General features: G+C 38.8%; 43 protein-coding genes, 7 long non-coding RNA genes, 1 other non-coding gene and 1 pseudogene across 140 annotated transcripts; 26 read left to right on the top strand and 26 right to left on the bottom strand.

The window, feature by feature from the left end:
- The first annotated feature begins 431 nt into the window (after positions 1-431).
- LOC113561472 lies at positions 432-5915 on the top strand. Its single transcript, XR_003406211.1, has 2 exons — positions 432-1654; positions 2615-5915. It is a non-coding gene; the product is annotated as an uncharacterized LOC113561472 (long non-coding RNA).
- LOC105279415 lies at positions 4414-119870 on the bottom strand. Of its 15 annotated transcripts, XR_003406194.1 has the most exons (12): positions 119784-119870; positions 113255-113368; positions 112931-113001; positions 111777-111883; positions 111288-111649; positions 100164-100336; positions 98716-99176; positions 15095-15191; positions 14193-14327; positions 12644-12755; positions 7867-8035; positions 4417-6532 (listed from the first exon to the last, which is right to left on the bottom strand). It is a non-coding gene; the product is annotated as an uncharacterized LOC105279415 (long non-coding RNA). The 15 variants fall into 15 exon arrangements; XR_003406198.1 differs by lacking the exon at positions 7867-8035; XR_003406191.1 differs by lacking the exons at positions 7867-8035; positions 12644-12755.
- LOC109610891 lies at positions 24783-33146 on the top strand. The gene is made up of 9 exons (XM_026967892.1): positions 24783-25091; positions 27173-27292; positions 27434-27551; positions 27820-28084; positions 28205-28321; positions 28438-28528; positions 32362-32507; positions 32722-32854; positions 32954-33146. Exons 1-9 carry the CDS (start codon positions 24957-24959, stop codon positions 33005-33007), a joined length of 1179 nt encoding a protein of 392 aa, XP_026823693.1. The 5' UTR covers positions 24783-24956; the 3' UTR covers positions 33008-33146.
- Positions 34192-40034, top strand: LOC105278164 (odorant receptor 13a). Its single transcript, XM_011337022.3, has 9 exons — positions 34192-34370; positions 34974-35093; positions 35235-35352; positions 35629-35893; positions 36011-36127; positions 36242-36332; positions 39249-39394; positions 39609-39741; positions 39839-40034. The coding sequence occupies exons 1-9, from the start codon at positions 34236-34238 to the stop codon at positions 39890-39892; spliced, it is 1179 nt and encodes a 392-aa protein (XP_011335324.2). The 5' UTR covers positions 34192-34235; the 3' UTR covers positions 39893-40034.
- On the top strand, positions 42997-67667 carry LOC109611447. Of its 7 annotated transcripts, XM_026967880.1 has the most exons (9): positions 42997-43145; positions 43862-43981; positions 44123-44240; positions 44517-44781; positions 44907-45029; positions 48878-48968; positions 51371-51516; positions 51763-51895; positions 51987-52280. In XM_026967880.1, the coding sequence occupies exons 1-9, from the start codon at positions 43011-43013 to the stop codon at positions 52038-52040; spliced, it is 1185 nt and encodes a 394-aa protein (XP_026823681.1). In that variant the 5' UTR covers positions 42997-43010; the 3' UTR covers positions 52041-52280. The 7 variants fall into 7 exon arrangements, 5 of the variants coding, with proteins under 5 accessions (XP_026823681.1, XP_026823684.1, XP_026823683.1 ...); XR_003406188.1 differs by lacking the exons at positions 51763-51895; positions 51987-52280 and adding an exon at positions 50746-51057 and having other exon boundaries at positions 51371-51443; XR_003406189.1 differs by lacking the exons at positions 51763-51895; positions 51987-52280 and adding an exon at positions 50746-51057 and having other exon boundaries at positions 51400-51419.
- LOC109610890 (odorant receptor 24a-like) lies at positions 52380-109986 on the top strand. Of its 6 annotated transcripts, none has more exons than XM_026967885.1 (9): positions 52380-53465; positions 82428-82547; positions 82689-82806; positions 102035-102299; positions 102821-102934; positions 103046-103136; positions 109117-109262; positions 109477-109609; positions 109701-109986. In XM_026967885.1, exons 1-9 carry the CDS (start codon positions 53265-53267, stop codon positions 109752-109754), a joined length of 1242 nt encoding a protein of 413 aa, XP_026823686.1. In that variant the 5' UTR covers positions 52380-53264; the 3' UTR covers positions 109755-109986. The 6 variants fall into 6 exon arrangements, with proteins under 6 accessions (XP_026823686.1, XP_026823687.1, XP_026823689.1 ...); XM_026967886.1 differs by lacking the exons at positions 102035-102299; positions 102821-102934; positions 103046-103136; ... (1 more) ...; positions 109477-109609; positions 109701-109986 and adding exons at positions 83081-83345; positions 83486-83599; positions 83710-83800; ... (1 more) ...; positions 87007-87139; positions 90666-90859; XM_026967888.1 differs by lacking the exons at positions 102035-102299; positions 102821-102934; positions 103046-103136; ... (1 more) ...; positions 109477-109609; positions 109701-109986 and adding exons at positions 83081-83345; positions 83486-83599; positions 83710-83800; ... (1 more) ...; positions 87007-87139; positions 87508-87827.
- LOC105286200 (odorant receptor 13a) lies at positions 72463-80397 on the top strand. Of its 3 annotated transcripts, none has more exons than XM_026967891.1 (9): positions 72463-72672; positions 73276-73395; positions 73518-73635; positions 73904-74168; positions 74288-74404; positions 75787-75877; positions 79586-79731; positions 79946-79960; positions 80205-80397. In XM_026967891.1, the coding sequence occupies exons 1-9, from the start codon at positions 72538-72540 to the stop codon at positions 80287-80289; spliced, it is 1092 nt and encodes a 363-aa protein (XP_026823692.1). In that variant the 5' UTR covers positions 72463-72537; the 3' UTR covers positions 80290-80397. The 3 variants fall into 3 exon arrangements, with proteins under 3 accessions (XP_026823692.1, XP_011349269.2, XP_011349268.2); XM_011350967.3 differs by having other exon boundaries at positions 72465-72672; positions 79946-80078; XM_011350966.3 differs by having other exon boundaries at positions 72465-72672; positions 79946-80074.
- On the top strand, positions 111671-120144 carry LOC105279414 (odorant receptor 13a-like). Of its 3 annotated transcripts, none has more exons than XR_003406190.1 (9): positions 111671-111899; positions 113222-113341; positions 113483-113600; positions 113877-114141; positions 114266-114379; positions 114491-114581; positions 118401-118546; positions 118761-119229; positions 119325-120144. XR_003406190.1 is itself a non-coding variant. In XM_026967890.1 (9 exons), the coding sequence occupies exons 1-9, from the start codon at positions 111732-111734 to the stop codon at positions 119036-119038; spliced, it is 1209 nt and encodes a 402-aa protein (XP_026823691.1). In that variant the 5' UTR covers positions 111671-111731; the 3' UTR covers positions 119039-119242. The 3 variants fall into 3 exon arrangements, 2 of the variants coding, with proteins under 2 accessions (XP_026823691.1, XP_026823690.1); XM_026967890.1 differs by lacking the exon at positions 119325-120144 and having other exon boundaries at positions 118761-118893; positions 118985-119242; XM_026967889.1 differs by lacking the exon at positions 119325-120144 and having other exon boundaries at positions 118761-119242.
- Positions 120036-130069, top strand: LOC105279416. The gene is made up of 9 exons (XM_011339179.3): positions 120036-120393; positions 122718-122837; positions 124642-124759; positions 125029-125293; positions 125415-125531; positions 125634-125724; positions 125949-126094; positions 129651-129780; positions 129869-130069. Exons 1-9 carry the CDS (start codon positions 120259-120261, stop codon positions 129920-129922), a joined length of 1176 nt encoding a protein of 391 aa, XP_011337481.2. The 5' UTR covers positions 120036-120258; the 3' UTR covers positions 129923-130069.
- A 4541-nt stretch (positions 130070-134610) lies between these two features.
- Positions 134611-152567, bottom strand: LOC105279409 (SEC23-interacting protein). 4 transcript variants are annotated; one of them, XM_026975296.1, is made up of 9 exons: positions 152168-152567; positions 141204-141656; positions 139088-140820; positions 138323-138808; positions 137486-137663; positions 136957-137387; positions 136432-136792; positions 135964-136291; positions 134611-135882 (listed from the first exon to the last, which is right to left on the bottom strand). In XM_026975296.1, exons 1-9 carry the CDS (start codon positions 152298-152300, stop codon positions 135621-135623), a joined length of 4365 nt encoding a protein of 1454 aa, XP_026831097.1. In that variant the 5' UTR covers positions 152301-152567; the 3' UTR covers positions 134611-135620. The 4 variants fall into 4 exon arrangements, with proteins under 4 accessions (XP_026831097.1, XP_026831098.1, XP_011337475.2 ...); XM_026975297.1 differs by having other exon boundaries at positions 151656-152303; XM_011339173.3 differs by lacking the exon at positions 152168-152567 and adding an exon at positions 146524-148471 and having other exon boundaries at positions 137486-137636.
- LOC105279408 lies at positions 142770-145649 on the top strand. The gene is made up of 5 exons (XM_026975298.1): positions 142770-143416; positions 143620-143720; positions 144478-144569; positions 144630-144782; positions 144857-145649. Exons 1-5 carry the CDS (start codon positions 143112-143114, stop codon positions 145196-145198), a joined length of 993 nt encoding a protein of 330 aa, XP_026831099.1. The 5' UTR covers positions 142770-143111; the 3' UTR covers positions 145199-145649.
- Positions 148968-151320, top strand: LOC105279412. The gene is made up of 5 exons (XM_026975299.1): positions 148968-149472; positions 149758-149914; positions 150160-150283; positions 150362-150535; positions 150686-151320. Exons 1-5 carry the CDS (start codon positions 149159-149161, stop codon positions 150871-150873), a joined length of 957 nt encoding a protein of 318 aa, XP_026831100.1. The 5' UTR covers positions 148968-149158; the 3' UTR covers positions 150874-151320.
- Positions 149572-150249, bottom strand: LOC113563577. Its single transcript, XR_003407509.1, has 2 exons — positions 150131-150249; positions 149572-149999 (listed from the first exon to the last, which is right to left on the bottom strand). It is a non-coding gene; the product is annotated as an uncharacterized LOC113563577 (long non-coding RNA).
- On the top strand, positions 152385-153089 carry LOC113563578. The gene is made up of 2 exons (XR_003407510.1): positions 152385-152476; positions 152561-153089. It is a non-coding gene; the product is annotated as an uncharacterized LOC113563578 (long non-coding RNA).
- Positions 153090-161398: 8309 nt separating this feature from the next.
- On the bottom strand, positions 161399-165871 carry LOC105279406. 2 transcript variants are annotated; one of them, XM_011339167.3, is made up of 5 exons: positions 165014-165871; positions 164345-164661; positions 163722-163971; positions 162861-163234; positions 161399-162564 (listed from the first exon to the last, which is right to left on the bottom strand). In XM_011339167.3, exons 1-5 carry the CDS (start codon positions 165163-165165, stop codon positions 162248-162250), a joined length of 1410 nt encoding a protein of 469 aa, XP_011337469.2. In that variant the 5' UTR covers positions 165166-165871; the 3' UTR covers positions 161399-162247. The 2 variants fall into 2 exon arrangements, with proteins under 2 accessions (XP_011337469.2, XP_011337470.2); XM_011339168.3 differs by having other exon boundaries at positions 162885-163234; positions 165014-165869.
- A 14-nt stretch (positions 165872-165885) lies between these two features.
- Positions 165886-168858, bottom strand: LOC105279407. 2 transcript variants are annotated; one of them, XM_011339170.3, is made up of 3 exons: positions 168457-168858; positions 167134-168077; positions 165886-166241 (listed from the first exon to the last, which is right to left on the bottom strand). In XM_011339170.3, the coding sequence occupies exons 2-3, from the start codon at positions 168068-168070 to the stop codon at positions 165910-165912; spliced, it is 1269 nt and encodes a 422-aa protein (XP_011337472.1). In that variant the 5' UTR covers positions 168071-168077; positions 168457-168858; the 3' UTR covers positions 165886-165909. The 2 variants fall into 2 exon arrangements, with proteins under 2 accessions (XP_011337472.1, XP_019887246.1); XM_020031687.2 differs by having other exon boundaries at positions 167134-168858.
- Positions 168859-178126: 9268 nt separating this feature from the next.
- LOC109610970 (trypsin 3A1-like) lies at positions 178127-180229 on the bottom strand. The gene is made up of 5 exons (XM_026967996.1): positions 180146-180229; positions 179810-179920; positions 179627-179709; positions 179178-179446; positions 178127-178912 (listed from the first exon to the last, which is right to left on the bottom strand). The coding sequence occupies exons 1-5, from the start codon at positions 180227-180229 to the stop codon at positions 178632-178634; spliced, it is 828 nt and encodes a 275-aa protein (XP_026823797.1). The 3' UTR covers positions 178127-178631.
- An 802-nt stretch (positions 180230-181031) lies between these two features.
- LOC105279404 lies at positions 181032-184297 on the bottom strand. 2 transcript variants are annotated; one of them, XM_026975391.1, is made up of 5 exons: positions 183343-184297; positions 182394-183136; positions 181717-182075; positions 181489-181544; positions 181235-181418 (listed from the first exon to the last, which is right to left on the bottom strand). In XM_026975391.1, exons 1-5 carry the CDS (start codon positions 183829-183831, stop codon positions 181335-181337), a joined length of 1731 nt encoding a protein of 576 aa, XP_026831192.1. In that variant the 5' UTR covers positions 183832-184297; the 3' UTR covers positions 181235-181334. The 2 variants fall into 2 exon arrangements, with proteins under 2 accessions (XP_026831191.1, XP_026831192.1); XM_026975390.1 differs by having other exon boundaries at positions 181032-181544; positions 183343-183852.
- A 1546-nt stretch (positions 184298-185843) lies between these two features.
- Positions 185844-205057, top strand: LOC105279405 (protein unc-13 homolog 4B). Of its 10 annotated transcripts, XM_020031685.2 has the most exons (20): positions 190322-190471; positions 190598-190728; positions 191108-191266; positions 192121-192364; positions 198559-198723; positions 198811-198989; positions 199074-199118; positions 199199-199358; positions 199617-200140; positions 200321-200470; positions 200568-200705; positions 200777-200968; positions 201052-201346; positions 201553-201911; positions 202058-202247; positions 202331-202637; positions 203059-203139; positions 203691-203814; positions 203922-204115; positions 204298-205057. In XM_020031685.2, exons 3-20 carry the CDS (start codon positions 191124-191126, stop codon positions 204390-204392), a joined length of 3585 nt encoding a protein of 1194 aa, XP_019887244.1. In that variant the 5' UTR covers positions 190322-190471; positions 190598-190728; positions 191108-191123; the 3' UTR covers positions 204393-205057. The 10 variants fall into 10 exon arrangements, with proteins under 10 accessions (XP_026831190.1, XP_011337461.1, XP_011337459.1 ...); XM_026975389.1 differs by lacking the exons at positions 190322-190471; positions 190598-190728 and adding an exon at positions 185844-185960; XM_011339157.3 differs by lacking the exons at positions 190322-190471; positions 190598-190728 and adding an exon at positions 190182-190302.
- An 8147-nt stretch (positions 205058-213204) lies between these two features.
- On the top strand, positions 213205-213977 carry LOC109610971. The gene is made up of 2 exons (XR_002193274.2): positions 213205-213475; positions 213563-213977. It is a non-coding gene; the product is annotated as an uncharacterized LOC109610971 (long non-coding RNA).
- Positions 213978-244893: 30916 nt separating this feature from the next.
- Positions 244894-636910, top strand: LOC105279403 (protein slit). Of its 2 annotated transcripts, none has more exons than XM_011339144.3 (30): positions 244894-246251; positions 601175-601246; positions 601845-601988; positions 611514-611585; positions 611997-612068; positions 612169-612382; positions 613133-613296; positions 613831-613902; positions 614004-614075; positions 614181-614252; positions 614542-614685; positions 614859-615022; positions 618637-618787; positions 620975-621121; positions 621992-622063; positions 622155-622226; positions 622573-622736; positions 623210-623411; positions 623489-623560; positions 623668-623739; positions 624239-624310; positions 624385-624548; positions 625149-625368; positions 626836-627145; positions 629959-630172; positions 630506-630967; positions 631726-631926; positions 632534-632683; positions 632897-633036; positions 633557-636910. In XM_011339144.3, the coding sequence occupies exons 1-30, from the start codon at positions 245962-245964 to the stop codon at positions 633641-633643; spliced, it is 4524 nt and encodes a 1507-aa protein (XP_011337446.1). In that variant the 5' UTR covers positions 244894-245961; the 3' UTR covers positions 633644-636910. The 2 variants fall into 2 exon arrangements, with proteins under 2 accessions (XP_011337446.1, XP_011337447.1); XM_011339145.3 differs by having other exon boundaries at positions 614859-615016.
- LOC113561468 lies at positions 517397-518905 on the top strand. The gene is made up of 2 exons (XR_003406187.1): positions 517397-518403; positions 518491-518905. It is a non-coding gene; the product is annotated as an uncharacterized LOC113561468 (long non-coding RNA).
- A 3508-nt stretch (positions 636911-640418) lies between the features above and the next one.
- Positions 640419-643430, top strand: LOC105279401 (pheromone-binding protein Gp-9). Its single transcript, XM_011339142.3, has 5 exons — positions 640419-640832; positions 641725-641827; positions 642134-642249; positions 642619-642733; positions 643012-643430. The coding sequence occupies exons 1-5, from the start codon at positions 640791-640793 to the stop codon at positions 643149-643151; spliced, it is 516 nt and encodes a 171-aa protein (XP_011337444.2). The 5' UTR covers positions 640419-640790; the 3' UTR covers positions 643152-643430.
- A 100-nt stretch (positions 643431-643530) lies between these two features.
- Positions 643531-652091, top strand: LOC105285365 (putative odorant receptor 92a). Of its 3 annotated transcripts, none has more exons than XM_026975543.1 (10): positions 643531-644995; positions 645819-645938; positions 646063-646180; positions 647173-647437; positions 647549-647665; positions 647984-648074; positions 648591-648736; positions 651065-651197; positions 651282-651538; positions 651664-652091. In XM_026975543.1, exons 1-9 carry the CDS (start codon positions 644855-644857, stop codon positions 651333-651335), a joined length of 1185 nt encoding a protein of 394 aa, XP_026831344.1. In that variant the 5' UTR covers positions 643531-644854; the 3' UTR covers positions 651336-651538; positions 651664-652091. The 3 variants fall into 3 exon arrangements, with proteins under 3 accessions (XP_026831344.1, XP_026831343.1, XP_026831345.1); XM_026975542.1 differs by having other exon boundaries at positions 651282-651390; positions 651662-652091; XM_026975544.1 differs by lacking the exons at positions 651282-651538; positions 651664-652091 and having other exon boundaries at positions 648591-648629; positions 651065-651171.
- A 3583-nt stretch (positions 652092-655674) lies between these two features.
- Positions 655675-657485, top strand: LOC113563629 (pheromone-binding protein Gp-9-like). Its single transcript, XM_026975470.1, has 5 exons — positions 655675-655782; positions 655987-656088; positions 656381-656496; positions 656875-656989; positions 657265-657485. Exons 3-5 carry the CDS (start codon positions 656434-656436, stop codon positions 657399-657401), a joined length of 315 nt encoding a protein of 104 aa, XP_026831271.1. The 5' UTR covers positions 655675-655782; positions 655987-656088; positions 656381-656433; the 3' UTR covers positions 657402-657485.
- A 2754-nt stretch (positions 657486-660239) lies between these two features.
- Positions 660240-667383, top strand: LOC105279397. The gene is made up of 10 exons (XM_026967997.1): positions 660240-660296; positions 660999-661095; positions 661408-661523; positions 661697-661811; positions 662131-662240; positions 665173-665226; positions 665928-666024; positions 666332-666447; positions 666621-666735; positions 667055-667383. The coding sequence occupies exons 1-10, from the start codon at positions 660255-660257 to the stop codon at positions 667171-667173; spliced, it is 981 nt and encodes a 326-aa protein (XP_026823798.1). The 5' UTR covers positions 660240-660254; the 3' UTR covers positions 667174-667383.
- Positions 667384-667486: 103 nt separating this feature from the next.
- LOC113563628 (pheromone-binding protein Gp-9-like) lies at positions 667487-669710 on the top strand. Its single transcript, XM_026975469.1, has 5 exons — positions 667487-668148; positions 668461-668560; positions 668655-668770; positions 669134-669245; positions 669518-669710. Exons 3-5 carry the CDS (start codon positions 668660-668662, stop codon positions 669664-669666), a joined length of 372 nt encoding a protein of 123 aa, XP_026831270.1. The 5' UTR covers positions 667487-668148; positions 668461-668560; positions 668655-668659; the 3' UTR covers positions 669667-669710.
- A 995-nt stretch (positions 669711-670705) lies between these two features.
- Positions 670706-699072, bottom strand: LOC105279394 (putative odorant receptor 92a). 4 transcript variants are annotated; one of them, XM_026975288.1, is made up of 10 exons: positions 699028-699072; positions 677599-678319; positions 676808-676927; positions 675776-675893; positions 673769-674033; positions 673539-673655; positions 673132-673222; positions 672454-672599; positions 672102-672234; positions 670706-672011 (listed from the first exon to the last, which is right to left on the bottom strand). In XM_026975288.1, exons 2-10 carry the CDS (start codon positions 677737-677739, stop codon positions 671958-671960), a joined length of 1185 nt encoding a protein of 394 aa, XP_026831089.1. In that variant the 5' UTR covers positions 677740-678319; positions 699028-699072; the 3' UTR covers positions 670706-671957. The 4 variants fall into 4 exon arrangements, 3 of the variants coding, with proteins under 3 accessions (XP_026831089.1, XP_026831091.1, XP_026831090.1); XR_003407506.1 differs by lacking the exon at positions 699028-699072 and having other exon boundaries at positions 672561-672599; positions 677599-678578; XM_026975290.1 differs by lacking the exons at positions 676808-676927; positions 677599-678319; positions 699028-699072 and having other exon boundaries at positions 673769-673847; positions 675776-675903.
- Positions 681426-732804, bottom strand: LOC105287173 (octopamine receptor). 5 transcript variants are annotated; one of them, XM_026975286.1, is made up of 8 exons: positions 732269-732804; positions 731471-731501; positions 692582-692766; positions 691267-691404; positions 690786-690898; positions 686545-686878; positions 684187-684490; positions 683233-683408 (listed from the first exon to the last, which is right to left on the bottom strand). In XM_026975286.1, the coding sequence occupies exons 3-8, from the start codon at positions 692735-692737 to the stop codon at positions 683233-683235; spliced, it is 1221 nt and encodes a 406-aa protein (XP_026831087.1). In that variant the 5' UTR covers positions 692738-692766; positions 731471-731501; positions 732269-732804. The 5 variants fall into 5 exon arrangements, with proteins under 5 accessions (XP_026831088.1, XP_026831087.1, XP_026831086.1 ...); XM_026975285.1 differs by lacking the exon at positions 731471-731501; XM_026975284.1 differs by lacking the exon at positions 731471-731501 and having other exon boundaries at positions 692582-692804.
- Positions 732805-738195: 5391 nt separating this feature from the next.
- LOC105281577 (flap endonuclease GEN) lies at positions 738196-741538 on the bottom strand. Of its 2 annotated transcripts, none has more exons than XM_020032366.2 (6): positions 740920-741052; positions 740795-740842; positions 740440-740717; positions 740200-740361; positions 739964-740129; positions 738196-739886 (listed from the first exon to the last, which is right to left on the bottom strand). In XM_020032366.2, the coding sequence occupies exons 1-6, from the start codon at positions 740959-740961 to the stop codon at positions 738696-738698; spliced, it is 1887 nt and encodes a 628-aa protein (XP_019887925.1). In that variant the 5' UTR covers positions 740962-741052; the 3' UTR covers positions 738196-738695. The 2 variants fall into 2 exon arrangements, with proteins under 2 accessions (XP_019887925.1, XP_011341187.2); XM_011342885.2 differs by adding an exon at positions 741262-741538 and having other exon boundaries at positions 738197-739886; positions 740795-741071.
- Positions 741539-741614: 76 nt separating this feature from the next.
- LOC105281578 (charged multivesicular body protein 7) lies at positions 741615-744478 on the top strand. The gene is made up of 5 exons (XM_011342886.3): positions 741615-741742; positions 742160-742643; positions 742727-743504; positions 743586-743796; positions 744033-744478. Exons 2-5 carry the CDS (start codon positions 742360-742362, stop codon positions 744110-744112), a joined length of 1353 nt encoding a protein of 450 aa, XP_011341188.1. The 5' UTR covers positions 741615-741742; positions 742160-742359; the 3' UTR covers positions 744113-744478.
- Positions 744323-755644, bottom strand: LOC105281574 (modular serine protease). The gene is made up of 8 exons (XM_011342880.2): positions 755249-755644; positions 749069-749111; positions 748578-748967; positions 747906-748339; positions 746530-746751; positions 745569-745864; positions 745159-745489; positions 744323-744896 (listed from the first exon to the last, which is right to left on the bottom strand). The coding sequence occupies exons 1-8, from the start codon at positions 755292-755294 to the stop codon at positions 744655-744657; spliced, it is 2004 nt and encodes a 667-aa protein (XP_011341182.1). The 5' UTR covers positions 755295-755644; the 3' UTR covers positions 744323-744654.
- Positions 755645-755758: 114 nt separating this feature from the next.
- On the bottom strand, positions 755759-758019 carry LOC105281575 (tRNA pseudouridine synthase A). Of its 2 annotated transcripts, none has more exons than XM_011342882.3 (6): positions 757780-758019; positions 757174-757532; positions 756660-756996; positions 756336-756591; positions 756028-756173; positions 755759-755957 (listed from the first exon to the last, which is right to left on the bottom strand). In XM_011342882.3, the coding sequence occupies exons 2-6, from the start codon at positions 757526-757528 to the stop codon at positions 755855-755857; spliced, it is 1197 nt and encodes a 398-aa protein (XP_011341184.1). In that variant the 5' UTR covers positions 757529-757532; positions 757780-758019; the 3' UTR covers positions 755759-755854. The 2 variants fall into 2 exon arrangements, with proteins under 2 accessions (XP_011341184.1, XP_011341183.1); XM_011342881.3 differs by having other exon boundaries at positions 757174-757548.
- A 160-nt stretch (positions 758020-758179) lies between these two features.
- LOC105281576 (probable 39S ribosomal protein L45, mitochondrial) lies at positions 758180-760158 on the top strand. The gene is made up of 6 exons (XM_011342883.3): positions 758180-758377; positions 758682-759005; positions 759129-759280; positions 759431-759479; positions 759564-759713; positions 759794-760158. The coding sequence occupies exons 1-6, from the start codon at positions 758327-758329 to the stop codon at positions 760073-760075; spliced, it is 1008 nt and encodes a 335-aa protein (XP_011341185.1). The 5' UTR covers positions 758180-758326; the 3' UTR covers positions 760076-760158.
- A 53-nt stretch (positions 760159-760211) lies between these two features.
- On the bottom strand, positions 760212-763899 carry LOC105281572 (probable glutamate receptor). The gene is made up of 7 exons (XM_011342878.3): positions 763360-763899; positions 762670-762764; positions 762386-762571; positions 761745-761965; positions 761455-761672; positions 760694-760947; positions 760212-760607 (listed from the first exon to the last, which is right to left on the bottom strand). Exons 1-7 carry the CDS (start codon positions 763516-763518, stop codon positions 760379-760381), a joined length of 1362 nt encoding a protein of 453 aa, XP_011341180.1. The 5' UTR covers positions 763519-763899; the 3' UTR covers positions 760212-760378.
- Positions 763900-764332: 433 nt separating this feature from the next.
- On the bottom strand, positions 764333-768825 carry LOC105281571. 2 transcript variants are annotated; one of them, XM_011342874.3, is made up of 7 exons: positions 768512-768825; positions 768076-768170; positions 767754-767927; positions 767336-767568; positions 767030-767247; positions 765329-765567; positions 764333-765193 (listed from the first exon to the last, which is right to left on the bottom strand). In XM_011342874.3, the coding sequence occupies exons 1-7, from the start codon at positions 768725-768727 to the stop codon at positions 764962-764964; spliced, it is 1407 nt and encodes a 468-aa protein (XP_011341176.1). In that variant the 5' UTR covers positions 768728-768825; the 3' UTR covers positions 764333-764961. The 2 variants fall into 2 exon arrangements, with proteins under 2 accessions (XP_011341176.1, XP_011341178.1); XM_011342876.3 differs by having other exon boundaries at positions 765084-765193; positions 765388-765567.
- A 561-nt stretch (positions 768826-769386) lies between these two features.
- LOC105281570 lies at positions 769387-775046 on the bottom strand (annotated as a pseudogene).
- Positions 775047-775346: 300 nt separating this feature from the next.
- On the bottom strand, positions 775347-778291 carry LOC105281579. Its single transcript, XM_026975301.1, has 7 exons — positions 778046-778291; positions 777647-777741; positions 777339-777539; positions 776920-777137; positions 776268-776488; positions 775810-776066; positions 775347-775619 (listed from the first exon to the last, which is right to left on the bottom strand). The coding sequence occupies exons 1-7, from the start codon at positions 778199-778201 to the stop codon at positions 775400-775402; spliced, it is 1368 nt and encodes a 455-aa protein (XP_026831102.1). The 5' UTR covers positions 778202-778291; the 3' UTR covers positions 775347-775399.
- Positions 778292-787435: 9144 nt separating this feature from the next.
- Positions 787436-790666, top strand: LOC105284024. Of its 4 annotated transcripts, XM_026967740.1 has the most exons (4): positions 787436-787897; positions 788023-788152; positions 788214-788476; positions 788584-790666. In XM_026967740.1, the coding sequence occupies exons 3-4, from the start codon at positions 788216-788218 to the stop codon at positions 788779-788781; spliced, it is 459 nt and encodes a 152-aa protein (XP_026823541.1). In that variant the 5' UTR covers positions 787436-787897; positions 788023-788152; positions 788214-788215; the 3' UTR covers positions 788782-790666. The 4 variants fall into 4 exon arrangements, with proteins under 4 accessions (XP_026823541.1, XP_026823540.1, XP_026823539.1 ...); XM_026967739.1 differs by lacking the exon at positions 787436-787897 and having other exon boundaries at positions 787908-788152; XM_026967738.1 differs by lacking the exon at positions 787436-787897 and having other exon boundaries at positions 787908-788152; positions 788243-788476.
- A 6485-nt stretch (positions 790667-797151) lies between these two features.
- Positions 797152-923087, bottom strand: LOC105281866 (tyrosine-protein kinase transmembrane receptor Ror). 4 transcript variants are annotated; one of them, XM_026967893.1, is made up of 12 exons: positions 922947-923087; positions 922537-922696; positions 805112-805196; positions 802674-802929; positions 802402-802526; positions 801722-802272; positions 801362-801598; positions 801119-801252; positions 800822-801038; positions 800396-800737; positions 800058-800326; positions 797152-799977 (listed from the first exon to the last, which is right to left on the bottom strand). In XM_026967893.1, exons 1-12 carry the CDS (start codon positions 923058-923060, stop codon positions 799297-799299), a joined length of 3171 nt encoding a protein of 1056 aa, XP_026823694.1. In that variant the 5' UTR covers positions 923061-923087; the 3' UTR covers positions 797152-799296. The 4 variants fall into 4 exon arrangements, with proteins under 4 accessions (XP_026823694.1, XP_026823697.1, XP_026823696.1 ...); XM_026967896.1 differs by lacking the exons at positions 805112-805196; positions 922537-922696; positions 922947-923087 and adding an exon at positions 803609-803733; XM_026967895.1 differs by lacking the exons at positions 805112-805196; positions 922537-922696; positions 922947-923087 and adding an exon at positions 803431-803668.
- LOC113561473 (odorant receptor 24a-like) lies at positions 811668-820779 on the bottom strand. Its single transcript, XM_026967919.1, has 9 exons — positions 818185-820779; positions 816365-816484; positions 816117-816234; positions 814989-815253; positions 814743-814862; positions 814556-814646; positions 812307-812452; positions 811953-812085; positions 811668-811861 (listed from the first exon to the last, which is right to left on the bottom strand). The coding sequence occupies exons 1-9, from the start codon at positions 818317-818319 to the stop codon at positions 811808-811810; spliced, it is 1182 nt and encodes a 393-aa protein (XP_026823720.1). The 5' UTR covers positions 818320-820779; the 3' UTR covers positions 811668-811807.
- Positions 823456-830168, bottom strand: LOC105281870 (odorant receptor 13a). 4 transcript variants are annotated; one of them, XM_011343406.3, is made up of 9 exons: positions 829184-830168; positions 828430-828549; positions 828183-828300; positions 827657-827921; positions 827414-827533; positions 825926-826016; positions 824505-824650; positions 824156-824288; positions 823456-823674 (listed from the first exon to the last, which is right to left on the bottom strand). In XM_011343406.3, the coding sequence occupies exons 1-9, from the start codon at positions 829316-829318 to the stop codon at positions 823621-823623; spliced, it is 1182 nt and encodes a 393-aa protein (XP_011341708.1). In that variant the 5' UTR covers positions 829319-830168; the 3' UTR covers positions 823456-823620. The 4 variants fall into 4 exon arrangements, with proteins under 4 accessions (XP_011341708.1, XP_011341710.1, XP_011341707.1 ...); XM_011343408.3 differs by having other exon boundaries at positions 823456-824288; positions 827657-827747; XM_011343405.3 differs by having other exon boundaries at positions 823456-824288.
- On the bottom strand, positions 830227-853962 carry LOC105281869 (odorant receptor 24a). Of its 10 annotated transcripts, none has more exons than XM_026967913.1 (10): positions 849225-850285; positions 848933-849052; positions 848687-848804; positions 848193-848457; positions 846663-846782; positions 846476-846566; positions 844907-845052; positions 844545-844677; positions 843408-844452; positions 842759-843005 (listed from the first exon to the last, which is right to left on the bottom strand). In XM_026967913.1, the coding sequence occupies exons 1-9, from the start codon at positions 849390-849392 to the stop codon at positions 844399-844401; spliced, it is 1215 nt and encodes a 404-aa protein (XP_026823714.1). In that variant the 5' UTR covers positions 849393-850285; the 3' UTR covers positions 842759-843005; positions 843408-844398. The 10 variants fall into 10 exon arrangements, with proteins under 10 accessions (XP_026823712.1, XP_026823716.1, XP_026823718.1 ...); XM_026967912.1 differs by having other exon boundaries at positions 842759-843253; XM_026967914.1 differs by lacking the exons at positions 842759-843005; positions 843408-844452; positions 844545-844677; ... (2 more) ...; positions 846663-846782; positions 848193-848457 and adding exons at positions 850356-850488; positions 850721-850866; positions 851110-851200; ... (3 more) ...; positions 852321-852440; positions 852649-853962 and having other exon boundaries at positions 848687-849052; positions 849225-850264.
- Positions 833921-836807, bottom strand: LOC113561474. Its single transcript, XM_026967926.1, has one exon. It carries the CDS (start codon positions 835819-835821, stop codon positions 834922-834924), a length of 900 nt encoding a protein of 299 aa, XP_026823727.1. The 5' UTR covers positions 835822-836807; the 3' UTR covers positions 833921-834921.
- Positions 858088-862997, bottom strand: LOC105286542 (odorant receptor 13a). 4 transcript variants are annotated; one of them, XM_026967923.1, is made up of 10 exons: positions 862315-862997; positions 861470-861589; positions 861279-861375; positions 860935-861008; positions 860744-860834; positions 860499-860615; positions 860278-860368; positions 858943-859088; positions 858588-858720; positions 858088-858274 (listed from the first exon to the last, which is right to left on the bottom strand). In XM_026967923.1, the coding sequence occupies exons 3-10, from the start codon at positions 861299-861301 to the stop codon at positions 858221-858223; spliced, it is 729 nt and encodes a 242-aa protein (XP_026823724.1). In that variant the 5' UTR covers positions 861302-861375; positions 861470-861589; positions 862315-862997; the 3' UTR covers positions 858088-858220. The 4 variants fall into 4 exon arrangements, with proteins under 4 accessions (XP_026823724.1, XP_026823722.1, XP_026823721.1 ...); XM_026967921.1 differs by lacking the exon at positions 860935-861008 and having other exon boundaries at positions 861279-861396; XM_026967920.1 differs by having other exon boundaries at positions 860744-861008; positions 861279-861396.
- Positions 865003-873299, bottom strand: LOC105286540 (odorant receptor 13a). The gene is made up of 9 exons (XM_026967924.1): positions 871611-873299; positions 870290-870409; positions 870034-870151; positions 869494-869758; positions 868663-868779; positions 868442-868532; positions 865845-865987; positions 865489-865621; positions 865003-865181 (listed from the first exon to the last, which is right to left on the bottom strand). Exons 1-9 carry the CDS (start codon positions 871743-871745, stop codon positions 865128-865130), a joined length of 1176 nt encoding a protein of 391 aa, XP_026823725.1. The 5' UTR covers positions 871746-873299; the 3' UTR covers positions 865003-865127.
- Positions 873508-882233, bottom strand: LOC105281911. 3 transcript variants are annotated; one of them, XM_026967907.1, is made up of 9 exons: positions 882059-882227; positions 879891-880010; positions 879650-879767; positions 879109-879373; positions 878870-878986; positions 878662-878752; positions 876839-876981; positions 876483-876615; positions 873508-873692 (listed from the first exon to the last, which is right to left on the bottom strand). In XM_026967907.1, the coding sequence occupies exons 1-9, from the start codon at positions 882191-882193 to the stop codon at positions 873639-873641; spliced, it is 1176 nt and encodes a 391-aa protein (XP_026823708.1). In that variant the 5' UTR covers positions 882194-882227; the 3' UTR covers positions 873508-873638. The 3 variants fall into 3 exon arrangements, with proteins under 3 accessions (XP_026823708.1, XP_026823707.1, XP_026823709.1); XM_026967906.1 differs by lacking the exon at positions 873508-873692 and having other exon boundaries at positions 876213-876615; positions 882059-882233; XM_026967908.1 differs by lacking the exon at positions 873508-873692 and having other exon boundaries at positions 876213-876615; positions 879650-879801; positions 882059-882226.
- On the bottom strand, positions 882882-890606 carry LOC105281919 (odorant receptor 13a). Of its 2 annotated transcripts, XR_003406212.1 has the most exons (10): positions 890451-890606; positions 889400-889519; positions 889158-889275; positions 888623-888887; positions 888378-888494; positions 888157-888247; positions 886349-886491; positions 885993-886125; positions 885562-885670; positions 882882-885274 (listed from the first exon to the last, which is right to left on the bottom strand). XR_003406212.1 is itself a non-coding variant. In XM_026967925.1 (9 exons), the coding sequence occupies exons 1-9, from the start codon at positions 890583-890585 to the stop codon at positions 885617-885619; spliced, it is 1176 nt and encodes a 391-aa protein (XP_026823726.1). In that variant the 5' UTR covers positions 890586-890606; the 3' UTR covers positions 885483-885616. The 2 variants fall into 2 exon arrangements, 1 of the variants encoding a protein (XP_026823726.1); XM_026967925.1 differs by lacking the exon at positions 882882-885274 and having other exon boundaries at positions 885483-885670.
- LOC105281913 lies at positions 890981-958857 on the top strand. Of its 9 annotated transcripts, none has more exons than XM_026967902.1 (9): positions 890981-891065; positions 954414-955024; positions 955115-955348; positions 955474-955634; positions 955728-955887; positions 956113-956328; positions 956628-956711; positions 957164-957407; positions 958422-958857. In XM_026967902.1, exons 2-9 carry the CDS (start codon positions 954836-954838, stop codon positions 958571-958573), a joined length of 1440 nt encoding a protein of 479 aa, XP_026823703.1. In that variant the 5' UTR covers positions 890981-891065; positions 954414-954835; the 3' UTR covers positions 958574-958857. The 9 variants fall into 9 exon arrangements, with proteins under 9 accessions (XP_026823703.1, XP_026823701.1, XP_026823700.1 ...); XM_026967900.1 differs by having other exon boundaries at positions 954414-954769; positions 954895-955348; XM_026967899.1 differs by having other exon boundaries at positions 954414-954499; positions 954576-955348.
- Positions 958858-1030303: 71446 nt separating this feature from the next.
- Positions 1030304-1086171, bottom strand: LOC113563620. The gene is made up of 3 exons (XR_003407546.1): positions 1085819-1086171; positions 1081958-1082025; positions 1030304-1033408 (listed from the first exon to the last, which is right to left on the bottom strand). It is a non-coding gene; the product is annotated as an uncharacterized LOC113563620 (long non-coding RNA).
- LOC105281914 (aminopeptidase N) lies at positions 1056873-1060433 on the top strand. Its single transcript, XM_026975457.1, has 2 exons — positions 1056873-1059810; positions 1060013-1060433. Exons 1-2 carry the CDS (start codon positions 1059467-1059469, stop codon positions 1060212-1060214), a joined length of 546 nt encoding a protein of 181 aa, XP_026831258.1. The 5' UTR covers positions 1056873-1059466; the 3' UTR covers positions 1060215-1060433.
- Positions 1086172-1088167: 1996 nt separating the features above from the next.
- Positions 1088168-1108927, top strand: LOC105281917. The gene is made up of 2 exons (XR_003407563.1): positions 1088168-1088445; positions 1102183-1108927. It is a non-coding gene; the product is annotated as an uncharacterized LOC105281917 (transcript).
- Positions 1108928-1132213: the final 23286 nt, after the last annotated feature.

The raw sequence follows: 1132213 nt of genomic DNA on the forward strand, positions 1-1132213 counted from the left end.
AACTTCGTGAATCGTGAGATAGGATACCTGTTACTCTAGTCACGCGCAATCGGCACGCTACGCGCCGAAAATACGTCCGTGGAAAATTTCGAGGCGATCATTAAGGTGAACCAATGGCCTGAAATAGGAGAAACGAGAAATCTGTGCCAATTACGGCCTTTAAAAAAGATACAGCGGTGACGTTGTAGCATAAGTTGCGTGTGACGGTTTACTAGTTGAAATACTGATATGTTTATGTTGTTTTAAAAATAAAATTTGTAATATTATATTATATTATATTATATCATATATATTACAAATTATGTATAAAAATATTATTACTATACTATAATATAAAATAATACAATTTAATATTATATATTTAAGTAAATAGTAAAAGAATTTAAAAGATAGTATGATTATTTTATGGGCTTTGCGATTAAATTAATTTCTAAACAAAAACAAAAGTTAATAAAAAAGAAAAGATTAATAGTATAACGAAATTACATTTTAAGCACAATACATAATCTTCAAAATGGTGTTAAATAATGGAGAGAAGTTGTAGGCTGCGCTAAATGAATACCTTATGTTAAATGAAGCGTTTTTATGAAGCCTCACGAATATTATTATCACATACAAGAATCTCATAATAATTAAACAATTTCTCTAGTAATAAAAAAGTTTTCTCATGATAAATTATAATACGCTTTATTATACAGATTATTCGTGACTCGCACAACTTATACCTTGCTTTAAATACAAACTTATCTGCTTACGTATCTTACCATGCGAGAAATAATTAATAATTTAGAATAAATACAATTGTTCAAGTTAATTATGCGCTTACATATATCTCACTCTCAGCTACTGCTCGTCATCACTTTTACCTAATTATAAGTTCGATACGTGTTGTACTCGCAAATATCTCTATAGCAAAATTTCATAAAATGATGGTTCCAACAAAAAAGGATTACTTTATGCTATCTGATAACAAAGGAAATACCTATTTCGCAACTTGGCACATTACTGATCAGAAGTGAAATAGAAAATGAAATTAATTTGCCGGACGCAACTTGACTTTCTAATACATACATCGAATGTATCCAGCCTGCATTATCAAACGTTATATCTGAATGACTTGCCTTGCCTATCACTCGTAACTACTGTGTTAATGTAATCTAGATGAAAGTGAATGCTGCGATTCGATAAGCGTGTAATGGCTTAAACAGTAGCTTGACATACATGTTAGAAATATTTTTTATTACAATTAATTATATAATATAATACAAATTTTTTACAATTTTGCAAAAAGTGCAATGTAACTGTTACCTGCTATCTATAGCAGACTGTAATACATATATAATTTGACAATTGTTTCATATTAATTTTGATATGTAAAAAGTACATTAATTAATATAAAAATGTTTGTCAGAGCAAATGTAGCCGTATATTTATAATATTTGCAGCGTAAGTAAAGACAACCAAATTCAGTATTTATAAATTGATAATTTTTCTCTGTAACTGACTGTACTCAATTCTTTTTTTGTCCCCTTTCAGGTATCGAGGTCACATGTGACCTTGTTTTAAGAGAGCAGTAGTACGCAAATTTCTCGACTTTGCTTGTACGCGGAGATGACGCATGCTGCATATATCTTAAAGGATACAAAATAAAATGGTACAAAACTTGTCAAATTATTATATAAGAAGAATTTTTACATCCTACATTTGTGCGCATTAGGCATAAAGAAGCGATTCATGTAGTGCCATTTACTTTTCCGCGCCTTCGTGTACATGAGTATACAACTTTATCGCAAAGTACATGCGCAAATCTTGGAATCTCCAACATCACACAAACTAACATTGTAAAAGCAAGTTTTTATAAACAGCCTAGCGCAATAAAAACTTTTTTCGGCTTGCTGACATTTAAAGATTGTCGGCGATGCATGATGTGAAGCAACAGAAATACACGTGGAAGACTCAAACGAATGCATTTAACTATGAAAAAAACAAAAGATACCTGAAGATGAAAAAAGATATTAAAAAGATATTAAAATATTAAAATGTCGAAAGATTTTATAATAGATTTTTAATTATGTAATATTATGGCCATTAAAATTTAAGGACAAATTTATTTATTCCTCATTTATTAAGATTTATTATCATCATATTAGCATCAACAAATTAGAATCACGAAACACTAAAAGCAAAATTGATAGTAAACTTAATAATAAAAAACACAAAAGTGTGATAATAGATTATTACTAAATCAGTTATCGAATTTTGACAGATTAGTAAATTAAACGACTGCAATTAAGCATTCTTTAAAGTCGAAAGTTGCTCTAAGTGTTGGTTACTATTGTGAAAGCTAAGTTGTTTCCAGTTAGTTAAATGTCTCATTATACCAGAAGATAAGCCAATATTAATCCATGATCACTATGAGTTGCACTTTTACATGCGCCTGGGTCTCACCATAATCATCAATATTATTATCAGAAACCTAAACCTGAAGAGAGTCGTGCATCGAGAAGACGAGGAAACGTTTCTCTCTTAACAAAGAGAGATTTTCTCCGTTGCGTATTTCGCATAATTAACCTTAATTGAGACTTGTGCTAATAATTCTTTCATTCTTTTCCAGGAGGAGTATCCAGGTTCAAGGCTTTGCTTTGCAATTAGACCGAATAAATTATGCGTGTCATCAAATTTATTGTGACGTGTCACATGACGTATCTTTCTCGGCAATATTACAATGAACGGTACGGCTACATCTTTAAATTACACGCCACACTTTGTACATTACAGAGATTAAATCGCAAGCATCCTGCATAAAAGCAAATCAGTAACATAAAAATGTTAATTAATTCGGATGGTATTTTATTATCAGTTATGAAGTCAACAATAACTTAAAAAATTTCAAAATCTCTTCGTTCAAGCTGAACGTGATACGAAAATTTGATAAAAATTCGTATTCCGCCGTTTCACTATCTCGTACCTCTACTCGTAAACTTTTTCATATTTCCGCATAGCTCTTGCCCGACATCCGTCAGGTATGATCGTCATGTTACGTTGACCATCGAAGGTACCCGCAGCACATCGACGTCTTGCTCGGAATGATGAAAAAGCATGGTCGACGAGTCGATGCTCGGCGGAGCCCCGAACGCAGCAACGAGAATGAGTTCTCATTCGGGCTGCACATATTTCCCGGACCGTTTTCTCGTCGTAAAATGAAACTATTACTTTATCAGTTTCTCCTCTCGCATCCCCGACTGGCTGAGGATCGACGAAGTTCCACGTTTCCTCATTTGTCTTTTCGTTTTCTTACCCCTCTGTCCATCCCGCGCGCACCCCGGCGGCCCTTCTCTCGCGCGTCTTAGCCCCGGAGTTCACGAGACTGCCACGGGGATGCCGGAGCAGGAACAAGGCTGTATACAGAAGGGCTGTACAGCCGTTGGCTGCTGGGATACCAAAGATTCCTTCAGAGATTGCGGACGGAATTTCGCTGCAGTGACGGACGAACTCCTCTCCGCGTCTTGTCTTATCTTACCCCTGCCGGTATTATAGCCCCCGTCCCCTTATACCCCACCTAAGACGGAGGTATCCTACGCCAGACAGATAAAATTCCAGGAAAGGCGAAAAGAGAGCCTCCTCCGACTCCCTTTTCCTCTGGAAACAGGAACCTCCACGGGAACGAAACTGCGCTGCCGTATCCCATATCCTGCGACGTCGGAAGGAGACTTTAAATCGAAAGATCCCCGTTTAGATGAATCCCCTGATGCTCGAGGTGCTGGATCTCCCGTCATTCGAAATCGATTCGGCATGTCGGCAAACACTTTCCGCCGTCGAATCGCGCTCTCCACATCAGCAAAATCACTTTTTATGTGCGCCGGAATCACGTCACGGACTAAAATAATAATCGATAGGGCCGCACGTGCTGCCTTATCTCTTCAATACGCTCTTTTCATCTATAGATTTTGTAATTAAGCTGATATTTTTAAAAATAAATATTGAAAAGTATTACCAATGTTTTAATTTCCTACTAAATCTAGAGAATCTTAGATTTTAGACTCTGAGTGAGATATAGAAATAGAACATTGCGGATTTGTATTATATTGATGTCATATATCCATCTGTCAGAGCCATAGGCATTCCAGTTTACTGCCGAAAAGTAAACTAATTATTTAACTAATTACAAAACAGCGAAACAGTGGATTCTTTATGTAGAAAGTTCGCTAAATGGGTTTGCAAACTTGAAAATTTATGCGTGACTAGGATGTCAAAAGTAAGTAGAACGAGCAGTGAAAGTTCTAAGGGGGGTAAGGGATTATATTTTAGTGAGGCAAAATTCGCGAACTTGCATAAAATCGCGAATATGAGATGCGCGCTCAAGCTATTAGGGAAATATGTAGAGTAAGAGACTATACCACAACTTACAACAAGTACTTGTAATAGTATTTCATTATATTGGCCTTATCCTACTACTCCATTAACATGATTTTCTTTCTCGTGTAATTAACTCTTATAATTATATTACAAAAGTATGTGCAACATTTAAAATCGTAATCCTTTTTATTATTGTCTTTATTACTATCCAATACGCTGCAATTGTTTTTATGATTAATAAAACGTCAAGATCAAAAACGATCCATTAGTAAGGAAAGTAATTGGAACTGAGAATTACGTCGATTCGAACGGACGAGGAAGTCGCATTAATTTCTGGATCACGGTCAGAGTTCTCAAGGTCAAATACCCCTCTCATCGATGAAACCTGTTTGCAGAGAAGAAAGTCGATGATCCAAACCTGACTCTCGATCGTCGGTTCCTGAACTTTCGTGACGACCTCATTTTCGGATATTTCCAATTGCTCACTTCTACCTCGCTACGTCCTATGTTTGTCTTTCTTTGGAAATGTTTCGAAGTATTTGATGATTTATCATCATACCCACTCTCACCATCTTACCTAAAATTCAAGCAATTGATAATTCGGCATGTACGTTGACCTAATCTTGTGGTAACACGTGTTATTATGAAAAGAAATTATGAAAAGAACGAAAACAGATTAAAAATTGCAATTAAAATAAATACTATGTAATAAAAATATTATATAAATGCTATTGTGTAGATGAACCAAACAAGAATAACAAATAATTAGTAACAATGAAAATATATTAATAACAAAATCATAATATAAAATCTTATAAGTTTATTATAATAAACTTTAAATTTTATTAAATATTAGTATTTTAAAAATATTGTAATAAATTTTAAACAGTACGATCAGTGTATTCACTTAATAAATTATACTAATAAATTTCTGCATAGATTGGAAGAAATTAATGGTAGGTACACAACAATAGTATATTTAGAAATATAACAGTCTCTCTGTTTTCCTCTCTTTACAGGATTTAGTCAACAAACTATCCCTGAGGGATGGAAATTGTAAAAAATCGAGGGCGCGTAATTAATTAATTCTAATCGCGTCAGCATGCACAGCTTGCAAACGGCAACGACAAACCAAGTTATTGCGCCGTGATACGTGCTGGTGGAATCTGGCAATAAAATTTGCATTAATCGTTCTCGACCAACAGAAAGCATAGAAAACGAAAATGTAGAGAAGTAGGATACTCATAGTGTGACACACTAAAGAAAAAGAAAGGAGAGATATGGAGAGGTGCCATAAAATTGATATCAGATAGCCAAAAGTTGTTTTGTCACTCGTTTTCGACACAGATTGCGCCGCAAGATACCAAACAAATCGTGGAATGTATCCACTGTGAGTGAAAACGAAACCCTGTAAACTTTCTTCATTAGTAATAATTAGTCACCAGTGACGAAATTTTGAGAGGAACGTTGACTTTCGACAAACTTTAAAATTTCCTCCGATAAAATTAAACGTTCAAACATCCGAAACAGAAACGTAGCCGGGTAAAAGGAACTAAGAATTTACTAAAAGAGAAAAAAAGGGATACCTTCTCTCGAACCAAGAGCGAACGTGAAAGGAGAAAGTGAAAGAAGGCATTCAAACGGAGGGCCACTTAAATTAAAATCCCGCGAAGGCGATGGCTATTATTTATAACTACATATAAGTCACTGTGCGATTTACAGAGTGCAAATGACGATTTGCTGACTACAATATGTACGTAGGTCTCTTGTATTTAGCAGCGGCTAAATACAAGAGAACCTAAGACAACAGGAAAGAAAGGATTGATGAGGAAAGCTGTACGAAACACGAAGCGTGGAAACACATTGTGAAAAGACAGCAGAAGAAGGAAACGAAATAAAACAGAGAAGATGGAAGCAACCGAAGAGGCCACCACGAAGGCCGCAAACACCATGGAGTCAACCGGTGACTGCTCGTTACTCTGGCATGTTTCCAAATCTACTCTACGAGCTTTTTCTATTTGACTCCTTAGCTTTCCATTCGCCTGATTTATCGTTGTATTGCGCCTCGCTTTAACCACTCAACAACCGCCACATTCGTGACAGCGCGACAACGCAGCGATTCCCTTTACACCCTTTGAATGGAACAGAGACTTCAGGCTCGCTCGATTTGTAAATCCTGTTGAACATATAATTTTGTTATTATTGTAATAGATATAATTTTATTGATCAACGAAATGAACAAATGTTCCACCAAGTTGTAAAATTTTAATAACATACATTCAGAAATAAGATGTTTGATGCAATTATATGAGAAAAACAATTGTTTTATAATTTGTAATATATATATGTGCACGTATAATTGCAAATAAAATATTAAAGAAAATAAATATTTTATGATCTGTGAAAAATAAAAGCTAATTAAATTCTCGTTTGAGACTAACGTGAAATAAACTGCAAAATATTGTAATTAAAAGTATCCGTTTGCATCGAAAATGTTTTGTGCATAAAACATGCACGCGTTGTGCATATTTTGCAGGAGCTTTAGCAATTATCCAATAAGTTAATGTGGTGCAAGCCCGACACGGAGTTTGCACGTGCAATAGATTATGCGTAACGCACTTGTTATTAAGTCGCATGTTTGTCGGTAACGCGGTATCTCGCAAACGCACTGGGACAGTTGCAGGGACGTGCATCATCCGCGGAAATAGTTGAAATTCTCCGGGTAGCAGTCGGAAGCGCGAAAGTATATATCGCGCACGTACAAAACGCGAACGAGTGTGAGAGCCTCCGACTGCCGTATATCTTTGTAATAAACTCAGGCGACCCCAACCCTTTCGGCCGCGCGCTACCCTTATGACCCGTCGACGTTAATTACCAGAATAATTGCTCAGGATGGAAATCCAAGCCTTACGTAAATGTGCTTTGTGGTGCTGTATGGATGAATCAGGCGGCACGCGTGATCTTTTTAAGCATGACGATTTACATGTGTATAATAAATAATAAATCTTCTTTTTAAGGTCAACTATATAAAATTTAAGTATAATTATCATTTTGAAGAAATGTTTAATTAAACATTATATAAATTAATAACTTTATTTAAGGGAAATGGAAAAAATAATAGTTTCATTAATAATAAAACTAAAACTAAAATTTGAATTTTTCTAATATATATATTTCTATATATATATATATTAATATATATATTTCTATATACATGGATCACACATTCTGGTAAATTAAGTTTTACTAAGAAAATTAATCTTCCATGATTTTAAACAGTGAAAAATCAAGACATTTAGAAAAATCACCATTATTTCTACTTTCTGATAGTACTGTTCATTTGCGATCGATCCTTTTACACTGTCACCCAAAGAGGATCTAGACGATCGTCATTCACGAAACGAAGCCGACAAGAAAGAGACTCGCTTCTCTGGAAATTCGCCAAGATCGTGGCACTGGCTCTCAACTTACTAGCCAGTTTGACTTTCTACATATCCGAGGTACACATACCTTCCTTTCAACCGAAAGAAACGAATATACATGCCATAGGACGTGTCTGTTCTATGGATTCGCACGTACGAGTAGCAGTGGAAGTTTGTGAGATTCGAGTTTTCTTGACTCAATAACAGAAAAACTCTCTCCAAATCTCTTCAACTTAAATTATCAATTATCAAAAAACCTAGAAAAGATTTTTAATCAAGACCACGTTCTTTTATACTTATTAAATATAATTTTAATAAACTGTAATGTTTAAATAATATTTAAAAATTTGAAAGTTTTTAATATCCATACCTTAGAGTTTTAAAAAATATTTGATCTATGATATTGATTGTAGAAAGGTGTCAAATTAATTCTTACGTTAAAAGCTCAAATTGCAATCTCAGCCTTTAATTGAACTTTTATCAATGTTTTTCCCATAAAAAAATATATAGCTCCAAAAAATATATAGCTTACTTGATCAATGTTATCTATCATTCAGTAGCGTGGCAGTAAATCAAAACTCAGAATCTGCAAAATCGCGTTTATTGCCCATTGCTACTTGCAGAATAATGGAGCGCACTGTTCCCGCACGGTGGCTCGGTTGGCAGATATTCGCGGGAATATCGGATAGATTCTCTTAAATCAGAACCAACAATAAAGCGCAGACTGCTTCCTCCTATTCTGCATTCCGCAGCCACAGGCTGTGCGTGTGCTCTCACGAAGAGCGGGCACACGTGTGCGCACATGTGCACACGCGAGCAGGGTGCACCGTGCAGCCGCAACCCTTCCGTCTCTCTCCGTCCTCACGAGAGCCATGCCTGCACGCGGAAGTACATCGGGCTCAGCGGTGCCCAGGACAGAAGTTACTTAGAAAATTGGAGACATACTCTCTTCCCGCGTCCCTCTCCCATCCGACGACCCGCAACGTATATCCCGTATTGCGATTCTTCCTTGCAAGAAGCGAAAGATGACCGAGAAGAGGGATGTATGCGGATAGAAAAAAGGAGAAAGGTAGAGTAAGAAAGAAATAAAACTCCGTATACTGAGGGAGAGAAGGAAAAAGGATGAGCCAAGAGAGAGAGAGAGGGCGAGGAGAGGGAGGGAAGGGGATGTACTCTCGCATAAAATTCTCGTTACCTCGCGTACTATGTATCGAGCAGCTCTCGAAGCGGCACACCGATCCTCACCCCTTCTCATCTCCTTCTTAAACCCCTTCCGGCTCCCCGGTGCTCTTCCCCTTCAACTTCCCCACCGCATACCGCCGCTCGTCCTCGAAATTGCATTTCGCTCGACTGTCGCGGCTCGTTTGCTCGAATGCGCCAGAGCTTCCCGGGAATAGGCTGCCTTTAACTCCGAGGCGGTGGCGGCGGCGCACAGTTCTATTAATTCGAATTACGGATGGAGACGGACTTTACGCCACACGCCGCGACCGAATACGTGCGACGTCTGTTTAACTGCGATCTCGACTAGTTAGTATGTAAGGGGTGGACAGGCGCGAGCCCTTCCGCGGATGTACGTATTCAGTGGTGATGGGAATATCGATATATCGCACGCTGGCGACAATGATCGGCGTACGTCTCGAATGGCACGGGTAAACGTCGCTCGAAAGGCGATAAAACTTTTAGATCGAAGACCTTCGCTCACTCGCTAAAAGTGATATGACTTCCGTTGATTTTACAACGCGCCGGGATCCTACATGCGTTTGCAAGCGTGTGCAGTCGTGTTTCCCATAAGACTTGTATTTTATAGAACATGTTTTTCTGTGTGGCAAAAGGCGAATCGTTTTATTATTGTACGTGCATATAATTTTTAACATAATGAAAAGAATTCATTACATGCTTGTACGCATGAATTATGAGTAACCAATTTGCATATGTTCTTGTTTCTTAGTTGGCGCGGTTTTTTATTATACAAATAGAATAAAGTATCTAAATCTATTAACGATTCCAGCGCAATTGAGAAACGAATTTCTATTCTTTTTATCAATTTTTACAGCCTTTACGGCCATCAAGATCGAGTGATCTCTTCAGATCCCGTTACGTGTATGCACGATTCTGCAAAATAAAGTTTCTCAAAATAAAATTTACTGCAAACTTAGCGACTGTCGCAAAACTTTGATAAATGGAATTCTTAAAAGTTTTCCTGTAGCATTAAGTAAAATTTCCATATCGCTATCATATTTATGCGTACAAGGGAACTCACGTTGCACAACGATCAATTGTGCCGAAAGCAGCCGCACTTTGCGTTTTTCCTAGCGTCGCAAAGAAAATAGTTTGAAAGTATTCTCAGAATCCACTTCCTGTGACGTTTTCCATATTCTCTGGATCCGACTGCACGCTGTGCGGAATGATGAACGATCCTTTATGCATCCTGTATGAACGCTCAGCGCATATAATGTCAATTTTGACCGCATGTATCAAATTTGGTGAAGACGTCGTTGCCGTCGTTTTAAGCAAACTGATATTATTCATGCGTATTCGTAATCTTAAATTATTTTACTTCCAACTAACCAACATTTTATCCATCACATGTAACACATACATTATACACATATCACATTATATTATATGAATTTTACTATAATATTGTGCATCATCTTTACAATAAAAGTATTTAATTTTTCTAAGGAAACTCAAACATCAAAAATTTAAATTATGTTTATTTGCTAGTTAACATAATCTTTTAGCATGATAAGTATACAATATCGTATAATCGCCGGAAATATCGACGTTGTTTCTTCGTATGTGCATTATCATGAGTAACATTGTACACCCCATTGTTACCGATTGTACATATTAACTCAGTATGACTATCGCACGCCCGAATACACCTTTCATTTAGCTGCGTGTAAATTAACGGGATAGTAGAATACAGCGTCAGAAATAACGAGGCGGAGTAGCGTTAGTTGCATCACCTGCTTCGCCGTACAATGAAAAGACCCACCTGAGCATTCCGTCTAGTTAAATTCAATTAAGGAGACTGCTCGAACGAAGCCGCTCCAAATATCTCGCTAGAGCGTTCAGGGAATATTTCTCGCGCGCTTCTCTCAGCTGAATGGCATGATTAAAAAAAAAACTGAAGCGCCTAAAGAGGAGTCTTGCTAATGAAAGCAATAATGGCGGAAATCTGGAGGTGCAAGTTAAATAAAATCAAGTTCGAAATCTTATGTGCGATCCGAAGAACTAGCTAGTTTTTCCGATCTTGCGTAGGTAAATTGATTAGCTAATTCATTCATACTATCTCGGTGCAAAACAAATTTTGCATTGATTTTCTAATTAATTAAGATGACATGTATGGCGACGCAAGATAACGATAATTTTTTCGGTATTTTTTAGACAGTTTTATTTCGCTAAGCATCATTCGCGAATAACGCACGCAGCCGGAATCCGTGTAAGCGGATGTAAGCGCATGTTCAGCACTTTTCCGCGACAACGCATAATGCACAAAACCTTTCGTCTCTGAACCGCCATTTTCGCGGGAAGTGCACGGCCCATAAATCCGTCTTGCAACGGTGAGCCCCACCTGCAAGGGGTTTATAGCTAATAAACGCAAATATCTGCCGCGCTGCTTATATGCGGAATACGTAAAATATTGATACACATTAACTATCCAAACGATGCCGGCGACGATGGCGTCGGCATGGAGGATAATAACCGATTCAATGTCGCAAGTATCTGACGGAATAATAATTTTGATAACTCAAACGAAAAATACGCTCGTGTATCTGACTCACATTGCTACAATCTTCATTCTAATGTATGTTAGTTGTGATAAAATATAATTTTTGGCGTATCTTAGAGTTATCACTATTTTACAATTAACACATTGTATCTTTCATCTCTTTTTGTTTAATATAAAAATGATATAATTAAAAAGGATTGTATATCTTATCTTCAAATGATTCGTATTGATGTTTTGTTTGTAGCAGCTTACAAATATACAAATAACGTGTTCTACTTTATAGAGTACTTGTCAGCAAATATTTTAGACAGGCCTTATACGTTCAAAGCGCATTTCCGCGTAGCGTTCGGCATCGGTGATATCGGCAAGATACGGCTTTTACTTGACAGATCGTGACAGGCGCGCGCGACACCATTCAGCATTGGACCAAATTGAAGAGCAAAATGAGGAAAATGCAAAGAACGTTTTATACATGTTAAATGTCACATTACGACATCGGATAGGTACGTTGAAGCTCAACCTGCTAAAACGGAAGTGAATAATCCGTTACCATCATTGACAGTAGCAATTACCATTGTGTTACGTATGTACGACGACCACACGAGAAAAAGTGAAAGCCCGTGTTCTTCTTACTTTTAGTCATGTAAATCAGGAAGAAAAATTATCTTGTATGTACTAATAATAGAAAGCTTCCTAGGAATTTGCTCGTTACATTTTGTACAGAGGTCGTTAAGATTTAATCAATAATTATGCTAAATGATATTATGTAACTACATGATATATTAAATTGAATCTGTTATGTGTAATATGAAAATAAAAATGCTGTATCATATGCTCGTCTATGATTTGTTTTTAAATATGACAAAAATAATCAATAAGTATATCCACTGAATTAAACAATAGATCTTAAAACATTAATCTGCACAGTAATTTATAATGTAATGTTGTATCAGTTATTTCAAATAATTGCAGAATCATGCAGAATAAAATAACGCTATTTTTCAGACAAAAGTAATTAAATGAACAGGGTGAGATTGCAATTAAATTACGATGCCGCTCCGTTTATTACGAAAATTGTAATTAAGTGTAATTGCATTGATTACGAGTTAAATAAAATTTATTTTACATCATCTTCTGTTATCACTTTATTCTGGCCCAAAATACGATTGTTTGAACACTAATCTCCTTGATACTGGTATAATTTTACGTTTTATAGTGTAGTAATAATAAATTTCATCCTAGTAAGCAAATTATATATCAATTAGTATATATTAGCAAAGCTAAAATAAAATATTATAAAATGAGTTTTATTAATATTATAAAATGAGTTTTACTAATTATTATTCATGAATTTTAATCATTATTATTATTCATTAGGAAAGCAAAATTTATTTTTGATTTCTTTAATAAGTTTCATTGACAAGAGGTACATATATAGGCATGTATAGAAAAAATAACTCATTTAATTTTTGTATCGAATGTTTGATTTGTTTTAATTTGTTGTAATCGACGAATATTCTTTTGTGGTCAGGAAAAATCAACAATTTGGTTCTACTGGCAATATTTATTTATCCAATTGTGAAGGGAGACAGTGAGTGAGAAAGAGGTGGGTTGTTCGTGAAATTCATTTACACTTTAATTGAATTTTTTTATTACATCAATATTGATATATATACGTGTATGCAGAAAACCGTATTTTTCAATAATACAGGTGTATACCACAGATATTGCAAAATCTCTAAGTTTTCTCTAACTTTAATATAAGTAGGAAACAACATGTACAATATATCAATCATTTTAATTTATTTTAATACTGATGAATTGCTTATGTTAAAATATAAACTTATTATATAATAAAAAATAGAAAATATAATCAAAATGCACAAAGTATAATAAAATAGTTTAACAAAACAAGCAGTTTAATCAAAAAGTTTTTTAAAATATTTCACTATGACATGCTTTAAAAACGTGATGCTATATAACAACACAGATTACAATTTAATTTTTACATTACATTTACGAGTTCAAACTATGTTTATATGAAATAAAATTATCAAATGTATATTATGAGGCGGGCAAATAATAAATGCGACAAATCTTCCTAAAATTGAAAATTGAAATTAGGTATTTATTCCGCAAAAATAAATATTTTTATCTCCGTAATGTATTGATTAAACTTTCTTAAAAATTTTAAGAATTTTTCAAGGAAGACATGTGTTAACATAAATATTAAATATAGAAAACTTTGATTTCTTAATTTTTTGTTATGCATTCGAAATTGCACAATTTCAGCGTCGCAAGTATATACCAAAAACTGGAATTGACATATTGTGCTAATATTATTTCTCGAGCCACGTAATATCTTCCGTGATAGGTAGCATGTCGCTTATACACTTGCTGCTTAATGAAGGGAGGAGGAAAAGAAGGACGGTAGGAAACAAGGGAAAAACAGTGACGATGAGGAAAAAACTTTGTATGACGTATACACGAAGGATGATGAACAAGTGTTACGTCGCACGAAACTGCACCGTAGAACCAACATGTATCTCGTGGTGCATGCAATCCAGTATAGAAGAAAAATAATATATAACGAGCCGCGAGAAAAAGAGGCGGAGAGAGAGAAATAAGTGAGAGGCTAAAATCTTGGAGAGAATCAAGGAGAAAAGTATACGAACCTCGGTTTTTGGTGGCCTCACGCGTTTGCCATGTCCACACGTTTCGCAATTATATACGCTCGTGGGCGTTTGTGTTTCAATTCGACCGTTGTTTTTCACGTGCATTCACGTAAGTTCGTACGTGGGTACACGCTTCTGCAAAACATTATCGTTCTTGTGAAAAAAGTAAGTGAGAAAACCCCTGTTTATACATATGTGCCATATTATTGGTAAATTAGAATTTTATTCTTTTATTTAACAATTATTAATCTCTTATTTGTGATATTAATATTTTTTTTATTATTCATAATAACAAAAATTTATTAAACCTTGATATAAATCGTAGTAACAATATTTGTAAATATAAAATTAATTTTTGTAGAAATATATAGACACATTAATAATTTTATGATGAAAAAGTTATATTACATTCAGGAAGCTAGTGGCTATTCCAATTTCACTGAATAAATTTATATGTTATTCACGGCTATTAATATCCCAATAAAAACATATTTTTTAATGTAGAATTATAGAAACAGTACGATTTTTGAAATCTCTAGACAAGACAAAACTGGTTTGTCTTGATTGGCACATGTATTCGCATAGCATATATTAATGTTGGTAACATGTATAAATAGTTATGACCATCTAGGTAAAACTTTAGAAAAATGTTTTCATGGATAAAAATGTAGACGTAGTGCCAATATAGACAGAACATAATGTTCATAATATATTGCAAACGATTTATAGCGTTGCATTGAGCTACTTGATTTTTTTCCTAACTTCTTATAATATTCTTACAATATAATGACGTTTTACGATTTTGTATTTCAGTATGCGTGCATATGATGATTATAAATAATATATTTTATAAATACCATATAAAACATTGTTGTATAGCGAAAGGTACGATAATTTCTTACCTCTCTGATGATTTTGCGACTTATGACGGTGCCAATATGTGAGAATAACGTACACAATAAATCTTCAGACACTGCGTGATCCAAGTTGCCAACGTATCTAAACAAAAATATTAATGTCAACCAAAGGAATAAGCAACTTATTAGTACAACTGTAGACAAAATAAGAAATCTTACACAACACATAAATAAGAAGTATTATACAATAAACATCACTTTATATTTCTAGAACCTTCTAGGAAAGATAAATGTACGTGTAATATACACACATAAACGTTATCATATTTTTACTTAAAATTAATTTTGTTTTCTTATAGATGTTAGATGCATATTTAAACTTGGTGCTAAGAAAATATGCAGCAAAGATACGAATCATAATATTCGTTATATTCATATCATCTCTTTTCAAACATTTTTAAAATATTCTATATTCAAGTAAAATATAATCGATAATTAATATAATATACAGAGTGTTAATTTTCCACCGCCCACTAAGTACATAGTGTTATTCCTTATGAAAAGTTGAATCGAAAAGTCCTGAACTATTTTTGTCTACGATGCTTAATGAAAGAGTTATTGTTAAATAAATTCCAGCGAATTAGCACGGTCCTTTAGAAGTATACATGCTGTGAGTCACACAGACTGTCTTATTGTTAGCAGCATGAACGCAGCGGCGCGGGACGGCAGCGGAATATTCATGCACACTATCAGGCGTATGATTCATAAACGTGTACACTTCTAAAGGACGGCGCTGATTCGCTGGAATTTACTTAACACCAACTCTTTCATTAATCATATTCATGATATATTAAGCTCATTCATGATATATCATATGTTATATAATTACTATCATATAAAAAGTGACGTGTAATAATATATGTTACAACACATATTATAATTAACTATTACAAACATTAAACATTAAAAACCGAGATGACTATGTATATTGTACTTTAATAACTACGTGTTTTCCAAACCATTTGAGGATGCAATTTAACATTTGTTTCATATGTAATAACTTGTAGATAATGATATATGATATGTTATAAAACTACCATCATATCAAAACTGACGTGTACATACGAGCAGCCAGGTAACGATTCTTTTAAGAAACATGTGTACGCTACGAATGCGCGGACTATAATGAAGAACGCGAAGACACGTACTGCTTGGAAAAATCAATTGCGCTTGCGCGAACTTCGGTCAAGACATCATGCAATGACTATTTTTCTGTGAGAAATAAGTATTGTACTTTCGTTGTGGCGCCAAATCGATCGATTAATCGCCCACTTTTCTCTCCCTCGCAAATTGCGAGCAAAATATTTCTATAGCACCTTACATTACATCATGATATTTCATGTTACTTTCTTCGGTATATTTTTGTTAAATTAGGGAATTTTACATTGAAACATATAAGAAAAATATTATATTATATTCTTTATTCGAAGAAAGAAATAGTTAAAATCATTTTATCGCAGTATATCACTCCCAAATGTTGTGGAAGCTCGACCAAGAGTGACCTGTATGGATACTCACTTTCTTTATATTCATCGACTTTCTATGGTCGCACTTGGGTTATGGCCTTACCATCGAACAATGCTTGTTCAACTTCAGTGTTTTGTGTTTTCTCTTACTTTGATTAGCTTTATTATATTTCAGGTATGTAAATATATAATAGGCGTATTGTTTTAATACATTATATACGTATAATTGTTTATATCTTATATATAAAATATAGTTGATCATATTTTTATAATTATTCTTTTTTTCCTACTTTTATTACATATATTATTATTTTAGATGCTAAACATATTTTCAGTTTCATGCAAGATTTAAAATTATTTGATAACACTACTATGAACAGAAAAAATTTATCATGCCTTTGTATTAACTTATGATTGCTATAATTAGTACTTTTTTATTTGTAATTAGTAATAATAGTAATGTAATTATTTAACAATATCAAGAATAAGCTTTTTTACAAAAAGATTAAATTATCGGCAAAATTCGCAATGATGCTTCATACTTAGCATCATCTTGCTTCTTTCTCTTAGGTCCATATTCTCAGCTCACTTTTATGATAAATGCGTGCATTTAGTGTATAGTTCACGTTACATATATTATAGAATATCAGAAATAAATGCGCGCATTTATTGATAAAAGTGAGCTGAGAATATGGACCTATGTCTTTAGAAACTGTTTTTGTTGAAGTCTGATAAAATTTATTACGGCGCTATAAATATCTTTGCTTAAAACTATTAGTATTCGCAATAACCAAAAAAATTAAATTATCAATAACAATTAAATCAATGGATACATTAAGGTTTACTTAATGATATCCAAGCAAGATTGGCATTTTATGCTAATTAAATAAAAGTGCAATTTCCTAATTTTTTAAACTTATATTAATTGCAGTTTACAACATTTCTAACTACAGGATGGACTATTGAGTTTATCGTTGAAATTCTTTCTACATCACTTTTTGTTCTTTTGTGCGCAACAGTTTACAATACTTTTTGGAGTAACACGCATGTAAGTTGAGTTTTTTACAGTGTGCTTCTACACATGAACGTGTTATATAAATCAAACTTCATACACTATACTTTTTATAAATTAATCTTTATAATTTAAAATTTATAAGAGAAATAGAGAATTATATTATTGATATGATAGGTTAAGCGTGTATTGCAAAATCTTCAGTATATCTGCAGTGACTTAAAGGACGAAAACGAAATTGCCATACTAAAAAGATACGGATACATTGCAAAATGTGCTACAATTGGAATGACATGTAAGAATATATCAATTATTATTTATTATTATGTTTTAGCGCACGCTTTTTAATATAAAATATTATATCACAAGTGTGCGAACATGAAAGTAAGTAAGGAAGAAGAGTGGGTATTATTAGCAACCTACCAAATTATTACAGGAAAATGAAAAAGTCGAACAAAAATAAGAAGATAATAGACATAAAAAATTTGAAACATATATTTATGATGTATTTCGACAGAGAGGAACCTGAGAGCGGCCAGGCCGCCGTTTACGCCCATATTTTTGCATTAAGACATTTGAGAAATACAACACCGAATGTGAACTTACATTCCATTTAACATGCACATGATCTTTTTTCATACTGAATAAAAATCATGTGCATGTTAAATGGAATGTAAGTTCACATTCGGTGTTGTATTTCTCAAATTTCTCAATGCAAAAATATGGGCGTAAAACGGCAGCCTGGCCGCTCTCAAGTTCCTCTCTGATTTCGATATATAAAGGAGGATAGATTTACTTGATCCCTACATATGTTTTTAAACCATCTTCAGTGTTCGTAATGTGCTTTTTCTTCATCGTAACTCTTTTGCCAATTCTGCCGCGGATTTTCGGCATCTTTTTCCTCGTAAATGAATCCGAGCCATATCGCATCACATATATCAGGACTGAATATTTTGTCGATGAAGAAAAATATTTTTATTTTATTTTGCTGCATCTGTACGCAGTCCAGTACATAGCTGGAGGTACAACATTAGTGGCAGGAACAATTGTGGCAGGTTATTTTACATATTGTTGTGGATTATTTAACATTGCCAGGTAAGAGTGAGAAAATAATTTAAAACAGTAAAAGTGAACAGAATGGAGCAATACATATAAAATCTTCTTTATTTTCGAGAACAATTTTAGGAAAAAAATATTTGTAATTTATTTGTAGTTACCGTATCGAACAGGCAATGCGAATAAAGAGTGACGATGTAACTAATCCGACGAACAAGAGGCAGGTTGACAAGAAGATAAGTCATGCAGTGGAAATTCATCGCACAACTCTTAAGTATGGTCTATTCCATAGCACGAACGCATGCATAGCATGCACTTACGCACGAACGCACACAAAATTGTAGGATATGTATATTACACATAAAATAAAACATTTATATGGTTTTCATAGGATTATTGAATTCTATCTATATAATATCGAGGAAACATGCTTTATTCTAATAGTGCTTATTGTAATTTGTTTGAGCCTTCATCTGTTTGGAGTAAGTATTTAATTAAGCAAAACACTAACTCTCACAATTATTAAGTTATGTCATTCACCAGTACAACATGTCGTTTAAATTGATAGGATTTGGAACTCTAGAAAAGTATACGTAAGCAATCCAAAAAGTAATGAGACTGGTCCTGCTAGATAAAGTGACACCTGCATATCTACATGTACTAGTACCTGAACATCTCCTCTAACAACTTTGAAACTTCCTTTCCGATCGGTTCAGTTTGTAACCATTAGTGCGTAAATCGATCGCATAAATAGCGTTCGCAGTTTACCTCCGAAAAATACAGTGGAGAAAAATATCGACCAACGATATGTGATTCAATTTTGTGTTTGCAATTTGGTCGGTTAAAAAAATCGGCTTCGGATACTTATGCTACGTTACAGGAAGCTTTTAAAGAATAATGCGTATCACGAGCAACATGCTTTCATTGGCATGCCGCGTCTCTGGCCGGTCGTGAGAGCGCAGAAAACAAGGAGCGTCCATGTACCATCATTAATGATGTGGTAATGAATATAGCCAGCGCAATTATACGAAAAGACTGACGCACGTATCGATGTATTAAAGTAAATGTTGTACCACTTCAGAAAAAACGTACGAATAAAAAACTTGGAGAAATTCTATTGCACTACGACAATGCGCGGTCCCATGTCGCGCAATCTGTGTGACACTTTTTTAAGGGTAAGGAGATTAATATAATTTCTCCTTCCGCACGGCCCCTAGGTTTGGGTGTAACTTCTAGTTGTTCTCAAAAGTCAAGAAGAAGTTCAAAGGACAAAAATTTGGCGAGGATGAAGAAGTTGCAAAAATAATGAAGACACAGTGCTAACAGCTTTTCAAGCATGGCCTAGATGTCGTCTTCTAAAAGATAACGCACTGAACACAGTTGTTTTCACTGGGGACTATTGTGAAAAGGACCATGTGAATTTAGATTAAAAATATAGTTTTGTATTTTTTATAGCGTTTGTCTCATTACTTTTTGGACTACCCTCGAAGTAGAATGACATAAAAATAATTGTGTATATGTTGAAATCATATTATTAGTAGAATTATTAACAATATAAGATATTTCATATGAGAAACATTTTGCACATTTTGCTAATTGACAATTAATTTAAGAGATATGCGTATTTGCATATATACGTACGCATATCTCTTAAATTACTTGTCAATTAACAAATATATATACATACATATAAGGTGCAGTGGGGTAAGTGTGTAACCGGAGCAAGTGCATTTACTGGTTATATTTATTATTATATGAGTTAAATTAGAGTATCTGATATGTAGAGATCTACTAGAAGTTAGTGTTAGCTTTTCAACATAGATGTCGCAGTAAAATATGCAATTCTCGTTTATTTTATCAACCGTTAAAAACAGTCATCAGTTTGTGGTAACCTCTAAAGTTGTGTGTGCTATTTAGATAATTTTATTAATTAAGCAATATTATGTTTTGGGTTGTAATTTTTTAGTAAGTGTAAAGAATATTATTTAAAATATTTCTTAAAAACATAAATATTTAGTTCAATAAATTTAATCGACTTTTTCGGCATATCCTGATCTTAAGATAAATTAAAAAAAAATTATCTTAAGATCAGGATATGCCAAAAAAGTCGATTAAATTTATTGAAGTATATTATTTGTTCGGCGATTAGAATATTATTTCAGTTATAAATATTTAGTTTTTATTGTAAGTTTACATAAAAATCATTACTTTGCTCTTGCCCCGTTCATATTACGTATTGGGGCATGTGCAGACCAAAGTGGTGAGGTAAGTGCACATTGGTCTGCTCTTGCCCCAGACTTCATTTATCGTTTAATGCTTTCTGGTTTTGGTTACCAGATTCACCGGTACCAGTTGACTGGGAGCTTTTCCGTCGACAGAAGCATCGTTGCTTTCTTTAGCCAGGATATTTGTAAATTTCTTAATGACTTTATTCTTGAAGTATCTTCTTAAAAAATTTGCTATTTTGATTTGTTTATTACTGGTTTTTATATAGGGTTGCCATGGTTCGAGTGCGAACGATGTGAAGATTCTGATTAATATCTATCTGCAACTTTGTTTTTGTTAAAAGTAACTGAATTATTAATTTTTTGTTTATCTTATCTTATATTCTACAGTTTTTAAACCACCTTTTTATTTACCGAATTAATGTTCTTTTATGTAAAATATCTTATTCATTTTAATATTTTATGTTATTACACCTTTTATGTGGTCGTTTTATTCTACCAAACCCACTTTCAAATTTCACCAAAGGGTTCTTGTATTTTTAAAAGACAGTAACTCTGAAACTAACCTATATAATGCGGTAAAAAGCATTTCAAAGCAGATATGTTAACAATTACTCTCTTGCTCCGTGGTGTATAAAATAAGGCTGCAATACATTTTTAACTCGCACCTACGCTCTTGCCCCGTTTTGAGGGAAAGTGCAGAGCAATTGACACGTCGTACAATTTTCTATCATTATGTAAATTTGAAAAGAAAAATGACGCCAAAGTCACTATAAGTTGAACAATAATACTTGCACAATGCTTGGAATACCGATAATATTAACTATTTCTGTTAGAGATTGATAATATATGCGTTTAATGTCGAACTTTATAAAAACCAGTCTGCACTTACCCCACTGCACCATAGACAAATATATATGCATATATATATATATATATATATATATATGCATATATGCTAAGTAAGTCCAAACTATACGCCATTAACTGACATATATATACACACACACACATATATATATATATATATATATATATATATATATACACACAGGATGTCTCAGAACTTCCTTACTATCAGTTAATGGCGTATAGTTTGGGCTTACTTAGCTCAGTCGAAAAGTCCTGTACCATTTTGCGATTTTCGCAATAATAACCGAGTTATTAATGATAATGATGTTAACGTATGAGAGTGCGGCTCGTCCAGCAAGGCCGCTGGTAGGAGGACAGTGAGGCTCGATGAAGGCAGTGATGCCAGAAAGCGGGCGACGATTCGCGAGACCATTCCCACTCCATCCCCACCGCATGCTACAAAGCACGAAAATTTGCGAAAATCGCAAAATAGTACAGGACTTTTTGACACAGCTAAGTTCAAACCATTTGCCATTAATCGGCGGTAATAGAGTTATGAGACACCCTGTATACGTGTATCTCTAAAATTTTACATATAAATTGTATATGTACATTCTGACTTCGAGGCTTTCACGGCTCTTACTTTCATCAGTAGTGATGGCGTCCACTAGTAAAATTAGGATGTCGTCATTCATTTTTAAGCTTTTAATTGCTTCCTCCCTGCTGATGTTTTTACCTTACCCAACCCTAAGGATTGGAGATCTCCCTTGGCAATCCTAGGTGTATACAATATCCCATGCTCTTGTGGAAAAGTATACATTGAAGAAACCGGGAAGAAGATCAGTACATGGATCAAAGAACATCAGGAATGTGCCAAATACGGTTACTTCTCAGTCAGCCGTAGTCGAACACTGGTTGGAGACTGGACATTTTGTTCAGTACGACAAGACTACGATCTTGGTTCCTACACAAGGCTACTTTGCAGAAAACATCGTGAAGGTTTTAGAGATTTTCAAGCATCCTGACAACCTAATTGACGAACCGTGGTAAAGATTATCAGGTAAATCCCACTTGGCACGCTGCCCTCCCTGCTTTTAAATTGATCAGATAATTAATCGAAAACTACATAATTGGCCCTCCACCCCTCCGCAAACTGAAGAAATAGGTGGAATATGTGGGTATATAAGAACTATCGCAAACCAAGGGAGCTCAGTATCGGAGCTCAGCCTTGATGATGCGTACTGCATGTCTGCAAAACGTTGGCACAAAGCTGTCAAGGAATGCGATATCTATCCGGAAGCCATCACTACTTATATATAAATTCTTTAATAATATCTATTACAAAAAAGTGTAATGTGTAACATATTATTTCAGATCTTTCAAGCTATTTCTTTTGTATTTAGGATGGAAGACTTTGTATTACACTGTGGTTTTACGCTTGGCATTTTAGGATGTTCATTTGGAGGCAAGTACATGGGTCAAGCAATTACAGATCACTATAATTACATATTTTCATCCGCGTAAGATATTTTGGTATAATAGACAAAAGTTGTAAGATATTTTGTTATAATAGACAAAAGTTGTAAATATTAATTTTATACGAACATACGCGTGAATAACAATCAACGTAATGTTGTAAATATAATATTTGCAAACATCGTATGCAAAACATGTATTTCTATCTTAAGTTTTTTATCATCAACATTTTTGATCTTTCAAATTATCATTTCCAAATATTCATTGTATTATTTACCTATTACTTCGCAGATATAATGTTCGATGGTACGTTGCATCTGTACGCGTGCAAAGATTAATATTGTTTCTTTTGCAAAGAAGTACTAAACCTTATTGCATGAAGTTCGGAAGTCTTTATACACTATCGTTAGAAAACTTTGCTTCGGTAAAAAAAAATATACATATAGTATACATGGTATATGTATATACTAAAAACTAAAATTACATTTTTATTGCAGCTTTCAACTGCATCAATATCGTATTTTACTGTTATATATTCTATGCAAAAGTGATATCACGAAAAATCAGCAACTATTATGTTAAAACCAACTATTAACCTCGAAGACGGGTTTCCGTTTTTAAAAGTTCCAGTCTGAAATAACTAGTGCTTGAAATTGTCAGAAAATGAGTAAAGAGAATGAAATACCTCTATTATTTTTAATTTTCATTCCGTTGCATGCACTTTAAGATGAACTCAAAAATTAAAAGAGATTGAATGTATATCTAGTTTCTTTCTATTCATTTCTATTCTATTCTATTATGTCCAAACGTTTTCGGTTGGATTAGCATCAAGGGATCATGATAGCCATGGAACACAGTTTCGAATCGCAATGCGTATGCGGCATTCATGGCAACATTTGTCTTTCATAAAGCTCGAACAATAATTGAAGTTTTTTCTACAAAATATCTTATTGTTAGAGAAGGGATTCCGTAGAACTTTACCGGCTCCTATTGGCATTTACCAAAAAAAAGGTCGGGAAGGTTTCCATATAAAAGCTTCGCCAGACACTCTCTTATCAAACAGATTGTATATTTCTCCTGCTTTTTTAGTGTTTCTAATAACGAATATATGTTATACAACCACATATTATCATTAAATATCAAAAATATTAAACACTAAAAACCGACTATACATGTTGTACTTCAATAAATACGTGTTTTCCAAAAACTTTGAGGATGCAATTCAACATTCGTTAACGTAATAAGTTGTAGATAATGATATATGTTATGTTATATAAGTACCATCATATCAAAACTGACGTGTACATACGAGCAGCCAGGTAACGATTCTTTTAAGAAACATGTGTACGCTACGAATGCGCGGACTATAATGAAGAACGCGAAGACACGTACTGCTTGGAAAAATCAATTGCGCTTGCGCGAACTTCGGTCAAGACATCATGCAATGACTATTTTTCTGTGAGAAATAAGTATTGTACTTTCGTTACGGCACCAAATCGACGATTAATCGCCCACTTTTCTCTCCCTCGCAAATTGCGAGCAAATTATTTCTATAGCACCTTACATTACATCATGATATTTTATGTTACTTTCTTCGGTATATTTCTGTTAACTTAGGGAATTTTGCATTGGAAAATACGCTAGAAGAAAAATGTCATATAATATTTTTTATTCAAAGAAGAAAATAGATAAAAACGCTTTATCGCAGTATATCTCTCTCAACTGCGTATTAAAGCTCGAACAAGAGTGATATATGTGATATGGATACTCAATTTCTTTATATTCATCGACTTTCTATGGTCGCAATTGGGTTATGGCCTTACCATCGAATAATGCTTGTTCAACTTCAGTGTTCTGTGTTTTCTCTTACTTTGATTAGCTTTATTATATTTCAGGTATGTAAATATATAATAGGCGTATTGTTTTAATACATTATATACGTATAATTGTCTATATCTTATATATAAAATATAGTTGATCATATTTTTATAATTATTCTTCTTTTCCTACTTTTATTACATATATTATTATTTTAGATGCTAAACATATCTTCAGTTTCATGCAAGATTTAAAATTATTTGATAACACTACTTTGAACTGAAAAAATTTATCATGCCTTTGCATTAACTTATGATTGCCATAATTAGTAATTTTTTATTTGTAATTAGTAATAATAGTAATGTAATTATTCAACAATATCAAGAATAAGCTTTTTTACGAAAAGATTAAATAATCGGCAAAATCCGCATTACCTTCATAATTAGCGTCATCTTGCTTCTTTCTCTTAGTCTTTAGAAACTGTTTTTGTTGAAGTCTGATCAAATTTATCCCTCTAAAAAACCCTTACAAAGGTAAAAACATACGCCAAGTACATAAAACAGCAAAACTAATATGATGAAATCCATATGATGATATCCAATTGTTAACTAGCCAAGTAACTAGAAGCAATTCAGTGTGAGGATTTGTAATTTGAAATAATACTGTAGAATGGCAAGAAGATTGTTTTAGTTTTGGAAACGCGACGTTGTAATTTTAGTTTTGTTTTAATAGCGCGGTGATCGCGTTCAGTTTGATATGCGGTTGACGACTTATGTTACTTTGTTTCCGCGGGCGACCACGCAGCGGCGTGAGCAGCGCGAAGGGAGTCGAGATCTGGCAACGAGCGAGTCAAGACGTGTTACGCGCAAGCCAGTTGTTACATTACGTTCTTCTATTTTATTGTACCGTATCTCAGTAAATTCTTGTGTGGATCATCAAGGATTCTTGTCATCTTTATCCCACTTTCGATAACATCCCACAATACTTGGCGTGCCCGGGTCGCAATGGACATGCATTCTTCTAAATTTGTACTGCCTTGAGTATTTTCACTAATGACTCGTAAATCTTTGTATTTGGTAATATTAAAACAAATACATTTACAGTTTTGCACATTAGCGAAGTGATTATGAATATCCCTTTTCATTACTCACTCAATACGACTAATTGACACATACAGTTTACACAAAGTATAGGTAAGACGTACGTTTTAATGCGACCCGGGCAAAGACAAATCTTCTTAATTCTTCTAATTGTCAAATATAAATTGTGACAATTTAAAATTTTCTCTCTCTCTCCCTCTCTCTTTTTTTCTCGGTTTTGTTCTATGAGTATAAAATGTTCCAAAGTATATCTTAAATTGTCAAAATTCATAGTTCAAAATTAGAAGAATTATTTACTTATCATTGCGACATTATCACAATGATTTCATTTAAAACAAATAATTTTAAATTTTTTATAGTTTTTGCGATTTATATCTTTATCATTAGATAAAACATTTTCCATGTATTTTTAATTCAGAATAAATTAAATCGTGCATGTATGAACGCATGTGTGAACGCATGCTTGAGGAACAAAATCGCTTTGCATGTGTATGTGCAAACATATGTACGTGAGTCTGAACCTGAAAATGGAAAACGTCACAGTTATAATATACGATTACAATAGCCTCAGAATTGACTGCATCAATCTTGATCAAATTGGTCGCAATCGAAAGCTTGCACCCATATTATATAATAAAAGTGCCGGTAGATTTTTGATAACGGCTTTAGTTTCTGAAATATTTTAATCATAAGTTTATGTGACCTGTCAAATGACATGAAGTCCTGATAAGCTATATGATACGGTAGCGCTCGACGTATATGCACTGAACTTGGTAACGCTCGATGTTTATGCAGTGACTCTCATTGTTCGGAACCTTATTTGTGATTTTTATGTACTTGGCGTCGCGACGCTATCGCGTCGCTTGATTACGGCGCTATAAATATCTTTGCTTAAAACTATTAGTATTCGCAATAACAAAAAAAGTTAAATTATCAATAACAAATTAAATCAATGGATATATTAAGGTTTATTTAATGATATCCAAGCAACATTTGCATTTTATGCTAATTATATGAGAGTATAATTTCCTAATTTTTTAAACTTATATTAATTGTAGCTTACAACATTTCTAACTACAGAATGGACTATTGAGTTTATCGTTGAAATTCTTTCTACATCATTTTTTATTCTTTTGAGCGCAACAGTTTATAATTCTTTTTGGCGTAACACGCATGTTGTAAGTTGAGTTTTTTACAGTGTGCTTCTAAACATAAACGTGTTATATAAATCAGACTTCATACACTATACTTTTTATAATTTAATATTTATAATTTAAAATTTATCAGAGAAATAGAGAATGATATTATTGATATGATAGGTTAAGCGTGCATTGCAAAATCTTCAGTATATCTGCAGTGACTTAAAGGACGACAACGAAATTGCCATAATAAAAAGATACGGATACATTGCAAAATGTGCTACAATTGGAATGACATGTAAGAATATATCAATTATTATTTATTATGTTTTAGCGCGCTTTTTAATATAAAATATTATACCACAAGTGTGCGAACATGAAAGTAAATTAGAAAGAAGAGTGGGTATTATTAGCAACCTACCAAATTATTACAGAAAAATGAAAAAGTCAGACAAAAATAAGAAGATAATAAACGTCAAAAATTTGAGAGATATACTTATGCTATATTTCGATATACAGGAGGATAGATTTATGTGATCACTACATATGTTTTAAACCATCTTCAGTGTTCATGATGTGCCTCTTCTTTATCCTAACTCTTTTGCCAATTCTGCCGCGGATTTGCGGCATCTTTTTCCTCGTAAATGAATCCGAGCCATATCGCAATATATATATTAGAACTGAATATTTTGTCGATGAAGAAAAATATTTTTATTTTATTTTGCTGCATCTGTACGCAGTCCAGTACATAGCTGGAGGTACAACATTAGTGGCAGGTACATTTCTGACAGGTTATTTCACATATTGTTGTGGATTATGTAACATTGCCAGGTAAGAGTGAGAAAATAATAAAAGCAATAAAAGTAAACAGAATGGAGTATTATGATCACATATAAAATCTTTATTTTCGAGAACAAATTTAGGAAAAAAATATTTGTAATTTATTTGTAGTTACCGTATCGAACAGGCAATGCGGATAAAGAGTGACGATGTAACTAATCCGACTAACAAGAGACAGGTTGACAAGAAGATAAGTCATGCAGTGGAAATTCATCGCACAACTCTTAAGTATGTTCTATTTCATAGTACGCATGCACGCACGCACACACGCGCGCTCACACACACACAAAAGTGTAGGATATGTATGTTACATATAAAATAAAGCATTTATATGTTTTTCATAGGATTCTTGAATTCTGTTTATATAACTTCGAGGAAACATGCTTTCTTATAATAGTGCTTATTGTAATTTGCTTGAGTCTTCATCTGCTTGGAGTAAGAATTTCAGCATAAAACTAACTCTCACCTTTATTAAATGTTTTATTCATCACTGTAACAAGACGTTAAAGGACAAGATTTGGAGCTGCAGAAAATTATATGTAGGCGATCCAAAAAGTAATGAGACTGGTCCTGCCAGAGGACTTAAAACAATGCAAAGTGACACCTGTATAATTACATGTACCTGAACATCTCTTGTGTCAACTTTGAAAATTCCGTTCCGATCGGTTCAGTTTGTAACCATTAGTGCGTTAATCGATCGTATAAATAGTGTTTGCAGTTTTCCTCGGACAAACAATGTAAAGAAATATATTGACCAACGATATGTGATTGAATTTTGTGTTTGCAATTTTGTTCGATTAAAAAACTCGGCTTCGGATACTTATGCAACGTTACAAGAAGCTTTTAAAGAATAATGTGTATCACGAGCAACATGTTTTCGTTGGCATGCCGCGTCTCTGGACGGTCGTGAGAGCGCAGAAGACAAGGAGAGTCCAAGTACTATCATTAATGATGTGATAATGAATATAACCAGCGCAATCATACGAGAAAACTGACGCATGTATCGATGTATTAAAGTAAATGTTGTACCACTTAAGAAAAAATGTCCGAATAAAAAAATTGAAGACATTCTATTGCTCTACGACAATGCGCAGTCCCATGTCGCGCAATCTATGTGACAATTTGGAAGGATAAGAAGATTAACATAACTTCTCTCCTTCCGTACAGCTCCTAGGTTTGGGTGTGACTTCTGGTTGTTCTCAAAAGTCAAGAAGGAGTCCAGAGGACGAAAATGTGGCGAGGATGAAGAGGTTGCAAAAGCAATGAAGGCACAGAGCTAACAGCTCTTTACAAATGGCCTAGATTTCGTCTTCGAAAAGTAGATAACGCACTGAACACAGTTGTTTTCACTGGGGACTATTGTGAAACGGACCACGTGAATTTAGATTAAAAATACAGTTTTGTATTTTATAAAGCATTTGTCTCATTACTTTTTGGACTATCTTCGAAGTAGAATGACATAAAAATAATTGTGTGTATGTTGAAATCGTATTATTAGTAGAATTATTAACAATATGTAAGATCTTTCATATGAGAAACATTTTGCACATTTTGCTAATTAAAAATTAATGTAAGAGATATGCGTGTATACACACACACACACACACACACACACACACACACACACACACAGAGGATGTCTCAGAACTCCCTTACTGCCGGTTAATGGTATAGTTTGGACTTAGCTCAGTCGAAAAGTCCTGTACCATTTTGCGATTTTTGCAATAATAACCGAGTTATTAACGATAATGATGTTAACGTACGGGAGCGCGGCTCGTCCAGCGAGGCCATCGGTAAAAGTACAGTGAGGCGCGGTGAAGACAGTGATGCCAGAAAGCGTGCCACGATTCGCGAGAGCATTCCCACTCCATCCCCTCCGCATGCTACAAAACACGACAATTTGCGAAAATCGCAAAATGGTACAGGACTTTTTGACACAGCTAAGTACAATCCATACGCCATTAACCGGAGGTAACAGAGTTATGAGACACCACATATACGTGCATATCTCTAGAATTTTATATATAAATTGTATATATAAATTCTGACTTTGAGGCTTTCATGGCTCTTATTTTCGTCACTAGTGATGGCTTCCCGATAGATACCGCGTTCCTTGACAGCTCCGTGCCAACGTTTCGTAAACATTGCAGTTCGCATCATCTGGGCTCCAAGTACTGAGCTCCCTTGGTTTGCGATAGTCCTTATATACTCACATTTCCTCTCTATTTCTTCAGTTGGTGAGGAGAGGTGGAGGGTTTCAGCCGATCATGGTGTTTTTGATTAATGAGCTGATTAATTACAAAACAGGAAGGGCAGCGTGCCAACTAGGATTTACCTGATACCCATTATCACAATTCGACAATTAGTATGGCAGGATGCTTGAAAATTTTTAAACCTTCACGATGTTTTCTGCAAAGTAGCCTTGTCAAGGAGCTAAGATTGTAGTCTTGACGTACTGAACGGAACCTCCAGCCTCCATCCAGTGTTCGGCTACGGCTGACTGAATGAAGTGAGAGTATTAGGCACATCGCTGGTGTTTTTTGATCCGTGTACTGATCTTCCTCCCGGCTTCTCCAATGTACACTTTTCCGCAATAGCATGGGATATTGTATATACCTGGGATTGCCAAGGGAGATCTCCAATCCTTAGGGGTGGGTAAGGTAAAAACACCAGAAGGGAGGAAGCACTTAAAAGCTTAAAAATGAATGACGACATACTAATTCTACCAGCGGACAAAGATAATATTACGGTAATAATAGACAAAGGAGATAATACAATCAAGGCATACTCTCGGATTCCAACATAAACAAAGATCTCAAACGCGATCCGACGTCCAGCGTAAAGAAGAAAACTTCCTCTGTTATAAAGAAGGCAGATCTATCTCCTCAAACTACAACAAAACCTTTTCCCCAAAGAATCCTCAACTCCCAGACTTTATGGTCTTCCCAAGATTCACAAAGAATCCCTTGCGACCGATTGTTAGTAATAGTGGCAGTAATAATAGCAGTCCCACTTATCAAGTAGTCCATTTTTTTCACTAAATCTCTCTAAGGACTTACCGGCCTCAACAATTACCACATCAAGAATTGAATGGACTTTGTGAACAGAATCACCAAGAGAAAAACCAGACTAAACGACATTTTAGTTAGCTTCGATGCATTTTTAACACTCTAACATCCAGTTTACGATGGATGAACAAAATAACAAATCACTTTTCTGGATGTACTGGTTAGTAGACATGAAGATAACACCTTGCGTCATCGAGTTTATCGAAAACCAACACTCAGTGACCGATACTTTCATGCAAATTCCCATCATCTTGCCCAAAAGAACTCTATCAGTAGTTTACTGGTTTACACAGCACTCATCATCTCCGAACCAACTTCTCTGAACGAAGAGCTGAGACAGCTCAATCAGAGCTTAACAAAGAATGGATACAACAGAGATATTGACCGCACAATACAGAGGTTGAGAAACAAAATTTCAGATGTTACCAGCACTAAGACGCCGGATGCAGACAAGGAAAAAAACATATAGCTGTCCTTCTGTATATTCGAGGCGCGATAGATTGCATTAGTAGGGTTCTGAGTAAACACAACATCAGAGTGATCTTCAAACCTCAAAACAAGATCTCTCAATTGCTACTCAATCTTAAGGATCAGAGACCTCCCTTGGCAATCCCAAAGGTGTATACAAGATTTCATGCTCTTGCGGAAAGGTGTACATTGAAGAAGATTAGTACACGGATCAAAGAACACCAGGGATGTGCCAAATACGGTCACTTCACTCAGTCAGCCATAACCAAATACTGGATGGAGACTGGACATTTCATTCAGTACGACAAGACTACGATCTTGGTTCCTACACAAGGCTACTTTGCAAAAAACATCGTGAAGGTTTAGAACTTTTCAAGCACCCTGACAACTTAATTGACGAACCGTGATAAAGGTTATCATGTAAATCCCATTTGGCACGCTGCCCTCCCTGTTTTGTAATTGATCAACTGATTTATCAAAACCACCATGATCGGCCTCCACCCCTCCACCAACTGAAGAAATAGGGGAGAAATGTGGGCATATAAGGACTATCGGAAACCAAGGGAAATCAGTATCGGAGCTCAGCCCTGATGATGCGGACTGCATGTCTGCGAAACATTGGCACAAACTGTCAAGAAATGCGATATCTATCCAGAAGCCATTACTACTTATATATAAATTCTTTACTAATATCTATTACAAAAAAGTGTAATGTGTAACATATTATTTCAGATTCTTCATGCTGTTTGTTTTGCGTTTAGGATGGAAGAATTTCTATCACACTTTGGTTTTACGATTGGCTTTTTAGGATTTTCCTTTGCAGGCAACTATGTGGGTGAAGCAATTACAGATCACTATAATTACATATTTTCAACCGCGTAAGATATTTTGTTATAATAGATTAAAGTTGTAAATATTAAGGTTATACGAACATATGCGTGAATAACAATCAACGTAATGTTGTAAATATAATATTTGCAAATCGTCTATAAAATATGTATTTCTATCTTAAGTTTTTTATCATCAATATTTCTGATAGTTTAAATTATCATTTTCATATATTCATTTTATTATTTACCTATTACTTCGCAGATATACTATTCGATGGTACGTTGCACCTGTACGCGTACAGAGATTAATATTGTTTCTTTTGCAAAGAGGTACTAAGTCTTATGGCCTGATCTTCGGTTGTCTTTATACACTATCTTTAGAAAACTTTGCTTCGGTAAAACTATATACGTATACTATATACATTATATGTGTCAAGACGTATGTATAGTATACATAGTATATGTATAAAACTAAAATGACATTTTCATTGCAGCTTTCAACTACATCAATATCATATGTTACTATTATATATTCTATACAAAAGTGATATTTGTATAAACCAACAAATGTTATGTTAAAAACAACTATTAAATTCGAAGATGGGTTTCCGTTCTTAAAAGTTCCGTTCTGAAAGAACAAGTTTTTGAAATTGTAAGAAACTGAATAAAGAGAATGAAATATTTCCATTATATGTTTAAATTTCATTACGTTGCATGCACATTAAGATGAACTCAAAAATTAAAAGTGATCTAATGTATATCTAGTTTCCGTCTATTCACTTCTATTCCATTCACATATTTCTTCTATTCTATTTTATTATGTCCAAACGTTTTCGGTTGGATTAGCCTCAAGGGATCATGATGGCCACGGAACACAGTTTCGAAACGCAATGCGTATGCGGCATTCATGACAAAATTTGTCCTTCATTAAGCTCGAACGATAATTAAACGATAATTGAAGCTTTCTCTAAAAAATATCTTAGAGAAGGGGTTCCGTAGAACTTTATTGGCCCCAATTGGAATTTCCTAATAAACGGTCTAGAAGGTTTCCATATAAAAGTTTCGCCAGACTCTCTTATCAAACAGATTGTATATTCCTCCTGCTTTTGTAGTGTTTCTAATAACGAATATATGTTATACAATCACATATTATAATTAAATATCAAAAATATTAAACACTAAAAACCAACTATATATATTGTACTTCAATAAATACGTGTTTTCCAAAAACTTTGAGGATGCAAGTCAACATTCGTTTCAAACGGAATAAGATATAATGATATATGATAATATTATATAATTACCATCATATCAAAACTGTACGTACGATGAGCCAGGCGCTCCTTTTAAGAAACATGTGTACGCTATGAATACGCTGACTATAATGAAGAACGCGAAGACACGTACTTCTTGGAAAAATCAATTGCGCTTGCGCGAACTTTGCTCAAGATATCATGTCATGACTATTTTTCTGTGAGAAATAAGTATTGTACTTTCGTTGTGGCGCCAAATCGATCGATTAAGCGCCCACTTTTCTCTCCCTCGTAAATTGCGAACAAATTATTTCTATAGCACCTTACATTACATCTTGATATTTCATGTTACTTTCTTCGGTATATTTCTGTTAAAGTAGGGAATTTTACATTAGAAAATATACAAGAAGAAAAATATCATGTAATATTCTTTATTCAAAGAAGAAAATAGATAAAAACGCTTTATCGCAGTATATCACTCCCAAATACGTGTGGAAGCTCGAACAAGACTGATCTATGTGATATGGATACTCAATTTCTTTATATTCATCGACTTTCTATGGTCGCAATTGGGTTATGGCCTTACCATCGAACAATGCTTGTTCAACTTCAGTGTTCTGTGTTTTCTCTTACTGTGATTAGCTTTATTATATTTCAGGTATGTAAATATATATTAATGGACGTATATTTTTCTATATAGTCTCTAAAAAATATAGGTGTTCATCTTTATAATTATTATTCTTTTCCTACTTTTGTTATATATATTATTATTTTAGATGCTAAACATATCTTCAGTTTCATGCAAGATTTAAAATTATTTGATAACACTACTATGAACAGAAAACATTGGTTATGCCTTTGTATTAACTTATGATTGCCATAATTAGTAATTTTTTATTTGTAATTAGTAATAATAGTAATGTAATTATTCAACAATATCAAGAATAAGCTTTTTTATAAAAAGATTAAATAATCGGCAAAATCCGCATCACCTTCATAATTAGCGTCATCTTGCTTCTTTCTCTTAGTCTTTAGAAACTGTTTTTGTTGAAGTCTGATAAAATTTATTACGGCGTTATAAATATCTTTACTTAAAATTATTAGTATTCGCAATAACCAAAAAGAGTTAAATTATCAATAACACATTACAGCAATGGATACATTACGGTATATTTAATGATATCCAAGCAACATTTGCATTTTATGCTAATTATATGAGAGTATAATTTCCTAATTTTTTAAATACTTAACTTAATTATAGCTTACAACATTTCTAACTACAGAATGGACTATTGAGTTTATCGTTGAAATTCTTTCTACATCACTTATTTTTCTTTTGTGCGCAACAGTTTATAATTCTTTTTGGAGTAACACGCATGTTGTAAGTTGAGTTTTTTACAATGTGCTTCTAACTATAAACATGTGATATAAATCAGACTTCATACACTACACTTTTTATAATTTAATATTTATAATTTAAAATTTATCAGAGAAATAGAGAATTATATTATTGATATGATAGGTTAAGCGTGTATTGAAAAATCTTCAGTATATCTGCAGTGACTTAAAGGACGAAAACGAAATTGCCATACTAAAAAGATACGGATACATTGCAAAATGTGCTACAATTGGAATGACATGTAAGAATATATTAATTATTATTTATTATTATGGTTTAGCGCACGCTTTATGATATAAAATATTATACCCCAAGTGTGCGAACATGAAAGTAAGTAAGGAAGAAGAGTGGGTATTATTAGCAACCTACCAAATTATTACAGAAAAATGAAAAAGTCGAACAAAAATAAGAAAATAATAGACATCAAAAATTTGAAACATATATTTATCATGTATTTCGATATATAAAATAGGATAGATTTATTTGATCACTACATATGTTTTTAAACCATCTTCAGTGTTCGTAATGTGCATTTCCTTCATCGGAATTCTTTTGCCAATTCTGCCGCGGATTTTCGGCATCTTTTTCCTCGTAAATGAATCCGAGCCATATCGCATCACATATATCAAGACTGAATATTTTGTCGATGAAGCAACATATTTTTATTTTATTTTGCTGCATCTGTACGCAGTCTACTACATAGCTGGAGGTACAACATTAGTGGCAGGAATAATTGTGGCAGGTTATTTTACATATTGTTGTGGATTATTTAACATTGCCAGGTAAGAGTGAGAAAATAATTTAAAAAAGTAAAAGTGAACAGAATGGAGCAATACATATAAAATCTTCTTTATTTCGAGAACAATTTTAGGAAAAAAATTGTTGTAATTTATTTGTAGTTACCGTATCGAACAGGCAATGCGGATAAAGAGTGACGATGTAACTAATCCGACGAACAAGAGGCAGGTTGACAAGAAGATAAGTCATGCAGTGGACATTCATCGCACAACTCTTAAGTATGTTCTATTCCATAGCGCGCGCGCGGACACACACACGCGCGCTCACACACACACAAAAGTGTAGGATATGTATGTTACATAGAAAATAAAACATTTATACTTTTTTCATAGGATTCTTGAATTCTATCTATATAACTTCGAGGAAACATCCTTTCTTATAATAGTGCTTATTGTAATTTGCTTGAGCCTTCATCTGTTTGGAGTAAGAATTTCAGCAAAAAACTAAATCTCACCTTTATTAAATGTTTTATTCATCACTGTAACAAGACGTTAAAGGACAAGATTTGGAGCTGCAGAAAATTATATGTAGGCGATCCAAAAAGTAATGAGACTGGTCCTGCTAGAGGACTTAAAACAATGCAAAGTGACACCTGCATAACTACATGTACCTAAACATCTATTGTGTCAACTTTGAAAATTCCGTTCCGATCGGTTCAGTTTATAACCATTAGTGCGTAAATCGATCGCATAAATAGTGTTTGCAGTTTTCCTCCGAAAAACAATGTGGAGAAAAATATTGACCAACGATATGTGATTGAATTTTGTGTTTGCAATTTTGTTTGATTAAAAAACTCGGCTTCGGATACTTATACAACGTAAAATTAACAAATAGTACGTTAAATAGATACCACGTTCCTTGACAGCTCCGTACCGACGTTTCGTAAACATTGCAGTTCGCATCATCTGGGCTCCGGGTGCTGAGTTCCCTTAGTTTGCGGTAGTCCTTATATACACACATTTCCTCTTTCTTTCTTCAGTTGGTGAGGAGAGGTGGAGGGTTTCAGCCGAACATGGTGTTTTTGATTGATTAGCTGATCAATAAAAAAACAGGAAGAACAGCGTACCAAATGGGATTTACCTGATACCCTTTATAACGGTTCAGATTATCAGGATGTTTCACAATTTCTAAATCTTCACGATGTTTTCGAGTAAAGTAGCCTTGTAAAGGAGCTAAGATTGTAGTCTTGACTGAACGGAATCTCCAGTTTCAATCCAGTGTTCGGCTACGGCTGACTGAAAGAAGTGAGCGTATTAGGCACATCGCTGGTGTTTTTTGATCCGTGTACTGATCTTCTTCCCTGTTTCTTCAATGTACACTTTTCCGCAAGAGCATGGGATATTGTATACACCTGGGATTGCCAAGGGAGATCTCCAATCCTTAGGGTTGGGTAAGGTAAAAACATCAGCAGGGAGGAAGCACTTAAAAGCTTAAAAATGAATGACGACATACTATTTCTACCAGCGGACAAAGATAATATTACGGTAATAATAGACAAAAGAGATAATACAATCAAGGCATACTCTCGGATTCCAACGTACACCACGATCTCAAACGCGATCCGACGTCCAGCGTAGAGAAGAAAACTTCCTCTCTTATAAAAAAGGCAGATCTATCTCCTCAAACTACAACAAAACCTTTTCCCCAAAGAATCCTCAGCTCCCAGACTTTATGGTCTTCCCAAGATTCACAAAGAATCCCTTGCGACCGATTGTTAGTAATAGTGGCAGTAATAGTAGCAGTCCCACTTATCAAGTAGTCCATTTTTTTCACTCAATCTCTCTAAGGACTTACCGGCCTCAACAATTACCACATCAAGAATTAAATGGACTTTGTGAACAGAATCACTAAGAGAAAAACCAGACCAAACGACATTTTAGTTAGCTTCGATGTATTATCCTTGTTTACAAATGTTCCGGTACAAGATACTTTGAATATTATCGAGGAATGCGGAAGAATCCCTCCTAACCTTCTCCCAGTAATAGAACATTGCCTCACTTCAATCTACTTCCAGTTCAAAGGAGAATTTTTGAACAAATCTCTGGGGCAGCAATGGGATCATCCATCATTGCAAACATCTTCATGGAACATTTCGAAAATGAAATCCTGATCATCTTACCACTAAAACCCGCCACATGGTTTCGATATGTAGACGACACTTTCGTCGTCTGGAGCCATGGCAGGGAAACCCTACCTCACTTCCCCATATTTATTAATTTTCAATACTCTAACATCCAGTTTACGATGGATGAACAAAATAACAAATCCCTTTTCTGGATGTACTGGTTAGTAGACATGAAGATAACACTTTGCGTCATCGAGTTTATCGAAAACCAACACTCAGTGACCGATACTTTCATGCAAATTCCCATCATCTTGCCCAAAAGAACTCTATCGATAGTTTACTGGTTTACACAGCACTCATCATCTCCGAACCAACTTCTCTGAACGAAGAGCTGAGATATCTCAATCAGAACTTAACAAAGAATGGATACAACACCAGAGATATTAACCGCACAATAACAGAGGTTGAGAAACAAAATTTCAGATGTTACCAGCACTAAGACGCCGGATGCAGACAAGGAGAAAAAACATATAGCTGTCCTTCTGTATATTCAAGGCACGATAGATTGCATTAGTAGGGTTCTGAGTAACACATCAGGGTGATCTTCAAACCTCAAAACAAGATCTCTCAATTGCTACTCAATCTTAAGGATCAGAGACCTCCCTTGGCAATCCCAATGGTGTATACAAGATTCCATGCTCTTGCGGAAAAGTGTTAATTGAAGAAACCGGAAAGAAGATCAGTACACGGATCAAAGAACACTAGGGATGTGTCTAATACAGTCTGGTCTTTCAGTCAGCCATAGCCGAACACTGGTTGGAGACTGGTCATTTCGTTCAGTCCGACAAAACTACAATCTTGGTTCCTACACACAAGGCTACTTTGCAAAGAACAACGTGAAGGTTTAGAAATTTTCAAGCATCCTGCCATACTAATTGTCGAACTGTGATAAAGGTTATCAGGTAAATCCTAGTTGGCACGCTGCCCTTCATGTTTTGTAATTGATCAGCTCATTAATCACAATCACCATGATCGGCCTCCACCCCTCCACCATTTGAAGAAATAGATGGAAAATGTGGGTGTATAAGGACTATCGCAAACCAAGGGAGCTCAGTATCGGAGCTTAGCCCTGATCATGCGGACTGCATGCCTGCGAAATGTTGGCACAAACTGTCAAGGAATGCGATATCTATCCGGAAGCCATTACTACTTATATATAACTTCTTTAATAATATCTATTACAAAAAAGTGTAATGTGTAACATATTATTTCAGATCCTTCATACTGTTTGTTTTGCGTTTAGGATAGAAGAATTTCTATTACACTTTGGTTGTGCGATTGGCTTTTTAGGATTTTCCTTTGCAGGCAACTACGTGGGTGAAGCAATTACAGATCACTATAATTACATATTTTCAACCGCGTAAGATATTTTGTTATAATAGATTAAAGTTGTAAATATTAAGGTTATACGAACATATGCGTGAATAACAATCAACGTAATGTTGTAAATATAATATTTGCAAATCGTCTGTAAAATATGTATTTCTATCTTAAGTTTTTTATCATCAATATTTTTGATAGTTTAAATTATCATTTTCATATATTCATTTTATTATTTACCTATTACTTCGCAGGTATAATGGTCAATGGTACGTTGCACCTGTACGCGTACAGAGATTAATATTGTTTCTTTTGCAAAGAGGTACTAAGTCTTATGGCCTGACCTTCGGTTGTCTTTATACACTATCTTTAGAAAGCTTTGCCTCGGTAAAACTATATACATATACTATATACATTATATGTCAAGACGTATGTATAGTATACATAGTATATGTATAAAACTAAAATGACATTTTCATTGCAGCTTTCAACTACATCAATATCGTATGTTACTGTTATATATTCTATACAAAAGTGATATTTGTATAAATCAGCAAATATTATGTTAAAAACAACTATTAAATTCGAAGATGGGTTTCCGTTCTTAAAAGTTCCGTTCTGAAATAACTAGTGCTTGAAATTGTTAGAAAATGAATAAAGAGAATGAAATATTTCCATTATACGTTTAAATTTCATTACGCTGCATGCATATTAAGATGAACTCAAAAATTAAAAGTGATTGAATGTATATCTAGTTTCCTTCTATTCTATTGACATATTTCTTCTATTCTATTCTATTATGTCCAAACGTTTTCGGTTGGAATAGCATCAAGCGACTATGATGAGCACAGTTTCGAATCGCAATGTGTATGCAGCATTTAGCTAAATTTGTCTTTCGATCATGATCGAATAACTCAAGCTTTTTCTAGAAATCATCTTAGAGAAACGGTTTTCCTCCTGACTTCTATCTGGAAATCCTCGTCTAACGGTTTCCAAGTAAAAGTTTGTCGGACACTCTCTTATCAAAGAGACTGTATATTCGTCTCGCTTTTTTAATATTCTTAATATGAAATATATGTTACGTAGCAGTTTATGAGGTTTTCCGACACCTACCATGCATACGATATATACATACAAGCTACTACCACGGAGTTTTGTCTAACAATCAAGTTGCCGCCGCGGCATACACATCGCGGCTTATACAAAACCTTTGGTGGCATTCTTTAATTTTCCGTCACTTCCGTCCTTAAGGCAACCACTCGATTATATTGGGTTGAGTTAACATAAATAATTAAAAACTTCCTTCCTCGCCAGTAGTTATTTAAACGAATAAAAACTTTGAGGTTGACCAAACTGGCAACTTTATTATATATTCATCCACGACGTTATGCTATCTTACACTTGATAAGAACCCAAAGCTGGGGTCGAAACGTTGTGGATGAATATATAATAAAGTTGCCAGTTTGGTCAACCTCAAAGCTTTTATTCGTTTTAATATAAATAAGTTCGGTTACAAGAATAAAAAAGCATGTTTTAAATCTAAGAATTATGACTCATTGCAAATGCACATAATTGTAATTAACAAGAAAGCACTTGTAATCAATTGAAACCCAGTACTGTTCAAAATACCTTATATGAAGTTTACTATTTAACCCTTAAAATGGAAAATAAAAGCGTGCATATTCGGCGTAATGCTATGAGAATTTAATCAAGGCAATTCTGCTAATGAAGACATGGCGTGAAAAATTTGTAGTGTATAAGTACGGTAAGTACGGTGTAAGGCAGTAATAATAGAAAGAGCAGTGCAAAAGTGTGAAATTTTGTTCTAGGGACCAGAGCTTGAAGGATGAACTACGGTCTGGACGTCATTCTCGTGATTTTAATGAGAAAGCAAATTACAAATATTAATGGATGAAAACCAGCGCTTAATAACACAAGAGTTAGCAAGTAGACTAGAAACATCACATATGGCCATATGCAGGCACGTAGAAAAACCTGGAAAGGTTAGCAAGGTAGAGAATTAGGTGCCTCACGTATTTACTGAAGCAAACAAAGCAGAACTTGGCTATAGCTACAAGTTTCCTCACTTGGCAGGAGTCATTTCTGACACATATCGTTACTGCAGATGAAAAATAGATTCAATATGATATTTTGTCCGTAAAAGGTAATAAATGGACAGAAATCAACAACCTCAATTAGATCCAAACTGTAATCATATTGCTGCACGACCACATACCATAAAAGTCAACCAGGAAACAATTTTACAGTTGGTATGATTAGTTCTTTTTCATCCACCGTACTCTCCGGATCCTGCACCATCTAATTACATATACCTATTTCGTTCATAGCAAAACACATTACTAAATGGAAAAAATTTAATAATGATGAAGAAGTCAAAACCTTTATACAAAACTTTTTTCAATCAAAGGATGAAAACTTCTATTTTAGTATTAACCAATTGTCTTTAAAATGGAAAAGTGTCATAAATAATAATAGAGATTATATAATTGATTGAATGTAATTCTAATTGATTGAATGTATTTTGTTAATAAATAAAAGAACTATTGAATATAACCGAACTTGTGTACAACTGAATAAAAGGCGAGGATGCGTATTTATCGGGCAGTGTCCTGACCATTCTCAAACAAGTCATAAGACTATTATTACTGATGTATCCCGAACACCAAGTTATTAAGTATCCGTTCATTGCTGATACCCTGTACTAATTCATTTTGGAAATATATCACAACACTGTTACACTGTAATCGCTTGCTCCTATTTTTGTATTTCAGCCACCTCTCTTACAGTTATAACTCATATTATCAAAACCCAGGACGACTATATGCTAACTCAATAAATACGTGTTTCCCAAAAAAATGAAAGTTGAGGATGCACTTCAACATTCGTTACAAACAGAATAAGTTGCAGATATAATCATATGATATATCATATGTTATATAATTACTATCATATAAAAACGTGTAATAATATACGTTACAACACATATTATTATTAAAAACATTAAACACATATTGTTAAAAACATATTATTATTAAAAACATTAAACATTAAAAAACGAGATGCTGATGAGCGTTTTGCAAACCATTTGAGGATGCAATTCAACATTCGTTTCAAACGTAATAAGTTGTAGATAATGATATATGATATGCTATATAATTACTATCATATCAAAACTGACTGTGTACGTACGAGCAGCCAGGTAACGCTCCTTTTGAAAAACATGTGTACGCTACGAATGCATGGACTGTAATGAAGAACGCGAAGACACGTACTGCTTGGAAAAATCAATTGCGCTTCCGCGAACGGTCAAGACATCATACAATGACTATTTTTCTGTGAGAAAGAAATATTCGTTGTACTTTCGTTACGGCACCAAATCGATCGATTAAACGCCCACTTTTATCTCCCTCGCAAATTGCGAGCACATTATTTCTATAGCACCTTACATTACATCACGATATTTTATGTTACTTTCGTCGTTATGTTATTATATTAATCATATTATATTTTTGTTAAATTAGCGAATTTTACCTAATAAATAATATTCTTTATTCGAAGAAAGAAATAGATGAAATTCTTTTATCTCAATATATCTCTCCCAAATGCGTGAGGAAGCTTGAACAAGAGTGACGTGTATGGATACTCAGTTTCTTTACCTTCATCGAGTTATTTTGGTCGCAGTTGGCTTATGGCCTTACCATCGAACAATGCTTGTTCAACTTCAATGTTTTGTGTTTTCTCTTACTTTGAGTAGTTCTATTATATTTCAGGTATGTAAATATATGTATATTAATAGGCGTATTTTTTATATATTCTATATAATATAGTTATTTATATTTTATATATAAAATATAGTTGTTTATAGTTTGTAATATAGTAATTAGTAGTATAGTAGTATTGTAATATAGAGTTGTTTATATTTTATATATAAAATATTGTTGTTCATATTTTTATACTTCTTATTCTTTTCTTACTTTTGTTACATATATTATTATTTTAGATGCTAAACATATCTTCAGTTTCATGCAAGATTTAAAATTATTTGATAATACTACTATGAACAGAAAACATTGGTTATGCCTTTGTATTAACTTATGATTGCCATAATTAGTAATTTTTTATTTGTAATTAGTAATAATAGTAATGTAATTATTCAACAATATCAAGAATAAGCGTTTTTAACAAAAGATTATATAATCGGCAAAATCCGCATCATAATTACCGTCATCTTGCTTCCTTCTCTTAGGCTTCCTTCTCTTAGGCTTTAGAAATTGTTTTTGTTGAAGTCTGTTAAAATTTAGTACCGCGCTATAAATATCTTTACTTAAAAATATTAGTATTCGCAATAACCACAAAAAGTTAAATTATCAATAAGAAATTAAATCAAACATTAAGGGTTATTTAATGATATGCAAGCAACATTTGCATTTATGCTAAGTAAATAAAAGTGCAATTTCCTAATTTTTTAAACTTATATTAATTGCAGCTTACAACATTTCTAACTGCAGAATGGACTATTGAGTTTATCGTTGAAATTCTTTCTACATCACTTTTTGTTCTTTTGTGCGCAACAGCTTATAATTCTTTTTGGAGTAACACGCATGTTGTAAGTTGAATTTTTTATAGTGTGCTTCTAAACATAAACGTGTTATATAAATCAGACTTCATACACTATACTTTTTATAATTTAATATTTATAATTTAAAATTTATCAGAGAAATAGAGAATTATATTATTGATATGATAGGTTAAGCGTGTATTGCAAAATCTTCAGTATATCTGCAGTAACTTAAAGGACGAAAACGAAATTGCCATAATAAAAAGATACGGATACATTGCAAAATGTGTTATAATTGGAATGACATGTAAGAATATATTAATTATTATTTATTATTATGTCTTAGCGCACGCTTTTTAATATAAAATATTATACCCCAAGTGTGCGAACATGAAAGTAAGTAACGAAGAAGAGTGGGTATTATTAGCAACCTACCAAATTATTACAGAAAAATGAAAAAGTCAAACAAAAATAAGAAGATAATAGACATCAAATATTTGAAACATATATTTATGATGTATTTCGATCTATAAAGCAGGATAGATTTATTGGATCACTACATATGTTTTTAAACCAATTTCAGTGTTCGTAATGTGCTTTTTCTTCATCGTAACTCTTTTGCCAATTCTGCCGCGGATTTTCGGTATCTTTTTCCTCGTAAATGAATCCGAGCCATATCGCAACATATATATCAGGACTGAATATTTTGTCGATGAAGAAAAGTATTTTTATTTTATTTTGCTGCATCTGTACGCAGTCCAGTACATAGCTGGAGGTACATTATTAGTGGCAGGAACACTTGTGGTAGGTTACTTTACATATTGTTGTGGATTATTTAACATTGCCAGGTAAGAGTAAGAAAATAATGTAAAACAGTAAAAGTAAACAGAATGGAGTATTATGATTACATATAAAATCTTCTTTATTTTCGAGAACAAATTTAGGAAAAAAAATATGTGTAATTTATTTGTAGTTACCGTATCGAACAGACAAAGTGGATAAATAGTGACGAATTACCTACTCGGATGAACAAGAGGCAGGTTAACAAGAAGAAGAAGTTAATTCATGCAGTGGACATTCATCGTACATCTCTTAAGTATGTTCTATTGTCTATTCCATAGCACGAACGCATGCATAGCATGCACGTACGCACGTACGTATACGCGCACACTCACACGCACGCACACACACAAAATTGTAGGATATGTATATTACATACTAGCATCCCCCATCCCGGCTTCACCCGCGATATTTATGTGTAAAATTAAATAAAAACACATTTTACACCTTCTCACCCGTTAGGGGTGGAATTTTGGAAAACCCTCCCTTAGTGAGAACCTACGTGATAGTAGGAATATACCCTTAACATTTCAAGTCGATAGGTGCAGTGGTTCGGGCTGCACGTTGATGAGTGAGTCAGTGAGTGAGTGAGTGGTATTTGGCTTATACATATATACAGGTGTTAAAAAAAATCATTCAATATTTATATGGTAGATAGGACACACTATACTGACAATGGAACATCGCGAAGTGGAAAATTCTGAGTTTGATGAAACTTTATACACTTGTAGGGGGGGTTAATAGATGAATTTAGAAATTATTCGTAGCGGCCCAAAAACGGTTTTAAGTGGTGAACCACCCTTCAAACGTAAGACGGCTTTTTGCTTTTCTCGATATATCTCTGAAATTATTCAAAATATCGAAAAACGTTTTATACAAAAGTTTCATGGTAAAAACGCCTCTATTTAATCACCTTAACAAAATGTTTTAAAAATAATTTTTGGAAAAGTTTTTTCAAAACTTTTTGAAAAAAGGTATTTTTGAAAAATTCTATTGATACGGTTAAATAGAGGCGTTTTTACCATGAAACTTTTGTATAAAACATTTTTCGATATTGTGAATAATTTCCGAGATATATCGAGAAAAGCAAAAGCCGTCTACGTGGTTTCACCTTAAAACTGCTTCAAAAACGAAACATTTTTAAACTCATCTACTAACCCTCCTTACATGTGTATAAAGTTTCATCAAACCTAGAATTTTCGGATGGGTAATGTTCCCTTGAGTCAACAATGAAATGCCAGAACATTTTTTTAATAAAAACTTTACATTATAGTTTAATCAAAATCAAGATTTTGGCAAAGTTTTTCAATTAATATGCACAATGTTGAGGTCGTTTTATTTTAAATTGCTGAATTTACTCCGATCAATTATTAATTTTACATTGAAATATTACATTTATGTTATTCATTTCTTTGATTATATTTCTATATTCGTAATAGAAATTATAATGCTTATTATCATAACTGCTTATTTCGCTTCAACGTGTTTGATTGAAAGTGTTTTTCTACTCTTTAACTTACAAAAGAGTGCAGTACGTGACTTCTCATCATTTTGTTTTCTGAATATAAGAACGCAAGGAAAACTACTTCAACTTATTTTTACTCTACAGAAAAGACTAGAGGTCGTCGAATATATACAGGTCCTAAAACTATGGACTTTCTTCTTAATGGCAGATTCCTTAGAACATTTCAAGACGAAAATCCTAATAGCAAATTGTCGAGGCTACAATAATTTTTAATACGTTAGAGGATATTATTAATCGATCGTTCTGGCTATATGGTAGATGGACAGCACTGAATAACTATAATCTCTGTTTTCTTTTTTAACGCGATATACTGCACGCTGACGGGATTTGTCAGTCATAAATGCAGCAACCGTTTTTCTCTTTTCCACGAGAGAAAAATCACCGAAGTTAGAGAGTAACGTTTCGTCTCAGGATATATTATTAAGATTTTCGTCTTGAAATGTTCTAAGGAATCTGCCATTAAGAAGAAAGTCCATAGTTTTAGGACCTGTATATATTCGACGACCTCTAGTCTTTTCTGTAGAGTAAAAATAAGTTGAAGTAGTTTTCCTTGCGTTCTTATATTCAGAAAACAAAATGATGAGAAGTCACGTACTGCACTCTTTTGTAAGTTAAAGAGTAGAAAAACACTTTCAATCAAACACGTTGAAGCGAAATAAGCAGTTATGATAATAAGCATTATAATTTCTATTACGAATATAGAAATATAATCAAAGAAATGAATAACATAAATGTAATATTTCAATGTAAAATTAATAATTGATCGGAGTAAATTCAGCAATTTAAAATAAAACGACCTCAACATTGTGCATATTAATTGAAAAACTTTGCCAAAATCTTGATTTTGATTAAACTATAATGTAAAGTTTTTATTAAAAAAATGTTCTGGCATTTCATTGTTGACTCAAGGGAACATTACCCATCCGAAAATTCTAGGTTTGATGAAACTTTATACACATGTAAGGAGGGTTAGTAGATGAGTTTAAAAATGTTTCGTTTTTGAAGCAGTTTTAAGGTGAAACCACGTAGACGGCTGTTGCTTTTCTCGATATATCTCGGAAATTATTCACAATATCGAAAAATGTTTTATACAAACGTTTCATGGTAAAAACGCCTCTATTTAACCGTATCAATAGAATTTTTCAAAACTACCTTTTTTCAAAAATTTTTGAAAAACCTTTTCCAAAAATTATTTTTAAAACATTTTGTTAAGGTGATTAAATAGAGGCGTTTTTACCATGAAACTTTTGTATAAAACGTTTTTCGATATTTTGAATAATTTCAGAGATATATCGAGAAAAGCAAAAAGCCGTCTGTTCGGAGAAATATTAGATGTATTATTCTCATACGCTTTACAGCCTTCCCGCACGCTTCGCTCTTCGCCTCGCTTATAGCGACTCATGTTTTTCACGTGGCTATCGAGTGATTTCGACTATTATACCGAGACAGGGTCGGTCGCCAAATCGCGATCCAGGCAGTAGTTCGACAGTCCCCTCACGAGTAGGGTCGCACATTATTGTATTACGCTCCAACAATAAAGTTAAGTTCAATTAGTTTGCAACTGTTAGTTACCTAATTTTAACCCGCCAGTCCACCTACCTAACAAGAACATTTTTGTGAGAACACCGTCTTACGTTTGAAGGGTGGTTCGCCCCTTAAAACCGTTTTTGGGCCGCTACGAATAATTTCTAAATTCATCTATCAACCCCCCCCCCCTACATGTGTATAAAGTTTCATCAAAATCAGAATTTTCCTTTTCGCGATGTTCCCTTGTGAGTAAAAAAAACCTAAGTAAACATAGGTCGAAAGCTCAACCGTTTCTGAGATATAAACATTTTTATATGTTAGCATCATGATTAACTTACTGGCTTTTACGTATCGCATGCGACGTGAGTCGATATTTACAGAAGGTGTTCCACATGTCCTCCTTCCATTTCCATACACGCTTGGCATCTTCTTACAGATTCGCGAACTCTCTCGAAAATTCCAGGTCTCTATTGGATGATTTCAGAAGCATTGTGGATTCGGTTTCGTAATTCTTCTAAGTCATTTATCGGCGAAGAATACACGTTGCTTTTCAAATATCCCCATAAAAAGAAATCCAAAGGGTTGAAATCGGGAGATTGAGGGGGCCACGCATCTGATCCACCACGTCCAATCTACCTTTGACCGAACACCGTGTTTAAGTGATCTCTCACATTACGCACAAAATGTGGTGGAGCCCCATCATGCATCTACCACATCGATAATCTTTCTGCCAAAGGCATATCGTCCAAGTACTGAAGTAATGTATTAACTAAGAAATTGAAATAAGCAGCACCTGAAAGCCGATATTTAGAACGCGGTTTATAAACATTAAGGTAAATATCGCATGCGATACGTAGAAGCCAGCAAGTCAATCATGATGCTAACATACAAAAATGTTTATATCTCAGAAACGGTTGAACTTTCGACCTATGTTTACTTAGGTTTTTTTACTCAGTATAGTGTGTCCTATCTACCATATAAATATTGAATGGTTTTTTTTGAACACCCTGTATATAGATAGATAAAATAATACATTTATATGTTTTTCATAGGACTATTGAATTCTGTCTATATAACTTCGAGAAAACATGCTTTCTTATAATAGTGCTTATTATAATTTGCTTGAGCCTTCATCTGTTTGGAGTAAGTATTTAAGCTAACACTAACTCTCACACTTATTAAGTTTTGTTATTCACCAGTACAACATGTCGTTTGAATTAATAGGATTTGGAACTCTAGAAAAGTATACGTAAGCAATCCAAAAAGTAATGAGACTGGTCCTGCTAGAGGACTTAAAAGAATGTAAAGTGACACCTGCACATCTACATGTGCCAGTACCTGAACATCTCCTCTAACAATTTTGAAACTTCCGTTCCAATCGGTTCAGTTTGTAACCATTAGTGCGTAAATCGATCGCATAAATAGCGTTCGCAGTTTACCTCCGAAAAACACTGTGAAGAAAAATATCAACCAACGATATGTGATTCAATTTTGTGTTTGCAATTTGGTCGGTTAAAAAAATCGGCTTCGGATACTTATGCTACGTTACAAGAAGCTTTTAAAGAATAATGCGTATCACGAGCAACATGCTTTCATTGGCATGCCGCGTCTCTGGCCGGTCGTGAGAGCGCAGAAAACAAGGAGCGTCCATGTACCATCATTAATGATGTGGTAATGAATATAGCCAGCGCAATTATACGAAAAGACTGACGCACATATCGATGTATTAAAGTAAATGTTGTACCACTTCAGAAAAAACTTACGAATAAAAAAATTGGAGAAATTCTATTGCACTACGACAATGCGCGGTCCCATGTCGCGCAATCTGTGTGACAATTTTTTAAGGGTAAGAAGATTAATATAATTTCTCCTTCCGCACGGCCCCTAGGTTTGGGTGTAACTTCTAGTTGTTCTCAAAAGTCAAGAAGAAGTTCAAAGGACGAAAATTTGGCGAGGATGAAGAAGTTGCAAAAATAATGAAGACACAGTGCTAACAGCTTTTCAAAAATGGCCTAGATTTCGTCTTCTAAAAGATAACGCACTGAATAAAGTTGATTTCACTGGGGATTATTTTGAAAAGGACCATGTGAATTTAGATTAAAAATATAGTTTTGTATTTTTTATAGCATTTGTCTCATTACTTTTTGGACTACCCTCGAAGTAGAATGACATAAAAATAATTGTGTATATGTTGAAATCATATTATTAGTAGAATTATTAACAATATAAGATATTTCATATGAGAAACATTTTGCACATTTTGCCAATTGACAATTAATTTAAGAGATATGCGTATTTGCATATATACGTACACATATCTCTTAAATTACTTGTCAATTAGCAAATATATATACATACATATAGACAACTGTCTATATGTATATGATAACTATCAGTTAATAGCGTATAGTTTGGACTTAGCTCAGTCGAAAAGTCCTGTACCATTTTGCGATTTTCGCAATAAGCACCGAGTTATTAATGATAATGATGTTAACGTATGAGAGCGCGGCTTGTCCAGCGAAGCCGTTGGTAGGAGGACAGTGAGGCGCGATGAAGGCAGTGCTGCCAGAAAGCGTGAGACGATTCGCGAGACCATTCCCTCTCCATCCCCACCGCATGCTACAAAGCACGAAAATTTGCGAAAATCGCAAAATAGTACAGGACTTTTTGACACAGCTAAGTTCAAACCATTTGCCATTAACCGGCAGTAATAGAGTTATGAAACACCCTGTATATGTGCATATCTTTAAAATTTTATATATAAATTGTATATGTACATTCTGACTTTGAGGCTTTCACGGCTCTTACTTTCGTCAGTAGTGATGGCATCCACTGGTAAAATTAGGATGTCGTCATTCAGTTTTAAGCTTTTAAGTGTTACGCGTTCCTCCCTGCTGTTTTGACTTTAACCAATCCTAAGGACAGTAGACCTGCCTTGGCAATCCCAATGGTGTGTACAAGATTCCATGCTATTGCGGAAAAGTGTACATTGAAGAAACCGGGAAGAAGATCAGTACACGGATCAAAGAACACCAGGAATGTGCCAAATACGGTCACTTCTCTCAGTCAGCCGTAGTCGAACACTGGTTGGAGACTGGACATATCGTTTAGTACGACAAGACTACGATATTGAGTCCTACGCAAGGCTACTTTGCAGAAAACATCGTGAAGGTTTTAGAGATTTTCAAGCATCCTGACAACCTAATTGACGAACCGTGGTAAAGAGTATCAGGTAAATCCCATTTGACACGCTGTCCTCCCTGCTTTTAAATTGATCAGATAATTAATCAAAAACTACATAATTGGCCCTCCACCCTTCCGCAAACTGAAGAAATAGGGGGAATATGTGGGTATATAAGAACTATCGCAAACCAAGGGAGCTCAGTATCGGAGCTCAGCCTTGATGATGCGTACTGCATGCTGCGAAACGTTGGCACAAAGCTGTCAAGGAATGCGATATCTATCCGGAAGTCATCACTACTTACATATAAATTCTTTAATAATATCTATTACAAAAAAGTGTAATGTGTAAAATATTATTTCAGATCTTTCAAGCTATTTCTTTTGTATTTAGGATGGAAGACTTTGTATTACACTGTGGTTTTATGCTTGGCATTTTAGGATGTTCATTTGGAGGCAATTACATGGGTCAAGCAATTACAGATCACTATAATTACATATTTTCATCCGCGTAAGATATTTTGTTATAATAGACGAAAGTTGTAAGATATTTTGTTATAATAGACAAAAGTTGTAAATATTAATTTTATACGAACATACGCGTGAATAACAATCAACGTAATGTTGTAAATATAATATTTGCAAACATCGTATGCAAAACATGTATTTCTATCTTAAGTTTTTATCATCAACATTTTGTATATTTCAAATTATCATTTTCAAATATTTATTTTATTATTTACCTATTACTTCGCAGATATAATGTTCGATGGTACGTTGAACCTGTACGCGTGCAAAGATTAATATTATTCCTTTTGCAAAGAGGTACTAAGCCTTATTGCATGAAGGTCGGAGGTCTTTATATACCATCGTTAGAAACCTTTGCTTCGGTAAAAATATATATATATATATATATATATATATATATAGTATACATAGTATATGTATATACTGAAAACTAAAATTACATTTTTATTGCAGCTTTCAACTGCATCAATATCGTATTTTACTGTTATATATTCTATGCAAAAGTGATATTACTAAAAGTGATATTACTAAAAATCAGCTACTATTATGTTAAAACCAACTATTAACCTCGAAGATGGGTTTCCGTTTTTAAAAGTTCCAGTCTGAAATAACTAGTACTTGAAATTGTCAGAAAATGAGTAAAGAGAATGAAATACTTCTATTATTTTTAATTTTCATTCCGCTGCATGCACATTAAGCTGAACTCAATGCATTAAGATAAACTCAAAAATTAAAAGTGATTGAATGTATATCTAGTTTCCTTCTATTCACTTCTATTCTATTCACATATTTCTTCTATGGTATTCTATTATGTCCAAACGTTTTCGGTTGGATTAGCCTCAAGGGAACATGATGGCCACGGGACACAGTTTCGAATCGCAATGCGTATGCGGCATTCATGGCAAAATTTGTCTTTCATAAAGCTCGAACGATAATTGAAGCTTTCTCTACAAAATATCTTATTATTAGACAAGGGGTTCCGTAGAACTTTACCGACTCCCATTGGAATTTCCTAATAAAAGATCTAGAAGGTTTCCATATAAAAGTTTCGCCAGACACTCTCTTATCAAACAGAGTGTATATTCCTCCTGCTATTTTAGTGTTTCTAATAACGAATATATGTTATACAACCACATATTATCATTAAATATCAAAAATAGTAAGCATTAAAAAACCGACTATATGTTGCAATTCAATAAATACGTGTTTTCCAAAAACTTTGAGAATGCAATTCAACATTCGTTTCAAACGTAATAAGATATAGTGATATATGATATGTTATATACTTATCATCACAGCAAAACTGACGTGTACGTACGAACAGCCAGGTAACGCTCCTTTTAAGAAACATGTTCCTTTTAAGAAACATGTTTCATGTGTACGCTACGAATGCGCGGACCATAATGAAGAACGCGAAGACGTACTGCTTGGAAAAATCAATTGCGCTTGCGCGAACTTCGGTCAAGACATCATGCAATGACTATTTTCCTGTGAGAAATAAAATTCCTTTGTACTCTCGTTACGGCGCCAAATTAATCGATTAATCGCCCACTTTTCTCTCCTTTGCAAATTGCGAGCAAATTATTTCTATAGCACCTTACATTACATCTTGATATTTTATGTTACTTTCTTCGGTATATTTCTGTTAAATTAGAGAATTTTGCATTGGAAAATACACAAGAAGAAAAATATCATATAATATTCTTTATTCAAAGAAGAAAATAGATAAAAATGCTTTATCGCAGTATATCACTCCCAAATGCGTGTGGAAGCTCGAACAAGACTGATCTATGTGATATGGATACTCAATTTCTTTATATTCATCGACTTTCTATGGTCGCAATTGGGTTATGGCCTTACCATCGAACAATGCTTGTTCAACTTCAGTGTTCTGTGTTTTCTCTTACTTTGATTAGCTTTATTATATTTCAGGTATGTAAATATATATTAATGGATGTATATTTTGGTATATATTGCTAAAAAAATATAGTTGTTCATATGTATAATTATTATTCTTTTTCTGCTTTTGTTACATATATTATTATTTTTAATGCTAAACATATTTTCAGTTTCATACAAGATTTAAAATCTTTCGATAACACTATTATGAACAGAAAAAGTATTTTTATGCGTTCGTATTAATAACTTATGATTGATATAATTAGTAACTTTTAGTTTGTAAGTAGTAAAATTACAACAAAATTACCTTTTTAAAAAAAGGTACAAAAAAGCGCCAAGTATACGCGCCCGAAGAACGCGTTCAAAGATGACCTCTATAAACCTAATGATATCAACAAATTTCGCCAATTATAAAAATGAGTATTTATGCAAGCCAAAAAATCTATTACATTTATTTTATTTATTACATCTATTATATTTTTATACAACTAAATATTTTAATACATATAAATCTCTCTGAAAAACCTTACAAAGGTAAAAAAATACGCCAAGTACATAAAAAAGCAAAACTAAATATAATGAAATCTATAGTTAACTAGCCAAGTACTTAGAAGCAATTCAGTTTGAGGATTTGTAATTTGAAATAATACTTGGCGTGCCCGGGTCGCATTAAAACGTACGTCTTACCTATAATTTGTGTAAATTGTATGTGTAAATTATTTGTATTGAGTGAGTAATGAAAAGCGGTATTTATAATCACTCGATTAATGTGCAAAACTGTAAACGTATTTGTTTTAATATTACCAAATACAAAGATTTACGAGTCATTAGTGAAAATACTCAAGACAGTACAAATTTAGAAGAATGCATGTCCAATGCAAAACTCGGGCACGCCAAGTATTATTTCAAATTACAAATCCTCAAACTGAATTGCTTCTAACAAGGGAACCTTCACAATTGTCCCTCACCGATTTTTATGGGCTTTGGATATGTTGTAGAGCATCGAAAAATATTAGACCCCTATTTTTTTTTAGCGGCGTATCTCAATGTTTAGGGGTTGAACAGCCCCTCGAAGATAATGAATTTTTTCATTGTTAGCGAATATCTTTGAAAATATAAGATATATGAAAAACTGTTTTATACAAAAGTTTTATAGTATTTTATACTCTTTACAACGGTGTATTGACATTTTTTGAAAATGTCACAGTTTTTAATTTACCCCCACCCCCACCCCTTATTGTTGCCCCTAAAAGTTGAGATACGCCGCTAAAAAAAAATAGGGGTCTAATATTTTTCGATGCTCTACAACATATCCAAAGCCCATCAAAATCGGTGAGGGACAGTTGTGAAGGTTCCCTTGTAAGTACTTGGCTAGTTAACTATGGATTTCATCATATTTGAGCCATCTAGCGTCGAAATTAGCGAACTTCACATTTTTTCATTCGTTTCTCCGCGAGCCCCTCTTGCCTTCACTTGACAGATAAGGAGAAAACGGAGTATCTTAATTGTAAAATCGTGACATTTCGAACTTTGCATCGCAATATCTCCGCTCGTAGGACACGTAGGAGAAAAATAAAAACACTTTTCTTATGCCAATCAAACCCAAGCTATCCATTGAGCCTACTTAGAAGTTGATCGGATCAGCCGTTATTGAGATCTGATAATCGAAGGCTCTCTCGAAACGTCGTCTCGCGTAAAGAGGCACTCTGCTTCTCGCGCTGCGCGTATACTTGGCGCGAGACACTACCGTGACTCTTGATAATAATAATAGTAATGTAAATTGTAATTAAATCCACAATATCAAGAATAAGCTTTTTTAAGAAAAGATTAAATAATCGGCAAATACCGCATCACTTCATAATTAGCGTTATCTTTCTTCTTTCTATCCTTCTTTAGTTAGTCTTTAGTTGTTTTGTTGAAATTTGTTAGGAATTACAACTCTATAAATATCGTTGCTCAAAACAATTAGCATTCGCAATAACCAGAAAAGGTAAATTATCAATTACAAATTACATTACTGGACACATTAAGATTTATTTAACGATATCCAAGCAACATTTGCATATTATGCTAATCAAATAAGAGTGCAATTTTCTAATTTTTTAAATAAATATATTAATTTCAGCTTACAACATTTCTAACTACAGAATGGACTCTTGACTTTTTCGTTGAAATTCTTTCTACATCACTTTATCTTCTTTTGTGGGTAATTCAATATAATTCTTTTTGGATTAACATGCATGTTGTAAGTTGAGTTTTTACATTGTGCTTTTAAACATAAACGTGTTATATAAATCAAACTATAATTTTTTGTAATCTTTATCAGAGAAATAGAGAATTGTCTGATATATTATTGATGTGATAGGTGAAGCGTCTATTGGAAAATCTTCAGTACATCTGCAGTGAGTTAAAGGATGAAAACGAAATTGCTATAATAAAAAGATATGAACACATTGCAAAACATATTGCAATTGGATTAATATGTAAGAATATATCAATTAGTATTTATTATGCCTTAGCGCACGCTTTTCATTATAAAATAGTATACCAAAAGTTTGCAAACATGAAAATAAATAAGAAAAAAAGTGGATAGTGTTAGGAACATATCAAATTATTACAGAAAAATAAAAAATTGAAAAAATATTGAGTTAATAAAATAATCAAATATTTGAAACATATGCTGTACTTAGATATATCAAAAAGGATATGTTTATATGATCACTGTTTTTGTTTTTAAACCGTCTTCAGTGTTGCTGATGTGCGTTTTGTTCATCTTCACTCTTTTGCCATTTGTGCCGCGGATTTTCGGCATCTTTTTCCTCGTAAATAAATCTGAGCCACATCGCAATATGTATATGAGAACTGAATATTTTGTCGATCAAGAAAAATATTTTTATTCTATTTTGCTGCATCTATACGCAGCCCTGTACATAGTAGGAGGTATATTAATAGGAACAGGAATATTGATGACTGGATACTCTTCATATTTTTGTGGATTATTTAACATTGCCAGGTGAGAAAGTAATTTAATAACAGTAAAAGTAAAACTGAATGGAATATTGTGATGTCATATAAAATTTTCTTTATTTTCAAGAAACAATTTAGGAAAAACAATATTTGTAATTTAATTGTAGTTACCGTATCGAACAGGCAATGCGGATAAATAGTGACGACATAATTAATCGGATGAACAAGAGAGAGATCGATAAGAAGATAAGTCACGCAGTGGACATTCATCGCATAGCTTATGAGTATGTCCTATTCCATGCATGCAGGGATGCACGCACACCCACAGCAATTGTAGAATATTTATATTACATATAAAATGAAATATTTATGTTTTTTTATAGGTGTAATGAAGCCTTTCTACATAACTTCGAGGGAACATATTTTCTTATAATAATGATTCTTGTAATTTGTTTGAGCCTTAATCTGTATGGAGTAAGAATTTAAGCAAAAACCTAACCCACTCACAATTATTAAATTCTTTATTTATCACTGTAACAATATACAGGGTGTCTGACAAGTAAGGGACCACCTTAAAGGTGGAAGTAGATAGGGTCAAACTGAAGAGAAAAGTCCTATATCATTTTACAAATTTCGTAATAGTTATTGAGTAATTAATTAAAATGTCTAAACAAATGAGCGCATGAATAGCGACAGGCCGGACTCAGCCGGCATGTAAAATGGCTGGATCTCTTAGCAACGATGAGAGCGGGAGGTGGAGCGTCGCGGCGAACGACGCGTGACATATACCGCGCCAGACAATACTTGTCCGGCCTGTCGCTATTCACGCGCTCATTCGTTTAGACATTTTAATTAATTACTCAATAGCTATTGCGAATTTATCTGATTAATGATGGAGAGGGTGAGGCCAGAAAGTGTGCGACGATTCGCGAGACCATTCCCACTCCATCCCCACCGCATGCTACAAAGTACTCTTTCTGGCACCGCTGTCTGACTACCGTACCGTAACCAATAACGAGCGCGCGGCCTACCTACAGCTTCGCTGCACGACCGCGCTCTCATACGTTAATATCAATACGTTAATAACTCGGTTATTATTACGCAAATCGCAAAATGATACAGGACATTTTAATTCAATTTGACGTGATCTACCTGTGGGTGAAAGGTATTTTACCCTTATATGAAACACCCTGTATTTATAAATATGGGTATATTTCTTAAATTTTATATATATGTATATACAGGGTGAAAGTGAATAATAATTTCGAGTTAACACTCGAACACATTAACATGTTTCTATCGAGTTGAGTGAAGTAATATGGAAGGGTCCTTTTGATATGAGATGTCCCTGAACGCGCGAAATTTTGACAGGCTTATTGGTAAACTTTAAATCTTTCCCGTTTAAAAACTATAGCACCCTCGACATTTTGGCATTAGAATTTTCGTCTCCAAATAAACTCAGGATCTATCATTCACGGCTTATACGGTAGGTCTGGAACACCCTGTATATATATAAATTTTATACAGGGTGTCCCAGACCTACCGTACCACCGGTTAATGGTAGATTCCCGAGGTGATTCTGAGACGAATGTTCCTCTTGCAAAATGTCGAGGGTGGCGTAGTTTCGGCGCTATAATGGATTGAAGATGTTGTATCCATAGAGAATTTTCCCGCGTTCAGTGACGGTGGGTCGAAGGGGTCCCTCGCATCGCGCACACTTCAATTTGAACAGCCGCGAAAAATTAAGATCAAATTGAAGTGTGCGCGATGCGAGGGACCCCTTCGACCCACCGTCACTGAACGCGGGAAAATTCTCTACATGGATACAACATCTTCATTCCATTATAGCGCCGAAACTACGCCACCCTCGACATTTTGCAAGAGGAACATTCGTCTCAGAATCACTTCAGGAATCTACCATTAACCGGTGGTACGATAGGTCTGGGACACCCTGTATATAAATTCTTTAATAATATCTATTACAAAAAAGTATATGTGTAATATATTATTTCAGATCTTTCGAACCGTTTGTTTTGTATATAGGATGGAAGATTTTGTAAAATACTTTGGTTTTGCGGGTGGCATTTTAGGATGTTCATTAGCAGGCAACTACATGGGTCAAGCAATTACGGACCACTATTATTACATATTTTCATCCGCGTAAGATACTTTGTTATAATTAACTAAAGTCGTCAAATTAATTTTGGCTGAACTTTCGAAAATCACTTACAATCGATTTATGTATTCTTTGGTGATAATGTTCGAAATACCTCAAAATGAATATCCTGAAATGGATTTTTTCCGATGAGAAAGATAAAAAGTTCAAATAAAGTAATATGTAGTGATTGAATAGTTTCAGCTGGATTTATGTATACAGGGTGTCCCACGTAAAGTGTCCAATCACTCTCCTGCAGACAGATCTCATTCAGCTGAATTAAAAAGTCCTATCATTTTGCAATTAACTACGTAAAATTTTGAGATATTAATAAAAGAAGATTAGCGAGTCAGTAGGAATGAGAGCGCGGCTCATGCAGCGAGGCCGTGAGTAGGAGAGCCGCGTGCTCGTTGTTGGTTACGGCGCAGTAAGGCAATGGTGTCAGAAAGCGTACTTTGTAGCATGCGGTGGGGTTGGAGTGGTCTTACGAATCGTCGCACGCTTTATGGCCTCACCCACTCCACTCACATCAGTGAAGCCAGAAAGCGTGTGCAAAGGCGAAGCTTCTCCACCTCCGTCGAAAAAAAACTATAAACAAACTCTGGAGACTACCCCGCCCGCTTAAAGAAGTGCCGCCGGATTTTTCATATTGGAGGTTGCTTAGGAAGTTGTGTTGGACAATAAATATCAAAGTTAAATGTCATGATCAAGCCCAATTCGCGTGGACAGATGAAATTTCGTGCAAAATCATTAAACTTCTTTTGTTAATACCTTTTTAATAAACAATGACAGCCAGCTAAGATCTTCAGAATGATACTCAGGGACATGACCATGACTACATATGTCAAGATCAAAGTGATTCGAGCTGCTTCCCCAAAACTGCATAATTACCAAATCCATTTCAGGATATTCGTTTAGAGTCATTTAGAAAATTTTCACCAAAGAACACGTAAATAGGGCGTGAGTGGTTTTCGGAAGTTTATCTTTAATTTTATACAAATATATTATTAACATACGCGTGAATAACAATCAACGTGATATTATAAAAATATAAATATAATATATTTGCGACCATCGTCTGCAAAACATGTATTTCTATCTTAAGCTTTTACCATCAACATTTTTGATATTTCAAATTATCATTTTCAAATATTCATTTTATTATTTACATATTACTTCGCAGATATAACGTCCGATGGTACGTTGCACCTGTACGCGTGCAAAGATTAATATTGTTTCTTTTGCAAAAAGGCACTAAGCCTTATAACATGAAATACGGTCTTTATGCAGCATCTTTAGAAACCTTTGCCACGGTAAGACTACTATACATTATGTGTTAATACGTATATATTGTATACATAATATATGTTTACACTGAAAACTAAAATAGCATTTTCCTTGCAGTTATTAAGTGCATCATTATCGTATTTTACTCTTTTATGTTCTATACAGAAGTGATATTAATATTAATCAGCTAATACTATATTAAAAGCAAATGGTAAATTTAAAGATGAGTAAAAAACTTTCCGTTCTTAAATACCTGGTGCCTCAAATTGTCAGAAAATGAATAAAGAGAATGAAATATATCTATTATTTTTATATTTCATTACGCTTCATGCACATTAAGATGAATTCAAAAATTAAAAGTGATTGAATGTATATCTAGTTACCTGCTATTCATTTCTATGCTATTCACATATTTCTTCTATGCTATTCTATTATGTCCAAACGTTTTCGGTTGGATTAGCATCAAGGGATCATGATGGCCACGTGACACAGTTTCGAATCGCAATGCGTATGCAACATTCATGGCAAAATTTGTTTTTCATGCTTAAAGCTCGAACGATAATTGAAGCTGTCTCTACAAAATGTCTTAGAGAAGGGGTTCGGTAGAACTTTATCGGCTCCCATTGGAATTTCCCAATATAAGGTCTAGAAGGTTTCCATATAAAAGTTTCGCCAGACACTCTCTTATCAAACAGAGTGTATATTCCTCCTGCTATTTTAGTGTTTCTAATAACGAATATATGTTATACAACCACATATTATCATTAAATATCAAAAATATTAAACATTAAAAAACCAACTATATGTTGAAATTAAATAAATACGGTTCTCCAAAAACTTTGAGGATGTAATTCAACATTCGTTCAAATGGAATAAGTTGTAGATAATGATATATGATATGTTATATAATTAATATCATATCGAACCTGACGTGTAATAATATATGTTACAACACATATTATTATTAACTATTAAGAACATTCAACATTAAACAACGAGATGATGACTAGTGTTTTCCAAATCATTTGAGGATGAAATTCAACATTCGTTTCAAACGTAATAAGTTATTAATAAGTAATAAGTTAGTAAGTAGATATGATATATAATATGTTATATAATTACTATATATATACCATTTTATCAAAATTGACGTATCCGTACGATCACCCAGGGAGCGCTCCTTTTAAGAAACATGTGTACGCTATGAATGCACAGATTATAATGAAGAACGCGAAGACGTACTGCTTGGAAAAATCAATTGCGCTTGCGCGAACTTCGGTCAAGACATCATGCAATGACTATTTTTCTGTGAGAAATAAAATTCCTTTGTACTTTCGTTACGGCGCCAAATCGATCGGTTAATCGCCCACTTTTCTCTCCCTCGCAAATTGCGAGCAAATTATTTCTATAGCACCTTACATTACATCTTGATATTTTATGTTACTTTCATCGGTATATTTATGTTATTATGGTAATCATATTATAATTTTATTAAATTAGGGAATTGCACATAATAAATAATATTCTTTATTCGCAGAAAGAAATAATAGATGAAATTCCTTTATTTCAATATATCTCTCCCAAATGCGTGTGGAAGCTTGAACAAGAGTGACGTGTATGGATACTCAGTTTCTTTACATTCATCGAATTATTTTGGTCGCAGTTGGCTTATGGCCTTACCATCGAACAATGCTTGTCCAACTTCAGTGTTCTGTGTTTTCTATTACTTTGATTAGCTTTATTATATTTCAGGTATGCAAATATATATAGGCGTATTTTTTATACATAAAATATACAATATAGTTGTTCATGTTTTTATAATTATTATTCTTTTCCTACTTTTATTACATATAGTATTATGCTACTTATATGAGAGTATTATGTTAGATACTAAATATCTCTTCAGTTTCATGCAAGATTTAAAATTATTTGATAACACTACTATGAACAGAAAAAATTTGTCATGCCTTTGTATTCACTTATGATTGCCATAATTAGTAATTTTTTATTTGTAATTAGTAATAATAGTAACGTAATTAAATTCACAATATCAAGAATAAGCTTTTTTAAGAACAGAGTAAATAATTGGCAAAATCCTCCTCACCTTCATAATTAGCATCATCTTGCTTCTTTCTCTTAGAAACTTAGCTTCTTTAGAAACTGTTATTGTTGAAGTCTGTCAAAATTTATTACGGCGGTATAAAGATGTTTGATTAAAATTATTAGTATTCGCAATAACCAAAAAGAGTTAAATTATCAATAAAAAATTACATCAATGGATACATTACGGTATATTTAATGATATCCAAGCAACATTTGCATTTTATGCTACTTATATGAGAGTATACTTTCTTAATTTTTTAAATCCTTAACTTCATTATAGCTTACAACATTTCTAACTATAGAATGGACTATTGACTTTATTGTTGAAATTCTCTCTATATCAATTGTAATTCTTATGTTCGCAATACTTTATAATTCTTTTTGGATCAACACACATGGTGTAAGTTGCGTTTTTTACAGTGTGCTTCTAAACATAAACGTGTTATATAAATCAGATTTCATATAATATACTTTTTATAATTTAATATTTATAATTTAAAATTTATCAAAGAAATAGAGAATGATATTATTGATATGATAGGTGAAGCGCATATTGAACAATCTTCAGTACATCTGCAGTAACTTAAAGGACGAAAACGAAATTGCCATAATAAAAAGATACGGATACATTGCAAAATGTGTTATAATTGGAATGATATGTAAGAATATATCAATTATTATTTATTATTATGGTTTAGCGCACGCTTTATAGTATAAAATATTATACTCCAAGTGTGCTAACATGAAAGTAAGTAAGGAAGAAGAGTGGGTATTATTAGCAACGTACGAAATTATTACAGAAAAATGAAAAAGTCAGACAAAAATAAGAAGATAATAAACATCAAAAATTCGAAACATATTTATGATATATTTCGATATACTATAAAGGAGGATAGATTTATTTGGTCACTACATATGTTTTTAAACCATCTTCAGTGTTCGTAATGTGCTCTTTCTTCATCGTAACTCTTTTGCCAATTCTGCCGCGGATTTTCGGCATCTTTTTCCTCGTAAATGAATCCGAGCCATATCGCAATGTGTATATCAGGACTGAATATTTTGTCGATGAAGAAAAATATTTTTATTTTATTTTGCTGCATCTGTACGTAGTCCAGTACATAGTTGGAGGTACACTATTAGCGATACAAACAGTTTTGCTGGGTTACTTTATATATTTTTGTGGATTATTTAACATTGCCAGGTTAGAGAGAGAAAGTAATTTAACAATAGTAATAGTAAAAGAGAATGGAGCATTGTGATTTTATATAAAACCTTTTTTTCGAGGACAAATTGTGGAAAAAAATTTTTTAATTTATTTGTAGTTACCGTATCGAACAAGCAATGCGGATTAGTGACGAAGTAACTAATCGGACGAACAAGAGGCAGGTTGACAAGAATATAAGTCATGCAGTGGACATTCATCGCACAACTCTTAAGTATGTTCTATTGCACGCAAGGCGCGCATACGCACACACGCGCGCGCGCACACACACAAAAGTGTAGGATATGTATATTACAATAAAATAAACTATTATATGTTTTTCATAGGATTATTAAATTCTATCTATATAACTTCGAGAACACATGCTTTCTTCTAATACTGCTAGTTGTAATTTGCTTGAGCCTTCATCTGTTTGGAGTAAGAATTTCAGCAAAAACCTAAATCTCACAATTATTGAATTGTTTTATTCATCATTGCAACAAGACGTTTAAAAGACAGGATTTGAATCTGCAGACAATTATACGTAGGCGATCCGAAAAGTAATAAGACTGGTCCTGCTAGAGGACTTAAAAGAATGTAAAGTGACATCTGCATACCTACATGTACCTGAACATCTCCTCTAACAACTCTGAAACTTCCGTTCCAATCGGATCAGTTTCTAACCATTAGTGCGTAAATCGATCGCATAAATAGCGTTCGCAGTTTATCTCCAAAAAACACTCTGGAGAAAAATATCGACCAACGATATGTGATTCAATTTTGTGTTTGCAATTTGGTCGGTTAAAAAAATCGGCTTCGGATACTTATGCTACGTTACAGGAAGCTTTTAAAGAATAATGCGTATCACGAGCAACATGCTTTCATTGATATGCCGCATCTCTGGCCGGTCGTGAGAGCGCAGAAGACAAGGGGCGTCTAAGCACCATCATTAAAGATGTGATAATGAATATAGCCAGCGCAATCATACGAGAAGACTGACGCATGTATCGATGTATTAAGGTGCTTTTTCATGCTGACGCTCGACGCTCAGGTTTAGCGTCAAAACAGGTCACGTGATCAAAATGAACGCGGGCTAATGGTCAATTTTGATCACGTGATCTGTTTTAACGCTAAAAATGAGCGTCGAGCGTCAGCATGAAAAAGCACCTTTAAGTAAACGTTGTAAACCAATTCAGAAAACCCGTCCGAATAAAACAATTGAAGAAATTATATTGCACTACGACAATGCGCGGTCCCATATCGCGCAATCTGTGTGACAATTTTTTAACGATAAGAAGAGTAATATACTTTCTCTCCTTCCGTACAGCCCCTAAGTTTGGGTGTGACTTCTGGTTGTTCTCAAAAATCCAGAAGGAATTCAGAAGACGAAAATTTGGCGAGGATGAAGAAGTTTCAAAAGCAATGAATGCACAGTGCTAACAGCATTTCAAAAATGGCCTAGATTGTGTCTTCTAAAAGTAGATAACGCACTGAATAAAGTTGTTTTCACTGGGGACTATTTGGAAAAGGCCCATGTGAATTTAGATTTAAAATACAGTTTCGTATTTTTTATAGCATTTGTCTCATTACTTTTTGGACCACCCTCGTAAGTAGAATGACATAAAAATAATTGTGTATATGTTGAAACCATATTATTAGTAGAATTAGTAACAATATAAAATACTCCATATGAGTAATATTTTGCACATTTTGCTAATTGACAATTAATTTAAGAGATATGCGTATATATATATATATAAACACACAGGATGTCTCAGAATTCCCTTACTGCCGGTTAATGGCGTATAGTTTGGACTTAGCTCAGTCGAAACGTCCTGTATCATTTTGCGATTTTCGCAAGAATAACCGAGTTATTAACGATAATGATGTTAATGTATGAGGGCTCGGCTCCAGCGAGGCTGTCGGTAGGAGGACAGTGAGGCGCGATGAAGGCAGTAATGTCAGAAAGTGCGACGATTTGAGAGACCATTCCCACTCCATTCCCATCGCATGCTACAAGGCACGAGAATTTGCGAAAATCACAACATGGTACAGGACTTTTTGACACATCTAAGTTCAAATCATTTGCCATTAACCGGCGGTAATAGAGTTATGAGTCACCTTGTATACGTGCATATCTCTAACATTTTATATATAAATTGTACATGCATTCTGACTTTGAGACTTTCACGGCTCTTACATTCGTCAGTAGTGATGACTTCCTGATTGATACCGCCTTGCTTGACAGTTCTGTGCCAACGTTTCGTAAACATTACAGTTCGCATCATCTGGGCTCCCTTGGTTTGCGATAGTCCTTATATACTCACATTTCCTCTCTATTTCTTCAGTTGGTGAGGAGGGGTAGAAGGTTTCAGCCGATCACAGTGTTTTTAATTGATTAGCTGATCAATTAAAAAACAGGAAGGGCAGTGTGCCAAATGGGATTTACCTTGATATCCTTTATCACGGTTCAGATTATCAGTATGTTTCACAATTTTTAAATCTTCACGATGTTTGCTAGCGAAGTAGCCTTGTGAAGGAGCTAAGATTGTATGTTATGCGTTGGAATCCAAGAATATGCCTTACTTTTATTATCTCCTTTGTCCATTACTATCGTAATATTATCTTTGTCCGCTGGTAGAATTAGGATGTCTTCATACATTTTTAAGCTTTTAGGTGCTATGGGTATCTCCCTGCTGATGTTTTGACTTTACCCAACCCTAAGGATTGGAGATCTCCCGTGGCAATCCCAGGTGTATACAATATCCCATGCACTTGCGGAAAAGTGTACATTGGAGAAACAGAGAAGATCAGTACACGGATCAAAAAACCCCAGCGATGTGCCAACTGCGGTCACTGCTTTCAGTCAGCCGTAGCCGAACACTGGATGGAGACTGGAGATTCCGTTCAGTACGACAACACTACGATATTGAGTCCTACGCAAGGCTACTTTGCAGAAAACATCGTGAAGGTTTAGAGATTTTCAAGCATCCTGACAATCTAATTGACGAACCGTGATAAAGGTTATCAGGCAAATCCCATTTGGTACGCTGTCCTCTCTGTTTTTAAATTGATCAGTTGATTAATAAAAACACCATGATCGGCCCTCCACTCCTCCACCAACTGAAGAAATAGAGAGGAAATGTGGGTATAAAAGGACTATCGCAAACCAAGGGAGCTCAGGATCGGAGCTCAGCCCTGATGATGCGGACTGCATGTCTGCGAAACGTTGGCACAAACTGTCAAGGAATGCGATATTTATCCGGAAGCCATAACTACTTATATATAACTTCTTTAATAATATCTATTACAAAACTGTAATGTGTAACATATTATTTCAGATCTTTCAAGCTGTTTGTTTTGTATTTAGGATGGAAGAATTTATATTACACTGTGGTTTTACGATTGGCATTTTACTATGCTCATTTGCAGGCAACTACATGGGTCAAGAAATTACTGATCACTATAATTACATATTTTCAACCGCGTAAGATATTTTGTTATAATATATTAAAGTTGTAAATATTAATTTTATACGAACCTACGCGTGAATAACATTCAACGTAATGTTGTAAATATAATATTTGCAAATCGTCTATAAAATATGTATTTCTATCTTAAGTTTTTTATCATCTACTGTTTTGATATTTCAAATTATCATTTTCAAATATTCATTTTATTATTTATCTATTACTTCGCAGATATAACGTTCGATGGTACGTTGAACCTGTACGCGTGCAAAGATTAATATTTTTTCTTGTGCAAAGAGGAACTAAGCCTTATGGCATGAAATTCGGTGGTCTTTATACACTATCTTTAGAAACCTTTGCGTCGGTAAACCTATATACATATATATACTATATACGTATTAACACATTAAGAGACACGGTAGTGCTCGCGCCAAGTTCGCGCGCAGCGCAATGGCAGCGAGAGACGGACCGTGTATCTTTACGCAAGCCGACTAGTTGAGACTAGCCGAGATTTGCTGATCTTAATAACGCGTGGATCGATCGAGTTAAGAATAGGCTCAATCGATTCTGCGTACTCGAATTATATAATGAAAGTGTTTTTATTTTTCTCCTACATGCCCGGTGAAGGGAGATATTACGATGCAAAGTCCACATCGTGAAATATTTTATTAAGAAACTCTCTTATCGTCATCTTGGTCACGGAAAATGTACAGTTCACCTTTTCACCACTAGACGGCGTTTACGGCAGTGTCGGCATAGAGACCCTAGAAGTAAGAGACTGGCCAAGGTTTTCAATTTCTGATTGGCTGGATACATAATGGCGGAATAATAATGGCGGAACCAATCAATGACGAGCAAATGTAAGCTTACTACAGAAGTATCGCTCGTGTAAACGTAATGATAGTTGTAAATACTATTGAAAAATAGAAATATGAAAAATAAGAGTTAAAATACATTCAATTGTTAGGAAATAATTATAAAAATGCTTGCGAGGTATGTATAAACATGCAATGTTCACTCCATTATGTGAATAAATAAATTACGAAATGTAAGTTTAAAGTCTCTTTATTTAACAATAATATGCATGGCCATAGTTTTACTAGCAAAAACAGGTTTATTTGATCGTACTGATTGACATTTGCGCAACTTAAATTTAATAAAACGCAATTTGATTTTCGTGGATAAGTTGTGACAATTTGTTAAAGTCTCACATTCAATATCTTCCATTTTGTTCATGAAAAAATTAACAATATCACAACTTACGTTTTTAACATAAGGCAAATATTTTGTAAAAAGAATATTCATTTTAATAAAAAAAAGGAAGGTACTTTTGTTTACAAAAAATAAAGTATTTTTGCGATAACTGACAGTAGCGTGTAGCTATATATAATACCATTTTCTGCCATTTTCTATCCAACTAGAACCTTGGCCAGTTTCTTACTTCTAGGGTCTCTAGTGTCGGCACGGCAGTGCGCATTCTAGTATTTGTGATTCTAAAAACCTTTGACATGACAAATTAAACTTTATTTATTCCGATGATTAATCAAGAGACACGGTAGTGTCTCGCGCCAAGTATACGCGCAGCGAGACCGCAACGTGACTCTTTTACGCGAAGCGATGCTTTCGCAGACACTCAGATTATTAGATCTCAATAACCGCTGAACGGATGAACTTCTAAGTAAGCTCAATGGATAGCTTGGGGTCGAATTACATAATAAAAGTGTTTTTATTTTTCTTGTACGTGCCCTACGAGCGGAGATATGGCGATGCAAAGTCTGAAATTGGAAAATTTCGTTTAAGAAATGTTGTCATCGTCATCAACTGTACAGTCCGTTCTTTTTCGTCGAGATGGCAGCAGCTCCGTTTATACCGACCAGCGGAGATGCTGTTGGTATATCCGTGTGACTCACCATGACGATCATATATAGACGCTCTACATTAGAATTGAGATATCGCGAATCTAATTGCGCTGACTTTTTGACAATCGTTTGTAGTTTCGTTTTGTTTATAGTTGAACTGTTCAAAAGGTATTAATTAACATTTGTTTAAATGAAAAATAGCTACCTTTGCTATTTGTTAAGATATCGCGAATCCGCTTGCGCTGTCTTTTTCAGAATCGTTTCTAGTTGTTTGGTTTATAGTTGAACTTTTAAAGTTATTAACATTTGGTTAAATAAAAAATAGCTAACTTTGCCATTTGTTAAGATATCGATATAATTAAAAAATTAAAATAGTAAAATATTTAGAATATTTATTATAAAGCTTATAATTGAGAATATTCACTCTTAATTCACTCTTCGTCTCTTTTTTTATGTGCCCTTTATAAAAACACAAAGGTGCAATCGAGCCTAAATTTTAAGTTTTATGCCTTAAAATCTCATTGTAAATTATTGTTACAAAAGAACGCTATCGCAAAGTGAAAGATGTTCCATGGGCATTGTCAAAAGTAGTTGCTTCAAGAGAATTATCAAAATCAAATATCACGGCAAAATATTGCTTGGGGTTTACATGGTTTACAAAATACAGATAATGTTTCGTGTTATGCAAATCCTCATATAGTATAAAAAAGAATACTTCACACTACAAAATGTATGAAATCATAACAAAATTACCTTTTTAAAAAAAGGTACAAAGAAGCTCCAAGTTCTTTCAAAAAAGAATTCTACACACCCGAAGTTCTTTCAAAAAAGAATTCTACGCGCCCGAAGTTCTTTCAAAAAAGAACTCTACAAAACTAATGATATCAACAAATTGCGCCAACTACAATGGGTATTTATGCAAACCAGAAACTCTATTACTTTTTATTATTACTCTTTGGCCGATATTCATTGTTGATTCTTATTTAAGACCATCTTAAGTATATTCATAAGATATTTGAATTGATACGAATAAATATTTTAATACATATACATATATAAATATGTCAATACAAATGTGTTTTTTGAAAATACTTGGCGCTGCTAAACCAAATAAAAAATTCTCTTAATATTTCAATAATCTAAACATTACAATAATTTGGTTAGACTATAATTTACACAACAACTTGCCGAAATGTACAAATGTAGTTAATTACATTTATTCTATACTTAACTCTAATGTCTCACACGCACGCGCGCGCGCGCGCGCACGAGAGAGGGGCACACACACACATACACCTAATTTACATAACACAATCGCCGAAATACACACACACACACACACACATTCACAAGAGAGGAAGAAAGAGAATAAGGCAATTAACATATTGGTTCGATTTTTTGAGAATTTTTTATTCGGTTTAGCAGCGCCAAGTATTTTCAAAAAACACATTTGTATTGACGTATTTATATATGTATATGTATTAAAATATTTATTCGTATTAATTCAAATATCTTATGAATGTACTTAAGATGGTCTTAAATAAGAATCAACAATGAATATCGGCCAAAGAGTAATAATAAAAAGTAATAGATTTTCTGTTTTGCATAAATACCCATTGTAGTTGGTGCAATTTGCTGATATCATTAGTTTTGTAGAGTTCTTTTTTGAAAGAACTTCGGGCACGTGTACTTGGCGCTTTTTTGTATTATTATATACTGAGTGTCGACTTTCGATTATAATATAAAGGGTGTCCAATTTTAATTGACCCGAAAAACCCGAAAAACTTGTATTTGTGATTCCAGAAAAATTTGACATGATAAATTAAACTTTTTGTATTCCGATACTTAATTACAATATACTGGGTGTTGACATTCGATTATAATAAAAAAATAAATGATATCTCCAAAAATTACCTTTTTTGAAAAAAGGGGAAAAAGGCGCCAAGTACACGCGCCAGTCGCAACCAACCAAATAAAAATTAATCTATTAAACAAATGTATATATATATATATAAAATTACCCAAGTAAAAATTAACTTATTAAACAAATGTCGTACATAAACCTATAAAAAATATGATATCGGAAAATGACGCCAAGTAAAACTTTACCAGTCACAACTAACCAAATAAAAATTAATCTCTTACAAAAATGTCATATATATATATATATATATAAATAAAAAATAGTAATGCTAAAGAACTTGGCGCTGCTACATTATTAAGTAATACGTTAACTGACAATGCTAATTCATGTTTAAATACGTTAATTGACAGTGTTCACTAATGTAATATTGTTATTTACTTAGTGAATATTGTTTTATGTAGCAGCGCCAAGTTCTTTAGCATTACTATTTTTTATTTATATATATATGACATTTTTTTAAGAGATTAATTTTTATTTAGTTAGTTGTGACTGGTAAAGTTTTACTGGGCGTCATTTTCCGATATCATATTTTTTATAGGTTTATATACGACATTTTTTAATAAGTTAATTTTTATTTGGTTGTATAACATACATTATATGTGTCAATATGTATATATAGTATACATAGTATATGTATATACTGAAAACTAAAATTACATTTTTATTGCAGCTTTCAACTGCATCAATATCGTATTTTACTGTTATATATTCTATGCAAAAGTGATATTACTATAAATCAGCTACTGTTATGTTAAAACCAACTATTAACCTCGAAGATGGGTTTCCGTTCTTAAAAGTTCCCTTCTGAAATAACTAGTGCTTGAAATTGTTAGAAAATGAATAAAGAGAATGAAATATTTCCATTATATGTTTAAATTTCATTACGCTGCATGCACATTAAGATGAACTCAAAAATTAAAAGTGATTGAATGTGTATCTAGTTTCCTTCTATTCATTTCTATTCTATTCTATTATGTCCAAACGTTTACGGTTGGATTAAGGAATCATGATGGCCACAAAACACAGTTTAGAATCGCAATGCGTATGTGGTATTCATGGCAAAATTTGTCTTTCATAAAGCTCGAATGATAATTGAAGCTTTTTCTACAAAATATCTTATTGTGAGAGAAGGGATTCCGTAGAACTTTACCGGCTTCCATTGGAATTTACCACAAAAAGGTCGAGAGGGTTTCCACATAAAAGCTTCGCCAGACACTCTCTTATTAAACAGATTGTATATTTCTCCTGCTTTTTTAGTGTTTTAATAACGAATATATGTTATACCACATATTACCACATATTAAATATCAAAAACAGTAAACATTAAAAAACCGACTATATGTTGCAATACAATAAATACTTGTTTTCTAAAAACTTTGAGGATGCAATTCAACATTCGTTCAAATGGAATAAGTTGTAGATAATGATATATGATGTGTTATATAATTAACATCATATCGAAACTGACGTGTAATAATATATGTTACAACACATATTATTATTAACTATTAAGAACATTAAACATTAAAAAACGAGATGCTGACTAGTGTTTTCCAAATCATTTGAGGATGAAATTCAACATTCGTTTCAAACGTAATAAGTTATTAATAAGTAATAAGTTAGTAAGTAGATATGATATATGATATGTTATATAATTACCATTTTATCAAACTTGACGTATACGTACGATCACCCAGGAAGCGCTCCTTTGAAGAAACATGTGTACGCTACGAATGCACAGACTATAATGAAGAACGCGAAGACGTACTGCTTGGAAAAATCAATTGCGCTTGCGCGAACTTCGGTCAAGACATCATGCAATGATTATTTTTCTGTGAGAAATAAAATTCCTTTGTACTTCCGTTACGGCGCCAAATCGATCGGTTAATCGCCCACTTTTCTCTCCCTCGCAAATTGCGAGCAAATTATTTCTATAGCACCTTACATTACATCTTGATATTTTATATTACTTTCTTCGGTATGTTATGTTAAATTTAGAATTTTACATTGGAAAATACGGTAGAAGAAAAATATTACAAAATATTCTTTATTCAAAGAAGGAAATAGATAAAAACGCTTTATCGCAATATATCACTCCCAAAAGCATGTGGAAGCTCGAACAAGACTGATCTATATGATATGGATACTCAGTTTCTTTACATTCATCGAATTACTCTGGTCGCAGTTGGCTTATGGCCTTACCATCGAACAATGCTTGTCCATCTTCAGTGTTCTGTGTTTTCTATTACTTTGATTAGCTTTATTATATTTCAGGTATGTAAATATATATAAGCGTATTGTTTTATACATAAAATATAAAATATAGTTGTTCATATTTTTATAATTATTATTCTTTTCCTACTTTTATTACATATATTATTATGTTAGATGCTAAACATCTCTTCAGTTTCATGCAAGATTTAAAATTATTTGATAACACTACTATAAACAGAATAAATTTGTTATGCTTTTGTATTAACTTGTGATTGCCATACGTAGTAATTTTTTATATGTAATTAGTGATAATAGTAATGCAATTATTATAGACAATATTAAGAATAAGCTTTTTTAAGAAAAGATTAAATAATCGGCAAAATTTGCAATGATGCTTCATGCTTAGCATCATTTTCTTTCTTTTTCTTAGTCTTTAGAAACTGTTTTTGGTGAAGTCTGTTAAAATTTATTACGGCGCTATAAATATCTTTGCTTAAAAATATTAGCAGTCGCAATTACCAAAAAAAGTTAAATTATCAATAACAAATTAAATCAATGGATACATTAAGATTTATTTAATGATATCCAAGCAAGATTGGCATTTTATGCTAATTATATGAGAGTATAATTTCCTAATTTTTTAAATCCTTAACTTAATTATAGCTTACAACATTTCTAACTACAGAATGGACTGTTGACTTTATTGTTGAAATTCTCTCTATATCACTTTTTAATGTTTTGTGCGCAATACTTTATAATTCTTTTTGGATCAACACGCATGTTGTAAGTTGAGTTTTTTACAGTGTGCCGCTAAATATAAATGTGTTATATAAATCAGACTTCATATACTTTTTATAATTTAAAATTTATCAAAGAAATAGAGAATAATATTATTGATACGATAGGTGAAGCGTGTATTGAAAAATCTGCAGTACATCTGCAGTGACTTAAAGGACGAAAACGAAATTGCCATATTAAAAAGATACGGATACATTGCAAAATGTATTACAATTGGAATAACATGTAAGAATATATTAATTATTATTTATTATTATGTCTTAGCGCACTCTTTTTAATATAAAATATTATACCACAAGTGTGCGAACATGAAAGTAAGTAACAAAGAAGAGTGGGTATTATTAGCAACATCTTACAGCAAAATGAAAAAGTCGAACAAAAATAAGAAGATAATAAATATCAAACATTTGAAAGATATACTTATGCTATATTTCGATATATAAAGCAGGATAGATTTATTTGATCACTGCATATGTTTTTAAACCATCTTCAGTGTTCATGATGTGCTTTTTCTTCATCTTAACTCTTTTGCCAATTCTGCCGCGGATTTTCGGCATCTTTTTCCTCGTAAATGAATCCGAGCCATATCGCAACATATATATCAGGACTGAATATTTTGTCGATGAAGAAAAATATTTTTATTTTATTTTGCTGCATCTGTACGCAGTCCTCTACATTGCTGCAGGTACAATATTAGTCGCAGGAACAGTTGTGACAGGTTACTTTACATATTGTTGTGGATTATTTAACATTGCCAGGTAAGAGTGAGAAAATAATTTAAAACAGTAAAAGTGAACAGAATGGAGCATTACATATAAAATCTTCTTTATTTTCGAGAACAATTTTAGGAAAAAAAATATATGTAATTTATTTGTAGTTACCGTATCGAACAGGCAATGCGGATAAATAGTGACGAAGTAACTAATCGGACGAACAAGAGGCAGGTTGACAAGAAGATAAGTCATGCAGTGGACATTCATCGCATAACTCTTAAGTATGTTCTATTCCATAGCGCGCGCGCGGACACACACACAATTGTAGGATATGTATTAGGTTGTTCATTAAGTTCTGCGGTTTTTTTGCCCTAAATTAAAACATAAATCTATTGTACTTACACATTTATTCAATCTAGAATGTATTGTCCATCTTGATCGACTACCTTCTGCCAACGTTCTGGAAGGGACATAATGCCGCGTTTGTAGAAGTCGCGCGACTTCTGCGCGAAAAAGTCCTTCAAGTACGTTTGAATATCGTCCACTGAATTAAAGCGCTGCCCGTCGAGATTGTTTTGGAGTGACCGGAACAGATGGTAATCCGACGGCGCAAGGTCTGGGGAGTACGGTGGGTGCTGCATGACTTCCCAGCCAAAGCACTTCAACTTCTTCTTGGTCACCAAAGCAGTGTGTGGTTTGGCGTTGTCGTGGTGGAAGACAACGCCCTTCCTGTTCGCCAATTCCGGCCGCTTCTCCGCCACTGCCTGCTTCAATTTTTCTAACTGAGCGCAATGCTTCTCGGCGTCGATGGTCTGACCGCGCGGAAGCAGCTCGAAGTACAGGACGCCTCGCCAATCCCACCACACACTCAGCATCACTTTCTTCGGATGCAAATCCGCTTTGGCAACCGATTGTGACGACTCACCCGGACCGCACCATGACCGCTTGTGTCGAATGTTGTTATATACCACCCATTTTTCATCTCCCGTGACCACCCGTTTGAGAAAGGCCTCCAGCGAGTTCCATTTCAGCAGGGATTCACAGATCATGACGCGGTCCAAAATGTTCTTTTCGGTGAGCTCGTGAGGGACCCAAACATCTGCTTTTTTCGACATCCCAAGCCGTTTTAATCGCTGCGCAACCGTTGTATGGGCGATGTCGAAGCGCTCCGCGATCTCTCGCGTCGTCAGGTGTCGGTCTGCTTTGATTGCGGCCACGATTTGGTCGTCGTCAGTGGTGGATGGACGACCGGAGCGAGCAGCATCGGAGACGTTCACATCTCCGGAACGAAAGCGCGCAAACCAACGCTGACAAGTGTCAGCGCTTATGGCCGAGTCCCCGTACACGCCACATATCTCACGTTGTGCGTCCGTCGCTTTTACTCCTTTGCGGAAGAAAAATAGCAAAATGTGCCGAAAATGCACCTTTTGATCCTCCATTTTCAATGAATAGCGCGTACACACAACACGTCAAAACACAACAAAGACTCTGGCGAAATGGCAAGCGTTGTCTAACCTGTCACGGAGTATTCGGCAATCCGCGGTTCAGGCGATGTATGCTATCCTTTTCAATGGACAAACGCTATCTTTCAAGAAAACCGCAGAACTTAATGAACAACCTAATATATTACATATAAAATAAAACATTTATATGTTTTCCATAGCATTCTTGAATTCTATCTATATAACTTCGAGGAAACATGCTTTCTTCTAATAGTGCTTATTGTAATTTGCTTGAGCCTTCATCTGTTTGGAGTAAGAATTTCGTCAAAAAACTAAATCTCACATTTATTAAATTTTTTATTTATCACTGTATCAAGAGGTTAGAGGACAAGATTTGGAGCTGCAGAAAATTATACGTAGGCGATCCAAAAAGTAATGAGACTGGTCCTGCTCGAGGACTTAAAAGAATGCAAAGTGATACCTGCATACCTACATGTACCTGAACATCTCTTCTATCGACTTTGAAAATTCGGGTCCGATCGGTTCAGTTTGTAACCATTAGTGCGTAAAGCGATCACATAAATAGGGTTTGCTGTTTGCTTCCGAAAAACAATGATGGAGAAAACTATTGGCCAACGATATGTGATTCAATTTTGTTAAAAAATTCGGCTTCGGATACTTATGCAACGTTACATGAAGCTTTTAACGAATAATGTGTATCACGAGCAACATGTTTTCGTTGACATGCCGCGTCTCTGGCCGGTCGTGAGAGCGCAGAAGACAAGGGTTGTCCAAGCACCATCATTAATGATATAATAATGAATATAGCCAGCGCAATCACACGAGAAGACTGACGCACGTATCGATGTATTAAAGTAAACGTTGTAAACCAATTCAGAAAAACCGTCCGAATAAAACAAGTGAAGAAATTCTATTGCACTACGACAATGCGCAATCCCATGTCGCGCAATCTGTGTGACAATTTTTTAAGAATAAGAAGATTAATATAATTTCTCTCCTTCCGTACAGCCCCTAGGTTTGGGTGTGGCTTCTGGTTGTTCCCAAAAGTCAAGAAGAAGTTCAAAGGACGAAAATTTGGCGAGGATGAAGAAGTTGCAAAAATAATGAAGACACAGTGCTAACAGCTTTTTACAAATGGCCTAAATTTTGTCTTCTAAAAGTAGATAACGCACTGAATAAAGTTGTTTTCACTGGGAACTATTTGGAAAAGGCCCATGTGAATTTAGATTTAAAAAACAGTTTTGTACTTTTTATAGCATTTGTCTCATTACTTTTTGGACCATCCTCGTAAGTAGTATGACATAAAATTAATTGTGTATATGTTGGAACCATATTATTAGTAGAATTAGTAACAATATAAGATATTCCATATGAGTAATATTTTGCACATTTTGCTAATTGACATTTAATTTAAGAGATATGCGTATATACAGGGTGTCTCAGAATTCGCGGATACGGAATGCACAGTATGATTGTCTGTACCAATAGAAACAAGTTTTTCCTCTGGCAAAATTACGTCTGAACACTACTTTTTAAACAATAGCAATTTTAAGCTAAGCAATGAGCGCTCTGGGTTACGCGTGAATCAGGAGCGGCACGCGCACGGTGTTCATGGCGCATGAGAGCGTCTACGCTATTTTACTATTTCACGAAAGATTTTGTAAGAACAATGTATGAAATCTAAATATCGCTATTTTGATTATAACTTACGTAATAAGAGAACATTTTTTAATCAATATCATTGAAGTAAGGACTGAAAGTAAAATAAATAAATTAGATAACATTTTAGTGAATAATTTTGTGAATAATTGTTCTAACGTTTTAAAACTGTTTGTGGCCCTGAAAAGGGCCGATTACATATTTTAGAGCATATGCTCGAAATGCAGGCCTTCCATTTGTATACACAAAATCTTATCCGCAGAGCAAATATGTGTATACAAATGGAAGGCCTGCATTTCGAGCATAAGCTCTAAAATATGTAATCGGCCCTTTTCAGGGCCACAAACATTTTTAAAACGTTAAAACAATTATTCACAAAATTATTCACTAAAATGTTATCTAATTTATTTATTTTACTTTCAGTCTTTACTTCAATGATATTGATTAAAAAATGTTCTCTTATTACGTAAGTTATAATCAAAATAGCGATATTTAGATTTCATACATTGTTCTTACAAAATCTTTCGTGAAATAGTAAAATAGCGTAGACGCTCTCATGCGCCATGAACACCGTGCGCGTGCCACTCCTGATTCACGCGTAACCCAGAGCGCTCATTGCTTAGCTTAAAATTGCTATTGTTTAAAAAGTAGTGTTCAGACGTAATTTTACCAGAGGAAAAACTTGTTTCTATTGGTACAGACAATCATACTGTGCATTCCGTATCCGCGAATTCTGGGACATCCTGTATATACACACAGGATGTCTCAGAATTCCCTTACTGCCGGTTAATGGCGTATAGTTTGGACTTAGCTCAGTCGAAACGTCCTGTATCATTTTGCGATTTTCGCAAGAATAACCGAGTTATTAACGATAATGATGTTAACGTATGAGGGCTCGGCTCCAGCGAGGCTGTCGGTAAGAGGACAGTGAGGCGCGATGAAGGCAGTATTGTCAGACAGTGCGACGATTTGCGAGACCATTCCCACTCCATTCTCATCGCATGCTACAAGGCACGAGAATTTGCGAAAATCGCAACATGGTACAGGACTGTTTGACACAGATAAGTTCAAATCATTTGCCATTAACCGGCGGTAATAGAGTTATGAGACACCTTGTATACGTGCATATCTCTTACATTTTATATATAAATTGTATATGCATTCTGACTTTGAGACTTTCACGGCTCTTACATTCGTCAGTAGTGATGACTTCCTGATTGATACCGCCTTGCTTGACAGTTCTGTGCCGACGTGTCGTAATCATTACAGTTCGCATCATCTGGGCTCCCTTGGTTTGTGATAGTCCTTATATACTCACATTTCCTCTCTATTTCTTCAGTTGGTGAGGAGGAGTAGAAGGTTTCAGCCGATCATGGTGTTTTTGATTGATTAGCTGATCACTTAAAAAACAGGAAGGGCAGCGTGCCAAATGGGATTTACCTTGATATCCTTTATCACAGTTCAGATTATCAGTATGTTTCACAATTTTTAAATCTTCACGATGTTAGCTAGCGAAGTAGCCTTGTGAAGGAGCTAAGATTGTACGTTGGAATTCAAGATATGCCTTACTTTTATTATCTCCTTTGTCCATTACTATCGTAATATTATCTTTGTCCGCTGGTAGAATTAGGATGTCTTCATACATTTTTAAGCTTTTAGGTGCTATGGATATCTCCCTGCTGATGTTTTGACTTTACCCAACCCTAAGGATTGGAGATCTCCCGTGGCAATCCCAGGTGTATACAATATCTCATGCACTTGCGGAAAAGTGTACATTGGAGAAACAGAGAAGAAGATCAGTACACGAATCAAAAACCACCAGCGATGTGCCAACTGCGGTCACTGCTTTCAGTCAGCCGTAGCCGAACACTGGATGGAGACTGGAGATTCCGTTCAGTACGACAACACTACGATATTGAGTCCTACGCAAGGCTACTTTGCAGAAAACATCGTGAAGGTTTAGAAATTTTCAAGCATCCTGACAATCTAATTGACGAACCGTGATAAAGGTTATCAGGCAAATCCCATTTGGTACGCTGTCCTCTCTGTTTTTTAATTGATCAGTTGATTAATAAAAACACCATGATTGGCCCTCCACTCCTCCACCGACTGAAGAAATAGGGAGGAATATAAGGTATATAAGGTGGATATATAAGGACTATCGCAAACCAAGGAAGCTCAGGATCGGAACTCAGCGCTGATGATGCGGACTGCATGTCTGCGAAACGTTGGCACAAACTGTCAAGGAATGAGATATTTATCCGGAAGCCATAACTACTTATATAACTTCTTTAATAATATCTATTACAAAAAAGTGTAATGTGTAACATGTTATTTCAGATCTTTCAAGCTGTTTGTTTTGTATTTAGGATGGAAGAATTTGTATTACACTTTGGTTTTACGATTGGCATTTTAATATGTTCATTTGCAGGCAACTACATGGGTCAAGCAATTACAGATCATTATAATTACATATTTTCAACCGCGTAAGATATTTTGTTATAATATACTAAAGTTGTAAATATTAATTTTATACGAACATACACGTGAATAACAATCAACGTAATGTTGTAAATATAATATTTGCAAATCGTATGTAAAATATGTATTTCTATCTTAAGTTGTTTATCATCAACATGTTTGATCTTTCAAATTATCATATCCAAATATTCATTTTATTATTTACCTATTACTTCGCAGATATAACGTTCGATGGTACGTCGAACCTGTACGCGTGCAAAGATTAATAGTTTTTCTTTTGCAAAGAGGAACTAAGCCTTATGGCATGAAATTCGGTGGTCTTTACACCCTATCTTTAGAAAACTTTGCGTCGGTAAAACTATATATATATACTATATACGTAGTGACACATATAATATACATTATATGTGTCAATATGTATATACAGTATACACAGCATATGTATATACTGAAAACTAAAATTACATTTTTATTGCAGCTTTCAACTGCATCAATATCGTATTTTACTGTTATATATTCTATGCAAAAGTGATATTACTATAAATCAGCTACTGTTATGTTAAAACCAACTATTAACCTCGAAGATGGGTTTCCGTTTTTAAAAGATCCACTCTGAAATAACTAGTGCTTGAAATTGTCAGAAAATGAATAAAGAGAATGAAATATCTCTATTATTTTTAAATTTCATTACGCTGCATGCACATAAAGATGAACTCAAAAATTAAAAGTGATTGAATGTATATCTAGTTTCCTTCCATTCACTTTTATGCTATTCACATATTTCTTCTATTCTATTCTATTATGTCCAAACGTTTACGGTTGGATTAAGGAATCATGAGGGCCACGAAACACAGTTTCGAATCGCAATGCGTATGCGGCAAAATTTGTCTTTCATAAAGCTTAAACGCTAATTGAAGCTTTCTCTACAAAATGTCTTAGAGAAGGGGTTGCGTAGGACTTTATCGGCTCCCATTGGAATTTCTCAATAAAAGATCTAGAAGGTTTCCATATAAAAGTTTCGCCAGACACACTCTTATCAAACCGATGTATATTCCTCCTGCTTTTTTAGTGTTTTAATAACGATTATATGTTAAACAACCACATATTATCACATATTACATATCAAAAACAGTAAACATTAAAAAACCGACTGTATGTTGCAATTCAATAAATACGGTTCTCCAAAAACTTTGAGGATGCAATTCAACATTCGTTCAAATGGAATAAGTTGTAGATAATGATATATGATATGTTATATAATTAATATCATATCGAACCTGACGTGTAATAATATATGTTACAACACATATTATTATTAACTATTAAGAACATTAAACATTAAAAAACGAGATGCTGACTAGTGTTTTCCAAATCATTTGAGGATGAAATTCAACATTCGTTTCAAACGTAATAAGTTATTAATAAGTAATAAGTTAGTAAGTAGATATGATATATGATATGTTATATAATTACCATTTTATCAAACTTGACGTATACGTACGATCACCCAGGAAGCGCTCCTTTGAAGAAACATGTGTACGCTACGAATGCACAGACTATAATGAAGAACGCGAAGACGTACTGCTTGGAAAAATCAATTGCGCTTGCGCGAACTTCGGTCAAGACATCATGCAATGATTATTTTTCTGTGAGAAATAAAATTCCTTTGTACTTCCGTTACGGCGCCAAATCGATCGGTTAATCGCCCACTTTTCTCTCCCTCGCAAATTGCGAGCAAATTATTTCTATAGCACCTTACATTACATCTTGATACTTTATGTTACTTTCGTCGCTATATTAATGTTATTATGGTAATCATATTATAATTTTATTAAATTAGGGAATTGCACATAATAAATAATATTCTTTATTCGCAGAAAGAAATAATAGATGAAATTCCTTTATCTCAATATATTTCTCCCAAATGCGTGTGGAAGCTTGAACAAGAGTGACGTGTATGGATACTCAGTTTCTTTACATTCATCGAATTATTTTGGTCGCAGTTGGCTTATGGCCTTACCATCGAACAATGCTTGTCCAACTTCAGTGTTCTGTGTTTTCTATTACTTTGATTAGCTTTATTATATTTCAGGTATGCAAATATATATAGGCGTATTTTTTATACATAAAATATACAATATAGTTGTTCATATTTTTATAATTATTATTCTTTTCCTACTTTTATTACATATAGTATTATGTTAGATACTAAATATCTCTTCAGTTTCATGCAAGATTTAAAATTATTTGATAACACTACTATGAACAGAAAAAATTTTTCATGCCTTTGTATTAACTTATGATTGCCATAATTAGTAATTTTTTATTTGTAATTACTAATAATAGTAATGTACTTAAATTCACAATATTAAGAATAAGCTTTTTTAAGAAAAGAGTAAATAATTGGCAAAATCCGCCTCACCTTCATAATTAGCATCATCTTGCTTCTTTCTCTTAGAAACTTAGCTTCTTTAGAAACTGTTTCTGTTGAAGTCTGTCAAAATTTATTACGGCGGTATAAAGATGTTTGATTAAAATTATTAGTATTCGCAATAACCAAAAAGAGTTAAATTATCAATAACACATTACAGCAATGGATACATTACGGTATATTTAATGATATCCAAGCAACATTTGCATTTTATGCTAATTATATAAGAGTATAATTTCCTAATTTTTTAAATACCTAACTTAATTATAGCTTACAACATTTCTAACTACAGAATGGACTATTGACTTTATTGTTGAAATTCTCTCTATATCAATTGTAATTCTTATATGCACAATACTTTATAATTCTGTTTGGATCAACACGCATGGTGTAAGTTGAGTTTTGTACAGTGTGCTTCTAAACATAAACGTGTTATATAAATCAGATTTCATACACTACACTTTTTATAATTTAAAATTAATAATTAAAAATTTATCAGAGAAATAAAGAATGATATTATTGGTATGATAGGTGAAGCGCATATTGAACAATCTTCAGTACATCTGCAGTAACTTAAAGGACGAAAAAGAAATTGCCATAATAAACAGATACGGATACATTGCAAAATGTGCTACAATTGGAATGACATGTAAGAATATATCAATTATTATTTATTATGTTTTAGCGCGCTTTTTAATATAAAATATTATACAACAAGTGTGCGAACATGAAAGTAAGTTAGACAGAAGGGTGGGTATTATTAGCAACGTACGAAATTATTACAGAAAAATGAAAAAGTCAGACAAAAATAAGAAGATAATAAACATCAAAAATTTGAAACATATATTTATGATATATTTCGATATACTATAAAGGAGGATAGATTTATTTGATCACTACATATGTTTTTAAACCATCTTCAGTGTTCGTAATGTGCTTTTTCTTCATCGTAACTCTTTTGCCAATTTTGCCGCGAATTTTCGGCATCTTTTTCCTCGTAAATGAATCCGAGCCATATCGCAACATATATATCAGGACTGAATATTTTGTCGATGAAGAAAAATATTTTTATTTTATTTTGCTGCATCTGTACGCAGTCCAGTACATAGCTGGAGGTACAATATTAGCAACACAAACAGTTATGCTGGGTTATTTTATATTTTTTTGTGGATTATTTAACATTGCCAGGTAAGAGAGAGAAAGTAATTTAATATAACTGTAATAGTAATTTAATAACAATAGTAAAACAGAATGGAGCATTGTGATTACATATAAAATCTTCCTTTTTTCGATAAATTGATAAAAACAATTTTTTAATTTATTTGTAGTTACCGTATCGAACAGGCAATGCGGATTAGTGACGAAGTAACTAATCGGATGAACACGAGGCAGGTTAACAAGAAGATAAGTCATGCAGTGGACATTCATCGCACAACTCTTAAGTATGCTCTATTGCACGCAAGGCGCGCATACGCACACACGCACGCGCGCACACATAAAAGTGTAGGATATGTATATTACAATAAAATATACCATTATATGTTTTTCATAGGGTTATTAAATTCTATCTATATAACTTCGAGGACACATGGTTTCTTCTAATAGTGCTAGCTGTAATTTGCTTGAGCCTTCATCTGTTTGGAGTAAGAATGTCAGCAAAAACCTAAATCTCACAATTATTAAATTGTTTATTCATCATTGCAACAAGACGTTTAAAGGACAGGATTTGGAGCTGCAGACAATTATACGTAGGCGATCCAAAAAGTAATGAGACTGGTCCTGCTCGAGGACTTAAAAGAATGCAAAGTGATACCTGCATACCTACATGTACCTGAACATCTCTTCTATCGACTTTGAAAATTCGGGTCCGATCGGTTCAGTTTGTAACCATTAGTGCGTAAAGCGATCACATAAATAGGGTTTGCTGTTTGCTTCCGAAAAACAATGATGGAGAAAACTATTGGCCAACGATATGTGATTCAATTTTGTTAAAAAATTCGGCTTCGGATACTTATGCAACGTTACATGAAGCTTTTAACGAATAATGTGTATCACGAGCAACATGTTTTCGTTGACATGCCGCGTCTCTGGCCGGTCGTGAGAGCGCAGAAGACAAGGGTTGTCCAAGCACCATCATTAATGATGTGATAATGAATATAGCCAGCGCAATCATACGAGAAGACTGACGCATGTATCGATGTTTTAAGTTGCTGACGCTCGACGCTCAGTTTTAGCATCAAAACAGATAACGTAAACAAAATTAACGCTGGCTAATGGTCCATTTTGATCACGTGATCTGTTTTGACGCTAGAAATGAGCGTTGAGCGTCAGCATGAAAAAGCACCTTTAAAGTAAAAGTTGGAAACCAATTCAGAAAAACCGTCCGAATAATACAATTGAAGAAATTATATTGCACTACGACAATGCGCGGTCCCATGTCGCGCAATCTGTGTGACAATTTTTTAACGATAAGAAGATTAATATAATTTCCGTACAGCTTCTAGGTTTGGGTGTGGCTTCTGATTGTTCTCAAAAGTCAAGAAGGAGTTCAGAGGATGCAAATTTGGCGAGGTAAAGAGGTTGCAAGAGCAATGAAGGCAATGCTAACAGCTTTTTGAAAATGGCCTAGATTTTGCCTTCTAAAAGTAGATAACGCACTGAATAAATTTGTTTTCACTGGGGACTATTTGGAAAGGCGCATGTGAATTTAGATTAAAAATACAGTTTTGTATTTTTAATAGCATTTGTCTCATTACTTTTTGGACCACCCTCGTAAGTAGAATGACATAAAAATAATTGTGTTTATGTTGAAACCATATTATTAGGGGAATTAGTAACAATATTTTGCACATTTTGCTAATTGACAATTAATTTAAGAGATATGCGTATATATATATATAAACACACAGGATTTCTCAGAATTCCCTTACTGCCGGTTAATGGCGTATAGTTTGGACTTAGCTCAGTCGAAACGTCCTGTATCATTTTGCGATTTTCGCAAGAATAACCGAGTTATTAACGATAATGATGTTAACGTATGAGGACGCGGCTCCAGCGAGGCTGTCGGTAAGAGGACAGTGAGGCGCGATGAAGGCAGTATTGTCAGACAGTGCGACGATTTGCGAGACCATTCCCACTCCATTCCCATCGCATGCTACAAGGCACGAGAATTTGCGAAAATCGCAACATGGTACAGGACTGTTTGACACAGATAAGTTCAAATCATTTGCCATTAACCGGCGGTAATAGAGTTATGAGACACCTTGTATACGTGCATATCTCTTACATTTTATATATAAATTGTATATGCATTCTGACTTTGAGACTTTCACGGCTCTTACATTCGTCAGTAGTGATGACTTCCTGATTGATACCGCCTTGCTTGACAGTTCTGTGCCGACGTTTCGTAAACATTGCAGTTCTCATCATCTGGGCTCCCTTGGTTTGCGATAGTCCTTATATACTCACATTTCCTCTCTATTTCTTCAGTTGGTGAGGAGGAGTAGAAGGTTTCAGCCGATCACGGTGTTTTTAATTGATTAGCTGATCACTTAAAAAACAGGAAGGGCAGCGTGCCAAATGGGATTTACCTTGATATCCTTTATCACGGTTCAGATTATCAGTATGTTTCACAATTTTTAAATCTTCACGATGTTTGCTAGCGAAGTAGCCTTGTGAAGGAGCTAAGATTGTACGTTGGAATTCAAGATATGCCTTACTTTTATTATCTCCTTTGTCCATTACTATCGTAATATTATCTTTGTCCGCTGGTAGAATTAGGATGTCTTCATACATTTTTAAGCTTTTAGGTGCTATGGGTATCTCCCTGCTGATGTTTTGACTTTACCCAACCCTAAGGATTGGAGATCTCCCGTGGCAATCCCAGGTGTATACAATATCCCATGCACTTGCGGAAAAGTGTACATTGGAGAAACAGAGAAGATCAGTACACGGATCAAAAACCACCAGCGATGTGCCAACTGCGGTCACTGCTTTCAGTCAGCCGTAGCCGAACACTGGATGGAGACTGGAGATTCCGTTCAGTACGACAACACTACGATATTGAGTCCTACGCAAGGCTACTTTGCAGAAAACATCGTGAAGGTTTAGAAATTTTCAAGCATCCTGACAATCTAATTGACGAACCGTGATAAAGGTTATCAGGCAAATCCCATTTGGTACGCTGTCCTCTCTGTTTTTTAATTGATCAGTTGATTAATAAAAACACCATGATTGGCCCTCCACTCCTCCACCAACTGAAGAAATAGGGAGGAATATAAGGTATATAAGGTGGATATATAAGGACTATCGCAAACCAAGGAAGCTCAGGATCGGAACTCAGCGCTGATGATGCGGACTGCATGTCTGCGAAACGTTGGCACAAACTGTCAAGGAATGCGATATCTATCCGGAAGCCATAACTACTTATATATAATTTCTTGAATAATATCTATTACAAAAAAGTGTAATGTGTAACATATTATTTCAGATCTTTCAAGCTGTTTGTTTTGTATTTAGGATGGAAGAATTAATATTACACTGTGGTTTTACGATTGGCATTTTACTATGTTCATTTGCAAGCAACTACATGGGTCAAGCAATTACAGATCACTATAATTACATATTTTCAACCGCGTAAGATATTTTGTTATAATATACTAAAGTTGTAAATATTAAGTTTATACGAACATACACGCGAATAACAATCAACGTAATGTTGTAAATATAATATTTGCAAATCGTCTATAAAATATGTATTTCTATCTTAAGTTTTTTATCATCTACATTTTTGATATTTCAAATTATCATTTTCAAATATTCATTTTATTATTTTTCTATTACTTCGCAGATATAACATTCGATGGTACGTTGAACCTGTACGCGTGCAAAGATTAATATTTTTTCTTGTGCAAAGAGGAACTAAGCCTTATGGCATGAAATTCGGTGGTCTTTATACACTATCTTTAGAAACCTTTGCGTCGGTAAACCTATATACATATATATACTATATACGTATTAACACATTAAGAGACACGGTAGTGCTCGCGCCAAGTTCGCGCGCAGCGCAATGGCAGCGAGAGACGGACCGTGTATCTTTACGCAAGCCGACTAGTTGAGACTAGCCGAGATTTGCTGATCTTAATAACGCGTGGATCGATCGAGTTAAGAATAGGCTCAATCGATTCTGCGTACTCGAATTATATAATGAAAGTGTTTTTATTTTTCTCCTACATGCCCGGTGAAGGGAGATATTACGATGCAAAGTCCACATCGTGAAATATTTTATTAAGAAACTCTCTTATCGTCATCTTGGTCACGGAAAATGTACAGTTCACCTTTTCACCACTAGACGGCGTTTACGGCAGTGTCGGCATAGAGACCCTAGAAGTAAGAGACTGGCCAAGGTTTTCAATTTCTGATTGGCTGGATACATAATGGCGGAATAATAATGGCGGAACCAATCAATGACGAGCAAATGTAAGCTTACTACAGAAGTATCGCTCGTGTAAACGTAATGATAGTTGTAAATACTATTGAAAAATAGAAATATGAAAAATAAGAGTTAAAATACATTCAATTGTTAGGAAATAATTATAAAAATGCTTGCGAGGTATGTATAAACATGCAATGTTCACTCCATTATGTGAATAAATAAATTACGAAATGTAAGTTTAAAGTCTCTTTATTTAACAATAATATGCATGGCCATAGTTTTACTAGCAAAAACAGGTTTATTTGATCGTACTGATTGACATTTGCGCAACTTAAATTTAATAAAACGCAATTTGATTTTCGTGGATAAGTTGTGACAATTTGTTAAAGTCTCACATTCAATATCTTCCATTTTGTTCATGAAAAAATTAACAATATCACAACTTACGTTTTTAACATAAGGCAAATATTTTGTAAAAAGAATATTCATTTTAATAAAAAAAAGGAAGGTACTTTTGTTTACAAAAAATAAAGTATTTTTGCGATAACTGACAGTAGCGTGTAGCTATATATAATACCATTTTCTGCCATTTTCTATCCAACTAGAACCTTGGCCAGTTTCTTACTTCTAGGGTCTCTAGTGTCGGCACGGCAGTGCGCATTCTAGTATTTGTGATTCTAAAAACCTTTGACATGACAAATTAAACTTTATTTATTCCGATGATTAATCAAGAGACACGGTAGTGTCTCGCGCCAAGTATACGCGCAGCGAGACCGCAACGTGACTCTTTTACGCGAAGCGATGCTTTCGCAGACACTCAGATTATTAGATCTCAATAACCGCTGAACGGATGAACTTCTAAGTAAGCTCAATGGATAGCTTGGGGTCGAATTACATAATAAAAGTGTTTTTATTTTTCTTGTACGTGCCCTACGAGCGGAGATATGGCGATGCAAAGTCTGAAATTGGAAAATTTCATTTAAGAAATGTTGTCATCGTCATCAAATGTACAGTCCTTTCTTTTTCGTCGAGATGGCAGCAGCTCCGTTTATACCGACCGGCGGATATGCTGTTGGTATATCCGTGTGACTCACACATAACGATCATATGTAGACGCTCTACATTAGAATTGAGATATCGCGAATCTAATTGCGCTGACTTTTTGACAATCGTTTGTAGTTTCGTTTTGTTTATAGTTGAACTGTTCAAAAGGTATTAATTAACATTTGTTTAAATAAAAAATAGCTACCTTTGCTATTTGTTAAGATATCGCGAATCCGCTTGCGCTGTCTTTTTCAGAATCGTTTCTAGTTGTTTGGTTTATAGTTGAACTTTTAAAGTTATTAACATTTGGTTAAATAAAAAATAGCTAACTTTGCCATTTGTTAAGATATCGATATAATTAAAAAATTAAAATAGTAAAATATTTAGAATATTTATTATAAAGCTTATAATTGAGAATATTCACTCTTAATTCACTCTTCGTCTCTTTTTTATGTGCCCTTTATAAAAACACAAAGGTGCAATCGAGCCTAAATTTTAAGGTTTATGCCTTAAAATCTCATTGTAAATTATTGTTACAAAAGAACGCTATCGCAAAGTGAAAGATGTTCCATGGGCATTGTCAAAAGTAGTTGCTTCAAGAGAATTATCAAAATCAAATATCACGGCAAAATATTGCTTGGGGTTTACATGGTTTACAAAATACAGATAATGTTTCGTGTTATGCAAATCCTCATATAGTATAAAAAAGAATACTTCACACTACAAAATGTGTGAAATCATAACAAAATTACCTTTTTAATAAAAGGTACAAAGAAGCTCCAAGTTCTTTCAAAAAAGAATTCTACGCGCCCGAAGTTCTTTCAAAAAAGAACTCTACAAAACTAATGATATCAACAAATTGCGCCAATTACAATGGGTAGTTATGCAAACCAGAAACTATTACTTTTTATTATTACTCTTTGGCCGATATTCATTGTTGATTCTTATTTAAGCCCATCTTAAGTACATTCATAAGATATTTGAATTGATACGAATAAATATTTTAATACATATACATATATAAATATGTCAATACAAATGTGTTTTTTGAAAATACTTGGCGCTGCTAAACCGAATAAAAAATTCTTTTTTGAAAGAACTTCGGGCACGTGTACTTGGCGCTTTTTTGTATTATTATATACTGAGTGTCGACTTTCGATTATAATATAAAGGGTGTCCAATTTTAATTGACCCGAAAAACCCGAAAAACTTGTATTTGTGATTCCAGAAAAATTTGACATGATAAATTAAACTTTTTGTATTCCGATACTTAATTACAATATACTGGGTGTTGACATTCGATTATAATAAAAAAATTAATGATATCTCCAAAAATGACCTTTTTTGCAAAAAGGGGAAAAAGGCGCCAAGTACACGCACCAGTCGCAACCAACCAAATAAAAATTAATCTCTTAAAAAAATATCATATATATATATATATAAAATTACCCAAGTAAAAATTAACTTATTAAACAAATGTCGTACATAAACCTATAAAAATTATGATATCGGAAAATGACGCCAAGTAAAACTTTACCAGTCACAACTAACCAAATACAAATTAATCTCTTACAAAAATGTCATATATATATATATATATATATATATATAAATAAAAAATAGTAATGCTAAAGAACTTGGCGCTGCTACATTATTAAGTAATACGTTAACTGACAATGCTAATTCATGTTTAAATACGTTAATTGACAGTGTTCACTAATGTAATATTGTTATTTACTTAGTGAATATTGTTTTATGTAGCAGCGCCAAGTTCTTTAGCATTACTATTTTTTATTTATATATATATGACATTTTTTTAAGAGATTAATTTTTATTTAGTTAGTTGTGACTGGTAAAGTTTTACTTGGCGCCATTTTCCGATATCATATTTTTTATAGGTTTATATACGACATTTTTTAATAAGTTAATTTTTATTTGGTTGTATAATATACATTATATGTGTCAATATGTATATATAGTATACATAGTATATGTATATACTAAAAACTAAAATTACATTTTTATTGCAGCTTTCAACTACATCAATATCGTATTTTACTGTTATATATTCTATGCAAAAGTGATATTACTATAAATCAGCTACTGTTATGTTAAAACCAACTATTAACCTCGAAGATGGGTTTCCGTTCTTAAAAGTTCCCTTCTGAAATAACTAGTGTTTGAAATTGTTAGAAAATGAATAAAGAGAATGAAATATTTCCATTATATGTTTAAATTTCATTACGCTGCATGCACATTAAGATGAACTCAAAAATTAAAAGTGATTGAATGTGTATCTAGTTTCCTTCTATTCATTTCTATTCTATTCTATTATGTCCAAACGTTTACGGTTGGATTAAGGAATCATGATGGCCACAAAACACAGTTTAGAATCGCAATGCGTATGTGGTATTCATGGCAAAATTTGTCTTTCATAAAGCTCGAACGATAATTGAAGCTTTTTCTACAAAATATCTTATTGTTAGAGAAGGGATTCCGTAGAACTTTACCGGCTTCCATTGGAATTTACCAAAAAAAGGTCGAGAGGGTTTCCATATAAAAGCTTCGCCAGACACTCTCTTATTAAACAGATTGTATATTTCTCCTGCTTTTTTAGTGTTTTAATAACGAATATATGTTATACCACATATTACCACATATTAAATATCAAAAACAGTAAACATTAAAAAACCGACTATATGTTGCAATACAATAAATACTTGTTTTCTAAAAACTTTGAGGATGCAATTCAACATTCGTTCAAATGGAATAAGTTGTAGATAATGATATATGATGTGTTATATAATTAACATCATATCGAAACTGACGTGTAATAATATATGTTACAACACATATTATTATTAACTATTAAGAACATTAAACATTAAAAAACGAGATGCTGACTAGTGTTTTCCAAATCATTTGAGGATGAAATTCAACATTCGTTTCAAACGTAATAAGTTATTAATAAGTAATAAGTTAGTAAGTAGATATGATATATGATATGTTATATATTAGGAGTGTGATTTAGTTTTGAGGGTTTTGCAACAGATGGCTGTAGTGTCAGTTTGTTCCAATAGCTGTTTCCGATAACTGTTCTTTCTTACAGTCTTGACATTATCCATGACATTTAGTAGCATTATAGCAATAGATGCAATAACAGTCGTGTTTATATCATCGTAAAAATGCAACTTCCAAAACAGCATTTTCGACATGCGTTGCTTTTGTTTTTTAATCAAAAGAAAACTGCCGCTGACGGTTATAGAATTCTTGTGGAAACTTATGGTGATTCTGCCCCATCAATTAAGACGTGTGAATACTGGTTTAGACGCTTTAAAAGTGGTGATACTGATGTGAAGGACAAAGAACGCTCGGGACAACCAAGAAAGCTTGAAAATGCAGATTTGCAAGCATTATTGCACGAAAATCCAACACGATCCACTTCAGAACTTGCCAGAGCATTAAATGTTGATCGTACAACAGTTACCAAACATTTACATAAAATGGGAAAAATTCAGAAAGAAGGGAAATGGGTTCGACATGAATTATCGGAAAGTGCCATTGCGAACCGGTTGAACATTTGCATTTCGTTGATCGCCAGGCAAAAAAAGAAGAGTCTTTTGTCTCGGATTGTTACTGGGGATGAAAAGTGCATCTATTTTGATAATCCGAAACGCAGAAAATCCTGGGTGGATCCAGGCGAACCATCAACATCTACTCCGAGACGCAATTTTCACGGTGCAAAAGTAATGCTCTGTATTTGGTGGGATAGTGTACTATGAGCTGTTAAATCCGCATGAGACTGTCACGGCTGATCGTTATCGACACCAATTGTACAAGTTGAAGCAAGCATTGGACCAAAAACGACCACTAATTGCGAGTAAACGACGGAAAGTGATTCTTCTTCGTGACAACGCTCGACCTGACGTTGCGTTATCAGTGAAAGAAACACTATTAGAGCTCGAATGGGAAGTCTTACCGCACCCCGCGTATTCTCCGGACATTGCTCCATGCGATTATTATTTGTCCCGGTCGATGCAACACACTTTAGAGGATACACACTTTCATAATTTGGAAGAAGTGCGAAAATTCGTCGACGAATGGATCAACTGAAAAGAAGAGTTATTTTATCGTGGTGGAATCGATCTCTTGCCAGAAAGATGGGAAAAAGTTATAGAAAACGAAGGGAAATATTTTGATTAAGGTATTCATTCATTATCATATTTAAATACATGCGTTTTTGAGCAAAAAACCCTCAAAACTAAATCACACCCCTAATAATTACCATTTTATCAAACTTGACGTATACGTACGATCACCCAGGGAGCGCTCCTTTTAAGAAACATGTGTATGCTACGAATGCGCGGACCATAATGAAGAACGCGAAGACGTACTGCTTGGAAAAATCAATTGCGCTTGCGCGAACTTCGGTCAAGACATCATGCAATGACTATTTTTCTGTGAGAAATACAATTCCTTTGTACTTTCGTTATGGCGCCAAATCGATCGGTTAATCGCCCACTTTTCTCTCCCGCGCAAATTGCGAGCAAATCGTTTCTATAGCACCTTACATTACATCTTGATATTTTATGTTACTTTCGTCAGTATATTTATATTCAGGTAAGGAATTTTGCCTTGGAAAGTACGCTAGGAGAAAAATATTACATATTTTTTATTCGAAGAAGGAAATAGATGAAATTGTTTTATCGTGATATATCCCAAATGCGCGTGGAAACGCGAACTACAGTGACCTGTATTGATACTCATTTTCTTTACATTCATCGAATTTCTCTGGTCGCAATTGGGTTATGGCCTTACCATCGAACAATACTTGTTCAACTACATTCTTGTATGTTTTCTTTTACTATAATTAGTTTTATTATATTCCAGGTATGTAAATATTTAGTAATAGGCGTACATTTTTTTATATTGTATAGGTGTTTATTATTATTATTTTCTTTTATTACATATATTTTTTATATGATAAATATCGTTTCAATTTTATGTAAGATTTAAAATCATCTGACAACACTTTTATAAACAAAAAATAGTTTGTCATGAGTTATTAACTTATGATTGATATTAGTAATTTTTAATTTATATTTAGTAATAGTATTATAACAATGTACATTGTAATTATTCCATAATATGAAGGAATGATATTCCATAATAAGCCTTCTTAGGGAAAGATTAAATACTCGGCAAAAATCGCATGCTTAATTTCATAATAAGCGTTATATTTCTCCTTTCTTTTAATCTTTAGTAATTGTTTTTGTTGAAATCTGTTAGGATTTATTACGACGCTATAAATAATAATATCTTTGCCTAAAAATATTAATATTATTATAAAATAGAATAAGATAAAATATAAAATAAATAATTTATTATTTATATTATTATTTACTATTTGCAAAAACCAAATAAGAGTTAAATTATCAATTACAAATTGTATTAAGGTTTATTTAACGATATCTAACCAACTTTTGCACGCTAACCAAATGAGACTGCAATCTCCTAATTTTTTGAATAAATATATTAATTGCAGCTTACAACAGTTCTAACTACAGCATGGACTATCGACTTTATCGTTGAAATTCTTTCTATATCACTTTTTGTTCTTTTATCTTTTATACAATATAATTCTTTATGGATTAACATGGATGTTGTGAGGTTTTACAGGGTACTCCAAAACATAAACGTGTTATATAAATCAGACTACGTTATATAACTTTTTGTAAAATTTATCAGAGAAATAGAGAATTGTCTGATATATTGTTGATACGATAGGTGAAGCGTCTATTGGAAAATCTTCAGTACATCTGCAGTGAGTTAAAGGATGAAAATGAAATTGCTATATTAAAAAGTTATGGACACATAGCACAATGTATTGCAATTGGAGTAACTTGTAAGAATATATCAATTATTTTTTATTATTTCTTAGCGCACGCATTTCAATATAAAATTATTATATCAAAGTTTGCAAATATGAAAATAAATGAAAAAGAAGATCGGTAGCAAGCTATCAGATTATTACAGAAAAATGAGAAAGTTGGAAAAATAAGAAGATAATAAAATAGTCAAAACTTTGACACACATATTTATGCTATATTTCGATATACCAAAGAGGAGGTGTGTGTGATTATTTCGCTAATTATTATTTTAAAATATCTTCAGTGTCGGCAATGTGTGTTTTAATCATCTTCACTCTTCTGCCAATTCTGCCGCGGATTTTCGACATCTTTTTCCTTGTAAATAAATCTGAGCCATATCGCAATATATATATATATATGATATATATATATATATATATGATATATATGATATATATGATATATATATATGATATATATATATATATTGCGATATATATATATATATATATATATCAGAACTGAATATTTTGTCGATGAAGAAAAATATTTTTTTTTTTTTATTTTGCTGCATCTGTACGCAGTCCAGTATATAATAGGAGGTACATTAGTAGCAGCAGGAATATTGACATCAGGATACATTACATATTTTTGTGGATTATTTAACATTGCCAGGTAAGAGAGAGAAAGTAATTTAACAATAGTAAAAGTAAAACAGAATGGAGCATTGTGATTATATATAAAATTTTCTTTATTTTCGTGAACAAAGTTTGAAAAAAATTTGTATTTTATTTGTAGCTACCGTATCGAACAGGCAATGCGGATAAATAGTGACGAAGTAACTAATCGGAAAAGGGAGATCAGCAAGAAACTTAATCATGCAGTGGGCATTCATCGCACAGCTTTTGAGTATGTTCCATGTATACAGGCAGACACGCACGCACACATAGCATAATTTTAGGATATTTATATTACATATAAAATGAAACATTTTTATGTTTTTCATAGGTTTTCTGAATTTTTTCTACATAACTTCCAAGGAACATACATTCTTCTAATAGCGATTATTGTAATTTGTTTGAGCCTTCATATGTTTGGAGTAAGAATTTAAGCAAAACATTAAATCTCACAATTATTAAATTTTGGGTAAATATTTACCTTTACACAGCCCGCACCAAATGACCTTCGATTGACCTTGACATTGACCTTGACCCCTAACAAGGTCAAGGTCATTGACCTTTTCCAATGCTCATTGTTCATTAAAAAGTTATTAACAATATAAATTTAATACTGATTCTATTACTTCTTGGACACATAATACTTCCATATTACACAAATAATCAATAAGATTATTATAATTGTAGGTAAGATGAAGAAAATCGTTTTTAAAGCAGTAAATCGTTGTTTAAATTTATTTAATAGATTCTATTACTTCTTGGACACGGGTTGGATTAGACTTGTATCTTTGGGATAAATTTGAAGGACGGGCTTCGCCTGTATTTATGGCTATGTTTATATACAAATTTTCACAGTCATATTCTTATATTGTCAGAAATCAAACGTAACCAGTGTGTCGTATAGTCAGTGCGTTAAGTGTTCGATTAATTTTCCATTAATTTTCCATTAATTATATAAATAATGGTATATTCAGTTGAACAAATAAATAATAATCCTTAATAAGTCTTTAATTTCGATTAAAGCAAAAAATTATTTGTATTTATCTGTTTTGTGCTTTTGGTTAAAATAAAGAATACTTTATATTTATAAACAAACTATTCTATATATTAATGATTCACTGCTTGAAATAAATTTTGTTCGTTCATATTCAAAATAACTACTATATTTTCGAAACTTATGTTTCCTTATGTGCATAATTATTCCAACTTGTTTTGTTACTAATTTACAAATTCTTATACTTCATTCTCTTACTGCTTTTGTTAATAATTTTCTAATGAACAATGAGCATTGGAAAAGGTCAATGACCTTGACCGTGTTAGGGGTCAAGGTCAATGTCAAGGTCAATCGGAGGTCATTTGGTGCGGGCTGTGTAAAGGTAAATATTTACCCCTGAACATCTCGTCTATCAACTTTGAAAATTCCGTTCCAATCGGTTCAGGTAGTAGTAGATTTAGTGATCGATAGAGTACTTTGTTTGAAGTTTGACTCCGGAAAAGAGTATGGAAAAAATTATTGACCAAAAATATACGATTCATCACCGGTAATATGAAAATAGTATTGCACATGCGCAGTCATTCCGTATGACCATATTAGCAAGTTTCATATAGTCATTTTACGGCTATTGAATGATTGTTAACAGAAAAGCTTAGTTATCGGAGCATTTTACAAGTATGCTGAAGCGATCTGTAGTGTTTTTTTTTTATCAAAATATCTTTTTATTAGAAAATGGCACACAAGAATTCTCAGCGTGTCATTTTTTGCTTCTAATGTCACAATTCAACATGGCCGCGGTGACAACCCTTAAATTTTATATACAATCAATTTTTTAATAATATCGTATAAAAACGTGAAATGTGTAACATATTATTTCAGATCTGTCAAGCTGTTCGTTTACATAGGATGCAAACTTTTCTATTACATTGTGCTTTTACAGTTAGCATTTTAATATGTTCATTAGGAGGCAACTACATGGGTAAGCAATTACAGATCACTATAATTACATATTTTCAACCGCGTAAAATATTTTAAGATATGTTAAGATTATTATAATACTCTAAAATCGTCAATATTAATTTTACACAAATATATTAACATTCGCGTGAATAACAATCAACGTGATATTGTAAATATAATATTTGCAAACATCGTCTGTAAAACATATATTTCTACTCTAAGTTTTTTACCATCAACATTTTTGATATTTCAAATTATCATTTTCAAATATTCATTTTATTATTTACCTATTACTTCGCAGATATAATGTTCGATGGTACGTTGCACCTGTACGCGTGCAAAGATTAATGTTGTTTCTGTTGCAAAAAGGCACTAAGCCTTATCATGAAATACAGTCTTTATTCAACATCTTTAGAAAACTTTGCTTCGGTAAAACTGTTATACATTATGTGTCAATACGTATACATATAAGATAATTATGCCGTTTAGGGAAGGCAGCTGGAATTGCTTTGACCTTGATATATGTCAAGGACATCCTCCTGAGTGACCTTCAGAAGGTCACTCAGCCGACGGTCATTCTTCATTGAAAAGTTATTAACAAAAGAAGCTTTCACCATAAGTTTACGGAGGAATGTGAGAATAATTTTTTCAATATTATTGCTGAAGATGGCTACGAATTTGAGCCGAAACGTACTAATGTATTTCTAATTGGAATTATATATTGTCTTACGACAACACATGCACTAATATCAGCGTTCACTCTAATTGCTCTTTCTTCATATTTCTGAAAAAAAGTTTAATAGTTTTGCATACGTTTGCAACTGTTGCGAGTCCACTTGAAGTGGGAACTTGATATATATATATATATATATATATATATATATTATAGAGGTCATCTTCCCGAGTAATCTACAAAAGGTTTGAGCCAGCGGTCATTGTGTATTAAAAAGTTATTAATAAAAACAATGTTTAATGATTAGTAAATGATTCCGTATGAGGTCGACGAAGTCCGTGTGTGTATAGAGGAAGCACAATGTTAAAGATAGATTTCGTTATTTAAATTTAATTGATAACTATATCAAATAAATATTATTGTTTTTTATGTTTTGTAGGAATTTGGACAACTTCAACGCAGCCGTGTATATAGTTACAGCGTTTATTTTAAAGAAATGTTGGATCTAAATTTTAATCCAATTAAAAGTTCTTAAAACTAAATGTATTCTTTCGAAGTTGCTTTTGATTAAAGAGAATTATTTGTATTTAACTATTTGTGTTTTTTTTGGTTAAAGCAGAGAATTTTATATTTAACTGTTTGTGCTTTGGTTAAAGTAAAGAATACTTTGTATTTATATTAAAAGAAACTATTCTATATATTTACGATTCACTGCTTTAAATAACTTTCTTTCCTTCGTTCATATACATATTAGTCGTTTATACCTTTCAATATTCAAAATAATTACGATATTTTCGAAACTTCTTTTGTTAATAACTTTTTAATAAACAACGAGCGACAACTAAAACCTAGGGCGGATTACTCGGAACGAAGACCTCTATACTATACAGGGTGTCCCAGACTTACCGTATCGCCGGTTAATGGTAGATTCCTGAAGTCATTCTGAGACGATAGTTTCTCTTGCAAAATGTCGAGGGTGGCGTAGTATCGGCGCTACGAAGGGTTGTAGTTATCCTATCCTCGTGCAGAATTTTCCCGCGTTCAATGACGGTGGGTCGAAGGGGCCCCACGCATTGCGCACACTTCAATTTGATCTTAATTTTTCGCGGCTGTTCACTGCGTGTTTCTATTCACTGTTCTATTCACTGCACAATGTCCTGCAAGCACTGCAACCTGTTCCTGTAATAACTGTTCACTGTTCAGGGTCAAATCCGAAGACCTCGTTGGCCAAATCACTCGCTTCTCCGCGTTCGATCCATTTATCCGCGTATATCTCGTTAAACGCCCTTCTGCGTACATGTGCGCCGGGATTTTCATACCTTACCGTTCGACTTTGTCAATATCATGTTCTTGCTTTGCATGGACAACTGAAAATTCGTGCAAAATCATTAAATTTTTGCTGTTAATAACTCTTCAATGAAGAATGACCGCCAACGAAAACATTCTGAAGGTCACTCAGGAGGACAACATATGTCAAGGTCAAAGTGATTCCAGCTGCCTCCCCCAAACTGTATAATTATTATTATATATTATGTATACTATATATAATAATAATTATGCAGTTTACTATTATATGTTCTATACAAAAATGATATTAATATAAATCAGCTAATATTGTGTTAAAATAACCAACTCGAAGAATAAACTCGTAGATGGGTTTCCGTTCTTAACAGTTCCGTTTTGAAATAGTGCTTGAAATAGTTAGAAAATGAATAAACAGAATGAATCTGCATTATTTTTACATTTCACTGCATGTAACATCAAAATGAACCCAAAGATGGAAACTAATTGAATGTATATCTAGTAACCACCGATAATAAGTTTCTTTCTATTCACTTCTATTCTATTCAGATATTACTTCTATTCTATTCTATTATGTCCAAATGTTTTGGGTTGGATTAACATCAAGGGATTATGATGGCCACGTGACACAGTTTCGAATCGCAATGTGTAGGCGGCATTTATGGCAAAATTTGTCTTTCATAAAGCTCGAATGATAATTGAAGCTTTCTCTACAAAATATCTTAGAGAAAGGGTTCCGTAGAACTTTACCGGCCCCCACTGAAATTTGCAGTCTAAAAAGTTTTTATATAAAAGTATCACCAGGCACTCTCTTATTAAACAGATTGTATATTCCTCCTGCTTTTTAATGTTTTCAATAACGAATATGTTACACAACCTATATTGTCATTAAATATTAAACATATTAAACATTACAACACCGACTATATGTTGCAATTTAATAAATAAAGTGTTCTCCAAAGTGTTTTCCAAAAACTTTGAGAATGCAATTCAACATTCGTTTCAAACGTGATAAGTTGTAGATACTGATGTATGATATGTTATATACTTACCATCATATCAAAACTGACGTGTACGTACGATCAGCCAGGTAGTGCTCCTTTTAAGAAACATGTGTACTCTACGAATGCGCGGACTACAATGAAGAACGCGAAGACGTAATGCTTGGAAACATCAATTGCGCTTGCGCGAACTTCGGTCAAGACATCATGCAATGACTATTTTTCTGTGAGAAATAAATATTGTACTTTCGTTGTGGCGCCAAATCGATCGATTAATCGCCCACTTTTCTCTCCCTCGTAAATTGCGAGCAAATTATTTCTATAGCAGCTTACATTACATCTTGATATTTTATGTTACTTTTTTCGGTAAATTTCTGTTAAATTAGAGAATTTTGCATTGCAAACTACGCTAGAAGAAAAATATCATATAATATTCTTTATTCAAAGAAGGAAATAGATGAAATTCTTTTATCTCAATATATCTCTCCCAAATGCGTGTGGAAGCTCGAACAAGAGTGACCTATATGGATACTCACTTTCTTTATATTCATCGACTTTCTATGGTCGCAATTGGGTTATGGCCCTACCATCGAACAATGCTTGTTCAACTTCAGTGTTCTGTGTTTTCTCTTACTTTGATTAGCTTTATTATATTTCAGGTATGTAAATATATATTAATGGACGTATATTTTTGTACACAGTATATTAAAAATATAGTTGTTCATATTTATAATTATTATTTTTGTCCTACTTTTGTTACATATATTATTATTTTAGATGCTAAACATATCTTCAGTTTCATGCAAGATTTAAAATTATTTGATAACACTACTTTGAACAGAAAAAATTTGTCATGTCTTTGTATTAACTTATGATTGCCATAATTAGTAATTTTTTATTTGTAATTAGTGATAATAGTAATGCAATTATTATAGACAATATTAAGAATAAGCTTTTTTAAGAAAAGATTAAATAATCGGCAAAATTCGCAATGATGCTTCATGCTTAGCATCATCTTCTTTCTTTTTCTTAGTCTTTAGAAACTGTTTTTGTTGAAGTCTGTCAAAATTTATTACGGCGGTATAAAGATGTTTGATTAAAATTATTAGTATTCGCAATAACCAAAAAGAGTTAAATTATCAATAACACATTACAGCAATGGATACATTAAGGTTTATTTAATGATATCCAAGCAAGATTTGCATTTTATGCTAAATATGAGAGTATAATTTCCTAATTTTTTAAATCCTTAACTTAATTTTAGCTTACAACATTTCTAACTACAGAATGGACTATTGACTTTATTGTTGAAATTCTCTCTCTATCAATTGTAATTCTTATATGCGCAATACTTTATAATTCTGTTTGGATCAACACGCATGGTGTAAGTTGAGTTTTTTACAGTGTGCTTCTAAACATAAACGTGTTATATAAATCAGACTTCATACACTACACTTTTTATAATTTAAAATTAATAATTAAAAATTTATCAGAGAAATAAAGAATGATATTATTGATATGATAGGTGAAGTGCATATTGAACAATCTTCAGTACATCTGCAGTGACTTAAGGGACGAAAAAGAAATTGCCATAATAAAAAGATACGGATACATTGCAAAATGTGCTACAATTGGAATGACATGTAAGAATATATAAATTATTATTTATTATTATGGTTTAGCGCACGCTTTATAATATAAAATATTATACTCCAAGTGTGCGAACATGAAAGTAAGTAACAAAGAAGAGTGGGTATTATTAGCAACCTACCAAATTATTAGAGAAAAATGAAAAAGTCGAACAAAAATAAGAAGATAATAAACATCAAAAATTTGAAACATATATTTATGATATATTTCGATATACTATAAAGGAGGATAGATTTATTTGATCACTACATATGTTTTTAAACCATCTTCAGTGTTCGTAATGTGCTTTTTCTTCATCATAACTCTTTTGCCAATTCTGCCGCGAATTTTCGGCATCTTTTTCCTCGTAAATAAATCCGAGCCATATCGCAACATATATATCAGGACTGAATATTTTGTCGATGAAGAAAAATATTTTTATTTTATTTTGCTGCATCTGTACGCAGTCCAGTACATAGCTGGAGGTACATTATTAGTGGCAGGAACACTTGTGGCAGGTTACTTTACATATTGTTGTGGATTATTTAACATTGCCAGGTAAGAGTGAGAAAATAATGTAAAACAGTAAAAGTAAACAGAATGGAACATTATGATTCCTATTCTAAAAAAGGCGTATTAACTGCGTGAAGTTCTTTTTTATCGAATATTGAGGCTCCTTTTCCGCGACACTGATTGGTTCTCTCGCTTGGCTCGAACTTTGTGTGACTTGAACTTCGTGTTGCGAATGTCAGAATGTCATTAATGGTTGTCAGTGCGGTTATATTGACAATTTTATTTATTATTTCTTAGGAACGTGAAAACGGCAGCTGTCAATTCTGTCAAATTTGTATTGATGAAACACGATGAAATAAATAACACCTTTAACACCTTTTTTAGAATAGGATTTGTGCTATTTATTATATAATAAATAATAGATGAATATTATTATTCTATAACATTATTAATATTGAAAAATAAAATAGCGCGCGTAGCGCGCGCCTGTGTTGCTAGTACATATAAAATCTTCTTTATTTTCGAGAACAAATTTAGGAAAAACAATATTTGTAATTTATTTGTAGTTACCGTATCGAACAGGCAATGCGGATTAGTGACGAAGTAACTAATCGGACGAACAAGAGGCAGGTTGACAAGAAGATAAGTCATGCAGTGGACATTCATCGCACAACTCTTAAGTATGTTCTATTGCACGCAAGGCGCGCATACGCAACACGCGCGCGCGCACACACACAAAAGTGTAGGATATGTATATTACAATAAAATAAACCATTATATGTTTTTCATAGGGTTATTAAATTCTATCTATATAACTTCGAGGACACATGGTTTCTTCTAATAGTGCTAGTTGTAATTTGCTTGAGCCTTCATCTGTTTGGAGTAAGAATTTCAGCAAAAACCTAAATCTCACAATTATTAAATTGTTTTATTCATCATTGCAACAAGACGTTTAAAGAACAGGATTTGGAGCTGCAGACAATTATACGTAGGCGATCCAAAAAGTAATGAGACTCGTCTTGCTAGACGACTTAAAAGAATGCAAAGTGATACCTGCATACCTACATGTACCTGAACATCTCTTCTATCAACTTTGAAAATTCCGTCCCGATAGGTTCAGTTTGTAACCATTAGTGCGTAAATCGATCATTAGTGCGTTAATCTCATAAATAGTGTTTGCAGTTGGCCTCCGAAAAACAATGTGGAGAAAAATATTGATCAACGATATGTGATTCAATTTTGTGTTTGCAATTTTGTTCGATTAACAAAATCGGCTTCGGATACTTATGCAACGTTACAGGAAGCTTTTAAAGAATAATGTGTATCACGAGCAACATGTTTTCGTTGGCATGCCGCGTCTCTGGCCGGTTGTGAGAGCGCAGAAGACAAGGGGCGTCCAAGCACCATCATTAATGATGTGATAATAAATATAGCCAGCGCAATCATACGAGAAGACTGACGCACGTATCGATGTATTAAAGTAAACGTTGTAAACCAATTCAGAAAAACCGTCCGAATAAAACAATTGAAGAAATTATATTGCACTACGACAATGCGCGGTCCCATGTCGCGCAATCTGTGTGACAATTTTTTAAGAATAAGAAGATTAATATAATTTCTCTCCTTCCGTACAGCCCCTAGGTTTGGGTGTGGCTTCTGGTTGTTCTCAAAAGTCAAGAAGGAGTTCAGAGGACGAAAATTTGGCGAGGATGAAGAGGTTGCAAAAGCAATGAAGGCACAGTGCTAACAGCTTTTTACAAATGGCCTAAATTTTGTCTTCTAAAAGTAGATAACGCACTGAGGAAAGTTGTTTTCACTGGGGACAATTTTTTTAAAGGACAATGCGAATTTAGATTAAAAATACAGTTTTGTATTTTTAATAGCATTTGTCTCATTACTTTTTGGACTACCCTCGTAAGTAGAATGACATAAAAATAATTGTGTATATGTTGAAATCATAGTATTAGTAGAATTATTAACAATATAAGATATTTCATATGAGAAACATTTTGCACATTTTAATTAACAATTAATTTAAGAGATATGCGTGTACATACAGATATACAGGGTGTCTCAGAAAGAATGGGACAATGCTCGTGTGCAGATATAGCGGACTGAACTGAGTCGAAAAATCCTGTTGAAAAATACTATTTTGCAATTTTCGCAATAGTTAACGAGTTATTAATTATTAAAAATCTCTGTATTAGTTCGGCCTACCGCCGAATACAAGCGCGCGACGAGCGACCGCCTTGCGATCGGGGTTGCTAGACGCGCGGGGAGTTGTTTATCACAAATGGAAATGGTTAGACAGGAGCGGCGCGCCTACCATTAACCGGCGGTAACAGAGTGAAACACTCTGTATACGTGTATATCTCTAAAATTTTATATGTAAATTGTATAGGGTAAGATGTACAGTTATTGACACATTAACTCTTTTAACTTAAATTTCTCGTCACATGCACGATGCTCGTATGCAAAGTTTATATGCTCGTACAAAGTACCTTTTCGCCAACAGATTTACTGAATTATCTTAGATTTCTGTCATTGCGTTTCGAAGCGGGCAGCAAAAACATGCACTGATCTATTCGGAGCATCGCCAAGAGTGGGTCAGTGATTGTGTTTGCTACCGCTTCGAAACGCAATGACAGAAATCTAAGCCAACTCAGTAAACTTATTGATGAAGGAGTACTTTGTACGAGCATATGAATGTTTCACACAAGAGCCATGCATGTGTCGAGAAATTTCAATTAAAAAAATTAATGTGTCAATAACTATATCCGTGTCAATGATTGTATCTCTTACCCTATATTGTTACGTCCAGACGTACAACCCATTCTCACGTGTGAACGTGAGTTAAGCCGACTAACTTACCGGAAAGAAAGTCAACGGCGAAAGACCGCTCTTACGCTTCTTCAAGATTAAAGTTTGCTCGTCGGTCCTTTTTTATGTAAGGAAATTTAATCCCTAGTACAAAGGACAGGACCTCGTGCGATCAAATGAGAAAGGAAAGAGGTGAATAAATTAAGTAAAAATTAATGTCAACAAATAAAAATCACTTTATTATAATAAACGGATTCAGTGATATTCAATTTTACAAAAAGTATAACCATTTGATAAAAATAATGTAAGTCGGTTCAAAAATGGATGGTACAATTGAAATAATTAAAAGTTACAATGTTACAAATAAAAGGATTACCTATTGATAAAAATAATAAAATCTGACGCGAATAATGAATGAATCTGATTGATAAAAATAACACAAATTAATATGAATAATAAATTATTACAAAATGATACAGTCTAAAACGTACAATGAGCAATTATAATTTAAAGTAAATAATATGATTTGATAAACTTAATATTGATGATGAATATCGTGTGTTTGTGGTTGAGTTGCGCGTTGGGTTTCCTCGTGCTCCGCCGTTTGGGTTGAAGATAAAAAGGGAAAAGAAACAAGAGGCAGGGTTGACAAACCAGTCGCAAAGAACAAAAAGGAAAAAAGAATAAGAGAAAACTAGAGAGAGAGCTCACTTGGGTGCTGATTAGTTGGTGTCGAAATGAAGAACACTCGGGCGACAGAATATGAGACCTTTGGATGGCTGGCAGGATGAAAACAATCGTGCAAGGCGGTTTTCGTCTGAATGGCACTGACACTATTAGCAATGCACTGACTGACTAGGTGATTACCGCTCCAGTGAAATGAAATTATTAAAATGGAACGAAAGTCTCTGGGTGGAAAAGAATGTGGCGGAACACCCGAGCTGGTCTATGATGAGAATAACAGTGATCCTTTAGGGCGTTTTCGCTGCCCTTCTTATAATATGTGGAAAAATGTATTAGGAGAGGATTGCTAGGAGCAGTGGGAAATGAAAATGCCCTTATTAGGTAATGAGAAGACGCGTGTAGTTAGGTAACGGGAGCACCTTTGGACTTTGATCGACAAGCGAGAGCATGAGATGAGAACGTGATCGTGATTTATGATCGGTGATCGTTGTTCGGTGATGGTGATGAAACGTGTTTTTGGGTAAGGTGAGGCAACGGTCGCTGTGATAACACGGACGATGCGTTAAAATTCAGGGTTGCTGCAAGAGCATTGTTTGCCCAAGGATCTGCGGTAGGTACGTGTACTGCTGCATGTCTTACGGCAACCGTGATCTTGGTACCGTGTGACAAGTAAATAATAAGTAAAAATTGATCGATGGCTTACAGCAACCGTGAGGGTTTTAGCTCGGTGTCGTGTGAAAAATAAATACCACGTGTTAAAATATTGAGATGTACGTAATTCTAATATCTGCCTCTTACGAAAGCAAGGGACCGTGGAATCTGGACGTAACAACATAAATTCTGATTGTGAGGCTTTCACGGCTCTTACTTTCGTCAGTGGTGATGGCTTCCGGATAGATACCGCATTCCTTGACAACTCTGTGCCGACGTTTCATAAACATTGCAGTTCGCATCATCTGGGCTCCGAGTAGTAAGTTCCCTTGGTTTGCGATAGTCCTTATATACCCACATCCCCCCCCCCTCTATTTATTCAGTTGGTGGAAGGGTGAAGGGCCGATCATGGTGTTTTTGATTAATCAGCTGATCAATTAAAAAACAGGGAAGCCAGAGTGCTAAATGGGATTTACCTGATACCCTTTATCAGGTTATCAGGATGTTTCACAATATCTAAATCTTCACGATGTTTTCTAGCAGTAAGCCTTGTGAAGGTACTAAGATTGTAGTCTTGACGTACTGAATGGAATCTCCAGTCTCCATCCAGTGTTCGGCTACAGCTGAATGAAAGAAGTGACCGTATTTGGCACATCGCTGGTGTGTTTTTGATCCGTGTACTGATCTTGCTCCCGGTTTCTCCAAAGTACACTTTTCCGCAAGAAGGATATTGTATACACCTGGGATTGCCAAGGGAAATCTCCAATCCTTCGGGTTGGGTAAAGTCAAAACATCAGCAGAGTGGAACGTGTAGCACTTAAAGTTTACAAATGAATGACGACATCCTAATTCTACCAGCGGAAAAAGATAATATTAAGGTAATAATGGACAAAGGAGATAATACAATTAAGGTATACTCTCGGATTCCAACGTACAAAGATCTCAAACGCGATTCGACGTCCAGCGTAGAGAAGAAAACTTCCTCTCTTAGAAAGAAGGCAGATCTATCTCCTAAAACTACAAAAACCTCATCCCCAGAGGAATCCTCAGCTCCCAGACTTTATGATCTTCCCAAGATTAACAAAGAATCCATTACGACCGATTGATAGTAATAGTGACAGTCCCACTTATCAATTAGCCCGTTTTCACACTAAACATCTCTAAGGACTTACCGGTCTCAACAATTTCCACATCACGAATTGAATGGACTTTGTGAACAGAATCACCAAGATAAAACTCGGACCAAGCGACATCTTAGTGAGCTGCGATGTATCATCCTTGTTTACAAATGTTCCAGTACAAGATACTTTGAATATTATCAAGGCATTCGGAATAATCCCTCCTAACCTTCTTCCATTAATAGAGTGTTCCCTCACTTCAATCTACTTCCAGTTCAAAGGAGAATTCTTGAACAAATCTCTGGAGCAGCAATGGGATCATCTATCATTGCAAACATCTTCATAGAACATTTCGAAAATGAAATACTGAAGATCTTACCACTAAAACCCTCCACATAGTTTCGATATGTAGACGACGCTTTCGTCGTATGGAGCCATGGTAGGGAAACCCTACCTCACTTCCCCACATTTATTAAATTTCAACACCCCAACATCCAGTTCACGATGGATGAAAAAATAACAAATCCCCTTTCTGGATGTACTGATTAGTAGGCATGAATCAACACCTTGCGTCATCGAGTTTATCGAAAACCAACACTCAGATCGATATTTTCATGCAACGTCCCATCATCTTGCCCAAAAGAACTCTGTCATTAGTTCACTGGTTTACAGAGCACTCATCATCTCCGAACCAACTTCTCTGAACGAAGAGCTGACATCTCAATCAGAGCTTATCAAAGAATGGATACACCACCAAAGATAATAACCGCACAACTCAGAGGTTGAGAAACAAAATTTCAGATGTTAACAACACTAAGACGCCGGATGCAGACAAGAAGAAAAAATATATAGTTGTTCTTCTGTATTCAAGACACGATAGATTGCATTAGTAGGGTTCTGAGTAAACACAACATCAGAGTGATCTTTAAACCTCAAAAAAGGTCTCCCAATTGCTACTCAATCCTAAGGATCAGAGACTTCCCTTGGCAATCCCAATGGTGTATACAAGATTCCATGCTCTTGCGGAAAAGTGTACATTGAAGAAACCGGGAAGAAGATCAGTACACGGATCATAAAACATCAGCGATGTGTCAAATACGGTCACTTCTTTCAGTCAGCCGTAGCCGAACACTGGATGGAGACTAGAGATTCCGTCCAGTACGACAAGACTATTATCTTGGTTCCTACACAAAGCTACTTTGCAGAAAATCGTGAAGGTTTAGAAATTTTCAAGCATCCTGACAACCTAATTGACGAACCGTGATAAAAGTTATCAGGTAAATCCCATTTGGCACGCTGCCCTCCCTGTTTTCTAATTGATCAGTTGATTACTCAAAAACACAATGATCGGCCCTCCACCCTTCCACCAACTGAAGAAATAGGGAGGAAATGTGGTATATAAGGACTATCGTACACCAAGCGAGCTCAGTATCGGAGCTCAGCCCTGATGATGCGGACTGCATATCTGTGAAACATTGGCACAAAGCTGTCAAGGAATGCGATATCTATCCGGAAGCCATTACTACTTATACATATATAAATTCTTTAATAACATCTATTACAAAAAAGTGTGTAACATATTATTTCAGATCTTTCAAGCCATTAGCATTGTATTTAAGATGGAAAATTTTGTATTGCACTTTGGTTTTACGCTTGGCATTTTACTATCTTCATTTGCAAGCAACTACGTTGGTGAAGCAATTACAGAACACTATAATTACATATTTTCAACCGCGTAAGATATTTTGTTATAATATATTAAAGTTGTAACTATTAATTTTATACGAACATACGCGTGAATAACAATCAACGTAATGTTGTAACTATAATATTTGCAAATCGTCCGTAAACTATGTATTTCTATCTTAAGGTTTTAACCATCAACATTTTTGATATTTTAAATTATCATTTTCAAATATTCATTTTATTATTTACATATTACTTTGCAGATATAACGTTCGATGGTACGATGCACCTATACGCGTGCAAAGATTAATATTTTTTCTTTTGCAAAGAGGTACTATGTCTTATGCCATGAAATTTGGTGGTGTTTATACACTATCTTTAGAAAACTTTGCCACGGTAAAACTATTATATATTATGTGTCAATACGTATATATAATATACATAGTATATGTTTATACTGAAAACTAAAATGTCATTTTCATTGCAGCTTTCAACTACATCAATATCGTATTTTACTGTTATATATTCTATACAAAAGTGATATTAGTATAAATCAGCTAATGTTATGTTAAAACCAACTGTTAAACTCGAAGATGGGTTTCCGTTTTTTAAAGTTCCATTCTGAAATAACTAGTGCTTAAAATTGTTAGAAAATGAATAAAGAGAATGAAATATTTCCATTACATGTTTAAATTTCATTACGCTGCATGCACATTAAGCTGAACTCAATGCATTAAGATAAACTCAAAAATTAAAAGTGATTGAATGTATATCTAGTTTCCTTCTATTCACTTCTATTCTATTCACATATTTCTTCTATGGTATTCTATTATGTCCAAACGTTTTCGGTTGGATTAGCCTCAAGGGAACATGATGGCCACGGGACACAGTTTCGAATCGCAATGCGTATGCGGCATTCATGGCAAAATTTGTCTTTCATAAAGCTCGAACGATAATTGAAGCTTTCTCTACAAAATATCTTATTGTTAGACAAGGGGTTCCGTAGAACTTTACCGACTCCCATTGGAATTTCCTAATAAAAGATCTAGAAGGTTTCCATATAAAAATTTCGCCAGACATTCTCTTATCAAACAGATTGTATATTCCTCCTGCTTTTTTAGTGTTTCTAATAACGAATATTTGGTTATACAATCACATATTATCATTAAATATCAAAAATAGTAAACATTAAAAAACCGACTATATGTTGCAATTCAATAAATTAGGCTTGTTATTTTTGATCGAAGTTCGATAACTTCGAAGCTTCGAAGCAACGAAGGAATCTTCGAAGGTACGAAGTTTCGAAGGATCAAAGGATCGTAGCTTCGAAGATGTGAAGTAGTCTTCGAAAGCCAATAACTTGAAATTATACGGTAATCGATTACATGCAACCAATTTCAGCTTGTGTTATCCTCTCAACACGTCTTTTCTATTTCTTTGCTATTTGCGATAGGAATTTTTTTAAATTAAAAATATGACTGTGATACGACATTTCATACAATTCTTGCCCTCCCGCTCTCTCGCTCTCTCACTCTCTATCGTCATCGACGTGGTGCAACGTCGTCGTCGTCGTCAACGTGGTACAACGACGTCGTTATCGTCGTCGTCGTCGTCGACGTGGTGTAACGTCGTCGTCGTCCTCGTCGTCCTCGTCGTCTTCGTCGTCGACGTGGTGCAACGTCGTCGCCGTCGTTGTCGACGTGGTGTAACGTCATCGGCGACGTGATGCAACGACGTCGTCTTCGTCGTCGACGTGGTGCAACGTCGTCGTCATCGTCGTCGTCGTCGTCGCAAGCTCTTAGCTCGCACGGAAAAGTCATAATAAAATCGATTTACTGTGCAATCGTACCTTCGATAATTCCTTCGTTCCTTCGAAGCTTCGAAGCTTCGATCCTTCGAAACTTCGTACCTTCGAAGATTCCTTCGTTACTTTGAAGTCTTTCGAAGCTTCGAAGCTTCGAAAAAGTAACAGTCCTACAATAAATACGTGTTTTCCAAAAACTTTGAGAATGCAATTCAACATTCGTTTCAAACGTAATAAGATATAATGATATATGATATGTTATATACTTACCATCATATCAAAACTGACGTGTACGTACGATCAGCCAGGTAGTGCTCCTTTTAAGAAACATGTGTACGCTACGAATGCGCGGATCATAATGAAGAACACGAAGACGTACTACTTGGAAAAATCAATTGCGCTTGCGCGAACTTCGATCAAGACATCATGCAATGACTATTTTTCTGTGAGAAATAAAATTCCTTTGTACTTTCGTTACGGCGCCAAATCGATCGGTTAATCGCCCACTTTTCTCTCCCTCGCAAATTGCCAGCAAATTATTTCTATAGCACCTTACATTACATCTTGATATTTTATGTTACTTTCGACGGTATATTTCTGTTAACTTAGGAAATTTTGCATTGAAAAATACTCTGGAAGAAAAATGTTATATAATATTCTTTATTCAAAGAAAGAAAGAAGTAAAATAGCTTTATCTCAATATATCTCTCCCAAATGCGTGTGGAAGCTCGAACAAGAGTGACCTATATGGATACTCACTTTCTTTATATTCATCGATTTTCTATGGTCGCAATTGGGTTATGGCCTTACCATCGAACAATGCTTGTTCAACTTCAGTGTTCTGTGTTTTCTCTTACTTTGATTAGCTTTATTATATTTCAGGTATGTAAATATATATTAATGGACGTATATTTTTGTATATAGTATATTAAAAATATAGTTGTTCATATTTATAATTATTATTTTTTTCCTACTTTTGTTACATATATTATTATTTTAGATGCTAAACATATCTTCAGTTTCATGCAAGATTTAAAATTATTTGATAACATTACTTCCCATACAGCACAGAAATATTGCAGCAACATTGCAATATTGCAGTAATATTTTCCTGCAATATTGCAACATTGCAGAAACATTGCGAAATATTGCTGCAAGGTTGCTATGACATTGCAGCAACATTGCAACATAATATATATGCAATTATTGCAACGCTTGCCGCCCTTGATCGACGCGGTAACCAATAAATTTAATTCTAGCCAATTCTAGCTCAGCGCAGCGATAACGTATTTTGTTCTTTACGATGGAAACGTTACAAGTGAAAAGTTCCATATAGATATATGTGATATTTTAAAATATAAAACTTCACTTTTCTTCCGCCTTAGAGAAAAAGTTAGGTGATTGCTGCTCTGTTCCGAATTGCATAAGACAAAAAATATTTAAATAACTGTTTAAGTTAAATGTACGTAATATATATATATATATATATTACGTACATTTAACGTACATATATAAATATGTGAACTATAAATTTTCAGTACTAACAGCAACAGTCGGAACGTAGCTCCGTAATATACGCGTTGAACGCAAAATATATGTAATGCTATTTTAACAATGTTTTGAAATATTGTGCGACATTACTGAATTAACATTGCACCAAATTGTGTTTGCAATGTTTTTGCAATATTGCATTGCAATATGCAAAGCTGTAACGTTGCAGCACTATTGCTGCAGCTTCTGTGCTGTATGGGTTTGAACAGAAAAAATTTGTCATGCCTTTGTATTAACTTATGATTGCCATAATTAGTAATTTTTTATTTGTAATTAGTAATAATAGTAATGTAATTAAATTCACAATATCAAGAATAAGCTTTTTTAAGAAAAGAGTAAATAATTGGCAAAATCCGCATTACCTTCATACTTAGCATCATCTTGCTTCTTTTCTTAGAAATTTAGCTTCTTTAGAAACTGTTATTGTTGAAATCTGTCAAAATTTATTACGGCAGTATAAAGACCTTTGCTTAAAATTATTAGTATTCGCAATAACCAAAAAGAGTTAAATTATAATAAATTATCAATAACAAATTAAATCAATGGATACATTAAGGTTTATTTTTTAATGATATCCAAGAAAGATCGGCATCTTATACTAATTATATGAGAGTACAATTTCCAAATTTTTTAAGTACTTACCTTACTTATAGCTTACAACATTTCTAACTACAGAATGGACTTACGACATTATTGTTGAAATTCTCTCTATAGTACTTTTAAGTCTTGTGTGCGCAATACTTTATAATTCTTTTTGGATCAACACGCATGTTGTAAGTTGAGTTTTTTACAGTGTGCCGCTAAAAATAAATGTGTTATATAAGTCAGATTTCATACACTATACTTTTTATAATTTAATATTTATAATTTAAAATTTATCAAAGAAATAGGGAATGATATTATTGATACGATAGGTGAAGCGTGTATTGAAAACTCTTCAGTACATCTGCAGTGACTTAAAGGACGAAAACGAAATTGCCATAATAAATAGATACGGATACATTGCAAAATGTGCTACAATTGGAATGACATGTAAGAATATATCAATTATTATTTATTATTATGTTTTAGCGCACGCTTTATAATATAAAATATTATACTCCAAGTGTGCGAACATGAAAGTAAGTAACAAAGAAGAGTGGGTATTATTAGCAACCTACCAAATTATTACAGAAAAATGAAATAGTCGAATAAAACTAAGAAGATAATAAACATCAAACATTTGAAAGATATACTTATGCTATATTTCGATATATAAAGGAGGATAGATTTATTTGATCACTGCATATGTTTTTAAACCATCTTCAGTGTTCATGATGTGCTTTTTCTTCATCGTAACTCTATTACCAATTCTGCCGCGGATTTTCGGCATCTTTTTCCTCGCAAATAAATCTGAGCCATATCGCAATATATATATCAGGACTGAATATTTTGTCGATGAAGAAAAATATTTTTATTTTATTTTGCTGCATCTGTACGCAGTCCTCTACATAGCTGCAGGTACAATATTAGCAACACAAACAGCTATGCTGGGTTACTTTATATATTGTTGTGGATTATTTAACATTGCCAGGTAAGAGAGAGAAAGTAATTTAACAACAGTAAAAGTAAAACAGAATGGAACATTGTGATTACATATAAAATATTCTTTTTTTCGAGGACACATTGTGGAAAAAAATTTTTTAATTTATTTGTAGTTACCGTATCGAACAGGCAATGCGGATTATTGACGAAATAACTAATCGGACGAACAAGAGGCAGGTTGACAAAAAGATAAGTCATGCAGTGGACATTCATCGCACAACTCTTAAGTATGTTCTATTGCACGCAAGGCGTGCATACGCACACACGCGCGCGCGCACACACACAAAAGTGTAGGATATGTATATTACAATAAAATAAACCATTATATGTTTTCATAGGGTTATTGAATTCTATCTATATAACTTCGAGGACACATGGTTTCTTCTAATAGTGCTAGTTGTAATTTGCTTGAGCCTTCATCTGTTTGGAGTAAGAATTTCAGCAAAATCCTAAATCTCACAATTATTAAATTGTTTTATTCATCATTGCAACAAGACGTTTAAAGGACAGGATTTGGAGCTGCAGACAATTATACGTAGGCGATCCAAAAAGTAATGAGACTCGTCTTGCTAGAGGACTTAAAAGAATGCAAAGTGATACCTGCATACCTACATGTACCTTGAACATCTCTTCCATCAACTTTGAAAATTCCGTTCCGATCGGTTCAGTTTGTAACCATTAGTGCGTAAATCGATCGCATAAATAGTGTTTGCAGTTTGCCTCCGAAAAACAATGTGGAGAAAAATATTGACCAACGATATGTGATTCAATTTTGTGTTTGCAATTTTGTTCGATTAAAAAAATCGGCTTCGGATACTTATGCAACGTACAGGAAGCTTTTAAAGAATAATGTGTATCACGAGCAACATGTTTTCGTTGGCATACCGCGTCTCTGGCCGGTCGTGAGAGCGCGGAAGACAAGGGGCGTCAAAGCACCATCATTAATGATGTGATAATGAATATAGCCAGCGCAATCATATGAAAAGACTGACGCATGTATCGATGTATTAAACTATTAAAGTAAACGTTGTAAACCAATTCAGAAAAACCGTCCGAATAAAACAATTGAAGAAATTATATTGCACTACGACAATGTGCATGATAGCGCACTGAGGAAAGTTGTTTTCACTGGGGACAATTGTTTTAACGGACCATGTGAATTTAGATTAAAAATACAGTTTTGTATTTTTAATAGCATTTGTCTCATTACTTTTTGGACCACCCTCGTAAGTAGAATGACATAAAACTAATTGTGTATATGTTGAAATCATAGTATTAGTAGAATTATTAACAATATAAGATATTTCATATGAGAAACATTTTAATTAACAATTAATTTAAGAGATATGCGTGTACATACAGATATATAGGGTGTCTCAGAATGAATGGGACAATGCTCGTGTGCAGATATAGCGGACTGAGCTGAGTCGAAAAATCCTGTACCATTTTGCAATTTTCGCAATAGTTAACGAGTTATTAATTATTAAATATCTCTGTATAGTCCGGCCTACCGGCGAATACAAGCGCGCGGCGAGCGACCGCCTTGCGATCGGGGTTGCTAGGCGCGCGGGGAGTTGTTTATCACAAGTAGAAATGGTTAGGCAGAAGTGGCTTACCATTAACCGGTGGTAACAGAATGAAACACCCTGTATACGTGCATATCTCTAAACGTTTATATGTAAATTGTATATATAAATTCTGATTTTGAGGCTTTTACGGCACTTGCTTTCGTTAGTGGTGATGGCTTCCGGATAGATACTGCGTTCCTTGACAACTCCGTGCCGACGTTTCATAAACATTGCAGTTCGCATCATCTGGACTCCGAGTAGTGAGTTCCCTTGGTTTGCGATAGTCCTTATATACCCACATTCTCCCCCCCCCCCTATTTCTTCAGTTTGTGGAAGGGTGGAGGGCCGATCATGGTGTTTTTGATTAATCAGCTGATCAATTAAAAAACAGGGAAGCCAGAGTGCTAAATGGGATTTACCTGATACCCTTTATCAGGTTATCAGGATGTTTCACAATATCTAAATCTTCACGATGTTTTCTAGCAGTAAGCCTTGTGAAGGAATTAAGATTGTAGTCTTGACGTACTAAATGGAATCTCTAGTCTCCATCCGGTGTTCGGCTACAGCTGAATGAAAGAAGTGACCGTATTTGGCACATCGCTGGTGTGTTTTTGATCCGTGTACTGATCTTGCTCCCGGTTTCTCCAAAGTACACTTTTCCGCAAGAAGGATATTGTATACACCTGGGATTGCCAAGGGAAATCTCCAATCCTTCGGGTTGAGTAAAGTCAAAACATCAGCAGAGTGGAACGTGTAGCACTTAAAAGTTTACAAATGAATGACGACATCCTAATTCTACCAGCGGAAAAAGATAATATTAAGGTAATAATGGACAAAGGAGATAATACAATCAAGGTATACTCTCGGATTCCAACGTACAAAGATCTCAAACGCGATCCGACGTCCAGCGTAGAGAAGAAAACTTCCTCTCTTAGAAAGAAGGCAGATCTATCTCCTAAAACTACAAAAACCTCATCCCCAGAGGAATCCTCAGCTCCCAGACTTTATGATCTTCCTAAGATTCACAAAGAATCCCTTACGACCGATTGATAGTAATAGTGACAGTCCCACTTATCAATTAGCCCGTTTTCACACTAAACATCTCTAAGGACTTACCGGTCTCAACAATTTCCACATCAAGAATTGAATGGACTTTGTGAACAGAATCACCAAGATAAAACTCGGACCAAGCGACATCTTAGTGAGCTGCGATGTATCATCCTTGTTTACAAATGTTCCAGTACAAGATATCTTGAATATTATCAAGGCATTCGGAATAATCCCTCCTAACCTTCTTCCATTAATAGAGTGTTCCCTCACTTCAATCTACTTCCAGTTCAAAGGAGAATTCTTGAACAAATCTCTGGAGCAGCAATGGGATCATCTATCATTGCAAACATCTTCATAGAACATTTCGAAAATGAAATACTGAAGATCTTACCACTAAAACCCTCCACATAGTTTCGATATGTAGACGACGCTTTCGTCGTATGGAGCCATGGTAGGGAAACCCTACCTCACTTCCCCACATTTATTAAATTTCAACACCCCAACATCCAGTTCACGATGGATGAAAAAATAACAAATCCCCTTTCTGGATGTACTGATTAGTAGGCATGAATCAACACCTTGCGTCATCGAGTTTATCGAAAACCAACACTCAGATCGATATTTTCATGCAACGTCCCATCATCTTGCCCAAAAGAACTCTGTCATTAGTTCACTGGTTTACAGAGCACTCATCATCTCCGAACCAACTTCTCTGAACGAAGAGCTGACATCTCAATCAGAGCTTATCAAAGAATGGATACACCACCAAAGATATTAACCGCACAACTCAGAGGTTGAGAAACAAAATTTCAGATGTTAACAACACTAAGACGCCGGATGCAGACAAGAAGAAAAAATATATAGTTATCTTTCTGTATATTCAAGACAGATAGATTGCATTAGTAGGGTTCTGAGTAAACACAACATCAGAGTGATCTTTAAACCTCAAAAAAGGTCTCCCAATTGCTACTCAATCCTAAGGATCAGAGACTTCCCTTGGCAATCCCAATGGTGTATACAAGATTCCATGCTCTTGCAGAAAAGTGTACACTGAAGAAACCGGGAAGAAGATCAGTACACGGATCAAAAAACACCAGCGATGTGCCAAGTACGGTCACATCTTTCAGTCAGCCGTAGCCGAAAACTGGATGGAGACTGGAGATTCCGTCTAGTACGACAAGACTACGATCTTGGTTCCTACACAAGGCTAGTTTGCAGAAAATCGTGAAGGTTAAGAAATTTTCAAGCATCCTGAAAATCTAATTGATGAACCGTGATAAAAGTTATCAGGTAAATCCTATTTGGCACGCTGCCCTCCCTGTTTTTTAATTGATCAGCTCATTAATCAAAAACACAATGATCGGCCCTCCACCCCTTCACCAGTTGAAGAAATAGGGGGGAAATGTGGGTATATAAGATATAAGATATAAGATATAAGAAGAAGGACTATCGCAAACCAAGCGAGCTCAGTATCGGAGCTCAGCCCTGATGATGCGGACTGCATGCCTGCGAAACGTTAGCACAAAGCTGTCAAGGAATGCAATATCTATCCGGAAGCCACTACTACTTATACATATATAAATTCTTTAATAACATCTATTACAAAAAAGTGTGTAACATATTATTTCAGATCTTTCAAGCCATTAGCATTGTATTTAAGATGGAAAATTTTGTATTACACTTTAGTTTTACGCTTGGCATTTTACTATGTACATTTGCAGGCAACTACATTGGTGAAGCAATTACAGAACACTATAATTACATATTTTCAACCGCGTAAGATATTTTGTTATAATATATTAAAGTTGTAACTATTAATTTTATACGAACATACGCGTGAATAACAATCAACGTAATGTTGTAACTATAATATTTGCAAATCGTCCGTAAACTATGTATTTCTATCTTAAGGTTTTAACCATCAACATTTTTGATATTTTAAATTATCATTTTCAAATATTCATTTTATTATTTACATATTACTTTGCAGATATAACGTTCGATGGTACGATGCACCTATACGCGTGCAAAGATTAATATTTTTTCTTTTGCAAAGAGGTACTATGTCTTATGCCATGAAATTTGGTGGTGTTTATACACTATCTTTAGAAAACTTTGCCACGGTAAAACTATTATATATTATGTGTCAATACGTATATATAATATACATAGTATATGTTTATACTGAAAACTAAAATGTCATTTTCATTGCAGCTTTCAACTACATCAATATCGTATTTTACTATTATATATTCTATACAAAAGTGATATTAGTATAAATCAGCTAATGTTATGTTAAAACCACCTGTTAAACTCGAAGATGGGTTTTTTAAAGTTCCATTTTGAAATAACTAGTGCTTGAAATTGTTAGAAAATGGATAAAGAGAATGAAATATTTCCATTATATGTTTTAATTTCATTACTCCGCATGCACATTAAGATGAACTCAAAAATTAAAAGTAATTGAATGTATATCTAGTTTCCTTCTATTCACTTCTATTCTATTCACATATTTCTTCTATGGTATTCTATTATGTCCAACCGTTTTCGGTAGGATTAACCTCAAGGATCATGATGGCCACGGGACACAGTTTCGAATTGCAATACGTATGCGGCATTCAGGGCAAAAGTTGTCTTTCATAAAGCTGGAATAATAATTGAAGCTTTCTCTACAAAATATCTTATTGTTAGACAAGGGGTTCCGTAGAACTTTACCGACTCCCATTGGAATTTCCCAATAAAAGGTCTAGAAGGTTTCCATATAAAAGTTTCGCCAGACATTCTCTTATCAAACAGATTGTATATTCCTTCTGCTTTTTTAGTGTTTCTAATAACGAATATATGGTTATACAACCACATATTATCATTAAATATCAAAAATAGTAAACATTAAAAAACCGATTGTATGTTGCAATTCAATAAATACGTGTTTTCCAAAAACTTTGAGAATGCAATTCAACATTTGGTTCAAACGTAATAAGATATAGTGATATATGATATGTTATATAATTACCATCATATCAAAACTGACGTGTACGTACGATCAGCTAGGTAGCACTCCTTTTAAGCAACATGTGTACTCTACGAATGCGCGGATTACAATGAAGAACGCGAAGACGTACTGCTTGGAAAAATCAATTGCGCTTGCGCGAACTTCGGTCAAAACATCATGCAATGACTATTTTTCTGTGAGAAATAAATATTGTACTTTCGTTGTGGCGCCAAATCGATCGATTAATCGCCCACTTTTCTCTTCCTCGTAAATTGCGAGCAAATTATTTCTATAGCAGCTTACATTACATCTTGATATTTTATGTTACTTTCGTCGGTATATTTCTGTTAACTTAGGGAATTTTACATTGGAAAATACGCAAGAAGAAAAATGTCATGTAATATTCTTTATTTAAAGAAAAGAGACAAAAACGGTTTATCGCAGTATATCACTCCCAAATGAGTGTGGAAGCTCGAACAAGACTGATCTATGTGATATGGATACTCAATTTCTTTATATTCATCGACTTTCTATGGTCGCAATTGGGTTATGGCCTTACCATCGAACAATGCTTGTTCAACTTCAGTGTTCTGTGTTTTCTCTTAGTTTGATTAGTTTTATTATATTTCAGGTATGTAAATATATATTAATGGACGTATATTTTTGTATATATAAAATATTATATAAAAAATATAGTTGTTCATATTTAATTATTATATTTTTTTTCTACTTTGGTACATATATTATTATTTTAGATGCTAAACATATCTTCAGTTTCATGCAAGATTTAAAATCTTTCGATAACACTATTATGAACAGAAAAACTATTTTTTATGCGTTCGTATTAATTACTTATGATTGACATAATTAGTAACTTTTAGTTTGTAATAAGTAATAATAATAGTACTGTAAATAATAATTATAGTACTGTAAATCGTAATTAAATCTACAATATCAAGAATAAGCTTTTTTAAAAAAAGATTAAGCGACGCGGTAGCGTCGAGACGTCAAGTACATAAAAATAAAAAATAAGGTTCCGAACAATGAGAATCACTGTATAAACATCGAGCGTTACCAAGTTCAGTGCATAGGGATTAATACATAGACGTCAAGCGCTACCGTTTAGCTTATCTGGAATTCATATCATTTGACATGTCACATAAAGTTTTGATTAAAATATTTTAGGAACTAAAGCCGTAATCAAAACTCTAACGGCACTTTTATAAAATAATATGGGTGCAAGCTTTCGGTTACGACCACTCCAAATAAAATTGGTTCAGTCAATCCTGAAATATTGTAATTGAATGTTAGAATTGTGACGTTTCGTTCTTCTCCTTTTCCGAAATCAGGTTTAGACTCATGTACAGTCATAGGCACAGAGGTTGCGACACTTTTTTTTACCTGAGTTTATGAACATGCAATCCAATTCAGGATACGAATCACTGTGATGCGCACATGTAACTGTGTTACACATGTATACGCAAATTTGACAACTTCATGATCATTCATCGAGTAGGCGCGCGTCACAGTGATTCGCATCCTGAATTTGATTGCATGTTCATAAACTCAGTTAAAAAAAGTGTCGCAACCTCTGTGCCTATGACTGTACATATGTTCGCACATACACATTCAAAGCGATTTTGTCATTCAAGCTGCGTTCACAGATGCACGATTTAATTTATTATGAATTAAATCTGATTTTAATACGTGGAAAATGTTTTATTTTACGATAAAGATATAAATCGCAAAAACTATTATATAAAAAATAAAAATTTACTTGTTTTAAATGAAATCATCATGATGGCGACGCAATGATAAGGAAATAATTCTTCTAATTTTGAAATATAAATTATGACAATGTAAAATATAAATTGGAACATTTTATACTCATAGAATGAAACCGAGAAAGAAAGAGAGAGGGAGAGAAAGAAAATTTGAAATTGTCACAATTTATATTTGACAATTAGAAGTATTAAGAAGATTTGCACGATTAGATAATAAATCTTTATTATCCAACACTTTTATGTTTGATGAGATCTCACAGCAGAAATAAAATGGCATATTATTGTGGCAATACAAAAATACATAAAAACATTTAAAATTAATGAAATATAAAAAATTTGTACAAAAAGTAATGAGATCCCTCTAAAAAACCTTACAAAGGTAAGACAATACGCCAAGTACATAAAAGAGTAAAACTAAATATGATGAAATCCATAGTTAACTAGCCAAGTACTTAGAAGCAATTTAGTTTGAGGATTTGTAATTTGAAATAATACTTGGCCTGCCCGGGTCGCCTTAAAACGTACGTCCTACCTATAATTTGTGTAAACTGTATGTGTAAATTATTTGTATTGAGTGAGTAATGAAAAGGGGTATTTATAATCACTCCTCTAACGTGTAAAACTGTAAACGCATTTGTTTTAATATTATCAAATTCAAAGATTTACGAGTCATTAGTGAAAATACTCAAGGCAGTACAAATTTAGAAGAATGCATGTCCAATGCGACCCGGGCACGCCAAGTATTATTTTAAATTAGAAATCCTTAAACTGAATTGCTTCGAAGAACTTGGCTAGTTAACTATGGATTTCATCATATTTAGTTTTGCTTTTTTATGTACTTGACGTATTTTTTTACCTTTGTAAGCTTATTTAGAGGGATTAAATAATCTGCAAATATCGCATCACTTCATAATTAGATTTATCTTTTTTCTTTCTGTTAGTATTTAGTTGTTTTGTTGAAATTTGTTAGGATTTGCGACAATGTAAATATCGTTGCTCAAAAATATTAGCATTCGCAATAACCAAAAGAGTTAAATTATCAATTACAAATTACATTACTGGACACATTACATTAAGGTTTATTTAACGATCTCCAAGCAACATTTGCATATTATGCTAATCAAATGAGAATGCAATTTTCTAATTTTTTAAATAAATATATTAATTGCAGCTTACAACATTTCTAACTACAGAATGGACTCTTGACTTTTTCGTTGAAATTCTTTCTGCATCACTTTATCTTCTTGTGTGGGTAATTCTATATAATTCTTTTTGGATTAAGACGTATGCTGTAAGTTGAGTTTTTACATTGTGCTTTTAAACATAAACATGTTGTATAAATCAGACTATAATGTTTTGTATACGTTATCACAATAAAATTACCTTTTTAAAAAAGGTACAAAAAAGCGCCAAGCATACGCTCCCGAAGAACGCGTTCAAAGATGACTTCTATAAAACTAATGATATCAACAAATTTTGCCAATTATAAAAATGAGTATTTATGCAAACCAAAAAATCTATTACATTTATTCTATTTATTACATCTAGTATATTTTTATACAACTAAATATTTTAATACATATAAATCCCTCTAAACAACCTTACAAAGTTAAAAAAAAATACGCCAAGTACATAAAAAAGCAAAACTAAATATGATGAAATCCATAGTTAACTAGCCAAGTACTTAGAAGCAATTTAGTTTGAGGATTTCTAATTTGAAATAATACTTGGCGTGCCCGGGTCGCCTTAAAACGTACGTCCTACCTATAATTGGTGTAAACTGTATGTGTAAATTATTTGTATTGAGTGAGTAATGAAAAGGGGTATTTATAATCACCCTCTAACGTGCAAAACTGTAAACGTATTTGTTTTAATATTACCAAATACAAAGATTTACGAGTCATTAGTGAAAATACTCAAGGCAGTGCAAATTTAGAAGAATGCATGTCCAATGCAAAACCCGGGCACGCCAAGTATTATTTCAAATTACAAATCCTCAAACTGAATTGCTTCTAAGTACTTGGCTAGTTAACTATGGATTTCATCATATTTAGTTTTGCCTTTTTATGTACTTGGCGTATTTTTTTTACCTTTGTAAGGTTTTTTAGAGGGATTTATATGTATTAAAATATTTAGTTGTATAAAAATATAATAGATGTAATAAATAAAATAAATGTAATAGATTGTTTGGTTTGCATAAATACTCATTTTTATAATTGGCAAAATTTGTTAATATCATTAGTTTTATAGAGGTCATCTTTGAACGCGTTCTTCGGGAGCGTATGCTTGGCGCTTTTTTGTACCTTTTTTTAAAAACGTAATTTTGTTGTGATTTCACACATTTTGTAGTGTCTTTGTAGGCACACAGCGATCTGTCTTTGTAGGCACACAGCGACCTGTCTTTGTGGGTGCGCAGCTACCCGACTTTGTAGCAGCGTGGCTAGACGTGCGTGCGTGCGCGTGTGGCGTGTGTGTGTGTGTCTCAAAATCGTCATATTTCGAATTTTCCATAACTTTATAAACGTTTCTTTGATTTTAATCAACTCTTAACTACCGTGCCATATAAAATGTATTAAGAGATGATTAAAATTAAAGAATATTTAAAAAGTTATGCAAAATTCGAAATGACGATATTGATTAATACTGCATTTAACATTATCGACTCTACATTTACGTTTCATTTCGAGCCATCTAGCGTCGAAATTAGCGAACTTCACATTTTTTCATTCGTCTCTCCGCGAGCCCCCCTTGCCCTCACTTGAGAAAGGAGGAGAAAACAGAGTATCTTACATAATTAATCGTAAAATCGTCAGATTTCTCACTTTGCATCGCAATATCTCCGCTCGTAGGACACGTAGGAGAAAAATGAAAACACTTTTCTTATGCAAATCGAACCCAAGCTATCGATTGAGCCTACTTAGAAGTTGATTGGATCAGCCGTTATTGAGATCTAATAATCGAAGGCTCTCTCGAAACGTCGTCTCGCGTAAAGAGGCACTCTGCTTCTCGCGTTGCGCGTATACTTGGCGCGAGACACTACCGTGCCTCTTGATCAGAGAAATAGAGAATTGTCTGATATATTAATGATATGATAGGTGAAGCGTCTATTGGAAAATCTTCAGTACATCTGCAGTGAGTTAAAGGATGAAAACGAAATTGCTATAATAAAAAGATATGGACACATTGCAAAACATATTGCAATTGGATTAATATGTAAGAATATATCAATTAGTATTTATTATGCCTTAGCGCACGCTTTTCATTATAAAATAATATACCAAAAGTTTGCAAACATAAAAATAAATCAGAAAAAAAGTGGATAGTGTTAGGAACATATCAAATTATTACAGAAAAATAAAAAATTAAAAAATATTGAGTTGATAAAATAATCAAATATTTGAAACATATATTTATGCTGTATTTCGATATATCAAAGAGGATGGATTTATATGAACACTATTTTTGGTTTACAACATCTTCAGCGTTGACGATGTTCAGTTTCTTCATTTTCCTTCTTTTGCCATTTCTGCCACGGATTTTCGACATCTTTTTCCTTGTAAATAAATCTGAGCCATATCGCAATATATATATCAGAACTGAATATTTTGTCGATCAAGAAAAATATTTTTATTGTATTTTGCTGCATCTATACGCAAACGTGTACATAGTAGGAGGTACAGTAATAGGAACAGCAATATTGATGACTGGATACTCTTCATATTTTTGTGGATTATTTAACATTGCCAGGTGAGAAAGTAATTTAATAACAGTAAAAGTAAAACTGAATGGAATATTGTGATTTCATATAAAATTTTCTTTATTTTCAAGAAACAATTTAGGAAAAACAATATTTGTAATTTAATTGTAGTTACCGTATCGAACAAGTAATGCGGATAAATAGTGACGAAATAACTAATCGGATGAACAAGAGAGAGATCGACAAGACGATAAGTCATGCAATAGACATTCATCGCATAGCTTTTAAGTATGTCCTATTCCATGCATGCAGGGACGCACGCACACACCCACAGGAATTTTAGGATATTTATATTACATATAAAATAAAATATTTATATGTTTTTCATAGGTTTACTGAAGTCTTTTTATATAATTTCAAGGGAACATTTTTTCTTTTAATAACGCTTATCGTAATTTGTTTGAGCCTTCATTTGTATGGAGTAAGAATTTAAGCAAAAACCTAACCCACTGTCACAATTATTACATTCTTTATTTATCACTGTCTTTATTTATCACTGTAACAATATATACAATCTATATATTATAAATACACGCATATTTCTTAAATTTTATATATAGTATGTATATACATATATAAATTTTATATATAAATTCTTTAATAATATCTATTACAAAAAAGTATATGTGTAATATATTATTGCAGATCTTTCGAACCGTTTGTTTTGTACATAGCATGGAAGATTTTGTAAAATACTGTAGTTTTGCGGTTGGCGCGTTAGCATTTTCATTAGTAAACAACTGCATAGGTCAAGCAATTACAGACCACCATTATTACATATTTTCATCCGCGTAAGATACTTTGTTATAATTAACTAAAGTCGTCAATATTAAGTTTGGCTGAACTTCTGAAAATCACCTACACTCGATTTATTCTTTGGTGACAACGTTCGAAATAACTCAAAATGAATATCCTGAAATGGATTTTTTCCGACGAGAAAGATAAAGGTTTAAAAAGTTCAAATAAAGTAATATGTAGTGATTGAATAGTTTCAGCTGGATTTATGTATATCAAGAGACACGGTAGTGTCTCGTGTCAAGTATAAAGCGCAGCGCGCCTAAAGGCAAAGTGGAGCGAGACACTGCCGCGTATCATTAACGCGGTCGACGAGTTGCTATTAAACCGATATATAGAATAACAGAATAATCGCGCTCGAAATACACCAAAAAGTTCCTGAGACTATACAAAATAATTTTTTCCGAATGATAGTTTTTAAATGAGAGTTATTTCAAGTTATTAGTTGTATGTTATAGGTCGCGTGCCAGCTAGGAGCGGCACGTGGCGCGCGTCCCTTGCCACACCATACATATATATATATATATATATATATATATATATATATATATATATAAATATTACATTGAGCGTGTATTGCTGGGATATATATATATATATACAGGGTGTCCCGGATTTTAACCGACAAACTGCGGGAGCATATTCTACTAGTGAAAATAAGAAAAAATTCTTATATCGAATTTGCTTAGAAATGCTTTATTACAAAGTTATAAACCAATATTGAAAAGAAATATGAGATAAGTAACAACGGATTTTTTCACAAAAATAAAAATTATCTACGCAATGATTTAGTGACGCATTTCAAAATGTTGTCCTTGCACATCGATACGAGCTAGACATCGACGTAGTACAGAATTTGTTACAGTACGACATTCCTGAAAATGTTGTTGCATCTCAGTAACTGAATTAGTAATTCGTTGCTTTAAATCTTCAAGCGAGATTACTTCTGTACTGTAAACTTTATTTTTTAAAGTTTCCCATAAATAAAAATCAAGAGGCGTTAAATCGGGCGATCTTGGAGGCCAGAAAACCGGTTCTCCTCGACCAATCCACCTATGAACATAATGTTCATCTAACCAGTTTCTAACTTGTCTAGCATAGTACGATGGACAACCGTCTAACTGTATCCAGCTGTTTTGGCGAAACTGCAGTGGCACATTTTCGGTCGTCGGTGTCTTAGAGCTGAACGAACATCATCATATTCATTCATAGGTCGAAATGAACCCAAATTACGTAATTGCAAATGGGTATTACTAAACACAGAACTATCTGGTACTCTCCTGTTAGGAAATCTACGTTGATATTCTCGTACGGCAGCTCGTGCATTTCCGTCACAGAATCCGTACACGAAATGAATATCAGTGTATTCCTCATTTGAAAACACTTTTGGCATTCTGATAGTAATTGCTAGTTCACACGACGATTGAAATCTAACAGCTACTGTTGTGAAAGTAACAATCATACTGAATCGTTTCAACATAGTGAACATGAATACATGTGAATACACATAACATAAACATCTTCGACCTTCCAAATTCGACACTATGTTCCGTTGTTACTTATCTCATATTTCTTTTCAATATTGGTTTATAACTTTGTAATAAAGCATTTCTAAGCAAACTCGATATAAGAATTTTTTTTTATTTCCTCTAGTAGAATATGCTCCTGCAGTTTGTCGGTTAAAACCCGGGACACTCTGTATATATATATATATATATATATATATATATATCCCGACCGAAAATTCGCTACCCTCGACATTTTGCCAGAGGAACTTTTGTCTCAGAATGACGTCAGGAGTTTACCCTGAAGCGGTGATTCGGTAGGTCTGGGACACCCCGTATATACATATATAATTTGGATCAAATTAGGGTAGGTTAGGTTAAGTTAGTTTAGGTTTTATACATGTTTAAATATATAATATTCAATCATTAGATATTATTTTATTTGAACATTTTATGCCTTTATCTTTCTAGTCGGTAAAAATCCATGGTAATTATGCAGTTTAGGGGAAGCAGCTCGAATCACTTTGACCGTGACGTATGTTGTCAATTATGTCCCTGAATAACAGTCTGAAGATCTTAGCTCACGGTCATTGTTTATTAAAAAGTTATTAACAAAAGAAGGTTAATAGTTTTGCATACATTTTCGACTGTTTACGCTAAGTGGAAACTTGACATATCTTCACATATATTATAGAGGTGATCTTCCCGTTTAATCTGCAAACGATTTTAGCGGGCGGTCATTGTTTATTTAAAAGTTATTAACAAAAAATGTTTAATGATTAGTAAATGATTCCGCATAGGTTCGACGATGTTCGTGTCTTGGACATTCCACGCCAATCAGGGTCCACCGCGGGCGGGGTAGTCCCCCTTTGGTTATATTTTTGTCGTCTTCGCGAAGCTTCTCCACCTGCATTACCCGCCCTACGCAAACACTGTCGAGTTATCGGTACGAATGACATTGGTTCAACGATATCTATGTTTTTACGCCAAGTGAAGTCTACACCCTCCTCCTCCCTCTTCTCGTGCTTACGGAATGTCCAATACACGGACCTCGTCGAACTCATACAGAATCGTATATCCGATAACTCGACAGTGGTTGCGTAGGGCGGGTAACGCAGGTGGAGGGGCTTCGCGAAGCCTGCACCCTTACCGACAAAAAAATATAAATAAACTCCAGAGGGACTACCCCGCTCGCGGTGGACCCCTATTGGCGTGGAATGTCCAAGACTGACCTCGTCGAACCCATGCGGAACCATTTACTAATCATAAAACAGTTTTTGTTAATAACTTTTATGTAAGTATATCAATAATAAGAGCGAAGCAGGATGTACGTGTTTATAATTAATTAATCAAAGAATACAACTCTCACAAACGTTTCGGTCTCATTATTAGACCATTTTCAGTGTGTGTAAACAATCCTAGTTAGATATGATTAGAACGCAGTCGAAAACGCACGCAAGAACTTGATCTTAAGACGCGTCTTAATAACTTTTGTTTATAGAAGTGCTACTGCCTTTCTCATATTGATGGTTGCTTAGGAAGTTGTGTTAGACAATAAATATCATAATCAAGCCCTCACTTCGCGTGGACAGCTGAAAATGCGTGCAAAATCATTCAACTTCTTTTGTTAATAACTTTTTAATAAACAACCGCCAGCTAAGACCTTCAACATGGTACCCAGGGACATGACTTCGGCAACATACGTCAAGGTCAAAGTGATTCGAGCTGCTTCCCCTAAACTGCATAATTACTAAATCCATTTCTGGATCATCAATAATCATATTCACTTTGAGTCATTTCAAACATTTTCATCAAAGAACACGTAAATCGGGCGTGGGTGATTTTTGGAAGTTTATTCTTAATTTTATACAAATATATTATTAACATATGCGTGAATAACAATCAACGTGATATTGTAAATGTAATATTTGCAAACATCTTCTGTAAAACATGTATTTCTATCTTAAATATTTTACCATCAACATTTTTGATATTTTAAATTATCATTTTCAAATATTAATTTTAGTATTTGCATATTACTTTGCAGATGTAACGTTCGATGGTACGATGCACCTGTACGCTCGCAAAGATTAATATTGTTTCTTTTGCAAAAAGGCACTAAGCCTTATGCCCTCAAATACGGTTTTTATACAATATCTTTAGAAAACTTTGCTTCGGTAAAACTGTTATACATTATGTGTCAATACGTATAGGATACATAACATATGTTTATACTGAAAACTAAAATAATTTTTTTCTTTGCAGTTATTAAGCGCATCATTATCGTATTTTACTATTTTATGTTCTATACAGAAGTGATATTAATATTAATCAACTAATAGTATATTAAAATCAAGTAGTAAGCTCGAAGATGAATAAAGTACTTTCTGTTCTTAAAAGTTCCGTTCTTAAATAACTGGTGCCTGAAATTGTCAAAAAATGAATAAAGAGAATGAAGCATTTTCATTATTTTTAAATTTTATTGCGCTGCATGTAACATCAAGACCCAAAAATTAAAAGTAGTTGAATTTCTATATAGCAGCCGCCGATAATTTTCATCTGTTTAGACTAATTTACTAATATTAATTTTGGTATGTGTGTGGTACTGTACTTAAATTTTTATAAAATTGCAGTCATACGGTACGTATTACATGCAGTAATACTACAGAAAACGTTCAGAATGTTGCTGTAAATTATTAGATATCGTGCACAAATATTATGGAATATACATATATATTATAGTTACTCTTCCATTCATTTGTAACATTATGTTTTTTCACTCTTGGTCAATATCTTATAAACTGATGTCATTTTGAGTTTTCCAAGGAATTATATCACTGACAAAATAAGTGACACAAATCGCGAAGGGCTTAGACGGAAATCACACGTCCACATCATTTTATCTGTTTAGCATTCACATTAGAATTCGTCCCGACATCATTCAATAAAAAAGTTCAATAAAAAAGTTATGATAAAATTACCCAATAGGGGACCGCCCTCCTCTGATATTGACCTTGACATATATTATAGAGGATACCTCCCTGAATAACCCGCAGAAGGTTTTAACCATCCAAGTTATTAATAAAAAACGTTTAATGATTTTGTATGAATCATATTCGTAAAAGTAAGATATATTCGATATATAATGCTGTGGGAATTCAAATAATACAATTCTGTTGCAGACACATCTCGAAAAATTTGTAATTTCTAATGTATATGGTAAGGATGTAATAACAGAAAGAACCAAAGTAGTTCGTTCTGTGAATTAGAGCTTGAAAGATGAAATACGTATGTCTGAACATCATTCTGATTTTAATGAGAAAGTTTTACAAATACTGATGAAAACCCGCGCTTAACAACACGGAAGTTAGCAAATAGAGTAGAAGGATCAAATATAGCTGTGTACAGGCACTCAAAAACAATTAAAGGAAGGGCAAGTTGGAGATTTGGGTGTCTCACGCACTTACTGAACAAACAAAGCAGAACAATATACATATAAGTTACATATGATGAAGAGATAAGTATTAGTTGCGATTAATTTGAAATTCGGATTCGATCGCCAGATCTTGATAGTAGCACAGTTACGAAGCGGCGAGTGCTTCCAGAATACATAGCGAGGGATGGATACGTGCCAGAAACCCATATGTCCAACAGCCGAATTAGAGCGGAAATAGGCAAAAATCCAAATTTCCGAAACGTATACCATATATGGTGTACGGCGGTACGTACCGCACGATAAATTCTAAACTCGTAGCCGGAGCTCGATTTCCGTAATGGAAGAACAATAAAGAGTGCTTCAGGAAACAATGCGATAATACGGGTGACTGTTACGCGAACGAAGCAGGGATAGAGCAGCAGTAAATGTCATCGGAGTCGTGCATAAAGTCGCCATTAACTCGTTATACGTATCGTGGAATAAAATGCACCGCAATACGGACATACATAAACTAAGCCTCGCTGATTATAATACTTCTTCATTTAATCACTGTTACAGAAGCTTGATTTAATATTAAAGTATTAATTAAAATTATTTGGCTGTATAATATTCTGGATTAAAATTCAATAATTTTGAGATTAATTTAAAATTTATTAATTTCGCGTATCAGCTGTTTTTAAATATAAAAAGATAATTATAAAAAAAATGTAAATCACGCATCAAGAACGAGCAGAAAAAGATCATAGAATGTTTTAATTACGAAATTAGAATTTAATTTCCATTTTCATAAAGAAAGAAAACAAAACTGTATTATTTTTATATAAAATTCTGTAACACATGTACGATATTTCTAAATTTAAAATTAAATTTAAATTAAATTTAAATTAAACAGTATAAAAATGTCTACCATCAATTTCAAAGGTCTACTTAAAAAATAATTCTAATAAATTTTTCTAGAATAATGTATTTACTTGTATACATGCATATGCATATATATATCAATGAATTTATGTAATTTATGCTGCAATCAACGCGCAAAATATTCTTATGAGTATGTAATTAAACAAATAATGTGATTGGAACTCACAAAGTTTTTGGCATTGCATCGTCTGACATAGTGACACCCGGATTAACTTCACACCGCGACGAGCTGCCAAGCGCAGCAGCTACTCGCACACTTGCATGTTAAGATCGAGTAATTTTATTTAAATACACCTTGTGCACGCCAACTAGAGCATAGAAGGTCTAAAATCTCCTAATAATGAAACAGCGAGCTCTCAGCGCGTGCGTGGATCTTGTAGATTGCCAAATAGCCTGTCAAAGTGAAGAATAGGCGGCAAAGTTTAATTCTGAACTGTCTATTGAAGAAATTGAGGAGATATAGTTATAATAAAGATATATATATATATATATACCTATATTTCAGTCAGCAAAAATCGACTTTCCTCTCGATTCTGTTCTTCGAGATTTTATTGCATTATTTAAATAAAAATAGTTTTATTAAAATGCATGAGCTGGATGTATTATTTATGTCTTGTTTTCTTCGATTTTATTGTAGCTTTTATGGTAACTTTTTTATTACACATATAAGTTTAGATTTTAGAGTTTTTTAAGATTTCATACATAAAATGCAATATATATAGGTACATATATGTATATGTATATTAATCTGGAAGAAAATGTTAATAATCTTAATAGTTTTACTCTAATTTCATTTATTACTTTGGAGAAAATTTGAAAATGTTATCCTTTTCACTCTCATTAAAAGATCTTTATTTATATAAATAAGTTTTATAATATTCTCAATGCACTGTCGTAAATTAAAGAAACATCAATTTTTTAAGCATTAGCGTTCACCATTATTATCCATTCCTATTCCCAGGTATTTAATCTGATAAATATAATTCAGTGTTTCATTGAAAACACATGCCTATTTCGTCACGATGTCGGCGATCTTTTCAGGAAAACGAAGGAAAATATATCTCGTGAAATTCACCCTGCCATGGCCAGACGCTATAAATAATTCGTGAGTAGCTATCGTAAACGTCGTGGAGTTTTTCCGAGGTGTAAATCACTCTTACTAGGGCTCGTTGTAAAATCTTACCCTTACTCCACTTTATGTTGCCGCTGTTGAGCATAAACGTCTGTCCCGCGATGTACAAGTATTTGCATGTTGAAAAGGGAAACGCAGCCGCGCATCATACAGAAACGGAACAACCAAAGCATATCGAATCGTCGGACAGCCGGACTTGAATGGCATTGTATACAAAAGTAATATATTGAATAGCCCGTTCTGCAAGCTAAGGCATTCTTAATATACACTAGATTGCACATAAATTTCAAGAAACGTTCTCTGTACAAAAGTAGCAAACAGATACATCTTGTACGTATGTTAATTCCTTGCGATCGAAAGTCGAGACGAATCCGACAAATTATCTGGCACATTTCCAACTGTTATCACAAGGAGTTAGTATCATTTGTAAAATAAAAATAAATCCAAAAAGAAAGAAGTGTACATATTCATAAGATTTCCAATCGTTTTAAGTGCACATAAATTTACGTATGTTTACGGGTGCAATTATTAGATATTACAAGATTAGATATCTATCTTTGGATTTACGAGCGCTTTAGATTTGAATTTACACTGAAACGTGGCAGCGCACGGACCACCTTACCACCTTACTCGATGTCTACATAGCTTCTCGATTCTTGTTATAATTTGACGAAATTACGAAAAGATTGATGTACAACGTGACTTTTCGTGTGCATGATTATTCGCGTGACAATACCGGTCCGGCCATACGGCGTATTAAACGCCGTCACGTAAAAGCCGGCACTTAATTTCCCCGCAATTATTGCATATGCGGGTCACCGTGGAACGTGCCCGACCGAAAATCCCATGTCGAAAGATTCGAGGGAAACATATTTCAAAGTCAGCTAGCCCGACTAGATGGTGAGGATATAAAACAGCGGTCGATCAGCGACGTCAACTTTACGGATCGTGCCCACGGCGGCCGCAGTTGCATGTCGAAAGCGTCGGTCTGTGCCTCTTGGAGCCACCGAGGAGCCACGAAGTACCGCGAAAAACTTAGTTTCGCGAGGATGATAAATCATCGTGAAATTCGCCGGGGCTGACAGGCATGTAGTTTTACGAGGGCCTGCACGCAAAATGCAAAGCAGCCGCGAACCTGGTGGGCTTGCACCGCAATTAATTAGCGTTTCGTGATAGCCGTGCATGTGCCGAAGCGTTCTCCCCTTTTTTCTCTTTTTATTTTCTAGCCCCGAGCTAAAGCCACTCGCGCGATAAGGTGACGCCATTCGCTCTGATCCGATTGGACATGTAACACCATTTTAAGGAACATATCGGCATCGCGCGGTCGGCCGATGCCGAGATTACCGTTGAAGTTTTCCACAATTCCGTCACGTGCCTGCCGCAGCCGCGTATACACGGCATGCGCTCGGAATTAATACAACTAATATCTATTAAATAACGATCCCGCGATAGCGCGTATGCGTGAACTTATAATTTGCTTAATTAAGAGGGAGTAAAAGCAATTCACGCTGCGAAACGTAAAAGAATACAGTGATTTATTAAAATACGTACATACATAAGGAGGAAGTATTCTTATAGTTTTATTGTTAGGGCGAATTATAAAAGTTTATATAATCTGCTATTCCTTTATCCGACTATAAATCGTGTATTATTTACACGTTCTTTTGTTTGCACGTCTCTTCGTTCCAACATTTGTCTTCCCTATCTATTTAACATTCCACACGTTTTTCCAGTCATACAATTGCACACAGCCTAAGTGTCAATAATATGCAAATAAACAAATAAACAAGTTTTAGTGAAAAATTACTGGTCGCTTAAACGCATCAGAAAATTGAATTACAATTCGTGTTTTCGTTTTGTCATTTACATCTAGTAACTAATTTGCTACAAACTAAAGCTTGTCAGGAAAATTGACCAAGTAGGCCGATTTTGTAATATTCCAATTAACTCTTTCGCTGCTCTAAGTTCGTAACAAAAGGCACTCACGAACAAGATGTGGCACGACGCGATGCGATACATGTAACAATTTTATGCATTTTATAGAAAAACATGTCATATTAAACGTATTAAACGTTTTGCCATATTTAATTCAGTGTTGCGCATTGTACATACTCTTAGCATGATATTTTATTAATTAAATGAAAAAATAATCATGGCGAAACATAATTTTTGTATTTATACAATTTTTATAAATAACTATTGTTTTTGCGAAACAGAAATTTCTTCGAATAATCTTTTATTAAGAGTGCAACTATAACGCAAAAGTATTAATATTTTATACATGTATGTCCTTACATAGCATTTTGTGATAAAATTTGTTAATTAAGTTTATAAATTTACAAATAATAAAAGAGAAAACTACAAAGATGATTTGATTTTTCTGAATACCATGTTTTCTCCGCAACATTAACAGATGCAATATCAACCTTAACTGTTCAAAAACAACTAAGCGATAAAGTGATTCCTCTGCCAACGCAATTGTCAATTCAATCTCGCGGCGCATAATTATACGAAATATATCCCATCGATCACGATTTCGGTACGAAACCAGCCTTAGGTGGTGGACCAACGGGTTTGCCGGATATAGGCACTGTAGGATCTACTCCCACAACAGGTGATGGTGTCCCAACGTTGCTGCTACTTGGCGACAAGGCGCTTGATACGTTCAGAGACGGCGACGGGGACACTCTCTCAATTGACAAAGTTTGTTGAGGAAGTTGCGCGTCAGCTTGAATACCCATAGCCCCGTACATTTCCTTCAGTATCAAGAGCATGGTGTCCTCGGATTTCCTAAAATGAATCAAACAATGAAGTTGTCAGTGAATATGCAGCATGTTTTTCTTGTTCTTCAGGAGCAACTGATGCGCTTACCAGTAGCAGATATGACTCGTGATTGCGAAGATGTAATCATTTAAATATTCAACCGGTGCTTCTTGAAGAACGTAATCTATCCTTCGACCACCATTAAGGTTCCCTATCTTCAGATCGACACCGTCGTCGTCGTTGTTCTGTTGCTCCGGGACACTCGGCGGATTCTGCAACTGCTCCTCAACAACTTTGTCGATCTCGCGTTCCAGGGCTTGGTTGTCCGGCTTATGGAACAGGGCCAGTTGATAGAACGAATTCCACGTATGTCTCACGGAATCTATTAACTTCTGTTTCAAATCTGCTCCGACACGTGCCATGGTTTCCTTCAGTTCTGTAAATGACAATCATCAATTAATCAACACGAAATTTCTTCGCAAACGTTCATCGTGATAAATCTTGGTGCACTTATGAGAATTAATAATTAATTAATTAATTTAAATTATTAATTAATAATTAATAATTCTTACTCACCCAAATGCATTCTCTTCCTGCCTTTATGATGTGGTATCAACATGGGCCGGAACTTATGAGCCTCAGGGTTAATCAAGGATTCCACTCTGTAAGCTACCGGATCAAACGGATGAAAGATATTGAAGAAAGCCGGACAAGTCGGCAGAGTAAAATTTTCTCCGAGAGTGTCGATGCCGCGGACAGTCACGAACATGCCGATCGGACTGCCAAGAGCGAAGAAGGCACGTGGATGAAAATTGAGTTGCGCATAATGTATGAAAGGTTGACCGGTTCCTGCCGTGCCCATTACGTAGCTAATTCTTTTGCTAAGGCGTCTTTTTAGAACGGGTGCAGGCATTGGTTTAATGGGTTCGAAAGTATCCTACAACAGTAAATATTTTGTTTAAATATTTCGAATTAAAATATTTAAAAAACTTTGTTTTTAATTTTTAAAAATAGTAAAAAGTCATATTTTAACAAATTAGTAAAATGCATTCAAATTAAACATAAATGTGAATAAAAACCAGTAATTCTTCTTCTACTTACGTCTTCATCGTTCTCGTTTTCTGGCTCTTCTTCCACAGAAGGTTTCTGATGGCACAGTAAATCAAACATGATTAGACTGCCCAACGAATGACCACCCAAGTATACCCCTCCATTAAAGCTAGGATTTCTTTCTTTGAATAACGCGTGCAATCTGTTCATCTCATTCCCGACGGTCTGCATAATAGTTTGGCAATACATGGGACTAGTGTAGAACAGTATGTCGAGTAAGGTGTCGTTGGTGAAATGTCGTAACTTTGGAATACTCTCCAACGTGATAGCTTGCAGCTTCTTGTCGATGCCGGTGTCATCGGAATGAAGCGTGGTGTGCCAGGAGATCGGTAAAACTTCTATTCTGTTTACAACTCCATGTTCACTCGCGGTGCGGTAGTGAGATTGCACCAGTTGATATGATATACTTCGAAACTCGTCAACTGCCACAAACAGATTTATAAGTACATGCATCGATGAGATCTTTTCACAAAGCAATCACAACAGCTAATTTATACACAATTAATTTTTGATAACTTACCAACTTCTTCAACGGTGCGGAACTTTAAATCGCAAACGCTACCTATACCATGAACAAGGAACAGAAGATGATCCACTTTTTCGGACTCGCCCTCGTCTATGTTAAATTCATCGACTCCTCTTTTAACAATTCTCGGTCTATTGGCACCACCCTGTAAATATGTACTGTCCTCTGAACCCTGTAGAAATTAGGACCAACCATTTCAAACAGAACCATGCGTGCAATATTAAGGAATGCGTTTTAAAAGAATTATTTAAAAAAATTTCAAAGCAAACAATTTAGTGAAACAACAAGTTCTCAAATAATAGTAAATAATGTTCTGCAACACACAACGCGTGTTGAAAAATATATAATTTGCATATGCTTACTGTGCTTTAAATTGCAACTTATCAGAAATAACGATAAAAAGCAAAATAACTTTAACAACACCGAAAATATAGTGTTGTTAGAAATTAAAAATTTAACTATAAATTATGAAGCGAAGCATTTCTAATGAGATTAAGTACACGTTAAATTGCCTAACAAAAACTACTAATTTTTAGCGAACTATTATCTATTCTATTCTAAAGAAATATAATAAGGCTGAACTTAATTATTATAATACAATATAGTAAATAAATATTAATAATAAAACAATCATATAAAAAATTCTATAATAATAAAAAAGATCGTATAAAAATTAAGACTGGAGTATATTAAAAATTATGGAGTATTAAAAATTGTTATAATCGAATTCCAATTAAATATTTTTATTTCACAAAGAGTGTAAGCTCCTTCAATCATAAAATTTTACTTACTTCAAAATGTTTATTCATTATATAAGGTTTCTTAACTTACTGCATTATTTCCCCATGATCCTGCCAATTCGGGAGAATTCGGTTGTAGATAATGAACTTGTACTGTTGCGCTATGGAAGACAATGTACTCTCCGTTATTTAATTCGACTCTTCGACTCCAATTATTCGTGAAGCATGCCTGCTTGTATTCCTCCTCAAGTTTTACAGCAGTACTTTCGTTGTAAGGAACGTATCTAGATTCAGTAGCTCCCTTGTAAAACCAAGAGCATCGTCTAACTTCGGTAGAGGAACCGGTCCAATAGACGGGTGCTCTTTGACGGCGCAAGATATCAACGTCATAACGACCGCCATCAGTAGCGACTGTAGTTTCAGGCGTGATATCACTGGAATTGTGAACTTCTTCCAACTGCAAGCTATCCCGCATGGAAAATGGAAGCCATAGTGTCTTGCTCTCCACCTCCTTGCGGTAGAACCAATGATGATATACTGCTCTGTATTGCATACGTTTATCGGAAGACCCAGAGGCCTGAAAATCATTCGTCTTTTAGATAATTATGTAATTTATATCTACGTTACGTTTTGAACAACATTTAACAAAAGTTGCTAACAATTTCGTCGTTGTATAAATACTTTTTGTGTAAAACTTTCATTGTAGGAAATATGACAAATATAAAGTTATAGTCTCTTACACCTAATCACAAAGAACTATATCAATTAATTGCGTCATTTTGCGTTTATCTAAAAACTTTTACGAAATGTTGTATGAATAAATCAGGAACGTAGAATATGCGAAAATGAGTCTTACCCAATTTTGAAAACTTGGTGGGACGGTATCCGGCGTGGTGCGGTTGGTCGGTGAATTAACCGACATTTGAACAGGGCTGAGTGTAGCTGATCCTGTGGGCTCGGGAACTGTCGTTACCATAGAGACAACAGGCGAGGCATACGCGGTATTATTTTCAGGGGTAACGTAGGGCTGTTGCAGTTCACTGGTATTCCCATAAAAGGGAGAACTTTGATATGATTGCTGTTGGAGAGAATGTTGGTCGTACGTATGCGGGAAAATCGATTGTTTAGGCGGCTCATTCGCAAATTGGGTGGGATTATAAAATACCGGCGCTGTTGATCGACTGCTCGCGGTGTACACTGGTTGATTGGGGGGTGCGGTGTTTAATATTTGTGACTGAGAAGATTGATCGGCGCTCCAAAGCGCCACGTGAGCCGTGGGATTGATCCCTGCAGAACTGAACGCAGGATTTTCTCGATGCTGCGGATTTGTCACCTCAGTCGTCGGTCGGCCAAACAGTGCATTACTCTCCTGAGACTGAAAATTTGGGAATGGATCCGGTTTCGTTGATTCAAGAAATGCAGATTGCTCCGCCGGCTTCGATGGATTGTAAGAGCTAGTCTGTTGCAAGAACGGCGATACGCTATTCAAACTTGACTTTTGGTCGGCAGGCTTGTTTGTGCAAAAAGTGGAGCTTGGTATAGATATCGGTTGCACTTGATAAAGCTGAGCCGGATGCGCGTTCGATTTAACCGCTTGCTGGATATCCGTTACGACCGGATTGTTATCGGCTGTGTGTACTTCCGGTATCACCGATTGCGTCGTTGGCTCTTGCCCAAGAAACACGTCACTCCAGGTGTTACTCTTAGGTTCAGCGGTTTTTCCTTGAGCGTCGTTTGACTTTACCGCGCATGACTTATCGACGGACTCATTTGCAGCCTGCAGCGTTTGCGGCTCGAAGGATTTCGTTAGCTCGGTAGCGATGCTAGACGTGATTTCGTCGACCTCCGTGGACGCTTCGAGGACAGCTGCTTCACAGAGGGAATCTTCCTGCTGCTCTGCGAGCAAGTGCTCTAACTTCTCTGTCACCTTGGCTGCTGATATCGGCGTAAATGTCGCGTCGGCCTCCCCTGATATTAATGATGGTTTATTCGCAGGCTCTGCTGTCGGTTCGACGACACCGCCCCTCGAAAATTCTGGCGGTGACTTCGGCTGATTAGAACTCTTAAATGCAGCTATCTCCTTGTCCAAATTGGATGCTGGTAGATCCCGATTCACGTAAGGAACGAAGCCAGGAAACGACACGTTGGCCGGAGTGTTCTGCGGCGTAGCTGGTTCCAACACCCGCCCTGGTATCGGTCTAGATGACGAAACGAACTGTGATGGTGCAGATGTCTCGGGAAATGGGCTCTGATTTGCAGGCGTTACGCTCGAGCTGTACGCTGTTCCTGTTGGGACTGGACTAGATCGGAATGAGCTATGGAGAGAGCTATTCCGCGACAACTGCTCGAACGTTGGAAGTTGCTCAGTTGAGGAGCTAAGCTGCTGTACGCCGAGATTGCTCCTTTGCACCGATCCTTGCACCGATCCGTCCGACACGAACGGATTCAAGATAGTCGATGGCGCGGATGCATTTTGGGTTGGGAAAAACGTCGATGGACTTGAGTACGGCTTCGCGTTGTTCGACGTCAGATCAGGCGGCGGTGCATACTTCAAGCGCCGTTGGTTACCAAGCCGATAGGAAACAGGAGCTGCAAGAAGAAAAATCGATTATAAGGAAAACTGCGATATTGAAATAAATAAAAATGAGAGATAGAGTATAAAACACCATTACCATATTGCTACGTAGTAAAAAGAAAAAATTATGATTTATATAAAAATTATGTTATTTAGTAAATAACAAAAGTACGCAATAACTCAATTCTAGATGGAGTTTTTGTGCGCAAGTACGCAATACTCGAATAAATAAATAAATAAATTTACAACTTTGTCCACATACCACGGGTTAATTATTTGCATATGGTTAAACTTTACGTTGTGAAAAATACGATTAAAACTCGTTAAAAGAAATTCCTTATCAATACTCGTTGAGAAATAATTTTATTATTTATGAAGTCATTTTAAAGATGCTCACCATAGCCAGGTTGAGGTAAATTTGGTGGAGCTGCGGGTTGCGGAGGGTTTGGTGCAATACCGGGTGGTCCAAAAGCAGCAAATCCTGACAAGTCTGTACTCCGAGAATCCTGTGGATTAACTGCTAAGAATCCTGGTACTTCTGGCTGAGAACCATGGCGCCCTTGCGAGGATACGTAAGGATTAAGTTCGTGTGCCGGTCCGCCGATGTTCTCCGGTGCCTGGCTTATTTGCGATCCCGACAATTCGGTTTTATTAGTCGATGACAGCGACAAGTTCGGTAAGGAAGAAAGGATCGATGTAAAATATCCCGGTTTCGCCGACTGGTTCGCCGTGTCCTTACTTTCTTTTGGCTGAGAAGATACATTCGTGGGAGAATTCTCGTGCGTGCCTATTGGGATTTGCGATTGAATATTGACTGGTTCCTGTCCTATGAAGTTGTCGAGTTCAGCATCTAAAAACGAAAGAAGAAAATTAATTCGCATACCCCTATATTCTTAACAATTCTATTTTTAATATAATGATTTAATTTTATAGATAACGCAATTTTATAGACAATATAACATCGATCAATATTCTATATTCATTCATTAACAATTAAAATAGCACAGTTATTTAAAAATGTTGTTTATAATAATAAAGATGTAATTTGCAATTTAATAAATTCGAAATTTTTTTATCCTGTATACATAATATATGTAAAAATGTATCAATTTATTTCCATCGTGCAGCAATTTTTACTAACATTAAAAAATGATATTCAGAATGAAATAATTACAAAAGAAAAAATATTCTTCATATAATTGAATTTAGCATTGATTTTAATGGATTCAATGAATTACTTTCAATATTAGATAAAAGTTTCAAGAATAGGACACATCTATTTGATGATTTTTCACAATCGGATATAATAACGTGTAAAATGAAATATAAGTTTCATGACGACGCGACGGTTATATTCTTGAGAAGATTATTCACGAACTGTCAATATTGAACAGGATGAACGTAAAAACCAATGACGAAGATAATCCTAGCCGATGCCACTCTTTCCCTTCTACGTAATTCATTGGAGTATTCTGATGAATTCTGAATTGTATTTTTGGATTGACGCATCTGTTCACAGACGTATTTTGTCAAAGCATGATTAATTAAGTGTGATACATAATAGTTAAGAACTTACAAACACTTAAGAATGACATTCACTGCACATAAAATAAAAACTTCATAACAATATTTTACAAACATTTGCTTTATCAGATATTAAAAGAAAGTCCGACAACCTCATAATAATTATAAAAATTGTGAATTAAACAGACAATTTCATAAGAATATTTTTATATTTGTATCTCTTAAATAAATTCATCATCGTTATGCATATATAATTAAAAAACACGCAGTAATATAGAATTTCATGCGAAATTAAAAATCTGAATCAATTCAACATAAATTAATTAAAGAAAAGGATTAAAATATGTCAAATTTTATGTAAAAAAGGAAACCTATTTTTTAATTTTTTAATAGAGAACAATATTCTTTTAATAATAAAACTATTGTGATATACCACTCTTCCTCATAAAATTAAATTCCACATAAAATAAAGAAAAAAAATGGGACATATATATTACTTTATAAATATTAGATCTACAACTTCAATCAACACGAAATATTTACTGTAAGATGGAACTGGCATATTAAATATTGTAATTACAACATTTACAAGTTTATACATCTATTGTGTACATCACGCTTCACTGATAAAGAGACACCTTGAATTGTGCAACGGCACACATAGACGCCCAGATTTACTTTTGTACGTATTATCGACAATGTAACTGAAGACACGTTACTCCTCTGTAAACTTACAGAACTTTATAAATACGACACACATTTTTACGTCAAGTCTTTCGCGATGAGATTTTCCCGCGACCACGTTATGGCATCGCATGTGTTCTGGCGTTTTGTGGCGTGCTACCTGGTTTGCATTCTATGCAGGAATGCATTCAGTGAATCAACATTCGCGAAAGTTTTTGCATCAATTAATGACACTTCTGAGGCGGATACAAAATCGATGTTCAAGATTGAGAATGTACTTAAAACACGAACAACCCTGGATGGGATTACTCAATCATTCAAGGATAACTGGTCTAAATCTGAAATTCAGCGAGATTCTCTACTTGTGAAAGACGCATCAGAAACAAAACCAAGATGTTCTAGGTACGTTAATTACTTGCATAATAATACAGATTAGTCTATAAGATCAAATTTAAACGAAACTTTTATTATTTTTATCATGTTTTAATGGTTTGTCATAATAAATAAATCATTAGTGTGGATGTAGATATCAAACTGTAATGAATGTTTTTAAAAGACTACTATTTTTTTGGAATAAAACAGTACAAAAATATTTCTGTCGAAAGGTATTGCATACAAAACCTAAAAACAAGAGAAGAGAAGGATAATTCTTTTAAAAATAACAATATATGTATATCTTGGTTTGCCGGAAATCAAAGTGAAGAAGGTAATGCGTGATTTCCATATATCTTAATATAATATTAATGTTTTTACATTAAAATTTTTACATAAGTAAATTTAACATAAGTAATAAGTAATAAGTAATTTTTACGTAAGTAAATTTAACATAAGTAATAAGTAATAAGTAATTTTAACATAAGTACATTTTTTCTAAGTTATCAATGATATTGACATAATTTGTCGTATATGAATATTGACGTAAGCATTTTATAATTATGCTGTTGCTATTAGTTGTTAGTTTCTGCTTGCATATCTACATGATAAGTAATGACGTATGGTTAAATATTATCTAAAATTTGCTAAAACTGTGATAACAATAATAACCTTATCGTAAAGAGTGAGTACACGCGTTGAATGAGTATATACATGTTCTTTATTTTTAATTGTTTCCTCTTTTAAATATTTGTAGAATCTTCAGATATTATAATAATATAATAATAATAAAGACAATAATAAACAAAATTTTATATATTTTATATATTTTATATATTTTAATCATAAAGATATAAACTTTCATGAAAGATAGAAAATTTAAACTTATAAAATATTATATAATTTCTTATATGCACATAAATTTTTCTACTTCACATTTTTATAAAAAAGTAGAAAAAAGTGGCAATGACAGCAAACATTATTTTATATAATACACACGAAGACATGAAAATGATTATCATCTAAGCGATTATAACACCTGGAAGAAGTTGCATAAGCAATATTTATATAATTACTTTTTACTGTTTTAGTTGATTTTTCACTAGAACATAATGCAGAATTCAATATGTCAAGACGAATATCTATGGATAATAAAAATGCAGCACTCTTAAACAATTGTGAAGTAAGTTATTATTAAGATTATCACTTTTGATAAATATACATATAAATATATTATTTATAGGTTTATCTCGATTCGAATTGTGTGTGTAATATTATAAATATAGGAGAAAAGTCGATTAACGAACATAATAAAGTTTACTCAAATTCATATTTTAATCGGCAAAATGTTGAAACCTTCCGAAATCCTTTTTCGAATGGTATTTCAAAATTTTCGGTAAGTTACATAAATTAATGTGTCTATATTAGAAACGAATTTGTGTATAAAAAAATATATATGTTTTATTGCAGAAAAAATTACTACACCGGACTAATTTGAGAGGATATACTGAAAGTAATTTTCACGTTGATTCTAATACAACTGGAATTGTAATCAACATTTCGGGTAATATTACGCGCGTAGTTCTGGCTATACCTATAAGTAAGTTACATATTTTTTCTGTTAAGAAAGAGAGATTTTTTAATTTATGTTTTCTGTCTAAAAAAATGTTGTATGTAAGAAACTACTTTATGATTAACTTTGTTATGACACTCACAAATATATCGATTTTGTCTGTTGCACGTAAAGTTGGAAGATTTAGAGAGAATAACAAGAAGAAAATCAAAGAGAAAGAATCAACTAAAGAGACATAGATACCTAAGCAAAATGACAAATCAATAGTATCACTTTTATATCACGTGCTTTCCCTACACAATATATCTATATGTATTATACAGTACGTATAGCATACTCTTGTGACATAAGAAAAATACACCATATTCACTTCATGGAACGTTATAATCTTTACGTTCATTTTCTCTATCCAAGCATTGCTTCGTGTATATATTTTAGAAAAAAAGTTTATTTATTTTTATAGAAAGTAGAAATATTTATAACCTATTGAAAAGAAAGAATAATAACAAATTCAATTTGTCGCCCAATACTGGCAGTTTATTGATGTTAAAGACAACGTTTCGACCACTAATCGGGTCCTTTTCAAGCGTTAAACAATCTCTTTCTAAAATGAACAGAAAATACCACATTATACAAATTATTAAAATACAAATGATAACCAACTATTTCAAACACTTACTGGCTGAAAAAGATTAAAAGAAATCTGTATATGACAGAGATCGACTTGCGGCGAAACACGTCTGTAATTGTGGCAGTCAACAAGTGAATTCAAGGAGAAGATGTTATGATGTTTGTCAAAATAGGGTCGTATATACCGGATAAGCTTTCCGTGTATTTTCTGTTCATTTTAGAAAAAGATTGTTTAACACTTAAAAAGGACCCGATTAGTGGTCGAAACGTTGTGTTCTTTAACATCAATAAACTGGCAGTATTGGTCGACAAATTGAATTTGTGCGTTGTGATCCCTCCTGGCTGAGTAAATTCTCTTCATCCTTTAGAAAGAATAATATTTCACTAGATTTGCAATTAAAATAGCAGTATCGGTGCAAAAGTGATTAATATGACGTATAAAATTCTATTTGTGCCGAAAGCCAATTTTTTAATAAACACTGTAATATAACTATTCTATTCTATTTGCAGAAACATGTTTCGTGCAACAAAAATGTCACAATTGTTTAGATAATTCTTTAATAGAGATTCGTATTAGATACGTTTCATCATATCGAACCACTACCGTTAGACTCGTTTTGTCGAACCTCACGACACTAAGGGTAGTATCGATCGGGTAGTTGTCTGCTTTGTTGTACTTATTACGTTGCACTAAGTATCCATGTCGCAGAATTTCCTTTTTTTGCACTTTTATCAGCTCGTGTGACGTTTTATTTTTATTCGATATTCAATACGTTGTGAAGCTTTTATATAATCGATAGATAAATATTCAACTTAAAGCACTTCAAGCACCTTCTGCATGAGTAACGTGTCACTCCTTGACACTTGTTGTCGCATTATTATTGCGTTTTATTACTGCTGAACTTACACTCGGACCACGCAACGAGATACTTAACTACAAAACGGCTTTCACTTCTGATATCAACAGACAGGACGATGCAGAGACTAGGAATAATAATGTCGTTGGCACAAAACGGGGGACACAGCACGAAAGGGGTGGTTATCGGCGCGCGCAGCCTTCCTTCAGGGGAATGGTACGTGAAGCTAACAGGAGTGGAAAATTCAAGATATGATTTCGATGTGATTGCTTCTTTTGAAACAAACGAAGAAAATAACCGGAAGAACGAAATTACTGACATCAAATCGAGCGGTAAGCGAAATTATAATTTTATGCAATTGTGATTATGTGTATGTGTATGTGTAAATGAATGCTTATTCTCTCTAATACATACGTATACATTTAAGATAGTAATGTTTAAAGAATTTTAAATCGTACGTGCAACTTGATGTCAGCAAATAGTCAACAACAAAAAGTGTGCAACAACATATTGCGCATTAAGCATGTACATTTGCAGTCCTTCATAAAAATTTATACGTATGTATATATATTCTAACATAATCTAGTTTTTTAAGACATTCTTGGTATGAAATAATTAATCGTTTGATGTCAATATCAACATTTATCATTTTAATTTTTACCCCTATTCAGACAGCTAAAGAGATTGCTCCGTAAAGATATCTAAAAATATCGATTAAATTATACATTTTAGATAGCATAGACCTACTAGTGTGTTAACATACACAGAATTTCATTATAAGTGAGTTTTAACATAATTTGAGATATTATTTCAATAATATCCATCAAAGAACCAACCAAAAGAAATCAATGATGAATAATACTGTATCATCAGTAAAATAGAATCAATTTTCCGAGGGCGGAAAATAATTGTACTACAAAAAGAGCCGGAAAAAAACAAAAAGTTACATATCAACGTCATTGTATTATATTAAGTCGAAAATCATACAGAACTACATATCACAAATGATATTGGTCCTCCAACTTTATCACAGTTATACATGAGAATCAAGAAAAATCACATGTTATGACGATGACGTTATGATGATGACGAAGTCAAAATAGAGAAATCACTCACTTTTATCTTCGCACTAATAAGTCACGACTTAGTTAATGGTAAAAAACGCGAATTACGTTCGCGCTATTACGCACACTCTCGCGCGATTCCCAACTTCCTCGTCGGCAACCGTCCGACAACTGCCAACCCGTCCTCGGTTTCTGGCCCGCGGATACACAAGATTGTGCAATTTACTCGTTGCCCTTTGGCCACTGTTCGCGCTGTCTTTCTCTTTTATCCTCACTCGATCCGCTCTGACGCACGCTAATCCATAAAAAAAGTAATGAGATTTAAGACTGATTGCCTATTCAATTTTTTGTCATCGTTCAAAACGCAGCCAATCAGAAGAAGCAGACCTCTCAGCAGACCTTTGTAATATAAAAAAGAATTACATTTATGGATGATTTTTGTAAAGCTTCTGTTTGCACATTATGCGACTATTTTCGATCCTTGAGTGACTCGAAACGCTGCCAAGGCTATTATTATCTACAATTCTATTTTTAACTAACTAAACTATTAAGTAAACGTCTGCTTTTGTGGCGCATTTAATAAAATGAGTTGCAGTTTCGAAATAACTGTTATGATTATAATAATCGCTCTCTCCTCATTCTCTCAATTGCGACTCTGTAGAAACCTAGTGATTACTTGTTGCAGCTTAGTGTTATGCTTTTTAATTATTTCCTGCTTTCCATTGTTGCAGTAGACTTTCGCCTTCAAGTAAAAGTGTACTGCTTTTACTTTTGCTGATATGGAAAGTTAAATAAAGCCTTCGCAAACAAATATTTTGCTTACTTGGCGTAATATTCAAATGGAGTAATTGAATAACGTTCTGAAAAATATTGCACGGTATTTGTGGTGAACTTTACATGTATAGAAAATAATCATATGTTATTAAAAAATATATTATTGCAGATTTTCTTCAAATTTAGTTTTGTTTCTATTTTCTAGAATTCAGTGTGTATAATAAAAAGAAAGATCTTGGGAGAGATGGAACATTAGATGTAAAACGCACCACTGATAGAAAAATAATTGTAAGTAATAAAACTGAGCAATTCAATAAATTAGAAAAAAATTAATAGAATAAAATTACAGCATTTTATATACTGTATAGTTATATATAATCTTGTTTGTATATTTTTATTTAATTACTGATACTCACTGCGTATTTTACAGGAAAACATATCAAATGATCAAAGTAGTTCAATATTTCTAACAGATTCTGGAATAAAGAATAATCCGAAGTCCATTTTCGAAAGATCAATTACGGACCCAAAAAGCAATGACGAAGAAACAACGATACATGGCCTTCCTGCTTCCTCTTCAGCCGAGTTTGCAGTGGATAATTATTCTACTCTAGATAACAATTCTCTGATAAGCTATGGTGATTCTAGAAATTCACAGAATGCATCAAATAAAGAGGTATTCAACGAAAAAGTATTTGCTACAGTAAGGCACATAAATTTCAATAAAATTAAAACATTAGAGCATTTCATTTTAATTACATTATCATAAATTGCACAACAATGTTGGAGAACAAAAACATAAAGTCGAATTAATAAGTTTTTTACACTATTATATCATACTCTACAGAATCAACAACAGAAAATTCAAGCGCGAATGTCAGAAGTCGCATCATTAAATGAAGATGTTGATATGGACACGAAAGTACTCGCTATTGAAAATGTGTCGAAGCAAATGGCCGATAGCGATCATAATCAAGAACTTTCGGACTTTGCTAGAAGTAGCAACGAAGACGTTCTGGGAAGAAGAAAGACGTTATTAGAAGTAAATGCAAACAGTAACTTGAATGCTGTGGCAGGAACGAGACACAGGGTGGTCTTCGATGTGTCGAATGATTGCTTCCTTCCAGTCAGATATGCAATTAGCACAAGAAGTTCGCCATTTAGAACTGCCAATATTCTGCCAATATAGTGAGTGAAACAATTCCTCGAAATTAATGTATTAAATATTAATTTGAATTTGTAGATAGCAATTAAACGTAAATTATGTATTATACATTTTATAAATTAAATTTAAATGAATGTTATATTTTATTACATCATAAAATTAACATATGTTTAAAATATAGTATTGACTCAAAGAAACACTGTACTAAAGAATTATGTTAGCATAAGTCACAAAACATGAGCACTTATGAATACATCACTAGCTTCCTTTCACATTTACGTTTTCTAATTTCTATTTCTATGCAACAGCATATGGTTATCTCCAGGACAAACAAGTCGTGTACCCATCGACATTTATATACCACAGAGAAGCCAAGAGACAGTCAACACGCTTACATTGCGCATCGATGGCACGCAAATAGAGGAGAAAACTGTATACATTTACGTTCAGAATGCATTGTCCAGGGTAAATACAATGTGACACTACAACGAATTATATAGGTTCCATAATTCCAGAATTCTAAAGCTTTCTTTCACGGATTTCTTTCGTTCTGTAACAAAAAATTTGGAAATTAGAAAATTTTTTCGGAAAGTAATATAAGTCACGTCCTGCACTATTTGATTTTGGTTTTACATTTATTTGAAGTAATGTACATATATTATTTGTTGACAATATACTTACTTTGTTGGCTTCTCTGTTTATGCATTTAGACTGATGACGCAAGACCTACTATCGAGCACTCATTTAATAGCAACTGCGCTGGTAAAACGGATAGGAATCGCTGCGACAAGACATTTTGGAGCGCAGATATCACCGTTCAAGATTCTGATTCAGGTGATACAATTTGTTGTGAAACAAGCAAGGTAAGAAGTTCTTTGTAACGTCACCTCTAATTGTTCTGTTCATATGCAGGTTTAAAACGGGTTGTGTCAACTCCAAATGTAATTTATCCACGCACGTCATTTATAAGCGGTACGAAAGAGCCTGTAAGATTTTATTATTCGTCGACGTGCTGCTCCACGACAGCTAGAATCACCGCGATAGATGTAACAAATAATCAGCATCTTCGCACTCTCGATGTTAACGGTACAGACCTTCTTTATTGCCAACTCATCATAATCACTTCACAAACATTTATAATAATAAATATATGAGTGTCACAATTGCATAATAATATTATTATTGTTAGCAAATTATTATAGGAGAGACGTTTTAACGGTCAATTATTTCTTGCAGCATGGGACAACTTAGAGCAAGGAGAGATAGCAGCTATCACGCTTGGTGCATTACTTCTCCTTCTTCTTCTGATCCTCCTCATAATTGCAATAGTATTCTGCGTTCGCAAGAGGAGCAGTCACGATTTACCTTACACTCAACGTTATGGTTCTAGACCGCCTGCGAGATCCGAAAGAACAAGCTTCTAACTGCATGCTTGTATTAGTATTGGTAACTGTACATTGAACCTTCACAGACATTATGCATAACTGCCTTCTTTAGTATCAATTACGTGTTTTTAAGCCTACATTGCTGTCGTGTTTCTTAAAAATGATTAAGTAGTTCATCGCAAATACTAACTTATTGAAATTCTCTCGAAGTTTTTGACACATAAATTCAACTTATCGTTACCACGTTAGTTTGAATGGTGTCCATGTAAAATGAATAAAAATAAATAAAAAAATACACTGCACTTGATAAAGACCAGAATCATGATCGAAACGTTGTGTTATCAATAAAACAAAAGTATTGCCAGACCGTCGAGGAAATCATTGCTGATTATTTCAAACTTGTTACTGGCGAAACAATACTAAGATTATGCACATCAGTTTGTACCGTTCGAATAAAGTGTTTAATAAATTTTTATGTAAAAACTATATCGATTGGTTAGTTGATAAAGCAACACAAATGACTGCCCTGCTAATGAATGCCACGTTAGAAAACTCGGTCTCCCTCAGCCCACCTTACAACATATCAGAACACAGAAATAGCAGAGTTAAATCTTCAGAGTTTGTCTCTTTGCCCTAATTGCTGACACAACAAATTGTCCCGCAAGTGAAATGTTTGCTCTACACGTGCCTGTCATTCATCAGCACAAAGAGAAAGCGATCTAAACTGGTCTACGAAGCTATGCCATGGCTGGATCACGGTCTTACATGCAGGCTAGCAACGACGGTAGTGGGGGAGGCCCCCTTAATGCGTATGTTTTTACTTCGATTTTCGGACGCAAGGCGTACGATGACCGAGGGATAGAAGTAGCAGTTCTCTGTCTGCTTCATTGCATGCCTCAACAGCAGCGTCGCATAGTGACAATGGCACGAGCGAAAAACTGCTTCACCGAAGGTGCCTTCCTCCACCACTGAGATTCGGCCTCGTTGCTAGACCTGTGTGCAAGATCGTGGGCTGGATGCACGTGTGTGACGGCCTGTGGCAGACCTGGGTAGACGCGAACACCCTAGACAGCACGCAGGAACTTTCATCATACGTGACACTTCATTTCTGTAGTACCGACTGCACAAACGATGATGGTGTAACAGATGTTTGTTCATCGTAGGCAGAAGCACGGGGTGGACCAGGTCAAGCGCAGTCTAGAAGGCAGAGCGAGCCGCCTCTCCCTCGCGAACGTCATTTCGCAATCGAGTCACGTCGTCGTGAAAATTGTCTGCATCGCCAGATCGGCCAGTTGGCCGGAACCCCGCCCAGAGCTTTCCTCGTCTGACTCACCGTCTCGGAGCACGGCTGGTGTCGCGGGTGTGACTGGCATCAGCATCGCGTTCTCCGTGTAGCTCTCGAAGGGGAAACCCGGGCCAGCAGCGGACAGCAGCGGGTTTTTCGTTTTGCGCGACGCGCCGCTCATGTTTGCAGTGATGTCAGACCCCGCACTGACCGCGGCACTGACATTAGAGAACGAACGAACGCGTGCACTTGTGCCTTCAAACCTCACTACGAGACACAAACTCGCGCAACTTTCCACGTAAGCACGTGTGACTGTCGCAGCAGTTTGGTGGCGGACACCTTGCGTTCCCTGTCAGTGTGCGTATGGAACTTGTCCTGGTAATTGTCAATTCAGGAAGTTTCACGCATCCCTATTTCTACATTGGTATTATGTATATCTAGGGTATGAAGTATGAAGTAATACGGCTGTGGAAAACAAGATGGCTCTGAAATCTGCCATTTTGTTTGTATCAACTGAGAAATAGTAAACATCACTGAAGAAGCAGAGAATGAATGTATTCAAATCAATGCTGTGTTCTGTGTTGAAGATGATAATCTTGTCTATTTTTTTCACGCAGGGCATGTGTTATTATTTGTTGGATAAATACTCTTTTCTTTATTTTAAATGATTTTCTTCATGAAAATTATCCAAGGATTACATGAATAATGTATTCGTGCTCTCTTTTTATACTGTATTATTATTATTTAACTAACAAATACATTGTAGCTATACATATAAAATTATTTAAAAAATAAAAATATCTGGCTACTATAACTAAAACTATAAATTGATTTATTAGAAGTATGTTATATAATAACATTGACATCATTTTCAAAAATAATATGTAATATTTTACGAACTATGCATTGTTGAAATTATTCACAACGTTATTTATGATTAATTAAATAAAAAATACAAATCCAAATAAAACCTTAGCAATAATTGATAATAACGATTTCTATTTTGTCGATCGTCAGTTTTGAAGAAATTTGAATATATATTTAAAATATAGCTTTATGTAATACTTTTGTAATGTAATAATTTTGCTTTCAGTTTACGATAATGTTGAGAACTCGATTTTCCTTTAATTGAAAAATAAAATAAAACATTTACATTTACATTTAACATTTCGGCCATCAAAATGAAAGACAGCTGACTAAGATATGCTTGCAATCTAATATAAAAAGTCTAATATTCGAAATCAGCACTGTCTGTGTGTGTCTTCATTTTTACTATTCTAGTAAATTTCATATTTATTGTTAATCCAATTATTATTTGAAAATATATTCACACACACACACACACACACACACACACACATTAATTATGTAATTATTATGAAAATAAGAATGCTTTAAATCTTCTAAATAATTTAAAATATTATTTTCAATTAGAAACTGATACTTTAAAACCAATGCTTTAAAAAATTAAAACTAGAAGACTCTCATTATTATCACACACACATGAAGATGTTCTATTTTATAGAAAAATAATAATAAAATAATAGATGTGTACAACTAAATTGCAGAAACGCTTACGTATTGGTTGCTACATATTGGTAGGCCTCCCATTAATTGAGAACTTTAATCAACGTTACTTTGACTTTTGCAGGTTCATATAGTGAAAGATTAAAGACCGGAATCCGATTACCGATTTAATCCCTTTTTGGCAGAAGCTTACCTAAAGATGGAAGCATTAAGACTTCAAAGCGTCGTATAATTAGCAACATATGATACAAGTATTAAAGATTTGCGTGTCCCTTAAATCTAGCCCTTTAACCCTTTATGTACTCACACGTGCCCCATTCAACGATGCTAATTTATCTCAACAGGTTAATTCTTTATCTTAAAGATGATTCATGAGATATGTAAAAATTATAATCTCGTTTATCAGAACAATAAATATTTGTTATTGTCTCCTAGCAATTCTCATATTTTATTTTTACTTTATAAGAATCATTTTACAGTAGTATACCCAAAATTTTACGAAAATTAATTCAGCATAACAATTTATATACATTTTATGAGAACTTGCAATTTCAAAGATTAATTATTGTTTTGCACAAAATAAATATTTCAAGTAATACTTTACCGTTGTGAATTATGTTTTTATAAAATTTTTATTTTTATAATTATTATGTATATATACATATATAATTTTTATACATATTAAATATTGTTATCATTAACTGAAAATATATGAATTATTAATTATTTATATAAACATCATATATAAAACATCATATATAAAAAGTGATTCATTAAATAATGCTACTCTGCAAAATTTATGTACGTTAGCGTAATTTCTGTAACATAATAACTCACGCGCCAATCATGATCATTACGACACGCATAGGGTCAAAAAATAATATTCTTTGACCCTATGGCATTGCGTCGCAGATGACATCGCTAAATATCATTGGGTCGTGCATCCTTGTCCGCTAATCTGTCTAATCTGTCCCAAAATGAAATAGTTGCAATTCTTTCGGTGGCACCCTTCGAGTGCACGGAACGATGCACGTCAGTGGGAGAAAACACTTGACCCAACTAGGAAGGGTGGCCCCTAGAGCGGTTTACAACAGGGGGATTACATTTGGGGCAAAGTGACTGTCGGGGACACGATCATCGTCTCTCTAACTGGTCCAGCTAGTGTGTCCTTCGACCCTTTGAAGATTAACTCTTTTAAACGCTTTATTTTTAGTTTTTTTAAGAATTAACTTTCAAGAGAAAGGTAGAATACTTGTTAATACTTGTTAATAGTACTTATAATAATAATTGTTTGTTTAATTGTGGTACTAAAAACAAGATATAAAATTATGCAAAAATGTTATATGACTATGTTAGGTAATATATCATTAAATAGGAATTTAAGGTATGAGTATGAAATATTTCAGATGGTTAAGGTAATCACTTTTTTTAAGACGAAATCCACAAACTCATCATTATTCGACAAGATTATTCATAAAAGTACTGGCTGCATATTTCAAGAGAATTCTTCATAAAAGTTTCATGGAGAAAATATCTCTTTGTATGTGCACTATTGTGATGCAAATTAAAAAATACTAGTTCAAAAATCAAGATTATCTCATAGCAAATATTTTTATATTTTATACGTAATATATAATTATAAAATAAATTCCATTAAATTTTCTGCGTGAATCAGAGAGAGAGAAAGAGGAAAAGAAGAGCGGGGAGAGAGAGAAACATAAATCTAAGCATATCAGAAATCGCACATATATATGTATAGACATATGTATGCAACGATGTTTCACGAATATACTACATGCTGCGCGAACAATACGAGTCGCAGCATTTCTCCCTCTTTTCGCTTTTTTGACTCACCTACGCATCTCCACGCCCCCACGTTCTTCTGGGTATCCAGGCAGAAGAAGGGCGGCGGAGGCAGGGTGCTGACTTTTATTACCCCGTCTGATGTTATGAATGCGACCTGTACGCAACCCCTCGAGCGTGTGTTCCCCTTCCGTCCTGCATAGCGGTTATGCTTTTTACGGCATGTATATTCGTGGTCATGATTAGTGACGGCTACAAACGCGCGTGTACGTCGCAACCCCCATTTAGCCAAATACCAAGCATCCCCCCAAATCTCGATTATTTGCCGTTCAGATGTATGATTTATAAATATTTCTGAATAATATTATTTATGTATTTTTAATATTATATTTTTATACTTATCTATTTACGCACGATATTACAGCTAAAATGATGTCGTCTTTACAATTTTGTTCAAAATAAATATATGAGTTTCTGATCAAATAATCTCTATAAAAATTTAGTAATAGAATTATCAGAATTGTCATTTTCTTCTATTACAAATGATTTATACTCTCTTCGATATTAAGTATCGTATATTTACATAAGTTTATTATAACAAAATAAATAAATTTTATTATAACAAAATAAAACTGAAAAAATTGATAATAGTAAAGCCAATTTAATCTTACAGCAATATGTTTCTTAGTATTTAAAATGCAATGCAATGCACAAAAAAGACCGTGGACCAATCATCCATTTGTAGCCAATTAGTCGCAAATGGCCAGATATTTGTACAATTTATATCATTTTTATATCACTTTTTGAAGGATTCTGATGCAACGTTTTAATTTCCATAAAAGCTACACAAAATTTGATACAAGCACCACTTTAGCTACGTGTATAAAAGCATTTATTTTTATTGTACTTCAATATTTAAATTAATGAATTATACACTCAAACAAAAAAATTGATATTTTTATATGTAAAATTATGTAATCACTTAATTTTTTACAATAATTATGGTATTATTCTGCACGATATTAGAATATATTACAACGTATTATTTACTAAAATCATTTTGTTACTGAACAATTTTATAATTAAATTATATTACATGCATTATACAATATATTATCTATCAAATATATTACCTAAGAGTAAATTCACAAAATTTGTAATATTGTAATGCAGTATTCAGGCATTTGATGGTGTGTATTGTTAATATATCAACAAAATGATACAAGATACAATATTTTTAAAATAATTGTTTAAGTGCATTATTCAAAACTCTGAAAATGATGATTATCAAAAGTTATGATGTAATAGTACTGCAATGTACAGAACTGCAATGACGGGGCGCCGTAGCTAATCGTTACGAAAACATTTGTACGCTTTTCGCCCCCTTAATAACGCGAGCGTCGCTCATACCACTGGCCGATGAGGGACACCCGCATCTGGGAAGAATATTGCAATCAGTTGCGACCAGTCGTTTCACCACGTAATAAATTATATTCAACCGCTCGTCGTCCTGTCCGCAACACTAATTGGATGCTGAAGCATGCAACAAACGTTCAAGATTTCCGTAATCTCCCAACTATTTTGCATTATAAAATACTTTAGTCTTTTCTGTACATTATATTGTGATACGTTTTGAGAGAATTGATATTAATTAATGGTTTATAATTGCAAACTTGATTTCTAATTTTCTTAAAGTTCTGATTTTGCTTTTTCTTTTTATATAAGCAACGAAGTGTAATTAATTTTAACTTACTCTTGTGAGAAAATATGCAGGATGTTGAAAAATTGTATGATTGAATGATAATTGTTTCTTGTTAGATCGATTAAGTATAGTTATAGTAATCTTAGAAATAGGGAGAATACATCATTATTCATCATTGTTTACTTGCTAATGTCAGTGCATTGATCAGCACTTACACATGCAAATTGCACATTCCAGAGATTGCGCGTTTGATATCAATCTCACAGTGGGATAAAGTGAAGATTGCATGTTCCGTGCAGAGGAATGCTCTTTGATCTTGCTCGAAAACTCGCATTATGCACGATTGCTGTCCTCGCATTACTGAAATTTTTTCAACGTATTAAGTATGCGATATTGTCAGTTATTAATACTATTTCAAACAGTACATTTTTATCCAAAAAGCTTTGTTACTCAGAAATTTTACTCTACATTCAATGAATATAAATTAAAACATTCATTACACATATCTATGTTATCAAGATATTTATGTTAGCAAGATAAAAATTATTTTCCCCGACTACATCATTTTATTGACTCTTATAAGAGATTCAAAGATCTAGATTAAAAAATGGAACAGTACTTTTCATATTTCTAGCTTTCTGTGGAAGAAATATTTGAGGAAAGAATGAAACGTGAAAATATGATAATTCAAAGAGTCAGCGGTACATGTGTAAATAGCGGTGCCGGATGTATATCCACGTATATATCACAATTTTAATATCCGCGAATGATAAACAAAGTGGTATCTAACGAAGTGGATAGAGGCGCGCCGTAATAAAATTTGCGTTGCGCTCCGTCGTGGCCGAGTCGGGGGAAACACCACGAGCGGTTTCCTCCGATTTCAATTACCCCGAGCGACTGGTGTATATGGATGCCCGTTTGAGTAAAAACGCGGAAGGTCGAGAGAAACGTCGAGAGTCGCTTTGCAATACCAATTTGTCATTCAGCCGGCCGCGATATTGAAATCTGCTTCGCCATATTTTTGAATGTCTTGAAATATACTCCAGCAATATTGCGTTTTTGGAATCTTCAGGGGATATATGTAACTATCTAACCCGGCGTAAGTTTTTCTCGTTAAACATTTATCTTACAATTAGTGCGTGTATGTATTATATCGAAAAAATATGATGCTTACAAAATTTGTGACACTTATTATCTGAAGAAATAGTACGTATTTCATTCATTGTTAGTATATTGAGCTCCGGTTATTATTTCCGTTTTTATTATTTTGATTATTATTGTAATCAAGATTTTTATGCATGTATAAATTTAATTGCATAACGGATTTGTAAATGTTTACGTTTCATGCATATTTCCAAAAAATAATTAATTATTAACGTGTTTGTAGAATTTATTCCAGTTAAATGTATTCCATCTATACAAGAATTTGCATACCACTTAGAAACGAGTAGCGTAATTCGGTCGTTTCACCAAAGTGCTCATGCGTTTATATGAATCTCGTCCGTCAAAGAAGAGGGTTCACGATTAAAACTGCGGTTAATCCCATCCACCCTCCTCCGTCCTCTTGTAACGGTCGCTCTTTACCGTTGCTTGCTTTTATTCCACTAAAAAGCCCGCTGGTGAAGGATACGCGGAGTATAACGCAGAAAAGGAGAAAAAGATTCAGGAATGAAGAACAATCGTAAAAAGAGCAACAAATAAGCAAAGAGATAGTAACATAGAAAAAGAGGGAGAAAAAAGAGACTAGATACAGAATGAAAGCAAAAAGGACGGTATAAAAGAAACTTCTTTTATTATTTATCCAAACTTAACTGCAGAGGATGAAAATAATGATTTGTTAATGCACGAAAATAAATAGTTTAGATAAATGTTTAATACTTACTTACAAATCATTATCCGTACAGATATTTGTTTCACATGAGAAAGCTGCAGCATCTGTTAGATTCACACATATTTCAACTTCAATATTGTACTGCGCAATTTTTTCCCAGAGTAAATGCAACTGCTTGTCATCAGCATCAGGTAGCCTGAATGCGCAATGAGAACGCGCGGTGTTCAGGATAATATGCCCGATTAGTGCTGAAGCGCAGGATATGAGTATAAACAATAGGTAGAGTGGTGTAGTTTTATATTCGGAGAAGATACATTACGCGCACATGTGCGCGAACAATAAAACACGCGCATCACGTGTAAAGCACCGTACGTATGTGAACGTAGTGATTTAGACAGAAAGATAAATATATGGAAAGTGCGATAAAGCAGATAGCAAGGCGGATAGATAGACGGACAGAGAGAGGGTGGTTAACGAGATAGGAAGATAGAGAGAGAACGAGCGAGTTTACTGGAGGTAGGGTGAGACCCCACAAAGGCAGTGGGGCTCTTTTGATTCGCGAGCTAATTGGAATGCCGCGGATGCCAACGACGATGGAGCAGGGGTTCGGGATATCCTCCACCGAAAGGTGGGGGTTGCAGGGCTCTTGCAAGTCCCGCTGTAATCGAGGGATAGGCGGAGCTTACATCTCGCACAGGGTTGTAGCGAGATATCGAAACTCATCTTGCCTTCGTTCTTCCCTTGCGCCTCGTGACGATTTCGATCTCATCGTGTAGCTTTACTTACGCGTAAGCTTCTTTGTACGATGATTCCTGATTTCTCGGGATTTTGTTAAAATTATTAAGCTGCGAAGGGGACAATAATTGTGTAATTATATTTTTTCAGATTATACTTTTATATAATTTTTATGTATCTTTCTTTTCAACAATGCAAGAGATCCCAAAATTTGGAATTTTGTTATTAATAGATTGAGTAAGTAAGAAATATAACTGTGTCGTGTCACTTTTCTTAACTATGATAAAATACATCATGATGGAGAAATTGTTAGACAATATTATAGTTCACGTGTCTCACAGTAGCCTGTTATACTTTGCTATTTTGTTTAAATTAAATGATATTATAAAAAAAATTTAAGTAAGATTATGTAATATAATTTATTATTTTGTAAATTTTCGTGGATTTACCGATGATAATGACCTTTAGAGTATATATAATGATGTTAATTATAATCTCATAATGATAATAATAATTGTACTAATTGATTTTGGATAAATGAAATTTGTGATGAAATGGTATATTACGAATTGATTGATATCTTTCTCCATGACAGCGAAGTCTACATGATTGTGCATCAAGGGCTTTTTGTGATGCTTTGACATGGGTCGTATGCTAATTTATCACAGCGACAATGAGGCTACCGCGTAACGAGCGAATATTAGTTACTAACCATCACCCATGTCACATTTTTATGTGGAAGAATAATATGTGCGATGCAATTCAGATGTACATTAATAGTCTTTTGCAAATATTATTGTCTTTTAATTTTTAAAATCATTTATAACATCTTTTAAAAGATTACTGGAAAAAATTTATCTTTTATTAATTATGTAAATTACTAAGTTTGTATTTATTAGAGATGTTGCTTTTATCAGTTTTCTTATTCCTTTTAAAACACAACATAATCTATTTATATAAGTTTTACATATTTTTAATTATAACATTTTACGCGTATTTATATTATAAAACGTACTGTCCGAACTCTAAATTTGACTATATCTTTCTATAAGTGTAGGATGCATTTATTGCATAAAATAGAAAAATATATAAATTTTCAATCATAATATTTCTTTAATAATAAATTCGCTTTCAGTTGATATAATGATATGAAGCTCATTTGAACGAAACGTACTCTTTTGCTATATGAGTACGACAAAATTCTTATATATGTATTTACATAAGCTCCATATTAATATTTATTAATAAAAGTCTTTGGTCAAAAGCTCGGTTAGTAACTCTATAAAAATCTATATTTCTCTGGTTTTGATTATGAGTAAAATAAAAGTCGTTTGAAAACTTGTAAAATAGTGATTCTTTTTCCCATAACATTTTCTGAGAAATTTGATGTACCATGCTTTTTCTATAATCACAAAATACTTATTTATATATTATTAAAACAAATATACCGTTGTCTGTTTTTAAATATCTTAACAATTACACGTTTGAGCGTCAGTAGAATATTAGTATATTAGTATATATTTTTATGCTAGAAGGCATCGTAATTTAAAATAAAATATATACGTATAGAAAGAAAGAGAGAGAAAATAATATAACGCTATCACAATCAAACGACGATGATGAATTAACATGGATATTAATTTAGGTATGGATATTAATTTGGGGTCAATTAAACAGACCATTTATATTCAATGTACAGATTGAGAGTTTATTCTCCGTTTAACATGTACGCGTACGTCTATCGTATAATTCATTATATAATAGTATCACGTATTTACAATTGATTTTGTGCGCCAGTGCCAAAAGACATAAAGTGAAGTTTACCTCTCTGAAGTTACTACAGGAAAGAAGATGTTAATTCGCTTCGACATCATACAGTTCTATTGGCTTTGCTCAGTTTGTATGTATGTACATTGTGCAACTAAGTTTCTTCTTTGTGACATAATTTTCTTATCATACTACACAGAGTATACACCTACACGATTCGAAAGACAGTTACAAAAATATATGTTGGATAACCGGTAGAAGAGATATTATCGTGAATAGAAGTATTATTGTAGCGTCTGTGATTGTTACAAGGTGCAGTAGCATCTCTCTCGTTGCGTTTATTACATTATATTCTCAATAACTTCTATGGGAATCTTTCAGGTTTCTCGTCATATTTAAAGTGTTGACACTACGACTCAATGACAGATATTCTCGAAATAGCAACGTGCACATTTAGAAAACCACTTTGCTTGTAAGTATCTTACTCTCTTATAAAGCAATAAGATGTTATAACATTTTCATTAATATGCAGCGATTTTTATTGTAATGTAGTGAGTTACTTTTAAAAATTATTTAAAAGTATTTTATTGCAAAAATTATTATATTTCTGTAAACATGAAGCAGATGTCAATGACAGATTTCTCAAGATTGTTAGAAGACAAATATCTAAGAATAAAAATTTACAGATTTCGTTTGTAAAATATCAAAATGCTTATTTTTTTACTTAGACGTATAAAAATAACAAAATTTGGAAAAAAGCTATTTAAGGATCATAACGAATGGGCATCTTGGTTACACCTTGCGTTGTCTGCACAGAGCGTTTTATCTTATCCCGTGAAATATTTGGCATATCTTTGGTATATCTAGGTGGAATCCGTGCATATTCGTGCGATAACTCGTTAATCATGTGTTTTCCTTCTAATGTTTCGTGCATTGGTATGTTAATGTCTCTGGAGCGTCGCGGTTTCATCGAGTATAATTGCGGTGATGGACTCTCGTAAGTTCCTGTGGTTTCATCAAGATGGTGTTTTGGTTTACAATTACCACACCACGATTGATCGAGGATTTCAATACCATCGTCTGAAAAAAGACAATATTGGAAATTATCACAATTGTAATATTTCTTTCAAAATACGATGCGCGCGTATGTGTGTGTATGTGTGTAATAAATCAAGTGAATCAAGTGAATAAAACAAATTGAAAGATATAGAATATTTTATTATATTTAATAAATTTAATAAATTAAATTTAAAAAATTAATATCTCAATCGTAGTAAAAAATGTAGCTGTTTTCTTATAATTTTATATATAATACTGTGTAACTATTTTTAATAATATCAATTATTTATTATGTTCTTTTGATATCAAAATATTACCTAATAGCTTTGTAATTCGCTTACTAAAATGTTCTTTAGTCGAGAAATTAGGGTTATTCTGGAATCTGCCATTGTCCCTTCTCGAAGTTGACAGTTTCCTGACCGAGACGTTACCGCAGCGGCTACACTTTCTCCTATCGACAAATTCTGCTTCTGCAAAAGACTTCAGCTCCGGTCTCGTCCGCACTCGGTGACTCGGTTGCGTTGTCGAAGTCATTGTATCATATCGATCAGCTGAATTCCTTTGCGTAATCCAATTTTGATAATAGCCCGCTGATGATCGCCGAGGAGGATTTTTCAAAATTTGAGTCGCGTACAGGTCTTCCTCCGACAACGCTTCGTGAATGTCATGATCGGGTATGCGATGATAATACCTAATCACACATGCATTTCGCATTTGACATATCGATGATAGAATGTAAACGATTAAAGAGGATACCGAACCAAAAGCATTACACAGATAATTTATCATGAAGCCATTTAATTACTACATATCTCGTTACTGTTTGTGACTCCAATTTCTGATTCATGCTACTTTGTCATGTATGATCCATTTAGTTCCTCATTAGCTTTGAATGGACTGTCCACGATTAAACTAGCATAAATTGAGGAATAATTGGAACTAATCGAATTATATGTAGCAAAGAAGTTAAATTATTCAAATTAGTCAAATAATAGAAAATACATTCATAAGAATTTATAATTTCTTGACAAATATGTATAAAGAATATAAGAACTAAAAAAATGAGATATACTCATAAGAAGTATCCAATTTTTTCTGTGCAGGACAATCGAAGACGAAATTTACCAAACTAAAGATATCGTAAATCAACGTTTTATGCGTTTAAAGAAATTGCAAACCTTGTTGCTAAAGGATGAGCTTGATACGACTTTGATGAATGCTGATAACGAATTCTATGCGGATCTTGTTGCTGATTAATTATTTGCAATCGTTGCTGTGCTCGTCGCAATGCATCTTTCTTAGCTGCGTCTCGTTGCGCTTCGTGTGACTCGGCAGGTGCATCAGATTCTTCATCTACCTCATCATCTGCTTCTTGCTCATCGTATTCCTTGTTAAACAGTTCACCGATTGTCTCTTGATCGTTTTCGGCTATATTAATATTTGATTTTCATGAACTAGATGTGTACGTGCAGCCACACAATAGCTAAGTAGTTTTGATCAAATTTTGAAAATCTACACTTACTTTAAAATTAATGCACTTTGTTATATATTAAATAAGAAGATTTGCATTTTTTAATATTAAGAAGTAATCGTTTTCGTAATTTCTCATTTTTTGCTATTTTTATACACGAGACAATAGTCAGAATAACTAATTTTTATTCTTCATACTTTTCTCGAAATATGTTTGCATAAAGTATCAATTATTATAATTTCTTCAAGTTTCTTTAATATAACTTTTTCTTGAAATATATGTGTGATAAATTTTTGTATTAAAAAGTTCAGTGACATTAACATTCCATACCTTCCTCTTCAGGATCATCCTCTAGGTTGTCTTCTGTAAAGTTTCCTGGTTCTTCATCGATGTATCTTGCATCGTTCTCGTTTTCTTGCTGGTCCTTATGTCGATCTTTATTTAAGACAGCGATGTTACTGATATAATCTTTGTTTCTATTAGATTTCATAGTAGTTTGTTGATATCGCTGTGGTGCTTCCATATGAAGAGCAGATGTTTGTTTCGGATGTGTCGAACGCGGATAGCTATGATGTTTAGAAGTCTTGTAGGAATTTGCGGAAGAATAATAGCTCACCGTTGACTCTGGCATAGGACTCTGGTGGCGTCTATAAATCACAAAATCACTGCTGAATTATCTGCTATATTCATCCAAAATTATTGTCTATCCGCGATTGAATTTATTCTCTGACTTAAATATCAAATAAAGTTATGTTCTTTGGAATCAATTTTCTTTCATATTTTAGTTATTAAATCTGCGATACAAGGTAGAAACACATATTTTATTTAATTTTAGATATGTATATCAAAATGTGTAGAGTGGGCATTTCTGATCGGAAAGTTTTTATATATCAATCTAGGATTTTAACAGATTTGTTTCGTAACAAATAATGTTTTTAATTATCAGAGTTATTTCATTTATGTATAAATATTGCTATTTATTGATTGTACGAGAGTTACCTGGTACTTTTATCAGTAGCGTCTTGATTACTTCTTTGAGTATATTTCCAATATGCATCAGGCGGAACTCTAGCATCAGTGGTTTGCTTAGTGGACCACGTAGATGTATGCGGTGAAGTATACTTCGTTTTATTTCTTCCAGTCTGCTCCATTCTTGTGAGAAAGTTCACATGGATGTTTAAACGTTGTCAAAAATAGTCGTGAACCTTTTGGAAAGCTTGATTCTCATGCTTCGCATTTCATCTTCATCAAAGTTTGTTCCTCATCATTTATCACATTTCTATTTACACTATTTGTCTTTGGCACAAACTTTTTTTATTCTCGTATAATACGTTCTTCGAAATGTTTAAATTTGTCACTCAAGTGTAACTGGCGCTTCTTACGATAGCAATTTGGTGATCACATGTATCCTTATAATTTTATGGAAACACGATAAATTCCATCAAACGCGTCGGTTTGTCTTCAAACTTTAAACTATATGAGAGAAATCATTTAAGGAAATTCACTTTGGCACAATCAAGACCTTTTTTGCGGTGCACAAGTTTGTTGTTACGATCCGCAGTCCATGTACGATTTCTTCGAAGAATGCTCGAAGTCTCGCAACACGATATCAAGAGTTGACACGACAGCTAGCGGAAGGATGAGAATGGAGAAAGATGCGACGCGCACACGTCACTTGAGAGTCACTTTGCGAAGAGTTATCGGAAACGACAGTTCTTCAGCAGATCGACGAGGGCACATTTGAAATTTTATTCACAATTACGTTCACGTGAAGTGGCTTCTTGGCTTTCTAACACGGCGAAATAAAAGGGATAGAGCGGCTTGCGTAGTTAAAGAAGAAGAAACAAACTGATGACAGTCACGATCGAAGAACGCGTAGATCATAGATTCCCGTTTCACCATTTGTCGGCCTCGTTGCTGTCTTCGTGTTCCAAGGAGGAGTTCAACGTGCGTTGGAACTCGTGCACTCTCTGACTCTGTTGCTCGTGATGCAGCTTCCGCCACTTGATACGGCGATTCTGGAACCAGACTTTCACTTGGGCCTCTGTTAACCGGAGTGCATGAGCCAGGTATAGCCTTTCGGGGCCCACCATGTATTGCTGACGTGCAAACTCGCCCTCCAGACGTTCCAATTGCTCTGCCGTGAAGATCGTTCGTACCCTTTTCACTTTGCCACCCCCGCCAGAAGCAGAACTCGAATTGCCGTTCTTTGTCGTGCTTTCCTGACCTGCGAGATGATACACAGGCGTGAAGGATAACGGTACAAAAGAAAGAAACTTAATAATCGCTGAAACGAAAATTAGGTACTAATGAAATCGAAAAATATATGTATAAAAAGCATGACATAATAAAACAATGTAAAAAATATGATAAAATTGACTTGTCGTAAGATTACGTTTCCTATATGCGATAATGCATCTTCCGATATGTTAAAGAGAAATTTTAAGAATAATTTTAAAATGAAAGATACAGTAACAATACCTTAAATGTAAAAAGAATGGAAACGTTCAGAATACCACTGCCACGTAAAAAATTTAGATGTTTGACACTTGCATTTCAAAGAAAATTGAGACTTATTTGAAGTCAGTTACAGCTTTCCATTGAATCATAGAATTCACGATATATTCACGTAGCATTTCGATTGTTCTTTTAGTTAAATAATATTCTGTATACATACAGTGATCATTATAAATCAAATGTTATTTTCTTTATACCGCATTTTTGTTTTCAGAATAAAATAGTTGTGCAATGAAAGAAGTATATTTTATATCTATAGTTTAATTATTATATATTACAGATAAGTATAGTAACTTCTTTATTATTTAATGAATTGTGATAGAATCGAGAGTTTAATTTGGAAAGTTCAATGAAGTTTATTTAAAATATAATGGTAAGATATGACATTTAGACAAACTCAATGATATCGGCGATATATTAACGTCTAACTTTAACTGACGTCTTAACACGGCAGACGTACAATTTGTCAGATCGTTTAACTGGTGTTTAAGAAAATCAACTTTAACTATCCTAGAATTGTAAACAATTTGTGCTCCTACATAAGGAACGTGCAGTCAAAGTTAAACAAGATTAATTCAGTGATGCAGATATCACATAAATACCTTGTTTTCTGTATTGTTGCTGTTGGCTTCGCTTTTCTCGCTGATTATTTCTCAGGCCCAAGATCGCATCGATGGTGAAGGACTTTACTTGCTGCTGCTGCTGCTGCTGAGAGTGCTGCATGTGCGTGATTGGATGTGAGTGCGGCACTTGTGTCGACAGGTTTTGCGCGGACAACTCCGTGCCCAGCAGATGCGAGCGTCGCATGCGTTCCAAAGCTATGGCTTCGAGGTCGGGATTCCTTGGCTGCACTTGCAGATTTCTAAACTCCTTGTGCTCCAGTATGCTTTGATTCTCCAACAGGCCGGCGCCACCGCGCAATCTCTCGAGAGCCAAACTGCTGATGTGGCCGTCTCTCATTCTGTCGAGAGAAAAATTGAACTCCTTCATGCGATCGAGATTGTAATTCTTGAGCAAGCCGAAATCCTTCATCTCCTTTTCCACCACGAAGTTCAGGTCTTTGCTGTACCTATCTAGGGAGGATAACGACCCGTGAGGGCTTCTCTGTTTGGTCTCACGTAGATTAAACAGTACGGTTTTGCCGGTGGGATTTTTCGATCTGCATAGCGCGCTCGCGGCGTCCGCAGATTCTTCGTTTTCGTTAGGTCTGTCCAACGGATAATTCATTTCGCTCAAGTTGTTAGCGGAGTAACTGAAATCCTTGGTCTTGTTCAGAGCCATGGTTAAGTTTCTTGTCGGATTCTCGCACGGAAACTCGTCGAATCGAAGGGACGTTCTGTTACCGCTTTCGAGATTAAGATGAAAGTCCTTCGGTTCTGTTGACCCATCCTCTTTGGTCTTGTCGATAGAGAGATTTAGTTCTTTGATGCGTTCGTAACTTTGAAATGCTCTCAGCTGAGATTCCGAGTGGCTGCTGTCGCTTATGCAATCCGATAGGTCCTCCGTCGTTAGCCTACCCGACGGATCGCTCGTCTCCATCGTAATTCTTGAAAGTATTATATTATTTTTCTTCAACGCTCGATACGCGCGCACTAATAATAAAATAACACTACAAATAATTCATTCAAACAGTATTAATCTTCCACCAAATATTCTTTCCTCTTTTATGAAGGACTTATTTTTGAGAAGAGTAATCTGATTTTAATGAATAGTCATAGCAAAGGTTTAAATTGCTGCAATAAAATTTGCGATATAATAACACTTGTCACGCAAGTTCTTTCCGCGGAAACAGCAATTGGCTAAGTGCCTCAGTTTTTCTTTTTCACCATAATCAGCGATGCTATTCGACACTATTAGAGTCAGGAGAGTGATCACGCGTTTCTTATCAAACAAATTAAACTATTCCTTTCGTCATATCGACTTACCATCCATCGATCTTTCCAACATCAGGGTCAAAAGTTATTATATCACCATCACAATCGCGTCCATTTTTGCTTGAATATTATTCCATCAAATGACAAGTCTTCACACTGTCACAATTGTCACTAAACAGCGTATTAACTGTACCGACTCGCTTAAGATAAATTTGCATAAGACAAAGACGAAGAGACGAAGAAGTAGCGTGAGCTCGAGAAGAAAACGTAGCAGTGCCGAAAGACCGAACTACAAAGGCGCCTGCGACGAGATATGGTCGGACCGCGTTGGCGCTCCGGAGCATCCAAGGATAATGATGTCAAGCACGAGGATCACCGCTATCGGATAGGGTTGGCCAGCGGGACCAAGGATATCCAGCTAATGATCCCGTACGTGACGAGGAGGGTATTCACCCGCCGCCTCGTAATCCTCCTTGCCCGCCCGCCCCCTAACAATCAGTCGACCGTTGTGTTTCACCTCCGCAACCCCCAAATGGACCGCAGGATGCCCCCTCGTACGGTCAATATTTTTTCATTCGACGAGAGAAGGCCGGGGCACGCGTCGTCGACGGATCCTGGTTGGCCGGATCCTGCCATCACCCCATCTCCGGGACACGCCTACCACCGAGCACCGTGGGGGTTATTTGCGGGGAGTCTGTTACTTTTTTCTACCCTCTACCTCGAGCCATCCAGCATCCACCACCGCCGGCTCGCAACCCGTTCCTCCTCGTCGTCATCCCGCGAGCTCTTCCCCCTCGTCTCGCCACGCGAGCATCCATTAATAAGCTTTCGCCTAGACCGACGTAGCTCACTTCAAGATCCTCCGACACCACCAAGACTACCCGGAAGGCGTACCTGTGAGAACACGAAGATGAGCGCGTGCGTGAGTGTAGTTGGCGCCTTGCTTCGGCCGCTCGTCAGCGATGTCATCCGCGTCTAAGACCTTTCGGTAATTAGGTCCTAATGATGATGAGGTAGTTTAATTTTGCTCGGATGATCTTTCTTATCTCGCCTTGGATTGAGATAGTCTTCAGCATCGAAGAGTTCACTCGCTATGGATTATTGGGTGGAATTTCCTACAATTTATCTTGCGAAATTTCACATTGACTCGGGGAATTCTTGAGCTAATTATCTGAAGATCGTAACACTGCAATGAGCATAAATTAGTTACAGGACATTTTTATGATAGCGGGACTGTTGGAACATTTATTGTCTGAAATCTTGTGAGCAGTCATCTATCTTATATAGGCAAAACTATTTCTCTCTTTGTAGCAAGTTGTAATACGTTCTAAAATGTCACTTAAACAAAAAATGCAAATTTTCAATATCGAAAGAAATATTTATAAATATAATTTGTATACGTCCATCAGTTACATTAGTAAGCGAAAAATTGTATGATTGTAAAACAGCTGCCGTCGTTATTAACATATTCTAAAGATGTCGACGTAAATAGGTTCTTAATTGCCTCGTGCCAATCTGAAACTTCATCCACAATCCCCTCATTAGACGTTGACGGGTATGCGGGAATTTCAGTACCTTGGAAAACCTCTAAGGAGGTTATACTAAAGGGCAAGAGCTTAATTACGTCGGGGTTTTATGTCATATTAACTTTCTGTACACATGAGTTTATCTTTTTACTGATTCGATGTAGTCTGCTTAATAATGCTGTATTTGTAGCCAAGGACAAATTATTTTTTGTTGATATAGAAAGCTTAATTTGATTAAGTAAACATTTAATAAAAAATTGAATCATATTTTATAACTTAAAGCTATGCGATGCATAGCGTAACAGATATTAAAAGTGACAAACGCTCATAAAACACTCGAGTATTTTATGATTTTTACGTGATATTTTATTACATTTTAAAAACATGGAAATTACATTGTTGCATATTAAAAACATGTGTGAACGACTTTGCTTGCAATTAGTAAATTCATAATGTCATAAATGTCATTAATAAATTCACATGCTCTGCCTGCAGCGTACGACAATGTACGCCTGAATAAGAGCCCTGATAAAAGTTTCACGCTCAGAGAGCCATTATGGAGTTAAGATTGAGCTATAAATTCTAAATTTACTGAAGCTATTCTCTATTTTACAAACTGCACAATGGTTTGTAATTACATCGTATATTTCTCACTACACAAACTTGCTGTGAACTTTTCATGAATAATTCTAGTGTCGATTATCTTTCTTGATAATTTATATACAATATATACAATACAATATATGTATATATAAAACAAACAATACGTTATATTAAATAACAAATTTAAATTTTAATGAATTATTTTAATATCACATGTGTTTTATTTAAAGTAAAATAAGATTATCGAAAGCTTATTATTGTATTTAAATATAAATTATTTATTTTAGTATTAAATATATAATTTAAATTCTTACTCTAAATGTAAAAATTAAATATAATTCAGACATATTTAATATAACTATATAATAATATAGCTGTTGCAAGAGAGACGAAAATTGTGTATCTCTTCGGATCTTCGAAAAAAAAGGAACATTTTCTAATTTAATAGATATAATTTCTCCGTTGTTTTATTTTCGTGTCGCTCCCTAGTCTGGTAATTATCCGCTTTTGGATAAGGAAGTTCACGAGGGGAGGAAAAAGCAGGGTCAAATGAAATTGGCGACAAATATATAAATTAAATGGTATCCCGCGCCATGGTGGGGGCCTGAAAGAATTTCTATTGAAGCCCGATACCCCACCCTCTTGATCGCTGCCCAAATGACTTGCGACTCACCCTTATTACGGCCTGAAATTTATCACAGAAATTTCGTGGAGTATTTTACCCGGATAATTGCTCCGCTTTATAAGAGCCACCCTTACGAGCCAATATATAAGACAAAGACGATTCGGCGAGATCCTTCTATTCGCTTCAGCGAGTTTGGTTCGATGTGCAGACAATCTGAATGCTTGAATAGCCAAATCCGATCAATGCGAATTTTCTTGACTTGTATTTTGCATCCCGCGGTTTCTTACAGAAACAAAAATTCTCACTCTATAAAAATACAACAAGTATATATTTCTATAACATGATGGAAATTTCAAAACCAAGTTGATCTCAGAATTTATAAGTGAAAAAAATAGCAGACCATGCACAATTTAATTATATTCTGCGCGTATATGAGATAATCAATTTTACAATTATCAGCATATCAAAATAAAAACTGTAAATTCAGTTGTAAACACAATTAATACTGAATTAATACGATGTGTAAACACTATTTGTATTGCTTATTAGTATATTCCATTATTACATCCCATTATTTAATCCGACAATCAGACATACATCTGGAAATACCATCGTACTAGCCACGACCCTCTCGTCCATAAAGTTCTCATGTCGCTTGTGTCAATCATATTGATCGATCCGGTAAATCTATCTATCCCATGCAAACTCGATAGTAGCATTCACGTTACCATTCCGGTGGTCGTGGCGCATCATTAACTATCAATTTCGACGGTAAATAGTAACCGTGCTATCTATTGTTTCCAAATTGAATCCGTATCGCAGATGATCTACAGCTTAGCTGTGGCACTCATTGCTGCACGCGCGCCCGCCTGTAAAATTTGCGAACGCATAGTCCTATACGCGATCCCTCTCTCTCTCTCTATCTCTATCTCTCTCTCATCTTTCTCTTTCTCTGTCTCTCCCTCGATCCTGAACAGCTCAGGAACGTCGGTATTGCGATCGACACATACAAAGCAGTCTCTCCCTTCCTGGACTCTGCAGCACATTCTGCTACCTTACAACTAGCGTTACCCCGGTCCCTTCTCACTACCTTGATACCCCTCGCCGCTTCCTCCGCCTCTACCTCTTCCTGCACCTCCTTCTCCTCCTCCTCTTCCTCCTCTGGCTTTCATTCCACATGCGATATTAAAGCCAAGGCAATTAGCGGTGGGGGTTGTTACGAGGGATGGCGAGGGAGTGCGACAGTTTCAGCCGGGTTTCGCAGTCATCCGCCTGGTGGGGCTGTCTCGGATATGATTGGCTGTCAGGGGGGGTTAATCCCTGGGACCGGCCACACCCCGACATGTCTCAATCCACCCCCGTGAATCCGGTCGGTCGAGCTTTCCGCCCGGAATCCGCTGAAAACGAGGGTGAAAGCGCGAGCGGCAAGGATATACCGGATGTTTCCAATTCGCCGGGATGGGTTGAGCTCCTTAAGCGCAAAGGAGATAATCTCGGGCAGATGATAGCGTCATCGCGCAAGAGAGGCGGTAAGCGTGTACTTGTTTTTAATGATGTAGTAGTTAACACGTTTTATTACGCTGATGAAAATTATGCGCCATTCTACGAACTGAGGGAATGATAATGTGAGAAGGAATTTTCTTCTCATATTAGGAAATATGCAAAATTCTAAATAAAATGAGTCAGAGTAATTGGCCTCAAGGAGTAATTGAACTTCAGGAGTATTTACATAAATATTTTTTGTCATGCTGATAATTTTTAAAAAATGTGGATGTAAATATAATAAATGTAAGTAAAATATAAATTTACACACGAAATGTTAAAAATGAATTTTTATTAAACTGAGCATTGATGTATAATTATTAATCACTTCTACAAGTATAGTACCTGATTATTGTAAGATAACAAGAGAAGGAAATTTTACTATTATCTGGAAACAGGAAAGATGTATAAATGTGAAAATTGTAATTGGAAATTTCAACATCTAAATAGAATATTAAATATTAAATATAATCTTCCATGCATATGGAAAAACATATTCAACAATCATATAATCTATGTAAAATTTAAAAAATCCATATTATTGATATTTACAAATTGTTAGCACCTTTGTTACTTACATAATAAAGAAAATTTAAGTACATTGCTCTAGCAACTATTTAAATATAAAAACGAGATTACTTTGACGCAACTGTTTTCATAAAAGATTCGAAACTCAATAACGAGCATCTAGAACGTAATTTAGGCGGGAATCAAACAAAGTTCGGAAGTTTTATCAGGTAAGAGGATGGTAATAAAAATTTTGTGTCAGGTAAAATAAGAAAAGAAAATCTTGATGAGGAGGCAGTTAAAAGAAGCACTAACGTAACAATGCGCCAGAATAAAGGTTAAAAGAAAATTGTTTCTTTCGGTATAAAATAGATTCACTAATTAATTAATATATACATATATAACAAAGCTTAATGTGCATTACATATCAAAATGTCTTTTGTTACACAATGTTTAAATAATAATACATGTAATATAATGTAGATGTTTCTTACTGTAGATTTCCCTTTATCTCTTTCACTCATATTTTGCGAGGATTTGCAGTGATTCAAGATATTGTGCAGATACGTTATGGTCTAAGAACTGATACATTACTCAATATTTATTAAACTATCCTGCAAAATAGAAATCCCATGTTCATTAATCACTATATGATTTTTCAGAAGCTATTTATATACCCACGTGATTCATATCGTGATATGATCGCGTTTCTTTTCACATCTGCAATTAATTACCTACGTTCTGACATGCATTGTATAAGCAATTACAGGCCTAGATGTATACAGATGGATTTTATTTCCTCGTATAACAGCGCGATGTGACCGTCATGTCAGTAACCATATGTTAGCGTGACGCGCAAGATCGATTTGCCAGTTTTGTATGATTTAACATGCTTCTCTGTTGAGAGTGCTCGCGCGAAAGTTGCAGTCAAATCTTCCGTTACTCCTTCATTCAGTGTCAGATATTATCCAACCGGATGTCTTCTTGGATTTTTTGGAGACGCGTCAAGAATAGTGAAAAACAAAACCGTGGGGAACTCCAGGATACGTCACAGGAATCGATTCGAAGATTGCTACGTCTATCTACCATCGAGTAAGTGATAACTTAAGATTTCTTAACTATTATTATAGTTTTTACTTTAAAAAGAAAATTTAAAAAGTATTGTTGGCTTACAATTCTTTCGAATGTTATTAAAATCAAATCTATCAAGTCAATGAGCAAGGTTTGTCTAAAATATATTATCTACTAAAAAGTATGACATGCTTTATAAAGCGTAGACGTATCATATTATTGGGTACCTAAATTTCTATATTACGCGTATTACATGCGTGGGTCCACTTTTATAGGTTCAATTAGGGTTAATTAAATTTCTTCGTAACAACGATATGCAAGAGTAACCCGTAGTGTACGGTTACATCAATATAGTTAATACTCACTTTCCGTGAAATATGGTTCTTAGTATATTCTAGAAATTACTTTAATATTCTTACAGGCGTTATCATCGTATTTCTAATTCTTAGAATAAAATATTAATTTAATAATATCATTTTATTTGATAATTTCATTAATTACGTGTCTTACATTAACTCACTCTCTTAACTAATAATTTAAAAAATTTTGATATTTTAACAATGAGAAATTATAATATTTAAAAGAGAAATGTATCACTATTCAACAACCATCGTATTCTATAATGAAAGTGTTCATGATGTAAGCAGAGTAAAACGTAAAACAATATATGCTAATTAAAGAGTCATACGTGTAGCAAACAGTTCTTTGCGATGACAGATGTTCCAATTAGTAATTTCTTGTATAATAATCTCATTTGATATTTAAATCATCTTTAGTAATTGTTACATTTGCTAAAAATAGCATCATGACATGTTGAATCTGTTATTTGCGAATATAGCACACATAAAATAAAGTAGTAACATTAAATAAATACAATGATATGACAAATCAGAGTTTATTATAGTTTAAACCTGAACTCATATATATGTGTACATAAATTACAAAGGTTGCGTAAAAGAAAATATTTTATAATAATATTTATATATGATTAAGATATATCATATATTTTTAGTCTTATAATCAAATAGAAAAGTTTAGTCTTATAATCAGATAGAAAAATCAAAAGATAAATATTGAATAAATAAAAGTATTGACATTTATGTTACGCAATTTTAATGTCTGAGTTTGCTCTGTGATGCATAAGTAATACGTAACGGTATGAGTATCGCGCTACACAGGAAACCACAATATCATCTCAGCCTTAGGAACTCCCTTTATCTGTTATCGTATTTTGCAGGGATTTACAATGATTTATTTTCAACATATGAATCGTTTACATACAATCTAATTATAGAAAAATAACATTTAAGGAAACATAAGCTAAAAAATGAATTTTTTATTATTTTTTGTTAATATTCTAAAAAGGAAATTAAAAAGTATTAAGCATAACGTTCTAATAAAATAATAATTTATATAAAGTTACTAAGATATATTTTTGTCAAATATATAATGAGAAAATATTGTAAAACTTGGATTTACATAATGATTTTATTGCATAGTATTGCAATCTGTATTATCATTATTGAATTATTTCTTAAATAAATATTTGTGTCTAATATTAAAATAATAAAAAAGAATATAATGTTAAATAATTCGGCGATATTAATTAATAAATGTTCAAATGTAGGAAAGTTTATGATTTACAACGTTCTTCTTTTAAACTAATTCGTAAAGACCTAAGAGGCCAATAGATTCATACACCCCTCCTCTTAGTACACGCGTGCATATGAAATCGGGAGTTCCCGGTTGGTGAACGCGGACCTCATGGCATGGAGAGATTGTCAGTGCCACTTTTTCCTTCGTAGGGGTCGCGCACTAAATAAGCAACGCTAACTAAGTGATCTCCTAGCATCATTAACGCGTTATTAGATTGCATATTGCAATTGTATATTATAGCTTAATATCAAAATACGTTGAAATCTATTTAATAGATAAAGAATACTTTGTTTACTTATAGTGTGTATACGTGCGAATGTGCAGATTAATAGAAATTTGTGACAGAAAAAGTTCGTGATTAAACATTCGTGAATTTGCATAATGTATTCCAGCAAGATAAGGTTGTAACGTGATCGTAGTCATGTTGAACAATCTCGCAAAGTTGAGATTTCATCGTAGGAGGTGTCGTTCACGAAACCGGATAGACAATAAAACAGATGTTGAGCCACCAGAAACCTCGTCCATCATAAAAAAAGAATATTTAACCAATAGAAATCTATCGATCATGACTGACACTCAACTGGAATCGGATGTCGTGGACAACGTTCGTCTGCGAAAAGAGGAAAAGAACATTAATCGCAAAACAACAAACTCATCTTCCAGTACAAGCTCGCAAGATTCATATATTTTGATATCGACTGAAGAAAAGCCTGTTCAATCGAAGGATACCACTTGGGAGTACGTGGGGTATCATGATATTATCGAAATTCTGCAGAGTCAACGTGTAAAAATGAAAAAATACTGCAGCCCTAGATGTAGTACCGCTTGGTTTTTAAAAATCCGCCGCGACATTTTGAAGAATTGTAGAAACAAAGTTTATCCTGTAGCAACTAAAGGGTGAGTATAATATATATGTATAATGTTATATCTTATTATTTTATACATTTATATAAATTATGCATTTACTTTTTTTTTAATACCAAGCTATCGACAATCTTTAATAATAAAAAATTATCTTGTTTAATAAGCGCAACTGCATCGTAACATGAAATTAGATATTTCAATATATAAAATATTTGTAGCAATTATTGTCATTTCTTCTCTTAGAAAGAAAATATTACGTTACATTATATTATATCATATTGCGATAATCACCATTGTTATATAATAACATCGCAAGATTTTATGCTGGAGATATTATTAATATTGAAGGTAATACAGGATATGCCATATCAGAGTCCGCTGCCGCATATAGTGTTTCTCATTAGGTATAGATCAGCATTACGATTCAAGATAATATAGTACGTGTCAGAAATACTTAGTAAATTTCTATTTGTCCAATCGCTGTCTCTAATAAATATATTTATAATATAATATACACATTGCTTTAAAATGTTGTTGCATCTACATTATTATCCTAATGATTCATTATTGTTATCAGTTAATTGAGAATGCATCTCGTTTCTATTTTATTAGATACTATATTGCTGTTATCGTGTCTCTCGAGTATAATTGATAAGATAATGTATGCATGCGAAAATAACGAACCAATCGGAAAGTCAGTGCGGATGTTTTTAGCGAAATTCAAACGCAAAACTTTATATTAATTCTTCTTTACGTCTGGCTTTTGCTAAAACCATTTGCGCAGATTTTTTAGTCAACGTAATATAATAGTTCATCCGCTCGTAAGTGCGATAAAATGTAACGGATGTTCCATCGCGATAACGCAATTCTCACGGTCTTTCACGAAGACACTTGATAGACTACACATGATGAGGGAGTTTAAAGACCCTTGGAAGCGCGAACGGAGAGCCGGGTAGAGGCTTGTTTCATGCAGGGAAACACACGTGGGTGACTCACGCCAGTAAATGATAGTTTGAAGTAACAGGCGCACGTGCACGGTCGAGCAAACAGAAAAACCGGAATGACTACGTAGTTACGCTATGATTCCACCTGTCTCATGAATTTTACCATTTTTATTGTAAATGCGTGCGTGTTATATGAGCGAGCAATTAAACGTTTTAAGTAATTTAAATCGCCGTCCGATTTAAGCGCGAAAGTAATTCATATTTCCAAATATTGTCCTCCAACATTAAAAATCTAGAGAAAAATAGAAAACGCTACGTTCTGTATTTTTTTAATTTTAACGCAGCAAGCAGTATCATAAAGAAATATCAATATCACGTAAAATGACATATTTATTATGCACATTACGTAGTCACGTAGGCATACCTTTTATTCAGCTCTGCACGAGCAAGTACGCTACGTGCGCCGCGTGCATGCGTGCGCGACACTCTTGCGCAGCACGTGTATGTGGTGAATTTCCTGCACGCACCCGACCTGAACGCAGGAGGGTTCACGACTCCGTGATTCGATATGCCTTTTGTGCCTATTCTCTCGAAAACAATACTTTCAACCAGCCGGATAAGAACACGAGAGGCTTTCAGTTCGACGCGTTGCGTTGAACGATTTTTTTGTTTTCTTCCTACACTCACTGACAAAAAATTGTCTGCAAGATGTATGTAATTTTAATTTTGACAAGCGCACATACACGAAAAATAACAAAATATTTTACATTTCTAACATTTACGACTTTATGTACTACAGAAATTAGCGTGCATAAACGTTAATACGATTTGTATCTCTCTTATCGGTATTGATCATTATTAATAATTGATTAATTAATGCGTGGAAGATTAGGCAAAACGTAATTTCATAACATCTTCAATCCATTTTTGATAATACGATATTTTAACGTAGACACCAGGCACTTGTCCACAACCATGACCAAAAGACACGATGCCATAAATTGTTTTCTTGCTGGCCAGTGCTCCTCCAGAGTCTCCGTAACAGGCATCCCTGCCTTGACTTCCATAGCACAAATGATAATCATCTTTGACGAGTATTGCGTAGTCTAGAGCCATAACGCAAGTTTCGAATGGAACGTATTGAACGTAAACACCCATAAGAGTTTTGGCTAAATTTTCCTGAGAATTACATCAAAATAAATAAGAAATAAAAATAATATCTGTAAATAATGGCTTACATATTAAATATATATATCTCTCTCTTTTTCTCTTCAAGATATAAGATTGTATAATTATATTGTTTTGGTTATTATTTTATGCAAAAAGATAGAAGTGAAGAAACAATATATCTATGAGTAAAGCATTCCAAAGTACTAACTACATAAATTCTTTAAATATAAAATAATAAAGATTCTTATTACAAATTGAGCTCACTCACTTTTTCGGTCTCTCCCCAACCACAGACCAACAGTTCACGCTGTATTCCGTTGGTTGATTTTGGCAGACGAATTGGTCGAACGGTTCTCGAAAACTGAAATGGTGGTCTCACTTCAAAAAGTGCGATATCGTACTCCTCTCCTGTTCCCGGCACCCAAGAGGCATATGTGCCATTATATACGTGAATATCAGTTATCCTATGCACAGCTCCGTCTCTGTTCGTTTTATTGGATCCAGCTCGTACATAAAACTGCGAACGCGATTTGCTAAAATATACAAAGCGTTAAAACTATAATTTTGCAGATAATTTTGCAGATACTCGATCTGTCAATTTTAATTAAAACCTGATAATGTGGTGACGAAATTAAAAGGAAAATTTAATAAGATATCACGCAATCAATTAATAATAAATTAATAATATATAATATATGTTAAAAGTTTATTACAAACAATGAAGAGCAGTGATACCCCATGTTCTCGATAATATGCTGGCGCCACACAGGAATCCAGATGAATTATGCAATGAAAGCTGCAAATATCATTTTTAGAAAATATTGGCAAATATAAAAATTATATTTATATATTTTACATTTGCGTATTATTAAATAAGATTTAAGAATAATATTAACCATGAAAGCACGACGTTTTATGTCAATTGGTTTTCCTCCGATAATTTTCGGTTGCGCTTTGTATGTTGCATTTCCGCTCGTTCTTTCAATCAGAAAACCTGGAATAAGCGACTAATTAAATAATTTGTGGTTAATAAAGTTCCGTAAACCGCGGAAATAGCAGAAATTGTTATCATTTAATTGTTACTTTAATGTTATTACACGACAATGTTATGCAATGAAAATTCATGGCGAAAGTATTTCATTAATGTTTCTCTACTCTGTCATTAACAATAATGTGAAGTGTTCATACCAACGAAACAGAGAATGACAACAGTTCCACGCATTTTTACTGACTATGTCATAGTACGATGTGAACGGGCATATGTAAAGTGTGGCGATCCATTTCAACGTGACTGTAAATGTCACAGAACAAGACATATTTTGTAAATTTTTAACGAAGACGAGTACTGATACTATTGTTGATTACGAATTTACAATATACAACAGTGTCAAGATGGAATGTGATTTATGTAAGTGCTGTGAACAGAGTACTAATTTGAAATTTATTGTTCCGTGTTGCGACGAGTTGGATAATAGCGGAATTATTGTAAAGCTTTATGAAGTTGTTACTTCAAAAATTATGAAATTGCAGTTTTATATTAATAATGTAGGAATACGTGTATTATATTATTTACTCGCATCTATATTTTTTACATAACATAAAACAACATTTTTACTAGAAACAATCTTTTCATTTGTTTGTATAATTTGTATAGAATAATATTAACCCTAGCTTCCCACATTTTCAATTTTCACAGGCTTCCCACACTCGGGTACAGGCTATCCCACGTCGAACATTTAAAAATATAAGAAAGAATCAACTGATTTTAAGTCACTTTTTTCCATCGATACGCCACACATCAAGGAATATGCTTATGCATAGGAAAAAGAAAATTTGTAAAATATTCGCTTGTAAAAAAAGGTTACATTCAAAACTCGTGAATTACTTTATTTTACTTGGGGTTTCAAGCACCCCTGTGTGGGACACTAAGATTAAAAGAAGAATAAGTCATAAATATATTTTATTATTGCGTTTTATTTTTTTATTACAAGATACAAGAAAAGAAAAGGGATTTAAAAAATATTTTAATTATGTAAAATGACTTTTATTAAAAAAATTTTTTTTTAATTTTATTTTGCATATTTCTATTAAGCATACACATGATTATTACAATAAAACTACTACAACAAAATTGTTTAATTGTATATAACTGAACAATTTAATTACTTTGACAACATTACTTTCATGTTTTCTTACAAATATGCTTTACATTTTTTGAAGTAGTCTCGATTAAATCATAAATAGTACTTGTTCTATTCATAGATACATTTTGCGTAGAATTTACAGATCCTTTGTTATAGATGTTGATATCCTCGGAAGCTTTAAATATCATTGGAAAATCTTTATTGATTTTATTAATTCTTGTAAAATCTGTTAAAAACAATGCTTTACGATTACGTTTAGGTGGAACCCAATCTTCCTTTATCTCTTCAAAGCTGGATTCAGGTTTTTGATCTCCCAAGCAAAAAAGCGTAGAAACGAAACCAATTGTCTCCATGAACATGGCTATCAATAACAAATTATTTGTAAGACATGAAATAATGCTTCCACCATTTCTGTTTCGCATACTGCTTACGTGATTCATCGACTGCAACAATCTTTCAAAGGCTTTATCAGTTTCTTTCCTCATCTCTGTAATAATATTTCATTAATTAATTAATAAATTCATTTATTAATTAATAAAAAACAATTCTTTTATTATATAAACTATTAATTGTATTTTTTATAATTTGGAATCAGAGACTTAAAGTTAATATCTTTTTTTTCTCTCAATATATATAACAATTAAGAAAAGTATACTAACGATCTTTTTTGCGATGTATTACAAGATGTTTTATTTCATTACTGCTGTCATAAAAAGTATCGCTTATTGTTGTTTCATCGACTGAATCTGTCGTAATTGACGGAATAGTAGGAATCGGCATATTAACATCTGTATCATCCAATTGTGTACATCCAAATAATTCCAAAAGTTTAGTCATCCATTCTGAGAAGCAGGCAAAGAGTTTGATGTGCCATGATCCCTTGGTCGAACTTCGGATACCATGAATGAAAAACTTTTGTGTCTCTAATGCAGAACGATGAAAGTTACCAATAGCGAGCATCGTTTTTCTTAGTATTCCATCTTTGTATAAATTCAATGATTTGGATATCTTCTTGTGCCTAAACAAAAATTGTAAAAATTAATATTTATATAATTATCAATTTATCTATTACAACTTTAAAATTGTTTTAATTATATATCTGAGAAAAATGATACTATACTCAAAACTTCCGATAAATAGAGGAACTAAATAGTTTAATTTCATCTATTTAAATAGTTTCGTAATATGGATTATATATTAAGGTGCAACGACAGCTTCTGATAGTAAAGTGCACTGAACAATGCACAACTGCTCAAGCTCTTCTGACCTACATTCATTTAATGCTCTGCGCCTCTGAGTTATATTGTTATATAATTTATTGTAAAACATCGTTAACCTTGCAGCGGCTCTCTGGTCTTTAGCTGCAATTTTCGAAAGCGCGCGCAACTTCCTGCGACCTTCCTGATAAATCGCGAAATACTGACACACATCGTAGACCAATTGTTTTCCCCATTTGCTCCTCGTAAGAACACTTCCAAGTTCATTTGCGATATGATAAAGGGTCGATCGTTCAGGTATTCGGCGGTCCAAAATTTTCTCGTAAATATACTTCACTTGCCGCGATACGGTTCGCGGTAATCTTCGCTCGAAATTGCAGCGAACGTTTGCGCTATCATCTGCATTCACATAAATCTTGCAGTCGCTTAGGTCTTCAATAGCGGTCAGCCATGGTTTGACAGGAAATGTACGATGGGCGATCACCGCACTCGTGTCTTGCTTCGATGAAGACAACACGCAAGTCACGAGACATCGCAATTCCTTGATACAATCGCCGTAGTGACTGGTCCTTTCGACAAGTGAATGACAAAGCAGCGCGTACAATTGTTCACTGGATGTGCCGTTACTTGGTGTTGAACGGGAGAGAGCTCGATCTAATCTCGACTTAAACGACTTCACAGTGTTGTCCGGCGAACCTCTTGCTAAATTCATAATAGCCTGATTAAGATTAAAAGATGATGATCGCTTCTTTCTGTACCTATTCGATCGTAAACATTTGAATAATATTTCGTTGAATCTAGTGGCGTCATTTATAGCGCCCAAGAACTTAAAGCTTTTTGCTGTCTTGCGTGTTGATAATTTCTGAAATAAAAATGTAATTAAATTGCAAGACTCATACATACATATAATTATATAAAATTATTTTAATCTATATATGCAACGTTTTCACGGAATAAAACATGTCTTTTTTCTCGATGGTAAATACTGGAAAAATATAGAATATTTTATGCAAATCTATTTTAAATTTCTGAGACAGGTTTTATATTTTTCCACCCTTTCAAACTTACATTACTCTCGTGTAGAGATATGTTATACGCATCGGAATAACGATCGATCGTGAGCCAAAGTTCCTCTCCCATTCTGGCGAGATCACACAGCAAAAGTGATGCCTGGACCAGACCTTCCGTAAACCAATCCTCAGACATCGTGGAGTTCCATGGTATTTGCTCATACGAACGAACTGATGTGATCAACCCGCAAGCTCGCGCAAACTCCATAACTTTCTCTCGTATAATCTTGCATACTTCGCTTATTGTCTTTTGTAAATTATCTCCATCAGGAGACGACAATCTCATTATCGGTTGAGCGATCGGCCCGGTTAATTTCGCCAAGAAGTTCCTTACTGTTATCCCCGCACGTTGAATCTGTTTTGGATTTATCAGAACAAAAGCCGCAGTATCCGATTGATTTTTTTCGAATGCCGTTTGCGCGGAAAGCGTCTCATTGTGATAAATATGCTTTGCCGTTGCAGGATATGCGACTCCTAAGATGGACATTTACAGAAAGAGTACAAATGATTATAATAAGTGACGGTTAATTAATTTAATCGTCGTCAAGATAGATCAAATGATAGATTCTCTCTCACTTACCGAAAAATAGAAATAACGTAATCAATCTGCAACGTATGTTTGACGGCTAACTACGTTTACAGAGATAACTAGACTGCTCTTATATCGATTTTTTCAGACGGTGTGCTCTTTATGTAAAACAACATTTCTCGCAAGCAATTTCATTCAGACTTATCTCTCAGTAAACTGTGCGTTGACGTTCATCGCAAAAGTGTGAAATTTATGCGTTCGTTCGTCGCTTAACGCCATTTAACGTAAATATGATAGTGATAATGTGAAGTTCATGTTGGAAATCGCAAGCTGATAATTATTCGTAATTTATGAAAAAGAAGCATCAGTGTTTGACGTGGAGCTTAAAGCTAACGCTCCAGTTTTATATTCCTACAAAAACGTTATTGATGTTTCGCTATAACAGGGCCGAAATGCATGTGTAGTATCAAGCGAAATGGCGTCGCGGCGCCTGCGTCCAGCCATTGCAAACTGCGACGCCAGTCTGGATAGCACCCTGCCAAGAATCAATTCCATGCTCGTCTAAAATTAGTACGAAGGTGCGTTTGCGTTAGCGTCGTCTTCCTGGTGACTCTCTCTTCTACTGTAAAATAAAGTTGCAAAAATTTTCGACAGAATTAGAATTTCTATCGGTCATTGTGTTATTAACGACCGCAGTGTAACACTCGAAATTTTATTTACGTTCTCTACACGATTAATGCTGTCACGTCAGTATACTTAACAGTAACTGTTTATTTTTACAAACAGAAATGTTTTCTATGTTAATATTATTTGTGTGTATTATGTTTCCAGACATAATATATTTGCTTCAATAAATCTTCATTCGTAATAAGTAGAATCAGTAATTTTAATGCAGCGCGCGTTTAATTTGCATTTTTCGGTGCAAAAAATGGATTGGTGCGTGTGATTCTTTGATACTACTTTTATACATGTTTAATAAAGGTATCAGATGATAAATGATGTCATCGGAATAATAGCATAAAACTCTGCGAATGTTGAGTCACTTACACAACTGTGCGCCTAATGACATGAAAGACTATTTAATTAGCCTGACATCACAACACATACGGTGCAAGAGATAAGTCACGGATGGAAAAAGCTGAGGAAGATTTGCGCAAATATGATCTATCTCTTTGTTAAATTTCTATCTAAAATGTTGCCCAAGAAAAATAAGCTCTTGCAAGAAATTCGAATTTACAGATATTAATTTCGTGGAACTGTTAATTTAATTCTGATTTTAATTTAATGATTTATCGTGCTTCTTTAGTATACAAACAAGAAAACCAAATAATCAATTTAATTATCGCTAAAGATTATATATTTATGTATAACTTTTTCCAGAATTTATTCTCAAACAGCAAAAAGCAGTAAGAAAAGTTAAAACAAAATTATATTATTAATATAATTATATTATATCAACTTTTATAAAGTATTATATCACTTTTATAATTATATTGTACTAACATTAAGAAAATTAAAGCTATTTAAATATGTCGAAATATCGTGAGATAAGCAGAAAACGAGTAAACGTGAAGTGAGAAATATTTTATTGTTTAAATAATATAAAAATCTGAAGCTATACACATCCGGCAAGTGAGAGATCCCGGTGGCTTGGTAGTAGGTGCCATCTACCGAGCGATCAAAAAGTATGAGTGAATGGTGAACGTTTCATTCACGAGTATGTGGAACTAGTCGGACCTATTCCGGTCTTAACGCCAGCCGGCATATTTCCCTTGCGAAATTCCCTGAAATTCCTTCAGCACGAGCAATCGACAACTGACAAGAAATAATGTTGCTTCGAGTGCGCGAGCAGATTTTTGCGCAAGTGCCACGTCGTTAAACGTGAAATAATCGTTGAAATAACGATTAAGTACGCGTCTTGGAGGATGCTGGATAGCATATAAGTGTATTCTGATTCATTGCCGAGTGAGAAATCAAGCCGCGAAGATGGACGAGGAGACTATGTGGAAAGGCTTCTATCACAAAATCGTAGAAGAGAAACTGGCGAAGGAGAATGCTCAGCAAGAAAAATCGGAGCATGAGATAAGGTAAAGGAATGTTAACGGTCCATCATCTTTCACGTCGACTTTTAATCATTGTGTATCTTTTCGGCATCTATGAAGATATCGTATTTCATATTTTTTTGATTAAACGTCATATTTTATTTATTAAACGAGAGAGCGTACGCTCGAATTATCAAAATGTTAATTATAATAAAATAGCAAAAGAAATATTCTATAATAATTCTATCATGACTGGAAATTATATTTCAGCGAAATGATCTCATCAGAATATCTGTATTCATAGCAGCATCCAACTTTAAATGGCGCCTATGCATAAGAATAAAATAGCATTGCTTAATATGTAAAACACGTTATTTCAAATTCATCAATACTTACGTACATCAATCTTGAGGTATCTTAAACGTTGCAACATCTCGAGAGGACTGCGAAATTCCTCAAACAAGGTCACGTCGGAACTGCTAACAATACACCTGGAATTTAACAATAATTTGATGAGGAAACAAAATATTCGATTATTCCTGCAATTACCAAAATATACATAATTTGGAAACAATACTTTTTGCATCGATAATAATACAATAATAACAGAAAAAATAAGAAGTCACGATACTCATATTTTTCGCACGCAAGTGGAAGGTCGATAACGATGAACTCTGCATGTTCATAATTTTGTTGATTAGCTGTAGCGCTTTACGATAAATGATGCGAGCTCCTAAATACCCGGACTGGTGAAACGTTCAATCAAATTCTCTCTGCTAGACATATGCATGTAGGATCTATTAATAGACTGAGACTAACACGAAGAGAGCAACCAACATGGAAAAGAAACCGTACGACGTGCTCTCTACCTGTTACAAAACGTATAGGTGTGTCTGCACATATATATGTACGTGTTGTTCCACGCAGATCTAATGTCCAAGGTCGGTACGATGCTATATGATTCACAAGTAGTTCCCAACATGTCTTCGTAAGAGATAATTAGCTGCAGACATTGCGTGGAGGACGCAAAGTCGACCATCCGCAAAGAAATTTAGTCAGGTGTAATCCGAATATATCCGTCCAAACGGCTTATTGACTCATGCATTGTTGATTGCTTCCGCTATTGTATTATTGTACTTGTATATTTAAGAATTTAGATTGTATTAAAGTTGATGATTATTATATATTGTACTGCTCATTGTTATATATTATATACTAAATAATACTTTCCATACAGTATTTTACGTACGAGGCCTCTTCTTTCTCTCAGAAATCATTTTAATATAAAAAAATTCTTTTAATTGCAGATTATAATAAATATGGAATTGAAATTATGCACGAATTGACAGAAGAAGATGATAAAATATATCTAAATCACGTCAAAAAGCGTGTGCTTATTTAGCAATTAAGTCCATCATATCTATTTAATGTCATAATCATTTTTATCGTATTACTTCATCGAGTCAAGATAATGTAAAATTGTGTTGACACTTTAATTGCTGTGGAGTGATTTTTCTTTTTCAACAGTGACAATTACGATAAAGGATCATACATGTTAATTATACTCCAAAACGATGACTCGGTGACATGGCAGTTATTTTTACTTTTGCCGCGTTTTCCCCACGATGCAGCGATATGCCGCCGCGAAAATACCGCGCACGTCACATTGCAATGATCGAGGGAATTTCCTGATTTCCTTCTCGGTGGGTATAACAGCAAAGCGATGAGGAAGAAGGGAAAAGATTTAGATCATTTCTTTAGGTGAACGGCCCGCGAGAATCATCTTGAAATCGCAACATGAATTGGTTCTTCCATATCATTAGTGAGATTTTTAAACTTGATTACATTATACGTCTAATTATAATTTTTATTATAATTCGACTTTTTCTTGCAAAAATCAAACTTTATTTATGGAGAAAATAATGTAATTAATTATAAAAATAGAAATATTTTATCCACAAAATACATTGTAAATAGGCTCGTGGGCGTTTGCGTCTGTATTCGACCGTTGTTTCCACGTGTATTCATGTAAGTGCGTGAGTGAATGCATGCTTCTGCAAATCATTATTATTCTGGCGAGGAAAGGAATTGATTAAGAAAAGCTCTATTATATATTTCTATGATCTTATTGTTTTACGTCATATTTGCGTCACATATTTGCAGTATATTACGCTGATAAACTAGAGATTAAACGCCCAAACGCTCCGATATTGGCAATATTGTGTTGAAATCATTCATCCTATTAAAGACTGCCTACGTCTTACATCACAATAGACCTTGTGTTTATTATTTGTCAAATGAGGCTCTAGCCTCATATATTATATAAGTACATTTAAGTTAACGCGGCGGTGTTAAGCCTAAAACATAATATAACAAAATTAACCAAGCTATTTATAGTAAATAATAAAATGCCATTTTTCACATACAATTAATCTAATATTATAGAATTATAAATTCATTTCATTTATTTCATATATGTGTATTACGAACCGTAAGTTCGTACCAACCGTGGAGTACGATTTGCGAGTTCACGTGAGATCGATTCCAGTGTCAATATTGATGAGAGACAATTCACCTGACCATTTAGCATCACCAAGACATGTCGTAAGACGTTAAAAGTAGATGGCAAAAAAACAAAATAAGATCAAATAAGCGTACGTTTCCTGAGCGACGATCGACCGCAGAGTGCTCGAATAGCATGCGATACCATGAATCACTTCGTTCTTGAGTTAAGAATAAAAGAGACTCGAGAAGACGTACCGCATTGCCTCGAAAAAAGGAACTGGCAATGACGCAAGTCGACGAACATTTCTTTCTTGTACTTTTTGCTTCGTAATTCGAGAATGTACTTCCCGTTTTACCCTTCGTGGATTATTTCGAGTATAAAACGTTTAGGCGACAAGTAGCACTTTGTTATTGCGATCGTTGATTAGAAATCAATGAATTTCATTGATTTTTTTGTTCTGTTCTTTTATGTTGAAGAAATATGTATTCAATCAGGTTTCTTGATTACTGATCAATATTCAGCGAATAATGATCCAAGTATTATCTAGAGTCAGCCAGCTCTGATATGCTGTTGAGTTATGTACATGGTTCTCAGTCCGTAAACAAAGCCAACGCAGGAATTAAAAGAATTTAATTTCCTGCAATTTGGCATTTAAGGCTTCCATTAAATTGCCATAGATCATAGTATGCTAATCGAAGTGAACAATAATTAAAGAAGAGATTAAATGTTTACGGTACTAAAGAAGTCTTGGTGGATTTTGTCTCGTGACAGAATGTTGTTACTTTATTATAAACGTTTCTAATATGTTCTGACCACGATAAAAAAGAAAGATCATCGTAAGGCTCAGTCAATTGCACAAAAAAAAGAATATTGTATAAAGTTTAATACATCAGTTGGGATGAATCGGGTTTTCCTCTTTTTTTTGTTGCTTTCTTGTGCGTAAGCTGTTTTCTGAAATTAATCGACAAACAGGGGAATACAAATCCCATACGCCGAGTTTGTTCATCATACTTTAAGGCACGTTGTAAATTAATTCGTGCTTATCTCTCGATCGTAAAATTCGCGAATCTGATACGGTGCGTAATTAACCCATGAGATCATCATGAATAAAACGTGTCCCATACGTTCCTTTCGTCAAAAAAAACATTGTGAAAGTAAAAAATTCAAGAAACAATAATCCATTAAAAATTGATAATTTTGATAAGCAATTCCAATAAATTATGCATATTCTGTTGCTTAATAATTTCATGCAATTAATTGTTGCGTCATAATTTTCTATCCTATTTTTGCAAAATTTGTCTTGTTATTGCAATTACAAATTCATTTAAATCATTTTATTCCGAATTTGTTATCAATACTTAATTATATACGATATATACTGCATGAATCCTTGCTTACTAAATAACTAACATAATTTTGCATTGCAGTAAGTACAGTAAACATATTGAGATTAGAACATGGAAGAGAAAGAACAATAATTCAGAAATCTCAATTTTAGAAAATAAAATCGCAATTTTATTTTTAGATTAAATATAATTATTTACTCTAATTAGCTTAATTAATGAAAACTTGATGTTTCAAGTAAACTTGATTTATATAAAGAAAGAGCATACAACGCGTCATAGCGGACAATAATTCTAGTTACACCTCTGCGAATTATTAGCGTAACCACACAGGCTCCGGACATATCCTGGTACCTCCTACCTGCTGATCACCTACTTGTTTTCTACTCACATCCTTATTCACTTTGCAAGCAGACGGAGACCGGCTCTGTATTTTACCGGCACCGGAACTGTTCGTCTGAATCGGACACGAGTCTATTTAATTTCGCGGAATCTGCAGACTGTAATTCTCGATCGCGACGATCTCGGACAATCCACGGTGAGTGTGGGATTCCGCATCTACCAGGAAACTAATTAAGTTCCGGTTTATATCGCCGGCACACAATGTTATAACCGTCAGTGCAAACGCAGCTACGGAACAAAAACGTGGAATAGCTTGTCGAATGACAACCTGGTGATCTGACAAAAATAATCCAGTCTATAAAAATGTGAGCATAATTCCGTTATCGTGTCTCGTGGTTATCGCGGTTGAGTCTTGCGCGTTAAATTGCATGAGAATATCCCTTGGGGGAGTGATATTTGCATTATCTTAATAATGTGTTCTCTTTTATCAGAAGAGACATTGTGACACAGAGGTTTATTATTCGAGTGAAGTTGGATAGTGCAGATACGTGTGCAAAGACGTCGGAGTTTCTTGTGGAATTTGTTCTTATTTAACTTTTCCTGAAAAAGTTTATTTCTTATAGTAAGCTTTATTTTACAATTAAAAAAATCAGTGATTTATTGGCAATTAAATCGTTATATTTTTACAATAACTTAATTAATCGTCCATGTAACATTTCGAATTCTTTTGTTACACGAATGATATTTAGTGTTGACAATTATATAATTGTAGCAAATTTAATTCTTTGGTGTATCTAGTATGTGAAATTAAAGTAGAAAAGTTTGCAGTTATGTGTCATGCAATATTTTCCAAAAACTAAAACTCAAATTATCACAAAAATCGTACAAAATTAAAGTCATGAAAGTAATATTAAAAATTTTGTTTATTTGATAACGTGACGTAGTTTCTTTTACATAAAATTTTATTGGAAGAGATTGGAAATATTGTGTTTTTGCTAAAGGACTAAGAAAAGGAAAATGGCACACTTCGAAAAGCTGGACGAGAAACATCCTTACTATGCGATCGCCGCTGTTCGAATGTCGCAAAAGCCGGAAGAAAAAGAAGTGACCGTCGCGAGAGTGTATTGGAAATTTGTGGCGTTCAACTTTATTAACAAAAGGTGAAATGAGATTTTTATGCGTGCGCGATCTGCACTGATAGACGGCTTTGCGTGTAGTAGCACAGTTTAAGCACAGTAGTATTACAGCGTTTCGTGTAAATCGTGCTTTTTTGAAATCACACGTCATAGCAATTTATATGCAATAAATTTGCTCGTATTTCATACTTTTCCTTTATCCCAGTTTCCTTGCTTCCAGTTTCCCTATATTTTTTTCTCTTCCAAGACGTAGTCTATACATTTGTTTTCTTTTGAAAGTTTTATTAACAAGTGTTCTATCTTTGAAGTGTAATCTCAATAATATAACAGCAGTGAAGTGTTTATTAGTTTAAGCGCACTACAACGTACATATATTAATGTTCAATCATCTACTAGCGAGTGGTAGGTCTATGTGAGCTTTGTCATAATGCTTAGCAGTTGCTATAGCAGCATAGAAATATTAGGCATTGGAGATTTATTCTCTAAACATACTTGTTTATTAATTGTAAGATATAATCGCACTACATATTCTGTATAATGTGCACTACGCTATGCAGAATATTGCCTTCTCATCATGTTTATATGCTCTTTATAAATATTTAATTATTATCTATATTATCTTTTATTTTAAAAAAGGAATACATAAATAATAATTTAATAATAACTCAATATAAATATTATTATTCAATAAAATTTTAGGTTTAATTATGTTATAGTAATAGAAAGCTATTTTTATTTTTTAATATAAGAATTGCAAATATGTGTATAATAATTATTTTTGCGTATTGGGTCAGTCAAAAAGTTCGGTTCAATTTTTGTGTCAAAGTTTACAATACTTTATTACTATATATATAATCTGAAATAATATATGTTTTTAGGATACAAGAATCAGATGGCGGTTTCTTCGAAAATCTCGGCACGCTGCTCGCAGAGAAAGTTCGCGCCCAAGAACAAGTGGAAGGCCCGCTTCCAAAAAAGAAAGATGAAGTGCAGGAAGAGGATGATACCTTAAGCGAAGAAGGAAGTATTGATGAACCAACTGATGCTCTGCTGGAAACCGACAGCGATAGAGACGAGAATGAGCACGCTCGGAATTTCCTGGCTGAATCAATGGGATTAAACGTGAGTATGCTAAACTTCTTTTAAATCTTTATAACAACGTGATACGAATTACGAAAAAAAATATGTTACAAGGCAACTTAATATGGTACAAGTTAATGTTTCGATATATTAATTTTTCTCATTTTTGCTTAAACCATGGTATAACATCACGCGGCAATTATATTTTATTCTACAACATTTCCATTTTTATAATTGTTACATTCGTGTAATAATTGTTTTTACAACAGGTAAAGGTAAAACCGCGTCTTATTTAGGTGGAAACATAGTTGTATAATACATACAGTTCTTAGAGCTGTATATGTACACGTAGTACAGCTGTATATGTTCCGCTTATTATTTTTATATTGATCTTACATAAGCTATAATATACCATTTTTTTCTAAAAACGAAGAAAAATACGTAAGTCTAAAATCCAGCAATTAACTATTATTATTTTTATATTGATCTTACATAAGCTATAATATAATCTTCGGTTTGTTATTCATGGGATCGACATCTTAAATTCGATAAACTTTCTTTTCGAAATGATGTTCTATTCTATCATCCTATATCAAAATTCTAATTCAAAGCAATACGTTTAATCGCTTAGCTCAAGATAAATATTAATGACTACTTTCGGTAAGAGAACGCGAATTTTCACACGTTAACAGCACGTAGAGTGTTGCCTGAAAATACTTTGAGTGGCTCCATGCAGCATCGCCTGCGTCAATAGATAAGAGGTGGTCTGTTCAAGATCGAAATAGCTGTGTACAATTCGGAGGAACTTTTATATAACACTTGCGCCGCGTATGATTCGAAACAGATCCGTCGACATGGGAGAGTAACTTCGGGTGATAATTGCATTAGCTGTCTTGAAGTGAAACTATTCTGAAGAAATACATCCCACTGACATGCGTAATGCATGTTACTAAAGCTTTGAAAAAAGGTCTTTTTACTACAAACTATCTTTTGCGAATGAAAGAAATTTATGATTGAATGTGACAATAAATAGAAATATTTTTCAAAAATTAAATTTTGAAAAAGTTACGATTATTATAATTTAATAGACAATTATCGCTCAATCTCTTTTAACTTTATAAATATTTTGTTGTTTTATAAATCTGTTATGCGCCTTATGTTCTTCGCGACAGTTATTGCTTCAATCCTTAAGTATGTAATTAATTTTCTATATTTGTAATAGAGATTTATGATTCATGTTCCTGCCTTGTTGGATCGAAACTTCATGTGTCCTACATGTTGCCGCGTGTCCTGCCACGTTTGTAACGATTGGTAGCAATATTGATTTTTCCAGTGGTCTCAGTCCAGCACGAAGGGTAGCCCAAGTCAGACGTTCTCTTGCATTGCCATTTGATACACTGTTACGGTTTTCTTCGGCGGTTTAAATCTTATTTTTTAATTTACTGCAACATGGAATAATGTACTTAACTGAATTTGATGAACCATTTTTTTCTAAAAACGACGAAAAATACGTAAGTCTAAAATCGAGCAATTAATTATTATTATTTAGTACTGACACACTGTATCTGTTGCACAATTATTAGTATATTGGATTTAGCATGCTTTTATTTGTAGTCTGCAATCGTGAATATTTTAACGATGAGAACTTTTTCTCACAATGAATATAGTCTTTCATCTGTTTTTATAATTTATTTCGTCCTATGTCATGTGTGCGATAAGTTGTTCTCATAAAGTTTTATTAGTTCAAGAATAAAGCGTTCGTTCTGGAAGTTTAAAAGTTGAACTTTGACACAAAATAATTATCACGTCAATTAAAACGCTACATCACGCACTATACATTCTTAGAGAAATATTTCAGCATATTGCAGAAAGAAAAAGAAATAATTATAAAATTTCTTATATAAATTAAAAATATATAAATTATTATTAACTAGCACTAATAAATTGCTAACAAAGCAAACAAAAATAAATGCAAATTTATTTGGATTTACTTATGAAACAATGTCGAATGTCTTTGTACTACAAATAATTTACGTATAATTCAGTTATACATATACGATTGATTAGATCTACTCAGTATGATACAATTATAATTATACGAACACCCTCCGTACGTCAGGGTGTTGTGCTCTACGCTCAATCGCGTAGTTAAGATCAATCTGAAATGAGATCCACGTGTTCGTGCGTTAGCAAATGTATAACGTTTTACCACCACAAAGTCGTCTAGTCGACGTACGACGACTCTGTCGGACCATCTATTCCTGGCAGTGTGGTGCTCGCCACCGTGAAGCTCCTGTCTCGTTTTCTCACGCCGATTATCCTGACCACCTTCTTGAGCTTAATCATTAATTGCTCTCACTCAAGCTTAGACATTATCACAAAATACATCTACATTAAAAAAATCTAAGACAAGATGGCAATCTTATTCGCGTGTTCCTACGTTTAATGAGTGGTTTTGATAACTGGTGAATTCTTTTTATTAATTTGTTTCAAATCACTAATTTAATCATCTATGATATTCGGGGTGAGTCGTGTAAGAAACGTGTACTCGAAAACATATATTGGTGAAACGGATTTGAGATTACTACGTGCTGTGAATGTGTGATCTTTGTGTGAGTGAATATATATTATCAGTTCAGTGAAGATTTGTAAAATAATTTATTTAACGAAATATGTAGTATTTTTTGTTATATCTTACGCTATATTCGGAATATAAAAGGAAATAACATTCAAATTTAAATAGCAAGCAATGTAACGTCAGAATGACGTATAACATTAGAAAATTACAATTCAAGTATAGCAGAAAATGAAAGTTTTTCCAGAAAAAGCAAGTTATTTAATATGTTTAAAAATGAACGAAATAATTATTAAATATTATCTGATATGATAAGTAATTCGGTGAAACTAATTATATTTATAATATGGAACAAGAACAAAATATACAATTACTTTTTCGACTTAATATTACATCATTTCATCATTAGTATTTGCTAAGTTACAAAATTGCATTACTTCTTAGAAAAATTAATTACACTGCTCTCTTCTTCTCTTCTTCTCGAATGGCCTCTCGAAAAATTGGCAAATTGTCAGAGGCACAGCTCAAAACCGAATCGAATCGTCACATGGTACTGTCATGTGCACTCCAACATCCATAGTCATTTTCTTGTCCTAACTATCGACAAATGTTCTCATACATAAATCAAAACTTTTCCCATTATTATATAACTGTCAAACATTTCTGCATCTTATAAAATATTCGAAATTTCAAGCACCGATATTAACATCATTTGTCGCCTAAGACATCATAACGTATACATACATCTCTTTATTGTACATGAAAACAATGTATATGTTATAAGTCATTTAATATGAACGTTGCTAGGAAGAGTAATCGTGTAATTGTAACGTCGCATACAAAATAGCCGACGAATTTCTTAAACGACTCATCCTCGTCGAAAAATAGAATCGGTATTAGAGTGGGCGTTGAGTTGGACCAGCCTGAAATTGCATAATTCAACGGGAAAATTAGACGGGGACGGAATATGAAGGACGAAAGCGTATCTGTACATTCATAACGTACATTCCACTTATCATACAACGGGTGTCTCGGTGCGCCTTGATGGCCAATGAACTAATTGTCGGTATATCAACTTTCATTGGACGCAATTGTGCGAACGTATGAACGCATTGTGGTTGCACTTGTGTCGGTGGGTCTCTCTAAACGGGATACGACACAATTCTTTTGTGCTCAGATTCGCTGCTCGATTTCCACTCTTTTTTAAACGCATACGCAATTAGGACACTCTCTCTTGAGAATTTCTTTTTTTTCTTGCAGTCAAAGACGCCAGAAAACGGGTGTTTTTTACAGTAAGAGATGAACTGAGAGTTATTTAGTATATATTAATTACTTGCAACTTTGTTTACTTGAAAAACAATGCGCGCTTTATTAGCATCTAGAACGGTGAAATATAATACAAGCTGAATCTCACTGTCAGAGTCAATTGCGCTTGGCAACTATATTTGCCAGTGGACATTCATTCTGAAGGCTATGTCCCAATTCTGATCTTGTGATACGGAATTGTTGACTTCATGATTTTCATTAAAAATTAAAAGTTGCCGTGCAAGCAGCAGAATATACGAAAGAGCTCGTGGTGTTTACTGACTTGATGAAAATTATCTGTTTTCTTGAAATATGCAACACTAACAATATTTTTATGTTGACAAGTTAGTCATTAAATTCTTAATTATTATTATAAATACCGAGGAAGGAAGACAGAGCGAGATACAGAAAGAAAGAGGAAATTGTTCTTAAGAAAACTTCATTCTTGTAATATTTTGTAATAGCACGTACTAAAAATTGATCAAATAATTTATATATTTCAAAACGTAACTATCTGTGTGTGTGTCACACACATGCACAGATAAGATCATAAGATGCAATAAATAAGGAAGACTTTATATTAACGGCAATGATCTTACGTTAAATCGTCGGTTGACGTAATCGTGCAGACTTACATCAAACAGTCCACTGATATCAAGTAATTCCATAACATTTATTTATGCATGCTACGATCGATAACAATTGCCGATTATGCATACACGATCGAATATGCGGCGACTCGTCATATTGCCGATAAGAAAGGTCGTGGCCACCGTGAACGTTCATCTTCGGTCAAAGTGCGTTTAATACCGCAAAGAAATTCGTCGATCGCGATTGTGCGATAAGTCGACCCCTTCCTCTCTGCGATGCCGTTAGTGGCACACGAAAGGTCGCTTTCGGAAAAGCATCTTCGGCAGCAGCAATAATCCTTTCTCTGTATCGTTCTTCACCGGAAGTGAACCCGTAGTGATCGAATTCTTGGTCCTCGCGCGAAGTGTCCAGACAGATGTCGCGAGGAAGTTCGACGTCTGATTGAGGCCAGAACCGCTGGTGCACAAACGTCATTGTTCTTAGTTAACAACACCATCTTCTGTCCCGCGTCTCCGTGGGTCACTGTCACGCTGCTCTAGATTCCTCTTCTCTCTCTAGATCTGCAATCCGTTATCGTCATCGGAAGTGTTCGAGACCGATCGTCTAAGAAAACTGCTCGAGCATCGCTTATCGGGAAACTGCTCGGCTGTATATTTAACGATGACTCTGTTGGATGCAGACGATGTGTCCTGCGACAGAATTGTAATTCAGTGAAAAAATTTGAAATGTCTGAATTGGCGTGACAGTTGCATAAAACTTTGGAATGTACGAATTGGTGTGACAGTTGTGTAACAGTGCGTTCTCGTCAATTGGTGGATCGGGTAGCTACATGAGGTTCAATATGGTGAGCAAAAATCCGCCCTTAGGGGTGGCCACACTCAATCGTATGAGAAACACTTTTCGCGGAGTGCCGAAAGCTGAGATTGAACGTAGAACCAATGCGCTCCTGCAATCTATGACGGTGAGTGTGATCATCGCCTCTTCTGGGTGATTGATTATTGACTAAGAATGAAGAAAATACGTGAACTTATTTACAGAATCGAATTTACAGAATTTTGCAGAAAGTCTTACGAATGTTTAATCGTCTTTTGCATCCCTTTCTTTTCTTGTACAGTGTGCATTTATTTCGTATATAGGCTTCGGTCATTTTTTATTTTATTAATCCATTAATTAATGACAAACATATTATATAATATCTTAAAACTTTGTAATATATAACGATACTGTTTTATTTCAAAACGATATCAATTTAGAATTTCAACACATTTTAATGCTTTGCATAATATGTTCCCATCCTTTATAACAATTTTCTAATTTTATATTGTTTTCTAATGTTATTAATGTATTATATATTATAACAAGTTCTAATCCATTTTTCTATTGTCCAACTATTATACTGCAACACCTTCAAAATAAAAGAATGTAAGGAGAGAAGAGTATTTTATTTTTATAGAATTTTGATGTGAGACATACGTGAATATCCTGATTGAAGACTTTGTACTTTGACCCGCAGATGTTTTTTAAAAACAATGCGCTTTGTTTTATCATCAACTGATTGTATTGTATTGTCATAGCACATAATTAATAAATGCTGCAATTAAAAGCGTGATTATTATGTATAGCAAAGTCAAAGTAATTAAAATAAATTGCACAAAATACAAATCGACTATCAATATTAATTTATAAGAAATCTTGTAACATATTTTTACCTAAAAAACTTTCATGAATTTTTGCATAATTAATTTTGTATATGTATTGTTTATAGATCGAAGAACTTTATGCTGCTTTAGTGTATATGACACAGCATCAAATTGGCTTCGACGTTTCTAAGGAATGTAACCAAGAAACACTTCTAAATCATTTACAAAGTGCTTTTAAAATTGATAACGAGACACATGAGAGAGTATTGGAGAAAACGCGAAATTTAGAGGTGATTATTTAAAAAATTTTTTTGGCGTGGATAGACATATAACTTCATTATTTAAATATATCACAAATTTGCTGTTCGCATATTTAGCCACCAGAATTACGTCTCAACGTTGAAGTGATCGAAGCTAAAGAATTAGTTTCCAAAGATTCTAATGGCAAAAGTGATCCTTTCTGCGCACTTTATCTCGAATCAGCGCCTACTAGAAGATACAATACTGCCGTGAAAACCTGCACGCTTAGTCCAATTTGGGAAGAACATTTTGAATTGTGAGTAAAATATTCACTTTCCTTTTTATAGCAGCCTTTGTTAAATTATGTCATCGCAAATTATATTTTATTTATTACTTACAGGCCATTGGAAGATCCTGAAAATGACGTCTTGTGTCTCGAAGTGTGGTAAGTATATAATAATATGTACATCATCGTGCATATAATGTATTATTAATGATTATAATTCCAATTTAATATATTTTTAGGGATTTTGATGCTGCCGAAACTGTACCTGAGAAAATGAGCAAAGTAAAAGACGTCAAAGGTGTTCGTGGCTTGGTCAAATTAGCCAAGGAAATCGCTGTAACAGCTACAACTGGTAGTCACGATAATGAATTCATTGGTCGATGTCGAATACCGTTGAAGGTAATATATAATTTAATTAAAATAATTTTAGACCTGTTTTCATATTTTCATTTTTTTAGGAAATATATAGTTCAGTTTCGTAAGAGTGCTTATAAAAATAGATTACTATTTACTTATTATATTTATATATTTAATAAAAATCATATTTTTCATTTCATATTTTATATTCTAAAAAGAAATATATAATTAGTTGATTACTTGTATTTTCTATAAAAATTAATTATCATTTTGGTATTAATTATCTAATTTTTATTTTAGGATATACCGACAACAGGGCATACCATGTGGTATGGTTTAGAAAAGAAGAATAAATCAAAACGCCGAGGCGTTGTAAAGCTCCGATTGGCCTTCAGCGCGGAACATAATGCGCAAGTGGCCGCACAGGAACATCGACACCTGCTAAGAGTGTTGTTGCTTCACGAGCTCGAATCAGAAAAAATCGAAAAGTATTGTTGGTGTGGTCGTTGGTCGGGACCAGCTGAAGCTCTTATTCTTCAGCACAGCGCGCAACGTGGTTTATTAGCTCGAAATGTTGCTCTGGCGCAGTGGGTCGAGTATGCAAGAATCCACCAGGAGCATCAGCTAAGTTTCACAGTTTTCAACAAGCTCGCGATGGATTTGCTCAGGCCAATGGACAGCGGCCTATTCTCTGCTGACGAAACCAGACTCTTCTGGGATGCCACCAAAAAAATTATGTATTCATGCTTAAATAGCATACGAAAAATTCGAAGACTGATTTTAGGTGACAAAAATGCCATGGTTCAACTGTCTGCTATTTTAGGGTAATAATCTGATACTTTATTGATTTTACACACGCACAGTACCAAGCTCGACTGACATAAATATTATCTCTGTTTTCTATATTAAATATTATAATATTAACTTTCTATATAATATTACATTATAATATGTAATAAATAAATTTTTTTAAACTAACATGTTATATGAACAATATGTTTCAGGATATTATCATCCATATCCACTCTAAAAGTTCCTGAAGACATTGATTTATTTCCGGCCAAAATGTACTCTTGGTTTCCTGAACCCGATAACTTAAATATAGATGTACTTGAAGCACTAGAAAACACTATTACACAAGGCTGCGCCGAATGGTAAGCAAACCATAAATTTAATTATAAATTATAAATTCAACATACTTCTTTAATCTTTGCTAGCTTTATTATAATCGTGCATTTCGAAATATTCTAGGTTTGAACATATAATGAGCAATAACTCACCCGAGACAGAATCAGACGAGGATGCGCTCAGGTTTCATATAAAGGTAATTCAACTGATTCGAGCGGACTTGCAGAAAGCTATTGATTATTACGACAAACTGTTCATAAAGTAAGTCATTCTATCTTGAGAGAAATATCACACGTGTAAAATATATTAGTTATGATCAATGTTACTTTTAGGAGAGTCAACATTCCGTACGCAAGAATACTCTACATCGCATACGAGAAGAGAATCAGCGACATGTGCATGGTTATTATAGAGGACGTGTGCGCCAGATTGAAGCGAATTGAAGTCGACAGCACGGATAATGAGGAATTAAGCTTAGGCACGACTCTGTTCGAGCTTTACCTTACACTCCAAAGATACGCCACGTGAGTTTCTACAGCTGTTGCTACGATTGTACGAAATTTATTTAACAATTTTGATCATCTAATCGTTGATATATGATTCACAGTGTTGGTCAAATACTTTGCGCTGAAGGGCAGCTAGAAGATATGAAAATACAAATGTATCACGAATGGTTTCGGGGTGGCGTTGCGCATTGGCTGGACATTGCAGTGTACAAAGCGCTCAAACGCATCGACAGAGCAGTGGAAATCGATTCTTTACAAGCGGTCGACAACAGCGTTCAGTACAGCTCAAGCGCTGTTGATACGTTAACGACATTCTATCAGATCAAAGTTTTCTGGACGCAGTTAGCGTGGCCTGACGTTGAAGGTTCCTACACGTTCATAGCAAAAATTATTGATGTAAGTTTGAATATTTAATATGTTTAATGAAATTATAACTGACGTATAATGCATGCTCGCTATTATAATAAAAATTATATATGAGAAAAGAAAAGAGAAAAGAATATAGATGATATTTAAATTTAAGTACTTTAAATCATTTAAAGAATATTTAAAAAGTAATTTAAATTATTTAAGTAAGATTAAGTAAAATGATTATTTCACAGGACATTTGTAAATGTTCCATCGCATATGCCGATAAAATGGCGACAAAAGCGGAGTTGACGACGGAATTAGAGCAGCTTTCGCAGAGTAGTGTTTATGAAAAAAAGTTTACAATATCAACGGCCTGGTGCTTTGCGATTAACAATATCGATTACATCAGAACGTCAATTGCACCATTGGCTAAAGATTTGGGACTGCAAGATATCATGGATGCTTTAGCGGAACATAATACTCAAGAAGAGGCTGAGCGTTGCCGACAGACTCTTCAGCTTATCATTGACAATGCTACAGATACTGTGAAGAACAAGATCATAGAGTTGTTGGAAGTCGTAGCCAACAAAATGGCTCCTGCGATGAGCAGGTACGTCAAATAGGAATAAAAATTATTTTATTAAGTAATTTTCGTTAATTTATAACGATAATTATTGACAAGCGTCAATAATTATTTCTAATTTAATTGCATCTTCAAGAACTTTAATTTTATGGGAGTTTACTTACGTTTTTCAGATATCTCATGGAAGGTGCCGAATTAATTGATACGACCAGCAACGCGATGGATCGTCTGCTGCAGTATTTAGATAGTAATTTGACAACTTTGCATGATAATCTCAACGAGGACAACTTTAACCGAGTTCTCCTGGTGATTTGGGAAATCATGTCGCAGACGCTGTTTGAGCTAGTCAATACCAATTTGGAGGTATTTATCAGGAAGAAGCATTCCAATTTTATTATAAGAAACTTCAATTCTTTAAGAAAAATTTAAATGATTGTTATTTATAGAAACGTCGACCACCGGCATTTTATTCGAATTTGCACCGAACCCTGCACACCCTCGTCCGATTCTTCAATCTCGGAGCTGACGAAACAACGAACGTTCAAATCTTAGAGAAGATTGAACGTCTGTTAAAGTTACATGGACTTGAAACAGCGGATCTTATACATCGTTATCATCAGGAACGAATAGAGGAACAAAAGCAGATGGATGAACCTATTTACGGCCTTGTCACCGTCAAAGCACATTTCGTCGATAATTCGCTGAATATACAGATTCTGAATGCCAGGAACCTTCACTGTATGGATAGCAATGGTGAGTAATTTCTATTAATTTCTATGGATGTTAAAAAGTTCGAGAATTTTTAATTAATTTTAGCATTTCAAGGATGTTAAAAAATAATCATGTCGCAATTGTACAAAATTAACATCTACGAGAGAGTGACAAAAATGTTTAACAAGGTCCACAAAGACAATTTTTCTGGTTGAACACGTACATGATGAATATTGTAATTACAAAAAATTAATTCGATAAATGGAATATCCAGTGATACAAACTATAGTTAAATTATTAATAACTCTGTTACGTTCTTTTCTTTTTTGCGGAGTTTATTGGTTTATTAATTTCTTTTTATAGCGAAAGAAGTGACCATTTTAATTACAATGTATTTCTCCGAGCGCTGGTGGAAATAATCGCGGAATTTGAAAAGAGAAATGATTTTTTTTCGATTTTGTAGGCGATTTTATAAGCAAGCTGTCTACTCTCGAGCGTAAACTGCACTCAAAATCTAAACAAAGACTGAAAGAAGGGAAGAAAAGTATGTAAAAACGAATGTGAAACAAAGTTCTTCCTCATCATTATTACGGTTCTTGATTCCAATTGCTTGCTCTCGCGAAAATAGCATCTGGGAATGCATGGCACGGACAAATTTGGATTGAGATTCTTAGTACAAATAGCAGAATAGTCTCTAAAACATACATACGATGGTCTTCCTGACTTGAATAGATCGAACATTGTGGCACGGAGTATTGTTTACCTCGATTACTCGTAAATTTATCTCTGAGGTTCTCGAAGAATATTATTTTCTAAAAGAAAATGTCTACATACATCTAGATAAAAAAAGATTTTAAAAGAATTTTAAAAGGATTTTTTTATCTAGAAAAAAAGGAAAATGTTTTCATGTGAAGTATCAAAGCCAGTTAATATCGAATGATCAAGCTGAAGTTAAAGAACCTCGTTGATAAGAACAATTTATGTCACAGTGATATTCACCTTCACCGTGCATGGATATTTTCACACTGGGTTTCTCTCCTCTGGAATATATTTAATTCTATTATATAAGGTACTAATTTACAATATTTATTACAGGCAAATGTGATTCCTACGTCAAGATTAGATTACTGCCTGAAGAGAAATTTGCTGATATCAAAGCACCGAAAACGCACGTGCAGAAAGAAACACTCTTCCCTCTTTATGACGAAACATTTAACATGTGAGTAGCTAAGATTATTATTTTAAAATTGTTATTGCTAGTATATAGAACACACGTGTGTAAAGTATAGAATAGAGTATTTATAAAAAATGATTCAAAATTTTTAGTCCTCTTACTCCGGAACAAAGAGCCATCGAGGACGCTATAGTGGCATTTGAGTTGAAAGACAAGGACTTCCTCAGAGCAAGATTTATGGCTGAAGCTTTCTTGCCATTTAGCGAGATTCCCGACACAGAACCGGAAAGTAACTTCGCAACTTCGGAACAAGTCCACTTGAAACTTTCCCGTCCAACCAAAAAAAGTATGTATTGCAGCATCAAGTAATAAAGTTGTTTTGACCCTGCTAATAATAACTCCTGTTTAAGTACTGACAATAATAATGTCATATTTGAAGACTCAATGTTTATAGTAGAAAATGTTAGGTACGCGTCCAGTAAATACAAAATTTAATTATATATTGTTATATTCTAAATTAATTTGTAGGTACGGACGTTATCCGCGCATTGGAGCATCGGAAAGGAGACAATCAAGCGATGGACTTCATTTCGAAGCTTAATACTAAAGCAAACGCTAAATGATCCTCGCGCTGCTTCGAGATGGCTCTACGTTTGGACAATTTTCGGAAGAACGCGATGCAAAATATATTCAAGCAACTTAATTTATATAAGATGTATCGACGTTAACCTGCCACCATTGTCTAACAAAACGTCACTGTAAATATCTTTTTGACGAATGTGCTTTAGTGATCGCGTTAATATATAAATTTTGTAACGCGATGCTCACTAGTGTCTTATAAGGCTGTGCGTAGTTTCAGTTGTTTTTATACTTCCAACAGAATTACTGAGTATCGCATTTCGAAACTTTAAAGAACAATCTGTAAGGCTGAACAAGTGCTACTTAGAAGATAGCAATACGTGTATTTATATGAAGAAGTAATTATAGTGCTCCGAATGAATACTTGGAAATAGTTTGTAATGGTACTTCTGCTGCGATGTACTCCAAGTTTGAGATATTTTATAATTTATACGGATAAAATAATATTGTCATGAAGTCATCAGTGAAGGGAGCATGTACATAAATCCTAACAATATTGAATAATTAGATATAGTGAACGTTTCAATAGTTCTAACTAATCAGTATTGTTATACGATTTCTATTATGACCAAAACAAACATAAATTTCTAAAAATTATTGTTGTATCTTTTAATAATTATTTTGTAAAATAAATGCTTAATTATTCGTATTTATTATAATACAAATACATAATCGCACACATATTATATATGAAATTATATTAAGTATAACATATATATTATATATATTATAGTTTATCAAATAAGAATATATATTTTATACAGATCTCTTTTACGTTATTTTATGCTACAATGCAATTTCCTTTCTCAATTGCATTTATGACAAAACTTTATTAAGTTGTTGCATAATTTCTGTCGTATTTCGTGCGCTCATCTTCGATGCGCAATAAATTATTATTAGATTTGCTTTTGAACTGCGCTGCTAGATAGTATATGCAAAGATGTGCAATCAACCTAGACAGAAAGCTCCAAGATCCCTTAAAAATGTATTAAACTAATAAAATATCATATTTGTTTGCTATATTATTGCTATTAAAGAAATCTATATTTTTGGTATTTCAATGAAGTACCATCTGTCGAGCATGACATGGTTCACTTCAAAATCGATCGCATTATTATATTCATCAAATTTATAACCTCATGTAAATTTAAAAATAGTATTTTATGGAGATAATAATCGTAATAATCGTTAAAACAAATGTATTATAATAATGCGGAAATCATACGATGATCTGATAACGATACATACTGAAGTAAAAGGAAATAGTACGTCGTTCGATGGAAAGATGGCGGGAGCATGCTTACCAAAGTGTTTCGTTTTGATTTTAATAAAATCATTCATATAAATCCAAATTTTATTTCATATGCAGTGTATATATTGATAAAATTTATTTATATTAAACCTTATGTATATCTAATACACACCTAACAAAAGTTGAATATTTATTTCATAAATTTCAAATTATTGTTTAACGTTTTATGTGATTTATAGCTTCTAACGCAATAAAAAGAGAACGATTATTCATAATAATGTTAGATTGAATTACTATTAATTTTCAATAAATATCTTCTAAGAGTTTTGGAATGCGTAATTTCATAAAATTAATTTTCTCTTTACTATCTCCTTTATAATATATATACGCGATTACAATAACGGCTTGGAAATTTGCAATAAAACATGCTAGCAGACTGCTCTTTAGTGCGGTAAGTTAAATTACACATTCTGCTTCTATTATAAAGTTTACAATGTTGGAATCTCTTTGTGGCTCCTGTGCGTTTATGGCGTTAGAAGAAACTGTATCGTCTTTACTCCACAAATTGGCGTGCCGCTTACGATTGACCGCAAATCTGCTCTTAAGGAAACAACCACGATTTGCAATTGTGTAACACTTTGTGCAACAGCACATAAATTCACAAAAAGAAAAGAAGAAGCGAAAGAGCGATACCGTGTTGCGCGCTTATGCTGAATGCAGCGTAATATTAGAAAACAAGCTGTTTAATTAAACCGTGCAACAATATTGTTTAACTGCCCGCATATACCCGTCTTAATTCACAGTTATTTCTTCTTCAAATCGTTGAAACGGAATATTACAATTTTGCCGTTTTACTTTCGCTAAAATTGAGACATTGTGCATTAAGAGCGAAAAAGAGAGTTGCGCTCCGATGTTTTTAATAAATACCGCGCTATTATTATAAAAAGAGTTGCATTTTCATGATGGTTTAACACTGTTGTTTAGTATTCATGAACACGATAATGACGCTGTTTATAACGCTCAGCCGCGTCCTACTAATATAAATTGCAATCTTCGTGACTTGACGCAATCATTATTTTATAAATAACTGACAGTGTTCCGTTTTGATAGGACTTTGATATGCAATTCGCGATTATCTCTGCCGCGCCACTTTAACAATTTCCGGCGATAATAAAAGCGAGGCTTAAAAGGCGCGCTGTTTTTCGTTTAATCGATGAAAAAACGTAAATGAATGCATCTTCTTTTCATGCGCGGCATATTTCGCTCGCATATCTGGCGTGTTTTGCACGGAGTTTACACGGTGGACGATCGGTGGACCGAAATGCGCGTGCAAACTGTGCAACGATGATGTACATAGAGAATCCATAATTACTGAGAATGCCGATCGATATATGACAGCGCATGCAAGCCGGCTGATGATGACTATTGACCAATAACAATCACACGCAGCCGAGTGTGTGCGCAATTAAAACGATTTCAAAACGATGTGCGCGCCGCTATTTACGGCTTGAATATCGTCAAATGCGAATGCGCTTAAGCCTGCAAACAACAAGGAAAGTTTGGTCGTTACCGTAAACTGCGAGGAGTTTATTTAAAATCCACGACACACATTTTTTTGTTTTATTTAACGAAACGCAATATTGTCCAGTATTATCGAAATTACGCTGTTCATGCTACGTATCGGCAAATGATTCTCTACAACAGTCACGTGTTATTTCTGGAACATAAACAAGAGCATTGCGCGTTGATATATTAATATCCCCGTAATTAATATAAATAAACTCTATATCATTTGCCAACAATCAGTATTATAATAATCAGTATTACATTATACTTTATTCATTATCGTGCGCGCCGGGAGTAATTACACGTGCACGTTGTACAACTGCGCGTTACTTTGTCAACGTTAATCGGTAATCAAGTCGTGTTAGCATTCCGAAAGCGGAATGCATTAACGGGCACAAATTAAATATGCATTACGTAATTACGTGTACATTTTAAATAACAGTTCTCAAGCGCAGGCACTTATGCGCCGCCGCTAATATTTGAAACGTTAATACGCGTTTATCACGCGAAACTGCGAGGCGTGCCGGCGAAGTGGACGGTAATGTGCTTTCAGTTCGAGCGAAGAAGCATCACTTCTCCATCCCGGAGGGCTCAAACGCGAGGCTAATTTTCGCCTCGTGTCGGAAATTGCAATTAAATCGACGGCGATGCAGCGAGCGCCGTGTGTTCGTTTACCACGGCAAACTTTTGGCGACATAAAGCGACACAAACCCGCCGAGCGCAACGCGCGCGCGCGCCCAGCGTTATTATTTTCATTGACAGGGCGCAGCGTGAATCGAAAACCGGATTTTAATCCGTAGTGACAGTGACGAGACGCTGACACGAAGATCCGCAGGAACAATTCGTACCCTGCGGAACCCCTCGCTGGGGTTCAAAAGGTTTCGAAATTAGCATAAGTGACACTGTACACGACGTGCGCGTGACGAAAGCATGCGGAGAATGTTTCTTAAATAATATCTAAAAAGATTATCCCGGAACCATTTGGCCAGTACAACATCGCTTTCTTCGAGATAATCTTCTTATGCGTCGATCATCAATGAATGAAAGTTTGGAGAACACATGGAGGATGTTGAAAACTTTGAAAGCAATCTCGGATAAATATTAAAAATGATTTAGATACATAATTACGTTTTGAAATATGCTGTTATCATTAAGCGATGTAGCTGAGTTATGCATACTTGTCCAATCAAGACTTAATGTATTAATGTATTCTGTAGATAATTTATAGAATAACTGTGACGAAATGATCGGGCGAGAAAGGTTCGAACGTTATCTCGCGAGTTTATAAAGTCACAGAGACAGTTATTAGCGTGAAATCTAACGGTACGCAGTCATGTTTATTAATTAGGCTATAAGTTTGACGAGTATATGATATTTATATACCAGACGTTACTTGATTTATATTGCGTAAGCTAATTTTGTGGAGTTATTGGCGTGTAAGTAATTATTCCACTGAAATGAATTATACGACGGAGAGTTTACGAGGGAATTTTATCATATTTTCTCTTTCACGTATAATTGTTACTAAAAATTCACGATTTCATTAATATCTTGAGGGAATTTTATCATATTTTCTCTTCCACATATAATTTTTACTAAATATTGACGATTTGATTAATTACATTTCACCTAACAAAGCAGTCATTATAACATTTTTACAGAAACAGAAAATAGTAAGTAATATATTTAATAAATAATTACGTAAAATGATAATTACATAAAATAAAATAAATTATGTAATAATGCCCCAGAAATCTTAAATAATTGTAATATTAAATGCAACAACACGTCGTCAATGCTACCATCGCGACTTTTATTCGATTTTCATAACAAAGAAGCATTGCAGTTTCCAAATCTAATCTTGCAAGTAACAGTAAAAAAATATCAAATGCAAAACGCCGAGTAAAGACGTACAGAGCCTCATGAAAAATATCGCAAATAACCGAAGATTCGGGGGGGAGGGCGTTTTCTTGTTGAAGAAAATTCTGTTCCAAACACATTTTTACAAAGCGATCGATTAAAACGGTGTCAAGTGCAATATATAAAAGTCGATAATAAATCTTTCACGACAAGGATGACTGATCTCGCAATCGCTGCAGAATATTCAAAGCACAATATCTTTTCCAAGACATCCGCATCCAGAACATCTCGTTTCCAGAAAGTACCGTCGTTTAGCAGGCTGTTCGGAATAATCATCGCGAGCGGGGCTCGGCGCTCACGCGCGATCTCGACACGGGACGGCCGTGTCACGCGAAATAAAACGGCGTACGACGTACGCATCCGCCGCGTCCGAGGGGCAGCGAGTGGCGCGTGAAAAGAAAAAGCGGGCGGATGGTCGTCTCGCTCTCGGCTCGCAATTATCATCGATACAAGGGCGTGCGTGTAGCTACATGACGCGCGATCGTCCGCCACGATTCCAGATGGTGCCCCGTGCGGGACTTATAAGCCGCGCGCGGTTTGCTCGGGCACGCACCATCGCTACCGAGCGGCCGATACGATCGTAATTTCGACTTAACGTCGATTTATCGCGAACGGACGCGTGGGACGGCACTCGCGCCTTTCTCGAGGTGCGAATAATAGCGTCGGAGGCGCGCCGGTCACGTTCGTTATATCAATGGCCGAGCGTTTCCAGTCCCCTTCTCGGTGAGGTCGCCTCCTCGCTCTCGTAGCTTTTTTCTCCGCCCGATCGTCAAAGGGCCTTGGCGGGATCGTGACGATCGGCGAGGTGACGGGATCGTCGGTTTCAACGACTCTCCCGGTCGCTTCTGTCGTGTCACGGCTCGGCGAAGGGCGCGCGGAGTCTCTCCGTCCTCCTCGTCGGCGTTGGTCTCCCGCTTCTTCCTCTCCTTTCTCCTCCCTTCTGCTCCTCCGCTTCCTGCCGTCTCGTCTCTGCGAAATAAGGTCACGGCAGAGAGATCGGCAACGCTTAAGCCGCGCGCAGGAAATGGATCGCGACGTCCCGAGGCGAAATACGCTCGGGCCTTATCCGATCGAGACGGCGGCGGGGCAGTTGCTCTGTTTTTGTCCGCGTATACGGTTTACCGGTCGCTCGTATCCGCGCAGGTTTGACAAAGAAGAATCCGCAATCGGTTCCGGCCATGGACAAAAATCGGTTGCAGTAGTGGGAAGAGAAGAAACAAAGAATCATCCTTTTATGGATAATTTCATGTAATTTTTGTATTATTTGATGTCTCTCATTACTTTCCCTGTAAAAGAAACACCGGAAAAATGTGCAGAATAAAACATTTACAAAACGATATATTGTATTGTAACATTTTATCTGATAAAATTACATATTATACTTTTATATGATTGTGACTCGAAAGCGTTCATCCTGTTCCGCTATGTTGTGATCATATCCTCTCGATGAAAATTGGCGTTTCACAGAATCCAATACCAATTTTAATTTTAACGGACGGTGCGATTAATAATCGTGCAGAGCAAACACGGTGGCGAAAAGAAATATCGCGAGCGAGAATCAAAACGAATATGCGGCACGTTTGACAAACGTTTCACATGAATCGCTGTACGATCCGTTATCAGAGGACGTTTTGTAGCGCCAAAAACGAGCGCTCTCTCTCCCCTTAATGCGTACATATTTGTTACGCCGCGATACAGAATAACCGTCAGCTATATTTTACATTCTTCAAATGCAAAATGTCGGGACGGCCAATCATGTCGCGTTTACAGGACACGCTCGAGCTCTTTACTCGCAAACGGATCGGAAACGGTGGGAAATTCTTCTCCGCGACGCAAACTCATTTTTAACGCGAAATATGAATCGTCGGCGTTCCGACTTTTCCTTACAGAAATGCATTTCGACGAAGCGAAGCGTCGCCCCGCAGGAATGCAAATCGATTGCAGTTGCTATAATCGATATATACACACTCAGCGAGAAACCGGTTTTACGTATGACAAATTTGAAATTGTGCTCATATTATGGGTAATTATGGATAATTATGTAACAAATTGAAACGTCCTTCTTTCATTCAAGAACGCTACTTTTGAAATTGTTGCACTATAAAAATACTAATAACTAATAATTATAAAATTAATAACTATAATAATAATTATAAAACTAATAACTATAAAACTATAAAAATACTAATTATTCAACTTGGAGCAAACCTAATTATTGAAATATTCGTAATATTCATAGTAAATGTATATACACAGTTGGAAAATTTGTGTTTTCTTGTTAAAAAATATTCTGGTTAACATTTTTGTGTTAAATATTTAACACATTCATGTGTTAATTTAACATGTTGCTGTTGTGTTAATTCAACTTAAGTGTTAAATTTTTAAAACAACTAAAAAAAAGTGTAAAAATTACACATTGTGCACCTATTTTTAATTTTACACAATAGATATGTTCCGTATTATTAGTGACAAGTTTTATCTGTTAAACTTTACAGAAAACTATGTTGAGAGTAAAGATGTATGTAAAACTAACTTTTTTTTCGAGTTAATTTTATCATTAAAAATATGTTGATTTTACATAAAATTTATTTCAAATTACTTCGCAGTTTGCATTCATTTTGGGTTAAAATATTAACATAATATTAGTGTCACCATTTAACATATCCATATTATGTTAAATTAACAAAAACGTTTATGTGGACCGTTTGGGACATGTGATATCTGTTAAATTTAACACAAATTTTTCACCTGTATACATACTTATTACACAAATTTCCATTAAATTCTCTTCTCACGTGGATTTCGCAAGACTCTGAAAATATTACTCCATATTATTCGCATTACTATTCCTTTCTATATGATATTCATTTTTAGCATAACTTATGCAAACATTTAGGAATATGTAAACAAAATTATGCGAGTGCAACATTTCCATAATGTGATACTTTCTATCTCATCTCACCACGCGGCGAGTCGATCCCGAAATTTCATTGTAACACTATTGACTCGTGTCGTGAGCTTTTTTCCCTTCAACGGTTTATCGGAGATAAACTCGCGGTCCCTTTAACGAGCGGACGCAGCATCCCGCGCCGAAAGGCTTTAAGAGCGCCCCGAGTCGGCGACAACGGCCGGTTGATTCGCGATGGCTTCCGGTGCCTCTTTTTACGGGGGAGCGGCCAAGAGAGGTAACACGTGGAGAGAAAGAGAACAGGAAGCGCGAGATGGGCCGATAAGGGGAAAGAAGCGGTCCAAAAGAGACCGTCCGCGGGTGTGCGCGCGCGCGAGGGAGAGGGAGCAACTTCGCCGTAACTCGTTTAGGGAGTTTGAATCGAGTTCTTAACGGCGAATACATTAAAAAGTCCTTATGCACGGGCCGGCCCCGGCGTCCGCGCGAACCGGTCTCTGTGAATCTAATCTAAAACTCTATTTCGGCGATCTGATAAGCCACGCCGACTGCAGGCCATGCGGGGCGGTCTATCGGGCACGAGAAATGGACGCACGCGGCCGTATTAGCACCATTCCGGCCCGGCCAGATAACGGCGACCACACTCCCGCTCGTTAAGAACTTACTCAAATCCTCTTGGCGCAGGTAAAAGCTCGGGGATGCGTCGGGGAATCTTTGTCGGAAACGAGGGCGCGACGACGCCGGGCTGCTTGCACCAGCGCGAGGGTGGCGCGCTGCATTCCGGGGTGTCTGCGCCCGGTGTCTTACTTTTTGCTATGCGCGGAATGTGTTTCAGCGTGCGAGCGGAAGTTATCGAGCACCGCGCGTGAGTTCGCTCGATACCTATAACGCTTCGTAGTCGCGCGGACTCCACCGCGGAACTTCGCGCGAGTTTAACTGTCGTCGTTGTCTCATCTCCGCGCTTTGTTATACCCGATAACGGGTTCGCGCGCGGTACGTTAAGTCGTCGGGAGCAAGTGTTTCAAAGAGCACGCTGTTGAACGTTTTCTCCTAAGTTTTTCTTTGTGTTGCGGATTAGCGGTCTTTTCGAAATGACCGGCCGCAGCGGTACTGCGCGACCGTCGGCGGACCGTCGGCGGAGTAATACAAGAGCGAGCGGAGAGCGGCGGTGGCGCGGCAGTCTTCTTCTTACCTCGCAATCTCTGCGATCTCTGCGCAGCAAATCGCTTGCGAAAAGCTTTGTGTGGTTCTTTGTGAGACAAGGCGAGTTCGAGTGGACGACCAACGAGAGACGGGTTCATCTGAAACGCCCAGCGGTGACGAAAGAGAGATAAGGGCTTCTGCCACTGAGCGGACACTCGAATAACCTAGACAGCCTTCGGGTGGACAAGCGCTTGTCGAGTTTTCTAGTCACTAGCCTTCGGGTGAGAGAGTCGTTACGTCTCTGTATCTAGCCCGATTTATCTCGGGTGTTGTAGTCTTAGCCGACTATTTTAACCTCACTATTTTAGGTGAAAGAATCAAAGCCGACTCGTTACTAACAGAGGTTGCCTTCGGGTGACAGAGTTCTTGTGGACTCTTGCAGCTTCATCCATTACATGGACGTGTGCTCTCTGGAGCAGCTCACTCGCTGATTTCTTAGTCAGCCGCTTTACGGTGCCTCTAATAACTGAGGTGGTAACGTTCTTCGAGCGTTCTCTTAACCACTTCTTTCAGGAATTATCCCAACAGTTTCTTTACAGGCGTTGAACGAACAAGATCTTCGAAGAGCGACCTCCCTCAGCGTCATTCAAGGGGCCGGGGCACGAAAATCTCGCCCGTACACGACACATCACATGATATTTGTCAAGCCTGCTGCCTCGATTAATTTACTACGGAATTACTTGTTTCTTTTCTTAATTTTAGTAAAGTGTGCAATCAAATCAACTAGCCAATTTTCTTCACGCCTACCTTCGACTATCCGGATTGCGTCAACACTTTGTTTCAGGTTTGTATCGCTGTGAGCCATTTAAAATTTCGCGGCGGGTTGCGTACCACCAAGCGTGCTCGGAATGGAAGCTGGCTCGAATGAAATTACATCAGCGGAAGCAGATGATGGGCAAGAAAGAGCGTGTCGCAACGATGAGGCGCTATTACCGGGCGGGAATGCATCGAAGAAACGTATAGCCGGGGCTTTTACCGCGTTTTCTTAACATTATGCAATACGATTCCCAACGGGATTACCCGGGGTACTCGGATATAATTCGCGGGCGGGCGCCTTGGGGGATATCTCGTGGATTCGTGCGGCCGAATGGAAAGTCGTTTCCAGGAAAAATTCGCATCACTCGGGGCGGGAGGGTTGCGTACAGATATTAGAGCCTGTCGCGGCGCGCCGAAGGCGGGGTGAAAAAAGCATTATGTTCAACCCTCGGTGGAATTATCAGGGAAGGTAACAAGAGAGAGAAAGAGAGAGAGGGGTGCAAGAGAACAACCACCGACGGGACGAACGGGAGCGAGGGGAGACGATAAGTATGTATGCGGTCGTGGCGCGCGATAAATACCACTACACGCGAATGAAATATATTCTATATTTTTTACATCCTCGTGTTTACCGGCGCGCAAATTCCGCGACGTCGTAGAGTACGCTCTTTATGCGCCCGGAATCCTAGCCACATAAAGTGACTCGCGAAGATTGCGCGGGACTGCGAGTTTATTATTTCGTAAGGGGAAAACGTAAGGGGGTGATCTTAAACTACAATTTGTAATACCGGCTGACTCGCCACCGCTAAATATATAGTATTTCTTTTTTGAATACGACGCTGTCGTGGTCGCGGACCCACGAAATACACCAAGTTATACTACCACGGACAAATAAAAAATGTAGGCAACGTCTCGCACGAAGAATACTCGAGCCGTGGCCATGGCAACGCATTTCTGCAAGGAAACAACGGTTTACAGCCTGCGCTCTTAAACTCGACTCGAGCCTTACATGGAAACGGCCTTAAACCTGTAGATCAACGTCAAGGGAACAAGCTGAATTTAATCCATTCTGTTTCATGCGAGCATCGCATCCTTCCTCCGATCTTTCACCCTTTCTGACGGGCGCGCGTATCGTCTTGCAACCCCTCCCTCCCCCGGCGCCCCGTTTCCGGCGCGATCGCACGCGCGCTAATCTCGGGGGTTAAACAAACGTCGAGCTTACACGGTGACGCGCGGATGCGCGAATTAACCGCGCGAGAAGCCGAATTCAAATTCGTCTTGAGATTCGCACCTGAGGAGGTGACGCGCGACGCGCGCCCTCCCTCCCGCCCCGCGCCGTGCCAACGACCCCCGCTCGCTCGCACAAGTACGTGCGAGCGCGAGAGAGAGAGAGGGGAGCGAACGACGGTCCCCCTCCGACCGAGGGGTTAAACCTAAGGCGCGGTGTACAACACGCGGCGCGGCGCGCCGCGCAGTCTCGACGCCGATTGGCCGGCGAGAAATCCGCGCCAACGAGCGGAGACCAGTTGAGCGCGAGACACCGAGCTGTACGGTCGTACGCACGAGCGCGGCAGGTTCTTCTCCCCTTATCAGGCTCGAGCGACGAGGCGCGGTGGGTTCGCTGGTTTTTCACTCGCTCGACGGGGCCGCTCGCGAAATGACGAGGTGGTGATCGGAGCTTCCTCCGTCTCCCTCTCGGTCCGTCATTCGTTCTCACTCGTTCCGTCTGGATTTCTCTGTCCATCGATCCGATCCGATCCGGCTGTCGGGCTGCAGGAGCGTTCGAACTCGCGCGGCGGGAAAAGTGACATCGCCGGCTCGATCGGTGAGTAGCCCCTATGGTGATCCTATGGAGGAATCCGCGTCACGGAGTGAGTCGTTCGCGAACAGACTGAAAAGTATCCCGGCGACGCGCGGAATTGCTGTCGATCGGTGCGCGAGCGAGTTTTTGAGGTTGAGCGGCGCGCGCTCGCGCTTCACGCCGGAATTTGATGGCGCAGGTAGCTGCGTGTCAACTGCGTGTCTTGTCACGCAGTCCCACGCAGATTTTTTCCCGCGGCGTCCATCTTAATCGAGAGGTTAATTACATATTTGCGAGACTCGGGGAGACTCCGGACAACCGCACGTGGTTTCGGAGTCGCGTTTCGGAGCGCAGCTGCGACGTGTCGTGTGACTCCTGCATCCGCAAGCTCCTCGAGCACGGTGAGCTTCCGTGATATGCGCAAACACATCGACCTCTCTACAACAGTTCGATAAAGTTATTTAATACTGCTGTTCTAAATTGAGTTGATTTTTGTTTTGTGAACAGTGAGACGGACATTTAAGTTCATTGCGATATGACAATAAATGGATGTGACGACTTTATGGGTAAACTAGATTTTCATAAGTATTTATCGGTAGACAGCAGAGTGAAAAATTCTTGACACGGTTTTCCGATAATCGAGATTTATTTTATCGAGGTTTCTTTACTTAACTCTGCGTTAAGATTTAAAAGCGCATGATCTATGATTGTTTCTTAATCAATTGTAAGATACATTATGAACACGTCTGGATTATATCATACATGAAAAATTACTTATTACATTTTGCTAATTTAATTTAGCATTTACTTGCGCAATATATCTCTGCATTACTTGAGGATCATTTCCACGTCGTATTCTTCTCCGAATTACATTCTCGTACGTCTCAATTTCAATAAACAAATGCGCAACGTTTCTCATAACAGTTTAATTAACTCCAATCATCGAGAGCAACATAAATGATATTTTGTTGTCGCACATTCCCTGAGACTCGAATAAACGTTATTCCGATCTCGCATATAATGGTTTCCCATTTAAACTTCCTCTCATTCTCTCGTTCGTTCGCCCTCCCTCAAAACGCGTACACGCAATCTCGAAAGACCATGTTGTCCATTTAATCTTCATTGATCTGAAACTGATACATGCCAGCCGTGTACCAGTAACGCGCCGCTAAAGTAGGCGGAGTAGAAGCGCGCACAGAAAGCGCGCTCGGATTTGAGCCGCTGTCGATTTGGCGCGTTTCAAGTGCGTCCACGGCACACGCATGCCAGACGCGTCTACTCGAGTTTATCGGCACGATTTTGACGCGGGGCCTCCGTCCGTGCAGACGGCGGGCATTGCCGTCGGGCTTCGGCCGCGGTTCTCCGAAGCTGAAAAGAGCGGAGATAGAGTGGCGCGCTTCCGTCGGCCAGCGCTAATGCAGTCGCAGCGAGTCGAGCGGGGTTTACATTGGCCGCAGTTTCGCGGCGAAATTTCGCTCCGCCGCGACGCGGGGCGACGCAAATTCGCCGCGTCCCGCCGCGCGAGCTGTTAAGCACGACGCACACGTACGCGATACGCGACGTCTGCAATTGCGACGGGTGGCTGTGTAATTCACCTAGCACGGAAACGCCATTAACATCTGATTTCGTGCGCGTAGAGCCTTGCTCGCTCGCTCGTCGTTATAACGCATTAGCTTTCTACCCGGGAGGAGAAGTTTATTCCGTCCGCGGGACTTCGAGATCAATTACGACGCGGCGGGAAACGCGAATCAACGCGCGGCGTCGCGCCGCGACTACGAGCCCAAGCGCAATTTTCGAATCTGAAATAATAGCCGATCCGTCGATCCGTCGATCGGTCGGTCGGTCGGTTGGACGGTTGGTTGATCGATCGGTTGATTGGTCGGTCAACGGCCTATCAAGCACACACAGATTTAAACGCTGAAAAAAGATAATTTTCTAGAAATATCGTGTGCGATCATTATCGCACATGACATCGTTGAGGTAGCTTGATATCGAAACTGGATTAAAAAATTATTCTGTCAGAGAAAGTTTCCTGTTTCTGCTGTTACGTTAAGAATAATACTGTCTATTTGATAGAAAAATTGTTTAATTGATTAATAAATTGTTTAATAGGTATCATGATTATTTTGAATATTCTCGTCGCGATAAGAATATTGTCATAAGGATCTTAGCACAACTACCGCATTTCTACGTTACTGTTCCCACTTCTGTTCCGTCCCCCTTCTAAGAATACGATTCTGAAACGACATCGACGCGATATCGTAACGATACCCCGTACAAAAACACGTTCCTTTTAAATAGGCCTTAAGCCCCTTGGCGGTTTGCAATATGATTCTTTTGAGGCGAGAACGTGGCCGGGACTCGTTAGAATGGCGTGCAAATACGCGTCTGAGAAAGAAGACGTAATGAGCGCTTTTCAAGGTAATGCCTGGTTGCACGCAGAAATTACGTGCAAGTACAATCAAACAACACGCTATATGTGGGAATCGCGCAGGTACTTATCCGGTGCGAAATTTGGAAAGCGTGCCGAAAAGTGCATCCTCGCGGACGGCGGGGGAGAGGATTTTCGGCAAAATATCGGGTGTAGTACGAGATTGCCATGCGCGTTATCGTTGAAAATGACGTATACCGAAAGATCGAAATTATCGGTTATTAAGCGCAAAAGCGCGATAAGAGCAAAATATTTTGAGCGAATTTGCGACCGAGAAGAATTTCTGGTACCATTTCCAGAATAAACGTACGATATTGCATATTCGGAGAGCATCTACTTTCGTGTACAGGTATTTGCACTTTTATCTGCGTAGCCCATACCTTTCGAATACTCGATAAACTCTTACCGCTCCGAATGTAATGCTCCTCTCGACTTTCCACACCATAGGCGACCATTAGCTGTACACCATAACCGCAGTATTATGCGAGACATTAAAACGAGTCTCGCGTTATAATTTCGCAAAGTATGCAAATGCGCAGCACTGTCATGAGACGCGTCCCTCGAATATAGTTGTAAAAATCCTATTATCGGGTTTCATTTCGCGCGCAGCGGAATTTTCAGACAATTTTTCGAAAGATATTTGGGCGTCGGTACGCGCCGGTTGCCCAATGCAAAACAGAGGGACTTTTGAGAAATAATAACTAGTCGCTGCGACAACGTATTTATTTTAATATATTTTCAAATTCAAATTAGAGACAAGAGAGCCGCGGATCTTACAAGACTATCCTTCTCCTTTGATCCGATTATTCCCGAAAATTTAATTCATCAAGAAGCTGCTCTTCCCTTGATCTCGATATAACGCGATAATCAGACTGTACCGGAATATACCGTTAATATCCGGCTGGATTAGGGTAAGCAGGGGAAAGAAAAACAAAACTTGGTACGATGCGAAACCGTGAGTGAAAAGTTTTGGAGGATTGAGCGTCAGAATCTGGGCCTTCGCGCGCGATATCCAGTGGCAGGACGAGCGAGCAGACACTGACGAGATCGATCCACTTTGTCACCATAAAAGACCGACGGAACTTGAAGAGGGTTCCTCGAGACCCTTTTTAAAGCGAACGAGAGCAGCAGAGGCGCGCTTTTGAGGCAGTAGAAATCTCCCGGCCGTTCGCCCCCGCTTCATACAGTTTCGGGTACGTTTGTAGAGTGCTTAGATGTTTACTTTCGATCGTAAGAACTCCGTGGCCTAAAAGAATAGAGCCGCCCTCCGATAGCATTTACCGTGGGGTGTGGCGCTTTCAAATGGTTTCGGTGCTCTTTGTACGCGAACGATGGAAAAACCGCGGACAAATTTCACAGTGGGAGATTTCACCGAATGTAAATAATAATAATTTTTTTCGTCGTTTAATACTAAATGACTACTTACAAAATGTATTTGCCAACGTAAATGTAGTTTTTAAATTTTAAAAGAGAACCAGTAATTTATAGAGAGATTTAAAATGATTTAAGAGGCAATTACAATTTTGCCAATGTTGACAAGAGAAATAAAATAAATAGTAAAAAGTATATAAAATATTATATCAAAATTTATATAACTTTTGAGTGGAAATTAGGAGCATTACGCTCGCGTGAATGTACTCGTAAATCGAACTTGATTAAGTATCGAAATTAGTTTGCGGGCCTGTACATAATAAACGTGTAATTAAGATACGTCAGTTTTAATGCATGAATGCGTCGTTCAACTATAATATTATCTCGATTTTGCCCGACGTAGAACGACGTATCGCAAATGGACCATCGATCACATTTGTTTCAAGCAGGGTTTGCTGCAATCCACTCGGCAACGAACTTCACTCGCTGCGTCATTTTTCGCCCGCCCGTGAAATATATCGCGCACCTAAATCTAATGGCCGTCCCGTAAAACCTCTACAAAATTATATAGCAAATGTGTAATGGCGCCCAATGAATCGTCGCGAGTAGTCGGTACCAATATAACCCGTCAGAATAAAATAATGAGTCACGAATCTGGATTCTGTCCTCATCACTAATACAATGGAATGTATACATAAACGAGCACGGGAAAAGAGACATTTCCTTGCTGTTTATAAACGCATTACGCCCGCGCCGCTTGCATTATACAATTTACTTTGTACTTTTAGAAATTAATCACATTTTATTTGTAATGTGAGATAATATGTTTTACAACACACACACACACACACACACACACGTTTTAATTTTTTAATTACTCATTTCATAGAAAAATTTAATTTAAAGAAATAATTGCGTAATTGAGAAATCTTTCTTTAAACGTTTATTAACGTTCTATTTCATGTAAGCTTCCGCGAAAGCACATGGTTTTGAGAATAATTGAGACGTATCTATCCCAATCTACAAACGCGAAAGAGGGAAAACGACTCTACCGTTAATTTAAATATGCTACGAGCATACCCGTTATTACTGCACGAGACCTATCACGTTCTACGATCCGCACGCCTGTCCCGTGAAACGTCCGCGAAAATATACAGGAAATACGGTATGGCGTTCAACGAACCCCGTGGTGGAAGAACCGTTCGCATGCCGGATGTCGAGGATGTACGGTCCTCGGACACCCGGGCGAAATGAACGCGCGCAAAACGAAATAACAAAGTGTGAGCTCTCCGTTCCCGAGGAGAAGAGCTTATCCGACTTCGCGCTTCTCTCCTTTTTTCATTGCACCGTTTGCTTCCTCGCGCAGGATGCACTACCAGTCAGGATCGACGAACAAAGGCGCGGACTCTCAGAAAAAAGCGTATAAATTGAATTGCGCAAGAAAGACGTAGAACGCGTCAGACGAAAAAGGGATTCTAGGGTGTTTAAAAGGTTTTTCCGTGAAAGTTACTTTTTGTTATTTTTCGGAAGAAGTTCCGCATTGATAAAAATGTTCGGATGTTGTAACGAGATGCTTAAAATACGCTCCTTTTGAATTATAAGAACACTTATAATTATTTTAAGCACTTGGATGCTATTTTTCTCAAAATGTAGCACATTTGTTATATGTTGTCATGCATTTTGATCAGAGGAAATATCTGTCACGAGTATAATACGTTTTACTGCAAAAAAATGTTACATAACGCGAGATTTACAAAATACAGTGGATCAATTCCAGTGTAACCGGAAACGTTACTGGACGGATACATAAATTGTTTTATGTGCTATTAATCAAAATATATATTCGCGACCACTCTGCATATATTGTCCAGCTCCTGTCTTACGGTTTCACGCTCCAAATAATCGACATGTTGTCACGCAATGGACACCACACGTCGAGCCTATGAATTACCACAACGATATCCGCGCCCGACTCGGTCCATAATGCGGTTACGTAACAGAGAAAAAACATATTGGATTTATAGGTGCTTGTTACCATCTTATGCCAATTGCTCGTTAATACGATTATATCGGCGACTTTCATGGACTCCTTGTGAGTTCTATTGAACTGATTAACTATTACGCTACTATCTCCCACATCTCGTTATTTAAGTTATTTATGACATTTATAGCATTGCACCGTGCCGCCGCCGTTCCTCTCGAGCGCATTGACGCCTTTAATCCGAAATTTATGCGGTATGGATTTCACTTTCAGATAATATCAGCTCTCCTAGCGATAGAGTTGCTCGCGCATCGTGCGCTTCGATACAAAAGCTACCCTTAAAATACGATACGATCGTGTTCTCCACCGCTGATTATGCTTTTTGCGTGGCTATCAACCGCATCAAATTAATACCTTATTCCGATACGTGCCTCGTGCAAAACGAGGAGCTGCTGGTAACTCGTGCCAACCGCAAACAGGCACGCGAGCTTCCAAGAAGAACGACCCGATAGTATCATCTTCGTGATGTTTCCACTTTTATATCTCTCTTGTGAAAATTCAGGCAGGCTTACGCGGTACGTAGGCAACGCCATAACGGAGCAAGGTACACCCGCGATTGTGAGAACGCGTTGCTTCAGAACGGGATTCGTTAATATGCAAGAATGCCGGAATTTGTAAAACTACCGCAGGGTATACTGCAGTAGATTGCGCTTCTAAAGTCGCGTCCTAAAGAAGGGACGCTTCTCACCAATAGGGCAGCGCATCAGCGATCGATTCACTTCACGGAAGAACATTTTAAACTCGAAGCTTTGAAAATCGCGAGCCTCTCATGCGTGCGCAACACAACGCCGCCACATCGTATTGCCGACTCTTGATAGCGTACCCTCGAGATAAAACCAGATTTTCGTCCTTCGATGTCAAAGGAATCTTGAGCTGGCTGGCTGGCTGTACACACGAGACTCGTACTACTGGATAGTCGCTTTCAAAGAAGTCCCGGAGTGTACACTTATCCGCGAGATCGATTTCAGGTGCCCGGCGGTACAGGCGTGTCCGTCTTTATCTTGAACAATGCAAACATCCTCGGACAGCCAGCGGATATTAAATGTGGAACGGGGTTTTGTCTAAACGTAAGAATACGCAACGCCTGAATGCGGCACGCAAGAGCACATTCATTGTTGCGAGGGGGGTCCTCGGGTGACGGAGCGAAATCCATTTGTCTCGCATCGCCCGGGCACCGGCTTAAAAGGCCTTTCCATCTCCTCTCTTTACCGTCTCGGGCCCGCCGACCGGACGAAAATTACTCGTAACAAGATTTATTTCATTTAAATGAGGATGTGCGCTAGGCGCCCGGTTAGAAAGACGTACCATCTCGTTTTCTCACTCTTTGTCACTCGCTCTCCCTCTCTCTCTCTCTCCCTTTTTCTCTTTCTATGCTTCTTTCTCGCTGTCTCGTCTTTTTTTTTCACGAAACTCTCCGTCAAGTAACGCGTATTGACCCTGAGGCGACACCCCGTGATCCTCGCCGCGTATGCATTCCCTCCGATTAGAAGAACGAATTCTGAGACTGTCGGGCTGGGTCTGCGCGCGGTTAACAGATTTATTGACCTCCGTTAAAATCGCATTAAAATCTGTGTGTCAAAAAGGCTTCCCGATTGCCCGTAAGCAGATGGCGACAATAAAACGGGAGGTTGCGCGGATGCCTTCATTTGATGAGCATTTTGATGCTTTTTAAACGCGGATGCGCGGGAAGTTATGTTCGATAATATTTCATAAAAGTATGTTGTTATTCGAACGCGTCCCCGGAGATACGTCACGCGAATGCCGTGCCACTTTTTCAAATTTCACGAGAATTAATATAAACATTTATTGGATAAAATGTTTCGTGAAATACACGTCTCCCTCTCCACTGGTAATATAACATAATCTATTCTGTCATGGATCGAAAAGAAAGAAGAGAGCAATATAGAGTATATTAAACTTGTTACGAATTAATGGAATTTTTTGCGATTGCTCATTCAATAATCGTCAAAATGCATGCAGTAATTATGCAGTATCTCGCACGTAACTAAAAAGGCTGGCTGAATTGATTACTAACGACCGAGCGCGGAAGACGCTGCTTTAAAAACGCGTCTCGACTGCGCGATCGCCCGTTCTCCAGCAGTCGCAAAACTTACGCCATATAAGCGAACCGGGGTAACCATATAAAACCGTAGCCGCGGATATTATACGGCTATCTTTAGCATTGACGTTGAATATTTTACGGCGTCGACGCGCGTCTCGTCGAGGTGGCAATTTACGCGTCGGCTCGAATTCGCGGCTTCGGATCCGCATCCATAATCTGCATAAATTGGGTTGTTACTCTCGAGGAAAGCTAGAGTTAAAAAGTAAGTTTAAGGAGTTATCCCGTGAGAAAGTTCGGGCTTCTGATTTATAAGGCGCCGTAACGCCGAACTTTTACTTAACTCGAGCTCTAGGACGAAGTATAGCGCCGAAGTATCTTCGGTCGAGAATTACTTCTCGTAGCGTATTGAAATTACGAGACTGCGAAGAAATTTTATTGGCGCGCGAATTAATACGGTTTGGCCCTCCGGACGCGGTAGTATCACGCTCCGAACTTATTTCAGTCTTCATCGCGCTCTTCCGTCAAAGCGATTGTCAATGGCTAGAGGAGAAACGTTTTGCTCGTAACTCGCTCGTGTTGAAGTGACTTTATAACTGTACGTAGCTCTTTCAATCCTTTGCACGCCGAAAGGACGTGTCTCGCTTCTCGCTGCGTAATTGCCTGTTCTTCCGATAAAGTTCCATGGACTGTTGTTGATAGCGATTGCGATATAACGGCCGTAATCCAATTTTGATGAAGAGCCGCTGTTTCCTCCAGTATACAGACTGATACAGGGAACGAGAATTACATTAGCAGCTATTTTGGTGCAGCTGATTGCTACAAGAAGTTCCGATGATTCCTTCGCTCGCTAGCTTCCCTTCCGATATAAATGTATGTCATGTTTTTCTTTGGTCTTCACTTTGATAAGTCACTGACTCTTGGTTGTTTTCTTCGTCTCCTATCTCCTATCAATATTTTCTTATCTACGTGTTACTTCCGTAATGTACGTGCGTGTGCGTTTGTTACTTGTATTTGTAATAATTTCATCATCTCATGAATATAAAGGTAACTTGAAGCGGTATCAGTTTCGATTATTACGGTCGCTTGGGTTCTGTGTATTTGTGCAACGTATTTTCAAACGCTCGAAAGGCGTTACTTCCGAGAGTAGACAGCATGTCACGACCCTCCATCGAAGAGCGATCTTTTTTTTCGTACGTACACGACGACACGTGTTACGGACATCTGTCATCCGTCATCAAGGAGGACACGTGTCAAAGCTGTAGACTTGTAGTCGTAAATGCATGAGGAGTAAATCTGATTTTTTTAACCGGAGCGCGTCAGTGCATTTAACATAAGCTCCTTGCGTTTTCTGCATGTGAATATGCCGATATCGTTTCGATTATCCGATTATTATTTTCGACTGCTAGAAAATATTAATGTGTGTTATAAGTATGATAAAACGGGTCAGCAAGCTAATATAATGACTGTATATTTTAAGTGTGCATTTGAGGACGCATTAATATGTAATTATAAAATGAACAATATTGCATATTTTTTTTACGTTATATGTTTACATCTTATTTTTAATATTTCAATAATAGTGTTATATAAATTCCTTTTTAGAATAATATTGGTATTGTTCTAAAAAGGAATTTATATAACACTATTATTGAAATATTAAAAATAAGATGTAGACATATAACATAAAAAAAATATGCAGTATTCGCTTGAAACGACTACATTAAAATCAATATATAATATAAAAATTCCAAAGCGTCTGTCCAAATTTGCCAATTTAGGTAAATCTATAAATATCTTAAATCCACAAGCAAAGTAGTTTCGTACATCATAAAGTCGAACTAGTTCTCATACATCTCACATAGCTCTTATATAATATATTGGCAGATGCACAGCAATCTGGATTCGTTTTCGTATATAAAAATTCTTTGCTGTGAATTCTTTTGATGCAGCCGCGTATCAATAAATTATCCAGGCCAATATATATTTTTGTCACACGCTACGTCGATTTTTATCAGAGGCATCCTTAGACAAGTCTGGAAGGGGGGGAGAAATATCGTCAGACTTCAAACGCGCGCATCGTCGTATCTCTCGCGTTTCTTGCACCATAAAATCTCCGAAGAGTAGCGCGAAGCAGGAAGCGCGGAAGGCTCTGACGTGTTTTATGGACGTCGATTTGAATTTTAAATCTTCCGTGTGGTTTATACTTGACTAATTTTCAATGACGCCACGATCTGAAGGGTGGGGGGGAGGGTACCCTCGACCGTCCGAAAACAAATTGGTTCGATGCATTTTATGAAACAATTAAACTCGCATCGCGACAGATTAATAGTTGTGACGCTGGGGTTGCGGTTTAATCTGTTCGCATGCGAATAATACCTAGACACCGATAAGCTGACTCTTAAATTAGTGTTGGTGGTATCAACATTGACAAATGTTGGCCCATCATTTAGGAACGAATAATACAAGCGGACGATGTCTCACGTGATGCAATGATCGTATCGTGCATTGACGCGATCAATATCCGGGCTTTTACCCAAAAGTCAGTTTCGATATCCAGAGAATAGTTTGTAACGTTAAATGATGGGTCTCGTGCTTGTTGAAATTTGGTTTCACTTGATACTACTATCGGATTACACGAAAAAGAAGTAATTGAGGAGAAAGTTCAGCAGATATGCCGGTCACGTAACAAGGTATTGAAGAATTCGCGCAGTTTTATGCAGATCCCTTTAGAAAAAAAATTATTATACAGCCGCAATAGCTATACACGCGCGCTCGCGGATGAAAAAGTATTAAAGTATTAAGAGGACATTGTGACTCGCGTATTTCCCGCGGACAGTTACAAATGCGCAGCGATTAACGGGAGCCCAATGTTTCTATTTGAATTGCATACGAAATGGCTTGTTGCGAAAAGCGGTTCGTTAGCGCCGATAGTCAATATTGATTACCCGGAAATTTTGCAGCGTCCCGTTTAGCTCTTAAGCCGTGGTGCAACGACACGGTGGCGATTTCTCTGGCCATCATCGTTGGTTGGCAGAGGGGCCAAGTGCTTTTCCTCAAAATGAACGGCGACGCATGCGTTAATTTCGCTCGGTCACCATTAAACCGTGCGTTCAGAGTATCGATACGGAGGGTCGACGGCGATGCACAGTCGCTTCATTCAATGCGATTCATAAAGATAATAACGAGCAACGGCCGATATCACTTTTATTTCATTCCCACACGCTGCGCGTGTCACGTTCAATTTTTTACACGCGGAATACATTGTACGTTGCGGATTGCGTATCGCGCGTACGATACGAGTTGTATTCAAAGTCATAACGACACGCTTTACCATCACGCATTCTTCGTTTGATTTAAATTGTTAAAAGAATTAAATCTGTAGCTTAATCGAATCCTTTGATGCACTTCCCTTTGAATGCGCTCGATGACGGCAACTCGATAAGGCATTGTGCATTGTTCACGCGCGACATAGACAGGTCTATTTGTTTGATGTGAAAAGAATATAATTTGCGTTTATCAGTGTATGAATAGATAGAATAGATTAAATTATAAATCCTGTCATACCTTGTAATAAGAAGTGAATAAAATAAAGCAGATGATGACGTTAAAACATTCTGTAAACATATCTCACATTGTAGTTACAAAGATACAAGTGTAAACCACATTTCCCATTGATGTTTTATTCATACGAGAATGCAATTATTACTATAAATATAAAATAATTCTCGCAAATGCGACAAGTTGTATATATATTTATATATTTTATTATATGTTGTATCATATAACAATAATTTCATTTTATGCGTAGCTTGTATAAGAAAGCGTCACATACGTGAAAATTTCTTACTATCGTATCTCTCTCTGTGCGAGTCTCATTTTTAATTCTCTTTGGTTAAGACGCATTTGTTCGTTAACGTAATGGCAGCTTGGAGGAAACGAGCGGCGTGATTCGCATTCAAAACTGCAAAGTAGGAAATCTCTCAACCAATCCGGTCTCATCGTATTTCTCGATACTCGGTATTGCACAGGGTACGGTCCCATCGCGTCGACTTTCTCATACTTTCTCCCGTGCAGGACAACGATACCGAAGGAAAGCGCAACGATAAAGGAGTATTGAAAGAATTCATTGACTTGCTTGGCAATCGGTCTCCTGCCTCCTCTCCATAACCTGTTCTTGCTTGCTCTTTTTTTCTATTGGCGACGAGTTTGTATTATATATTTTTTTCGCGCAAGCCCTAATTAGTCTACTTGACTTCATGGTATTGCAGTCTTTCGTGGGGAAATACAGTTAATTGCCGGACGATTTACGACACGCACTGCTTTCGACGGCAATTACGTGGGATAAAACGGTTGGCGGGAGCACAGCGCCAATGCGAATGATAAAAATCGTGAATGACAAGTACCTCGTGGCATTCATGAATGCCAAAACGACTAGAAAAAAATGCAGTCCAAATTAAAAGAAAAACGTTTTGCTATTGATAATCTAACACCCTCAGAAAGGATTTCTGATAACAAGACGAAAAATATTCTTGACTAATTTAATCGTATTACAAGTATAAAAAATATATAAATAAAACAATTTTTAATTTAAATCAGTAATTTCTATTCTTCTCTCTCGAATTAAATAAGATTGTCTTACTGTCTTGAGACAAGAGTAACATATACAAATTTATGCTTATATATTCTTGTATGTAGAATAATTTGATATTAGCGCCACTTTATAGTAGGCTTTGTCGATGTCGACGCGTCATTTTCTCACAGTCGCTCGTCGACTCGGCCCTTCTGCGTTCTTTATTCGGATAAAACGGCCAATATTTATGTGTTGCAATCGAAAATCGAGGAAGTATTTCTGTTATTTACAATGAATAAGTGCAATACTCTACAAGAAATATTAAAAGATATGGAAAGGTAAGTAAGTATATACAATATACTACTTGAGAAATAAGATTCGAGATAAGACATTTCCATATCTTTTAATATTTCTTGTAGAGTATTGCACTTATTCATTGCAAATAATAGAAACACTTTCCCGATTTTCGATTGCAACACATAAATATTGGCCGTTTTGTGCAGATTCTACAAATTCTCTTAGAAGAATAGAATAAGATGTCTTTTAGATCTCACAATATTCTTAAATCAAGAATATTTTGAACTTGCTACAAATTTTTATCTAAATCCTTCTGAGAAAATTAATGAGACAGCACCAAGATTATTTGAATCTAGATTTTCGAATTTTCTATTCAAGATTAAAATATGCTTCTTTTCAATAATAAATATGATTGTCGCTATAGCGATCTTATTTTATGATAGATTAAAAAGTAATAGCATTAAGTCCAGAAATCTTTTCTGTGGGTGAATGAGCTAACTGTAAGATAATCTTGTGAGCTAATTTATGCGTTTGAATAATGATAACAATATGGCCCTATATTATATTTGAGATAAAATGTACGCATATATAATAGTAACTTTATTCATCATGGAAAATAGTACAGTGTGTATATCTAAAATCGATACGAAATCTGACATCTGAGATAAAATATTGAAACATTATTTGGCGGAAATTAATCCGAAACTTTCGCCGGCTTCTTTTCAACGTTACACGTTGCTGTATGCGTGCAAAAGTTCTAATCTGATTGGCACCGAGTAAGCGGCCACATAATTCGTGCATTAGGTGCATTTGCATTAAGCGTCCGTAAGCGATTTCTAATGCTGCCGCGCGTACACGCGCATTACGCGTATTACGATATTGATGGAGCATTTCTATTTCACCGGATGGAATTAAGCAAAATGTAAAGCAGTACAAATACACGAGGGCTAAGTAAGTTGCGGCGATATAGATAACCGACGGCGATGAATAAATCAACTCCGGCCTCCACCCACATGGCAGTTACGAAATTCAGTGCAGTTCACCGATAAATCTTTCTCCCTCTCTCTTTCTCCTCTGTTCCTCTCTCTCTCTCTCTCTCTCTCTCTCTCGCCTCTGTTTCGCGTTGCTCCTCTCCTCCGACGTGCCCCGATTCGCACTAGCCCCGTAATTTGTCCCGTTTCAATCACTCCTTCCTCTCCTCGAGTCTCTCACTTATCACTTCTTGCGCGATATGTGGGCCACCCTTATCGATGGTTGCACTCCGTGTCTCTGGCTGACAATAAGAACAAATCGCGTATTAAAAGATAATCCCGAACAACACAATTCCCGAACGACGCAATCGAGGAAGAATTAAAAGGTCAGGGCGTGATAAAGATCGGGAACACATTCGGATATTCGGGCTGGCCGACCAATTGCCTGAGGCGCTATTCGGTTAAGAATACCGATACCGAACGGAGGAACGATACGCTTCCCTCATTTCGTTCATCGTTGTACGATACTTATGGAACACGATTAACGCAGCAACCACAACCGTATCTCTTATTTTATTCTTTCCATTTCTGCCCTTCCGTGAACGCTTAAAGCTATACAGATTCCGCCGAAACCGGCAAAATACTTCGCAAGATACGGTGCTCGCCAAGTCGAGAATTAATATAAGATTGAGATGCAAATCTCGAGAGGGAAGAATGCTGATTCCAGTAATGGCCCGCAATCACGCGATTCGCCGAATAAATCTGCGATGTTTTACGAATTAGCGTTTCGGCGCTCGGCACGCGTCGAGAACTCTCCATAAAGGAATCTTGCGCTAAGCTGGCTCGCATGACAAGCACTCCAGAACGTGTGATGAGGCGAAATAAAAAAAGCGGAACTCGCGGTGCGGATCGCTAATGGCTTTGACTAGTATCGTTACGCCGGTGCACCGCCTCTGGGTTCAATTTACAGAAAGAGGATGAAAAAAAAACGCGAGAAGAGGAGGAAAAGAGCAACGAGCGAGGCCCACTGTAGGGAGCTGAATTATTCATGTTACCAACGCTCCGAATCGATGATAAGGAACAGGCACAGAGAGAGAGAGGGAGGGAGAGGGAGAGGAAAGGGAGACAACCGTAAATTCCAATTTATAAAACTGTTAAGCATCCGGACGTCCAGTTACCTGCGTCCTTCGTACCTACTTTTCAGCCATCCCCATATATTTTTACCATCGCGTGTATCGATCTCCCACTTTTTCTCTCTCTCCCTCTCTCGCGTCCCGACCGTGCAGTCGCGTGTGCGTGCACGAACACACTCGCCATCACCTGTCCGTTTCATCGTGTTTCCGTCGTGCTGTACCCATAAAGCGAGAACCCTACCTCGGTCTCATGGGGACGCGGTAATGCTCGTCGAGAGGATGAGGAATGCCCCGGTGTATATAGGAGGCACACACGAACACGCGAGTGACGCGTGGATACGCGCGCACGTCCGTGCGCATACGTGTGTGCGTGTGCATGTACGCCCGCTCTATAGGGGGTAGTTCGCATACCTCAAGCGGTGGCTCTCCTTCCCACGTTTTGAGGGGTGAAAATGTGCCCCCGGCGTGCAGGAAGGGTAGGTAATTGTTTTGCCCCGGGTATGCCACCCCTCTCTCTCTCTCTCTCTCCCTGTCTCTCCCTCCCTCCTCCGTTTCCCTCACAGTGTTCCCTTCCCCCTCCTTGTCCCTCCGATTTGTATCACGCCCTTTATCCCTTTCCATCCTTCCTTCTCCTAGCTATCGCCCTTCTTTCCTTTTGTCAGCCCTCTTGCCCTTAACAGCTCCCTTTGAGGTGAAGAAACGATTCTGACGATAAGTCGACTCGCACACTAATTACACGCGGCGAGTGTCTCGTCGCGATACGAGCTACAATCACCTGCAAGCGATGCTCGCGATAAAAAACGAAAAAAAAAAACGGGGAAAGCGCATCCGTTGGTCGACCACGCATCGGTAGTTCACTCTTTCTGCCTCCGATCAGTCAACGAGTTTCCGCGGGAACGGTTGCCCAGTGCGAACCAATACTTTGTACTTGCGCGTCCCATTTGCCGAGCGACTCTCCCGTTCAAGCGGTCACGAACGATCGAATTACCGGACTATCGTCAATTCTATCGCTCGACGTACACCTCCAATGCCTTCCTCTCCCCTCTGCTTCTTTATCCTCACCCGTATCATCCTTTCGAAAACGCGTGAACGGTATCCGCATTCACCGACAAATCGCCCGCGCCCCGACTAGAAATTTATCCAGTGGTCCTGATCAGGTTGACCTTATTTTATTATCAGGTCCTGATACGGTAAATTCATCAGGACCTGATCAGTCATGTAACGCAGCACAATAGTTAGGTCCTTATCTGGATATCCTCATCAGGTTTATATCGGGTTGAAGTATTAAATCCTTACTACCCAGACAGCACCAAGTCGTCTAAAGGATTACTAAAACTTGATATTTTCGGTGATCGTAAGAGTCCTTAGAACATGTACTACTAGTATATGTTCTAAGTAAGAGTCCAAAAGAAGAGAAGAAAAGAGTATTGAATCGGTTTTCCAGATGGTTATTTGTAAGGTGCTAACCAAATGTTTCTTGCGAGAACGTCACGCCTGACCTGGCCATCTATCGGTCGCTTGGTGAATCAGAGGCGGAAAACACACACTTGTGTTGATTTTTGTCTCTTATTGTTCCATAATCGAATACATTGAAATGTATATGATATAAAAATAATTACTACTCGAAAATTAAGTAGAAATTACTATTCTTTCTACATTAAGTATATAACGTACATTATAACATGATAAACTACGTATGGTCCGATGTAGGACCAGATGTGGGAAACCTTTACCTCTAAATTTTTAAAAATATCAGGATGAAGGAACAAGATCCTTGGTAGGTACTAATAATGTAAACCTCAACAAAATTTGTACTTTGAAATATCAGGCATAACGTAAGAAGGTCCTAATATGTTCCTTATTATTTTAACCCTAAAAAGGTCATACATATTTGAACCTGATGAGGATATTCTTAGGTATACCTTATTCAGGATTACCTTACGCCAACCACGTCAGGTCCTTATAACATATTAGGTAAACCTGACAACATTTCTAGTCGGGGCGTTCAAGATAGATTCCCGAGCCGGCGGACTTTTGTATGTATGGCGTGTGTCTCATGGGAGATCTGGGAAAGCGAACGGGGTTAAAGACGGTCCTCCGCTCCAGCTCGATGGATATGGCGTCGGCGGTATCACCGAAATCGCAGCGTCACAGTCACGACATTTATCATAATTCACGGCGGTCGACATACTTTTCTCTCGGTGCTCGCGGGACAGGTACCTTTTCGCCGTCTCTCTTCGCTCGTCTTTCCTTTTCCCCTTTGTCTTCCTTCCGTCGTCCGTGCTCATCTTACCCGTTGAATCCCACTGATCCAACCTCTCGCGAATCCTCCACGCGGAATAAAGAATAAAGCTCCGGGACTCGCGCGCGATCGCTATCTATTGTGAGAGCCGTATGTTTCGCCGGTCCTGCTCCTCCGCGATGCCAACCACCAACGTGCGTGCATACGCCTCGCGAATGCGTGCGAGCGCGAAACAACCCTCCCTCATTTTCTCCGTCGTGGTACTGAGGGATTTCCGCACGGTGATGTCGGTGCGCGGATGGCTTCGGGGTAGGATGCGTACATTCTTTATGCCGCGCCTAACGTCATGCATTATTTTCATGCCGAATCGCGGGGAGATGGTTTTTTTTCAGCCACGTAAACGTGACTCTCAGGGAGCGGGAAATTTATTGCTTAGGGAGGCACGAGACATCTATATTATTTTACTTCAATTCGTCTTGACAGTTTACAAGTGTGTTTTTAGAAATCATTGTGTCCACAAAGAGGGAAAATGGTTTCTTCTTGAGTCCGCATCTGTGTGTGCATTAATACTTTATTAGAAATTATTATACTGTAACTGTACCAATTAGCTATTTTAACTCTGTGAAATTTCATGTCGCTGTTCTATGAGAATTTATTGACTCTGTCAGTTTTTTACTCTCTTCATCGGAGACGCTGGATATAAAAATAAAGATTTTAAAAATAAACAAGTACGTTAAAAACATGTTTTTAAACATACTCCTGTTTTATTTATGGAAACATATATTTAACGTATATTATATACGTCTAGAATCTTTTCATAGCATTTTGCATGCAATTATACACGCGTTATTTACTCGTCGCCGGTCATATCATATATGAGACACTTTTGACTTTTCGCATTTTCCGACCGTGTGCAATTTAAATGCTGCCATAGACGATATTAATCCGGCGAGCGTATTAGTGCACCATTAAGCGGCGGAATATATTTTCATAAGGTCGCGTTTTACGTGCGGACGATTATATGTCGTAAATAATGCATCTGCAGCCCGTAGGTGCACCGTTTGAAGTATTTCGCTCGATATCCCGCGCTGGGCACTGGAACGAGACCGTGCAAAGCGCACGTATACTTAAGTACACGTGGCGTGTAGTTACACGGCCCGGGACAGAGTATGCACATCGGTGGAGGCAATTTCGAGAACTGTTATTCATAAAACGATAACGACCTGCGTGGCAATCTCGACCGCGGTGTGCAAGATAGGACTCCATTGCGAAGATAAAGCCGTAGAGAACGGCGAGGCAGGTCCGGCGAGCTGGCGTAATACAAGCCATGTCGAAACACTCGGCCAATTCGGCGAAACGGCTCATTCCGGTTCCTCGTCGAATTAATCGCTCCTCCAAGTTTTACGCATTTGTCTGTTATTAGGGGTGTGATTTAGTTTTGAGGGTTTTTTTGCTCAAAAACGCATGTATTTAAATATGATAATGAATGAATACCTTAATCAAAATATTTTCCTTCGTTTTCTATCACTTTTTCCCATCTTTCTGGCAAGAGATCGATTCCACCACGATAAAATCACTCTTTTCAGTTGATCCATTCGTCAACGAATTTTCGCACTTCTTCCAAATTATGAAAGTGTGTATCCTCTAAAGCGTGTTGCATCGACCGGAACAAATAATAATCGCATGGAGCAATGTCCGGAGAATACGCGGGGTGCGGTAAGACTTCCCATTCGAGCTCTAATAGTGTTTGTTTCACTGATAACGCAACGTGAGGTCGAGCGTTGTCACGAAGAAGATTCACTTTCCGTCGTTTACTCGCAATTGGTGGTCGTTTTTGGTCCAACGCTTGCTTCAACTTGTACAATTGGTGTCGATAACGATCAGCCGTGACAGTCTCATGCGGATTTAACAGCTCATAGTACACTATCCCACCAAATACAGAGCATTACTTTTGAACCGTCAATATTGCGTCTCGGAGTGGATGTTGATGGTTCGCCTGGATCCACCCATGATTTTCTGCGTTTCGGATTATCAAAATAGATGCACTTTTCATCCCCAGTAACAATCCGAGACAAAAGACTCTTCTTTTTTTGCCTGGCGATCAACGAAATGCAAATGTTCAAATGGCACTTTCCGATAATTGATGTCGAACCCATTTCCCTTCTTTCTGAATTTTTCCCATTTCATGTAAATGTTTCGTAACTGTTGTACGATCAACATTTAATGCTCTGGCAAGTTCTGAAGTGGATCGTGTTGGATTTTCGTGCAATAATGCTTACAAATCTGCATTTTCAAGCTTTCTTGGTTGTCCCGAGCGTTCTTTGTCCTTCACATCAGTATCACCACTTTTAAAGCGTCTAAACCAGTATTCACACGTCTTAATTGATGGGGCAGAATCACCATAAGTTTCCACAAGAATTCTATAACCGTCAGCGGCAGTTTTGTTTTGATTAAAAAACAAAAGCAACGCATGTGGAAAATGCTAAAGAGCTTTCGGAAGTTGCATTTTTACGATGATATAAACACGACTGTTATTGCATCTATTGCTATAATGCTGCTAAATGTTATGAATAATGTCAACATTGTAAGAAACAACAGTTATCGGAAACAGCTATTGGAACAAACTGACACTTCAGCCATCTGTTGCAAAACCCTCAAAACTAAATCACACTCCTAATACTATCGTAAGCGTCTTCGTCGGCGTCGTAAATGTCGTGAGTATTCGTTCCGGCAGCGCCGTTGCGCTGGTTAGCGCGTTGGCTCAAGCATAAGCATACTCGGATTCTTCCCTACTATTCAATGGTCAGACAATTATTAGCGCGCGATGAACATCGCTCGTTAACAGGCACCAATTACCCAATTTGATATGTACATTTTACATTTTGTGTGTCGAAGCGTTTATTAGCACGTCATGGTAGTTTATGTTTCATTTAAGTTTACTGCTGCCGCGTTTACTGCTACGCTGGATAACGAAAATTTCAATAATGATCGCTGATGCGCGAAACGATATAAATCGGTGCTGCAATATTATTTACGGTATTTTGCTTTATATATGCAGATATGTCATTGTGTAGCTTTAATAATTTGCACCAGCGTGTATCGTCAATTATCAAAAAAAGTATTTTATATTACAATTAAATCCGTAACTGCACCGAGCACTGTGTCCGCGATAAATTTGCTTTCAGAATTCGGCGCGACCTAAATACGTCATTTCTGCAGGATTAATATAAAATGACACATTTTTTGAAGCAATATGTTCTTCAGGTGCTAGGTTTATTTCGATACATATTATAGGTATATACATTTAGCTAACAGCTCGACACGAACCGTACGAAAATCATGCCAACTGATTGAATAACGCGCTCCCCAGATGAGAAACTCGTTCTCGGCGGCCCAGAAAATCAATCAGCGCAGGAAACACCGACGATCTTAAGCACGACGCGCGAATACGCCGAAGCGCACGATCCGTTCCCCGTACACACGGTTTATCACACGATGTGTATTATATACCCTCATCGCACTCAAACACGCCGCATCCGCCGCGTCGAGATTAGATACGCGAGCGCATACTCCGTGCGGGATTATCGCGTTGCATCCGACGATCGATCGATCCTCGGCGTCGCCGTTTCCGTCGCGCCACTCGACGCGTTTCTCGAGAGACAGCGAGCGGGAGAACCGGTGAACTGGCGAACAAGAAACGAAGGGCCCCGCGGTCGTCATGGGGGAGAGGGGGGGGGGAGGCTGAAACGAAACGCCGACCGTGAGCGGTGAGCGCGCAAAAACAAAGAACGATAGGAGCAGGACGTTGCACCGAGGGGGGAAAGGTGCACGGGGGCCATTATAGATTTGCCATTAGAGCGTGCCCGCTCTGGATGACTTTATTTAAAAGTCACGGGCGAAAAAAGCGCTCCTCAGCCTCTCGCGGCCTTCCTCCGGCACGTTTTTCTGCACCCCGTTTCTGCCTTGCCGCCCGCCGTCGCACCGTATTATCGGCTACGTACACCCGCGTGGCGAGAGCGAGACGGGTTGAAGAGCGCGCTTTCTTGCGGGTGACGCGTTCAGAACGCTATCGTGATTAATGTTGCGTACGAGTGATAAGCCGGCACCGTGTCAATATTGAATCTATCGAACGCCGCTCCATCACGGATATATCTGTGAGACAATAGCATCGGCGGAAGAAGTTTTAACGAACTTGGAACTGCTTGACGGAGATGCGCCGACATTCCGGAAAATGTAACAATTACGCATGCACGTGTAATTAAAACGAGAAACTAATTGATCTCGATGCGGAAGGGAAACGTTAGAGACGTAGTCGTTTGATCCATATATAAATAATATAATACACTTGCTCATTAAATATTTAACATTGCGGTTGTTAGGAATGCATCATGAATTAATGTTACAATGTTGCATTAATGTTTGCTCTCTACCTATACTAGCTCGTTGCCGATTTTAATGCGGTTTCAAGTTTCTAAATTCATGCAATATTATATATGCGCGCGTATATCTCGCTTATATTGTACGATGAAATTTAAGTATATTATTAATTCATAGATGCATAACAGAGGAGTCTATTATGTTAATTGAACCTCATAATGCAACAATTACGATATAATACACAATTCTCAACAATGAAACGCATAGTTACCTAGCAGCAAAATTGCTGCAAACTTACAAAATACAATTTAATGTAATGTGCTGCAGTTGTATTTCAACATTAAGAATTACTGTAAACATGCGGCCGTTTTCCAGTCAACTCTAGATTTAGATTATTATTTTAATACTTACAAATTAAAGATAATTCTCGGGGAATTTCAAAAGCGCTGCAGATTCGAATCCTTCAACATATAGATGAAATAAAAAGAAATACGGACAAATTATAAATTAATTATGTTCGAAATTTATTTTTTTGTACTTTTTCAAAGTGATTAAGTGGCACGCAAACGACATACCATCATTACAATACCTATAGACACAACACGTCTCTCATAAGGAACCGATTGAGAGTTCTCCATTTATCCTGTCAACCAACTGCTGACGCGTCACATGGAGAAACGAAGTACTCGAGGAGCGAGGAGACCGTTCTATGTGCTCATGGCTTCGTTTCGCCATGTCCTGACGAAGGAGCTCAAGGAAGGAGAATGAGGATTCTGTGAGACAGGAATGGGGGGACAAGCAGAAAACGGAGTCTAGACCGATTAGCGTTTGGTCGCCGGAACTTCGAGATGGGCCTGGAAAACCGACGGAAGTGGCTGGACTTCTTCCACGGTCGGCGGATAAGAGGACGGGTGGAAAGACAAATAGAATTCGGAAGGAGTTTTTGCCGCCCGGCAAGATTTAATAGCCGACAGAGTCCTAAATGGGGATGAGGGGACGAGGGCGAACGCGAAATTTCCGTAGACAGACATGAGAAATTAGGGACATGCTTCCTGCGTCCCCGTCGGTTTCGAGGGATGTTGTTTAATGATCGCTCCGCCGAAAGACAACTCGTCTTGGCTATCAGCAATAAAAGTGAGCGAGTAATGCTAATGTCTCATTCGAGTCAATAAACACGTTGAAGTCGAAACGACGATTATCGCATGAAGACACGTTTAAAACGATGTTAAACTTAATACTGTAATTATACTGTTTATTCTTTCGCAATATGTTTTTACTGATTACTACAAGCGTAACGAGTTTTACTGCACAAATATTAACTGCATAAATTATGAAATTTTATTCTGTTATTCAGCAAATTAGTGACACATCGAGATGGTTAATCATCACGGTGAATTAAAGCCGTGAGGGACACATATACGTTAGAGTAAATAGTTATACAAATAGTTATACAAGTATTACGATTTGTGGGATGGAAGAAATTTATTACCAAACACGAAGGAACGTTATATAGCAACTTATCACAACAGCATTTGCTTGCAGTAATTACCGCTTCGCGAGTTGTATTATCGCAGATACGATTAATTATCCGTAAGGTTTTAGCGCGTTTCTCAGATCCGCGCATTAATGCTTGTACGAACACGAAACGAGTTGTTCAATAATTAATATTTAGAAAGTGAACTCTATAAATTGTACATAATTTAAATCGTTTTTGCGATAACCGAACGAATGCCTGCCGCAAACGATTAATAGTGGTTACTTAAAATCCGGTAATACAAGTAATTCGAGTAGTTTGCTCTTTATTACGTTGTATTTCGTTGATTATAACATGTAGGATGACGGCAAACTGCTTTTTATTCGTCAAAGTTTTTCTTCAAGTTATTTTCTTAAGCAGAGAACTAAACGGAAAACGAGTTTAATACATTTTATTAGTTGGATCTTCTGGGAAGAAATAAACGAATCTTTCTCAGCTTCTTTGAATGTTACTAACGAGAAAAGTGTTGAGCAAGACACATTTATAAATTATAAATGCTTTTAATTTCTTCGTTTCATCCGTTATTTACTTCTTTGAAATGGTAAATATAATTTTGGAAATTATAAAAGTTTCATGGAAAAAAAGTGCATTTCCACGACAAAGTAAATTAAATTGCATTTGCATTTTATTTATTTATACATTTAATGAGAAACATCATGGGAGTTTACAACTACTTTTGCATAGAAAAGCAATTTCACATCCAGTTTGTGTTTCATTGCCGAAGGTAATTGCTGAAATCCTCTTTATTGTCTCTACTTTGATCGAACTCATTACACTCCCGATTTTACACAGTCCACAAAGAGCGCGCAATTTTCGGCGGGACAAAAATTCGATATTGATTTCCGCCAATCACCGAAGTGTCGATACAGCAGAGAGAAATACTACTTCCGCGGTAATCCTTTCTCATCTCTTCCAGTCCTGAGGGACATGAGTGGATGCCACGAGGAATGAAAGAAGATCCTTCCCCGATTAATACACAGCACCGTCTCCATGTCGCCAAGGGCCGTGTATTGCACCGCACTCTTGGACCTCCTCTTAAGCACGTCGGAAGGTGAAAGGAAGAGGTGGGCAAGAGGAGGGGTTGGCTTCCAATTCGTATCTAGTGTGATTTCCCCGGGGTAAAGTCGACCGATCAACCGATCGAGTGGGTGGTTGAAAACCGCACTGGGAAACCTAATATATCCGAGGGTCCTCCCTTCTCACTCTCTTACTGTGATCTGTAAAAGCTTTAAGAGAGCATACAAGCGTTATCTCGCGCGCGTTCTTCTCGGGCGTTTACATTTCTCGAGTGTATGGCGTGCGTTATCCTCGTGAGCGTTTCCTGATACATGTATGCAGCAGGAATTGCTTCAGAGAAAGGACGTCACTGTTTGACGGTTGCGCTATATATTCCTGGAACACTTTTATAAATTACTTACTCCATGGATTTCTCGTAATCTCGCGTTACTTCATGCCACCGAGGATCACTCACCAGATGTTTTCAAGCACGTAATAGATCGATATTGCAGATACAGTGCAGATACATCATTGCCATCAATGTCGTCTTCGGATTATTTTTCGATGTCGTCGGCGTGATATCGCGATGGTAAGCGTCGATTTTTGATCGATCGATACGATATCCCGCGACATTGCCACACACACGATGGATACTCGGGCGTGCATCTTAAAAGAAAGACCTTAAAAATCCATTTTGCACGGACCATTAGGCACACATGTTAGCCAAACATCTCCTGTTCCAAAGCAAACTACGCTTCAGAGGTTTTTCACGAAAAGTCGTCGAATTTCTCCGGCTCGTAGGGCACAAATCCACCTACTGGAGAAACCCGCGGGAGATAGAACGCGGAGATATTGAGGAAAGTGAAGATGTGTATACGCGCCGTTCACGATAATGTCTGCATGACGTAATCGAATAGCGACGAAAATGACAGGATCTGAATTGTCATGAACTTGTTGGAAACAGGAAATGCTACAAGACACGTAGAAGAGTTTCAAATGTTTGTTTAGGAAGTGTTGAAAATTAGTGATGGCACGTTGGCCTGCGTGAGATATTGATTCTTGCTTGCTATAGGTAACGTTGTGTTTGAAGACGAACGTCAAATATTGGTTCTTTCTGAAATAAATACGGAAAAATAGGAAGGGGTAGGATAGCACGTAACTTTTGCTGCAGCGAACACGAAAATAAAACTATATGAGTGATGAAACTATCAACGGCGGCATACGATTACGTGCGATTGTACGGTTAAAATTGAGACGTGTAATCTCGCGATATGTGAAGTTTTGATTAGAGTCTTACGTAGAATATCAGTGGAAAAAGCAATTCTAGCCGTGAGCAGGTACAGCTAGAATAAACGAGCTCTCTCCCCTCCTTCTTTTATGTAGCTACCGGTACCATAGACGCTTCTCTCTGCGCACCGTAACGATCTGCCCTGCAGGAATATCTCTATCCACCTGTCTACATCCATATCCTTCAGACGAAATTGTCTTCCGAAGTGGCTTACAAATATATTTCAATAGAAACGTAATATTCCGTAGTCGGTTGTATTGGCTGTTCCTGAATCGTTTCTGATTTGCTCGCCCCCTTTTTCTTCTCAAAGGGATTTGCTGCTACTTCGCCGCGGACGGGTACGTATCATACATCCGTCATGTCTAAGCGACAAAGTAATATCATCCCTACTTCTGCACGCGATCTCGTAAAGCAGACGATACAAAGTATCGCGTACGTCGCCTTAAAAAATGTGTGCATTTCTCGCTAGGACGGGAAATACTCGCCGAACAAACGCGAGTCTTCGATGCAATCGTGCTGCAGGATATTTCGATTTCAATGGAAATTGGGTGCACTTTTGCCTATAGACTTCATAAGTTCTGGAAATAAGGGCAAGTCTACGTTGCCTCGAACGGTAAATAACGTGCAATCTCATGTTAGGTGAAAAGAACCTTCCTACGTAAAAATTTCGAAATTCAGAGAAAGATCTGTTTTAAGTTTTCGATGCGCGATGTGAAAGAACGATCATCGAATATTTACTTTAATGTAATTTAATGTAATTTACATTATTTCAGTGTAACTTAATAAGTTGGTTTTAATATTCATTTTGCTAAATTTTATTAAATAGCATTTTATATATTATCAGTATTAATTGTTAGCATATAAAGAGAAAAGAAAATAATATATGCAACAAATATAATTATCTCGAATATTAAAATCGTACATTTTGTACATTTAAAATAAATGTAGATTCAGTTCAGTATAAATTTTATTAAGACTTGTTGCGATCGTTGTTTTGTGACATTGTTTGCAAAGATAATATTTTATGTACTATCCGTGGGATTATTATGTTTGTCCGTTGAATTTCTTTGGAGGCTGCAGCATATGCTGCGTACTTTATTTTCTCGTTTTCCACCGCGACATATCCCAAGAGCAGACGCTTCGGAGGGTTGCGACACAGCCCCGAACTTTTGTCAATATTGATCCCCCTCCCTCTGCACTCGGGGGACGTACGCGTTCGACTAACGTATGTCTTCGATTTTTAGAAGCTTTAATGCGTTTCGCAAACAGACGGCCGTTCGGAAACTACACTTTAGTCGCATCGCACTCGATGCCTCCCATATGACTAATCATGTTTTAAATCACGTTACATGCAAGAACATCACACGAGCAACTCAATTTACACACGTCGATTCGAACTCCGAGCATGTCGGGCACTCGAATTCGCTGACAGGCGCCTAATCATACGTTTACTCTAGAAAGTAAAACAGAATTAGTCAGTCTGGCGTGTCTTTTGTAACTCGCCATGCAGCTGCACGTTCACGAGCGTAATGCAATTAGTTATATCGATCGTCATACATCGCGAATAAATGAAATTTCCGTAAAGTATAGGACAAATTGATTTTTCGCCGTCTCGCTCGTTCGCGTTGCCTTCGACCCTTTGCGACATCCCGGCTATCGGCGGGCTGTCGGCTACGACACGGTGCGCAAGAAAAAGATTTCAACCTACCGGCTCTCATTTATCGGCGCGCTACTTTGCTTCAATTAATATGCGCTAACAACGTTAATTAATGCGGCACAGCCGCGACGGGCACGTCGACGAGGACGTGCCGGCAGGGACAAGGAATTCTCTGCTCTTCCGTGTCTGTATATCCATCAAGAGCGACCACGCCGCTTGTGTCGCATTCAAACCGGGTTGGCGCCACCCTTGCCACCCCCGCCACCTTAACTTCGACATCAGAGGCTTCTGGAGCGATATTATCTGTAGGAAAGTGCTCGAGAATATTATACGTGCGTAGTGTACACACCCTATCGGGGCCAGCTACTTTAGCCGTACTCGACGTTCAGTGATGGAGAGGAGAGGAGTGAAACGGGGTGAACAGAGGAGGCAGAAGCATCCACCGTAGATGGTAGCGACTACTGCTAATCGAATTATCGATCCCTGTCCGCGTTCTCGGAGCGAATATTAGATTTCCCGCGGATTTTAATGTACGGCGAGGACCGGTAGGCAGGCTTCTTCTCCACCTCTGGCTGGAGAATGTCGGTGTATTAGCAGACGGAAAATGTACCGAAATAAATTTACTGGCGATAATCATACGTTTTGAATCTTCCGTATACGTTTTTATCGCAAAGAAAAAGAATCGTTTTTAAATTAAACTACAATTTACAAAGGTACATAATATATCCACAATCATCTGAGGCATCATTATCCTCTCGAGAATCTTCTTAAAGCATTTATCGCGGATGATTACTCGGGTGGAATTTTATTCTGCATTTGCTCGATTTTAAAGTCTCGATTTCGCGCTTTATTGTAGCCACTTCCTATCGTAATTTCCCTCTTTATCATATCGCTCAGCAGACATTTATTACAAGCGAGTGATTTCTTTCGTTCGCGTATCTCGGACCTAATTTTAAAAGCTCCATAAAAGCGGCGCCATCGCAACTCGTTTCTCTCTCGCGCGCGGCGCGGCGGCAGAATTCCGGCCGGCATTTCTATTTTCAGGTGTTCGCAGGTAGAGATAAATCGCAGAAACGCACCGGGGAGGCACTTACGCGGTGGAAACATGTACATGAGACATCACATAAGCGTGTTCGAGGCACGTTTCTTCGCGCAGAAACCGCGTGCGGTCGGGCGGGCAGGGGGATGAGGGTCGGAGGGACGGGGAGGAGTTAGAGAGGAAAAGCAAGAACCTCGGGAAATGTCAGAGAAAAATTCCAATATGCCTTGAAATTCTGGCGGCCGTGCATGGAATGCATCTGAGCCCCTTGATTGTGCTTCGGTAGCATATTTTTCTCGTACTTCCGATATTGCACCGGCGAGTTCCCTCGCTTTATAACTGCGTGCACCATTGAATCTCCGCTTTCTTCGGTCCGTGCAAGGTGCACCATGTGCGCCCACAAAGGACATCGGCAATTTTTTTTTCTCATTTGTACTTATGGCAGAAGTAGCTTCTGCAATTCCATATTTATTTATTGTAGATGCAGGTCTTGGCTTAATTTATTTCCTTTACTCCATCTCGCGTGCTTACACAATACCTGCATCGTGTAACGAATTTATTTATTTATTTATACAAAGTTTAACGGTACTGCAGTTGGTTATTTACTCAAGTCATTGTACATTTTTAAACGGCAATTCAAAACTTATATCTATCGCAAAAAGCTTCTGTTAATGTCATGTAATATATATTGATGTATATTGATATGGTTAAGGCTATATATATAAAATTTATCCTTCTTGTCAAAACATCCTTTAACCGTGACACGTACGCGCTTTGTTGCAGGTGATGCCTCTTCCCCGTATCGATCTCTCGGCTATTTTGTCGCATCTGAGCGAATCGTCGATGCCAATAATGTCCGCGTAAAAAATCGCTAGAAACATACCGAGTATCAGTAATCGCCGAGCTGACGGTCCGCACTTGTCTCGTTCCCCGCACAACTCCGACGTGCATTTATCAGCCAGCTGGTCGTTGGAGAAAACTCGCCGCGAACTGGAATCGATCGAACGCGTAACACCACCAGCACTAAATCCGCAGCGGTAAATGATTGTCGACACATCGCGAGGTGTCTGTAGAAAACCGTTTCGCGGCACGAGTCACGTACCCATTTGGGTACGGTAGATCCTTGGCCGAAGACCAGCATCAAGATAAAGTCAGTGGGAGCTGTGCCCCAGGATGCGCGGGAACGGGTGGTGCCGTTAGTGGTGGACAACAACTCGTTGGAGGGACCAGCGAGCGGCGAGGAAGGGGGCCACGAAAACGGCCCCCGAAAGGGCCCGCTGGATGGTCTAGCCCGCGAGCAGCCATCAACGAGATCTAGCTGGCAAGAGAGCGAGGACCGATTGGCCGACACGCAGGATTCCGAGACCGTCTTTGGCCCGGAACTGGTCACGGTGGACATCGGACTGGGATCCACCGGCGAACGTATCGAGCTCGATGAACGAATCGGCAACGTTCAGATCAAGCGGCCAGGAAGCCCGATAGTATTGACGATCCAGGACGACGACGTTCCGATCTCGGTGCAGCGCAAACGGCAATCCGAGGGACCCAACGGCGCAGCGTTGGAGCTACAATCGGCCGACGGGGACTCCGACGCGCGCTCGAAGCGTTCGGGGAAGACGTTGGACGACGACAACGACAACGAGGACGACGAGCTACCGGCTGCGAGGAGAATCTGCGCGGCGCATCGGCACAGAGTGTCCTGTCACGCAGCGCGGGCCCACGCGGAACCGCCCTGCCGAAGAGGCGCAAACCGAGGCCGGCCCTGCCGCGTTCATGATCACCATCGGTACTGCTCGCGAGGGAAGTCGACGGAGAGACCGGAACATCGGCATCTGAGGTTCCACGATCCGGAGAACGCCATCGTTCGGTTGGAGCAGGACCCGATACTTCATCCGGTGCGCATCCTCGGCTGTCCACCCGCGGAGGGCCAGGAGATATCCTCCTTCCTGGAACCGGCTGGGCCCAGCTACGTCTACACGTCGGGCCACATCGGCGTGGGCCAGTTCGCCGGCGGTGAACCGTACTGCTTCGCTCTGCACAACCCGGACAATATTCTGCCCAAGAGCCGCGCCGGCAGTATCGCCCGATTCCTCGACGGACCGAATCGCGCCGTGAGGGAGATCAATCGCAAGGTCCTGGCGATGGCGCGCGCTATGACGCCCGTTTGGTCCCTACGTCTGCTCGGCGTCAGCTGCGGCTCCGTGGTCTGCGCCTGGGGACTTTTGCTAATACTGTCCGTGCTCGGTGGCACCTCGCATGGCACGGGTATCGGTAACTTCGGCCCCGATAACATGTCGGGCAAGATGGAAGACTTGAACGGCGTCAGGTGCCCTTGGGCGTGTACGTGCGGCGGACAGGAGGTCGACTGCTCTCATCGCGGACTCACGCAGATTCCTGGTGACCTGGCGAGCTTGCTCATCGCCGAAAAACTGTAAGTAGCTTTTCTTTTTTTAAATGCATGCCATGGTTCTGTAGAGCGGCGCAGCGTCTGTGCGGCGAGAAAAGCGTCACTGTGACGATTGCATTTGAACAAACACTGCGCAAACGGAAAACGCAAAGAAAAGCATTTCGAGGTATTATTTTACGACGCGAAAGCAGTATCTAAACTGTATCTTAGTCGCCTCGTTGCAATTACAAAATTATACAGTTGAAGTGCTGTAGGTACTGTAATTGCGTAGCAAAGTTAACCGACCGACTTGCGTAACTACAGTTATTTAGTTCCCGCGGAACTCGTTAACGATTTCAGCCGTCAGTCGGACGCGCTCATCGTCGAAAAATTCCGAGCGAGAAAAGTAGATTTCTGTTTGACTTTTCGAGGATTAATTCGAGACGCGCGAAAAAAGTGGGATCAGTGCGCAAATTGCGAAATATTTTTCAATAATCCCAAAAACGCGCGCCCGTACAATGCCCGCGCATGTCGCAGTTACGTAATTGACGCTTTTCGATGGTTCGCGTATTCCGCGCTCGATACATGACGAACCGTTGCCGTTGCAGCGGCTACAAATATTTTCGGTTATCTATAAATCAACGAGAAATCTAGATTCATGTTTACTCGAGAGGGAGAGAGAGAGAAAACGACTATCTCGCGAAATATCACTGATCAAACAATTGATGTGACGTTGAAAATCGGCTCGCCCGCGTAGGTCGCAAACGTACGCTTCGTTATTCGCGAGCTGTTCCTTCGGGAAACAATCCACGTCGTCGTTTTTTGCGAAGTAACCACTGCATAATGAATGCCGGCTGCTGCCGCAGCTCGATAAGCTTCTCGCTCTCGTGTTCGTATGCGTGTTTAAGCGAGCCAGATTCAGATTCGCGCAGGAACGGCGAACGCCTTTCACGAAAGATGCAACGGCGGAGCCGTTTCGGATGTCGCGATATTTGCATATTTTTATCGAATCGAGATGCCGAAGGTAACGACCGTTTAACAACTGTGCGCTCTCGCTGCCAGCGCGGCAGAAGATGGTAACGCAATAAAAACGGAGACGGCGCAATAATGTACATTATAACCGGCAATGGAAGGCATAAAGAATGTCTTGCGTTCTCCGCGAGAATTCTCAGAGATATTGCACGGTGCTCGCTTTTTACCAATAATACTGTCTCCGAATATTACAGTATCGCGCACGCATCCGCATATTGCACGCAACGGTGTGCAACGGTATATTGATTCGCAGCGAAATATCTCGATTTTCGGGCAAACGATATATTGTCAAGAGTCGCAAAATGGACGCGCTTTGTTTCTGCTTTACGCAATCTACGCAATTCAAATAAAAGCGCCGACATTTATTGAAATGATGTATTAACTCTTTATCGTATCTTTATTTACCGACGCAATATATTCCACAATTTGCGAGAAGCGCTATTTACTCTTTTCGTATTGTATACTTTCATTCTAGTATTAAAATTGTCACGATCAATATTAAACGTTAATAATGAAACCTGAGCAAATATTTAACGAACGTGCAGTATAAATTTCGGCGTATAACGGCGTCGCCGTCGCCGGTTGAAAACTAATTGCGGCCAATCAAGTTGTTATTGCGCGAGGGATATTTCTCGCCCGATTTCCCTTACTTCATCTTCCTTCGGCTGGTCAATCTCTAAATCACATTTCGATGAATCCGTGCCGACGTTCAACGTGGACACATTAACGATCTTCGATTAGCATATGATTAATATGCCGTCGGCGGACGAGGGAGATACCGGGAATAATTAAATCCTCGAAATACATCGACGGTAACTCATCGCGGATGCGGTTGCACGGAGGGTCCTCCTATCATGAAAATACCATTGACTCGAAACACGGGGCGCTGCCGGGCCGACCGACCGACATCTTTTTACGCGAGATTATGGACGCTTAATGTTGGTGCGGGCCACGAAATTCATTATGTCTTGTAAGCACGAACCGCTCGTACCTCAAAGAATACGCGCGCACGTGTCCTGCCTGTAAATTGAATTTACAACTTCAAATCGAGCGTCACTGCGCCGCGCATCACGTTAAACTGTGCGTATGATATTAATATTTTAATATTAGTACGTTTTATTTGATCCTCTCTCTCTTTCTCTCTTATGCATGCGTACATACATACGTATGCCGTGTCACATAGGTGCACGTGCGTGCTTCGAAATCTGCTGAAACCGCCGGATCGATGCCGATATAATTTTCACAAAATATACTATATTATATTTGGCGCAGATGCGCCATGCAGATATGCCGCGTTTTATATTTTTCGTAAAAAGCTTTTATGATTTGCAATATTCAAAATGTCACTGCTCTGCCGTTTAAACAGTGATACCTTATGTCGTTATCTTATTATCTGAAAAATTAGGAAATAAAAATACAATATTACATAATTTGCAATATTCGAAATGTCACTGCTCTGCCGTTTAAACAGTGATACCTTGTGTCGTTATCTTATTGTCTGAAAACTTAGGAAATAAAAATACAACATAATTTAATGTTACGAGGAAATATTCAATACTTCGTATAGCATTGCGTTTTAGCGTCGAGGAAAGTTACGTAGTATTGCTGCAGCTTAGATTTTCACGTTTAAACCGCTATCGAGAATGCATGATATCGGTACTTACGATCGATACCAGCGAGCGCTTGAAATGAGATTAATGACTGCAGTAAATATGCTTGCATGAAAGTGACGTGATTGATTGTAAGCATGTATAAAGCAAAGCTACGAATACGGCAAGTAAAAAGGAAAACAGGCGGTAAACGGAAGTACCGTAATGGAGTGCTATTCTGAAAATTCTTAAAGTGAAGTCAACATTATTGAACAACTTCTTAATCTCAAATGTCTTAATAAAAATATACACACAGAAATATCTATTATACGATTATGGCGCGTAATTAAAAATATTCCATCCGAAAAGGAGATTTAGAAACCGAGAAATCGTATAGCCAGCATTTAAGAAATTTTATCCGCGCCTGTCACGTTAAGTTATGTCACTCTCGATTCGCCAATTACAGTTATGATACATAAATGACAGCAGAAAATCCTTCATCACGGTAGACACGTTTCATCTCGGGCGATGCAGATGAGCCACTTTGATCACTGTCCAACTGAAAGTCACTGTTTATACCTGTTCACCCGCAGCGAGTCGATCTTGGGATAATTAGGGACCCAAGCAACTAGATTTCCCTCTTCATAGCTAACCCTATCTAAATCCGTAGCCTGCGGATGGTTAAACGTTCTTGTGTTATACATGAGTGTACATTGATTGGTGTCACTAGCAGCCGTACCTCGCTATCAGTAGTTCGAATGAATCTCCGGGGACTGTTCTAAGCTACGATGTATACGATGTAACACACCTGCAGAAGACTCTGACGGGGTATGCGTCGATGTCGCGCACAAATATATTCAATATTGCATGTCGAATTAAATTATCTCGATATCGCATCAAGTTCGCAATCATCCCGACCTGCGTTAACGGGATTTTCTATAATAACGTTTCATGCGATACGTTATTACGAGTAACGTTTACTGATCGCGTCATGCAAAATTTATCACCAATTAGGATCAATCGGATATCACACTGTTTCGATGGCGGAAAATATTTTAGCGATAAATTATAGAGTGAAAAATTTTGAAAGAAATATTATACGCTTAAGTGTGATATTAATATTTTTCAGTCTTGCTCATTTGTCGTTGTAAAAATCTTTTATATTGTACGTAAAGCAACTATTTTATGTAACAAAATTATTTGGAAATATCTCCAATCTATATAAATTAGGTTTAAATAGGAAATTTATAATACAAAATTAATTTACTACGATTTAACTATCATTTAACTATTATTATTATCCACAATCATTGCAGAGAGATATAAAAATCTCTCCTTACCGTGTTTGCATCGTCCATAATTTCTCCTATCATCCAATTTTTCGGTGCAATGATATGTAGATGAGAAACGCAATATATTCTTTCTCACGTCGAAAGGCCCATTAAGAAATTCGCAGATAAATGGGAGAGAGAGAGAGAGATCGGCGTCGTTCTTTTCGCTTCCGGCAACGTTCTACGAGCTTCCACGAGAGGAGGAGCAGTTGTGTAATAGTCGTACATCTACCCGATATTGTGCCAGCACTTATGATTTTTCGATTAAATTACGTAAACAGAGTATTCGCTAAGCTAAACATCTCTGCCGAGGCTGAGTGTTTAGGCAAGACCTCGATACGATGCTCCACCAACTAACATCTAACATCCAACATTTGTAAAGCGGCGTCCTACATTCAGTTACGTTACCGAACCGCGACTCGTGGTTACCGTACCACACGCGGTAAATATTAGTCTATTGATCCACTTCCGCTCCCTCGAAATTTACGTTTTTCAACCGCACCGAAAATCAGATTTCATCGATCGTCTTCATGCTCGCTCGCGGAACGCATATTCGTCCTGCGAATGGCGTTTCATTGTTTACGCGATTGCGGAAAATATTTTCGTCGAGCATCCCTCAATTGGCTATTACGATTTTGCAATGTAGCTGCTGATTACTCGTTCGGACGAATACCTCGCGTTTCCATTATTTCCAAAGCGATTCAAAAGTCCGTCACGCAATTTATTTTTTATCATATCGTAATATTTGTACATAATGTGCGTGTTATTGGAGTGTGGCTTTAAAAACTATGAAAAGGCTTGCGTGTGCGTGCAAAAATTGGTATAATATGTTATATATAACACCTGTATACATAATAGCAACTGGATATGGAAAAACGATTTTCCACGAGTCTGAAAATTCTGCTGTTACTCTTAATTAAAAAAACAAATCATCATGAATCGTTTTAAATATGATATAACGTATATAATAGAGTTTGTGTTTATACTGCAATTATAGAGATATTGCTACAATATAACGAATACACTGTTAATTCAGTAAAACCATTTTTATGCAGTTCCATGTTCCGCAAAATTAGGAATCTCCGTTTCCATCAACATTTCTAGATTGAAACGGTAAAATCGCACGCAAAATCTTGTGCAATTTCAGCCGGCGAGATTTTCAACGTAAGGAAACGAGGAGAATTCGCGAAGTGGAAGTGGCACGCACTTTGCCTTAATTACGAAATTCCAACCGTGTATTTTTGCGAGTCCGGTCGCGTACCACTGCCAGACGTTGAAGTCGGCGACCCTCGTGACGATCGATGGCTTTAATTAGAATTTTTTTACGCGCAATCCCATGTTTCGCGACGTGTGAAATCGCATAAGATGTGTAGTCTGTTCCGTTTAGATTCCTCGAGTGCAATGCAGTGATCCGCATAGTTGCTCGCACGGCGTGAAACTACCGCATTTGCCTCACGCGCTACGCAGAATAGGAAATGTGGAAAAGTGATATACAGGACGTTTCGATAGCAGCGCGCCGCGATAAGATCCCATTTTGTCGCGAAATTAAAAGGAGTTTTCAATTTACTGCTCGCAACTCTTCCATTCGTGGGTTAAAGAACTCTGAAGATTCCGTCAGTGCTCACAAGCAGAAAATTCTACTCCTTTAGATATGAAAAATCGTAATATATTAGGAGTGTGATTTAGTTTTGAGGGTTTTGCAACAGATGGCTGTAGTGTCAGTTTGTTCCAATAGCTGTTTCCGATAACTGTTGTTACTTACAGTCTTGACATTATCCATGACATTTAGTAGCATTATAACAATAGATGCGATAACAGTCGTGTTTATATCATCGTAAAAATGCAACTTCCGAAAGCTCTTTAGCATTTTCCACATGCGTTGCTTTTGTTTTTTAATCAAAACAAAACTGCCGCTGACGGTTATAGAATTCTTGTGGAAACTTATGGTGATTCTGCCCCATCAATTAAGACGTGTGAATACTGGTTTGGACGCTTTAAAAGTGGTCATACTGATGTGAAGGACAAAGAACGCTCGGGACAACCAAGAAAGCTTGAAAATGCAGATTTGCAAGCATTATTGCACGAAAATCCAACACGATCCACTTCAGAACTTGCCAGAGCATTAAATGTTGATCGTACGACAGTTACGAAACATTTACATGAAATGGGAAAAATTCAGAAAGAAGGAAAATGGGTTCGACATGAATTATCGGAAAGTGCCATTTGAACATTTGCATTTCGTTGATCGCCAGGCAAAAAAAGAAGAGTCTTTTGTCTCGGATTGTTACTGGGGATGAAAAGTGGATCTATTTTGATAATCCGAAATGCAGAAAATCATGGGTGGATCCAGGCGAACCATCAACATCCACTCCGAGACGCAATATTGACGGTTCAAAAGTAATGCTCTGTATTTGGTGGGATAGTGTACTATGAGCTGTTAAATCCGCATGAGACTGTCACGGCTGATCGTTATCGACACCAATTGTGCAAGTTGAAGCAAGCATTGGACCAAAAACGACCACCAATTGCGAGTAAACGACGGAAAGTGATTCTTCTTCATGACAACGCTCGACCTGACGTTGCGTTATCAGTGAAACAAACACTATTAGAGCTCGAATGGGAAGTCTTACCGCATCCCGCGTATTCTCCGGACATTGCTCCATGCGATTATTATTTGTTCCGGTCGATGCAACACGCTTTAGAGGATACACACTTTCATAATTTGGAAGAAGTGCGAAAATTCGTCGACGAATGGATCAACTGAAAAGAAGAGTGATTTTATCGTGGTGGAATCGATCTCTTGCCAGAAAGATGGGAAAAAGTGATAGAAAACGAAGGAAAATATTTTGATTAAGGTGTTCATTCATTATCATATTTAAATACATGCGTTTTTGAGCAAAAAAACCCTCAAAACTAAATCACACCTCTAATACAATATTTTTGCGCAAATATCATTATACGGTTGTATTGTACTTGCTGAAAATTAAAGATTTGATAATGTTAATGTGATTAATGCGATTAATCTGAAATCATCCGTGTTTAAGAGTATTATTTGTTACTAACGTGACTTCTCATAGCGAGATCGATCTTAACGGAAAACTTACAACTTTCTCTCTCTCTCTCTATCTTGATTTCGGAATTTTCAACGGATGCGAAATAACATTCTCGAGACGGGTCGCAGAAATACAGCAGAGTCGTTGGATACGTAACCCTGTACTTTACAACGCCTCTCTACCGGGGAAGTTACGCCGATGAGATCACGTCGCGCCGAGGGTTACACAAATATTTTCGTTTTGATGTTAGCGTGTTGCGCTTTAGAACCCTTCGCATTACTAGGGGAGGAGACAGGGACAGAGAAAGAGATAGAGATCGTCCGCAAAATCGTTTATAAGTGCTCAGCAATTTCGAAGCAGTGCGACGAAGCACCGTCTACGGAAAACGCACTCGGTGGTTTCCATCACGCAGTTATTTGGGTTACCTCACCGGCACGTCGCGCATAATACCGGTAGCACGGTAAGGGTATGTAGCGAGAAAGGGGGAGGTTTAGTAGGGGCTGCGGCGTTTTCCTGCCGCAGTACGGAGGTGGGTAGAACGCGCGCGCGCGCGCGCGCGCACGCACACGGGGGAGGAAGTTACCGCGAATATTTTACGGCACCTTCAGGCGAATCCCTCACGTACCTTAATTTAGACCCACACGCGAAAAAGAGCTGGAGCTGGGCGTGCATTCTTAGACCCGCGAAATATAAAATGCAATAACGTTCCGCCAAGTTCGTCCGGGCAGGATCCGGACCAACTTGGCACGCATGTCGTGTATTAACAGTATTAACAGTACGCTGTACACTGAGAAGCCGGCTGAATATTTATGTGAATGCAGACGACAGATTTTCCGTTCAGAGTGTGAAATCTCTCTTTAATTTCATAGACTCTGAAGGTGTATTATACAATTGGGTAATTATGTACTTTAACGGACCCAGCCCCGATGACCTTGACCTTGACATATGTTGTCAAGGTCACCCTCCTGAGTGACCTTGAAGAGGTTTTAGCCGTCGCTCGTTGTTTATTAAAAAGTTATTAACAAAAGAAGTTTAATAATTTTGCACGAATTTTTAGCTGTCCACGCGAAGCAAGGACTTGAGTTTGACATATGTTACAAAGGTCACCTTCCTGAATAACCCGCACTAGGTTTCACCCTTCGCTCGTTGTCTGTTAAAAAGTTATTAACAAAAATGTTTAATGAATAAAGCATAATTTTACGATACCATATACGTTTACGAAAGAGTATACTTGATGGAATTTTAGCTTAGGTTAGGTTAGGTTAAGTTAAAGCAGAGAATACTTTGTATTTAACTGTTTGTGCTTTTGGTTACAGTGAAGAATACTTTGTACTTATGTATATTAAAAGAAACTATTCTATATATTAACAATTCACTGCTTTAAATGACTTTCCTTTCTTCGTTCATATACATATTCGTCGTTTATATCTTTCAATATTCAATATTCTTTCAAAATAACTACTATATTTTCGAAATTTCTTTTGTTAATAACTTTTTCATAAACAACGATCGACGGCTAAAACTTCTTCAAGGTCACTTAGGAGGGTGACCTTGACAACATATGTCAAGGTCATGGTCATCGGGGCTGGGTCCGTTAAAGTACATAATTACCTACAATTGTTGATACGGTTGATTTATTTCGAACAATACCAACCTGACATAATGAGATCGACATAGAAAAATGGGAAAGAAAATGTTGCAACTTTAACGATATTTGATAACAGTAATGGAATAGTAAAATCATTGCAGATGTCTTATTGTATTGAGATTATATACATCGACTACAATATGTTTTTGTAACAACAGTCTTCATCTTTTTATAGAGAATTACTGTTATATACATTAACTTTTCATGAATCAAATCGGATTGTTGCAGGTAGAATGCCAGTTATTGCAGATATTAATTTTCCAAGTTATCGCGTAGAGTACGCTTGAGCAAATAGTAGTGTCTCTGCTGGAATATTGGCCGTTCATTCTTTTCACGACGTTAACTGCCTTTCAAGTTTGTCGAGACTTTCAAAGAGCTGGAAACTCTGAAGGATTTTCAAAACTTGAGGAACTTTAAAACTTCCAAACTATCGAGACGTTTCAAGACCTTGAAATTTTTGAAAAATGCTCCTGCCCTTACGTATCGTGTCGCAATCCGGGCGCGATCGATATCCCGGCGTGGCGTTCCGCTTAATTAACTAACGATAGACGGTTTTCCGAAACGTACCAAGTGCATGATCGTTTGCTAGTGAAACTTCTGTCTAGCTGTCAGAGTCCGTCAACATTATACTTAATCCGATCATCGATAATTAACTCAGTGATAAACGAGGTGTCAGTGAAATGATTTGTATGATTATTTATAATGACACACCAACCTGTCGTGCGTAACGCGCACGCGAGTATACGCATCGGCTCGCAACAATTAATCATCACTCTAACAACAATTACGGCCGATTACAGTGTGGATCGATCGAGATATATTGTAATTAGTATACCAGCGGCGCCTTGCTGCGGGTACAGTATCTACAAAAAGTACGTGCCGTAATACATTTATAATTAGTTTGAAGACTATAAATAACGAATTTTAATAAATGGTTACGTAATTAAATATTTTCGCAGATTTGTTACGTATTCTTTTACAGTAACTAAAAGTATTACGATTTATAATTATCATTTATATAATTATTTATTAGATTTATTTAATCTTTCTGTTTTATTTACGGTTCCTTGCTAAGTTAAATAATTTTTTTACAAAATATTTTGCAGAAAGAAAAGAAATTATGTCCATGTGAACATTTTCCTTGCATAATGCATTAAAAAATCAATATAAGTTCATGCACGTTCATGTGCGACTTCTCACATTCCTGGTGCTCTCTTTTTTATTATTGTCTGCATTGAACGTATATAGGTAGCGCACTTTCCATCGAAACCCGCGAAACTTCCATTAGACGTTGTGCAGCTTCTATCGGAATTCAGGAAGGGTGTCGATATGTCTGGGCGTAACGATTTTCTACCTGGTTCTGCTCGATCCATTCTGACAGCGGAATTAATGGCTTTCCCGGACGTGAAAGTGCGCAGGTCAAACAAAGAATTATTTGGGAAAGGGTTGGCTGCATTTTTTCACGTTGTCGGATCTTACACTCCTTCGACTTTCCATCAGATATCGTCCCGTTGACCACCCTCGCGGTGAAAAATTGCGGCTATCTATTTTCGGATCAAGTGGAAAGGCTTCGCGGGGAAATTACACTTTTACCGCATTTTATTGCGTTACACAGGAACATGTAACACTTTTAGTGGTATATTCAATGTATGCCAAGTGCAATTCTGCTCTCACAGGTTCGAAATAATTCAAGTGCCCGTTACGTCTTCTCCCCGTAATTCCAGCATTTACCTTCCATTTTTTATATCTTCTAAATTAAATGTACTTTGCGTTACTTATTAACAGAACGCAAAGATTATAAATACAAATAATTACTCTATGAGAAAGACGTTTGGAATAGTTTATTACACATCTTTTTTTAGAATTAATTTACTTTCGCACTGTTTTATATGTTTCTCCGATGCGTTAATCACTTGATAAGCAACAGAGGAACATTCAGAAACATCACATTCTTTTGTTAGATATCTCTGACCGCTTACTTTACGCGCGTGCATTAAATGTTTGAAGCGAAATTGCATGATACGCTTTTACGGCGGCATTCGACAAAGAGACGGGCAATCCATATTAACGTAAAAATTAATGGTTTTCTCTAACGAGAAGGCAAGTGGGTCAAACATGAATTACTTATGAAAGGAGTTGCCGCATTTTTTTGCGTTTCGCGACCTCCTTCTCCATTTCCGACATAATGGGATCCCCGCTGGGCGATTTTTGGATGTGGATATTTCTCAGGCCCGTTAGGTGCGGGTTTCATTCTAGCATCCACGGGTGCGCAAGTTTCGGAGCGGCTTTTTGAATTAATTATCACATGCAGGTGGATCCAGACGCGTGGCACGTGACTACGCATTGACGGTCGACATTCTCGAATTTGTAGAATATTGTATTCGCCCCGCGTCCATTGGTGCCTGTATGCACGGGCACGTTTCCAAAATTCGGCGGGTGTTGCGGTAGAGACTCTACATCTGTCTTCCATTCTCCGAAATGCTTTACAAGTTCACGACCTGCGTACCTAGACGTCCCGCGAAACTTTGCGAGTAACTGTATTCTCGCAGCGAATTCATATAATACGATGAGAAGCCCTAGAGGAAAAGGGAATGAAACCTTTAAAAAAATATAACTCTGAAACGTGGTTTTGAAAAAAGTTTATTTCTGGTACAGAGAATATTTGTAATATATATTTCATACGTTATCACATTAATTACACATGCCATAGTAAATGCACGTTAGGAAAGATAGATAGAAAGATAGACTGTAATACATTCTGATCTTTATAGAATTATAACGGATGTCTTATAAAAGCTGCAATCTTTAATTTAATCAGATCTTGATATGATATCTCGTTCTTTATACTCATCATGGCTATAAACGGCGCAATAACGAGTTTTATGCGCACGGGGAATCTCGTCAATCCAATTAAACGTGTTCCGACGGCAGATTCGACTATCAAGCGCTCGCGAACGATCGTCATCACGAGAGGAATGATATTCTATAAGTAATAGGCCAATAAAGAATCGGTGCGGTCGCGGCTGATTTACGCCAATGATGAAGACTTTCGCCACAGGCTGCGCCAGATTGTCAATAAATCAGAATTAAGGCTTAGACGCCTTATACGGTCGATTTAGCCAAACGACGTTGATCTGAGCATAGGGTCCCCGTTGTCAATAGATAAATCTCCGTTTAGATGCCGCCCATTGTCGGCGGATTATGTGCCCATAGAGATTCCGGCCGGCTTCCACCAAGCGGACCCGAGCGGAGACCTCGCCGAGATCGGTAGATTTCGGATTTTCAATCGGAGGACCTGTTGAAGGGTAACGACGGCTCTGAAGTGGACGGTTTTGTGGGATTATCGGACAGACTAATCGAAGCTAACTCTAACGACGGCTGGAATATTCTCTCTCCTTGGAGAGATTATTTCTTTATGTGCCCACACGCTCGTGCCTTTGTCGTTTGTATTGATTTTTAGGATTGGACGGTTCCGCAGATGTTGATACATATGCACATACAGAGTTCTATGATACAAAGAAAGATGCACGAAGAAAGTGCATGAATGAGGAAAGAGTAAATTCACACCCTCAGAAAGGATTTCTGATAACAAGACGAAACATATTCTTGACTAATTTAATCGTATTACAAGTATAAAAAATATATAAATAAAACAATTTTTAATTTAAATCAGTAATTTCTATTCTTCTCTCTCGAATTAAATAAGATTGTCTTACTGTCTTGACACAAGAGTAACATATACAAATTTATGCTTATATATTCTTGTATGTAGAATAATTTGATATTAGCGCCACTTTATAGTAGGCTTTGTCGATGTCGACGCGTCATTTTCTCACAGTCGCTCGTCGACTCGGCGCTTCTGCGTTCTTTATTCGGATAAAACGGCCAATATTTGTGTTGCAATCGAAAATCGGGAAAGTGTTTCTGTTATTTACAATGAATAAGTGCAATACTCTACAAGAAATATTAAAAGATATGGAAATGTAAGTAAGTATATACAATATACTTACTTGAGAAATAAGATTCGAGATAAGACATTTCCATATCTTTTAATATTTCTTGTAGAGTATTGCACTTATTCATTGCAAATAACAGAAACACTTTCCCGATTTTCGATTGTAACACATAAATATTGGCCGTTTTGTGCAGATTCTACAAATTCTCTTAGAAGAATAGAATAAGATGTCTTTTAGATCTCACAATATTCTTAAATCAAGAATATTTTGAACTTGCTACAAATTTTTATCTAAATCCTTCTGAGAAAATGAATGAGATAGCACCAAGATTATTTTAATCTAGATTTTCGAATTTTCTATTCAAGATTAAAATATGCTTCTTTTCAATAATAAATATGATTGTCGCTATAGCGATCTTATTTTATGATAGATTAAAGAGTAATAGCATTAAGTCCAGAAATCTTTTCTGTGGGTGCAGCCATTGCCAATTATACTCGAGTTCAATGAAACAAAAATAGCGTCTTTAAAAATAAACATCAAGAGCAGGAATATTCGATAATACTATTGAATCACCAATAATTATCAATATAAACCATGACAAAAGTGAATGCAAATTTATCATCGGCGTTTTGACGAGAAATTAATTACAATCTGTATCGAGTTCGATACACGTAGCAAATATTATGGGACGTGCAACGATTCTGATTCCCCCGTAATTCCCATGGCGATATCTTATTCTCGCGCGAGCGTACCGCGCGCATCCGTTTAATACAACAATTCGGGACAACCAAGAAAGAATGCACCCCTTCAGACGCGCACTCGCGTATCCTTGCCCTCTTAATTCTCGTGCCCACCACGCGGAATCCTTGACGTTCCCCGCGGTACTCGATGTACGAATTTTTCGTGGAATGCCTGTAATCTCGACGATACGGCGACGGATATCGCGAACATAAATAAAGGAAAGGAAGCAAGAGACTGCGAAAGCGGGACGACCGCATAGCACGCCGCGTTTTCGCCGCGAAACACGCCCCTGGACTTTCGGATCATGTCCTCCACCCCGGGAGGCGAAACTCTGTCACGTCCACCTCGAGGAACATGAATCACATGGCATATGCAAATGGAAAGGTGCGCGCGGGGGTGGACGCTACCTTCAAAAGGTCGTAAGTGCCGCGGCCGTGAGTGAAAGAGCGACCGGGCGTGTGAGGGGCAGAGGCGAAAGAGGGTACATGGCACGCTGGGGATTCTTTTTTCCGCGGTACGGCGACGCAAGTGCGCGGCGAAAACGTTGTTGCGGCTGGGCTCGGTCGTCGAAATTTATTGCGGCGTCACGTTACAAGCCCACTCGTGAAGATGGAGGGCGAAAAACGCCAGCTTACAGAAGAGGAGGACAGCCGCGGGCGCTTTTTGCGGGCGCATTCCGCTACGCGTGACAGCGTGTTCCAAGCGCGGCTCCGCACTCGCTCTTCAACCTGAAATCCCAAAATTTTACGCTGATGGGAGGATAAGAGGAAGGGGGAGGAGCGGATACCGCGGAATCCTGGAGGGAAATAAAACGTTAAGAATGTTAAAGAAATAAAATGTCGCTACGTCGGATATCCGCATGTACATTCGCCTCGCGGTTTTCCCGATGGGCGGGAAAACCCGGCGTGCCGGAGCGGGCCGCGCGAGTCGTAACGTCTTCGCTTCCACCGACGTGCCCTTTTAAAACTCCCTCCTCAGACCGCGGGTCCGCATCCTTGCCTTTTCAAGTCCGGTAGCATTAACATTTATATTGCGCCGCTTCCCGCTTTCTCTGATCCCGATCCACATTTTTCGGACAATGCCGACCGCCCGCCGGGAGCTCGGAGCGATTCCACGCTCCACGGTCCTGAGAACCTTTTATTATTCTCGTGGATCGTGCCGAGAGTCACGACGAGCACACCTGGGGGTATCATCGTGCGAATTTCGTCAGGTTGACAATCGCGCGCCCCGGGATTCGATACCGTGAAACTCGTGTAACCGCGCCACGGGGACTAAGAGGAGTAGAGTACACCATCCTGGCGTGATTTTTATTCCCTGTCAATTACATCGATCGCACCTTTATGGACGTAGCCAAGCCGAACGTACGTGCACTCGCCGAGGAAACGTTGATTATGGATGCAGCGCTTTCCACGCCAGCTGCATAACAAGGTCTCAAACAGCGATATCGCACTCGTGGGATATATCACCACCTGGGTAGCATATGCATGTTGATTCTCGGTAAATAATAGCGGTATCATAGCCAGCAACAATTGCGCGCGTAATCGCGCGGATGGACCACTAGACGTGTCGCGAACTGCAGGGGAGGCAACGCGCGAGAATTTTTTACGTCATCACCTCGTTCCTCGGTGGAGCAACATCCGCCACCGGGTGTGAGCGCGATTAAACCCGACGACGACGGAACGGTGCGATGACACGACCGCGTTTCCGCCAGATTCAAAGGCGATTTCAATCAGCGACGTATCAGTGCACGCGCCAAACGCGTTGAAAGCGAGTTAAAACGCGAGTACCGAAACTCCGAGGAAGATTTATGCCAGGCAATGTGCGAGAAAAAAGTGTATGCACGCGAGGGATGAGCCGGACGGTCGAAAAGGGCCCAGAAAAGAAAAGGGAGACCAAGAGAAGGCGGGATGGGGAAGAGCACGAAGAGGATCGAAGGGGGGCAAGGACGTGAAGAGGGAAGGGGGACACGATGATGGAGGACCGAAGGGAAGTGGGTCGGCCCAGAAAAGACGAGCAAACAAAATGCATTCGTATATCTCTGGCGTCTGTCAAAACAAGTGACGGTGCTTCGTTGGAGATCTTTTTGGTCGCCACCTCACCGCCTCCGGTCGTCGCCGGCGCGACTCATCGCGCGGTCGATACGTCACAATTAACTGAATCATCGAGGGTGATTGATCGGAGGGTCGGTCAAGCGCGAGGAGGAACGCTCTAAAGCGCGCGCGATATTAAATTTACCTGCAGGAAAGAGCGTGTGCTAATAACGGGAAAGAAAGGAAATCCGACGCGTGTGATTGATACGCACCCCCGCTGACAATAAGCTGTCCGCTCCGCCGACTTCTTCAGATCGACTTAATGATTATTAATGGATTTCTTATGAGGTGTACAGTTCAACCGGCGGCGTTATTATGTCGTTACTTGACGGGCGGGCATGCTGCGAACGCTGTGCCGCATTCAATTGCACGTCGTTACGATACGCGTGCGTTCGCGTCGCTATCTTCGTGTTGCTATCACGTGTGTGAAGTTAGCCCCGCACTTTTTGAATTTCACCTTTTTCTTGATTGTGCTGAATTGTGCTACGTTTGTGCCATATTGTGCCGAAAACCGCAGTTCAATATCTCAAACCGTTTTCGAAAAAAAAATAAAAAACGGAAAATTTGGTAGCCCCGCACTTTTCGAATTTTGCTGACTTTTTTTATCAATCTCTTTCCATTTTACCTATTACTTTCGATAGTCGTTCATTTTTCTTGACTAGCATAATTCAGCACAATTTACTAAATTCGATTATGTACCATGGTTTGGACGGTATGGAGTTTTGCATTTTTCTATTCCTAAACCCTAAGTTCCTATCAGCGACTGTTTTGCAAAATCCAGTAATCTGACGAAATTGTGTCATTAGAAAAAGTTGTGCTCGTCGATCGCAATCTGGTACAACCGAAAAAAATTCGAAAATGTCAAATTTTTATTTCGCCCTCACCATTTTTTGGATAACTTTGACTAATCTTCACGATAATCCACGCTTCTTATGCATGTGTTTCGTAGATTTTGAGTAGCACAATCCAGCACAACTCGCAGAATTCGATTATCGTTCTCCGTTCGTAAGTTATAAGAGTTTGAAATTTTCTATTCCTAAAAAACCGTTACACTTCAGTCCTAACTTTCTCTGTACTGCGATATCTAGCGGTCTGAGGAAATTTTGTCACTTGAAAAAGTTGTTGTGCTACTCTAGCACAATCCGGCACAAGTGGAAAAAATTCGAAAATGTCAAATTTTTGATTCACCCCCACCCCTTTTTCATTAATAATTATTGACTCAAATTAATTTCCGATTTTTATGCATGTCTCTCGTAGAGAATGAGTAGTACAACTCAGCACAACTCGCAGAAATTATATATTTGCCTTGCAATGTGATTTTATGTTTTTTTAATCTATCTTTATGAATTTTTTTTATCGAAACGGAATGAAATATTCAAATTTTTCCAACGGCACAACACGGCACAAGTCAACGCCAATTTGGAAAAAAAATTTGAGCTTAATCGCGAAAAAGTGCGGGGCTACCAAATTTTTCATTTTATTTTTTTTCGAAAACGGTTTGAGATATTGACCTGCGGTTTGCGGCACAATACAGCACAAACGGAGCACAATGCAGCACAATTAATGAAAATTCAAAATTCGAAAAGTGCGGGGCTACCAAATTTTTCGTTTTTTCTTTTTTTTTCGAAAACAGTTTGAGATATTGAACTGCGGTTTGCGGCACAATATGGCACAAACGTAGCACAATTCAGCACAATCAAGAAAAAGATGAAATTCAAAAAGTGCGGGGCTAACTTCACACACGTGTTGCTATCTTCGCGCGGCCAGCCGAAGTTATCTCTCATCGACGTACGGCGAACTTTTAATCGACGTGTCATGTAGAATGCGAACGGCGGACGCGATAACGCGTTTTTGATCTCACCGCGTGAGAGCCCGACGTTAATCGGCCGTGTCGAACGTCTCCTTTCCGACCGTAACGAATACCGGCTTACAGCCGTCGCGAAATTGATTCATTTTTAAAGAGCATCGAACACGAGTCTCAATCATGCTCTTAAAGTCGAGGATTAAAGAGATTTCGCGACGCCTGCACTCGCCTGCTGCGCAGAGCAGATCCGACGGGTACACGGGGGCCATCGTAGCGCCAAGCAATCCTTGAAGAATTTCGTCATAAGCCCGGATTAAGTTATGATGGCCGAGAAACTTCTTCCGTCCATTCACCCCATCCTCTCCGTCCATTCCCTCCAACGTCGCAGTGACGCGTCGCGAGCAAGCGGCTGCCATCGGACCTCGCCTCGCCCCCGGACCCAGGAAGAATCGAAACCAGTTTCTCTCCTCGCGCAGCTCGCTGTTATTGTTTCTTTTACGAATCTAAGCGACGGAGATACACACACCCTCGTGGCGACGGAGGAGAGAACGGCGGCGGGGAAACACGCTGGTGAAACATACGGGGCGAAAAGCCGAACGAAAAAGCCGAACGGAGGCCAACGGAGTCGAGAAATAATGGAACAAGGCAGAGCAACGCGAGCCGGCGCGAAGATACCGCCGAAGAGAAAAAAGACACGAGACGGGGTAGAAATAAAACGCATCCGTGGTCTATTAAGGTTGGTCTGGACCGTGCTGTCTGTCTATTACGTCTCGCCAGCGAGATACACGCCTCGACGGTAGATCTGCTTCTCTCCGCTTCGCTCTCCGAGAAAGAGAGAGAGAGAGAAAGCGCGGCGTTGAAGACATGGTATTTACGTCTTATCGGTAACGGCACTTCCCTCATTCGGGATATCATTTCCTCGGGAAAATTACCATCTCCCTTGTAGCGGGACGACCTTTCGGGGGTGAGGGAACGCAGGGGGGGAAAAACGTCTACCGCGTCGCGTCGGGGCGCCAGATAAAACGTCAGGTATCCTGACGTCGACAGGCGTTTTCGTCGCTCCCTGATATCACCCCCTCCCCCGCCCCCAAAATGACGCGGCGTCTCCTGCAGCGTCAAAACGGCGACAAGGCGTCCCGCCGATCGGCGATAGGCACGATAATCGATGGCGTATCGGCGGTCGTCGTTATTAGTGTCGGCAATAGACTAATCCTGCACTCTAAGATGAACGGCATGTAATCGGCGGTGCAATTACTGTCGCGTTTTCGGCGGATCGATGCTAGGAGCTGCTCGCGATCGCAATCTGCACCGATAATGGACGCTGTGTCAGTTTGTCTGGAAAATCAACGCCGCTCGGGAAGCAACCGCCGGCAATCCTTGTTTGCAAACGGTCGACGTTTGCATTATCGATGTAATTTCCGCTGGAATCTGCGAAAATATCTTAGCCAGAGAGTGTTTTTAATTTGATCTTCGCAGGATTGAGATAATACGATTTTTTCGTGACCGTGTTAGAAAGAAAGTATTTTCGGATCTTAAATTATTTAAAACTTCGAACGAATTTTCGACAGATTTTTCGTGGCTAAAATAAAAAAGCGGTAATTGAGAATAATTTTTAACATTTTTCAATATTATATGTAATCTGGTGATTAAACCGCGAAGTTAAATTTTCCTAGAAGGCGATTTGCGGTTTACTGAAAAATCAGACTCTAGCTGTGTACACTCTTGAGGTTTCATTTAGGGGAAATCTCTTGAATCATCAACGTAAAATAACCGCGTTAGTAAACGTCCTATCCAAATCAGAATAAATTAATTTTTTTCTTCAATATTTAATCATTTGAGATTACGTAGAAAGCTGGTAGAATGCTGGCGCATGTGTTTTTACTTAAGAGTATTAAAGCCCTCTTATATTTCCGTACGCATAAGAACATGCAGTTAATCTTCAACTAATCCGTATCATCTGAATGTATCGAATGTAACTTAAATCGTAACGATCACGCGGCAGTAACGTGCACTGATTTCGCCGAGTAAAATGCGCGCGTACACGGGAGGGGGGCGTCAGGAGGAAATTGCAAATAACACAGCACGGAATAGGGGCGCATCAAAGAAGATGATGCACTGCGGGAATTTCATATGCAACACTTCTGTGCCATTTAATCCGAACAACGCCGCGGGATGATTTAGCGTCGTCGAAGATATTGTGTCCGCCGCTTTTGAATACGTAAGCGAAACGTGTGCGAGTTCGTGCGTTTTCGTGGAAAACACGGGAAATAGCGGCGAGTCTGCGTTGTCGATATTCGACACTCGTGGCTACGGGATTTATAGACCGTCGTGCTGGCCGCGTCGGGGATTTTTCCGGAAACCGGGCCGATTATCTGGAGAAAAACTCTGCGGTAGGCCGACGACTGGCCGGGGGAAGAAATGAAGGCAAACAATTACCCCGGCCGGCACTTACGTAAATGGCGGAGAACTAATTAACTTAGAATTCAGTTTTGTTCTCGGCAACGGACTCGGCTGAAAAACTTTTGCGTGCTTACCAGTTAATTACAGAGCTTGATGAAATATCGGCAAAACTTTAAAGCTTCGTGTAATGTGCACGACATTGCCCGTAATGATACGGATTACTTGAATTTAATCTCCCGATTGTGCCTATTTTTAAATCAGATGTCTGCTGAAATCGTCACGGTAGAGAGCCTCTACTTTAATTACTACAAAAAGCTTTCCTCTTTCTCTCTTGGCGCTTTTCTTCGAGCTTGCACAGCAAAAAAATTTGTGTTAAATTCAACACATTTTACTTGTCCCAAATATGTTAAACAATTACATTAATATTAATATGTAGGTAATTTAAGAATATTTAATAAATCATTAGTAGGAGAATTGCAATGTTTTGAAGCAAGTTTCATGTAAAATGGATATATTTATGTTAAATTTTGTGCTTAAGGAAAATGTTATTTATACGACTCGCTCAATGTCGTACTGCACGTTATCGTCGCGTTACTTTGAAAAAGGTTGATTTAATATATGTATGGTGACTATTGTATGCAAAATTTTTGATATTGCATATACAATATGTTTTAACATTTGGATTAATTGATTATTAATGTAACGTATTAACGTATGAAATTTAACATATAAAGTTCAATTTATACATGAATACGTTGTTTTTTTAATATAAAAATTTTAACGATGAAAATATTTAACAGAAATACAAAATGTTTGTTGTTGTGTATTTTATCTCTATATTTGATGCAACATTTCTAATAATTAAATGAGATATTGCGGATAATAAAATATTTCAAAATTATTACTGCAAAATTACAGCTTTTTGTGTAATAGTTTATTTAACCGTGTAATATATGCATTTTGTATTGTAATACGTGTAATATAAAATGTTTGTCACACGTCGAAAATTCAAATGATTAATTTCATGCTATTGCGAAAGGAATAAAAAACAGACATTATTTATTTATTCATTCATTCACTCACTCATTCATTCATGCTGCCATACGTGTATTAATGCAAACGACGTGTCGCACTCCCGGGAGACGCAGAACTCTCGCAGACAATACCGCTCAGTATTTTCCCCGAGATGACCACTCGTAAGAGGTCGTGACGACGATCCGCCACGCTCTCGTCCGTAGCCGGACGGTATCGGATGCGCAGCCACCCCTTTTCTTCGACTTGATAGCATTTATCCAGCGCATTCATCGAGAGGGTCGTCGTGATTCCCCGACACGACCCATACCTCGCGGCACGAAGCCGGTTTAAGGAGGCTGCGGCTGTATCAGGACATGGGTTGTGTATCGGGGAAGTCTCCGGTCACGACGGAGACTCTTCCGACCTCCGTTCCCTCTCGGACCCTCGCGCTCCCGTATCGCGGTCGGAATTGCCCCGCGCACAATGCGGCCGCGATTAAGTTTATTACTTGAGACCGGAGACCGTTAAAAGGCTCAAGTTCATCTCGCCGCGATCGGCGGCGTGCCACCTGTACGCCGATTTACCGGATACGAAAGGAGGCGGCGGGTAATTGCTTTCGGCTTGATCCGTTCTCCTCCCGAAACGGAGGCGAGATTTATCGCCGGGCGTTCTCGCTCGCTCGTCGATACCGACCCCCAAAGCACCCCGAAGGCGATCCGTACACGCCGTCAGCAGCGTCGTAACGTCGGGTTATCGAGCTCGCACCGGCGGACACGTCCGCCGTTTAACAACAGAATCGGCGAGACGCGTCGAAATAATTGAAACGGCTGCCTGGCGGGATAGGGTCGGCGTGGCGGAGGTTGCGATGCGCGCGGGCATGAATGAGAAGGATTCGAAAGCGCGAATGGATTCTGCTGAATCGGCGTTTTTACCGTCGGTGGTGGAGAGGGTGGACGCGGAACGCGCGAAAAAGTTTGCACGGTGAAATATTTCGAAGTGTGATCTGAAATAGCTATCATTCGAGGGATCGAGCGTTCAAATGTCCGTTTTTCATCTGGTTTCATCGGCATCTCGCGTTAAACATGCGATCAAAAATTTTAGATCGATTTTCGTGTTTATCCGCGATCATACGAATTCAACAATTGACGTGAACATTTTTTCGTATCTTTGGCATCGAAAGTTAAATTTCTTGGGATAATATCGCAATTAATATCACGATTTGTGGATTTGTCACGAACGATATTACGCGTATTACGCACCTTCATAATACAAATACAATATAATCATAATATATAATACAATGGTATTAATGGATAATTATTGTAGAGTTGTGTCGCGACGTGGGCCGTGAACGCGTAGCATCGGAACGACTGATCAGTGTAAGACGAGACTGTGAGTGAAGGAGTAAGAGAGAAAGAATGGAATCCCGAAACGTTTTATCTAATCATGCGATGCGGTAGGCATAAGACAAAGGCGTATAAAAGCGATCGGCGGAGTCTAACGAGAGACTCCGCGAGAGTCAGTCAAGAGTACTGCGAGCAGAGTATATCAGTGTGTATCCTGGAGAGTCAGGGCGATAGTGTTACGTGAGAGAGTCTTTATCCCATCAAAATATACTGGCAATATATTCCTATATTATACAAATTACATATATTATACAATCCACATTTAATATATTGGGTCGTCCGGAAAGTTCGTGCCGATTTTGAAGGAAAATTCAAAGGCAACATTTTTTTATGTCGATAAATATTTATTGACTTACGTATGCACCGTTTTGCTTCACAACCTTTGTCCATCTTTCACGCAACTGGAAGATTCCATTCTCCCAGAACTTCTTAGGTTTCTCGGCGAAAAACTCCTCAAGGTGGTTTTTTATGTCGATCAAAGAGTTGAAGTTCTTGCCGCTAAGAGAATTTTGCAAAGACCTAAATAAGTGAAAGTCTGAAGGTGCAATGTCTGGTGAATACGGTGGGTGAGGTAGCACATCCCAGCCAAACTCCAACAATTTTTGTCGGGTAGTCAAAGAAACATGAGGTCTGGCATTGTCCTGATGGAACACGACGCCCTTCCTATTAGCTAATTCTGGACGTTTTTCCTGAATCGCTGTCTTTAATTCGTCCAGTTGCGAGCAGTACTTATCTGCATTTATCGTTTGGTTGTGTGGTAGGAGCTCATAATATAGGATTCCTTTCCAATCCCACCAGACACAGAGCATGACTTTTTTTGGATGAAGGCCGGCTTTCGGAGTGGTTAATGCTGGTTCATTTCGCTTACCCCAGGATCTTTTTCGTTCTACATTGTTGTAAATGATCCATTTTTCGTCACCCGTCACTAATTGCTTCAAAAATGGTACGTTTTCGTTGCGCTTGTACAGCGAGTCGCAGATTGAAATGCGATCCATTAAATTTTTTCGGCCAAATTATGCGGAACCCATACATCATAGCGACTTACGTAACCAAGCTTCACTACATGATCGTGGACAGTGGTTTTCGATATTTTCAGTATCTCTGCTAATTCACGTGTCGTGTAGCGCGGGTTATTCTCGATCAGTGTCTTGATTTGGTCATCATCAGTAGTAGAGGATCTGCCCGAGCGTTCTTGGTCTTTAAGGTTAAAATCACCAGCTCTAAACTTAGCGAACCACTTACGTACGGTTCTTTCAGCTAAAGCGCCTTCTCCGTAAACAGAACATATCGAATTTGTTGCTTGTGAGGCATTTTTGCACTTCCGGTAATAGAAAAGCATCAAGTGTCTAAAATGTTCTTTGTTTTCTTCCATCTTCAAAAGAGTACAAAACTGACACGAATAACTTTATCTGAAACAACTTTTTTCCTAAAGATGCGTTGAAATGTCACCTTTAAGCATATGTATATAAATCGTATGTTTTCAATAACATTGATATATTCAGACATGTTCCAACGCCATCTATTAAAAATCGGCACGAACTTTCCGGACGACCCAATACATTTTATCTATACAAAATACATATAATATCATCTATACATTATTTTACGTTAACACTCTGCAGTTAACAAAAGTGAGATACGAAATAATGATGCTCGTTTGCGTCAATCACACGCTGACGATTGGCATTTCTGCAACGGCAAAAATATCCGCGCGAGCGTGGAGCATGAGCGACACGCATTAGCATAAATCGAGGTTTACTCTGGGACAGTCGGCATCATTTTCGGATGCTGCTCGTCGTGTCGGCCTGATTCTCACTCCCTGTCGGCGGCGAAACTCAAACGTCAAGTTACGGCTTGACGGCTAAATTCGTTAAGAGGAGTCGTAATAAGGTTGGGACAAAGTTTTGCACGGCTGCAGCTGCTCCCGGTCCTCGCTCAATTTCTACATTTGCCTATGGTGTAAGTGGGCGTTTCCTCGAACTCGGCAACGCGATTAACCGCCATGTAATCTAATGTGCTCGTTGACAAAAAAATTACAGTTTGCGTGAGCAAGCGCGTTTCGGATTTTCACGCGGTTTTAAAAAGTTTCGACGTTACGTTTTTGTGACAGTCGTTCGTTTTATAACGACGAATCTCGTAGTCGATTACGGACCTCCCGTGTTACGCGTGAGTTTGAAAAACTTGTGAATTGCGACTTTTGTTTGGATGCCTTTTTTGTTGGGTACAAGATGAGTCTGGTGCAAGTTCAAATTGCGCGCCGAGAATTTATATATTTTTTTCATATAATTAAACAATACAATTACTCGCATGTTAGTGCAAACATGCTGTGTTTTTTAGCTATTTCATTCCAAAAAAAAGCTAAATTTTTACTCTTATTTTTATTTCATAAAGCAACACAATTATTAATTTTTATCAATTTTATTGAAAATAAGAAAAATGTGATTTGGCTTTGGGAATTATGACGTGATATAACCAGCTGATATAAATAATATCCACAAAGAAATATGAAATACGCGTTGAAATTATAACAGCTTGTCCATTAACTAATTTCTTATTACGCTACGACAAAACTATTTTGCGTTATTAAATTGGACATGCAGGAAAAATGAGAATATTTTCATACATTATGATACACTATTTTGACTGCATCGTGTATCTCTCGCAGGAGATATGTCTGCTCCGTGCATGTTACCTATGTAATTTTCGGCGAGATGTTATTAGCTCTATACTAGCCATGCTACTGTCAAAATGTTACTAGCGTTAATTAATATAACGATCCATTTCATTAGATGAAGAGATGCACGTGAGGAACAATTAAACAATTAAAATTATTCAAGAAGGAATTCATGGATATCTCTTTACGCGCGCAAGATTACCAAGAAAAATGTATGCAATGTCATATCCGATGTTTATGTTGGATTACGCGGTAATTTTATTTGACTATTTTTCTTTTTCCCACATGGATATTTATTTACGATATATATGCATGATACGTAAATCATATTAAGCCCGAAATGTATATTTAGTGCATAATGCCTGAGAGATGTAGCCTAGCATTTCATGTGGCTATGCGACGTACCTGTTTGCTTGCGAACTAATTTCTATCTAAATATTTACGCGCCCGATATTTCAAGAGAAATGCAACAATGGTACAAATTAGGTTACCCGTATACGAGGTTAATGGCATTAATTTAGCTCCATAGTTCTTGTTGCAACTCAAAGGATATCTCGACGATGATATAACTGCAGGCGCGCACGTTTTGCCATCTCGACTACTATTCCGAGGGAGACCTATTAGCAAGTTCGCCGTAAAGCTAGTCTGTAAATATGTACGATGAAGTACGACGGAGGATTCTAAATTTGGACAGGAATACTCGCGACTTTCTTGGATCTCTTTAGCGAATTACATGATTTGAATTTAGGGTACGAAAGCGTGGAAAGGGAATTTGGCAGCAACGCGCCACATTAAATCGAATATTATCAGCTAACGCGGAAATCGAATTTACGCATTACCGAATTACGTGACGAATCGAGTTTTCTACAATTTGCCATTAAGGTCATGCATCCCAAGAATATACATGCATCTCTAAAGTAAAGCAAAGTTTGAGGAAGCGTACAATTGTGTGCCTCAAATATCCGCATGTCGAATACTCTCGCCTCTGTCCTTTCCCATTTGCGCATCAATAAAAACGCGCATTCGGAAGCACCCACGTAGAAATTGCCGAGGTTGTTTAACTGGCCCAACATTGGCCTAGTATTGGTAGCCCAGAGTACGGCAGCGGCGTTACACTCCAGTGTCGGATCTGTACTGGCACAATACTGGCGGCCAGTACTGCAAAGAGTTGGCAGACAGTCTTGTCCCAGTACTTATTAAAAACCGGGCCACGTGACGGGCCATTATAAAATACAGACATGGACCAGTACTGGTTGCGAGACAGGCCATGCTTCGGCAACCGACACAGACCCAGCATTGGACTACATACATTGCCGATAATATATAACTAGCAACACAGGCGCGCTATAAATAAAATAAGAAATAAAAAAAAATAAAATAAAAATAATATAATAAATACAATTGTCAATATAACCGCACTGACAGCCAATATGACATTCTGACATTCGCAACACGAAGTTCAAGTCACACGAAATTCGTCGCGGAAAAGAGGCCTCAATATTCGATAAAAAAGAACTTAACGAAGTTAACACGCCTTTTTTAGAATAGGATTATAACGATATATTGATTCACCAGCGACCGATAGATGGCCAGATCAGGCGTGACGTTCTCGCTAGAAACATTTGCGTTATCACGTATAAATAACCATCCGGAAAACCGATTTAACATCTTTTTCTTTTAAACGCGATATTAATTCACGCGACATTTACTAAATGATTTTACTAATGTTGTTTGCATTAGTCTTTGTTTATAATATTTAAGTCACAAATACAAATAGTACAAAATACATATATATAAAATACATTAATACATTAATTGGTCCACTTTTATGCCCAATGCTGGTGCAGTTATTTACCGAATACTGGTCCATATATTATTGCCAGTGTCGGATCAGTACTGGCAATTAAGTACGGCATGGCGTTACACTCCCGTGTCGAATCTGTACTGGCACAATACTGGCGGCCAGTACTGCCACGATGGCAAACGGTACAGTCCCAGTATTGGACCGTTTTGAAATTTCTACGTGGGCAGGTACATCCTATAGAAACGTTGCGGCAATGACTTTGTACGAGCGGGATTCGCACGATCGATAGACCACCCGCGATATATACGCATTATCATTCTCGCTGGCAACGCAAGAAACCCAATTAAACTCGGCCAAGAATTCCGCGACAAATTGCATTCCGTTCTTAAAACCCTTAATGACTTTCGCTTTCGCTGTATTCGTAGCCGTTGCGGCTTATTTTAAGGCGAGAATGTCACGGCGAGAGAACTCCCCAGCGCGGGGGTGTAAGCGTGCGAGAGCGAAGTGCGGACCGACGCCCTTTCGTCGGGCGTCGCGGCGTCTTTCTGCAAAAGGGCGTAGCGTCGAATGATTAACCGTGCGTACATCTATTTCTCGCCGGGTAATTTGTCGCGTTAATTAGCCGTGTAACGAGGTCAGAGTGGCTCGCAGCGGCGTGCCTTTCGGCACGCTTCCACGATGGCGATCCTCACGGGTGCATTGTGTTGACGCATATAAGCGTTTATTAGGTCATTACCGATGCTCATTCTTACGCATGATCGCCGAGAAAGAGGCAGTAGACCAGGCGCGATGAAAGGCAGCACGGAGTGCTCGTAAATCACGCCGCGGTTCGAATGAGCTTCGGATTCCACTCCGTGTATTAAAACGAGGATTGATTGCCGCACGTGTCACGCGAATTTGTCCGTCTCCGGAGTATCGCTGCAAATGATCTCCAAGTGTATTTTTTTCTCGTTCCTCTCTTTCATTCCCTCGGGGAGATTCACGTGCAGATGTAGCGTCTGTCTTATGTAACGTGTCATTGTCGATTTGTATATACGGCTGGATCTGGAAATTTACGTTACGAAAAATTTGCGAATGATATTTCGCGTTTGCGCGTGCACGGAGATGCAAATGTTTAATTTATTATTATTTAAACGAGTTTCTCCACGAGTATGGAACAAGGATTTCTCAGCAACAGCATCACGTCATCGTGTAACAGCGTGCTGCATCCCGCCGGGACAAATAAGCGGAGGTGTTCGGTTTCAAATGGGGTTTAAGATTATGCGACGTCTCCGCCGCTGAAAATTTAAAGGCCATCCCGCATTTAGAGGCCCGTCGTGCGTGCGGTGCCACGTCAATCCTCGGGTTAGCACACGGCTAATGATATCACGAGCTGTCCAAACCTTTTAAATTGCGGCCGCATCGGTCGATCGCAATATCGTTTATTCGTTTGACACCAGAGCGTCGTCGAATTATCATTTCAAGCGACAATTACGCTGTTCGTGATCATAACGGGACGGATAACGATGGAGGCCGCGCGTTCGTATTTATCTCAGCGTCCGATTTCCTGACGGGATAACTGCGTGTTATCACATTTTGACAGCCGAGGGAACGAAAATCACAATTTGACCCCGAAAACGGATCGCCGGCCATTCCTTCCGCACCGGTTCTCGAATGCCGACATAAAACCGTGTGCGTATGTACACATCACTTATTCGCGGTGCACGCACGCGATAATGCGTTCTTTTGTGGATATAAATTACGCACACGGTACCCTATAACTTAAGCCATGCGATACGAGAAAATGAACCCATAACCCATCCTCGTTTATCCTCGTGTAATATAGGTATACTATATTGCCCGTCACCCATGGCGAGCATAAATCTCATTGCGCCGAATACCGTTTTATAATTAATGGCGCTGGCCCTCTCAGGCGTACGTCGCGGAAAAAAAGATATTGCTCTCATCCATTTTACAGAATCACCTAAGTTATCATCTAAACGTTGATTATTTCAGCGGGCATTTTCGACTGCACCATCATTAATTTCTCACGACTCGGATTCAGACGGCTCGAGTCGTTTTTTTCCGACAGCCAATATCTTTGTTTGCTGACATGTGCGTATGAAATGCGCGTGTGCAATACACACGGATGATGAGTTATCAAATTATAATAAATAACTAGCATGGTTACATAAGAAGACATTAAATAACTAAAGAAAAACGTTGGTAAATATTCACTTATGGTCAGCACCCGCAAATGTCAATGACCTTGACATATGTTATAGAGGTCATCATTCTAAGTAACCTTCTACAAGTTTTAGCCGTCGCTCGTTGTTTATTAAAAAGTTATTAACAAAAAAAGTTTAATGATTTCGCACGACTTTTCAGCTATCCACGCGAAGCAAGAACATGATATTGACATATATTACAAAGGTCACTTTCTCGAATAACCCGCACTAGGTTTTAGTCGTCGATCGTTGTTTATTAAAAAGTTATTAACAAAAGAAGTTTCGAAAATGTAGTAGTTATTTTGAATATTCAAAGACATAAACGACGAATATGTATATGAACGAAGGAAGGAAAGTCATTTAAAGCAGTGAATCGTTAATATTTAGAATAGTTTGTTTTAATATAAGTACAAAGTATTCTCTGCTTTAACCTAACCTAACCTAACCTAACCTAAGTTTTTAAGTAAGGTCCTTTAGAGAAAATCTTTGAACTACGATAAATAAAAACTTGGAATGTCGAATAGATTACTACGTCATAGATAAACACGACTGTTCTTCATTTACAACTCTCCTATACAAACTATTCTCTGCTTTAATAAAAAAATATATTAATGATTCACTGCTTTAAATGATTTTCCTTTGTTCATGCATGCACTATTTTACATACACATTAGTAGTTTATGCCCGATACCGTGTGTTCCGCCAATAATTGTAGTCAAAGGGTATGTCCTTGACAATATAAATTTAATGAAAATCCTTACCATGTACATGGTGTCCAATAATTACGTATAATTTGTAAGATTTATTTTGTTAATAACTTTTTAATGAACAGTGAGCGACGGCTAAAACTTGTTGCCTGTTACTCAGAAAGGTTACCTCTATAACATATGTCAAGGTCATTGACATTTGCGGGTGCTGACCATAAGTGAATATTTACCAAAACGTTCATTAGCGAGTAGTGAAAATCGTAGCAGTCATTAGCATTCAAGGTATAATGTTTTTTGACATTGTTAATGGTACCAGACATCATAATCTGTTTTCGGACGTACGTTGAAGTACAATATTTCCTGTGGTACCTAATAATTTCTCGCAGCGTATCCGAGCTCATCAGTCTGTTTGACTTAAACAGGTATTATTAGGCGCGTCCTTAATTAGCCCGGAAAGACAGGCAGAGAGGGACGAAGAAATATTACGACGCCGTCGGCTTTAAACGAGTTCGTCGACGGAGTTGAATACACCGCGCAAAAATGATTTACATGCGAAAGAGTGCGGGGAGCGATATTCTTTCGACCGGGCGCGCTCGTCTTCCCGTTCTCGCCGAAAACACACTTAACGCCGGGAGCTGTTTATTTCACGGGGGCTATTCCCCGTATACGGAGCCAACATTTTTGTAATTAGTTTGCTCGCGACTCCATAAGAGAATGGAACAAAGGAGAGTCGGAACGCCGGTCGTCGAGACGACGGGAACGGCGCGACGGTTTGCAGAAGAGCGCGCGCGGAACGGGAAAACGACGAGAGGGTGAAAGAGGGGTAGTAAGAAGAAAGCTGATGAGTTTACGCGTGTGCGCGGGGCGGTAAGAGAGAGAGAGGGGGGGAGAAAATACGGGAGTTCGAGAACGCGTCGTTGAATCCGCGGGGTGGCGGAGAAGAAATTCTACGGGGCTCTAAATTGCTGTCGGTGCGTTACGGGTGATTATTTTTTAATTGCTGCGATTACCAGAGCAGGATCGTCACGCGTCGGCGCGTGTTTGATGCGCGTAGCGACGCTTGGGCGGGCGAGATGCAGCCCAACGGAAGGGATCGTGGCGTGAAATGGTCGATATAAAGAGGGAAGATCACGCGCGTGTGTCCGGGCGTTTGTAATGACGATGGCTGCTCGAGTCTCATTCCCGCCGTGCAAATCGCCGGGGACGTGGGTGCGACCCCGCGATGCATGCTGGACGAGCGACATTGTTCACGCGAGTGAACCGAGAAGTGGATATTCTTTTGAGACGAGCAAAGGATACCAAAGTGACAATCTCTGTTGCTAATGCGACCGTCTAAGCGCGCTTGCTGCCAAAGACAGTCGGCGTGTTTCTCGGGGATAAGCGCGCTCGAATAAAATTATGTCGACACTTGGATCGTCGACCGGGGAGAGTGCGAAATTGCGTGGCGGGATCGCTTTGAGGGGCAGCCTTCTCGTTGCTTCTTGTTCCGTAAAAACACGCGATTTTGTTGGTTCCTAAATCAACAGCGTCGCCTTAAAGGAAGAAGGGGCTCCCCTCGCGCCGCTCGCGCCGGCTCCGCCTGTACATCGTCGAGTTTATGTTACGAGTTATTTCTATACTTTACGTAGATCCGCTGATGCCGCCTCCGCACGCGTCACCGCGGCCACTAATTTATTTCCCAATCCTTCACGACCGACTTTATCGCATCTTAACTGCCGGACATTAAATCGACCGATGTAATTAACGTCTCGCTGCTCACGTGGGACGCGCGAAACGGAGGGAACTTCCTGGCGAACGCGCGCGGGATGTAAATTTTTTGCGTAATCCCGTAATAATTTTATAATTCCTATAATAATAATACATCAGATGGCTGACAATAAGTTAGCGAAATTTTAATGAAGCATAACCGTCCCACGGGAAGTAGAAACTATAAAATAGTCAAACGTATGCGCATCGCTGTTTCTTAATGATATCCGCTAAACGAGAGTTACGATCATCTTTCTGTCTTGATCAACATTTTTTTATATTTTTATTACGTGTTAATGTTCATTTGTTTTCATTCGGTGGGTGATAAATTTCTTCTATCTCTCTCTCTCTCTCTCAGCTGTTTCTCATTAATTAAAAAAGTATTGTGCGACGGGCAACATCGGAATCATCAGTTTTTAAACAGATTTTACTGTTCGAGTTCTTCGTCGATTCGCGTTTTTGCGAAACGTTCGAAAGTATAATCGCCTGAATATACGTGCGCGTCACCTGGAACGACGCCTAGATTTTTCCATATAATACGAATGCGTTTGAGGGTATTAAACGTCGACGGTGGAGGATCGCCGGCGCCATCGTCGCATTAGTCGAGACATTAGTGACGATATCGAGTTACTGTCGCTCTGGCGAAGCGATTGCGACGAAACAGCGTGTAATCTGGCGGAAACTACATGAGCAAAATCGCATACGTACACGTAGCTCTGTTCGTTAGCTAACCGCATCGTTGCAGTGGGAAAGTATTGAGGATACAAAATACGATGCTACGCAACAGGTTCGTTAAACACGGTGCGTCGAATATCTTCTTCGTGGCTGCGGTATTCGCGGCGAGACAACGCTTAGAATCCTCTCTATTGTTCATTCCGAAATGCTTGTACAACAAACGGGTTTCGATAAATTTCAACGCTAACGTAAAATTATTTATTTATTAATAAAGCTAATAGCAACGTGTGTGTGTGTGTGTGTGTGTGTGTAAAATGTATTCATATATCACACGCCCGTACAAGATTTGATACAAATTTCATTGAATTCGTAATCAATTTTCATTTAATTACGGCACTTTTATCGCTTCCTATGGAAATCTCGCAAACGCTATGTTATTTATTGCAATACCGTATCGCGATTTTACGTCAGCTTGGCATGGAAGCGAATCGGAGAAATGGCACGAAACTAGGGTCTTTGCTCGCGATCTCGCTCGATCATCGTGACGCAAGAGAGGAACGCAAAGCGCGAGGGATCTTCAGGTGGCAGAGAACGCGCGGAGAACGGCGCCCGTCAGCTAATGAGTCGGTCGCTTTGGAACGAGACGCTTCTCCACGCGCGCGATCTCCTTCTGCAAGATCGTCCGTGAAACGTGCGGGTATGCGAAGTTGCAGCAATAATTAATTTCAGTCACTTTGTGTGCGAAGCGCTAGCTGCGACGTACACGAATGCGAGCATAATGTAGACGCGACGGACGAATATCCGCGCGCGCGCGCCCGGCTATGCGGCTCCAGAGTCGCAGCATCCCGCATCTGGGTGTCGTCATCAACGCCCAGTTTTGGTTAACCTGTGCTTCGCACAATGCGTGTGCTGGTGTAAACGGTTCGGCGATTTGATGGGAATTTGAGTCAATTAACGTTTCCACGCGCGCCGACGTGAATTATAAACAAAGCGTTTATACAGCGGAGCACTTGCAAAAGGGGCCGCCACGTTAACGAGCGAATCGTGTAGAAAGCGGATTTAAATGTTTTTGAGGCGAGTAATTATGGCAAGCGCGCGAGAGCCATTGGATGGCATGTTTGCCGGCAAAGGTAATGCAATTCTTTTCCTGCCTGAATCTGTCACGGTCCACGTGAGAAAGAGACTGCTTGCCTCGAAGATTTTTTTTCTGAAATTTATTATACCATACATGGAAATGATATTAATAGTAATCTTTTATTATTCTGTAAGATATTTCTGTTTGAAACATTTCCGGTTCAAGCTAATCGAATTTTGAATAATTAACGTGCATCTAGGTCTCTGATCGTGTGTATCTGAAAATCGTATTAAATCTTGAATTGATCCTTCCTGGTTGATGGATGCGTGTGCATGTGATCAAGTCGGTTCCCCGTATTCTGCAGCTTTAATTAATCTTGTCTTGCAGAAGGAAGTTCGATATTAATACTGATTCAGGTCGACTTAGACATCGGACCAGTTCCTATCGATTGGGCCAATTAAATACGGTCTAGCTGGCAAACAGCGCCGCCGGTTTAATTCCGGAGACGTTGGTACGCCGTGTGACAAACACGCGGTTATAAGCCTCTCGTTAATAGTTACAAACGTTGCATGTAACTGCGAATACACCGAACCATCTCAAAATGTGACTGTTTATGGTACACCTAGCGAGAACAACTGCTAGGCAAATGAACTGCCGCTTTACACATGAAACTTCAATGGCAAGTAAAATTAATTGGATTCCGTAGTGATGTAACGTGTATATATATTCCTGGTTTAATTATACCGAATTAACTTCACCGCGGCAAGCTATTGCAGCAGATCTCATTGAGGAAGAAATTAAATATCGACCTCTTAAATGTCGATGAGAAACGGTCGCATTGAGAAACGGCTCTTCCTCAAATTAGTCCTGTGAAATGTACGAGAGAGCGCGAAATTTATATCAGGAGAGAAATTTATATCGGCCTTTTCTCCCGCGGGAAGATATGTATATAAGTTCAATTTCTGGCGTTAATACCTGCCGTTAAGTTTTCTTGTTAATGATTTCATGCAAGTTAAATGCGTGCAAGTTTCCCGGTAAACTAATCGGCATCCTTTTAGTCTTTCCCGTGCCACTTCCAACATTTTCTGTCTAGATTCAATGCAAATTGAATGCTAATCAATAGCAAACTATGAACTTTGTCATCAAAACTTGCTAAGGCCTATATCTCTGTCAAGCATCCACGTCAGGCACTCCCGGCTGCCAATACGTTCGGTTATTCCCGTCGAAGTTGAGTCTCCGTTATATTTATAGAACAATATGCAAATTAGAACACGCCAAGAAACGCTATATCATTAATTTATCTAATTTAATTAAATTTCCGATCTACGGAAATTGATTATTTAATTTCTGTAGAGCGGAAATACCTAATTTTTCGAAGCCAGTGTGTTACTCCAGAAGCAGTACGCGCGAAATTAGTTCCCGTTTAGGCATTTAGGCATTTTGAGCGGTCGCGTACGCAATGGAGCAGTTATAAACGTTGCAGACTGCTGCTGGCTGAAAGTTGGAGCAGCTCGAGCAGCCTTTTTCAATAAATCGCGGCCTGACATACGAGTTCGTATTTTCCGGCCGAGTACGATGCAATCTTCGAGTCCCGTCGTAGTTATTGCCGCGACGAAGCAGCGCGTTAAGAAGCGCTCGTCTTCGTGGCTCGCTGCCGTTAACGACGTCGTTACGACGTACAGCAGCCACGATCCCACCTTCGGCATCTGCATCTGTAAGAGACGAACAGACGCGTTAGATGTACGTTACGCGCACGTGCTCTGCGGTGGAGGATGCGTAAATGCGCGGCGGAACGAGCTTTTCACCGTTTGCCCGAGACATCTGGTGACCACTGAAATTACGGCCTCCGCTCGATCGGCGTTTCCGCCTCATCAACGATCGTAAATCAGGATTAAAAGATCGTCTCGAGTCAAAGTAAATCATGACGCCCCGGAATCTTCGAAGGATTACTGGTCGGTTGCCGAAGAACGCTTCTCTCGCCTCTTTTGACGCGTCAGTACCACTCTCGGGTCTTCTTCATTTTGTGACCGACCGCGTCTCTGGAGAACACTTTGAGAGGATAGAAGAAATGATCTAATTTGTAAATATGACGCAGCATGAAGATCATCATTTTATTATTATCCGGCTTACTAGTTACAGTAATAAGGAATATAAATACTTTTCGGGAAGAGCATTTTACGTTTCTTTTTTCTTTCGAAAAATTGTGAAATTTGATCGCGCTGTAAGTTACGCGGTTTATCTTTCACACATAGCCGCCGCATTAAAACGGGCCGTGCTTAATCAATCCCGAAATTAAGCGGCGCGTCCGCAAAATATCGCGCGCATTAAACTCGCGTTAAGTAAAGACCCAGTGACAAGGCCGGGTTTTTATGGGGAAGGGACTAACCGCGGCTCTTAAAAGGTTATTAAGTAACGAAATACTGCTGGTGGGGCTCTAAAGAGGCGTGACGGACAGCTAATGTCCCCAGCGGAATAAAAGACACGTTCGCGAGGACTGGCAGATCAAACAAAACCCGTTCCCTCCCTCCTCGCGACAAGAGAACGGCTTGTCGCCGAACAGCGAGCACGCGGGGTCGCGTTGTTTGTTTCTGCAAAACGATCCACTCCTCGTGTGAGTTACGATCGTCTGGGCCCTGCGCGATCCTCCTCGGACCTCGGCAACGCGGCGTGTGAGGTCCCGCGAGCTCACGCTCGAGCTTTTCTGTGCCGACGCGCGTGCATATACATGTATATAACTCGTCGCATTATTCCCCTTGAACATAGTCCACGCTTCCATGCGCTCACCTCCTTCACCTTCAACACCTTCCTCCTCGCAACGTCAAGGTTAAACGTCGTCGTTTTTCTGGGGCCACAGAGTTATCGCTCTAGTTGGTCATGCTGCTACCACTTCCTCCGCACTGTTAGACGCGAGTACGCGTCGTAAAAACGAACGAGTCGAGTTCCCTGGTACCTTATGGTTAGATTTTGTCGGCGAATAACGTCGGGAGATACTTCCGAAGACTTCTTCCCTCCTCATGCGCACGGTCGTTCGTTAGTTTAGGTCTTTTGTTAGCAGCAAGGTTTGAATTATGGAATTTTCATTAACTTTATACGCCACCTTGTCCGCGCGATTAATCTGGCATCAGCTTTCCATCGTTTTCTCTTTTAAAATGACAATTTGATCATCTCATTATTTAGATGTTTTAAAAATAAGAAAGATAGATCTTGATTATTAAACGAGTTATTAAAAACGAATCGGTCGTATTGCCGAGTCAATTTGAACAAGTGCAAGGTTCCAAGTTAAGGGTAGCAGGATTGTCCATCAGTCTGGAAAACGCCATATTAAGAAGGAACCGTAGTGCTTCGTCATTGTACATTATACATGGATAAGACTAGGGCTTCTACTCCTGTGCATAAAATTTTCAGTCCAGAACTTCAGACAGACATTCTCAACGGCAGGCGACATTCAGAGGACCGTATGCACGCGTGCGTCTCGAAGACGGAGCCCATTATGTTAGCTTGCACGCGTAGTCTCGGGTGCTCTTTGCTCCTTACTCACTTTTCTTGTTTGCAAGGCGAGCCTGCCGCCATCGCGCAACGACACCAACGCATCAACGCACCTTTTCTTTGACTAATGCCTCCGAACGATCGTCGCTACCTCGTCTTTCGCGCGTCTCGTTAGCGCGAGCGGAAACGAATGGCGCGAACCCATCCGCTCGCTGCGCGAAGATTTGCCGTCCAACGATCATTACCGGTGATCGTTCTTTGTCAGAGCGTTGAGCGTTTGGACTATTCGCGACGTGCAAAAGGAACTCATTAAAGTATGTTTCAAATATCAAATGTTTTGCCTCTACAAAGGTTTCTTCATCGCCGCCAAATGATTTTTCTTCGTCGTGCATGTGTAATTCTCATCGCTATAATTGCAATAGACTCGTATTTATCTCTCTTAGTTTCAAGTCAGAGTATTTCTTCGAATGCTAAATTGTCGCTGTTTCGTAAGAAATGAGTCAACGGTCCTTCCGTGAGAACAGCAAACGTATCAAGGTAAAGATTGCGCGTCCGCGCGAGCTTACCCCGCTCGACTCGAGTTCAGCAAAGTTTCCAGCAGCGAAATCCTCGAATCGACATCCCCCGTAATTAGTTGGTGAAACGTGCCGCGCCAGGCGGCAGTCCATGCACAACAGGACACGGACTCGGGTATCAGCTCAATCTCGCAAACTGCAGTTGCCCCGAAATCCACGAGCAACTTCCGAGCGTGCACTTATGCACGACGGAATCTCCGTCATTGCGCTCCCTCGTGAAAGGCGCGTTAACCTTCCGGACGACAATGGTCATCCGTTCGCCGGGGACGCTTCTCTGCTACGGTCCGAGAGAACTGTGCGCTTCCTCCCTGTTCTATCTCTTCTCACGCTGGCTTCATCCTCGTCCGCCCTCGGCACTCAGACGAACCAAGAGTGCTTCGGGATCCCTCGTTTTCCTCCCCAGGCCGTCCTTCCTCCTCCGTCAGCAGCGTGGTTCCTCCCCCGGGCCATTCGTCGGGTACCGTGTATCCCCCCCGTGCAGTGCTCCAATTACGAGGAGGAATGCTCATTTGGTACACGGCGGAGGACCCATAACGGTCAGCAACCACTCGAAACTATTATCGACCCACGGATTGTCCTCTGGGCGACGCCGCCCCCTTCTCACCCTCTCCCCCTCTGCTATACACCCCGAATTTTTAATCCGACTTCGCCCACCGACTACCAATCTCTCGGAAAGCACTTTCGACCAACGACTGCCGTCTTGCACGTCGGTGTAGACGGCTTGCATTTCTTATCACGGTGATGGTGCACCGCCACTCGAGTGGAAACACCAATCGTGCGATGGAGATTGCGACGCTAACCTCCGGGAAAAGCCTTTCTACCGCGTTCCCTTCCGCTTTCGATGTTTCTGTCTGCCCCCCCCCTTCTCTCTCCCTGCCGCTCTCTTTCCTCTCACATCATCCCTTTCTCTTGGTTCAGTCTGGATGCTCAGATTCGCCCCGTCTTGCATACTCGATCCGTCGATTGCGTGATGTTGGATCCGCCACAGTTTTGCATGATTAGATGGATATACCTTACCGCGATTATCATTATTTTGACGTCGCGCGAATTATCCGTGAGAATTGGAGCGTTGTTGTTATGGATTCTTTTCGCCGTCATAATTGCAGTTTCACCGCTGTCGTTAATATTATTATAAAAGCAGAATATCCCGTGATATTATTATGAAAACAGAATATCGAGCGATACCGTGAAAATGTAATTTATATTATATGCAAATATTGCAGAGAGATCACTTTGACTGATTTTCTACCTACGAATTATTAAACGTATTAATTATGCATGCGTACACGAAATAACAACGTGTTATCTGAAAAAAAGGCACTGGGAGATTTTTAGATGGTGGATGATGCGCGCATCGCTCTCGCCGCAAGCGCACGATCCGGTCGTTACTTAGAATTCCGCTTGACACTTACTTAAAAATCTTAACGATCATGCGCGAATGGAAACCTGAGAGACAGAGTACAAACATCGGCCACTCGAGAGAGGAATTCCTCTTTCACAGCGCGACGTGGAGGACATACTTGTCGCTTTGGAAGCGCGTAACGAACAATGGCCCATTTCGACAACAGGATGGAACAAATTGGTAATGAACGACGCTGTGGATACCACTCTCCCTGCTCCGTCTTCTTCGTCTTCCTCTTCTTCCCCCAACTGTGAAGCAATTCCGACGCCTCCATACTCGGAGACGTGTGCATGAATGATTGAGATGTCTGCGAACGAGTCTCGCGCGTCCAGCTTATATTGGCTCGAATAATAAGAATCTTTCGTGTGCTCATTTGCGCGCGTGCGAGCGCGAGCGTGCACATGAAACGTATCGATAATGCGCGTGTGCGTGTCAAGCGTGCGTGAAAATTGACGTAGCGCGAGAAGCAAGAGAGTCATGTGAATCCAAAGCTGCAGGTGTCGTAAATGACGGTTTAATTCATTCTCAGAAATTGAGACAAGTAGTTTCACGCTGGTCGCATCGGGATCACGGCGTGCAACGTTATCTCATCTCCCGCCGAGATTTTTATCAAACCCAAAGTGTGCGATATTTCATACATTCAACCCAGCGACACTACACCCACAGAAAAGATTTCTGGACTTAATGCTATTACTCTTTAATCTATCATAAAATAAGATCGCTATAGCGACAATCATATTTATTATTGAAAAGAAGCATATTTTAATCTTGAATAGAAAATTCGAAAATCTAGATTCAAATAATCTTGGTGCTGTCTCATTAATTTTCTCAGAAGGATTTAGATAAAAATTTCTAGCAAGTTCAAAATATTCTTGATTTAAGAATATTGTGAGATCTAAAAGACATCTTATTCCATTCTTCTAAGAGAATTTGTAGAATCTGCACAAAACGGCCAATATTTATGTGTTGCAATCGAAAATCGGGAAAGTGTTTCTGTTATTTGCAATGAATAAGTGCAATACTTTACAAGAAATATTAAAAGATATGGAAATGTCTTATCTCGAATCTTATTTCTCAAGTAAGTATATTGTATATACTTACTTACATTTCCATATCTTTTAATATTTCTTGTAGAGTATTGCACTTATTCATTGTAAATAACAGAAACACTTTCCCGATTTTCGATTGCAACACATAAATATTGGCCGTTTTATCGGAATAAAGGACGCAGAAGCGCCGAGTCGACGAGCGACTGTGAGAAAATGACGCGTCGACATCGACAAAGCCTACTATAAAGTGGCGCTAATATCAAATTATTCTACATACAAGAATATATAAGCATAAATTTGTATATGTTACTCTTGTCTCAAGACAGTAAGACAATCTTATTTAATTCGAGAGAGAAGAATAGAAATGACTGATTTAAATTAAAAATTGTTTTATTTTCATATTTTTTATACTTGTAATACGATTAAATTAGTTAAGAATATTTTTCGTCTTGTTATCAGAAATCCTTTCTGAGGGTGTAATGTTTCCCATTAGGTGCAGTTTAACATCGCTTTATAACATCGATTTGAAATATGAAAAGTTTCTATTCTAAACGGAATGAGTAAACATTTTTAGTTAACATTAAATTAGAAATATATATTACTTGTTTATGCAACATACAACAATAACTTTTCGTCATAATAATGACCAGAAATAAACATGTTTTAATCATTTTGCAATTTGTTAATGTAACAATACTTTAATTTTACAAAGTAAGCGCGTATCGACAATTTGCCAAATTGGCAATTAACGTATCAGGTATCGTATGCTTTGCTGCCTACATTGTCTCACGTTTTTTGGAACAAAAGTCTTACCTTAACGATGCGCCAACATGCAGGCTCTCTTACGTATCAGATACACGCTTGTTCACGAACGCACTCTAGCTATGAAGTGGTGTATACGTATATTGTTGATACGTACAACAGAGAGTGAGCAAACAGTTTTCTCGTGTTGCCCTAAAGTTGCTGCTTGGCGACGAGAGGCCCTTTCCAAAGCGAGCAATTCAATTACCCGCAACTCCAACTTCCGTCCTTGTTTCCAGCTCAACTGCGTGCGAGTACCGATATTCATGAGGGGGGGAACGCGATCTAAATTGTGTCTTGTACCTCCGCAGACCGTAGGATGATTAGCAAAATTGCAATGAACAAAATGAAAACTCGACCGACCGGAGAAAGTGCGCTCCGTAATGAAACGGCGGAGATTGTCGCTTGCGGTCCATCGAACAAGAATATTGTTTCGTAAAGCGAGAATATCCTCTTGATTCTATTCTTATACTAATTGTAGCATAAAGTGTCAAATTCATCGACTAACAACGTTTTCATAGTCGTTTGTAGGAAACATTTGAAATATATTTCGACTATACAGATTATAAAGTAAACTATATAACGAAAGATATATTAATAGTAGAAACATTTCATTAATTTCACACATAATTGCGTTACTTCCTAGTTACAGTTTATATATAATATTAAAAATTTACTTTTATGACACTCTAAAGCACCTTGACAAGCGGATAAATTGAAACGTGCACCGCAAAAGGAAGAGTTGCGATCGCTACGACACATAATATCGCTTGTTCCAAGTTCTTTTCACCTTCTCGTTTCGACTCGCCCTCTCTCTCTCCTTCCTTCCTCGCATTCTTTTTCATTCTGTCGACGTCTCGAGACAATTTCGGCCCTCTTTAAATGCTCTCATTCATTGCACGCATACACCGACACATCTAAGCACGCGTCCACTTTTACAGGCACAAAGGGGGACGTGACGCGGCTGGATACGCACAATCAGCCCGCAGTGATTGAGGCATTCAAGGCGTGGGCACGCACTCTTACGCGCTCTTACGCACAATTCGCTGTGGGATTCTCACGCTTCTCACGAGCTTGGTTACATCGTGACACTGAAGAACGTTATTACATGTTGCAATCATTTCAAGTAATTATTATTGATGTTTTTTAAGTCTTCGAGTGCTCCCTTTAATCTGGCGATTTAAACTATCCAACGAAGGATGACGTTTATTAGGAAAATTCTCGAATTTTACATGAAATTACCCGCAGTCATTAATATTATAGCGCTTTCAATATGCTTTTATCTTCCTGTTCCAAGTTTTCGCGGAACTCCGGCCTTAGTGTACGTAATTTGTGTGAATGCGCAGCGTCTGACGATAAATTACTTGGGACAGCTTTCAGTCTCGAGACGCAAAGTTCAGTTCGCGGGATTTACCTTGCGAGTGACAGTTCCATTAACAAATTTGCACCGGCGCCTCGATTTTGTCGGTGCGCTTCTGTTTCCTTTTTTTCGCCCCCTTTTTTTCGCGTCGTGGCCCATCGTGCGGCGTTTCGGCAATGGCGATAGTGGTGGTGATGGTGGTCGCTCGCCTCGTGAGAGAGTCGCCATTGAGCGCACGCGGGAGGTAATCTCTCGGAGCGGCGTTCCTCCCCTTACCTCCAACTTTAATTACTTCGTTTCATTTTAAAAGGGCGGGTAATTAGGAGGTAGCGACTAACCCCCTCTCGGCATATCTTCCCGAGCCGAGCGGAACATTCGCGGGAGAGCACCCGTGTCAAATCCGACCTCACCCTCAGCGACAGTCTCTCTCGTCTGGGAGCCGCGTAGCTCATCTCCCTAAAGAGCGCCGATCTATTTATTGATAGCGCCGCGCCGTACCGCGTCGCGATGGCCGCCAAGATTAATCGCACGGTCATCTATAGCGGTCCTCCGCTCTCTCTCCGCTTTTATTAACTCCGCTCGTTCTGCCCTTCCAATATCACATTATTGCACTCCGCCGCCCGCAGCGTCACCGTAACGCTCGAGCGTAGCTCATCTAGTCTCTCCTTTTTCGATTTACCTCCTCGCTTTCCGCCTCCTCCTCGACCGGTCGTCTCTCTCTCCGTGACGAGCTCTCCGGCTCTCCGGCCGACGCTTTATTTCCACCTGCTAGGATTGTCCACAATGCGCAGCAATAACCGAGAAATCGACGTTTACGTTGATACCCCGATGCCACCCGCCCATTCCGAGTCACGAGAAAGCACCGTCTCCACGGAGTTTCTCCACGATATCGTTCCGATGTTGTCCTCTTAAGATTCGATACGTTACGATATTTCGCCGCGACAACGACATATCCGAATTGAACTGTGTCCCGCGTGCAGCCGCTGTATCATCGACGCGACAGAAATAATGTTTCGCGCGGAGTCTACCTGCCAGCGCACACGGATGTGAGCGACGTCGGTATCGACGACGACACGTAACGCGATCTGTAACGCCGAACATCGTTAAGATGCCGGATCAGGAGAAGTGGGCAGTAGGAATTCATGGCGACACGCAGCCGGGAAAAAAACGCCGGGGTCGAACGAGTCCGCCGTAATATTTTCGAGCACGACCGTTTATTAGAGCGTATTAAAGAGCGGATATTACGTGGTCCATTGGACCATGATTAATAAGCATTGTCGCGTAAACCGACGTACTTCGGATGGAAAGGAGTGCGCGCTGCTTCCACGATAACGGTGATTGCGAACACCAGAGTCACTTAAATACGCGAGTTGTAACGAAATTCAGCAGGCAACGTCGTAATTTGTTTCATGAATTACAACGCGGTTTGCAATGTTTTTTTTATTAAGAAGAACCGGCACTTCCTTTTCTCTCGTGATCTCCCGGTGACACCGGAAATGGCTGTGCATTTCGTGCGAGCACGCTCGCGGCGGAATAGTGTGACGTTAACTGTTAAAAGGAAGCCGGAGAGATAGGGAGAAACTCCCTATTCCCCAGCTAATTTAGCAGAAATCTGATGGCCGCGACCGATGCTCGTTGGTCGTCACGATCTGTGCATTTAGAAAACTCATCTTCCTCCTCGCCGTGTAATTTTGCAATTTCACGAGATCCGCGCGACGTCCTGAATATCAAAGTAGTAGAATTGCGCGGTGCGCACTGAAGTATGAACCTAATAGCCACGGCCGATGTAGTTCTTCGGCAGTCGCTGCACGCATCTCCATCTATTTCTATTAACGTCGGCCACACCTTGCCCGATCTAGATTACCCTACGAGATGTCTTCCTTGTCAACATTCGTTATTGCTTTATGCGTGCGAGCTCTACTCGCGCGGAGAGCTTCCCCAGCGGACGTTACGTCGTTACGCTCCGCCGCCGTGTCGTGCACGGCCGCGGTTTTTTTTCCCGTTCGATTAATTGTGATATAATGCCGGGAGGTGGAATCGCGATACGTTACTATCCGTAAACGCGACGATCCATTGCCGGAGCTTATTATGCCCGCAGGTGGAGATCTTTGACGCGTTCCAGACCGGGCTGCTGCTGCCTCTAACGCGCTGTTTAATTTCCTCGACCCTATTAGTAAATCATATCCGCCTGAGTAATGGCCGGGAGGATCTCCAAGCCGAAGAGGAATTCCTTCGCGCGCGGTTATAGACTTTTCCCGGAGAGAGAATATATAATCTTTCTACGAGAAGCCCGGGATAGTTACCGTCTCGAATTACATTATGGATGAAGAAGAACCGTAGGAGGATTCACCGAATTTGTCACAAGGGATCCCGTGGATCTCGACGGCGTGGATAAGATTACCACATGACGCTCGCGTTATGACTGACGCGTGCATTGTCTGAACGCGTGCGCGTCTCACTGATTTTTGCGATCGAGATGCCAGATGATATCAAGCTGCGGATCATGTATCTGCATTGAAAGTGGAAGCAGCGGCGCGTCCATCAAATCGCGAAAATATTTTCAGCTTGTATAGTAAAGTGCGAGTCATTCTTAATTATTGATTGTGATTATTCGTACACCTATATTTGCTAGCAAATTATTTAATCGCGAGGAAAAGAAAAGTCGATACTTTTATTCGAAATTGCACCCTCCACCAGTAGGACCTTTAGGTTCATCGGATTTGTTGTAGAAATTGTCGCATGTCCGACGATCAGTGTTCGACTGTGCAGCGACGAATATTTTGCCAAAGATAATTCGCAATAATTGACCCGAAGTTCCCGCGACAGAGGCGGGGTTCGTGCAGGATTTTCCCTGTCACTGGTCCCCAACACAATTTATTCCGCACACTTGGCGAATCCGGCGTATCTTCGAATTAAGTTAAGAGGCCCTGCGTCGGCCGGCGACAAAAGGAGAGAAAGGACCAGATGCTACCCAGGCAGGAGAGGTCTGTCGCGTTCCTCCTGTTTTTATAGTCGTCGCCGGCCCACACGCCCGCGAATCCGGAAATTCTCCTGGCATCCTAAACGAATTAAACCTGCTCGCCTATCTGCAACGAAGTGTTTCCGGGCTTCCGAGGCGCGAAAGATAGGAAATTGTTGGGAAGGGAAAAGGAACGAAGGGGATGAAACTGCGAGGAGCAGTCGTGTGCGGACTGCGAGCAATGGCGATGTGAGAGACCGCCGAGTTTCCATCGAGGATTAACAAAACTACTACGCAGGTCGAGGTCCATTGTCTCACCTCATCCTCCTCCTTCGATCCTCGCCGCGGAGTTTCTTAGCTAATTTCTTCGCGCGTGCTGCCGTCTGCCAACGGCAACGAGGCCAATTGTGATTGTGCGAGAGAGATGCGTGCAGAGAGGGAGAGAGAGAGAGAGAGAGAACAAGAATAGGGGAAGATGAGGGCTGAAAGCTGCACGAGGTTGAGACACCACCTCGCGGATAAGGTCGAAAAGGTAATCAAACTCTACCCCTACCTATTAATTACCGCCCACCGCTCATGCGACCCGAATTCCAAAACCCGTCGTTCTCGTCGTAGACGCGACCACCGCACCGTTGCCTGAAATTCGAAGCTGCAGAGTGCAAATATCGCGACAACTGCGCTCCTGCGAGAACGTTTGAGTTTCCAATCTGTGATCTTGACATTTCCTTCTTGAAATTTGGCCACTCGGGATCCGCGACCTCTGATGTTGGAACAATATTTCATATTCTGATGCGATGACGATGATTTTGGAATACATTTATGCACGTTTGTATAATTAGTTATTAATATATCATTACACGAATAAAACATTTAACAGATGTATTACAATCTCTGGATTGTCCGGGATTACCTCCTCAAAAATTATTTACAACTCGGAGTCTCGTGGAAACTTAATTATTAATAATTTATAATTAATAAAAATAATAATTTTTCCCCTTAAACGATTTCAATACCGTAAATCATTTGTGAAGCATTTGAAATCACCTTGTCTCTTTATCCTCTATTGTTTTACATTTCCATTATTCATGCTCCTTGTCCAGTATATCATTATTCAAATGTGTCCTGCGTTATCTGCGGAGTCTGTCTCTATACAATTTGTTATTCCTACATTCTCGCATTCGCCTTTGCGCGCATCTTTATTGCTCCGACCGTTTAAACGCCGCTTCTCGCGTTTTGCTTCAATACAATTTCTTCTTCAGATTTCTTTTATTCTCTCGTATTTTCTTTCTCCCTAATAGAGATTTCTCGCATGGCGGCAGCGCGACGACAGGCACGCTCGTAGCTTTTTCGTCATTTCAATTTCATATCATCGCTCGACGCAAATTCATGCGCCGCGTCGGCTGATCCCGTTTACCCCTAATATACGATCAGCATGGTTCAACGGATTCATATATCACATTGCGGCGTCGGGAGCCGGGATCAAGTTAACCGTCCGGGTCGTTGTAACAATCGTAGAGTGCATCGCATAAGCGCCTTACGGTGTGTATGGCATTGACACACAGGGTGCAAGTAACCGCGCGCGCTATTGTTTTCGGCTTATAACCGCCCCTGCGCGCACCGAGTTCTCTCTCTTCCCCTTTCCCTGTCACCGTCTCTCGTTCTCTCTCTTTCTCTGTCACGCGTAACCCCCGTCTTTTGGGGTTCCGATTTCAGCACAATGAGAGACATTCAACGGCCCCAGCGCCGTCTGGCCCCGTCAGAAGGAGAACGACGAAGTTGATCCTTTCAACGAAGTCGGGCCAGATAGAAGGATATCCCGCGCCTCAAAATACTTTCTGACTCGACGAGAGCAATCGCGCTGCTAAGGATTCTCTGCGCTCGGAACCTACTGGCTTGGCGCTCGTTATAACGGTCCAGTTGGTCGTTCGATTAACTGGAAAGCAATAAGGACCGCAGAGCGACAAGGAGCTGGAAAACGCCTCCAACAATAAAAGTCGTTTCGGGATCGTTAGTGAGAGACCAAAGGGAGTTCACTCTGCGGTCAACGGGGTATCGTAATTTCTTTTTAAGTAGAGCCCGCGTTGTATTTCGAGTGTAGTACACTTTTTATGACGATGACCGATCTCGAATGTTTGCCGATGTAAGCGTTTTTACGTCGCGCACATGACGTTTGCAAAAAGATGAAGTTTATAAAAACGCGCGCGGCGATCACGGTGATCAATACAGTGCTGCCCGCTGTGTCGATTTATGTTTCGAATGTTTCTTTTCCCCCCGCAATAACTTGTAGAATATAATAGCTACATGGCAATCTAATAAAATACTAAACAAACGTGTTACAACTCAATGTAATTATAAAAATCACTCATGTATGGTAATAATTATATCACCACACGTATCGCGATTGTTTCTAAAAGACAGAAGCATGCGATTTAAGCGACACATGATTAATCGCTGGCTCGGAAATAAAATTCACAGCTGCGGACATGTTTCGGCGCAAATATGCAAATACTTGTACCACTAATAATCAGTTTCGCCGCTGCATCTCGGGGAAAGGAATGCCGAAATAACGGGTCATTTTCGGGACACATTTAAGCGCGCGTGTAATTGAATTTCGTGGCCGAGGATGGCGAGGCCACCGCATGGCTCTGTAATATGCTCCGGTATATACGTGCGGGCTTTTTAGACTTATTATCGAGAAAACAAGAAGGCGACGATACGGCGGTGGTGCGCGCTACAGCTGCTTGCCTACAATCGGTGCTCCATATTTAGCGACGAGCTTCAACCTCTCGTGAACACCATCAAAGGAACGCCTTAATCATTCCCCCCAAGTTCTCGTGCGTATAAAATTACGGTAATGACGACCAGGCTGTAATGATACGACATCAAACGTCGTAGTGTTCCTGGTGATTAGTATCATTAACTCTTTTTCAGCTACCGTTGTTAACCAAAGTTTGACTCGGCAGAGCAATGGAGAAGCTAAAATCGACTTTCCTCGCCCAAAAAAGACCGAACTACACGTGCGTTTTGACGTCGTGTGAGGAGACAGTGTAACAACAGTCTCAGTGCTTCTAACGATGTAATAAATTACTGCTACGTTGCTAAGCGTAAATTGCGTTAATAACTATGATGTAAATAGGGGTTAATGGGTCAGTTAACCACGCCGAGCGTTAATGTATATTTTATGCAAATAATTTATTAAAGCTGTAATAAATTAAATTTTTATACAGTGATTATATCATTATAATAATTACGATAATAAAATAACTTCTGCGTATGAGCTTTGAGATAATATATTATAGATTCAGAGCATGTTTATGCAAAATTACATAAATAGACACTTAATTATCGACAGAATTTAAAAAATCCTTTTAGACGGTGCATTTGTTCATCTTTGTAACACTGTTTCTCATTGTTCTTCGTAGTTTAGTATTTAGTATTTAAATGTAAATCTGCGTTAATTTATTATTTATTATTATAGATTGTATATATTGTTATCGGGAAAGTCCTGTGAAACGGCAGTATTGTAGGTTGCGTCGATTGAAATCTCAATGAGCTAGGTGCCATTTGCAAGTTTGCCGGACCGGTGGAAAATCGTTTCCAACGCGCTAATACGCCAAGCTACACAATAGGTAACTAATCGCTGATGGTGCTCCATGCCATTCGACCACAAATAATTCTCCGCGTTCAGCTCGTGAGCGGAAGCACGGATCGCTGTTATCCGATGTCCCAGGCTATGCCCGATTTTAATTTCGCAAGTGAATTTTTGATTCATTATTAAGCGAAAGGATAACTGAAAAATTCATTCCTTTCATTATTATCTCGCTAAATTATTTGTAATACTCCGAATGAAACACTGTCGGATGCTTCTCGCATATCCATTAATTCACAATGCGTGCACAATGCAATTTCCGCAATTACTTCTTATTTATGGAAAATTATTCCTTCGCTGTTAAATTCCTGTACAATGTTAAATGTCATGTTTCATTTTATTCAGGACGCGTTTACACGAGTAATGGTCGCGTAAGTGATGTAGTGGTAACTAAAGACAATGCATCTCTTCTCGACGTGAATCTTCCCTTTATCTCCGTAGTGAATTAACGCATTATATGCGGCACTTACTTGTTATTATACATTCTGTATCGCATGTTTCTCTACGTTTAATCTCTTGAATAGACATGACAAATATGCGGCGCGGCGCGGTGTTAAATATTATAACTATTCATAATAGCTCACGAGTGAGAGGATTTTTAGCGAATTAACATGCTTCTACTCGCCATCCACACATTGCTCTCAAAATATTACAATCATTCTACTACTTAGTGAATTTAGTAAGGTCCTTAACATTCCTTCCAATAACTCGCATATGCAAACAAGATCTCATTGACTGTCTGAAAATTTCGTACCGTAGTAATTCTAGACGTTTCTTCCGCAAATTCAAATGCGAGGATATTGCATATTGTAATGATGAATCAGATCTCAACGCTGCTCAAACTTCGTGCAAATTACTCGCCGATCGCTTCCGGCAGTGATGAATAATTTACGTCGAATGCGAAGAAGCTGAACGTAATATCTACATTAATTTCTAATAGAGATTTGTCTTCCCAGTTAGACCAAAATTTTGAACCCACCATTGCATTATGTACTCGTGAGATACGCTAATTAAAAATTTATATTATATTACACTGATACTCGAATTTAAGAATGTTTCGTATAAAAGTACTTTAATAAATATTATATCTTTAATTTTAAAAGGCAAGTCATTGTTTGTCTCTCAAATAACATACGTTTCCAGATTTACCTATCATTTAATTCCGCAATTCTCTTTTGAATTGCAAATCGAATACACGATATCGTCCTATATCTTCCACCCGGATTTCGCGAATTTATCGTGAGGAGATATATCTAAACTCTATTCTAAATTGCTTCAAATTTTCGTGTCTTTAGCACATGGCATTACTGAGGCATTGTTGTGGCGCATTTGCACGCGAGTGCGGGACCCGGTGACGTTACGCGTCCAGTCGGTCGCGCGTCGCACGCGCGTGCGGCGACGTGCGTCGCATGTGGCTGCCAGGATGCGGACGTCAGGAGGTATCGCCGCGTGTGCGCGGCACCGCTCGGCAATTCCGCGGCGAATTAAGCGTATAGTGGCGTGCTACGACGACCGGCATTATGCAGATTCGTCCTGCCGTATAACGTCGGGTTTAGCGCCGCGCCGTCAGCGCGTCGCAGCCGCGGCATAAACTCCGCGGAGTTATGCGCCGTGGCAGGCGATGGTAGCGGTGTTGGCGACGACGACACCAGCACGCAGGCAGCGGACCCGTGTCACCGTCGTCCTCGTTGTCGACGTCCTCAATGCGAAACGGCCGCAAGCATCGCGCGGCACTTTGGCAATGTATCGGCGATACCTTCGGGGCACGGTCCTTCCTCTTCGCCGTTCCTCGGATTCCTCCGCTTTTACGAGGCGAAAGTCATTTACACCGGCGCGATTTACGGCTGCGTTTCTCGCACCTTCCTCTCTTTTCATCCCGTTATCGCCCTCTGCCTCGCGCTCGCGGCCCGCCGACCGAGTATCGATGCCGCGACGAAGGATCTTACTCTCCGAACTCGACCTTTCCTCCCGATCCTTGTTGTACCCTGTGCGATGCACCATTCTGCTCGCGCGACTGTATCGGCCTTCAATGAGCATCGCGCGAAACGATCTCGCGAAATACCTCGAAAAATACGAAATATGAGAAGGAGGAAGGGGTGAGGCTCTTATTAAAGATCGCGAACGATAGGGTGCGATTCCAGGTGAATCGAAGTGTGATGCTGGCGATTGAAAGAGGCAACTTAGCGACCTGTTATGTGCGAAGTGGCATTTTATCGTTTTTCTAAAGCGTTCGTAAACATTTAATTTTCACAGAGATTGGTTTCCATATTTGGTTCCATTAGCGTAGTTTGGAGTATAGCAAAGAAATATTAAAAACCACAAAAAATACATGATAACAAACAATAACATATCTGTGTCTATTTCGATGATATCGATATAACTTGCGATAACATTGTTGTTGAACAATTGATTCAGCCTTAATAGTAGATATGTTGGGACTGTCAGTTTACCTAAAAAATATGTATAGTCAGTTCATTCTGTGTCAGTTTAAAAAATAACATCTACCTTCAACGTTTCAATCGCACATCATTCAAATGTTCTATTTTTAATGTCATGCTTTCATATGTTCTGCTTTTCCAACTAGAATTTCCGGTTAGTCTTTTCATGAGAATTGCAAAATATATCGATTGCGGAATAAACGACGAAAGTGATGTAGATTTAACATGAATACTCAGTGATCGTACTCCAAAAGGGGAAAATCTAGTAGATTTTCAGTCTGAAAAAGGTCCTTGTAAAAAGTTAAAATATCTTTGACACGTTCATCAGTTATCTCTCGTGTGACTATATCTTGCGCAAATTTAGTTTTTGTGACGCAGCTCTACAAAAAACAGAGTACTTTATGCAGAATCTTTTTATATTAATTAATTTTAAGAAATTTTTGGAAGAACAGTGATTGCCGTAGTTATTTATTCATCTATATGCTTACGTAAGATTAGTTGATTATCAACGGATGATTATCATGGTGTGACGGTCCTTTATTTAACCCTTCCTTTAAAAAGGAATCTCTAAATCCCTTAAGAACAACTTGTTCACTTCGCTCCCTCTTTGAGTAAAAAATCGAGCTCATTATCTTCTCGCATCTCGCGAAAACCTACCATGTTAAATTGCACGCGATCACCGATAAAATAAAACTTTCATCAGGATAACGTTAAAACCGCAAACAAATTTCATCGCGGGCCTCGTCGGATCAAAACGTAATCCGGTGCTTTTTTTAATACGGTAGAATTCGAGTTTGACATGGAACGCATCGTATGCGGGTAGGTACGTTTCGTTCTGTATCTACGGCTGACCACCACCCGCTAATCCGCTAATCGTTCGCGGATCTCAAGCCTACGCCGCGCTAAGTTCTCGTGACATTCGTTCATTCGTATAATGGCGGTATAAATTTTACTTTGGATGTGTTATATTGCGCGGACGATCGTGGGCCGGATCGGTTAAGCCGGTGGGTGGAACAAATGGGATAGCGGCGTGAAACAGCGTAGAGGAGGGACCGCACGTCATAAGATTTCCGTCATGAAACAAACAACCTCCGTGCGCCGAGGCACGAAGCAACTTAAGCGAGTGTCTAATCATCGATCGCAACCGAATGTAAATCCTCCGCTTCGTTTGTCTTCCGAACTATACACGGCAATCTGCTCGCAGGGCTCGCCCCTTAACCCACGATCGTTAATGAAATTTGAATCTTTAATCACGTCACGCGCTTGTCTTCGGTCTTGGGCTCGCGGCCACGCCGTTTTGTTCCGCGCGAACCCTCCGGCAGAATTTCGCCGCGCAAAAGTTATATCCGTTTGCCACGCACTTTTCCAGACGAACGAAGCATCGGAAACGTGCTAACATTGCTAGCTGTTATCGTTCGTTGAATGCGTGGCGGAATCATTGCGCTTTCCGCGTTGCACTACAGTGCAGTTCGCGAAAATCGCCGTTTACTGTTATTGCTCTTGAAATCAAGAAACAGACGACTTTTGTCTCGAATTACTCGATGCGAATTATATCGCGACATAATTCCCGTATCATGGCGTCGTTTCTCGGTATTGTATTGGATTGTAACATATATCCGTTATTAAAAATATTGGGTTGTTCGGAAAGTAATTTCGTTTTTCACAAAGAGATGTCGTTAGTCGCGTTCCTCGATACTTAACCTTACTCTAAGCGGCAAATTCGTTTTATATTTTGACAACTGACATTTCAGACGTTATTTAGTATCTTATTGTGTTGCGATCTGTCAAGTAATTTTTTTTTGGCATCACATCAAACATGGAAAATCAAAGTGAGCATTTTCGTAATATTTTGCTCTTTTACTACCGAAAGGGTAAAAATGCAGTGCAAGCGAGAAAAAAAATTGTGTGCCGTGTACGGAGAAGATGTATTGAGTGAACGTCAGTGTCAGAATTGGTTTTCGAAATTTCGTACTGGAAATTTCGATTTGAAAGATGCACCACGTTCAGGTCGGCCAATTAAAGCTGATGACGAGAAAATAAAGGCTCTGGTGGATGCAAACCGTCGCATAACAACACGCGAAATTGCTGAAAAGTTAAATTTATCGAATTCGACTGTTTACGATCATTTGAAACGCCTTGGATTCGTTTCAAAGCTCGATATTTGGGTTCCACACAATTTAAAGGAAATTGACTTGATTCGACGCATTACCATCTGCGATTCATTGTTGAAACGTGAAGAAAATGAACCATTTTTGAAGCGAATCATAACTGGAGATGAAAAATGGATTGTTTACAACAATGTTAAGCGAAAACGATCATGGTCCAGGCAAGATGAACCTGCTCAATCGACATCCAAGGCAGATATTCATCAAAAGAAGATCATGCTTTCTGTATGGTGGGATTGGAAGGGAATTGTATTTTTCGAGCTACTACCAAGCAACCAGACGATTGATTCGAAAGTGTATTGTCGTCAGCTGGATGAATTGGATGCTGCCATCAAGCAGAAGCGACCAGAATTGGCGAATAGGAAAGGTGTCGTATTCCATCACGACAATGCCAGACCACACACAAGTTTGGTCACTCGCCAGAAGCTTTTACAGCTTGGATGGGATGTGCTACCACACCCACCATACTCTCCTGATCTGGCACCATCCGATTACCATTTGTTCCGGTCTCTACAAAATTCTTTGAACAACGTAAACTTCGATTCAAATGAAGGCGTCAAAAATCACTTGCTTCAATTTTTTGTCAATTAGGAGAAGGACTTCTATGAGCGTGGAATCTTAAAGTTGCCAGAAAGATGACGAAAGGTAGTGGAACAAAATGGCCAATACATCACTGAATAAAATTTATTCTAAATATGAAAAAACCGCCTTTCATTTTTCCTTGAAAAAACGAAATAACTTTCCGAACAACCCAATACTAAAGAAACGAATTTAGGTATGTTACACCCCCATTACGTTTCCGAATCAACCGACATAGGCGGTCAAAGCGAGAGGAAGCTGAGAGACGTGCGGAGAGTGTACCCCGCAGTCCGCGCGGGACAACTTTCCGCTATCTATCTTCCGAACAATTAAATTAGTTTACAAACGGCGCCCGCCACTCCCACGCACGGTTTGTTTTTAGATTTTCCACCATGGACTCCTCCTTTTCCCCCGGCGAAAGTTTCTTCAATTTCGCTTAACCGCGAGCGCCGTGTTCGGGCTGATTGCCGGGGCGAAACACAAACTCCACCACGGATCCTGACACAAACGCTCCGCGGCTCCGTCGCGGCCGTAATCTCCAACGCAAACATCGTGTCGAGTTTTATCTGCGCTCGCGTAGCCCGCAATAAGGATTTAAGGTGCGAGCCGGGGACGCTCTTAAGCGAGGTCTTTCTCTTATCGCGACGCTTTTAGGTGTCCCGCGATAAGGTGGCAGCCCCACCGTTGAATTTTTCAAGCGCTTGTACGCGTTATCGACATACACGCGGTAATCGGATCAGGACTCCTCCCCCCGTTTAATCCCCGTGCGTCTTGGGTGACGCAAGGACGCGACAATCCGGCGTCCCTCTCCCCCTCTCCCCCTCTTCCCCCTAAGAAAGAGGAAATGGAATGAACGGGAAAGGGTCGCAGGTCTTTTACAAGTTTTCGTCGGCGGCCACGCATCCGTCGCACCTTCGATATTAATTATGGGATAATCCCTTTGATGTCGGACCCTCGGGTTACGCGACAACGCGGAGGACGCGCCGCGCTCTGTCCTTTCCGCTACCTGCACTTGACGGAGCACAAAACGATGTTACGCGGCTTTGTACGAGTTTGGTAGCCCAAAATCGGAAGTCGCCCTTCCAGTGCATTCCGAGCGTGTTGACATTCCACAATTAAACCGAGTGTTCTTAATCTCGGTTGAAGAGTCGGGCGCGTTGCGGGACAATCCGACGACAGGGAACTTGCGCGTACAAACGTGAGCATTTTGATCGCGCTGAATAAAATTCTGTTACACTTGTCAGAACATACACAAAAACTTCTTTTGCACCCGCAGGGGACACACAATCTGAAATCAGAGAAAGAGAATTTGATGTTAAAAAATGTCGATAATTAAAACATGATGTACATACGTACGAAAGAGATACGTCGACAGCTATACGCGAGTGCTGCGGAACGGACGGCCGGAAAAATTTACCTTCCGCCGGAATAATTTCGTTAACTAGCGCGCCAGCGATTCTCCAAATATAACTGCATGCCCGCTTCTAATTACCCGCCGGCCGGGTCAACGAGCTCATTCTCCAATACGTTAATCAGCAGATACTGCCGCGGAAGAGTTTCGAAGTGGGAACTCGCCACGGCGAGCACAAGTAAATACGTATTCCGCCGGTACGTATATTTCAGGCGTCTGGCGGAAATTTGCGAGTAAATATAGGAGTTCTGCGGTCTGTATGCGACACTAACGAGCCGCCAAACTTTGCAGTTTCTACTTCTCGAAATCGCGCCGTTGATCGCGGCGCGGCAGCACGAATGGCGAGCGATCGGCCAGAGGGAGCGTTATACCGCCGCGTCCTTTTTCCGTCTGGAACTTTCCGCGGAGAACGAGTCACGGGGATGCCGGCCGGCAATTCGCTCACGTTCCGGCGAACGGAAACGACCTGGGGGTCTCCGCGAGAGTTGCTGATCGCGTTTCGACGAAACCGCGAGCGACTTATCGCGGCAATTAGGGATCAATTAGCGGTGCACCTGCACCGACTTACCAATCGCCGTCTAATTGTCGGTTACGTTGGTCCGCGGTGGAATTGTTCGGTCGCCACGCGGCATCGGTGCCGTAAGCCGGAAGCCACGTCGGCCGGCTACGTGAGGTCTGTGAATAAGCGTGACTTCGCTCGTTACTCGCTCACGTGTCGCGCGAGCGCGGCGAGAGACGTGTCGCGCTAATCTAGACGCGAATAAATAACGTCATTCGCCGTCACGACACCGAGGAGCTCGTGCACGATGCAAAGGCGATCGTGAGACTCGCGCTGCCGAAGGTGCCCGCGCGATAAAGGAGTACGGTGGCGAGTTTTTCCCCGTTTAATCGGAACTCTCGGAACGACTTAATGCCCCGCGCCGCGCACGTGAACGCGCGCTGTGGCCTCATATCGAGGGCCGGCACTTTTGCACTCTCGCCATGATGCAACGATGGAAAACGAAACGGGAAACCGGTAACCCGGCAAACGAACGGGCCAATCGACGAAAAATCGACGGTTAAGCGCAGAGCGAAGTAACCGGAAAAGCCCAATGGCCAATCAACCGAGCGAAGTCGGCGAAGTGGCGCGTCGCGGTTTTCATTGCAGCCCGATTCTCCGGTTCCCGTCGACAACGCGGTTCTTTCTCATCCGCGGTAAGCGAGAGCCCGCATCCGGAGACTCGTCTGCGCCGCGGAATTATTTAATTTTCAGCCGACTCCTCGTCTCCGCTCCGCTCCACGCCGCGTCGCGCGGCGCCGGAACTTTTCACCGAGATCGTTAGCGCGACTCGTAGAGACGGGACTCTCGCTCTCTCTCTCTCTCTTTCTTCCTCTGCTTTTCTCTGTTTCTCTCTCTCTCCCGTCGGATTTCAGGAAACTGAATAAAACTCGCGTCGTTTCGCGTTGCCGAGGGGCGAACCCGGGCGCTGCAGCGCGCTCGGACGGAACGTAGAACGATGCGACGACGGGGAAAGGGGAGAACACCTTTATAACACGTCCCCGGATAGGAAAAATGTGCTCCTAGGGGATTGCCGAGATGCTCTCTCGGGAGAGAGGGATAGAGAAACAGAGAGAGAGGAAGAAAGAGAGAAGAGCGCGAGTCACCGCACCACGACGCCTTGATAATTGGACGCCTCGTTACTTTACTCTCTCTCTCTTTCCCGCTTTAACTCCACGAGGTCGACCTGCCGTGTGTAGGAGAGGTCTCGAAGCGTATCGTGCTTTGCTTTCGCTCTTTTAAGCTATGTAGCCAGCACCACTTTCCGCTACACCTTCTCGCCCTGCCAACCTTCGACCGGCCACTCGAGCCACACCGCAGACGAGGAAGGTACTTCGTTAACGAAGGAAAAAGCCGGGATTCTCCTCGATTCTTGTTAACGCTTGATGCAGGTGCGCAGCCCGCGAAATTGCATCGTAGTTATTTATCGCGCCTTTCGTTAAGGCGCTGCGCGACCGGCAGCTTCTCCATGCGCGCCCTGTCTTCGCGAGTTTGCTAAATTATTCGTAGATAAGAAAGATAAGATAATGGAACGGTGTCTGCCCAGCGCTCGTATCTCTCGCAGATCTCGGGGCGACTTCAGACTCTTTTCTTCCCGGGTTCCTTCGTGCGTCTTAACAAAAATTTCTCGTCGAACATTCAGTGAGTCGTCGCGCGTAATGCGCTCGATCGTTCGCGATCCTTCGGTTCTTATTTCCCCGCGAGTCGGATACGTGAACGATAAGCGACGAGAACGTAGTAAGAGAGAAACACCATAGGGCTTGGTACAGCACTCATCGCGAAAACGTGCGACGTGTCGCACGGTAAAAACATTTGGTAATTATTTAGATTAACGGAGCAACCTCGAATGACCTTGGCCTTGACATATGTTGTCACGGTCACCCTCCTAAGTGACCTTCAAAAGGTTTTAGCCGTCGCTCATTGTTTATTAAAAAGTTATTAACAAAAGAAGTTTCGAAAATATAGTAGTTATTTTGAATATTGAAAGACATAAACGACGAATATGAACGAAGGAAAGTGATTTAACCTAACCTAATCTAATCTAACCTGGTTAGGTTAGGTTATATTTTCCGAAACTGGAGCCCGGACACATATACGCTCGTTTTTCAGCCCGCTTCGCGGGAGGGCGGGGGGAAGGGGCTTCGCCCCTCCTCCCGCCAGAATCCGTGCCGTGTACCAGGTGATCAAAATCTGTACGGTGAAATCTGTAGCACCGGCTGCGGCGGGGGGAGAGGCAAAGCCCCTCCCCCCGCCCTCCCGCGAAGCGGGCTGAAAACGAGCGTATGTGTCCGGGGCTGCGGTTTCGGAAAATATAACCTAACCCAAACCTATTTCTGATTTAAAGGTAAAATTCCATCAAATATACTCTTTCGTAAACGTATATGATATCGTAAAATTATGCTCTATTCATTAAACTCTTTTGTTAATAACTTTCTAACAAACAACGAGCGACGGGCGAAACCTAGTGCGGGTTATTCGGGAAGGTGACTTTTGTAATATATGTCAAACTCAAGTCCTTACTTCGCGTGGACAGGAAAATTCGTGCAAAATCATTAAACTTCTTTTGTTAATAACTTTTTAATAAACAATGAGCGACGGCTAAAATCTTTTGAAGGTCACTCAGGAGGGTGACCTCTATAATATACGTCAAGGTCAAGGTCATCCGAGGTTGCTCCGTTAAACTAAATAATTACCAAACATTTTTACGCGGTACGCTCTCACTTCCATACGGATGGAGTGCTATGCAGTCGCATTCCGCGTATAATATCGCGCTTATATTTTATAAGGGTCTTCATAATGCGCGCGCGCGGCACTTAACCGTCTCGGCCTAACGCGCGAATTTTACGCTTCTGCGAAAGGGCCCGATATACGCGCGTCCCTTGCGGGTTCGCAGCGGCGTGGCGCGGGCTCGGTAGTGCGCATTGCCGTAAAATTTGCTCGTTAAAACGACACGTTCCTTTCGACGCGCTATATATCATCCGTAAAGTCGTAGCTGTTACGGCACGTTGCCCTGCCCTGTCGAAGAAAACGCTGACCGCGTTCGATTTCTCAGCCGAACTCTGACAATCTGCCGGACATCGGCGATCGCTGATATCTATTACGCTCGCGCGCGCTCATCGATTATCCTCGCCGGCGGCATCGATCAGCACTTTCGTGGCGCCCATCCCCGCGCACCCACCCTCGCAGGGATGAAACTTTTGTCCGCGGCACTTGGACACTTTGTCAGTGTCCTTCCTCGCTTATTACACTTCACGGTGGACGCGCCGAACGCGCGGATGTACAGGACGTCGTGGCGCGCGACATGTAGACGCCTTGTTAGCGTAAACTACTCCCCGGCGAAGTTGGACAGGACTTTCGGCTAACGGCGCGCGTTTCGACGCTCGCGGACGTTCCGTCGAAAACTCGTCGACGTTCCCCTCGCGAAGCGCGATCACGACGCTGGATTAACCCCGTATCCAACGTATCGCTCCTCCGATTCACCGGGCAACGTCGTTTCCGTGGATACGCGAGGATACAACGCGCGCGATCCTCGCGCTCATCGCGCTCTCGATGATGAATCCCTCGGATTAGCGGTGGCTCGTCAGATTTCGAGCTCATTAGGGCGAGAATCTTTATTGAGCTACGATTAACCACCGGCGTCGTGTATACGCTCCTAAATTGGACATTTGCGCGGGTAGATTAAACGAACTAATATCTAGGAGGGAGAATATGATAAGCCGGAGGGGAATAAAGCGAGGATCGAGTTCGCATCGTCGTCGGCCCTGTCGCTAAATTTCACTGGCCTTTCCGTCCACCACGTGTGACACGTCCCCGTTCGGTACGACACACGGACAGCCGGCGGTGAAGCGGACAGCGACGAGCGAATTGCGGTGTCTGTGGGCAGCACACGTGCACGGCAGGCCCTCGGTATCGTCGTCGTCGTCGTGGTGGCCGCTGCCGTCGTCTGGGTTATGAAATATCACAGGGTCAGGTCGGCTACGTGTCACTGCAAGGGACTTGGACGCGTCTTAACAAGGCGAACTCGAGCCACCATTCGCCCTCGTCTCCTCTGCTGAATTCAACGGCCTGTGCTCCACACCCACCTCTTCTCCCCAAGATCTATGCGGTCGTCCGCCTTCCTTTCCTCCTCGATGGACGGTGACACGTGATAGTAGACCTGCCCGGAAACGAAGATTCGGCGGAGTACGAGGGAGAACAAAGAGCGCGCGCAGTTAGCTCGGAGCCACTTCCGATCCCCTAATTGAGAGGCTCGTCCGGATATCTGCCCTCGTGGAGATCCTTCCCTCTTCCATCGTTCTCCTAGTAACAATCTATCGATCTATACAGACGCACATGAATGTAGCTACCTATCTGGTTGGCTGTCTATCGGTCTTTTACTGCCTCTCCGTCGTCTCCGCCGTCTACCTTCCTCCTTAATTTCACGGTGGCCCAACCGTATCCTCTCGCCGACACCTCCGCTCCACCCCCGTCGACACATGTATCGTCTAGACGATTTGCTTCATGGCCCTTTGTACAAAGTTCAAACGGCGCCTCGATGAGTTTCTCGCGCCTTCTCGCAGCCAAGAATCCGTGCCCTGCAAGGGAGCGCGTCGCGTTGAAACTTTCGGTAATTACACGGCGAGGGTTCTCGCTCGCGTTCTCGAGGCGAAAAATGTCGCTACCTCGTTAATATTTAACGAGTCGTTAATCACGTCCGGGAAGAACGACGTCCGTGACGAGTGGTCGCGTATGCGCGTATACATTTGTTAACACTTGCTTTCTCGAGCATTTCCTCTGTAATGTGTTTTACACGGGGTAATAAATTGCTGTGCCCGATAGCTTTAAGTGCAGCGTGCGGATAGGATTAACGTTACATATTACGCCGCTGAGCAGAATAAAAACATGGTAGGTTATAGTAAAATATTTTTATGCAGAGTAATTAGAAAGCTGTTATAAATCATTAATAATAGAAAATAAAGAAGTAACGGAAAATTAATATAGGAGACAGTTCTATTTAACTTTTGCAAAGTGTCATGAAAAGAAAATGTTATGAAAAAATGTCTGCATAGAAATATCTTAAAATTTAACTTGATCGATATTACACATGATTCCTCTCGCTTCTTACTGTGCATAAATGAAGCTTTTAGAAGATTCGATCTCGAAGCCCGTTGAGCTTGATTCAAAGCACGATTATCTCTGCGATCTAAATTGTCAAGGTTCGTGATGTGGAGAAAGTGCATTTTTCTAGTCACACGACTTTCCTTTGTTATCAAACTAGGATATTTCAATTGGCACTATTAAAGTCGATCGATATCTATTAAAAGATTCAACTCCATCTAAATGATTCCGCGACAGGCGAAGAATTTCCGAAATTAGGACACGCTATCTATTCTACGGCATTACTTGAAGTTTGAATATTTTTGAAATCTATTTCATTAAAAGAAACGTTCGGAACAATGATAACATAATTATTACACACGTAATTATTACATACAATTCAGTTCTCTCAATTAAACATTTTTATTATCGCATTTTGACTTTATATATAACTTTAATTAATTTTCTGTTTTTTATTCTCCAATTAATTGCTTACTTGGATTGCTATTTAAAATATAATATAACTGTCAAGAGAGAATTCAATTAATACAATCGTTTTTTTAATAAAAAACATTTTTAATTTATTTTGTGTTACACGAATAACACGGAGAAGAACAAAATTACGTAAACGAGGTCGACAGCTACTCCGAATTCATTTCGTTTGCTGCTGCATTATGTGTAACAATCTTTATTGTGTCAAGAAATTTATAATGGAGATTAAGCCACTTTTCATAAACAGGGTCGACGAAAAGTCACGATTCACCGAGCTAACGACGCGATGATAATACAGTTGTCGTAAGCAATAAAATAAAAAGAAGACACGCCGAAGAAGAAGAACGAGATGGCTTCGATTCCTTTCTCTCCTCATTCCGTTTCTTTTTTAATGTCGTTGAAAATAATGGAGCTCACGATAGACTCCCATTCGAGCGAACGAATATAATGGTGGATTTTCATAAAAATTTCACGGTTCGGGCTCTACGGAGTAACGAGGACCACGCCTAGTTCCTCACGCAACGGTGCATCGACGATTGATCATTGTCTCGTAAAAATCGAAAGCAATGACCTGCAATTGCCTCGCAGATCCTCGCGGAGCGACTCGAGGATGTCGCGGATTACGCATGAATGTTACGCACTGGCTCGCCGCGCGAATGATACATTGAAATTATCGCGCGATTGCTGTGCGGATGATAGAAATGCCACAGCGAATGGTATCAATGCGCACCTGTGCGTAGCGACCGGAATCTTATTTGCCTTTAAGAGAGGAAGCATATAATTTTCGAGCGCAGTCGCTCGTCTGGAGGTGGATATATTATTATCATTATTATTATTATTATTATGCCGAGTAATTGCAACGTATATATCGATAATTGGATACAAGGCAAAGGCGTGTAGATCGAGTCCTTTCGATATGCGGGTCGGAATGTGCGGTAGGATAAGAGAAATGCGCGCAATTAAACGCACGTACGTGCGTAGCTATCCGAGTCGAATGTCGTTGCACAAGCGTGTGCTTATATACATACGTGTTATATGCGTGCTATGTAGTATACCGCAAGCTCAATTATTTGTTACGTTAGAGATACAGAAAGACGATATTTATTGTTCACTCGATGAATCCACCGCGTCGTCGTAATTGAAATAATGATTTACAGTTGCAGTTGCGGGTGTAACGGGAAAGAGAGGCTTTCTTTATTTCCGCGACGTGATAAATAATCGGACGATGCCGATCTCCTGGATTATAGAGCGGATTATCGCCGAATCGTCGGCCATTATCACCGGCTCGCCATCAAACATCGGCGTGTGGACATTTATCGGCGTAGTTAGGATTTATTATCGCGGCCGACGCCGGGCATTTTTCTTCCACGCTCGGCGGCGCCGTATCTCCGATTCTCGATCGATCCCTCGATCCCTCGATCCCGCAGGATCTTCGCTGTTGGTTAAGAGCACTCGCACCGTGCCGGATCGTCGCGTCGGATCCGCGCTGTCGCCGTTAATCCTCGTCGCAGATATTTATTCCGAGTGTAATCGGAACGAGAGGCAGAGCCACGACTCGCTAACTAAGCGTCCCAAGACGTTAAATCGTACCGTCGATTCGCCACGGTGGGCCCTCCATTACCAGCGCGCGCGAGTTTCGAGCGGATTCGCCACGACGAAACGCCTCGTCGAACTTTGGGGGCAACATTTTAACGGTCTCGAAATCTCCACAACGTCAAACTTTATTATTGCAAGTTAAAAGTATGTTTGATTATTAGCTGCGATTTATATAAATAATAGTGTTATTATGTATAGCTGAAATTAGGTAGATTAGACTATTTTTAACGATTTTTAAAGATTTATTGGTTAATATATTATCTAAATAAACGGAAATGGGAGTAAACTTATATGAAAAATCTGTCAAGAATACTTTGAAATCCATTAGAGCGCTTTTTCATCTTGCGATACATAATGATATCAATAATGAAACAGTTAATGCACTTAACAAATTACGGCATAAATCAGATGTTGACTTACCCATCATTTGTTGTCGTTAAACATGTGTTCTGTTGTATGTGTACGTCACTAACACTTCCTGTGGGTATAGCATTTGAAGCGAAAGCCACAGCGATTAATTATTACAATCATTACGATAATTGAGTTAACCAATAACCGATATGAAATACACAGATGCGAATAGTGTCTCTGTGCGCACTGATAGCATTATCGCAAATTTGTTTATCCTCTTTGAGGATAATGCCGTTCTGCGTTTATCTGCTTTTTTCCCGTAATGCTCGCGAAATAAACCAAGTATTTAAATCTTAAGTTAATCTTTGTTATGAAAAACAGCTGTGCGCTCGCGATTCAGAAGCTCGCCAGTGTAGAAATTCGTCAGCATAGCTTGAGAAAATGAGATTGCAGGAATTTCTTCGAGAAGTTACGCCATTTTGCCCGTCATCTTTGCGTTATTTAAGTTTACTGTTCATTAATAAATTCTCGTCGTTTTTCTATGAAGTAATTCACTGGCGTGAGCCGATGGTGCAGGTTGCCATTGCCGTGCTCGGATTTGCGCTCACGAAAGGAACAGCGCACATTTATGTAAATATACATAGCGTTGTTCGAGCTTTTATATTCTACCTATTACCCAAACTATTCAGTAAATAAACTTAAAATAATTCATTAAGCAAATACTTAATCACGTTTCGGCACGTTTATTAAGTTTAAATTCTAAAAGTTTCTAAGTTAAATCTAAAACTTTTCAAGATGCTGCGCACAATTATTGAGAAATGATACGTTAGTAGATAAAATCAATATATATTATCCTTATAACCTTTATAGTTTTATAAAAACATTGGATATTTTATGATAAATTAAGAAAGCAGCTTATTTAAAGAACCTACAATTTAATTTATTGTTGCATTTCTCACAAAACTGATAATACCTTTAGGTTGAATTTGGTACTTTATACGAGTGAAAAGTTGAATAGCAGATTATTTGTGTTAAAACTGTATATAATTGGATTATGGTTTATTTTCAATTCTCTCTAATATCTCGGATTCCCTTTGATATTCGATTTATTCGGAATATTGATAAACTTTATCTTGATGATTAATTTAGGTCAATAATGGGTTATCAATAATGATAGATTATTTAGGTTAACAATAATGATTTATCGATATGAAATAGTAACAACTACACATTACGCGACATATAATATGTCGAAAGTACAATAAATTTGAAATACGATTAAATCAGAAAATTAATGAAATATATTGTTCAATTTAGCTGACGACCGTTTATTTGCTTAATTCTGTTTGTGACATATTTTCAAAAATTGCACGGTTTTTAAATTATATATTAATAAATAATGCATAGTTTTTTGTATCGATATAACGCAATATGTATACTTATATAAATAGTGTTTGGAAATTTCAAGCTCAGTCAGACATGCGATGCTACAGAAATGTTTATCATCTAATGCATTCAAGAGAGCCAAGTTTTCCATGAATGTGCTTATCTGTCAATCGCTGTGAAAGCATTCACATTGAATTTATTTCAATCTCTTCGTGCTTCCCCGAAACTGTCGCTCGATTTAACTTCGCAAAGCTGTTCATACGTCGGATATTCCATTTTTATTTAATAGAATTCAATATTAAATGGTTGCAAATTTTTTTCTCTTTTCCCTTTTTGACTGAAGATGTAATATTTTGTATGTTTATTTTATTTTGTAGAGGAGAATCCCCTATTATGAGATATGCTCCTAATATGAGATAATGGGGTTTCTGCTAAACTAGTGAGCACCATTTGTTAGTTCCACCATGAACTTATTACTCTTGGTGTAAAATGTATTTAGTGAAAAATTCATTGTTCGTTATTGCGTTTAGCCTTTGCAAGAAAAGATTGTGAAATTGTGAACATGTCAAAGGAACTTGAGGTAAGTCTTTAAACCTTGTTTATTATATAATAAGGAAATGGTTGGCAATAAATTCGGTATGCAATGATAGAGTAGAATCATAGTAACAGGAAAATACGCAATTTGTTGAATTGCTTAATTGTAGAGGTTAGATTTCATGATCGCGGAACCGCTAGGCGTGTGGCTCGTATAATGAGATATTCAGGGTACTCTTAATATGAGATAATTATTGCTCGAATATGAAGATTATGTAGTGTAATAAAATGAAAGAAAATACTACTTAAGGTTAGAGAAAAATTAATACGAATTTATATTACGAATTTTTGTGTATTTAATTTTTATAGAATCTGACTATGGAGGTTAGAGATATGAGGAAGCGTCGACAGTGGAATCGTGAAGATTTGGCGAAGGCTGTGGCAGCAGTATTTTTATAAAACTATCTAATAAAGATTTTAATTGCAATACTGATGTATTTTGCACTTTTAACACCGATTTCTCGAAGTATCTTATATTAGGAGCACACTTTCTCGATCCTGCGTAAAGCTCTTTTTTCAAAATTTTTTTAATTTTTGGAAAAAATAATATTTAAATTAGATTTTTCATTTTGCCAACCTAAAGCTTATTAAATTCTCTTCAAGAGAACGTATTACATTTTTAAATTCTGCCTATAGATTTCCTTACATTCGGCAAAATCGATATGGTATCTCATAATCGGGGACTTTCCTCTATATTTGAAAGATCATGTTTTATTACTTCCGAGTCTTATATGGTTGCCGTCAATTTTTAAAAGCAATCTGTTTTCTGAAGTATGTATGATCGAATAAAAATAGAACTCTTGTACGTACGTGTCTAACGTCACATGATATTTCAAGAACGGATCAAGATGGTAGTCGACCGTAGACTCGATTGTGGACTCACGTCATAACAGTCGTGCCGCTATCGCTCGACAGCAAAAGAGTTAATCCTTTCCCCCGTACAGACGCGATACGTTCTACTCCGCGCGGCAGTAGCCGCGAGGAGTCGACGTAGGAAAAGGGGGTGAAAAAGCCGCGGCGGTGCGAAGGGCGCGAAGAAAAAATGGTCGAGTAGTATAGGCGCGGGGAGAGGTAGGGGAAGCCCAGCAAGGAGACGCTGAGGGAGTCGAAGAGAAGCGAAAAGCACGAAACTCGCATTTCCCTAAGTATAACGTATGCCCTTAATCCCGGAATTTATGCGAGCGGAATTAACGCTCGCGCTCGACTACTCCGCTCAACTCGCCAGCAACGAGCTCTCGCCTTAAGCACGTACATGCGGAGCTCGCTTGTGCACATATCCGCGAAGAGCTCTAACACCCGTCGTGAAACATCGGTAGTGATGGCCCGAAACCGATATCCAGTCGCGGTTTTCGAGCGACGCGGTGTATTCCTTTGATAAGCGGGAATAGAAGGGCAAACATCGGGAGTATGGGGAAGTGTATGGAGGCCGGTTATAGGCTCTTATCGGGATTTACGACGCCTTCGAGGCACACTTCAGCTATGAGCGAGAATGTGAAGAAGGATAATATTTTTGTTTGCGAGCTCTCGTGAGAATTATACACTTTGGCCCGCTATCGAAGGAGACCTTAAATCGCGCAGAGGCTCTCAGCCTCCAGACATCCACGAATTATCGGCCGATGATCCTGGCAGATGGAATTAAAATGTATGATTGGAACATGCTGGTGGAGAAAATGCGCGGATAAGAGAAGGGGATGTATAAATTACATGTACATATTTTTCTTTCTTTTATATTTCCTTTTTATAGACATGCCTGGCGCCGCAAGCATACGAGCACTTTTATTGCTTCATCGCATGCAACTTAACGTGCTCAGATTGTGCTACAACTTGACGATAAATGCTAGATACGTATTTACGATATTACCGACATTACTGCCAACTAATGCGCACAGAATCATATTACTGACACTTCTTACCACGATTATTCCACCAGATCCCATAAGAGTCTATATATGATCCCACGAGACCTTTGTATCCCGTAAGATTAATGAGATTAAGCTATAATATTTTCGGGCACGGTGAAGTATCGAGCCGCAAGCGTAACCCATTTTCGCGGTGAGGAGCCGTATATCCATTATCAGCGAGCGTACTTGCGCCCTTGCGCGACTGACGTACAATTAATCTTCGCGAGCATCGGAACGCATCGGCGGTGCTGTTTGACGTATCACGAATTTCTGGCATATTGGCAGCCGAAGAGTCGATATCCCCGCGTAAGGGTATCGGCTCCATCACTAACCATGCAGCCCTGACGTATATGTCCCCGCGGCCCTTCGTCCCTCAGCTTTGCTGTACTCCTTCCGCCACACACTTGAGCGCATAAAGCGGAAAACGCATGGGCGCACTCGGGCGCGGGAATCGTCTTGGCGCGTTAGGCTTCGCCGAAGGGACGAGAAGGCCGTGTCGAAGGGCGCGCGTACGTTGTGTACGTCGCCGGATCTCATAAAGGGACTTTCCGCGACAGACGGCTGGTTATTCGCCGGAGATTTCGTAAAGGACTTTTCTGTAGTCGATGGCCCCTGCGCGCGCTCCCATCGTCAACGTCGTTTACTCGTTTTTCTCAGCCTCTCCCCCTCGGGCACCCCGGCCGATTTACTTCCGATTGTGCTCCCTATTGATCGGCCGAAATTTCATTTCGATTATGAGTTATTTCGACCGGCGCACAAGCAGCGCTCGTTTGGTTCAAGTCCTCCGTGAGTTCTCCGTGCGATCGAACTGAAACCAACATTTCTCGATTTCACTTTTCTCCACATTCGTACGTGCGCATAGGAAATCTTTAAACAGGATGGATGCATCCTTTCATTCTTTTATCTTTTTATCCTTTCATCAGTTAAAAAGTTTGTCCTAGTTGTGGAAAACATTTTTTGTCATTAAAATTCTGAAAGGGTCTTTTTTGTTGCGTACGAGTATACGGGCTATTCAATGCCTGGTGCGACTGAGCTTTTAAAAGCTTTTTCTGCATCTTTTATATATTTTGATGAATGGTTGCATTATGAAGCTTGACAAATCCATTTATGACAATTTTTTAAGGCGATAGCACGTCTGCGTCATTAAGTTTGACGTTACGTGTATGTTACCGCAAGAATTCTAAATGGTTTCCACTCGGAACTTACAAAGATTTTTTAATAATGATCTAGAAATTTTTATAATGTTGATATATAATGCCAACTTGTCGGCAATATCCAAATTTATCCGCGAGCTGGTCGGTATAAATAATTTTTGCATGTGCTACGAGATTGTGAAGGTGGTATAAAAATTTCAAACCACGTGCCCGTGAGGTGGTTAAACAATCACGTCGCCTTGAAGCGGCTGCGCGCACGTACGACATCGCTGGCAACGAAAAAAGGATGTGTACTCGACGTAAAAAGTGTATTACCGCGCTTAGATTGCTCCCAGCGGTGTACCCGGGTACGCGTCTTATGGGCTGCATGATTGGTTAACTTTAATCGCTTCCTGTTTAAGAACCTAGCTTCTCTGGGTTATATGAAGATTTCCATCTCTCTACCTCTCCGGAGGAGTCTGTTACCAAGTGGCTCCCCGGTGATTGTACCAATGTTCAGTTAAGCACCGAAACTTAATATTCCTCTATCCAATTTAATTCTTAGACATATTGAATCATGAAAATTAAACCCAACTCAACAACTAGCACACGCAATTTCTGCGCTAACGATCTGTGTTGTTAATAATTAATCAGGTGCATAAACGTGTACTTGGCGTTAAATTATAGGATCCTTTGATACATTTAATATAAACTTTTTTTAAGGGAAAGAGAAATGTCAGTTCAATATTAAATCTTTACGCATTCGGAGCACGTTATTGCAGCTTACGCCGCTTCTAGAATTAGGAATAATGTAATTAGAGCGTTCGCAGCATCCGTATGACGTGGTAGAATATCCGGCATGCTAATATCGCGAGCGGGATAAATGTATTGGCAGTGACGTTGCAGTGTGAAGAGTAAAAGTGGTTTACGACGGATTGTGGCGTAATCACGCGGAGCATACCTCTTAATGATCGTGCAGATTTATATGAAATGTGCCTGGCTACCGCGTGATCGGACGTGCATGTGCGACGGACGATGTACAAACAACTTGGGATCTCGTTATCGGGAATCTCTAAATCGCATTCGAGCGAGGATAAGAGGACGGTTAGAGTGACGTGACGTGACAGGAAATTCCGGCGCGGCTATGTCGGGGTATCGAATTAGTGTTGGAAATTGATGAAGCTGCGACTCTCAAAGCGTAAGACTAGCCGGCCACCATGAATCCGATACCGGCGATCCTATTCGATCTCATTCGATCCGATTAATACTCGATCGCATGAGCGATCCCGCTTCTTGCATGTTCGAGGTGACAGCGGGCGGATGCGGGGAATGGATCAAAAGACATTTGCGGCGGATGCAGCTTTGATCCGCGGCGTAATTAATAGACGGTTTCACACGCGGCTAAAAAGATAGACCGCGGATAAATAAATTCTGTCTCGCAACAGTACGTTGGCGTGTCGTGGCGAGTAAGGGCTGCTGTACACGTGCTAAATAATGCAGGCGGCGTTACAAAGTGACTTAGCCAATTTTATGAAATTCGAGTTCAGCAACATGATCTAAACTGAGTTTGCCTGCCACGTAGCGTTTAAGCGCTGCTGCAACGTATTACTTACTGGCATATTTATCCTCCGATTGAAAAATGACGAAATTACAAGAAAACATTGAATCACATTGACAATTTCGTGACACAGGTTTCGTTAGCTTCATCTTATGATGCGAGAAAGGGAGGAAAATACAATACAATTAAAAAGAGTTTCGAAAAATGCTTTTATTTATTGCAATTTGTGTGTGTGTGTGTGTGTGTGTGTGTCCTCATGTTGTACTCATCTTAATCCCGCATGCCTGAACTATTTTAATCGTTTTTCATGCGATTTCAACAAGTATGGATATACGAATAGCGGAATAAAGACTGCTAGTTTCCCGTTTAATATTTCAAGTATTGAAAATCTACTTATCTCGGTTTCTTAAGTGACATTCTCCGCGACGATAACAAATCCCGAAGCGATCTAGCGCTTACGGTAATCTCAGCCCCAGGTAATAAGAGACGGCACGAAAAGAAATCTTTTCACAGTCGGGTCGCGTCCGCGTCGACGCGAGGGTGGAGGTTTCGATTGAGGCGATTATAATAAAAATCGCAAATCGGCAGGAAGGCTATCGACGGTGAGAGATGAGGGGGAGGTTGGATAGGGATGAAGGAGGGATGGGGGTGGTTGGCGGGCGAGTGACAGCACGGGGGGACCGCTGCGACGTCCCGCCATGACGGCTCTGTGGTTTCCAATCACGCAGATTTACATTTTTAATTTCCGCCCCGCGCCGTCTCGAGTTCCGTCCCTTCGCTGCCGGTTTAATTAACTCCGTTTTCTCGCTTCTTATATCGCTTGTCGTATCCGCCCCCTCATCCTCTTCCCGTTGCTCTCGCTTCCTCTTTCCTCTCATCGGCTTCCTCCATCCACCTTGACGGCCCTCGGGCGAGCGTATCGGTCCCGACTTTCTTCGGGCTATCGACAATTTTTCAATTACCCGAGCGTAAGCGAGGTAAATTAATTGTTACGGCGGGTTTATATTCTCTCACTTTCTCTCCACGGCTTTCCCTCGCACGCTCCGCAGTTCCGCTACTCCCGCGTCCGTACTCGTTTCGCCTGTGTATCCGGAAGACTGTTCAAAGAAACGACTTCACGGTTTACAGATCGCTCGCTGCTTTTGCCGGGATGCTTCATTAAAACTCCCAAAGCTGTTCCCGGAGGTAGCTAACGTGCAGAAAGCAGATTTTGGATCTGCAGACAGAGCGCCGGCGATCGCTGACCGTCGTACCGGTCTCGAACTCCCTTAGTTAAAACGCTGTCGGTGCTGTGAGCACAGAGAGACAACAAACTTTTAATTAACGATCTCTTGTGTAGTCACGGGTTATTTGCCTCCTTCGATAAATCCAGATCCATTCGAGATATTAATGAGTTCTCGTACACGCTATGTTGCACCATAAATTCATTTTATCATTTTAGGTCCCGCGTATACGGCGAACAATACTTTACGGTTTGCGTGATTCGGGCGGCACAGTAGGATTAAGGTTAACGTCAATCATACTTGGAATATATTATTGATATAGAAGTTAGAATGAATTTATAATTGCACTCTTTTCTGTTTTTTGTATTTGAGCTCGGACGTTTATGAATAACAATATTTTGCATTGTGTTTCACAGAGATAAAAGAACATTATCAGAAGGAATCATTTGTAAAACAGTATATAAGTTATTACTTATTTGAAGAAATAATAATTCTCTGAACGGTCATATATGTAGAATATAAATTTCGTTGAATCGCGTAGGACGATTTAAGCGAGCAAGATCCATTCTATCACGGCAATATTTACTTTCCCGACTCGAAAGTTTTCCGGAGCAGAGGGTCGTATTAACAAGCCGGGCACGTCACCGGCTCATTTTTTCGTCTGGGGGGAATATGACAGTCGATCGGTTTTGCTAAAGATTTCGGCGGTGCCACGCCGAAAAAAATTGATAGAGTGCCACGCGCGCGAAAAGGGTGGGCGTGGGGATTTGATATTTTTTTTCCCTCCCCTCGTACGTACGCAGCGGAACGAGAAAGAGCTAATGGCACCAGGTGCGAGCACTCGATGGAATATAAATAAATACGGAGCGATAGGCCGATCGATCAAACCATCGAACGCGCGTATATGTTCCGGCGACACGCATCGCTGGCCACGCGCATAGTGTAGGTTCCCGAAGTGTGGGCCCATGGTATCTCCTAGGCCCCCGACTCTATACTCCCATAACCCGGCGAGTGATAGAAACCGTCGCGTATCGCGATTCGTTAATAATCCTATGGGGAGAGTAGCGCTCGATCAAGCGTGGATGGTTTGGATGGGCGCTCTCTCAAAGTTCGCCCGACTGAAGTAAACTTGCTGCCGAATTACGGTGTCGCGAATATCCTTTGAAATTGCACTTTGAAGCTCTTTTTGAATGTACACGCATACATACGATTGGTTTCAATGCCTGGATACACACTTTCGAGATGACATGGAATTTCGTTTGTGGTTGCTACTTGTTGAGCAGAATTTTAAAAAACGGATTTGCGGAATTATATTGTATAATACAATTTTCCATTCTCCTAAATGCGATTCACTGTAATTCATATTGTAAGCTTTTGTGTATCGTATATCGAGAAGAGTCTGTGGCTGTGTACGCAGTACATTCCATGCACTCTATTGACTTGTATTTTATTCTGATTTCTATTGTTTGTATTTTATTTTGATATTGCGTATTGATATTTTTGCACATTGCGATCGCATGAAAATAAAGTTAACAACGTGGTGCGCGTCGAGTCGCGGTTCTATCATTTATATTCGCTGAAATCACAGATGAGCTAAGGGAATGGATGTTATTCTGTCTAGAATGACCTCAATATAAGAGAATTATTACTTGTTATGAGTATCATTATATATTTAAAAGGAATATTGCAAGATCGCGACTCTCTTCGTGTTTCGAGCCGGCATTACGCATCGTAGACGGATTTAATCAGACGTGAAACGATTACAGCGAAAATGTAGTAGGTATCTTTCCCGTCCACGTGATTACGTAAATCCGATAGCCTGGAAACATTCTGACAAGGCTGTAATATGATACACCCTGTATAACCCGATTCACGTCAATTCCCATGGCCGTCTACACCTTCCTCGATCATCGAACTCGTTGGACACGCACGACGCGCATGCCAAGCACACGCACGCTCTAATCAGTAACATACGCATCCTGCCAACGCAGCCTGATGATGGATCACCACGGGCGCAGGCAGGTATACAGGAACTCCAACATGCACAGAAGAAACAGCACGTCGAGTCTGAAGTGCACGTCATATTTGTAATAATTTAGCATTCGCCTCATTTAATCTCGCCGTCGACAGCTCCGCTTAACGCGTCACTGTAAATAATCTTCAAACAATCTCCGAGCATGTCCACGTCGAAGGGGACGTTCGTCGAACGTGGGATTTCCGGTCGACGAGTTTCTTCCGCCGAGCACTCTATGCTGTTTATCTCCCTCGGCCGTGAGTTTGAAAAATCAATGATTTACGTAATCCACGTCGGTGGCCGGCGAAAATTCTCCGCCGGCGCTTGTTTACGAGACCGGCTGCGGCTTCAAAATGGACGAGGAAATAAGAAGGTTGCGGTGCGTAAATACGAACGATTAGCGTGTCATCCATCATTCGGAGTGACGTTCGGTTACCAAACACTGGTACGGACAACACGTGGTGGTGGTGGTGGTCGTCGTCGCTCTCGCGTTGATGCCCGGACACTGACACACGTTCCACCATACGGCTGGTGCACCGACATCAGCCGGCTTCTCCCACGTTGTCACTCGAGCCGGGCCATCCCCTCGAGCGGGAGAGACTCAAAATTAGGTTTTTATCGCTAATCGGATTCCTCGAATCCTGCGACGAGGATAAACCGATTCTTCGTACCCGACCCGAGGAAGAAGACGATCTCTCCCGCTCTCCTGTTCCCCGTTAAGCGAATCTCTCGCCGGATCACGCGACGTGTAACGATGACCCAATGAGATACTTTAGGCGGATGAGGTAGAACGGAACGTTCTTGATATCTTGAGTAGTTAACTACGACGTTGCTTAGTATCTTTCTACGTCATCAGTTAAATTACCTAAGAGCAAATCAATTATCTCTTAATTTTCTTTTCTCCTTATTTTTTATGTAAATGTTGCCGAAAAATATCAGCATTATTGGATTAAAAGTATTTACGCTCACTGAGCCTCGTGTTAAAAATATTGTAGAAATTGTGCCGAACGAGCATCGAATCAGTTACATGATGACCAGTTAGATGATCGCGTTAGGGAATTATGTCGCAATAATGCTTGACCATAATCTTTAAACGAGCGTTGCAGCAATGCCAACGAAACTGATTAACGATTTAGGAAATTGATCGCAATTTCGCCCGTCCATTTGCTCTCGCCAACTTCACTCGTGCAACTTCGCCGCGCAACCCCGGTCCGCAAATTTGCGGATACCCCATAGTGCGATGCAGGTCACCTCGTAGCGCGATGCGGATGACTCGATTTCGCGTAAACCGTGTTTGCCATAATCGCCGAGGCGTAACCAAAAACTCGTTCGACGATAGAGTAACCGTCGATTTGGCGGCGGTGCATTACCTCCGTACTTATCTTGCGCCAGATCAACCGTGAGACCGCCTTCCGATGGTGCTTAATGCCACGAAGCAGCTTAATGCCACATATTCTCAATACTCGCCGGAGTCCGAGAGCCGGCCGGAGGTAATGGCCCCGGCCATTTCGTCTCGTTACTTCGAAACGCAATGTCATGACCAGACTCGAGCTTTGAAAAAGGACGCAGGCAACGCGAAGATGGCGTTCCACCACGAAACGAAGTGGAACCAATGGCGCGACGTTAAAGTCGCCTTTATGCAGGTCGCGCTTCGCTCTCCCCATGGCGTGTTAATGTGGCCAAGCCACATTTTGCGAAAGTGTTTGTTCTTCACGGTCATCACGTTAGGATTTGTATCAATGTCTCCTACTGGCTTTCGCAGTAAGAATTTTTGTAAAAGCGACTTGTGTATAAGAGCGCAAAGAAATTAGCATATCAGTTCTACATCTTTTAAATTATGCCACGTGTAACGTGAGACGTTCAAATAAAAAATGTTGCGAATATTTAAGAAATCGCGCGTTTTATCAAATAGGATCACATGCCCCTAAGGCTTAATTCTTTCCGACGTATCTTCGTGACGCCAGTCAGTGAATCACAATTAGCCGCTTGCGGGGAGCATAAATATTCGGGGCGAATTATAAACGCGTACTAGGTGATTATCACGAAGGCGTACGTTTGATAAAGTACACGATCAAATCTCGGTGGAAGAACACGAGATTCACGAGATCGATAGACGACAATCGTCGATCTCGTCGTCGTCATCTTCTCGTCACGAAATTGCACACGTATTTCGTGTCAGCGGGTCGTAAGGCCGATGTCACACGTTGCGAAATGAACAGCGTGCACGAATGTACATATGTATGGTGTACGAGTTGACACCATAAGAGCGATGTATTACGCGTCGCGTCGCAGGTCAAAAGTTTCGCGGCACACGGCGCTTTGTTTTCGCCTTGGAAGATCCGCAGGAATGCATAACTGAAAAATACCCCATGAAGAGATAGAAAATTTTATGTCCCAGAAGACGGCGATACGTAAATATCGGTGAGAGATAGTACATCTCAAGTTATGCGCTTTATTCCGTAGGAACGTAAAATCGGTCTCTCGAGACGTAGCACTGGAGCACATAAAAACCGACGATATATACTTCTTCTCCACTTTCCAGGCGACATGGCACACATGAATTATTCGAATGTGCGATAAAGACCACGGCTGTTGTAATTCAATAAATATGATGCAATAAAGCAGGACAATATAACTCCTAATAAGAATTCGAATGTAGTGACGTGATAAATATGCATTTGATTCGAATATTTCAGAAGATTGATTTCAACGTTTACGCAGTGCATATTAATTAAACGATGTAATTGATGTGCAGTACATCATTCCCGTGAACTGTTGCAATAATACGAATTTTATTGTTATTATATCTTAACGCGAACGCTGCTTTATTTTTTTTTTAAAACGCTCTCCCGATAAATCACGCTTCCCCTCATCGGCTTCGTTTCATTAACTTCCTCGGATTAGGCGAATGAATGAAATTTAAACACACGTCGCGAAAATCCTGTCTCACGCTGAGCCTCGCGAGGGTGGCTGTATTATTACGCGCACGGGTCGATATTATCATTTCTGCCCCCTTTTCTGCGCGAGGACGCAAAGGCGAGAACAGGCGATCGAACTTTACGAGGTAACCCTCCAAGAGTTCGGATACATGTAGCTGCCTTGGCAGAAAGCGCTCGTTCCGAGAGCATATATACACGGGATCGATTTTTTCACTCGACCATGCGAAAACCACACCTCGCGCCGGTGGCCAACATCTCTCTCTTTCTCTTTCCCTTTCCTTCTCCCGTCTCTTTTCCTCGTGAAAGTCATAAAAGTCTCTCCGCGTATCATGCGACACGCCAGCCGGCGAGCAGCAGCACACGCTGCGAGATTTCCCGTTCCGTTTTCCCGCTCGTACGTTTTCCAGGTGGGGCAGCCGCGCCAATTAGCACCTGCCTCGCGACATTGTGCAATTATGTGAGCGCCGCTCCGGCGAACTGATCTTTTTACGATAGAGACGATATTACCTATGGTAACATCCACTTCCGTACACAACGCGTGCGGACATTTGAGTTTGCCAAGTAACAACGTACTACTCGATAATTAGCATGAGCACGAGTGTACTCTACATATATATATATATATATATATATATATATATATATACACAGGGTGTCCCATGGGAAGTTGCTGAAAGTAAACGATTGGTTCTCCCCTCCATGACTTCAGAAAGGGTTTTACAGTTAACGGTCGTTCATCTGAGTGTCCGCAGTTTTATTCTGGTTGTGGTAGATGCAAGTCAGTGCGCGTCAAAATGAGTAATCTGACGACGGAAGAAAAGATTTATCTTGTCGAGTGCTTCTTTTCCAGAGGAAAAGTTTATAGCAATGCTTACAGGGGGTTTCGTACTAAATACGGAACACATAAAGTTAAGAGCGAAAACACGCTGAAAGGTTAGAATTTATTATTTCTTTAAACGTATGCGTTACGTTACTCCATTTTTTGGCAATAAATCTGCATTAAAATAAAAAAAAAAAGACCGTAGACATGATCTGCCAGGTCCTTCTGTGTCTGTAGCTGCAGAAGAAAACATTGAAGATATTAAGAAGTATTTTGAAGAGAATCCAAATTCTTCCATTCGGAAAGCTGCCCAAGCTCTTGAAATATCCAAAACAACGTTACACAGGATTTTAAAACATTTCCTGAAAATGCATCCCTATAAAATAACATCGCATCAATTGCTAACCAAACGCGCTATGACGAAACGTGTGGAATTCTGCAAGACGATACATGGAATGTTTGAAGATGGAGAACTTGATGCAAAATTGATAATTTACACGGACGAAGCACATTTCTGGCTAAATGGTTATGTTAATAAACAAAATTATAGATTTTGGGGGTCGGAAAATCCCAACGTTTCCTTGGCTAAACCTTTACATCCACAAAAAATAACAGCATGGGCTGCGATCTCGGTAAAAGGAATTTATCTGCAATTCTTCGAATCAGCAGTCACTGGTGAAAGTTACAAGCAGCTTCTCGAAACACAATTCTTCCCTCATGCAAAAAAAGAGGCCTGGTCAGAGGATTTCATTTCATGCAGGATGGAGCGACACCACATCGAACCCAGGAGGTCTTCGAAACAATCCATAAAGTTTATGGCAATCGAGTCATCGGTCTGAGATACCCCAAATTTGCCCAGGGGGGGGGGGCTAGAATGGTCACCGTACTCGCCGGATTTAAATCCATGTGACTTCTTTCTTTGGGGATACATTAAGGACCATTGTTATGCCGGAAATCCAGAAACAGTGTCAGATTTAGTAGTAGCTATTAAAAAGGTCGTCAGCAACATTAAAGACGACATGTTAGAAAAAGTTTTCACAAGTTTTCGTAAAAGAATTGATTTTTGTACAAATTCAGATGGTGCATATTTTGATAATATTTATTATTAGCTTACTTAATTATTAGCATATTTTTCATTAATAAAATAAACTGATGTACAAACATTTTGCTAAATTTTATTTATACCCATTAAAAACTGCAGACTTTCCTCCTTCCAACGCAATTTTTGTTTTTTCTATAACTGCATACGTTTAAAAATGACAGCTGATTAGTTTCAGCAACTTCCCATGGGACACCCTGTATATATATTAGGAGTGTGATTTAGTTTTGAGGGTTTTGCAACAGATCGCTGTAGTGTCAGTTTGTTCCAATAGCTGTTTCCGATAACTGTTGTTTCTTACAGTGTTGACATTATCCATGACATTTAGTAGCATTATAGCAATAGATGCGATAACAGTCGTGTTTATATCATCGTAAAAATGCAACTTCCGAAAGCTCTTTAGCATTTTCCACATGCGTTGCTTTTGTTTTTTAATCAAAACAAAACTGCCGCTGACGGTTATAGAATTCTTGTGGAAACTTATGGTGATTCTGCCCCATCAATTAAGACGTGTGAATACTGGTTTAGACGCTTTAAAAGTGGTGATACTGATGTGAAGGACAAAGAACGCTCGGGACAACCAAGAAAGCTTGAAAATGCAGATTTGCAAGCATTATTGCACGAAAATCCAACACAATCCACTTCAGAACTTGCCAGAGCATTAAATGTTGATCGTACAACAGTTACGAAACATTTACATGAAATGGGAAAAATTCAGAAAGAAGGGAAATGGGTTCGACATGAATTATCGGAAAGTGCCATTGCGAACCGGTTGAACATTTGCATTTCGTTGATCGCCAGGCAAAATAAGAAGAGTCTTTTGTCTTGGATTGTTACTGGGGATGAAAAGTGGATCTATTTTGATAATCCGAAACGCAGAAAATCATGGGTGGATCCAGGCGAACCATCAACATCCACTCCGAGACGCAATATTCACGGTTCAAAAGTAATGCTCCGTATTTGGTGGGATAGTGTACTAGGAGCTGTTAAATCCGCATGAGACTGTCACGGCTGATCGTTATCGACACCAATTGTGCAAGTTGAAGCAAGCATTGGACCAAAAACGACCACCAATTGCGAGTAAACGACGGAAAGTGATTCTTCTTCGTGACAACGCTCGACCTGACGTTGCGTTATGAGTGAAACAAACACTATTAGAGCTTGAATGGAAAGTCTTACCGCACCCCGCGTATTCTCCGGACATTGCTCCATGCGATTATTATTTGTTCCGGTGGATGCAACACGCTTTAGAGGATACACACTTTGATAATTTGGAAGAAGTGCGAAAATTCGTCGACGAATGGATCAACTGAAAAGAAGAGTGATTTTATCGTGGTGGAATCGATCTCTTGCCAGAAAGATGGGAAAAAGTGATAGAAAACGAAGGAAAATATTTGGATTAAGGTATTCATTCATTATCATATTTAAATACATGCGTTTTTGAGCAAAAAAACCCTCAAAACTAAATCACACCCCTAATATATATACCTAAATAGAAGCATTGAAGTGAGACAAAAGGGGATCTTATTTTTCAGATCACGTCATACCAGATTTTAATTAAAATCGAACATTTTTTGTTGCATTTTGTACATTGTGAAACAAGCTATATCGATACATGATATATAGAGATACATATATCGCGTTTACTAAACAGTAAACATCACAGTGGCTGAATCTGGAGAGAATGCAATTAACAGATCGTAATCGCAGTAATCCATCAAATGTTTGCTGCGCAGCGGTTGATAACGCGACACTATCGATGCATCAGAGGAAATAACATTCACCGTTCGCGTACACGGTGCACGAAATTCTAAAGCGCCCAATTCGGATACAAATTGCCGAGCAATGAAGCGGAGGGTTAGTCCCTCCATTGCGAATTCCGGCTCGACGACGGTAAAAACGTAACGACTGATCGGCCGGGTCAATCTAGCCGGCCGATTTAAAGGAGAGCACACGCGGGGACACTACGTAAGGCCCCGTAGGTTCGATTCGAACGTATGTTTGCACAGCGGCTCGATAGTTTGCCTCATCGAAAGTCGGACGGAAGGCGCGGAATCCAGGCGTACGTTTCTTTCGGGCGCAGCTGCCCTCGGCTAAATTCACTACCCCTCCTTCTGCACCGGCGGAATATTAAGCAATTCGCGGAGGGTAGCCCGGTATTAAAATGGGAGGTTCGGCAGTGGCGCAAAGTGGCCGTTATCAGTCAGAACCGTCAGCAGCAAGGCGCCCCTGGGTGGCTTCCAAATCGAGCAAATAAATTCACGTCACGGCTAGTAGCTTACACGGAGCGCTTCAAATAATCGGTTATTTCGCTACTGATATATTAGCGGGTGGTATCCGCGCTGGGCACGCTACAAAATGCCTCGTAGATACCACCGTGGAATCTTCATCTCGGGCTTTTTATCGCACATTTTTCGCACGGGCAATTCAGTCATCATGCATTCACCGCTATGTTTGAAAAATCATTGTGGAGTATATCGCGTTATTGCAATAGGATGATAATAGGATATCGGACTAACGCACGTTCATGGCAATGTGACATATTAATGCCATGCATTTTTCTACCTTTCACACATTCGTCTATTTGTATGAAAAAAAATAGTTGGAACTTTTGAAATAATCCCTTTGGTACATGCGAAAACTTCATGAGCGATAACGATTAAAATTGCACGTCATTTCGTTCTCGTTAAAACTTCCGTCGTAACTGAAGCGCGAAGTGTATCGCGTCTACGTGGTATTCTTGAAAACTTTTAGTGGTTTTGAAATTTCAACCATGTTTTTTTGCCTTGTACTTCCCATTTCTCTTCGAAATGTATAAATATTACTCTTTAATTGTATCGTACAGCTCTCATGTCTTTAATATTTCATGGTTCGTTAGTAAAGAGTACGACATACTGACGTATATTTTTATCTCTCAAACTGACATGACATACCTACTTTTGCGTTAAATAAATGAAGACTGTAACGTGAAATTTATATTTGGCAATACGATGCTAGCAAGCTCGTCTAACCGAGCTTCGTTCTTGACACGATCCGGCCATTTCAGCTCTGGTAGCCCTCGAGAAGAGTCAGCCACGAAAGAGGTATACGGGGAGAACGCGAGCAATAAAGAACGGCCTGTAAAACAGAGCGATACTTGCCCTTTTGTCCCGCGCGCCTCCAGGCCGTGCGGTCATAATTGAATCCCGTTTTCAAACGGATAAGCGAAGCCGCAAACGCGATCGAGCCGGCGCGCCGTTATTAACGCGGCGGGAACGAGAGGGAAACATCGCGCGCGTGTACAGAGGACACTAATTATACGCGGATAGAAAGGGCACAACGTCGACAGAGCGCGACGAGCCGCTCGACGAAAGCTGTGAGCGACGGGGCGGAGGAGGGTGGTGACGGTGACGAGGGCGAGAGGGCCAATGAAAGTCCAGGGGTTGGTAGCGGGTGCAGATCGAGCGGGATCGATGACGTTAATTACGATTGCGCTCGTCGTTCCCGTTGTCTACGTGGATTTCAAAAAGTAAAGCGCGTGCCCACCCATACCACGCACCGCCACCTCGGCGCCGCAACCCCATCCCCCTTGTGCTCGTTCAGTCGAGAATGTACGGGTGAAATTCTGTTCGCGGGGCGGCGCGTATGGCGTCGCGCGCTCTCTCCGATCTGCGTTAAAACCGAATGCGATTACACATTTTGTGAATCGATTAGCTACATGTCGACGAGCATCGGCGCGATTTATAAATATCGGCATGATCTCGGGGAACGGCGACAACCCCTCGTACATTTTCGGAATCCCGCGCGCTAATAGGAACGAAACAATAACGTTTAGAGATTGGAGCGTATTCGGGAGCGATGCACCGACGATATTGATCTTTCAGAAAATATGTCGAGCTTTTTGTCCCGGTGGTAATATATTATTTAATGTAATTCAAGTATGTATGTGTCTTTATAACATATCTATAACAAATGAAGGATATTTTAGTATTCGTCGTAAAAGAAACAAATTTTGCTTGCAGTGAATCAAACAAACATTCGCGCGCTCCAATTTATTATATTTATACTTTATGGTTTAATAATCTGAAAACATAATTATTATCTCGATTTACATATGCAATTATATAATATTTATCATTCTTGACAATAATTCGAAATAAATATGCCATATGGGATATATGTAGTTACAGTATTTACAAATAAGACATGAAAATAATTTTATATATTTGTTCTTTTTATATAAAATTAATTTCTTACATTACATTACTTGTAAAATTTAACATAATAATTGAAGAGACTTAAAGATGCATACTCACCTTTTCATGAAAAACAAGCGTGTAATTACATGCTTGTAATTCGTAATTATGTCAAATCATTGGACAGCGATGGCCATGAAATCCGCGCTTTGGCAGGCAAGATATAATGGTTTGATCAATTCGATGGAGATGTGGACAACGGTGAACGCGAGTTGTCGGCAGAAGCCCGTGCGCGCGATTTCAACCGATTGTAACGTCTGTCAAAACCTGCAATGACAGACTTTACCAGATGCTGCTATCAGTTAAAGCCGGCAGTGACAAACGATAGCATCGGAAGAGAAACATATGCCCGTGTCTGAAACGTCCATCACTCTAGCTTGCTTTGCGATTAAAACGGTAGCTGGACGAAACACTATCTCGTCCATTCAAAAGATTCACATGGAATTGTGTCCTTCTGCGATACGTTGCTTGTTAATTCTTCATGAAAAACTGTCAGGAAATCTTACTTTATGCCGCGTATTTATGTAAAATGTATATACATTTCGTAACTTAAAAGGCAAGAGATGAGCAACTTAGAAATATTTCAGAATATCCACCGTATCATTCTCACTATATATTTTATGCAACGAATCGCAATGTCGTATTTTTTATTTAAACCTATGTCAGTGAGAAGGAGAAAACGCATTTAGATCGCATCGAGAGGTGACTTTTAGAAAATTACGACCGAACAATTTGTCAGACAGAATTAATTTCGGGTTCCAATTACAGACCGAACGAGTGTAATAAATGATGATGTTGATGAATCAGCGGAAATTACGAAAAGCGAGCGTCTGTGTGTTGTCCAACCTAATAGCGGTTTCCTAATCACGTGGCTTATTTAATCCGATGGGATACCATCGGTTTCTATCCTCTCCGGCTTCTATCGATGTTATACAAAAAAAAACATAGACTTGATTGCTTTCTTATGTTCCGTCTTTAACACGTCACGTTCGTTGTTCGCTCTTTAGCTTTCATGTATCAAATTTCATATAATCTTATGGATCAGTGATTAGCACGTGTCAATTATAATTCCATTAAGCTACCAGCAGAGAGGCTGCCATTAAGCTACCTTTTTTTATTATTTCCTTGTGTTACTTTCTCTACATATTTTTTTTGTAAGCTTCGATTGGTGGGTTGATCTATCTCCGCACTTGAAAACGTAGAGATTCATATCGTCATTTAATTTCTTTTAAGCGCTAGAAGCATATGTGAGACATTTATTAACATTTTATAAAGAAAGAATATACATATATAGTGAAACAATCGCCAAAACGCGAAACATAATTTAACCCAAATCATTTTTCCACGTAATTTGATGTGATGACTGGGTGTACAGTATTGAACAATTTTTGTTACAAATGTTCTCCGATATCCATCTTTCAGAAATCATGCTCGAATAAAACGATCAATAATATTAGGATATACACAGGAAGACTCGATTACTATCCAATTACAATATCACACGGCTCTCGCATACAGAAGCGGTAGCCCCGGTCGGAAATGCCGCAGCGAGATAGAGCGTGACTGCCAACGCCGGAGCGTAATACCTCAGGATCGAACGTATTCTCGCAACGTCGAGATTCTATTAATTCCGTCCGCGTGGCGAGCCATCGGATTTGTCAGATCCGATACAGCGAGCGATGCCGGAAGCGGGGCCGCCACCGAAGTAAGCCAAAGTCACTCGCCGGAAGTTCCGGCCGGGAAAAATCCCGGCGGTGGAATTTCCGCGCGTCATCGCATTACGTGCTCGCCGCGAGCTTGCCGGGTGATCGCGCGGAAAGCGATCCCGCAGCTTCTTACTGAAGGGCGGTTGCGCGTGCCCTTAATTCCTTATTAGCCCCCTTCGACTTCGTGGAAAGGAAGGAGAGACGGCCCCGGCCGTCGTCGGGTTTCTTTCACGTTTCCGCGACGGCGGGCGATCGTATCGGCGCTCACGATTTCTCTGCGCCGCCCGATCGTGTCGGGAGCGCCGAGAGCGTCCTATCGTTCGAACGACATAAATTATTAATGCGCCTCCGTCGCGATCGTGAACCACCACCGGTACGCCGGCAGTACGGTCGGAATGCCGCGGATCCACCGAGAACGCTCATCGTTAAAATCATACCGAGCTGCGGAGAGACGGGGAAAGAGCGGCAGCAGCATACCACGGCCGGAGATGTATCGTTTCGGCCGTGATTGCCGCGCGAGGCACAAACTCGCGAATCACGAATCAACGGCGCGACCTGCATCGGGGTGGCGGGGTCCTGGCTTCGAGGAAGGGATAAAAACGTGGGAAACTGTCTTCGTTAGAGTCAGGGTCGGTTTCCAAGGCTGCCACAATGGGCTGGCTGGTTCGCTGGCTGGGACTGCCCCAGGGGCAGTAGTCTTTTCGTGGCTCTCAAATCTCAAACGGTAGAGCTGTCGTCCGTCGTGGAATGAGATGTATAAAAGCGGCTTATTCCTTCAGATTTAATATACACTTTTTTTGATGGAATTTTTTATGTCTTCTTTTTCTTCGTTTTTATGTCTGTCTATCCTTTCTCATGTTTTTATATTTCTTTTTTATTTATATTTTCACATAATTAGATCGCAAGTTATATTTTAATTCAGTTTTATTACACATTCAGGTTTAGAATATATGTAAATTCGATGAAAGAAACTTTCTATTCCCTTCTTCTCTCTAACTGTCACGAGAGATAATTCAATTATATTTCATAAGAAATATAAATGAAATGTAGTTGCTAGAGATATTTCTTTTTCTCCTGAAGCATTTCATCTGACAGTTTTTTTCAAAAAATTAAAAATTTTGTTTTTGTTATAACCGCTGCATTCGATCTTCTCTTAAAGATGTGCTTTATGCTGCTGCAGACTCGATTCTACGAAGCCAAACTAAAGCGGTTTACCTCATGCCGTAAACGGCGCAATTGAATCTTGACTTTCTCGATATAAACTTCCTTTTCCTGTCGCCTCTATCGTTACTTTTCTTCTCCACTATCACTTGAAACGGCTATATTACACGACTCTGGGACTTGGACTTTTATATTATATTTACTTGCTTTGTGCGATATTACATTTTAGTATATTACATGTGTCGATACAAATACTGGGATATCAGTCTCATATTGAGTTTAAAGTTGTGTGATTAAATATTAAATAGAATACGTTTACAAGAATATACAAAAGACTTTAAGTTAGAAACGATTTTTCAAAAAATCGAAAAAATGAAAGTATATCAAATTAAGGTATAAGTATATTAAATTAAATTAATTATCAATAAAGAAACTATTATATACTATATAATTATAGACTATGAGATATGTAATTTTTAACATAACGCGTACATCAGTGAGCATGTCCCAAACATATTTTTTAATAAAGCAATATATATAGAACAAGCTTTATAATATTTATATATTTTATATTGACAAGAAGGGTAATTGAGAAATATAATCGCAGGAATATAATATTGGAGAAGAGCAAAGCTGCGAGACTGTTAAAAATTCTTATCCTCTATCTCCCATAGTCTATAAAACACTTCTTTACTTGCGTCACGTTTCTCAGATTTTACTGCGGCGCAAAAATAGCTCATAACGCGTCACCCAGTGAATCTCGATTCTCCTCTCTTACCTTACCCGTTTTTTATTCAGCTTCTTACGTCTTCTTCTCGGGGGTTACATAAATTTGGATCCTTTGCCTTTTATATTATGTCTACTCTCTTTTTCAAGTACCGCTTTACTGCCTGATAGCACGGTATCGCGGTCGAAGAGAATGCATCGAGAACTCTCTCAGTCGAGTTTATATTCTACCTTTGAATATTTAAAGGACCTCCGTGCAAAGGTACATACCGTCGTCGAATTTCACTCGAAATAATCCACGTGCCTCCTTTCGTCAAGGAAGAAGATCGGGTTCCTTTCAGTTTTAAGCAGCGAATACACCCTAGTCCCCGGGAAAAATCCGTCTAAAAGCGTGGACTGCACCGGAGTTTGCCCTCGCCTAGCGAACTAAGATCGATCCCTGATCCTTCCTTTCTCGGTCACGGTAGAGCTGTTCGGGATTAGCTCTTGGGAACTTTGATTGAAACATGTTTTGCCGCCGTTTACCGTCCCGTTCAACGTCGCAGTTATAGCCTGGCGACCGTTATTACGATACTTTGCTCGTAATACCTCAAAGGGATGGGAGGGAGGAGGGAGTGGAGCATTCACCGAATTATCAAAGTATGTGACCAACAGCGCTATTGATGACGGTTCAATTTTAGATACGCGAGGATAGGAAATGTTTGCACTGACGAAGTATTATTGCAATTTCATATCAGGAATTTCATCGGGAAATTGTCACGATATCTGTCCACACATCGTATAATGTATGTCTATAATATGTAAATTTAGACATACATATCATATCTAAAACAATTTTTTAATATTAAAAATCAATACTAAAAGCGCAACTTCCGCTTATAATCCTAACTTGTTACATTCTTTTCTACGTAAATAGAGTTTGCGGGACAAACGTAATATTAGCATCGATGCAATATATACATCATGCACGGTCGAGTCAAATTATAATATCTTGCTCACTGTAACTACGTAAAACATATTTTCGTAGAAGTTTCTATTTTTAGTTCTGCTCTGTATAACGTACGAGTGCGAGAATTTAACCGTTAAGAATTTTACGAGCGTGATATTTCATCCTGAAAGCTCGAGCTCACACTTCCGCCTTCCTCGGCTCCACTTCGGCCTATCTGCGTCATTGTAAAAAGTATCATGTGCCCCATCAGGAGAAACGTACATGCACTCGATTGTCGGTGTTCTGAAAAAAATAAATCTTTCGCGGCACGCGCAGCGGGGTTGAAGTATAGCCGTTTCCTACGCAGCACGCATCTCTATTAGAAAACGACTACGGTCGACTGCCTATATAGCCGCACCACCATTTACGCGGTGCGGAAAACGGAAGACATAAATGTGACGGGCGCTATCGCGACTGTCGCTTCGCGCATCCAAAAGTCCGTGAACGTCTTCTTCGCGGTGACTGTCTTCGTGATAAAAGGGGCGCTGCACGGCTCCCGCTTTAAAAGGAACTCCTCGCACGCGGTATGTGTCAGGATTCGGCCCGTCAAATCGCGCGGGTTTGACGGTATCGAAAATCCATAAACGACAAGTTCCTTCGGCACGGCGTTGCCGACGCCGCCGCCGTCGTCGAAGTCGAAAGTCATTCCCGCGGAATCGTCGATACTTTTAGCCGGGCGGATCGACGTCGTCTGCCTCCGTTGGACACTGCGAAATATTGTTTTGAGGAATATCCTCGGACTCGCAGTGCACCCTTATTGCTTCTCGCTCCGTTGGCGCGGAATACGATTGTTTTATTATACGATCTTCGTCGCGAACTTGGAAAAGTTCTGCCCCCTTTTTCCTCCCCTTCCGCGGAGCTTCTTCATCCCCCGTTCCGTCTTCGCTCCTGCTTTGCCTGGTTTTTGCGACTTCGATTCCATTTCGTACATCATCACCTTACTCATCCCGGTAGTTCCGAAGTTCGACGATCTCGCAGTTACGACTCTCATCCGGTAAACAACGTTGATTTTAGCATGATGTCGTCCCCGGTTGACTCCGCAACTTACCTATATTGACAGAGAAACTCGTAGAATATGGCTGTCATATCCAAGAAATATAACGTTCGCGAGTTTTATACTCTTCTGCATACTATCCCGCTTCTTCATGTATTTCCGGTTCCGTTCCACAAGAAATCAGGAAGTCAGCTGTATTGTAGCCCCTAAGGTTTATCAATGGAAACAGTTTCAAGAGAAAAAATTACATATTCGATTATTTCATACGAGAATTCTCAACGCTGAATATTGAAGTTTCAGTCGATGGAAAATACGAAACATACATCGAATTGGAACTGTCGGGTATATTCTTCCGTAATAACAAGGAGCTGAGGGATAACGGAAGCCGCCGCTATGCACGTTGTGTGTCAGTGCTCGGCGCGATACGTTCACTTATGTGTATATCGGGCAAACACGTGCCCAGAAAGTCTTGGGAGAATTGCCCGCAGGCACGTCTGCCAGGAAGCTGCTAAATCGCTTCTCTACGATCCATTTGGAGTCGAACAGTCGCATTATCGTTTTTGCCCGTAGGCTGTTTGCGGATCCAAAAAGGCTATTAAAATCTCCAGCTTGAGCCTCGCGCACGAAATTCAACGAGGGCTCGCTGAAAGGCGATAATTACATCGACATTCTGATCACGGTGAATAATCGCGAGGGCTTTTTCCCTTTTTGTGCATCCATCTTTCGCACACCGCTAAAATATCTTCCAGCGGAGATTCTTCACGGTTTTTGCCGTCTCGTTAAGACACGCAAGGAGAAGAGGAAAAACAAAGAGCAAGAGAACCGTCCGAAACAAATCCGTAACTCGATAATGCCGCATGAAAATGTTTTTTACGCCGGTGGGGCGATTTAGAGGGGGAAGTCTGCGCGATGTGCTGGAGAAGCTGAGGCCGTGCGTCGTAACGAGCGACTGAGTGCCCCGGTGAAAAATTGGATTCTCGGAAGTCGCGTTTTCGCATGGATGAAACACCACCGGTGGAACCGCATCGTCACGGGCCCGATCGTCAACGTCATCATCCTTTCGGCGTGCGGCAGTCAGCCATGACGAGCGGCAGTCTCCGGTTTTTGCGGGCGCGCGCCGTGCGCGGCGAAACAAATTGTCCGCCTTCGGCCCCCGTCGGTGGAAGATGAAAAACGAGATTCCCCGATCGGGGGCGCGAGATGGTGCGGGCCCGCGCCATTTTTCTGCGCGCCGTAGCGCCTTCGTGCGCCCGAGCAAAAACCGAAATAATCGCCCCGTGAGCCTCGCGCGCGAGTGCGAGGATCTCGATGGACTCTCTCTTCATCTTTCGTACGAGCACTCGCTAGGGGGCCGATGGAAATAACCACCCCCGGTGCCACCGGATAGCCACTTTTTGCCGGACGCTCCTCGTTCCTTTTTCCTTCCCTCCTTCCTTCTCTCCTGCTGGTCCGTCTTGCCAAATCATCAAATTATTCCGCTGCCGATTAACCACCCGCGTGAATTAATCGCCAGCTTCTTCGTGCGAGCACCGTGACCCTCGTGAATCTTGGCATAAACGAGGAGTTATTCCTGTGCGCGTTCCACATTGGTGAATGATCTTTACGACTTTCTCGATTGTAAAGTAAGTCTCTTGAATGAAATATCTTTTGGAATTCAATGGTTCTCTCTTGGAATAATCATTGAAGTACTACATGTGATATTTATGTGCCGTTTCTCCTTCTCTGGGGATAAATAAGGGTAATTATGTACTTTAACGGACCCAGCCCCGATGACCGTGACCTTGACATATGTTGTCAAGGTCACCCTCCTGAGTGACCTTGAAGAGGTTTTAGCCGTCGCTCGTTGTTTATTAAAAAGTTATTAACAAAAGAAGTTTAATAATTTTGCACGAATTTTCAGCTGTCCACGCGAAGCAAGGACTTGAGTTTGACATATAGTACAAAGGTCACCTTCCTGAATAACCCGCACTAGGTTTCACCCTTCGCTCGTTGTTTGTTAAAAAGTTATTAACAAAAATGTTTAATGAATAAAGCATAATTTTACGATACCATATACGTTTACGAAAGAGTATATTTGATGGAATTTTAGCTTAGGTTAGGTTAGGTTAAGTTAAAGCAGAGAATACTTTGTATTTAACTGTTTGTGCTTTTGGTTACAGTGAAGAATACTTTGTACTTATGTATATTAAAAGAAACTATTCTATATATTAACAATTCACTGCTTTAAATGACTTTCCTTTCTTCGTTCATATACATATTCGTCGTTTATATCTTTCAATATTCAATATTTTTTCAAAATAACTACTATATTTTCGAAATTTCTTTTGTTAATAACTTTTTCATAAACAACGATCGACGACTAAAACCTAGTGCGGGTTATTCGGGAAGGTAACCTTTGTAATATATGTCAGTATCATGTTCTTGCTTCACGTGGACAGCTAAAAATTCGTGCGAAATCATTAAACTTTCTTTGTTTATAACTTTTTAACAAACAACGAGCGACGGCTAAAACTTCTTCACGGTCACTCAGGAGGGTGACCTTGACAACATATGTCAAGGTCACGGTCATCGGGGCTGGGTCCGTTAAAGTACATAATTACCTCTGTTATTATTTCTTTGCTTATCTGCGCTAACGAGATATGAATGTGTGCCGACCCTAAAGAGAAGCACTTCGTAATCCTCGTGACAGCGTTGTTTAACCGAGTTTAGTGATTAAAGACTCACTGCCGGCATTAAACAGACGGCAGTCCTCCCCAGCAGTCCCGCCCGGATGCGTGTTAAGCGTTTCTAGCAAACATGCTTGATAGGCACGCGCGCCCGCTAATTATAATAGATAGTGCCTGGCAAAAAACAATTTGCACGTTTATCGGGCACGCGTAGGCGGCGAATGAGCTTCGCCCACCCGCTGAACATCGACGCCGACTTCCGCGAGTCACTCCGGCATAGGCATACCCGTCGTCCTGACGATTCCGTCGACGTGGCGTATCTGCTTATTCACCGGGCGCGTAATGGGGCGGATCTCTGCCTCTACCCACCCCCTCTCCGTTTCCTCCACTTCGCCCCTTCCGCGTGACGAACAAAGCAAGGAGCCAAGAAACGAATTGGCAGCCCACCTCCCGGGAGGACGACAGGCGGGTTAGGGGTTCCGGTAACTAAGAAGATGGAGGACTCGCGGAGAGGGTGCGCTCGAAGCCGGGAGAACCGGGGAGAGAAGGAAGAAGGGGTCGCGCTCCTGGAAAGGGAGAGATCGAAGTCACTGCTGGCGGTTACGGCGGTGGCACGACGATCCTCGTACTATCTCCGGTGAACAAAGGGTGGGTTACCCCCGGCATACCGGAAGCAAAGCGCAGGGAGGAACGGAAGGCACCCTGAGACCCCGACTTCCGGTTACTGCCTTTCATATCCAGTCGCTCCTTCATCGCGCGGCCTATGCGGCGCGGAGAAATCCGCGCGCGTGTGGAGCACGAAATCCGCGGCGCGTGTGCGTGCGGATACGTGCACGTGTAGCGAGACGCTCACTGCCACTATCCAGAGCTAATAACTCGGCCTTGGGAATTGGCTTCGCGTTGCTCCGAAATATCTCCTCATTTGCCCCCCGCTGCCTCCTCTTCTGCCCTCGTATATTCCTCCCCCGATTACGCGTCTTAGATAGCGTGTTTGCAGTGGCTCTGAATGGAGGAGAAAATCGCTCGAATGTAAACGCGAGGGGGACTCTCGCGATTCTGATGGAAACCCTATTCTCAGATGTCGCAATATATAATATACGTGTATATATTATATAATACATCACAACGTCTGAAGTACAGTAGCAGTTATTTACCTATTTAACTGAACTTTATTCGAAGCATGTATTTGTCATCGTCGTCACAAATATCAAATATTTCACATGCACATGATTAATTCACCATGCTCAGATCACTTTCATAAATTCAGATAAATCCATGGCCGGTACCTGAGATCGATACTCTTTTTCAGTCAGTGACAACGCCAGGTAGAACCTAACGGCACATCGTTTGCGGCAATCGCTGCTCGAGTAATATCTGGCAACCCGTGATCGATCGCAATAGCCGTAAGCTATACCGGTCAAATCCATCGGTCCGCGAAAACTCGCCTCATTGGCTGATCCATTCGCCTGAGGCTGCGTTGTATCGTCACTCTCTGTCGCTATCCCCGTAAAAGCAGCTCTTACAGGCATGAGGGACTTATTCGCGGAACGTCCGCGCTCAAGCGACTATAAATACGCCGGGCTTTCGATAAACAATTAGTTCCGGATATTATATGCGATTTCACGCTGCGTCTCGGATAATTTGCACGGCGACCATCGTGACGCGGCGCTTAAGATGTGGGTGTATCGTTCCGGAAAGAGAAACGCACCACGTTAGACCTTAGCGAAACGTAGAGGAAGCTATCAGAGAGGCTTCAGTCGTTTCATCAACTATTCTTAGCCAGCTATTAGTCCCGGTTCTGTTGACAAAGCTTGTAATCAATTTTCCTCCCGCAATTATTCACTATTATTACGTGTATATAAACTAAATGCTAACAAAATGCATCCCTCTCCTGCGTGTTACAACAGAAATATTTGCATTCACATCTATCATATATTAATATAAATGCAATTTATTATTATATACAGATATATCGTGTTACATGATTATAACACAATATAGAGTGTAAATTGATAATATGATATCACAAATATCGAATAGTGAGGATTAAATAATATACCAGAATAAAATTAATAATTTTTAAATTTTGCAAAAAAGCGTCGGCACTTAATATTGTGTAATAAATGCACAGAGTTGCTGACTCCACAAAATCCTCACCCAAACATTCGGCTTGAACCACTTGCGCGGGGTGTCCGCATTGTTGCTCGAAGGCGCCACTATAACGAAGCCCGTTCTAATTTCACAGATATTCACAATTTCCTCAGGATAATGGAAGGGTGGGGGACTCACTTTCATCCGCGGCGGGAACGAGGATGACGAATGAGCAGCGAGTAAGATGACTCATGGTAGCGAGATTCGGCGAGGAAAATTCTCTTCATTGGATGCCGCGCCCGCGCGGTTGGGGCGCGTTATATCGGTACTTTGTCGCTGTCCTCGTAAAACTAGCTCTCAGACAACGCGGAGTTAACTTATTTACAAGACGGCCGCAGTTATGGTCGTGTAAACACGTCCGGCGTATTTACAGGTCCATAACGCGATCCGGAGACTCGTGTCACGACGAGTTCATATCTTACGGATGTGAGCGTCCGTGTGCATCGTAATGGCGACACAATGCGGGAAGACAGCCGTAAAGCATGGTTTTTCAAACGATCGCTCATAGCCGGCCGACGACGGTTTACTGGCTATCGACACTTCAACGTATCTTGGCGCTCGCAGCCAACCGTTTGCTGGATTAGATATCGCCGCGATACGTACATTACGATAACGCATTGGCTGTCGACGTTATATCTCCTTTTAATACTCCTAATTTTTCCGTTGTTAATCTCCCTCGCACGGCAATCGTGAAACGATCTCTTTCGTATATCTACACGGCGTCCAGTAGAGTCATAAGTTACACCTACGTCGGGTAAGCGTAACGCATTTCGACCAATGAATATTCAATGATCGAATCACTTATCAGATAAGCAGGAAACTTTCAGATATAACACACACACACACTCGAATGACAAATAATTGGAGAGGAGACGTCTCTATAAGCTGCACGGTAGATTGTCAAATTCTAACAAGTATGAGATCGTTATATTTTTTACAGAAAAAAACTACTCGAGCCAATTATCCTCCAGACGATTGTAACAATGTTGTCACTGCACTACTCGAAAATCCGGATTGTGATGTTACCGAGATGTTACGAGGCAATCCAGCACATGCATTTGTCAAACAATTCTACGATCCTAATAAATTAACGTCACTGTCGCTGCAGTTGCAATAGCATTTCTATTTTCTCGGACGAGCGTGATAAAACCTGGACGAGGAGGAAATCCTTCTTGCCTTTACTCGCAGCAGTATTTCCTGCCAGAGCTCGTATGTAACTATGTACCATAATGGCGATGTATAGGATGTCCCGTAAAAGACACGACAGAACGTCGGTAGGTGCCCATTAAGGGTGGTCGTTTCTGCCTCGAAGGACGGCGGTCGCAAAATCAATTACGTCAGAAGCTCATGGACCCCGGAGGTGGCCTGTGCTGTAACGTGCTGGAAAGATCAGAAGTCGACGACAGGGTCGAAAGTGCAGGCAGAGTCCTCCTCACGGAGGAGGCATAGACCAAAGTCAATAACTCACTCGGCTTCATCGAGATACAAAGTAAGCACGGGCTAACTTCTCGCGCGTATCGCAGAGAAGGACTTTTCGTCTTAGCGAACAACTTGAAACACGTTATAAACTTATGTTTTTACGTTAAACATTTATATGAATTTTTTGTCCTAATTATTATACAAAAGCTTATACAATCTTCAAAACTGTTATCTCCTAAATGCAGAATTTAACGTCTTATCTGCGAGAATGAATAATGTTTAATTCTATAGTTTTAAGCGCGCTTGCATTTCACTTAATTTTACCGAGCTAGAAAAGATCGCTGTCTGTTCGTCTCAGATGCGTCTGCAACGGAAGAAGGATTAATGCAAGCAAGAAGATACATTGCGAGCAAAGATACGTCTGAGAGCTCAGTTTCATAAAAGGAAACTCTGATTATCCGCAAGAACTATAACGAAGAGAGACGTGGTATTGATCCTCGGTACGGTTTCACGGGAATGAAATACACAAATTTAACGAAGCACGAACGAGAAGAGAAGGTGCAATACAGGGGAGCAGGAGCACGCCGAACTATGCAGCAAGTAGCTGCCCGGTGATGCGTGATTCATAGTCCTAGTCAAGTAGTTCAACCTTAGCCTCGAATGCGATTATCTGCAGCAAAGGCAGATGGTGGCGGGTTGATCGATAGTCTAGAGCGCACTGTAATTTCGAGATTACGTCAGAAATAAAAAAAAAGCACGATGATAACAATAACTGAAAGTGCTTCCCAGCATGCAAAACTGTATAATACATGTGCACGAAATATAACTCGTTTTATTTGATTGAAACGAACAATAAACTCAGCAAATATCTGAATTATACAAATTGTTAGTTATGTATGTATGTACAACAAAAACGACGAAAAATAACAATGTAGCATGCAAATGCGTTACAGTTTCCAAATAAAAGCTTTCTCTCGTGCGCGCGATCCTGCCAGAAAATAAACTTTCGTTAATATTTTCTAATAATCATTCCATTTATTTATTTAAAGTACACATTTTTCAATCTTTAATTATCTCGAAAGCTAGAGACGGCAATTTCGTTTCGCCGATACGAGTCATCGAGCAACAGACGTGAATGTTACGATTTCCGGTAAGTTAACGCAAGCAAATGCGCGTACCAGAGGGCGAGACTGCGAGAGAAAAAGAGAGAGAGAGAGAAAGTGAAAGAGAAAGAGAGCGGGATCGTTAATGCAGTTGCCAAGCGAGCTCCTCGGACATTTTCAAGCCATCTTTGAGTCGTCTTTGAAACCTCACCTTTGATGAGCCGCCACCGACGTCGGACTTGCAGAGCAAGGCTGCTGGCTTTAATAAGAGACTGGCAAGCGCCGCCACAAAGGGATGCCACAGGAAATTTCTATGTCTCGAAGATAGAGTGGTCGAGAAAGGGAGGGTGGTCGCTAGGAGCGCTAGTTTTCGTACGTATCTCTCTCGGTTGCTTTCCCTTTCTTTTATTCCCTCTCTGTCCATCTCTCCCCTCGTCTGCCCTTTTTCTAACTGTTTTAAATGCAAATAACGCAATTACCAAGGGAGCGTGTGCGACAGGTGCGCTTCTTCGACAGGGCGCATAATTCACGTCCAACCGCATAGGGGATACAACGCAGGATTACGGAATTAACTCTGGATTCATCTGATTCGATGTCGGATGAGCTATTAATCGGAAGGATTTGCCGCGATCGATTTGTCACGCGACGGGTGAAATGAAGGGAAGAGACAATTAAAACTTGTCGATAAAAACAAGACGTAAAATCGATCAACTGTTTCGTCGCAATGCGTGGAAATGTTATATTGCTGTTAGCAAACGTTTATCGTGCCACTCGTTTATCAGTCTATTTCAAGATGAAGAAAATCCGACAATACTGCCTTCTGCCAAGGCGAGCTGATTCAAAAAAACATAAAAAATGATCACGTTTCCAACGTCTTCGAAGGCGCGTCTTAACAATTATCTCGTCCTGAGTGAAGCCGCCTCGTGATGCATTCCATCCCCGACTTTCTCTCAGCCCCCGGAGGCAGGGACGGTGCCTGGAAATTCCTCGCGAGCTTCCTCGCGACGCCAACCTTTGTACACTATATCTACCCGCTCTTTTCCCGTCACGCGCCCTCCGCCGTAGCTCGCCCTCCCTTATTTTCCTATCGTCCTCGCCATTCTTGTTCCCTCTTTGTCGCCTACCATAGCCGTTTCCTGCGGATCACCCCTCATTCGCGCGCGCGGTACTCACCACCCTCGCCGCAGAGGGCATCGTAGAATGGTACGAGCGGCGGCCAGCAAATTGATATTAAATGCCGAGGTTGGTCACCTTGTATATTTCTTTATTAACTTCGCGGAATGGGCCATCCGAGAGGGACGACTTTCCCTCACCATAACCGCGCGTTCCTTATAAAGGGACGCACCCATCTTCCTTTATTCCATCTTGACGTCGACCCTTTTTTACCTCGTATCCGTGCACCTCGCACTGTGCAGCGCGTTGTGAGGGCCGATCCTTAGTCGTCACATTTGAACGCTCGAGAAGGAAATGACAGAGGTCTTCTACCTTCTGCTGGCGATGCGACGGACGCTGAAAACGGATGATCGTACTTATTCGAAGATTGATGAAGAGCACGCGTGTTGTGAAAGGACCTGTAATTGAAAAAAATTGCTGGGTGGGACGATTCCCGCGTTATCGAGGCCCGGTTTCCAGGCATGAACGAGCAAAAACGGGGAGCTAATTCTTATGGGAGATTCCCAGAGCCGCCGCTCTTCGCGAGATACGCGCAGAGGACGGGATGATGAAAGACAGAGAGAACGAGCGCGGGAGATGTCTTGGTTAATTAACGGCCACGTGCGTCTCATTAACGGACTTTCAACCACAAATCACGGCATGGCATCGCGCGGCTACGAGCATAAATACCAATTATGCGTAACTCGTACGGCTCACCGGCCCGGAGGGTCGGAGGGTGTGCGAAGGGTTCCCCCCAAACCGAGGCTCAACAGAGCATAATTGTAATGCATATAGACCACCGAGGGGTGACTCGAGATTAAAACTCCTTTCCCGAAATTAGTCCGGGGTTCCTCTTAGACGGAACGTCGTCGTTGTCATGATCGTTGTCGTCGACACCATCATCTTCCGCGCAATAAAAATCAGAGCTTGGCTTTATTAATTTTATTTGGCGCGATTTATGGATCGTCGGGACGTGAAAGATCGCTCGGGCGATAAAATACGCTTGCGTATAAATCGATGTTCCATTTTTTGCGAAATATCGACGTGAAGGGGTTCGTACTCGCTCTCTGTACGCGCCTCTATACCCAAAGTGATCGTTCGGCGGCACTTAAAAGCGTCCGATAGACGCGCGAGCACAACGCGAAAGTACCGTACTTAAGCGGAATCGATCTCGGGGGCCGGTCCAACGATAATTTCTAGCTTGTATAAATTAATTACCGTCGCCATCGACCGCCAAGCACTACCTCTATTCTCGCCCTCTCTTTCTCTGCCTCCCTCTCCCTTTGCGGGCCACCCCGTAAATTACCCAGTGCATTATGGGACGCGATTTATTAATACAATTTGCCTGTACGTAAAAGGCGCCGGGCGCCAATTACCGTGCCACGTTCTTGACGCTACTGGGGCTACTGCGACGTGGTTCTGCAACACGTTACGTTGTAAACCGCGCACGTACCATACCACGCTGCAGGGGCGGGAACGGCGCTACGTACACGTGCGCGACGCTTAGCTGTTGAAGTTTCGCGGACTATATGCGGTTTCCGCGGTTTCGTTTTAATGCGTAAGTATTCCTCTCGTTCCGCGCGTGGTAACGTGGACAGGGAAATCTCGACAGAAAATAATTTAGGGCGGATAAAATTACGTATCCGCCGAAGCGCGTTTACGCGCCGCGACAGCTCTTTACCTACCGGTTGGGGGTCAGGTGCTCCGCCGGAACTTTTTTAATCCCACTTACGTCGGTGGAATATCGCGAAGGAAATTACGATAAATCCGAAGGTACGCGGGCCGTTTTATCTTCATTCCCAAGTGCCGGATGGCAGGGTGACCCGTTTTAGAATTAAAACTTCTGAACGGCGAGCCCGTTTTATCAGTTCCCGCGAACATTAATTAATCCTTAACTGCTCCGGCCAAGTAATATTACGCATAAAAGACCGCGCTGAAGACAAATCGAATAATACAAAGCATATTAAGGCAAACTAACGGCGGCCCTTCCCACCGCTTCTGTGTAGCGACAACGTTTGCGTTTCTCTTCTTGTTCCTCGAGCCATTTCAGTATCCACTCGCATTACGTTATACAGGAGCTTGACGAGCCCCAGGCATATTTACAGTTGTCTACGCACGCATTTGTTCAAGTTTTAATGCGGCAGAGTAATAGACTCGAAATACAAGGTAAGGCATTAGCCTCCTTTGCGAGCACTTTGCAGCTCCTATTACCGAAGTTTCTCCTAGTGATTAAACCTCAAGCAAGTCACTCAGAAGCTTTTTGACGTTAACTCAGCTTCCCGTTGGTGTTCAGGATTTCAAGCAATTTCGCTCGGCTGCATTGTCGCCGTCATCGCCACCTTGTCACCGTCCCGCTCGTCGTCTCGCCTTTTGCACTCTCGGTGCTACGAATTGTTCCGCTCTGCTTAGGAAAGAGTACGCGCACACCCTCCCCCCCCCCCCCGCCCCTCGGTATAGACGTTAAAGCACAGCAGCCAGGGCTCCGGTAAAATTTTCGTTGCTGCCGACCCGACAGGAAACAATTTCGTCGTCTTGATTTTCTATCGTCCCCTTTGCGACGCGCTGATTCGCGAAAACACACACACACATATGCACACACACTGGGCCGTGCAAGCAAACGATTGGCGCTCGATTTCACGCTCGATTCACGAAACTTGGGTAGGGGTTACTCAAATTGTAATCGCGCTGTTCCACCGATTTCAATGTAACTGATGTTGTAATTACTCGCTAAATTGGATTTTGATATTTGCCATTGCGCTAGGCCCGTCAAAGTGAACAATTTAATCAGTTTCGGACGGGTTGATCAAATGTTTAGTATTTATGTAATTCTTGCGTTTTCAACATTTACTTATAAATAATTACCGTGCTGTATAATATTTATTAAGTTCGCAGTATATTCTGTGAGGTAAAATGTTAGCGTAATGTTAGATATTTCTCAGAAGAAAAGCTGTTACGAGCGTTACAAAGTTCTTTTTTAATCTCGACACAGTCCTGCTGGAAGTCACTAATAATTCTTTCAGGTTATCAAGCATTCGTTTTAATTCGATCCCCCGCGACGACGGGGCACGTTTAAGCTTTTCAGCGAACCGTGCGCGAGGGTCTTTGCCGAAGGCGGCCGGAAACTCAAACATAATTAATATCGCAATACTCGCCGTCCCGTAGGAACAGCCAATATTATGTACTGGGAACGGTTCGCGGAGGAAAAGAATGAGAACGAAGGGTGCAGCGTAGGATAATACCGGGGTTGCCTAATAAACCACTAGATATTCGGTAACTTGGCATGAATGGAGTCATAATACAAGTAGGTACGAAAGGCGCGTTCCTTCGAAGGAACGTATCCTTCGAGGGACGATCGGCATTGGGGGAAACCGCTGCCTCGGGGTTTCCCCGGAGACTTACAGGGGACTCTTTATTTAATATCCCCAGGCTGGTGTCAAGGAATATGTATTACCGGACCGTCGTCGCTTCGGCACTTATTCGCCTTCTTCGCCTCGTTACTCCCGCCAGATTCAACGACGCGCTCCGCTTTCGCCGTATCTAAGATTGTCAATTATCGTAATCGAGATTTCGAGTCGACCGAGAGGCGTGTTTCCCGTGAAACCGCGCGAAATTTGTGATTTCCGTGAGAGAAAACGCCTTGCGGACGCCATCGGAGTTGCATCAAGCACGTTTTCTTTAGTTTTATTACGGGAGAAGTTTAATTCGCGGTTTAACTCGGCTGCAGCCGAAGCGCGGCCATCACGCGTTTCCTGTAATAAAATAACATTTTCTATGATCTTGTAACGGAGGGTGCGCGATGCGACGCATCTAGTGAAAAAGTTCAATGTATTTCTAGCACGTCCTTGGGAAACTCTCATATGATGAACTTACTTCGACTTGCGAACTTCCCGTGAAAAACTAGCATGCGGCGGCGCACTCTTTCTCCTCCTTGACACTCGCTACGTGGGGAAACTCTCTTGGCCCGCGGAAACTTCTCGAAGAGGTTGCTGTCTACAGTTTTTCAATGTCTCTTCAGCTGCAAGTTGGGATTGGAGCTGCAGCGCCGGCGAATCATGATGCGATGAACATGAAAAATCGCAGTTCGCGGGCTGGCCACGCGGGATGCAACTTGATGCGACGCGACGTCTCCGCGATCGCTGCGCGTAATCGCTTTCGGAAACGTGGACAGAGTCGCGTCGCCCGTGGACGTCTTCGTGAGCAACGCACGGCCTTCGTTCGGGAATCGAACGCGATACGTTTCCAAGCGTACCGTCATATTTCGCCATCAACCGCACGGATGCTCTCTTTCATCCCTCCCTTCGCGGAAGCGTTTTACGCTCGTTTGATCTTGCCAGTTATGTAACGCGCGCGCATGCTGCGTTACATATGGAGATAGTCGATATCATGTACGTACGTATTACGTATCCTTCGAGATTACACGAGCTTTTACATCGAAACACCGCAGACTTAATTAACCCCGCGCGCCGATACGCTTTGTGTGCCTTTAAGTTCCGCCTTTGATTTCCCTTTCCCATAGACCTGCATCGATAACATCGGTCGTCACGCTCATATGCTCGGCTTGATATTAATTATGCAAATTACTTGCGTACGCGCCTCGCGGGCGTCTCTCCTTCAAATTAGTGATCGTCCGCACTTAAAAGAGTTAACTCATCTCATGAAAATGTCACGCAGTTGAAGCGTATATATAGCAACTCGTGATATTTCTGGCTCGTGGCGCATTTCTCATATCGCGTTTTATATTGCGGGAAACTCCGGCGCGTGCCCGTGCTTTTACAATGAATTCTTGTGTAATACTTAATATTGCGCGCTCAACAGTATATAAAAATAGGACGTGCACGCGCTCTGTTACACGCGTCATGGAGATTTCGGAAAATGCAAAAATACGGGCAAATATCCGGCGCAACAGCATATATGGTATTTGCCGGATCCGGGCGATATTTGCTGGTGGCAGAGACACACGAAATTGAAGGGGACACCCTCTATGTATCGCACAGGAGTGCAATATCCACTCTCAGTTTCTCTCATATACTTACGCTCGTTTATATACGCGTAGCTTACATACAAGACGGAAACCCGGGTAAAATCACCTGACGCGTGTAATGCGTTTTTTATTAAAGTCTCAACTCACGCCCGGGGCGCCGTAGACGTGCCCTATGTTAAGTACTTGCGGCACGAATATGCACAATAAAATAAAATAAAATAATATAACCGACTCTTTTTTGACAATTTTTGACAAATATGCGTTTCGACAAATTTATTTACTGGTCTAGAATCGACAATCGTTATTAATTATCACGTTTTATTTGTTTCAGGTAAGTTGGAACGATTTTCTGCGTTAAGCGAGATCAGCAAGAGCAAGGTAAACGGTATCACATATTTACGCGGCCACAGGGGAATCTCTGCGTTTGCAACCCGCGTTATGAGCGATTTTTGACGAGAGCGAGTCCATATCGCGTTTCACTCTGCAATATTCGCCGCGCCATTCTCTTCGATCGCTTTCATACGTATCGCTGAAAAATAAAAGACAAATACTAGATTTTTTGCGTTACCCACGCCGTGTGTAACGCGCGCGTCACGATTTGCGCGCGATGTACAGAGCGATCCTTTTAACTGTATCAAGTCAATAACAATACCAATCGCGCTTGCATTACGTCCGCACTTACGAGCCGCCGGCCGCTTACCCAATTTTTGCGTGCGCAAACCGTTCTCGTGGACGAGAGGAACGGTTAAAAAAACCGAGGGAAAAAGAGGAGAAAAAAAAGCGACAAACAAAACCGACGCGGATTTCGACGCTATTTTCGACTGACGCGCGCGAGCTCGGGTCCACTGACGGTAATTACCCCTTCGGCCGTGCACGATTTTCAGCCGCAGTAGGCTCAGCACGACCCGCATATGATGACCCCGCGCTCATTAGAGGCGTGGAACGATCGCGCCCGCAGAAGCGCGCGATGCGCTCGCTCGCGCCACTGACAGGCGGATCGGTGCGAGCGGGTACTCGCTCGCTCTCTCGCTCGGAGGGTGTCAAGCAAGGGCTCGTGTCGTCACGGCAAATCGAGAGACGCGACTTTGCCATTAGCCGACATCGCGCCGCACCGCGCCACGCCGCGCCGGATCGCGCGGAACGGCGCGGCGACGCGCGGCCTCGCCTCTTCTTCAGCTGCGCCACGCTAATTGGCAAACATCGGTTCGCGGTCGGCTCATCGCGATCGGCCGGCGATTTTTGCAAATTACGGCTCGCTCGTCGCTCGACGCGAGCCCTGTCCCTCTTTCTCTCTGTTTCTCTCTCGCTCTCGCTCTCTGGCTCCCTGGTTCTCTCGACGCTGATACTGTCACAGTTCACAGTTCAGCGATAGCGCGGCCATCAATATCAAACACAGCGGTCGACCTTTTGAAACACACGCTGGTCCCCCTCCCCCTCTCCCACCCTTCTCTCACGCTCCCACTCTGTCTCTCTTTCTCTCTTTCCCTGTGCTCTGTTTTCCCATGAATTAAACGCGTTTCTCTCGCGTTTCAGCCGGCTCATCTATTGGCGCAAGCTATGGTGATTATATTTATGCACGTTTATTGGATGAACGAGTGATAGCCCGCGACATTGCGGTAAATGAAATATCTGATTATGCGACGGATCAGCGGGTTATTTGTCGCTGCACTGTTGTCTCGTATCGCGCGTGTAACTCCACAGGTTATTTATGAATCGTACGTTGAACGGAATTTTGCCGTTATGCAATATGGGCGGCGTTAGGATTTTCATATCTGTCGAAATAAAAACGCATGGGATAAGCGCGATTGCCAAGTTTTAATTTGCAAAAATGCGGTGGCACGTATTCCTCCGTGCTCGTAACACGTATCATTTTTCTGGTTTTATTTTTACGGATTTACACGCAGATATACAGAGCGAGAGACTGAATTGCACACGAAACAAAATTTATAAGTAAGCTACAACAGCTTTACCGACAAGTATTTTTCATCTCATCCTAAACTAGCTATTTGAATATAATAGCATCATACAGAACTGTGCATTGCAAAAAAGCGGTTATATCAAGTATCATTTATATATAAAAAATGCAGAATTTTCTAAATCCTTCTCCCTTTTTCGCTTTCTGAAACATGTGTTTGCCTTAGACCCGTATGTTAGCGGTTTCACGTTGACGTTTCATAACTGTTACAACTTTAAATAACGTTAACTCGTGAATAGTCGTGTCTGAGCGAAACATCATAATACGTGTATCCCGAGACACGGTCTTGCTGAAAGTTCTATGGCAAACGGAAAACACACAGGTAAATCTTGCAACACAGGAAGGAAAGAATGCATTACCCCGCTTGTCGTCCTGGAAATATCGCACTCGGTTTTCGTGTCACCCGTTGTTTTAATAATAAAATTGTAAATACGTAATAAGCATCTGCGTGCTATTCAGTCCACAATTTTCAATTTCCAAAATTATGAAAGTATTATTATTGCAATAGCGTGCACGTAATCAGACGATGTGTCATAGTAACATAATTCTTACACAAAGAGCGAATATTGAACACCGTCCTCATAACGTCATCCGCGCATTGACTAAGATAGCGAACCAAGTGCGCGAAAGAACTTTTTTGCGTTCCGCACAAAGAATCGGGAGCGCTCGATATTTCTGATCGATAAACCTCAGCGCACATCTCTTGAAAAAGGCGGCCGCACGTGATCGTGCGCGAATGGTAATCCGCGAGTGCGACGAGAGAGAGGAGATCTTTGTCACGAGCGCGCGCTCGCACCGAAATCGAACGTGTATGTGTGTTTTTTTTACCGCCGCCAGTTCCCGGCGCATTTTTCGACCGAGCGGCCAAGTTTGCGGGTTTGCGCTTTTGTCCGCGGTAGCGCGCCAACTGTAGTTCAATCCCCAAACGCCCACCCACCCCCGGGGGGGAAAAAAGCCAGAAAGTTCACCGGCAGGTGGCACGAAAAAATGGGCCGAAAAGGTTTGAATTGCGATGCGGCGAACGCTACGCTACGCGAGCAACCGGACTGGAAGCGTATCCACCCCTGCCACCCAGCCAGTCCCGGCCAGTATCCCGGTCTATCCCGGGGTGGCCACCCCGGCCCTCTGTCACCCTCCCTGACACTCTGCCCTTTTTTCGCGTTCTCTTTCTTCCCTCGTCGGCGAAATTAATTTTACCGGCCCCGCCGCGATAACTCACGGTTGCATGTCAACGCTTTGACGCACATAAAAATCTCGTTGCGGTCGACTCCGCCGGCGTGCATGCGACTTGCATGCGGCCGCGGCGCTCGCGACATTACGAGGCCGCGCCGTCGTTGCATTAGCCCGGGGGTTGCGGAAAAAAAAAGGAAAGCTATACGTTTATACCGTGGCAGCATCGTCGTGCGTTCCGTTTCGCGGGAACAGAGGAGAAAATACGTGCCGCGCGGTATAATACGGAATTACAACCGCGCCCGTCTTGCCGCCGCTCCGGTGGTGGAGGAGAATGCGGCGCGGCGGAATGCGGCCTCGGCGACATAAAGTGTCCCTAATATCCCTGAAAAAGATTATTTATCTGCGGCATGCCGCGGCTCACTTATCCGGATGATCCAATTTCGCGCGATCGCCGGGTCGAGCCGGCAATGCTCGCGCTGGAAATCTCGGCCGTGAGAATATTCTTTCCGGTTCTTGCATTATCTGTGTTACCGCGCGGAATGTTTCACTCTTTCTGCGGAGCACAGATAATAATAGCGGTTTAAACATCGCCGGTAATCGAGCATACACACATGGTAAGCGACGAAGGTTTTCGCGCGACTTTGCATCGCGAGGAATAAGAGTTGACTCGGGCAATACCGATGATGCGAGAGCATAATTAAGACGACCGTCCGAAGCAAATGGAATCTGTCATAATGCTAAATTGATTCTCAGCCGGCTCGTCCTGAGGTCAAAAAGCCGCTTGTAAATCCTATTAACTACGTCTGCCACGGGGACAATGCAGCGATGAATCGTGCAATTAGTTCATTGCTTCAATTATCTTCCTTATTATGTGCTGTCTCTTTCACACGTCCCGTGTGCTTCTGTATCCATTTAACAGTACGTGTGTAGTCACGTACACCGATACATGTACCGATGCGATGCAATGCGCAATAGACATTTACAGGATTTAATTGATAATTATCGGAAATATACATTAGCAAGCAGAACACCAAAACGCCGTTGATACGTTTTTTTTGCCGAATAATATAAATTAATTAATGCAAAATGCTTAACGTTGTTTTTACGTTTCGTCACGCACGTTAAAATGCCACTCGCGCGTTAGTACGCCGGCGAAATGTATTTATTAATGCGAATTTGCAATTTTTAGTAATGATATGAATTTTGCGTTTGATCGCGAAATTAATTGCATTCCCCGTGATTATACGTCACGTAATCCGGCGTGCTCTTGCAACCTGCTGAAAAGCTTTCTCGCTTTGACCAGCGCGGCGAAACAACTCTACCCAATTATCTAATTCGATAATGCGACACAGGATCGTTATAACGTAACGTTAAAACATAGTGCCGCGTTGGGCTTTTTCCGTGCGTCCCCCTCACGTCCCCGCGCCACGGCGGGAAATTCAAAATCCGTGTTCGCGGCGATAAATCCTCTTGCTCGTGAATCAACGCTTCCCTCTGGCTCGTTCCAGTTCGTTCATCCGGTGGTGCCGGTGTGGTCCCGTGCTGTTTGCACATAAAGAGGGCAAAGGGCGAGAGAGAATGGGGAGGACCGGGAGAACGGAAGAACGCACAGGAATGTAACGTATCCAAAGAGACGCAGAAATGTGGAAATATGGTGCCTCCTTGAACGCGGGGTGGAATTAGATGCGAAAACAATCCGGGGAGCCGCGTCTTAATTTCATGCAATAATTCGTCACGCGAGAGAGCATTTTGGCGAAATTCGCCGGGCAACGTTAAGCGGCATCCACTGATCTATCCATTTCGCAATGGCGGGGAAAATTGCATGCGTTGACGTGGAGGATAGCCGTGCCTAATTTACTGATCAAACATTCTCCACGTCGGTTAATCAAACGCCCGTAGGCTCGGCTCCGGCTCTTTCACGCTGTCCGTTACTCCCGATACGCGCTCATCGATCGTGCGGCACGTATCGCGCTGTACCGTAAGAGCTTTCACTCGCCAATCGGAATCAGAAAGAGGAGAGATCGGCCGGGGGGACGTGCATCGTCGAGCTTTTGTTTTTCGCGTGGGTGGACGTATGCATACATCCAACGACCCAGAACCTCTTCCCCACTTTCCCGTGACCAGGCAAATCTCTCTCGTCGTATCCGGTTCCGGGCCGTTCCTCGTCGCAACGCGGACACTCGTAGGTGCTCCCTCTCGGATTCTCGGATGCAAGGGTCCGGCTACACGCGCCGCATTTACCGTACCTACTTATCTCGTTAGTCGGCGCCCTCCTCCCGCGCCGACCACGGTGTCGCGAATCCCGGACCTGGCGGTCTTTCCTGGATGCATGCACACCGTTCCCCGTTCGCTCCTCTTCGCAAGAAGATTCCTAACGGTGAGACGCGAGGGACTCGGCGGGGAAAAATATGCGCGGTCCAAGTCGCGCGACAATGAAACGCGACCGCGCGCGCTCGGCTGGTTAATAATAAGCACCCGCCGTAATTGGACTCTTTGGGATTTAAGTCGAGGGCTTAAGAGCGCTTTAACGGCGACGCCCGTAATTATTTCGGCGCGACAAATTGTGCTCTCTTGCTGTTTTTATAGTGCACCGCCGGAATAGACCCCGCTCTGGTGTTCTCTCTTCCTGCAGTGTTGATAAAACATGGCGGGTATACGAGGAATTATCGTCCAATGTATTTATGTATTAGTTTAAGCCACTGGCTCTTAACCGAGATTGTGCACATTTTCCTCCTCGAGGTGTACTTTTTCGAAGGACTGATATAATTCAAGAGTTTAAGCTTGTTGCCTTGTCTCAATTAATATATAGATTACAGAGAGTCACGTTTGTGTGAGTGTGTTTAGCAATATAATACGACGATCGCTTAAACATAAGTAGATGATCTTTGAGATCTGAATATGAATTTTATATTGAAATTGTAGTAAATGTGCGTTACTTTCTGATATAAGAGATATATTCTTCTTTATGCAGAACCAAGTTGGGTCCACATTCTTCGCAAGCTATCTCTTCCAGTGTAGTAAAAAATTAAATTAAATTTTATTTTATTCCTCGAGATCGCTCGAAAAGGAAAAAACACTGATTTAAATTATTATCTGCCTGCTTAAGAACATCATCCGCGATTGTATAACGGCTGCGGCAAGAATCGACGGCGACATCGGCAGATCTTCAGAGGATGTTACGACGTGCGTGCCTCAGCGTTCGCCGCGGAGGGTGCATAGATATTAGGAATTAAAAGCGACATTTGCATGCAGACGGTTTCGAATATCATCTTGACACACTGTTCCCGCAGCTAATTCCTGCTCCGTCTGCCGGCGAACATTTTGTAAGTTCGACACTTCCGAACTTCGAGATTGCTGGGGGCAGACTATACATTCCTGCGAGCATCCATCTCTCGCGATCGCGCAAATCTTGAAACTCTATTTTGGCATAAAACACGCGCGGCAGTTAACGTGCGTCGGGATTCTGCATTACCCGGGGGCGTTCCGGTATTGTATAACTTGGCTGAAACTTGGTGCCCGAGACAGGAAGAGGACTCGGGGCAAAGTGCGGTGCGCAATACGCGGCGAGGATTTAAGAGACAACGGAAAGTTCGGTCGCTTTATTCCGAAGTGCGAAAGTGGCGTTTTTAAGATGCTTGCTTCTCTCCGCGGCGGTGGTTTCCCTCTCGCAGCGCGAGGAGAGCGTTCCGGGTCCCACTTTTCGGAACGCCACGCTGCATTATTCGCGAAATCGAGTTCCCACAGCCATACCCGTCGAGAAACTACGTCATTAAGGATAACGAGATCTGACAGCGTGATCTCCCGTCTCCACTGCGCCTTGCTCCTGCTGCTGTAACGAGAGATTAGCGGCGTATGGCGCGTCAATTATTACCAATTTTATCGGCGCCACAAAGCGCGTAATTACTCGTATTTCCCTGCTTCCGCGGGGCCTGGGTAAACCAGAGTGTATTGAATGTCTGCGCAGATATCCAACTCCGATAATGAGGAATAGTTAGCGTCGTAACGGTGAAACGGCGCGGGCTATCGATCACGGCGGATGCGGGTGCACGATGTAAACGGAGTACTGTTTCGGCAGCAATATGAGCATGTGGCGGTATTAAGTCGGCGCAATTATTTGATTCATTTTACAATAGCCGGCAAGTAAGTCGCGAGAGTAGCTCAAACGGTCCATCCTCTTCCCGAAGTTGCTTACGTCGTCATTTGTCTCGGCTTTCGACAGCTTTACTGCTTTTGTGGCGCGCACTCGGCGGCCATTCTTTAAGAAGGTGGTACCAGCTTAAGCATCTATCGAACGGACGGCCGTACTGCCGCGCATATTGCGTATAAAGCAGCACTCGCGACAGCACATTCCCGATCCCGCGCGTGCTCTCTCCCTCCCGTGAGAGAGATACGTGCCTGCAGTTTACACCTACGTGGCCTCCACACACTCGGTGCTCTCGCGAAGCTGCTCGTGAAAATCCAATCTAACGAAGTCGCCATTGAAATTGATAAGTATCCGCATTTCAGGTCACCGCCGTGAAACTCGTGCCGGATATCGTATCGCTTTTTCTACTTTTTCTGTCGCCGCGCAGCGTCCCGAGTCGCAACACGATCTCGCAGTTCTCTCCATTATGCGATTGTATTACTCCGCTACACAGCGTCGAATTCTACGTATTTGTATTTATCTTTTACCTTTTGAATTATAAATTTTGAACTGTCGCCTGCTTGGGACATAAAAGCGAGATTTTAAGTATATTCTTTTTTTGGAATAATCTACATAAGTTTTTTAATAATTTAATTTCGTATTATATTTAAATATACTAATTCCATTAATTTTATTAAAGCTTTTCGGGCAGGAAGCTGAGATTTAGTAATGGATTAAAGCGCAACAAACACAGTTCCATCGATCTTTCACGGAATCACAAAGAAATATCTTTATCAAAGCAAAGTCTTTCTTACTCGCGTATATCTACTGCGTATGTATCAAGAGTATGGCTCTTATGATCTCAAGATTTATTCTAACTGCAGGCCTCTCAAACACATAAATCTCAATTTCTTAATAGATGTTATGAGACAGAACTCATCACATCTTAACGCATATTCCTCCAGCTAAATTAGAAGAGAACTACAAAGAATTTAAATGGTATGTGCTTGCGAGTGCACAAACTGCATGACTCATACCACCGGATGTATTCCGCAAATTAAATACGAGCGTATACTAATTAGGCCTCGTTCGTCGTAAATTTGAAAGAGGAATTGTTAATTAACATAGATCGGCGGCGCTAGTGCCGCCTGCTGGCATTCCTAAACCGTGCGAGAGTCATTCTATAATTAGTCACTCGCTTTACTCAATTTACCCCAACTTTCGCGATCGCATTCCTCATCCACCTACATCGGCCGTATAAATAACTCTCGCGTTATCCTCGCATTTGTCTCGAAGTTTCAACTTTCAATTTATCACGCATCATCTCGGTTATGGACGAGCCGGAATGAATTGTCGGCAAGGGATTTTATATAAATCGTCCACATTGTAGAAATTAAATCGCCGGACGAATCGCGCGTTCCGACACGTCGAAATTAACGACGCCGTTGTTTCGTTACGTGACACCTGGTATAAGGGAACGAGCCGCGGGAGTAAAGAGTTCGATCGTAGTCCCGGCCAGGTGTGTTTCTTTTTGCAGCGAGGCTCGCCGTGGCAAGTCGAAGAGGCAAAGAGCGGGAACACGTAGATGACCTTTGAACCTGGTGGACTCCCTGCTATTTCTCCGTTCCTCTCCTCGGATTCACCGTGTACACGTTTCGTGTTGGCCAACCCTCTCGTACCATCCGTCTTCCTACCGAAGTCACCACCATGCCTGGATACCTACATGCCATCGCATCTCCGCAACATCCTCGATTGATTTTCTTTTATGGGAGATTCGTGATTGCATGGAGGAGAGCACATACATACCTACATACATACGGCGCAACGGGAATAATAAAAATGCGGTTAATCATGCCAGTATCTTGGGGGGACTATAAATCTCCCGCTTCATTAAAACTCGCGTTGTACTTGTTGCCTCCGTTTTCGGTAGATTGATATCGACGACGCGCTCATTAATAATTAAGCCGATCGACGCGCGGTATACGACGTAATACGTCCCGAGATTCAGAGCATTCCCAGGACGAAAATATTGGGTTGGCCAAAAAGTAATTGCGTTTTTTTTTATATAAATAAAAGGCGAATTTTTCATGGGAAACAAAAACTTTATTAAACAATATATTGTCCATTTTGTTTGATTATCTTTTGCCATTTTTCAGGCAACTTCATGATTCCGCGCTCAAAAAAGTTCTTATCTTTTTCAGCAAAAAACAATTCCAACAACGATTTCATATCCTCATCAGCAGTCAAGGTTTTACCATTCAAGGCGTTTTGCAAAGAACGAAACAAATGGTAATCTGATGGTGCCAGGTCTGGCGAATATGGTGGATGTGGTAACATCATGGTAACACATCCCATCCAAGCTGCAACAATTTTTCACGAGTGACCAAACTTGTACGTGGTCTAGCGTTATCATGGTGAAACGCAACACCTTTGCGATTCACCAATTCTCGACGTTTCTGTTTGATGACATCATTTAATTTATCCAGTTGACGACTGTATACGTCTGAATTAATGGTTTGATTCCTTGCAAGCAGCTCAAAATACACAGTCCCACCAGACTGACAGCATAATCTTTCTTTGGTGAATATCTGCTTTTCAAGTGCTTTCAGCAGGTTCATCACGCTTGCTCCACCATCTTTTTCGTTTGACGTTGTTGTAGACGATCCATTTTTCGTCGCCTGTTATCATACGTTTCACAAATGCATCATTTTCCTCACGTTTCAAAAGAGAATCGCAGATATCAATACGCTTAGTGAGATGAATTTCTTTCAGCTCATGCGGTACCCAAATATCGAGCTTACTAATGTATCCAAGTCGTTTTAACTGATTTTCAACACTCGATTTCGATATGTTAAGATTCTCAGCAATCTCTCGTGTCGTTAAACGCCGATTCGAATCGATCAGTGCCTTTATTTTGTCATCATCAATTTCGATTGGCCTTCCTGAGCGTGGTGCATCTTTCACATTAAAATCTGCAGATCGAAATTTAGTAAACGAATTTTGACACTGCCGCAGTTTTAAAGCATCTTCGCCATATACATGACATAACTTTGTATGAGCTTGCACAGCGTTTTTCCCTTTTCGGAAGTAATAAAACAAAATATGAGGAAAATGTTCTTTTTGATTTTCCATTTTGAAATCGACGGCAAAGAAACAATTGTTAACGAAATCGTGTACTTTCTTTTTGTAAAACAAGCTTGAACTGTGAGTTGTTAACCTACATAATGAATTTGCGGTTTAGAATGAAGTTAGTTACATTTCAAGACATGTATGTCCATCTATTGGAAAAAAACGCAATTACTTTTTGGCCAACCCAATAATTGCTCGATACTTTTCTGCCGAATAATCTTCAATGCTGATTTTTTAATTCTCTCACTAATTGACGATTAATGCATCGCACTGCTCGAAGCAACGATTGATGGCCGTATCATGCCCCTTCGTGGCCGACCGACTCATTTCTCTCCTTGGTACATTACGACCTTAAAAACGAGCCGATACGCGGCTCGTGGAACACAATGGTCGGCTCAATGGCTATATTTATAGCCGTTCTCATTTGTTCCCTCTTTCCTCTCTTTCTCCGCTGCGTACGTAAATCTGCGCGAGAGTATTGCACGGGGCAGGCGCGTTTAATCGTGTTAGTAAGATATGGTCTTAAACGCATTTGTACGCGCGTCCGCGTGCACAAACAGCGAGAGAAACGCATACACACGTGCACACGCACGTATATACATCAGGGTCAAGACACTCTTGGGGTTCCTCCGCGAGAAACGGCGTTCGGTTACTGAACGTGGGGTACTGTTAATGCAACCTCACGATCGCGAGATCGCGATGAGGTGCGAGGAGACTGGATCCGAAGAGGATCCAGCTCCTCGACGTGGTGCGCCGTCACGAGTTTCTCCTTGAACCGAGTACTCCTCAAGTTGCTTATATTCAGCTGATTGTTGAACAATCGGTTCTCGTGCGGTCTGATCGATAGCTCGGCCGAGATGGTCGGCTTCGCAGCCGTACAAGCGTTGCGTTGCGTCGGACTGTGAAATAAAACGCGCGAACGGAACAATATTAACAGTGCGTTAGTAAAGTACACTGTCGAACAACGCACTCGGGCAACATTTGCATCGCGGAAACATTTCTACTCCAAAAATATTTAGGTATATCTTTTTACGAAGTTGACGCAGGCGACCCACGTAACTCGTATAAATACATTTTGGAAATAAAATTTTTCCGCGAATCGAATTTTCGCGCATTTTTAAACGGCGAGTTTTCTCTCCTTTAATTCCCTCTTCTTTAAACATCCCTCCTCTCTTTAAGCGTGGGCGATCGATTGGACTCGCGCAAGCAATGCGGAAACGTGCCTCGACGGAGGCAGCTTCTTTTACACTCGCGAATGAGAAACGTGGTAACGCTGATAAACAAATAAAGTTCTCCGCTTCGCCATCTAGAGCGGCCATCGGTATTCTTCTACTCCGCGCAAATGAGAAAACCGAGTCAGTCCGTGAGCAAACGAACGGCAATTTACATCGCCGTTACCTAATGACCCGTAACTTCGTCCCGCATTTCCATTAGGGCACACTTCTGTCAAAGCGCATCTCGCTTTACGCCGTGATTGTGTTTTACAGTGTGTAATTTGATACCAGACCCGGACCCGGGGATCGATTCGACCTCGCGCATTCATGATTATCCGTGGAAAACCGTGCGAGCGAAGACGTGACGTGTAAAACTCGGCTCGGATACCTCACCATCGATCTGTCCGAGCTGTACATTTACAGGGAGGCGTAGATATGTTCCCCGACACGGATTAGCTCCCTATGTTTTACGGCTCTCTACCAGGTATCAGCGAATTGGGTCACGTATACATGAACAATCGACTGGTCGAAAGTCGCTCTCCGACTTGCCGTCGCGGAGATGGTGCGAGGATAAGATCGGAATGTGTCCCGGGACACAATGTGGAAAGCTGATTTTATTTTTCCACTTCCACGTGTAGGAGCCACCGACGAGATTCCGATGTATTAAGTTACCTGTGATACACACTCTCTCTCTCTCTCCCGCGCGTCGCTGTTTTCAATTAAAGAGGGAATCTTCGAGGAGGACTGCCGTTCGGTCCTAGAAACAGATTAGAGGCGAATGTAACTTCGGGTTGTAGGATCGAGAGACCTCTCTTCCTTTTGAACCTCGCTTGTCTTCTTCGTAGAACAGAGAGAACCAGTCTTTGGTCTTTGGCTCGGGTTGCCTGGTCTCTTCCCCCCAGCGAATTACCGCTAATCTCTCCTGCGTCTCCTTTTCCCTCCCTTCCTCCTGCACTCCTTCCCTTCTACCATCCCCACGGTTCTTTCGCCGTTACGTCTCTCACTCTATTTTCTCTCACGAATCTTCCTCCAGCTCTCCTATACCTGCCTCGACATCCTACTCACCCGCGTCCTCTCACCCTCCGCTTGGCTCAAGTGGCGTCTAAGCGCACTAGAAGCAGTCGAAGAGGCTCGTCCCTCTCGTTTCGTCTCTCTCCTCGCACACCTATTCCTCCCTGGTGTCTTCCTCTCTATTCTCCTCCCCATGTCGTATTCTCTCTCTCTCTCTGCTCTGTCTCTTCCCGCGTCTCTTCCCTCGATCTTCTCCCTTAGCCCAGAAGCGGACTGACGTTTAGCCTCGAGCACTCGCCACTTTAAAATTCCTCCTAATCTCAGTAACCGACCTCGTGTTCCACGTAAGCCACCTCTTTGCTCCTCCCGTCCCCGTTCCCCCCGGGTACTCTTCTCCGCCGACGAGAGCCGTGCACTCCTCTCCGCCTTCTACCTTCCTTCGTTGAGCGTTAATGACGACGATAAAAAGATTAACGGGGATTGCCCGCAGTGGATTTGAGCCTATGGGCGCCCACGGGGGCATTCCGACCCGACGAGAATTAGGCGGGCGGAAGAGAATGGCGCCGCGATGTAGAGAAGCGCCCGCCGGCACCGTCGAGAGAAAGAGAGAGAGAAGGTGAGGCACGTACACGTCGCGTACTCTTGCGTGTTTACGCCGTTTGGCACGAAAGGCACGGGCTGGAGAAATGATCGTGATACGGATTTTTCAGCGAGTGCGGGGGGAAACTATTTCCCGGCAGTGAGAAATTAGCAACTCGCGGGGGCGTCGTGCGAGAGAGCATCTCGTGTCTGTGATATCGCTCGATGCACGTACATGCATCGATGCTGGTGACTCTAGACCGCATTTTCGGGGAACGGATCACGTTAGTTGCCATCCCCCTTTGTTGCACATCGTGCGGTAGTAGGACGTACACGCACAGCGCGAAATTCAGCGAGCAACGTCGGCGAAAGCGTAAATACTGCAATCATCTCGTTCCCCGTATTAAACGCTCTCGCATGCTGCGAGCGGCAAAACCAACGTCGCCGTGATGGTAACGCAATTACCCTCCCCCGTGCGATTCGCTCGATCGATCGCGGGAAAAAGTTATCGTCGCAGTCGCCAAAACGCGGGAAACGCGGCTTCCAACTTACGTAAAGCAATCCGGCGGCAAAAAGCGCTGGTCCGCTCTTTCTCGCTCGTTTCAGGCAGCAGCTGCCGTTGCGTGGTCTGTTTATCGGCGAACGGCGGGGACGCTAACGCGTACGACGCGTGCCGTCAAAAAATAATCGATCGCGGACGTTAATTGCAACGCTGGCCAGTCCGGTCGAATAACAACACGTAGATACCGGGCACGAATTATATGTAAATAACAAATGACCCGGCATTTCGGCGAGCGAATGATAAGCGCGCTGCCCGACGAGCATTTTCCAATTAATGGATTTCCGGCTTTATCTGGCTAGTGGCTAGTAGGTGCGAGCGAGCAGCGAAGCGGGAATTTATTCACAAGTAAGTGCATCGTTGCGCAGGTGCGCGTCAACGGTGCGAGGGATAAATCTCGTTTTCGACAGTGAAGCACACTATGACACCACGATGACGCGTTGAGCCGCGAGCGCGCGGTTCCGATGATTTTTATTCGTCCCGGCCTCCCCCGCCGGATCATACGCATCCCTCTCTGCAAATCTCGCCCGGATCCCGCGGAATTGGCGTCCGTACGTTTAAACGTGCGCGTGAATGAATTATGAAAATAAACGTTAGCAACTTACGGTTGAATTATTCGAGCGTTTTAAATAATTTCTACAAATTGTGCGTGCATGTGCGCGCGCACTGCGGAACGCGACGGTATTAAATGCGCGGATAATAAAGCGCAAAAACATAATATTTTCCTCCGGCAACCATTTGAATCTCCAATGCAAACTAGATTGAAAGGTAAACGTATACATCCCGGAATTAATATTCACAGCAAATGAATATTCCAGTTGCAACAGTACCTTTTGTGCAATTGGATTTACTCTTTTTAATTGATTCGTTATGTCTTTCTGTATTTATTGAACAGCGCGATGGAGTTTACGAGCACGATCGGTTACCATTATTGACGAACGGACTGGTCCGTCGCTAACGGTGTAGTTCGACCGGTCTGCTGGGAAATCTCTCGCGTTCTCGGCAGCAAGATACAGCTCGGACGGTCTGCAACTGCACGTCGATTCAATTGGGCCGCTTACGACCGACCGTTACATAGAGACGCACGTACATAATTACTGAATTATATAACATTACGCATCGGGGACCGGCGATACCCCGACGACGCTTTCAATTTTCTGCCGCCTCCCCGAGACATTCGCCCGCAACCGTAATTTATGCCCGCGCGTGTAACATTTGCTCTTATTTTTTTCGTTGCACCTATTACATCGTTTGCGCCGCTGTAATGCTCGGTTTTACATCATGCGCGACAATCCATTTGGGAAAGTCTTGTGATGGAATGAAATAGGGTGAAAGCGGCTTGCACATTGGTCTCATTGGTGTTTATACTTTCGGCCTTTTCTGCGGAATCAAATATGCCAAAGCCGATGCAATCATATCCCGAGTTTGAATGTATGCGCGAAATATAATTACAAAGATTAAAAATAAATGTTAATACTCTGCTATCACAGCATATTTATTGACATGTAGCGTAACGTGTGAGATCAAAGAAAACTCGCGATACAATATATTGACGAAAACGGTATAACATCATACGCGCGACGCTGTTCCAGGAGCATTGCGGAACATTCCGATATTCGCGGCGTCTCCACAATGGCATCCACGTTGTACAATGGTACCTACACGTCAACGTCTGCTAATGTCAGTTGCCGCCACCGCAATGTGCGGTATTGCGTTGAGGCTTCCCAGCTTAGAATACAAACAAACGCGATTACGCTACTCCCTTACATGACGTAGGGCGCAGGGACCGATGAGATACTAGAAGCGTAATGGTAATCCGCTGAATCAATCGATCAATAGGACAATGTATTTGCACAGATTCCCCGATTGCGAAAACTAACGCAACGGATAGTAGAGAGAAAGAGGCTTTCATTTTAATTTTTCAAAGTGATTTCTGAAATACATGAACAATGTGAAAATAATCTGATTATAGCACCGGTCAAGGGAAAAGAACGAAACAGGAATAAACAAAAAAAGAGTTATCGATAATATTTTGCAGTTAAACGAAATTTAAAATGAAACTATGTAACAAGCCAAGTTAGCAGGCCATATCCAACAAGCCAATCCAGTAGCATTTTTTTGAAAGCAATAATAGAATAAATATGCGTTATAACAAGTGGAATATTTCCAAATATTCCAGCAAAAATAAATAAAGCTTCACGTTCAAAAATAGCCAAAAAGTGTCATGAATAGTTTTCATTTGTGCGTATACAGTCTTTCAGAGTTCGCGCTTTACAAATAACTTCGTCGAAATGAAAGTTTTACAACCACGCTCATTATATGCCTTCGCAAGTTCATCATGCTTCTTCACGGTTAATGGTATCTCTCGATCGAGCCGCCTAATCATCATCAGCGATAGAATTCGCAATCTGCGCGTTCCGGCGAGCGTCTCGAATTAATCGACAAATTATCGTAGCCGATAGCTTCATGGACCGGCATGGACGGGGATAACACTTAAGTGTCGCAATTACAGAGGATCTACTTTGGGACATAACCATCGCGGCGCGATACGGCCGTCTCCGGGACGTTCATCCATTTAATTAAGGCCCGTCAATGAGTTTACAATTTCGCCGTTATCATTATTCCGCAAGAGACCGCGGGTGCTTTTACGGCCGGCAATTTGCAAGCTTCGTTCCCCACCGATACCTGCACATGCACATGCACATGCGCATCGTTCGCGCATTACGTCCCTTCGTAAAGTTCGCGTCACGCCCGTCGTATCTTCGGCGTTTCGCCGCTCATTCGCCGCAATCTTTTCCTCCCCCGTACCCTTCCCGTTCAATCACGATTGCCATGCCGCTCATCGTTCGGTTGGTTCGTACTCGTCTGGTGCATCCGCCGGCTGCATCCATTGCGCGAGCAACCTCGTATCGTTAAAGACAATGTTCGTAGGTACGAGCAGAAGTAACGGCTACGGATGGAAACTGCCGCGCAACAGGCTCTATTAGTACTCGTTTTATTGACCGCATTCGCCGGCGTATTTCCGTTTCGATTATAATGAAGAACGGGAGATTTCATACACGCGCAGAATCGCGCGTTTCTCGCAAAGTGCCAGCTGCATGAATTTTCCGTCTCATAAAATGGGATAATGAGGCATAAAATTTCTAAGTATGATCACCAAAGAACTCTTTATCGCGGAATTTGCTCGGAAATATATAACAACCGCGCGTTGTGATCAATCATTCCTTACACTAAACTCGCGTGCGGTGAAACCAGAAGGAAAACTATGGAACAGCAAGTGTGCAAGCGTTTCATCCGTGATAACATCTTTTATACATATACTTCTTGCGCCTTTTATTTCGCGCCGTTGCATTGATTTGCTCTTCTGCTGCGCTAAAATAGGACGCGCGGCAATGCGCCGACGAACGCGGGATGGAAGCGCAAATGCTTGCAAGCGTTTGAATCACAGATACGCGCGCGACGGCCGCGTGAAGCCAAAATAATATTGCTCACCCCGGCGCGATATATCTCGAATCTCACGTACACGACATACGCTCGCGCTGTTGCGTATACCTGACACATGCGAGTTCTGCGAGTGCGTTGCGCGGGTGTTACGCCCGGCGGTGTTTTGACGGGCCATATATTTTTCCGGGGCTTTCGCGGGAGCAGGGCCAAGTGTTTAGAGCGGAACGTCTAAGTATAGAGCCACCCCTTTGGCTCCCCCGGCGGGATCGCGCGGCCCGTCTCTCCCTCGCGGCCAAGATGAAGCACTCCAGGCAACGAGAATGTCGTGCGGGACTGGTAATTTAACCGTGGCCTCCGAGTCCCAGGCAAGACGCGCGTTCGTATCGCCTCGCGGATGATGAACCGATGCGAGATAATTTCGGAATAAATTAGCGAGAGGACGTGAGCATGCAAGATGCAGATGCCGAGGCGCGCGACGACGCGACGCACGAGCATCCCCCTGGCACTGCCTTCGAGAGAGAAGGCGAGCAGACAAGCTGGCTTGTCGCGTTTCTTAAATAGCTCCGTGTGAGTTGCGACTGACTGGGAAATAGGCTCAGGCCTTATCGATCCTGGTGGCAGGAAATGGCGTGGCTCCGCGAATACATAATGTACGTAAAGCGTTCTCCACGTTATGCTTATGTTTTGGTACTCTCTGCTGATTCCTCTGAGATGCGAGATATACGTGATTGAAACCGATACCGGAATGAAATGTAAGCATGAATCGAGTTGCGCGGCGAGTCCGTGAGGCAAACGTAACAAAATAGTTGCAGGCACTTTTTCCGTAAAACCGATTTTTCACATAAAACGCGCTTTACTCGCCGTTTTTATTTAAAAAATGTACGATTTTTCCACGATCGTGTTACTTCCGTGCGCATTGATCATTTTTCATTAATCCGTGCGTAATGATTTAATCGCGTAATGCGATGCGTATTAATTCCAGAGTGCAACTTAATCACAAAGATGGATCCGATTTCCCTGGAAAATGTAGTTTACCGTGATGCACGTAATTCATCCTGTGACATGTACGACTCTACGGGAGATCCAGGTTCCGGTCTCACGCTTCCAAAGCGATATGTTCGCTAAATGTGTTTACGGCATGAAGGACAGCGATTCGGTTACCTATGAAGTGCAGTTCGACGGACAATTATCCGCGCTTGTCTCTCCCGTCTGCCTCATCATCCACTCGTACCGGTCCGATCTGTCCACGCTTTGATTTCGCGAGACAGAAAATCCAGCCGCGTCGATTATTAACGCGAGTTTCTGTCCTACGTTTAGCGGGCCGCATATTTCGACCGGAGGGCTGCTTTTCATCGACAGTTAAAATACCGATGATTAATTGCCGCTTGTTATTGCGATTTATACCGAATCGCTGGATGTTTGGAATCACGCGAGTCCCCTGAAAGCGGTTTATAATGGGCGCCGCCGGTTGATAAATTATTTCCCGCCGCGTAAGCGTTGCAGATCCGTCGCCGTCGTCGTAATCGTTTCGCCGTTAATCGAAAATCTTGCTGCATTCCGCCGATCGCTGAAACGCGAAATGTGCGGCGCGCATCAAGAAGCTTTCAGCTGTACGCGCGGCATAAAAATTTTCCTCCTCAAAGTTCGATAGTGATTCGCTGCCTTTGCAACGTTGAAGGCGGCCAATCAGTGTCGATATTCGACGAAGTGTGCGAGCGATTGCCGAGTTCTCACGGCGTCAGCATTTTTCCAGCGTGGATGCAAGTGATGTTTGTAGGATCGATGATCCATCTTAAGGTGGATACGCTGCACGTTTCACCTTCCTTGTGCCGGATTTATGATCGCATACACGCGATGCATCAACTTTTTAAAGATGCATGGCGAATATTATTCCGTGGTATCGTGGTATCAAAATTCACAATAATGTACTGCAGTCACTTGTGTCAAGTTAATAATTACATCGCTCGACGCAGTAAATTAACGACATCCAATTTTTATTAATTATCTTTTGATTATTTAATTAATAATCAAAATGAATTAATGAAGTTAATTAAAAAAGCAGTTAACAAATTTCTTTTTTAAATGGCGCGTCAATAAAGTTGACCGAGCAATATCAAGATCAAGAAAAAGATGTTATTTCACCTGAGAGCGCGGTGCGTTTCACAATCGCTCACGATAAATCGCGTATCAGCTGCGGTACCTTACATCTCGATTACACGCGCGAGTAATCGTCTGCGCGCTCTCGCTCGAGCGCGTTTCGCCCCGACGAAACGTAGCTGCCGGCCCGAGCTGGCGTGTGCGTTTTCGTTCCTCCGTTCCGGGAGGGAGAAAAAAATAAAGCGATGCGTTTCATTCGCATTCGCTTTGCAGTGAAACCACGGCGGCCTTAATTAAGCGCCCAGAGTCCGTCCGACCGGAGTGCCGACCGGGCGATGAAGACGCGCTTATACATCCGTTATCTTTTCGAGAGCCTCCACCCACGCGGAGCGATGGCGCATAACTCGTCTATTGTTCCCGCGAGGATAAACGGGCCATTATCATTATTCATAAACGACGTGAGCTTGTTCGGTTAACGCGAGGCGGCGGCGCGGGACGGGGCCAGCGGGGGAGGGTTGAAAACAGGAGGAAACGGACGGCGGGGCGGTGGGGTGTGCACCGTGTACGAGCGCTGGTAAACCGTACAGCCGCGTTGTTTTCGCAGCACGGAAGCGCCCGCGATTCAACCCGTGATCCTCACGAAGCCCCGCGTTCACGCCGTTCCGCTTTTACGCCTCTCTCTCTCTCTCTCGGGCTTTTGATATGTTGCGGGTGCCACGCGAGAAATCCGGCCGAGCACGCGACGTGCCTTGGCAAATCGAGAAATGACTTCGTCTTCGTCATATACGTGGCGGTTCACGCGCGAGGGCAGCCGTTCCGCGCGGATTTGCGGAGCGCGGAGCAAACCGCGCGCTGCATGTTACCCATCCTGGATTTCAGCCTGCGACCGTGATACGTATAAATAATCAAGATTTATCACGAGTTGAAACGTCCATCCTCCTGATTCCGTGCGCACCACGCGGCCGGGTTTAAACCTTAAGGTCGGCAATCCTTCCTTTGCGACTCGAGGACGGCGCAAACGCGGCTCGCGTTTTAGTTTCAATCGTTTCGTTGGGACCCGAGCACGCTGGAAACGCTCGCGGTTTAGGTTCAATCGTTTTTTGATACGAAGGATCTTTTCCGTATTCAGTGATTCTGCTCGAGCGGGTTACCGCGTTCGAGATCCGAAAATGGAGCCTGCATCGTACGAGCGAAACGTCCGGGCGAAAACATTCCAAAATTCATGCGTTTCCCCGGGATTACCGGTGTGTTATACTGGCTCTGTCTCGCAACCGAAAAGTTTTGTGCGCGATCGTTGAAATTTGTATTCTCAGAAATACGGAAGAGAGCAGAAAGACCCGGCGAAACTTGCTCGCTGCTTGTTTCTCGCGCTACTTAGAAAGCTCCGCGGATGATACGGTTGCACGTATGTGGGTTAAAGAGAGTTTGGCCGGAACTTTCGCGATATAAGCCGGGTTGGGTGAAAAGCGCTTTACGAGGGCTGCGGAGTTTCTCCTTGAGCCGGTTGATTTGACGAAACTCATTGCGGCGGTTCGAAATGAAACGTCGATTTTCGTAAGCAAAGCGAGAAAAGTTTAACGGGAACATTGTTCTCCGTGTCTTGCTTGAGGTAACAATTAAACTATCGTTTCACGAGATAGACGGAATTATCTGAAATTGTGCTTTCACGAATTAAACGCGTAATCTTATACCGCAATTGATATCGAGTGCATCTTAATCGCCAATCTCAATGGTTTAAAAAATTCTCGAGATATTTAATGCAGAAAGTTCCGGACTGCGGATATATCTGATGAAATATTTGATCGAATCTTTATTAAGGTCGATTTCTAAAAATCCAATTTTGTCAAGGAATTTTAAGTGGCGGACGGAATACGCTTTTTAATATTATTGGGTTGGCCAAAAAGTAATTGCGTTTTTTTCCAATAGATGGACATACATGTCTTGAAATGTAACTAACTTCATTCTAAACCGCAAATTCATTATGTAGGTTAACAACTCACAGTTCAAGCTTGTTTTAGAAAAAGAAAGTACACGATTTCGTTAACAATTGTTTCTTTGCCGTCGATTTCAAAATGGAAAATCAAAAAGAACATTTTCCTCATATTTTGTTTTATTACTTCCGAAAAGGGAAAAACGCTGTGCAAGCTCATAAAAAGTTATCTGATGTATATGGCGAAGATGCTTTAAAGCTGCGGCAGTGTCAAAATTGGTTTACTAAATTTCGATCTAGAGATTTTAATGTGAAAGATGCACCACGCTCAGGAAGGCCAATCGAAATTGATGATGACAAAATAAAGGCACTGATCGATTCGAATCGGCGTTTAACGACACGAGAGATTGCTGAGAATCTTAACATATCGAAATCGAGTGTTGAAAACCAGTTAAAACGACTTGGATACATTAGTAAGCTCGATATTTGGGTACCGCATGAGCTGAAAGAAATTCATCTCACTAAGCGTATTGATATCTGCGATTCTCTTTTGAAACGTGAGGAAAATGATCGATTTTTGAAACGTATGATAACAGGCGACGAAAAATGGATCGTCTACAACAACGTCAAACGAAAAAGATGGTGGAGCAAGCGTGATGAACCTGCTGAAAGCACTTGAAAAGCAGATATTCACCAAAGAAAGATTATGCTGTCAGTCTGGTGGGACTGTGTATTTTGAGCTGCTTGCAAGGAATCAAACCATTAATTCAGACGTATACAGTCGTCAACTGGATAAATTAAATGATGCCATCAAACAGAAACGTCGAGAATTGGTGAATCGCAAAGGTGTTGCGTTTCACCATGATAACGCTAGACCACGTACAAGTTTGGTCACTCGTGAAAAATTGTTGCAGCTTGGATGGGATGTGTTACCATGATGTTACCACATCCACCATATTCGCCAGACCTGGCACCATCAGATTACCATTTGTTTCGTTCTTTGCAAAACGCCTTGAATGGTAAAACCTTGACTGCTGATGAGGATATGAAATCGTTGTTGGAATTGTTTTTTGCTGAAAAAGATAAGAACTTTTTTGAGCGCGGAATCATGAAGTTGCCTGAAAAATGGCAAAAGATAATCAAACAAAATGGACAATATATTGTTTAATAAAGTTTTTGTTTCCCATGAAAAATTCGCCTTTTATTTATATAAAAAAAAACGCAATTACTTTTTGGCCAACCCAATATATAATACAAGCTGCATGCATGTATGTCGCCTTTATATAAATAAATCTCTCTTTCGCGACACAATAATTCACTCGTGGATATCGCAGGAAGTGCTTTCTTTTACATCTCGCACACCGGTACGACGCAATAGTACATTAATTAAATGGTGACGGCCACTCGTAAGATAGCATGACGAATGGCGTTCCCCTTTCTTTCCTCGAGCCCATGGCGTATCAATCCGGAATAGAGGCACTTTATATCGCCGCGCTCGTGCTTTAAAATATGCCTTTATTCCCGTTTCTCGACCGTGAAACGTCCAGAAGGAAGATCCACGCCCGAGATCGCGGTACGAACGATTTGCCGTAGCCGTCCCGTGTAACCGCAACATAAATGAGCGTGGTTGCTCGAGTGCGGTTAACGTGCGGCCGCTTTAAACACACGCGGCTACGAGTCGGGAAAAAGTCGTCGGATTTACTGCGACCCCGGCAAAATCCACGGCAGTGCGATGCAACCTTATGACGACGCCGCGCCGCTTTTCCTTCCCGCCGTGCTCGCCTCGCAATTCGTTTCCGCTTTTTCTCCCCTTCTTTTTCCGTCATTTTATGTGACTTTAGCGCGTCGTAACGCAAGAGTTGTATCGCGATAACAAACGTTACGTCGGAATGCAACAAAGTTCTTGCAGCTGGATAGCGTAACGAGAGAAATAATGGATGGATTCGCTTGATGCTATCGTTAATGCCACTATCAAGATAGCCCGATTAGGAGTAATGGTAATCTAGCAATGCGATGCGTTAGATTGCTTATGTATAGGTACGTATGAACTTTACAAGTTAACTCTGTGCCTCTCGCATACGTTATACTGCAGATGAGCAGACCTTCCTGATCTAGAACTTTGAAACTCGATTTTCGAAAATTATTGGCATTTTCGTTACATGAAAGGCTCTTGAATCGTAACATATATTCGTCCCGTTTTAGTGTTTTAAATAATGAATAGGTATATGTTACAACCCACATTATTAAAAACAATAGAAAAATTAGAGGAATGTATGTTACAATCCAACGTATAAATTTTGTGCGAATAAAGATATCCGGTGTTTAAACCGTACGCGATTTTATCAAATAATATTATATTATACATGTTCAAATGACGGATTAGCGCGTTTCGTGCCTAATTGAACGTCGCGGCAGCGATAATTCGCGACATTAACGCGTTTTATGCCGTTTTCGGTCGTTCGGCCGCCTGAAAGTCGAATAACAGTAATACGCGCCGGCCAATATCAGATAAATTTAATGCGGTGTTTTATGGCCGATCCGGCTGCGCGATGTTCTCGCGGAAACGCTGTTAAGTGCAGCCGCGTCTCCCGACGTGGACGTAATTTAAACGCGGGCGATTCCATCGCGGCAATCCCTGGCAAAACGCGTATTACCGAAACACACGCGGTATCCCGACTAGAAATGTTGTCAGGTTTACCTAATATGTTATAAGGACCTGACGTGGTTGGCGTAAGGTAATCCTGAATAAGGTATACCTAAGAATATCCTCATCAGGTTCAAATATGTATGACCTTTTTAGGGTTGAAATAATAAGGAACATATTAGGACCTTCTTACGTTATGCCTGATATTTCAAAGTACAAATTTGGTTGAGGTTTACATTATTAGTACCTACTAAGGATCTTGTTCCTTCATCCTGATATTTTTTAAAATTTAGAGGTAAAGGTTTCCCACATCTGGTCCTACATCGGACCATACGTAGTTTATCATATTATAATGTACGTTATATACTTAATGTAGAAAGAATAGTAATTTCTACTTAATTTGCGAGTAGTAATTATTTTTATATCATATACATTTCAATGTACTCGATTATGGAACAATAAGAGACAAAAATCAACACAAGTGTGTGTTTTCCGCCTCTGATTCACCAAGCGACCGATAGATGGCCAGGTCAGGCGTGACGTTCTCGCAAGAAACATTTGGTTAGCACCTTACAAATAACCATCTGGAAAACCGATCCAATACTCTTTTCTTCTCTTCTTTTGGACTCTTACTTAGAACATATACTAGTAGTACATGTTCTAAGGACTCTTCACTCACCGAAAATATCAAGTTTAGTAATCCTTTAGACGACTTGGTGCTGTCTGGGTAGTAAGGATTTAATAATTCAACCCGATATAAACCTGATGAGGATATCCAGATAAGGACCTAACTATTGTGCTGCGTTACATGACTGATCAGGTCCTGATGAATTTACCGTATCAGGACCTGATAATAAAATAAGGTCAACCTGATCAGGACCACTGGATAAATTTCTAGTCAGGATTGCGATCGCGATGTGCAATTAAAGATGTCGCGTATACCCGGGATAAGATCGGATGCTCCTAGAAACATCCGGCTCGGTCAAGCCACTATCTTTATTTGCAGTTTGAGCGCACCTCCGCGTTATCCGAGAGGCGCTCCTCTCTCAAGGCAGCGAGATTGAATCACGAAGTCGGACACGTACAACGACACCGTGTTTCCTCTGCGCCTCGCACATCGTCCACGAGTTCCTTGCAGAGACGCGCGGTACGATAACAGATAACGGAATTGACATAAGCGTACTATATACGTTCGCAGTCCATTTGCCGAGCGATAGATAGATATCTTCGGACCGGATCGTCGGAATCCGCGCGTTGGTGCGCCCGCGACTGTCCACCTAGACTTTATTTAATCTTTTCGTTTTAATCCGCCTGTAATGTACTGCTGCGCTGCGCTGCGAGAGCGATCGTTTTATTTTTATGCGTTGGCATGCTGCGTTACGGAAACGTTTCTCCTACTTTATAATTCCCCGGCGCTGCATTACTGTTACCGCGCTCAGGTGTCGCGCGATTAAGATCTATGTGAATATACCATTAAGAGAGAGACAGTTGCTGTAATCCTGAACTCAATGATACAACTTGTAAGATATATTCTGATTTCTCGTAACCTGCACTTTCTTATCTTGGGTCACGCGAAAAAAAAGGCATTTTTGTATTCCTGAGATTTATTGCATTTAAATTGCACTTGCATGTTTAACATATTTCGGCACTTTTGCTTCGCTCAGATCGGTTGATTTAAATTAACGCTCGCGCGAGGTATTGACTATTTTAATTGGAAGTTTGTTGACGCATTGATTAATGATTAATATCATTCGGAGTAACAAGTGGCTTTGACGACTGCTGCATTTATCGAAAATTTATTTTGCGGGCGTGAACAAGAGAAAGTTGTCACAATGGAAGGCAGAAAAGTTAATAATTGAAGTTCATAAAATAAAAAAATAATAAAATAAAAACTAATAGCAGCTCGATTATTTTATAAGTTCGAATGAAATCGATGTGTATTTGACGGCGATGCGACGCTACCTATAGCTGATTGAAAATCGAAGCAACCGCGCGAGTGGTTTAATGGAAGCCGCATGACAAATGAGACAACTTCTGCAGCCTCATGCGATCTTATCTCACAATATCGCATAATTTAGTCGCGCGAATGAGTTGTCAATGGGAAATAAACGGAATCGACGAGGCGATACGGACACGCGTTGTTTAAATCACCGGCCATTCATACGAATGTGAATCCCCATTCTCTCGAAGCCCGGATTACTCGAGCCACGAGTAACTTTTAAGCTGGACGTAATCTCTCGGTTGCATCACCGCCACCATTTCCGGTGCTTAACGATGCGTCGATCGTGCGTCTCAGGTTGTAACGAGTTCCGATCCGTTCGTTCGCAGCGATCCGACGTTCAAGCGGCCGAGGAGCTTAACTCGTTCATCTTATCTGCTGTCCCTTTCCTCGTTTCGCGGTCGATCGGCCGAACCCATTCACGATCGTCGATCGCGCTTCGTTATCAATCCCCCCTGCTCGCCGTGGCGAACGCGCGCGCGGATCGGCCCGGCATCGCGTTTCATCGCGCATTTCATTATCTAAAGCGCTTGCATATCGCGCAATTACAAGAATAAACGATCGGCGACTCGTCATACGCGCCGATGGAATTCTCGCGATAACGAGTCGGCCGATGTCGCGCTACGATCCATCGGATATCGGAATCACGAGCATCGGCCGATTGGAAAGCACGCCCGTCGTTTAACCGGATTATTCACGCTCCGCCAATGAAAAGGGTCCAATGAAATTGCGATAAAGCCGAAATTGTGAGCCTCGCGAGGTCGGCAGGTCGAGGGGCGTTTCAGCAGCGAGGGGCGGGAGGGAGGGAGGGAGGGCGACAGGGTCGCAGCGGGATCGTGCCACCGTTCTACAACGGCGCGCAGGGGATTGTCGGTGTGCACGGGCTCGCGGCGAGAGGGATTGATCAAGCCCGCTGGCAAATATCGCCGGACGACTTTCATTTTCAGCGTACTAATTATTCAGCTAGACTCGGCGCGCGCTCGTTTATTTCTGCCGCTTTCGCAAATAGAGGCGCGAGTCGAAATGCGCGCGTCCGCCCGCGCGCCCATCCACCCCGCCGGCAGGAAATCGCGGGAGCGTCTGAGCGGCGGTGCACCGACAGAAAACGGTGGTCGCGATTAATGAGCGTTACGCTCGGGAACGTCGGCGGTCGTCGCAAGCGTATGATTAAGCGTCGCTATTATTTCGAGCGATGTCGTTGGGGCCCGCGCGAGTTCTCGCGAGGAGGGCGACGCGCGCGTGGACCGCTTAATCCTCTCGCTCGGGACCACAGTCAAGGGCGTACTTTTCCTTCATTTGCAACACGCCCACGCGTGTAGCTGCAGCAGCTGATGCCCGAGCTCCTCGCATCCTCGTTCGTGGACGCGTTTCCGAGCTGCGACTCGAGTTTATTCACTCTTGCCAAGAGAAAAAAAATAGTGCTTCGTAAAACTCGGAAATTGAACGTTTCATGATACGATCGTGCAATATTTAAGCGTCGTTATTTGGTCGGTAATAGTCAGATTTCAACTGATACAGGACATTAAACGTTCATCTACCGATTTCCAATGTCGTTTCAGTGACATCAATTAGCGTGCGCACATTAATTGCTAATCGATCCGTAACGATCGAAATATATCTAATTAGCGGCCGTTAAATCGCTCGCCGGTCCCGGAATACCCGGCCGAATATGCGCCCCGGCAAAAAGCTGTCGCGATGTTAAAAGTGCCCCTTTCGAAAAACCAAACGAGATTTGCTTAATTAAATCGACGGAGATGAAAATCCGCGCGCCCCGTTCTGTCGCGCAAGGCCGTCGTACGAAATTGCAGTCGAGGGCGAGGAAAGGGGTCGGATTAATGGCCTTGACGATGCGGTTCCACCATGATGTGAGTACCGGTTAAAAGCGATCATTTCACCGTAATGCCGTAACGTCCTCTCGTTATTATTAATTGGCGGCCGGCAACCCTGCATCGCGCATCAGTGAACCGTACTCTGGATTGTAGCTGGCGTTTCGCTAGATCAAAGTCAGATATTTGTTTAAGATCGTATGGTGGATCGTATCTTGAGGATGTACGAAGCACCCCAAAACCATTGCCTAGAACCTTAACGCATCAGCGCTGCGTCGCTGAATCTGCGAGAATCACGGTAGAGCACGGACAGCGCGAAATGTTAAAACCTTGTACGAACAACCATTAATTAATGTCACATTATTACGCTACCGCTGTTTTCGCTAACAAGCACAGCAAACAATAATATTATTTAATCAGAAATGACGGAACAAAATAGTATGTATTAACGAACGTAATTAAGAGAGGGAACAGACATACGGCATACTCACGTTATTAACGACGTTGGAACAATCGCAATAATTTCACTAAAGCCCTCAGACTGGCGTCTACCATTTTATCATCCTTTCTGCCGCCGCGAGATCGTACATAAGCTCCTGAAGATACGAGTCTTAACATCCATTTCGCGCGGGAACACACACTCAAAGGCGAAAATAAAAATCGGATTACACGGCGCGCTGTCGGCGCCACGTTGGCTCATTAAATTCATATAATTCATTAGGCTCCCCATCGGCGTGTAACGCCGCGCTGCGAAATGGAAGCTCCGCGAGCGCGTACGCATATTTTAGCACCTCTTGGGAGTCGAGTTAGAACGATTCGAGACACTGAACACGGCCGTGAGCGGAGCTGCCGCTTGCTCTCGCAGCTGCGATCTCTCTAATTACCAGGCATAATCAGTCGCCATCTCGGTTTTTCCGAGTGGGCGAGAGATCTTTAAGAGAGGAAGCGTGCACTTAAATGAAAGATCCATAACTCGGAAAATTTATTCTCTTCTTCTTTGTCCTTCCGGCTAAGCTAATCTTTTAAAGCTGCGGCCCCCGCTCATTGCAAGAAAAAACCGAGCGCATGCGAGTGCATACGCGGGAGGGAAACATTGCAAACCAATACCGGCCCACGTAAAAATTTCAAAACGGTCCAATACTGGGACTGTACCGTTTGCCATCGTGGCAGTACTGGCCGCCAGTATTGTGCCAGTACAGATTCGACACGGGAGTGTAACGCCATGCCGTACTTAATTGCCAATACTGATCCGACACTGGCAATAATATATGGACCAGTATTCGGTAAATAACTGCACCAGCATTGGGCATAAAAGTGGACCAATTAATGTATTAATGTATTTTATATATATGTATTTTGTACTATTTGTATTTGTGACTTAAATATTATAAACAAAGACTAATGCAAACAACATTAGTAAAATCATTTAGTAAATGTCGCGTGAATTAATATCGCGTTTAAAAGAAAAAGATGTTAAATCGGTTTTCCGGATGGTTATTTATACGTGATAACGCAAATGTTTCTAGCGAGAACGTCACGCCTGATCTGGCCATCTATCGGTCGCTGGTGAATCAATCAATATATTGTTATAATCTTATTCTAAAAAAGGCGTGTTAACTTCGTGAAGTTCTTTTTTATCGAATATTGAGGCCTCTTTTCCGCGACGAATTTCGTGTGACTTGAACTTCGTGTTGCGAATGTCAGAATGTCATAGTGGCTGTCAGTGCGGTTATATTGACAATTGTATTTATTATATTATTTTTATTTTATTTTTTTTTATTTCTTATTTTATTTATAGCGCGCCTGTGTTGCTAGTTATATATTATCGGCAATGTATGTAGTCCAATGCTGGATCTGTGTCGGTTGCCGAAGCATGGCCTGTCTCGCAACCAGTACTGGTCCATGTCTGTATTTTATAATGGCCCGTCACGTGGCCCGGTTTTTAATAAGTACTGGGACAAGACTGTCTGCCAACTCTTTGCAGTACTGGCCGCCAGTATCGTGCCAGTACAGATCCGACACTGGAGCGTAACGCCGCTGCCGTACTCTGGGCCACCAATACTAGGCCAATGTTGGGCCAGTTAAACAACCTCGGCAATTTCTACGTGGGAGGAATGGCAGGTTCATTAAATAGTCGTTGAACGGCGAATCAAAAAATTACAGCTTTAATCGTAGCAGACCGCAAAACGGATCTGATCGCATCGATAAATCGTACGTAGTTCGAGCTTCGCTGCACGCAGCCAGCGTCGCAACTTTGTGGTCGCCAGTGGCACGAAATTCCGGTCTGATCGTCGTAGTCGCGTCCAGCACGAAGTGGCGAGACGCGATAATTGCTAGGCGCGTTGCCAATTCGCTGCGACGCTGTTAATTGATTCCCCGGGAAATGGCCGCGAGTGGGACGACTTGCCGACGACGATTTTGCACACCCGCCCCCGGCGCGGCGGCGGGTTATCATCGGCGGGCTTCGTGCGGGAGGATAGCGCACAATCTAACGCTGCCGATTTCGCTTAACTCCTCCTGGCCCAATCTCGCGTGCCGTTAATGCTCACGAATGGGCGATTCATGCACGCCGCGTGTCGTATCGATTAAGGGATACATATGGAATCGATACTGCACCGAGTACACGTCAGCAGAGAATCGCCGCGAAGGGAAAATACTGAATGTTTTGTGTCGCACGGTATTATTCATATAACTGTAAATTGTGAAATCCGAATCATTTTGTGATCAAAACACCTGCTTTGCTTCCGCAGGTGCTTAGCAAGATGATTTATACGCTCATCACAATTGCAACAAGATATTATCCGTAATAATAATGTTAATTATACCCTCGGCGTATTACAGATTTAATATCCGTGTACTTAGCATGACACCCTTTACGAGCTGTAAATGTTTGAGGGTGTACGTTAACGCGCTGTCTATATTCGCCCCGTTATTGCGTATTACTCACCGAGCGTGACGTGGAGTGGTGCAAATGTCTTGATTTCAAATCGATTTTCTTTCATGGAACTTTCTTACTCGGATGAGGGGATGAGCCGGATCTTATGTAGTGTCCCGGGGGAGACTGTCAAGATAAGGGGAAGGATATATAGCGTCGAGTTTTCCTCGCCGAGTAGACGGAATGTCATCGATTGGCCGCTTGCGCGGTCTATGGTGGGAAAGTAACGACTTGTGTATTATTTATTTAGCGAGGTACGCCAACAAGCAGCTAATAATTTTTGTTGCGTTCACGGGACAGCAGGAGAAAGGGCAGAACCTGAAATCTTGAAACGTATCTCCAATGAAATAGCAGCACGTGCGGCACTTCCGTATCGGTTTTTAGAAGAAAATGGAATTTTAGCAAAATAGATTTAATCGAAAGATATTTAGTATTATTTTTCCTTTTATAGTTACGAGAACAATAGTTTCTGATATTACAGAATTACAGATATTACATTCCTGATCTTGTTTGGTTGGTCATTTTTCCTTTTTTTGTAAATGGCGCGCTAAAATATGATAAAGAGAGAGAGACCTCTTTATAACATGAGAAAGATACTTGGAAGGATAAAACTGTCGCATTTTCGTAGATTTATTGAAATATTGCAGCGTTGTAATTTTTTAACGTTGCTTAATGAGGGATTACGCAGGACATGGGAGACATAATACAATGATGTAACACGTTTTTGATGGCTTATGTGCCGAGTTTGCCACAAAACCTCATTTGAAAGTTTGATTAAAATTTCAACGGGTCGACCGTGGTAACAGACAAACTCATCGAACTCGGCAAAGTTTTATGGGCTGAGTACGACAATTTTTATAAAATCTGATAAGCATCCTATTTTCTGCAACGCATAAATTTCCTGCTCTGCATAACTAAAATATAAAGTTTTTTTATTGAAGAGTTGGTATTTGCTGCAGACTTAATGAGTGCTCTCCAAACTAAGAATATATTAATATTTATTACGTAAGTTGATATTAAATCCTCATACTCTGTTTGTATAAAACATAAGATGTACATAAGTTTAATTATTAAAAAGTTATTTACTGTCTTGCGATACGTAGTGTGCGATAAAATACGCCCGAAAGATCATATTTTATTAATTCATAAATTGCTTCAAAAAAATATTGCTTAGCTTTAATAAAGTTTAATAAATGCCGCTCTACTTCATCGAGCTTCACATCGTTCAAATATTTCCAAGTATTCTGAAAAATGATTCTTTTTTTAGAAACATTATATTGCCTCTCATTATCCCATATTTAATATGACTAGTACACTAAGGTGCATTAATTCGCGTGGTAGCGAATATATATATTTATTAATATTAATATATATATTATATATATGTGTATATTATAATATTATATACATGTAATATATATGTATATATATATAATAATATATATATATATTATTATATATAGTAATATTAATAAATATTAATATAAATTTTTGCTACCACGCGAATCAATGCACCTTAGTGTACATAACAGGCGCGCGCTATTTTATTTTTCAATGTTAATAATGTTTTCGAATAACTTATTTGGCATATTGCAAAGAGGTCTCGACGATTGAAAATCCTTTAGATTTAGAAATGAAAAAGTTCTAGTCATTACAATTTTTTTCTTTTTCCGCGGAGTTCTGGGACATCTATATTGTTATTTGGCATATTGCCTAGAGTTCTCGGCTATTAAAAATCAATCAGACCCATAAATGAAAACGTTCTAACCCTGAAAATTTTTTCTCTTTCCGGGGAGTCCTGATTGTTGATATCCTTATTTTTTATATTGCCTAGAGTTCTCTGCTATTGAAAATACGGTATATTCAGAAGTGAAAAAGTTCTAGCCATTAAAAATTTTTTCTTTTCCCAAGGAGTTCTGTGCTATTTATACTGTTAGTTGGCATATTGCGAAGAGGTCTCGACGATTGAAAATCCTTTAGATTTAGAAGTGAGAAAGTTCTAGCCATTAAAAATTTTTTCTTTTTCCAAGGAGTTCTGTGCTATTTACATATATTGTCACTAGTACAACACAGACGCGCGCTATTTTATTTTTCAATATTAATAATGTTTTCGAATAATAATATCTTATATCTATTATTTATTATATGCACAATTATCACACTCTACCAAATTGTTAACCTTCACGCGAAGACAGCCGCGCGATGGTAATCTAAACTGAACATAACGCACAACGCGAATCGAGATAACCAATCAGCGTCTCGGAAAAGAGGCAACAATGATTTCGATTTGATTTAACGCGGTTTTTTTAAGAGTGGAATATCGATTATATTTTTTTAATAATTGTACGTCTTCTAAATTTCCATCGTAGATCAATCAAAAACTTGATTATACCTGATGCACGAGTGTACGCGCGAATCGACTTTTTCAGATCAAAGATACAGATTTTTGTAGAGAAAAACGCATGAGTGTGTCAGGTCAAGCCCCCTGCGGTGCATTTAAAGGGGATAAACGCACAAAGTTCTTTACTTCCGTTTTTTCATAGGAGGCGCTTAAAGCACGCCTATAAATTTTGGTACGCAGACAGAGTCTATAAATATTTGGACCCTTTCTTGGCGCTACATCTACTCTCTCAATCTCTCTCTTTCCCTCTTTCGCTTTCTCGCTTCCCCTCTCTTTCTCTCTGATTTTCCCGAGTGTTAAACGGAGGCGAGAGAGTATAGAGAAAGCAGAGGCGCCAGAGAGAGGAACCATGCAGCGTCCCTAGAATGAGTTTCCTCTCTGTCCCCGGCATGTGCTTCTCACTCTGACTTAATTAAGCCGTCAGTACAAACGCGCAGCATCCAAACACATGGCTATGTCAGATTTCGGCGTGGCGTCCTTTGCACCACAACGAAATCACGATGGCGCGTGGAACCCAAGGGGGACGGGCGGGGACGCTTAATTCTTGTTTTCAGGATGAGTCGTTAAACCGGAAACGCCTGTCCCGGATTTCGTCGCAACCTGGTTTCCAAAACGACTCCCCTGTTATGATAGAGATTAACACTCGTTATACGGCTGTCCTCCTCGTTACTGCCGAGTGCGCGCTGGGTGACGTACAAATCGTACCTATGTTATTACACCAGTCTCTAGGAAATCCTGTAATGATTACACACTGGCTTATGCAAATTAATTAGTCACACGCTGTTATGCGTCGTCATTTATCGTTCGATTCGATAGACATACGTCTGATTTTAAAAATAAATTTCTCAACCGATCTGGTTCACTGACCGTGTGATCCGTCAGCACACACAGACGCCTCGTTATCACACACCAATTACCTTCCTCGTTAATGCCACGCGTATCCATTACGCGCGCCGCTAATTCGTAATTAGGTTTCACGATAAGTCCCCAAGATTTCGCCCAGAAGCGTGCCATTGTGTCCGTCTGAGTTACTGGAATTACGGTCCAGTCCCGTCTTACCTTTCACGCAAACGCAATTTGTTAGCGCGCGTCTGAGCTAGGTCCAAACTGTATCTGGGTTACGCCAAAGTTTCGTCTCTATCTGGCGCACGTGTTTCTCGCTCTGAATTAATTAAGCCGTCAGTACCAGCGGGCCAGCGTCCAACCGCGTGGTTAAGTCAAGCTTCGGTGTAGCAGTTCGGTAGACCCGGTAGAGACCGAAATCACAGCGGCAGGTAAACGTTCGGTAAACAACACGCACGCAATAACGACCACGGGAAGCGGGTCTGCGCCCCGCCTTATAAACCATGGATCCCATGGTTTTCGGACCTGTCGCACGGTCGGACCCTAATGACGGCTCATTAAAGGCGCGGTCAACATCAGCGTTAAGCGTCAATCCGGATCTTTTTATTTTCCCGGGGCTCGTTACAAACGATCACACGATGTTCCCGCGTGTCGTCGCTGGAACGGCGCGTAAACTGCAGGTACGTAGGTGGGAGATGAAGAATAGACGACATTCGGAACCCGCTCGGAGCAAAAACGATATGGCCATTATGGCGGGCCGGATGAAACAGCGGCGCGAATCAGGCGGCGATTATTTATCGCCTGTCCGAAGATAATTGGTCGATCGGGACGAGGCAATCAGCAAATTCCCTCCTTCCATTTCCATAACCGAAATTTACGTGGCCGAAAAGTTTCGCGAGATCATCAAAGAAGCGCGATGATAATCACGAATGCGTGATCATTATTTTCCGGACATAAAGGCCGTTTTGGAAAGAGCCGGATAAATCTGGTAATTATTATTACCGCAACGTGAATTGTAATGCTGGCAAGCGATATATTTTGCGCAAACGACAAACTCGGCAATATTCTTCGGCTTGTAATTAGGAGATTAAATGCACAAACGTTTAGCATATATGATAATGCACAACACTGAACTGTTTATTATATCAATTTATTAAAACGTCGGATGCGCGAAACTAAAATTGAGAAGCAGTCGGCTGCGCAGCTGATGTATATTTCATTGCGTTATCTCTCGCTGCGTGTGTTGCATCATTTTTCCACATTTTACTTGCAAGTGTATAATTTTATGCACTTTTTCGACAAAAGCTTTAACTGCTTTATAATCGTGCGCGTTTTAACATTTACAAGAAATCGTGATGATGAAGCGAAATTTTTCTAAAAAATCCAACGTCGGCACGTGGACCTGCGTTACGTTCAACATTAATTCATTAATCGGATGAGCTTTCATTTTTCCCGTCACATCTCGCTCAATGGGGCAATACATATTTTATAGAATTTTATGTAAAATATCACTGGTTTCTCTCACGCATTAGCAGCGCCAACTCGCGCTTGCGTTGTTTTTTTTCTATTATTTCAAAATATTTCGTCCATTAATTAACCGATCATACCTTTCTATTCGACTGTTCTTTTCTTCTTTGCGCTTGCTTTATCAAATGCCATACGAATCTCTCTATGAATTCTTTTACATTCATCAGAATGGAAGACAGATGTCCGCCAGGACAAAAAAATAGATAATTCTGAGGAAAATCGGTTAAATGGAACTTTACGAAAGCACTTGAAAACAACCGCTTTCTCGATTACACACACGTCCGTTCCGTAGCGCCGGCGGTCTCGTGCACGATATCGATTAGTCGTACTTGAGTCGATCAGCTTCGACTCGGCCCTCATGTTAGCACAAGAACCAGCCGTGGTTTCTTGCACGAACCGAGCGTTCCACGAGGAAACAAAGAGCCAGATTTTCCACGGTGCAGTCGAGTATAGCTTTCAGTCTGGGCCCTTCCGCCTCGTGTTTCACTGCTCCAACGGGGTGTTAATGGTGCCGGAGGCCACAAGGCCATCCATCACCGCACTCGGCCTCTATATGCTTCGCGCTGTCTACTCATGGTGTCTCCGGGCTCTTCCGTGTGAACCGCAACAATGCTTCTTCAGTTCACCGATACACTTACGTTAACGTGAACGTTACCGACGAGCTGTGGCATCCGCTTTCGAACTGCAATTACCAGGAACGGCGATATCGATGGAACAGCTATTACCGGTATAGGTACTATATGCGTCAGATACAAACGCGCTCCGACTGTTATTAGTGATTGCATTTGTTTGGACTGTGTGTAGCTTAGCTGGGCACAGTGCGCGCATAACTGCGTGCGTGGCAATTATTGGAAGACGTATTCCGTAAGGCGCGCGTCGATGCAGCTGTAGCATGTGAAACGTATAGATTATATAATTTAATATTAAAAATATTTAATTATTCAAGTATATCTTTATTTATCGATTTTCTGATACCTTCTGTTCTTGTATAATTCATAATCAAGAGAATATTTTACGGCACACATAAGGATGCATATAATATTAATTAGATTTATGTGGTACGTAATGATATTCCTTAGCAGATCCAAACATGAACGCTTGCGCAAACTCGCGCATCGGAGGGACCATGACGAATTTATTTTGAAGGACCACATTAATTTCGAGAGGTACAGATGGATCGCTTTCGAGAGGTATTGTTGGGCGAGGGAATATACGCTTTATTTACGATCTGAAAAATGCAGGCGCGCGGTATGGCCATCGAGAGCGCCTCTCCCTCTCCCCCTTTCCACAGATCGCCTATCCCATTTCTCTTTTGCCGCGAGCCTCCCTTTCGGTATCGTTCCCTCGGCCTTCATTTGCCTAAAAGATCCCTTTGTCCACTCGTCTTCATCCTGCTTCACTTGCAAAATCCTCTACGCATTTCCTACCCCTATCCCTCCCCCCCCTCTTATTTTCGGGCGCCCCGATTCGGGGCTCGATGCACGATGATGCCAGTCGTTTCCTCGATGAAACGACGATAACGAGATATACGATTTCGACGATACGGAAGTGAATTTTTCCCGAACGGAATTCGATACGCCGTACATTGAGGGCGATTCGGCTCATTGAATTGACGTATCTAATATTGACTGCCTTCAATGTTCGATATTTGATCAAGTACCGTAAGACGTATGGGAGAAGTCTGGTTAATCATACATTTGATAGCCTCGGCTCTTTTTGTCAGGAATGTCCCCGAGGCAGTAAATCTCTATTATGAGTCGCATAATCTCCAAAGAATTTTCAGGATAAAATGCATACTATAAACTTTCACGTATAACATGCACACACTCTTAGCACGAATGAAGAAATACTCACGAAAGTACCTTCAAACGTCAAAGTAGTCGTAAATATAAGTGCAGTTAGTTTAAACCATAAAACAGTTTTCAGATTGCGAGTTTATGCATATAGGAGTAATTTATATGATTATTGACGCTCACGATGAATAGCAATGTGAGGTTCTTTCGTTCGCGAGCGTTTATTCAAGACGCTCATGTTTAATGCTCACTTAGACCGCGCGCATTATGTGCTTTGACGCATTAATGCCACCGATTCAGCCTCACGTCTGCAATACGGCATACGAACCGATACGCTGCGAGCATCGCTGAAATGCGACTATTTGCGTAATGAATATAAAATATTCAATGTGCAGCCGAACGTTCTTCATCCTGTGAATTCAGATAAACAATTGCACCGCGCTTATCCACGCTGAATTACGTTCAGCGCGCATATGCAGCATTATCATTTCAGAGATTATCTGATTTATTTGCATCACGTGTAAAAATGGCGGAATAAAATTAATTGTCGTTTAGTACGTGTGTTTGCGCACATATACATAATATGTATACCATTGGGTAAATAGATAATGAGAGAATATCTCTTGTTCAATATTTGTTATTCAAGAATGTTTTCTTCTCTTTTCGCTAATAATGTTAGCTTTCTTCAATATAATATTGCATGTAAAATCTATTTTTATCATGAAGAATATTGTGATTCGAAGATTCACTCTAAAGTTTATTTGTAAAGTTAACATTTTAAGAATATCTCTTGTTCAATATTTCTTATTCAAGAATGTTTTCTTCTCTTTTCGCTAATAATGTTAGCTTTCTTCAATATAATATTGCATGTAAAATCAATTTTTATCATGAAGACTATTGCGATTCGAAGATTCACTCTAAAGTTTATTTGTGAAGTTAACATTTTAAGAATATCTCTTGTTCAATATTTCTTATTCAAGAATGTTTTCTTCTCTTTTCGCTAATAATGTTAGCTTTCTTCAATATAATATTGCATGTAAAATCAATTTTTATCATGAAGACTATTGCGATTCGAAGATTCACTCTAAAGTTTATTTGTAAAGTTAACATTTTAAGAATATCTCTTGTTCAATATTTCTTATTCAAGAATGTTTTCTTCTCTTTTCGCTAATAATGTTAGCTTTCTTCAATATAATATTGCATGTAAAATCAATTTTTATCATGAAGACTATTGCGATTCGAAGATTCACTCTAAAGTTTATTTGTGAAGTTAACATTTTAAGAATATCTCTTGTTCAATATTTCTTATTCAAGAATGTTTTCTTCTCTTTTCGCTAATAATGTTAGCTTTCTTCAATATAATATTGCATGTAAAATCAATTTTTATCATGAAGACTATTGCGATTCGAAGATTCACTCTAAAGTTTATTTGTAAAGTTAACATTTTAAGAATATCTCTTGTTCAATATTTCTTATTCAAGAATGTTTTCTTCTCTTTTCGCTAATAATGTTAGCTTTCTTCAATATAATATTGCATGTAAAATCAATTTTTATCATGAAGAATATTGCGATTCGAAGATTCACTCTAAAGTTTATTTGTAAAGTTAACATTTTAAGAATATCTCTTGTTCAATATTTCTTATTCAAGAATGTTTTCTTCTCTTTTCGCTAATAATGTTAGCTTTCTTCAATATAATATTGCATGTAAAATCAATTTTTATCATGAAGACTATTGCGATTCGAAGATTCACTCTAAAGTTTATTTGTAAAGTTAACATTTTAAGAATATCTCTTGTTCAATATTTCTTATTCAAGAATGTTTTCTTCTCTTTTCGCTAATAATGTTAACTTTCTTCAATATAATATTGCATGTAAAATCAATTTTTATCATGAAGAATATTGCGATTCGAAGATTCACTCTAAAGTTTATTTGTAAAGTTAACATTTTAAGAATATCTCTTGTTCAATATTTCTTATTCAAGAATGTTTTCTTCTCTTTTCGCTAATAATGTTAGCTTTCTTCAATATAATATTGCATGTAAAATCAATTTTTATCATGAAGACTATTGCGATTCGAAGATTCACTCTAAAGTTTATTTGTAAAGTTAACATTTTAAGAATATCTCTTGTTCAATATTTCTTATTCAAGAATGTTTTCTTCTCTTTTCGCTAATAATGTTAACTTTCTTCAATATAATATTGCATGTAAAATCAATTTTTATCATGAAGAATATTGCGATTCGAAGATTCACTCTAAAGTTTATTTGTAAAGTTAACATTTTAAGATCTATTTCAAGATTTCGCAGGTTTTGTCGAAAGCAGGCAATTTTCATCGCTGTCAAAACAGACTGCCGAATTATTAATAATTCTCGATTCAACCTTCATTATATTAAAGCCTGTAGCAATCTCTTAACTCTCATGAAATTCCAGCCAGACTATCGGGTGTTATCTTTAGAACAGTGAATTCCCATTCTATACTTACTGAGAATATCGCGCACGGTATCATTGTAACCGCGGCATCCCCTCAAACGCGTCCTTAACGACGAGCTCACCCTTAGCTCGGATACTGAAGCGCGCCGTCGACGAAGTTCAAAGGGTCGTTTTCGCGAGCGATCGAAGTGCTCGGAGGGGTGGGCTCTCGTCGTCGGGATAGCGGGAACGGCTCATTTTTGCGATTGCGACGAGCGTAACTGCTCCTATTCACCCCCCAGTGCAAAAGCTCACCGGGCATGAGGCGTTCGGCGAATTGCGTAGGCGCGCGTGCTCGCGTGACTCCGCCGCATTTACGCATCGGCCGCGCAACCCTGTCATTTTTTTCCTTCCACGGATTCCGTGGCGCCGCGTTGGAGCCGGGCTTCTCTCCTTCCGAAGCTCGTGCGACGTTGTAGCTGCAGTAGCATGTGGTGAGGTCTAACTACCACCGCATTATGATTTCCCATAAACGTCGCTCTGCTCGCCGCACCCCGCGTGCCGTCGATTCTTCCGGTGTTCTCGTTCGCTCGTTCATTCGCCTCCCTCGCATGTCCCCTCGCGACATTGGTTCTCTGGTTTTCTTTTTATCCACGCACCACTTTCGCAGATAAAATCGCGTGAGGTGGTTTTTTTTTCCTGTAGCCACGCCACGGATAATTACGCCGCTAAATACGGGGTTCATCGTTGATTCCGAGCTGGTGGAGCTTCGGTCGCGCCCGAACGCACGAGCGTGAGCGCGCGAAAAGTGTATGTGCGGATCGCCGCGGGAACCGGCTGGCGCGACGGGACATCGCGGCGCCGAATATATAAAATCCCGCGTATTTCGCGACGTGGCGACTACCGGCGCGGTAAACTCGACATGTTACACCTTTATCTGAGGGCTCGATGCGAAGAAGGCGGCATACGGGACGATTCAGATTCGGAAAGTTATTCTTCCGCCGGAAAAGCCTGTGTGCGCGTGCGCGTGTGTGCTTTTATATCACGGCTGACTATAATGAAAAGATATAAAATATTTTCAATGTCTAATGTGAACTAAAACTAGTTATTATATGCGATAATGTTTGAAAATTCTAATTAGATAATTATGTGTGGATCGACTTACGGCATTTCCTATATTTAGGCGAATATTCTTGCATCTAACTTGAAGAGGCAATTAATTGCGATAATAAATAATTTTTTCGTGACAACTCTTGGCAGACAAAAATTGAAATATTTAAGATGGGCAATAAAAAAGGACAGATACACAGGAAAAATGTTACCCAACATCAATTCTTCTTAAATGTGACGTCTCGCCGTACAGGATGTACGAATAAGACGGAAAAATGTTTTAACTCGTAAGATTTACTGTACTTGCTTGATTTACTGTAGGATCTCGTGCTTTCGCGAGCACTGCGAGTACCGCCGATTATAGGAATGTTTGAATGCTGAATATATACGTCGACCCCTCGATACGTCTTCATTTATTTTTACATCTTAACCAGTCGAGTGTCGGCCATATTTCATACCTGCATAAAAAGCGCCATCCTGAAACTCGAATGGTTAATTACCACGTTTGGATGCCTCAACGGAGCATTAAAGCGTCACGTAAAAAGCTCTTCTCAGCCCAGTAATTAAGTTAACTGTGCAGCGCGCCATGTGCAGTCATGCATGCAGTGGACAAATATACCCGCAACATGAATAATATTGGCTGAATAATATTTTCCGTTTATAGGATCGCACACAAGCATCAGCTTGAAGACTTTATCTCGGCGAGTAGCGTGATACGATTTCAAACTTATACTGAACACGCGATTTCCGTGGTAAATTGCTCAATACAAGTAGATCGGATTTTTTAGATTCGTTACGCGCGGAATAAACGGAATTTTTACAAAATTCGACTTTTCGCGTCTTCCAACGTGAACCCGCCGACTTTTCCTTTCTACCTTCGATTCCAAATTCGCGCTACGTGAATGCGACGCGATCCCGTTCCTTTGACATGTTATACGGTTGAAAGGATGCGCGCTATCAGTGTCGCAAATGTACGCCGGCAGCGTCAAAAGGACTTTGTGAAACAAATCTGATGCAATTGAACTTTGAACTGTGCCTAGCCTAGGGAGCATTCTACGCGTGAAAAAATCTGAAAATCGATCGCACGGCGCATCTGGGAGCTGGACAGGATTCGTACAAATACGTCCGTCAGCAGGGAAGCAATCTGAAAATTACACGATCGCAAATGCGCGATAACAGAGCCGGATGTGTGTCAGATCTATCTCTGCTCTCTCTGTTGTACCAAAAAATAATCTTCGAAGTGCTCGAATTTTATTGCGCAGCGTATCGAACCATCCAGCGTGGCGCACATCGATGTTCGAATCGAGCATCGATATATTGCATGGATCTCGAAAAGTTTCACGAGTCGCAAGTATCTAATTTTTGTCCGTCAATACACTTGTTTAACTCTCATTCATATTGGACTCGAGCGAGCGCGTTTTTCATTTGAGGTTTCAAACGAAATCTTTCATACTAAACAAATAAAATAAGATCCAACGGTTTTTTTTACGCTAAGTATGCAACACGAATATGTACCCATGGGCGAAATAGTGACCGCTGCAGCACTTTATCGAACTGTTGCACCGCAGTTGGCTGAAGCCAACTACCGAAAAACGTAAACGCCTCTGGCGACCAATCAGGAAATGTTATCTTGAGATAAACAGCAGCTCTCCAAATACTACAGTAAAACCTCTACGATTAACGCGAAAGTTGATATCATACAATACATGTTTTACGAATGTAGTACAACTTTAATCATAAATCGAAGATGCGATTTCGATATCGATATATCTTAATTCCTTCCTAAGTGATAACGAATGTTCTTCGAATAGATCTGATCGATTAACAGTAGACACAACGATAATAAAATATTGGGTTGTTCGGAAAGTTATTTCGTTTTTTCAAGGAAAAATGAAAGGCGGTTTTTTCGTATTTAGAATAAATTTTATTCAGTGATGTATTGGCCATTTTGTTCCACTACCTTTCGCCATCTTTCTGGCAACTTTAAGATTCCACGCTCATAGAAGTCCTTCTCCTTATTGACAAAAAATTTAAGCAAGTGATTTTTGACGCCTTCATTTGAATCGAAGTTTACGTTGTTCAAAGAATTTTGTAGAGACCGGAACAAATGGTAATCGGATGGTGCCAGATCAGGAGTATGGTGGGTGTGGTAGCACATCCCATCCAAGCTGTAAAAGCTTCTGGCGAGTGACCAAACTTGTGTGTGGTCTGGCATTGTCGTGATGGAATACGACACCTTTCCTATTCGCCAATTCTGGTCGCTTCTGCTTGATGGCAGCATCCAATTCATCCAGCTGACGACAATACACTTTCGAATCAATCGTCTGGTTGCTTGGTAGTAACTCGAAAAATACGATTCCCTTCCAATCCCACCATACAGAAAGCATGATCTTCTTTTGATGAATATCTGCCTTGGATGTCGATTGAGCAGGTTCATCTTGCCTGGACCATGATCGTTTTCGCTTAACATTGTTGTAAACAATCCATTTTTCATCTCCAGTTATGATTCGCTTCAAAAATGGTTCATTTTCTTCACGTTTCAACAATGAATCGCAGATGGTAATGCGTCGAATCAAGTCAATTTCCTTTAAATTGTGTGGAACCCAAATATCGAGCTTTGAAACGAATCCAAGGCGTTTCAAATGATCGTAAACAGTCGAATTCGATAAATTTAACTTTTCAGCAATTTCGCGTGTTGTTATGCGACGGTTTGCATCCACCAGAGCCTTTATTTTCTCGTCATCAGCTTTAATTGGCCGACCTGAACGTGGTGCATCTTTCAAATCGAAATTTCCAGTACGAAATTTCGAAAACCAATTCTGACACTGACGTTCACTCAATACATCTTCTCCGTACACGGCACACAATTTTTTTCTCGCTTGCACTGCATTTTTACCCTTTCGGTAGTAAAAAAGCAAAATATTACGAAAATGCTCACTTTGATTTTCCATGTTTGATGTGATACCAAAAAAAAATTACTTGACAGATCGCAACACAATAAGATACTAAATAACGTCTGAAATGTCAGTTGTCAAAATATAAAACGAATTTGCCGCTTAGAGTAAGGTTAAGTATCGAGGAACGCGACTAACGACATCTCTTTGTGAAAAACGAAATTACTTTCCGAACAACCCAATATATATATATACCTAAAGTTAATATATTTTTTTATTACGGTGCCATGATAGAAAAGTGCACGGGAGAGGAAAAACACGTTTTAACACGCGGTACACCATTATGATATTATCGAGAAGACTGCTGTGTCAAATATGGCAAAGGCAGCACCGAGTAATGGCGCTTAATACGGCGCCACGGGAAGGAAGGCTCTAAAAAAGGATTTCACAGGCAGTTAAAGGGCTAATATCGCGCACATGTAGCCGGTTTTACTTAAGGGCCCGCGCGGCCGTAAAAATACCTACCGAAATTCGTTTCCACGGTATGAAACGATGGCGGACACGCACCGGCTATTCTTTTGAATTCAGGCGATCCGCCGTTCAGCGTTTACATCGTATATGTCTCTTCCCCCCCCCCTCCCCCCTCTCGCCCTCCGCAGGGGGATACGTTGCATGCAACGCTCGTAAAAACTGTCTGGAAGAGGTCTGCGCGCTCGTGAATCGTGCAAAAAAAAAGGAAACAAAAGAAACGAGGCAGTACGCTTGCTAACGTCCAAACAAGTCGGCCTCGCCGGCCCTTTTCGTGCCCTCCGCGAGCCTCGCCCGCCACGTCGCTGCCATCTTTGACAATCACGGCCAGCCCTGTGTGCATGTGCAGCGTCGCAAATTTGCTCTAGCAAGTACCTCGGCCGTTCCGCGCGCTGGAAGTCGCTCGCAAACAGACGAACAAACAACGAAGACGTGTGCCCTCCGTAAGGGAAAGAAAATGGAAACGCTATTTCAAAGCAGGCGCATGTAGGAGGTGCCTACGTCCTCCGTGTGTTCTTCTGACGTTTATTCCGCTCGTTGCGTCTCCTAATTGCCCGTAACCGTTATAGAAATCCAACCATCGCGTCGCCCACCGGATTGTTCAAGCGGACGTAGCGTGATATTAAGGTAATTGCAAAATTATTGTTATTACATTTTTAATGACGCGTGCTTAGGGAGCAAGCCATAACGTTCCGCGAATAGGACTCCAAATGAGCTCCTTGCGCGACGATATTAATAAGGGATGAATTAAAGTGAGTATATATTTGCGACGATGTATTAATGATACTTTAGTATCTACACCGCTCGAACAGAATATCAAATTATTATAATTTATTGCAAATGGATATAAATGTGCGGATCCATGCGTTTGTAATGTGTATACATGCTTATACACGTATGTTGTGTATACAAAAGTGGACTTTAATGGAAAATGTTGCACGGAATAATAAAGTGATAAACAAAACACGCACGTGCATGCAGTATAAATAATATACAACCGCAATTCTCTCAAATTTTTAACACAGCAGAGTCTAATTACGTGTTTATTGTTATCATCCGTTTCGTTCGTATGGAACAAACTTCTGATTTATAGTTACAGTGTTTGTCATTTGTTTCCGCTTATTACATATTCCCATATCTCGGCCATAAAACGACTGTAATTATATATTTGCATGACGGTCCTAGTTTGGCGCTGGACGCATAGTACCACGTTTTTCGACGCGGCCAAGAATCGTCCCGGGGGAGAAATTATGCGCTATCTGGAAACGCGCGACATAATCGGAAGGACAAAAAATTCGGGTAGACGTCCCGCAAGAGATACGGGGAGCATGCGACGCGCAGGGAGACGGCAACCCGTCGCGGTATTTTACCAAGCGGAAAAAAACGGAAGTTGCGTTCGGTTCCTGACGCGGACGTCATCTCTTTTTGCCCTTATCGGCGGTAACAATCCGCGAAGAGTACCGAGAAGCTGCGGCAATCGGAGTATTCGGGGGTTGAAGGTATCCGTAACCCATAACCACCCTTATCCGCGGGCTCTGCGGTGGCGTCGGCGACGGTCGACGGAAGGAAAGGGGGTGCGGCGCGGTTCGCCGTGAGAAAAAAGGTGAAAGAAGGGGAAACGAGTTTTCCTCCCCTTTTCCAGCGCATACCACCGGGCATTACCGCGACACGAACCGGCACAAAGTATTTCCATTACGCGGCGATGTATTTCACCGGCGCATACTTCGTACGACGATTTTGCTCCATTTGAATTGTAAACCACGATTTTCTTGGCCCCCCCCCCCCTCTCCCTCTCCCGCCGTGAGTTATGTCGGCCGTTCTTCATTTTCGCGAAACGGAACACCGCATGAAATATCTCGCGTTTCTCGGGTCGGTGAATATTAGTTGAACGTCGTTATTGCATCCGGCACTCGGTCGCAATGCATCCACGTTGCGCGTTTCGACAGGCTTGCTTGGAATAACGGCGCTAGTTCGCGCTGGATCGTCGGCGTCACGTAAAAAATATTCGCCCCGTTATCGGTGCGGGAGAGTGAGAGGGGGGGGGAGGGGTGCGCGGAGAGGGTGCGTACTTTATATCCGTCGAAGAAATTGATCGTCTTGAGCCCGCACGTGTAACGCTCTTCCAGCCGCTAAACGCGTTTCCGATGGGCCGTCATGCGGCGAAACTTTGTTAAACTAAGGCGGTGAATGGCTAATCATGATTTAATTACTTACTTACTTACATAATTGCATCGCGCGTAATAACGTTTACCTATAATGGGATAATGTCCTTGCTCACGCAGCCGCAAATTTCGTTCACAATACTTGCCTCCATCAAACGCGAAGTTTCCGTGCAGCATTGTTGCAAGTTTCCTATTAAGCGATGAACAATTCCGCCATTTATAATTATCAACAGTTAACTCGACAGTCACCAAATTAACGATTGTTATTAAAATGCGTTTACAGCGGAGCGCTTATGCTGCACTTTGAGGGCGAATTACTTTGAAGACAGCAATTCCTATCTAAATTACGATACCTATATAATTCATTAAAATATGCCTAAAGCAATATGAACATCGATTGCTTTACGAAACAACACAGCAAGACAATGTAAACTTGAAAAATAGGATTTTAAATACTCCCAGCAATTTGCCCCGCAATTTACCCCGATGGGAGATTTTATTTCGTAATGTTAAATAATTTCCGGCTTAATATTCCAAAGTAAACGTTGCTGCATAATACTTTTTAAACGATGATCGATGGCACCATAAGCGCATACCGTTTTGAAAAACGACGGCTTAATTACCTAAGGTACCATTAGCTCGACATTAGATTCATTTTCATTAATGTCTCGCGCCATGAAGATAACGTTTCAGAATAGAGAGAAGTCGTTAAGCGCTTCTTCTAGAAATTCATAAAGTTCTCTCGCGCGCAGCGCGCGTCGCATACTCGGCGCATAAGCCGCTCGCAGGTATACAAGGCATGCATTTTCCATTATTATCTCGACGTTTTATGACGTTCCTTACGTGGCTGATTAGCTGTCACGCTCATGCATTATAAATATACCGATCTACATCTGATCTATGAATAATGCCGGCGTTTTAAGCCGATACCGCGCGAGTCGCGCAATGCACAACCGGAAAGGTAAAAAAATATTCTCGCGTCAGACGGCTAAACCGACTGCCGGAAATCCCATTTCTTCGCAGATTTATCGCGGGTTTGAGGTAACGCTAGAAACGATGTACAGTTATTAATAGAAGTTAGGAAAGGTATTTTTGAACGATGCGAGCTGTGGGAGTTTGTACGAGCAACGGGGATAATATTTTCAAAATTTATATACGAAAAATGTCAAAGGATATTATTTAAAGTGTTTTTGTACGTGTAAATTTTCTCCCATCAATAGTTGTCTTTTTATCACATCGCCCGGCGGATATCGAGAATGCTGATAATCTCGTGTCATAAGCATAATGTAATACGTAAGAACTGTCTTCCTAATTTGCACTTTATATCCGTCGAAGAAATTGATCGACGTGGAAGTTGAAAAATATTTTTTTGAGATTACACGAGTCAATCCATTTTCTCGTTATTAAGTTTAGAATAAAATAAGAATTTTATCCATGGTGCATATCAATTATACTTTCGTTCCTTTACTAAACATGGTGATCGCTCGCAACACGATAGGCGAAACATACCAAAACAGTAACAGTGCACAATTTTATGTTACAGTTACAAGTATTTATGATGTAAGCGCACACGTGCTCCCTCTTTCTTTTTTTCTCTCTCTCTTTATGCAAAATAGCAACATTTTATACGTCGTTATCAACGAGATCGCTTGTACGCAATAAAACAGACCATTAAACCAATGGTCGGGCATTAAGAAAAATACAAAACACGTCGCTCATATTTCAGCCGGGGCATTAATGCATCATTAGTGCACTTTCGCGGACGGAAATAAACATTATCACGACTCACAGTACTGCCAAGTAGTTGCATGTGTCGCGCGGGGGAGCGTGGCGCGCCTTATCCGGCTTTCCTCGGACGCACGCGAGCTTCCGTTTCCTTCGTTACCGTGTAATAATTATTATCTATTGCCCGAACGTTTTTATCCGTCACATACAACCCGACTGCATTAGCATTATCGGTTTGAGCGCCGTCGTCGGTGCCCTATGCTGGCATTTCGCGAAACGCGACCACTTCCGGGAGGTGCAATGCGGCGCGCGAGCCGGCAGAAATGGCCGCGTAACGAGGAGCCCGAGAGAGGGTGACCCGGGGATGAAATTTACAAAAAAGATTACGTTGCTCCAGCTCCGAGCCACGCGCATCCTCGCCCGTGACTCTTACTTTAATTTCTCGCGGAAAGAAGACAAATTGCAGCCGGTCTTAATGCACACACAACGACCGTAATTTAGCGACGCACAAACGTTTCCACCGCACTTTTCCACGCCCGGCTCGCGGCAAAGTGCATTTTCCTCCACGTCTGATATTAGTCTTTATGAGCCGCGTGCAGCGCGAACCTCGCGCGCACGCGGAAGCTAACCAGGTTTCCTCCGAATTTCGCGGATGTTAAATTAACGCGACGGGCAGATTAACTGCAAATATAATTTGCGAGGGTCTTCCCGTCGAATGCTCTTGTAAATATTCACGTACGAAATGCGGAACTCGGCGTATTCCTTATATAAATAGCTAGACTGCAGATTTGTTCATTTTAGTATCGAGCATTCACTTTGTGCTTGGTTCCATTATTCCGACAGTAAATTGAAACACAAATTTGCAATCTTTCTTGATGCGACCATGTTCCAAGTGTCTCTTTTCGGAATTAAGAATCGGCACAGGAAGTCGTTAGTTGATCTTTCATCAGTCAAGGATAAAATCTTGGGATAGCTGTATGGAGCGAACAGTTGAATAGGTTTTCAATATTTTGTCGTATCGTCCGATTCTCGATGCTTATCCAGCCCCGATAATTTTTCATATTTATTCATTGTAACGTCGATTGGCACCAAACGCGCGTTTCATTCATCGCTCTCGATGCTACCGGCGCCAATATCAGTCAGTTGAGAAGAGAATGCAGGGCTAAGAATAGAAGTAGACCCGCTCGCACTCAGCCAGCAGCCGTCTATTGTGGCCGCGACAGCAGCAGCGTCACAGCGCGCAGCTCGCGCATTGATTTCTTTTGCCCCGCTGCTCGATACAATTACCGAAGCTATTAATCGGGCTGCGTGCGGCGTCATTTGGCACTCGACAGGTCAAAAACCGCGAGACGAGTGCCACCGAGCAGATGCCCCGCAGGGAGGCCATTAGTTATACACGAGCGAGCACCGGCTATGCACCGGCCAGAGAGTCGGCACGGGAGAACCCTCGAGCTCCGGCTGGCGGCGCGGAGGGTGTCCCCGGAAGGGTGTTCGCACCTCCCGGCTCAAGGACATGTTTCTGTGAGGGTTGGCCATGGTTGGCCGCATGCCCGGAAAGTTGAAAACGGAACGAAGGACTCGACGTAAACGAGGCCGGTGTCTCCGACCGTATCAACGATCGCGCGTTCGCTCTTTTCAAACAGCGGCAAGCTCACCCCTTATCCCCTCTGCACTTTTTCTCCCATCAGCCCGTTTACGGATTGCGCGCTCGTGGGTGAATTTTCACGCGCTAGACTTACGGAACCGAAAGTCAAATATTAATTCGCGTCGTCAAAATAGCTCCGGATGAGCGAAAATCTTAATGGCATAATGAAGTCAGACGGGAAACAGGGTCAGATTAAATTGGCAGGGAGATTCAGAATGTATTCACTTAAGATATCGTTCCATTGACAATTCCCGCTTGACGGTTTAACGGCACTGCGGATATTCCCGAAGCTATTCCCAGTTTCTCGAAATTGGCACTCGCGTCGTGAGTGGGACTCCTTTTTGCTCATCTTTCCGGCACTTAAAATAAACGATTTTTTGCTTAACCGCAGGACATTGCCCCGCTCGCTCCAACTGTTTTTCATTCGTCTGCCGTCGCTCTACTGCCGCTCGTACATCCACTGGACAAATTTTCCATAGCTCGTTTCAGGAGCGCAATGAAAATTTCATTCGTTTGTCGGCAATTTTCATTAAATCCGCAGACACCTCTCGAACCGCGTCCAGTAACCATCCGCGCTCTTTGAAGATCAGCTAAATATTTTCGTCGAGCGTCGGACTGCGGATGTTCCATCTGCTTTTCTGGAAACAATCTAGAGCGTGTGGGAAAGATTTGCAATTTCTGCTTATGAAAGCAATTACTGCGATGTGGATAAAGCAATGCGACTAGATTTAGAATTAATCGCACGGGTAATAAATAATCATTACCTATACACGATATTATTAATTCTGTAATCTATGCAATTATTTCTTATCTAACGTATCTATCTTCTCACGCAGTCTATATATCTTAGTATTATTATTTTTGCGTATGCAAATGTATGCAATAATTGTTGTTAGGCGTAACAACAGCAACTTTATAATTTACTAATATTTTTATCAGTAAATTATAAGTAGCTTAAGAATCGATGGATTTGTGAAAATATATAAAACAATAGGTTTGTGTTAATTATTAATCCCTCCAGCATTGTCTAAGCATTAATCTTCTTTCGCGGTTAAGCATATCGTCGATGCAATCTCGTAAAATCTTCGTTGATAGCCGTTCGTTTAGAAAATTTCATCGAATCTCACGATAATTCGATTTGACCATAACTTTTTCTCGGCACCCAAATACAAGCAGCTGCGCACAAAAAGAAAGAGTCCAGAGTAGACTGTCAGAAAAGGTTCAGGGAAAGAGCTGGAACTCTCTTTTGCCGCGAATGAAATCTGACATTTTACGGAGCGCCGGGGCAAACGAACATTTATAAAATTTTAAGTAGCTGTTACTGCAACACGGAACAGCTTGGATAAGACGAGTAGCTCCCGACGTTGCGTTATCCAATCATGAACGACTATAGTTTGCTCGTACGAGTCGCCGCTGCGTTCGCAGTCGATATCAGACTTGCATTGCGTTGCTCGAACCGCACAACGTACAATCCATAGTTGTCAGCATAGATTTCCGTTTCTTTGTATCACAGTGCGAGAAAAACTGTGTCATCGACGCAGCTAACTGCAAAATACATTTGGTGCTTTGATAAATGTGCTTTTTATTTGCAATCGCGCTGCTAATTATTCAGTTTGTTTGTTACGTACTAATTGATATGTCATAAATTCGTTATTGATGTTAACTTGATTAATTTTGTAATCAGGATAAATTAATTGTAACTTTAGTTTGGCATTTTACGCAGGAAAATCAAAAATGTTTCGCTGAAATCTTTAACTCTTAAACGGGAATAATGTCCCTTATTTAAAGTGGAATTTTAATTGGGATTAAATAATAAACTTGATTTAATTCATAATTAAATACAATTTCCTTGACCAGAGATCACATGAACATAATCAGATTTAATATCAGTACAGATTCAAAATTCAACACTTCCTGGAAGTGTTTCCATTTCGTGCTTTAAGTTGAAAAACATACGTTACATTATCGATTAACGAATCGGAACGCTGTTCACGCTTACCATAGAATGGGAACGAAACTATAACTTCTAGCAGGGTCGGATCGAGGTAACAAAAGAATTAAGTTTACCTTTTTCCAAGTATCTTTCCAATTATCATTTTAATTGGTTTTTAAATGAGAGAATAAAAGCGAGAAGAGTAATTATTGAAAGAACAAATAGATTTATTAATTTGTGAAATTTATGACAGAATGTAGACAATCTGCATATCTTATACGCACTTGATAAAAGAAATGTTATTATTGAAGTAACTAAGAAAATATTTACGCTGTTTCTTTTTCACGTTACTTTGATGCAGCGGATTTAATGACAGTGAGTTTAGTCTATCCCTTAATCCGACTCTGGTTTCTAGTCGTACACGTAAATGCCTTTGACCGGCTGGCAGACGTTTACACATCCCATGCTCTTTCACCTTCCGTTGCGAGTTCTACTTTCATTATTCCAGATCGTGAAGCTTTCGGCAAAGAGTATACGTCAAATATAGAGAATCTGAGAATTTCCGAGTAATTATATTAAAATCTTATAAATCCAAAAAGATAAAAAGGAATGTAATTTAATATTCATTACATTTCTACAGTTGTAATTAATAAGTCTGAAGAAGATCTCGGGATACTGTTAAAAAGCAAGCAGTAATAAATTAATGGTAAAAAGTAATATCTATTTTTACGAGTAAGCAGTTTTGACGGGAAATGTTTGTAGACTATTGGCTAAATTTTAATGTGTTCGCTAGTGGATGTTTGCCGTTACCAGCGGCGCTGCAGAAAGAACCGGTTCACTTCTGGCCCTCTTCGATCTAACGAATCTCATATTTCACTGTTAAGCACGGCACTTCGTGGCCAATTAACTTCGATACTGCAAGCAAAAAAATCAGATCACGTCGCTACGGCTCAAGTGAAGGATATCGACTGCAACATGCGATTGCGTATCTCGCCAGATAAATGCGTTTCAAATATATCTCACGGAATAAAGCAATATCTCGCATTAAATTAAGACGTAATTCATCGATCGCGTTTCTTTTTGATCGTTGAGTGATAGACTCTATCAATTAGGTAATTAAATGTTTCACGATTAAGATCATCGAATTAATTTACGGATCGTGAGATTAAAGACTCAATTTGTTTTAACATTCCGTACGTTGTTCCACGTTCCTTTTATATTGCAAGTAAAAATTCTGCTGACGGTATCGATTTCAGGTGAAGCTAAATGTAGTCCGGTGTGCGGTGCGGGTATTACTTACATTTACCGTAATTTTGTGTTATCCGTGAGACGGACACCTTTCACTGATATTGATCGGCGCGGCTTTAATAGATGATTAAGCGTTCTTGATATTCTAGACGCGTGGAAGTTCAGCGCCAAATGCACACGAAATAGTTCAAAGGTCGTGAGAACGTCGACCTTTAGCATTCCTGGCTGGCTACACTATCAGCGGAATCGAACGGTGGCTACCTCGAGTGAGGGTCAAAAGCGAAGACGATGGAACGGAGAGAGCTAAGGAAATGTAATTAAATGTATACCTACGGGGTAACCCGACTTTGATAAAATGTATATCTTTTCCGTAAAGTGAACATTAATTTGATCCTGGTAATTTACCTATTTTCGACGGTTCTCCGTGCGGCAATCCTGCGCCTTGGATAAAATGTTACATAAATATCAATAAATACTGTTTACTTACGACTCTTCATTAGCATGAAGAAATAAGGAAAGGAATTTCAATAAAACCATGATTCTCTTAAGGTTCGTCTTAATTAAAGTGCTCGTTTAATATCTCCGCTTTTTGCGAATATTCTTAACTCGGGATCGTTTTAATTTCCCTCTTTACAAACGTCACATACGTCTCTTCTAATTATGCTCGCAGTAATATTATGAGATATTTCAAGCCACAAATACATTTACGGTTATTTCGTTTGGCGTGCTGTCACGTCGCAGGCAATATTTCATGTGTCACTGATCAAAGTCTGATCGGTTAGTCTCGTAGATTTTGAATACATTTATGATGATGACGATATAAGCCAATCCTATATACTGGAAATCCTTTGCAACATGGCGTAGTCAACAGTCCTTTGGGAACGAGCAATGCTAGATTGATCCACTTTACACGTATCAATATTGTCAATGTATCAATATCGATAATTGGCATTGTATGAGCGTAACTTTGTCGTTGACGTGCTGTGATAAACTGAGCGTCGAGATTTGATTATATGGATATTGATACTGTAGAACGCAGATCCACGTATACGATTTGCGAGGCAGATGTGGCACGTATTCGATTACGATATCATTCGAAATAATTTTGTAAGTTATACTCTTGTTGTTAATACGAATCATTTCAAACCATTTTAAATGCTCCATTTCTTACAAAATTTTATTAAATATCAAATAGTGCTTGTAATGTATTTTTGACATCGATTATATAAAATATGAATAATATTACAAATAAATGTTCATAAATATTCAATGTTACAAATCCTGATCATTTTACATGTTATGTTATATTTGTTTTAAATACGATTTTCACATCCCAGAATTTATATCAATATTATTAACAAAAATGTAAAACTTTTATAATAATCGAATTAAAGTATGATATTTCGTAACACTGCAGTTTAAATAAATAAAAAATATGAATATAAAAATATCTAAAATGTGAAAATATTTAAAATTCTTTAAATAATAGTCGCGCAATGCATAAATATCCTAGAAATTATTATACATATAAGTACATACATTTGACTGGCATATTTTCGCGCGCAAGGGAGAGAAAGAGAGAGGAATCGGCTATTTATATTATCCGTCAAATAGCGTCTGTTTGCAGTCTTCTTCCATGAATACCGAATGCAAATTGCATTTGGTCTCACGTCACAGCCAAACACATCCGAATTACTCTGCAAATCTTTGCACGTGCTCGGCAACGGAACTTCGGGCGACAACGACATTCCGCCGGGGCGTGCATCGGAAGCCATAATCTCGCTGCCGGTCGAAAGGATTGCTCTTTGTGCTCGGAAGTAAGACAATTCTATCCGCGTAATACATCCGTGCCTGCAAAGCGAATAAACGCGAGGGCGTACCGCCAGGTTTTTTAACGGCAAGTAACTCCTCGATATTTTCACGAAAATATCCAACGAAATTGTTCGTAAATTAATTATCTTTTTCTTTTGCCGAGTTTCCTCAAACTTTTCAGACACTCGGGATAAGCGCTCGCTGAACAGCGGAGCGCAACGTGAAAAGTAGTTGAAAACCGCTAGTTTACCGCTGTTCTATAACTTGAAACTTCGGTTTCCAGTTACCATCGTCGTCGTCGTCGTCGTCGTCGTCGTCATTCCGCCAGACGAGTCCGTGTGGCGTGTCCGCATCCACGTGCGACTTGTGAATATTTTATACTCGTAATATCTCCGCGAGACAGGCGAATGAAGATCCTCTTCGATGGCAATATCGGTTGTACGAACGGAGAACGCCCCGCGAGAACGAGGGGTGGTCTGTGTGCGGTGGATAGAAAAGATGGAGGGTAGCGGGAATAGGGAGAGAGAGAGAGAGAGAGTGAGAGAGAGCCAGAGTGCTTCTCGCAATAAGGGTGAGAACGAGCATGTGCCGTCGCCATAAGTACCTGGAATATATATTGTCGCGATGCTACACTGCGAAACACCGGTAGCTTGCGCGGCAAACCGAGACGGACGAACGAGGGAACAGAGGTTGCAGCGGCAGGAGGGGTGGTTGGGAGGGAGGGTGGCAGAGGGACGGAGACAAAGAGAGACGGAGGGAGAGAGATGCGCTTGCTCTCCAAGCAATTGCGCTCTACGTGCCGTCGCTGGAAATGAAAGAGGTGCAACGGGAGGTGGAGTGCATTCGATATTGTTTGTGCTGCTTTTGCCCCTCTTTTTGTTCTCTCTTTTTCTTTCTTTTTTGTTTCTCCATCTCGCGTTCGTTTCCTTGGGCCTCTTTACTGCTTCGCCACTTCCGTCTTTCTTACTCTCTCTTCCTTTCTCTTTCTCTCTTTTCTCTCTCTCTTTCCTCCGGCTCTCCCCGTCGCGTTCGTTCTGCCTACGTTATCTAGCGCACGGTCCTCCCGTCAGTCGCTTATAAGATGGCCCGCCGCTTTATTGCATCTGTGATCTTTTCCTTTATTACGTCCCGCACGCAGCGGAGAGACAGAACAGCAACTCCGGTCTTTATGGACGCAATTACGGAGCATCCGGAGAGCGTGCGAGCGCCCGAACACAATCGACGTGCCGGACGTGAAGCGTTCTTCTGAATGGTGGCCGCATAATTCAAAAGCGTCGACGGTAAGTCCGGGCCGATCGCCCGGAAATCCCGCGGGCGATCGCGGCTCGCAAGAAGCAGAGAGAGGAACGGAGAAAGCGGAGTTTTTATGCGGGAACCGCAAAAGGTTTAAAATTGATTTATACCGTCAATCGCGCGAGTCCGATCCACATTCTTTTGTAGGATATGCGGTAGCGCGAACGGACGCCGAACACGCGTTTAGGACATTAATACATCGCTTCGAGGTGAGTGCTTCGTTCTACGGGAAAAAAAGAGAGTTATCGAAACAGCGCACGACTGCCTCGGGTTCAACCGTGTGGCTAAAAGCCGCCGTCAATATTTTTGTTGAACTTGAAAATCGGTTCCGACAGCAACCGCAAAAATGAAACCGCTATGCGCTCGCAATTCTCTCAAATCAGGTTTTCCAAGGCAGCATACATTTTTTTTAAATATAATATTAGAAACTGAAATTGTACGTGAACACAATTTTAGTTAGTTAAAATTATACGTTTCTAAATCTCTACATACAGTTAAATTTTCGGTAATTATGTACTTTAACGGACCCAGCCTCGATGACCTTGACCTTGACATATGTTGTCAAGGTCACCCTCCTGAGTGACCTTGAAGAAGTTTCAGCCGTCGCTCGTTGTTTGTTAAAAAGTTATAAACAAAGAAAGTTTAATGATTTCGCACGAATTTTTAGCTGTCCACGTGAAGCAAGAACATGATACTGACATATATTACAAAGGTTACCTTCCCGAATAACCCGCACTAGGTTTTAGTCGTCGATCGTTGTTTATGAAAAAGTTATTAACAAAAGAAATTTCGAAAATATAGTAGTTATTTTGAAAGAATATTGAATATTGAAAGATATAAACGACGAATATGTATATGAACGAAGAAAGGAAAGTCATTTAAAGCAGTGAATCGTTAATATATAGAATAGTTTCTTTTAATATAAGTACAAAGTATTCTTCACTGTAACCAAAAGCACAAACAGTTAAATACAAAGTATTCTCTGCTTTAACTTAACCTAACCTAACCTAAGCTAAAATTCCATCAAGTATACTCTTTCGTAAACGTATATGGTATCGTAAAATTATGCTTTATTCATTAAACATTTTTGTTAATAACTTTTTAACAAACAACGAGCGAAGGGTGAAACCTAGTGCGGGTTATTCAGGAAGGTGACCTTTGTAATACATGTCAAACTCAAGTCCTTGCTTCGCGTGGACAGCTGAAAATTCGTGCAAAATTATTAAACTTCTTTTGTTAATAACTTTTTAACAAACAACGAGCGACGGCTAAAACCTCTTCAAGGTCACTCAGGAGGGTGACCTTGACAACATATGTCAAGGTCAAGGTCATCGGGGCTGGGTCCGTTAAAGTACATAATTACCAAATTTTCTAATGACAGCAAGTATTACAGTAACATACCACTTTTTCAAGTAAGACACGAATCATCAAAAACTTTGCGCGCTTCTAGCGGGAACGAGAGCGGCAACGGTGCGACAGGTCGACGTGAAAGATCAGAGAAAAGTTCAGCATAAATAAATTAGCCGGAAGAATATGGAGAGATGGTCCAAGGATCGAGCGCGCACGCGCAATCAAGTTAGTCGACTTTCGCGTTTGTCTTAACGTTAATTAGACGCAGCTTTCTTTCATTATAACTTCGGGGCGACTCGGCGACGTCAGAGAGAGAGAAGCACGCCGAATTCCTCGAATCACCCTTTAATAACATTCCACCCCTTTCTTACGACAATCATCCCCGGGAATCCGGGAACCATTCTTCAAAGTTGCCTTTGAAGTTAACGTCCGCCGGAGTGCGGGGACGCGGGGGACGTTGGATGGTGGGCCCCTGGCCTGGTAGGGGCATCAAAGAGATCGCGATCGCTGACAGGTGCACGATAAATTGGCCCGCCACGATAATAAGAGGTGCCTGGTCCTGTGTGCCTAGGAGGCAAGTCGATACCGAGGATACCAGATACTTGTACGACGCCGATACCATAAATTTCGCAAGAAACAACGTGCAATTTCGACACCTCGTAAATCGCGATCGGAACATCTCGCGTCGCTCGTCCTCTCGCCGGGAGAGCACCATGAGATCGCAATGGGATACGCGCACTCGATGCGGCAACGCATGCGGCTGAATTTCGGTCGATGGTCCTCGCAATGCAGCTCCACGCGATCTGGTATTTTGTTCAAACACGATGTCCGATGTGTGCCGACGAGAGTTCGCGTGTATTTACAGGACAAAGATTCGTTGCGCACCGAGGAACTACAAATGGGCGGCCCGGAAAATTGCTCCCCTCGGTTACTTTCGCGGAGAGCTTTCGAAATTTCGTTCTCTCGCTGCGGTGCGCTGCAACCGTATCAATTTGTACACGTTGCTGCTCGTTTTCCGAAAATATTTCTTAGCTCAGGTTAGCTACGAGGAAATGCTCGGTCAGCTAATCCGAGCGTGATGGCGATGGAAGCGAACAGCGAGACCCTATCAGCGGAAAACAGGCAAATGAAAATTGCTTACAATTTTCTACCGACGCCTGTTTCGATACCCAACATAACATTACATAATCAGGGAATTAAATAATGCGCAGCTCGGCTAGTATCACTTGGCAACAGTTTGTTATTAAATTGATTGCGATCTCTGCTCTCACGTTACATGCAAGTCAGATTTTAATTATTGAAACGCTATTATCAATTTAGCTTACGTATCAAAAGCGATCACTGTATGTAACGCAAATGGAGATCAACCTCAAGTTGTATCTGCGAAAGCAGGATTAATTAATTAATTTCGCTTATAGTATTGAAAGTATAAATTACATCGTAATCGAGGCTGTAACTATTTAAATTCAATAAACTGTATAATAAACTGGCGATAACCCCATTCCCATTACTAATTTATGACGAAGTCTTCTTAGCACGCTCTACCTTCGTGCGATTACGCGAAACCGTCAAACACCCCCCGTGACAGGTAATTTCTGACACGTAATGATGAATGGAGGATGGCGCGCGTCACATGACGCTCTTTCGACCGATTAAACATAGCGGACATAACTACTCGACGCGCTGATATTTATACCGGGGCGTCGCGCGTTCCGCGACAAAATCGAAATGCGTTTCGCATAACGAACAGTACGTCGCGTCGGCGCGTGTTTGAGAGCGGCTGTCACACGAGGTGACGATCCTTTCACCACCAATGCCAACGTCGGGCGGGTGGCAGATTTTTAATTAAAAAACAAACTTTATCATTGGTACACGCGACGGCAGTCGCCCCGGCCCGGGCATAATTTACACGGCGAAATAGGCGGACCCGCCGTGTTAACGGTGCGCAACGACGGCGGCACAATGATGAATCCTCCATCCCCTCGAAATTTTAATTAAAACTAATATTCACTAACGAAGTTATCGTGCGCTGTATCGAGTACTTTCACGGATGATCGAGCTCCATTTCCCGAATTGCGTGGAGCGCTACGCGCTTTGTAGCGTGTGCGTGGCGACAAGCGATATCCACGCCAGCGAATTACAAATGATTGTGTAACGCGCTAAATTGTGTACAATCAGTTAAACACTAATAATGAATGCATCCCGTTTCGTTTCTTCGAAACTGCAAAATGCAGCATCGGGTACGATATAATGGCGAATGAATGAAATCCGAGTCCAAATGTATTATTATTATTATGTACAACTTCTAACTTATTATTACAATCATTTCCCCCTTACATATTGGGTCGTCCGGAAAGTTCGTGCCGAGTTTTAATACATGGCGTTGGAACATGTCTGAATATATCAATGTTATTGAAAACATACGATTTATATACATATGCTTAAAGGTGACATTTCAACGCATCTTTAGGAAAAAAGTTGTTTCAGATAAATTGATTCGTGTCAGTTTTGTACTCTTTTGAAGATGGAAGAAAACAAAGAACATTTTAGACACTTGATGCTTTTCTATTACCGGAAAGGCAAAAATGCCTCACGAGCAACAAATTCGATATGTTCTGTTTACGGAGAAGGCGCTTTAGCTGAAAGAACCGTACGTAAGTGGTTCGCTAAGTTTAGAGCTGGTGATTTTAACCTTAAAGACCAAGAACGCTCGGGCAGACCTCTACTACTGATGATGACCAAATCAAGACACTGATCGAGAATAACCCGCGCTACACGACACGTGAATTAGCAGAGATACTGAAAATATCGAAAACCACTGTCCACGATCATGTAGTGAAGCTTGGTTACGTAAGTCGCTATGATGTATGGGTTCCGCATAATTTGGCCGAAAAAATTTAATGGATCGCATTTCAATCTGCGACTCGCTGTACAAGCGCAACGAAAACGTACCATTTTTGAAGCAATTAGTGACGGGTGACGAAAAATGGATCATTTACAACAACGTAGAACGAAAAAGATCCTGGGGTAAGCGAAGTGAACCAGCATTAACCACTCCGAAAGCCGGCCTTCATCCAAAAAAAGTCATGCTCTGTGTCTGGTGGGATTGGAAAGGAATCCTATATTATGAGCTCCTACCACACAACCAAACGATAAATGCAGATAAGTACTGCTCGCAACTGGACGAATTAAAGACAGCGATTCAGGAAAAACGTCCAGAATTAGCTAATAGGAAGGGCGTCGTGTTCCATCAGGACAATGCCAGACCTCATGTTTCTTTGACTACCCGACAAAAATTGTTGGAGTTTGGCTGGGATGTGCTACCTCACCCACCGTATTCACCAGACATTGCACCTTCAGACTTTCACTTATTTAGGTCTGTGCAAAATTCTCTTAGCGGCAAGAACTTCAACTCTTTGATCGACATAAAAAACCACCTGGAGGAGTTTTTCGCCGAGAAACCTAAGAAGTTCTGGGAGAATGGAATCTTCCAGTTGCGTGAAAGATGGACAAAGGTTGTGAAACAAAACGGTGCATACATAAGTCAATAAATATTTATCGACATAAAAAAATGTTGCCTTTGAATTTTCCTTCAAAATCGGCACGAACTTTCCGGACGACCCAATACATATGTATGTATATTCGACACAAAAAGTTCACAGAGAGAGAAAGTAAATTCTTCATATTGATTACTTCTCTTATAATCTCGGCCTCTCCCTCCCGTTCAGATTCTCCCGTTCCGCGTTCTAAATCAATCTCAAGTTCGCTCTCGCTTGCTTTCGCCAAGTTCAGGGTTAATTCATTTACTTCCTGCAAGAAGAGTACAATGGCAATTAATTCGACGGCCGTGTCCCCGCGCGCCGACCTCGGAATTCTTCGCGACGGGCATTGTGCGTAATGGGACCGCAGTCGAGGGGTAGCAGGGAGTTCGATATTCCGCGGCGAGACGAAACCTGTCCACCCCCGCGGCGTCCAACGCACGCACGCGCGCCCTTATTGTGAGAAAAACAATGCGATTGTTTCGGGCTAATGTGGACAGCGACTGTGACGACGACGACGACGGCGGCGGTGGCTCGTCCATTAGAACGAGCTGCGGTGGGACCTACGCGACCATGCCACCCGCGTACGCAACCCTCTTCCCTGCACTTCGCACCGCCGTTAATCCATTCCCGATCCATTATACCAAAGGCCGAGATACATCGTGTGTACCTTAGAGACGCGCTAATTTAGCTGGCCGACGGTACCTCCCTGTCCCGGCTTTTGTATCGCACTTTCATCTTTCGCCAGCCAGAGGCCGGGCAGTCGCGGCATTAATTATTTCTGTAATTAGTACCGCGTCCGTTCGCCACCGGGGAGCAGGAGAAGTTGGCGCGGCTGACCGACGCGACGCGGCGGTCCACCGACGATCGCGGAATAAATATCGCGCCCGGCATGATCGTGACGCTGATGAGTTCAGAGAGTCGCGCGCCATCAGGATGCAAATGCGATCGCCTTATTTACAATTCATGCTGAAGGGCCGCGTTATTAAAAAATTGCGACATCACCGTGCACCGCGCGAGATGCGATTCGGAGCGACAGGATTCATCGAACTGAATCTGGCTTCACCCGATCGCACTCAATCGCGATTCCTATACGAAAGACACTTCTGTTTACGCTTTTTGAATTTTTAACGAATAATTCTTGTTTTTAGCTAACACTTTTTATACGTATTTGAGAGGGTGTGAACAATTACGTTTAACCTCTCTTCAATTTTCTGTCACAATTTTTTCCCGTTTTAAGAGAAATCTTTTTTACAGAAATTACGCAAATTGCAAAGAGAAAATTTCGCAGTGTCAAATTTGCTGTTACATTAGTTGCCATGAATATAATTTTCGAAGGTTATTTTCTTGATTTCGCGAGGTTTAGGATTAATTGCCGCTTTGTTGATGGCCCACCCGGCAATAATTTACGTCGCGGTGCGGCTTTACGCCTCTGTCTGGCATCAACATACATGTACAAACCGCTTTCCCGCTAGTTCGTAATCTTGGTGGCTTTAACCCGCGAAATAATGTATCGCGGAGCGCTTTGAACGCGCGCCCGATCGATTGTAACTGCAATAAATGATTAAAAACGGACTCGCGCGTATAAGCACGCAGAGCACATATACACACATCCGCGCCCTTTCCGCTTTGTTCGCGCTTTTCACGCTACGCTGAAAGCCTCTTGAATGTGGCATGATCTTTTTATACTTTTCATAAAAAATAAAAGTGTTAACAAAGGAATTTTTCTCTCTACATCATTATTTCATAATATTATAAAATAATAAGCACAAGCTGAATGCGTATAAAATACATTATCGTTTTACTTATCATAAAAAGTCTGTCTTTGCCGTAAAAATTATATTTTTATAAAATTATATATTTTACAATCACTACGTAACTCTAGAAATTCTTTAAATTTAAAAAGCAATAGAATAAATTATAAGAAACGAGCATTATATGTAAATAAATAAATAAAATAAATCTTTCTGAATAAATAAATCTGTTTGAATGTGATCGATTTTCTTTTTGTACCACACACTGTGTGCTACGTACATGCTAACAATAAATTCGAAAGATCCGATAGTTTGACGAATGATCGCCGTTGTCTTCCATCGTCATGGTTTATCAACGAACCGAGACTTTGGTTGAATGTTTCGATCGGCACTGGCGCTCGTGAGATATCGCAATGAGATACGTGTGCGTATAAACTTATACGCACCCATACGCGTATCCGAGAGAGTTAAACTGGAAGGACGGGATTGGTACTTGCGACCTTAGCACGACCGAAACTCATTTCATTCACCGATTCGCTCGGGTACGTTCCTCTCGGTCGTGCTCGACCAGACGCATGAGAAATGGACCGCAGCAACCTGCAATTTTATACGTGGCATTTAATAGAAAGCAAGAGAAAGAGCGAAAATGTGGACAAGAAACATACGAGAGTTGTAACGGCCGACCATTGGTCGAACGCCTTGCTTCGTACTGTCCAGAGATAATTCGAGATAATTCTTGAGTAACTTACTTCGACCATGAAATACGCGGCAGTCGTGGACGTAATAATTAAGAAATGGTGTTGGATCGTTTCAGTTCAGGATGGATGCAATACCATTTAATTGTTTTTAAACGGTGTTAACACTAAATTTAAACCAAGATGGTCAAAATGACTTGTTTGACATTTTGTTATAATGATTAGTCATTTTTATTACATTTTATTTTCCACTTTTGTTAAGTGCAACAAAAAATATATACAAACACACGTTTTTGTTTTTTAACTAACTTGTTCTTTTCAAAACCAAGCCATTTTAGTTCCTCTGATAGACATAGATGTATGTAAATCGTTAGTAGTTCTGGTGTTAAATTATAACTAGAAATTATAATTATAATTGTAATAAGAAAATTATAACTAGAAATGCGCAGACAGGCGTACGCGCGGTGGTAGATGCGTGCAATTAATAACACGTTTATCTTTCCAGCACGAATCTTTCCAACATTTCAAGTAATGCTACTGTAATCTAATTACATACGAATAAGGCGTTGCATTCAGAAGGACGAAGCAAGCATGTTATTCATCATCTGTGCAAATCTACCCATCGTGATGCAGACGATGTCTCTGGTTAACATTGTCGCGGTAATCGGATGCGGTCCCTACGCGATGCTTTTCACAAATGCGTGTAGATGTTCAATACCGCGGGTACACTTGTAATTCGCGTAACGTAGAACCGTGCTATTCACCTGTTGCATCGAACTAGCGAGACATGCCGTGCGATAAGAAAAAATGCGAAATCAATATAGGTTTCGATATATCTGAATTGCCATGTATATTTTTTTTTCGTGTATTCCATGTGTATAATTCCGATATGCATATGTCCAAGGATTATATTAGGGGTGTGATTTAGTTTTGAGGGTTTTTTTGCTCAAAAACGCATGTATTTAAATATGATAATGAATGAATACCTTAATCAAAATATTTTCCTTCGTTTTCTATCACTTTTTCCCATCTTTCTGGCAAGAGATCGATTCCACCACGATAAAATCACTCTTCTTTTCAGTTCATCCATTCGTCGACGAATTTTCGCACTTCTTCCAAATTATGAAAGTGTGTATCCTCTAAAGCGTGTTGCATCGACCGGGACAAATAATAATCTCATGGAGCAATGTCCGGAGAATACGCGGGGTGCGGTAAGATTTCCCATTCGAGCTCTAATAGTGTTTCTTTCACTGATAACGCAACGTGAGGTCGAGCGTTGTCACGAAGAAGAATCACTTTCCGTCGTTTACTCGCAATTGGTGGTCGTTTTTGGTCCAATGCTTGCTTCAACTTGTACAATTGGTGTCGATAACGATCAGCCGTGACAGTCTCATGCGGATTTAACAGCTCCTAGTACACTATCCCACCAAATACAGAGCATTACTTTTCAACCGTGAATATTGCGTCTCGGAGTGGATGTTGATGGTTCGCCTGGATCCACCCATGATTTTCTGCGTTTCGGATTATCAAAATAGATGCACTTTTCATCCCCAGTAACAATCCGAGACAAAAGACTCTTCTTTTTTTGCCTGGCGATCAACGAAATGCAAATGTTCAAATGGCACTTTCCGATAATTGATGTGGACCCATTTCCCTTCTTTCTGAATTTTGCCCATTTCATGTAAATGTTTGGTAACTGTTGTACGATCAACATTTAATGCTCTGGCAAGTTCTAAAGTGGATCGTGTTGGATTTTCGTGCAATAATGCTTGCAAATCTGCATTTTCAAGCTTTCTTGGTTGTCCCGAGCGTTCTTTGTCCTTCACATCAGTATCACTTTTAAAGCGTCTAAACCAGTATTCACACGTCTTAATTGATGGGGCAGAATCACCATAAGTTTCCACAAGAATTCTACAACCGTCAGCCGCAGTTTTGTTTTGATTAAAAAACAAAAGCAACGCATGTCGAAAATGCTAAAGAGCTTTTGGAAGTTGCATTTTTACGATGATATAAACACGACTGTTATCGCATCTATTGCTATAATGCTACTAAATGTCATGGATAATGTCAAGACTGTAAGAAACAACAGTTATCGGAAACAGCTATTGGAACAAACTGACACTACAGCCATCTGTTGCAAAACCCTCAAAACTAAATCACACTCCTAATATCTTCCTTTTGAATAAACTTTGGTTTTCGTATATTTCTACGTTCATTAAGACATTAAAATAGTATCGATTTCTCGAAAACGGATTACCGTTTCAAAAAACGCTGGAAAAAGTTATTTATTATGTATTACGATTGCAATAAATTATAATCGGAATATAGATTTCGCAATAAAAGGGATTTTATATCAATGTGCATACATATATGCAATAAATTCAAATCTCTGCATTAGAACACGTGTTATGCAGCTTAATCGTGAAATTTTTCATCGAATAACGAATAATATTTATTCACATGACAAATACACTTATGCCAGATTGAAAATATGTAAATACAATATTAACTTATTCAAAAATCCTAACAGTTTTTCCCTTGTAGTTCTACATTTGTTTTGTACATCATCCATAAACGTTATGGACTTGACAATGTAGCTGAACGCTGTAAACGACGTTTTAACCAAAAATGTTTTTTTTTATACGATTTGTTGCAATTCGGTCAGATTTTATCGAAAGCAGAAACGGCAGAGCTGAAAATAAAAAATCTGGTATTACGATTTCCTCTTTTATAAAAATTTGTCTCGCAAATGCAGAAAAAAAAGGGATATTGTTGTCAGTTTTATACAATTGTTATCTTGTTGATTATATGACTCGTGACTTTTTCCTTTAGATAACACTGTAATAGTGAATTACACGCAGAATATGATTACATACATAGATTAAATTTGTCTAACTCTGAAAATAATTACATCAGAATAATCGTACGCATAAAAACAGCTAGTTAGCTAGTTAGTAGTAGTTACACAACAATTGTATTCCTACTTGTAGCACATACTTCGATTTAATATAATATTATTTCGAATACAATTCCGATAAATTATAATAACAATTATTTCAGAAACATACATTTCATTTTAAACAAGAAAATTTCATATATAATTCTCAGAAAGTCAACTTTGTACCAGCAAACCTCAAATCCAAAGATTCTCTCCTACGTCAAATTAGCCTGCATACATAAATGTTGTTGCGGGCGCATACAAAACCACGTATAGATAATTCGGAAAGTGGCAAACCGCGTACATCGGTGTTTGTCAATATGTAGCTTCGCCAATATGTGGCTTCGCGCCGGAATTCGGCGTTCCAGGCGTCAAGGGTGCATCGTAAAAACGTAGTCGGGGGTGCGAGCTGAAAATATTACGGCCGCGTTGCATGCGGACTGCAAGCCCTCTCATAACGTATGCAGGGCAGGGCTTTATGCGCCAGGTGCCGGTAGTTATGTCGTACGTGTCCCGTCGCACTTCTCGTCCGTGTCTGTCGCGGGCCGCTTGTGTGTATGAACGACAAACAGTCCTCAGCTGTGCGGAGGATGGCACCCGCGTTTTCTTTTCGCAAAACACCTAACGACTCGACCCCCCTCCCCCGCCCTTAAAAAATAAACGTACGAGAGCAGGGAACAGGTGCGAAATCCACGCTCCGGGAGCCACTCCAGTAGGCCGCGCGCGGAATCTTTAACGAGGTTGCGCGATGCATCGTTACATTACAGCGGGACATTTAGGCAGCAGAATTCGGCCGACCCATATCAAAGTTCTCCTTTATTACGTTAAATTACGTTCACGTCGACGGAATATTCAGATCCCTGAAAACTCGGAAATTTATCTTTCGCGGAATGAGATAAAATTTCAGGAATAATTTTTTAGCCTTATTAGCATTTGCGGAATTTTTATTGCAGGTGTATTTCTTTGTAATCTTGGGTAACGAGTGGATAAAGTACCTTATCATTAAATGATTAATTAAACTTTAATTACCTATATATACACATATATATAATTATATAATAATATTTAAATAAATATAATGATATAAGATTATATAAAATCTGATACTATAATATTTAATTAATTATTATGTACGTTATTTGTGATAATTAAGATTTTATACATTAATATAATCAAATTCATAATATTTTATTTAACATAATGTTATATTTTCTTTCATTATTTTTCAACTTAATATTTAGTAATAACATTAAATATTAATTAATATTAATAACATATTTAAATATAAGTTTTTAAACATTAATATATCAATTAATATTAAATAAAATCTTAATTATTATTTATTTGATTATTTAAGTTTTATATTTATATAAATAATTATAGATCATTATTATTAATTTAGCATTGAAATAAATTCTTCAAATTTGCTGTTTTTCTTTAAAACATCTCAATTTTAATTTTTCCAAATTTATTAATAATTCTAATAACACCCTAAATAACTTTTTAAATACATAAAGAATTACAAAGCAAAACATCATATACTATCATATAGGCATCCTCCCGCCTATCTTTTTAATCCTTCAGAAAGAAGTTACGGTAAATCTTCGAGCTCGAGTATAGAGAAAATGTTGTGACTCTCACTTGGGAAGCAGGCATGAGTGGCAATTTTCTGAATTTCAGCCACTACCTTTTCACGCCTGATGTATATATCTAATGCCTGTAGCAGTGAATAAACACTGACGATGTGTGCGTAAGCACAGATCTTCGTTAGTGCGGAAACGGTTAGTTAGACGGGAAATCTGTAATAAGCCGGTATATATAGACCTGATCTTCAGCGGCATGTCACTGAATTGGAAATTCGCTACTCGATACGGACCGAAAGCACGTTGAGCAGTACGCGAGACTGCGCCTCAGAGAGTGATGGTGCGTGCGGTGCGGTGCGGTCTTTGAACCAAATCCTATTCAACTGTACAGACTCTCTTTGCTATCCTCCTTCCGTATGCCCAGATCGCTGCACAGTACATCGCATAAAATATCTCGACGAGTATTAAAAATTCTTTGGTAAATATTCACTTATGGTCAGCACCCGCAAATGTCAATGACCTTGACATATGTTACAGAGGTAACCTTTCTGAGTAACAGGCAACAAGTTTTAGCCGTCGCTCACTGTTCATTAAAACGTTATTAACAAAATAAATCTTACAAATTATACGTAATTATTGGACACCATGTACATGGTAAGGATTTTCATTAAATTTATATTGTCAAGGACATACCCTTTGACTACAATTATTGGCGGAACACACGGTATCGGGCATAAACTACTAATGTGTATGTAAAATAGTACATGTATGAACAAAGGAAAATCATTTAAAGCAGTGAATCATTAATATTATAAGACACAAATTGGTTTATAATCGTTGTTCTTTATTATGAAGAATACAGTGTCGAGGATTGGAGTCAGAACGGTCACTCGCTTTATTATCACTTTCCGGGCTTCTCGTTACGGTTGCTCTTCGCCGATGTTACCAAATTACTAAACGTCGAATGTCTGTATGTCTCCGCAAGCAAGCGAATTTATACTTTCCTCTGTGGCCTTGTTAGATGTCAACAGAAGACGGCAAACAGGTGATCGATAGACACAAACGTGATAAATAGAATTTCAAATTCGAGCAACGCAACGTCGAATGCCTACAATATATTTTTTTATTAAAGCAGAGAATAGTTTGTATAGGAGAGTTGTAAATGAGGAACAGTCGTGTTTATCTATGACGTAGTAATCTATTCGACATTCCAAGTTTTTATTTATCGTAGTTCAAAGATTTTCTCTAAAGGACCTTACTTAAAAACTTAGGTTAGGTTAGGTTAGGTTAGGTTAGGTTAAAGCAGAGAATACTTTGTACTTATATTAAAACAAACTATTCTAAATATTAACGATTCACTGCTTTAAATGACTTTCCTTCCTTCGTTCATATACATATTCGTCGTTTATGACTTTGAATATTCAAAATAACTACTACATTTTCGAAACTTCTTTTGTTAATAACTTTTTAATAAACAACGATCGACGACTAAAACCTAGTGCGGGTTATTCGAGAAAGCGACCTTTGTAATATATGTCAATATCATGTTCTTGCTTCGCGTGGATAGCTGAAAAGTCGTGCGAAATCATTAAACTTTTTTTGTTAATAACCTTTTAATAAACAACGAGCGACGGCTAAAACTTTTGTAGAAGGTTACTTAGAATGATGACCTCTATAACATATGTCAAGGTCATTGACATTTGCGGGTGCTGACTATAAGTGAATATTTACCAATTCTTTTTTCACCTGACCTGTGGGAGCGAGAGTCCATTATCGCTTCGTGTAATAACATATTACGTCTCGCCGATCGTTAAGTTCTGAATAGTCCGTGAAAGTATCGTTCCTGCTGATGGCCGGCGCATGCATTTTGCGGGCTGCATGTGCATTCGCAAGCAAGCGAGGGGCACCACCGTTAGCCGTTCAAGCGGACGAGAACGGTGCGAACTATTTGAGGCTATCATGAAATCGGATGTGCCCGTTTTCGAAGCGTTCGAACGAAGCGGATCGTTCGTGCAAAGCTGAGCGAACGGGCTGCAATGATGGAGAAGGCGGAAGAGACGGAAAGAGGGTGGAAGGGGCGGGGGGCGGAGAGGTGGCGGCGAAGGAGGAAGGGGAGAGACCGCACGCTGAAGACTCGATGCTCGATCGGCGCGGAAGGCCAGGCTGGTATCGCGCACGGTATGAACCGAACGTGTGTGCGTGCGTGCGTGCGCGCGGAAGACAATCACAGCGAAACCCTTTGGGCCAATATTGACGCAGGCTGCTATCGCAATAATGGACAGACGTGTAGGGATAACGCGCGCGGCTGCTCGCCGCGCACGTTTGTGTTTATACAGTCGCTCTCGTGTGGATTCCCGCGTGGATGCATGCCGGTGTGCACGGCACATAATCACGCCCCCGTACGAACGCACGCACAATGCGTCGCCTCGCCGCTGCGTGTGTGCGTACGCTCTCGATACTCTGCGCCGCTCGCACGAGTACGCTCGCGTCTTACTGCGATGTTTTCGGAGCGGACGCGTGCACACTCGAGCTGTCAATCTCGGCGCGCTTAGACAGCACGCTGTTGACGCTGCCGACGACGACGACGGCGGCGACGGCCGTGCCTACTCCGTGTTCGAGAATGAAGAAAGACCGTCCCCGATGTTTTCCCTGCGAATCCGAGGGTAGGAGGATACGGCGCGAAAGGGGTTGAAATTTATTTAACGCGGATATCTCGAGAACTCGCGCGCGCGTCAGCGTGATTGCCTGCGAGCCCGGCTTACGAGCCGGCGCGAGAGACATAAATGGGATTTTTGTGTTGACGTTGCCGGCTCGTTCTTTTGTTCGCGAAGCCGTTTGCTCAGAACGATAGGATTGCGCCAATGAGCCCCGCGGTATGTTTATCCGTCTCGTACTCATCTCGGATTTCCGTCCGCAAGGAAATCTGCGGAGGGTGCGTTCTCAGCCCGCCCCTGGTGTCGTTAACGCGGAGAGAGAGGGAGAAGGCCAGCCCGAATCAGGAGGTCGCGCTCGTTCATTGCGAGACGCATAAAAATGCGCGCGTGAGTGCTCGAGTACTCTCCGCCCCTTCCACCCTACAAGTAACGAGCGGAATAGGCGAAGCGTGGATCTACGAACGGATGAACTTACGCTCGGCTGATTACGCAATAGCCGAGAACGCGGGCTTTAGACGCGTTAAGGGGGGAGCCTGCTTTAGAACGTTGAAAATAAGGTATAATTTTACGAATTGTTTTGGAGAAACTATACAGCGGATCGTTATAAAACTTTGATGCATTTATTAGTACATGTTTAAAGATAAAAAAAATTATTTTTTGATTTGAATATATCGCCTGTAGAGGTCGTCCTGGAGGCATTGTAAATTGGTGAGCATTCTCCTGCCTCCAAATTTCATCCAAACTGAAAAATTGAAATATTTTCTCGTTATTTATGAATTCCCATCGTCGATGAACCTTTAATATTCATAAAAACATTAAGTTAAACAATTACTTTTGCATGAAAAAGTTCAACAACTTTGCCTAAAAATCGTACTTTTGTGTTCTAAGCTCCACCATTTTGGCACTTTTCAACTTTTTTCTTCTCTCTTTGGTTCATCGACGATGGGAATTCATAAATAACGAGAACATATTTCAATTTTTCAGTTTAGACGAAATTTGGAGGCAGGAGAATGCTCACCAATTTGCAATGCCGACGACGCGGCCGCACTAAGATTTCTCCAGGACGACCTCTACGAGCGATATATTCAAATCAAAAAATAATTTTTTTATCTTTAAACATGTACTAATAAATGCATCAAAGTTTTGTAATGATCCGCTGTATAGTTTCTCCAAAAACAATTCGTAAAATATACCTTATTTTCAGCGTTCTAAAGCAGGCTCCCCCCTTAACGCCGGAATCTTCGACAGACCCGGGCATTGTCGGTCGTCACTGGAACGTTTCCAGCGGAGTCTCGAGGATCGCAGCTCGCGCTCTCGGAATCACTGACACTTCCTACGCGTATTTCCCCGGCGACCACGCCGGCATTTTCGCGCGGATATACGCGATAATTCCCCGCGGAGGATAATGCTCATTTAATAATTAACGCCGACGGATGAGACGGCGTGGAACGTAATCTTTTCGCCGGTCGGACGTATGGATGGCCCGCGTAATGGAGGATGACGCTGTGAAATGCACCGGAGAACATCGCCCGGGAGATAAATCCGCGCGGAGGGAAAATAAATCATGGGGGGCATACAAATTGAATTTCGACCGGCGGCCGCGTATCCGTTTCCCGCGTGTTGCGCGCGGCAGGCCCACTTTCTCTGGATCATGAATCAACGATGACGTTCGTTAGGTCTCCCGTTTTTTTTTTCAGCGCGCGAGAAATTCGCCCTGACAACGAAGACGACGACGACGACGACGGCGATCTTCCTGATTAAATTGCTTTTCGACCGGCAACGATTTATCCCTCCCCCGCGCGGGGGAGAGTGGATTCAAATGAGATAAGCGATTGTCAAGCTCAATCTATTATGATGATATGAGACAAAGGGCGACGCTCGAATGACGAATGACCGCGACCCCTTGCCTCTGGCTTTGTATCCGCGTTCCTCCTCCTCCGGCGCTGCCTTCAATAGCGAACCCGCGTATTTCACTTTTATCTCCGTGCTCGCGTCTCTTTTCGTAGACGAATACACCGCGGAGGGTTCCGCCTTGAAATATGAATTTGTTTTCGAAGGGGTCCGCGGGGAGGGGGAGAGAGTTTCTTGCGAGCACCGCGCTGCACCTCGAAGGATCGTCCTCCTCCTCTCCTTCGGTCGCACGAGGATTCTTTGTAAATCTCTGCAAGGAACGACATTTATTGCCGTTATTCATGGCGAGTCGGTTTCGCCGTGATTGCACATTCAATTTATGTCTTTCTCTTCTCTCTCTCTCTCTTTCTCCTCCTTCTGCTTATCGATAGTTATGTCGAGCTCTTTCCGAACAGGAGTCTATAATGTCTGAAAGACATAAATAATTTGAGAGCTAAGTCGTTTCAGTATCTGTTTGGTTTAGAAATTATTAACTGACGAGAACATTCTGGGAATACTTCGTTTCAAGCGTATAACGGAATCAAATTGTACCGTTGTAGAAGAAAGATTTAATATAATCTTCACTGTTTCTACATAATTTCACTCTCTAATAACATTTATTCTTCCGAACGGTATAGCAACTGCTTTCATACTTTAGCTGCTGCGAAGTTTACACTTATTTTCGTTCGCAACTTTGCAGTTGCTGCATCCTTGCATCTGCACATCTCAAAAGAATTTCATTGCTACTAAACGGATAAATTGTGAGTATTGCGATATGAAATAATTTGGAATATTTCAAATTATTCCCGGCGCTCGCTACATGGACGTTCGGCGTTTCGACATTTCGCTACGTGCAATCTTTTTGCAGACTTGAAACTTGATGAATGTTTAAAATTATTTTATCTTTGCGAATGCATACATACTCGGACACTGTATCAGCATCATAAAAATGTTCCCATTGTTTCGTGCAGCTGCGCGCGCGTGTGCATTCGCATTGAATCGATTAATGTTTCGAATTCATTTGGTTCCGTTCGATTGCAAACGGTCCAAGGGAACCAATAACCGGAAGCTTTGAATACCCAACAGGTTCCTCGTGGGAAGCAATCATTTTTCTTGCGGATATCGAGAATCAATCAATTACCGTAGCCATTCCGCGGAATTCTATTGATAAATCGTCTACTCCAATACTCTCGGTGTATCTTTTCTATGCCATGCGCATAGCTATCAACAAAACGAGTATAATTAAATGTATACTATTATAGCATCAGCTTCGCAGCTCTTTTTCTCCGTCATTGATTTATCGAGTAATACACGTTCAGCAGTGCACTTCTGGCAGTATCTCCATCTCCTGAAAATATAAAGAGGGAGCTCTCATTGCACGTAATTTGCCCTTAAAAATACTACATTTGTATTATCGAAACTTCTGTTGGCACAGTTAATGAAAAATGTGCCATGATTCATTGCACAAGTGCATGCAATATATATATATATATATATACATAGATGTGATCTTTTAGTCGCCTTTCTGTGCACACGAAGCACACGTGTGCTCGCACTTTGCAGAGAGAAACAAAAACGGCAAAGACGAGCGTAAAACGCGCTAAAAGCGCTAAAAAGGGAGCTGATGCCGAAATGCTAGAAAGACCAATATGCTGACTGTCACTATTCTCTCGTGCCCTTATTACCAACAATGGTCGACTCACCTCGCGTTCCACGGGGCTCGTCGGTGGAGAACAATTAAAGAGATCGCCCGCTCGCCCATTCCCGATATTAAAACCGCCATCGGCAAGGCGGCGTGTCAATGGAGAATTATTTCATCGCAAGGCGCGATCATTCCTCAATAACCACGGGCCACAATTTAGTCTGGCGGTAGCAAGCTACAGCGCACCGCGTCCAGGATGTTTTGCTCCTTTTTCCGTTTCCTCCTCATCGTGCTCTCTCTCTCTCTCTTTCTCGTTCTTTCTCTCCCTTTCTCTTTTCCGGTTTCATCCGGCTACCTGCGGTAATGTTCTCTCACACCGGCCGTTGCCTTCAACCACCGCACAAATTGCAAGCTCGAGTCGCGGCAAAGCCACGCGAGCCAACGTCGCGCGCGCGCACACACGTGCACACGCGCGCACCCACGCGTGTCCGTGAGGCAGACACTACGGTTAAAAAGTTTGCAACCACGCGTGCTACTTCCGCAGAAATTTGCCCCCGCATCATTACGGGAGTCTGGGGCCGGACCGTGGTCACTGCCCCCTGTAATTTGTCGCAGCGCGTGTAACTAATAAATGTATGTATCGCGCATTTCTCCTTGGAAAATTGCCCGCTCGTCTCCCTCGGCGTAAACGAGAGGTTCGAAGGAAAGGTAACGTACATAGGTCGAGTACCGTAACACGTGGCGCGTACAGCCCCGTGCACGCGTCGATAGCGCGAACTTTAGCGAAACGCAACGAATATTACGGATTCTATTGGGTTGGCAAATAAGTTGGTTCGGTTTTTTAAGGTGGAATAAAATACAATTTTTTTGATACACAAAATAAATTTTAATCAATTATATATTGACCATTTTTATTGATGACTTCTTGCCATCTTTCCACCAACTTCATTATGCCGCGTTCGTAAAACATCTGAGGCTTATCGGCGAAAAACCAATCCAGGTGTCTTTTGACGTTCTCTTCATCCTTGAAGATTTTTCCGTTCAAAGAGTTCTGCAACGACCGGAATAAATGATAATCGGAAGGGGCCAGGTCCGGTGAATACGCAGGATGAGGCAAAACATCCCAGCCAAGACTGAGTAATTTGTTCCGAGTTGTCAATGATGTGTGAGGTCTGGCGTTATTGTGGTGGAAAACAACACCTTTTCGATTTATCAATTCTGGACGTTTTTTGCGGAGTGCTTGGTCCAATTTTGTTAACTGCGAGCAGTATGTAGTTGAATCAATCGTTTTGCTTGACGGTAACAGCTCGTAGTAAATGACACCTTTGAAATCCCACCATACGGAGAGCATGATCTTCTTCGGATGCAATCCTGCCTTCGAGGTTGTTTGTGGTGGCTCGCTGCTGTGTCCCCATGATCCTTTCCGCGTTACATTCTCATAGACGACCCATTTTTCATCTCCTGTCACTAACCGCTTCAAAAATGGATCGTTTTCTTGACGTTTCCGCAGCAAATCGCAGATGGATATGCGAGTGGCCAAGTTGGCCTCGGTTAATTCATGCGGCACCCATACATTGAGCCGAGAACGTATCCCAGTTGGCGCAAATTGTTTTCTACGCTTGTATGAGATATATTAAGTGCTGTAGCAATCTCTCGCACCGATTGGGATGGATTTTTATCGATGATAGCTTTGACATTACTTGAATCAATCTCGATCGGGCGACCGGAGCGAGGCGCATCATTGACGTCGAAATCTCCAGAACGGAATTTGGCGAACCACTTTTGACATACGCGTTCTGTTAAGGCATCATCTCCATAAACACGGCATATCTTTTTATGAGCCTTTGCAGCTCGTTTGCTCTTCTTGAAATAATAGAGCAAAATATGACGATAATGCACGTTATTTACTTCCATTTTTACAGCTACGCAGCACACACAATATTGATGTTAGTCAAACCAAAATTTACAGAAAGGTTATGTGAAACATGTACTTTCAAATGCACTCTGAAGTTGCGCGATAGTGTCGAGAAAAACAAGAGTGAATTGGAAAGAAGTTGCACCGAAGCAAAAACCGAACGAACTTATTTGCCAACCTAATATTTCTAGCCTGTAAAGTGGCGGTCGTAGCCCGGACTAGGGGACACGCACGCCCCAATATATTAACAGATGCTTACCCCCCGTAATGAAGAACAATTTTTACAACACAATTTTTTACGACACAATATTGTTTTTGACAACAGAACAATTTTTACCGCATGAAAGATGTAAATATAGACACTGTTTATTTTTAGATACATATTTCTAAAAGTAAAATATTTTATTTGATGCAGATGTGAACATTTATCACAGTTATCAAAGACGTCTCTTACACACATCTCGCTGCAGGAGGTAATAACACGTGTTTTTGCGTGCAAAGCAGTATTCTGTAAGCGCACATATGGTACGAAGCGAAAGTAATATTCGTTATACAAAACCGCAGGATGTCAATCAGAGCAGCGCGCATCAGAAACGTGTGGCTCGAATAACGGCGATGGACTCGAGTACGATGGACTCGCGCGTATCGACAGAGAAGAGGGATCGTTTTATAATTTGTTAACAGGCGTTGCTACACGGGCGGCACTATCGATCTTCAAGTTCGTACAGCCGTCGATAAATCCTTTGCCGGCGAGTCGACGGTGCGTTCCGCGCCCGGGAAAAGTTCGACGATATATCTCGGCGCGAGGAAAAGTACCGGAGAAATCTCCGTTACGAAGTTCGACCACGCTAATAGACCGCGCGTAACAACGATAGACGACCGAAAGTCCCATTAAACGTATACGCACCCCCTCGGCTATCCCACCCCCTCATCTTGTACTTGAGCCAGATAAGCGCGGCCGAAGGTACGGCTTAAGGGCGTCCGGAGGGTGGCTGCGGAGAGTGCTAACGAACTTTTGGCGGATATTGTATGCGCACGCTGGCACCGTGCCCAATTTCAATTGTTCCGTTTCATATTCTTTCCCCCTCGCGCGCAAGCCGCGCCGCGCGGCGCGCTGCTGCCCTTTTCCCGGGTCGGCGATTCGCCGACTCGTTTTTTGCGCCGCAAATAGCTCGCGCCGTGTACGTGGCTGGACCGCCGGCGCCCCGTCGCGCCATTCAACCCTTGTTTTGCCTCGCGGTGGTGGCACCGTCGGCGTGTCCCGTCTCGTCCCGTTTAGCGCAATCCGCCCGAATGGTGATTAAAAGTGCGCCCAGCGGAGTGCGGCGCATAATAACAATGCGTGGCGAACGTATCTGCGCGCGTGTATGTAAATCTCCTCCTGCAACCAACAATTCTGAGCTTTTTACTCGGCATGCCGATCGATCGGCGATCGATCGGCATGAAAGGCCGGAACGAGCTCTCACTCACCCGCTAATCGGCCGTCCTGGCTAATTCCAGTTATCTGCCCGTCGCGGATAGTCCGGATAATTGGGTCAGACGAGAGCCACGCACGAGATCCGACAGACTGACCTCGCTGTAACTTCGAAGGAACTTTGATAGTCAAACACCGGCTTTCTATGGGACGCGGTTGGTTTTCGCTCTCTGCACGTTCACCTCCAGATCGAGGGGGGCGCAAAACTTGTGTGTTTAGCACGAGATATCGGGCAGAGGGATGAAAGGGGATGGCACGATTTAGTGATTGGTGGGAATGTAAGATCGCGAGGGAGGAGGGAGCCTTCAAGAAACGCAAATTTGATGGCGTCATATAGACTTTTAGCGATAATGTGGGTATCAACGTCGTGGAGCACCGTCGCGTAGAGTTAACGAATGTTTACGTAGTAGAATTGCAAACAGGGATATGCCGCACTGCTCTCGTCGTTCGTTTCACGCGCATGGCGTTTCACCGTGATTACCATATATAGTAGATAAGGCTTTTATGTATTTCAGCCCGAAGCAGGGAGATACGGTTAGGCTGAGATTGCTTAACTGCCAATTGCTTTGAACTCGCCTTCTCTTCGCCGTCCTCTTTGCGATTCACTCCTACTAGCTGTAGCGGACTGCGCGGTTTAATTGGCCTTTACCTACTTCTGAAAATTCTAACCCCGAGATAGATAATAATACCTGTTTTTTTCTGACAAAAGTAAAAAACAAATGCCAGATACTCGCGCAGCGTTGGTTGACTTTCTATTTATTTTATACATTCTTATTATATAATAGAGGAAAGTCCCCGATTATGAGATACCATATCGATTTTACCGAATGTAAGGAAATCTATACGCAGAATTTTAAAATGTAATACGTTATCTTGAAGAGAATTTAATAAGCTTTAGGTTGGTGAAATGAAAAATCTAATTTAAATATTATTTTTTCTGAAAATTAAAAAAATTTGAAAAAAGAGCTTTACGCAGGATCGAGAAAGTGTGCTCCTAATATAAGATACCTCGAGAAATCGGTGTTAAAAGTGCAAAATACATCAGTATTGCAATTAAAAAACTTTATTAGATAGTTTTATAAAAATACTGCTGCTACAGCCTTCGCCAAATCTTCACGATTCCACTGTCGACGCTTCCTCGTATCTTTAACCTCCATAATCAGATTCTATAAAAATTAAATACACAAAACTGCGTAATATAAATTCGTCTTAACTTTTCTTTAACCTTAAGTAGTATTTTCTTTCTTTTTATTACACTACATAATCTTCATATTCGAGCAATAATTATCTCATATTAAGAGTACCCTGAATATCTCATTATACGAGCCGCACGCCTAGCGGTTCCGCGATCATGAAATCTAACCTCTACAATTAAGCAATTCAACAAATTGCGTATTTTCCTGTTACTACGATTCTACTCTATCATTGCATACCGAATTTATTGCCAACCATTTCCTTATTATATAATAAACAAGGTTTAAAGACTTACCTCAAGTTCCTTTGACATGTTCACAATTTCACAAACTTTTTCTTGCAAAGGCTAAACGCAATAACGAACAATGAATTTTTCACTAAATACATTTTACACCAAGAGTAATAAGTTCATGGTGGAACTAACAGATGGTGCTCACTAGTTTAGCAGAAACCCCATTATCTCATATTAGGAGCATATCTCATAATAGGGGATTCTCCTCTATAATGTTATTATATAATGTTTTATAATCTTATTATAATATTATTCACGTACTAATGTGTTCACGTTTTTCTGTTTCAGGTGAGTACACTGTTCATTCCGCCAACAATCACAGCAGTTGCACGTAAGATTAAATTGTTGATATATTCGTGGATAATTCGAAACTTGAGAATTTATAATTTGGAGCTGGATAAACTATGAATACTTAGATATTATATATCTGTCTGTGAGATTAAAGTAGACATTTTCTCTGCCCGTCATATAATTCTGCGATCTTCTCCAACGGTACCATTATCAAATTCAGGATCGAAGCTTGTAGGGTCAGAGGCAACAGATAGCACATTTCTGCCCGAAGGTTCACATAATTGAGTTGTCATCGCTTCCACCAGTCTCGCATCTCATAAAGAAACAGCTCGACGACGGTCTCGGTATATCATTCATGGAATCGGTAACGTCGGGAGAAAGACACGTTTTCCCAAGTCTCCATTCTGTCTCATACAATGGACTGTCCGCGACGAGAGGAAGCTGTCACGTCCTCATGATGTAGGAAACGAGAAGTGTCGTCGTCGTCGTCGTCGTCGGCGCCGGAATTATTCACGAAAGCGCGCAGAACGGGCGTGTGGGTGGCAGTCTCACGATCCTTATCCGCCGATAACCATCGGCATACAACATCGATGTTTCGTCCTCCCGCGGGGACAAACATCGGCGCACGACGGGTGCACACCGCGACAGATATTAGCATAATATTGGTTCCGAAATATGAGTGAACGAGAACAACGTCGCCGGACTCGACCGAGGGGCGGAGACCGCCGATAATGCATAAAAGATAAGAGGAGGCTCGCTTCTGGCACGGTCACGAGGACAACGGGGATCCGAAACTTATCTCCCGCGGCGGTACCCCGACGAAGGACCAAATCGGGAAAGACGAAAGGGGAAGGGGAAGGAGAGGAACGAAAGATAGCGAGAAAGGGTGAAGCAGGAAAGAGCGGAAGTTTGCTGAAACTCTCTCTTGCTAAGGTCCGTCTCCGGGCGCGCGCGCGGTTCAAAGTTATTCCGAAGAATTATTGAAAGTCTTCGGCGTTCTTGCGCGCGTCCTTCCCTCATCCGCCTCTCACTGCCTCTCTCGTTCGAGATCCTCCGCACAGGTTCTTAGCCACCTGCTTCCCTTCTGTAACCAAAGTGGAAGCCAGGAGAAAAGAGACCGACAGGACGGACGGACTGACGGACTGACGGGCGGAAGGGTGGCGGGCTTTACTCGCGTCTACTTCCGGTGTAATGAATGGAATCTTAATGGACGCAGCCTTGTTTACGATCCGAGTTTCTCCGATTAATTACCCGGGTAGAGAGGAGGGAGCCGGTTAACGCGGCGGTAATAAACGGCAAACTTTCCGCGGGCGGGGCAGTCACCCTGCCCGTCCTCCAGCGGCAAGATGCCGGCTATCTTCGGGAGCAGCGCTCGCAGCGTCCGGAGCACGAGTTCTCTCGAAACTTGTCGGCTGAAAATCCCTCGGAATTTCTAACAAATTTTTTCACTGCCCGCCCCGGCGTTACTTGCAAACTCGCCGGAGCAGCCCCCGGGGCGGATATCCAGATGCTGCTGGAAGTGGAAGAGCGAGCACAGTAATTCCGACTTTGGCGCGCGAGAAGTTTCGCGGGAGAGGATATAGGCTTGCACTTCGTTTCCTCGATTCTTCATGCTCGTCGTGCCGCGCATCGGGATGCATCGGGAATACCGCCTCGCGAGAAAATACACTTCCGTCTGCCGCAAATTTCGAGATGCATAACTCGTTCGGCAGGGGAAACACATATTCGCGATCGTCGCCGCGCGATACGAATGACAAGTACGGTACACTGGCAGCTGCAGCTTCAAGCCGAGGGTGGTTATTAAGCGAGCGATCTGCGATGATTATTTAGAAGCGTCCAAAATTTGCGACCCGACACTATCGTTGGCCCAACATATATTTTTAGAATTTTCGCCGAAGAAAGTTCGGTTGCACGTTGCGCAAGCGGGCATGCCATTTGCATATCGATTGTTAAAATTTCAAGAAGTCGGTATTCCTTAATATTGGATGTAATGGAACTTTCGATAACCGGAACTTTAAAAAATTCGATATAACTAAAAGGCACTGCACTTGATACCAATAAAATATTATCGTCGCTCACTTTCCAGTATCGCCGATGTGCATATGCAGGAACTTTTCGGGGGCACGTAAATCGATAATTCTACTTTCGACTCTCGCGCGTTTCTCCTCAATAGAAATTCTTTTATGAAATTTTCGTACACCATCTTAGCATCGCATTGAGTATACGGTAAGAGCTTCGCTATCTGCAGGCGTCTTTTTTTAGGAGCTACATATGCCAGTAGCAAACTTCCGTATTACGGCCGACGGAATTTACCTGAAAGCAAGAAAACACTCTTTTTTATTGACGAGAATCTAAAACATGATTACGATCGTACATCTATATCGCTATAAACGCCTGCGCGTTCCGGGAATACGGGAATTTTACAAATCAAAGAGCAAGTACACCAAATATTATATTTATTGGTGTATAATAGTAACTTAAAAGCTATCAAATCTTGGACGTCTCATTTAATACCGGATATGGATGCGTTAAAAATGCATAAATAATGCAAAATACTGAATCGACAATAAAGCGAGCCGGCGATAGTTTGATTAAATCGAACAACGCGACGCGATATTGGGGCGGACTGCGGCAGCGTATATAAAAACCGGATTGCGCAATTTTACTTTTATGATCTATTAAAATATCCGCACGCTGCTGCATACGGGATCGCGGGAAAAGCACGCCGCGGCTGTTATTCCTCGACCGCGAATTTTTGCACATTAATTCGTCTCCAACGTCGCGTGACGCAATATAAACCTCACGTCGCGCCCGGGCGTTCGGTACTCGACGTCTATCGAGCGGTAACTCGATCCGGCGCGACTTTCATATTTATAAGAGCACTAGAGAGCAGAGCGCGCGCGGCTGCAGCGGCGGTTCGAGCGGGGTGCGGGAACGATTTTTCCACGGCCGTGCACGTGAGCGTGAGACGTCGACAAACAACGCGGCGGGGTTCAGCGTGGCCGCGCCGCACGCACCCCCGTGGCACCCCGTCCGTCCGTCCGTGCGTCCATGGCCCACCCTCGCGGCGCGACCCGCTCTCTCTCTCCCCCCTGGATCGCGAAAACGTTACCAGGTACGAAATTATTGTACGACATACAAAGGATAACGGGTCGGGTCGATGATAGGCCCTTCGCCGCGCGTCGAAAGGGTTAGCAGAGCATACTGAAGTGGTTTCCTATTGGTCCAGGGGAACACGGTTGCACCGTGTTTGCAGTGTTCAGAATGGACGGAGGACCCTATTGTCCCGACGAGCTTGTTTCTATGCAGATGAGATATGCGCGCGCCCGCGGACCGACCAACCAACCGACCGACCGACCGACAGACAGACGGACGGACGGATGGACAGACGGACGGACAGAGTCCCTCTTCCCCGTTTGCTTCAACTCCCTCGTCGCTATCTTCCCGCTGGTCCCTTCTCTCTTTCCGCTCTCCTCGCTCCATCTCGCTTTGTCCGAGCGCGCGGCTGTCTTTGTTGCCTTCAGGGGCTTCGGATCCGACCTCTCTCTTGATCTCGCTTTTGTCTTTGCGTTCCCTCCGGTTCTCTCTTCCCCCCCCCCCCAGTCCTCCCCCGCTCGTCTAAAATGAGAGGTAGAGTATCGGCGTCGATAACTCTACCTCCCGTTTGGTGTTTCTCCGGTACTCCGCACATCTACCGTGTTTTTTGTTGCCTCCAGTATTCCGCTTTCCTGTTTTTGTCCTCGTTCCTCGGTGCTACTGTCTCCGCCCCTGTCTCGACCTGTCGCTCCTTTTCGTTCCGCTCGCCCGGCGTGCTATCCTTCCTCCTTCCTACTCCTTTGTCGTCCTCTCTCTCTCTCTGTCGCCCGATCGTTTGTGGCGCGCTGCTACCAGCTTCCTCCTACGCTCGTTCTCCCTTTAACGTTCCAGCGTTGTTCCAGAAGACTGCTCCTGTTTCTGCCTTCTGCAGTCGAGTGTCGTGAAAGTGCAAGAAGGAACGGCGACGCGGGCAAGAATAACATGGGACAGAGACGGGACGAAGCGAAGGGAGCTCAACTTTCGACCCGTACTCTTTCCCCTCCGTTGAATTGAAGAAGAGTGGAAATGCGAGAAAGCATAAGTTCTCGCGACAGTCGCTAATAAGGAAGCGGGATTGCTTGTCATCGATCTCATCGAAATCACTGCGGGAAATCCATGTTCCTTTTTCTTCAAACATCGATCTTAGTAATATTACACATCTCGCGAGACTAAAAAATAGAATTATCATTGGAAGACTTATTTCTGTGTGGCTATTTAAGTTGGACAAAATCCGACGTTCTAATATTTATGCTTTTCCGTTTCAAATTTAATGGCACTCGACCGTAAAATGTATAGTGGTAGCTAAAAATCGTTCGTTCTTGATTGATCTGAATTTCAATCTCAATCCGATATTGAACGAAATAGAAATAGAAATTACTGCCGTTGGCTATGGTAAAGAGGCAGACCGCTGGACCGCCCCTTGCTAGCCATCGCTGATAGGCTTAATCGTCATTGACGTAGAAAATGATTACAGATAACTAACGTTATTGACTTTATAATCATAAAAGTAAAGCGAAATATTTTACATAAAACGTAATGATGTGTTAGCAAACAGATGGGTTGGTCTATATTTTTTGTAATTAAAACTCTTTTTTCAAAAACCTTTTTAATTGAACTATTTATTGAGCTAAATTAAATTGATTGGCAACATTCACAGAAATAAATATTGGATATGTATTTTTTTAATTAATTTCTATTTATTTGAGAATTATTTAGGATTTTACAATATTAAATAATGCGAGTATAATATTAGGAAACACACGATATATAATTTCTTTAAAGTTATTCTTTGGTTTAACAGGACGGGATAAATTTCATGTTATCTACACATATATTTCGTCACAGACGTAACAGCATGGTCAAATGTCGCGTGAAATCACGTGTTGCAGACTGTGATTCCAAAATAGATTACCTTCTGGATATTCGAATATTTTAAATCCCGTTTTCTTTCATACGAAAATATACATCGCCTCGTAAATATTAAATAATAAAAATTGAAGAGGAAATTACAAGTTGTAACTATAAAATCCAGATGTCCGCAACTGCCAGTACACACAACTCTCAAACATTTGATGCTGCCCACTATTCATAAGTTCGAGCTGATGGCTGTATTTCTCTCTACCTTTCACTCCTGCGCGTAAAACTACACTCGCGTAGGCGATGCGTATACGCGGAACGATGACAACGATGACAATGGCGGCGACGATGAGTATGATGGACGGCGAGGAGGGACCGTACAATAGTGAAGTCGTCGCAGGAACGTAGCCGCTTTCCATCGAAATAATCCATCGCTTCAGACGCGAATCTCTACACAGATGCGTAGATGATTTCGCGACTGTTTGCATAAAGAAGGGATCGGCTCAGGGAAATCGTTGTTAATCAGGTATTCACCTACAAACTCTATCTCATGCGTACTTCAGCTTAATATCAGTAAAATGTCCTATTCGTTAACGCGCAATAGCCATCCATAATCGTTAATAATATAACCGTGAATGTCGGCAGAGAAGAGAAAAAAATAAATTACAAATAGATCCTCGATAGAAATTTAAAATAAAGAGTCCGAAAGCCTGATGTATACAGATTGGATATCTCAACGAGCATCTCGCAGTGACGTTTATCGTTTATTGCTGCATTAATATTAGAGTCTCTCCGAGAGAATTAATCTTCGCGCCTGTGTTAATGTCTTTCATTACATTGGCACGTCGCTCGGGGCATTAAATGTATATGGCACATAAAGTTTCATGATGCATAAAAATCGGCTGATGACTGAAATCGATAGGAACGTTAAGCCGGCTCGCTCAGAAACGGAGCCACTCGTCAGAATGCAATAAAAATGCAACTCGCCGCTCCAGATACTCTGCAATCCACTTGTTATATTTCCCGATAATTTGACGTGCACTACTGCTCAGTCAATAATATCGGTCAATAACGTCGTATTATTCGGTCAACGAACGGCAAATACGGCAGTTACCGCTTTCCTGCCGAAAGCTGCAGCGAATAGAAGCTGCGTATAATTTATACGTAATAACAGGCGGCGGAATAAAATCCCTTCATAAAATACGCAGGAATACTCTCATTGAAAGAAAAACAAATATCACAATGAAGGCGAGAGCGTAGTCGGTGAAATATCGCATTGTGTGCGCGGACTGACAGCGAAACTCTGCCGCGTTTACTATTGCGAGTAGAACGCGCACGCTATCAGGAGTACATGAGAGCGCCACCCGATTAAACAAGAAGCTGCGCCGGTACGCACATGACCAAGATGGAAAATTTTCCAGTTGTAAATTACAGCTGCATGAAAAAATTCATTGCTGCGGCTTTGGCGGCGATTGACACGGTCCGGATATTCGACAAACAAAGTGGATTTCTAACACTCTGGTCTTTTGATAGCGCATATTAATGGAGCTCGAACACGAATAAAACGTTGAAACATGCAATTGTATCATTAATCTGTTTAGCACGCGGACGACAAGTGTGCAGTGCGATTGAAAAGCTCCGCTTTGGATCTCACTGTTAATATATTATTTTGGTGGGCTGTAATTATTTATCCATTTTATGACAGTTTTGAGTATCCTTGAAATTATAATAAGTAATTATCTTCTTTTCTGTCAAATAGAAACTATAAATCGCCAATAACAATTATCGAAAAAGTGAATTAAGAATTACGGTAACAAAAAGCTTTAATAGTCGCGTACTTAAGAAGAATTTTATTTCCAAATGAATGGAGAATGTTAAAAATATATGCTTATTTGAGATTGAAGAATAAAATTGCATTCCGATAAATCGCGGTGCTTGGTTTCCTTAGATATCAATATAAATAGAATAAACTGATTGTTTAGAAAAAAAGAAGCTAATATTCGTCTCTAAAATATTGTCCATCTTACACGAGCCATCACATTCCAACATTCCAACAAACATTGAAATGAGACAGCTACACAGAAAAAAAGTAAGTGTCACATCAAAACTTATATACTTGTATATACGCAACAATTTATGATCTTCGTAAAAGAATTTAATAATCTTGAATTTCAACTAAAATGAAATAATTAAATTATATCACGTTAAACGAAGAAAACAATTTTTGTATAAAGCAATTTTGTATAGTTCAATCAAGAAAAATATATTTTTATTATTTAAGAATAATTTTTTTGAATAGAAAGGAAACAATGTTAAATAGAAAATAACATATTTTCAAACTGTTTTCGCGTTGTGCGTTGTTCAGTTTAGATTACCATCGCGCGGCTGTCTTCGCGTGGAGGTTAACAATTTGGGAGAGTGTGATAATTGTGCATATAATAAATAATAGATATAAGATATAATCCCGTCAACGTGAAAATACGTCTCTTACCTCCACGCCCACGATCTTATTCCGTTATTATTTGACGCATTTTCTAGTCGAGAAAATAATTATATTGTATTCTTCAGGTGACAACTATAATATTGAGATAAGATTATAATATAGTTGAAATTCAAGATTATTAAATTCTTTTACGAAGATTATAAATATTGTTGCGTATATACAAGTATATAAGTTTTGATGTGACGCTTACTTTTTTTCTGTGTACAAACACTTGGACAGCTGTATCCATTAAATTGCTTGTTAAGAGAACAAACGCGCGACTATTGCGATGATCTTTTACGCTCAGGCTGATCCATTTAACGAGGTAGACAAACTTTATTCTAAGCGTGCAGACACAGCGGTCCTTCGACACAAAGATACATAGGTGTATTCGGTTCCCGGCGCTTTTCCGCGAGAGCACACCGTGAATGAGGGTGGACGGCAGGTTTCAAATGCAAACTAAGCATTTCGCCGCGGGTCTAATAAATGTAAACCGCCATCCCATTGTGATGGAAGTCCATTGAAAAGTTTTGCATGAACCAACCATCCCGTCCTGCTCGTGAAAAGCCTCCGGGGACCTGACCGTGGGCGGCCGTTGTCCACCAACCCCGACGGACGAGCAGATTTACGCGGTGTACGGGTACAGATATCCCATGTAACTTCGCAATTTTCTCGCTTCCATCCGCGATTGTCTTTATGTTTGCACACCCCACTCGCTACTCGCTACATCACTTACGCGTCAATTAATTTTGCACAGCTATCGATTAACGCTCGCGAGCAGGCGGTGGAAGCGTCAATGATTAGGAAATCATTTTCAAGAAAGGACTTTCAGTGACTCGCGAAAAAAAATATTGACATCACGCGTGTCCAGCCAATGCGCGATGAGGATGTGAGATCACCTCCTCCACAGGAGGGCGTCTCTTCGTCACGTGGACAACTTGTTACGCTGAATTATCGTCAGGCGTGCTCGCTTAGACGAGGACGCTAATCGGTTTCGACATCACCTACCGCAGAGGGACGGTTAACGTTCCGAGTCACCTTCGAAAATGTACCGGCGATCGAAATCGAGCCGTTCCGAGCCATTCCGAGTGAGAGCGAATTTCTGTTCCGACCTCCTATCGCGCGGCCGATCGATGTTCATGAAGGAGACGGTGTTAATGTAAATTCGTATGCATAGCTCGTTTGATCATGCACAACGCGCGCTGACCCAACTAGTCGGTACCTCGTTTGCCTTTGGGTGCTGACGCACGTGGTCGGCCACGTTGACCGGCGCACGCATTCGTGTCGTTCCTGCGTGTCGCCGGGGTGTTCGCACCTGTACGACCTGCAAACAGATTCCGCCGATGAGGCGTACTTAGCGTATTCCAGTTACCGTTTGACGTGATTAGCCGAGTTCTCGCGCGGTGGATCGCGCGGCGCGTGCTGGGAGGGTCCGCGCATTTCCAGCTGCAGCAGCGTCCACGTAGAAATTTCAGAACGGTCCAATACTGGGACTGCACCGTTTGCCATCGTGGCAGTACTGGCCGCCAGTATTGTGCCAGTACAGATTCGACACGGGAGTGTAACGCCATGCCGTACTTAATTGCCAGTACTGATCCGACACTGGCAATAATATATGGACCAGTATTCGGTAAATAACTGCACCAGCATTGGGCATAGAAGTGGACCAATTAATGTATTAATGTATTTTATATATATGTATTTTGTACTATTTGTATTTGTGACTTAAATATTATAAACAAAGACTAATGCAAACAACATTAGTAAAATCATTTAGTAAATGTCGCGTGAATTAATATCGCGTTTAAAAGAAAAAGATGTTAAATCGGTTTTCCGGATGGTTATTTATACGTGATAACGCAAATGTTTCTAGCGAGAACGTCACGCCTGATCTGGCCATCTATCGGTCGCTGGTGAATCAATATATCGTTATAATCCTATTCTAAAAAAGGCGTGTTAACTTCGTGAAGTTCTTTTTTATCGAATATTGAGGCCTCTTTTCCACGACGAATTTCGTGTGACTTGAACTTCGTGTTGCGAATGTCAGAATGTCATAGTGGCTGTCAGTGCGGTTATATTGACAATTGTATTTATTATATTATTTTTATTTTATTTTTTTTTATTTCTTATTTTATTTATAGCGCGCCTGTGTTGCTAGTTATATATTATCGGCAATGTATGTAGTCCAATGCTGGGTCTGTGTCGGTTGCCGAAGCATGGCTTGTCTCGCAACCAGTACTGGTCCATGTCTGTATTTTATAATGGCCCGTCACGTGGCCCGGTTTTTAATAAGTACTGGGACAAGACTGTCTGCCAACTCTTTGCAGTACTGGCCGCCAGTATCGTGCCAGTACAGATCCGACACTGGAGCGTAACGCCGCTGCCGTACTCTGGGCTACCAATACTAGGCCAATGTTGGGCCAGTTAAACAACCTCGGCAATTTCTACGTGGGGTCATCGTCACCCGGGAACATCCCGGGAGCTGGGATGTTCCTCGCGCAAAAATTCCTTTCGCATCGTGTTACGCGCGATCAACTTCGCGACAGCATTTACGTCCGGCGACATCGATGCGCGTCCCATATGTAACGTGCTATGCGACGATGATGCATGGCGTACTGCCGAACCAGGCCATTGGCTTGAATTACGGCCATCAGAGATAATTTATTTGAGCCTTGGACACGCGATTTATCATCATCTGAAAGACGGAAATTTTCAAGAACAGCTTTCACGGTGAGTCTACGATCCGGGCGGTCTGAAAGACGCAAAAAGCGAGGGAAAAATTATGCGGACAACATTTGCGATTATTTTTAAGTTACAGGAATAGTTTTATTATTAGAATCGCGAATTAATATTTAAAATGTGTTTGTTTATAACTTTTACTTACTGAGCGGAGTAACAGGAAACGTAATATCCCAAGAGATTCGTTACACTTTCGACGCGTATCGTATCGCCTCGCGAGCAAGCTCTCTCGCGTGTAAACTTAATTATATCATTAGAGATTCCGTGCGTAAATCGCTATCATCTTCCTACGCGGCGCGTACGCTCCTTGAAAACCTGTTCGAGCTGTTAAAGTGTATCGAGCGCGATTATCTTCGCGGATAAGGAGCGCGCTACAAAACGAAGCGTATGATCTCCCGTAAAAGCCCCGGCGAAACTTTCGAACTTCTATCGAGCGTGGAATCTATGAATTGCTGGACCTCACAGATTACATTATGCGATAGCGCCGGCGGAAAATGCTGCGGGGCGAAAGAGGTACGAGAAAAAGACGCGGTCGTATTAGCGAGTGGATATAACGAACGAGATTAAAGGGATAAGAGTTTCAGGCATTTTACGACGGCGAACGTGAAAGTCCGTTGTAGCGCGCTCGTAAAATTTTCGACAAAGGTCGAGAGGACAACGGCGCAGCGTCGTCGTCGACGATATACCGAAAAGCCCGTGGACAATTCCCGGGACGGATATACATTCTGCATCGTCGCCTAGCGTCGCGCGGATCCTTAATTATCTGAACGAATTAATCGCAGGGCGCGGTAATCTGCGCGGAGGGACGCGGTACCGCGACTCGAATCTCGCGGTGTTACGCGTACGCGGGATCCGCGGCGACATAAAAAATAATTGAATTTCATGGGTGCTTAATGCGCGGGAAAAAAATGCGAAACGAAGCCGGGGAGGCGCCATAATTTCGACTTTAGACTTTGCTTTACGAGCGAACGTCAAAGAGGCAAGGTCTTAAACGATCGTAAACACAATTAGTGTCTTGTAAAAGGCCCGCGGCCTAACGTATACCCGTTTTCTCGTATTTACAGAAATTTAAAGCCCATAACGACACGCTTAATTCCTTTAATTAAAATTCTGAATGACCCGCCGTCGCACGCACGCTCGGTATGTGTGTGTGTGTATGTGGGCGGCTTTAAAAACAAAATGTACACGCGCGCTAACTTCGACGACGCGAAGTAGCAGAGAGAGCTTGTCCCTCGGGACGAAGAAATATCTCCCGTGAATGCGCAGTGCCTCCGTATCATTTCTTATGCATGTGAAAATTCCACGAATATTTATTTACCACTTCGTAAAAACAACGTTGTCTTTACCGTTAACCATCTGCTTTAGAGAAAACTGGTTGATTGCTCGTCATATATGATTCAAGAGTCACGTAAACAGGAATTTTCGACATTTGCGAGACTTGGAAACATATTTCCGCGTACACACATGTATACCGTAGAAAGTTATTGATATTTATGTCATACATTAACCAGGAAAATTGCTAACATCAAATAAAATATTTATGTATACATCTGTCTTCCTTTATAACAAGTCGGAACATTTTCATGATTGCTAAATGCGACAGAAATATTTTAAACGCGCGTAATGTCTCATGCATTTCGTACTATTTCAATGCGAGAGTACTTTAATGTGATTTTGATTACAATTCCACATTGCCTGTTCATACTAAATAACTGATAAGTTGGCTGACTAACGCGAAATAATCATTGTTCGCAACAAGCAACGGAGAAAATTGCAATCGATCTATCTCGGGTTGCGATAAGTAACGTGTTGAGGCGGATATTGCAAGTAATGGCCATATCTAATAACCAAGCAAATTTCGCTTTCCAGCCTGACTGGGTAGAGTTTACTTTATCCATCGTCCGACCGTAGTTCCGGCCGTGAAGCATTACTCTTAGTGATATCGCTCGTAAAACGGAGCGCTGTTCTGCTCCCTAAAACATACAGCTTATTCTGAAACACGGTACCGGTAAGGCATTTCCCCGCTAACATTCCGCGATAAGAATTTACCGCCGCGTTACCCCGGGTATCCTGGAAAGGATGAGTTCCGCGTACAAGATGTATCCGTCAACCCATACGAATTATATCTACAGCCAACCGACTTTCTCTGACTGTCTGCCGGGATTCCTTCGGTATGAATGCCCGTGGAAGGCAGACGCGCACCGCCTTCCTGTGTGTTCTTCCACGTCGAAAGTGAAATCAACGACGGGCTGGTGAAGGGCCTGATGGTCGATCCTCGAAGCGTCGTGCCCCTTCGAATGTGACATGCGTAGGTAGCATCCTGTTACGGCGACCTGACATTCTAATGGAGACGGGGAATGAATCCTCTCTATCCGCGCCTTCCACTTGATTATTCGGAAAGATGGGGAACGCTCGGGGATATAAATCTGATAGATCGAATCGCGTATCTCACGCGCAACGTAATGGTAATTCCCATGGAGCGTGCAAACGTGGAGCGCCACGTGGAGTTCACGCGTGGAAAGTGAAATTATCTTCGGACGTTCCAGGGAAAAAGAATCCTCGGCGCGCCTCCGGAGGCGCGCGTGAATCTTTTAGCGACGCGAAATTTATCTGGTAATTGCGTGCGTCGAGCGTGCGCCTTCCGGAAGTGCAAGCGGAAATTGCACGTTTCGTCGAGTAATGGTCCAAATGAAATAAAAATGTTGCGCAATTAAATCTTAACGGTAATTAAATTTTTGTTATGCGCATGGATGCGGCTTCGCATAACGTGATACTAAAAATACAAACTGAGGAGGAAATACCAGATTTAAAAAAAAGTATTTTTAAAATAAAACGTGTACGACGCACCACGTGATTTATCGCGAAATATTTTAAGATATCTGTGACGCATGTTTGGTAACCAGTATTGAACTAAGCGTTCACTGAACGAAATTATTTTTGGCCAGAGGCGAAGAGGAGGCACGGGACACCAACGAACCCCAGTAGAAGCTATGAATCTTTTAGCACCATGCCTTCTCACGGTAATTGCGCGATGTCGTGGATAGTTACTCTTGCGACGATAGCCGCTTCTCACTTAATTGGCTAATTAGACTTCGCCGTAGACTTTGATATAAACATTAAGTCGTATAACAGTCAGAGTTTGCAAAGTAAATAATCAACGTTAGCTCTTTAGTTTTTTATACAATAAGTAATTGCTCATTGAGTGGAATGCCAATATTGTAGGAGAAATGAGATGGCAAGAAAATTCTTTATCGAGAAGATATCTTCATTTGCTCGATGAATTTATTAATATTATTAATTAACGCGCTTAAATCTATTATTTACGCGGTATATGCAAACATTTATTGGGTACCGTTGGTTTCACATGAGGTATGAATAAATCTACTTGATAGTCTGCGTTTATTGCGGTCATAGAATATATTAGATTTATCAGTAATTTTATGTGTACCCGGGGTGCAAAGACTTCCACAAATTTCTGTATGCAATCAGCCTAAAATTTCAACAAGGGAACTATTATAATAAGAAATATCTCATCAGGGGAAGATAAATATAAAGGAGCAAAAATAAAAATAGCGACTATTTTTACTACTGGAACATGTCGCCGCCAAGCAATGTATAATTTAAAAAATACATATCAGTTCTTGTAGAAAAATATCTGCATAAGCGATCTTATCTACGATCAGACGTACTGACAAGAACATCGACTTACCTGGCGAGAGGTTTATGAATTTGAGTCCACTCTTTATTGACTCGGCGAAGCAGTTTTAGATTGTGATATATCATGCAGCTGTCTCTCTCCGGGCCTTGATACTTGGTAACGATTATTAATGATGCCCGTGTGATCCTTAAGATATCGCTGCATCACTTAGTGACATTCAATGTTTGTTATTTCTTTACACATTTCCATTACGAGCGATTCTCAATCAATATCATGTTAATGGATTTTACAAAGTGTCATATGCAAGATTAATGCGTACGAGTATTAACTTTTAGTAGCATTCCTCTGTAAAATTAATGGTGTTTAAAGATTTCAATTCTAATTAAAATATTGCAAAGATAAGTGCGTAATAAAGATCGCATTTTTTTAAAATACTGAATGCTCTCTCTTTTTATTACTTTGCGGAATGTGTATCCTTTTTTAGGATTCATTTCCAGAGGCGATTAAAAATGAGAGCGGTAGTCGCTCGACAATGAATAAATATTAACGCAGTGCATAAATAAGCATTACAGTAAATTGCACGATGCAAATTGCAATATTTTAACTCATGAATGTAAATAGATGTGCGTGCCCTCGGTGAGGCATTAAACGTAATTGTTTCTCAGAAACCGCGGGTCAATTTACCTTACTTTAAGATACGTCGAGTGCGTCGCGCAGCTCTTTTCGAGAAACCAATCGCCAGGCGGTCTTCATTTGATTTCGGGCGTCTTATGTTACCCCGTGTAAACAGCGGATGCAATCGTGTGGCGCCGGAGACGACTTTTCCTCATGTACAAAATTGAAAGATCTCCTCACCCCCTGGTGCGGAGAGTGGATACAGCATCAGTGAGAGGGAACGGAGAAAAACGATCGGGGAGGGCCCTGCTATTACCGCGTTTCTACGAAGGGATCCTGAGCCACGGGAGGACGAGACCTTTTCTCTCTTTCTCTTTATCTCGCCCGTTCTATCTCGCTTTATCGCCCTGCACGATGCATCGCGCTCACCCTCTTTCTTCCACGCCCGCGTTAAAAAGAGGACATCTCTCTGGCAGCGGGCCCTGTTTTCTCAAGGGGGGAGCAATTTGAAAGGCAATTTGTGCGTTCGTAAGAACGATCGCGATTACCGGTAGAGCGGGACTAATGATGATGGCGAGGACTCCTTTTCGTCCCTCTGCGAGTTGTCCCGGCCCGTCGAACGGACGACAGACAGAAGGAAAATTCCGCGTGTTGCTCCATTTGCTTTTTTGCGTTCCACTCCCTTGCTAATGATCGCCCAAATCGTGTCCGCGGTCGAGAGTCCACCGCGGGTCCTGTGCACAAGCGAGGCCGGCGTAAATTTCCGAGGCAGAAATATCGGTTGCATAAGTTGCAAAATCGTGATCGCGCAAAAATGCGCTCGCGTTAAAAGCCAGACGGCGCGGAGAGAGGGAAAAGGAGATAATTATAAGCTCTCGCGCGTTGAACATGTTTCGTGCCTTCGTCTTTGATTAATCTCGACTTCGCCGCTATCCACGGGGGAATTAGTCGATTGACAGATTAACTTATGGACACACCTGTTTAAGTGGCAAATCGAGACGGGGATATTCGCCGTCGCTGCGCGCGGAAAAACTGGCTCGATCGGTCTTAAGCAAGTTGTAACGCACGTGTGTACGCACCTGTCCGACGAGCAATAAATTTCTACGTTTATACACCTACTAAAATCCTGTTGCGAATTACGCATAATTGCCGCGCACTTGTTATTAATCGCGTATAAAACCAAGAGTGGCCTGATAGGAACTCAGCCACGAACGGATAAATTAGAGATCGACCGACCTGATCCAGCTACTAACGTACGTATTTCACGCGGTGACGAAATAATGGGGCAGAAGTTTCGCGTTAATAACGGCACTGGGGAACACTTGGACAAGCGCGGGACACGTTAAAAATATTGGGTCGTCCGGAAAGTTCGTGCCGATTTTTAATAGATGGCGTTGGAACATGTCTGAATATATCAATGTTATTGAAAACATACGATTTATATACATATGCTTAAAGGTGACATTTCAACGCATCTTTAGGAAAAAAGTTGTTTCAGATAAATTGATTCGTGTCAGTTTTGTACTCTTTTGAAGATGGAAGGAAACAAAGAACATTTTAGACACTTGATGCTTTTCTATTACCGGAAGTGCAAAAATGCCTCACGAGCAACAAATTCGATATGTTCTGTTTACGGAGAAGGCGCTTTAGCTGAAAGAACCGTACGTAAGTGGTTCGCTAAGTTTAGAGCTGGTGATTTTAACCTTAAAGACCAAGAACGCTCGGGCAGACCCTCTACTATTGATGATGACCAAATCAAGACACTGATCGAGAATAACCCGCGCTACACGACACGTGAATTAGCAGAGATACTGAAAATATCGAAAACCACTGTCCACGATTATGTAGTGAAGCTTGGTTACGTAAGTCGCCATGATGTATGGGTTCCGCACAATTTGGCCGAAAAAATTTAATGGATCGAATTTCCATCTGCGACTCGCTGTACAAGCGCAACGAAAACGTACCATTTTTGAAGCAATTAGTGACGGGTGACGAAAAATGGATCATTTACAACAATGTAAAACGAAAAAGATCCTGGGGTAAGCGAAATGAACCAGCATTAACCACTCCGAAAGCCGGCCTTCATCCAAAAAAAGTCATGCTCTGTGTCTGGTGGGATTGGAAAGGAATCCTATATTATGAGCTCCTACCACACAACCAAACGATAAATGCAGATAAGTACTGCTCGCAACTGGACGAATTAAAGACAGTGATGAAATTCAGGAAAAACGTCCAGAATTAGCTAATAGGAAGGGCGTCGTGTTCCATCAGGACAATGCCAGACCTCATGTTTCTTTGACTACCCGACAAAAATTGTTGGAGTTTGGCTGGGATGTGCTACCTCACCCACCGTATTCACCAGACATTGCACCTTCAGACTTTCACTTATTTAGGTCTGTGCAAAATTCTCTTAGCGGCAAGAACTTCAACTCTTTGATCGACATAAAAAACCACCTTGAGGAGTTTTTCGCCGAGAAACCTAAGAAGTTCTGGGAGAATGGAACCTTCCAATTGCGTGAAAGATGGACAAAGGTTGTGAAACAAAACGGTGCATACATAAGTCAATAAATATTTATCGACATAAAAAAATGTTGCCTTTGAATTTTCCTTCAAAATCGGCACGAACTTTCCGGACGACCCAATACATCCGGGACCATCGGTAACGTCCAAGGAAATTTCAACTCTGTCGGATTCCGCCGGACCGCAAGCTGCTATTTTCTCAGTGCGCGATTAACATATCGACTCCGTCACTGTGCGGGAGGTAGCTTAAGAATCGCTGCCATTAGTCGTTGAAAAGGAAGAGAAAGGACCGCGCTAGGCAAGATAGGCAAGATAGCGAGTGGTACAAAAGAGAACGAACGATGTCGATAGCACCCGGAGAGCACGACCCACTTTCTTTCATCGCGGCCCGTACGTTTTTCAATTTTCGATTTAGCCTGGTCGCCGATAAAGTAATACCGGCCATTCATCGTGACTCGCCGTGCCGCCACGTGATGCTCCATTCAGGGGGAGGTGCGAGGGGGTCTTCCATTACGCATTGATCCCCCTTTGCTCTCCTCACCCCCCCCCCAAGCCTGATTCATGATTTTTTCGTTCCTCATATATACGTATATATCCGACATGCGAATCGGCGCGTACAAAGCGCGCCGATTGGACCGATTGGCCCGCCGGGGATAAAAAGGGAACGCAGGAAAAACACGGAAGATGGAGGCGGCGGAGAGGCGTCTCGATTCATTTCGCGCAAGCGATTCCTTTGTCTCTCGCGCTTGCAAATAATCTCTCCTCCTCGCCAGTGCCAGCTAGTACGAAACGAAACGAGAAGGAACGGAACGACGACGTGGAAACCTCTGGCGAGTGCAGCGACTCGAGTGTGCGCCGACGTGATACTTACACACCCCGGCGATGTACGCTCACTCTACGACTGTTTGAATCGTTTCCGATATTTTGGTACTCGATACTCGGGCACGACATCCATCTCACTTGCGCATGTTCCATCTCTAATGGCGAAACAGTCACAACTCGTTTTCAAGTTACAGCTGTTACGAGCGTTCGTAGTAATCGATCTTCCCATCGGAAAAATGTTACGCACGATATATGTATAGCGATATATGCTGCTGGGTGCCTGAAAACAATGCGGAAGCGATTGCACCGGGATAATTCGTTTGCGATTCTCTTCTTAATTGCGATTTCTCATCCACGGGGCCTTTTGTTTGAAAAGACCACAATAAAAACTTCAAACACAATACGCGCACCACAAATCTCTCTCGCAGCGCTCTCGTGTAACGTTGATTTGTGCTCGCGTCGCCGGGCCCAACACTCTTATCTAATTAAACCGTCTAATAATTCACCGAGGGAAAGTGAGAGCAAAACGCTCACAAATCACAACGGCGATGGCGTGAAACCTCCTGTCCGTAAGTGTTTCGCAAGCGAGAGAGACATACACCGTGGACAGAAAGAACGAAAGAGAGAGAGAGAGAGAGAGAGAGAGAGAGAAAGCTATAGATAAAGAAGAAACGAGAGCCACCCCGTTGTTTAAGAACAAAAATGCAGTCAATAGGAGAAAGGAGGGGATCTAACAAGGGAACACGCGAGGATAAAGAGTGAAACAGGATACTCGATGGTCTGACAGGTCCCTTTAAAGTATTTTCCTCTCGCGGAAAGCAATGGCGGTGTGCTTGTGTGCGGTGCACATTATGTGGTCTAGATACACACAGTGTGTATGGCGGCACGAACGGCCATCGACAGGCATACACGTGTTATGGACAGTAGACACTGGCGCTGAATTTCAAATCAGGGAACAAGTTACGCTCGTTGAGCGTAAGTCGGGTCAAAGTTACTTCTTTTTTTTCAGCTGGTACTGACTTCCGCCCCTCGCGTCGAGCGTTTATTTCGGCGTGGGAAGCCAGTCGCAATTTGCTCTGGAAGCTAGTATATATTTTCGGCGCATTAAATCAGCTAATGATCGTGACGCGAATACGAAATTGTCGCTCGTGGGAATGCGAAACGTGTATGAACAGCTCGAGATAATTGTCGTCTCCCCGATGAATAAACGTCACTATGATTAATGATTAATTGATGAGGAAGAGTGTCGCTTTCGTCGTTCTTATAGTTTTCATAAATTACGCGAGATGAATCGCGCGTGTCCCGCGCGCGATAAAAGCGCTCGCAATGAGCGTGTGAATTAAACAACGCATAAATCGTAAGACGCCATAAATACACGCGTTATCGCGTTCAACTTGCTACGCCATGGCACCACCGCCACTCGTCATAATTGTTCGCGCCATAATCAACAGCAGTTACGATAGTCAAACGTAATTGGGCCGCACAGTGCGCACGGCGCGCATCGCGATAAAGGACTAATTACGATTGCCGCGCCTTATAATTAACGGGCATCGCGAGCACGTTGGACAGCTCTGTACACTCTGTCGAGTATCGAGGCCAATTTCGCTGATTTTAGGGATTTCAGGATATCTCGTTGTGCGTCATCGCTTTTATTCAGCCACGCAGGCGGACACCGGAGAGCGGAGAGACGCCGCTCGAACGGCTCGACCCGGCCGATCGCGGTCCGGTACCGTAGATCTCAGCGTCTCGATCGTTTTGTTCGGGCGAGGGTGGTCGTCGAAGCATCGCCTAGAACAATGGTCCATTTGAGCGGGCACACGCGTCCTCCTCCTCTTCCCCCTCCTTGCCGTCGCGGCGCTACGTCGTGTACTCCGCGGGCACACGCATGGATTCCGCCCCGTGTCTCTCTTGCGGCCCGGACAGAGAAAACGGAGCTTTCGCAAATTATGTTCGCGTGGGCTCGTCGTTCCGTAGATATCGATCGCAGGGGTCGAGGCGGGCAGGGGATCGCGATATTTCAGCTCGCGGTTTCCAGCGTAGCTAAATAATATATACCGGCGGAACGCGGCGAGTGGGTGCTCGCTGCAATTTCCGGTATCCACGACACGGCGCGGTGTTCTTACGCACGCTCCCCCGCAGCAGGTATCGTCCCGCCGGCGCAATTTAAATTCGGAATAAATTCGGTGAGAGGCGATTCACGGCGATCCGTCCGTGATACGTCCGTGAACGAGGCCGCTCGATTTAAATTTGATGTTAGGATAACTGGGACGGGGGAGAGGGGGCGAGATCCTTAAATTACGTTCTATTCAAAGGGATCTCTGCATCCGGACGAAGATAAAGGCGAACGAAAGACGAAAGACGCGGAAATGGAGTCTCCGTCGTGGCCCACGCTTCAGAATTGTTATATATCGTGTTTCACTTAACGGTATGCTTTGTATCTATTTTCATGGTACAAGAGTCCCTTGTTGTTGCGCTTCTTCATCGTTGACTGACTGACTGACATTATAGAGGTACGTGTAGTTGCTCGCAGCGCGAACAATATTGAACGATGACTTTCTAAAATATTAAGTTGCGCATCGACGTAAGCTCACGTAGACGTTGTATAATAGGACAAAAAAGAATTAATTATAACGTTTAAGATCGTCCTGCGACGTAATAAGGTCCGCGTTCAATAAGATAAAGCGGGACTTGTTTTTACTCCACTTTACGCGAGGAGTGCGTAATGCTCTAAAACTTTAATATAACATCTTCAAATAATAAAATCTTTTATATTCTGTTTCTCTTTACTCTCTCTCGGCGCTCTTATTAAAAAATCTCCAGGCACACAGGCAAGAGACTTATAAGATCTGCTCATTTAAATTTCACTTCTAAGCTAGAATGATAATGGCGATATTTACTCGTTACATATTCTTAATAAATATCATTAACTTAATTTCAAGTACGCACAATCGCTAGAACGTGCGGATGCGGATGACAAACAATGGAATGCTACCAGGAATTAAAATTGCGTTATACAATTTAATTATTAAAATAGCGATTCATAATCGATTATCGACTAACTAATTTATTTGGCTGCCAATAATGCGCGATACAATCGTACATAATTCGAGTCATTATAAATTTTGTATCCCACGTCCTGTGACAGTGGATACATCAGTGGCCCGCTGCGCAATCGACTATGGTTAACCAGCGACAGGTCGACGATCCTGCAGTTGGCAGGAAATAATTAAAAATAAATTGTAGGACGGAGGACGCGGCGGATAATCAGCGTAAAACGTTTTCGCCTTACCAATTACATGTCGGGAAGCGATTCCGGTCTGTAACGATATTACTTCGTAACGCCGTTACATCGCTATAACGCCACATAAAAAGTACCCTCCCCTTCCTCCCTTCTTTTCCTGCTGCTTGTCTTGCACTTTAATATCGTGCGTCTCTTCATCATGGCAGGCTGAAAAAGCGCCGGGACACTTTGCAAACTGCCAGACGTTAATCGTGCGTATTAAATCGAGCCTCTGTCGATATGGAACGCCTGACGCTAATAACGCGCGAAGATAGCGCGCGATATTGTCGCTTTTACTTTCCTGACGTCGTTAATATTATACCGTGACTCACGGAGTGAGCGAGAGACAACGCTCTCTCACGTACATCGGAATATTAACGACGCTGAATTATCACTCACAAGGAAAGGTTTTTAGGTGTTACACTCGGATTTCAAAAATTTTTTGCATGCAGGTAGGGAGGTCCCCAAATAGAAGAAAAATTATAAAAGTAGCGGTCCAAATACATATTTGCGCGCTACGTGCGCAATTTTCGATGTTAGGTTAATTACTCAAAAATGCTATTTCCAATCGAATTCTTTACATTTTTTATTTCACCTAATGCACAACGCTTTAAAAAGAAATCAAAACCAAAATTAAAACTGAAAGAATTAAAAACCTCCCTTGACCAGATCTTTTATGTCCTCGTTATGGATTCTGATCAAATCTATTTAAAGTCGCATACAATAAATCACGCAGAAAGAGCAAACTACCATTTGCGCAATGTACAATTATTCCAAATTGTGTGCATTGGCAGTTGCAGTAAAAAATTAAAAAAGTTACGATACAAATACCATTTTTGAGCAATGGGCCTTTTATACGCACTGTGCTCGCGCGGCACGAGATTACATTAGACGCTCGTATTTTCTAAACACACACAAGTACACACACGCACACAGAAGCACATACGCGCACGCACACACATATACACACACACACACACACACACACAAAATTATTCAAAGCAATATAAATGTGCATTAGGTGAAATAAAAAATGTAAAGAATTCGATTGGAAATAGCATTTTTGAATAATTAACCTAACATCGAAAATTGCGCACGTAGCGCGCAAATATGCATTTGGACCGCTACTTTTATTTTTTTTCTATTTGGGGACCTCCCTACCTGCATGCAAAAAATTTTTGAAATCCGAGTGTAACACCTAAAAACCTTCTCTTGTCAGTTACTTGTCAGCGAGTCATCGATTGTCCTTTTTATTCAAACATCCTGTTGAATTCCGTCCTCGTCGACGATCGACATCGTGAATTTTATCCACGAACGTCCCGCGGAATCGCAGGGGGAGGGTCTCGCGCGCTGTTCATTACTCGCGGAATCTCGGGGCCCATTATTCATTTCTAACGAGATCTTTGATCCGAGCGATACAGGGAGCGTCGGACAGTCTATTCTTTTCGAAGGAAACGTCCTGACGAACAAAAGGGGCAATCTTCCTCCACCCTCCTCCCCCTCCTCCTCTTCCTCTTCCTCCTTCTCGCCCTTCCGAGCCGTAGATCGCGAGCGGTGGAAGCTCAATCGAATCGCGCGAACTTGGTCACGACTCGTCGGGGGGTCGGCTGTATCCCCGGCTCATCCACGAACCTTTTTCACGAGAAGGAAGACGTCCGACAAAACAATGGCTGCTCCTCCCCGGTGCCAGGAAGTCACTTAACCCCGACGTGCATTGGCTCGAACCTATCTCGGATAATTAATAGCCCGGTCTCGATCGATCAGGGTCAACGCCGCACCACCGCGGTCCCGGGCTGGACGAGCATAATGCCAAGGTAATTGCTTCATACTTGTTACTCGGCCGAACCGTTTTGCCGGCCGGTTCGGTGTATTACTTTCGAAGCAGATCATGCTCCGTAAGCCGCGGTGGAGAAACGCGCGCCCACGGTGCGCACGGTGTCCCGCAAATAGCGGACACCTTTTATCATAATCGAAGGAGCAGCTCGAGGTAGATGGAGTTTTTCCGGTGAAATCGCAACCTGCCGCCTAACCGGTATTTCCTTACTCGTTTATCCTTATAATCCATGCTCGCGATCGCTTTTCTAAACAAGCTTTCCTCACGGCGCGAGGGGAAACGCTGAACGCCACCATCGATTTTCCGAAGCGTTCTCTCTCTCTTTCCCGAAGACAAACTAGTTCGGGAAATGGACGCGGAGAGATAAAGGCCACGTATATAAGATCCGAGCGTCGTTGAAAATGGTGCCACGCCGACGCGATGCGCGCTCCCTTGCCGTGCCGGCGAGATTTTCTGAATTCCGAGTGCGGGATCGAGATGGGGGTTCCGCCGGAGGAAAGCCCGGCTGAGTGGTCGAGCGAATTTCCAAAATCCCGGCCGAGTGAGCTTACTGTGTCAGAGCCGGCGTATTCGTTTGAAATTTCAAAGTGCGTTACCTTGTTAACGGGCCGCTTAATGCTCTCAAGTCCATCTCGAGATCCCCCCGCCGGGAGCTTTGGGTGCTGGATGCAATCTCGCCGCGCGGAGCACGTGCACTTTCGAAACACTCTGTACGAGCGTTACAGGTACGCGACCCATGGAAAAAGATCGTTACCGTGACGTTCTACCTCTGTCCTCCGTTTCTCCCTGAAACCCTCCCTCTTTTTTTCGTTCATCCGCACCGACGATATCTCCCTTTCTCGTTCGCTTACGCGATCGTGGCAGTGATTGATACGCGACTTATCGCGCTCGCGCGAAAGTCACTTCATATCTCATAATGCCTGACGCCCGCAACGAAGTGCTGCACGTTGCTGCACGTTGCTGCGGGATGCACGCACGTACACACGTATACGTGCACGCACGCTTTTAAATAATGATGATAGTGCCCGCGCGTGTACGTGTGTGCTTGGGGATGGTGGATTTATGAGCATGATTCGCTCGTTTTACGGCCGAAGAAACGCGACCTACCAGACTAAATTTATGTCTATATAACCGCAAAATACCTTTCGGTGCTTTGATGGAATTTTGATAAAACTTTATAGGCCGCATTACCACTGCGACGAATTATGCGCACCTTTCTATGCTTCATTTCGACGGATGTGATTTATGGATGACTGTTTACAGTTTGCGCGATAAAGTGCCATCACGCGTTGTATGTGTTTCAAATTTATTATTTATTATCATCTGAAAAGTAATGAAAACCGAATTATATTCTAGTGCTACGCGAAAGATCGGATTTGATTTTTGTGAACTTTGTAAATCAGATTTTGTAAAATTTACTTATATTCTTTTTATAAATCTTGATTTTGTAACTAAAAAGCTGCTTACACATGCACGGGGGTATATCTATTTCTTAAACAATTTATTCAAATTTGAATTCTGAATATAATGTGAAATCTTGACCCAAGCATCGCGGCCCAAGGGTGCACAGACATCCGGGAAAGCTTTAAGTACCTCTAGCCAGACCTTTTAGTCTATATCAGAGCTCGTAAACTGTTCGCCAGAGGATAGGTATCCTCGTTCAAGGTCTGGTGCCCACCGAACAGAGGACACCTGGTACAAGCCTTATCGAAATCGTAACGCATCCTATTTAAACAAAATAGCCGGCTGTGCCGTAACACGAGGAACCCCTCATAAAATGGTCCGTCGTACGAGGTACGACATGACCCACCCATGCTACATCCTATAAATGACAATTACTTATGCACCCTATTCTGAGACATCTTCTCTCAAATTTTTACCACTAAACCGAAGCTGTTGAAGAAGCTAGAAAAATCGACACTTTATTAGTTAATGAATTTTGAATTTGTATAATATTAATTGAAATTAGTAAATTGAATTATATTAAAAATAAAAATTATATCGGTATAATAAAATATAATAAAATATATATACACATTTTATGATAATTCGAACATAACATGACGTTAATTAAATAATTCACATATCATAAAAGAATCGTATTACAAAATTAATAACTAGTCATATATTTAATACTCGTTTGATTCCTCCAACAACGTCTGGATGTGGTAGAAAGGATAGAAATAAAGTCGTCAAATATAGCGCGTGACGAGAAGCAGCATACAAGCGGACATATCAGCATTCGAGGCGAAAGGCAATACGAAGGTAAGAAAAATGTGTGTTCCTACGGCGCAGTTGCTCGTTGCAAGGTTACATTCCGTTCACGATCTTCCAAGTTATATTTCCAAGTTCGAGATATGGCGGATACGGTCTACCGTTATGGAGAATCACGAGGACGCGATCGCGAAGGCCGGATATAAGTATCACGTCGCGATACCGTCGTCTCGATAACGTAACGAGCGACATACCATCGCGATGATCCGAGAAGGGCACCTCAATTACCGTGCCTGGTCAGCCGGTAGTAGGTATGCGAGCAGATTGCGTTACCGTAATTGATTAGGCAACGGTAATTGCCGGTAATTAGAGCATTGGTAGTAACGCGCCACGTGCTGCGCATCTCCATCTCCACGAGGTCCGCGCTGCGAGGGCACTCTCAGTCCTCCAAGTCCGGCCAAAGAGTACATAATTAACTCTGATTACTCGATTCCGGGTATTGTGATCTACTCCAACGCGAAATTGGAATCTACCGCTGCCGCGTGCGCTGGACGCTGGGCATTAAACAACCTCGATTACCGTTCGCTATCGGAAAACGTTTCTTTATCCGGCCGCCTGCGCCTTCGCTTCTGCAGTTACTGTGTCAATTTCGCGAATTGCCAGGCACGGCGTGCAATCTGCCATCGGCTATAATCCTCTCGCGCTATATTTGTCAAAAATATTTAGGACAGCCGATTCATCTTCCCGGCGATATAGATTTACCCGGCAGTTTCGATACGTTTTAACGCTCTTCGTACCTCTGCCTGTCTCTTTCTATCTATTTCTCTCTCTCTCTTTCTCTCACCGAAGGTATTCCTATGCCGAAAAATTTATTACGAGCCTCGAGCGACGTCCTCGCTCTCGTATCGCGCTTTTAATTCAATCGCAGATCGTTTTCACGTACACGTATCTCGCATGCATCCCGGGATATTCTAAAAAAGCACGCAATTGACGATTAACGTAGCGCTAGCTAGAAAGCGATACCTATATAACATAAGCGTCCGATAAATGCTGAATGAGAACGCGCCGGTTTGTACTTTTCTCGACGCTGCATTTTATCGAAACACCTGGCTGTTCTGTCATTCCATGCGCGTCCTACCTTTCCATTCTCTCAGATGGCCGAGATGGAGATTCACTGTGATTTCGGGAACGATTCTGTCCAACGTCGCGCCAATGTCTTGGCCATTCGATAAATCGAGGTCGTATACGTACACCGACAGTCGACACACAGGTAGGATGCGCGTGTACATGTACGAAGAAAACGTGTGTCATCCACGCGTTCGCCGTGTCTCGATAATATCGAGCGTGGCCGCCGCTTATCGATAACGGCTCGTTCCACGCGTCGTCCTCCGTTCTGTCTACTCCATTGCCTCGTGTAAACGTACGCAGATCGGCTTTAGCGATCGCTGCCCGGTAATCTGGACCAAGTAGGTACCGTGCCAGAATCAGGATTCTCGATGGAAGCGGGAAGTGTATCGGAGAGCACTCCCGTGCCCGATCGAGTACTGTCAACGAATCGATGGAGTGCTCGCAGCGAAGAGCACGCGGGAAGGAAGAATAATGGGATACGAGCGCAGGGTGCAATATAATTTGCATCGTGCGCCGAAATTCAAACGTTAGCCTCTTTGCTCGCAGTGAATGCCAAATACTGCGTATTAATCAGAGACTCTGAATTCTCTTGCGAATTTCGTGCCGCTTTTTCTGGAGCGCCTGCACACTCTATAATCGTGCGCCGCCGTACGCAATTACGGATTATATAAAATTATAACAAGCTGATATTTTATTATTATATTATTCCGAAAGAGGCATGCACCCGTAATTACGCTCGATATTTAATGCGCGTGTGCGAATGCATTTTTAAATATTTTTATAACCGAGATATTAACGAATGATTTATACGGTTATAAATAAATTTGATTGCATTTAATGAGAAATCGAAAGATATTCAGCATGTATGAAATTATTAAAATACGAACAGCGGCGCGTTCGATAATAATGAATGTCGGAAAATTAACAGAGACGTTATCTTGTTCGCTGATGCATTCGAGACATTATATATTTATCATGTGATATTTCAACAGAATGCAATCCGCTAAAAATTACACGCACCAGGTGCGTATCATATTATTGATCTTTATCTACAGAGAGATCGTACATGACTCTTCCAATATGACCGCGCTGGTTGTGTAATTGTGCGAAATGCACGAGCGATAAAACCGAGCAGAAGGGAAATACAAATAAGAGCTGATTAGAACGTGGAAACTCTATCGACCAGACTAGAGTGCGCAAACACGTCCTGCCTACCTTTGTATGCACTCGATTTTAAAGCGACGTGCCTTTCGACGGCCACGAGCAGTTTCCCGTCATGTTCCCGTTCATTTAGATTCACTTCCCTCTAATTATTGTTGATTTGGATCTATGGTGATAGGATGATTGTTTCGCGTTTCCGGCACCGTAATCGTGTGAGTGTCATCGTCATTATTATACCATCATCGTCCGCGATAGTGTCCGTGAAGCCTGGCTTCTATCTTATTACCGATCGGCCGGACGTATCCGCCTGTGATTTCCCACTATTGGCACTATTCATTTTCGACATTGGAAATTCCATTTGATTGTTGACATTCGAGTGATCGACAGTACACAATTTAATTTTTTTAATGTTTGAACAATTATCGACATTTTGATAAGGTTGTCTATCTATTAGGAGTGTGATTTAGTTTTGAGGGTTTTGCAACATATGGCTGTAGTGTCAGTTTGTTCCAATAGCTGTTTCCGATAACTGTTCTTTCTTACAGTCTTGACATTATCCATGACATTTAGTAGTATTATAGCAATAGATGCAATAACAGTCGTGTTTACATCATCGTAAAAATGCAACTTCCGAAAGCTCTTTAGCATTTTCGACATGCGTTGCTTTTGTTTTTTAATCAAAACAAAACTGCTGCTGACGGTTATAGAATTCTTGTGAAAACTTATGGTGATTCTGCCCCATCAATTAAGACGTGTGAATACTGGTTTAGACGCTTTAAAAGTGGTAATACTGATGTGAAGGACAAAGAACGCTCGGGACAACCAAGAAAGCTTGGAAATGCAGATTTGCAAGCATTATTGGACGAAAATCCAACAGAATCCACTTCAGAACTTGCCAGAGCATTAAATGTTGATCGTACAACAGTTACCAAACATTTACATGAAATGGGAAAAATTCAGAAAGAAGGGAAATGGGTCCACATCAATTATCGGAAAGTGCCATTGCGAACCGGTTGAACATTTGCATTTCGTTGATCGTCAGGCAAAATAAGAAGAGTCTTTTGTCTCGGATTGTTACTGGGGATGAAAAGTGCATCTATTTTGATAATCCGAAACGCAGAAAATCATGGGTGGATCCAGGCGAACCATCAACATCCACTCCGAGACGCAATATTCACGGTTCAAAAGTAATGCTCCGTATTTGGTGGGATAGTGTACTATGAGCTGTTAAATCCGCATGAGACTGTCACGGCTGATCGTTATCGACACCAATTGTACAAGTTGAAGCAAGCATTGGACCAAAAACGACCACCAATTGCGAGTAAAGGACGGAAAGTGATTCTTCTTCGCGACAATGTTCGACCTCACGTTGCGTTATCAGTGAAACAAACACTATTAGAGCTTGAATGGGAAGTCTTACCGCACCCCGCGTATTCTCCGGACATTGCTCCATGCGATTATTATTTGTTCCGGTCGATGCAACACGCTTTAGAGGATACACACTTTGATAATTTGGAAGAAGTGCGAAAATTCGTCGACGAATGGATGAACTGAAAAGAAGAGTGATTTTATCGTGGTGGAATCCATCTCTTGCCAGAAAGATGGGAAAAAGTGATAGAAAACGAAGGAAAATATTTTGATTAAGGTATTCATTCATTATCATATTTAAATACATGCGTTTTTGAGCAAAAAACCCTCAAAACTAAATCACACCCCTATTATTTTATCCATGTGCATTATATACAGGGTGTCCCGGGTTTTAACCGACAAACTGCGGGAGCATATTCTACTAGTGGAAATAAGAAAAAATTCTTATATCGAGTTTGCTTAGAAATGCTTTATTACAAAGTTATAAACCAATATTGAAAAGAAATATCAGATAAGTAACAACGGATTTTTTCACAAAAATAAAAATTATCTACGCAATGATTTAGTGACGCATTTCAAAATGTTGTCCTTGCACATCGATACGAGCTAGACATCGACGTAGTATAGAATTTGTTACAGTACGACATTCCTGAAAATTTTGTTGCATCTCAGTAACTGAATTAGTAATTCGTTGCTTTAAATCTTCAAGCGAGATTACTACTGTACTGTAAACTTTATTTTTTAAAGTTGCCCATAAATAAAAATCAAGAGGCGTTAAATCGGGCGATCTTGGAGGCCAGAAAACCGGTCCTCCTCGACCAATCCACCTATGAGCGTAATGTTCATCTAACCAGTTTCTAACTTGTCTAGCATAGTGCGATGGACAACCGTCTAACTGTATCCAGCTGTTTTGGCGAAACTGCAGTGGCACATTTTCCATCAAAATTGGTAAATCGTTTGATAGGAATCTTCGAAAAGATTCTCCGTTCAATCGGTCAGGTAAAAAGAACGGACCAATAAGCCGGTCATGAAGCATACCCATCCAAACATTACATCGAAATTCGTGTTGAAAGTTTCTTTGTCTGGTAGTATGTGGATTATTATGAGCCCATACATGGCTATTATGAGAATTGAATATGCCTCGTCTTGTAAAGGTCGCTTCATCTGTCCATAATATCATTGATGAGAAAAGATTGTCCCTTTCTACTGCATTCACATACCAGTTACAAAATTCGACTCGTTTCTGATAATCGATTGGAAGTACTTCTTGTACAGGTGTGTAATGATATGCGAATCTGTCATCAGCACGCAATGTTCTCCAAATAGTGTTTCGTGATATCTGCAGTTGAGCTGAAGCACGTCGAACACTTTGTGTAGGAGTATTATCAAAAAGATTTAAGATTCTTTCCGAGCGTCGTCGGTGTCTTAGAGCTGAACGAACATCATCATATTCATTCATAGGTCGAAATGAACCCAAATTACGTAATTGCAAATGTGCACATAACATAAACATCTTCGACCTTCCAAATTCTACACTATGTTCCGTTGTTACTTATCTCATATTTCTTTTCAATATTGGTTTATAACTTTGTAATAAAGCATTTCTAAACAAACTCGATATAAGAATTTTTTCTTATTTCCACTAGTAGAATATGCTCCCGCAGTTTGTCGGTTAAAACCCGGGACACCCTGTATAATACATACCTTTCAAATGTCCGTCTTGATTGCATCAATAAAAAGAAATTATAATCTAAAATCATATATTTATAATGTAAACTCGATGCAGGCAAAACTATGAAAATTATAGTATCATTAAGGGATATTAATGCAAATGCCAAGTAAAATGGTAAACTCTATCCTTCCCGAGACTCGCTTTAAATTATCTTTCGCGAGTTATCTCGCTGAAAGTAATTTCATACAAGAAGCCCGTCGTCAGCTCCTATTCCAAGTTTCCGCGACAAAAGTTCGCAGTATGGCAACGGCGGTAGCGATTTTCTCTCTCGACGGCGCGCTAAATATTTCAGCCCGGCATCGGTAATCCGTTTCCACCTGAAACCGTTGACGGCGCTTCAGTTAAGGAGACGTGGTGCTCCATCCTTTTAAAGCCGGTAGAAAGGATCAACGACCGAGATGAGACAATCCGTGGACGGATTCGCCACGCCACCGCCTATAAGTGGTAAGGGCGCGCGAAAGGAACAAAAAGACGCGGGATCACACATGCACCCGCGCGCGCGAGCGCGAGCGCGTTTTCCCTGTTACGTTACGGGATGAAACCCAAAAGTATGTTTCGCGAGATACCTTTGAAGCGACTTCTCCTTGCGCAAAAGGGGGGTAAGACCGTGTTTCGCTGTCCGCACAAGCTTCCTCCCGCTGGTTTCTCGCCTGTTTTCCTGGCCTCTCCTCCCTGCCCTCCCGTTAGTAGTCGCCCTCTCACCTCTCCCCTCTAATCTCTCCTTGCACAATTCTCGGCACGGTGTGACACGCGGATCCCGAGCTCAGCCTTTAAACTGGAGAAGCAGCTTTCAGTCTAGAATCTCGCAGCCGGAGATCCCGTCAACCAGGATCAAGCTTTCCGCTTCTATTCTCGACTGTTCTCCGACACGCGTTCTCTCGCGCAGTGAAAAGTCGAAATCTTATGTAGACTATGCGATGCTGAAGCGGGGTCAAAGGTAGCCGACACGGCTTTGCCCGGTTGATCCCTTGACGATTAATGAGGGACGCGTTGATCTTACACCTTTGTTAGAGCTCATTATTCCCGTACGCCCGCTTTTGCAAAGGCCCTCGTTATTTTTCTCTCAATTTCCACCGCGCCGCTTGAGAGCTGTCTGCATGTACCAACGGTACCGCGTATGTTTCGCGCTGCTCGTTGATGTACGATGCGAATTGAGCGAATCCGCTTTTTCTGCGTGATGGAGTATGTACGGAGATTTTCACTCGCGGACACACGGGTGATGAGGAACCTGTTTCTACGGTGAAAAGTTCGTAATATCGCATTGAAGAGATCCGCGCGAAGCGAGTGCCGAGTGAAGCGCGTGCGGCTTCGTCATCGTGCCGCGAATAGTACGCTGGCAATGAGTATAAATAACATCCGTGGTCTACCGTCAATTATTTTGCATCGCACTGCCATAATGTTCGGTACCACGATGATATCTCGCCCGACCTTCCCGACCTCGATCTTAACCGGCGCGGCGTCGAAAACGCCGAAGAAGTAAGTGTACAAGCGAGTAAATGTACGTTTCGTACGGATTTTCGTGTCATGTAATTTCGAGTGATTCGGGCCTTTTAAATGGAACGGACGGAGTGCGCACCGATGTCCGTGATCACGATAATTCATGAGAGTTACTCAGGACACCGCACATTTTAATGTGCACGCACATTTATTATCGGAGTCGCACAATGAAACTCGCTTTATAAAAAGGAAGATATATATTTTTAAGTACGGTAAGAAAGATACAAGCGCGCGCGCTGTCTGTCCCTTACGCACTCCGCCGAGCGTAATTTAAGTTTCTTGTTGCATCTTACGCATACACACGTGTGGCGTCGGTGAGAAAAACGCAACCCTCCCTCGGAACGGCGTCTGCCTTGACCCTTCCTGAAAAGAACCGTATAGACGAGTATATAGTTAACTGTAAATAGCTGCTCACAGCGGGCGGTAATAAGCGCTTATCTTTAACGCGATAGTAGAGAGAGCCGCCGTTAAGGCCGCGGACAATCGCACATGTGCGGTTCGTGAGAACGGAAAAAGTCACTCAAGATGCGATGCGCCATGCTCGGCGGAGCGAGCTTTGAAATGTTAATGAGGGTTGCAGCTACCCTTAAATGCCCCATTTTTTTCGTACCTTCTTTGCCCCGACACCCGGACCATTCTGCGCTGTTCCTTTCGCAGCGTTTCGACGCGCACCGACGCGCCGATCGAAATTATATACATCGCGTAAATTGTGGCTGAAACGTGACAGAGATACTGCGATACTGTAATTCACGAGGTAACAAATGCGTCCGCTGAACATTGTCTGAATTTTGTATAGTAGAAACCCCACTTTCTTTTTCCCGCATTTTCATTGGAATTGCAATATTGAATATTACTGCATCAATATTCCGCGAGTCATCAGTGCTGTTTGCGCAAACTAGCCTAGTGACCGATCACGTTTGCAATCGCGCGATATTAAATATAATACACAGTGCACAGCACGATGTACAGCACTTCGCTTTTGAAAATGCCAATTATTAAAATTACGCGTCACTCTCTATTACTCTCTCTGTGAGGAAAGCTTCCACGGGATGTCGGAGGATCGTGATCACCGAGAGATCGTAGCCCAGATCGTGATTTGCAGTCGCCCAACGCTGCAACGAGGCGAGTCTTTTTTCTCGCGAACGTGCGGGAAGACCGGGAAGGGAGTGGAAATCCAAAGCGACCGACCGATACGAGAGCAGCAGGAACGCGAGGAGAGATGGGCGAGCTTCATCGGGGTAGAAAGCAAGGAATGAACGACCGAATACATTAGGAGAGATCCTATCAGCGAGTACAGCCCGTTACCTGTGTTCGCCTTGGACCAAATTGGAGGCTGGTTCGTCGTGGACTCCGTGGAATACATTCCCCGATCCCTCTCGACCCCTTTGCGCGAGAGACGCTCGCGGAGTGACAAATGGTTCGGCCCTGAAAACGCCGCAGCCGTTATTTCGTGTTTCTTCTTCGTGGTTTCTTCGACTCTGTTTTTTGCGCCGCGAGACACGCTGTAACGAACGTTTCGCGACGATGTTCGCGTATAAAGAACTCACGGTGTAGCTGTGACAATGTGCCGTGGACGTATCGTGGACAGATCTTGCGAGGACACATCTCGGTGCCGAAACCAGGAAGTTGATATTTTCGTACAATTCAACGATTGCAATTTGAACGAAGTGGCTATTTATGCTGAAGAAAGATTATCGTGTTTCATAAAGTCTCTTTCAATTTTATCAAATTATGACACACGGTGAGAAATATAGATATTTGTCGATAAAGATGTACGCGAATAAAAACACAGTCTATATATTGCAGCAAGATCATTTAATGCTCAAGGCAAAATTTGATTCGCAAATTAATTGTTTTTTACAACGTCCAATCCAGTTTAAAAAAATTTATATGATCCAGGGCCTCTCGCGAGATATTATCGACGTCCGAATGACTACGTCGAAACAGGTATTTTGCGCAAGCTATACTTAAAACACTCACACAAAATAATCGCTGTCAGGGAAGGACACGTGCGAGGTATCGCTAATTGCGAGCCGAAGTTTTATCCATTAATAAACAATTTATATCGTACTAATTTGGGTATTGCCCCCCCAAAAAAACACTATATAATTAGAATCGCTGGGCCGGTTACATGTAGCGCATAATATTAAACTCAAGGCAAAATACAAAGTTAATTGCGCAGAAGTGCAGCTGACCCGGATGGTGATGACGCAGTTTGCACCAGTAACAACCATAGACAGAGGCTATTGGCAAAAAAGCTGACTGCAGGTGCCACGCACACACAAAGAGACCACCAAGTATCCAATAGTTTTTGTACAACTATAACTCACGCTTGACGCGCGATGAGGGTCTTTGTGAATATATATCGGACTGTAATTACTAAAGTTATTAACGTAATGTCATTATTCGCAACCTGCGAGAAGGGCGTGCAACCCGCCGTTGTGCGTTATGCAATTTTACCAAGCGTTAATTGCATTTTACGGTTAAAATGGAGCTTACGCACATTTTTAAGCTGCATTTAAGTCGTCAAGTTATAAAGCTAAACGAAGACACCGTGCTTCGCCTCGCGAGTCAAATATCACGATATCGAAACGAAGAAACAAAAACGCAAAAAGTGCTTACTGTGCATATCGCGATCGACACGTCGCGTCGTTGGCGTTAATGAAACTTTCAATTTTCATTTGAAGCCAGAAAAAGATTTTTGCACTGCAACGCAACGGAAGGATGGCATTAAGATTTTACTATCGCTCTTACACCCACAGAAAAGATTTCTGGACTTAATGCTATTACTCTTTAATCTATCATAAAATAAATAAGATCGCTATAGCGACAATCATATTTATTATTGAAAAGAAGCATATTTTAATCTTGAACAGAAAATTCGAAAATCTAGATTTAAATAATCTTGGTGCTATCTCATTCATTTTCTCAGAAGGATTTAGATACAAATTTGTAGCAAGTTCAAAATATTCTTGATTTCAGAATATTGTGAGATCTAAAAGACATCTTATTCTATTCTTCTAAGAGAATTTGTAGAATCTGCACAAAACGGCCAATATTTATGTGTTGCAATCGAAAATCGGGAAAGTGTTTCTGTTATTTGCAATGAATAAGTGCAATACTCTACAAGAAATATTAAAAGGTATGGAAATGTCTTATTTCGAATCTTATTTCTCAAGTAAGTATATTGTATATACTTACTTACATTTCCATATCTTTTAATATTTCTTGTAGAGTATTGCACTTATTCATTGTAAATAACAGAAACACTTTCCCGATTTTCGATTGCAACACATAAGTATTGGCCGTTTTATCGGAATAAAGGACGCAGAAGCGCCGAGTCGACGAGCGACTGTGAGAAAATGATGCGTCGACATCGACAAAGCCTACTATAAAGTGGCGCTAATATCAAATTATTCTACATACAAGAATATATAAGCATAAATTTGTATATGTTACTCTTGTCTCAAGACAGTAAGACAATCTTATTTAATTCGAGAGAGAAGAATAGAAATTACTGATTTAAATTAAAAATTGTTTTATTTTCATATTTTTTATACTTGTAATACGATTAAATTAGTCAAGAATATTTTTCGTCTTGTTATCAGAAATCCTTTCTGAGGGTGTATGGCCGCATGTAGTCACCGTATTTTTATCGTCCGGGTATTTAGCTTTTATACTGTCATCCAGTATCGCGCGGCGGGCTTGCAATTTTCACGGTGATGTGACGGAGAAGGATCCGCGTAGAAACAATTTTCAGATGTCGTAGCGCGCGGGTGATCGTATCTCCCGAATGCGCATGTGTCACCGGGCATACTGTTAGATTAATGATCCCGTCTCGTAAAATGAGCGAGTTAATAAAATGTCACGTAAAACTCCTTCATAGCAGGGGCTTTAAAAGAAACTTCGCATCCCGGCTCGTTCCTAAATCAGTAAACTTAGAGTGAGGGAGGAAAAGAGAGAGAGAGGGAGAGGGTGAATGACATAAAAAACGACAAATTGACAGAGTCGTGAGTGGGCGTTTGCATACGCTTGCTTCACGAACAGTTTTACAGGCACGTCACGGTCCACAGGAAGCACGAGAAAAGAGGGTTTCCAGGAAATCGCGGAGGATCGTGAAGAAGCGCGAGTTCGCTACCGTATTTTAAGGATCTCATTAAAGTGGCGCATCGATCATGCTCGTTCGCGGCAAAAGAAAACGCGCGACGAAACGAGAGACCAGAGCGGAGACAGAGGGAAAAACGAGCGAGAGCGTGCTACGTGGGTGGAGAGGAATCCATTATGACGTCGGTTAGCCAGCCGGGGGAGCATCCAGTAAGAATTGAATAAACATGCACAGGATGGCAAGTGTCCCAGGTCGGAAATTAATGTGCCTGTGGAAGTCAGCGCGGCGGGGTATCCCTACGTTGTGCCAGCCCTTTAACTCCACCGGCGACCTTTTTGAGGAATCTAGTCGGGAACGCCGCAAGAACCTCCTCGCCGCTGTTATTGCCCACGATCAATTTAGCATATCCACAAGATCACAAGGATGGACCTGCCTTCCCCTCGCGTGAGTCACGTGCCACAGGCGCGCGGACGCGTACAGGCAAATCTATCATAAAGACATGGTTGGTGTAATTCCTTGTTCTTCGTAGAGGAAGAGATCCTTATCGCCAGCGTTCATTGTTTCGAGAAACCTTCATGATCGTGCGGAAAAATAAAAGTTTCCTGATCATCACGCGGTTAACTGAAGTGCAATGATAAATGTGAATATTACGAGAGAAACGATTGGTCTGCTTGGAATTACGCACAGCGATAGAAAATGAGTTTATCAGTTTATTACGAGAATTATTATTATTTAATCTATTTACTGATCTGGCTATATATATAATTTTATTATTTTATATATAGAGGAAAGTCCCCGATTATGAGATACCATATAGATTTTGCCGAATGTAAGGAAATCTATAGGCAGAATTTAAAAATGTAATACGTTATCTTGAAGAGAATTTAATAAGCTTTAGGTTGGTGAAATGAAAAATCTAATTTTAATATTATTTTTTCCGAAAATTAAAAAAATTTTGAAAAAAGAGCTTTACGCAGGATCGAGAAAGTGTGCTCCTAATATAAGATACTTCGAGAAATCGGTGTTAAAAGTGCAAAATACATCAGTATTGCAATTAAAATCTTTATTAGATAGTTTTATAAAAATACTGCTGCCACAGCCTTCGCCAAATCTTCACGATTTCACTGTCGACGCTTCCTCGTTTCTCTAACCTCCATAGTCAGATTCTATAAAAATTAAATACACAAAAATTCGTAATATAAATTCGTATTAACTTTTCTTTAACCTTAAGTAGTATTTTCTTTCATTTTATTACACTACATAATCTTCATATTCAAGCAATAATTATCGCATATTAAGAGTACCCTGAATATCTCATTATACGAGCCACACGCCTAGCGGTTCCGCGATCATGAAATCTAACCTCTACAATTAAGCAATTCAACAAATTGCGTATTTTCCTGTTACTATGATTCTACTCTATCATTGCATACCGAATTTATTGCCAACCATTTCCTTATTATATAATAAACAAGGTTTAAAGACTTACCTCAAGTTCCTTTGACATGTTCACAATTTCACAAATCTTTTCTTGCAAAAGCTAAACGCAATAACGAACAATGAATTTTTCACTAAATACATTTTACACCAAGAGTAATAAGTTCATGGTGGAACTAACAGATGGTGCTCACTAGTTTAGCAGAAACCCCATTATCTCATATTAGGAGCATATCTCATAATAGGGGATTCTCCTCTATATATTATTTTATTATATTCTTTTATTATTTATTAAATTATTTTCGTAATATATAACAATTTTTCCTTTCCTTATATATATATTGTTATATATTACGAAAAGAGTGCGCGAATCTGTGATAACCGGTTTATATCACTACAAAAGGCGGATCGATTCGGCTATAAACGGATTTAGCTCGGTCACGAAAATCATTTTCCTCGACGCTCGCGTCGAGCCCGGACATCAGGAAATATTTTCGGCTCGTCTGACGCTCTTTCGCTCGAAAATGAATAGCGGTGGAGATGACTCGCTGCTTATCGCGATTTCGGCGCCGCTCGTGCAAGAATTCCTCGCGGCTGGGAATCCTATACTCGCTCTTTTCTGGTGAATCGAATAGACTTCCGGTTCTGTGAGCGGCATCATCCGTCGACGCGGCGAGAATCGAAGGCGTGGCGACGCTCGCGAATGTCTCTAGGTATTGGGTGTCCTGAAACTATTATATTGCTATCAGAAATCTTGGTTCAGTATAAAATGGGCACTATCGTGAAGTGGACAGCGTTAATTTTAATAACGCTTTTACTAGGAAAGTATTTTTCCATGTAGTGTTCAACAATAGATAGCGGCGCTTTTGCAGTATTCACGCAGTCGGTTTCATTTTTCTCTACGCTAGTGTAACTAGATTTTAAGACACCCCGTATACCTCGCATTGAGATGTATATGTGTGTATTCTTTAAAAGCCGTCTTTCTTTCTTCGATGGCCGTCTCCCGCGGAAATCAATATTCTGTCATGAACTTCCCGTAGGACGGTGCGCGCACAATTTATTTTTCCCTCGAACGGGACCGCACTGTCTGTCGGCTGCTGCTCCTCTTCTTCTCCCTCCTTCGCCATCCCCTTTTGTGAAGAAAGAAGAGTTGGAAATTGAGAGTGGAATTCGATTTTGATCCAAGATCGTCACGCGGAATAAGAAATGCTCGCAACTGTAAAGATACAGCGCAAGCGGTTCTATTAAATTTCCGAGTTTTCTCTCGAAGATGACTTTGACCTTGGAGGATCCAGAACTTCGATGTGTCGTTTCGTTTCTGCTCAATCCACTTTCGAGTATAGACCAAATTCTAGAATTTAGCCGTGTTCTTTATACTCGCGGGAACAATTCGTGTAGATAGGAAGTAGCGTAAGATGGAAATAGGAATCGGTATTTGCGATAATGCATATGCACATAAATATCTGTGCACTTCTTATGGATATAATTTCCAAATTATATCCGATCATTTTTAAGTTCGATAAGAAAATGTATTAAATAAAAAATTCCTAAAAACATAGCTATTATAACAGTGAGCATCTCATTACACCACGATCATGTTACGCTACAATCAGCATTAAGCATCAACCTGTTGCGGCATGTTTATCCTCCTTCTGGGACCGTTCCGGGCGCTGAGAGCGGCGGCACCAAGAAAATCTTGTATAACGCGATTACCGTCGCGAGGAATACAAATCTTCCGACAGAACCTCGCGGAATGTACGAGTCGGGCAAATATTAAAAAACCTGGGTACAAGGGGGATACCTATTTCTGACAAATAGCGCGGAAGAACGAGAATGATCTCGCCCGTACGCACGGCGAACACTCTGGAATTTTTCGTTTCACGTTTCTCGACACACCCTCCCGTGTGAGCCCTCAGAATGGAAATCTCTTCGTGTGTGCGTGCGAGTGCGCCAGCACGAGGGGAGGCTCTCACGGCACGCGTCGATAATGCGAGCACGCGGCTGGCTCGTACGCAAAGGTCGAACCTCATTTTCCCAGGATTCTGAAACATTCCCCGCATGTAGAACGTGTATGATATACTACGATTACAGGCGGCAAAATTACGTCTACGTATTTCCGGCGTAGCGAGCGCGGAAATCACCGTCGACAACGTCGAGCGAGCGCGCGCGCGCGCGCGAGAGAGAGAGGAAGGAAGTCTCGACATGTTAATTACGTAACCGCGGGAAATACATGCGGAATTATCGCGATTACTTCGTACGGAACGTTCCACCGCTATTGTTCGCGCGCGGGGAGTCAACGCAGATCGCGACCGACGATTCTCGACGGGCGCTCCGACCGGGTATCGTATTATTAATTCAATTAATCTTTCCTTGCGAAAATTTCTCCGCGGAAATGAGAAACAAGAGCGGGGAGGGATCAAGCACCGATCGATCTCGCGCGCGCCCATCAGCACCCTTTCTCAGGCTCACAGCCCTTCGTTCGGATGAACAACGCTGTGTCGATACGGCACGGGCTTTGGCGCGAACGCGCGCGTTTATCGCGGAGCCTACGTCGGGCAAACTTCGCGTCTCCAGTGCGGGATGCAGGCAAGCATACTTTGCATACTGAAGAGCGGAGCGTCCATTTGATGTGGTCACGACTAAACCTCCCGGGCTCCACCCCGATTCGTTGTTGAGGCAGCCTTCGATGCGGCGGCGAGCGGGAAAGGCGGCTGCGTTCGATTCGCCCTTAACGGTATCTTACGGGCTCGGACCGGGGCAGGATATTGCAAGCTGTAGGATGTTTGACTTGCCAAGTAAACCACCGTCAACCCTTGAGCCTTCCAGACCTCCGCCTCTCACTTTGGCGCCCACCCTCTCCACCGACCGTCGCCGCCGCTACACCATCCGCCTTCACATTCACCCCCGTCGACGTCGACGTCGTTTCTCGCGCGCATCTCTTCGATATCCGCACGCCGCAATTTCTACCAAGCGCGTTCTAATAAGGAATATTACGCTGCAGTGAGGTGAGTCTTTCCGAAGCGCAGCCTAGCGGCAGCCCTGCCGGAGAAACGAGGGAAAGGGAGAAGGATATACACGCGGGAGGAGACAGCGAATAAGAGGGTGGTCGAGATCGGTGTACCAGGGATAGGAGAAAGATAGAGAGGTAGGAAGAGAGGAATAACTTTGTCCCGAGCACTGGCTGGCGCTACGCTAAATTGCGGCTTACCTACCCTAATTAATTTCGGTAGATTTATATCCTCATGCTCGACACGCCTGGAAGAAGGACGGCCGACTGAGGGGAGGAGGGCGAATTAGCTCGGTAACGACGCACAGATGCGCACCGTACTCCTTATTAGACGGGATTCCTTAATGGACGGCCGATGATCGAGGTATAATGAACTCGGATTCTGCCGGACACGGAAGCGGGAGGAAGGTCGAGCTTACCGTACCGCGTGAGGAGAGGAAAAAAAAGGGAACGATTAGGAAGGCGCGGGGATCCGGGTTATTGCGCGTCGCTTTCGGGGTGGAATTTTGAAGGATCGCGGAATTTAATTCGCGCGCGCGCGTTGCGGAATTTCGCGAGGGGAACGAACCGACAAGTCGCGAAATCGAAGGGCGACCAATTCCAAAAAAAAAAGATCGGGGGGGATATATAAGAACCAGCGCGAGCTCGTCTTGCGAATAGGACGGGCGCGACGGACGGCATTCCTCGAGCGAAAATTTATTGAAAATTACTTTACGGTTCACTTGCGCGCGATATATTCACTACCCGGCGAAAATTTTCTGCGCGATCGGGATACGCCGACTTTGTGGAATTTATTTTCACGCGTCAGATACTCTCCCTCGCGACGTTTCTCGACGTCTAAAAATATGATCCTCTCCTTGCGTAACGCGAGGAAGAAAAATTATGACAATTTTTTTTTCTCTCGGTATATCTGTCTCCTCCAATAAAACCAATAAGGGGAAATACGAAGGGCGGCCTGTTTCTAGAACTCATTGGGCTATAAAGAGGTGTATAAACATGAACGCGCGTGGTCTCGGTTTGTAAGTAGCTCCCTGAAGTTGACATAAACGGACGAGAGAGAACAAACATGTTGAGCACGAGGAGGACGATTTCGACGGGCTTATCACGGTGACATTTTACATCGTCGTCCGTTCGAAAGAGAGATTATTGAGAGAGGGTCTCCCAAAAGAAATTCCGTACCGGATGGAACGCCAAGATGACTGCGGGCTGCGTTCAAGTAGAACGAAAGGGGGATACACGCGGAAGCGAGGCTCAAAGTGTACGGGAGGCTCCTGGATCAAATACACGAGCCAGCGGATGCGGAATGCGTATCGGAACACGCCGCGAAAATGATGTTCTCTTTTTCTAGCTCCTCTTCCCTCTCTTTTTTTTTTTATCGCCAATTTCCGCACGTCCCTCTTGTTCGATCCGCAGCTCATTCGCGAGGAACCCCGTACGCGTGTTTTCACAGCAAACATTCCGAAGAAGCGTCTCCATGTAACAACACGACGGTGAATACAAAAGGTACGCGTCCGATTTCTTCCTTCGACGACCGTGGCGTATCTTTCCGTCACATTCTCCCATCACTTACACTCAGCTCGCCACTTAAACGGGACGTGTGAAAAAAGATTATGTTTGCGCCGCTACTTACACGTAGTTTGGTAACGGCGGCGTAAAGAGCTGCGCTGCCGGCTCCGTTTAACGAAAGCGCATCGCTGAAGAGCGCGCGAGTAAACGGACTCTTTTGCCATCTTCACTCGTAGAATTAACACGACGGACTAATCTCCCAAGCGGCAAAATCTGGTCTCCGTAGAATTCTCTGCACAACTGATTTCACCTGAAATTCTTGAAATTTTGAACCAGATTAAACGATCCTTTTATTAATGTAATTATTGCCAAAATAATCTGTGATATCTGTGAAATGTAGAATATTAAAGTCTAAACGATGATCAGCAGAGTAAAATTTGCAGCATTTTATGTAAGCTCACTAAAACGAAGCAAAGCAGAGTTGACGTGCTAATAATCGTATTATTATTTCATACCCTTTGAACAGTCCGCCACATTTACATTTTCTTTACGTTTAAACATCACAAAATGTCGATCGGTACGCGACACGCGCGTGTGTAAACGCCCGTTGCTTTTACAAACGGACGTATTTCCAAAGCAGCCGCTGGATTGGAAGCCACGTCAAATAAATACGGGTATTTAAAAAGAGAAATTATTCGGCGCGGCCGGTCATTTAAAGCGATTTATATACGAGCCGTTAAATTAACGCTAGGAAAGCAGAAATTATTTCCCCACCGAGCACCGGCAGCGTGTCGTTTACCTCCTGGTAACGTGATGTGACACAACGCGGATCACCCTGTGTGTTGGTGCGTCCATTTCACCGTAACATTTTCCACCGCGCGGTATCAGCCGCGCGAAGAACGTTTATCAGCAAAGTAGGATGAGGCGAGGTGACGCCGCAGCCCGGACTCGCAGAAAAAGAAGCAGGACGAACGAGCGACGCAAACGGGCGGAAAGTAAGTGGAAGCACTTTCCGCGCCGGGCACTTCCGCCGCGCGTGCCGTACGGCTTCGTGAGGAGAGTACACGGCCTTAATTCGATTCGCGTTAATTGACGGGTTCTAACGAAGGCCCGACTTGGTCCGTCCCAACCTGCTCTGCCCTCCGTCACTACCACTTTCCCGCTTAAGCCGCGCGATCCGCCACCCTCGCCGCGCACCCTCGTCGCCACCGCTACGATAGCCGCATTGCAGCTGCACCCGTACGATTTGCAAATGCTGAATTATCCTCTGCGGATGCGGCGATCTCGTGCTTGAATATGAATAAACCGAAGTGTAATCCCCCTCATCCTCTCGACCTCGTTCCGCGACTTTATCATTTTTGCGCCGTTCAGCGGATCCCGCCCGGGAATTCATAATCAGAACGTGATAATTAAACAGCTGAAGTTAATGGAACGTATGTAGATAGCGCCTCGCCTGAAATTTGATGATTCGTAGATGAGAGCTGTAGCTGCTTTGTGAGGATATCGACGCGAAGAACATGCAGAGATATATGTATATTTCTGCTTGAAATATTTCTGTACTCAGTACTATTTTACCCAACTCTCGAGTGAATAATTCAAAATTCACGAAAACTGTTGAAATCTACTAATCCAAACGCGGTTTAAAATCATCTTTTAGATACACAGAAAAAAAATGATGTATCAACAATATCAGTGTAATTGAAATAAAATCGGTTGATGCGATATCAGTATTAATGAAGGAATAACATCAAATACTTGTTCTAATAATCTAGATATTTGGTCCACTAATACCATAGTATTTGGAAAATTTCATTGTATCAATCATATATCTACTCATCCCACATACATAATTTTTTTATTTTAAGTACAGATAAATTATATAACCTTCTTAATATGTAATTGAATATCATGTCATCTATGTAACTACATCTGCTGTCAATTCAATTGCGTGAAATAATTAAAGCAAGTCAATGATAAAATTAATGTCTGCCGTTGATACAAATGAATCGTCTTGTTGATTGAAATATAATTTATTTAATCTGTATACTTTTTGTTATATTGCTACAAATAAATTATTTGTCAGGTATTACACTTAATTATTATTTATTCATATGCAATCATTTTTTAGAGAAAATAGAAATGTTTATATATTGATTACATATCTGCTTGATGCAATCAACACATGTAATTATTAATTATTACTATATATATATATATATATAGATAAAAATATTAATACATACATGTTTAAATTATATCAAGCAAATGTGTAACCAATATGAAAACATTTGTATTTCTTTTAAAACAAATAAATGCGTATGATTCAACAATACTTAAATATAATCTGACTCACATAATGCTGTAAATTCAACTGCGTAAAATACTCTCGTAAAATACTAAAGAAAATTTACACCACAGTTAATGTTATAACCACAATTATGGTTAATACATATGTATCATTTTGTTCATTCAAATATAAACTTATTTAATATGTGTGTGATTCCCGCCTCTGATTCGATAGACCGATAGATGACCAGGCCAGGCGTGACGTTCTCGCAAGAAACATTTGCGTTATCACCTTATAAATAACCATCCGGAAAACCGATCCAGTACTCTTTTCTTCTTTTCTTTTGAAACTTTTGAAATTATTTATATAATTCAGTAAAATGTATAACTTATATTTTCAATTACATGTTCAATTAAATAAAATATAATTAGGTTTAATATAAGTATACATAATGTAGCTTCATGTGCATGTAAAATTCATTCAAATAATTTTGTGTACTTTGAAAACAAACTGATACATGTGAAATAAAAATGCTTTCAAAACAATTACTTTCTTATTCTCAGTGCAAGCATCAATGGTTAATTCAATCACAATGTAAAACAACAAAAAGTACAATTTAGATTTTGCATTATATATTTAATCAAATAAAATATAACTTGTACAAGATTTAAGCACAAATACGGTTGCATTTATTCTATTTTGAGTTGATTTAATACAACGTTTCTTGTATATTACTCTAGAATTAGTCAATATTAATTTCAAATGAAGTGCTTCAAAGAGAATTTATAATGAAACAATATTGTATAGCATTCCCATAATCAGATATATTATTGCTTTGATTACGATGTCATTCAATTCTAAACTCAGCAGCATTCTTACAATCTATTACATGTACAATATTATATCTCATATAATTAGTACAATATTATATGTCATTATTTGAAATTTATATATTATTCTTTTAATATTATATTTAAAATTAAAATCAATAACAAATACAATTGAATGAATTGTTTATGTTTGTGGCAGCCCGTGACGTCGACGTTTAATTGAAACAACCTTATTTTTTTTTAACTGAACAGCATTTTTTTTCAGTGTACAGTACATGAGATACAGGAAGGGAAAATTAATTCAGCTATCTTTTAATGAACAGTTTAATGTCGCTTTCGACGATACGTCGTTTGAACGTATAATAATATTCAGTAGCATCACAGTACCATCATAAGCAACACAAAGCTCGCTAGACACTGCAAGTGATATCGCGTAAATAGTACAAGAGTCGAAGCAACTCTTAAAACTTTCGTGGAGATTCGAGCTCGACGGTGAACGACTCGTGGAGTCTCGGCCGATCAGATAAATCGGGGCTAATTTCTCTTAAGGCGCCTCGAATTGCTTTCAAAGGCGATAGAACGCGTACGTTTGGTCACGCACGCTCCGATCAATGCGAAGCCTTCGTCTCTCCTCCGTAGACGGCGAATCGACTTGCGGGCGCATGCACGTGTAACACGATGTATCTGTTCCTCTTTGTTAGAGAGCCGAGTCGACCCTTTCGGGCTGATATTCCCTCACTTTGTTTTTGCTTTTTGTTAGTCCGCCGGACGGACACGCGCGAGGCGCACGCTGATTGCAATAAATTGCTATGCGCTTGCGTGTCTGGTTAGAGTTTTATTGCATTACGGAGCTGGAGGAGAGGGTGGCCTTCTTACTCACCGCACGATTGAGTCTCGTATACGCATAATCTCGTACGACAAAATTGCGCATTATGCATCGGACAATTCGGTCTTGATTAAGCTTGAATTAATCCCACAGAGCGCGAGGTGCAATCTGAGAGAAGGAACACGCCGGAGAATCCCTTACATCTCTCTTTGCGCAAAACCGAGTACTGTGGAAATTTACCTTGAAGAATGCAACTTTAATCAGACACACACACACACACACACACACACATGTATGCGTATCGCACAATAAACTGTTCATGTACGTGTTACAAGATACTCATCACGTTGAAATTTCGAGACTGGTATAGTCAATGAACTAATTTGTTCTCGAGGGACTTTTGATACGACTATACGAAGTAGATTCAGAATTATTAAATACTCCATGTCCGCACGCGACGCTCAAGATCGTTAAATCAAGATTAAATTATACCGAGGCGCTTGTGTCAATACTACATCCAAGCTACACGGTAGGGCTCCTTTCAAGAAGATTTCTGGTTCATGCGGTGAGATCCCGACAGTTGTGAAACGTCGGCTCCATCAGTAAGATACGACCCTCTATCGCGACCACATCGAGAAACTTGTTGCGCATTGGAAAGGGCACCGCAAAGCTCGTCGCGCTGCGGCAAAGACGCGGCAAGTTGCACGTCAAATATCGAAGTCGATTCCTATATAGTTCGCTTCGCTCGCGACTCGAAAATGACTGATTAGAAAAAGGAATGAAATTCGATTTGCAATTACTTCTACGCAAATCACGATGGTCTAACGATTGTTCTGTCGTCCCGTTCGATTAATGAAGACGTATGAATGTGTTTAACGTGACGTTATCTACGATCGACGTAAGCGGAGGTTTTTCTTGCGCGGACGCTCGTAACTTTAATGCCTAATGCGATTCCTGCACCCACAGAAAAGATTTCTGGACTTAATGCTATTACTCTTTAATCTATCATAAAATAAATAAGATCGCTATAGCGACAATCATATTTATTATTGAAAAGAAGCATATTTTAATCTTGAATAGAAAATTCAAAAATCTAGATTTAAATAATCTTGGTGCTATCTCATTAATTTTCTCAGAAGGATTTAGATAAAAATTTGTAGCAAGTTCAAAATATTCTTGATTTCAGAATATTGTGAGATCTAAAAGACATCTTATTCTATTCTTCTAAGAGAATTTGTAGAATCTGCACAAAACGGCCAATATTTATGTGTTGCAATCGAAAATCGGGAAAGTGTTTCTGTTATTTACAATGAATAAGTGCAAAAGATATGGAAATGTCTTATCTCGAATCTTATTTCTCAAGTAAGTATATTGTATATACTTACTTACATTTCCATATCTTTTAATATTTCTTGTAGAGTATTGCACTTATTCATTGTAAATAACAGAAACACTTTCCCGATTTTCGATTGCAACACATAAGTATTGGCCGTTTTATCGAAATAAAGGACGCAGAAGCGCCGAGTCGACGAGCGACTGTGAGAAAATGATGCGTCGACATCGACAAAGCCTACTATAAAGTGGCGCTAATATCAAATTATTCTACATACAAGAATATATAAGCATAAATTTGTATATGTTACTCTTGTCTCAAGACAGTAAGACAATCTTATTTAATTCGAGAGAGAAGAATCGAAATTACTGATTTAAATTAAAAATTGTTTTATTTTCATATTTTTTATACTTGTAATACGATTAAATTAGTCAAGAATATTTTTCGTCTTGTTATCAGAAATCCTTTCCGAGGGTGTGAGATTCGGCACGAAAGCCCTCTTCACGGTTTCGATCGTAATACGATTAGAATCAGGTGCTATACCACGACACATGGATACCGATGTATGTACGTGTAGGCGCGCATGCCACCACGTAAATACATAAACGTGCAAGTGCATGGATGCACCCGCACGTACATGGAGGTTTTTTTCTGGGCGACAACGCTTTTAAACGGCTAATCGATTTCTTCGGCGCGCCGGTCGATTAGATAACACGTAGCGGGATTACATTGGCACAGTTGGTTTTCCACCGGGTGGTCGATGCATCGAGCCCGACGAGTGCGACGATAAATAAGAGACGCGCGGGAAAAAAAAAATTGAAGTGAAAAAACGGTCGTCCTTCTGTGATCGCGGTCTCTAATTTTTTTTTGAAGTCAAGTATTTTTATCCCGGCGCCGAACTTTATAATAGCACCGCGCGCGCTGCATATTTGACGCGCGCCAGAATTTTTAGCGTCAAGCGGATTCTGCGCGTTCTTTTCTCGCCGGACAGGTATCAATTTATTCCCGCGAACTAAGTGCTAACACGAGAGTATTTCCATTAAAAACTATCAGCCGTAAATTATGCAGATTTCATAACTGGCGAGTCGGCGACTCGGCCGCGCCGCGCCGTCGAAGCCACGCCGTCCGATAAATGGCGTGAAGTCAACCGGATCCGTGAAATTTGATATGTATCCTCTATACAAGGTGCGTGTAGTACGTGTACGCTCCGTGCTTACGTGCGCATTTCTTCAGGGCCGGGGGGGGAATTTTCACGAGATACGCTCGCATTTATTCGGCCGGTTATTCCGCGTCTCAGCGGCTTACGACCGGATAAATGCTGTCATTCGGACAAGCCCTCAATGTAATTCACCGGCGCTGCAATCCAGTAAAGTATTTATGCTTTCCTGCCTCCGCCTAATTCACTTTCGGAATATCATTTTCATCGGTCTGCCCGCCCGGGAGGAGACTGCTTTCAGGAAATTTACATTTGACGCGACGCGCTTTTGCTCCGCAAAGAAACTACCGTGACCGCCGCGTTGCGCGTTGAGCGTGCGGACCATTTGATACGTTGTTCGAATTGCGTTCGTCGCATTTCATTGCTCTTTCTATTCCCTTTTCGCGAAACGTCAGAAACATTAAGCGCGCTCGAATTAAGTTGCATCGCGCGCCGTTCTCGCAGCACCGCGTTAAATTATTATACCGATTACATTATTTCCGCGGAAGTCCGTCTCGCGACCCGGAATAAAATGGATTTTCACGGAGGATCGCGCGAATTTATAAACTCGCGTCTCGCGCGTAAATCCAGGTACATACATCAAACGTCATGAATTATTATGCATTGTACGTTTCCGCTGCCGCGGCGTACAAAGAAATCTCGCGGGCGTCAAAACGCCCGGGGAGATCGGCGCGCGATATAAAAGCGACAGAAGCGCAAGAAAACGTGAGCGTAACAATCGCGGGGTGCAATAAAGCATTCATGGCGAGAACGCCCCGCGCGTTCGGAACGTCGTCGTGCGTAACGCGCGGCAGACAGCGCGAGAGATTTAGCGCGGGGGGCATGGCGCGAAAACAAAGTGGCTGATTTGAGATTTAGTGGGCCGTAAAGGAGGGCCCCGGCAGCGCAAACAAGCAGACAAGGGCTGACGATGTTCGCGTAACGAGGCGACGGCGTAAATATGCACCCGCCGCGATAATTAATGCAATTAAGTTCCCTCTCGCGTTTCCGAACAACAACGCTGCTGGCGCGGCGAAAAACTTCCCGGACACCCTCCCCCCCCCCCCCGCGTCGGCCTTCTTGATTTGTTCTCGCGGTTGTGCCCGCTAATTTATGGAAACTTAGCAGCGCCCATCTCGGCGCACGAGCGTGGGTGGCTCGTCATTGGAGCAACCCGTGGCGAAGGCTCATTAACAGCGAATGCAAGCGTGAACGTGAAGCCGCAACGCTCGACGTTGTTCGATAAACCGATAGAAAACGTCAGAATTCAAGAAAACGAGTCTGACGCGTTGCAACTTGCCTGAATAAAGCTTTTGTATATTGTTATGAACTTTTGCATTTTTGTTATGTCTCTCGCTCTGTATAGGTAATGCTCGCGTTCCGTCCGCGTTCGTAGCTTAGAAACAGCGCCGCGCATATTTTTACGAACATTTTTGTACAAATTCTAATGGCTGTACACGCGCACCGTGAGTTATACAAACAATGCGCAAATTGCGAGTCGCATAGTTATGCTAACAGTAAACGTCGGTTAAATCCGCATGTGCAGCTTCGCGTGAAATTAAAAGCTCGCGCGCAATGTGCGAAGATACTTTTAGGTCGTCGTGCCGAAAAGGAAACGAGAATTCCGCCGGTTATAATTGGATGCGCGTACATTCCGACTATATTTGCCGCGCGAGAGATATAATTCTAACAAATGCATAAATTTTAATCAAGCGTGTGGCGCCGTTCCACCGACATTTATTATGATTTATCTCTCTATAGCCATTAAGGCGCGATATCAAATGTTACATTTACATCGTCGAAGGGTACCAAACGCTTTCTTACATTAATTAAAATCTTGAGCGAAATGCAATTATCTCATATACGCAAGTCTATAGAAATTCATTATTTTATCATAAACATTACACACTTCTTTTTTTAAGATATTGGAAGCAGAAAGAGATATATACCTACGCAGAATATGTGAAATTATATTGAATGTACTATATAAAAAATAAATTAGTTCAAACGCGATGAGAAAAATCTGAGAGAAATATACATTATTAATACAATATTTCCTTATCATTAATATGCTGATGATATTTTAAGGTAAATGTAAAATTGTTTAGCGTTACAGAATTACGAATATCAACTATGCATTGTATGGCTTAAAGCATGCCACACCGCTTTCATTTCGCGTCTTTAACAACGTGGCACATATTGAAATTTTGTATATGACATGTTTATCCAGGTAATGTAAATCCTGTAGGCAATAATCGGGCTGTATGCGTTTCTTGCGTTAATACACATGATCGTAGATAATAAATCCCTATTAACGTTAATTCAATTTTCATATTTTATTAACATTATTTCCTCGCATTAATAATGTTCAGCTTCTACCCGCACATATCGGGTATTATTAATTCGGTGGTAGAATAATGCAATATGAATTAGCCGGCCAACGAGGCCGTTTTAACAATACGCATTAAATTCCGCCGTAATGCGGCACGGTCCGCGTATTATTAGACAATCCGTTACTGCAAATCACTAAAAACGCAATTCGTCGCACGCCAATAACATCGCCGATGCGGCAACTCCTCTTTTGTCAAAGAAAAGAGATTGATTCGCAACGTTTGCATCCCGCGCGTGCATCCCGGCATTTTAATTGCGCGCGAACAATATATCCAAGGGTAATATATGCTTTGCGCGGGTAAGATATACGGCTTGCACTTGCACGGACGACAATTCATACGCTAGTCGATAGTATCGCGCTGTGTCTAATAAAAGTCGAGGAGCTCCTGGAGCTCGTTCGCGAGTAACCCCGTGCAACATATCACCGTTGTCATGTCAATATCCAGTCTGAAAATTTATTCTTTTTGCCGTCGTATATCGCGATATGCACCGATAAAACATGACGCGGGCGAGATGGCTTGCTTACGTGAACACGCGTTCCTGCTTTTGTTCGATCAGTATTTATGATATGCAAAATGTCTTGGATCGTGATTGACTAAAAATACGTCAGATCAAAATTGAACGCTCTCAGTTATCCTCGCGACGTGGATTGCGGCGATCGGGATCCGTCTCCGTGCTTGTAATCAGATTATATTAATCGGAACTAATAATTAATCGGGAAAAGAGTCGCTGCACGCCGGGGATGTGCGCGCTGAGAGCGAGATTTAGAACGGTCGGAGTAATGAAAACGTTTAATTCCCGATAAATTAAATTCCATTCTTGGAACCGCTCTCTCTCTGTCTTTCTCTCTCTCTCGCCGCGACGATCGTACATACATAGTTGCGGCAGCGGTTGATACATAAGGAACGCTACACGAGTCTCATCCGCCGGATCGCGAACAAGAAGACGGACAAGAGGGATGCGTGTGTGCCGGTGTGTGTAGGCGGGTTGTATAAATACCGTGGCTCTTGGTCGTAAGTCGGACCACGGCGCCTTAAGGAGGCACGCGTATAAAGGAGCACAAAAAGAAGAGTCGCGATAAAAAGGAGGGAGGGAAGGAAGGAGGGGGGCCCGTCGACGAGGAGGACACGCGGAATGGTCTCTACTGGGTCCAGTAGGGAAGATGCTGAGACACTGGAGTCGCGCCAACGAATTAAGGGGGGAGCCTGCTTTAGAACGTTGAAAATAAGGTATAATTTTACGAATTTTTTTGGAGAAACTATACAGCGGATCATTATAAAACTTTGATGCATTTATTAGTACATGTTTAAAGATAAAAAAAATTATTTTTTGATTTGAATATATCGCCTGTAGAGGTCGTCCTGGAGGCATCTTAGTGCAGCCGGCATTGTAAATTGGTGAGCATTCTCCTGCCTCCAAATTTCATCCAAACTGAAAAATTGAAATATTTTCTCGTTATTTATGAATTCCCATCGTCGATGAACCTTTAATATTCATAAAAACATTAAGTTAAACAATTATTTTTGCATGAAAAAGTTCAAAAACTTTGCCTAAAAATCGTACTTTTGTGTTCTAAGCTCCACCATTTTGGCACTTTTCAACTTTTTTCTTCTCTCTTTGGTTCATCGACGATGGGAATTCATAAATAACGAGAACATATTTCAATTTTTCAGTTTAGACGAAATTTGGAGGCAGGAGAATGCTCACCAGTTTGCAATGCCGGCGACGCGGCTGCACTAAGATTTCTCCAGGACGACCTCTACAAACGATATATTAAAATAAAAAAATTTTTTTATCTTTAAACATGTACTAATAAATGCATAAAAGTTTTATAATGATCCGCTGTATAGTTTCTCCAAAAACAATTCGTAAAATATACCTTATTTTCAGCGTTCTAAAGCAGGCTCCCCCCTTAATGGCTCCGGTCCCCGCCGAACGGGAGACAATTATCCGGAGAATTTTATTTAGCCGCCACGTCCGGCCGGCCGTCAAAATATTTCCAGTTTCCGCGATGATCGAGCGTCTCCTCCCTCCCGCTCGCGGTCCCTTTCTCTGTCCCCGTCATCTTTCCCTCTCTCGGCTTTTTCTTATTACGTCTTGGCCCGTCTCCAAGGCTACCTCCCTCGTCAACCTCGCCTCCTTCTTTTCTGCACCTTAACGCGCGCGACACGCCGTATATCTGACAGCGGCGTCACTCGATACGCGATACGTTCGCGCTCGGAAGAGAGCATAAACCCCCCTAACGAATGTAAATTACCGCGTTCGAGAGGTAAGGACCTAGCGCGCCGCGAACGACGACACGGGCAAAAATCCACCCGGAGAGAGGAAACACACGATTACCTCGGGCGACGACATATATACCTCGCCGAGAAGCGCCGAGCCAAATGCAAATGAGCGAGATGCCGGGGTGAGTGGGTGGGTGAATGGATGGATGGATGGATGGATGGATAGATAGGAGGGGCGGGGGGTTGCACTGAAGAAGGCGACTATGCCGGCGGCAGTGATCGCGGATCGCGGTGGATTTAATTTGGCCGTGGATCCATCAGTCAGACACACCGTCGTAATTGCGCTTACCGGTGTAAAGCTTCGGTTGCCACCCCCATCCGCCATCCATCGGCGAGATGGCGAGGAAAAGCGAGGCGCCGCGTGGGTGTCGGCGCGCAACGCTCGCGAGTAGGCGCGTCAGCGCGTGGGCGCGCGAGTGTTCCTACTCGCGCACGCATGTACGCACGCGAAGCGGTGAGTTAATGACGGGGAAATAGCGACGACCGAAGCGGACCCGATACCGCAGGGGTTGACGACGGTCTCGCTCACTCGGGACAAAGGGTGGAACCGACAGGATCGCACGTAACGCGAGGCGCGGTCGTAATAGCAGCGATGACATCCGCGTCGGTGCGACGCGCGGAATTTCTATTGTCGGATGCGCGTCGGGCAGCCTTAATGATTTAGTGCTCATCGTCGGTCCTTCCCCGGACGATCGAGTCACGCCATTGTATCGCGGATGGCCGATATCATCGACGCATTGGCCGGCAATGCGCCACAGAAGTGCATTAAGCACGATTGCTGAACGAACAAACTACCCTCTTTAACGGCGTTTCATTGCGCGAGAAACATCACCCAGCGCGCGACGAGCAGAATTTGAACCGTCACTTTTTATACGGCTTGTAATCCATCCTCCGCTTCTCGAGAAATTCCTCTTGCCGCACGGCGCAAAACTATTTGGCAGTTTTTACGAGTGGAAATTTTTCGCGCAGCTCTCCCGCGTATCTGCGCAACGTTTTGTCGTTTCCCCGTGTGCGCCCTTACTTTTTGAAACGAATTCCAGCGGCGCGGCGCGCGCGTAGTTTTTACGCGCGGGCGCGCGGCCGTGCTTTATATGCATGGAAATACTTGGTAATGGTTGTTCTTCGCCGCACAAATATTACGCTCATATCGCCACTACGCAAAGCCGCTCCTGAATACATGTTTGCCCATGTTTGCCGTGGACACCGACGTGAAACACGCAACGTCCGCCGAGTTCCGGCGGAACTAATCTTGCGGGTTTTGCGATCGATCCGTCGATTCGCCGGCAGGCGAATATTTTTTCCACCCTTTCTGACTGCTGCGCGTTTCGCAGCTTTTTATCAGCTCCCCAATATCCACGAAATTGCCGCGGTCTCTCGGCCTGTCTCGTGGTCCCGTATCGATGGTTATTGTGCCATGTACATCAGATACTATTCGATTATCGAGTACCCGAGGGACACTCAAAGGTACCAGAGAGGTGCCCTTCGGTTGCGGCGCGATGGTGTTGCGGAACGTCTCGTCCTAACTTATTCATCGCGCATTTACTTAGACCGGCGGAAGCCCCGGCATCGAACTGCTCCTTCGAGATATTTCCCGTTTTACGATCCGAGTACTTACGATGCGTTTAAGCCGGCCGGAGAGGAGAGGAGAGGAGAGGAGTGTGGCTGCACGCCACGCCGGATCGTTTCAACCCCCGTTTTCCCGACCGAAAACTTTTCCGGCGTCAGAATCGTAGGCACTTCCTCGCAGTTCCTCGACATTATGTCTCGCCGGATTATGTTCAGAGTAAATGGATTAGAAAAATCGACTGGCACGTCAACTCGCCTGTGTTTTACGACGATAATTCGCACGGTTGACCCTAATTGCTTTGGGAATTATTTATTTGATTTTCCGTCTTCTTCAGACAGTGGAACTATTTCGGAGGGAAGATGTAATAATATTTAATCGGTTCTCTATTTTGAGAAAATTTTATGGCGCCTCGTTCATATCTCACTGATATTGAAAATTCAATTTTTCTGTTTTTAGATGATATTTTTCTTTGCGTCGGGATATTGAGAAAAATTAATTAAATTTCCTGCAAAATATACTGATTTTACTTACATGATCAAAAAGTTTGCTATTTTTGTAAACACTGCAGACTTCGTAAGAATAGGAATATATGGATTATACTATGTCTGTCGCTATTAAACTTATATCTGAGTCCAATATCCCAGTCTAGGTTTAGTAGACTCGAATATGTCTTATAAAAAGAAATTTATTTATTATTGAAAGATTCTATTCTCCGAATGTTCGTCAAATGGAATAGTATTACAGATTTTATAATTTGCTTCATGAGTTCACGTTATCCAATGTTCAGCTGCATTACGTTTTATCCACAAAAAATGCTGCGATATATAATTATTACGGACAAAGTACCTCCTTCATCGTTTACAAACCACCGACGTAATAAACAAACGTAAATCACTTTAAACGAGATGATATTTCCTTAAAGAGACCGAAATTGCTGCAACGAACGAAGGCGGAGACAAAAGTCGGACGGGATAGAGTTCTTCCTCTTTAAATTTCGCAAGTCAAAGAACTTTGTTCCCCGAGTTTCTCGTGTGGGAGAGGCTCATCGCGTGTCCGTCGACACCGAAGAAATATAACCCTGAGAGGATAGCAACGGGGTGAGAGAAAGTTTGTGATAACAGTACGTAAGAGTTTCCAAGTCGAGACATGGTTTCACTGTTATTATTTTCTACTAGAAACGACGCTATTAATTTTGTCATTGCATTAATATGCGGGTCGCGGGCGAACTTGCCGGATGTATGACGGTTATGCCGTACTCGAAAACTTCTAAATAACGCATAACTGAGCATTTTGCAGACGGTAGCAATTTATATGCAAATCAACGCCTGATTCCCTTGTAATTGCTGCAATTACAAGGAAGTACCACGAAAAACGTATTAAAGAGGGATGTATCATCGCGCTTATACAGGGTGTTTCCTAAGTAAGTAGACAAACTTAAGGAGGATATTCCTTGGCTTATTTTAAGAAGAAAAGGTCATATAAACATATGTCCTAAACTGCTTTGTTTTCCAAAAAAAGTATTGGGTCGTCCGGAAAGTTCGTGCCGATTTTGAAGGAAAATTCAAAGGCAACATTTTTTTATGTCGATAAATATTTATTGACTTATGTATGCACTGTTTTGTTTCACAACCTTTGTCCATCTTTCACGCAACTGGAAGATTCCATTCTCCCAGAACTTCTTAGGTTTCTCGGCGAAAAACTCCTCAAGGTGGTTTTTTATGTCGATCAAAGAGTTGAAGTTCTTGCCGCTAAGAGAATTTTGCACAGACCTAAATAAGTGAAAGTCTGAAGGTGCATTGTCTGGTGAATACGGTGGGTGAGGTAGCACATCCCAGCCAAACTCCAACAATTTTTGTCGGGTAGTCAAAGAAACATGAGGTCTGGCATTGTCCTGATGGAACACGACGCCCTTCCTATTAGCTAATTCTGGACGTTTTTCCTGAATCGCTGTCTTTAATTCGTCCAGTTGCGAGCAATACTTATCTGCATTTATCGTTTGGTTGTGTGGTAGGAGCTCATAATATAGGATTCCTTTCCAATCCCACCAGACACAGAGCATGACTTTTTTTGGATGAAGGCCGGCTTTCGGAGTGGTTAATGCTGGTTCATTTCGCTTACCCCAGGATCTTTTTCGTTCTACATTGTTGTAAATGATCCATTTTTCGTCACCCGTCACTAATTGCTTCAAAAATGGTACGTTTTCGTTGCGCTTGTACAGCGAGTCGCAGATGGAAATTCGATCCATTAAATTTTTTCGGCCAAATTGTGCGGAATCCATACATCATAGCGACTTACGTAACCAAGCTTCACTACATGATCGTGGACAGTGGTTTTCGATATTTTCAGTATCTCTGCTAATTCACGTGTCGTGTAGCGCGGGTTATTCTCGATCAGTGTCTTGATTTGGTCATCATCAATAGTAGAGGGTCTGCCCGAGCGTTCTTGGTCTTTAAGGTTAAAATCACCAGCTCTAAACTTAGCGAACCACTTACGTACGGTTCTTTCAGCTAAAGCGCCTTCTCCGTAAACAGAACATATCGAATTTGTTGCTCGTGAGGCATTTTTGCCTTTCCGGTAATAGAAAAGCGTCAAGTGTCTAAAATGTTCTTTGTTTTCTTCCATTTTCAAAAGAGTACAAAACTGACACGAATCAATTTATCTCAAACAACTGTTTTCCTAAAGATGCGTTGAAATGTCACCTTTAAGCATATGTATATAAATCGTATGTTTTCAATAACATTGATATATTCAGACATGTTCCAACGCCATCTATTAAAAATCGGCACGAACTTTCCGGACGACCCAATACATCACTGTTTTCGTTCACTTTTCGGATAGCGTGCTTTTGCAGTACGAGTCAACAGCGGTGGGGATGGAGTGGGGATGGTCTCGCGGCGCCGCAAGTGAACACTCGTTTCAGACCGCGCCGCGCGGCCTGCAAGATCCCCGGACTTAAATCCAGTAGATTTTTTTCTATGGGGACAGCTTAAATCTTTAGTTTACGCTACACCTATTCAAAATGAAGATCTCAGAAATCGCATAATAGATGGATGTGAAAGAATACGTAACACTCCAGGTATTTTTGAGCGTGTACGTCAATCAATGGAAAGGAGAGTTGAGGCGTGTATCATGGCTGCAGGTGGACATTTTCAGCAGTTACTGTGATGTTATTATTTTTCTTTTTAGTTACTATTGTTTTTCATTTGTTTCATTTGCAATAACACAAACTGTTCTATAATAAACGAAAAGTGAACGAAAACAGTGATGTACTTTTTTTGGAAAACAAAGCAGTTTAGGACATATGTTTATATGACCTTTTCTTCTTAAAATAAGCCAAGGAATATCCTCCTTAAGTTTGTCTACTTACTTAGGAAACACCCTGTATATACGTTGCAAACGATTTATGATACATGTATATCAATATTATATTTATTATACGTTATTTAATCGCGATCACGATTATCTTATCTCAACACAATTAAAATATCGATCGCGCTTTTCTATATTGTTGTTTTATACGTACACCGAACATTTCTCAATTAATGGACTTAATTATCCTTACGTTAAAATTTTTTTTATTTACTTGATCATTAAATGACACGAATCGATCGTTATTGCCGGATTCTACGATATTTTCTGATACAATTTAATCGTATCACATACGTCTTGGGATATTGATGAGACTCCTCGACTGAACACGTGCGCCCGACGAACGCACGATTCCCGCACGCGCTTGCGTTACAAATGCGGTCCGAACGTAACATTAACATCCGTTCGTGCGAAAATCGATGAACACGCCGTAATGTTTTCGAGCAACGCGGTGAAACCGTACAGTTATCTGCAAACATCAGCAGGCCGTTTCCCGTGTAACCGAGTGGTTGGTTAAAGCAATTTACAACCTCGTTTGTAAACAGGCCGTCGCTCGTTTGTTCACGCTTGCCTATCGACGATCGACACTTTCGTTTTACAGCGATAAATTAATGTCGCGCTGTCTCAACAGCAGGTCGCAGTGGCATGCAACCGATTTAGTTGCTGAAACAACGAACGGAAGAAAGATGTGATTCGGTTATTGCACGAGAGCAACGTGCGACGTTTGTAATGATTAACGCTGAACGATGGTTCACAATGCCTTCATTTCGCGTAATTATGGCTTTCAAAAAATAACCGATAGTAATGCAAGTCTCCTGGAAAATAGGCGCAAATAAATATTTCACGCGCGCGCATATGCCCTCAAGAAATATTCACAAGTAATAATACTACAATAATATTGCAATAATAGAGCCGCATGCCGAAATTTACGGCCGATCGCCGTATCTCTGTTCATCGAAATTAATTAGTAACGACCGAGTGCTTGTAACCAAAATTAATCGAGGTGTGAAGTAAATTGTACGGTAAATCGTATGGCTTTGAGCCTCCTACGAGAGATAAACATTGGGTCAACGCGAGCGTGGGACAAATTTCGGCCGATTCGGCCGATTAATGAAAAACGGTGTAATGGGTAATAAACCGATTAGAACAACGCTGCGTTCATAATCGCGCGAGCGAATCGCGTACGAGAGACCTGCGTTAATGCAGGTGCATTACGCCTCGATCGTCAAAAGATTCGCGCGACCGTTTAACAACTCGTGCCTTTGATCACCATACGGTAGCACACGGGCTTCCTATCGCTCGTATTTTTATGTAATTTTTACCGCGGAGCGCCAATATACTTACTCCAATAATCACCCGCCCTGCGTGACTCGGACAATTACTCGACAGCGCCCTTGCGGCCGGGAAAATCGACCCGCGCGTCGCACGTCCACCCCCTTTGGCACGTCAGCTTTGTTCCTAGGAAATTGGATTTGTCTAGAATGCAAATGGAATGCTGGACCGGAGAGTGTGTCGCGCACTGGTCGAATACGAAAACGAAGCGCCGCGGCTGCTAGGAAATGCGGAAATTGGCGTCTTTACGCCAACGTAACTCCCAAACGCATGATAAGTGCCTGGTGAAGCTACCGCGGGAAAGGCACGGATTGGTGCTGACAGCCGACGGAGAGGAAACTGACGCCTCGTGAAAGACGTTTTACGAGCAACGCGCGTTTACAAAGAGAAACGTTGTGCGCGTAGTAGCGACTTGCACTCACCGCGCACCGGACGCGCGAAATTTTTTCGGCGCGACCGCGTTTCACCGATTTTTATGACTGGAGCGTTTCGCGCGCCTAACAATTTTTTCCCGCGTTAATCTTTCCGCGACAAATAAAGCGGACGTTCTCCCTCGGTGCCCTCGGAAAATCGCGCTGCAAAGGGCCACCGGAATCAATCCGGGGTCGACGTTACGACCAGCGATGTAAAGCGACGCGGCACAGCGGCACATGCGGCGAACCTACGGCGCGGAATATAAAAGAACGGACTTGCCGCAGCTTTCGCTTTAACAAAAAAAAAAGGAAAAAAATAGAGAAGAGAAAAGAAGAGAAAAGAGCAAAAGGAGAGAAGGGTCGGCGCGACACAACGCGCCGTCTGGCACAATGGTGCGCGAACGATCTCGCGAGTATTGCGCGCGAACCGTGCAATCTCTCTCTCCCTCTCTCTCGCTTGCTCTCTTTCTCTTCTTACTTTCTAGTCGGTCGATTGGCCTCGAGGAGAGTCACTCTCTCGACGCTCGCACGCACGTAGCCGCTCGGATACACGAGCTTAACAGCGCGCGGCTCGGCTACCGCGTTTCGCCAGCATGAAAATTGCTTGTTGTACGGCACGAGCGCATTGCTCCCGGTGTTTCCGTCATGTGGCGTAACGAGCCATATCTAAATGCGCCGGCACGGCGTGGCGGGATACGTCGGGTAATTGATAATTGAACGTTTGAGATATACGTTATCTCGGACTTATCGTAGGCGGGGTGAGGAATTGTGTGCTCTGTAAGCCCGATACGCGAGGAGATACGCGTCCGTTAGAAGACTGGTTCGCGTACGGCGACGTACGAGAACGCGCCATTGACGCGAGATGGAACGTGTAATTAAGCCTTTACGGGCGACAGGAGATCGTGTAATGGCATACTTATGACCTCGTTATTGATGCTGCGCCATGCAGCCGCTTCTTCTGAAATATTTCTATTTATTGCACTTGGATTCTGAATTTTTTGCATCCTGCAAAATACAATTTCGTACATGTATTATATATTTATAGGCACCATTGCTCTTTTACTTTATAGAGGAAAGTCCCCGATTATGAGATACCATATCGATTTTGCCGAATTATAAAATGTAATACGTTCTCTTGAAGAGAATGTAATAAGCTTTAGGTTGGTGAAATGAAAAATCTAATTTAAATGTTATTTTTTCCGAAAATTAAAAAAATTTTGAAAAAAGAGCTTTACGCAGGATCGAGAAAGTGTGCTCCTAATATAAGATACTTCGAGAAATCGGTGTTAAAAGTGCAAAATACATCAGTATTGCAATTAAAATCTTTATTAGATAGTTTTATAAAAATACTGCTGCCACAGCCTTCGCCAAATCTTCACGATTCCACTGTCGACGCTTCCTCGTTTCTCTAACCTCCATAGTCAGATTCTATAAAAATTAAATACACAAAAATTCGTATTAACTTTTCTTTAACCTTAAGTAGTATTTTCTTTCATTTTATTACACTACATAATCTTCATATTCGAGCAATAATTATCTCATATTAAGAGTACCCTCAATATCTCATTATACGAGCCACATGCCTAGCGGTTTCGCGATCATGAAATCTAACCTCTACAATTATGCAATTCAACAAATTGCGTATTTTCCTGTTACTATGATTCTACTCTATCATTACATACTGAATTTATTGCCAACCATTTCTTTATTATGTAATAAACAAGGTTTAAAGACTTACCTCAAGTTCCTTTGGCATGTTCACAATTTCACAAATCTTTTCTTGCAAAGGCTAAACGCAATAACGAACAATGAATTTTTCACTAAATACATTTTACACCAAGAGTAATAAGTTCATGGTGGAATTAACAGATGGTGCTCACTAGTTTAGCAGAAACTCCATTATCTCATATTAGGAGCATATCTCATAATAGGGGATTCTCCTCTACATCTTTTATATTTTATAGAGTTAATTAGGTTCCCTCATTGTACGTGTATAAATGTTACACTTGATGGTCGATGTTTCGCGAGACCGCAACAATCGTATTATTCATTTTCTACTTTACTTTCGTGCGATAAATAAAAGAAAATAACATAGCGGCGGAAATTATATTGAAACCAATAAGCTGAAAATATCTGGCAATATGATATATGTACGCCACACACGCAGAGTAACTTTGCTAATCATTTAAAGAGCGACGTGGAAATAAACTGAAAATATCAGCAAGTTAATATTTACTTATTCGCCGTTATTCGCCGTTATTCCCACGATCAGAGGCCCGTTATGGCGAATTTGGTATCTCTAATTAAATTCTTTCATCGCCGCGGCGCGCAGCAACGAACGGGATGAGCGAGAACGAATGCACAATAAAAACGCACGCGGATGGCGACGGTGGACGGCGCGAAACGCGCGAGATTTACGCCACGCGAATCGGAGTGGCTGCGTCTATTAAAACGGCTTTCTGTGCGTTTGCCGGCACCGAAACGCAAATAACCGTGGGACGCCAAACCAGCAATTCTCACACGTATCGCCGTTGTAAAACTCTCGAAAGCCGACCCGCGTCCATCTCGACGAGGTGTAATCAAGCCCGCTAAGTCCTAAGTACACACGCGCCCCGCCTCTTCCCTCTGATCGTGATTTATCCGCGCAATAATATTTTTTCAATCACCCCCATGGAGTCACCATGTACGCGCGCACGCTCGCTCGCACGCGTAATCGGCGCTGACAACGCGAGGGATAATTTCGTAATAATTTATGAAAAGCAGAAACACGACGACGTGTCCACACACACACATGTAGGTACCCACATGACATCGGGCACCATCGGCAGCGGCTCGACACGTTTCAGGATGTATATCATTTAAGTATTACGAGGCTGGGAACAACGTGTAATTTCGTATCTGTCCGCTCTTTCGTGAAATTAATCAGAAAGGCAGGGATGACCAACGTAGCGTTAAAATAATTACGCGATAACGTATTTACCTGTCGTCCTCGGGCTTTTCATGTTTGCGCCTCCCAGGCTCTTAGAAAGCGATGGCTTTAAGCGCTGGCGTTTCGCTTTACAAGCAACAAGTACTCTCAGCAACGCAGCACCTATCGCGAACACGTACGGTAAGTTTACGGGCGCGAGTGTTCCCGCTCATAGTTCCTGCCGGGTCGACGTAGATTATGTTGACGCGACGACTTTGAAGCGTTCCTTCGAGCGGCACTTCTTGTTAAATTCTCTCTGATATCCGGAACACACGGCGGGAGGAGGTCGCGCGATAATCGAGAATGGCGGTTTGACACGGGGTCAAGTCACCGGATTAAACTTTACGTAGAGCCCCGGGTCTACCCGGGACAACCCGACGTATCGCGTGACCGCGATGATCGATGTCTCCCGCGTTAAATAATTCAGCGATTTCCGACGTACGGTCTCGTGCATAGGCACCTTCTTCCTCTTGCCCTCTTTCGACGCGGCGACTGCACGCGTCCGAGTACCGGCGAATGATACCTCCGCAGCGGAGCAACTTAACAGCGACAAATTGCACGCGTCTCGCATAAGCAACGCGACGCCGATGGATCGAACAGGCGTACAATTCAGTCAGCCTGACCGACTGCCGTCTCGGTTTCTCCCGAGACATTAGGTCAGCGAGAAATCGGCGTCGTTCGCGATACGATGATTTATTCGGAGCAATTACGTCCCGCTCAGATTCAGGCCGGGGAACGTTTTTTTTCCGGTATGCGGCCATTAATTTCGCCGCGGTGTTATGTGAGCTGGTAATATGTACTTCTATTAGGAGTGTGATTTAGTTTTGAGGGTTTGCAACAGATGGCTGTAGTGTCAGTTTGTTCTAATAGCTGTTTCCGATAACTGTTCTTTCTTACAGTCTTGACATTATCCATGACATTTAGTAGCATTATAGCAATAGATGTAATTACAGTCGTGTTTATATCATCGTAAAAATGCAACTTCCGAAACAGCATTTTCGACATGCGTTGCTTTTGTTTTTTAATCAAAAGAAAACTGCCGCTGACGGTTATAGAATTCTTGTGGAAATTTATGGTGATTCTGCCCCATCAATTAAGACGTGTGAATACTGGTTTGGACGCTTTAAAAGTGGTGATACTGATGTGAAGGACAAAGAACGCTCGGGACAACCAAGAAAGCTTGAAAATGCAGATTTGCAAGCATTATTGGACGAAAATCCAACAGAATCCACTTCAGAACTTGCCAGAGCATTAAATGTTGATCGTACAACAATTACCAAACATTTACATGAAATGGGCAAAATTCAGAAAGAAGGGAAATGGGTCCACATCAATTATCGGAAAGTGCCATTGCGAACCGGTTGAACATTTGCATTTCGTTGATCGTCAGGCAAAATAAGAAGAGTCTTTTGTCTCGGATTGTTACTGGGGATGAAAAGTGGATCTATTTTGATAATCCGAAACGCAGAAAATCATGGGTAGATCCAGGCGAACCATCAACATCCACTCCGAGACGCAATATTCACGGTTGAAAAGTAATGCTCTGTATTTGGTGGGATAGTGTACTAGGAGCTATTAAATCCGCATGAGACTGTCACGGCTGATCGTTATCGACACCAATTGTACAAGTTGAAGCAAGCATTGGACCAAAAACGACCACCAATTGCGAGTAAACGACGGAAAGTGATTCTTCTTCGTGACAATGTTCGACCTCACGTTGCGTTATGAGTGAAACAAACACTATTAGAGCTCGAATGGGAAATCTTACCGCACCCCGCGTATTCTCCGGACATTGCTCCATGCAATTATTATTTGTTCCGGTCGATGCAACACGCTTTAGAGGATACACACTTTCATAATTTGGAAGAAGTGCGAAAATTCGTCGACGAATGGATCAACTGAAAAGAAGAGTGATTTTATCGTGGTGGAATCCATCTCTTGCCAGAAAGATGGGAAAAAGTGATAGAAAACGAAGGAAAATATTTTGATTATGGTATTCATTCATTATCATATTTAAATACATGCGTTTTTGAGCAAAAAAAACCCTCAAAACTAAATCACACCCCTAATATATTGAGCCTCGTTTCTCGCTGTGCACTAACTTTTTTTCTCTCCATTGTTTCAGGTAAGTGCGCCACGCATTATCGAGCGTTAATTCCACCGCACGCAAAAAAGAGGGTAACTATCGCTGGATCAATTATCGGGTCACAGAGGTCTGGTCCTGGCGCTCCCGCTGCTATAATAATACAGGGTGTCCCGGGTTTTAACCGACAAACTGCGGGAGCATATTCTACTAGTGGAAATAAGAAAAAATTCTTATATCGAGTTTGCTTAGAAATGCTTTATTACAAAGTTATAAACCAATATTGAAAAGAAATATCAGATAAGTAACAACGGATTTTTTCACAAAAATAAAAATTATCTACGCAATGATTTAGTGACGCATTTCAAAATGTTGCCCTTGCACATCGATACGAGCTAGACATCGACGTAGTACAGAATTTGTTACAGTACGACATTCCTGAAAATGTTGTTGCATCTCAGTAACTGAATTAGTAATTCGTTGCTTTAAATCTATCTGGTACTCTCCTGTTAGGAAATCTACGTTGATACTCTCGTACGGCAGCTCGTGCATTTCCGTCACAGAATCCGTACACGAAATGAATATCAGTGTATTCCTCATTTGAAAACACTTTTGGCATTCTCATAGTAATTGCTAGTTCACACGACGATTGAAATCTAACAGCTACTGTTGTGAAAGTAACAATCATACTGAATCGTTTCAACATAGCGAACATGAATACATGTGAATACACGTAACATAAACATCTTCGACCTTGCAAATTCTACACTATGTTCCGTTGTTACTTATCTGATATTTCTTTTCAATATTGGTTTATAACTTTGTAATAAAGCATTTCTAAGGAAACTCGATATAAGAATTTTTTCTTATTTCCACTAGTAGAATATGCTCCCGCAGTTTGTCGGTTAAAACCCGGGACACCCTGTATAAGTACGAGGCTACGAGGCTCAGAATAAAAAGGATACCTACTTGCGAAATGAACGTGCTTTTTGAATTGCACGGACCAATAAATTTTCATTTAAAATTGGGCTTGAAACACGGCCACTCCGGGTTACGCGAGATTGTCGAGACCTACGAGAGGCTAATTCGATCACGACATTGTTCGCAAATATGAATTGTGAAAGGGATTGCACACAAATTCACCCCGCGCGTATAATGAATCACGAATGTTCTACAAAGGTGTTTACAGGGTAGGGAGGGGGGGCGGAATTACAGTAGTTAATTAACTCGTAGCATTCAAGGCGCAACAATCGAGCACGATGCTCGGCTAAATTTCGCGTGGCGATCATGCACTATTTCGAGCGGACGCGTACCTGCCTGTCCAAACAATCGGCTGATCATCTATTAATTTGCCCACTGTGCGAAATTGAACGCGAAGTATTTACATACGTGGAGCGTAATGCCCTCGAAAATAGACGGGGGAGAGAGGGGAGGGAGAGGTCCGCGTGGAATCGAAACCCCTGCCCTCCATTCCCCTTCCGCATTATTCAGATACCTTGTGCAAAATCAGGCCTGGAATGACCCGCTGGCACGGGAGGTCGTGATCGTAAATCGCGAACAAGCGGGGGGGAGGGGGCATTTAAATTTTTTAACACAGTTTCTGTAGTCGCTCGCGTTCAGATGCCGGCGGGCCGGTGATCTATAAATCACGTCTTGATCTCTCCCGGTGCGGCGCGGCGCGACGACGCGACGTAACGCAAGCAACGGATGAATATACATAAAACACTTATACGCCCGGCGCGAGATTTTATCGGGCCACGCGGGGACATTAATTCCCATTGTACCGCATTATACGGATCATAAAGCTCCGCTGGACAGACCGATGGGCGAATCTATAACTAGCAGATCGCCCGATCCGATAATCGGCCCCGCTTCGTCGAGCGGCGTCGACCTTAATGGAATCGTCTCCATTGATATTGAATAATCAGGGGGAAAGGTGTTAGCTCCATTATTAGGCAATGCAAATTTTACCGTGATCGAAAAATACACAGATCGGCGAAACTGCGACTCTGCGCATGATTATATAATCCGTGTTGATATAAAACAACTGATGTTTGCCAGAAACAGATCGCTTTTATTTGCAATTGGAGTAAAATGCGGCTATTTTTCCTCATTGAAAATAATCACGCGTTTTGTTCTATCGAGAGCCGATTGTAAAATTTTAATTTGCAGTACACACAATAGCGTGCATCTATACCTATATTGATATATGTTTTAATGCAACAGTGTGCATATCGCAGTATTTAATCATTAAGTTAGAACAATAGCATTGAAAAATTCAATGGTTTAATTGGAGGAACGTTTTCAAGAGAAATATAATAGCTTGTATTTTAGATAGCGGCGTGCAGTACAGAAGAGACGTTTGTAATAACTTTTTCTTTAATGCATCTATCTGGAAACACGTAGCGCACTTGTAGGAATATCTTCCAAGCCAATTATCCTTACAACCAGATGATGAATTATGTATTACTGAAAAGGAGTACCTTCTAAACTAATGTTCAAAAAAATTACACCAGTACTGCAAAAATATTTCTCATAAAATCCTCGTGGAACGCGATGGATAAATCATACGAGAACGACACTGTTGGTTCTTAGGTACTGCTTATTAATTTTTTACCGAGATGTCGTCTGCATTATTTCTCGAAGAAAAACGTCCGATGCAGACCGTTAAATCGTCTGCCGGGACGGAAGTCTGGGAGAGCCCTATCTCCATGCCCTATGAGGCGGGGGCGAAGATCCAGAGAAATGGACTACGTCGAATCTGTGGCCGACTTCATAATACGGTCTACGGAATATCCATTTGTCGTCGGGCCAAGCCTACGGCCGCCGGGATTTCCTTTTCCCCGTTGGTACGCGCGGCCGCATTACTTTTATTCGGACGTTATTGATAAACGATAAAATCTAGTCGGAAGTCCCCCCACCCCATCCCCGTGCGCCACCACCTCCTCACCCTCCGTCATAAATTCCGCGGCACTTCCGTCCGACGAGCCGTTCGACAAACCGCTCGCGACGAATAAATCACTTCCACCCCCGCAGAGAAGCATTTTCCGGCTAACCGTAATCCGAGCATCGGCGAATTAAGGAGCCCCCGATGCGGCTGGGTCGATCGAATTATTACGTGATTTGTTGTATATGCGCGAATGCGCCATGTTTCCTCGCGCGTTTCACGCATGCCGTTCTCCGCGAGTGCGATGTAGATGCAATTTAATCGTATACAATCGCTCCCCCGCGCGCCCGTGGATGCAACCATCGCCGGGCAACATCGGGATTGGAACTTTCAATTACTGATTTGCGCGGAAACTACAATTGCCGTTAAAGCTGAAATAATTATCACGTTCATACGCGTGCAAAGGGCGCGCAGCGGCGGCGTCCTATTTCATTACCGTTTGAAAAATTGCACGAAGGACAGTGTTATTTATTTATACATATACTTGCGCGCTGGTTTACCTCTCTCGCGGAACTTTTTCATGATTTTCATGATTAAACGGGCGCGTTGTTATCAGTCTTGATGTACGGTATGAGCATATTTATTCCACGTTTCTCGGTAAGGAACTCCGCGTCTTCTCCCACGGAAGGGATAAAAAGTCTGCCGGTTTTACGGAGCACGACGAAACAAAACACGTGCAGTTGCGGGAGATATCGATCCATCTTGCTTGCTCGAAATACTTACGCGCCCTGCGGGGTTCGACTGACGGATACAGAAGCCATTCAACATCGTCGAATGCAGCGCGCGGGATCCGTCGAGCAGACTCGGGGGCGACATTATTGTGATGTGTCGTGCATACGACCAGAATACGCGGAGTATCGGAAGTCAATGCCAATCTCACCCCCTCACTCGCGTACACATGCGTTGACGTGAAGACGCGTGTCTCCCCGTGCGGAACCGCGGAAACCCAAATTACTAGGAGAGAGAGAGAAAGAGAGACGCTTTTCCACCCCAATCTCTCGCGGAGGCGTGCACCTGCCTACGCTTTCGGATCGAAGTACAGCTACACGCGTTTGCGGCTGTCAGGACCTAGTAGTCTCCTCAATTTCCTCCCTCTTCCCCCCCTTTTTCGTCGAGGATATTTCCCTTTCATCTTTGGTACCGAACACCCCTCCCCTCCGCTATGCAAATCGTATTTTATCGTAAAGCATGCAGACTCGCTGCCGAAGAAGCGGCGCGATGGAGCGGATGTAGACGTCGTGACTACGAATCGAAAGGGAGGGATGATAGGCGAGGGTGAACGGCGTCCACGTTTGCGAAAACACCGGGCGAGAGATTTAAGGGAGAGCCACCGTCGCTAAGGAAAATAGGAAATCCTCGTCTGCATGGAGCATCCTTACGGCTGAGCTCTCATGAATGTCGTAAAATCGACGTACGTCTTGAACGCGAATCAGCCGTACGTACATAAAAGTTAAATCTGATCCCTTGTTCATAAAAGATTGGAATCGCCCCGATTGTACTCCCCTAACACATCCAATCAACTCAATTCGTTAATTGAAGTACAGCAGAAATTTGAACGTCTCCTAAATTGCTTGATAAATGATTTGTAATATTCCGCAGTCAAGCGTAGCTTTAATTTCTACCGTAAAACATAATAAAATAATCACAGAAACTAATTTTAATGATTTTCGTAAAAACGTAAAACCCATTCTTCTTCCACAGACAATAGAATCGAAATTTTACATTTGCTACTTCCTTCATGTATACATATTAGATTGTAAAGTTCGTAGCGTTTAGTTTAGAAATTTTAGTTTAAAAAATTATTATATATATATATATGTATATGCATAAATATTTATTCAACTGCATATGCGCCGTCTCGTTCTACTAACTCTTTGTGGTAGCTTCACGATTCCATCTTTCCAGAACTTGTCATCTTTTTCTCATTAAAAAAGTCGGGGTAGGCTGTGTCGGGACACGGCCGCAAGTTTTTAACGTGAATACGTCATGTTAATGGAAAGAGTTCAAAGAAAGATAGTAGTTTCAATCAACTGTGTATATTTTCAATATCACAATATTACAAGTTTCTCGGGTTGGTTACATTGGACACCCTATATATTTAAATCAAAAGTCGACACCGAGAATATTATAAAATGGCAAATAAAAATTTTTCGGACGGTCAATAAAAATCGGACACCCTATATATTATAATCCAAAGTCGACACGTTGTATATTATAATAAGATAAAGTGAGATACCCTATATGTTATAATTATAATTAAAATGAGACTGTATATTAAAATTGAATGAAAGAAATTTCGTCACGCGTCCCGTGACGCGTGACGCTCAACTTTTCAAATTGGCATCCATCGGGTCATAAGACGTGTTCGCGTCAAAAATTCAACAACGCTACGAACTTTTGTTACACAATATGTGCGCGTATACGTCACAATCAACGATATATTTACCTATTTAATTATCATATACTAATCTATTTAATAACGTGGTCAACAGAGATCACACTGCGCTACCGCAGTCGCAATTCCGAATTTGATTGCCCATAATGGAAAGTGAAATGGTGCCGTGCGAGGCTGTCACCGGACGCGTCTGCGGATGCTGTGTACCAATGACGTGCACCTATGCACACGAGCGAGACGCGCACGGGTGGTGCGCGTACACGCGTGTCTCCGTGTTAATAATCGCGGCGCTTTCGAGACGTGTGCGTTGCTTTACATGCAAATCAGACAATTGCAGCCGATATATGTACGGCCGCGCCTGGGTCGGGAATGGGGTTAGACGCGGGGACTATGTCCATCGGCGGTTTAATTAGATTATGCTGCCATACCTCATCGGGCTTCACCCTTGTTTCCCCACCATCGACGCCGGCCTCTGTGCAATCTGACAAACACGGAATGACACTCTGTCCGGCGATGCATAACACGATAGCGCGAGGCGCGGGCACAGATTAGAGATAGACAGCAGCGATAAATACGCCGGAGACAAAAACATGATTGACTCGCCCGTAAATTAGAGCGAATTTTCGCGACACGCTGATGGTACCTCGTCTGAGGAGGTACGAGAGGTATTGGGTCATTAAGTATGAAGCTTTACAAATAGAACATAAACTTTTGCATTTTTTGGCACATGGACATGATTTATTTTCAATCGAAGTATGCGCCCATGTTATCTACACACGTCTGCCATTTTAGTGGTAGTTGGTCTATGCCTCTACTATAGAAGCCAGGAGTACGGGAATCGATGAAGTCGCGGAAGGCTGTTTCGACTGCCTGTTGAGAATTGAAGAATTTTCCCACCAACAAGTTGTCCAAATTCCGGAAGAAGTGATAGTCGGTAGGTGATAGATCTGGTGAATATGGTGGATGACGGAGAGTTTCCAATTCCAACTCCTGTAGCTTTGCCACGGTCAGTCGTGCAGTGTGCGGTCGAGCATTATCATGCAACAGGATTGGCATTGACCGATTGACCAATTTCGGTTGTTTAATAGCAAGTTGTTGCATCATTTCGTCCAGTTGCTTGCAATATACTTCAGCCGTTATCGATGTACCAGGTTTCATAAAGTTGTAGTAGATAACACCTGACCTGGACCACCAAACAGTCACCATAAGCTTCTTCTGTGTAATGTTGGGTTTCGCGTGATGTCTCGGTGGTTCATCAGCGTTCAACCACTGATGTGAGCGTTTACGATTGTCGTAGAGTATCCACTTTTCATCGTAGGTCACAATTCGATTAAAAAAAGATTCATTTTTGTGACGGGAAAGCAAAGAAAGTGAAGCCTCTAGACGTTGCGCCTGCTGCGCATCGGTCAATTCGTGCGGGACCCATTTGTCCAACTTCTTTATCTTACCAATTGCAGCTAAATGAACCAATATGGTGGGTATGGAAACATTGAATATCGATGCCAATTCACGTGTACTTTGAGATGGATCGAACTGTACTACGGCTCTCGAGTGATCATTATCCACCTTCGTCTTTGGTCTTCCACGTGGCTCATTAGCGAGGCAGAAATCTTCATTTCTGAAGTTTTTGAACCAATTGCCCACCGTTGCTTTAGTAGTTGAACCTTCACCAAATACAGCGTTGATATTACGAGCTGTCTCCGACACTGTGGTTCCACGGCGGAACTCATATTCATAAATCACACGAATTTTGGACTTTTCCATAGTTCTATAAAAAAGAATCCACCAATAAAACTAATGAAGATATTTGAACAAACAAATATGACATTTGAAGAGCGAACATACATCTATCACACTAACCTAACCTGATACTGACGTCTGGCGCCAAATTTGAGATAACAAATGTTAAAGATAGCGCTTTTACATTTGTAAAGTTTCATACTTAATGACCCAATATAACGTGCTCCAAAATTCGTTCGCTCGCTCGCACGCCAAGAGAGAAACTATGCGTACGCGAGATTTATTCTGTGCCGGTCTTGAGATGCGCAGACTGCACCGGCAATTACGCGAGAATATTAGCGAAATGCATTTATAACGTCGGATTATTACGCGAGCGTTTAATTGCAACAGCGGCAGCAATTTTCGGAAGAGGAATTTTCGTGGTATTGCACGTGAAAGAGAAAGAGCGAGTGCTCGGCGCGTAGGTACATACGAAACATATATGATGAAACCCGTTGGCGTTTAGATCCCATAGACGCGTTTGCGAAAGCACACGGTAAGTCGCGGCGTGTGTTTTTCGGGCATAACACATATGCGTGTTACGCTCGCGCATAGTAATTGCATCTGCGTCATTCATTTCTTAGCCGCGGCAATTGGATCCGTTAATTGACTGCGCTGGAATTTCCGACCAGATGCAATTTAGGTAAATGAGAGAACATTAGCGCGAATTGCATCAATGCTGCGGAATGCGCACCCGCGTTATGCGCGATCAGTGCGAAATTTCCCGTGCGGTTCCCAAGTTAAATGAAAATTTTATGCCCGCCAATTTTCCGCGCTGTCTCTCTCTCTCTCTCTCTCTCTCTCTTTCTGTCAAGCGTAAATTCATAAACACGCGTGCGGGCAAACGGCATATTAAATACGCGGCCGAATAAACAGATACGAGCGCGGACGGATGAATAAGCAAACGGGCGAGGTCCAGGATGTAACGGAAAGAGCAAAAGAGCAGGGAACAAGGGGAGGGAAAAAGGGGGAGCCGAGCAACGCCGAACGCTTCAGGGTATTCCGAGTTGAAAGCCCGACAGTATGCACGTCCCCGTCCGACCCGATGATTGGACACATTCCATTCGTCTCATCGTCACCGTCAAGCACGGTGGGGCTGTCATTGTTTCGCGACAAATTAGTTTGTCAAAACCAGCAGGAACGAGAATGACTCGCAAACGCGCGCGCGAGTCATTTCGCCTTGGAATTCGACTAGGACGAAATTGAGGCAGCAAGATGGATCGGTGGTGGCGGCGAGAATAGCAGAAGCGCGAAACGTGCCGGCCGAAGTTATTTCCGCGCGCGATTGGACTCTTTTTTTCAATACCGCGGAAGTTCAACGAACGACGGGCGAGCATCGCGCGGCCGCCATTTGTTTCATCTGAGCGAATTGAATTTCGCTTTTTGAACTTTTCGCGTCGGCCCGGGAGGTGAAGAGACAGCGACAGCAGGGCGCGGTGCGGCCCTTTATAGATTCGAACGTGAATCAAGTATCGGTTCGACGTCTGATTCAACTGATTAAAAGTCTCATTACTTCTGCAGACCTCGTCGATTGGGACGAATGTGAAATCGAATCGGTTATGCAAATGTTATCTAACTTGGCTATTAACTGGATAAATCTACCGATTAGCGAACCCACCTCCTATCACCTTGTCCTTGACATATATTATAGAGGTCATCCTTCTAAGTAACATTGTGCAAGTTTTAACCGTCGGTCGTTGTTTACTAAAAAGTTATTAACAAAAGAAGTTTAATGATTTTGCACGAATTTTCAGCTGTCTACGCGAACCAAGAACATAATATTGACATATATTACAAAGGTCACCTTCCCGAATAACCCGCACTAGGTTTTAGTCGTCGATCGTTGTTTATGAATAAGTTATTAACAAAAGAAATTTTGCAAATATAGTAGTTATTTTGAATATTGAAAGATATAAAAGACGAATATGTATATGAACGAAGGAAGGAAAGTCATTTAAAGCAGTGAATCGTTAATATATAGAATAGTTTCTTTTAATATAAGTACAAAGTATTCTTCACTTTAACCAAAAGCATAAACAGTTAAATACAAAGTATTCTCTGCTTTAACCTAACCTAAACTAACCTAACCTAACCTGGTTAGGTTATATTTTCCGAAACTGGAGCCTCGGACAGCTCGTTCTCAGCCCGCTTCGCGGGAGGGCGGGGGGCAGGGGCTTCGCCCCTCCCCCCCCGGAATCCGTGCCGTGTACCAGGTGATCAAAATATGTACGGTAAAATCTGTTACACTGGTTCTGGCGGGGGGCGGGGGGCGAAGCCCCTGCCCCCCGCCCTCCGCGAAGCGGGCCGAAACCGAGCGTATGTGTCCGGGGCTCCAGTTTCGGAAAATATAACCTTTTGCTTGTTGTGGACGGCTGAAAATTCGTGCAAAATCATTAAACTTCTTTTGTTAATAACTTTTTAGTAAACAACGACCGACGGCTAAAACCTTTTGAAGGTCACTCAGGAGGGTGACCTCTATAATATATGTCAAGGACAAGGTGATAGGAGGTGGGTTCGCTAATCGGTAGATTTACCATTAACTGCATTAACTTTAGTGGAAATTTAACATTAACTCTCCGTGTCGGAATCTCCTCAGTCTTGCGCCAAGAATAGCGTCTTTCATGAACTCGGGACGAAATTAATGACAGCCAGTGCACTGAAGCTTTACACCAAATCCACCAAGTTGTACCGCGTGCGTAATATATGACGATGCTCGAAAAGGGGTTGCAACGGGAGACGGAAGAAACGCGCTGATCCCTCAAGGAGGGACAGACAAACGACAAAATGTTAACACGACTTCGGGACAAGGGACGGCGACTACGAGATAGTCGCGGATGGAGTCGAAGGTCTTTGAGATTTTATTTCCGCTCGAGATAACACCCTCAACCCATGACGCTCGCGTGGCGGCACGGAGCCAACCGGAGTGGCGTAATTACCTACAATCAGTCACAGGATTACGTGGGCTCTGCAGACCCGGCCATTCGTTCCTTTTTTCTGCGTCTATCTTGCATGCACGCACATCAACGCGCGCGTGTTTTTACCCGGTGGCCACTGTCTACCGAGGACGGATGAATCGCGCTCCGACCAAAAAAAGGTAACGACCAAAAATGCGTCTAATCTCAGCCGAAAGTTGAAGCGATGTCTTTTTCCTCCGAGAGATCGGATTATGGAGGAGCCTCTTTACCACGCTCGATTATGAAAATCTCGTGGAACTTTTTGCCTTGTGAAATCCGAAATACCGTGTATCCTCGTTAAACGTTAAATTTGCTAATCTAATATCTAATCTCGTCATTTTTATCGCGTGTGTCTGTTTGCATCACGATTACTGTCCGCAACATTGCGTCAGACTTTTTCGTCTCATGTCTAATGACGTTTAGGAAACGTTTGGCATAGTAAACCGTCGCGCTACGTGACACTATGTCAGTCAGCCGTAATTCAGATCTAAAATAAGTCAACGACCTGGGGACATCTGTATTTCATGCAATTATGAAAACGACACACGCTAGTCGGTATTCACGAACGGTATAAAAAGAGAAATCCTACTCGGTCTACTGTGACGTGACTGGGACGAATTAAAAGGATTGGCTTGCAAGTTTTACAATGTAAAGTTATTATCGCGACGTGGCGCAAAACGTTGTGACACCTGCTTATTGTACATAAGTGTTCCTAGAAGCCGATGCCGTTTGCATAAAACTGCATTTTCGCTCGTCAACTCAAATGTTACGCGGTAAATATTGAACTCCCGACATGCAATTTCGCAATGTACAATGTACATTGTCACATTTTACATTTTTCAACTTATTATGTCATTTACTGTAACAGTTTCTTTCTTCCTTACATTTTCACTTTCTCACTGTCTTACATTATTATCGTGGGCAGCGAAAACATCAAAAAGTTCAACAAGTTAATATTCTTATTCACTATATTTCCATTGCTGTTTGAAACTCGACAGAGCATCTCGAGTAATTCTTTCCGCTTGTATTATTCCCAAAGCAATTATCAGTACTTCCATGATTAACATTAATCACGCAGTAAGCACGTATACCCTTTCCCAAGAGGAGCGACAGGCATTTTTCAACATTAAATGACTCCACGTTCTCTGCTGCCACCCTCACGTAGGGTCAAGAATTTAACAATTGAACAGTCCGCCGTTTATCTCGTCAGGGGTTGATCGCCTTTTTGCGCGACCACCCTCCCTGCCTGCGCAGCGAGTAGACGCGAGCGAGGGTGGATGTGGTGATGGACGAGGAGCAAGAACGATGCTCCCCGGTTGCATGATGCGAATCGCTACGGGGATATATATGCAGTTATGCAGACTCCGCCGATGCGTCACTCCGGCGCATTATACGACGTGCCTTGGGATCGCATATTCCCTCGGGAACCAGTCGCAGAGGGGGTCCTGGCGGAATATATTTCCTACGTCGCGCGAAGCGACAGGTTCAGCACGTACAGTCACGATGTCGCCTTCTTTAATAGGAAAACCTCGATGCATCTTCGACTGGATAAAGTCGTCCATTTCACGGTTGATCACGCAAACATTCGTAATCTCAAATAGGCAGGATCGGATTCAGATATAATGGCACGAATCGTAGCAGTCGGAATTAACGAAGGTTGAGCAAAAGTTTCCGTCGCTAAGAATTGTGAGGAGCTCGAAGTTAATTTAAACCACAGCTACCACGCCTGACTGAGGAAAGTATTATTATCGAAGTTGAGGAGTACGAGAGTTTCTCCTCGAATTTTCGGAGTTTCGATGAAGCGAATGATGATTTGTTTATATTGCATATTGGTTCGTTTATATTAATTTGTTTATATCCGTTTGGATACGCCGCACACTTAAATGGCAATTTACGTTTTCCCCTGTTTTCGCAAAATGGATGAATGAGATGTAACAATGCTTGTCAGACACGATATTGCATTTTACTTCACGAACGGATAGATTGAAAACGTATTTCCGTATCGACAGTTATTAATCTCCATTGCCAGGCTCATGATAATGTGCCGCGGATTTTCACAATTAGAACGCCCGGTGCGTGAAATATTCACTTGCTCTGTAGTGCACCTTTGTCGGCGAATCATGCAATAATGCTATTTTCATGATAGATTACTTGGTAAAGCTTATTATTTCCATTCGGTATTGATGAATCAATCGAAACGTCACCGACAGACTCATCAATTCGTATAGAGCTCCAGCGCGCCAGGTATATACGCGTGACCGTCACGATGCAATTTCGTTCCTTCATTTTCACGGGAGGTAATAAAACGGTAATGAGGACTGATAACAGACAGAGTGACGCCGATTCGCGACACTTTTGTAACAAATGGCGGAAATTAATGCCCGTCCGTCGCAAAGAAGATGTCACGCTTCTTCTCTGCGGATATTTCCCGTTATTCGAGGTTGATTCTCGCTGAATATTTAACAATTCTTTGACCACGAGTCACCACTACGTGCGCTTATGTATGTTATGTCGCGATAAAATATTAAAATGCCACGTATCGCGCGTTCCCGCGCATTATCGCGAGCGCAAAGCAAAATGCATTTGTCATGAAACATTTATTCGCGCGTAATCCCTCCTCGCACAGCATCGTTAACCAGCGTTAAAAAGAGATCGTGATAATGAAACGGCCGTTCCTCCTCAGCAGGTGGAGAAATTCGCGGGAGAGATCTGTCAACGTGTATAATTATTTATTCAGCCGCGGCGTCTTATCTACCCCTGTGCAGTGGCGGTACGGTATTCTTCGGCGTTGCGGATAACGCGGGGAGGCGACCGCAGGTCCCCTCCGTGGATCGACAATTTTGTGGGGTGAATTCAGGAAAATCGATTCTATCGATCAGCGCGGCGTAATTAAGGGGGCTAAACAAGGCGCCGTTATTCCGATGCAATGGTGTAATAATCGATCGTTGCAGCCGCATGGGAGAAGGGGGAGGACAGCGGGCTCGGGACAGATAATCTTGTGGGTGGCACTAGCAGCTACCGATGGCGGTGGCTACAAAGATTGATTGCCAGTAATTAAATGTTCGCGGTCTTCCCATCTCGTAATATTTCGTTGGGCTCAAAGCACGCGTGACGCGCGCGTGTACCCGCGAATGTGCACGACGAGCTTTGCACGCGGAAACTCTCGTTTTGACGTAGACTTCACGCGAGTAATTTGATTACAGAGTCGAGAGAGGTAACGCGAATCCTGCAAATAGAACGGAACGAAGACCCGACAGTCACTAGTTTAATCATCGTCGAATCAATGACGCTGAAGAACCGATTCCATGCGAATGTTTTCGCGCTGTTGATGAGACTCCGGCAAACGAGCCGTAAAATCTTCTCCGAAATAACTCAATTGCTCTGGCAATTAATTAACAACGATCAGTTAACTGGAGCAACGTTGTCGAGTTAACGAGAGACTGCGACGCGTCAAAGTATGAACGACACGCGTGAGTCTTGACGCGCGTGTCAAATCTCGCTGCATCACCACCTTGAATCCCCTTGATTGGATCGAATCGCATCGCGAGCCACGTGTGCAAAGTCGCAATATCCGCGACGCGTGCGAAGCGATCGTATCGCAAGATCGTAGAAATCGACGGCGACCGAAGCACTCTTGACACACGGCGCTGTAACAAATAACAGAGAGCGGCGGAACCTTCCCCAGCGTATCCACGAATTCCAACCCCCATGGCAAGCCAAACGCGGGATCGGCTATTTCGGTGTACAGCAGGTTGCGCGCGCGTAAACGAACAGCACCCTTCTTTCGGGTACGGTGACAGCTACGCTGGGGTACATTTGGTCGGATCTATTGGATCGATCAGCCCCTTATAATTAAGGGGCGTCCTAACTAGAGGCGCCGCATTTTGATCGCATAATAATCGGGCGTCGGTGCCGGATGGGGGTCGTCGGGCGTAGTCGACCCGAGAGAGATAATCCTGCGGATCAGAGGAGCCGAGGAGCGACAACGACGACGACGACGACGACGCTGGGCCTCGTAAATTCCGCGCTGGCGCGTGACTCACGGCGGGGGATGGATTAACCACCCTCCATCCCGGTCCCCGGACCGCGCTACCCTCGCCGGCCGCATTGCGGAAGAAGCGCCGTCACGACTACGAGCGAGCTCGGACGCGGCGAAATGAGGTGTGCACCGATGACGACGTTCGAAATCGCTTTCGCGTGCTCGCTGTAGCTAACGACGGAGCAAGTTCGCTTCCTGCGATAAGAATTTTATCGGTGATTCGAGAGATCCTGCACTGAGAAAAATGACTTGATTGTGTCAACAAGACGTATCTGATAGAATGCATTTTGGTTAAACTAACCAAGAATTTTTAGTTATCGCGATAGGACTGGATATTTTATAACTAGAACGTTTGATAAACTGTACTATAAGAATTTGGTTAGTATTTTCCAGTTGGATCTATGAAACTTCTAGTTATATTACACTAGACATAAGAACAAACGAAGATGCAATCAGAATTCTGGTTAATCGCAGGGCACTCCAGCAGCATTCTATTGTTTCGTGTCGTGCGTGTTGATGCATGTTCGGGAAACGGATCGGCACGGACGGCACGTTTTCCTCCTCTAGTGAAATGAAATTAGTTAGTGGAATGGCTGTGAAGTGATGGCGGATGAAAAAACGTGTTCTCTTCTTATATTTTTTTATGCAGGGTGTCCCGTAATAATCGCCTAACCTCTCGTATGCCAATAGAGCAGATCGAGATGAAGAGAAAAGTCCCATACCATTTTGCGATATTCGCCATAATAATCCTATACCTCGAGCGGCTCGGCACTCGCCTCCGCGCGCTCTGGATTCGCTTGACTTTAATATGCAATATTTCGATTATTATTGCGAATATCGCAAAATGATATGGGACTTTTCTGTTCATCTCGATCTGCTCTATTGGCATGCGAGAGGTTAGGCGATTATTACGGGACATCCTGTATAAATATCAACATGATATTTCATTTACAGCAATCCAAGAAAACTCACGGTAAAGAAACAGAAAAACGTTTCTTTTCACTAAACAGTCATGTTAATTTAACTAAATACATTTAGTATTATTATCAAGAAAATCTGGTAAATTTAACAGGAAGGAATTAATCATGCTCATCTGGTAATTCCTAAAGGAATTCTGATTCGTCCATTTTCCAACAGACAAACTGGTTGAACCTACCAGATTTCTAATTAATGCAACCAGATTTTTTTTCAGTGTGTCTGTACATGTGTGTGTCGGTTAGAGTCGATACTCTATAGCTAGGGGAGACGCGTCTTCTTTTAAATCTGAGAATTTAATCGGATTATTTATGTTAATTCGATTAATTACTGTATTATGAAATGTAAGCGATACATGTAAGCGCTATTGATATTAAATTAAAGAAAATTATTTATTGCGAGCAGATAAACGGACGATTACATGTACGTAAATGTCACGCTTTCACTGCATTTTATCGAATTTATAACCGTATTTTTCCCAGGAAAAAAAACGCGGAAGAAATGGTCTAAAAGAGAAAAGCAATAACTGCTCGAGATTTATAAAGTAGATGCATTCTCATTTACGTAATTCGAGATTTATCGGTTTATTCCGTGTCACTTTAGACAAGAAGAATCGTCGTATTGAACAGCGGAATTCGTGTTTGCGCGACGGACGGCGCGGCAGTATTTTGCGCGACGATTTATCGGGATAAAACTTGGGATTGGTTCCATTTGCCGCGCGTATCGACCATGCGCGAAATATCGCCGGTGAAATCGCGCCGCGTGCCAGTGTCGCGCGGAATCCAGATTAATTCCACGCCGAGGTCAGGAATCGAAGAAAGAAGGTTTATACTTGGTGCTTACGTGGGCCCGGGTCCCGGCAGTTATTCAAGGCATGCAACCCCGACGACAGAGACCGACGACAATGCACAGAGAGCCATAAAGTACGATTTTCCTATTACACAACTGCAGGGGCCGTCTCACTTTCTACGTGGCTGGCGGCCACGGGCGTATTATATTTCGGCCTTTTCGATTGTTTCTCTCTGTGCGCGGAGAAATCCAAAACCGGTGGACGTTTGTGCCTGCGAATGGACGCGCGCGCGCGCGCGGGAGAACAGCGATGGTTTCAGATTCTCGCGAGCTGTCAAAAGAGGATTCGGAGCTGCGATATTTAAAACGCAGTCGACCATTCGTTGTTTGCTCGGAATCGATTCCTGTCCGCCGATAGGTAGACAATTCGCGTTTGGACGAATCGCTGGAATGCATCACGCGCTACCTGTCAGAGATTTACTTCATCCGCCGATTCTTCGAACGAGCAACAAATTCACACTCGCAGCTCGTTTAACAATCGTCAAAGATTTAGCTTCGAAGCGCGACGCGAGCGATTTTTGCGATTTTGCCGCTTTGTATAGAAGCGGACGCACATTTCATTCGGAGGAGTCAGTTGACTGCTGCGAAATGAGATGTGCGTCTTGCGCGAGAGCTTGTCGAGGCGTAAACTCGAAATTGCTTCCGTCTGTCTCGTGTACGGACCAGGGGTGAGTTTCGCTTTCGGAATGGACGGTGGAATGTGCCCGGACGAACGTGGAATTCAGCTTAAAGCCACCTCGGGGTCAGAGATCGAGGGAAAACCCTTACACCACGCTATTGTATTAGGGGTGTAATTTAGTTTTGAGGGTTTTTTTTGCTCAAAAACGTATGTATTTAAATATGATAATGAATGAATACCTTAATCAAAATATTTTCCTTCGTTTTCTATCACTTTTTCCCATCTTTCTGGCAAGAGATCGATTCCACCACGATAAAATCACTCTTCTTTTCAGTTGATCCATTCGTCGACGAATTTTCGCACTTCTTCCAAATTATGAAAGTGTGTATCCTCTAAAGCGTGTTGCATCGACCGGAACAAATAATAATCGCATGGAGAATACGCGGGGTGCGGTAAGACTTGCCATTCGAGCTCTAATAGTGTTTCTTTCACTGATAACGCAACGTGAGGTCGAGCGTTGTCACGAAGAAGATTCACTTTCCGTCGTTTACTCGCAATTGGTGGTCGTTTTTGGTCCAATGCTTGCTTCAACTTGTACAATTGGTGTCGATAACGATCAGCCGTGACAGTCTCATGCGGATTTAACAGCTCATAGTACACTATCCCACCAAATACAGAGCATTACTTTTCAACCGTGAATATTGCGTCTCGGAGTGGATGTTGATGGTTCGCCTGGATCCACCCATGATTTTTTGCGTTTCGGATTATCAAAATAGATCCACTTTTCATCCCCAGTAACAATCCGAGACAAAAGACTCTTCTTTTTTTGCCTGGCGATCAACGAAATGCAAATGTTCAAATGGCACTTTCCGATAATTGATGTCGAACCCATTTCCCTTCTTTCTGAATTTTTCCCATTTCATGTAAATGTTTGGTAACTGTTGTACGATCAACATTTAATGCTCTGGCAAGTTCTGAAGTGGATCGTGTTGGATTTTCGTGCAATAATACTTGGAAATCTGCATTTTCAAGCTTTCTTGGTTGTCCCGAGCGTTCTTTGTCCTTCACATCAGTATCACCACTTTTAAAGCGTCCAAACCAGTATTCACACGTCTTAATTGATGGGGCAGAATCACCACAAGTTTCCACAAGAATTCTATAACCGTCAGCGGCAGTTTTGTTTTGATTAAAAAACAAAAGCAACGCATGTGGAAAATGGTAAAGAGCTTTCGGAAGTTGCATTTTTACGATGATATAAACACGACTGTTATCGCATCTATTGCTATAATGCTACTAAATGTCATGGATAATGTCAAGACTGTAAGAAACAACAGTTATCGGAAACAGCTATTGGAACAAACTGACACTACAGCCATCTGTTGCAAAACCCTCAAAACTAAATCACACTCCTAATAGATACCGTTGAATCGGTTATTTAACGCTTTTAGCTCTCTGCAAAACGCGCAATCCGCCGTTGCGCAAGTAGGTGAGTTAACAAAATTTAGTCTGCAAAGTTTGCATGGTTCGTGTGCTCCTCAATCATGCTTTAATTCCACGCGACGCGGAGCTGAGAAAAGTTGCAACCCTCGCACAGGAAGTAGACGCTGATCTACGTAACAGAAAGAACGTATTCTTATCTTCACGAAAGAATCGCCACTCAATGTAAACACTTAAATCTCGGGTTGGCGTTCCCCTCGTAACGCTCCACAACCCCCGGCGAAGTAAGCGCGCGCGAATATACTTCCGACAAAACGTCCTTCACGCCACCCCTCGCCCGTATCCCCCTTTCGTCTTTTTCTATTCTCTGCCGCAGGGGACGCAGAAGAGAGGACAGGGAGTAAAAGTAAGAAGATAACGTGGCACAATAGCCGGCGAGAGTGGCTTCTTAGCATCCGCGATTGCATTAGTCAAATTCTTATTCGGCAGCCACCTCTCGCGAGGAGTTTCGCGCCGGACGGGAAAAGCGAGAGGGAAACGTAACGAAGATGAGGCTGCGTAACGCAGAAAGAGAGAGAGAGCACGTGGCGAATAACGTTAGGGGGAAAGAAGAACGAATTTCTTCTCCGGTGCCCCAGAGCGGCGTCCCCGAAGAAAGTGGAAAACGGGACGACCGGGGAGACGGTTACGAAGGGCGAAGGGTGTCACCCTGATGGGACGAGAAGTCCGTCTCTCGCCGCCGTGCCTCGTGTTGTAATGCGAAACTAAAACAGAATTATCTGGTGCCCCCATTCTACAGTGCACGGCGCGAGGGGTGGAGGCGGACCGAACAGCTCCGGAGGTGAGGGGTGACTGTCGCCGCCCGGGCGCCATAGTTTCCTGCCAAGGGTGCATTTTAACGCGAATAAAAAACGGCTGCTTAAGCCCATATTCCGCTCGGGGGAGGAATCGGGGGTGAGGTCCGACGAGGGGGAGAGGATGGGTTCGCTTATGTGTGTACTATGTGCAGATATGCGCGAAACAGGAGCGGGGTGTTTTGTTTGCCGACGCTCCGCGAGGGGGAGAGGAAGGGGAGGAGGAGGAGGAGGAGGAGGCGCAAGAATTTATTGATTTATAGCGCGGGCAGATGCATATCGATTTATGTAATTCGAAGATAACTCGCTTGCGAGGAGGAAGAAGGGGAGGAGAAAGTTCATTAACTTAATGCGGTACATCAACTGACACGCGGGGGATGTGCACGCGTAAGCGCGTGTCGTTTCGCGCATCATTGTACATACTCGTGAACTAATGAAAATTTCTCTCGGACGGGCATTTTCAGGGCAGCTTAATTATGGAGAACACTTCTGCTAAAAATAAAAGCAATTTCGCGAATTGAAAGTTGAAGTCCAGGTTGCGATGATACAGGCTGGACGATACAACCTCATGCCGCTCGCTTAACAATAATTACACGGGAGGAATTCTTACTTGTCAGGACATTTTGTCCTACGAATTGAAGATGCTGTTCACGTAAATGAGCAATCATTTAAGTTTCCGTTACGTAGAAAGTTACTCGTGGAAGATTGCTTGTTAATTATGATTCGTTAATTAAAGCTTGACGAATGTGCGGCAGAAACAAAATCTTCCATATCGGAATCGAAATCAGTCTCAATCAATTCAAGTTTCTCTTCCATCTTCCAGGCGTTTAATGAAATTCATGGAACACGTTATGAAACAGCAACGAAACCGAAGTGGATTGCTTTCGTAATCTACCAGCGGGTGGTAAGTTATCGAAAGGCAACGAAAGGTTCGAGCGGGAGAGAGACGAACCGCGTTATTGCCTTTGCACGCATGTTTCTTGGTCGACTGTGACATTGGATAAGCTTCGAAGCATATTTCAGACTTATACACGTACGTGCGCATTGCCAAACCTGGCTGTAAATTCTCGCCTTATCCACCCGAAGCCGGAATACGACGGTCAGACTTTAAGTTTCGAAAGACGGCGCAAGGTTCGAGCATAAAGCGACGCGATTTAAAAGTTCACGAAGGAAGTACGAAGGAAGCGTGATCTGCCAGACTTTTTTAGTGCTCAAGGAAATTCTGCTAATTCCTGTGTCTGTTTAGAATTTATGCCTGTTTTGCCGAGGCTCACGTCAGTTCGCGTATATGAGAAATAATTAAAAAGTCTTGCAAATCTTACTTGAAGCTTAAGTAGCCCGGCTGGGTTTACAGTAAAAAGAACGATGGCGGAAACTCTTACAAAGATATCACGAATTAAAACACGGCGTTATTAAAGATTATATTCAAAATTCGCATTTAACGACTACATGTATTCTAAAATTTTATTTTACATTTAAATGAGATCCCGTGCATTTCTGCGAAAAAGAGAAGTGATCGAAATCCACTATAATATACGCTAATATAGTATCTGTAATTCTTCCAAATTATAAGTAAAAATTCATTGAAAACGTTGTAACGTACCTATTCATGGTTTATCGATTTATATTTCAATGTCGCAGATTTCGTATGAAATGGAGATGATTTTTTTAAAAGGTCATAGAAAATTACATGGAGAAAATAATGTACAATACTTGCGAATCAAGTAACTAATGCATCGTTTCCAAGTCATTTACTTCAATGTGCATCAAAGATTTTGTGAATTTCTGCGTTAGAAAGAGAGAGAGAGAGAGAGAGAGAGGGAGGCTCGTATTACGTGTGTGCCATTTACAAAATATGCTTCCTCGTTATTTTATCTTTTTTTTCCAACCAAACGCTCCTCGTTATTAACGCAAGCGCGATCCAGCCGTAGGGATATCAATGATAGCCGGGTTTTTCAGAGATCGTTCTGCTCAGCGAACAAGAGTATCCGCTTTCAATGGTATCGATGATGTTACCGCGTCGATACCTTGGCAACCTCGATCGTAGATGTATTGCGATACAACGATATAACGGATGAAATGGATCAATCGCAAAAAGGGAATCTAATCTAAGCCCCATTACTCTGTTTTTTGCGCGACACTCAAAAAGCTTTTGTGTAACCTTTATATTACTAAGATTTTTACTTATATTACTATATTTCCATCAGATGAAAGTTATACATATTTTTTTTCGCGGTCATACGCGTATTACATTATAATTCACAGGGTAATCTCATATATCCTTCGTTACATGTCGTAATAAACGAATTTCGGCTTTATTCATATTATATTTTTACTAGCGACAGATTACTTCGATTCAACATTAGCTTTACGTTATTTTAATTAAACGTGCACGGTGAGTGCACAGTATTTATTACGAAGCAGGTACATTCGCTTACGTTTCGAAACTTGACTTTTACGCGTATAACTCTCTGCGGAACCGAAAATTTTCGATCTGAATAGAGGCGACCCTCGTGGAAACACCGCGACGATTATAACTCGGTGTTCCCCGTACGCCTCGATGCCACCGAGTTGAAAGGGTTAATGGCATGTAACATGTATTTAATCGCGATCCCCCCTCCGCGAATGCAGTTTCCGCTCTGGCGGCGCGCCACGCACAATTCCTACGGAACGGGCAGTAATTGCTTATTATGCCGCGACTTTACGGGATTGAATTCTCTCTGTCTCGCGCGGAGCCTGATCCCGCTCTTCCTCTTGCTCCATCGCCCACCGCGCCCCCGCCCCCGCTCGTTCGCGCCAATCTCGGCAAATGACGACGACTGTACGCCTCATTAGAATCGCAGAATACAGCGCGAGAACAGCGGCGTCGCCTATGGATTTTCCATTCGGGCGTTCATTCGTACGCCCGCGCACGTCTCCCGCCACGCGTGTGCGTGTCGTCGGCATTCGTGGGCCCCGATAATGCACTTATCCGAGCCGTGGGGCGAGCCAGGCGAGGCATCGTAACAAACGCATTCAATGCCACCTTGATTGGACCCCCGAAACGCGGCGATACGTCGCCGCCTGACGTTTTCAGCTCGAGCGCGATTTGATTACGCTGACGTTTTATCAAGCTGACAGCTCCTCGTGATCGTGCACAAGGATGCCGCACTTTGCCCGCCTACGATGGAAAAGCCCGACGCGCGTGCAGATTTTCTCCCTGCACACCCTCTAAACAATTTTTTAATTCTGCGATATCGCGTAGGTCGTGACAGGCTTCATTTTCATTGAATTAGTGATAACCGTTTTGGATATGTTGAAATATTCATTTACGTCGAGAGAAAAGATATTACACTGAAAGCTCAAATTTATTGCATTTCTTTCCTGTGAGAAATTTTATTGATACGTTATTATCTGTGGCATTTTATTGTTATATGTATAATATTTTGATAATGATTTTGCGAGAGTTCAAAGTTGTAAGTTTGATCAATCTACAGTGTTTTATCAGTTCGTCAATCGTATAATTGCGTGAGAGCTACATACATTTTTGAGATATTTGAGAGCTCATGAGAATATTCTGATGATATTCGCAATGAATATTCATAAAATATTCGTAGATCGAGAGCTTTCTACATGTATTAGCATATTAGCGATACGAAATAAAATTTCAACTTCATAACAATCATTAAAACAAACTTGTGCAATTGTTTATGTATAAGCGCGATATTATCTTCTATCGTGGTGATTTACATTTTATTGGATACAGCAGCATCGAGTTTTATGCATATTTCCCCTTAATTGGTGCAAATTATTATATCTCATCTTTTTGTAGGAAAATAGATTGAAATAATCCACAACGCATAAACTTGGCGTCTTTTTCTTTAGCTTTTCTTTTTTGGAAAGGCAATTTCTTGATGTTATTTATTTTGCACGCCATATCTCTCTCTAATAAAACATATTTCTGTCGAAACTCGTTTTAAAGCATATGGCATCATAAAGCACCAAAGATTGCAATTTTCGTTAGCAAAATTAATATTTTATTTATTAATATTTATCTTATATCTCTTTCTCTTCTCTCTTCTTGCGTTCTTTAATAATTTATTAAATATTACAAGAATTTTGCTTTTACGTAAGCTTACAGAGTACGATGCTTCGCCCTAAGACAGTACCTTCAGTCTATCGCTTTATGCTGAATCTCTTTATACTAGGTGGTTTACCTCGCAGCCGTTTAAACGGAAATTCCGGTGGCACTTACATACATACGCGCTTGGAGGCTGGAATGCTTTTGACGTATGTATTTAATAAAACACAGCTGTAATAAATTCATGCGAGATCAAACACAACGCTAATTACAGTAATTTGCTGTTTCAATGAGCGTGCAGATAGTTTCTATTAATCGAAGTGCTGTGCGTGTTATATATTTTCTATTAATCAAAATGCTATGCGCGCCGTGTAATAAGTTACACAATCCAACCGTGGAGAACTCCGTGCTGCCTGGATAGAGCTGCCGGCGATATTTGCGACGCGACGTGAATATCATTGCTACGTGTTACCCTTTCCGTGAAAAAAAGAATTCGCCTAATAACGTGATACATAAATCTATCTCGCGAGCAGAACCGATCTTTTCTCTCGATACGTCGCGTCGGCGCGCACTCGCGCCCAGGCAGGTTCGAGTGCTTCGCCGAAACACTTTTTCATCTCCGCAGATAACAAACGCACGGCAAAACGCGCGTGCACGCGGGGTTTAACCGGCCGGGGACAGAAGCCGATCGACCTGTTATTACGCGATCACATTCGTTATTTAGACTCGGTGCGTCGGCCGGCTGCGCCCCGACGCATGGCAGGCTGGCTTTAATTCATAACGGCGCGGCGGACCGATAAGAACGCGCCCCGGGAGATTAACGGGTGCGATTTTCGCGACGTTTGCTGAACATCTTCGCGTTATAACGACCGTGGAAGATCGACGAGCGCTGTCGGCTCCCGGGCGGATAAACGCCGCATTTGCATAATCCCGCTATTTTTGCGATTCCGCCGAAAAATGAACAAACGAACGCGCGGCGGCGGCGGCTCGTCTCGCTCGATCCTGTCGATTCGTTTAATAAAGCTGGCTCATTTACATAACATCGCCGCTTGCCTTCGCGTTGTTTCCTCGCGACGGAATTACTTTCGTCCCCGATGACGGGACTCTTCCGTGCTTTTTCCCGCGGATGCGTAATTTAACGGGTAACTTGCCGAAGCGCGAACTCGGAGTCGACGTAATATCGAAATAACGTTTATCGAACGTTCCAGCCACTGAGATGCAGCGTTGGCTCTGCCCTCGGAATAAATCTAGGAGTAAGTATCCGCGTCGCGCGGTGAATTGCGCAATCGAATCGCAAGAAACAACTCGACTTTGACTCGAGACGGTTTATTAGGCCGATCGCGCCGAAGCGAATGTGATTTACTGGTTTCAGCGTAAATACGTGGTCCACGGCGGTGCGAGCTAGTCTCGAATCCCGTCCAATTTCTCATCTTAGGATTAGCATCGAAATTCCGAGTTCGTTAGCATTTTTGACGGCGGATACGTCGCCGTACACCGAAATATTAATCATGTGGCGCCATGAATTTCATTACCGCGCGTTCGACGAAATCGCGTGCGACGGAGAAAAGTGATTGCTCCGCCGATCAATATATCCGGCACAGTACTGTAAGATCTGGAAAGATAGTCGAGACTGACAGGTCGTATAGAGGATCGGAATGAAAACAAGTTGATCACAACAGTAGGAGTATTGGCCATACAGCCTAAGACCTAGGCGTGTGAACCAGGGGTCCCGGAGAGTTCGAGTTCAAATCTAAGGCAGTCTTCTAGTTATTTTTCGCCTCTTACAATTCAGAAGTGGGATAAAATCCGCTACCCCTCGAAGATAGTTGAGATTCATCCGCTACCCCTCGGAGAGGAGGGAGTTGAGAAGCAGCTGACCGGTAGCGAAGCCTGAACATGGAGGTCGGGACGGACTCAGAGGAGTGAACCAACATGGAGATTAGGAAGGACTCAGAGGAGTGAACTAACATGGAGGTCGGGACGGACTCAGAGGAGTGAACCAACATGGAGATTGGGAAGGACTCAGAGGAGTGAACCAACATGGAGGTTGGGAGGGACTCAGAAGAGTGAACCAAAAATGGATGTTGGGAGGGACTCAGAAGAGTGAACCAAAAATGGAGGTTGGGAGGGACTCAAGTGGAGTGAACCGACGATTTGGAGACATTCGGGGACGAATGTAATGTCAGGCTGGCCGAGCTGTAAGATCTGGAAAGACAGTCGAGACTGACAGGTCGTATAGAGGATCGGAATGAAAACAAGTTGATCACAACAGTAGGAGTATTGGCCATACAGCCTAAGACCTAGGCGTGTGAACCAGGGGTCCCGGAGAGTTCGAGTTCAAATCTAAGGCAGTCTTCTAGTTATTTTTCGCCTCTTACAATTCAGAAGTGGGATAAAATCCGCTACCCCTCGAAGACAGTTGAGATTCATCCGCTACCCCTCGGAGAGGAGGGAGTTGAGAAGCAGCTGACCGGTAGTGAAGCGTGAACATGGAGGTCGGGACGGACTCAGAGGAGTGAACCAACATGGAGATTGGGAAGGACTCAGAGGAGTGAACCAACATGGAGATTGGGAAGGACTCAGAGGAGTGAACCAACATGGAGGTTGGGAGGGACTCAGAAGAGTGAACCAAAAATGGATGTTGGGAGGGACTCAGAAGAGTGAACCAAAAATGGAGGTTGGGAGGGACTCAGAGAAGTGAACCAACATGGAGATTGGGAAGGACTCGGAGGAGTGAACCAACATGGAGGTTGGGAGGGACTCAGAAGAGTGAACCAAAAATGGATGTTGGGAGGGACTCAGAAGAGTGAACCAAAAATGGAGGTTGGGAGGGACTCAAGTGGAGTGAACCGACGATTTGGAGACATTCGGGGACGAATGTAATGTCAGGCTGGCCGAGCTGTAAGATCTGGAAAGACAGTCGAGACTGACAGGTCGTATAGAGGATCGGAATGAAAACAAGTTGATCACAACAGTAGGAGTATTGGCCGTACAGCCTAAGACCTAGGCGTGTGAACAGGGATCCCGGAGAGTTCGAGTTCAAATCTAAGGCAGTCTTCTAGTTATTTTTCGCCTCTTACAATTCAGAAGTGGGATAAAATCCGCTACCCCTCGAAGATAGTTGAGATTCATCCGCTACCCCTCGGAGAGGAGGGAGTTGAGAAGCAGCTGACCGGTAGCGAAGCCTGAACATGGAGGTCGGGACGGACTCAGAGGAGTGAACCAACATGGAGATTGGAAAGGACTCAGAGGAGTGAACCAACATGGAGGTTGGGAAGGACTCAGAGGAGTGAACCAACATGGAGGTTGGGAGGGACTCAAGTGGAGTGAACCGACGATTTGGAGACATTCGGGGACGAATGTAATGTCAGGCTGGCCAAGCTGTAAGATCTGGAAAGATAGTCGAGACTGACAGGTCGTATAGTACTGTCTACCGTAATCTGTCATTATTACGCAAAATCTCGGCGCTCCCGTTCGAACGACGCGACGCTCCTGCTACGCTATTTTTGTCTACGGAATTTCCGCGCGGGCAATAATCGCCGAATCGGATCGCCTCGCATCAGATGCCGAAAATAATCGCGCGCGCGCGCTCGCACGCACGCACTTTGACAAATCAATCGCGACGCGCGTGTGTACGTACATACGTATGCATCCGGACGAGTGCCGCTTCCGCCGCTTTGATGTCCGTTCGCGGGATTAATTAACTCGACGGTGCGATTATTATGTCAGAGCGGGACGCGCGGCGTTTTCTTTCCGCTAGATTTCTAATTAAGTCGCCAATTTCATGCGATTACGGCGGAGATGCGGAGACGCGCGACGGGGTAATTACGGATGCACAAAGAAAACGATGCGGCACAAAGCGGGGTAACGACGGCGCGCAGAAATGCAATTTGACGTGTCGATCTTGTATGTAATACATCTGGCATACACGTCTCCGTGCGCAACTGTGCGCACGTCCGGCGGCTTAAGACGCGCGCGAGTGTCATTTCCGTTCGAATTTTTCCGGTCGGTCTTTGTTGCGGATTAGCGGTCTTTTCGAAATGACCGGCCGCAGCGGTACTGCGCGACCGTCGGCGGACCGTCGGCGGAGTAATACAAGAGCGAGCGGAGAGCGGTGGTGGCGCGGCAGTCTTCTTCTTACCTCGCAATCTCTGCGATCTCTGCGCAGCAAATCGCTTGCGAAAAGCTTTGTGTGGTTCTTTGTGAGACAAGGCGAGTTCGAGTGGACGATTAACGAGAGACGGGTTCATCTGAAACGCCCAGCGGTGACGAAAGAGAGATAAGAGCTTCTGCCACTGAGCGGACACTCGAATAACCTAGACAGCCTTCGGGTGGACAAGCGCTTGTCGAGTTTTCTAGTCACTAGCCTTCGGGTGAGAGAGTCGTTACGTCTCTGTATCTAGCCTGATTTATCTCGGGTGTTGTAGTCTTAGCCGACTATTTTAACCTCACTATTTTAGGTGAAAGAATCAAAGCCGACTCGTTACTAACAGAGGTTGCCTTCGGGTGACAGAGTTCTTGTGGACTCTTGCAGCTTCATCCATTATATGGACGTGTGCTCTCTGGAGCAGCTCACTCACTGATTTTTTAGTCAGCCGCTTTACGGTGCCTCTAATAACTGAGGTGGTAACGTTCTTCGAGCGTTCTCTTAACCACTTCTTTCAGGAATTATCCCAACAGTTTCTTTACAGGCGTTGAACGAACAAGATCTTCGAAGAGCGACCTCCCTCAGCGTCATTCAAGGGGCCGGAGCACGAAAATCTCGCCCGTACACGACACATCACATGATATTTGTCAAGCCTGCTGCCTCGATTAATTTACTACGGAATTACTTGTTTCTTTTCTTAATTTTAGTAAAGTGTGCAATCAAATCAACTAGCCAATTTTCTTCACGCCTACCTTCGACTATCCGGATTGCGTCAACAGTCTTGAAAAACCTTGGAAAAAAAAGAAGGAAAGAAGAGCGGATATGAATAAATGCGGCGTTTTTTCGGTCCGCGCGATGCTTCCTATCCGTGGGGCGCGATATCGCATTAGCGCGCTTTTGCATACAAATTTCCGCGTGACGATGTGATAATGTAATTTTTTACGGTCGTCCATGCCTTTTGAACATGTGTTACCGCGCGAGATAATTTTGCATATAAATTGGCTCACAGTCGGCGCATGTCGAGAAACGGAAAACCGGTATTCAAAGTACCGGGCAGAACCGCGCGAATACCGTGAATACGATTACCGGCACCGGCCCTGTGCGCGCGCCCGAGCGCTGGAAAAACTTTCATATTTCCAGGCACGCGGATGTCGTCGTGTTGTCGTACGTACAAATTTCAGTCCCGACAATGCCGTCCGTAAGACTCACTTCGAGCGAGATAATCGCGGCTTATGCACGAATCCTTTTTTTTTATAGACTATATATAAGCGTCCTCACATACGGCATAAAGATGCGGACGTATTGCTAATATTATGCGGCAAACAAAGAGTCCCCGAAGCACGCCTGTTATTATCGACGTACTTTATGGGCACGTAAACGGCGCCAAACCGGGACACGAGAACGGCTCGTCCGTTCTGATTGTCCTTTTACATTCGATTATTTCCTGCACGCTAAAATAAGCGGTCCTCGAAGGTCTGGAAGGACACTTTTACGCGGGGCAACGTGGCGCAATGTTTCCCCCTTCGGTGAACCAAATCGACCATGATCGGCAAAAGAGACCTCCCGTATAAAGGGTGCGGTGTCCCACTTTAATCATAGTTTATCGGACACCTCACGGACTTTTTTCCCCCCCGCGATTAAATCTCGAAAGTGATCGAGCACGAATCTGTGAATGGAGCAATGCGGTCCAGAAACTCGGCGTCTCTCCTTCGACGGCCTCCCACGCTCGACGACAACATTTCGCCGGTGTTCCGCGCAATTACTTCAGCACCCGAGGTGTCCGGAAAGCGCCTTCGATCGCTCCCCACGCGATCCTTTATCGATAGCGTACGGTTTATCATCCGGCACGGGCCCACAAATCATTTTCGCAGCGGGCGAGTCGCTCGCACGCAACGCCGGCTAACAATGTCGGATACGCGCCGGAATAATTGCATTTTAACAAGGAACGCTCTTAAGGCTTATTGCACGTCGCGCGGGCGACACACAATTGCCTTCGCGACTGTGAATGGATGGCGGCATGAAAGTCAAATTACGGCTTTCAATTTCATCGTGTAACGCAGATAGCATCTTCAAAAATTATTCAATTTCTTTCCCGCCCTACGCCCTACGTTTCGTCGTCCTTCAAATCTCGGCGCGGAATTCGCGTCGCGGGTTGCGCCAATTCCTGCTCTCTTTAACCGTCGGAAAAATCCGCGCGGCGCATATTATTCAAATTTACCGCTTAAACGTAATGAATACCTGATGCTCTCGGATTTACATATTTCATGGGGGCGTCGGGGCTCATCGGAACCGAGATTCCCGCCGCCCTCGTAGTTAGCCGCTAATCGTTTAATAATTAATCGGCGAGTCAGCGATCGACCGTCATTAGCGCGCACGCCACAGCCGTCAGCGGCGCCGCATGGGTTTCCGTCAATTCGACGAATTTCGCGTGAGCGCGCGACGACGAGTTCTTCCCCTGGGAGAAACCCCTGTAATTATCCCGTCACCCCGAGCCGAGAGCGCCCGGGAGGCGTCCCGCGTGTATAGGGTGGCGCAGCTTCGTAGCGCGGGAGCGCAGATCGTCGCGCAATCGTGGGCGCGGCTGGCCTCGAAGGAGATCCGCCTCGAAGGAGACGAGTCGCGCGAGATAAGATCCCAAAGGCAGGCATGTATCGTGGCGTAACAACTGAGCGAGAGGGAGAGAAAGAGATGAATCCGGCGGTGCGATCTCGTCGGCGCGAGGGGGAGGGGGGGACCGACAGGCGTAAAAGCGGGATCGCGGAGCTGAAAGACGAGGGGGAGCTCGCGCCTCCTTCTGGTCCATCGCGAATGCATCGCGTCCGTGTGCATCAGCCGCGCACTACGTACGTACGTGCGATACGTACACAGATATCACCACCACCACCACCCTCTCATCGCGAAGCGGAATCGGGTAGCCGCGTGCGCGGCCGCGTCTGTGTGCGTGTGTGTTCAGGCCGCCTGCAGGTCTCCCATGTATATGCATAAAAGATGCTAATCTCAAACGGTAGCTCGCATTGCCGCGAGTGGAGCAGGCCTCTCCGACGTTGGCCAACTGTTCACTTCGCTGGCCGCGCCGGGAGATCCGGAGGCAAGATTGCGAGCTCCATTCACGGGATAACGCTCCATACGTGTAGATCGTACGTACGCCGGCAGCGGGCCTGCACTCGTTAGCGGCGCTAAATAGTCGCGCCGATACATCGGCCCGAGGAACGTGCTCCTTTCCTCCCTCCCTCTGATTCGCCTTCATCGCCGGGCCCTCGGAAGGGGTCCGGGTAATCCCGCGGGTGATCGTCCGCGCGGACGCTCCCGCGCCGTACCACCGCAGGGAGGTGTCCCTACCCTTACCCTGATGCCTGATCTTACACGGGGCTCTCTGCCTCTCGGCCGACGATGTATATCGCCCTCGAATGGAATTTCGTCGGCGATCGGATGTTCCTCGTAAACGGCGTAATCCCAGTGCGAGTCGAGCTACACGAGCCCTATTCCGCTTCTTCGCGGAGCAGCATCCGCTGACGCGTGGTCTCGTCGCGGTATTTATGCGGCACGTTCGCTGCGGGGCCGTTTACTTGCGTACGTTTCAGATCTGGGCGTGTACGCGCTACGCAAATATAAATTGCATTAATCTCGCGAACACGACTTAATCCCGCGGTATATCGGACGTTACCGCGGGTACGGGTCGGGATTTCCTTAAGAGTTAGGAGCTGGAGGAGCGAATTAATTTCCCGGCTCTCGCTTACGCCACCGGGCCGTAAAAACTTTTGCAACGAGCACACATTTTTGTAAGGGACACGCGGGGCGCGCAGATTTACATCTTGTTTAGCGGGAATTGAGGCGGTCCAGCGGTCACGCTTGATGCTCTGCCACGGGAGTTTCGTAAATTACACGCCGGTCGGGCCACTGTCCAGATTTATAAATCCGGGAGGAAGATAATTTTTCCGCCGAAACCTGTTATCCGCGTCGTCCCTTTACGCTTATAAAGGTGTAATAGCATATTATAAAATAATCTCGGCGCAGCATCGCGTAGAATTTTACGAAGGGATCGGCGCGACTTGATGATGCCGAGGAGATGCGCTCTCAGCTTCATTAACGAAGCGGATAAAATTCGCGGGGGTGTCAAGCAGCTCCGCGTAGGAAATAATTATCAACTCGCGCGCTTATCCGTCCACTCGTCGGCGATTAAAAATAACGTATCAGATCCACGTGCGATACCTGGCGTCGCATAAATCATTCGGTTATCGAGCGCGCTAGACGAATTCCTCGCTTTTCAGCCACGCGCGCCGGACCGCCGGCCGCTCATGAAATGCAAATGCCGCGCTCGCACTTGCGGCGAGCCTGCCGGGGGAGGCCAGACCGGGGCGATAAGTTTTCTCCTCCACGCAGGCCTTGAAAAGTGCTGTGCGGACTGCTCGGCCGCTGCCTGCGCTTCGAGATCCGGGGGTGAGATTGCTGCCTCATTCAGCGGGTAATGCGTTCGCGAAGCGCGCGAGCCGTATCGTCGCCGGTCTGTACTCGTTAACCGCTGGGTAAACAGGCTGATATATCACGATAGGCGCATGTGCATCGTTTCTCCGGCAGTGCCAATCAGATCGGGGACAACGTCTCATTGTCAGGCGCTGCACGCTGCCGGTAGCCGATAACGATTATTTCAGCGCTGTCGGCGTCTTCGGAGCGGCTCTCGTGATTTATGCGGTATTTATTCACCATTCGTCATGCGGCGGTATCTTCCAGATTCCAACGGTGGTCCGCAAATATTGCGGCTCCCCAAGCGGGTTTCGGAGAGCCGGGAGTAATTCAAATAGCGGGGCCAAAGAGGAGAATAAACAGAAGCTGTCTGTTGAATTGGTTCATAATTCCATTTCCAATTAGCTCGGAGAATACGCGCGATAAAATTGTAAGTCCACTTTCGCTCGTAAGCACGTAGTGTGCGTGTACGATGGAGATTATGCGAATGATGGTTGAGTTAACAGTGTCAGGAGAGACGATGTTCGAAACGGTGTATCATGCAGCACGTAGTTTATTTCGAAGGCACATGTTGTCGAGTATTTTTTAAGTAAATTCTCTAAGATGAATAATAATTATTCAGTAATTAGTTTGTCGATACGATTATCGCTGTAAAGCGTGAATGGGGAGTTTGAAGAAGTTGGGATTTTCATTTCCAATGAAGCTTTAGCACGTTGGAGTATAATTTTCTTCTCACAGGCATATTTAAGTAAGCTTAGAATGAGTTAGCCGAATAACTAACGAACGATTGAATGCGAAAAATATCGCCGATTTAAGCAAGTGCCGTTACACACGGTATGGGAACAATGAATATGCAAATGTTCGGACGCCCCTTGTTAGTTGTGTTTTAATAAAGCCAACAGCGAGACACAACATTTACATTGATATCAATAGTTCGCGAAACATGAACAAACTAGCGTTTACACGCGATACACGAAAACCTGTTGAATACTATTTGGCGTCGAATAAGTTTGCAGGAAACTCATACACGTAGACTGGTCGGGCAATCAATATGTAACGTGCAAGTTAGTTCGACGCTTTTCACCGCATTCAGACTCCGACCGGCCAACAAAGTTGCTTTCGAGTTCACAAATATAATTAGTCCGATCAAATATAACATGAATGCCCAATGCGAGCGCGTTTGTACGATTTCATTGTTGACAGACTTGACGAGCGATAATAAATAATAAATTTATGTTACTTATATCGATGATGACTATACGCGACTGCTGCAGTACGACATTCTCTAACGTGTACACGTGAGCTTAGTAATAGTTTACCGTACTTTGACGAAGGAAACGCTTCAATTTATACAAATGATCATTAATTTATTGGGTTGTTCGGAAAGTAATTTCGTTTTTCACAAAGAGATGTCGTTAGTCGCGTTCCTCGATACTTAACCTTACTCTAAGCGGCAAATTCGTTTTATATTTTGACAACTGACATTTCAGACGTCATTTAGTATCTTATTGTGTTACGATCTGTCAAGTAATTGTTTTTGGCATCACATCAAACATGGAAAATCAAAGTGAGCATTTTCGTAATATTTTGCTTTTTTACTACCGAAAGGGTAAAAATGCAGTGCGAGCGAGAAAAAAATTGTGTACCGTGTACGGAGAAGATGTATTGAGTGAACGTCAGTATCAGAATTGGTTTTCGAAATTTCGTACTGGAAATTTCGATTTGAAAGATGCACCACGTTCAGGTCGGCCAATTAAAGCTGATGACGAAAAAATAAAGGCTCCGGTGGATGCAAATCGTCGCATAACAACACGCGAAATTGCTGAAAAGTTAAATTTATCGAATTCGACCGTTTACGATTATTTGAAACGCCTTGGATTCGTTTCAAAGCTCGATATTTGGGTTCCACACAATTTAAAGGAAATTGACTTGATTCGACGCATTACCATCTGCGATTCATTGTTGAAACGTGAAGAAAATGAACCATTTTTGAAGCGAATCATAACTGGAGATGAAAAATGGATTGTTTACAACAATGTTAAGCGAAAACGATCATGGTCCAGGCAAGATGAACCTGCTCAATCGACATCCAAGGCAGATATTCATCAAAAGAAGATCATGCTTTCTGTATGGTGGGATTGGAAGGGAATCGTATTTTTCGAGCTACTACCAAGCAACCAGACGATTGATTCGAAAGTGTATTGTCGTCAGCTGGATGAATTGGATGCTGCCATCAAGCAGAAGCGACCAGAATTGGCGAATAGGAAAGGTGTCGTATTCCATCACGACAATGCCAGACCACACACAAGTTTGGTCACTCGCCAGAAGCTTTTACAGCTTGGATGGGATGTGCTACCACACTCACCATACTCTCCTGATCTGGCACCATCCGATTACCATTTGTTCCGGTCTCTACAAAATTCTTTGAACAATGTAAACTTCGATTCAAATGAAGGCGTCAAAAATCACTTGCTTCAATTTTTTGTCAATAAGGAGAAGGACTTCTATGAGCGTGGAATCTTAAAGTTGCCAGAAAGATGGCGAAAGGTAGTGGAACAAAATGGCCAATACATCACTGAATAACATTTATTCTAAATATGAAAAAACCGCCTTTCATTTTTCCTTGCAAAAACGAAATAACTTTCCGAACAACCCAATAGAAAATATCCTAATAAAAAGAAATATATACAGGGTGTCCCGGGTTTTAACCGACAAACTGCGGGAGCATATTCTACTAGTGGAAATAAGAAAAAATTCTTATATCGAGTTTGCTTAGAAATGCTTTATTACAAAGTTATAAACCAATATTGAAAAGAAATATCAGATAAGTAACAACGGATTTTTTCACAAAAATAAAAATTATCTACGCAATGATTTAGTGACGCATTTTAAAATGTTGTCCTTGCACATCGATACGAGCTAGACATCGACGTAGGACAGAATTTGTTACAGTACGACATTCCTGAAAATGTTGTTGCATCCCAGTAACTGAATTAGTAATTCGTTGCTTTAAATCTATCTGGTACTCTCCTGTTAGGAAATCTACGTTGATACTCTCGTACGGCAGCTCGTGCATTTCCGTCACAGAATCCGTACACGAAATGAATATCAGTGTATTCCTCATTTGAAAACACTTTTGGCATTCTCATAGTAATTACTAGTTCACACGACGATTGAAATCTAACAGCTACTGTTGTGAAAGTAACAATCATACTGAATCGTTTCAACATAGTGAACATGAATACATGTGAATACACGTAACATAAACATCTTCGACCTTCCAAATTCTACACTATGTTCCGTTGTTACTTATCTCATATTTCTTTTCAATATCGGTTTATAACTTTGTAATAAAGCATTTCTAAGCAAACTCGATATAAGAATTTGTTCTTATTTCCACTAGTAGAATATGCTCCCGCAGTTTGTCGGTTAAAACCCGGGACACCCTGTATAATATGTGTTACAAATCGAATTACTTGTAATAGAAAAATATATTTCACATAATTTCTCAAATACTAATCTCGCTTTTGTTTGATCTTTGTTTCAGGTAAGTGTGACGTCTGTGCTAAAAGGTGGTATTACGAGGAAAAGGCAGAAAGCACGAGTCTTGATTAATGCTGCGTGAGTGTTCCCGATGTTCCCCTGGGAAATAAAAGTGGAATTTACGATTTGACTACGATAACGATAAAGCGACGAGATCACACGGATAAGATGCCTCCAATTAGCAAAATATTCTTACAACGATAAAACTGCGGAGGGGTACGCGTAAATAAAAGTTTTACTGACGCACTAAAACTTTACTGCGGTCATAACCACACTGCGGTTGGCTTACTTCAATTGCTGTCAATTTCATTTCGCCCGTCTTCGCCATTAATTCTCGACAGCGCCCACATCAATAATCCTTTCTTTCGTTTCGTTTCTCCCTCATTTGTCGATACGGTATTATCTTTCACGAGGAAGAGGAAAACGATACACCTCTTTTACAAAAGATGAGATTACGGTAAAGCAAAAGAGAAAAAATATGAAATCCTTTGTCGGAAAGGGGTCCGAGTATTAATTAAAATCGAATAACTTTATACAAGGCGTACTATCAAAGGCACTTTTTGTAATGTTGAATAAATGTAAAAAATGCGATGTCTACGTAAAGCAACGTATTACGCGCCTTTCCGCCTATCGAACAGCGCTTGTAATTAATACAGCGGGGGTTGTTGGAATCGCGCGCGCGCTCGTGCTGGCATTACCGTAGGGTTTCATCGAAGTCGCGCGCGCGGGGGTGGCGGGCCCATAATTCGGTGTATAAGCGCCGAAGTTGACGCCCGGAATCGGGGGCGTTGTTGCGACGCGTATTTTCCACGAGAGCGCGAATTTGAATTTCAAGGAGCGTTTGGCTAATCGCGCGAGCCGGTCGTTCGAGCACTTCGAAATAGGAATCAGGGTGTTCGAGTCTCTCGACCGCCCGGGGGAAACGAGCGAGCAAGCCCAGCTAATGGATTCGCAAAGAGCCGTGTTCACTCACACGCGCGTGCACCGGCCTTCCCGCCTCCGCAGCGCGGACCGCGCGCGTAAGCGTGCATACACGCTCGGACGGGCATCAACCTTGCGCCGGTGTGCACACGCGCTAATCGCGAAACGAACGCACCAACCCCCCGAGGCCAGGGGGGTCGCCGCGCAGGGGAGGGAGGCGCAGAGGAGCGGGGAGGCACTCGAAAACCCGAAGGAATTAACACAACTGAATTTCAAGTCCCCGTCCGACGCGCAAAGTTTCCCCAACAATTTCCATCACGCGGGTATCGCGCGGGATCTTGAATATGACGAGAGTAATTCCGAGGGAGAGCCGAGGAAAACCCGCGCGCGCGGATATACCTACGTCGCGCGGGTGCCTCTCGCGGCGCCAGACGTCTCGTGAGCGGAACCGACTCGTCGTCGGCTGTCGCCAACGACCGTTCTCCGACGAAGTGGCATTAATTTCCGCGTTTACCCGCTGTTCCCCGCGCCGCCGAGGAAAGCCGTTTTTGCAGCCACCGGCCTCTAAATGTAGTAGTTTACGTGTTATATAACGAAATGCACGTTGCAGCGAATTGATATCTATCGTGCAGTTGGGTCAGATCTTACGCGAGAGATTCAGCTGTGAACTATATAGGTGTGGGTATATTTCAGTTTCTCTTCTCGTGCAGCTGCTCAGTGTGCTATTTGCGGTAAAATTTTGTCTTATAACTTCATTTTTGTCCTAAATAAGTTGAATTTCCGCACTATGATATACTGATGATATACGAGATTAGACAACAATTAGTTTATTTTATAATTATTGTTTTTTAAAACGAATTTAGTTACTGAAATGTCATTTGGCTTACCGGTTACTCAATAAACCTCGTTTATTGCAAATAGACGAAAATTAGGTTGTTATTTCGCGGGATTAGTTAAATACGTCATTTGGTAACCCCGTTTTCATTCAGGTACCACTCGGTGTGGCTACTTTCGTGAGTACTTCATCGATCTACTTGAATTTTAAGGACACACTCATTTATCTTTGGTCACGGTATTATATCAGACGCTTCCAGGGCGCACGAGTAGTCTTACCGACTTCTCATTGTTTGCCTCAATCAATATAATGCATAGTGAATCACCTAGATTAGAAATACGAGTTACGCTAATGGGAATCGGCTAATGCCGCTCGGTGAGTGCCGCGTTAAAGTATGTACAGGGTGTCCCATGGGAAGTTGCTGAAACTAATCAGCTGTCATTTTTAAACGTATGCAGTTATAGAAAAAACAAAAATTGCGTTGGACAGAGGAAAGTCTGCAGTTTTTAATGGGTATAAATAAAATTTAGCAAAATGTTTGTACATCAGTTTATTTTATTAATGAAAAATATGCTAATAATCAAGTAAGCTAATAATAAATATTTTCAAAATGTGCACCATCTGAATTTGTACAAAAATCAATTCTTTTACGAAAACTTGTGAAAACTTTTTCTAACATGTCGTCTTTAATGTTGCTGACGACCTTTTTAATAGCTACTACTAAATCTGACACTGTTTCTGGATTTCCGACATAACAATGGTCCTTAATGTATCTCCAAAGAAAGAAGTCACATGGATTTAAATCCGGCGAGTACGGTGGCCATTCTAGCCCCCCCCCCTGGGCAAATTTGGGGTATCCCAGACCGATGACTCGATTGCCATAAACTTTATGGATTGTTTCGAAGACCTCCTGGGTTCGATATGGTGTCGCTCCATCCTGCATGAAATGAAATCCTCTGACCAGGCCTCTTTTTTTTGCATGAGGGAAGAATTGTGTTTCGAGAAGCTGCTTGTAACTTTCACCAGTGACTGTTGATTCGAAGAATTGCAGATAAATTCTTTTTACCGAGATCGCAGCCCATGCTGTTATTTTTTGTGGATGTAAAGGTTTAGCCAGGGAAACGTTGGGATTTTCCGACCCCCAAAATCTATAATTTTGTTTATTAACATAACCATTTAGCCAGAAATGTGCTTCGTCCGTGTATATTATCAATTTTGCATCAAGTTCTCCATCTTCAAACATTCCATTTATCGTCTTGCAGAATTCCACACGTTTCGTCATAGCGCGTTTGGTTAGCAATTGATGCGATGTTATTTTATAGGGATGCATTTTCAGGAAATGTTTTAAAATCCTGTGTAACGTTGTTTTGGATATTTCAAGAGCTTGGGCAGCTTTCCGAATGGAAGAATTTGGATTCTCTTCAAAATACTTCTTAATATCTTCAATGTTTTCTTCTGCAGCTACAGACACAGAAGGACCTGGCAGATCATGTCTACGGTCTTTTTTTTTTTATTTTAATGCAGATTTATTGCCAAAAAATGGAGTGACGTAACGCATACGTTTAAAGAAATAATAAATTCTAACCTTTTCAGCGTGTTTTCGCTCTTAACTTTATGTGTTCCGTATTTAGTACGAAACCCCCTGTAAGCATTGCTATAAACTTTTCCTCTGGAAAAGAAGCACTCGACAAGATAAATCTTTTCTTCCGTCGTCAGATTACTCATTTTGACGCGCACGGACTTGCATCTACCACAACCAGAATAAAACTGCGGACACTCAGATGAACAACCGTTAACCGTAAGACCCTTTGTGAAGTCATGGAGGGGAGAACCAATCGTTACTTTACTTTCAGCAACTTCCCATGGGACACCCTGTATAACGTAAGTTACACAATCCTCTCGCGTGATGTCGATGCCCCGTTTTAGCGTTACGTAAATCACACAGAGCGTCGAGAGCGTCTCGTTTAACCGGCACAATTCGCCGGCTCATTCAAGCTCGTGCTTAGACTTCTCGGCGACCGTTATCACGTGCGGCAGTATATCGGATTCAGAGGAATGCGGTCCCGTATATCGCATTACGTTCGTCTACATGCGGTCCGTATAGCTGGTCGATTACGCGAGCCATTGTAATAACGCCGGACGTACTCGACGAGTCCGATATTTACATTCTTATTGTTACCGGGTATGTATTCCCGACACTTCGCCACCTCGGAGCCACCCGGAAGCTACTGGAAGACCGGCCGTTTGCAACGCGTCAAGGGGTGATGCGGCTGATACAGCGCTGAATCCGGGGTACCGCGTGGCGTGAAATTAAATTTCCCCTTAACGTCAAGACGCGGATGTGTGAAGCGTAATCAGGGATTATTCACAAGTGCAGCGCGCTAATTCGAAATACAAAAACCGAACGGTACCGAATCCCGCGCGCTAATGTGGAAGTGCGAGACGTCTCAATAGGCCTTAGGCGGAAGTCGTAATTTGCATTGAGTGAAATATGAGAAATATGTGCATGCGGAGCATGTATACGTCTATGTATATACGTGAGTAGCCCGAGCTGATGCAATTTGCGGCGCTACCACGGCCCTAGTGTAACGCGGATGATTTACGGGGAAGTGTTTTCTCGATGAGCTGGCAACCACGCTTTACGGAAATACAATATGAAAGTTTGATTTTACAGCCAATTTTGATGAACGTCGTCTTTTTTGGGGAGGGGGGGGGGAGTGATGCTGACTCCGAATTAAACGCGGAAGGAAGATTTGATTTAAACACGGTTGAAACGTCGGCTGACACTGGTGAAACCGACACGCTGATGTGAATAGCATATTTGATAGCCAATTAATACATCTGCATTTGCTAGCTTTGGTAAACGAAACGGTACATACGCAATGCATAACAAATTACATGCTCCGAAGATGAAATCATACATATTCAGCAGTCAATTTGGACAGATTTGTGCTACTGCAGAATCATAATTTTCCGGTGTCCTCAATGTACGTGCGCATAGTATAGAATTGATCTTTGCCACATGGTAATTGCTCTGATGTATCACGTTGTGCTGCGGGCACAAGAAGTCACGCGCAGAATATTTTAACGTTTGACCCAGTTGAAACGTCAGTACTGTCGACTGTTACTGCCGAGTGTTGTTGCATCTGATGTACCATCATTGAGAATTCAAGTTAGATCTTGAACAGCGTCACGTTCCTCGTCGGTTTAGACGAGGACTTCCTAAATCGGGTTAAGTGGCTCGCTGCCTTCGTGAGACGGACACGTTCACGTTTCGTTACCCCGTGGGGAATCTTGCGCGACGAAAAGTGCAATTTGTATATATTATTTTAAATATCCGACCTCTCTTCCTTTTTGTATTATTGGTAATCAAGTAATTAGCAAATTCTTGTTAATCGAACAGTTTCGTACAACAAGAGGTTCTTCATGTAAAATCGCCAAGTATAAGCAGGTTCACCAGTAATTACGAAAAGAACGAAGCAAGATTCAAAGAAGCCGTTACATAGTAAAGTGATCAACTCTTTACTGAGAAGCCGTATCCGTGTTGCGCAACATGCACTAACTTGCGTTATATCCCGGGTGTAAACTGATTTATGTACGAACCGTACTCGCCGATACTTATGCAAGGCTTTATAAGCTACGGAGAAAATGAGCGATAAGCATTTTATGAGACATGGAAAATCCCTCGACTTTGGAAACGCAACAAAGAATTTTTTATTACGTCATCATGCGGCTGTTTTGAGATAACGAGGAAGCTGTCGGAGGAATTGCGCGCCACTGCGTGCCGCACGATTTCGCAAACCGTATCTGTAGGTGCACGCTTAAATCATAAACGAGTCCCGCGGATAATGCATTTTTGTGTAATCACGGGCCATTGTCGTAAATTGGAGAGGAATTCACGTGAAAAGAGGAAGGAGCGCGATGCCGCGCGCGCTTTATTCACATCGTTATGACAAAGCGCTGTCGCTCTTCCAGAACTATAATCGTAACGCGGAATAAGCTGAAGTGGCATGTGAGTCATAAGCGGCCTACGCGGATGGCAACAATCACGAGCATCCTGCAGTAGGAAATAATCACGTCGTACAAGCAACGTCAACGACAACCGGCCCGCGTCCCCTTGAAAGCGCGAAGGGCCGTAAATACGCTTCGAAATACGCGAAGAGGCAACTTTGCCTTTGAAAAATCTCGCTTGATTTCGCCGTAAATTTGCATGCGGCTTGATCGCGCCGGGGCTCGTTGAATTTCATGAGATCCGCGACGCGGATACCGTAACAAATCACAATTTCAAAGATACTCGCGGATCGCGTCGCGGAACGACTCGAACGTTATTTCGTGTTACTTCTTCGAGGACGCGAGAAAGCAGCAGCAGCAACCCGTTCGTTAAAAATACCGGCAATTACGTTTCACCAGCTCGTGAAATCCTGGAGAACCCGTGGATCCAGCCAAACGCGACACAAAGAGACGATTTTATCTCCGGTAGACCGGTAGGCAATCCAGCAACAAGTTGCGAGCCACAGACGATCGCGCGAGCACGAAGCGCTTTGACTTTCATAAGGTTCCTGTTGCCGAGGCGAGCTACACACACCTCGGGAGAGATGTCATAGATCTTGGCGGGAGGCTCCGTGCGCGCGATCGTTTCCTTGCAGGAAGCCGTAAGTGCCTTTCCACTTTCCCATGCAGGGAGCCCGCCCTAAACTGGGTTACCCCCCTCCCGTACTACCTACGAAAGAGCTCTCGGTACATACATCGTCGTAACGCACGCAGAGTCTTTCGACCGGCCGAGTCCCAGCGGATCGCCCCCGCTGAGCACCGCCACGACACGGGGAAATTTGATCGAAACACTTGATAATCTATGCCCTTTTCGATCGTGATACCCGCTGACAGCCGGATACGCTCCGACGCCGGTAACGGTGATCGAGCTGCTGCTTATAATCTATGCTCTTTTTGGTCGTGAACCTGGACCTTCCCGACTAGAAATGTTGTCAGGTTTATCTAATATGTTATAAGGACCTGACGTGGTTGGCGTAAGGTAATCCTGAATAAGGTATACCTAAGAATATCCTCATCAGGTTCAAATATGTATGATCTTTTTAGGGTTAAAATAATAAGGAACATATTAGGACCTTCTTACGTTATGCCTGATATTTCAAAGTACAAATTTTGTTGAGGTTTACATTATTGGTACCTACTAAGGACCTTATTCCTTCATCCTGATATTTTAAAAAATTCAGAGGTAAAGGTTTCCCACATCTGGTCCTACATCGGACCATACGTAGTTTATCATATTATAATGTACGTTATATACTTAATGTAGAAAGAATAGTAATTTCTACTTAATTTGCGAGTAGTAATTATTTTTATATCATATACATTTCAATGTACTCGATTATGGAACAATAAGAGACAAAAATCAACACAAGTGTGTTTCCCGCCTCTGATTCACCAAGCGACCGATAGATGGCCAGGTCAGGCGTGACGTTCTCGCAAGAAACATTTGGTTAGCACCTTACAAATAACCATCTGGAAAACCGATCCAATACTCTTTTCTTCTCTTCTTTTGGACTCTTACTTAGAACATATACTAGTAGTACATGTTCTAAGGACTCTTACACTCACCGAAAATATCAAGTTTTAGTAATCCTTTAGACGACTTGGTGCTGTCTGGGTAGTAAGGATTTAATAATTCAATCCGATATAAACCTGATGAGGATATCCAGATAAGGACCTAACTATTGTGCTGCGTTACATGACTGATCAGGTCCTGATGAATTTACCTTATCAGGACCTGATAATAAAATAAGGTCAACCTGATCAGGACCACTGGATAAATTTCTAGTCGGGTTATAGGACAGCGCGCGCCGAAGATGTAGATCGTGCTCGTGGAACGATGAATGGGTCGTTTAATAAAAAGTATCAAACAAGTAGAAAGATGTATCACCGATGTTGCACGTGGAGGACGTTATGCGGAGGAGTTTAAAGAGGGAGGCACGTAGAGGCATCGATATCGGTATATACGGAATGTAGATCGATGGCGAGTTTTAAGAGACACGCGCTCCTTTTTCGCGCAAGATGACGTGCTTTGATTTAACGTCGGGACGCGTAGCAAAATGCCTGAGAAGATGCATGAAAATTATTACGTCGAGCGAAAGGACTCATTACGCGGCTTTATTGCGATCTTTATTACGTGCTTTACGCTTTACGTGTAATGAGATACGCGAATGTCAAGGATAGAGTTGATCGGCGTCGGATCGGAACTCGTCTCTCGCGGATGTGCCATTATACTTACTTAAAACGCGTAAATTGTACATGTAACGCCGTGAGTACCGTGAAACTGCGGCGCGACGTTGTTATAACGAATAAAGCGCAGATACGCACGTCGCGCGGGACACCCATAATTATTTAACGTCGGCGCAACACGCGATAAAAGACATCTCCAGCAGGGGGATCGGTGCGTGATTACTATACCGAGCTGCGAGTTAAGTAACCCGGCAAAGTCGCCCGTCATAGTTCGCCGGGCAAATGTTGGCACTCGTAGCGATCGTTATTCTTTGGCCGGAAGCCATGAACAGGCAACCTTACGCGCGTTTACCCTAAGCACGTATACGCACGTGCGTGTGTCGTCCCGTCGTCGTGACGCGAAAGATCCAATAACGCTCGGCGAAACACTCGTCTATATGATAATGAAGCGCCGCCGCCAAAATTAATGCCGATGCATTGCGAGACCTCTCGTCAAATCGATCGAGATACATTCGACCCGGCGCGGCGTCTCGCATGCTGCATGCTGCATGCAATCCAACTTCCTCAATATTAGCGTCGCGAAACGAAAAGTCAAATTACAAATTCCGTTATCAGACACGTTGCTGGGCTTCTTATCTCGATTGTTATCTTGCTGATCGCTCGCACGATCGCGGTGCTGGCTTTCGATATCGATCGGTGATGTCGGTTCTACATACCTACATGTCGAAGGGAAAAATAGGAGTAATAAATGGTGAAGGATATAAATGTTTATAATTGATTTCATAATAACATTTCCCCTTCATGTCCAATATGGATTGCGAACTCACGTTGCAATTAATTTGCGCTATTAATTTTTTCATTGCAGTATTGAATCTTTACTCTTCAATCGGATATGATATTATTTAATGTCCAGTTGATCGCTGAATTATATCAATCGTTTGTAAAAGCGCACGAGACAATGATAACGTATTAATAGTGGCTTTTATTTTATAAATATGCTGGAGACGATAAATTTGCGTTTAAAGACGTAGAAAATGGCTGTAAGATGATTCAGTTATATACAGGGTGTCCCGGGTTTTAACCGACAAACTGCGGGAGCATATTCTACTAGTGGAAATAAGAACAAATTCTTATATCGAGTTTGCTTAGAAATGCTTTATTACAAAGTTATAAACCGATATTGAAAAGAAATATGAGATAAGTAACAACGGAACATAGTGTAGAATTTGGAAGGTCGAAGATGTTTATGTTACGTGTATTCACATGTATTCATGTTCACTATGTTGAAACGATTCAGTATGATTGTTACTTTCACAACAGTAGCTGTTAGATTTCAATCGTCGTGTGAACTAGCAATTACTATCAGAATGCCAAAAGTGTTTTCAAATGAGGAATACACTGATATTCATTTCGTGTACGGATTCTGTGACGGAAATGCACGAGCTGCCGTACGAGAGTATCGACGTAATTTCCTAACAGGAGAGTACCAGATAGATTTAAAGCAACGAATTACTAATTCAGTTACTGAGATGCAACAAAATTTTCAGGAATGTCGTACTGTAACAAATTCTGTACTACGTCGATGTCTAGCTCGTATTGATGTGCAAGGACAACATTTTGAAATGCGTCACTAAATCATTGCGTAGATAATTTTTATTTTTGTGAAAAAATCCGTTGTTACTTATCTGATATTTCTTTTCAATATTGGTTTATAACTTTGTAATAAAGCATTTCTAAGCAAACTCGATATAAGAATTTTTTCTTATTTCCACTAGTAGAATATGCTCCCGCAGTTTGTCGGTTAAAACCCGGGACACCCTGTATATTTCCTACAAGGAGAGACGCACAAGACGATAACTAACGATAGGATTACACTCTAATATCGATTATCTACATATTACATCCTCGCGTGCATATTTAATAAGGAGTCTCTGAATTACATCGAGCTACCCAAAGTGCCATCGGTAAATATCAGGCCGCTCGATCAGGAAGCATATGTGCTTCGCACTTTGAAAAATTCATCGGAGCCCACCCCCGTATCAAGAGCGAGCGCGGAGTTTTCCCGTGACAGAACGCCGTCATCGAGAGTTTAATCAATTTGCTTGATTTCATTTATAAATCAATCCGGCGTCTCTTGCCGAAAAGGATGTTTCATGAATTAAACATTCTCACAGCCCCCCTCGGTGAACGAACACGCACTCGGTGACACGTTCGTGACGACGACGGCCGAAAGTCGCGCGTGTAAAAATTGATCGCGCGCGGGTGTCGCCGTGAAACGCATGTTTTTCCGGTAACAGGTGCTAGTTTGATTTTCACGCCCCAAAGGGCCCTCCTCCGTAGGAGTCCGCCGACCCGTGAAAGTCGCTCTTCTCGAGTACGAAGTAACCCTACCTTCTGGCCGCGTGTCTGATCGCCGGGGCGTGTCCTGTTCCTACGGGAACGGTATGTAAGGACCCTTCTCCCCGGCGAGACGATACGCGTATCCCGCAATTATTCAATGAATATATGAATATCGCTGCCTATCGCGCCCAAGCACCGACCACTGCGAGCAACGTGTGCATAATGTGCACTTTGGATATAAACCTACGCTCGGAGCAACCAGAGATCTTCATGGCGTTAGCAAAACGTACGCAAAGCGCACACGTCCAATTGTATAATTAATACAGGATGCTTCTATTGACTCTAGAATTCTATTGACACGCGATCTCGAAATAATGGCGAACGCGCGTGGACAAGTGAATTAATGGGCTCGCGTGCTCGCAGTTGTTGTTCAATATCTGGACTTTCGCGCTTAATCAATTACTCCGCTCTTGTCCTTAATTTAAATAACGTAAAGGCCATTTACGTCTATCGGAAGCGTTTTGCGCTTTTCACGCAACATTCACACGTCATAATCGCGTTCAGAGCGTTATCATCTAATTTAATACGGACCGGGCATCATTTCCATTTTTCATATCCCCGCGATGTCCAGGTGATGTCGCACTTTCGAGGCACTTGGAGGCCGGCCGGCGCGGCGAGTGCCCATCACAGATGTCCGAGCGCAATCGGAGCAAATGATTAATCACGCATAACCGAGTATCGACAGACGCGAGTTACGGGCTGGCATTAAGAGCCCGGGCGAGCCATAATTATGGCGAATGAGAGCCGGCGCGGCGCATCGACATCGAGAACACGCATCTCCCTTGAATCGTGAGTATTATGCAATAGCGTAGGCACGCGGTAGTTAAGGGACAATGGGACTCGTCCGGTATCTTTCCTGGGCTACAATTTTCTCGATAAACGAGCTGGATAATTCACGCAGGCGTGCTGATTCACGCCTCGGCACGATACCGCGCCCTAGGGCTGCCGATATCCCATGGGATTGAATTAGGAGAGGACCGATCGCGCCACTTCACTCCTTCCCTTCACTCCTACGCTCCTTCCATCGCGTCCCTCACGTCGGAAAGATGCGCGGCTACGTCGTGAGAAGAGGCAGGTGCCGCTTTTGTCTTTCGCTCTGGAAACGATATTAAGCGCCGTTCGATGTTATCGCCCCGGGGCCGCTCTCGCCTCGACGAATCGTGAAATTCTGGATGCCCTATTTGTTAGAAAATTCCATCTCCTCTCCACCGATTACCGCCGATCTTCGCTAACGCTGCGCGCTACCCTCAATGATTCAATGGCTCATCGCGTTTAATGGCGTCGGAGCCGCTAAATTTTGTAGTCTGCATTCTCTAGTCGCTTGGATTATGAATAGTGTACTTGCTGGAAAATAGAAACAGAGATTGCTCGTGTGGTTGCCATACTCCTTCTATTATCGTCAAGCGCTTTAGTGATTGCAAGAGCGTATAAAAATTATACACGTGCATTATTTTTAAAATAAAACGTTTATTCGAAGTATGAGTCTTGTATGTAGTTCAATATGGAACATAAAGGAGTATGGAAAATTGTACAAATTTTGTGGTACAAAACCAATCGTTATGAAACTTGACAGAAACTTAGTATGAGGTAAAATATGAAGAAATCTAACTAAAATCGACCGGCTAAATGAGTGGAACCTGGTCAAAAAGCAGAAAATGTGTCCAATGAATCGTGCGGCAGTGCCATTTACCACTTATATAATCTAATTTTAGTCGACAAAGCTGCAGTATTTGTGAGGAGCCATTCACGAACAATGTTATTTTATTGCCAAAATTAGATTATATAAGTGGTAAATGGCACTGCCGCACGATTCATTGGACACATTTTCTGCTTTTTGACCAGGTTCCACTCATTTAGCCGGTCGATTTTAGTTAGATTTCTTCATATTTTACCTCATACTAAGTTTCTGTCAAGTTTCATAACGATTGGTTTTGTACCACAAAATTTGTACAATTTTCCATACTCCTTTTTAGCTAACATGCAGGATTTCCTCCAATATTTTCCACTACCGGTATCTCGTGAAATGAAAAAAACTCTCCCATCGATGAAAGATAGAACAGGATTAAACAGCCGTTAGCTTAAGATTAAGAATTCAGTATAAATTTAAATACATTTGTTTCGCTAATTTTGAACACCTGTTGAAAGCCTCCTTCTTATCCCATCTAATTATTCTGCATAATACTGCAGTCAGCTAAAAACTTTGAAATAAATTATATCAAATTGTGCGAACGTTAATTACCACTCGACCGACACTCAAACGCGAATAGGTCGATAGGAATCGTTGATTCTTGTAGTATCTCGCTCCCTTTCTAGTTTATTAAGTCCTGGGCCGACCGAGATATCTCCCATATTGTCTATCCGCAGACCGCGTTGCAACAAAGGAAAGTAGCATTTCGCCCGCACAAACGCACCCGTCAATTTCACGAAGCGTAGAATTCGAAATTGGATCCGCAGGCGCATATTCCCCCTTTGTCCATTAACCGTACGAAACCCCCCGGCTTAATCCTATGGGCGCGTATGTTCCGACATCTCGTATGGGTGTCCGTACCCCCCTCATATATGAAATGCCGGCAAGTGGGCTCCCTCGTTGCGAATCTCGCATAGTCATGGACGAGGGGGCATCCGGGCGTAAGAAAGGTGGCGGAAAATAGTTACAAAACAGACGTCACCCGGGGGTCGATAGTGCGGTGGAAGCCGCGCCGGTTCGATTCCTCAAGGGGGGACGACTGCGTGGGGGCGGGAGTGTGAAAATATTCAGGGGGCCCCGACGGAATCCACGGGGAATCTATGGAAAGATTAAGTGTCCCTTACACTCGTGCAGCACGTGGCTCGCTCTCATGCGTCATACCGCGGCGCTGATATTAATATATGTGCACACAGGCGGGCAGTAAGTATCGAGTGTGTAACTTGGTTCCTTATTATACTTATACGTCATACGTGACACTTACAATGAGCGATTTCCACGTGAAAGCCGATCATGTAACCGTTCCGAATAGACATATGTAAGAAGTCTATATGTGTGACTAATAATCCTATTTCTATAATAATATTTCTATAATAATAATAATAATAATAATATAATAAAATCGTGCGTTTCTTGCAGCTGCCTAACGCCAACACGAAAATCCGAATTAACAAGTGCTCCCTTTAATTTCGATAAACTCTTTCGTACAATCATTCTCATTTCAATAAATCGATCGCCGCGCGAGCTTCATTAAACTGGCGATCACGCGATCGGATTTCGTCGGACAGAAATAAATCTGTAGGAACGTATTGCTCAACGTTCACGCAGAACACGCTACATAAACAGCTGTGACAGGCCGACGGTCCCTCCGTGGACATCCCATCGCGCCGGTGGCACGCATGCTGACTTTGTGCAACGAGCAAAGTGAGCAACCCCCGCCATACATCCCTGTATATAACGCTGTATGCGTTACTGCACGGTCGTGCGACTTTAAATTCCGCGTATTATTAGGATTCTAATTTCGTTTCGCGGTCCAGCGGGCACTCACTCCGTCCGAGAGGCAATCACGGAATGACTGAGGGGACGGGGACGGCGGTATTGCGTGGCCTTACTTGTCGTACGCACGAGGGGGGTGACTTTAATGTCTTTAATCTAATTCCCCCGCGTGTGCGAAGCTTGCACGAAACTCCTCCCCCGGGGATGCGATCCGCCTCGCTGGGGAATTTTGCGTCGCGCATAGACAAGATCCGATGTGACAATGGGCTACCCAAGCCCCCTTTTTGAAGAATGCCTCCGGTGATTCCGCGCTATCGATCCATCGCACCTCCTTCGAATTCATTTCTTAATGCGCGTCCGTGATATTTTTCACATCGCGCTTTTCATAGGTAAGCTCCCATCCTGCTCCCCTATTTTTTTTTTTTTCATTCGTGTATCTATGCAGCTCGGTGTGACTCACGCACGTCGATATTTTCTCTCATTCCGAGATATACGAGATGGAACGTGATAAATTGTACGTATGAATGTACACGATTTATATGGTTTTCGTCCTCAACAGCAGGTTAAACAAAAATGTACATGTTCGATCTTTGAACCTTTTATTTTTGCAAAGGTATACTATTATCAGGAAATTTTCAATTTAAAAAAAGGGATTTTGATAGACGTTTAAAAGTGTGATGTCGAGCTTCGTAGAATATTCTCGCGCGTGCAAGAACGGCTCTTGATTCAAGATTACATCAGCACAATGACTGCCGCACAACGCTCGCTTCCGTGTGCACTTCCGCATGCGACGCGTCGATGCGGAAAGGCTTCGTCGGCAATGAACCGGCGACGTCGCGATAAATCGCCGGTTGGTACTTTGACTGCAATTAGTATGGTAATGCGAGGGGGGAGGGGGGGGGGAACAGGAGGAGAGACTGCGCGATGAGTGCACGGGAGTGGACCGTGGTCCATGGCTTGTCGCTGGGGCGGAACGCGCGCGCGTGTGTTCCGTTCCGCGTGTATCGTATGCGTAACACGGTGCAGCATCCGCCCACGCACGTGGACCACCATGAGGTACGCGCGTACGTGTAACCGGTGTCGGTCGTTACGCGGAAAGAGAGAAAGAGGGGGAGGGAGGGGGAGGGGGGGGTGGAAGAGGGATGGTGCACGCACAGCGGCAGCGCCTTTCGGAATCACTCAACTGATTAGGCTGCGAACGCACGCGCAGGGTGGCCTCGAAACTAAACGACTCGACCGACCGACCGACCGACCGGCGAATGATTTATAGCCGCCGAGCAATTTCGCGTTTTCGATATCCGCACGCAGCCACCCGCCCACCCGCTCGTTCTCGATCTTCTCGCGCGCGCGGTCGTAAAACAGCACGTGCTCCGATGCGTAACGGCGCGGTCGACTGAAAACGAAAAAGGAAGGAGGTCTCGCGTCGTAGCGAGGGACTTGTGAATAGAATTGGCACGATGGGACCCCGTAGAGACCTGCGTTCCACGCAGGTTCGTTGCCGGCACTCTGTGACGCATCTGGTGGTCCGGTGAAAAAGCGTGATAACGATCATCGCCCGCTTGCTTTTATACGTAACTTTATACGTAACTCACGAAGAGTACATACACTCTTGCAGAATGCAGAAGCGGTATATACAGGGTGTCCCGGGTTTTAACCGACAAACTGCGGGAGCATATTCTACTAGTAGAAATAAGAAAAAATTCTTTTATCGAGTTTGCTTAGAAATGCTTTATTATAAAGTTATAAACCAATATTGAAAAGAAATATCAGATAAGTAACAACGGAACATAGTGTAGAATTTGGAAGGTCGAAGATGTTTATGTTACGTGTATTCACATGTATTCATGTTCGCTATGTTGAAACGATTCAGTATGATTGTTACTTTCACAACAGTAGCTGTTAGATTTCAATCGTCGTGTGAACTAGTAATTACTATGAGAATGCCAAAAGTGTTTTCAAATGAGGAATACACTGATATTCATTTCGTGTACGGATTCTGTGACGGAAATGCACGAGCTGCCGTACGAGAGTATCAACGTAGATTTCCTAACAGGAGAGTACCAGATAGATTTAAAGCAACGAATTACTAATTCAGTTACTGAGATGCAACAAAATTTTCAGGAATGTCGTACTGTAACAAATTCTGTACTACGTCGATGTCTAGCTCGTATCGATGTGCAAGGACAACATTTTGAAATGCGTCACTAAATCATTGCGTAGATAATTTTTATTTTTGTGAAAAAATCCGTTGTTACTTATCTGATATTTCTTTTCAATATTGGTTTATAACTTTGTAATAAAGCATTTCTAAGCAAACTCGATATAAGAATTTTTTCTTATTTCCACTAGTAGAATATGCTCCCGCAGTTTGTCGGTTAAAACCCGGGACACCCTGTACTTTAATGAGAATAGTTCAAGATAAAAGGTGTGAACTTTTCACGTCATTGATTATGCTTTTAATTAGACTGGGCTTTCGAATTAAGGACGCGTGTTTTGGAAATCAAAATGACCTTATATGGTATTTTTTTTTATATATAGAGGAGAATCCCCTATTATGAGATATGCTCCTAATATGAGATAATGGGGTTTCTGTTAAACTAGTGAGCACCATCTGTTAGTTCCACCATGAACTTATTACTCTTGGTGTAAAATGTATTTAGTGAAAAATTCATTGTTCGTTATTGCGTTTAACCTTTGCAAGAAAAGGTTTGTGAAATTGTGAACATGTCAAAGGAACTTGAGGTAAGTCTTTAAACCTTGTTTATTACATAATAAAGAAATGGTTGGCAATAAATTCAGTATGCAATGATAGAGTAGAATCATAGTAACAGGAAAATACGCAATTTGTTAAATTGCATAATTGTAGAGGTTAGATTTCATGATCGCGAAACCGCTAGGCATGTGGCTCGTATAATGAGATATTCAGGGTACTCTTAATATGAGATAATTATTGCTCGAATATGAAGATTATGTAGTGTAATAAAAAGAAAGAAAATACTACTTAAGGTTAAAGAAAAGTTAATACGAATTTTTGTGTATTTAATTTTTATAGAATCTGACTATGGAGGTTAGAGAAACGAGGAAGCGTCGACAGTGGAATCGTGAAGATTTGGCGAAGGCTGTGGCAGCAGTATTTTTATAAAACTATCTAATAAAGATTTTAATTGCAATACTGATGTATTTTGCACTTTTAACACCGATTTCTCGAAGTATCTTATATTAGGAGCACACTTTCTCGATCCTGCGTAAAGCTCTTTTTTCAAAATTTTTTTAATTTTCAGAAAAAATAACATTTAAATTAGATTTTTCATTTCACCAACCTAAAGCTTATTAAATTCTCTTCAAGATAACGTATTACATTTTTAAATTCTGCCTATAGATTTCCTTACATTCGGCAAAATCGATATGGTATCTTATAATCGGGGACTTTCCTCTACTATATAAATTATTTGAATTTATTTTCCTGTAAGAAATGTGCAGTAATCAGAAAAATATTTAATGCATAAAACTTAACCGGCATACGATTTGATGCCTCTTGCACGTCAACTTGAAACACTGCCATGTATCCTGATAATCGTATCCAGAACCGCTAATATTATATGATATCTGTTCTTGGTTTTTATTATCAAAAATGTGCGTGGAACAATCCTTCGCTTCTTAATCAATATCCGAAGGATTGTGAAGTCGCTTAATAAAGCGACTTCACAAAATGCAAATTTATAAAACCGTATACGTATGGATTAAACGAGAACGTTTTATGATTCGCCCTCCACTAATTGTAGAGCACGAGCACGCTCGTCCATCCAATTAGTTCTGTTATTCTACTCCGCGCGGGCTTAATTTAAGTTAAGACTAAAGCCTAGTTTAAGATCAGTTTAAATTGTAAGCAGCGCGAGCACACCTGCACCGCGTTAACTAGTTTGTACCTTGAGCGCCTTCGCGCGCGTTAATTGGTTTGCACGTCGAGAAAAAATAATACGCACCCTTAGAAAAGGTTATTCACGACGTTGCATTTTAGAGAGCCTGCTTTCCGCCATATTTCGCCTCTGCCAGAGATTAAATGAGAAACAACTCGCGGAACGAGTTGCAAAAAAAGAATTAAACGGTTTCACGCTACTTTGTAATATCACCCGGAATAAACCAGCAATTACACACCATTGGAATAAAAAGATATTGAAATGCAATACACCTTGTTGTCACCCACATTGAACCCACACTGAAGTCGAAAACAAATATATAATTACTTTTGAAATGGAGAAATAATTATAAATAACAAACAGCGCACATTTATATATAATATACATATATATATATATATATATATATATATATATATTTATGAGTGTTTAATAAACCGAGCGCATGGAGAAAACATTTCAAGCCGTCACCGACATACATATCGTTTGTACAATATTAACGTTCTATTAGCGTACAAGCTTCCGTAAACACAGCCACATTTTGCACATTTTTACCATTCTACCACTCATAGTTTTTTTTTTTTCCTCATGAAAGTCTTCCTCGTCACCTCCAGCAAACAATGTAACGTAACTCTACTAAGGATTCGTTATCCGCGCGTCGCGACGGAGCTTTGGAGGCGTCGCGGGGCGACGGGGCGGCGAGTGCGTGCATTAAGCGAATTCAGCTCACGTCTCATTGAGCGCTCTCGCGGCATCATCTAATTCTTCCGCGCTTCACGGCGCATTTGCCGTTGCCTTTCTTCATTTTCCACTCGGCTCGTGGCATTTATACCCCCGCTCAAATGTTTGTCGAGCGCGCGCGGCAGCGGTGGGGTGCGCTCGCGCGCGCGGGAGCGTGTCAAGTGATGGAATTAATCGTAGATGGATCCCTCGAGGGTAGTACATGATTCACCGCACAACACATCGCGCCACACGCACACCCCCGTCGCGTCGCGTCGCAACGCTGGGTGCACCACGCGCGCTTATGTGACAGCGGGGTGCACGCGCCGTCGAAGCGCGCGTCGATGTGTACACGGAGCGTGTCTCGATACACCCCTATCCAGGGGTCTGAGCGAAATATCAAGATCGGGATCTTGAGGAGGGAAGAAGGTGGCGCTATCGCAAAATTCAGGAAATTCTCTGCCGTCAAGTAGTGATTACCAGATCCCCGACGGAAGATAGAGACGGGACAACACGTTTCTCTCCTCTTCTGAGAGGAGGACGTCTGCTGTCGGAGATTGCTGGTGTTTGAATTCCCATCGCCGGATCGCGATTCACGCCGAATTCGTACTTATACGCGAGATGCGCGTCGAATATTTATTTAGCGCGTTTTCACCGCAAGATTCGCCACTGACTGAGGCTACTGTAATATTAGGAGTGTGATTTAGTTTTGAGGGTTTTGCAACAGATGGCTGTAGTGTCAGTTTGTTCCAATAGCTGTTTCCGATAACTGTTCTTTCTTACAGTCTTGTTGACATTATCCATGACATTTAGTAGCATTATAGCAATAGATGCGATAACAGTCGTGTTTATATCATCGTAAAAATGCAACTTCCGAAAGCTCTTTAGCATTTTCCACATGCGTTGCTTTTGTTTTTTGATCAAAAGAAAACTGCCGCTGACGGTTATAGAATTCTTGTGGAAACTTATGGTGATTCTGCCCCATCAATTAAGACGTGTGAATACTGGTTTAGACGCTTTAAAAGTGGTGATACTGATGTGAAGGACAAAGAACGCTCGGGACAACCAAGAAAGCTTGAAAATGCAGATTTGCAAGCATTATTGCACGAAAATCCAACACGATCCACTTCAGAACTTGCCAGAGCATTAAATGTTGATCGTACAACAGTTACCAAACATTTACATGAAATGGGAAAAATTCAGAAAGAAGGGAAATGGGTTCGACATGAATTATCGGAAAGTGCCATTTGAACATTTGCATTTCGTTGATCGCCAGGCAAAAAAAGAAGAGTCTTTTGTCTCGGATTGTTACTGGGGATGAAAAGTGGATCTATTTTGATAATCCGAAACGCAGAAAATCATGGGTGGATCCAGGCGAACCATCAACATCTACTCCGAGACGCAATATTCACGGTTGAAAAGTAATGCTCTGTATTTGGTGGGATAGTGTACTATGAGCTGTTAAATCCGCATGAGACTGTCACGGCTGATCGTTATCGACACCAATTGTACAAGTTGAAGCAAGCATTGGACCAAAAACGACCACCAATTGCGAGTAAACGACGGAAAGTGATTCTTCTTCGTGAAAACGCTCGACCTGACGTTGCGTTATCAGTGAAAGAAACACTATTAGAGCTCGAATGGCAAGTCTTACCGCACCCCGCGTATTCTCCGGACATTGCTCCATGCGATTATTATTTGTTCCGGTGGATGCAACACGCTTTAGAGGATACACACTTTGATAATTTGGAAGAAGTGCGAAAATTCGTCGACGAATGGATCAACTGAAAAGAAGAGTGATTTTATCGTGGTGGAATCCATCTCTTGCCAGAAAGATGGGAAAAAGTGATAGAAAACGAAGGAAAATATTTTGATTAAGGTATTCATTCATTATCATATTTAAATACATGCGTTTTTGAGCAAAAAAACCCTCAAAACTAAATCACACCCCTAATATTATTATCGCTGTTGGCACTGCGTATCTCGACAGCTGTCGCAAATAAATGGCTGTACCATTCCCGCTTCCTTCGGGTCCCCGTATCGTGACAAAACGATATTAATCGCTGCAGTTTGGAGCGATCGAGTTGTCCGTTGAACGAACGTCTGAATCACGAAGATGAAGAAATTCGTCATTCACCCATTGCAATCGCGCAAAAGTGCGCGCACACGCACACACACACACACACACACACACACATGTACACGCGCGGTAATAATTTATACGGTGGCGCGGGCACGCTCGATCTGCCGCGACAATATTTCACAATAATTACCGGGGAGTAAACAGCCCCCGCGACCGTAACTGCGGCACTGACAAGGCCCGGTTTCTCCCCCGGCCCGTGTTACTACGTAACCGTGCCGAATCCCTTCCGATTATCATGCCAATATTGTCCCCGGTGTGTGATCGATGCTCTTACTGTTCATGCAGATACCGAGGCGAACCCTCGGAGACGCCGCGGCGTCGCCAGCCGTGCGCGTGTCACTATGTGCGTGCGTGCGGGCAACGTGCACCACATAGTTAGTGCCACGGCTGGCCTGTGTGCGCGAATTCAACCGCAGAATATCGCAACATATGGCACGGTACACGCCGACATGGTGGTGGTGGTGGTGGGCGTCTTCGAGTGATTCCGCACTGCATTTGCATTTTGCGGACGGGGGCGATGACGACTCGTTGTTTAATCAGGCGCGGCAGTGCATCAACGCGCCGTTGATCGCCGTTTGATTGCGATTGCGAGTGTCCGTGGGTGTTTTCGCGACACGACGCGCACGTTCATTAGCGTTTCCCGGAATGCTAGTGCGGCCACGGCGGCATAATGGCGAGCGCGCTAGATATGTATGTTGGTACGTACGTACGTGTCCTGTCCCGTCCCATCGCGCGTACATACGCGCGTACCGCGCTCTAATCAGCGGCAGCTCCGCGACAGAATCGCGCGCCTTTATATGGTTTTCTATAAATCACCGTTAGCACTCGCGATATTTCAAGCGAAGCTTCAGGCCAGGCTGCTCCCGTAGCATCGTAGGATCGAATGAAGAGATTGTACGCTCGCGTCGCGTCGTTCGGCATAAATAACCGCGCTCGGGAGGTCAAAGTTATTGAATAACCAGGTGTTTTATCTTAACGCAATGCCGGCAATATTAAGAAATTTTTTCATGAATTTCTTACGGTTATTGAGAATTGAATTTTCTTCATTGGTTTATTCTATAAAATTACGAGAGATTTTTACGCTCGCTTCACGTTTACATTGTTATGTGAGCTGTACATATAATGGAACTGTAGGAAAATATCAAAACACGTATCGAATATTATACTTGTATACTTAAAAGATGAATGCGTGCGGGTATTTGCTGAAAACAGAAGAGCGATGGGACCTGAAAGCTTCCACAAATGGACGGAGCGAGTTTTAGAATCATACCTTTCAATTCCAGATCAACGCCTGAGAGAGGAATAAGTTTCTCCCTACTTCTCCCTACTCGCGACCATTCTATGAATTTTAAAGGAGTTCTTTCACACTAAAGAACTCTCTTTCTTCACTGACAAAATGGATATAGGAAATTCACTGCGCCCTATTATTCAATTTTATCTCGCATTCCCAATAATAGGATTAATAGCGCAGAACAGTAGTGTTAAAACTATTACTGAACGTATGGTTTTTGATGATTTGTTTGAACGCGATGGAGGTTCTGGTCACTGGTGACGTCGAATTTGTCGAGATTTGTCAGAGGATGTATAATGTAGGACGCAGGTGATGAGAGATTTACGAAAACGAGATCTGTTTAATCGACTTTATTCTATAACGCTTTCAAGAATACTGAGGAATCAGTAGGATACAGAGATCGCCGAACATCGCGAGAAATAGATAGTGGCAAACAAGAAAAGAAAGAGATAATGTAGGCTCTGAAAAGAAAGATGTATGTGTGTGAGCGATTTCAGAGCAAACAAATTAATAAACTGACTTCGAATCATCTTCTTGAGGAAAACCGTTTAAATCGTGAGTATACAAGTGACGGAAAAATGCGCAAATGAGACGGAAGATTTCAAATGAATAAAATAACATAATTATGTATAAAGGATGAGCATTTGTCCAAACAAGTAGCAATTTAAAAATTATAAGATACATGATATCTTCAAGACGTGGAATTTATAATCAAATTTAACAATTCCATTGAAACTGTCGCAGCAGATTTTTAATGTCTGCGCACGAATAGAACTCAGGAATGTGGTTACTTAACATAATTAAAAATCTAGTTCTCTGGACAGCCACTTGGCACGCTCGGCAAACTCTCTATGCGACAAGCATAATATCCACTTAAGATTCGCGGTCCCAGGATTGGCCGGCGCCGATCGGCTTTACGACGTGCAGCAATGTTTCACGATGGCTCCTCCGAGAGACGTCCGCTCGTCCGCCCTAACATCAGCGCGTTCATCCCTCATCCCTCTGAAGAGGGCGCGTCCGCGAGTGCCTTCGACGCACGGCACCGACACGGTAATTAATAATTATATCTAGGGCGGAGGCCCTAAGTCGAAGTTATAATTACACCGGAAACAATCAACAACTATCCGTGTAGGGCAACTTGACGTTGGATGGTGGTAGGGGCGGCGATGCGGAAAGGGCGAGTTGGTAGTTCGGTGGCGTCGCGCGATCGACGAGAAGGGGGGTGGGTACGAAATACCCCCGCGTTCCGAGTCTCCCGAGAGAGAGCCTGTGCACCCGGCCTCGACGGGGAACTTTATTCCTGGCAGCCTCGCGCCTGCCTCGTCTTCCGTGTCCTCGATCCTCTTCTTCTTCTCCTCCCCCGACTCCTTTGTCCGAAGGTCTCGACCCCGTGGAGACTGGATCGGCGTTGTCCTTGCCTGCGGATCCTCCTCCGCTTTCGCTGCCGCGCGCGTTCGCTTTCTCCCTCTCGTTTTCTCCCCCCCCCCCCCCGGATGTTTCTCCTTACGCGCTACTCGGCCGTCCGTGAAAGGAAAAGTTTGGGATTAAATGAGTGCCGAGTACCGCTCGAGGGATCATTATCCATGCCGACAAGAGAGGAGGCCAGTCCTCGCTAGCTAAATGCATTATCATTAAACGCGTGCCTCCTTAGGGATCCATTTCCGCCTGATGGCCGCGCAGTAAGAATTACTTTACTCGCAATTCGCGCATTATATACAGGGTGTCCCGGGTTTTAACCGACAAACTGCGGGAGCATATTCTACTAGTGGAAATAAGAAAAAATTCTTATATCGAGTTTCCTTAGAAATGCTTTATTACAAAGTTATAAACCAATATTGAAAAGAAATATCAGATAAGTAACAACGGAACATAGTGTAGAATTTGGAAGGTCGAAGACGTTTATGTTATGTGTATTCACGTGTATTCATGTTCACTATGTTGAAACGATTCAGTATGATTGTTACTTTCACAACAGTAGCTGTTAGATTTCAATCGTCGTGTGAACTAGCAATTACTATCAGAATGCCAAAAGTGTTTTCAAATGAGGAATACACTGATACTCATTTCGTGTACGGATTCTGTGACGGAAATGCACGAGCTGCCGTACGAGAGTATCAACGTAGATTTCCTAACAGGAGAGTACCAGATAGTTCTGTGTTTAGTAATACCCATTTGCAATTACGTAATTTGGGTTCATTTCGACCTATGAATGAATATGATGATGTTCGTTCAGCTCTAAGACACCGACGACGCTCGGAAAGAATCTTAAATCTTCGCCAAAACAGCTGGATACAGTTAGACGGTTGTCCATCGCACTATGCTAGACAAGTTAGAAACTGGTTAGATGAACATTACGCTCATAGGTGGATTGGTCGAGGAGGACCGGTTTTCTGGCCTCCAAGATCGCCCGATTTAACGCCTCTTGATTTTTATTTATGGGCAACTTTAAAAAATAAAGTTTACAGTACAGAAATAATCTCGCTTGAAGATTTAAAGCAACGAATTACTAATTCAGTTACTGAGATGCAACAAAATTTTCAGGAATGTCGTACTGTAACAAATTCTGTACTACGTCGATGTCTAGCTCGTATCGATGTGCAAGGACAACATTTTGAAATGCGTCACTAAATCATTGCGTAGATAATTTTTATTTTTGTGAAAAAATCCGTTGTTACTTATCTGATATTTCTTTTCAATATTGGTTTATAACTTTGTAATAAAGCATTTCTAAGCAAACTCGATATAAGAATTTTTTCTTATTTCCACTAGTAGAATATGCTCCCGCAGTTTGTCGGTTAAAACCCGGGACACCCTGTATAATGGCGCTAGCAGATAACAAAACAGATAAGACAATAGTGTGTATGTGTTTATGATTGTGTATGATACGGATAGCATAATGCACAGTGAAGTTACGTGAATCACCGATCGCGCGGTTCCTCGCGCTCCGTGACTGTAATTTATTAGCTATTAACCGGATGGCGCGAGTATTCGCGCAATTTTTCGCAGAATCGAGATAGAGACATCGAATAAGAGAGAGTTTCCTTCCGACCGGCGCGAAACCAAATTACGTGGTAGGTGAGGTCATTTTGAAGTAAATTTGAATAAAATTCACCAGCGCCAGATTTATTACGCCACATAAAAGTCGCTGTGACTGTAGATACCCCTTATGAGGGGCAATATTTCAAAGTAACAAACTGTGATACCTTCCTGCGAATGTATTCACGCTCTGCACTCGTCCCTCGTGTGAAACATGCTCGAGGACCCCGTTGCGTTTTACGCAATCCCCGACGCTATTTCTGCAAACAGTCCTTTGATATTGTACGAATTGCATATACGTAGACTTCTTTTTACCACAGAAGAAAAATTCCAGCAGGTCCTCCACTTCCTTTACGTCCTGAAGGGACTTTTTTTTTAAAAAAAAGAAGAAAAACAGTTTTATGTTCAGACTGAAAGTATACTTCGCTATGTAATCTACATAATTTTTGTATTTGCGATATTCAAATGTCACACCGGGAAATAATCAGTATTCAATATATCGATTATTGATTTATTCCATACTCTGAGTTACAATTTATTTCGTCTACTTTTATCTATAATTCCCAAGTGCTAATTATGGAAAAGATATAACAAGAAGAGAATGCTGAATATTTCATAAAGAAATAATATCATCTCTCACTGTCAATGAAAATTTTTGTCGTGAAAATTTTGCTATGTAGTGCAGGCAAAATTGACGCAACTGATAACGACGCGTAAGAAGGTACAAACTCGGATTTCCAAAGCGGGCGAGACAGTCCATGATCCATAATTTCGTATCACGCATCGTGATTCCCGACAGACCGTTCCGCGGATACCCGGTGCACCATCATACTGCTGAATAATATCGCAGTATCTCCACGGTGCATCGTCCAGGCGAGGTCCCGAACGGTACAGCGTTTGCACTCGTATCGTTACTCAAATATTCATACGTAACCGGGTCACTGCGCGAAAAATAACGCGGGAAATGAACCGCAGTCAGAAAAAGGAGTTCCGCACGCGAAAAGAAAAGACGCGCCGCGTACACTGAAATTATTTGCGGCGTGCATAGCGCCGGGTCTCGCCGGGAATTCCTGCTTCTCGACCGCTTCCATCTGCTGCTTTTTATGCAACCGCGGTGCATCTTGCTGCTGCTGCGTTGGCACTGCTACCGCACGACATGACGTAAGCGAACGCGCAAAAGAGCAGCGATCTAGGGTGATATCGCGATAGAACGTTGGAATTTCCGAGGGACTGTCGCAATAACGACAGAGGCTATCACCTCTGAAAGTGCTCTCGCGATGTCCGGAGTCTTGATGGAACGTGAACCCTTCAGATATCCTCTCGGATATTATACCTGATGTGACCTAGATACTTCGACGTGGAAGATTACACTTTAGTTGAGACGGAGCCGCATGACGTGACGCGAAATCAGAATCAATGATTACGTTTGCGGAGCTGGAATTATGGTGCAGCGTCGGAGAATATGTTATGAGCAAAGAGATTATAAGTATTTATTGATACAAGTTTTATACGTATGTGCACATACTCTCTTGGGATGGAAGGATTCCTGTATTCTTCATGTGAGAAAACTATGTAAAATGCAAGTGACAGGACCAATAGGAAATCTCTCTCTCTCTCTCTCGCTTGGAATTTAGTTTTGAAGGCTCTTTATAAATTTGCAATTCGAAAGTATAAAATATTATATTATTGATCTCTTTAATATGATATTTTAAAATCCTAAAGCCTTTGTTTTCACATTTAATTCTTAATGTAGTACAAAAATGGAACGAACATACAAGGCATTTAAAAATGTAAATTAAGTTTAGAGAGCGGCGTTACGGGACGCTCTTTTGCATTTTTAACTTCGCGCGTGTGCAAACATAACGCATCAATTAACAAACTTGTATAAATTTAATTATTTCATGGAATTCAGTTATAATGCAGGCAGAATGCGAATGCAGCCTGCTAACAGGGACACGTGCATTTCATCTTCCAAGCGCTCCGGCTTTTTGCGTTTTTGCAAATAAACTCGCGGATGCAAGTTGTTATATCGTAACCGTGCGGGCGCAAAAATATTATTCCACCACGCACGCGGCGATACCAGCGCGCGATTATTTTTTATTTCATTTATATCCGATTTTCGGACAACCGCGTGAAGCGTCGCGGTGTTGCGTGATCGGCGATTTTCCCGGGCGCGGATATTGTTATCGGTATCGACATCATTTCTGCTGACCAAGGGCGAATCCGGGCTGTGCAACGATGGGCCACCGCTGCTTAACATTCAACCCGACACGCTCGCTGATTGGCTATTAATTATCGGCATTGCTTCCCGGACAAGAATAACGATTAACTTCGTGTACCGGGCATCCGCTACCCCTCTCGATTCTCTCTTCGTAGATCGATCGTAGATCAACCAAGGACACCGTCTCATAAATCAACCACGTCCCGCTCGTAAATCCGACCGCGTGTGCGACGACTCATCGTTCGATCATCGATCCGTCGCATAATTTTGCACGGCCGTCCCCGGCGAATGGTGAGTTGATAATCGAAAACCCGCTCCCGCTAATTGATTCGGTGATAGATAGTGATTTCGAGAGAAAACCAGCCCTCGTACGCGCATTATGCGTGCGCTCGGCCCGCGTGGCGAACGCGCCTCGCAAAAAGTCATCCTGTGTTTTCGGCGGCGACTCCACGCCGCTCGTCGATAATTAAAGGAGGCACCGTCATAATCGCCGTCGAAACTGACTCGTTGATCGATTCCGGCGACAGAGAGGCGGATCCCATCGATCGATTAAAAGTCCTATCCACGGGAAGGGATTCCGCCTTCCCGCACGCCGCGGCTCGTTGTACTCGCTTGCCGTAAGAGATGAAATTTATGTTAATGCCGCAAGTCCGTGTACACGACACGCACGGCGCGATGCGGTTAAATTAAAACCGCGAGAGTTACGGGTCGCGTATATATCTTGCGCCGTTGTGCAATATCGGTGAAATATCGTTCCGTTTAAAGATACACCTTCAGCAGACTCTCGCGAACGACTCGCTCGCGAGAGATTCACGAGGTTGTTCGTCGCGCAACCGCCGCCAGGACACGGCAATTAGCGAGCGGTGGGTATTATCGAGCGACTCGGCTCGGCTTTACGAAGCTATCCTTCTCCTAGATGCGCGCATCCTCGATCGACGATGACTCGACGCGGTTCTCGACGCGCGCACGTCGATATCTCGCCCCGATATAACGCGGCGCCCCGCGACGCTCATCGAGAATTCCGCGCGGCTTGCAACCACCCTTTCCTCCCTCCTTTTTTCCCGTTACATTATTATGTTTTTTTTTTTTCGTGTTCGCCGCGACCTGACTTCCCCGTCGCATGGGAGAGCCACGGTTTTAACACGTACAGCGACACGTAAAATAAAACGAGATAAAGGTCGACAAACTTGGCGAGTCACGTACGGTGTCAAGTGCGGAGATAAAAACGAAAAACTGCGTTGCCAGGTAATTTATTTCTACGCCGCTGCTATTTGATATTTCCGGCCGCGCGCACGCGCGTGTGTCCCCGAAATTTTGTAATACACGGTCACAATACGGGCAATTAGCTCTTTTGCTCGTGCAGGGACTACCGCAATTACGATTCGAGCGTATTCGTAGTTTTGGCGAAATAGTTTAATCAAAATGCAAAATGCTGATTACCGCACGCACAAGTACGTATAATGCAGGGAACGTACGGGAGCAAAAATGTGTATTTATTAACGAACGTCGCGCTTAATCGGATCGGCCAAAAAGTAACGTAATATTCTAAGTATTAATGAATTATCGTCGCGCGGCGGATTACGTTGTTACAACAGATTCACAGTGATAAAATTGCGCGTAATGCATTTTTTATAACACCGGCAAGCAGGCCGGTGTTACGCGGCTCGTAATAATTTTTTAACGTCGTTCAACGTCGAATTACCGCACTCGTGGACACCGAGCATTGATTGCAGAAATGCTTTCTGCGATGTGCCGTTCGATCGACGGAGGATCAACGTATCGATCGGGCTTTAACTGTGGCAGGGATTAAAACCTGTTCGTTCCGAACTGACGCGTGGGTTTTACGCGGCTTTGCAGTTTTTTTCCTTGTTTTTCCTTTTTCCCCAGAAATATTATATATCAAGCGTTGAATGCGCGTCATAAACGTCAGTTTCAGCGCGCAGTTTTTTAACCATTCTTTCTCTCGCCATTTTTTGCATCCTTGTCCCTAGCCGAACGCGTGCAACGCGGTTACACACGTATCACGAAATCTGTTGGATTATTATCAATCCGCGCACAAGCGCGCGAATTAGAAAAGATCGTATTCTGTGTCGTTTGATTTTGCACGACCAATCTCAATCACGGCAGAAGTATTTCGGGGGGTACGCAGAAAATTTTGGAATCGCACAGCGATATTTAATATAGGCCAATAAGCGATACATTCCGGTGAGCAGAGTGTTTTCGGAACTATCAGAAAGTCCTCGGCTGTTTGCTAACTCAGGCTTGCAGCATTTGACACGACGCGACGCGATTTGAACTCTCCGCGAATGCCATCGCATCCCTCTATTAACGGCGACTTCCTAATAGACGGGGAACTTTCCTATTCAGTGCACCGACTCATTATTATTTGCTGGCGCCTGGCTTTCGCATGGCCGCACAGGCGCGGCGGAGATTTCAACAATGATGCACAACAACGTTTAACTATTTCCAGCGGTTTCACTCATGCCTCGACGTTCGCGCCCGGAATAACGGATGTCGCCGTTAATAGCGTCACCGGCAATCCCGCTTTCGCATTCTAATTGGTCAACGGTACCCCCGACCGTACCCCGACGACACCTTCTCGGCGCATGGTCCATGCGTCTGTATTATTTACGCTCGAGAGTAATCTCGTATTTACTTGGACGTTACCGGGCAAATTAACACACCCGGCACGTTTTACGAGCAATTTGCCGCACTTACGTGCGCCCTTACGTAAGTCGGCGTAAGTATGAGCGGCGTGTGCGCGATCTTCGGGCCGGTGGCGTGACGTCTGCACGTGCCCCTCGACGTGCGCCGCGAGAGCAAGAGGGAAATTACCCTCGCCGATGGAAATATCTCCGTCACGAGACGGGAGCGACCTACGAGAGAATTCCGCAGAATTGCGAGCGATAATGTTTACCAGGCTGCAAATGAGCCATTGAGCATACTAATTTTACGGTGGGCCGAAAAGTGCACATTAAAGTACAGCTGCCAGGATCGTTCGTTTGAGAGACACCAAGGTGGAATATCAATTTCCCACCGAGGAGAAACTCACGGTACGCGTAAAAGATTTTACGCGAATATCGCGATACAAGAATATCATTTTATTATTTTCTTTTATTAATCATTTTATTAATTTTTTATTAATGCTTCTTTTCCACTGAACGCGTTTTATCTTAAAAATGTCTAAAGTACACCCTCAGAAAGGATTTCTGATAACAAGACGAAAAATATTCTTGACTAATTTAATCGTATTACAAGTATAAAAAATATGAAAATAAAACAATTTTTAATTTAAATCGGTAATTTCTATTCTTCTCTCTCGAATTAAATAAGATTGTTTTACTGTCTTGAGACAAGAGTAACATATACAAATTTATGCTTATATATTCTTGTATGTAGAATAATTTGATATTAGCGCCACTTTATAGTAGGCTTTGTCGATGTCGACGCATCATTTTCTCACAGTCGCTCGTCGACTCGGCGCCGTCCTTTATTCGGATAAAACGGCCAATACTTATGTGTTGCAATCGAAAATCGAGAAAGTGTTTCTGTTATTTACAATGAATAAGTGCAATACTCTACAAGAAATATTAAAAGATATGGAAATGTAAGTAAGTATATACAATATACTTACTTGAGAAATAAGATTAGAGATAAGACATTTCCATATCTTTTGCACTTATTCATTGCAAATAACAGAAACACTTTCCCGATTTTCGATTGCAACACATAAATATTGGCTGTTTTGTGCAGATTCTACAAATTCTCTTAGAAGAATGGAATAAGATGTCTTTTAGATCTCACAATATTCTGAAATCAAGAATATTTTGAACTTGCTACAAATTTGTATCTAAATCCTTCTGAGAAAATGAATGAGATAGCACCAAGATTATTTGAATCTAGATTTTCGAATTTTCTATTCAAGATTAAAATATGCTTCTTTTCAATAATAAATATGATTGTCGCTATAGCGATCTTATTTTATGATAGATTAAAAAGTAATAGCATTAAGTTCAGAAATCTTTTCTGTGGGTGTATCCTGAGATATCCGGTCCATCATTTTACTTGTAGTACTAAAGAGGAATCCGATTACCAAAGGGTAACCGAATTCGGGATTAGACGCCTCGAAGCCGCGTCATCTGTTCAACCCCGTTCTCATCTGCGTCGATCGCCGTGGCAACCCCTGACATCGAGCTATTAACTAATTGCTAATTAGGCTTCTCTCGACAAGTACGAGCGACGCTACCGATCCGTCCGTTCCGTGGCGATGATGTTATCGCAACGGGGAGGAAATCGTCGGAGAATTGAAAGCGGCGGTCGGCCGCGCGGAGCAGGTGGGGACGGGGGCGCGATATCAAATTGTGAATTATACGATGTTAGAACGATGAAAATGTTTGACGTCGCGGCGGTCCACGCGCTTCGCTATGCATGAAACAGCAATTGCCGGCGCGGCCGAGTTTTCGCGATAACGCCGAGTTAGCGCGTCAACGGAGTTGATGAGGTCGTTACGGCCGCAGAGATTTGTTAAAATGGCCGCGCGCCGCAACAGCCGTTAATTATCGTCAGGAGTGTGCGTACTCCTCCTCCTTTTCCTGCTCCTCCTGCCCCTCTTGCTCCTCCACCTGCTCGTCCTCCTGCCTCTCTACCTCGCTCCTTCTTCCTCTCTTCCTTTTTTTCACTTTCCCGCACAATTACTTCAGCGCGATTTACCGTTACGACGCAGTACACAGTCCGAGGGGGGAGTTTTATGAAATTACAGTTTCCACTTTGATGTCGCGACTCGTAATGCTTTAATTCGCGGATAGCCGCGACAGTGCGTGGGTATTTCTCGTTTTGTCTCGGTTTTCTTTGTCGGGCCGACGCGACGCGACGCGCGAACCGCGCACGCAGCGAAGAACTTTAAACGGAAATGTCGAATTTGTTTTGTTGATAAAAATCGCCGTCACTAACGTGCCACTTGCGTTAATGAGCACCTGCAGTCAGCGAAAATAATGGACACTTGCGCATTACATGAGAAATTAAACGTGCGTTACTGCGCATCGCACTCTCCTCGACCGCGCGAATCATTACTCTGAAATTTATACACGATAATCCCGCTTGATTATCATACATTTCACACACGCGTGAATTTACATGGATACCATTAAGCATACCGATATGGGAGCTGACTAAGTTATTAGCCCTGTCGTCGCTTTATCGCGACTAAACGGAGGACTCCGTATGTAACCCAAGACGTCAGCCGGATTACTTTGCAAAGGAGCTCGTTACCAGATTGCAGTAACGTCTTCATACGCGCGCGGCGGCACACAACTACTCGCTATTCTATAAAAGATAATCCGCGCCTCGCTCGCGCCCGACCGTGACCAACCTCCTTAATTAAACGTATTCACACGTGCGGCATCGGACATTTATCTCGCGATTAGCCCGAGTAAGAGCGCTCCCTTCGCTTTTATTCGCGGAAACCAGCCAGCCAGTGTCCGTGCTCGTCGGCTGTATCTAATAGCAAACACGTTTAACGGTGAGACCCGCGAGCCACGCGTCTCTCCTCGCAAGCTGCAACGTGTTACACGCGGTAGCGGTAACGTCTGATGTTTTTACACATACACACACGAGGAACAAGTGCAGTAGACGCGTATGCCTCCGTGCGAGAATTTGATTCAACGATCAACGGTCTATCTCCTGGCGCGGAGATCCGGTCGCACATGCACATCGCTCTCGCATGCACTCATGTCGGGAGAATGCCGCATCGAGATAATGACGGGCCGCCTTATTGAGATATCACAATAAGGCATGCATCACGTTTCGCAAATTACGCGAGATTGCATCCGGCGCGCAGGTCCCGACGCGGATCCTCTCTCGATCGTGCGCATCGATGGGAGAGCTGGGCTGTCCCGGGAGAGACCGCCGAAGATACGTCGCATGCGACTCCCGCGATCTCTCCGGTGAGCGATCCAGCGATTTATGGGGAGTCGGGATATCCGCGCGAGTGCATTTATTGCGATCGTCTGCCATGCGAATGGACGAGAAGCGAACCGCGCGCTCCAATGCGTCTGCTGAGCGTCGGTTAACGTGCGTTTTTACCTGGCAATTAATTTCGAAACGGCGATGACAAGCAGGGACAAGTTTTTGACAAATTTCAACTTTCGACGAATCTAAAATCTGTGCTAGGAGAATCTGAAATTAGTCTGCAACTGGGCAGGCTCCCTGATTTGTCGCGATTCTCGGTTACGTATTATAATAATGTGCAAAATTTAGAGTAACTTTATACGTACGTTTTACGCGGTTCGCACAATCTCGCGTAAGGGCTTTTAATCACGACGCGGTTTTAACGAGCATTTTTCGCAAATGTGAAATTTCCAGACCGCAGTCGAAATACGATTGCCACTTAAGCCGCTTTGTCCACTTTGTCCCGCGAACTTTGAGCTTAATTACATCTCCGAGTAAGAGGTGCGTGTCACATGTATGTAACCGGGACACCCGGTAGAACGTCTGCGGACACGGACGGTCGTGCCGTTTCATTTAAACCGGAAATTGGAATAAAAGCACAGCGCGACTCAATTAACCGCCGGCAAATATTTAATTACAAACGCAAACCCGGCGCGTTGGTGCTTCATCGGTTGCGGGGGAGAGGAAGGAGGACGGCGTCCATTCAAGACGGTCTCCTTCGTCCACCTGCACGTGGTTTCCGTTAACTCCTTTGAATGCGCGCGACTGCGGGACACCGGCGAGGAAATAAGACGACCACCCCCGTCCGGGTTGGGGCGCAATTTCTCTTTCCGTTATTTCCCGGTACCTGAATTAATCCAATCTGGAGTCCGCGAGCGGCTTCAACAAAGCATGAACGATGACTGGTTAACGTTAGCGGAACGCCGAAAGTTACGGCCGGTTTTTCGGCCCGCCTCCGTTCATTCATTATCGCGCATTAATGGCACGAGAACCCCCGAGTCTGCTCCGGGGAACACTTCAGAGTTTGCAGACGCGTATTTTTGACGAGGCTCGCGCGCGCACCCTCAGAAAGGATTTCTGATAACAAGACGAAAAATATTCTTGACTAATTTAATCGTATTACAAGTATAAAAAATATGAAAATAAAACAATTTTTAATTTAAATCGGTAATTTCTATTCTTTTCTCTGGAATTAAATAAGATTGTCTTACTGTCTTGAGACAAGAGTAACATATACAAATTTATGCTTATATATTCTTGTATGTAGAATAATTTGATATTAGCGCCACTTTATAGTAGGCTTTGTCGATGTCGACGCATCATTTTCTCACAGTCGCTCGTCGACTCGGCGCCGTCCTTTATTCGGATAAAACGGCCAATACTTATGTGTTGCAATCGAAAATCGAGAAAGTGTTTCTGTTATTTACAATGAATAAGTGCAATACTCTACAAGAAATATTAAAAGATATGGAAATGTAAGTAAGTATATACAATATACTTACTTGAGAAATAAGATTCGAGATAAGACATTTCCATACCTTTTAATATTTCTTGTAGAGTATTGCACTTATTCATTGCAAATAACAGAAACACTTTCCCGATTTTCGATTGCAACACATAAATATTGGCTGTTTTGTGCAGATTCTACAAATTCTCTTAGAAGAATGGAATAAGATGTCTTTTAGATCTCACAATATTCTGAAATCAAGAATATTTTGAACTTGCTACAAATTTGTATCTAAATCCTTCTGAGAAAATGAATGAGATAGCACCAAGATTATTTGAATCTAGATTTTCGAATTTTCTATTCAAGATTAAAATATGCTTCTTTTCAATAATAAATATGATTGTCGCTATAGCGATCTAATTTTATGATAGATTAAAAAGTAATAGCATTAAGTCCAGAAATCTTTTCTGTGGGTGCGGGAGAGCAGTCTGCCTGCGTCTGAGTAGTACGAATTTAAACGAAAGCGGTGGATCACGGAGGCGCGGCGCTTCCCTCAAATACGTTTGGACCTAATAATTTGAGCAAACACCGAGGTGCCACTGCGATGAACTTTTGCCGGAGACGCTAATTAAGCAGGCTCGAACATCACCAACATTTTTTCAGGCGTGATTCATCTACTCTTTTCATTTATGTTCCTCTCACCGTCTTTAAATTATCATTTCGTTCGTCATTCTGTCAAATGGTTTTTGAGATATATTTTCGATCGTGTATATGTATATCGAAAATAAGCGAGAGCTGTTGTGTGCGTGTTGAATGGTATGAAATTAAATCCCGCACCACAATTGCTAACAAGTTTCCCGAACTCCTTTCACAAAGTAATCTCGAAAGTGATTAAAACGGTCTTGAGAAGTGCTCGCTCGACGGCACTCTGCTCGAGCTATCGTTCGCTTCAAGATATCTGATCCAGCCAGCGAGACGAAGCACGGAGGTACTTGGCTCGTTATCGGAGCGGCAGATCTTCCAGATCGTTACTTTGTTATCAGTTTGCGGATAAGTGCCGGAGATTAATCGGGACATCGCGACGCGATGTTGCAGACGCGACGCGATTTCGCGGCGACGGTTCACTTTGGACCGCCCTGTACATTGCGTTTGGACCGACCGTACTAAGTGCATAGTTGAGAATTTTACAGGGCAGTACCGGTTAGACGGGCTAGCCCTCGGCCTGCCTTGCTCGGCAGCGATTCCCTTCGCCCGGCAGGTGCAGCATCTCGACGCTGCCGCGCGCTTACGCGTATCAGAATCTTTTGCAGTCGTTCGTGCCATTGTGATGGCACGAACGATGCATGGTAGTCGCGTTTCTCCGACTACTTGTTACGCGCGCCTAGAAGAGGCTGCCAGGCACGACATAATATTCCGGTCTGCCAGGATATCAACGACGCGAGACGTCCAGGATCCGATTATCCTGCTTCCTTCGCGATATTTTGCTCCGGTCTTGCACTGCGCTATCTATCGTAGACCGCGTCGCGGATGTGCATAAATTCGCTATCTGCTTTGATATATGCACGCAACAAATCTTGCGTGCAACTGGATCCCTCGTCCCCCGCAAAAGTTGCGCGCATTTGAATAATATTGTCGTTCCGTCATTCAAATGATTTCACGGCTGGAATATATTTCCATTGTTAATTCTCCGTAGATCTCCCTACGCGGATTTTCTATAGGTATGCAAGAAGCGAAAAATAACTAGGAGACTGCCTTAGATTTGAACTCGAACTCTCCGGGATCCCTGGTTCACACGCCTAGGTCTTAGGCTGTACGGCCAATACTCCTACTGTTGTGATCAACTTGTTTTCATTCCGATCCCCTATACGACCTGTCAGTCTCGACTATCTTTCCAGATCTTACAGCTCGGCCAGCCTGACATTACATTCGTTCCCGAATGTCTCCAAATCGTCGGTTCACTCCACTTGAGTCCCTCCCAACCTCCATTTTTGGTTCACTCTTCTGAGTCCCTCCCAATATCCATTTTTGGTTCACTCTTCTGAGTCCCTCCCAACCTCCATGTTGGTTCACTCCTCTGAGTCCTTCCCAATCTCCATGTTGGTTCACTCCTCTGAGTCCTTCCCAATCTCCATGTTGGTTCACTCCTCTGAGTCCGTCCCGACCTCCATGTTCAGGCTTCACTACCGGCCAGCTGCTTCTCAACTCTCTCCTCTCCGAGGGGTAGCGGATGAATCTCAACTGTCTTCGAGGGGTAGCGGATTTTATCCCACTTCTGAAAAATAACTAGGAGACTGCCTTAGATTTGAACTCGAACTCTCCGGGATCCCTGGTTCACACGCCTAGGTCTTAGGCTATACGGCCAATACTCCTACTGTTGTGATCAACTTGTTTTCATTCCGATCCTCTATACGACCTGTCAGTCTCGACTATCTTTCCAGATCTTACAGGTATTTGCTTTGTAAATACATATTTTCCTTACTTGGGTCGTGTTTATCATGAAAAAGCGAATCTCGATCTGAGCTGAGAGAAACAATGTGGCGTGGCTGTAGGAAATGGGATTCGCGATCGCTGAAAGCAGCGTTACAATAAGATGCGCCAGGCTTTGTCGTAAATCATCTTGCGCCGCTTTTTACCGCCTATCAAAAGAAGCTGCGCGAAATCTGCATCGAAATTGCCGCTTCGTCGCCGCTCGGCTTTTAACGCACGCCCGGAAACCGATGACACCCTCGTAATGTAACGATCTTGTTGGCCGGCCTTTGGGAGCGCAGGCGCCGCTACCAAAGGGAAGAAATAGAAGAAAGAGGCCGGACGGAAACGAGAAACGACGAAAAATCGCGCGAAAACGGCAGCGACGGCCTCCTCACGACGCGGCGATGGCGAGAGGAAGGTAGATGAATATCGGTACGATGAACCAGGCGGAAAGGAGCTCGCTGGCAGAGGGAGAGAGGCCGTTAATAAACCTTAGTTATGCCTTCGAAGCACAGAACCGCTCGACCGTCTAATCTCTTTTATCCACACTCATTACTTAAGCAGTGGTTCTCATGGCACTTGGCATCTGTATCACACCGTAGCCACCGCGTCCCGTAAAATGACATGACAGGGATGATCGCGGATGAAACCGCGTAATCAGAGTCTGTAATTCCATCACGGTTCGCTTTCTTCAGGATGCTTAATTAAATTAATTTCTGCACCGCGTGCTCGGCCCGGGGAATTGTGTTCCAGCGAGAGTGAACTTCAGCGGAAGAGAGTTGTTGCGCGAGAGAGCTATCGTTAATTTACTTGAGTTATCGCGGTTTCTATAGCCGCCGCGATCGATTTCCCATAATTAATTGTGCGGCTGCTTTCAAAAAGTAATTTCAGAGTAAACCTATTATCTGGCGTAATAAATCGTTTGACAAAGTAAATTTGCGCGCGCCGCGCCGTTGCGTTGCACCCGCGCGTGCAGTCGTTAAGTTCTGCCGCAATATTGACCGGATCTTAAACGTGAAGATAAACGTTCCTTGAAAATAAATTTGTCGAACGCTTGAGCCGAAGCTAGCTCGGTCTGTTGCGCCGTTGTAACGATAATCGGCAAATACGCAACGGCGACGTCAGCTTGCTTAGAAAACAGGATTTACCGCGCTATCACCTCGATGAATAGCACATAATCGTGGACCTAGCAGGAGTTAACTAATAGCCAAGATCTGATCTACATATTGTTATCACTTTTTTCTTTGGTTCGCACCCTACGGACAGCGAACCCTCGTCACTCCATCCCCAATCCTCTCGGCCGAGTAATCCCTATGTTTTCCTGTTCTCGATCCGAGAATAGATTCGTCAGGGAATTAATAATTGAATTTTTGCTTTTAATGAAATTTCCACATTATTTAATCTGAATGATTTTTCGAACTCACGTGTCGCGGTAGAAAGCAAGATAGGAATTTGTTGTATTTAAAGATATAATTTATAATATAGATGACATAACATTTGCAATAAATATACATGTAGCGCGCATTGTAATTATAAATTTTTTATTGTCATTTTATTTTATTATCAGTATTAATTTTCATGATAAAGAATGTATATATTTATCTTGCTGCTCCTTGAATAATTAATGATGCACAAATATGTAAATGTTGATGCGTCCGAGTTCGCTCAAGACTGATGCAACTTTATGTGGCTAAACACTCCAGAGATTGCGTGCACATTAGCAGACGTTCATTATAAATATTGCATACTTAATTAATGACTTTAAAATTAATGCTTATGATACACATGATTTAACCGTAATCTCTATAATTATATCTAATACAGAACATTCTAATCTCGCACGCGTCATATATTTTATAAAATAAATGCTATCTGTTGGAACTTGAAACGAGATTGCAATCGACTACTTAGATTTAATTTTTTTTGCACTCATATATCATTTTTATCGTGACATTTCATGGAATTTAATACATCCGTCACGAGTAAATGTTCTTATTGTGCGATTAAATCAAGCTGTTTATTATGCAAAACATATAAATCATCGCTCGACATAAACGCACGATAAATTCGTTATTTGCCTGGCACGTCGTTTCACCTTATACGTACTTATCTGATTTTTCGGAGACGAAAAATACATTAAGTTACCGTCGTCGTCGCCGTCGACATCGCTGACAGCCTCGTCTAAAGAGGACAAAACAGTTTTAATAAAGTCTATGGTACTTTGTGCGGCTAGATCGAGCGATCGAACGAGTTCACCTTCGGCAATCTCGATTTTATTCCGGTCGTGGGTGGAAAGCCTCTTTGACGCGAACTTTTCGCGCTCGTTTTATACTTCATGTGTATTCAAATCCCGGTTGGCGCATTCGTCTTTATTGGGGCAAGATGGAGCTTATCCCAGCCAACTTATTCACGGCCCGTACTAGTAATATGTATTTTAAATGAGCAACCCTTAAGCAAGAATTAAACATTTTATTGACTTTTTAATAGATCGTTTTATCATTCTTTGTGCTTTCTACAGACTCTTTAATGAATTTTATTTCAATTACTTAGTAAAAACGGAAACTCTTATCTTCTTTTGTAATCTTTATAATTTACAGAATCGGCTGTCTTGGTCATAAAATCTTGGCAAAATTCTGTTAAACGATTGCAACGCTTTGCAATGAGAAAAAATGTCTATTTACGCCTTATTCCGTGTCGTCGCTCAAATCTTTTTTCATAAATCGCACAAATAAAATTCTCAATTTTACCTGTTCATGAATTGTACAATTTGCAAATGCGTGCTATCAAGTTCAATCAAAAAAATTCTCTCTACCGCCTTGCGGAATAGATAATTACTTTGTCTCTCACACCGTGCCTTATCATTGATTCACAACAATCTGGCAGCCACTATGGCGCGCGCATTACGAAACAAAGGGCGCATCAATCGCTCCGTGAATTTGCCCGTCGATCGACTCCATTGTGACAGATCAATCCCAACGAGCTCTCCGACCGAAAGTAGCTGCGATAATCGGTCCATTACCAGATGAATTTGCTGGCCGGGGATCCACCTGGCTTTGCGCGATCGCGCGAATGACATATTATATCGCGACGGTAATCGCCGAATTACGCGGGATGATCGTAAACGATTGTCGGCTTCCAAATGCGCGCGCGAAGATCAATAAAAACACGATCTGTCGGGCCATAATTGCGGCCGGCATTTATTGCCGACGTGCTATCCCGATATTTCGAGATTACGGTTGCAACGTACGCGTCCGCTCGGCTCACGATATAAGCCAACGGTTAATACGCGGTGAGTGCATGAAAACGTAACTCGCGGAAACTATCGACTTCTGGTTTCCTCCGACTGATCTTCCGCATCTCATGGAACGGTCGGATTACCTCCGACCGGAACGGACGAGATCCGAGCATTTTCGCGAGCGGCGGAAGGAATCCACGTCAAATTACGACCAGCGTTTCGCAATTAACTTGCCAATCCGACGATTACTTGGAGATTGTTTCAAGAAAAAGAAGAAGAAGAATGTAATGTTGTCCAATTTATATATAAAGTAATTTAGCATGTCTAGATTGTTTTTTTACACGTTGTTGCATTGTCGCTGATTTAACAAATATTTAACATTTTGATCTTTAATGAACATCTACATCGTGTATCTCCCGTTTCTTTTGAGAGGTACCGCATTGTGACTAACTATTGGGTTGTTCGGAAAGTAATTTCGTTTTTCGCAAAGAGATGTTAGTCGCGTTCCTCGATACTTAACCTTACTCTAAGCGGCAAATTCGTTTTATATTTTGACAACTGACATTTCAGACGTCATTTAGTATCTTATTGTGTTGCGATCTGTCAAGTAATTGTTTTTTGGCATCACATCAAACATGGAAAATCAAAGTGAGCATTTTCGTAATATTTTGCTTTTTTACTACCGAAAGGGTAAAAATGCAGTGCAAGCGAGAAAAAAATTGTGTGCCGTGTACGGAGAAGATGTATTGAGTGAACGTCAGTGTCAGAATTGGTTTTCGAAATTTCGTACTGGAAATTTCGATTTGTAAGATACACCACGTTCAGGTCGGCCAATTAAAGCTGATGACGAGAAAATAAAGGCTCTGGTGGATGCAACCGTCGCACAACAACACGCGAAATTGCTGAAAAGTTAAATTTATCGAATTCGACCGTTTACGATCATTTGAAACGCCTTGGATTCGTTTCAAAGCTCGATATTTGGGTTCCACACAATTTAAAGGAAATTGACTTGATTCGACGCATTACCATCTGCGATTCATTGTTGAAACGTGAAGAAAATGAACCATTTTTGAAGCGAATCATAACTGGAGATGAAAAATGGATTGTTTACAACAATGTTAAGCGAAAACGATCATGGTCCAGGCAAGATGAACCTGCTCAATCGACATCCAAGGCAGATATTCATCAAAAGAAGATCATGCTTTCTGTATGGTGGGATTAGAAGGGAATCGTATTTTTCGAGCTACTACCAAGCAACCAGACGATTGATTCGAAAGTGTATTGTCGTCAGCTGGATGAATTGGATGCTGCCATCAAGCAGAAGCGACCAGAATTGGCGAATAGGAAGGTGTCGTATTCCATCACGACAATGCCAGACCACACACAAGTTTGGTCACTCGCCAGAAGCTTTTACAGCTTGGATGGGATGTGCTACCACACCCACCATACTCCTGATCTGGCACCATCCGATTACCATTTGTTCCGGTCTCTACAAAATTCTTTGAACAACGTAAACTTCGATTCAAATGAAGGCGTCAAAAATCACTTGCTTAAATTTTTTGTCAATAAGGAGAAGGACTTCTATGAGCGTGGAATCTTAAAGTTGCCAGAAAGATGGCGAAAGGTAGTGGAACAAAATGGCCAATACATCACTGAATAACATTTATTCTAAATATGAAAAAACCGCCTTTCATTTTTCCTTGAAAAAACGAAATAACTTTCCGAACAACCCAATATTTCTAAATCAGAGACCACGAGATGTATGTATGTGTGTCTATGATATAACTACGAGATATAACACAGCAAAATAGAGGGAAAGGAGAACGATCTTTATCGTGTAATGGAGCAAGGATCACTGTCCGTTCCTACGGAAAGTGCAGTGCGTGAGGTTCGCTTTTATCCTCTCATATATTTTTTTATTTGTACAGAGCGTGTGGATTACGATCTCATATCGATTCTGCGTTATGGCCCACTGTACACGCAGTATCGTTTTTCAATGGGGCGTTCCAATATCGCACATTTCTTGAAAACTGTTCGTACACTATCAAGCTGCAGGTGATTATAGTACAACGCGCGTACGAGCTCTCACAATAGAGCGTTTTTCATATCGCGCGTATAGTTATGTCTTTTCGATAAAGTCGGCATCAAGTTTTCGAGAAGCTCCCGCCCTTTATCATTCCCAGCTTATCGCTGCTACTACTGCACATATTTTTCCGTTTAAATCTTTCTATTGGAAATTATTGCAGGATCTTCTTTGACTTGACTTGACTTTGGACTTTATTGGAACACGATATCCAAGCGTCGATGATGATAAATTTTCATCTATTGCCGGTTCGCAGCGCGTTCGCGCTTGTAAATTTTGCGCATTGCGGGACGTTGCTTTAAATTTTAAGGCGGAAGAATCGTGTATTCAAAAAACGTGGCTGTCTAGGGGCACTATAGGCTGCTTCATTTGTGCAGTGTGCAGCGTTACGTGCATACAGATTTAAGAAACTCCGTCCCGTAAGCACTGAAAGACGATCCTGTCAGTGTGGATACGGCGGGATCTACGTCAGCCACGCCGGCGCTATTAGTATCTCGATTTTTAATCTGTGGGTGAGAGCGATTACCTGCCTACGTGGACTACAGCGCAGAAAAGGGAAAAAATCACGCAGTTTGTCAGAGATACATTTAACTCTCGTGGAAACACTCTACACAACGAATTCGTTTAAAACTGGCTGGAATCCCAAAATTAACAGACTGTAGAACAATATATCGCGAACGTATATAAAAGCATTAAACATTTAAATTTCACCTTTATGATAAATATCTGTTTACCGTTATTTACAGTTGTCATTAACGTTAACGAATTAACGCGATCACTCAATTTCACTCGAAGTCACGTACGTATCTCGCTCTAAATAACAATGTATCCGGTATATAGTGATTGTCGCAACTAACGGGAGCATGTATTGTAGTAACACGAAATGTACATTACGTCGGCATATATTGAGCACGTAAGTTAACAAACGCGGTAGTAACAATATGTTAGCAGTTATCGGTAGCAGGCATGCGGACCGTACACAAGTAAACAAGATCTATTTTCGCTCGTAATTAAATAAGGGTATTATTACGTTTCAACGAGTACGGCCGATTAATCGAGTAATTAACAATCATCGGAGTGATTTACGTGGTGCGCGATTCACAGTCTATGTTGTATTTAAACGGCATCTGCTCGTAACCCGCTGGAGGGCGATCCCGTCAGCGGGAATTCTCCGGCATGTATATTAACTCGGAGCCGGTCATTAATATCGTGATTTTTAATCAGCCGGTGGAGCGAAATGAGCCCGCTTAAACTGAACGGCTCCGGAGCAGAATGTCGATAAAAAGGGAACAGGCGAAAAGTAAGTTTCGACGTCGCTGAATTCGCCCGAGCGTTTTTGCACGCTTGTTTTGCGCACGCAACTTTTGCGGTGGGATATTTATTTTAACTGTCGCCCGGCTGTCGCGCTTTATAAACAGATTTACGTAGTCGCAATTGCCACTTTGCGCAAAGATAAACGAACAAAAAGAGAGATTCAATCTGGAGCGCTCGTCACGTTATTAAATAGTTAGATCCTGTCCATAAAAAAAACATTAGTTGAATATAATAATTGCTATTTGTGTCGCAAAGAGTAATATTATTTCAATGCACTTTAGTTGCATGAAAGATGAAAGCTATGTTAAATATTGCAATTACGATAGACAAATATGTCAAAATAAAGCATTATTCAATTATCACGAATTCGTCAGGTGGACGAAAATGCATGGGTCATTTAATAATTTACTGCTGCTGAAACTAATTCGACATAACTTTCACGTTATCTCTTTTATAAATCTCCTTTATAAATTTAAATCTTTAATGTGCCTTTGCTAAATTTGCTAAAGTATTATCTGTTTTAATTAAATACACACAGAAAATCCTATACGTTTCCCGGCTATACGACAGGTTCTATTTTGAAACTTTAATCCTGAATAATCGAGATGTTCCATCTCTGTATGAAGATGATTTCAAATATTGACGTCCCAGCGGGACCGCATGATCAATCGACGCGTCAAATAATGACACGGCTAATACGTTTAACGGCAATTAGTATACTCGTCTACTGCAGGATCCTAATTAACTTCTATGCGTCGCAACGCAGGCTAGAAGAAAATCATGAGCGATAAAATCTTCGAATCAAGGAGCGACCACGCGCACCCGATGTGCGGGTCTCGGTGGCTCGGACCTTCTATTCTTCGTCGTTTCGTGGTATGACAGCTGACTTTGAAAAGCTGCACCGGTCCGACAGGGCTGTCGTCCGGATGACTTGTTACGGCTTGAACAACCAACAGGCGCGGACAAAAATACACGTCTGCGCGCGCGAGCTACTATGTTCCTTTCCACGCCACCGTGACCGACTTCCATCGAATAAATTATCGTCCCTTATAATTTGCATTAGCCGATAAAATCATTAAGCCTCGGTCCCGTGCGCGCGTGACAGCCAGACGCGTTCCGCCTTCCTGACAATGCCTCGCTCCTGAATGGAATCCAGCGCGCGCTGCTCCCGCTGATGAATTTCACCACACTTTGACACCGCGTGTGCGCAGATTGATTGAAATGTCACAAAACAATGTTACATTACTCGTCCCGACGCAGACTTGAGCCTCACTCAAGAGGACCGTGTACGTTTCTGTTTCGATTTGACTGGTTTCTCAATTTTATACAAGTCCCATTAAGTTTAACTTTGCAGTTGCCGTTGATACTCTGCTGAAATAATTTCTGCAGGAAGAGAAAGAGTGCAAAGTGTTTTATTAATTTAGATAGGTATATAAACGATCTTTTTTTTACGTTTCCGAGATGTAATTTAATATCAATGTAAACATTAGTTGTCGCATTTTGCGATGGGTTTTCTCATTTGACAATTGGACGGGAAGGTACTCAGATTTTTAAAAGCTGACGCAGTATCAATATTTGGACGCACCTTTTTTACGTTTTTGCCGTCCTGAAGTGTTGAAGCCAGCTTTTACTTCTCGCGGCGGCGACGCGACGTCCGCCGCGCGAAAGTAATGCTCGCAGAAAAGAAAAGTCTCCCGCTCGAAAATAAGTAACGAACGGCCGGAGGAAGAAGATTCGAACCACCTGGCCATTGCGTTTCAATTTGCTCTCTTTCCAAGGGCACGCAAATAATAATAATTCATAAGGTTGCCGGCAGCTCTCGCAGCGCGCGTCGGGACCGAAAATAACTTGGAAACGCGAACCGTGCCTCTTCGTCGGCTTATAACGTATAATATCGACCTGACGGCGGCCGAGTTTATGCCCCGTTTAAACTTTATGCTCGATTAAAGTCGTGCGCGTTTACTTCCAAACTGCAGCCGGATAACGCTTAAATCCGTCGAGAACGGCGAACCGTATACGAGACTGCGTGAAACTCGAGGCGGTGACTTTGTCTACCGAATACTCGGATGTTCGGATATTCGCGAAGGGATAATCGAAACATATTGCTCGCGAAGAATAACCACGGATAACGCGCTAAATCTAGTGAACTAAGAATAAAATTCCAAATCCGAAAGCCGGAGCATGTTTTTCTGCGTCAAAGTGTTCGAAAAACACGCTTTAGTTGCATCATCGATTTACCGTTAAACGCTAAAATCTGATAAAATCTCAGCGATACCGTGTGCAAATATCTATTCAAAAAATTCAATCTAAAAATATTCGAAAATCCTGGACGTTGATTACCCTCGCAAGCGAGTCGTTTCAGACACTCTTGCTGGAGTGTACCGGGCTTTGCGCGGCATAACGGCAACTTCTCAATGCCTTTAAGCATTGTAAATCTCCTAATACCGATATCCGCGTCCAATTTATATCTCATCTTCAGCAGCCGTGAAAATACCGCGCGCCGATGGGGAACAGTAATTCGTGTTTGCACAGCGTACAGGAGCATTACAGAATCCCTCGTCGTCGTCGGTTAAGCCGTATTCTTATAGCGGGGGCCCGTTGTAATCGCGTGTTCAATATGGTGGAACGTGGTTTTCGGCTGATCTCAAGGCAGTAGATGGAATCACGCGCGAAACACTTGCTTTGCCGCGAGAAAGGGGAACGAGCACGGAAACCTGTGTATCCATATGGAAGCACAAACGAGAGACGTCTATTCCGCAGCGCCACGTTGATGCGACGCGTGAATATTGTAGAACATGTCATGTCGCAAATCACCTCGCAGCTCTCCGATCAGGCTAAAAATATGGAGCATGTGCGCTAAATAAAAAAGAGACTAGTCTAGAAAGACAGACAAAATATCGGAAACTCAATGTAATTAATTAATGCCGCCAGACTAAATGAACAATAAAAACACTCTCTTAAATCGACCCGACTGGCTATTTTACTGATAATCAATTACACAACGTTTCGACCATAAATTTTGGTCCTTTTTGGTCACAATTGATGCTCGAAACGTTGTGTAATCGATTACACAGTTCAACAAACAAAAAACACCGGAACGAGACTAGTCGTTTCTTATAGTTTTTTGGATGCTGAACACGAATCCGGTTTCCAAATTGCTCCATCACGTCACAATTTTGAGAAATTTGCAATTAAAGATGCAAAAAAGGCTATTTTGACAAATTGCATCATATTATAGCTACAAAATGTGACGTGCTGGAAAAGTTTAATTGCAATAAAAATAAAGTATGTTGTTAGGACTTTCAATCCTCAAAAGGAATTTTTGGTGTCGGTTATGGTTCATAAGATATTTATGGTTAAATATGAGGTGTATTGTTAGAGAAGTTAACTGTGACTTAGGTCATTGACAATTATCTTTCAATTATGTTCCTTCAACTTAAGTGTCTTTTAAGTCACTGAATACGAAATATATGTAAAACAAATCTGGAGAATATTTACATGTCGTGTCATTGTAAACACAATCTAAGAATAACTCACGGGTTCTCTTCTGTTAGTTCGCGTTTTGTCGCTAAGTGCCATTTATCTAATATAATTAACTTTTAAGCTGTAAAAGCAGAATGCTTCCAAGTTAAGAACATTTATATATACTCTCGGTTCATGATTTTTAAATGCGAGTATGTATCACAGGGCAACATCTAGCGGCAAGACGCGAACTAAACTGACCCGAGTTATTTGTATTCTCATATACTCCATATAACCATGGATATCTTATGAACCATAACCGACACCAAAAATTCCTTTTGAGGATTGAAAGTCTTAACATACTTTATTTTCATTGTAATTAAACTTCTCCAGCACGTCACATTTTGTAGCTATAATATGATGAAATTCGTCAAAATAGCCCTTTTTTGTACCTTTAAGTGCAAATTTCTCAAAATTGTGACGTGATGGAGCAATTTGGAAACCGGATTCGTGTTCAGCATCCAAAAAACTATAAGAAACGACTAGTCTCGTTCCGGTGTTCGAAAAAAGTGATTTTTTGTTGAACAGTGTTATCAATAAAACTAGCCAGACAGATCGAAAATATCGGAAAGTCCGTGCGTTTCCGCGTCGTGCGAATAATTTAGCAATAACTTTTCAGACAGGGAGAAGAGGACCGCCGAGACGCAATGAGTCTTTCTGATCCCGCTCATCCGTTTCAGCGTTAAAGACCGGCGCGTCGTATCATCCCCCCGATCCCACGGGGACAAATCAGCCGGCACGTCGTGGCGATTTATGAACAGAACAGATTTGCTCTAATTGCAGAGAGCGAGAGAGAGAGATGGACTCTTCGATGGGAACGAATACCCTTTTAATCGGCAACGGTGCGCGACGATGTACGAATAACGCGAGCGAGCGGGAGAGACCGGGCATTCAATAACGAGATACAGTCCCTCGTAAAGTCCGGGGGTCGACGGCCGCGGCCGTTCGACTCCCGTTGAAAATTGAAAAGTTTTAATCCGCCGAACACAATGCCGATTCCGTGGCGAGGTCACTCGGTTCGCGGGGCCGCCGTTCTCGGGTCCGTCGCACTCGCGCAAATCGCGAGCTCCTCTCCGTCGCGGCGGTCGCAGCTATAAAGATTTACATGCGCATTCGGCCGCGATTTCTCGAGCACATCGATGACTCCTCATCCGAGAGACGCGCCGCGCCGCGCTCGTCTAGCTCGTTCATTCTTCTTCTTGTTCTTTTTCTTCTTCCTCGCCAGACCGATCCGCCTCGCCTCCTCATCCGCTCGTCGGTCGATCTTCCACGCCGGCTGGGAAGTTCTCGAGTGCGCTGTTTATAAATACTGACTCCGGCCGGCCATCTTTCGCGGATTGCACGTGGCCGCTCCTCGCCCCTATCCACGAACAACCGGCTCGTTGAACTCCTGAGAGGGCGGCTCTCGAGGCACCGCGCGAGAGAGGTCGATCACCATCGATTATCGTGCCACAAGAGCCTGGCTGCACGCGAGATCCACCGGGTGTCCTGGGAATCCGGGCAACGCTCCGGCGCCCACGTGCGAGGTCGAGCTTGTAGCTCGAGTATAAATATATGTCTTGTCTCACCACGTACATAAGAAATATATATTTAAATCTTAATTATAATTAAAGATGTCCATTATTGTATACATATTATTTAACAGTATTAAAGATGAGTCAAGAAGCTTATTAATAATCTAATTAATGAAATTTAAACGTGAAAGGAAAAGGAAGAGGGGAAGGGACAAAGGAAGAAAGAGGCTTAGTTTTAAAAGATACTTAAAATTTAAATTTACAAGGTGATCAAGGAAATGAGGCATCCGTTTAAAATTTCCCCTTTCCGGGGGAAAAGCGGATCTCCGGTTAACTCGAAATATTTTAATCGAGAGACGTTACGTTACGGTGAACAAAACATATAATTCGCGCACAGTCATATTTCACTTATCGTGAAAATTAGCGAACGTGAAGAATTTCATTGCCATTACGCGTGATCATCAAGAATCATCAGGAACGTCGCGAGAATCGCAAATCGCGTCCGAGAGAACTCGCAAATTACGACATAATCGTGAATCAAAGCGCGCCGCTAACGGAGTCAACATTGCGCCGGGCTAAATCGCGAAAATGGCCATTCGTTACCGCTTGGGATTGGGCGCGATCGGTGGCGAGGACCGACGGCGGCGAGGATTATTTATCGTCGTGCGTTCTGACGTGCCGCCGCCATCGTGCAAATGAGGAGGACCGGCGCAATTTCGGCGTGCCTGTCCGCCCGCCGGTCGGCGTACACCGTGTCGCGAGCGTCATTAATTAAAGCTTCAAAGTCGTCCATGTCGCGGCCGCGAATACCGCGGATGGCGGAGAGATCAAGAGGGGCGGCCATGCCGCGGGAACGTTATTAACGTGACATAACGCCATAACCGTGGCACGGCATGGTGTGCTTATCCCACCCTGGCCGCGCGCGGATGTCACCTCGAGGATGCCGCCGCGGAATAGTAAAAGGAGACGCAACGGGACGTCGAGACGCTATATTTAAAGCGACGCCACCCTCACCACCGTCGGCGACTCGGCTGAAAAGCCGCGCGGCTTTTGCACGTGCGTGCGATTCGCAGAAACCATAAAATCGCCACTTAACGAGGCCAAGGAGCTTCCTCTAGCCGTTTAAGCGAGCGAGAAAAAAAAAGATACAGATCCGAGATAGGAGAGAGAGCGCGAGCGCTTGTTATTAGGAGTGTGATTTAGTTTTGAGGGTTTTGCAACAGATGGCTGTAGTGTCAGTTTGTTCCAATAGCTGTTTCCGATAACTGTTGTTTCTTACAGTCTTGACATTATCCATGACATTTAGTAGCATTATAGCAATAGATGCAATAACAGTCGTGTTTATATCATCGTAAAAATGCAACTTCCGAAAGCTCTTTAGCATTTTCGATTTAGCATGCGTTGCTTTTGTTTTTTAATCAAAACAAAACTGCCGCTGAGGGTTATAGAATTCTTGTGGAAACTTATGGTGATTCTGCCCCATCAATTAAGACGTGTGAATACTGGTTTAGACGCTTTAAAAGTGGTCATACTGATGTGAAGGACAAAGAACGCTCGGGACAACCAAGAAAGCTTGAAAATGCAGATTTCCAAGCATTATTGCACGAAAATCCAACACGATCCACTTCAGAACTTGCCAGAGCATTAAATGTTGATCGTACGACAGTTACCAAACATTTACATGAAATGGGAAAAATTCAGAAAGAAGGGAAATGGGTTCGACATGAATTATCGGAAAGTGCCATTTGAACATTTGCATTTCGTTGATCGCCAGGCAAAAAAAGAAGAGTCTTTTGTCTCGGATTGTTACTGGGGATGAAAAGTGGATCTATTTTGATAATCCGAAACGCAGAAAATCATGGGTGGATCCAAGCGAACCATCAACATCCACTCCGAGACGCAATATTCACGGTTGAAAAGTAATGCTCTGTATTTGGTGGGATAGTGTACTATGAGCTGTTAAATCCGCATGAGACTGTCACGGCTGATCGTTATCGACACCAATTGTACAAGTTGAAGCAAGCATTGGACCAAAAACGACCACCAATTGCGAGTAAACGACGGAAAGTGATTCTTCTTCGTGACAACGCTCGACCTGACGTTGCGTTATCAGTGAAAGAAACACTATTAGAGCTCGAATGGCAAGTCTTACCGCACCCCGCGTATTCTCCGGACATTGCTCCATGCGATTATTATTTGTTCCGGTGGATGCAACACGCTTTAGAGGATACACACTTTCATAATTTGGAAGAAGTGCGAAATTCGTCGACGAATGGATGAACTGAAAAGAAGAGTGATTTTATCGTGGTGGAATCGATCTCTTGCCAGAAAGATGGGAAAAAGTGATAGAAAACGAAGGAAAATAGTTTGATTAAGGTATTCATTCATTATCATATTTAAATACATGCGTTTTTGAGCAAAAAAAAACCTCAAAACTAAATCACACCCCTAATATTTCTGAGCAGTGTGCTCGCCTTCGAAACTCCCGGGGATGTTCGATGGAGAGACGCTTTTTCGCGCGCCTTCGAAGTTACTTCGGAGAGTCGAGCTTGCGAGCAGAAAAGTGCGCAACTTATGCAACTCTCGTTGCACCGATCCGGGAAGGATCCGCGGAAATCGTTAATGAGATCTCGCGTCTTTTACGGCTTCTGCGGCTTTGAAAGCCACTTCTTGACGGATTGTACCTGCGAGGAACGCGATATTTTAAGATTGAGCGGGGCCACTCACGTGGTTAAAGCTGTAAATGAATATCGACCGAGAGCTCTCACTAGGCTCTTTTCGTCATGCGACTTATCATATCGTCGTCCTACGTCCCCAATAGCACGCGAATGCACGAATGCAATTTGCTCGGCGGGGCTTATCGGGCAACTCTCCGCGAGCGATTGCCGAGTTTCACCTGGCGAATTCCATTTGCGCGCGGCGCACTTTCCTGCGAGATTAACACTCGCGAGGTTACACCCGTAACCCGCCAAGCCGATCCCGAGCGAAAAGAACGAATTACTTTTACTCGGAGTGTCGAGCCGTAGGAGTAAAAATGACCGCCGCGCCGCGAAGCAAACTTGGCGCGCGGCGCGCCGATTTCCAGCGAGCTTCGACTCGCGATAAGCCCGAAACAGATTTACCTTTTGTAATGCAAATCTGCTCGGCTCGCCGGCGACACTGCTCGCACGAAAGCACGGCTATAAAAGCAATATCGCCGTCTCACCGGCATTGACCCAGTTCGCGCCATTAAATTATTACGGTGTACCAAGCCGGTAATGGCGTGTTCCTGGGTTGGTTGCCACCAAAACCATATCAAACTCTCCGTGCGGGTCAATATTATCGCATGCCGTGGCAAGACCATCCTAACATGCGGCTTTTATATGCGTGCGATTTACCACGCAAACATATAGAGCGGACCGCGAAAATCGATTGTCATTACGTAACAACGTAACGACGCGATTTATTCATCGCGAAAGCGTAGGAAAGCGATCGTAGAGATACTCCTCCTTGCTTATTTCACAAGTAATAAACTCATTATTATTATTCTTTTTCCCTTTATCATATTATTAATTGAAGAATAAGATACCTGCGTGTGCAAAATGTTTTTCGCAGTGGTATTATTTATATTAACAAACAGTGAAGTCGGCCTGTTTTCGTAGGAAGGACTTAGGCATAATGCGACTGGCTCCTCAAACACACTGCACGTTATGCGTAATGATGATCTTATCGAAGCGCGCATTATGCCGGACTGCGTGCATATGGATCAAGTGCAAACGCAGCAGGTATCGGATTCTAGACGTGGCACGTAAATGCGACTACAGGTACACACCCGCTGGCATAATATGCACTGTCCGTTTTAGCGGACGCCATAAAACCAGTGCATCATGGTTGATAGTAGGTAGGGAGTAGGTACGATACGCCGGCCGCGAATTTCTGGACGTGGACGAAAAGGGGAGATCCTCCGGAAAAAGGAAGGGAAAGGGCAGAAAACAGCCGGCGATAAAACTCGCAACGAGCGGACTCTACTTTTTTTTTCGCGCTAGTGAAGCAGATTTTATGGAATTATTACGGCTAATGGACTGCCCGCTGGCTCTGTTACCATAATTACGCGGCTGATGATAAAAAGCGGACGTATAAACGATGGTCTTTTTGTCGCTTTTGTGGATTTAGCGCGAGTCGCACGTCTCGATAAAGCTTAATTAATAGGAGTGCAAGGTGTGTTATCGAGATTGACATTAAAATAAATGATTTCTTATAATATTCTCGAGTTTTCGACTGAAAAATTGAAAAATTAGCAACAAAGTAAATTATTTCCGCCTAATACATGTGTCCACATTCGTTAATATTTTTGAAGTAGAATAATGTCATTTCGAGATTAAGGAAAAGATTAAAGAAAGATGAGAATTTCCTGAGTATTTAAAATAATTATCTTTTTATTTGCAAAGACAGAATGATATTAATTTGTCGCATAATAACCGTACTACGCATAACTACTACGTTATAATCACTTCAAACGGATTTTTTAATTTTGATATAATTATAAAAGTAATAGGGGCAAAAATATACGCGCGAAACAAACACGCGAATTATTCGATCTTTCCTTATTAATAATATCGAACGCAGCCCGACGAGAATTCCATCTAACGTCGCAATAGCCTCGTCAGAGTATAGAGTCAATACGAGCACTTAGAAGCCGAAGAATTTCAGCAACGCTAATATTTCACGATAAAATTATTAAACGCGATAACGTTCGACGAGTAAATGTTCAAGGTGTGCAACGCGTTGCAGCGAAATCGATGCCGCGTGCCAGTGACGCATGGTAGAACAGCGCATAGCGAATGCAATTTCGCCGAAAGGAAAAGGGCATAAAAAGCGACGATAAAGCATGCAGCGATGTTCTCGTAGCTCCCGTTGCCGGGAGACAACGTGTGCTCTCGCCGCTGTTCTATGGGGTTGTCGGTCGATGGGGCATTAAACCGGCAATAATTACCCGCGGGTCTGCGGCGTACCGTCGTAATGTCTTTATGGTGCTTCCTCGCGGCTAATTAATATCAATCCGATATTGCAGGTTTATCGCATACACGGCGGTGTAAAACCTTTAATCGACTCTGCCGTCGCAGTATCCACGCGCGGCGCGCGCAGGCTATCGCATGGAGAACGAGTCCTTTAAAGTCCTTTAAAAGCAAATCTACAAAGACTGAACAGATGGAATAATTCCCGTGATTTTGCAATAGCGATATGCGAAAAGAAACTTTCAGATCTGCAGTATGTATGATTTTTAATTAATTTAATAAAATTGCTCGTTTATTTATAAGCGACCCCGGAGACCCTTTTATCCTCTCTCGCAAATCATTGTACAAAAATGCACTATGCTAAAGAGGATTTAAAATGGATGGTCTCCCTACGTTTTCTCCCTTGACTTTTTCACGCTGGTGGAGGTACGTGTGCATGTATTATTAATTCCTGAACATTCGTTACCGGGTGGATTCGAGCGAATGGTAACAGTCGCGTCACGCGCGCGGAAAAAGGCTTTATCCATCGTTGGACGTGAGTGCCCGGACCATCGCGATTAATTCCCAGCAGTATCTTAAAACGAGAATGGGGGAAGGGAGCGACTCGCGAGGGTAAGAAAAAGCGGAGACCGCCGCGGTTGAGGTAATCGAATCGAGCGTGGACACGCGAGGTCGGCCTGTATTAAGATTATGAATCCATTAGCGAGGAACGAACTAGACGAGGCCGAAATGCTACTTAATGTTCCTAATGGACGCCCCTACTTTCTGCTTTTTACGACACTCGCAACTTCTGGACGCGGAGAGCCAATGCATTTCTTTGATACGTTATCGTCAGCTCCCGTCAATCATTCATTGAAAAACATGGGACTGGCATGGATACGATGATTCGTTCCACATAGATTATTTTAACTATTCATTTTTAACTTATAATTTACTCTATGTATAATATTTTTAATTTACTCTAAATTTAAATCATTTGCATTTAGAGTTTGAGTTAAATTAAGAGTTCTTTAGTACACAAAGTGCAGCATTGTGCCGGCTCCGCCGTAAGAAATGACCATTCCAGCACGATCGATTTTTAAGCGGCATATCCGTCGAGCAAACCCGGCAAGAAAAGGCGAATCGGTCCTATTGCGATCGGCTCTTCGTCGACATTTCTCAGTCTGCGTTGCTTTCAATTGCATGATTCTACTGGCATTATATCGCGATGGCAGCTTTTATAATGGCACCGTGCAATTAAAGCGTGACGCGTTCCGGCGCGAGCGCGAGAGTTACGCGACAACGATAAACGCCAGGCAATAAAGACGCCGCATTATGTTAATTAAAACGTTGATATTTATTGAAGGCATTCCGAGCTCGTTAGCGCTCGCGATTTCTCGAAGGAAACAACGGGCGTCGCCCCATTCCGGCTCCCGTTCCGTCGCGTCGCGCCGCGCCGGTCCGACGCGTGCAGTCGACGACTCGTTTACTTTAATTACACGAGTAGCAAACAAATGATCCGTCGCGCGCAAAGACCGGAATTAATAGAGTGACGCGCTTCGGTAGTGACGTATGAGTGTAAAGTAAAAATTCGCGGCAAGTTGTTCTCACGCGCGTGCGCGCGTGGAAGGGAGAGAGACAGAGAACGCAACGTGAGAGAGACGCAGAAAATTGTATTACCCATAAATACCTGCCGTGTTTAAAAAGCCAAATTTTCCTGTTGCGTGCCGCGGAATTTATTTCCGGCCGCACAGTGATAAAATGTGTACCTGTTACCCGGTGACGCGTGTACAAGAGAGCCCCACTCGGTGTGCATGCGTGCAAAAACTCATAAATCGCGAAATCCGCTTTAGAACTTCCGAAACGCTCGAGTTTAAAATTAAAAGCGACAATAACGACGTGACGCCTAGGATTTGTTAGAGGATGAGCAATAAACTATGAAATATATACAGGGTGGGGCAATAACTATTACCACCTTAAATATCTTCTAATTTATAAGGTCCAGAGGAAAATTTATGTAATCAAAATTATACGGTACGAAGGGGGCTAACATATGGCGATAATAATTTTTGTCCTGGTGGAGGCGCTTCGAAGATATCAAGGTCACCTTCATTTTTTTTAATAGGTTCGGTATGTTTTTTTTCCATAATTTTATAGAGCTTAAAACAAGTACGGAACTCATGACACAAAATTATTGAACAAGATTAAATGTAAATGAAAACGATAAAAAATACATTTTTATATTAAATGAAATTTACGTTTAAAAGATGTACGAAATGACGCTTTATTAGTATGTTTTGTCGGAATGTTTTGATTTTGACATTCCTCATAAATGAGGATCAACTTGTTCTTCAAACGGATACATCGATGAAAATAAATAGTGACGTAAACTTATTTCAATGAAAACAAAGACCCTTTGAAGGCCATCTTAATAAGTTCACAGGCTAAGATAAACATAAAAAGTAGTATCGATAGATAAGTCAATCGTGCAAGATGTATTCATTTGAAGAACAAGTCGACATGATGGAGAATGATCTCATTTATGGAGAATGTCAAAAAATTCAGTGAGAGCGCAAAATTTATACGCTGAACGATATCCTAATCGCACTCAGCCTTCGCGTCGAACATTAAAATCCTATTAATTTTCATCGATGTATCCGTTTGAAGAACAAGTTGATCCTCATTGCCCCACCCTGTATATATATTTCTTTATTTTTTTATAACTCAATTTACGTGATGTAACGCGGCAGGTGGAATTAAACCGCAATTTCAATAATGGTGCATGCGCGAAATTCATATCAACCAACTTGCGGGGAATATTATATAGCAGAACCGCCGAAACTTGGCTACCAAGGACAATGCGCTGCTTATTGCATTAGGTTAATAACTGTTCAGCGCTGCATTTCGGTCAGCCATTATCTCCCTTTTACCGCAGCAGTACAATTCATCACGTTCCGCAGCAAATAGACACATTGTTAGCGCAGAAATCCAAGTAAACCGAGAAAGTGTTTCGCGCTTAAAACGCGATAATTTTCTATGGGTCTATTTTTTTTTATCGTCATCGATAGAGAACGTATCGAGCTCTCGCCAAGCTAGAATAAGATTATATTTCAAATGCTTTGATAATGATCTTTAGTGCTCGCAACAAAATTAACGCGCAGCTTGAAATGCCTGTAAAATGTTTCTGACTCGTTGCTAGGTATCGGCGTCGCATTTTATTATACCGCAGTGCGTGCCTACAGGCTGCCTAGAATAGCAATTAGGCGAGAGCCGATGATACGATATCGCGTAACAAAACAGACGCAAAATGAGCGGCGTAATTTGCCCGATCATATGTACGCGTTAGTGGGGAAAAGAGTGATCAATGGTGCGCGAACAGCGCGAAAAATAGGTGCATTGTACACGCCGCGATCTCCTCCCTCTCTTTCCGCGGCTCTTTGTCCGCAAATACCGTGCCAAATGTTTGAACCGCAGCGATCAAAGCGCATTTACTTGACGTGCTTTACTCTCGTGCAGCGTTTCTAGTCTTGCACGCGCGGATTATATGTCGCTTTTAATCGTAATGTCCGATTACCACTCGAAATTTCGCCAAATAAATCCGCGACGGCGATAAAGATTTATATAATTGATATCCCTTACGCTTGAAAAAAAGAAACGTCGTACAGATTGAAGGAGATTGCTTTTGTGCGGTATTACGCATTGCACAAGAATGTTGTTATCACAACTGAGCGGCGTCGTAAAAGACAGGCATGCAAATGCGCAGAAACGCTGAAATAAATGTCATCGAAATGCTAAATTGCAAAATGGCTCGTAGCCGTCAGCGATGAATATTCGACCGAAGCAGGTACGATCAGTCGCGATGGTATTTATGATAATACGTTAAATATATCAGAGAAATACGCATCGCGTCGGTATGCATCGAGCGTATTATGAAAACATGGTATTACAATTTTAATGCAACTTCAATGTAACGTGTGCCGCACCGTAACGCAGCCGCGATATTACACAAGGGCGGATCGCCAGGGATTTACATTACACGTAGCACATGCAGCACGAAAGCGATAAATATAGCTATTAATAGTGCCGCGCATCATCCTCGATGCACGCTGCAACGCGAACCTGCTTATGCTTTTGAATTTCGGTAAGTCAACGTTAATATTCCATAAACGCGCATTAGTATACTTCCGATTTGATTATCAAAGTCAGGCAGAGAAGGCACCAAGTACACGTGCCACGGATTTATTTATTATTATTTATTTACTTAGTTACGCTGTTTTGTTATTCTGAGATATGTACCTCCTGTACGAATATAAATCAATACACGGTTTCCATCAAGTATTAAGATGTATTGGGTATTTATTCGCAATAACGATGCATTGCATATTATATTGTATATTCTAATATATTTAAAATTGTAAAATATTTAAATTTTTCTGAAAGACACTACGTTAATTAATAAAATCTTAAAGCAGTACAGAAACGCCCCGCTCCTTTGCTCCTTTGTGGAATTCTAGTAGAAACCGCGATAAGTTATTAATACTGACGTTAATTGAGATAAGAGCAGGGGATCACGCCCTCTTCACGCCACCTGTGACGTAAATGCAGGGACAGGACTTTACTTCTTTGATCCTAACCATGTCATATACGCCCGACCACCTACATGCACACCGCTTTTATGGTTCTTTTACAATCCATCGTCGAGGACTGTAGAATAACATGCAAGTACACTTGACTCCGCTGGAGTTGTTATTCGCAGCATTGAAATTGATCATGTTTATAAATGTATAGCTATAAACATCGCATAGTTTATGAACATCTCTATTCTAACGATAAATTGATAAATTGATATTGCTTAGATACGGTAATTGGAAATATGAATGTTAAATATTAGTTAAAAATAATTGATTGCAGATAAAATATAATTAAATATATGGATTTTATTTTCTAAAAATTGTGTGCAATAATGTCAATTGCAGAGCGAATTCAAAATTATTAAGAGGACATACTTGATAAAGTGTAGCTTTTTAAATTAATGGATTTGCAGCAATCATGCATATTTATGATACAGTTGAACGTACAATAAAACTCGGATAATTTATGCAGTTGAGAATTTATCGTAACAAACTTAATGTTTTCAAGTTTTGTTTACATATGAAACTTTCTTACTTTGTTAAAATTTATACGATGTAAATTGCACGAGTAACATTTAACTTTTCAGTCATAAAGTGTATTGCACAGTGTAACAAAACTCATTAATGTTATTTGACTTTAAACGAAGCTCAAGGCTTCTCCCTTGAAAAGATATTTTCCTGGGTTTAGCCTTTCATACAGTGTGAAGGACATTAATCCTTCTTTCGTGCTGGAAAAACATCTTGATAACGCTCGTGAAACGTCGCACGGACGGGAGAAAAACGCAAACTTACGCTCAATTACGCGAGCATACATTTCAAGTAGCAGCACGGACGATTTTCCCTAATTACTGAATCCTCTACAATACCGAGTTTGATTATACTCTGGCACGTGAGTTTCGTTTTCTTGTTTAAACCGTACACACAATCGCGCAAAGGGATTATGACGTTCCCGCGGATTCCGTGCGAATGCAGGCGACAAAGCAGTAATTTTCCGAAAAATGCATGTTAAACGAAAATGACGTATCGTTTAAATTCAAAGTTTGGTATTGGAGTGCCAGCATCGAAGTTGCAGAATTATTTATTCAATTTGTTGCGGAATCTCCACATTGCGTAGAATATTTCTCTGAAAACATAGGGGGATGCCAATACCAAGTGATAAACTTTGTGTTCGATTTGCCTTACATATCGAGAGAGAACGACAGCGCGCGAGGACTGCAACGTGTCGTTATTGCGGCCAGCACCGAGAAATTTAAATTGAAGTTTCAACTTTAAATTGAAACACAAATCCATCGTAACCTCCGGCAAAAATCTGGCATTGTCACTTCTTTTATTTTCAGAGGCGGCGGATTTTCCCCACGCGAAAATGTACAAAAATCCGATACGTCCATATTTATTGACTGATACCGCGCATTTTCCCTCCACGCTTCTTCGCGCGGAATTTTGCTCGGGCGCCGTTAACAACATAAAAATACATAAGCCCCGGACGGTGCATTTCAATTATTCGCGGGCTCAATTTTTGGTTTATCGCGAAATCGACTGGCGAGTAATCCCGTTGCTCATGTAACCAACTGTATTGTACTTTCCTCTCTCTCTCTCCCACCTCCATCTGCCAACTCGGTTGCCCGCTTCAAAAAATGCCTAAATATTTTATAGCCATGATTTGCATGGTGTGTTCCGCATACTCGTCGATAAATCCGACGCGGACGAGGCGCGTGAGCTCCGCTATAATTCACGTTCCACAGCGACTTACGTAACAATAAGTCCGACATGAAAAACTCAAGGACCGCTCGACCTATATCAAGACCTTTCGATTACCAGTCGACCTTCCTGGTTCATCTGATGATATTCCGAGTGTAACGAAATAAATCTTCGAGAGAGACAAGCAGCAACCTTGAAACGGACATCGTCTCCGTCACAAGACTTGACGGCGAAGCATTAACGTTAGCGCTAATTAAGCGACTCGCGTTAACGGTAATTAGTCGTCGCCTGGAAAACGAAAGAGAAAGAGGCGTCGTGTCGCAGCGCCGTTTAGATTTAGACGCCTGATTTCCGAGCATGAAAGCACACCGCGTTCTCTCTCTCTCTCTCTCTCTCTCTCTCTCTTCTCCTTTCTCTCTTCCTCCCTCGCTGTGCACCGCTCACGCACCCTTTTAAGTTTCGCTCGCGGCGTTACGTACTCGCTACGCTCGTGTCCCCGCGTGTGAGTATGCGTGTAACTTTACATCCCAAATGAACAGCGTCATCGTCCGTGATTTAGCTTTCCTAGCAAAAGCTTTTCTAGTAAAAGTGACCCAGAAAGTAGCGCGTGGCAATGTCAACCTGACAGCAATATTATATAATTTATTATTATTTTTTTTCTGTGAACGTTATTATAATACATTACCTTGCATTGTCTACGTGAACCGCGACTTTATTACAAAATTACTACGAAATATAGCTTACACCAAGATATAAACATGTATAAGAGAATGTAATAAATCTGTGAAATTATCTTATATAATTATACAAGTTTTCTTAATATGCGAGTCTGAAATTTGCACTTCTTTTTTAAATCGCAATAATCATCAGAATTGCGCGTCTTTCTGACACGACGAGAGGAATCAGAAAAGGTGCGGTGCGTTTTGGGCGTTACAATCAAGAAAGGAGAAGATGTAATAGCATGTACGTTTATATGAGTACGAAAACGTAATGGTGGTATGATGATGAAAATGAGAGATGTGACGATGAGAGATGCGAAAGAGCAGAAGAAATGACGTAAAGGCAAAAGCATTTTTTCAGGCGCTATTCCATGCGGAAAAAATAGCATGAACAGAAGCACTAAAATGTACGGCTATGACGGGCACTTCCGCCTCGAGAAGTTTTTCGTTAATTGCTGGGCGTATGTTATGGAGAAAAAGGATCGTTGCCACTGCACATTCACTGTATTGTCGGCATTTTTAATGCTACATGATCATTTCGACAAAAGTATATTATTTAATCTCTTCATTATATAAAATATATGAATATAAAGAATATATAGAATGGACAATAATGTGACTGGAGAAGAATGATAATAATATATTAATTAAAAGGAACAAAAAGGAAATATTTTAAATATTTGTTATATAAGAAAAAGAAATATTTTATTAATACTTTAAGTTTTTTATTAATAATAAACGGTAAAGTGATATAATTTTACAAATTATAATTATGAAATTTACTATGTAGATACGACAGCCTCGTTTTAAAAATATTGAGTATTAATTATTAATTTGCTAATATCGTTAAAATTTTAATTATGCTTTATTATTATTATATTTATTTACTTTATGCTGTTCTAATTCTGTATAAATGTAATTTTATCAAATTATTTTTTATTATGAGTAATAATATTTCGATATTTTTTTCTATAAAATAGAAACTTTCAATCTCTTTTTAATTCTATTTTTCAAACTGCTTTCGTATTAATAATAATCTTAATGCATAATTTTTATATTACTCGGCAGTTTTTTTACTTAACCATGAAGAGCATATCTACTTTAATAACGGTGATGTTACTGGTAAAAGCTTTGACAATATTTAACAACATTCCGGATCGCGTTTCTCGTGCAATGCACTAATTCAAAATCTGATACAAAAATATCTCTCGTATAAACTACGAAGTTTTGCGATGATGGAAATAAAGATAAATTGAAGTTCGAAAATGTAAAATAGCAATTTTATAATTTCAAAATGCATCAATTAACAATTTCATATTGAGTAATTTACAATACTAGTACAACACGGGCGTGCACTATTTTATTTTTTAATATTAATAATGCCTAGAGTTCTCGATGATTTAAAATTCGTTAAATTAATAAATGAAAAAGTTCTAGCCCTTAGACATTTTTTCTTTTTCCGAGGAGTTCTGTGATATTTATATTGTTAGATGGCATATTGCCTAGAGTCCTCGACTATTAAAAATCCTTTAAACACGCAAATGAAAAAGGTCTAGCCCTTAGAAATTTTTTCTTTTCCGAGAAGTTCTGAGTTGTTGATATCATTATTTTTTATATTGCCTAGAGTTCTCTGCTATTGAAAATACCGTAAACTCAGAAATGAAAAAGTTCTCGGGTTAAAAATTTTTTCTTTTTCTGAGCAGTTTTGAGTTGATGATATCATTATTTTTTATATTGCCTAGAGTTCTCTGCTATTGAAAATACCGTAAATTCAGAAACGAAAAAGTTCTCGAGTTTAAAATTTTTTTCTTCTCAGAGGAGTTCTGAGTTGATGATATCATTATTTTTTTATATTGCCTAGAGTTCTTTGCTATTGAAAATACCGTAAACTCAGAAATGAAAAAGTTCTAGCCCTTAGAAATTTTTTCTTTTTCCAAGGAGTTCTGTGCTATTTATATTGTTGTTTGACATATCGCCTAGAGTTCTCGATTATTTAAAATTCGTTAAAACAATAAATGAAAAAGTTCTAGCCATTAAAAAATTTGTTTCTTTTTCCAAGATGTTCTGTGCTATTTATACTGTTATTTGGCATATTGCGAAGAGGTCTCGACGATTGAAAATCATTTAGATTTAGAAATGAAAAAGTTCTAGCCATTAACATGTTTTTCTTTTCCGAGGAGTTCTGTGCTATTTATATTGTTACCAGTACAACACAGGCGCGCGCTATTTTATTTTTCAATATTAATAATGTTTTCGAACAATAATATCTTATATCTGTTATTTATTATATGCACAATTATGACACTCTACCAAATTGTTAACCTCCACGCGAAGAGAGCCGCGCGATGGTAATCTAAACTGAACATAACGCACAACGCGAATCGAGATAACCAATCAGCGTCGCGGAAAAGAGGCAACAATGATTTCGATTTGATTTAACACGGCTTTTTTAAGAGTGGATATGCAATGTATACAACAAAATCTTATATTTACGTTTCCACCAAAAAATTAAAAATGCCCGTATTTATTTGATAATGTGGCGAATTGTTGTATTTGCTGATCGAGACGAGATTTCGCAATAATTTCCGTAATTTATTAATAGCTAATGTAGGGAAAATACATTTTAACGAGTCACGATTCACCTGATGCAGCCACATGAATTGCAATTAACGGTATTCTATAACATTCTATGTGAATGTCTGACGGACATTTCGTAACTATAAATAAGGCGAATTTATGCTTCCAGTTATGCTAGTTCATGACGTAAAAGCAGGTTATACAAATTTCGTCAGTCTTAGTTCGTTGAATATTTTATTGAATAACCATATTATATAATTGTGGAATCTATATATACATATATATACTATACATAATATACTACATTGAGTTTCAATATATTCATACAATAAAATACAGAAAGAAAATATGAGCTCTTTTTAATTTTCAAATCTAAATTATATAATATTTTCGAAATATTTACCTGGATTATTATCAAAAAATTTTTAAAAAATTTTAGATCAAGTACAGACCTCAGAATTCAATGTTTCGGAAAACTCAGCTCGCTTTACTTAATCTTTAGGCGTGCCATCTTCAAACAGAAGTGTCACTAAGCATAATGTGTGTCTCACCCCTCTTAATGGCAGGACAAAAACGATTTGAGAACGGTCAAACAGGGCGAATGCCAACGATATACGAGCCGTGCCAGCAGACGCCGTTTTGCAGAGTGCAACGGCTGGCAGAAATGGTCGCGATCGTCTCGACGCCGACGCGTGCACCCGCATTGAAACGCGAAGCGCCAGCATCCGCTGGTCCCCGGAGATGGTCGGCTGCGAAACAATTATATCGCATTGGGAAAAGAACGGCAAACTGTTTGCCGAATGCCGTGCGATGTGACGGCGAGGCCGTGAGGGTGCTCGTGAGGGCAAGCTCGAATGATTTTAATATTTCGCAGCGAGGCAGCGGAGGACGGACGGCGTTGTTTAATTATCTTGATTACAATGCCGCTGTGCGATCCGTTGATTGCGCGGAGGTAGAGGTGCCGTCGGGGTCGTCGTTTAACGAACTCGGCTCTTTGATCTCCACGCCGAAGTTCTTAATTATTTTTCCGCCGCTTCTTTCGGGAGAATCGCGCGAGGGAGCAGACGTTTGACCGCCTTCTCGCTTGATCCCCCGTCCGCTGTCCTATAACGTGCGATTATGTAAGCGTTAGCCCGAGAAATCCCTTTGGTCTCACGCAGGCGTACCATGCATTTTGCATTGCCGCGTTCTGATGCCAAACACGCGCACTGATGCGCACGCACCGCAAATCCGATGCAATTCACGCGTAACGCTTCGATTTTATCAGAACATCATGAGTGATGTGGAACATTCTCCTGCAAATACAATCGGTTACTTTTTCTCAAGAAGCTCTTTTTTCTGTCTGTCGTAATATATTATACTTAATATGGTGTGTTCAAATAAAGCGGAAAAAAGAAGAAATGGTTTCCAATTTATTACACAAAATTAGTTTTCCAATCCGCAATTTTCAGTAATAAACATGTATTTGACACAACATGTTTCAAGTCTAATATACCAATATAATTAACATTTACTCCAACCAATATAACTTGACAATTTTTCGCATTAAACCTGCCATCTTGCTAAAGGGTCTTTAAAAGCGTTTAAGTCTGACAAATATTCGAGAAGCAAAAGCAGGTCACGCATTTCATTGATAACGAACGATAGTATTGTTACGGCGTATTCTCTGATTATTATAATTGCCGATTATCATATTTCCCTTCTTTCCGCCGTTTGAATAATCGCCGGTGTAACGCACGGCAGACGCGCGCGTCCTCGCTCTTGCCGGCGCAGAAACTCACCGTGAGTTTCATCTCGCGCGTGAGCATCTCGAGCATTTAACGCATTCCGCCCCGTTCCTGAATTACACCGTCGAGTGTAATAGACGTGCGGGTACATCCTGTTTTACAGCGCGGGTGGATACTCCCAAGCCCGTGAGATGCACGCCATCGCGATAAAACTCGCGTGGGTCATCGTGCCCGCTTTATGGTCTCGCGATATGGGGTCGGTCCACTTGGAGAAGGACTTGGAGAAAAATCATGCGGCTACACGGACTATCTGAAATCTAAGAGGCTCGACGCCGTTTACCCCGCATTACGGCGAGTCCACGTTCGTTGTTATACATACCGGCGCATTTGTCTTTTCTGAACCAGTTGCACCGGGCAATGTACGGCTGTCAGGAAACCTTGAGGGAGATGCATACGTTTCCGCTGGATAAAACGATACAAATTGCTGCTTCGGGTGGCTGCAAGGGTCGCGAAAGCGGTTTCAGACGTGTCGCAAGATTTTGCTGGCATGTTTATGAGAAATTGATTTTTGTGTTCCGGTACGTGCAAATGAAACTCGCGCGTACATGTTACTTTGTAAATAGTAATTTGCAAGATAATATACGTAATACGTGGTAACATATAACATTGTTGGGAATTCTTTTATTGCCCATAGCGGAATCTGCAATTGATTGACAATTCGAATATACGCGAGCGCGAGTGCTTATCTAAATTGTAAAAACGCTCCGGGTTATATCCATATTCTGCAGTTGGAGTCATACGTTGCACCGCCGCGCCACGTGGGCGAATATTTATTTTTCTTGACTAGTTACGCCCGCTAACGAACCACCCACACCGTCAGAAATTTTTAAAAGTGTAATATATCCTCCGAGCGAAACAATATTTTACTGCCCTCGGTTACATTATAAGCGTCGCCACTTAAAATAATGGAGAGCGAATATCTACCTCGGCGGTAAATGCTACATAACGAAATACACTGCGATATGTTTGCACGATATCGATGCTAATCGACGAAAGGATGTCATACAATTTTAATCAATCGTAGCCAAGCAAGAACTTAATAAATTTTCATGAGGGCAGTATCGAGGAAAATCGCAACATTTAATATATTTTACTATATAAAATATAAAATAGTATTTATATTAATATATTAAAAATTAAAGCAGTGAGAATAATTATCACAAATATTCATATATTTAATGATCCACATTATATATGGATTTTATATATGACATATTATATTATATGACATATTATATGGATCATTAAATATATGTTTGTGCAAGATACATGTGTATGTGATTATCTTTATAATCATAATTTATTTATCCCTATCTATTTCTGCGAAATAGCGATATTCATGATGCATTTCGAAATTCTGTGTAATTCAAACGGAAAATGTATGCCTTCCGCGAAACGTGCGCTATTAGTTTTCGCTCGAGGCCGTAAGCACGCAGAAACAAATTAAGAAGTAATTTGCCGGCCGAATGATAAATCGATCGATCAATTACCACGCTTCGTGCAAACTTGCTGGAGCTTTTCTTCGCCGTATTTTAGGTCAGTTCACGTAGCTTCTTTATATGCGACCCCGCATTTGTCTTTGCTGAACCATTTGCGTAGGCAAACGAATCGCCGGCCGACAGCCGCGAAAGTGGAGCAATAGTTTGGCGCTTCTCCGTCTCTTCGTTTGTACACGTAGCCGGGGATGTTTAGCATCGATTCTACCGTTAGGTGTACGCTAACAGGCCGTCGTGCACAGCTGGCAGAGAAACGCTAAAATGTACGTGGCGAATTAGTGACCGACCGCTTTCCTGCGCCACAAACGGGGATTGTTATTACAGCTCTGGACTGCGTCTAAGAAACATGACATCGCTTTGAATGCCATGTCTCTGGCGCTGCTCGGAGACGGATCAAATGATTCCCTTGTTGAAAACAATGGTCGTTTGTAAATCGATGTCAGCCGAGGCAGTCTTGCCTGTGGAAGGGTTGGGACCAGTTGGAGCCATTGGAGGTTGATTGAAAATGGGCTTATGTATAATTATATAGCTAATAGTTTATTTTTGAAGCGTGCAAAATGCACGATTTGAAACTGTCTGGGTATGTGGAAATAAAATAAAATAAAATATAATGAGAGAATAAAATATAATGAGATATAATATTAATATACTTATAATTTATTCAAAAATTTTTATTGTTAAAATAAAGTTATAATTTTTACGGGAATATTACTCACTTTGGAAAGTGAATGTGTGATGAGCAGAGGCGCTTTTGAAAAATATAATAAATGAAATTCATTTCTTGTGACAGTACAACGTGATATTTTACCGCAACATAATTACAAGGAATTTATGCAAATGTGCAGTTTCCTCTTTCTCTTAATATCTTTATGACTAATGTGTCGCATTAATTGCCGATTTCATGTTCCTGAACACTTCGCGACTGCCGGCCAATTTCTTCATCCTTAGCACTTTATTTCGATAACGCGCCACGCGATTGACAAATCACGATTGACGTCACCGCATTGTACCGTAAATGTTCCGACACGCAAGTGCAATTTTCTGTGTCCTGACGATCGTTAACAGTTGATTTTACCGAATTGGCACGAGGACGGGCGGGTGTGAGGAATGACTGGTCACACAAAAAAAAGATATTTCATCTGGAGGCACGCCAGCTCGACAAATTCAAGCGCTCGGCGATCGCGCTGTGCAATGTCACAGCACAGAATCCCGCCTGAATGTTTCAGGAGTCGGCGCGAGTGCTTGTTGCACGCTTCAATCCTCCTCGCCGCAATAAGTTTCCGCAGTAATACGGCCAAAGCTCAAGTTTAAACACTATGTTAATTGCATTGTTCCGAAACGCGGCGCAAGAGGACAGCAATACGCGTAAACGCCATCGTCCTCCATAGCGAAGCATTGTACAGTGAATCGACTATTCTCGTCGTCAACCCTCGCTATTATTGTCTCGCGATATGCACAGACGCCGGCGTCATCCGTCATGCGGCGGAACGGCGTTGCAAATTATTGTTCACGTTTCTTTGAGAAACGCGCGGAAGTCCACGGCGCGGCGACGACGCCGACGCCGACGCCCGCCGTGACGCATAATGCCAGTAAGATTTCAATTACGAGCAACCCCCGATAGCAGTCTCCAGGAAACTGTCCGATCGTGCATTCATTCGTGGAACGGACCGCGTGCCGTTCACATTCTTTACGTTCCAACCGTCGAGATTATTCGAGAGTAGCGGCTCGAACGGAGAGCCGTCGATACGTCAAATCGACTACCGGCGCTCTCGCCTTTTTCTCTTCCACCCCCGTCGATCCGCCGGATCCGTCGGAGACATCAAGGGCGTCGACGCCTCGCCGGTAAACTCAATCAAGAGATTCCATTTGCATTTCTGCGCCGACATGCAGAGGACTATATTTTCTCCCCGTGAAGCGGTGACGCTCTTTCTTATCTGACACGATGTTTTCACCGAGCAGCTGTCTCCGTTCGTCCTTCGCTGCGAGATTCCCATGGCACGGAGCGGGAACCCGATCGCAGGAATGAACAGTCGCTCTAAATGCAATATTCAACTTATCTGCATCTGCGAACCCGAGAGCGCCCGTGAACGCTGCAGCGCTGGAAATCGGGGACGCAATCTATCGGCCGGGTGGAACATATTTTACCTATCCTGGGAAAACATATTTTCCCGGGAAAATAAATCGGCCTGCAAGCGGATATTATTGCCACAGGGTGTGCGTTATTACGTCAGAGATCCGTAACTTTGCGAAGAAGTTGCGCGACTGAGACATAAACAAGCTCAGGCGCATTGGCGCGTTGTAGATGCAGTGAACTTTCTTCGTGCCGTGCACGTACACGCGTGCATACGACGTCAAGCAACCCTCACAGAGGTATCTTGAAATAATCGAAAACTGCATATTTAATAATATTAAATATTTAATTGGAGGAGCTGCAAAATTAGAATAAACTCAGACAAGCTTAATTCCAGTTAGCTTAATTTCGTTATATTTTTGATGACGATTGCTAATCGTTCGACATAATTACAGGTAATTATTTATATTAACGGAGCAACCTCTAATGACCTTGACCTTGACATATGCTGTCACAGTCACCCTCCTGAGTGACCTTCAAAAGGTTTTAGCCGTCGCTCATTGTTTATTAAAAAGTTATTAACAAATGAAGTTTCGAAATTATAGTAATTATTTTGAATATTGAAAGACATAAACGACGAATATGAACGAAGGAAGGAAAGTGATTTAACCTAACCTAATCTAATCTAACCTGGTTAGGTTAGGTTAGGTTATATTTTCCGAAACTGGAGCCCGGACACATATACGCTCGTTTTTCATCCCGCTTCGCGGGAGGGCGGGGGGGGGCGGGGCGAAGCCCCTCCCCCCGCCAGAATCCGTGCCATGTACTAGGTGATCAAAATTTGTATGGTGAAATCTGTAACACCGGCTCCGGCGGGGGGAGAGGCAAAGCCCCTCCCCCCGCCCTCCCGCGAAGCGGGCTGAAAACGAGCGTATGTGTCCGGGGCTCCAGTTTCGGAAAATATAACCTAACCCAAACCTATTTCTGATTTAAAGGTAAAATTCCATCAAATATACTCTTTCGTAAACGTATATGATATCGTAAAATTATGCTCTATTCATTAAACGTTTTTGTTAATAACATTTTAACAAACAACGAGCGACGGGTGAAACCTAGTGCGGATTATTTGGGAAGGTGACTTTTGTAATATATGTCAAACTCAAGTCCTTGCTTCGCGTGGACAGGTGAAAATTCGTGCAAAATCATTAAACTTCTTTTGTTAATAACTTTTTAATAAACAATGAGCGACGGCTAAAATCTTTTGAAGGTCACTCAGGAGGGTGACCTCTATAATATATGTCAAGGTCAAGGTCATCCGAGGTTGCTCCGTTAAACTAAATAATTACCAGTCATTTTCTACCAGTAACTGTATTGAGAATTTTCATAATAACTGTTATTAAAAATATCTTTTCTCTTAACTGTCTATAGTAATTTTAGAAAGTGACTTACTGACATTATTATATGATACTTGATAAGGACAAGAATTAAAGGAATTTTCATTATTTAAGTACTCTGGCAAAATACAACGAATCATTTTGAGATAATCACATAATCACGCCGAAAATCGAAAAAGAGAGATTGAAATTGAAAGCCGAGCCATTACCCTTAAGCACCGATACCACATCTTGATCGACGACGAATTATGCCTTACATCCGCCGGACGTTTTGACGCGCGCGTATAGCAGATGGCGGATTACACGTCGCTGCGTTTCCTAGCCGGTACCTATACACGACGATGCAGACGATGCCAGAGCTGCGCGCACGCGAAGCCTGAATATAATCACCGCCCATAAATCATTCGATTCCCAAATCCACGTGCGGGACGCGCGGGGGCGAGGGCGCGGCGGCTTAGCTCACGGGGAAATCGAAGACGCCACACGTCTCGATCCTCCTCCCCATAGATGCGTCTCACCTTGTCACGCGCCACGGCGCCATCCACCCTTATCTCCGCGACAGACATTTCTACGACATTAAGCAGGCGTATCGACAACGCGCGGCGCCACGTGCGAGATACGACCGGATATCCGGCCGATCCCGCGGCGGTATCCTCCCGTTTCGCCCTCCCCCATGTTCCGCCACCCTCTGTGTTCCTCGCGGACTCTCTCGTTCGGGGCGGTTGTCTGCAAACTTTGATTACATCTGCCAGCAGCCTATCTTCACCTCCACCCTTGTTTCTCTGCCTTTTCATCCCGCCACAACTCAAATATAGACACGTACCACTAACACCTTATTCTTGGACTGGTTGTCTACCCGTCACCAACACCCCGACTGCCCGTTTCTCTCCCCCTTGCTCCTTCTGTTCCTTCAGATCCTCATTGCCGTCCCTCGTCCCATCAGAGATTTACCACCGTCAAGGTGGAGTCTCCCTCCGCTCCCATCCCGCCACCGCCGTCGCGAAAATCCATGGAAACGTATTTAGCGGATGTCCCGGCGAACGCGAGATGTAATTTCGTTAGCCGGTACGTGAGCCGCCTGGCAAAAGTGCAAGATGAAAATTGCGCCTTCCAGGAAGGCTATTGGATTTCCGAGCGGCATCATTGTGGCGATCGAATCGAGTCAATGGCGAGGTATACGGCCAGAATCGCAGAATCGCGACGATAAGCGATCATCGTCGCGGCGGCGAATCTCTTTTCGGCTTTAATGCAATTTCTGCTTCTTGCTAGGTCGCGGCACGCAGCTTTTTCACCGGTCAATCGCTACATTGTCAATTTCCGATGCTGAATGCAGAGGTTTTCTTATTAATTACTAGGTTGTAATATATTCATCTCGTTTTTTTAATGCTTGCATTCAACAATTATAAAGACGAATATATTATGCTAAAGCGTTTGCCACTTTATGAATGCTGGAGGATGATTTTATTTAATTTCGCGGAATTAGCATTGTCGTTAGATGACCTCAAGCATTACCCGTTCTCCGGAAATTCCGTCGAAAAAAGTTGCTTCGTATCACCGTAACGACAAATTACGAACTGTCGCTTCGGGCGGTAGACTCTTTGCACCGTTCAGACACTCCTCCATCCAGTTCGTTGAGCAGAGGTCCTCCATGCAAGACGATTACTCGAACGATCGCCGTTATTACTTTCCGAGAAGATGTCACGCTATTTTAATTGAGCGTAACACCGCATAGGACGACGGAGTCTGCGCGAAAGGCCACATTAGGCTTCCTGGAAGCGCAAATCCGTCGTGAAAACGCCACACGCTACAGCTCTCATCTTATTCTGCGAGCTGCCGGCGGTCACGAACCACGATATTTCGCCATAGAGGATGTCGTTGGTGACTTTGAACGATCGCGGTAATAACGAGGGAGGAAGCGGCGCGGCTCGAACCTCTGCAGAGATCCATTCGATGCAGAATAAAAGCAGAAAGCTCCTGGAGTTATCGCAAGAGAAATAGTTCGGAAAACGGTAACGATAGAAATTTGTTTCCAGTCCGATTAAAAAGAAAGCTCGGCTTTCAGTTGAGAAAAGAAAGGTGCATTGTTCAAAGAATCTACTGCGCAGAACTTGGAAGTTGGACAGAGCCTGAGATACTTGACAAATAATTCAGCTGGGAATTTTAATCGTTTGTTTTTATGAAATATGGAAATGGAAATGGTTGCCATCCGTCGTTCTGCCGGCATCGAATTGTTTGTTCATTATAACGACGTTCATCGCGCTCGTCCCACCAAAAGAACCGTGGAAAGTAGTGACAACGATAACAGGGAAAGTGACATCGTTCGTTAGACACTTCCTAAAGCTCTCGTTAGACGCTGGGTAGCCGTCACCCGTTTTATCCCGTCGAGAATTAATCGAATCGACGATAAAGTGGATTATGCGTCGAGGTTCGATGGGCCTCGATTCCATAATGCGATTGGCCATGCTCCCACAGGAGGTATTTTCAGCTTCCTTCAAGTATAATGATTCATAATTAGATATTACCTGCAACGTACTAAGGAGGGCGCTTAATATCTTAATAAAGTTAGCGGGAAGTACTTCATAGTCGTTATCCCGGGATATTATAATTAACTAGCTCGCGACTAATTCAACGGGAGTGATTTTTCTTCCTTTATCATGGTTTTTCTTGAAAATATCGCTGCGGAAATGTTCTTAGTTAAACTCGCCCCCTCGACAAATATATAAAATTAAAATTCTCTTACGCGAATGTCTGTATTTGTCCGCGGAATTTTATAGAATCTTAATGCAGAAGAGCGAATTCTACATGATAAAAAGTTTATTAAGTTGAGGATACGATCCGAACGCTACATATGCAAAGAGATCACGTGTATAACGCGATTTATTAGGGGTTTAGAGGGTTTTTTTGCTCAAAAACGCATGTATTTAAATATGATAATGAATGAATACCTTAATCAAAATATATTCCTTCGTTTTCTATAACTTTTTCCCATCTTTCTGGCAAGAGATGGATTCCACCACGATAAAATCACTCTTCTTTTCAGTTGATCCATTCGTCGACGAATTTCGCACTTCTTCCAAATTATGAAAGTGTGTATCCTCTAAAGCGTGTTGCATCGACCGGAACAAATAATAATCGCATGGAGAATACGCGGGGTGCGGTAAGACTTCCCATTCGAGCTCTAATAGTGTTTGTTTCACTCATAACGCAACGTGAGGTCGAGCGTTGTCACGAAGAAGAATCACTTTCCGTCGTTTACTCGCAATTGGTGGTCGTTTTTGGTCCAATGCTTGCTTCAACTTGTACAATTGGTGTCGATAACGATCAGCCGTGACAGTCTCATGCGGATTTAACAGCTCATAGTACACTATCCCACCAAATACAGAGCATTACTTTTGAACCGTGAATATTGCGTCTCGGAGTGGATGTTGATGGTTCGCCTGGATCCACCCATGATTTTCTGCGTTTCGGATTATCAAAATAGATCCACTTTTCATCCCCAGTAACAATCCGAGACAAAAGACTCTTCTTTTTTTGCCTGGCGATCAACGAAATGCAAATGTTCAAATGGCACTTTCCGATAATTCATGTCGAACCCATTTCCCTTCTTTCTGAATTTTTCCCATTTCATGTAAATGTTTGGTAACTGTCGTACGATCAACATTTAATGCTCTGGCAAGTTCTGAAGTGGATCGTGTTGGATTTTCGTGCAATAATGCTTGGAAATCTGCATTTTCAAGCTTTCTTGGTTGTCCCGAGCGTTCTTTGTCCTTCACATCAGTATCACCACTTTTAAAGCGTCCAAACCAGTATTCACACGTCTTAATTGATGGGGCAGAATCACCACAAGTTTCCACAAGAATTCTATAACCGTCAGCCGCAGTTTTGTTTTGATTAAAAAACAAAAGCAACGCATGTCGAAAATGCTAAAGAGCTTTCGGAAGTTGCATTTTTACGATGATATAAACACGACTGTTATCGCATCTATTGCTATAATGCTACTAAATGTCATGGATAATGTCAAGACTGTAAGAAACAACAGTTATCGGAAACAGCTATTGGAACAAACTGACACTACAGCCATCTGTTGCAAAACCCTCAAAACTAAATCACACTCCTAATATATAATATTGCGATGTAGAAAGCAAAAATGGGAAAGGTTCACATTCCCCCCGATATCCACATCAGATCTCACGAGACGAGAGGATTCCGGAAGTGTACCCCCCCCCCCCGTCATTTTGTCGTCGTTGGAGAATTACACGTCAGTGGACGAAAACGAGGGAATAATTTACGTCGGGTTCGCCGGGCCAGAGAGAGGAGAAATCCGCGCGGAGGAGAGAAAGCGCTCTTGTAGGCTGACTTTGTTACTCGCGCCGACCAGCTCTTACCCCGAGCTTTTTGTCAGGTAAAAAGTTTCCCCGGGAAAGGAACCAATTTAATAAGGCCTTAATAACTTCCCCGAGGGAGGCAGACGCTCGTCGGCGTACGGCTGTGTTTGACGGCTACTTCACGGTCTTCTCCTTTTTCGACGTGAAGAGTAAATTCACGCTTCCTCGTAACGGAGCGGTATAACCCTTTATTGGCAGAGCAGCGATACCGCACACTCTCGTCAGCCCCCTTCTCGCCCTGGCACGGTTGTTCAGCTTTTATTCCGCGCCAAGGGTGGATACGGAACTAGGTTCGCTAGATCGATAGAGTTGTATGTCAAAGAATCTTATGCCACGGCAGTTGCACTATGTTGTACGCGCAGTGTACGATGAAACTTTTAAGTATACGGTATCTCTACTGTACGCAGTGTAATTACGCGTGAACTAACGTGTTATACTATTTGATGAATGGTTACGTACTTTAACTCTGTGGCAGTTATGCTTATAATTTATTCCGTTTGTATTCGTTGAGAACTTTCGATGCTAACTTGTTCTCGTTCTTCTTGTTGCAGAGATCTTCAAGGAAATAACGTGTCGGTGATATTCAAGACGGATTTCGAGGACATGGCAACGCTCCACGTTTTGTGAGTACATTTTTTAATGATGTTACTTTGACGTTTAAATCAATCATCGAGTGAATAAGGAATGAATTACTAATCAAGTTATTTATTAATTTTTATATAATTTTTTTTTGTGGTTGAACATAAATCCGAAAAGATGATATTGAAATTCAAGTTGCGCTTACGTATTCAGTAATGTAACGATTAGAACTTTAGCTCGATTTAATTTGATTATACAATAGCTGCTAATACACGAAGTTGTTTATACTCTACTAGCTTTAATACCCGGCCTTGCCCGGTAGAGTTTACATTAAACAGGGTTTAATTAACTTGTAGTAGGTATAGATATATACATATCTATTATTGTATAATAGTATAGATAGATTATTTCCTCTAAAAAGAATTATTAAAAAAAAGACGTTAAGACCTTCTTCTCGTCAAGACGAACAAAGTGATATAACACACTTGTGGATACAGTTCATGTTTATTGAGAAAACGCATTTCAAAATATACACTTTCAAATTTATATAATAGTAAATAAATAAATAAATAAATATAGATTAATACGTCAATAATTTTCTTTCGCAACTGGGTCACATAAGGATTCTATTTTTATTTATAGATTACTATCCAACAATCAAATTCATACCATCGAAAGAGGCGCTTTTCAAGATTTGGTGGCGGTGGAAAAGCTACGCTTAAACAACAATCAGATACGTCACCTGCCCGACCTCCTCTTCAGCAACATGATGAACTTAAAACGCTTGTGAGTACAATTGCACATATTATCACGCGACTTGCTTTATCACGATATGTAAGAATGATGAAAAAATAAGCCTGTTGACAGGCAGCCTTTATTCATGCCGCATAATTATCACATAAATTATTGCCGACAAGTCGTGACCATTAACGTTAGTCATTAGCGTCTCGCTAAGAGAGCTTGACGGCCGGTTATTGCGCCGGTGTTGCAAATTTGAAATATTTCATCGGCGCGGCGCGAGGTATCGACGAGCGTAAGAACGGAATTCGTTAAGAGCCGCGAGTGTATTATACCGCGGGATTTATGCGATCTGTCAGAGAGCGGTATACGGTATACACGCGCGAAACCGGTAAACGGCACAGCAATGTTGCGAGATACGAAACGATGTTGCAACCAGTCTACCACGTCATGAAAGTTCGCGATATCGCGGCAGCATCCGCGCGCGTGTACGTACCTATACACGCGTGTGCTCGCGACTCGCGCGGATTTCGCGCCGGCGAAATCTCGGGAGAATAATTACACGTGGATCAGTCCGACTGCCAGGTTCCATGTCAGACACGCACAATACGCATATTGCCGTCTCTGCGGTCGCCTGTTTCTCTCTCTTTCTCTCTGCTGTCCCCCCTCCCCGTGATTTTGTTAAGCGCGTACGACGACGGCGGTTATCGTATAAACTTTTCAGACGACGACCTACATACCTACGTATGTATTGCGAGAGGCAATGCAAGCCGGGGGCTTTGTGAAACCCGCCGAGTTGGACTTCTCGATCGAATGTACGCGCGGCTGCATGCGCGACTTTTCGCCCCGGGGTTTAGCTTCTTAAAGGCGATCGTTCGATATGCAACGCCGACGTCGACGTCGACGCCGACACCGATGTCGACGCCTGCACGCGACGCTCCGGAGTGTTCCCTGTCTTCCGTGACCAACTAGCTCGAGTACGGGCGTACGCTATCGCTCGTCGACTGTCTTATTAGCGAGGCCTGATTCGGTAACGAGAGAGCGAAATGAATAGGCGGGAGTACCTGCCTGCGATTCTAGACACTTTCCAGATACAAAGATTGATGAAGTCATTAGATAGGCAAAATCGGTACCTCGCGCTGGATCATTAATAAACATACGAATCGTTAATAAATCGTAACAAGCCGAAATTGATCAAACGCTTGATTAGAAGATCTAGCGAATTTTACACCCCGTTCTGAATCGGGTGGTACCAACTGATAATGGTTTTATCCGTCGCTGAGTTCAAGAATGCTTCATATTTTCGATCGCATCTCTCGTATGATCACGAGAGCGTGCACCCACAGAAAAGATTTCTGGACTTAATGCTATTACTCTTTAATCTATCATAAAATAAAATCGCTATAGCGACAATCATATTTATTATTGAAAAGAAGCATATTTTAATCTTGAATAGAAAATTCGAAAATCTAGATTCAAATAATCTTGGTGCTATCTCATTCATTTTCTCAGAAGGATTTAGATACAAATTTGTAGCAAGTTCAAGATATTCTTGATTTAAGAATATTGTGAGATCTAAAAGACATCTTATTCTATTCTTGTAAGAGAATTTGTAGAATCTGCACAAAACGGCCAATATTTATGTGTTGCAATCGAAAATCGGGAAAGTGTTTCTGTTATTTGCAATGAATAAGTGCAAAAGATATGGAAATGTCTTATCTCGAATCTTATTTCTCAAGTAAGTATATTGTATATACTTACTTACATTTCCATATCTTTTAATATTTCTTGTAGAGTATTGCACTTATTCATTGTAAATAACAGAAACACTTTACCGATTTTCGATTGCAACACATAAGTATTGGCCGTTTTATCCGAATAAAGGACGGCGCCGAGTCGACGAGCGACTGTGAGAAAATGATGCGTCGACATCGACAAAGCCTACTATAAAGTGGCGCTAATATCAAATTATTCTACATACAAGAATATATAAGCATAAATTTGTACATGTTACTCTTGTCTCAAGACAGTAAGACAATCTTATTTAATTCGAGAGAGAAGAACAGAAATTACTGATTTAAATTAAAAATTGTTTTATTTTCATATTTTTTATACTTGTAACACGATTAAATTAGTCAAGAATATTTTTCGTCTTGTTATCAGAAATCCTTTCTGAGGGTGTGTATCGAAGATAATATCGAAACCGCGGCCGTGAGACGTTTTCGTACACACAAATTATGCTCATCCATAAGTCGCCCGTCGTGAAGGAGCCGACCTCTTTCCAGCGGGATGACTGGTCCTCCTCCCGGCATCCGACGTACGGTTCGCCTCTCGCTAACGAGAGGAGCCACCTCGACGTCATGAGAAATACCGATCCCGTGATTACCGAGCCGTCCTGGCTCCGCTCGCTCGTCCGTCCGTTGCTTTTCCTCCGAACGCGCGTCGGTCCGGCAACATTCTTCTCGATCCGGAATCTCAATCAAACGTGGCACGACCACGCTCCACGGCCACGGTCGTAGAGAAAAACGAAATAGAGACAGGCCGGCCTGACGAGCAGCGATATCGCGCCTTTATCGCGATCGAGTGGGCACAAACCGTTTCCGCTCGGAGGTTCCTGGTGTTCCCGGCAGCTGCCAGCCACGCGGTCGAAAAGTGCGCGGTCCTCCTTCCCTCGTCGTGGATGACAGGGTGGCGGGATCCGGGGAGAGCCGAGACCAGAAAAAGAGAGGCAAGAGCGGCGGCGAGTGGGGAAAAAAGAAAGAGAGAACGAGAGAGAGAGAGAAGCGGTGAAGGAGGAGGAGATCGTCCATCTATCATCCTGCAAAGTGGGCGAGATGGACGGGACTCGAAACTTCCCGTCTCGAGGCTGCCCGAGCGGAGGGCATAACGTACAGTTTCTAACGATAAGGCTGGATCAGCCACCTTACAAAAGGACGGTACTCCGTCGCGACCTTACGGCGGGATTCTCACGGGGGTTCGGATGCCCGATAATCCTTCATCCGGCGCGGATAAACCGGCGTTTAAAATCGCAGAGATGGAAGATGCTAATTCGCGCGCCGCCGTATTCGCTATCCAGAAACTCTCGGAAACTCGTAGCTTCGTGGCATGGCCTGCTCCCCCGCAGCTTCTCCGAGATATTTCTCTCATTCATAGCTAAATCACAGGCCTTTCTTTCTCTCTCTCTCGCTCTCTCGCATCACAAAGCTTGTTAAGTCTAGGATTTCGTTCCTCGCCGAAAGTATCAAGGAAGAAACGAAGTAACATCGTATTGCTATTTTGTACTTTTTTTTCTACATTTGATAAAATACCGTTGAATTCGTGACGTTACAATATTAGTAATTCGTACGTAACATTGTCCGCGAGGAAGGAATTTTATTTCGCCGATACACAATTAATCGAAAATCCGGACGAGCACGACTCAGAGAAACAGCGCCGCCGATACGCGAAATCCGATAATTGAGTGATAAGCGGGCAAGCAGGCAATTAATTAAGACCTCCTTAATGTTCGGCCGAGAGCAAGACGTGGACTTAATTATGTGCTCGTCTCGTAAATTCGACGCGGTCTCGCCGGGGTGTGGGGGCAGGTCGCGCACCGTGAACGCAACATATGATTAACCCATCGCGCAAACATAGAAAGCCACGCAAGGTACCCAAGGTGGTAAGAGGACGGGAGGTAGGATGAAACCTACGTGGTAATAAATGGTTTGACACAATGGAAAGGGGCGCGGACACTCAGCTGATTAGTATCGCTCTTCCATATTGCGGCGCTTGTAACGCGATACACGCGGCGCGGCGTATGCAAGCTTGTATTTTACGACGTTGTACAGCATTTGTCCGCTTGTACGCTTAAGCCGATAATAACCAGGACAAACGCCCGCCGAACCGAACGCTCGCTTCGAATGATTTAGGGGACGAAATTTTGTGAACCGGAGGTGGCGCGGTGGCTTTCGACGTCGACAAATTGCGGGCCCGTCACACAAGGAGTTGCCTCGGCGCGCAACCTCTCGGTTTATCGCTTGGGCCGCGGCTGTAATAATTATCGTACAGTTGTTATCGTGTATCCCGACGATCGTAATACGCTGCATTATACAGCCTTCCTGGCCCCGTGCGGTAAATCCCTCTCGCCCTGACGTGCGGTGTTACGTCACGTGCAAGCCGGATGTAAGACCGCCTCAATAATCGCTCGTGCATGCCTTCATTTCGTCGTTAATTTGCAAAGTCCTCCCGAGGACGTGATGCTCCTGATTCTCGCGTTAATGCCACGCGACGTTTCCGCGTTCTTCGTGAACGTGAACTGGATCCGTCATTTATTAGGAGTGTGATTTAGTTTTGAGGGTTTTGCAACAGATGTCTGTAGTGTCAGTTTGTTCCAATAGCTGTTTCCGATAATTGTTGTTTCTTACAGTGTTGACATTATCCATGACATTTAGTAGCATTATAGCAATAGATGCGATAACAGTCGTGTTTATATCATCGTAAAAATGCAACTTCCGAAAGCTCTTTAGCATTTTCGACATGCGTTGCTTTTGTTTTTTAATCAAAACAAAACTGCCGCTGACGGTTATAGAATTCTTGTGGAAACTTATGGTGATTCTGCCCCATCAATTAAGACGTGTGAATACTGGTTTGGACGCTTTAAAAGTGGTGATACTGATGTGAAGGACAAAGAACGCTCGGGACAACCAAGAAAGCTTGAAAATGCAGATTTCCAAGCATTATTGCACGAAAATCCAACACGATCCACTTCAGAACTTGCCAGAGCATTAAATGTTGATCGTACGACAGTTACCAAACATTTACATGAAATGGGAAAAATTCAGAAAGAAGGGAAATGGGTTCGACATGAATTATCGGAAAGTGCCATTTGAACATTTGCATTTCGTTGATCGCCAGGCAAAAAAAGAAGAGTCTTTTGTCTCGGCTTGTTACTGGGGATGAAAAGTGGATCTATTTTGATAATCCGAAACGCAGAAAATCATGGGTGGATCCAGGCGAACCATCAACATCCACTCCGAGACGCAATATTCACGGTTCAAAAGTAATGCTCTGTATTTGGTGGGATAGTGTACTATGAGCTGTTAAATTCGCATGAGACTGTCACGGCTGATCGTTATCGACACCAATTGTACAAGTTGAAGCAAGCATTGGACCAAAAACGACCACCAATTGCGAGTAAACGACGGAAAGTGATTCTTCTTCGTGACAACGCTCGACCTGACGTTGCGTTATGAGTGAAAGAAACACTATTAGAGCTCGAATGGGAAGTCTTACCGCACCCCGCGTATTCTCCATGCGATTATTATTTGTTCCGGTGAATGCAACACGCTTTAGAGGATACACACTTTCATAATTTCGAAGTGCGAAAATTCGTCGACGAATGGATCAACTGAAAAGAAGAGTGATTTTATCGTGGTGGAATCGATCTCTTGCCAGAAAGATGGGAAAAAGTTACAGAAAACGAAGGAAAATAGTTTGATTAAGGTATTCATTCATTATCATATTTAAATACATGCGTTTTTGAGCAAAAAAACCCTCAAAACTAAATCACACCCCTAATATATTAGATCATTAACTAAGTAATCCGGGTCGCGTCTGAATGGCGATGCACCTCGATGCGACGTTTTGGAGAATTTTATTTTTCAAAAGTCGCCTATCTATAAAATTAACATGCGACAAGTCGTGCTGTCATAGTCAAGTATATACGTTTAATTCGACTCATCTGGACGCGACCCGGATTACATAGTTAATACTTTCGTTGCGTTGTAAGCGCATCGTTTCGTATCTGCGCTCTGCGGTGTCAAGCAAATTAATCTCCGCCGTATCTCGCAGATCCTATTTCGCGGAGATGGATGTACACGGCGGAGATGTACTCGGTGGAGACTTAAAGTCTCCTCGAAAGCGCAGTAGAAGTTTTCAAATGACTGTAGTTTTCCGAGTCGCGCCGCGAGTATGCTAAGCGGAAAATGTCAAGAATCCCAGCACCGGGGAGGAGGCATCGCGTCGTCGTCGTGGAAGCTATTAAAACCAGTTTACCGCATACACGCGCGGCAGCGTTGTTACGAATGCTCCCGCGTAACATTCTGAGCCATTGCGTCCGAAGAATGCGCGCTCAGCCTCCGGAGATTGCGGTCCTTAGTGCCGCGTCGTGTCGACTTCTCTCCCTTCGGCTTTCATAATCCTTCGCGCTTATGCCCACCGGCTGTAGGGCGGAAAAGATTGCTGGGACGGACTCCCGTTAACCAGAAGCTGGCGACATTGCACGCGCGATCCATCGGACCTCGTTTCGTCCCGTTCTTATCTCGGCAACGCAGTTAACGACGCCGACAATCTCGGAATTGGACGAGCTGCTCGCGAGATCCGAGGACCACCGGGCCCTTTTGTTAGTTCCGCGTGCGCACACCGCCACGTCGAAATTCGGTAATTGCTTTCTCGATTGGCTCGAGCGAGCTGGGAGTTCCCGGGTCCCTCGTCTTACGTACGTTGATCCGAAAGCACGGAAATCGAGCGGGCCGATATGCTTGCTCCGCCTGTTGATTATTGTCGCAACTCATTATCGTCCATTCCGTGAGCTCGCCGAGCTTGTCGGCTGCCCGGGGATGCAACATTGTGCATCGTTAATCGGGTTGAAGTATCTCATCTTTGTAGATTGCCAGCGTCGACCGTTGTATTGGACGCTTTATTAAATTTACGTCTCTTGGCAGCTTGGATGATTAATCATTGCAATTAAACGCCGTATGAAATTTTTTTCACGGCTGTCGTTCGTTGTTTCGCAGTCGTAACCGAAATTGTTCATCGTGCTTCTTACGTTCCTACGTAAATGATAAAATCAGAATTTAATTTACGATTGCAGCTACTTTGCGTGGAATTGTCTATCTGGCAACGTGTAACGGTACTCGCGTTCAATTCGCGTCGCAATTTCGTAATCGATCGCCTCCGTAGATACCGATGCGGGCTGCTGCGTTTCGAAAGAGAAAGAACGGACCTCGGTACTTGTCCTTTGTTGAATCAGGGTACGGGCACTTTGAAATTCGGGAATTGCTTTTTGCGATTGGCTCGAGCGCACTGGGAATTTAATATCCGCGGTCCAAGTTTCCGTATGCTCGGTTTCCGCGCGCTCGATTCCGAGCTTTTCCGTTCGCCGTGTTTCCCGCGGCCCTTTCCCTTTGTATCCTTCCAATTTATTAAACGCAGATGGGATATCTCCAATATTCATTACTCTACATACAAATGCGCTCGTTCTCCAAGCTGCGTTTTTACGGGCGTCTTCGGGCCGATATACGTGACGCTTGCGGATGGTGTCGAGTGCAGCTTCTGATCCATATAATCGATAGTTGCGAAACTACTTTTAATTCGTTCCATAGTTCCGCAGTTCCACGAAGTGTTCTAGAGAGGCGAACTTTTATTACGTGTGACAAACGTTCATTCGATAGCGCGATTACTCTCTTTTTCCTCCCCTTCCCTTCTCTCTCTCTCTCTCTCTCTCTCTTTGCGGGGACAATAATATTTCGCGCCGGTCGACTCGAACGCGAGTGACGCGAGTTCCCTTTGTGCAGACGCGCGCGGCCGCGCGTCGAAATTCGGTAATTACTTTCTGAATTGGCTCGAGCGAGCTGGGAGTTCAATCTCCCCCAGGTCCCCCTCGCACTCTCACCTTATGCCGCTCTCCCCTCTCGTCTTTCTCTTTTTCTCTCCCGTTCTCTTCGTCCCGCGTTTCGCGTTTTTGTTGTTCCTCCTTTCCTCTCGGCCCCGGCACGACGCCCCTCTCGCGTTCCCTCGCGAACATAATTACAGATTGCGAGTTCCAAGCCAATGGATGGTCAATGGCGAACCGTACTCCGAGACCACTAACCTATCATCACAAGCCTCTGGTTAACTCAGACCTCGAGAGGAGGTTTCGAGGTTCCACGATATCCGCGTGTTCTCTCCAAGAGAGAGAGAGAGAGAGAGGGAGGGAGGGAGAGAGAGAGACCGACCGCGCCATTTGTCTAATCCTCGATTGTACGGAGGTGTCCCTTCGTACCGATGGGAAACGGCTCAATTATTTTCGCGAACTTTTCACGTGCCGCTTTATTAGCGCTCTCAATTATGCAGATGCTCCACGAAAACGAACGGCAGATGATGGACGCCTCGTTATCTTTCCATTATATATTTCTATATATTTTATATATCTTCTCATGAGGGTAATATCGTACTTGTGAGACTCAAAGAGGCACACAAAAACAATTAAATTTCTAATACCAAAAAATGCAACAAAAGAGCTGCAAGTTACATTAATTACGATAAACTATTGCACAATGGATCTGGCAATATTTTAAATAGTTTTAAATCCTCAATTAATAATGAAAATAGATATTTTCAATCCCAACAAATTTCTATCTCATTGTGGATCATCATCATTGCGCGATACTGATACAGAAGCTACCGATATAAAAATACCTTAAAGAAATTTCCAGTTGCACAAGTTCACAAGACGCTCGATCACGCAAGAGAGTGACCTTTAATACGCGCGGTCTCGCGGAAGAAAGTAAGAACGAAGATCTTGCAAGTGGTCTCGTGGATGAATCGATTCTGAGGTAACTCGGAAGTAGCTGCGAGCTACGCGCGATTACGACGTATGTCAAGACCTCTGTGGGGAGACGGTTGGCGCGCGGAACCGCGTGGAAATGGTCACTCGTTACACGGGTAATGATCCCGACCGCGATGAAGAGCACTTGCAGGGGGGTCTATAACTATTCACGTGACGGTCCGCACGTGGTGTACGTGGCCGGTCACACGTACAAGCAACTTTCCGGGGGATAATCATGCGCGCGCGCGAGGGTGGAAACACTTGCCGCGACATTCTGACGCTCTTGAATAATTGATCGAAAATGTAGGACGAACTCGCGACTATAGTCGCAGTAAAGTGGCACGAGCGGGTGTTGCACCGATGATGATGGCGAACGTGGTCATCCGCCTTCGAGAACGCAAAGGTCGCCAGGTCAACGGACAGTCGCGAGCTAACGCGAGTCTGACGAACGTGACGCTGATGGATTTTGGTAATTTTTAAGTGCACGCTCGAAGCACCAACGTGGAATTAGGACGGAGCGCTACCCCGAGCTTGAATATGCCCGGAAAATTTGATTTGGCTTGTTTTATAAATCGAGTTATAAAATCGGGTTAAGCGTGTAGATATTGTACCATCGAATGATGATGTATCGAAAAATGCTTTAAACGAGATATTGCTACATTTAACAATATCTCTTGATCCCTTTTGATGAATTTTATTCCTTTTGATAAATTGACTGACTGGAATAGCGAAACATTTCGCTTTCAAATATTTTCAAAAACCTGGTCCTAATACTTTTTATAATTATTCTTCTAAAAATACGCAGAATGCGGTTAACTGAACATTTTCAGTATTGTTATATATATATTTTAATTGTATTAAATTATACTAGTTGTATAAACTAGATCTGCAGAATAAGATAGTAGCAACTGTAATTGTTAAAAACGAGGGATTGATAGATTAGCATTGACAGATTGATAAATTACAACCATTTGCTACAAACAGGGATATTGCATTTTGCATTGCAGAGATCTCAGTCACAATCAGATTGCTACCATCGGACCGAAGACACTGAGAGGAGTGTCCGCCCTCAGACATTTGTAAGTATCTTATCGGACGTACTCGCTACAAAGACAGATTGTTCCGTAACAATCTCTCTCGAGGCTATTCAGTCACAGTCCAGTAGCCTGTTATAAACTATGCTCAAGATGTTTTACGTATGACAACTTCACTCGCATTACGGCTAATGCTGTCTGACGAAATCCCAGATAAAATACGCGACTGAATACGTCCGTTAAATTGATGATGCAAAAAACCGTGTCAAGTGTTCACTTCAAGTTTTTCTATCGCGGACGTTTTATACATTGAGTACATTCATCGAGTATTTGAAATACTAGAACCTTGTGTGATCCAACTGTTATGAAATCAGCTCTCAAGATTTTCAAAATTGACATTGCATAATTTATTCGTCCGTGTATGGAAATCTGAAAATTTCTTTTCCATTTCCACAGATTACTCGAGGACAACGTGCTGACGTGCATAGACGAGGCTTCGATACGAGAACTGAAAGATCTAGAAATACTGTAAGTGCAAATTTGTCAATATTCTGCGAACTATGTCACACGAGAATAATAGGATAATAGAATATGAGCACAAACGTGACGTGCTAAATGTTCATTTTAGAATGTTGAACAACAACAAACTCGTAACGCTCGGCAAGGAGATGCTGAACGGCTTGTCGCATTTGCGGACTTTGAAGCTTGCGGATAACGCTCTCGCTTGCGATTGCCATTTAGCATGGTTATCGCGTCATTTGAGGACTTATCCTCGCCTGGGGCAGCATACGCGGTGTGCGTCTCCGGCTCATCTCAAGGATCGCAATCTCGCGGATCTGCAGGTGAGTCCGACTGTAGAGCCACATCATCGCCGGTTGAGTCCCCGGTTTGCGAAATCTCAAGAATTTATGTAGACAACTTGAGTGCCGAAAATGAGCAACAAATTACCATTACGTTCAATTACTGATAGTTTAATACGTGTATAATAATACATTACACACGCGTGTATTTTTCTTGGCTTATCCAAGTACTTACAGCTCAGCTTTCACGTGTATATACAGGGTGGCCCATTTTAATTTATACAGTCGATTTTTTAAAAAACTAAAAGAGATACGAAAAAATGTTTCAGACAGACATGTCACGATTTCGAGGGGGACATAAGATGATACCATTGGTTTGACCTTGAATAGTCGTTTGAAGGTCACGCGAAGATCACCTTCAATTTCTTAAATTGAAACCCCAACTTTTTATTGCAGATTCTTATTCTCTATCGAAAAGTAAGTAACTTTTGTCTGAAACATTTTTCCGAAAAATGTCATCTTATGTCCTTAAAATGATCTTCAAGATGAGTTTTGAGGACATTTTAAACATTTTTTCGTATCTCTTTTAGTTTTTTAAAAAATCGACTGTATAAATTAAAATGGGCCACCCTGTATAGCTTGCTATAATGGAATAATACCGTAATTGCTAATCGATGCATGGGAAAGAAGGTTTTCACGGAACGATTGGCGCAATCGTTAGTTTTATCGATTTTACCGCTCCTTGCTAACCCACTTCGTGCCTGATACGATTTCTAAACCCATTGTTTGCAGGAGCACGAGTTCAAGTGTTCGGGCCTGGTCGAACGAACGGGTTCGGAATGCAGCGCTGAGCCGCAGTGCCCGCATCCTTGTAAATGCGCCGATGGGATCGTCGATTGCAGAGAGAACTCCTTGACAAAAGTGCCAACCCACCTTCCCGAGGACACCACTGAGTTGTAAGTAAAATCGCCGTTCGTGCCGCGTTCGCGCATTGTGTACCTGTTCCTCCGATTGAGATTTATTTCTCGAATAGCGAGGAGATTTATTATCGATAACGAGGATAACCGGACCAGAGTACACGTTCCGCTTTTCAAGAGAAACTGGAGCGTGCATCGCTTTGTTTTGCCTATTCATTTGCCGCGACAATGGCCGCAACATGTAATAACGACATTAAAATTTCACAAATCTCACTAATACTTTGCTGAATTCGAATTCTGATTTCGTGAACGTTCTTTTATTTTTTACGCAGCTTTGTGAAGTCCATTAGTGGACGAGACAATAATATACGTGATACACGAAAAAGGAATAATTTATTGTTCGTCCACGCGCGGAGAGCAGAGGAGGAGAGTAAACGAAACGCGAAGTAACACGAGCAAGCACAGCGAGCGATCGATGAACCGGCGTTTTATGAAGCGGACGCTTCGCGGTGAATGCGCGAAATGCGTTAACTTATTTCTGCATAATTTGTTTTTTCCTTGATTGCCCCGCAGGCGGCTGGAGCAGAACGGCATCACGGAAATTCCGCCCAAGGCTTTCTCGCCGTACAGAAAATTGCGAAGAATGTGAGTGACGTTCGTGACTGATTCGTGCACACACACCCCTATTAACCGACCGCATGAAATTTAATCCTTTTATATGTTTCCGGTTTTTCGTCCGTGTGCAGTGACCTGAGCAACAACCAGATAAAAAAGGTAGCGGCGGATGCGTTTCACGGATTGAAGTCCCTCGAATCTCTGTATGTATCCTCTCCTTTTTTCTTTCAATTGATACGTTTCACGTGACACGCTCCACTCCCCGTTTAACGGTAACAATGAACGGGCGTTCATGTTTCTCGTTACAGAGTTCTGTACGGCAACAAGATAGCGGAGCTGCCGGCTGGTCTCTTTCAAGGCCTGACGAACCTGCAGTTACTGTGAGTAGACGCAGGAAGTCGTAAACTCTCGATAATTAAGGCTTAGAATTGAGCCGTATAATTGCATGCCGCGGAATCGTATTGAAATCGATGAATTACGACGCGCGGCTGTCCATTATGCAGCGCGAGGATCAATTTGAGGAAGAAGGCGAGAATTAACAATTCATATTACAACCGCCAAGGAAAATGTTTTTATTCATGGCGTACCGCGTATTGTTCTCGCTTTCCCGCGATGTGTTGCAACGTGATGGCAGCCGCCGCGAAATTATGGCGAAACTTATTGTTTCAGGTTGCTGAATGCCAATGAGATATCATGCATACGAACGGACCTGTTCAAAGACTTAACCAGTCTCACTTTGTTGTCCCTTTACGACAACAATATACGTTCGTTAGCCGATGGGACTTTCGCCAATCTGCGAAGCATCAAAACGCTGTTCGTATTATTAAGATAAAAATTCAATTTTAAGCGTCTTCTTTACGAGCATGCTGAACGTCTTTTGTTGTTAGAGGAATTATTTTCCGTATAATAATTGACGAAGGAGGTATCTCTCTAGCCGCGTCCGGGAGCGAGCACCTCCGGTGTATAACCCGACTCTTTTTCCGCAGACACCTGGCGAGGAATCCGTTCATATGCGATTGCAATCTACGCTGGCTGAGCGTGTATCTTCACGCGCACCCTATAGAGACGTCCGGTGCTAAATGCGAAATGCCAAAGAGAGCGCAGAAACGAAAGATCGATTCGATGCGGGACGACAAGTTCAAATGTAAGGGTAAGCACGATTCGACTTTTCCGGTATATCTCTTCTTAACACTTCGGCAGGGTAGTATACGCAGGTCGGTAGTCTATGTGAAGGAAGATATGTTGCACGATAAATGTAAATAGGAGCCTGTTATTATCCGCCAACATGCATTTGCATCATTTCACCACATCATGTTCGAGCCTCTTCGTCTCATCATATTTGCCCCATAAATATCACAAATATCCATACGTGTACATGCATTCACGTATCCGTCATGAAATTAATCATCCACCTTTGCGTCAGTGTGCAGTTTGGACGAACGCGAGAGTTATCTCGTCTCATCCTGGCTTTCGAAATCGCTAAAGATCGAAAATTACGCTTGCGCGAAGTAACAAACCGGTGAATAACCAGACCGAATTCTCCCAATATTTGTTAACATTCGGTTTCTTCCCAAAGAAGAGTATATTGAAAGTCGATGCGAGCCATTGAAGAGATTGATCGACCGCGCCACTTTATTATCAATCACACCGCGATGGCGCACGCCACTTGCCGATATCCAAGACCGATCCCCGCGAAGACTTTAGGTCCCTGCTTTCGGTATAAAGTCAACCAGCATCGCGCTCCCTCCCGCTGCCTCCAGTGGCTTCTCGCATCCCATATCCGGACACGTACGTCTCCTCCTTTGTCTTCTTGTCTGTCTCGATTCTTCTTCGTTCTTGTCGACGCGTCCGGAGCAAGTGACCGAGCGATCTATACGTGTAAGCGGCCCTCGCACGGTAGGATCCCTTGATAAATGCCGGTCACTTTGCCGGACGCATGTAATTGTCGATGAATGCATCGCGCTAATCGTAATATCGCTCGGTAGGTATGCATTAACGTCAGCCGACGTTATTACCGTGCATTTGCGAGCACGCTCGCAAACTCGTTTCGGTGATGCCCGTAAAACGATAATCATTTACCGAAGCGAAGCTGTACGATCTCCGATACACAAATCCGCGCTCTGAAAAGACGCGATTTTCAGGATTCCACCTTTCTCCGTCGACTTCAGGAATTTTCTTTTTGAATTTTATTTTGTTAACTCGTAGAAAAACATTGCGAGGGAATATTTCAGTACACTGTAGCGCATTATTAGGATATAAAAACGTCGGATAAAAGAAAGCTATATTTTATACACAATTGCTATAAATTTTAAGATATTGCGATTTGCTGACATTCCCTGAATCTTGGAAGCCGCCAATTAAATGTAATAAATCCAATAGTTTTATCATCAGCGCCGGGGAGAGCAAGCTTACACTTTCCGCAGTTAGAAACTTCATTCCGTGCCTTTAATAAACGTATGACGCTTCACGTCGACATGTAAAGTACTTATAACGTGAACGCTTATTACGTCGCAGTCCGTAAATTTTGACGCCTGGCTTCCGGACTTGCGGGAACCCCTGCGTCCCTGTTATTTCTATCGCGTGGCCATTTGCATTCGCCCTGTCATTTGGCGACTCCATAATTCGAGAGAAATTTATTGCGAGTCCCAACGGATGTCCTTTCCCGTAGAGCGCATCTTTTACGACATATTTTTTGCCGGGCTACATCCGTGTTTGCCGCATCCGTTTGAGAATAATACCCAGAAGTTTCTAACCATCCTTTATGCGGCCTCAAGTTTCACCCGGATGCACTTTCCTTGTACGCCATACAATTCCGAAAAACGTATATACCGCGCGCGCGCGCGCTGTACGTTCTTGTACGCTCAGTTGTACGGGAGCGAGATGGAAAAACCGAACAGTGCCGCGCAGCAGGACTTGTTAACAAGTCGCATACGTACCAGATGATTGCACAAACAAACTTGACATAATCCGGCAAGGAAGAAGTTTTGCGCGACTATAGTAATAATCAATGTAAGCGCGCTTTGAAAAACTAAATCCTCCCCCCAATTTGCGTCTTCCAGGTATTTTGCATTATTTGCACGATTTAAAATCAGAAATTTGTGCATCTGATCGTATTAAATAATAATTAATGCCAGAAGTAGAAAATTTGCTTCAGGAACAAGTTGTACAATGTGTTACACTGATTTACGTTTATTTTTTATTTTTACATTCCAAAAATTCCTGGAAAACCAATATTATGGGATATTAACTGATAGCCAGCATTTTAAGTTAATATCACTAAAAAAAAAATGATATCCGCATCTGGCATCTTCTGGCGTCTTCAGCGCAGTTGCAAGAAACCCAATTTAGAGATGGTGGACAATGCCGGGAGATAAACGCCGCGGTGGAACACATGTACAACACCTACACGGCGGTATAAACGCGCATAACTGCTATACGTGTAGTTTTGCAAACGAAAACTTACGTCGCCGGCGTGGCGTAAAACTTGCGAGCAACTTTCGCAACTTGCCCCTCTGCTCGCGGCAAAAAAATTTACACAATCCTCCTGCTCCTGCTCCTGTTTTACGAAGGATTTTCACGAGAATTAGAGGGGAAAAGCGCTTTTAGTTTCCGCGGAAGGAAACGAATGTAGCTCCTTAAGAAGCAGCACTCCCGTTTGTATATACGTAAAAATCGGGGCGAAATCTTTCGGGTCGAAAGGAAACAATGGGGAGAGAGTGTGATCGATTAATTTTAACGTTGCTTCAGGAGAACTCGCGCTTTTCATGCTTTATTATTTAGCTCGCGAGTTAAATAAACAAACGTGAGTGAAGACTGAAATAAAATACTTAAATCGTACATGTAAACCGATTATATATTCTCGTACGTGTTCCATTTCATTTCTTATACATTATATTTACATTTTAATGCCGAGATAACCGGTACACGTCTTCTCTTCTGCTGCTACAGTTTCCAATTTGCAGTTCCGTGTATCCGCGTATACGAAATGCAACATCATACCGCGAGAAAGGGAAGACAGGCACGTCTAATATCGAAGGCGAGAAAAAGTCCAGCTCTCTCGATGGCATTTAACTTTCTCGCTTTCTTCTCTTTGACCTTAGCGATGGGGGGAAAAAGACAAAAAATTCGCTATCTTCGTACCTTCTCCCTCGACCACCGTGGAGAAAGCACAGTTGGCGTATATGGCACGTATAAGCCGGCATTATGCACGTTGCAATGCGTATCGCCGATATAATTACGTATGCGTACATCACACCCGGCAATTTGTAACGTGGTGTATAATACGATGATAAATCATTTCTCTGCCGTAGCTGCACTCATACATAAACATATTTAGCCTCCCCTCCCCCCCCTCCCCTCCCCCCAATACTATAACGCAACGACGTTAAACACTCGATTAACGTGCAAGTGCATACAGTGCCGCGCACGGTACGGTCGGTTCGTTTAACGACGTCATTAATTACACCGTTCATTATCAAAATTTATCGTTAATGAATCAACATCATCATCACCGCGTTCGCCGTATAATTATGTCGGACCGACGTAATTTCGACGAAGAAACGCCCCACGTGTATGTACGTGTGCATACATATAACGCCGCTCGCTCACACGATCGGGATATCAAATGACGCTGCACACGACATACGTGCATTATTCCCTGGTCGTGTCATGGGGGTGGTGGAAAGGTCGCGGGATGGTGTGCGGAAGTGTTGCTCAGGCGCGATCGTTCTCGGGCTCGGCTCTACCCTGAAACTTTGTCCGCAGGTGACGAGGAGCTGCTGACAAAAAGGGCCGGCGAGTGCATCCTGCCCGGTGCCTGCCCCGCGCCGTGCACGTGCAACGGTGCGACGGTCGATTGCTCCAACAAGAGATTAACTTCGATACCGAAGGACCTGCCGCTTTACACGTCGACTCTGTAAGTACTCCTCTCACGATCGGGGCGGGCTGCCTGGAGGGCCGCCCTCCGCTGCCAGCGGAAATCGAGAAACAGGACGATCGACGCGCGTCGTTAATCCGAATCCGAAGAATTAATCGATCGGATCGCGAGTAATAGTCCCCGATAGGCGCCGCGAACTTGTTCCCGTCGGTCGTATCGCTGACAGGCGGCAGCATCGATAACATGAAAATTTCACCTGACAAAAAGGACATGATTGGAAAGCTCCGGTTAACGGTGCTTTGCTCTCGCCGTTACATGAGCGACGAAGATGTAGGAGACCAATGAGACGACCAAAGGCAAACTCAATTTGTGTCGTAGCGACATCCGCAATATATTTTCGCGCAGTTATGTTTGTCAGGCCGGAACACATACATATGTACCGAGCACACCGAGCATTTTTAGTGCCTCCCAAAATACTGCGTGACATCGCGCGGGAGAAATAGTTGGTCGGTCGAAAATAAGGGTAATACGCAGAAGCGACAGAATATATTGTTGTTTCAAGTTCCCATATTCCCGGGCAACTAACAATAACTAGCAATTAAAATAATAATTATAACACGGCGATTTTAGTAATTGGTAAAGGATAATTATATACGCTGCAACATTTAGCCCGATAATTCTGCCGTGGAAATCGTAGAAACTTTTTATTTAGTTGATAGAATAAGACATGAGAGGAATTTGATGAATATTCGATTATTTAATAATGGCATCAACATTTGAACAGCAATAGTGGGTGCACATAACAGGCCGCAATATTATTAACAATATTAAAGACTGGAATTATAAATGCAATTAACGTTAGCAGTAAATGCAGTGGACGATGTTAACGCGGTAATAATTTCCTGCACTTAATGGCAACAATTATAACGCATTAAACACGGTCATACATGCGAACTAATGCTGGCTAGAAACGCATATTGAAATTGCAAAGTAATGTTATTGCCAGAATGCCGGCTCTGACCATATAATTAAAAGGTGCCAACATAATTAAAAATCTGTGATAATTATAAGAAAATTGTAAAAAGCGAAATAGATATTGATACTGAGAGTAACGTTCGTCGAAAAATTTCTTTGTTAGAAAAAAAATACATTTTTAGCTCACGATTAGAGTTTATTCCAAAATAAAATTTCGCTAAACGTGAGCATGCAGCGCTCTATTTTTGTTACTTTTTTTCCACGGAGACAATGTCCATTTCGGATTATCGAGCGTCGAACAAGCTGATTAGTCGGGACGGTTCGCTCGAGTAGTTAAACTGAATATCATTCGTCTGTAGACAATTCTCTGTCTCCCCACTCGAATATTAATTCGATCCTCGAACCCGATAATCATCTGATTGAATCGTGGAACGCGCTGGAAAAAGGACAATGAAGATTGAACTATTATTCGCAGTAAATTTGCATCCAATCCACGTAATGGCACGGCTTGGAAAATAATTCCTCGAAATCATAATGATCCATGAGTCCATCGGCGCTTAAAGTAGATACTTGTGTATAACAAATTAATTTTTCTTAACCATGAATAATTTCTTTATTTTTACCATTTCTTCATTGCATTATGTATATTAAGGTATGCAGCATTTATATGAGGCTTGTTTGCGCTTTAGCGATTAAATTGAAACTTTTTACGATGCCAAATTAATGTTTGCAGGATATATTTTGAGAATAAAACGACTGACGCCGTCGATAATTGTTACAAGAGTCAGATTTGTTTCACTCTATTTCGCGCGTGGAATTTTTCTACTCCGATAGATTCCGAGTTAATAGCTCCAGCCGAACGCTAGAGCATATTAATTACGGACGAAGCGAAACAATCAACTATACACAAGTTGCACCATTGCTCGGTAGATCGCACGAGAATTCTGCAACATACCAATTTCTGCACGAGAGTTATTCCAACGCGCAATTCGCAAAATTTATTGGGCGGCGCATTGTTATAACGCGGTAGCGAATAAATTGCTGCTCGACGGGTAGTCGAAAACAAGAGATGGAGTAACGAACGGAAAGTACCAATTTCGCGCTTTTTTTTAACTATCCCGTTTGAGTAACGAACTAACGATACGTGCGCCAAGCGCCGAAAAAAAACACGTGTAAGCGTCCAGTGATACTACAACAACGGTAGCGACTTCGTTCTACATGCATTCATCCCCGCTTGTGTGTTCGCGCCAGGGTGTTGAACAACAATGAACTGGACAAGATCAAAGCGGACGGCCTCTTCGAGAAGCTGCCGGAGCTGCAGCATCTGGACCTCAGGAAAAATAAAATCTCCCGCATCGAAGCGTCCGCCTTTCAAGGAGCTCACAATCTCACCGACCTGTAAGTCAGCTCGGCCGAATTATGCCGCTTTCGTTGCACAACCGGCTTCCTCCTCCGGCGACCTCGTCGTCGCCGTCGCCGTCTTTCCGAAAAACTTGGTCTTTGCCGGCACAATGGAAGTCGTTCTATCGCCGTGTAACGCGAGGATTGTTTCCTTTGCGTCGTTTCCTAGTCGATATTTCAAAGTTTCGAGGATCTTCCGGGGAATTTTCGAAAGCCGCATTGTCCCCGGGCAGAATTATTAAAACAATGGCGGCAGTTTTCCATTAAAGACTCAAGCGAGCGGCACATTCAGTATCCGCTTAACGAGATGTTGCGGTTTGCTACGTTTAATTAGAATTCATTTATATTTATATTTTAATACTGAAAGTGTTGTAATTATAATTTCATAAATAGTTGCTTTCGTGGTCAGTGAATTCCGAGAAACCATCGCGCGCAATTTATATTGAGATGAATAAATAACATGCACAAATTGAGACAATAAATTGGAGCATTTTCACTGCACTTTGACGTACACAATTTATAATTCAACGTGAGGGGACAAAAGTTTTAAATCTTTTATAATTAATAACTACGTCCTCTTTTTTTAAAGACAATTTGGAGGATTACTGACATCTAAATGTTGCATCTGAACTTTAAGGAATGTAAAAGCGTCGCGCGTCTCACGGCACTATTTCAAACATTTCACGCGCTTTCATTTTGTTCATAGTAGCTCGTGCTCTCGCTCCGGCTCGGGGAATAATATTTATCGACTCGTAAAAAGCGACGGGGAATTGTAACACCGGCGCGACTCAACTCGCTCGCAATTTTCTCGTTTTCATTTTGTCGTGCGCGCCTCGTTTCGCGAAGTGACGAGCTTTCTTTTCGCAGGCTTTTGTCCGAGAACAGGCTGCGAGAAGTGCACAACAAGATGTTCTCCGGCCTGCCGAGCCTTAAAACACTGTAAGTACCTCGTTGGCCCGACGTGCCGCCTTCGTTGATAAAACGGTATCGTGCAGTAAAGCGATGACTCGCAATAATTCACTCTGCGCAGGAATCTCCATGGTAATTCCATTACGTGCGTTATGCCAGGATCGTTCGACGGGATGCCGCACATACGCGCCATGTGAGTAATAGCGAGTTAACACGAATGTGCAAATAAATGCAACATCGCAACAATGTATTGTACAGTGGATCGCGACGGGATAATTAGCGCGCGGAGATATTCGCCCGTAAATTTCTAAATCTCCTTCAGATTTCATCCCCTCGCCCTTTTCAAGCCAAATTCTTATGTTTCCGGAAAATGCGAGCAATTATATTTTGTCAGCAGTTCATGCTGTTTTATTTGGTAGAAATTCATTTAATTATTGATTGCAAAAAAAATTATTATAAAAAGATTATCATATATCCGCATTCTGCCGTCTTCTTATTGCTTACTGTGCCGTTTTTGATATATTTTGTGGTACCCGCAGCAACATGCAGGGTAATCCGCTATCGTGCAACTGCTACCTTGCGTGGTTCGCCGGATGGCTGAGGAAACGGGACATAGCTGGAATCAGTGGCCGTTGTCACGATCCGCCGCGATTAAAGGATGCCGTCATCAAGGACATTCCGCATCACGAGTTCAAGTGCAACAGTACGTACCGTTTAACGTATTACCATATATATATATATTTGCGTTCGATTTCGCTCTACTGGTGAATTAGACACACCTACACTCATGTAATTCATATTGTCGCGTGCCGTTATCAATGACCGATTAGATCGGACCATGAATTCGAAATGGAGCGAGCGACTATGACGTGCGAATATTAAATCGAGAGGCAGGGTTTTGCATGCAAACCGGTCCGGATTCACAGGGTCCGGAGTCCTGGAATCAATACATATCAATTAAACTTGAATTTGCAACGCGCGAATTTGTGTCCCCGGATTTGCATATTATCCGCGGCGTGTGCCGGCCGCGGGGCCGCGCGAAGAAATTCCACGAATAAGTCAGACGTGCCTCGCGCGCGCTCGCGCGTCTTTATTATTCCCTACGATAAAATAATATTTGCGAGATCTGAATTGCAAATCCTGTTAACGATCCACCAACTATTTTACGCCCATCAGACGACAGCGTGGGTTGCCTAGGCGACGATTACTGCCCGCCTCAATGTAATTGCGCGGGTTCGGTGGTGAGATGTTCGAGGTCTCAGCTTACAGAGATTCCACGCGGGATTCCACCGGAAACCACCGAGCTGTATTTGGACGTGAATGACATCAAGACGATCCAGCCGGAGCGGCTGAACCACCTGAGGATTCTCACCAGACTGTAAATAAAATACGCGTGCACCTTCCGTATATCTTTCAAGCGGCTTTCGCCATCCTTAACGTCCGCTTCGTTTTCAGGGATCTGAGCAACAACCAGATTGGAATGCTGTCCAACGATACCTTCAGGAATCTCACGAAGCTGTCGCACCTGTAAGTTGAATGTGCACCTCGCGAAGAATTCCCTGAGAGAAAGAGAGAGAGAGAGACCCTCGCGAAATACTTTATTTAATATACGACATACGAATCTCTTTTTGCAGAATCATCAGTTACAATAAGCTGCAGTGCGTGCAGCGAAACGCTCTCGCGGGACTGAGGAACCTGCGGATAATGTGAGTCACGCGTACAAATACTCGGCTAACGTTCTCCTCGTCGTGACGTGCTCCTTTTATTACCGCAATCCCGAAGGGATCGATTCGACACTTTGATATAATATATTATTCGCACAGTCGACGATTATCGAATGATCAATATTTTACGTTATCAAATTTCATTTATCTAATAATCGTGTTATTTAAAGAGCTCCAGCAAATCTTTGACGGATTTGACGGCGGAGCCAAACTAAAACTGGCAACTGCTTTAATTCCGAATCGAACTTTAAAGCTTTTATCGTAATTTAATTATAATCTAACTTTAATTGAATTTTTAATTTCGATAGTGCAAAATTTCGTAATATTAATTATAGAAATGCTAATTGTCGATCGATACTTGATTGATGATACTCTAATTATTATTATTTTTTTAGAATATGAATAAATTTATAATGCACTTTTTCCCATTGAATTTTGTTGATGCAAAATGTTCTTTCAATGATTCGATCGGCTTTCGCAGCTCACTGCACGGGAACGACATATCGGTCATCCCGGAGGGAGCATTCGAGGACCTCAAGTCTATAACGCATCTGTAAGTATCGTTCGCAAAGCACGCAGGATTGGATTTTCGATACACCGGCTACTTATCGATCACGATATTTACAGCGCCCTGGGGTCCAACCCGCTTTACTGCGACTGCAGCATGCGATGGTTGGCCGAGTGGGTGAAGAAAGATTACGTCGAGCCCGGCATAGCCAGGTGCATGGAGCCTCCCACGATGAGGGACAAATTGCTCCTGACGACGCCGGCCAGTGCCTTCCAATGCAAAAGTAAATATCTCATGGGCGTGTATTTTGATTGCGGGCAGAATGGCCAAGAGACTTGCGCTTGCTGTCGAATCATTGATTGCTGAATGGTCGCGGCGGTGATGATGCAGCTTTGCTAGTACCGTGACATAAATGATGAGCGACTGATCACCACGTGTGATCTGCGCCACCCGCGACGCTGACGTCTCTCTTTGTTCGAATATTCATCGAGCATTCATTAGTGCCGCTTAGAATAGAATATTTACCGCTAGAACCGCAAATGTGGATGATCGTCCTGTTCCTGCGTAGCCGCTGCGCTGTAAAAAACGAGCTGCTGAACACCGATTCTCCATTAGACGCGGAGCGTAGAACCTTCCGATTTTTCTATTTGACGACACTCGGTGCTCCTCGGTGGCCCCGCAAGGAGGCAACGGGGCAGCACCTTGGCTCTCGGTGCTTGGCCATTACTGATCCGCGATCGCACACTGGTTGTCGCACGTGACGGTGTTTTTGATTTCTCGTAGTAACAGCGCGACGCAGTCTGTTTAGTTCGTGGTTTTTTGGCCCGGCATCACGGTAGGGTACTAAAATTGCTCATTAATCGTAGACCTTTCTTCCGCGCAGCCAAGCAACAGCCAGCCGAAGTCTTGGCCAAGTGCGACCTGTGTTACACCACGCCATGCGAAAACGGAGGATTTTGCGAGGCGCTTCCGGACCGGCAGTTCCGTTGCAAGTGCACGCCAGGATATCACGGGGACCGGTGTCAGCATAAAATTGACGCGTGCTATGGAAATCCTTGCAGGAACGCCGGAACTTGCAAAGTACTGGAGGAAGGAAGATTCAGGTACTTATCGAGTCCACAGTCCCTGATCAGGGTAGTGGCTCGTCGGGCTGACTTTAGAGTTGCTCGTTCAGTGGAACCCGTAGAACGTTTGCGACTGCCGTATCGTCTCGCAATCCAAACTTCCCTCTGATCTCTGCACAGTATCTCTTTCCCCGTCCTTTCTCGTACTAATCAAACCTTTTTTTTCCTCGCGAATATTTGCTTATGAAAGATCACGTAGAATTCGCACGAATGCGCAATCGAACGGTTAATTCGACCAACCATTCGTTCGATTATTGTCCTAGGAAACCGTGAAAGAAATGATAATAATAATGATATTTGCAACATAAATCTTTTTTACGTATAACAATTTTTTTCTATGTATAAAAGTTTATAAAGATTCTTATTTTTTTCCTAAGACAATAATCAGCCACACCAAAGCCATGAATCATAAAAGTCTTAATATTGGCATTGAATAGTATTAGAAGTGACGGATTGGCATAATCGTGTAACACTGCATAATTAATTGTCGCTGTGATATAATCTAGATCTGCACGTTGTCAAAATTATTTCGACCAAGTAGCCCCTTGAGACGTGTTGCAAATCAATGTTTGTCTGGACGATAAAGTAGACGTAAATGTGCACGATGTGGAAGATGCTTGTATAGGCGCATAGAATATCTTGTTGCATCTCGGAGTTTGAATTTGACCTCGGTGCGATAAACCGTGGAAATCCCGATAAAATGATCCGTCTCCCGGTAGCGCAATGGCATTTTGATAACTTCGGCGCACCACGCTGCTTAAAGTGCCGCCCGAAATGGAACCAGATCGAAGCGTTCGTCAAATTCCAGCTCTCTACACGCGTAATAAACGGGACCCTCTGCACGTGAGCCCCGAGGAGTGACGACCGCAGGCTATAAACTGCCGACGACGCTGTCGATAATAATCTGCTCGTAACAGAGAGGTTGTTGCGATTATCGAAAAACTGGAATTTACGCGCTATATGCATCTAGCGTGTCTATATCAGGTCTACGTAACTACGTTGACGGAAGTTCATGCAAGAAAAGGATAATGTAATCATACTCCAGAAATGCAGAATTCAGAATTTATTTTCGTGTCCGTCGCTCGCACAACGTTACATCGGATATGCTAACGCTGCGCTTAAAAATTAACGATGCAACAATAATTTCCTTGACCCAATTGGATCTTTATCTTTCCCAAGTCAATCAATATAAGAGCGCAAAGCCAAATATTGTTTTAAAGTCCCTTTCTAAAACCTTTTGGAACTCAATACATTATTAAATTCTGCGAAACTTGTTCTCGCACTTGTGAATTAATTATTGAGGCAAAAGTTGTGCAAAAAAAAGGATAGAAAGAAAAGAGACGAGCGTCGGTGGTTTATCGCTCGCGGTAAGCTACGTTTGGCGGATCTATCGCGACCGCATATCGGGCTCAATGTCTCGATTGACGTTCAGTCGGTGTGTGACAGTTGCGACTGCGCCCCCGGCTACAAGGGACTTCGATGTGAGAGCAACGTCGACGACTGCGCCAACAACAGGTGCGCTAACAACGCGACCTGCGTCGACCTCGTACAGGCCTATCGATGCGACTGCGCCCCAGGATTCATGGGAGAATACTGCGAGGAGAAGATACCCTTTTGCACAAAGGGGCACGACCCCTGCGAGAACGGAGGCCGATGCGTCGACCACAAGACCCACTACAGCTGCGAATGCCCGGTCGGCTTCACCGGTCTCAATTGCTCCACAAACCTGGATGACTGTGTCGATCATATGTGCCAGGTACGTGTGCGTGATGCCTTCCAATAATATCGTTAGCCGGCCGTTCCGATGCCAATTGCCGGCACGTCGATCGCTGTTGATTCACTTCCTGGGAGCGGAACTGCGCCCTGTGTGGATACAGTGTCATTTTCTCGTCTTCCGTGTAACGAAGCGATTTGCACGTGGCGTATAATAACGTAATGCTTCGAGTAAAACGCGCTCCGGTGAAGTAACATATTGATTGCTGGCCAGTTAAGAATTCAGCGCCTCGTTCGAACGGCGCGTTGCGAGTGGATAGCGAAAATGTACAATTTCGTATGCTGCCGTTAATAAACTTTCCGCTTCGAGGTAGCGCGCGCAAGTTATTTTTTCCTTTTTTTATTTGTTATGATAACAAACGATATTAAACGAGTGAGATTTATGGTAGTTAATTTTATACTTACCGCGACAAAGGTTTCCATAATACGATCCAGACGGTTAATTAGTATTCATATAACTGCATACAACACCTCTGCGGTATCATTGCCAGGTGTAAAATTCATTTAAATGAATAATTACGTTGTTACTGTGAAAATTGCCCTGCGTGCACGCACGCAGCTATCTGCAATCTGAGGTCGACGATATCTGTTTCATTTTACAGCATATCAGACAAATTTATTTTCTCGTATCGCCGGCATTTGAGACAATCGCAATTCATTTCTTGCACCCGCGCCATCAATTTCTTTTTAAGTTTCTGTAATAATTCTGTAATAATTCTGTAATAATAGTACCTTTCATTATTCTGTAATATACATGCATACATGAGAAGATAATGCATTCCAGATGCAATAATATTAAAATATATTATGAAAATCAAAATATTATAGGGTAAGTCGGGGGAAGATGCCAGGTAGTTAACTTTGAAGTATAATATTTAAAAAAATATATAGTTTAAAGGGAACAAAATAAACCAAAATCAAATTTAATATTTATTCTTTAATTCACTATTTCAGGATTTGGCAAAAGAAATAATGAAACTTAAATATAATTCTTCTAAGAAAAATCGCAAAAGTGGCATCTTGGGGAATATGCCACTAATAATTCCTAATATAAAATAAAAGTAGAACAAGATCAAAATTAATTTTCTTGTGGCATCTTACCTCGATGTGACATCTTCCTCCGACTTACCCTATATATCCACCCTATGTATCCACTTCTGTATTTTAAAAAATATTTTTCTCGACCGGGTCAGATAACATCACGTAATTTTTTACTTCGGAATTCTGTTCAACTCAGTACAGTATCAACGTGAAAACTCAGGCAGCAACGTAACTCGACTTTCATCAGAATCAAACTTTTATTTGACTATCGGGTCTTAAACGGAAACTCAACCCAACAGATATGATTTTGCGAAAGAAACTTTACAACCGCGAAGTCCCACGACCTAGAAGCAAAGTTGGCGTATGAAATTTTACGCGGAAGTTCTTCCCAGTATTATAACGCCAGGCCAAATTTCATCTGAGTGTTTGCGCGGTTTTCGAGTAACGGAAGCTCGCGTGGAGTTTTCGGCTTTGTGGTGCTAGCGCTAAAGCCACGACAGTATATCACGCCGGGCTTCCTAAGCTTCCGTGAATGGCGCGGAATTGACCTACAGAGGCTGTTCCATTAAATCTAACATTTACATCCACTGAGTTTACTGTATATGCAGCTAAAATAATTTAATGTCAAGTGTACGATGTACCTCTTGTCGGTTAATCGGAAAACGGTGCATTACATTTTTTTATTATTGTATTACGCTCAATCTGTATTTTGTTATATAATATTTCGCATCGTTATACCAATAACATATGCCGAACACATATCCGAATTGCTTCCGGTTCAAGCAGGCTTCTAGAGCAGCCATTGATAAGATTAGCACGTGTAACTCGCAGGGGGGATATATTATTGCACATATGTGACTTAAGCCCCGGAATACATGGCCTTTAGTTTGAGACTAGACCAGGCATGTGAAACTGGCGGTCCGCCCGATGATTTGTAACCCTCCGCTCCGTAGTTAGTTGTATCCACAGTTTGTGCGCGTTCCTATCTTATCCGTGACATCACTGGGAAACATTAATTAAATGGCTGCGTTAGGAACGCGTCAATATCAGAATTTTTCTTTCTACTTAAGATTTCCTCTTTCGTTAAGTGCTACGTCTTATTTCAAATGAATATAGTTTTAAGATATCTCTTCAATTTTAAGTCATTCGTAATTTATGTTTGGAGAGATCCATAGGTGACAGATAGTATATTCCTTTAAAAATATCCTTTAAATATTCCTTTTTTATTTATTAAACATTGATTTTATTTTTCTTTACAAAAAGTTAAAAATAAGGTGACAGATAATATCCAAATATTCTCTTTTTATTTATTAAACATTAATTTTATTTTTCTTTACAAAAAGTTAAAAATAAAGTGATAGATATAGTATCCAAATATTCCATTTTTATTTATTAAACATTGATTTTATTTTTCTTTACAAAAAGTTAAAAATAAGGTGACAGATAATATCCAAATATTCCCTTTTTATTTATTAAACATTAATTTTATTTTTCTCTACAAAAAGTTAAAAATAAAGTGATAGATATAGTATCCAAATATTCCCTTTTTATTTATTAAACATTGATTTTATTTTTCTTTACAAAAAGTTAAAAATAAATATTTTATTTGCTATTTGAAATAGACGTTCACATGACAAAATATTATCCTGATAAGCTAAAGACTTATCAAACTTGAACAATTCTTTTCCATTAAAATGTTTCATTTCAATTTTTTATATCGACTAACACTTCTGCAATTATATACTTGTTTTGCAGAACGGTGCTACTTGCATCGATGGCATAAATAATTACGAGTGTAAGTGCGCGGCGGAGTATACAGGGAGGTACTGCGAGGCTGCACCCTCGACAGCCATGCTGTATCCACAGACCAGTCCGTGTGCCCACCACGACTGTCAGCACGGTGCCTGCTTCCAGCCCGCTCCCGCCTCCGCCGCGGACTATCTTTGCCAGTGCCACCCCGGCTACACCGGTAAGTCTTTCAACAAAAATGATCCCTCTCAGCATATACGGATAAATATTATCCCTCTTTAATGAGTAATGTAATATTCTAATTTTATGAGAAACAAATATAATCTTACATATTTATTTAAATGATATTATGAGAAAAGAAGGATAAATTGAAAAAATCGCTATTATTTTACATGCATGAAATATTCTTAATAAATAATATCTTTTTAGCGCTCTCGCGTCCAATCCGGAAATATATCGAATTTTATTACGATTTGAAATTTTCCATTACCTGTTACGTGCCGTGTATGGCATTCACGTGCTGCGTGACGCGCGAAACTACCTCTCATTTCAGGAAAACGATGCGAGTACCTGACGAGTCTGAGCTTCGTGGACAATAGCTCGCTGGTCGAGCTGGAACCGCTACGCACGAGGCCCGAGGCGAACGTGACCATCATATTCACGACCACGCAGGAAAACGGGGTTCTTCTCTATGACGGGCAAAGCGATGGGCACATCGCTGTCGAGCTCTTTAATGGGCGGGTCAGGGTTTCGTATGACGTCGGTAATTATCCTACCTCGACGATGTACAGCTACGAGATGGTGGCCGACGGCAAGCCTCACATGGCGGAGCTGTTGGCGATCAAGAAAAATTTCACGATGAGGGTCGACCGGGGCCCCGCCAGGAGCATCATCAACGAGGGTCCGAAGGAGTACCTCAAGCTTGTCACGCCGATGTTCATCGGTGGCGTAGCGCCGGAAGTTGCTAAAGTCGCCTTCACCGAGTTTCATCTGAGGAACATTACGAGTTTCCAGGGTGCGTCTCCTTTTTTTACACTGAAAACTACATTATTATGTATAATAATTGTGCATATTAATCGTATTATATCTCGAGAGTTCGCTTTATCTAATTATAAGGAATGCTCCGTAATAACGTTACGAAATCGTCGGGTTGGGATTTTCGAAGATTTCACGGTTGATTTGTGCGCTCCACCGCTGCTAGTTCCAGCACCGATATTTCGCGGTTCCTCTGGGAAGCGATAGTTGTCGCAAACTCGGAATATCAGCCGCAAAGCTGCAACTTGCGGAGACCTCATTTAATATTCGGTTACATTTTTGATGTCCCTCGGCGCAATACTGATTTACTACGTTTGCATGTAGTGTACGGCATAATGTGCGGCACATTACACATCCCTGAGAAATTAGATCTGAAAAGTTTCATAACAATACCACACGTGCGGAAATTTACGATCAGCATTGTAGGATGTAATTTATGATTGTATTAAATTCTTCCTGTTATTATTAAATATATTATTAAATAAATATAAATGTATTATTATTATCGATAATTGACGTGTGCTATCGACACTCCCGTACGCACTCGACCTCGTGCGACTCGATGGTGCTTCTTGTGAGAATTTATGCGGGCGCGAGTACGTGCTCGTGTCACTTCCGCTCTTACTCAATTGCATCGTAACGTTCGGTACACATTCCCATGCCGCCACTCTTTATATAGGATAGACCGAAAGTTTCTCCCTCGTCTGATCCATTAAAAGTTTCCTTGCTTTATCTCAGGCTGCATCTCCGAGATGTGGATCAATCATAAGTTGGTAGACTTCAGCAATGCCGCAAAGATGCAACGCATTACTCCCGGATGTGCTGCTAGCGAGGAGGAGGCCGACGAGGCGAGAGATATTGTTGTAGCCGAGGGAATTAACAATAGCGGCGGTAACGAGGAGTCCATGCCGCAAGAGCATGTACCTCGCGAGCGCTCTGGTATGTTAACGTTCAAATAATTGCTCTGTTAAATTAAGAATCAATCGGCGCTTTAGCTGAAATCCCTCAGACTTGAAATATTTTCTAAACAGATCGTTACGAGGCACGTATTTTTGGAAATTACATTTTAAGCAAATTTTTCTCCTGCTATTTCATTTTAATGATCAGTAATAAGTGTATTTCGACGTGTTTGCTGAAATAAGCGGCAACTTGAAATTAACTGGCTTATCGCTGGTTTTTTCCCAGGTGCATCGGACCCCCAGTAATAAGTGTAATCATATATTCATTATTACGTGTTAACGTGATAGATTGCATTTATCTTGCATTTTAATACATTTATAATTTAATAATTTTAATCATTTACAGTTTATAATTCTAATAATTAAATATAATATGCGTTTATGGAAGTATATAGTTATTTTAAATTGCATCGTGTATAACGTTAGAAGTTGCATAGAAATTGAATTAAAAAGTGAGAAAAAAATTTCGTTATTCCCTTTATAGAATTTTCTAAAATTTTTTATTTTATAATTTAAAATATTTTTTACATTTCCATATTTATCTAGTGTATCGTAAATAAAAATCATTTTGGACATAACATTTGCAGACATCATCGCGCCGGTAATTGGACTGATGCCCTCGCATGCATGTGTTGGACACGAGTGCAGAAAGGGATCGCAATGTATACCATCACCGTTTGGCAATAACTATTCTTGTCGATGTCAAACCGGCTGGCAAGGACGATATTGCGAGAAGGGTAAATTCATCATTCAACGTTCCCGTAACTCGTATACTCGTAAACTTATTATTTATTAAAATGATACAAACAGTCGAATTTCTAAAGAGTATCTTTCATTATTTTATATATATATATATATATTTATTTATTAATTAATGCATTTTATTATAATAATATCCATATAATGCCTCGATTAAATTCATCGAAAACCTTGATGCCAATTTTTTGTAGCACCAACGTGTCGCAAGCAGCATATAAGGGAGTACTACAGCGAGAATGGATGTCGAAGTCGGCGACCTGTGAAGCTTGCTAAATGTTGGGGAAGTTGCGGCAACTCCTGCTGTTTACCGCGGAAGACTAAACGGCGCAAGGTACGTGAGACATTCATATATCAATTGCGATTGTGCTTCGACGAATCGGATTTCCGAAGAAACAATACGCTGATCCCGTTTGTACAATTCCCAATTGCCCGAGGCGATCTTTCCTGCACGTAACATTACATTTCAACGTGAATCAGCATGATATCGCATTAACGTATTGCATATTACGACATCTGATTGTTCCCTTGTATTACGCTCAATGTGATACACCGGAATGAAATTGAGGCCCTTGTATCGCTCTTGTTCCTGTTAATTGCCGTTAAACTCCGCGTTCCATTAAATTCAGGCGTGACGGTGGACGGCGGGGCGAAGCAAAAACGGATCTAGTCCCATCTTTCATAATGATCGATCGGGCTCAAGCCGCTCCGACCGCGACGGTGAGGCAACCGTGCCAATTACCGCAATCACGTTCACTTTCAAGCCAGCCGATAATTCCCGCGGCTACTCCCCGATAACGATCGCATCCACATTATTATGGTGGACATTATAAACAATTACGCATGAATTTTAGGTCCGATTAATTTGCACGGACGGCATGCGGTACACCAAGGACGTCGACCTGGTGCGTAAGTGCACCTGCACCCGCAAGTGCTACTAGCCAGTCGACTACGCATCGCGGCCCGAGTCTCGTCGGCGTGCGTCGAGACGCGGAGAGACCAGACCGAGAAGAGACCCCCGGATCCGAAGTAGCACCCCCGCTCGCGCAGCCACGTGCCCTCGGAGATGACGAAAGGAACGGCGGCGGGTCGGCGAGGGCTGCGAGGACCGCGCCCTCGGCGCCCCTCTTACGTGCGGCACCCTCATACGAGGTGCACGTGGACGAGAAAGTGCGCGACGAAGTGCAGGCCAAAAAACTAGATGGACACACACATAGCCGGCTCAGTGTGATATGTATTATTAAAGAGAAAAGAGAGAGAGAGAGAGAGGAAGAGAGAAACCGCGAGCGAGAGAAAGAAAAAAGAGAAACAAGAGAAGCAAGAGTATATTGTACGTATATATAAGCTATGGACTATCGATATCGAAGCAGTTAAACATGTACTAGGTATTATTCGTATATAATGACCCGATATAGGTATATTACACGACGCGGGAGGGTAGGAAGGGGCGAAAGGCGCGAGCGCGCGCGGACGAGACGCGTCCGCGTTCGCGATAGCGGACCGCGCGCACGCGGGCGCTTGCGTGCCCGCAACGCTGTACGCACGAGTGCGTGCGATTACGTCGTTGATTTAGCGCGGAATGGACCTAACTGGTAATAGGGGATTCGCGGCTGCGTGCAAACAGGCTTCCGTAATCTTCTTATGGGATATACCCGCGCCGCTTTTTGTTTAATACGCCTCCCCGCGATCGCGGCCGTAATGCCCGCCGAGGTTTCGAGCCCGTAACGCAACGCAACGTCCGGACGATCTCTCGGCTCGGCTCGACCACCCCTTCTTTCGAAAGTCATTATCCGAAGTCAGTATATCGCGAAAACGCGTTAGAACGAATTAACGTGCTTGCGAGATACTTGAAGTTTCGCAATTCGCCGCTTATCCAGAGCGGACCGGAAATTATTCACAAACCAGTGCAATATCGTGGTCACGGAAGTGGCGGCGCTCTGCTGGGCGGCCTCCCCTATTAAAGAGTTTATTGAAGCTACTCGAAGGTGACTTGCGTTTTTAAATCCGACCGCGACCGGATAATGAAGATTGACCATAGCTTGATCCCGTCATCGTTAGGTCCATTTCCCACCGAGCGAAATTTTTACCACTGAACCACGCGAATCTTCGATCGCACAGCTGTTTCTACCCACCGAGAGGACGACGATCGTTGAACCTTTGCACGGGAACGATACATCCGCGAGGATAAACGAGAAACGTGTTTGCGAGGGTAAGCGCGAATGGCTGCGAATATTTTACGTTTTCGCTGCAGATTCCTTGGTTTTGGCGATCGGGACATTTCGCTTGTACGATACACGCACTTGCGAGCAGCAGCATCGTTATATAAGTAGCCAATAAACCTGAGCGAGCGAGGCGAAGGGGAGGACCGGAGAACCGGCGGCGTGTTTCTTGCCTCTTTCATCAGTCTGGTTGCAGTGCTGCTAATTTAGCGTTCCAGTTATCCACTTTAACACTGCACAATCCTTAGCTAGTAGCAACGACACATTAGGCCGCTCGTAAATCGTACACACGATGTTCCGAGGACAAGCCGTTTTTCAAGAGTTGACACGTAAGATTACAAGTGTGCGAATAGATCGCAGATAGGTGTTTAAATGTATAAAGTATAATTATATATTTCGAGCGTGGAAGCAACTTAATGAAATGATGAAAGAAAAAGAGTACGCCGTCAACGTCTTCTTCATCTCACCTCACCGTGACAGCAGCAGTGGGAATGCGGCTGAACTTTTGAGAGAGCCAAGAAATCGCGCCGCCAACGCTAAACCGCCAAGAGACGAGCTGCATCGCGGATCTCGAGGGGCGCGCTTCGAATTTTTCACTTTACGGCCTAATATCCGTTTTCGAGATGCGAGATGCAGCCACCGAGATGTAAGAAGGGGGAGAGATCACTCGCGAGCGTTCGCATCCGACTACAATTTCGATGTCGCGAACGATGATAGGCGAGGAAACGAATTATTACGACGAGCGGAACAATGCGAGTATGCGTTCGATCGGTCGATGCGCGAAAAACAAAAAGAGGAACGTACGTAACTCCGTGTCACGGATCGACAAATTTCGATCGGTAATCCGGAACGGGGTTCCGCCGATGCAAAAGACCGCGTAATTATTTTTCTATAAGCGTATTATTTATATCTAAGCTAATTTGTTATTAATAAGTTTAATCCAGGAGCGCAATTCGTTCGTACTACTTAAGCCTCTATTAATAACGTATGACGTATCGATGCGTATACCTACGCTATATCTATTTATGGTATATCTATTCAGCCCCCCTCCCCTCCCCCCCTGCCCCGGGAAACTGCATCGCATCTTCCACTGCCAGTATTTATGTGTATTTATTCCGTTTCTTTTTTCCGTTTTACTTACGACGACGTTATACATTTGGAACTGTTCTCGAAACGCACACACACACGTTCGAAGACACATTAACTGGGAGGCGAGCCGAATAATGAGCGCTCCCGACGTGCTCCGCTGTCATCCTTCACGATTTCGACGCGATCCTGCCACTCAGTCGTGCGCCAAAGTTCGCACCGACAAAGTATCAATCGTAGGGCTCAATGGTAGGCGTAGCCTCTGGAACAGCCGCCGAAACCGAGCCGTCGAAAACGGTTGCACGACTGTAGCGTACGTACCTCCTTTCCGGAATTTCACTGCCACCACACGACAACTGCCCGACAACTGCCGACACTGTGACCGTGCAACCAGCGTTTCTCTCGAGTGTTCCCGTGAATGAAGAAACTATCACGGAGAAGATATTTATCTCTGACATATTTTTTTACATTTTTTACTTAGTTTCCCTCCCCCTGCCCCAGTTGCACGAAAGGTATATTTATTTTGGTGCAATGCGAAAGTATAGAGAAATAGCGAGAAAGTCCATAAGCCGTAAACGTGTACACGCGCGTGGCGATACATCCACTATCGATTGACAGGACCGAAGATCGTCTTTATATTTTTCTTCTTTGTGTATTTATCTTAATGGGGAAATAGGCGTATCACGATCGCATAAGTAACACGAAGTATGATTTTTCTTTTATAGTATTAGTAATCGCGTAAGTTCCCTATGCCTCGATGCAACGGTTTGATCGTCGGCGTTTGATTAGTCTCATCTTCAAATTTCTTCGAGACGCTCAGCGTCCCACCGAAGCCGAACAGACTTTGTAACGCAATTCTGTACACTTGGTCCAACGAAATATAAATAAACATATGCAATCGATCGTACGACTTCACTCATATCGTACCGATACGCAATCCGATCGCAGCGAACGATTTAATCATTCATGACATTTCTCGCGCGCGCGCACGTTTCCTCATTTGACGTTAAAACGGAGCGGAGTTGCAAAAACAGTAATGAAAACTGTGACTAATTACATCCCGTGAATGTAAATCACACGAATATATGTAGTTGCAAAAACATAAATACTTTCTTTTTCACGGAAAAGCCGTGTGCGCATGTGTGCCTGCGCGTGTGCGTGCGTGTGTGTTATCCATCAATCGCAAGCCGATGGCAAATTCAAACGTTTAAGCGCGATATCGCTATTACGATTTTCCATTACGTACGAATCCGCCGTGTAACGCGTTTATGTCACATCAAATTGTAATATAGAGAAATGTAGCGTTTATCGCGAGCTGCGCGCCTGTATCGGACAATAATAAAAGGAAATGCTCGTAATATCGCGACATAGTTTTATGCCGCGCGCTCGGATTTCCTGCGACTGGTCGAGTTATCCGTATACTTTTTTTCCACGAAAAATTTTCAACGCGTTCGTACTTCGTGATCGATGGACCGGCGCATGCGACTGACGCATACGCGTACGCATTTATAACTTTTATTCCCGCGACGAACACTTTTACCCTCGAGTTATCGAATCATACGCTCCGTCGGATATCCATGCCTCGGCCTTTGCTAAACATTAGCTACACGAGCGAAATCATTCACTTGATTTTCACGAAGAAAAGCCCCTCCGGAAGGAGGAAGGACCTCTCGAAAATCGCGTCGTTCGCTTCGCTCGATTTTGCGGTTTTTGTCACGCGCGCTATTTTCCGTACGAGGTGTAGATACTACTGGCATTTCAGCACCGATTCGACTTGTAAAAAGGATGTGCAAGCATCAAAACCCTTTGTCTTTTAATACTTTGTGATACTCCGTGTGAAAATCGAGGGAAATTACTTTGTCGTCCTAAAGTCGCTGCGAGAATTTAATTAAATCGTGTGTGCGCGAACAATCAAAGAGAAATAATTTGTGAACAGGAGAAACTGGATCAGGTCTTTTGAAAAAAATATCAATGCAATCTGTTTCAAAAAACTGACTAAATCTGTAATTAGCACTGACGCGTGATATTTTTTGCTGCTGAATTATGTTACCCGCTTTTGGCGATCCGGTAAAATTATATATGTCGCGCATTAAATCGTTATGCCGCGAATCAAAATAATACTAATGAGATGATAACATTTTCAGTACACGGATCAAATGCAGCCGTTGATTTCCATTTCATGTTTAATATGAGAAATAACTCATTTAAAAGCACACACATACAATAATATATTAAAATTGGCGTAAATTATACGCTAATATTTCGAGTCACTGATATGCAAAACATATATGTTTTTAGGAGAAATCTATTTTAAATGTTATCATTTTTCAGTGCTAGGATTTTTATGAATCCATAATTTTTATAACATTTATTTCATGTGAACACTTTTTTAGTTGGGGGACTTACGTGAAAAAGAAATTGGCATTCCACGTGAAAAATACAAGTACTAGTTGAATTGAAAGAAACGCGTGCTCTACATAAATCTTAACAACGAAACGAAATTTAGTTGATGTAATCTCTTATTAAATCAATGTAAATTATAAGACAAATATAAAAAATTTCTGAAAGTATTATATATAATATCTCAATGATAATTTATTTTACTCGTATTAATTTTACAATATGCTATGCAAATATATAAAAATATATTTTAAAAATTATGTATGAGAATAGTGTAAAATTATTTTTATAAAGCTTATATTTTCTTCTCTCTCACTTATATCTCTTATTTTATATTTCTTTTCTCGCATTCTTACTCACATCTCAGTCTCTGTATTGACTCTAGAAGCTTAAAAAGTTATACATTAACAATATTTTCCAAGAACATATTACAATATTGCGTTTACTATGAATATTCGAATTTTTATTATAACGTTATGATGCAGTAAAAGTCTGACATGGTTCTTTTACTGAATAACAACATTTCTGGATGTATCTCTAATAATATACCTATGGAGATATATGTACGTATGTGTGTATGAGCTGCTGAGAATAAACGAATTGTTTGCGAGAAACTGTTTGCGTCAATGTGAATACAATACGCGAATGAGAGAAACTATTTCGTATGAGTATGCCGAGGTATGAGAGAGCGCGCAAAAGGCAATGAGTATAAATGTGTTTATCGCGCAAGCACGTTTTACCAAATAAAAATGGAATACTGCATGCCTAGAAGTACTCTAGCTCTATACCGTAGGTATATTAAATTAGATAACTAGCGTAAAAACAAAATGTCTATGTTTATATAATATAACAAATTCTCGAAATATATGAACGCTATTAAATAAACGTATGTAAAGTTTAATATTTTGTTATTGATGCACCATTGTAGTTTAGATGAAAATGGAATACTACCTACATGACATGCACTTGTCACAATTGTATTACGACAAATGTAGTTGTCATACAATATTAAGGCCTTCAAATTACACGCATGATAGTAAAAATCGGAAAAAATCCAGCGCTGTTTGGCTAAAGGCTTTAAATTACGACAATAATACAACAATATTAATTACGACTCGCTGCTGAATGCTTATTATCATTGTGCTGATTATTTTAATTCAGTCATAAATTTTTTTTATTTGAACATTTATTCAAATGTGCTTTATTATTTTTTTTTTTTCAAATTCAAGAAGCAATATATTTTTTCAAAACAACTCACATATTTATATCAAATCCATCTGTAGAAGGAACAGTGAAACTGCGCAGTACCAAATAGAGTTACGTCGATATATTCTGATGCTGCATTTTCCAAGTTCGGTCATGTCGGTGCTGCATGGATACAGAAGGAGGAAGAAAAATTGAAACAGCATTTTTCTTCAGCAAGTGCTGATATTTTAGAACTATATTACGGGCAGTAGAACGTATGGTAATTCTATGTTACACAATGTATCGCTATTTGATAATATATCGATATATAAAAATGTAATAATTATTGTAGGATATAATATCGTATCTCATTACAAAACATAATACTTGGAACTATAGTTCAAGTGTTATGTTTTGTAATGAGGTACTTGGAACTATATAAAATACATAATACTTGGAATCTACTGATATAGTTATAATGTATGTGTAAATCTGCATTTTTTAGATTATGAACGCATTAAAAAATTCTTGACTGCAGATTTATTTGCCGACTCAACTTTCTACAACGACAAACTAATGATGCAATAAAGTCATACGTTTACATCATTTCTATTAAAGTAGAGAATATTTATTTAATACTAGTAATGCCTGAAATAATATATATTTTAATTTAACTAATGAAATAAGTTTTCTCTAGATTTTATTATTCATAATTAAAAACATAAAATAGAATAATAAATCAAAGTTGCAAATGTAAACTTCATAAATTATTGTTTTATCTTAAAAACCTTACAAATTTATTTGATTTATACATTTCTCCAAAATTTCCTATTTTCCTTTATTTATTTTTTATAACTTAAACCTTTATAATAGTCTTAGCGTTTTTATAAAAAGATACATAAAAACAGTTTACGTCATTCCGATATGAATGATAATCGAAAAAGCTCACTTTCTATCTTGTTGTCGACCCTGACTGCATAATACTACTGCGGAAATATTATGATGATAATTATCATTATCAGTTTATAAGCTATCTTCTTCACATGTGGCTAATATTTATGTAATCTATGGTCTTGTATCTATAACTCTCTACATCTGAAGCATTTTATATACGCAATAAGTATAAATACCATGTATTTCAGTAACTACGGTTATTTTGTAGAGTTTGTTTAACTGTGACAGAGACAATCTTGACAAGATGAAAGCTTTTGTGTTATGTGGCTGCGTTTTAGCATGCATCGTAAGCATCCTTTTATCATAATCGAAGCGTAAAGAGAAGATTCCCAGCAAACACAGTCGTATAACAATGATATTGCCATAATATAACAGAATGTAACACGCAATATAACATGTTCGTTACATGTAACGTATATGTTAGTTGTAATTTCCCACTCAAACGAAATTGCAGTAATATAACAATAATATAACGTGTTACTAAAATGTTATTTAAATGTTATATAAATGGAATATATATTATTTATTCTTTCTTCCTCTCTCTAGTCTCTACAACTACAGGTGTATGTTTAATTTATTTTCCTAAACGTTATGTACACGTTCGTACTTTCCTCTTATTTATTATTCGTTCAAAAATGTACCACTTCATCGTAGAAATGGACTTACGATACAAGTTGTGCCCTGCCGTGATCACCGTTCCTATATATATTTTGTATTATATTTTGCATGCGAGAAACGAAGCCATCTACCGGACAACTCGACATCTGAATGTTAAAAATGATATATAACATAGACATAATATGCAAATATTACAGTTATATAATATCGCATATTTCAGTTATATTACTGTTATATTATTATAACCAATGTATAACAGAGCAATATAACAGTTTTATAACGCAGTTATATTGCAGTTACAAAGTAAATTATGCAACCTCAACATTAATAACATATAACAGTTGTTATATTACGTGTTACTTCTGTGTTATATAATAGTTATATTTTGTGTTTGTTGGGTTATTTCTAATTTTGATAATCAATTTTTTAACACTTTATTCTCGTTTACATAACATAATTATATTAAGATATTTAGTGCTGAATAATATTTTTGTATAATAACATATAGGAAATGCATTTAATTTATACGATATAAAATAAAGCTCGAATATATGTGTTAGTTCTATATCTCAGCTGAGATTATACCGTCAAACCTACCAGGACAGCGAGAGGAGTGGAAGGACGTTGTTAGTTCTTGCGTGCACGAAGCTGGTTTGACTCACAGTAAGTTATAATTACACAAGATATAATATATAAATTTTATTCAATTATCTTCTCATGAACACAATGAATCGAAATCTTCGTAGTGAATATTTTATTAAATTCTGTCTTTCTGCAGAATCTTATTACTCTGTGTGCGTGTGTGTAATCTAAATAACATTAAATTAATAACTAAGTACAATGAAAAATAAGTAAAAGTCATAGTTGTTAAAACCGTTTTCACAAATTACATACATATTTGTTATTGAAGGTAAAATTATTGAAGAAGACTAATTTTATATCATTTCCTGTACTCGATCTATCTTCCAGAGGAGGGTTACGAAATACAAGAGATTGTAGATGAAGTATATAAACAACCTGGTATGGAAGAAAAGAGAAGAAAGCATGGCTGCGTTATCGAGTGCCTTCTGAAAAGTTTAGAATGGGTAAGATTTTTCATTTTCTTACCACATGGTTTAAAGAAAAAGTATTTGCTAGTTCAGATGCTCGGATGAAAGCAAATTGGATAAATATTAGAAGTATATTACAAATATATACAATTATATATTACAAAATGTATATTATATCACATTAAATTATAGTACACAAATTATTAATATGCTGTAAGTTAATTATTATTTTATTATAATTATACTTATAAAACCTGATATTTTCGGATAGCATTATATGCCATTTATTTAAGAAAATTATGATTATATACGTGTTACTTACAGTAATATGTTATAAATGATATTATCTTGTATCTGTTTAAAGTTTTACATTTATAATATGTTTATTTATGTTATTAACGCAAGATGGAAGGATTAGAAATCAAAGAAAATCGAATTTCTGGAAATATAACCAGATTGTTAATTAATCATCCCGCAAAAGAAAGAGCACAAGAACTTATACGTAATTGTACTCAACAAAGTAAGAACTACTATTATACTTATTATAAATATTAAAATACATTGAATTTATGATAAGTTAATATTATAAGTTAATAAAATCACAAGTAACATTTATGTACCATATCCGTTTCAGTGTTATTCAGGATTCTTCAAAGAACTTAATAACAATTATGCTATTACGTTATGTGCAACATCTATTCCATTTTCTTAATATTATAATAATCATGTGACAATGAACGTCTTGACAGCTTTAATATTTTCTACTGTGTGTCTTAATTACATTTACGTATATTTTAGTGAGAGATGCCACGGAAGAAGGATGCAACAAAGGTTTTGTTGGATTAGTATGTACCGTAAAAAATATGCAGGAATGGAAACATCTTTTCGATACATCATTGGAAGTATCATCATCGGAAGAAGAAGGCGAAGAGAATTAAATTAAATATATGTACATAATGTAATTCATATCAAGTTATAAAGATATAATCTAGTAGTTACAAAATAAAATTTCGTGTGCACCTTACATTTTCATTTTGATTTAATAATAAAATTTTTTAGTATATTCATAAATATAATATGTGAATCAATTTGTATATATTTATTAATGTACAAGTTTGCGTAGTTAATATAAACTGTAAAATATTTTTTTGTCAATTTTTCGATTTTCAGCTTTCTGCCATGATAAACTAATAATGCAATAAAATACGTTTACGTTACGTAATATCGAGTACAAAATTTATTTAACAGCAGTAATACACGGCAGAATCGCAGAATTTACCTAACTGATATAAAATTAATATAAACACTATATACAGTCATGGGCGTCCGCAAGGGGGGAGCAAGATCGGGCATTTGCCCTTCCCTTGAAATAAACAATTAAAATTAATCATTCTTTCTTCCTTGAAATAAAAAAAAGATGCCAGATTACAAACGCACAGCATCTACTTTGTCGCGGTGAGAAAGCTTTTACTACTAAAAGGTGTATAAAGTTTCAAGTATATTTTAATTCTAAAAGTAAAAAAAATTCCTGCGGACGCTCATGCGTACAGTTATGTAGATTTATTTTCGTTAGTTCGATAAAAAAGATTGAGAAAAATTGTGCAACACTAATATATATTAAGACATATACGAAAATGGAATCTCATTAAAGTCATTGCTTTTTTCATCGTAGCTACTTTCTGATTATCACAACTTTTGTAGAATATACTATACAATAATATACTATAGTAAAATATTCTTATCTTTATACTGTACAATACAAATATACTATAGTAAAATATTCTTATCTTGTATTGGCGCAAATTTCTGATATCAAGTTTTGTAAATATCCATAACCAAGAAGCGCGTGTACTTGGCGCCCTTTTTATACCTTTTTTTCAAAAAGGTAAGTTTATATGGATATTGTAACAACATGATATCACAGAATACAACAGTTAAACATATATATTTAAAAATATATATTTAAAATATATATTTAACAGTATGCATGTTTTATGGTAACCTAAAATTCTTGAATACAATTGTATATAATATGACAAAAATGTATAATAAAAATTGCAGAGGCAGACCATTTGTGCAATTGTACACAAGATCAACAAGGCAAAAGGCTTGTTTATAGAACAAGTATATGTTACTGCGTGGACTAAAGTGAAGAAGGTGAAGACGTGCTGCTTGGAAAAATCAATTGCGCGAAATTCGGTCAAGATATCATGACATGACTGTTTTTCTGTGAGAAATATATATCCGTAGTACTTGGGTTGCGGAGTCAAATCGATTAATCGCCCACTTTTCTCTCCCTCGCAAATTGTGCGAATATTATTTCTATAGCATTCTTATTTCTGTAGCATTGCAATAGCATAGATAGAATGTTCTGCAGCAATTCTATTATAGCATATTCATTGTATCGTAGTTAATATTTGATGTTACTACTATGAGATAATACGTTAATGATAACTTGTAAGAAACATTGTCTAATTTTCATAAATTAAGGTAAATTGTTCAAATTAGGTAATTTTCTTCGTAAGTAATGTATCTTATGCTTAGAGAGAAATATTCTAAAATATTTCACTTATTCTTCCGAAAAAGATGTATACAAATTCCAGTCACTCATCCTCAAATGCAGTCGAATGCTTGAAGAAGAATGATCTCTATAGTTGAACATTTTCGACTCCATCGAACATTGCTATTGACCATTGGCTTATGGCCCTACAACCAATCAAAATTTGTTGAATTACAATTCTTACTGTCCTTTGCTGTTCCAAACAGTTTTATTATATTTCAGGTACGTACAGATTTCTTGAATAATTTTATTGTTTATATGGTTTAATGAAATAACATGTATCTTTATTATTGTGATAAAACTGAATAATTCATATTTTTTATCTAATAATCATAATAATGACTAATTTTTATAATTGTTGAGCAAGAAATAATGTAATTTGAGTTAGTGCAAATTATAATTTAAAGTTTCGTATTTTGAATTATTGTATTATTTAATGAAATAACATGTATCTCTGTTAGTGTAATAAAACTTATTAGTTGTGTATTTTGCCTGCATACTTTTGTTATGTTAGCAGTTGTTCTCAATAGCAACCAATATTTAAAGTGTTAGTACATTTATTACATTTATCTATTTATTAAAATATAGTACAATGCAATTGTTACGCGTTGTCTGTATGCATATGTACAATATCATTATATATAGAAAATGACTAAATAATTTATATTTCTTATCTGATCCTAATAATAATTAATGTTTATGATTGTTGGGCAACGAATAATGCAAATTGAAGTAATGCAAATTACAATATAAATTTTGAACGTTTAGTAAGCGCACAGTTATGTCACAAGCGTAACTTGTTTTGAATCTTCCCGTTTTTCATTGTTGAGTGTAATTTTGTTAAATTTTGCTATAAATATGTGTGGTTTAAACTATATGGACGTTCGCAAAAATACAAGTAAAAAGTAAATTAATATAAAATATAAATTTGATTTTAGATTTTCACAATAGTGAAACCTGCAGGTTTACTTAATTAGATAAGATTTAATTACATACATATGCAGCTTTTTTGAATATAGCATTCTGATAACTTTATTAATTGCAGCTTACATCGTTTATAACTTCTGAATGTACTGTTGATCTTATTATTAAAATTCTGTCTACAATATCTTTTCTTCTTATGTGCACAGTTCATCACATTTCTTTTGGGATTAATGCATGTACTGTAAGTTGAGCTTTTACTTGAAGATACTCCTAAACATCTTCCTATTAATGATTCTTTATATATCATAAGTTTTTCCAAATTTTATCATAAGTAAAACGTGCCGGATATATTATTAATATTATAGGTGAAGTGTTTCGTGGAGCGTCTCCAGCATGTCTGTAATGATATAAAAGATGAAACTGAAATCGCTATAATAGAAAAATATGGAAACAGCGCAGAATACATTACAATTATACTTACATGTAAGAAAATATTGAATGACATCTTCCATACTCCTGTGGGCGCGCTCAGGCTGTTTATCATATAATATATATTAATTATAATTAAATATATAAACATGTAAATCACAAGAAAAGTTAAAACTTGTAAGCAAAATTAGCATTCCTCAAGTATATTACAGAAATATCGAAAAGTTGAATCGTTTCACTGAAAACGGGCGCAATCGAATTTTCCCTTGTCGTCTGTTTGTTAAAAGTGCAATAACACAAGCGACTGACACCTTGCTCAATTACAGATTCGTAGTCAAAACAAATATATCATTATGTTATCGCAACAGTAATTTTATTTGTGGTTTTCTACAATATCATCTGAAAACTAAGTTTTTATATAAGACATTAATATCATAATAAGTAATAATAAGTTGTTGCAAAATGGAAAAATATGGTGAATATGACAACAGAGATGCTAATTTGTAACTGGCAATTAATTAAAATTAATTTGGTCTCTTAATAATGAGGGTAGATAACATTTTATTTATTGAATGACCTGATAATATATTGTATTTCATTAGATAATACCGTGTACACATTATATACGTTGTAATTATATACCTTCAATTTTTGTTTTATTATCATACATATTGTTATAATAATGGTATCTATTAGTTTGTTTTCTCCTACGTAAAACAATTGTTCGTTCTACTTGTTGTTTAATTTATCTACATAGTTAATGATTTTACGCTATTTACTTTTTTCCTTAAATAAGTGTTTGTACAACTTCTGGAGGGTATTTATATAATTATTATTATTACTATTTGATGTAGTTTCGCATAGTTAATAATGTCCATATATTTAGAAAACTCACACATTTTATCTTTTTTCTGTCATAATTGTGACTCTATTCAAGTAAAAGATATCCGCAGAGTCAACTAAAAGTTAAAGCAATGCTTCGAGATAGTAGAGAACATCAGTTTAATTGCTTAAACTACCTGATCAAATATTTTAAAACCTTACAGTGTTTACGGTGTGCTGCGGAATTATTATGACTGCTTTGACATTTTTGCCGTGGATTCTTGGCACCTTTCTACTCGCAAATGAATCTCGACCACTTCACAATATACCAATTGTAACTGAATATTTTGTTGATAAAGAAAAAAATGTTTATTTAATTTTGCTGCACACATACGCATCTATTTACATAGGAACGACTGCGTTGGTGGGAGGAGGAACGATGCTAATAGCATACCTAAAACACATTTGCGGACTGTTTAGCATTGCAAGGTAAGAAAAAAATGTATAAATAAATGTAAGAAGTATGATTACAAACGAAATCGTTTTTTTTTCAGTATATGTTGGGATTTTGCATAATATAAATAATAAATTTATTCGTAGTTACCGTATGGGGCAAACAATACTGTTAAATATTCACGAAGAAGATAATCGAAGGAACGAGATGGAGATGAACAAGAAGTTACGACATGCAGTGGATATTCATCGTACAGCTATTGAGTATGTCTCTATTATACGTATTTGGTAATCTAAGGCTGTTGATAATAAGTTTAAAGACGGATTCTATGACAAAACATTCTAAGACAAAACCTTTAATACGCAAATGTCGAGGATATAATATGTATAGATTCTAACTGCGAAGCGATTAACGTTTTCTGAGAACAAAGCTAAGAGTTTGCGCGCTGAGATATATAGAGATGTCACAATTATGTTATAGGTAATTTAGGACATCTATGCATTTCTTATTTTCTTAATACTTGTTTTTTAAATACTTGTAATGTTGTACATGTGAAATAAATTGTTCTAATGGTTTTTAAGGTTGTCTGAATTCTTTATATCTAGTTTCAATGGAACATTTTGTTGTCTAATAGTGTTAGGCAATATTTGTTTAGCCCTTAATCTCTATCAAGTAAGTTCATTAACTTTCGTATTACTCTAATGTGTTCTTGGATAAACAGTTCTACAAGATATGTAATTTGAATGGACCCGCAGATGCAGAAAAATATAAATAGAATGAAAATAGAGAAAAACGTAAAAATAATTTGACCTGTTTATCCAAAATATAATTTATTTTATTATATTTCGAAAGCTCATGTTTGTAAAAAATCAGGATTATTTAATTTGTGAAATATTTCACACATTTTCCAGTTTATGTATATCTATTATAAAATGTAACATGACGAAAAAGTAATTTGGAATACACACTCCGATGTATTTCACACCTTCCTCTCTTTCCTTTCCCTTTCCACATGTAATGCGCAATGTAAAGCCCATCACACACGACTTCCATAACATAACATATCATAACATAACGTCGAATCAGCCAAATCACGTTGCGCGGCTTTCTTATGGACAGCTGAACCGCGCACGTACGCTAATGTTATGGAAGTTGTGTGTGATGGGCTTAAGAATTATATTATTTTAGGTATTACGATCTGCAGTGCTTCTAGGTAACATAGAAGAGGTTATATTACACCTTATTTTCGCAATTGCAATGGTGCTATATGCTTTATTGGCCAACTCTATCGGTGAAGAAATTATAAAGCAGTATAACAGCATGTTTTCTATGGCGTAAGATATTTGATAGAGACATTCATATAGACATCAAGAGACACGGTAGTGTCTCGCGCCAAGTATACGCGCAGCGAGACCGCACTATTACGCGAAGCGACGCTTTCGCAGACACTCAGATTATTAGATCTCAATAACCGCTGAACGGATCAAGTTCAGAGTAGGCTCAATGGATAGCTTGGGGTCGAATTATGTAATAAAAGTGTTTTCATTTTTCTCCTACGTGTCCTACGAGCGGAGATATTGCGATGCAAATTCGAAATGTCACGATTTTCGCTTAAGATACTCCATTGTTTCCATCATCGTGAAGTGTAGGCAAGGGGGCTCGCGGTAAGGGGAATGAAGAAATGTGAGTCTCTCGGTGTCGCCACTAGATGACACAAAGGATCGAGATGACTCGTTATGTATATAGCTAATAATAGCTAATGCATTAAAGAGAGCTTGTATGACACAGACTAAACTGTTAATTATTATGTGTGTGTATATCCCGGTAAAAAATTTTTTATATATCATCATATAAAACTGTACGTAATTATATAGAAACATATAACATTATGTATTAAATATGTCCATATATATGTCCATACATACTTCCTTTCTCTTGTATAATTTCTGATCACATATATGTAGAACAAATAATAAGAAAAATAAGGTATAAAAAATTTTGTACCGGGATATGATAACAAAATATAAAATAATTATGTAATATTTCATATTTATCAATATACTTTCACTTTAATCGTGAAATGCTATAGTATCTTAACTTTGTTTCACGTTGTTTTCTAGTAAATTTCATTTTTTGAAACTTACCACAATAAGAGTTTTCGGGGACGCTGATTACGAATTTGAAGTCAAAAATAAATAATTCAAAATGGCGGAACCAATACGGCGGACGTAATTTTAATAATCAAACGGATTGGCTTGAAACTTGTTACTCGCGAGTTTTCGGGGTCGCTGATTAAGATTTTGAAGTCAAAAATGCAAAATGGCGGAACCAATACGGCGGATGTAATTTTAAAAATTTTGGCCTGAAACTTGTTACTCAGGAGGTTCAAGAGACACGGTAGCGTCTCGCGCCAAGTATACGCGCAGCGAGACCATCTCCTCACTTGTCTCCTCATATATTATAAAAAAAGAATAACATACTTCACACTACAAAATGTGTGAAATCACAACAAAATTACCTTTTTTAAAAAAGGTACAAAAAAAGCGCCAAGTATACGCGCCTGCAGTTCTTTCAAAAAAGGACTCTACAAAACTAATGATATGAACAAATTGCGCCAACTACAATGGGTATTTATGCAAACCAGAAAATCTAATACTTTATTATTACTCTTTGGCCGATATTTATTGTTGATTCTGATTTAAGACCATCTTAAGTACAATCATACGATATTTGAAACCAATCACACAGTCGTATTAGCATCTTAAGACATTACTTCAGATCGTCTGGAAATAAGAACGGACTATGAATACTAGTCTTTGATATTAAAAAATAAAGGACATAATAATATTAAGCAGATATTTTTATACGAATAAATATTTTAATACATAGAAATATATTTATTAATACAAATAAGTGTTTTTTTTTCAAAATACTTGGCGCTGCTAAACCGAATCATTATGTTAATTGCCTCATTCTCTTTCTTTCTCTCTTGTGAATGTGTGCATGTGTGTGTATGTGTGTGACATTAGAATTAAGCATAGAATAAGTTCAACTACATTTGTACACATATGTATTTCAGCGACTTGTTATGTAATTTAGAGTTTAAGGAAATTATTATAATCTTTAGATTATTAAATACTAAGACAATTTTTGATTCGGTTTAGCAGCGCCAAGTATTTAAAAAAAAACACTTATTTGTATTAATAAATATATTTCTATGTATTAAAATATTTATTCGTATAAAAATATCTGCTTAATATTATTATGTCCTTTATTTTTTAATATCAAAGACTAGTATTCATAGTCCGTTCTTATTTCCAGACGATCTGAAGTAATGTCTTAAGATGCTAATACGACTGTGTGATTGGTTTCAAATATCTTATGATTGTACTTAAGATGGTCTTAAATCAGAATCAACAATGAATATCGGCCAAAGAGTAATAATAAAGTAATAGATTTTCTAGTTTGCATAAATATTCATAACTTCTGGAATATGAATAGTTTGATGGACATATTAACATATTAAAAGAAATAACCATCATAATTTATAAATTAATAATTACGTACATTACCTTTAAAGCATGTAGTTGTTCCTGAACTTTTTGATACAATCATGTACTTACAATTAGTAATCATCTTATTTACTGAATATAACATTACAGATACAACATTGAATGGTATACGGCTCCTATATGCGTACAAAGATTGATATTATTTCTGTTGCAAAGAAGTTGTAAAGCTTATGGCCTCAAGATAGCTGGTATTTTTATAGCATCTTTAGAAGGTTTTAACACGGTAAAATTGTTATAAATTATACATCAATATACATGTATAACATGCCACATATTCCCTAGCCTAACCTAAAGTTGTTTATTATAGATAATTGCTGCAGCGATATCTTATTTTACTGTTATATATTCTACACAGAAGTGATACGACTATCAATCATCTTCTATAGTATATTGAGAAGAAATGAATAAGTTTACAGATAAGTGATAGAAACCGTTTTCAAATAATTTATTGCGTAAATTGATTAGTTGCTTAAAATTATCACTTTCTTAATAATATCTTTTAATATAATAATAGAGCTGATATAAAATAAAAAACAAGTAGAATGACGTTTGGGCAACTAAAAAGTTGTGTATTAGTTTAATAAAATTTAAAGAATATGCTCGTGCAAGCATACGTGGTTTGTGTTCGCGCGTGTACGTGTATATTACGTGTTTCTATATTTTTAAAACTTTAATTTTTCTATTTACAGATATTTAATACCTTACAAATTGAGGTCTGGTCGCAGATTTATTTAATTCAGAAGGATTACTTCTATGATCAAGTTCAAGTACTCACTTCGCGTGGCCAGTCGAAAACACATGCGAATCTATTAAACTTCTTCTTTTCTATCTTTTTAATAAACAATGATCGCCGGTAAAACATTCCGGTAGGTCACGCAAGAGGATGACCTTTATAATACATGTCAAGATCAAGATCATCGACATTGTGTCTTCTAATCTAAATAATTAACGCGGAATCTATTAAAAATTTATAGTCGTTATAGAATTAGCATTCTCACGAATGTTATTAATTAAATAGGTCATCATTAGGATATAAGAAAATTGTAACTATATAATATCCTATTTTAACAATATGATATCACAAAATGTAACAGTTAAATATATGTATTTAAAAACATGAATGTTTATAAAATAAAATTCTCGGTGTATAATAGCAAGCAATTTTATATCGAATATACAAAGACACGTCGCTCGCGTAGACGATTACCAGTCGAATCTCTAATTTGTCGACCTCTTGGTCGTCGAAAGCCTACCCTCACGAGTCTGTTTGTTTCGTAGGACCTCTCGAAGGTCCTTTTGAATTTCCTACGGGAGGAATCGTTCCGCCTATTTATCGCGCCCTGCTTCTTTCGGTGACCCGCGCCTCCATGACGCGATCACCACACTTTCAGCCGCCGCGTGTATGCCTCGTCACGGTCGTCGGTACGGAATCCCCCGACATTTCGCGGAACACTTGCAGATCTGCAACGGCTCATTGGGGATTCCCTATCTAACGGTCTAGTCTATTATTCGCTAATCTGTTTATTTTAACGACGTGTTTTTCGGTCTATTTGCCTCGCCTGAGTCTAGCCGCGCGATACTGCCGACCGTCTAGGCGATGACGTATGTGGCCATATAATCGCCACAGTATAATATGACAAAAATATAATAAAAATTGCGGACAGACCATTTGTACAATTATACGCAAGATCAAGGCTCCTTTTAAGAACAAGTATACGTTACGAATGCGTTCGTTAAACTGAAGAACGTCAAGACGTATTATTTGGGAAAGTCAATTGCGCTTGCGCGAACTTCGGTCAAGATATCATGACATGACTGTTTTTCTATGAGAAATAAATTTCTGTAGTACTTGGGTTACGGCGTCAAATCGATTAATCGCCCACTTTTCTCTCCCTCGCAAATTGTGCGAATATTATTTCTATAGCATTCTTATTTCGGTATAGCAGTGTAATAGCATTAGATAGAATATTCTGTAGGAATTCTATAGTAGTATGGTATAGTCATTATATTGTAGTTAATATTTGATGTTATTACTATGGAATAGTACGCTTATGATCAATTGTAAGAAAAATTGTGAAATTTTCATAAATTGATGTAAATTGTTTAAATTAGATAATTTTCCCCGTAATATTCTAAAATATTCTTCCGAAGAAGATGATGCAAATTTTGGTCGACACATCATCTCAAATGCAGTCGAATGTTCGAAGAAGAATGACCTCTATAGTTGAACATTTTCGACTCCATCGAACGTTGCTATTGGCCATTGGCTTATGGCCCTACAACCAATCAAAATTTGTTGAATTACAATTCTCACTGTTCTTTGCTGTTCCAAACAGTTTTATTATATTTCACGTACAGATTATTTGAATTGTGTTATGGTTTATATTGTTTAATAAAATAACTTGTATCTGTATTATTATAATAAACTTATTACTTGTATATTCTGCTTCCATATTTTTATCATGACAGCAGTTGTTCTTAATAGCAACTAATAGTCAAAATGTTATTATATTACATTTATTTATTAAAATATAGTACAACGGTATTGTTACGCGTCGCGATTATATATATTTCTAATATCATTATACATTATGTATAGAAAATGACTGAATAATTCATATTTCTTATCTGATAATCATAATAATGACTAATTTTTATAATTGTTGAGCAACAAATAATGTAAATTGAATTAGTGCAAATTATAATTATATAAGTTAAAGTTTGAACGTTTATTAAGTGCAGAGGTATGTCACAAGCATAATTTGTTTTGCGTTTCTTTCTTTTTTTCATCGGTGAATGTAATTTCCTTAACTTTTGCTATAAATGTTTTTCTATCAAATATATGAACATTTACAAACATACAGGAATAATTAAATTCATATGAAAATTAATTTGATTTTAGATTTTCGTACTAATGAAACCTGCAGTTTTGTAACTAGATACGTATGCAGCTTTTTTTCCTAACCGGTCTGATAAATTTATTAATTGCAGCTTATATCGTTTATAATTTCTGAATATACTGTTGATCTTGTTATTAAAATTCTGTCTATAATATTCTTTTTTCTTATCTGCGAAGTTCACCATACTTTGTTTTGGATTAATGCATATAGTGTAAGTTGAGTTTTTTACTTGAAGATACTCCTAAAAACATCTTCCAATAAATGATTCTTTATACATCATAAGTTTTTTCCAAATTTTATCATTTTAAGTGAAACGTGCGCGATATATTATTAATACCATAGGTGCAGTGTTTCGTGGAGCGTCTTCAATATGTCTCTTGTGAATTAAAAGATGAAAACGAAATCGCTATAATAAAACAATATGGAAACAGCGGAGAACACTTTACAATTATAATTCCATGTAAGAAACTATTGAATGACATCTTCCATGCTCCTGTGCGCGCACCCAAGTTGTTATCAAGTTATTACTATTATGGATATTTACAAAAATTGATATCAGACAGTTGCGCCAATACAAGATAAGACAAGAATATTTTACTATAGTATATTATTGTATAGTATATTCTACAAAAGTTGTGATATCAGAAAGTAGCGTCAATATAATATAAGAATATTTTACTACAGTATTGTTATGTCCGGGTTGGCCACCCGGCATAACGAAGAGCCGGTCAGCTGCCAATCAGCTGAGCGTCGTCGGATCGGCCGTCGGCGAGGAAGACGCGAGCCTCCTGGCGACGGGTCTCCAGGGGGAATAATAAACAAGAGTGACAGAGGAGAGATTCGGACGTGACGTGGTCTACGACGGACGTGTATCGTATCCCGCTCCTCTAATGAATAAAGCTATCGTTCTTTCGTAAAAGAGTGTTGTCTTATTTGGTGCGCGAGTGTCTCCGCGAGTGAGTGTGAGCGAGCGCGGTTTGCGAGCGTGCGTGTCGAGCGGAATCCGCCGCTCGGACGTAACATTATTGTATAGTATAATATATAAATTTATATTATATACTATGTATAATAAATAAAAATTAAAAATTAAATGGAAAAAAGTTTCGAAAAAGATATATTTTTCAAATATAAGAAGTATAAAATTGTTTAAAGAACAAAAAACTTGGCGCTGCTAGATTAACTAATAATATAAATTTATACAAACCGAAAGTATAGTATATATATGTATATCATTATGTATCTCATATAATATAATATGATATTGCAATAAAATTATAGAATTATGTTAGTTATATTAATATGTACGTTTTATCCGATGTAAGGAATTGACATTGTTATTTCATTTTGAAATCCAGCAGCGCCATATTTTAAGACATGTACGAAAATGGAATCTCATTAAAATCGTTTCAAATGTGAAGTTTATAAATTATTATTTTGTCTTAAAAAACATATGTACTATAAAAAACACTTACAAATTTATTTGATTTATAAATTTTTTCAAAAATTCTTATTGTCCTTTATTTATTTTTTGTACCTTAAGGTTTTATAATAGCCTTACCCTTTTTATATAACGATACGTCAAAATGTCATTTCGATATGAATAATAATCGCAAAAGCTCACTTTCTATCTTGTTGTCGACCCTGACTGCATAATAATACTGCGGAAATATTATAATACTTATCATTATCAGTTTATAAGCTATCTTCTTTACATGTGGCTAACATTTATGTAACCTATGGCCTTGTATCTCTAACTCTCTACATCTGAAGCTTTTTTATCCGCAATAGATATAAATACCATGTATTTCAGTAACTACGGTTATTTTGTAGAGTTTGTTTAACTGTGACAGAGGCAATCTTGACAAGATGAAAGCTTTTGTGTTATGTGGCTGCGTTTTAGCATGCATCGTAAGCATCCTTTTATCATAATCGAAGCGTAAAGAGAAGATTATTTCAAATTTTCATAACCCAATTTTTTAACACTTTATTCTCGTTTACATAACGTAATTATATTCAGGTATATTTAGTTTTGAATTATATTTTTGTATAATAACATATAGGAAATACATTTAATTTATACGACATAAAATAAAGCTCGAATATATGTGTTAGTTCTATATCTCAGCTGAGATTATACCGTCAAACCTACCAGGACAGGGAGATCGTGGACAGGAATTTGTTAATTTTGCCTGCAGGAAGCTGGTTTGACTCGAGGTAAGTTACAAGTACACAAGATATAATATATAAATTTTATTCATTTATCTTCTCACCAACAGAATGACTCGATGAATCTTCGTGAATATTTTATTAAATTCTGTCTTTCTGCAGAATCTTGTCACTTTTTGTGTGTAATCTAAATAGCATTAAATTAATAACTAAGTACAAAGCAGAAAAATAAGTAAAAGTCATAGTTGTTAAAGCCGTTTTCATAAATAATATATGTTGGTTATTGGTAAAATTATTGAAGAAGAGTAACTTTATATCATTTTCGTATTCGATCTTCCAGAGGAGGGCTATGAAGTACAAGAGATTATAGATGAAGCATATAAACAACCTGGTATGGAAGAAAAGAGAAGGAAGCATGGCTGTGTTATCGAGTGCCTTCTGAAAAAGTTAGACTGGGTAAGATTTTTTATTTTCTTACCAAATAGTTTAGATAATAAGTATTTGGCAGTACAGAAGGAAAGCAAATTGGATAAATATTAGAATTATATTACAAATATATATAATTATATATATTAAAAAATATATATTATATTAAAATATTTTTATTATATTACATTAAATTGTATTACACAAATTATTAATATGCTGTAAGTTAATTATTAGTTTATTATAAATATACTTATATAAAACCTGATATTTTCGGATAGCATTATATGCCAGTTATTTAAGCAAAACGATAATTATATATGTTACTTACAGTAATATGTTGTAAATGATATTATTTTTTAAAATTTTTACATCTATTATATTTTCTATTTATTTTATTAACGCAAGATGGAAGGATCAGAGATCAAAGAAGATCGAATTTATGGAAATATAACCAAGTTGTTGAATAATCATCCCGCAAAAGAAAAAGCACAAGACCTTGTACGTAATTGTGCTCAACAAGGTAAGAACTACTATTATACTTATTATAAATATTAAAATACATTGAATTTATGATAAGTTAATAAGTTGATAAAATCACAAATAATATTTATGTACCATATCCGTTTCAGTGTTATACAAACCTTCAAAGAACATAATAACAATTGTTATTACGTTATGTGCAATATCTATTTCATTTTCTTAAAGCAATATTAACATAATAATCATGAAAATGAACTTCTTGATAAATTTTATATGTTTTAATGCGTTTCTTAATTACATTTATGTGTATTTTAGTGAGAGATGCCACGGTAGAAGGATGCAACAGAGGCTTTGTTGGATTAGCATGTACTGTAAAAAATACGCAGAAATGGAAACATCTTATCAATACATTGGATGTATCATCATCGGAAGAAGAAGGCGAAGAGAATTAAATTAAATATATGTACATAATGTAATTCATATCAAGTTATAAAGATATAATCTAGTAGTTACAAAATAAAATTTCGTGTGCACCTTACATTTTGATTTTGATTTAATAATAAAATTTGTTAGTATATTCATAAATATAATATGTGAATCAATTTGTATATATTTATTAATGTACAAGTTTGCGTAGTTAATATAAACTGTAAAATATTTTTTTGTCAATTTTTCGATTTTCAGCTTTCTGCCATGATAAACTAATAATGCAATAAAATACGTTTACGTTACGTAATATCGAGTACAAAATTTATTTAACAGCAGTAATACACGGCAGAATCGCAGAATTTACCTAACTGATATAAAATTAATATAAACACTATATACAGTCATGGGCGTCCGCAAGGGGGGAGCAAGATCGGGCATTTGCCCTTCCCTAGAAATAAACAATTAAAATTAACCATTCTTTCTTCCTTGAAATAAAATAAATGCCAGATTACAAACGCACAGCATCTACTTTGTCGCGGTGAGAAAGCTTTTACTACCAAAAGGTGTATAAAGTTTCAATTATATTTTAATTCTAAAAGTAAAAAAAATTCCTGCGGACGCTCATGCGTACAGTTATGTAGATTTGTTTTCGTTAGTTCGATAAGAAAGATTGAGAAAAATTGTGCAACACTAATATATATTAAGACATATACGAAAATGGAATCTCATTAAAGTCATTGCTTTTTTCATCGTAGAAAAAAGAAGGTGAAAAGGATTACAATATTAATATAGTTATAATGTTTACGTTATAGAGACTCAATACTTGTAATATAAAATACATTTTTCTATACATCCTGCTTTGTCTTTGCCTTAATAAAATTTTGATCTGCTGTACAAAGAAATATAATTGTGCAAGTAAGCACGGAGTTTATGATATCAGGCTCTCAGAAAAGAAGAACTTTATGTAAAATCAGTATCAGTAAGTAAGCACAATATATTTCATTGAAAATGCTGAGTCTAAAGACATAGCGAGAAACTAACATGATTCTTGGCCCCAGAAGGAATCGAGTACGGACAAACGCAGAAAACACAATTGCACGCATATTTATCCGGTTAGACAGCAGAGAAAAAGAAAGAGTGCAAGCCTCTCAGTCCGCGCAAATTTGATGTTCTCACGTAATAAAATTTTAATTAAAAAAGATTACAGCATCATACTCGCACTATTATTCTGTTAATCAGGCAATTCGTGCACTCTCGGCGCCTGATTTAAAATGTTATTCTTATTGTAATAATAATACACGTAACAGAATATTACAAAGAATTTTTTTATTTTTGTATATCTTATAATATAATTTCCGAAATATTACACAGAATATTAGCGATAAAAGTAATAATGCAATTTATTAAAATCTAAATATTCTACACTATAATTCTGTACTAATAATAGCATGCTGAAAATTTCTTTATGTATAACCAATGTTATGTAATTGCAACATAAATATAGTATAAGTTACATAACTGCAATAATCTGTGGTTGCTTTATTAATATACATAATACTTTTATATTAATATAAATATATTAATATGCCTAAATCATCTAATTATTTCAATGTTTAATAAAAAGAGCGAATTGTTAAACTTTCTTAATACTGAATAGAAGATTAGAATCTAGAATGAAGATTAGAGACTGAATCTTCCTCAGAATTACTTGAATCTTCTAAACATATAAAGTCTGAAAATTCTTTTAACGTTTATTTCTTATAATTGAGATTTATGTAACTCTTAATTCTTAATACTTCAACTTAAATGCATATATGACAAAGCCAAAACTGATAATGCAATGGAGAAAGTTTACTTAAACTTTGTTTTATCTTTCTGTGGACCTTGGCTATATGATAAATTGCAAAGTTATCATTATGGATAATTATCTACTTATGTGGCTTGATTAACGGTTATGTAATCTGTGATCTTGAGTCTTTAACCTGTGTATATTTGCGTTAAGAGTTTAAATATGATATATTCCAACAACCGCGATTCTATTTATTATAAAATTACAGTTTACTGCACTAGAGAAATAATTTCAGCAAAAATAAAACTTTTTGTTGCTTTGCGGATGTGTTAGACACTTTTTGTAAGTAAAATCCCTGAATTATATGATCGATTCCATACAAATTGTTCCATGTAAAATGTTAATGTCTCCGTGATAAACGCGGGGCGAAGTGAACATTAATATGCTCATGTGAGAAACACGTTTTATTGTTAAGAACACATATATGTATATTGTCTGTGCACTACGTTTGCCTTCTGAACCGTTACAAAAACGGAACGACTGCGTCCGCGGTTAAAGCAACTTAACTTAAAAAAGGAACGACAATACAGTGGTGCCAACTCAATAATGCACTATCCAATGGGCGGATTTAAATATCTCCAACATAAAATATTACAAAAACTAATACACCAAACAAGTATATATATTTTTAACCCATAATAAAATTAATACAAATGTGTCAAGGTTGAAACTTAATGGCGGCAAAAAAAGTTTATTGTATTGCATCTTACTACTGACCTCCATCAAATAATACATTACATTGCACATAATTTTCATTGTCCGCTTACGTCATAAAATTACGTCAATGTTTATATAGGCTGCGTTCCGATATTCACTGCCAGTACTGAAAAGCTATAATTTGTGTCACGTATACTATAAATTTTCAGTACTGGCAGTGAATATCGGAACGCAGCCATAATCTATGATCCGTGTATCTTTATTCCAAACATTTTATATTTGCAGTAAGTATAAACATGGTATATTTCCACAGCGATCATTCTGCCGTGTTACCGTTTAAGTGTAATGATCAAATAAGCTTACTATAAAAATGAAAGTCTTGGTACTTTGTGTTTGTGTTTTAGCACTTGCAGTAAGTAACTTTTAGTTATAATACATGTTAAAAATCATATAATATTGTTAGTAGTGCAATATTACACGTATTAATTTAATTGCTGTTAATTACTAATGCGGATAAACAACTATTGCATTCACATGTATGTAACACAAGGAATCATTTTATAATTTCATAATTCTATCAAATTTTCTACTTAATGTACAATCTTAATGATAATAATTCTTTACATGTTATAATCTTAATTAAAAAGATAAAACTTCAGATAAAACAAAATAAAACCCTAACAGCACATGGTATTATACGAATATTCTATACTTATGCTATATGTACTGTGATCATATGGAACATACTACATATAAAAATATTTGTATAACATCTTTGTGTACATTATTTATCGTATATTCTCAAGATATGCTCAGTATATATTGAATATATATTTAAACCAAGTTTCAAAGACTGAATGTACTGCAGAATATATACGGAATATAGAAATTGAACTCTATAGCGGACATGGCCACATACGCCATATTACATACGTAATCTCCAGTATTAGTGATGACGGCCTCTTGCCTCTTACTGAACACTACTATATTAATATAGTCATTGTATTTATATTAAATACATATACAGAACCTTTGTACATAAAAATTTAAACACTCTAAGACAATTAATATAAATAAAATAAAGAAATTCAAATTAACTAATGTTATATTTCAGTCATTTAGCTCAGCTGCGACAAGAGTACAATTGAAAAATGCCATAAGAGGCAGAAACTCTGCTAGTATTTGTCTGGAGCAAAATAACATGGCGCCGAGTAAGTTATTCAATTACATAATATAGTTATCGTAGTTTATCTTTTATTCATAAGAAACGTATTTTTCTGAGATTTTTGAGATAATTTCGCATCTATTTCCTCTTATTTTGTTGTCAAAATTAACAAAACATTTTTTCAAAAATTGTTTAACCTCAATTGCAAGTTTAAATTAATTTCAATAGTTTTATGCACGACATTTCCTTCTTCATCAAATAACGATACCTCAAGTTACAATACCCATTTAAATCACCATATACGTATATAATTTGCACCACATCAAAAATTTTAATAATGTTATTATTTATTTTTTAGGTGAGTGGTATACAGCAAGAGACATAGCTCTTAATCACCATACGGAACCCGAAAATGAAGAAAGAACAAGAAAAAATGGCTGCGCTGTGGAATGTATTTTTAAAAAAATGGGGATGGTACGTTTTTATATAACATATGTGATAGCATAGTGTTTTTGCCACAACGAATTAATAAGAGCAATGATCACATTACGTCATATATACAACATTTAGTTAATACTTTATAATTTTTTCTGTTTATATTTTGGAAATAACTACGGCAATGTTTTAATAAACGATTTGTTGAATAGATGGAAGGAAGAAATTTCGTTGATGAAACCGTATACACCAAGATAGAGAGGGAAATTGAAAATTCAGCTGAACGACCTGTAGTACATCGAATTTTAAATAAATGCCTGACAGAAGGTAAGCTATTAATATCAATTACAACTATAAGAGTGCAATATAACTACAAATAAATTATAAAGATAATTATAAAGTAGTAATAGTATTACACAATTATAATTATGTACGTACATTTTCTATGAGTGTGCGTTAGTTTATAAATAATCGCGTATCTATAATACTTTATGGATAAGTGATTCCTTATTTATATAACAATTGTATAACATTGTTTTATAACTAGTTGGAATAGAATCATATTTTTGTACATTAGGATATAACGTGTAAAGCAACTTTACTAAATATTTCTATTAAGTATTATAATTGTTATTTCTTTCCGCAGCAAGAGATATTACGGAAGAATGTAAGAAAGGTTTAGCTCTATATGTCTGTGTAATGAAGTCTGTGCATGAAATAGAAGAACATGAACATCATGAACATGTACCAGAAGATGTTTAAAACGCAAACCATCAAGGTAGTCAGACAGATGGTAATCAAGAAGGCAATTCAGAGCAAAACAGTTTAAAAAAATGGATATATAATAATTAAACATATACAATTAAACATTGAACTATTCGTTTATTATAATTAATCTGTAAACCAAGATTATATATTTGAAATAAAGATGCATACATTGCATATTGCATCCCTGTTGTTTTGTTTTGGCGAATAGTCAATTTGTCGCGAAGTTATTTATATTGCTAAGTCTCCTCTCTTCTTTCGATCAAAACTGGCTAATTTACTTAGTTAATAGCTACACGACGTTTCGACCCAAGTTTAGGTCCTTTTCAAGTGTCAACATAATAAAAGGACCTAAACTTGAATCGAAACGTCGTGTTAAGCAGCGTATAAAATATCTGGTCTTGATATTTTAGCGATATAATTCAAACAACCGATTGCTTCTCGATAAGGGCAATTTTTCCGTTATTCTTCGTTCTATTGAGTTCACTGCCATCCAAATCAACAGAAGAATCTGTTGAAATTTGATTATTTCCCTTTACAAATGTGCGAGATAAGGTATAAATAAATGTGTTCAGTATTTCAATAAACAAAAGAAAATGTATATATATATAATTACGAGAAATATGTAACAATACATTCAAACAGTTTCAAATAATTATATATCAATCACATACAAATAAGCAAGAAAATATACGTGTGAACCTCAAAGTCACAAGAAAAGAAGATACAACATTAGCCAATGCTTTGTTCAAGCAAAGAATCTCATAAATCAAATTAAAGAAAAATTTCTACTCATCCAATTGATTCCGTGACTTCCAGATATCAGTCGCCTTTTTCGTTTTTCAGATCTGTGCACAAATCCGCCTTAATTCTATATCGGTAAACTATTTGCCAGTAACCATCCGCCAGTGGATCCACTTATTTGTTCGCTCGCTCAGTACGTTCGCTCGCTACAACGGTCGCGTGAGAAAAAAGGCCGAATACATCGCTACGCGTCTCATCGTGCCGATATTTGTTTATCGATATTTGATGCCCGAATCTTCCCGAGACAATTGGGCAGAATTAGCGCGAAGTTTAAACTAGTTTTCTCAACAGAATCCATTGGAGACATCACAGGTTTACAATCTTCCATGCCAAAGCGATGCAACATTCGAGTAATGTATCCTTGTTGATTAATGTATAGTGTCCCTAATTTCCGATTTCGAGTTATTTCCAAGCCAACGTGCAACGTAGCAAGATGGTGCATGACACGTAGCTCCGAACTCTGACTTTGAGGCAGATATGAAAATATTTAATATTTCCTTCCGCTTGCATGCTATCAACCCGCCCGCCACAAACGTGCCAACTGTATCGTCTGATTTCCAGGAATAACTAAAAAGCTCACGTAATAATTGTAATAAAACATTTAATGTTTTCGGTTCATAAAAGGCTTTAATCCTTTTCATGATATCTGCTGACGTCTCACAGTCACATACTTGATCAAACGTTGTGTCGTCCAAAGTCAATCGAATAATAGACAGCGCTTTACTATCCTTTGCTTTCCAGTCATCAATTCCTCTCGCATTTGTAACAACGTCATCCTAAGTTTTTACCTCGATCGGCTTAATTGTACTTCCAGCAGCGATATTTCAAATTCGATGACTCTCAAGGATATCACGGATTTCGATCTTTCAACAACCATATGTTACCTTCGTGAGCTTGGTTACTCGAATTTCTTTTAGTGATCCTTTATCGGCTATTTCGTTGTTTAAAGATACACAAAACCTCAACGAGAAAAAGATACCGTGTACTTCCCATTATCAATTCATAAGCGCTTAAGTCTCACAATCTGTTAGAAATAGTTTCGAATAATTGAAGAAGCACGTATTATTTGACAAACTGAGGTTTTAATTAAACAATAATACAGTCAAAGCAGAGACATTGACATGTCTTCTTCTTCTTCTTAGTGTTTAATGGCACCCGATCCCTGTCAGGTTCGATACGGCCAATTGCAAAAATGAGTGAAATACGAAATACGAAATAACAAGTTGAAAAAAAGGAAACTCGGGGCAACCGTTGTGCACCTGACGACTGTCTCCTTCGGAATCAGAGACATTGACATGACATGGCTCGAGATAGGATACAGACACAAAAGACCAAAACAGTGATAGAGAAACCAAACTGTTATAAATAAATGATGAACCCCATGGCAACGATGCACTTGGAATGTGCTTCATGTTATTGTTAAAAATTAAGACGGGACACATGAATTTTCAACAATGTTTCAATCATTTAGCTGAGGTAAAACAACAATTAAAAATTGCATATCCAGAAGATGCAATTTATTTGAATGAACAAAAATAATATAATTTTAAATAAGCTATAAATGCATGCAAGATTTATACAATATAAATACAATTTTATTATATCTTCTTTCGTTACAATTTATTGAGTAGTTTTAAACCCACTATGCTTTATCAGAAATTTAATAAAATGTTTTCTCTTTTTACTATATTTTATATTTACTAAACTCTTTCAAATGTTATACAATTATATGATCGATTCCATAAAAAATTATTCCATATGAAATTATTATATTTAAAAAACTAATATACGAAAAAATTATGTATCTTTTTAATCCATAATAAAATTAATACAAACGTGTCAAGGTTGAAACTTAATGGCGGCTTTTTATAATAAAAAAAGTTTATTATATTGCTTATGCAATTGCTTCTTACTGCTGACCTCCATCAAATAATACATTACATTGCACATAATTATCATTGTACTCTTACGTCATAAAATCACGTCAATATTTATATAATCTATGATCCGTGTATCTTTAGGCCAAACATTTTATATTTGCAGTAAGTATAAATATGGTATATTTCCACGACAGCGATCAGTCTGCCGTGTTACCGTTTAAGTGTAGTAATCAAATAAGCTTACTATAAAAATGAAAGTCTTGGCACTTTGTGTTTGTGTTTTAGCACTTGCAGTAAGTAACTTTTAGTTATAATACATGTATTAAATCATATAATATTGTTAGTTGTGCAATATTACACGTATTAATTTAATTGCTGTTAATTACTATTGCGGATAAACAACTATTGCATTCACATGTATGTAACACAAGGAATCATTTTATAATTTCATAATTCTATCAAATTTTCTACTTAATGTACAATCTTAATGATAATAATTCTTTACATGTTATAATCTTAATTAAAAAGATAAAACTTTCAGATAAAACGAAATAAAACCCTAACAGCACGTGATATTATACGAATATTCTATACTTATGCTATATGTACTGTGATCATACGGAACATACTCAAAATATTTGTATAACATCTTTGTAGTACGTTATTTATCGTATATTCTCAAGATATGCTCAGTATATATTGAATATATATTTAAACCAAGTTTCAAAGACTGAATGTATGTACCGTAGAACATATACGGATATAAAAATTGAGCTCTATAGTGGACATGGCCACATACGCCATATTGCATACATAATCTCCGGTATTAGTGATGACGGCCTCTTGCCTCTTACTGAACACTACTATATTAATATAGTCATTGTATTTATATTAAATACATATACAGAACCTTTTTACATAAAAATTTAAACACTCTAAGACAATTAATATAAATAAAATAAAGAAATACAAATTAACTAATGTTATATTTCAGTCATTTAGCTTAGCTGTGACAAGAGTGCAATTGAAAAGTGCGGTAAGAGGCAAAAACGATGTTCACATTTGTCTGGAGCAAAATAACATGACGCCGAGTAAGTTATTCAATTACATAATATAGTTATCGTAGTTTATCTTTTATTCATAAGAAACGTATTTTTCTGAGATTTTTGAAATAATTTCGCATCTATTTCCTCTTATTTTGTTGTCAAAACTAACAAAACATTCTTTCAAAAATTTTTAACCCCAATTAAAATTTTCAATTAATTTCAGTAATTTTATGCATGATATTTTTTTCTTCATCAAATAACGATCAAGTTACAATACCCATTTAAATCACCATGTACATATATAATTTGCATCACATCACGAATTTTAATAATGTTATTATTTATTTTTTAGGTGAGTGGTATACAGAAAGAGACATAGTTCTTAATCACCATACGGAACCTGAAAATGAAGAAAGGACAAGAAAAAATGGCTGCGCTGTGGAATGTATTTTTAAAAAAATGGGGATGGTACGTTTTTATATAACATATGTGATAGCATAGTGTTTTTGCCACAACGAATTAATAAGAGCAATGATCACATTACGTCATATATACAACATTTAGTTAATACTTTATAATTTTTTCTGTTTATATTTTGGAAATAACTACAGCAATGTTTTAATAAACGATTTGTTGAATAGATGGAAGGAAGAAATTTCGTTGATGAAACCGTATACACCAAGATAGAGAGGGAAATTGAAAATTCAGCTGAACGACCTGTAGTACATCAAATTTTAAGTAAATGCCTGACAGAAGGTAAGCTATTAATATCAATTACAACTATAAAAGTACAATATAACTACAAATAAATTATAAAGATAATTATAAAGTAGTAATAGTATTACACAATTATAATTATGTACGTACATTTTCTATGAGTGTGCGTTAGTTTATAAATAATCGCGTATCTATAATACTTTATGGATAAGTGATTCCTTATTTATATAACAATTGTATAACATTGTTTTATAACTAGTTGGAATAGAATCATATTTTTGTACATTAGGATATAACGTGTAAAGCAACTTTACTAAATATTTCTATTAAATATTATAATTGTTATTTCTTTCCGCAGCAAGAGATATTACGGAAGAATGTAAGAAAGGTTTAGCTCTATATGCCTGTATAATGAAGTCTATGCATGAAATAGAAGAACATGAACATCATGAACATGTACCAGAAGAAGATGTTTAAAACGCAAACCATCAAGGTAGTCAGACAGATAGTAATCAAGAAGGCAATCCGGAGCAAAAAAATGGATATATAATAATTAAACATACAATTACAATTACAAACATACAATTATACAATTAAACATTGAACTATTCGTTTATTATAATTATCACTGTTAATCTGTAAACCAAGATGATATATTTCAAATAAAGATGCATACGGTGCATATTGCATTCCTGTTGTTTTGTTTTGACGAACAGTCAATTTGTCGCGCAGTTATATTGACTGATTCTGTAGAACAGTTGATGTAGAACATGATTTTAAAATTGACACAAATGATACCAAAGTTAATATTCTAATCAAATTATTATAACTGCCAATCTGCCAACATACTGCCAATGTACTGTTCATTGAAATGTTTCTATTATTTCTTTTTTTTCCCTATTGTTAATAAAAAGATATGAGTTATTTTAATGTGTCCATTTTGATTTTTGTAATTGTCATTCAATATAAATAGTATAATAATAAATTGAATATAATATTAGTATATAATATTGTTTATATATACATATATGATGCACAGTAATTTCCACATATACGACATTATACACATATAGCAAGCATGTTAGCATAAATTTATAATGTTAGCCACAGAATCACTAAAATTTTTGTTACGAAAACAACATTTGTTACGAAATATATGTCTCATAAATTGACTCAATATAACTTTAGTATTTTATAACTGCAGCTAATAAGTTAGTATAGTGAATTATCATTAAACTTTATTCTGCATCATGTGTTTCACATCGATGTCGCGATCTGTGGCCTTAGAACTTTATCTGTAATTTTTGTATTTGCAGTTGAGATATAAATGCAATGTGATATTGAGAAATTCCTCATAAACTTTACATCTCTACATAGCTTCATTTAAAGGTGACAATTGTGGTTAACAAGATGAAAACATTCGAACTCTACGTTTGCGTTTTCGCACTTGTGGTAAGTTTATTTGCGCTATTACAGATAAATAAAGAAAGCAGAGTTTTTAGAGTTCACTCTAAAAAATCTTTTAAACATTATATTGGAAGTTAATTCTAATTTAATTAGAAACATTAATAATGAACATTGTAAAATGATTAGGCAATAAATTGTACATAAAATATAGTTCTAATACTAACGTATAATAGTTCATGTGGAAGAAAATATTAAATATAATAAAGTAAAATACTAAATTATTTATTATATAAAATTAAATTAAATTAAAAGATGTCATTAACAAAAACATGTAAACTAAAATCATATATATTTTAGCCGTTTATCTTAGCTGGAACTGTAAATGCACAGAATAGAATATTGGGCGCCAATATATGAAATTATAATAGTTGCCTAACTGAAAATAATGCCTCGAATGGTAAGTTATTAATACACATTCCTCTTGATCTTGCAAAAGATCTTTTCCGCATTTACATAATTTGCATTTCCCAATTTTACCATTTATATTTTAGATGATATGTATGTAGTGGATGATATAATAAGAGAAGTATATAAACAGTCGCAGAATCAAGAGAGGACAAGAAAAAATGGTTGTGTTCTCCATTGTTTAATGCAAAAAGAGGGTGTAGTAAGTTTTATTATTTGTCTTATATGCAGTGTCCAAATTGCACACATATACACATACATGAGCGTACATTGCGCATGTATATTTTAGATAAAAATAAAATCATTAAAGATGAAAAATACATACACACACATACAATAATGTTTTTATTTTCAATCTTGTTTGGAAATTAATAGTTATAACATAAGTATTATGTGACACAATATATTAATATAGAATACAATTTTTTATTATTTAAATTAAATATAATTAATATAAATCATAAAATTTAATAAATTCCTTACACTTTTATAAATAATAAATTTTTACTGTTTTTTGTTGTTCTTTATGTATATAATACACGTTTTTTTTTCTTGATAACGTTAGATGGATAGATTAGAATTTAATATAAACGAAATGCATAATGAATTTACCAGAAGGACAAATGCTCATCCAGGTGGAACAGCTCATGCAGCTTTGGATGAATGCATAAATGAAGGTATATAACTTTATTCCACATTTATATACATCTCTATGTATGTATGTAGAACTAATTCGTTTATAAATACTAAAAAACTGTATATCCTCACTTTTTGTATTAACAAAATTTATATAATTATATATGTATATACATCTGTTTCACGATGTGCAAAAAATCGGCTAAAACTCATATTTTGCAATATTAATAAATAATTTGTACTATAATAATCGCAAAACATATGAAAATTCTTTGCTTTTCGTCACTCTCTAATTATATTTTTTCTATTTCAGCAAAGGATATTACAAGACAATGTGAAAAAAGTTTCGCTTTTGTGACATGTTTTCTAATTGCTAAGGATAGATTAGATAGAGAAGAAGGTCCAAGAAATCGTCAAAATAAATATGAAAATAAACATGATGTTCATAATGTACCCGAATAATAGTAAATATAATCAAAATTTCTTATTAATTCATTAAAGGTAATACAAATTTTAAAAATACTGCTTTTTGAAAAATTTTACAGTATCAAATAAAGAAACATAAAAGCAAAAATATATTATATTTAATACATGTATTTATTCTCATCTTGTAATTCCTATATATTTATCAAATACTTACTAAACTTACATAATCACAAAAATATAATAGTGCTATGGCATCAAAAGGTTATTTTCTTAAAAGAATTAATTAAATTTCGTTCCATATATCTGAAAACGAAAAAGTGTCTTGAAACAATTCACGCTATCCAAAATTGTGAGAAGAGTACAGTTTTATTAATCAAGAGACACGGTAGTGTCTCGCGCCAAGTTCACGCGCAGCGCAACGGCAGCGAGAGACGGACCGTGGATCTTTACGCGAGGCGACTAGTTGAGACTAGCCGAGATTTTCGGATCTTAATAACGCGTGGATCGATCGAGTTAAGAACAGGCTCAATCGATTCTGTGTACTCGAATTATATAATGAAAGTGTTTTTATTTTTCTCGTACATGCCCGGTGAAGAGAGATATTACGATGCAAAGTCCACATCGTGAAAATTTGTATTAAGAAACTCTCTTGTCGTCGTCGTCGTCGTCGTCGTCGTCGTCTTGGTCACGGAGACCGTACAGTTCACCTTTTAACCATTAGACGGCGTTTACGGCAGTGCCGGCATAGAGACCCTAGAAGTAAGAGACTGGACACCTCGTCTAGTTGGATACAAAATGGCGGATTTAGTCCGTTCTTGTCAGCTGCACTGGTGACAGAAACTACACTGTAAAGAAATGTTTATGATATAATTAAATAGTATTGCACATTTTTTTACTAGTACTTGATTTTTCATACTTTTCATCACTTTATTAATTTATTAATAATAATACATGTATAAATGTGTTCATGTTTCCGTTTTTCTCATATTTTATGAATGTTTCACAATTTACGAGGGAAAGAAAAGTGGACGATTAATCGATTTGACGCCGTAACCCAAGTACTACAGAAATTTATTTCTCATAGAAAAACAGTCATGTCATGATATCTTGACCGAAGTTCGCGCAAGCGCAATTGACTTTCCCAAATAATACGTCTTGACGTTCTTCAGTTTAACGAACGCATTCGTAACGTATACTTGTTCTTAAAAGGAGCCTTGATCTTGCGTATAATTGTACAAATGGTCTGTCCGCAATTTTTATTATACATTTTTGTTATATTATGTACAATTTTATTATATACAATTGCATTCGAGAATTTTGATTTATCATAAAACATTCATGTTTTTAAATACATATATTTAACTGTTGCATTTTGTGATATCATATTGTTAAAATAGGATATCATATAGTTACAATTTTATAATCATATCCTAATGATGACCTATTTAATTAATAACATTCGTGAGAATGCTAATTCTATAACAACTATAAATTTTTAATAGATTCCGCAGTAATTATTTAGATTAGAAGACACAGTGTCGATGATCTTGATCTTGACATGTATTATAGAGGTCATCCTCTTGAGTGACCTACCAGAATGTTTTACCGGCGATCATTGTTTATTAAAAAGTTAGAAAAGAAGAAGTTTAATAGATTCGCATGTGTTTTCGACTGGCCACGCGAAGTGAGTACTTGAACTTGATCATACACAGAAAGAAAAATTTTTGCTACCGTAGCTAATCATGATTTGCTAAAAATTGTTGCTGCCGTAGCTATAAATTTTTAAACTACAGCAAAATGTTTGCTCTTGCAGCTAATGAATTAGGAACCTTATCTAATAAAATAGGTATCACAGCTAAAATTTAGCTGTCCATATATTACGACTGAATTTAGTTACCACACGCAGTTTTTAGCTATGGCAGCTACTTTTTTCTTTCCGTGTAGAAGTAATCCTTCTGAATTAAATAAATCTGCGACTAGACCTCAACTTGTAAGATATTAAAAATGTGTAAATTTAAAAATTAAAGTTTTAAAAATATAGAAACACGTAATATAAAAGTATACGCGCGAACACAAACCACGTATGCTTGCACGAGCATATTCTTTCGGTTTCTTTAAGCTACTACATAATTTTTTAGGTGCTCATTCTAATTGTTTATCATTTTATATCAACTATATTATTATATTAAAAGATATTATTAAGAAAGTGATCATTTTAAGCCACTAATCAATTTACGCAACAAATTATTTGGAAACGGTTTCTATCACTTATCTGTAAACTTATTCCTTTCTCCTCAATATACTATAGAAGATGATTGATAGTCGTATCACTTCTGTGTAGAATATATAACAGTAAAATAAGATATCGATGCAGCAATTAACTATAATGAAAAACTTTAGGTTAGGCTAAGGAAATATGTGGCATATTATACATGTGTATTGATATTATTGATGTATAATGTATATTTTACCGAGTTAAAACCTTCTAGAGATGCTATAAAAAGACCAGCTATTTTGAGGCCATAAGCTTTACAACTTCTTTGCAACAGAAATAATATCAATCTTTGTATGCATATAGGAGTCGTATACCATTCAATGTTGTATCTGTAATGTTATATTCAGTAAATAAGATGATTACTAATTGTAAGTACATGATTGTATCAAAAAGTTCAGGAACAACTATATGCTTTAAAGGCAATGTACATAATTATTAATTTATAAATTATGATGGTTATTCCTTTTAATATGTTAATATGTCCATCAAACTATTAATATTCCAGAAGTTATGAATGTCTATATGAATGTCTCTATCAAATTTCTTACGCCATAGAAAACATGCTGTTATACTGTTTTATAATTTCTTCACCGATATAGTTGGCCAAAAAAGCATATAGCACCATTGCAAATGCGAAAATAAGGTGTAATATAACCTCTTCTATGTTACCTAGAAGCACTGCAGATCGTAATACCTAAAATAATACAATTCTTAAGCCCATTACACACAACTTCCATAACATAACATAACGTCGAATCAACCAATCACGTACGTACGCGGTTCGGCTGTCCATAAGAAAGCCGCGTAACGTGATTGGCTGATTCGACGTTATGATATGTTATGTTATGGAAGTCATGTGTGATGGGCTTTACATTACGCATTACATGTGGAAAGGGAAACGAAAGAGAGGAAGGTGTGAAATACATCGGAGTGTGTATCTCAAATTACTTTTTCGTCATGTTACATTTTATAATAGATATACATAAACTGAAAAATGTGTGAAATATTTCACAAATTAAATAATCCTGATTTTTTACAAACATGAGCTTTGGAAATATAATAATATAAATTATATTTTGGATAAACAGGTCAAATTATTTTTATGTTTTTCTCTATTTTCATTTTATTTATATTTTTCTGCATCTGCGGGTCCATTCAAATTACATATCTTGTAGAACTGTTTATCCAAGAACACATTAGAGTAATACAAAAGTTAATGAACTTACTTGATAGAGATTAAGGGCTAAACAAATAATGCCTACCGCTATTAGACAAAAATATGTTCTATTGAAACTAGATGTAAAGAATTCAGACAACCTTAAAAACCATGAGAACAATTTATTTCACATGTACAACAAGTATTTAAAAAACAAGTATTATAAAAATAAGAAATGCATAGATGTCCTAAATTACCTATTATATACCAAGTCTGACATTCCTATATATCTCAGCGCGCAAAATCTTAGCTTTGTTCTCAGAAAACGTTAATCGCTTCGCAGTTAGAAACTATACATATTATATCCTCGACATTTGCGTATTAAAGGTTTTGTCTTAGAATGTTTTGTCATAGAATCCGTCTTTAAAATTATTATCAACAGCCTTAGATTACCAAATACGTATAATAGAGACATACTCAATAGCTGTACGATGAATATCCACTGCATGTCGTAACTTCTTGTTCATCTCCATCTCGTTCCTTCGATTATCTTCTTCGTGAATATTTAACAGTATTGTTTGCTCCATGCGGTAACTACGAATAAATTTATTATTTTATATTATGCAAAATCCCAACATATACTGAAAAAAAAACGATTTCGTTTGTAATCATACTTCTTACATTTATTTATACATTTTTTTTCTTACCTTGCAATGCTAAACAGTCCGCAAACGTGTTTTAGGTATGCTATTAACATCATTCCTCCTCCCACCAACGCAGTCGTTCCTATGTAAATAGATGCGCATGTGTGCAGCAAAATTAAATAAACATTTTTTTCTTTATCAACAAAATATTCAGTTACAATTAGCATATTGTGAAGTGGTCGAGATTCATTTACGAGTAGAAAGGTGCCAAGAATCCACGGCAAAAATGGCAAAACAGTCAAAATAATTACACAGCACACCGCAAACACTGTAAGGTTTTAAAATTATTGATCAAGTAGCTTAAGCAATTAAACTGATGTCCTCTACTATCTCGAAGCAGCTTAAACGTTTAGTTGACTTTGCGGATATCTTTTACTTGAACAGAGTCACAATTATGACAGAAAATAGATAAAATGTGTGAATTTTCTATGTATATAGACATCAGTAACTATGTAACTACATCAAATAATAATAATTATATAAATACACCAAACAAGAAATTGAATAAACACTTTTTTCTCAGGCGAAAAAATAAGTAATAATAATAATGTAACCTCTATGACAATAAAACAGAAAACAAGTTGAACATAAATACGACGTTTTTCTACGGCATTTTCTACGGAACCAAACAACCCAGACAGCACACATGTCCAAAATCGAGACATAAAACGTCTTTTCGATGTCTTTTCGACTTCTTTAAGATATAGTGTCTGAAAGACATCGAAAAGACGGCGAAAAGACGTTTTATGTCCCGATTTTGGACATGTGTGCTGTCTGGGAAGTTGTTTGTATTTAAACTTATGATTAAGGACTTAAAACAATTTTAATTAACTGAAAATTGTAATTTAGGATCTCTGTTGTCATGTTCACAATATTCTCCCATTTTGCAACAACTAATTAGTATTAAATTACTTATTTTGATATTATTAAAACTTAATCTTATATTAAAACTTAGTGTTCACATGGAATTGCAGAAAATCCACAAATAAAATTACTTGCGCGATAACATAATGATACATTTTTTTGACTACGAATCTGTAATTGAGCAATGTGTCAGTCGCTTCTATCATTACATTTTTAATAAACGAGACGACAAGGGATAATTTGATTGCGCCTGTTTCCAGTGAAACGATTCAACTTTTCGGTATTTCTGTAATGTACTTGAGGAATGCTAACTTTGCTTACAGGTTTCGGCTTTCCTTGTGATTATACAGGGTGTCTGGTAATCTCCGTGCAACCGATTAATGGCATATAGTTCAAGCCTAACTGAGTCGAAAAGTCCTCTACCATTTTGCAATTTGCGCAATAGTTAACGAGTTATTAATTGTTAAAAATCGCTGTATTAGTCCGGCCTACCGTCGAATGCAAGCGCGCGGCGAGATGCGACCGCCTAGCGATCGAAGTTGCTAGGCGCGAGAATTGTTTATTACAAATGGCATGCCTAGCCATTGCCACAGCGATCGCTAGGCGGTCGCATCTCGCCGCGCGCTGGCATTCGGCGGTAGGCCGGACTAATACAGCGATTTTTAACAATTAATAACTCGTTAACTATTGCGCAAATTGCAAAATGGTAAAGGACTTTTCGACTCAGTTAGGCCTGAACTATATGCCATTAATCGGTTGCACGGAGATTATCAGACACCCTGTATATTTTAATTAACAACATGTTTATATATTTAATTATACTTATTATATATTATATGATAAATGAACGAGAATTCCTTAGTCAACTCACTGGCAGTTTATTCTTAAATGTGACACAACGTTTCGACCGAAATCCGGTCCTTTTCAAGTGATATGTCTTTTTTGATTGAAAAAGACACAAACAAATCGGTACAAGATAAAGCGACCGAACACAGTGAGAACACGCTCGCAAATGAAAAAGTTCATTCATTGAATTTTCTGGCTGACTTGAATTTTTGGTTATCTTAATTATATGATAATAATATCATAATAATAACTTGAGTGCGCGCACAGGAGCATGGAAGAAGTCATTCAATATTTTCTTACATGTAAGTATAATTGTAATGTGTTCTCCGCTCTTTCCATATTTTTTTATTATAGCGATTTCGTTTTCATCTTTTAATTCACAAGAGACATGCTGAAGACGCTCCACGAAACACTTCACCTGTGGTATTAATAATCTGATAATCTCGGGTACTCGCAGCTCGCGGACTCGCGTAAAAGAGTCACGGTGCGGTCTCGCGCTGCGCGAGACACTACCGTGTCTCTTGATATATCGGACACATTTCACTTAAAATGATAAAAGTTGGAAAAACGTATGATATATGTGCCCATGATTATGAAAATAGCCTAAGTCATATATTTCTCGTTTTGAGATATTTAAGGTTTTGCGTTCGGAAAATATTAAATATTTGCTCTTATAATGTAAAAAGCTGATATGATTGTATAATTTCATTTGTAAGTTATAAATATATATGTTTTTCCAAATGTCAAATGACTTAGACCATTTTCAAAATTAATTATATATGTAAAAAGTGACTTATATAAATGAAAAATAATGAATTTTATTAGACAACGACAAGTTATAAATAACAATAAAAAGTTATAAATAAACATATTCATTTACATTTTATAATAATAATTCAAATAATATTTGATTACAATCTGTAATAAATATTTTTATATTATATAATATTATATTATATATATTATATAATATTTTTATATTACACTATATTTACTTACCTGAACCGCTGATGACATAATAAGAAAATAATTGATTTTTTTCATAAATCACAAATTTATAAAAGAATAAATGACTTACACCACTGTTAAAATAAACAAGAACTGAATTTTGTTTAACGATCCAACTATTAGCTCCATCTATTAGTTTAATTTTCTGTGATTGTGCGAAACTGACTTTACATTATTGTAATTTAAGTGCATGCAATACAAAATATAGGATAAATTCATTTTTTTAGATTTTTGACTTAGGCCACTTTCATAATCATGGGCACATATAAAGAATCATTTATCGGATGATGTTTAGGAATATCTTTAAGTAAAAGCTCAACTTACAGTATATGCATTAATCCAAAACGAAGTATGGTGAACTTCGCAGATAAGAAAAAAGAATATTATAGACAGAATTTTAATAACAAGATCAACAGTATATTCAGAAGTTATAAACGATATTAGCTGCAATTAATAAATTTATCAAAGCGCTATAATGAAAAAGCTGCATACGTATCTAATTATAAAACTGCAGGTTTTATTAGTGCGAAAATCTAAAATCAAATTTATTTTTATGTTTAATTTAATTTTTACTTGTGCACTGAGAAAAATTTCCATCGGATAAACCGATTAAATAGTGTTTCCTATTGTTACTTTTGTTTTTCGATTAAATGAGGGATATGTCCGATTACCTTCATCGGATATGTCCGATCATTTTCTTTGTCTAACATACAATTTAATCAGATATATCCGTTTGTTACTATGTAATTAGATTATCCGATTAGATAGGCCATGATATTTTTCTCAGTGTGTGTTTGCGAATGTTCATATAATTTATAGAAAAACGTTTATAGCAAAAGTTAAGACAATTACATTCACCAATGAAAAAAAGAAAAAAATGCAAAACAAATTATGCTTGTGACATAACTCTGCGCTTAATAAACGTTCAAACTTTAAATTGTAATTTGCACTAACTCAAATTAAATTATTTGTTGCTCAACAATTATAAAAATTAGTCATTATTATGATTATCAGATAAGAAATATGAATTATTCAGTTTTATCACAATAATAAAGATACATGTTATTTCATTAAACCACATAAACAATAAAATTATTCAAGAAATCTGTACGTACCTGAAATATAATAAAACTGTTTGGAACAGCAAAGAATAGTAAGAATTGTAATTCAACAAATTTTGATTGGTTGTAGGGCCATAAGCCAATGGCCAATAGTAATGTTCGATGGAGTCGAAAATGTTCAACTATAGAGATCATTCTTCTTCAAGCATTCGACTGCATTTGAGAATGAGTGACTGGAATTTGTATACATCTTCTTCGGAAGAATACGTAGAATATTTTAGAATATTTCTCTCTAAGCATAAGATACATTACTTACGAGGAAAATTACCTAATTTGAACAATTTACCTTAATTTATGAAAATTAGACAATTTTTCTTACAAGTTATCATAAACGTATTATCTCATAGTAGTAACATCAAATATTAACTACGATACAATGAATATGCTATAATAGAATTGCTGCAGAACATTCTATCTATGCTATTGCAATGCTACAGAAATAAGAATGCTATAGAAATAATATTCGCACAATTTGCGAGGGAGAGAAAAGTGGGCGATTAATCGATTTGACTCCGCAACCCAAGTACTACGGATATTTATTTCTCACAGAAAAACAGTCATGTCATGATATCTTGACCGAATTTCGCGCAATTGATTTTTCCAAGCAGCACGTCTTCACCTTCTTCACTTTAGTCCACGCAGTATCATATACTTGTTCTATGAACAAGCCTTTTGCCTTGTTGATCTTGTGTACAATTGCACAAATGGTCTGCCTCTGCAATTTTTATTATACATTTTTGACATTATATACAATTGTATTCAAGAATTTTAGTTTACCATAAAACATGCATATTTTTAAATATATATGTTTAACTGTTGTATTCTGTGATATCATGTTGTTACAACTCACAAAAATTACCTTTTTAAAAAAAGGGAAAAAAAGGCGCAAGTACACGCACCAGTCGCATCCAACCAAGTAAAAATTAACTTATTAAAAACATCTTGTATATAAATATGTTTGTTATATACATAAACCTATAAAAAATATGATATCAGAAAATGGCGCCAAGTAAAAATTTATAAAATAAAAATTAACCTATTAAAAAATGTATATAAATACTATTAAAAAATGTCGTATACAAATAACATTTAAAAAAACTAATAAATCTATAACATATGAAATTCATCATAGATTATATATTTTTATATTACAAATACTATTTCTATAATATTTCTATTTATATATTAATTGTTTTAATTAATCAATTAATTATTTTTTAAAGTAGTTAAACAATTAATTATTAAAACAAATACTTACTTAACAAACAATTAATTAATTAAACAATATTTAAACATTTAGACAAAATCAAATGCAATTTAATTAAAATAAAAAAATAGTATTGCTAAATAACTTGGCGCTGCTACATAGAACAATATAGAACAATATTCACTAAGTAAATAACAATTTTACATTAGTCAACATTGTCAGTTAATGTATTATTTCATGTAGCAGCGCCAAGTTATTTAGCAATACTATTTTTTTATTTTAATTAAATTTCATTTGATTTTATCTAAATGTTTTAAATATTGTTTAATTAATTAATTAAATGTTTGCTAATTAAGTATTTATTTTAATAATTAATTGTTTAACTACTTTAAAAAATAATTAATTGATTAATTAAAACAATTAATATATAAATAGAAGTATCATAGAAATAGTATTTGTAATATAAAAATATATAATCTATGATGAATTTCATATGTTATAGATTTTTTAGTTTTTTTTAATGTTATTTATATACGACATTTTTTAATAGGTTAATTTTTATTTTATAAATTTTTACTTGGCGCCATTTTCTGATATCATATTTTTTATAGGTTTATGTATATAACAAACATATTTATGTACAAGATTTTTTTAATAAGTTAATTTTTACTTGGTTAATTTTAAATTTGTTTAATAGGTTAATTTTTATTTGGTTGGGTGCGAGTGGCGCGTGTATTTTATAAATTTTTACTTGGCGCCTTTGTTTTCCTTTTTTTAAAAAAGATAATTTTTGTAAAATTATCTCTACATGAGCTAATAACTGCGATACCAATCATATACAAATGTACATTTTAATACTTTATTTTTATATACATATGCTCTTGCAATATCATATTGTATATCATATATATCTAAACTAAAATTTATAACTGCGAGTCATAAAATACATAAGATTTCCATAATTTATACGTACAGAATTATACAAATTAATCAAATACACTGAATTAACATATGTAAAATTATTCTGTTTAACAGAGAGAGGGAGAGAGAATAATCGCTGTAATCGAGTGTACTAAAACCGCCGGCAGTACGCCGACCTTTATAAATGTTCTATGATGTTATGTAATAGTAAAATAATCCAATTATACAATTGTATGAACAAACAATTAAACTTTTTAAATTATTAGAAAGAAATTTTATGATTGAATAATAACGAATTGTACAGTATTAATATCTGATTGTTCTACACTTTCAAATATTTACTACAATTGCTGATGATTAATTATAAAATGCATCTTAAGGATATATCAAATAATGAAAAATTATAATAAAATAAAAAATTTATAGAGGAAAGTCCCCGATTATGAGATACCATATCGATTTTGCCGAATGTAAGGAAATCTATAGGCAGAATTTAAAAATGTAATACGTTATCTTGAAGAGAATTTAATAAGCTTTAGGTTGGTAAAATGAAACATCTAATTTAAATATTATTTTTTCTGAAAATTAAAAAAATTTGAAAAAAGAGCTTTACGCAAGATCGCGAAAGTGTGCTCCTAATATAAGATACCTTGAGAAATCGGTGTTAAAAGTGCAAAATACATCAGTATTGCAAGTAAAAAACTTTATTAGATATTTTTATAAAAATACTGCTGCCACAGCCTTCGCCAAATCTTCACGATTCCACTGTTGACGCTTCCTCGTTTCTCTACCCAGTAAACACAAAGTAACAGTAATATACATGTTATGTTATAATTTCCCACTCATTAATATAAATACAACATAACATACGTGTTATGTAACAATTACATTGTTGAGTGGGAAATTATAACATAACATGTATATTACTGTTACTTTGTGTTTACTGGGTAAACTCCATAATCAGATTCTATAAAAATTAAATACACAAAAATTCGTAATATAAATTCGTATTAACTTTTCTTTAACCTTAAGTAGTATTTTCTTTCTTTTTATTACACTACATAATCTTCATATTCGAGCAATAATTATCTCATATTAAGAGTACCCTGAATATCTCATTATACGAGCCACGCGCCTAGCGGTTCCGCGATCATGAAATCTAACCTCTACAATAAAGCAATTCAACAAATCGCGTATTTTCCTGTTACTACGATTCTACTCTATCATTGCATACTGAATTTATTGCCAACCATTTCTTTATTATGTAATAAACAAGGTTTAAAAACTTACCTTAAGTTCCTTTGGCATGTTCACAATTTCACAAATCTTTTCTTGCAAAGGCTAAACGCAATAACGAACAATGAATTTTTCACTAAATACATTTTACACCAAGAGTAATAAGTTCATGGTGGAATTAACAGATGGTGCTCACTAGTTTATCAGAAACTCCATTATCTCATATTAGGAGCATATCTCATAATAGGGGATTCTCCTCTATTTATGACAGATTATGCACATGTACATATAGTATATAATATATATATCGTATTCATCATTTTATATATGTCACCCTATTTTGCATTAAATACAAATTGCTCACATTATAATATAGATTTAAATATATGAATTAGCTTTCAAAATAAATAGTAAACAATATATATATAACGAGTTAATAAAATTTATAACGAAAAAACTTTACATGAGTTTTATATATTGTTCATATTATTGACAACAATACAATGCTTATACATTTATCATCAACATTGTGAAACATATACATATAATATATTCATTTTCTGATAAGTAATAATAAATAATAAATAATACTGTTATCGTTGGCTAATTACAATTATGTTTTTCAATTATTAATATTATTGAGCAGAATAAGAAATACATTTAGTAAATTGTACTAAAACTAAAAATTGTCAAGTACGTTCTAAAGTTAACAAATTATATACATAAAGAAAAAAAATAGATTACATTAGCTTCTTATTTTCTAGCAGATTCTGTTCTACTGAATATCTACACAGTCTTTAATAATTAATAAATATATTAATAACATACAAAATTTATGTGATACTATTTGTAGTATTTTACTCGATAAATATCTATTTGAAATAATACATATATTTGCATTAATCAATAATTTAATTAATTCCACTAACTATCTACTATCTGCTATTTCTGAAATAATTGGATTCCTAAAATAAGTGTTTACTAAATAATACGTAACTAATCTTTTCCTTACTCTAAGTTTATATTCATAAATTCGCGTGATTTAATATACATAACGACAATAGATATATATTGTCTATAAATTGGTATTTAAATAATAATATCACATATTTGTGCGATATAATAAAGTATTATGGAAAATATATAATGCACGTAGTAAGTTTGTTGCTCGAAAAGAAGTGGTTACAGTTACATGTGCGCGTTTAAAAATTTTATTTTTTATATATATGATAGGGGGAAAGATGTATCTATATAACATGGGAAGTGACTAGATGTGTATATATAACATGCAAAGAATCTATCGTGTGCATGACACATGACAATTAAACAGAACGGTTTTTCGATTTTTCGTTCGTATACAAATATCACATGACTTTGACAATGATGCAATATCGGTATCGATTACAGTTTTGTAATCAATACCGATTGATACAAACGTCAGTCGTATCTCGTCGTATATTTTTATGCATTGCTTTTTCAACGAAATGAAATATTTATTATTCCTACATCTTCTCTACGTTTATCTTTCTTCTTAGAATTCGCTTTGTTCAGAAGAATCTGCTACATACGTATCTCGATACAATTCCACTGAAACTCACGAATCGTATGCAAGCACGTACGCATCATGCATACAAACATGTATATATGTTTATCTAAATATAAATATGTCAATCAAACATTTTTACGATATAACGTTAAACATAATTTCCGATGATATGCTGGCATGCTACACTATAAGAAAATATCTAAATTAATATTATAATTATAGCATTGCCCTTTGAATAATATTTGTTGAAAGAGAACACATTACAGAGAATAGTAAGAATTTAATTGATCGTGAAATCAAGAATATAATTTAATTTATAATTTTAAAAATAAGAATATAATTTTCTTTCAAAACTAACAAGATTAATTTAATAAGTTAATTTAATTTAATAAAATTGTACATCGCGATGTATGTTACATGAAGAGATCAACTCACATGACTTTTCGAAAATCTCAGAGCTATTATACATGTACTCCAACATATTGTACATAATGAGAAAGAGAAAGGAAGAAATATTTATATCTTATAAAATTCGATACGATCCATCGCGCGCGCGAGAGAGGTCGGATACAAGCACATACTTAGAATACATACGCATAGTTCTTATGTTTTATTCTTTGCTAATGTAATTGCGAGTGAGTACAAGTCAACTGCAGTTATTCCAATTCCCGGTCCTCACATAATTAAACAAGTTTGAAACTCATGTGCGCGGAGATCTTCACGTTCTCGATGTGTCTTTCTTCCAGTTAACTGAGGCGGGTAATTTCCGATTCGTGCCGTGCAAGTTCAGTCTACTCTTTGAGCATTTCCGACATGTTAATCGCCAGAAAGCGAGCCTGAAGTCTGCCGAGTAGAACGCGTAGATGAAAGGGTTGATGGCCGAATTAATCCACCCTAAAGACATGAAGCTTTTGATGATCTTAGTCTATATAAAAGTAATCAAGTTGTAACGTTTCAATCAACTGTTACTGTTGCTTTGCGCAGTTATGATAACGATTAATTAATAATTATTATATAAATAATTACAAGGATGTACAAAAAGGTACAAATATGCTACGGAACAAAGGAATTCTCTCTGCACTCTTAATTCGAATTTTAATTTAAACTTAATTTAAATCTCTTTGATCGAAGCATAAAGATTCATCTTCAAGTCTTAACTTTAATTCAAAAGGGCTTTACTTCATTGTGAATGTTCTATTAACCCTTTGTGGTTAAATTAATTTTATATACACACACACACACAGGTGCCATGATGGTCGGAATTAATTTTCATTGAACGAACATTAATATTATAATGCATTAATATTATAATGCACGTTCATTAAACTTCCTTTATTCTTGACCAAATCTGGTTAAATGATAAATAATTAGTATATCACAGTGATATTATTGTCATTATAATGCAAGATTAACAAAATTTATTATACTAGCTACACTATCCCGTTTTTAAAAAACGGTTTGTAATTTATGCATTTACTTAATCCAGCTGAGAGTAGACATACGACAGGGACGGTAAAAGTGCTTTGGTGGCTGAGACATATGACCGCAAAGGGTTAAAAATTAAATGTACTGCTCAAATATTCGCTATTTAAATCACTTTTAAACTCGGTGAGAACAAAAAAATCTATTGATATTGGAAGGTACGATTTATATGTCGTATCGAGAAAATTACCTAGCCACGTTAAAGCTGGCATGAGAGCATTCGGCGGCTCCACGGGTATGAAGGGTGTTGCAAGATACAGAATGAAAAACGGCAACCAGCATGCGACGAAACCACCTACAACCACTGCTAAGGTACCCGCAGTTTTCGTTTCCCTGGCGACCCTGTTGATGCAGCTCTGCTGATTACCTCGAATTGTGCCCAACTTTTTACACATGTTCGTCGGTTCAGCTTCCTCGGGCAGCGTGTCGCACGTCGTACCACTCTCGGCACAATCCGCAGTACGCTGTACTTTAATGCTCCTTCCACGATCAGACTGGAAGGAAAAATTAATTGAAGAAGTTTACAAGTGAATTTCTACGCAATAAACATAATATGAACATTTTTTAAAATCGTTTTCAAAGCCTTTTTAGTCAACTTTATCGTGGCTCAAATAGAGCAATTATTTAATAGATGATATTGCAATAGATACAGCAACAAGTCAAGGTAAAGAATTTGATTTTGTAATTGTCTTCTGCTATTAACTAAAAGACATCTTTTTGATTCAGATATATACTGTTTGTTTTTACTACGCGCAATTCTTATTACAACTTATTACAGCATGCTATAGCATTTATACAATAATATATTGTTAATTAAATTATATTGTATACAAAATGTTGACGATACTGAAATTACACTGGCTTTTTGCGAGGATATTAAAGTTATTTTTTCCATATTTCTATAATATCAGCTGATACTTCCAAATTTTATATAACAGAGATACATTTTACATGAGAGCTATTTTATTATTATTTATCTCAGCGCTGTGTGCATAAAATAGTGAGGCAATATTTGAAAATTTATCGGTATTTAAATAAAGGCAAGTACATGTTTATTTCAATATCATATAATTTATGCCTTAATTATTTTGTATTACAGTTGTATAAATAATAAATAATTATATATTATTATTTACATTATAATCACTGTAATAAATTTCAATTGTTTTTATTATATAATTGACTTCTTTTAAGTTATTCATGCTATTAATGATAAACAAATTCTGTGCATTATTTTCGATTGTTCATTTCTTACTAAAGAATGATATACTTTCAGCAAAGATGTTTGTCTAACAAAATTTCCCAAGTATCGCTGTCTAAGTTCCAATTCGACGAAGAAGCCTATACAAGATGCGTTCCGCGGAATGATTAATACCATCGATTGCGTAAGACCGGATAATGTGGATTATAGGGTATCCGTGTCTGCCATCATGGTGTTGGAGCTTATGCCGTTTTACGTTCATTGCTCGTGAGGGAGAGTCATTGGTTTCACTAATCTCCTTTTCAATCAAATTGCGAGAGCGGTTTCGATGTTTCACTCGATCGATGTTGGCGTTGGACGAATCATGATAGCGCTTGGCATTAAAAGTAGGATAATCTTTGACTTTTGCTCCAGCTCCAACTCTAATCAAAAATAAATTTGTCCGAGATTTAAGGCAAACTTTTATCGTATCCGCATTTGTCTGCCGCCACATTCGTCGTGGTAAGCACTTTGCTTTTCCTGACTAACTGCTGCACTATTTTTCTTTTATTGCATCTCCGTACGCGACGTCGCCGCTTTAAAAGCTAATTACGGAAACGGAAGGGAAACGCTGTCCTTCGTCCGCGAAATGACCGCCGTGGGGGCCGAAGCGCGTCGAAGCATTTTGACTGCTTAATTAGGCAGCTTCTTAGAGAAACAAAAAGTTGTTTAATTTTACGCTTAGATTTACAAATCGAGCATGTATGAGAATCTCTGTATTACATGTTCCTGTGTCGGCTTATAACCGCGATAAACATCTTATTTATTTAAGAGGCACTGTACATGAACGTTTTACAAGCCATCGACGTTCTACTATAGTCATCTATTACCAGTGAAATATAACCGTAAATCTAAAGTATTGATCGTGTAGAATTTCAGCAACGAGTCATTAATATCTTGCCGTCAGAATAAAGCTCACAATATCACCTATCGGGTGAACAAACAAAGGATAATACCAAGAAGATTAATGTGTAGACAGGTGTAAAGCACACGAAAACTTATTACGATTCCATTGAGCAAATTAGATTTTAATTCTCCCAGTAGAACTTGGTTTATGCAAACACATACGCACAATAACATTATCATTTATATATAATAAAATTTTAATACAAGAATCATATAAGATAGATATAACGAATTAAACTTTTGTATAATATTAAAGGATTACAGATCAGGAATAAGTATCCAATTATGGAAGCTATTTATCAAAATGTACTTAAAATTATTAAAAACATTATATATATAATAATAATATATAATGTTGAAATTATATAAATGTAATATTCGCATCTTTTAATAAAATCTCACCATGGTTCTGCGACGTGGTCGGACATTCTCCGCTTCGTTAGTCTCCAGATTCCTGTGCCTGCTCGCAATAACGCACGAAATCCTCCCGTATACGTACAGCATAACTAGCATGGGCAGGAAAAAGCTGCCCATCGACGAAAATATCACATACGACGAATCCATATTGTAGGAGCATTTTTTGATATCGCGGTTCGTCGCACGTGGAAAACAACCCAACAGAGGTGGGCTCGTTATGGCGCCAGCCATGACCCATACCGCGACGATCATTAGTCCGGCCAGTCTTTTACTTCTGCGTCGACGGCTGTATATCAATGGCTGAGTTATGGCCAGGTACCTTGAACAAGGGAGTATCGCCGGTGGCGCCATGAATTCCGCATGAATTTTACGTGCGTCTGCACATGCACCACCGTAAAGCGTAACGCCGCGGCGTAACGAAAAGGCAGCGGCGAACGTTCAACAGTTCTACATCGCGTTTAACAGTTCTACATTGTCTTAGAATTTCTGCTGCAGCCTCATCGCGTTTCTGTACGTTACGTTCACGAGAAGAGAGAGAGGGAGCATGTGCCACGCATGTGCCAAAATTGTATTTCTGTAATCCAGTTACGCATGCACGATAACTTCCCGAACGAATTTGCATAGTCTGTAATCAATATGGTGCGATACAAAGTTAGCAGTTCCCCATCACGTACAACATGTAACACAGAAAGCAATTCAAGTTGAATTATAAACCGCTGATAGAACCAAGGATATACTTTCATTGCTGGATAATCCCGTTCCTTTGTTCAGAATTTCATTCAGTCTCGAGTTATTTGTCTGTGTGCAACGAGTCTTGCTTAAAATGCAGTAAGAGTTAAAGTATCGGCTTATATCAATCGCGCTACGTATTGTAATATCGGGTTGCAACAAAAGTTCGTGGTGTTTCTTCAGAGAAACTCCAAGACAATATTACATATGTGCATAAATATTTGTTCAACCGCACGTGCGCTGCTATTTTATTCCGCCATCATTTGCCATCTTTGCGGTAGCTTCATGCTTCCGTCCTTCCATATTCTCATTCAACTTCTCATTTTTTTTATTAAACAAATTAAAACTACGCTACACCCTTTGGTTACAACTCAATACATAAAATAAATATGAGGTATTTGCACTATTATAATATCCCGAGCAGAAATTTTAGAAGGGTTCTAATAGGGACCTAATAAACATGCCCTAACACCTGATTAGGGTCTCATCAGGTAGTCCTTGTTGGGCCCCGACCATAAATGTAACGTCGAGAATTAAAATTGCCTGATCAGGTTTTTCTTATTAGGACCTTATGACTGCCCCTTGCTGTGCCTTACATTTTCTAATAGGGTACTGGTAAGGGTATCAGTAGTGCGATTCTCGTTATTAATAGTTTTCAGTATCGTTAACTATAGAGTCTTTAGAACATATACTACTAGTATATGTTCTAAGTAAGAGTCCAAAAGAAGAGAAGAATAAAGTACCGGATCGGTTTTCCAGATAGTTATTTGTAAGGTGCTAACCAAATGTTACTTGTGAGAACGTCACGCCTGACCTGGCCATCTATAGGTCACTTGGTGAATCAGAGGCAGGAAACACCTGTGTTGATTTTGTCTCTTATTGTTCCATAATCGAGTACATTGAAATGTATATGATATAAAAATAATTAATACTCGCAAATTAAGTAGAAATTACTATTCTTTCTACATTAAGTATATAATTTCGAATCAATTTATTAAAATACATTTTTCGTTTCTGTGGAAACGTAAAAAATATTGGGTTGGCCAAAAAGTAATTGCGTTTTTTTCCAATAGATGGACATACATGTCTTGAAATATAACGAACTTCATTCTAAACCGCAAATTCATTATGTAGGTTAACAACTCACAGTTCAAGCTTGTTTTAGAAAAAGAAAGTACACGATTTCGTTAACAATTGTTTGTTTGCCGTCGATTTCAAAATGGAAAATCAAAAGGAACATTTTCGTCATATTTTGTTTTATTACTTCCGAAAAAGGAAAAACGCTGTGCAAGCTCATAAAAAGTTATGTCATGTATATGGCGAAGATGCTTTAAAACTGCGGCAGTGTCAAAATTCGTTTACTAAATTTCGATCTGGAGATTTTAATGTGAAAGATGCATCACGCTCAGGAAGGCCAATCGAAATTGATGATGACAAAATAAAGGCACTGATCGATTCCAATCGGCGTTTAACGACACGAGAGATTGCTGAGAATCTTAACATATCGAAATCGAGTGTTGAAAACCATTTAAAACGACTTGGATACATTAGTAAGCTCGATATTTGGGTACCACATGAGCTGAAAGAAATTCATCTCACTAAGCGTATTGACATCTGCGATTCTCTTTTGAAACGTGAGGAAAATGATCGATTTTTGAAACGTATGATAGCAGGCGACGAAAAATGGATCGTCTACAACAACGTCAAACGAAAAAGATCGTGGAGCAAGCGTGATGAACCTGCTCAAAGCACTTGAAAAGCAGATATTCGCCAAAAAAAGATTATGCTGTCAGTCTGGTGGGACTTTAAAGGTATTGTGTATTTTGAGCTGCTTGCAAGGAATCAAACCATTAATTCAGACGTATACTGTCGTCAACTGGATAAATTAAATGATGCCATCAAACAGAAACGTCGAGAATTGGTGAATCGCAAAGGTGTTGCGTTTCACTATGATAACGCTAGACTACGTACAAGTTTGGTCACTCGTGAAAAATTGTTGCAGCTTGGATGGGATGTGTTACCACATCCACCATATTCGCCAGACCTGGCACCATCAGATTACCATTCGTTTCGTTCTTTGCAAAACGCCTTGAATGGTAAAACCTTGACTGCTGATGAGGATATGAAATCGTTGTTGGAATTGTTTTTTGCTGAAAAAGATAAGAACTTTTTTGAGCGCGGAATCATGAAGTTGCCTGAAAAATGGCAAAAGATAATCAAACAAAATGGACAATATATTGTTTAATAAAGTTTTTGTTTCCCATGAAAAATTCGCCTTTTATTTATATTAAAAAAAACGCAATTACTTTTTGGCCAACCCAATACATCATTGAATTTTATGTGTGATGACCTTTATTTTGCAAGTACGATAAAACAGTTCTTACTCTTTAATCAATTTATTTTGGTGTTTAATATAATTATAAAATAATAATATAAAATAAAAATGGTTTTTGTTGATTGGCTGAAAAGATATCTTTAATATGTCTTTATGCTATGTCGGTAAAGACATGATAAAAAAGATGACGAAAAGATATCTTTTTTACGTTGTCTTTTTCGGTAAGATGAAAAGATATATGTCTTCCAGATATCTTTTCGCTTTGCCAAAAAGATAACTTATAAAAGACGTCTTTCCGCTAACTTTTAGTATTATGTGCTGTCTGGGTAGCGACAACCTGTGAGTGTAGTGAGCGGTTTTCTCCAAGATCGTGTCTTTTCTGTCGCTAGTTATCGATACTGAAAATCGATAACGAGTTGCACTACAGAGTAGTATACAAAATGATAATTTTCAAGATCTTACAGTTCCAAGTAAAATGATCAGGCTAACATTTATCAAATCCTATAAGAGGGAAATGATAGGGATAAGGAAATCAGGTCCGTGTAAGAAATACCCTTATAGGGTAATGATAGGGATAAGAAAATCAGGTCCGTGTAAGAAATACCCTTATAGGGCAATGATAGGGATAAGGAATCAGGCCCGTGTAAGATATACCTGAAAAATGTTTTAAAACGTAACTTCTGTTGCGCACCGGATCAGGCAAATGTCGGGAATGTCTTATTAGGACATACCTTACTGCTTCCTGATCAGGCCCTAACCATACATAGGGCATACCTGATTTCATTTCTGCTCGGGATATTGTGTGCACATGGATGAGAAGGACGGATGTATGAGACGTAGTAAAGGACAACGCTGTTTCCCGTAAGCGATGTTGACTCGCTTGGTTGTAACGATGATCCAACAGAATAAGATACTTTATTGGTAGAACAAACTTTCCACCAGCCGGAAGAGTCATTCGTGCCTGCCCGTCGTTTTCCTCCGCGAGAACTCGTAAATCTCGGGCATTTAGGAATCTACGTCGCGTGAAATCTTTTTTTCTTCTTTTTTTTTGTAACGATGAAAAAATCTATTTGCAAAAGGTAAAACGACTGACAGAGGACGCTCCCCGGTAATCCCGTCAGATCTACGTGACGCGATTTGGAAATGCGTACGGCCGGCTTACCTGTCTATAGATATGGCGCATAGCGAGAGAATGCTGGCCGTGCAGAGGAGAATGTCAAGGGAGACCCAAGAATCGCACAGTACTTCGCCCAACTCCCAAGTCCCGCCTGTGAGCTTCGTTAAAGAACACTTTATTTAATAAAACTCGTGAAAGCCCAATCTGCACGCAGAGAGAAATATTACGTAACGTTCAGTGAAGAATATTTCTGCTCCCTCCGTGTCGCAACGTGCCGATAATGTTAATCAAGAATTGTGACTTATAATATTGTGACACGTTACGAAACGCCGACAGCGCTTAAATGCCGCTCCGCGGCAACCATGCAGTGCATATTAAACAATGCGTACGCCGATTGTAATAATTTACGTGAGACCTCGTCGCCGTGGCTCGCGCAAAAGGTCGCGTCTTGACGCTTAACAAATTAAATATTTCGCGCTCGTTTATTCCGTTTTAATTCATGGGTGACAGATGCACGCGTGCGTACCTGTAACAACACAGCCGGCGGCATCACTGCTAAACCGACTAGTAAATCCGCCGCCGCCAGGCTAGAGACAAAACAATTAGTCACGGACCGTAATCGTCTGGTAGTAATTACAGCCGCAATCACGAGGGTATTGCCCACCTGTAATAATACGAAAAAGTTATTACGATCGCTGGCTAGTGCGTGGAAATTGAGACGATTACAAAAAGACATTCTCCTTTCAAGGAAGAACAGGATAGAACTACACATTTTAAGAAATTATTTCATATTTGTACACTGTTATGTGTGTGTGTGCCATAAAGAAGGAAATAGTTCTCAAAAATATTAAAAAATTATTTACAGTAATATACGTTATTTTTTACGCTTCAGGAAAACGGGCAATCGATGATTAAAAAAGTAATGGCTTTGATACAAAATACAGAGATTTTACACCCACAGAAAAGATTTCTGGACTTAATGCTATTACTCTTTAATCTATCATAAAATAAGATCGCTATAGCGACAATCATATTTATTATTGAAAAGAAGCATATTTTAATCTCGAATAGAAAATTCGAAAATCTAGATTCAAATAATCTTGGTGCTATCTCATTAATTTTCTCAGAAGGATTTAGATACAAATTTCTAGCAAGTTCAAAATATTCTTGATTTAAGAATATTGTAAGATCTAAAAGACATCTTATTCTATTCTTCTAAGAGAATTTGTAGAATCTGCACAAAACGGCCAATATTTATGTGTTGCAATCGAAAATCGGGAAAGTGTTTCTGTTATTTGCAATGAATAAGTGCAATACTCTACAAGAAATATTAAAAGGTATGGAAATGTCTTATCTCGAATCTTATTTCTCAAGTAAGTATATTGTATATATTTACATTTCCATATCTTTTAATATTTCTTGTAGAGTATTGCACTTATTCATTGTAAATAACAGAAACACTTTCCCGATTTTCGATTGCAACACATAAATATTGGCCGTTTTATCCGATTAAAGGACGCAGAGCGCCGAGTCGACGAGCGACTGTGAGAAAATGATGCGTCGACATCGACAAAGCCTACTATAAAGTGGCGCTAATATCAAATTATTCTACATACAAGAATATATAAGCATAAATTTGTATATGTTACTCTTGTCTCAAGACAGTAAGACAATCTTATTTAATTCCAGAGAAAAGAATAGAAATTACCGATTTAAATTAAAAATTGTTTTATTTTCATATTTTTTATACTTGTAATACGATTAAATTAGTTAAGAATATTTTTCGTCTTGTTATCAGAAATCCTTTCTGAGGGTGTAATTGGGATGACGCAATTACTTACTATAGTAACAATAATTAGTATCGTAAACAGTCCTGTTAAAACAAGATCGGTCCAATTGGGTAGATAGTATTCGGTTTCCGCATCTCTTTCGTTTGGCGATAATGTGTTGTTCCACTGATACGTATTTCCATAATAATCATCTGTTTGATTCGCCATGACGTTCACCCTCGGTCCATAGATGATTTCTGTTTCCCGACCATATATTTTGAAATATCATGATGATCTTTAAGAAGAGTCCATATCCTACATGTATATATATATATATATATATATATATATGTATATGAATAATATACATAATACATTTTAAGCAATATAAACTAAATTTTTTAATTTGTATCTATTAGATTAAGATTTATTGCACAATATCTTTGTAATAATTCTTACAGCTATTATTATTACTATTTAATTTTATTTTTTGCTTATATTATTGATATTTATATATCAAAAATTATATAAAACTAAATAATAAATAGTATCGCAATTCATGAATAATAATTAAATACATGATTAAAATCACAAGGAATTAAAATTTCTAATAAGTAAAAGGAGAGATATAGACAGATCTATTTACATATGACATGTTAATAGAAGTATTAAAGAAATAATTATTATAAACAACAATAAAAACATTTGTTTATAAATTTTAATTTGACATACATAATTTAACAAATTTCTTTTAATGATTCAGTCATATGTAATGTAATAAAAATAGACATATAGATCATTAATTTGTTACGCAAAATAAAGGATATGCGAAACATTGATAGATTATATCTTGAAGTTAATAATGAATTCTACGAATGAGGAGGCGCGTGTTAGTCGAATATATTACAAATCACGACTTGCCGTCGCGCGAAAATATGAATATAGATGAAAGTAATCGTTGGAACTTTTAAAACTCTCTCATGGTCGCGGACGTCCGAACGAAATGGCCGAACGTCGACGTCCCTGCAAAAAATGGAAATGGATCACATCGAGAACAGGCGAACGCACAAGAGTTTGCTAAAATATAGTGATGAAAGTTGAACAGATTATAAGAATAAGGTAGAATAGGGAAGAAAAGATTGAATATTACTAAACATACAAGAAAACCGAATTTCGGAAAGTATGCGAGGAAAAGCATAAATGTAATATGAACGTAACACATCTCCGGCTAAATTGATATTGTCATCGTCGAAGCAAGAATTTTATCGAAAGTGATGTGTTACGAGACTACGTACTCAGTACTACATCGGCATTTTTTCTGGCATATTTTCTTTAATACGTAATATTTAATATTTATAATATATGAATAATATTAATATCAATATTATATAATTTAATATTATATAGTATATAATATAATATATAATATTAATATCAAATATATAAGTAAGATAAATTTATTCTTTAGCTTTCGGCGATATGTAAATCAATCAGTTAAAAAGATATTGTTTGCACTTTTAATTTCTACACATTCGAATTGAACGTATACGTTTAATAAAGTAGGCATCTAATTTTGTAGTTTTGTTTAATATTTTTTATGTCTCTTTTATCTTTATATTATTCATTGCTAAACAAGATTGATGGATGGGATATTTAATGAAATAATAATTAACTTGAATATCGCGGCATGAATTGGCATGTGTATCTCACAAGATTAAAAGTCAGTTTTACGCGAACAGGAGAGGAGAGGCAGATTATAATCTTTCATTTCGATTTATACATTTCGATTTGTATATCTCATTTCGATACACAACGAGATTATCCATTTAATCCGGAATTTAATAAAATTGCAATTACAGTGCTCTCCAATCACGCTTATTTAATTGAACCGCCATCAATATTGCAGTATGGTTGTATTGTTGTACCGTTAACGCAAGAAGTAGTAACGATATTTACATTAATTGTAACACCGTGCCAAAATTGATTAGTGACGAATAAAAAATATTCGTCGCCACAATTAGATTGTTTAAACTCCGTTCTTCTCGTTTTCCCGTTGACCTTTTATAGCCAAGCGCAGCATATACTAGCCACTATTATTGGCCCGGGCAAGCAAATGGATTTTCCTTCGGCTCGCCGAATTAAGTGAATCACGACGCCGTTTCCACTTCCACAGTGCGAGTAACGGCAATCAGAGGCAGTTTAAAGAGAGGAATTCCGAGCACGTACTTAATTCTAATAACTATTAGCAACGAATGCAATGCCCGATTGCGAGACGTCGCCTAAGCGTTGCTTGTAATTTTCAGTTTTTATTCAAATTTTAAATTTTATCGATAGCTGTCCATTTCAGCTATTTTTACTTAATTTTCTTTTGTATAAGTTACTTCTTTACTTAAACAGTTTTCGAAACCAGTTTTGTGTTTTTGGAGATAAGAAGCGTTCTGATCTTACAGGGTAATATATACGGCAAATTTCCGATATATAATATAATAGTTCCTTTTAATCTCGAACATCGTTATAAAAATATTTTCTATATAATCGGAAATATATACATTTTGAGTAATTAAAATTTACAATTTCTTTCTTTCTCTCGATTTCTATAAATCAAATAGTATAATCAAATATATAATAAAGTTAAAATATCAAATATCACCTATTAAAAATTATTTGTTAAAAGGAGAATACGAAAAGGAGTAAAAAGAGATAATTTCGTATCTGCATCTCTTGATGATTTTCTAAACGTCAAATTAATTTTAACAATATAATGTGAACAATATAACAATAAAATATTATAACAATGGCCGAGTTTACACCGTGTTTCGTTCGCCACCTGACCTGTACTCTGACCTAAAGTAAGCTTCCAAGTAAACATTTACATCGTTTAGACCTATAATATTTTATAAGTGAAAAAGAAACCTCACCCAACCCAGATTAGTCGCTTCCCAATTTTAGGTCAAATATAGGGTATAGGTAGCGGCCTAAACTGCACGGTGTAAATGAGGCCAGTATTTTATTTATACTTGCTTAGGCACAGGAGGATATACAGCTTTTGCGAAAATTTCGTGCATAAAACTGCTATTATTCGTGATATATCATGTCTCCAGTATAAAGCTGATTTTTAATTAATATCGGACATATGCATATTTTTTTCATATTGCGCGATATCTATGACGCCATTACATTTATTAAACCGCATATTCCGCATAACGCTCGACCCCCGCGAAAAGAGGCGTTTACGGATATTGCAGTTCGCTTTTTTCAACGATTTTACACAAATCGTGATTCGAATCATATCGACGACGAGTGATCCCACAGGAACGGGAAATGATATTTATCCGAGACTCGAGATATATTTGCGTCGAAGAAGCAGTTTATGCACTAGTAGGTCGATCGATGAACTTTTGATAAAGGCATGAAACTTGGAATCCCACCTGGAGCCACGGGGAAATCGCGATCAACTATAAATAATTTGCCGATAACGTACGCACAAGCAGGAGAATGGTTTATAACGTATAAAACCGTGGTTGAACAGGGGGTGGAGAGTACTGTGAAATATGAAAGTCGGATAAGACGAATGGTCCGACGGGATTCCGCGCGATCGTTATCGATCCAGCGAGATGAAATAGGACGGATTGTGGCGAGAGAGATTTTAGGTCCGCATCCTGTTCTATCCACGGTAATAAAATATTTCGCAGGGACTTTAGTGGTCGATTGTACCGAAATGAAACGTATTATTTTTACGACAAGAACAATACAGCAAAATCGATATTTTTATGATATCATTTCATTTTATATTATGACTAGTAAACACTCGAGTTGGAATTATTGTCATAACTGTCACTGGCTTTACGATGCGTTAATTAATGAAAATATACCGATAGGATTAAATAATATGACAAATACAATGTTTTTCTCCATTTTCTATACCTCCCGATTTTCCCAATTATTGCGAAAACAATGTTTACGGGATGCTTGGGTGCCTTTAGCAACCAAGATACCAGCTTTAATTCAACATGTGGCGATGATCGCGTTATCTGTTTGATAAAAGAGAATTAATTCTATATATCGCCAAAAAACCCGCATTTTATCTGTCCACTTTTTCCAACACGTTTCCGACACAAAAAAAAGAGTATATATATACTAATACCGTTACCATTTTAATCCTATGCTGCAGTATTCAGAAAAACCTCGATATTTGTGGCCACAGTTCGAATTACACCGTATCAGTCCCGAATCAAATCTTTCCAAGCAATCTCAATTAATCACGATCAATTGTCAGCTCGCGCGATTCATTCACCGATTACTGTCAGAGTTCGTTCTAGCCACAGTCAACGCGAGTGAATTGACAGCGATGTGAATAGATGTATAAAAATATTTCTGGATCGCGCAATGATATAAGTGAGACAGTCGAGCGAATGTGATAGTAATGGCACACCCAATTCTCGCGGACGTGTACTTTATAAATAAATGAACTGTAGGTGTAAAATCGTGGCGAGTTCATGTGCTATTTTTCACATCGATTGACACACGTCTAAAGAGGTAAATTTAACTGCTCTAAAAAGGTTCGCCACCACTTTCCGTAGCGGGCGAAAGATAAAGCAGAGGTGCAAAAATTCCTTTCGAGTTTTCCCTTGCTAACTCGCTAACTATTTTAACGCGCACAAAGTTAGCTGAGAAATCGTCTTATTTTATTGCATTAGTACTATACTAATACATGCAAGATGTGCTACTTGTGCTTATGTATAATGAATATATCACATGTATTTTATTTGTCACATTTATTTTAAATATGTATAATACATACGCGAATATTTTATAGTTTAATCAAATCAAAGTTGTTTTTTTCTAGAGCTTTCAATTTCTTTTAATTTTTTTATTTTTCTAGTTTTAATTTTAGATTTTAATTTTAGGGCAAAGAGAAAAAGAAAGATCTGTAGTTACAGATCCATTCATTTTATGTAATTAACTGCACTTACCGCGAAAAGGTAAACAGTTTTTCAGTTAATTGTACAATTGTAGCTGCATGAAGATTCTCTCTGAACAACATGTTAATCATCGAATAAACCAATGAGCTCCGTCGTTTGTAGTTTAAAATTAAAGCAGACTGAAAGCTTCAATCTCTCACGCTATTTGTAATTTTACTGTATTTGTACAGTAAAATGTATCTGGCCATAAAAGCGAAATATTCCGACAATTGTATTCCGCTTTTATTGCTACCAACAAACAGAAGTATTATTCCTGTACATTTGCAAAAACTCAACGTTTGAACTCGTAGAAATTGTATTCCTCTTTTTTAAATGTGTTTTAAACGAATGTGTTACAATAATAATAGATAATAATAAATATAATGACTATATACTATATATATATATATACTAGAGAAATTAATAAACATATCTGGTCTACAAAGAATAAATGTTCGTACTACAAAATATGACATTTAGTAAAATCATGCGTGCAATAGATATATTATGTCATTTTAATATTATCATTAAAGGGAATTTAAATCGTGTAATATGGAATCATTACAATAAAGATAATTTATTGAAATTCCATCATGCTATATAGAGGTCCTTGAACAAAAGCCAGACCACATGCATACGTAAAATTTCACGAGTACATACGTATGTATATATGTACACGAGTGGTTTGATATTGATATCAATCTCTTGCGTTTCCTCACACACACAAAATTCCGAAATTTTTCAGAGAGATATTATATAAACAGTTTAATAAGATATCTTGATCCTTTGTGCATAACTCTTGGGCAGGAAATGCTTTTAGATTCTCGACGGAACCGAACAATGTTGGTAGCAGAAGTAAAAGACATATTGTACGCGTTATAACGATTAAAGTTACTGACTATGTGGACTCGAACTGTAATGAGTTTTCCGCAGATATGCAATGCAGAAAGACTCTCATTAATCCATCGTCAAAACGGCATTTCAAGAGAACTACTTTCAAAAGCAAGCTTGACTACTCGCAAACAATAGTCGTTTGTGGTCGTTCTCGGAGATTATTAGGAGTTATTGGATTTCTTAATAAGCATCTCTACGGCAGACTTATGCCGTAATCTTTTCCAATAATCTACTGTAATCTCGTGGATTTGAAGATCCAATTTGCAAGTAAAAATATTTCGGACAGTTGTAATCAACGTGTTACTACTCTTCTTTAAAATTAGCTTTTGTTTTTACTAAAATACAAAATGTATTTAAATTTATTTAAAATTTGGGTTTACCTTCTGGTAGGATGTTATGATTTATTTCTAGTTTAAATTTGTTATGCGAATAAATATTAGAGGAAAGTCCCCGATTATGAGATACCATATCGATTTTGCCGAATGTAAGGAAATCTATAGGCAGAATTTAAAAATGTAATACGTTATCTTGAAGAGAATTTAATAAGCTTTAGGTTGGTAAAATGAAACATCTAATTTAAATATTATTTTTTCCGAAAATTAAAAAAATTTGAAAAAAGAGCTTTACTCAGGATCGAGAAAGTGTGCTCCTAATATAAGATACCTCGAGAAATCGGTGTTAAAAGTGCAAAATACATCAGTATTGCAAGTAAAAAACTTTATTAGATAGTTTTATAAAAATACTGCTGCCACAGCCTTCGCCAAATCTTCACGATTCCACTGTCGACGCTTCCTCGTATCTCTAACCTCCATAGTCAGATTCTATAACAATTAAATACACAAACATTCGTAATATAAATTCGTATTAACTTTTCTTTAACCTTAAGTAGTATTTTCTTTCATTTTATTACACTACATAATCTTCATATTCGAGCAATAATTATCTCATATTAAGAGTACCCTGAATATCTCATTATACGAGCCACACGCCTAGCGGTTCCGCGATCATGAAATCTAACCTCTACAATTAAGCAATTCAACAAATTGCGTATTTTCCTGTTACTATGATTCTACTCTATCATTGCATATTGAATTTATTGCAAACCATTTCCTTATTATATAATAAACAAGGTTTAAAGACTTACCTCAAGTTCCTTTGACATGTTCACAATTTCACAAATCTTTTCTTGCAAAGGCTAAACGCAATAACGAACAATGAATTTTTCACTAAATACATTTTACACCAAGAGTAATAAGTTCATGGTGGAACTAACAAATGGTGCTCACTAGTTTAGCAGAAACCCCATTATCTCATATTAGGAGCATATCTCATAATAGGGGATTCTCCTCTACATTTATTTTATATTTGATTTCAGTTATCTATGAATGTATCATAGAAAACAAAAAGCCATATTTCAATCTTAATTTTATTGCTATTTAATGCAAATTTAGGAAAAAGGATACCTGTTTAACAAAAAAGAATTTAATTTGTTAAATATTTTATATTTATGTAATGCAATACGTAAGTTAAAAGTAAATATTAGAACTGTACAATAACTCTTTCCTTTTGACAACATTTCTCACGATATAACTCCTACTGAGCAGACGTAAAGAAATATGTGCACAAAGCTTAAAGCCTTGAATATATATAAATTCCTATAAAGCTTAGTCTTGTATTTTGAAGGTATGCTATTGTAAGATTCAGGATTATGGCATAACTCTTCTACGAGTATTACGCTTCACTGCCTACGTTCAGAGAGATATATATTTGCTATGTGATGGAACAGCATAGCTTTACATAATAACACAAAGACAAAAGTACAACGAAAGAAGCAGGAAAATATACAGTTGCAAAATAAATTCTTCGATCGAAATACGCCGCTCCTTACAGCTTTATTACAATTACATCTGACACTTAGAATCAAAGATAAGATAAAAAAGAAATGAATCGTGACATCCTTTATAAGGATATACGCACATTTTGCATAATACATGCGCGCGAAATGGAGTGAGCACAGAGATTTACAACGTGAACGTTATACGCGACATCAACGTAACTTATCGTTAACTGAAATCCCAGTTTTCTCAGTCTTGGACACATATAAATTTAATCAGGTTAAATAATATGCCGTGTCTTAAGATCACTTAGCACGGAGCTGTAGATTGTAGTAGTAGAGCACCAATGCGCACGACGAGGTTTCAACATGATCCTCACGTTATTCTATATTGTAGCTTTCGAGAATTTTAGACATATCGCAGTCCCATGTACGAGCTACCTTTACAGCACATACGTATACGCTATTCACTTAACATGAAATATGAGGAGAAAAATACATCCCTCAACACGTTCGCGGTATCATATCCAGCGTCTATGATTGATGTTATTTACCAGCAAAAATAGAAACTGTAGTTTTCGAAAACTGAAGCATAATTCTCAAATCAAAATTAAAGCAGTATTAAAGCAGGACAGGACCATACACAGGATTTATTGCTTTACAAAATAAAATGAAATTCAACCGTGGCTGCTGCGTACATACGTACGTATAGATATCTTATAAAAATAATACATCAACAATAAATATAACAATAAATAAAGTTATTTTGTTATGATACAACTACATAAAGTGACATGCTAATTGATATTTATGCCAAATATGTAAAAGTGTATTTCATATTGTACATTATATAATAACGAACGTTACACGTGTACGTACATGACAAAGGAGCGACAAAGGTAATGCGAGTACGTATAGTCCGTTCGCGTAATTCGAGAAGTTTACGTATGTCGACGTTTTAATCAACTTTGACATAATGTTTCTCGCGCTGCCATTTATAAACTTTACATACGATGCTACAGTCGTCCCGATATCGTTGAAAGCACGTACAGCTGATACCGTTGCACTTTGTTTCGCCGCAAATCGGGTCGTAGATAAGGTAAGCTTTGACCGCAGCAGGAAGACAACGCATGCTAGAAGATATAACGTTACAGATTCCAGAAATGTTATTTTTCTGCGGTATTGATTTTAAATAAATAGCGCGCGTGTCATAATACTTCGATATCTATAGCTCACGCGTCCTTAATCATTTTCGATTTGATAAAACGGAATTTAGGTCAGTTGGAGAGTCCATTCAAAATTAGGCTCTTAAATAATGCAGTGTTATGATAGGAATATAATAATATATTTAATAGTTTGTCCCATCCGGTATCTAAGAATAGTTTTTATATCATTTTTATGGGATGAATAGCTCATTATCACATAAATATATTACACGCATCTTTGTATTAATATATATTATATATATTAATAATTAATTGTATTAGATATATTATAAATATACCACTTATGTATCATATAAATTTAGCAAGAACATCTCATTACAAATAATAGATAATAGTATGTTAATTGCCGTGCATACAATCGCGTGCTACCGCAAAATAATGGCGAAAATAGTTTTTAATCCACATCTTTAAAGTGCCGAGCGAATAATCTCGCTGGCACATTTTCAAATTCGCAATTCTCACCGCACCTCTTAATTTCTCCGCAGAGCAAACGGCGGCGCGGAAGATTAATCCAAAACGAATATTTCTCATTAAACGTTTCTACTTCCTCGACTACGCCGGCAACCGGATATTAGCCGAATGGTTATTAATTCTCGGCCGAAGAGTCGTCCGGTATGTAGCTGTAAATGAGCTTCAACCCACTTAATGAATCCCGCGCGTGCAATTTATATTATTCAGTTCACGCACAAGAAGTTTAATTGATAGAACGCTAAACGCTTTTGCGATGTATCGAATCCGCAGAACCATTTATAAAATACAAATACAAATTTCCACAAAAGGATGCCACCTTTCTGTAAACAGAGAGCCATGATGTAGCATTAAATTGCGTCACGGGAGTAAATGAAAACTAAAGCGTAATAAAGCAAAATAAATAATCGAAACCAGAAGAATTCGAGTGGAGGTAACGTGCAGAATCCAATGTGGCGATAGCGTGATAATTACAAGATGTACGATCGGACTAATGGTAAAATTGAATCACCTGCAACATTAATAGTGATTAGCAGCAGTGATTAGTACTGTGACTTAGTAGTATCCGGCCTTTAATTATTGTTCGACATGTACTATTCTACACATCGTGCGCTGTTCGATCACTACCGCGTTATCCATGCCACTAAGGTAAAAACAATTGTTCATATTATATGGAGGAATACGCAGCATCCAATCATCTATAGTATAACATAAATACGCATATTTATAAGAAAAACACAGATTGAAAGTTTTCTAGTATACCACAAATATCTTATTATACATATTACATTGTAAATATATCTTGCAAACGAGATCTCTTCACTTTTTCGCAGTGCTGTAATATTTATTTCATTTATTTCATTTATTTCATTTATTTCATTTATTTCGACATATTACCATATATGGAATACAATCAGACTTTAAAAGTTTAAAATTAAAACTGTTTTCCTGATTATTTGATAGAGATATATAAAGTTGTTGAATGTATTTCTGTATATTTAAAGGATTCATTCGAAGCATGCAATTATTATCAAGTTTGTTCGGTGCAAGATATTATTTTTGCAATCAGTGTAATTTACACTGATTGCAAAAATAATATTTAATAACATGACCACTGATAATCTGAGAACGGAATGTTGCCCGCCAGAAATTGCCAGTACACAACTCGGGGGAAAAGATTTCCTCGATATTTTAAAATTCTATGCAATCCGAATTCCCCTGGTAACTTGGATACGAATAGGAACGTGCTGTCACGTATTCCAATATTTAGAGTATAGATATATCGTCTCGTCCGGTAAGAATAGCTTTTTTATTATGGGATCAACAACTCTTTATGCACATCATTACGTAAATATATTATATTAGACGCATCGCGCTGTTCTAAATATAATACCATACATACCATTTAACCACATAAATACCATTTATGTACATCACAGAAATTTAGCAAAAGTATCTCATAATGTGCCATTATAAATGATCATTAATATTAAATAATGATATTGGATATTTATTAATTGCGGAATTATAATATAACATAGGAATATAATATACTCTGAATGGAGTGAACTCGGAGGATCCTGATATTCATATTGCATGCAACGGAAGCAGGTGCAGTACCTCTCTTGAATATCGGGCGGACTGCGCAATTAAGTAACGCATCCTCGTATACGTTATGAATATACGATATGCTTAAGTGCCGTTTAAGGGGTGTCATCCTAATCTCTGGTATTCGCATAACTGTCCCCCTGATATTGCGATCGCGGGATCGTACATTATTACATTATAGAAACAGTTTCGTCGAGGAATTAACTTCTGAATATTCGGAAATTCTTCATTCTTGTAATAATTATGCCGACCATTTGGCGCCAAGTACTCTTCTTCGCGCAAGCAAATTCGAGATCAAAATTTGGTATGTAAGAATTAAACAAGTCCAAGAAGCGCGCACGTGATTCTTCCCGTTTTTATCGCAATTTCTCTATTTTTGTTCACTCTCACTATTCTTACGGATTTCTTAGAGCCGCTCAAATGGAGGGATGCACGAAATGGTCCGTGCATCGTGACACAGTGGCCACGTGCTTAGTCTTCCAGCTATGAGAATAATTCCGAGGCCGACATAATCTCCCAGGCGTATAAGTGTCGAGTGGCTGGCACATCCCGAGGTTTACAGTCGTTAAGGGTAGCGTTCATCATGGACGTAATTGGACACATGCCACATTTACATATGCCACCGGTGGATGTTCGTAGACGCCGGAGGAAAGCAAACGTTTGGAGTAAATATGAAATACCAAGGAAATACCACGGAAAACAACCCTTACCGGGAATCCTCGCTCCTAAATCGACCAGTGTTTCTGCATGTGTGAGTATATTATATGTATACAGGGTGTCCCAGACCTACCGTATAACCGTCAATGCTAGAGTCCTGAGTTCATTTGGAGGCGAAAATCCTAACACCAAAATGTCGAGGCTGCTGTAGTTTTTAAACGGAAAAGGTTTAAAAATCAATTCGCTTGTCAAAATTCCACGCGCTCAGGGGCATCGCATATTAAAAGGGTCCTTCCACGTCACTTCACTCAACTCGATAGGAACAGTAACAAAAAAAAACTACTATATCATCCCGATATTTGTCGGTCTTGCGAATAGTGTGAAGAGATAAAGTGAATAATAATTTCGAGTGTTATTGTTTCGTAGGAAAATAGATTCAAATGTGCAACACGTACTTACAATTAATTTCTTTTTTTATTTTTTTTTCGAAAAGATCATTTTTAAACAATTTTTATTTTATAGAAATTTGAGCATAATTTTAAAGACTATTAATTTAAGTAATAATCACGAAGGACATAAGCGCCACCCGTTATGTTATGTAATAATTTAGTTCAATGTTTTCGTCGTTTCTGTCAGATATCACCTTATACTTTGTTGTGAATACATACATATATATAACTTTGTTAAAAAGTTTTATATTTGCAATAAAAATGATACATGAGTGGTTATATGAATAATTGTGTAAAGTTTTATTGGATATCTAACTTTAGTGGATATGTTGAGCAATTTTTGAGTTAAATATGATAATGTAATAATAAGATTTGAATTTGCGACGCGATATATTGTTTCGATATTTCTCAAACGCACGCTTTTTTATTACAATTTCTATATAAATATTAAGCGTTAATCGTGACTTCGGATAGTCCAATACTTCTCAGGAAATCACTATTCAAATGATTAGGATGCCATATACAAAGGTTTTTTTCGATTTTAACTCCAATTTATCTCTTGGAAAGGTTTGCGGTCACCCTTCAAACATGATTATGTCGGAAAATCTTTTCATTTTACAACCAAACCTTATATGTACTCTGCAAATAGATGATAATAGATATGGCAAAATTGTGTCTTTGTCAGCCAAGGATCTTTTCATCTCTTGTCCCTCTGGCATTCTACACACGATGAGCAAATTAATTGCTCATCCTGTAAAGCTGAAGAAGTAAAGTTGACTACTTATTTTGTAAAATTGATTGTTATACCACTGAATTTTTTATATTCATATTGAGATATTTTCATTTTAAAAACGTACTTTCTGAAGTGATATTGACCAAAGATCTTTTCCGACGTAATTCGGCAAAACTTACTTTAATTTTCGCTTCAAACGATACTTACGATTACCGTCCTTGGTTTTTTAAAATTATCGAATTCTTCCGAATGCACAGTTCTAATAAAACAATTTTTCAATAAATATGAAGAAATTAAAACTACAGATAAGATGTAATATGTATAATTTTATTTTATTTTAATATCGAAAAGATTTTCTATAAAAGTTATGATATCAGACGAAATTGAAATGACGTTAACAAATGAGGTAAATCATTATTGTACTTTATTTTATTTTAATTATATATATGTATTAATGCGTAATATTGTATTATTTGTGTAAAAAGAAAACGTATTTCACATCTGGATTTTTTATGTTAAAATGAGCTGCTGGTCATAAATCCAAAATGCATTTGGCTTACCAGAAATAAGAATTACACGTTTGAAATATCTGGGAATACTATATTTGTACAGAAGTGTGCTATTCAATCCGTTATGCAAATTATGGCTGCAATTAAACTTGTGCGTTCTTTTGTGTACTTTCTTCCCTTGCTCAGGCCTGGCTGATTAAACGTGCATATTCGTAATGTACGAAGCATTTCAGAACTACATCGTAGAGTTAAAATATCCTAAAGTGACTTTTTGTTTTGTAAAAGTTTCAGTATACAATATAAAACTCAATTCACTCTGTCTGATTAACATCTGCAGCTGAAGTAGTATGAGAAAACTTTTCCTTTGCGAAGTCGCCGTATTTCCAACCAAATAAAGCTTATACGCGAACTCTATTCCACCGTACTCATATTTTTTAAATAATCCGTATTTCATACATGTATATATACCACAGATAAGAATTCTAATAACAATATTACTGTTCAAAATAATAACACCGTATATTATGCGCTAGACTAATATTTTCAGAAAATCTTGATCGAAATTTTATCTTAATAATTCCAGTAATACATTACGAAATATTATTGTCATTAATATCGGAAATGTGTTTTCTAATTATTCTAAAAATGTAATTTTACACATACTTTAGATATTAAATATAATTGAAAGATATAAATCTCACTTTAAAAAAGTATTGCATCTACACGATGTACATGCACATGTAATATGTACATGTCTTCTATTAGAATTTTAACTAGCCAGATCACTATAGCAAGTATAGAACTCGCAGACTGACAAGCGTATGAAATGTCAGGCACGGACTGCATATTTCTGACAGCACCATCGTCGAGTATTAACTTGACGTGTGTGCTTGCATATGTATGTGTGTACAGCAGCAATACGAGCTGCTGGAACGCGTGTCTAACGCGATAGCATAAGCGTTAGCAGATACGAAATAGTGCACGAGAGTATTGAAGTCTGATTACCGCATGATTGACGCGTGGCAGACTGCAAATGAATGGTAGTTAACTGCCAGGTGAACGTTCCACGTTCAGATAGATGCGAGGAATCCCTTGCTACCTGCGTAATTGCACGAAAGGAAACACAGACGGTACCAATCTCGATGGTACACGCATCCAGTGGTCACAAATCCGCGCCCGTGCCTCACGTAACGAGATTCCTTGAATAATTTGGAGGATTCGCTGCTCCCGGTCAATATCCGATATGCCGCGCCACATCCTTTTGATCGTTCTCGGTAAACGAATACCACGCATGTTTGTCCGATATCGTTACGTGTAATCATTTTTCATAAACGCTTTTTGCCATGCTTTTTTAGTTTTTCTCCTAATGGTAATAATTATCTTATTGATCCAAATTCCTTTTTATATTGTGTCATTCATATTTATTTGAACAATACAAAATATTTTATTATAAATTTTTCCTTTATGCAATAACTGCGTGCGCGTGCACGTGGAAGTGAAGGTATCCCGATATCATGTGTCTTTTGCGAAAGTTTGATTACAAAGGAGCGCGCTATAAAGTTTTTTCATGTGCATTTGATATTTTATGCATCAATAGCTAAAAACATTATAAGCAGAAATTAAAATTCACAGAACAGGATATTTATATCTGTATTGGCATTAAAACTTTATTTTATCTTTAAACCTCATTATTAACAAATGTAATATTCTCTTATCAAATGTAGATATGCTCTTCACTATCCGTGATAATGATAGTTTTTATCATATTTTTATTACTTAGACTATGACACCTACTTTTAGTCAAACTGGTTGAATCTATATATATATAATTTCCAAAGCAGAAAGAGAAAGAGAGAGAGAAAGGAAGAGAAAACTCTAGGCTGGACAACATGATACCACCTTTAGTTTACATCGTCAAGTAAGTAACACAGCCGCACAATAGGACATAAACAAAATAATATACGTTTATTGGCAACACTGTGGTTACACTCACTTTCGAGATAGAGTAACGTGTTTAAAAAGAAGATTAATAATCGAAAACATTATTTTTACCACTGTGCAATACATGTGTTTTTAAACGAAAGAAAGATTTTCAGAATAGTACAATTCCACTTTTCATATAATTAAAGCACTTAAAGCAACGAACAAATCAAAATAATGTTTACGAAAGGAAGTGAGCTTAATTGTTCTATAAATAAAGGTGTACTTCACACATAGCATTTTGCCTTCCGTTCTCCGTTTGATTATTCATTATAATATTTCTCACAGGCGCTACGTACGTCAGACGCGTATTTGCAGAATTTTCGATGAGAAGGTAAATCTCTGAACAGCCAAACTTTTCGAGTTTAAAGAGTCTGCTTTAAACTGCTTTGCACTCCGTACTACCACTTATCATATCTCGTGGTCGCATGAAGCAGTTTCCTCGATTACAAGCCTTGGTGATTATCGGCCATTCCGACCACGGCAGCTTCTGTTTAGCGAACATTATCCTCAATGTTGCGGAAAAACCAAGTGTCAGAGAGGCAAGTTTGTAACTCCATTTTAACAGTGAAGAACACGATGCATAAAATAGTGCAACGGCGGAAATAAGTAATAACGGCAATTTCATTTTCTGTTCGTTTGCCAAACATACGATAGCATTTATGTAGGTCTGAAAATTGCTATTAATACATTTAAAATGTTTTTGATGACAATATGTATTTTTTTTATTACTCATTAATAGTACTAATTATAATAATATCGATCATCTTAATTAGTTCTATTAAAATTGTATGTCTTCATAATATAAATTCATGATTTATTTATTAATTATTCTTGGTTTTATTACTTACTCTCTTCTTTATATATCCTTCGTTTGTAATTATATATAATTTATAAATTGAAAAATTAAGTATTGAAGAAGCTAAGCAAACTTTGAAGATTTATACCTTTATAATACATTTCTGATGTAAAATTTTACGACGTTAAATCTATAATACAACAAAAGATAATCTTCTTTGCGTACTTGTATATTTAGTAGCTTCGTATAACTTTGCCCTGTACAAAAGAATGATAGCACAGCACGCGCTGCGAGAGAAACATTCTTTTTTTCTGACAAAGAACTACTTTTGAAGATCTTGGTCTTGGTATTCTTTTTGATGCGCTTGTCCGCAGTCAGCATTTTTCGAGACCTCAAAAGAACACGTTCTTTCAGAACACTAAACTGTATCGTACAAGTAAAGAACCGACTTAAAGAGGCATTTTGAAATCGGTTTAAAGGCGATTCGCAGGAACGTATCTTAAAGTATCTTCCCATGAATCGTAGACATTGTATTTGCTTTTTTCTTTTTATAAATCGATCGAGTCTCGATGTTCGAGTTGATGCACTGCGAATTATTCAGCTTTTCACTTCCGTCACGTAGTCGCGCACTTTGCTAACAATGTGAAAATAATGAATTTACTTTTATTCAAAAGTACTTTAAGTTTCTATGCTTTTAAACAAGCTATTCTTGCGAACTTCGGCGGAAGGAAAGTCCGTAATGTACAAAAAAAAATAAAGCATCATGCAATATTAACGGGGAAGGTCGTATCCATAATGAAGTGTCGCGCTATTTACTTGCTCCGTGAGTTCGTGCCGCGAAAAACGAGGGTAGTGTGCACCGTGCGAGACTGAAATTCCTGCTTTACGGCAATGAGGAGCGTACGTCTTACAGAGATCGTCCGGTCTTACATATTTTTCCACGTGCTTATTCAAGGCGCATTTTTGAGACATATCCAGGAAATATTGAGCTCAGGAGTGTTAAAGCGTCTTGTCTCTTGACGGGATTTGAATAAAAGGAAAAAATTCTGGATTGATCGAGAGGAATTCCGTAAAACTACTGACAATTACTGTTCCACGAATCACTCACGGATCTCTATAGCCGTAATAGCTTTTAAGAGAGATCAATTGCGATTGGATTCTCTCTCTACACGTCGAAGAACGGTTAATCAGTCCCTCACGTTCATCACGTATCGCATCTTCACGTTCGCGGCAAAGCGAGTTTGAATTTCACTTGGCTCGAGTTTAGACGAGAAAAGAGTTCAAATTATCAGGTGCGTACGTGAGATACCTCGGTAGCTCGCTACGATCAGACAATTTTCGACATTGATAAATTACGTGTTCCCAGGCTCACTCTTGGCTCTTATTTTCAGCCTGCCTGAATTCCATTTCGTCGACTTATGACGCGCGAACGTCCCGAACTCCTCAAATCACTTAAAATGATCCATGGCGAATGAATCGAGAAAGCCGCGAGTCTGTTTTCACAAACGGAACCCGACTGTTTATATTGCGTTTCTGGGCTTTTCGCGAAAAGAACCTTTCCTTCGCGACGCTCTCTTCTTCTGAAATTAGCAACGTGTCTAATTGGCCGACTCACGAACTGGCCACGAGATTCTTGGTTTCTTGCAGAAATAGTACGGTTTTTACTTTGACGTAAAGCACGGCTAAAATGTTTCGTCATTATCCGTCCCATTTAATTCTCCTTTTTTTCTAAAATATAGAATTTCTAACAAATTTTGGAATTTTAGTTCCACGTTAAAGATGAAATCAATGTTCTGATTACGGATGAAAACAATTATAAATTGAACGATAATATTTTATCCTATCTTCGCCGAACTTTTCATATCGGTTTTGCATTTTAAGCGCTAATTAGAGTAGTCGAGCTATCATTAAGAATGAAAGATCTGGAACGAGTAAAATGATTTTTCTCTCCATTAAATTTGCAAGGGAAAATCGCATGCAAAATTGAAAGGATGGCAGTTGAAGATTCGCTTTTCAATTCACGGCTTTAACCGTTTAATATCAAATGGTGATATTTGAATTTGCCATTTTGGTTGCTGTACCATGTATACTCGCGTGAGATTCGGATATGTAACAGTCCGTCTCTTTCATACGCACTGTGTCTATTGCCGGCTTACGCGACAAAGCTTTATAGGTTGAAGCTATAGATAAAAGCAGTTGTGTACTATAGTTTCTACACTATGGGTTTTACATAAAAAACAAGAAGTATTTTAAGCGACTATTTTCCAAAAATAGTAAAACTGGTTTCAAGTAAAAGCGAGACTAAAATGTTGATAGCGCACATTAAGGCCGATCCACACAACGTTTTGTACACCGTGACAAGAAAAATCAAGCTTATGAGACTTTGGTTCAAAAATGTAAAGAGATTGACGCGGCAGCAAACAGAGAAACTGTTGTAAAAAAATTACTTCTCTGAGGTCTGTACATCGAAAAGAGTTGTGAATCCAGGTCCTTATAACTTCTACCAGTTGCTAGGAATTTTACAGTTGCGATTAGTCTCTCATGCGATGAAATAAATTTTCTCATACACATGTCTTGTTTTATGATATGTGGAGTTACTAATTCCAATAAATGATTGTATGTTTCCATATCCATTCGTAAGTAATTTTGCCAGTCTTCAGGTTCACCATGCAATTCACGAAGTAACTTTACATGAAAAAATTGGTGTCTTTTTAGTAGCCTGGACCATCTTGAATGTCGCGTGCACTTGAGACGTTTAATTTGCCTTCTTTTTGCAAGGCAAATTGCAAAAGTTGACCAAAGTAGCGCTGTAACAAAGTAAACTGTACTGTGTAGACACCACTGAACTGCAACACTTTTTACTCCGTTTTATTTGTAGTCATAACTGAAAAAAAAAACGTTAAAAAAACGTTGTGCGTGGACCTGCCTTTAGAATTATCTCCGTATCGCTAAAGCATTATTATTCGTTACGATCTTAGACCGATCGTATGCGAATTTGTTAAATTAATAGCCTCAAATTTATCATCAATCATGGTGTATTTCCCATTTGATAACATATGCTACCTAATGAGCAAAACATGTTCGCAACGCGTTACGAATACATCCACATTATCGTGCGGTTAATGTAATGGTAGCGCTACGGCAAATTGATACGAACTTTGTAGTGCGCGAATGCTAATACGTGTCACAATCAAGGTGGCATAGTACGAGGGCCTCGTAAATTATGTAAATTTTCTCGGTGGTAACAAATGCGGAATCAAGTAGTGGTAGTTTCGGATTTGGATATCGGCAGATGCCCATCCGCGTATTGCGGGATGCATAAACGAGTATGCTACGGAGAGCATATTTATACGAATACATACGATGTAATAACAGCTGTGCTTTAACGTTGTAACAGCATCGAAATTACCATATAGAGTAAAATGCAAAACTGCTTTCTTCGCAAGAACCAAATCTACGGTAAGTGAGGTAATACGCGGACTCCGGCAAATGAAATATCGCACATGTAAAATGAATGGGATGCCAATTTTCCAAAAGCACATGGAATTATTTTGTCCCATTTCTGGTTGACATGGAGCAATTTCAACACCTGATTATCTCTTAAGTGCCATACTATTCCATCATATCTATTTTATATTATTACAAGAATATTCAATTTTGTATTACAAGAAATAATATTTTATAATCTAAGGCGTGTAACTTTTAAATATAATTATTAAATTTTATGTAACCATTAAATATAATTAAATATAACGTTAAATATAATTTAAATATAATATAATTAAATACATAATTACATGGAACATATATTAGGTTGGTGCAAAAATAATTGCGATATTTGTTATTCAACTTAATCGTAAAAACCGCAAATATTTTTGCACCAACCTAATTATTTAGGGGCACGTGATTTAATCATTAAATAACATAAAATTATATTGTCTCGTGTACGATAAGAAAGAACAATAACAATTGCCCTGACGTTAAATGACACAATTTAACAGCTCAACTTTCCATTATTCTGAAACGTACAAGTGTAATAACGCGCTTATCAGATCCAACGTAAACATTGTACTTGCTCAGTAAGTGATACCTTATTCCTATATTCTCCACTTAGCATATCTACGGGTACAAGATGTTTAATGCATACGACAACACTCTACTTAAACAATACAAGGTACGCCACGTGTACTCGACGGAAACTGCTTTGCGGCGAATTGGATCCGACGAAAGAGGTGCGGCAAATGGATGCGGCGAAACTGAAATGGCATAAGGACCTGCATTGACTCAAATGTGATATTCCTTGGTAATACAATGTGTCTGCCGAGCAAACGCTTTTACGCCAGTATCACAGTTTAGCGCGCATAATTGTTATTACTCAATACCTGTTTCTCCCTCGCTTGCTTGCAAAGTGTTTACTCCGGGATATACATATATGCGAAAGTCGTGTAAAAGTTTATAAAAAATTGAATCACTAATAATAACAATGGAACAAACGGATGGTCTTCAAAATAAAAGAAGATAAATAAAAAAAACATTTTTCCATTGATGCGCTTACCGTGTGCAATACGTGTACTGTTATTTTATTGTTATGCAAACATCAAATAGACTGTATTATTATTCGTTTGGAAATTTTTTCAGGTTTGCTCTTTTCTCTAGCAATTACTTTCTGTTTCACGTGTGATATCTGAATATCGAATTGCCGATATTGGAATTTTTTATTAACCGGAATTCATCTGCATAAGCCGATATAGTCGTTAATCAATTCGCACTGGGAAAGAGCAACTTAAATATGTACAAAAGATCTAGGCTGCACGTCATTATCATTTATTTTTTAATTCCTCTCGATAAATCATTTTTCAATGTACATTTAACCGCACGCCCGCGCACGCGCTGGGTATCACTGTCAATATAACCGTTTAATATTAGTTTAGGAGACTCAGTATCAGTTTTGGGATTCAGTACTGACATTAATTATATTCGTGATACGTGATACGATTAGCAAGCGGCGAACCAGTCAATTATCAATCATCGGGGAAAGCATTACTTGGTAGATATCTCTGTGTGGATAATATACTTTTCACGTGCACGCGCGCGGATTAGATGCGATACACTATGCATTATTTCACTTTTAATTTCTTCTCATTATTTTTATATTTCTTTCTCATATTTTATCTTATTTTTTATTTCTTCTTTATTAATCGCTTTTCTCTACATGTTAATATTGAGCTGTCAATATAAAATCCGTCATCGATTTAAATTCGCGTACTCAAAGCACATGACGAGCAACCAATTTGTATTGCACAAAAAAATGGAGCTCATGAGATGAGATCGGTCATGTCCCTCTAAAATGTAATATGTTTAACGCAATAAAATATATTGATGTTATATTTTTACCATTTTGTGACATATTATATAATTTTGTAATATATGTTACTATAATATTTTTAGATTAAAGAGTAATTTATTGATTGTAAGATGTAACATTTATTCCATTCGGATTTTTTTAAATTAAAAATTTAAAATTTTTTTAAGAATCTGCTTCAAATAATATTGAAACTGGAAAAAGAATAATGTTTCTGTTTTACAACAAAATTTTTACATAGAGTTTTACTTTTTTTTCTCATTGCTGCTCATGAACATATTTTAATATGCTGCCGCGTCTCATCAGAGTTTCTTAACAGAAATTACTTCCTTGAGACAGTTAAATGAAGAAACTCTCGAGGACGAAAATTTGTACGGAAATCCAATACTAAGTAGTACTTTGTGTTATTCTTTATACAAGATAATCAATGGAACATTTTAATCGTGCAACTATTATTTGTAAGACTTTTAAGTGTTCTTCCATTATGATAACATTTTATTCAAGATTGCAGCGGAAACGACGCAACGGGAATTCAGAACATGTACTAAAACGTGTTTCTCATCATTTCCGTTAAATAAATATTCATATTTATACAAGTATGGTAACACATATTCTCTTACAATACACACACGAATGTGTGTATTTGAAATGCATTAAAATTTTACGTTTCACGCTACATTATCACGGAATACTTTGACTGTATCTTTATATTTATTCTAAAAGCTTCCTCCTTTCTGTATTTAGTTACATGTACGGACGCGTGTTTGCTGCACGGGACGTTTCAGTGAATTATGGTGTACTGGGCATGTCAAACGCAATATATTTCGCTGCTGCATATCAGCAAAAATATGTTGCAGTTTTTTTCATGCCAAATTTCTGCATGCTGCATCGTTGGCGCATATCAAAGCACCAAAGTTTGAATGAAAAAATTACGAAATAATTTCGTGCGGACATTCGTTCAAGCTCGACAAAAATTCTGATCATGCAATATCACTGTGGAACGTATTATTTCCTCAGTTAATTGAGAAAAATTGGTATTTTTTTTATGTCGTAATGCATCGCAATTATAATACGTTCCAATTCTTAAATTAAATTAAATTAAATTACGATTGGTCCTTTCTCATTTAATGCATTTATTATATTTCATATTCCATTTATGTCATATGGTTATTATTTATTAATGCTTAGTACTGATCAAATCAGAATTGTTGAGGAAGATATTTCAAGTGTGATTTTCTCTTTGACCTCTGTGAAATAGTTATATCGTGAGTTGCCTTATACTTACACTCAAATATTCCTGATATCCTTTACAGTGAGCATTATCCTTTGATGAAAATCCATAATGCTTTAGATTCTTGAGTTGGATTCGGAAGATCTCAAAGAATAAACAGTTCTTTGAAAATACAGAAGTAACGCAAGAAATACCATTACTTGTATAATATTGATAATGCTTTCGTGATCCACAACGACGCAAAGTGTCCGTTAAATATCACAATTTCGTGAAATATCAAAGTATATAAGTTTTACTTATTGCGCCGATACATAAAATTTTCTTTATGCTTCTATCTATTTTTGTAATAATTAAACCGTTTGTAGTAACTGTTTATAGTAACTGCCTTGTAACTATAATGTTTATATTTTAAAAGAAAACATTTGATTACAATTTCTTTCAAATTTTCAACTAATTTAATATGAAGATAAATTTCCTATATAAATTAAAATTATTCATCATTTGAATAATGTCGCTTTTGTGCTTATTTCTGATCTATATAATAATAATTTTATTATTATAAACCAAAAGAAAAACGTTACAACATTTTGCTATCACATATATATCAATTATAAATTTACTTGTTTCAACTCTCTCGATAATAATGGTGTGATTTCGTGAATTAATCTTCATCGGAGAAAATGCATCCTTGAATATCACATGTCTGCTGGCGAAACAAAATTCAAGTAATGAATTTTCCCATCGATAATTGGTATCATATATGTACAGGCTGAGTATGTATGTACATTTTATTGTACGATTCCTACATACATAGGTACCCCATTATGCCGTAAATAAAGCAAAAATGAAAACGATATCAAAAATGTGAGAACGGTAATTCTATATTCAACAGCGAGGCGATTGTCATGTAGTTTGCAATTTATAATATCTTCCTCCGAATGATAAAATTTGTACAATCGCTGCATGAAAAATCGATATCATAAAACTGTTTTCTTCTCAGTCAGCTCATGCTTTTATCAAACGGTGAAGATTATAGCATAACGACAATTATGATTTATGGCTACAGTTATTTACTGACATGTATGATATACAGGGTGTCCCGGGTTTTAACCGACAAACTGCGGGAGCATATTCTACTAGTGGAAATAAGAAAAAATTCTTATATCGAGTTTGCTTAGAAATGCTTTATTACAAAGTTATAAACCAATATTGAAAAGAAATATCAGATAAGTAACAACGGATTTTTTCACAAAAATAAAAATTATCTACGCAATGATTTAGTGACGCATTTCAAAATGTTGTCCTTGCACATCGATACGAGCTAGACATCGACGTAGTACAGAATTTGTTACAGTACGACATTCCTGAAAATGTTGTTGCATCTCAGTAACTGAATTAGTAATTCGTTGCTTTAAATCTATCTGGTACTCTCCTGTTAGGAAATCTACGTTGATACTCTCGTACGGCAGCTCGTGCATTTCCGTCACAGAATCCGTACACGAAATGAATATTAGTGTATTCCTCATTTGAAAACACTTTTGGCATTCTCATAGTAATTGCTAGTTCACACGACGATTGAAATCTAACAGCTACTGTTGTGAAAGTAACAATCATACTGAATCGTTTAACATAGTGAACATGAATACATGTGAATACACGTAACATAAACATCTTCGACCTTCCAAATTCTACACTATGTTCCGTTGTTACTTATCTCATATTTCTTTTCAATATTGGTTTATAACTTTGTAATAAAGCATTTCTAAGCAAACTCGATATAAGAATTTTTTCTTATTTCCACTAGTAGAATATGCTCCCGCAGTTTGTCGGTTAAAACCCGGGACACCCTGTATAGATTATAATGGAATTCTTACCGTGTTTTGAAAACTCGTATTAATCGTAAAATATAAAGAAATGGATAACCAATAATACTGTTATATTGGGTCATTAAGTATGAAACTTTACAAATGTAAAAGCGCCATCTTTAACATTTGTTACCTCAAATTTGGCGCCAGACGTCAGTATCAGGTTAGGTTAGTGTGATAGATGTATGTTCGCTCTTCAAATGTCATATTTGTTTGTTCAAATATCTTCATTAGTTTTATTGGTGGATTCTTTTTTATAGAACCATGGAAAAGTTCAAAATTCGTGTGATTTATGAATATGAGTTCCGCCGTGGAACCACAGTGTCGGAGACAGCTCGTAATATCAACGCTGTATTTGGTGAAGGTTCAACTACTAAAGCAACGGTGGGCAATTGGTTCAAAAACTTCAGAGATGGAGATTTCAGCCTCGCTAATGAGCCACGTGGAAGACCAAAGACGAAGGTGGATAATGATCACTCGAGAGCCGTAGTAGAGTCCGATCCATCTCAAAGTACACGTGAATTGGCATCGATATTCAATGTTTCTATACCCACCATATTGTTCATTTAGCTGCAATTGGTAAGATAAAGAAGTTGGACAAATGGGTCCCGCACGAATCGACCGATGCGCAGCAGGCGCAACGTCTAGAGGCTTCCCTTTCTTTGCTTTCCCGTCACAAAAATGAATCTTTTTTTAATCGAATTGTGACCTGCGATGAAAAGTGGATACTCTACGACAATCGTAAACGCTCACATCAGTGGTTGAACGCTGATGAACCACCGAGACATCACGCGAAACCCAACATTACACAGAAGAAGCTTATGGTGACTGTTTGGTGGTCCAGGTCAGGTGTTATCTACTACAACTTTATGAAACCTGGTACATCGATAACGGCTGAAGTATATTGCAAGCAACTGGACGAAATGATGCAACAACTTGCTATTAAACAACCGAAATTGGTCAATCGGTCAATGCCAATCCTGTTGCATGATAATGCTCGACCGCACACTGCACGACTGACCGTGGCAAAGCTACAGGAGTTGGAATTGGAAACTCTCCGTCATCCACCATATTCACCAGATCTATCACCTACCGACTATCACTTCTTCCGGAATTTGGACAACTTCTTGGTGGGACAATTCTTCAATTCTCAACAGGCAGTCGAAACAGCCTTCCGCGACTTCATCGATTCCCGTACTCCTGGCTTCTATAGTAGAGGCATAGACCAACTACCACTAAAATGGCAGAAGTGTGTAGATAACATGGGCGCATACTTCGATTGAAAATAAATCATGTCCATGTGCCAAAAAATGCAAAAGTTTATGTTCTATTTGTAAAGTTTCATATTTAATGACCCAATATTATAGTAATACTATTGTCTCGTTACGCATTTTGCAAGAAAGACAAAGAAAGTGCGCAAAAAGTTTAGATCGTTTCTTTACAATTTTATTGAAGCAGCGTATTTATTAGCATATTTTTTAATAATTAAACCATTATATTTAAATATCAAAGCTAAAATAAAAAAGGGCGATTTAGATAAATATATTTTATCAAAATAATATCAAAGTGCAAATTAAATTATCTTCTTTCACAAACATTGAGAAACATGAAGATTTTTTTACCTTCAGTTAATTATGGAAGCAAGTTCTTTGAAGACATTGTTCAAAGCAATATCATTTTAATCTTAATTACTAGACAATTACAGTTACACAGAAAGAAAAATTTGTGCTACCGTAGCTAATCATGATTTGCTAATAAATGTTTGCTGCCGTAGCTATAAATTTCTAAACTACAGCAAAATGTTTGCTCTTGCAGCTAATGAATTAGGAACCTTATCTAATAAAATAGGTATCACAGCTAAAATTTAGCTGTCCATATATTACGACTGAATCTAGTTACCACACGCAGTTTTTAGCTATGGCAGCTACTTTTTTCTTTCCGTGTACTCTGTCGTTAACTCCGTTTGATTAAACTATATCTTTGCTGAAAAAGTACATTTACAAAAAATATGTAAAAGGAAAATGTATAAAACAGATGCATGTATAACAAAGCGCGATAAAATATATATTATCGCTACATGCTGTATTACGTGATATACATTCAAAGAGTATAAAATTATTTTCAATGCGCTATGTAACATCTGTATTAACTTAATAAACACAGTTTATTAAGTTTTAACAGTAAAATATATCTTCAGCATGGTAATAATACTATAATTGATAAAGTGGATATTATGCTCGTCAAGAAGCATTACAGAATTAAACAGCCAATTTCCAGAGTCATTATAGAGTGACCGCGGGCTTTATAATTAGCAAATCCAATTAATAACACGTGCGGTAGATGTATTAAAATGTGACACGCTGACACACGTGTATACGCCGTAACAATTGTTAGTACTCCCATTTAGATTCTCAAAAGTCTATTACACTCTATTACAGCAACGAATACATGATTACATAATCGCAAATGGCACGTTGTGTCTGAACAATCGTATTATACAAATGTAATCCAGGGAAAATTCGCGGGGTGCAGTTACGGCAACAATATCGTAATCGGGGAATCCCTTTTGATCCATAATCGCGGGCAATTATGTTTGACGGCACTCTGGATTTTCTTGACGCTTTCATTAACACTCAATTCCTCGTTGGCATTCGCCGTTTGCAACGTTCCGCAATGCAGGCGCAAGCAAAAAGACGGAAACCCACGCTGTGAATTACGGAACTGCACGCGCTCGATCTCATCCTTGGACCACAGTTAAGCGTGCAAGAGCCAAATCATTTTCTGCATTTCGAACAGAATCGAAATCGAGTAACGACTATCGAGACCGAGGAACCAGTGTGCTCCTCTCATTCTCGGCGAAGTTCTCAGCACCGCGATGCCGGGTATGTAACAAATGTTCTTCTATTGACTTTACTTGCGCTACTTTATTTCGTCTCTTGCGTCAAAAGAACACCGCTTCATGGTCATCGCCGTGATACTCAATTTAATAGGAATTTGAATAAAGAGAAAAAAACACGGAGATTTATATGTAGTTCACTACGCTTTCGTATTTTCTGTCATATGAAACTTTAAATCTATTAACATGGATATACTTTGTAGCGGGGAAACTGCAGGAACACTTGTGAGTGTTGCCTCCGAAATTATGCAACGTGTTGTATGATAAAACTCTCACGCGAGAGTTTTATCACGCAAAACATTATCTCGTCACAATACTTATGATGTGCCTGTACTTTATGATGTCAAGCGCACGTATTTAAAGCTGCAAATTTCAGTGTTCAAAGAAAGAGACATTACATTTTACGTGATGGAAAAACAAACTCTTAGGAACACGGCGTAAATTAAGCATGAGGCACGGTTCCGCACGGGCAAGAGCGGAGAGCTTCATAATTCACAGACGAAATAGTTGAGAAGTTTTGAGATCATTGCGCGGATGTGGGTCAGGAAACGCGGGGCCCCACGTGACGGCGAATTTGGTCTTAAATACAATATATCAAAACGATCTGTCCATCTATCCATCAATGACTCGTAACTCCTAAACTCGGTCAAGCGTGCATATCGAGAGTAATAAATGCCAAGTGCTCGCTCGAACTTAAGTAATGCGGCTCGACTCCGATCTACGGCCTGCATTTCGGACTAAATTTGGGCGCACTCGTGAGAAATATTACATTTTTCACTATTTAATAATTAAAAACATTTTTCAAATTAATGTTTGCAACTATACATATGTATATTATAAATCCGCACGGATTTTTCGATCAACCCAATATAAAAAAGAATGATAAATATTTTTTATTTTTCTTATGTTATATATGCAAATTTACAGACAAACTTTACTTTAAAAAATTGTACAAAACTGTATTCTTCTTTCTTCAAATTTTCTTTCAAAATTGTATTAGTCAGATATATTAGATATATTAGAACCGTACGAAAAGTTTGGAATTAATTATAGATTTCGTGAGACTACTTAAATCTAATACGAAACATATTGCTATCGCAGAGTAAGTTCATTCCTACAAAAGTTCATTTAAAAAAGGAGTCTTTTTTCTTTCTTTTTGCCCCTTACTTTCGTTGGTACATATAGCAACTCCAAAGTATAAAGTCTCGTATCACAATTTGATCAAATTTGTGTTTTCAAATTTCCCTTTCTAGATATCTTTTTTCAGTAAATGCATTTCGCGACTCTCTTTCTCTTTCTTCCCTTTCACTTATACCTATATCTGATCATTTTTTTTATTTTCGTGGAACATCTCATTTTCCCTGTCTCATCAGTTCATAGCGCGAGCGAAACGAGATAGAAAATCGAGTGCAAGCTATTAAAAAGCAAGAAAGCAAGAAGAATATCATTTGTTTTAGGTCGCTCCTTTAATGGGATTGGTTGATTTTAAATATTTCCAGCTCATTTTTGGAGCAATCAATCTTACAGTTTCATCTCATGATAATTGTACTCTGATATAGTCTCTGCAAATATAATAGGAACGGAAATAGGGCAATTAATTATAAGAAAATAGGGAAATTAGCAGTTTACAGCAATTAGTTGTGATAGTTATAATAGTAAATTACAAATAGGAGAGAGTAATACACAAAGCGACGAGCTATAATATCAAATATTATCAAATATTAACTTTGCGTTTTAGCAAAAAATAAATTTCGTCAAAGAGAACAACGGAATAATAAAATTCCTTGATTCGCTGAGCATGCGTATAAAACGTATTAAAATTTACTGTGGCGAATAATAAACATCCTAATGAAATTTTATTCCGAGACATAACTCAGAGAGTTCGTACAAGTGACTGTCGCTAATATACACCCGTAGGTGCATTCATGCCACGCAACTTCGTAAACTCTTCTCTATACGATGCTGAACTCGCTATCGACAAAGCAATTGTCACTCAAAACACATTAATTTACAGCAGTTGAACGATGCGACCAACAGAGAAATGACTTGTATGTACAATATCGCGCGGCCCAACTCGACTTCAAACTTACCTAATTTACATGTGCTTTCCAAAGCTGCGACGAAAATTATGCGCTAAACGAGAATTGAATACATTTCGCACAACCGTTATGTGTTAAGCATACGTATACAATTAAGCAATCGATCGATTCGTAACTGTTGATAATATAATCTTCTAACTTCCCATCAAATTATGATACGTTATAATTTCACATAGATGCTCAATGAGAGAGCTGAGAAAGGAGATGGAGTTATTCTGATGCAATGCAATGGAAAGCAATAAACTTTAGAAATGAATATCCAATATTAAGATTTATGAAACGTATTTACGAGAAGCGAACGAGACTTTCGCACGTGAATGAGTATAACATGGTTACCCTGTGTCAATGACTCCGTATAGATGCAATGGAAATTTCGTTTGCAGCAGTAAAATCACTGCTCGTCGATTGCCGACGGGACGGCGTCGCGTGCAGCTGAGTTATAAATTATATCACCCGACCGGGGGTTGAAAAGCTTGACATAAGAAAAAGCACAAGTTTTCCGAAGAACCGTGCAACAACAGAATCTAAATCCTCTTAACAACTTTCTTTCGATTAAACTTCGATCTTTCACTGTCGATTTTGCAGGGATGTATAAACTGCACATTGTGCAAAATTTGTATAATTTATGTATAAATATTCTTTAGGTGTTACCGTAAATTTTCGTAAAGCACTTTATTCTATTGACATTTCAAAATAAATATTTATTTTATATTTTATATTTTGAGAAGTTTTAAGCGTGTACGAATTTTTATCTCGTATTTATCAAATGGCTTCTACGTATTCAAAAATTTTTCTAGTGTAAATTCTAATAAATTTACTTTTGTAAAATAAAGATATTAATATTTCACATACACATAGACATGTACACATATTCGTACAGCGCGAGCATGTGGTACGTAGAGGAAAGCAAAATGTAAAAGTGCGCACATACATCAAAATGTGCTTTAGTTATAAACTACAATTGTAAGTATATGTATAATATTATTCGTATATAAAGTATATGCATAATAGTAACGTATATTTACTTAAAAGGATTTCTAAGAATTTATTTAAGAATATTCTAAGAATTTATTTAAAATTTTTATAATCAAGATAGTATTTTTATTTAAAATAACACTGATATATCTCGTTATTTTAATTAATTCATTACTTAAATGATAATTGTAAATGTATTATGGATATATTGTCATGTTAACATATATGTATAAAAGCATGCATATGCATATGCATATGCATATAAACAATTTAATAAAATGTTAATTATTATTATAGTCATTGATTAAATTCTGATTCCAATCAGAGGTAATTAATTAGAAATAGTTGATTAAATCGAAATCACAGTGTTAATACTCTTTATTGTAACGTCCGTACAAGACGTCTGTCAATTACATAATTGGAAAAATTATTATTTTACCTCATACACGTATGTCACTCTAGAATTTCAATGATGTACAGTATACGGCTAATTAGGTGTAGAAACTTACTTTTTACCTCATTAAATAAATCTACAATTTCACATTTTAATATATAATTAATGCAGCATTCTAATTAGAGTGCCGTATACTGTACACCATTGAAATTCTAAACTGACATGTGACCCAAAGTAATGATTATTATATAAATTACTTAGATAATATTATAAATCTACTTAGTTATCTCATAGCTAAAGCACATTTTGATGTATGTAAATGCATTTTACATTTTGATTTCCGCTACATATCACATGCATGCGCTATGTGCATGCGTGCATATATTTATATGGCTGTATGCAATATAAAATAATATCTTCATCTAAAAGAAAACCTATTAGAATTTGCAAAAGTAAAGCTATTAGAATTAGAAGAATTATTGAATAAATAGGAGCTATTTGACAAATACGAGAAATATGAAAATTTATACGCTTAAAATTTGTATATGTTTAACTTTGAAAACGATACTAACAGAATAAAACACTTTACGAAAACTTATGATAAAATCTAAAGAACGTTCATATAATGTGCCACAAATTATTTAATAATTTAAATTTTATAGGAAACATGAAGAAAATTTCTTTTTAGCAACAATATGTTAAATATTATATTATATTTTTGTAATTCTTTTAAATTAATATTGTATGTTTTTAATAATATATTCAAAACAGTAATTTTGCTTGTTCGAAAACACCTCAATAATTCATATAACTCATTAAGCAAATCTATAATTTAGCACTTTAATTGTAATTAATTTATTACGGTATTCTAATTTACTAGAACAACTGCTACTATTTAATCTTTCCGTTAAACTATTGTAAAATTAGAGTTAATTATTTCAATAAAAATGTTACAAGTGTCACAACCACAAATATGATGAAATCTTTTTTTATATAATTATATCTATATATTCTATTGTACAAACACATATATGTATATAAAATATTAAATATTAAATTTATAAAACAATGAAACTTTTAGTGTTTATGAGAAGAGTTTAATTAAATAGAAATGTACAATTTTTCGAATAATGATAATGCATATTTAATATTCACTTTGATCATGTAAAAGGAACAGTAATAACGATTTTCGCGCACTATAACTATTTTGTCAAAGAACAATGCGATAAAGAAGGGAAGATCTACTCAATATTTTCACACTCAGTATTTATTTATTTTCAAGTTATGCGAAAATGTTCTGCTCTTTTCTGAAATATTTCTTATCGCTCGGCCTTGAGTTCTACGAATCCTTCGTACATGACATTCTAGAATTTCATTTTCAATTACTTCTTTTTCCACAATTTTGACGTACATACACTTGCAATGTTATGTAACATGTATGTAATATACACGCGCATGTGTACAATATATGTATCATTTCTTCTTTGATTTAATCCTTTCGAAAAGTCTTTTCCTTCGATTTGCAACTTATTCTGATTGACTCTGATTCCTTTATCTGAAGAAAATTGTATTATTACATCTTTTTTCCCAAGTACTGCTTTTATACATCTATTCTACGTATTCTCTGATCGCATTATTCACATTCATATAAAGTTAATCATGCTTTTTAATCTTAATCGTAAAGTATACCATTTTTAAGTTTTAATTTGGAAGCCTTACATAAAGTTCTTTCATCTCACCTTTCAATATCCTTCATATTGAAGAACGAGAAGAATATGTTATTAATAATTCATAAATCATGTAGAAAGATCAATGTGATCTGTATTAATAACCAAAATTACGATCGGTCAGAAAATTCAGAAAGTTAGTAAGTTAAGGACTTTTAATGAAAACGAAATAATAAAACTTCTTATCTTACGTCCTTTTGTGGCCGGTGTTTCATTCAAATTGATTCTTTCTTCTATCGTAAGTTTACACTTGAATAAACCAGACCTCTTTTGCGTCAACTCGGATCTTAAATTGTAAGTTTATTTATCTACTTTTATTTTTTCTCGTTCAGTTCCTTCTGTATTAGATATATCATTTTATCATATTACTTTCTTGATTTAGAATTGTGAACAATACTATAGTAAGGTATCTTATCTTGTTTTCTGATGAGTATATGTATATCATACCGCTCGTAACTGTCGTCGTTTGCAGATTTTATTCTAAGTCATTTTATTGCAATCGATGTTTAAATGTTTTACAACTGCTACTTTTCTCTTTCGTCTTATTTTCTAGAACTGAAATTCTAATAATTACGATAACAGCAATAATGCAAAATAAAATACGTTTTTAATGAGACCCAATTATCGGTCTAATAAAATAAATCTAAACTCTAATAAATAAAAATCTAATAATAAAATATAAAAGTCTAATACAATTAAAAAACTTGCTTTACTATATTCTGATTGAATGGCAGCAATGGGAGCTACCGTAATATCCGCACAGCTCTAAGTAGTCGACGAAAAGTTGACATGGAAGTCAAACATCTCAGTTTGTTGAATTTTTCTAAATATTTTTATTATTAAATTATATTATTATTAAAATTGTTAAAACTGTTAGTTACTAAAATTGTTAAGACTATTAGTATAAAAAAAATTTGAACCAATCGTCAACTTTAAAGCACGTTACACTTGCATCAACATTTCACGTACCACCTATCACCGGAAATCGATTGAAGAGCCTTATCGACAGGATAATTGCACTTAGCAACATTCCGTTCGTGACATGGCCCACCATCTCTATCCGATTTCTAAATCCTATTACAAAACTTGTAGCCTAACTCTTCGAGCACATCGAACTTGTCGGTATAAAGTTAATAAGATTCTGATAGTACTTAATCTCGAAAGAACAACATTTTATAAAAATAACTCGATGATTTGCTATTACAGAAAATTGTTATCATAGAAAAAAATTTCATGTTATGTAAAAAATGTATTAAAAAATAATATAGATAACTCAGAGCAACGACTTTCTTAATCTAGCAAATTTTCTAATAATGTTTTATTTTTAACACAATTATTTAGACATTTATTTAGGTAAATGGCAATTTTCGTTCTTGCAACAGCAAATTAATTATAAAAGCATTACAAAATTTTCATAAGTGTCGAAAAGCCCCAGTACACAGAATAATAAATCACAAGATCCTTCTTGAGGATAAAGAACTTTTTGTTCTTATCATGTCAGGCTTGTGCTTTAATATTCTCGAGAAACTCCTCAGGGAACTTGGAAGTGGGTACACAGTGGATGTATGCATATCGGTCATGTGCCTGTAACGAAATAATACCTTCGAGGAGTACTGACTTTTCATTAAGTAATATATATGCGCACCCCCACACACGTCGCATTGTGTTAGCTTGAGCGTGTTATATTTGTGCAACGGGGAAATATGTGGGGTAAAATGTTCAATGAGAAAAGTGCAGCGACTGTAAAAAACCAACGTTACGATACAAGGAATCAGGCATAAGCACTCGAGTATCAAAGATGCGTGAGCGAATATACTATATGAAATTGCTACGGTATAACAAAAGAATAACGCGGTGGAGTGGTAGCTAACAATGCAGCCCTCGTCCATGAAACGAAGCTGAACGTGTTTAATCAATTAGCATCTACTGATCCAGTAGCGTCCCATTCCGTGCTTCTTACTCCATCGACGAAAAGGCGAACGCAGGAGGAGTCTCTTGTATACTCAGTGAACACTTGGATGACAAAAAAATTCAAGATCGCGCTTGGGGCGGAAAGTAACCGACGGATCGCAAGGTATGGCAGAGGAAATAAAAATGTATTTAACTTTTTACGATGTTTGAAATTCTTCACGAGATCGATATGTGATGCACAGGTTGACATAATACCTATTCTGCGTTATTCTTCGATTATCCTCGTAGTGCAATTTTCTATCGAATTTCAAGTCAATTTTTCTTTGATAAAGGTGCCGAAGCTGTAATAATTTTCAAAGTATAAACTATCGAAAAAGGTCTCCAGCAAACCATATTTTCTCTTTTTAGTTCCAGTTTTTCAGGCATTTTTATGCAAAATTTTAATAGACGGAAAAGTGTATCATATATCTTCTGGGAAAAGGAAAATTAAATCCGATAGATACTTAAAAAATGCTTTACAATTGAATTATTTTCATTGTTAGCATTTTTATTATTATACTATTTCTTATATAGTTTCATATATATTTTACTTCAACAGTATTTTAATTTGCAAGTACAAAGTTATTTATTCTTGAAGCTTCAAAGTACACAAAATATACAAACAGGATGATCTTTCATTAAACTTCCTCTGAGGAAAGATCAACTTTAAGTGCGTTAAATATCAAAGAATAAATAACGACGGGATAGTGGCGGAAACGTTTGATATATATATGTAATATTAAGATATTTGATGATATAATATTAAAATTTTATAATATTAAAATTTTATAATATTTAAATACTAACGTACTGTATTATGTTAAGAAGCCTGGCAGAGCAACTGCTCTGCTATTCCGGGCAATTAAGAAGAATAACGGGCGAGATGCTTTGCATTACTACTACCTTTCTCGTGTTACATACCAGCGCAATTTCTTAAGAGAAAGAATACTCCGTTCCGTGTCAACTATATTGAGCGCTCGCTGCATTTGGCAAGCATTATGCACCAAAACACGTAAGGTAGAAAAGCGTGACAGAGACACACGAAACTGATACGTTCTCATATAAAGAAACGACGGTGAATCATGGCACCACGCTTGCAGAATTATTTCTTTCTATTTTGCATTTACATGTGCAGCATCATCTGCATTTCTAGTTGTGTATATGTATACATAAAAGACAATGCTTCTTAAATTGTGCTCTGTGTAACTGCTCAGTACTCATGAAGCATCGTGAGATTTCTCATAACAAAATAAGCATAAAAGTATAAGTATAAAATCTGCAAAAAGATACATTGCACGATATGATTAAACAAATATACGTAATAAATATAATGCAGATAATCCAGAAAATAGTAACATTATACTCGTTATACTCAGCGTAACATTATACTCATTACATATTTTTATGTAATCATTTTGTCCAATAATATGTATCTTTTATATCTCTCTTAAAATCTTTTAATCTCATGATTTTATAGAATAATCTCTTAGTTATAGAATTTATAGAATTCTTAGAATTATTATTTTACAGAATATTATTATAAAAATTTATAAAATATTGGAAAATGTATTTTCGAAAATATCATAAAATATCTATTAACATCTATTTTGCAAACAAGTTAAATCTTTTTTGTTTAATTAAATAATAATATTTACAATTTTCATAATATATATTTGATTTCATTGGATTGATTTGCTTCTTCTCTTAAAATCCACGATTTGAATAGAAATCCGGCATTAAGTATTAAAAGAAATATATTTTTATTTGGTTGTATGTATGATATCATCTCTGTTTTAATCTCTGTTGTTTCTTCGTTCGACATTTTATTTTCGTTGCATCACTATTATAAAACATGCTTTTACGTAATATTTTTTAAACGCCAAATCAGGATTGTGCTTTAATTTATATTAACAAATGTTTTTTAATCTATTAATAACAACATTTAATCAACAACGATAAAGCGTTTCGCATCCAAAACAAAGGTAAATAACAATGGTAGGATTAAATAGCGGCAAGACAAAGCAGACCTAGAAGTAGGAAGAAGAGAGGTGTACGAGGAAGCAAATTGAATAGTTTGCGCAGTTGTGGTCCGAGTTGCTGAAAGCGCGATGTTCCAGAACCGTCGGGACATTACGGACGCGATGGTAATAAATTTACGGTAACTCTTCAGACACTCGATGAACATGCGGCGATTTTGCATAAAAGTACGCGCCGACCATGTAAATATCGCTTTTTCCTGCCGAAGTTCCCTCCGATTTTAATTCCAACTCACTCGCGGAATTGTGTCGTTAATGACAAATTGTTTGCGCGGCTAACGATCTCGCGGACTTTAAATAATCACGTCTCTTGTAATCAGACCGATTACCTCAAGAACAATTACTTTGTACACCGAAAGTCGCGTAATATACGAGTCGCTGTCACGAAACTTAGCTAATCTATTGCGCTTGGACAATGTAAAGCAAACTCGTAACTGCACGATTACTTTTGACGAAGAAGTTTTACTTGCGGGAACTCTCTGCTTCTTGTAAGCTGTAACGCTCCCTCAACCCGGATATTCCGATTCCTCTGGGGCAATCGGAATATCCAGAGCCGAGCTCTGATAATGGATGGAACAGAAATTCCTCGCGTGCTCCAGAACGCGATCTCGTTTTAAATTCATAGAAAGGTGACCGCGATCGTCCCGCCCGAATTTTTATTCGCGACACCTGTTACCAATTTCTCAAGCCGTAAAGCTGTTGATCATAGAGTAAAATCGCCGTCGCGTTCGCCGCTCCTACTGTCACCAAGACGGTAAATTTGAATTTGCAATTCGCGAAGCGGCGCAGCGACTAACGAAGGAACTATGAGAATTGAATTACAGTTTAATGCCTTAATGCGCCACTTTTCCCGCGGGTCATTTAATTCAGTCATTCGGTTAATTAATCGCAAGTCTAAGTTAACTTCAGCTATATGAAGTAATAAAGCTCACATAACTGGTTAACATTCCGCTAAGGTAAGGGGTCGGTAATGCATCCACCTTAATTTCTTGCACCTCTTCTAACTAGATGATTATCGGAAAATGTGAAAGATTTTTAGCTCGCGGAGCTCTTTAAGTATTCGTTCGATATAACAATAAATATTATATTATTAACTATTAACGAATATATTAATTACATAACTGTAAGAATATCGGACATTTTTTTTATTAACAATTGCTGAAAATATAATGTCTTCTAACAATTTATGCTTTTTGTACATTTAAAGATCATTACGATGTTTATAATATATATTAACGGTTATTAATAAACAAGGTAGTTTGAAGCTCATTCCGTGCATTCCACGCAAATGCACAGTGCAAATATCGATATTATTCTGATGATTTGCTCACAACAGCGATTGCTAAGTACAATATACTTGAGTAACGATTTATATTCCTGACTCTCTTGTTACATCCTGATCGTCGTACTGTTTCAGTATTCATGATCTTTCCTCGGTATTCTGAAATCGCTTAGGAGCCACTTTAAGCAGTTTGTGGTATATCAGGTATACGGATTCACATTTATGAAAGAAATTCCTCAATCGTGACAAGTTCTTCAAAGACTGACATGAGACTGGTACAAAATTTATATGTTTTCACTTACATAACTGTAAGAATATTAGACATTTTTTTTTATTAACAATTGCTGAAGATATAACGTCTTCTAATTTATGCTTTTTGCACATTTAAAAATCATTTAATTCATCAAACGACATTTATAATTGCAATATTAACATCCAATTATCAGCAAAAATAATATTATCAATGTTAATGATAATATTATATTATAAAATATTGATATAAAAAGACGGTAAAAATATTGTATTTTGAAAAGATTAAACTCAGCTGAAAAATGTTTCATCTACAGAAAAGCCAATATGTGTTATGTAAAACATTGCACGTATCGTTTACGGAAATTTGAACAGCTTTAAGATGCTATATTTTAAACATTGTCTGATGATTTTTCAAATAAATTAAACGTTACATTGAAACATAGCTTCCCCTGAGCTTCTCTCTTAGTACTTAGATGATTGGTAATTTTTTTACGTTAAGACTTAAATTGCCTCACATAAATTTTTCTTTAGTAATTTCTCATCTACTTAATCTGCATTTTGCTTAGAGAATTTTAGTATAATTTATGCATTTAATGGCACAACTCGCGATAATTTATGTACTATTATAGAATTATCATAATGTGCGTGGGTTATCACTCTAAGAGCTTCCAAAATAGAATTTTGCGATCCTGACAACGACAATTAAGACCGAACAAATCTTCATCCATTATGATCGCGTGAGTATCATTATAACATTGAATATTTATGACTTACCCAAAATGATTGACAGCCAGATTCACGTTTCCTTCACACAGATTACCTCACACGTAATAACGAAATTAACTTGCGATTAATTAACCATAATTAATCATCGTGTAAATGACAAGGTCGATTGTAAACAGTTGAGCCATACGTCGCGCAACATTTACTGCGGCAATAAACGACGTGCGAATATTACATGCATCATAATGTAAGTGTTGTACCGCGTGTACCGCGTTAATTGTTTGTATGTTTCCGCCTCACAAGACTTCATTAATTAAAGCGTTCGCGATATAGTAAGGTACTCGAAAACCAACCCCAAGCGCGCGGCGTACCGCTCGTAAAATATCGTCCCATGTAATATCGCATGTAGTTTCGCATCATAAACAGGTGGTGTGTAATATCCGTAATGCCAACACCATCAATGTAACAGTCACCATAGAAAGAGACGTATGAACGTAAATAGATGTCAAAATTAATTATGAGTGATTTAAAAAAATGCCTCATGTGCTTTACAATGTACATAAGACGTTTTGTATCTTTACAATCTTAAAGAGACGCCTCGTCGCGAATCGTGAAAAAATTTGCGTTTATGTAACACTGAAAATTAAATTAAGATTCTGGAGTTTCGACACTTTTTGTTTACAGTTTAATTCATCAACTTTTGTTTGTATAATTATATAAAAAAATTTGTAATGCATGTTGTCTCTTTAATTTCTTTATGAAAGAAATTATACATACAATAATTTGCTTAATTTTAGTTGACATTTCATTTATTCGCTATTTATCTTTAACAATCCACGATAGATTTACCTATTTATCGCTTGTGTTCCGCCATTTATGCATCATGTGTTTGCGGATTGCAGAATTAATAGGTTTAAACGGGAACTGTCGGTGTGATTAATTCACTGATATGCAGATACGCAGCTAATTGTCTTCTGAAGAGCATTCGAAATCACAGTTCGCCGCATTATATTCCACGTAAAACTGCCTCGATCGCGATATATTTGAAAACTGACATAAAAATTAAATATCAGAGCGTTTAACGTTTTTTTTTTTAAATCTGTGACGATTTTCTTTCAACCTTCAAGTCTAATTAAAAACGCACGATTACTGGAATTGATTTTGTTCCAATTTAAATCTATGCACTTTCAATAATACGTTTTTACAATGTCATGTAATTAATTTTACTCGTCCAGAGTAATTTTTTATATCATTTTATTAGCAACTGGTCTCTCGCCATATATCGCACGAATTTGAAGATCGTTACGAACATTCGAGAGAACCGTGTTTTCGGCACGGAGATCGCGCGCGTACTGAAAATCCCAGCAACCACCCCCATCGACCCTCACTGTCCGCCCCCGTTCCAATACAGACAACGGTATATATGTAACGCGTATAAAACGCATAGGCTGCATATTCGAGAATGACAAGAGCAAGAATGCAATTACGATGCTACCGCAAAATCGTATAGCCTTTACGAAATGTTTTATTTATTACTTTATCATCTATCGTTTCTGGACTATAGTCAATTATGACGGACAAAAAGTATCGCCTCTGTGGTATTAATACTTTATAATACTTTTACAGCTAATGATATATAAAAATATTAATACGAGTTGCATCAAGAATAACCATTATAATTATTAACTATTTAACCCGTTCTGTAGCAATGCAAAGTTTTCATATTTTATATATCTAAATAATTTATTATACCTAAATAATGTAAAATATTAAGTTTAAATAATTTATATAAATAATGTAAAATATTACGATATTAAAATATATGTAACATTAATATAATATAATTAATATAAATTGTATTACTATTATAATAATAAACATTTAGTTTTTTATAATAATAAAACAATATACGCTTTATCTTTCCGTTTTAATAAAAAGAGAGCTTGGTACGCAAATTTTTTTTCTCTTAGAGTCACTGCTTTGATTAAGTTAAATGTAAAGCTTTGAAAACTTGCATTGTGTTGATGTACGTTCAATTATCAGTCGCAACTGTAACAATTGTACCCCGAGTTGTAGCAATTATATTACCTTTCATCTCCCATTCAGAAGATATAACGTTTCTCATGTTGGTTTAACTGTGTCGATTGAGTTGAATCAGTGATTCGAATACCAATATACCAAATGAAGTAAGCAATAATGAATAAGTTACTGTACAGATTGTTAAAACCAAAATTAAAAACAAACAATTATTTTTGCGTGGAGAGATTAGAAGTAGACATAACATAATTTTTGCAATGCAATACATTGGATTAAACAGCGTTGTACTAACGTTGCATTACTCTCATATTTTTGAATATAATAATGCTCTGTGTAAAGTAGAGCATGAAAAAATAAGATATTGTAGTAAATAAATAAATAAATAAATAAATATAAATACCGATACTAACAGTTATATTATTCAAGTACGCAATTGATTTAGGGATCGATAATGTAACTTTATGTATCGATAATACCGATAGATAAATTTTAATTTTTAACAAATAGATTATCTCTCGTTTTCTCTTCTGGATCTCAGTGATGCGGCAAATATATATATCTTATACGGTGATTGGTTCCAGATATCGCGCAAGCAGTCGAAAATCAATACTAGTAGTCTACTTCGGAACTTCATAAAATCCGATTACCACGTTGGATGTTTCATGCTTCCGTATAAATAAATTGTATCAGAATCCATCTCTCAGCGGAGAGATCTTATAAACGTCTTGGAATCGCGTTTCAGGCTCATTCGAGCTGTACCGTCCGCTTTCGTGCGTTCCACCTCGTTACTTTCGAACGTCGATCGATCGTTGTCACGTGTACATTAATAAACGCTTCGCGTCGCGATAAGGAGGACGTAGTATCGAAAAGGGAACTGCTTCGTTAATCCTTCAGTTCAAAGATTACCATCCATCAATGTGTATTGTTAGAAAATACTGATCGAGGCCGCGATTCCGTCGACGTCTTCCTCGGTTTATGCAAATGCGAACGTTTCGTCGAGATCCCAAATCCATTTGCTTGACCCTTCCAATGCTAAATTAGGATGCGGCCATCGCGCCGCTGTGTGCTGACTTAGGGGAGGCAATTTCAACCACTCGAGAACTATCAGCGGTTGAACAGATAAAGACGCGGAGAAACCGGGGAGAGTATTAAAAGTTTAATAATGTCTTAGGCCAAATTAATTTCCTCATCCAATCCGGGACCAATAATTCCTTCGTACAAACAGCGTGCCGCGCTGATATGTATATCGGAAGTGGATTTATGGTAGCCACAAGGCACAAAAGTTTCAAAACTGGCATCTGCGGCGCAACGAAAACTTTGCCAGAATTATTAAAACTGTAAACTATATGAGAGGGTAATCCGTTAAACTATGTCCCATAACACGAAGCATGATGTCAGCGAACACCGAGATAAAATTTATTTATGGTGCAGCATGATCGATAAAGTCCTCAGCGAAGTTCGACGTCGACTCTGTACATTGACAGCCTCACCTGCTTCATCAAAAGAGCAAAAAATCTGCGGTATCATCTTAGAAACTCTGCTGGTCGAGTGTAAAAAAATATTAGAATAATGCAGATAGCAGAGGGAGACGTTCATAATCGATAATAAAATCTTCGTGAGGGATTGATAAATTGTCGGAAGCTCTGCTCGTGCGTCTATCTCGAGGGATTGTATCGTAAACTCGTATAATTGTAGCGTAAGCTCATTCATCGACTTCCCGGCGTACCACTGATATCACTTAAATTATGCGCCGTTTTTCAACAGACGAACGGAGTCTCGCACAAGAGTCTGCCTGGTTACTGTTCGGATATATCAATATAAACTCACGCTCGCTGCGCTGCGGCTATGCCTGTCGAATGAAGATTAAAATTGCAGGGAGACTTTATAAGTCGTGCGATATACGGGAAGTGGTCCTTCGTGGATGTAGGAAGGTAGTTCCGCACGATCTATATCTCTCTTCGGCATTATCAAGATATCGATCGATATATCTTTCTAACTTTCACGTATTTCGTATATGTAGAATAGACGTTGATGGAATACATCAATACATCATCAGTATCAATGTTTAAAATAAGTTATGTGCATATAAGCGCGTTCGACTGATAAATATTTGAGATTTCTTGCTCACCACTTCCGGAAATGCTGATCACGTGAGTCCAGAAAATCCTCCTCGAACGTGATCTATTTACGCAAATATAAATATGCAAATTTAAATTTGCATCACTCGAAATCAGATCGCGCTGTGATCAATACTTTGCATTTTCAGTCTATTATTAAACATGTCCACGAGATAAGAATATCATTACAGTTATTGCAATTGCACATGCAAAGCTGTTTGAAAAAAATGTTCTATCGAAGAAAGATCATAAATATAGATCATCATTCAATATTTGAATGCAATATTGTGCGATGAAGTAAGGAGTTTTCCTCAAAATTTAGTCGGACACAGTAGCATAAATACAATATGAAAAATTTAAATAGTTTAAACGAAATCAAGAGCAAGCATAACAGCACATTTATCTCTCCATTTTAATCAATAATTAATTTTTAATTATATTCCTCAATGCATTCGTTAGTTTATACTGTCAAGATATTTTGTATTTCTTACATAAACATATATACAGGGTGTTTCCTAAGTAAGTAGACAAACTTAAGGAGGATATTCCTTGGCTTATTTTAAGAAGAAAAGGTCATAATAAACATATGTCCTAAACTGCTTTGTTTTCCAAAAAAAAGTACATCACTGTTTTCGTTCACTTTTCGTTTATTATAGAACAGTTTGTGTTATTGCAAATGAAACAAATGAAAAACAATAGTAACCAAAAAGAAAAATTATAACGAAAAAGAAAGTAGTAACTAAAAAGAAAAATAATAACATCACAGTAACTGCTGAAAATGTCCACCTGCAGCCATGATACACGCCTCAACTCTCCTTTCCATTGATTGACGTACACGCTCAAAAATAAAAAAGCAGTTTAGGACATATGTTTATATGACCTTTTCTTCTTAAAATAAGCCAAGGAATATCCTCCTTAAGTTTGTTTACTTACTTAGGAAACACCCTATATATATATATATATATATATATGTATGTATGTATGTATATATGTATGTATGTATCTATGTATGTATGTATCTATGTATGTATGTATATATATATATATTCTTTTTTACTTATAGTATCCATGAATCAGTATAACATCCCGGTAATATGTGACATAATTTAATTATACGTTAAATAAACATGTATCGTCGCAATGATATTAATATAGAATATGTTAATCGGAAACTTGTATACGCATGGCATATATGCATAACGCTCCGTGCGGGAAATCTAAGATAGTTTCGAACTCCACGGGGAATCGTATCCATAATGAGAATCTCGGATACGATATAATGAAGAAACATTTGATAAATTCGATTAAGCATTCGATTAATAGTTTACATATCCATCCGTACACGTATATGACAATGACGAAAAATCTGAAGATACAAAAAATTGACTCTGATTACAAAATTCGATTAATATAATCAAAGTAAAACAGATTAATTGTCAGTTTTAGTACGTTGATAATTTGTGCATTTTATGGGAAAGAGATACTTGGAATCGTACGTTTAACAATCTTAATGAAGATATTTAGAACAGCGCGCTTACATATGCGGTGTGTGCATATGATATGCAGATATGACACATACAAATCAATTATGTAAAGAGAAATCTCGGTGTCCAGTAGTATTTTAATATTGCACGCGTACTCTTCCTCATGCATTCAATTATTCGTGCTATAGATGTAAAGTAAAAGTTTAAACAGAATATTCATAAGGTAAGGTATTCGAATATCCATGAGAATATATACGCTTTAAAGAATATTTTATTACGTATGATTTTCTGCTGTTTGTTTACCTATTAAGTAAATTATCGAACGATAGCAGTTTAATTTGTAATGTACATACAATAGGAATGAAAGATATAATTTAAGAAAATGTTTCTCCTTTGGAGACAATATCATGTAATCACGGCTCTGACAAGCGAAAATTTTCAAATCCATGTTATCGTTATTTTATATGATCTATAATAATAATTTAATATTAATGTGTTGAGTCAATCAAAAAAATCGATTCGATTTTCAATAGCTGACGCCACATACGTATAATACAGACAACAATGTTGATAATGTCTATTATGTTATTATACTGATGTAAAGAACACTTAGCTGTCATTTCCGCGTGATAATTAGTACATTTAAATTTTACGTGCTGTCTTTATTAATTGAAAATGAGCGTTGAAGCGTTGAAGTGCTCTTGCGTCATATTACGTTATTTAACTTTAGAGAAGGTATAAATGTTTCTGCTGTCACCGAAAGTAATTATAAAGTCTGTGGAGAGATTGCAGTGACTACTAAAACAGTTAGAAAATGTTTGCGAGTTTTAGACGTAGTAATTTTAACTTAGAAGACAACTCACGCTCTCTGGACGTCCAACGAAAGTAGATAACGATTTAATCATCAATTTAATCACTCCAAATTCGGAAATTTCTACTGAAGAAATTATGCAGAATTTAAACATTGCATATATGAAAGTATATTTGATATGATATGAAAGTATAAAGTAAAATTTGACGTAAGAATCGAATCGAACTTTTTGGCTAAGTCATTAAAAATTAATTCCAGATCATCCTTACAAAATATGTATAAATATTTTATATAAATATAATTTATAAATATTTTTATAAAGTCGTCATTTTTAAATATTAAATTTTATTTCTCAGTCATTACAAGTAACATGTATTTTACAAGTAATATTGCATATGTAAATACATGCATTTTCTGTTATTACAAATTGTATGTAATTTTAATCTTAGGGATATAAATATATAAAAATATACCTCACAGATATTTTCGTCATATATTATATAAAAGTAGCGAAAAAGGTTCACGCGCATACATAAAAATAAGTATAAAGTAACTACAATTAAAATACATATTGATGTGCGATGCTTCTTAATAAATATGCATACTTTTCTAAAACAGCACACATTAAAAAGTAAATATTTTCTATAAATTATAATCACAGTATATTATTATTTAAACTTCCAGAGAATTACGTATTAAACTTAAATATTGTATCAAAACCATGCCATACATTGAAAAATATGAGTCTTGCACATTTTATATTTTATAAATTCCAATTCGATCTTTCATTATATTCAAAAATAATTAAAAATCTTTTTCGAGTGACACTATGTTTCCAAATGCATACTTCCATTATTAGTTTCATTCATAAGATCCTCAAAATTGACATTGGACTTCTTTTCAATATAACAACATGTCTGCAAGAGCTTCTCATTCTCTCCAATTTGTATTCTTTGATTAATAGGAATATATGAATCATTTATATCACCAAATTCATCATCAGATTCTTCCTCCTCGTTCTCAGCTAATGCTAATCCTTCCTCCTTGTTCTCAGCATGAACTTGCTCTTCTATCAAGGCTAAAAATTCATCGGTCTTCGTACACTCTTCCGTAACGTTCTCTGTCGATCCACCAGTGGATTTTGTAGGCTGGCTATCTATTAATTCAAATTGGAAGGTCTGTTTGCTACATATATTCTCAATCACGTCCGTTATGTTCATGTCGTCTTCGTCATCTTCGTTTTCGCTCATGAAGTCATCGGGCGACAGTTCATTAAACATCCTGTCAACCGTGTTATTCAATCTCGAGTTTACCCTCTCTGTTTCTAGCACCCTCCTAAATTGTGGTCCGCGTTTCATCTGCTTTGCGTCCACGATCGCAACGTTTTCAGCTGCACTCTTTACTCGTAATTTATTTATTTGAGTCGGAGCCTTCCCTCGTTTCGATCTCTTCGGCGTGATTGCCATCTTCTCAAAGGAGTCTTCCAGCGATATAGGACAATTCTCAGAAATAAATTCTTCGATCTTTCGATTGTTTTTGCTCTCTAAGATCTTTTTCGTTGTTTTCTGCCGTGACTTCGCGGCATCAGCGCCAGTCTTCTCGATATTCGTCTTCTTTCTTCGAGAAGCAGCAGTTCGTTTCTTCGTGTTCACATTTCTGCTAGTTTCAAACGCTTCGACCAGCTCTGGGTAGCATTTTGAAACCAGGTCCTGCGATTCGATGCTCGTTAACAAATCATCATCTATGCCATCGTCATCATCATCCTTCTGTTCTAACTCTTTGTACCTCTTTAACATTTCTATTGCACTGTGCTCCTTCTTCCAGATAATTTCGTAACTGGCCACAGACCTGATTTTACGTATCTTTTTTATCTTATCGGGAATGAACAAGTCCGGGATGGACGAACGTTCATCGAGCGCGAGGTCTGATAAATGCACGAGTTGCCACCTAGTGGTTAACGTGAATATTTTCTCGAATGCATACTGCGGTTCCCAACACAGATGTTTATTCATGAAGTCCTGATGCAATAAAAAATTCGTATGTACTTAATCAGATCAATGAAAAAGAACTTTATGCTAAATAATAATAAACTTACGACGAATTGGTTGATTTGAGGCTGCTGCCATTCTATGTCCAATTTAGTCGGGACTTGGTCCTTGCGAGTAAGAAATTCTTCTATTAATTCCCGGCTTGGAAAATTCTCGTCCTGAAGTGCCTTCTTCCTCAACGATACCTCATTTAATATCAGCGTTCTCTTTTCTCTGCGTATATATATCATTTTAATTATAATTTTAATTATATCATTAAATAACATGTGATAATAATATTTACCTGAAGTCATTATTGCATTTGCTGACGGTGCCGCAGTCGGTGCAGCCCGATTTCGCGTGCTTCTGTATTTTCCCTCGGTGGCCACACGACGTGCATAAATCTGGCCTTGCTAAATCCCGCTCGGCTCTGTCCAAACTCGCGTCGTTTCCCCATTGTTGAATCCTGCAAAGAGAGAAAAGAAGTGAAAAAATATGCACAGTCAGCATACATCTCTTCTTTAAATGTATTTAATGATCAGACCTCTGCAGGACGTCTTGGTCCTCCACGATCTTGAAGAATTTCAGGGCAGCCTCCTTCCCAACGCCACTCACTCCCTCGTCGTAGTCACAGCCGCACAGCAGGGCCAGTGCAATCATTTTATTTCGGCCTATGCTCAGTACCTTCTCGATCTTCTCCATGGAGTAAACGTCCACGGAGCCACCTGCAGCTCCCTGCGTACTCGTGGAGAAGTTCCTGTAGACTATCCTCGCGCCGTACAGAAAGCAGTCGCTGTCTTGACTTATGCATCCGTCTACAAGCTGAAGAAAAATTTTTCAATGAGACGAACGATGATCGGTTCATGATAGAGACACATGAATTACGTGCAAGGACGTACCCCGTCCTCATTCAAGTAAGCACACATGGCTTCGGCTTCACCCTGGCCCTGCACGCAAGCAATACCCATGTACTGCAACATTTGTCTACATTCATTTAAAACTCGATTAAACTGCATCCTCCCACCTTTCCTGGCGGTCTTCCCTTCCCGAGACCCATTACGAGCATCGTTCCTTCGCGCGATAGTCTTGTGCTTCAGGACAGGTGCTTTTCCCTCCAACACAAACACTGGAGATATTCCCTGCATAAGGAGGAACGCTGTGCGGAAGTACAAGTTCCTGCAACAATTTGTATCATGCAAAAAATTCATTATTAATAAATTATATAAATTATATAAATTATTTTACTTAGCAATAGCAATTTTTGCCTAATTTGTTATTAACATGTAAAATGCGAACGCAATATTCTCTATTTTAAAACATTATTATTTTAATAAATGCAAACACATAATATATGAACGGTATTTACCTCAGATACATTTTCGGTTGCACCGCATTGTCGATGATCGTTTGACTGTCGACGACCCATCCGCTTAAATCAATCGCGATGGTTTTCCCCTGTAATTCGTACAGCGGTTTTCTGTCGCACAGAGGCGACAGAATGTTCCACAGGTCTTTCACTCCCATTGTCGATCGTGTGTTTTGAATCGAGTCCGCTTGAATCTGTCAACGTTTGCTCTGATCCTGATCACATGGTGCGCACAAAACGTAATCCTCCCGACCTCGTATTGGCTGAAACAGGGTATGCGTATGTGTATGCTGCTTTTCTGACGTCACGGTGCCTGGTGAATTGGTTTCGAGAATCTCCGCTACGCGCCTTCACTGCCTTAACCTAAAAATGTGAAGTTGCATGAGATAGCTCGATTTGGGTAGTGCGTCTTTTGCATTAAATTATTTTTACTTGTGATACAATTATTCAGATTCTGATCGATCCATCAGAGTATTTATTGGTAAGTAGTATATTTGCTTAATAGCAAGTTAGGCTAAAACTTTATTGTTAATGTAATTTAATAATGAATCTTTTGCATGATTCTGAGAAAGATAGAATAAAAGATGAAAAATTTAGATTGCGTTACTGGACAGTCTCTGTTTCTGTATACATGCTCAATTATATAAAATTATGTTTCTGTCATCATCGAAGAATAATTTCGTTGCAATTCAATTATTTATGCTAATGTGTGTCTTGAAGAGTTCCTTATAAACATTGAAACCTTCTAAATAAATAACAGCTTCTCAGATTTCCATAGAGCACTATTTGAAACAATTTGCCAAAAATTGATAAAAGTATTGGTACTGTAAGATGACGCACCTAATTTATGATTACGTTACGTTTTATATATAATACAATAATACCTTCCTATTTATAGCACGTGCTTGGTCATTGAAGATACTCCATTTGGAATGGGAAGAAGACTGAGAAGATTTGGTCATGTGCAAAAATAGCAGGCCTTCGTTCATTCAATTCGACTATTTTTTTATCTAACTTGAGAGACGATATGTAGGTGGTGTCCGTGAGATTTTACCGGATTGACTTCACAAGTGTCAAGACAAAATTAACAAAAGAGAAATGGTGGAGACCAGTGTCGGTGACAATTCGCCACTGCCAGCAGAAAAACTACCGGAATGTTGGAACCAGGAGGAGAGGATGAGCGCATTGTTCTCACCCTTCCGTAGTAAATCCGCAAATCCACAGGACTGGATCTCCAAGTACAAGTTCTGGAATGACTTGATATACGAATGGCTGAAGCACACCATGCAATGTAGTTTCTCCGTCGTCGATTTAAGCGAAGCTTTCAGGAGAAAAGGCTGTCGACCTCTCTGTCTGGTTACCGTGATCGAAGAGCTCCTCAGGTATTCCTACATTTTTCATATCGAGTTTGTAAAAATTTTACTAGTGCCGGCAAATTATTGTAACAAAAATGATCATTTTCTAGGAACAATGAGATAATTCAGGAGACTGATTTTTTCAAAGAGCCATGCGAAACGTGGACAGCATGGTCGATTGATGTGTTCGTGAAGAAACCAATTAGTTGGTCCTTCTCCAAAGTAAAGAGCTACGTAGTGGGCCCGAACACAAGTAACACGGAGATACGATACATATACCTGAGAATCGTGCAGGAATTGGGTGACGTTATTCTCTCCATCGCCGAGACCAAGAAGGACACTGCGTTATACTCCCTCCCCGAGATAACGGAATACTGCAACGGCAAAACGAAGAAGCAGATTTCGGAGAATACAGTGCGATTGGTGTTGCAGTGGTTGCGACGTAGGAGGAGGGTGACCTTCAAGAAGAGCTCCAACCCGAACAGCGAACTGCTCGTGAAAATTTCTACGCAGGCAGCGAGCGAGGTCACGCTAGTGGAGGAAGGGATGTACAAGCTGCTGCAGCAGGAGAGCAGGCTGAGCAAGGAGATCGAGCTTATGGAGCAGGAGAAGCTCAATATCGTGAACGAGGCGAAGTCGTACCTGGCGAAGGAGCTGCGCCAGATGGCGAAGACGCGCCTAAGGCGGAAAATGGAGCTGGAGAGGACCATAGAGAAGCGCGCGCAGGCGCTTGCCAATCTGCGCACCCTCATCACCAACATCGAGGACGCGCACTCGAATTCCGCCGTGCTCTCCGCTTATAAGACCGGCTCCGACGTGTTGAAGAAAATGGGCCAGGATGGCTTGACCGAGTACGACGTGAAGGACGTCATGGATGATATTAATGAGGTAGGTAGTGGGATGCAATGCGTATTAGTATCTATTTGTTTGCTACCTATTGTCTTTTAATATCTACTATTTTTCAACTAGGCTTTGGAGGAGAACAAGGAAATCGATTCGATCTTATCCGAGACGTTGACCAACGCGGACTCCGAAACCGAACTGGAGAACGAGTTGGCGGAACTGCTGAAGGACGAGGACGAGGACGCGGCGAGTCTACCTGCGGTTCCTCCAGTTCTTGAAACAAACAAGCTGGAAGTTGAGGAATTGGAACGACGCTTGAAGGACTTGTGCGTGGAAGGTAAGAAGTCCTTATTAACGATTCATTATTTTATGTACGTATATTTCGCACAAAATAATAATGAAATTTTAAAATTAAAATTAAATTAATTTTAATTTAAAATTAGATTAATTTTAAATTTAATTTTTAAAAAATTTTCTTTCATGATTTCACTGAAGTAGATTATTGCAAGTGTATCTCTGATTAATTTACAACAACAAAATTAATTCAAATGAAATGATGTGTGCTTAATGCAGGTCTAGTGTCACCTGGCAGAAACGTAGCTGCGGTGTCACCTCGTAAGAAAAAGGTATTGGAGGGCTCCGAGGGCTCGTAAGTTGCAGCGATCAATTATATCCGCAATTAAACAAATTGACTGAAATTATAGTCACCTCTCCGTTGTTTCTTGAAAGGATTTTACTGCGGCTATTAATTATTTAATGAAAGATATATAAGATATAGATGTATATTGTATGTATATATATAAATAGAGTCTCACGATTTTTAAATAAGCATTTTGTAATCTAATATAGTTGAAAAATTTTAAGTATGACAAGTAGATTTATTTTTGTTTAATTTTTTGCGTTGTCCTGCTGTGTCGATACTCACTAAAGCGATAAGAATCTCTGAAGTTAATAGTCTAATGGCAATATTATTAAGAACTATTCAGAAACAGTAAAATTAATCTCAATATTTATCACATATAAAAGTAACTATTTCTTCAAGTCTCTAATTGTTCCAACAAAAGTGCAACACGATTATACAATCGTACAACAAAGGGTGCAGATAATGATATGCACTTTCACGGTTGTTCGTAAGTATAATGAATGAACACAACGGGTGGTGTTCCCGTCAGCAAATGTCGAAGCTTCATTAACTTCAAGGCCTATTTGGACACGGTGAATACGGCATATTCCGTTCTATCGATGAGATGACTTCTTGTATCCACGCAATGTGACTGGATATTTTTGTATACAAGGAATATAAGTTGTTGTCGCAACGAATGCTGCCGCCCTCCTTTATCGTGCCGAGGGAGACGCTCACGATGCCTCGTAAGAACCACAGACCGTCAGTTTTAAAGACTAATCCGCCGCCACTGTCGCCGTCACACACGGAGGATCCTGAAATACGTGGAGTAAGTTGTAATCTCACTTTCCGCCACTTCTAAAATATTGGAATAATATTGTTAAATTTATAAAATTTTAAAATTTAATTTAATTAAAAAATTTTTAAATTTAATTTAATTTTTAAAAAATTTTTCATGATTTCACTGAAGTAGATTATTGCAAGTGTATCTCTGATTAATTTAGAACAACAAAATTAATTCAATTCTTCATCAATGTCAATGATCTTCCCTCTTTCTTTCTCTCTCTCTTCACTAACCATTCCTGTAGCCGGCGCAAAATTTATCGGTAGTCAGGTACTGTTCCGTATGAGCGCTTATACTTGCAGATTTGCACTGGTTGAACGGAACGTATGGTACTGTTAAGGACTGCAGGATCGCACTGGTCGGACCGGTCGCGGTCCTACCAAATCCCGCGACCTTTCCATAAGAGCCCGCTTCCAGCACGGCGTAATCGCCGGAATCGTCTATGCACACGGGAACCAGCCAGGCCGACAGCACGAACGGCTGTTCGAGCTCCAGTATCGCGATATCCCAGACATAATTCCCGATAAGTCCTAGATAATTGCACGTAATATAAATATTCTTCACCTATAAAAAGAAACATTTGAGCACCTCGAGTTTAGACTGCACCGCATGCATGCAGATCGGCTGTGTCGCATGCACAAACCCTGTTCTTCCTGACGAGACGCGGATCGTGCAAGGGGGAGTCGTAGTCGCGAAAAACGTTTCCCGTCACCACGTGAACCTTCGTGGCGTCGATTATTTGTCGGGTGTTTTCGTCGTACACGCAGTGAGCCGCCGTTATCAGAAGCTTCTCTGTGACGATAGACGATCCGCAGAAGAACATCTTCGGCTGGTCAGGGTAATCGAGGTACAACGAGGCGTGCCACGGGAACTCGGTGATGTTAGCTCGGCTACCGTTTATAATGAGCGGCGTAACGTCAGCAGGCGGCACGCCGCATACTGCAACACGTGCGTCCCGGTTGGAGAAATCGTGTCGACGTGATGAGACAATTTTATACGTGAAAGAAGGAGATAATTCACAGTGACCATTACTTTATCGCGCGTCATCGTTCGTTGCAGCTTCGCGATCGATGGGACGGGGGAGAAAAGATTGGCAGGTCGAATTCGTACGGAAGAAAGATTCGAATAAATTTATTGTAAATGTAGTCTATTTAATTTAATAATATCTAGATTTATGTACAGGGCTGGGAATGTTTTAATACTACTTTTCTTTAAAGCTTCTTTGGTAAAGGCACTGCTGTGAATTATCTCAATAGAAATGATGGCACAGTACACGTGCAGCGTTGCAGTGAGATAATTTCCGCGTGCGCGTACCAATGGAAAATTATTCCAAAAAGTAAAATTATTCGAAATCGCGCCACTTATAAGTTGCTACTGTTTCGTAATTTTTTTTTATGGCCACAACCAAGTCTCTTGCGTTACCGAATCACTGTCTGCCGTCGTCGGTACGTTAACGTCCGCGTCCGGATAATTTGCTTCCTCGACGTTCGTGTGTATGACAATTTTATCGTTCAAAACTTCAATGCGCGTAACATTACTTCTGTCCAAAGTGTTTTGCAACGTGAGAGTATTGTTAAGGTAAACGTTTATTACTATAACCGGACCTGGAATGCATCGTATGGGCTCTGGCTCCCATTGACCGTTCGCGTTGCATCTCACGAAGTCCCGCCGTGTTGAGAGCAGGGTACTTTCACGTCGATAGCTGTTTCGGCAGGACAGTCTCGCGTTGGTTCTTGGTAAAACCGGAGTCTCGCAGGGCACCCACTCGTCATTGTACGTGCATCTAGCCTCAGTCGACGGGGTACTTAGACCTTTGCAGTGTATTTCTATCAAAAAATATTTTGCATACGTAAATGAACATCGAGATTTCGATTGCAAGTGAGATTTTCTATTTTCTTATTATTATTTAGATATCCGGAAATTTATAAATATTATTTTTATTTATAAATAGAGGAGAATCCCCTATTATGAGATATGCTCCTAATATGAGATAATGGGGTTTCTGCTAAACTAGTGAGCACCATCTGTTAGTTTCACCATGAACTTATTACTCTTGGTGTAAAATGTATTTAGTGAAAAATTCATTGTTCGTTATTGCGTTTAACCTTTGCAAGAAAAGGTTTGTGAAATTGTGAACATGTCAAAGGAACTTGAGGTAAGTCTTTAAACCTTGTTTATTATATAATAAAGAAATGGTTGGCAATAAATTCAGTATGCAATGATAGAGTAGAATCGTAGTAACAGGAAAATACGCGATTTGTTGAATTGCTTATTGTAGAGGTTGGATTTCATGATCGCGGAACCGCTAGGCGCGTGGCTCGTATAATGAGATATTCAGGGTACTCTTAATATGAGATAATTATTGCTCGAATATGAAGATTATGTAGTGTAATAAAAAGAAAGAAAATACTACTTAAGGTTAAAGAAAAGTTAATACGAATTTATATTACGAATTTTTGTGTATTTAATTGTTATAGAATCTGACTATGGAGGTTAGAGAAACGAGGAAGCGTCGACAGTGGAATCGTGAAGATTTGGCGAAGGCTGTGGCAGCAATATTTTTATAAAACTATCTAATAAAGTTTTTTAATTGCAATACTGATGTATTTTGCACTTTTAACACCGATTTCTCGAGGTATCTTATATTAGGAGCACACTTTCGCGATCTTGCGTAAAGCTCTTTTTTCAAATTTTTTTAATTTTCAGAAAAAATAACATTTAAATTAGATTTTTCATTTCACCAACCTAAAGCTTATTAAATTCTCTTCAAGATAACGTATTACATTTTAAAATTCTGCCTATAGATTTCCTTACATTCGGCAAAATCGATATGGTATCTCATAATCGGGGACTTTCCTCTAGTAATTTATAAATATAAAATATTAATAAATATTATTCTTCATAAATATTATTATAAATATTATTGTTAAGTCACATATACACGGTGCTCCTAAAGACCATGTAATTGTCATTTCAGTACCTGTACAAACCGGTATGGTGAGCCATATTCCCTGGTAAGTGCAGGACACATCGGCAAAACCTCTTAGTCTGTATCCTGGATTGCAAGAGTAGACAATGCGAGATCCCAAATTTAACTCCCGTCCTTCCGCGACGTCGCAATCCTGGCCACTTGGACACAGCGACTGATGTAACTTCCACCGACCATTCCGCGGTTGCGGAGGTGCCCTGCACTTGTCGTCGTTCAGAGGAGGTAACGATACTGTTGGTCGTGTTGGCGTTGGCGTCACCGACCGTGACGTTGTCGTCGTCGTTACCGTCGGCAACGACGGCCACGTGATTCCACATTTCTCCGGACCTTCGTCCGATCTATCGGCGCAGTTGAATACCCCATTGCACAGCAGATCGCCGTCTATGCAGGCTCCGTAGTTGCAACGGAAAGCTGTCGCGGCGCAGCTGCAAAGATAAATCATCGATCCAGACAGTGATGCCAGAAATGGGATGCGGTAGCATTGGGTGGGGGATGGAGCGGGGATGGTTTCGCGCCGCGCACTATCTATGGGTAATGTCGGCTCGTGGAGAAACCATCCCCACTCCATCCCCTACCCAAAGCTACCGCATCCCGTTTCTGGCATCACTGGGTCCAGAGTCATGTTTTCAGGAGGCAAAAGAAGAATTGAAGAATTATTCTCACGGTATTAGTCTGCATCGCTCGAACGTCTCGTCGGATCCGTCCGCGCAGTCCCGCGTTCCGTCGCACAGAGCGACGTCGGATATGCATTGCCCGCTGTTGCACGTAAAGTCGTCCACTTTGCACAAGACCGTCTGGTTGTTCGAGCCTGCGGACTTGCATCGCGGCTGCGTCTCGTCGCTGTTGTCGGCGCAGTCCGCCACCCCGTTGCAGAGAGAATTCCTGTTCACACAGGCGCCGTAGTTGCACCGGAAAGCGTAATCGGGGCAGATAATCTCCGGCTTCTTGCACTCCCTTTCCGTCTCGTCGGACTGATCGTCACAATGGATTATACCGTCGCACAACAAGTCGCTCTGTATGCACTGTCCGTCGTAGCATCGAAATTGCTCTAATCTGTGCGAGCAGTAAAATTGATTAAATATTTATTTATATATTTCTTTATTTGTTGGATCACATTATGTTAGAGCGGATTAATGTAACGCACGAACACTTACTCGCAGGTATCATTAGTTTGCGCATATCCGGAATCAGCACACACTGTGAAATCCCCGAAAGATATATTATTTTATTACATCATAAAAATAATCTGATTTTCCTTACTTTATTATTTTAATTAATTTTTTTATTATTTTAATTTTAATTAATTCTGTCGACAGTTTCTGCAATAACATGCACATTACTGGAAATCATTTTTGATGTTCATACAGCGCGCGCGCTTATGTGATGCGTGAATCTTTTATGATGTAAGAACGCCAATTATAATAACGATTGGCTATATATTAATGTTTGTGACATTCCAGTCCAGCAAAGTCCAGCAAAATATGTTAGTAAACTTTGTAACGTCGAATAATCTCAACCGGGTCTCTATTCCGCCGAAATTACCAGCGCTATCTTACGCCTGAGAGTGATACTTTAGCTTATACAGGGTGTCCCGGGTTTTAACCGACAAACTGCGGGAGCATATTCTACTAGTGGAAATAAGAAAAAATTCTTATATCGAGTTTGCTTAGAAATGCTTTATTACAAAGTTATAAACCGATATTGAAAAGAAATATGAGATAAGTAACAACGGATTTTTTCACAAAAATAACAATTATCTACGCAACGATTTAGTGACGCATTTCAAAATGTTGTCCTTGCACATCGATACAAGCTAGACATCGACGTAGTACAGAATTTGTTACAGTACGACATTCCTGAAAATTTTGTTGCATCTCAGTAACTGAATTAGTAATTCGTTGCTTTAAATCTTCAAGCGAGATTACGAGATCAAAAAATGTTTCTTACAAAAGTTTTATGACTTCAAGGGGGACATAAGATGCTGCCACTGATTTGACCTTGGGTGCACCTGTCAAGGTTTATGTGAAGGTTAACTTTTTTTTAATGGATCTCTTTATTTCTCATTATACAGTCTTGTAGCTTACCTCGAGAGCTTTTCAAAACACTATAATAAAGTATTTTTTCGTTAAATATTATTCGAGTTATGAGAACTACAAGTTACAATACTGCCGGCATTTGCATTACCCAAAGTGTACCGTTCTATCAACTATCCTACTTTTAGCGCTACCCAGGAACAACGGCGTGGACGTAGTAGGTTTCTGTTCCCTTCGGGGTGCTTTATTAATGTGAGTCCCCTTGCCTCTCACAATTGGGGTGCTTGATTTACTATAAATTTTTCGATACAAGATTTGGTTTATGTGTATACTTAAATTATAAAACAGTATACTTTGGAACGCTGTAACTCACTGAAAAATGATCCAATTTCAAAAAACAAAAAACCGTTGTATTCGTCTCATTATCAGTTACAACTTTCACTTAGAGAGAAAAATCGACTTCCATTTAAAAAATGGCTGCCATGATGAAATCTCGAAAGTGGCGCCATCTACAATTAAATTGAGAATATCATCATCTTGCCCCCTCGAAGCCATATAACTTTTGTCTGAAACATTTTTCTCTGAAACGACGTCGTATCGAAATATTTTACTGACAAATATAAAATGGGACACCCTGTATATATATCCCGTACTATCCGTCATAATTTCAAATCAAGCAAGAAGTTCGGCAGTGAATCATTCGCGATAACATGTCAGAGGTCGTCCAGTAGTAATCACAGACGAGCAACGTGCGAACATAAAACTTTGTGCTAAATTAGGTGTGGCGTCGACAGATACAAATTGATACAACAAGCTTACGAAATTGCAAGCGGCGCATCCTCGATTAAAACGATTAAAAACTGGTACACGGGTTTTAAACACAACAAAGCACCTATACCAGTATTGATGGTTACCGTGTACTAAATTAAAGTACTAAATTAAATAATTAAAGACAAAGTCGCCGACGGCCGTGAACGTGAAGTTCATGCTCGCAATAAGTCAGTTGCATGGTTTGCTGCTAAACGAACTTTCCCTAACCAACACTGAACTTAAATACATTTTGCCTGAAATTAATAAAACTGAAATCTATATATGGCCGTGTCGTGCCACGCAAGCTAATCAGAGGACAAAAGCAGGCACGCTACGATCGATCATTGCACGGACATTATTGACACGTGCAGGATAAATCCCAGATTCCTGGGTACAAAGTAACAGCTGGTAATATACATATGTTAGTTATAATTTCCCACTCAACAATGTAATTGTTACATAACACGTATGTTATGTTGTATTTATATTAATGAGTGGGGAATTATAACTAATCACGTATATTACCCGTTACTTTGTGTTTGCTAGGTACACTTATCGTGGGATGCGAGCTATGGTTTCCCAAACCCGTAATGCTACAGAGGAGGTCTTCATACACGCCAGGAACGTCGAGACAGGAGCAAGGGCAAGCTGATGTACAGGTGTTCCCAGTTGTTTATTGTTTCTACGATTCGGGAGGCATCCTATTGTATAAGGAATGCCTTACGACAAATACGATAGAAGAAGAAGAGAAATGGTTACAGCCTTGAACCGCCTGGACGTATGTCGCTTGTGTGGCAGTGTATCATTTCCTAGAGGTCAGACTATGAAGGTGAGGAGCCAAAACAAATACCAAGATTTTATTTGTTGCTTGATCGATCACTCGACACCATCGATGTACGCAAATTTTCGGCTGAGAAACAAGTGTGTGTGTTTTATCTCAGCCATCCTATTCGCCGGATTTATCACCGTGCGACTATATTTTCTCTTCAACACGATTAGATTAAGGTTGTTGCCACAAGAAGGATTATTTGCTTCTGATAATTCTGATAATTTACCAGATGTCATTGCTGGTATCATGAACGAAATAGACTGCAGCCAGAAATACAGTGATCTTAGACGCAATTCCATCCACACCATGTTGCTGCGACATGAATGGAACTGTGACAAAGCAAATGGTGATTATACTGATGATGTTGATTATGCCATGGTGTGGATGGAATTGTGTCTAAGATCACTGTATTTCTGGCTGCAGTCTATTTCGTTCATGATATTGATGATGGAGATTAGCAATATAAACAATTGCGTGCTTTTGTGTAAAAAAATCAAGTTTTTTCGATATGTTGTATAGTTAAATTCGATATAAAAAGAATAATACAATTTTAGAACTCCAATCGCACGCCTATGCTAAATTCATTGACATTATATTTAATTGAGACATATACATTTGACATTTTAATTATACAACAATATAATTAAATTAAATTCGGTATGTCGTATAATTAAAATGTCAAACATGTATGTCTCAATTAAATATATGTCAATGAATTTAGCATAGGCGTGCGATTGGAGTTCTAAAATTGTATTATTTTTTTTATATTACGTGAATACCTCCATCGATTTTAAATCCGCACATCGGTTCTGTAAAAACTTATATTTATTACTGAAGCTGAGCTTTTTTCACGATTTAATTGATCTTCCATTTGGCTTATCTGAAATTTGAATATGTGACAAGGCTTCGAATATGAAACGGATCATGTATCTTCAATATTCTATTACTTCGTTTTTTATTATTATAGTTTATTATTATTGCAGTTATTTCAAATTAAAATCCCATTCGTCAATCGATAAGAATATATATAGTATCTCGAAAGTTATACTTTAAATCTATCTTATAAGAGCGAAAACGTACAAAACTTGAAGAACTTGTATTTTTTGTCAACTATAATATCTGCTATAATATTGTGTCCTTTTAATGATACGATTTCTTTGAATTTTATAAAAAACTGTTTATTTATAATGGGCTAATATCAGCTTGCGCTATTTAACGTGTTTTATATATTTATTTTTCAAACTAGTTTTGAGTTTTTGGGATAGAGATACGTGCGTTATAAATAGTAATTGAGGTCGAACTTAAAGTTTAATTACGAAATACATGTTTTAAAAATAAGGCAAAGCTATATATTTATATAAATTATTTAGGAAAAGTTCTCTAAAATATATTTTATAACAATAAGTTTGTGGCAAATAGTTTTGATCTAATGTATAAATGTATGTGCCTGTTATAATACGTGTGTTAAGGTACAATTTCATGCTGTCGCTCGTCGCTCATTTTCAGTGACAAAACAGGTCACGTGATCAAAATTGACGAATATCCAGCGTTAATTTTGATCACGTGACCTGTTTTGTCGCTGAAAATGAGCGACGAGCGACAGCATGAAGTTGTACCTTTACACGAGATACATAAGGCTAGGACAAATGATCGGCTATTCTATTGGAGAGAGGCTTATTATTGTTTCGGAGAGAGACAGTCGAAAATAACAAAGGATAGCTTTCGAGAGCACTGATAAGGAAAGGTTTTTAGGTGTTACACTCGGATTTCAAAAGTTTTTTGCATGCAAGTAGGGAGGTCCCCAAATAGAAGAAAAAAATAAAAGTAGCGGCCCAAATGCATATTTGCGCGCTATGTGCGCAATTTTCGATGTTAGGTTAATTACTCAAAAATGCTATTTCCAATCGAATTCTTTACATTTTTTATTTCACCTAATGCACAACGCTTTAAAAAGAAATCAAAACCAAAATTAAAACTGAAAGAATTAAAAACCTCCCTTGACCAGATCTTTTATGTCCTCGTTATGGATTCTGATCAAATCTATTTAAAGTCGCATACAATAAATCACGCAGAAAGAGCAAACTACGATTTGCGCAATGTACAATTATTCCAAATTGTGTGCATTGGCAGTTGCAGTAAAAAATTAAAAAAGTTACGATGCAAATACCATTTTTGAGCAATGGGCCTTTTATACGCACTGTGCTCGCGCGGCACGAGATTACATTAGACGTTCGTATTTTCTAAACACACACACAAGTACACACACGCACACAGAAGCACATACGCGCACGCACACACATACACACACACACACAAAATTATTTAAAGCAATATAAATGTGCATTAGGTGAAATAAAAAATGTAAAGAATTCGATTGAAAATAGCATTTTTGAGTAATTAACCTAACATCGAAAATTGCGCACGTAGCGCGCAAATATACATTTGGACCGCTACTTTTATTTTTTTCTTCTATTTGGGGACCTCCCTACCTGCATGCAAAAAATTTTTGAAATCCGAGTGTAACACTTAAAAACCTTCCCTTGTGAGAGGCAGAGTAAAACGAACGCGAATCCGCACATGTAAAAATGCGTACGCGATTGTAGATACGTTAATTTGTACCCTAGTCTACCCGTTCGAAATATACATATTTATACTTATATGATGATTAAATAAACATATTTTTATTTTTTACCACCCTATAATTGTGAATGACTTTCTGAAGAGAGCGAATATTGTGTCCCATAATGTACGTTCGCCATCATTTTGCCATTATCATTTTGTTACAATAAAGAGAGTACATGCACGGAGATAAATCATATTAGCCAGCAATAAGGAAAATATCAATAAGTAAGAAAAATATGAGATATATCGTTATATTCGTATATTTTTTTCGTTTATTATCTACCAATATAAGCAAACGCGTATTAAGCAAGATAGATTTTTATTGTCGGGGTTCAAGGTCGGCAAACTGGTTTCTAGAACTGGCTGAGATTACGATGATACTTTGCGAATCTCTTAAACTCTACGATGCAGACATATCACAAAGATTTAATACATGTAGTACGAAATACGTGCCAGATACATAATAAATAAAAACAAGTTATAGTAAAAAGAATTCTACCGATTATCTTCCTCTTTGTTCCTCATTCGCAGATAAACATTCACTTAAAATAAAAATATATAAATTCAGCAGTATATCATAAATTATATATTAATAATTTAAGTGATTCTGATATTATAAAATTCTCTTCAGGCGCACATTCTAATTGTATTAATTCTATTGATGTGTTGTAATATCTAGAACCTGAACAAAATTAAAATACGCTAATGAGTTTAGAGTGACACTAAAATAGCACTAACGAAATGTCGCTAACTAAATTTCTCGACTGCTCTCAATTACAATTATTTTATTATCTTTGAAATTTATTTATTATTTTGGAACATTATTGTTTTATCAATAACACGCCTCACGAAATTTATGCAAATGCAACCGTAATCTTAATAAACCCTAAACGTAATACTACGCATATTTATTTTTTATTGGTAAATAAAAAATGTCTCTAAGAATTGCCCTAAAAGTTATAATTTTACATTTCTCACGATACAATTTCTTACTTGCTGCATATATAAACAATTGACATAATAATGAGATTTTCACTTACCGTAGACTATTATTAATAGAGCAGTGATTCGCTTAATAATCCACATAATAAAATATTCCGTGACGAGGAGCCAGCAGGAGTGCCGTCCGCGTCTTCAGCTCGAACGGCATTTACATCGAGATCCACTGGATATACTGGCTGCCACGAGACTGGAATTACCCAACGAGTCGACGAAGCCGTCACAGTTCTCGTGTGCGTCACTTCTATACGTACATACGTGCGTGTGCGAACGCAGGGAAATTACGTGCTGTGTACGTTCGATTCTTGCACAAGCAGATTTATCTAATTTAACAAACAAATCGGCGAGTAACACGATAGTGCGCGTGCACAGATAATCGATTCGATTCACAGAATTCTTACGAGAAAGGTACATCGCACGTTTTTACAGGATGTACGGTTGAAAGAATTTTGACGTCACTGCTGCTGTTTACAGAGTCATTTGCAATCATCTTGAGGCTATAGCAAACTTATGATTATAAAATAATACGTTCAAGGAAATTTTAACGATAATTAAAAAATTTCTTTTTTAATGTTTCTCTCTCGGTGTATTTGATACAGAGGTACCATAAATTTTTATATTTTACAAACAATGAAATGCTAAAAGGCCTAAATGTAGTCCACCGTTTCTTCTTTTTCGTCAACATCCTCACAAATTTCGTCGATACTACTGAACGAATATTCGGGCAGATTTGCTACCCATTTCAACGTCCTAGGTAACGTTAGTCAAGGTAAATGCGAGGAAAAATTTATTAGAAGGTATGATTCATCCGAAAGGATACGTTTGCTCTGAAATCTCGGTATCCACCACGTGTCGCATGATGTATTGCTTCTGAAACTTCTCCACTTCTTCTTCGCACTCTTTCCAGTCTAGCGTTTCGTGCAGGCCGTCCGCGCCGTATCTCTTCCCATAATTATCGTAATGTACCTGCACAATATGTATTCACCGTTTCTAGACGCTATTCTAATTAGATATTGCATATAAAAAAATATAAAACAATATTTCAGATATTAATTTCTATTCTAAATAATGAATTATTTCATTTCTTAAATTTAATACAATAACAACAACGCGCTAAAATTTCCTTACATGACACAGACATAGACCTAGACTGGGTGCGATCGGTATCTCGAGCTTGTCCATTTTGAACGCCTCGTTAACCTTCTCCTTGGACACGAGGTTCCTCGCGACCGCGATTACAAGCGCGACCATTTTCCGAATTTGATGCAACATGAAGCTCTGCCCCTTGACCTCCAGCACCGCGAATTCCAGCCCGTTCGAAACGAAGGTCTCCACGCAGTTGAAGCTAATTATGTAGCGCCGCGCGCGCGGATCTAAAGGTTTCCTAAACGAGTGAAAGAGTACGCTTCAGAGTTTGGGCAGCCGAGTGAACGCGAATTAAAACTTACTTACGTCTTCGACGTGAAGTTATGAAAATTATGAGTGCCTTCCATGAGCTTCAAAATCGAGTTCAGTTCGTTCAAAGATTCCGGAGATAATCTGTAATCGGTGTACGGTTTGCCATCGACAACCGACACCTGTTTGATTCTCTCATCCTCGCTGACTTCCTCTCCAAGTTTAAGCAGGCTCGGATCCTCTGGTGCAAATGCGAAGGAAGGAATGACATATCTGTAAGTGCGAGCGTCGCACTGATTTTTGCTATTAAAACCCTTCGTCACTCGCTTTATTCCGAATACCCTGATCACGTCGGGCAGATGCTGGTTTATTACTGCCTTGTCGGGATTTTCCGCTGGAAAATTTAGTAGAAAATTTTTCAATTAAATAGAAAGTTCGTTCCTGCTTTTTAAATTTAATAATATCGAGTCTTGGATTTTACTAAACACAATAGTGAAATAAAAGTCATTGTAATGCAATTGTTAAATAAAAAAATAAACTAGAAATAATATTATTAAAATATGCATCTTACGCAGCTTTAACGAGACAATCTGCCTAATCGCCGAGACACCCTTGTCCGTACGTGCAGCCCTTTGGAAATTAATTGCACGGATATTCTCAAAATGCTCACTAGTTATCAAGTCCGCCTTTAACAAGGCAGCGACCAGATCCTCCTCGATGGTCTTCATACCAGGATTTCTTTGCATGCCATAATAATCTTTACCGAGGTAACTGAGCATCATAGCATGATTTTTCCTCTTAATCCTTTGCACGGTCTCTGTTTCTGTTTTCTGTATTTTGGCCTCGTTGTCATTACCGTCGTCTAACATGGGCCTCTTGTTTACATTTATCTCTGATTCAATCATGGGATCCACTGTGACCGACATGGTTCTGTGGCAAGTATTTTCTGAGTAGAAAAATACGCGTGCTCAGTAAAAAATAATAATCAAATGAGAGCAATAAAATCGGAACATGTATTTTAATAAAATTAAATTTTTAACGAATTTAATGAAATTTTAATAAAAAGGGTAAAATACAAGATAATTCAGATATATTAATCTCGGACTTTTCAAATCTCCTGCACGCTTGGGGAAAGTTTTAATTAATTTGTTACATATTTTACATATCTCTTAGATACCTAATTGAAAATTTATACAGCGAATTGCAGAACTGTTCAAAAGCCGTTTCACTCCGCACAGCATTGGTGGTTTTCTTCGTTCTTATTTTCTAAATAATGTCTTAAGTTAATATATATATATATATATTCCTTCGTTCAGAATAACTTAGAATTCACGTCATTTGTGATGTCACTTTTTAAAAAGAATTACGTACGTAGATGTACGTAAAAGTTCACGTTAAGAGTTTCACACGTACGACAGTTTTGGTTATACGAGGTTAAGTTTTCTCCTATGTAAAGAAAGTGCTCTGAAGCATTTGAAGCACCAACTGGACTGAGCCGCGGTCATATCAACGCCTGACATCGATGTTGCACTTCTATTGTACTTAATTCTCACGGACGATGTGCGAATGGTGAATTAAGCATGATATAACCTGAAACATGACTACGAAATAAGGAGACAAAAATAAAATTATAAAATTGATAGAAACAATAACGGATATACATAGTTGGTGCAACAACTTCTGCTTTTTTATTGTAAAGTTTTGCAGCGCATAGATCCTAAAAAATGTTATTAAGATATATAAGTCCGGTGTTTAACTACGGAAAATGTATACAGGTATGGTATAAATCTCATTTTTGTAAATGAATCCTGCAATAATATTTAATTTTTCTTTGTGTGTTCAAAATTTGTCTTGACAAATTTTTGATTTCTTTTTGCTAAAACAAGTTTTTAAAACCGTCTTACAAGTCAGCTCCATTTGCTTCAATAACGTATCTCTAAGTATTTCGTTTGAATAATTAATTTTAAAACGTTGTAAATTAGAAGAAAGATGTAGACGCGTGATGTTTTGCGAGACGGTTGTTTATATCGCAAAATGTCAGAAAAAACATAAAGGATGTCGAAATGAAATCTATTTCAGAGCAATCTCCCAGCAGTGTTTAGCGCTACCAATTACCCCAATAACTTGACACAAGTCAGATCTATTCAGAAACATTGGAATCCGAAATGGAAGAAACTAAGAGCAGCTAAAGTTATCAAAGTGAAACTGCCGAAGTTCGATAAGGAGAAGGATGATCCCACTAAAATGACCACCGAACAGTTACGATCGCGTATGAAAGAATTTGGTTTCCTGCCACAGAAACCTTGGCAAGAGAGAACAGCATACATAAGCTGCACCCCTATGATTTTTGAACCCTATGTTGTTCCCGAGGGAGATGGGAAATATTCTGTCATTACGAAAGAGGTATGCCTCCTATCTTTATTAGCTTCATAATATTTTTGTAATACAGTTCTGCAAAGTGTAGGATGTAAAATATTGGGTACGTTAAAAAGCATTCCCTAATTGTTTATTTCATGATTCGAACAGGGGGTAAAGCAAAAGGTTACATATATTGAGAAGAAAAGCAAATCTTTTAGGGCTATCAGAAAAATTAAGTCGTTTGATGACACATTTAAGACATCTTATTTCATAGAGGAAGCCCTAGAGATTTATAAACAGGCGCATGAAGCTCTAGCTGCGTAAGTAATATAATACTTTTACATGTTATCTTCATAATAAGAGACGTAACAATATTATAAATTTTTAAGTTACGAACAATCTACTGAGCAGAATAGATCTTCTTTGCTCACTTGCCTAGTATTAAACAGAATATTTTTTTTATATTTCAGCCAAGATAAGGAGAAGTTATTACAATATATTACAGAAAATGCGTATCCTGTAAGTTTAAAATATAGTCGAACATTTATGGAAGTTATTATTATTATTATATGACAATAATCCTGATAATTTTTGCATTCCCAGAAAATGACGCACAATTTGAGGAACAAGACTATACACTGGAAGTTTTTGGAGTCTTTGGAGCCAGCGCGCATCGTGCACGGCAGAACGACAGATTTAATAACGAAGGAGAACATTTACGCGCAACTCACCGTCCGGTTCCACACGCAACAAGTCCGATAATTTATTTTTTGATTATTTATTTATCGACCTTTTTGCAAGAATCACAGCAAAGGATTGTTTTCCTGTTGCAGATACTGGCGGTATACGACAGATTCGGCCGCTTGATGCAGGGAAGCGAGATTCTCAAGAAGGATGTATTGGAATACTTAGTGTTCGAAAGGCATCTGGCCAACGAGTACGGCACTTGGCGAATTCACGATAAGATCGTACCGTCTTGGATGACTCCGACGGACATAGCTGAGGGCACGTATGTCATGCCGCAAAAGAAACCGGAGCCTGAACCCACCGCACCGGCTCCCGTGGAAACTACGCTGGTGGAGGACGCGCCAAAGGATGTAGCGCAACCTGCGTGAATACGTGGAATAAACGTGTATTGTTTTAATATCGTGTATATTTTGTGATTAAGCATTAAAGTATTAAATACATATATTGCAGCTTAATATAATATATTCATATTTTAGCAATCAAATAATATATAATAATTCTATTATTATTATATATTATTATAAATAATAATACTATTTTAGCAAACTACACACATTAATGTTCTTAAAGTTTTATATATATATTTTTTTGTATTTACTTAACCCGCGCTCATTCTACTTGAGCAAGTAAACTTTCTCCTTTTCTTCTCTCTTTACACCATACGTTCATCATCATGATAAAAATAATCTGGAATGCCTGATTTTATAAATAAACACGATATTTTCAATCATGAAGATAATGAGAGCAATCATCACCCCGATGCATGCCAGTGCAATTACTAAAGAAACTTGCTGCATCTCAATCTGATACTGTATATCTTCGAAATTAAATGTAGCTTTTTGGTCCCGCCAATGATTGCCTATTGCGCGTAACAGTCCAACTTCCCTTAATTTGAGTATCCTAATCATAAAAATTGTATTATTATTACGTATCAAGTCACCATTACGTGATTATATTATAATTGTTGCAGACATTCTCTTCGTTACCCCAAATCCATCGTTCTTTTGTATTTGAAATTCTTTACGATGCCGGAACCCATCCAAATGCTAGAACAAGCTTCTCCAATCGGCATCAAGTAGCATATGATACTCCCTGTTGTTAGATACTCGTCTTGTCCTTGATATATAGCATATTTCTCATTTTGCGAGGAACATACCAGTGTATGCATTTCCTTCGTCGTTGATGCTATTGCTAAGCGTTCTGACGTTCTTATTTGTACAAACGTTGAAGAAAAGTTTACCTATAAATTTCTCTTGTGATACATTCAAGCATGCGTAATACAAAAATGCATAAAACATCGTTACGCACCCAGCAAACATTTTGGTTGTGGGATGTTGCCAAATGCGAAACAAATGTCAGCGGAACTATAATGCCAAAGCCAGAGCCTACTGTGTCCTCAGTTGGTCTCCAATGTGAACCAAATCTGACGAACATATTCCACAGTCAAATTGACGACAACATTAGAGCAGATCTGACAATAGAACGGTGAAAATGTTGCATATTGACGGAAGTGTGCTAACAGAATTGCAATAAAGTATGTTTTCCATTTGCGACCTTCCGGCAAACATAATTTGTTACCACATTTGTAATTGCAGAAAATGTTTGCTGGGCAGTTAAACATGTATCCATTCGATATAATTCAAAGATTTTCTAAATGATTTGATGAATAATATGAGAAATTAATTAAATTAATATGTAAATAGTATATAATATATTAATATTATTAAGCACATCTTAATCAATATACCTTGCTAAATGCAATATCTCCAACGGAACCCTTCAAAGTAACAATTTTGTAATTAGTTTTAGTTGTCAAGGAATCGAGACTGTCGAATGGCGGTATGGAAACTCTTCTTGTTATGTAAGTAAATAATAGAGCACTATATGCCGTGTACATAACATAAGAAAACAGGCCTGAAGACACTTCTAACATTTTTGATCTTCCAAAATAATCAGGAATGATGCCTATTAGAATTATTCAAAATTAAAATATAAAAAAGGGAACTTAATTTAAGACGTTAGATCGTTAGTGCATACTTTGATTGCAGAGATTTCTATAGCTATAAAATAAGAAGTCTCTGAAAGGTCTATAGTTCCATTTAGTTCCGTATGTTCGTATGAGAATGTTTTCCGCCAAGAAGATGCATACGCTCAGTAACACATGCATCAGTAGTACGGTGACCCATACTTGCCAAGAGAAAATCTTCACCATCCATGTGTCATCATGCACTATTGTAGAGCGGGTATATAAATAAAACCTGCGAAATTATTTTAAGATGATTATTATTTTAAGATGATTACGGATATCGTAATATTGATTGCAGTTATTTCCAAACTCTCTCATTAAATTACCAAAACCGGATTTCATATTTCATTACACTATCTCAAAAACATCATCTTTTACTAATAATAAAAAGAAATGATAGTGTTAAATTTCAAATTAACAGAGCGTAAATAAAAATGGAAAACTTTTGATAAATTAAATATTTCTAAAAATAATAAATAATGTATAAAGATATTTTTATCTTTTTTTTTCTAATATTTTACTAAAAAGATAAACTATAAATTTAAAAGATCTAAAAGCATGATTCTATTAGATGTGGTATCTTTTTCTAAATAAATGGAATAAATGTTTTTTATTGATTTAGAAAAAACACTGTATGAAATAAAGAATATACCTGTTGAGCCAAAAAGGCATCACGAAATCGCAAGCGGCAAGTCGCGGTTCATACATTTCGATCTTTGGTATTATAACAGTTTCGTTACGAGAAATAATACCTAATAATCCAGTTTTAAAAGTAAGAACACTGGAGTTTCTATCTGGCGCACCTAAACTATTCACATTTACTCTCACTGGCTGCAATCTAAAAATATAAATTATATTTTTAATTATTGTCATTAATTATACTAGCATTAACTTTGTGATATAATAATACGTTTCCACAATTCGTGCCAATCTTACGTAAAGTTCAATGATTCGGAAAGCAAATTCCATACTGCTCCGTACAATCCTGAAATCTTCGTATTATTATTGTGAAAATCAAGGAAATGCGGCTCCTAAAATGTGTAATCAACAAAATTATTATTAGATTTCATCATGCGTACGTTTATATTTTCATATCAGTTTCTATTTTTCTCATGCCATCATTTATAAGTTCATTATTCTCTATTATTTGTTATTATTCATTATTATTCGCTATTTTTCCAGAGTACAGAGAAATGTTGATCTTTTACATTATTATAATACATTTCTATCCACTGAGAATTTTTAATTTAAGTTAGAAATACAATGATTGATCAGTTAGTTTATACATCATACTATTAGTATTCTTATTAACTATTCTTCCTAACATATTTCTGTAATCTGTTATTTATTAGGTCAAAAGTTTAAGATATCGCAATATGTCAAAATTAAAATACTAAAAAGTTTCTTTTTCCTCAAAGTGGGATCCTATAGAGTCATCGAGAGAATATTTTTTAACATCCAAACTATCACGACATATAGATTTCAGAACATAAATTATATGGAGCTTTTATTAATTAACAATTTAGAAATCAAAACTCAAAGATTCAATCGGAAATCAAAGAATAAGAATATAATGCGTTCAAAAAATATCGAAAAATAGTTATTTCGCGTTCTATGAATACATACCTCGAAAGCTGTCAGTGTCAAGTTCTGTAATTGAAAATTGTGTGTCTCAAGCGCTCGACTCTGTTCGAAGCGTTCCTGTTGCAACTTGGCATAAACTGGTATGCTGGAAATTGGTACAAAAGTTTGTTGCGCTTTGCTCCAGATCACGCCGTTGTTCATTGTCTTGGATAATGGCAATACTCTATTCAATATAAATGAAGCTAACACGCTATGCCGTCTCGCTATTAAATTTATATGCTCGCTATTAAATGCATACCCCACGAAGACTTACAGGATTACTGCTGCTTTATTACGCCACCGCTTAGATTGCGGCTTGGATTGTTTATTATCGCATGATTTATTTCGCTGAAATATTGTCCAAGATCGCAAAATATCACGAGCCAACCTAGTTCTCCGTGATAGATGAAAAAAAAGACACATTATGTCACTTTAGATGAGATCTCTTTTTTGAACAGATCGTTACGCATTAGCACATCAGTAAAGTAATTTTAAATTATTTCGATATCGTTAGATATATGTTAATATATGAGAAAATAATTATATACAAATGATTATCTATCGTTAACTATATTATTGTTTAATCTGAACGAATCATTCGGTATTAGACTTTCGGTGTCATTACCATACATCGGATAAAAGATATCTTGTACTGAATTGTATACTGCGCCTATATAATTTATTTGTGCCTAATCAATTTTAGTTGTGACTTTATCATGATTTCCGCAACGTCATCGTGCTTTTATTCTGTCCTGTGTGTTTTGATCACACATTGATATACTTTTATGGTACTGCGGTAATGCGGACGTTGAGGCGATTGATGATTAATTTTTTGTATGTATTTTTAGTACAAATATAACATAAATTGATTTTTAATACAAGTATGAACTAATAATTACGAATTAATTAAATTACTTTGTATGCATTAAAAGGAGAAATAAATTATGAACATACACGAAAATTCGCCAAAGAAATTATTGTTTGTTAAAATTTTAGTATTATTTCAAGTAACTTCTAGACAAAATATAAAACAAGACAATTTATACATCTTTTCATACACTCTGATAGCAAAGCTATAAATCGGTATACATTTTGTATCTATCCATACGTGACTCATAGTGGAATTACAAAGTTACAATATTATGCGATTAAAAAATTGCGAAATTGAGAGAAAGGCGATTGCTTAGACTCGCACGCAAAAGAAGTAATCAAGCAATAATCAAATAAAATAAAAACAGTTCATCGACAACGATGAACTTTCTGACTTATCTCGCAAGGTATTACAATTCGCACGCTCGCAATGTCCATCTAATCGCAATGAAGAGTAATCGCAAACCTCCGAATTCGGAAACTCACTAATGCCACTTGTTACAATTACTTATTATTTATTTATTATTTATTATTTATTTACTTATTATTAATTACCTATGCATCTGTTCTACTTTCTAAACGCAATATATATATTAGCTTAAGCTTCTTTATTTTAATAAACTCCGAAATAAAGAGACAAATAGCTTGTACACACATTATATTCCTTAATACAGTATTATCTTATTCTAGTTTCAGTCACGTGCTGGTGTTTTTTGTAGCAAATACGATATTTAATTATTTACGTCTACGAAATTCATTTTTCTTCTTTTCGTGATAATGTATTATGTTTTCCAGAACGAGTATCGTAAGCGAGAGTAACACTCCGCAGTAGAGTATGAGAAAAATCAAGTAGACTTGATTGAAGTCGATCGTCTTGAATGTAGTGTCTTTCGTAGTCTCTAATCTGATATTCAGCCAACGATCTATGATACAGTCCATCAGCCCGACCTCATTCAACTTGATGATTCTAGAAAAAGCAAAGAGTAATGTGTGTGTGTGTGATCACATATTTTTTATTTAATTAAGATTTTTTATTGGATAAGTCATCTAATTAATATTTAAGATAATGTTATTTGATGGACGAGTGACAGTGGTTACGCACCCAGCGTCGATTGGTTTTTTGTATGGAAAGTTCTTCTTAAGGGCAAACGTGATCCATACCTCGTTGTAATCTCCTGTAGCCACGAGCGGACAACCGGATCTGCTTAATGCCATATATTGGTCCTTAAGCTCGAGCATCACGTATTTCTGAAGATTATTACAAATTTCGTTGTACATGTCCTCCGAAGTTGGCAGGAAGCGTACTCGATCGAGTACATTGTTGTCGATTGCATATGTATCCTAAAATAGCAAGCTGTAAGTTACTAAAGAATTCTCTCTCTCTCTCATTTATTGTATTATATATAATTTAAAGGTAATATATTCTCAATAAAATCTGTTTTTCAGTCTATTAGATAGACATATTGATTTTTTATTATACTACTTTACCAAATGAAATGCATATTAGCCATTATTGTCGCACAAAATATACAAGGTGTCCCGGGTTTTAACCGACAAACTGCGGGAGCATATTCTACTAGTGGAAATAAGAAAAAATTCTTATATCGAGTTTGCTTAGAAATGCTTTATTACAAAGTTATAAACCAATATTGAAAAGAAATATGAGATAAGTAACAACGGAACATAGTGTAGAATTTGGAAGGTCGAAGATGTTATGTTATGTGTATTCACATGTATTCATGTTCACTATGTTGATACGATTCAGTATGATTGTTACTTTCAGAACAGTAGCCGTTAGATTTCAATCGTCGTGTGAACTAGCAATTACTATCAGAATGCCAAAAGTGTTTTCAAATGAGGAATACACTGATATTCATTTCGTGTACGGATTCTGTGACGGAAATGCAAGAGCTGCCGTACGAGAGTATCAACGTAGATTTCCTAACAGGAGAGTACCAGATAGTTCTGTGTTTAGTAATACCCATTTGCAATTACGTAATTTGGGTTCATTTCGACCTATGAATGAATATGATGATGTTCGTTCAGCTCTAAGACATCGACGACGCTCGGAAAGAATCTTAAATCTTCGCCAAAACAGCTGGATACAGTTAGACGGTTGTCCATCGCACTATGCTAGACAAGTTAGAAACTGGTTAGATGAACATTACGCTCATAGGTGGATTGGTCGAGGAGGACCGGTTTTCTGGCCTCCAAGATCGCCCGATTTAACGCCTCTTGATTTTTATTTATGGGCAACTTTAAAAAATAAAGTTTACAGTACAGAAGTAATCTCGCTTGAAGATTTAAAGCAACGAATTACTAATTCAGTTACTGAGATGCAACAACATTTTCAGGAATGTCGTACTGTGACAAATTCTGTACCACGTCGATGTCTAGCTTGTATCGATGTGCAAGGACAACATTTTGAAATGCGTCACTAAATCATTGCGTAGATAATTTTTATTTTTGTGAAAAAATCCGTTGTTACTTATCTGATATTTCTTTTCAATATTGGTTTATAACTTTGTAATAAAGCATTTCTAAACAAACTCGATATAAGAATTTTTTCTTATTTCCACTAGTAGAATATGCTCCCGCAGTTTGTCGGTTAAAACCCGGGACACCCTGTATAATCCATTAAACTAAAAGCACATTTCTGGGTAACATTAATTAAAAAATTTCTGTTGATCATGCAAATTAACTGTTGTAATTATATTGTTTAAATAATATTCAAACGTTAATTAATATTTTCGGGTTGTTACAAAGAAAATATATGTGTATATGAATAATTTTTGGCACCAACTTGAAAGAGATCGTAGAAGCTAGAGCCACGAAATACTAGCAGAGTATATTTTGTATTGTTGAAAAGGGTATCCAGATCATTAAATGACAGCAAAGACTCTCTATTCGTCATGCGATAAATGAGATTGGAGTTGAAAGATAACATTACTAGCCACGCGAAGATGCTCTTCGACAATGACAAGATCTTGAATTTGTTATAAAAGGCGTCAGGTATGTAGCCTAAAACAATTATGGTTTTTATCCTACTATAAATCAATTCTGAAATTTTAATTGTTCAATAATTTAATCTTAATTGCATTGTACGCACCTTGCGAGCACATCATGGCGAACGAGTGAAAGAAGTGATCATTTAAGTTGTAATCTTCGGAATCTTTCCTCTTGCGTTCGATCTCGTGACTCTTTGGTACGTTTTGCAGGAAATAGCCAAGATAACTCATAATAATAAACAGGAAAATTATGCAATATAATGTTCTCTTTGAAAATAACGTAACTACCCATGTATTATCGTACTGCCATTCCGGTTGGACGTAAATGTAAAACCTGCAATGTTAATCCACTACGTAACGTGCACATGTATCTGATATAACAAATCCTGATTTTATGTTTTTGTATTTTGTATTAGATTGCGCGGAAGAAAGCTTTCAACTTTGGATTTGCAGATGCGTCGATAACGAGCAGTTCCTATAATAATTTACAGCTGAACGTACGGCAACGTAAAAGCTCACTTGCTTTTCCAGAGAGGCGTTGTATAATCCACGTCGTTCATTCGAGATGAAAAGAATTCGCTTCTCAATATCACCTGTATTTCATTATTTTCGAGTATGTCGAGCAAACCGGTAAAACTGCCGTTTTTCAGTCTCTCGCCGAAACTTCGACTAATAGTCTTCACTGGAATAAATCTGTGGGATGTAATAATAATTCCATTTATTTCTGAAAGTTGATTTCACAAATAAGCAAATTCGTAAGAACAAACGCCAGAAATGTGCATAATAGAAAAATTGTAGAGAAAATTGTGCAATTATGTTGTATCACGAGATTTCGACGTACGTAAAATTGAGATAATCCGCCAGAAGGTACCACAAGTCGCCGTAAATACCAGTAATTTTCGTATCGTTGTCTGTGAACATTACTAAATTCTTTTCCTTAAATATAAAAAATTATTAAGATATTTATATTGTTTAATGTTACAAAAATGTTGTATGAGTAAAAAGACCATTGTAACGTAAAATATCATCAAAGATTCGTTATTATGTGTCCATATGGTAAAATTGTTTGCAAGATTAGAAACAATCTTGTAGTAAATCTTCGTCGCTTTAGAAGCTTTAATCCGGGAAAGCTCACCCGGGGTAATTTTTACACTCCAGTGTCGAAAATATAATTAACAGAAATGACTTAATTGAGGTGTAAAAATCACCGCAGATGAACATTTATACAAAAAATAGAATAAGCGTTCCCAGGTTAAAAATGTTTTCCCTTGTAATACCTCATAATACACAGCTCTGATAACTTCATTCTTCATATCGTGAATCTCTATATCACTTTTGATCACGTTTTCCTTCTGAAGAGCAGCGAACTGTGGGATACTGAATATTTCTACAAATTCCTGCTTTTCTTTGCACCATATTAGCCCACTCACGGCAGAACATATCGCGATCGCCAGCTGAAGAATCACGAGCATTAAAACACATCGTGTGATCATCCCTTGCGAATTTTCGTCGTTGGACTATTTTCACCACGAATTGTTTGACATAGGATGTAGATAAGTGAGAGCGTCGCAGTTTCCAGTTACGATATAAGTATATCACAGTATAGCTTATCGTTTTCCTCTAATAGATCTATATATATATATATATATATCGCTTTTAATGGACACCTGCCACCGAGATCACCGAGGGTTGATAAAGCGTAGATTAGTCATTTTCCGATCTGATGGACATCAAGTAACATAATCGTATTCATCTTGCTAATGTTCAAACTAGATCAAATAAAAATTACTGAACTAAGTAAAAAATAAAATCTTTTTGGGCTTGTAAACATAATAATAAGTAATATAATTATTTATGTTTATATTTATTTATATTTCGAATTTATATTTATTTATATCTGAAATAATATATTTTTATAATTTATTCGATTCTCATCAGATTTATTTTCAATTTATAATTTATAATTATTTTATTCTACTGCTATTGTTAATTAATAGTGTGTTGTAAATTAATAAAATTAATTAAATATTCTTAATTACAATTAATAACAAAAAATAAAAAATTATGTTTTATTTTTAAACATTAACGATTATAATTAACACATACAAGAAATGAAGATAATTGCCATTGTAAGAACATTCATAAATAAGTATATTTTGTTAATGGCTTTATTATTTACTACAATTCCAAGTATACAATTATTAGCAGTATTAATTCCGAGAATATATAACAGAATTTGAAGCGCGCGCGCACGCACGCACGCACACACACACACACACACACACACACACACACACACATATTGATTACTATAGAAATTATAAATCACCAATAAGTCATTAAAATTGCTCATATTTTAATCGATCAAATCTGGCAATAGTCTCGATGTTCATGCATAAAACCCTTTAACCGAAGCAACTATGCGCTAACGGGATTTATATTGATTATTCGCTGCAAAATAAAGTTATATTCACAGATGTGGAAAATAAAATAATCTCGGTAAAGTATATTTACACAGATACATATTTTACACATATATGACATCACTAAAACTATAATTATGATCGCTTAAGAGTATAAGCATATACAATTTTCTCGATTATGAGTACAACTAAAGCTGCTACCACACCGCTACACAGCACCCCAATCATCACAAGAATCTGATCCATCCTGATCGCTTCAATTTTAGTGACTTTAATGATATTATTGTTAGTTTCCATTTGTAACCAGTCGTGTTTTAAAAGATTCAGCAGTCCGGTTTCGAATAATTTCAATATCCTATATGCAAACAAATTTACGTCTTCATATAATAGACGAACATAATGAATTGTTATTGCTGTAGACACATAATTGCTGTTATGTTAGTAAATGCAAAAGACATTTCTCGATCCTATTTAATATATTATATTTAATATCCTATTTAATATATTATATTATCATATACTGATATTTGTCTACCCGAGATTGATGCTCCTGGTGTATTTAAACTTCCGCGAGAGGCCAGATGCTATATATGATTGTATAGCGTGTTTTGTTCCCGTTACAGTCAAATCACACATAAGTTGTTTTCTTGCATAGTACTGCTCTTCAGGTTGATATATAAAACATATGCGTCACTTTGCGGAGAATATGCTAATATATGCATTTCATCAACTGTAGAGGCACTGACCAAGCGTCCTGTCTCCTTTGACACCGCAATAGGTCCGAATGGTATTGCCTATATGAGTTTAAAATAGCAAATATTTAAATATATAAAACGGATTTTAAATACACGAATGGTTTTATAACTTGATATACTTATAATACTTATAACATAATCAATTTTGAGAATAAGTAAGTTAATTAAGATTAATTAAGTAAAGTAGTATACATATAATTATGTCATTATAAATATATATTTATATATATACTTAACGATACCTTAAATATTATATCTATGAAAGAACCATTTAAAGTGACAATGCTATATTTAGTATTAATTACGGGGTCAGTAAAGTTAGCAGCCCATTTTTTAGAAACCCTTTTTTTTCTTAGAGTTCCCGCTTCTTTAAGAAGAGTTCTAGAGTTCTAGCATAAAAAAAGCAAGAGTTCTGCTTTATATCGCAAAATAATTAGAAAATAAAAAATGGGCTTCCAGCTTCACGGAGAAGCTGGAAGCCCACATAACGAAAATCGATTTTCAACCAGTATTTCGAATAGATCTCGATTAATACTTGAATTCCTGATAGTTCCCCCACCAGTATAAACAAAAATGACAAAGTTCTAAATAAAAAACAGAAATTAACACAACTTTGGCAGAAATTATATAAGTTTCGATGGGCTTCTCGGCAAAATCGACGAGTTCCAGTTTTGAAAAAATATTTTTCTAACAGTGCTAATCATATTTAAGAAGTTCCTGAAGAGTTCCATGCATTATCACTGTTATACAATTTTTAAATAAATTAATAAACCCCGAAACACGCAGACCTGACATACTAAGATGGGCTTCCAGCCGAATCCGACGAGTTCTGGTTTTGAAAAAATACTTTTCTCACAGTGCTAACCATATTTAAGATTTTTCTGACGAGTTCTATGCATTATCACTGTTATACAACTTTTAAATAAACAGACTTTTAAATAACAGATTTTTAAATAACAGTGCTAATCATATTTAAGATGTCCATCTTAAATATGATTAGCATTGTTAGAAAAATATTTTTTCAAGACTGGAACTCGTCGGTTTTGGCTGGAAGCCCGTCTTAGTATGTCAGGTCTGCGTGTTTCAGGGTTTATTAATTTATTTAAAAATTGTATAACGGTGATAATGCATGGAACTCTTCAGGAACTTCTTAAATATGAGTAGCAGTGTTAGTAAAGTATTTTTTCAAACCCAGAACTCGTCGGATTCGGCTGGAAGCCCATCCTAGTATGTCAGGTCTGCGTGTTTCGGGGTTTATTAATTTATTTAAAAATTGTATAACAGTGATAATGCATGGAACTCTTCAGGAACTTCTTAAATATGATTAGCACTGTTAGAAAAATATTTTTTCAAAACTGGAACTCGTCGATTTTGCTGAGAAGCCCATCGAAACTTATATAATTTCTGCCAAAGTTGTGTTAATTTCTGTTTTTTATTTAGAACTTTGTCATTTTTGTTTATACTGGTGGGGGAACTATCAGGAATTCAAGTATTAATCGAGATCTATTCGAAATACTGGTTGAAAATCGATTTTCGTTATGTGGGCTTCCAGCTTCTCCGTGAAGCTGGAAGCCCATTTTTTATTTTCTAATTATTTTGCGATATAAAGCAGAACTCTTGCTTTTTTTATGCTAGAACTCTAGAACTCTTCTTAAAGAAGAGGGAACTCTAAGAAAAAAAAGGGTTTCTAAAAAATGGGCTGCCAACTTTACTGACCCTTAATTATGAGAGAGTCCAGATCATCAAACGGTGGTACAAGAATTTGTTTTGTCATATAAATAAACAGCACAGCTCCGTAAGCCATTGATACTATAGAACAGAAGAGACCCAGTGATGTTTCTAACATTCTTGATCTTCCATTAAGGGCATCAGGAATGTAGCCTGCTATATTCTTAAATTACTTATTCTTCGTAATTATTGTTATTGAACTAATCAGCTTGTTTACTTATGTAGTGGTTAAATATCCAATATAATTTTATCCAATATAAAGATTTTGATTGCAAGAAGCGATATTTATATGTGTATACAATATTACTCATTTTGCATGATATAATTAATAAATAATATATAATATATATATATATATATATAATTTGTAAATGTATATCATACAACAAATACGATCAATATTTGAATATATGTTGCACGTATATCTTTGTCTTTTAATTACATTATAATATATATAATTGCTGAAAATAGAGAACAGAAACAAAGTGTTAAAATTAATGAAAAATTACTTAAATAATGGTGATTCATACTTTGATTGCAGAGCATCCCAAAATTATAAAAAATATGTTCGTTGAAGGTTGTACTTTTGTGTTTATCTCTGATCCGTGTAAGAAGAATCTGTGACCAAAAGCTGCACACGGTGAGCAATAAATACATGGTGAATATGATACACCATACTTTCCAAGAAAATGCTTTTGCTACCCACATGCTGTCGTACATTCCGTCATAACGAAAGTAGAATCGGTGACTATAAAAGTATTTTAAGAGTATTATAACAATTTGTGGCATAATTAAATTTATGAAAAATGATCTTTTATCATTTTATCATCAAAGTCAAACTTAAGACATCGCTTTTTCTCAAGTCATGTATTTTTTTATAAGTACTAAAGGAATAGTAGTAAATTAAAAAAAACCAAACTTTTCATAAATTCTAAATTATTCAAAATACCCGCTTAGCCATAACGGCATTGTAAATTAAGTATCATTAAGGCGGAAAGAAAATGCTTCAAGCTTTGGTATCGCATCGGTTTCATTACGAGAAATTATGTCTAACAATCCACTCTGAAAACTCATATTATGATGCGATAACTGTGATTGTGTTAATCCCATACCAAGACTGTTTACATTTGTTTTCACTGGCTGCAATCTAAAATTATGCACTTTTTATTAGTATTTCATATCAGTTTTTTTATAGCAATTGACCATATAAAAGTAGGTTGTATGTAACAGTAGGTTTACAATCTAATCTGCGCAAACTTACGTAAAGTTTAATACTTGAGAGAGGAGGGTCCATACGTCACCACAGATTCCTGTAACTTTTGTATTGTTATCATAGAATTGAAGATAATGTTCTTCCTGAAACGTGCAATCAACAATTATCTCATTCGGTGTGTTAATTTACACACCTCTTATTACATAATTACTCATTAAATTTTTTCTTTTTTATAATCCTGTTTCTTTATAGAGTGAATAGAATCTTTAGGTGGCAAAAATTCGAGTGCTGCATAAAATTAAACCTATTATAAAGCTATTGGATTGTCCAGAAAGTCCGTGCCGACTTTTTCAACAGAAATCAAACGTAAAACTTTGTAAAGAATTAACACAACATAACTATTTCATACACTTTGAATGTCTATAGAAGCTTTATCGAAGCGTACCTCAAAAGCTGTTAGAGTCAAGTTCTGCAGCTGGAAATTGTGAGTTTCCAGTTCTCGACTTTGCTTAAGACGTTCCTGTTGTAACATGGCATATACAAGCACACTAGAAATTGACACGAAGGTCTCCTGCATCTTGTTCCAAATCACGCCATTCATTTTTTTAGATAATGGTGAGAGTCTATAACATGAGAAACTGTAACAGTCTCACAAACACATTTTGTGCGCGCTTTAATAATATATGTATCAGTTATTATTTTAATGCATTGTACAATTGTAATGTTATTATTTTAATGCATTATACAATTGTAGCAGAAATAATCACGTTAATCATGTTTCTGCGATCACTATCCAAGATCTTAAAATAAGATAAATAAGATATAAATAAGAGAAAAAACTGTTTCTCACGTGCTACTCTAAATAATATCATTTCCCAAAATTTCCATATGCATGTGCCAGTTCATAAAGCATTGAGTTTTAATCGAAGAAATAAAAATGTGTTAATTGAATCGACACAGCATCTATCGATTATAGCGATTATATTTTGATTTCAGGGTATTAGATCGAATCGAAGATTTTTCACGACACATTTCGTTCACGTCATTTCTGCGGTTAATTAATTGTAGTTTTTATCACGATTTGCAAGATATATGACTATCTTTTTCCATTCAAGCTATTGGATGTCTTGATGGCGCGTTGATACGTTATCATTGTAAAATCGTACGAAGGCAGAAGCGATCGGGGTCAGCATATACATCGTGATTTTATAGGCGAAACATGTGAAGCTATAATTACACGTTATGGATATTATCTCTATGCCCAACGTAGTTTATAGAGTGTAGATAAGAATATAATCATCCCAAGAATATTCATCCCAAGTTTTCACACCATTCCTTAATGCATATTAAAGGTATAAGATTTAAAAGACGTTAGGTAGAATAAATTAACAATATACGATCATACGGCAAATAAAGCTTCACTGCAGAATATGTTAAATGTTAATCATGTCAAATGTTATACAATTTACATATTGCAAATAAACTGATAATTACTATATATTAATTTCTAATGTCAAGTAGAATAAAAACATAAGTTGTACACAGAAGAAATATATAATCTTGTAAGTTTTGTGTTTCAAAGCGATATAATAAATTAACATTTGAAATGTATGTACATATGAAAATGACTTAATCAACTTACAGTCAATTAATCATTATTTGTTTATCTCAATAGCGAAATTAATTATTAAATACGATGCGACGATAATTCTTCATATATTAATAAATAAAAATAATTAAATACATTATTTTTAATGTAAACGATTAACGATTAATGTAATTGATATATATAAGAAATGAAGAAAATTACCATTATAATAAACATTCACAAATAATTATATTTTATTAGTTATTGCAATTCCAATTATTACAATTATTAGCATTGTTCATTGCGAGTAATAATATAACAGCATTTGCAGCCAAATATATATTAATTATTCTATGCAAGATAAATTTATATTCACAGATGTGGGAAAATGAATTCTCAGTAGAGTATGTTTGCACACATACATATTTCGCACATATATAACATCAATAAAAATATAATTATAATCGCTTGAGTGTACAAGCATATACAACTTTTTCGATTATGAGTACAACTAAAGCTGCTACCACACCGCTACACAGCACCCCAATCATCACAAGAATCTGATCCATCCTGATCGCTTCAATTTTAGTGACTTTAATGATATTATTGTCAGTTTCCTGTTGTAACCAGTCGTGTCTTAAAAGATTCAGCAGTCCGGTTTCGATTAATTTCAATATCCTATATGCAAACAAATTTACGTCTTCATATAATAGACGAACATAATGCATTGTTATTGCTGTAGACACGTAATCGCTTGTTATATGTTAATAAATGCAAGACATTTCTCGATATATCCTATTTAATATATAATATTATATTTAATATCCTATTTAATATATTATATTATCATATACTGATATTTGTCTACCCGAGATTGATGCTCCTGGTGTATTTAAACTTCCGCGAGAGGCCAGATGCTATATATGATTGTATAGCGTGTTTTGTTCCCGTTACAGTCAAATCACACATAAGTTGTTTTCTTGCATAGTACTCCTCTTCAGGTAGATATAAAACATATACGTCTCTTTGCGTGGAACATGCTAATATATGCATTTCATCAACTGTAGAGGCACTGACGAAGCGTCCCGTCTTCCTTGCTGCCGCATAAGCTCCGAAAGGCATTATCTATATGAGTTTTAAATAGTAAATATTTAAACGTACACGAAATGAATCTTTAATACATGAAATGTTATTACACGTAATTAACACGTAATTAATTTTAACAATTAATAAATTAATTAAGATTTAATTAATTAATTAAGATTACTTAATTAAAATTTTTTATGTATAATTATGTTATCAAGTATACATATATTTATACAGTACCTTAAATATCATTTCTGCGACAGAACCATTTAGAGAGACAATCTTGTAATGTTTAGTATTATTTACGAGAGAGTCCACATCATCGAATGGCGGTTCAAGAATTCGTTTTGTCATATAAATAAACAGCACAGCTCCATAGGCCATTGATAATATAGAACAGAAGAGACCCAGTGATGTTTCTAATATTCTTGATCTTCCATTAAGGGCATCAGGAATGTAGCCTGTTATATTCTTAAATTAATTATTCTTCGTGATCATTGTTATTGAACTAATCTGCTTGTTTACTTATATATTGGTTAAATATCCAATATAATTTTATCCAATATAAAGATTTTGATTGCAAGAAGCGATATTTATATTTGTATACAATATTATTCATTTCGGATGATTACTATATGTACTGATCACAGTTAGAATCTACTATTTCAGTTATACAAGTTTAAAATTATGAATCTTTAAAAGAGAGGAAATATATACATGATTTGCGAATGTGTAGTATATACAGCAAATATAATCAATATTTGAATAATAGCTGCACAGCTATTTTTTGTCTTTTAATTTCATTAATTCCATAATGTATATAATTGCTGAAAATAAAGAACAGGAACAAAGTGTTAAAATTAATAATTACTGAAATAATGATTATTCATACTTTGATTGCAGAGCATTCCAAAATTATAAAAAATATGTTCGTTGAAGGTTGTACTTTTGTGTTTATCTCTGATCCGTGTAAGAAGAATCTGTGACCAAAAGCTGCACACGGTGAGCAATAAAAGCGTGGTGAATATGATGAACCATACTTTCCAAGAAAATGCTTTTGTTACCCACATGCTGTCGTATATTCCATCATAACGAAAGAATAATCGGTGACTATAAAATTATTTTAAGAATATTATAACAATTTGTGGCAGAACTAAATCTACGAAAAATCGTCTTTCATTTCATTATCAAATTCAAATTTATTCATTAGGATTAGGATTTACTCTTTCTCAGAAGGCACGTATTTTTCTACAAGTACTAGAGGAGTACTAGTAAATTTAAAACCAAAATTTTAATAAATTATTCAAATACCTGCTCAGCCATAACGGCATTGTAAATTGTAAATCAGTAAGGTGATTAGAAAATGCTTCAAGCTTAGGTATCGCATCGGTTTCATTATTAGAAATTGTGTCTAACAATCCCACCTGATAACTCATATTATATTTCCTCAAAAATTCCTGAGTAGTTTTGGTCAAACCGAGACTGTTAAAATTTGATTTCACTGGCTGCAATCTAAAATTATGAATTTTTTATTAGGATTCGATATCAGTTTTATTATAGCACTTAACAGTAATATGACAGTGTAGGTTGTTTTTCCGATCTAATCTGTGCAAACTTACGTAAAGTTTAATACTTGAGCGAGGAGGGTCCATACATCACCACAGATTCCTGTAACTTTTGTATTGTTATCGTAGAATTGAAGATAATGTTTTTCCTGAAACGTGCAATCAACAATTATCTAATTCTGTGTGTAAATTTACACACCTCTTATTACATAATTACTCATTAAATGCTTTCTTTTTAATAATCCTGTTTCTTTATAGAGTGAATAGAATCTTTAGGTGGCAAAAATTCGAGTGCTGCATAAAATTAAACCTATTATAAAGCTATTGGATTGACTAGGAAGTCCGTACCGACTTTTTCAGCAAAATTCAAATGTAAAATTCTTTGTTAGGAATTAATATAACATAAAGATTCCATACACTTTGAATGTCTATAGAAGCGTTATCGAAGCGTACCTCAAAAGCTGTCAGAGTCAAGTTCTGAAGCTGGAAATTGTGAGTTTCCAGTTCTCGACTTTGCTTAAGACGTTCCTGTTGTAACATGGCATATACAGGCACACTAGAAATTGGCACAAAGGTCTCCTGCATCTTATTCCAAATTACGCCATTCATTTTTTTAGACAATGATGAGAGTTTGTAAAATCAGGAACTGTAATAGTTGCCTTACGAACGCGCTTATAATATATGTCTGTTATTAGTTTAATGCATTGTAAAATTGTAATGCCTTGTAGTTGGAATAATCACGCTAGTTATGATGTTTCTGCGATTACTATCCAAGATCGTAAAATAAGATATACAGGGTGTCCCAGACCTACCGTACCACCGGTTAATGGTAGATTCCTGAGGTGATTCTGAGACGAATGTTGCTCTTGCAAAATGTCGAGGGTGGCGTAGTTTCGGTGCTACAAAAGATCGTAGTTATCCTATCCTTGTGCAGAATTTTCCCGCGTTCAGTGACGGTGGATCGAAGGGGTCCCGCGCATCGCGCACACTTCAATTTGATCTTAATTTTTCGCGGCTGTTCAAATTGAAGCGTGCGCGATGCGCGGGACCCCTTCGACCCACCGTCACTGAACGCGGGAAAATTCCACACAAGGATAGGATAACTACAACCCTTCGTAGCGCCGAAACTACGCCACCCTCGACATTTTGCAAGAGCAACATTCGTCTCAGAATCACCTCAGGAATCTACCATTAACCGGTGGTACGGTAGGTCTGGGACACCCTGTATAAGAGATAAATTAGAGAAAAAACTGTTTCTCACGTGCTACTCTAAATAATATCGCTTCCTGAAAATTTCCATGCATGTGCCACAGTTCTTAAAGTATTGATTTTCAAATGAAGAAATAAAAATGTGTTAATACATCGCATCGATACAGCGTCGATCGATTATTTATATTTTGATGTTAGAATATTAGATCGAATCGAAGATATTTCACGGCACATTTCGTTCATGGTATTTGTCCGCGGCTAATCAATTTTTAGTTCCTATATTATGATTTGCAGGATACATGACTTATATCTTTTTCCGCCCAGGCTACTGGATGTCTTGATGGCGCGTTGATACGTTATCACTATAAAATCGTGCAAAGGTAGATCTATCGGGGTCAGCATATACATGACATCGTGATTTTATAGGTGAAACATGTAAAGCTATAATTACACATTATGGGTATTATCTGTATGCATAATGTAGTTTATAGAGTATAGATAAGAATGTAATTCATCCTCAGTTTCCACACCATTGCTTAATGGATATGAAAGGTACAGGATTTAAAAGACGTTAAGTAGAATAAATTAACAATGTACGATTATATAAATAAAGTTTCCCTTCAGATTATGTTAAGGAGGCTGGTTGCTCAAATAAAAATGATAAGAATTAGTTCATATTTATGGAGGATATTCGTCTATGCGAATCTGTCGTCCATACCAAACTTAAAGACGATTGTCTGCACGGTTGTCGAATAATTAATTATTGAAGTTATACTTTTATACATGGGCAACATAGCAAAAATGTTACGATACCTGTAATTTAATTCTCGAAAACGTGTTAAAAATGATAAGAATAATGCGTCGATTATTTGACAATTCTTTTCAGAAAATTGTGATACGAAAATTCGTTTGCTTTGTATATCTTGCTCTGATTAAATTAGGACCCCATTGGCGCCCATTATCATGGCCGAAAAAAATGCGACATTGCCGCTTCTCTATTCAACGAATAAAGATATTTTAAACGCAATACTAATTTCTATAATAATAATTTCTATTTCAGACTTGATAAACAATATAATGCCTCATTTGAGACATGCGCACTTTATTTCGTGATATGTCAAATGTGCCGACCAAGAATTGCGCACTTGGATATATAATTATATACTGTGATATTGCATAGACCAAAACTTTTTTATATTAGACTACTATATGTAGCCATATGTCTACTTAGGTATAAGCACACACTTTGTAATCTTATGTGGCGCATATGCGAAATAGAGTAGGTATAGCAGATACTGTTTCAGGACATAAATATATTATCAGTTTGTAAGAAGTTTGCAATCTAGTATATTATATAGAAATCCGTCCTAGTAATAGTGTACTTGTCTATATATTTGTTTAAATGTTTGTATCTATATGTTTCAATATTACACACATTTTATATTTATTATATTTTATTTTATTTATTGCATTTTATTTTATGACATATGCGTAAGGTGCAAAACTATGTGTGTGACATACACTACGACATATGTGTAGCATTCTTAACTTCACGAAATGGCACTTTTAAGTTTTTAATAGCTTATTATCGAGCAACATTTCGAGCAATTTCATAAATATGTTTTTGCATATAAGAACGAATGAATATACATTTAAATCTGTCGTGAATAAATTTTTATGCCCTATATTTAGAACGCGCTTACAACATTGAGTTATATACATACTGGAGCCTTCAAGGAGGGGGTAGCTCAATTTCGAGAAAGAAGCCAGTATTGCGTAGGTATTCCTGTCCTAACGTAAAGCCTGTGCTGAAAAGAGAAAGAGATACCTATATACGCAAGGATAGCTATCGCTATCCTTGAGCCGCAAGCTGCTTATAGGCTCGTGTAGGGAAGGCTCTCTCCTATATGTGTGCAGGGTGTAATTTAATTCGCGCCCACTATTTACCGAGTGATGTTTCTTATGAAAAACTGAGTCGAAAAGTCCTGCATGATTGTTTTCTATAATGTTTAATAAAGTGGTAATTATTGAGTAAAGTCAAACCAATCAATGCTTAATTCTTTAGAAATATACACGTCTGAAAAGTCACTGCTTAACAACAAAAACGCAGCGGTGGCGTACTCACGAACACTACCAGACGATCGACTCCCAGACGTACTTCCGGCTAAAGATCGGCGCTGATTGGATTGACATTACTCAATAATTACTACTTTAGTAAACATTATAGAAAAAAATGATTCAGGACTTTTCGACTCAGTTTTTCATGAGAAACATCACTGTGTCAATAGTGGGTGCGAATTAAATTACACCCTGTATAGCTCAATGGCTTACAACGATACAAGCGCCTCTAGAACTTCTAGAAGTGGCTTGAAAACCACTTGATTGGCTGAAAAGTCACACTGAAAGCTTTTTGTAAACGCGTGCTGAAAATAGGCCCATTAGTGTCTACCACGTGGCTACTACAGGATAGATCGTTTCACAAACTTTATGCGTCACTGAGAATACTTGCAATGCACGTGTGAAATAAGAGTGTCGCTTCCAACACTGTGCTGTGGTATTCCAGTCGCTTTTATGCATTTAAGTGACAATCTACGGACCAGTGCAATTACTAGTGTAATGCAAAATACATAAATTTCGTATACGTATCGTAGATTCATTTATATCATTTCTTTTTCTCACAATGGCAACAATAACGGATCTTCCCGTCGAAGTGATATATACAGGGTGTCCCGGGTTTTAACCGACAAACTGCGGGAGTATATTCTACTAGTGGAAATAAGAAAAAATTCTTATATCGAGTTTGCTTAGAAATGCTTTATTACAAAGTTATAAACCAATATTGAAAAGAAATATGAGATAAGTAACAACGAAACATAGTGTAGAATTTGGAAGGTCGAAGATGTTATGTTATGTGTATTCACATGTATTCATGTTCACTATGTTGATACGATTCAGTATGATTGTTACTTTCACAACAGTAGCTGTTAGATTTCAATCGTCGTGTGAACTAGCAATTACTATCAGAATGCCAAAAGTGTTTTCAAATGAGGAATACACTGATATTCATTTCGTGTACGGATTCTGTGACGGAAATGCACGAGCTGCCGTACGAGAGTATCAACGTAGATTTCCTAACAGGAGAGTACCAGATAGTTCTGTGTTTAGTAATACCCATTTGCAATTACGTAATTTGGGTTCATTTCGACCTATGAATGAATATGATGATGTTCGTTCAGCTCTAAGACACCGACGACGCTCGGAAAGAATCTTAAATCTTCGCCAAAACAGCTGGATACAGTTAGACGGTTGTCCATCGCACTATGCTAGACAAGTTAGAAACTGGTTAGATGAACATTACGCTCATAGGTGGATTGGTCGAGGAGGACCGGTTTTCTGGCCTCCAAGATCGCCCGATTTAACGCCTCTTGATTTTTATTTATGGGCAACTTTAAAAAATAAAGTTTACAGTACAGAAGTAATCTCGCTTGAAGATTTAAAGCAACGAATTACTAATTCAGTTACTGAGATGCAACAACATTTTCAGGAATGTCGTACTGTAACAAATTCTGTACCACGTCGATGTCTAGCTTGTATCGATGTGCAAGGACAACATTTTGAAATGCGTCACTAAATCATTGCGTAGATAATTTTTATTTTTGTGAAAAAATCCGTTGTTACTTATCTCATATTTCTTTTCAATATTGGTTTATAACTTTGTAATAAAGCATTTCTAAGCAAACTCGATATAAGAATTTTTTCTTATTTCCACTAGTAGAATATGCTCCCGCAGTTTGTCGGTTAAAACCCGGGACACCCTGTATAATTCTGGATTTTGACAATATCAGTGTTCAAGATTTTGCAAATTTTTCCTCCACGTGCAAGCATTTTTATAAAATGCTATACCCCAGCTTATTTTGTCGACGAAAGTTCGATCAGAGGTATTTTCTATTTCCTTGTATTAAATTTAATTAAAAATTTTAATCAAGATTATGATACCAAGTTTCAACGGTATGTCATCCCGAGCAGAAATGAAATCAGGTATGCCCTATGTATGGTTAGGGCCTGATTAGGAGGCAGTAAGGTATGTCCTAATAAGACATTCCCGACATTTGCCTGATCCGGTGCGCAACAGAAGTTACGTTTTAAAACATTTTTCAGGTATATCTTACACGGGCCTGATTTCCTTATCCCTATCATTGCCCTATAAGGGTATTTCTTACACGGACCTGATTTTCTTATCCCTATCATTACCCTATAAGGGTATTTCTTACACGGACCTGATTTCCTTATCCCTATCATTTCCCTCTTATAGGATTTGATAAATGTTAGCCTGATCATTTTACTTGGAACTGTAAGATCTTGAAAATTATCATTTTGTATACTACTCTGTAATGCGACTCGTTATCGATTTTCGGTATCGATAACTAGCGACAGAAAAGACACGATCTTGGAGAAAACCGCTCGCTACACTCACAGGTTGTCGCTACCTAGACAGCACATAATACTAAAAGTTAGCGGAAAGACGTCTTTTATAAATTATCTTTTTGGCAAAGCGAAAAGATGTCTGGAAGACATATATCTTTTCATCTTACCGAAAAAGACAACGTAAAAAAGATATCTTTTCGTCATCTTTTTTATGATGTCTTTACCGACATAGCATAAAGACATATTAAAGATATCTTTTCAGCCAATCAACAAAAACCATTTTTACTTTATATTATTATTTTATAATTATATTAAACACCAAAATAAATTGATTAAAGAGTAAGAACTGTTTTATCGTACTTGCAAAATAAAGGTCATCACACATAAAATTCAATGATGTATTTTTTACGTTTCCACATAAACGAAAAATGTATTTTAATAAATTGATTCGAAATTATATACTTAATGTAGAAAGAATAGTAATTTCTACTTAATTTGCGAGTATTAATTATTTTTATATCATATACATTTCAATGTACTCGATTATGGAACAATAAGAGACAAAAATCAACACAGTGTGTTTCCCGCCTCTGATTCACCAAGTGACCGATAGATGGCCAGGTCAGGCGTGACGTTCTCACAAGTAACATTTGGTTAGCACCTTACAAATAACTATCTGGAAAACCGATCCGGTACTTTATTCTTCTCTTCTTTTGGACTCTTACTTAGAACATATACTAGTAGTATATGTTCTAAAGACTCTATAGTTAACGATACTGAAAACTATTAATAACGAGAATCGCACTACTGATACCCTTACCAGTACCCTATTAGAAAATGTAAGGCACAGCAAGGGGCAGTCATAAGGTCCTAATAAGAAAAACCTGATCAGGCAATTTTAATTCTCGACGTTACATTTATGGTCGAGGCCCAACAAGGACTACCTGATGAGACCCTAATCAGGTGTTAGGGCATGTTTATTAGGTCCCTATTAGAACCCTTCTAAAATTTCTGCTCGGGATATTACCATCGTTATTGAAACAAAGAATGGAATTTTCTCGAAAAAACAATTACAATAGTGAAACAGTGGCGGACCTACAGCCTACATCTGTGTGGGCATATAGTCTAGGATAGAACACACTTGCATTTAGTAAAAGAAAACTTTCTCTTTCTTCTAAAGAAGTAATCTGTGCTAAATGATGCAACCTATCGTGATCCTTTGAATGAGGTGGCCAGTATCTATGCTATGCTTTTCTTTTAGTATAGTATAGCTTAGTATAGTATATAATAATTAATATAATACTTAATATAAATGATAAATATAAAAACAAAAATACAAAAAAAAGTAAAAATACCAAAATAGCAAAAAATGTTATATTTATTAAAAATTAAAAAAATATATTATATATATATATAATTTATATATATAAATATATTAATATTAATAAATATGCAGGGTGTCCCAGACCTAACGTAACACCGGTTAATGGTAGATACCTGAGGTGATTCTGAGACGAATTTTCCTCTTGCAAAATGTCAAGGGTGGCGTAGTTTCGGCGCTTTAATGGATTGAAGATGTCCTATCCATGTAGAGAATTTTCCCGCGTTCAGTGACGGTGGGTCGAAGGAGTCCCGCGCATCGCGCACACTTCAATTTGATCTTAATTTTTCGCGGCTGTTCAAATTGAAGTGTGCGCGATGCGCGGGACCCCTTCGATCCACCGTCACTGAACGCGGGAAAATTCTCTACATGGATAGGACATCTTCAATCCATTAAAGCGCCGAAACTACGCCACCCTTGACATTTTGCAAGAGGAAAATTCGTCTCAGAATCACCTCAGGTATCTACCATTAACCGGTGTTACGTTAGGTCTGGGACACCCTGTATACATATTCGCTACCACGCGAATAAATGCACCTTAGTGTACACTCCGAGTTTTTTCAAATTTGGCACAAATGTAGAGCTTTGAAAAATATTTGACCCATATTTTTCATTTGTGCTCTTAAGCGGTTTTAAGGGTAGTTATTACCCTTCCAATTTTCACCCGCCTATCATCAATAAGTACAATAAAAATATATAAGAAACAAAATTTAATGCAAAATATATTTTTCTGGATCGCTAATTGTGAATTGTGAAGCCAGATTTGCAAAATTATTTGTTTAAATAATAAATTGTTTCAACAAAATAGCTAAAAAGTTGAAAAAATACAGTATAGTGACGTATAAGAGTTAATATATTATAAGATTAAGTGATACTTAAATATGGCGTCAAATTTGTAAAAAGTATTGCTTTAAATTATTCGAACAATAAACGGTTTAAATAAATCAGAAAGAAGATTGAAAAACATTGAAGTGTATCATAGCGGCTTAAATTATAGATGATTTTGGAGTTGTTCATTACATATGTTGTTGACGTAAAGATTCTCTTTTAATATTGTTATATAAATCCTATTTGTTACAGTAGTAAGGAAACAAAATGTGAGGTACAGTATTACTAGATTTTTAATAATTTTATTTGCAAATAAAATTGTCACATTCGGTATTAAAAACTCGCTCCCTGCCAAAGCAGAAAATAATCAAGAATGAGGTGGCGAGTGCCTATGATATGTTTTTCTTTTAGTGTTTCATTCTAACGTAAATATATTCTAAATGTTATAAGCTTTTGCTTCTATATATACAGGGTGTCCCGGGTTTTAACCGACAAACTGCGGGAGCATATTCTACCAGTGGAAATAAGAAAAAATTCTTATATCGAGTTTGCTTAGAAATGCTTTATTACAAAGTTATAAACCAATATTGAAAAGAAATATGAGATAAGTAACAACGGATTTTTTCACAAAAATAAAAATTATCTACGCAATGATTTAGTGACGCATTTCAAAATGTTGTCCTTGCACATCGATACAAGCTAGACATCGACGTAGTACAGAATTTGTTATAGTACGACATTCCTGAAAATTTTGTTGCATCTCAGTAACTGAGTTAGTAATTCGTTGCTTTAAATCTATCTGGTACTCTCCTGTTAGGAAATCTACGTTGATACTCTCGTACGGCAGCTCGTGCATTTCCGTCACAGAATCCGTACACGAAATGAATATCAGTGTATTCCTCATTTGAAAACACTTTTGGCATTCTGATAGTAATTGCTAGTTCACACGACGATTGAAATCTAACAGCTACTGTTGTGAAAGTAACAATCATACTGAATCGTTTCAACATAGTGAACATGAATACATGTGAATACACATAACATAAACATCTTCGACCTTCCAAATTCTACACTATGTTCCGTTGTTACTTATCTCATATTCCTTTTCAATATTGGTTTATAACTTTGTAATAAAGCATTTCTAAACAAACTCGATATAAGAATTTTTTCTTATTTCCACTAGTAGAATATACTCCCGCAGTTTGTTGGTTAAAACTCGGGACACCCTGTATAATATTATTATTATATATAGTAATATTAATAAATATATATTCGCTACCACGCGAAACAATGCACCTTAGTGTACCACTTGGGTAGGTTTACTTGTAAGCAGTGAGGATAGATGTATAAATTACACATGTGTGTGTGCTTTATGACAATCTGTTATACAATACGTTTCACATATTGCTTAGAGAAAAAAGGGAAGGTTCAGTGTGGGGTCCTTATTACATTCATTATCCAGTGACTAATAAACAAATTCTTTTCAAAAAGAGATACTTTTTTGTTAGAGAAAGACTCTTTTGTGTGTGATATAGCGTTTGCATGCGTTAATAAAATTTTATATTAAATTCTTCAGAGACAAGATAAATAAGTAAAGGAGTTTCGGGAGCAAGTTGTTGCACTTCTACTGCCTTTCCTTTTTGCTATCCTTTCCCACAAAACTGCCTTTATTTTAAAACGGAACGAGATGCCAGTATTTTTTCGCAATTCGTTTGGATCGTATATTTCTATCGAAATGCAAGCAATGGAAATGCTCTTATTACTTTCCTTGAACGTACAACAGATAAAATATAACGTATAAATTTGGGTCACATGTGTAATACATGTGCAATTTCCCTAATGAGGTTTTTCTGTGTGGTGCACTATCATAAAGAAGACAATGTCGAAAAAGTTATTATTGCTGTTGTTTTTTTTATATTTTCCTTTTAGTAATATCTTTTTAAAAATTATCTTAATCTTTGTATAAAAAGTATGTATAATTTCATGTTTCTTCCATTTCTCAAAATGTATTGCCCTGACAATGGTTTTATTTATGCAATTATATATCCAATGATTCGCAAAATTAAATATATTCTTTCCTTACATTTTTCTTTCAGATGGCCTGGTTTGAAAAACATTCGACAAACAGAAATGCATAAAGGCTACTTAAGTGTTGAAGAATTGATAGACGTACGAGTAAACTGTAAGAAAGAATTGTTGCATTTGTTGGCTCAAATGAGCGAAAAGTATTACCACAATGGTTCTGATGAGTTCATGAAGAAAAATGTTAATATCTGCGCTTGTCGCACACACTTCCAATGTTTTCTTCCGTTCCGCACTGTTTTTCACGAAGGCGTTTTGAATAATGAAATTCTCGATATGGAAGAATTTAATTTTTTGGTTTATCCACCCAAGACAACACATCACTTGAATTATTATTTAGTTATGGATGAATTAACAAGTTTAAATGATCGGTGAAAAAGGTGAGATTTAATAAATAATGAATATTTATTTAAAAGTTTTATGAATAACTAGGAAGTTATACTGTAATGTATATGGTAAAGAGATATAACATTTATCAGTTAATATACAAAGTATTAATTTTTAGTGGATATAAGGACAACCTGACAAATATTTATTACGGAAGAATCCTTCTAACATATTTAAGGCATTATCATCTAGAAAACGTATGGCAGGAATTTATAAATCGCCCTCCTAAACACCAGTTACTGGAAGAGGTAATAACTTTTATCATACAATGGTTTCATCCGGAGAAAAATGTCTCTTGCTCGCACATAGATATGGACCTGGATAATATCGCACAACAGGTGATGAAGCATCTTAAAGTTGAGAATCCCAAGCATCCAATATTCTCGGCATCTCGTGAACAATTCTCGAGGTGGAAATACAATAATATCTATGAAAATCAATGGAACAACAGCGAGGGAAGACAGATTATAAATATTCTTTTCAACATACTCTTGTACAAACCAACCTTCGAGGCAGTTGTACATTCTTTAAAATCAGATCTCTTTCGACAATACCTATTAATGAAAAATATCGTAAGTTATAGTTTGTAATACATTAGGATCAGCTTATGTTATATCTATAGCTTCATATTTATTATTTCTTATAAATGTTAATATTTTTGTTTCTTAAATTATGACAGGAGTTTAAAACCGAGGACATGAATATTGTACCGCTGATAGTCATATTTCAGAGTGTTGCAAGAAGACTTGGCATGTATTGTGATCTAGTATCTTTTCTTATATCTGATTTTCCTGCTTCTGAAATTCTGAACCTGCCTATAGGCAAACCAACGCCAAATTATGGGTTACTAACATGGAAGCCAAAATGGTTAAACTAATTTTAATTTCGATTACTTATACCTTTCCATTTTTCTTTTAGTCGTATATATACTTTTTTATTATTTTATTTCAGTAATGTAACAAACTCTGATGACGAACACTGTCTTTATATCCATCTCGAAAAGGGGAGAGGTGGAGCCATTCTGAATAAAAATAACTTGTCCAGAATTTATGAGTCTACGTTAGAATGTCCCATAAGTTTTGATAGATATCCCAGAATAAAGTTGTTAGAGGTAATTATTCATATATATTGTATTAATTCTAGTAAATAACAACAATTCATAAATTTAACAATAGGTAAAGGTAATTAGTCACAAGCAAGTTGGCATAGATATATGTTAAATTACTGACACATTAAAGAGTGAGTCGCTTCTAATTTCAAAACATTTCTTTATTTTCCAAAGTTTCGTACTCTTAGTTTAATTTATTAATGCAATGTTCGTTTTAGCTGATGATAAGTTTGGGTTCTCATTATGTGCTACAAATGTATGTTGAGTGGGTCGACTATTATTGTGGAAATTATAATAATTTCAACCCAGTGTTTGAAGAAGGAAGGTGGATGCACAGGCTTCTATACCTGGTAGAAGAGAGTTTGTCGATCTCACAGACTCTTTATATGACAAGAAAAGAAGATGTATTTAAGTTCGTAGATGAATTGGAAAAGGTATCTCAATAAGGTTATACGTAAAGAAATATCATTTCCTGAAAGTTCCTGCAGTTTTCTTTTCTTTCTTTTAAACATAAGATACACTAATATATCTTTTTCATGATAAGAATATATCTATGTAACAAAGAATACTAGGATTCATTGTGTATATGAATATTTTATTTAGTTTTACATAAAACTTTTTATTAGGGGTACCGATATGTCTTGAGATAAGCGTACTTGTCACATATTTGTCAAATACTATATCTGCAGATAGAAATGTTTCCACAATAAGTAAATTTCGTGATTCCACATATGTGCAGGATGAATCTAGTGTTACGTGCTATGCAAGAAGACACATCGATTTAATACGAGTGAGAAGAAGGTATATATATTCTTAGGGTCTGGATATGAGGTATGTTCGCGCATTTCTATTGCGTGTGTGTGATACATAAAGATTACACATATGCATAAAACAAGAAAATATAAGTATAATATTCTGCGTATAATTATATGTTACTTCACGTCACGACGACATTCCGAGAAAGATCTTCTTGTGCAAGATAATGGGAGAGCTAGGCGAAAGAAAACTGTTTAAAAGTAATGTACAAAGATAGATCCTAATCGTGATTCTGCATCATATTTACCCAGCTGGCGGACGTTTGGGACGATAGACTTACGTCTAATAGAATTTCCTTAGTACCTCATCTCATTAAAAATGGTTGTTATTTATTCATGAAGACAGTACAAGAGTACTTGTATTCCAATTTGCCTCCTTTGAAGGGATTATCTTTTTTGCGGATGTGTTGTATGTGAAAGTAATTAAGTCTTTATAAGTAATTAATTATAATATTCTTATAATGAAAATTATAAGATAAGTATTTATTATCGTTAATTATTTGGTACATTCTAGTATAAATTACGAAAAGAATGTATGAAATACACACCCAAACCAAAGAAGAGGAAGGCTGAAATGAAATTCGCAGTTGGAATGATAGTGACATGTACTTGTAACGACAGAACTCATTCACGATTAAGATGCCATAAAATGCCACACGTGATAATAGGATGGTCAGTGGTTGATGATTTGGTAAGGAGATGGAACCATTTGGACTGTCACTTAGCCAAGAAACAAAGTGCATGGTACCTAGCCATTCCCGCAAGCCGGAATACAGTCGAGGATACATGTTATATTCGCGAATGTATAAACAAAGTGTTTTAAATACATGGTGTTATTCTGAATTATATATATTTACTATACACATATATAATTACTATATTACTATAATAGGATCCTCCCGGGATAAATGGTCGAACTTAAAATATGATTTGCGTAAACTTAAACTGTGATGAGGACTTCAAAGCAAACCATTTTCCTCTGGTAGTATGCTCGCAAGCGCTTTGTTCAAGAGATATTGACTTTTGAAGCTACGGAAGTATAGGATTGAATATAATCGAAATATCACTTTTTGGTTTATAGGTCATTGACAGACGTTGTATATTTATATAGCTTTTGTAAGGGAATTATTAATGCTGCTCACTGTGAATACGCCACGCGATTTCCAAACAGAAGATTGCCAGATAAGATACTGTTATCTTTAATATTTCAACGATTGAGGGAAACTGGGTCATTTAATATGGTGCCACGAGCTGATGGAGGTTTTGAACCACTGCAAAATAAAAGAATAATTGCTATCATATTGCAGCATTTCAACTAAAACCCATCAACAAATATCCGGAAATCTGTTTCTGAGTTAGGAATTTCCTTCACAATTATATGAAAAATACTCTCAGTCGATGGAAGTTGTCTATCTTCAACGTGTCCAGCCTTTATTACCAGCTGATATGCCACGCAGAAAACATCTTCCACTTGGTTTTTAAATCAAAGAAAGAATAATAAATATGATCCACAATTTTTACAAAACATTTTGTGAACAAAGAAGGCCATATTTATCAGACAAGATATTCTCCATCAAAAAGAAGATGTTTTATTAATGAATCATGTTTAGTAACATGAAAATTCTTGAGCAATCCAGAATATTTTCAACACGGTTTTGATTACTGTAAAGCAAGAAAGAAGAGAAACCTAGGTGACGTCAAAATTATTTACTAATAAATCTTATATCATGATAACTTTAGAAGTTAATATCTCGTGAACGAAGCAATTGCGAGCATACTTCCAGAGGAATTTTTTGTTTTGTTTTGTGGTTCTAAATTCATATTTCAAGTTTGGCCACTTAACCTGGGAGCACTCTCTATAATAACATGAATGTATATTTTTTATTTTAGACCAGGTAGAGAAGCTAAATACACCGACACCTTTTAATAAGTGCGAACTCGGTAAATATTTTTCTGAATTTAAAGGCACTTATTTCATGCCAAATAAGATGCTAGCAACTGAGTATCCAGACGATGTATTATATTTAGTTAACGACTTGTAACTTTTTTTATTGGTATGCAATTAAAATGTCCATGTATGGTAATGAAATACTTTAAGGGTGTCGGTTCTCTCCAATTTGCCATATTCGCTTTGTCATAAACTAGGAATGATGTAAATTTCTTGCGATAACTTATTAATTAGTACTTTGTGGGATATTCGTCTGCAATAATCACAGCTCATAGGCTGCTCATACACCTCCTCAGTCATCGGATCTCAATCTTATCGAACATTATGGAAAATTCTTGGAGATGTTATTTAGAAAAGACAGATACAGATTTCTAATCAAAAAGATTTAAAAATGGCTCTTTAAGAAGAATGGGACTCCTTCTCATCACCTGTCACGCAAAAGCAACAGTATACAGCCATGGACAAAATTATTAGGCACCCTACTTATTTAACTAACTTCCTTCTAATTTATAAGGAAATAAATAACACCATCTTTATAAATATTAACATTTATTCTCTAAACAATCATACAAACTAATATTTGGTTGGTCCACCATTGTGTTTTATAACTTCTGTTCCTCTCAGGTAAGCTATGCACTAGTCGCTTGCACATAGAAGATGATATCTTCTCCCATTCTTCAGGGACCGTTTTCTTGAGTTCAGTAATAGAATTGCACTTGCGAGTATAGATATATTTCTTTACACATAATAATCACGTCCGCACCCATACAGCACAAAATATTCGGAGAATATTCTAACAACATGATTTCCATATATTCTGAGAATATTCGAAAGGAATATTCATAAACAGTTCCACGAATGTTCTAAATGTTATTGATATGTTATTTGGTAAGTACTCCGAATATTCTAATGATATTTCAATGAATATTCTTATAATATTTTATTTCTTATAATATTTCCCACACTATTCCTAGAATATCCTATATATAGAATATCCTATAGAATATATATAGAAACAGTCCATAAACATACGCAAAATGTTCATAGAATATGCTACAGAATATTTATAGAATATTCAGAGAATGTGAGTTTTTGTCTACTTCAAATGTTCCATGGAAGGTTCACAAAAACTCTGAAGCATTATATGAGAATATTCTAAACATTCTCCGATATTATTCTATGAATGATCATAGAACGATCTTGTGCTGTATGGGTAGTCATCAAAGTCAAAATACAAACTGAAGAAGTTTCAGAGTAGTATTGAACTTCGTACCTCAATCGTTTGAACCATTCACAAGGTCGATGGAATGAAAACAACATATAAACATAAAGTTTACACTTATTCAGTTCCGAGATATTTGGGAGAAACAAGGTGCCAAATAATTTTGTCCATGGCTGTATACAGGGTGTTTCACATAAGGGTAAAAACCTTTCGCCCACAGGTAGATCAGATTGAATTAAAAAGTCCTGTACCATCTTGCGATTTGTGCAATAGTTAACGAGTTATTAAATTATTAAAAATCGTTGGATTAGTCCGGCCCACCGCCGAATGCAAGCGCACGGCGAGATTATGCGATCGCAAGGCGGTCACATCTCGCCGCGCGCTTGCATTCGGCAGTGGGCCGGACTAATACAGCGATTTTTAATAATTAATAACTCGTTAATTATTGCATCTTATGTTAACTATAGCGTCTTAATATAGCCCAAGTGAAAATCGGGCCTTAGTAAGCAAAAATAACTGTTTTAATATTCACTAATATAAAAATATAAGGAATATCGTAATAATGTATCTGTATCCTATAGATAAATAGACAAAGTATAAATAAAAACCAAAAAAATATATATTCTTGCATAAATAAACAAAAATACTCACGTATTTTGCAACAGCTTTTTAACAAAAGGCAGCACTTATACCCTTTCGCTGACGTTATACGATTGCTGACACTGACATCTGTGCGTTCGAGCGAATCCGGCGAGACGAACATTTAACACTCGTAGACACTCACGCTACTACATATAAGTCACGTAGTCTTTCCATATTCATTTAATGGGAAATTTAAAAGCTGGGGCTTATTAGGGCGCGGGCCTTATTTGTTTCTTCCACTTACTTTACATAAAATTTTCCGCTAATCGAGCTGAATATCACAAAATAAAAGCCTATAAAAACTGCCAAATTCATTTTATTTCATTTAATAATCACGTTAATCTGTGTTGAAAAAGAAGAACTATACTAACCAAAAAGAATTGTTTCCGTGAAGAAATCAAAAATGTTCTACAAGTGTACTGTTTGTAGACTTAGCTCACTAACATAAAAAGTGACATAAGATAGATGATCAAATGTTTCATATATGAGATATCCTAATCAATTCGCAGCAAACACAAAGTAACAGTAATATACATGTTATGTTATAATTTCCCACTCAACAATGTAATTGTTACATAACACGTATGTTATGTTGTATTTATATTAATGAGTAGGAAATTATAACATGTATATATACATAACACGATAAGTATAGTTTTGTTAATTTTTGATGATTTATGTTAAATGTATACATGTTAATTTTTGATGATTTATGTTATGTATACATGTATGTATACATAACATGTATATATTACTGTTACTTTTTGTGTTTGCTGGGTTATTTATGAGATATTGAGGAGGTTGGTTGCTCAAATCAAAATGGAGGATATTCGTCTATATGGGAATCTGTTGTTCATACCAAAAGTAAAGACAATTGTCTGCATGGTTGTTATACTTTTATACATGGGCGACATAGTGGCAATGTCGCATTTTTTTTGGCCCTGATAATGGGTGCCACTGGAGCTCTAATTCAATCAAAACAAGATAATTATACAGAGCAAACGAATTTTCGTATCACAATTTTCTGAAAAGAATTGTCAAATAATCGACGCATTATTCTTATCATGTTTAACACGTTTTCGAGAATTAAATTACAGGTATCGTAACATTTTTGCTATGTCGCCCATGTATAAAAGTATAACTTCAATAATTAAGTATTCGACAACCATGCAGACAATTGTCTTTAATTTTGGTATGGACGACAGATTCCTATAGACGAATATCCTCCATAAATGAACTAATTCTTATCATTTTGATTTGAGCAATCACCCTCCTTAAATGTTAATCATATCAAATGTACGTTATACAATTTACATATTTCAAATAAACCGATAATTAACATTTACTTTACTTTTTAATGTTAAGTAGTATAAAAAAATAAGTTGTAAACAAAAGAAATATATATTATACCTTATACTTTTTTTGTTTCAAGGCGATAATAGATTAACATTTGAAATGTATGTATATATGAAAATGACTTAATCATCTTATAGTCAATTAATTATTATATGTTTATCTCAATCATTAAATTAATTATTATATGCGATGCGACAGTAACACTAGTTTATAAAACGATATTTTTTTCATTATTTGAAATCAGACAAGGTGATTCTCATATAATTTTGGATGCTGAAAACAATGCTGCAAGCCAATGTTCACCAGTAGGTCAGGTTTTCGAAATAATTGAGATTTATATGCAAAAATGGCTGTTTTGACGATATTTAAAAAAGTTATTTTTGTAAAAATGGTAAATGTTATTTTGAAATTCTGATCAAAAGTTATAAATGTATTGTTCAACCTCTATAAAATGTATGTTTATTTCGAGATCTTACTTTTTAGCCATGTTATGAAAGATTTAAATACAGAGTTTTGCTAAGATAGCAAATATTCTACCTATGGAGTCATAATATGTATACTTCCCAGACAGCACAAGGATGTCCTAAGGACATCCGAAGAACATCCAGGACGTACATGTGTGATATCCTGAGGATATCCCATTTTAATCCTCGGATCTCCTCTGGATGTCCCGAGGAAGAGGAAATAATAGCCGTATATATATGATCCTCTGGAATATCGAGGGAAATCCTATGAAATATCCTAAGGATTTCTATAGGATATGTTTGGGATATTATTCGTACGTTTCAAGGACGAAACCCATACAGCACAGAAGCTCCAGGGGACGTCGCAGGGACGTTCACAGGATATATGTCCTAATTGATTTCTGTGCTGTATGGGTATTTATCAATTCTATATATCAGTGCCTCAAAGATAGACAGAGTTAAGTCTCATTTTTGTAAAAAAATAGATTTTTATATTTTATGAATTACTCTCTAAATTTCGTGTAGTGGAATCTCACTCTTTTGGAATGAGATATCACTTCAAGCAATAATGATTTCAAAAGAAAAGAAGAAGAAAAGAGTACTGGATCGGTTTTCCGGATGGTTATTTATAAGGTGATAACGCAAATGTTTCTTGCGAGAACGTCACGTCTGGCCTGGCCATCTATCGGTCGCTTGGTGAATTAGAGGCGGGAATCTCAGGATATCCTGGATGTGTTTAGGATAATTTTAGGACGTTATAAGCTATCTGACATAATATAGACAGGCCATATATTTTACAAACATCCTGTGGTTATCCAGTGGATATTTATGGGATATTTATATTTTGTTACAATATTCAAAATTTCTAATTATGTGAAATATTCTACATAATTGAAAATAATTATAAATGCATACTAAATTTTCATAAAACAAATTTAGAATCATATCTTAAAACATCCTCGAAATATCCTGAATCGTCCTGGATATATTCAAGATGATCCTGAGGACATTTTGTGCTGTCTGGGTTATAATTTATAGTTTAGGGTTACACATATAGAATATATAGAATGTAATTTATCGTGATAAATTTCACTAAATTATTATATATTTATATATAGGGCGTCTCATTTTAATTGTCCACCTCGAACTTCTCGAAATAAATTTATTTTCGAAAAAAATATTGCAGACAAAAAAGTTGTATGATCTAAAGGGGAACAAATAATAGTAAATCAATTTTGAAAAAACTAACGTCACATAAAAGTCACATAAAGGTGTGTGCGGCGCTGCCTCAGGAGCGTTCCCATATGAGAAGTAGTTCTCAGGTTTAATTTTTCAGAGCATGACTAAAAAATAAGCTACTGAAATTTAAAAAATACATTTTATAGGGAATGAACAATACATTCATGACATCTGATCAGAATTTCCTGTTTTTATAAAAAAATCTCAAATATCGCAAAAACACTATTTTTTACACATTAAACCTTAATTATTTTGGAAATCTGACGTGCTGATGAAATTTGCAGCATCGTTTTCAACACCCAAAAATCTATAAGAATCCTTGTCTGATTTAAAATAATTTTGTAAACTAGTATAATTTTTTATAAAATGCATAAGGAGTTTTGTCATAATTATTCAATGTATTTCTTTGTAACAGGCAATAATCAATCAGGGTGGAAATAATCAATCGTGATGTACGAAAAACATGAATTGTATATTATATTTGACTGAATATATAAAGGTCTTAAATGTGTATAATTCTTCGCTGAAGTTTACTCCACATAAATTAACTTAGCTCTCCTATAAGTTTTCGTGGCAAACCTTCGAGGCGTTTAGGATTACAATCGATAAGAAATTTCGATTCGGAGGTTCGTCAGTCGTACAAGTCTATTCAACTCAGTAGTCACTGTTTCGCGCAACGTTCCATCATTGTTCGTCCAGTTAACGGACGTGTGAACCATAAACCACCGGACAATGTCGTTTCATGTATAATAACTCCAGTCTTCTTTTGTTATTTTCTTTCAACAAACAGAATACATATTTCCACACACATTTGTTTCATTAATACAAAATTATAAAAAGTATAGTACAATCTCCGTTCGCACGCTGCGGATGCTTCAGATCTACGTTTTTTTATTTCTTATAATCACACGCTAATGTTTGCTACTTCGATTCAAAGTGAGCATTAATATCGCAATCGTCCTTCGCCGGATACGATCTAGCGTCAAATCGGATGACAGTACGTTAACGTTTGTGCGCGCGCGCGCATTAGGATGTATATTCTATGCCCTATACACACGGATAACATATAATTTATACACAAACGCCGATAATTCTCCGTTTAACATCACTGGGTATCAAATCTCAGTCGTCTTTGCATCTTCGAGGTCACGGAATAAATATGAAGATAATAATTGAAGAAATAGTAAGCGCTCGCAAAATTGCCGTGGTAAATAATCTCTCTCGTCAGCGATATTTAATTATTGCTAATATCAAGTATCCGTGGACATACTCTCACAACGCGCGCGTTGCGACACAGGGAAGCCATGGACGCCGTAATAAATTAATTCACTCTCACGTTTCCGTATCAGCGCCAGGCGCTTTATGTAGAACGTAATCAAATCAATATATATAGTACAATTGCAGCAATAAATTATGCTTCCGGTTAAAAGGACGACCTCAAAGATTTACAGATGAAAAATACATATGCGGTCATTATAAAAATGTACAAGTTGAATGTACCTTTTTTTGTTAACAGTCGATATTCACTATCCGGATTTTGGCATACGATATGGTGATTATAAAAATTGCTTTTTAGAAAACATATTAACATACATATTCAAAACACGCACTCACGCATTTACAACTCTCGGTCACACTTTTATTATTCTCACTCTCTTTCCCTCTCGCTCTCGCTCGCTTATTACAATATATATTCGATCACGCATACTCGCATATTCGATTCATTTTGAACAGTTCTTCTATAAAGATTATTTGAAAAAACGTGATTCCGTAAGGTATGCTTTATATGTATATGGAGCATAACAATGTATTCCATATAGTATTATACTCTTTGGACAGAGCATGCACAATTAAACACTGATTTTTTTAATATGGATATCAACACCCGTTGACGCATTGTTTCATAGTTTCTTTTTTTTGAGAAATGAAGGAGAATCGATTGCTTCTCACACTGATAAAGATGTAAACTATAAATGTATTCACTGATGGTTTTTGATAAAATCTATCTATATTTTCTCATAAAAATGAAGAGCATGTGCTTCAAAAATTTCGCAAATGGAATCGTGTCAGAGCATGATGTCCGATCATTTCCTGCATACGTATGTATTAAACTATGTTATACATTGTGTGTGTGTGTGTGTGTGTGTGTGTATCATTACAGATACACCATCTGAAATAAAGAATAATACAAAATACGTGTATATTTGTAAAAATAAATAAATATTCGTACATGGCAGAGCAAGTAGGTATTGTGGCAGCTCTCTATATCTACTCGGATCGTCCGATACTACCGACAAGAGTATCCAATATAGCATTGTAGAGATACGCGTTACATGCCATCCGAAATAAACGACGAATATAAAATACGTGTATATAATAATTTATATAAATAAATACTGTATATGTATATGTATAAATAAATGCATGTATACTGTGGTTAGCAAGTGGTGTAGCAGCTCTCCGTTCGCTCGATACCGTTCAGAAAAGTATCCGATAGCGCCATGAAGACACGCATACGCCTTTACCGACGTTGACGGCACGTCATACAGCGGCAGCGGCTGTACGAGAAATATCGATCGCGACCGCGAGCGAAGTCATTCACTTCGACACCCTCGTCTCAGTCGTCACTTTGCTAGGATCCGGTAACCTGACGACTAACTGCGCGCCGTTCTGCATCGGCCTCGGACCGTTGCACGGCACGATCGGCTTGGTCGCGCCTACTTGCGGTATTATCGCCGGCAGGACCTTCTTCGCGCCGCTCAACTTGGGCGAGCAGCACTGCTTGTCGTCGTAAACGTCGTTCAGGTTGACGTTCGCGGCGGGATTGGGCGTCTTCATTGGCGTTCCGTGCTCGTTGAAAGCGCAATTCGGCCTCTGCTCGACGCAGTTCGAATTCTGGAAGGTACTTATCGGCGGTAGCATCTTCATCGCGCTGCTGTGATCGTTGAGATTGCAGACGGTCGCTGGTTCCGGTTTCTGGTCGCTCTTGTATATCGGTGCCGACAGTTGCGTCGAGTTGGTCTTGTTCGTGCTCTTGTGGCTGCTGCCGGAGTAACTGGTGATAGATTCGTTGCAGAAGTCGCTCAGGTAGGTCTGATTGATGTACCAATTGTGCAGCCGGTGGTGTATCTCCGGGAACTGCGGCCTGCGATTCGCCACCTCGTGCCAGCACTCGATCATCAGGCTGTAGATCATCGTCGGGCAGTCCTCGGGACACGGCAGCAGCTGCCGCGAGCGGATCATGTCTATCACCTCCTGATTGTTGTATCCGTAGTATGGCTACGAATAAAAATATGAATAAACAAAATGGCAACAGATACTATCGCGTTTTTGACTTGCCCATTACTTTGTGCTCTTACCTGCAAACCATAGCTATAGATCTCCCAGAGTACCACGCCGAAACTCCACACGTCCGACTCGGTGGTGAATTTACCGTAAAGAATGGACTCGGGCGGCATCCATCGTACGGGTAGCAAACTCTTGGACTGCACTCTGTAGTAGTCACTGCTGTATATGTCCCGCGACAGGCCGAAGTCGGAGATCTTGACCGTCAGATTGTCACCCACTAGGCAATTTCTCGCTGCCAGGTCACGGTGAACGTAGTGATGGCTGGCCAAGTATTCCATACCTAAGGAAAATACGAATGCTTATCATCACGTAGACAATGATTATGGTAATCGAGAAGATTGATATCTACCAGAAGCGATTTGCAGAGCAATATGCAGGAACTCCGGCTGTTCTAGAATTTTCGCTCCACTGTTGTTCAACGGGACGTCCGATCTCGGGGAATGGCAGATCAGAAACTCGTGCAGATCTCCCTGAGTCATGTACTCGAAGAGCATGCACATCGGCTCGCCTTTTAGTATCACGCCGAGCAGGCAAATGATGTTCGGGTGCCTGAGATCCGTCATGAGTTCGACCTCCCTCTTGAAGTCGCTCTGCGTCTTCGGTGTCGCGTTCTCCTTCAGCGTTTTCACGGCTACGTAAATGGACGGCTCGCACTTGTTACCAGTTTGCAATTCGCCCTTGTAAACTTTTCCTGAAAGTATCATTCGCGTCATCAGTTTCGGGTAAATCTTTCGTAGAATTTAAACGACGAGAAGTAAACCTTTCGGACGCTTACCGAAAGCACCTTCGCCGAGTTCCTGCAAGAGCACGACGTTATTTGTAGTGAATTGCGGTATCCTATTATTAGAAGTCCTACTACTGCCGCTGCTTAGAGTGCCAGTGCCCGGTGTCGTGTTACCAGGCCCTGCCAAGAGAGAACTCATTTCCATGGGCTGTGTCGTGCTCCTCCTTCCGTCGTATATATTCTTATCGCACTGGATACCAGTCAACATCTGTCAACACCGATATTTATCTGATGACACTGCACGACTTCCGTCGCAATTTATAATTCAGAAACGTCATGTCCGCTCACCTTATTCGACGGTAAATGATTCATTTGTCTTCTGGACTTTCTACTTCTGTAGCAGCAGCAATAACAAACTAATATAATAACAAATCCTCCCGTCAGTACAAAACCAACGACCGCGTAAATCCATAAATTTTCAACTGGAAGTAAGAAACACGGTGTTAAGTCTCTATATATCGCACACATGTAAACACATGTATGTAACTGGAAAATGAGAACACATTTATTTATAATTGTTGCTAAACTCACCACATTTAGGTATATTGCAAAACTCCTTTTGCATTCTGTTATTGACATCAACGTAACACCATGGTTGAGATTCCTTCCCGCCAGGGTTCCGGCAATAGGAATGACGCCCGGCTAACTCGGGATAATCAGAAATCGGGAGATTGAAGTGATGCGACCACCGTAAACACTGCCTGCCGCTGGCACTCGTCTTCACGGTTCCCCGATAGGATTTCCCGCTACCCCAGTAGCAGTAATCGTCTGGAACAATAAATCGAGAAATGCTGAGCTTGATTTTTTTTAAATAAAAATCATTGCGCAATATCTTGACATACTTGAATACATTTTTTAAATAAAAACCATTAAATTGAAAGAGATACGTACTTTCTTGTACGTTATTCACTGCGGACAATCCGAGCGTTAGGCAATCGCGGGCGTCCGTCGTCCCCTCCAGTGGTAAATCAGAACATTCAACCAAAGGCACTTGATGCCCGATTAACGGATGCCTTTTCGCTATCGCGTACTCCTTCCTGCACAGCTCGTTCTCCAGCATTTCACACTCCTCCCGACATATCCTTCGTAGTTTGCGATTAATCTCGTTTCTGCTGGAGGATCGCGTGTCTCCGTAACTCTGATTGATTATCTTCTTGTTGCTCGATTTGCCATCTTCGTGCCCATTGGGCATGAAGTCGAAAATCGGACCTAACGTGGGACTACGTTTCTTTGGAATGCCATGCAGCCTCGCAAAATCGTCGGTATCGTCGCGATCTCCGTCATCCAATAGGTCGTTCTGCTTGGAGTTTAGGAGATTGAAGAGCTGCGTACTCGCCTCCGCGTTCTTCGGCTTTTGAGCGTTGGATGGATCGCGACATATCGGAAAGGCGGAATAGCAAAGAGACGGCTTCGCGTATCCTTCGCAATTTGACGAGAGTTCGCTGCGAGATAAGACAGTGAAAAAAACATTTAGATAGATTATTTATTTAAGTATTAAAGCGCGTAGTGTTAATGCTGTTCTAAAAATTTTATTTCGGTTATCGTTATTCTAAGGTAAAAACTGCACTTACTTTGAGAAATTGATAACTTGAAATGCTTTCATTAATTTTTCCTCCAGCATCTTCTGCGTCATAGGATACATAATGTAAACCGATTGATTACCTACAAATTGCGCGCAAGTTTTCCCTACGTACACCTGCAAAAATTTATTCAATTTTCCTGTCATTCTTTTTTATATCTTAAAATATAAAACATAAGATAAATAATTAAAATAATTAAATTTATATAAAATATATCTTAAAATTATTCGTTCATGTTACTTTTATATCTTTTATGTACAAACCTCGCAAGTTCCTCTATGATTGTCCTTTCTGCCCGAGCTGGAACTTATACCTGACATTTCATCAAAGTTCATGTTGGGTGGAAATTGTATATTGCCGTTATTAAGGCCGCTGATTGTATGAAAATCCATCGTGCTAGATTGTGAGCTGGTTGGTTGCGGGTTCGACGAGAGTATGCTGAACGGATTTGCGGACGCTAGATGGGGAGGTGTGGACATTCCATTTCCTGAGATATCTAGCGTGTCCCCATTTCCCAAGCTGTCGCAACAAAAACAAAGAAACACAGAAAAAATACATTATTCATTCATCCAAAAATACAATGGTATTTTTCACACAATTATATTTGTGACACAAAGTACAACAACAAGATAGCAAAGTATGATTTCGATTTACCTCAATTTCGAAAACCAATTTTAAATATACAGTGAGAGTAATACCGTACTGATAACTGTAATAACAGCGATCTTTCATGACATTTTTATGTGATGATTTATGATAAAACTAGGGAAACGCCTGTCTACGCCAGGCGTTATCATTGTTGAAATTAAAGATTTCAAGAATTTTCCCATTACCTGGGGGTGAACCCCTATCACCACGCGAAATTTGGTGTTTCTAGCATGTCGGGAAGTACCCGATCAATTCAACGACAGACAGAACAAACAGGATTTTATATGTACAGATAAGCGCGCGCGACATCAAAACATAACCTCAGTAAGTGAGAAGGAAACCTCAATTCTTAAGAACGGGCAGGATATTTACTACAACGAATGGCGAATGAGAGTCAATGGCTATCGAACTATCAGCTGTTTATCAATGATTCTGGGCTTGTGTCCAAGTTATCCAGAAAAAATGCTCTTCCGGCGTAACCCCGCGGCGACGTAGCTGCACAACGCATTTACCTTTTCTCCGTCGCGTCAACATTTTCGGCGATATTTACCGGGGGTCGTGTAATACACGAGTCGTTAAAAATACACATATTCTGCAACAATGCTAGGTACAAGAGTAGCTTCATAATTTACAGATTAATTATCAAAACATTTGTTTGCGCGTGCAGGAGCTCGCGTCATACAACACCACATCCGGTGTCAACCATTTGTAAACTGTTGTAAATGACAGACGCGTATCGTAAACAGCTTCGGTGACTACAATGAATGAATGAAGTATGCGCTGAACGGTAGTGACCCGAGCTCTTAACAGATGTCTCCACGGAGCGCGATTTTGGATTTTCGCTTATTTAGCCAAATAAGCTCGTTCCTGCTGGCTGTAACCCCCTTTATATTAATTAATAAAAACAATAAAAATATATAAATTTTCGCTTATTTAGCCAAATAGGCTCGTTCCTGCTGACTGCAACCCCTTTTATATTTTGAATAACACAAATTTTTGCTTATTGACTAGGATAGATTCGCGTCTATTTAGCAATATTTTGTATTTAGTAATATTTGAAATTAGTTTAGTGAGTTTAGTCGCTCGCGTTAATCTGTGATGTCTCGAACTCTCTTTCCTTAATCGAGAATTTAAATATTAACCCTTTCCTATTCGCACTGTGACGATATCAAGAAGTTAAGGAAATGTTTAAATTAAAACCACGTAAGCAGAACAATAAATATGAGATTTTAGCAAAAGTAATAGCAAGCGAAATATTATAATATGTGAAATATGATAGTAATGATCGAATAGAAAATCAAACTTTTAGTTTCGTTGTTTATGATTCAAGAGGTTGCTATTAAGCATCAGTCATTTTTGTCGTTAGATTTTATGCAATTGATTTTATTTATTCGAATTTATTCTGTATTTAACTTGAGATAAAGTTATCTTTTTTTCTCTGTCGCGTCTAATATACGTGCTATAATAAATCAAATTAATTTAAATTATATGAGATGTAATTGAAAAATTTGGATATGTAATCTAATCTGTTGTAATTTCTCTTTTATTGCTTCTGCTTGAATAGTCGAATATGGTCGAGTCCACGCGAGAAAAATGTATAAAATAATATAAATAAAAAATAGTATACAAAGGTATAAAGTACTGTAAATAAAAAATAGTATAAAATAATATAAATAAAAAATGGTATACAAAAATATGAATAAAAAATAGTATACAAAAATATAAAATAACATAAATAAAAAAATAGTATAAATAGAAACACTGCAACTGTTCTTTAAAAAAAATTTTGCTTTTAAAAATCCAGAGTGCTCTTTCTTTAGCATCATGCAATTTTAAGTTATAGTTAATCGAATAAAAAATAATTTAATTTAATCTACATTCCGTAATAACAGAACATATTTTTATAAGGATAGTTTATTTCAATTTTTGTCAATTAAATATTTATAATGTTATTTGTCAATTAAACATTTAATATTATTTGTCATATGAAAAAGAAGTATTACTAAATTATGTCCTAACTTAATTATGTTTTAGATAAATATCAAGTATTTACCCATCGATAAAACTCGACCGCGTTCCCGTAGAAAGTCTATCGGTGCCCGATGATTGCCCCATAGAATGTTCAGGATGTACAGGAGCTGGAAACAAACAATTATGAAAATTATAATATGAAAATGCAAAAAGTTTTCACGAGTGTGAGTATTGAACATTTTCAAATATACTATGCAATATTCAGAAGATTACCTTTACCATGACTAATTTTTCATTAACAAAATAATTAACGAAATAAATCCAATAAATATTTTGACGTTATTATATATATATATATATACGACGTCATCTGTACAAAAAATTTATTAACAGTAAGCATTAATTAATTAATTAATATTTATATATAAAAATACTTGTACATAAATATATAATCGTATAACATTTAATTATATCTATATATTACATTGGATGATCTACTGAACTATACATATCCATAGTCCTTTATATATATATTTAACGTTTTTCACGCGCTGTAAATATCATGACGATAATTAAAATTTTACTGTATATTTTATCATGCGGATATATTCTGCCCATATTCTGCTAATGATCACGAAATATAAAGCACTAGCTAAAACAAATTCAAAGAGATCTGCCGGTCTTTTTGACCAGCGAAGCTCGCCAGCTGCCGGGGAGCGCACTAATACGCGCGCGATTACGATCCGTCAAAAAGGAGACGCGACATCAAACGCCTCTGTTTGAAGGAAAGCAATTTCGCGAGGCAATCGTTTGGGCTTATTATAGGCAAAGCAATTTTCAAGGTGGAGGGTCTCGCTCTCCCTTACGTTACCAAAGATTTGCACAGTTCCTCCACCTCTCCCTCTCTTTCTTTCTTTCCTTCTTGTAGCGCAAGGCACAAAGCAAATAATATCGGAAATCTGAATCTACCCCTCGAGAACTCGCGTGCGAGGGCTCCGACCTATTTCTCGTTCGACTTGAACTACTCCCAGTACGAGGGAGGACCCGTGATGTCCTTAGGAAGTTGCATAAAGGTTCGCCGAACGCATTTCTACGCGTTCTTTAATTTCAGTAAGAAGCCGACGCCTACTCCTAAGGGGATGCTTTTGTATTATGTACCATTTCCCACATTTTCGTCAGCTTTGCGAGAGAAAATACGATGTCCAACGCAGAGCGGTTTTTCCTCGTTACTAGTGCAACAATCAATTCCGATCAAATCATTCGTTGTCAATTTTCTTCTGGATCTCGCGAACGAAAAGAACAGAAGAGAAGAGATTGGGCTTCAAATGATCTAAAATATAAAATAATATGATATAAAAAATAATATAAAAACACTCGCGCAAGAAGTATTATGTACACGTGATTATAATGTTAGAAAATTAAAAGCACTCTATGAGATTAAAATTATAGCCGTGCAACGCCGGCGACGTGCTATTCAATATTCCGAACCGTGACAGCGGCAATAAAACTTTTCGCAAGATCGACCGATAACGGCGATTAATGTATATCGTTCTCCCGAGTCATTTCTTCCCGCGATGCGGGTGCGATTCCGGGCGATGATAAATTCGCGGATGCGTGTGCAGTGCACTGTAGTTGCGCGAACGCGCGTACAATGAAACGAGAAAGAGAGAGGGAAAGGAAAAGAGAGAGAGAGAGAGAGCCTCTCGAGGCCGGTACGCACAATGTTGCGGCACGATGCAACGACTGCGCGCGGGGCGGCCCACGTATTATGTATCTCGAACAGGAAGTGGAAAAGATAAGGCGGTCCGTGGCCATTAATAATCCCTGCCCACTCGCGAAGCAGCTCGCATCCCTACGACCCCAACGGCGCTCGACGGTGACACCGTTTTACAGGGCAGTTATACCGGGCGTTCTCAAGAGCAGTCTTATAATAATGACGAAAAGGCTCGCAGTGACTGCTGCGAGACTTCGAGATGATTTCTACTGCACCGAAGTGCAAAGCCGAAGTTTGAAGTCAGAAGAAGTCTGAGAGTCTGAAGAGGTTCAGATCTCGTTTAATGTTGAAAACTGATGGATAACAAGAATCTTCAACTTGGTTGGTCTCTACACTGAGAAAAAAATGTAATTGATCCAACGAAATGTCTTGTCACGGGGTGCCAACAAAATATATACTTATTTCGACAAGTTATATATTGAAACAAATATGTAGTTCTTGGATTACACACATGAGAATTATAATCCAACAATTATATATTTGATTCAATATACAGGGTGTCCCGGGTTTTAACCGACAAACTGCGGGAGCGTATTCTACTAGTGGAAATAAGAAAAAATTCTTATATCGAGTTTGCTTAGAAATGCTTTATTACAAAGTTATAAACCAATATTGAAAAGAAATATGAGATAAGTAACAACGGAACATAGTGTAGAATTTGGAAGGTCGAAGATGTTTATGTTATGTGTATTCACATGTACCAATTTTGATGGAAAATGTGCCACTGCAGTTTCGCCAAAACAGCTGGATACAGTTAGACGGTTGTCCATCGCACTATGCTAGACAAGTTAGAAACTGGTTAGATGAACATTACGCTCATAGGTGGATTGGTCGAGGAGGACCGGTTTTCTGGCCTCCAAGATCGCCCGATTTAACGCCTCTTGATTTTTATTTATGGGCAACTTTAAAAAATAAAGTTTACAGTACAGAAGTAATCTCGCTTGAAGATTTAAAGCAACGAATTACTAATTCAGTTACTGAGATGCAACAACATTTTCAGGAATGTCGTACTGTAACAAATTCTGTACCACGTCGATGTCTAGCTTGTATCGATGTGCAAGGACAACATTTTGAAATGCGTCACTAAATCATTGCGTAGATAATTTTTATTTTTGTGAAAAAATCCGTTGTTACTTATCTCATATTTCTTTTCAATATTGGTTTATAACTTTGTAATAAAGAATTTCTAAGCAAACTCGATATAAGAATTTTTTCTTATTTCCACTAGTAGAATATGCTCCCGCAGTTTGTCGGTTAAAACCCGGGACACCCTGTATAACTTGTTGAAATAAGTATATATTTTGTTGGCACCCCGTGACAAGACATTTCGTTGGATCAATTACATTTTTTTCTCAGTGTACTCACAATGTCGATCTCGAGCAGATTTTGATATTTTACAGACGAAAGCTTTGATACTTTAATATAATTGTTAATATTTTTAAATATAATTATTAATATTTAATATAATTATTAATATAATTGTTAATATGAATTGTGTGGTTTAATTAGTAAGACATTTAACGTCGTGAATTTGGAAGCTGGTGAAGAACTGTAGTATGTAAATGGAGAATATCGTCTTATATGCACATGTTAGATAAATTTCTTGGGGCACTCGGTATACCGCTGGCCGCTCATTGCTTACCGAGCCACGCGTGCATTCACATACACGTAGGCAGATATCAACAGTTTATTCTATGCGTTGTTACATTTTCGATCTAATTAGGTGTCTCTCGGCGGACAATACTCTATTACGTTTTATTGAGAGAGATAAATTTGTCGCAATTAGAGAGCCCTCGGCACATAATAGCGGCATATATTATATCACGCCTGACGTGACACGTTTAGAAATTGATCATTGTTACTAATAATACGTTATTGTCAATAATAACAATATGAGAACAATCACGAGAACATATATAATTTGAAACTTCATAAGAAAGACAGCAGTAAATGTTTACTGCTCTCTTTTGTCAAAGATAAAATATTTATTACTTTGTTATAATACGCCATTTAATATATTAGCCATTCGTTCTATTATAATGATATAATTTTAAAGTTAATGCAAACTAACATTATCATCTTAAACCTCCTCATCAGTTTCTTCAGATAAAATACCTGACAATGATTTATATAGCATTTACAAAATATATTAAAAACAATTTTCATAGACGGAGATACAGTAAGAACAGCCATGTGAGCAACGATAGTTGCTCGCGCGACCGTATACGCTCGCATGCTCGTACGCCGTAGTCAATAAGAGGGATCATTGATCATTGGTCAGGCAAGATTAATGATACCCACGTACGTGCACTACTATCGTGTGCACAGCGTGTGCGTGGAAATCGGGAACCGGCAAGTGAACTGGAAGCGAATTTTAGCAGTCCGTTATGCGGACTTCCTTTGCGAATCGCTGAGTAAGACGTCGATTCGCGCTCGCACGCGCTGTTCCAGGCTTATCACAACCCTTGCTCTCAGGAATTATTTTAACATGATGAGTACCTCATCTAACTCGATGAGCAGTACGCATACTTTAGACTTGGATTTTCTTATTTTTCCTAAATAACAAATTAAAATAAATTGGAATTAAGAAATATCGTTAGAAATTGCGATATGCTCTCCATTAGCTCAAACGGAAGAAGAAGTAATTTGCGATTGCATGCGTTTTCCGTGTAACGGTTATGCAACGCTTATGCAAATGGTAGCAAATCGTGCAAGTTCAAGTCGGAGGTACTCTTAAAAACGACGACAGCGGGAGACGTATTACGTATCCGGGGTGGAAGGATGATGAAATAAGCCATTAAGTCACCGGGCTCAGCGTAACATTACGAGAAGCAACGTAATCTCGTCTAATGTCGTGCAATGAAACGTAATAGCGCGGCCGCAATGTATCACCTTCTTTCGCATGCGGCCAGATATTACATTGCATTGGCGAACTCTCCTGCGAGAGCCAACTGTCTCGTGGCATTTCGGATTTTTCTGAAGCGTTCATCCGATCTCAGATTTCTCGCGTGAACCATATTCGATTATTCAACTAGAAGCAAGCAATAAAAGAGAAAGGTAAAAGTTTCGAATAAGGGAGATCTACCCCCAATCTATGTCTTAATCTTGACATATGTTTATTACGAGTATATTACAAGTGGTTTCTCGTTAATCACAGTTATGCACATTTGCAATGAGTCATAATTCTTAGAATTAGAACATATTTATACCTGCAACCGAACTTTATATTACAACCCAATATAATCGAATGCTTCCCAGTAAGCAAAATGCGAGCAGTATGCCAGCAGATTGGCAACAGATTTCCATAAAACTTGCTGGCAAATTGGCATTCGTTTGTCCGTATTCGGTTTATCTGCTAGCAGATTCTGCCAGCAGATTGATGGCAAAAAGCGAGCAGGATATGCAATACGTTCCATTTAAACACATTGGAACGACAAATTCTGCTCGGTTTCTGCCGTTAGTCTGTCATTACATTCTGCCATTCCCAACCTGTTGTATTTCTGTTAGCTGATGACAAAGTCTGCAGCAGATCTGTGCAAAACTTACCCTTTCAAAAAAGGTACAAAAAAGCCGCCAAGTGCACGCGCTAATTGGTATTATGAAAAAAATATAGTATAACATCGTTTTAACACAAAAAGTTGTGATATCAACATATTATTTCGATTATGGATAAGGTATAAAATAATTATATCGTATTAATGTCAGTTTTATTAATAAATCAGTTATCTTGAATCACGGATAATTGTAATATATTTATAAAAGATATATTTTTTAAAAATGTAATAAGTACAAAATTGTTTAATGCAAAATACTTGGCGTCGCTGCTGGATTTCAAAATAGGAAATAGCAATGTCAACTTATAAATTATATGATTTGTATGAATTTATATGATACTTAATCCATACAGCTATGCTGCTCTCTCGCGGCAAAAAATTGTACTGGACATTTAGAAAAGATGTGTAATTACGAAGATTTCATCTTTGCGTCGTAATATCTCCACTCGTAGAGCACGTAGAGCAAAAATAAACACAGTTGAGTTAGGAAAAGTGACCTTCAACTATTATCGATTAAGCCCATTCCGAACTTGATCTATTCAGCCGTTAGACTCAGCCGTACTGAGATCTCATAATTAACGATGCGCCCAACTAGGCGTTTCGCGTATAATAAGCCACGGGCGTCTCGCTGCCATGCGCGCGCGCATGCATTGCGCGAGACACTACCATGTCTCTTGACATTACGTAAAAACTGCTTTTTGCAGATTTGGTTATCTGGTTGCCGCAGTGACGGAAAAAATTAAAAAATGCCGCCAAATCTTTTGTATTAGCCGCGATCCATATGCCGCGGTGGCAACTTGATTGTCGGACAAAAGTCCGCGGTAGCGGCCTTATGAGGATAACTGCTATATACTATATATTTATTTTATATTTGTTATTAAGAACATTAAAAAAGCGGGACGAATATACAGTCTGTTTGATAAGAGAATTCGACAAAACTTTTATTTGGAAACCGTTCGATGTGAAATTCCAGTGGCACCCAGGAGGAGGATCCTTTCTCTAAGACGATTTCTAGAAAAAGCTTAAATTATTTAATATTGTTCGCCCTTCATGATCGAAAGATAAATTTCGCCACAAATGCCGCATACGCATTGCGATTCGAAACCGTGTCCCGTGACCATCATAGTCGCTTGATGATAATCCAACCGAAAACGTTTAGACATAATAGAATAGAATAGAAGAAATATGTGAATAGAATAAGAGTGAATAGAAGGACACTTATTATCGGTGGCTACTAGATATAAATTCAATCAGTTTTAATATTCTTTGGGTTCATCTTAATGTGCATGCAGCGCAATGAAATTTAAGAATAGAGATGTACCAGTTTCTTTATTCATTTTCTAACAATTTCAAGCACTTAGTTATTTCAGAACAGAACTATTAAGAATGGAAACTCATCTTCGAGTTTACTAGTTGGTTTTAACATAATATTAGCTGATTAAGATTAATATCACTTTTGTGTAGAATATATAACAGTAAAATACGACAGTGATGCAGTTGATAGCTGCAATGAAGACGTCATTTTAGTTTTCAGTATATACATGTATTGTATATAATATATATACGTATGGACACGTAATATATAATAATTTTACCGTGGCAAAGTTTTCTAAAGATAGTGTATAAAGGCCACCTAATTTTATGGTATAAGACTTAGTGCCCCTTTGCAAAAGAAACAATATTAATCTTTGCACGCGTACAGGTGCAATGTACCATCGAACGTTATATCTGCGAAGTAAAAGAGTAAAAGGTAAATAATAAAATAAATATTTAAAATAAGCTGAAATATCAAAAATGCTGATGGTAAAAAACTTAGGATTGAAATAAATGTTGTACAGACAATGTTGGCAAATATTATATTTATAATATCACGTTGATTGTTATTCACGCGTATGTTCATATAAAGGTAATATTGACGACTTTAGTCTATTATAGAAAAAATATCTTACGCTGTTGAAAATATGTAATTATAGTGATCTGTAACTGTTTGACCAATGTAGTTGGCTGCTAATGAACATCCTAAAATGCCAACCGCAAAAATACAGTGTAATACGATATCTTCCATCCTATGTACAAAACAAGCGGCTTGAAAGAGCTGAAATAATATATTAAACATACACTGTTTTGTAACAGATATTATTACAGAATTTATATATAAAATTTATAGTATAAAAGTTAAAAGATATACATGTATATCTACCCGAGAAAAAATGGACCTATGTGATCATATATGATCATACATAATTGGCTATATATAATAAAATCCGAAAATTTAAAATTTAATTTAATTTTATATAATGATATATAATAATGTCAAACAATTGGCGCGATATGATTTTATATTTTATACTACAATCATATTTGATTAGATCTCATTATAGTTGTATATGTATGAAGAGATCCGATAAACATATCTTATATTATTTGATCATATATAATAATATGTAAAATTTTGTTTGATATGATTATATCTGTATACAATCATATTCAGCTAGATCTGATTACACATAAAACCAGATCTGTTCAAACATGATTACATTAAGATAAGATCATATCGCGCCAAAATTTGGACATCACTATACAAAATAATATAAAATTTTATATGCCATCAGATCTTTTCGGATCTTATTATGTATATTTACATCTGACCATATTATATTCATTTTTTCTCGGGTATATACATATACATATACATATACATATATACATATAGTATACAGGGTGTCTCATTTTAAATGACGACGAAAGCTTTTTACTTAAATTATAAAATATTATACTTTGGAACGCTGTAACTCCCTGAAAAATGATCCAATTGCAAAAGAAACAAAAAACCATTGTATTCGTCTTATTGTCAGCTACAACTTCCATTTTGAGAAAAAAATCGATTTTCGTTAAAAAAATGACCGCCATGATAAAATCTCTAAAGTGGCGCCATCTACAGTTAAATTGATAATATCATCATCTTGTCTCCTCGAAGCCATACAACTTTTGTCTGAAACAATTTTCTCTAAAATGCATTGTTCAAGAGATATTTGAGGTTGTCATTTAAAATGGAACACCCTGTATATATAGATACAGGCATATCTCTAAAAGTAATTGTCAATTAGCAAAATATTTCTCATACGAAATACATTATATTTTTAATAATTCTACTAATAAGATGAATTCAACATGTACACAATTATTTTTATGTTATTCTACGAGGGTGGTCCAAAAAGTAATAAGACAAATGCTATAAAAAATACAAAACTCTATTTCGAATCTAACATGTTTCTTTTCAAAATAGTCCCCAGTGAATACAACACACTTTTTCCAGTGCGTTATCCGCTTCTAGAAGACGAAATCTAGACCATCTTTGAAAAGCTATTTGCACTGTGCCTTCATTGCTTTTACAATCTCTTCATCCTCGCCAAATTTTCGCGCGCCCGCGCCTCCTCTGCTTTCCTTCTTGACTTCTGTGCAACCAAAAGTCGCACCCAAACCTCTGGGCTATACAGAGAATGAGAAACTGTATTAATCTTCTTATCCTTTAAAAATTGGCAGACAGATTGCGCGACATGGGACCGCGCATTATCGTGGTGCAATAGAATTTCTTCAATTTGTTTATTCAGACGCTTCTTTCTGAAGTGATACAACATTTACTTTAATACATCGATGTACATGCGTCGGTCTTCTTGTATGATTGCGCGGGTTATATTCATCATTACGTTGTTAATCAAGGTGCTTGTCTTCTGCGCTCCTACGACCGATCAGAAACGCGACATGCCAAAACGAAAACATGTTGCACTTGATATACATTAGTTTTTAAAAGCTTTCTGTAACATCGCATAAGTCCAGAAACCGATTTCTTTAACGAAACCCAAGATTGAATCGCATGTCGTCACAATATTTTCCTCCATATTTTGTTCCGAAGGCAAACAATGTTTACGCAATCGATCACTAATGGGTACTAACTGAACCGATCGGAACGGAATTTTCAAAGTTGATAGAAGAGATGTTAAGATACATATAGATATGCAGTTCTGCCATTTCGCGCGTTTTTAATTTCTCTAGCAGGACTAGTCTCATTACTTTTTGGATCGTCTATGTATTATATATTTTTCTGCAGGATAAGATCCTATTAAATCAATGTCTTGTTGCCCTGGAGAATAAAAACATTTTATAATTATGAGATTTAGTTTTTTGCTTAAATTCTTACTCCAAACAGATTGAGGCTCAAAGAAATTACAATAATCGTTACTATAAGAAAATATGCTCCCTCGCAGTTATATAGATAGAATTCAATAATCCTGAAAAATATATAAATATTTTATTTTTTATGTAATATACATATCCCAAGTTTGCTATGCGTGCGTTTGTGCCTGCATGCATGGAATAGAACATACTCAAGACCTGTGCGATGAATGTCCACTGCATGACTTATCTTTTTGTCGATATCCCTCTTGTTCTTCCAATTACATATTTTGTCACTATTTATTATCTGCATTGCCTGTTTGATACGATAACTGCAAATAAATTACAAATATTTTTTTCCAAAATTTGTTCTCGAAAATAAAGAAGATTTTATATATAATCACAATGCTCCATTCTGTTTTACTTTCACTGTTTTTAAATTACTTTCTTTTCCTAACCTGGCAATGTTAAATAATCCACAAAAATATGTAAAGTATCCTGTCAAAACTATTCCTGCTACTACTAATGTAGCTCCTCCTATGTACAGGACTGCGTACAGATGCAGCAAAATAAAATAAAAGTATTTTTCTTGATCAATAAAATATTCAGTTTTCATATATATATAGCGATATGGCTCGGATTTATTTACGAGGAAAAAGATGTCGAAAATCCGTGGCAGAATTGGCACAAGAGTAAAGATGATTAAACAACACATGCCCAACACTGTTTAAAAAAAATAACCAGTGAAGTGATGATGTAAACCTTCTCCTTGATACATCGAAATCTAGCATAAATAGGTGTGTCAAATTTTTGACCATTTTATTATCTGTTTATTTTTCCAACTTTCTCATTTTTCTGTAAAAATCTAATAGTTTGCTAACACTATCTACTTTTCTTTCTTATTTATTTTTATGTTCGCACACTTTTGATATAATAATTTATTTTCAAAAGCGTGCGCTAAAGCATAATAAATAATAATTTATACAGGGTGTCCGGTAGCGAAGTATCGACTGGAAAAGTGGAGATAGATTGCGTAAAACTGAATCGAAAATTGCTGTACCATTCTGCCATTTGCGCAATAATAATCGAGTTATTAACGTATTGATATCAACGTATGAGAGCGCGATCGTGCAGCGAGGCCATCGGTAGGAGGGCCGCGCGCTCGTTGTTGGTTACAGCACAGTGGTGCCAGAAAGCGTGCTTTGTATAATGCGATGGGGATGGGGTGGGAATGGTCTCGCGAATCGTCGCACGCTTTCTGGCCTCACACACTCCACTCACATCAGTGAGGCCAGACAGCGTGCGACGATTCGCGAGACCATTCCCACCCCATCCCCATTGCGTGCTACAAAGCACGCTCTCTGGCACCACTACCTCACTGCGCCGTAACCAATAACGAGCGCGCGTCCTACCTACCGATGGCTACGCTGCACGATTGCGCTCTCATAGTTGATATCAATACGGTAATAACTCGATTATTATTGCGCAAATCGCAGAATGGTACACTAATTTTCGACTCAGTTTCACGCAATCTATCTCCACTTTTCCGGTCGATATTTTCCTACCGGACACCCTGTATATCTTACATATTAATCCAATTGCAAGATATTTTGCAATGTGTCCATATCTTTTTATTATAGCAATTTCGTTTTCATCCTTTAACTCGCTGCAGACGTACTGAAGATTTTCCAATACATGCTTCACCTATCGTATCAACAATATTTCAGATAATTTTCTATTTCTCTGATAAATTTTACAAAAAGTTATAGTGTATATAACCTTCTTTATTGTATAACAGATAGGGTTAGAAACATACTATAAAACCTTAACTTACAAGACGTGAGTTAATCCAAAGAAAATTATAGTGAATTACGCTCAAAAGAACACAGAATGATGTAGAAAGAATTTCAACAATAAGATCAATAGTCCATTCTGTAGTTAGAAATGTTGTAAACTGCAATTAATATTGTTATATGTACGCCCGCGCGTAGGTGTGTGTGTGTGTGTAGATATACAGTGTTAAATTGCACGCGTCTTGTTTGTACATTTCTTTCTTTTGATCGTGCGATCAGTGCTTATCTTGGGGCTCTTTTCCGGCACGCACTGGCACGCTCGCATTGGCACGCAAAGTGATTATTATTACACATTAAGAAGCTTGAGGTGTTTGGCATTTTGCTCCCGCCGTACAGGATAAATTGTGATCCTATTCTCATCGTCAAAATTTATTGTGTACGGCAGGAGCAAAATGTACCAAACAACTCAGACTTCGTAATGTGTAATAATAATCACTTTATTCCTTGACAATTTGTAACCCACTTCTCTAAATAATGCGTACCAATGCGGGCGTGCCGGAAGAGAGTTCCAAGACCGATCGCACGACCACAAGAAAGAAATATAAAAATAAGACGCGTACAATTTAACACTGTATACAGGGTGTTTCACATAAGAATAAAAACCTTTCGCGCACAGGTAGATCACATCAAATTGAATTAAAAAGTCCTGCACCATTTTGCGATTTGCGCAATAATAATCGAGTTATTAACGTATTGATATCAACGTATAAAAGCGCGGCTCGTGCAGCGAGGCCGTCGGTAGGAGGGCCGCGTGCTCATTGTTGGTTACGGCACAGTGGTGTCAGAAAGCGTGCTTTGTAACATGCGGTGGGGATGGGGTGGGAATGGTCTCGCGAATCGTCGCACGCTGTCTGGCCTCACCCACTCCACTCACATCAGTGAGGCCAGATAGCGTGCGACGATTCGCGAGACCATTCCCACTCCATCCCCACCGCATGTTACAAAGCATGCTTTCTAGCACCACTGCGCCGTAACCAACAACGAGCGCGTGGCCCTCCTACCGACGGCATTACTGCACGAACCGCGCTCTCATTCGTACTGACTTGCTAATCTTCTTTTATTAATATCTCAAAATGTTACGTGGTTAATTGCAAAATGATATAGGACTTTTTAATTCAGCTTAATGAGATCTACCTGCAGGAGAGTAATTGGACACTTTACGTGGGACACCCTGTATATAACAAATATAAGTATTTAAAAAAAATAGGAAATTATACTCTCTCATTTGATTAGCATGCAAATATTGCTTGGATATCGTTAAATAAACCTTAATGCAATTTGTTATTAATAATTTAACTCTTTTGTGGTTATTGCGAATACTAATATTTTAAAGCAAAGAGATTTATAGCGCCATAATAAATCTTAATTAACAAATTTCAATAAAAACAGTTACTAAAGACTAAGAGAGAGAAGGAAGATGACGCTAATTATGAAGTTGATGCGGGTTTTGCCGATTATTTAATCTTTTCGTAAAACAGCTTATTCTTGAGTGTGGATTAATTACGATTTACATTATTATTATTAATTACAAATTAAGAATTACTAATTATGTCAATTATAAGATAATACGAACGCATGGCAAATTTTTTTCTGGTCCTAGAGCTGTCGAATGATTTTAAATCTTGCATGAAACTGAAAATTTGTTTAGCGTATAAACAAATATATGTAATAAAAGTACGAAAAGAATAATAATTATACAAATATGAACAACTATATTTTATATATAAAATATAAATAACTATATTTTATATATAATATACATATATAAAAAATGTACGTCTATTAATATAGATTTACAAACCTGAAATATAATGAAGCTAATCATAATAAGACAAAATACACAAGACTGAAGTTGAACAAGCATTGTTCGATGGTAAGGCCATAACCCAATTGCGGCCAGAGAAAGTCGATGAATATAAAGAAATTGAGTATCCATATCTCACATAGATCACTCTTGGTCGGGTTTCCACACGCATTTGGCAGCGATATATCGCGATAAAGCGATTTTAGCTATTTCTGTCTTCGAATAAAGAATATTATATGATATTTTTCTTCTAGCGTATTTTTCAAGGTAAAATTCCTTAATTTAACATAAATATACCGATGAAGGTAACATGAAATATCAAGATGTAATATAAGCTGCTATAGAAATAATTTGCTCACAATTTACACGGGAGAGAAAAGCGGGCGTTTAACCGATTTGGCGCCATACGTACAACGAATATGTATTTCTCACAGAAAAAAGTCATTGCATGATGTCTTGACCAAAGTCCGCGCAAGCGCAATTGATTTTTCCATGCAGTACGTCTTCGCGTTCTTCATTATAGTCCGCGCATTCGTAACGTGCACATGTTTCTCAAAAGAAGCGTTACCTGGTTGATCACGTCACATACACGTCAGTTTTGATATGATGGTAATTATTTAACATATCATTATATCTACACCTTATTACGTTTGAAACGAATGTTGAATTGCATCCTCAAATTTTTGAAAAACACGTATTTATTGAATTGCAACAGATAGTCGTCCCGGTTTTTTAATGTTTAATTGTTGTAATGTTTTATAATGATTTTAATATTTAAGTATAATAGTATAACATATATTCATTATTAGAAATACTAAAAAAGCGGGTGGAATATACAATCTGTTTGATAAGAGAGTGTCTGGTGAAACTTTGACAAGGAAGCCATTAGACGGGAAATTTCAATGGGAGCCGGTAAATTTTAATGGAACCCTTTCTCTAAGATGGTTTGTAGAGAAAGCTTCAATTGTCGTTCGAGCTTCATGATCGAAAGATAAATTTTGCCATAAGTGCCGCATGTGCATTACGATTCGGAACCGCGTTCCGTGGCAATTATAGTCGCTCGGTGCTAATCGAATTGAAAACGTTTAGGCATACATAAAGCACAAACTTCGTGGAAAAAAAGTATAAAGGCGAAGCAATTACTTAGTATTACGTACAATACATAGTCATCTGATATAGAGATCTTTGTCGCCAGAATACACTGCCAAGTTAGTGGAAAGTGATAGCCTCGAGGATGTCAGGCAATTATTGACAACGGTGGTGACTGCACACATTATTAATATGAAAGCATTTTAGTTTTAATCGGATGGAATAGAATGGATGCATTTTCAGGTTTAAGAACAAATTTTTCTATAAATTAAACTGATCACGTTCTCCTTGTGTATAGACTGCCGTACATTTTCTTATCAAACAGACTGTGTGTTACAACCCAATATATGTATGTATCTATAAATCTTGTATTTCGGATAAGAATGTATGTTTTTAAATATGAATATTTATTTGATATGTTCTGTGAATCTCACCGTTTTCCTATAAGGTGATTTTCTAATCATATCCTGGTAAACCTTGACAAAAGGGGACCCATCTCCTATGACCTTGACCTTGAGATATATTATATAGAAGTCACCCTCCTGAGTAACCCGTAAAAAGTTTTAGTCGTTGCTCGTTATTAATGTTTGTTCTTATCTAGATAAAATAATATAAATGATCATCTAGATGAAGTTTTGGCGTTACATATCTTCTTTTATATAGAAAATAAAAATTATATATTACCTTTATCTGCATCCTAGATGAAAAAAGTGTTATCTTTACTAAATAATCTAGGATAACATTCAGATAATTTAGCCAACATAATTGCTGCAAATGTGTAAGATATTGAAATAGTTGCTTTTATATAGACATTTGTATTAATATTGCCTGTATCAAACTGCACTGAGATTGAAATTACATTGCGATTCGTTTATAATTAGAACAAAGTGAAATAAATTCAAATTTTGTCCTAATTGGTTGAATCGTTATATAAATTTAATCTTATTACATAGGTTGATACAAATTTTAAGTTAATAGTTCATTTGCCGTACACCTTCGTCGGCCACCGTAGATCGAGTGCGCGAAGCCTGAAGATCGGGTAGAAAGAGACGGAAAGTAGGTGCCGTGTATCTTCTTTCTTTTTATTCTTCTTTTGGTAAAGGGAGAACGCTACACGGCATCTGTTTTCTATCCTTTTTTCATTTTACAACACTGCTCGTTGTTTATTAAAAAGTTATTAACAAAAGAAGTGTAATGGATTCGCATGAATTTTCAGCTCTCCGCGCCAAACAAGAACTTCACTTTGACATATATTACAAAGATCACCCCCCTGAGTAATCCGCAGAAGGTTTTAGCTGTCGCTCGTTGTTTATTAAAAAGTTATAAGTAAAAGAAGTTTGAATAATATAGAAAACTTATCCTTTTAGTATTATTCGTAACAGAGTGTACATATTCGGGGTGACGGATTTTCACTCTCAGAAGTAGTACATTAATACAATAAATACACATAGAATATTTACTGTATTATACAGGTTGTACCAAAAGTCTGGAAACGGTCGAATATTTCATAAACTATGCATTTTAGAAAGAAATGTTTCAGACAAAAGTTGTAGGATTTCAAGTAGCGCATTACATAGCAACGTCAGTATGACCTTGAAGAGTGTTGTCAAGGTCATGTGAAGGTGAACTTTGTTTTCTTAAATGAAACCGCCTATAAAATATTGCATATTTGGATTCTACAGGAAAAAACGAGTAAATTTTATCTATAACATTTGTTTGGAAAATGCTTCTATCAAAAGTTATACGCATTTAAACCTTAAAGTAGAATGCATTGAAATTAATGATAAATTAATTAAAAGACTTTATCGTTTTGTTCTTTTACTTTGTTAAATGTTCGAACTGGTGTCCATTAACATCTAAACACTTATTAAGTCTTCTTACGAAACTTTGCTCTAAGTAACATTTCTGGGGTTACGCTAGTGCTAGCTAATGGCCTTGGAGTACGTACTTGATGTTAACTGAAAGAAACATAAACTCACACATTTATCAGAAAATGTAAATACAAATCTATGCATTTAGTTAGTTTTGAGCTGGTTTTCATGCTGCTTATCAAGTTCGAAAATCATGACTCAAATGAAGAATACGTGAAGCTTGCGCTAACATTTCTGGGGTCACGCTAGCGCAAGCTTCACGTATTCTTCATTTGAGTCATGATTTTCGAACTTGATAAGCAGCATGAAAACCAGCTCAAAACTAACTAAATGCATAGATTTGTATTTACATTTTCTGATAAATGTGTGAGTTTATGTTTCTTTCAGTTAACATCAAGTACGTACTCCAAAGCCATTAGCTAGCAAGCACTAGCGTAACCCCAGAAATGTTACTTAGAGCAAAGTTTCGTAAGAAGACTTAATAAGTGTTTAGATGTTAATGGACACCAGTTCGAACATTTAACAAAGTAAAAGAACAAAACGATAAAGTCTTTTAATTAATTTATCATTAATTGCAATGCATTCTACTTTAAGGTTTAAATGCGTATAACTTTTGATAGAAGCATTTTCCAAACAAATGTTACAGATAAAATTTACTCGTTTTTTCCTGTAGAATCCAAATATGCAATATTTTATAGGCGGTTTCATTTAAGAAAACAAAGTTCACCTTCACATGACCTTGACAACACTCTTCAAGGTCATACTGACGTTGCTATGTAATGCGCTACTTGAAATCCTACAACTGTTGTCTGAAACATTTCTTTCTAAAATGCATAGTTTATGAAATATTCGACCGTTTCCAGACTTTTGGTACACCCTGTATACTAATATTGTGTAAAATAAGGCGAATTTTATTCCCTTAATGAATCTAATGGATATATTGAGCTCATTCTGTTGAAAAGTATATCAATGCGTTCATCATAATTGTACTGCCTTTTGAACATAAATTCTGCAAGAAAATAAGTAAAATGCACGAATTTATATAATATAACGGTAAAGATCATTGGAGAGGCCTCCGCTATTCGGAACTTTTACCATTTTTCAGGCCGTGTCTATCAACAAAATTGTCTTGTTTGAATTCCCACAGCATTATATGCCGTACACTTTTACGTTTTCCATTTTAAGGGTATTTAAATATTAAACTTCTATAAATTGTGAACAGTAGCAGTACTGAGTTTAAATTGATTACAAGTGGTTTCTCGTTAATCACAGTTATGTGCATTTACAATGAGTCATAATTCTTAGAATTAGAACATGTTTATACTTGCAACCAAACTTATTTATATTACAACCCAATATGATCGAATGCTTCCCAGTAAGCAAAATGCAAGCAGTAACCAGTATTATCAGATTAACAACAGATGTCCATAAAACTTCCTGGCAAATTGGCATTCGTTTGTCGGCATTCGACTTATAATTTGCCAGTAGAATCTGCTGAGCAGATTCAGCCAGCAGATTGGCGGCAAAAAGCAAGCATGATCTGCAGTACGTTCCATTTAAATATATTGGTATGACAAATTCTGTTCGATTTCTGCCGTCAGTCTGTCATTATCTATTATTCTACAATTAAAACCTGTTGTATTTCTGCTAGCAAGCTGCTGACAGGGTCTATAGCTGATAGATACTACGTAAAATCTGTTTTTTGCAGATTTGGCTATCTGGGGTTGCCTTAGTGACGGAAAAAATTAAAAAATGACGCCAAATTTTTTGTATAAGCTGTGATGCGTATGCTGCGGCGACAACTTCATTGTCGAATAAAAGACTGCGGTAATAGCCTCTATCGGAAAACCTACTAAACTGCTACATAACATATATTTATTATTAAGAACATTAAAAAATCGGGACGAATATATAGTTTGTTTGATAAGAGAGTGTCCGACAAAACTTTTGTTTGAAAACCATTAGATGGGAAGTTCCAATGGCAAAAAGGAGGAGGATCTTTTCTCTAAGATGATTTCTAGAAAAAGCTTGAGTTATCGTCCGATCTTCATGATCGAAAGACAAATTTCGCCATAAATGCCGCATACGCATTGCGATTCGAAATCATGTTCCGTGGCCATAGTCGCTTGATGCTAAACCAACCGAAAACGTTTGGACATAATAAAATAGAATAAAAAAAATATATAAATAGAACAAGAGTGAATAGAAGGAAACTTATTATCGGTGGCTACTAGATATAAAGTCAATCAGTTTTAATCTTTGGGTCCATCTTAATGTGCATGCAGCGCAATAAAATTTAAAAAGATAATGGAAATATTTCATTCTCTTTATTCATTTTCTGACAATTTCTAGCAGTAGTTATTTATTACAGAACGGAACTTTTCAAAATAGAAACCCATCTACGAGTACTAGTTTATTAGTTTACAAATTTACTGATTAGTTTTAACATAATATTAGCCGATTCATATTAATATCACTTTTGTAAAGAATATATAATAGTAAAATACGATATTGATGCAGTTGATAGCTGAAATGAAAACGTTTTAGTTTTCAGTATACAGGTGTAATTGAATTCGCGCCCACTATTTGCACAGTGATGTGTTCTCATGAAAAACCGACTCAAAAAGTCCTGAATGATTTTTTTCGATAATGTTAATAAAGTAGTAATTATTGAATAAAGTCAATCTAATCAACGCCGTCCTTTAGAAATATACACGTCTGTGAGTCACACAGACTGCCTTAATAGCATGAGCAGCGGCGGAGTACTCACGCACACTGCCAGGCGCTCACTGATGTACGCTCGGTACGTACGTCAGCACTGATTGGATTGAATTTACTCAATAATTACTACTTTCTTAAACATAATAGAAAAAAATGATTCAGAACTTTTCGACTCAGTTTCTCATCAGAAACATCACTGCGTAAATAGTGGGCACAAATTATTAAATTACACCCTGTATACAAATATTGTGTATACTATATATATACGTATTGTATAATAGTTTTACCGAAGCAAAGTTTTCTAAAGATAGTGTATAAAGGCCACCTAATTTTATACCATAAGGCTTAGTGCCTCTTTGCAAAAGAAACAATATTAATCTTTGCACACGCACAGGTGTAATGTACCATCGAATGTTATATCTGCGAAGTAATGGTTAAATAATAAAATGAATATTTGAAAATGATAATTTGAAATATCAAAAATGTTGATGGTAAAAAACTTATAATAAAATACATGTTTTACTGACGATAGTAGCAAATATTATATTTACAATGTTACGCTGAGCGTTATTCGCCCGTATGGGTATACAAAATTAATATTGATCACTTTTATCTATTATAAAAGGAATATCTTACGCGGTTGAAAATATGTCATTATAGTGATCTGTAACTGCTTGACCAACATAGTTGCCTCCTAACGAACATACTAAAATGCCAACCGCAAAACTACAGTGTATTACAATATCTGCCATATTATATACAACACAAACGGCTTGAAAGATCTGAAATAATATATTACACATACACTTTTTTAATATAATAATAGATTGATATAGTAATAGATATTATTACAGAATATATATGTAACCTTTATATATATAAAGTTAAGAGCTATGCGTATATATCTATATATATAGTATACATATATAATAGATAGACGCATATCTCTTAAATTAATTGTGAATTAGCAAAATGTTTCTTATATGAAATATATTGTTAATAATTCTATTAATAAGATGAAGTAAACATATACATAATTATTTTTATCTCATTCTACTTACGAAGGTGGTCCAAAAAGTAATGAGGCAACTGCAATAAAAAATACAAAACTGTATTTTTAATCTAAATTCATGTTCCTTTTCAAAATAGTTCCCAGTGAATGCAGCACAGTTTTCCCAGCGCGTTATCTACTTTTGGAAGACAAAATCTAGATCATCTTTGAAAAGCTGTTTGCACTGCGCCTTTATTGCTTTTACAACCACTTCCTTCGCTAAATTTTCGCGTCCACTGACCTTCTTCACTTCTAAGAACAACCAGAAGTCACACCCAAACCTCTGGACAGAGGATGAAAAACTGTATTAATCTTCTTATCCTTAAAAAAGTGGCACACAGATTGCGCGATATGGGACCGCGCATTGTCATGATGCAATAGACATTCTTCAATTTGTTTATTCAGACGTTTTTTTCTGAAGTGATACAACATTTACTGTAATACATCGATGTAATACATGCATCGGTCTTCTCGTATGATTGCGCTGGTTGTATTCATCATCACATCGTTAATCAAGGTGCTTGTCCTCTGCGCTCTCATGACCGGTCAGAAACACAGCATACCAAAACGAACACATGTTGCACTTGATACACATTATTGTTACAATTTTATAAATTTTCCTCTAACACCGCATAAGTATCTTGTAAAACCGATTTCGTTAACCGAACACAACATTGAATCGCATGTCGTTGGTCAATATTTTACTCCATATTCTGTTCCGGAGGTAAACTGCAAACAATGTTTTCGCGTTCGATCATTAATGGTTACTAACTGAATCGATCGGAACGGAATTTTCAAAGTTGATAGAAGAGATGTTCAGGCACAAGTATGCAGTTGTCACTTTGCATCGTTTTAAGTACCCTAGCAGGACCAGACTCATTACTTTTTGGATCGCCTACGTATATTTTTCTGCAGCTCCAAATCCTATCAATTTAAATGTCTTGTTGCACTGGTGAATAAAACAATGTAATAAGTGCGAGATTTAGGCTTTTGCTTAAATTCTTACTCCAAACAGATGAAGGCTCAAACAAATTACAATAAGCCCTATTAGAAGAAAGTATGTTCCTTCGAAGGTATATAGAGATACTTCAATAAACCTATAAAAAAAATATGTTTTATTTTATATGTAATGTATACAGGGTGGCCCCGAACGTTCCAGCCAGACTTTGAGATCTTGTAGTGTTAAGATGAATAGTGTAAGCAAGCATTATGTAGTAATGCGGATGCACGTTAATGTATGTTGGTATAATTTAGTTTTATTTTTAAGTTGGTAAGACTTTGTTTGCTTTGGTCGTTTTCCCGCGCTTTTTGTGTTTTAGACTTACTTCCGTTGTACCTTACAATACATTTGTTATTCCAGTTTATGTCGTTACGTTTAAGTTTACTTATAATAAGTTGTATAACTACATACGAAGTATATAAAGAGTATAAAGAGTATCGTAACACGCTCGTGATTTATTTGGCTCATGCAATAACCCGATCATGTAGGAAATTTAATTCTGAACAAAAAGTTTCTTACACTGAGAAAAATATCATGGCCTATCTAATCGGATAATCCAATTAAATAGTAACAAACGGATATATCCGATTAAATTGTATAAAAAACAAAGAAAATGATCGGACATATCTGATGAAGGTAATCGGATATATCCATCATTTAATCGGAAAACAAGAGTAACAATCGGATACTTACACTATTTAATCGGTTTATCCGATGGAAATTTTTCTCAGTGTATAAACATGAGTCGAAAAATGCTTCCTTAAAAAGTTAGAGTCCAAAAACCTTTGAAATCACGGTTATTTTATACTTTTTCACAAATATCAAAGAAAATATGCGTTCTTTAACAAAAAGTTCCGAAACAAAAGTTGTAGAGATTTAAATTATCGTTCAAATGAGATCAAAATGATTGTGATATCTATTCCATAGGTTTTAACCAGTTTCAAATGTACAAAATGGTGTTTTTTTGGCTATCGACTTCGGTAAAGCTTTTTAAAAATACTTTATATTTACATTAGTTATGACCTTAACTAATTTTTAATGTTTATCTTACTTGTTCGTTATTCCACTAAAACAATTTTATACATGTTTTCTGCATAGATTAAACCAATCACCATAAGTGGATAAAAGGAAGAGTAGAAGGTGAAAAGAAAACCATGGTTATCTCAAAACCTATAGAATATATTACAATCATTTTGATCTCATTTGAAAGATAATTTAAATCTCTACAACTTTTGTTTCGGTACTTTTTGTTAAAAAAGGCATACTGTCTTTGATATTTGTGAAAATGTATAAAATAACCATGATCTCAGAGATTTTTGGGCGCTAACTTTTTAAGGAAGCATTTTTTGACCCATGTTTATAGCAAACTTTTGTTCAGAATTAAATTTCCTACAAGATCTCAAAGTCTGGCTGGAACGTTCGGGACCACCCTATATATCCGAAAATTGCTATGCAAATGTGCGTGCGTGTCTGCAGGCATGGAATAGAACATACTCAATAATTGTGCGATGAATGTCCACTGCATGACTTATCTTCTTGTCGATATCCCTCTTGTTCTTCCAATTACATATTTTGTCACTATTTATTATCTGCATTGCCTGTTTGATACGATAACTGCAAATAAATTACAAATATTTTTTCTAAAATTTGTTCTCGAAAATAAAGATTGTATATGTAATCATCAATTCTCCATTCTGTTTTACTTTCACTGTTTTTAAATTACTTTCTTTTCCTAACCTGGCAATGTTAAATAATCCACAAAAATATGTAAAGTATCCTGTCAAAACTATTCCTGATCCTAATAATGTACCTCCTCCTATGTACTGGACTGCGTACAGATGCAGCAAAATAAAATAAAAGTATTTTTCTTGATCAATAAAATATTCAGTTTTCATATATATATAGCGATATGGCTCGGATTTATTTACAAGGAAAAGGATGCCGAAAATCCGTGGCAGAATTGGCACAAGAGTGAAGATGATTAAACAACACATACCCAACACTGTTTTAAAAAAATAACCAGTGAAGTGATAATGTAAATCTTTTCCTTGATATATCGAAAACTAGCATGAATATGTGTATCAAATTTTTGACTATTTTATTATCTTCTTATTTTTCTCATTTTTCTGTAAGAATCTGATAGCTTGCTAACACTATCTACTCTTCTTTCTTATTTATTTTCATGTTCGCACACTTTTGGTATAGCATTTTATATTCAAAAGCGTACGCAAAAGCATAATAAATAATAATGTATATATTTTACATGTTAATCCATTTGCAATACATTTTGCAATGTGTCCATATCTTTTTATTATAGCAATTTCATTGTCGTCCCTTAACTCGCTACAGATGTACTGAAGATTGTCCAATATACGCTTCACCTATCATATCAACAATATATCAGACAATTCTTTTTTTTTCTCTGATAAAATTTACAAAGTTATAGTATAGAAAGTCTGATTTATGTAACACGTGTATGTTTAAAAGCACAATGTAAAAACTCAACTTACAGCATGCGTGTTAATCCAAAAACAATTATATTGAACTGCACACAAAAGAAGAAAAAATAATGTAGAAAGAATTTCAACGATAAAGTCAAGAGTCCATTCTGTAGTTATAAATGCTGTAAGCTGCAATTACTATATTTATTTAAAAAATTAAGAAATTACACTCTCATTTGATTAGCATTTAAATGTTGCTTAGATATTCTTAATGCAAGTTGTTTATATCCAAAATCTTGGATATAAATCTTAATGCAATTTGTTATTGATAATTAAACTCTTGTTTGATTAATGCGAATACTAATATTTTTAAGCAAAGATATTTATACCGTCGCGTCACCTAACAGGCGAATAAAGCCTAACAGATTTCAACAAAAACAGTTACTAAAGACTAAGAGAAAGAAGAAAGATGATGCTCACTATGAAAGTGAGCATGCGGATTTTGGCGATTATTTAATCTTTCCTTAAAAAAAGCTTCATATTGTAGATTAAGTACAATATACATTATTATAATACTATTACTACTAATTACAAATTAAAAATTACTAATTATATCAATCATAAGATAATACAAACTCATGATAAACTATTTTTCTGTTTATAACAGTGATGTCATATGATTTGCTATCTTTCATGAAATTGAAAAGGTATGCATCATATAAAACATATATGTAATAAAAGTAGGAAAATAATAAGCAACTATATATATAAAAAATGTACCTAATAAAATATGAAGGTACCTAATTAATATATATTTTCATACCTGAACTATAATGTAGCTAATCAACATAAAAGAAAACACAGAAGACTGAAGTTGAACAAGCATTGTTCGATGGTAAGGCCATAACCCAATTGCGACTAGCGAAAGTCGATGAATGTAAAGAAATTGAGTATCCATATCTCACATAGATCACTCTTGTTCGAGCTTCCACACGCATTTGACAGCGATATCGCGATAAAGCGATTTCACCTATCTCTTTCTTCGAATAAAGGATATTATATAATATTTTTCTTCTAGCATATTTTCTAAGGCAAAATTCTTTAATTTAATATCAATATACCGACGAAAGTAACATAAAATATCAAGATGTAAAGTGGTATAGAAATAATTTGCTCGCAATTTGCGAGGGAGAGAAAAGTGGGCGACTAATCGATCGATTCAGAAAAATAGTCATTGCATGATATCTCGACTTCGGTCAAGTACTCGTACTTCGGTACGCGCAAGCGCAATTGATTTTTCCATGCAGTACGTCTTCGCGTTTTTCATTATAGTCCACGCATTCGTAACGTGCACATGTTTCTCAAAAGAAGTGTTACCTGATTGATCGTACGTACAAGTCAGTTTTGATATGATGGTAATTATTTAGCATATCATATATCATTATATCTACAACTTATTACGTTTGAGACGAATGTTGAATTGCATCCTCAAATTTTGTTTATTTGGGAAACAACATATCAGACACGTATTTATTGAGTTGTAATATATAGTTGTCCCGGTTTTTGATTGAATAGAAGGAAACTTATTATCGGTAGTTATTAGATATAAATTCAATCGGTTTATCTTAATGTGCATGCAGCGCAATGAAATGTAAAAATATAATGGAAATATTTCATTCTCCTTATTCATTTTCTGAAAATTTAAAGCAATAGTTATTTCAAAACGGAACTTGTAAGAATGGAAACCTATCCTCGAGTTTACTAGGTAGTTTTAATCATAATATTAGCTCATTCATACAAATATCACTTTTGCATTGAATACATAACAGTAAAATACGACATTGATGCAGTTGATAGCTGCAATGAAAACGTCAATTTAGTTTTCAATAAGATATACATATATTATGTATAATATGTACGTATTGACACATAATGTATAATAGTTTTACCGTGGCAAAGCTTTCTAAAGATAGTGTATAAAGACCACCCAATTTTATGTTATAAGGCTTAGCGCCTTTTTGCAAAAGAAACAATATTAATCTTTGCACGCGTACAGGTGCAATGTACCATCGAACGTCATATCTGCGAAGTAACAGGTAAATATTAAAATGAATATTTGAAAATGATAATTTGAAATACCAACAAAATGGTGATGGTAAAAAACTTAGAATAAAATACATGTTGTACTGACGATATTTGCAAATATTATATTCACAATATCACTTTGATTGTTATTCACGCGTATATTAATATGCGTATGTTAATAACGTAAAATTACTGGCGACTTTAATCTATTATAACAAAATATCTTACGCAGTTAAGAATATATAATTATAGTGATCTATACATGCTTGAGCCATGTAGTTGCCTCCTAATGAACATGTTAAAATGCAAACCGTAAAACCACAGTGTAATACAAAATCTTCCATCCTAAATACAAAATGAACGGCTTGAAATATCTGAAATGATATATTACACATACATTTTTTTGTAATAGATATTATTAAAGAAGTTTTATATATACACTAGCATCCCCCGTCCCGGCTTCGCCCGCGATATTTATGTGTAGAATTAAATAAAAACACATTATACCCCTTCTCACCCGTTAGGGGTGGAATTTCGGAAAACCCTCCCTTAGTGAGCACCTACGTGATAGTAGGAATATACTCTTAAAATTTCATGTCGATAGGTGCAGTGGTTCGGGCTGCACGTTGATGAGTCAGTGAGTGAGTGAGTGGTATTTGGCTTATACAGGGTGTCCGAAATAAAGTGACTCAGACGGAAAATACAGGTAGATAGGAGTAAACCGAGAAGAAAAGTCAAATACTATTTTTCGAAATTTGCAATAGTTATTAAGTTATTAACATATACGTCTGAGCCAATAAACGCGCTGAAAGCGTTAGGCCGGACTCGGGAGATAGAGTGAGAGGCGGAGTCAAGAAGAGAGGGGCGAGGGGAGGAACCGCGAGCGACTCGCGAAGCGCGGCGCGTGACATGATACCGCGCCGAAAATTTATTATGTAGTTGTGCTTTCCGTACATTGCCGACGAGGAAACAATTTTCCAGCGCGGTGTTTTTAATAGCAAGGAAATGATACGTTATCATTTCCACACCACCTAGCGGTAGATAGCTCGGTGCGTTTTTTTTATAGTGGTTTCCCCGGTAGGCCTAATCCTCTCTCATTATTTAATTCGATTAATTTAATTGAATTGTTCCAAATGTCGTCCCCTTTCTCGTACGCAGAGGTCGGCTGGAACACGACGACGCACTGGAATTCTTCTCGTATTATGCACGAGATACCCTGTTTCACGCAATTGTTGTACAGTGCGAAAAATTGTACGAGATGTTGGATAATATGCACGCCCAGGAAATCGTCAGGCATAAATCCGAGCCGCGAGACGCGCATTTTCGCCTGCTAGCCCATAAGCCACTATCATATTCGTATACTCTTCCGTAGTATATCGCATCGTCGCTGTCTAACACCTCGAACACTTCGAATATCTTGAACACGAGACTTATACGCGACTGTACAAGAAAATATCGTGCGAAAATATCGTGTAGGCAGAACATGACTTTCAATTGACTTTCAGCAACTGTAGACAAAACACGAATATTGTTTGCTGCCTGATGGCGCGCGGGAATCTCGGTTTGAGGTATTCGAGGTGTTCGAAGTGCTAAACAGCGATATTATCCAACATATCGTACAATTTTTCGCGCTGTACAAAAATTGAGACGCACCGTGCCACACGCGATATTGTACGAAGAGCCGACCTCTGCGTACGAGAAAGGGGACGACATTTGGAACAATTCAATTAAATTAATCGAATTAAATAATGAGAGTGGATTAGGCCTACCAGGGAAACCACTATAAAAAAAACGCACCGAGCTATCTACCGCTAGGTGGTGTGGAAATGATAACGTATCATTTCCTTGCTATTAAAAACACCGCGCTGGAAAATTGTTTCCTCGTCGGCAATGTACGGAAAGCACAACTACATAATAAATTTTCGGCGCGGTATCATGTCACGCGCCGCGCTTCGCGAGTCGCTCGCGGTTCCCCCCCTCGCCCCTCTCTTCTTGACTCCGCCTCTCACTCTATCTCCCGACTCCGGCCTAACGCTTTCAGCGCGTTTATTGGCTCAGACGTATATGTTAATAACTTAATAACTATTGCGAATTTCGAAAAATAGTATTTGACTTTTCTTCTCGGTTTACTCCTATCTACCTGTACTTTCCGTCTGAGTCACTTTATTTCGGACACCCTGTATATGCAGTTCCGCCACTTTGCGCGTTTTCAATTTTTCTAGCAGAACTAGTCTCATTACTTTTTGGATCGCCTACGTATTATAAATTTTTCTGCAGTTTAAGATCCTATTAAATCAATTTAAATGTCTTGTGGCCTTAGAGAATTAAAAAATGTAATAATTGTGAGATATAATGTTTTGCTTAAATTCTTACTCCAAACAGATTGAGGCTCAAACAAATTACAGTAATCACTATTAGAAGAAAATATGTTCCCTCGCAGTTATATAGATAGAATTCAATTATCCTGAAAAATATATAAATATTTTATTTTTTATGTAATATACATATCCCAAACTTGCTATGCGTGCGTTTGTGCCTGCATGCATGGAATAGAACATACTCAAGAGCTGTGCGATGAATGTCCACTGCATGACTTATCTTCTTGTCGATCTCCCTCTTGTTCTTCCAATTACATATTTCATCACTATTTATTATCTGCATTGCCTGTTTGATACGATAACTGCAAATAAATTACAAATATTTTTTCCAAAATTTGTTCTCGAAAATAAAGAAGATTTTATATATAATCACAATGCTCCATTCTGTTTTATTTTTACTGTTGTAAAATACTTTCTCCCTCTTACCTAGCAATGTTAAATAATCCACAAAAATATGTAAAGTATCCTGTCACCACTATTGCTCCTCCTAATAATATTCCTCCTCCTATGTACTGGTTTGCGTACAGATGCAGCAAAATAAAATAAAAATATTTTTCTTGATCAACAAAATATTCCGTTCTGATATATATATTGCGATGTGGCTTAGATTCATTTACGAGAGAAAAGATGCCGAAAATCCACGGCAGAATTGGCAAAACAGTTACGATGAAGAAACCGCACATCGTCAACGCTGCAGATGATTTAAAAACATAATTGAAGAATTGAACGAACTTGTGAAGTTCGATTACAATTATGTCTTTTTCGTTCAGATGGATAATTGCGTAGTCGCGCCCCGTCGCGGCTTACTCAACAAGCTTTAAAGTCACTAGAAAAATTGGCGCGCTCACGCGGGGCTTCCCGCTGCGCGCGCCGGCGATCGTCATTAGTTCAAAGCGGCCAAATCCGATCAGGGAAGGGCATGGGTGGGAGGTATCCGTCTGAAGGAAAAAGACATAATTGTAATCGAACTTCACAAGTTTGTTCAATTCTTCAATTATGTTAATCTTCGTCAGATGGATAATTGCGTAGATATTTAAAGTTACGATTTGGCCAAAGAGGCTTACAAAGTAAGTGTTTGTGTGAATGCTCGTGAAGATTTTTTTTTTTAAAACGTGTTATTGTCAAGGATCATACATGAGAGCGATATAATAAGCATAGTGGGTTATACATTAAGAATAACGGCTTGGAAAGAGGAGTCCGGAATTAGCGGTCGTTTGTAGAAACGCGCAAAGACGTCAGAGGCTTTGCTCCAACCTGCGGTACGTCGGATTTCCTCGACACTGATACCGGCGCTCGCGGCGAAAGAGGTAGACGCATGGCGAGTGGAATGCGCCGAAAATATGGAGGTGTCTATTCCCGCTAACTCCAGCGTCGCCTTGACCCACCGGCCTAATGTTTGAGACGAAACTGAAGTAAATAGCTTACGAAGGTTTATGAAAAGCGCATCACAGTCGTGACTGCGAGACTCACGTGTAAGCGTGAGGTAGTGTTTCACTAACGAGAGAATACAGAGTTCTGGTTTTTCTAAAAAGGGTTTGAAAGTGAGCAAGGGCTGAGATCTCCCGATCCCGGAAGTTTTCAGACGAGCTGGGATTCTAATGATCATTGAATCCGAGAACGATATATTCGAGCATTGAATGGCTGCAAGAGTCTGCATTCTTTGTGCAGTCGTGAGAGCAAGTAGGGTGACCAACTTTTTCGAAATGAGCTCAAGAGGGAGATTCTCGTGAGGATACAAGGTGGCCAGATAGGCAATGACTGGGGATGGGTCCCACGTAAAGTTATAGCGCGGCCTTTGTGGTTTGAGCGCCGCGACACCTCTAAAAAAATCTTTTAACCAACGGGTGTGATCCCACCTCGTCTGCGGAAATAAGGGAGATAGCCGAGCGGTAAGCGTTCAGGGTAGAATACGACCCTGTACTCGCGAGGCACGCAGAGAGGAAGTCCAAGACCGCCGGAATCGGTGGGGACAGGAGAGAGACGTTCCTTTCCCTGCAGAACTGCCACCATAATCGAAGTGGCTTGGTGTACTGGTTGACTGTGGATTCCGTGATCGAAGCTAGCGTCGTCTCGATAGCCGTTGGCGGTGTTCCTTTCTTCAGGAACGCCTGCCGGATAACCTCGCGGCCACCAGGGAAATCCTGGTCCACGTCGGATGAAAGTCTCTGAAAGGAGAGGATAACATTTGAGGGTCAGGTTCAAAGTGAATGGGTTGACCGATAAGGAGCCGATTAAACAGAGGAAACCATGGTTGTGCCGGCCACCGTGGGACGACCAAGATTCCCTCTGCCCCGTCTGAGATAATCTTGCGTAGCACTCGCAGAACAAGGATAAATGGAGGAAATGCGTAAAAGTAAAATTGACTCCAGTCTAAGGAGAACGCGTCCACGGCGTGTGCCATCGGGTCAGGGAGCCAAGAGACAAAGCGAGGGCATTTCGCGTTAATTAAAGCAGCGAATAGGTCGATGTCAAAAGGACCGAAGGTGGAGTCTATTATGTTAAAATATCCTTGATCAAGAGTCCATTCCGAGTCTTCCGAAATTACACGAGATTCGGCATCCGCCTCTAGATTCAGAGTCGAAGGTATATATGCCGCGTAGATAAACAATTCACGGTCTGCACACCAACGCCAAATCGCGCGAGCGAGGGCAGATAAATGGGGAAACTTAATGGAACCCATACGATTAATGTAAGAGAGTGCGGTGGAATTGTCTACTCGTACCAGGATGTCACATCCATGCAGGTGAGACGCGAAACATTTGAGGCCGTGGAAGACTGCCAAGAGTTCCAAATAATTGATGTGATTTTGTTTGTCGCCCGTGGACCAAAACCCATGAGTTCGGGACCCTCCACAGACAGCGCCCCAACCGGTTAGGGATGCGTCCGTGAAGATTTCAGTCGCGAACTGTCCCGATCGAATATTGTTACACTGAGAAGTGTCAGAAAAAATCGCCTTCCACCATAGCAGATCCTCTTTGATCTCAGGTGGCAGGGTCATCCGGACTGCGAAATTGTCGTTTGACTAAGAAAGGGCTAAAAACTTCTCCCTCTCCAACCGTTTGGTATATAGCATACCATATTTGACGGCCGGGCAGACCGAAACTAGGGAGCCGATAAAACTCGCGAGAAGTTGGATCGTACATGTCCTTTGGTTAAGTATCGTGAGTGTCTTGTGTAACAACTTAACCCGTTTTTCCGATGGGATGGAGACAGAGAAACTCTGTGTGTCAAAAGTAAATTCCAAGAACCTGCATGATCTAGCTGGTGTGAGTACACTCTTACGTTTGTTAATGACAAAGCCTAGCGCTGATAGGAGGCTAAACGTTGTGGAGACGTTTGCTATGCATTGGCCATAGGATTGTGCGATAAGAAGGAAGTCGTCCAGATAGACGACTGAGAGGAATCCTCTCTCCCTGAACGAATGTACTACGGGTTTCAGAAGTTTGGTGAAAATGTATGGTGCCAACGCGAGGCCAAAGGGCAGAGCTGTGAATTGGAAAAGCTGATTGCGAAAGCGAAAACGTAAATATTTTCTGTCCTCAGGATGAATGGACAGGAGCAGGTATGCATCTTCTAAGTCAATGGACGCGAGAAAGTCGCCCGGAGAGATCAGACGGATCACCGTCTTCCATTCCTCCATTTTAAAGTGAGGAGCGAGAATAAACTTGTTAAGGGATTTTAGGTTCAGGATAAATCTCCAACCTCCCGAGGATTTTTCCCTCACAAAGAAGGGGGATACGAATTGGTCCTCGCAGTCGGATGCTAGCTCGATGGCCCCTGTCTTACAGAGTCTGTCGATTTCCTGTCCGCAAAGTTCCTGTTCTTTCGAAGATAAATAAACTATGGGTTCGTTGGGTTGACGAGGTGGCTGGCGCGTGAATGGTAACCTATAACCGGCTACGGCCTGCAGGATTACCGGGTCTGTGGTAATTTCCTTCCACTTGGGAAGGAAGAAAGCCAACCTGCCCGCAATATTTACCTGATTCCCCGTTAGCGTCTCCTCGATCGGGATCTGGCGCGATATGGCGCTCGGCGATTATTCGACGGAGCCCCTGACCTCCGTGTCGCCGAAGTTCTCGTCGTTGCAGGGGTCCTGGAGTTTCCCGTCGATGCTGTAAGGGAAGCCACGTGCAGCTGGGGCTTTATGGGCTGCACTTTGCGAGACACCAACAATGGTGCCTTAACCAAGTCTTTAGCGGACTTCGCCATCGTAGTGGCCTTCTTGAGTTCCTCGCCGAACGATGTTCCGAAAAGGCATTCATCCGGAGGAATGTTTTCTGCCGTATTCTTCGCGAGAATATTGAGTGTGGGCACTATCTGCGCCCGTCGGGATATGGAGAGACGATAGAAGAGGTCTGCTAAGATTTTTGCGCCCTCGTTGATTTTCAGCACAGCTGAGCGTGCCTCGGGAACGAGCGATCGTTGGATGTCAGGCTTCAGAAGCTCAGACATTGCCTCGCCGAGAGCACACAGGGAGATTCCGGCTTGGTCCTGATCTTTGCTGTTGTACTCGTCTCGCTTGCTAACTGAGTTGGACTTTAGCCCAGATTTGAGTTCAGGATTCAGCTTAGGGGCTCAAAGAAAGGCTAATGTTTCCGGTGGCGAATATTTCTTGAGCAGAGGGTCGCGTTGTTCTGGAGGAAGACCCTTTTGCGCTAGAGTACGCCATTGGTCCAAAACCAGTTCGTTCCAGGGTGACACCTCCACTGTGTGCAGCGCGGAAGCGAATAGCTCCCGTGTAAGAGGGTCGTCGTCCACCGGGGCGATTGCGGGTGCGAGGGTATCCGCCGTTATGACCTCCGTAACAGGAGGTGTCTCAAAAGATACATTACCTCTGCTCGTGGAACCTAAAAGACATGGGGGGTTATTATCCGAGAGGCTGTGTCGATTTTTCCGCCTATATTCCGCAAATATAGGTCCAGAAAGCACGTACACACCTGAATTACCAGTGATTGGCCTTTCCTGTCTCGCAGGCACTGCCAGAGAAGGTCCACTCGGGACAGAATGATTCGAGCTAGGAGCGTTTCCCGGCGGAGAATCCGTGTCGGGCATCGCTTCCCGTTGTGTTCCGAGGTTCTCGTGTTTATTCGGGGAGTCGGACAAGGGAGCGGAAGGAGATGGAGATCTGGGCGCTATAACCTCTGAATGGTGAAGTACATCGAGCAGGCGGACCAGCTTGTTTTCGAGGCCCGCGAGGCGGTCCCTGGAAGGCGACCTGCGTCGCTTGCGCGATTTATGGGATGATTTGCCCATTCTCACCGAAGGATGATGCTAAATTCGTCGAAAATGTTCACGAGGCTGTTCACGAAACTGTTGCAATAAGCAGCAACAAGAACACAACGGCGATCGCCGGCGCGCGCAGCGGGAAGCCCCGCGTGAGCCGCCAATTTTTCTAGTAACTTTAAAACTTGTTGAGTAAGCCGCGACGGGGCGCAACTACGCAATTATCCATCTGAATGAAAATTAACATAATTATAACTATATGTTTCAACTTTTTCAACTGTTTGTTATCCTTAGTTTTTTTGACTTTTTCATTTTTCTGTACTAATTTCGTAGGTTTCTAATATTACCCGCTCTTCTTTCTTATTTATTTTTATATTCGCACTTATGGTATAATATTTTATATTGAAAAGCGTGCGCTAAGACTGAATAAATAATAATTGATAGATTCTTACATGTGAATCCAATTGCAACACATTTTGCAATGTGTCCATATCTTTTTATTATAGCAATTTCGTTTTCATCCTTTAACTCGCTACAGACGTACTGAAGATTTTCCAATACATGCTTCACCTATCGTATCAACAATATTTCAAATAATTTCCTATTTCTCTGATAAATTTTACAAAATGTATAGTGTATAAAACCTTATTTATTATATGAAAGGTATGTTTAGAAACATTCTGGAAAACTTAACTTACAACATGTGTGTTAATCCAAAGAAAATTATAGAGAATGGCGCACAAAAGAACAAAAAGTGATGTAGAAAGAATTTCTAAGATAAGCTCAATATTACATTCTGTAGTTAGAAATGTTGTAAGCTGCAATTAATATTGTTATATGCACGTGTGTGTGTGTGTGTGTGTGTGTGTGTGTGTGCGCGCGCGCGCGCGCGTGTGTACAGTGTAAAATTGCAAACTGTTAATATATAAAATATAAATAACTATATTTTATATATAATATGTATAAAAATGTACGTCTATTAATACAGATTTACAAACCTGAAATATAATGAAGCTAGTCATAGTAAGAGAAAACACACAAGACTGAAGTTGAACAAGCATTGTTCGATGGTAAGGCCATAACCCAATTGCGACCAGAGAAATTCGATGAATGTAAAGAAATTGAGTATCCATACAGGTCACTCTTGTTCGAGCTTCTACGAGCATTTGAGAGCGATATATCGAGATAAAGCTATTTTACCTATTTCTTTCTTCGAATAAAGAATATTATATGATATTCTTCTTCTAGCGTATTATTCAAGGTAAAATTCCTTAATTTAACATAAATATTCCGACGAAAGTATTATAAAATATCAAGATGCTATAGAAATAATTTGCTCGGAATTTGCGAGGGAGAGAAAAGTGGGTGATTAACCGATCGATTTGGCGCCGTAACGAAAGTACAACGAATATTTATTTCTCACAGAAAAATAGTTATTGCATGATATCTTGACCGAAGTACACGCAAGCGCAATTGATTTTTCCATGCAGTACGTCTTCGAGTTCTTCATTATAGTCCGCGCATTCGTACCGTGCACATGTTTCTCAAAAGAAGCGTTACCTGGTTGATCGTATGTACACATCAGTTTTGATATGATGGTAATTATTTAACATATCATACATCATTATATCTACACCATATTACGTTTGAAACTAATGTTGAATTGCATCCCCTGTTTATTTGGGAAACACGCATTTATTGAGTTGTAATATATAGTCGTCCCGGTTTTTGATTGAAGAGAAGGAAACTTATTATTGGTGGTTATTAGATATAAATTCAATCGGTTTTAATCTTTGGGTTCATCTTAATGTGCATGCAGCGCAATGAAATGTAAAAATATAATAGAAATATTTCATTCTCTTTATTCATTTTCCGACAATTTAAAGCACTAGTTAATTCACTAGAACGGAACTTGTAAGAATGGAAACCTATCTTCGAGTTTACTAGGTAGTTTTAATCATAATATTAGCTCATTCATACAAATATCACTTTTGCATAGAATATATAACAGTAAAATACGACATTGATGCAGTTGATAGCTGCAATGAAAACGTCAATTTAGTTTTAAATAAGATATACATATAGTATGTATAATATGTACGTATTGACACATAATGTATAATAGTTTTACCGTGACAAAGCTTTCTAAAGATAGTGTATAAAGACCAACCACTTTTATGTTATAAGGCTTAGCGCCTTTTTGCAAAAGAAACAATATTAATCTTTGCACGTGTACAGGTGCAATGTACCATCGAACGTTATATCTGCGAAGTAATAGATAAATACTAAAATGAATATTTGAAAATGATAATTTGAAGTACCAAGAAAATGGTGATGGTAAAAAACTTAGAATAAAATACATGTTGTACTAACGATATTTGCAAATATTATATTTAGAATATCACTTTGCTTGTTATTCAGGCGTAGGGGGAAGGGGGCACTATAGGACACTTTTTTGTTTAAAGCTCTTAGCTTTTTCAATTTTTAAGAAATTGGTTCTCCAATACAATTATAAGTTAATTTGATTGTTAATGTTTACTATCATAAACGTATGATAAAGAAACACATTTGAAAGTAGTGCGTACTTGTTTTTGCCTTTTAAGAAAGTGTTTTCTCTGTCCTAATCTGCCTTCCTGGAGGGGAAGTTTAGGATGCCACTGGGGCAGTTTAGGACTGATAATGAAAAATCGAGATAATTCTTGTCTTTTCACTTTATTTATTAAAAGTAATAAATCTGTTACTAGGCAACAGTCTTACAAATTTCTTTTAATATAGTTTTTGTTTAACAATAAGTAATTGTACTACGCGTACTACGTAAGATAAGTTGTACTACGTAATGAAATAAACATAAGTGTCTATCTATTGCCTTAATTAAGGCCAAGAATCAATCTTATTTTATTTTAAATAATAAAATATCTAACAACTCTCTTTAAAGAAATTAAAGTGTGAAGTGTTAAGATTATTAATTTTGTAACAAATTAAAAAGTAAAAATTTAACAAAAATAACTTTCTTAGACTTTTAAAAATAATTTGCTACGCAACAAAAGAAAATTTAGATCAAATGACACGAAATTCCTTTTAGCAACAGTTGCAAGGCACATTAGAACATGTCCTAATGTGCCCCGTAAATTTCGTACAATATTGCTCCAACTCTAACTTGAAAAAAAAAACGTAATATTTCTTACCAACTCTTTTATTATGCCGTTGTATTTCGCTCATTACAACGCAAAACATATAATCTTAACCAGAATATACTAATAGGTTCCTTTTGAGCAATAATTTAATTTAAAAATACTTACATTTGCGAGCCAAGATAATTACATCAGCCAGCAAAACTTATTAATAGTTTGTAGGTTAGTTTGACAGTTAAAGGCGCGGAAGCTCTCATGTGACGTTTACCTCTTGACCGATTGATAACCGAAAAATGCGTTCAACGTATGAAAAAAAGTGACAAATTGTTTTTTATTCGAAATGTCCATTACTGCCCCTGTCCTAAACGGCCTCCTTCTCCCCAATATTAATATGCGTATAGTAATAACGTAAAATTAATGACGACTTTAATCTATTATAACAAAATATCTTACGCAGTTAAGAATATATAATTATAGTGATCTATACATGCTTGAGCCATGTAGTTGCCTCCTAATGAACATGTTAAAATGCCAACCGTAAAACCACAGTGTAATACAAAATCTTCCATCCTAAATACAAACCGAATGGCTTGAAATATCTGAAATGATATATTATACGTACATCTTTTTGTAATAGATATTATTAAAGAATGTATATATGCAGTGCTGCCACTTTGCGCGGTTTTAATTTCTCTAGCAGGACTAGTCTCATTATTTTTTGGATCGCCTACGTATTATATATTTTTCTGCAGTTTAAGATCCTATTAAATTAATGTCTTGTGGCCTTAGAGAATAAAAAAATTTAATAATTGTGAGATTTAGTTTTTTGCTAAAATTCTTACTCCAAACAGATTGAGGCTCAAAGAAATTACAACAATCGCTGCTATAAGAACACATACCCCCCCGTAGTTAAATAGATAGAATTCAATAATCCTGAAAAATATATGAATATTTCATTTTTTATATAATATACATATCCCAAAATTCCGCTATGCGTGCGTGCGTGCCTGCATGCATGGAATTGTTGAACATACTCAAGAGTTGTGCGATGAATGTCAACTGCATAACTTATCTTCTTGTTGATCTCCCTCTTGTTCTTCCAATTACATATTTTGTCACTATTTATCCGTATTGCCTGTTCGATACGGTAACTGCAAATAAATTACAAACATTTTTTCCAAAATTTGTTCTCGAAAATAGAAGTTGTATATGTAATCACAATGCTCCATTCTGTTTTACTTTCACTGTTGTTAAATTACTTTCTCTCCCTTACCTGGCAATGTTAAATAATCCACAAAAATATGTACTGTATCCTGTCACCACTATTGCTCCTCCTAATAATATACCTCCTCCTATGTACTGGGTTGCATACAGATGCAGCAAAATAATATAAAAATATTTTCCTTGATCAACAAAATATTCCGCTCTGATATACATATTGCGATGTGGCTTAGATTCATTTACGAAAGAAAAGATGCCGAAAATCCGCGGCAAAAATGGCGAAAGAGTGAAGATGAATAAACCGCACATCGTCATCGCTGAAGATGTTTTAAAAACATAATCATAACTATACGTTTCAACTTTTTGATATAAAGGTAATAACCCACTCTTCTTTCTTAGTTATTTTTATATTCGCACACTTTAGGTATAATATTTTATAGTTAAAAGCGTGCGATCAGACTTTATAAATACTAATTGATAGATTCTTACATGTGAATCCAATTGCAACACATCTTGCAATGTGTCCATATCTATTTATTATAGCAATTTCGTTTTCATCCTTTAACTCGCTACAGATGTACTGAAGATTTTCCAATACATGCTTCACCTATCGTATCAACAATATTTCAAATAATGTCCTATTTCTCTGATAAATTTTACAAAATTTATAGTGTATAAAACCTTATTTATTATATGAAAGGTATGTTTAGAAACATTCTGAAAAACTTAACTTACAACATGGGTGTTAATCCAAAGAAAATTATAGCAAATGGCGCACAAAAGAACAAAAAGTGATGTAGAAAGAATTTCTAATATAAGCTCACTATTACATTCTGTAGTTAGAAATGTTGTAAGCTGCAATTAATATTGTTATATGTACGGGTGTGTGTGTGTGTGTGCGCGTGTGTACAGTGTAAAATTGCAAACTGTTAATATATAAAATATAAATAACTATATTTTATATATAATATATATAAAAATGTACGTCTATTAATATAGATTTACAAACCTGAAATATAATGAAGCTAGTCATAGTAAGAGAAAAGACACAAGACTGAAGTTGAACAAGCATTGTTCGATGGTAAGGCCATAACCCAATTGCGACCAGAGAAATTCGATGAATGTAAAGAAATTGAGTATCCATAGAAGTCACTCTTGTTCGAGCTTCTACGAGCATTTGAGAGCGATATATCGAGATAAAGCTATTTTACCTATTTCTTTCTTCGAATAAAGAATATTATATGATATTCTTCTTCTAGCGTACTATCCAAGGTAAAATTCCTTAATTTAACATAAATATTCCGACGAAAATATTATAAAATATCAAGATGCTATAGAAATAATTTGCTCGGAATTTGCGAGGGGGAGAAAAGTGGGTGATTAACCGATCGATTTGGCGCCGTAACGAAAGTACAACGAATATTTATTTCTCACAGAAAAATAGTTATTGCATGATATCTTGACCGAAGTACACGCAAGCGCAATTGATTTTTCCAAGCAATAACGTTTTCGAGTTCTTTATTATAGTCCGCGCATTCGTAACGTGCACATGTTTCTCAAAAGAAGCGTTACCTGGTTGATCACGTCACATACACGTCAGTTTTGATATGATGGTAATTATTTAACATATCATACATCATTATATCTAAACCATATTACGTTTCCAACGAATGTTGAATTGCATCCTCTGTTTATTTGGGAAACACGCATTTAGTGAGTTGTAATATATAGTCGTCCCGGTTTTTGATTGAAGAGAAGGAAACTTATTATTGGTGGTTATTAGATATAAATTCAATCGGTTTTAATCTTTGGGTTCATCTTAATGTGCATGCAGCGCAATGAAAATGAAAACTATAATGGAAATTTTTTATTCTCTTTATTCATTTTCTGACAATTGAAAGCACTAGTTAATTCACTAGAACGGAACTTATAAGAATGAAAACCTATCCTCGAGTTTACTAGTTAGTTTTGATCATAATATTAGCTGATTCATATTAATATCACTTTTGCATAGAATATATAACAGTAAAATACGATAGTGATGCAGTTGATAGCTGCAATGAAAACGTCAATTTAGTTTTAAATAAGATATACATATATTATGTATAATATGTACGTATTGACACACAATGTATAATAGTTTTACCGTGGCAAAGCTTTCTAAAGATAGTGTATAAAGACCACTCAATTTTATGTTATAAGGCTTAGCGCCTTTTTGCAAAAGAAACAATATTAATCTTTGCACGCGTACAGGTGCAATATACCATCGAACGTTATATCTGCGAAGTAATAGGTAAATAATAAAACGAATATTTGAAAATGATAATTTGAAGTACCAAAAATGTTGATGGTAAAAACTTTAGTATAAAACACATGTTTTACAGACGATGTTTGCAAATATTATATTCCTAATATCACTTTGATTGTTATTCACGCGTTTATTAATATGCGTATATTAATAACGTAAAATTAATGACGACTTTAATCTATTATAACAAAATATCTTACGCAGTTAAGAATATATAATTATAGTGATCTATACATGCTTGAGCCATGTAGTTGCCTCCTAATGAACATGTTAAAATGCAAACCGTAAAACCACAGTGTAATACAAAATCTTCCATCCTAAATACAAAATGAACGGCTTGAAATATCTGAAATGATATATTACACATACATTTTTTTGTAATAGATATTATTAAAGAAGTTTTATATATACACTAGCATCCCCCGTCCCGGCTTCGCCCGCGATATTTATGTGTAGAATTAAATAAAAACACATTATACCCCTTCTCACCCGTTAGGGGTGGAATTTCGGAAAACCCTCCCTTAGTGAGCACCTACGTGATATTAGGAATATACTCTTAAAATTTCATGTCGATAGGTGCAGTGGTTCGGGCTGCACGTTGATGAGTCAGTGAGTGAGTGAGTGGTATTTGGCTTATGTATATATATATATATATATATATATATATATATATATAGAATATATATACACTCAACACTCCTATGACACGATTAATTATTTTTAATGATTCTACTAACAATATTCAACATATATACAAATATCGTTATATCCTTCTACTTACGTGGGCGGTCCAAAAAGTAATGAGACAAATGCTATAAAAAATACAAAACTGTAATTTTAATCTAAATTCACATGCTCCTTTTCAAAATAGTCTCAACTGTATGCAACGCACATTTCCCAGCGTGTTATTCACGTTTGGAAGACGAAATCTAGACCATCTTTGAAAAGTTGTTTGCACTGCACGTTCATTGCTTTTACAACATCTTTATCCTCGCAAAATTTTCTCTCTGAACTTCTCCTTTACTTTTGAGAAGTCAGACTCAATCCTCCGGGCTGTATGGTGGGTAAGAAACTGTATTAATCTTCTTGTTCTTTAAACATTGGCACAGAGATTACCTGACATTGGACCACGCATTATCATGATGCAATAAAATTTCTTCAAATTTTTTACGTTTTTTCTGAAGTGATACATTTATTTTAATACATCGATGTATATTTGTCAGTCTTCTCGTATGATTGCGCTAGCTGTAGTCATCATCCCATCGTAAATCAAGTGCTTGGACTCTTCTCTTCTGTGCTCTCACGACCATAAACGCGGCATGCCAACGAAAACATGTTACACGTGATATACACGTATGCTTTAAAAGTTTCCTCGAAAAGTAACATCGCATAAGTATCCGAAACTGATTGCTTTAACCGGACACAAAATTGTATCGCATGTCAATATTTTTCACCATACTCTTTTCCAAAGGCAAACTGCAAACAATGTTTACGCGATCGATCACAAATGAGTACTAAGTGAACCGATCAGAACGGAATTTTTAAAGTTGATAGAAGAGATGTTAAGGTACATATAGATATGCAGTTCTGCCACTTTACGCGTTTTCAATTTTTCTAGCAGAACTAGTCTCATTACTTTTTGGATCGCCTACGTATTATAAATTTTCCTGCAGTTTAAGATCCTATTAAATCAATTTAAATGTCTTGTGGCCTTAGAGAATTAAAAAATGTAATAATTGTGAGATATAATGTTTTGCTTAAATTCTTACTCCAAACAGATTGAGGCTCAAACAAATTACAGTAATCGCTATTAGAAGAAAATATGTTCCCTCGCAGTTATATAGATAGAATTCAATAATCCTGAAAAATATATAAATATTTTATTTTTTATGTAATATACATATCCCAAACTTGCTATGCGTGCGTTTGTGCCTGCATGCATGGAATAGAACATACTCAAGAGCTGTGCGATGAATGTCCACTGCATGACTTATCTTCTTGTCGATCTCCCTCTTGTTCTTCCAATTACATATTTCGTCACTATTTATTATCCGCATTGCATGTTCGATACGATAACTGCAAATAAATTACAAATATTTTTTCTAAAATTTGTTCTCGAAAATAAAGATTGTATTAGGTTGGCAAATAAGTTCGTTCGGTTTTTGCTTCGGTGCAACTTCTTTCCAATTCACTCTTGTTTTTCTCGACACTATCGCGCAACTTCAGAGTGCATTTGAAAGTACATGTTTCACATAACCTTTCTGTAAATTTAGGTTTGACTAACATCAATATTGTGTGTGCTGCGTAGCTGTAAAAATGGAAGGAAATAACGTGCATTATCGTCATATTTTGCTCTATTATTTCAAGAAGAGCAAACGAGCTGCAAAGGCTCATAAAAAGATATGCCGTGTTTATGGAGATGATGCCTTAACAGAACGCGTATGTCAAAAGTGGTTCGCCAAATTCCGTTCTGGAGATTTTGACGTCAATGATGCGCCTCGCTCCGGTCGCCCGATCAAGATTGATTCAAGTAATGTCAAAGCTATCATCGATAAAAATCCATCCCAATCGGTGCGAGAGACTGCTACAGTACTTAATATGTCTCATACAAGCGTAGAAAACAATTTGCGCCAACTGGGATACGTTTCTCGGCTCAATGTGTGGGTGCCGCATGAATTAACCGAGGCCAACTTGGCCACTCGCATATCCATCTGCGATTTGCTGCGGAAACGTCAAGAAAACGATCCATTTTTGAAGCGGTTAGTGACAGGAGATGAAAAATGGGTCGTCTATGAGAATGTAACGCGGAAAAGATCATGGGGACACAGCAGCGAGCCACCACAAACAACCTGGAAGGCAGGATTGCATCCGAAGAAGATCATGCTCTCCGTATGGTGGGATTTCAAAGGTGTCATTTACTACGAGCTGTTACCGTCAAGCAAAACGATTGATTCAACCACATACTGCTCGCAGTTAACAAAATTGGACCAAGCACTCCGCAAAAAACGTCCAGAATTGATAATCGAAAAGGTGTTGTCTTCCACCACGATAACGCCAGACCTCACACATCATTGACAACTCGGAACAAATTACTCAGTCTTGGCTGGGATGTTTTGCCTCATCCTGCGTATTCACCGGACCTGGCCCCTTCCGATTATCATTTATTCCGGTCGTTGCAGAACTCTTTGAACGGAAAATTCTTCAAGGATGAAGAGAACGTCAAAAGACACCTGGATTGGTTTTTCGCCGATAAGCCTCAGATGTTTTACGAACGCGGCATAATGAAGTTGGTGGAAAGATGGCAAGAAGTCATCAATAACAATGGTCAATATATAATTGATTAAAATTTATTTTGTGTATAAAAAAAATTGTATTTTATTCCACCTTAAAAAACCGAACCAACTTATTTGCCAACCCAATATATGTAATCATCAATTCTCCATTCTGTTTTATTTTTTCTGTTGTAAAATACTTTCTCCCTCTTACCTGGCAATGTTAAATAATCCACAAAAATATGTAAAGTATCCTGTCACCACTATTGCTCCTCCTAATAATATACCTCCTCCTATGTACTGGTTTGCGTACAGATGCAGCAAAATAAAATAAAAATATTTTTCTTGATCAACAAAATATTCCGTTCTGATATATATGTTGCGATGTGGCTTAGATTCATTTACGAGAGAAAAGATGCCGAAAATCCACGGCAGAATTGGCAAAACAGTTACGATGAAGAAACCGCACATCGTCAACGCTGCAGATGATTTAAAAACATAATCATAACTATATGTTTCAACTTTTTCAACTGTTTGTTATCTTCTTAGTTTTTTTTACTTTTTCAGTTTTCTGTAATAATTTCGTAGGTTTCTAATATTACCCGCTCTTCTTTCTTATTTATTTTTATATTCACACTTATGGTATAATATTTTATACTGAAAAGCGTTGCGCTAAGACTGAATAAATGATAATTGATAGATTCTTACATGCGAATCCAATTGCAACACATTTTGCAATGTGTCCATATCTTTTTATTATAGCAATTTCGTTTTCATCCTTTAACTCGCTACAGACGTACTGAAGATTTTCCAATACATGCTTCACCTATCGTATCAACAATAATTCAAATAATGTCCTATTTCTCTGATAAATTTTACAAAATTTATAGTGTATAAAACCTTATTTATTGTATGAAAGATATATTTAGAAACATTCTGAAAATCTTAACTTACAACATGTGTGTTAATCCAAAGAAAATTATAGTGAATGGCGCACCAAAGAACAAAAAGTGATGTAGAAAGAATTTCTAAGATAAGCTCAATATTACATTCTGTAGTTAGAAATGTTGTAAGCTGCAATTAATATTGTTATATGTACGTGTGTGTGTGTGTGTGCGCGCGTGTGCGTGTGTGTGTGTGTGTGTACAGTGTAAAATTGCAAACTGTTAATATATAAAATATAAATAACTATATTTTATATATAATATATATAAAAATGTACGTCTATTAATATAGATTTACAAACCTGAAATATAATGAAGCTAGTCATAGTAAGAGAAAACACACAAGACTGAAGTTGAACAAGCATTGTTCGATGGTAAGGCCATAACCCAATTGCGACCAGAGAAATTCGATGAATGTAAAGAAATTGAGTATCCATAGAAGTCACTCTTGTTCGAGCTTCCACGCGCATTTGAGAGCGATATATCGAGATAAAGCTATTTTACTTATTTCTTTCTTCGAATAAAGAATATTATATGATATTTTTTTTTAGTGTATTTTCCAAGGCGAAATTCCTTAATGTAACATAAATATTCCGACGAAAATATTATAAAATATCAAGATGCTATAAAAATAATTTGCTCGGAATTTGCGAGGAAGAGAAAAGTGGACGATTAACCGATCGAATTGCCGCCGTAACGAAAGTACAACGAATATTTATTTCTCACAGAAAAATAGTCATGGCATGATATATTGACCGAAGTTTGCGCAAGCGCAATTGATTTTTGCATGCAGTACGTCTTCGAGTTCTTCATTATAGTCCGCGCATTCGTAACGTGCACATGTTTCTCAAAAGAAGCGTTACCTGGTTGATCGTATGTACACATCAGTTTTGATATGATGGTAATTATTTAACATATCATACACCATTATATCTACACCATATTACGTTTGAAACGAATGTTGAATGGCATCCCCTGTTTATTTGGGAAACACGCATTTATTGAGTTGTAATATACAGTCGTCCCGGTTTTTGATTGAAGAGAAGGAAACTTATTATCGGTGGTTACTAGATATAAATTCAATTAGTTTTAATCTTTGGGTTCTTCTTAATGTGCATGCAGCGCAATAAACTGTAAAACTATAATGGAAATATTTCATCCTCTTTATTCATTTTCTGACAATTTAAAGCACTAGTTAATTCACTAGAACGGAACTTGTAAGAATGGAAACCTATCTTCGGGTTTACTAGTTAGTTTTAATCATAATATTAGCTGATTCATATTATTATCACTTTTGCATAGAATATATAACAGTAAAATACGATAGTGATGCAGTTGATAGCTGTAATAAAAACGTCAATTTAGTTTTGAATATATACATATATTATGTATACTATATGTACGTATTGACACATAATGTATAATAGTTTTACCGTGGCAAAGCTTTCTAAAGATAATGTATAAAGACCAACCACTTTTATGTTATAAGGCTTAGCGCCTTTTTGCAAAAGAAACAATATTAATCTTTGCACGCATACAGGTGCAATGTACCATCGAACGTTATATCTGCGAAGTAATAGGTAAATACTAAAATGAATATTTGAAAATGATAATTTGAAGTACCAAAAATGTTGATGGTAAAAACTTTAGTATAAAATACATGTTTTACAGACGATGTTTGCAAATATTATATTCATAATATTACTTTGATTGTTATTCACGCGTTTATTAATATGCGTATATTAATAACGTAAAATTAATATTGACGACTGTAATCTGTTATAACAAAATATCTTACGCTGTTAAAAATATATAATTATAGTGATCTATACATGCTTGACCCATGTAGTTAAGTCCTAATGAACATGTTAAAATGACAACCGCAAAACCACAGTGTAATATAAAATCTTCCATCCTAAATACAAACCGAATGGCCTGAGATATCTGAAATGATATATTATACGTACATCTTTTTGTAATAGATATTATTAAAGAATGTATATATGCAGTGCTGCCACTTTGCGCGGTTTAAATTTCTCTAGCAGGACTAGTCCCATTATTTTTTGGATCGCCTACGTATTATATATTTTTCTGCAGGATAAGATCCTATTAAATTAATGTCTTGTGGCCTTAGAGAATAAAAAAATTTAATAATTGTGAGATTTAGTTTTTTGCTAAAATTCTTACTCCAAACAGATTGAGGCTCAAAGAAATTACAATAATCGCTACTATAAGAAAATATGCTCCCTCGCAGTTATATAGATAGAATTCAATAATCCTGAAAAATATATAAATATTTTATTTTTTATGTAATATACGTATTCCAAATTTGTTATGCGTGCGTGCGTTTGTGCCTGCATGCATGGAATAGAACATACTCAAGAGCTGTGCGATGAATGTCCACTGCATGACTTATCTTCTTGTCGATCTCCCTCTTGTTCTTCCAATTACATATTTTGTCACTATTTATCTGCATTGCCTGTTCGATACGGTAACTAAAAATAAATTACAAATATTTTTTCCAAAATTTGTTCTCGAAAATAGAAGTTGTATATGTAATCACAATGCTCCATTCTGTTTTACTTTCACTGTTGTTAAATTACTTTCTCTCCCTTACCTGGCAATGTTAAATAATCCACAAAAATATGTAAAGTATCCTGTCACCACTATTGCTCCTGCTAATAATATACTTCCTCCTATGTACTGGGTTGCGTACAGATGCAGCGAAATAAAATAAAAATATTTTTCTTGATCAACAAAATATTCCGCTCTGATATATATATTGCGATGTGGCTTAGATTCATTTACGAAAGAAAAGATGCCGAAAATCCGCGGCAGAATTGGCAAAATAGCTAAGACGAAGAAACCCCATATCGTCAACACTGAAGATGATTTAAAAACATAATCAGTGATCAAATAAATCTATCCTTTTTCATATAGCGAAATATAACATAAGTATATGTTTTAAATTTTTGATGGTTGTTATCTTCTTAGTTTTTTGACTTTTTCATTTTTCTGTAATAATTGCGTAGTTTGCTAATATTACCCACTATTCTTTCTTATTTATTTTTATATTCGAACACTTATGGTAAAATATTTTATATTGAAAAGCGTACGCTAAGACTTAATAAATAATAATTGATAGATTTTTACAGGTGAATCCAATTGCAACGCATTTTGCAATGTGTCCATATCTTTTTATTATAGCAATTTCGTTTTCATCCTTTAACTCGCTACAGATGTACTGAAGATTTTCCAATACATGCTTCACCTATTGTATCAACAATATTTCAGATAAGTTTCTATTTCTCTGATAAATTCTACAAAATTTATAGTTTAAAACCTTATTTATTCTATAACAGGCATGTTTAGAAACATACTGTAAAATCTTAACTTACAAGATGTGTGTTGATCCAAAGAAAATTATAGTAAATTACGGTCAAAAGAACAAAAAGTGTTGTAGAAAGAATTTCTAAGATAAGCTCAATATTACATTCTGTAGTTAGAAATGTTGTAAGCTGCAATTAATATTGTTATATGCACGTGTGTGTGTGTGTGTGTGTGTGTGTGTGTGTGTGTGTGTGTGTGTGTGTGTGTGTGGTGTGTGTGTGTGTGTGTGTGTGTACAGTGTAAAATTGCAAACTGTTAATATATAAAATATAAATAACTACATTTTTTATATAATAAATATAAAAACTGTACGTCTATTAATATAGATTTACAAACCTGAAATATAATAAAGGTAGTCATAGTAAGAGAAAACACACAAGACTGAAGTTGAACAAGCATTGTTCGATGGTAAGGCCATAACCCAAGTGCGACCAGAGAAATTCGATGAATGTAAAGAAATTGAGTATCCATAGAAGTCACTCTTGTTCGAGCTTCCACGCGCATTTGAGAGCGATATATCGAGATAAAGCTATTTTACCTATTTCTTTCTTCGAATAAAGAATATTATATGATATTCTTCTAACGTATTTTCCAAGGCGAAATTCCTCAATTTAAGATAAATATTCCGACGAAAGTATTATAAAATATCAAGATGCTATAAAAATAATTTGCTCGGAATTTGCGAGGGAGAGAAAAGTGGGCGATTAACCGATCGATTTGGCGCCGTAACGAAAGTACAACGAATATTTATTTCTCTCAGAAAAATAGTCATGTCATGATATATTGACCGAAGTTCGCGCAAGCGCAATTGATTTTTCCAAGCAATAACGTCTTCGCGTTTTTCATTACAGTCCGCGCATTCGTAGCGTACACACGTTTCTTAGAAGGAGCGTTACTTGCTTGATCATACGTACACGTCAATTGTGATATGATAATTATATAATATATCATATATCATTATATACTGTGTATCTTAAAACGCGCCCACCAAGTACATAGTGTTATTCCTGAGGTGATTTTAAGACGAAAATCCTAATACCAACATGTCGAGGCTATAATAGTTTTTAAATTGTAAGCATCTGTAGTTAGCGAATTAGACTGCCTAAAGTTGTCGCGCTCGGGCGCGGTACAACGCAAAGTGCTAAAGGCGAGAACTGGCTGTTGCCCCTCTTGTGAGATTTCGATATGCGAAGATAAGATTGTTTTTGATAATGTTTTCATGCACTAAAAATTATATTCCTTCTGTAAATATGTAAAATATTCAAAAATAGAAAAGATTCCTTTCTTTATAAAAACAATTATATTTTATTCATAGTATTGAAGAAAATTTTATGGTAAGCTGTTTTAAGTTTTAATAGCATAAAAGATACTTTCTCTGAAACTCGTAAAAAATAATTGTCTAAAACAAATTACTCTTTTTCTTAATGAATTAAAAATATGTCGACACAATAATAATTCCAAATTTCTATTATGTCCCGACATAATTTTAATTCAATTATAAGAACTAATTCCTTTCAGAAAACCATGTTATAAGAGTTTGACATTAGAAAACGTATCTTTTATGTCATGAAAAATTAACTAAGAATTAACAATTTATCATAAAATTCTGTTCAATATTATGAAAAAGAGATAAATCTTTTTTATAAGGAAAGAATTGTTTCTCCATTATTAACTTTTTACATATTTTCTTATACGTTTTCTTATACGTATATATATATATATATATATATATATAGTTATATATATATATATAACTTATTACGAAATTGAAACAGATAATGAATTACATCCTTAAAGTTTTTGGAAAACACGAATTGTAGGCTACAATTAATATTGCAATTAATATATATTGCGATCAGCGGTCCATTCTATATGTCGCTGGATGATATCTTCTTTTTGGTGAGTTGTTTTCTATTGGATTTCTTGAATTAAGTAATGGATAGTGCTATTTTAGGAGACTTGGTGCGATATAGTCAGGGAGAGAACAACAGAGTATTTTTGTTATAGTAATTTATTTATGTTATGTTTAGAAAATTTAAGAAGTATCTTGTTAGTTATGTAAGAACAAAAGATTATTTTTGTTACAAGGATAGAGTCAAATTGTCGACCAAACTGGCAAACTTTATTGTGAAAAGCTACGTTTCGGCCAGGCTTCCGGCCCTCTTCAAAATTAAATACAAAGTCACTTTCTAAAATATACAAAAGTACAGAATGTGTATAAGATAAATTGTTTAGACTGTAGTAGTTGCTATATTGGACAAACGAGAAGACATTTAAACACTCGTATTAAGGAACACAAATCACATGTTAGGAAGCATGATGACGCTCATTCCGTGGTCAGCAAACACAGAATTAATAATAACCACGAGTTTGATTGGAACAATGTTCATATTTTACATCGAGAAACTCATAACGAGAAACGTGAGATTGCTGAGATGTTTTTCATCAAGCGCGAGAATAATACCATCAACCTACAGATCGATACCGAAAATTGGCCGTGTATTTATGACTTGTTATTGAGAAGCACTTAGGATCTTTAGTTTTCTCTACACTCTTTTGCTGACCTTGGTTGAGTGCTGACATGTTTCTGTGGCGAACTGTGTGAATCTTTGGTCGTAATTCTTTGTCATTTTCTGCCAGTAAGTGGACTCTTTTAATTATTTAGTGGTTTCTCTAATCTCTTGTAACGTTAAAAATTAATTCTTTTATGTATTTTTGTATATTTTAGAAAGTGACTTTGTATTTAATTTTGACCTGAAGAGGGCCGGAAGCCTGACCGAAACGTAGCTTTTCACAATAAAGTTTGCCAGTTTGGTCGACAATTTGATTCTATCCTTGTATTAAATTTCTCTGGTGGCATTAACTATTTATTTTGGATTATTTTTGTTATATTCAAAAGATTGAAGAAGTATTTTTGTTTATAGGCAAATTAATATGATGATGCTGCCAAATATGGTTTGATAATGTAATTAAAATAAAGACTGATAATTATTTATAAAAATTAAATGTTTTATTGTAAAAGTGAGACATGATCCCTATGGACCATGTCATCCAATACGCCGGAACGAGTCACCCTCAATAGGGGACACATGGTACCATTTTCCTTTTTTCAGTTTTAGTTTAATAATGTCTGTATTAACTGGTTAATAAAACCGACTTTATGATAGAGAAAAGTCAATTAAATTCTTAACTAAATTCTATTTTATGGTATTACATTTGAAATACACCTTAAAATAACAAAAATAGCTTTTTACAACAACAGGGGGCATCAACTGTCCCCAGTTTCCTCTACAGGGTGTTTCAAAAGTGATGGTCAAAAATGTAGGGATGAGTAGTAAAAACGAAGAGAAGCAAAAAAGTTCCAGTAAACATGGGTCCGCAAATTAACCGTTTACGAGATAATGCAATTGTTTTGCTGGTTGGGGCCCGCTGAATACTTCATGTTTCGTACGTATGCTGCACGCTCTCCCATCTCATCTCCTTTCTCATTGCTTGAGCCTTAGTAGTAAACAAAAAACAATCAGTGTATCTGGAACGTGGTTGCTATATACATTGTGAATGGAAGTTCTGTGCACCAGTACTTACAGAATCGTGATTTAATTGTGAAAAGGTTTGTAAACATGGAACAAGATTACAGCAACGTAGAGTACACAGACGCATTCTAGTGCATGGTCAGCATTTTGAACACCTGCTGTAAAATTCTTCAGTTAACATGTTCATACTGTACTGTACCTTGTTTCTCCACAAACTTCACTGTTGTTCAAACAAAACAATTTCATTTGTGTATGTTCAATCACATTTCTGTGGTGTTGAAGCCAAAATTATGAATGTTCCTGTCTCGTAATTGATAAATTAAATAAAATTTTCACTGCTTTTGTTGGAATTAGTACTTGTATTCAGCGGGCTCCAACCAGCAAACCAATTGCATTATTTCGTAAACGGTTAATTTGCGGACCCATGTTTACTGGAACTTTTTTGCTTCTCTTCGTTTTTACTACTCATCCCTACATTTTGACCATCACTTTTGAAACACCCTGTATATGATCTTTATCCCCTATCTTATCTTTATAATCATATTCGAATAGATCTGATTATAACAACAGCAGCAGAAAACATGTTGTTATTAATGTAAGTTCTTCTGTAAGTTCTTCACAGCAATATTTGCCGAGAAATGAATATAGAAACATAGCAATTACAAATATAAGATGTAATCTAAATTCTTCCGCTTTATCTCGAAGTAGTGCAATTTGAAATACCTAGAACAATATAAATCTCATTGCACATTATGTGAGCACGCATGTGTGTGTATGTTTGAGCGGGGAGCAGGAGAGGAGCGTGTCTCAAAATATTGTATTTTTCAGAAAAGTTACATACCATAATATATATACGTGAAATGAAAAATACGTAAAATGTTTCTCATATTAAATAAGTATAGTGTTTTATTAAAACTTACGGCATTGATTATAATATAAATTAAATTTTGGATACGCATGTGAAATTATTTTTATGACTTTTTATCTCTTTTCTACTTATATTTTTCTACCTCTGCGGTTCCATTCACACTGTAAAAAATAATCTCTAAATTTTTCCCAAAAATGTGAGGAAGCAAATTACCCAATCATTAGATAATAATACCTATCAAATGTGATGGGAAGTATTCACAACAATTCGGTTTTTTTTCGGGACAAGTTTGAGAATTCCTCATCAAAAACGTTGGGAAAGACGTTGTTTTTTAGAATATCTTCAAATAAAAGTTCTATTTACAGTGTATGCGTTAATCCGAAAAGAAATATGATGGACTGTGCTTATAAGAAGGAAGAATATCATAGACAGAATTTTTATAATAAGATTAACAATACCTTCGGATATTCGGAAGTTATAAATGATGTAAGTTGCAATTAATATATTTATCAGAGCGTTATATATTTCTGAAATATACCTCGAATATTTTAGAATATTTCTCTTTTAACATAAGCTAAATTACCTAATTCAAACAATTTAACTTATTTTATAAAATTACACAATTTTTCTTAAAATTTGTTATAAACGTACTGACCTATGATAACATAAAATATTAACTACGACGCGTCGCGACGTAATGAATAAATGCTACAATACTATACAAGTGCTATAGGACATGCATTGCTTGCTTGATCGTACATGCATTGCTTGCTTGATCGTACATGCACGTCAGTTTTGATATGATGGTAATTATATATATAACATATGATGTAGGTATAGGGCGCGATACGTATGCCGCGGCGGCAACTTGATTGTCGGACAAAAGTCCGCGGTGGCATCTGTCAAAAAACCTAATAAACTGCTACATATATTTATTATTAAGAAAGCGGGACGAATATACACTTATACATTCTGTTTGATAAGAGAGTGACACAACTTTTACTTAGAAACCGTTAGACAGGAAATTCCAATGGCAGCTAGGAGAAGGACCCTTTAGATTTAACCCTCTAAGATGATTTCTAGAAAAAGCTTGAATTATCGTCCGATCTTCATGATCGAAAGACAAATTTCGCCATAAATGCCGCATTCGCATTGCGATTTGAAACCGTGTTCCGTGGCCGTCATAGTCGCTTGATGCTAATCCTATCGAAAACGTTTGGACATAATAGAATAGAATGGAAGAAATATATAAATAGGATAGGAGTGAATAGAAGGAAACTTATTATCGGTGGCTACTAGATATAAATTCAATCAGTTTTAGTCTTTGGTTTCATCTTGATGTGCATGAAGGGCAATGAAATTTAAAAATAATGAAGATGTTTCATTCTATTTATTCATTTTCTGACAATTTGAGCCACCAATTATTTAAGAACGAAACTTTTAAGGAAGTAACTTATCTTCAAGTTTATTTGGTCTTAACATAATATTAAGCTGATTCATATTAATATCACTTTTGAATAGAATATATAACAGTAAAATACGATAGTGATGCAGTTGATAGCTGCAATAAAAAATTTTAGTTTTTAGTATATATATTACATAATATACACATATATTATGTATACTATACATTGGTCCGAAAGACATGTCCGATTTTCGACATATAATGATTTGTTTATCATTAACCTGTCAATTTTGCGGTAACCGATTATTATTGTATACAGTATTTTTCAGCAAATCTTTCCCTATACACGACACTTAGTTGCTTTTTATTTCTTTTCAATTATAACCCTTTAAATTTGCAATTCAAACTCGGACATCTAATTTAGAACTGTCTAATATATGTATTGATATATAATATATAATAGTTTTACCGAGGCAAAGTTTTCTAAAGATAGTGTACAAAGACCACCCAATTTTATGCTATAAGGCTTAGCGGCTTTTTGCAAAAGAAACAATATTAATCTTTGTACGCGTACAGATGCAATGTACCATGGAACTTCATATCTGTGAAATAATAACTAAGTAATAAAATGCTTAGTTGAATAGGATAATTTGAAATATCAAAACTGTTGATGGTAAAACACTTAGGATAGAAATACATGTTTACAGACGATACTTGCAAATATTATATTTACAATATCACGTTGATTGTTATTCACACGTATATTATGTTCGTATAAAAGTAATATTGACAACTTTAGTATATATTATAATAAACTATCTTACGCGGTTGTAAATATATAATTATAGTGATCTATAATTGCTTGACCTATGTAGTTGGCCCCAAATGAACATATTACAATGCCAACCGCAAATATACAGTGTATTACAAAATCTTCCATTCTATGTAAAAAACAAACGGCTCGAGAAATCTAAAATAATATATTATAACATTACATATACACTTTTTTGTAATAGATAGTATTAAAGAACAAATATGTGTGTGTGTGTGTGTGTGTGTGTGTGTGTGTGTGTGTGTGTGTGTGTGTGTGTGGATAGATAGATAGATAGATAGATAGATAGATAGATAGATAGATAGATAGATAGATAGATAGATACATACATACATACATACATACATACATACATGCATACCTCTTAAATTAATTGTCAATTAGCAAAATGTTTCTCAGATGAAATATCTTAAATTTTAAAGATTTTACTAATAATATGAATTCAACATATATACAATTAGTTTTATGTCATTCTACTTACGAGGGTGGTCCAAAAAATAATGAGACAAATGCTATAAAAAATACGAAACTGTATTTTTAATCTAAATTCACATTATTTCTTTTCAAAATAGTCATTAAATGCAACACACTTTTCCCAGCGCTAAAAGTTATCCACATTTGGATGACGAAATCTAGTTCATCTTTGAAAAGCTATTTGCTGTGCCTTCATTGCTTTTACAACCGCTTCAGTCTCGTCAAGTTTTGATCCTCTCCTTCTTAACTTTTGAGAACACTAGACGTCACACCCAAACCTAGGGGCTGTGCGAAAGACGAAAGAAGAGAAACTATATTTATCTTCTTATTCTTTAAAAAAACTGGCACACAGATTGCGCGACATGGAACCACGCATTGTCGTGGTGCAATAGAATTTCTGCAATTTTTTATTTGGACGTTTCTTCTGAAGCGATACAACATTTGCTTTAAGGCTCCTAAGTAGTCACTGCGGCCATGTTGAATTATGTCGTCAGAGACGAGAAAAGACACATTTAGAATTCTTGCGTGGTATTTCCAAATAAAAAGATGTTCGCATAAAACAACACTTTAGATCGCTTTAGCATACTTCTAAAATACTCCGGAAACTATAAACCTTTTTTGTTACCAGTCAATCAGTCAAGTTGATAGAAAAGATGTTGAGCTAAATGTAGATATGCAGTGCTGCCACTTTGCGCGTTTTTTATTTATCTAGCAGGACCAGTCTCATTACTTTTTGGATCGCCTACGTCTATTTTTCTGCAGATCCAAATCCTGTCAATTTGAATATCTTGTTGCATTGGTGAATAAAAAAATTTACTAAATGTGAGATTTAGGTTTTCGCTAAAATTCTTACTCCAAACAGATTGAGGCTCAAAGAAATTACAATAATCGCTATTATAACAAAACATGGTCCCTCGAAGTTATGTATATAGAATGTAATAAACCTATGAAAAATATGTAAATATAACATGTAAATGAAACATGTAAATGTTTCATTTTATATGTAATATAAGCATCCTAACATTGTGCTATGTGTGCGTGCGTGCGTGCCTGTATGCATGGAATAGGACATACTCAAGAGCTGTGTGATGAATGTTCACTGCATGACTTATGTTCCTGTCGATCTTCTTCTTGTTCTTCCGATTAGTTACTTCGTCACTACTTATCCGCATTGCCTGTTCGATACGGTAACTACGAATAAATTATAAATATTTGTTCTTCTAAATTTTGAAGTTCTCGAAAATAAAGAATAATTTATATGTTACAATGCTCCATTCAGTTTTCTTTCTATTCTAGTTAAAGTACTTTCTCCCCCTTACCTTGCAATGTTAAATAATCCACAAGAATATGTACCGTATCCTGTCATCACTATTGCTCCTCCTAATAATACACCACATTCTATGTACAGAACTGCATACAGATGCAGCAAAGTAAAATAAAAATATTTTTCTTGATCAACAAAATATTCAGTTCTCATATATATATTGCGATATGGCTCGGATTTATTTACGAGGTAAAAGATGTCGAAAAGCCGCGGCAGAAGTGGCAAAAGAGATAAGATGAAGAAAGCGCCTATCGTCAACACTGAAGATGATTTAAAAACATAAGCAATGATCAAATAAAGTCATCCTTTTTGATATATCGAAATATAGCATATGTTTCAAATTTTTGATCAGATTATTATCGTCTTATTGCTTTTCGACTTTTTCATTTTTCTATAATAATTTGATAGGTTGCTAATACTATATCCACTCTTCTTTCTTATTTACTTTCATGTTCGCACATTTGTGATATAATATTTTATGTTGAAAAGCGTGCGCTAAGATATAATAAATAAAATCGATATATTCTTACATGTGAATCCAATTGCAACACATTTTGCACTGTATCCATATCTTTTTATTATAGCAATTTCGTTTTCGTCCTTTAAGTCGCTACAGATGTACTGAAACTTGGTCAATATACGCTTCATCTATCGTATCAATAATATATCATTCTATATAACAAGTTTATGTTTAGAAGCACACTATAAAAACTCAACTTACAACATGCGTCTTAATCCAAAAAGCATTATAAATAATTGCACAGAGAAGAACAAAAAGTGACGTAGAAAGAATTTCAACAATAAAGTCAATAGTCCATTCTGTAGTTAGAAGTGTTGTAAGCTGTAATTAATATAAATATTTCAAAACTTAAAAAATTGTACTGTCCTTTAATTAGCATAAAACGCAAATGGTGCTTGGATATCGTTAAATAAACTTTAATGTATCCAGTGATTTAATTTGTTATTGGTAAGTAACTTTTTTTGGTTGATAATTTAACTTTTTTTTTGTTATTGCGAATTTTTTTTTAAGCAAAGATGTGTATAGCGCTGTAATAAATGTTAAGAGACTTCAACAAAAACAGTTTCTAAAGACTATCAAGTATAGAAAGAAGGAAGGTGTGTGTGTGTGTGTGTGTGTGTGTGTGTGTGTGTGTGTGTGTGTGTGTGTGTGTGTGACGCTAATTATGAAGTTGATACGGTTTTTGCCGATGATTTTATCTTTTCTTAAAAAAGGATATTGTCAATATTGTGAAGTAATTATGATTTAAATTACCATTATTACTAAGTACAAAGCAAAAATTACTAAGTATGTCAATCATAAATTAATACGAAAGCATAACAAACAGTTTTTCTGTTCATAATAGTGTTATCAAATGATTTTAAATCTTTCATGAAAATTAAAATATGTTTAAAATATAATCATCTAAAATATATGTAATAAAAGTAGGAAAAAAATACTAATTATAAAAATAATAACTATATTTTATATATATACATATTTTATATACAACTATATTATATATAATATAGAAAAAAATATACGTCTATTAATATATATTTACATACCTGAAATATAATAAAGCTAATCAAAGTAAGAGAAAACACAGAAGACTGAAGGTGAACAAGCATTGTTCGATGGTAAGGCCATAACCCAATTGCGGCCAGAGATAGTCGATGAATGTAAAAAAATTGAGTATCCATATCTCACATAGATCACTCTTGTTCGAGCTTCCACAGGCATTTGGCAGCGATATATCGCGTTAAAGCGATTTTAGCTATTTCTTTCTTCGAATAAAGAATATTATATATTTTTCTTCTAGCGTATTTTTGAAGGTAAAATTCCTTAATTTAACATAAATATACCGATGAAAGTAACATAAAATATCAAGATGTAATATACGGTGCTATAGAAATAATTTGCTCGCAATTTGCGAGGGAGAGAAAAGTGGGCGATTAACCGATCGATTTGGCGCCGTACGTACAACGGATATTTATTTTTCACAGAAAAATAGTCATTGCATGATGTCTTGACTAAAGTCCGCGCAAGCGCAATTGATTTTTCCGAGCAGTACGTGTCTTCGCGTTCTTCATTACAGTCCACGCATTCGTAGCGTATACACGGTTCTTAGAAGGAGCGTTACTTGCTTGATCATACGTACACGTCAGTTTTGATATGATGGTAATCATATAACATATCATATATCATATGATTATATCTGCAACTTATTCTGTGTGTAACGAATATTTGTAACGAATTGCATCCCCAAATTTTGGTTTTTTGGGAAACACTATTTATAGAGTACCGTATAGTCATCCCGGTTTTTGATAATATAACTGTAAGAGAGGTGGGTAAAATATACAAATGGGAGCAAGCGATTACAGTGTGAACAACATTGCGATATATTTTCAAAGTTAATACAGGGTGTCAGCAATAAAAGGATACTTAATAACTTGGGTGTTCGGGATACATCAGTTATAATAGTCTTATGACTTAAGTTGTCTGATGGATAGGACACTGTCCAATAAATACGCATCCTTGCTTTTTATTAGGTTGTATATAAATAAGTTCGATTATATTTAAAATTTTTTATTACTATATAAAGTATTAAATCATCAGTCAGTCATAAAAATTACTTATAGTTTAGTGGATCAAACCTGGCAAATGTCGATGTTCAGACATGAAACTTTCTAACCGAAGCAACTGTGCGCTAATGGGATTTGTTAAACTTTAAAATACAATAATTGTTCCAATTAGAATCAATATAAATCAAAAGGAATAAATTATATTCGTTGCGACAAAATGCTACCCCAGCCATTCAATCAATTATATAATCTCCATTATTATTTATGACAGTTTTCCATTTAAAAGGCAATTGGTCAATACTAGAATAGAAGTTTTCATCTTTTGATTGAAAACAGTTTTGTATAAAGTTTGACTTCTTCATCATTATTAAATTTTTTCCCATTTAATGTGTTTTACTATAAACGAAATAAGTATGTGTAATCAGGTGGTGCAAGATCTGTAGAGTACGATGAATGCAACAAAACTGATCATTCCAACTATAAAATGTTTGGTAAAAGTTGCGAATAGGAGAAATTCCTCCAATGGCCTTGACCTTGACATATGTTGTCAAAAACATTGTCCTGAGTACCTTTGAAACGTTTTAACCGTAGCTCGTTGTTTATTAAAAAGTTATAAGTGAAAGACGTTTGTATAATATAGAAAATAATTTAAGAATTTAAAGAAGTTACAGAAACTTATTCTTTTAGTATTATTCGTAACAGAGTGTACATGTTTGGGGTGAGGGATCTTCACTCAGAGGCAGTGCATTAATACAATAAATATACATCGAATTTTTATTATATTATATATATAATTATTGTGCAAAATAAGGGAAATTTTATTCAGTACTGTAATAAATCTCTAATGGATATATTGAACACATTCTGTTGAAAAGTATATCAATGCGTTCATCATAATTGTATTGTCCTTTGAACATAAATTCTGCAAGATAATGAGTGAAATGCACGAATTTTAAGAGGAAGAAAGAGTTACGAGTTGAGTTAGATTAGGTTAGATTTTTGTGGGGAGGGAGTGTAAGGGGAGGGACAGAGCTTATACTTCACAAGGGAGGGCAAACAATAATGAAAATTATTGTTTACACAGATCTGCAAATCTATAAGAGATTTATACAAGATGTTAATTTTCCACCGCCCACTAAGTACATAGTGTTATTCCTTATGGAAAATTGAGTCGAAAGGTCCTGAACTATTTTTCTCTATAATGCGTAATAAAATAGTAATTGTTGAGTAAAATCAATCCAATCAGCGCCGACCTTTAGCCGAGCGTACGTCAGTGAGCCTGGTAATGTGTGTGAGTACTTCGCCGCTGCGTTCATGCTGTTAAGACAGTCTGTGTGACTCACAGCGTATACTTCTAGAACGACATTAATTCGCTGGTATTTATTTAACAATAACTCTGTCATTATATATCGTAGAGTTCAGGACTTTTCGACTCAACTCAGTGCACTTTGAAATACCTAGAACAATATAAATCTCATTGCACATTATGTGCGCACGCATGTGTATGTTTCAGCGAGGAACAGGAAAGAAGCGTGTCTCAAATTATTTTTCAGAAAAGTGAATAGAAGGAAACTTATTATCGGTGGCTACTAGATATAAATTCAATCAGTTTTAGTCTTTGGTTTTATCTTGACATGCATGAAGCGCAATGAAATTTAAAAATAACGGAGATGTGTCATTCTCTTTATTCATTTTCTGACAATCTGAGCCACCAATTATTTAAGAACGAAACTTTTAAGCAAGTACCTAATCTTCAAGTTTATTTGGTCTTAATATTAAGTTGATTCATATTAATATCACTTTTGGATAGCACATATAATAGTAAAATACGATAATGATACAGTTGATAGCTGCAAAAAAAAATTTTAGTTTTTAGTATATATATTACATAACATATATCATGTATACTATACATTGGTCCGAAAGACATGTCCGATTTTCAAAATATAATGATTTGTCTATTGTTAACCTGTCAATTTTGCGGCAACCGATTATTATTGTATACAGTATTTCTCAGCACATTTTTCCCTATACACGGCACTTAGTTGCTTTTTATTTCTTTTCAGTTATAACCCTTTAAATTTGCAATTCAAACTCGGACATCTAATTTGGAACAATCTAATATATGTATTGATATATAATATATAATAGTTTTACCGAGGCAAATTTTTCTAAAGATAGTGTACAAAGACCACCCAATTTTATGCTATAAGGCTTAGCGCCTTTTTGCAAAAGAAACAATATTAATCTTTGCACGCGTACAGGTGCAATGTACCATCGAACGTTATATCTGCGAAGTAATAACTAAGTAATAAAATGGTTATTTGAAAAGGATAATATGAAATATCAAAACTGTTGATGGTAAAAAACAAAGGATAGAAATACATGTTTTACAGACGATACTTGCAAATATTATATTTAAAATATCACCTTGATTGGTACTCACGCGTATGGTCGTATGAACACTTATATTAATATTAACCAATTTAGTCTATTATAACAAAATATCTTACGCAGTTGAAAATATGTAAGTATAGTGATCTGTAATTGCTTGACCGATGTAATTGGCTCCTAATGAACATGTTAAAAGGGCAAGCGCAAACCCCAAGTGTAATACACAATTTTCCATCTTACGTAAACAAACGGCTTGAAAAATCTAAAATATATATAAGTATAATATATTATAATATTACATATGCACTTTTTTGTATTAGATAGTATTAAAGAACATGTGTGTGTGTGTGTGTGTGGTGTGTGTGTGTGTGTGTGTGTGTGTGTGTGTGTGTGTGTGTGTGGGTGTGGGTGTGTGTGTGTGTGTAGATAAACATGCATACCTTTTAATTAATTGCCAATTAGCAAAACGTGCAAAATATTTTTCAGGTGAAATATCTTAAATTTTAAAGATTCTACTAATAATATGAACTCAACATATACACAATTAGTTTTCTGTCATTCTACTTACGAGGGTGGTCCAAAAAGTAATGAGACAAATGCTATAAAAAATACGAAACTGTATTTTTAATCTAAATTCACATTATTTCTTTTCAAAATAGTCATTAAATGCAACACACTTTTCCCAGCGCTAAAAGTTATCCACATTTGGATGACGAAATCTAGTTTATCCTTGAAAAAGTATTTGCTGTGCTTTCATTGCTTTTACAACTGCTTCATCCTCGCTAAATTTTGATCCTCTCCTTCTTAACTTTTGAGAACAACCAGATGTCACACCCAAACCTAGCCTTGTACGAAAGGAGAGAAACTATATTTACCTTCTTATCCTTTAAGGGGTAAAGCCACTCTAGCGCCCGGAAAAACAGCCTAATTTTTTATGGGAATATAATGAATGGAATACAAAATCCGTTTAAAGGCCTTTATTGTACATACTTTGAAGTGTATTTACAAATTTTTATTGAATTTTTTTACAAAATGGCGGCGCCAGAGCTCAGCCTCTTCTCACTGATAGTGTTCCGCGGCCGGAAAGATTTCTCCTCCAATTTTTGACCTGGAACAAAAAACTAAACAGTTTTGAGTCTTATATAGGGTTAGCTCGGGAAGTACCTACGGAAATTAAAAAATACCGTTTTTGTAAAACTGACGCACGTTTGAACAAAAAGTTTTTTTACCTAAAAATGAAACTTTTTGTTTAAACGTGCGTCAGTTTTACAAAAACGGTATTTTTTAATTTCCGTAGGTACTTCCCGAGCTAACCTTATATAAGACTCAAAACTGTTTAGTTTTTTGTTCCAGGTCAAAAATTGGAGGAGAAATCTTTCCGGCCGCGGAACACTATCTGTGAGAAGAGGCTTCCTTTGCTGAGTTCTGACGCCGCAATTTTGTAAAAAAATTCAATACAAATTTGTAAATACACTTCAAAGTACATACAATAAAGGCCTTTAAACGGATTTTGTATTCCATTCATTATATTCCCATAAAACATTGTCAAAATTAGGCTGTTTTTCCGGGCGCTAGAGTGGCGTTACCCATTAAAAAAAACTGGCACACAGTTTGCGCGACATGGAACCGCACATTGTCGTGGTGCAATAGAATTTCTGCAATTTTTTTATTCGGACGTTTTTTCTGAAGCGATACAACATTTACTTTAAGGCTCCTAAGTAGTCACTGCGGCCATGTTGAATTATGACGTGAGAGACGAGAAATGACACGAGAATTCTTGCGTGCCATTTCCAAATAAAAAGATATTCGTATAAAACAACACTTTAGATCGCTTTAGCATACTTTAAAAATCCAGAAACTAACCTTTTTTGTTAACAGTCAATCAATAAAATGACTGTAATATGAGACTTGGTCATGCGGAATGACTGCGCACGTGCAAGACTATTTTCATATTACAGGCATTTTACGGCTATTGATTGACTGTTAAGACACAAAAGGTTGGTTTTCGGATATTTTTAGAAGTATGCTAAAGTGATTTGGGAGGTTTTGTAAACTAAATATCTTTTTATTAGAAAATGGCGCGCAAGAATACTCAGCTAGTCGTATCTTGCCCCTGACGTCATAATTAAACATGGCCGCGGTGACTATCCAGGAGCATTAATACATCGATGTAGATGCGTCGATTTTCTCGTATGATTGTGCTGGTTGTATTAATCATCACATTAGTCATGGTGTTTGGATGCCTGTTCTTCTGAGCTCTCACGACCGACCAGAAACGAGGCATGTCAACGAAAACATGTTGCACATGATACGCATAGTTCTTTAAGAGCTTCCTTTAACATCCCATAAGTATCCGAAGCTGATATCTATAACCGGACACAAAAGTGAATTGCATATCAATAGTCAATATTTTTCCCCATATTCTTTTTCGGAGGCAAACTACAATATTTTCGCGATCGATCATTATTGGCTACTAATTGAATCGATCGGAACGGAATTTTCAAAGTTGATAGAAAAGATGTTAAGGTACATGTTGTATGCAGTGCTGTCACTTTGCTCCGTTTTACTTTCTCTAGCAGGACCAGTCTCAGTACTTTTTGGATCGCCTACGTATATTTTTCTGCAGATCCAAATCCTATCAATTTGAATATCTTGTTGCATTTGGTGAATAAAAAATTTAATAAATATGAGATTTAGGTTTTGCTAAAATTCTTACTCCAAACAGATTGAGGCTCAAAGAAATTACAATAATCGCTATTAAAACAAAATATGTTCCCTCGAAGCTATGTAGAAAGAATGTAATAAACCTATGAAAAATATGTAAATATAACATGTAAATAAAACATGTAAATGTTTCATTTTATATGTAATAGAAATATCCTAAAATTGTGCTATGTGTGCGTGCGTGCGTGCCTGCATGCATGGAATAGGACATACTCAAGAGCTGTGCGATGAACGTTCACTGCATGACTTATCTTCCTGTCGATCTCCTTCTTGTTCTTGCGATTAGTTATTTCGTCATTACTTATCCGCATTGCCTGTTCGATACGGTAACTACGAATAAATTATAAATATTTGTTCTCCTAAATTTTGAAGTTCTCGAAAATAAAGAAGAATTTATATGGTACAATGCTCCATTCAGTTGTATTTTTACTCTAGTTAACCAGTTCAGTGGTAATGACTCATATATGGGCACCTTAAATAACTACCAATTTTGAACGGATTTGCGTGAAACTTGCTATACTTACGTTTTTTGGGTCGCTGAATATGAATCCGGAGTCAAAATTGAGAAATTCAAAATGGCGGACCCAATATGGCTTCTAGTGATTAACGGTATTCCATTATGGATAATCTTATCTCCGTTATTAGCTGATGAAATATTATCACGACTCCAGAGTGCGCCACAGGGAGGCTACGGTAGGATTTTACACTCCATGTTTTTGTTTTTTTTATATTTTTAATTTTTTTAAAACGTTCGAAATACAGTTCGAATGTCTTGAACCAATCCGTTATTTGCGACCAAAGAAGCATACCGAGTGATACATTTCCATTATGGAATTACAAAGTTAGCCACCTGAAGCCGCCATGTTGGATTCGCCATTTTGAATTTCTCAATTTTGACTCTGGATTCATATTCAGTGACCCAAAAAACCCCTTATAGGTAAGGTTTGATGTAAAATATGTAATTATTCGCTCTTACCACTTTTGGCACAAAACGTTGACTTCGAGTCTACCACTGAACTGGTTAAAGTACTTTCTCCCCCTTACCTTGCAATGTTAAATAATCCACAAGAATATGTACCGTATCCCACCATCACTATTGCTTCTCCTAATAATATACCTCCTCCTATGTACTGGGTTGCGTACAGATGCAGCAAAATAAAATAAAAATATTTTTCTTGATCAACAAAATATTCAGTTCTCATATATATATTGCGATGTGGCTTAGATTCATTTACGAGAGAAAAGATGCCGAAAATCCGCGGCAGAAATGGCAAAAGTGTGGCCATGAAGAAAGCGCACATCGTCAACGCTGAAGATGATTTAAGAACATAAGCAATGATCAAATACATTCATCCTTTTTTATATATCGAAATATAGCATTAGTATGTTTCAAATTTTTGATCAGTTTAGTATAATCTTATTGTTTTTCGACTTTTTCATTTTTCTGTAATAATTTGATAGGTTGCTAATATTATATTCACTCTTCTTTCTTATTTACTTTCATGTTCGCACACTTGTGATATAATATTTTATATTGAAAAGTGTGCGCTAAGATATAATAAAGAGTAATTGATATATTCGTACATGTGTATGCAACTGCAACACATTTTGCAATATATCCATATCTTTTTATTATAGCAATTTCGTTTTCGTCCTTTAAATCGCTACAGATGTACTGAAGATTGTCCAATACACGCTTCACCTATCGTATCAATAATATATCATTCTCTATTTCTCTGATAAAGTGTAAAATTAGTAAAGTGTAAAAAATTATAGTGTATAAAGTCTAATCTATATAACACATTTATGTTTAGAAGCACACTATAAAAACTCAACTTACAACATGCGTGTTAATCCAACAAGAATTATAAAGAATTGTGCACAAAAGAACAAAAAGCGATGTAGAAAGAATTTCAACAATAAAGGCAATAGTCCATTCTGTAGTTAGAAGTGTTGTAAGCTGTAATTGATATAAATCTTTCAAAACTTAGTAAAGTGTACTGGCATTTAATAGGCATGAAATGCAAATGGTGCTTGGATATCGTTAAATAAATCTTAATGTATCCAGTGATTTAAGTTGTTATTGGTAAATTAACTTTTTTTTGTTGATAATTTAACATTTTTTGTTTATTGCGAATACTATTTTTATGCAAAGATATTTATAGCGTTGTAATTCAGCAAAAATAGGTTTTAAAGATTAAGAGAAAGGAGGAAGATTTGTGTGTGTGTGTGTGTGAGACGCTAATTATGAAGTTGATATGGTTTTTGCCGATTGTTTATCTTTTCTTAAAACAGCGTATTGTTGATATTGTGGAGTAATTATGATTTACATTACCATTATTACTAAGTACAAAGCAAAAAGTACTAAGTATGTCAATCATAAAATAATAGGAAAGCATGACAAACAGTGTTTCCGTTCATAGTAGTGTTATCAAATGATTTTAAATCTTTCATGAAAATAAAAATATGTTTAAAATAAATTTAATCATCTAAAATATATGTAATAAAAGTAGGAAAAGAATAATAATTATAAAAATACTAGCAACACAGGCGTGCGCTATTTTATTTTTCAGTATTAATAATGTTTTCGAATAATAAAAACGTTATTTATTTTATGCACAATTATCACACTCTACCAAAGTGTTAACCTCCACACGAAGACAGACGCGTGATGGTAATCTAAACTGAACATAACGCACAACGCAAATCGAGATAACCAATCAGCGTCGCGAAAAGAGGCCTCAACTATTCGATAAAAAAGAACTTCACGAAGTTAACACGCCTCTTTTAGAATAGGAATAACTATATTTTACGTATAAAATATAAAATTATTTAAAAGGCCAAAATTTTATATCGACTAACTTGGCAATCCTTTATTAAATTAACACAACGCTGCCACGTTGTTTTTGAATATGTTTAAACTGTTATAAGATTTTACACTTGAAAAAGACCGGAATCACGGTCGAAACGTCGTGTTAATTTAATAAAGGATTGCCAGTTAGTCGACATAAAATTTTGGCCTTTCATTATTTATCTACTGGCGAATATAATTTGACTCTCTTAATAAAAAACTATATTTTATATACATATATATTTTATATACAACTATATTATATATAATATAGAAAAAAATATACGTCTAGTAATACATATTTACATACCTGAAATATAAGATAGCTAATCATAGTAAGAGAAAACACAGAAGACTGAAGTTGAACAAGCATTGTTCGATGGTAAGGCCATAACCCAATTGCGGCCAGAGAAAGTCGATGAATATAAAGAAATTGAGTATCCATATCTCACATAGATCACTCTTGGTCGAGCTTCCACACGCATTTGGCAGCGATATATCGCGATAAAGCGATTTTAGCTATTTCTTTCTTTGAATAAAGAATATTATATGATATTTTTCTTCCAGCGTATTTTTGAAGGTAAAATTCCTTAATTTAACATAAATATACCGATGAAAGTAACATAAAATATCAAGATGTAATATAAGGTGTTATAGAAATAATTTGCTCGCAATTTGCGAGGGAGAGAAAAGCGGGCGTTTAACCGATCAATTTGGCACCGTACGTACAACGGATATTTATTTCTCACAGAAAAATAGTCATTGCATGATGTCTTGACCAAAGTCGCGCAAGCGCAATTGATTTTTCCAAGCAGTACGTGTCTTCGTGTTCTTCATTACAGTCCACGCATTCGTAGCGTATACACGGTTCTTAGAAGGAGCGTTACTTGCTTGATCATACAGACACATCAGTTTTGATATGATGGTAATTATATAACATATGATATATCATATGATTATATCTGCAACTTATTCTGTGTGTAACGAATATTTGTAACGAATTGCATCCCCAAATTTTGGTTTTTTGGGAAACACTATTTATTGAGTACCGTATAGTCATCCCGATTTTTGATAATATAACTGTAAGAGAGGTGGGTAAAATACAAAAATAGGAGCAAGCGATTACAGTGTGAACAGTATTGCGATATATTTTCAAAAGTAATTAATAGGGTACCAGCAATGAACAGATATTTAACAACTTGGGTGTTCGGGATACACACAGTTATAATAATCTTATGACTTAATTTGTCTGATGGATAGGACACTGCCCGATAAATACGCATCCTTGCTTTTTATTAGGTTGTATATAAATAAGTTCGATTATATTTAAAATTTTTTATTACTATATAAAGTATTAAATCATCAGTCAGTCATAAAAATTACTTATAGTTTAGTGGATCGAACCTGGCAAATGTCGATGTTCAGACATGAAACTTTCTAACCGAAGCAACTGTGCGCTAATGGGATGTGTTAGACTTTAAAACACAGTTATTGTTCTAATTAGGATCAATATAAATCAATAGGAATAAATTATAAGGGAAGTGATCTGTGTAATATAGATCACGGTAGAGATCACTGGAGGAGCCTCTCCTATTCAAAACTTTTACCATTTTTCGAGCTGTGTCTTTATCAGCAGAACTGCCTTGTTTGAATTCCCACAGTATTATTTGCCGAACATTTCTAAGTTTTCCATTTTAAGGGTATTTAAATATTAAACTTCAATAAATTGTAAACTGTAGCAGTACTGAGTGTAAAATGATTACAAGCGGTTTCTCGTTAATCACAGTTAAATGCATTTGCAATGAGTCATAAGTCTTAGAATTAGAACATGTTTATACTTGCAGCCAAACTTATTAATATTACAACCCAATATGATCGAATGCTTCCCAGTAAGCACAATGCGAGCAGTATGCTAACAGATTGGCAACAGATTTCCATAAAACTTGCTGGTAAATTTGCATTCCTCCCTTTTATCTCGAAGCAGTGCAGTTTGAAATACCTAGAACAATATAAATCTCATTGCACATTATGTGCGCACGCATGTGTATGTTTCAGCGAGGAACAGGAAAGAAGCGTGTCTCAAATTATTTTTCAGAAAAGTGAATAGAAGGAAACTTATTATCGGTGGCTACTAGATATAAATTCAATCAGTTTTAGTCTTTGGTTTTATCTTGACATGCATGAAGCGCAATGAAATTTAAAAATAACGGAGATGTGTCATTCTCTTTATTCATTTTCTGACAATCTGAGCCACCAATTATTTAAGAACGAAACTTTTAAGCAAGTACCTAATCTTCAAGTTTATTTGGTCTTAATATTAAGTTGATTCATATTAATATCACTTTTGGATAGCACATATAATAGTAAAATACGATAATGATACAGTTGATAGCTGCAATAAAAAATTTTAGTTTTCAGTATATATATTACATAATATATACATACGTATATCATGTACAATATATATTAGGTTGTCCCGAAAGAAATGTCCGATTTTCGATATATAATGATTTGTTTATCATTAACCTGTCAATTTTGCGGTAACCAGTTATTGTATACAGTATTTCTCAGCACATTTTTCCCTATACACACCACTTAGTTATTTTTTATTTATTTTTAGTTATAACCCTTCTGTTGTGTGCGAGTATTAGAGTTACGAATACACCGTTTATACACCGTTTCGGACGCATGCGTGTGAGTGTTGTTTGTGCGAATGCGTGCGGACCGAGGCAGGACGAGAGATTTAATCGAACGATCGAAGACGGTAGTCGTGAAAAATAGTAAAGCTGTTATCAGTATATTACTGTGATTATTACGAATATCCTCTGCACCAGCCCGGCGATTCCCGAACCTACCTACATACACTACACCTTCAAATTTGCATATTCAAACTCGGACATTTAATTTGGAACAACTTAATATATATATTGATATAATATACAGGGTAACCCCGTACGTTCCGACCAGACTTCGAGGGTTTATAGGAAATTTATTCTGAACAAAAAGTTTCCTATAAACATGGGTCGAAAAATGCTTCCTTAAAAAGTTAGCGCTCAAAAACCTCTAAAATCACGGTTATTTTATACATTTCTACAAATATCAAAGAAAGTATGCGTTTTTCAACAAAAAGTACCGAAACAAAAGTTGTAGAGATTAAAAGTATGTTTTAAATGAGATCAAAATGAATCGTAGTACGTTCCATAAGGTTTGAGATAACCAGTTTATGTACAAAAGAGTGTTTTTGTCGACTATCGACGGTAGAGCGTCGTCGTCGGCGGCGGTGGCGGCGGTGGCGGTGGCGGTGGTGGTGTTGATAGCGACATGCCGCTCTTGTGTTCCCATTGCGTCTGTAAGCTACTTGTTTCACCACGGGCGCACCTCGATCACCCACCGGAGCAACTACTAATGCGCCGAGTCCGCGCTAATTCGAAGTCCTGTCGGATTCACTTGAGCCAGAGTAACACACCGAGATGGAGATACGAGCCGTCGTCAACGTAATCCGCGGGAATTCTTAACGGCTTCTTAACTTCCCTCTTTCACTCCGGGTGCTATTACCACGCGGTCGCACTTCTTTACTCTTCGGTCGCTAGCTTCGACTGACAATATCGGCGCGTTCCGTATCATAACGCTAACTTTTGGCAAAACTTTGTATTGGCCAACTTTGTATTGGAATAGTTTCCTTATCAGTCGGAGACATTTTATAATTTGCTCAAGAATTTTTTCAAACGAAGAATACGCAGATATTCATTTCATTTACGGTTTTTGCAACGGGGAGGCGAGAACGGCATGTCGCGAATATATTGTCCGTTTTCCTGATCGCCGGCAACCACATCGGTCTGTTTTTACTGAAACGCACAGACGTTTACGGGATACAGGATCACTTTCTACCCTGTCTGTTGTGCGGGGCCCTATTCGAAATGCTAGAACAACAGAAAGAGTTGCGAGACATTTTGAGATAAATCCAAATACTAGTACCCGTCGTGCTTCTCTAACTTTGGGGATTGCTCGAACCACAATTCAAAGGTCACTTCATGAATTGGATATGTACCCATATCATTTTACACCAGTCCAAAATCTTCTCCCTGCCGATTATCAAAGAAGGGAAAGATTTTGTCTATGGTATTTGCATTTAGATGTAAATACTTCATCAAAAATCCTCTGGACAGACGAAAGCACCTTTACTAGAACGGGAGTATTCAATTACCACAACTCACACTACTGGTGCGAAATGAATCCTCATCTTCCTCCGATATCGTCTTTTCAGCATGAATTCCAAGTCAATGTTTGGGCAGGTATGATTGATGAATAATTAATTGGACCTCACATTCTACCTCACCGCATCACTGCACACCACTTTTTACAGTTTTTGAATAACGATCTATTTGATCTATTGCAAAATGTGCCTTTAAATCTTCGCTATGACATTTGGCTGCAGTTGGATGGATGGCCAGTTCACAGTGCTCACATTGTTAGGGATTGGATAAACTAGCATTATCCGGAAAAACAGATTGGCCGTTGGGGACCTGTGGAGTGGACAGGTCTCCAGATTTAACCCCTTTAGATTTTTACTTGTGAGAAAGAGTAAAAAATGAAGTTTACTCAACGCCAATCGAGTCTCGCGAACATCTGATCCAACAGATAAATACGGTTTTTGAACGACTGAAATTAAATCGGGAGGAAATCCGAAAAGCGACCAGATCGGTCACTACTCGATGTCGAAAGTGTATTGAAGCTGGAGGGGGACATTTCGAGAAGAATTAGTTTTTTCACGTTTTCGTTCATTTTCTATTATTACAGTACTATTTTTGTTTAAAACAAATTATTTCGTTTTTGCGAAAGAAACGGATTTTTATTTTTATTTTTATTTCTACAAAAAAGTTATTAAGTATCATTTTCTTCTTATGTTATTTTCTTTTTACCTTTTGCACTTCCATCCATTATGATGATTCCCTTAAACAATGCAGAAAAATGTATAATATTTTTGTTAAAAAACTCATACTTTCTTTGATATTTGTAGAAATGTATAAAATAACCGTGATTTCAGAGGTTTTTGGGCGCTAACTTTTTAAGGAAGCATTTCTCGACCCATGTTTATAGGAAACTTTTTGTTCAGAATTAAATTTCCTATACAATCACTAAGTCTGGCCGGAACGTTCGGGGCCACCCTGTATAATAGTTTTACCGAGGCAAAATCTTCTAAAGACATTGTACAAAGACCACCAAAGTTTATCCTATAAGGCTTAGCGCCTATTTGCAAAAGAAACAATATTAATCTTTGCACGCGTACAGATGCAACGTACCATGGAACTTCATATCTGTGAAGTAATAACTAAGTAATAAAATGCTTAGTTGAAAATGATAATTTGAAATATCAAAACTGTTGATGGTAAAACACTTAGGATAGAAATACATGTTTACAGACGATACTTGCAAATATTATATTTACAATATCACGTTGATTGTTATTCGCGCGTATATTAATATGTTCGTATAAAATTAATATTGATGACTTTAGTATATTATAACAAAATATCTTACGCGGTTGCAAATATGTAATTATAGTGATCTATAATTGCTTGACTTATGTAACTGCTTGCAAATGAACATGTTAAAATGCCAACCACAAAAATACAGTGTATTACAAAATCTTCCATCTTACGTACAAAAACGGCTCGAGAAATCTAAAATAATATGTTATAACATTACGTATACACTTTTTTGTAATAGATACTATTAAAGAAGACACGTGTGTGTGTGTGTGTGTGTGTGTGTGTGGATAGATAGATATATAGATAGATAGTAACATACATACCTTTTAAATTAATTGTTAATTAGCAAAACGTGCAAAATGTTTCTCAGATGCAATATCTTAAATTGTAAAGATTCTACTAATACTATGAATTCAACATATATACAATTCGTTTTATGTCATTCTAGTTACGAGGGTGGTCCAAAAAGTAATGAGACAAATATTGTAAAAAATACAAAACTGTATTTTTAATCTAAATTCACATATTTTTTTCAAAATAGTCCCCATTAAATGCAACACACTTTCCCCAGCACTAAAAGTTATCCACATTTGGAAGACGAAATCTAGTTTATCCGTGAAAAAGTATTTGCTGTGCTTTCATTGCTTTTACAACTGCTTCATCTTCGCCAAATTTTGATCCTATCCTTCCTAACTTTTAAGAACAACCAGACGTCACACCCAAACCTAGGGGCTGTACGAAAGACGAAAGAAGAGAAACTATATTTATCTTCTTATCCTTTAAAAAAAACTGATACACAGATTGCGCGACATGGAATCGTGTATTGTCGTGGTGCAATAGAATTTCTGCAATTTTTTTATTCGGACGTTTTTTCTGAAGCGATACAACATTTACTTTAAGGCTCCTAAGTAGTCACTGCGGCCATGTTGAATTATGACGTGAGAGACGAGAAATGACACGAGAATTCTTGCGTCCCATTTCCAAATAAAAAGATATTCGTATAAAACAACACTTTAGATCGCTTTAGCATACTTTAAAAATACGAAAACTAACCTTATTTGTTACCAGTCAATCAATAATCGTAAAATGACTGCGATATGAGACTTGGTCATGCGGAATGACTGCGCACGTGCAAGACTATTTTCATATTACAGGCATTTTACGGCTATTGATTGACTGTTAAGACACAAAAGGTTGGTTTTCGGATATTTTTAGAAGTATGCTAAAGTGATTTGGGAGGTTTTGTAAACTAAATATCTTTTTATTAGAAAATGGCGCGCAAGAATACTCAGCTAGTCGTATCTTGCCCCTGACGTCATAATTCAACATGGCCGCGGTGACTATCCAGGAGCATTAATACATCGATGTAGATGCGTCGATTTTCTCGTATGATTGTGCTGGTTGTATTAATCATCACATTAGTCATGGTGTTTGGATGCCTCTTCTTCTGCGCTCTCACGACCGACCAGAAACGAGGCATGTCAACGAAAACATGTTGCACATGATACGCATAGTTCTTTAAGAGCTTCCGTTATTATCCCATAAGTATTCGAAGCTCATTTCTTTAACTGGACACAAAATTGAATCGCATATCAATAGTCAATATTTTTCCCCATATTCTTTTTCGGAGGCAAACTGCAATATTTTCGCGATCGATCATTATTGGTTACTAGTTGAATCGATCGGAACGGAATTTTCAAAGTTGATAGAAGAGATTTTTACTTTCTCTAGCAGGACCAGTCTCATTACTTTTTGGATCGCCTTCGTCTATTTTTCTGCAGATCCAAATCCTATCAATTTAAATATCTTGTTGCATTGGTGAATAAAAAAATTTACTAAATGTGAGATTTAGGTTTTTGCTAAAATTCTTACTCCAAACAGATTGAGGCTCAAAGAAATTACAAGAATCGCTATTATAACAAAACATGGTCCCTCGAAGTTATGTATATAGAATGTAATAAACCTATGAAAAACATATAAATGAAACATGTAAATATTTTATTTCATATGTAATAGAAATATCCTAAAATTGTGCTATGTGTGCGTGCGTGAGTGCCTGTATGGATGGAATGGAACATACTCAAGAGCTGTGCGATGAATGTCGACTGCATGACTTATCTTCTTGTCGATCTCCCTCTTGTTCTTTCGATTACTTTCTTTGTCACTATTTATTCGTATTGCCTGTTCGATACGATAACTGCAAATAAATTACAAATATTTTTTCCAAAATTTGTTCTTGAAAATAAAGATTGTATATGTAATCACAATGCTCCATTCTGTTTTACTTTCACTGTTGTTAAATTACTTTCTCTCCCTTACCTGGCAATGTTAAATAATCCACAAAAATATGTAAAGTATCCTGTCACCACTATTGCTCCTCCTAATAATATACCTCCTCCTATGTACTGAACTGCGTACAGATGCAGCAAAATAAAATAAAAATATTTTTCTTGATCAACAAAATATTCCGTTCTGATGTATATATTGCGATGTGGCTTAGATCCATTTACGAGGAAAAAGATGGCGAAAAACCGCGGCAGAAGTGGAAAAACAGTTACGATGAAGAAAGCGCCTATCGTCAACACTGAAGATGATTTAAAAACATAAGCAATGATCAAATAAAGTCATCCTTTGTGATATATCGAAATACAGCATAAGTATATGTTTCATATTTTTGATCAGTTTATTATCTTCTTATTGCTTTTCGACTTTTTCATTTTTCTGTAATAATTTGATAGGTTGCTAATACTATATCCACTCTTCTTTCTTATTTACTTTCATGTTCGCACATTTGTGATATAATATTTTATATTGAAAAGCGTGCGCTAAGATATAATAAATAAAATCGATATATTCTTACATGTGAATCCAATTGCAACACATTTTGCACTGTATCCATATCTTTTTATTATAGCAATTTCGTTTTCGTCCTTTATGTCGCTACAGATGTACTGCAGATTGTTCAATAAACGTTTCATCTATCGTATCAATAATATATCATTCACTATTTCTCTGATAAAGTTTACAAAACATTATAGCGTATAAAGTCTAATCTATATAACACGTTGATGTTTAGAAGCACACTAAAAAACTCAACTTACAACATGCGTGTTAATCCAATAAGAATTATAAAGAATTGTGCACAAAAGAACGAAAAGTGATGTAGAAAGGATTTCAACAATAAAGTCAATAGTCCATTCTGTAGTTAGAAGTGTTGTAAGCTGTAATTAATATAAATATTTCAAAACTTATACTTGTAGGAAATTATACTGTCATTTAATTAGCATAAAACGCAAATGGTGCTTGGATATCGTTAAATAAACCTTAATGCATCCAGTGATTTAATTTGTTATTGGTAAATTAACTTTTTTTGGTCGAGTATTTAACATGTTTTTGGTTATTGCAAATTCTATTTTTAAGCAAAGATATTTATAGGGCTGTAAGGAATGTAAAGAGACTTCAACAAAAACAGTTTCTAAAGACTAACAATAAGAGAAATAAGGAAGATATGTGTGTGTGTGTGTGTGTGTGTGTGACGCTAAGTATGAAGTTGATACGGTTTTTACCGATTATTTTCTCTTTTCGTAAAAAAGCGTATTTTTGATATTGTGGAATATTGGGTCATTAAGTATGAAACTACAAATGTAAAAGCGCCATCTTTAACATTTGTTATCTCAAATTTGGCGCCAGACGTCAGTATCAGGTTAGGTTAGTGTGATAGATGTATGTTCGCTCTTCAAATGTCATATTTGTTTGTTCAAATATCTTCATTAGTTTTATTGGTGGATTCTTTTTTATAGAACTGTGGAAAAGTCCAAAATTCGTGTGATTTATGAATATGAGTTCCGCCGTGGAACCACAGTGTCGGAGACAGCTCGTAATATCAACGCTGTATTTGGTGAAGGTTCAACTACTAAAGCAACGGTGGGCAATTGGTTCAAAAACTTCAGAGATGGAGATTTCAGCCTCGCTAATGAGCCACGTGGAAGACCAAAGACGAAGGTGGATAATGATCACTTGAGAGCCGTAGTAGAGTCCGATCCATCTCAAAGTACACGTGAATTGGCATCGATATTCAATGTTTCCATACCCACCATATTGGTTCATTTAGCTGCAATTGCTAAGATAAAGAAGTTGGACAAATGGGTCCCGCACGAATTGACCGATGCGCAGCAGGCGCAACGTCTAAAGGCTTCCCTTTCTTTGCTTTCCCGTCACAAAAATGAATCTTTTTTGAATCGAATTGTGACCTGCGATGAAAAGTGGATACTCTACGACAATCGTAAACGCTCACGTCAGTGGTTGAACGCTGATGAACCACCGAGACATCACGCGAAACCCAACATTACACAGAAAAAGCTTATGATGACTGTTTGGTGGTCCAGGTCAGGTGTTATCTACTACAACTTTATGAAACCTGGTACATCGATAACGGCTGAAGTATATTGCAAGCAACTGGACGAAATGATGCAACAACTTGCTATTAAACAACCAAAATTGGTCAATCGGTCAATGCCAATCCTGTTGCATGATAATGCTCGACCGCACACTGCACGACTGACCGTGGCAAAGCTACGGGAGTTGGAATTAGAAACTCTCCGTCATCCACCATATTCACCAGATCTATCACCTACCGACTATCACTTCTTCCGGAATTTGGACAACTTGTTGGTGGGAAAATTCTTCAATTCTCAACAGGCAGTCGAAACAGCCTTCCGCGACTTCATCGATTCCCGTACTCTTGGCTTCTATAGTAGAGGCATAGACCAACTACCACTAAAATGGCAGAAGTATGTAGTTAACATGGGCGCATACTTCGATTGAAAATAAATCATGTCCATGTGCCAAAAAATGCAAAAGTTTATGTTCTATTTGTAAAGTTTCATACTTAATGACCCAATAATTATGATTTACATTACCTACCATTATTACTAAGTATAAAGCAAAAATTACTAATTATGTCAATTACAAATTAATACGAAAGCATGACAAACAGTTTTTCTGTTCATAATAGTGTTATCAAATGATTTTTAATCTTTCATGAAACTGAAAATATGTTTAAAATATAATCATCTATATTATATGTAATAAAAGTAGGATAAAATAATTAGTATAAAAATAATAACTATATTGTATATAAAATATAAAAACCTATATTTTATATATGTATATACATATATATCTATATATATATATATATATTTTATATACAACTATATTATATATAATATATAAAAAATTATACGTCTATTAATACATATTTACATACCTGAAATATAATAAAACTAATCAAAATAAGAGAAAACACAGAACATTGAAGTTGAACAAGCATTGTTCGATGGTAAGGCCATAACCCAATTGCAACCAGAGATAGTCGATGAATGTAAAGAAATTGAGTATCCATATCTCAAAGAGATCACTCTTGTTCGAGCTTCCACACGCATTTGAGAGCGATATATTGCGATATACATGCAATAAAGCGATTTTAGCTATTTCTGTCTTCGAATAAAGAATATTATATGATATTTTTCTTTTAGCGTAGTTTTGAAGGTAAAATTCCTTAATTTAACATAAATATACCGATGAAAGTAACATAAAATATCAAAATGTAATATACGGTGCTATAGAAATAATTTGCTCGCAATTTGCGAGGGAGAGAAAAGTGGGCGATTAACCGATCGATTTGGCGCCGTACGTACAACGGATATTTATTTCTCACAGAAAAATAGTCATTGCATGATGTCTTGACCAAAGTCCGCGCAAGCGCAATTGATTTTTCCGAGCAGTACGTGTCTTCGCGTTCTTCATTACAGTCTACGCAGTCGTAGCGTATACACGTTTCTTAGAAGGAGCGTTACTTGCTTGATCATACGTACACGTCAGTTTTGATATGATGGTAAGTATATAACATATCATATATCATATAATTATATCTGCAACTTATTCTGTGTGTAACGAATATTTGTAACGAATTGCATCCCCAAATTTTGGTTTTTGGGAAACACTATTTATTGAGAAACATATAGTCATCCCGGTTTTTGATAATATAACTGTAAGAGAGGTGGGTAAAATATACAAATGGGAGCAAGCGATTACAATGTGAACAGTATTGCGATATATTTTCAAAGTTAATACAGGGTGTCAGCAATAAACGGATACTTAATAACTTGGGTGTTCGGGATACATCAGTTATAATAGGCTTATGACTTAAGTTGTCTGATGGATAGGACACTGTCCAATAAATACGCATCCTTGCTTTTTATTAGGTTGTATATAAATAAGTTCGATTATATTTAAAATTTGTTGTTACTATATAAAGTATTAAATCGCCAGTCAGTCATAAAAATTACTTATAGTTTAGTGGATCAAACCTGGCAAATGTCGATGTTCAGACATGAAACTTTCTAACCGAAGCAACTGTGCGCTAATGGGATTTGTTAAACTTTAAAATACAATAATTGTTCCAATTAGAATCAATATAAATCAATAGGAATAAATTATATTCGCTGCGACAAAATGCTACCCCAGCCATTCAATCAATTATATAATCTCCATTATTATTTATGACAGTTTTCCATTTGAAAGGCAATTGGTCAATACTAGAATAGAAGGTTTCATCTTTTGATTGAAAACAGTTTTGTATAAAGTTTGACTTCTTCATCATTATTAAATTTTTTCCCATTTAATGTGTTTTACTATAAACGAAATAAGTATGTGTAATCAGGTGGTGCAAGATCTGTAGAGTACGATGAATGCAACAAAACTGATCATTCCAACTATAAAATGTTTGGTAAAAGTTGCGAATAGGAGAAATTCCTCCAATGGCCTTGACCTTGACATATGTTGTCAAAAACATTGTCCTGAGTACCTTTGAAACGTTTTAACCGTAGCTCGTTGTTTATTAAAAAGTTATAAGTGAAAGACGTTTGTATAATATAGAAAATAATTTAAGAATTTAAAGAAGTTACAGAAACTTATTCTTTTAGTATTATTCGTAACAGAGTGTACATGTTTGGGGTGAGGAATCTTCACTCAGAGGCAGTGCATTAATACAATAAATATACATCGAATTTTTATTATATTATATATATAATTATTGTGCAAAATAAGGGAAATTTTATTCAGTACTGTAATAAATCTCTAATGGATATATTGAACACATTCTGTTGAAAAGTATATCAATGCGTTCATCATAATTGTATTGTCCTTTGAACATAAATTCTGCAAGATAATGAGTGAAATGCACGAATTTTAAGAGGAAGAAAGAGTTACGAGTTGAGTTAGATTAGGTTAGATTTTTGTGGGGAGGGAGTGTAAGGGGAGGGACAGAGCTTATACTTCACAAGGGAGGGCAAACAATAATGAAAATTATTGTTTACACAGATCTGCAAATCTATAAGAGATTTATACAAGATGTTAATTTTCCACCGCCCACTAAGTACATAGTGTTATTCCTTATGGAAAATTGAGTCGAAAGGTCCTGAACTATTTTTCTCTATAATGCGTAATAAAGTAGTAATTGTTGAGTAAAATCAATCCAATCAGCGCCGACCTTTAGCCGAGCGTACGTCAGTGAGCCTGGTAATGTGTGTGAGTACTTCGCCGCTGCGTTCATGCTGTTAAGACAGTCTGTGTGACTCACAGCGTATACTTCTAGAACGACATTAATTCGCTGGTATTTATTTAACAATAACTCTGTCATTAAATATCGTAGAGAAAAATAGTTCAGGACTTTTCGACTCAACTTTTCATAAGGAATAACACTGTGTGCTTAGTGGGCGGTGGAAAATTAACACCCTGTATATCTGAATAGAAATGTGGGTGAATAGTAAAAAGGAGCTTCGCCAAGAAGAGATAACGCCTGCCTTCTCCCCTCAAAAACCTAACCTACCCAACCCTAACTCAACCTGTAACTTTTCTTTTCGCGTGGACAGCTGAAAACTCGTGCAACATCATTAAACGGTTTTTAATAACGTTTTAATAAACAACGAGCGACAGTTAAAACTTTCTCCAAGTTACTCAGGGAAGTGATCTTTGTAATATAGATCACGGTAGAGATCACTAGAGGAGCCTCTCCTATTCGAAACATTTACCATTTTTCGAGCTGTGTCTTTATCAGCAGAATTACCTTGTTTGAATTCCCACAGCATTATTTGCCGAACATGTCTAAGTTTTCAATTTTAAGGATATTTAAATATTAAACTTCAATAAATTGTAAACTGTAGCAGTACTGAGTTTAAAATGATTACATGTGGTTTCTCGTTAATCAGAGTTATATGCATTCGCAATGAGTCATAAGTCTTAGAATTAGAACATGTTTATACTTGCAACCAAACTTATTTATATTACAACCCAATATGATCGACTGCTTCCCAGTAAGCACAATGCGAGCAGTATGCTAACAGATTGGCAACAGATTTCCATAAAACTTGCTGGTAAATTTGCATTCCTCCCTTTTATCTCGAAGCAGTGCAGTTTGAAATACCTAGAACAATATATATCTCATTGCACATTATGTGCGCACGCATGTGTATGTTTCAGCGAGGAGCAGGAAAGGAGCGTGTCTCACAATATTTTTCAGAAAAGTGAATAGAAGGAAACTTATTATCGGTGGCTACTAGATATAACTTCAATCAGTTTTAGTCTGGTTTTATCTTGACATGCATGAAGGGCAATGAAATTTAAAAATAACGGAGATGTGTCATTCTCTTTATTCATTTTCTGACAATCTGAGCCACCAATTATTTAAGAACGAAACTTTTAAGAAAGTACCTAATCTTCAAGTTTATTTGGTCTTAACATAATATTAAGCTGATTCATATTAATATCACTTTTGGATGGAACATATAATAGTAAAATACGATAATGATACAGATGATAGCTGCAATAAAAAATTTTAGTTTTCAGTATATATATTACATAATATATACATACGTATATCATGTACAATATATATTAGGTTGTCCCGAAAGAAATGTCCGATTTTCGACATATAATGATTTGTCTATCATTAACCTGTCAATTTTGCGGTAACTAGTTATTATTGTATACAGTATTTTTCAGCACATTTTTCCCTATACACGCCACTTAGTTGCTTTTTATTTCTTTTCAGTTATAACCCTTTAAATTTACAATTCAAACTCGGACATCTAATTTAGAACTGTCTAATATATGTATTGATATATAATATATAATAGTTTTACCGAGGCAAAGTTTTCTAAAGATAGTGTACAAAGACCACCCAATTTTATGCTATAAGGCTTAGCGCCTTTTTGCATAAGAAACAATAGTAATCTTTGCACGCGTACAGGTGCAATGTACCATCGAACGTTATATCTGCGAAGTAATAACTAAATAATAAAATGGTTATTTGAAAAGGATAATATGAAATATCAAAACTGTTGATGGTAAAAAACAAAGGATAGAAATACATGTTTTACAGACGATACTTGCAAATATTATATTTGAAATACCACCTTGATTGGAATTCACGCGTATGGTCGTATAAACACTTATATTAATATTAACCAATTTAGTCTATTATAACAAAATATCTTACGCAGTTGAAAATATGTAAGTATAGTGATCTGTAATTGCTTGACCGATGTAATTGGCTCCTAATGAACATGTTAAAAGGCCAAGCGCAAAACTAAAGTGTAATACACAATTTTCCATCTTACTTAAACAAACGGCTTGAAAAATCTAAAATATATATATAAATATAATATATTATAATATTACATATACACTTTTTTGTATTAGATAGTATTAAAGAAGGCGCGCGCGCGCGCACGCGCGCGTGTGTGTAGATAAGCATGCATACCTTTTACATTAATTGCCAATTAGCAAAATGTGCAAAATGTTTTTCAGGTGAAATATCTTAAATTTTAAAGATTCTACTAATAATATGAACTCAACATATATACAATTAGCTTTATGTCATTCTAGTTACGAGGGTGGTCCAAAAAGTAATGAGACAAATATTGTAAAAAATACAAAACTGTATTTTTAATCTAAATTCACATATTTTTTTCAAAATAGTCCCCATTAAATGCAACACACTTTCCCCAGCACTAAAAGTTATCCACATTTGGAAGACGAAATCTAGTTTATCCTTGAAAAAGTATTTGCTGTGCTTTCATTGCTTTTACAACTGCTTCATCTTCGCCAAATTTTGATCCTATCCTTCCTAACTTTTAAGAACAACCAGACGTCACACCCAAACCTAAGGGCTGTACGAAAGACGAAAGAAGAGAAACTATATTTATCTTCTTATCCTTTAAAAAAAACTGATACACAGATTGCGCGACATGGAATCGTGTATTGTCGTGGTGCAATAGAATTTCTGCAATTTTTTTATTCGGACGTTTTTTCTGAAGCGATACAACATTTACTTTAAGGCTCCTAAGTAGTCACTGCGGCCATGTTGAATTATGACGTGAGAGACGAGAAATGACACGAGAATTCTTGCGTGCCATTTCCAAATAAAAAGATATTCGCATAAAACAACACTTTAGATCGCTTTACTTCTAAAATACGAAAACTAACCTTATTTGTTACCAGTCAATCAATAATCGTAAAATGACTGCGATATGAGACTTGGTCATGCGGAATGACTGCGCACGTGCAAGACTATTTTCATATTACAGGCATTTTACGGCTATTGATTGACTGTTAAGACACAAAAGGTTGGTTTTCGGATATTTTTAGAAGTATGCTAAAGTGATTTGGGAGGTTTTGTAAACTAAATATCGTTTTATTAGAAAATGGCGCGCAAGAATACTCAGCTAGTCGTATCTTGCCCCTGACGTCATAATTCAACATGGCCGCGGTGACTATCCAGGAGCATTAATACATCGATGTAGATGCGTCGATTTTCTCGTATGATTGTGCTGGTTGTATTAATCATCACATTAGTCATGGTGTTTGGATGCCTCTTCTTCTGCGCTCTCACGACCGACCAGAAACAAGGCATGTCAACGAAAACATGTTGCACATGATACGCATAGTTCTTTAAGAGCTTCCGTTACTATCCCATAAGTATTCGAAGCTCATTTCTTTAACTGGACACAAAATTGAATCGCATATCAATAGTCAATATTTTTCCCCATATTCTTTTTCGGAGGCAAACTGCAATATTTTCGCGATCGATCATTATTGGTTACTAGTTGAATCGATCGGAACGGAATTTTCAAAGTTGATAGAAGAGATTTTTACTTTCTCTAGCAGGACCAGTCTCATTACTGTTTGGATCGCCTACGTATATTTTTCTGCAGATCCAAATCCTATCAATTTAAATATCATGTTGCATTGGTGAATAAAAAAATTTACTAAATGTGAGATTTAGGTTTTTGCTAAAATTCTTACTCCAAACAGATTGAGGCTCAAAGAAATTACAATAATCGCTATTAAAACAAAATATGTTCCCTCGAAGCTATGTAGAAAGAATGTAATAAACCTATGAAAAATATGTAAATATAACATGTAAATAAAACATATAAATATTTCATTTTATATGTAATAGAAATATCCTAAAATTGTGCTATGTGTGCGTGCGTGCGTGCCTGCGTGCATGGAATAGGACATACTCAAGAGCTGTGCGATGAATGTTCACTGCATGACTTATTTTCCTGTCGATCTCTTTCTTGTTCTTCCGATTAGTTACTTCGTCACTACTTATCCGCATTGCCTGTTCGATACGGTAACTACGAATAAATTATAAATATTTGTTCTTCTAAATTTTGAAGTTCTCGAAAATAAAGAATAATTTATATGTTACAATGCTCCATTCACTTTTCTTTCTATTCTAGTTAAAGTACTTTCTCCCCCTTACCTTGCAATGTTAAATAATCCACAAGAATATGTACCGTATCCCACCATCACTATTGATTCTCCTAATAATATACCTCCTCCTATGTACTGAACTGCGTACAGATGCAGCAAAATAAAATAAAAATATTTTTCTTGATCAACAAAATATTCAGTTCTCATATATATATTGTGATGTAGCTCGGATTTATTTACGAGAGAAAAGATGCCGAAAATTCGCGGCAGAATTGGCAAAAGAGATAAGCTGAAGAAACCGCCTATCGTCAACACTGAAGATGATTTAAAAACATAAGCATTGATCAAATAAAGTCATCCTTTTTGATATATAAAATATAGCATATGTTTCAAATTTTTGATCAGTTTAGTATCTTCTTATTGTTTTTCGACTTTTTCATTTTTCTGTAATAATTTGATAGGTTGCTAATATTATATTCACTCTTCTTTCTTATTTACTTTCATGTTCGCACACTTGTGATATAATATTTTATATTGAAAAGTGTGCGCTAAGATATAATAAAGAATAATTGATATATTCGTACATGTGTATGCAACTGCAACACATTTTGCAATGTATCCATATCTTTTTATTATAGCAATTTCGTTTTCGTCCTTTAAGTCGCTACAAATGTACTGAAGATTGTCCAATACACGCTTCACCTATCGTATCAATAATATATCATTCTCTATTTCTCTGACAAAGTTTACAAAAAATTATAATGTATAAAGTCTAATCTATATAACACATTTATGTTTAGAAGCACACTATAAAAACTCAACTTACAACATGCGTGTTAATCCAACAAGAATTATAAAGAATTGTGCACAAAAGAACAAAAAGTGATGTAGAAAGGATTTCAACAATAAAGTCAATAGTCCATTCTGTAGTTAGAAGTGTTGTAAGCTGTAATTGATATAAATATTTCAAAACTTAAGAAAGTGTATTGTCATTTAATAAACATGAAATGCAAATGGTGCTTGAATATCGTTAAATAAATCTTAATGTATCCAGTGATTTAAGTTGTTATTGGTAAATTAATTTTTTTGGTTGATAATTTAACATTTTTTGTTTATTGCGAATACTATTTTTATGCAAAGATATTTATAGCGTTGTAATTCAGCAAAAATAGTTTTTAAAGATTAAGAGAAAGGAGGAAGATTTGTGTGTGTGACGCTAATTATGAAGTTAATACGGTTTTTATCGATTATTTTCTCTTTTCGTAAAAAAGCGTATTTTTGATATTGTGGAATAATTATAATTTACATTACCTACCATTATTACTAAGTACAAAGCAAAAATTACTAAGTATGTCAATCATAAAATAATAGGAAAGCATGACAAACAGTGTTTCCGTTCATAATAGTGTCATCAAATGATTTTAAATCTTTCATGAAAATGAAAATATGTTTAAAATATAATCATCTAAAATATATGTAATAAAAGTAGGAAAAGAATAATAAGTATAAAAATAATAACTATATTTTACATATAAAATATAAAAAACTATGAAAGGCCAAAATTGTATGTCGACTAACTGGCAATCCTTTAGTAAATTAACACGACGCTGCCACGTTGTTTTTGAATATGTTTAAACTGTTGTAAGATTTTACACTTGAAAAAGACCGGAATCACAGTCGCAATGTCGTGTTAATTTAATAAAGGATTGCCAGTTAGTCGACATAAAATTTTGGCCTTTCATTATTTATCTACTGGCGAATAAAATTTGACTCTCTTAATAAAAAACTATATTTTATATACATATATATTTTATATACAACTATATTATATATAATATAGAAAAAAAATATACGTCTAGTAATACATATTTACATACCTGAAATATAAGATAGCTAATCATAGTAAGAGAAAACACAGAAGACTGAAGTTGAACAAGCATTGTTCGATGGTAAGGCCATAACCCAATTGCGGCCAGAGAAAGTCGATGAATATAAAGAAATTGAGTATCCATATCTCACATAGATCACTCTTGGTCGGGTTTCCACACGCATTTGGCAGCGATATGTCGCGATAAAGCGATTTTAGCTATTTCTGTCTTCGAATAAAGAATATTATATGATATTTTTCTTTTAGCGTATTTTTCAAGGTAAAATTCCTTAATTTAACATAAATATACCGATGAAAGTAACATAAAATATCAAGATGTAATATAAGCTGCTATAGAAATAATTTGCTCGCAATTTGACGGGAGAGAAAAGCGAGCGATTGACCGATCAATTTAGCGCCGTACGTACAATGGATATTTATTTTTCACAGAAAAATAGTCATTGCATGATGTCTTGACTAAAGTCCGCGCAAGCGCAATTGATTTTTCCAAGCAGTACGTGTCTTCGCCTTCTTCATTACAGTCCACGCATTCGTAGCGTATACACGTTTCTTAGAAGGAGCGTTACTTGCTTGATCATACGTACACGTCAGTTTTGATATGATGGTAATTATATAACATATGATATATCATATGATTATATCTGCAACTTATTCTGTGTGTAACGAATATTTGTAACGAATTGCATCCCCAAATTTTGGTTTTTTGGGAAACACTATTTATTGAGTACCGTATAGTCATCCCGGTTTTTGATAATATAACTGTAAGAGAGGTGGGTAAAATACAAAAATAGGAGCAAGCGATTACAGTGTGAACAGTATTGCGATATATTTTCAAAAGTAATTAATAGGGTACCAGCAATGAACAGATATTTAACAACTTGGGTGTTCGGGATACATACAGTTATAATAATTTTATGACTTATGCCCGGTTCCGCCAACGTCGCTTAACTTTAACCGTAGTTTAACTCACTTTTCATCTCTTTCTAATTGCCCGCCTTAAAAAGAGACAAAGAGTGAATTAAACTACGGTTAAAATTAAACGGTATTGGTGGAATCAGGCCTTAATTTGTCTGATGGATAGGATACTGCCCGATAAATACGCATCCTCTCTTTTTATTAGGTTTTATATTTATTTATATACAACCTAATAAAACTTATTGTTCGATTATATTTAAAAGTATTTATATTTATTAACAAAGGACATTCAATAAATTAGAATTATATTCAATCAATTATATAATCTCCATTATTATTTATGACAGTTTTCCATTTTATAGGCAATTGGTCAATACTAGGATAGAAGTTTTCATTGATTGAAAGAAGTTTTGTATAAAGGACTTCTTCATCAGTATTAAATTTTTTTCCATTTAGTGTGTTTTGCTATATACGAAATAAGTATGTGTAATCAGGTGGTGCAAGATTCGTAAAGTACGGTGAATGTAACAAAACTGATCATTCCAACTGTAAAAGTTTTGGTAAACTTCTGCGAGTTACTCAGGAAAGTGACCTTTGTAATATCAACATCAAGATCATTAGAGGGGCCTCCCGTATTCGCAACTTTTACCTTAATTTATCCCATCATTGATATAATCTAGAATTTTGCTCTGCCTTTGAAAAATAAAATCTTACGTAATTCTTTCTTTCTTAGCACCGCGGAAAGCCGTGTCACAAATGTTGAAAAAGAAAAAGTGCCCTTATTTATACATTCTCGCTGTAAATGCATTCACGTCCGGCCTCGCGCACGAAGCGTCCTCGCGGGAGGTCGCGCTTTACACGAGCAGCGTCGTTATTCAGGCTCTCTATCGTCCTTGTAAATTATCAGTGGAACGTTCGCGGCACGCCACCACCCCGAGGGGTCACGTATGCTGCTCCCAGAGCCCCGCGACCGGGGGCGGTCGACGACGTCGACCGTGCCCGCGCACGGCAGTGTGGAGCGAGAAAAAAGAAATAAAAGAGAAAGGACGTTTGTCTTTGATAATCAACGGATGTCCCATCCATCTTGGTCGAAACGGTCAACACTTTCCCAGGTACGACACCCGCGGCTGCCAGTGCATTATTCATAAGGTCGCCGTGGTAAGTGTTGTCCGAAATTCAATTCGGTAGTCCACGGAGGACGTTGTACGTGATTTGCCTCCTGCTGGACGACGGGATCCCTATTTCTCTCTCCTCCACCGTCTCGATTTTTCATGCAGACGAGCATAACGTGGCTTATTATTTATTAACCAGCGGCTTGAACATGAGCAGCGGGTAAAACGATTATAGTGTCGGGAATTGAGATATTCGAGGCGCGCGAATAAAAGCCTCGTTATCGGACGAAGCACTCATTATCATTTGAATGTTCGTTGTCTGGTTATCATCGTAATTAAGTCTGTAATTGCACTAGTGGTCTCCGATACTCTTTACTTTTTATATATTTGCGCAGTATAATAGTATCGTTAAAGAGTATGTAAAATAAACGAACATTACACCGTTCCGTTACTCGTCATCTCCGAATGGCTTCAAATTTCTCTCTGGTTTCACCATAATTTTGGGTATCCTACCCTTAGCCCTTTTCTGCGTTTTCTGATGTTTATGCGCTAATAAGCATTCATATATTCGCTTCCACCATCATATTTCCTGTACTCGCATGTGATATTCCGAACGCAAAGCGCCAGCTTTTCGCTCGTTTTTCTTTCACGTGCTTCTCGCACATTGTCGGGCTCCTGTTCCATCTCGTCTCGACGAGGAGAACCGCTAATCGCCCCGAGCAAGTTCCCAGCGGAGCGCGGAAGCCGATCAAACCGGGGCGAAGTTATGATGCCACTCTCTCTCGTCAGCTCCGTCGAATGATCGATAGACGCAATTTCGAGTTTCGACTACACGCACTGAGAGATAAGCGGCCGCTGATAATGAAAGTGATGTCGGTTAGGCTTGTGGATGTTCCGAACGTCGACAAGCATTAGCATCGGCCGATGATATATTACAACAATGATGTTAGGAATTCTCTTCTAGGAGCTGAGAAATTACGTTAATGTTGCAACATGCGCGCACTGACGCATTGACGATTTATTAAAATAGAAAAATTATCGATTAAAACTTTTTACTTTTATTTGAACTTTCTTCATTATGATTCTACAGGTACCCTTTTAATACGATAATGAAGCGCTCATTATCCTTTGGACGTTCGTTCGGAAATATCCATTATCTGGTTATCATTGTTACGTCTATAATTGTACTCCGATATTGCTTATCTTTTACGTGACTATATTGATTATTCAAAGAAGTGCTCCAAAGAAGTCGACGGTGTTACTTCTAATATCAAAAAGCATCAGCTATGAATTTTAAAATGAAAAGTACTAACACCATTATTTCTATCGTTCATCATCTATTTAGGGGTGTGATTTAGTTTTGAGGGTTTTTTTGCTCAAAAACGCATGTATTTAAATATGATAATGAATGAATACCTTAATCAAAATATTTTCCTTCGTTTTCTATCACTTTTTCCCATCTTTCTGGCAAGAGATGGATTCCACCACGATAAAATCACTCTTCTTTTCAGTTGATCCATTCGTCGACGAATTTTCGCACTTCTTCCAAATTATCAAAGTGTGTATCCTCTAAAGCGTGTTGCATCGACCGGAACAAATAATAATCGCATGGAGCAATGTCCGGAGAATACGCGGGGTGCGGTAAGACTTGCCATTCGAGCTCTAATAGTGTTTCTTTCACTGATAACGCAACGTGAGGTCGAGCGTTGTCACGAAGAAGAATCACTTTCCGTCGTTTACTCGCAATTGGTGGTCGTTTTTGGTCCAATGCTTGCTTCAACTTGTACGATTGGTGTCGATAACGATCAGCCGTGACAGTCTCATGCGGATTTAACAACTCATAGTACACTATCCCACCAAATACAGAGCATTACTTTTCAACCGTGAATATTGCGTCTCGGAGTGGATGTTGATGGTTCGCCTGGATCCACCCATGATTTTCTGCGTTTCGGATTATCAAAATAGATCCACTTTTCATCCCCAGTAACAATCCGAGACAAAAGACTCTTCTTTTTTTGCCTGGCGATCAACGAAATGCAAATGTTCAACCGGTTCGCAATGGCACTTTCCGATAATTGATGTCGAACCCATTTCCCTTCTTTCTGAATTTTTCCCATTTCATGTAAATGTTTGGTAACTGTTGTACGATCAACATTTAATGCTCTGGCAAGTTTTGAAGTGGATCGTGTTGGATTTTCGTCCAATAATGCCTGCGAATCTGCATTTTCAAGCTTTCTTGGTTGTCCCGAGCGTTCTTTGTCCTTCGCATCAGTATCACCACTTTTAAAGCGTCCAAACCAGTATTCACACGTCTTAATTGATGGGGCAGAATCACCATAAGTTTCCACAAGAATTCTATAACCGTCAGCGGCAGTTTTGTTTTGATTAAAAAACAAAAGCAACGCATGTCGAAAATGCTAAAGAGCTTTCGGAAGTTGCATTTTTACGATGATATAAACACGACTGTTATTGCATCTATTGCTATAATGCTACTAAATGTCGTGGATAATGTCAACGCTGTAAGAAACAACAGTTATCGGAAACAGCTATTGGAACAAACTGACACTACAGCCATCTGTTGCAAAACCCTCAAAACTAAATCACACTCCTAATAGTTACAATTCACCATGAATATCTGATCATTTGTAGCAAAAAATTATTTAATGTCGATCATGTTATTAAATTGCTCTTTGCCTATTAATGATTATGAACAATACTTCAAGTTTCAAGAGACCGTTCATGAAAATGGCGAAACTCTCGAATGTTGCGTTTCTCAAGTAGAAATGGCAACGCACTGCGGAGCTGCAACGTCCGTCCGAGACAATATCGTCTGATTTCGCCGTGATTTCATATAATTTCACTAATGGACCCTAGTAACGGCGAGGTAACCCCACGCGCAGTACTATTAACTGCGCTATTAAATAGCTTTTACCCGCGCGCGGGTATCGATAGTCCATTAATATTAATGCACCACCGGCGAGACTAATGAGCGGCACCGATCGTCTAGCAGCGGCCGTGCGCGTTCGATAGCGGCTCTATGCTGTAAGCTACTTTCCTCCATTAAGGTTTAACGCGCAGATCTCACTGCCGCGCGTCCACAACTGCGGGAAAATTATCCGTGCTCTTCATCTGCATACGGACTCCGCATGCGGACTGCGTTCCGCGCAGATAATAACACACGGCGGAGTCCTGGAGCCGCGCCACTCGGCTTTATTATAATTTCACCCCCATGATTCCACTAATGGGGATTAGACCCGGCGCAACCTGGAGTAATATCAAGGAAAAGCAACCTGCAAGAGTCCCGCGATTTCGCGCCCCGTAATCCGCTTTAGCCCTTTCGCTCCTTCAAGACGTGCACCGATCGTCGGTGCACTCTTTTTTTGGCAATTTTCTTGGTAATGTGCAAAGTTGCGCGGTCGTGCGATATTATGATTATTCTCGTTCTGAGTTGATTCCAAGTATTTAACATTATCTTTCTCGGGTGTAATAAAGCATAAAATAAGGCGGATTAATTATTTAAAAATTTTTTATGTTACTATATCCTCGAATTAATTTGTTTAATGAATGAAGTATAGTAGAACAATAAAAAGAATAAAAGTTTAAATTGATCGTTTATTAACATTTATTTAAAAATGTTTTATGTTACTATATCCTCGAATTAATTTATTTAATAAATGAAATATATTAGAACAATAAAATGGATAAAAGTTTAAAGTTTATCGTTTAACTGACGTTTCAATAACTTACCCTGTCCATAATATACAGCATAACTTTTTTCTCTTTTTTTTCTATAATTTGATTAATAATAATTGACCAAGTTACAAAATTAAAGTTGAAGTAACATTCTGTAAAGATTTTCTAAAGTTATTTAGCAACAATCCGTGAAGGTCTCGGATTCTTCTTTTAATGAATAAAGACTCGCTGCAGAAAGGTTTAATACTTTACTTATTTATTATGATGCGCACATTCTGGATGGGCATACTTCGCATGAATGGAATGGTTATCGTCTCGAGGAGGTGTTCTGAAATTTTTCATCGATTCTCCAGCACGCGGTTCCTGAGAGGAAATTGTTTTGCCCTGATATAACATCAGTGTTAACACCAACGTTGCTGCGTCAGCGCTGGCCGGGGAGTTAGGGGTGATTAGGGGTGTGCTCGCGATATAACCCGTTAATATACGATTACGTGCGCGCCGCACCGCTCGAGCAGGATTTAAACTTCGCGAGGATGAAGGTGAGAAAATTGCCGGGTCCAAAGTTATATTGCGCGAGATACTCCCTACTGAAATTCGAGTTGTTTGCGCTTGCCGGTTGGCTTCCTGTCTGCTTACATATCATTAATCAATTCTATTTACGTTTTTGCACATTTTATTTTTTCACGCACATTTTATTGTATGATTTAAAATAGCCGTTTAACAAAGATTAAGTTTGGTAAGATGCACATTTTTCATATGCAGCGTTTAGCTTGCAAATACACGGCATACGGCAAATATTAGCTCTAAGGTTTATATATAATAATATAACAAGAACATTTTATAACAAAAAATAACGAACGTGGATTTACATGTCGCAAAGTTAAACAAGATACAAAGGAATGCAAATGTTGAATATGAAAATTTATCGATTGAATATGCTAATTTATTTATAAATAATTCTCATGGACAAACTTCATACGGATTGTCGCATCGAAAAGGTTTTCACGTTGGGTATTTTGTTTAAATTCATGGCGAAGATTTCTCAGGTGATACAATGCGCACGCCGAAAGATAACATCGAATCTCCCTCGGGCGAATAACGCAACATGTCTCGCAGTGAGTCAGATCGACTTCGTAGATTTCCTGAAGAAATATCGTCGGTACGCCGCGTAAATAATACCGGCGAAGAAACTTTTGAGACCTGTCTCATACACGGACAGCTTTCTGTAGCGGCGCATTGGGCCGCAGCGCGCTTGTGGCCTTTCATCGATTCATCTGAAAGCTTTCATTTATTTCGATGTATTTCCGAATGCGGTGCTCTATAAACTTGCCGCTGTTGGTGAACCATTGAATAATGGTTGGTGTGAGAAACCAGCTCCAATCCTTTCAATATTGATACCTTTTAAATTAAAAGAGAAACCTGCATTTTTCATGTCTGTTTTGGGATTACGAATTTTGAGAATATTATTTCAGAGTATATTGATCAATATACTGTATATTATATAATTTTTTAATGAAATGAAGAACCGGAATAAATAAAAATGCGAACTTTTAAATAAAAAATTGGGAATTTGTATTTTTATTCTTATCTCTTGGACTTTGTAGAGATAGTAATTTAACGATGATTTGAAACGAGAGCTTGTATGTAGAAATCGGTAACAGAGTGTGTACACCGAAATTATATGTTTGCACATTACAAATGCAGAATAGATCCAAAGGATTAATTTCAGCTCGTTCTATTAAGCCCGCGCAGCACGTATTTAACATCAATCGTGGGTGTTAGCTCATTAATCGAAAGCGTTCCTAGAGATCACTGGAATAATCCCACTGACGACCCTTTTCGGTATTATCGAAAGTGTTGAAAGCGCTGAAAGCGTTTTCGCCAAAGAGATTACCCATTTTATCGAAACTCCGCGTGAAATTTACCGTGGTTTCAACACTCGTCGATTATCATAAGTCCTTTAAAATCGAAGATTTATCGTACCGCTGTGTACTATCATCCAGAGTCTTCTCGTAAGAGCTTAATAACTCGTTGCTGCCGCGTGGAAGTTTCAGCAGGATATTAAACTTGGGAGATAAACATAAAATTATCAGAGGAGATATTTATTTTATGAATTTAAGAAACTCAGAAATTTACTTTTTTTCTATTTATCTTTCCTTCTGTTGCTTTCTTTTTGATAACAAATATCGGTAATCGAAACTATAGATACTAATGTAAAATACATTTTCTCAAATTAGACATTGCTTCTAAATAATCCGATTTATTATTTTTATTTTGTGTTTTTCTATTTCTTTAATTCTATGCTGATTAGTAAACACGTAGGAGTGTAATATATAGTAGGTGACAATTAAATTTCATCATTGATAAATGATCACCTCTATATTTAGGATTTAGTCATAGAGTTAAATGATTAGCCGGCTTCGTCACGGGTTTACACGGCAAACGCGTAATGAGATACACTCGAATCAAGTGTATGTAATTGCCTCATCAGTGGAAGTCCCGTTCGCGGAGCGGAAACTCACCATCGCGATTTTGTCGCGAGTTTAACAGACTGCGTTGTGGGATCAAATACGCACAGGATGTTTGCGCGATTTTCACTCGAATTGGGCATGCATTCGTGGCGTATGCAAATATCGGCGTGCGCGCGATTTTATCCACTTTTGTACCGCAAAATAAAAGAGAGAAAAAATGAAAAAGAGAAAGAAAGGGAGAACAATTCGCTCGGGTTCGCTTCTGGAGCAAATGACTGTCCCGAAATTGGTTTCTGCCTTTCAGACGATCATAAATCGATAATCGAGAGCGCCGATAGAATGCAGAAAATGGAAATCCACGTAAAAATAGTCCCGAGCTGTGCCGTTAAAGTCTCGGAAGTTTCTGAAAGTGCAACCGATATCAAGAAATTATGGTTATTCTGCGTTTTATACTTCTAAGGCCAAGAAAATATAAATATACGTAGTAATTAAAGAAAATTAGTGGTCATAATGGTATCTCATTAATTTAAATATCATTTTTATGAGAATAGCGAATATAGAAAAGTTTTTTATAAATATCTCGTACAATTAAGAAAACAACGTACACAACATGAATTATTTATCTTATACAAATAGTTGCATCGCACGTATCTATCATTTGTATTATATAGATTCTGAACTAGTCAATCTACAAATAGAGTACAAAGTATTTTGAGACGGCGAGGCGTATCGCTACAGTGATTTTATTCTGACGCTTTCAATTTTAATGTTAATTCATGTCGGTGGGCGTGCGATGCGATACAAGCACTTTTCCACATGCCGTACAATGCGCTTCGATATTCAACGTAACATAATGGACGGCTTCAATGTTTGATTTCGCACGTTCGACACTCGATATCGATTATTCGACTTGCATTGTACGCGCAAAACATGTTCCATTCATCGGATATCGTGACGGTAAGATGCGTCATTGAGATTACAACAATAGAAATTACAATAATGCACACTGGCGCATTAACTGTTGCAATAACGTAATCTCTAAATAATTACACGTCGTTGTTTTAATTATGCAAACGTCGCATACCATACACATATACAATCTGAAACGCGATATAAATAAACTGTCTGTGTTCTCATTTTTCCGTCGAGTTATTCACCAAAATTATTGTTATAATTATTCCATTCGTTTAATTATGAATGTTGGCAAAATTTCTTTTGAGCTCATTGTTCAAACCATTGCGTTTTTCTTTTTTCTAAAGGAGGTCTGAAGAAGTTAATTCGTTATACCTTATTTTTACGAGTTTTATATTATTAATTTATTCTTCATTTGATTTTATATATTACATTTTCACAATTTCAATTTTTACTTTTAATTTTTAATTTTGTGAACTCATCATTTATTGGCGATTAAAACCAGTTTCATAATTAATAATTTCTCTAAAATGGTTTTATACTGGATTAAGTTAAATTACATTTCGATTTAATTAAATTTCGACAAAATCTCTGTGCGCTTATCTTTAATAACTTGTTATTGGCAATACGTCATTTTAAATATTGTTAAAAAGTATCTTATAACAAACGAGAAATGATATTTTCATTATATTAAACTCTTCAATTATAAACTGGAACTTGAAAAAACTGGAATGCAAAATCAATCTTGCACACTTCTCACGACGTTTATTTTTTTAATTGATTTCCAAAGTGATTGATCTGCTCTAGCCTGCCGATATGTTACAGTTTATAACAATGGAAGGTAATAGTGCTCGACCTACGTGAACAATTTGTTCTCTCTCTCTCTCTTTGTCGTTAAAATTTTGTGTAGTCTAGAAAAAAATTAAAAAGTAAGAGAAAAGAGAATTGAACGGCGCGTAAATAGGAGAGATATATCAACGGATGATCGAAAAGAGACATAATTGTCACGAGTTTCCGTGAATTTTCCCGGCAGGAGGAACGGGCGGTGACAGTGGAGAAATATAAACCGATAGTGTGTATCTCGCGTATCATTTCCTGAGGGCAAGGGGGATGGCCACGCAGGGTTGACGGTTGGGTGGGACGGGGTTATGTTTAATAAATACATGACCGGTGCTGGGCAACATAGTTTACACAGCGTTTCTACGCGCTACTGCGCGGCTCCCAGGATTATTCGAAATGTCGATACAAGGGGTGCACCGCGCCATTACGTTTTATCCGTTTTACTGGCTGCATCTATGCACACACAGGGTGTCCACGAATCATCAAATATTCTCTTCGTCACGGTTTTTTGACCGATTTGATATCGAATCTTTCTCACTTTGATATTGAAATCTCTATCAATTTTTCGTAGTTAAATTATTGCAATGGTTTCTGTTAAATTAACAGTTTCAGAAAAATGATAGGAAATTATAATATTCTTCAGTCAAATTTTAAAAGAATTTTAAGAGAACATTTTTTGTTAAGGGAATATCGTCTCGAAGAGATTGTGACTACAAAGGTCGAGATACAAAAAGATAATTTTTCGAAACACCCTGTACAGTAAGTTGATGCGTATCATATGCGCAAGCATATTTTGACGTATTGAAAGTAAATATAAAAATTAAATAACGGAAGAATAGAAATCACAGATTAATAAAAAGTTCAGAACTTTTTCATAAAAGGATAAATTCGGGCCACAAGACTTATCTTGCTCCTTTATAGCAATTATACATATTATATTTGCACACTAGTTAACTCGATAATAGCTCAAATGTGTCGAAACGAGAGAAACTCAAGGAAACGAGAGAAATTCGAGGCGACACACGAAACGGACGCGCGGACAGATCCTGGCAGATCGTACTAGAAATCGCAACTACGATCTGGCCGCAGCGCAGACGAGACTAATAATCCCGCTTATTGTTTAGGTCTACATGCCGCACGGCGTGTATCCATTTCACGCATCGCGGAGCAGCCGAGATCTGTCGGTGGCGAGAGATCTCGCGGATCGCCGTCGACCGGAGCTTAATCCGCGCCGCATACCGAAGCTACCGTTCGTTCTCTCGAATTTAGCCCTAACCGCCGTTATATCGATGGTGCAGCCAGTGCCAGATATCGAAACCGTACGCCGTTGTCGGTCGCATACCTGCGATCCGGCCGATAGCTACCGGGGGTCGGCCAATAGCTTCGATAAGTGACAAGGGCTGGCCGCGATAAACCCGGACCTATGCAACTGCGAACTCGCAAAATTGGATCGTTGATTTCAGTCGGTGCTACCATTATCGATAAGCCGCGCTCGGCCGAGCATAACTTGCGGCGAAGGGCATGAATCAGGCCGTGTTCGCGCTAAGATCTACATTGATTGAATTAACGAGCTGCTGATTGCGATCCCTTCGTCTCTCCTGATGCAGTGCTTATCGCAATCGGCACATGTGTATATAATTTGAAATGTAATTTGAATGTGACGTTGAAATATTTTGATAGGATGATAAAGAAACTTTGTGACTTTTATAATTATTGTCTTCGACTTTTAATATCTGAAAAAAATATAAATGAGTTTCTTCCTTTCTTTCTTTTAAATATAAATATATTTAATAATGGAGTGATCCTGTAACGCAGGTAAAATTAAGAATTAATAATTAAAAGAGTGTCAACAATTATACAGGGTGTCCCGGGTTTTAACCGACAAACTGCGGGAGCATATTCTACTAGTGGAAATAAGAAAAAATTCTTATATCGAGTTTGCTTAGAAATGCTTTATTACAAAGTTATAAACCAATATTGAAAAGAAATATGAGATAAGTAACAACGGAACATAGTGTAGAATTTGGAAGGTCAAAGATGTTTATGTTATGTGCCCATTTGCAATTACGTAATTTGGGTTCATTTCGACCTATGAATGAATATGATGATGTTCGTTCAGCTCTAAGACACCGACGACGCTCGGAAAGAATCTTAAATCTTTTTGATAATACTCCTACACAAAGTGTTCGACGTGCTTCAGCTCAACTGCAGATATCACGAAACACTATTTGGAGAACATCGCGTGCTGATGACAGATTCGCATATCATTACACACCTGTACAAGAATTACTTCCAATCGATTATCAGAAACGAGTCGAATTTTGTAACTGGTACGTGAATGCAGTAGAAAGGGACAATCTTTTCTCATCAATGATATTATGGACAGATGAAGCGACCTTTACAAGACGAGGCATATTCAATTCTCATAATAGCCATGTATGGGCTCATAATAATCCACATACTACCAGACAAAGAAACTTTCAACACGATTTACCAATTTTGATGGAAAATGTGCCACTGCAGTTTCGCCAAAACAGCTGGATACAGTTAGACGGTTGTCCATCGCACTATGCTAGACAAGTTAGAAACTGGTTAGATGAACATTACGCTCATAGGTGGATTGGTCGAGGAGGACCGGTTTTCTGGCCTCCAAGATCGCCCGATTTAACGCCTCTTGATTTTTATTTATGGGCAACTTTAAAAAATAAAGTTTACAGTACAGAAGTAATCTCGCTTGAAGATTTAAAGCAACGAATTACTAATTCAGTTACTGAGATGCAACAACATTTTCAGGAATGTCGTACTGTAACAAATTCTGTACTACGTCGATGTCTAGCTTGTATCGATGTGCAAGGACAACATTTTGAAATGCGTCACTAAATCATTGCGTAGATAATTTTTATTTTTGTGAAAAAATCCGTTGTTACTTATCTGATATTTCTTTTCAATATTGGTTTATAACTTTGTAATAAAGAATTTCTAAGCAAACTCGATATAAGAATTTTTTCTTATTTCCACTAGTAGAATATGCTCCCACAGTTTGTCGGTTAAAACCCGGGACACCCTGTATAATAATAAAGAACTGATAATATTGTATATCTTCAAAAGTAAAATTATATTACTATTTAAAAAACTATTAAATTACTACTAAAATTATATTACTATTCACAGAAATAGTCGGCAAAAATCAAGATCAATCATCTGATATATTTATTCAAACTATTAAAAAGATAAATCCTTTTGATATATTCGCTCGAAGCAATCTGAATTACAAGCATTATAATTTGCAATGGTTATTTTTAAAGTGTCAGGGAACCGTGAAGTCCATGTCTCGCGCTATCTGTGTATCATAAACGCTTCAGGCAGCCCGATATAGTATGCGAAAGGTCGGGCCATGGATCCGTACAAACCATGTACAACCGGAGTGTCGGTGCCGCATCCTGTGACGCGGGTAAATAGCTTTCGTCGTTCTCGTTCGTGTTTTCTCTCTCACCCCCTGCCCTCGTCGAAACGTTTCTCTCTTCGTAATCATCCCCCAACATCCCGCATCCTTTTTTGTTCTCTAATCTCGTTCTCACTCTCTGCCTCTCTTTTTCCTTTTCTCTTTGTTTGAGTTAGGTTTAAGCAAAACGTTAACGTTAACATCCGTCACCTTTTTTTTCGTCCATTGCGCTTTCTTCATGCTTTTTACTTAGCGCTCCGAGATTTTATTCCGGAGTATTTTACAAAATTTTGTCGACCTTGTTTTATTCACCGTTGTTTAAATTTATTTTACAATTCACGAATAAATTTATTAATTTGTTTGCGAACTTTCCTCAGAATAGCTATAGCTTCAAATGTAGTTGCTTTTTCATTTTTAATATTATCTTTTTATGTATTTAATTTCTCTGAATTACATTTTTCATTTACAATTTACATTTTATTTAAAATGTAATCCATGATTTTGCGTTATATATTTTTTAATTTTATCAAACTGGCTAAACGTGTGCATTACTTTTTGAATTAATTTCCATTAATCCCTGCATGAATAATCGTTTCAATAAAATCTTATTTAGAAAATAAATTTTGATTCTATTCGCTATTTTCTACTATCTTCATCTATTATCTATGCCCTTTCTTCTCTTATTTCTGTTTCTCTTTCTTCCTTTTTATTCAGTCAAGATCAAAGTACACGCATCAATATTCTCGCGTGCAGAGAGATTAGGAACGCGTAGATGTGTATAGGGTCGGCACAACGAGAATACAAACTATGAAGATTCATGTGAGATTACGCGAAACGCGGATTGTTAAGTCCTTTAAGCTCGGCTTTTAGAGGAACCCCCCACGGGTGTTAGTGCAGTCGGCGCTATACAAATCTGCTATTGCGTACGTCCAGAGTGTATTGGGATCTACGGCATTCATACGGAACGGGAAAAAATTGCGATGCGAACGCGGCCGATATCGATAACGCGACCACGCGTATGCGGTTCGTATTTAAATGCGTTTTGCTCCCAACGGGTTACGAAGCATGATTCCGACAAATTCGGAGCTGGAAACAGAGAAATACATTTTCGTGATGTTGACACTTAACAAAAGAATAAAGAGAAACTCTCTCTTCAAATTGTAATTTTATTCGTTTAGGTCGCTCTACGGAGAAAATGTTGAAAATTATTTCGATAATTTACCGGAGGTCATCAAACGAGAATATATCTTGGAGAGAATATTACAAAAATATTTTATTGACGAATTGTTAATAAAATGTTTTAATTATAAATTATAAAGGATGTGAGAGACCGAGAAATCTGGACAAAGTCTCGCGGAAATGTACGCTACTTAAATCCAGACGAAATCACGGCCCCGCTGTCGGCAAGAATGTTGACTGTCGGGCACACAGTACACCATGAAAAAAAAGACAAAACAGGGAGAATACGACGAGAAAAAAGGTAAGGACGCGAGATACCGGGAGTTTCGCGAGAGGCTGCGAGGGAGATAAGGTCGGAAGGTGGAATCCGTAGGTGCTTGCCCGACAACAAGAGCGAAAAAACAGCTGCAGTGTACGTGTTGGGCGATCCTTTAATGAATTGGCCGATAGCGACACCCGGGAATTATACCGGTAGCACTGCAGGAAGCCGTGTACGTGGCGTGCAACATCGATGGAAAGAAAATTAAATCTCGTTGAAAGCGGGATAAGATCGCGGAACGGTTGCCGGTACGGTTCGTTCATTCAAACGGAAACTCGGAAAAATGAAGGAAAAATGAGAATGTACATAATTTAATGTACTGCACATCGTATGCATAAAATAAACGTCGTATCTACCAAATTCCCGCTTCAAAAAACAATCGCGAAGCACATCGTTAGCGCCATTGATAGCCTCAACAGTAAATTGTAAAAAATATTGATTGCAGGAGAGAGAAGGAGAAGAAAAGAGGTTTAAATACATGTCGCGTGCCACACGAAGCACCTTAAATTCGCCGTAAAATTGCTTCTCGAGACGTTAATTGCGACATGTTCGTTACTTCCGCCTTCTTTATCCGCTTTCAAAACCTCCGTCATTCACAACGTTCGAAGTGTGTATAATCGAGCACACTTATAGGCATCGGGGGGTGTAACTTTATATGGTCATGGGGAAACTAGTCAAATAGCAGCGGAGAAAGAAAATACATGTAATCGAAATCAAACACTTTCACAAATCCATACCTGTAACCGCGATAGTGGAGAAAAGAACTTGTGGTTCGCCGTAATGTGAACGTACTACACACTTCCGTGTCACGCTACAAGTCGCATTCCGTTCCACGAAGGGCCGTGATACACGATCGATGTCGAAAATGGAAAAATGAGAATGTTCAATTGAAACGCTACAAGTATGCCGCTAAAAGATATAATTTATTCCTTTATAAGCATTATTAAATATGTAATCTATTTGAGATCAAAGTTAACTTTATAAGCATCATTAAATATACCATTTACTTGAGATCAAAGTTAACTTCTTGTTCTCACGAGACATGTATGTACTTAGAGTAAAAAAGAAAATAAAGTTTTAATAAATAAGAAATATATTAAACTTGTTTATTAAAAAATATATATATATATACAGGGTGTCCCATTTTATATTTGTCAGTAAAATATTTCGATACGACGTCGTTTTAGAGAAACATGTTTCAGACAAAAGTTATATGGCTTCGAGGGGGCAAGATGATGATATTCTCAATTTAATTGTAGATGGCGCCACTTTCGAGATTTCATCATGGCGGCCATTTTTTAAAACGGAAGTCGATTTTTCTCTCTAAGTAAAAGTTGTAGCTGACAATGAGGCGAATACAACGGTTTTTTGTTTTTTGAAATTGGACCATTTTTCAGTGAGTTACAGCGTTCCAAAGTATACTGTTTTATAATTTAAGTATACACATAAACCAAATCTTGAAAAAAAGCACCCCAATTGTAAGAGGCAAGGGGACTCATATTAAACAAGCACCCCAATTGTAAGAGGCAAGGGGACTCACATTAATAAAGCACCCCGAAGGGAACAGAAACCTACTACATCCACGCCGTTGTTCCTGGGTAGCGCTAAAAGTAGGATAATTGATAGAACGGTACACTTTGGGTAATGTAAATGCCAGCAGTATTGTAACTTGTAGTTCTCATAACTCGAATAATATTTAACGAAAAAATACTTTATTATAGTGTTTTGAAAAGCTCTCGAGGTAAGCTACAAGACTGTATAATGAGAAATAAAGAGATCCATTAAAAAAAAAAGTTAACCTTCACATAAACCTTGACAGGTGCACCCAAGGTCAAATCAGTGGCAGCATCTTATGTCCCCCTTGAAGTCATAAAACTTTTGTAAGAAACATTTTTCGATACAAGATTTGGTTTATGTGTATACTTAAATTATAAAACAGTATACTTTGGAACTATGTAACTCACTGAAAAATGGTCCAATTTCAAAAAACAAAAAACCGTTGTATTCGTCTCATTATGAGCTACAACTTTCACTTAGAGAGAAAAATCGACTTCCATTTTAAAAAATGGCCGCCATGATGAAATCTCGAAAGTGGCACCATCTACAATTAAATTGAGAATATCATCATCTTGCCCCCTCGAAGCCATATAACTTTTGTCTGAAACATTTTTCTCTGAAACGACGTCGTATCGAAATATTTTACTGACAAATATAAAATGGGACACCCTGTATATATATATGATATATTATTTTTAATAAACAATTTATATATAAATATATTTATATATAGAGAGAGAGGGATTCGGTAGAATGGAATTGGAGGCACTTCAATCATTCCGATTGCTGCGCGCGTTTACGCGCAGCAAAGCAAAGTGAGATTGTTGCGCGTGGAATCTCTGGGAAGCACTCCACACGAGCTTCGCATGTGTAACTAACACGAATTTCTTGGTGAAAGTTTCCGCCGCACAAGAGCGTATTCGAAACAGAGGAAATGCCATTTCCGCGGACACGATAAAGCCAAAATGGTTTCTCGGAAAGCTGATTTCCATAGCACATATGCACGATTGATAAACATCGCGCGTGGTACGTACATTTTTGCAATTGCGTCCTGCAGATTTATGACCGATGAACGGAACGAAACAAAAATAATTACATAGCCAGTAATCTCCAATTGTTATCTAGATTGTCACATCTTTTACAAGAAAAGTCGCTTATCGGTGCTTTATTTTTCCGTATTATTGTTCGTAGTAACTTTAAATAATTTATTTAAGTGTTTTAATAGATTAATATCTTATCATGTTTTCAATTATAATGTTATAATTATTTGTAATATTCTTGTTTATGATATCACTCTTATGTAAATTATGGAGATTACGATAATCTTTGCATTGCAGCTTAATTGGCGGGACCGGTGGAAAATTCCGTGAATTTCCGTTAATTCCGATTCGAAGTGAGTTTCAAGTTTTCCGGGCATACGATCCTGATATGCAAATTTTACCGGCGCGGTTATCCCAAATTATCCTTGTAGGACCTCCGGGGGTTGAGGGTGTGTTTTGTGTCCGAAAGTGCACGAAGCACATGCATCTAGAGCACGTTCGCCGCGAGTGGGTGAGGAAGGCGTGTATATATGAACGTGTGTTCGTGTGTTATGTATGCCGATACATAATGTGTATATATCACCGCAACAAGTACAGGCTGTTTCAGCCGAGCGACAATAATTACGTTTCACCGCGCTCGTCTCGTTGATGGCACTAGGTGCAACGAACACGGACATGCAACCAATTAATCGCATCAACTTCGATTCGGCCCGCTATAATTTAACTGCGAGCTCGTTATACCCGCTACCTACAAATGACGGTGGACTCCGCTTAATATCGCTGATTAAATCAGCCGTCCTTGGCACTGGAAGTTCCGAATCCTCATTATGTATCATCTTAATTTCTAGTCATCGAGAACAGAAATAATAATTTGCAACGCTCTGAAAAATATCGTTCATGCTCAATTTGCATATTAATTGTACGTATATAATTTATAAGATTAATCTTCCAGTCAAGATTAATTTTCCGCGACTCTTATTACCTTACTAATAAATTGAACGTTTCTCCTCGTTTTCCTACTGGTTCGATTTTAATAAAATATTTCATAATGTAGAGTCTTCCTTTTCTCTTTTGTTTCTCTTTTCTCTTTAATTTTTTTCAGACGGAGAACTAAATGAATATCAACTTTTCTCTTTTTGCTTGTGTGTCTTATTTCACTACGTTAATATCGTGCTGCATGAAAAGGCATGATGTTATCACGATATTATTCTCGGAAAATACCATCATGTGCACAATGTCATTACGCGCGGAGGCCGCACGAATTTGCGCTTAAACGTTGATCGAGTTTCATTAGGGGTCCGTCGACAAGACCCATCTCGTTAAGACCGCGCGTGTCCCGAGATTGAGGCTTTCGGCGTGTGAGCGGTGTCTAACTTTCGTACTAAGTTAAACCCGCGCCGCAGGGCGCGAAGGCGTCTTCAGGAGAAAGAGGGAGAGAACAGGAGAGAGACAGAAGGACAGGCGTGACTAATCCCGCGATTCGAGATAAGTCCGATCCCTGGTGTATGCTCGCGTTCGTAGAGCTCACCCCTGTCTCTCTTTCCCTTGCTCTCTCTTACTGCACAAGTATGAGATCGCGGCCCAACAGACGAGATCCTGCGGCCGAACACGCTTAATCGTACAGTAAATTGCAAACCGCAGCGACGAATCAGATATTCCGCGAGCTGGTCCAGGAAATATCGCGCTGGCATGCCCGAGGAAGCTCTTACACGACGGTTCATTCTCTCGGTTATCATTCCGCGGGCATCTCCAGACGGAGCAAGGACGGACGAATTGATTACAAATGAGCATGCAAATTAAAAGATACAATAATAATAATCATCATCGCTTTTTATTACTTTTGGAATATCAGCCTTAGAACGGCGTGTCGTCTTAAATCGATGTCAATTTATTCAGAGCCACGAGAGATATAAAATTCATATGGAGCATAAATTTAAATATTAATATAATAAGTTTAGATATCGGCGTAGTCACATGAAAATTATTCCGGATAATGTTCAGTAGAGACACTGGAAATCCGACAATCCGCGTCAATAACATGGAATATTAATTTAACAATCGAACGGTAAATGAATTATGCAAATCGTAATTAAATTCAGCGGAATTCTATCGGTCGTAATCGCTTCTAGCGATATCGGATAATTTTCTCTTTCGGCGATGCGGTGCTTCGGCAAAAACCCGTGTTCGCTCAACGCATTCACGTCGGATGATTTATTCGGGATGCTCATCAAGAGTGAACCGTGTAAATTCGGCTTAAGCGCGGCGGAGTTGGGAGGGATCGTCGTTTAAAACGAGATAAAAGACCATGGCGGAGAAGGGAGGAGGAGGAGGCCATCGATCAATCGTTAATTGTGTACTTCGGGAGAAAGAGAGAGAAAGAGAGATCGTTCGACCGAGATTAATGTGCAGGAAATAAAGAGCCGCTCGTAGTTGTGTAGTTGTACCGCGGCCGGGAAAAGAGTCGTTGTGAGTTATACTTTGCTTGTGGGAAGATACACGCGGATGTATTCCCAACTTGTACTGACCAAGTACAAGTTCCGTTTAAGCGATACGATGTTCTGTAGCTTCGTAGCTTTCGTAGCCAATCATATCGTTTGCGATGTTCGCCACCCGACCATGATGCTGATCGATGTGGGATTACTGCGATTATTATTTACTTAATGTCTCTAGGTTTCTGTTTTAATTAAGTTAAAACGTAGTTCCTGCTCTTAAGCAAAAGAAGCCATTAATATACGCGAATGACTAAAACATCGTTATATTTAATTACGATGGATTTAAAGAAAACTCTACCTTACGCATACAGTTTTCATTTCGTCGGGATAGAATAGGAGAGATTAGCTGCGGACTCTTTGTAAGCCCTTTTGAAATTCGAGATATAATGTGCTTCACAGAATATATGGGAATATTCAGGTATTTTTAAATTAGGTATATAGCATGTCTGAAAAATAATTGGATTAACATCCTCTCACTGATCATATGTGCAAAAATTGTTTATTTTATTCAAGGTATGTTCCTTTAATATTGATACAGTATTAACACGGTCACTCAATGCGTGAATAAGCTTCTAGACTTGCTTTGCGAATCGTCCTTGTTACAGCTGCTTAGACGACTAAAATGTCATCCTTTTTACAAGAAGAATCTTGAATTTTTGACATAAAGAGTAGACAGTTGACCTGATTTGTCTGCTTCGAACATTCCAATGAAAGTCAAGAAATAATGGAAAATGAAATATTTGATATCGAAGATTAAGGGTATTGTAGGTGTGTGCTTTAATAATATACCATCGCACAGGCACAATTACGAGTCGGCGAGCTCTCGGTAACGTTAAGCGTTACTTCGTGCCTTTGGCACGGCAATGACGTATGAAGACAGCGAGACTGTTAATCATCGCGGACGTGCCGATGAACGACCCTTCTCCGGCGAGTGGCCATCTCGAGAGTGGCTCAAGTAATAATAATTTTATGCGCCATTCTGTAACGCAGCGGCCGGTCCAGTTTTGCCTCGTCTTCAAACAGCTGCTGATTAATGGCCCAAATTACGGCGGCAACAACTATTACCTGGGTCCGTGTTACGCGCGTAGAACTTCCACCCAAAGTTTCGAACGCAGTCGAGAGTTTGCCATTAAGCTAGTTAATCGTGCCTGACTGTAAATCGCGGCTTGTAACGTCGCAGTCGATATTCCGTATGAAATTGCACCGCGACGGAGTGGTGTTCTCTCATCGCGAATAGGACAGTGAAGTATTAGGAGTGTGATTTAGTTTCGAGGGTTTTGCAACAGATGGCTGTAGTGTCAGTTTGTCCCAATAGCTGTTTCCGATAACTGTTGTTTCTTACAGCGTTGACATTATCCACGACATTTAGTAGCATTATAGCAATAGATGCAATAACAGTCGTGTTTATATCATCGTAAAAATGCAACTTCCGAAAGCTCTTTAGCATTTTCGACATGCGTTGCTTTTGTTTTTTAATCAAAACAAAACTGCCGCTGACGGTTATAGAATTCTTGTGGAAACTTATGGTGATTCTGCCCCATCAATTAAGACGTGTGAATACTGGTTTAGACGCTTTAAAAGTGGTCATACTGATGTGAAGGACAAAGAACGCTCGGGACAACCAAGAAAGCTTGAAAATGCAGATTTGCAAGCATTATTGCACGAAAATCCAACACAATCCACTTCAGAACTTGCCAGAGCATTATTAAATGTTGATCGTACAACAGTTACCAAACATTTACATGAAATGGGAAAAATTCAGAAAGAAGGGAAATGGGTTCGACATCAATTATCGGAAAGTGCCATTGCGAACCGGTTGAACATTTGCATTTCGTTGATCGCCAGGCAAAAAAAGAAGAGTCTTTTGTCTCGGATTGTTACTGGGGATAAAAAGTGGATCTATTTTGATAATTCGAAACGCAGAAAATCATGGGTGGATCCAGGCGAACCATCAACATCCACTCCGAGACGCAATATTCACGGTTCAAAAGTAATGCTCTGTATTTGGTGGGATAGTGTACTATGAGTTGTTAAATCCGCATGAGACTGTCACGGCTGATCGTTATCGACACCAATCGTACAAGTTGAAGCAAGCATTGGACCAAAAACGACCACCAATTGCGAGTAAACGACGGAAAGTGATTCTTCTTCGTGACAACGCTCGACCTGACGTTGCGTTATCAGTGAAAGAAACACTATTAGAGCTCGAATGGCAAGTCTTACCGCACCCCGCGTATTCTCCGGACATTGCTCCATGCGATTATTATTTGTTCCGGTGGATGCAACACGCTTTAGAGGATACACACTTTGATAATTTGGAAGAAGTGCGAAAATTCGTCGACGAATGGATCAACTGAAAAGAAGAGTGATTTTATCGTGGTGGAATCGATCTCTTGCCAGAAAGATGGGAAAAAGTGATAGAAAACGAAGGAAAATAGTTTGATTAAGGTATTCATTCATTATCATATTTAAATACATGCGTTTTTGAGCAACAAACCCTCAAAACTAAATCACACCCCTAATAGATATAAGATTATAGATGACAGGACGGAATGATTCAAGAAATTTCATTGTTACGCGCGAGATACATATCTCCAAGATGTTTCCTTTTCCAAGATTATTATTTCGCCAGAGTAGTAATAATGCGGATTATCATCGTTATATTATACGTTATCGTTTTGTACTGCGCTCAACATTGTTTCCAAGTTACCGACCCTCTTTCCTCAAAAAACCGTCTACCGCTTTTTACATAATTCATTCGTTTCCACGTGCGAATGAAATTCAACTTTCGAGCGGGATATCGCATAAAACCAGGCGCGTATTGCGTCTATATATACGTCGTCAGCAGACTTTTCGCGGGAGTTGAATTTATGCTCGGCGCATTATTATGCCGACTGGATACGGTGAAGGTACTCGTATATCGTATTTCAATAACGGGGTATCGCCACATGCATCATCCGGCCATCGAGGAAAGTTGCACGTCTCGTATTCCGTTCCCGATACTCGTGTAAACATAATCCGCTCCTTGCTCGGGAAGCGAATCCCGCGGAATTAACAAGCGTCCGAAGATATCGCGCTGGGCCGTCGTAATTCGGTTCGTTGATCAGTCCCCGTCAGTTTGTTGAAACTCCACCGTGCAGGATTTTCCAGAGACATTCGTACAAAAAATAGAATGCGGTAAAAAAAAAGATAAAACAAGATACAACAAACCTGAAGAACAGAAAGAAACAATAGACGCAATTTTTATTCAGATTATTCGCCTTTAAAAAATTATGATCCACTTCGATTTAATTACATGCTCATTTCCGCACAAATTCTTGCATCTCTTTAAGTGCCCGTAACGTGTATTACATTATAGAACCAATCAGTAATAATTGCGTGATGTGAGAAATGAGATATGTCAAAATCACACATCTCGATAGAAATAAGATTGAAACAATCTGTGTGTATAAAACGTGCAGTGAGAAAGCTTCAAAAAGAAGCGGAAAACAACTTCGCTTTGTTCAATACATCATTTTCGCTTCTCCAATCCGTGCAGCGCAAGTTACGCGCATGGGAGCAACAACGTTCATTATCACTGCGTTCTCTTAGATATCGCAGTTCTCTCTCTCCCGAGCGTTCTCTGTGTACCGATAAGATCTTGGTTCTCCATTCGCGTGTATGCGTACGGTTATCTGTACATGATTACATGCCTCTGTAGTTCGAAATTCTCTCGCTCGTGCTCCCTCGGTCTTTCTCTCTCTGTCTGTCAAAGTGTGCCGCTGCTTTGTGTGCACTAACTTAGCCGTAAATTGAACAGCCTCCGAGCAAGGATAACGCAGTGTTGATTTCTCGTGGGAGCGCAGCGCACGACGAGGGCTCTCTGCATCCTGCACCGGGCCTCGTCTCGATGCATTCAACGGCACGATCGCATGGCGGAATATTAATGTGCACGCGACAACGCGAGAGATGCGCGCGATCGCGGACCAACTTTTTCGATTATTTCAAACGCACGATTTCCGGCTGCTCCGGCTTCCGCGATCGCGTACCGTGTCCTCCTCCTGTATGCCCTCTCACCTCCAATATTTGCGTTTTTAATGGTACGATACGCGGGTTGAATTGGGAATCGCCCATCTCGTGGAGGATAGACTTTCGTCAAATGTAATTTTGTCGGCCAGTTTGAGTCATAATCGATGGTCTCATAATTATTGGGTTGGCCAAAAAGTAATTGCGTTTTTTTCCAATAGATGGACATACATGTCTTGAAACGTAACTAACTTCATTCTAAACCGCAAATTCATTATGTAGGTTAACAACTCACAGTTCAAGCTTGTTTTACAAAAAGAAAGTACACGATTTCGTTAACAATTGTTTGTTTGCCGTCGATTTCAAAATGGAAAATCAAAAAGAACATTTTCCTCATATTTTGTTTTATTACTTCCGAAAAGGGAAAAACGCTGTGCAAGCTCATAAAAAGTTATGTCATGTATATGGCGAAGATGCTTTAAAACTGCGGCAGTGTCAAAATTCGTTTACTAAATTTCGATCTGCAGATTTTAATATGAAAGATGCACCACGCTCAGGAAGGCCAATCGAAATTGATGATGACAAAATAAAGGCACTGATCGATTCCAATCGGCGTTTAACGACCCGAGAGATTGCTGAGAATCTTAACATATCGAAATCGAGTGTTGAAAACCATTTAAAACGACTTGGATACATTAGTAAGCTCGATATTTGGGTAGCACATGAGCTGAAGGAAATTCATCTCACTAAGCGTATTGACATCTGCGATTCTCTTTTGAAACGTGAGGAAAATGATCGATTTTTGAAACGTATGATAACAGGCGACGAAAAATGGATCGTCTACAACAACGTCAAACGAAAAAGATCGTGATGAACCTGCTCGAAGCACTTGAAAAGCAGATATTCACCAAAGAAAGATTATGCTGTCAGTCTGGTGGGACTTTAAAGGTATTGTGTATTTTGAGCTGCTTGCAAGGAATCAAACCATTCATTCAGACGTATACTGTCGTCAACTGGATAAATTAAATGATGCCATCAAACAGAAACGTCGAGAATTGGTGAATCGCAAAGGTGTTGCGTTTCACCATGATAACGCTAGACCACGTACAAGTTTGGTCACTCGTGAAAAATTGTTGCAGCTTCGATGGGATGTGTTACCATGATGTTACCACATCCACCATATTCGCCAGACCTGGCACCATCAGATTACCATTCGTTTCGTTCTTCGCAAAACGCCTTGAATGGTAAAACCTTGACTGCTGATGAGGATATGAAATCGTTGTTGGAATTGTTTTTTGCTGAAAAAGATAAGAACTTTTTTGAGCGCGGAATCATGAAGTTGCCTGAAAAATGGCAAAAGATAATCAAACAAAATGGACAATATATTGTTTAATAAAGTTTTTGTTTCCCATGAAAAATTCGCCTTTTATTTATATAAAAAAAAACGCAATTACTTTTTGGCCAACCCAATATAATGCGATCAATAATGGAGGTCGGGATAACTAAATGTTGACTGTAGAAATGATTCTCCACGGTGAAATCAGATATTTCAAGTATAATTTTATCTAATAAAAACATTTTAAGTCTGTGGAGGAACATCTAAATTCAGATGTTTCTTAATTTTGCATTCTGATCTCCATAAAATTTTAATTCCGAATCATTTGGAAAAATGTTTTAATTAAATGTTACAAAGAAGTTTGCAAGGAAGGAAATAGAGTGAAGAATTCCGAAGTCGATACTGATCGAGGAACGCACAAATATATTGGCGGAGTAATTTAAATTGCAAATTCAATGTCTAAATATCATTCGTGTTTAATGAAACGACTTTCAGGCCAGTGATATTTGTAATGTACGATCTGCAAAATCTTACAGCAATACAAATTTATTATGACTGGGAACAAACCTGAAATTCGAGAGTTACAAGTTTGGCATTTTGCTTGAAAAACTCTGAAAAAGCCTCTCCATTTCCATGTGCAACCTAATGTAACAGTTCATTAAGAGCTGTTATTCGGTGAGAAGGCAAGGCTTTACATCGATCCGCAAAAAATCGACGAAGCTAACCGCGAAATATCCGGATCCAACGAATACTTCGTGCATGCAGCCGACAAAAAATCTCATAAATATCACGTCGTCGTGGCTATTACCGTAGCCGGCGGACATGCGGAATACTAATCGTAACGCAGGGAGGTAGGCGGAGAGACGGACGCCTGTCGTCGCGACCGCGGTTAAACTTTTTCAATTATGTACGCATAAAACGCTTCTGGTTCTGTGTTCGTCCACGCGAGCGAACTCATCCCACATCGATATTCCCGACCCATATTAAAAGTGTCCCGATAGTCTGCGGTTTTCTTCTTCTTTTTGCTTTTCTTTCAAGTCGGCCAGACTGGCGTGCGCCTCATAAATAATGCGTAATTTAATCAGCGACGATGTCTAATTACGCGCGATTACCTGAACGTGCCGAGAAGGAGAAATGAGTAAACGAGGAAATGGATATCGCTATACCTATCGCATGTTATTACAAGATACTCACCTGTTTACGTTTCTGCAATCTTCAGATCAGCTTTGGAATAAATCTGGTAAATAGATATTGCATATTTCACGGTATTTCTTGCGTTAAATGAAAATATCTTGTAAATGAAGATAAGAAATACGTAAAAGGAATGTGAGATACATAAAATATAGATAATGGCTATTTCGTGCGAAGCGAGCGAAATCCTCGGGAAAGTTTCACTATTTTTCCAACATTATATTAAAATGCTTTCTGGCCGTGGCGGGTCGTAATAATAATGTTTCACGAACAGGGCATGGATATTTTATATTTTACCACCTGCGCGCAAAGCGTGCACGTGAGAAATCTACGACGGGCACCGAGGTAACTAAGTGTTCCGCCTCTTTGGGTTAAAAACCCAAGGGCAACGGGGATAACTGAATTAGGAAGGTGCGGGTCGGACACCCTTTTAACGCGGCCATTTACCTTTCCCAATTTTCCGTCGCCGCCGACGTGTTGCCCACCCTCGCGTTTCGACTGTGCTAATAAAAAGAGCCGCGAAACGTGAACACCATGCTAAGCGCCCGAGTTATTATTTCTGACTCACACGTTTGTTAAGCGAAATGTGTTATTATTTCGCTGCTATCGGAACGGGGAGAAGATAGATATATTGCAGTTATTCGAAAGGGAAGATGTCCACTTTAACCAAAAGTTGACAATGTAAACATGTGTCCTACAAATATAATGTTCTTTAAATTTTCTTTAAGATATATAATACATTTTTCGATCAAGGTAGAATCGATCTTTTCTTAACTATATTTGTTCTTATAATTTTGCGAATATACCGAGTTGACCGGAAAATCCGTAGATATTTTTAGCGAAATCCAAATTTTTTAACAAGATTAAGAGTATAATACAAAGTTTGAATTTTGCTAAAAGAATCCGCATGGACTTTCCGATTAACCCAATATATCTTCTTTTTTAATAATTATCAAAAAAGTATAGCACGTATTTTTTATATAAAACATAAATAATCTTTTATTTTTGTAAATCTTATTCATGTCAATTCTTTAATTAGAATTTCCCTGGAAAGAGTTACATTAAATTTATACGATTCACGTGTGGAAAGTATAAAAACAGAGATGTATTAGGGGATACATTGCCAAGAGTTTAGAGGATATATTGCCGACGATAGTCTGAAACTCTCAAGTGTACGCCTCACGTTTGCAACATGAATTTCATTGCCCGTGGAGTTTACGATGTAGATGACGTGCGGCGAATTTGGTCGGTTTCCGGTATCACGTGAAACAATCTCTTGCGAACACGCGGAAAGTAAATCTCTAGCTGCCATGAAGATGAGTACACCTTTCCATAAAATCGCGCTTGCATAGCGCGTAAAACGGAATGCGCTACAATCCCGGATTACTGAGTGCAGTTCCTGTTATGACGCTGCGTGCAAGTATATTTATCGCTTATGCGTACTACTCGCCATCGATATAGTAGCATGCACTCCGATTTCTAAAGTAAATTTAATACTAAAGTAAATACCATTATTTAAATTATTGCGCGCCGTGTTATTAATGTAACAAACATTGAAAAGATCCTGTGGATTATTTAAATACCGCTTAATACACGAGAATGGTTATTAATTGTAGAATGACATGGAAGTTATTAAGCAAATTACTTCCATGCGGGATAATTCGATTGTTGTTGACATTCATTATGCTTTATTAACATTTTAAAGCATGCGTAATAAAATCGCGATCCGATGTTTATCGTTGCTTGCCGTAAAACCAGAACCGATGGCAACCGTCGATTAATTCGTCGGTATATATTGGATTTGGATAAATCCCAAATCCACTACGTTAATTAACATCCGTATTTTCCCGCCCTCGGAATGAAACATAAGGCACCCCGCGATACCCGGGCGGGATAATGTACAACTGACGTTAACACGCCAAGATTTACGGTGCAGTAAATCGGTCAATTAAGTTCCTCGCTATTCGAAAAGGAGTAGAGCCCTATTTCGGCGCCCTTCGCGGTACCCACCGCGATCCGGCAACCTTCTACCCTCGTCTCTCGCGTCGGTGTTAAATCTCCAGAGAAGGGTGGCGGACACCCTCTGCGAGGAAAGAAGTTTGAATTTTCCAGCGTCGAGTTTGACTTGCAGAGTGCTAATATTAAAGTTCGCCCTGTGCTGTCCGGGAACGAAGGGCCGGTCCTCGGACCGAGGACACGATGAGGAGAGGTGTTCACCGCGCCTCGTGCATTAGCCGAGGCGCCCCGACTCACCGGATTAGATTAGAATTTGTTAGGGGTGTCTCTTCGGCGGTAACTTCGTCCCAGGAACGCCGCCAGTTTTGTTTCATCGCCTCCGGCCGTGAGAGCTTTTCGGAACTTTATTGCCGGAAGTTCCGCCGGGGCGCGTTGTGCCCTGCCACCGGGAGGTGCTACATTTTTCGGGCCGGCCGTCGAAGCAGGTCAGAACGGCCACGACACTTTGGTCCTGGGCTGTTTGCACACACTATTATCCCTGTCTCGAGTTGTAAATATCATTCTGCTCGCGGCGAATTTTCAGTGAAAAACGCGCGAAAATCGCACGACGCTGCGACGAAGTGAAATAACTCAAACGCCGGCTTTCATGTTTGTCCAATGCTTGCTGGGTGATCATATAATTTTTCCACACAGGATTAATTAATGTATTCAGAATCCCAACATGTTCATGTTAGTGTTCTTGTTTCAAAGAAATGCACAATAATTATTTAAAATTTTTGTAACAGAAAGATATTTATTATCTTTTCTTTTACATGACTCTGACTTGCATTTAATCAGCAAACGAGTAATGGTAGCATATTCTTGAAGCAGGATACTTGAAACTTAAGCGTAGTCTGCAGTAGCTTCCAAATTCTACTCACGCGAGATTAACAACAAACTTTCGTCCCCCAGAAGAAGAGTCAGCACGGTTTGTCTATCTTCAAGAGGTAGACTTTACCGAGGTTTGCATCGTCCTTGCTGTACTTCGCGCATTAACCGAAACACTACCGGACTGGATTAGAATTTGTCAGAGCTGTCGCGCAATAACTTCGTCCAAGGAAATGCTTGGAGTTTTGCTTTAAGAAGTTTGCCCTCTCGTCTCGCGATAAATTGTAACTAATTTACACCATGCATAATGAAGTTCTTGAAGTGAAGTGTATCTCAGGACCCCGAGCGGGGGATGTCGAGAGAAAAATTTGTGATTTTGGAAAGTGGAATATGTATCGTGAGCTGTGAGTGCAGCGAGGCACCCCTAGTCGACCAATTACCTGCCGGCGCGTTTAAATGAGGTATTGTCGAATGACAAAGTTAATAAATTTATGATTTCGGTAAATAATTCGATGCCAGAATTGATTAATTTCCGACAGATTCCGAGGATGAAAGTAATACAGGATATTGCGGATAATCATCTTTTCCTCACACATATGGAATAAATTACATTGCATTGATTACGGACATTGTTGTACTAATCACAGCGTACTAATCGGATAAATTATTATTGTGGTCATTTCATTTCGGTAACCAGTTTAAGTGATTATTGAATGAAGCTAATCAATTTTCGTAACAGTTATATATTTTTCCGTTGCTACTATTGTTATTTTAAAATTAACGCAGTTGAAAACTAGTTTTGTTTGAAACTAAAGACACGAATGTATCTATAACAAAGCAAACAAAAGTTTGCTTCCCTGTATTTTTCTTTTCTCTCACTTGTTCCTCATCTACTCTTACAACGGACGTCGATCGTGAATTCTTTACAAATTGACAGTTTTACGATCGCGTTAAGTTTCTTATTTTTGTTCCTCTCGCAGCCAAAGCCAAAGTACGAAAGTGCTTTTCTCCATCGTCCCACTTCCCTTGTCGACAACTACGAACCTGACTTTCACTTCCTCTTAATTCGATTCGATTTTTGTTACGGCGAGGAGTGCGGTATTCGTATAACAGCATTACTTTTACGATTTCTTTCCAGTCTTAAAGCTGAGCAGGGCTTAGGAAAACTCTGTTTCCATAGCTTCCAACGAAACTTGAATCGAAAATGATACATTTGTATCAAATAAGCATATTAGTAAAATGCATTTGGGATGCAAAAAGCTTTTACAATTTTAAGCTACTCGGCAATAATAACTTACGCAATAATTTTATGACATAGGAATATTTTTTAAATTGTAGTATACAGTTTACAAATAATGAGAAAATGAATACAGCGATAAAACTTTAATATTATACTCAAATAATATAAAGATAAGATAATAATTATTTAAATAATAGTTTTGCGATTTTAAATGGATAATTTAATGTTCTTAGATCTTTAAATATTTACTAATACCACATTAACTGAAGTAAGCTCGAGTAAAAGCATAACGCATTGTAAACAGAGAGTATCTACTAGAGAAGATAGCACAGAAGCGTAGGTAGAGCTTTTATTCGAATTTCACAAGCTCCACTAAAATAAGAGCGAAAGAAATTTTACAAAATATGAGTCTAAAAGATTAAATAATGAGAAAAGTAAAATAAATAAGAGTGTAGAAAAGCTGAATTAAATTAGTAAAAGTAAAAATTCTTTATAAATTGTATTATGTATAAATTATTAGCAAAATCGATTACTCTTTACATGTAAATTATTATCCATTTTTTCATTTTATTCAAGATCAGTAATTATACATAATCAATTAAATTAAATTAAAATTCTCAAAATATTTCTAATGAATATTCAACTACTTAAGAACAGCATACAACAAATTCCTCATAGTAAATCTCTCTAAATAAATTCATTTAACAAATACGGAGTACACGTCACGAAATAACGCATTAAAACCATTTTGAGAAAGTCCTGCCTACGCCTTTGCAGGATAAGATAACAATGCAGCTGGTACAAGGCTAAAGCTGCATAACCGTTTTCATAGTCAGGCAGTTTTGCGTTTTATGATAATGCACTTGCGTCAAACATTACACCGTTATCTCTGGCGTTTAATGTGTTTACTCGAAAATTTTCGCCGCGACGCGACGGGGTGGGTAAAGTAAGGTGTCGCGCGATTCATGTCGTGCATTACAAATGTTTTTTACGGCGTTGTTCCGTAAGCGACTCGCGGCCACAAAGGCCCACCTCATTGCGATCCGTTCCTCGGTGACGTGGAAATATCATAGCCGCCGGATTTTATGGGCCACGTGTTTAAAACTTGTGAGTTTAATTATTCCTGTAAAATGTAAACCACCCGGATTATGGGCGAACTGCTTCGCGTGGCTTTAAAATTACGAAGGAGATATGATTATCCTTCCTAATGGTTACGCTGAGACTCGTTAACGTAATAGCGTAACGGTCACCTGGGCGTAATTTCGTACACCGAATATGCTAAAAAATTATTCCTTTTGCCTTACATGCAATATACATTGAAATAATAACATATTGTAAAAATAAATTGTTATTTAAATAATGCAGAACTTTCGTAACGAATTTAAATGTCTCGTGGTACACTTCGCTTAAAAGAAGTTGTTCGTTATTTCGCTTTATTATATAAATTATCGATTTATTCACTTTATTTCCTGGAAGATACTAATTAAAAGTTATCTTGTGCTACTTACCTTGCCATTTCTTCGAGGAATCGACTCGCAGAGTTCCCTCGCTTTGAATTTGATCCTTGCCATTAGTGACGCGACAAGTATAGAAACCAACATCAGAAACGTCCAAATTCGTGATTTTTAATCGACTGCCGGCCAGATTTTTCGCTGCGTGCTCGTGTATCTGAAACGTTAAATTAATCTGTATTTATCGAATAATAACATACAAACGTTGAAATTTACAACGAAACGCATGAATTTTAATATCAAATATCAAAAAATATCAAACTATCAAAAAATAGAAAACCATCATACATTTTTTATTTATTTAAATACAGAAATCGGAGCTTTAATTTCAGGGAAAATAAAACTGGATCGTGCGAAGTCCTGGAAAAGCAATTGCAAATGAATGGTAATTTGATAATTCCACATACTTGTGCGTGTATTTTTCTAATGGTGATTTTTGGACGGTCCTCTTCTAATGGGGCTTCATTCTTGAACCATCGTATCTTCGTCGGAGGAGGATCGCCTACGACTTCACAACGCATATGGGCAACGCCGCCTGCATCTTTCGAAATATTTGTCAGAGTCCTTACAAATTTTAAAGTACCACTTTTCGTGCCGGACGCAGCATCCACGTCAGTCCTGCGAAAAACATGGTAAAATATATTCTTTACAATGCAGCAGTTACGTGAAATATAATAATATGTACATGTAAGCAATTTCGAAGAAATATCTATATCTGTAAAAATATAAATTTACACAGTAAAGATTACAATTTCAGATTCAAATGATGTGTGTGCGCGTGATGTAATATGTATCGAAAATGTAATATGTATGTAACATGTATCGAAAATGTAATATGTATGTAACATGTATCGAAAATATAAAAAATACACTCCATACATTTACGTTTTCTTGCATTATCTTGTGATGCTAATAAATAGATGTTTAATAATTTTATATCTAAATATCACGTGCTTACAATTAGATATATCCTTATACGCGAATCGATAGTATGCCTAATCCCACCTGCGGTCTAGATAACACTATAACTTTGCAACGAGAGATCATTAACTGATATGAACTTTATCCCTCGAATCTTACATGAGCCGTGTTACGCTTGTAAAGAACTTTGGCTCAACTAATTATGTCGAGTTATATAGTTATCTTTGTTAATCGCAGAGTATTAGTAAATTTTTAAGCAATTTAATTAGATATCTCGAAAAATAATTTAAGAATTAAAGAATTCTTGATAAAACAACCACCGTTCGGCAAACTCATTTTACAAAATATAAATTTCTACTTTGCACGCACAATCTCCTCACATCTATTATACAATGTAAAAATATTTCAAAGTCTTTTCGAATATCTATAAAATATCCTCCGAACGTTACATTACATGTCATCTGTCGAAACTGACAAAGTTGCGCAATATCGTCATGAGTCAATATCGTGTCTCATGGTGTGATCTCTTCCAGACATGTCAGCGCGACAATCGCGAGATGCCTGATGTCAATCCGACAGTAAAAGCTACAATGCGCTTCGGAGACGATGTTGCAATCAATTGCAGCTTCCGGTGGGTGGACGCAATCAAATAGCCACCCTCGCACTTGGGTCAATATTAATCCGGCAGGGCGGCTCGAATGCCAGAATGCCAGAATGCAATATTAAATACGATGCATTAATAGAGAGCCGTGCGATCTCTTTGATCTCTCTACCCTTTTTTCCTCTCTCTCTAACTCTCACTTTCACCATTCGTGAAAGTACGCGTATCGCGCCAAGTTTCCCTTATCGCGGGTTAGAGTTGATACATGGCGTGGCAAGACGCATTTAGCGGAGTGCACGTTTCCAGAAACATGCGTCACAGGTTTTAAATCCCGTATATTCGCGCGAAGATATGGCTCGGCGCGCTTCCGCGCCTCCTGCTGAATTCCTGAAGTCACGGGAATAATTCAAGCAAAACGCGCCGCCCGAACAAAGGGTGACTTTAATTATGTCGCCGATGCGGCTGCATTTCACGGCCGCCGACAGTCGTAACGTTACGACGTGCCGTTGTAACGAGAGATACGCGCCGTTCGGGTGCCAACGACACGGTTCGTACGGTGGCGATGGGACACGCTTATTATCCATGGTAGCCTTTGTACGTTGATATTGTTGCTGCTTAACTTGGGAAAAGAGGATGAATAGAAAGATATTGAATGCGCCTGGTTGATACTAACAGAAAACGTATTTTCGTACATTCATATAAATCGTGCGGTTTATACAAAATTAATTTGACAGCTATTTTTGTGTAAATAATAAGATATAAAAATGTCTCAACTTTATAAAAATAGAAGGAATGATTTCAACACAAAGTGAAAGAGTGTCCAATGGAGTTATATAATTTTCTTATTAATTTCTCGTCTAGCTCTAGTGGTAAATATATACTGACATTTGTATATTTCAACTGTACGTAACGTTAATTGTGAGCTTTTTTTATTATCTCATTAATCTAGGAGTACATATCTAACATCATCTTGATTTATCCCAAGTTTCTAAATTTCGATTAAATATATATATTTTCCTAGAGTTTTCATTTTATTTTTTCAACTCTCAATTTTACTGCAAACAGCCAGTTTTGAAAAGAAGGAAAATCATAAAAAAGTTTTCGAAAAATGTCGGCAATCGTTCCCGCTAGAAGATGAATTTGGACGGTGGTTAATATGCGAAGGAACACAAATGGAGGAACCGGATGGTTAGGGTGACCCTATCCTCTCTTGCGCAGGGCCAATCATCGGGTTTGCATTGCCGCCTCTGTATGTATGTGTGTGCGAAATAGTGACGGTGTGTGTGGCGAATGGACGGTGCGTGTGTGCGTGCTCTTAGCTACACGGACGTGAGGGATGTCTGTGTACGTACCATCAACTGCGCTTGCACGTGGCAGGACGTGATTGCACGTGGGTACAGGGAGTAACCAACCCCGCGTTTACCGCTGGTTATTGAATATAAATCAACCTATGATCAGTAAGTCATCGCGATGGTACAGACCTGTCAGGAAGTTCGCTTCGTTCGCGATGAAACAACGTCAGTTCGTAAACATTTGCCAGAATAACTGAAATGGATAATTATCGCAGGCTGATGCCCATCAGAACTGGCAAACTGGATTATGATATGTAGATTCGGAACCGTCAAGCATCCTTCATGTTGGAAGATATATCTAATAAAATATACCGCTCTCGGTAACGTTTTTGATCTTTTTTTCGCGATGCAATATTTCAATATTCTTTCGCTCTTTTCTGATTATTGATAAATTGATATTAATTGATATTATGTTTTTTAATATAGATATTAATTGATATTGGTAGAAATAAACTTCTCTTCTCTTATATGTGATTCGAAAACTATTATATTATTATTTTATTTCTATATTAATTTTTTGCACTTTTGTTAAGAAATGTTTTAACATTGAATTCTATCTTGATATTTAATCTATATTTTTCTTCTTTATAAAACATATTAAATAATACATTTAATTAAATGTAACAACAAAATGCTCTCTCGGAGAGTCTGAGGCCAAAATTCTGGTTAAAGTTTATAGCTGGAGTTTCTTGGCGCAGCTAGACGCATAAATGCGCCAATGTAAATTGCATAAAAATCAACCGCGACGTGTGTCAACCGTAGACACACGGCTTTCGGCGCCGGGTGGCGCGTATAAAATTAGCGTGCGGACGACCGAGATGAAAATGCGTATACCGCTTGCTAGCGCTGCACAGTGCGTCAGTTGACTGCACTTTATCTGCTCGCTATGTAAAGTAATTCTATGCATTTTGAAGCGATGCCGCGCGCACGTTTATCAAGCAAAACGCGCTCTTTCCATTTTCAGCGCGCTGCACGCGGTGACACGGGCGTGCATTCTTAACACGGTGACATGCGATAAAACTGCATACATTTACGACGCGAACGCGACATTGCGCCCTTATCTATTGGCGCATCACGGCAATACTTTCGCCCTGTCTCGCTTGGTGATAACCGTGAATTCTGCACGGAGCTTTACCGTGATGGCACAGATGGTAGAATTAAGACCTTGAGAAGGCTTGAACACGAACCTGAAAATATGCGGTGATACTTCTCTCTCAGTTTATGCAATAGAAATAGTTTTATTTCATTTTTCAGGACACGTAGATTTAAAAAACGGAGACGCGACAGATACATTGCTTTCTCTGAAATCAGTCATTAAATCTGAAAGACAATTTCCCTTCTTTTGGTTTTACTGTAAGTAACTACTTCGTCTGTCTATTAGTTATTCCTGCACTGCGCGACGGGATAAGTGGACGTTCATTGTAGGGAGGATGATAGCGAAGGAAAGGGAGTCTGTTGTACACTAGCCTTCAATTATTTAAATCATCCACCCCGAGGGATGACGCTAAGCTCACATCAAGCGTCTATTTCTTTAAAAAAAGATTGCACTAAGCATGCTTTCTCTACCCATATTAAGCTGGACCCCCCACCAACCCCAAAACAATTCGGACCTATCAGAAAATTTAGTGCTAATTATGTGCTAATTAGTTGCTCTATTCCCGATTTTGTTGCTCGAACCGTTTTGCAGGAAATTGCAATCAAAATGGGGGGGGGGGTCCAGCTTAACATTAAGCTGGACCCCCCATACTGAAAAATCTATATAGAGTGCCGGAATCGAAAAAACAACTACACTGGAATTTGTTGCTATTTTGTTGCTCTAAGATAGTATAAATTAATTATAAAAATATAATGTTGTTAACCATGTACTGACATCCATGACCAAGTACAACGCAGCGCGCAATATCATTCTCGACCAAACACGTTGCAAGAAGGTATTGCTCACACTTACTCACTCACTAATAGTTTTAAATACCCAAATATACAACCGTAACACCATAGTTATTTATTATTAAACAAAAATCGGGCAGTCACAGACTAAGGAGTTTTCCATGACATACATTACTTAAATAATTTGTTGCTCGCATGATTTTGGTCTTAAACTGTTGTCTGTATCACGGGCTATCGCAAAATACCAAAAACTGAATTTGTTGCTAACCGCAAAGTGAAAAAATACTCGCCTACGTGGTCGCGGACGGACACGCGCTATTCTTACCTTCAGGATGCTGTAAATTGTTTAAAGAATTAGTTGCTCGGAAGATTTTGGTCTCAAATTGTTCCTCGCATCAAGGGCTATCGAAATATATCCATAACTGAATTTGTTGCTAACTGCAAAGCGATAAAATAACCGCCTATAGGGTCGCGAGCGGTCACGCGTTACACTTAAATTTCAAGATTGTGTGGATTGTTTAAAAGATTAGTTGCTCGCAAGATTTTGGTCTCAAATTGTTCCTTGCATCGCGGCCTATCGAAATATATCCATAACTGAATTTGTTGCAAACGGCTTGACTTTACCTTTGGCGGCTCGCCATTCGCCAGGCGCTGCCGGTAAAGTCCGCGACCACATGAGCGAGTATTTTTTCACTTTGCAGTTAGTAACAAATTCAGTTATGGATATATTTCGATAGTCCTTGATGCGAGGAACAATTTGAGACCACAATCTTCCGAGCAACTAATTCTTTAAACAATGTCTTCTTAACTTTAACTTTGGCGGATCGCCATTGGCCATGCGCTGCCGGTAAAGTCCGCGACCACATAAGCGAGTATTTTTTCACTTTGGAGTTAGCAACAAATTCCGTTTTTGGTATTTTTCGATAGCCCGCGATGCAAGGAACAATTTGAGACCAAAATCTTGCGAGCAACTAATTCTTTAAACAATCCACACAATCTTGAAGTTTAAGTGTTACGCGTGACCGCTCGCGACCATATAGGCGGTTATTTTATCGCTTTGCAGTTAGCAACAAATTCAGTTATGGATATATTTCGATAGCCCTTGATGCGAGGAACAATTTGAGACCAAAATCTTCCGAGCAACTAATCTTTTAAACAATCCACACAATCTTGAAATTTAAGTGTAACGCGTGACCGCTCGCGACCCTATAGGCGGTTATTTTATCGCTTTGCAGTTAGCAACAAATTCAGTTATGGATATATTTCGATAGCCCGCGATGGAAGGAACAATTTGAGACCAAAATCTTGCGAGCAACTAATCTTTTAAACAATCCACACAATCTTGAAGTTTAAGTGTTACGCGTGACCGCTCGCGACCCTATAGGCGGTTATTTTATCGCTTTGCAGTTAGCAACAAATTCAGTTATGGATATATTTCGATAGCCCGCGATGCAAGGAACAATTTGAGACCAAAATCTTGCGAGCAACTAATTCTTTAAACAATCCACACAATCTTGAAGTTTAAGTGTAACGCGTGACCGCTCGCGACCCTATAGGCGGTTATTTTATCGCTTTGCAGTTAGCAACAAATTCAGTTATGGATATATTTCGATAGCCCGCGATGCAAGGAACAATTTGAGACCAAAATCGTGCGAGCAACTAATTCTTTAAACAATTTACAGCATCCTGAAGGTAAGAATAGCGCGTGTCCGTCCGCGACCACGTAGGCGAGTATTTTTTCACTTTGCGGTTAGCAACAAATTCAGTTTTTGGTATTTTGCGATAGCCCGTGATACAGACAACAGTTTAAGACCAAAATCATGCGAGCAACAAATTATTTAAGTAATGTATGTCATGGAAAACTCCTTAGTCTGTGACTGCCCGATTTTTGTTTAATAATAAATAACTATGGTGTTACGGTTGTATATTTGGGTATTTAAAACTATTAGTGAGTGAGTAAGTGTGAGCAATACCTTCTTGCAACGTGTTTGGTCGAGAATGATATTGCGCGCTGCGTTGTACTTGGTCATGGATGTCAGTACATGGTTAACAACATTATATTTTTATAATTAATTTATACTATCTTAGAGCAACAAAATAGCAACAAATTCCAGTGTAGTTGTTTTTTCGATTCCGGCACTCTATATAGATTTTTCAGTATGGGGGGTCGCTTAATGTTAAGCTGGACCCCCCCATTTTGATTGCAATTTCCTGCAAAACGGTTCGAGCAACAAAATCGGGAATAGAGCAACTAATTAGCACATAATTAGCACTAAATTTTCTGATAGGTCCGAATTGTTTTGGGGTTGGTGGGGGGTCCAGTTTAATATGGGTGCTTTCTCTTTATATACGAAAATTTTATTGTGATCATCTTTATATGAGGCAATTTATAATCAAGTTTAATTAAATTTAATCAAATTTAATTTATAATAAATTCATAATCAAGTTTATAAAGCTTATAAACTTACTTCTCGACAAAACTTCTGGTTTTTCTTCTTACTAATGTAATCAATAATATTTCAAAGGAATTAATACTGCTTCAATGCTAATAAATTAATAACGCTTTGCGCCGAAATTTTTATGAGACGATAATGTCATACGTTATAAGATTTAATTATAACAAAGTAGATACAAAATAAATCGATTTATGAACGCTAATTGATCGTGCCTGGTAATGATTAATACCGAAGAAAATACGCGACTGCTATCCCACGGCGGAGGGTGACAAAGATCGACAAAAAGGTTTATGGAACACCCACGACGCGCACTTACGACGTATAATAGCACATGCAACTCTGCTAATTATGTGAGCCGGCCCCTCGTAGTGCAGGTTTGTTACGATATTTGTTTCACGCGTGGAACATCATTGTATGGGAATGTGTTGCGTGTTCGTGTACCAAGAAAGTCCAAGATTGCCAGCATTAGCCTCTAATTGTAAATGAATCTTGGAAAAGTGTAAATGTGAGAAAAAAATAAAGTTAAACATACAGAAAATAAAAAAGAATGAAGAATCTTTTCTCTATTTATTTTACTTTTATTTAAATAAGAATATTTTTCGAATTATTAAAAGAAGGTATTTTCTGTAATTAATATATGGCAATTATTGTATATAAGTTATCTGTTGATAAATAATTTCATCTATCTTTCCATTTTCAATACGGAAATACAGATAAATAATTATCTTTCCAAGCAATTGGCTGTATACATAATTTGATATATTGAGAAAATAATTTCTCTCAAAAATATGCAAGTTTGGAAAGACTCGACATGTAAACATATCACACAATCAAATATCGTAAGATTGAAATGCGGGACGCAAAATTAAACTAAGATGTAATCCGTAAGATTTCCGGAAGAGACGTGAAAGATTTATAGGGGAAATGCGTTGGGGAGCGTTAACACTTCGTCGCACCGACGGTATTACGTCACTTTCTTCGTTGGCCATTTCAAGTAGGCAGAAGACCTTCTCAGACGGAGATTAGGAGGTTGCAGGGTTTCTATAAATAATGCAACATTTAACCCCTCCCGCTCTGGCTCCTCTTCCCTCCGACCTCTCAAACGACGAGCTAGTCCCGCACCCCAATGCCGGAGACAACGTTTTAAGTGGTGGAGCTTGTTTCCCGTTCGCCTGCTCGAAAAGTTAAAGTTTAATGCTGGAAGGAAGTGAACAAATTATGGAACGGAAAGTCGTGATAGGCCGACTGTCATCCTTCGAGTACAAAAGTTTCGACATTTTTTTTATTTATATTTTTCATCTTTTACTAAAAATGTTTCCGTTGATTATACAACTCGTATTTGGAGCTTTTAAAAAGCTTCAGACAGATATTGAAATCAATATATCTTCTTTATAAATAAAGCTGCGCTCTTTTTTATATACAATGAGAAATGTTTTATTATATTATTATTTATTTTCTTTAATATCTATTTTATCTTATTTAATATTTAGGAAATTTGTTATTAATGGTGTCGTACGCACTGTAGGATTGGCTGATAAAATCCTTGTATTAGAAATAATATTTTACACAATGCGAGACATTTGGCGCTAAATTTGCGGAGAATATTGCGCAATTTCCTTTTGTGTATCATTCCGCTATTATGGATAATTTCGTAAACTCGATAGAACAATTTATCGACGTCGGCTGTACTTTTGTGCCTTTGTATTTGTTGCTATCAAATAATAGTTTCAATTACGCCATGATTGGAGGTTGCACGCAAAAGGGAGCAGGAGAAGAGGAAGCTTATAGTATTGAGCACTACTGTCATTTTCAGGCCAATAACACGTTGTTTTGATATTAGCGTTCTCATTGAGGGGGCAATGTACGCTGCAACATTTACATCCAAATTAGAGGTAAACAATATCGTGCAAATGATTATTGCTAGTGATGCTGCGGTTATACGAATTTCCGTCACTAATCCCGTGTACAAATGATCGCTAACAAGATAAATCGATCAACGCTTGGTTTCTTTTGTGCAATTATTTACCTGTACATTATACATTTATGTCTATTTATTTGTATTTATAGCAATTTTTACATATACAGGGTGTCCCGGGTTTTAACCGACAAACTGCGGGAGCATATTCTACTAGTGGAAATAAGAAAAAATTCTTATATCGAGTTTGCTTAGAAATGCTTTATTACAAAGTTATAAACCAATATTGAAAAGAAATATGAGATCAGTAACAACGGATTTTTTCACAAAAATAAAAATTATCTACGCAATGATTTAGTGACGCATTTCAAAATGTTGTCCTTGCACATCGATACGAGCTAGACATCGACGTAGTACAGAATTTGTTACAGTACGACATTCCTGAAAATGTTGCATCTCAGTAACTGAATTAGTAATTCGTTGCTTTAAATCTTCAAGCGAGATTACTTCTGTACTGTAAACTTTATTTTTTAAAGTTGCCCATAAATAAAAATCAAGAGGCGTTAAATCGGGCGATCTTGGAGGCCAGAAAACCGGTCCTCCTCGACCAATCCACCTATGAGCATAATGTTCATCTAACCAGTTTCTAACTTGTCTAGCATAGTGCGATGGACAACCGTCTAACTGTATCCAGCTGTTTTGGCGAAACTGCAGTGGCACATTTTCCATCAAAATTGGTAAATCGTGTTGAAAGATTCTTTGTCTGGTAGTATGTGGATTATTATGAGCCCATACATGGCTATTATGAGAATTGAATATGCCTCGTCTTGTAAAGGTCGCTTCATCTGTCCATAATATCATTGATGAGAAAAGATTGTCCCTTTCTACTGCATTCACGTACCAGTTACAAAATTCGACTCGTTTCTGATAATCAATTGGAAGTAATTCTTGTACAGGTGTGTAATGATATGCGAATCTGTCATCAGCACGCAATGTTCTCCAAATAGTGTTTCGTGATATCTGCAGTTGAGCTGAAGCACGTCGAACACTTTGTGTAGGAGTATTATCAAAAAGATTTAAGATTCTTTCCGAGCGTCGTCGGTGTCTTAGAGCTGAACGAACATCATCATATTCATTCATAGGTCGAAATGAACCCAAATTACGTAATTGCAAATGGGCACATAACATAAACATCTTCGACCTTCCAAATTTTACACTATGTTCCGTTGTTACTCATCTCATATTTCTTTTCAATATTGGTTTATAACTTTGTAATAAAGCATTTCTAAGCAAACTCGATATAAGAATTTTTTCTTATTTCCACTAGTAGAATATGCTCCCGCAGTTTGTCGGTTAAAACCCGGGACACCCTGTATATTGACGCATACACGCGCAAGTACCTAATCCATAGCGATAAATTCTTTGAGATTATCGGTTCCTGGCTCTAACACTTCCAGTCCAGTATTTTAATTGGGTTCTTCCCCAAGCAATCAGGGCCTAATCGCACGATTGCGAGGGCATCTTTAGGGTGGAGGTTTCTTGCTTAACATCTCGTAAAGAGATGTGGCTAGTAGTTGTAGAAGCCCGCGGACAACCGGGCATCAATATTAATAGGACCGTGCCGCATTTAGGGTGGAATAATGTATAGTGATCGCACCGGAGAAGTGCATGCTCGAGATTGTGTGCGAGCACACACACACACACACACATATATATACAACGTGTGCACGCGCCATGCATATACGTACGTGTGTTCGCGCGTGCTATCGGTATCACCATTATGCGTCACCACGATCGACTAGGACGTGTAATTTCAATCGCGACAAACCCATTACCGTGTCATTACGTCGCCATGTAATGATGTAAACTAATGTCTCGTGCAGGCGGGTAAACCCGATATTTCGGTGTATGGCGTGAAGCCAAAGTTGTATAGCGGCAATCCAGTTGTTGTGTACGCTAACTCAACTGGGATAATGCGATCAGAATTGCTAGCCGTAAATTTGCAGCGGTTATTATATACTTTTACCATGCATTGTCTAACACAAGTGCATATCGTATCTCCATAGCTGAATTCCGCGACAGAATTAATGTCGAATATGGGAAAGCGGTAGTTAAGAGAAGTGTGAATATAATTCACGCGTCATTATACAACGTCGATATATATTATAATAATAATTATAATCCGTTTATGCAAATTCTGTCGTCTAATGTTATGATTGCATTTCATGAATGTGCGGCTTAATTCGTATTTCCTTTCAGGAGAGAGAAAGAGATCGCGTTCTGTATATTTTATATTATACGCATATATCTTGATGAAAACTGAAATATTTTATTCGCGGCTATAATTCACAGGTACCAGCGCGGAATAAGCGAAAATTTCGCGGCATTAAGATTGCATATATATGTACATAGATCACCGAAATACATATATTTTTCTTGAGTATGACTACGCGAGGAAGATATAAATTTCAACGAAACCGCCGAAGATATACATGCTGTCCATGGTGTCGCATGCGCGTTTTATGACGCGTAATTTCAATAACGATGAGTGTATTATCATGTCGAGTTTATACCATGATAAAATTACGTTCCTCATATCGATCCGCACATCACTCGTGCATCTGGGCATAAAGAGCAGATGATGCAGAATGACGTAATAAGATTACGGAAGCAAGTTTATGCGTCAGTAAAACTTAGAAGCCGGAAGGCTCCGCGAACGACTGTCTCTTTTTAATAAAATAAAATTATATAATTTAAAATAAAATTATAAATAAAATTATGAGAAAGTATTAATTTCTTTTAAGTTTGAATAGTTGTCAAGCAACCTCTTAATGAAAATCTTTTGCAGTCGCTTATATTCGAAAATTATTAATATCTTGACATTTTTATTAAGGAGAAAGAATTTAAATTTTCCTGCATCCAATTTCCTAACATATCGGCAAACTTGATTTATTATAACAAGACACCGATGTCGTATTCTTGAGAAGAATACATCACAGAGAACTTGAGGGGTAGAAATTACGAAGCTTTATTTTATTTTATTTGACAGTAAGAGACTTTCCTGAAAGGGGAGGAATGTTAACAGGAAATTAAAAGAATAGATTTTTTTACACATCCGTGTCGCATATAAAGAACCATTGAGTGACGTTTCAAGCACCTTTCGACGAATTTGAAACTTTTTCTCTCGGCGCGACGTTGATTTCGATATTAAATTTTCCAATGTAACGGCAAAAATGATTTATTGCGACGGGACGTCGATATCGACTCCTCTGGAGAGGAAACCGCGTGCGGTGCGACCCGCGGAAATTGCGCGACTTTTCTACTTGACGTCCCGAGCGGCGCGAAGGGACATTCCCGAGATGGGAATTTTCGAATATATTTTCATCCCGCTGTAAACTCACACCGAGGAACCTGTCGGGTGGCGACTTCGCTGCGCCCGGGGAAAGCGCGGATATGAAATTTGAACTGCGGAATTTCGATTGGCTCTATCGACGCGTCCTTCGCAAATTAGCTTAGCCGTGAGGAGGAGGACGGTCGGGAGGGTAGAGAATTCAAATTTAATCATGCGACAGCCTTTGCAGTTCCACGGAGTCTGCCTGCACGGCAAGTGGCATTATTAGCTTTCGATTCGAACCAATCAAGTCGCTTCCTTATTAAGCCCTGCGGGGTTCCTCTCTCCCTATCTTTGTGTCTCGGTTTCCCGTCATACAGTAGAAACGAATCTGTGAAATGCCTTCGTTCCCCTCATATTATCGTCCGTTTTTTCGCGAGATTCTCGTGCCTGTCGTGTTTGATTCCCGATCGGTTCCGCCCGAATCACTATTACGGATGCCGAAAAAATTTTGATTTCTTCGATTCGCATTTCCTGCGAATAAACATCATCAAGATTTGCATATCACTTGCATATTTTATTTAAATAAAATTGTACATCTATTGCCTAATGTGCATTATAGTTTTGCGCACTCTGATTTACTGAAAAAATTCATATAAATTTCCTCTTATTAAATAATGATAGAAAACATAAGCAGTGATAATGATACACGTTAATTTAATGTAATAAAATAAAAGCATTACATATATTAATACTGGTGTTAATATAGCTTGCTCATATTTTTCTTGAATTTCAGAGTATTATTCACTTCATCGTTTATCTTTTTGCTAAGGAAGAAAGGCGAAGTATTGAAATTACAACGCAATTAAAAAGAATTTTTCAACTCACTTCCCTTGTTTATTCTAACGATTTTTCCCGGATAAGAGGTCATTGCAAGTGAACGCGATCGATAGTAATTTTAATTGCTAATTAAGTAGTTAGACGGATATATGTTCCGCATTTAATTCCTCGATAAAACGATAAGACGATAAGGGGTGCACGGTCATGATCCCTTACCCGTTAGTAGTCGAGTCGAAAACATCGTTATAGTCCTCGTCCGTGCTGTAATCCTGTACGTCAGTATCCGAATCCTCGACGTCGCCATTGCCACCTGAAAAAAGCGATTATTCATTATTTCCTGTAATTAAATACATTGATAAAATTACAACTTTATTTTAAATTCACATCTTTAAATATGGCAATTTAAATCCATAAAAAGAAGATTTTAAGATTTTGTGCAATCTTTCTTGCAAGTATTTAATTCCAGTAATCATATAGCTATTAAATAAAATTTGAAATTTTCTTGTACCAATGAAATGGCAATTAGCGTTCTTATGATGAAGCTTTGCGGTTTCTTGTGAAGTTCGCCGTGAAACGAACCGTTATCGATTCAATATTGATGTTAAATCGAAAGCGGCTCAAGCTCGGGCTTGAACAATTAAATTAATCCTCGTTTCCGGTCAGTTTGACCTTAATAGTACTCTTTTGCTTCGCTTTCTATTCTACTTTCTATTCTATTTTACTTCACGATAAAGAAGTAATTTTATTGCTGCGCAAATCTTAACTAAAACCAGTAAATGTCATATTCTTTTATCCAATAATTTTAATAAATTAATTATTATTTTTAATAATTGTAATAAATTAACATAATTCTTATTTCATCATTCAGTTTGAAGCAAATGCCAGCAATAATCTCAACCTTTACTGTCTTCAAGTCGTTTCGATCAAAACCACGCGTGATTTCACCGTATTTATTCTCAGATGATTTTGCGAGAATTCTCGACATTCCGTCGATTAAATTACAACTAGTACAACGGATATATTTGCCAAAGTTGGAGGGATGATCCCCGTGCACACAATCATAACTTACTCGCACGTCTTCCGGATCCTAACTGGTAATATATTTGGCTAGACGGTGCCGTCAACAAACGATATCGTCGGTTGGCGGTGCCACGAGATTAATTTGTGAATCGTGATTAAGGTCGGTATGTTCCGAGGGTTGTTAGCGCGGTAATGAGTAATCTGCCGGTTTTGAAAGGTTTAATATGAATCCTATTCTAACACGCGCACCGTATACGTGATAGTCTCCACAGGTGCTATAACTGCTACATATAATAATTTTGGAAGCTTGCAATATAATATCAAATCTATAAACTTAAATATTTCATTTCTACAGAATATCTTTCTATGTATTTTCTTTGTAATAATAAAAAATACTATGGAGTAACATTCTTTTTGAGATTTTCGTTTTTGAAATATACTGAAATTTTATATATTTATAATAAAGTGTATACAATAATATAATTTTATATATTTATAATAAATTGTATACAATAAATAATAGAACAAGTTTGTAATGATTTATGCACACATTTTACAATATCTTAGTAAATACATCTTTTCGTTGCGCATTCTATGGCATACTATAATGTGATTTTAAATTATACAATGCCTCGTTGGTATTACATCATAATTCCATTCACATAGAAGTTGGCAATGTCGAGTGCACGTCGCGCCGTCTCGTAGTATGTGCGCTGTATGTGTAAAGTTCATGCAGTTCGCGGCCAAAGCTTTTATTATATAATCGAGTAAATTATTCACTCGTGCACTATCTCCCGCAACGTTAGCCGAGCTAGTGCCAAGAACAAATTTAAACTCCCATCCTCCACGAGAGAGGGTCGCCTTTCGATCCATTGATCAACTCAATTTATTCACCACTCATACTGAACGTTGATAGCTTACCGAAATATAATTACAACACAAAACATTAATTTCTTCGGTGCAATATTAGATATCATTAAAGAGAATACACTTATCTTTATTTAAAAAACATTTATTTTATATATATTTTTATGTATAATTTTTCAAAAACTAAATGTGGAAAATGATGACCTCTTACTATGTTTCCGCTGAAAAAAATTAATTCTGGCGAAAAAACAGAAAATCATGAAAATTTGTCCAATGTACATGCCATTCGTTGATGCAAATACAAATGCAAATACAATATAAATCTGAACCCAAGAATAATTTTTTGGTTGGTCATATTTGACGGGGAACTCCGTTTCATTAGCAGGACACGCATGTGCTTCACACAGACAAGATATACAAAATAATTTACAATATTTTTGCAACCTTGTTGCGTGTGCGCGCACCGAGCCATCGATTTGATTATAGTCCATCACGCTAGAACGACGATGAAATATTTTTTGGCCCCTCCGACGTGCTTTATCGTCGCTGCGACGCCGGGATTTTGATCGGATATAGAGAAGTTTTGCAAATATTGATACGGGAAAAATACGAATTTTATTCACCGTGTACCTGTGATGCGACCCGCTCGGATCGTAAAGTGACATTTAACTTCGAATTTCGTCCGTGCCGCGAGTTTTTTGGCGGGCGCACGATAAAAAAATCCACTCAAAACAAATACGGAAAAATCTCCGGCCGATGTAAAATAAAAGCACACGCGGTATATGACAAATACTGACCGGCGCGCAGCTTGCATCTCCATGTGTATCGAGATTGTAATATTGATTGTCAAAGCCGTGCGACGTTTTTAATGTATGAAATATGTAGAAAATGCGCGTGTAGAAAATATATCGGTATAGATTTTTCAATCAGTAACAAAGCGTTCTGTAAACTATTCTCTCTCTCTTTCTTTCTCTCCTCGCCTCTCTCTCTCTTTCCCTCGCACTTTTGATAAACAAAAGTAGAAATTTATGTGCTTTTCTTTTGTTCATTTCCGCCCATGTGAAGTTTTTTTACAACATGATATAAATTTTCCTCTAAAAATATTACTAGCAATATGTTACCACAAATATTTAAAATGTAATGCAATTTTATGGGGAACCGAAAACTTTTATGCACTACAGAATAAACAGCGTGAGCGCGTGCGGCAAACAGTTTTGTTCATTAATTTAATGAAGCTGAATACAGTTACACAAAAGTATTTACAGAACATGAAAATAACTGTATCAAAAATAACGGAATATTTTCGCTCATCATTGACAAACATCGGACATGGAATTTTGCGAGAAACGTCGAAATTACGCGGAATGTGTGCGGACAGTAGACTGGAATTTTGAAAATCTTCCCCGGCGAATGGTCCGATTAAACAAGCCGTGGTTTAATCTCGCTGACTATTTCGCGCTGCAGCGGTATTACAACGCGTTGAGCGCTCGTTTCGTTACCGCCGCGTAATTGTCGCCGCGAAATTGTGGTTGCAGAGAGACCCTGATCCGCGTTCTTTCGCTTGCTCTTGTCCTCTTCCACCATGGCGTTCCGTCTAATTCGAAAATAGTAGCGCGGGATAACGAGGAGAGTAGCTAATCTCGTTTCTAGCTGTTCCCGACAGAAGCGGTCTCCCAGGACTCGTAAAGGTGGTAATCTCGGATCCTCGTCATGAACTTACCCCTCGTAACAATCCTACGTATCGATACGGGACGTGTCGTAAAAATGACGAGCGATGACCGGCTCAAATATCCGCACGGATGTCAGAAGGAATCACAGAAATCGTCAAAAACAAGAAACAGTCAATGGAGAATCTCAAATGTTTACCTACGTCTATGACGTTTGATGTTCTTAAGTCATCATTTTATTATTAATATTTAAAATAATATTGTGTGGAATAATGTGTTTGCTGTGAGAAAATATTTAGAATTTTATATACGAGAGATATTTTGAATAATTATAAAAGATCTCTTATGTATTTAACCATTATGTGTATACCAAGTTATTACATATTGCATAATTTAATTATCTCAAAAATAATTATGAGAGATTTTTATTAATTATTTTATTATTAAGCTTGAACACGTATGTTGCTATATAATTACATGCAATATATTTAATTGAAAATTAAGATACAAAATACAGTAAAAATCAAGATGCTGTACAAATTTATAAGAATGTTATAAGATATTTAGAAGAAGACTTGACCACTGCAATCCGGGCACGCCAAGTACTTCAATGTCGTCATGTGATAAGAGAGTATGCATGGAAAACATTTGGATAAAATACTCAAACTGAATTGCTGCGAGGTACTTGGCTAGTTAACTATTGATCTCATATTTAGTTTTGATTTTTATAAATAGCATTTTACACTTTTTGTTGCGTACAAGGTGAGATTTTTTATGTACTTGGCGTACTTTTTTCACCTTTATAAGGTTTTTTTAATGGGATCTTTTTTCTGAATGTTTTATTAGAAACATAATATCTTTTCAAATGAAAAGTATTCAAACTAAACGTAAACTGTTATTTGCTGTTATCTGATATTTATTAAACATTATTAACGCGTAATATATGTTCAACAGAGACAGAGCAGATCATCGGATGTGCACAATTCTCTTGAATTCTGATATTTCGCGAATCTACGCGTGCGTTTTGTTGAATCATACGCATGCCCCTCGGCAGATGTTGTCAATGTAGATTTCACTTGAAATTACCGCGTCGTTAATATTAGATACGATGAGATTTACAATACCATACATAAATCCTCACAAAATTTAGCATTTTAATGTGTTTACAGTGTAGCCATCGAAAATAATACATATTTATGTGAGAAACAATCTGCGAAAAATATATTTCCCCGGATATAATTCATTTATAGTACTCTCTTGAGTTTTGCTTTCATTTTCCCCTTATAAATGTCGCAATTATACAGAAAAAATTGCCATTAATTAAAAATAATAAATAATAAATAAATAAATAAAATAAAAATATCTAAATAAAAAATTAATAAATAAACATCTAAATAATAGCAAAAATACAATACTAAGCATTGATTATTTCGATTAATCAGGATTACGTAACTGACTATTTTGCTTTCACAGAATATGCACGTTTAACAACAGCGTTGTATACCATGACAGAAAAGTTCACGTAACAGATTTTCGTAACGAGTCCGGTTTCAACTGCAATGCGAGTTAAATTACATGGGTCGCCGAATATCAGCATCAAAACCTTCCGTTCTTTAACGATTTCTAATTTTGGTGAATATTCGCTCGATGTCGCGAGCGAATATTTTCCGTGTCGGTGCATACGAATCGACCTGCGCGTATCGCAAGCTCTTTTTTTAATTACAGCGGGACTGCGGTGCAATTTATGGAAGCGCCACGGCCTTGCATAAAACAGTATCAGGCGTGAGAATTGCGCGGACCTTTCTGTCATTTAATTTCATATTTGGAGCTCGAGTTATACTGAAATCCAAAAAATGTAATTTAATTTGATTATTGCGTGTCAAGAATTAAATTTACTTATTTTTAAGTAATAACAATTTTTCCGAGAGAGATTTTATATTATTTAATATATTCTTAAACTTATACATTCCTAAACTTACTTGAATTATTATATTTATCTAAATTTTATGAATTCTCTTTTCTTAAATTTAGTAACTTTGTTATTCTTTTATTAAGAAATATATTATATTAAGTTGATCGGAAAGCCCGTGCGGATTTTCCGGTCAACCCAATAAAATAACCCAATAAAATACCACATTCAAAAAACAATTCTCGATAAAAGTATTGTAGATTGATTCGCGATGGTATGTGCGGATAGAAATTTTGGACATTCAGATATGGGAATCGCGAAATTCCGATACACAGTGTGCAGGAGCATCTCGTTGTTTCTCTCCGATTTGCCGATTGTCGTCAGTGCAACAATGTAGCTGCGACCCACATGCACTATACGGAAACCATTTGGGGCAAGTGTCTTGTTACATGGTATGCGTCCCTTGTGAAAACGAACGTCCGCCACACGTACGGAAAAAAACGAGAAGGGCTGTAGATACGTGCATGTGCATATGTCACATGTCCACGTGTGCGAGCACGTGTGGAACGTGCATGCACCACTCGTGGGAGAGTACCAATAAAATCGAACGCCATTGTAGTCGCAGTCCTCGTACGTTTTCCTGTGCTTCCTCCCTACTTTGCTCGGGAAAGCCGCGGGAATCTGAGAATACAATTCCGATCCAATCGTAAAGCCTAAAATAATCAAGGAAAGAAGTTAGGTATTGTGATAGAAGTTGTATGTGACAGGCAATTTTGAAGATCGATTCCGGAATCCACACAAGCAACGAAAGCCAATGAAACGAGACCAAATGTTCGAGAGAACCTTCGCCGAATGATATTACCCCTAAAACAAAAATTATCGTATTGTATGGCGCTGCAGGAATACTTGTAAAACAAAAATCCTACATTATAAAAATTGATTAATATCTACATTTTGTATCTTGTCCAATCCAACAAAATTATCAAAATTTATCATTACCTACGATATTCTTATACCTCTTTGCAATTTTTCTTTTCTTTTTCCGGGACAAATATATTGTAAATCTGCATAGCAATTTTTTGATTTATGAATACTGCAAATATATTGATATTTAAAGACATCCTCTCTCTGTGTTGTAATAGCGTGATGCATTTATTTTTGCGCGTTGTCGATGTTGCAATTTGTACAAAAGGTGCATTGAGTGACGAGTGGTTGATCAAGTACCATACGTCACCGGAATATTACTCTCCGAGCACCGAGCGTCTAAACAAAATTTCAATTTCTCGTAGACGGCTGGCTGGCGCGAAACAAAGCGGGTCGCGTCAGAAGCAGACTGACACGCTCGTAACATTGGCATCCCACCAGCAGCGGCACATCAACGGGCCGTCATTATGCATTCGGGATACAGCTTTAAACAAAACCTCGCTCACGCGTAGCCCCGGGCGCCTTGACATGACATGGTTAATTCTGACACGACGATAATTAGTCGACATTTCGAATTCATTGGAGCGCTTTTTGCCCGTTTTGCGACGAGACGATAAATTATGCCATCGGCGCACAATTGTCGCGTATTTCGAATCTTGTTTTATAATTTATCGACATCTATGCTTCACGTTTCATCCGCAGTTTGTTTATGTGCATATTTGTTTATTTTGTTAAAAATTTCGGCATTACTGTATCACGTGATTTATCATTTTATAATATCTTAGGATGCTAACTTAATGTTAATTGATTGATTAAGAAAGTCCATGCTGGATTCCTTAGCAAAATTCAAACGCCAAACTTTGCATTAAAAATTAATATAAAGTTTTGCGTTACCAGAAAATTCGCGCGGATTTTCTTGTAGGTTTAGACGCAAAATTTTCTATTAATTTTTAATGCAGAGTTTTGCATTTGAATTTTACTAAGAGAGTCGGCATAGACTTTCCGGTCAACCCAATAAAAATTTAAATAGCAACGATACACACAAAATCGTAAAAATAAAGCAAATATGAAAAATTATTATAAATGAAAGAGCAATATTTTAGAAGATATGGGAAAAAGAAGCGATCCTGCTCGACTTTGGAGAAAAAATACGATATCCTTTTAATTTAAGGGACGTTGCCAGCACAGGCTTTGCATTTAAATGGCCCAAAAAATCGACGACCCCACGAATGTCCCGCGCATTTGTGGAATTTTTTACATGGAAGAATGAACATCAGTATACATTTTCTACTTACATAAAAATTCTCTTAATATGTTTATTATTTCTGTTCTAACAATTTTACCTAGTACGGTAAAATCCTTTTACGGTTTTATTCTAATAGAGTGCATATATTTATATAAAACAGAGTTTATTTTACGACAAGCGTGACTTTTATTGTAACAAAAGGTTGGCCTACAGTTCACCGCTTAGCGAAAACAAAGCGAGATGCGAAAATCACTGCATTCAGCAACGATTTTCATTACAATGAAAAATCGTTGTTATTGATGAGAGATTTGTCATAGAAAGCAGGAAGCGTGTGACATTCGTGGATGTTTTTTTGGGCGGGCCACGTCGGCGATCTGTCCGGGGGTCGCATTTGTAAAAACGTATTTCTAGCGCGGCTGTACCGTGACGAAACCTGTGACCGATCGAGATTATTTAAAACACCGGCGGCCCCCTCGGTCGGGCGGGTTTTCGACCATGGCTATTAGCGCGTTAAATATGCGCCCCGGGCGCGATCCGCGTTATGCGCGGAACGTGATCACTGTAAATTACACGTACTCCCCTGTTAACCCCTTAAGCGCGTTAATGTATCGCATTTGATGCCGTTTCGATATGCATGTTACAGCGCTTTCTTTGGGAGCTTTCGCCGACTGTTGCATGCGAATATGCGCACATGTTGTGCGTGTCGTTGTTCCTTCGAAGTGAAAAATAAATGTCAGGATACTGCTATTTTCTTGTGTTTTTTTTTAACTCGAATACTGTATCAATATGTTAGATTGTTAATTAAGTAAGTCTGGGTCGCGTCTAGATTTCGATACAAATATTGTAGCGATATTTTAGAGAATTTTGTTTTTGTTTTTTAAAGCTTGCCTATCCAGCTATAAAATTAATGCATATAATATAATTAATATAATAATAACAAACTATGTTGTGCTGTCATAAGTATGTTACTTAGTTAATACTCTAATAAATGTGATATTTTGGCGTAATTATTGTTGCCGGCGTATTTTTTATATTATATTCGGACATAAATAACAGAAAGTTTATCTTTATCTCGTGATTTGTTTCGTTTCTTACAATTTGTTTTACGTTTCGCGTAAACAGTGAAGGAAGCCTGCGCGTTCGAAGGGTGAACTGAATTGAAAGCCAAGCAGAACTTTCTCCGCGGATCCGATTTCACCGAAAAGTCTCGAGCGCAAAATCGCGTTTGTTAATTTACAAATTGAAAGTTTTCGACACCGGTCGGTCCTCTCGCTGTCGGTGGCAACTTTCGTCGTTGTACTTGGCGATTAGATACTCAAGAGAAACGTTCTCCAACGGGGGAAAACCCGGTTTAACGTGCTGAAGGAAGCCGCAACAGTGAATTGACTCAAAGTTTACCGGGTTGTCCGCCACAACCACTTTAAGCCGCGTTCCCTCTCACTGTGGCCGATGGATTCTCATGTAGAAACCCCTTCAAGCCCCGTTTTGCCGCGGGCTCTGGCGTGGACAGTTCCCTAAAGCGATTCTTGACCAACTTCGACCATTCCATTCCGCGCCAGTCGAGTTATATCCATGCTGGTTACCTTTGAGCTCTCTGACCGAGGAAAAATATGGATTTGTACCCTGATATTGCGGAATCCTATGTGGTTACTCAGAAATACGTTTCAACGCCACTTGTTTTAATAAAATGCACTACACCAATCATCGCTATAATTTTAATTGTGTCAGGATTAATAATATAATCAAAAATATTACCCTTTATATCATGTATTTTTAAATCTTTGTAAAAAAGTGAGAGAGGAATAGGTAAACAATTTTAAATGTATTTAGATGATTTTTGAAGGAATTATTTAGTTATGCTCGACGTTGTTTTATTATTGTACATGGCCTATCCGATGAAGAGAACGCGATTTAATAGGTATCTCTCGTACGGTACGTGAACGTTATCCCCGTATCGTTACGTCACGTAACGAGACCGCGATCGTGTAATCCGCGATCACAGAAGAGTGCGAGCACTCGTAAAGCCGGTACGTGCCTCTCGTTGTTCGCGTTCAGGCACAAAAGAAATCGGAAGAGGGCGATAAATCAGTGCCGCGATGCGCTCGTCGTCCGCGCGCGGCTTTAAAACGCTTCGCACACCGGCTTTTTTTAAAGCCCGTTGCGGTGGCTCCGCGTCCGCCCGCGTGGACTCGCATTAAAGTTTCATTTCGCGTTAACGCTGCCCAAATAATTTCACGCTGAATGCCTGCGTGGATTCCGCCTAAGTGGCGAGGGTGCGCCTTCTCTATCGAAAATTTAATTTCCCCGAAAAGGAACGCGACGTGATAATCGAGCGCGTGCTTTAGCGTGCCTTGTTACGTTGGTTTTATTTTTATCGATAATAATAAAATTGACTGTGAATGAGAAATTAAAATCTCAAGTTAAAGATTTCGTGATACAATTTGCAACTCTAACTGTTTAATTGACAAATTTAATTAACACTTACTTAAATTGGCGTTAAATGTAATGACTCTTTATAATTTTTTATAATAATCTTGATGTGATTTCTCTGTACCAAATAGTTAATACCCACGTCATTGCTTGCGGGGTGCTTCCGACTTCTAACGCGTTCACTATGCGAGAGCCCGTAAATACCGTCGAGCAAAAGGCCGACTAGACTGCGCCAACATCCTCCCCTTGGCTATTGTGATGTCCCGTAATAATCGAAAATGGCACCCTCTTCCCTTTTCTCTCGTCGACCTTTGCGGCGACGCGGTTGTGCCAACTATCAAAATAAAAAGGGCTCGGCGAGGCCCTTTGGCTCGATTGTGCGACCGTGAAATATCGACGAAGTTACGGACTCCCATTGTGACGTTCGACGGTTCGTTTATATCATTTAACGCTTTGGTCTGCCTTATGGTGAATCATGACTGCGAAAACGAATATATCTCGATATGCGATGTGCCTCTCTTTCCCAGAACTTTCATGATGAGGAATGATTACTGGAGCTCAGTTTTTTTGCCTATCAATCTTTCATCCTTGCAATGCTAGAGACAACTATATAGCACTTTATATATAAAATTTATATTAAAACTTTTATTTATATCTGCAACTAATTTGAACGTAATCTCGTAGGAAGATCTAATTTTAAAACATATTACTAATTTGCAAAGAAAAGAATTCTCAAATTTTAAGAAATCCATATAAGTAGTTACATTATAGCTCATTTATATCAATGCGTTGTTTCATCTCGATTTATCACAAATGGTACATTTCATCGATAGATTTAGCGACAATTTTTAGTAAATTTAGTGTGCAGTAAAAGGCTTTGTATGTTAGCTTAAACAGAGAAAAATTTAGAACTTAAAATCTGGATAATCCCAAAACCGTAATTATGTTCTATAAAATATACTAAATGATAATATGCTAAAAGATATTGCATTGATTTGTTTTTTAACTATAACAGAGGGAGTAGTGTTTGTAATTTTACTAAACATCGTTATTTTCTTAAAATTCTAAGGGAAGAATATACTTTATCCTCGGTCCTGTTCATGGCAGGAAAAGTAACCCATCGACTAGGTAAACTCAAGCGCGATTACACTGGAGAACCGCTGATCCGGAAAATTCGTATGCAGCACTCGACGTGCACTCTCGTCCTAGCCAGACGACATCACGTATTAGATATAGCTATTGATCCGACTAAGGAATTACTTTTGCTACAATTAATATAACACGTACACAAACTCACGTGCTTTCTTTTTCACCATAAAGACATTATAATTTCCATAATAATTTCTCCCTAAAGATATTTTTAGAAGAGCAGCACGTGTGCAAAATATGTATAATTAAAAAGACTTAGAAACTTATAAAATATTTATTTAATTTTATTAAATTAAATTAAAAAGACTTAGAAACATATAAAATATTTATTTTATTTTATTTTAACAAATAAAGCGGCGACGCGAGAGAACTTATTAATTTCAATCTGCGATCGAGTTTAGCAATTTTGCTTTCCTGCGGCACCCCGCTCGGACGCAAATGACGATACGATCTTTCGCAACGTTTCTTGATTAACGACTTGCGATGAGATGTCGGTTAGGAGTCAGGGGAGGACCTCCGGGTGATCCTCCGAGAGTCCGCCTCAAGGACAACGACGAGGGGCGACGTGGAGGGAAACGGGCTCCTGAAAAGGCGTCGTTCCGTGCGGGATTACCATGAGAATAAGGACCCGCTGTCAGCAGTGTCAAAATACGGCCGTACCTTCGTATACGGCACGGCTCGCCGGCCCAAAAACGGGCCATTCAAGAACGAGACTGCCGTGCCCCGGCTCGAAGCGACTTAAAAATTTTACACCTTTGAGGAGCACGACTCCCTTTCCTGCGTATAGAAACTATCGTGTTCCGGGCCGTATAATCGCGGAGGGTCGCGCGGATCCTTTGGAAAACTTAATTCCTGGCCATGGGCGTCGTGCTAGGGTCCGCGCCCCTCCTGGGCTTTATCGGGAAAGGTGAGAAAGGTTCAATTAAGCAGCACCGCTTTATTCGCGAAACCTCTGAGGAATAATAAGTTGTTAACAGTGAAAAGGAACTTTACAATACCTCCTCCCTGAAAGATTCTGTCATCAGTTTTAATAAAATGATATTTAATTTTAATAAAATGATATTTAATTTGCCAAGTTTTTAGAAACATCTGCGGAACGTTACATTATATTTACTTTTTGATATTCAAATTTCGCACGATGATATAATCAGTTTAAAATAAATAAAACGTTTGCGTTAGAAACGTGTGTGTAAATGACTAAGGGTCCATATAAGAGAACTTATGATGTCAATGAGGGATAATTTGCTCAAGAAAATTTCCGCAAATTGTGCAAATTTGCGGGATTTGCATGATCTCTTACTATTCACGCGTATCGAACGTCGTATCACGTGTTTGAGTTTCCTCAAACGATTCGATAAAGAACAAATTGCGAAGTATTCGTGAGATTATCCCAGAGTCCAGCAGCACACAACGAATGAAAGACTTATTGTACTATTCAATAGTTGTACGTTTAGGCATAATGAGATCAGAAGTGGCAGCAGGAAAAGAGGAAGGGACGAGAGAAGAGACGACGCATCGCGAAACGAGGTACGCATGACACAGAGAAATGGCGTTTCTAAAGAAGGCGCGAGAGGAGCGTCTGACAAGGCTCACAATGCTCGCTCAGGATGCCCTCCTGGATTTATGCACGTGTCAAAGTCGCCGTGGTGGATGCGCCTTGGTATGCGATTCCTCGCGCGCGTTCGTTGCGTGCCGCGACTGCCACAACCGCGAGATCGAGATGGAAAAGGCGACGTCAGCAGCGAACACGAGGGAAACCCCCGCGATGATTCTGCGATCGGAAAACGCATCTTGGGGTCTTATCACCAAATCCCAGCCTTATGGGCAGATGATATAAAACAAAGTAGAGAGAGAGAAAGAGAAAAAAAGAGAAAGGGACGAAGATAGCAAGTCCAACAACTCTGATATTATCACAAACACATTTTGATATCGCGCACGGTTTCTGAGAGATCACCTTCATTCTCGAAATTAATTATTGGGTTGGCCAAAAAGTAATTGCGTTTTTTTTAATATAAATAAAAGGCGAATTTTTCATGGGAAACAAAAACTTTATTAAACAATATATTGTCCATTTTGTTTGATTATCTTTTGCCATTTTTCAGGCAACTTCATGATTCCGCGCTCAAAAAAGTTCTTATCTTTTTCAGCAAAAAACAATTCCAACAACGATTTCATATCCTCATCAGCAGTCAAGGTTTTACCATTCAAGGCGTTTTGCGAAGAACGAAACGAATGGTAATCTGATGGTGCCAGGTCTGGCGAATATGGTGGATGTGGTAACATCATGGTAACACATCCCATCCAAGTTGCAACAATTTTTCACGAGTGACCAAACTTGTACGTGGTCTAGCGTTATCATGGTGAAACGCAACACCTTTGCGATTCACCAATTCTCGACGTTTCTGTTTGATGGCATCATTTAATTTATCCAGTTGACGACAGTATACGTCTGAATGAATGGTTTGATTCCTTGCAAGCAGCTCAAAATACACAATACCTTTAAAGTTCCACCAGACTGACAGCATAATCTTTCTTTGGTGAATATCTGCTTTTCAAGTGCTTTGAGCAGGGTCATCACGCTTGCCCCACGATCTTTTTCGTTTGACGTTGTTGTAGACGATCCATTTTTCGTCGCCTGTTATCATACGTTTCAAAAATCGATCATTTTCCTCACGTTTCAAAAGAGAATCGCAGATGTCAATACGCTTAATGAGATGAATTTCTTTCAGCTCATGTGCCACCCAAATATCGAGCTTACTAATGTATCCAAGTCGTTTTAAATGGTTTTCAACACTCGATTTCGATATGTCAAGATTCTCAGCAATCTCTCGTGTCGTTAAACGCCGATTCGAATCGATCAGTGCCTTTATTTTGTCGTCATCAATTTCGATTGGCCTTCCTGAGCGTGGTGCATCTTTCACATTAAAATCTGCAGATCGAAATTTAGTAAACGAATTTTGACACTGCCGCAGTTTTAAAGCATCTTCGCCATATACATGACATAACTTTTTATGAGCTTGCACAGCGTTTTTCCCTTTTCGGAAGTAATAAAACAAAATATGAGGAAAATGTTCTTTTTGATTTTCCATTTTGAAATCGACGGCAAACAAACGATTGTTAACGAAATCGTGTACTTTCTTTTTCTAAAACAAGCTTGAACTGTGAGTTGTTAACCTACATAATGAATTTGCGGTTTAGAATGAAGTTAGTTACATTTCAAGACATGTATGTCCATCTATTGGAAAAAAACGCAATTACTTTTTGGCCAACCCAATATTAAAGCATCAATCGCGACGCTAGAAAGATGCAAGAAGCGGCCGCAGCGAAATATAAAGTTTCCCGAATTGAATTGCTTTATAATTATCCCCGTATGGAGCTTGATTGCATCATTGAAATGTTGCACACGATGCCAATCGAAAGACATATTATTGATCACCGCCACCGCATTAATTTTCCCATTTTCGTTAAGTGCACGTATCCACGCGATTGCATTGGGAAAATTGCGAACTGCGAACTGCGCCGCAAAGCGCGACAGATGGAATTATTCGCGATATAATTTAACGTGTATCTCAATCAATCGTATTAATCGAGCCACCGAGCATTTTGCCGATATCGAAACGCACATACACGGCGCGGCGTACATACATACTACACTAACGGAAATTATAATCTTGCCTCTACGTGAGAAACACGGGGGAAAAAAAAGGAAGGTGAGCCAAGTCTCCCGCGCAATCAAATTGAGATAAATTACGGGTAGCAGCACATCGTGTCCCCCTCCCCAGCCCTCCACCTGTTTCTACCTCGCATTTTTCCCCCCGTTCACATGCTTCCTGTTGGGTTCGTGTTTCTCATTTACTCCACGCAGTAAATATGCATAATACGTAGGCTGCCATGGCTTAAGGTGACCAACTTCCAAAGCAAGAGGGGCGGCAAAACGCCTCCACCGCCTTTTACCTTTACCCCGACAAATTTCGAAAATATATTTCGTCAAAAGACGTTTTGATGAAACGCGCGATCGTGTATATATTTATTTTAAGATTTCTTTCTCAAACGCTCATCTTTCTTTAAAGATAGATAAGTAATCGCAAGTATCAACCGAACTTGATGCCGATGAACGTGCAATCTGACGCAGAATCGCACCTTCCGGACAAGATCCGTCAATGCCATGTGTAATTTTGTTATCTGGCGTGTGAGTGGAAGGCTCAAGAATTAAGCTCGTTTTCAGAAAGTTTAATCAATAAGATAAAAACCATAAAAACTTCTCCTTTTTTAAAAAATTGGTTATATTGTCTCGTCGATGTATAAACAATGACAAATCGCCCGCGGTGGCAGAAACGCGCAATTGCGCATGCGCGAAGGAGGAAAATCTGCCCCTCTTGCCCCACTTATCTTTGCGCGCGATAAAATAGACAAAGCTCTCTCTATATTTAATATATCTATGGTTTCTACCTATATGTTTCAATGTTACACGCATTTTATATTTTATATTTTTTATTTTATTGATTGTATTTTATTTTATGACATCTGCGTAAGGTGCAAAATGTGTGTGACGTATACTATGACACATGTGTAGCATTCGAGCCAGGTCCGTAAAACATCATTCTTAACTTCACGAAATGGCGATTTTAAGAGGTTATTAGAGGAAAGGCCGAAACTGACATAGACCTCTTAATGCGATATATCTCTATTTCTCAGAAAGTAAATGTTACACTTTATCAAAACTAATATAACTGCGATTTATTTAGTTAGTTAACGTATTAAGAACTCATAGTTCATATACTTCTTGGTTGTTGATTACATGTTAAATGACCTTATATCGAGTTATTGAAGTTCGAAAGTTTTTTTTCTATAAGTTTTCAATAAGGTCTTTGACAAATTACGTAGTTTAAACAACGTAGTTATCTTTTTTATAATATCAAGTTCTTCTACATACTTGTAGCTCCCTAAAAATATCTTATTTTTATTTTTATCATTATTACTTTTTTTACGGCACGATTGCAAATATTTAGAATTTAAATTTGAGAGTGTGCCGTAACCCGACATACTCTATGTGATACGTGCGCCACTCTGCAATCAACATAACTTAAGTTCAATCCCTGACAGAATACATGATGTTTGATATGAATTTTTATTTTTTTATTATTTTCGTTATTACATAGATGTTTTATATATTAGTACATAAATACTTTTACACATACTATTACTATTACATAAATACTGTTGCAAATACTATTGAAATATAAAGTGTTAGAAATTTATATTATATAACCATTTAATGTGTTATTTGGATCATTTATTTACATTTATTATATTGTTAACATATATCATAATTTTTAACAGATATGTCGATGTGGGCGCCCATGTTTCAGAGCTCAGTTTTCGTGTGTCTTAGAAAAACGTTATTTTCTTAAAAACTAGAAACGATATTATAAAAAACATAATACAATATAATAAGAGGCAGTCTCTAGTATATGTATATATGTGTATGCAACTTTTTATTTCGAACTTTAAATTAAGAGATAATCTCCAAAAACAAAATGGTATATCGGGTATATTTGGCGTCTTTCCTCTACATGTCACATAATTTCGAGCAATATTTGCAATTTCCTAAATAATTTTTTGCACATAAGATGAACGAAAGAATATATAAGATCTAAATCTGTCGTGAAAGGAATAAACTTCATGACCTATACGCAAAACGCGCTTACAACGATAAAAGCGCCTCTATAAGTGGCTTGAAAACCACCTGATTGGCTGAAAAGTCACTGAAGGCTTTTTGTAAACGCGTGCTGACTATAGGCCTATTAGTGTCTACCACGTGGCTACTACAGGATACATCGTTTCACAAACTTTATGCGTCACTGAGAATACTTGCAACGCACGTGTGCAATAAGAGTGTCGCTTCCAACACTGTGCTGTGGTGTTTCATTCGCTTTTATGCATTTAAGTGACAACCTACAAACCAGTGCAATTGCTAGTGTAATGCAAAATACATTAATTTCGTATAAGTGTCGTAGATTCATTTATATCGTTTTTTTCTTACAATGGCTACAATAATGAGCCTCCCCGTCGACGTGATATATATAATTCTGGGTTCTAACATTATCAGTGTCAAGATTTTGCAAATTTTTCCTCCACGTGCAAGCATTTTTATCAAATGCTATACCCCAACTCATTTTGGAGGCGAAAGTTCGATCAGAGGTATTTTCTAGTTCCTTGTAATTAAATTTAATTAAAATTTTTATCAAGATATTTATGATACCAAGTTTTAACGGTATGTCATATTGCCACGTTATTGAAACAGAGAATGGAATTTTCTAAAACCAACTATTACATCTATATAAAAAACGATTATATCTACATGGTGAAACAGTGGTAGACCTACAACCTACATCTGTATGAGCAAATATTCTAGGATAGAAATAACTTGCATTTAGTGTATCAGTAAACTTTCTTTTTCTTCTAATTAAGTAGTCTGTACTAAATGATGAAAACCTGCTGTGATCCTCTGCCACTCGCGTGTGTTTTTTTATTAAAAATGGTAGTACGGCTGTTGCGACTAACAATAAGTAGTGAGGATAGATACAAAAATTACACATGTGTGTGTGTGTGCTTTATGACAATCTATTATAGAATACGTTTCATATATTGCTGCTCAGAGAAGAAAAGAGAAGGTTCAGTGTGGGGTCCTTATTATATATATCCATTATCTAGTGACTAATCAAACAAACAGTTTAAAAAGAGATACTTTTTTTAGAGAAAGACTCTTTTGTGTCTGATACAGCTTTCGCATGCGTCAATAACATTTTATATAATTTTATATTAAATTCTTTAGAGATAAGATAAATAAGTAAAGGAGTTTCGGGATCAAGTTGTTGCACTCCTGCTGCCTTGATCCCATTTTGCTATCCTTTCCCACAAAGCTGCCTTTATGTTAAAACGGAACCAGATTGCAGTACTTTTTTGTGATTCGTTTGGATCGTATTTTTCTATCGAAATGCAAGCAACGGAAAAGCTCTTATTATTTTCCTTGAACGTACAACAGATAAAATATAGCGTATAAATTTGGCTCACATGTGTAATACTTGTAATTTTCCTTATGAGGTTTTTCTGTTGTCGTGCAATATGGTGATAAATATAACCATCATAAGGAAGACAAGTCGAAAGATTATATTATTGCTCTTGTTTCTTTTTACATCCTTTTAGAACTCACCTTAGATTTTGCATAAAAAGTATGTGTAATTTCAAGTTTCTTCCATTCGTCAAAATGTATTGCTCTGACAATGATTTTATTTATACAATTACATATCCAATGATTCGAAAACTTAAAAATATTCTTTTCTCACATTTTTATTCCAGATGGCCTGCTTTGAAAAGAGTTCGTCTAATCGAGATGCATAAAGGCTATTTAACTTTTGAAGACTTGATAGAAGCACGAGTAAAATGTAAGAAAGAATTACGGCATTTGTTGGTACAAATGAGCGAAAGTACTACTACAACTGTCCTGATGAGTACTTCCAGGAACGTGTTACAAGAGACCAACTTCGTCATTCTCTTTACGTATGCCATTTACCTGACAAATTCTACTCCTTCCATAATGTAATTCTCGACAAGGAAGAACTTACTTTATTGGTTTATCCAAACAACACAACATATCACTTGAATTATTATTTAGTTATGGATGAATTAATAAGTTTAAATGATCGGTGGAAAAGGTGAGATTTAATAAATAATGAATATTTATTTAAAAGTTTTATGAATAATTAGGAAGTTATACTGTAATGTATATGATAAAGAGATATAACATTTATCAGTTAATATACAAAGTATTAATTTTTAGTGGATATAAGGACAACCTGACAAATATTTATTACGGAAGAATCCTTCTAACATATTTAAGGCATTATCATCTAGAAAACGTATGGCAGGAATTTATAAATCGCCCTCCTAAACACCAGTTACTGGAAGAGGTAATAACTTTTATCATACAATGGTTTCATCCGGAGAAAAATGTCTCTTGCTCGCACATAGATATGGACCTGGATAATATCGCACAACAGGTGATGAAGCATCTTAAAGTTGAGAATCCCAAGCATCCAATATTCTCGGCATCTCGTGAACAATTCTCGAGGTGGAAATACAATAATATCTATAAAAATCAATGGAACAACAGCGAGGGAAGACAGATTATAAATATTCTTTTCAACATACTCTTGTACAAACCAACCTTCGAGGCAGTTATACATTCTTTAAAATCAGATCTCTTTCGACAATACCTATTAATGAAAGATATCGTAAGTTATAGTTTGTAATACATTATGATCAGCTTATATTTTATCTATAGCTTCATATTTATTATTTCTTATTAATGTTAATACTTTTGTTTCTTAAATTATGATATATAGTTAAAACCTTACAGATGAATAGTGTATCGTTGACAATCATATTCCAGAGTGTAGCAAGAAGACTTGGTATATATTGTGATTTAGTATCTTTTCTTAATCCTTATCATAATATTCTGTTTATGGAAGGCGGCAAAGACGAACCATATTATTGGTTATTAAAATGGAAGCCAAAATGGGTAAACTAATTTTTATTCCAATTCATTATATCTTTTCTAAATTTCCATTTTTCTTTTAGTCATACATATACATTTTTATTATTTTATTGCAGTAATGTAACAAACTCTAATGACGAACACTGTTTTTATATCTATCTCAAAGAGGGAAAAGATGGAGCTATTCTGAATAAAAATAACTTGCCCAGAATTAATAATTTTGCGTTAGAATGTCCAATAAGTTTTGATAGATATCCCAGAATAACTTTGGTAGAGGTAATTATTCATGTATATTATATCAAATCTACTAAATGACAAGAATTCATAAAATTGACCATAAGATAATTGGTCACAAACATGCATAGCATAGACATATCATGATATGTTACAATTTACATTATTGACACATTAAAGGGTGATTCGTTTCTAATTTCAAAACATTTTTTATTTTCGAAATTTTTGTAATCTTAGTTTAATTAATGAATGTAATGTTTGTTTTAGCTACTGATAAGATTGTCAAAAAGTTATATAATAGAAATGGAAAATACGGATTATAATTATTATTATCATAGAAGAAATTGTAATAATTTCGAACGAACGTCTGAAGAAGGTCGTTGGTGGACAAGGTTTCTACATCTGGTGCAAGAAGACTTGTTGACATCACTGTATGTTTATATGAGAAAACAAGAAGATGCATTTAAGTTCGTAGATGAATTGGTATGAAACGGTATCTCAATAAGTTTATAACTAAAGAAATGAAATTCCTGTAGTTTTCTTTTCTTTTTTTTTGAAGATAAGATTCATTAATATATTTTTTATGATAAGAATATCTCCATATAACAAAGAATACTAAGATCCATTGTATATATGAATATTTTATTTAGTTTTCCATAAAACTTTTTATTAGGAGTATCGATATGTCTTGAAATAAGCGTATCACATATTTGTCAAATACTATAAATGCAGAAAGAAATGTTTTCACAATAAATAACTTTCGTATTTCCACATATGTGCAGGATGAACTTAGGGCTACATGCTATGCAAGTCGACACATCGATTTAATACAACAGAGAACAACCGACATGTTATCTGAATATAAGGTATGTCCTTACGCGTACGCGTGCCCATTGTTTGTGTGGTAGATAAATATTACACATATGCACAAAAAGATAATATAAATATAATATTCTGTGCATAATTAAATCTTACTTTACTGTCACGACGACATTCTGACAAAGGTGATTTCTTATGCGAGATAATGGCAGAGACAAAAGAAAGCATAAATGTAAAAAATAATGTAGAAAGATTCTAATCGTGATACTACATTAAATTTAATAAGCTGGCGAACGTTAGTGACAATAGACTTCCTTCTATTAGAATTTCCTTAGTACCTTATGTTATTAAAAATGTATGTTATTAATTTATGAAGACGACACAAGCTTCTGTTACTCCACTTTGTCTTCTTTGAAGAGATTATCTTTTATGGGGATGTGTTGTATATGAAATTAAAAAGATAATTATATATTATCGTTAATTATTTTGTACTTTCTAGTCTCGTTACAATGCACCAAGCACAAAACATATAAAATACGTACTCAAACCAAAGCAGAGAGTTGCTGAAATGAAATTTGCAGTTGGAATGATCGTGAAACTTAAAGGTACAAATACTATGTGGCAAGATATACCACTCGTGATAATAGGATGGACGGAGATTGATGATTTGGAACTGAGAGCCAAGAATCAATCTGTATGGTATTTCGTCCTTTATGCAGAGCGAGTATTTCGTATTTGCGAAGGTATAAACAAACTATATTAGATACATTGTTTTAATCTGAATTATATATATTTACTATACACATATATAATTACTATATACAGGATTCCCCTGGGTTAAACGGTCAAACTTAAAATATGATTTTCTTAAACTTAAATTATGATGAGGACTTCAAAATAAAACATTTTCTTCTGGAAGTATGCACGCAAGCGCTTTGATCAAGAGATATTGACTTTTGAGGCTATAGAAGTATAGGATTGAATATAATCGAAATACCTCTTTTTTCGGTATATAGGTCATTGATAGACATTGCATATTTATATAGATTTTGTAACGGAAATATTAATGCTGTTCCCTGTGAATACGCAACGCGATTTCCAAACAGAAAATTGCCAAATAAGATATTGTTATCTTTAACATTTCAACGAATCATTGAGGGAAACTGGGTCATTTAATATGGTGCCACGAACTGATGGAGTTTTTGAACCTCTGCAAAATAAAAGAATAATTGCTATCATATTGCAGCATTTCAACCAAAACCCATCAACAAATATCAGAGGACCTGTTTCTGAGTTAGGAATTTCATCCACACTTATATGAAAAATACTCTCAGTCGATGGAAGTTATCTATCTTCACAGTTATTTTATTGCTGATAGACAACCTCTCTATTGATAAGATTCATCAAGAATAATTATTGTTGATTATTATTGAAAAATAACTGTGTTTTAAGACTGACGAATCCTGTTGGCGTGCAGAAAACTCGAATTTGAATAAATGATTCTCTTTAGTAATTAAGACTGACCATCTAGTCTAATAATTTGCCTATTATGACAAACCTAGATTATTTCAGAATTATTTATTCCTAACAGAACTTACATCCTAATAATTTTAGAAATTAATCTCTTGAGCGAAGCATTTGCGAGCTTCCAAAGATTTTTGTTTTGCTTTGAAGTTCTAAATTCATATTTCAAGTTTGGTCATTTAACCTGGAAGCACTCTGTATAATAACATGATTGTATATATTTTTTATTTCAGTCAGCTTAGAGAAGCTAAATACGCCGACACCTATTACTAATCGCGCAATCGGCGTGTATTTCTGTGAATTCAAAGGCACTTATTATATGCCAAATAAGATGTTAGCAACTGAGTATCCAGACGATGTATTATATTTAATTAACGAATTGTAGCTTTTGTTTAGTGGTATGCGTTTAAGATATAGAATATGTTGTAAACATGATACTGTTGGTCTATCAAATATTGACAACTGTAAAACTATATTTTATAAAATAAAATATTTAGAAAATAATAATTTCAAAAGTAATTGAGCAATGCAGTTTACACGTTAATTATAAATGCGATACGATTTTATACCATATAATAATATGAAGATTTATTGCTTAAAAATGTCCATTGCGTTATACTCACCTTTTAAATTATAAACATCGTAAAAATAAAGTGTAATCTCACGTGACATTTTAAATATATTTATTTTATATCTTTTTGTATACAGAAGTGGAAAATTAAACATATATATCACGCAGAAGGTGTAGATAAGTCGTTAAAAAGTAAAAAAGGTAAATGTTAAAAGTTTTCTGACATTACTCATATATGTAATACTATTATATTGTTATTCATCTATTTTCCCAATAAAATGGAAAATATCATACCTCTAAAAAAACCTTACAAAGGTAAAAAAAATACGCCAAGTAGATAAAAAAGCAAAAATAAGATGAAATCCATAGTTAATTAGCCAAGTAACTAGAAGCAAGTCAGTGTGAGGATTTGTAATTTACTTGGCGTATTTTTTTACCTTTGTAAGGTTTTTTTTAGAGGGATCTCATTACTTTTTGTAAAAATTTTTTATATTTTTTCTGCAAAAAATGTATATGCATTTTTAGCATTTCGAGGCCAACTGTACTTTAGCAATTTTGAATCATTTATTAATTGCCATTCGGTAGCACATATGTACTATGTTTGTATAATGTCCGTCAATTGTACTTTCACCTTGATGAAAACTTCCACTAATAATTTTATACATATTCGCAACAATCGAGATCTTTTCCGTAGGTACAGCTTTCTAAGATATTGCCGGAATTATAATGGAAAACGAAGCGCAATCGTTCTATTCATTTTCGATCAAGTTTCGGAATTAAGTACGGAGTCGCAATCTTTCTTCAGAGCATTCGTTATAAACAAAGTTTCAATTCATTTAGTAATTATCTGTAGTTCTTAGTAATTACAAATCAAGACTTTTACTATATCTTAGTATATTCGCACCAATATATATCTTTTCCAGGTACAGCTTTAATTTTTAAATCTGTCATTTGAATTATTTTAGTATCATTAATTTTAAATGTTTCTATGTATTTTTGTATTGCCGCAATAATATGCCATTGTATTTCTGCTGTGAGATCTCATTCAACATAAAAATGTTGGATAATAAAGATTTATCTACTCGTGCAAATCTTTTTAATTCTTCTAATTGTCAAATATAAATTGTGACAATTTAACATTTTCTCTCTCTCACCCTCTCTCTTTCTTTTTCGATTACGTTCGATGAGTATAAAATGTTCCAAATTATATCTTAAATTGTCATAATTTATATCTTAAAATTAGAAGAATTATTTAATTATCATTGCGACGCAATCACGATTATTTCATTTAAAACAAGTAAATTTAAATTTTTGTATAGTTTTTGCGATTTTTATCTTTATCTTAAAATAAAACAGTATCCATATATTAAAATAATTTTTTATTTATAATAAATTAAATCATGCATGTGTGAACAGCAGCTTGAGGGACAAAATCGCTTTGCATGTGTATGTGCGAGCATATGTACGTGAGTCTGAACCAGAATTTGGAAACGGAAAACTTAACGTCACGATTCTAACGTACGATTATAATAAACTCAGGATTGACTGTACAAATCTTATCCAAATTGGTCGCAATCGAAAGCTTGTACTTATATTATATAATAAAAGTGCCATTAGATTTTTGATAACGGCTTTAGTTACCGAAATATTGTAATCACAAGTTTATGTGACCCGTCAAATGATGTGAATTCCAGATAAGCTATACGGTAGCGCTCGACGTCTATGCACAGAACTTGGTAACGCTCGATGTTTATGCAGTGACTCTCATTGTTCGGAACCTTATTTTTTATTTTTATGTACTTGGCGTCGCGACGCCACCGCGTCGCTTAATCCTCGCCGAGCGAGTCGCACGCAGGCAGGCCTTCGTCCTGGCCGACCACGTTCCGCCGACTTTACGTTTAATTTCGCGCTCGCCGTTACGTGAGTCACATCTTCCCCGCGTTTTGCGAGGACCAGCTGGCGGAGACAGGAAGGGTAACCGGGTAACACGATCTTTCGTTACCTCCGGCGGATGAGGGAAGAAGATCAGAGCGGGGAGGAGGAGGGTGACGAGGGAAGGGACGAGGGGAGGAAAGGACAACCCGTGCCATATTTCAGAAGCACGTCCCACGTTAATGCAGTAATTTCGCAGATAGCGAATTTTGCTGTCGCCCGACGCTAATTGCCGGTGAGGGAGTACAGGACGACGTAATATCGTCGTCTCCGGCGAAAGGGTGCATTTTCCGGAGGAGGGGGGGGGAGATATCACATATGTGTGTGTGCGCGTGTGTGCGTCTATAAATAGACGATCTCGCAATAATTAAAGACTACGCCGCGATAAGGAAACGTTGAAGCGAGCGAGCAAATTTTACGCGTTGCCGCATCTTCGTGCGGGTTCGCGAGCTTCTTCAGCTTCCTCTGGTGTTCGGTTTTCTGCACTGCACCGCGTAATTTCGGGGGGGTTGAAATTTCTCGTACGCACTTAGTCTTCTATGATCGCGGTAGCACGTTTCCGCCGCCCGTTAGCTCTACAAGGATACCGGGAGAAACTGACATCGGGGAGTGTATAGGAGAAGTAGTGAGGAAAGAATCGTGACTCGAATGCAAAGTCATTTCTTTCATCGTTTTACTTGGCTCGTATACTGCGATAGAAAAGATTCCTCGCTTCAGGCTCGAAAGTTCTAAGAACACTCGTTAATTATTCCAATCTTATTCATACGCACGAGAGGCATGATTATCAAAAAGTTGCTGCTACAATTACAACAGGAATGTTCTTTTAAAAATCGATGCTTGTGCGAACGCAGAGCCCCCCTGATAAAGTGTTATACGAGAATTGCTATTTTAATTCCTGCCCGGAAGTCCATAATTTCGCATCGTGCGTGTGAGACTCACACAATTAGCTGCCCTTCCCTTCTGACAAACTCGTACTTGTTAGGGAAAATATCCTCGCGATAAAACTCGAGGTGTCGGCCAATAAAAATTCGGAGGCGGCGGGCAATCGGCTGAGTACACACACACACACACACACACTTATATATATATACTTAGCGTATCGTGTTTCGCGTGACGACTGAATCTCGCGTGCCGCGTGTCACTTACACGCCACGGTATATATTTCCGTGCGCGCGAGTGCGTTGTCGCGCGTGTCCACGTGCGTATTTATGCGCGCGTCAAGGTGCAGCGCGGGAGGGAGGGAACAAGGGCGCGGAACACAGCTCTCTTATCTTCGTGCATATTGGCGCATTATTCAGGCTGTACTACCCCCCCGGCTGTACTCTCCCGAATGTCACGTCGTGCGACTTCGTACTCACCTGATACTTTCGCGGCGAATACGTATCAGCGTCGATCACGCGCCCACACGTGCGTGCGTAGTTTCGTGCGTGCGTGCGTACATTTCGGGCGAATCGTACGAAAAATCCCGCATTGCGTATTTACGCGAATGCGTGATGAAAACGAGGGAGGAATTACGATGACGATCTTTGATGATGGCCGTCGTAAATCTTTTTAACAAAAAAAATTAAGAGCCATTATAAAATATTACGTGGCGGATAAGGCACCTGCGAATTTGTGAGCGAAGAAATATTAGTGGATGTATAAAAGATTTATTGCGTGTCTTTAAAACTGTTTAATATTAATTTGTAAACGAGACTATATATTAGGAGTGTGATTTAGTTTTGAGGGTTTTGCAACAGATGGCTGTAGTGTCAGTTTGTCCCAATAGCTGTTTCCGATAACTGTTGTTTCTTACAGCGTTGACATTATCCATGACATTTAGTAGCATTATAGCAATAGATGCAATAACAGTCGTGTTTATATCATCGTAAAAATGCAACTTCCGAAAGCTCTTTAGCATTTTCGACATGCGTTGCTTTTGTTTTTTAATCAAAACAAAACTGCCGCTGACGGTTATAGAATTCTTGTGGAAACTTATGGTGATTCTGCCCCATCAATTAAGACGCGTGAAGGACAAAGAACGCTCGGGACAACCAAGAAAGCTTGAAATGCAGATTTGCAAGCATTATTGCACGAAAATCCAACACGATCCACTTCAGAACTTGCCAGAGCATTAAATGTTGATCGTACGACAGTTACCAAACATTTACATGAAATGGGAAAAATTCAGAAAGAAGGGAAATGGGTTTCACATCAATTATCGGAAAGTGCCATTGCGAACCGGTTGAACATTTGCATTTCGTTGATCGCCAGGCAAAAAAAGAAGAGTCTTTTGTCTCGGATTGTTACTGGGGATGAAAAGTGCATCTATTTTGATAATCCGAAACGCAGAAAATCATGGGTGGATCCAGGCGAACCATCAACATCCACTCCGAGACGCAATATTCACGGTTCAAAAGTAATGCTCTGTATTTGGTGGGATAGTGTACCATGAGCTGTTAAATCCGCATGAGACTGTCACGGCTGATCGTTATCGACACGAATTGTACAAGTTGAAGCAAGCATTGGACCAAAAACGACCACCAATTGCGAATAAACGACGGAAAGTGATTCTTCTTCGTGACAACGCTCGACCTGACGTTGCGTTATCAGTGAAACAAACACTATTAGAGCTCGAATGGCAAGTCTTACCGCACCCCGCGTATTCTCCGGACATTGCTCCATGCGATTATTATTTGTTCCGGTGGATGCAACACGCTTTAGAGGATACACACTTTGATAATTTGGAAGAAGTGCGAAAATTCGTCGACGAATGGATCAACTGAAAAGAAGAGTCATTTTATCGTCGTAGAATCCATCTCTTACCAGAAAGATGCGAAAAAGTTATAGAAAACGAAGGAAAATAGTTTGATTAAGGTATTCATTCATTATCATATTTAAATACATGCGTTTTTGAGCAAAAAAACCCTCAAAACTAAATCACACCCCTAATAGATAAGTCATAGTTACATTTAATACACTTTTAATTAATTAATGTTCAGTGATAGATTAAAGAATATAATAGTTAAATTGAATCCAGTAACTGGATGTAATATGAATAGTTACATTTAATAGTTAAATTGCATCCAGTAACTGGATTTAATATCAATAGTTACATTTAATAGTTAAATCCATAATTGAATCCAGTACCTGGATTAAATTTTAATATCTTTTATGAGCCATAATTTCGTATAAAGTTCTTTTTAATTCAAGGACGTTAACAGGCTTTGAGAACCAGCACAGTTATAGATGTGCAAAAAACTATATTCAATTCTTTCATTCAATTCTTTTTAATATCTAATTATAAATTATAAACCTAATTATAAATTGTAAATACCATATGAAACAGAAAATTATATCGCTCAATGAACATAAAACTGTAATTCGCCGCACCGTTTCCTTAAAAAAAAAGACTAAAAAAATACGTAATTAAAGCAAATTACGTCGAGAATTTCGCGTGCGATTTTTTTCCAAGGATCGCGTGTGCGAGAAATAATATAAAAACCGCGGAATTCATATCCTGGAGGTGTATCCCGCGATACTGCGATATACCCTATTGGTATAATTCCTCTCGCGTCGCGACCATCCGTGTCGATCACAAATTAACTCGGTTTAATTAATGTCCGTTCTGCCGAACCCTCCAACTCGCCTCTCCATCCCTCGTCGCTCTGCCGTCCGTTCGTCGACGCGGGTAACTCTCCCGCGAAGAAGAGGGATGGAAATGCACGCCGAGGACACCCCCGCAAACGTTTCGCCATCGCCACGCTTCTACTCCTACACTCTCCCCGCTTCTTCTCACGGCAGAGCGAACACAGAGGTGCACTTCAATTAATTGCGCACCGAAAGACACGCGGGCGCGCAGGCCCCTTTTTTACGAGAAGTGGTATGTAGCACGTTTGAACCGCGAGAAATCGATAGGTGTGCGCTTCTCCTTTTTCTCCCGCCCCCCTTTCTCCCCCTGTTTTTCTCTCTTCGACGGGGACACGTGGAAATTCTAAACGACCGCAATGGCACAAATGCAATAATCGTGTGCGGTAACGGGAGGGCAGGTAGAGAGGAGGAGGAGGAGGGAGGGGGAGAGAGCGGGCGAAGTGAAAGTCTGTTCGGTCGTTTGACATCAAAGGGAAGTTTTGTCGCATGAACAGGGGAGGAGGGAGGACTATGAAAGGTGAGGACAAGGGCGAGAGGGGGGAGGGGGAGAGAGAGGAATCTCGTCGCGCAATGCGTGCGCAACAAACGCATCTGCGTGTGTACTGCATCCGTTGCACGCATCGCAGCTGGTGTTCTTCGCTGACTGTTCCTCTCCATCCCCTTTCTCCTTTCCTCTTTCCTGGATTTCCAGCTTAGATGGATGTAAAATGAATTCAGACGAGACACCGAGGTCTATCGAGAGACCTTTTGATCGTCCGCTGCGTAATTTATCCGTCCCGGCGCATTCGTCGCATTCTTCCTGGATGACGGAGGGGAGAGAGAGGAGAGCGTTTCTCTTTTGTGGAAGGTAATGCACTTCCTGGCCGGTCGCGACCAATCCGCTCGTGCGAGTGATTACGTCCGTCCGTAGTGCTTGAGATTAGAATGAAAATCTTGGTTTACGATAAGAAGCTTTTATGAGGCAACCGCTTTTACGGACGCCATATTCAGCTGCGCTTTAACGTTCCTCATTGTGTACTTGCGGAGACAATATTTTCAAGATGTAACAGTCAGTCTCATCTAAAGTAGATTCAGCGCGTTATCAGTTTTTTTCCTTTCGTTGGATTTTCAAGTCAATTGACTTATTTCAACCAATAAGTCAATTATTCAAACTTGATATTCTTGAATTCTCCCCTCTTTCTCCCTCGACTGACAATATTACATAGCGCGCGAGGAGTAAAACTTTAAATGAAAATGGCAAATCTAACACTATTAAATGCGCAGGGTTCTTTCAACATTCTTGAAAACTAATTAGGAAGGTTTTCCTTTCATAACTTGCTCCCTTAGATCACGCCTGTACGCGATCGATCGCGAAGACGGAGACAAACCACGCTGGTTGGTGATCGTGGGGTAAAAGATAATACCAACTCGATGATAATCAGTCGCGGGGGGAAACGAGATTACGGACTGTGAGAGACGCGATTCCCATTTGTAAGAGATATCATCCAACAGAGTGAGGAGTTGGGGACGACAGCGGAGGAAAGGTAGTTCGAGCGCATGGGCGACGTGAACAACGAATATAAAGAAATGTATTCATGCTGGATTTTAAGGAAGCGAGATAGGCTCCATTAAAAAAATATAATAAAAAATATTTTACAGAATAATTCACTTTCTATCATATACATAAATAATAATTAGTACACTTTGTTCTTTGGGACTTTGTTACGAGTCAGTGTCATATTAGTCACGCTTGTCATATTTGACAGATGCATTTTCATGAAAAAAGCAGAACTTTTTATTTTTAATTAGTTAATTAATTAACAGTAAATATAAGAGAAGCAAGTACTAGAATATGATTCTGATGTTATGTAAGAGTTATCAATAATTAGAGTAAATTTCGTAAGAGTTTGGGACGTTTTTTATTGTTCTTATCAAAAAAACAATCATAATAATAAGGAAACTCTCGCTTTTAACGGGAATATGAGAAAAATTCGTCGCATGCCCCAAGAAAAATTCTGTCGACGCCCATGGCCGTGGTAGACAGAGCGAGTGAATAGCCTCGTCGATATTCCGCGACTTTATCGGTCCGCGGAATAATTCATGAAAGAGGGCGGATAGTGCCAATTATAAAATAACGAACCTACGCGCGAGAAAAGGAAAAATGTTAGAGCGAGAGGGGAAATGACAGAAAGGAGAGGAAGAAGTTTCCCCTTTGTGGATCCTCGTCGCAGGACGTGCTCTCCTGCGAGTGGACGGCCCTTCAAAGGCCCTTTCTATAATTCTTTCTCCGCTCCTTCCCTCTCACTCCGTTCCGTTCTCTCTTCATTGTCGGTTTTCGTTTCCATGGAACAAATGAAATGTTTTTTAATTCGCGATATCCCGCGTTAAAACATATCTCTCTCTTTCTTTCAAAGACCAATTTCAGACGTCACTCGCAGGAAACCACCGATTTTTCCTCTACAAGAAAGAAACAATGCGAAATTCTATTTTCGTTCCATGGAAATTCTTTCGCTTTTAATTAAGCTTTAATTTACTTCGTTTCAATCAACAATCTTTGTCACAGACGATGCGAATGCTTCGAGAACGTTTTAGTCTTAAACGTAGATATTTGATATATTTCTCCTGATTTCTTCATATTTGATATATCATAGTTTGAATGTAGACTTCTCTTTCTTTCTTCCTTGAGGTATAAGGTACACATAACATAACATAAAAGCATTGTTATATTTCTTCATTTAATTATTTCTTGTCATTTGCACTCAATCAATTTACACTTCTCTTGTAATCACAATTATTTATCTTTGTGATGTCAGAAATCGACACGTGTTATAGGATGATCTTTTCGTCAATCTCTTGTCAGCTGTAATTGTCGTAAAACAATTTTCTTTCGAGATTGCGTGATATTAATATGTTACACACACACATCTTTCTTCTTGATACAGCATGCATTAAAAAGTATCCAAGGGTGGATTTCCAGATCGCCTCCCCGCCACCCCAATTCCAGATGTCACTCGCAGAGAATCGTTTTGTCCTCCACATCCGACATCGCGGGGGTCCTCTTCCTCGTTGATCCGGATTTTTTTGGCTTTAATTAAAGTCCGCCGCGCGAGACAGTGAATTAAGCGGCCGGCTAACTCTTCAGCCGTCGCCCTACGGGGTGCCGAAAATAAAACAGGAAGAGCAGCGACACGCGAATAGTTTTTAACGCCTCGTTAAATTTTCGCCGCACTTTCCGCATCCGCGCGCGAGCGAAGGTGCCGGACGTGAGAAATTTAATTTAACCCCGGAATGCCAACAAGCGTAATCGGTAGCGGTTTTATACCGTATACGTACTGCACTTTCTATTCCGTCATTGCTACAATCCGCTTATTATATAGATTCATTTCGAAATTTCATGCAGCTCTGATTAATTAATGGCAAATAGTAGAATTATAATAAAAAAACGAAGATGGAATTGCAGAATAAAATTTGTTCGTATTGAGCAATCCTCTTCGTCACATTATTAATTAACGTCTCATTGTTAATTTCATATAATTTTGTTTTTTGTGTTGTTAACTTTTTTCTATATAATTTTCAATTATACGTAAGATCGTATTAATAATAATTGGCAATAATCGCTCATTTCGCTACAGATTTAACATACCTGTCAGATTATATTAATTACTAGCAATTTTATTCTGGCATTTTAGATTTACATTTGATAGATAATAAAGATGTCGGAGGTGTACTCTTTAGAACATTGATTAAATTTAGCATCACATTCGGCATCGTGTTTTTAGCGGGCGGTTCGTCTGAAAACTCGAAGTTACTCGAGCGGATAATTAGATCGCTTTATAAGCACGTCCTCTAAGCCTTTTAGAGTAAATTAAGACCTTTGCTCGGTAACCTTTTAAGAGGCGTGAGCTCGTTTATAAGTATGCCACTTGGTTCTCCAGGTAAGTTTTTCTCTCTCGCGTTCCCGAGGGGACGTATCGTCGCTTTTTAACAGTCGTCACGGTCCGTCGATGTCTCGACGGAAAAGCAGGAATACCTTATTTGCGAAATGCATCTGTGTGCGGAAATCCTGGACATTTTCGCGATCTTGTCAAAAAGAGTTTTATACCAACATCTAATTTAAGATGTATAAATAGCATTAAGTTACAAAGGAAGCTTCTTAGTTACTTTTCGTCTGTTTAAGTTCATCAGAAATTTAGAGAAAGAAAGAGAATTAAAAAGCAGATTTTTATTTGCCGAAAACGATATTTTTCTGTTAATTAAGTTAAAGTGATCGTGTATTAAAATAGGAGAGAGAGAGAGAGAGAAGGGCTATTCTTCCACAAGAAACCACATCGTTACGGCGCACACGTGTGCGCGTATATATGGACGTGAACGTGTGGTGAATATGAAATGTTAATTACTTTGATTCCCGGGCTTCCGCTATTTCGCGTTTAAGCCGTTTTACATTCCGCGGTGTGTGTCGTTGGCAGCGACCGTTCCTGTGTCTCGAGACGGAAAATCGAAGCGAGGGTAACTCGACGAGGGGAGATCAATTTGTGAAGCAGAATGCGAATGTTTTCACTTCGGTCAGACACGTCATGAACGTGAAGATTATTATAATCATACGAATAAAATTAATTCTGTTTCGTAACGACATTTCTGTAAACAGAATTGTTACGTTATTTGTATCTATACAATGTATTATATAAACTTTTTCATATCTTATGTATTATTTAATTTGTGATATATTGTACTTTTGGCATAAACTAATTAATTCATTTTTTCATATTTAGATAAAGAAGATTATATCTTTGATATTTCTACATGAAAAGAAAAATCTTCGCGGAGGAAAATTCTTGCAATATATAATATTTGATAAAATTATTCAGTTTTATATTATTTTAAATAAAGTGTTCATACATCTACTTGAAATTTTTCGATACCGTACTTCTTTTGAGGATCGCAACGCGTTTCGCATAAAACCTCCCTTCAAATAGCAAATTCAAGAAGCCCTAAAAAAATACTAACCGAGTTGGAATTCAGAACACAATATACCGAAGAGAAAGTCAGACGCATCTCGCGATTTATTTCGTTGTAAAAGAATTCTGGAATAAATCCTGACTACAGCGTATATGCGAAACATCTCTCGCGAGGGGAGGCATATTTGCCCCGGCAAACACACTTTAGACGGTTCTGTTTTTCTTTCCATCGAACCGCGGGCTTACCGAGCAAAATTCTACCATGATACGTTGCTGAACAAACCGAGTAAGAAAGCGCAGCTCGACTTCGAAATACAAGTAGTGCGTTGCTTCTGCTGCAAACAAGACTAGGGTTTTACTTATGGGAAAAGATAATAAGTAAGATAACATTTAGGCAATATCATGATGAGGAGTATCAGCAATTTTTATCAAAAAAAGTAAAAGAATAGCAAATAATAAAAAATACTATTCTCCTTAATCTATCTTACAGGAATATTTGACATCGTTTTTATACTTAATAATTCCAATAAAAGTGTCGCATCATATGTATCAACTAGAACATGACGATTTAATGGATTAAAGAAAAATATATTTAATCAAGTTATGTTCTCTCTCTCTCTCTCTCTCTCTCTCTCTTTCTCTCTCTCTCCTTTTCTTTGATTTTTTCTATGCATTTGAATTATGCACTTTAGCTCAGTGCATATTTCAGTTACAGCTTATTTTCGATTTATTTTTCTTTATATCTCTCACTGTGTGGTAATAATAGTTACAGCAAATGTGCTTTCGTCAGTTATCCATCAATTATTCGTCAAATATTTTCTCCTGTTACAGATGAATGTATTTCTCAAGATCGACGTGCGTCCGCGGTAACTGTAGAATTTCCACGCACGCACGTGACGGGGAGCAGACGTAAGTTGGCCATGAATATATCAGGATAAAGGCGAAGGAAATATCAAATCAGTAGGGAAGGTCCGGCCAATACACGAGCACAAATCCAAATCGGAAAAAAGAGCATAAAAGGTCGGCACGCTCGAATGGTTCGCGCCCGAGACACGTTTCGCACATGTGCGGCGTATGTATATTGTCATACCTTTATCGATTTGGGCCAGGAACCAGACGGTAAAACTACAGTAAACATTCCCGGACAGCGAGCCCCAGTAAAATACGAGCGATTTTCTTGACAAAAAGATGTGTAAACTTGCTGAATAATTCACTGACATCGTTATTTTTAATCTTTCTCGCACACAAGATTACGTAAAGGAACTAGTGTTACAGCACGGAATGAACATGCAGCATAAGCAGGTAAGATATTTAAGCCGCTCTTTGTCTACGGGGGGAGGTGTGTGTGTGTGTGTGTGTTTCATCTTATTATTATATTTTTTTATTTCTATAGAGAACAGCTGCGCCTTTCAAATTTCCTGCAAAGTAGCTCAAGGCAAAGATACTTCGTTGCGGAAAACAAGCCAACGACATCAGCGCGACGGAAAATATCGCTGGCAGGAGACACGCGCAATTTTCCCCGGGCATCGCTCATTTGCGCGGCGACCGCAAGTGGTGTCGTTCTTTAAGGGCGCGTTCTGCGGTAATTAAGACGCAAAGGGCTCTGGTTAATTGGAGGAACATGCGGATACACCGCGCGCACCCGCGTTTCCTCCAGCCCGTCGTACAGGGAGGTTCGAGGACCGGGTGGATTTCCTGACCTGGGTGGACATCAAAGCGGGAACTAAAAGGGGCGAGTTACCCTGCCCTCCATCTCTCTCTCTCCCTCTCATTCCCTCGGCTGAGCCTGCGAGAGCAGGCTTAAGGGACGAGATTCGCCCCTACACGGATGTATCCTCGCAACCCCTGCGGCGACGACGAGACAAAGAGGACGGATGAGCGAATGAGAGACGGATCGACGAAGAGAGATGAGAAGGGATCCACGGAGGAGGAGAGCTCTCTCTCCGCGACGAGCAAGAAAACCTTCGACCCGGGCGACCCCAGTTTTTCAAAATCGGCCACGTCATAACGGCATAACATTACATAATAGCAAAAGAGAACTCATTAAACAGAGATTTATTCTGATATCATCGTGACGAAGGGATTATCGAACACAGAGTACATTAAGACTCGGACGACGCGAGATCGTGACGTGACGCGGACAGAACGGGCAGACGGAAGTACACGTCGGAGTTGCACAGGGCAGTTGTACGTACAATGCGAAGCTTGTTGTTTGGAGCAACCGACATCTGAAATTTCCGCACGCTATTGTAAGATCTGGAAAGATAGTCGAGACTGACAGGTCGTATAGAGGATCAGAATGAAAACAAGTTGATCACAACAGTAGGAGTATTGGCCGTACAGCCTAAGACCTAGGCGTGTGAACCAGGGATCCCGAAGAGTTCGAGTTCAAATCTAAGGCAGCCTCCTAGTTATTTTTCGGCTCTTTCAACATCAGAAGTGGGATATAATCCGTTACCCCTCGGAGAGGAGGGAGTTGAGAAGCAGCTGGCCGGTAGTGAAGCCTGAACATGGAGGTCGGGACGGACTCAGAGGAGTGAACCAACATGGAGATTGGGAAGGACTCAGAGGAGTGAACCAACATGGAGATTGGGAAGGACTCAGAGGAGTGAACCAAAAATGGATGTTGGGAGGGACTCAGAAGAGTGAACCAAAAATGGAGGTTGGGAGGGACTCAAGTGGAGTGAACCGACGATTTGGAGACATTCGGGGACGAATGTAATGTCAGGCTGGCCGAGCTGTAAGATCTGGAAAGATAGTCGAGACTGACAGGTCGTATAGAGGATCGGAATGAAAACAAGTTGATCACAACAGTAGGAGTATTGGCCGTACAGCCTAAGACCTAGGCGTGTGAACCAGGGATCCCGGAGAGTTCGAGTTCAAATCTAAGGCAGTCTCCTAGTTATTTTTCGGCTCTTTCAACATCAGAAGTGGGATATAATCCGTTACCCCTCGGAGAGGAGGGAGTTGAGAAGCAGCTGGCCGGTAGTGAAGCCTGAACATGGAGGTCGGGACGGACTCAGAGGAGTGAACCAACATAGAGATTGGGAAGGACTCAGAGGAGTGAACCAACATGGTGGTTGGGAGGGACTCAGAAGAGTGAACCAAAAATGGATGTTGGGAGGGACTCAGAAGAGTGAACCAAAAATGGAGGTTGGGAGGGACTCAAGTGGAGTGAACCGACGATTTGGAGACATTCGGGGACGAATGTAATGTCAGGCTGGCCGAGCTGTAAGATCTGGAAAGATAGTCGAGACTGACAGGTCGTATAGAGGATCAGAATGAAAACAAGTTGATCACAACAGTAGGAGTATTGGCCGTACAGCCTAAGACCTAGGCGTGTGAACCAGGGATCCCGGAGAGTTCGAGTTCAAATCTAAGGCAGTCTCCTAGTTATTTTTCGGCTCTTTCAACATCAGAAGTGGGATATAATCCGTTACCCCTCGGAGAGGAGGGAGTTGAGAAGCAGCTGGCCGGTAGTGAAGCCTGAACATGGAGGTCGGGACGGACTCAGAGGAGTGAACCAACATAGAGATTGGGAAGGACTCAGAGGAGTGAACCAACATGGAGGTTGGGAGGGACTCAGAAGAGTGAACCAAAAATGGATGTTGGGAGGGACTCAGAAGAGTGAACCAAAAATGGAGGTTGGGAGGGACTCAAGTGGAGTGAACCGACGATTTGGAGACATTCGGGGACGAATGTAATGTCAGGCTGGCCGAGCTGTAAGATCTGGAAAGATAGTCGAGACTGACAGGTCGTATAGAGGATCAGAATGAAAACAAGTTGATCACAACAGTAGGAGTATTGGCCGTACAGCCTAAGACCTAGGCGTGTGAACCAGGGATCCCGGAGAGTTCGAGTTCAAATCTAAGGCAGTCTCCTAGTTATTTTTCAGAAGTGGGATAAAATCCGCTACCCCTCGAAGACAGTTGAGATTCATCCGCTACCCCTCAGAGAGGAGGGAGTTGAGAAGCAGCTGGCCGGTAGTGAAGCCTGAACATAGAGGTCGGGACGGACTCAGAGGAGTGAACCAACATGGAGATTGGGAAGGACTCAGAGGAGTGAACCAACATGGAGGTTGGGAGGGACTCAGAAGAGTGAACCAAAAATGGATGTTGGGAGGGACTCAGAAGAGTGAACCAAAAATGGAGGTTGGGAGGGACTCAAGTGGAGTGAACCGACGATTTGGAGACATTCGGGGACGAATGTAATGTCAGGCTGGCCGAGCTGTAAGATCTGGAAAGATAGTCGAGACTGACAGGTCGTATAGAGGATCGGAATGAAAACAAGTTGATCACAACAGTAGGAGTATTGGCCGTACAGCCTAAGACCTAGGCGTGTGAACCAGGGATCCCGGAGAGTTCGAGTTCAAATCTAAGGCAGTCTCCTAGTTATTTTTCGCCTCTTACACATAATAGCAAAAGAGAACTCGTTAAACAGAGATTTATTCTGATATCATCGTGACGAAGGGATTATCGAACACAGAGTACATTAAGACTCGGACGACGCGAGATCGTGACGTGACGCGGACAGAACGGGCAGACGGAAGTACACGTCGGAGTTGCACAGGGCAGTTGTACGTACAATGCGAAGCTTGTTGTTTGGAGCAACCGACATCTGAAATTTCTGCACGCTATTTGGACGCTATTTGATACCTGAAGCACGAGCTTATCGTGATTCGTGAGATTACTTTAAGCTTTCGCCGGTCGAGATCAGCGATCTCGCTTTCGCCACCGCGCTCAAGTAGCCAAGTGCACTGTCAGCAATGCAAATAAAACTATGGAGTCGCTGCAATATCTGATTCTTTCTTCCAGAACGCCGGACGAAAATTGCGCAATCTGAGCGCCTTATCGCGTGGCGGGACTGTAACGAAAGCTCCCGGCGAAATTTATTACGTGACATTACAGCGCACGTGCGTGTAATGTAAAATACGACGGCGCCAGTGGAGATCTTAAAACACCTTAATCTACATTGCGCCCATATTTTTCCGCGGAATAAGATTAATGTTATCCAGGTGTACACCCCCTCCCGCCAGCGGCCCCGTAATATTCGTCATATTTGCTCGAACGACTCGTTAGAGGCTCATTCGGCCGAGTTATCACAGTCGATATAACTCGCACCTCTCTCGCTCTCTTTCTGCCGTACGCGACTTACAAACGCGACAAGTCGCATTAAAATGAGCCGCCGTTGGTCTCGTTGACCCACGTATCACACGTCGAGGATCGAAGTGCGTGCGTATTTTTGAGATCTGCTTTCCGTGTCCGCGTGGGTCACGGAACCGACTGTTTTGCGGCGACTATTAACTACGATATCACGCAGCCGGCATGTATGCGTGTCGCAGGGTCCGCGCAGGAGGCTCGTTTAAAAATTTAGTCCCTTAAGCCCGACGGAAATTATGCTATCGCCCAGCAATCGCTGTAACCGCAAACGTTACTCAATTAGTTCGAGCCGCCGTTCGAGCATTGTCGTTTGGCACGAGCAGAGCGCGCGAATATCTCAAAGACAAAAAGGTAGGATTGAATCCGAGCTGGAGGAACAAGTTAATGAAGTTTTATAATAATAAAATTTTAGTTTATAATAATATCACTTGTGTTGATAAATAGATAATAAAATCGTAAAAAGATTATTCTTTTTCAGACTAAACCAAGTACGAGAATTATACGGGACGACAGAGAGAGGGAGAGAGAGAGAAAATAATATTCGTATTTCTTCCCTTATTGCTGTTAAATTATTTAGGTATTCCAAGCCAGTATTTTTATTGGATAATAATTAATATAATGCGCGAAATAAATCATATAGATGTTTAGCTAAAATCATGACTTTTTGTACAGAACTTGCCAAAACCGCTCAAAAATCTCTTAATGAAGGCAATCGTTAGAGTTCGGAACAATGAAGTGTCGCAAGGATTCGCGATGATTGTTCGATTGTACCTAAGCAACGCAACGAGCGCTTCCGCTCATCAAACAAATGACTCCACGAATACTTCTCGCGTATTATTTTCATCGATGCCTTCCTGATTCGGAGGGTGGAGCGGATTGGGCTCTTTAGAGCCGCTCAGATACGAACTTCAGTCTGAAAACTTCGTCAAGGCTTTCTCGGTGCTTGCGGGGGGCAGCGGCGAGTGATTCTTTGTAGCTGCAGGGTCGTCCCCGCGGTTATGTTGCAAAATCCGGGGCTTTCCCCATTAAAGGGACCCTTCCCTTCTTCTCTCGAGCGTCTCGCCTTTTTTCCCTGCCTTGTTTTATCCCTCGAAGTGACTCGACACATTGTTCGCAGGCGCTTTCATGTCCGTGAAGCAAGCATGTCGACGATGTTTCCTCTGCCAATGGAGTAAACTTTACTGTTCTTTCGGAGTTTGGTGCTTTTGATATTCCGTTGCGTCTCAATAATTATGTATAATTTAATATGCATAATATGTAAATTATGTAATTAAATTCCAAAGAGCATACGTGAATTTATAGTGAAAGGGATTATGCATTCCTCTCTTTGTGTCATTATAATACGATAATAATACATGTAATGTGATATAATAATATAATTAAATTATACATCTAGTACATCATATTGAGATTAATTATTAATTACTTGCTGCAATCCCATTATATTATAGCAACGTAATATAAACGCGTATAAACGTGACAAGCATAGAAGCTACGATTATTCCGCGATCAAAGGCGTAAGGAAATTGAAAGTGTGCCTAAAAGCTGCCATCTTAATTGTCAGGTACAAATCTAATGTCGACAGGGCTTGTTTCCCGTGAACTTCTTTATTTTCCCAGAGGAAAAGAACTCTTATTTCACATCGCCACGAGGCACGTGTTGCGAAGTTACGCTTTCTGCAAAATCGGGAACACCCTCCCGGTATGACGAGCCGTAAAAGTCGAAGCAACGCCAGTGGGCTCCGAAAGGGCCCCGCAGGAAGAACAAGGACGTGACGCTTGGCAGGGTAAGAGTACAGGGAGGAAGACTGAGCGAGAACCCCGTTAGATTGAGTTTCAAGTTGTTCGCTAGCGAAACCTGGGTAACTCGCCGTTTCGCTCGACAACGAGAAGCTCTAACTTGGAAGCAACGGGTCAGGGGTATACAGAGCATAGATCCAGCATGGACGAGGTGGATACGGGATCGAATAGGGTAGTAGGGATGGTCCGGCAGAACGAAGGGAACGAAGGGCTGGCACAAACGACAATATCGAGGCTCGTTCGCACGCGTTCCACCGGGAGTTCGATTTCTTGTTGCGTCTTTTCAGCTTGGCTTCGCTCTTCTTGCTCTCGACAGTCGAGATCAATACGTGCAAATCGATTCTCAGGAGGGCAATGGTCATTCGAGCATTAACCTTGAGAACATTCAACGCAAGCGAGAAGCAAACTTCGCAAACTTTTATCTTGGAGAACGGAGATTTAGGTAAAATTATTATGATTGTCATGCAGCTGCTTGGGATAAAACGTTTCTCACGCGGCTGTACAATTTTGTCAGATAAAAAGAAAGTGAGAATTTTCTAGGAATGAAAACTGATGATGGCTGAGCTGTTTTCTGATCAATAATGCGCACATGTAGACGATTAAAGCCTCTAAGATTAAATGAACAGTCAATTTAGAAAAATGCAACATTTTTCTTTAATCGTTCAAAAGATTGTAAAAAAGAAATATTTCAATGCTCACTGTGCGTGGTGTATGAAAAATGTTGGTGTGAATAAGTCTCCACTTTCTCCACAGTATCTAAAGATGCCCTAGCAAAAGCCAATGCTCGCACGAGTGGTTCTCATCGATTCCCAATGATAAATCGTAAGAGGTTTGCGCGGAGCGAAAAATGGAGACCTTGATTGAGGACCAACCAGCCATTGCTCTTACTTCCAAGTAGAAGACTTCACGCTTAAATTCCGTCTATATGTATTAGGTACTGGATAAAGTAATCCCGGATATTATACCAAAATTCTTAATAATAATACTGTTATAAGCTAAGCGGACACGCAGAAATATTGTAATATTTCTTTTTCGTTACTATAAAATTATAATATTTATATAAAATTAATTGCTCTCCAATCTTTATTTTTTATTACTTTAAATCTTCAAAAATGAATATAACAAAAGTAATGTGCTTATTATTCGGAAACAAAGTATATCGAATAGCACTCCTTAGTTGGCCCTTCACATTGGTGCATCTACGTACAATCCATCTTCATGGTTGCACGTTCAAGTCCAAGGCTGCAATCCCACGATAGCGAACCGCAAAATGAGTAATTTCTTCGATGCAAAAGAAAGAAGAAAAAATAACGACCTATCGATCGCAATCCCGCGGCTCATTCGCACCCGTACGGTGGAGAACTCGATTCCCTGTTGCGCCTTTTATTGCACGTTCTCCTACCGTTCGTCCTTCATCCGTTCGCCAACTTGTTTCATGCCAACGAAATCAATTCCACATGAAGATATCCATTCTTCGAATACCCAATCCGTACTGTGCGCCTCGATAAATCGCACGGAGCTCGTCCCGAAAAAAGATATGATTCTTTGCAGTCAAAAAGTGTATATCTATTTCTACTCTTCAACATTTGCTTCAACATTTTTTAATTAAAATCTGAAAATATATCAATTGCTTTAATATCAAGATTAACTCCGTAATGAGATACTTGCTAATGGAAATTACAAAGAGAGATTTTCCATCGATTAAATTTCTTATAAAATTTTTCTTATAAAATTCTTAGGAAGGATTGATCGCAAAATCGTCGCGAGATACGTTACTGAAAAGCGCATTAGTTGGTTTTCTGTGCAAGTAAATTTACAATTGCGACTCAAGACGCATCCATCGATGAATCATTCGTGACAGCGCCTCTTCTCCCGTTAGTTTTCGCTGGATTTTTTTCTCCCTCAATTCGCTTGTTCATCTTCGACGAATGTACTCGATGCCATCTGAATTGATTCTTGGAGATCGCATGTCCGCTGGAGAGTCTCTTCGTGCGACGTTGACAAATCGAACGAAAATCGCACCGAAAAAGGAGGATAAGGAGAAAAAGCAGAGGAAAGAGAGAGTTCTTCGATCGAAAATAAGATATTTATTTAATCCATTACGATCTGCGTTTTATTTCTTAGAAATTGTTCTCGACGGTATTCACCGTGGTTTATTAAAAGTTTTATTAAAAGTCGACTTCTGTGTCGTTATTTTTCACTCTCGCCTTTTCCTCGGTCGTTTGCTTGTCAGATATTTATTCAAGGCGATGTAAAGGCTCATTTTGAGACGCCGATGTAAAATGGCTAGCGATTAACGTTAATGTTTTGTACCTTCACCTCATTTCATATAATTACAAGAATTATAATACCAGATAATGACAAGAAATATGTCAGAGACGCAAGGCTTTCGTAATGGTAAAATATACCTATTTCAAGTTACATTGCATACGAAATGTGAAATATTAATATATATAGAAATTTATTTATTCGACTACAAACTGGTTATACAGTGATGACAAATCACGCAACGTTTCGACCCAACTATTTCGGTCCTTCTCAAGCGTGAAAAAACCCCAAACTTTAGTTTTACATAAAAGTCGCTTTCTAAAAGGAAAATAAAAAATAAAAATAAAAAATCAATATTAAACTTATAAATGATACAATTAAATACAGTGTCCAAGTGTAATAAACTTACTGGCAGAAAACAACTTTAAAAGCCAGTAAGTTTATTACACTTGGACACTGTATTTAATTGTATCATTTATAAGTTTAATATTGATTTTTTATTTTTATTTTTTATTTTCCTTTTAGAAAGCGACTTTTATGTAAAACTAAAGTTTGGGGTTTTTTCACGCTTGAGAAGGACCGAAATAGTTGGGTCGAAACGTTGCGTGATTTGTCATCACTGTATAACCAGTTTGTGGTCGAATAAATAAATTTCTATATATATTGATTCACTGGTGATAAGAAGGAGTATTATTTGAAATATTAATGTTTTGAAGAGATATATGAAAATATACATATACAATAATTAATTCGTACACCAATGAATAAAATTTCAAACAATTTCTATATACTTACAATAATAAAATTTCAGCGAAATTGTGGCTCAAAAGAAGCAATATTATGATACCTCGCATTTCTATATAATAATAATAATAATAATAATGAGAACATTGACATCTTAATACTAATTATTACCAACTTTTTTTATAAGCTTCTTGTTGGAGTACTTTATCTATTATTTTTAACTACTAATCAACTCACTTTTAGCGAAATCATGGAATGATATCGCTAAAATAATTGCAATGAGTCACTTGAGTCACTAAAAGTATTGATACGCTATTAAATTCAAGCATTTCTGCTCCTATACGGGGATAAGCGCTCACGTTTAAGATGTCGACTAAAGTTTGTCGAGCTTTTATCGGCGCACCCGCCGTTGCGATATTGATCTAGGACGAAAGGGAACATGGCATCGAGAATTAGCTCGCAGGACTATCAAACGTCACCCTTCACGACTATGCTGTAATATTCGAAGATTATGCACCGACGGGCTTATAGCGTGGAATCGATGTACGATCTGCGGGGGAACGATATACGGGTCACGCGACCCTGTTTATCTTTCTTGGCTAATTCTCCTCCTCAGCCTCCACTTTGTCGAAACGCCTTATCCTAAAAGTCCGCCAAAGAAAAATCGTAGTGCAGAATTAGCTAAATGCATCAATCGACAAATTATTCAGAAAGTAACGATATATTCTTACACACGTGTTCACACACAATCTAATTTATTAAAATATTGTTTTCCGAAAATTCCTTACAATTAACAATCATCATGTTGATATCTTGAAAAATGTCGAAATATTAATCGACAGTATCGTATCGACAACTACAATTACCGTTCTTTCTTTCTTTAACATTATATGATAAATAAATAAAATTATCATAAATAGTTAAGATATCTTATTAGCCATGAAGCATCTATCATCTCTCGGATTGTTTAATTTCTTAGCTCTATCGCTAATAATAAATCGTAAATAATTTATTTAAATGCTATTTTAGTAAGAGTAAGATAAAGAGAAAAGCATATGAGCATATATATTGTATACAGAGAGCAGAGGGAGAGGGAACAGAGGTGTACTTAAATGGTTGGGCGCTATACACGCTCCCCGTTTTTTCCACCACTTATGCGATCCGCTGGAAAAGCCGACGGGAAAAGAGCGCGTACGTTGACGTTTCTGTTTGCCCGACAATTTAACCCAGGGTGTATCTACGGTTTAACATACGGCTACTGGCACGACACGAGCGGAACAATGAGATTGCGTGATTTGTATGTGCCCGCCGGGATCTGGGACGATCGGTTTGTGACTCAGCTATTGTATAATTATTCTAACAGACGACGCATCCTCCGTCCTTCGTCCTTCTGCTAAGTTTATCTGTCTTGCTTAATCGTCACGGCATGCGATGCTTTAACATGAAATCTGAGAAAGATTCGCCACGAATTTATTGTTGATGCATTAGTAAAATTAAATTAAATGAGATTGAAAGAAATAAATAATACTTTTCGAGTTATAAATGCAAATATATTATGTGATAATAATCGCGAGTCTTAAGATCATCAGTAATTTAATAGTGATTTACAGCATCCTAATTTGCACAATATAAAAAAGTACATATAGTATATAGAGAACAAAAAAGTATATGTAGAGAAATTATAATTTGAAAAATATTAAAATTAAGTGTTGTTTTAAACAAAATTTTGTGAAAATAGATGAAAATTACCAGATTCTATGTTATAGAAATTTTTGTTTTTATTAAAATATATTAGACATTGATTTACAAAAATTTCTTGACCCAAGTGTATCTGTATGTTTAAATAAATTAGTTTTATATATTTTCACTTTGTCTTTATGTTTATATTTTAGACACAATTCACCTCTCGTTACCTCTTTCTCTGCAGAAATATTTAACGTGCATTCTCTTCAAATGTATATCTTCTGGAATCAGGTATAATGTAACATTTGAACGTATTATTGTGTTTCCTTATTCGATTATTCCGAGTCATAAAATTCAGAGTATGCGGTCGTGGTATTCGCATTCGTATATATAGTGCAATATTGAATCAATATTAGTAGCCTCGACAGAATAAGCTGCTAAATCATATTCGATCGGTGCGCCTCTATTACGAGTCTTACTCTCCAATAAATTCTTAAAGCATCAATCAGACAGCATTTCGGTCCACGAGCGAGCATTCCTTCCATTCCATTTGGTTACCACGAAAATTGATAGCATTAATATTATTAGGAAAAAACACATCAAGCTCACTTTAATTTATAGTTTAATTTATAACAAACAGCAGTACAAGTTAATAAAATGAATTAATATATAATAATTAAAATATGATTAAAAGAATAATAAATCAATAACATTAAATGTAATCTAAAAATAGCTTATCTTTATGTATTGACTAATTTACAATAAGCAAAGATAAATTTTATATTTTTACATTGCTCAATTATACATTTTTATTTTTAATAAAGAAAAAATTAGCATGAAAAATATATAAAATTAAAAAAAACAGTTAAATAGAAAACTAAAATTATCCATCTATGGGATACATCTATGAGTCCAATGACCTTCCTTATTTTCTTTCTCGCTGTGGGAAATAAAAAATCAAAGACCAGTAAAACTTGTCGTGGATTCCACTAGTAAAACTGAAATGATCTGAAAGAATGTAATCTGCTGTTCGCTTTGCATGTGATTGCGAGTTTCCATGAGATCTCAACGATTAGAGCGTTCGCTTCTCTTCGTGTCGCTGGCATGTTCATGCAGTAACCGAGGCCTTTTATAATTAAAGCGTCATGTTTCGCGGTCATAAACACGCCATTGCATTCTCGCACACGAGAACGAGTACGCGCGTCGCATCATGCATCGACATCATGCAGATCTTCGACATCATGTATGCATCTCTCCTGTTTTATGCATCGCTCGGCCAGTCGTAATGACATAATAACAATGAACATTCGACAGACACGATTCGTCGTTTGAAAATGTTCGAGAAATTTTTATTTCTCTTCAACGAAGTGCAATATATTTCATTCATCTTGAGAACCCGAAGAACAAGCGTGGATCTTAAGACAGCTGTTGTTGTCGGCTTGTATATCTTGTTGGGATTATCTTGTGCAAGTAATGAATAACGATACTGTCCAGAGTATGAGAGGAGAAATATGAGAACGTTTTTAGAAAACTTTATAATAGACAAATGTTGAATTATTCTTTCTTTTCATAAATATGTTCTGAATTTACCGTTTCTTATATTTTTGAAATTAAACAAATTATAAATCTTTTATATTAGAGAGATCTTTGAATTATAGATTATTTAATTATATGTAATGATTTATTATAATATTAATAATATAATCAGCTTCATTCTTTCTTCGAATATTTACACCCCTTCTATATGTGTTTAAAGATTTCATTGTGTGTTATATGTAGTCAGTATTTAAAAAGTACATCAATCAGAGTAGATAAAAAGTACAATAAATGTAGACAATCTAGATAATGTTACACCCCGTAATTTAATGCAGCTTTCATATGAATGTAATTCGAGTGCTGAAGGAGATGCAGGATGCGTCATTATCTTCTCGCCGAATCATTCTCGTAACGCCCAGAAAGTAATTCCGGGGGACGTCACACGTACGTCATTCGTAGAATCACATATCGGGTGTTCAGTAATAGAAGCATTTGGTGAATTGAGTGACATTCCTTTCCAAAGAATGAAACGATTTTGCTCCATCGAAATTCGATTCTGTGCCATCTGCCTTCAAGTCCTGAGAGAGAAACTTTGATATTACATATGTTTGCAAATAAACCTTTCAAATACCACTACTCTATTCAAAATTAACTCAAGAAGAGAAATAGAAGTTTCTTGTGCGCATCTCAATGAGAAATTCGATTTCGAACGATCCTTTTCAATCGCTTTTCACTATTTTCTCTTCATGACGATCGACGTCTGGCCACCTTTGTCAAGAAAGGATCACTTCAGTTTTCCACAGAGGACACCTCACCGATCGGCAAACACCCTGTAGATACGTACACGTATATGCGAATGTCCCATATGTCACGAGAATTCGGGGAGTCGTTTGTCCCCCGACCTTATTTCGAGCCTTCACCGACACTTCCGTTAGCCCCGACCCCAATCTCTGCCGGACCCTTACGCACGTGCCACGGGGGGGTTCCCTGACGAGTGTGTTGCCCTCGAAGAACTTGGGGTACGTGACGAGAGGCGGACCCCCGCGGTGAGAGATCTCCTCATACGCGCCCGTATCTATCCAGGACGCGAGTGTCCGCCGTCGTCATCAGCCCCTTCGTCGCGCGAATTAACTCTGTTTCGACGTCTAAGTGCTCCTCTGAGCCCCACCTCGTCCCGCCTCCATCACCGCCTGGTTTACTTATTCTGCCGCGAATTGCGCGAAATCGAATTTCGGGCTCACGGTCAGGCGTAATTAGATCGGGAAGTTAACGACCGGGACACGCTTCGCTCCGTCTGGTAATTACTGTTTCCAATGGCGCAAGTGTGAACGCAACGGGGAAATATAAAAACGCGTTCTTCAGATGCTGACCTCGTCAGAAATTGGGAAAATTACGAATAATTCGCTTCTGTCATCCGATATTTATTCCAGATTGCATAAACGATAATATATTAAAATACAGAGACGAATTACAGATATTACTCATTGAAAAAGAACAAATTTATATCTATCAATCAATTTTTGAAATTATTTTGAGATGCACGATTCTATCTAATAAAATAAAAACAATAAAGTAATAAAAATCATAATAAAAATTAAACTCGCAATTCTTTGGGTATCATCTCGTTTTTTATTCGCAAAAACAAAACTGCAAAACTGAACGCTTTTACAATGGTCGCGATAAAAATCTCAAACTAATTAATTAAACAAGTTTCTTTTATTGCAAACATTTCGCGGAGCGTACACACGAAATGCTTCGCGCGTGTGACACTGATAAATTCGGATTGCCTGTGACGCGAGATCAGCTGCGTTTTAATTTCAAGTTTAATCATCCGGACATTTAACGTTGTAAAACCATGTTAAAAAGCCGTGACAAATGACGGTCCGCCATTAAACTTGCGTCGGGCATGAATAGAATTTTTGCCTGATAACTAACGATATAGTGTCCAAACAAATTTTCCACTCGACGTGCGATAAGGCGAGAGAAACGGAGAAAACAGGAGAGGGGGAGATATTAATGCGCACCCAACGACACTTATCGGCGATCAACCAGTTGTATCGCGTTTCCAGCGACATAACTCGCCACTTCGCGTGGGCGACGCGATCAGCCGATCGATAATGAATATCGAGAGAAACAGAGAACGTGAATACACCAAATCGACCGACCAATATTTCTTTTTTCTTTTAATTTTCCAAGCCATTCGCATCGCGATTTAATTTTCACTTTTGTGATTGTTACATCCTCTTTATTCATTTCTTATATATTTTTTTCATAATTTATATTTCTGTTCGCTTTTCCCGCAGATCATAATTTTATTTGCATGCTTGTTAACTTCCATGTTCTTGCACGAGTGCACGTTGAACAGATGAACGAATCTGGCACAATAGTCGGCATTGAAAACGATGGGAACGTGCGGGATGCAACCGCGAAGTTGCACGCCCTCATTTTTTCCCCATCGCGGCGGCTGATTAAATCCCTTTGATTTATCGCGCGAAATACGATGCGCGACGCGTTAACCCTTCCCACGGGCGTTCCGATTCCCGTAGGACGGCGAGCAGACCGGCGTTTTTAGGGCTTCATCAATCGCTCGTAGAGAATCGCCCTCTCTACCTCCTTCCCCCCTCTTTCTCTCTCACCCTCGCGATTCGCGATGAGAGTCGAGCTTAATCACGAGAGATAAATAGTTGGAATGAATCCAATGCGCGTACATGCAAGAGCGCTGATGTATCGGCTTTCGTTGGGCACGAGGAATTTTCGAACGATGCGAATTATTAGCATGCGGGCCATGTAATTTTCACAAAATCCCATGAACTGCAAGATAACAATTTAAGTATGAATTAATTATTATTACTTGGTCATGGAAGAGTGACTTTTTTTAACGTACACGATTGAAATAGAGAATACAAAATTAATATATGTCACTTTTATCTTAATATAACATTCTTCAGCGTAATCAATCTATGTTATGTTGATACAATCAACAGAATATTTGGTTACCTCACGCGAGAATTTTCTAGTAAATTATTCGTAATTTTTCTTTTCATTTTCACCAATTACATAGCTTGACAAATTTAATAAATTGTCTTTTAAAATATATCTTTAACATATATATTTAATATTTATATAGATTATGCTTGATTCATCTTTAGGGCTTGATCTTCTCAGGGTTGTATCAGTGAGAATATATGTATGTGTTTTCGTTGCATTCGATTTTCTCCGATAACATCGATCAGTCGATATTTGCATACGCTGGCAGCCGCGAAACGCATTCACCGCTAAATACCGCCGTCTGGTTCTAATCTCTACTTTATAGCACACGTACATGGAATACCGTATGTTTAACGCACGAATAAACTCCGCATCGAATAGACGTGTTTAATGCGCTACATGTATACTGATAGTTTTAAAATACTACCGTTTCGAAGATCTGATACATTTCTAAATAGTTAAATTATCAAGATTTAATGTCGAAGATTATGAGGTTGTACGATGGAGAGTCCGGATCGACTATTAATCGATTAACGTCAACATTAAATTTGACGAAAAAATATGCTACGTATGTCAAATTTATTTAACAATGTCGCTTTAACCGTTAGGCAAAACAGAAATTAAATAAACATTAAAAAGTCAACATGCAGTTTTCAGATATAACTCCAGGAAATGGTGAGTTACGCATGTGATTATTATTACAGAAAATAACAGTTTTAATAACAATTTTATTGTAGCCGTGCGTTCGTGCCATAATTACATCACGTACCCGATGCAACGACTCGATTTTATTTATCGTGACGTCGACCGATGGTCCCGAAAGTAGTCCCTCGTACGAGGGCGTGATTATTACTCAGAACGGCGCAATAAATTCATTATATCGAATGTCCATCGTTTAAGAAGTTCTTAATAAGAACTCAACTCTCTCCTTCTCCCCCTCCTCCTCCTCCTCCCCTCTCTCTCTCTCTCTCTCTCATTCTCTCTTTCTCTATGCACCGGGGCCCATTCGCTCGCACGGGGGCAATCTAAAAGTCGTAATTCAGCCGACCATTTAATCCTGTCGCTGAGAAAAGTGGCGGGAATCGTGCGGGCTACATAATTCCTGTATTTGAATGTCGTAGCTCGCGTGAATAGAGAGATAGGGAATTAGAAAGAAAAATAAGGAGAGAGAAAAAGAGAGAGGTAGAGAGGAAAAGGGAGATATTCGAATTAATCGTAAATTACGGTGCGTTTCCATGCTGGCCGAATTATTTATAGGCGAGTCGACTTACGCGCGCATTTTTCCATATCATGCACTCCGACGCAGTGCGAGAGAGCGACTATAAAATTCTATATTTCCGTCCATCAACCAAATGCCACTTGGTACGCGATACGTTTGTCGTTACGCCGAAGATATAAATAAGGGAATTTACAGTCGGCTGCGCGCATTAAACTAAAATATTTCACATGTCTATACGCTCGTCGCAGTTCCAGTCTTACATCATGTAAAAGACGACTTATCTTAATAATTATCAGCACAAATCCATAAATGCCAAGATTTTTGCCAACAATTTCCTGTTGTAATTATTATATGTCGATTAATAATGATTGAATAATTGACTAACCCTAAGCAATTATTGAGCAAGATACTATTGGGTTGGCCAAAAAGTAATTGCGTTTTTTTTATATAAATAAAAGGCGAATTTTTCATGGGAAACAAAAACTTTATTAAACAATATATTGTCCATTTTGTTTGATTATCTTTTGCCATTTTTCAGGCAACTTCATGATTCCGCGCTCAAAAAAGTTCTTATCTTTTTCAGCAAAAAACAATTCCAACAACGATTTCATATCCTCATCAGCAGTCAAGGTTTTACCATTCAAGGCGTTTTGCGAAGAACGAAACAAATGGTAATCTGATGGTGCCAGGTCTGGCGAATATGGTGGATGTGGTAACATCATGGTAACACATCCCATCCAAGCTGCAACAATTTTTGACGAGTAACCAAACTTGTATGTGGTCTAGCGTTATCATGGTGAAACGCAACACCTTTGCGATTCACCAATTCTCGACGTTTCTGTTTGATGGCATCATTTAATTTATCCAGTTGACGACAGTATACGTCTGAATGAATAGTTTGATTCCTTGCAAGCAGCTCAAAATACACAATACCTTTAAAGTCCCACCAGACTGACAGCATAATCTTTCTTTGGTGAATATCTGCTTTTCAAGTGCTTTCAGCAGGTTCATCACGCTTGCTCCACGATTTTTTTCGTTTGACGTTGTTGTAGACGATCCATTTTTCGTCGCCTGTTATCATACGTTTCAAAAATCGATCATTTTCCTCACGTTTCAAAAGAGAATCGCAGATGTCAATACGCTTAGTGAGATGAATTTCTTTCAGCTCATGTGCTACCCAAATATCGAGCTTACTAATGCATCCAAGTCGTTTTAAATGGTTTTCAACACTCGATTTCGATACGTTAATATTCTCAGCAATCTCTTGTGTTGTTAAACGCCGATTCGAATCGATCAGTGCCTTTATTTTGTCGTCATCAATTTCGATTGGCCTTCCTGAGCGTGGTGCATCTTTCACATTAAAATCTCCAGATCGAAATTTAGTAAACGAATTTTAACACTGCCGCAGTTTTAAAGCATCTTCGCCATATACATCAGATAACTTTTTATGAGCTTGCACAGCGTTTTTCCCTTTTCGGAAGTAATAAAACAAAATATGAGGAAAATGTTCTTTTTGATTTTCCATTTTGAAATCGACGGCAAACAAACAATTGTTAACGAAATCGTGTACTTTCTTTTTCTAAAGCAAGCTTGAACTGTGAGTTGTTAACCTACATAATGAATTTGCGGTTTAGAATGAAGTTAGTTACATTTCAAGACATGTATGTCCATCTATTGGAAAAAAACGCAATTACTTTTTGGCCAACCCAATATATTAATTCTAGAAAATATTATTAATAACTAATAAAAATATTTAATATGACTTTTTCCTTTCGCATTTTTTAATTAACAAGAATTATTTTTCTAGAAGAAACGAATCATCTTGTAACAATTAATCCTGTAACAATAAAATTAATTTTCTTTCTTGCATCAAAACCATATTGAACGGAGGGAGAATATTGGAAAATAGCGAAATGTAAAGGGTTGAATTCGCGTCGGGATTACGTAATGTCGCCAGTCGTAACGACTGTAATCCGGGTGACGTAACATGCAACGGCAAATAATGCCGACCGTACACCGGCACATACGCGCGCACAAAGCTTACTAATCACGCTTCGGCAACAGAACGGAAAGGAAACGTCGCTTTTCACATCGGCGCTTCAATGGCTTCAACCGGCAGGCGCACCAGGTCCGCTCGCGTTGTCCGTCAAAAGAGTACGATCGCTATTTACGACCGAAAGTCCCTCCACACGGCGACGCCATACACACGACGTGCACGGCGGAGAACCTCGACAAAAGCTAATTAACGATATATCGCCCCGCGCCATGTCAGGTTCAGAGACACCCACGCCGCCCGGCCGGGTTCCTCTCGGAGGAAGAGCTCGTACCCGCTCGAAAGAGAGAGAAAGAGAGAGACCGCACGAGGTCTCGAGGAAGGAGAGAGACGAGCCGCGGAATACAATGGTTGACACTATGAACCTCCGTTGTCGGTTTGATTTTATTGCGGCTTTGAGGCGATCCTGGAGTGGCTAGGGAACTAATCATACATCCAAATTTTCACATAACTTATCTTTTTATTGATTGCATAGAATGAAAAATCCTTTTCCACGATTAAAGTAGAAACAATAACGCAGTGGTGGCCACTCGACTTAATGCCAAAAACGGAAAAAAGTTAAAAATTACAGTTTTGTTATCGGCTTCTATATATAGGTTATAGTCTCACCTCGTACAATAATTTGCTTAATGTAAAAGTTATGCACTTTGTACGTACAAAATATGAGTGACCACCACTCGGGATAGAATGAAGTATTATTAGGGTGCTTTTAAAAGTAAGTTTTGAAGCGTAGTAAAAAAGAAACGTTTCTGCAAAAATTTTGATGCATACGAGCATACCAGCATACAAAGCTAGTGAAAAAATAGTTCACTAGCAACTCCAGGATCGCCTTAACTGCGGGCAACGCGGTGCCTCCGCTCGAGAAGACCCGCTACGGATCGAACGCGGTTTTAGCTGCACCCTTTTGCGGCGTTTATGTCACTCTTATGGGGCTCCGTTATCGTCTTATCTCGTGCTTCATTTTTCGCCCGGAAGCAGTGAGCCACGTGTGATCGCAATTACGTTACATCCCGCGATTACGTTCTTCTTCCGCGCGCTGCCAAAGGCGCGCTTCCTCGGTAGTTTCATTATATTCCCTTTCCGAGAGGAACTTGTTCCACGTAAACGTAATTGTGTGACATCCACGCGCACGAGTATGCATGCATTTTCTTCTACACTCAGCTTGTCTCCGATTTTGTTTATTTCGCTATATTTAGATAAACAAATTTCAGTTACGCAAGTTCCAACAATTTTAAATAATGTTATTTATTTTTATATTAAGATACCAATTATTTTACGTCGTTCGTAATTTATTTCCAATAAATGAATCGACATTCCAATGTAAGCGAAATAAATTATACGCTTGAAGTTATTTATTTTTGCGTTTCTGCCCGTGCTTTCTGATTATTTTATTTTTCCACATAAATAAGCAAAAATAACGACGACCACTGGTACATTATTTTGCGCACCAGAGAGCATATTTATTGAATCGTAATACATATATATGTATAAATATCGGCATGCAATGTTTCACCGGTAATATCAGTATCATTAACGTAATTATTTTTGCTTTCTGCTATTTGCATGATGAAGTTAATATTACAATTTAACATGATCAGTCATGCTCGTTACATATTCATATACATAAAACGCTGTATCTGGGCGCACATATAACTCGTGCGGATCGCCTGACGAATTCGAAATTGCCACATACTATCTATCGTGGATCGAGAATTCCTGAATTAAATGGCTTTAATCACGTCGGTGGGTAGAACCGCTGCATTTTGTTAAAATCAACTTGGGGAGTAGAGGGAGGATAGAATTTTGTTATCCGTTTACGGTTGTAATGTTCACCAAAGATTGCGGCGGCCGCAATCAGGCCGGATTCGGAGACTCTCGGGAACGACACGAACAATCGTATATCTATATACTACGCGGTTTTCATTTCGCAGCCGGTCAAACGACATCTTCCTGCACTTATCGCGGATTCTGCCTGAGTAAAAGCGCGCGCAATGGGGAGCGCAATAATAAAAACTAATATTCCCTTTAGCGGCGCCATTGTTCGACGTTCCCGACGCGCCGTGTCGCACCTCCTGCTCGCGAGAAACGGAAGAGACCGACCTCGTTCCAGGCATGTACTATGGGTACATGCAGATCCTAGATAGAGGACGAGTCTGTTGCCAGCGAATGCACTGCGCCTCTCCACAACGGTCCTACAACGCGGAGAGGACGTCGTTACGTTAAAGCGAATTTACACGGCGCATTCTCGGGACAGTGACATGAGTGAGTCATCGAAAAGTGAGCGAGAAACAGCAAAGGAAATGGCAGCAATAGGGGAACGAATCGTCCAGATAATGTTATTTATTACTGATACATCAGTTTATGTAATACAATGAAAAATTAAATGTATAGAATGTTCGAAGAAAGTGTGTAAAAATTCTATATATGTGTGTGTGTTACACAGTTGGAAAATTTGTGTTTTCTTGTTAAAAAATATGCCGGTTAACATTTTTGTGTTAAATATTTAACACATTCATGTGTTAATTTAACGTGTTGCTGTTGTGTTGATTCAACTCAAGTGTTAAATTATTAAAACAACTAAAAAAAGTGTAAAAATTACACATTGTGCACCTATTTTTAATTTTACACAATAGATATGTTCCGTATTATTAGTGACAAGTTTTATCTGTTAAAATTTACAGAAAACTATGTTGAGAGTAAAGATGTATGTAAAAATAACTTTTTTTTCGAGTTAATTTTATCATTCAAAATATGTTGATTTTACATACAATTTATTTCAAATTACTTCGCAGTTTGCATTCATTTTGGGTTAAAATATTAACATAATATAGTGTCACCATTTAGCATATCCATATTATGTTAAATTAACACAAAAATTTATGTGGACCGTTTGGGACATGTGATATCTGTTAAATTTAACACAAATTTTTCAACTGTGTATGTATTTTTGCGACACATTTATTTTATACTTCCAATATATAAATACTATGAAATTATTCCACGTAAATTATGTGTAATATTTTTAGTAACAATATATAAAAGAGAATTTAATGTTTCCAGAAAAATTGTACATGTTCAATATCTACCTGAATGCACCTGTAAAAGTATGAGCTACGCTTCTTTTACTTTGTGCGATGGAACTAATGAAAAGCAAACCGTGTAAATTCGCCTTTATATAGACAGTTCGACCACTCGGGCTGTTCGGAAGTTTCTGATAAATACTCCAAGATGCTCGCGAGAGCCACGGCCGGTGCGACGTAAATGGCATCAACTAGGGGCGACGGGGGTGGCGAGGAAGAGAAGCGAAGAGGAGAAGAGAGCGGCAACCTGGCATCGGTGAACCACGGGGGGTTATTGTTCCAGGAGTGCACACAAGGAAAGTAGACGGCGGGATTCGCCGTTTCACGAAACACACTGTGCAGTTCGTTATTAATTTCCGTGCGCGCGGCACTCTCTCGTTAAGTATTCTTGGTCCGCGTTGCCCGGAAGCGGGCCCTCCGGGACGTTTAACGTCCGGAAAGGTGATTTTCCCCCGCGTCCCCTTCGCGATGTTTTTACGTCGCCGGGAAGATAAAACTTGGTAATCTCGGAGGTAAGGAGAGTAAGTTTGCAAGACTCTGTCTCTTTCTCGTGGTCTTGTTAATTCGAAGATGGGACAATAAAGATGATGTTGGAATAAATAACGTCGGAATAAATATGTAGTTAAGATTTAATCTGCGATTAAATTAATGATTCTTTTTTTATTTCTTAACAAAGGAATTTGTGTTTGCAGCTTTGGCAGTTTTGCTGCAAATTGATGTTCTTTTCGAATTTTTAACAAGTTGTTATTGATTGTTATTAGTGGCTGTTAATTTAACTCGCAACTAACTTTTTAAAATATTTTTTTATTTCGTAATTATAACTCTGTTTTCAAGATCTGCAATATCTGGAGGAAATGTTTCAACTTTAAAATATTGGCAACTTTTTATTAGTTTAAGTACTAATTACTGTTTGCCAAATGTAGTAATTATTTATATTTATTTTATACTTGACATTTGCAAAAACGAGTGTAAAAAGAAAAAATGTAATACTAAGCAAGTTATTAAAGGTGTATTATACAAATGAACGGTATTTCTGCCAATAACATGAATGCTTATAATTAAATGACTGTCTTCAAGAATGAAACACGCTTTCCTGCACACCGAGAAGAGCTCTGTCGAGTCACGCAACTTTGAACTTTGCGGTTATTAATTTCCACGTTTTCCTCCAAAGCTCACTCTTGCGTATATTTGCTTGTAGAGAGACATGCCATCTCTCAGTCGTCTCAGAGTCGTCTCTCTTTCGTAAGAATGAATTTCCCTTTCAAAGCAAGTGCCCTCGCAATAAAGAAAGCGTCTACTCTCGAGCGTAAGTACAATTTTCCGACCTCTCGTTTCAATCTGATTGTCGTTTAGAGTTGATTTTCTATTACCGGAAAGTTCGCGTGCGTTAATTCTTAATATAATATGTACTACCGTATCTTCCTTTATATGAAATACAATATTTGAGAAAAATATTACGATAAACAAAAGTATAATAAAATTACAATACGATATAAACATTAAAACTGTAATGAAATATTTATTTACTATTCATGTATATCCTTATTATCGTTTACTTTTATAATAAAATAATAATGCGAAAATGATTTATATCACAAGATATGGCCATCACTCAAGAGTTTTGGGAAAGATGACTCACTCCAAGCAATTCTCATGTTTTCAGCTGCACCCCGTATAAATGTGCTCAATTTGATATCGTCTTGTCTGCTATGAATTCATGAGTACGCACGCGTAGCAATGGACGCGAAAATTTCATTGTCTAGCAAAGCGTGGAGATCAATTTCGAGAAAATTATGTTTGCATAATTGAGCACTTTTCAGGGGACGAGCACGTCGGACGAGCATGCTAATACGAGTTCATAAATTATAAATATTATGTCGAGCAGCGCAAATGCGTTAAAGGAGAGAAAGAGTTAAATATTTTTTGTTTTTCTGCATTTAGTTTTTAAATCAGAAGAATAATCTCGTAACTGTCTCAAATGATATTCGATAATATCTTTTTCTGACGAAAATTACTGTTTTGTTATAATGTTATATTTATGTTATTAAAAATCCTGATATTTGGTGATGCTAAACGCGAGAATAAATCTTTCTACGATTGCGTTGTCATAAAAATATGCAATTTAAATAACTTAAAAAGGTAAAATCTGGGAAAAATAATTTTTTGACGTTGATAAACAAGGGTTAGAGAACGCGTCAACCGCACATGTGATTCCCTTTTCGTGTAAATGAAATATGTTACGCGTTTTTATCCCGCATTTTGATTCCAATATAAATTCACATGTGCTATTCGCATATGGAGTATGCACATACGCAACTAAATGTTCCTTTTGCATATTTACCTGAAGCTCAATAAAAAAACCTGCGTTGCGTTTTATTGCGTAAATAAAATAAAAATCATAGTTAAATAAATTAATATATATATATATATATGTGTGTACATAAATCTTTTATCACATTATATTTTATTTGTTAACTCTTTTAAATCTCTTTCTTTTTGTCACTAAAATTATACATAGTCTTTTAAAAGTTCAGAATAAAAAACACGAAGACCTAATAAATGCTGGCCAGTAAAGTAGTAAAATTTAGTCACTTCCGTTTGAAAAGAACGCGAAAAATCTAGCCAATTAATCAAGTTTAATTAAAAATTACCGATATCGTTCACGTTCCTTTTTTCCTCCAAACTATTAATCGAAAGCTCGCGAGAAAAGATTAATTTTCCGTAAGTATCTTATTTAGAAAACACTTAGTGTGCGGAAGGAGAAGGAATGAGAGTACGACCAGCGGTCGACTAGCTCGATGAGAAAGACACCTCCTTTGAAACTAAAGGATGACCCGGGAAATCGGTGCAGGGATAAATGGCACTTCGACGGGAATCTTTCCGCGCTTTCCAACTCCCCGCTCCCGTCTTAGGCCAAGGTGGAAGCAGAGAGGACGACAGTCGTGGACGAGGGGGTGGATAGCGCAAACGCCGAAAGCCGCCACTGAACTTATCGGTTTCCGATGTCGTCGTTCGCTGGCAATTGGAAAACTTTTCTCGTAATCCGTCAGATAAATCACGCGTCTCTTGTGCTTCCTTACACCACCCCTTGCGTCTTGGTCCACCCCCGTTAAGGCTCGAGGACACTATTAAGGTATTTGAACATTCGGATAGGTGAACATCTTTTTTTAAGCGAATTTGCATTTTTGATGATCATTTCATCAGAGGAAGTGGATACAGCTATACCAAAAGAACGAATTGCCCATTGTCTGTGATTGTCTAAAAATATTAATTTTCCTTTTCTGCCTTCTTGGATTACATTTTATTATTTCTCTAGATTTTTATGAAATATGTAGCAGAACAAAATATATCACATTATATATTATTATCGTATATGAAAATCTCAATATAATACCTATGTTATTAATATGATATAGGTAATGCTTTATTCTTCAAAAACAGGCTCCCACATAAATTGGTTTATGCCTCGACGATTTGCGCTATTGATCCATCCCTTATCTCCACCATCGGCAAAAGTACAATACGAGCAACTTCTAACCGCACGTCTAGAATTTACATCTGTTTCCGTCAGAGTGTCAGAAGAAGCTCGGGCTGCCGCTTGGGTGAAAACGAACAAAGCAGACGTTCAACAGGGATCGAAGGATTTATCGGTTAAAGCGGGATTGCGGTGGCGGATTTGAGGAAGGGTGATAGAATCGCGACACGGATACTACTTGTTGTACCACTTTGTGAAGCAAAGCCTTAATGAAAATATCTGCATGTAAAATATCCCGAAGAAAAGAAAAAAGTGCTCGACAATTCTCTAACAGACTACGATTTCATTAAAAACAAAATTATAATTAAATTCTTCTTTTAAGAATGAATGAAAACAAACGTTTCTCATCGTTAACGTAATGACCGCCTGCAGCGTTCAGAGAGGAGCATTTCGGCGTGACAGCGGTATGAAGCGAGATTGCTTTGTTGCTCAAGAGTTCACGCGCGAGTAATGCGATCTCGGAAAGCTCCGGCGCAATTACAAATGGCAACATACCGGACCGTCTGCCGTGGCGGCGGCATGTAACGGGCGCGATTCGGCGACTTGGATGAGACGCCCTTCCGGCGGGAAGAAGCGTGGGCAGACAAAGTGATTCATTTAAAGTTACGACCCGGTGTCACGTACCTCGCGTGCTCCGCCGTGCGACCGCCAAAAATCAACCGTCGCGTGTGTCATGTCGCGAATGGTCGCAAGCAATAACGAAATAAATTTGATCTCGCGTGTCCCACGCGCGGCTCCCGCCGCGATCCCCGATCGCTCGCGCGAGCGTGGTCTGATGTTGGAGCGGGTGGTCCCGGATACCGAAGACATCTCTCACCCCCTCGAGAGGGATTTGCATATTTCACGATCGTCGGTATCCTCAACATGCCCGGAACGGTAAATGTTGGATCAATATGATGTACTGATCGTATTCGAATCCGGGAATATTGTACGTGTTTTGAAAGGGTTTAAATTTAAGTTTATAATAATGTCGAGCAACTATATTCTTCAATTTCATTTACCAATTATATTTCCTAATTTATATTGTGCTTATTAATTATAAATATATTATAGATTAGAATACATTGCCATGTGTGTTTCTCTGATACCAATCTGCTCAACTGTTGCGGAGACCATCAGATAAAGAATCTAAACTGTCTTAGCTTCAGGAATTGCACGAAGGCACGACCATGCTCGACTCTACTATTTCGCGTATGGAGATATTCACGCCGGATTTATAAAACGCACCTCCTGCGCGCTTCATAAAATCCATGACGTCGGAAACGTTCTTTCGGATAACGCAAGTCTCACCAGAGAAGCGAATGAGGAACAGAGAGAGAGAAAGGGATGAAGAATTTCTCGCGCGAGAAATCCACCTCGCGTACTCCGGCCGGTGCTCGAGGCGAAAACTTCTTGAACACTCGACAGACGAAACTTTCTATCCAATTTTATTTAGTGTCCAATAACTCACGGCCCGCTCGCTGTACTTCAAGCCGCATGCGCGTCGATAGGATTAAGAAAGAGAGAAATTTAATCCGCTTAACTTTTAACCATGCTGAAATTTAAGCAACGCAACTGCTGCAACATCGTCTCCAGCTTCGACAATAATTGGCACTTTGCTGAAAGTGAATCGCCATTGAAGCCTGAATCAGTGAGATATATTGGATCAGTCGAAAACTTCGGCCGATTTTCAATTTTTCAAATCAATTTACGTGTAATAAAAGCAACAATTTTGATAATGTCTAATCAACGATGGTGATTACTTGGTTGATGAATAATTTCTTGCTACTGAATGCAATAAAATAAATTTGACGCGCAAACCGAACTTTTTGACTTTCGAAGAAAAACATTTTGGAGTCTATCTGGAATCTTTTTCAGATCACATTTCTATACATCAGATTTATTCTTGTTTATGATGTAGCGCGGCGAAATAACCTTTTACGATAACTTTTAATACTACAATGTGTCCGTAGATGGGTTGAGGAAGGATGTAATACCCGCAGAAAAAGTAAAATATATCGCTGCAAAGTGGAAGGTTGGACGCTCTTATTTCCCCTTCGGGTCGTATCGTACATTAGTAACGATTATTCCTTACGTAGCATTGTGTATGTATTGCGCACATATATCGACGAAATTATGGCCTACCAACCGCTCGTTAATTCCCACGCAGGAAATTATTATCGCTCTTATAATTCCCGTGTATCATTACCTTATGAACGCGGCATGCTTGCTTGTAATCGATGCGAATGAATTGGTACTTGGCATTTCGCAATATCACACATGCCCGATGTGCTCTGTATGTACAGGGTGTCCCATGGGAAGTTGCTGAAACTAATCAGCTGTCATTTTTAAACGTATGCAGTTATTGAAAAAACAAAAATTGCGTTGGAAAGAGGAAAGTCTGCAGTTTTTAATGGGTATAAATACAATTTAGCAAAATGTTTGTATATCAGTTTATTTTATTAATGAAAAATATGCTAATAATCAAGTAAGCTAATGATAAATATTTTCAAAGTGTGCACCATCTGAATTTGTACAAAAATCAATTCTTTTACGAAAACTTGTGAAAACTTTTTCTAACATGTCGTCTTTAATGTTGCTGACGACCTTTTTAATAGCTACTACTAAATCTGACACTGTTTCTGCATTTCCGGCATAACAATGGTCCTTAATGTATCCCCAAAGAAAGAAGTCACATGGATTTAAATCCGGCGAGTACGGTGGCCATTCTAGCCCCCCCTGGGCAAATTTGGGGTATCCCAGACCGATGACTCGATTGCCATAAACTTTATGGATTGTTTCGAAGACCTCCTGGGTTCGATGTGGTGTCGCTCCATCCTGCATGAAATGAAATCTTCTAACTAGACCTCTTTTTTTGCATGAGGGAAGAATTGTGTTTCGAGAAGCTGCTTGTAACTTTCACCAGTGACTGTTGATTCGAAGAATTGCAGATAAATTCCTTTTACCGAGATCGCAGCCCATGCTGTTATTTTTTGTAGATGTAAAGGTTTAGCCAGGGAAACGTTGGGATTTTCTAACCCCCAAAATCTATAATTTTGTTTATTAACATAACCATTTAGCCAGAAATGTGCTTCGTCCGTGTAAATTATCAATTTTGCATCAAGTTCTCCATCTTCAAACATTCCATTTATCGTCTTGCAGAATTCCACACGTTTCGTCATAGCGCGTTTGGTTAGCAATTGATGCGATGTTATTTTATAGGGATGCATTTTCAGGAAATGTTTTAAAATCCTGTGTAACGTTGTTTTGGATATTTCAAGAGCTTGGGCAGCTTTCCGATTGGAAGAATTTGGATTCTCTTCAAAATACTTCTTAATATCTTCAATGTTTTCTTCTGCAGCTACAGACACAGAAGGACCTGGCAGATCATGTCTACGGTCTTGGATAGTTCCATACTGCATAAAATTATCGATAATTCTGATAAAAATAACGCAAAACATTATTTTAATGCAGATTTATTGCCAAAAATGGAGCGACGTAACGCATACGTTTAAAGAAATAATAAATTCTAACCTTTTCAGCGTGTTTTCGCTCTTAACTTTATGTGTTCCGTATTTAGTACGAAACCCCCTGTAAGCATTGCTATAAACTTTTCCTCTGGAAAAGAAGCACTCGACAAGATAAATCTTTTCTTCCGTCGTCAGATTACTCATTTTGACGCGCACGGACTTGCATCTACCACAACCAGAATAAAACTGCGGACATTCAGATGAACGACCGTTAACCGTAAGACCCTTTCTGAAGTCATGGAGGGGAGAACCAATCGTTTACTTTCAGCAACTTCCCATGGGACACCCTGTACATGCCCGATACTTAATTGCGAGTGAAGAAGACTTGTGAAGGAGCTCACAGTGCGCTAACGCTCATCGATCTGTAATCAAAGCTCGATTACAGATCAGCCTTGTCAGTCTCTATCCTTTTTTTCTGTTATTAGAGGGAAAAAGCGGTATCTCACACTTCTTCTTTGTACTATAAGTTTAACGCTATTGCGCGCAAGTTTGTACATATTTATGATTATGATACGCCGCGTATATGAGTGGAACAAACGCAACATAAATTGAACATAGAAAGAAAATTGCGCGATATATTCGTGGAATAAATTACGAAAGTTATCGGTCGGTACGCACATAGGTTCTTCCTTAGGAAACATTAAATTCACGTTAGCTGAAGGGCATCGATATTGCAGCGCAGAGGTCCATTTTGAGGGATTCCGTATTCCTGTCGCGATTTTATTCCATATACTAACAAAAGGGTAAAGAATTCTCGGTCTGACTTGATCGTGAAAGAATTAGAGGCATACGAGAGAACGAGTCAGGGGAAAGTTTCCTTCTACACACGCGTAGACAGCGGCGCATTAAAATTCACGTCGCGATGGAGGAGGAAGTCCCCGCGAAAACCCGCACCCTTATTTCCTCGCCATCGTTTGTGCGTCTCTATCGTCTCGTCTCGCGTGGCGTAGGAAAAAAATTCCTCCCCCCCCCCTCCCCCGCAGACATTTCTCCTCCTGATGTTCCGCGAGGAACGAACGAGGAATCTGGAATAAAGTCGAATAGCGCCTCGCGCCGCTCGACGTTAACTGTAAAACACGGTGGAGTCGCCAGATAAATTCTCGGGAAATTATAAAATACAAGGGATGCTCCGTAAGGAATCGCGTCGAACCACAGGAGCGTATTCTCCAAGGAGGTTTTAAGCCATTTTTCCTCGGCAAGACTTTGGTTCGTCGCCAGGTTCTTATCACGACCTTTCAGTTACCAGCATTATGCATCCTGATAAGCGCACTCCGGGTGCACATAAAATATATCAAATCCGCTTAGAATCGATGAGAGGATAAATACGAGTTCGTCACATGCATCCGCAAAGCTCAAAGACAAGCATGATTTAATCTTCTCCGTCAAATAATTCAGTGGTTACGCTCCGATCGAAATTTCCCGGAAGAAGTTCCTGACCATACGTTCACCGGGAAGCAACCTCGCGAAGTTTCGAGCGAACTTCCACGACTACTGTCTACAATTGTTATGAAAGAGTGAAGTGAAAAACGTCCGGGTTGCGAGAAATACAGCGAAATTATTCGTGTGTGGTGCGATGAAAGATTTAAACGGAAAGAACAGAAAGGAGTGTTGAAAGCAAAACGCGAGAAAGAGAGGGCAGGATACAGATCCGGAGAGAGTTCTTCGTCTTGCTCTAAAGTTTTTTTCCGCGGCGCGCCGAAATTTCTCGCCCCGTAGAATCCGTTCCTGCCTCCTTAAAGCGGCGAAGGGTGCAATAATATTTCATTTCAGATATCGAGCATCCCACCGCTCTCCCCGTTCCTCTCTCGCGCGGGAAGCGAGAACCGACGCGGCCGCGTCGTCTCGGGAGTGAAAAATCACTGGCGATAATAAATTCCACGAGGAAGCCCCTTTACCGCCGAGAGTCCTTTCCGCCCGGCGATAAGATCCGCCGACAAAATCGCGGATAAGAACGGAGATTGCCGGGAGAATTTGGAAGCGGAACGTTCGAATGTGCGTCAGAGAAATCCATTTTCTCGGCTGTGCGACAGTCTTTCGAAGGAAATTAAAAATTTTGGTGGAAATATTAAATTACCGAGTAACGATGGAAAAATGGTGAAAATGGAGGGTGCGAATGAGAATTTCCGAAAATAGAAGAAAATAACCCATGATACCATCGTTTTATTATCGTTATCAATTTTCTCGGACATTCTGTATATTTTATCGTTGTGTATCAAGAGAGTGCTCAATCACTTGCCTCATTTCTATTCGTTTCTTATTACAAGGATATGAATACTTCATAAACCCGAGAATAATGTTGAAATATCTTTGACATTTTCCGATGTATAAATGTATGCATAAACTTAATGTAAAGCTTGTTTTCTCGCTAATAAAATTAGCGATAGTGCGGATGGTAACTCATTATCCATTGACACTTGAAGTATACACATCTTTCTTTAACGTTCAAACGCGGATCTTGGTTCTTGTGACAGGCTATACACTTTTACATTCGAATAACTGAAATGATTACCAGAAATGTATTTCATAGTTATTGTTCATGTAAGTGTACGGTCATACACAGTTTAGTACTGTAAAACCCCAGTCATGCTATAAACGTAACTATAATAATACAAAGCGCGTAATAAACTTATATGATATCATATTCCACGTAAATATTTCTTAGTAAAATATCATATTCTCCTAATAAAATTCGTCAACGTTTTATCATAATTTTGTATAGTAATCTGTTAAAAATATTTTCCTTAAAATAAACACTAAATTCCTAAAACATTCCTAAACATTAATTTCAGTTTCTTTTTTAAATTAAAGAATAAAATATATATTTACGTGAACAGTATAATTACACATCGATGTCGATATATATAAAATTTCGATATCAAAGTTAGGTCGCTGTCGAAAGAAAGGTGCGGTGGAAGAGAAAGGATCTTACGATGGATGATTAAAAGACAAGAGGAGAGAAAGAAAGACTTAATTCACGAAAGATCACTGATCTCTTCCTTTCACTTAAGTGAGTTTTAACGAAGGGAGACTTCTATGAGGGTAGCATTGCCCTAATACGTCGCATAAGGCTTATCCCTTAGACGTCTAATGGCTCACAAAGGATCGGCGACTTTCAAAAGAAAGGGAATGTAGGATTACACGTGCGTGACCACATGGTAGATAAAGAACAGCGAGTACATGTGTAACTATTCTTGTATCTCAAGAGCGTAAGCTCGTAAAGCTCGTGCTCCTTTTGCTGCTCGCATCCTTTCTATTGTTGTTGTAATATTTCATAAAATAACGAAAGCACTAATAGTTCCGTAAAATAGATTAATTCAATATCCAGGATAAACCAAACCGACCACTCACGCGTGATTTTGCACTCGTCGTAGTTAACATCAAATCTATTAGAATCGGTCGAATCGAGGAAATCTGGAGCAGCACGTGAGGATAACGTACATGACAAAGGAGAACGAGGAAGGGCTTCCAGTTTGCGACACACCAGACATCAAACTGGAGAAACTTCGATAGTTCTCGTTGGCCTGCCCGCCTCCGACCCTTTATATCACGATCGACGATCGTCTTGGATTTGCGCCCAGATTTTATCGGTCCTCCAACGCGTCGCGATATTTCTGTCAACTTTATCACCGGCTTTCACCTGGAATCCTCGTAACTCGTAAACAACCCGGCGACATTATCCGAGCGTATTCTCGAAAAAGTACTCCGGTTGAGAGTTTCCATACACGCGAGCAAAAGGAGTCGAACTTCGATATCGGAGGACGATCAGCGGCCTGGTCAGCAATTTCGATTTCGAATACTTTCGATGAAAACCTCCTCGAGGATTTTTGTGCAATTATTGATGATTGCAGGTCGCATTCCAAGTCAAAGTTTCCACAGATAAAGAAAGCAGTCAGAGTTTTAAAATATCTCTTCATTAAATAAATTGCAACGCGTTGGATAAATCATAAACCCTTTTTTTCTATGATAATATTATTGTTTATCTAAAGTATAGTTTGAAAGAAACTTTATAAAATTATATTAAAATATTTTAATTACAGTCGTTGTACTTATTGTACTTAATATTATCTTTCAATATATAGGGTGTCCCATTTTATATTTGTCAGTAAAATATTTCGATACGACGTCGTTTCAGAGAAAAATGTTTCAAACAAAAGTTATATGGCTTCGAGGGGGCAAGATGATAATATTCTCAATTTAATTGTAGATGGCGCCACTTTCGAGATTTCATCATGGCGGCCATTTTTTTAAATGGAAGTCGATTTTTCTCTTTAAGTAAAAGTTGTAGCTGACAATGAGGCGAATACAACGGTTTTTTGTTTTTTGAAATTGGACCATTTTTCAGTGAGTTACAGCGTTTCAGAGTTTATAGCGTCTCTCCATGGTCCGTGCTTTGCTAACTTTAGTAGCCCGCATTCGGCTTCTCATCACTTCTTGGTGAGACAGGTTTTGAGATCGCTGATTACACTCACACATTTGCTGTTTTCAACACTGTTATTTGTTAGTCTACACGAAACGAGACATCCAAACAGACGTCACCCGTCATTTCATAAAATCAAATCACATTTTACATTTTACATCTTTTCCAGCTTTTCTAACACAAAGTTCATTTTATACGTTTATAAGATTAAAAATTATGGTCGACTATTCTTGGAACGAAATTGTTGACATTCTCTTAATATTAGGTGAGTGTCAACGTAGCTACAAGACTGTATAATGAGAAATAAAAAGATCCATTAAAAAAAAAGTTAACCTTCACATAAACCTTGACAGGTGCACCCAAGGTCAAATCAGTGGCAGCATCTTATGTCCCCCTTGAAGTCATAAAACTTTTGTAAGAAACATTTTTCGATACAAGATTTGGTTTATGTGTATACTTAAATTATAAAACAGTATACTTTGGAACGCTGTAACTCACTGAAAAATGGTCCAATTTCAAAAAACAAAAAACCGTTGTATTCGTCTCATTATTAGCTACAACTTTCATTTAGAGAGAAAAATCGACTTCCATTTAAAAAAATGGCCGCCATGATGAAATCTCGAAAGTGGCGCCATCTACAATTAAATTGAGAATATTATCATCTTGCCCCCTCGAAGCCATATAACTTTTGTCTGAAACATTTTTCTCTGAAACGACGTCGTATCGAAATATTTTACTGACAAATATAAAATGGGACACCCTGTATATTTGTCGAATTTCTCCGTCTCTCCCCCAAAAAATTAATCGCGCTTTTTCGGAACGAGCAGACTGCATCGTGAGATTATGCACTCCTCTTAATTCGCATGACCGTTAACCGTATTCTCTGTTCCGTTGCTGTTCTCTCCTATCCTCCCCTTCTCATGGTACTTCTGGAGTAGCTAGTTTAATTCGTAACTGTGAGGCGAAGTAGATAGGGTAACGGGGCGTAAGTGTCCGCGACGTTTCACGAAATAATCGTGAAAAAGTTTTCTACGGATGTCCGTCCGTTGAAAGCGGCAGGAGGGGTAGCTTAATAGCGGCGCGCGAAGCTCAGTGCACCCAAAGTAAACAGGCTGAACCACCCCGCGACGTTAACCTTTCCAACTGAGGCTTTCCCATGGAGCATTTAATTCGTTTCGGCCTGATGTTCCTACGGAAATTACGAACGAGCGACGTAATAAAGCCACCGTAATTTCTCGAATTACAACTCGCTTTCCAAACGTTTATTTTGGAAGCGGTCCCTCTAACGATAGGGAGGACCTAATCCAACAAAAAGATATAAAGATAGAACAAATCCTGTTAAATATCAAATAAGAAAACCGACGAACAAACTAAACAACTTAATTAATATTTCTAATTGTAGATGTGTTACGAGTATCTCCGTGGGAGCTCGTTACTTCTATGCACTGGAATTTAATTTGATTCCTTGTTCATCCGTGAAAACGATAACCATTTCCCTCTACGAAAGTGCTATGTAGTTAGAAATTTAATTAAATTATTATAACTCTCACATTCTCTTTAGAACACTTTAGAACGTTTATGCAGTCTGGTATCTAGGAAGCTGATTGCTTCTGCAAATGTTGCTCGGTCGAAGTAACAGTTGGTATGCTATTTGCAGTTTCATGAACAAAGATAAATGATCCACTAAATTTTGAACTCTGGAATCCATAAAATCCCAGTGCACGCTTCTAAGATTAGATCAACTCCTACGATCAAATGAAGTTCTCCGTCGCTTATTGGCGAGTTATACGGAACTGCGAGATGTCGGCAGAGGAGAGGCATCGCGAGGTGTTCATTAAAAGATGACGTACTATCGCGAGCAACGATGCGATCCGCAGCGCGACGGAAGAGAACAAGAAAAACAGCCACTGCTCGAGGATGAAACAAAGAGAGATATAAAGGGAACGTGAAGCAATTTCATCGATCGAATGTACACAGTCCATTAGGCTCGGCATCGTATCGACATCCCGGAGCAGAGCAGATCGCGATCGCCGATCGTCAACCACGCCCGCCGAGAAAATCGATTTGCCTCGAACGATATAATGCCGCGTAATGACGGCGGTCGTAATGATCGCGATAACGAGCCACTTCCCGTCCAAAAAGTAGTCTCTCTCTCTCCCTCCTTCTCTAACACTTCTCATATCTCGTATCCCTCGTTAGATCGTAGTACTGTTTTTCTACTGCAATTTTAGATCTCTATCAAGGGCCGATAGAAGGCTTTACGTGCTGGAATTAGGAAATTTACGTATACGTTATAAGTCAAGAACAAATTTTGTTTACCTCTATCAATTAATTTTCAATATCTCTATTTGTTTTTACGTGCTTCTAAGGTGAAGTATATAATTAATATTCGCAATTTATCTTCAGCTTTCAAGTGCAATTTATTTTTTACATTCTTACTTTTATTTTTTCTGCTGTAATTTTCTTAGCTTATCGTGCATCCTTCCGAAGAAAAGTTTAGATGAAATTCCTACTATTTGATAAAATTCATAAAAGAGTTAATAAACTGCTATTTCTTTCCTTTTTCTCTCTGAGTGCCATCGTCAATATCGATAAAACGCATTATCGTCCTCGGTATATGGTTATCGGGGAACAATCGAGTCACGTGTAAAATCCTGCGATATAAAATTCTTCGAGAAAACGACGCAGAGAGCTGCAAGCTAAGCGCCGTTTGCTTTCCTATCTCGTCCCAAGAAAACCGCGTAAAAGGCTGTACGTGCGGATGCCCTAGGTTGGATTTTATCCTTCAGTCAATCTCGAATCAACTTTAATCCCTTTGCTCGTAAAGGCACGTTATTTTGTATAAAATCAGGGTTAAGTCTTTTGTCAATGTAATACTTCCACGATTTAATATAATATGTATTACGCTTACACAATCGTTCTCTCTCCTCGTTTAACAACATTTAAGATAAAATTGAGATAAACATTGATAAGCTATTTAAAGATTTAGAGAATTTCTTGAATATCTTTATCTTCAGGTATATTAAATTATAAATTTAATTTAAAGTTAATTACACATTTTTCTTTTCAAGATAATGCACAGAAAAATACAAATTAAGAGATGCACGTTGCACTCTTAAAACTGAAGAAAAATAAGAAATCTTGGTTTTATTTTCAGTATTTAATTTATTATAATGCAACATTTTTCGATAATAAATTATTCATTAAATTATTTCAATAAATTATTGGAATAGCTTCTAAATTTCTTCTGAATTAAGACATCCGGCATTTTATATTACGTAGGATATTTTATACATATAAATAAAGTAAAAAGTCTCCTATCGTTGTCAGTCCTGAAAAAATTCATTTTTTCATTTAATCAGTAAAGCAGAATAATACAATGAACGAACGAAAATAACTTCTTAAATTAATCGTAAAGATATTTATCTAGCGCGAAATCGCCAATAAGACCCAGATCAGAAGTACGAAGGAACGTTGATTGCCCTATGGAGTGGTCCAGAATCACCGAGAAGGTGAAAGGGAGGGTGAGAGACCCCTTTTCGGTCGCGATTCGTACGTGACGTCGCACGCTTGCACACGCGCGCGCTCAACGCACGCTCTTCTCATTCCGGAACGGGCGGATTGATCGATGAAGGAGGCACACGCAGACGAACGGCTGCGCTTGAGAATTCAATCCCGGCATCACGATAGATACCGCGGAATTCTTAATCCTGCTTCCGTGGGATCAGCACACCATGGAATCATCGGCGGAGCGGATGCTTAAAAAGAAAGTCTCAAGCTTAATTATCTTCGCATAATAATGGGTTGTCGATATGCGCGAGCAAACGATCGATACGGCTAATTAAAAAAGTTCCTTATCAGTTTACCCGGTTATTAAGGTAAAGATTCGAGTTACGCAGGATCAGCAGTATCGAATTCTCATTTAATATAAAGGAAGATATTACTTTTGTAATATGATTACAAAAGAAAAATATGCAGTAATCTATAATTGGCGTTAATTATAACATAATTAGGTAATTATGTACTTTAACGGACCCAGCCCCGATGACCTTGACATATGTTGCCAAGGTCACCCTCCTGAATGACCTTGAAGAAGTTTTAGCCGTCGCTCGTTGTTTGTTAAAAAGTTATAAACAAAGAAAGTTTAATGATTTCGCACGAATTTTTAGCTGTCCACGTGAAGCAAGAACATGATACTGACATATTACAAAGGTTACCTTCCCGAATAACCCGCACTAGGTTTTAGTCGTCGATCGTTGTTTATGAAAAAGTTATTAACAAAAGAAATTTCGAAAATATAGTAGTTATTTTGAAAGAATATTGAATATTGAAAGATATAAACGACGAATATGTATATGAACGAAGAAAGGAAAGTCATTTAAAGCAGTGAATCGTTAATATATAGAATAGTTTCTTTTAATATAAGTACAAAGTATTCTTCACTTTAACCAAAAGCACAAACAGTTAAATACAAAGTATTCTCTGCTTTAACTTAACCTAACCTAACCTAACCTGGTTAGGTTATATTTTCCGAAACTGGAGCCCCGGACACATACGCTCGTTTTCAGCCCGCTTCGCGGGAGGGCGGGGGGGGGGGAAAGCCCCTCCCCCCCGCCGGGGCCAGTGTAACAGATTTCACCGTGCAGATTTTGATCACTTGGTACACGCCACGGATTCCGGCGTGACCTATATGGTATGTGACGTATATGGTATCGTAAAATTATGCTTTATTCATTAAACGTTTTTGTTAATAACTTTTTAACAAACAACGATCGACGACTAAACCCTAGTGCGGGTTATTCGGGAAGGTAACCTTTGTAATATATGTCAGTATCATGTTCTTGCTTCACGTGGACAGCTAAAAATTCGTGCGAAATCATTAAACTGTCTGTTTATAACTTTTTAACAAACAACGAGCGACGGCTAAAACTTCTTCAAGGTCACTCAGGAGGGTGACCTTGACAACATATGTCAAGGTCAAGGTCATCGGAGCTGGGTCCGTTAAAGTACATAATTACCCATAATTATAACATATTTGATGATGCTGACAAATGCTCGTGCACAAAAACGAAAACATTTAAATTAATGCATACATGTGTCAAAAACGCCACATCTCCTGCAACACTAAATTAATTCTCATTTTCAAGTAAAAATATCGGGAACGTTTCGCAATAGTGCTCGTCAAACCGAACTAACTTGATTACCGTTGTCACGTTAATGCGACTTCCGATTTGACCGCGATTAACGATTAAATTTCATCAGAGCGAATTTTCATGGGCGGTACGTGCGCCAACTTGTTAGTGATTATAACGGGCAACGCGATTAAACGAGCACGTCCTCGTGTGATGATACCTGCCGACTGCTCTCCATGACGTAGCGAATGAGATTAATCATTTCGTCGCGGTAATTCGGTTAAATTGGGCCGAGACACGGCACGAATGCATCGTTGTAACGTATGTTGCCTGCAAATCATGATTTTCCCGTCACGGCAACTGCACCGAGTCATTCCTCGCGATGAACCGACGTAGGGAACTATGCGGCCATTTGCGGATCATCAATCCCGATTGTCCTACGGGCTACGACGAGACTATGGCCATATATATCCATGGCGTGCTCGTTTAACGACACAATATTGGATTCTGGACTCCGCTGGCAGCCAATAACGACCAGACTATCGTGATAGCTTCGTTGCAGGCTGTCTGCGAGACCAGTTTCGTGACAACCACAGAATTTAAAGTTGCATTCGATGTTAAAAATTATCTTTTTGCATACAGTGATACCCGACAGATAAATTGGATTTACATGTATATCTGTCCCCAATTCCCGTAACCGATATTTCCGAGAAAAATATACAACATATTTCTGATTCCTATACAGAGTTTGTATTCATATTTGTATTTGTTTTCTATTCCATTTTAGGGTAAAATTTAAAACATCAACTAAGTTAATCTGTATAAAATGAGTCTTAAATAACGAATGATATATTGGTTGTAACAAAAGTCCGCAGCGTTGTTTTATTTTTTTTAATGGAAAAAGATGACAAGTTCTCTTTCTCTTTGGAAAGATTGAATCACGAAGCTACCACAAAGATGGAAGAAGCTACCACAATAATAGCACAAGGCGTTTAGTTGAATAAATATTATAAATATTGAATAAATATTTATGCATATATATATATATATATATGTATATAATAATTTTGCCTTGTAATTTCAGTAAAATAACGCTACGAACATTTGTCACAACTCAATGTTATTTAGCATGTTTATTATTGATATTTATTTCTTCATTTATACGCTACTAAATAATGAAGAAAAGAAATTGCAAAGACTGAATAAAAACCGCGGTATATAATTTAGGTTTTACGCGCATATCGTGTAACACATCTCCTGTCGAGACCAATCGAACGGAACATTCTTCTCGGGTTTCCCCGCGCTAAGTTTAACACCTTCATCACTCTAAGTCCCGGTAATACCCTGGAGCTTATTCGGGCCGGGCTCAACTCGAGTGACAGGTCATGCTTGAAAGAGTTTCGAGCGCTCGTGTGAGCGAAGTTACCTATAGCAAATGGCTGAGCGTACAAGTTGTATAACGTCACATGTGGTAGACAAAATAATTGAAGCCTTTGAAATTGGCAATAACTGCATCCTGTATCCGATAAAAGATTCTGCGGCTTTAATATATTTGTCTCTTTCACTGGCGCGCGGGGCAACAATCAGTTCTCCTCATTCCTGAGAGGAAAAAATTCCGAGTAAAACCTGTCAAAGGAAAAAGTACGTTTAATAACTCAACTTTTGCAATTCTTTTGTAAGGTTTGTAACACTGTATAACTCTGCACAACGATCAAGTATAGCGAATGTGATGCCACATTAATTTATATCGAGGATTACGCTGCAATTGAAGTCACTGCTTCTTGATGCATGCGGTAACAGCTGCAAGGTCCCACGCTATATTTGGCCTCTGCCGGCGTTGTCGCGACGGGGAATGCTTACGTCGAATCCGAAACGAGTTTTCTGTCGAGTGTCTCGCACCGTTCTTCTCGAAAATGCCTCTGAAGAGACTCATTAGCCGGCGCGGAATTACGCTCGTGTTCATTATCGCGCGAATCTGCGTTGCCTTTAGACAACGCGGGCTAGGGTCGGGCTTTGCATTTACGCGTGAACGGTGGCTCGTGTGCGCGGACCCGTCAGACACCGTTATTATCATATTTTCACTACACTGCGAAACACCCCACGCTTGTAATCTCGCGGCATGCTAATTACAGGCGGACTTGATATTCCCTTTGTAAATCTCGTCCCCCGCGAGCAATCGCGTCCCGCTGTTAATCATTTGATTGGCTGGTTAAGCAGAGTTCAATTGGCGTGAAATATTAATAGAAATCAATTTGCGATTATATCGCGCGCGACGCTACGCCTAATGGCTAGTTGCGAAACAGAAAAAGCGGTCAATAACCTAGTGCTATATTTATGCGAGATGAATAATTGGTCAATTGTGAATGTATTAGGAGTGTGATTTATTTTGAGGGTTTTTTTGCTCAAAACCGCATGTATTTAAATATGATAATGAGTGAATACCTTAATCAAAATATTTTCCTTCGTTTTCTATAACTTTTTCCCATCTTTCTGGTAAGAGATGGATTCTACGACGATAAAATGACTCTTCTTTTCAGTTGATCCATTCGTCGACGAATTTTCGCACTTCTTCCAAATTATGAAAGTGTGTATCCTCTAAAGCGTGTTGCATCCACCGGAACAAATAATAATCGCATGGAGCAATGTCCGGAGAATACGCGGGGTGCGGTAAGACTTCCCATTCGAGCTCTAATAGTGTTTGTTTCCCTGATAACGCAACGTGAGGTCGAGCGTTGTCACGAAGAAGAATCACTTTCCGTCGTTTACTCGCAATTGGTGGTCGTTTTTGGTCCAATGCTTGCTTCAACTTGTACAATTGGTGTCGATAACGATCAGCCGTGACAGTCTCATGCGGATTTAACAGCTCGTAGTACACTATCCCACCAAATACAGAGCATTACTTTTGAACCGTGAATATTGCGTCTCGGAGTGGATGTTGATGGTTCGCCTGGATCCACCCATGATTTTCTGCGTTTTGGATTATCAAAATAGATCCACTTTTCATCCCCAGTAACAATCCGAGACAAAAGACTCTTCTTTTTTTGCCTGGCGATCAACGAAATGCAAATGTTCAACCTGTTCGCAATGGCACTTTCCGATAATTGATGTCGAACCCATTTCCCTTCTTTCTGAATTTTTCCCATTTCATGTAAATGTTTGGTAACTGTTGTACGATCAACATTTAATGCTCTGGCAAGTTCTGAAGTGGATTCTGTTGGATTTTCGTGCAATAATGCTTGGAAATCTGCATTTTCAAGCTTTCTTGGTTGTCCCGAGCGTTCTTTGTCCTTCGCATCAGTATGACCACTTTTAAAGCGTCTAAACCAGTATTCACGCGTCTTAATTGATGGGGCAGAATCACCATAAGTTTCCACCAGAATTCTATAACCGTCAGCGGCAGTTTTGTTTTGATTAAAAAACAAAAGCAACGCATGTCGAAAATGCTAAAGAGCTTTCGGAAGTTGCATTTTTACGATGATATAAACACGACTATTATTGCATCTATTGCTATAATGCTACTAAATGTCATGGATAATGTCAACACTGTAAGAAACAACAGTTATCGGAAACAGCTATTGGAACAAACTGACACTACAGTCATCTGTTGCAAAACCCTCAAAACTAAATCACACTCCTAATAATTTGCAAATGCGTAATTATTTTTATAAATTGTTATAAATTTATTTTTAAATAAATTTTTATATATAACGTGATAAAACCAGAGCAAGATATGTATTTAAAAATGTTTAATAAATGAAAATAATATTTGAAAGTGTTGCTCCTTTCTTGAGAAATGGAAATTTACGTAAAACATATAACACTACATGCATCTAGTATACGCGTGCAATGCCCTCCTCGAGCCCTTTCGAGACACTCAGAGCTACATTCAGCATCACTCGCAGTAGACGAAGTTCACGTACCATTAGTGGAAAAGTAGCGGCGCGCCCTACGCCCTCATCTCGCCTTTTCCACCCTCGGGCGTGATGTTAAGTCTCGACGGTCTCGCCCGGTCATTATTACGTCGCATACGCATAACTACCCGGAGCAAGAGAGATGGGGAGAGATTTCGAGGAGCGGTGCATAATATCGGGAACGAATAACGGCCGAACGGATAAAGCCCGCGAGTAGATCAAGAGACGCATGGCGATGCGAGAGACGCGGCTTTACGGTGCGGGGGTACGTGCCCGTACACGGGATCCCATAATTTCGGGGATTCATATAATGCCCTGGGCTACGTCATCTCGTGTAGGGCTGTTACCCCCCATCGAGACTGCATGCACGCGGACGACGCATCGGACCCCATAAAGGGAATCCCGTCCTTACAATTTATGCGTGCGGGATATCGTGAAACTATCGCGTCGTTCGTTCCGCATATCTGAAGCAAAGCAGAGCGATTTAAAGCAGACAACGCGTTAACAAGGATGGCAAAATGCAGCGGTTTTCGAGTTGCAAGTAAACGCGCGGGAATGAGAAAGCGAATGGCGAATTTGAAGATTCAGTCCGACAATTGCATCTTATTTGATAATTATCAAAAAATCTGTAACTATAAATTTCTGAAATTTGATTTGAAAAAATTGATTTCATTAAAGTAACGATAGTTCCGCAACATTTTACATTATATATATATATATAACAATTTTCCCTTTTTCCATTCTTTTCTCTCTTCTTTTCACTTGAATGTACTTTCTATTTTGATCTCTCTTTTCCTTCTCTCTCTCTCTCTCTCTCTCTCTTCGGCTGTCTCTCTTCTCTTATCTATTGTCTACGTTCCCGGGCACACCGTAGCGATCGGTCCAGAATTTATGATCGTGGTGCGCGCCACTGTGTCGTGATGATGGCTCTCGGGAGGAATAACGGGCAATGCCTCCGAGACTAATATTCGGCAGACCCGATATAGGTGAAATTTAATCATCGACCGGAACGTCGGAGGTAGATCTGAAGCTTTCACTAGGTGGGACTAGATCAGGGAGTGAACATAGGTGGGCGCGTGTATAGCGCTTAGCTCGTGCATCGATTCCTTGCATGTCGATGAGAACGGGACTAATTAATTCTCGACATATTCGCACACTGCGCCGTTTTCATTAAATCTATACCGCAGTGTATCGAATGGAACTGCATTTTTCAGACTTCCAACTGCAGTGCTAATTAAACCTTGAACATTTGGAACACTAGTTAAAATTGTTCTGTCTACCTACTAATTTAATAAAGTTGAGATCAATTTCTCTTCGAAATTATTAGAACTCTTTTGTGTTAGAAAATAGTACACGCTCCATATAATCAATAATGGAATTGTATAGCCATGTTAACTTTAGTTTCATCCATTAATAGCGGGAGAGAAAGAAGAGAAAGGAATTATCATTTTATTAGATTAAAACAAAGATAGCATCTATATCAATTCAATGCAGATTCAATGCTTAGAGAAAAAATTTAAAAAATCATGAAAGAAGATGGAGGAGAAGATAAAAGTCGGGAAAGTAAGAAAAATGTCTCGCGATTACGCGAAAGTTTCGGAACGGACAAACAACGATGGTAATACGATCACGAGAGTTGCCAGTAAGTTCACGTCCGACATATTTCCATGGCCGTAAGTTAGTTCTATGACCTAATACAACGTGAAAGTTCCTATCCACGATAATCCCATATCCCGTGTATCCCGCAGTCAGGAAGACATACCGCTGCTGCAGTTATCATAGAAATTGCATCATCGAACGTTCTACTTTATCATCTCCGATTTCATTATTCGCGCCATTCGCTCGTTCAACAGCATAAAAGCAGCGCTGGACAATAATTCGCGATCGATGATTCTCGCGCGACCAACACGGGAGAATCATCGTAGTCGCGGCGCAAGAAATCCGCACCAGCCACTTTATCAATTCGCGAAAGACCGCGGCATTTATCCTGGATAGAGAAACGTCCGATCGATTTTCTGCAAATCTCTCTTTCGATTCGCAGCCACTGCGAGGGCACAAGGGCTCGCAGATATACGGCACGCGTTATGAAAAGTCACGCCAAACGACGCGGGTCTAAAAATTCAATTAACGCCGTGTCGTCCCGGGGCGAAGCACGCGCGCGTATGTCTATACGCACGTACGTGCAAATGTGTGTGTATGTGTTTTTTTCCACTAGCGCATACGCGCGGTTGTCCGTAAATTGCATTGCCCCATAAAGAGCCTCAGGGAGCGAAAACGAGCGAAGGCACAATTTTGGGAATCGCGGTGCCAGAAGCTCATCGTTGGGCAAACTGACTGATCGATCCGGTGCCCTGCGCGACAGAGAGTCGGTCCGCACAATCGGTCGTCGATTTGCCGCTACAGCTCGTGCAAAAGTCGACTTTTGAGTACTTCGATCCTTTTTTTGAAAGTACTCCAATCCACAAAAACGAGGAATAAATTCCCATAAAAACAAAGGGCCGAATGCGGTTCTCTCTCGGCGCTCGTCATCCCCGTGTGAAATTTCATTTTCCCATACGGCGTACGAGGCGCATCAACACGAATAAATGGAATTTTCATGATAGATTCTTTGTGCGCATTACAATGCAATCCTTTTTGAATAAAAATATTAAAACATTAATAATTTTTTGAATGACTAGCCGTGAAAAATACTGCTCTGCGAATAAAACTCTCTGAATAACGCAGAAGAATAATGAGAGCTTACTTTTTATTTAATTTCAGCTGGCCTTTATTTGAACAAGATTCGCAAATTTAATTTTATTTAATAATACCGAGCGTTGATTAAATCTTTAATATTAAAAACCGAGAGAGTTGCGTAGATAAAAATTTTTTTCTGAAATTCCCTTTAATGAAATGCAATTTGAGTTTCTGCAAACAAACACTCCATCATCGAAATTAATTGCGTTGTTTTTATTAAAAAATTTTTATTCACATAACACGGAACAATTTCCACATAACTATGCGCTTTCGAAAATTCCATTTTATCAGTAAGAGAAAGATTCTTGAAACGATGTTCACGATACATATTCTCTTTTTGCACGCAATTAATTATAGGATTCCTGGCAAGGATGTCTCGAATTAATAAGCGCTGAAACGTGACTCGCATCAAATCGCGAACGAGTACGAGGCAATAAAATGTCCGCAAAATGTCCGCGCTGAAAGTGCTCACAGCCGAGAGAAACTAATAATCCGACAATTATACAAATATTCCCACCGTTGCAAAACAGCTCGCGGAAATTAAGAAGCGGACTAATCGATCATTTAGCCGCACTCGTGTACGATCGCCACTCCATTAATTTCGTATAAATTCGATTCACCCGCTAGTATGCAGACACTAAAAATTTGTTATCGTCGTCGATCCAGTTCTTCAAGTGGCCTCGATTACGCTCGGTTAAACTGCTATGTACTTCAACGGAATTGCATCTTGCCTTCGCGATAAATACGCGATAAGAGCCGGTAGCCGTTGGCTCTTTAAGCGCGGCGAATAAACCGATAAAGGGAAATCGGCGATGCATTGCTTATCGCGAGAACCGTGGAAGGGTGCGAATCTTATGTTTAAAAGTTTAATATCGATTGGCTGGTTAAGCTCGTGACAAGAAACGAGAAAACACTGTGAAAGCAAAGAGGATATGTGCACAAATACGTATACATATTTTTTTGTAGCAAAAAGTACAATAAAATTTACGTTCTCTAGCAAATAATGCCAAAATGCGAGATGCACAAATAATACACGTGACCACTTAGAATAACCAAATTAATTAAATTTGGATTATAGGATTAAATTAACAACTGTAAATTATACTGTAATATGAAGAGTGGCTATTATGAAGCTCAATCTCAATCTCATTAATAAGCTTAATTAAAATAAAATTAAAATGTTGTAATAGTAACTATGTTAATAAATAAAAAACTTATACACAAACGTTTCTCTGAATTGATATTAAATTAATAAAATAATTATACATGTTAATAAAGCGAGTTGAGAGAAAAAGAAATTTCACTTCCATCTATATTTTTATATTAAATTAGATACCATAATGGAAAAAATACCACATAATCAAAATGTGTATTCAACGAGAATTTAATTACACACTCCTAAGATGCAGTTTATAATCTCCTTCAATATAAAAAAAATTATGTCATTATCTTCGAAAGATTCGAAGTTGTTATAAATTTTATTTTCCATCTTATTTTTGCATTCTCTGACAAAACTTCTTCAAAATTGCAATATTTGCAATAATGGAAATAGATTCCTCCGACGCGACGTCAAATATCGGACTTCAAGTTGGCGGACTATTTTCTCGGTTCAGTATCCAAGCTTTCAAAATACTCGTGCGGTATCCGACACTTGTCGTCTTATCGTGCCAAAACTTTTCTTCAAGAGTGAGACCAATATTGGGAATCTGGCTTTCTTGCAAAGTGAAGAAAAACTAGAGAGGGGAAAAAGAAAGGTGACAAAAGAGTCAATTGCACGGAGAGTGAGAAAGCGGAAAGGTAATCGATTTACGTATCCCTTGGAACTCCATTACTTCTTTTTAAGACTTATATTTAGTACCTTTAGTATTTAATATATAGATCATTCAATTTTAAAGAGAGAGAGCACAGAGTAATAGCGACTGCGTGTGATCTTTGTACATCAATTTTACCACGTTTCACCAATCTCCGTTTTCATTTAAAGTTATCGCAAGATAATCCAATTTCTTTATCAATTTAGTTCCTTATTCCAATCGGGAGGAAAGCAAGATTAGACTGAATTATATAATTAAAAATAATTGCTTCTTTTATTGTCTATTAGCTTTTAAAAGCGCGTACTAATGAAACTGATAATAGAGATAGCAATGATAATAGTAATAATACCTACACTGTGATATTAGCGAGACGAGATACCTGAGCAAGTATCCAAGTAGAAAATTAAGGGAACGGAAGGGAAGGAATTGAAGAAAATCTGTAAAGGGAACGACTGAAAGCAGAAAAGCAGGTAGGTTAAAAAGAGACGGGAAAAAGGGACGAATAAGGTTCTAGGCGAACGAGGTTACATAGGTTTCGAATGAACGCCTCTCCGGTTTTTCCCAGGATACTATCAGCAGTTTCGAGGCGAGTACATCATCCCCCTGGACCCGGGGGGGTCCCGAGGGAGTCTTATCCCAACTTGGCTTTATAAAGGGACGATCCACCGACACGGGAATGTCGGCGAAGGAAGATGAGTAGAAAGGGAGAGAGGATTCAAATACATTCTCTATACACTACGACCTATATCCTGCGGGGAAGCCGCGTTCTGCCTAGATAAGAACTAGCAGGACGAATTCCCAGTGCTACCCGCGCTCGATACGGTGACGCAATTTTCATCGTTCCAATTCGCATCCCGCCCGTAAATTTTGGCAGCGCCGATTTGTCATTTCGTCCGATTACTTTTCGTTTCCGTGCAATGGTCGCGATTCAAAATCAACCGAGAAATTATTCTTTTAATAAATGATGGGACAGGGATAAATGTGTAGAAGGGTAATCGGATCGGTAAAATGGAACAAATTATTCCCCATTAGTCTTGCTTTACTTATATAATTGACAGGGCAATATTATAATACATTTTACATTACGTCTTTTGTTCCCTTTATGCATCATTAATATATCGTAAATACGCAGACGGTAATTCAGAAATTACAATTGGTGTTTCACATTTGTTTCCACTGCTTATTTATCTGCGAATAATGCAGCGTAAAGTTACACAAATCCTTGCAAAATGCAAATGCGCCCTTCTCTCTTCACTATCTCCCGTTACTGCATCCACAAAACGCTTCATGTTATTAGACATTCGCTTTGTAATTTCTAATTTATAAATAATTCTCTGTTATGTATTTATAAATGAAAATGAATAAATACGAACAAATGCAAATAGAGACAAAGCTAAATTACTTACTAAGAAGCAAATTAATAACTGTTTTAATTCGAAATGAATTTCCCTCTATAAAGAAGCTTTCCTGAAATAAAATTGTTTACAAGAACTTTTGTGAGAATATCTTAATTTCTAAAAATCTCAATTCTAGCGTCATATATTTTCCAATTTTCTTAAATTTTTCCATTATACTGATATAGTACCAAAGGCAGATGATACATGAAACTTTAACGGAATCTGATTAGTCATCCCTCTCGTTGGACGATGTGTCTAGGGAAATCAAGTAATCCAAGTGATTCACACCGATATATACTTCGAAGTTATATCTTTCCTTAGCTTTTAATCGAAACTTTCGCTTCGCGTCGTCAGCATTATGGAACTCTCGTTGCAAGAGACGAGAAGACAGAACTCGCTCATTAACGACAGCGCAAACTACTTTTTCAATTAGACGCATCTCCACAAGGGTCGGGGGTCGCGACTCCTTCCGACTTCGGTCGTAAAGTTCGGCCAGAATTTTCCGACATTAAAGGCGATAAGAACGCGCCGCGCTACCCTTCTCTGATCTTGGGATTTCATTAGCGCCGTTCGCGAGAACTCTGAATCGGACTTACCTATATTTACGCCGACGATGAATCTTTATCTACAACCGCATTGCCGAACTTTTCGCTTCTAATAACCGTCGAAGTTTTTCATTGCACTTTTTATCGCCTTAAACTATGCTTCTTTCCTTCTTTCGTCCAACCTTCCTATAATTTTTAATAGATTTATAAATATCTACCTGTATATTACGCTAAACATTACAAACAATACAAACCAAATTTATCACTTTTGAAATTACGATATAAAGAAAGACTTAATAACAAGACTTCATAAAATAGTTTCCTCTGCCCTCGTAGCAGCACATATAAATCGTCTACTTTAATTTACGGGACACTTCGGCTTCGTTGTTATATTGTACCATGCTCAAATACCCGGGTTGCAATTATCCAGTCTTCAACACAACACTATCGCTTCCCTGGTTTTTCCGCTCTCGCTCTCGGCGTCGCATTTTGTATACGTCCGTAATAATGATCCCGTACGAGCGTCGCTTTGACGAGGGAACACGGTCTAACTGTAATATAAACTCGAAACCGAGAACTCCTCCCCCCCCCCTCTCTCTCACTCTCTTTGCCCTTTATATCCGGAGAATAAACACTAGGGGAGAACGGTGAACACGAGTCGCCGACAGTTGTAATTCCATTGTGGACGTGCCCGTGCGGCCACGTCGTCGTCTCGCAACGCGAATTTCCTAGCCGTGCCACGTTCGACGGTGCCGACGAGGTGCGGAGTCGGTTAGCGGATACTCGTAGTTACCGCCTAATGAGTGAACCTATCCCTTTACGTGGCGTGCATTTACAAGCAATCGCGGCCGCGCGCACGAAGGGCCGCCCGTTGCACTTCGCGTCGCGCAAAAACCGACGCGCGTTTAAGGAACGTTCACACCGACGCCGGCTGGCCGCCGGCCAACGCGACCGGGACCGCGAATAATTCACGAGGCTTTTACGAATTTCCGGATTTCCGCTGTGAGCTCGCCGGCAAACGTAAATCGTAAACGCACGAAAGCGCTGATAACAATTTATGACGTCTTCGACGCGATCGATTCGCAAGATGCTCGGACATCGATTTTAATTGAGAGATTTCTTGATTAATTCTTGGAAGACGGAACAGCGTCAAACTAGACGTTTTATGCGGTCGAATATTTTTTTCGCACGAATTCGTAAATTATAGATTTCAGCTTCCAAATCTATTGGGTTGGCCAAAAAGTAATTGCGTTTTTTTTTATATAAATAAAAGGCGAATTTTTCATGGGAAACAAAAACTTTATTAAACAATATATTGTCCATTTTGTTTGATTATCTTTTGCCATTTTTCAGGCAACTTCATGATTCCGCGCTCAAAAAAGTTCTTATCTTTTTCAGCAAAAAACAATTCCAACAACGATTTCATATCCTCATCAGCAGTCAAGGTTTTACCATTCAAGGCGTTTTGCGAAGAACGAAACGAATGGTAATCTGATGGTGCCAGGTCTGGCGAATATGGTGGATGTGGTAACATCATGGTAACACATCCCATCCAAGCTGCAACAATTTTTCACGAGTGACCAAACTTGTACGTGGTCTAGCGTGATCATGGTGAAACGCAACACCTTTGCGATTCACCAATTCTCGACGTTTCTGTTTGATGGCATCATTTAATTTATCCAGTTGACGACAGTATACGTCTGAATTAATGGTTTTTCATTCCTTGCAAGCAGCTCAAAATACACAATACCTTTAAAGTTCCACCAGACTGACAGCATAATCTTTCTTTGGTGAGTATCTGCTTTTCAAGTGCTTTGAGCAGGTTCATCACGCTTGCTCCACGATCTTTTTCGTTTGACGTTGTTGTAGACGATCCATTTTTCGTCGCCTGTTATCATACGTTTCAAAAATCGATCATTTTCCTCACGTTTCAAAAGAGAATCGCAGATGTCAATACGCTTAGTGAGATGAATTTCTTTCAGCTCATGTGCTACCCAAATATCGAGCTTACTAATGTATCCAAGTCGTTTTAAATGGTTTTCAACACTAGATTTCGATACGTTAAGATTCTCAGCAATCTCTCGTGTCGTTAAACGCCGATTCGAATCGATCAGTGCCTTTATTTTGTCGTCATCAATTTCGATTGGCCTTCCTGAGCGTGGTGCATCTTTCACATTAAAATCTGCAGATCGAAATTTAGTAAACGAATTTTGACACTGCCGCAGTTTTAAAGCATCTTCGCCATATACATGACATAACTTTTTATGAGCTTGCACAGCGTTTTTCCCTTTTCGGAAGTAATAAAACAAAATATGACGAAAATGTTCTTTTTGATTTTCCATTTTGAAATCGACGGCAAACAAACGATTGTTAACGAAATCGTGTACTTTCTTTTTCTAAAACAAGCTTGAACTGTGAGTTGTTAACCTACATAATGAATTTGCGGTTTAGAATGAAGTTAGTTACGTTTCAAGACATGTATGTCCATCTATTGGAAAAAAACGCAATTACTTTTTGGCCAACCCAATAGTTTATCTGGACAAACCTAGTCCGATATTGCTACTGCAGTTACAAGCTAGTAACAGTCGCTACGTAAGAAGGATACGCTAAACTATAGTGACCCTTTAAAGACGCTGGCAGGCCGGTATCTTTCTTGGGCGCGCATATATACGCCTGCCGTTCCCAAAGGGACTGATTCGTCTTTTGGCAGCATTTCAAAACGTTCGTAATTCACGAGAGACTTTTCATCAGAATTTTCGTGGAACCGTCGTGCGAATTGACATGACGTATTCAATGCACAACGAAAAGAGGAAAATTCTCCTGCTGAATAGCGTTTTAATTGGGGTAAATGATAAATGCGCAGTTAAGGGGTGATTTATGCGCGCGCTGGTATGAACGGCGTTTAACGCGTACACGCGCGTCTTAACCGGCAGTACTTACGACGAATTTCATTCTAGCTCTCCCTAGGCTACTCTTTCTTTGCTCCTTGCCGCGCGAGATGCTGAAATAATTAGGAATAATTGCGTCTCGAGGGTGAAGAGTGCCGTCTTCTGCGCGTCTCTTAAGTAAAATAAATGCCCGCTGCCAACTATGCTGCGACGTGCATCGTCATTTCTTTCTCTTGTCGAAACCTACATTTATGTGCAAAATGTTTAAAATATACGGTGCTCACGTTACATCTATACATTTTTTAGATAGAAAGGTCTTTGGTTAATTTAAAATCTGTTCCTCCTTTTATATAAACACGCTCTTCAGAGAGAAATAAGATACGAAAGACTGGATAGAATATTTAAATTATTTTAATATTTATTTTTCGATAAAAGATATTTTTATACATACGAATTATTTTACATCCCAGCAAGTTGTTTAATTAATTCACATTCATATTAGATTTATATTCAATTAAAATAAAGATTTTTAGATTTCTCAAATGTCACGTCTATAGTACTTCACATTATAACAATGTTTTAATAACTGCACAAATTTCTCGGTTAACGCCATTGGTTAAGGCGATGCAAAAATGTTAAGACGCACTTAATAACAGGCGCATCAGGTTATAACATATCCCTCACGTAAACGCGTTATTAACTCTGCCACTTGCACCCTTCCGTTCTCGTTTCATCTCTAGAAAATATGCGCGTGAGGGAAATGTAATCTAGTTACATTATTATTCTGAAAGAAGAATCCGACTTTCAGATGATGCGTAACGCAGTTGCAGAAAAGAAAATTTTTATCTTTCCTTCCGTTCCCTCCGCTAACCATAATTCCACGGAAAATTTATCCAGTCCGAGGGGTATATACATAATACGAAATACAGTTTTCTTTTCCTTTCTCAGGAATTCCTCAGAAACCTTAATTCATGTACGAAATGTTGAAGGCGAAGCAAACGTTGCGGACGTATACACATCTCGAATTCTCATACGTTCTATCGATCACAAACTCCGAGATAGAACAAACGAGAAGATCTATAATAGTCGAAGAAAATCCCGGAAATATGTATATATGATAAATAATATTTATTCGTTATGAAGAAACAATTTGACAGCCCTTATAAATAACCGAGCATCTTTTGCAGAAAAAATTCGAAGAAGAACTTAAAAGAAAAGATCAGAAACGTCATCGCCCAACGAAGTAAATACAGTGCAAACTTTTTCATGACAAAAATGCTTGTGATAATAAATAAAGGTAGCAATCACAAATCACAGATGTTCGTACGTGAAATGCGTGCTAATAGGCATAAGCATGCAAAATAGTAATTCATATCATAAATTACTGTACATTTCTGTTGAAGCGATTTCTGGTCGTCGAGATACGTCCGCCGTAAGAACTCAGGCGTGCATGCGCTTATTCGCTGACAATGAGTCGCGATTTCACTAGGAAATCGGAAACTGTAGGACTAGTATGAGAACGCGGCAATGAGTAGTCAGTATAAAAATTACAAAATTACAAAACTTTGACACATGATAATTCGTACAGTTGGAAACATACACTGAGAACATACATGCGAGGTAGACGCGGCTATCAACAGCGCACAGAGAGCTCCGAAATGAGCGCGGAAAGTATTCATCGTTTTGAGCGACGAACTCGTCTCGTCCAGACAACAAACTCGTCGTTTGAGTTATCGCGGAAACTCTGACTTGTGCCGGACGGTACATTTTGTGGTTTCAGTGGAGCGAGCACGCAAATTTGTCTTTACGCTGATGACTTCGTGTCGGAATCGAAAGTAATGAATCAAGGCGATGACGCGATCGCCTGAGATAGAATATCTTGCTTCCTATCAATATCAATATATTAAAGCAAGATCTGATATATTTCTAAAAAATTATCAATTAAACAAAAAGAATAAGAGACAAACGCACGCGATCTATATTTGTGGAAATTGACTTTCCTACAAAAAATATTTTTAAATCGTTGTTGAAATCAGTTTTTACAGATCTTTATTTTATTATTCATTTCAACATAATTTTAAATACTATTAATTTAAGTAACAGTCACGAAGGACATAAGTGTTATCCATTATGGGCGATATTCATTCTTATAATCCATTCTTATGAGATAGTCAGTTTAGTATAGATTGGCTAATAAATATCTGAAGAGGTCACATGTAAAATAAGCTTAATATAAGAACGGACTATGAATACCAGCCTATATGTGTTATGTAACGTATGTACATAATAGCTGTAGTTTGATGTTTTGCCGCTAGGAGGATATTATCTTTACTTTATCGTGATTACGAAGCATTAATACATGTATAATACTCTGTCACAAAAGGTTTTACTATTATTTATAGCAGAAATAATACACAAAGAGTTTACCTTTGAACTGTCCATCTTAGGTATTCAACATTAGTCGGTGTCAAGAATTTGTTGAGTTGCACGTGATAATTTAATAAGAACTATATTTGGAATGTGAGCACACATTGTTTCAGTGTTTCGCGCAATCGCTCGTGTTTACTATCATTTCTATATAAGAACGAAGCCTTAATCGTGACTTCAGGTAGCCTGAGTTTCTTCTTCAAGGAAGTCAGATGATTTAGATTGGGAAATGCCATCATCATTAAAGGTCCTCTCTCCAATGGGTGATTTTCACCTATAATTTGTTGAGGGGATATCTTGCGCCCTTATTCGGCCCTCCGAAAAATCTATTCGTGGGCACCTAATCAAACTTATACATCTCTCTGTGTTGAGAAAGCAGTAAAGTTATGTGATAAGTTTACAATGGTTTATACCACCTGTACAATAGGGCCCGATAAACTCTCAAGTGCCTTATAACAGCTATTAAATAAATAATGAAGAGATGCGTGCCAAGCAAGAAAATCTTCCGATCTTGTCTCTCTAGAATGGCATTCCACAGTCGACGAGCAAAATAATTGCTGATCGAAATTGAACAGGAATCTCACCCAACCTATTTTATAAATTATTTTAAGAACATTGTACTTTTTGAAGTGACATTGACATTGATCTTTTTTGCACATAATTTGTACAAAGCTTCCTTTAATCTTTCTTATTACTGGATTGATTCTGGTTCTTACGAAATTCATTCATATATATGGCGTTTTAATTAAGGGAGGAGCCTGCTTTAGAACGCTGAAAATAAGGTATATTTTACGAATTGTTTTCGGAGAAACTATACAGCGGATCATTATAAAACTTTGATGCATTTATTAGTACATGTTTAAAGATAAAAAAATTATTTTTTGATTTGAATATATCGCCTGTAGAGGTCGTCCTGGAGGCATTTTAGTGCAGCCGCGTCGCCGGCATTGCAAATTGGTGAGCATTCTCCTGCCTCCAAATTTCGTCTAAACTGAAAAATTGAAATATGTTCTCGTTATTTATGAATTCCCATTGTCGATGAACCAAAGAGAGAAGAAAAAAGTTGAAAAGTGCCAAAATGGTGGAGCTTAGAACACAAAAGTACGATTTTTAGGCAAAGTTTTTGAACTTTTTCATGCAAAAATAATTGTTTAACTTAATGTTTTTATGAATATTAAAGATTCATCGACGATGGGAATTCATAAATAACAAGAAAATATTTCAATTTTTCAGTTTGGATGAAATTTGGAGGCGGGAGAATGCTCACCAATTTACAATGCCGGCTGCACTAAGATGCCTCCAGGACGACCTCTACAGGCGATATATTCAAATCAAAAAATAATTTTTTTATCTTTAAACATGTACTAATAAATGCATCAAAGTTTTATAACGATCCGCTGTATAGTTTCTCCAAAAAAATTCGTAAAATTATACCTTATTTTCAACGTTCTAAAGCAGGCTCCCCCCTTAAACACTTTTCAATAAAAGAATAAGAAAGCGTTCACATAAAATATGTTTTTAATTGGCGCGAATTTTTGGAATCATTTGTTCGAGGGAAGTAATTAAGTTAATCCAGCGTTTGCGTGATGTCTTTTTTTGCCTTTCTTTTAAAAAAGTAAATGTTTTAGAGACTTGCATAATAATGTATTACATTACATGTAAAAGTATAATCATGTAAAATATAATACACACGTGTAAAGGCAATACAATACAAGTTAATACGACTCTCTCTGGTAATTCTCAAAATACTTTGAGCTGTGAATTAGAGCCAGTGGTTAACTCACTTTACGTAAAAGTTGCGTAATTTCGCGAAACTCCTTGCGCGAGCATATTGTTAACATGCAAATGCATAGGGTGCAAATAGACGGTACGCGATACACATGGAACGCCGTAAGAGTAAGTCGCCATGTCGCGAACAATGTAATGCACGCTAACAATAAACAACATTGTTAATGCTATTCCGCGATCCGCGCCGAGCGAACACGCGCGACACGTACGAAAATGGAACGGGAATAGTAAAATACTGGTACCGCGATACGATACGTATAGTACGAGCGAGCTTATAAAGGGAGAAAGACCGAACTAGTCAGAGAATCCGACGCCGTGCATAAACTTTCTAACTTGCATAGCGGCGACGTTGGTTTTCTATACAGGGTGGTTCTGGTCCAGCTTTTTCGACTAAGAATATCGCCCTTTATATTTAATAACAGCTTTATGCAATATAATTTTTCTCTATATTTTATTAAGAGATACAATTGAAAAAGAGACATCTACAAAATAATAAAAAATAATAAAAAGATGCTCTCCGTCCTCTTTCAGATATCAATAAATTGTTTTAATAGTAAATTATAAAAACAATATAAATTTTATGATCTCACTCGAGACAACTTTTTCATTTCAGGAATAAGACCGTTTCATATTTATGTTTCTTGGAATTTTATTTAAGCAGACGATAACACGGCTTCTCCGCCATCGAATCTGAGTTTCACCAAGTATGTAGCGCTCAATCGCCCTGCGCGCGTTTTTTTCATTCATCGAAAAGAAACCCTTCTGTACGTTCCAATGTCCATCGAGTACTATAGTCGCCGAGGCTATCGCGAAATGTGCCCACACACGGTCAATGAAATTATACCAAGTGCAGGTCCAGCCCTGTTCTTAAGCTGGACGATCGCATTTCAGCGACTGTAAACATCAGCATTCATTAAAATAAAGTACTACGGAATATTGATCAGTGAAAATACAGCCCGGCTACGCTTGGCGGAGCGTTATGCGGATCTTGTGCGAGTTGATTCACTGGAAATTATTTGGTGGTATCTACCGCGCGGCAGAGATATCCGGATTGGAAATTCGTTCAGATAAAATCGCGCTGCAGCTCGAGAATGCTAATGCCCGAGAATGTTAATGCGGAATGTCAATCTTGTCTCGTGATTCGTGCCGATATGGATTTCGACTACTTCGTGCAAATGGACGCGGCTTGCTATAATCTAAAGTTACTTGCGTTTTTCCATCATTGCAATATGGAAGGCTGTTTCGAAGCGGATTTTGAAAAGCGAAAGTCGCAAAAAAATTCCACGCCGTAATCCGCCACACGCACACGTCGAGAGTACCGTATCATCCGTATGCGGCTTCAGCTTTGCTCTCTGTTGTTAATATTTATGAACGAAATACACGAGTGATATTCGCGGATTCGACGCCCCTCAAACCCTTTTTAAAGACACGTTAAGAGCCTTTTAATGCCTCTCACCGCACCGAACAGCGCGCTGCGCGCAGTTATAGCGTCCGCGCTATATCTCTATACACAGCTCTATGGCTCTGCACAAGCACGGCGCTGTGGGTGGACACGTAACACTCCGACGTAATAACATAATGGTGTGTTACGGGTATTACGCAGATTACGCAGTTTCCGTTCAGTCACGCGCGTCGAATCCAAATTGGGAAGGGTGAAGGGAGAGCCTTTGCCTCTTGTTCGCTTCGTGTTTGCGCGCGGGGTGGAGATCGACGATACAAGGATAGACCGCGAAACTGCCATTAACAGATTAATGATCTCGTAAAAGCCAGTATCTTTTTACGCGTCGGAATATAGAACACCAAATTTTGACAAATTTAAATAAATAGATGCCTGGATCCTCGATAAAGATGGTTTATTTGGTTGATGGTTTAATTTATTCATTTATCCCGTCGATTTGAATGTGAATTTCAATATAATCAAATATGGCGACGCATGAGCAAGAACCGAAAGAATTTAATTTTTTAATTCGAAATTTAACTAATAAAAATTTACTGCTAAATACAAATGTGTGTTTATAAATATAATTAAAATGAAAAAGGAGATATTAACATTTTATTATTTACTCCCACCTACGCGAAAACCGATTATGCCATATCACACATTTACAAGAAAATTTAATTTCTTAAGACCATTGCAAAAATGTTGATTTTGTAATTAAGAGAGTACTTTTCGAAGAATTCTCAATTAAAATATTCAAGAGTACGCTATCTAATCAGGTCATAAATTCGTCTGGAGCTAACAATGCTGAATAATTGGCAGAACCGAGTGAGCGTTCGCAGAGACATTTAGCGTGCTGCGCACAAAGACATTCCTTGTCCAGTCGAACAGTGAACCTGTTCGGTCCGTTGTGTCGACGGGGCGCAGCTGCCACTCGCAAGATACCAAAAGGCTACTTGCGTTACTGCCTCGCCTATTTCATGCAGCCATTTGCAGGGCCCGAGTCCAGGAATTGCTTCAGCAGGAGAAATCTCTCCTCACGGAAGCGCTCGACAAAAAGCCGGGCTGCTCATAGCTGTACAGGGGCGGCGCGAGAAAAACGCATCGCCACGAGCGAGACTAAATTGCGGACCATGGGCGATGATAAGCGCTACGTGATAGTCATTAACGAAGTCGAGGCGGAGGCGCCCGGGATGAGAGAGACTCGGGTGTCTCTCTGATCTCTAACGATTCCGTCGGAATATTCATGTAGTACGTGTCTCTGCAAATTTCCGCGCTCTAATGAAAACCGCAAGATGTTAGAAACAAATTTCCCCGCCTTTATAGACGACTGCCGGAGTAGAGGGTTGTAGAGGCGGAGAAATTTGTTTCTAACATGCTGCGGTTTACGCCGGAATGGAGAAATTTGCGGAAACGGATTCAGACAGATATTTCAATAAAGTTAAGTGTCATCGAAATGTGTATCGATAAGGCGTATAAAGCTAAATTCCTGAAAAAAATTCCAACATGTTTACGCAATTATATATTACATAATAACAGATATAAACGTTAGCAAGATCTTGGAAAATTTTATTATATTGGGTTGGCCAAAAAGTAATTGCGTTTTTTTTCCAATAGATGGGCATACATGTCTTGAAATGTAACTAACTTCATTCTAAACCGCAAATTCATTATGTAGGTTAACAACTCGTAGTTCAAGCTTGTTTTAGAAAAAGAAAGTACACGATTTCGTTAACAATTGTTTGTTTGCCGTCGATTTCAAAATGGAAAATCAAAAAGAACATTTTCCTCATATTTTGTTTTATTACTTCCGAAAAGGGAAAAACGCTGTGCAAGCTCATCAAAAGTTATGTCATGTATATGGCGAAGATGCTTTAAAACTGCGGCAGTGTCAAAATTCGTTTACTAAATTTCGATCTGCAGATTTTAATGTGAAAGATGCACCACGCTCAGGAAGGCCAATCGAAATTGATGACGACAAAATAAAGGCACTGATCGATTCCAATCGGCGTTTAACGACACGAGAGATTGCTGAGAATCTTAACATATCGAAATCGAGTGTTGAAAACCATTTAAAACGACTTGGATACATTAGTAAGCTCGATATTTGGGTAGCACATGAGCTGAAAGAAATTCATCTCACTAAGCGTATTGACATCTGCGATTCTCTTTTGAAACGTGAGGAAAATGATCGATTTTTGAAACCTATGATAACAGGCGACGAAAAATGGATCGTCTACAACAACGTCAAACGAAAAAGATCGTGGAGCAAGCGTGATGAACCTGCTCAAAGCACTTGAAAAGCAGATACTCACCAAAGAAAGATTATGCTGTCAGTCTGGTGGAACTTTAAAGGTATTGTGTATTTTGAGCTGCTTGCAAGGAATGAAAAACCATTAATTCAGACGTATACCGTCGTCAACTGGATAAATTAAATGATGCCATCAAACAGAAACGTCGAGAATTGGTAAATCGCAAAGGTGTTGCGTTTCACCATGATAACGCTAGACCACGTACAAGTTTGGTCACTCGTGAAAAATTGTTGCAGCTTGGATGGGATGTGTTACCATGATGTTACCACATCCACCATATTCGCCAGACCTGGCACCATCAGATTACCATTTGTTTCGTTCTTTGCAAAACGCCTCGAATGGTAAAACCTTGACTGCTGATGAGGATATGAAATCGTTGTTGGAATTGTTTTTTGCTGAAAAAGATAAGAACTTTTTTGAGCGCGGAATCATGAAGTTGCCTGAAAAATGGCAAAAGATAATCAAACAAAATGGACAATATATTGTTTAATAAAGTTTTTGTTTCCCATGAAAAATTCGCCTTTTATTTATATAAAAAAAAAACGCAATTACTTTTTGGCCAACCCAATATATAGTTCGATAACTAAGAGAGAGAGAGAGAGAGAGAATATTTTGTAACTTTTTTTATTTTGTTACGATTAAATTGGAACGCGCGTAAAGTAGACATCATAAATTCATGGTATAAATATGTCATTATATCAACCAAGACTAAGCCGAAATAAAGAGATATGATCAAGGATGATAAAAGGAACGATATCGGACAGCCATTATAAAAATTCTCGGCTCTCGAAACATTCTTGACCGTAAATATCTCCTCTCAATGCGGAGACGCCGTTATCCGTCTTCCCCGAGACGCGCATCTTATTTCGTACGTGCCTCCTCCAAGCCGCCGTCACATCCCTTTTCCTTTACTTTCAACGTGCCCATTTTTTACACCCTCTTACCGAGGAGAGCAGGGACGCGAATTCGTCCTCGGGATCACGATGAATCGCGACTGTCAGCCTGCAAATTGTGACATAACACCGCCCTCAGGATCTCTCCACGCTGTCTCCAGGGGAGGAAGTGCAGATGCGAGAGCCGAGGAGGAAGGAGTGAGGACTTTGGCGATGGTGGATGGGTCGGAAAATGAAATTCCGCGGAGAGGCGGCTAGGCAAATTCCATTCACTTATGTGTGGGCACACACGGCGCGTATAAAGTCGGAAGAGAAACAGAGAGAGAGTGAGGAGGAAGAGCGCGTATACACGTTCGTGCGTTCACGTGCCGACGCCACCACTATGGCGAATTTACAAGGCGAATAAACCACGTATGGACTGTTAAAGCTAATATCACCGTCTTAGGATTTCTCACGGGGCATTCCCCGTGAGCCGCTAATCGCGACGCGTCATCGGCTTCGCATGCACCTTAATCTCGACGAGCGCCAAGAAACGCGATAAAGTCTTTGTATTTCCTTAAACTAAAGCACGCAATACGATAAATCAAATATACTAATTGCTGTAATTCAGGAGCTTAATGGAATATTAAGGCTCATTTCGTCTACTCTCATTTATAACATGTTGGATAACATATTAAATCTCGCCTTGCATGACCTCGCCGAACCTTGTTAGATTTCATCCAGGAAATTTCTGCAAAATTTGTCTTTGATAAAAAAATTACATGTAATATAAAAAAAAACAATTACTGCTAATTTTGAGTCTACTGAGTTACTCCATTTACAAATAATATGAACGTGTGTATAGTACGTGCCACGAAATTATATGAGAAGCAGGCAACTAAGGGAGTTATAATTTATTCTCCCGCATAATTAGGAAAGGGCCCGTAGTAGCGGAAGGGATAAATGTAAAAATATCGTTCCCAGCCGAAACTACGTGTAGGATGACAGTATTTTTACATTACGTACCTCGTTAGAAGTCTCGCGAGAATTTTCAGTGCACTCGCAAAATATTATCATCATAGCACCAGCAGAGTTTTTTAATGAAATTATTAATTATATCTCTTAGATTGCTTTTATCGCTACAACTATTTTAATTACTTCAAAAAGAGAATACACAAATTCGTCACCAAATACTGCCTAATTATATAATATTTTTTAATTAATCCTTTTTTTCATATAAACGAGTATGTTTTTGTTTTAAATACGCTTTCTTCGTGATGCGAAGAGGTACAGCAAACACCAGTGGTTGAAACTCGTATATATGGTGAAAAGAGCATCGTGCCACTGAGAATGCTTCAGCACGCAGTACACGTTGCACCTGTGACGTGTGGCATGCATCACACGTCGACGCAATCGAAGGGAGAAGACGCATAATAGTCGACTGAGACACAAGGGAGACGCACCGAGCGATGCAACAGCTTCGACAATGCCTCGTCCCCGATAAGGATACACACGATGCGACCTCCTTACAGATAAATGTAAGCGGTTTACACGCGCGCGTAGTCGTTGCACATTCGTCTGACATTTAAGTCGAGACACGACTTTCGCAATCAGTGCTTGAATCGACAATTAGACGGTGATTTTCGCACAATCGAGCCAGTGTTCTTCTATTTGGCATTATTCATTCTATTCAGCATGACCGCATCTCGTTGTCACGGTGATATCGAAAAGCAAACAGAACATAAAAAATATCACATAACAAGCTAAGAATATTGTTCTGCGTAATTATTTAATAAAATAAAATAAATTATATAAAATAAATAAATTAAAATCTCTTAAATTGTTCTAACGAATCTTGATTTTTGATATAGTTGTTATTAAGATAAGCCGCTTGCGTTTCAGATTCCATTATACGTGTAGAACATTTTCAACATTTTTCCACGATTTTAATTAAAATAGAAAGATAATTTCTTCCTCCCTCTCCCCCGTCGTACTTTTCGCGGAACCTTGCCTTTGACATATATCATATCTAAAACGTGAAGTTTAAAATTAAATTTTTTCGCGGTGCTGCAATTTCACCGTACAATACTGTGCATAAAGTTTTTATGCATCGCGACGCGGAGCAAAAGACGAGGCGCTCTCGTCTTCGTAGTCGACTAATTATTCACGGGGTAACCGAGAACGATTCCCGCCACGAAGAGACAGAGAAAGACAAAACCAGTCGAGGGGGACAATCACGTTTTGCACCACGTGCGGCGTATATCTGAGAACTATCAGCGAGCGCGGTCGCGTCGTGTCGTGCGCGCGAACTCATGCAGCCGGGAATTAAAAATCGAAGGGACGAGATGCAGGAGCAAATGCTGAGAGTCGACCCAACTAACCGGAACATCGAAAGACAGCTTCTCGATACAGTGATTCTCGCAAGACTCGCTCACACGTGTGCAATTACGTATACGGAGAGGAAAACTGACGAGCGATACGTTTCTCTTTGTAGACCTCCTTCCTTCGGCTCAAAATTGCGCTATTAATCAACGCGTAGCGTTAACAATGCAATTTCATTTAAATTAGAAAAATCGATAGATCGAAATCCAAATCGAAAGATCGATAGTACACCTCACAAGAAAAGGAAACATAATTAGGCGATAATTTTATTAATGTGTATAACTGTGTGTAATCTTTATTATTTAATAATTATTATTTAACTACGCTATTAATACTACCATTTAGATCTGTTGATGTATCGGTGTCGTAACACAGTCGAATGTTTAATAGTCACTACGGGAGGTAATCGAGCGGAAGTCGTAACGCTCCCTTACCAGCTCGAGTCGTTGATTAAAAATGGAAGAGAGATCGGTGAACGGCCAACGCGTTGTTCTCCGGGAAGAGAGCAGCAGCAGACCACTTACCTGAAAAAAATAGAAAAAGAGAAAAATTTTCATCGGTTAGCTTCTTTCCCGAGGCGGAGGAAACGGTGAAATAAAGAACAGGAAGACACTTCGTTAATGAAAGAAACTGGCGTGGGAGAGAAGGAGGGAGGGAAGACGACCGAGCTCTCTGAGTGCTCCTCGAAGTGCGCCACTCTGAGCTTCTTAGTATTAAGTATATACCGGTGAGACCCCGGGGAGAAAAAGAGAGAAAGAGAGCTAAAAACTCCGAGCGGATTTTCTCAGGATCTCGAGCCTGAGCGCGAGGGTTACACCTTGAAACCGCGCGACCGACGTTTCGATTGCCGTTTTTCGGTCGCGGCGTGGTGGTTAACGATATTTACGGAATATATTTGCGGAATAATTATCTGCGACTGCCGTTCACCGGGAGGGAGAAATTTCGTGTGCACAAATGGCTGAGGTAAACACAGATACCGCTCACGAAAGATTCACTCCGCGTTCCTCAGCGGTGAATGGGACCACCTGTTCCGAAGTGTTGTTTACTGAGCGTGCCTCGCTTCCGTTCATACTTCAATCTTGACGGATTTAATGTTTTTACACGAGAATAAATATTTCTCATGAAAACTGATTGGAATTCCTGTGGAAGACGTAACACGTTCGGCGCTAAATCTTATATTTTAAATGTAATTTATTCACTAATATGCGGAATATAGCAATATCTTGTAGAATTGCATAATATAGAAATTATTTATGCACGCTGATGATGTTTTTTATTCCCATTTCAAGCCTTTGAATTTAAAAATCTCAATCTCAGCGTAACAAATGTTCTTGCGAAATTTTTACAAACTTGAATCTCACTAGAGAGCACATCACCCGCGAGGGCGGACTTTAATACCACTTTACTTATATTGCTCTATCTACAGTAAAACGCAGAGTGGCTTGTTCACGATCATAACTACTGGACATTCAAGCAGAGGCACGTGACTGCATAAAATTTTCGCGTAAAAACTCCAACACTCGCGTAAAAATTTCGCGAAATATGCTATTTCACGGATTCAGATTCAGCTTGCATTGCATGTCGTTCCCAAATATAATTTTTTTGACACGATTTCACGATAGTATATGATTGTACGAATCGCGATACCAATAAGTACGTGTATACATGATTATGTTTAAGAAATCTAACGTGTGATGGAAAAATATTACAAGGAAACAAAATTTTACAACAGGAAAGTCCTTTTTTCTTTCTGGAAACGCTTCACAATAAGCCTGCTTTTTATAAGTACGCTTTCTATTTTTTTATTGCTTATCGATTTCCTGGCTATGTTTTAAATGGCGTTAGCGTGAACAGGGGTAATAAAATAAAAGAAAAACCCTTAACTCTTGCATCGACACCGGAAGAGGTCAAGGACGTAAATTCCGGGATGAATCACGCGTCCGGATATTAACATTGTTTTCGATCTCGAGAATGAGGAGCGAATGGAAGAAGGGGGGAGAGGTGGAGGAAGCGCTGGAAATAAAGTTCACCGGCATGTGTTCACGTAGGAGCGTTTAAAATCGGCGGTATTGTTTGTTCGCTCTCCCACGCTCCGGTCCGGCGTGGAAGCCATGGAAATAACTCGAGCCGAAGGTACGGGCCGCTTTCTCAAAAGGTTCGATTTTATTGCACGCGAGATATCGAGTTTCGCAGCGCAGGAGAGGCGAAACGAGCCTGCGAAAAAACGGGGAAAAAGGCAAGCGGGCAATCGCCAGTGTCACATATGACGTTCGGTCTCCCGATACATTTTGCCCTCTGGCTTCCGATTTCCGATCCTTCCTCTCTGTTCCACGCCACTCCATTCCCATCGCTCCCTCGCGCTCTTTTTTCTATATCGAGAAGTGGTGAAGGTCGTTTGCACTCGCGCCGGATGGCAAATTGGACGAGGAATTTCATTTTACCGGATGAGAGGCCTCCCACGCCCGGAAAGGTAGGAAAGGTTTCCGGAAGAATGCAATATTCCCGTCGACCAGGAAGACAAAGAATGTCATCTGCACATGAAAGTGGATACCCAAATGAAATTCAATATGGCAACGTGGAAGATCATCCTACCGCCTTTACGCGTGTTCCCTGCCTCCTTCGTCGCGGTTTCTTACTTGCAACGGAAATGCGATTTGTTCGGACCGGACACCTCGTCTTAGCTTCGATCACTCCGTCAGACCGAACCGTAGCGGCTGCCTGTTGCGTCGAATTCCGTAAATGACGCAGATTTTTGGAAACAAAACACATATATGCATAGGTATGTATGCGTATTGGAGAACATGTAGAGTGTTTTGAAAGGCAATAAACCGAGAAGATACACGATTTTTCCTAAAACGATGCGCGAACTGTTGTTGAATGCGAGAGGCAAAGATCGAAGAGCTCGGGTGAGTTGAATGTATAAATGTTGAAAATATAAATGGATCACAAAAGGAAGCATATTGCGTTCATTTCTATACGATAAGTATGAGCGTAAAATGGCATAAAGCTAGCAGAAAATGGCAGAAAGCTAGTATAACTTAAGAGCTAACGCTTCATCGTTGGAGCGGGTATCACCGATTAATATTATGGCATTGTATACCCCCAAACAACCGATTACTCCGGGACCAATTAGTGTTAGCGACGTCGTAAAGTGCTCTCACCGAATGGGTACTAGAACGCAACGCCGTGCTCCATTGTGATGACTATGGTTGATATGCAGCGCAGGCATGCGATAACGCAATTGCATTTTTACTCTCACGGGACAGCTGTTGCATATTGGCTGATTTACAAGCTGATTCTGAGAAGACCATGTTATTAATAAAAAAAAAAAACGAAAAAACGATCCATTATTGTGCTTAAAAATCGTCCGACTAATTCTAAGACGAAAAAATTGTTAAAGATGACACAGCTAAAGCCGAATTTTTCGAGAGGTATCAATTATTATCGAACGAGAAAATGTTCCTCCGCTTTTCACGAACGTAAACCCTGCCTCGAAGCTCTGCGGAAAGCTAGCTTCACCTATGCCCTCGCAATCGATTTGCGAGGTCTATCGAGAACGGTCCAGCGTGAATATTTTACGACACGATCGTTCGGAAATTCCGACGCGCGTGAATTTCGCGCGCAAATATCGGGGACCGATATATATTGAATAGAAGGGATAATCTTTCCCGCCAGTGCACGCCCGTTATCCCAAGTAAATTGGTATCCATTGTTTGTTGATGGGTCCGCTAATTACCAAGCGCCGCGCGCGCGCTGACGTCCTAAAGGGCTCGGGGATTAAGTAGATCGGTAGGTATTAGTCTGCGGTCGCTGGTAAATGCGCACTGTCTGCTACAGACTGCTCCTTCCAATAAGTTTCCTTAATGCGCCCCTATCCGCGCGTGTATCGAAATACCAAGATTAATACTCCCACGCATGCCGCCGGAGCCTGCAGGCAGCACCGCCCGGGATTTTCTGCCCGGGGATTTTCGGCGATTACACGCGTCACTCGTCATTTAAGCCCCGTAGCGATTTTGATGATAGAGCGCGGAAAATCGTCGCTTAAACAATTTCCCGATTGATCACGTAAAGTAAACTGTTGGTACATCAAATATGTTGTGTTAATGTGTTTAATAAGCCGCTTGAATTACGCGTTGCGTAACGCATCTATTTGCGATTTGCGTTGCAGCGAAAAACGTAGCTTATGCTAATCGGTGAATTGAAATATTAATGGCACTTAATATCACTCGAAAATCACAAAGTGTCGTGGGTCAAATTATTGGGTCGTCCGGAAAGTTCGTGCCGATTTTGAAGGAAAATTCAAAGGCAACATTTTTTTATGTCGATAAATATTTATTGACTTATGTATGCACCGTTTTGTTTCACAACCTTTGTCCATCTTTCACGCAACTGGAAGATTCCGTTCTCCCAGAACTTCTTAGGTTTCTCGGCGAAAAACTCCTCAAGGTGGTTTTTTATGTCGATCAAAGAGTTGAAGTTCTTGCCGCTAAGAGAATTTTGCAAAGACCTAAATAAGTGAAAGTCTGAAGGTGCAATGTCTGGTGAATACGGTGGGTGAGGTAGCACATCCCAGCCAAACTCCAACAATTTTTGTCGGGTAGTCAAAGAAACATGAGGTCTGGCATTGTCCCGATGGAACACGACGCCCTTCCTATTAGCTAATTCTGGACGTTTTTCCTGAATCGCTGTCTTTAATTCGTCCAGTTGCGAGCAGTACTTATCTGCATTTATCGTTTGGTTGTGTGGTAGGAGCTCATAATATAGGATTCCTTTCCAATCCCACCAGACACAGAGCATGACTTTTTTTGGATGAAGGCTGGCTTTCGGAGTGGTTAATGCTGGTTCATTTCGCTTACCCCAGGATCTTTTTCGTTCTACGTTGTTGTAAATGATCCATTTTTCGTCACCCGTCACTAATTGCTTCAAAAATGGTACGTTTTTGTTGCGCTTGTACAGAGAGTCGCAGATGGAAATGCGATCCATTAAATTTTTTCGGCCAAATTATGCGGAACCCATACATCATAGCGACTTACGTAACCAAGCTTCACTACATGATCGTGGACAATGGTTTTCGATATTTTCAGTATCTCTGCTAATTCACGTGTCGTGTAGCGCGGGTTATTCTCGATCAGTGTCTTGATTTGGTCATCATCAGTAGTAGAGGGTCTGCCCGAGCGTTCTTGGTCTTTAAGGTTAAAATCACCAGCTCTAAACTTAGCGAACCACTTACGTACGGTTCTTTCAGCTAAAGCGCCTTCTCCGTAAACAGAACATATCGAATTTGTTGCTTGTGAGGCATTTTTGCCTTTCCGGTAATAGAAAAGCATCAAGTGTCTAAAATGTTCTTTGTTTTCTTCCATCTTCAAAAGAGTACAAAACTGACACGAATCAATTTATCTGAAACAACTTTTTTCCTAAAGATGCGTTGAAATGTCACCTTTAAGCATATGTATATAAATCGTATGTTTTCAATAACATTGATATATTCAGACATGTTCCAACGCCATCTATTAAAAATCGGCACGAACTTTCCGGACGACCCAATAAAAAATTTTTCTAATTGTTTTTAAACTTAAATTCTTGAAATTCGTACGTTTCAAACTTTCATTTATCAGTTTGACTAGTAAAGTCTCCCGTTATTCATCTATGGAAAATTAAACTTAGTTCTCAAGATACATATAGCGCATCTTTTTGCGCGGCTCTTAAACCGCGTTTGCTCACTTTGCTGTCGCCGAAACAAGGGCGTGAAAAAGAGCAGCATTAGAATCGTGGTGCTAATTACCGTTATCCGGGACAAACAGTAGTCACCGAATGAGGCGGCGTATTCGCATTGGGACAGTCAATAGGCCCAACAACGGGCTCTGTCCATTCAGGACGGAGCTTTCAGCCACTGTGGCGTCGTGATATCTGTGAGACTGAGTGCACGTGGTAATGGATTCCCGGAAGGGTTGAAATTAATTATAGAACGTTGTAGCTATTACAAAGGGAATGTACTGCATTGGGAACCGAAGTGGAATGAGCGTACGGGGGGACGGGCCTTGTTACTTGCAGGTCGCAATGCGAATTTACACGTTTATACGTCTGTTACGAGGTTTGTCATCCGGCATTGAATGTTATTGATATCAGAGACTGCCAGCGAGAGCGAAATCGATTTGATTCCAGAAGTACCGAATTACACAAAGCCTTTTTTGACTATGCTTATTTAATTAAAGGGATTACATTCTCTACTTATGAATATCGGGGAAAGAAGTACAAACAGAAAATGTTATTGCTCGCTGTTTATTAATATTGTACATCTAACGACAACCAGGAATTATTCTCTCGTAGGCTATCACAAAATAAAAATTTAATTTATTTCGTTAAAATTCCTTAATATCTTTCAGTATAATATTTTTCTCCTTTAATATTTTTACATCTATTGATGCGTCGTTGCAGACAGGAGAATGTAAACGAAGCTGTGCGCACCCGAGTCATACATTCGCGTTGACGATGGGATTCTATAAACAGTAGTTTTACAATAAAGAGCGAACGCTAGGAAGTATGGCCGCCGCTTTTCGTGAATTAAATCGCGTACGTGCCTTGTATCGAAAGCTCGGCCAATTTTACTCCGATGGCAGGTGTACAAGCGTAGGCAGGTTTATGCGAGAGAAATGAACGGCACTTCCGCGAACGTCCAATTCCGCGAGACTACATTCAATGCGCAATACTTTCGCATAGCGCATAAGGCGCGCGATTTATGACAAGTGCTCGCATCCTGTAGGATATTTCCAGTTTCAAATCTCTGTGCTTCTCTCGAGAATAAGTACATAAGGATGCATAAGAAAAAAGAATGTAAACTGATACAAGGAACGAAAGCAGCTCGTAGCATGCCAGGCATTAATTCAGTCATTCTAAGCAAATTTGATCTGGACACAAATATATCAAACGTCAAAAATCCACCATTTTCTTAACGTAAATTTGCATTACCTTAAGAATATCTTTTTTCTGCGTATTGTTAAAGTGAACAATAAAATATGGCACCAACGGTTTTAATATATGATGCTATTATTTATTAGTTAAAGTACGCATTTGTATGTCTATAACAATTATTATGATAACACAGTAACTAATATCGTAATCATCTCATTTTCTTTTACCTGCCTCCCCTGTTTCGTAATAATTATTTTACCATATTAATGATATATATTTTATAATATATAATTTACATGTTCGTTGTTAGCAAATACTGTAAACTCTTGCAATATTAATATATAAATATTATGTCTAATTATTGCAAATTGCTAACATAACCAATTTACTAATCGTACAACGTTACATGCTGGTGTTTTCATTAGTTTAATGAACATTCACGCCAAAGAGCGTCGTTAATAGTGCTGTTAGTTGCAACGGGCAACATTGTTTGTCAATTTAGTACAAATTAGTGGTAGACATGATTGACACACAAAGACATTGCAACAACATCCAACGATACCGGATAACTTTGTTCTCGTATACGTACTTTGATGTAAAATCGGTTATTGTATTAACAACTCTACCATTTTATTTCTTTCGCAACTAACAATCGTTAACGCTTTTAACATAATTTTTAAATACACATAATATTATATTGCAATTTTTTTACAATATTTATATTGCAACTCCAGCTTTTTCAATATATATTTTAAAGGACTACATGTGTCACGCAGTAAAAAAATTTATGAAACGTTAGAATAAAGAGGCAAACGTTAGAGAAACATAAAAAGGAGAACAGAGGGTTAGCGAATATAATGCAAGGGGAGATGAACGAAGGGGAATCGCGTGTGTTTGTTTGTTGTTTCCTTTGTGCTCTTGTTCGGTTTCGTTCGAGCTTTTCGGTCGCATCGCGGAGCTTTGTTTTATGGCGGCTGGCGCGAGAGGAGAAGAGGAGCCGCCTCGCGAAAAAGGGTGGAAAGGAAAGGTGCGGGGCTTGAAAGGAAGACAGGAGGGCGCGGCACTGCTTAACCAAATTGCGCGGAATAAAATTTGCATTTTATTGCGCGCGATTCCTGAACACGAGTCCCCGTCGCGGCCGTGGAAAACACCCGTCTGCTATCGCGACCACCGTCGGGGGTAGTAATTCCCCGATTTCTTTCCGCGACGTGGACACAACGTCGCCGTTTGATCCACCAGCCAGCTTCCACGGTGAATCAACGAGTGGAATAAGGATTCATGCACGTGTCTGACTACGCCTCTTACTCGTTTAATCACTGAGAATTCCGATCTGCCATGGGAACTGTAAAAATATTCGCAACTAGCAGTTACCAAATTTATCGCAAAAATATAAATGCATCTGAATTAATAGTTGAATTGAATTTGGAAATTTTTGCAAATTAAGTTTCAAGAACATACAAGCTTAAATTCTTGGTAATACCACATAAACTGCAATTTACACAAATTTAATGTACGATAAATTACTATGAAAATTGCGATTTTGGAGTGATAGGAACGTGATAGATACATAAAGCTAGTTTTTTTTATTTATGATCCCGGATCATCTAATATGTATCCTTTTCTCAAGAAAACAAAATAGAACTCCAGCTTTTCAGGATCTTTTTCCCCGTATCTCTGATCGATATCAACTTCGATGTCACGGAACGCTCTACTTTATCCGACCCGAGGGCATTCGGAGTATGCAACGGAGGACGAGTGCAGCTGCAGTCGCAAGATGGGTATTCTTTCTTACCAAATGGCGTTCTGATAAGGAAATTCGTTTTCTACATCAGCGACGTGAGGATGAAACTGGAGGCAAAAGGATAACGGTGAAAGAGAGAAAAGTGTAGAAAAAGGGACAATGCGAAAGAAGATAAGTAGAGGAGAGGGACGAGGAACATTCGATTCGATATTCTATCGAGATAGTCGACATTTCTCAACGTGCCGATGGTCACGAGCATTTTTCGAGGCGCTGGACTGCGTAGCATCGACGTGTATCTATGTACACGTACGTGTCTATACATACAGGCAGCTGCGCGTATTATGCAGGGTGTCTCAGAACTATCGTCACACATTTTATCCACAAAGTTCCCTTTTCCTTGACAATTTAGAATTTTATCTTACTGTAACCATCAAAATCTCGATAATGTTTCAAGTAGGTTTTAAAGCGCAAATGTGATAATCAAAATTGATGGACAAAGTTAGAGATTGATCTAACTAAAAATCGAAAATTTGATTTAAGATTATGGTTAGTCAAAATAATAAAAAATCTACGATAAGATTGATTTTAAAATCAGATCGTTAAAAAAATTAATACACGGATAAATAACAAAATGACACTCTTAAGAAATCCTAAATGGAAATACCAATATAAAATTATAATTTTGTTCATAACTTCATTTCATTTAATTATTTATCCATTTTATTTAATTATTAATTATTATTTTATACGAAATATCGAATTAAATTTTCGATAAGAACAGATCAGTCCGGAAACTGCGTTTATTCTGGGACACTCTATACAATGTTCTTCCGCGGTCCGAATTTTTCTCCATTGTAGAAATAAATTGGATCCATAGATCCTTGGACAGAATGTCCGATATCAGAAATCGTTCAGGATGACGTACAAGTGGCACAGAGATGCTTGCTATTTTCCGGCTTGCAGAAATTTTCCCTCGTGCGAAACGCGCACGCCGACCTATAATTATTCGCATGAGCTATCGCTGTGAATCATCAGACCGACGTAATCCATCGTTCTCGCAAGATGATCCGCACGATGATCACGTAATCAGTGACGTAAATTTCGACTGATCAATATATTAAAGCTACGTAATACATAACAGCTTTATATAATAAGTTTTAAAAAATTCATAAAATAATACAAAAAAGCATAATTTTTATAAATCTTTAATACATGTAAAAAAATTATGTCGATTTCAGAGTAATCATTAATTGTGTAACAAAGACAATAGTCCGCAAAAATCATCATTATTAGTATTACATCTCAAAAGACGCGCCCAGAAATTCTGTCAAGGCCATGCCGATCTCTCAAGAAAGCCGCGAGAAAGCACTCGCAAAATAACAAAGCTCAGTTGAAATTGCATCGATTTCGCTCCCCTGGACCACCTACGCGAGAAATTGCCTCTCGCAAATTCGTCTCGTTGCGCTTCGCCCGAGCGTCTGCTGTTCCACGTATATACGTCAAACTCCGAATCGGAATACGAAAATAATGCCGAGACCCCGAATCGCCACAAAGAGGATCTCTTGTGCGGTATAAACAGTTCTCGGGCACGCATTCCGACGACAAGTGGCTTTTATATGCATATTAGAGACGGGAGGTCCGTTTTGCATACCGACGATCGCTGATAAACAGAACTCGAATACTTGGGAAGCCGAAAGATATATATCACGGAGATGCGGCTTCGTTGGAGATGAATAAGTTATTCGTCAAAAGCCTGCGTTTTCTACATTGCATACCGTACTGTTGCATTTAAGAAAACATGCATAAATAAACAAAGTCAATTTTTCATACAGCAAATTCTTCGCAGTTTTGTAATTTTATTTATTAATTTTCTGTGCGTGCCTTAGGGAGGATCAATATCGCATTGATTAAAATATTTCAGAACATTAGCGCAATTTATTGGTACACTTTATGTCACAAGCGAATTTTTTAGATTACATTTAATTGATTTTGTTACCTGCAGATTAATGTAGATTAGAACAACATGTTTTCACAAATTGTAAGTAAAACCAAAGCCTTGCGTGTGTCTATCCATTTTATTAATGTATTAAAAAGTTATTTTTGCAATTTTTGCGGTCTGTTTCATACACACATGTATTAACAGAGATATTTGTAATAAACAATAAAAGCTTTGTGGACTTTTGGCTTCGAAACACAAGAGGAAAATAATAGCGGGTGTTATGTGGACGTACGGCTGAAACCCGGAATTTGATCAAAATGGAGACTCGATACATTTTGGTTCACCGAGGGGAGACACTATTTCAACCGAGCACGTTTACCACATATAAACCATTTTCTTCGTTTTGTGCCTACGCACACATTGCGATAACATGTGCTGCGCGTTTCGCAGCCGATCCAATCGCCGCTTTCGACGGTCCGTTTGTCATAATAATCCAAGAATCCGAGTCCGCGGTCATTACTTTCATATCACTAGTTTCATACGGTGCCCACTCTCGCAAATCTGCCGTTAGAACTCTTTCTATCACCATCCATTTTCCAAAAATCATGTTTTACAATATTTATCTTATCAATGTAACAGTGTAACATTCTTTTTTTAACTACTAAAAGAAACATTGTTCAAATAATGTCTTTTCCGCAACATACTGGAGACGAAATAATGTCTCTGTATTATTCGTTTTAATATTTTACTTATTTTGTTAAATTTATTTCTCGATTGAAAACTGTTGATATATTTGCTTCAAATTTTGCACGTTTGGTAAATAATTAGATGATTATGTTAATTCCCTCTCCCATTTGTTTTTCTGTAATTATTCTTTTTCTCTCAAGTCTATTTTCGGGCATGATTTATTTCTCTCGCCGTATTCCAGACAGCAAACTTCGAGCAGCATCCAACTATTGGGGACAAAAGCACCCTGACTTCGTCCTCGAGCTCGATCCTTGCACTCTCGTCCTGCGGAATTATTTACCAAAGTTTCTACACAGCCAGAGAAATTTATGATGACCGAGAAATTCAGTGCGGGTCCGGCAGAGATTTTCCGGCAAAAAGCGAACTTCTGTAAGCTCCGACCTGCTGCATGTTTAAGCGTTTGATTATCACATGCAGATGTCACATTTACTTCCGTCTACATTAAATTTTGCAGCGCAACATGCTGCACGTTTAATAACTCACAATTAAATGCTATAAAATATGATTAAATACTACTACTTATTAAGAAAAATAAAATTGTTTTTATCACATGTATCCTGCAAAAAGCTATTCTAAAAATAAAATTTAATAATTTTGTCTCTCTTTTGGAAATACAGTGAATGTTATAGGAACAAAATATTAATGTCACGTTTCACTGCAGAGAGAAAGAAAGAAAAAATAAATTTCCAAGTTTTCGTGTAATCTGATCTTTTCAGAGAGTTTATCATTTAAATCCTATTTATTTTTAATATCAAAACGTTTACGTTCACACAAAAGTTTGCACAAAATGCACAACGCAGGATATCATGATCTATGTCCATTGAGTGCTTAGAAAGGGCAGTATCAAAAGGGAGGAGTAACATAATCGGAACTCGTGGTAATGCTAAACGGAAGGCAACATCGCAAACGAAAACCTGAAATGGCTGACATGTCATACCGTTGGGGAAATTAAATTACTCGAATTTATTAGACGTACGATAATAACGGCTTGACATCTGGCTTTCTCTCTCCCTCTTTCTCCCCCTCTCTCTCCCTTTCTCCCTCTTTCTCCACTAAATCTCTGGTTACACGCGGATGGACAGGGTTGGGTTGCCTAATGAAAGACAATGCCTAATTAAAGGGGACATTTTAATCGCCGTTAGTAAGCGACATTGATGCCTTTATGGAAAAAAGAGCTGCCAAACAATATACGTTCGTCCCACTGGTTTGTTCACCACTGAGCGTGCGATTGGATTAGGCACGCCGATAAAAACTTTTGCCATTCAATGTAGACAGGCGAATAAATTGAAAAAAGCAGAGAGAGAATGCATGAGTCTCTTTTATAAGCTAATGTGTGAAGATAATAAAGGGAGAGAATTGACACGTGACGTTCTTTAATATGCCTGAAATATTAAATATCAATAAATACCAAATGCGACATAAATATGAAATGTGTAATAAAAGGTAATAAATTCAATTTTAAAACATGAATTGTCAATTATTGTTTCGTTGATACAATTCATCATTTGCTTTTTTAATCACATTTCTTGTGTCCTGGTAATATCAATTTACCACAATAAAAGAACGCTTTAATAGCACTTAGCTGATGACATTTATATTTTTGCACGTAGGAGAAGCAAGAAGCGTCTCGCGTTTCATTCGATCCACGTCACGTCCGATTGTAGGCACCGTCAAAATTTCACTATAATTGTACAAGGTATATCCAGTGGGAGTAATTGCGAGAGACGTTTTAATTGACGATGGCAAGCATCGTAGCAAGAGAAACGAGTAAGACTGAGAATTCGTTAAATTTTATTGGTTATATCATTTTATTAGGGTACTATGCTGTAATTTACTTTCTCATTTCGTGCGACATTTTTTCTAATGGGTCGTATACTAACGAGCTGTTTTCTCGTTGAATAATTAAACGGCTGTGAAGCGAAAGGTGTTTTAACCATTAAGCAGTTTTATTGCTCGTTATTGGGAAACAGAATTGTAATGCGCTTTACTTTAGTGGCCAATACTTATGTTCTGGACCTCTTTAGATATCCGGCATTACATATTCGCGTATCATATGCTTCAATCACGTTTTATAATTTAAACACAGAATGTTACTTAAGCTGGAAATATTTTTATCGTTACGAAAACGATTAATAATAAATATAAAATTAAAAATTCCGGATATATCGTCCATATTCTATTTCAAAGCATCAGCTTGTCAAATATATATATATATCCTTGATTCATTTGCAGTATCGTAACATCAAATTTTATAAACTGCCTCTAGAGACGCAAGTAAAGTTCCAAAAGTAAAACTTGAGAAAGTGCTTCCTTCTTACGTACTTCTTCCCGCAAACATGCGTAAAACTTCAAACGCTCCTTCGTTTCATCTTGAAAAGCACTTAATGAATCGCTCAATCCCTCGCGTACACACGCGATATTACCTGAGCGTAAAAATATTCCGCTTCCGCTCGAGCCAACAACTACTCGACCGGCGAATGATTAAAGCACAAGGAACGTCAGTATCAAAATGATCACGTTCGAAAGCGGCGGCCGGCGCGCGGCTTATTCGGCGGCCTCGCGAGTTCCCCCTCATTATCGCGCAGGCACTCACGGGGGTGCACGACACCCAGCCACCACACGGCGCGGTGAGTGAAGTGCACGCGAGTTCGTAAGCACGCAAGAATCGCGATTTTATCGGCGACCGGAAGTCCCATTAAAGTATCCCCATCGAGCGAGCGAGCGACGGAGGAGAGGGTGCGAGTGTCTGAGGGGCGACAATTAGTTCTCTTACCCTCATCCCCGGCATCCCAGCCGCTCCCTCGGGTTCCCCCGCGAGATACGCGAGATATTTCCAACTATTCCAAGTGTTCACGCGGAAACTTACGAGACGCACACGAGATCTCTCAAATATGGCCCGAGACATCCTCCTCGCTCTCTTCCACTTCCGGTTTCTCACCCCTCCTTGTTGCTGCCCTGGTTGCTACAAGGAGAAGCTTTCACGGAGGATCAACCCTACCAGCAAGCGTAGATGCCCCAGAATAAAGTATCATCCACACAAGGATTAGTATTGCTGTATTGCAACGTTGTAATATGGTTGTATTATAAGGTAGCTCTACCTTATTCTGTGCTTTATTCAGATTCTGTGCAGATGAGAACTAAACTTCTCTCTGCAAGACGCATTAGCTCAAGATTATTCTGCTTTCTCCTCTGCAGAGAAAGTTTGTAAATGAAAAGTGTTTGATTTTAGAGATGCAGGTATAAAATATAAATACCAAGAGTTACGCGAAACTTTCTAAATAGATTATCCATATTACAATTAACAATTCTAATTAGACAGATAGAATATTTTCCTTTTACTTTTCGACGTTATCATATTGTATTGGGTCGTCCGGAAAGTTCGTGCCAATTTTTAATAGATGGCGTTGGAACATGTCTGAATATATCAATGTTATTGAAAACATACGATTTATATACATATGCTTAAAGGTGACATTTCAACGCATCTTTAGGAAAAAAGTTGTTTCAGATAAATTGATTCGTGTCAGTTTTGTACTCTTTTGAAGATGAAAGAAAACAAAAAACATTTTAGACACTTGATGCTTTTCTATTACCGGAAAGGCAAAAATGCCTCACAAGCAACAAATTCGATATGTTCTAATTACGGAGAAGGCGCTTTAGCTGAAAGAACCGTACGTAAGTGGTTCGCTAAGTTTAGAGCTGGTGATTTTAACCTTAAAGACCAAGAACGCTCAGGCAGACCCTCTACTACTGATGATGACCAAATCAAGACACTGATCGAGAATAACCCGCGCTACACGACACGTGAATTAGCAGAGATACTGAAAATATCGAAAACCACTGTCCACGATCATGTAGTGAAGCTTGGTTACGTAAGTCGCTATGATGTATGGGTTCCGCATAATTTGGCCGAAAAAATTTAATGGATCGCATTTCCATCTGCGACTCGCTGTACAAGCGTAACGAAAACGTACCATTTTTGAAGCAATTAGTGACGGGTGACGAAAAATAGATCATTTACAACAATGTAGAACGAAAAAGATCCTGGGGTAAGCGAAATGAACCAGCATTAACCACTCCGAAAGCCAGCCTTCATCCAAAAAAAGTCATGCTCTGTGTCTGGTGGGATTGGAAAGGAATCCTATATTATGAGCTCCTACCACACAACCAAACGATAAATGCAGATAAGTACTGCTCGCAACTGGACGAATTAAAGACAGCGATTCAGGAAAAACGTCCAGAATTAGCTAATAGGAAGGGCGTCGTGTTCCATCAGGACAATGCCAGACCTCATGTTTCTTTGACTATCCGACAAAAATTGTTAGAGTTTGGCTGGGATGTGCCACCTCACCCACGTATTCACCAGACATTGCACCTTCAGACTTTCACTTATTTAGGTCTTTGCAAAATTCTCTTAGCGGCAAGAACTTCAATTCTTTGATCGACATAAAAAACCACCTTGAGGAGTTTTTCGCCGAGAAACCTAAGAAGTTCTGGGAGAACGGAATCTTCCAGTTGCGTGAAAGATGGACAAAGGTTGTGAAACAAAACGGTGCATACATAAGTCAATAAATATTTATCGACATAAAAAAATGTTGCCTTTGAATTTTCCTTCCAAATCGGCACGAACTTTCCGGACGACCCAATATATCATGCACAAACTTTTGACGTTAGAGACCTGAAAAGTTAATAATTTAATTTATTCAATTATCTTACTTGCAACTACCGTGTGTCATATTAAAATTGAAGACCTAGAACACAAGAATGATATAAAATAATTTCAGTGGTTACACATTTTCATCCAATTACGGAATACCTGGTAAAGTTCGAATTGAAAAAATAATTACATGTGCCTTCCTCTTTTCATATGATTTAAATTAAATTGCTGTTAAGCTATAGCTCAGCGAAAAGGGGGAAGGCAGGCAGACGGACAGGAAACGTCACAGACCTGTCCTAGCTACCCTCTCTCGTGCATCAAGTGAACGTAGTCAGTAATGCGGCGGACTTTTATCCGCTTTATCGTTATTGCAGACGCGCCAGCGACGTCGCTTATCATTATCGTTATCGAGCACGCACGCTATCGTCGAATACGTCGCGAGCACGTGTCTTCCGGCCGCCACGGTTACGACGACGACGACGACGACAGAATGAATCATCCCGGGAGTAGACAGCCGCAGCAACGGAAACGCATAAACGCGATGCAAGACGCGACAAGTCTCGAAACGATCCGGGAACACGTACGCGTCGTCGGTCTTTTATGTCAATTACGCAATTTCCGCGTGTTAATACTGAGAATAGGAAGTCGGTAACGATGATCGCGAATTAATCCTGCGTTCTTACTCTATAGCAAAGCTCAAGATTTGTCGCATTATATTATATAACTTTGTCTTCTGTATATTACCATATTAATATTTATAAATTTATAGATTAAAGATTTAATATTTGTAGATTAAAGATTCATTTCAATTGTTTGTATCCAGAACCTTCAAATAACACAATTTTCTATATAATTACTGTCATGCGCTCTATTATATCTCTTTCTTAACCGTTTCCTCTTTCAATTCAATTGCAAGAGGGAATAACTTTTTATCCAATTGTAGCGCCGATACTCGACAGTTAATCTCCTGTTTTTCTCTGCCCGTGTCATTGATGTATGCGCTGCTCTTGTCGCAGTATGTGCACCTCTCGAGACGTCCAGTACTTTCGTGCGTTGCGCTCTTGATGCATGCATGCAGCCGGCCGTGTACGATTACACGGACTACGGGGTCTAGCCCCTGTGCGACGCCATGGGCGGTCGACGTTACATATAAGCTGTCTCTACGAAGTCGGGCTTATATAAATGCATTTGTGCGGGCTGCACATTCGGTCGCGAGACGTTTTGTCGCGATGCGATGCGAGGAGAAAGAGCACTCCACTGCATTGACCGGATATACACTCCACACGCTCGGAAAATGCACGCTCAATGTATTATAATAATCGAGTACAACTGTCGCATCTCTGTTCGCCCTTTGCGTATAACGTATGAAGTGGTTTAACGTCTACGATATTGATGTGAAAAATATTTCTGGGATGGTTGAAGGGACTCTCATATTTTCTGATTAGATCTAGTGAAAGAGCCATTTGACATCGCAGCTTGTAAGCTGCGTTATTCGTTGTTTGTAACAATAAACAAATAAAACAAGATCAAAGATGGCTGATTTCAATTAGATTCTTCGATAACCAAACTTACTTCTTGTACATTCGTGTCCGAATATATTAATTGCACCGGTAACGTCATCGCGTCGCAGCAGGCTGTGAAAGAAAGCTTTTCTTAAAGAGTTATCTTCATTATTGAAGTTTGAGGTAAACATCGAGTTATGCGCAAAGTTTGCTCAACTTTTTCGACGGAATGATCGGGCGAAGTATTGGGTCGTCCGGAAAGTTCGTGCCGATTTTTAATAGATGGCGTTGGAACATGTCTGAATATATCAATGTTATTGAAAACATACGATTTATATACATATGCTTAAAGGTGACATTTCAACGCATCTTTAGGAAAAAAGTTGTTTCAGATAAATTGATTCGTGTCAGTTTTGTACTCTTTTGAAGATGGAAGGAAACAAAGAACATTTTAGACACTTGATGCTTTTCTATTACCGGAAGTGCAAAAATGCCTCACGAGCAACAAATTCGATATGTTCTGTTTACGGAGAAGGCGCTTTAGCTGAAAGAACCGTACGTAAGTGGTTCGCTAAGTTTAGAGCTGGTGATTTTAACCTTAAAGACCAAGAACGCTCGGGCAGACCCTCTACTACTGATGATGACCAAATCAAGACACTGATCGAGAATAACCCGCGCTACACGACACGTGAATTAGCAGAGATACTGAAAATATCGAAAACCATTGTCCACGATCATGTAGTGAAACTTGGTTACGTAAGTCGCTATGATGTATGGGTTCCGCATAATTTGGCCGAAAAAATTTAATGGATCGCATTTCCATCTGCGACTCGCTGTACAAGCGCAACGAAAACGTACCATTTTTGAAGCAATTAGTGACGGGTGACGAAAAATGGATCATTTACAACAATGTAGAACGAAAAAGATCCTGGGGTAAGCGAAATGAACCAGCATTAACCACTCCGAAAGCCAGCCTTCATCCAAAAAAAGTCATGCCCGTGTCTGGTGGGATTGGAAAGGAATCCTATATTATGAGCTCCCACCACACAACCAAACGATAAATGCAGATAAGTACTGCTCGCAACTGGACGAATTAAAGACAGCGATTCAGGAAAAACGTCCAGAATTAGCTAATAGGAAGGGCGTCGTGTTCCATCGGGACAATGCCAGACCTCATGTTTCTTTGACTACCCGAAAAAAATTGTTGGAGTTTGGCTGGGATGTGCTACCTCACCCACCGTATTCACCAGACATTGCACCTTCAGACTTTCACTTATTTAGGTCTTTGCAAAATTCTCTTAGCGGCAAGAACTTAAACTCTTTGATCGACATAAAAAACCACCTTGAGGAGTTTTTCGTCAAGAAACCTAAGAAGTTCTGGGAGAATGGAATCTTCCAGTTGCGTGAAAGATGGACAAAGGTTGTGAAACAAAACGGTGCATACATAAGTCAATAAATATTTATCGACATAAAAAAATGTTGCCTTTGAATTTTCCTTCAAAATCGGCACGAACTTTCCGGACGACCCAATACATCGTTTGGCTGCTTTCTTTTCATTTCCTAACGTCTTAATGCGATCCGTCGTCTCGCTCCACCCCCTTGACTTTCAACGACGATATCTTACTTCGTATTTCCTATTTCCCATCTTTTGGTCTTCCCTTTGCGTAACTTTCCTTATCGATACGGTCGTTCGCTACTGTCCTCCATTTCCCGCGATCCTCGCAATTTCCTTTCGCTCAAGATAGCTACTATAGACATTTCGCTCACCCCCTGTTTCCCTGCAGGCATTTAAGCAAGAATACCGGCAAGAGAGTCGTACCTTTCTTTCGAAACGCGACATTAATGTATCCGGAGGTTGGAAAATACACGACCATCATAACGACCTCGGCTGGGTTGATATCTAGCTACGCGAAAAATGTGCGCGACGTTTAAAGAGTCGTATCTCGATCGGGGAAATGCGATGCATCGACGTGGAAGATATTCCTATGCGGAGATGTTAAATTCGAGGGTAACATTGTAAGCGTTTAGGTGATCAAATACAACACTTTAATAAACAAATGTAGAAATCATTTAATAAATTTTGCCTTCCATTTACAAACCTCTCACATCTAATTTCTATCCTTCTTCAAATTTTTCGTATTTACCCTTCATGATGAAGAAATCATAAATTTATTGCTAAAATATTTTCAATTTATTCAGACGCTGTTTTGTGTATTTGCTATTTTTTAACTGCAACAATATTTCTTCATCAGATTTGTAATTTGCAAATGTGCAACGTGTTTGTCCGCAGGGTCGCCATTATTCACACCTACGATCGGACCTTCGACAACGATCTCGGGAGGATTCTTCCAGCGCGCATCCCCATGAGACAATCGATTCGTCGCGATTTTATACTCACGGGGGGAGCGACGAGGTCTTTCGTTATGAACATGGAGGACAAACGTAGGCAAATCAGCGAGCGGAAGTCTCGAGGAGGGTGTTTCACGTATCTCGCCAGTTCCTCGTTACCCCCGTGGCTCACAAAATCAGCAACAACCGAACGATCGTCCATCATCGACGGTTTGCATCGGCGCAAAAAAGAAGGAGAAAAGCACGCGTTACATATGCTCGCGTTGCACATCTACATTCTATTCGCGCGGAATAGAAACGTTCCGTTTTACAAAAAGAAACGTGCAAAAACCGATGCTGCCTTGCCACGAAATACCCGAGGGAATCGTTTCTTGCGCGTTTCCATGTAACTCCCCAGGTACACGGTACGCGTCAGGAACATGCACCAAGATAGAAATTAATCGGTCACACGCGAAAATATATCGTCGCACTCTCGCCGGAACGAGTCGCGATCTTTAATCGATCACTGTTTTCAGCGCAATTATGTGAAAAAACGGTTCTGAAAATATAAACCGAAGTTTAGCAGAGCAGATGGGACACAAAGAACGCTTGCTGAATGCTGTCGCGATGATATGCGCCTAAGGGCATTTCGTTTCTCTGACACGACTCATATTTTTTGCAACCGAGCTGTACGTATTTCTCTGCATTGTGCAGGTTAAAATTCGAAAACTGAAGAAAATCAAATTTTTTGGACAAAATCATTCTAAAAGCCTTGCTATTTTGGAGTACTATTATTTTGCAATCAAATCACTGTGTGTCTATCTTTACATACGAACTTTGTACTTTACTTTTTAGAACTTTAAATGTATCTACAAAAAGTTTCTATTAATAGTAAATATTTTTTGGAATCATTAATTCAATATAGTATAAAAACTGACTTATTCTTTTTTAATATGTTATATATTGTATTTTCATAGTAAACTGATCGTTTTTGTGAATTACAATCAAATTACTGAATATAATCAGAACTATGTTATTATGTACGCAAATGTGTATCGAGAACGTCGAAAGTGCAACTTCCTTATACTCGCTGGAGACTTCCCATTTACGCTCACGTTTTCACTGAATGGTTGGTCGACGGACCAGCTTGATCTCGATAACGAGCACAATTGAAGCTTGCACCATTGCAATGCACTGTTCCGACCCGACTAAAGTACGGTTCATAGAATACAGCTTGGAAACTCAATTTATCAGATCTCGTTTCTTGTCTGCCTCCAAGCAATCAAAAATTCGGCATTGAATAGATACACAGACATTCAATATTGCTTTTATGTCCTATTCCCGCTCGAAATACGAATTTTCCTTGTAATCAAATCCGCAAAAATTTCGATCTTTATCGAATTGACCTGTCGACCAATAAAATATGAAGCACAAACGTTTCACATATATGTATATAAAATATTAGTTTTAATATATGATTTAAAAAATATCCAAGAATACATGTGCGAGCGAAATAAACATATTTGGATAAAAATATGCACAACTGTTTGTTAAACATTATAAAAAGTAATCACATCTTCATACAAGCATACAATCTGAGTGCGTTTCATCACACTTTTGCAGCGTATTAAACGCATTACGACGAGAACGTCGTTTGGCCAAACGGTTATTACGTCAACGAAAAACTTTTACCTCCGCCGTTATCTTCTACCACCTTCTCGAATAAAATGCATACATCGCGAACTCAAGAATAATTATCCCCTTGCGCCCTTTCCATAACGCTGTCATCGCAAAGCGGACAACGTGGGGCGTGAAGTGCTCTGATTAGCATGATTTATACTCTTTCTAATCACCGGTTGTCGCCGTCGGCTATTTTTTAACACCGTGAAAATGCGCGTCAACGATAACTTCGTGGCTGCGGCCACCGTGTCTAGTAGCCGGTGCACTTAAATGCGCGCGCGCGGTACAATAACTTAGATCTTATCGGCGCACCACCGCGCAAAACTGGTTTTTCAAGCTATAATATCAGTTGACGAATTTACGAAGTTTGCGCCGCGCGAATGTTCAACCCTTCCGCAACTAGCGCAACCGTTACGAGGAGCATATTTTCGCTTAGCACGTGGTTTAGACAATCAAAAGTTCTCAAAGAATGTTCACGATTTACGATCGTAACGTTGCATGATTAAAAAGTTGAAAAACAAAAGTTAAAGAAATTATTTTGCCAATAATTTTCGATGTGCATGCAGGTGAAGTCTGAATATAATTTATAATACATAAAAATAGATGTAAATATATAAATATAAATGAGTTGTGTGCATAAATTCAGATAAAATATAAAGAATTTTTTAAGAGACTTTCCATAATTAATGATTGAGATGTATTGTTACTAGAAAAATTATAAAAATGTTAAACTCTTAAATGTTAAAAATTCTCTAATAAACTCTAATTACAGAAACTTCCGGCCTTTCTTGTAATCAAGGAAGACTTGGATCCTTCAAAGAGTTAAATTGCGTCAACCACGGCAATGAATCGCTAAATCGCGTGCAATCACCTACGACCAGAATATGTACAATGATTAAATGATCTCTGTAGCGCGGTCTCCCTCTACTTCTCTCACATTTTCTAAAATATTTTCGCATGAATCGAAACTAAATTCGAGCATACCGCAAATATTCATGTCATTCATCATGTGGTAACCAAATTAAAGCAGGAATTAAATGGACGTTCACGAATTCACAAATGGAGAGTCATCATTATATATAATTACGATTTTGATTGCCACGTTACCGTTTCATTTATGATAAAACCACCAAATTCCGCTATCCAATTTATTTTATTAACATAAACTAACGCAGTTATAATTGAGATTTGAAACCCATGATTGTGAGCATTCAAATTGTAATAGTGAATGTAAAGTTCGCAAAATTATCAGCCGCCCTTTTTTATTTTTTTATGCCCTTTAATTATTTTGCCGCCCTTTAAGTGAATTTTTCAAGCCCTCTTAATCTGGCCAAAATGAAATAAGAGACTGTTGTACGTAAACTAAAATAATAATCTAGCAAAATACAAGGCAACTTATATATTTTCTCCTATTTATTTCTCCGAGTCATAACATAACAAGATATACAACATAGTATATGCATTACAGTTTATTTGATATTAAAAATTTTAAACATAATACAAGTTCTGATACATTGTTTTCTACTATACCTACACCTTTAAAAATATGATTCAATATTGCACAATGTGCTATTATCGAACTAACAATGTTGCTTTTTGATGAAAAACATGTAGCTGTTTTCTGATATCAGCTTCGGCTTTGCAGCCAGTGCGTCCAGTACATAAATAAGCCAGTGTCTAGAAAACGCGCATACGGCCGCGCAATTAGCGTAACACACGGTCCCGTAATAGCACTCAATAAAACGATTATTAGCGGACTGTCTCCGTGTGCCAGCGCAAAGAAATGTGCGCGCGTCTATTCACACGCCGACTCTTATTGCATTACCTGTCTTATTTTTCCAACGACTCGGATATTATTGCTGGAGTCTTAATTGTCGGTCGCTCGGCCGTTCGCTTGCTCGCTCGCTTGCGAATGTGTGGATGTCTTCATTAGCGCGGCAAGAAAAAGTGGAAGGTTCCCCGGTAGGTAGTTATAAAGAGCGGAGGCGCTCGTCGGTTCGCAATTAACGATCGTTAATGAGACGTATGCAAATATCGGCCGGCTGTTAAAGGTGCGCTCCGCGCTTTTTCGAGGTAGTAACGCACCTTCGGTATTCACGTGCCACGCCGTGAACGCCGCACACGCATGCGTTCGCGCACGAGATGACTTTCGAACGCTCCTCGCGAGACGCAACGGATTCCCGCAGCATCCGGCCTCATCGGCGGCAACGTCCGAAAATGAGCGGAATTTACGAAGCGCGTCAGTCGACTATCTTGGCGCTGCTACATCATCAAGTAATGCGTTAACTGACAATGCTAACTAATGTTTAAATACGTTAATTGACAGTGTTCACTAATGTAATATTGTTATTTACTTACTGAATATTGTTTTATGTAGCAGCGCCAAGTTCTTTAGCATTACTATTTTTTATTTATATATTATATATGACATTTTTTAGGAGATTAATTTTTATTTGGTTAGTTGTGACTGGTAAAGTTTTACTTGGCGCCATTTTCCGATATCATATTTTTTCTAGGTGTATATACAACATTTTTTTAATAAGTTAATTTTTACTTGGTTCATTTTATGTAAAGGGTGGCGCAACAAGAACTGCAATTTTAAATCAATGAAAAAAACTCGTTTTTTTTAATGTTCATGTTTAGTGGTATCAATATAATTAGTGCACATGGGAATTATGTGTGGAAAATGACATCGGCGAAATGGCCACCTCGGCTCCTGTTACAGATGACGACTCTTTGAGCAAAATTTTCAATAACGGATTTACATAAATGGATACGTATATCTGCAATGACACGAGTGATGTTGGATTTAAGGTCATCGATGGTTTTTGGATTCTGGGCGTACACTTGAGATTTAACATAACCCCAGAGAAAAAAATCTAAAGGGGTTAAATCACACGATCGTGGCGGCCAATTCACATTTCCTCGACGAGAAATTACACGGTCGGAGAACTTTTCCTGCAATAAAGCTATTGTTTCATCAGCAGTATGACAAGTAGCCCCATCCTGCTGGAACCACATGTTTTCCAAGTCCAAATCGTTCAATTGATGCCAAAAAAGTTTGAATCATGCCACTATATCGATTTCCATTGATTGAAACTTCTTGACCATGTTCATCTTCGAAGAAATAATTTCTAAGCGTTCTGCAATCGTATACCGCTGCATGATTAATTTATGGGTTATGTAGATGGCGCATGTCCATTATAAATATTATACGTTTGATAGCTGAAAAATGGCGGCAAATTAAAAATTGCAGTTTTTGTTGCGCCACCCTTTATATATATATATATTTATTTATTTATATCTCATGAAGAAAGGAAGAAAAATACAATTATTTAACCTTTCCGATTTTTCTAATCGCTCGATAATAATCTAATCATTCGTTACAAGTTGTATATATAGTATAAACTTCTCAATTCTTTCTTGAAATCTGTTTACATTTAGCGACTGATACTGATAGAACTATGTGTGACCTTAACATGTTTACGTATTATTACTACTTCTGTGTCATTTCAGATATTCGTATTCCTTCGCCGTGGTAAGACTTAATCACGATGATAGCGTAGTGATATGTTTCCAACGTAAAGCAGTAATAACTAATTGCACTATTTCTACATACATTAAAATCGCTATAAAATGCAGGTAAGTCAGCAGAAACAGTTGATATATTTATTTCCATTTAAAGATAAAAATGTAAAGAGCAAACAATGGAGTAGGGATACCAGAAGAGCACAACTTGTTGATATAAAACCTAAAATCCACTTCTTTGTTGTGAGTTGACATATTATTATATGTTTTGCTTAAATTTGTTTCGTTATCAGATATACAAAATGCATAAACTTTTTATAATCTTGTAAAATAATATTATCATTATTAGTAACACGATTTATTAATAAAAAAGAAAAAGTACAGAAAAAAAGCTTTTTGTGAGAGGATGTACATGATATTTTCTAATTATTTAATTTTGTTCTGATAACCAAATGTTCTTACAGATATTTGAAATAAAACTTGGCACCCTATTCCATCAACTATTTCTAAGTGGTATTATGTTCACTACTGTGATAACATGGATACAAGCGGAACATCAATCTACCGAAAATAATTCATATAGAGAACTTGGTTATCGTTTATCAAAAGATGTCGTGCCACGACACTATAATATCAGCATAACATTTTCTCCATTGATGTCCTCTTTTCAAGCCAAATGCGAAATTGATATTGAAATTCTCAAAGCAATATCAAATATAAGTTTACACAGTCACTACACAATCGCACTTGAAAAATAAAAAATAAAACTGTTTATGCAGAATGAAGAATCTCAACGCAGAACAAGTCCATACATATATCCAAACAGACTTGACGAAAACATTGTAAATCTCTATTTCGACCAGGTACCTCCTGGAAATTATACTCTGCTTATACCCTACAAGAAATTTATTCATTATGACAGAGAGGAGGAAGGTTATTTAAAACTTTTATTTGAGCCCGATGCGTATCACCGAATGCGTCATGGACCAATGCGTAATGGACAGTGAGTTACCATTATAAGTATTTATATTATTAAAAAATAATACCTTAATATTCATTAATATAAAATACACAATACTATACAATAGTAATTATTACGTTATAGAGTGACAAATAATTTTAAGCGACTGCCTAATGCTTGCAATAACATCAATATGTTAAATTAGATAGTTCTTCCAAATTATTTGCCTTTTTATAAAAACACGTAATAATAAAATACGCTAAATGTTCTTCTTTAAATAAAGTTCTTTACTTGCTTGTTGCTCTACTTGATACTCCTATTCAATTCATTTTTTTGACAATTTATCATATTAGGAATGTCCTTAAAACAGGCATAGATTGCTGGCAACAAATATTCAATCTATTGAAGCTCGAAAATGGTTTCCGTGTTGGGATGAGCCGGAACTTAAAGCAACATTTCAAATTAGATTCAAGCATGAAAAGAAATATAAGATATGGCCATCCTTCTCAGCTGAAAGTATTGTACAAGATAAACAAAACTGGATATGGACAAATTTTAACATTACATACCCAATATCTACTTACCATGTGATGTTTACCCTAACTGATTTAGAACTTGTACAAATATCTACACATACATATGTATATAAATATGAAGATAGATATGAAGTTGAAAATGAACATAAATATACATCACGTCCTACATCAACCGAACAGTACAAAATAAGTATGTTTAAGATATGGAGTAGACTTAGCGCAAAGTTTACGAACTTTTCAGAAATCGTGGCTGATAAAATCCTAAAATCTGAGTGGTACAAGAAACTTCCTATAAGAAGTACGAGTAGAGAGATCTACAGTACGAGTAGTACAGATCTGATTGCAATTCCGGCTATGAAAGAAGATGTCATCGGAAAATGGATGCTCATTCTTTATAAGTATAACGATAATAAAATTACTATTATTTTCTGCTAACATTTTATGACCGTACAACTTACTCATATATTTCTCTTGAATAAGAAAGAAATGGATAGAGTATGTTATTCGTAACACTACGAATTTATGTATACTATTAATAGTAAACTTTTTATATCTTTACATATATATGTATATAGCAGCATTTTAAATATTATGTTACAGAGAATCGCTTGTTACTTATGATGAAGAAATAGATAGCAGTGCCCACAAACGGGAGGTAGCAAGCACACTAGCACGTGGAATGGTATATCAGGCGATAGATAATGCAATTACACTGTCGGAATGGTCTCACTTATGGTTCAAAAAAGGGCTTGCCCCTCTTCTTCATGTAGAACTTCTAGATGAGGTTCTTTTATATTATTAACAAGCTTCGGTAACATTTATTTTAATATTCATTCAGTCAAATAAACGTTTTCTTTATAGATTTTTCCGAAATGGCGATTTCTAGATTTGTTCGTGGTGCAAGTTCAGCAAGACTGTCTTCGTCTCGATACAGATTTCACTATGAAACCTCTTTCGTATGAAGTCCGAACACCATCAGAAATTAAATCACTTTTCTCTTTTCCAATTTATATCAAAGGTAGGCCAGAATAAGAATTAATAAACGCTCTATAATTGTTTAATCCCAATTAATATGGAGAAAACGAAAAGTTATTTGTACTCAAATTTTGCTATGTATTGTATTTGTATGTCTTATTGTGAAACCGTTTTGATGCAAAATATGAGCGAATGGAATGCAAAACGCAATATTTATAAAGGATATACAATTATATATTACTTAAAAGAGATTAGTTCTAGTATTATCAAAAAAGAGGTATTAATAAAAAAACAATTTATAAAAATGTATTTTAAATATATTTCATCTGAGAAACATATTTTACATATTTGAATATACATATATATATACACTTACATGCATTTTTGCAGCACCTGTCATATTGCGCATGATACAACATAGTATGGGCAACGAGTTTCAAGAGATGATCAAGAAACAAACGGACACGTAGTGAGTAACATTCTGTAATACAGTAACAAGATAACGTAGTATGCGATATAATACACACAGCGATGTAGTTTTAGGCTACGTTCAGACAAGGCGGATTCGTCCGCGCGGTTTGATCCGCGCGGAAATTGGGAGCTGTTCAGGAGCCACGGAAATCACGCGGTGCGTCTGACTGCGCTGTCAGAATGATTAAATTCAATCAAAATAGTGGAAATATTCGCAAGCGCTGAGGATTAATTGGAAAAAAAGACCATACTTGGCACGTTTGCTCTTTATTACATGATAATAATTTGAGATTGAATTTAATCATTCTGACAGCGCAGTCAGACGCACCGCGTGATTTCCGTGACTCCCGAACGGCTCCCAATTTCCGCGCGGGTCAAACCGCGCGGACGCATTCGCGCGGATCCGCCTTGTCTGAACGTAGCCTTAGTGTGACTCAGATGTCTCATTCTTTAGGAAGAATGTAAACTACAGTATCAACTGTAGAATTTCATGCAAATTAAGTTATAGTATAATTACGTTTGCGAGTTGGCGCTTTACTCTTTATATTCAATTACAAATTATCTTTCCTTGTGATATAATGTTATTAGATGTATATGTGTGTAGTACAAATTGTGTATGTTTCAATCTTTATATGTATATAATATATTATAGTTTTAAATATCAGTAATTTAAAATTCTCCTCATTTAGCAAGTTTGAGTCTCCACCTAGTCCTAAGAATTTCTGGAATATGCAAGTTAACATTGTTAATGATAATCGAGAAATAGATAATTCTACCATGAAAGATATAATGGAAACATGGATAACAAGTAATAATCATCCTATTGTATATGTTCACCGAAGAGAATACCTACTGTCAATATCTGTATATTACATTGATGATGAAGGCGCTTTATGTGGGCCAACGTCACATACAGTGAATAACAAAAATATTCGGACACCACAGTATTTTTGAATATCGGTGTATATTTCAATTGTTTAGAAATGACAAAAGTAAAAATATTTTTCTTATGATGTATCATTTATTGTAGTTAACAAAAATATGCAATTTAATGTATCTCATTAACTATTTGCGGTATGAGACGGATTACGTAGCATGGTATCCTGTGTTCCAAATGTTTAGAGATATGTCGCATTTCATACCAATTGAAAGGAGCGAAACTATAAAGGTTAGATGATCATAAATTTAATTAAAAGATTTTTAAAAAGCATCTTATACGTTATATGCATAGTGTATAAAAAATCATTATAGTATTTAGACTTTATATGAATAATTAATATCAAGAAAAAATCGAAATATATGCTACTAACATCAATTACGCATCAAAGCGCAAAAAGTGAAAATTAAAATCAAAACGGAGAAAATATGTAACGTTACTGTTTCACACTTTACTTGCATTACATACTTACGCAATTATACATTAAGAAATATGTTAAAATTGTTACTGACGCAAAAATTATTTATATTATAAATGTAAACGTATACTCAATTCATCTGAACAAATTCAAAACTTTTGGAGGTAATATATTGTTTATTGAAGTAATGAAGGCGTACCTTCCTCTATATCTCCAACCTTAATTTTATGAGCAATAAAACATTTATACAATAATGGTCATATTATTTTTAACAACTTTTATAGGCTGATATGCGCAGTATCTTGAAAAGTTTGCTCGAAAATTTATCATACAACGAAATTTTCGGCGAAAACGATCTTAGAAAGTGGTTGCGCCAAGAGGCTGTAAGATGGGCATGTAGTTTTGGTGATACAGAGTGTCAACGAATTGCTAATGCTAGATTGATAACACCTAGAGGATCCCATAAAGCACAAGTAATTCTTGCAATTACATTTTTTCTATGGTGGTATTACTCTTATATAATACATGAAATTCGAGACATTAGTAGACGCAAATGTGGAACTTTTTGAAAATAGCATTAACCGTTTCTTAAACGTTTATATAGTGTATAGTTTATATATATAGTTTATATAGTTTTCTGCAATATGTTGTACAGATTAGTGTTAATTGCAGTTGCATTACACTTTTTTTTCTGTATATTTGTATATGCGAATATGAAATGTATAAATAAGACAATATAACGTATTTTGAGCACGAACCAAATGGGATACACAAAACGCAATATATTCATTGGTTTTCCTTTACAATCTGCTTTAAAGTACATTGCATTGTTCCCTAAGGTTTTCACAATTTTATTTTGTCAGAATGATTATTTGTAATTAGATGCCCGCACTAATATCCTATAGACATTAGTACATGTGATGTTTGGCATGTATTATCGTTTCTTTATTGTCACCATTTGTCAGGAGAGCTTTCAATTTTGCGAAATCTATTGATAATTGATTGTATTGTTTATAATAATAAGAATTTTGTTATCGAATTTCAATCACTTTTTGCTTATAGACTTTCGCCGGAATGGAAAGAATGGACGTACGTAAGGGTGCGATGGGAGCGAATGAGAGCATTTTGCTGAAATTGGAAGAATTACACATAAATGATTCTAAAATTTATAATTATATTTCCTGCGCTGAAAAACCTCGACTTGCTATCGAGATTTTCTTCAATTCATCTCTTAGCAGGAAAGATAGATACCCTATACTTTTCCGTTATGCCATCATTGTTGAGTATGCAGTGAAAAATCTCGACATTATGTATGAAGTCCCAAGAATTATAAAGGCGTACAAGTAATAAAATTAGTTTTATAAATTGCTCTTCCAAAAGTATTGCAAGGTTTTTTACTAGTATAGTTTAATTATGAATAATTACTTTGTTACTTTTTTTGCAGTGCTTCAGATTCCGTTAAAAATAAACTATTATGTATTATTATAAATCGTTTATTTTCTGAATATGAACTTCTAGAGGTACTTCTACAGGTATGATGAAATTCTTTCCATGTTTTAATTTGCTGACACTATTTATATGAATGCTTTAATTTAATTTTAATCAGTTTTATTTATTAGTACGTAGACATGTACACACAGTATGCAATTAACGTATAATTACAGTTCTTGTATTAAAAGTAACATTTATGACAGATTTTTATCACAACTTTACTATAAAATTTGTTTGCATTTATATTGCTGGAATTTGGTACTTGTTATAGTTATATATTTATATTATAATTTTAATTAACATGATATTAAAATGTGTTTTAGATGAACGGCAACGTGTCTAATTTCAGAGAATCAAAACTAGGTGAAAATATTGAATTCGCTGTCGCAAGACGATCGTTTCACATTAAGAAGCAAAAACAAAGACTTAAGAAATTAATAGGGTAAAACTTTGCTTAAATGTGTCAGTGAGAGATAAAGTTATTCGTTTATACAATTGTATTATTAATATTTCTACGCATATTTGATTATAATTACTAAGTTGTCAATGTATTTTATATAAAATTAATAAAACTTAATGTTTAATACATTTTTTTACGAAATATTCAATGCGTTTAAGTTGTTACGTACATTCAATTTACATTTTAATTCATTTTTCTTGTTAGTTTCACTTGTGTTTAATATTAATTAAACATTATTAAAAATTATTTCAATACAAATAAGTATTTTTTCAAAATGCTTGGCGCTGCTAAACCGAATCAATATGTTAATTACTTTATACTTTCTTTCTGTCTAAATGCATACGTGCATGCGTGCGTGCGTGCGTGACATTAGAATTAAGTATAGAATAACGTTAATAAAATTTGTAACTGTAGATTACGAGCTTCACCGAATTTTGTTATGTAAGTTAGATTATTATAATCTTTAGATTATAAGGATTTAATTACTAATTAACATACTGATTCGGTTAGCAGCGCCAAGCATTTTGAAAAAATACTTATTTGTATTGAAATAATTCTTCCGCATTCGTAATCAATATCATATGTACGTATATATGCATGTGTCTGTATGTAGTATAAATATTAATAAAATAATAGATTTTCTGATTTGCATAAATATCCATTTTCATAATTGGCGCAATTCTTTGATATCATTACTTTTGTAGAGTTCTTTTTTGAACGAAAAACGTAGAGTTCTTTTCTTCTTCGCCCGCGTATACTTGGCGCTTTTTTTGTACCTTTTTTAAAAAGGCAATTGTGTTATGTCTGATGTTACGTCGCCGGATAAAATTGCCATTCGATATCGTCTGCGCCAGGTTTCGCGACGTGTTACTTTATCGTTAGTGGCGCGATCGTTGTCTAAATTAGAAGTTGGACTGCTACGGTATTTCTGCAATACGAGAAATAAAGCAATCGAAAATAATCGTATAATTTACATGAACCCTGAAATCAAGTCTATCAGGTTTAACTTCGTGGAATATAGTAAGGCATCCACGAAAAAGAGAAAAGAAATTAAGGGCGCTATTTATATCGCGCCCATGATTGCGACAAAGTATCGCGAAATTTCACCGCAATGCATCAAGCAAAAAGGAGCGAGCTTTATTAAGAAACGCGTAGCGGTTAAGTGAAGCAACGGAGACTAACGCGCGCCGATACCAGTTATTATTTATCGCCGCCACGATTATTTCACGGCGATATAACGCGACGGACGTCGCCGTCGCGCTAGGATGCATTTTACAACGTCGCCGGGCCCGGGCGCACTTACCAGCCGACACGTCTTAATAAACTATCCGGTAGCGAGAAATAATAGATCGATAGATACGGGGCTTCCTGTCAATGCGCAAGCGTGTCGCCGAAGGGGTGTCCCGTTTCGCAATCAGCGCCGGAAAGGCGCTTTATTAGACGATAAACGGGCATACCGGCGCGCTCCGCTGGAAATGAAACGATACCGGCCACCGGGATATAATTCATGCTCAAATTGACTGCATGCGCCGTGCGGGCCTTAGGTAACTACGAGCACACGGCATCATGCACCGCGTTCGTTCCGCCCTGTTTCGTGCGCGGACTATAATTTATGGGAGGAGCACCGAGCGGGCACACTCAGCCCGTACGATTGACCCGAACGGGGTTCAACGATTACGCCCGTGGGCATAACTTCGGATGTGCCGAGCCATAGGAAAAATTCGCCTCGCATTGTGCGCCGATCCGATCGCACCGAAGCATCCATAGCACGCGTCGCCGAGGTATCAGTATCTTTTTACAACTCTGGTGGCCAATTAACCCTTTAATCGTGCGTCGGGGTAAAGTTGGCGGTTCCGGGAATTTTTACGAACTTTTAAGGATGCACGTTTTGCTCGTTAGTTACTGCTAATGACGGAATATTATAAATATCTGTTTTATTCATCGTAAATGAATAGAATATTATTTTTCCAATATTGTTTCTCCTGATATTATTTTACTATTTCATGGATTTTACTATTAATATAATAATATATTCTTTTATTTATTTTGTACTATTAATTAAGTAAACTGGTGACACCGCCAAAAAACTTATTACGAGACTTTTACTAAAACGCTGGCTCAGGAAGCTCCGTCCAAATTCTGTGGAGAATGCACATACGTTGTTCTTTATGATACATCACGTAGGGTATGCAAGCTATTCGTGCACGATAACCATCCTGTCTTAACGATCTAGCTTTAGATTAGAGTTATGGTGGGTGTGCGTGTTCCGGCAGAAGCCCGTTCTAATTGATACGAAACGTCATAGCTAATCAAATATATTGAAATAAATGGGGATGTTTAATCAGGTGGCGATTAGACTGCGGGCCAGAATTATATAGACTTGCATTGCTCAATTAACACATTCGATTAAGAAGTTCGAGTTAAATTAAACTGTGAATGTATCTTAATTGAAACACGATGTAGTATATAATTTAATGATTAACAATTAATTATTACATTATATTAGGAGTGTGATTTAGTTTTGAGGGTTTTGAAACAGATGGCTGTAGTGTCAGTTTGTTCCAATAGCTGTTTCCGATAACTGTTGTTTCTTACGGTGTTGACATTATCCATGACATTTAGTAGCATTATAGCAATAGATGCAATAACAGTCGTGTTTATATCATCGTAAAAATGCAACTTCCGAAAGCTCTTTAGCATTTTCGACATGCGTTGCTTTTGTTTTTTAATCAAAACAAAACTGCCGCTGACGGTTATAGAATTCTGGTGGAAACTTATGGTGATTCTGCCCCATCAATTAAGACGTGTGAATACTGGTTTAGACGCTTTAAAAGTGGTGATACTGATGTGAAGGACAAAGAACGCTCGGGACAACCAAGAAAGCTTGAAAATGCAGATTCGCAAGCATTATTGCACGAAAATCCAACACGATCCACTTCAGAACTTGCCAGAGCATTAAATGTTGATCGTACGACAGTTACCAAACATTTACATGAAATGGGAAAAATTCAGAAAGAAGGGAAATGGGTTCGACATGAATTATCGGAAAGTGCCATTGCGAACCGGTTGAACATTTGCATTTCGTTGATCGCCAGGCAAAAAAAGAAGAGTCTTTTGTCTCGGATTGTTACTGGGGATGAAAAGTGCATCTATTTTGATAATCCGAAACGCAGAAAATCATGGGTGGATCCAGGCGAACCATCAACATCCACTCCGAGACGCAATATTCACGGTTCAAAAGTAATGCTCTGTATTTGGTGGGATAGTGTACTACGAGCTGTTAAATCCGCATGAGACTGTCACGGCTGATCGTTATCGACACCAATTGTACAAGTTGAAGCAAGCATTGTACCAAAAACGACCACCAATTGCGAGTAAACGACGGAAAGTGATTCTTCTTCGTGACAACGCTCGACCTGACGTTGCGTTATCAGTGAAACAAACACTATTAGAGCTCGAATGGGAAGTCTTACCGCACCCCGCGTATTCTCCGGACATTGCTCCATGCGATTATTATTTGTTCCGGTCGATGCAACACGCTTTAGAGGATACACACTTTGATAATTTGGAAGAAGTGCGAAAATTCGTCGACGAATGGATCAACTGAAAAAAAGAGTCATTTTATCGTGGTGGAATCGATCTCTTGCCAGAAAGATGGGAAAAAGTTATAGAAAACGAAGGAAAATATTTTGATTAAGGTATTCATTCATTATCATATTTAAATACATGCGTTTTTGAGCAAAAAAAACCCTCAAAACTAAATCACACCCCTAATAATACCAGTTTGATAAGGTTGATGAGGTGTGCACAAATCGATTATTGTTTTGCCCTTTTCGATTGATTTAGAAAATAAGAACTACGATAAGTTAATACTGCGATCACAGGAATAACACGCATTTTACGGGATTATACGAATTCCAGGGTGTATCGGGGAGAGTTCAAGTTCGGGCGAAACAATTTTCAAGCGAATTTTATCGCCGCGACGAGCGATGCGTGCGGGCTCGATTTCGTTAAATGCAACGGAGCGAGGCAACGGAATGAGGGAAAAAGCCGGTGAAAAAAGGAATTGGTGCTGCGGGCGGAATGGACTTCGTACTCGGCCGAATGGAAATTCGCTTTGCGCTCTTTGCTTCGCTCGGGCTATCGACACACGACGATCGTTACTTAAAGACGCCACGGCCCGGAATTTCGTTCCGGGTTGAGAAATAGGAAAGGGACAGGAATTAGATAGTCCCGCGGAATCCCATTACGGCGTAGGGTACGCGCGATTGTCCGATACAAAATAGCGCTCGAGGTCGAATGGATGGCGCGTGGGAGCAGCTGCGAGGCGCAAGATGCGCGTGTCGTTTCCGATATTGCGGTGTAAATTCGGCTGGCGATCTCGCTCAGGCCTTTTGCATCGGATGCAATCCGTTATGCAACTCGTGTTTATTTTTGATACGGTCAATCGGAGTAATGGCAAGAACGGAACGGACATGCGATAATATCGTACTCAGCGCGCGCTGGCAAAATTAGTCACTACCACGGTACGAACTCGAGAGGAAACAATAGCGATAAATTGATTTAATGAAACTATCATACAACATGTTATTTGAAAGCAATGATTATATATTAAGCATTACCGTGGCGACTCGCCTGTCTCATTTATTCCGACGTAGTAATTTTACGGTGAAGCGGCAGGCACGTTTTACAGGCAGGATCACAATTGAGAGCGCCTCTGAGAAATATTAACACGGTTATTTCCATGCCCGAAAGAACGAGACGGACGAAAGAGTCGCACGAGTCGCGGAATCCAAGGAATTTGAGGTCTCCTTTTACACTTTTACGGACGGAGCGTGTCGAGCTCGTTGTGCGGCACCGGAAGATTAATCGTTTTGATTCGACGACACGGAATTGAATTACGAGCTACGTGCACGAAGGCACGGAAAGGTCGAGAGAGAGCGCGACTCGCGTTACACGGTAGATTCCTTGCGGGTGTGGCGACCGCGTGCTGTAAAATTCGGGACATTTATTGCAGTCGTTTTGCGACCCGCATACTGAAACTCAGGACAGTTCAATGGCAAAGAATCTCCATTCGTTTGCGAAATTGCGCGCACTGTGCGTCTGCCAAATGGTCTCGTACCTGAATACGTATACGTAGAATGCCAGGATCTTTAAATATATTTATGATTTATTATACAAGAGCGAGATCAAAAACGCAGAAAATAAATAGTAAGTAAAATCTCGTATTCATAATTTTAGTACAATCCACGATTCAGTGCAGTGTAAATCGTATAAAATTAATGAGATTCTCAAAAAATAGTAGAAGCTGAACGGTTAAATTAACTAATGACAAATTAAATAATTTTTTTAATTTTGCAATTGGTGTATCTAGTGCAAGAAAACGCACTATCGAAATATTTGATCATAAGAATATTATATTTCCCTCTTTAAATTTCTAAGAATATCGTGAGGGGGAATGGCATAATAAATGATGCTTTCGGTACGACGACATGGACGCTTGATTACAGGATCTCAAGATGCAAGCCGACGATAGTGCAGGGAGGTCCACCGCGATCGAGTGCGTAACCCTCCGGCAACTAATTGGAGTGTTTTAGTTAACAAGTCGAGCCGTTTTTCGGTAGCACCGTATCTTTCCGCCGAGACCGTCGAAGAAAAATTGGAGACGCGATGGTTAACGAGCTACAAAAGTCTCGACGTTTTTTCAAATTCAATAACGTGAAAGCGAAATTCACGTATTTAAAATCGAACGATAAATTCGCACAGCTGTTGTTTATTTGTAGCAAGAAATAAAAATTAAACAATTTACTGTAAAACGTTATGTAAGTGAAATTTCTCGACAATTCTTTTGTTTAATCAACGAGCTTCAATTTATACGAGCATATGGAAAATGACGAAACCGGAAGACTTCGGCAAATAAACAAAATCGTTCAGATCGGATAGGCGCAAGGTTGATTTCTGTTACATAACATGCCAAATTTAATTGCATCTTCACGCTACCACAAACCAGATGCACGAAAAGAAAAATAACTTGTTGGATCACAGGGAAACAAAACCGAAACCGTATCGATCCAGTTGTATTTTCCGAACGAGAAATTTCTCGCTCGGAAGAGCGTACATTCTTGCATGAGAAACTTTCGAGTCTGCTAGGAAATTTCACAAAATTTTTTTATTCCATTTTAAACAGGAACAAAGCAAGCTACCAGGCAATGATAAAAGGCTCGATCATTCCATTGAGCAACTTTCATGAACGTACTTTTTCATAAAATTTCCGGGACGCGAGATGAATCGATATGCCCTGAAAGTAAAAATAACTCAAAATAACTCAAAAAGGAAAAAAAATTCGATGATAGTTCATCCGTGCTTCATTTGTACCTCAAAGAGTAAAACGACACAAAGTGCTTCGCGCAAAATAGCGCCATGACGCTACGAGATATCTCAATTACGTTAATGCAACGTGAAGCTGCGCTCTTTGAACGTGAATAATGTTTCGTATTCACCACGTTGTGGAGAATGGCGAACGACGCTTTTTTAGAGGGTCGCAAGAATCGCCGAAGCGAGATCGCTGCGCTGCGCGCAGTAGCGTAACAATGGCAAGAGTTAATTCGCAGTCGTTGGCACGGAGAAGAAAGGAGGAAGGATCGCGTACGGGATCCAGACGATCGTTCCGGGTGAATCCCACGAAGAGCAATCCTGGCGTCTGATCCTCGCGCGGCCGTACGAGACGATCATCGTTTAGATAACGATCGAGAGGTCGGGACTCTGCTCGCGGACGAGAGCGACACGGGGGAGGTTCAACCCCCGGCAAAAACGCCCGACAACGAGGGAGACAGAGTGGCATGACGTTAACGTAACTCGGCAGATAAGCCTCGGAATGGTCGCCGCGAGATTTCTTTCGCTACTTCGCCCCAGGAACGAGCGGCGCGCACGCGAGAGGAGTTACGCGAATCCATAAAAACAGATATTACTTCGGGCAGTGAAGAATTGCTCGGTGGCAACTCTTTCCTCGGCAGATATACACGGTGATCCATCATTGGCTGAAATATCTAACAACGGGCTCTTTGAAAAATTTCGTATTTCAATTTTTTCCTTTAGCAGAATTTGGGCAAATGGCTGTTACGTCGTTGCATAAATTTGAATCGCCTATGAATATTTGCGTATGAAATATATAGCTCTTTTTATTAAGTTACAAATCAAAATTCTTAAATCTTACTTAAGATTAATTGACAAGAAAGGAAATATTGTATTTAATTTAAACTTTATCCGAGCGTAGTACATCTAAACATTGATTCTCGCATTTGTTTGTAACTTGAACACTGTGAAAGGGTCGACAACGCAACAAAATTTTCTGAAGGTTTGAAAGATTAGCTCGTATATAAGTAGCGAAAAGGTGCAAGCACGCACGCGCGTAAGATACGTCCGCGGAAATTTATGGGCGCAGTTATTCATACTCGTGGCTCACGCTCGATGACTAATTATTGCAAATTCATAACTGTGGGCCGGTTTCCTTGTAAATCATTCGTAATGAATGAAACGTGTTTCACAATCTATCACAAGGGATCATAATAATGCAGAAGACTAACAATAAAATTACGCCTCCATGTTTATCACAAAAGCAAAAAAATTTTAACAATAATGATATGAATTTTTATATCAATAACGACACAATAACGGAGCCATCGAAGAAAATTATGTAGTGACAGAATACGTGAAATAAATTACCGCGAGACACGCACCCATTCATACCATCACGATTCGCGGAGCAAAAAGCAGCGCGTAAAAGAGATATGAGAAAAGCTGTGACCGTTTAGACCATAATTTCCGCTCCTAGCGAGCTTTATTGCATTGCCGTAGCAATAACATCGTCTTTCTCTTCTCGCGTCGGAGGGATACTTCGTGCCAAGATTTCTTTTGCTCTTCCGTTCCTCGCGGAGCGAAGAGACGGGGGAAGAAAGGAAGCACACCGAAAGTAGAAGGATCGCGAGGGCGCGATCAAGTGGTAGCGCGCCAGGGAAGGATGGCGTCCATCTTTGAGGGTGGTGGACGATACCACGTGCAAGCACTTCGTGCCAATACGCCGCGCGTCAGGATTACGCCTCGGCGCCCTGGAATTGTTTAACTTTAATAAAGCTATATCCTGCCAGCACACCTCGCCTCGCGGCTGCGCCGTTGTCCTCCCCGCCGCGTTTAGACCGGAGGATCCTGTCGAGATTGCCGGGATGGTTGCGCGCTCCTCTCGGCTTAAGCGCCTTCTCGAAAGCGCGCTCACGAGATTACGGTGGCTTTGGAATAAATAAGGAAACGAGAGGGAAGTAGCCCGAGAGTCCGCTCATTCATGAAATCGTTCATTTCTGTCCGGTAGCCTCGTATCTTATTGATCGACACGGAGATTGCATGCGTCTAGGCGTTAAAAAGTTATCTGATTTTGAATAAACGAGAGACTATATAAAATGGGTGAAGTAAACCTTTTCACGAAAAAGTCTCTTGAATTTCCAGGCACTCTGATAACTAGGCATCGCGTTAAAATTCTGTTGAAATTATTTGCATAAAATATTTATAAAACAATTTAAGCAAATAATAGTTGAGATTCTTTAAATAATTGTTAAGTTGTGGTTAGGCACGGTAACACGTTCATGTACGCTACGATATGAATGATTTATGCTCCTCGTATGACTCATGTGACAGAAAAAGTGCTCATTTTCATAATTATCGTGTCGTGAGAGCTGCGCGATCGTAGTGAAATATTCATCGCATCGAGTGATAAATCCGTCGTCGAAGCAACAGGTTAACGTCGAAAGTTCCACCTCGGAGTGCATAAAGCTCGTACCTTTGACAGGATAAATGCGACGATAAATGATTGGCTGGCTCGTTACTCGATTGCCAGCATAATTTTCGTCTGCGGCTTTCGATAGCCGAGCGCTTCCTAAAATAATTACTCAACGGATATCGCGGCGAGAGAGATACCTCCTTGATTAAAATAACTCTTCGCAGTGCATGAAAGCGCTGAGCGACAGTCAATTCAGCGCACGTCATCGTCATCTCCGTCACGCATTCGGCGCAGGATAACCGATCGGAAATGAAGTACGATATGGACGCGTGGGACGCGAGGCAATTTGTCGCTTGATCGCCGATTCGTGATGCCCGCGGGATTTCGCAGGGTGGCTTCGAAAACGGCCAACGCGGGGTGTTCCGTAAAGTTCGATGCGGTTAATCACGATCACGCGGTTCTCTCATACATTTATCATCCGCGATAAATGCGACGTTAATTCTAGCAAACCCTATTCCCAGCAGCAGGTGCCTTGCCGAAGAATAAATCAATAAACGCTGTCAGAGAAATAAAGTTTTGCGTGAAAAGGAATAAAAAAATAATCGACGTCTTATATTTGTTTCGGTACTAAGCCGTTGCATCAGGGCCTTGACAGATTTGCGTGTATAGGTTCCACTTCTATTGGGTTGGCCAAAAAGTAATTGCGTTTTTTTTTATATAAATAAAAGGCGAATTTTTCATGGGAAACAAAAACTTTATTAAACAATATATTGTCCATTTTGTTTGATTATCTTTTGCCATTTTTTAGGCAACTTCATGATTCCGCGCTCAAAACAGTTCTTATCTTTTTCAGCAAAAAACAATTCCAACAACGATTTCATATCCTCATCAGCAGTCAAGGTTTTACCATTCAAGGCGTTTTGCAAAGAACGAAACAAATGGTAATCTGATGGTGCCAGGTCTGGCGAATATGGTGGATGTGGTAACACATCCCATCCAAGCTGCAACAATTTTTCACGAGTGACCAAACTTGTACGTGGTCTAGCGTGATCATGGTGAAACGCAACACCTTTGCGATTCACCAATTCTCGACGTTTCTGTTTGATGGCATCATTTAATTTATCCAGTTGACGACAGTATACGTCTGAATGAATGGTTTGATTACTTGCAAGCAGCTCAAAATACACGATACCTTTAAAGTCCCACCAGACTGACAGCATAATCTTTCTTTGGTGAATATCTGCTTTTCAAGTGCTTTGAGCAGGCTCATCACGCTTGCTCCACGATCTTTTTCGTTTGACGTTGTTGTAGACGATCCATTTTTCGTCGCCTGTTATCATACGTTTCAAAAATCGATCATTTTCCTCACGTTTCAAAAGAGAATCGCAGATGTCAATACGCTTAGTGAGATGAATTTCTTTCAGCTCATGTGCTACCCAAATATCGAGCTTACTAATGTATCCAAGTCGTTTTAAATGGTTTTCAACACTCGATTTCGATACGTTAAGATTCTCAGCAATCTCTCGTGTCGTTAAACGCCGATTCGAATCGATCAGTGCCTTTATTTTGTCGTCATCAATTTCGATTGGCCTTCCTGAGCGTGGTGCATCTTTCACATTAAAATCTGCAGATCGAAATTTAGTAAACGAATTTTGACACTGCCGCAGTTTTAAAGCATCTTCGCCATATACATTACATAACTTTTGATGAGCTTGCACAGCGTTTTTCCCTTTTCGGAAGTAATAAAACAAAATATGAGGAAAATGTTCTTTTTGATTTTCCATTTTGAAATCGACGGCAAACAAACAATTGTTAACGAAATCGTGTACTTTCTTTTTCTAAAGCAAGCTTGAACTGTGAGTTGTTAACCTACATAATGAATTTGCGGTTTAGAATGAAGTTAGTTACATTTCAAGACATGTATGTCCATCTATTGGAAAAAAACGCAATTACTTTTTGGCCAACCCAATATTTTCTGTTTGATTCGCACGTTATTTTAGAGCACATCGGCTTCAGCGTTCAAGGGTGCTGGATATAGCTGTGCGTTTTGATCGCATCAATTCATTTCCCCGTTTTTCGCGCCGGTGGCGACGGATTTGGGCGGACTCTGTAAACTGCAAACTTATAACGATTTAGGTTTGCACGCGTTCTCTCCGGCGAGTGTTCCGCAGCACGAAAGCTACCGGTCGGGTTTACCGCAGCTCCGATTTTCACGGAGCGTACACAACGCTCGCCCGTAACAACAACGATCCCGCCGGCGATAGCAGACGTTATCTCCGCCACGCTTCCCGTTTTCGGTGCGGGCAAAATTCGAGATCGCCGCGATTGCTCGGCACTCCGGCGTTCGAGGGTGGACGGCACCTCCCCTAAAGTGGGTACGTTTCTTCATTCGCAGACTCGGCCGTGGCGCGCGGCTCGGTAATTCGATAGTTTCGTTAGTTCCGTAATCCTAGATTTTCCGAGCCATCTGCCACTCCGCTCGTTGAGCGGCCGAGATCGCGCCATTGAACCCGGCGAGTTAATTCTCGCGATCTCTTCCGGTTGCGCATCGGAACGACCGAGAAACCAGTTCGCCAATGTAGTCGTGCGACAATTACACGCGCGTGTGCAGCGACAGGGAAGCAATTGCTCCGGCCGGCCGGACGGGCCCGTTGATTAAAGAAGAGAGGGTGGGTTGCAGGACAAATAACGTTACCGCGTGAAAGAATTCAGCGATATTTTGGGATGCATCTTGGGTTCTGGAGCTACTTGTATATCTATTCATGTAATTGTAGTCGATAGTCGAATTGTTAGTGGCAATTGTGAAGGCAATAAATGTACTGTGTCTGTCAATTTTTAAATCTATACAGATATATATGTATATGTAATAAAAATATAATTATATAATATAATTAAAATATAATTATACAGAGCATTTAAAATTAAAATAAAACGTTTTATTGAATTATATTAATTGAGTTTTAATTTTTTTATCCCATTTCATTTCCGGATTCTTTATCACACTTTTATATTTTAAATTTATTATAACGAATAATTTTTATAACTTTCTTTTATTTTAATTACTTTATATTCATGCGGTTTAGCATCTGCCTTTACGCGGTTTTCATCACAATGGAATTGTAAGTTTATTTCTCACCTTCAACAGAGTTTAAAATTAAGATTCCCGCATGTGTTACAGCAAACTCGCGAATTGCGAAAGGAGTGTAGAACAAGAAACATAAATCACGATCCGCGCGTCTATCAAAAGCATCGCTCGACGAAATCTTCTTAGAGCAATTTGTAGCACAAACGAGCCGCGGGCAAGCGAACGGGGTGGATGTTTATGAAACGCGACGAAACAAAATTGCCGTAACTGCGGAGCGAAAGACAAGATAAAAGGGAGGCAACGGGAGACAGGGGAAGGAACTCGGTCTATCTGTTTCGGGGAGCAAAGAGACGAGCCGACGTAGGAGAGAGAGGATTAATGACGAAGACGCAGATGTTCGAAACGTTCTAAGCGCATTTCCTTAATAGCACTAACTGTTATATAAAGCCGCGCTCAGGTAGAAAGCAAGGACGATAAAAAGATCATTTGGCGCACTCTTATGCATCAGCCACCCCTTTTAAGAGGATATTAAATAATACGACGTCGCATTATAAACGAGCAAAGTTTTTCCCACGTATTTATCAATTATCGCACCCCCGACAATTATTCATGGCGATTGAGCAATGGAAAATTGAAAGAGAAGAGAATTTATGCAAATTCATGTATAATATATACATCAAGAATAATTTACACTAATATTGCCGCAGGTAAAAAATAAATTGAGCATTTATATCTTCAGTGACAAGTAAATATTTTTAATCAAACATTTCGACTTCTTCCTCTTTTTGTCTTAACAAGAACATTCTAAACCTCTTAATCAGGTAACTATATGCAACATACATATGAGTAATCAAATATTTCTTACTACTTTATCGATCAATAATAATCATTAACATGTCAATGAATGGAATAACGCGCTTAGGTAAATCAACGAAACATATACAGCGATAATCGAATCAGACTCGTGAAAACATTTAACGAGGGCCATAGAGAACCCCAGGTGTAAACGCACATGGGGAGGCGCGTCGATGCGGCAAACGCGATTCTTCATCGGTGCATTCGAATTCGAGGGCCGGGTTACAGGAGGGTGTGAGGACAATAATTTTGTACGGTCGATTTACGGGCAAACTCAGCTGCCTCCGTGTACGTTGGTTATATCCTCGAAATATATGTCTCGCACCCTCCGAGAGGGATAGGGGGAACGGGAGGCGAGAGAGAGATACGGCGGTCTCGCGGCCGCCCACGTCGCTTTCGGAGTTCTTGAACTCGGTTGACAAGGGCCCACAGGATTTAGGATCAACGGAGGTGTAGCAAGAGCCGGAGCCGTGCTTCGCCACGTGTAATCTGACCTGGCGCATCGAGTCGCGCGATGTAATCGCCGGTTTCGCCATTCTCGGATGCCAGGCTAGGCGCGAAGGTATCCGAATGCGGTACGGGTTCCCGTGGGATTAGCGAATGTGCGTCGAAAGTAATGCAAAGTCATAAAACCATGCAGTAACGCGTGCGTCACCGACGTATGCGTTAACAAAAAACGTGTAATGAAACTGCAGGAAAGATTGACGAAGATATTGATGGAATAAATAACCGCAATTTCTAACAATTTCTGTGCTATTATGTAGGTATAACGGATGATAATAATTATATTAATATTAATGCGTGTGTGAATTTTGATTGATCGTGTGTGGTATCTGATATTCGTAGAAGATGTATGTAAATAATGCAAGTGAAACTTTGCGGATGCGCGAGGTAATTTTTCCGGCGATCTATCTTATCCTCGTAATGAATTGACGAAAGTAACGGATCCGTTCGAGTATCAGGAACTTTTCCCATTCTTCCAATCCTGATTTCACGTTAATTATGCGACAGTATAATTCCGCAGAAAACAAATTCCGCGGAAAACAAATTGTGACAGCATATAATTTAATGGATGATGGATGGATCAGCTTCTTTAATGGAAAATAAGTTTTATTAATGAAGATGCTCTTTCCACACGACACAATCGTGTCAACAGCTGCTATGCAACTTCCGCAACTTTGTCATTCAACGAAAGATGGATGATTATTCTTTCACAATAACGGTAAACGCGATGTTTTACAATGTTTTGTTGTATGATAGTTTACAAAACCGATGAACGCTATTTGACAAACAGAAGTTACGGGATTATTAATGAAAAATAAGATTTGATAAACGATTTTGATATCGAGAAGAAAGAAAGAAGACAGAAATATTACTTTACATTTCCAAGAAATATATAAATAATTGTTCTTTGATGCTAAAAATAATAATGCAAAAATATATTCATAATGCGATTATTATTAAACATTTATTTTAGTACAATATTTTAACTTTCTCCATTTTCGAAGTTATTGAAATATACTAAAATTATGAACTTTTAATTTAAAAAGCGTATGTATATGTATAATTCATATTACAATTGTTTCATTTAATTTATTTTGCATTCATGTTTGTATTAACTGAAACCCGAAGCATACTCTAACAATCAAATGCGCTATTTCGCGCACTGTCTGGCGCTGTTTGACACGATTTTGCCGATTTTTCAGTCGATAAATAGCCAAAGTGAGTTATATAGGATCGTTTTGAATCTTATATACGACATAAGCGCATCCTGCTGACATGCATTCAGTTTGCCAACCGTTAACACGATTTAACGAGCTTTGAAATATGAACGACCTGCGAGAATCTGTGACCCCATCGATGTGTATCGGTCTCGAATAAAAAAAAAGAAAAAATATAGGTATGTAAAAATGCCTGTACGTTCATAAATAAATGCGGATATATGCAGTAAGTGGCAAGAGAGTGTGAATATTGACAAACGGAGCGAAATATAGATTCCAATCGATCATTTTAATGGAGAGAGAGAGAGAGAGAACGATCGAATAAAAACGTGTCGTTATTTATACTTGTGCGTGCATCTGCAATTTGAAAAACATTCATCAGATCAGTAGTTGTTAGTTAATGTTATGATGAATTAGCTTAGAGTGCTCAATACCTTTAATAATGTTTTTAAATTATTTTCTTGTGAATAGAAAGTTCTTGTTGTCACATAAATTTTCTTGCAATGAACAGAATTAAATTTTTAAAATTCTCGTTCAATTAGAAGCGCATGCACTATCGATCACTTGTGCGAACCACCGGGATTATAATTACAATGAAAATTTTTAATTCATACATCGCACGTGAAAAGGTTCCAAATCCATGGCAAATTGTATTGCAAAATGTATTCTTTTCCCAATATCGCGGGCGCGTGTAAAAATTATTTATATTACTGCGATATCGACAGTCGAACAGAGTTGCAAAATAAATAATTGTAATCTCTTCCGCTATGCTAAAACAAAGCACTTCATCATATCTATAATGGGCGATATATTGTTTCCCTCTCGCCTCCCTCTCTACCCTCCCTCCAAGAATTAGTCGACAATTAAATTGCGGTTTAATATCTTCTACCCGCAACGCTACATCCTATTGCCGGAGGTTATAGAGAGTATCAACAATGAAATAAAAAAAATAAATAAAAATCGCCAGGAATGGCGCGTATTACCCCAAAGTTTAATTAACTCGATGAATCTGCCCGACGTATAAGCGAATACGTATTTCTACGTGTGCAGACTGGTGTGCATATTGCGCCAAAGCCATAGCGCGGGTAATTCTCTCGCAACTATGCTCTCGCTGACCATGCAATTTATTTTCCATACAGTTTTCATGGGCTCTTAACGAGGCCCCCGTCGCCTCCTCTCCTCTCTTCGCTCCCTCGCTCGCGCTCTCACCCTCTCTCTCTCTCTCACTCTTCTTTCTTTGGGACGCTACACGCTGGGCGTGTGGTGTGCTGATTTTCACGTATTGTGCATAGTGACGTGCCGCAACGAGGAGCAGACGATACCAACCCGACAAAGGGAAATGCAATTTACTTTGAAAGCGTTGCTCGCGTATTTGCATCTGCGTAAATTAGATCTGCACGCGCAGTTCGTTTCTATACGTGGCCTGCTTGTAACCGGGCTGCGCTTTCTCTCTCCTGCCGCTGTCTTTCTCTCTCGTGGCCGTTCTCTTTGCCGTGTCATACATTATACCGCGCTTGTTCCGGGACAATTTCGAGTTTGACTTTAAAATTGTTGAGCTTGTAAACGATACGAAAGTTGCAATTAACTCCGCGTCGCGCTCGGCGCGAAAAAAGTTACTCGGCCCGTTTACCCAGCCGAAGTGCACACCCTATCACAAATTTATTAACCGCCCATAACACGTGAAATTATGAAAACGTCACTTTTAATAACCACTCTCAACTATATATAACGCTATAAAAGATCAAATAATAAGTAAAAGTAATTATGGATATACTGATAATGTTCAATGCCTCGCAATATTATTTCGACAAAGTTTAAATTACATTAATAAATTACATTTATCCGCAGAAATGCGAAAGCATAAAAGTGTAATATTCATGTTCATGAATCGAAATTCGTTAACAATTTGAAAAAAAATCAGTTTAGACTTTGCGGGAGACAGCGTGACGTTCTCGAGACGGCAACTGACAAGGAAAGGTTTTTAGGTGTTACACTCGGATTTCAAAAATTTTTTGCATGCAGGTAGGGAGGTCCCCAAATAGAAGAAAAATTATAAAAGTAGCGGCCCAAATGCATATTTGCGCGCTACGTGCGCAATTTTCGATGTTAGGCTAATTACTCAAAAATGCTATTTCCAATCGAATTCTTTACATTTTTTATTTCACCTAATGCACAACGCTTTAAAAAGAAATTAAAACTGAAAGAATTAAAAACCTCCCTTGACCAGATCTTTTATGTCCTCGTTATGGATTCTGATCAAATCTATTTAAAGTCGCATACAATAAATCACGCAGAAAGAGCAAACTACGATTTGCGCAATGTACAATTATTCCAAATTGTGTGCATTGGCAGTTACAGTAAAAAATTAAAAAAGTTACGATGCAAATACCATTTTTGAGCAATGGGCCTTTTATACGCACTGTGCTCGCGCGGCACGAGATTACATTAGACGCTCGTATTTTCTAACACACACACACAAGTACACACACGCACACAGAAGCACATACGCGCACGCACACACATACACACACACACACACAATTATTTAAAGCAATATAAATGTACATTAGGTGAAATAAAAAATGTAAAGAATTCGATTGGAAATAGCATTTTTGAGTAATTAACCTAACATCGAAATTGCGCACGTAGCGCGCAAATATGCATTTGGGCCGCTACTTTTATTTTTTTCTTCTATTTGGGGACCTCCCTACCTGCGTGCAAAAAATTTTTGAAATCCGAGTGCAACACTTAAAAACCTTCCCTTGTGAGAAACAGTGTTGGAAAATATGTCGATAGGACATCGCTACTGTCAAGATTCATGAAGGTTCTCGACAGGATTCCAGAGTTGCTTGGTCATCGATTTATGGCTTCTTTGATCCTTTTGAAATCCCTGGGGCATTTACAGAGTTAAGATACACTTCGGAGCGTGGAAAAGCCGTATGCACGTATAGAGCGCGAGATCAACTAATACCGTAAAAGTCGAAGACAGACGAGCCGCGAAACATGGTTGGACTTGATTCAAAATTGATCCAAACTGATCAACGATACGTTGGATGTCCTCTCTGTGTCCCACAAATCGAATGCAAATCACATCTTTACCCTTTTCGATATGAAAAATAATTTTAATTATTTTTAAAATCTTGATAGACGATATTAGAAATTACATGATAAATTACACGACAAGAAATAGAAGTTTTTGCTGCATTATGACAAAATTAATTTTTTTAAATGCAATATTGAACTGTTCAGTCGCATTCTAGTATCTTGTATGACTGACAAAGAAGAGAGAGAAGAATCGAGCGCGATGAAGGAAAATGCAATTTCGCCGACCCCAAACACCGGCACGCACAAGAGCCCGTACTTACACACCACAGGAAACGCACTGGTGTCCCCGGCATACTTCCGGTGCACATAGAGCCGTGCGAATACCAACCTGCGGACAAACAAACGGGTTAATTAAAAGCCCAACTCCATGGAGTAAGTGGAAGGGTAAGCAGTAACAGACAGAGAGACAAGAAACAGGACGACCAGAACGGAAGACTTGTCTGTCTGCCATGATGGTCTCCTATTTGAGCACACCATGCACTTCTATGGTGCCCGCATAAAGGAATATTAAATTAATATTAAATTAATGTCTATGCTGTACAGTATGTAATACGAAATATTCAATTTTTTTTAAGCATTTGCGTAAACTGCACATTTTCTGAGCTAGAAGATGATAAAATTTTTCTGCTCCTTGTTTTCGCCCATCGTTTCCTGTCTCGCGAAAAGTGCACGTTATTGTTGGCGAACAGCCATGATCGCAAGCAGGAACAATCGTCGAAGCAAGAACGCTCAATGAAGGTCCTTTGTTCCGTGCATGCACGCGTGGAAATTTAATGACGTGAGCGCGAGCTTGTGTGCGAGAGTAATTCATTGATACGATTGTGGAAAACTGTTTCGCCAAGGCGCTAGTAACAAAAACGCACAAAAAAAAGACGCAGAAATTTAGAAATTAATATAAGTAGCGTATAATTTAGTCCGGGTAAAGAGCGTATAAATATAAAGGATAAAAAGCGAGAAAAAATTGTGCGAAAAAACGTAATTTTATTAGCATAATACTTAAAGCGTTCAAATACTTTGTAAGTACTGTAAAACAATAACTTGAAAATAACATATTCACTTTGAATAGTGTTGAGGCGTGATGCCTCCCGCGTATCAAACGACAAATGCCAAAATATGATTTCCGCGCCACAAAATGAGCAGATAATATGCTCTTAAATAACGAAGCTACGCAAAGGAAAGTTAAACGCGAATCTCTCATTGCGAAAATAATCCGTCTCGTGTAATCAATTTGTTCGCTAACAGACGCGCGACTGATCGAAACAGCGGTCGTAAAGTGCGATGGGGAAAGCCGCTCTTACACGGAGACCACATTGACGGCAACTTTAACGACGTCTAATACGACGAATAGCCGGTTCTGCGAGGCTATCGTGGGCTTTCTTTCCTTCTTTTCAGCCAGAACACCCGGTAGACCGTCGCACGACGTCGTTCTGTACGCGCACGCGATAAATCGTCAGCTCGTAAACAGCGTTTCCCTATTCGGTCAGAGTGCAGAGGAAATTAAACGCGCTCCAAAGACCCATCAAAATCGTGTCTCGCCGCGCGACGAAATTAACTGTCTATAAAGCACAGGCATATCTCGGTGGTACAACGTGGGATGAATGACGGGAACCTTGACCCGTTCCAATCTAATTTTCGATTGGAATCACATATTGCAGATTTACGAGCAACATGACTGTGAAAACGATTTTCGCAATAATAATCGTAAAACAATATGTTTCAAAGCTTGAACGTGCTATCAGAAATAGATACAATGCACTATATCAAATTTATGATCGTTTCCTATTAACACAAATTTCTAGTGTATAATAAGTTAGAATCATATTCCATTGTAGAAAGTATTAATGTCAAACATTATATGGAAACATATAATTTGTAAATTATTTATTCAAACTATTTATTATATTATTAGGTTGGTCAAAAAGTCTTTTCGTATTTTATGTAAAAAGGAAACACTTGTTTTTCACAAAACGCACTTTTATTGTAATCATCAATATAGTCTCCGCCTCGTCTAATGACCTCCTCCCATCGATCTACAAGCTTGAAAATTCCGTCCTTGAAAAAGGCACTAGTCTTGGAATTAAAGAAAAGATCCAACTCTCTTTGGACTTTGTCTGCCGAAGCGATTTTTTTTCCGTTAAGAAAATTTTGCAGCGATCTAAAAAGATGATAGTCGGATGGCGCGAGGTCAGGAGAGTATGGTGGGTGCTCGAGAAGTTCCCAATTAAGCTCTCCGATTTTTCTCAACGTGAGGCACTCACATGAGGACGAACGTTGTCCTGGTGGAAGAGGATACCTTTACGATTGACAAGTTGGGGTCGGAGTTCCTTGAGTTTTGTCTGAACTCTTTCCAATTGCTGACAGTAGAGGTCCGTATTGATAGTTTGATTTCTTGGTAGGAGCTCATAGTAGACAATTCGCGCACATCCCACCACACACTCAACATGATCTTCTGCCCGTGGATATTCCGCTTTGGAGTCCTCTGAGCTGAACTTCCGGACTCACACCAACTTCGTTTTCGTACCACATTATCATAAAAGATCCATTTTTCGTCGCACGTAATTAATCGATCAAGAAAAGGTTCGTTGCGATGTCCGTTGAGTAGTGTAACGCACTTGGAGATGCGATCAAGCTTATTCCTCTCGCTCAATTCATGCGGTACCCACTTGTTCAATTTTGACACAAAGCCAAGTTGGTGGAGGCTGTTGATGATGGTTCCGTGAGATACTCCGAATTCTGCCTCGAGCTCGCGAGTGGTAATATCCGGGGTTTTTTTGACTCTGCTTCGCAAGCGCGCTTTGTCGATGACCGAAGGCTCCAGACCTGGGCTCATCCTCCAGGTTAAAATCACCATTTCGAAATTTTTCAAACCAAAATTGGCACGACCTAACGGTAATCACATCTTGTCCAAAAACTTCACATAAATTTCGATGGGTTTGAGACGCATTCGTGCCCCTTTTAAACTCATACAACAAAATTGGCCTAATTTGCTGTTTTGAAAGCTCCATTTTGCGAATTTTTTATAACCTCACAATAGCTCACAGGCGCTGTACGTCTGCAACAGTTTGTACAGCGAGGTTAGGTGAATTTAAAACAATCACCCTTTCCCCTCCCTTTCATGGTTTGCTTTGAATGCAGGCGCGCAAAGTAGGGCGCCTCAAAATACGAAAAGACTTTTTGACCAACCTGATATATTATTTCTTATATTTATTTAACTATTTATTTAAAGCCTCATGTATCTAGATATTCAGGTATTTCCAGAAAAATAATTCTAGTATTATATCATGTTCATTCTTTTTCCATAGATTTTGCTATCGAATTAATTTTATCCAGGAGGAACAACAGTGTCGGATTATAGAGGGTTAAAATCCGTCACCGTGCGCGAGTTGATTAAGCCCCGTTAAGGTCGCTTTCTTGACTTTGGGTTAGGCCAGTAGAATTCCGGGGTGCTGGGAAGTTCACGATCCTGTGGAAATACACGTAAGTTGCAGCTCACGAGTGTTCCTGGCGGTGGTAACGTCGGCGTAACTCCGTGCCCGGCCGGAGCAAACTTCTCTGATTTCCCTGCTTGTGAAGTAATTATCATCCGTGCGCGCGCGCGTGCTTATCGCGACGGCGTACATCGTTGGCGGGTACTTGAGCACGTAATAATGGAAATTTCAGCCAGCACCATGGCGGAAGACGGGCGCACTCGATCAAAGTTGGCGCAACTTTATCGCGCGACGTGATAAAAACCGCGGTCCTACGACGACGTGATTTTTCCGCCGCGAAGCTCTCTTTGCCAATCGCGCGGAAACGCCTGGAATTTTTTGCCGCGAGTCATTCTGCTTGGCGCGCGCTCAAATGGCAGGAAGATCAATGCGCTTGAAAATAAGACGAAATTAGATGTTTATCTCTCGAAGATTCAAGTGTTTTAGAAAGTTTATGATATGAATATGATTTATAAATAAATGTATAAACACATTTCCGTCGTCCTTAACTATTCCTAATTTAAAGAATGCACTTTACTCGCGCGTTTCCAGACAATACCAATTGGCGTGCCACCTGAACTAATATTTTAAAAATATTTTTATTCTCTGTATAATATGTACAATCATGTTGTAACAATTATCACTTCTACGTACGTTCAATCTCGTCCTTATTGCAGAATGAATCGTAACATAGCAGAATAGGGTTCTAATCTTCTCGCGCGGAAATCCGCGAAAGATCCGTTCACCACCGAGTCGGAGCGTGTCCATGGATTTAGCCTGGGATGTGGGCCACGCACACGGTAGCACGCGGATATGCGCGCAAATCGCAGTCGAAGTGGATCCTCGGTCGGAGACGATACTTGAATTCCACCGTAGTGGGAGACCAGGACAGGAGATCGGTGGTGAACGGAGAAGGAGGAGGACGCGACAGGTGCGTTCGGACACACGTAGCCAGAGGCCGCGTGGAAATATGTCACGCGCCTAAATCGAGAAACACGCGCAAACTCTCGCCAAACGGTTGGGCGATCTTGAACCTCTTTTTAGAGAGTGGTCCACGTTACTCTCTTTGGCCAAACGCGGGACAGTGTCGGGTCAAGAGCCAGATATAGAAATCTGCGAAGCTGGAAGCGCGACGAGAGCCGCTTCGGCGAGCAAAGTGCTCTCTGCGTGGCGCGACGGAATCGCGGAAATATTATAATATGCGATATAAACTGCAAATAAAAGGAAACACGTTCTCCACGCGAGTGCACAGCTAAACGCCGAATCACTTGGAGCGATAGAGCGGAGATGATCGCTGCGTGAGATGCCACGATAAAGATCGCGGCTTCAGCTGTAACGATGAACTTCATATTTAGAGAACGGATAATTTTAGAGCCCCGGACTTTAATGATGATGATTTATCGTGTTATTTGTCCGTCATCTCGCAGTCTGTACGCGCCAAATGTCGCTGCGGCAAAAAGTATAAAGGGTAAAAGTGGAAATGAACGTAAATATTTTATATATCTGCGATTTAGAAAAGAATTCTATTAAGTTATTCGAGTTGGAATTGATGCAACACTGTTGTTAATAATTGCGAATAGTCAAAGACAAACGCTCGCAAATTGAGCGATTGTCCTTTGGCTATTCGCAAGTTTATGGTGCGTGAAACGTGCCGCGGGAATTTACATAGCGTGCGTGCCATTCCGCGTCCTTTATAGCCATAAGTCAGCCCCGACATTTACGACACTTTAAGGTATAAAATTGCAGGACCATTAAAAAAAGGGCGGCTACTGTCGCAGGTCGTGAGCACGCGAGAACGACTCGCCGGCACGTATCTTGATCATTGCGGTTTTTTATTGTAATCTTTGAAGTAGCCAATTGCGCGCCACGGGTACTCCAAGCCAATTCAGTAAAAGTTTGATGAAGCAACGTTGTTCATCATAACTTCTCAATTTTCGAAAGATTAAAATTTTCTAAATTCTTACGGCCTAAACTCGCGCGCATTAATTTAATGCACTTTTAGCGACAATGCCGTGAAAATAATTACAGAATAAGAAACGGAATCTTAGATTTGATTTTCTTTGGCTTCGATAGAGATTGCGATATCGCGCAGCAGCTAAGAAAAGGTAATTTGTTAGCTCTAGTTTTCTACGTTTAGTAAATCTCCGGTGTTTGCGCATTAATATTCTCGACCGTGTGCGGCTCGCGAACCTTTCTTTATTTCGTTGCGCGGCTAACACCACCACTGCAAATAAACTCTGAGAATGGTGAGAGACCGCGCTGTTTTCGATCCACGCTTGCCCGGCGTTATTTCCGCGATTGTCTTCCTCGTTCCCACCAACTATAAATCATTCTCCAATTGCCAATCGACTCGTCACCTGTCGCCGAACTGATCAACGGCCACATTCGAGTGTCTAGCGGATGTCTAAATACCGATTCATAAATCTGACTTGATCGCACTCAGAGACGAGTCGCTCACCCCAGCGTGGCGTGCGAGGCTCGCGGATGGCGCTCATGGCGGAAGACGACGTGTGCGTTGAAAACCGCGGGAGGGACGGAAAAGCGATGGCAGCCGTGGAGCAAGCGAGAAAGAAAGAAAGAGAGAGAGAGAGAAGGAAAACGGCGTTCATCGTTTCTGGGGTAATTTTAGATCGGTAAGATAGCGCCTGCGATCCGCACGAGGGAAAGAGAGACGGAGGGACGAGCGGCGCGAAGAAGAAAGATGGGACACTGGGAGGACGAGAGGGAGGGCCTCGAGGTGGGAGAGCAACGTCGCCGGAAAACGTCGGACGAGAGAAAGAGAGAGGGTTGAGACGGGTCACGGAGTGTTTACGAAAGAGGGAACGAGATGTGGCTCCTGCTAGACGGAGAGGGATAGGGAAACGCAGAAGGTGCGAGAAAGAGAGGGCGGGAACTTTAGCGCGAGGGAGCGTGCTAAAGAGAGAACGGGGAGGAAAAAGAGGCGGGAGGTCCAGGGAGAGGTAAGAGAAAGAGAGAGACAAATAGAGAAGGAGGTAGACTTCGGGTGCGAGCGGTCTACTTGAACGCAGTGATGCCGACCAGCTCCAACCGGGTGCCGCTAAATCGAACCCCGGTTCGAATTCCGCACGGCCGTGGCCGCGGAAAGGAGCAGGAGGAACAGGAGGAGGAAGAGGACGAGGACGAGGACGAAGAGGACGGTGACGGGGGAGAGGTGGACGACGAGGACGAGGACGAAGACGGCGACAACGACGACGACGAGCGCGACGGTGAACGTGTGTAAAAAGAAACCGCGAAGGTGGAAGAGAAAGAAGAAGAAAAAGGTACGTGCCAAAGAAACTTCCTGTCTTCCCGTCTGAGTGTAAAGGAAAACTGGGGTCGAACGTGGTTTGACGTGGCGTAACGAAGCTTGGGGAAAAAGGGTGGTAGAACATGTGCAAGAGAGAAGAAAAGAGAGCTTTCCCGAGCCGGAAAAGGAAGAACAAGAAAAAAGCAAAGATGATGACAGACGCATGAGTCCCCTAGTTGAAGTGTCCAAATGTGCTTTCGCTGTTTCATATAGTTGATGACGGGGTAATTGTACGATTAATGGTGATGTACCTCTGTGGTCATGTTTAGTTTGATCTCTAATAGCGTGATGACGTATTGGATTACTAACTTGGCTGGTTTCATCAACGTCGTTTAATTTTACTCTTAACATAATACAATTTCGTGTCTTTCTGGAACTGGAAGTAGAAATATGTAGAAGGTCGGTTTGGACTCAGCTTAAATTTAATTGACATCGGTAACGACAATCTAACTAAATGTTGTCTAAATATTAAGTAAGGATCATGCGTGATTAGCGTGATTCTCGTGCTCAACGAAAGAGTAAATGCTCGCCAATGAAAACACATGTGAAACACATGTGACATTCCAAGAAGAGTATTTCATTCAATATTCGAGGCGCACTTTATGTGCAGCGACCGTCCATTCATGGACATTTGTCACGTGTACCGGGTACCAGCAATTCTTGTGGAGGCTCCGCGAAGAAAAGAAAACGTCGGAATCTGGAGTTCGAAGAAATTGGAAAAGCTAAGTCGCGTTCTGGAGAATGTTTCCCGATGCATCGCCTTTTGCGGTTTTCACGACGTCGTCGTGGTTTTACGGTGTTCTATTAGAATCAAAGCGTGCATTCTATTCGTCCGCGCTGTTACTACGCAAGAGAAAGACGAACGAGGCGAGGCAATATAAAGCGGACGGAACCAAGAAGACGCGGGGTTATCCCGATGTAAAAGAAAGAAAAATAACCGATCTCAGGTCTCTCTCGTTCCGAGTCCGGAAACGCGCCCGAAGATACCCGTGAACGTAAAGAATTTCTGTTACAGAGAAGAAGTGCACAAAAAAAGAAAGCAACGACACCGGCAAGAAATGAAATCACGTTGCAGAGTTGATTCTGAAAAATTGGAAACGTCTGCGTTGGTTATAGCGTTTGGAGAACTAATAGACGTCGTTATCGTTGCCATCAATTTCGATGATGAAGAGTCACAACAGCAATATGATGTCTATGAATTGAAAGTTCCCGTTTCTAATTTGTGTCTTTCGATCTCTTTCAATAGAGATAACGAGTTAGCAATGCTGTTGTTTTTGTGTTATAAAAAGACTTAAATGGAAAATATGGAAAATTGCTGATTGTGAGATATGAGCGTGACATTTTATCGAGCAAATTCCAAGTTGCAAAGGTACAATTTTTATTACTGATAAATTAGTTTCCTCAACTTTCGTAAATCCTTTTGCATATTAAAATTTTATTATTTTTTGTTGCAAATGAATCTTTATGGGAAATAATTGTTTTCTTCTTTAAATCGTGTTATTACTGAAAATAGTGCGTAATGGTGATTCTTTTATATTAGACACGTGTAAAATGCGCTAGTCGCGGAATATGATAAAGAATGCGAAAGAGAAGTGGGTCGTAGACTATGAACGGCGACATGAAAAAACATTCAACATTTAGTGTAGTTTCTTTAAGAAAAGGACTATTTCTGATACATACGTACACGCGTACACCCTGTCAGCCGTTTGAGGATTGTCAGAGGCACTCGCTAAAACTTTTCGCCGTTTTCTCGCGCTATATATATCCTGGTGTTTACATTGCCAGCGATGGAGGCTTTAGGAATGTGCTACTTTTCTTTTATTGTATTCGCCGGGATTACTGTCTACCTATCGCGCAAAGGTATTTTATAGAGGGATTTGTCATTGTGGGAGTAATTTTCCCCCGTGGTAACCCCTTAAATACTGTAGCGAAATAATCCAACAGCTTTTCGCGACCGATAAAAGAGAAAGCAACAATCTCATAAATAATATTCAATTTATGAATGTTCCTTTATTTCATAATTTTCTGTTCGCAATCGTTTGGGTTTGGAGACATCTGCCTTTCGTTTTCTCGATGTTTATTCACCAAACGGAGCGAGTTCCGTGGTGAGATTCAACAGCACGAGAGATAACATGGGGATATGTCGCGACTCGCCAATCGTGTGCGGACAACATGAGTACGAGATAAAAGTATCGTAAGGAAGAGAACTCAAGTCGACGCGTCAAATTGCGCGTGCATTTATCAACTGGCCGGCACGGAGGTGGACATTGAGACATTCGTTCACGAGGGCCGGAACAATAACGGCGTCTCCCGCAAAAATGCCTGGTCTCCGTTAACCGCCTCGCTACCTTTTATTGCCGACCCTTTTATCGCGCTACACTTTTACGCCGCAGCGACCGCGTTGAGTACAATTAGAATCTTTTTTTTCCTCGTCGCAAAATCGAGTTTCGCCGTAATGTGGCTGATGTTCGTTTCGTGCTCCACTTAATCCTTTCATTTTTCTCCCCGGCGCGGCGTTCCTTGATTGCGAAGCGAGGGACTCCTACATCTCGCGGAAACGCGGACTTATCCCGAGCAATTATCAGCGAATCTTTGCGGAAACGACATAAAATACTGTAATATATCCGCAAACTTCGTTACCAATAACTATTGGGTTGACCAAAAAGTAATTGCGTTTTTTTTTATATAAATAAAAGGCGAATTTTTCATGGGAAACAAAAACTTTATTAAACAATATATTGTCCATTTTGTTTGATTATCTTTTGCCATTTTTCAGGCAACTTCATGATTCCGCGCTCAAAAAAGTTCTTATCTTTTTCAGCAAAAAACAATTCCAACAACGATTTCATATCCTCATCAGCAGTCAAGGTTTTACCATTCGAGGCGTTTTGCAAAGAACGAAACAAATGGTAATCTGATGGTGCCAGGTTTGGCGGATATGGTGGATGTGGTAACATCATGGTAACACATCCCATCGAAGCTGCAACAATTTTTCACGAGTGACCAAACTTGTACGTGGTCTAGCGTTATCATGGTGAAACGCAACACCTTTGCGATTCACCAATTCTCGACGTTTCTGTTTGATGGCATCATTTAATTTATCCAGTTGACGACGGTATACGTCTGAATTAATGGTTTTTCATTCCTTGCAAGCAGCTCAAAATACACAATACCTTTAAAGTCCCACCAGACTGACAGCATAATCTTTCTTTGGTGAATATCTGCTTTTCAAGTGCTTTCAGCAGGTTCATCACGCTTGCTCCACGATCTTTTTCGTTTGACGTTGTTGTAGACGATCCATTTTTCGTCGCCTGTTATCATACGTTTCAAAAATCGATCATTTTCCTCACGTTTCAAAAGAGAATCGCAGATGTCAATACGCTTAGTGAGATGAATTTCTTTCAGCTCATGTGGTACCCAAATATCGAGGTTACTAATGTATCCAAGTCGTTTTAAATGGTTTTCAACACTCGATTTCGATACGTTAAGATTCTCAGCAATCTCTCGTGTCGTTAAACGCCGATTCGAATCGATCAGTGCCTTTATTTTGTCATCATCAATTTCGATTGGCCTTCCTGAGCGTGGTGCATCTTTCACATTAAAATCTGCAGATCGAAATTTAGTAAACGAATTTTGACACTGCCGCAGTTTTAAAGCATCTTCGCCATATACATTACATAACTTTTGATGAGCTTGCACAGCGTTTTTCCCTTTTCGGAAGTAATAAAACAAAATATGAGGAAAATGTTCTTTTTGATTTTCCATTTTGAAATCGACGGCAAACAAACAATTGTTAACGAAATCGTGTACTTTCTTTTTCTAAAACAAGCTTGAACTACGAGTTGTTAACCTACATAATGAATTTGCGGTTTAGAATGAAGTTAGTTACATTTCAAGACATGTATGTCCATCTATTGGAAAAAAACGCAATTACTTTTTGGCCAACCCAATACATCGTTTAGAAGAACATTGAGTCGAAAATTAAAATTTTCTGCTGTCCTACATTTATCTATAACGTAATATCGATCAACAGGTTCTTCTGAGCGATTTAAAGATCTGAGAAGCGAATGTTTCTGTTCTGTAGGAACTGCGTTACTATTATGAGTCAGACAGTCAAAGTAGAATTAAGTAGTCACGCTTGAGATTGTACGGACATAAATGACACGCTATGGGGGAACGTGTCATGTTATATGCAACGGGAATGCCGTACGCACAGTGTCCGTACCGATAAAATCCCCTTATGATCGCCGCAGAAGCGTCACGAGAACCATTCAGAAGACCGGCATTCGTAAATCCGCACTCCGTAAACCGTTTCTGAAGCTGCTGCGCGCGCGGCCGCGAACAGTAAACGCGGCAGTAAACGCGGAGACACGACAACGAAATTTATTTCTTGACGTGTAAGTGCAGCGTGCGCAGCATAAAAACGGTTCTTCGAGCTTCCTCGAAAACTTCGTCGAACGTATATGGTGAATAGCACGCTCTCGAGGTACGCTAAACCCGAAGGGTTCCACGTCGCTGGGAAGAAAAATTGCTTTCTCGCTCCTGACATTTTTCGCACCTGACCCGTCGGTGCATGCGGCAACAATGCAACATAATAATGACAATATAAATAATTTCTAGAAAATCTTAAAATTCACGCAAGCGTCGAATCAATTTGGAGATCTTTTTCATATTGAAATGTTGAGGAAGTTTGACGGCTCTTGAATTACAAGTTCTTGAGGGTGGAATGGCTGGAATTAAGGCTATTGTGTGTTAAATTCAGATTTTACTTCCTCGGAACTTCAGCTCGCAGCTTAATCGTGTTAAGCTGCATAATGCTGAATGATAAGAGGTCTTACTCTTTTCACAACTCAGATGCATCGTATATTTTGATGTGTTATACGTCTGGAAACTTTGCGGCGTATGGCTATCTGCTTCCAGCATCTCGGCCGATTGGCCAACTACGAGGTGTTTGCACGCTGCGCTGTCAGGCTGCGTTCATATGGTGCCCCGGGTTATTTTTGTCGGGGTGAGGCAGCGTGCCTACGAAATTCCGAATTGTGAGGGCATCATGCGTGTGATCCCGGCCGTTCCCACCGTCGCGATTAAATTTTCATCGCCGCGGTCCCATGCCGGTCCCGAGAGATCGTTCGCTCGTTCCGAACACGAAAACGCCGCGCGTAAAAGCTTTTTTCCTTCGCGCCAACCAATCTGTCGACCGTCGGCCGTAATAACGAGCGCACGACGATGAATTAATCGTGGATGGTAGAGCGCTACAAGCCGGCCGGTGATTCATTTCTAACTCGGCGATCGTTCGTTTTTCTTGGAGTCTTTCCCCGCTCCTTCAGGCCGTTGACAGGTCGGACGTATACTCGAAAAATCAGTCGCGGTAAGTCGCACAGAGCAGCGGTGGCGTCTGACGCTGTCCGTTCGCGTGTACGATTTATTTTTGCGCACTTTCGCCCACGTCGCGAGAAATCATTAAAAGTGAATGAATATCAGTGGAACATTATTTAAAAAATAATTTTATAACGAAACGAAGAGATTGAAAAAGTGAAAGATCAGCCTCATGCTAAGATCAGTGCTCGTTATATGCAGAAAATGATTTCTGTACTTATGCATTTTCGAGAAATACTTTCGCGAAGAAATACGATATCATGAATATGTAAACTCCAATGTACATATATCTAGTGCCAGAAATCACGTCGCGGTCGCCACGCTGAATTCATTCATCACGAACCGAACCCAAGACGCATGATCCGGAGAAATCTGCGGCCGCGTATTGCCGCGCTGGCGATGGTAACCCGCTTTCAAGGGCAGAACGATAGCATCGCGGCCCCAAGTTTAAATTGGAGGGTCGGCCACTTAAGATTCAGTTCCATAAACTTGAAAGTTCAGTCCCACTTTCAAGATGGAAGGCGGCGAATGGAAGCCGCGGGAAAGCGAGCGCGCGGGAAGGGAGGATGGGGCTTTGAAGGGAGGAACTTCCGAAGACGAGGCTTACGAGAGCTTGACGCTGCAATTAGGCAAGCATTTTCGATTGAATTCAATTAGCCGCGTCCATGGCCTCGTCGCGAATCCGGATTGCCTCGGCGGAATGACTTCTGCGAGCGCGGTGAGAAACTTGGCTTGTATTGTATTCCCGACGTTTCCCAAAGTATACCGGAATTGCAAATGGAGACCGTCGGGGCGACCGTCTCGTTAGCATTCCTCGAGAGGTATCTAAGTACATCTTTCCGCTGCGTTTTATTACGTATTATTGAACATTCCTGCTTAACGAGGGTGATCTGGCTGCTTTCCCGTGTCTTTAACGTCTTTAATCGCGCACTATTCCATCTGTCTGCTTAATAACAGGATATTTCGCAGGGAGGAACAAAGTATTCCTATAATTTATGTTATATTTCTAACTGGTTGCGAATAACTAATTTAAGCCAAATCAATCGTTAATGTTAGACAAAAACCTGCCTTAAAAATGTTGAATCCTCAAAGCACGTCGAATTACGACGTACAAACAAAATTAGGAATAATTTCTCGGATATTGTAAATAGATCTTTCCTTTTCAAATTGCAACAGATTAATAATTGTTTTTAAGCAAATTACTAAAAATTCTTTGCCGAATGTTTCATACGTGTTATGTGTTTATTATTTTTGTATGCTTTATAAAGTCCATTATATCTTTTATAACATAATTTTGATTGTCCCCCTTTATACCCCCGCCGTTAAATATAACAATAAATTTACAATGGGAATTCCTTATTTTTTCGAGAAATTACTATATTACCTCACAATAAACCAGGGATTTTACTCGAAACCTGATGTACTTCCACATTTAGCCAGCGGCAAAACATCGATGAAACATGATGTCGCATTATGAATAAATGAAGCGCGCACGAGGCATCTCGCTTAATTGGACACGATTCGTTCTGAATGAAAAGCTGGAGAATGGCGCGCGGAAGGCAACGCTGAGACCACCCTCTCGTTACGTCCGACTTGTTTTCCATCGACGACGGATATATATCGGGCCGAGATATTCGGCCTCGAGCAGAATTTTGCGGCGAGGAAAGGGAAAAAGCGCGACGTAACGCGAAGCGACACGACGCGACTCGCCAAGCAATAATTAAGATCAGTAAATCGCCGTTAATTATCACCGGTTAACGGTCGCGCGCGAAATGAAATTCTCGCGTTTGCCGCATCTGCGCGAACAGGCCGCAGCCGGTGCACGTTGCGGCGCGACCGCGTGTAAATCATTCGCGACACGCATCGAAACCACGTGTACGTACGCGCGCTTCTGCACGCACTTACGCACTTGCGGGATGCGTCGCGAGGCCGCGACGCATGCACGTGTTAACGTCATGCCGGTAAACGTGTCGGCGACACGTGTCGCACGTGTAATCCATGGGTCCGTCATTGCCCCGACTGTGTGTCGCAAATGCACCGCCATCGGTATGTTCTACAGGATGTTGTCCCGGCTATTAATCGCTGATCCTTCGAGCTGTGAATGCATTCCGACGACTTTCGAACGGCTTCCTGTCCTGCCTGGGGAAACGAACGTTAAAACAAATTTCGGCAATTTTGTATTTTCCTTGATGTTCCCACTGCTAAACGTTTTTTCCGCGATTAAATGCCTTGCGGCCTGAATGATCAAACTATTTCATGGACTCTATAAATGTTATAAGCATCTTCTTTGCTCTTCTCCCAGTTCTAAATTCTTCTCATGCGTATCAAAAAGGTCGTGCACAACATCGCAAGCTTTAACAATTTTTTTCCTAGGAACTATTAGGCGTATGCAAAAGTTATCTTTGCATAGCCTCGCTTTTTAGGTACCTGACACATGCAAATACAATTCAGTTATCAAAATATTTGCCCTTGATTTTTACGATTTCTCATCATTTACTGTTTTTCGAAGTTATCTTTATCGTTAAATCATGAGATATGATAAATTTCATAAACTTCGAAAACGTAGAAAAGCGAGAATTTATTTAAAATTTAAATAATAATGATTTTATCAGAGCGCTGAAAAAAAGACTAAAGCTCTTGCATACACCCAACGTAATAACAGCGCACGATCGGATGTATGCCGTTACCGAGAGCAAGCCGGAAGCCTCGCTTTAAGCAGCGCAGCGCCGTCTTTGTAAGTGAGATGGTTCCCTTTAACGCGATACGGAGGAACGTGGCAGACGGTGCATATCATTCCGCGATCGACAAACCCGTCGCCGCTTCGCTTAATAATAACACGCCCCGTCATCGATCCCGTTTCAAGCGCGGCCGATCATTCGGAACGAGGTCTCGAATCGCGGCGTCTGGTTCGCGTCGACCTTCTCGCGCCAGCGGCGACGCGCGAAACGCGTTACGTCGAAGTACCCGGCCGGAAATCGTTAAAATTGTGCATACGCCGGCTGGCCGATAACGTGTCCCGATCGCGCACTTCACGGTGCAAATTCGATTTTCGCATCGCAGGCGTCACGGCCGCTGCACCGTTTACGTTTCACGCCATGCAAATATGCCTGCGAGAGAGAAGGTCGGACCGGTTTCGCACGCAACATCATTTCGCCGTGTGAGTTGAATACGTCGAGTCAAAGTCCCGATGCGTTAAGCGGAGGATGAGAGGTTTCAGAAAAATAGAGACCTTCGGTTACTGTGCTCTTAACTTGAAAATACAGGGTGTCCCATGGGAAGTTGCTGAAAGTAAACGATTGGTTCTCCCCTCCATGACTTCAGAAAGGGTCTTACGGTTAACGGTCGTTCATCTGAGTGTCCGCAGTTTTATTCTGGTTGTGGTAGATGCAAGTCCGTGCGCGTCAAAATGAGTAATCTGACGACGGAAGAAAAGATTTATCTTGTCGAGTGCTTCTTTTCCAGAGGAAAAGTTTATAGCAATGCTTACAGGGGGTTTCGTACTAAATACGGAACACATAAAGTTAAGAGCGAAAACACGCTGAAAAGGTTAGAATTTATTATTTCTTTAAACGTATGCGTTACGTCGCTCCATTTTTTGGCAATAAATCTGCATTAAAATAAAAAAAAAAGACCGTAGACATGATCTGCCAGGTCCTTCTGTGTCTGTAGCTGCAGAAGAAAACATTGAAGATATTAAGAAGTATTTTGAAGAGAATCCAAATTCTTCCATTCGGAAAGCTGCCCAAGCTCTTGAAATATCCAAAACAACGTTACACAGGATTTTAAAACATTTCCTGAAAATGCATCCCTATAAAATAACATCGCATCAATTGCTAACCAAACGCGCTATGACGAAACGTGTGGAATTCTGCAAGACGATAAATGGAATGTTTGAAGATGGAGAACTTGATGCAAAATTGATAATTTACACGGACGAAGCACATTTCTGGCTAAATGGTTATGTTAATAAACAAAATTATAGATTTTAGGGGTCGGAAAATCCCAACGTTTCCCTGGCTAAACCTTTACATCCACAAAAAATAACAGTATGGGCTGCGATCTCGGTAAAAGGAATTTATCTGCAATTCTTCGAATCAACAGTCACTGGTGATAGTTACAAGCAGCTTCTCGAAACACAATTCTTCCCTCGTGCAAAAAAAAAGAGGCCTGGTCAGAGGATTTCATTTCATGCAGGATGGAGCGACACCACATCGAACCCAGGAGGTCTTCGAAACAATCCATAAAGTTTATGGCAATCGAGTCATCGGTCTGGGATACCCCAAATATGCCCAGGGGGGGGGGCTAGAATGGCCACCGTACTCGCCGGATTTAAATCCATGTGATTTCTTTCTTTGGGGATACATTAAGGACCATTGTTATGCCGGAAATCCAGAAACAGTGTCAGAATTAGTAGTAGCTATTAAAAAGGTCGTCAGCAACATTAAAGACGACATGTTAGAAAAAGTTTTCACAAGTTTTCGTAAAAGAATTGATTGTTGTACAAATTCAGATGGTGCACACTTTGAAAATATTTATCATTAGCTTACTTGATTATTAACATATTTTTCATCAATAAAATAAACTGATATACAAACATTTTGCTAAATTTTATTTATACCCATTAAAAACTGCAGACTTTCCTCTTTCCAACGCAATTTTTGTTTTTTCAATAACTGCATACGTTTAAAAATGACAGCTGATTAGTTTCAGCAACTTCCCATGGGACACCCTGTAGTATTGGTTGTGTGGATTAAAGGCTGGCTCTGCGTATAAAATTTGAGGTACATAAATAAATAAAGAGTTTATTCTATATATGGAAAAAACACTTTTTGAACACTACTATTTAAAGTGTAAACTATATAAATTCGAGATAAAATTCTGCGGAATTATTAATTTCTCAAACTTACCGCGAGATGCATTCTACTATATATTTGGTTCATATATTTTACGAATAATATCGGGCGATATTTAGAAATTAATATTAATAACATGGAATAATAATGCTTTCATGTTATATGTTTAATGAGTCGGCTCAGCTACATCACACGTAATATTATATGTAATGAGATAATGCATATATAAGATATCACATGTATATGAAATATATGTAATCAGAATATTTAAATAATTACCGCGCGCACGCGAAAAAATTACAATTTTTAATTATATAATTAAAAATATATCATATTTTTTGCATATCGAGGTCCACACCTGGTTTTCGTCGAGAATTATATCGATATGCGCGTAATACGTGACCGCCAAACGCGTATCCGCCGAGACCGGAAGTCGTTAAAATTGCACAGCCACCAGGTGGCCAATAGGCACTCTCGCATTACGCGAACATAAGAACAGGCTTCGGGAAAAAGCACTTCACGAGTGAAATCAATCCTAACGAGTGAAATCCAATCGCGAGCGATTCATTTCAATGAGAGATCCAATGAGAAATGAGCAAAATCGAGCAAAGAGGCAATAACGTGAATGATCCACCGTCTCCGTCTATGTATATACCTATATAAAATATATATATAAAATATATATGTCCGTTTGCACCAAAATATTTTACATTTCTGACAATCACTCGCGAGATGTTAAATTAAAATTATATTTTCGATTGCCACGAATATTCAAATAAAATGAACAATATCTCTAATTCCTTTAAAAAAAAATTGATTCTTACAGACAGTTACATGTTACGCGCATTCAGCACTTGGATATTTGTTGCAAAAGCATTAAAGGAACAACATCGCCGGAGGGATGACGGCGTAGCACCGAGGGGTTAAGAGTCGGGCGAATATATATTTCGTCTTAACACCGTGCGAGCGTCGCAACAGAGCAGAGAAAGACGTCCTCATTAATCCTTCCGGCTTTATCCGCGCCGTGCTGGCACGTATCTTAAAAGGTCCTCGCAGGAGTTGTGATAAATGTCATGCAAATGTGCGCCCCTTAACGAGCCCTAAGTTTTTGCCCGGCAGCGCGAAAACTTTCGTACTGTGAAGTTCGCGTTGCAAAGAAGATACATCGCCCCCGCCATTCTGTCGCACTTAAAGGAGCGTAATTGTTGCACATTGTATTGTAATTTCTGGCCTCTTACGTCTCGTCGGTGCGCGTCCCGCGTCAAAGACTTCGCGTTGTATCTCGTTAAATTGCGAGCGTGCGAGTGTCGCGTCGAGCAACCCGTGTCGACAATGAAAGAGAGAATGATATTTAATTTTTTCATCAAGATTCGCCTCTCTCTATACTTTGCGCACGTGTTTGTTCGTGATAATGGTACTGTTTGACGCTGCTATTATGAAAACTTTGTTAACTATCCGCGTAAATAAGAAATTTAATTAAGCGAAACTCTTTGATACATCTTTAACGAAGAGAAGTGTAATCGAGTGTCTCGACAAGTAGCGATAAATAAATAGGAACAATAATTAGGAGTAGTAGACATTTTAAAGCTCAAGATATATATTTTTTCTTGATTTTGTTCAATAGTGCAACAGCTATATTATATTAAAATAATTTGGTGTATTTTATGTGGTAAAATAAAACTAGGAGATGATAAAAATTTAGCTATTCTCTCAGTATTTATGAAAAAGAAAAAAAAGTAGCCTAAAACGAACTTTCTTCATATTTAACTTGCTTATTAAATTCGCTTTAAATCGCTTCGCAAATAGTCTTCGTCGGCGAAGCAACTCTAATTTCCTTGCTACAATCTCGAGTCATGACTCATTTGGTATTTGGAATGCGTTCAAATCGAATATTCGCTTGAAACATCGACATAGTTTCGTCATGCTGTCATAAAACATTCAGATTACGACTCTGATCTGATTTCGTGGATCTTTCTATTTACGCGCGTTTGCGCACATTGTCTCTTTATAAGCAAATTTTGATGAAGCGGAAAATTGCTCCTCTCTGTTATTTATCTTTTTATTATTCTTCGTCGGTACTAAATAATATCAACTTTGTCCAGAAAGTCAGCAGGCGTATGATGAAGGGTAAAGTTTTCACTCTTCTCCTCATTATCGCGTGAGGTGGCCCAGAGATAATTACAAGTTTCAAACGCAAACTCGATGAGATCGTTATTTATACAGCAATTAAGCTCCATTCATCGCCGAAGCAGGCTATATTTATTAAAAGTGTACAGCGCTTCTCTCTTTTTTTTTATCTTACCCTATGCTGTCAAGATTCTTGCTTAATTTGATACCTTAATTTGACACCGTATTTATTCTTCACGCAAATATTATATAAAACGTGCAACGCTGAGAACACTGATATAACTATCAGTTCTTCATACATATAAATAGGAAAAACTGGAAAAAGAGAATTTTCCTTCAAGAATTAAAAATTATCGAAATAATGTTAAAAAATTTGTCTCATTACATTCTCACGGAATAGTGCATTGTCTCGATATAAAATACATAATTTACGTTTCGGCAGTTTACAAGCAACTCAAATATTAATTATTTGTGAAATTAATTATTTAATCATTTTTCTTGACATTTTGTTTAAAATTGCTACAAATAAAAGCTGCTAGATGTTTAAGGCAATTTTTGTTGCAATCTCTATTTCTTTATCTTGTTCTTTCTTGCCTTCTCTTTGTCGCTCTTCGTATCTGTTTTCAGAACAAGGCAACAACAAGCGATACGTACCTGTGCTTTGCTGCGCGATCCTCTTTGATGTCATTGTCCGGACTTTGAGTGTCGCAAGAAGAGCGAGCAAGAACGAGAGAGAAAATGCTGAGGAAGCAACATCGCGAAAAAAAGCGCCTTTCAAAGCGGATACTCGCTTCCTTCTTCTCCGCATAAAAGCGAAATGTTTTGCCATTTCGTGCATTTAGCCAAGCACGCATGTCAGATACTGCATATCCTACGATACGCATCCTCGAAACGAAGCTGTCAGGATATGTTTAAATCGCATACTCCCGCAAGATTCCTCCGTTTTTTTCTCGTGCATTGCACATTTCGTTCATTTCAACAAGTGAAATCTTTATGCACAAAAACTGCTTTTCGCTGTATGAACGAAAGAAATTTTGTTTGTACTTTGCCAACTTTTATTTAAAGCAAATACACCTTTTCTGTGACGAGAGAAATAATTTATACTTGGTAAAGTGTGGCTTATTTAAGAGCTTTATAACTGACAATAATATATTTCGCTAATATTCAAAGCATTGATTGTGATACATAGAACTTTTTATGAATCTATTTTATTTTAAGAAGATATCAAGATATACTAACAACTTTCTATCAAGAAAATAGTCGATATAATATATACGTGATAATTTTTTTATAATAAAAGTATATAATAATTATATAATTGTTACACGATTTTTAATCTGTATATTCTTTTTCAGGTCAGCAATAGAAACAGTGAAAACAATCATCGCCTCATTCAATGGGAAGATCAGAGGTTCCATAGTCTACGAAAAGCGTACAACAAAGTTCCTGGAGTCAACTAATGATCATCACATCGTATGCTTCCTGACTACTACATCTCGACGTCAACAACTCTCGCTTCACTGCTCTCGCTCTGACTCGAGCGCATTTTTCAAGGATCGACGCAAGGATCTTCGAGCGACGAAGACGTCACGATTATCATCGCTGATAATCGCCCCGTAACAGCTGCGGAGCATCGCGTATTGCAATCATTCATCGTCCTCGCGAGAGCAATTTTTGCGCGGACCGCTCGAGCGTCCCGGTGGACAGCAAAGAAGCTAGATACTAGAAGCTAGAACCTCCGGCTACAACTTTAAGCCCCTCGTGAATAATCGCTGGCGGCCTAGGGGCGAAAGTCCGGATATTCATAACCGGCCGCGGTGGTTGTCGACCGGTGACTGCCGCAGCCGGCCGAAGGATTGCAGAAAATCCGTCCGGGCGACGAGATAAATTCCGTCGCGTGCGCCGCGTGGACGTGCAAAACAAATTAGAAGAAAGGAAAAAGGAAAGAGTACGCAAAGAGAAAAAGAGAGACAGAGAGAGAAATAAAAGGACGCAAGGACGGGGCACGAAAGCGCGAGGGGTGGTCGCCCGGGCTCGCTGATAAACGCTGAGTAATGGGGACGCAAATTGCGCGCGAGGAGTACCGCGTGAGAAATGGGTGCTCGATGCAAATTCTTCCGGCCGCGAGAGCGACGCGGCGACCGGCGCTACCGGGCGCTGTAATTCCGTCTAAACGGTTCACCGCGACCGCGTGGACCACGGAGAGGTCCACGGAGCTGATCCGTTCCTCGTCCTTTCCGTGAGGGTCCAAGGCGAGTAATCCCTCGGGGGAACCGGCCAATTAGTACCGCCGCTGGCGGATCTGCGCTAAGCTAATATAACGGCGAGCGTCAACAGCGGAGATCATAGACAGATTACGTTGCCGGGTAACATCGATAGCCCGCCCCGCGCAAGCCTGTCTTCGTCGGCGACCAAGATATACAATCTGCAGGATACCGCGTAGACGAAATTGTAGACGACGGATTACACGCTGGTACCGGTAGCTCGTAACCCCGGTTTCATGGCGTGGCGATATCAAATCTGCATAGTCTTCATGATATTACGAGCAGACGTGTATAAACTTCGCGATACCGCGCATCGGGGTGAACAGTCTTCACAATAGGGGGTGACTCGACTCGGCGAGCCCGTGAAGCGCGTCTCTCGGTCCCTCCGGAGTCCCTGCGGCGTCAATTACATCTCGGTGTTCCCGGCTTCGTTGCCGGATTGATGCGAACTCCTTCGCCCCATCGCGGTGATTGTGCGATTATTCGTGAAGCGGACGCTCCGCTTTAAACCAAGTTCTCGAGAGATCCGACCGCTACGAGAGCGCACACTTTAATCCTCCCGTGCACATAGTGCTCAGCTGCTACATAATCTACCATAAATGCTATAAATAAAAATTATGTCTAATCTTTAATTTTCCATTATTGAAGGAGTTGATACAAGCAGAATCGCTAAGTGTCTTAAAGTGATGTTTCAGTGGTGGTAAAACCTCGTAAGATAAAGAATGAGGGAAAGAGTGTCGAGTTCTTTAACAAGAAATAAAAATTGACGCAACGTGTGAAAAATCTGCACAATCCGCCAAATTATTACACGCGAGTACTAATGTAACCAGTTCACCGTATTATCGGCAGATGGCACAGAGTGATCGCGTGCTCAGTGATCCAGCAGGGTCCACTACTAAGAAGAAGCACTAGGAAGAAGCGATTTGAGGAAAGTGCGGGTGTTTCGAAGCGAGGTATCTCGCAGTCTGGCGTATGAGGTATTAAGGCAAATCGCGTGAAACGGATCCTCGGATTTACACGCACGCGATAGAAGGAACGCCAAGTGGCAAAAGTCTTCGAGTCGTCAGGTCGGACGAGCGCGGAAGCTTTGTGCGCGGAACTTTCTTCGGAGCTGACGCCGAAGATCAAACAGAGGATCAAATAGTCACGAGGGGTGGGCTGGGCGCGCGCTCCTCGCGAAAGTTTCTCAAGAGGAGGGCGAGAACAAGGGAGTCGCGTGCTGCTCCTCTCGAGAGGCTGCGCGCCTCGCCGCGCCGCTGATCGTCGCGGACAATCGGCTGCTAGCCGTGATCCGCCCTTTGTGATACACCATACCGTCCGCGAAGAAAGTAGAGGAGGAAAAGGATGATGGCGGGCACGGGGGTGGGCGGTGTCGGCGGTGCCGGGATGCTGAGGACCAGGCGGAGGGACGTCAGCGTCAAGCCAAATAGAAAACTCGACCGGAAGTCCTCGAGGGGGATGATTTACGAGAATGAGGAGCTCAGACTGAGAACCATTCACATCAATGCCGAGGTGGAGCAAGGTAAAGAACGAGGGTTGAATAAAATAAAACGCGTGGCAACTCGCACGGATTTATCGATGGATCGGAGGGGGCGGAGACACGCGGCGAGAAAGAAAGGAAGAAAAATCGCAACGGAACGCGAATGTGTCGTTATGAAAGAACGTTATAATGTTGCGATTATTCTTCCTCTCGTTCGACTTGATTGCGCACGGTTGATGAGGATGTTTGTGATGGACGATTCTCGATATAGACGGACAGATTCGTTATGGATATTTAGACACTCTGCCACGTGAAAAATGAAGTCGATATCTCTGGACAAATGTGGCTATTATCTGAATATATTAATGCAAGAATAATATTAATGTGGCATTGTTATCCTTTATCCGTAATCTATTTGTTAATTGGGCAATTGTTCGTTTCTTTATTCTTTCGCAGAAAATATTCCAAAGAATATTTTAAGCGAATTTTACTAGCGCAGTGCGCTCTGAACGTTATTTGAATTATTAATTCATCGTTATAGACGATTCACACGCGGGGCCAAATTAATTTCACAGGGACTCCCATTACGTGTTAGTGGCAGGCCAGACCAACTAATAATGTTAAATATTTGATCCTCTGGGATATGACTGTGCCAGAGCAATCAAGGATTAATTTAACTACCGTGTTAAAGGAATTTTTGATATATCATGGTAAGCGGATTCAGGCTTTCATTATTCCATTAAAACTTGGGAAACGTTTTGCGCAATAAAACTGAAACTGATGTTTCAACGTACACAAGGTGGTCCATTTTCGCAAAAATTCAATCTTAAATTTATCAATGAATATATGAATAAACAAAAAGCTTGGACAATATGAGCCACCCTTTATTTATTACAAGAGGCAGTCTCTTGAAGTGTACCGTGGAATTAAGTAACTCCGAACTTTTATTATTCTCTGAGCCGGAGTTTAGTAAGTGCGGCAGGTGCAATTATGCTCGCCGAAATTAAGGGATGTTTTAAATTAGGGACTCCGTTACTCTCGTGGATCTCAATATCATAGTTTTAATTATGAATTCGTCATTACGGGCAGCATTACCCAACGGGCTGAATATATTTCACACGTGATAATCATAGGGAATTTCATTATGCGGCCACATGGCAGGTCTGCTAAACTGCATCACGCCGCGGTCATCTACAAATAGACACGCGCTTATATACGAGAGTGAAGTCGCCGTATACCATACGAACTTGCTGCGGACTATTTTCGAGGCCTGGCCTATGCACATTGGCTGAATTTGTCCAGTCGGGTAAGCGAGTAGCACAGTTTCTAGTACCGGCGGACTCGATCCGGCAGACTTGACTCAGTTGCTAAATGCGCTTGAGCGTGCCCGAGATGACGCCAAGCGCACTCGCGCTCCACTTTGCGAAAAAACGATCTCTTCGATCACCCATCGCTTTGCTTTAGCGTGAAAAAACGGTGCCTCGTTAATCCAGAAAAAAAGAGAAAAACTTGATGAGTGTCTCGTTGCTATCAAGAGTGAACGCGACATCGTTGGCGTCTCCATGTGACTGGCACTTAAATTAATAGATAAATTTGTAAAACATGGATGTATAATACATACTGCAGTTATAAATGTATAACTCCAGGAAGAAGATTATCTAAAAGTGTAGAACTGTGGAACAATTATTAAATTGTCAAAGAGTCTAATACGAAAAAGGATTTAATACAGAAGAAACCGTTAATGATGCTGAATGCTTGATTAGACGCATTCTGTTAGAGAAGATCGGTTAACGATGGTAGGTACACGTATTATTACATAAGTTTTGCTAGCTATTACACAAAAGTTGACATTGAAAAATAAACAGATAAGCTTACGTTGCGAAAGTATGACGTTAATGCAAAAAGTTTGAATGACGGCATGTGAATAGTGAGAGAGTACGTGATTTTCCCAAGATTTATTTATCCGGGGAGCCAAGAAAAGCTTTGTTTTGGCAAATATTCTGGCGTGGCGTTTGTTCTCTCGAAACTCGAGGTCCAGATGTCGACGCTGTACAGAATCTAAAAGCTGCACGCCAACTTACTATCCCGCGTTGAAACATCTAATCGTTCTCGAGTTTTTAACTGTCCGTCGTTAAACCGCAAGCGCACAGTAACTCAAATGTAACAAGTAATGTAAACAAGTAATCTTATAATTACTGATTCTGAATATATCGCAAGCGATAATGTATCATTTTCGATAATATTATCAAACAGGATTTAAAATTATTTTATGGCTTCATTTTTGACGCAAATAATTGTATTAATTAAATAACACTTTAAATTTAAATTGAATTGAAGAAAGCTGAAGAAGTACAACAATCTCATTTAATATATCAATATATAAATAATACGTATGAATTTTTAATATTTTTAAGTTCTTTTTAATTTTGTAATTAGATGTTTTAAAACATCTCAGGTATAAATTATTAATACGGTCGCATTTTTGTTTATAAAGCGATTTAATGAGAAGCACTTTAGCATCATTCAAATGGCAAATAAAGAAGACCTGCCTGACGTGCATGTCGAATCAAGATAGCGTCTCACGATAGTGTCTTTCGATCCTCCTGACACATTATGCAGCCGGATTATCATGGTGCATTCAAGTGGCGTGCGAAGAAAATCCTCCGCGATTAGAAAAACTGACAGCATGCGGAGAGGGTTCAAAGTGAGTTGTTGGATCAATCTACCGGTTCTTTGGACCCTCTTTTTCCCATCTCATGCTCACTCGATGGGAAAAACCAGACGCCACCTACGTCAGGCACGGAGATTATTTTCAGTCCTTTTCCGAGCTCTTGATAGATTACATTGCCAAGTAAAGAAACGATGCCGGTCTAATGAACAATTTATCATCGCCCCAGTTTGTACCGACACCAAATTTCTCTGATATCAAAAGTATCACGTATTACTACCGGATTGCGGAACTGATGATCTCAAACACGAGAAGTGACAATGTCAACAAACAGTATCAAATCGCTGAAAATAATTGTCTAGGGAAAAGGATAAATTCGAAAATATGTCTGAAGTAATCGCTCAGGTTAAAAAACCTGACATGTGACATTTGTCTAATCAGATTAATGATATTAATCATATTTAACGTATATGTATAGTACAGTAAATAATTTAAGACGAACGCAAACACATCAATTTGAATGATATGTAGACCTGTCAAGGAAAAAAGATCTTTCTCGCTCGAGATTACAGCTTTTGCGTAATATCGCGGTCAAGGCGGATAATAAAACGACACAATTTATAAGAACGCCCCCGACGATGTTTCTAAAATAACATCAAAAGGTACAATGACGCTGATCAGTGCCGGAGCATTCGCGTGTCATGCAGTCGGATGCTTGAAAAGAAAATCAGGAGATTCAGAACCTAAAGAAATTTTTTAAATTTATGTGCTTTCTATAAATCTTTCGCTTTATAAAATAATTGCAAAATCTGGTACTCTTTAGTATCACGTATTTACATCATTTTCATTCCACACTTAATTATAACAACAAATTTGATCATACTTAAAATTCGTAATAGAAAAATAATTTTCATACAATATTTTATCAAAACATTATCTCTCATGCAAATTGCTTCTCTGCAATTCAATAAACTCTGATTTCGGAGAAGAAATATTCCATCTTGACTGCTACGTACGTGTCATCGTCCCATCGTCATATGACACGGTCCTGGCATCGCGGGACCACGAGGAACTACAAAAGATTTAAATACTCACGAGGGCGAGAAAGAGAAAGACCGAGAGACAGAGGGAGACGGAATGACCTGTGGCGGTGGTTTCGTGACGCGCGTGATGAAGAAGCGGACCAAGAAGAAGCAGCTCGCGGTAGGGATGAAGACCGCGGCAGTGATGTAGCCACGCGCCAACTAGTTTCGCCCGGCGATTCAAAAGGACCGGCACGCATTTCGCGGCCCACGGAACCTGTCAAACTCGCAACTTGTCGTTCCGTTTAGTGCGATTCCGGAAGCGGGAAGCGGGTACGGAACCGGCCGGATGATGCTCGCGGCTCGAGGCCTCGAAGGTGGTGGCACGTCGATCCGCGGCGTCGCGACGGCGACGACGTGTCGCGCGGAGACGCGCATCCCGTAGTTACGTAACGAAAAAGAGAAAGATGTGGAAGCGGGGATTGATGCGGAATTTACATGGTGCTCGTGCAAAGTGCGTAGCAAACTGCACGGGAAAATATTAAGACGGGATAATTCAGTTTACGCAAATTAACGGCTAATGTAATCTGCCGATTTCGTGAAAATCTCTGTTGCGGCTGTTAATAGCGGGAATCTTGGCGGTGGTGCTATGATAGACCAAAATAACATTTCATATTTTGTAAAAGATACAACATCTCTGTGTTTAGGCACATTACAGTTAAAATTAATATTTTAATTGGAATCGCGGAATTTTAATTAATGTGAAAAGATCGTTTGATTGACGTGTGTATAATAACGTGGGTTTATTGTCGCTCGTCGCTCGTCGCTCGTGGTTTCGCGCCGCTTAAGAGCACTGGCAGACGTGGTTCGTAACTCGTTTCGTTCACCGAAAGTACGTCGTCATGGACTACACCTGGCCGGAGGAGGAAGACGGAAGGAACGGCGCGTGTTGCATGATGTGGATGCAATTAACCGGCAGGATGGTCGCAAAAATGTGGTCACGGCTACACCGAGGAACGGTTGTTTCCGTTCGCGGGTCCTTCCCGGAATAAACTCAAGGAGGATGAAGTTCAGACGCGCCGTTAGCCAGCAACGGTTATTTGTTGACGGAACGCTGATGGATTATTTAATGACTCGACCGGCGAAATGACCCCCATCGCTCGAGCGCGCGTGATTCCATTAAAGAGACGGTGCGTGCACGTTACGCGAGCTCGCCGTTGATCTGACGGAGTCGTGGCAAGACGGGGTCGCGAAGCAGCGGGTGTCATTCTCACCCCTTCGGTGAGAAATCAACGTGCAAGCGAAGCCTTCCAATGCGCGCACAGAAATGGAAAGAGCGGGACATGGGCACGATGCAGAGAAGAGATGCGGGCAGACGATGCTCGAGGCGGGAAGAGAAGGAAAGCTCGTTTTCTTCCTCGCGGAATTCTGGTACGAGCTCTGCTTTAAGCGTAGGAATGCCTTAACTTTACCGTGTCCAATTTGCTCGGCGTTACGAACTACGTCTTCCCGCTTTATCTCTCGGCAGAAAGTGAGTCCTAAATTAAGAAGAACCGCCGATACCTGAGTAACGACTGAGCGTTCGTTCACAACTTAGCCCGTCGAGATGCTTTAATTTCTCTCTTTTCGATCGCCTGCAGGACGGGGATTGAGACATTTCAGGATTGAAACACGATACTTTTAGAAATAGTTTTAAATATCTTGAACGTGCTTTATGCCAGGGAAGAAAACATTTTAGAAATAATGCACTTCGATTTTCCAGCGTGAATTTTCTATGAATTTGGAAACACAGCCATCCCCGATATTTTCCGAGAGCGATGAGAACGGCGTAGGCGGTAAACATGAAGTAATCGGGCGTTTAAATTCGGGAAACGTCATTAACGTAGCCGCGACTGGCAAAGAGCTCTCCCCCCCGGCGCGGTACTCACCTCGCGGAGACGTTTTATGAAAAAAGTTTTTAATACACCCTTCCCCACCTCTCTTCCAACCTCATCTGCTTGTCGCGCGGAGAGTCCGACCACCCTTTCGTCCGCCGTAAAAAGGGAGACACGATAATGTCTACGGCGCACACCGGTGGATGCGATTTTCGCCGATAGAATCTACGTGTCTGCCTTGTGTAGCTATAGCTACAGGGTGATATCAGTTTGTCATAACGGCTCGCGTTAAGAATTCTTCCGTAGAAGAGAGAGCGCGAATCCTCGTAAAAGACAGCGTATTAGAGACACACTATGGGCGAGGGTGATATTATCACTTTCGCGGCGATATTGAATCTGAAGATGAGTCAAAAGCGGTCTTTTATGACACCGGCTGGTTTTGCGGGATCATTAAACTTTTCTCATGCTAATAACTTGGCTAAGTACATGTTATGGGGAATACGTATTTGTTGTGGCGAAAGCGCGATCCAATCTCGTATTTTTGTCATTAATTCCCCTATCGTGTAAACCCGCCGCGGTGCACATCGTTATGCGTTGTAAAAAGAAGCCATCTGCACGTAGTAAGGGACAACGTTCAAATATATGACTACGTTTCTAAAGATCAAATTATTTTACTCGAAAATCGGCAGTTTCGAGAAACAGTTAATTAAACTGGCATGATGCTATTAATTAAAATGTTTGAGTCAAGTTCGAATCGATTTTAATTTATGCGCGTATTTCACTTCGCAAAAAGAAAACAAAATGCTTTTTCACTTAAAACATAAAATCCTTTTCATATATTACAGTCAAATTATTATGCTTATGATTAAATTAGTTGCAACAAAAAAATGTTCTCTTTCGAATTCTTTCCTACACAATTCAAGGAAGCTAATCGATGAATCTATCATTAGCATTGGATGACCGCGGAGATCCTGCGTTTCGATGACAGGATCGTAATTAACGAGTACAAGCTTATGAGGACCGATGCATGAGGAGATACACCCCGATGTGCCGTTACCCAAGCGCACTTCGCGCATGCACATGCTGACGACATGCACGACGTACACGTCGTAGCGTCGCGACGAATGCACTCGCAGTCGTTGCAAAAGCACGTGACTCTCCTCCTCTTCCTCCTCTCTCTTTCTCTCTCTCTTGCACAAGCAAAATTAGCATAAGCCGAGAACTACGACACGACGCGGCGAGAAGCACATCCGCGAGATTCCCAGGAACTCAAGTTGACAATGCGATCTTGACTAACAATAAACGCCGACGCGAAAGTAATCCCGGGCACGCGACACGCTGAGAACCGAGAACTCGCTTTTCGCGGCGACACGGGATTTTCTCGGTGGGAACGCGGCTCGCTGCAGTTCTCCGACTGCGCCCGCGAGAGCTCGTGGAAGTTCGCGCGAAGAAGATCCCGTGGAGTAGTGCAGGAAATTCATCCCGTTCTACAGACAAACAAGCGAATAAAAATACGCAGAGACACGCTGATGCGCATAGCATGCGGGGCAGAGTGAGTGAGATGACAGTGAAACGATACTCAGCGTTTCTGAACTCGAATCGTCACGTTGTAGTCGACAAATCGGTTTGGCTTACGTTTGTAGGGATTTAAGGGGGGAGCCTGCTTTAGAACGCTGAAAATAAGGTATATTTTACGAATTGTTTTTGAAGAAACTATACAGCGGATCATTATAAAACTTTGATGCATTTATTAGTACATGTTTAAAGATAAAAAAAATTATTTTTTGATTTGAATATATCGCTTGTAGAGGTCGTCCTGGAGAAATCTTAGTGCGGCCGCGTCGCCGGCATTGCAAATTGGTGAGCATTCTCCTGCCTCCAAATTTCGTCTAAACTGAAAAATTGAAATATGTTCTCGTTATTTATGAATTCCCATCGTCGATGAACCAAAGAGAGAAGAAAAAAGTTGAAAAGTGCCAAAATGGTGGAGCTTAGAACACAAAAGTACGATTTTTAGGCAAAGTTTTTGAACTTTTTCATGCAAAAATAATTGTTTAACTTAATGTTTTTATGAATATTAAAGGTTCATCGACGATGGGAATTCATAAATAACAAGAAAATATTTCAATTTTTCAGTTTGGATGAAATTTGGAGGCAGGAGAATGCTCACCAATTTACAATGCCGGCTGCACTAAGATGCCTCCAGGACGACCTCTACAGGCGATATATTCAAATCAAAAAATAATTTTTTTTATCTTTAAACATGTACTAACAAATGCATCAAAGTTTTATAATGATCCGCTGTATAGTTTCTCCAAAAAAATTCGTAAAATTATACCTTATTTTCAACGTTCTAAAGCAGGCTCCCCCCTTAAGACTGATCACGAGCAGATCACGATTTCATGTTTCGGGGACAAAACATGTTTCGTTGTTTGTGTTTTGTTTTTTTTGTTTCGTTGAAAAACAGTGAAGAAAGATGTATGGATTATTTAAAATAACACAGTGAGGTAAAATAATATAACAGTAGTGAGTGCTTCAGAAATAAAACTGATGTCACTATTCAGTTTCCTAGCTCCGCTGCTGTTCAGGGAAGTTTGTAAGAGAAAGATGGAAAGTAATAGTGAGTAACGTCGTTACGGAATAAAAATCGTTGAGAAGAAACATCATGGAAAAAAACACGACAAATTATGGTTTAAAATCCTTCATTCAACTTAAAAATATCTAGTTCATCAAGAGTATTACATTATATAGAATAAGTAAACAGAAACAGAGAATTGTTTCACCAAGAAAGGATTAAGCCAACAAAAGCGTACTCTTTCCGCTAATATTACGAAATAATACATAATTTATTGTGAAACATTAAATAATGTTATCCATTTATTTAGCTATAATAGTGAAGCTCTAGTAACAAATTGAGAATTAATAAGAATTGATAAATTCAGTTTCAGTAATGCAAATAAATAATAAATCTCTCCTAGTAATTAATTTAAACTTTAATTTAATATCATTTTAAAATATACCATAAAATCAATTATTATTAATTATTAAAATATCGCATATAGAGGATTTCGAAAATGTTAAAAGGAAGAAAATTTGTTAATAAAAGAACATTGATTTCACAGATGCTAAAGAATATCCCATTACGCGCGCGCGCAAGTAAAGAACCGCAAAAATACAAATTTGCAACTTTTGATGCAACCTGTATTTTGTATCGCGGTGAGGAAAAATAGCGAGACAAAAGGCTGAAAATGCGAAAGACGACGAGTTTTTTCAATGCGCGACGGGCGGAAACGCAAGCTCGCCGGAACGTGGAAACGTTGTTCCTCGAAAAGTGTCATGAGACACCTTGCAGCCAGAGGCTTTCATAAAAATCTATGTCGCGAACGAAAAAGAGCGTTGTCGTCGCGTTCACAAAGCGAGACGCTCGAGTTTCTGTACTTTCGGAATGCTTGATCGAGGACGCGCACGCAAAGTGCACGATCGTATGCATCGTCGGATGCAAACACCTGCACCGAAACTTTCGAGCGAGAAATGGAAATTCCAGGTCGATCCTCTTTCTCCCCGACCTACAGCTCCGAGAAGTACATACTAAAGTGAAACTTCTAAACCTACTCGTATAAATTTCAGATTTTGTGGCACCATTGTTACGTAGAACCAACCGCAAATTTTACCGAACTATCCGACCTGGAATTATTTAATCCCGACATACTCGCGTTAGTGTATTTTGTCCATGGTTGATAGCCAACTTCCTAGAGAAAGAGCTACATCGTAACTGAGCAAGATAGGATACATATACCCAAGTAATAAAATAATAATAAAATTATCATTGATTCCAACCGAACGAGCAATTAAAACGCCTAATTGAAATTAATGGAAAATAATTGAAAACAGAAATATTAATTGGCCAATTAATTTCACAAATTTCAATTTCCTGCGACATTAAAATATCCATAACATTTATCCATAAAAATTAAAACGGAGATAAAATAAAATCCAATTAGATTTTGAGTAATTAATAAGATTTCGCTTATGCAAATCAAATGCATACAGCTCTAAGATATTATTCGACTGATATCATTTGTCAGTAACGCTAATTTGTGCTAAGCAGTTGCTCGAGATCGAACGAGGACGACGAGGCGGTTTCGCCACGCCGCACATGACACTTTACAAATGTATCCCGTGATGTACCACGCCGCATCTCCGGCACGAGCTCGAATTTAAACGGGGGCAACGGACGGGCGTCAAAAATGCTGCCAATAGCAATTATTTAAGGGTATGCAAGTTGCTATTTCAGCGGTTGTATTTCGTACAGAGAAGCTGGATCGCGAACCGGCCTCGTCTCGACGTCGTACGACGTCATCCGAAATTCTCTGGAGCTCCATCCATCCATAGGATACGTCTATATCTACGTGGACACGCACGTGCCCGTGCGTATGTATGCGACATGTCGCGACGATAATTCAACCGTGTCGTGAATATTAGTGGCTATAACACGCGTATATATCCGGGAACACCTCGCAGGGTGTTCGCCGGCCGGACGAAACTATAAACAACGATCGCTTATTTCAACGGCGTTCATTGTGCACACGGTATATAACCGTGTCAATCAATCGTCATTGCATTCGCGCATGTTTGATGTGCCCCCGTTCGTCCCGGAACGAGGCAGATCGATAGCACGCGTGCCGTGTGTCAATACTGTCGGACATGCTAATTGGCCGTCAGACAGAGAATTTCTCGAGATGCTGGACATCCGATTTTTGAAAAGCGCTGCGGCTTCCCCTCGTCTGACAGATTGAATGTTATTGGAGCGTCTTTCCAAAGTTCCTTTCGGGGAACCCTATAAAATTTCCTATCTGACAGCCAATTAACGCCGAGTGTAATATGGGCCTTAGTAGCCCGAGATAACCGGCCGTCCCGTTTTTAAAGGGATATAAGTTTTCTATCCGACAGCCAATTAACGTCAGGTATAATATGGGTATTACCGGTGAGGTATCTAGTCTTCTTTTAGCAAGGTCATTACATTTCTGAACGGTACATTATTCCGTTATTCCGCCACTTAATTCTCAAAAACTTTTTGCATTTTATTGCACCCACAGAAAAGATTTCTGGACTTAATGCTATTACTCTTTAATCTATCATAAAATAAAATCGCTATAGCGACAATCATATTTATTATTGAACAGAAGCATATTTTAATCTTGAATAGAAAATTCGAAAATCTACATTAAAATAATCTTGGTGCTATCTCATTAATTTTCTCAGAAGGATTTAGATAAAAATTTGTAGCAAGTTCAAAATATTCTTCATTTAAGAATATTGTGAGATCTAAAAGACATCTTATTCTATTCTTGTAAGAGAATTTGTAGAATCTGCACAAAACGGCCAATATTTATGTGTTGCAATCGAAAATCGGGAAAGTGTTTCTGTTATTTACAATGAATAAGTGCAATACTCTACAAGAAATATTAAAAGATATGGAAATGTCTTATCTCGAATCTTATTTCTCAAGTAAGTATATTGTATATACTTACTTACATTTCCATATCTTTTAATATTTCTTGTAGAGTATTGCACTTATTCATTGTAAATAACAGAAACACTTTCCCGATTTTCGATTGCGACACATAAATATTGGCCGTTTTATCCGAATAAAGGACGCAGAAGCGCCGAGTCGACAAGCGACTGTGAGAAAATGATGCGTCGACATCGACAAAGCCTACTATAAAGTGGCGCTAATATCAAATTATTCTACATACAAGAATATATAAGCATAAATTTGTATATGTTACTCTTGTCTCAAGACAGTAAGACAATCTTATTTAATTCGAGAGAGAAGAATAGAAATTACTGATTTAAATTAAAAATTGTTTTATTTTCATATTTTTCGTCTTGTTATCAGAAATCCTTTCTGAGGGTGTGGAATTAAAATCACAGTATAAATAGGCAAATATCAATAAATTTATTTAACTCGTGTTTGCTCGAATCTCCGATTTGAATGGTGAGATCGGAGGACACATCCAATTATGATCTGTAAAATATGGCAATATCCTGTGCTTTTGCACTTTAAAAATCTGCCGACCTTAGTTAATGGGGCTTCATCCCGGCGCAAATCATTCTTGCTCCAAGCGGCTTTCATCCATCACGTTCGCGCACGCACTATCTCGACCTGCCCATGTGGGTTCGATTAACCCCAGGGGGGTAGTTCACCGATACGATAAGCCGTGACATACGCAACGCGAGAAAAAAATGCAATTCCGCCAACGCGAAGTTGACGTGCGGACGTCATTTCGCAGCTCGCTCGCAACGTTGTAACGCCGCTTTTAGCGTGCGGTTTCCGCACGCATGGTGTTGGCGTTATGTTTGCAGAAAAAAAAATAGAAATAAAGAAAGGGAGAGGAAAATATGAAAAAAGCGATGCCTCCCTGGACATCGAAATGGAAAATATCTCCTGATTTACGAGCCCTCGGTGTAACCGGTGACTACCTGGAACGTTCGTCATTCTGTCAATGCTACGGCTGCCCCGTGGCGATAGTCTTGCATACATAGCGCTGCATTTAGTTATAAACCCGCGAGGCCCGACGAGGCCTAGGGTCTGCTTCATCGAAAATAGTAAACACATCCTGCAAAAAAATCCTGCGTACCTCCTCTAACGAACGGAGATCTTTCAGTCTTTCAAACGATTACAATCATAGATTTTAGTTTCTTTTGTACTGCCCTTGAAAGAAGAAGCATTAAATAATATTTAAGTTATTTAAAAAAAAGAAAAAAGAAGGCATGTCTTTTTTTCTCTCAACATTAATGATAAGGTTTGTAATATTGTTAGGAAACGCTATTCTCATCGAGCAATTGATGCAAATATTATTTTATAAATAATGTATTGTTTTGCACGATAATCTTGAAAACCAAAGCTTGTTTTCGATGTACACCTTCGTTAGACCGATTCTTAACACCTTTCGCGAGGCGCCAGATTGAATCTGGAAAAAATAAAAAGAAGGAGAATGAAAGGGATCAGATATTTATGAGGTGGTTTTACCACACTGGCCATCGAATATTAATGTGTTCGCTTTAAAAAGAAAAATCAATCGGCTTGATCTCGGTTCGTTCCACTGATTTTAACGATACAAGATAAAGGGCGACAACGGGTTAATTGCAATCAGTTGTAAACTGATATTCCTCGCGTTTGTTTCGTCGTAATCGTATTTCTATCGCACCATCACCAGGGAGAGAAAATGAACGAAATCCTCTTATTTTTCATTTGGAATTACTCGCTTTAATAGCGATGAAATGATAACCATAAAATGTTTAACATCAGATATAAAAAAAGAATGTTCTCGTAAAAAAACGAAAAGATATATTAAATACTGGCTTTTGTCGTAAAAAGAGATCTTGCAGTGAAGCTAACTTTTCGTGTGACTGTCAGGCTTGCCCGCGGGGAGTTACTTCGGCTCTCGGTATTACGGCAGCGGTCTGTTAGCGATAATTTACATGGGATATTGGCGTGATCTAATTCGGGCGCGCGCTCTGGCAGCCGATGGATGGACGGCCGTGTCACGTTCGATTATATCCAGAAGGACCGCGCTTCGTAACTGTGAGCTTGCCTTAAATGAAGTAGTGGTTAACGCGAGCCGTCGATCAAGATTACCTGGTCTAGACACGATCTCTACAGTGGCATTTCCAATGACCCTCGTCGCAAAATCATATTACGAGAGAAATTATATTATGGCAAAATTAAAGCTTAAAACTGCAAAATCAAAGATCTCAAAAAATGGTTCTCGCATTAAATGTGGTTAAAAACTTTACGATGCAAAATTTCCTTAATTTTTTGTTAATAATAAAAAAGTATGGTAATATTATAAATTGATAATGTATAATGATATTTTGTCAGAAATAAATATTATAAAAAGATTAAATTAATGCAGTTTATGAATAAATACAAAATATAATTCTAAAAGAAGTAGCTCTTGTTTATGCAAAGAGCATTTTGCCAAATAATTGTCTGCAACAATTTACAGACATGTCAAAGGAACAAGTATCGATTATAATGCAAACTCGGAAGAATTACGAAATAATGTGCTTCATTTTCCGACTTTGCGACATTTGCTTCACCTGAGAAACGCTGTAATGGCCATTCTGGTTTTTTGCCAGCGATATGAATTAACACTCGACCGACCACCGTTTATCGTCGACTGTGTGAATCATCGAGATGTTTCGTGAGAAATGTAAACGCGGCAATTATTCCGCCACGCCAAATAATCCGACGCTGATTCGTACTGTTAAATCGGGCAGAGATACAACTCGGAACGCTTACATATGACTGGCACAAATGCAATAATCGTGTGCGGTAACGGGAGGGCAGGTAGAGAGGAGGAGGAGGAGGGAGGGGGAGAGAGCGGGGCGAAGTGAAAGTCTGTTCGGGTCGTTTGACATCAAAAAAGTTTTGTCGCATGAACAGGCAGGGGAGGGAGGAACTATGAAAGGTGAGGACAAGGCTGCGAGAGGGGGAGGAGGGGGAGAGAGGAATCTCGTCGCGCAATGCGTGCGCAACAAACGCATCTGCGGTGTGTACTGCATCCGTTGCACGCATCGCAGCTGGTGTTCTTCGCTGACTGTTCCTCTCCATCCCCTTTCTCCTTTCCTCTTTCCTGGATTTCCAGCTTAGATGGATGTAAAATGAATTCAGACGAGACACCGAGGTCTATCGAGAGACCTTTTGATCGTCCGCTGCGTAATTTATCCGTCCCGGCGCATTCGTCGCATTCTTCCTGGATGACGGAGGGGAGAGAGAGGAGAGCGTTTCTCTTTTGTGGAAGGTAATGCACTTCCTGGCCGGTCGCGACCAATCCGCTCGTGCGAGTGATTACGTCCGTCCGTAGTGCTTGAGATTAGAATGAAAATCTTGGTTTACGATAAGAAGCTTTTATGAGGCAACCGCTTTTACGGACGCCATATTCAGCTGCGCTTTAACGTTCCTCATTGTGTACTTGCGGAGACAATATTTTCAAGATGTAACAGTCAGTCTCATCTAAAGTAGATTCAGCGCGTTATCAGTTTTTTTCCTTTCGTTGGATTTTCAAGTCAATTGACTTATTTCAACCAATAAGTCAATTATTCAAACTTGATATTCTTGAATTCTCCCTCTTTCTCCCTCGACTGACAATATTACATAGCGCGCGAGGAGTAAAACTTTAAATGAAAATGGCAAATCTAACACTATTAAATGCGAAGGGTTCTTTCAACATTCTTGAAAACTAATTAGGAAGGTTTTCCTTTCATAACTTGCTCCCTTAGATCACGCCTGTACGCGATCGATCGCGAAGACGGAGACAAACCACGCTGGTTGGTGATCGTGGGGTAAAAGATAATACCAACTCGATGATAATCAGTCGCGGGGGAAACGAGATTACGGACTGTGAGAGACGCGATTCCCATTTGTAAGAGATATCATCCAACAGAGTGAGGAGTTGGGGACGAGCGGAGGAAAGGTAGTTCGAGCGCATGGGCGACGTGAACAACGAATATAAAGAAATGTATTCATGCTGGATTTTAAGGAAGCGAGATAGGCTCCATTAAAAAAATATAATAAAAAATATTTTACAGAATAATTCACTTTCTATCATATACATAAATAATAATTAGTACACTTTGTTCTTTGGGACTTTGTTACGAGTCAGTGTCATATTAGTCACGCTTGTCATATTTGACAGATGCATTTTCATGAAAAAGCAGAACTTTTTATTTTTAATTAGTTAATTAATTAACAGTAAATATAAGAGAAGCAAGTACTAGAATATGATTCTGATGTTATGTAAGAGTTATCAATAATTAGAGTAAATTTCGTAAGAGTTTGGGACGTTTTTTATTGTTCTTATCAAAAAAACAATCATAATAATAAGGAAACTCTCGCTTTTAACGGGAATATGAGAAAAATTCGTCGCATGCCCCAAGAAAAATTCTGTCGACGCCCATGGCCGTGGTAGACAGAGCGAGTGAATAGCCTCGTCGATATTCCGCGACTTTATCGGTCCGCGGAATAATTCATGAAAGAGGGCGGATAGTGCCAATTATAAAATAACGAACCTACGCGCGAGAAAAGGAAAAATGTTAGAGCGAGAGGGGAAATGACAGAAAGGAGAGGAAGAAGTTTCCCCTTTGTGGATCCTCGTCGCAGGACGTGCTCTCCTGCGAGTGGACGGCCCTTCAAAGGCCCTTTCTATAATTCTTTCTCCGCTCCTTCCCTCTCACTCCGTTCCGTTCTCTCTTCATTGTCGGTTTTCGTTTCCATGGAACAAATGAAATGTTTTTTAATTCGCGATATCCCGCGTTAAAACATATCTCTCTCTTTCTTTCAAAGACCAATTTCAGACGTCACTCGCAGGAAACCACCGATTTTTCCTCTACAAGAAAGAAACAATGCGAAATTCTATTTTCGTTCCATGGAAATTCTTTCGCTTTTAATTAAGCTTTAATTTACTTCGTTTCAATCAACAATCTTTGTCACAGACGATGCGAATGCTTCGAGAACGTTTTAGTCTTAAACGTAGATATTTGATATATTTCTCCTGATTTCTTCATATTTGATATATCATAGTTTGAATGTAGACTTCTCTTTCTTTCTTCCTTGAGGTATAAGGTACACATAACATAACATAAAAGCATTGTTATATTTCTTCATTTAATTATTTCTTGTCATTTGCACTCAATCAATTTACACTTCTCTTGTAATCACAATTATTTATCTTTGTGATGTCAGAAATCGACACGTGTTATAGGATGATCTTTTCGTCAATCTCTTGTCAGCTGTAATTGTCGTAAAACAATTTTCTTTCGAGATTGCGTGATATTAATATGTTACACACACACATCTTTCTTCTTGATACAGCATGCATTAAAAAGTATCCAAGGGTGGATTTCCAGATCGCCTCCCCGCCACCCCAATTCCAGATGTCACTCGCAGAGAATCGTTTTGTCCTCCACATCCGACATCGCGGGGGTCCTCTTCCTCGTTGATCCGGATTTTTTTGGCTTTAATTAAAGTCCGCCGCGCGAGACAGTGAATTAAGCGGCCGGCTAACTCTTCAGCCGTCGCCCTACGGGGTGCCGAAAATAAAACAGGAAGAGCAGCGACACGCGAATAGTTTTTAACGCCTCGTTAAATTTTCGCCGCACTTTCCGCATCCGCGCGCGAGCGAAGGTGCCGGACGTGAGAAATTTAATTTAACCCCGGAATGCCAACAAGCGTAATCGGTAGCGGTTTTTATACCGTATACGTACTGCACTTTCTATTCCGTCATTGCTACAATCCGCTTATTATATAGATTCATTTCGAAATTTCATGCAGCTCTGATTAATTAATGGCAAATAGTAGAATTATAATAAAAAAAACGAAGATGGAATTGCAGAATAAAATTTGTTCGTATTGAGCAATCCTCTTCGTCACATTATTAATTAACGTCTCATTGTTAATTTCATATAATTTTGTTTTTGTGTTGTTAACTTTTTTCTATATAATTTTCAATTATACGTAAGATCGTATTAATAATAATTGGCAATAATCGCTCATTTCGCTACAGATTTAACATACCTGTCAGATTATATTAATTACTAGCAATTTATTCTGGCATTTTAGATTTACATTTGATAGATAATAAAGATGTCGGAGGTGTACTCTTTAGAACATTGATTAAATTTAGCATCACATTCGGCATCGTGTTTTTAGCGGGCGGTTCGTCTGAAAACTCGAAAGTTACTCGAGCGGATAATTAGATCGCTTTATAAGCACGTCCTCTAAGCCTTTTAGAGTAAATTAAGACCTTTGCTCGGTAACCTTTTAAGAGGCGTGAGCTCGTTTATAAGTATGCCACTTGGTTCTCCAGGTAAGTTTTTCTCTCTCGCGTTTCCGAGGGACGTATCGTCGCTTTTTAACAGTCGTCACGGTCCGTCGATGTCTCGACGGAAAAGCAGGAATACCTTATTTGCGAAATGCATCTGTGTGCGGAAATCCTGGACATTTTCGCGATCTTGTCAAAAAGAGTTTTATACCAACATCTAATTTAAGATGTATAAATAGCATTAAGTTACAAAGGAAGCTTCTTAGTTACTTTTCGTCTGTTTAAGTTCATCAGAAATTTAGAGAAAGAAAGAGAATTAAAAAGCAGATTTTTATTTGCCGAAAAACGATATTTTCTGTTAATTAAGTTAAAGTGATCGTGTATTAAAATAGGAGAGAGAGAGAGAGAGAAGGGCTATTCTTCCACAAGAAACCACATCGTTACGGCGCACACGTGTGCGCGTATATATGGACGTGAACGTGTGGTGAATATGAAATGTTAATTACTTTGATTCCCGGGCTTCCGCTATTTCGCGTTTAAGCCGTTTTACATTCCGCGGTGTGTGTCGTTGGCAGCGACCGTTCCTGTGTCTCGAGACGGAAAATCGAAGCGAGGGTAACTCGACGAGGGGAGATCAATTTGTGAAGCAGAATGCGAATGTTTTCACTTCGGTCAGACACGTCATGAACGTGAAGATTATTATAATCATACGAATAAAATTAATTCTGTTTCGTAACGACATTTCTGTAAACAGAATTGTTACGTTATTTGTATCTATACAATGTATTATATAAACTTTTTCATATCTTATGTATTATTTAATTTGTGATATATTGTACTTTTGGCATAAACTAATTAATTTATTTTTTCATATTTAGATAAAGAAGATTATATCTTTGATATTTCTACATGAAAAGAAAAATCTTCGCGGAGGAAAATTCTTGCAATATATAATATTTGATAAAATTATTCAGTTTTATATTATTTTAAATAAAGTGTTCATACATCTACTTGAAATTTTTCGATACCGTACTTCTTTTGAGGATCGCAACGCGTTTCGCATAAAACCTCCCTTCAAATAGCAAATTCAAGAAGCCCTAAAAAAATACTAACCGAGTTGGAATTCAGAACACAATATACCGAAGAGAAAGTCAGACGCATCTCGCGATTTATTTCGTTGTAAAAGAATTCTGGAATAAATCCTGACTACAGCGTATATGCGAAACATCTCTCGCGAGGGGAGGCATATTTGCCCCGGCAAACACACTTTAGACGGTTCTGTTTTTCTTTCCATCGAACCGCGGGCTTACCGAGCAATATTCTACCATGATACGTTGCTGAACAAACCGAGTAAGAAAGCGCAGCTCGACTTCGAAATACAAGTAGTGCGTTGCTTCTGCTGCAAACAAGACTAGGGTTTTACTTATGGGAAAAGATAATAAGTAAGATAACATTTAGGCAATATCATGATGAGGAGTATCAGCAATTTTTATCAAAAAAAGTAAAAGAATAGCAAATAATAAAAAATACTATTCTCCTTAATCTATCTTACAGGAATATTTGACATCGTTTTTATACTTAATAATTCCAATAAAAGTGTCGCATCATATGTATCAACTAGAACATGACGATTTAATGGATTAAAGAAAAATATATTTAATCAAGTTATGTTCTCTCTCTCTCTCTCTCTCTCTCTCTCTCTCTCTCCTTTTCTTTGATTTTTTCTATGCATTTGAATTATGCACTTTAGCTCAGTGCATATTTCAGTTACAGCTTATTTTCGATTTATTTTTCTTTATATCTCTCACTGTGTGGTAATAATAGTTACAGCAAATGTGCTTTCGTCAGTTATCCATCAATTATTCGTCAAATATTTTCTCCTGTTACAGATGAATGTATTTCTCAAGATCGACGTGCGTCCGCGGTAACTGTAGAATTTCCACGCACGCACGTGACGGGGAGCAGACGTAAGTTGGCCATGAATATATCAGGATAAAGGCGAAGGAAATATCAAATCAGTAGGGAAGGTCCGGCCAATACACGAGCACAAATCCAAATCGGAAAAAAGAGCATAAAAGGTCGGCACGCTCGAATGGTTCGCGCCCGAGACACGTTTCGCACATGTGCGGCGTATGTATATTGTCATACCTTTATCGATTTGGGCCAGGAACCAGACGGTAAAACTACAGTAAACATTCCCGGACAGCGAGCCCCAGTAAAATACGAGCGATTTTCTTGACAAAAAGATGTGTAAACTTGCTGAATAATTCACTGACATCGTTATTTTTAATCTTTCTCGCACACAAGATTACGTAAAGGAACTAGTGTTACAGCACGGAATGAACATGCAGCATAAGCAGGTAAGATATTTAAGCCGCTCTTTGTCTACGGGGGGAGGTGTGTGTGTGTGTGTGTGTGTTTCATCTTATTATTATATTTTTTTATTTCTATAGAGAACAGCTGCGCCTTTCAAATTTCCTGCAAAGTAGCTCAAGGCAAAGATACTTCGTTGCGGAAAACAAGCCAACGACATCAGCGCGACGGAAAATATCGCTGGCAGGAGACACGCGCAATTTTCCCCGGGCATCGCTCATTTGCGCGGCGACCGCAAGTGGTGTCGTTCTTTAAGGGCGCGTTCTGCGGTAATTAAGACGCAAAGGGCTCTGGTTAATTGGAGGAACATGCGGATACACCGCGCGCACCCGCGTTTCCTCCAGCCCGTCGTACAGGGAGGTTCGAGGACCGGGTGGATTTCCTGACCTGGGTGGACATCAAAGCGGGAACTAAAAGGGGCGAGTTACCCTGCCCTCCATCTCTCTCTCTCCCTCTCATTCCCTCGGCTGAGCCTGCGAGAGCAGGCTTAAGGGACGAGATTCGCCCCTACACGGATGTATCCTCGCAACCCCTGCGGCGACGACGAGACAAAGAGGACGGATGAGCGAATGAGAGACGGATCGACGAAGAGAGATGAGAAGGGATCCACGGAGGAGGAGAGCTCTCTCTCCGCGACGAGCAAGAAAACCTTCGACCCGGGCGACCCCAGTTTTTCAAAATCGGCCACGTCATAACGGCATAACATTACATAATAGCAAAAGAGAACTCGTTAAACAGAGATTTATTCTGATATCATCGTGACGAAGGGATTATCGAACACAGAGTACATTAAGACTCGGACGACGCGAGATCGTGACGTGACGCGGACAGAACGGGCAGACGGAAGTACACGTCGGAGTTGCACAGGGCAGTTGTACGTACAATGCGAAGCTTGTTGTTTGGAGCAACCGACATCTGAAATTTCTGCACGCTATTTGGACGCTATTTGATACCTGAAGCACGAGCTTATCGTGATTCGTGAGATTACTTTAAGCTTTCGCCGGTCGAGATCAGCGATCTCGCTTTCGCCACCGCGCTCAAGTAGCCAAGTGCACTGTCAGCAATGCAAATAAAACTATGGAGTCGCTGCAATATCTGATTCTTTCTTCCAGAACGCCGGACGAAAATTGCGCAATCTGAGCGCCTTATCGCGTGGCGGGACTGTAACGAAAGCTCCCGGCGAAATTTATTACGTGACATTACAGCGCACGTGCGTGTAATGTAAAATACGACGGCGCCAGTGGAGATCTTAAAACACCTTAATCTACATTGCGCCCATATTTTTCCGCGGAATAAGATTAATGTTATCCAGGTGTACACCCCCTCCCGCCAGCGGCCCCGTAATATTCGTCATATTTGCTCGAACGACTCGTTAGAGGCTCATTCGGCCGAGTTATCACAGTCGATATAACTCGCACCTCTCTCGCTCTCTTTCTGCCGTACGCGACTTACAAACGCGACAAGTCGCATTAAAATGAGCCGCCGTTGGTCTCGTTGACCCACGTATCACACGTCGAGGATCGAAGTGCGTGCGTATTTTTGAGATCTGCTTTCCGTGTCCGCGTGGGTCACGGAACCGACTGTTTTGCGGCGACTATTAACTACGATATCACGCAGCCGGCATGTATGCGTGTCGCAGGGTCCGCGCAGGAGGCTCGTTTAAAAATTTAGTCCCTTAAGCCCGACGGAAATTATACTATCGCCCAGCAATCGCTGTAACCGCAAACGTTACTCAATTAGTTCGAGCCGCCGTTCGAGCATTGTCGTTTGGCACGAGCAGAGCGCGCGAATATCTCAAAGACAAAAAGGTAGGATTGAATCCGAGCTGGAGGAACAAGTTAATGAAGTTTTATAATAATAAAATTTTAGTTTATAATAATATCACTTGTGTTGATAAATAGATAATAAAATCGTAAAAAGATTATTCTTTTTCAGACTAAACCAAGTACGAGAATTATACGGGACGACAGAGAGAGGGAGAGAGAGAGAAAATAATATTCGTATTTCTTCCCTTATTGCTGTTAAATTATTTAGGTATTCCAAGCCAGTATTTTTATTGGATAATAATTAATATAATGCGCGAAATAAATCATATAGATGTTTAGCTAAAATCATGACTTTTTGTACAGAACTTGCCAAAACCGCTCAAAAATCTCTTAATGAAGGCAATCGTTAGAGTTCGGAACAATGAAGTGTCGCAAGGATTCGCGATGATTGTTCGATTGTACCTAAGCAACGCAACGAGCGCTTCCGCTCATCAAACAAATGACTCCACGAATACTTCTCGCGTATTATTTTCATCGATGCCTTCCTGATTCGGAGGGTGGAGCGGATTGGGCTCTTTAGAGCCGCTCAGATACGAACTTCAGTCTGAAAACTTCGTCAAGGCTTTCTCGGTGCTTGCGGGGGGCAGCGGCGAGTGATTCTTTGTAGCTGCAGGGTCGTCCCCGCGGTTATGTTGCAAAATCCGGGCTTTCCCATTAAAGGGACCCTTCCCTTCTTCTCTCGAGCGTCTCGCCTTTTTTCCCTGCCTTGTTTTATCCTCGAAGTGACTCGACACATTGTTCGCAGGCGCTTTCATGTCCGTGAAGCAAGCATGTCGACGATGTTTCCTCTGCCAATGGAGTAAACTTTACTGTTCTTTCGGAGTTTGGTGCTTTGATATTCCGTTGCGTCTCAATAATTATGTATAATTTAATATGCATAATATGTAAATTATGTAATTAAATTCCAAAGAGCATACGTGAATTTATAGTGAAAGGGATTATGCATTCCTCTCTTTGTGTCATTATAATACGATAATAATACATGTAATGTGATATAATAATATAATTAAATTATACATCTAGTACATCATATTGAGATTAATTATTAATTACTTGCTGCAATCCCATTATATTATAGCAACGTAATATAAACGCGTATAAACGTGACAAGCATAGAAGCTACGATTATTCCGCGATCAAAGGCGTAAGGAAATTGAAAGTGTGCCTAAAAGCTGCCATCTTAATTGTCAGGTACAAATCTAATGTCGACAGGGCTGTTTCCCGTGAACTTCTTTATTTTCCCAGAGGAAAAGAACTCTTATTTCACATCGCCACGAGGCACGTGTTGCGAAGTTACGCTTTCTGCAAAATCGGGAACACCCTCCCGGTATGACGAGCCGTAAAAGTCGAAGCAACGCCAGTGGGCTCCGAAAGGGCCCCGCAGGAAGAACAAGGACGTGACGCTTGGCAGGGTAAGAGTACAGGGAGGAAGACTGAGCGAGAACCCCGTTAGATTGAGTTTCAAGTTGTTCGCTAGCGAAACCTGGGTAACTCGCCGTTTCGCTCGACAACGAGAAGCTCTAACTTGGAAGCAACGGGTCAGGGGTATACAGAGCATAGATCCAGCATGGACGAGGTGGATACGGGATCGAATAGGGTAGTAGGGATGGTCCGGCAGAACGAAGGGAACGAAGGGCTGGCACAAACGACAATATCGAGGCTCGTTCGCACGCGTTCCACCGGGAGTTCGATTTCTTGTTGCGTCTTTTCAGCTTGGCTTCGCTCTTCTTGCTCTCGACAGTCGAGATCAATACGTGCAAATCGATTCTCAGGAGGGCAATGGTCATTCGAGCATTAACTTGAGAACATTCAACGCAAGCGAGAAGCAAACTTCGCAAACTTTTATCTTGGAGAACGGAGATTTAGGTAAAATTATTATGATTGTCATGCAGCTGCTTGGGATAAAACGTTTCTCACGCGGCTGTACAATTTTGTCAGATAAAAAGAAAGTGAGAATTTTCTAGGAATGAAAACTGATGATGGCTGAGCTGTTTTCTGATCAATAATGCGCACATGTAGACGATTAAAGCCTCTAAGATTAAATGAACAGTCAATTTAGAAAAATGCAACATTTTTCTTTAATCGTTCAAAAGATTGTAAAAAAGAAATATTTCAATGCTCACTGTGCGTGGTGTATGAAAAATGTTGGTGTGAATAAGTCTCCACTTTCTCCACAGTATCTAAAGATGCCCTAGCAAAAGCCAATGCTCGCACGAGTGGTTCTCATCGATTCCCAATGATAAATCGTAAGAGGTTTGCGCGGAGCGAAAAATGGAGACCTTGATTGAGGACCAACCAGCCATTGCTCTTACTTCCAAGTAGAAGACTTCACGCTTAAATTCCGTCTATATGTATTAGGTACTGGATAAAGTAATCCCGGATATTATACCAAAATTCTTAATAATAATACTGTTATAAGCTAAGCGGACACGCAGAAATATTGTAATATTTCTTTTCGTTACTATAAAATTATAATATTTATATAAAATTAATTGCTCTCCAATCTTTATTTTTTATTACTTTAAATCTTCAAAAATGAATATAACAAAAGTAATGTGCTTATTATTCGGAAACAAAGTATATCGAATAGCACTCCTTAGTTGGCCCTTCACATTGGTGCATCTACGTACAATCCATCTTCATGGTTGCACGTTCAAGTCCAAGGCTGCAATCCCACGATAGCGAACCGCAAAATGAGTAATTTCTTCGATGCAAAAGAAAGAAGAAAAAATAACGACCTATCGATCGCAATCCGCGGCTCATTCGCACCCGTACGGTGGAGAACTCGATTCCCTGTTGCGCCTTTTATTGCACGTTCTCCTACCGTTCGTCCTTCATCCGTTCGCCAACTTGTTTCATGCCAACGAAATCAATTCCACATGAAGATATCCATTCTTCGAATACCCAATCCGTACTGTGCGCCTCGATAAATCGCACGGAGCTCGTCCCGAAAAAAGATATGATTCTTTGCAGTCAAAAGTGTATATCTATTTCTACTCTTCAACATTTGCTTCAACATTTTTTAATTAAAATCTGAAAATATATCAATTGCTTTAATATCAAGATTAACTCCGTAATGAGATACTTGCTAATGGAAATTACAAAGAGAGATTTTCCATCGATTAAATTTCTTATAAAATTTTTCTTATAAAATTCTTAGGAAGGATTGATCGCAAAATCGTCGCGAGATACGTTACTGAAAAGCGCATTAGTTGGTTTTCTGTGCAAGTAAATTTACAATTGCGACTCAAGACGCATCCATCGATGAATCATTCGTGACAGCGCCTCTTCTCCCGTTAGTTTTCGCTGGATTTTTTTCTCCCTCAATTCGCTTGTTCATCTTCGACGAATGTACTCGATGCCATCTGAATTGATTCTTGGAGATCGCATGTCCGCTGGAGAGTCTCTTCGTGCGACGTTGACAAATCGAACGAAAATCGCACCGAAAAAGGAGGATAAGGAGAAAAAGCAGAGGAAAGAGAGAGTTCTTCGATCGAAAATAAGATATTTATTTAATCCATTACGATCTGCGTTTTATTTCTTAGAAATTGTTCTCGACGGTATTCACCGTGGTTTATTAAAAGTTTTATTAAAAGTCGACTTCTGTGTCGTTATTTTTCACTCTCGCCTTTTCCTCGGTCGTTTGCTTGTCAGATATTTATTCAAGGCGATGTAAAGGCTCATTTTTGAGACGCCGATGTAAAATGGCTAGCGATTAACGTTAATGTTTTGTACCTTCACCTCATTTCATATAATTACAAGAATTATAATACCAGATAATGACAAGAAATATGTCAGAGACGCAAGGCTTTCGTAATGGTAAAATATACCTATTTCAAGTTACATTGCATACGAAATGTGAAATATTAATATATATAGAAATTTATTTATTCGACTACAAACTGGTTATACAGTGATGACAAATCACGCAACGTTTCGACCCAACTATTTCGGTCCTTCTCAAGCGTGAAAAAACCCCAAACTTTAGTTTTACATAAAAGTCGCTTTCTAAAGGAAAATAAAATAAAAATAAAAATCAATATTAAACTTATAAATGATACAATTAAATACAGTGTCCAAGTGTAATAAACTTACTGGCAGAAAACACTTTAAAAGCCAGTAAGTTTATTACACTTGGACACTGTATTTAATTGTATCATTTATAAGTTTAATATTGATTTTATTTTTATTTTTTATTTTCTTTTAGAAAGCGACTTTTATGTAAAACTAAAGTTTGGGGTTTTTTCACGCTTGAGAAGGACCGAAATAGTTGGGTCGAAACGTTGCGTGATTTGTCATCACTGTATAACCAGTTTGTGGTCGAATAAATAAATTTCTATATATATTGATTCACTGGTGATAAGAAGGAGTATTATTTGAATATTAATGTTTTGAAGAGATATATGAAAATATACATATACAATAATTAATTCGTACACCAATGAATAAAATTTCAAACAATTTCTATATACTTACAATAATAAAATTTCAGCGAAATTGTGGCTCAAAGAAGCAATATTATGATACCTCGCATTTCTATATAATAATAATAATAATAATAATAATGGAACATTGACATCTTAATACTAATTATTACCACTTTTTTATAAGCTTCTGTTGGAGTACTTTATCTATTATTTTTAACTACTAATCAACTCACTTTAGCGAAATCATGGAATGATATCGCTAAAATAATGCAATGAGTCACTTGAGTCACTAAAAGTATTGATACGCTATTAAATTCAAGCATTTCTGCTCCTATACGGGATAAGCGCTCACGTTTAAGATGTCGACTAAAGTTTGTCGACTTTTATCGGCGCACCCGCCGTTGCGTATTGATCTAGGACGAAAGGGAACATGGCATCGGAATTAGCTGCAGGACTATCAAACGTCACCCTTCGCGACTATGCTGTAATATTCGAAGATTATGCACCGACGGGCTTATAGCGTGGAATCGATGTACGATCTGCGGGGGAACGATATACGGGTCACGCGACCCTGTTTATCTTTCTTGGCTATTCTCTCCTCAGCCTCCACTTTGTCGAAACGCCTTATCCTAAAAGTCCGCCAAAGAAAAATCGTAGTGCAGATTAGCTAAATGCATCAATCGACAAATTATTCAGAAAGTAACGATATTTCTTACACACGTGTTCACACACAATCTAATTTATTAAAATATTGTTTTCCGAAAATTCCTTACAATTAACATCATCATGTTGATATCTGAAAATGTCGAAATATTAATCGACAGTATCGTATCGCAACTACAATTACCGTTTTTCTTCTTTAACATTATATGATAATAAATAAATTATCATAAATAGTTAAGATATTCTTAGCCTGAAGCATCTATCATCTCTCGGATTGTTTATATTTTTAGCTCTATCGCTAATAATAATCGTAAATAATTTATTTAAATGCTATTTTAGTAAGAGTAAGATAAAGAGAAAAGCATATGAGCATATATTGTATACAGAGAGCAGAGGGAGAGGGAACAGAGGTGTACTTAAATGGTTGGGCGCTTACACGCTCCCGTTTTTTTCCACCACTTATGCGATCCGCTGGAAAAGCCGACGGGAAAGAGCGCGTACGTTGACGTTTCTGTTTGCCCGACAATTTAACCCAGGTGTATCTACGGTTTAACATACGGCTACTGGCACGACGAGCGGAACAATGAGATTGCGTGATTTGTAGTGCCCGCCGGGATCTGGGACGATCGGTTTGTGACTCACTATTGTATATTATTCTAACAGACGACGCATCCTCCGTCCTTCGTCCTTCTGCTAAGTTTCTGTCTTGCTTAATCGTCACGGCATGCGATGCTTTAACATGAAATCTGAGAAAGATTCGCCACGAATTTATGTTGATGCATTAGTAAAATTAAATTAAATGAGATTGAAAGAAATAAATAATACTTTTCGAGTTATAAATGCAATATATTATGTGATAATAATCGCGAGTCTTAGATCATCAGTAATTTAATAGTGATTTACAGCATCCTAATTTGCACAATATAAAAAGTACATATAGTATATAGAGAACAAAAAGTAT

Source organism: Ooceraea biroi, chromosome 2 (genome assembly GCF_003672135.1).
Source record: "Ooceraea biroi isolate clonal line C1 chromosome 2, Obir_v5.4, whole genome shotgun sequence".
NCBI lineage: Eukaryota > Metazoa > Arthropoda > Insecta > Hymenoptera > Formicidae > Ooceraea > Ooceraea biroi.

Coding starts and splice junctions, on each gene's coding strand:
- LOC109610891 (XM_026967892.1), top strand. CDS start 24,957: ATGGATACTCAATTTCTTTATATTCATCGACTTTCTATGGTCGCAATT. Junction 25,092..27,172: donor TTAGCTTTATTATATTTCAG/GTATGTAAATAT, acceptor TATTAATTGTAG/CTTACAACATTTCTAACTAC. Junction 28,529..32,361: donor TGAGTCTTCATCTGCTTGGA/GTAAGAATTTCA, acceptor ATATTATTTCAG/ATTCTTCATGCTGTTTGTTT.
- LOC105278164 (XM_011337022.3), top strand. CDS start 34,236: ATGGATACTCAATTTCTTTATATTCATCGACTTTCTATGGTCGCAATT. Junction 36,333..39,248: donor TGAGCCTTCATCTGTTTGGA/GTAAGAATTTCA, acceptor ATATTATTTCAG/ATCCTTCATACTGTTTGTTT. Junction 39,395..39,608: donor AATTACATATTTTCAACCGC/GTAAGATATTTT, acceptor ATTACTTCGCAG/GTATAATGGTCAATGGTACG.
- LOC109611447 (XM_026967879.1), top strand. CDS start 61,459: ATGGATACTCAGTTTCTTTACATTCATCGAATTATTTTGGTCGCAGTT. Junction 61,594..62,224: donor TTAGCTTTATTATATTTCAG/GTATGCAAATAT, acceptor ACTTCATTATAG/CTTACAACATTTCTAACTAT. Junction 63,584..66,486: donor TGAGCCTTCATCTGTTTGGA/GTAAGAATTTCA, acceptor ATATTATTTCAG/ATCTTTCAAGCTGTTTGTTT.
- LOC105286200 (XM_011350966.3), top strand. CDS start 72,538: ATGGATACTCAGTTTCTTTACATTCATCGAATTACTCTGGTCGCAGTT. Junction 72,673..73,275: donor TTAGCTTTATTATATTTCAG/GTATGTAAATAT, acceptor ACTTAATTATAG/CTTACAACATTTCTAACTAC. Junction 75,878..79,585: donor TGAGCCTTCATCTGTTTGGA/GTAAGAATTTCG, acceptor ATGTTATTTCAG/ATCTTTCAAGCTGTTTGTTT.
- LOC109610890 (XM_026967884.1), top strand. CDS start 81,684: ATGGATACTCAGTTTCTTTACATTCATCGAATTATTTTGGTCGCAGTT. Junction 82,548..82,688: donor TTTGGATCAACACGCATGGT/GTAAGTTGAGTT, acceptor TTGGTATGATAG/GTGAAGCGCATATTGAACAA. Junction 86,793..87,006: donor AATTACATATTTTCAACCGC/GTAAGATATTTT, acceptor ATTACTTCGCAG/ATATAACATTCGATGGTACG.
- LOC105279414 (XM_026967889.1), top strand. CDS start 111,732: ATGCGTGTGGAAGCTCGAACAAGAGTGACCTATATGGATACTCACTTT. Junction 113,342..113,482: donor TTTGGATCAACACGCATGTT/GTAAGTTGAGTT, acceptor TTGATACGATAG/GTGAAGCGTGTATTGAAAAC. Junction 118,547..118,760: donor AATTACATATTTTCAACCGC/GTAAGATATTTT, acceptor ATTACTTTGCAG/ATATAACGTTCGATGGTACG.
- LOC105279416 (XM_011339179.3), top strand. CDS start 120,259: ATGGATACTCAATTTCTTTATATTCATCGACTTTCTATGGTCGCAATT. Junction 120,394..122,717: donor TTAGTTTTATTATATTTCAG/GTATGTAAATAT, acceptor TATTAATTGCAG/CTTACAACATTTCTAACTAC. Junction 126,095..129,650: donor TATTACATATTTTCATCCGC/GTAAGATACTTT, acceptor ATTACTTTGCAG/ATGTAACGTTCGATGGTACG.
- LOC105279408 (XM_026975298.1), top strand. CDS start 143,112: ATGAGATTTTCCCGCGACCACGTTATGGCATCGCATGTGTTCTGGCGT. Junction 143,721..144,477: donor CGGAAATCAAAGTGAAGAAG/GTAATGCGTGAT, acceptor TTACTGTTTTAG/TTGATTTTTCACTAGAACAT. Junction 144,783..144,856: donor ATGGTATTTCAAAATTTTCG/GTAAGTTACATA, acceptor GTTTTATTGCAG/AAAAAATTACTACACCGGAC.
- LOC105279409 (XM_011339172.3), bottom strand. CDS start 146,767: ATGTCAGTAATTTCGTTCTTCCGGTTATTTTCTTCGTTTGTTTCAAAA. Junction 138,809..139,087: donor CACCAAGTTTTCAAAATTGG/GTAAGACTCATT, acceptor AATGATTTTCAG/GCCTCTGGGTCTTCCGATAA. Junction 135,883..135,963: donor ACGAGTCATATCTGCTACTG/GTAAGCGCATCA, acceptor GATTCATTTTAG/GAAATCCGAGGACACCATGC.
- LOC105279412 (XM_026975299.1), top strand. CDS start 149,159: ATGTCAGAAGTCGCATCATTAAATGAAGATGTTGATATGGACACGAAA. Junction 149,915..150,159: donor TTCAGAATGCATTGTCCAGG/GTAAATACAATG, acceptor TTATGCATTTAG/ACTGATGACGCAAGACCTAC. Junction 150,284..150,361: donor CGTTCAAGATTCTGATTCAG/GTGATACAATTT, acceptor GTTCATATGCAG/GTTTAAAACGGGTTGTGTCA.
- LOC105279406 (XM_011339167.3), bottom strand. CDS start 165,165: ATGGAGCAGACTGGAAGAAATAAAACGAAGTATACTTCACCGCATACA. Junction 164,662..165,013: donor GCTACTGATAAAAGTACCAG/GTAACTCTCGTA, acceptor TGTGATTTATAG/ACGCCACCAGAGTCCTATGC. Junction 162,565..162,860: donor GCGAATTACAAAGCTATTAG/GTAATATTTTGA, acceptor GTCTTTTTTCAG/ACGATGGTATTGAAATCCTC.
- LOC105279407 (XM_011339170.3), bottom strand. CDS start 168,070: ATGGAGACGAGCGATCCGTCGGGTAGGCTAACGACGGAGGACCTATCG. Junction 166,242..167,133: donor GCAACAATACAGAAAACAAG/GTATTTATGTGA, acceptor ATCATCTCGCAG/GTCAGGAAAGCACGACAAAG.
- LOC109610970 (XM_026967996.1), bottom strand. CDS start 180,229: ATGTCTTGTTCTGTGACATTTACAGTCACGTTGAAATGGATCGCCACA. Junction 179,921..180,145: donor TCACATCGTACTATGACATA/GTCAGTAAAAAT, acceptor TTATTTAATTAG/TCGCTTATTCCAGGTTTTCT. Junction 179,447..179,626: donor ATCACTGCTCTTCATTGTTT/GTAATAAACTTT, acceptor TGTATATTTTAG/CAAATCGCGTTCGCAGTTTT.
- LOC105279404 (XM_026975390.1), bottom strand. CDS start 183,831: ATGTCCATCTTAGGAGTCGCATATCCTGCAACGGCAAAGCATATTTAT. Junction 182,076..182,393: donor GACCAGAGAGCCGCTGCAAG/GTTAACGATGTT, acceptor ATTTTTGTTTAG/GCACAAGAAGATATCCAAAT. Junction 181,545..181,716: donor AATACATCGCAAAAAAGATC/GTTAGTATACTT, acceptor ATATTATTACAG/AGATGAGGAAAGAAACTGAT.
- LOC105279405 (XM_026975389.1), top strand. CDS start 185,860: ATGGACGAGGAGACTATGTGGAAAGGCTTCTATCACAAAATCGTAGAA. Junction 185,961..191,107: donor AAATCGGAGCATGAGATAAG/GTAAAGGAATGT, acceptor TTTTTGCTAAAG/GACTAAGAAAAGGAAAATGG. Junction 203,815..203,921: donor TATGACGAAACATTTAACAT/GTGAGTAGCTAA, acceptor CAAAATTTTTAG/TCCTCTTACTCCGGAACAAA.
- LOC105279403 (XM_011339144.3), top strand. CDS start 245,962: ATGGCGCGCGCTATGACGCCCGTTTGGTCCCTACGTCTGCTCGGCGTC. Junction 601,989..611,513: donor ATGATGAACTTAAAACGCTT/GTGAGTACAATT, acceptor TTTGCATTGCAG/AGATCTCAGTCACAATCAGA. Junction 627,146..629,958: donor GTGTCGATCATATGTGCCAG/GTACGTGTGCGT, acceptor CTTGTTTTGCAG/AACGGTGCTACTTGCATCGA.
- LOC105279401 (XM_011339142.3), top strand. CDS start 640,791: ATGAAAGCTTTTGTGTTATGTGGCTGCGTTTTAGCATGCATC. Junction 640,833..641,724: donor GCTGCGTTTTAGCATGCATC/GTAAGCATCCTT, acceptor TATATGTGTTAG/TTCTATATCTCAGCTGAGAT. Junction 642,734..643,011: donor ACGTAATTGTACTCAACAAA/GTAAGAACTACT, acceptor CGTATATTTTAG/TGAGAGATGCCACGGAAGAA.
- LOC105285365 (XM_026975543.1), top strand. CDS start 644,855: ATGATCTCTATAGTTGAACATTTTCGACTCCATCGAACATTGCTATTG. Junction 646,181..647,172: donor CATTACAATTATACTTACAT/GTAAGAAAATAT, acceptor AAAACCTTACAG/TGTTTACGGTGTGCTGCGGA. Junction 648,737..651,064: donor AACAGCATGTTTTCTATGGC/GTAAGATATTTG, acceptor ATAACATTACAG/ATACAACATTGAATGGTATA.
- LOC113563629 (XM_026975470.1), top strand. CDS start 656,434: ATGGAAGAAAAGAGAAGGAAGCATGGCTGTGTTATCGAGTGCCTTCTG. Junction 656,497..656,874: donor TTCTGAAAAAGTTAGACTGG/GTAAGATTTTTT, acceptor TATTAACGCAAG/ATGGAAGGATCAGAGATCAA. Junction 656,990..657,264: donor ACGTAATTGTGCTCAACAAG/GTAAGAACTACT, acceptor TGTGTATTTTAG/TGAGAGATGCCACGGTAGAA.
- LOC105279397 (XM_026967997.1), top strand. CDS start 660,255: ATGAAAGTCTTGGTACTTTGTGTTTGTGTTTTAGCACTTGCA. Junction 665,227..665,927: donor TTTGTGTTTTAGCACTTGCA/GTAAGTAACTTT, acceptor GTTATATTTCAG/TCATTTAGCTTAGCTGTGAC. Junction 666,448..666,620: donor TTTTTAAAAAAATGGGGATG/GTACGTTTTTAT, acceptor TTTGTTGAATAG/ATGGAAGGAAGAAATTTCGT.
- LOC113563628 (XM_026975469.1), top strand. CDS start 668,660: ATGTATGTAGTGGATGATATAATAAGAGAAGTATATAAACAGTCGCAG. Junction 668,771..669,133: donor TAATGCAAAAAGAGGGTGTA/GTAAGTTTTATT, acceptor TGATAACGTTAG/ATGGATAGATTAGAATTTAA. Junction 669,246..669,517: donor GGATGAATGCATAAATGAAG/GTATATAACTTT, acceptor TTTCTATTTCAG/CAAAGGATATTACAAGACAA.
- LOC105279394 (XM_026975288.1), bottom strand. CDS start 677,739: ATGATCTCTATAGTTGAACATTTTCGACTCCATCGAACATTACTATTG. Junction 674,034..675,775: donor CATTACAATTATACTTACAT/GTAAGAAAATAT, acceptor AAAACCTTACAG/TGTTTGCGGTGTGCTGTGTA. Junction 673,223..673,538: donor ATTCATCGTACAGCTATTGA/GTATGTCTCTAT, acceptor ATGGTTTTTAAG/GTTGTCTGAATTCTTTACAT.
- LOC105287173 (XM_026975287.1), bottom strand. CDS start 692,737: ATGGCGAATCAAACAGATGATTATTATGGAAATACGTATCAGTGGAAC. Junction 686,879..690,785: donor TGCGCCATATCTATAGACAG/GTAAGCCGGCCG, acceptor CCCTTGTTCAAG/GTACCTGGCCATAACTCAGC. Junction 684,491..686,544: donor GACCACGTCGCAGAACCATG/GTGAGATTTTAT, acceptor TTTTCCTTCCAG/TCTGATCGTGGAAGGAGCAT.
- LOC105281577 (XM_011342885.2), bottom strand. CDS start 741,419: ATGGGAGTGAAAGACCTGTGGAACATTCTGTCGCCTCTGTGCGACAGA. Junction 740,362..740,439: donor GACCAAGACGTCCTGCAGAG/GTCTGATCATTA, acceptor CTCTCTTTGCAG/GATTCAACAATGGGGAAACG. Junction 739,887..739,963: donor CTCAAATCAACCAATTCGTC/GTAAGTTTATTA, acceptor TTATTGCATCAG/GACTTCATGAATAAACATCT.
- LOC105281578 (XM_011342886.3), top strand. CDS start 742,360: ATGGTGGAGACCAGTGTCGGTGACAATTCGCCACTGCCAGCAGAAAAA. Junction 742,644..742,726: donor GTGATCGAAGAGCTCCTCAG/GTATTCCTACAT, acceptor ATCATTTTCTAG/GAACAATGAGATAATTCAGG. Junction 743,797..744,032: donor GAAGGACTTGTGCGTGGAAG/GTAAGAAGTCCT, acceptor TGCTTAATGCAG/GTCTAGTGTCACCTGGCAGA.
- LOC105281574 (XM_011342880.2), bottom strand. CDS start 755,294: ATGTGGATTATTAAGCGAATCACTGCTCTATTAATAATAGTCTACG. Junction 748,968..749,068: donor CAAACTAATGATACCTGCGA/GTAAGTGTTCGT, acceptor CTGCTCGCACAG/ATTAGAGCAATTTCGATGCT. Junction 745,865..746,529: donor GCCCATACGATGCATTCCAG/GTCCGGTTATAG, acceptor CACGTGTTGCAG/TATGCGGCGTGCCGCCTGCT.
- LOC105281575 (XM_011342881.3), bottom strand. CDS start 757,843: ATGCTGTGCGGAGTGAAACGGCTTTTGAACAGTTCTGCAATTCGCTGT. Junction 756,592..756,659: donor CATAACTTCACGTCGAAGAC/GTAAGTAAGTTT, acceptor TCACTCGTTTAG/GAAACCTTTAGATCCGCGCG. Junction 756,174..756,335: donor TAGGTCTATGTCTGTGTCAT/GTAAGGAAATTT, acceptor CATATTGTGCAG/GTACATTACGATAATTATGG.
- LOC105281576 (XM_011342883.3), top strand. CDS start 758,327: ATGTTATTAAGATATATAAGTCCGGTGTTTAACTACGGAAAATGTATA. Junction 759,006..759,128: donor ATTCTGTCATTACGAAAGAG/GTATGCCTCCTA, acceptor TGATTCGAACAG/GGGGTAAAGCAAAAGGTTAC. Junction 759,480..759,563: donor TTACAGAAAATGCGTATCCT/GTAAGTTTAAAA, acceptor TTGCATTCCCAG/AAAATGACGCACAATTTGAG.
- LOC105281572 (XM_011342878.3), bottom strand. CDS start 763,518: ATGAACAACGGCGTGATCTGGAGCAAAGCGCAACAAACTTTTGTACCA. Junction 760,948..761,454: donor GAGATATTGCATTTAGCAAG/GTATATTGATTA, acceptor AGAAATTTATAG/GTAAACTTTTCTTCAACGTT. Junction 760,608..760,693: donor AAAAGAACGATGGATTTGGG/GTAACGAAGAGA, acceptor TTTTATGATTAG/GATACTCAAATTAAGGGAAG.
- LOC105281571 (XM_011342874.3), bottom strand. CDS start 768,727: ATGATCACACGATGTGTTTTAATGCTCGTGATTCTTCAGCTGGCGATC. Junction 767,928..768,075: donor GCGGATTATCTCAATTTTAC/GTACGTCGAAAT, acceptor TACATCCCACAG/ATTTATTCCAGTGAAGACTA. Junction 765,568..767,029: donor GCTTCTACGATCTCTTTCAA/GTTGGTGCCAAA, acceptor TTGCTATTTTAG/GATACATATGCAATCGACAA.
- LOC105281579 (XM_026975301.1), bottom strand. CDS start 778,201: ATGAATGGCGTAATTTGGAATAAGATGCAGGAGACCTTTGTGCCAATT. Junction 777,742..778,045: donor TGACTCTGACAGCTTTTGAG/GTACGCTTCGAT, acceptor TGCACGTTTCAG/GAAAAACATTATCTTCAATT. Junction 776,489..776,919: donor TGGAATGCTCTGCAATCAAA/GTATGAATAATC, acceptor AGAATATAACAG/GCTACATTCCTGATGCCCTT.
- LOC105284024 (XM_026967737.1), top strand. CDS start 787,964: ATGTATATGGTAAAGAGATATAACATTTATCAGTTAATATACAAAGTA. Junction 788,477..788,583: donor ACCTATTAATGAAAAATATC/GTAAGTTATAGT, acceptor AAATTATGACAG/GAGTTTAAAACCGAGGACAT.
- LOC113561473 (XM_026967919.1), bottom strand. CDS start 818,319: ATGGATACTCAATTTCTTTATATTCATCGACTTTCTCTGGCCGCAATT. Junction 816,485..818,184: donor TTAGCTTCATTATATTTCAG/GTTTGTAAATCT, acceptor TATTAATTGCAG/TTTACAACATTTCTAACTAC. Junction 812,086..812,306: donor AATTACATATTTTCAACAGC/GTAAGATATTTT, acceptor TTTACTTCGCAG/ATATAACGTTCGATGGTACA.
- LOC105281870 (XM_011343405.3), bottom strand. CDS start 829,318: ATGGATACTCAATTTCTTTACATTCATCGACTTTCGCTAGTCGCAATT. Junction 827,922..828,182: donor TATTGCAAATGGATTAACAT/GTAAAATATATA, acceptor TTTTTAAAACAG/TGTTGGGTATGTGTTGTTTA. Junction 824,289..824,504: donor AATGACATATTTTCAACCGC/GTAAGATATTCC, acceptor ATTACTTCGCAG/ATATAACATTCGATGGTACA.
- LOC113561474 (XM_026967926.1), bottom strand. CDS start 835,821: ATGACCCTGCCACCTGAGATCAAAGAGGATCTGCTATGGTGGAAGGCG.
- LOC105281869 (XM_026967909.1), bottom strand. CDS start 843,575: ATGCTCGTAGAAGCTCGAACAAGAGTGACTTCTATGGATACTCAATTT. Junction 843,254..843,407: donor CTAGCTTCATTATATTTCAG/GTTTGTAAATCT, acceptor TATTAATTGCAG/CTTACAACATTTCTAACTAC. Junction 842,111..842,211: donor ATTCATCGCACAACTCTTGA/GTATGTTCAACA, acceptor TATATTTTTCAG/GATTATTGAATTCTATCTAT.
- LOC105286542 (XM_026967920.1), bottom strand. CDS start 862,449: ATGGATACTCAATTTTTTTACATTCATCGACTATCTCTGGCCGCAATT. Junction 860,369..860,498: donor ATTCATCACACAGCTCTTGA/GTATGTCCTATT, acceptor TATTTTTCATAG/GTTTATTACATTCTATATAC. Junction 859,089..860,277: donor TGAGCCTCAATCTGTTTGGA/GTAAGAATTTTA, acceptor ATATTATTTTAG/ATTTCTCGAGCCGTTTGTTT.
- LOC105286540 (XM_026967924.1), bottom strand. CDS start 871,745: ATGGATACTCAATTTCTTTATATTCATCGACTTTCTCTGGCCGCAATT. Junction 868,780..869,493: donor GGATTATTTAACATTGCAAG/GTAAGGGGGAGA, acceptor ATTTATTCGTAG/TTACCGTATCGAACAGGCAA. Junction 865,988..868,441: donor TGAGCCTCAATCTGTTTGGA/GTAAGAATTTTA, acceptor TATATATTTTAG/ATTTTTCAAGCCGTTTGTTT.
- LOC105281911 (XM_026967906.1), bottom strand. CDS start 882,193: ATGGATACTCAATTTCTTTACATTCATCGACTATCTCTGGTTGCAATT. Junction 879,768..879,890: donor ATTGGATTAACACGCATGTT/GTAAGTTGAGTT, acceptor TTGATACGATAG/ATGAAACGTTTATTGAACAA. Junction 878,987..879,108: donor GGATTATTTAACATTGCCAG/GTAAGGGAGAGA, acceptor ATTTATTTGCAG/TTATCGTATCGAACAGGCAA.
- LOC105281919 (XM_026967925.1), bottom strand. CDS start 890,585: ATGGATACTCAATTTCTTTATATTCATCGACTTTCTCTGGCCGCAATT. Junction 889,276..889,399: donor GTTGGATTAACACGCATGTT/GTAAGTTGAGTT, acceptor TTGATACGATAG/GTGAAGCGTGTATTGGACAA. Junction 885,671..885,992: donor CTTTAGAAAACTTTGCCTCG/GTAAAACTATTA, acceptor TTTTTATTGCAG/CTATCATCTGTATCATTATC.
- LOC105281866 (XM_026967893.1), bottom strand. CDS start 923,060: ATGCGTTGTGAAGTCGTAGGCGATCCTCCTCCGACGAAGATACGATGG. Junction 802,930..805,111: donor CGGTCGAGTTTTATCGATGG/GTAAATACTTGA, acceptor TTGTTGCGACAG/CTTGGGAAATGGGGACACGC. Junction 802,273..802,401: donor CAAGTTATCAATTTCTCAAA/GTAAGTGCAGTT, acceptor CTTATCTCGCAG/CGAACTCTCGTCAAATTGCG.
- LOC105281913 (XM_026967897.1), top strand. CDS start 954,836: ATGTATATGATAAAGAGATATAACATTTATCAGTTAATATACAAAGTA. Junction 956,329..956,627: donor TTAAGTTCGTAGATGAATTG/GTATGAAACGGT, acceptor ACATATGTGCAG/GATGAACTTAGGGCTACATG. Junction 957,408..958,421: donor AGTATTTCGTATTTGCGAAG/GTATAAACAAAC, acceptor TTTTTATTTCAG/TCAGCTTAGAGAAGCTAAAT.
- LOC105281914 (XM_026975457.1), top strand. CDS start 1,059,467: ATGTTTACCCTAACTGATTTAGAACTTGTACAAATATCTACACATACA. Junction 1,059,811..1,060,012: donor TGGATGCTCATTCTTTATAA/GTATAACGATAA, acceptor ATTATGTTACAG/AGAATCGCTTGTTACTTATG.